General features: G+C 46.8%; 4 protein-coding genes across 8 annotated transcripts; 1 reads left to right on the top strand and 3 right to left on the bottom strand.

The window, feature by feature from the left end:
• Nucleotides 1-70,881: 70,881 nt before the first annotated feature.
• GPR89B (G protein-coupled receptor 89B) lies at nucleotides 70,882-245,594 on the bottom strand. The gene is made up of 14 exons (XM_069636008.1): nucleotides 244,829-245,594; nucleotides 233,048-233,107; nucleotides 225,259-225,362; nucleotides 224,284-224,390; nucleotides 219,545-219,646; nucleotides 205,883-206,003; nucleotides 204,283-204,363; nucleotides 149,802-149,911; nucleotides 141,111-141,199; nucleotides 132,853-132,945; nucleotides 84,299-84,394; nucleotides 81,186-81,275; nucleotides 78,238-78,303; nucleotides 70,882-71,611 (listed from the first exon to the last, which is right to left on the bottom strand). Exons 1-14 carry the CDS (start codon nucleotides 244,868-244,870, stop codon nucleotides 71,405-71,407), a joined length of 1,368 nt encoding a protein of 455 aa, XP_069492109.1. The 5' UTR covers nucleotides 244,871-245,594; the 3' UTR covers nucleotides 70,882-71,404.
• Nucleotides 245,595-246,029: 435 nt separating this feature from the next.
• GTPBP8 (GTP binding protein 8) lies at nucleotides 246,030-876,835 on the top strand. 4 transcript variants are annotated; one of them, XM_069636004.1, is made up of 8 exons: nucleotides 246,125-246,260; nucleotides 309,684-310,046; nucleotides 414,923-415,021; nucleotides 479,276-479,406; nucleotides 479,940-480,039; nucleotides 514,247-514,365; nucleotides 591,309-591,400; nucleotides 876,749-876,835. In XM_069636004.1, exons 2-8 carry the CDS (start codon nucleotides 309,687-309,689, stop codon nucleotides 876,775-876,777), a joined length of 930 nt encoding a protein of 309 aa, XP_069492105.1. In that variant the 5' UTR covers nucleotides 246,125-246,260; nucleotides 309,684-309,686; the 3' UTR covers nucleotides 876,778-876,835. The 4 variants fall into 4 exon arrangements, with proteins under 4 accessions (XP_069492106.1, XP_069492105.1, XP_069492104.1 ...); XM_069636003.1 differs by lacking the exon at nucleotides 876,749-876,835 and adding an exon at nucleotides 830,562-830,699; XM_069636005.1 differs by lacking the exons at nucleotides 591,309-591,400; nucleotides 876,749-876,835 and adding an exon at nucleotides 554,126-554,655 and having other exon boundaries at nucleotides 246,030-246,260.
• On the bottom strand, nucleotides 574,630-838,199 carry LOC138525797 (aquaporin-3-like). 2 transcript variants are annotated; one of them, XM_069636007.1, is made up of 6 exons: nucleotides 837,967-838,163; nucleotides 774,580-774,706; nucleotides 732,152-732,289; nucleotides 711,071-711,189; nucleotides 625,925-626,142; nucleotides 574,630-574,978 (listed from the first exon to the last, which is right to left on the bottom strand). In XM_069636007.1, the coding sequence occupies exons 1-6, from the start codon at nucleotides 838,072-838,074 to the stop codon at nucleotides 574,930-574,932; spliced, it is 759 nt and encodes a 252-aa protein (XP_069492108.1). In that variant the 5' UTR covers nucleotides 838,075-838,163; the 3' UTR covers nucleotides 574,630-574,929. The 2 variants fall into 2 exon arrangements, with proteins under 2 accessions (XP_069492108.1, XP_069492107.1); XM_069636006.1 differs by lacking the exon at nucleotides 574,630-574,978 and adding an exon at nucleotides 595,982-597,137 and having other exon boundaries at nucleotides 837,967-838,199.
• A 79,565-nt stretch (nucleotides 876,836-956,400) lies between the features above and the next one.
• GJA8 (gap junction protein alpha 8) lies at nucleotides 956,401-965,594 on the bottom strand. Its single transcript, XM_069636001.1, has one exon. It carries the CDS (start codon nucleotides 965,592-965,594, stop codon nucleotides 964,005-964,007), a length of 1,590 nt encoding a protein of 529 aa, XP_069492102.1. The 3' UTR covers nucleotides 956,401-964,004.
• Nucleotides 965,595-985,006: the final 19,412 nt, after the last annotated feature.

The raw sequence follows: 985,006 nt of genomic DNA, 5'->3' as shown, positions 1-985,006 counted from the left end.
GGGCATACAGAGTGAAGCTTCTAATAGCAGGAGCTTGAGGTTGCTGCACTGCTAGTCCCAGGGACTTAGCTATCGCTTTTGAGGATTGAAATCTCTGAAGGAAATAGTCAGCTTTAGCCCCAAAACCATCATGTCAGTCAAACAGCATATGCAGAAGCATTGCTTGAGCGTCCTGGGCGAACCCAGAGTTCCGCATCCAGCAGTGCCTCCGCATAGCCCTCTATGTTACCACTGCTCTCACCACACAGTCAGCCATGTCGAGAACAGACTGAAGCATTGAAATGCTTTCTTGCCCTCCTAGACCACAGCTCCAAAGCCTTCTCTGACCTCCCCAGCTGGCAGAGGTTCAGCCGCTGCCGAGATTGCCGACCAGGGAGCATAAATGAATTTGGTCTTGGCTCCAGGGACATTGACCACCCTCAAGACTAGACTTCCTCAGGCAAAAATCTTATTCCCCCAGGCAACCAACCTCTCTTTCTCAGGAGGCAAGGAGGCGAAAGAGGATTTATATAGATTTACCGTAGTCGCCTGAACCACCAACCTCTTGGGGGCATGAGTGGACAGAGAGGTTAGCTCCAAAGATGCTGGTCAGTGCTTCTTAGCCAGGTTCTTGTCACCCGCAGTGATGGAAGCCGGCTTCTCACAGATCTGAAACACTGGGGGATCCACCACTGGGTTGAAGGGCAGTAGGGTCTCCCTATGGGGGGACTTCATCCAAAATATCCATACCTTCAAAATGAACCTTTGGTCTGGATGGTGCTGACAACCCTAGAGCCTGCACTCTCTTGGCCATTAAGGACTGGAAGTAATTCTGCGGTTTTCCCCAGAGTCAGTGTTGTTAACATGTCCGACTCCGGTGAGGTGTCCAGTCCACTGGCCTCCTGTAAGCTGGTGACCAGATCCAACAGCTCTCTACTTTCCCCATAAATGTCCTCAGTGAAATCCCTCAATTCCCTAGGGCATAGATGCTCTACCCAAAAGAGATAGGACTCCCCTCTACATCCACGAAGTCACCCACCTTTGACATGAATGCTCCCATGGAAGCAAAGCCTACTCCTAAGTGAATGTTGTGGAAGTAGTTGGCGCTTAGTTGTTGGATGGAAGGGCCTGGCACCATGATGGGTCTTCACCCAAGGGAGCTGGGGCTAAGCTCATAGGCATGCTGTCCCAGTGTGTCACAGGGTTCCTGCTGTCTTGTGCATGGGTGGTGGGCCCTGATAGCACCACTGGCACTGAGGCCATGGCAAAGATGTGTAGCTTCTTTAGCCCAAATGCCTGCCATTCCTCTGGATTGAGGATTGGTTTGGAAAGGGTAACTGAGCAGCACTCTCTTTTCCGAGGAGTCCCTGGAGTAGTGACTTCTCTTCTTCAAAGAAGAACGGTGCTGAGAGGAAATGCTGGGGAACCTCTTCCAGAACTTCGCATTATTCTAGTGCCGTGTGGGGGTTGGTCTTCCATCTTCCTTTCCATACCCGGCGACCTCGAACAGGTCCTTCCGGTGTCTTTTTGTCCTTGTGGAAAAAGATAACTAACTTTGTAGCACGCTCCGGGAGGGCCTTAGGGTACATGGACTGACACGACTCTCAGTTGTCATTACCCGCGCAGGTACGTAGGGGCATGGACCAGAGCTGCGCTGCATCCCTGGTGACAAACAAGTTTCTGAAGAGCAGCTGCGTTGGCGATATGAAGGCCATCTCTCAACTCTCCTTTCATCAGAATCCACATTACTAGAACCATTCGCTCTTCTGCCGCAACAAGGCACCCCTTGGAAATGTTACTCTTTCTGCAGAATCTATGGGATAGCAATCGCCACCTCGAACAACAGCTTGACCGCAGCATTCAATCCTAGAGATGCACTTTGACCTTCGGTTATCCGATAGCTTGCACAAGACATCGTGTGGCACAGAGGGAGGATCTGATTGATCCATTACCTCTACTTGCAAAACTGCAGATAGAAAGGCATGGACTAGTTCCAGAATCTCCTCAAAACTTGAAAGCGAGGATTCACAGCCAGTCTGCAATTGTAGCACCTCATTGCTGGTGCTTTCAGTTTCGCCATGAGGAACATGGCCAAGTTGTCTTAAGTCTTTAATTTGTGTTTTTACAGTGGAATTATACATTCACCCTACATAGTTCTCATTCGTCTTTGGTGCAAAGCAATCATTCAAGGAGTCTTTGTGATTGTTGTGCGAGTCAGTGTCAGCATTTCAAATCTAATGCCCCGAACTTCAGAACTCACCCAGTACATCAGAAGCACTCTCTTCCTGCCATTAAAATATCCAAGTCTCCCATGCATCTGGCGAGAGGGGACAGAGATTGCTGGATTCCGAAATATCAGAGTGTAGAGGCATGTGTAGTGAGAAAGAGTCAAGGGCTGGGATAGCGTAATGAGGGACTGACCTCTTATGGTGCATGCTAACTGAAGACGGGTGGGGGCACCCACAGAAACAAATGCGGGAGATGGTCTGGTGTTTTGTACACACACGTGCTTAGCAATGCTGCAGGATCCACCAAGTGACATCCGTGGAGGACAAACTAGGCAACTCTAGAAAAGAGGGGGTGGCATTTAGCTGTCATTATCAATGATACTGTATTGATGCTGTAACTATGAGAACATCCTTTCTGTTTCAGGATCAGTGCCAGTCCCCGTTCAACGCAAGGTGAACCCAGCAAACAAGAGACTACTTTTTGGATCCTCACAGGACATCAACAGCGTGAAGAGTTGGCCATAATTCGGAGCAGGGAATGTAGCTTCTCCCCAAAACCCCTCTTCCTGCACTTGTCCATGGCGCAAGCCGTCACCCATGGATTGGACTCTAGATGCTGCAGAGAGAAGAGCAGGAAATATGTAAAGGAACTGAGATCTGCACAGGGGAACCGTGCGGGATCTAGAAAGGGCTTGTGGTAGAAAAGGAAAGTGTTATGGTTACGGCTTCGAGCAAATCAGGAGGCTGGCACACAACACTGACTCCATTGCGAGTGATCCACTACTTACACGTGATAACAGGCGTCCCAGGTGGTGAGGTGCTGTGATCACTTTGGACCACTGTCATGTGACCTTGCACAAGCCCTGGCATGGGCTCTAGTTACAACATCCCATGACAAGGGTATAAAACAAACACCACAAAGTTTTCCCTGCATTATTTACAACCAGATCCATGGCACGCCAATTGATCTTCATTCTGGCCTCTGGGATATGTTGTTTTCTTGGAAAGCTAAGAGCTGTTCTTATTGTATTATTTTGTAAGATTTGGAGTTTGTTTTTAATGTATCTGTTAGCACCTAGGTTTAGTGTGTTTCAATAGTCAAGTTTTGAGAGAATTAATGCTCTTGCTAGTGTAATGCAACTTTCAACAGAAAGAAACGGTTTGCAGGCATGGATCAGCTTACAGGTGTATGAGGTTGCTGAAGCCGTGGCATTGACTTGCTTACGTAAATTCAGTGCTGAGTCTAGGTAGAAGCCTAAGGGTTTGCACAATTTGAGGGGTGCAATTTAGTCCATAGCTTGGGAGACAGTAGCATTGTAGAGGTCTCCCAGCATAGTTGGATCAGAAGTAGACGGTAGTGGGTTTAATAAAGGGTGGAGAAGAGGCATTAGTTTGTCCACTCTAATATTGTGTTTGTTTCTTATGAGAAGCAGGGGTGCTGGAACATTGGTACTAGAGTGAGGTGGGGAATTCTGGATGGTGAAGTTCAATAAAAAGTGATCCGTCCAAGCTTAGGGTCCAATAGATGTAATAACTGTATTGCAATTGAGGTCCGCCACCCAGTTTAAGGTTATGCCTTTGACGTGTGTCGGCAGATGGACCCTTTGCTCGAGTCCGAGCTCAGTAAGAGTATTGGTCAGAGTCAAGGCATGCTGATCGTTGGGAATTCTTTATAAAAGATAACAAGGTCTGGAGAGCCAGACCTTTGTTATGGGCAGAAGTGTATTTGTTATTATTATTATTGTATTTATTGAGCACAGGCCTAGCTTTGAGAAACAATGGAGCACTTTACAGAGGTGTTTATTTATTTATTTATTACATTTATGTGATGCCCAGACCTGGAGGTATCACAGCGTATGTTCAGAATTAGAAGACACAGGATGCAGACATAAGACATTAATTTTATACAACAATACAGATACACAAAAGAGCACTTTAGAGGTATACAACAGTACTGATACATAACAGAGGCAACAAGAGAACAAATATACAGCAGGGGTAGGATTCACAGGGGCACAGAGGAGGGGTACAGCTGTACAGGGTGGAATGGAGGAGAGGGGCAGACGGCATCTAGCGAGTCAGGTGCCGCAGGGGGCGACGTGATGGTCTAGGTTTTGAGGAGGAGAGAATCCTTGAAGAGGTGGGTCTGGAGTTCTTTTCTGAACCGTGTGTTGTAATCTGCTTTTGTATCAGAGAGCCAATGAAGGTAAAAGTAGGATACTGGTGGGTAAAGTGAGAATCAGGGCAGAGCTGAATTCAAGGAAAACCTTTTCTATAGAGAGGGTCTGATGAGAAGAATGAACAGATTGCAGGAGGTTAGTAAGCTAAGACTAGTTTACATTTGCATTTTGTGATGGGTAGATTTAGGGAAAGGTGATTTGATAAACAGTGTAGTGGAAAAGGGAGCCGTCAAGGGGTGAGTAGTTGATGAGGATAATGTCCATGGAGGAGAGGGTTGTGGAGTGGAAGATATGGTAGAGGGAGTTGACATAGACATACATAGGTAGGTTGTGAAAGGCAGCTGTGGACTGGTCAGACAGACAGTACAGTCCAGATTGAGGCATTGGGCATTAGAGATATTTGGGAGGATGACACCTCTTATTAGAACAATAGTGGCCTCAATGGGTGAGGAGTCACTACGGAGGTAGGTTAGGATCAGGAAAGAAATATTTGAAGGGGGACAGCAGGTGAGTAGCTGAGGAGAATAGTAGGGTGTGTTGGAGCAATGCTTTAGGCCGCATTGTGTTCAAAAGATGGGTGAAGAAAGTGAACTGGTGGAAGGGGGTCAATGGACAGGTCTTGCTAATCCTTCAGCTGAACCACCTTTAGTGGTTGGTCGAACGAGAGAGCTTGCATTGTCAGTGTAGAGACTAGCATGCATGGCAGTGCCATGGGAGATGATCCAGTTTGAGGATGGCAGTGGCTGAGAGGTGAGGCTGATCAGAGTGAAAATAGTCTGTCATGAAGGAAGTCTTGTCGCAGATCAACCAGGGCTTACAGAGCCAAAGAATGAGGTTTGTGAGTCACAGGTTCTGAGGAATGATCGACCCAATCATAAGGGTGTGCGTCAGGATAACTTGTTTGCACAGAATCCTCTCTATGAATTCCAGTATCCCAAAATATGTGTTTTTATAAAACTAGAAAAGGAAGATAGAAGCCTTGTCCCTTAATGCAAGTTTCCCAAATGATGTATCCCAATGATGGAAAGCACTGCATACAAATAATTCAGGAAATCAACAAATTAATCACCCAATCGCTTGAGACGCTCATGGTTTAGCAGCGAACTTATGAGGGAATGCCCTCATACTTCTTGCAATTGGTAAGGGTCCCCTGAGGAACCTCAGTGGAGTGGTTGGCCTGGTCTCATTGGGCTAGTCTCATCACCCTTCACATGTGTAGTAGTCCATAACAGCTGACACAGGCAAGCAAGTCTGTCTAAGCTTAATGAGAAGAATTGCACCAAACATCTGAATAAGGTCTTTTTCAACCAGGGTTCCTTTAGAGCAAGTCTAGCATGAGTAACCAGCAAACGAATCTGGCCAGTAAACTTTAGAAAGGGGTTGCATATTGGGTGCTTACCAGTCAGTTCTTTTCTGAAGCCCCCCCAGTTACCCAAGATAAGAAGTTCTCCCAGAAGGTATTCTGCTGTGGAATTCAACAGCACTTGGCTTGCAAGCTTTACTGAGCTCTTGTCATTGGGTTTAGGAACCAGGTCTGGAAGTACAGCGTTCATCTGTAGCCTGGTACTACTCAGTGAGGGCATCCTTTGAGATTTCCAAACCACATCAATGCTTCATTTCCCCAAACAAGGTATTAAACTCCTTACACATTTGTATTCAAGATTTATTTGTACTTCACGTGCATCCTGCAAGCCACTTTCTTTCTCTCTTTGCTGGTTCCATAATAATATTAACATCAGCTGTTGTTTAACCATCAGGCTGCAGTAAAGATTTTCCTGTGCTTTCAAATTCTTTAATGTCTGGTCTCTTTCTTGTTAGTTCCTGTATTCATTTACCTCAGTTATATACAGCATAGTCAATTGTTAGGGCTCATGGGAGTAATAGTTCAAAATGTCTGGTGAGCCACAGGTTACAGAGCCCTGTTCAAACTGATCTCCATTTTTTGTGATAAGCCTAGAGGCCACCTTTGGAAGGAACAACGGCCTCACTCTCAAAGTCACCTTCTCTTTGGAGAAAAACAGATAAGGAGGTTTCACAGTCAACACCTGGAGCTCACTCGCCTGTCTTGCAGAAATGATGGTTACCAGGAGGATCGCCTCAAGGGTGAGCAACCTAAAAGAGCATGCATGCAGGGGCTCAAAAAAAAAATAAAATGAATGTCAACACTAAATTCAAATCCCATGATGGAAAGACAAACTGGCAGGGACAAAATGTGTTACACAATTCCCGGAAACACTGCATAACCGTGGGGATTGTGAAGAATGAGCCATGCTCAGGGGTCCTTTGGAAACTGAGATATCGCCAGGTACCCCTTCACAGTGGCAATCTGCAGGCCCGTCCAGGCCAGGGAAAGCAGGAAATCCAACACAGATGAAAGAAGATCCAGATCCCTCTCCCAGAACCAAGCCAGAAATGTACAATACCTACAGGTATAGAATGATTTGGTGGCAAGTCCCTGAGTTGGGAGAATCATGTCCAGGACATCATCCAACAAACCCCACTCTATAGCCAAGCATGAAGGGTCAGGCTGCTGAGGTTCAGGTGGAGAACCTGCCCCTCCGACTGTGAGAGCAAATCCTCTCATCAGAAGGCACCAGGGAGGGCAGATGGACATGTCCAGCAGCTCCATGTACATGAGTCCAGTTGGAGTAATCAAGATTGACATGGACCCGAACAGGCACAGTCTTCTGAGAACTAGAAGAATGACAGGGATAGGTGGGAATGCATAGATGAGGGTGAACATCCACTTGACAGTCAGTGCGTCCCCCAGAGCTCCCTGCTGAGGAAATTCCCTGGAGCAGAACAACTTGCGTTTCCTGTTCACACTGGGTAGGAAGAGGTCCATTTGCTGAGTCCCCCAATAGACGAAAATCCTCCTTCAGAATTTACTGCCACAGCTCCAACTCATGGGAGACCAAAGTCTGTCTGCTCGAGGTATCCGCAATGACGTTCTCTGTCCAGGCAAGAGGAGACACAGTCAGAGACATGTTGTTCTCCACAGCCCAGAACCAAAATCACATTGCTTCTCTCCACAGAGGCAAGGACCCTAGATCACCTTGCTTGTTGAAATAATGCATAGCCACTGTGTTGCACATCAGGACCAGCACATTCTTGCCCTGCTCTGAAGGGAGGAAGGCAACCAGGGCCAGCCTGATCACCCTCAACTCCAGCAGGTTGATGTACTCCAGAGACTCACTCAGAGATCAGGAGCTGCTCACCGTAGGATCCTGCAGGTGAGCACCCCAGCCTTTTCAAGGACACATATGTGATCACTGTGTGGGAGCCAGTGCTTCTGAAGCAGTGCCACTCTCAACGAGTTGCCTCGAAGGGACCACCAGACCAGATCTCAGAAAAATCTCGCCAAGACCTACAGAAGGTGGGATGTGAGCCCCTGAACCTGGGACCACTGACAAAGGAGAAGCCACTGAAGCAAACTCATCTGCAACTGAGCCTCCAGCACTAAAAGAATGCAGGAGGCCAAGAGACCCAAGCAAGTGCAGGAAGGTCGAGGCTGGAACGCGCTCTGCTCATCTGCTGTGATGGGAAGTGAACCATCTTGAAAATGGTTGCCAATGTATCCTTGGGCGGAAAAACCTTGCCCAAGCCAGTGTCCAGGACTGCTTCAATAAATCGGAGGGACTGAGAATGCGAAACATGAGACTTCTTGAAGCCAGTCCTCCAGGTTGGGAAAGACATGAATGCCTTCCCTCCTATAGCGAGCTGCAACCATGGCCAGCAGCTTGGTGAAGACCTGGGTGCTCCAGACAGACCGAACAGCAGGACCTTGAACTGGTAGTAAAAATAGCTCGTAACAAGTCTCAGTTCTTTCTGTGCTTGAGGTGAACTGGCACATGAAAGTAGGCATACTGAAGATCTTGCGAAACCAGCAAGTCCTGTAGATAGAGGGGCTTGAGGATCTGGGCCAAAATTACCATCTTAAACTTGTCCTTGTGCAGGAAAAGGTTCAAGAGGCACAGATCCAGTATCGGACAAAGGGCTCTGAACGTCTTCATAACCATAAAATACATTGAATACCTGACCCTGCCTCATCCCAAGCATGGCACCTGTTCTATAGTGGCTTCCACCTGAAGCTGACTCACCTCCTCTAAGAAGAGAGGGACTGGAGGTGAAGAAGGGCTGGTGAGAGGGTTGGTCTGGAGGGTGTTGAGCAAAAGGGGAACAATATCCCTGGTGTATATCCTGCAAGGCCAAATTGTCAGACTTAGTGTGACCACATTCCACGTTAACGGGGAGATTCTCCCCCAACAGGAGATTGGTGGTGGATATCACCGTCCCAGGGGTTTCGCACCCAGGCCTCGGAGGGCACTGTGGAGGCAGAGATTCCACGTCTGGGAGTAACCTAGACTTTTCCCCCTAGGAGGATGGCGCAGAGGCTGCTGTTTGCCAAAAGTCGCCTTTCTTCTGCCTATGTGGGCATACAGAGTGAAGCTTCTAATAGCAGGAGCTTGAGGTTGCTGCACTGCTAGTCCCAGGGACTTAGCTATCGCTTTTGAGGATTGAAATCTCTGAAGGAAATAGTCAGCTTTAGCCCCAAAACCATCATGTCAGTCAAACAGCATATGCAGAAGCATTGCTTGAGCGTCCTGGGCGAACCCAGAGTTCCGCATCCAGCAGTGCCTCCGCATAGCCCTCTATGTTACCACTGCTCTCACCACACAGTCAGCCATGTCGAGAACAGACTGAAGCATTGAAATGCTTTCTTGCCCTCCTAGACCACAGCTCCAAAGCCTTCTCTGACCTCCCCAGCTGGCAGAGGTTCAGCCGCTCCCGAGATTGCCGACCAGGGAGCATAAATGAATTTGGTCTTGGCTCCAGGGACATTGACCACCCTCAAGACTAGACTTCCTCAGGCAAAAATCTTATTCCCCCAGGCAACCAACCTCTCTTTCTCAGGAGGCAAGGAGGCGAAAGAGGATTTATATAGATTTACCGTAGTCGCCTGAACCACCAACCTCTTGGGGGCATGAGTGGACAGAGAGGTTAGCTCCAAAGATGCTGGTCAGTGCTTCTTAGCCAGGTTCTTGTCACCCGCAGTGATGGAAGCCGGCTTCTCACAGATCTGAAACACTGGGGGATCCACCACTGGGTTGAAGGGCAGTAGGGTCTCCCTATGGGGGGACTTCATCCAAAATATCCATACCTTCAAAATGAACCTTTGGTCTGGATGGTGCTGACAACCCTAGAGCCTGCACTCTCTTGGCCATTAAGGACTGGAAGTAATTCTGCGGTTTTCCCCAGAGTCAGTGTTGTTAACATGTCCGACTCCGGTGAGGTGTCCAGTCCACTGGCCTCCTGTAAGCTGGTGACCAGATCCAACAGCTCTCTACCTTCCCCATAAATGTCCTCAGTGAAATCCCTCAATTCCCTAGGGCATAGATGCTCTACCCAAAAGAGATAGGACTCCCCTCTACATCCACGAAGTCACCCACCTTTGACATGAATGCTCCCATGGAAGCAAAGCCTACTCCTAAGTGAATGTTGTGGAAGTAGTTGGCCCTTAGTTGTTGGATGGAAGGGCCTGGCACCATGATGGGTCTTCACCCAAGGGAGCTGGGGCTAAGCTCATAGGCATGCTGTCCCAGTGTGTCACAGGGTTCCTGCTGTCTTGTGCATGGGTGGTGGGCCCTGATAGCACCACTGGCACTGAGGCCATGGCAAAGATGTGTAGCTTCTTTAGCCCAAATGCCTGCCATTCCTCTGGATTGAGGATTGGTTTGGAAAGGGTAACTGAGCAGCACTCTCTTTTCCGAGGAGTCCCTGGAGTAGTGACTTCTCTTCTTCAAAGAAGAACGGTGCTGAGAGGAAATGCTGGGGAACCTCTTCCAGAACTTCGCATTATTCTAGTGCCGTGTGGGGGTTGGTCTTCCATCTTCCTTTCCATACCCGGCGACCTCGAACAGGTCCTTCCGGTGTCTTTTTGTCCTTGTGGAAAAAGATAACTAACTTTGTAGCACGCTCCGGGAGGGCCTTAGGGTACATGGACTGACACGACTCTCAGTTGTCATTACCCGCGCAGGTACGTAGGGGCATGGACCAGAGCTGCGCTGCATCCCTGGTGACAAACAAGTTTCTGAAGAGCAGCTGCGTTGGCGATATGGATCACCACAGATGAGGGACCCGTGGGAGGAAGGAATCCATTAAAAAGTGGTGTATTGACTTTGCAGATCAAATGTGAATAGTATTATGGTTGTAGGTACATCTTTTCAATTTTGCAAATAAAAATTACCTACCTTTGAGAAATGTCTCCTACTCCTAGCAGCAGTGTACAGGAACGTATCCACCTATGCAGGTATTTGTTAGAACATGCCCTTAATGCCTGCAGCAATGTGTCTGGCTGGTATGTAGCACCTATATGAATATTGTATTACCCCCACGTGTCTAGATGTGCAATTAGTCAATCTGAATAAATTCAGGAGCTTATTAAACTTCTATTTAAGCCGTGTGGTTCTACTTGGGTCATTTGAGGTTTCCACTGAAACAGTCAGGTCTTAATATCTCTTTTGAACAAATGTAACCTTGGTATGTCTCTGATGTTTGAAGGGAGTGAATTCCAGAGTCGGGGAGTGAGCGTTGGAAAGGAGGAACGCCCAGACACCCCTTAAAGGTAGGAGGTGTAAAGCAGTGTTGTGTGTGGCTGCTCTGAAAATGCCAGTAGTGCTGTGTTTCTTTATTTTCTCCTCAAGAAATAAAGGTACCCTTTCATGGATGGAAGTTAGACAGAGTACTTGGAAGGTTAATCTTTGATCAACCAGGAGGCAAAATATTGCTGGGGAGATATGTTGATTGTACTTCAATCTTAGGAGTCAAGCAGCCGCATTATGTACTCATAAACGTGCCAGGAACAAAGATGGTGCACCCAAGTAGAGACTGTTTGCATAATGTAACCTAGTGAGGATAATGGCGGTAACGTGTGTGTTTAACCACCGTAGCGACCTGTGGCTCAAGGGAAACGATACGGTACATGATGAGCCGCAGGTTCTTGACCACGGGGAAATTAGGAAATGTGAGTGACGATTTATTGAGGTTCTCTAGGAGAGGGCTGTGGTCAGGGTTTTTTGGAATGAGGCTTTCGGTCTTCTCTGGGTTTAACATGCGGTTCAATTTTATTCATTCTTGATCAACTAATCCTTGCAAATTCGGCTATCACCCACCCAACCCTTTTCAAATAGTTTGTGGGTGTAAAGTCTTACATTCCCTCACAATTTCAAAATGGGCTAAGTTGATGAGATAAAAAAAAATAACTCTCCTCAGATGTATGACTTAATCAGAATCAACATCAAAGACTTGTATAACTTCTTAAGACTTCTATAACTTTGAACATCTACTGATCGTCTATGTTTAGACATATCATTTAACTTGTAAATATTGTATATCCCCTGTAATTATAATTGGCCGTTTGGCTTTCACTGTTCTTGATGTTGTCCAGCAATGTAACCTCAGCTGGACTCCATCTATTGCGTTCCTGTAACCTAAGCTTTACAATCCTCTTGTTTCTTCTGTGCCCTGCTACCCTTGGGTTAGGCGCGCACTACAAAATAAAATAAACATAAAGATGGTTATGTTTGTATAAATATTTTGCTGTTAATGGAGAAATCCGAATTAGAGAGTTCAAAGAAAGTTAATATCAGAATCACTGCAATGCTCTGTAAATACATGCAGGCAAGGTCTTACACACTCTTTGACAAACTGCATTCCCCCACCATATGCACACCCTTGGCATCCTGGATCCTGCTCGTCTGCCGTTGGGCAACCCTTTTTCTTAGCAAGTGTGTGGATTTTCATGCGTGATGAAGTCTGCTTAATAAACTATTTCTCCTATAATCAGCTCCATGGATCGCCCTTTGCATCAATTATAGCGGGGCAAGTCATGGCCTGTCTTACATTGGCTGTTTTAACACTGCTTCCATTTATTCAACATGGGATGTGGACCAAAATCTCGGTCATCTCTATTGATCAGCCAAGTGTACCATCAAGAGATTTCTTTGCAGCAATTTCTAATTTGCGATGACAACTTTTTGTTTGGTCCTATATTTTCCTTTAAAGTTAACTTCAGAAAGCCAACTGGTGATCTGGAGATATATCAACTCCTTAATCTGTTCCTTGTACTTCATCACTTACTCAAGAGATAATTTGATCATTCTGAAGTATTTCCCCAAGCCTTTCCTCCCAGGCATTATACCAATTTCCCCAGACAAGACTCCTTCAGCAGCTGGGGTTGTTGTATCGGAAAAGCATCTGGAAAAAAGGTATCTGGAAAAAAGATTTCAATACTGTACCATTCCTGGCAAAGATCCTTGAAGTAGTACTTTTTTAAACAAACAAGAATGAGCCAATTTAAAACCAAATCCCTGATGGCTCCAGGGTTCGGTCACTTCATCATAGACTAGGAATCAAGGGGCTTTGAAATTATGTTGAATGCCCTAATTCTTTTATTGTGTGCTGCCCAATAGTATAATTGATACGCGGAGGCAGTCTGCACAGGTCTTCTGGCTTCTCTTCTTTACTACTACCAACAGAGGGGTGTGCCGTTTCCAACGAAGATAAATTGCACTCATACCTCTGTAGTTCAGAAAAAAGGGCTAGGTTAAGTAAAGCGGCCGGGCACCAAAACAACAAAGTTTAGGAAGAATGTTCATGTTTGCATCCAAATAGTCCTTTAGAACTGCTAACAACTACATATTTGATGACCTTGTTATACTCAAGCCCCTCTCTTGCTAGTGCAGCAGGGTGGGATGCCAGGCAATCGAAGTGGTATACAGCCAAGAGGATAAATACTCCAAATGTTTTCAATCTTGTTATATTGTTACAACTAAAGGGGGTTTAGCAGCTGAATCATAATCCGATTGGACAACCAGGTCATCCACATAGGGTGCCTTTGACATTCTAGTTTTTTATTAAAAAGGAAATGTGTATTGTCTGATGGATTGCCTTTGGTTAGTAGTCCTACATACACATAAATGGAAATGTACTATTTAATTTATTTTTGCATTTATGACAGCGCCCAAACCCTGGAGTATCAAGGCGTTAGTAGCATGTTACAGTAGGGTAGGAAACATATGAGTGACTGTTCGGGGATGGCAATTCAGAGTAAAGCATGTAAATAGGTTGTTTCTCATACTGAAGGGAGGAACCTCTTGGTTTTGTAAGTTCATTCCTACTACACACTAGCAACACAGCTATCAGATGTTGTTTCTTTATAAATGGCTAGATTCATTCTTCATGGTCTCTCAGACAGGCCCATACAATCCTGCCAAAGGCTTTTTTTCTGCATCAAATAATGTTACAACCAGGCGCCTTTTCTTATTTATTTTCAAACCTATTGTACCAATTAAATAGGTTAGCTCTCACACATGATCACCAAACAATAAACATTGTTGATCAGGGTGGTTTGTTTCTCTTGCAAAGTGAAACAGGCTTTTATGGAGCACCCTGACCTGCAGTGTTGCTTCTTGTTTAAATAGCGATACATTGGCAGATATGTGGCACAGTCTCATCTATCTTTATCATCTTTTCATTATAAAGAGAGCTAGCACTAGAGAGCCTTTAACGCCATGACGTAAGACTTGGTCATGCCTTGGGGCTTCTCCCACCTGTTGATCAAGCCCATATCATAGCAGGCATTTCTTATATACACTAACCATGCCAACACATCAGCCAAGGCATAAAGACAGAGGTTGCCCTTGTCACACATCCACAGACACGTGAGATGGCCAGTCTACTGCAGCTCTCATAATAGCTACAAGGATTTCTGGAGATACCACCATGGGTTTGCACAAATACACACATACTGCCCACACTACCTAGGTTAGGGGCACATCCCCAGATTATAGGCACCTGTGTAGAGAAGGAGCCAAGTACCCCCACCTCAACCAGCTTACCCATATAGCCTATATCTTGGGAACCAGAGAATGAGACCGGTGCAGTACCATTGAAAACACCGATACCAAGGATACTTCTGGAAGTACGGTTCCCATTAAGAAAGCCATACTTGCATACACGACGGCAATTTGAATGAAATCCCAGAAGAAACAGGACCACTGAATGAACAAGCAGAATGGTGAATTCACACGAAGCAAGCCCAATATACATAAAAGAGATGCAGAGACAAGAGAATGCAGATATACTATAAGGCATCAAGAAAGTATCAACGATAAGTGACATCTTGGGCTCAAGATGAAGAAACTTATTCTGCAGAAACTATGAAGATATCAAGTCATTTTACACGTGTACATATGCAAAGAAATGCAAGTAGACAAAGTATTCTTGAGGCTAGCTAAGTAGTGAACAGATAGCGGTAAGCACCAATGTATACATATATAGGGGAAAGTAAAGAATGGATGATTCCACAACGTGTTATAGCAGAGCTGGAACAGAGAAGGAAGGCTTTTTCCAGTGTGTTGCATTTGAAAAAGCAATTGAATTAAAGAAGAAGACCTCAGAAGGGCGAGGCTGGAACAGCCCCAAGAAGCCAAGGTCTTATCGGACTTGGATGAGCAGAAAGTAGTTACAAATCGTGTGAAAGAACAAAACTCCTGTTCAGAAGGCATGGACAAAACAAAAGGAAGATGTCAGAGGTCTATTAAAAAGAAAATAGTATTTTAAATGCACCAGAGCTCAAATTTGTGGTCTACAGTCACATGGAAGGATGAAGTTGGACGAACATGACGAGCCACACCTACACATGGAGGCAGAGCGGGCCTTCACTCCCCCGAATTCTCCAGAGCAAAGAACATTTCCAAGGACAAGTTCAAAGCCTTAATTGACAGCAGACCACGGAGGTGATGATATGCTAATTGGTGGGAAGCTATGGTTATGACCAGCTCACCAGCACCTGGAAGTCCAGCATGCATGCTGCTAATGTAGGTGGATAAGTACTGATGGATGTAAGAGTGCCAATCAATGGCAGGGGGCTGCTTAATTAAGGGCCCTATAATTTGTGTAGCCAATGGGACGTTGTGTATTTAGTGACATTCATAGTGACCTGTTTGAGGGGAGGGCTTAGTCGCCCCACTTGATGTTAAGGAGCCCATCATTTTCTTATACTAGTATGGAACATATACCTAGATGTTCCTTTAGAACCAGTCACTCTTCAATAGGTTTTTGTAGTTTGCCACGTAGGATGACGTTTGTAAATATGTGGGTTCACGTCATCAATGACGAGTTTTTACAATAAGGAACAAGTTACTTACCTGTAACTGTTGTTCCCCGGCATGGGTCTGGCATGGATTCACATGCTCATGAATATTCCCCGTCGTCAGGCTGGGAATCCTCAGTAAAGAAAAAAAAACAGTATCAGTTTCGTTTCTGATCTGTCTTTCGTAGTAATAACCAATCACTGGTCTCTGCGTCATACTGACCACAGCCAATGACTGCCCTCTACCTAAGCACCGCCTCTGGCAGCCATCTTCAGATTTGGAAGCACGTGAAGTGGCAGTATGACCAAGTGAAGAGCCGCAGAGGGGTAAGTACAGGTAAGTAACTTGTTCCTTCTCCAGCATGGGGTCTGGCATGGATTCACATGCTCATGAATAAAGAATACATAGCAGTACACACATGCACAACCACGGGAGGTGGCAAAGGCTCAACATTAAGCATTACATCAAACTCAACATTAAGCATCTTACCTCCTCACCAGGCTCACCTCAGGCGAACAGGTTGCGCAGCACTGCTTGGCCGACCCTGGACTCCTCCCTGGAATCCCGATCGACGCATTAGAATTTCGTGAAGTGTGCGTCGACCTCCACGTAGCAGCCCTGCATATGTCCAGCAGGGGCACACCAGAAAGGAACGCCGTAGTAGCTGCGATCGCTCTGGTGGAATGGGCTCTCGGACGGCCAGGCAGCGGTCGGTTTGCCAACCGATGACAGTACATGACACAGCCGGAGAGCCATCTGGAAATGGAAGCCTTCGAGAGAGCCTTCCCCTGATTGACAGGTCCAAAATTCACAAAGAGTTGTGACGTCTTCCGAAAACACTTCGTGCGGTCCACGTAGAACTTCAGCGCTCTAGCCACATCCAGCGAGTGCAAAGTCCTCTCAGCCGGCGACGAAGGCGACGGGAAGAACACAGGCAACACCAAGGGTTCGTTGAGATGGAAGTCCGACGGTACCTTGGGCATGAAGGAGGGATGCGTCCTGAGCACTACCCTCGTGTCGTGAAAAGTCAAGTACGGGGCCTTGCAGGAAAGGGCCTGGATCTCTCCCACCCGTCGTGCGGAGGTGATGGCCACAAGAAACGCTGTTTTCCACGACAGAAACTTCAACGGGGCCGAGTGCAGAGGCTCGAACGGAGGTCCCATGAGCTTGGTCAGCACCACGTTGAGCTCCCACGCCGGGGCCGGAGCCTTCACCGGCGGGAACGATCTGAACAGTCCCTTCATGAACTCTTTCACCAGACGATGAGACCACAAGGACGTCCGGCCCGTGGTCCTGGTGTATCGGGAGATCGCAGCAAGATGAATCTTGATGGAAGCGTGTGCCAGTCCAGCTTTGGCCAGCGTCAGCAGGTACGGCAGTACCTGGGGAGCCGTAATCCGTAGAGGGTTAATCTTCTGTGCGTGGCACCAGACAGAGAACCTCTTCCATTTGTGTCCGTAGCATTTAAGAGTCGAGGACGCCCTGGCCTTTGCAAGAACCTCTCTGCAGTCGGCCGGTATGTCGTATCCTCCAAACTCTAGCGCTGCAGGAGCCAGGCCTGCAAGTTCAGCGATTTCGGGTCGTGGTGGAGGATGGCGCCTCCTTCCCTGGAGAGTAGATTCGCGTCCACCTGCAGCCTGATTGGCGGGGACGCTGATAAGTCCAGAAGGTCCGGGAACCATATCTGCCTCGGCCACGCAGGTGCGACGAGGATCATCCTGCACCATGACCTCTTGAGCTGGTTGACGAGCCGGATTAGCAGTGGCAAAGGAGGGAACGCGTAGAGGAACAGGCCCTCCCAGGGGAACGAGAAAGCATCGCCCATGCTCCTCGCCTGGGGAAACCTGCTGGCGAACCTCCGGCACTTGGAGTTCGTCGCCGTCGCGAACAGGTCGATCTGGGGTGTGCCCCACCGTCGGAAGAGGCGATCCACTAGATCCTGCCGTAGTTCCCACTCGTGGCACGAGCGCAGCTCCCTGCTGAGTGAGTCGGCGACGGTGCTTTTTATCCCTGCCAGATGAAACGGCACCAGAAACATCCTTTGGGCGACGGCCCAATGCCACAGGTCCTGCGCCTCCTTGGACAGTGCTGGGGACCTGGTTCCGCCCTGTTTCCTGATGTAAAACATGGTGGTGGTGTTGTCGGTGAAGATCCTCACCACCTTGCCCTTGAGGGACGGAAGGAAGGACCTGAGGGCCCAGAACACTGCACGGAGCTCCAGGACGTTGATATGGAGGGACTTCTCCGTCGGGAGCCACAGGCCTCTCGCGTGCAGATTTTCAGTGTGCGCTCCCCACCCTTCCAGGGAGGCATCCGTGGTCACTGTCTCCTGGTGGTCTGGGGTCTGGAAGTCCATGCCCGCTGTCAGATGCGCACGGGTGCCCCACCACCGGACCGCTCGGCGGAAACTCTCGTCGAGTGTGATCCTCTCCTCGAAGCCGCCCGTCGTTTGGATCCAGCGCGCGTCCAGGAACTCCTGCAATGGGCGCATCCGGAGCCTGCACATGGGAATGAGGTAGATGCAAGAAGACATCATTCCGAGGAGGGACTTGATGGACCTCACCTTGGCCGCGTCGGAAACCAACATCTGCTGTACCTTGCCCAGGATGGACCTGGTCCTTTCCTCCGACGGGGAGGCCAGAAGGGACACTGTGTCGAGCTTCGCTCCCAGAAACAGTGCGTTTTGCGCGGGTACCAGGTGGGACTTGGCGTAGTTCACGGAGAATCCCAGGTCCGTGAGAAGTTGGACGGTTCTTGCCGTGTGCTCCACGGCGAGCTCCCTCGTCTTGGCTCGGATGAGCCAGTCGTCCAGGTAGGGGTAGACGTGGATCCCCTCGCGGCGCAGCTGCGCCGCCACCGGTGCAAGGCACTTGGTAAATACCCTGGGTGCTGACCGTAGTCCGAAGGGGAGGGCTTTGAACTGGTAGTGACGCCCTTGGACCACAAACCTGAGGAATTTTCGGTGCCCCTTTAGGATGGGAATATGGAAGTAGGCATCCTCCAAATCCAACGACGACAGGAAGTCTCCTTCCTCCAGCTGACCCAGGACGTGCTGGAGGGTGACCATCCGGAACTTCTGCGCCTTGATGAACTTGTTCAGACGTCGCAGGTCTAGGATGGGGCGCCATCCTCCCGTCTTCTTCTTCACGAGGAAGTATCTCGAGTAAACTTCGGAGCCCCGAAGCCTCTTTGGGACGAGTTTGATGGCGCCCTTCCTGAGCAACGCCTTTACCTCCAGGAGAAGCTGAGGGACGTGAAGTTCTTTCCTGGCCACGGGGGGGACGCGCGGGCACCTTCTTTGAAACTCGAGCGCATGGCCCCGGGCTAAGGCGTCCAGCACCCAACGGTCGGTGGAGATGGACTCCCACACGCTGACGAAGCTCGCCAGCCGGCCTCCCACCGGGGTGCTTCGGTGGGGGCCCGACCCCACGGCCGGTTCAATCCTGTTTCGACGAGGCTTTGCCGCCTTGACCTCCTTGGCGACGACGGCGGGGTCCGCCAGACTTGCCTCGTCCTCTGAAGGCCTCCTGAGACGACGAGCGGGCCGCTTGACAGTAGGTAGAGAAACCGCCGCCGGAACATTTGGAGGCGCCCTTGCCTCCGCTGCTCCGAAAGGGCGTCCGTCGTTGCTGTAGAACCCCAAGGGCCCGGGCCGTCTCAGTGTCCGCTTTAATGGCCTGAAGGGAATCGTCCACTGTTTTCCTAAACAGGTTGTTCCCATCGAACGGCATGTCCAGGACTCTGGTCTGTACGTCTTGACGGAAGTCCGTAGCCTTGAGCCATCCACGCCGCCTAAGGCACACGCTGTTGCCCAACTGGCGAAACCCAGTGTCGGCGATGTCCGTCGCAATAGTGATGGCGTGGTCCGACGCCACCTCACCTTCCTGTAGGATCTCCAGGGCATCCGCCCTCTTGTCGTCCGGTAGGAAGTCCAGCAGGGGAGCCAGTTTGTACCATAGCTCCCTGTCGTAGCGGGCCACGATAGCCAAGGCGTTGGCCGCTTTAATCGTCGTCGCTGCAGACGAGATGACCCTGCGTCCCATAGCGTCCAATTTCTTTCCCTCGCCGTCCGGTGGGGAAGTCGATGTGGAGGCCGCACCCCCCCCCCCCGCTTTCTTCCTGGCCGCCGCGGAGATGACGGAGTCCGGGGTAGGCTGCGCCCGGAGGCACAGGGGGGCCGCGTCCGGGACCCGGTACTTCTTCTCGTACCGGTCTCTTCTAGCTGGCGTCGTGGAAGGGTTCTTGAGGAGGGCGAGGCCCTCATCCCAAATGTCGTCCAGTAGAGGCAGCGCGAGGACCGTCTTCCTCTTGGCCTCGCGCCGCTGATAAAGGAATCCTTCCTTTTTCTTCTCCTCAGGGCAGAGTCGGAAAAGCTCGGATGCCCTGGCGATCATGGAGTGGAACGATCCAATCTCGTCGGGCGGAGAAGCCCTGGTGGGAGGTGACGACGGGAGATCCTTGTCGTATACCTCGTCGTCCGTACCCGTCGCTGCCGTGTCAGTCCCGTATCATCCCCTCGGGTGGACGGGGAGGAGGGCTGGACGGGTCGCGACGGCTGAAAAGGAGGTGGAGGGTGAATCCTTCTTTTCCTGGGCGGGGGAACACCAGAAGGTCCCGGTTCAGGATCCCCCGACGGGAGAGGTTCCTCCGTCTGCAACGGTAGTCTCGTCCTTATCTCTGAGCATAAGGACTGTATAGCCAACAAAATGGCCGCCGAGTTGTCTTGCGGCGCTGGCAGAGGGGAATCCGACGGGCGATCAGGGGCCCCGTCGGCACCCTCGACGCTGTCGTCGTCACCTTCGTCGGGATCCATCCCGACGGGCCGGTCTTCATCCACGCCAAGGCCGTGGCTTAAGACCTCGATCAGCTCTTCCTCTGAAGCCGAATCTACGACGACGCCCTGCCCCCCCTTTTCTTCCCCGCCGGGGATTTCACGGGGGTCCTATCGATGGGCACGAAAGAGGACTCCCTCCGAGGTGGCAGGGAGACTCTGAGCCCCGAGGTCGCCACCACTGGTGTAGCCTCCACAGGCTGAGCCAGGGCCGCCGCGACAGTATCGATAGAGGGCTAGGCCGGATGGATTAAGGCCTTCACCACCTTAGGTGCGCTCACCGCCTTATCCTTGAGGGGGGGGACACTGCCTCGCTCTCCCTCCGATGGGGCCTTCGAGCTCGACCGGGGCCTCTCCAGGAGCTTCGCCGGGTGCTCGCCCTTCCTCTTACCCGACCCAGAGCGTTGGCTCGTGGCTGAAGGTGCCGGGGAGGGTGCGCCCTGCCTGGCGCCCGTAGAGCCCGACCGTTCGGCGCTCCCGGTGCCAGCGGACTCGCGGTGCTTGGCCTTGTGTTGGACCCCCGTCGCCGGGGCGTCCTCAAAGGTCTTAGAAGACCGCTCGGATTTCTTCCTCTTCTTCTCGCCTGACGGGCTCTTCCCTTCCAGCCAGTTGGCGAGACGTTGATGGCGGTCCTTCATGGTCCGCTCCGACATATTGCCGCAAAACGCACAGTCCTTCTCCACGTGTGTCTTGTCCTCATGTAAGCAGTAGAGACGAAAGGAGTGTTCGTCCTCCTTAAAGACGTTCTGCAGCTGGCATCCAGGGCAGACCCTGAACAGCTTTCCGGGCGTCGAGCTTCCCTTCTCCTGGGCCATGTCCGGGCCTGAGAAGCTTCTGGAGTCCTCCAAAGCGTAGCTCGACGAAATCTTCACCCTTGAGGGGCGCAGACGAATCCGACACGGGTCCCCGTTGATCGGATGGAGAGTCGGTGGAGCTTGAGGCTCTTTTGACCGAAAAAAACGAAGTTTTTGAGCAAAAAACGTGAAAAAATAGCACTAACGCTCGAGAGCAATAGCACGAGGATCCCAACACATGAACGTGCGGTAAAAATCTGAAGATGGCTGCCAGAGGCGGTGCTTAGGTAGAGGGCAGTCATTGGCTGTGGTCAGTATGACGCAGAGACCAGTGATTGGTTATTACTACGAAAGACAGATCAGAAACGAAACTGATACTGTTTTTTTTTTCTTTACCGAGGATTCCCAGCCTGACGACGGGGAATATTCATGAGCATGTGAATCCATGCCAGACCCCATGCTGGAGAAGTACTCTGTTTTTTCTGAAGCAAATTGAGAGACCATGCGGTGAGACTTCCGTTTATGTCCGTTGTACTCCCTGTTTTAGATAATTGATATTAAAATAGTTAACCTTTTTGCCAATACCCAAGTCGTTTCGATTATTGATGTTTGAGTAACTTCTGCATCCCCATTCATCTCATAGTATTGCTACCTTGTCTTAAAGGGCTGGGGCGATTCCCCCAGTTCACTTGGATGCCCAATGCAACTCCCCAACATTAACTGCAGTGCCTCTGTTGCTACTGGCAATCAAAAGTGCTTACCCAGGCGGAGCTCTCCATTAAAGTTGTAGTACCTCTTTACATTCCTTTGCTGCACAGGAATGCTGGACAGCTGGACACAAGTCTTATACCTCTATAGGTGAAAGTCCCCACTTGTTCCAGTGCTTCTCACATCAGGTGGAAAAACCATAGCCTGTTTGGTATTTGTGCCCTCTCTTCATCAAATGACAAACTTAAAGGAGAATGGCGAGGATGAAGGACTATGATGAAGGCAAATGACCATGATGAAGGAGAAGCACTATGATGAAGGATTATGATGAGGCACTGACTAAAGAGAATGACTAGGAGAAAGGATTATGATGGAGAAGCACTATGATGAAGGATTATGATGAAGCACTGACTAAAGAGAATGACTAGGAGAAAGGATTATGATGGAGAAGGACTAGCACAATGGTGAAGTAAAAGACTGGGAAGGAGGAGTATGAAAAAGGCCTAAAATGCAGGATCATGATAAAGCATAAGGACTAAGGAGAAAGACTATGATGAAGAATAAAGAAAAGGTAAAACAAATTCAAAGGAATATACTCTTAGTACCAGTTTACTGGCCACAAAGTGATGCTAAAGCGCCACAACATGTTATGTTTGCTTGCATTTGTATAGCGCTTCCAGCCATACATTATGTCGTTGAAGTGCTTTGTCAGAGAGGAAAATGAGTAGGATAGAACATTCATTAGTGATAAGGAGGAGCAAAGTCAGTCAGGATGCAGGATGATAGATATAAGGCTCAGGAAGGTATGAGAAGGAAACGGTAAAGGAGCTATGTCTACAATTGGACCAAATGTATTGTGGAACTCAACTATATTCTGTATTCAGTGCCGAAAGGGGACAGAACTGAAGCATGGTGTTGGCTGCGGTAGGGGGAATCTCTGGAATGTACACACCACACGGTGAGCCTGGCCAGGGTTATGCCATTCCCAAGAAAACACAGACGTCAAAGCCTGTCTACCTACTTCCCTCGGCCCCCAACAACATTTGGGATGGGTTGCATGTCAGAAATCCAAATTTTCCAATTTTCCAAAAGATCCCTGAAAACGAGCAGTAACAAATTCTGATTTTTATGGTTTCCTCATTTATATCATGGTTACCACACGTATTTTTAAAAAAATATATATACTGGACCAAAAACCTAGGCTTATACTTCTGGGCAGAAATCTTGCAGAATCAAAACCTGCATTTGTGTCTTTGGCTCAGCAGCAGTCTGGCTGTGAGCCTTCCAGTATCATGGTTGGCCAAGGTGAGTTGAAACTATGCCCAATAAAACACAGTTGGCCAATCCCTTCTACTTACTCCACTAAGCCCCCAATAGCCAGGATTCACAGATAGGAAAGCTGGAAAGAAATATTGGCACATTTACCTGATCACAGGATTTGAACCTTGACTTCCCTGGGAGCAGAAGCCCTAGCCTGGGTTTCCTGGAGGTTCCTGAGTCCTACTAGGATCTTTACAGGAATGCTTATTGTGGTGTGAGAGGCAGTAATCCACTGAGGCTAGGACCTTATGGGAGTTAATTTCCATAATCCAGCCGTTGTCTAGCCTTTCCACCCCAGGGGCTGCAGTTACTGTATTCCGTTAATAGAGGGCATCATGTGCATGCTAGGTAAAATCGGGCTGTATGCAATAGTTAACCAATTAGATTTCCAGGTTTACAGTTTGTTCCTCTTTTGTGTGCCAACTCTAGGCAGACTTCATTGAGGAGACTGAAGGTCACGTGGCTAGACTGTCACTCAGTTGCCCTTCCCACCAGTTTTCACACCTTTCAGGTAGCTTCTCAAGGACTATGGACCAGCTTCTGGAAGACTTCATGGAGGACACTGCTGGTCACGTGACCAGGCCCTGCCACTCAGTTGCTCCGCCCACCACCTATTTAACCAGTCCTCCTAAAGAGTCCTCTTCAAAGGATGATAAAGACCAGGTCCTCAGCTGTTTGTGCCAGATAGGGCCTGATCAGGACAAACCCACTATCCTGCTTTTCACTGACAAAATAGTTGCTACTGCTGCCACTTGCCAAAAGACCTCATGCGTCGTCTATTCCCACCCAACTAGGGTTTGAATGGCCAGTCACCCTGGGCAGACCTGGCAAGCTACAATAGCAAACCTCAGCAATATCCCCCAGGCCCCCATCCAACACCCTCAAACCATATGCACATGCCGCCACATGCAAATCAATGCTCGCTCAGCAGTCGCTCACGCTGAAGAGATTGCCAACCTCATCTCTTACAACCTTGATGCCCTCTTCGACACCAAAACGTGGTTTACGCCATCCTCCAACCAGGTGTATGATGTAGCCCTAACCCCAGGCAACTGCAGCCCACATGCCCACAGTCCAGAAAGGGCAGCAGGCAGGATAGCAGTCATCCACATGAGTGATTGGCCATGCTCCATCAACCCCTCTCCCAAAACTAGCTTATTTCGAATCACTTGGCTGCCGGTTCCATTTATCTCACAAATAATCCATCACCTTCCGCCTGATCTACAGACCACCTCACAGGAGTGACTCCCACTGCGGACATCTCCAAATTACTCTCCTCTGCCAAATTAGCAGACACTAATAATGTCTTGCTCAGAGATTTTAACATCACAAGTCTCAAGGTGACAGCCACACTCGAAGCACACTTTTTGCACTGATTTTCTACTGTATATTATTTATTTATTTTTATATTTATATAGCACCGACTGCCCGCAATATTAAGAATTGCAACGCACCCAACAAAAGAAAATGTGTGATAAAGTCAAATGCCCATAGTCATTATTTTACATGGCGTGCAGATAGGTAATCATGATGTGAAGACAAATATTTCAAAATTCTAGGGGGGGAAAAAAGCAAACTGCTTTGTGTGCCAAATAAGGAAACCGGAAAATAAGCTTGCCAAAGGCATGTGACATTTGGTCGGCTCCCTCTTATCTATATTAAAAGCCATATGCTAAAGAATGGCACCAGAATGTGAGAAAGCAAACATTTTCAAAGGAAGCAGCACAGTACAGGATCACAGTAGCATTTGGTGGTAAAGTAGGTACACAGGACTCAACATTTTGGTTCCACAGACTGATTTGGCCACGTAATCACCTCTCCCAACTAATCCATTATACTCTTGACTGGTTTAGTACATGCACTGCCATGCTACACTTTGTCAGCTAGTTTTTAGAACCGCCGTCAGAAAGAGTGCACAAACCTGCATCATACCGAGTCTATGACAGTTTTTATAGCTAGTGCTTCGAGATGCAGATACAGAATTTTGCAGCACAATAAGTGTATCAAAGTTTACACACACACGCACATGAACCTCAGAGAGAGGAAACACTCTGCCTCCTTTGCTGAGAGTTTGTAACGTGATCTGCCATACTAACACAAATCTCAGCCACAAGTAATTAACACTTCAAGCTATCTTAACCATCATGGCACTCAAACTTATCAATATGCATTGCAACTTCAGTTAATCCACAAAGAAAGGTGAAACCGCTCCACGTGTTTTGCTACAGTGAATGAAGAAGAACAAGTTACTTTCTTACCTGGTAACGTTCTTTCGATGGGATGGTCCGACGACGTATTCCATATCTATGACAGATAATGTCCACAGCTGTGCTGCTTCGGAAAATCTTCGGCGTCTGCGTCCTGCGTCGATGACGTCGATGCACCGTCCCCGAGGACCTCCTCCGACGGCCGACGTCACCCTATGTGATAAGTAGGATGCACGACGCCCATAGCCTCAGTTATAGTTTTTTCCCAGAACGTGTGCCACCAGTATTCTCCCAGTCAGACACACAAGGCCTTGTGGAACGCAAGCTGCAATCGCAAAAGAAATTCTGCAGCGGGGAAGGCAGGGAGGGAGCGATATGGAATACGTCGTCGGACCATCCCATCAAAAGAACGTTACCAGGTAAGAAAGTAACTTGTTCTTCGAGGGGATTGGGTCCTCCGACGTATTCCATATATATGAAAGACTCTCAAAGCAGTACCAAGCAAGGAGGTGGGAAAAGAATTTAGAACACAAATTTAGCATGCCCAATCAAATTGCGGAATATAGGACTGCCTTGCCAAAGGCCAGATCCTGCCCTCTGATGGAATCAAGGGAGTAGTGACGTACAAAAGTATGTACTGAAGCCCAGGTGGCTGCATCACAGATGTGACAAATAGGAACACCCCTCTGCAGGGCAGTAGACGCAGCCACTCCCCTGGTAGAATGGGCCCGCAAGCCAGCCGGAGGGTCCTTACCCGCTAAGCTGTAACACTCGGAGATAGCTAAAATAATCCAACGAGACAAAGTCTGTTTCGTCACAGCTTGTCCCAAACGCTTTCCAGCGTAACCAATGAAAAGTTGATCGTCCACTCTGACCCGGGACATGCACGAAATATAAAAGCTCAACGCTCTCCTGGGATCAAGCCTATGGAGCCTCTCCTCTTCCTTACCAGGATGTGGAGGAGGATAGAATGCCGGAAGAGCAACCTTCTGGCTCAAATGAAATTCCGAAACCACCTTCGGAAGAAAAGAAGGACGAACTCTAAGGACAACCCTGTCCTTATGAAACACAGTGAAGGGTGGCTTAACTGAAAGTGCCTGTAACTCACTCACTCTGCGAGCGGAAGTAACCGCAACCAAAAACACAGTTTTAAGAGTTAGCAGTCTCAAAGGGCAAGAATGGAAAGGCTCAAACGGAGCACCCATAAGAAACTTGAGAACAAGGTTCAAATCCCAACCGGGCACCAGAAAAGGTGACGGAGGGAACACATTAGTGAGCCCTTTCAAAAATTGAGAAATTAAAGGAATCTTAAAATAGGAACATTCTTCAGACGAGCGCTTAAAGATGGACAGCGCCGCCAGGTAACCTTTAATGGTCCCCACTTGCAAGCCCCTGTGGGCCAAGGAAAGCAAAAAAGACAGAACCATGGGAATGTCACATTCAAAAGGATCCACATTCTTAACTCTGCACCAGTCGCAGAACTTTCTCCAATGGCAACGGTACAGAGACTTTGTTGCAGGCCTTCTGGCCGAAAACAACACCTCCATCATGTCTTCAGGGAGGTCCCAATCCTTATACCTCAACCTTTCAGAAGCCAAGCGTGAAGGTTGAGGGATCTGACCTCTGGATGGAGAACCTGACCTCCCCCCCCCCTCCCGTGAGAGCAGATCGTCTCGGTAGGGAAGACGACCTGGAGGGCAGATGGACAAGTCGAGAAGGTCCGAGTAACACGTCCTCCGGGCCCACGCAGGAGCAATGAGGATCATCCGGGAACCGAACCTCCGTAACCTCCGCAGTACTTGCGGGATGACGGGGACTGGAGGAAACGCGTACAGCAGTGGGAATGACCACTCCACCACAAACGCGTCTCCTAAGGCTCCTTTTGGAGGAAATTCCTGCGAGCAAAACCTTTCGCTCTTCTGGTTGACAATGGAGGGGAAGAGATCTACTTGAGGGGTCCCCCAAAGGGCGAAGATCTCCAGGAGAATCTCCTGAGCCAGCTCCCACTCGTGAGAGACCATGCTCTGCCTGCTCAGAGCATCCACCGTCTCGTTGTCGTCTCCGGCCAGATGAACAGCCGAGATCGAAAGTTCCTGCTGGATGGCCCAGAACTCGAGCTGCATCGCCTCCCTGCACAGAGGAAGTGACCCTGCCCCCCCCCCCTTTTTGTTGAGGTAGTGCATGGGACCGTGCTGTCCGTTAGAATTAGGCCACTCTTTCTTCGCACAGTCGGCAGAAAAGCCTTCAGGGCTAGCCTGACGGCCCTCAGCTCCAACAGATTGATATGGAGTTTGGACTCCGACGGAGACCAACGACCACTGACTGTCAACTCGTTGGCATGAGCTCCCCATTCCCTGAGGGATGTGTCCGTCACAATCGTCCCCTCCGGCCAGGGCAGCCAAAATGGGGCCCCCTTCATCAGATTGCCTTCGACGGCCCACCACAGAAGGTCCTGGGCGACCGAGGGCGGCACCTGAACAGGGTCTGACAGCCTGCCGGAGGACTGAGACCACTGGAGCTTGAGTGTCCACTGCAAAGATCTCATCCGTAGACGAGCCTCTGGCACCAGAAGAATGCAGGATGCCATGAGGCCGAGCAGTCTCAAGAACTCGGACACTGGGAGATTCTGGGCAAGTTGAAACTTGTGCACCATCTGTTGAATGTGAAGAGCCCTCACCTGGGGGGGAAAACACTGCCCCAGGGATGTGTCGAGAACTGCTCTGATGTACTGGAGCCGCTGCGTTGGTGTCAAATGGGACTTCTTTAAATTGAGGGAGAAGCCCAGCTTGTGAAGGGAGTGGCAGGTGACGGACAGATGATCCAGGTCTTGCTCGGGAGAGCTCCCCGTGATCAACCAATCGTCCAGGTAGGGGTAGACGTGAATCCCCACTTTCCTGAGATGCGCTGTCACCACCACCATGAGCTCGGTGAAAACCCTCGGGGCGGAGGTCAATCCAAACGGCAGGACCCGAAACTGAAAGTGCGAGTCGCCAACCGCGAACCTCAGGTACTTCTTGTGCTTGGGATGGATCGGCGCATGGAAGTAAGCATCCTTGAGGTCGAGAGACACCAACCAGTCCTGAAGTTGAAGGGCCTGGAGGACTTGAGAGAGAGTAACCATCTTGAACCTGTCCTTCCTGAGGAGTTTGTTCAAACCGCGCAAGTCCATGATGGGTCTCAACCCCCCGTCTTTCTTCGAAATCAAAAAATAAGGGGAATACCATCCCTTGTTCCTCTCCGCTACAGGCACCAGTTCTATGGCACCTTTCTCCAGTAGGGCTTGAATTTCCTGAGCAAGGAGCGGATCCAGACTCTTCAAAGAGGTTCCCAGGTGGATTGTCGTGAGGCCTCTGCCGAAAAGGAAGACCGTAGCCGTGGGTTATGATCTCCAGAACCCACACATTTGAAGTAATGGTTTGCCACTCTACAAGATGCTGCGCCAGCCTTCCCCCAACCGGCGAACCATGGGACCTGGCCTCATGACTGAGTGGTAGCGGCTGCGGCGTTGCCTGAGGGCAAAGAGGCAACTGCCCGAGCGGCCTTGGCACCTCGAGTACCCTTGTTTCCACCTTTGGCACTCTTACGGTGGCCTCTTTGACTGCTAGCTCCTCTCGCTTTACTGAAGGACGTTTAATAGCGAAAGGATCCACCCCTCCATTGCTGTCCCCTAGGACGAAAAGGCAGAGGTTGGCGAACTGCAGCGCCCAATGACTTTGCTGCAGCTTTGGAGGTCTGCAACCTCTCAAGGCTCTCGTCAGCCTTTCTGCCAAAAAGATGTTCACCGTCAAAGGGCATGTTGAGGAGCTGGGACGGCACATCAGGAGCGAACCCAGACTTCCGCAACCACGCAAACCTGCGTATTACGGTGCTCGCCGCCATGGACCGGCTGACACAATCTGCCATGTCCAAACCCGACTGAACGGCCTCACATGGCATCCTTGCCATCCTGAACCATAGCAAGGAAACCATCCTGTTCGTCCCCTTCGGGAATACGTTCAGCTGCTAATGCAACACAGTTCCACAGAGTGTGCGTGAAACGAGACAAGGCACATATGGAGTTGGCCGCCTGAAGCGCCATACCCCCTGAAGAAAACACTTTCTTCGCCCAGCCGTCAAAACGTTTGTCGTCCCTATCCAGAGGGATGGTAGGATACGACGCCTGCTTTGCTGGGGCCGTAGCCGCCTGCACCACCAAACTCTCCGCAGTGGGGTGCCTCGACAAGTAGCAGGGGTCGCTACTGGCTGGGCGGTATTTTCGCAACAAAGACTTGCCTACTGCCGGGAGACTCTCCGGAGCAGTCCAAGCCACCGCCACCCTTCTCTGCAGAGCCATATGAAACGGCAAAACCGGGTCAGTGGGGGGACCAAGATCAAGGATGTCCGTGAGATCATCCTGAACGAACTCCCCTGGGGGAGCTGACCAACCCAAGTACTCGGTGACCCAAGACATCAGGCGCCGATATGAAGAATCGGCATGAGTGCCAGGCTCCGGCCTACAAAACTCCACCTTGGGAGAGGTGTCCAGTCTACTGGCATCATGCAGTGAATGTCTCAGGTCATCAAACTGGCTATGGCCCAAAATAAGCTCATCAGGTACCGTAACAGGAACCAAGCAGTCATCAGAGCCTTCATCACCCTCTGAAATGTACTCCAGGCAGGGAGAGGAAGACATCTGGGGACCAAAGCAGTGCCTGATCTTAGCCAGAGCCTTTCTAGGGGCTAACCCCGTTCCACGGGGCCCCTCCGACACCACCGCCTCGAAAGGCGTTGAGGGCGCCGAACGAGTCAGCGCCGGTGTCGACAGAAATAGCGTTGACGTCAGCATCGACGGCGTCGACACAGGCCTCGAAGCGGAGCTCCGAGCGTGTCTCTCGACGACCTAGGCGCCGACAGCGTCGACGACCCCCTCGGAGGCAGAGCCTCGAGAGAAACTGTCGACGACCTTGGCGCCACAGGCGTCGACGTCTTCTTCGAAGACGACACAGGATCACGCGGTCTCGAGCGTGTCGAGGACCGGGACCTGGAACGGGCATGGCGAGAACGGCTACCCTTGTCCGAGCGGGACCTCTCCTGCGAGCTGTGCCGACCACCCGAGCCCGAAGGCGTACGAGCGGTGTCTCTCGACCGGTGCCGAACGACCCCACTCGGAGGCGCGGACGGACCGGTGACCTGCGATTGAAGAATCGCTAGCATCTGCTTCCCGAAGGAAGCCCATTCCTCCGGTGTCGCTTGCATGGAGGGATAAGCGACCCGCCGACGGGCGGAATCCTCGAAAGAGGACGGGGAAGGCGACCGATGCCGGCGCTTCCGGGAATGCCTCGAAGAGGCGGAGGAGTGGCGAGACCGACTCCTGGAAGGAGACCCAATGGACTTCCGACGATGATGCGGAGAGTCGCCCCTCGAGTCATCCGTCGAAAGCCCCGCAGACCTCGACTTCCGGGGCTTAGACACCCGACCTACCGACAGCTTTTTCTTGCGTTCCTGCAAGGCCTTTGCTGTGAGCGACTAGTAGTCGACACAGTCGTCCGTATCGTGGGCCTCCCCGAGGCACCAGAGGCAGGCGTTGTGCGAGTCCATGACTGACATCTTGGACCCACAGTCCCCGCATTTCTTGAAGCCCGGACGCGGGGTTGAAGATGAAGTAGACATCGCCACGAACAGGTCTTCACAACAAAACCGAACAGGTTCAACGAACCAAGAAGAAAACAGCAAACTCCAAAGAGTCGAGGCGTACCGAGATTCACGAAGCGAACACGTTCGCGGAAAAAATGGAACTGAGGCTATGGGCGTCATGCGTCCTTATCACATCGGGTGACGTCGGCCGTCGGAGGAGGTCCTCAGGGACGGCGCATCGACGTCATCGACGCAGGACGCAGACGCCGAAGATTTTCCGAAGCAGCACAGCTGTGGACATTATCTGTCATAGATATGTAATACGTCAGAGGACCCAATCCCCACAAAACTGTATGCACTACAGTGAAAACAAAATGATGGCAGGTTTCCTTGAACAGATCAGAACTTGGTGGCCAAATGCCAGGAAGCAACCTCAGAGCCTCAGCGCACATTACCTTATCATGATATGTGTACTTATCCCAGATTGGGAGTCCGAGGCATGTGGCCAGTTGGCCAACCCATTAAGACGGCTATCCAGATGTTTTGGACTACAACTCCCATGACTCCCACTCACCACTGACTATGCTGGCTAGGGTTGATTGAAGTTGTACTACAAAACACCTGGAAAGCCAAAGGTCGCAGACTTCTGCTTTGGAGTGTATGGAATGGCCCATCTGGCTCAGTGTGTTTTCTAGATCAACAGACGTTTGATTGCTTCAATTCTGGAGCATGAGCTATGCGGTTTAGGAAATGTTTCAACTTTGATTCAGGTTTCTAAAAGTTTATATTGTTGAACTTCAAAATGTAAAAGTGTGAGGTGATTACATTCAGTAGCGAAACCTACAAATGAGTTTCTGGATGGGATGTTTTTTGTTATAAACCTACATATCTGCTAGACGGGAAAATCCATGTTTCCAGAGTAAATGTTGGTAAGATTGCCACATGATATGATATGGCATTTATAACGCACCTATACACAAGTGTTTCAAGGCGCGACAAGGCCTGGGAGGGGAAACAGAGGGAAGACAAGACAACAGTCCTACTAGGCCAGGTGACATTGAGATCGCGCAAGTGCAGAGGATGGGGGGGAAGGGGAAAAGTGCAGAGGAGAGGGGATAGTGCAGTACATAGGATAACAGTAAGATAAATAAAGGCAATAAATAAATAAATACATGTGCAGCCATTAGGTGTAAAGTGCTAGTTGGGGCTGTAGGGATACAGAACAGTCCCCGAGTGAAAGGGTTGCCTGGGAGGCTGTGCAGGTGTGCAACTGGCGGGGAGGGGACCTGGACCCGAGATCAGAGGGTAGCCGGGTAGCCAGGTAACGAGTGCAGTTTCAGATTCAGTCCGGAGATCAGCATGGGTGAGGAGGAGAGAAAGCAGAAGCAAAGAGGAAGGTCTCAAGGTGCTTCCGGAACCAGAGGTGGTTCTCCCCAAGTTTCAAAGAGGCCGGGAGGCTGCTCCAGAGGGAGGCCGCAGCAGAAGAAAGAGATCTACCAGCAACTCGCTGCTTGGAGAAGCGACTGACCCTGAGGGAGTTGGAGGTGGATGAGCGAAGAGCTTGAGAGGGACCATATTTAGGAAGAGCGAGTTCAAGGTATTGAGGTCCCAGACCCCAGAAGGCCTTGTGGACAATGCAGAGGGTTTTGAACTTAATCCTCGCCGCCACTGGGAGCTAGAGCAGAGATTTCAGTCCTTGAGAGATATGATACCTGGGATTGAGGCCAAGGACAAGTCTTGCAGTCCTGTTTTGGATGTGTTGCAGAGGGCAGAGAGTAGAGGCAGTCAGATTGAGAAAGGGGCTGTTGCAATAGTCCAGTGTAGAGAGAAACAGAGCTCTGGAGACAGTGAGCTTCTGGAGGAAGGAGAGGAAAGGAAGAATACCTCTGAGGAGGTGCAGCTGGTAGTGTCACTTCTTAGAGACGTCTGAGATGTGCAGAGAGAAGGAAAGTGTGGAGTCGAAGATGACCCTGAGGTTTTTTGCCTCACAGGTGGGAGCAGCAAGAGGGCCAAGGGAGGCTGGCTAGAGTGTGACAGGAAAGGATGGCACAGGTGTGCCGATGAGGAGAATCTCGGTCTTATTGGCATTAAGGCAGAAATTATTGGTAGCATGAGAGAAGTAGAAGATGTGGCAGAAGAGAGTCTGGAAATGAGTTTGCATAGAACGGCTAAACAAAGCTTTAAAAACAAAAGAGTGAAAATGGAATACAAAAGAGGGAAAATGGAGTGATCTGTTCACTACTGCAGAATGGAACTTAGAAGAGATAATCAAAGATATCATCCCACCATATGTAAAAAAAATAAGAAAGGGATGGATCAAAATAGCCAGGAGCTAGACCACAAACTATTTGATCCAACTGTACAGGAAAGAAAGAGAAAATATCACAATGAAAAGGCAGCTGTAATAAAGTTAGAGCTATCGACGGAATCCAAAAAAAGGATCATGAAAAATATGGCCACGAAGTACAGAAATTGGCAAGAAAATGCAGAGCTTCTATCAGGACGGTGAACTGGATAAATCTGTTTACTTGGCTAAGTCAAGACAATAAGGGCACATTTTGGAGAAATCTTAACAGCTTTAGAAATATATCTACTAAGATTGACTTAAATCCTATATCTGAGGAAGACTGGACTAAACATATGTTAATGTTAAAGGACATTTGTACCGCGCACTATCACCACCGTAGTGGTATACTAAAACTATATGGTCCAAAGGGCCAGGTATTGGAAAAGTCAGAAGCGGATGAGACAAAACATGGTGTGGTGTTAGCTCATCCTCAAGACTAAAAGCTGGAAGAAGAGATTTCTGAATAAAATCTCGAAAGGTTAATAATAAAATCGAAAGCCTCCCGAGAGCCGGGGCCGGATGGCATACCAAATTTGGTCTATAAAGCTGATCCTAAACTCTGGGCAAGAATTCTGGTACAATATTTTGGCAAAATAGTAAAGACTGGCCAAATACCAGAGAGTTGGAGCACATCTATATTGGTCCCAATTCTAAAAAAAAGGGGACATACAGATAACAAATTACAGATTATTAGCTATGATGGATTCCTGTCAGAAACTATTTGCGTGAGTACTCCTGCAGCTATTGACTGCTTGGTCAGAAAATAAGAACATACGGAGTACCTTCCAAACAGGTTTCAGGAAGAGCTACAGTATAACAACTAATATAGCAACATTGCAGTTTATGAGAGCACTACGACCAAAATGGGAGAACACACTATACTGCTGTTATGTGGACTATTCAAATGCTTTCGACCTGGTATCTAGAAGTAGACTGTGTTCAAAACTGAAGGCATGGGGCATTGATTCTGCTCTCCTATATTTTATACAAAAGTTACACACAAACACAAAAGTGGCTGTCCGGCTCAATCAAGAAGGGACGTTGACAAAATACATTGACACTAGGGATGGCCTTAAAAAGGGATGCGCATTGGGTCCCATCTTGTATAACCTGTACACTGCTGGCATGGACCAAGCACTAAGGAACACTAGAAACTGTCTTCGAACCATAAACGGTGTGAAAATTGTCATTATGGCTTACGCTGATGACATAACTTTAGATCAAACACGGATTGGTCTTGAGCGCTCTTTAAACGCCCTAGAGGTCTATGCCAAAGAGAACTTTATCATAAACAAAGCTAAGACAAGAACTATGTGTCTGAAAGATTCTAATAGAAAGACAAAAAAAACACATTGGTTTTTGGACAGCATAAGACTGGAAAGGGCTTCGGAAGTGTTATATCTGGGCTTCCCGATAATGGTGACTACATCAGACTCGCAATATAAAGTTCATATTGTTAGCAGGATATGGAGGAGGTGGTTGGCAATAAAATCCTATGTAGATCATAGGGGTGGCAGCAACACAAAAGGCTATGTTCAAATTTACAAATCTAGCATCTGTCCTGCTATCCTATATGCGCTAGAGACCCTGTCACAGAAGGAGGTTGTGTGGCTCCAGAAATTGGAAGGTAAACCTCTGGTTCCGGAAGGTAAACTACTCCGCTCCATAATTAACATACCTATGGGAGTACCGGTGGAGGCCCTTCAACTGGAGTATTGACTGCAGCCTCTGCTATCATGTTGGAGCGTTAGAAAAACTCTCCTGTTCCTTAAAATTGAACACAAAATTGATAAAACGGTAGCAGGAACAAACCATCTGTTACAGCTACTGGGTAAAGAGAAAAGGGAAGGTTGTTCCAATGACTTCATGAAGGAGCTGAGTAGTTTCACAGAAGATCATCTGCAGAAACTGGGTATTAGTTCTGACACAAAACGGGAACAACCAGATTATGTGACCTGATAGGGGCGGAATCGGTTGTACATAACGCTGCAGCCTTTTAGATATGGCAAATGGTGACTGATTAGATAACTAATTGATATCGGCCTTATAAGACATGATAAAAAAGATAAAATTTGGTCAACTAAGGCAGTGAATAAGGAACAAGTTACTTACCTGTAACTGTTGTTCTCCAGCATGGGTCTGGCATGGATTCACATGCTCATGAATATTCCCCGTCGTCAGGCTGGGAATCCTCGGTAAAGAAAAAACCAGTATCAGTTTCGTTTCTGATCTGTCTTTCGTAGTAATAACCAATCACTGGTCTCTGCGTCATACTGACCACAGCCAATGACTGCCCTCTACCTAAGCACCGCCTCTGGCAGCCATCTTCAGATTTGGAAGCACGTGAAGTGGCAGTATGACCAAGTGAAGAGCCGCAGAGGGGTAGGCGGGAGGGTTCGCATGTGAATCCATGCCAGACCCATGCTGGAGAACAACAGTTACAGGTAAGTAACTTGTTCCTTCTCCAGCATGGGGTCTGGCATGGATTCACATGCTCATGAATAAAGAATACATAGCAGTACACACATGCACAACCACGGGAGGTGGCAAAGGCTCAACATTAAGCATCTTACCTCCTCACCAGGCTCACCTCAGGCGAACAGGTTGCGCAGCACTGCTTGGCCGACCCTGGACTCCTCCCTGGAATCCCGGTCGACGCAGTAGAATTTCGTGAAGGTGTGCGTCGACCTCCACGTAGCAGCCCTGCATATGTCCAGCAGGGGCACACCAGATAGGAACGCCGTGGTAGCTGCGATCGCTCTGGTGGAATGGGCTCTCGGACGGCCAGGCAGCGGTCGGTTTGCCAACCGGTGACAGTACATGATACAGCCGGAGAGCCATCTGGAAATGGAAGCCTTCGAGAGAGCCTTCCCCTGATTGACAGGTCCAAAGTTCACAAAGAGTTGTGACGTCTTCCGAAAACACTTCGTGCGGTCTACGTAGAACTTAAGCGCTCTAGCCACATCCAGCGAGTGCAAAGTCCTCTCAGCCGGCGACGAAGGCGACGGGAAGAACACAGGCAACACCAAGGGTTCGTTGAGATGGAAGTCCGACGGCACCTTGGGCATGAAGGAGGGGTGCGTCCTGAGCACTACCCTCGTGTCGTGGAAAGTCAAGTACGGGGCCTTGCAGGAAAGGGCCTGGATCTCTCCCACTCGTCGTGCGGAGGTGATGGCCACAAGAAAAGCTGTTTTCCACGATAGAAACTTCAACGGGGCCGAGTGCAGAGGCTCGAACGGAGGTCCCATGAGCTTGGTCAGCACCACGTTGAGCTCCCACGCCGGGGCCGGAGCCTTCACCGGCGGGAACGATCTGAACAGTCCCTTCATGAACTCCTTCACCAGACGATGAGACCACAAGGACGTCCGCCCCGTGGTTCTGGTGTATCGGGAGATCGCAGCAAGATGAATCTTGATGGACGCGTGTGCCAGACCAGCTTTGGCCAGCGTCAGCAGGTACGGCAGTACTTGGGGAGCCGTAATCCGTAGAGGGTTAATCTTCTGTGCGTGGCACCAGACAGAGAACCTCTTCCATTTGTGTCCGTAGCATTTAAGAGTCGAGGACGCCCTGGCCTTTGCAAGAACCTCTCTGCAATCGGCCGGTATGTCGTATCCTCCAAACTCTAGCGCTGCAGGAGCCAGGCCTGCAAGTTCAGCGACTTCGGGTCGTGGTGGAGGATGGCGCCTCCTTCCCTGGAGAGTAGATCCGCGTCCGCCGGCAGCTTGATCGGCGGGGACGCTGACAAGTCCAGAAGGTCCGGGAACCATATCTGCCTCGGCCACGCAGGTGCGACGAGGATCATCCTGCACCGTGACCTCTTGAGCTGGTTGACGAGCCGGATTAGCAGAGGCAAGGGAGGGAACGCGTAGAGGAACAGGCCCTCCCAGGGGAACGAGAAAGCATCGCCCATGCTCCTCGTCTGGGGAAACCTGCTGGCGAACCTCCGGCACTTGGTGTTCGTCGCCGTCGCGAACAGGTCGATCTGGGGTGTGCCCCACCGTCGGAAGAGGCGATCCACCAGATCCTGCCGTAGTTCCCACTCGTGGCACGAGCGCAGCTCCCTGCTGAGTGAGTCGGCGATGGTGTTTTTTATCCCTGCCAGATGAAACGGCACCAGAAAAATCCCTTGGGCGACGGCCCAATGCCACAGGTCCTGCGCCTCCTTGGACAGCGCTGGGGACCTGGTTCCGCCCTGTTTCCTGATGTAAAACATGGTGGTGGTGTTGTCGGTGAAGATCCTCACCACCTTGCCCTTGAGGGACGGAAGGAAGGACCTGAGGGCCCAAAACACTGCACGGAGCTCCAGGACGTTGATATGCAGGGACTTCTCCGTCGGGAGCCAGAGTCCTCTTGCGTGCAGATTTTCGGTGTGCGCTCCCCACCCTTCCAGGGAGGCATCCGTGGTCACAGTCTCCTGGTGGGCTGGGGTCTGGAAGTCCATGCCCGCCGTCAGATGCGCGCGGGTGCCCCACCACCGTATCGCTCGTCGGAAACTCTCGTCGAGCTTGATCCTTTCCTCGAAGCTGCCCGTCGTCTGGATCCAGCGCGCATCCAGGAATTCTTGCAACGGGCGCATCCGGAGCCTGCACATGGGAATGAGGTAGATGCAGGAAGACATCATCCCGAGGAGGGACTTGATGGACCTCACCTTGGCCGCGTCGGCCACCAACATCCGTTGCACCTTGCCCAAGATGGTCCTGGTCCTCTCCTCCGACGGGGAGGCCAGAAGGGACACTGTGTCGAGCCTCGCTCCCAGAAACAGTGCGACTTGCGCGGGCACCAGGTGGGATTTGGCGTAGTTCACGGAGAATCCCAGGTCCGTGAGGAGTTGGACGGTCCTTGCCGTGTGGACCACGGCGAGCTCCCTCGTCTTGGCGCGGATGAGCCAGTCGTCCAGGTAGGGGTAGACGTGGATCCCCTCGCGGCGCAGCTGCGCCGCCACCGGTGCGAGGCACTTGGTGAATACCCTGGGTGCCGACCGTAGTCCGAAGGGAAGGGCTTTGAACTGGTAATGACGCCCTTGGACCACGAATCTGAGGAATTTTCGGTGCCCCTTTAGGATGGGAATGTGGAAGTAGGCATCCTCCAAATCCAACGACGATAGGAAGTCTCCTTCCTCCAGCTGACCCAGGACGTGCTGGAGGGTGACCATCCGGAACTTCTGCGCCTTGATGAACTTGTTCAGACGTCGCAGGTCTAGGATGGGGCGCCATCCTCCCGTCTTCTTCTTCACGAGGAAGTATCGCGAGTAGACTCCGGAGCCCCGAAGCCTCTTTGGGACGAGTTCGATGGCGCCCTTTCTGAGCATCGCCTTTACCTCCAGGAGAAGTTGAGGGACGTGAAGTTCTTTCCTGGCCACGGGGGGGACGCGCGGGCACCTTCTTTGAAACTCGAGCGCGTGGCCCCGGGCCAGGGCGTCCAGCACCCAACGGTCGGTGGAGATGGACTCCCACACGCTGACGAAGCCCGCCAGCCGGCCTCCCACCGGGGTGCTTCGGTGGGGGCCCGACCCCACGGCCGGTTCAATCCTGCTTGGACGCGGCCTTGCCGCCTTGACCTCCTTGGTGACGACGGCGGGGTCCGCTAGACTTGCCTCGTCCTCTGTAGGCCTCTTGCGACGACGAGCGGGCCGCTTGACGGTAGGAAGCGAAACCGCCGCCGGAACCTTTGGAGGCGCCCTTGCCTCCGCCGCTCCGAAAGGGCGTTCGTCGTTGCTGCAGGACTCCAAGGGCCCTGGCCGTCTCAGTATCCGCCTTGATGGCCTGAAGGGAATCGTCCACTGTCTTCCCAAACAGGTTGTTCCCGTCGAAGGGCATGTCCAGGACTCTGGTCTGGACGTCCTGCCGAAAGTCCGTAGCTTTGAGCCATCCACGACGTCGAAGGCAAACGCCGTTGCCCAGCTGGCGGAACCCAGTGTCGGCGATGTCCGTCGCCACGGTGATGGCGTGGTCCGAGGCCACCTCACCTTCCTGCAGGATCTCCAGGGCCTCCGCCCTCTTGTCGTCCGGCAGAAAATCCAGCAGGAGAGCTATCTTGTACCAGAGCTCCCTGTCGTAGCGGGCCACGATAGCCAAGGCGTTGGCCGCTTTAATCGTCGTCGCTGCCGACGAGATGACTCTACGTCCCATAGCATCCAATTTCTTTCCCTCGCCGTCCGGCGGGGAAGTCGATGTGGAGGCCGCACCCCCCCCCCGCTTTCTTCCTGGCTGCCGCGGAGACGACGGAGTCCGGGGTAGGCTGCGCCCGGAGGCATAGGGGGGCCATGTCCGGGACCCGGTACTTTTTCTCGTACCGGTCTCTTCTAGCTGGCGTCGTGGAAGGGTTCTTGAGGAGGGAAAGGCCCTCATCCCAAATGTCGTCCAACAGAGGCACTGCGAGGACCGTCTTCCTCTTGGCCTCGCGCCGCTGATAAAGGAAGCCTTCCTTTTTCTTCTCCTCAGGGCAGAGTTGGAAAAGCTCGGAAGCCCTGGAGATCATGGAGTGGAAAGATCCGATCTCGTCGGGCGGAGAAGCCCTGGTGGGAGGCGACGACGGAAAATCCTCGTCGTATGCCTCGTCGTCCGTACCCGTCGCTGCCGTGTCAGTCCCCGTATCATCCCCTCGGGTGGACGGGGAGGAGGGCTGGACGGGGCGCGACGGTTGAAAAGGAGGTGGTGGATGGATCCTTCTTTTCTTGGTAGGGGGAACACCAGAAGGTCCCGGTTCTGGATCCCCCGACGGGAGAGGTTCCTCCGTCGGTAACGGTAGCCTCGTCCTTATCTCGGAGCATAAGGACTGTATGGCCAACAAAATGGCCGCCGAGTTGTCTTGCGGCGCTGGCAGAGGGGAATCCGACGGGCGAGCAGGGGCCCCGTCGGTATCCTCGACGATGTCGTCGTCGTCACCTGCGTCGGGGTCCATTCCGACGGGCTGGCCTTCTTCCACGCCTAGGCTTTGGCTTAAGACCTCGATCAGCTCCTCTTCTGAGGTTGAGGCCGAATCTACGACGACGCCCTGCCCCCCCTTCTTCTTCCCCACGGAGGGTTTCACGAGGGTCCTATCGATGGGCACAAAGGAAGACTCCCTCCGCGGAGGCAGGGAGATTCTGGGCCCTGAGGTCGCCACCACTGGTGTAGCCACCACAGGCTGAGCCAGGGCCGCCGCGACCGTTTCGATAGAGGGCTTGGTCGGATGGATCAAGGCCTTCACCACCTTAGGTGCGCTCACCGCCTTATCCTTGAGGGAGGGGGCACTGCCACGCTCCTCCTCTGCCTTAGAGCTCGACCGGGGCCTCTCCAGGAGCTTCGCCGGGTGCTCGGCCTTCCTCTTACCCGACCCAGAGCGTTGGCTCGTGGTTGATGGTGCCGGGGAGGGTGCGCCCTGCATGGCGCCCGTAGAGCCCGACCGTTCGGCGCTCCCGGTGCCAGCGGACTCGCGGTGCTTGGCCTTATGTTGGGCCCCCGTCGCCGGGGCGCCCTCAAAGGTCTTAGAAGACCGCTCGGATTTCTTCTTCTTCTCGCCAGACGGGCTCTTACCCTCCAGCCAGTTGGCGAGACGTTGATGGCGGTCCTTCATGGTCCGTTCCGACATGTTGCCGCAAAACGCACAGTCCTTCTCCACGTGCGTCTTGTCCTCATGAAGGCAGTAAAGGCAGAAAGAGTGTTCGTCCTCCTTGAAGACGTTCTGCAGCTGGCATCCAGGGCAGACCCTGAACAGCTTTCCGGGCGTCGAGCTTCCCTTCTCCTGGGCCATCTCCGAGACCGGGCCTGAGAAGCTTCTGGAGTCCTCCGAAGCGTAGCTCGACGAAATCTTCACCCTTGAGGGGCACAGATGAATCCGACACGGGTCCCCGTTGATCGGATGTAGGATCGGTGGAGCTTGAGGCTCTTTTGACCGAAAGAATCGAAGTTTTTTGAAAAAGCGCGAAAAATAGCACTAACGCTCGAGAGCAATAGCACGAGGATCCCAACACATGAACGTGCGGTAAAAATCTGAAGATGGCTGCCAGAGGCGGTGCTTAGGTAGAGGGCAGTCATTGGCTGTGGTCAGTATGACGCAGAGACCAGTGATTGGTTATTACTACGAAAGACAGATCAGAAACGAAACTGATACTGGTTTTTTCTTTACCGAGGATTCCCAGCCTGACGACGGGGAATATTCATGAGCATGTGAATCCATGCCAGACCCCATGCTGGAGAATAGAATTGTACATACATGTGTTTTGGTTTATTTTGTGTTTTGATTTTAGGTAGCAGGAAAGCTATTTTTAAAAAAACTATTATTTTTATTTTTAATGTGCATTGAATATAAACTAAATGCATAAAATGGGTTGGGTGTTATCTGCATAGCACTGAAAGTTGGGGCAGAGAGTGGCAATGCGGTGGGCAAGAAGTGCCAAGTATTGGTTGAAAAGTATTGGTTGAAAAGCCAGGGTGAGAGGTTAGACCCTTGGGGGACACCACAGTTAGAGATAGAGGAGAGGAAGGACCCAAGTTGGACCTGGGAGGGTCGATCGGAGAGGAAGGTCAGCCAAGCCAGGGCCTGATCAGTGATACCCAGGTTATCGCAGAGATGGTTGAGCAGGATGGCATGGTTGACCGTGTCAAAGGCAGAAGAGAGCTCAAGTAAGATGAGGACACAGGGGGTGATGGAGTCTAGATTGGAGAGCAGGTCTTCATGTATGTTCAGGAGAGCAGTTTCCGTGCTTCTGGCAGATCTGAAGCCAGACTGATAATCATGGAGACAACCAACAGATTCAGTGTGAAGGTTCAGCTGAGAGATAGCAAGGGAGTGATGGAGATTGGACGATAGTTTGCCGGGCAGGAAGGGTCGGCAGAGGGTTTCTTACGAAGAGGGTGCACAAGGGAGTGCTTCAGGGGAAGGGGAAGACTCCAGTGGCGAGGGAGTGGTTGCAGAAATTGCCCAAGAGCAGGAGCCAGGGTGTCAATGTGGTCCTTGATGGTTTTGGAGTAACAAGCGTGAACCTGTTTTGACGAGGCTTTCATAGATCAGACTTATCTAGAACCCTCATCAGGGGAGAACAGGGGAAAGGAAGGAGGGAGGAGAGGTGGCCGCAGAAGGGCCATAGGAAGAGGAGGGAGTATGAGGTTTGGGGGGGAGAGGAAGAGAGGGAGAGGAATAGAGGAGAGGACAGGATGTCCTGAGTTTTTTAGATGACATGAGAAGCCAAGGCCGTGCAGATTTGAAAGAGTTTGGCCGAGTTGTTAGATGCCGTGGAGACTCAGGCTTGGATGTGGGCTCTCTTCTTGCTGCGGACATAGAGCCAGTATTGCCTTTGGAGCTACCGGAAGTCAGTTTGTCAGAGGATGTGCAGGAAGCACACTATTTCTTCTCAGCCACCCTGCACTTGCGTTTAAGGGTGACGAGGTCTGAGACGTACCAAGAGTTGCACTTGGCTTTGGGCTTCAAGCAGATCCTCATGACAGGGGTTAGTACATCAAGAGTGTCAGAAATAGTGCGGAGCATGGAAAGGGCTCTGTCAGGGTGTGAGTCAGTCAAAGAGGAAAGGGGGGGTGAGAAAGTGGCAACGAAAGCCTCAACTGACAGACTCTTCATGGGTTGGATAATCGAGAAGGTAGGTGGCAGTGCTGGGGTTGGCTTAGCCTGAGGGGAATACAGCGTGAGATGGGAGGAAAGGAGAAAGTGATCACTCCAGGAGAGAGGAGTGGTGAGAGAGATAGAAAGGGAGAGGTCTGAAGAGATCAGAGCATCCAGAGTGTGCCCTGCAGAGTGAGTGGGGCCATAGGGGAGAATAGAAAGTGAGAGAGAGTCGCAGTGGCCAAGAAAGAGTCCAGTGGAGGGACAGAAAGCATCCAGGTGGATGTTGAAGTCTCCAAGGAGAAATTTAGTGGTTGAGACCAGTAGGGAAGAGGAGAGGTCAGCCCATTCAGAGAGGAAGGCAAAGATCTGACCAGGTGACCGATAGATGGTAGCCACAGTAAAGGAATGGCCAGGACAGAGAGTTTGCAGACGAGGCATTCGAAAGAGGAGTAGGCCTGCGTAGGAAAGACAGAGGCAGGAATCCACTCAGGGAAGATCAGGGCTACAGCCCCTCCGGAATGGTTGGATCTGGGAGCAGAGAGGATCTTGTAGCCATCAGGGAGGAGAATGTCGAAACTCGTGACAGAGCTGGCAGTGAACCATGCCTCAGTGAGACCGAGGACATCGAGGTCAAGTTCCTCGAGGTGGCAGGTGTCAGAGGAGTGTTTGAGAGTAGAGCGAGAGTTTAGAGTGGCAATATGGAGAAGGTTGCCATCCTTGAGGTACGCTCTGCAGAGGTGTAGAAGCAGCCAGAGGGGGGGCAGCAGAGGAAAGAGGAGAGGGCATGGTAGCCAGCAGGTGAAGGTGAGGAACCCGTGGAGGGGGGACAGAAGGAGAAAGGGAATTGATGAGGCACAGGAATCTGTATCGCTTGGGTAAAAAAGAATATGAAGTACTTTTGCTGGCCATGGCGTAATATGCACCCCTTTAGCCGGATGGAACCAGCTGAGGGGCTCTCATCAGGCCCTCCCCCACAGTCATATAGACAGGGGCAAGCGGGGTACAATGTGGTGTGTGTGTGTGTGTGTGTGTGTGGTCTACCCCTACCTTTCCACTTGTCCCAATCCGGTTTTCTCCTCTACCAGTTCATGCCCAGTGTTTCTCCTCCATTTAGCTCCTTCTCCATTTCTCCTCGTCCCGCTCCAATTTACATTCTTTTTTCCTCTTCTCCATGCCCCCACCTTTCCCATTTGCCCGGTGTTGCAGCCCCCCCTTCTTTCTAACTACGTTTCTCCATGCCCCCCTAAAGATTCCCTCTTTGGCCAATCCTCTTCTTTACTCCCTGAGGTTCTCCTCTTCACCTTGAAGGTTTCACCATAGGTAGAGTGGTGTATATCTGGGGAACAACAACACTGTGCATAGGGGGTGGCGCTTGCACAGACACTCGAGCGTTGTTTCAAATGTGCGATTTTCAGGTCTTGAATTAATACCAAATTAATCAGCGGTTCCGGTCTGTTTGGGAACAATTGCCGATTTAGATACACCTACAAAATAAATTAAGGGGCCGGAGTTAGGAGCACTGGCCCTTAACGCATACAACTGCCAATGTCCCTCCTGGGTGGCTCTTGTGTAGAAGGCACCTCCAGGACCTGAGCGCAAACAAAAAAGCCTGGTTGCATTGTTTTGGCAGCAAATGTATCCTTTGGGATTGCAGAATCTGAAAATACATTATTTCTACATCCTCTTTCAGGTCTGTTTTTTTCTCCAAAGAAACAGAAGCTGAGTTTCCAGTAACACACAAATATTAAAATACATTAATCATATAATTAGTGAGGTCAGACCCTTTGTGGACTGTGACAAAGTGCACAGTACTGCCTAATTGTGTTGGTGGATTGAGGGCGTGTCAGGGGCCAGACGCCACAATAGGTCAAGTGATGTTGGGACAAGGGTGACAGCGGGCATAACCCAGGACTACCCTCACCATGCCATGCATGCAAAACAGGGGTGTGTCACAGTGCAACCATACTGGTCCCTTAATCAAGGAGCAACATTCCCATGGAGTTGGCAGTGCCTGTACGCCTGCCTTTTACCCTCAGGCAAGTGCTTAAACCATTTCCAGGTCCACCCTACGAAAGAGTGAGATCTAAGCTCGGTCAGGGTATCCCAGAGGGAGTTCGCCATGCCCTACCAGCAAGATCAAGAGCACGAGGGTGTCAAGTACTTCAATATGGCACATATGGTACCTGGAGTGCAGTCCAGCAGACACTAGAAACCCACCCAGGACCAGAAAACTATGACTCAAGTGCCCTATATCACACCAGCACACTAGATTTCCATTAAAACAGAGAGGGGCTGAAAGGCATGGTCATCCACTTGAGAACCATTTCATAAGTGGGAGGTGTAGGGAAGGGTAGGTCAATAGGACCCCCCTCCCACTGCATGTCCCCCCCCCGGTTAAGACCCATGACTCGTCGGCAGCCCACCGGCCCCAGGCAGCAGGGCGGCTGCAGACCGACACGTGGGGCTGTACCACCACGTTATGTGGCAGAGCATAGACGCCACCTTGTATTAAGCCATCCCCATCTTGCTAGAAATGTGCAGATCTAACCCAAGGCAGAGACACTGAACGCTGCAGAGTGACCCCCACTTGACCGCGCTTACAGAGGCCCACACTCCCCCCCCCCCACCTCCCACTGCATGGCAGATCCGCTGAGGACTCGTTCTCACGAGTCACCAGACGCGAGCAAACAACAAAATAAAACACTGTAGCTGCTACCTTTCCGCAGTACATCATTGCCCCAGCAATGAACGGGAGCATTAGGATGAAACTGAGACCAGCTCAAACCCTGCAGGCCCTGGCCCTGCACCAAGCCCCCAACTATAGACGGTGTGGCGCCTCACACCCATACCCACCCTGAAAACCCTTGCAATATGTAGAAACCATTTATGTAATATGTGCCTTGTTGACTAACGTTCGCTGCTAATATAAAGGAGAATGGGTAAAGAGAAAAATATGCAATCGATATTGTATATAATGAAGAGATGTACAAAGACTGGACAGCTGATAACAGTGAACAATAACATGTGTTGCTCTCTTCATACACACACCTGCCTGACCCTACCTCATGTTCGTATGTCAACTGTAGATGTGAAATGCTATGTAAAAAAGTATGATCCCCGCTAGTGTTCAATCTTAATGCTAATACATATGAGCGCTTTTAGAAACCCCATGTGTTGTTAGTCGCCCCTCACCCATACGACAGTAAACCGCCTTGTGCAAGATGCCACACACAGGGCTGCAAGGCCATTTCCCCCTCGTCCTGCCGAGGCCCTCTCGAGATAGCTGGTGTTCAAACAGCACAGCTTTGCCTTCCCTTCCGATCTTGCTGGACCCATTTCAAGCATCCGCCCGCCTCCCCCGTGTCGGAGGCCGCCACAGCCTGACTCCATGACTTACGAGCTACCTGGACCTAAATCCCACCGCCTTTCAGGCAGGCACCATTCACATGCCCCCCACGGGCCAGTAGTACCTCCATCGACCCCGAGTTAATGACCCTAGAAAGGGGGGCGCCCACACGTGTACCAACAGATCGTAATACCATCCCTCACCAAAATTGCCAAGGCTGGGTAGTCAAGCACCCCCTGCCCCTGTCCCCGACTATGCCAATGAGACCGGATTGTTTGAACCTAAGGTATCCTCCAAACTGATGTATTGAGACACTCCAGATCGCATATCAATGTTCCTTGCCGTGTACTGTTCTAAGGTCAGCACTTACAAGAGTTGCAAATCAATAGAAAACATGAAGTGTGACCAATGGGTGGGAATGTGTGGTCGAAAGGGCAAATGTTAGTTTAGTTATCAATCGCCGTTACAAGGCATGTTCGGCCCGGCGCTCCACCCCGATGAGCCTAGCTGACCTCCCACCCCACGTGGCACAGCACCAATGTCTGCCAAGCCTGAAGAAGCAACTGTATACATTGTATACCACCTAGCCATCACCAACCAATCCCTAAGAGTCTGTGGCCCCTATAGCTTACCTCATGCATGACGTGTATTTGCAATATAACTAACTGTCTTTGTTATTGTCAGACAGAGCGCTCTCGGAGTTTGCAGAGTCCTTTTCATGCCCTATATTGAATTATATAAAGCTCTTTTGATCCCACCCGCACTTGGTCCTGGCCTCATTCCCCTTCTGGAGTGTGTCCATTATTGCCTCTCACTAAGGGGGGGTGCGTTTCTGGGGACACTTACATTCAGTGGTGACCCCATAGACGTGATTTATTTTGTTAACTTTAAACTGTCCCCTTGGCACGAGACGGCCCCGGTCGCAGTGGAGACGCACGGCGCGCCCGCTCAACAGAGCCGCCCCCCTACGGCAACTGGTACGCAGAGATGTGCGCACGCAGTTAGGGCGAGAGGGTACGGGTCCCGTTTGAAAAAACCCTTAGTACCGCTCGCCGGAGCCGGGTGGGGCCATTGAGTGCGAGGCCGCGCCGCTTGGACGGACCAAATCCGGAGAGTCTCGGATCAAGACGGGCACGTGAGTATTAAGTGCGAGTGATATTAAAAGGGAACATTTTTTGGAGGACAAGGGGAAACAAGAGGAAAGGAGTGGGGGATATAAGGGGAACTTTCTTACTTCTAATACTTTCTCTTTCTTTGCATATGGCCATTAGGATTCGGAAATAAAAAAGGAAAAAGAGTACGGGATCCTAACTCTGCAAGGGGGTAGAAGGCGGCGCCGCGTAGTGCTATCTCGACTAGTGCTGGGAATAAGTAAAACTGTGAAAAGATAAATTAAGGGTGTCTAAGTGAAGAGACACGGAAAATACGTTAGGACTAGCTTTTCTTATTATTATTCTTCTTTAAATTCCTCTCATTCGGGGTAGAAATAAGGTCTTAAAAACAAAACAAAAATATATATATATATTAGCAAATTCTACCTTCAGGTAGCAAAATCGAGCTGCACTCTCCACAATGCCATGTTCGCCCAGTATCCACAAAAAAAAGGGGGGGGAATTTAAAATCCACACCAATGCTTTCTCGTTTTCTTGTTATCTTCCTTTATTTATTAACACAGGGAAAAAACAATGGAAATTCGTTTCCATAAAATAGAAAAATGACCCCAGTATGGGTCCTCCCAAGTGCAACACTCCTATTTCGAGGCGTTAACGCGTTTCGCGACTCACTCGTCGCTTGCTCACAACAGTTAGCCCTCTTCACCGTGTACTGATTTAAAGCATTAGGCAAGTGGGTAGGGAGGGAGAAAGGGGGAGGGGGAGTAGCAAAAGTGAAAACCAACAAAGGACCACATTTTTTAGATCAGCATTTCAAGCCAATTCCATGTCAGACATCTTTGCCTAATGTGGTTTCCCTTCAATAATGCGTTCTTTAAAGGACATTTCTAGATATATGGTTTTCTCGTTAGGTAAAACGTTTGTCTATTATTTCTATAGGCTCAGTGCCCATACCCTCTGTGTTTACATTTTTTGTTTGCCAACATGTTCATGCAATTTTCCAACTAGTGCGGGTGAAAATTTGCTGAAACAAAATTCATTAAAACCCATTTGACCTAGTTGCTTTTCTACCCTTACCCAGTACGTCTGTTAATCGTGCTGAGTAGGGATTTTAAAGTGCATAGTGCATTTAGCAGCTTTGGTTCTTATGTAGTTTTAAAGTGACAAGTGCATACTTAGAACATCTTCTCCCACCTTATGGAAATATAAAGGTGTTTTAAAAAACTACAACTTCTAGGTCTCCATGACTGATTTTCCAACGAGTACGGGTGAAAATTTGCTAAAACAAAATTCATTAAAACCCATTCGACCTAGTTGCTTTTCTACCCTTACCCAGTACGTCTATTAATCGTGCTGGGTAGGGATTTTAAAGTGCATAGTGCATTTAGCAGCTTTGGTTGTTATGTAATATTAAAGTGACAAGTGCATGCTTAGAACATCTTCTCCCACCTTAATATATATATAAACAAAAGAAGCTGTGTAAGGGTTAGAGGGATCGCCGTACAAGGCGAAGGGCAAGGCAGGGAGGGTAAATGCTATATGTGTATGCTGAGGTATGATGAATGTCTGTGGTGTGTTGTGCACATTGTATGGTTGTGATTTTTTGTAATTACGTGACACTATATAATTGCATTGTTTCAAGTCCTTTTTTAGTGGGGGACGGTCAGTGTAAGTATGGCCTGGTAAGATTTGACAAACCAGCACCCTTTTCATTGAGTAAAAGCGTGAATTGTTTATTATAACGTGAAAGTGGTTGAAGTCCCATGTACACAGTGACCCACACATAGTGACAGAACAGACTAATACAAGAGAACAGAGTAACACCGGTCTAGGCATGGGAGCAGAGACACCCCTAGCGCACATCTGTAAAGGTTTACCAGGACATGCAGAAAGAATAACTAAGTACCATGACTAGTGGGTAACGGAACTGAAGGGGGAGGGTCTCCCACAGGTCTGGCCACAAGGAGGGTCCTTTGATAAAAGTGTTCTGGACATGGTAGCCACCTGCATATTCCTAAAATACAAGGGAAAACAATTTCATAATAGGAGGGAGATACTAGATCTATGGCGATTATTCGAGGAAATACCTCCACCAAAGAAAATAGACACCACACTTGATCAACCCGCCCTCAAGGCTACCCCATCAGCGCGAGCAGAGGGTAGCAAGGATGAGGGAAAAGAGGGAGCAATAGAGGTGACTAGATTGTACCCACTTCTAAATAAACCCCCACCCGCTGAAGGATACAGTGATCCCACATATGTGCCCACTAGCACCCCCACACCCACAGCAAGACCAACTGCACCACCACCATACGAGTGCCCCCGATCGAATGGGCAGGTGAGTACCCCCACAGTAAACATATGTAAGTTGACAGAAGACTTAGACGCCAGGCTCTCAATAGCCAGGGAGGAGTTGTCAAGGATACAAAGTCTATGTGAACAAGGTGAGCCCAGTACAACAAGTTCAGAACGATTGTCCCGGTCCCACCCCTTAGATAAGTCAAATGAGGAAGGGTGGAAGAAAGGGGAGATACTATTCAGAATACAAGAGGAGCCCACCCAGATAGTAGAACTAGGAACAAACAATATAGGAGGAAGTGTAGAGGGAGAAGGAGCGGAAGGTGATGGGAGAGAAGAACTGTGGTGTGACCTGGAAGAAGACGAGCAGGAAGCTGGGAGATTGGGAATGGCGGCAGGAGGACGTTTAGTGGAGTTAGGGGAAACACCACTGGGGAGGACACTAGAACAGGAGTGGACAGGGAGGTTAAGAAACAGGACGGGAAGGATAGCTATGGTAGTGAAAAAGGGAAAAAAGGTGAGTATTGGGAAAGGATGTAAGGGACGTTTACAACTCCCACTAATACATCGGGGGCGGGGAGACCAAATTATATACCTTGGGCACAGATGGATAAGGCAAACTTATTAAAATCTCTGCCCCGGCTATCAGGTGAAGCTAGCAAGTGGATACACGCCTTTGAGAAACACACTGCAGGGGTGCCCCTGGCCATAGGAGATGTCAAAAGTTTACTTGTGTCGGCAGTAGGGGACCAGTCAGACAGGGTGTGGGCAAAAGCAGGTTTCCCGGGAATAACACCGGATAGTGACAGACATGATGGCGCTGCCTTCAATACCGTGCGTGCGCACGTTTGGGACGCATTGAGGGAAACATTCCCAGACACACCAGATCTACAGTCAGTAATGCAATGCACTATTAATGATGGGGAAGAAGTTACGGATTACATTTTTCGCGTACAGGAGATGTGGAGAGCTGAAATGGGTACACCATATGACCAATCAACATCGTTATTTTACTTCATAATAAAGAGAGGGCTCCCAAAAGAAGTGCAAAAATCACTTGACAAAATAGCAGGGATCGAAGTGAAAGGATGGCCAGAGATACAGAGCATAATAGTGCACCATTGCAAAAGAATTAAGGAACGAGAAAAGGAGGTGGAACAAAAGAGGTTGGCAGACGAGGCCAAATTAGTACAAACGAAACTGGTGAAGGTCGCAGCAGCTGTAGCAGCACTCCCACACGACAGAGACCCAGAGGAGGAGGAGGGGGGATGGCTGCAAATTGGGCAGAGACAGTGGAATGGACAGGAGGAATACGGAGGACTACAGTGGCAAACGTGGCACCCCAGCAACAGAAGAGGCGGGTACCGGGAGAGAAGATGAGGTGGACAGGGATATGGAGGTAATGGCGGAAATGGGGGACCAGGACCCAGAGGGAGGCAAGGAAATTGTTGGAATTGTGGGAGGTGGGGACATTTCTCGCGCAAATGCAGAAGCAGGCCTAACCCAAGTTACCAAGATGACCAGTATTGCAGGCACCACCATCCGGGGAGCCCATATGGGTTGCCCCGGGACGGGGGAAGAGAACAGCAAGACCAAAGGGGGCAAGAGCACTACCGGGGAAGCCCACCCCACATTCAACAACATCCACAAAGCAGTGAAAACATACCATACACTAAAAACAACCCATTCGCTACGACATCTAACGGTGCGCTTGCCCCATATGGAGGAGTAGCAGTAGTTTCAGGTAACGTTTTCAGCCATGGGGGAACAACTAGGCATCCAGCATAGGACAGCCCACAGAGAACACTTGCGTGTCCAATCCTATCGACAACCTTCAATGCAAGCGAGGAATCATTGATAGGAGCAGAGATATGAAATAGACAATTCATCTTTATGGTAGATTCTGGAGCCGAAAAATCGTGCATACGCGAAGGCCGGTTTCTGCTATCTAATCGAAAATTGGAGACGCAGGGGTTCTCTGGGGCGGTGGTCGAAGTTCCTTACACAGAAGATTTGGATGTTACAGTAGGGGGAAAAACAGTGAGGGCACCCCTATTGTATTATGAACAATCCCCCGTGAACCTGGTGGGAAGGGATCTCCTCAGCAAATTGAACATGACTATCTCATTCACAAAAAGGGGAGGGATTGTGTGCTCAACCCCAGGGATGTGTTCTATGCGTGCGATGCTAGTGATATATTCAAGAGCGACATGCCCAGAGGTGCGCGGCATACCCTTGGACCCAGATATGTTCCTTCATGGGTTAAAAACATTAGCTAGGGTGGTCCAGGAGTTGAAAAAGCTAGAATGGAGAGTACCAGCAGAATTTGTCTTTCGCCCAATAGCCAGCCCCGAGATAGTGCCAGGTACAGTGATGTCATTGGACATACATGCAGTACAAATCACAGGCAAAACAATAGTTGTAATTGCAATGGATATGCACAGCTGCGAGTGGCGCACGGTATTTTGCATAAACGCTGACATTGCACTCCAAGATTTGTCAGATGAGGAGCTTTTCACAGATTCAGAGAGTGACGGAGAAATAATCATGGAAATAGCCATCCCTTGTGAAATAATGATACAGCAAAGGCAGGTGCCAGTACAGCTAATGGCAGTAGTGGGCGCCCCACCTTCGTTCTTTAATGATGACATACAGTCAGTGCCCTGGCAATTGTGGACGACCGGTCCCCATGACGTAGGGCTACTACGTGGGATCACACCAGTAAAGATCAATCTCAAGCCTGGAGCAATTCTGCCCCGGGTCAAACAATACCCCCTGTCCCGGGAAGCAGAGGAAGGGATAATAGAAACAATAAATGCTCTACTCGCACAGGGGATAATAGTACCCTTGAACTCTCCGTGTAACACCTGTATTTACCCAATCAAAAAATCGAAAGGAGGGGCCTGGAGGATGATCCAGGACTTACGCCCACTAAATGACGTTATCCAGAAAGAGTTCCCTTTGGTCCCGAATCCGGCTTCCATCCTATGCAGCATACCAAAAGACGCATCTCACTTCACTGTGGTGGATTTAAAAAACACATTTTTCTCAATACCACTCACAGAAGAGTGACAGCATTCACCGTAGGGGGGGAGGTACGAACACTGCAGATTGCCCCAGGGATATTGCGAAAGCCCCAGCATATTCAATAGAATATTGCATGAAGTTCTTGGAAACATGACTGCCGACAGTACAATAATACAGTACGTGGACGATTTATTGATTTGCAGCAAAAACGAGGGAGAGTGTAGAAAAGACTCCATAGCCCTTTTAACATTACTATCTCAAAAGGGGTACAAGGTGGACAAAGAAAAGTTGCAATACTGCCAACGTGAAGTGATGTACTTAGGGCAATTAATCTCAAAGGATGGCAAGAAAATAATCCCAGACAGAGTAACAGCTATCTCGGCCGTGGGAAGACCAAAGACAATGAAAGACATGCAAAAATTCCTACGGATGTGCTACTATTGTCGGGCCTGGATATTAGACTATGCTGCATACACACGCCCATTGCTCCAGGCACTCAAAGAGGCACAAAAGGAAAAAACAGAAATACAGTGGGACTCGGAGACATGCGATGCATTCACATCACTCAAAGAACTAATTTCCAGCGCACCAGTGCTCGCGACCCCAGATTATGAACGCAAGTTCTACCTTTTCTCGCACTGCAAGGGGGCACTCATGACCGCAGTCTTAACACAGAAAATGTCACTAGGTCACAAGTCTCTGGCATACTACAGTGGGACACTGGACACCGTAATGCAGGGACATTTCGCATGCGAACAGGCTCTCGCAGCGGCCACGTTCGCTATTGAGAAAAGCCCCACCATAGTAATGGGGTGCTCACTGACACTGTATGTAGAACACTCATTGTTCGCCATACTCGAGCGATCAAAAAGTACATTAACCACACAAAGAGCCACCGCGTATGAGGTAATACTGTCAAGCGCCAATATACACATGGTAAGATGCAAGGTGGTTAACCCTGCAAGATTCATCTCAGAACCATGCACTGTAGAGGATATCCAGGCACATGATTGTGCAACCTATCAGGGAGAGGATAATGGCACAACTGCGGTGAGCGAGAACGCACTGACGGAAGGAGAGGTATTTTTCATAGGTGGGTCAGCTTCCATAAATTCCGAAACTGGTGAAAAACATGTGGGGGTGGGGGAAGTGTGGGCCTCTGTGAGCGCGTGCGAATGGAAGAAGGTGAGTATGAGGTCCTAATACAGCAGTGACTGCCGGCTCATTTCTCAGCAGAGGCAGCAGAACTGGTAGCATTAATTTAAGCATTACGAGCAGCAAAAGGTTGTGCAGTAACGATTTACACAGATTCAGCATACATGCCCACAACAGTACAGGGAGGGCTTGCCAGGTGGGGAAGAAGGGGGTTCAACCGGGCAGATCGTTCACCCGTACAACATGCAGAATTATTAAGGGAACTCATAGAAGCATTGAAGAACCCACCATGGTAGCAATAGTGAAATGCCAGGCCCACACCAATAACACTGACTTTGTCTCTTTGGGAAATGCGGCAGCAGACGCGGCTGCCAAGGAGGCATCATATTTAAGAAAGGAAAACGCAGGTGAGTACTTAATGCGAAGAGAAGCGGAGGAAGGTGTCCCGGACGGGTACAATGCCATCCCAATGTCTCAAATACTGGAGCTACAGGAAGAGGCAGCTGAGGACGAAAAGGCGTTGTGGACAAAAAGAGGATGCAGCCAGTCGACAACTGATTTATTATGGCGGCAAAACAACACAGGTAAAGTAGTGATGCCAACTAAGTTATTAGAAGTAGCATTCCAGCAGCTACACTTCCCAGCACACAACGCAAGGCAGCACATTGGGGCCGAGATACAAGAAAACTGGTTAATTCCAGGGTTACAGGAACAACTCTCTAAGCTAACAATGGAATGCACAATGTGTCAGATATACAACCCCGGCATGACTGAGAACGCTCAGGGGAACGATACCCAAGCCGGTAGGACCTTTCAGAGAGCTGCATATCGACTATGCGGACTATGCGGATATGCGGATATGCGCATATGGGTGAGAGATGCAACGGAGCGAGGTACATGATAGTTGTAGTTTGCCCCTTTTCAAGGTGGGTAGAGGCAGGTCCCTGTGCCCGCCCAGATGCTAAATGCGCTGCAAAGTTTCTAGTGTGGGAAGTATTCCCCCGCTGGGGAATTTGCGACGTAATTCGCTCTGACAACGGCACACATTTTGTGAACGATCTCTTTAAAGAAGTGACATCATTGCTAGGAATAAAGCATAAATTATGCTCGATTTATCACCCGCAAAGTAACGATGTGGTAGGAAAGATAAACGGATTACTAAAAGGCAGACTCTCAAAACTGTGTTTCACCCTTAAGAAAAATTGGGTGCACTGTCTCCCCTTCGCCCTTTTTGAGCTGAGGAATCAGCCAAGCAAGGACCACCATTTGTCGCCCCATGAGATCGTGACAGGGAGACGAATGCACACAGCACACTCACCCCTCCGTAGACATTCAGATGTAAACAGAAGTGCAACTGTACTAGGAGAAGAATTTAATGATTACCTGACAAAACTTACTAAGGCAGCGCGAATGATAGCGAGACAACTTGACCCACCAATTATAAGTGATTGGGAGAATGAAACACACACTCCAGAGAAAGAGAGCCCAACAGGTCAGCTGGAACCAGGTGAAATGATATATGTCAGAAGCTTTGTGCGTAGGTGGAATGCTCCAAGATTTCATGGCCCATACGAGGTGGTGTTTTAGACACCCACAGCGGTGAACGTGAAGGGCTTGAGATATTGGATACATTTGACAGACGTCCGAAAAGCCCATGACAGCGTGGCACCAGTAGAAGGTACAGAGGGCCCCGACGGGGTAAATGTGCACGAATAAAAGAAACTTAAAAACAAGAGCACGCAAGGTTAATTGAACTGACAACTGTATTATAACAATGTTTATGACAAAATGTGAAGCAGCATAAAATGACTATGATATCTCACTCCCTCTCTCTCTCTCCCTCTATTTACTGGAAAGTGGAAAAAGCAAAAAATAATTGCACTGTATGCTTAATGCACCCTTTTCTATGTTTCAACATATAGGAGTAACCATGGCAACGAACAGGCCGCCTGCAACGATTAGCAATAGGGACACTAGGAGTAGAAATGTTTTTGATTTGCGAACATACTCCTACGAATGTGGATTGACTGTGCTATTATATTTTTTACACTCATGTTTGGCTTAACAACATATTACATAATAGCATTTATCTGCATTGAGATAAATGAGAGGGGAGGTAATGGAACTAACATGGAAAATGTAAGCAAACCGTTTGAGGGTAACTATTTAATATGGGATGGCTTTCAGCTGGTACGGGGGTATGGCCCACATCCAGACGAGGCAAAACGGCAGAACGATACTAACAACAAGCCGACCACCCATTTGAAGCCCCAAAGCCATACCACAAATTTTAGTGTACATGAACTAAATGATCGACACCCATCTGTTATATCATGGTTATATGGCACCACTTGTACCCCGTCCACAACATCAGTCCTCCCAGAGAAAATGACTACACCACAGAGAGAATGAAAGAGAATATTAAAATGGCTAACAAGTTTATTACTCTGTATGAGGAATGGGAGAAGGAGGGGGCCGGTGAGAGGGAGTCCCTGTTGCATGCAGCCAGGCATGCTAAAACATTCCTTAAAAACAGGAGGAAGAAGGAAATAGGTAGGAAGAGATATGACGAATCCTGGGACTAGACACGATAGAGGATCCCAGGCACCCACACCAGTCGAATAAATGGTATGCAGACATGAGCTCCACAGCCAAACGAACAACTAATGAAAGCTGCTACGTGTGCTCCCTGATCCCCCATGCCTCAGGCCCACCTAAAGTTTTAATGCCACAAGAATTGCCTCTTGCAGACACCCAGTGTCTCCTCCATCTCACTCTGTGCAGAATTAAGAACACCTTCCAGACACACACGGTATCTTTTGAAATGCTGCAGAACGAGAAAACGTGCTACTCAAGAGTAAAAGGAGTGGTATGCTTAAAAGAACCATTCTTAGTAATAAAAGGAACACCGTTTTCAGAAAACAAATGGAAATATGATGTGGTAACATGCAAAGCTGAAGCACTGCGAGGGCTGTCTACCGAACAACTACAATGGATTGCATAGACGTGTGCCGGAGTGTGGTCAGAACATTTGGCAAAATTGACCTGTGTGAGCGCTATAGAAAAAGCATTGAAACTACAGAAAGAAATCTCAAACAAACTGTGCTTCCTGGGAGAAGGGAAAATCGACATGGGAAGAAACACGAACTGCAGCAAGAGCCTAATGATCCCAGATATGAAGAAAGGAACAGCAGCCCTGATGGACACTTACTGGGTCTGTGGCAAGCGGGCGTACATGCACCTCCCACCATCATGGAGGGGCATGTGTTCCCTGGCGACACTGCACTCAGCCTCAATGGTAATACCGGAGAGCCACCTCGGCAAAGCTACAACCAACGCCTCACCCACTGAAGAGCCACCACTTTACGCCCTATCAGAAGGAAACGCCGACGGAATCATGTCCAGAAAACGGAGGTCATCCAACTATATCGCAAAGGCCTCCTCAGAACTTTTGGCACAGATCCCAGACAGGTACAGGTTATTCAGCTCAGCGGAAAGCTTCTTCGCCTTCCTCTTTCCAAGCATTCAGGCCTGAGCAAATGCAAAATGGCTGCAGATCACGCGGTGGGAGATGATTTAATTGGCCAATGACACTGAAGAAGGGTTCAACGTGATCAAGGTGGAACTAAGGGCACTGAGACTCATAACAATGCAAAACAGGTATGTCCTAGACCTGTTGACAGCGATGGATGGAGGTGTTTGCCGAAAAATCGGAAGTGCCTGTTGCACTTTTGTACCTTCTGAAGATGCTGATAATGGAACACTAACACACGTCATCGCTGCAGTGCACAACCTAGGGGAACGAATGAAGACGGAAGGTGGCACCGACCCAAGCACGTGGTTCGATAACCTTTTTTACTGGGTACCTTCTTGGATGGGGCTCACTGTGAAACTACTAATGCCCCTCATCGTGTTTTTACTAGTGATTTTTTGTGTGTGCCAGTTGGGTCTTCGATGCTGCGCAGATGTAGTCCCCAATGGAACAATGATGACAATGACCAAAGCCGGAGGAAGGGCTCGGGCGCAACAGGAAACACGTACAAACTGGAGAGGCTTCAGAATCCAAGTATAGAATGGTGCCCAAATATTATGACGGGGATATAGTGGACAGGTTATATCATACCACAATAAAGGAGCCCCGGGAACTAGAGTGGTACACGGAGGTATGGGTGGACCTGGAGGGAGATATGGGATGTATATATATGACCTGATCCCTGGATGAGTATGCTAGAAGGGGGGAAAGCCTCCGGGGGGTGTGCAGAGCCTGGATGCCAATAGAAGGAACGCCAGCCTGGGAGGAGGCAGTTTTGGCTGAAATAGAGCGCGAACGACTAGGGGAGCTAAGGTATTCGTTACTTAAGTAACGAAAGGGGGGAAATGTAGGGAAGGGTAGGTCAATAGGGCCTCCCCTCCCTCTGCATGCCCCCCCCGGTTAAGACCCATGAATCGTCGGCAGCCCACCGGCCCCCCGGGCCCAGGCGGCAGGGCGGCTGCAGACCGACACGTGGGGCTGCACCACCACGTTACGTGGCAGAGCATAGACGCCATCTTGTATTAAGCCATCCCCATCTTGCTAGAAATGTGCAGATCTAACCCAAGGCAGAGACACTGAACACTGCAGAGTGACCCCCACTTGACCGGGCTCACAGAGGCCCACACTTCCCCCACCTCCCACTGCATGGCAGATCCGCTGAGGATTCGTTCTCACGAGTCACCAGACGCGAGCAAACAACAAAATAAAACACTGTAGCTGTTAACTTTCTGCAGTACATCATTGCCCCAGCCATGAACGGGAGCATTAGGATGAAACTGAGACCAGCCCAAACCCTGCAGGCCCTGACCCTGCACCAAGCCCCCAACTATAGACGGCGTGGCGCCTCACACCCATACCCACCACGAAAACCCTTGCAACATGTAGAAACCATTTATGTAATATGTGCCTTGTTGACTAACGTTCGCTCCTGATATAAAGGAGAATGGGTAAAGCGAAAAATATGCAACTGATATTGTATATAATGAAGAGATGTACAAAGACTGGACAGCTGATAACAGTGAACAATAACATGCGTTGCTCTCTTTATACACACACCTGCCTGACGAATACCTCATGTTCGTATGTCAACTGTAGATGTGAAATGCTATGTAAAAAAGTATGATCCCCAGCTAGTATTCCATCTTAATGCTAATACATATGAGCGCTTTTAGAAACCCCAGGTGTTGTTAGTCACCCCTCACCCATACGACAGTAAACCGCCTTGTGCAAGATGCCACGCACAGGGCTGCAAGGCCATTTCCCCCTCCTCCTGCCCAGGCCCTCTCAAAATAGCTGGTGTTCAAACAGCACAGGTTTGCCTTCCGTCCCGATCCTGCTGGACCCATTTCAAGCATGGGCCCGCCTCCCCCGTGTCGGAGGCCGCCACAGCCTGACTCCATCACTTACGAGCTACCTGGTCCTAAATCCCACCGCCTTTCAGGCACCAGTCACATGCCCCCCACGGGCCAGTAGTACCTCCATCGACCCCGAGTTAATGACCCTAGAAAGGGGGGCGCCCACACGTGTGCCAACAGATCATAATACCATCCCTCACCAAGGCTGGGTAGTCAAGCAACCCCGCCCCTGTCCCTGACTATGCCCATGAGACCGGATTGTTTGAACCTAAGGTATCCTCCAAACTGATGTATTGAGACACTCCAGATCGCATATCAATGTTCCTGGCCGTGTACTGTTCTAAGGTCAGCGCTTACAAGAGTTGCAAATCAATAGAAAACATGAAGTGTGATGAATGGGTGGGAATGTGTGGCCGAAAGGGCAAATGTTAGTTTAGTTATCAATCGTCGTTACAAGGCATGTCCGGCCCGGCACTCCACCCCAATGAGCCCAGCTGACCTCCCACCCCATGTGGCGCAGCACCAACGTCCGCCAATCCTGAAGAAGCAACTGTATACATTGTATACCACCTAGCCATCACCACCCAATCCCTAAGAGTCTGTGGCCCCTATATCTTACCTCATGCATGACGTGTATTTGCAACTAACTGTCTTTGCTATTGTCAGACAGAGCGCTATCAGAGTTTGCAGAGTCCTTTGCATGCCCTATATTGAATTATATAAAGTCTTTTGATCTCACCGGCACTTGGTCCTGGCCTCATTCCCCTTCTGGGGTGTGTCCATTATTGCCTCTCACTAAGGGGGGTGCGTTTCTGGGGACACTTACATTCAGAGGCTGGAAGGAGGACAATAGCTGTTGGGGCCAGCAGTAAGAGCAAATTAGGTGCTGGCTGCAGAGGGGAAGGGAAGGAGCTGGAGAAGGGAGACTGGAGAAGAGTACCTGGTGCCTGGCGGGAGCAGGATTCAGGAGTGTGGAGGAGAGACCCAGAAGGCTGGCTTTAGGATGAGCCAGGATGCTGCAGGAAGGGCACAGGAGTCTGGGTTAAGATAGACTACGGCAAAGAATCAAGAGAAGCAGTAGGTTAGAAGGAGAAAGACCGAGAAGGTTGGGATGAGAACAGTCAACAAGGCTGGGAGATTGACAGAGGGCTAGGATGAGAAGGGGCCAGAGGAGTGTATGGAAGGAGGCACCTAAAGAAGCGAAGCAGAGAGAGATAGAAGAGAACTGGAGAACCTGGATTGTTTAAATGGGAAGGTACACAGGGGGTGAAGAAAAATAGGAGAATAGACAGCTGGCACGTGAAAACGGTGATGAGAGGTGGACAAGGAAAGAGAAGGGGATAGGAAAAAGTGAAGCCGAGGGAGTAGAGTAAATGACAAAAGAGGTGGCGTAGTAGTGAAACCCATAGAAGGTGAAAAAGGAGGTGACAGAAAGAAGTGAGGGGGAAACGCATGCTGACCTAAAGTTGGTAGTAGAAATAAAACGAATAGGTGAAGTCAAAGACCAGTAAAGGAGAAGTAAGCAGGATGTTTTTATTGAAATTTTGTTGAAGAAGAGGTAACAGACCTGAGGACCACGAGGGGTAACTCTAAGAAGATAGATAGATTGAAAAGCTTTGTGGAGGCGAGAAGGATTGGAGCAGGTGGCGAGAAGAGAAAATCCAGGAGAGGGAGGTAGTGAGGGACCTAGTGAGAAGTCTGTTACGGCTTTAGAGCAGCCTCCTGCCATCCCTTGGCTCCAACCAATCGTGAAAGGCCTGCCATTCTCAGCTTCACTGAGAGAATCCACCCACAGGCTCCAATTATGGAGCTAACACTGGGGACAGGGAACCAAGGGAAGACCACCACGAGAACTTGGAAACAGGGCACAGGATTCCTTAAACCCAAGAATGAGTTCACAAGTTTTTGGTTGGAACACTACTTCCAGAGAGACTGTGCAGAATAACATCCTGTACACCTTGGGCTTTAATTCAAATCCTACCTGTTTTTTACCAATCCTGTACACCTTGGTTATTAATACAATTTTTACCCTAATTCCTGGGTTTGGCCGATTGCCGATCAGTGTCTGCTATGTGACCGGACCTGCACAAGGGGGACCTAGAAGAATACATATCCGCAGCTTTATGACCGATCATTCCATGTACAACCAAACAGAGAAACGAGATTCCCTAGGAGTTCCTCACGCCATCTAAATTCTATGCTTGTCCAATCCAAAGGAGGCAATCCAATCAGTATTTGTAAAGAGGAAAGGGAACATTCTTATCAGTTTTATTCAACTAATTTTAAATTAAAAAACAGTACAAGGGGTACGTTTCGTGCCAAAAAGTAAATAACGGCTTGATGGATATATGTTCATTTTGTTAAAAGGATTGAGGGACTAGGCCTCAATCCCGAAATACTTGTGAAAAGGGAAGGGAAAATGCAGCAGGCTGCACGGGGTGCACAGGGCTGGTTGTGGACCTAAATTAAAAATAAACTATTTCTCATATTGTTGCACCACAAAAGAGCGAGAGAACACGAAAGGGAAGGGGGTCCCCTACTCTAACAGGAACTGGGGAAATATACTTGTATACAAATATACTCACATACAAAGGGGGTTGTTCCTGTGTGAGAACATTTACTCACGCATAACGCATTTCTTTGTTCACAAGTCAAATAAATTGATGTTTTTTACTGGCAATAGGAATCCCATTAAATTATTTATTTTATTTATTATTTAGGATATTTGAGACATAAATTACTCATTTCTTCTACACCTTTCAATTTTTTTCAAAAGGATCATACGAGCAGTTTTTTTCCCAAAGGATTGTATCTCATGTGTTTTTTTTGTAACAAATACAAAATGTAATTGTGACAGACAGTTTGTGACCAAATAACTGAACACATAAATCCTAAAGCAATTTTTCAAAAGAATAGTCCACTTGCTTGTGGCACTGAGGCTCGAATAAAAAGTGTGATGACAGTCAGAATGTCTTCCCTTTTATCCCTGGCACCTACCCCATTAATATTTGGGCCCGATATAGAAGTAGCTCAGTGTCTGTAGGCTGCCCTCATACTGTGCTGTGAGCACATATGGCCTGGAAGATGGCAGACACTCAGGCAGAATACACGCCTGGTGTTGAGCACACCATGCCCTTCTCCATAAATGAAATGGTTGCATTGAGCTTGCTCACTAAATCCCCCCGTAGGATGTTTATGGGGGTGTCTTTTGAGTACAATAGAGGAGCTACTATGTTGAACAGATGAGAGACAGTAATCGCTGGGAATGGGAACCAACAGATGCATACAAGGTTGGCGAGCAAGGCTCTTGGCCACTCGCTGGGACCGGGGAAAATTAAATTCATAAAAACATGTTCAGGGAGACACAGTGTGATGAGTGGTTTCAAATTGCCCATTGGCAGATAGTCCTGGGAAAAAGGATGTGGGCTGAAGGGTTGATATGGGAAGGAGCCAATCGGAAGGTGACTTTTGGTGTCCATGAAAGGTAACAAGGATATTGTGCTCTCGCTGATGTCCTTGAGGAATCCCATTGGTCGGATGCCATGTAAATGTCTCCATTCCCACAAGCTTAGGATGTCTCGTATTTTTCTATGTGTGCTGACCAACGTCAGAAAAATAAAGTCCTGGAGGTCAGCACGAGTGCGCAACACTAATAAAGAAACAAGTCATTGTTGGGGCGGAATGGAAATGAATGTGACGCCGCAGGGGAGGTGATGGACCGAGGGGTCACGAGGGTGATGGACCGAGGGGTCACGAGGGTTTGCTTCAATCATTGGTTATTAACTTATGTCTAGTTATAGGGGACTGACTTAGTCCCGCCAATCAGCTGCGTAGATGTGTAATATTTTGCAACATTAAACCCAACTGTTTTCTGCTATGCAAACAACCTCTGGACCGCAGTGGGTCGTGTTGTCAGGGCCTATCAACCAGTTCTGTTCAACTGTGCTGTTCGATTTGTGCTTACGCAGCTGTAGTAAGACATGCATTACTTACCGTAATAGCATTTCTGATGATTGTATCTGCTTAGATTCACATGCAGTGCATATGGTCCGACATCCAGTGGTAACCGCAGAGTATTGCATCTCGTCTTTCGGGGACCGAAAGGGGACGTCGGCATAGGCATGTCTGTAACATTATCCCCATCATGACGTGTGTAGTACCCAAAATCCCTCACGCGCCGAGGTCCCTCCGATTGTATTTTTTTCTGCCATGAGGGAGCCCTAGGCTATAGTGAGTGAGTACGTAAAGAGAGAAAGTAGTATGACGTCTATGTTCCTTCCACCCAGAGTGGGGAGGTAGGGAGGGCGTATGTGAATCTAAGCAGACATGTCTTCTGATAATTGTTAATCTGCTTATAATCACATGCTGCGCATATACTAGCGAGCAGTACCCGGAGTTGGAGGTGGGTTGTGAGAAGGAACAGTAGAGAAAAGATGTCTTAGTACTGCTTGTCCCACCTGAGAATCAGACCTAGAATGAGTGTCTAGGCAATAGTGTTTTGTAAAGGTGTGTACAGAACTCCAAGTTGTCGCTTTGCAAATGGACTCAAGAGGAACATTTGCAATTAATGCTATGGATACCCCAGTGCCTCGAGTACAGTGTGCTCTAGGCTTGAAGGGCAGTTCTCTCTTAGCAAGAGTGTAACACAGTGTGAAGCATTTGACAATCCACCTTGAGATAGCTGATTTAGAGACAGGGTCCCCTTCTCTACCAGGTGCCACTGAAACGAAGAATTGTTTAGTCTTCCTTAGTGGTTTAGTTCTTTCCAGGTAAAACATCACTGCCCTGCGCACGTCTAGTGTGTGAAGGTTTCATTCGGCCATGTTAGTAGGGTTCTAGAAGAAAGTGGGTAGTTCGATTGACTGGTTCACATGGAACTTCGAGATGAATTTAGGCGCAAACCTGGGATGTGTGCGCAGAACTACCTGGGATGTGTGCGCAGAACTACCTTATCTTTGTGGACTGTGACAAAGGGGTCTAAAACAGAAAGAGCCTGTAGTTCGCTAACCCGTCCGATAGAAGCGATAGCCACTAAGAAGGCTGTCTGTTAAGTCAGGTCTTTCAGACTTGCTTTATGCATAGGCTCAAAGGGAGCTCCCATGAGCCTGGTCAAAACCACATTCAGATCCCATCCAGGGGCTGGGTGAGAGATGGGAGGATAAATCCTCTTAACCCCTTCCATAAAGGCTTTAATCACCGGTATTTTCCACCACGATACCTTTTGTTGTGATGTGGTGTAGGCCGACAGAGCAGCCAGATGAACCTTTAGGGAATTGAAGACTAACCAAGAGTCCAACAGATGGGTTAGATACAACACAATATGTGAGGGTGAGCAATCGCTGGGATTGACGCCCTTGGAATTGCACCAGATGACAAAACCTTTCCATTTGCTGGCATAACAATAACGTGTATTAGGTTTCCTCGCTTCCCTGAGTATGCTCATGCACCTCTGAGGGAGTTGCAGGTGTCCAAACTCTATGATCTCAGGAGCCAGGCTGCTAAGTTCAGAGTTTGTGGGCATGGGTGTAGGGTCTCCCCCCTGTCCTGAGACAACATGTTGTACGGGCAGGTGTTACGCTCACCTGGCTCCCACAGGGGCGTCGGTCGGACCCGGACAGCTGAGGTCTCCACCCACGTGATGCGTAGTGCAGCGATGACTGACTGGATCTGCCCTCTGCTTAATCTTGTCTGCTTAACCCGTAGAAATATTCTCCTGCAAGTGGAGAGATAGATTTAGCCACTTGTGGATTCAAGTGATGGCACCCCCACAGTCCTCCCCAACTAATCACCTCCGAAATGCCCTCACAGCAATCTCACCTTATATTCTTGAAAGATGAGCTCTCCATCCTGCGTGGATTTGCAGGGGCACATCGATTCCAGTTACTTCACTGGTTCGAAGGCTCGGGAGAGTTCGGGAGAGTATTGACTCTGAGGTTCCTGGTGAGGACCAGTAAGTATTAAGTTCATAGAGTTCAATATGTCCGATGTTCACTCTTGTTCCCCCCCCTTCCTTTCTTGTCTTGCAGCTGGCTCGTGAAAAGATGCTCTTGTGGCGGCTGGTGGCGCTCAGGTAAGAGTCTGCGTCACCGGGCGCTGTCCGGTAAATGTTGCACGAGGAAGACATGCTGTTTTGTCTCTCTTTACAGATGCGGCATGTGAAAATATGGAGAGTCACAAAAGGATGCCTCCGGTGGTAAATCAGGTAAGTCTATGGTGGTAAGAATTATATTTGTTGGTTCCCTCGGCTCACCTTGTGGTTTTCTTTTGTCTCCTAGGTGCCGAAGTTCGGCGAAGAAATGATGGAGGCAGCGCCGACCCGAAGGATGCTGTGAAGACTGGTGAGTATGGCGCAGCGTTGCAGCTGGCGGTGCGGCGCGTGCAGAAATGATGTTCTTTACAGATCCGGAGACAAGATGGATCCAGAATCAGGTGTGGAATAGAAACAAGTTTGTTTTCTAACCTTGTCCCTTTCTTTCCTCTTTGTTTTAGGAGCTCCAGATTCGAGGCGGGCGTGGCAGAAGACTGGATGCAGGCTGCAGGCACGGTGAGTGTTACGCTGCTGGATGCAGAATAACGCGAAGCGTGTGTTGCTGGTCGGGTGTGGTTTAAATAGCCTCAAAAGTAGTCCCAGGTAAGAAGTCCCTAGAACCACACCCGAGTAAAAAATAGTCCCTGTAGAAAAATAGTCCCTTTCAGGCTTTATGTTGGATTGGCGTCATTTGCAGCATGGTCTGCCTGAGGTAAGTAATGACTATGAGCCTGGCGCCTTAGGCGCCAGGACTGATTCCTACTATGAGCCTGAAGGCGCCAGGACTGAACCCAGATAGCCCCTAGCCGGGGCTGCTGAGGTTTTACTAAATGTCTAGATGCCTGCTCCCGGGGCTGATGGGCTTGGTCCGGATGCCTGGGGGTAGGCATCATGACAGCAGGGCAGCTTGACTGGTGGGGAGAGGGACATTTCCATCAGGTGAGCGAACCAGGGTTGGCAGGCCCACATGGGGGCCACCAGTATCATGGTAACTGGTTCCTGGTGCATCTTGTGCACTATCTTGTTGAGAAGGGGAGTCAGGGGAAAAGCGTAGACAAATTTCCCCGACCATGTCTTTGTGCAGTCACCATTCGTATTCTTCTGGCAGAGGAAAATCTCTGCTGAGTACGTCTGCCAGAAGATTGAGTTCCCCTGGAACATGTTGGGACAACAAAAACATCCTGTGTTTGAGAGCCCATATCCAATGGTTTTGGGACAGGTTGGATAGCCCTGGAGAGCGAGTGCCCCCGTTTGTTGAGGTAATACATTGCTGTAGTGCTGTTGGTTAGGATCAGCACTGTATTCCCTTGCAGTTGCATCTGAAAGGCTTTCAATGCTTTGAACACCGCTAATAGCTCCAGTAAGTTTATATGGTTGGACGCTACTTGAGGGGACCACACTCCGTGTGCTGTCTGCTGAAGCAGGTGAGCCACCCCACCCCTTGAGAGATGAGTCTGTCGTGAGAGTGGCTTCCACTGCAGGGGTGGTGAGGTCTTCCCCTTCAAGAGGTTTTTTCTTGACCACCACTGCAGAGAGAAACCGAGGGCTGGCGAGACAACTAACCGATCTTCCCATTGTCCGCTGGCCTGACACCACTGGCTGTTGAGCCACTCTTGCATGGGACGCATGCGCAGTCGCGCATGGGGAACCAAGTATATACATGATGCCATCATCTCTAGCAAACGCATGGCCTTGCATACCGTCACCTCCCGACTGGCTACATATTGAGGAATCTGAGAGAGCATGTTCTGAACCCTCTCGCTGGAGGGGAAGACAAGACCGCCTTCCGTCTGAATTAGCGTTCCCAGAAATAGTTTTACTTGGCTGGGGACTAAACTGGATTTCTTTTTGTTGATTGAAAAACCCAGGCTGAAGAGGAGATCTACTGTTTTTTGGGTGTTCGAAAAACAAGCGTCGAACGAGTCTCCCGTAATGAGCCAGTTGTCGAGGTAAGGGTAAACTGGGACTGATAGTCTGCGCAGGTGTGCTGCTGCCACTGCCAGGATTTTGGTAAACACCCTTGGCGCCGAGGCGATGCCGAAGGGGAGTACCTTGAATTGGTAGTGTTTGTCCTGGATCATAAACCTTAGGTATTTTCTGTGCGCTGGCAACATTGAAATATGAAAGTATGCATCTTTCATGTCCAATATTGCCATTAAGTCCCCTTGTTTCAGCAATGCGAAACTTCTGGGGGTTTATAAACTTGTTCGCTGGGCGGAGATCTCGAACCGGACGCATGGTGAGATCCTTTTTGGGTACAAGGAAGTACACTGAATAAATACCCTCGTTTACCTGAAGAATAGGGACGGCTTCTATAGCTTCCTTTCCCAGCAGTGCTTCCACCTCTTGGATCAGGATCTCCAGATGGTCCGGTGAAAGGCGCCGTGAGCGCTGCGGTCTGAACTGTGGAGGTCGGGCGAATTCCACGCAATAACCGTGGGCGACCGTCTTTAAGACCCACTGGTCGGAAGTTATCTCCTCCCATGCCTTGAGGAAAGATGTTAATCGCCCCCCGACTGGGTGACATGGGAGGGGACCTGGACTTGGTGGTCATTTCTGACCAGAGGCTGTGGCTCCTCTGGGATTGGGGCCTCTGCCTCTACCTTTGCCGCGTTTCTGACCCCTTAAGAGGTAGTAAGTGGGGCTTCCAGATGTTTGATTTGTGTTGAAGTTACCCGTGCCGTAGTTGTTTTGACCAGCACGGGCTTGCCCTCGAAAGGACCGTCGAGAATTATTACCCCTCTGGGAGGAGGGTTTCTGTGTAATTTGGTGCAAGGACCTTATAGTCTCATGCTCCTTCTTGGCTGTCTCCAACGCTTCATCCACTGCTTTCCCGAAGAGGTTAGTCTCCCCAATGGGCTTATTGATGAGGGAGGCCTGAGTCTCAGGTCTAAATCCTGATGCACGACGCCATGTGTGTCTTTTCAGAAGGGTCCCTGGTGCAAGAGACCTGCCTGCTGTTTCTGCAGTGTCCAGGGTGTTCTTCACCACATTCTGGTTGACCAGTCTTCCCTCCGAAACAATGGTGAGGAGCTTTCTCCTGGCGGGTTCAGGAACCTCCTGGAGGCCTTCCTGCAGCAAGTTTCCATTGGGCATCAGCAAAGCTTGCTAATAGCGTAGTATTATTAGTAACCCGAATGGTGTATGCAGTTGCTGATGTGACACGTTTGCCCAGGGCATACAACCTTTTAGACTCCTTGTCCGGTGGTGATTCTCCCGTGGCAAGGGGTACCCCTGCCCTCTTTCGAGTGGTAGTCACTACCAGTGAGTCTGGGATGGCGTGCCCTTTGATATACAGAGGGTCGGAAGGAGAAGGCCGAAATAATTTTTCGACTCTCGGGTTCACTGCCCGTGTCTGAGCAGGTGAGACCAATGAGGGAGCTACCAGTCTCTTAACAGAGTTAAGGAGGGTGATGGATTGACTCGCCGGAGGTTTTTCCTTAATTATATCCTCCACGAAATCCTGCTCAGGTACCGCCTCTTGAGTGACAATTTTGAAGTATTCAGCTGCTTTCTTCAACGTGGAGTTGTAAGCCATTTGGTCATCCACAGGGGAGGCCTGGTGAGCCGGGGTGAACGGAGGAGAGTCTAGGCACAAAACATCAGTGTCCTGATCTTGCTGTGTCCAAGGGTCTTGACCTTCCTGCTGGGTTTGCTCCCAGTTGTCCGTTGTATCCTGTTGATCTTCCTCATAGTTTGAGAAAAGAAGATTCTTCTTCTTCTTCATTATAGATGTCTCTTATATGTGTCCATATGGACCACGTCTTCTTGTTGGAAAACGTGAGACTGAACTTCTTGAATTTGGGAGTTAGGGTCTACCCGAGCCCTTTTCGGGGGAGGATGATCAGAAGAACTGATAATCTGCTCCAGCCGATCCATACAACCCTCACATTTTTCTGTAGTCCATTTAGAGGACCCAAGCGGTCTTACGCGAGGAGAAACAATGTTCTCCGCACGGTGGCGTCGAAAGGAACCTCTCAGGGTGTCGAAGAGAGGCTCTTGACTATCTAAGTAAGTCTCATCGGAACTGGGAACCCAATCCGCCAAAATCTTTTCCGCGGCTTGGCCCATAACCTTAGGCGGAACCAGAGTAAGGCCCAACGCTGCTGCGATTCTTCCGATGCTACTCTGGATAGTCGCTGAATCGTTGTGAGACAAAGGCTCCGATGATTTGTCGGCAGTAGAAATACCATCCGTGGCACTAGAAGGCCTAGCGGTCGGTTTTCCGGGTAGAGGCCTAGCCGTAGTTTTCGGGCCTACTGAGGCCTTGGAAATCGCTGAAGCGTCGGGCTCCCGAACTTCGACGCATGTAGGTTTTGGAGTAACGCCCTTGGTTTGTTTCAATTGCCCAGTCGCAATACGTTGCTGCGGATGCAGGGAAGGCTTTGGATCTGAACGATCCGAGTGAACCAGCAAAGTTTTCGGCAGTCCCATTGGCGCTTTCGCCTTTTTCGACAAAGGCGTCGAAATTGGCATAGGGGTTGTTTGCTTAGTGCGATGTGCTTTTACGCCCCCTGTCGCCGGGTGTTGTGTAGTCCCTGTAGCAAGACCAGAGTCGAACCTGGAAGGGTCGGGGATGGGCGTGGCGGACCTAGAAGCGTCCGCCTCAAGGTCTATAACATCCGCATTGGACGTTTGGTCATCCGAAGTACCCCCATCACTTTCAGCTGGCGTGGCCATGGGGGAGGGTGGCTCCACGCGTGACATACCGTACGCGGCCCACCGCTTTACACGGCGCTCCTTAAGGGTCTTGGGCCGAAGGAGTTTGCATGCCGCACACCGCTTCTCGTCGTGCTCTAGGGGGAGACAGGCGTTACACGTCCTGTTTTCGTCCTTCCAAGGATATCTGACCCTACACTTAGGGCAAAATCTAAAGGGAATCCTTTCCATAGCAAAAGGGAAGGATGACCAGACCGAGAGGGGAAAGGAGGAAAGACATACTAAACAATATAGCCACTCCGACCCCACTCTCCCTACTGTATAGGTCGGTCAGAGGGCCCGACCACGTGGAAAATCCGGCCGCCGGATCTTAGGCGCCGAAATCCACAGCCGTAGACGATTTCCCAGTAGTCTTAGTCGAAGATGTTCTTACTGGGCGAAGTGACTTAACAGGGAATTAACCGACAATTCGGTAAAGATAAACAATGTCTCTAGTAAGAGCTCCGCTATAGGGCAACCAGCAATCTGAGGGACCACAGTGCGTGAGGGATATAAGGTACTACACACGTCACGATAGGGCTAGTGTTACAGACACGCCTATACCGACGTCCCCTTTCGGTCCCCGAAAGACAAGATGCAATACTCTACGGTTACCACTGGATGTCGGACCATATGCACAGCATGTAATTCTAAGCAGATTAACAAGCATCAGAAACAATGTTACTTCTTTCCTGATGTACGCTCCTTTTTGGATTACTTCGGATACCCTATTGACTACGTGCTCGTGGAGGACCCCTGACACAGAAACAACCCAATTAATTCCAGTAGTAGGTTTGACCTAACATACAAAGGAGCTGCAACTCCCACCAGTTTGGAATTGAAGACAGTCACAAGATAACGACATTTGTAGGTCTATTAAAGATCTGCACTTAGAGTAAAGAACGGGATTGCCCATCACAAATAAATGTAATTAAAATGTAATTTAATAACAAAGGTTAAATCCTATAGAACAAAAGCAGCTGATCCCTGAAAATCATCAAGCTGGAGTACAACGAAATCACATTTGGTGCCCTCCAAATAGTTAATTGCGTTTCATCTCGGAACACAATTCCAGCTCACATTTGTGCAATTAACAAAAGGCAGTGGAACAGAGTGCAATGTGTTTTTGGAGTAGTGGTGGTGGAAGCTTTTAGTACTTGGCCTTTAATCGCACTGCTGCCAAGGACTTCACCATCACATCACTTTAAATGGAATAATTCCCCTTATAGTCACAAACTCCCCTCTCAAGGAGCGATGAACCAATCACGGTAAAGAAGACCAGATGTGCTGATCCTTGCACAGTATCGGGAGCCTGTGGCCCCTCCAGCCACAGACAGAAGTCTGAAAGATGCCTGCACGAGGAGATCCCCGGGATCGGATCCTTGGCCCTGGAAGGCTGGCTTTTAGGCTCTCAGTCTCCCTTGGTGGCCACCAAGGCCTAGTCAGCAACTATAGAGCCATATGTTTCTCAGGGGCCTGTTTGTGGGCCAGATACAGGAAAAGGATGCTCGAGAGGGCACTGACCAGGAAGATAACATCAAACCAACGATGATAGAAGTTAAACTGCAGCTCCCCCAGGACTTCTGTAATGATCGTGCGATATTCCAAAGGCATGCTCATCCGGATTAGCAACACAGACGATACGAAATACATCCCCTGAAACAAATCAAAAACATACATTTCAACAAAGAGTAGAAACCACTGCTTCAAAAACTCAAGCAACGCTTTGTTGTGTATTCCTGCCATAAAGTACCCCCTTTCTGGAGATTTCCTTCGACAACTTCATTCCGGCTATTGCCCACGGAAACTTAAAAGTTGACATTTCAAAGGGTTGATTTCAATTGGTTTGCAATAATCACCTGGCCGGGGAAGACAAGGAAAACACCACATAGAGGCCACAAGCCATCTTAAACCCATATACTCTTCCTTGAGTACCATGTTGTCATAAGGATCACAGAGTGTACATCACATCCGATCACATTGAAAAGCATGACCCCTGCCTAGGCCTATAAGGCAATTAGCACAGGGAGATGTGTAATTAAGCAGGTAAGTGTTTTTACTTTGGGGACAAAAATTAGCATACACAACTTGTAATGTCAATTTATTAACAGGACAGTGAACTTTACACATTTTGCATTTCACCATTAGCTTGCGGTATTGAAATGCACATGCTTATCTTTGCTTTTACACAGCCAAAGATCATTGTATCTGGGCTGCTTGTTGGCTGATGCTCGGGTCAGAATGTTTGGAACAAAGTCTATACCAGAGATTACTGACTGCATTCCGAACATTCTAATTGGCTGAGAGGAGGTCTATAATGCAATCCAGCTGCTAATTAAGCAATATGACCGTCGCGGCGGGGGCATTACCGACTCAGGTAATGCCCCGGGGCCCATAGTTATGGGTCATATTGCTATTAGTACCTCGGCCCGCATTATATGCGTGACCGGGGCACTAAAAGCTTTTTTTTCTGTCCCGAAAAGCTGCAGCGTTTCGGGACAGAAAAAAAAAAAAAAAAAAAAGACCAAGAAAATGGCCACCTGGAAAAGGGAAAACGGGAGTTCCCTGTGTTCCAAGCGTTCCAAGGGTTCCCAGCGCGTCCGCTCCCGAAAGAAAAAGCAGAAGGTAAGTGGGGTTGGGAGGGCGGGAGGGAGGGGAAGGAAAAAAAACACAAAAAAAACCGCATCTCCCTCCAGCTGTGTGGAGACGCGGAATCTCCACACTTATGGAGGCTGCCATTGTCCCCCACCAGGGACGCAGGAATAAGAAGGTAAGTGGGGTGGGGTAGGGAGGAGGGAGGGAAGGAAAACAATAGAAAAAGAAAAAGCTTACCCGAGTCCCCAGCGGGGGGCGGAGGCAGCTTCTCAGCCGCGGGGAGGCTTGGAGCGGGGATGGCCCCGCTTCGAGCCTCCTCATTGGCTGAGGGGCTGCCATGCCCCCCCCGCCGAGGACAAGGCAGCTGGAGTCCCGGCCGAGAATCGAAGGATTCTCGGCCGGGTAAGGACCCGGCGAGAGCCAATCAGAATGCGTGTTGCATTCTACTTGACTCTCGCCGGGTACTAATACAATTTGTTCAATCAGTTTCAAACAGGTTTGTGCAGCACCACCATTTGCATAACACACTTGTCTCTTTAACCTTCTTTCCTCCTACTATGTAAAACAACTATTAATTCCGACATGCAGCACAGCAGAGGTGGCTTTCCAAAGCAATACTTTTGTGGCGGCTGTTCCTTCCTGCAGCACATGACACTCTGTCACATTTTCTTACAAAATCTCACATTAAATACTGCTTGATTGGGGGACCTGTTAATATTAAGAACGTAGGAGTAAGTTGAAGTTACTCACCATACTGACTACTGTACTACTTCCCTATAGTCTCCTTTCCTCCTTCATATGTGATATGGCCCTCAGGAATGGCACAGCAGCATAAATTGAAAACCAGTGCAGAGGTTCAGGAGCCTGCCACAAAAGGAACTCACGCATGCCCCCACCCCTATGAGCCAGTCCATTTATTAGGATATGGGGCATCTGGCCGGATGGCACAGTTTACCACATATTTATATTTAATGGAGGGGCCATACAAGGCTGAGCCTGACCGCAACAACTGTATCCCCTGCTCGTCATTGTGAAACCGCTTTCCCACGTCCAGTCATGTGCTGAGAGGAGGCCTGCACCTGAGTGAGCTGCATTTTTTCAACTCCTGGGCACCAAGGTCCCGAAGAAACTGCAGGAAACGCTACCTGAGATGACCCTCTGGTTTCTCTTGCGACTCGGCAGGTCTTCAGAGTATGGGGGTGGGTTACAGGGGCACGTACCTGAACTCCTACCTCCCCCTTTTAAACATTTTGCTAACTTTTAAAACTTTTATTTTAGTTTGCATTTTCCATTGCTTGTTCAGGCAAGCACTCCAAAAGCTGGGGATAGTTTCATTCAGCAGAATAGACCCTTACCCGAGTTTTGGAACTGTCCTCCCATCCACAAGATACTCCTCCTAATTTTATCCTGGCTCACAAAACTGTTGGGAACATTGACAAAATGCTGGGGACAAGGCCCCAGTCAACTTAGGGCTGGACTTCTAAAGTTAAGGTTGAATTCTTGTGGACTGCCATTGCTAATCTTACCTTTACCTTTCCTTTCAGTATTGTGGGGCGGGGGTATTGTGGTTTTATTGCACTGGCTATAGGAACTGTATATATATATTTTGTTGTATTGGTGTGCAATATTAAATGCTCCATAGTCATTTTTATAGTGTTTGCTTGCCAATAAGTAAAGTATTTTTATAACTACTTGTCTAATCCTTGATTACTTATCTTGTGAACTCATTGTGGCACCCCACTCGCTCACTCATGAGACTTAGCCTTGGCCATTCTCCATGCTACCTTTAATGGGTTGGCTACAGCTCCTCGAGTTGTCCCTGTTCGTTAATTAGGCCAGAGTATAGAAATCCTGTCTAGCACTAACATTACCCTATAAGGGGAAAACAACATTGCAAAATCCTTTACTTGGCCTGAAAGGGATAATGGGTATGGACTATGCCTAACATTACTCGTACATAGTATTACGACAACGGATATTCAGATAGTAAGAATGCTTTTTAGACAATCTGCATCCTTTCCAAGTTTTCAGAATTCCATTGGATAAAGACCTTAACAAATAATATGATTACTCTCTCTGCTATAGAAACACTGTTTCACTGAGCACTTGTATAATCCTACCCAACAATGTTAGGGTGGGGTATGTTGCAAGCAATCTTCTATGTACTGCAAAATAATTGTGTACATTCACATTCATGAAATGTTTTTTTTAAACTGCACATATCACGGCAAGGCTTTATATAGGTTTGGCATGCAGATTATTGTGGGTATGCAAATATCCCAGAGTTTACTGCTACAATCCCTCACTTTTAACAGAGCTCTATCAACTAGTGTTAGTGGCGAGCAGAGGAGTCTGGGAAGGTTACAAGGTGGGGGGCATAGGAGAACACTCCATAGGGGTGAGGGACAAATCAGCAACTTTAAAAAATAAGTGAGCTGTTTGACAGTACAGCAAAGGGAATGTGCTGTTTCTTTCTAAAGGATAGAACACTCTAGTAACAGTCTAGAAAACCACAGCTTCTGAATCTTTCTCTGATCAGCTCATGAGTGCTTTTCAATATAATCATATGATCTGAGTTTATCTGAGCTTATTGCTTCTAGCATGCCCGTGCTTCTTGTTTAACTGATAACATTGAATTGCAGGCGAGGGGTCTCTACTTACAGAAGGCACTCTGTTGTACCTGTAAGCATTGCTGCTATTTAATCAAAGGCAAATGTATGCCATTTACTTCAACAGGACTCCATAGGAAACCTCAGTAAGGCCCTTGTTAAATTTTGTCTAGGCTGTGGTAAGGAAGGGAGGGCACAGCTCTTGGTTGTATTATGTTCCCTGTCATTTCACTTGCTATGTCAGGATAACAAGCAGGGCTCTGATACGATTGTATACCCTACTTTGAATCAAATGATTTTTCAGGGAGTAAAAAATTAATTAGCTATCCCAATAGGGTACATTATAAAAATATGCTCTTTCCCCTTAACATTCCTCTTTAGATCAGGGAGCAATATTACTAGAGTTCCTTCCTATGACACTGTTCTGCTAGTTACTCATTCAAAAAGATCAGTGGAGCTTTATGGGTAGAAGCTGGTGGTAGGCTCCTATATGCTTATTTTTTCCTGTTTATGTTGGGCACATTTGCCTATTTTTAGGGAGTTCAAATGGGTGGTGTGTATGCCCCTCTGAGCTGCAGGTCTGGGTTAGAATGTGTGTTGCCACAGCTCTGTCCACAGGGCAATGTAATGTGGATAGTAAGCAGAGGCACATGCATTCTGGTCATCATATTCTGTGGACCAGTTATTCTGAAAAAGTTATATCATTCTTTCTTCAAATTATGAGGCATGTTCTCCTGGTCTTTGAACTGCTTCATTAAAGTGGCACATGAACTCCCATTGGCATGGTTAGTGACGCATTGCTTTTAGGTACCGTTATTCCATCTGCAAATATTGTTTCCTGCCTGAATATTCAGCTAGTGACATCAGTTATGATAAGCGATATTTGTTTTTTGTAGTACACAAGTTTTTTTCAAGGGGTATAAAACACTTTCTACATCGTCTCAGAACAGTGTTGACAAATGAATAGCCACAACTAAACCTATGTTTATGTTGAGCATACAACTTATTTTTGTTCACACACATTTTTATCTGCACATGAGTACTTTTCCTAGATACTTTGGCAGGTACTGAAGTATTGGACTGTTGATGAGCTTTCTTTGTAATTCTATATATATGTATATATAATATTTGTTTTTCTAGACTTTGTCTTTGGAGGTGCTATACAATTCACCTGTTACCCTGATCTGTAAAGAATTCCAGTTGTTGGGAAGGGATAATTCCCTTCCAAACTCTTCGGAGATGGTACCACTAACTATGCATGCTCACAAAGTGGAATATCTTATTAGTCAGTTGCGCACACGGAAAATGATGTGCGCACGAAATCCAACCATTCACGCACAAGAGAAAAATAATTAGAGGAAACCTTGGCGGTGACCCCGTTGCAACACTCCTTCAATCCCGCTAAGTGTCCTGAGGTTCTCATTTGGGTCTTCTACTCGAAGCTGTCTGGAACGGATTCCTGACTGACTGAACTAAATCCAGATGCTGAAAATTACCTCTGCACCGCGACCAATTAGCCTTCATCAACCAGACAAAGAGCAGAAGACTGTCACCAACAGATTCACAAACACATGCAGTGGTCTCTGGAAAAATTAGAGTCTGGGGAGGAGGAAGGTTAACATACCTGCTTCTGTCTCCCCCCCCCCCATGTCCTCCATAGGGTTACATGGTTGAAAAGTCCTGGTCCTAAATCACTCTTACCTGACCTTTGGTGGTTGAATCTGGGTTAAGGATCCCTCCCTAAGCCTATCCTAGTCAAGTGAAGTTCTCATCTGACCTTTACTTAACTTTGTGGACTCTTAATCTTAACAACTGGCACTGCTTTTTCTATATAAACTTATCTTAAGAAGTATATGCTTTGGAACTGGTGACATTTGAGCACAAGGCCCCAAACCATTTTAGGGCTGGATTAGAATTAGGGAAGCTGTTTTGTGTTGAGTCTAAGAGTCATTTCAATCTTTATGCATCTGAGCTACTTACCTGTATTGCACTTATTATTGATTCAAATACTTATCTATCACGCCGAAGGGTGAATGCATATATCTTTTTTTAATAAGGGTTTTGTGTAACAATATTTGCCTAGAAGATTTATCTGCTTAGTATGCAAACTGAAAGCCTAATAAATAATTGCATTTTTACATACTTTTGTGTCTAACTGGAATTACTGGTGTTGCTCTGAGTGGACTCAGTGTAGCGCTAGAGCACTCTCCTGAGACTAAGCCTGGTCACTCTGCTACATCACCAAGTTTGGCTAACCTATGTGTCTTCCCTGTTCATCATAACATGGTGGCCTCCCAAAATCCACTAACCAAGGTCGATTTGGAAGGCAGGTCCCAGGATCACCTTCCAGAGTTTAAACTTGAGGAGGCTCAATCACTAGCCTCTGTTTCAAGGACTTCCAACCTCTTGCACAAGAAAGCCAAGCATACAGAAATCAAAGTCAAGCCATGGCCCTGTTACGGACACATGGCTGGAAAACCAACATTAGCAGTCTTCTTCAATGTAGGATTGCAGACCCTCCTCACAGACAGACATGGCTTTACCTCGCATTGATTGGACCAGTCTATGACACTACACCAGGGACAGCTTGTACCAAGTAGGTGTTTTCAGCCCACACCATCTTGCCTTTAACATCAACCTGTCCTCTTCTATTGCGCTTACAACGTTCAATTTTACCTTAAAAATAATATGTGCGTTTATTTGTTCTTGCTAAGATCTGGAGAGCCTTTGGAGAGTAAATTCTAAATCAGAGCAATCGGTCCTAATCAACCAAATTAGCACGTTTCACACAGAGCTTCAGGCATTCATTCAAAGGGCTTCTGTGGAGGAACATTCCTCAAGACAGGATTGCTCCAGTGATCCTCGATGTGTAACCGACTGGGATCGTGCTGACCACTATTAGTGTGGTGGCGAAGGGCAACACTAGGGACACCTTTGAACCAGCATCAAGCCATTCATTTGGCAGATTTCTAGTAGGTTTTTGGGGGCTATCCATACAAATGAGAACATCATTCTGCATATGAACACACACACACACGCGCGAAAACACACACGCACACACAAAAATAAAATACTCACCATGATCTGAGCTATTAGGAGAACAATCACATTGGAAGACTTGCTGCTTGAAATGGCGTAGAAGAACTGAAAAGAAAAAAAAGTGCCAGGACAGCGTGTAATTAAAACTACAAATGTATGTTAGCATGTTTATTGCTGAAATACCAAGCTGCCAAAAGTCCCTGCTTCAGTGCACACTAGATAAGAAACTATCAAAATATATGGAGAGAGCCACAAACACAGAAAAAAGATAAACGGTCACCTTAATGTACAGCCAAATGTGGAAGATGCTTCAATTAACATACACTTTAGTCCGAAAACAAGCCATTATTTAAGATAAGCCAATTTTAGTTCTTGTCCATCATTAACATTCCATCAGGATTACAAGGCACAAAGTCCATCTAAAGCAAGTTCAGTATTTGTTTAAAAGTAAATACTAACAGTGTAAGCCGCTAGTCCTGTGCAACACTGAAAAGAGATTGATGCGCAACCCCTTCTGAGGTGGGTTCACACCGGTGTTGCACATGTGTTTTTACCTTTCTGTAATGACACAGGAGGTTCAGAACAATTTTATTTATTTATATAGCGTGCCAAACCCGGAGGTATCTAGGCGCTTATGCTTAAGAAATTGGTTTACAGTGCTTATGGTTACAGGACAGGAATTGCAGGAAGTAAATACATCATGAAGAACAGTACAGAGGTAGATACATCACAGGCAGAAGTGCAAGAGTTCAAGTGGGCCCATTCATGGAGCCTAACCCCCATGCTGCAAGATGGCTACAACACAAAGAGGCAGAAAGTCAATTCGATAGGCACATGCATACAACATGGCAGCATCTCACCTAGGAGCGTCCTGGTAGCGCACAGGGAGCAGACAGGGGCCTTAGGAGTGGGCCTTTGGTGGGGGCTGGCCGTCGACCCCCATTGATGGGCAGGGGAACAGCCAATCGTAAGGCCCTCATATGAGGGCAGGGAGCACTCCAATGCTTGTGTGTATGGCGGGGTCTGCAAGTGTTGGCTCTCCAGATGTTTTGGATTACAAATTCCATCAGCCCTAGCCAGCATAGTCAACGGTAAGCGATCATGGGTTGTATTACTCACGGATTTCACTCTCTGAATGAGGTTCTGCCTGTGGTATCTGGCTACCCCCACTAATAGTCTGAGGTGAATTTTAGGGAAATATCCACACCCTTAGATGTGAAGAGGCATTCATTTAATAATCCCTTAAATGTATTCTAGCACAAATGGTTATGTCTGTTTCTTTCTTTTTTGGCAGCCTATAACGTGGAGGCAGTAAAGTGTATATACGAAACACCTATTTGGATGTGGACTCAAAAGCGATTGTAGATGCTCTCAACTCTAGAGCCCTAGCATTATAGGTGACCTTAATCATACAGGTCCTGATGAATGTTAGCCATACAATGGAATACAAACAGAAATATGTTGAGAATTAGCAGATGCTGAAATGCAGAGGCATTTGTGTATAAACCTCTTACTACACTGAGTTATTAGTACTCTTGAGATTGTACATTATATACTTCATCTTTATCTTGTTGGCTCCCCACTTAGAGCCACTGTTTTGGAAATAATGCGTGTGTTATGTTTTCGCATCCATATGAGTGATTTGAGATTTTGCATGTATTTTAATAATTTGAATATGTAAGCAATAAAGTTTATTTTCTCCATTATTGTATATTGACCCTCTATGTTACAGTATAGGCTGCCAATTTCTCTACCCCATTTTTCTAAATTATTGTCGGAGTCCATAACATCCAGAGAGCCACAAGTTGCAAACCCTGTTCCTGAAGGGCTGCCTAGAGTAATGTCAGTGGTTATGATAGATTTGAAATCCTCCATCCATTGCTCTTCAGTGTTGCATAAGTCACCCTATGTGGGACAAAGTTTAGTTTAGTTTATTTTTCTTATATAGCGCGCCTAACCCAAGGGTATCTGGGCGCTTATACTTGGGTACACATGGTGTGTTACAGATCACCACACAAAACAGTCACAAAATATAGTTACAAGTTACAAGTGCAGACATAGCTTTACAGGGCACAGATGCAAGCATACATAGCAGATATTTACCTCTGTACAGGGATAAGGGATATTCACAAATTTACAATAAATGTACAATCTTTACAGTAGTGAGATGAGGAGCAGAGTGAGCAAATTGACTATGCAACGGTGTGCATAGTGTTGTGTGGGTGGGAGAGAGCACTACAAAGGTGCTTGGATTTGGCACCCGACCTTGTTTATTTATTTGTTTATATAGCGCTGACAGCTCGCAAGCATCAGGGCGCTGACATGTAGACGGTAAGACATAACAGTAAATCACAGGAAAGGGTGCTCAGTGTAGTCATTTAGTGTTGTGCCTGGAGACCCAAGATACCGCTCACATAGAGGCCCAACAAGCCTATGGACTCTTGCAGAAAGTATGTGTCCTAGCAGTTTGGACTGGACTGCCCCTTTTGTGGAAGAACCAGGCCAGTTTTGAACGTGGTTCTTCCCCGTAAGTAATTGCACAGAAGGCTGAAAAAACAGTGTTCTCAAGGATTGCCTAGAGCAAAACCAGTGCTTATACTTGAGTCAAAACCATCTAACATATTCGGTATTGTAAGTGCTTGTCTTAAGAAATAGATACTTTGCACCCCAAAAACTGGAAGCAGTAATGTCCTTGTGAAATCCTGGGTTAGACATAAAAGCTTTCCGGACGCTTTTACAACAGCGAAAGGTCATTAATCGTTAGGTAAGGACTTGGATTGGTCAAATTCTTGGCATAGGATTGTTGCTGCAAGTGTTGGTACGACTTCAAGATACTGTTATTTGTATTAAAAACCGATTTATAGGCATTGTACACCCACTCAAACAATTCCAAACTTTGTTTCTTACATAAAGGCATACAGCAAGCTACCTCATCAAGCAGACACCCCCTTACCCCTTCGGACAACACAGATGGTTTATGTACCTACCTTGGTGAGGGTGATAAGTAAACCCCTAATAGAGGTGATAATGATGATCCCCACAAGGATGAAGGAGATGTGCTGAGACCAGAACTTCACCTAAAAAAGGAAGAGTGCAAATAGGTGATTAATTGCAGCCTTGTGCAATCACTGATCGACAAAGAGAAATCAGGTTATTCTAAAACTCTAGAAACTTCTACCCCATCAATTACACAAACGTGCACGCTCTAACAGATGGAAAACAAATCACCAAGAAAGATTTTTTCAAAGATCTTCAATCCTCCTATTCCTACACGTAGAACATCGTAATTTACTTATCTTTAAGGGCTATGGAATAAGATGTGAGCACCTTAACTTAAGGACACTATTCACCAGTCTTTCTCGGAGTTTGCCCAAGGCATATGTGCTGCGATTTGATCTTGGCTGCATCTCTTTGGTATTAGCAAAACATTCATGCTTTAGCCAGCACTGCAATGTATTGTCTTATGCAGGGTCTAGTGACCAGAAGCCTACGGTCAGCTTCTCAAAGCAGGAGTCACTGCTAGGAGAACCCTTCAATCTCAAGACTTAACTCAGGTGGATGTTTCTGATTTTGCCCCTTCTTCAGAGCAACTTCAGAGAGTTCAAGAGACCCAGCTTTTTCATAAAGAATATAAACCGCTGCCTTAATAAATCTTCTCTCGATGCAACCTTTTCCCTGAGCGTTACTTTCCCTCAAAGTGCTCTAAAATAGCCTATGAGAAGCAGGAACACTTCCCAAAAACCAAGTAAATAAGGTTGACAACTATACTGCCTAGGCTGCAGTCTGATGCATTTTACGTTTTGGATGGTGAAGCTACTAGACCGTAGCATTCGTGTTTTTGCAAGACATACATTTTAGTTTATTAGAGCAGGACTTCTGGAAATAAACATCAGAAATTGACATACATGGCAATATGATATGCATCATTTTTGCAACCCACTTTAGGGAAAAATGGGGGGTGCCTAATGGATTAACCTTTCTTTTTTCAAAAATCATTCAGGGCAATTGGGGCGAATAAGATGCAAGTAAGGCAAACGTAGTCTTTGCCCTGTTGGTGTTTGAATAGCATGCAGAAAACACATCTTACAAACATCTTTGTATGCAGAAACAATTTATAAAAAGGGGAACGTCCTGAATATAGAGAAATTGTGAGGCATATATGAAAAAATAACTAGTTCCGAGAAGAGGAGAGCTGATTCTCATGATGATCTAAACACCAATAACATAACCGGGTGCACTTCCTCATATACTGACATCTTGTTGAATCTTCCCTCGCCCCTTTCAGGTCTGTCATGCTGTTAGAAAGTCCCAATGAGCCCTATAGCTAATCCTCAGGAACCATGCTTCCAAGGTCATGGATCATGGGGAGAGATGGAGAATCAAGCCCGCCTCCTGGGACAGGAGATCCCGCATCACTTACCTATTTCCAAAGGATCAGTTAATCTGTAGCGCTGTGGAGATCTTGTGCCCTCCTGTTTAGATTAGACGTGGCTTAGTATCATCTGTTTGAACGAGGACTCCTGTTCCAGATAGAGGGAAGTTCTTGATGGCTAGGAAGATGGCTTTCAGTTCCAAGACATTTGAACCCAAGGCTGCAACAACAGCCACTCAGGGAGGAATCTGTAGTGATGGAACTGTCCAGGCCCTGTTGTGGAATGGGAGTCCCAAGCAGCAAAGGCGTTGCTAGTGGGTGTGGGCTGAGTGGGCTATAGCCCCGGGTCTTTTGGTTGTAGCCCCGGATAGAAGCAGTCCCAACAGTCCCACAATTAGCGTAGCCCCGGATCTTTTCCTGACCTAGCAACACCCCTGCCAAGCAGTATGTTGTCTTGGTTCATCCACCATTGAATGATATAAATGGCAAGATTTGATATGGCGACTGTCTGCGATTGAGGGTCTAACTCCTGATGCCAGTCTAACTGGGTAGAAACTGTGAAACTGGGTGCTCCACATGAAGAGTCTTGCATGTGGAACTGCCAGAACACAAAAGCCCATGAGCCCTAGAATTCTATGAAAGATGAGTTTGGGAGAAGAATCAAACCATTGACAAACCAGTGTCCTGTAGAGTGTACACTTTGTTTTCTGTGGCAAAGCCTTTCTCCAGATGGGTGTCCCATTGGAGTACTATGAATGAGACAGATTTATATGGGTCAAGGTTGATTTCTTAGTGTTGATGGAGGCCCACGGAGTACACTAAATCCAATGTTGACTGGAGGGAGTATGGACACTCTGACAGTGTCCTGCCCTGAACAAGCCAGTTACCTAAGTATAGGTATACGTGAAATCCGTCCACATGATGAAGGAAGGCCATAACAACCGCCATCACCTTGGGGAAGACTTTTAGGGAAGAGCGTAGGGCAAAAACGGTGGACTTTGAACTGATAGCAATGAGTGGTTGTTGAAGACCCGAGACAATACTGATGTGTAGGCTAGAGCGGGATGCGTATGTATGTATGTATCGTGAACATCTGGATCGCAGAGAGGATTTGAGCGGGCACAACCATCTTGAATTTCTCCTTTTGGAGGTACAAGTTAGTCTTATAGGTGTAAAATAGTCTGCAGGTCTGCCTTGACTATCTTTGGCACAGTGAAGAATATGAAGTAAAACCCTTCCAGTTACGGATTGGGGTACTCCGGTGTGGAGAATAGGACGGGTGTGAGCAAGCCAGACAGAGGTGCACATGGGGAGTTCTTAGAACAAGCACAAAAAGCTGCATCGCAGTGTGCTCCAGCACTACCACCTTCCTCGGGAGAACATCCCATAAGTATGGAGAAAAGGGTCCTGAACAGATTTTTTTACCTCCTCAACCTGACTGACTGCCTTTCTTTTTGAAGTTAGCAGGAGATACTTCACTCCCTTTTTCTCTTACATTCCTCCAAACTATCACACAGTTTTGCAGCACATAACATTTTCAAATTAGTAGCACCAGGACGTGTAACAGAATATAAACCAGTATCATTTTCTTTTTTTTTTTAAATTACATATATACAATAGAAATCTCAAAACTGAGTACTTCATGAATACAGAGAAATTATCAGGCATTCAGAACAGAAATAGAGGGAAAGCATGTGAAAAAAATGAATCGATGAATTTTATCCTTACGTCAAACTGTATTCCAAGGTAATTGACAGTGATCTCGATCCCTCTTGTGACTGGATCAGTCTTTCCAACGCGGTCAAACACAATGTTGATGGTGGCCTGCAATACAAACACCAGGAAGTTACTTTGGAAGAGATCGGAAGACAAAGCCATTAGTGGCTGCAGGTGGAGGCGGGGTCAGGTGGCGGCAGCCATTAGGAAAGCACGTCTGTGTGCAAAATTAAATACGACAATCTACTAGTGAAATATTGGAGGGTCTCTCTTTGTTATTGCAAATGGAGAGCAGACCCCTGAAAGCACATTTGAGTAATATGAATTTTCGGAGATCCCAGACACACTGTTCTTTTTTTTTTTTTTAAATGACTTGCATTGCACCATCTTTCATTATAGCGAGTAAGAGGAAAAAGCACTATTGAACCAAAATCGTGGCAATAATATTAATTTTATGTTCAACAATATAGAGTTTTTTTAAATATAAAAAATAAAGACAACGACGGTGGCCGAAAGTTCGTAGTCTCCAAGACCACCTATGGTATAATGACAAAAGTAACTACAATAGGGGACAGGGGGTGTATCCAGTCGTGTCCAAGATGACGCATAAGCTAGGAACTCAGGCCGAGTACCCCCTCTTTGCCCCACCCGCCAGAAACATGGTGCAGGCGGATTCAGAGATAGTATGAGGCAGTGCGGAACACCGCAGAGCAATTTCTATATGGCAACTGTCACATACTTCTGCAGGAATGCAGCAATTTTGGTGAGTTGATGCTGGTCGAAAGCCCAGCATGGTGCAAGCCTGCCATTCGTGCCGTACTTGAGCCATCCAGGGAGTTGGGGACATGAGGACTCCTGCCGAAGCACTAAGTAAGGCAGGCAAGGGTTGGTTCTGCTGCGGTAACAGCCAGAGCGGTCAGGGAGGATCAAAAGAGAGCAGAGGGACTGCAGCGGACCCCGGGGGAAAGAGCATCCATCACCATGCACACACCTGCAGGTGATGATCGGGAGGAACCTGCCTGCGAAGATCCAGCATCGGATTGGATGAGGATAACCAACTACTTTGGGAGAGCTTCTCGCCATGAGAGATCTTTGGCAGGGTTAACATTTTATTCAAAAGCTGAGGGCAAAAACAGGATGCAAAGCAAATAAGCAGCCACAATGTACACATTCCTAGCAGGTGGCTTCTCTCAATGGTTTGGATAGCAAGCCTGAACACATGCTACATTAACGCCCATTCTAGCAGTATCTTCTAGGAGTGCCAGGATTAATTGTGCCAAAGATCTTTGGTGTTATATTTTAGGTGGCAGGACACGGGAGGAACTGTTTCAATACAAGCTAAACCTTTTGCTTACGTACCTTCCGTATATTTTGACGCTATGAGCAATAACTCAAACACCAAAAGACACTTGGAAAGCATCAGCAACAGATTTTTATTCCTTGATAACTCAAGTGTGCATACTTCAAAACATCATACATCTTAATGAGACGTGGGATCACTCAAAGGGAAATGCTTTTTTTGAGCTATCCTCAAAGGGAGGATAGCTCAGGGGCAGCGGGCTCTCCTTGGAAGCAAGACGATGCGGAGCCACACAGGTTCGATCCTCGGGTCCGCGCTTAGAAACCTCTGGGTATTAAGCGCGTTATAAATAACCTATCATATCATACTACTCAAATCGCCAACATAAATCAGCCAGAAAAACAGACAAGAGTCAGATTTCATAAAACGCACTGTTGACAGTTTAAAGGGGGTGGCAGAGGCTTCACAGGATGTGAAACATGGCACCCCAACAAGGCCACACACCGAACTGACTTGCTGTCCTGCCTCGCGACACTGAGGTAAGTTATTCGATCCAAAGTAGAGAACGCCCAAGCCTCCGCTAAAATCATGAATTCAACCAGGAACAGAAAGCAACTACCAGAAGGTCTCAAGTGGAAAATGAATGCCAAATTAACTGAGAAGAGTTGGGGACTTCGAAAACAGGAACATCTGGGAATACCTTGGTTTAAAAAGCCCACGAGAGAGCCTCCGGCGGCCATATTTAGGCCTGTGCACAACAGAGTTTAGCCTATAACCACGAGCCGTCCAGTAATAAATACAACTTTTACCAGGGCAAGACATTAACATAAACGCTGGGACACAGCCACACTTCGAAAGAGAATGTCCTTTCCTCACGTCACAGAGAAGCCAGTGGCAAAGAACTCGGATATCCGCTGACATTTTCATTAGGATCTGCGTTTACCTGCTGCAATATAAAGCCCAGGGTAACAAAAGCCACGCAAGCGAAGGCCATTCTAAAAAATATCACAATTCCTACAGAAGAGCTGATAGTTAGATGGCTACCCAGATGGCTTCTCGCTCCTATCCTACCTTTCGCACTTCTCTAAAATCTTATCTCTTTCATTCACCCTCATAAACCTCCTACACGCTCACTCTGCTCCGCTGACCTCTTCCTACTCGCTTCTCCTCCTCTACTCTGCGCCCCTCCCGCTTCCGCTCTTTACAACTACTTGCTCCTTTTCACTGGAATCGCATCCCGGTCTCCTTCCGCTCTTCTCCCTCCTTTCCTAACTTTCGCACTTCACTAAATTCTTATCTCTTTCTTTCACCTCCCTCAGCCTCCTACTCCCTCTCTCACTCTCGTCCCTCTCCACTCACGCTTAACATCTTCAATAATGTAAATTGTTCCTTGTACTGTTTTCTAGTTTGATTCAATTGTTATATAATGCTTGCTCTGTTTTTTGCTTGTTTCTCTTTAAAGCACTTTGGATTAAAGCGCTATATACATTTAATAAAACACAAAATACAAATAAAATTGATTATTCTAGGAGAGCTCTCAGAAGACACCCAGACGCAGATAATATACATCCGCATTTACAAGGGTGGGTGGTTTTTAAATGCATTTTCCACTCAATTAGGCTCCTTGGGTTTTAATACTACAATTCTCTGAGATGCATCTAGAGCCAATGGGTTAGTGTTCATGATTGTTTATTATTCTATTTTGAATTTAATAAGATTTTTGAAGGACGTCTGTAAGCTGTTTTGATTAATTGGTGTTTAAAGTAAAATTATTTTTATATTTACCATCTTCTGTTAAACCTTATCGGAGAATGTTGTCCTATTTTATTAATTTGTGAAATGTATTCTATTTTGTTTTCTTCTGTGTTTTACATTGTAAATCCAAATTAATTTGTTTTGAGACTGTTTTAATGATTTGTAAAGTTTTTTTTTTTAATAAAAGCATAAACAAATAAATCAAATAATAAAATTATTTTATTTTGTCATTAAAGATTCAGCAATTCATGGGGTGCAGAGGGAAAGGGACAAAAGGCAGAGCTGTTGCGGCTCGTGTGTGGGCCAGAATCTAGGGCACGTGGGGTTATCCCTATTGTCCATTCTGTTTGGATCACTTGTGAGCCTTCCCCAGCTATTCTAAGGCAGCAGGTAGCAAAGTGTTTGTATGTTTCCATTAGAATTACACTGGGTGCATGGCATGAGCATGTTTATTTCTACTGTTTCACTGCAAGTGTGCCACAATGTGGGGTTTGAAAGTGGTCTATGGAAGAGGCAGGCAGAGGTTTGGGTTTGTTGGGTGTTATGGATCAGCGAAGGTTCTCAGATACCTTGGGCTCTAAGAATAATGAGTACTCCCTTACTCTTGTGGGACAAATTCATGGTCCTGTTATTAATGTTGTATGTCTTGGCAAGCCGCATACGATTCATATTTTTTGAGAAAGCAGGGGGGTGGACGTAGACTATTCAGGAGATGCACCTTTTGAAGTTTTTTTCCACACACAAGGGGACACGAAAAAGGGAATGGGCATTTTGCTACCAATGGATTCCTCATTAATGAAGAGGATCACATGTTTGAGAGAGACGGACAATTCCTTATGCTTAATGGATCACAGCGGAGAGGCATAATGGCCACTTTACATGCTTCAAATTAAGCCCAAATGGCATACTTCAAAGATTTCCTGCCGGACTATAGAAATCTAACACTGACCCATTAATCCTTGCAGTGGATTTTAATATGGTGATGGAAAAAACACTAGATGTGGGAGGGATGGATAGGGCACTAATCAAACAGCTATGAAAAATCTCTGGGTGCTTAGGGATACGAATGTCCAGGATGCATGGTGCCAGGAGTAATCGACAACTAAAGATTTAGAGGCCGATTCATTAGGCGTAACATGGGGCGTAACACGCGGAATGGGGAACAACGCGTGAAAATGTGGGCGTTACGGGGGAAGTACAGGAGACAAATGCGCGGAACGCCCACATGCACGCCTACAACACGTATTCATGGAATCAAACAGGGGAAAGTCATGTGCCAAAAAAGACACGCTAATCCGGAAACACGTACGCCAGCAGGAAGCAGGCGTACGCAGCCCCGCGCAGCATAAAAGTGCACGCAAACAACAAACAAGCTCAGACGCTACAATGAATATACCATTCCTCGCAGCAGTGGTCGTGGGACACCGCAGGAGGATAGCCAGGCCCAGAATTTTTGCCTGATGACCAGGTGTATGGGAGGTACAGGTTCCCACCACACATAATACTCGACCTGGTGATTGAGTGGGAGGATGACCTCACATCACCCACCCTGTGCTCCCAAGCACTGAGCCCCTTGTAAAAGGTGCTCAATGTACTGCACTTCTTGGCCACTGGTTCATTTCAGCTGACAAGTGCCATAGTGGGTGTGGGGGTGTCACAGGCCATGCAGTCACGCTGCCTACACCAGGTGTTGGCCATCATGACTGCACGTTCTTCAGTCCGCAGGCACATATACATGCCCAGAACACCTGCAGAAAGGCAGGCTGCCGTCCAGGACTTTTACGGGGTGGCACACTTCCCCAAAGTGCTAGGTGCCATTGATTGCACCCATGAGGCTCTACGTCCTCCCAGGGCAATTGAGAACATCTATAGAAACCGCAAGCACTGGCATTCCATCAACGTGCAGGTAGTATGTGATGCCAAGGGAATCATCACCTCAGTATATGCCAACTATCCAAGGTCCACCCATGACAGTTTCATTTTCAGAATGTCACCCCTAAACCGGGACCTAGAAGCTGGGCGGCATGGCGATACATGTCTGCTTGGCGAGTATAAATGCCTCTGCACATGCATGCATGTCAGATACTGAGTAATGTCACAACCCCACTAATGATACCCATCATCAAGTCCCCAAGGGACAGTGCCTACCCTCTGACGACGCCAATTCGGAACCCCACCACGCCACCCGAGGTAAGATACAACACAGCCCATATTGCAACCCGGGGCATAGTGGAGCGCACATTCGGAGTGCTCAAATCACGCTTTCGCTCCCTTGACCGCTCTGGTGGGCAGCTGCTATATGCGCCCCCAGTAGTGTGCAGGATCATAGTGGCAGCATGTGTCCTGCACAACTTTGCAACACGCCGGGGCCTGCGGGTGGACATGGTGGTGCCCTCACATCCAAAACCACATGCACGGGTGCTGCGAATGGGAGGGGAAAGGGCACGTGGTGAGGCAGCCCGTACGCAGCTGGTGGCTAATTACTTCAGCTAAAAAAACAGACCCCTGTGGAGTGCACACAGCCCTGGCACATACCAGCTGACAATCAATGATGATGACATAAGGGACAGTTAACTGTCACAACCATACCAGCCTGAGATTGGTCACCTGGAAGTGTCACATTGTGTGCATCCCTACCTACTGAAAGACAACCAATGCTGTGTCACAAAAAGGCACACATTTATGCTGCATGAATGACTACCCCTTTGCAAAATACAACATGAAAATAGTGCCATGTCACCCAACCCCTCCCCATCTCAGCTACCCAACACACCATGGCATGTCATGCAATGTGAAACCAAACAAATGAATGCACAACACATGACACAAGTGTCACAAAATGCACTGTCCCAAATGGAAACAGGCCACAGACAATATGCTCCCAGTAATCAATAACAAGCAGCACACATGAACAAATACTTACCAGCAACACAATACAGCATCACAGGATGAAACAGGGCCAAAATATGACAGTACAAAATCAAAGTAGTCCAAGTCATACAACCTGAATAAGCCAGCACATCGACCCCTTCTAACTTCAGAGGGTTGCTGTCAGGCAAATGTGTCAGCGTACTGCATACAACATGAACTGCATCTGCAAAGGAGACGGTCTTGTGAAGACATGAAGAAGGTACCTGTGAATAAGGAGGAAGACATGGATGCACAAGCACATATCAATACACCATGCAGTGTTCAATACAACAACAATCCCCACTAGGGATGTCCACACAGTTTTGACCACAGACTGCCCACACAGCTCATGGGAGCCCAATGTCACTGTGTAAGTCACTGTCACTTAGTCACACCCTTTGCAAGCCCATGGAAAGGGGAAGCAGGAGGGGTGTGTGTGTCAAGAACCCAAGCATCTAACCCAAACGCAGGACAAGCCTGCATGTGCCCAGCTGGAATACACACTGGATTCCCACGGGAGCCACACAAGGCAACACACTGTAAAAAAAAACAAAGAAATGGCCATGTGTGGGCCGGGGGTGGGCGTGAGGCCACCCAGGATGTTCGAGGACAGGGTGCACACCAACACCCACCTCCGTGGATGTTGCGAAAAAAAAATACCTCCACGGGCTCATGGCCTGCACGGCTACGCCAATGTGGGGGGAGAACTGCTGTCGCTCTCTTCACCCTCTGCTGCTACATCAGGAGGCGGCGGTGCTATGGGAGGCAGCCCACGCAAAGCCCTGGTGTGGTCCTCCATGGCAGCAAGCATGCAGGTGTGAAAGGTCTCGTTCTGGAGGATGATAGTACGGAGATCCCCATGTAGCACCTCACGGGGTGCCTGCATTTCTGCACGCATGGCCTCGCGTGATGCCCGGATCTCCTCACGAGTTGCCTGCAGCTCAGCTGAGCGCGAACGTGTGAGCTGCTCCAGCTGCTGTTCTGCCCTACAATTTCGGGAAGCCTCAAGTTCTACCAGATTCTTTCTCCCTGAGGAAATGGAGTTCTAACCTCAGGGCTTCCCTGTGGCCCTGGGACTCTACAGATATGGCTTTGCGCAGAGTCTCCAGTGCCGCCCGTCGGTGTCTGTTGGATGCCAACATGTCCTCCCTGTGTGATTGGCAAATGGACCCTGTTGCCTGCTGTTGGAGCTCCATCTGCCTTTCAGGGGGGAGAATGGAAGTGGCCACCCTCTCCATTGCCTGAGCCATCATTTCAACCGATGCTCCCTGTTGTGCTGCTATACGGTACTTGGAGTTTTCCCACACAGTAGTATTGCCTGGTGGCGCACGGCCACCGCGTCGGCGGGCACCACACCTGTTTGGGGGCAAGGCGATTTGCACCTTGCTGTGCTGGCACTGCCTGAGGCTGCAAGACTGCATTCCCCCTCTGATCTGCTGGCCCAGGAACAGGATCAGATGTTGTGGAGTGTGACCCTGCATCCGTAACCGCCAAAGGCGGAGTTACCAACACTGACATTCCCATTGAGGGGTTTACCCCTGGTGCAGGTGGGTTGGACAGAACAGCATCCCTGCCAGAAACACTCACCTGCGACAGCACATAAGTCTCATCATCCGATTCAGCACCTGAATCATAGAGGTCTGGGGAGGTGCACCCAGAGACACCCCTGGACAGTATGGTCTGCAGGAGGATTGGGTTTTCACCCACCACCAAACCACATCCTCCACTGGTGCCCGGTCGTGCCTGAGATTCCTCCTGGGTCTGCACCATCTTCTCCACCTCTACAGCATCAAGTGCGTCATCACCTGCAAAAATATGAAAGACAACAAATGGAAACAGGCATGAGCACCATAGCACACACATAGGCCTGACAAGCCAGAGATCCAGTACATGAACACCACATGTCCCACATGACCATAACCTTGGCATGCATGCACTGTCAATGATTTGGAAGGGGAGGCAAAAAGCAGACACTGAGGACTCCAAGATGGAAAATGAACACATGTTCTGCAAGCTGGATAGCACTGTCATCACATATTAGCCTGTGAGTGGCATGGTCAATCCACATACATGGCACATGCCAGCACACAGATGGCACGTAGTATAGCCATGGTACATTTGACAAGTACAGCCATATGTCAGTGAATGAGTACTGTCACCCATCCATGTGAGATGGACATGATGAGATGAAAAATGCAAAATAGTGTGACAAAATATGCATGTGCCACACACTGCAACACATCCAGTGTGCAATAATACATTGATGGCAGACAGATGGATACATCAATGGTTGGTCACTTCAACATGACAGAACACAACAGTCATGTTCAACATTCAAACAGGGCCCAAAAATTAATGTGAGCAGGCCCGTACTCAATCAGCCTGAATGGTCAAATCATTCCCATAACAAGGTAATAAATGTGGGCCAATGTGGGTTGTAATCTATGACAGAAGCATGTCACATATGTGGCATTAAGGCAGAAAAATGTGTTGCAAAAATGGGAGGATTGAAACAATCAGGCTGAATGAACACTGAAAAATCAGAACAATGTTGTTGCAAGAGTACAGTTCAAGGGCAACTGCAGTAATGTGGCGCTAATTGGCTACTGTGGTCAGAAGGGATACCGTCATACCCAACCCCAAGGCTGGTGAATGGTTTGGAGGAAGCACATGGGTGACCCATACCACTCAGGAGTACACACCCTCACCTGGCACTCAATCATTACACATCACCCAAGAAACATACACATGGATTACACACACTTGCATGGGGCACTCACCGGACAATGCTTCATAATCTGGTAGGTCTCCCACGCCTTGGATCTGTTCCTCTGTGACGAAGGTTCCAGCAACAGACTCATGTTCAGTGAGTTGGTCGTCCTCTGGTGGAGACCCACCGCCAATCACCAGAGTAGAGGCATGATTGGAAGCCAGCTTGTTCTTTGCTCTGCGTTTCAGGTCATTCCACCGCTTGCAGCAATCATCAGATGTGTGCCTCGCAAATCCAAAGGCACTAATGTGGTCCGCGATGGTCTGCCAGTGGGCCCTACGTTGAGCAGGCATAGTCTTACAGCCTGCAATCACCAACATTTCGCGGCTATGTGCCGACACATAGGCCACAAGTGCATCAAGTTTGGCGTCATTGAAGCTAGGCTTCCTTGACATGCCGGAGTGTGTAGCCGTGTCTGGGGTCTCAGCCTGTAGTGCAAGAGCACCCTTCTTCTTCTTGTAAGGTGGTGTGGATCCTGAGTGGCTTACACCGCTCTGGTCAGTAGGGGCAGAAGCGCAGGTGGACTGGGTACTAGAAGCCTGTAAAGGCACAATGACCATAGGTCTTGGTGCAGGCATTGGCTGCAGGGTGATGTCAGCAGGGCCAACGTCGGTGTGATGGACCTGGAACGACACTGTCCCGGCTGGGAGACTCGGAGCTATGGTGGATTGAGCTGCAGCTGCCCCTGCAGCCACCCCACCCTGCCTACTTGGTGCAGCAGATGACATTGCTGCCCCAGATCTACGTGGCCTGGTGACAGCAACTTTCACCGGCACACGTGGATTAGACTTGCTGACCTGGAAGTCAGCCTGAGAGTCCTCCTGTGCCGGTTCAAGTGACAAAATGGGCCGGTCCAACAAGGGCTGAGCTGGGATGGTGTCAGCTACGTTTCCCACAACCATTGAGGGGGGGCATAGGTGTCCCCGATTGGTCCTCCACACACGGGACTCTAGGGGCACCCTGCAAATCCTGGCCACGTCCCCTACCGCGCCCACCACGCCTACCTTTTGGAGGTCGGCCACCTTTGCCTCCCTTACTGCTTGGTCGCCTCCCAACCATGACACTGATGTTGTTGTGCGTATGGGAGTTGCAGTAAACAATTGTCCTGGGCAATTGGGGTGAAAGGGGTAGGGTACTAGATGGAATTTGTACCCTAGTGCTCTAGCAAGGCTGGAAGTGACCCCTGGGGGAAGATGACGGGTAACGCAACGCACGGGCACCCCAAAAACAAAAGTACACGTGCACGCAACCCCTGGTAGACCACGTGCATGGAAAAATGAACCCGCACTACGCTGTGGCATCCAGAAACACAAAAATAAGCGTACGCGTGTTACACGCAGCCTGGGGTACGAGACACACAGGGGCAACCTCAGTTGGAAAATACATGCGTGACTCACCGTATGCCTTGAAAAAGAACGTGAAAAAGACACGCGTGTGTGTGTTGGCAACACCCCCGCCAAAAGAAGAAAAGAGGAAACAGGGAGTACGAACTGGAAACATTGTGAAGTAATCGCGTGTGAACAGACAAGAAGTACAAGAAATACCCGCTCGCTCTCCACAAAAAGCATGTACTAGAAAATAGCGTGATACTCATATCTTTTAAGCCAGCCCACACGTGCAACGTCACTTACGCGATAAGGCCCTTTTCTCCAATTGCACGGGTGACTTGCAGTTTTCTCACGTGCTGAATCACAATGCACCCTTGTTGTGGTCAACGCCCGCACACGTGACGTCACTTACGGGCTAAGGGCCTTTCCTCGGATTTCACGCTGACGTGCACTTTTTTCTTGTGCCAAATCACTCTGTATCAAGCTGGCCACGCGAAAACACACAGAAGACCACGCTCCTGCCCAAAAGGCCATTTTACTGCCCCCAAGAGCCCTGAGCACGCTCCCACCAGCCATCTGCTGCTGCCTGCCTGCTGCCCACGTGCCCTGCTATTTGGTGCCTGCACGTCACCCATCTGCAGGGGTCCAGTTGCTGTGTCCACCCCTGCTGGAACAGAAGACTCCCGACTGGGATACCATCACTCCACAGCCCAGCCCCAGGACCCAGTTGCCCACCCACGCCTGCCTCGGGGGTCGCCATGTCGGGGCAAACACCATCTGAGACCATTGGCGACCCCCAGCCAGAGAGGCAGAGGGCCACCAGCTTCAGTGAGAAGGAAGTTGGTGTCCTGGTGGAGCATGTCCTGGGGCATTATGATGCCCTCTTCGGAACATCACGCGCCAACAAGGAAGGATGCGAGAGGATCTGGGAGGACGCAGTGGTTGCCATAAACGCGGAGGGAGTGGCAACCCGCGACATCAAGCACGTCCGGAAGCGCTGGGAGGTCTTCAGGTCCAGGACCCTCTACAAGGCCCGGCGCCTCGCAGAGGGGGGCTGGGTCAGCATGAGCAACATCCAGATGAGGGTCCTGCAACGTGTAGGCCCAGCGCTCCATGCCCAGATCCTTCGGAGGCAGACCCGTCTGGAGTTGAGCGGTAAGTGGCCAAGCATTGCTGTGTGAGACAGGGCATGTTGCAGTGTGCTGGTAGTCTGATACTTGCCTGTATGTGTGACATAGGCCATGTATGGATGTGTGTGTGCAGGGACATCATGGTCATGCATGTGAGACCAGTAATGTGTGAACCACATGGATGGTGCATGTGTTCCAATGCAACATGGGGAGCTGTATGTGGAATGCACACATGAATGCATGCCAGTCTCTGTTCTTGGACATGGAGGGGGGGTGAGGGATGGGTGCTGCTCTCATGTACATGTATGGTGCACATGTGTGTGTGTCTGAGAAGTGTGTGTGTGACTTTGAAACTCCATGAATGCATGACACATGTCCGTGATGATGTGTAGATTCACTCATGCAGTGCGGTCACCGTTGTATCCACTGAGTCTATCCACTGTGTCTGTGGTGTACAAGCCATGATGCAGGACCCTCCGGTGATGTGTGTGCATGGGATCAGTGTGAGCCATGATGCATGTGAGTTTGAAGGCAACATTTTGGTTAAAAGAGGCCCTTGTACATGGATGCTGATGTTGATTGCAGGCGCCCTGCCTGTGTCTGCATGTGTGTTGTGTGCATTCACCCATGCATCGTGGAGGGACAGGATGGAAGTGACATTTGACAGAGCCACTCATATGTTATTGCTTCCTGTCTAGGGGAATATTGTACTGTACCCTGATGCTTGTGTTCTATGTCTCCCTCTACGCAGCGCCAAGTGAAGCAGAGGGTGGAAACAGCGCTGTGGAGCCAAGCGGCGGGGATTCCTCCACCGGGCGGCGACGCAAGGCCCAGCCACCCTCCCAGGAATTGCCATCATCCGGTCTGCCACTACGGCTGTAGCGGAAGGGCCGTGTGAGCCCCCACAGGGGCTTGCAATGGCGGAAGACGGTGTGGAGACATCCAGGTTGGCGGTCTCCACAGAGGAGGAGGAGCCCGCTACTGAGCCGCATTTGGGGCCTGGTGGCGGTAGTACCACTGGTGCAAGTGGTGCAGTCCAGGGCAAGTGTCAGGAGGCAGCACAGGTCACAGCGGAGGGGCCTGTGCATGTCGCTGTCCTTGACCCTGTGACTGCACCACCATGCACCAGCAGGGATGCCCCGTCCCAGGCACGTCCGCAGGTAGGGGGGAGTGCCACATCATCTGCCTCTCCACTACCTGTGGACGAGGGGTCCCACAACCGTATGGGCTCCGTCCTGGTTGGTGTCGCATTGTGCACGCATGACATTCGTGATGACATGCGTGCTTCCTGGGCGGAGCACGCACGCCATCACGAACAGCAGCGTCGCGACGTGGTACTTTTGGGAGGGGCCCTGGTCGGTGGGTTCCTACATGTGTCGCGCACTCTGGCGGACCTCTCCTACTTGGAGACTATGCGCCAGTCGTTCTCCCTGCCGTCTTCCAGCTCAGATACCACCAGGGCCCCCTGCGGACCTGGCCTGACCAACACAGCCAGCTTGGTGGAGATCCCATCCCTGCCACAGTTGGGAGTCGGCGGTCCAGCAGAGGTGGACACCCCAACAACTGGATACCAGCAGATGGAGAATGTGCAGGCATCATCGGACAGGGCACATGGACAGCAGCAACAGCAGCAGCAGGCTCTAGGTGGGAGCAATGATGGCTCGGGGCCACCGACATCAGAGGGGCAGGCATCAGCCAGAGGGCAGGAGGACCCTGGAATGGGTGTCTTCTGTGTGGCTGCGGTTGGGCCAGCGTATAGATGCGGAGCGGCGGTGGGCGGAAGAGGAGCGGCTCACCATGGTCAGGGCAGAGTTCTCCATGCGTCGGGCGTTGAGGTGGGCAGAGTGCCTCGAGTTGGAACAGGCCATGAGTGCATCCCTGCGAGACCTCGGGGCCAGAGCAGAGTCCCGCCTCCGGGACATAGACATGGAGTTCGATGATGCCCTGGCCCGGGGCATCACAGAGTGAGCCGCAGGACTTGCCCGCCGCCATTGTATATAGTTAGATAGTGTTAGGTTTCCTTTCTGTTATTATTTATTTTGGGGCGCTTGGATAATGCCCCACGTTTTTGTATATAGTTCTTTATTAGGGAGGGTTTTTTTCTAGTGTTCAGCTGACAGGTTGGGCTCATGGACCCTGGATTTGTACTTTGTAAATAGTTTTTTTTTTCCCATGGATCAATGGTTTTGTCTTGGTTTATCACTTTGGATTTGTTTTGCCGGACAGTCACTTTGGACCCATGTGCATTTGGATTGATTTCGATTCTGCGTTCACTCATTCTTTTTTATATTTTGGACATGCAGCTTTTTCTTCATCATTTCCATTCTTGTGTGTTTCATTTCATTCCCTTGCTTTTGTTTTTAATACATTTTCATTTACTACTTCAATGTGTGGTATTTTCTCTTTGGTTACATGCATGTCAGGATGTGTGTTTTCTCAATCTCATGCACGCATTGTGTGGGTGTAACAGAACTGTGTTGATGTGCATACTTGCCATTTGTGATGTGTCATGTGATAGGGATTACATTGTGGGGTGGATGTGATATCTGGTTGTGTGTTTGGACTGGGGTGGCGTGGGGTGTGATGTGGGTGGCCATAAGGCCCATGATTGAGGATCGTCATGACGTAGGGCAGGGGGACATGAGTCGGGCCCTGCTGGCAGGTGACCCTTACTGATGGGGGGTGGGAGTGCTGGGGGACATGAGTCAGGCCCTAACCCTCACTGATGGGGCGTGGGGGTGCTGGGGTACATGAGTCGGGCCCTGACCTTCACTGATGGGTGGTGGGGGTGCTGGGGCACATGAGTCGGGCCCTGCTGGCAGGTGACCCTCACTGATGGGGGGTGGGGGTGCTGGGGGACATGAGTCGGGCCCTGCTGGCAGGTCACCCTCACTGATGGGGGTGGGGGTGCTGGGGGACATGAGTCGGGCCCTGCTGGCAGGTGACCCTCACTGATGGGGGGTGGGAGTTCTGGGGACATGAGTCGGTCCCTGCTGGCTGGCATGTGACCCTCACTGATGGGGGGTGGGGGTGCTGGGGGACATGAGTCGGGCCCTGCTGGCAGGTGACCCTCACTGATGGGGGGTGGGGGTGCTGGGGGACATGAGTCGGGCCCTGACCCTCACTGATGGGGGGTGGGGGTGCTGGGGGACATGAGTCGGGCCCTGCTGGCATGTGACCCTCACTGATGGGGGGTGGGGGTGCTGGGGGACATGAGTCGGGCCTTGACCCTCACTGATGGGGGTGGGGGTGCTGGGGGACATGAGTCGGGCCCTGCTGGCAGGTGACCCTCACTGATGGGGGGTGGGGGTGCTGGGGGACATGAGTCAGGCCCTACTGGCAGGTGACCCTCACCGATGGGGGGTGGGGGTGCTGGGGGACATGAGTCGGGCCCTGCTGGCAGGTGACCCTCACTGATGGGGGGTGGGGGTGCTGGGGGACATGAGTTGGTGATCACTAGTGCAAGGTGACATGTGGGCTGGCTGGGGGGCATGCCCATGGTGGATGGGCTGCCTGCAGGACATGACCAGGGGTGCAGGGTATTCACCTGTGGTGTGGGCTGTCTGCAGGGGCCGTGGAGGGGGTAGAGGGCACACATGGGAGGACCCACACTGACAATTCACGTGTAAAACTTCCTGTGCACCCCCGGAATCCACGTACCCCGCTCGCACAGGGCCAATCGCGTGTGAAACTTCCTGCGCACCCCAGTAATACACGTACCCCGCTCGCACAGGGCCAATTGCGTGTTAATCTTCCCACGCACCCCCGAAATCCACGTACCCCGCTCGCACAGGGCCAATCGCATGTGAAACTTCCTGCGCACCCCAGTAATACACGTACCCTGCTCGCACAGGGCCAATTGCGTGTGAAACTTCCCGCTTACCCCCGAAATCCACGTACCCCGCTCGCACAGGGCCAATCGCGTGTGAAACTTCCTGCGCACCCCAGTAATACACGTACCCCGCTCGCACAGGGATAATCGCGTGTGAAACTTCCTGCGCACCCCAGTAATACACGTACCCCGCTCGCACAGGGTCAATCACGTGTTAATCTTCCCACGCACCCCCGAAATCCACGTACCCCGCTCGCACAGGGCCAATCGCGTGTGAAACTTCCTGCGCACCCCAGTAATACACGTACCCCGCTCGCACAGGGCCAATTGCGTGTGAACGTTCCCGCGTACCCCCGAAATCCACGTACCCCGCTCGCACAGGGCTAATCGCGTGTGAAACTTCCCGCGCACCCCAGTAATACATGTACCCCGCTCGCACAGGGACAATTGCGTGTGAAACTTCCTGCGCACCCCCGAAATCCACGTACCCCAATCGCACAGGGCCAATCGCGTGTGAAACTTCCCGCTTACCCCCGAAATCCACGTACCCCGCTCACACAGGGCCAATTGCGTGTGAAACTTCCTGCTTACCCCTGAAATCCACGTACCCCGCTAGCACAGGGCCAATCGCGTGTGAAACTTCCTGCGCACACCAGTTATACACGTACCCCGCTCGCACAGGGCCAATTGCGTGTGAAACTTCCCGCTTACCCCCGAAATCCACGTACCCCGCTCGCACAGGGCCAATTGCGTGTGAAACTTCCCGCTTACTCCTGAAATCCACGTACCCCGCTCGCACAGGGCCAATCGCGTGTGAAACTTCCTGCGCACCCCAGTAATACGCGTACCCCGCTCGCACAGGGCCAATCGCGTGTGAAACTTCCCGTGCACCCCGGAATCCACGTACCCCACTCGCATAGGGCCAATCGCGTGTGAAACTTCCTGCGCACCCCCGAAATCCATGTACCCCGCTCGCACAGGCCCAATCGCGTGTGAAACTCCACGCGCATGGGTGTACGTGTATTCGGAGGAGTGTGCGGGGAGTTTTACAGGCGTTTTCGTGGTTGGGGGCCTGTATGCTGGTCCACTGGCCTGTGCGCCGTGTACGGGATTTGTGCGCTTGCGTGGCGCACAGGGAGGAGTTGGGGGCGTAACTGGCGCTGCTTCAGGGTCGCTGCGTCACTCTGCGCCACGGCTGGTAATGGATGTTAAAATCCATGAATCCGCTGTGCGCGGAAAAGGATTTTGGCGCACGAGGCTGGCGCAGACTGTCGCACGTGCACACTGTGCGCCAGCCGCGTGCGCCACTTGTGCGCTGAATTCTATGAATTACCCCCTTATTTTCTACTCCCATGTACATAGTAGCTGTTCTCGCATACACTATGTGATGGTGGGTTAGGACCCAATACAAACAGGGTAGTGTAGGGATTGGGCCGGTTATCTTTTCCGACCATGACTCGGTTCACAGTCATATTGAAGGGGGGGGTGGGGCTTGTGAGAGGAGGCCCAGGTCTTGGAAGTTATCATCCTTATTACTTCAAGACCCATTTGTTTCTCAAGAGCTTCTGGAAAGTATTTTGACATTCTTTCCCCATTAACAGTCTGGACCAAACTGAGGAAGGCATGAGATAAAATGCCTTTAGTGCTTTTATAAGGACTCATCCCAATGAGAAAGCAAGCAGGATGAGGAGTATCAAGGAACAAGTTAATACATTACTACATAAACAAATCTCTGACTTGTAACACCAACATAAAGCCAAGAAATCTGGTAATGGACATTGAAGCTGGCCATACAGCAATTGCAAGCCCTGCAACTCACTAAATCTGAATATTTATTGTAGTGATTGAATCAGAAATAGTATACATTTAGGAACAAACAAAAAACGCTGTTCACTTTCCAATTGAAAGCTACGATAAAGGCTAATAGGATTGCTGAGCTGAAGGTTAAATTGGGTTGTTTAGTTGCTCTATAGAAAGCTAAAATAAGACTAAGGAATTTATTGTATTCCCTTAACATTATTAGTGAGCGAAGTACCGCACAATGTCCACAAAATTATTAACTTGATGGACATTGTGCACAGCTTCAGAATCCCTGTAGTACTCGCCCCGCTCAATGCCGAAAAGGCAGTTAGTTGGGTTGAGTGCAGTTTTCTCGGGGGATTCAGGAAGTACTAGACCAGGGAGGTTCTACCAAGGTTTTTCAAAAAGCAGTAATGTCTATCTTTGTGAATTTAACAGCCCAAATATGGGCCGACAGTTCTCTTTCGGTCTCCATCTCACTAACTAGGGTAAGTCATCAAGGAGGCCCTGTGTCACTGCTATGGTTTGCACTGGTAGTCAAACTCCTGGTCCAGGCTCTTGGAGCAAGCAAGGGCATTGCAAGCATAGAGATCATACACAACTTTGTTTTTCCATGGACGATGTTCTCCTCTCCCTGTCAAGCCCAGAGTGTGCTCGGCACCTATATATAGAGTTATTGAGGAACTTTAAAAAGCTTCAAATTCAGTCTTGAAAAAAAAAATCAAAGATACTAAGCCTCCTTCAATTGGAAGCTATGAAGTTGGTGCCCCTTTCAAGTTTGCTTCAGCTTCTTATGTGGGAGTTTTCAGGAGTAAGCTCTCTGGGTTCTATTGTGAAAAGTATCTATCTCTATTTTTCAGGCATAGGTAAGAGTTGCGTTCCTGGAAGGTAATGGAATATTTGTGGTTTGGGAGGGTTGTTACAATAACCATTCTCCTGAGGCTTCTATATGCTTTCCAGGCCCTACCAATTAAAGCCCCAATTAAGGCTTTGTGCAATAAAGATATGAACTTTATTTGGGAGGGTTTCCACCCTTAAGTTGTAAAAGGGTACTATTTTTTTCTCCAAAAGCTTGGTTCTTTTGTGTCCTGATATATAGAAATACTATCAGGCAGCTCAAACACGTGTCATAAGAGAGCGGTCATCTCCACTTTTGTCAAAACTTTGGAAGATAAGGGTTCAAGTCAGATTTTCTGGCGGGTACTGTGAATTCTCAGAAGAGACGGCTCCTTGCAGTATACGAGTTGCCAGCTGTCAAAGCTATTATGATGCTTTCGGACGGAAAAGCCAAGATGGGGACTTCTTGCTTCTTTACCAGACCCTTTTTCCGCTACACATGCCAACCTAAAGGTTCCCCAAGTGGATAACAGGAGATAATTGACTGATGAGAGGGTTTGATTTTGTCATTATTTGTTCTTGACCAAAGTAATTAAATCTTCTGTTCAATTAAAGTATTATCAATCACGCAATTGGTTGTTCCACCCCAACTTAAATAAAGTGGTATCTAGACCACTAACATGTTTTGAGAAGCTGATTTAATCTAATCAGGGACTGGGGGTCGTATCTCCTCAATATTGTATGTACTATTGAATAACCAAGAAAAAGGGGTAACATGAACACTGATGTTTTGCACTTTCGGACTGGGTTAAAGAGTTTACCATGAGAACCTGCAAGCTGAAAGAAAGTATAGCATGCCAGAGCATTCCATCAGTCTTAGATGTTCTGAGGCATAGTTGGTGTGTTCAGGAACAACCATTCCTGTATGTGGACCAGGCAAACTTGAACTTGCAACCGGTCCAAGATCATCATTTAATTTTTCAAATGGTGAGCATTCTCAGTATATGAGAGATCACCAATCTGGCTGAGGGAGTCAAGTATGTGACAAAAAGGTCCTGGCTGATCACTGTGATACTCTGCAGGTGACGGTACATACTTTTGATTGTGAGCTCCAAAGTTTGTCTTCGCAGGTCTGATACTCAAGAAAAAAGATGAGAAACAAGTTGTGCATATTGTTCCTGTATCCTAGAAGCTAGCAGAAATTGAAGAGTTCCCTACCGGTTGCAATAGCGGGTGAACGAATGCAAAGAACTGCACTGTGAAGGCAATTTGGTACCACCTAAACAGAACGAGCCACCACATATCCCTCTAAATCCATCAAGACACAATAAAGGACATGGTCTGAAAATGAAGATGGGCTTGGCACAGACAGTTAGAACTCTCTCTGGGTTAGGGAGAGCCAGGTCCAGAACTGGGCCCATGGGTACCACAATGAATGATGCCAAAATGGGTCTACCTCAAGTGATCAAAATGAATGGGTCGAAATAAATTACTTTGAACGACAAATGGTCGAGATCAAGCAGTTCAATTTTTAGTCAATGCAACAGCAGTGTGAAAAAGAACTGATCGAAAAACAGTGTCCAACAAATGACCATTACAGACTGTTTACTTTCACATAAAGATAAAAATATACCAAAAGAAAGGTCATTGGTTATATAACCATGAAAAAAGAAATCCTGAGAAATGCATTGCTCCAGGAAGTACAAGCAGACCTAAATGAAGTGACTGAGGCACAGTTCAAGAAACACAATTTCTTCCAATGCGATGAAAAATAAACTAACCCATCAACAAACATTTAAGGAAGGTAAGGAACAAAGTAAAACAAAAAGAATTGTTGAAATGTTCAAAAGAACGATATAAAGGAACACATTAAGAATAAATACATTTTAACAGGAAAAGTGCAAGTAATAAAATCACAAACTGCAAATAAAGTTTCAGTACATGAAGGATTTAATTAGTTTAATGTCAAACAATAAAACAGTGGTAATATCCCCTGTCACCCCAACATCTGTTCCAACCAAACAACAGTTGTTACCGCCCCTGCTCCACTTAGCTACAGGGTAGTGGGCATATTTCTTTTTCAAACACTTCACAAACTTAGAAAGTATTAATTTAGCCCAGTTGAATGAATACCCGCTAGACAGGGGAATCACAAGTCCATTTTCTTTGCTAGAGCGGGTTAGAGTGCTTACAATCCCCAGTAATTGGAGCCCACTCGTACCCCACATGGTAAAACACATTTGAATGAAGGCTGGTGACAAGCCTTCCATTTTGTCATCACATAAAGAGAAACACAATGCCCCATCATATGAGAAAACTAATGCTAGGAGGGATTTTCGGGAACCAGAACTGTGAGAGGGTTCTGAGAGGCAAACCTAGGTGATGAGCAAATGATGTTCATACTTGATCTCAGCAAGCACCATCAAGGTTGGGCAGGCTACGCGGTAGGGGAGCCTTCGATCACCAGGGATTTGGCATGTAGGTACAGTTAAGGAAAATTAGAGACAGGAGTCAAGTATAAAAATATACTATTTACTAGACCCAAACACTCAGGTAAAACGGAAGGATATGATACACTACACTACAGCACACACTTCTACAAATTGGCACAAGAAGTTGGCCCAAAGTGGGACTAAACAGCACTTTACAATCAATACAGTACACACAGGAGTTGGCCTCATCCAACAGGTAAGTGAAAACACACTATCAGGAAAATATGTTGCATTAAAAGTTAGGGGTACACTCCAAATTCAACCACTATAGGGGTTACCCCGTGGGAAATCCTATGAAAACGCCATCGCTAACAGCCAGGTAAGGGTAGTGTTACAGAGTGGGCCTTATGCCCATGCAATACCTCTGGAGCATGGAGGGGCACAAACAGTAGTATATACACTCTGGCCCAGAATTCAGATTCTGGAAAACACAACCACTACGTAATAGAGAACTGCTGGAGCCACTTACCAACGTAAATGGTCCTATAGGAGGTTGGCCCAGGGGTGGTGGGTGCAGCAGCTGAAGTAGGTGTTGGTTTAAAAATATGACTCCCCAAATGAGAATAAACCCCCAAGACACAGCGGACCAAGTGAAGCAGCAAAAAAAACACTGATCAGGGATCATCAGCTCAGTTCGTGGAAGCAGCAGATAAAAGGCTCCAGGCAGGCCCCCTCTTCAGGAGGGAGAGCAGCTGATGCAGGTCACAATGTTCCTGGGAAGCAAGCTGAAGATCTGCCAAGTCCCAAGCTCCACTCTGGACGTTTTTCATTGCAGCAGACAGGGAGGTATGGTTGGTGAATGGTCAGCTCACCAGAGAGTCCCGGGACACTTCTGAAGTCCACCGATAGCAGGACGGATATGCAGGACACAGCACTAAGGTCTTCCCTGGATGTAGGAGAAGCAGATGATCCCCAGTGATTGGCTTTGGTAATGATGTATGCTTCTGCTGCAGTCCTCTGGGTCTTCTTAGTGCGGTCTTCGCTCTTCAGATACTTTGCTCCAGTGGGTAACCGCGAGAAAGGCTCCACACCCTCTCCTCTTCCCCCATCCACCAGTCAGAACAATGAGAAATCTGGTGTTGCATGGGATACATTTCAAATGTTGCATTATCTCACACTAACTACTCAGGACATCTATGGACATGGCATCATCAAAAACCACAAATAAAAATCATTAGATAAAATTCTTTTTTTTTTAAAACTTTATTTTAGGATTATTATATTAACAATTACAAAACATCCAAAAGAACAACAAAATCCAAAAAACAATTACCTCATAATGTGTAACCTGTACATATTTACAAAAACTTTCCCTCCCCCCACCCTCAACCAGGGTTCACATCAAATCATCAGTTAGAAATCAATACATAGCAAGGAATTTCCCTTTCCATCTCAGCCATATCATGCATTTCATCAATCCAAACTTCGATTAGAACAGTCCATCTCAGCCATGTCATGCATTTCATCAATCCAAACTTCAATTAGAACAGGATTCCCCGTCTTCCAACCTCTCAAAATAATTCTTTTACCTACCATCGCGCCTTGATAGATCCACTTCTTTTGACATATTGGTAGATCCTCCAAAAGAACATCGCTACCGAGTATCAAAGTCTTAAAATCAAAGTCTATTTTCTCATCCAATACTGCATCACTAATCCTACCAAATTCAAACCAAAAGCCTTGCACTCTGGTGCACGTCCAAAGCATATGTTCAGGTGTACCCACATCATGAACACATGACCAAGAATCTGAGCTGTCAGACATACCTCTATTGAATAGCCTTTCAGGAGTCCAGTATACTCTATTGATGATTTTAATCTGACGGGACCTCTCCACTAAGCTTAAAGACCATAGTCTTGTATTAGCACACATACATAACCAGTGATCTTCTTCAATAGTACTCCCAAACCTTCTACTCCATTCCTCCCTCAACAAAACATTGCTTTCAAGTTTTCCTGCAATCAAACCATAGACCCGACTCACCTGACCACCTCCACCTACTTTAGGTTTCTGCCATAATAAGTTAACATCTAGACTTTGCTCTAAGTCAATATTCCCAACAGCTCTTCGGATTTTACGGTAATCACTCGTACTGAAATGAGAAATATTAAAGGAATGGTTCGGTCAAAATTTGTTATTGTCCCTACGAGTCGGCCATGAGTTTTTAAGCCCAAGTCGCACGATTTTAGAAATATTTCCTATGGACCTTGCCCGAGTTTTCGTCCATTAAACGCATGCAAAAACAGGCACCAGGGCGCTGCCATTTTGTGATAATCCTATCACTTGCCCCATCGCCCTGGCTGACCTGCTTTTGCGGCACTAAATCATATCCCCCGCCCCCGAGCCTGTCATCAGCAGTCGCGTACTGTCCATTTCTCAACGCCAAAGCACGTCTCGTGTCAGCAATCGCTGTGCTTCAGCTAATGACGTGTCGCCATGGAAACGGCAGGAAGCCTCTTTACTCAATAAGTATAAACAGACCGTTTCACAACACACAGCAGCAGATTTTCGATTCCATTCCTCTCTCTGTGTTACTTTGAGTATTCAGTGACTCGTTTCTGTGCTCTGCTCAGCTACCTTCGTTGCTTGTAGCCCGTGTGAACAGATACCAGTACCACTGCTATAAATTATTTTCGTTTGTTTACCACACAATGGCTACAATAATGCCCTACATGTACGAGCCCGAGTATACCGAGGAGGAACTACTTTTCCTTTTTTCAAGAACACTGATAACATAGCGTGTCGTGTAGTAGGCGGGAGTAAGCCATTCGAGTAGGATGATTTGAACATGTCCAACAAGAGAGACAAAGCAGAACTAGGCAGCCACTTTCAAAATTCAACTTGTAGGCCATCCGGTCCAGGAGACCTTCCCGTATTCAGTTTACCAATCGCTCTCTTCACCTCATCCAGCGATATATCTTCATCCAAAGAAACTGATTCCACTCCCGTGATCTTTGGTAGTGGTAACCGCGTCAGGAACCCACCATCGTCTGGAGAAATATAGGTTTCATTTTTGTATAAATCAAAATAAAAATTCTGGAAAACCTTATTGATTTCTTCTGGTCTGAAAGTAATCAGGTTATCTTGTCCTCGAATGGAAGTAATAGATCTTTCTGACTCTTTTCCTCAGTATAAATGCCAACCATCAATCACATTTTTCCCCTTTATCAAAATATGTACATTTCTGTTGGAACAATTTTTTGTCTGCTTCTTCTGAAATCAGGTTTCTCAATTCCAGACATAAGTTTCCGAATCAAAATTCAATTCCCAGGATTAAACATCAAATCTTTAGTGATCTCCTTAATACCGGTCTCCAATTCCTGATGTCTACAATCAGATCTTTTCTTCAATCCACTTGCCAAACTGATGAGCATACCACGCACTGTACACAAAAGTGTCCAAGACTATGCTAGGACATACCTCCCCTGTGCAATTTTCTTTTACAAAGTATTCTATTTCTGTGGCAATTTTCTCCATGCCTTTTTCATTGTCCAAAACCCTAGTATTCATCCTCCATGTATAATTTTTGTTCAAAGCGAAGTCAAGCTTCATATCCATGACAACATGAGCATGGTCCGACAATACTATATTTCCAATATTGGATGTTAAATAATTTTCGGTAATCCTTCCGGAAGTCAGTAACATATCTAGCCTCGAATATGTCATATGTGTCCCTGAATAAAAGGTGTAATCTCTGGTCATTGGATTCTCAATCCTCCACCCATCCATCAAATTGTGTTCTTAAAAAGATCTCTCTGAGCTCTAGAGTGCATGTCAGTAGGCTTGCCATATCTTGAGCTCGATCTATCCACATTCTGATCTAGAACTACATTAAAATCCCCACCCAGGACAATATTTCTTGATCCCAGATCTTGAATAATTTGAGCCACCTTCCTAAAGCCATCATCTACCGTAGGTGCATAAATATTACAGAAAATTACCTCTACCTTGAATATTAGTCAAAATGGCAACAATCCTACCGTCTTGGTCTTTAATTTCTTTTATAACTTTGATAGGGGCATTTTTTCTAATCAAGATCGCTACACCCCTAGATCTTGACCCATACACTCTTCCAACCCATCCTTTCTTCAGAACATCAAGTTCATCCTTAACTAGATGTGTTTCTAGCAGAAGACAAATATCACCCTTCAGATCATTTAGATAAGACATTACTTTTTTTCTTTTTTGCACATTGTTTAAACCATTCACATTCCAAGTGATTGTTCTTAAAAGCCCATCCATTCTGAATATTAGACTTAGCCCAAGTTTCCAAATCTGCAAAGAATCAACAACTGGCTCCAAAACCTCAATAGGATAATTAGACGTTAACCCCACCCCCCCAACCCCAGTGTTGATGCAAAGCGCAAAGAACAGTGTAAAATATGTGTTTATATACCACATATCCAGATGTCCGGCGCCCTGGACACCACTCCTTAATTTAACCGAACTCTCAAACATTGAAGAAATAATGATAAAGAAAGAAATATAATATAATATCTCAAACCCATATCAGAAGCAATTCCTAAAAATAAAAAATAAAACACGTCATCCCCATTGCATTCATCCAAAAACAAAACATCTACATATTCCCAGTTGAACCCTGTATTGACACAGTGAAAGAAAAGCTCTAACATTTCAAGAAATAGATGGGAACAAGTGTAAACAGCGTTACACGTAATTATTATCCCATATTGATCTAACATTCCATGTAACAGAATTTAAGAAAGTAAACACACTACAGATGCATATATATATATATATATTGTAAACACATGGAGGATAGAAAAAACCTGCACTCCATGCAGGAGGTCAGTGAATCCCAACAAATGAAAAAAAACTCGAATCCAGATAAGTGGAAAAATCGAGTTTAATGAATGGTAAAAAATACAAAATAAATGGCAAAACCACACAGCAAGCGATACAGGACGCCTAGGCAGTGTCCTTAACGACGCGTTTCGCGCTTCCCTGAGCGCTTGATCACGTTAGGAGGACGTGTTGAAAATGAAAGTTAATATTGTAAACTGGTCCTTCTTCCATGTTGCCAACCAACCTAAGCTCACAACCTTGCATGAAACCATAGCGGCCATTTTAGAGTGTAGTCAAGAAGCTGCTTTAACCATAGAGAGTGCAAGTTTAGATACAACAGTAAAGTATAGAGCACATTAAAATCCCACACTATAAATGCTGAAACGGAAAGTTGATAAAAAGACAAGTCAGACAATACAGTGGATGTCAAAACACGTTGCTGTACAAGAATTAGTACACATGAGCAAAAATTAGAATTAATAAAGAGTCCGTAGCTGTGACATGGTACAAATATTTTGCTATAAGCGCTTAAAGGCTAATCATGCCGGTGGCAGGCAAGTCTAAATACATAAATGTGTAAGGATGAAATGCAAGTGCATATCTTCGCTAACCATGGCAGTATGTAATATATGCTCCCAGAGTAGAAAACAGCTTGGACAAACCTATATGTAACTTGCACGATAAAACCATATAGCAAACTGCAATATAGAGTGCTGGTGCATTGGACCGTAAACGTAACACATTAACCATGTAGCCTAATCAACAAGGTAGGCATAGACAATTCATGGGGGATTTTAGAACAGTCAGTGAATGCATGCTCAGTAATGAAACATGTAGCAAGCTGCAATTTAAAGTGCAAGTGCAATAGATCGTAAACATATCACTCTAGCAGCATAACCTAATCTAAAAAGGTTAAGTAATTATAAAGTGCAAGTGCATTATTCATTGAGGATTTAGCAATCAATGAATACAACCTTTAGAATAAAAGCATGTTGTAAACTGCTATATAAAGTGCAAAGGCATGTCACTCTAGCAGCATAGCCTAGTTGAAGAAGGTTAAGTAATCATACAGTGCAAGTGCATGACACAGTATTGGAGCTTATTATGGAAAAAGTACAAGCAATCATACCATGGAGGAACAAAATCGACCACCAAACTTTCACAGTACAGATATAATCATGTACTCACTAACTTCAGACCCCCTAAACACAGAAGAAAAATTTAGGGAAGACAGCCAAAATTCACCAACTAAACGATGGAAAGAGTTGGATGACATAAAAAATAAGAGTAAAATCAATAAACAATTCCAGGCCAGGTCAAAAAAAACATTTTTACAAATAAGTCCAAACGAGAAGAGAGCAGGAAGCAGTGTGCAAATAGCAAAAGACCAAGATCAAATAAAACTGAGCAAGAGAAGAATAAAAAGGGGGAGATTTGTGCAAATTCATAAAGGAACAAAATAATTAAAATAATTAAGTTCCCACAAAAGTATATAACTCCTCATCCACATTGTGCCCGTTAGGATATTTAGAATCAAAGTCCAAAATAAACCTGGTTTCAAGCTGTCTCAGTTTTACCCCTTGGGTCAATCGGTACATGAGCGACAGCAAAAAATGTAAGTAAATGGACATCACTGTCATGTTGCTGCCTAAAATGTTTGGCCATGGGGTACGTGGGGTCAAAGTTCTTAATAGCTCTGAGATGCTGTAGGATGCGGAGCTTAAGAACACACGTGGTGGATCCCACGTACCATTTCCGGCAGGGACAGGCTAAAACATAAACCACAAACGGGGTCTCACAGTTGATAAAATGTTTCAGCTTAAATTCAATGCCCGTAATAGGATGTAAAAAGGATTTACAAATAGTTGCATGAGGGCAGGCTTTGCATTTTTGGCACTTTGTAAAACCCTTAGGTAAACCAGGTAACCAATTGGTACTGATGGAATTTTTCTGGACCGGGGGCAAAAAGCTGGAAACCAGTCTGTCCTTTAATGAGGGTGCCTGTTTGTAAGTTAACGTGGGGCACTTGGGGAGTAAAGGACCAATATCTTTGTCCAGCCTGAGGATGTGCCAGTGTTTAACAATAATCTTACGGACATCACATGAGGCCTTATTAAAAGTAACAATAAGGCGAGGATCATCCTGGTCCCTATTTTTACTCCTGCTAGCAGAGCCATGTAATAACATTTCTCTTGAGAGTGACCGCGCTTTTAAAAAGGCCATCTCAATGATCTTTTTTTGGTACCCTTGAAGTAAAAAATCGGCTGCAGCCACCTTGCAACAGTGATCAAATTCCTCAATATCTGTGCAGTTGCGCCGAAAGCGAATAAATTCGCCATAGGGGATGCTGTTTTTACAGGAGAGCGGATGACAGCTCGTGGCATGGAGTGGCAGACCAGTGTTGGTGGGTTTTTTATGTAGGGAAGTATGGATGCCTAGATTGTCCAATCTTACATTAACATCCAAATACACGATGTGAGTAAAACTGTGGCATTCAGTGAATCTCAAATTCACATCATTGGTGTTAATGCTGTTCACAAAACAAGCCCACTCGTTCTCATTTCCCTTCCAAATAATAAAAATGTCATCAATATACCGCCACCAACCAATAACTTGTGTGGAAAAACATGCTAAAAGTAACTCAGACAAGAAAGTAGCCTCCCACCACCCCCATAGTAAGGTTAGCATACGATGGCGCAAAGGTACTGCCCATGGCAGTGCCCCTAACCTGGTGATAGAAGGAACCCTCAAAAAGAAACACATTGTTAGTTAAGCAAAACAAAAGCATATCCAAAATCATATCATTGTGCCCCAAATAATTCAAAGAACGAGTGTCCAAAAAATATTTGCAGGCTGCCAATCCGGTCGTGTGATCTATAAAAGTATATAGGGAGACAACATCTAAGGTTGCCAACATTAAGCCCTCCTCCCAAGGTATATCAGAAATATGACTCAAAAAGTCCTTGGTATCACGTAGATATGAAGGCAGGACTGACACCAACGGGAACAACGTCTCATCGATAAATTGGGCCATATGTTCGAGGAGGGAACCACATAAGGTAACAATCGGCCTGCCTGGTGGATGAATCAAGGATTTATGAATTTTTGGCAGAAAGTATATAGTGGGAATGGTATGACTCACAGGCACAAGAAACTTAGCAAGCTCATCTTCAATAAGGCCTTTTTCGGCCCATTTGGTACATAAAGTGGTGAGCTCCAACTGCATTTCAACAAAGGGATTCTTAGAAAGCCTGGAATAACAGCATCGATCTCGTAGCTGACGATTAGCCTCAGCCACATAGCATTCCCTGTCCTGAATAACTATATTGGAGCCCTTGTCAGCAGGTTTTATCACAATATTGGACAGATTCTGTAATTCATTAAGGGCCGATCGTTGTGAGATGGTAAGATTCTGTTTGTTGTTACAGGGTTTCTTGCGGAGTTTACGAAAATCATTCACACACAAATCGTGAAATGCCTCAATACAGCCTCCTACTGAGAATTGCGGGTTAAACTTAGACTTGTTTTTCAATTTGGTACGCACATCCCAGTTGGGATCGATATCAAAGTCAACTGGATCAAAGGTAGAAGGATCAAACAATTCATTTTGGAGACAAGCCAAGTCCGTCAAAGTAGAAATATCAGAGATATGGAGGTCAGTGCGGCCACATCGTGGCACAGATGGTTTGATTTGTGGAGGATTGATGGAGAAGAATTTTTTTAGTCTGACTTTACGTAGGAATTTATCGAAGTCCAAACGTGATTGAACATAGTCAAACTGGGTGGTGGGACAGAAATTCAAACCCAAGGAAAGTAATGAAGCTTGTGAGCCCGTGAGGGTGTGGGAGGACATGTTTACAATACGATGTAGATTCATGTTGTCTGTTGTTGCTACTTCGCCCCAGAGCGCATCGACCTGCCCTGTTGTTGTACATCTGAGCCGCTTCCCACGACAGCCTCGACGGGTTTTTTTCCCTTTGACAATTTCTGATCGTTTCCTCTCCCTCTTCCTCTTCCCCTGTTCTTTCCACGGCCTCTGCCCCTCTTTTGGTTTTTGCCATCTTGACATAAAAGTCTCATTTCGTCTAAAAAATTTAATTTAATAGGCATTTCATCATTTTCTGACACAGAAACATCAGATTCCGAAGAGACAGTTTCTGCCTCCCCCAATTGTTTGGAAGATGATTGGTGGAGCTTTTACGCAAGGAATCAAATCGCTTAGTAAAAGTAAAAATGCGACCTGACTCATAGTCAATTTTATCTCTGATAAACTTTCTATGTTTACGTTGCTTAATCTCCTCTTCATACGTAATAAGATCTTCTTCAATTTTACTGCGTAGTTTTTTACCCTCTTCAGTGCTGGGAATGTCGCATAAGTCAGATTCCAATTTATCGAGATGTAGAAGTGCAGCCTTGCGATCCGAATTGGCATATTTAACTAAAATGTTCAAGAATTGCGCAGAGCAGTGACTGCTGGCACCTCCCCACTCTTCCAGCATATTGGGATCCTGGTCCTCAAAAGATGGTGTAATCATAATTCGCAGTCCACGGGGTACACGGCCTACATCAAGATAGTTTTGCAGGGAGTGCTCCTCCCACCACTTCGAAATCTCTTTTTTACGGGATTTTTCTATTTCACGGAGTAATGCAACTTCAGTAGTGGTAGTAGCGGTAGTTTTTTTGGCCCCACTGGTAGATACCACTGCAGGTAAATCCTGCTTCTCGTTGAATAAATCCCTGGCCTGGAGAAGCTGGGCTGCCACCCTGGCGTCCTGCATGCCTACGTGTGTGATTGCCAGAAAAAAGAAATAGCCCGAAAAACAAATAATGTATTCGGCTAATACCATTCAAACATATAAACTGGGAAGGTATATTAGGGGAGCGACCTCAGCAAGGCAGAAGCATCCACAATAAAACTAATGTGGAACAATATGCAGGAAGTGTGGATACCGGCGTGGAGTGAGTGTTAAAAGCACTATACCAACATGTAAGCCATAGGAAGATGAAAAAAACCGAAATAGACACCTACCTGCGAGCCATTGTTCGTGCGTCCTCCGGCACACAATACATCAGCTAGCAACCGAGGGCTACCAGTTTTAACTTCCTAGAGGGTGCCACACTCGAACTCCCATAAACAGACAATCAGCCGACGGCTGCAACGTTAGAGCCCACAGATGCGAGCATGGAGAAGTCGCGCATAATCCACAGCAGAATAAAAGTTCCTGGTGCTACCTACACCTACACACACACCTACACACACACACACACCTACACACACACACACCTACACACACACACACCTACACACACACACACACACCTACACACACACACACACACACACACACCTACACACACACACACACACACACACACACACACACACACACACACACACACACACACACACACACACACACACACACACACACACACACACACACACACACACACCATTGTCTGCCATAAAACATTATAAGCTCAAAAGACCATCACACACCCATCTAATACTATCAACCTAACTGTGTGTTGCTGAAAAACCTACTCAAATTGTAAATCTGAAACTAATCCATAACATTGAACAAGTGACAATTCACAGTCCATCCCTTCCCCAAACAAATTAGTCTCATGGCAGATTCCCGTATAAGTCAATACCTCAATGCCCATACACCACCTGGCAATAAGAGTGATCCCAGAGAATCCCAAAACCATTTTATGAACCACCAAACATGAACATTTAGATTTCATATATCAAGTTCAGCTCATCACCTCCCTACGTGACATGGGGTCTATAATATATATAAGTGAACCACAGGAGAATCCACAATCATTCCAATTTGGGAGTAAAGGATGACTATCCAACAGACATCCATGGAAAAGATATAGTTTATGAGACAGAGTTAGTCTAAATCTTGTATTTGGCGTTTTGACCATGTCCCAATTGTAAGGCTTTGTTGATCCAGTTGCTGTCCACAGCACAAAGTGCATGCCGATTGTGTGGCACCACAGCTATGTAAAAAGGAAAACCAGTACTCCAGATACAAACCGAATGAAAGACAAGTAATTATTCCTCACATGACCACCATATACAGAAATCATTGCGTTTCCCGGATCACTATAGGTAAGCAATGGATGAATGCCTTTAGTTGTATCACCATATCTCCGGGGCAGCCGAGTTCTTGTATAGCCGAAGAAGTTTTGTGGGGAATGACGAAGTTCATGCACATGCTGTCTGACATTAGGCTGTGGGTCTAACCAGAAACAAGGTTCTCGCACTTATATATTTAAGACCAGCATTGGAACACGACTGGCATTGATCAAAGGCAAACAAGGGCCTTAAATATGATGGCAAATTCACTTGAAAATCAGTCCTACCCATGCATACGCAGCTCCAGAGGTCTTACCGCTCGCTCGTTGTATATTGAAAGGAATTTCGGGAGATGATGCACGGATCGGATGGCAGAGCTCTGTCAGCGATTTCCTCCGGTGAATCGTACCACCATCACCTGATCAGCGTCATCAGCGTAATGATGACTATTACGCTTACGGCCTCCCAGTTACATGTGAATAGAGAAAACAAGGCCTGTCAGCTGATCCTCTTCACGCGTACGCATATGCGTCTAAAGTGAGGTCCTTTACTCTAACCTCATAGTCTTCAAATCGGAGCGGGATAGAATGAAATGACTGATGACTGTAAGCATCTTTTGAATTGAAATACGTTGAACTGTAGTAACAATCCGGCGCCATTTTAATGAATGAAAAAACAGATGAAATGTTTCAAAATGAAAATATATAAAAGTAAATGTCCTCACAACAGGGATGACATCAGAAGGGGATCAATCCATAACAGAGGCATTTTTCAACGCATTTAACCATTTCATAGCCTCAGAAGGGTCTGATGTTGTCTTTTCACCATTAGGAAACAGCAATGTTAACAGGTTCATCATGTTTAAAAACGTCTTTATGCCCAGTGATTCTGCCAGATCTTTGGGACCTTTAAAAGATTGCCTAATCTCCAGTACCTCTTTGGGGTAATCCGGGAAGATTGAGACTCTATTACCTTTGAAAAAGGCAGTTTCTCTGCTCCTTGCAGCCCTTAGTATATCTTCCTTGCTTCTAGTGCTCATAAAAGATACCAGGATCTGTCTGGACTTGGGACCCATTTTTCTTCCTACTCTGTAAGCGTTGTCAATGTCAGTGGAGGTAATATGGTCACATTTGTAGGCAGTCTTAAATACTTCAATTACAGTTTGGACCAAGTTCTCCTCTGTTGATTCTTCAATGCCCACTATCCGTAGATTCTTGTCTCTGATCTTGAGATCAATCTCCATAGTCTTCACAGTTCACTTGTGGAAGTCATCCCTTAGGTTTTTATATGCCCCGTAGCTACCAGAGATTTCAGAGGACATAGAGGCTTTCCCATTTTCCAGGGCAGAAACACGACCATCAATCTGGGAAACTTTCATGGTGAGATCTTCCATAGAAGCTTTGACATCTCCCACATCTTGTGCTACTTTACTTAAGTCTAAATATCCTGTAGGCTGGGTACTTCTGCCATCTCAGAGGTTGATTTAGGCTTCTTAGGGATGGGGTTATCAGCTATTTCAATCTTTTTTGTTGAGTTCATATTTTTCATAATCCATAAAGGAGCGGGCCAGGAGCTGCAGTATTATGCTGCTGCCTGCATTCTAGAATCGGTCATTTTTACAAGAACACATTAGATAAAATTATACAGTCGAAAATAATCAATTTGATTTTAATGAGAATATAAAAGGCATGTATAAAAGCATAAAATGCAATCTCATCTTTGTTGCAAGAAAAACATTTATACTCAACAAATATAAATCAATATCAACTTGAAAAAATAAGAATCAAGTGCAACCCAGTGCTATGTAAAGAAAGGAAATAGGACTTCAAACAGAAGACATTGCAGAAAAGGATAGATCCACAAGTGCCAACCAAATATTGTGAAACAAATAATATACTTTAAAGATCACAATATAATGTAAAATGAAAAGCACAATCCTGGATATTATATGACAATCAAGGTTCTCCAATCTTAACAATGTTCACAAATTAAGAGGGGGAGGAACCAGTGCTCCAGTTAGGATTTTGGAGTGAGTATTTTACTCTCAATTTTTAAAATGAGAGTACATCCAATTTCAAGACAGTAAAAATGATTTTCCTCCTTCGCAACAGAGTAAAAAGTGTCTGACAACTATCTAATTTGTGCATAAAATTAAATAAATGTGTTCGAAAACATAAGTGACAAAACAGCTGTATTTCAAAGTGGTTCTACATAATTTATTGCACCTGTGGAAAACATTTTCCCCAAACAAGAACCTTGTAGATGCAAACTACCCAGCTTCATCTTCATGATACTTGGGCACAGACTCTGTTAAAAGTTACTACATATGAAAGCTAGTTCCATCGGGTGATTCATAAATCAAGTCCCTCACTCTACAAGCATCACTTCTCTGCCTCTCGAGCCTACTGTTGCTGCCCGGCATTACCTGCTTGACAGTCACTACATGCTTTTTCTCCATCTCCTTCCCTTTGCTGCTTTGTTTCCCCTGTCTCTCACTTTGACGTTTTGCCTCTCGCCCTTAAGTGTTGCGATGCCACATTTTGCAGTCTGTTTCTCTGTCACTCTGCCTCTCCCATCTCTGCATACTATTGTAGCCTCTTCTAGCCTATATCTCACTGTATCAGTTGATTAACTCCTCTTCCTTAATCGTGTCATTACTCTGGCTATATCTGTTTTTTTCCATGTTCTCTGTTGTGGTTGCTACTACGTTTGATTATCTTTCTTGCACTGTCTCTTATGTTATTGGCCTGCACTTATCTAGTCTTGCTTTTCTATTTTCATCTTTCCCCACGTGCTGTTGATCTGTGTTTTATTTTACGGTTTCCAAATGTCTCTTTTGCTCTGCTTCTATCCCTCACTTCAATTGTGTGTTTGTCCTATTAGTAACTGTTTCCCTTCTCAATGTCTTTGTTGCCCTATCATGTAGTTCATTGCTCTCTTCCTGTTGCTCGAATTCCTGTTTTTGGATTGTCTAGTATGTTCTGTCCCTTTGCGCCGGCCTCCCCGTCACACCTTTTGTTCTTCTGTACTACTTAGGTTCAGAGTTGCTCTTCCTCTCCTGTTTTTCTGTTTGTCTTTTAACATAGCACCAATAAATATCCCAAAAGCAGAACATGCCCTTTCTATTTAAAAACCTAGCGCAGCTTTACCATTGGGTGCACTATTTTATATGTGTGCAAACCTTCTTTTGGCCATTAGGCTGGGAATTCTAGAGTTGGAGGGTTGTCTGACCAGATGCAGCACTTGCTTGAATGTAGATGCTTTACCAACACTGTATGCCATTACAAGTACAAGAGCCTATATGAGATGTGTGTTCCGAGCCATTACAGGTATAGCAGCCTTGATGAGGTGTGATTTCTGAGCCATTACAGGTATAGCAGCGATGAAGAGTTGTGTGTTCTGAGCCGTTACAAGTATAGCAGCCCAGATGAGATGAGTCTGTTCCAAGCCATTACACATAAAGCAGGCCTCATGGGATGTGCTTCTTCTGAGCCATTACAAGGTTAGCAGCCCAAATGAGATGTGTCTGGTCTGAGCCATCACAGGTATAGCAGCCCGATGAGGTGTGTGTTCTGAGCCATTACAAGCACAGCAGCCTTGAAGAGTTGTGTTCTAAGCAATCACAGGTATAGCACCCCTAATGATTTGTGTGTTCTGAGCCACTACAAGTATAGCAGCCCTGAAGAGCTGTGTTCTGAGCAATCACAGGTATAGCAGCCCTGATGTGTTGTGTGTTATGAGCCATTACAAGTAGAGCATCGTGGATGAAATGTGTGTGTTCTGTATCACTGAACATTTAGTGGACCTTTTGATTAGTCCAAAGTTAAGTCAACTGTGTTATAATTGAATGTTACCTGCATCTTAAATGCATGCCTCTGATGCAGACTCATTAACTCACCTAATAACAGGATTTAAACTATCAGGTTACACAATCTCTGCAGTAGGGTTATGGACCCCACTGAGCTGCCTTCCCGATTCTAAGTGATCCGACCGCGGCTGCTTTTGCCGCAGCCGGAAAGTTTGCATGAGAAAGGTGAGAACTACCAAAAGTTTGCACCTTTCTCATGCAAACACACTTGCAAACTACGGGGGCTGCAAGGGTTTCCCCTGAAACTGTCATGATGCCTGCCCCCGGAAGACCAGACCAGGCCCAGCAGCCCCGGAAGCAGCCATCATGCCACTTGGAGCATGCCCAAAAGCCCCAGTTAGGGGCTGTTTGGGTACAGACCTGGCGCCTATGGCGCCAGGCTCATAAAGATAAAGTCAGTCCTGGCGCCATGGGCGCCAGGCTCATTATTGATAACTTACCTGAAGCAGACCATGCTGCATACTCACCTGAGGCAGACCATGCTGCATGAAGACTCAAGCCAAATGAGACTTAGAAGGGACTATTTTACTGAAGGGACTATTTTGTTACTTGGGTGGGGCTGTGGAAGAATACTTACCTGGATCTTCTTCCAAGGCTATTTAAACCACGCCCGGACAGCCACACGTGCTTCGCGTTATTCTGCTTGCTACAGCGTAACGCTCACCGTGTTTTCAGCAGCTCCAGTCTTCAGCCACGCCCGCTTCAGTCCTGGGACTCCTGAAACAAGAAGACAAAAAGGATAAAGGTTAGAACAGGAGTTTTAACTTTAATCCTTACCTGAATCCTGATCCATTTCGCCATGGAACTGAAAGACAGAAGTCTTTGAAGCATCGCTTCGCATTCCTACGGCGCCGCGCTGAACTCACCTGCTTGGCGGTACTTCAGCATTCCATCACGCTCTCTCCATCTCGCGGCCGCCCTCCGACACCTAAGGAGACAAAGACAGCAAGGTGAGCAAGGGGACTCTCTAAAGCCATACAAGCTACCCCCAAGGACTTACCTGATTTACCACGGGAGGTACTCACCTCATTTCGGGTCGGCGCATTCAACTCTGCTTCATCGCCGTATCCCGGTCCCTAAGGGGAGAAAGCAAGGACAATACCAGTTACCCCCCACAAAACGTACCTGATTTACCACGGGGGTCTCACCTCATCTCGGGTCGGCACAGTCAACTCTGCTTCATCGCCGTACTCCGGCCCCTAAGGGGAAACCACAATAGACTTACCTGAATCTTACCGAGTGCCATTTGGAAATCTTCGAGTGGATTAATTGGCAACCTGCAAGGAATCGGACAGAGTGAAGAGCAGACATATGAACTCTTATGAACAATTGGACTTTAGAGTCAATACTGGAACTCACCAATTCCTCTACGCCAGTGAAGTAACTGGTCATCAACGCGCCCCTGCGGTCGACGCAGGAGGAGAGCTCATCCTTCCAAACCATCAGGTGAGACTAAGGAGGGGACATCAAGAGTGACCAGTGGGAAGACAACGGGAGTGGGGAAGGTGGGTTGACACTCAATTCCACGGGTTGTTAATTCCTCTTCTCCTTTGCAGAAGAATATTCTTGCAAGCCAGACAAACTAGGCTGAGCGGGCCAGTCCAGTCAGTCATCTCGGCGCTACACGTTACGCTGGTGGAAATAACAGCGGCCCAGTTCCGGTCGACGCCCCCGTGGGAACCAGGTGAGCGGAACAGAAACCCCCACTCACTATACTGTAAAGTATAGTTAGCAGGGTGTTGCGGGGGACAAACCTGCAGCCCCTGTTTTTTTTTTTTGCGGGTGTGTCCCCCGCAACACCCTGCTCACTATGCCACACACTATGGTGAGCGGGGTGTTCGGGGGAAATCCCTGCAGTTTTGTTTTTTTTTGTTTTTTTACTTACCTGCAATGCTACCACCAAAGTTTCGAACTTCTGGTGTTCAAACCTTTGGTGGTAGCATTTTTCGCTCGTTTTGTACGGTCTGAGCTTTTTTCAGTCCGATCGTGCAAAACCGCCTTCCCAACTTTACTTTACTTTATTATATTTATATAGCGCAGCCAATAGACAAGAAGGCGTGAGGGTGCATACAGGACAAACAACATACATACATGTATGGCTATGTGACCAAAAAAATAAGAATCTGGATAAATTACGGCATAACAGTCAGCAGCTTGGTCACCACAGATCGAGAATTGGACATACACAGATATCATACTGTCAATGATAGGAGAATAAAAACAAAAGCAAAGGAGGAACTCCCTGAAACAAATAATTTCAAAGAATCAAATTGCAATTCGATGACCCTTTGGGCAGATATTTGCATCGTCTGAGAAAGGCAGGTAAAGAGCTAGCCCCACAGCCCACTAGAATGCATTCACTGTCAGGTTGAGAGCACCAATTGCTCAAGTCCATCCTACGGATAATCAATAAATCAGTGCGTATATGGCGGATGAGTGCGTATATGGCGGATGAGTGGATAGAGCGGATGATTGTATAAGACCTGATAACTGTATTGGGCGGATGAATTCATTGAGTGGATAGAGTGGATGATCAAATAAGGGTACACTGAGGATGAGTGCACATAACGGATGAAGGCATAGAACAGGTGAGTATAGAGACGAATATATGTGCTTACAGTGGATGAGTGCAGGGAGCAGATGAGTGCCTAGAGGGGATGAGTGCCTAGAGGGGATGAGTGCATAAAACAGGTGAATGTATAGTACATGTGAAGGGCAGACAAGAGTACATGCGTGGGGCCGACTGGAGCGTGCAGAGTGCGAGGGACGAGCCGGAATGCATGAGTGCGTGGAACAGACCACAGTGTATCGAGCAGACTGGGATGCATGAGTGGATAGGAGTGCATGGAACGGACTGGAGCGCATAGAACGTATAGTATGATTCAATACAGAGAACGCTTGAAAGACCATGCAACACACCATATCACATCGCCACGCTTACTCTCTCCTTTACATCACCACTCAACTAGAACACAGAGATACTATGACACCATTCGGTATAACTGTTCTCATACCAACATCCGCCGCTCGCTCCACATCATTCTAAGTAAACACTGCTGGTTACTCACCCCCCAGCCAGGCGTTCTCCTCAGGCCTAACGCAGCCACCTCCGCTCTGGATAAATCCTGCCAGAACAAACACATACTCCTGATCTCTCAACCACTACACCTACCGCTAGGAAGCAGCTATTACACTGATACCGCACGAGCTGCACACATACCCGGTGCCCACACGCACCTTTTTGACTCTCCCTACTCTCTCTACTGATCTGAACTTCGGTTCCCAAGGGCGTTCAACCTACCAGCACCTTCAGACCATACCAATGGTATATAAGGCCCTATATAAATGCAAAATAACAATAACAAGCAAGTCTAGTCACACCTGGACCTGTTCTCTGACGCATCCACACAAGAACCTTATTGCGCAGGGCTTCTTTAGTCTCTTTCATTGGTTTTCCGGATATTAGTTATAATGAAGTTTCTTTGGTCCATTACAAAGTCATGGGAGGACATGTCTTTTATTATAGGCATTTGTGACTTTTAAAATTGTAGATTTTTAAAATTGTAGATTTCGTAACGTTGTCCTCTTGAGTTTGGTGTTCATAACTGTCGACTGTTTGACCTCTTTATGGTCAACAATCAACTCATGCGACGGAGCAGTTTCCTGTGGTAAAACTACACTAGGGGTTTTTACCTTTTTCCTACATGCCAGCATTGGCCCAGTGGTCCCCAAAGACTCCATACTACGGGAGTCCGTTTGAGTGGCTTGATCAGACGTTTTCCTTTGTATAAGGGTTTGATAGGCGGTATTCACCCTAGAAGCCTGAGAAAAATTGCTGGTGCTAGAACATGCTGTTGACACTGAAAGGCACATAGGGTTAGGACACTGGCAGTTCCATGTGAGGCTTGCTTGACATATTTGGCTTGTAAAAAACTCTAACCCCGTTTGAACATCCTACATAATGAGGCTTTGAAATGTGCTAGATTTTTGGCAGTGTGACTCATTAATTGGGCATGGGAGAAGCAGAGGTTTTGAAAAGCACAATACTGAGTAGAAGGGATTGAAGTATATGACAGCAAGGCCATCTTCTCACACTGTCGGAGGTTGGTGGGAAGAGCTCAGACACTGTTCTTGCTCAGTACTTTAGCTCGCTGCAGAAAATGCCAACACATGTTCATGCATGTACTGTCCCAAAACATACCAGTCCTGCTAAGAAATGCGGGCATGATGCAATTAGCCCTTCTGTGAATATTTGGCATTGTGCCATGACATGCGCACGGTATAGTAGCTCTGTTGATAAATTAGGCTACTTTGCCTGAATGTATAGCAATGCTGTTGAGAGGTACAGGTACAATATGTACCACTGAAAATATATACAGCACTACTTCTACCTTTATCCCTTATACCTGCTTGCGGTGGGTGGTCAGAAAGGGAGTTAAAGTTCAGACCAGATGCCTAGTTATACTATTCATGATGAAAAGAAAAAGTATGAAACGCACATGCAGCTGCACTGCCTCGATTAAAGCCAATTAAGCAGAAACGCAGCCCTTGTTTAAGACCATTTTCCTTTTACACAATACTACCTGTGTCTTAAAGCAAGTTCATGATTGAAGATGCTTTAATAGCACTGTAACCTACAAAATTCAGGCAGTTGAACAAAGCAAAGAAAACACACATTTCCCTCTGAAAGTATTATCTTGATAGAATCATTAACAGAGGAGAGTGTTAAAAAAATAAATAAACCGACCAGGACTCACCCCAATTGCTTCTTTCAAGGAACTCTGTTGATTACTAAAGTAAAGAGTGGATTTGCAAGCTGCTGCTAGCCAGGCTGTCACCAGTGAGCTCCATGATAAATAGCCTGCATAAGTGGTACGCAAGGAAGAATTAAAAGGGCCGTATTGACAAGATTTCTGTGCGTAAAAGACTTGATACACACCTTATCTGAAGGGCTGACTATATCAATAACACACTTCTATTAATATTACCACCTGCTCTCCCTCTAAATCACTTGTGCCTTCCAAGTTATTTGCCAGTCTTTGTCTTGCCCACGTTCTGTTTTTTCATCTTTTCACCTTTCATTCCCACCTCCCCCACAGACCTTGGTCTATTTTAACCCTGGAGTGAGGAAAAATCACCACTATCCGGACAAGGATCAGTGCCATAAGACCACGACTGAGGTGATGGTGATGAGTGGCGTATTGAAAACTTTATTAACATACTGCAAATCATTGAAGCACATTTGTTTTTTACAGCCCTATCCTGAAAACCCTATAACTCCTGAGTATATTAACCGTCTCCCCAGGCGGTGCCGGCTGTGTTCGCGGCGGTCTGAACCTTACACACTTTCATACATCTATCATGACCCTGCCTTTCCTCAAGCGCCAGTAGCGGATTCACAGCATGCACATATGTAATGTAACCGGATTGATGAATGGCTGCACCAGGCATGTACAGAAAACGGGCAAGTCACAAGAATAGTAGTAGAAGCACAGTGGTGTGATATAACCTTGCCACCACCATAGCAATTGTACACACGACCCACCTAGAACAATCTGTAAACACAACCCATGCGCCTCCTGTGGCGATTAATCGGAGCATAGACTGTTGCTGCTGCTAAACATTTTTAATCAGAGCTGCAAGAACCAACAGAACAAGGCAAATACCTGAGTGGGCATCGTAACATCATAGCGCCACCAATGGTGGCAAGGTACGTATAACGGACCACATCACTGGCCGTAGGAATGGTGTAACGCTCACCTGACTCCCACAGAGGCGCTGGCCTGGTTCGCGCTGCTGTGACCTCTTCTAAGGTGATGCGCAGGGTTCGGAAGACGGACTGGACCGGGCCCCCAAATCTGGCTTGTCTGGCTCGCAGAAGTATCCTTCTGTAGGCGAAAATAGGGGATTAACTGTCTGCGGGGTAATGCAATCGGCCTCCCACTTTCCCCTCTCACCCTCCTCGAAACCCTTCTGTGATTCCTCGTTGCGTCTCACCTTAGGGTCTGGAAGGACGAGCTCTCCATCCTGCTTCTGATGCAGGGGCGCGTTGGTATCCAGTTACTTCACTGTATTTTCGGATTGGTGAGAACCAAACTTGCTTGGCTTCCAGGTACGTTTTTTGATAAGAGGTTCCCTTTGTGTCCATGCATTAATGTACTAATGCTAGTGTCTTTTTCCCCATAGGGTCCGGGGTACGGAATGCCGAGGAACAGGCACCGACCCGAGATGAGAGGTGAAATCCTTGTAGAAATCAGGTAAGTCTTTAATGAGCGTTTTTTGGTAATGTCTTTTCATTCGCTCATTAACGCTACTGTCTCTTTTTCCCCTTAGGGGCCTTGGTCCGGAAATGCCAGGATCCGGCGCGGACCCGAAATGAAGAGGGAATGAATCAACAGGTAAGTCTTAACATGGAGATTTAGCTTTCCTTATTCCCTTCTCTCTCTCACCTTTTGTTCTGGTCTTTTTCTCCCTAGGCGATGGGGCGCGACTGCGAATCCGGATGATCGCTGCTGAACATGGAGGTGCCCTGCAAAGGTGAGTGGAATGCGGCGCTGCAGCGATCGACGCGATGAGCTTTTAAATAAAAGTCTTCCTTTTCAGGATTGTCGGCGAGATGTCTCCGGGATGCGGATTTAGCAGGTAAGGACTTTTCCTTCTTCTGTTCTCTTCTTCTCTTCCTTTGCAGGTGATCCAGGATGCTGGCAGGCGTGGCAGAAGTCAGGATGCTGGAGCAGACACGGTGAGCGTCCAGCTGCTAGATGCAGAACAACGCGAAGCACGTGTGGCTGTTCGGGTGGGGTTTAAATAGCCTTGGAAGAAGTTCCAGGTATGTATCCTTCCTCCAATCAGGTATGTATCCTTCCCCGACCACGCCCGGATGGTAAATTAGTCCCACAGGTAAAGTAGTTCCTTTCAGGCCTCAAGGAGGCCGGGATCCTGCAGCATGGTCTGCATCAGTAAGTGCACCCAAGCACTTCCATAATGAGCCTGGCGCCTATGGCGCCAGGACTGATGTCTTTTATGAGCCTGGCGCCATAGGCGCCAGGACACTGTCCAAAGAGCCCCTATATGGGGTCGCTGGGTCCTTCCTTGGGGACTGGATGTCCGCTTTCGGGGACGCAGGGCTTGAACCGGCTCCCCGGGAGCGGGCATCATGACAGCACTCCCCCCCCCCAAGGCCCCTCCCAAGGTTGTTCCCTCCGGGGGTTTTGGTTTGTCTGGGAAGAGTCGGTGGAATTTTCTGACTAATCGAGGTGCATGCACATGATCGCTGGGTTCCCACGACCTCTCCTGAGGTCCGTACCCCTTCCAATCAATTAGGTAGAACAGTTTTGACCTAAACATTTTTGAGTCTAAAATGTTTTTCACTTCGAATTCGGGCGCCCCATCTATTAGAATAGGTTCTGGAGGTTTGAGTAGTCGGGTTCCGGGTACCACTGGTTTCAGAAGTGACACATGAAAAACAGGGTGAATTCGCATAGTAGATGGTAAATCAAGTTTAACAGCCACTGGGTTAATTATTGCCGTAATAGAATAAGGTCCCAGATATTTGGGGTTAAAAGTTCGAGGCCCTTTGAGTGGTAAATTTCTGGTAGCTAACCACACTTGATCCCCAATCTGATACGGAGGTGCTTCACTCCGATGTAGATCAGCATTCTCCTTGTATTTTCTCTTGGCTTGTTGTAAATGCGTAGTTGCCTCTTTGAAGGCTTGGGTAATTGTAGAATGCAGATGTTCTACTGCAGGCATTCCGAGGTTCTGAGGCGAGTCAAGGTTTGAGGTTCGAGGGTGATGCCCAAACAAAGTATAAAAAGGACTGTGGCCAGTTCCAGAGTGTACCGAATTATTATATGCATATTCGGCAATCCAAATAATGTCTTTCCAGTTGCTTTCAGATTGCTGTAACATACACCGTAAGTACTGCTCAAGGGTCTGATTTGTCCTCTCGGTCTGAGCATCGGTCTGAGGGTGGTGACTGGTCGATAATCTTACGCCGATCTGCGCCATTTGACAACATTTGCGCCAGAAGTGGGAAATGAATTGGCTTCCCCGGTCAGAGATTAGTATAGATGGGAATCCATGTAGCCGAACAATATTTTCGAGGAATTCTTTGGCTAGGACAGAAGCTGAAGGTAAACCTTTCAAAGGAATAAAGTGGGCCATTTTGGAAAACAAATCCACAATTACCAGAATAGTATTGTACCCCGAACAAGGAGGCATGTCCATAATAAAATCCATTGATAGGGTGTGCCAGGGTGCTGGCGGTATGTCTAGAGGTTGAAGGAGACCGGCTGGTCTTTTCTTTTGACTTTTATTTTGGGCGCAAACACCACAGGACATCACAAAAGATTTAACATCTTTTCGCCAAGAGGGCCACCAAAATTGTCGTTTCACCTTTTCCTCTGTCTTGGCAATACCGGGGTGTCCCTCTATTAATGTATCATGATAACCGGAAATAACTAGTTCGTGTAATTCCTTATGTGGCAGGAATAAGCGTCCTTGGAAATAAGGTAAACCATTATCTATGGTAAAGTCTGATCCCTTTTGTATCCAATCCTGTAAGGTTGTAGGGTCCAGGAGTTGTTTCACTCTGGCTTGAATGTCTTCAAGCGTCTGTAACGAAGTTATGCCTAGAATCCTCTGTTCGGGAATTATTGGTACTGGTTCTGAGTTTGTATCAGATTCTCCCATTCCAATTCGGGATAAGGCGTCTGTTTTGCCATTCTTGCAGCCAGGTCGATAGGTAATCACGAAATCAAATTCAGCGAAAAACAAAGCCCATCAGAGCTGCCGTGATGACTGAGCCTTGGCGGTTTTCAAATACTGTAAATTCCGGTGATCAGTGATCACTGTGATGGTATGTCGAGCGCCAAGCAGTTAATGCCGCCAGGCTTTAAAAGCGGACTTAATGGCTAACAGTTCTTTGTCCGTGATTGCATAATTAACCTCGGGTGCCGAGAATTTTCTGAACCAAAATGCTACGGGATGCAGTTGGTTGGTTTCGGGATCTCTTTGGGACAGGACAGCTCCCATGGCTAGACTGGATGCGTCAGTCTCGACGACATAAGTGAGATCTGGACGCGGGTGTTTCAATATAGGTGCGGAGGTAAACTTAGCTTTTAAATCCTGAAAGGCCTGCTCGGCTTCTTCAGACCATTCAAAACGTTTATTTTTCCTCAAGAGTGCAGTAATGGGTTGTACCACGCGTGAAAATTCCGGGATAAACCTGCAATAAAAATTGGCAAAGCCGAGCATGCTTTGAACCCCTTTTACAGAGCTAGGTGATGGCCATTTGAGGATGGCATCCACTTTTCTTGAGTCCATTCGGACTCCTTTGGGTGTCAGGATGAAACCTAAAAACTCGACTTCTGTGGTATGGAAAACACATTTCTCCAATTTAGCAAATAGTTTGTGTTGGCGCAGTTTTTCAAGTACTGCCCTGACGTGTTTTCTGTGATCAGATTCCGAAGAGGAGTACACCAGAATGTCATCGATATATACGACAACACAAACATCGATGAGTTCCCGAAGGACATCATTCATGAAGTATTGGAAGGCAGCCGGCGTGTTACACAATCCGAAAGGCATCACCTGGTACTCGAATAATCCGTATTTAGTACGGAAGGCAGTTTTCCCTTCGTCGCCTTCTTTAACTCGTACCAGATGATAAGCCCCCCGGAGATCTAACTTGGTGTATATGCAAGCGTCCTTCACCTGGTCAAGGAGTTCAGGGATCAGAGGCAGAGGATAACGGTTTTTAACCGTTATCTGGTTCAATGCGCGGTAATCGATACAAGTTCTAAGGTCGCCTTCTTTTTTGGGCACGAAGAACAAAGCCGAGGATGCCGGGGACTTTGACGGGCGAATAAAACCATTAGCTAGGTATTGATCCAAATATTGTCTCAAATGCCGATTCTCAGGTTCGGTAAGGGCATAAATCCTGCTACAAGGGGGTTGTGCACTGGGCACCAGACCGATTTGGCAATCGTACGATCTGTGAGGAGGTAACGTGTTGGCCTGTTCCTTTTGGAAGACGTCCTGAAAGTCTTGGTATTCCGGAGGTAGTTGCATGGTGGCAGAGGTTACAGATACCAGATTAATCTTCAGGTTTTCTGGGTAGCAGGTTTGTGTACAATCCGGGAAGGTTATTCTCTTAGCTCGCCAATCAATTCGAGGATTATGTGTCTCTAACCAAGGGATTCCAAGAATAACCTGAAACTGTGGAGCCTTGATTACATCAAACACAACACCCTCCCGATGGCCGTCGGGACCAATAAGAGTCACCTCAGTAGTGGAATGTGTTACCGGTCCAGAGGCAATTTCAGTTCCATCGACTGTGGTGATGGCATCTTTGCTGGTTTTAGGACGGAGAGGGAGGTTAATTCTAGAGACCAATTCACGATCCACATAGTTTCCAATAGCCCCAATATCGATGTATGCCTTTATTGCATGCAACCGCTTAGGCTGTTCTGGATCTACGAGAACCATTGGCACAATGAAATGCGAGGTCTGAGAGTTAGTTTTCAAGCTCGGCAAGTGAACCCCTACACTTGTCGGGCGGAGTCGTTTCCCGAAACAGAGTCTTCATGGTTTTTATCAGCGGCTCCTACGGCCTTTCGGGGCGGAATTTGCCGGGCAATCTCGTAGAAAGTGTCCAGAATTCCCACAATAAAGACATAATTTAAACTGCCGCCTCCTTTCACGTTCCTTTTGAGTTAAGTGTCCTTTAACCCCTCCAATTTGCACAGGCTCAGAGACATCAACTCCCTTGGGATTAGCATGGGTCTTGACCAACACCCGGGTCTCAAACCTGGACCGATCTGCTTTTCTGTTTTGAAGTATGTGATCCAATTGGACCACTAAGTCTATATACTCTGTGCATTCCTGGGGCGATTTACAACTTGGGCCAAGATATCTTCAAGTTCTCCGCGTAGGCCTCGATAAAACAACGTGACTCTTTTATCCTCTGGCCATCCTGTTTCCACAATTATTCTATTAAAGGTTGCAATATAGGATAGGAGGTCCTGATTGCCCTGTCGCAGGGATAGAAGTTCGTCATCCAGAGCCTGCCCCTGAGAGTGTCGAGCAAATAACCTTTCCATGCTTGCTTGAAACCTTTGAAAATCACGGAGAATCGGGTCATCTTGAGTAACCAGTGGAACAGACCAATCGGCAGCGCAGCCGCTGAGATATGACAATACAAAGGCTACCTTGGTCTGATCATTAGGGAAGGCCCCAGGTCTGCATAGGAAGTGCAAACGACACTGATTCATGAATACGTCGAATCGTTTGGGGTCCCCAGCAAAGCGTTCGGGTGGGGCCAGCGGCATGTTTCCAGGTAGATTAATCTGCACAGGGTTACTGGAAACCACAGGAGCGGGGTTCCCTCCGGAACCGGGTAGAGGAGTTTGCCCAGCTTGACCTTGCAAAAGCTGTCTGGCCAGGTCATCAGTTCTTTCCTTTGATATTATTAATTCCCTCCTGAGGGCATTAGTCTCTTGACGAGCGGCATGTACTTCGGCCCGTAATTCCCCCAGTAATTGGGCCAACTGATCAGTCTCAGAACTTTCCATAGCGCCTGGGTGGGAATTTGTAGGAAGGCTTCGCGTTCTGTAACGCTCACCTGACTCCCACGGAGGCGCTGGCATGGTTCGCGCTGCTGTGACCTCTTCTAAGGTGATGCGCAGGGTTCGGAAGACGGACTGGACCGGGCCCCCAAATCTGGCTTGTCTGGCTCGCAGAAGTATCCTTCTGTAGCCGAAAATAGGGGATTAACTGTCTGCGGGGTAATGCAATCGGCCTCCCACTTTCCCCTCTCACCCTCCTCGAAACCCTTCTGTGATTCCTCGTAGCGTCTCACCTTAGGGTCTGGAAGGACGAGCTCTCCACCCTGCTTCTGATGCAGGGGCGCGTTGGTATCCAGTTACTTCACTGGATTTTCGGATTGGTGAGAACCAAACTTGCTTGGCTTCCAGGTAAGTTTTTTGATAAGAGGTTCCCCTTGTGTCCATGCATTAATGTACTAATGCTAGTGTCTTTTTCCCCATAGGGTCCGGGGTACGGAATGCCGGGGAACAGGCACCGACCCGAGATGAGAGGTGAAATCCTTGTAGAAATCAGGTAAGTCTTTAATGAGCGTTTTTTGGTAATGTCTTTTAATTCGCTCATTAACGCTGCTGTCTCTTTTTCCCCTTAGAGGCCGGGGTCCGGAAATGCCAGGATGCGGCGCAGACCCGAAATGAAGAGGGAATGAATCAACAGGTAAGTCTTAACATGGAGATTTAGCTTTCCTTATTCCCTTCTCTCTCTCACCTTTTGTTCTGGTCTTTTTCTCCCTAGGCTCTGGGGCGTGACTGCGATTCCGGATGATCGCTGCTGAACATGGAGGCGCCCTGTAAAGGTGAGTGGAATGCGGCGCTGCAGCGATCGACGCAATGAGCTTTTAAATAAAAGTCTTCCTTTTCAGGATTGTCGGCGAGATGTCTCCGGGATGCGGATTTAGCAGGTAAGGACTTTTCCTTCTTCTGTTCTCTTCTTCTCTTCCTTTGCAGGTGATCCAGGATGCTGGCAGGCGTGGCAGAAGTCAGGATGCAGGAGCAGACACGGTGAGCGTCCAGCTGCTAGATGCAGAACAACGCGAAGCACGTGTGGCTGTTCGGGTGGGGTTTAAATAGCCTTGGAAGAAGTTCCAGGTATGTATCCTTCCTCCAATCAGGTATGTATCCTTCCCCCGACCACGCCCGGATGGTAAATTAGTCCCACAGGTAAATTAGTTCCTTTCAGGCCTCAAGGAGGCCGGGATCCTGCAGCATGGTCTGCATCAGGTAAGTGCACCCAAGCACTTCCATAATGAGCCTGGCGCCTATGGCGCCAGGACTGATGTCTTTTATGAGCCTGGCACCATAGGTGCCAGGACACTGTCCAAAGGGCCCATATATGGGGTTGCTGGGTCCTTCCTTGGGGACTGGATGTCCGCTTTCGGGGACGCAGGGCTTGAACCGGCTCCCCGGGAGCAGGCATCATGACACATGGCTAACCACACACATCAGTATACAGCAAGGACTACGACAAAAATTTGGTTGTGCTCTCCACATACACATACTTACACCCGACTATGCCTCAACACCCCTGACAGCAGAAAGCAGCACAGACCTACGATAAATTCAAAAAGCAGGCGTTAAAGTCTCCAACCCGCAAAGGAACCTCGTAGTAAGGCGGTAAGGGTTAACGGTCACTGGTACCATTAATGGTGACCGGTAACTCTTACTGCCGTCCGTGTAATGAGGCCCTTTGTGCCTCAGTATTGGGAGAAGTCTTCTGCCTAATCTTTAAATACCTTGGGCACAGAAGAATAAAATGTGTGTTGCTTTCTTCCAAGCGTGCACAATACGGACACGTTATTAACTGAAGTCCCAAGGGTCAACTTTTAATACAAGTATTTCCTTGATACTCAAATAAGGTACGTTAACAGGATCAGTCCGTTTTAAATGCAACACCACACTGTTACTTTATACAGTCGCCCAAACTGTGCTTTCTATTACTGAACTTCAGAATACAACAAAAATACATATTCTAGATTAGCAGGCAAAGATATCGGAGAGAACATGACTTTAAAATAAAAAAAAAACCTGAATAAGATGGACTCACCATGAAGATTTTCCAAACACAGTAAATGGAGAAGAAGTATCCCAGAAAATTGAAGTATTTTCCCTGAAACGTTTTGGAGTACTCAATCCGCTCCTGAAAATAAATCACAGCAACAATTTATTAACTCTCACATGTGGGTTACTGTGCAAAATTATACAATTGACTAGCACTTCAAGTAATGAACAAAACCCAGAAATGTCCTTCCGTGTCTACATTCAACCATTTCTTTTCATCTTAATTCAAAACATGAACTTTTCCAGATCAGAGTTTTCTTGGGAAATATTAATATGTTATGTGACTAGGAGATGTGTGTGAGAGTTGAGGCGGGAATCCATCAAGCTTCAAGTCAGTATGCCAATTCTGGACTTGGCGTTCTTGGTAGGGTTTTCTATTTATTTATTTATTTTAGTATTTGTAGAGAGCTCTACAGCCCGGAGGCAACGAGGCGCTATAAGGATATTTAAAGAAGGCTTGCTTGAGGGTTACAATAAGCGGCCCCATATGGTATACTTAGGTAGATTCAGTTACAGGGTTACAGACGATATACAGTCCTATTACATAGTTGCAGCGGGTATACAGTGAAGGTTACAGTTGGTTACTCATATACTTTCCTAGGTAGCACGAGGCATAACAGAGCGTGTGCTAGGTGATATAGTGGAGGTGTAGACCTAGACTGAGGGGCTCTTTTATACAAAGAGCTGGGTTTTTAAGGCCTTGCGGAAGGCTGTGTGAGACTCAATTGATCTAATCTGAGCTGGGAGGTTGTTCCATAGGGTCGCCGCCATAGAGGGGAAGCTAGTGCCTCCTGCCCGCACTCTGCACGTGTGCGGGACAGTGATGCGATTAGCATAGGCTCCTCTAGACAGTCTGTTGATTGTTTGTCTGGTAATCCTCTGTGTCAGATAAGGGGGGGACTGATCGTGCAGACATTTATGTGTAAGGGCCAAGGTTTTGAAGACCACCCTTTCCTTGATGGGGAGCCAGTGTACCTGCCTCCTGATCCCTGAGATGTGTTCCTTGCGAGAGGTGCCAGTAGCAGCTCTTAAGGCATTATTTTGTGCAATTTGGAGTTTGGTGAGGTTTTTTTGGGAAGTTCCAATGAACAGCGCATTGCAGTAGTCAAGTCTGGAGCCGATGATGGCTCTGGCAATTGAGATGCAGTTTTGCTGAGATAGGAAGGGCCTGATGGCATTGATGAGTTTGGAGTGATATGCTGCAGAAGAGGCGATGGCATTGACCTGTCTGTCCATGGTGAGGCTGGGTTCTAGATATACACCCAGTGTTTTGATGGTTTGGGAGATTCTGATGGGAATATTATCCACGGTGAAGGATTGATATTTGGCGTCAGGTTTGCCCAGTGTAGATGGGGAGCCAACCAGCAGTAGTTCGGTCTTATCACTGTTTAGACAGAGCCAGTTCTCCGCCATCCATGATTGGATGGTGGCATAGATCCTATTGAGTGTGTCCAGGTCTGAGGTGTAGTCACCTGACAGGGGGATGAGGACCTGTGTGTCATCTGCATAGTTTGTATATGAGATGCCCAAGGAGTCCAGAATCCTGAAGAGAGGCCTTGTGAAGAGATTGTAGAGTGTGGGGGCTATGCAGGAGCCCTGTGGGACTCCGCATTTGATGGAGCTGGGCGTAGCGTTGGCAGAGTCAGAGAAGACCTTCATTACCCTCTCTTGAAGGAACGAGGAGATCCAGTTGCATGCTTTGGCCAAGAAGTGGGCTGAGTTTGTGAGATGGTGGCATAGCGTTTTGTGTTCGACCAGATCGAAGGCCGCAGAGAGGTCAAGGAGCAGGAGGAGAGCTGGTTTGCCCGCATCTCTTAGGTCGTCTATTTGATTTTTTAGGTCAAGTAGTGCCGTCTCGGTACCATGTCGAGGGCGGAAGCCCGACTGGCGTAGGCCGAGGAGGTGGTTGTCTTCAATAAACTTTTGAACCTGCAGGTAGGCTGCTTTGTCCAATATCTTTAACAGAAAAGGGACAGTTGTGATGGGACGGTAGTTCCCTGGGATGGAGGTGTCGAGAGAGGTTTTTTTTAGGAGAGGTTTGACCCAAGCTTCTTTTAGAGAAGTCGGTACATGGGATGATTGGAAAGAGGCGTTGATGAAAGCAGTGATGAGAGGAGCCAGGGCTGGAGCGCAGTCTTTGGTAATGTGTGAGGGGCAGGTATCTCCCTTGCAGTTAGAGGGCTTAATAGATTTAATGAGTGCAATGACCTCAGGTTCAGTCATGTTCGAGAATTCAAATTTAGGTATTTGACTGGGAACATCTGGCGATTGGGCTGGAGGAGCTTTAGTGCGATCAAGTAGCGCGGATAGTGCTTTTTGGTGCGCTAGGATTTTGGAGTGTACGGTGTCTAGCTTGTGTAGCATGGCTGCTTGAATTTGGTTGCACCAGGTTTCATCTTTGGTGATAGTAGAGGGTGGTACGGATGGGGATTCCAATTCCCTGAATATAGCGAAGATTTCCTTAGTATCAGAATTGGCGTTGCTAATCCTGGTGTTATAGGAGTCTGCCTTAGCCCGTGTAGTGACTATTTTGTAGTCTCTGGAAGTAGACTTGAAGGCAGTTTTGTTTGTCTCAGAGGGGTGCTTTTTCCAGGTGGTCAGTAGCGCTCTCTTCTTTGTACGGAGATCCGCAAGTTCTTGTGTGAACCAAACGTTGGCATGTTTAGTTTTTTTAGCTTTTTTAGCGGTGAGAGGTGCAATGGCATCTACCGCTGTGGTTATCGCTTGGCTGAATGTGCTGGCTAGGATGGTGGGATCGTTCGGGAAGGGGGATTGAAGAGCTGGTGTGAGGAGATGTGGAAGGAGCGAATCGTTCGTTAGTTTTTTAGAGCTCCTTGAGAGCCCTGCCGGCAGAAGGATGGAGGGCCTTGCAGGTTCAGGTGAGGTGTCGACGTGAAAGTTGATGCAGTGGTGGTCAGACCATGGGATGGGGGATATGTCTTTGAGGAGGATGGGGCAGTTATGTTGTGTCACCCAATCTAGTGTGCGTCCTTTGATGTGTGTGGGTTTAGTGAGGGCTTGGATGAATCCTAGCGAGGCGAGCGCCTTTTGTAAGGATTGGGCGTTGTGGTCCTTGGTGTCGTTGAGCCCTAGGTTCATGTCGCCCAGCAGCACGACTTTGGATGTTTTTTTGAGGTTGTCTGAGATAGAGTGGATAAGGGCTTCCGGGAAGTCATTGCAGGGTCCTGGGGGGCGATATACTAGGTGGAATGCAATAGTAGTGTTGTGGGAGATTGTGAGTTTGATGGGTAGGTAGTCTGCATTGAGGCCTATTTCTGCCTGTGTTCTTCTGATGTCAAGGGAGTCTTTGGCTGTGATGGCCACACCTCCGCCCCTCTGTCCTGTCCTATCTTGTCTGTAGATAGTATAACCATCAGGAATGGCCAGTGAGAGGGCCGGTCCGGAGGTGTCTTGTAGCCATGACTCGCAAACAAAGAGCAGGTCAAGCTTGTCCCTGGTGATAAGGTCATGCACATCGAGCGTGTGTGCAGGGATGGAACGTGCATCGACTAGGGCACAGTTAAGGCTTGTCAGGGAGGGGCTGGTGGGGCGTGGGTTAGAGGTAGCAGTTGGGTGAGCCCTATTGTTAACAGCATTAGTGGGCATGGCAGTAGTGGTAGCAGGGGGATCAGGGCCAGGCATAGTATTAGCATCATCAACAATGGGCATAGCGATTGTGGCAACAGTGTCAACATCAACAATGGGCATAGCAATTGTGGCAACAGTGGCATCATCAACAATGGGCATAGCGATTGTGGCAACAGTGTCAACATCAACAATGGGCATAGCAATTGTGGCAACAGTGGCATCACCAACAATGGGCATAGCAATTGTGGCAATAGGGGCAGCAGGGCCCAGCCTAATGACTGCAGGCGAGGTGGGTAACAGGTGATCTATGAGCATACATTTTGTGTTTCAAGGGTTGAGCTTCAGGAAGGTGCTCGACATCCAAACTTGGATGTCATTGATGTAATCGATATTCAAGCAACACTGATAGGCATATGTGTATATTCGATGTCTGTGTGTACTAGGCGTTCCCCCCCCCCCAGTTTCCATGTAGAGGTTGAAGATGTCACGAGACAGCATGGAGCCTTCTGGAAATCCGCAGGTTACTGGGCATTGCTGGGATCTGCTGACAAGATGGTCTCTACTGGAGAAGCAGGAGTCAAACCACTGCAGGACTGTTTCAAAGATGTTGAGGAAGGGTTCATGGTTAACGGTATCGAAGGCAGGAGAGCAGTCGAGAAGGACGAGTATGCAGGGTTCCCATTCGACCAGTATGTCTAGAGCCTCATAGATAACTAGAACATCTTGATCATCAACATGTATTGGAACCCAGCAGAGATTGCAACCAACCAATACCTAGAGTGCATTGACAACCTGCTGGAAGAAAAGCGTGAAAACCATCAAGAAAATTACATTATAATAAATGGCGATTTAAACTGCACTTGCATGGATGGTGACAAACCAGCGAATCAGACTACCATGGCTGCTTGGGAGAGAGGGAAGGGATGGGAAAACCTTAACGAGAAATGGGATCTTCATATCCTCCATTGGCTGAGAAGTAAGAAGAACAAGGCGACTCCTACGTGGCAAAGAGGCAATCAAAAGGGACTATTGAGCACACAATTTTATCTAGGGACCTCCTGAGCTTGATAAAAACTTTCAATGTGGAAGAAACTGAAAATAGGGACCATAACATTCTGGTTACAACATGGAAGCCGCAAAGACCGGTGCAAGAACGCATTATACAAGGGCTAGAAATGGGCCCCAGAGGAAATGGCCTAAAGCTAATGGCCCAAAGTATACGTGACATAACAAAGGCCTATAAAGACAACCATATGAAATCCACGGGAAAAGCAAGAGAACTCACGATTGTTGATTATGTGCCTTTACTTTAAGTATAACGCGCAACGAAGCTACAAAGGGGGCTAAACTGCAAACCGCATACACATAATTACAACAGAGAGTTGGTTGTTTGAAGAACCACCTTGAGGAAACTTCAACGGATGGCGAAAAATTCAAATTCAACCATGTTGAAAAACAGGTGTCACCAAGCACAACGCCAGTATAAAAACTGGGTGAGACATCACCGTGCAAGTCTTCTCCAACAAGATACGGAACAAATGTTCTGAACAATTGTGAATAAAAGCAAAGAGGTTTGGGCACTAATTAACTTGCACATCTTCAAAGAACAATGTTGACTTACAGAACAACCAGACTGAAGAGCAGTGGGTGGACTTCTTTGAGAAATTTTATGAAAACCCAGAAGGCCAGACTTTCAACATTCCTCAGAAAAGAGCGACAGCGTGGGTAATCCCATGTGATATTGAGCCAATCAAATTGAAAATCAAAAAACTGGGCGCCTCTCATTGGACAGATCTTTCAGAACTGCAATTTAAATAACATGGTTCCTCCTTCATGGAAGACTTCAAACGTAGTCCCCATTTCCAAAAATGGAGCCAAAGAAGACCAGAGAAACTACCGCCCTATAGCGCTCCTCGACGTCATGGGAAAGGTTTGTGGCTCATGTGCTTTGGATGGCCTAAAGGGCTGGCTGAAAGAAGCAAACTACATAGACCAGTTCCAGACAGGCTTTGTCAGAAACATCGGCACTACAGTGACTATCCTCTTATTATGTTCCCTCAAGGCCAAAGCCAACAAGGAGGCCCCAGAATCTTCATGCCTTTCGTAGACCTCGTCCAGGCATTTGATCGAGTGAACCGAGATCGGCTGTGGGACAAATTAACACGCAAAAAAATTGCCTAGATAAAATACTGGCGCCAATCAGGGCTTTGTACGAAGCTACCACTATGAGAGTCTGACTGAATGGGGAAGGGGTCCTATCAAAGGAAATTTGTACCTCAAGGGGAGTAAAGCAGGGTTGTCCTCTTGCTCCGGCCCTATACAATGCGTACACAGCCGATCTGGAAGAGGAGACAGTTAACACCAGGTGTTTCCCTCCAACTTTTGGGGGAGAGACAGTACAGAGAATCTTGTACGTGGATGGCATCATACTGTTAGACCAAACAGTGGTGGGCCTTCAAAGACAATTGTTCAGCTTGCTAGAATACCTGGTGAAGAACAATCTTGAACTAAACAAGAGCAAAACCAAGATCATTGCGTTCAAAACAACAACTAGGACAGCAGACAAAGGGAAATGTTATGTGGCGAAAGAGAAAATAAGAAATCGCGAAGACCTTCAAATACTTGGGAGTCATGTTAAGTAACAGCAGAATAGAACTACCAATGCAGGAATCCTTAGTTAAAATAATGGCCTTGGCGGCGCAAGCAAAGGTGGTCGACAGGAAGTTCGGAAGATACTCCCAGATTGTGGTCATGACTATTTTCACGGATAAAGTGGTCCTGTGTATATTGTATGGAACAGAAGCTATGCCCCAAATTCCGAGCCAACTATGGGACAGACTTGAAGGTCTATTCTAGAAGAAAGTGTTGGGACTTCCATATTCAGTCCCGATATGCCTAATCAGACAAGAACTATGCCAATCTTCTTTGAAGGGGATTGTGATGAGGAATACCATGATGCTCTTCAGGAAAGTCATCATGGAATCTACAGCAACTATCTTCGAGATTCTGAATAACTAACTGGCCGGAGGTAAAAATAAAATACTATTAACTTGGGCTGAAGGCTGTGTAAAACCTCCTCGACGAAGTAGCTCTGATGAGAGAAAAACATACAAAACCCAATGAAGGTGGCGAAAAAATTAGTGGAACTTGACTGGATAAGAACACAAGATAAAGCAATGTCTTACAAATTAACCAACAATGTCCCCACGTGCCAAAGAAAGTCAATGGGGTGAGGCTACTTAGGAAAATTTCCTGATAAGCATCTTGCTAACACCTTCTTGAGAATCAGACTGAACCTTCTAAGGACTAATGAGATCTTGGCCATTAGAGGTGAATCATCCTCGAATGAGTGCCGATATTGTAACGCCAAACAGGTTGAATCAATTCAACATCTTTTATTGATATTTAAGGGAACTCAAGGAGCCCGGGAAACACATTTAATAAAACTTTTGGGGAATTCAAGTACAGTTGATGAAGAGGAATGGTGGACAAGACTGATGAGTGTGGAGAAAACGGCCTGGGCAGTGGCAGTGGTATTCTTCTTCAAACTAATCGGCCTTGTACAGGAGTTCAAAGTGGTCAACAGAGGCATATGATCATGACTAAGGACGCTTGCGCAGCATGGCCCTAAGATATGCTAAGACATGGGACATATTGAAATGGAAACTTTGATAGTCAGTTTTGTAAAAATTGTATTACAATTAGATCAAATAAAATATATCAATAAAAAAAAGCTAGAATACAAAAGCTTTGAAGAATATCTTTCAGACTATCTGCAAACTGCAATGGCTGAAGAAAAGATTGGAATTTGACCAATTAGGTCTCTAAAATATTGACCAACATTTATTGCACAGTTTGCAGCACTTAAGAGATCTGATAAGCAATCTATAGAGACACATTCAAGAATGGAAATCCTTACTGCTGTTTTAACATAACTAGGGAAAATCAACCTGCTAGGAGTTCATAATGTTGCAAACAAGTGGGTGGCCCTCACAGGACATAATATATGAAACCAGGTATTTAGTTGTCCTGATAGCCTTGCAAAATGTTCTGTCTTGGCTGATTAAGCTATATACAAAGACAATTTCCTGGAGAAAAGGTTTGCATTTGGGCTAATTTGCATACCCACAATGCCTTGCTCTTATGGCTCAGAACTGGAGGTGAACTTCCAGCAATGGCTACAGGGTGCATTGTGGAATGTGTTACTTGGCTCAAATGGACTATCCTACTGTCACATTTCAGGTGAAAGGTTTTTTTTCAAACCATTTTAAACCCACCATAACTTTCTAGGTGTTTTGAAGAACATATATGCAATGTTTCCCCTCCCTATTACAGCAAATGATAAAGGGCCAACAAAGCATGTGCTAATCAAAGAAGAATGATGCATAGGATGTGAGCACCGAGTTTGTGGAATGTTCTATTTTGGCATTACGGTCGTTAGCGTTAATATCCCTCTTAATAAAAGAGACATAAAACTAGATCTTTTAACTCCATAAATCAACTCCTAATCATCCTGAGGTACATACTTCAGGATAAGTTCAGAGACTAGAGTGGATTCATTTTACACACAATATGAATGTAACCGCTTGCTCATAGAATGCATAGGGAAGTTTCAAGATGTTAATGTATTTTCTGAAGCAAAGCATATATTTTTACCTTTGTTGCATGGAGATCAGCCGTTTCCAGGAAAAGCTGCCTACTCAGCTCTTCCAAAGCAGCCACTTCCTGCTGGATCAAAGAGAGGTCTTGAATGAATGGAGTTAAGACAATAACTTCATAGAAAGATAGCGGTACAGGTTCTCATGTTCCAACTCCTCCAATACGGTCTTTGGAGCTGCCAGACTCCTGCAACACATCTAAAATTTCCAAGCCTGAAGATTACTGCCTTTGAGTCATTGCAGGCCGAAGCGGACAGGCTAGAGAATGTGGTGTTCCTTTGATGATGAATGCATAGAACATTCTGATCTTGTGACTGCTGACCTTACCTACATTTTTATTTAAAGTGCAGAATCATAAATGCATGATAAAGCTTGTGATTTGTATTGGCAATAATAAAGAACTACATTAAACAAGCCAGATAAAGGGATTAAGAAAACAGAAGATACCCCTGCAGCATTGAGATATCGGTACTGGCTTCATACGAAAGATCCAGAACCAAATACTTCAGTTTTTGTGTGAAAAGAAATTATATACTGCCCCTTTTGCTTGAGGCCTCTGATTTGTGCCAGTTCCCTACTTGGCTTGCAAGACGGTTTCTCTGATGAATCATCATCATCCAACTGCTCATCTGAGAACCTCAGGGTCAGGTTACACCATGTTACATGTTTTCCAGGGGGAATCCCCATGCACGGATGGATGGATGGCTGTGTGGGCTCCACTGAATGGTGTTAGGGAGTTATATCAGTTGTATGCTTAATCCCTACTTTTGCTTGACTTCTGGACCTTTTTCTTTCTATCCTGCAGGAGCGAGTGGAGCCTTTTCCCCTACCCCCTTCTCATTTTGCTCATTTGCTCTGACTTTTTGGGAACTCTGTTTTTTTGATTTACCTTATTCTATGGAGTCTGCTTTCCTCCATCTCGATTAAAGGCTTCTGTATTACACTTTTTCAGCACTCACACCCTTTGTGCAGTGTTGCTGGGTACCCTTTGGGTTCTCCTTTTTATATGTCTTTCATATTTCCTTGAGACTACTGTTCATAAGGAAATGGAGGTACTTTGTAAAACTGTGCTTATGAGAGTTAGCACACACCACCCTATGTGGAGTGCTCAGGGGATACCTAGTATCCCCCATTCTCTCTGCATCTGTGACTTTCTAGTCACAGTGACAACCCTAATGTTATGGCTGGTGGCAGTGGACATGTTCTACCAACTATTGTGCTATTTCTTACCGCAGACAGTATTCACAGTCTCGGTTATGCTTAATAGGGTCACCTATGTCCTACCATGGTGGCTGCTTTCTTTTTTCACAATTCCCTTCTACCAATCTGTGAGGGGGAGGTCTGTGCATGAGTTTTGCCTTTGGCAGGAACTCTTAGGTGTCCCCACCTAGGCTCAAGTGTGTCTGAAGGTATGAAGCAGAGGAGGTTTTTAACACTCCCCTGTCCTTTGCCTGCCAGAGTGCCTAAATGGAACAGTTCCCACTTTGGGGCTGGCTGTCCTAATTGGTGTCCCCCAGGTGGGGGGTTCAAAACTAAAATGCAGTTGCACATGCACCAGGTATCCACAAAGTTAGTCAAAAAGCTATCTCAATAGTAATATAACATAGTAGTCTAGCTTCACTCTTAAGAGAGTAAGAGGGCTGGTATCAAGACACATTAGTTCCACACAAGAACGCAATAAAATGTGCAACTTAACAGGTATTTTAAAGAATATTTATATTTTCAATGAGTATATAGTTAAAATAGATACTTTGCAAATAGAGTACATTTAGAAAAACAAAGGGTTCAAACATGACCCACCTTGTTACAGTTAGGTAAGATACTATCCACTTGATGGGGTTCACCACGAATGAATGGTAGTAATTTAGTAATCATTAAAACACAAAAAACAAAGAAAGGTATTCAAATACAGTCTATGCAGTAAAGAGAAATGCAAAACAGATAAAGGCGGGATATGCAGCAAAAGGGGTCATCTGCACCAAGGGGTAAAAGTCGCTCATTGTAGAGCCTGTATGCAGTGTAAGGGGACTAAAAGTGTGAGTTCAATAATGCTGCATGTGTAGCAGAAGGAGGCATCCGCACCCTTGTTGTAGATAGTCAAGAACAGGACGACGGTCAATTTGTCCGCATCATGTGAAGGCAATCAAGTCTGAATTGTGGACATGTGGAATATAAGCTGCAGGATATAAATAGAGTGAGTATATTTGGGATGTTGCCCAGCGAGGTGACAGACCGGATGCAATAATAGAAGATGGTCCAATTGACAAGCAGGCCTAGTTGGTGCGTGTTGATACTGGGAGGCACGAAGTCGGAGAAATGGGTTGTTGGAGGTTCCTCTGTGTGTTCCTCTCTGAGGGGTTTCTATTTATGTAACCAGTGGCAATAATTGTTCATTAAGTCCATAATTGAACATGTCTAGTCTATGGATCCAGCGGCACTCAAGGACTGAAAGCCTTCTAGGTACATTAGGGCCCCCTTTCACCTTTTCTAAGACACACCATAACAGGTCTCCGATGTGTGGCGGGCCTCTCCATAATGTTCCACAAGCGGTGCAGTTGGATTCTTGCACCAAATCTTGGATCTATGTTTGGAGATCCGTGTGTTTACTGATCTCATAGTTTGTCCAACATACTTCACTTAAGTCTATGATAAGCTGAATGATCAGCGTAGATGGTAAAACGCACTTCTAGTTTAACCAGTAGATCACACAGCGGGCAGCAGTATAACTCCTTCACCACATCCTTGCAATCCTGTGACCTATGCTGGGAAGTTATAATCCACACTTATCTGGACTGCATAAATGTATAAATGTATATGTCTAACTTGTACTCTGCCCATGTAACTAAATCCCTCACAAGTAACAGCGCCTTGATGCCCAAGGACGGTTGTGCGCTATACAAAATAAATAAATAAATATACATTGCAAAGGGATGAGAGAGGCATGGGCCTTGTGGCACACCGCCTTGTGGCACACCGTATTCCAACCGCTCCAGTTTAGAACTGGCATCACCCCATATAATTTTAGACATCCTGTTGTGAAGAAAAGACTTAATCCAGGTGACTACTTCTCTGGAGAAATTTTCTATATTCTTTAATCTGTCCAGAAGCTTCTCATGGTCCACAAGGTCGAAGGTTGCTGATAGATCTAATGACATCAGCAGCCCGCCTGGCTTTTATCCATGATTTTTAGCATTTCTCTCTGCAGATCCAGCAGGGCACTTTCTCTGCCGTGGAAGGACCTGAAACCGGATTGGCTGGGGTGAAAAGCTTCAGAATTTTCCAGATGTTCCTGTAGTTGTAACGTAGCCAAGATCTATTCTAGATTATTTTTATCAGAAAGGGCATGTTCGTCATATGCCTAAAGTTGGTATAGATTTTATGATCGAGCCCTGAATTCTTTATCAGGGGATTCACTGACATTTTTTAATAAGTCAGGTACTTGGTTATCCCTGAAAGTCGCGTTGCTAAAGCTGACAAGAAAAGGGAAAAAGAGCTCAATGTTTTCCAGAATGATCTTTAATGGGAGAACCTCACCAGCGCATATATAACAAAAACTATTGCACAACACCTCTGCCATAAGAATGAAGCTACGTTTAACAACAAACATTCGAACTGTAGATTCCCACATAATTCTCCATCTCCTTAAAAACAATCCATCCTGTTTAGTTAATAGTTTATCTCCGCTGCACCCATCCACATGCCATTCAGACATGGGTGACAAACAGGGTCTTGGCCATCCTCACATAACTTTAATGGCTGAAATGCACACACGCATAATAGCACCTCCCACATTTGGACCCTGGGAGGGTGTTCAAATAAAAAAGTACATTAGAACCATAATTATGGTGAAAAGTGCTATACAAATGACAAACTGAATGAACATATGAATGAATGTATGATGGAACAGAGAAGAGGCGGAGCAGTAGCAAGTCCCTCAGAGTACAACCAGGCTGCAGACAGGCTCCTACCTCAGGTTCAGCGAATTCCAGAGAACATCAGCACAGCAGCCATAGAGTTACCAGCACACAATGAGGCCGGGGAGCAGAAAAACGTGTAGCAAGACTATTCCAGCTGGGAGAGGAAAGTAGACACCCACAAAAGGACATGGACCAACCATCACAGTAGAGCCATGATGCTCAGGATCAGCCAATATCTCCAGCATTCTTCCAGGTAGGTCTTCTCAAATGAATCTCTCGAAATACACTTGTACGAGGGAAGGGGTAACCCAACAACCCACAGCTCAAAGTTTTAGCAGCTATCTGGCCCTTAGTGGCCAGCTCAATTCTTTGCAAGCAGGCACACCTATACTGATGAGGACTGAGGCCTCTGGGCAGCTCTCATCTAGACTAGTCTGAACTGGAATCCACATGCACAAAGAATGCCTGGGTAGCTCTGTACAGAACAAACGTCAGCAAAGTGGGCATTCTGGCCATTCTTTATGGTCAATACAAACAAAGAAAAGGCCACAAAGAAAATGACTAGAATTCAAGGTTCAAAATACCCAAGTACCCAAATGGCCACCATATATGGGAATTTAGCTACTAACAAGTTAAAACTACTACAGAAAGATGGGAGTCATAACCAAAACATACAGCTGCACTACCCTATTCCCATACATACATTTTGGGTGCAAGGACTCATCAAGGACCAAAAGGGGTTGCTCAAGGTGATCCCTGTCCTACTAGTCATATGGAATACCAAGGGCTGAATAATAAAAAGGAGTTGCTACTTCAGAGAGACTTCAGTAGAGGTCCCTCTGACAGAAAGATTGTCTAGAAAAACAAGAAAGCCGGGAAAAGGTTTCTGGGACTCCCACAGTTAGGAAAAGGAAAATTTGAATTCTGACCCAACAGAGTAAGACGATAAGCAAGCCAAGAGAAGGGGACAAGACGTGAGGAAGAACAAGTGAGGGCAACAAGATTAGCAACATAGACGGATGCTGTTCGGGTAATAGCAACAAAGAGGTGAATCAAGGATTGCAACAAAGCAGTGAAGCAAGGACTGCAGCACAGACTGAGACTGAGCACCATTTGGGGATCTCGTAAATCAAATCAAAGCAGACTGCGCGCATGGACACACGTGGAAGCAGTCTAATGCATTCTGGGCAAAATAGGTATGTTAATGAGCGAGTGAAACACAAAGAACTTGGATGAATATTTGAGGCGGGATGGGAAGTATCACGTTCAATGCATAACACTGAAACATGAGGGCAAACAAACTTGCGTTACTGAGAAAGAGAGAGAAAAGTAATGAATGGTTAACCGATGCTAGGAATAAAGCCACAGGCCAGGAATTAAACAACATATCCAGAAGAAAGCCGATACAGTAGGAGAATGATGGTTCCCTATGCAATGGGGGAAAAAGAAAGACTTTACCCCACATTTCAAGAAAGGGAATGATGAACAATTTCTTAGACCAAGCTTCTGAAAGATAAAAAAAAAAAAAGTTCCCGAAAGACACAAGTCATTCGTCTGATTAAGAGTCGCCCATGATAGGCTGTGGAAACAAAGTTAGTAGATCAATATACAAGCAAAGGTGAAAAGAAACGAGATGCATTTCTTTGACTCTACACAAATGAGTTTGCTTCATTACTGATCCAAGCCCATAAATAGAAGCAGTACCAGCCTTAGTAGTGCTCCTATTGGTAGTAGTTATATTATTACTACCAACCATAGTGCCACTACCAGTAATAGTAGCAGCAGCATTGATCAATGCGAGGTGCAGGGTTAGAGGAGCAGGTTCACTGGTTTGGGGAGCACCACTATTGTTTCTTCTCGTATAGTTGTCAGGAGCATGTCATGCCCCTGGAACACCCAAATGTTCCTCAGCTTAATCTTTATGAATTCCTTGGGCAGGACATCTCCATCTGGCATCATGTCAGTTCTCAATGCACCCATAGCAATTTCTAATTTCAGTTTTAGGTGCTGGGGCATCCAGTTGTTTTGTCTGTTCATCAAGTCTCAGATGCCGAATTGGGTCCTGCAATGATGGCCAGAAATTTGAGCTCCCCTTGTGGAATTGCAAACCGGTTGCTGTGGGTTAGGAGTTTAAGGGTGTCTGGCAGCATTCTTAGGACACGCATAGAATACAATAGTTCCTGCTGGTTGTTTTGGGTATTCCACAGCATTCCAGCTGGTGAGAAATAGGACGATGTGGGAATTGTCGATAGCTGGTTTGGCCCGAGATACAGCGAGGGGCTATTGACTAGCCCAATATTTTCTTAAGTGTTGTGATAATGGAAAAGGCAGGTCTTAAGGACATTAAAGGAAGTCGAGTGGGCCGAGAAGTAGCAGATCTGAAATGTAAGAGCTCTAGAGTTTTGACTGAAAAAGAAGCATCATGCAACCATGATTTCAAGATTAGGGTTATTTGGATCTGAAAGAGAATTCGAGCAGAGGCTGTTTCTTGGTCAGGAAATTTGGCAATCAGTGCTATATGGCTCAGTTTATGCAGCAGTGTATGTCCCCCTTGCAAATGTAAGCAAAATAACCTGGTGGCCAAAAAGCTGAATAAACATGCAGGCTGAACTCAAGCCCAGAATTGCAGTGTATGATGGCTTCTCCACAGTATTGGGCAGCATGACTAGCCTCGCTCTCAGTCTCTGCCAGGTACCATCTCTGTAAGCCTGTCACTGATGATGGAACCACTGCTCTAAAAGGATGGATAACCCTCCAGATCTAACGCAGCATCTTGCCTGTTGGCAAATGCACGAACGGCTTCAACCTCTGCCTCACAAAGGCGATGAGTGAGTGAGAGTCGGTAAACAACTGAATAGGGTCTAAATGGGAGGATTATTTTTAGGCGATATAGTGGCTAAACCGGTTTTTCAAGGAAGTTGCTGAATTCAACCTTTCCCTGAAGTGGCCTTGCTTCTATTGAATCACTCACAAGCACATTTCTTTTGTCTACATATGTTGTATGTTTATCAAACTACCGTTTTCTAAATTAACTCATTACGTTATAATGCAAGTATATTTCTCCTCACTATATCTCCCAAATAATGGCTAAATTGGTTTGCATCCATTAGGCACTGTTGCTATAAACGTTGCTGCTCCACTGTCCTTTGGCAATTAAGGGTGCCCTTCAGCACCTTCAATAAAAGATGCCCTCCAACCCCTTCATGTGCTACATTGGAGAAGCCAACTTCTTAACCACTGATCGCATCAATGGCTCGTCCCCCAGAGTAATTATGGGCTCAGCATATTCTCACTATCCAGAAAGTGAAGGATTTGGGAAATGCTCCCGCCAATCAGGAAGGTTCACCTCATGGGACCTGCTCTTCAAGGTTAACAGAGTAATTAGACTTTCAGCACATAGTGATCTACTTGCATCAGTGCCTCAAAGGAAAATGTAGTTTACCTGTGTCCTTGGAGAGGGCTGCCCCTCTCCCAGTCTGCCTCCTACCCCCTCACATGAGTGCTATCGGGATGCACAAGTGGGTCTTCCTCGGGGAACGATCACCTGGGCACCATTTTAGAATACCTATCTGGAGCTGTCCCAGCTCAGACTTCCTGAGGGGCTTACACTGGTGAAATCACTGCACCCAAACAGGACAATTTCAAGGCCATGCAGAAGATGTTTCTTCTGCTAAACCACAGTCACTTCAGCTTCAGTTGTCAGGTCCTCCTTCTCCCCCAGAAAAATCCTTTGAATGTATCTACTCTGCCAGGAAGGCAGAACACTAAACTAGAGCCCCCAAACGGAACAAGGTGTCATTCCATCCGAAATGCATCCTTTCCCCCTCACAAAAGAGCGATGTCCTATGACTAGACACTGTTAATCTTACTCTCTCACTCTTACTCTATTTTAAACAAGCAATGAACTTGTGCCGTCAAACTTGTTACAACTATCATCCCAACAATCGCTCCTCTGTACCACAGTAACCTATATGTGGATGATGACAGAAAAAGTTCAGTCCTCAGCATGCAAGTGCTTGAAAATACATTCCGGACCAAGGGCTAGGACTCCCTGTACTTACTTATTCGCTACTGCACTGAACAAAGCATGTAAAAAAGCAACAAGTCCGAAAATGATGAATAGTTAGCCAGACTAGTTTCTCAATAATGCCATTAAATTTCTCAAGTTGAATTACATGACAGTACACCTACCATAGCTCAAGAAGAAAGTGAATGCGCCTGGGCCATTTCCTCCAGCAAACCCACAAGTGCACTAGCCTAAAACAATTATAGTTAAACATCTGAGGAATTGCTCACAAATATGGAGAATTACAAGATCAAATTTGTATACATTACTTAAAGCAAAACTTCCCCCATCATCTAAGCACTGTGATGTGAGGGATTGTTATTTATTATTCAATGTTATGGTTCTCCATTTATCATTCACACAGGTAAAAGAAGTGCCTTTGCACACAGTGGGGGTCAAGTGACACATACATATATTTTCCCCAAAAGAATATATAGCAAACACCAATAAATAAGAGTAGCTGCAAAAGTGAGCTCATTCCCTGTTGATGTACTTTGGAGTATGCTATGGAAGATAGGAAGATTCCTGCTTTTTAAACTTTGTATAATGTAGGGGGACCACTCAAGTCTCTGCATGGCATGGCAAGTGCGAGTCCCCAATCAACTGTATTCAAACCACTTTTGCTTATGGAACCATTCATTTAGCAGCGGCATGACAACATCAACCAATCTAAAACAAACAAGGAAGACAAGCAGGTAAAGGATACTTTCACCTCCTGGAGCTGAGGAGGTGACACTCTTTATCATCCCCCAGAATCCCGAAGGCTTGCTGTGCTCTTCTCCTCTTTGGAACATGGTTCTTCTTATAGTAGCCATTCTGAAAAGAAGTCATAATAAATCATCATGATTCAGACTATTGAGCTGCAAGAGAGGCACAGAAATAAAATGCATGTGAATATTTTAAAAAGGCAACGGAATAATACGAGAATGAAAGTAAATCAGCATTTAGGATCTGGGTATAATAAAACAAATTGGTGACCATGTGTATACAAGAGATTGAGAAAAGGTTTTGTTCAGTAGTACAATGTTTACTCAGTAGCCTTTGACTTAGAATTGCCATGTTCTAACACTCAAATATTAAGCAATAAACCCCACTGACAAGTGAAACATGCAAGAACAATCCTAAGCGAACTAAGCATGTTTGCAGCCATCATCACAATCAGACCTGGCTCCAATTCTGCACATGAACCACAGTGGAGTGACAGATGTTGCAGACATGTCATCCCTGCATCCTAGTCCCGAGGCTGTACATGGTTTAATGTTACAAACATTATATTAGGTTCAGTGCTGTAAGCAATTAAACAAGCACCATTACCCATTGAGCATTATGTACTTAGTGATTTAAGCATACAACCCTTTTGTCACAGGCATATTTGTCAACAGTTGAGCTCGGTCGTCAGTCTTATCCTCTTTGATTTTATACAAAGCAGTCATGAATCTTCGCTGGTGCCAACTGTACTCCTTGCTTTCTCATAGGGGTATTTCAAAAGACTAAAAAGGTGGTGTACCTGACTGTCTATATCGGAAATAGAACCTTACATTTGAAAATAATGTATATGGCTTTTCCAGGCACTGACAACGTGTTTTCCTCATTAAGTATAACATTCTTATTCTGACTACATACAATACATACTAAAACAGACTGGAAGTGATAATTGTACAATTTTAAAGGAAAGCAGTTTACAATGTTGGTACAATAAACACAGATGCTTCTCCCCTCCCCTTTAGAAAATCTGTTCTTTGGTCACACAGCTGCTCGGATCAACTGGGGTAGCGCTAGCAAACACGCAGCTGAGGGACACAGAGAGGGAGAGAGCACTAGATCAGCATATCAAATTCTGCGTACAGCTAGTTTTCCCAAATTATATTTAGAAAATGCAAAGGATTGTCAATGAAGTTACAATTAAGTGCATTGGCTATATAAAGCTCTTCAACTATTTGATGGCTATTCTCTTATAAATGTATCTTCCACAGATGACAAACTGATGGGTCTAGGAGCAAGGAGGACTATGCCTTTCTCACTGTGTCTGGAGGCACAATGATAATGGTTGCCCTAGAGTCCCCGTTGTTGCAGGTCAAAAGAAATCAGGAAAAGGCAGGCAGACACAACATCGGAATGCCAATCTAAAACCAGCACAAGCACATCCCTCAAAGATTCTGTGAGGAGAAACTCCCTAAATCAGAACAGAATAAAATTCCAATTCCGGATGGAAGCAAAAATAATAAGAAAAAAAATAAGAAATTGAAAGGAAGATCGAGACTGACGGAATCAGTGCATGAAACGCTGAAATGGTGCCTTGCTGTCTTTATGGTGTACATTTTCTCCAACCATGAACCCAAAAATGTGGTACTTTACTGCATTAAAACAATGTGCTTTAACATACTCTCCCAACAAGTAATATGGAGTCTGTGAAATGCAGAACTACACTTTGGCTAAATCAATAATAACACCATTTCCTGCAAGCAGTGTGGAGCAAAATGCGAGAAAGCAAAAGAATTCGCACCTGTTTCTACATCATCTGAAAAGACGCTGCCAAAGGGAAAAACTAAAAATGCTAATTCCTGTGAACAATTTAATTATTTGAAATTCACATTAAGACAACCAAACAAATGTAGACATTTAAGTGATCCATAGAAAAAACACTAGTTTTAAGAATACAGTTGGTTAGAATGTATACAGGGAATACATTACTGTTTAATCTGCATGGCCAGGTACTAGTTCTAATAATGACTTGCCAATGCTTGCTTTGCTGGTTCTTCAGAGCGTCTGATACAAGCTAAACTTCCATTTAACCTACATGAGAACACATTACCTTAGGCGGTGGGGTGCGAGGCAGGGGTTTATGACTCCAGGGGATTGGTGTCGTCATCAGGAGAAAAAGATGCCTATTTAGCTTTCATTAAAGGAACACATTGAGCCCTGTACAACCAAACAGGATTATGTACTCAGGGCTTATAAAAAAAATGCTTATATATACACAATTCTGCTTTGCAGTATAGCCAAATGCATGGTCTTCTAGTTGTTATAGATCTGAGTTGGCCACATGATTAACAGGCAGTTTGGCTTAAATGGAAAATATTACACTTAAGAATTTCAATTCTGAACTCAGTCTCCCCATAAAATGTACCATCTGCAGTTAACGGAAGGATTCACAACTTAACCAGCTAGCCACTCATATTAATCATTAGCTTCACAAGGGCCTCTGAAATCAGCTCACATGATTCAATAGGCCAACACCATTCTTGAACATGCCCACTTCGACAGGAATAAAGTTGACTAATTAATATGGAAGACAATATGATTTTGTCCAAATTGTCCAGCTCAACTGCCGTTACGTGTGCAAAAATATGATGAACCTTTGAAAATAAGGGGTGTATTCTCAGTTCTTGTTCCTTCCCCCCCCCCCCCCCCGACATCCAGGTGGTAAAATTCCTTGGTGTGGTTTCTATCTTCGGTGGGAAATGGACTCCCCGCCCAGGCTCCAGTCTGTCTGTGAAGGCAGGAAGCGAGGGAGGAGTACACAACTCCAGAGCCCTTTGTCTTACTCCTTGCATGAATGGGGACAAATCCCAGAGGGGGATGGCTGTCCTGATTGAACAACCAGACCGCCCCTTGTTGTAAAATGCAGGGAGATAATGCAAAAGTTGTGCTGTAGTTCCTGTTGGAAGCTGAAGACAAGTCGACCACTGGAACCAAAACCGAAGAGGATGAAGGAAAAGCAGCTGAGACGATTTCCAGCGACCAGAAAGCCTGCTGTGTAACCTAAGCCTGCTGTAGCCCTTCCTTCCAATCGACCTGGGGACTCAAAAAACGGTGACCCTGACCCAGAGCCTGGTGAGACCCACTAGACTCAAGAAGACCTGCATCTCAAATCGTGATGCAACCTTGCGGGCTGCAATACCCCAGTACCTCTAGCCATCTGGCAGTGTACAGTCTTCCAAATTCCGAATCTCGCTGAAACTTTGTGGGCATCCTGCTGGAACTCCAGGCACAATATTAAAGACCAAAAAGTCCCCTCACCAGAGTGCTGGACCTTTGCACCGACGGGAATCCGACCTGCGATATTCGTTCTTCATTAGTGCTGTTTGAAAGGTGCTGAAATCATGAAGATCTGCTGAATCTAAGAAAATCTGTAGCTGGCAAAGCCCTCTCCCGAGTACCGCCGCAGGAGCCTGCCAGACGTCACCACTCTTGTCCCCACGACTGAGGCTCAGGAACAAGGGGCTGCTTAGCTGTAGCAAGGAGAAATCCAGCTGGAACAATTTCTTCAAACCAGAGGTACTGTGGGGGTTTGGGGTACTTACCTTATTGCCATAAGTCATGCTTTCTCACCTGAGAAGGGCACTTGCTTAACTTTTGGAGTTGATCTCAACTCCCTTTGCACAGGCTTACCAGCTTATGTTCCTCCAGTGATTTGTCTGGACTATCTGACTTTGTGAAAGACTTTATCCAAAGAAGTGCATCATAACCATTGATGTAGTCCAATTGACTTTGGCTGTCCTGGCTCCTTAAAGGCACCCTTGTACATCTATTGACTTTGGCATTGCTTGTCCCCTCATAGGTTGTAATTTGTTCAACACTTTTACTGCTCGGAAAGGCTTACCTAGATTTCAATAGAGGATTCAAACTGTCTTCACTTCACATTAGAAGAAAGTATGTTTTAACCTTTCTGGAAAGTATATATAAGGTTGGTTTACTTACCTTAGAAATGTTCTGCCCTTCTGAGAAGTAGATAAAGTTATTTTACTAACCGGTGAACTGGTTGTGCTTCTTCCCAAAAGTAATGCTGTTGGCTTCACTTAACTATTGTCATGATCACTGCTTCCAAGGAGCCAGGACCAGCCCAACGTCCTTGGAAGCAGGCCCCTAACCCTAATGCTAAGCCTAAGCACCAGCCGGTCCCCACTGGGACCTTTTGGACCTTGTCCTGGCGCCGGTGGCACCAGGCTCATCAAAACCATTGGTCCCGGCACTGGAAGCGCCGGGCTCATAATAGGTGTGAAGATGCTTGGGTGGACTTACCTGCAGCAGACCATGCTGCTTACTTACCAGCCACTTAGAAGCCATCTGAGAACAGGGACTACTTTCTTACCTGGGTGGGGCAGCTCCACTCCCTGGATACAGCACTGGAACTCTTCTGGAAACTGGAACTCTTTTCTTACCTAGGCGGGGCCGTGGAAGAAGACGCCTCATCACTCCAAGGCTATTTAAACCACACCCGATAGATGAAGCGTGCTTTGCGTTATTCTGCATCTGTAGCAGAACGCTCACCGAGTCTGCTCCGGCCTTTCTTCTTCCGATCCTGGACCTGCAAGAATCCTACTTACCATTTCAGTATCCAGACATCATCAGCACCTGCAAAGAACAGAAACAACCGGTTAGCAAGGCGAACTTTACACGCAGTGCTTACTTACCTGATCCATCGGCTGCGGCCGTTTCTTCACGCCGCATCTCCACCTGCAAGAACAAAAGCATTGCCATACTTACCGGCACGCTGTGAATTCCGGATTTCTTCGTTCTGCATCGCCGCCTGTGAAGACAAAGTATCGTTAACAACTTACTGGCATTCCGCGGACTCCGGCTCTGCAACCCAACATCTGAAAGGCAAAAGAAAAGACATTAAGCAGGTATTTACTTACGTCCATCACGCTCGTCGCAATAAAACGCCTGCGAATCCTCTGGCGTCTCTTAACATGAACTAAGCTGCAAGGAAAGAGACAGTTAGAGCGCTTGCCATACTTACGAACTTCCAAGCGCTTCACTTCATCTTTCATCTCAAGAGCCCTGCAATACATAAGGGAAAGGCATTATACAGAGTCTGCATATAAACGTGCCACGCATGTAAAGACTATAAAGACAAAAGGTGTCCAGAAACTCACCGCTCGTGCAGATAACGACGGTAACCATCCTCTGAATTCAAGAGGCCTGTGTTTCACCAGTGAAGGAACTGGCAACGGCACCCTGCACCAGACGCAGATGGAGAGCCCAGCATTCACCTATATAAGGGGAGCACGTTGACCTGGGGGCTCTACGAAAAAGCTGGGAAGAGAGAGAGAGAGGGACATTCAACAACCCAGACCATTAACCCCCATATTCTTTCACCTGCAGAAACCTCACTCTTCGAGTCCGACACACTGTGCGAAGAGGTTCGACCCCAGAAGCCCATCGAGTCCTGCACATCACTTTTCGAGTCACAGACAGCTTCCTGCCAAGACCCACGCCTCCGTGGGAATCAGGTGAGCGTTACAGAACGCGAAGCCCACCACAAAACTCCTACCCAGGCGCAATGGAAACCTCAGACACTGATCAACTAGCCCAGTTGCTCGGGGAATTAAGAGCAGAAGTACATGCAGCTCGTCAGGAAACGAACTCTCTAAGAAGAGAATTGATACTTTCCAAGGAGCGAACAGAGGGCCTTGCTAGGCAGTTGTTACAAACGCAGGCAGGACAGACACCTTTGCCTGTTCCAGGAGGAAGTTATCCTTCTGCATCATCTTTAAATCCAGTGCAAATCAATCTGCCCGGTAATGTTCCCTTGGCTCCGCCCGAACGCTTTTCTGGTGATCCAAAGAAATTCGCAGTGTTCATCAATCAGTGCCGCCTACACTTATGTCGACCAGCTGCATTCCCAACAGACCAGACCAAGGTGGCTTTCGTGCTTTCTCAGTGGCAGCGCTGCAGATTGGTCGATCCCTTTAGTCACCCAGGATGATCCGGTTTTACATGATTTTCAGGCCTTCCAGTCCAGCATGGAGAAACTGTTCGCAAGACATGCACAAGGGCAGGCTTTGGACAATGAGCTTCTCTCATTACGACAGGGTAATCAAGACCTCTTGACTTATATAGACTCCTTCAATAGACTCATAGTGGAAACACAATGGCCCGAGGACAAGAGAATAACGCTTTTCTACAGAGGCCTGCGTGGAGAGCTCAAAGATGTGTTAGCGCAAGTTGTGAATCCTCCACAAGAATGTTCTGACTATATTGACTTAGTTGTCCAATTGGACCATAGACTACAGACCAGGAAGGCAGATCGTTCCAGATTTGATACCCGAGTGTTTTCAAAACCACAGACCTCGAATAAGGGAGCTGACACTGTGGAACCCATGCAAATAGGGGGCATGAAAGGACCTTTAACCCAGAAAGAGCGGGAAAGAAGAAGGCAGCTGCAATTATGCCTCTATTGCGGAAACTCAGGACACTTTCTTCGGGACTGTCCAGTGAAACCAGCTAAGAAGACTGTAGGAGCCGCGGATACCTGTACCACAAATTCTGAGCAGGGAAACGACCTCACCCGACAAGAGTAGAGGTCCTCTTGCCGAGCGTTAAGATCTGTCCCGTGACCTCGCATTTCGTGATACCCATGGTCCTCATTAGTCCTGAACGTCCGGATCGTTTGCATGCAATTGAAGCTTACATTGACAGCGGAGCAATCGGTAACTATGTGGACCGTGAAATGGTATCAAGGATGAATCTACCCCTTGTCCCTAAGGCAGTGAAAGACGTCATCACTACTGTGGATGGCACGGAGATAGCCTCCGGACCAGTAACGCATGCCACCCAAGAAGTGACGCTAGTGAGTCAAGATGGACACCGGGAGAGAATCGTGTTCGACGTAATCAAGGCCCCTCAGTTCCAGATCATTCTGGGAATCCCTTGGTTAGAGAAGCACAATCCTCAGATCGATTGGCGAGCAAAGACGGTTCAGTTTCCAGAGTGTTTTACCACTTGTTATCCTCGGCCTGATGTTTCACTGGCGGCAATCTCTTCTGAGGAGGTGCCCAAATTACCTCCCGAATACCAGGCATTCCAAGACGTCTTCCGGAAGGATCAAGCCAACACCCTGCCTCCTCATAGGTCTTACGACTGTCAAATAGATCTGATACCTGGAACAACTCCTCCTTGCAGCAGGATTTATGCCCTCACCGAGCCAGAGAACCTTCACCTCAGACAATACCTAGACCAATACCTAGATAACGGGTTTATCCGTCCTTCAAAATCTCCAGCTTCATCGGCTTTGTTCTTCGTTCCGAAAAAGGAAGGAGACCTTAGGACTTGCATAGATTACCGTGCCCTGAATCAGATCACCGTTAAAAACAGATACCCGTTACCTTTGATCCCTGAACTCCTGGATCAAGTCAAAGATGCATGTATATACACAAAGTTGGATCTCAGAGGAGCCTACCACTTGGTACGGATAAAAGAGGGCGATGAATGGAAAACGGCCTTCCGCACCAAGTACGGGCTATTCGAGTATCAAGTGATGCCCTTTGGACTGTGTAATGCTCCTGCTGCTTTCCAGTATTTTATGAACGATGTCCTTAGAGAACTCAGACGTGTGTGTTGTTGTCTACATTGATGACATCCTCGTCTATTCATCATCTGAAGAGGAACATCAGAGACACATTAAAAAGGTTCTCGAGAGGTTGCGTCAACATAATCTTTTTGCTAAGCTTGAGAAATGCGTTTTCAACGTAACAGAAGTCGAGTTCCTGGGATTCATATTGTCACCTAACGGAGTCCATACGGATTCAAAGAAAGTTGATGCAATCATCAAGTGGCCATCACCAACCTCGGTAAAAGGAGTTCAAAGCATGTTAGGGTTCGCTAACTTTTACCGCAGATTCATTCCTGAATTTTCTCGGATAGTCCAGCCCATCACCGCTCTGTTGAAGAAGAACAAACGTTTTGAGTGGTCTTCTGAAGCAGAACAAGCTTTTCAGGACTTAAAAGCTAAATTCATTTCTGCACCTGTTTTAAAACATCCTCGCCCAGAACTCCCCTACATCGTGGAAACGGATGCTTCTAGTCTTGCTATGGGGGCAGTTTTATCACAAAGAGATCCGGTCACACACCAACTACATCCTGTTGCCTTTTGGTCCCGCAGGTTTTCGCCTCCCGAGATCAACTATCCAATTACAGACAAGGAACTTTTGGCCATCAGATCGGCCTTTAAAGCCTGGCGGCATTATCTTCTAGGAGCCAGACACACAGTCACCGTAATGACTGATCACTGCAATTTACAATATCTAAAGACAGCCAAAGCTCAGTCTTCCAGACAGCTTCGCTGGACTCTGTTTCTAGCAGAATTTGACTTTATAATTACTTATCGACCAGGCAGTAAGAACGGAAAAGCAGATGCTCTCTCCCGGATGGGAGTAGATGAACATTTGACCAATCCAGAACCAATACCCATAATCCCAGAACAAAGAATTTTGGGTTTGGTCAGCGCTCAATCTTTTGAAGACATCAAGACCATGGTTAAATCACTCCTAACTCCGGGCGATTTGCAAGATTGGCAATTAAAGGGGAAAGAATTCTCAGTGGTTCAAGACCTACCATATTTCCGAGGACGATTGCATTTACCCTGTGAGAAAATACAAAAACAAGTAATCTCCTGTTATCACGACTCTCTAATGGAGGGTCACCCGGGCATTACCAAAACCATGGAAAAGATTAAAAGACATTTCTGGTGGCCGTCATGGAAAAAAGATATTAGAGACTTTGTAATCTCCTGTGGTGTGTGCGCCCAGAATAAAAGTCAGAAGGAGAAACCAGCCGGCCTATTACAGCCACTAGACATCCCTCCCTGTCCATGGCATACCCTGTCCATGGATTTCATCACGGACTTACCTCCATGCTCGTGGTATACTACCATTTTAGTAGTCGTGGATCTATTCTCCAAGATGGCTCACTTCATTCCCCTGAAGGGTCTACCATCAGCCTCAGTATTGGCCCGAGAATTCTTAGAAAACATCGTTCGGCTACACGGTTTTCCCTCGGTTTTAGTCTCCGATAGGGGAAGTCAATTCATCTCTCACTTCTGGCGCAGTTGCTGTCGTCTAGCCCAAATTGATGTAAGACTTTCAACTAGTCACCATCCCCAAACTGACGGACAAACCGAAAGGACAAATCAAACTCTAGAGCAATATCTACGTTGCATGCTCCAACAAACTGAAAACCCCTGGAAGGATATTCTTTGGATCGCTGAATACGCTTACAATAATTCGATTCATTCTGGAACAGGGAAGACTCCATTCTTCCTACTATACGGACACCATCCTAGAACCTCTAACCTGGATCCTCCCGAAGAATTCGAAGCACCTGCTGTGGATCACTTGCACTCGGAGATCACCCGTGCTTTTAAGGAAGCCTCGGCCCATGTGCAAAGAGCTAAAGCTCAATTCAAAAGAGGAGCAGATCGACACCGTAAAGAGGCTCCTCACTACGCTGTAGGAGATCAGGTCTGGCTATCCACTAAGCACCTGCCTCTAAAGGGACCCTGCACCTTCATCCCGAGATACCTTGGACCCTATCTCATATCTGCCATAATTAATCCGGTGGCTGTCAAATTGGAGTTACCTACGCATATGAAAATACACCCAGTATTCCATGTCTCCTTATTAAAACCAGTACAACCAGAAACCCGATTGACTGAATTCCCAGAACCGGTTTTAGTAGATGGAGAACTTGAATTCGAAGTTAAGAACATCCTAGACTCCAAGATCTCCAAATCTAAGTTATATTATCTGGTGGATTGGAAAGGTTACGGCCCCCAGGAAAGGTCTTGGGAACCTTCAGAATATGTCCACGCACCTCGTCTGGTCAAGAAATTCCATCTGAATCACCCCGACAAGCCAAAACCCCCGGAGAAGACACGCTTAGGAGGGGCCTTGAGGGGGGGTACTGTCATGATCACTGCTTCCAAGGAGCCAGGACCAACCCAACGTCCTTGGAAGCAGGCCCCTAACCCTAATCCTAATCCTAAGCACCAGCCGGTCCCCTCTGGGACCTTTTGGACCTTGTCCTGGCGCCGGTGGCACCAGGCTCATCAAAACCATTGGTCCTGGCACTGGAAGTGCCGGGCTCATAATAGGTGTGAAGATGCTTGGGTGGACTTACCTGCAGCAGACCATGCTGCTTACTTACCAGCCACTTAGAAGCCATCTGAGAACAGGGACTACTTTCTTACCTGGGTGGGGCAGCTCCACTCCCTGGATACAGCACTGGAACTCTTCTGGAAACTGGAACTCTTCTGGAAACTGGAACTCTTTTCTTACCTAGGCGGGGCCGTGGAAGAAGACGCCTCATCACTCCAAGGCTATTTAAACCACACCCGATAGATGAAGCGTGCTTCGCGTTATTCTGCATCTGCAGCAGAACGCTCACCGAGTCTGCTCCGGCCTTTCTTCTTCCGATCCTGGACCTGCAAGAATCCTACTTACCATTTCAGTATCCAGACATCATCAGCACCTGCAAAGAACAGAAACAACCGGTTAGCAAGGCGAACTTTACACGCAGTGCTTACTTACCTGATCCATCGGCTGCGGCCGTTTCTTCACGCCACATCTCCACCTGCAAGAACAAAAGCATTGCCATACTTACCGGCACGCTGTGAATTCCGGATTTCTTCGTTCTGCATCGCCGCCTGTGAAGACAAAGTATCGTTAACAACTTACTGGCATTCCGCGGACTCCGGCTCTGCAACCCAACATCTGAAAGGCAAAAGAAAAGACATTAAGCAGGTATTTACTTACGTCCATCACGCTCGTCGCAATAAAACGCCTGCGAATCCTCCGGCGTCTCTTAACACGAACTAAGCTGCAAGGAAAGAGACAGTTAGAGCGCTTGCCATACTTACGAACTTCCAAGCGCTTCACTTCATCTTTCATCTCAAGAGCCCTGCAATACATAAGGGAAAGGCATTATACAGAGTCTGCATATAAACGTGCCACGCATGTAAAGACTATAAAGACAAAAGGTGTCCAGAAACTCACCGCTCGTGCAGATAACGACGGTAACCATCCTCTGAATTCAAGAGGCCTGTGTTTCACCAGTGAAGGAACTGGCAACGGCACCCTGCACCAGACGCAGATGGAGAGCCCAGCATTCACCTATATAAGGTGAGCACGTTGACCTGGGGGCTCTACGAAAAAGCTGGGAAGAGAGAGAGAGAGGGACATTCAACAACCCAGACCATTAACCCCCATATTCTTTCACCTGCAGAAACCTCACTCTTCGAGTCCGACACACCGTGCGAAGAGGTTCGACCCCAGAAGCCCATCGAGTCCTGCACATCACTTTTCGAGTCACAGACAGCTTCCTGCCAAGACCCGCGCCTCCGTGGGAATCAGGTGAGCGTTACAACTATTTCTTTCAGAACTTTAGTGTGCAAGTTTCCCAACTGGGACTTGCTTCCTCCGACTTGCAGTTAGCCTGTCCAGAAGAAGCCTGCATGAGGTTTTACCTACCTAGAATAACCTTGACTCATTTATAAAGATGAACACAGGGTTTTGCTTTCCGTGTGCTGTTTTAGACGGACACAAAAACAGTCTTACGTTTATACCTGCCACAAGTTGCTGATAGCTCCTTGAAAAAGTATATGGGTTGTACTTCGCTTGAGTTAGCTGTGCGCAATCCTAGAGTTACTGCTCATCTCAATCTGTGTTTCACTGATCTTAAAAGCATCTGTAATTGAGTATTACATCCTTAGGTTTTACTCGCCTAGTATAACTGTGTGCGATCACAAAAGTAGTTGAACAAGTTACTTCTTACCTTGTAACGTTCTTTCGATGGGATGTTCCTCCGACGTATTCCTTATCTATGATATTTGTATCTCCAGCTTGCTGGCCTCGGAATTTTTTTTTCCCAGTAGAGGGCGCTGTGCGTCGACGTCCTTCGAGTAGGTGCTCCTCGACGGCCAGAGTATTGACGCCGACGTCATCATGCCTATAAATGGCCATGCGCTGCGTCCGTTGCTCAGTTCCGTTTTGTAGAGTAAAGTAGTTATTGTATGAATGGTTACTACCCTTGAAGGAGCGTAAGCTGCAACCACAAGGGAAATGTTACTGCGGGGATGGATGGGAGGGGCGATAAGGAATACTTTGGAGGAACATCCCATCGAAAGAACGTTACAAGGTAAGAAGTAACTTGTTCTTCGAGGGGATTGTGTCCTCCGACGTATTCCTTATCTATGATAGACTCCCATAGCAATGGTATGTGATTGGAGGTGGGAGTAAGAGATGCCATATTACCCTTTAAGAATGAACAGAGTGCAACACAGCTTTGCCAAATCTAGTCTCTTGACTAGAGGAGGAATCCAGGCTATAAAATTAGGTAAAGGTATGTGCGGACGACCATATGGCAGCCGCACCTATGTCTCTAATTGGTACCCCTCTTTGAAGAGCTGAGGAGGCTGCGATACCCCTGGTCGAATGAGCCCTTAGATTTTGAGGGGGCTTTTTCCCTGCCAGTTTGTAGCATTCCAGAATGGCTAAAATAATCCATCTGGAGATGGTTTGTTTGGTTATTGGTAATCCCAACTCATGTCCTGCGTAACCTACAAAGAGTTGGTCTGCTTGTCTAATTTTAGCAAGTCTACTGATATAAAAACTCAAGGCTCGCTTAGGGTCCAGCCTGTGTAGTCTCTCTTCCTCTTTCCCCGGATGGGGAGGAGGATAGAATGAAGGTAGAGTAATCTTCGGAGTAATGTGAAATTCCGAAACTACCTTTGGGAGGAAGCTAGGCTTCACCTGTAGCACTACTTTGTCCTTGTGAAATGTTGTATGAGGAGGTTTACAAGACAGGGCTTGTATCTCGCTAACCCTTCTAGCAGATGTTAATGCTACCAATAAAACAGTTTGGAGGGTGAGAAACTTCAATGAACAAGAGTGGAGTGGTTCAAAAGGAGCACATTTTAGGAAGTTTAAAACTAGATTTAAGTCCCATAAGGGAACTTGGAATGGTCTTGGAGGGTAAACATTAGTTAGACCTTTCAGGTATTGTATTACCAATGGAATTTTGAAATACGATGGCTCCTCCGCAGTGCGCTTAAAGATCGATAGCGCTGCGAGATAGCCCTTAATAGTGCCAATTTGAAGGCCCGAATTTGCCAAATAAAGTAAGAAGGATAACACCGCAGGTGTTCCACATGAAAAGGGTTCGATATTCTTTTCTCTGCACCAGCTGCAAAATGTATTCCAACGGCAGCGGTATAGAGTCTTAGTTGCTGGTCTTCTGGCCGAAAGCAACACCTCCATGACGGCATCTAGAAGGTCCCAATCCTTGTACCTCAACCTTTCAGATACCAAGCAATTATGGTTGAGGGTCTTGATGGCTGGATGGAGAACCTGACCTCCCTTCTGCGAGAGAAGATCCTCTCTGTACGGTAGACGAATTGGAGGACAGATGGATATGTCCAGAAGGTCCGGGTACCACGTTCTCCTGGCCCATTCCGGGGCAATTAGGATCATGGTCTTCCGAAACCTTCTCAACCTCCTAATCATTTGAGGAATGACAGGGACCGGAGGAAACGCGTACAGAAGTGGGAACTCCCAGTCCACTACGAACGCGTCTCCTAGAGCTCCTCTCGGGGGAAATTCCCTTGAGCAAAATCTGTCGCACTTCCTGTTGATACTGGTGGCGAACAGATCCACTTGAGGGGTTCCCCAAAGGGCGAAGACGGCAGAAAAGCCTTCACTGCCAGTCTGATGGCTCTCAGCTCCAACAGGTTGATGTGTAGTCTGGACTCCGATGGAGACCAACGACCGCTGATGGTCAAGTCGTTGGCATGGGCTCCCCACCCCGTGAGTGAGGCGTCTGTGACTACTGTTATGCCATGGTTGCCAAAACAGTTCTCCTTTCAAGATGTTCTCTGGAGAGGCCCACCATTGAAGGTCGTGGACTACCTTGTCCGGAATCCGGAGGAGATCCGTCATCCCCCCCTGAGAATTGTGACCACTGAGTCCTCAGTGCCCACTGAAGGGATCTCATTCTCACAAGGAATATGCAGGATGCCATGAGGCCTAGCAACCTCAAAAAGTCGTAGGCTGGGAGACGTTGGGCATTTTGAAACCTGGTGACCATCTGCAGAATATCTTGAGCCCTCACCTCTGCTGGCGAGGCTTTTCCCAGGGACGTGTCCCGGGCTGCTCCAATGAACTGGAGTCTCTGTGATGGTATCATCTGTGACTTCTTTAAATTGTGGGAGAGGCCCAGCCTGTGAAGGGAGTGGCAGACATAATCTAGTTGGATCCGAGCTTGTTCCGAAGAAACTGCTCTGATCAACCAATCGTCCAGGTAGACGTAGACGTGAATCCCTTCCCTCCTTAGACTTGCCGCCACAACCAACATTAGCTTGGTGAAGACCCTCGGGCGGAGGTCAGCCCAAATGGCAGAACTCGAAATTGATAATGAGAGTTGCCAATTGCAAACCTCAGGTACTTCCTGTGCTTGCGATGGATAGGCACATGGAAATAAGCATCCTGAAGGTCCAGAGATACCAACCAGTCCTGAAGCTGGAGGGCCTGAAGGATCTGAGAGAGAGTTACCATCTTTAACTTGTCCTTCCTGAGGAACTTGTTCAATTCTCGTAAGTCCAGGATGGGTCTCAGTCCTCCGTCTTTCTTTGGTATGAGAAAGTAGGGGGGAGTACCAGCCCTTGTTCCTGTCCGCTACAGGTACCGGTTCTATGGCACCTTTCTCTAGCAGGTCTACAACTTCCTGCAAGAGGAGCGGATCCGGCACTTTCAGAGAGCTGTTCCCCGGTGGATGTCTCTGAGGGATGCGTAGAAAAGGCAGGCAGTAACCTTGGGCAACTGTCTCCAATGCCCAAGCATCTGACGTAATAGCCTGCCATTCCGTCAGATGGTGAGTTAACCTGCCCCCTAGGGGTGTCTTGTGATGGGAGACCTCAGAGTGGTTTGGGAGCGGCTGATGCAGTTGCCGAAGGTAAAGCGGCTCCTGCTGATGCGGCTTTCTTTCCTTTACCCCGTCCACCACGGGTAAATTTTCCTTGGCCTCTTTGAGTCGGCCGTCCTCTGCCTCTTCCATATGAGGAATAATAGCGAAAGGACCTTCTTCTCCAAGAGGATCCTGAGGGACGAAAATTAGTTTGTCGGATTGCAGCTCCTAGTGACTTAGCTGCTGCTTTCGATGTTTGTAGTTTTTCCAAATTGTCATCCGCCTTTTTACCAAATAGGGAAGAACCGTCAAAGGGCATATTTAAAAGTCTGGCCTGTACGTCAGAAGCAAAGCCGGACTTTCTCAACCACGCATGCCTGCGGATTGTGGTACTTGCCGCCATGGCCCTGCTGATACTGTCAGCAGAATCAATGCCAGTTTGAAGGGACTCACACATTGCATCTTTACCATCTCTGATGATATTTAAAAATGCGTCCCTTTCTTCTCCTTCCGGTGTGCAGTCAGCCGCCGATGAAGCACACTCCCAAAGGGTGTGGCTGCACCTAGCGAGCGTACAAGTTGCATTAATAGATTTTAAATCCATGCTACAAGGCTGAGAAGACTTTCTTAGCCATGGCATCATATTTTTTATCATCCCTATCCTGAGGAGCAGTGGGGTAAACAGAAGTACTGCCTGATGAAGTTGCAGCCTGGACCACAAGACTCTCTGGAGTAGGGTGCTTAGATAGGTATTCAGGGTCAGCAGCAGATACCCTATATTTCGCTGACAACTTCTTGTTAACCGCAGGGACAACTTCAGGAGTTTCCCAGTTAGTTAAAATCTTTCTTTGTAAAGCAGAATGAAAGGGAACCACAGGATCCTCCTGTGGACCTTTATCCAGAATATCTGTGAGGTCATCCTGTTGAAAAACAGGTGAAGGCGCAGACCAACCCATGAACTCCATAATTCTTGACATTATGGTTCTATAAGGGGTATCAGCATGTTCCCCTGGGTCTGGTTTGACGAATTCCACTTCTGGGGAAGTGTCTAGGCCACTTGCTTCCTGTAATGCATCCTGAAGGTCTTTCAACATTCTTTCCTCAGAGGCAAAAGTCTCTGGTTCAGGTAATGTGGTCCTCTGCAGCCCAAAAGGCCTTTCTTGATCAGAATCTTCCCTTTCTTCAAAAATTGAAGTTAAGGGGGGATGCTCTGGTCTGTGAAATGGTATAAAACCCATCTCTAAGGCAGAGGGAGCCATCATCAGTGGCCTTGAAAAGGTTGATGTTGTCGACGCCGATGTAAAAATCCTCAAAGGCGCCGACAAAGGCGTCGAGAAAACTGGAAGAGGCCTCGAAGAACTCGAGAGGATTGGAATCCTGCTCGAGGATGTCGACGACGTTCTTAACGTCGTGTCGGAGGCTCTCGGAGTAACCGTTGGCTGTGGAGTAGCCGTGGGTCTTTCTTTTATCGGCGTCGACGCCGGCGTCGACTCGATCGACGGATGCGTCGAAGAACCCTTCGATAACGGCGTCGATGGCGCCGATCTATGCTTCGAAGGGGCTTTCGACGATGGCGTCGAAGATGCTTTACTTCCCGATGGCTCATGGTGCTTTCAGGTCGACTCGCCGGGTGCTTCGACTCGCGGCGTTTAGATTTTTTGGGCTTTTCACCCGCGGTATCACCCTCAGCTGACTTCGAGGGGGACGAGGCCGCTTTCTCGAAGACGCTTAGCATCTTTTTTCTGAATTCCTCCCACTCAGCTTGAGAGCTGTGTTTAGTGGGGCAATTTACTCTTTCAGGGGAACTAGAAGACGACGATAAAGGGGATCTTCTTCGTCTTTTTTTCGAGTGTCTAGACCTCGACGAGTGGTGGGAGCCACTTCAAGACCTAGACAAAGAATGCTTTCGACAGTGAGGAGACGAATGTCTTGACTCTACGGTGGAAACTTTCGAGGAAGTTAAAATTGACTTACCTCTCTCGAGCTTCCCCTTACGCTCCTTCAAGGCTTTCGCCGTCATGGATAGGCATTCCTCACACTCCGAACACTGGTGTTCGATTCCCAGACACCACAAACAGATCCTGTGAGGATCCGTCAACGACATTTTCTTCCCACAGTCTTGGCATTTTTTGAAACCGGACCGAGGAGTCGTCGGGCCTGAGGAGGAAGCCATCGAGTACGAGTCGGTTTTCTCGAGGAAATATGAATATATATCGACTGATGAACTGAGCAACGGACGCTGCGCGTGGCCATTTATAGGCATGATGACGTCGGCGTCGATACGGTGGCCGAAGAGGAGCACCTACTCGACGGACGTCGACGCACAGCACCCTCTACTGGGGAAAAACAATTCCGAGGTCATCAAGCTGGAGATACAAATATCAGATAAGGAATACGTCGGAGGACACAATCCCTTCGAAATATGTTTTTACTGTACCTAGAATAAGTGTTCCACTATTCACAAAACGCATATTGTCCACTTGATTTATTATGTGATTTCTTGCTGAGCATCACGGTACAACCGTCAGGGTCTACTACCCTAGTATTACTGAATGTAATCTGAAAGTAACCATTGGATCTACTCCCCAAGAACAGGTGTGTCCTATAAAAGGTGTTCCAAATAAGGTTATATGCTTTGGTCTGTGTCCCTTCAAGCATTGTGTGGTGTTTTTCTTATAATGTGTTTATGACTTTGACCAGTACTTGCCCAGAGACTTAACTTGGCCTAATTGTATTTAAAATAAACCTTTATTTTTTATAATACTTCTGGTTGTCAGTGTTTCTATTGATTTGTTTGTGTGTTATAGATTCTTTGTACCCGTTTACAGCTCTTTCTCTCTCCTAACATAAGCCTGGCTGCTCTGTCTACGCTACCATAAACTCAGGTGGTATAGCCTTATACTAAGAGTAGAGTCTTGTACTGTCTCAGTTGAATGATTTTGATAATGTTTGGTAGAATCTAACAAGGGGTGAGATCCAAGACTCCTTGCGACAAGTGGCGATTGAGTGAAACAGGCCTTGAAAATGGCTGTGATTTGTGGCAGTAGGAGGTCTCCTTGATGGGCGTGGGGAAAATATCACCTCTATAGTAGGAGGGTCTGAGACTTTAAGATATTGGCCACGTCAGCTTTAGTGACTGGGTGGAATTCAAAGAAGGGTGCGTGGGAGGTAGGTGGTGGGTTTTGCCAGGGATGTGGGGCTGATGAGGCTCGTTGAAGTTGGATTTTGCTTCTGAGAAGGTCGATTTTGGCAAGGAGAGGGCGTTTTTGAACTTTATCACACCAGGAGGCACTAGTGATTCCAATTCCTGTAAGATAGGGAAGAGTTCACAGAGCTAGATACTGCAGCTGTGATACGATTGTTGTAGGCCGATGCCTTGCTGGCTTGGATGGCTCTTTTGTAAGTCTTCAAAAGGGCTGTAAAGCGGGATTTGTTCTCCGCTGAGGGGTGTTTGAGGCAGATAGCTTCGCTGGCCCACTTCTTGGAGCACATGTTAGTAGCTCCGGGGTGAACCGAGTGTTTAGGTAGCCATTTTGTGAGAGGGGCCAGTGTGTTGATAGCTGAAGCAAGCCAAGTGTTTAACGACTGACTAGGGAATCAACATTGCAGTTGCTCGGGGGAGCGGGAGAGGGGTAGATGGTTGGCAAGTAATGGTCGGAGATGGTCACTTGATGTTGAGGGTGCAGTGTGAAATGGTGGGGGCAGGACAGGCGGGATGGGAGATAGGTTTGTTGTGGGTGGGGATAGTGAATATGATAATGTGGTGGTCGGACCATGCACAGTGGGTGTTGGAAAGGAACGTGCCATTACAGTTGTGGTCCAATATCCAGTCAAGGGTACATCCTAGGATGTGGGTAGGGGCAAGGATTTTTTGGGGGTAATCTATGGCCAAGTTGGAACTGGAAAGGGGGTCTGCACCCTTGTTGAGTGAGTCAGCAAAGCCAAGGCTGAAGTCGCCCAGGTCGTCCTCGAAGATGGTGATGGGTCCAGGTAGACGGTAGATGATATGGAGGGTGTGAGATGGGCATGGTATCATAAGAGACACAGACTCAAGTATTTTAGTTTCAAAAGCTTTAATCACTATAATGCTGGGGTTGGTGTAATACCCAACTGGCCCTAAATTGAAAAGCATGGTTCCCTCATCTGGTGTTTCTAAGGGCTGTTGGAGTCTGAAAGTCCAAAACCAAAATCTGTCTGTGTCTAAACCTATGCTTGCCCTCACTCTTTGATACAATGTGGCAGGAAGATCGTGATTCAAAACGAAATATACATCAAGGCTGGTTTCAGGTGATCTTCTCACAAAATGTGGCTCAGTCAATATCATCAAAGTTCAGCACAATCAAAAAGAGGTTGTTCCTTAACTCTTCTCCACAAAGTTCTTGCACTCTGTTCAAACAACTCCCAATGTATTTGGTTCCTGGGAATTCCCTTCCCCAAGCTTCAATCCTTCCAAGTTTAAGAAAAAACAAAAATATAAGTTTCTCTCAGGATCCTCAGGGTTCCATTCACCAAGCATATGCCTCCTTGTTTCATCGAATAAGTATTCACCTTTATTAGGCCTCTTAGGGTTTGTTTCCCCAAGCTTAGGCCCTTCAGTTCAAAACACAAGTTCAGTTTTATAACACTACTTCTCCTGGGTCTCTCTGGGTTCCCTTCCCCAAGCTTAGGCCCCTTCAGTTCCAAACACAAAAATTCAACTTGTCAGGATGTACCTTTTTCCCCATTTACAGTTCCTTTTCACACACAACCTTCTCGCTGGGTCCGGGCCATACCCCCATCCTGAGTGGAAAGGTACGGTAACAACCTGCAAAGTAACATGAGCCTAAACAAATATGCCTTGGATCTTTGGATATCCCAAGCATTTCCTATAACATGCACTTACCCCTTACTCCTCCACCCTATCTATCTATCTATCTCTCTCTCTCTCTCTCTCTCTCTCTCTCTCTCTCTCTCTCTCTCTCTCTCTCTCTCTCTCTCTCTCTCTCTCTCAAAAAAGGATTCATAGCTCACTCTACTGATTGTGCAAAACCACAACTTTTATACTCAAAACGGGAGTCAATTTGGAGTCAGGTGTGAGTAGTCCGTGTTATATGCCTGACCCTGTCAGACTATTAATGGGACAACCTAATGGTAGTAGGTGTCAGTCTTCCTTCTGTTTCTCAAGGTGTCTTGTCTTGCAGGTAATCTTCACTACTCGCGGTTGCCTCTTCTTCCCAGTATGAGTTTGAAATGGGGAAGGCTGGTGGTGGGGAGATGGAATGGGATTGAAAATATCACATGAAGGCGGAGGAAGGGGTTTCTAATGAAAAATGGGGAGAGGGGGAATATCATGTCTCGCCCTCTGGAATTCTCCTCCCAATCCTTTGTGACCCTCCACTCAGGTGATCCTCCCTCGCTTGTCCACGCCGAGGGTCGGGATCCAAAAGAGATGGCGAAATCTTGGCAGTGAGTGACTGGCAGTTTGGAAGGGGGGGTTGTGGGTACATAGCGGATGGGTATGAAGTCTTTGTAGATGATGGCTACTCCACTGCCTTTTTGTGTGCCTGTCGTTTTGGACTGGCGGTGGAGAGGGCAGGGCCAGCGGCGTCATGAAACCACATTTTGCGGATAGCTAAAATATCGAGGTGGTTGGTGGTAATGCGGTCGAGGATGTCAGGTGCATAAGCGATGAGCAAGCAAGTGTTGATTAGTGCACACTTGAGGCTGGGCGAACGTGTGTGGTGGAGGGTGGAAGATTGGGGGAGGCAGTTTGTGGGCATGGTGCACCTGCGATAGAGGTGGGAGTGCGATGTGGGACAGGTGCTGTGGTTCCGGAGCTTAGGCGGGCATTGCGGGTGGGCAGCGAGGGTGGGAGAAGCAAGGATGAGAGGTACCAGTGCAGAGTGGAGTACGGCGGTCAACTCCAGTGCGGGGGCATAAACTGCACGATGCTGGATGTTGGTGGTTAGGCAGGCTCTGGTGGAGATGGTCTGCTGTGGGGCAGGTGTGGGAATGTGGGACTGGCTGGGGTGTAAGCAATGCAGGCCAGGAGAAGGTAATGTGCTAAATGTGGGGTACTCGTCATCCTCAGAATCTGGTTGCGGGGCTTTGCGTGGCTTCTGGGCGAATGAGCGGTGGGAGTGGTTTTAGGCAATAGAAGAGAGTGGGGCGGGGGTGGGGATGTAAGATGTACAGCTAAGATGTAGTACACAACAGGACATCAGGAGCAAACCAACTATCCGACGCTTACTTTCATGAGAAGTGCTGAGGAGTCTGTGCGGATCGTTGCGGCACCTGGGGGAATGCAGGCCCAGACAGGCAGAGACATGTGTTAGCATTAAGAGCAGGACTTGAGGTGAAGTCATCTGCGCCTGCCGGCTTGTTGGCAAATTCTGGGTTGTACTGGTTGTTGGCTAATCAGCGTGCTCGTGAGTGGGTTGACCAGCGAATCAAGAGCGCTGCTGGTGGATGCGGTGGAAGAGGCCGGTATGGCATTGCCTATCTTGGCGTGGAGCAAGTGCTCTGTGGTTGTCTGTGTGGTGGCGATGTTACCCAGACAGAGTAAAGCAGCGTTGCAGCTCTGGTTGACCGTTGGTTTGGAGAGGTCTTCTGGTGCTCCTGCTTGGCCAGAGACAGGCATCCTTGCAACCAAAGCCAAGTAAATTTAACCCCAATTGATTTCACAGGTATCCTCAACAACTGGTGCTATGAATCAAGGCATAGGTATCCTACCCGGACAGAGCATGTATAAGCAAACACTTGTGAAAGCTTAGACATTTAAAAAGAGATATTTAGAAGAGACGGAACCTATCTGAACCAACTATATTCCCATAGAGCATGATGGGATTTCAAATGATCAGTTAAAGTTTGCCAATGACATTGTGTTGAAGTGAGAGTACTCAGAATTAGATAGACCCAAATCATCCCAATGGGAAATGGGGTGCGGGGGGGGGGCAGTGGGTAGGTGTTGTCCTTAAAGAAAATCATACTTTTAGGTTGATACATAGTGTGCATAGGTCAATTTTCTGTGTGTTCGAAAATGATGGCAAAGATTTCCAAAACTCAAGCCTGCAGATTTTGATGCAACCAACATAGCCTGCATTTCATTTACACATGCTAGGAACTTATTTAAACTCTTGCTGATGGTCATGCCTATTAGTTTCTTTTTTTTTCTTGGTGTTGGTGAAGTTTGCTTGGATGATTGGGCAGGGGCGGCTCTTGCAGAGGTTTTTCATTTACCATAGGTTGGTTGCTGGTCCATTTGGTTACAACTCTGCGGTGGAGTTTAGAGTTTTCCTTCTTGATTTAATTTGATTTTGTTTTTTTTGCATTGTTGGTGAGGGTTATCTTCTCATGGTTCTGCTGGATGTATCCGGTCGCCCTTGAGCAGGGAGGGGCTGGGAGTCATGACGGTCCATTCTTCTGTGGTCCGGGATGGTTTGTGCATTGGGTCTTGGAATGTTAATTGTATTAATGGCCAGATTAAGAGGATACAGGTTTTGTCGGTGTCTAGTCAAATGGTCGACAGACAAATGGTCGACAGGACAATAGGTGGACACCAAAAGGTCGACAGGTCAAATGGTCGATTTTTTTTAATTTATATATATATATTTTTAGGTTTTCATTTAGGGAAAAAAGAGTGTTTTAGCCAAAAAAAAAAAAAAAAAAAAAAAAAAAGGGGGATGGGACCCCTGCCAATAAAAAAAATAAAAAGTGAAAAAACAAAAAAAAAAAAACAATTCGACCATTTGTTGACCTGTCGACCAATTGTCTCGTCGATCATTTAGATTCGACCAAATGACCTAGAACCGGTTTTGTCGCATTTACGTAATTTGAACACTGACATTGCTCTTCTGCAGGAGGTGCATCTTGTCGAGGCGGAGGTGTTTTACTCGTCGATTCCTTGGGGTGTGATGATTATGATTCAGAAGAACCTTCCATGGATGATTTTGTTGTCCCATTGTGACAAGGCTGGTCGGCTGGTCTCGCTAACAATGAGGATTCAAGATTTGAATGTGGTGCTGTGCAGTATTTATCCTCTGGTTTTGAAGAGTGGAGTCTTTTTTGGTGATGTGGAGGAGCCACCTGCGGAATACAGGAGAACTAAATGTATTGGTGGGTGGGATTTTAATGTGGTCCTGGATCCATTCCTAGATAGGAGTAGTATGAGGTTCAGTGGTGGGAAGAAGAAAGACAGATGCGCTGGGCCTTTTTATGAATGACTTTAACCGGTTAAATATTTGGACGCTAGACACGCGTCTTGTCAGAGACTATACTTTTAATTCTCAGGCACATGATGTCTATTGGAGGATAGATAATATTTTAACATCTGGTTGATGATACAATGTTGGGAAAATTGAAATTGAGAATATTTCAATCTCTGATCATACCCCGATAAATATGGAGTTGTCGTTAGATTATACGTCCAAGAGGTCCCACATGTGGAGATTAAACACAACGGTGTTAGACGATGAGTCATTGAGGGAGGAGTTGGTGCGCGAGGCAGGAGTTCCTGGAGTTGAATGTGAATGGAGAGGTGGATGTGGAAACGCTATGGGCGGCTTTTAAATGCGTCATGCAGGGGGTTTTGATGAGACACTCTGGGAATAAGCACCAGTAGAAATAAAATTGGACACCCAGAGTGCCTCGGTTAAGGAGTTGGAACAAGAGGTGATGAAACAACCTAATGAGGGGAAGAAAAGGAGACTGCTTATTTTGAAATGGGAGCTGAATACATGCCAGAGTGAGACTGCTGAACGGTTCCAGTGCTAGTCTCGGGAGGACAGCTCAGGGGCAACGTGCTCACCTTGGAAGCAAGACGACACAGAGAAACACGGGGTCGATCCACGGGTCCGCACTTAGAAACCTCTGGGTATTAAGTGCGTTATAAATTATCTATCATATCCTATTCAGAACAAATTGATGCTATTATGAAGTGGGAGATAAGTGTAGTCGGTTAGTGGCACACGGTTTGAGGCTTGTTAATTGGAGCCAGGCAATCTGCGCACTTAGGAAAAGTAACAGGAGGTTTACTTATGACCCTTCTGAGATGAACTGAGTGTCAAGGCTTTTATGAGAGGCTTTATCAGGAGACTCCATTGGTCGAGTCAGAGTCAGCCGATTTATATTTGATAGACCTGTCCATGGAGAATTTATCAGCAGAGGATAGGTACACGTTGGAGGGGGAGTTGACACTTGAGATAATCATCAAAGTGGTGTATACACTAAGCTTGGGGAGATGCCAGGGTCTTGGATGGGTTACTGGCAGAAGTGTACAGGGCGATTTGTGAGTAGATGTTTGGGTTGTTGAGGCCTACTTATGTGTTCCGTATGGACAAGGGTAGACTTACTCCTGCTCTTAGGCATGACACAATCTCTGTCCTAAAGCAGGGGGAGCCTCCTCTGGACGCAGAAAGCTAAAGACCTATAAACCTGATAAATTCAGACTGCTAAATTCTTTCCAAAGTTCTGGCGAGGAGATTGCATGGAGTTTTGTCCAAGCTGGTACATCCTAATCAGGCTGGCTTGGTCAAAGGGAAAGTTATTGCTGACATTGTTGGAGGCTTACAAGTTAAAGACAGGAGCTGCAGCGCTATCTTTGGATGCGGGTGTTGGGGAAAATGTTCATTTCTGTGCTAATTCCCTTCAACCTTAGAGACCCCCAGCTCTTATGCTGGACTTGGGGCTTGTGATTTATTCCTCCTGAGTAAGTGGGACCTTTTTCTCACTCTCTCGTGTATTTTTCCCCGACTAGGGTTTTTGTGTTTTACCGTTTTATGGAATGTGACAAACGCAATAGGCATCTGCTTTTTGCATGGTGACACACAGCACCTTAGGTGCAGTGCCACTAAGAGGTCCCTTGGACTTCTCTTAATGTTCAATTACATTTTATTTGGTGAACTACTGTTCACAAGAGTTGTAAGATGATCCCTGTCTTACTTACCTTTTCCTTTGTGGGGCCAGCACATACCACCCAGGTGAAGTGCTGGGGGTTTACTTAGTAATTCCCTATTCCAATTCTGATGTGACAATTTTTGCTACACTAACATACTTTAAATGGCTGGTGGCAGTGGTTTAATTTGTACTACCAGTGTGCATTTCTACTGCAGACTGAACCCTCAGCTGCAGTACAGCACCACTGGGTGATCATTTTCCCAAAATGGCCAGTCTTCTTTTTTCGCCATTTTCTGTTTGTTAGTTCCTTCTTGGTTTTTACTCCGCTAGTTGAAGTAGGTTTGAGTCCTTTGTGTGTTTTGCCTTTGGCGTGTTTCAGCCCTAAAGTCCGCCCAATTTCCAGTGCCTGGAAAGGCAGGAAGTGAGGGAGGGTCCAGAAACTTCCCTGTCCTTTGTCTCTAGGTGTGCCTGAGTGAAAACAGTCCCGATTTGTCGACTGGCTGCCCTGAAAGGACAGCCACCCTGCGGTGTGATTGACAGCCTAGGCTGTGAATTAATGGGAAATCGCATAAAAAGCGAGGTTTTTGGGACTAGAGGCAGAGTCGACCACTGGAGAGGAACATCCAAAGCAGAAGACGTGAAGAGACTCCAGCCGCACCCTCCAGGACCGCATAGTGTCCGGTGAAGGCCTGCAGCTGTGCTGACTCCGTTTTCAAATGAACTGGTAAGACCTGCATGTTACGACTTCCTCCCTTAGGCTGGTGGGACTGACTAGCCTCAAGACAAGCTTCCATTTGGCACAACCCTCAACTTGCTTTGCTTCACCAGAACTGCAGAAGCCCAATGCTGGGGGTCCTGTGACCATTGACGAGTGCATCGTCTTGCGAAGTCCGAATCTGGCCAAATCATTCTGGGCATCCAAAAGACCCTGTAGATGCAGGATATCTAGATCCAGAGTCCCCTCACCAGAGTCCATGACTGAGGGAGCAAACCACTTCCAACCGGAGCTTTTCTGTTAAGTAGGTGCTCTGTTTTATTAGGTCAAAATGCAGCAGAGCTTTATAACTCTGCAGTGTACATTGTGGACAGAGGTCATAAGGTTCTAGACTGTGCAGATTACAGAAAGAATGTTATGACCTGAAATGTGCAGTTGGACTGGGGCAGCATTGATGGTTGGGGGTCTTTTGTATGTGTCTTAATTACTGATAATAAACCATCAACGCATAACCTCTGGTTTGGTTTATTACACAACATTGGCGACGAGGATGGGATTATATGAGGTATAAGGAAGGAAGTACCTACCTCGGTTCCCTGAGACCCCCAACCTCGACGGTTGAAAGAGAAGGACCGTTGAGCTGTATGTTTCATAGCTGCCCGCCAAGCCGTGTTATGCTGCAGGACCCGGGGACCGGGTTGTCGCTGCATACCTTTAGCTGCTCTCACGGCACCGTGTTGCTCTGCAGGACGTGAAGGTTTGAACAGCAGTGCGGAGCGGGTTGGAGAGAGGGGACTTCGCGGCCGGAACCCGCATCTCCGTCGGAGAGATTGGCCTGATAGGATGCGCTGCATGGCCGATGTGTAACGAGGAGACGGATCCTCCTGACTGAGGTACGGCTTTCCTGTTGCTGTTCGTGAGGAGCGAGCAAGTCGGACAGGACAAATGCCACGCTAGCCTGCTGGCGGTTCACCGTAGGGCAGTCTACTCATTGCTAACCTGCGATCAACGCGGTTAAGTTCCGCCCCTATTTCCCGAGGTGAGTGTCGGGAGATCTTGGAGGTGGGACAAGCCTTGAATGGCGTCTGCGTAGGCTAACCTAATTTGAGAAAGGGGCCTCCTACTTGTGGCCGTGAGACGCCGGCCTTGTCCTGAAGTAAGAGACTGGGTCACGTGACGCACGAGTCACGTAATGTGTATTATTGTTTTTTTTTTATTTCTTTTGTGTGAAAACGATTCTACGGCGAAGCGGCAAGGCAACGCACACCATTCGGAAACGGCACGGAAATTTAAAAGGTACTTTTTATTTTTTGCCTCCAATAACCTTTCCCCACTCAGGGCCCACAAGGGAAGGCAGTAATTCAAGGAGTACCTTTCAAGAGAACGTTATTTTTGGAATTTATAGTGGTGAATTGTGCAGGATATTTGTTTGACTGCGTTTGGAACTGCCCATTTGTACTGCACTCAAACCCCTTTCATCTATCTGACGTTATTTGGTGTACTCACATCTAAGATGGCCCTGTCAGGTGTTCCGGGACCCCAGATGTTCAAGCCCACCCCAGGGCCACTCAAGATTAAGATGGGTCTCTGGAAGAGAGGATTTTTACATTATGTTAAGGCAACTTGTGGTTATGGGATGTCCGTCGAAAGAAAAGTGTCCATGTTAATGCATTTTCTGGGCTATGAAGGGCAGAGGATTTATGAGACGCTACCAGACATTACTGATCTGGATGTGGAGGATGGAGGAAGTGATTTTGACCCAGCCCTGGTGAAGCTGGACAAACATTTTGAGGCAAAAATTAGCACAGTGCTTGAGCGATACCATTTTGGTATGAGATTTCAACATGATGGGGAGACTGTGGAAGAGTACATCAAAGCACTGAGGCATCTATCTTTGAACTGTAAATTTGGTGGTGGGTTGGATGAGCATATAAGAGACCAATTTATGCTGCATTGCTCCAATGATAAGATCCGTGAGGAAGTGTGGTTGAAAGATGATCCTAGTTTGGATGAGGTCATTGGTATTGCTAAGAGAATAGAACATACATTGCTTTGAGTGGCAAAATTGGGGACTAAAGAAACAAAACCCTCACAAGCTATTGAAGTATTGAAAGTTGGTGATAGAAGGAAAGATGGTATGAGGGAAAGAAAGAAACCAAAAAGCAAGTATGGTAAAAAGAATATCACCCAAGGTAAAAGTGGAGTGAGTCAAGTCGGTAATAAGGTTACCCCGAAGGATAATGTGCAGAGGGGTCCAAGGAGGGATGACCGATTGTGTTTCAGGTGCGGAAGTGCACAACATTTATCAACCTCTCCCATATGCCCTGGGAGAAGAGCTAATTGTAGTTTATGTAAGAGGTGGGGGCATTTTGAAAATTGCTGTAAGAACTACCACATTGGTGAGGAGAAAGGAACTATGTTGGTTGATGAATGTAATGGGGGATCATCTGATGAAGCAGACGGTTCTGAGAATGAGGTTGTTACAGTGAATCTGGTAAAGTGTACTGAGGTTGATGAATGTGAACATCCAGCGGCGTGGGTTGAAATAAATGGGCAGCAAGTGAGAATGTTGGCTGATTCATGTTCGAAAATCATATTGATGTCTCGTACCACGTATGAGAATATTGTAGGTGGTAGTGTAGAAGACCTGGGTCCATCAGATAAAAACCCTGGAGATTACAATGGAGGCAAAAAAGAGTTATTGGGATGTTGTACGGCTCACTTTAGTTTTAAAGGGAGAACAACGTATGGTAAGATTTATGTTGCCAAGAGAGAGGAAACTCTACTTGGATGGAAGGAGCAGAGGGGATTAGGGATCAAACTAGATCCCAACAGCAATGAACAAGCCTTGAACATTGGTAATGTGGTACGCAACGCCCAGACGAGTGTGGAGACGAATGATTCGATTGTGAGGTACCCGGAAGTCTTTGATAATGGCGCGGGGTGCCTTAAGGGTATGGTGCACAAGATTGTATTGAAAGATGGGAGCACGCCTGTTTGTGCCAAACTCCGACCTTTGCCCATGAATATGCGTGATGCGGTAAGGGAGAAGTTGAGGAAACTTGAAAAGGCGGGTAGAATTGAACCAGCTAAAGCCATAGAGTGGATTTCCCCACTAGTAGTGGCAACAAAAAAAAACAAGTGGGGATTTGAGGGTTTGTATAGACTTAAGGGAGTTGAATAAGTGTGTGATAGCATACCGCCACTCCCTTCCAAATATGGGTGAGCTATTGAGTCGGATCGGAAATGTGAAGTTTTTTGCCAAGTTAGATATGGCAAGTGCATATCACCAAATCAATGTGGATGTTGAATCACGAAAACTAACAGCTTTTATTACCCATGAAGGCATTTATCAATTTCGCCGTATGCCTTTTGGGCTGATATCAGCCTCATCAGTTTTCCGAAAGGTTATGGATAAACTTCTAAAGGGTGCGAGTGATGTTTGGTGCTTTCAAAATGATGTACTTATATGTGGGAGGAGCAAAGAAGATTTAAAGAAAAGGGTAGAGCTGGTTTTGAGGATTTTCAAAGATCGTGGTTTAACATTACGGGGGGAGAAATGTGTATTTTCTACCCGAGCAGTGGAATACTTGGGTCATGAGATATCAGAGGAGGGCCTGAGACCTAGAAAAGATTTGGTAGATGGTATCAAAAGGATGCAGGTGCCAAGAAATAAGTCTGAATTGAGGTTGTTTCTAGGAACGATAGAATTTTATCATCGCTTTGTGGAAAATTATGCTGATGGAGTAACTAGTCTGAGGGCGTTGTTGAGGAAGGGAGTGGAATTTGAGTGGGATAGAAATTGTCAGAGAGAGTTTGACAAAATAAAACTAAGAATTGATATGGCAAAGCCATTAGCTATGTATGATACCAGAAAAAGGACAATTCTGTCTGCAGATGCCAGTGGTATGGGCATTGAAGTTGTGATGTCACAAGTGGGGACTGATGGTGTTGAGGCCGTGGTTATGTATGCTTCCCGCATGTTAAAGGGGGCTGAGTTAAATTATTCAGTTTTGGAGAAAGAGGCCTTAGCCTGTCATTGGGGCATTGAAAAGCTTAAAAATGTTGTATGGGGTCAAGAGTTCACACTGAGGACTGATCAAAAGCCCTTGAAGACGATATTCGAAAGCAAGGGTCTTGATAAAGTTTCAAGAGTTGCCTGCTGGGTAACTAGATTACAATGTCTGAAATTCAATATTGAAGTGGTCCCAGGTAAAAGTAATGTGCAGGCGGATTGTGCCTCCAGGGTGAGAGTGGATGATGCAAATGAAGGGGAGAGAGAAAAATACGTGGATGTAGGCAACATGGCATTTGCCACCACAGAAGGTGTAATACAGAAGGAAGAGTGGGTCGAAGTGTTGCAATCTGATGAAAGATGGAAACGCATTGTTGGTTTTGTTGATGGAGAATGGCCGGAGAAGAGGTTGTTGTCAGGTGAAGAAAGATCTCTGTGGGAAGTAAGATTGGAGCTGTCGGTAAAGGATGGGTTATTGTATCGGTGGGCCAAATTGGTTGTTCCTGGGTGTCTGAGGAGAAGGTTGGTTAAAGTCGCCCATCAAGGTCACATTGGTATCTACAAAACTAAGGAGATTATAAAAACTGACTATTGGTGGCCGGGTCTTGAACGTGAAGTTGAAAGAATGGTTGGCGAGTGTGGGGAGTGTATAGAATCTGGAAAAAAATGTGTCTGCTGTGGTGCAACCAGCAAGAAAAGTGGGTGCACCAAATGGTGTCTGGCAAGATTTGGCCATAGATGTCTTGGGCCCAGTGGATATGGGGAAGGGGCGAGTAAGGTTTGTGATTGCTTTGGTAGATTTGTTCTCGAGATGGACAGAGTTCAAAGTGATGAGGGAAGTTACCTGCAAAAATGTGGTTGGATTTTTGGAGGAGATTTTCAAGAGAGAAGGGCTACCAAGAAGTGTGCTTTCGGATAGTGGTCCATAGTTTATAGGCAAATTGTTTCAGGAATATTTGTACAAGTGTGGCATACAACACAAGAAAACTGCACTATATTATCCTACGGGGAACGGCATTTTTGAGAGGGTAAACCGGTGTATAATGGAGGCGATCAGAGGGGCAAATGCATGTGGTCTGAACCATAAGGTTGCTGTCAAAGAATGTTTGTTTGCTTTGCGAATGGCACCGAGCTTTGAAACAGGAGTCAGTCCTTTTGAAATGATGAGAGGGCGAAAGGGAAACACATTGCTATCTCCCGCGTGGTTGGGGAGGGCGAGAGAGACAGATAAAGTAGTGGATGAGGTGAGGATGGAAGAACGGAAAGAGAGGTGGGTTAGGAAGACCAATGAGGGGTTTCCCAGAAAGGCAACAGTAGTTGAAGTGGGTGATTTGATTAGAATCAGGAAAGCTGTTGTTTCGAAGAAGGGTAAGTCTTTATATTCAAATCCTGTCAGAGTTGCAGAGGTGTTGCGGGGAGCGGTGAGATTGGAAAGTGGTCAAGTATGGAACCTCTCTAGAGTTGCCAAGATGAGGAAGTAAAGCCAGGATTGTGAAGTATGTTATATCGCTGCATAATTACTAAAATAGTGTTGCCAAAATCTCTGCTTATGAACTTTCTCCATTGTTGTTGCCCTTCATTGCCTTGGCTTTCTGATTATATATTGTTTTTTCTTTCTCTCTCTCTCTATATATATATATATATATATATATATATATATATATATATATATACATACATACATATATATACACACACACACACACACACACACACACACACACACACACCAAATGTTATGTCTGTTCTCTTTTGTTTTAGGGGGTGTTATGTAGGTGCTCTGTTTTAGTAGGTCAAAATGCAGCATAGCTTTATAACTTTTCAGTGTACATTGTGGACTGATGTCATAAGGTTCTAGATTGTGCAGATTACAGAAAGAATGTGATAACTTGAAATGTGCAGTTGGACTGGGGCAGCATTGATGGTTGGGGGTCTTTTGTATGTGTCTTAATTACTGATAATAAACCATCAACTCATAACCTCTGGTTTGGTTTATTACACAACATTTTCGTTCTTCTTTGGTGCTGAGAAAAAATGGGCCAAAACACTGAAGTGCCGCTGAAACAAAGGAAATCCATTGATGGGGAGTACCTCTCTCGAGTACTACCGCAGGAGTCCGCCAGAAGTCATCCATTTCGTCACAACGACCAAGGTCCAGTAACAAGGTTCTGCCAAGCAGTAGCAAGGAGGAACCAAGCTGGAACATTTTTCTTCGAATCACAGGTACTGTGGGGTTTGGGGTATTCACCTTTTAACCATAAGGTGTGCTTCCTGCATTGAAAAGTGCTTTTTGGTGTGGATCTCAACTCCCCTGCACTGGCCTAACAGCTTGGGCTCTCTACAATGTAGCTCACTTGAGTTGGTGATTTCTTCTGAACTTACTTTGTCAAGACATTATCTAAGAAGAAAAGCATCAGAACTATTAATTTTGTCCATTGACTTTGGCTGTCCTGGCTCCCTAAAGACACTCCTCTGAACCTATTGGCTTTGTCAGTACTTGTTTCCACATAGGTTATAATTGTTGACACTATTATTGCTGGGATAAAAGTTTACTTGCCTCCCTTTGGGAGACTAATTGTTTTACAAACTGTTGAAAGTATGTTCTAAATCTTATTCTATCCTTTCCCTCCTTAACAACTCAATAACTGAGTTGGTAACCAAAATAAGTGCAATACTGACCTTTACTGAAGTCACTCCGTGTGTTGGAACATGTGTTAGCATAAGACAAGTCTTTACCAACTTTCATTGCCTTTTAAAAACTGAATCCTAACTTTTATTGAATGTTACTAGTAGATAACGCTTTTTAAAAGAATGTTTATTTAAACCATGTGTATATTATAAATAAATATTTATATATAACTTCAAGTTACTTGGATACTTGTATTTACCGATTTAAATTGTACTGCTCTACAGCTCACATTACTCCTCTTAAGATAAGCCTGGCTGCTCTGTCACACTACCAACTTGTATAGTACAGGCCATATAAAAAGGTGGGTTACCCAATACCAAGCAGATAAGTCTTGTGTAGTCCCACACCAGTTGGACTGCACTAACTCTCTTACTTACCAGCGGACAAAGCTTTCAACGTGTGCGTTGGAGATTTCTATTCCGGACACGGGAATTGATGAACTTTGGACCAGAGTTCATGAGCTGGGTGAGGATTTTATATGAAGGCCCCACTGCTGCAGTGTTGACTAATGGTATTTTGTCCCCAAAATCTGACCCACACTGGAGGACCTGCCGGGGTCACTGTTGTTTTTTGTCCCATCATTGGAGCCTCTTGCTGCAGCTATTAGATCAGTGGAAAAGATAGTTGGGGTCAACTTCTTTGGAGTAATGCAGAAACTGTGGCTATATGCAGATGACCTCCTACTGGTGTTGCAGGACTTGCCAGTTTTTATTCCAGCGCGGATGGGCCAGATTGAGAGATTTGCTAATGTGTCGTACTCAAGTTGGACGCTCTGCCATGTTCGCAGTTTTGCATGAGTGCTGATCTGACAGTCCATGGATTCAAGTGGTGTCCCTCGAAGATTAAATATTTAGGAATCTGGTTGACTAGTGATCAGAGACTCATGATGGACATTAATCTGAGGATTGCTATGGAGAAATGGTCTGCAGATCTGCTGTGATGGCATTCCTGCAATCTCTCATTGGGGGCAAGGTGAACTCTTTGAAAATGATGGCAGCTCCATTGGTCACCTATGTCATGAGAAAGATCCCCCTTTCGCCACGTAAACTGGATAATATGATCAGAGCTTTCTGTGGGGGCACAAGCCACGAGGCTTAAACTTTTGAAACGTCAAATGTTGTGTGACAGAGGGGAACTGAGTGTTCCTAATGTTACCAGATAACACATGGAATGTATATGAAGTCATGTTTTGCCATTCCTGAAGGGGCCACATGAATAGTCAATTGGTGAGGCGAGAGTAGCAGGTCCACTGGAGCCCTCTGCCTTGCTGTCCTCCACAAATGAGGTGAGGAGAAACGAGGTCTGTTCTGACTGAGCTTTTAAGGACATGATATGAGGAGTCATTCTAGGTGCGACAAGACAAGGTAGTGAAGACAGAGGAAGGACAGACAAACGATCTTACTAGGCCTTGTGTCATTCAGATCGTGCAAGTGTAGGGGGGGGGAGAGGAGAAGTGCCAGGGGGAGGGAAGTGGGAAGTGCAATCAGGGCAGCATTGCTCTGGGTAAGTGCAGCCAGGGCAGCCAGCTCTGGGTAAGTGCAAGGAGGCAGGGGACTGTAGGGTTACAGATGCAGCCACTAAGTGCGCGGTAGTCCCGGAGACAGTGCAGGTGCTACTGGTCGTGGAGGAGCCTGGTGCCCAATGAAGTTCTGAGGGAAGCCAGGCAAGCAGTCAGCACAGAGGGAGCGAGGGAAAGAGAGTCGAGGGAAAGAGAGAGCGCGAGGGAAAGAGAGATGGAAAGAGAGAGAGAGAAAGAGAGAAAGAAAAGCTTGGGAGCATGCAGGTGGCGGGAGTAGGAAAGGTAGAAAAGCAAGATGTGTCTGGCAGCACGGAGCAGAAAGCAAAAGACACAAAGAAAGAAGGAATAAGGAAAGAGAACAGGAGAAAGCGGGCTAGTGGTACAGAAGGAAGAAAAGGGCACATTAGCGGCACAGGAGTCCACAGTAAAAGAAAACGGTGTCAGTGACCTGTAAAGAAGGAAACAAGTGCAGGTGTGCACAAAAGAGTGAAAGAAGTGTGCAAGGGGCACGAAAGGAAAAGGACAGGTGCAAGTGTGTACGACAGGAGGGTAGCATGCAAGAGGCACAACAGAGTGAAAGGAATACAAACAGATAAAAGTGGTGCAGGAAGCACCTGAAGATGAAAAAATATAAAGGAAAGCAAGTGTAAGAAATAAAGAGGGGCAAAGGATCAGAGTGGTCGCGCTTAGAAAAAGCAAAGAGCCTGGCGTTTTCGAAAGCCTCCGAATCTACCCCATGAAATGATTGTATGTCAGAGAAACTGTATATAAAGGAAAAGGATTATACTCAAACGGGACAGCTGACTACCCCGCTCAATGTCTAAACAGGCCAGGCATGGTGATCTATGGTTACCGGTCATTTGGTCGAAAAAAAAAGGTCGACAGGACAAATGGTCGACGCAATTTGGTCGAAAGACAAATGGTCGAATTAATTTTTTTTTTGTATTTTCACTTTTTTTTGGGGGGGGGGTGGTCCCCCTCTAATCCCTTTTTTTGCTTAAAAACCCTTTTTTTTCCCTAAACGAAAACCTGAAAAATATATATAAAAATAAAATAAAAAATTCGACCATTTGTCTTTCGACCATTTGTCTGTAAACCAAATGACCGGACAGCGTGATCTATAGAAATATTTTGGTTGAAGCTTTCACCTTGAAACTAAGTGAGCCACATTCGTCTCATATACTCTGTAAAGGGAAGGAACCGTCCACTCATACAAAAACATTAAAACATTACCATTTTTAAATAAGTCCATATGAATTTATTAAATATTAAGACCAATTTAAACAGATTAAAAAAGAGAGAGAGTAAGACAGCATACTTAACAAATCACGCTAAATCACTAATACATAATCTTCTCAATCAATTGCATTAATAGATACCACTATATACACTTAAGCAGTTTACAGATATCAGACTTTCTCATTTCATAAGTCTATTGTCATGTGTCAAACCTATAAAGGAAAAGGTAGATCCTGACCAGCTGAACTTGTGTTTGAAACTAGAGGGGCCTAAGCTTGGGGAAGGGAACCCTGAGAGCCCCAATCAAGTTGGAGACTTATTGTTTTTTATGGACTGCTGAAAGGATTGAAGTGTGGGAAAGGGATCCCTGAGAAGATTCAAAAGGAACTGTGTTAGATTTCTTTTGGGGTGTTTGGAACTGTTGAAGCTTGGGAAAGGCAACCCCAAGACACTACAGATACTTGAAACCACGAGCAGGGCTCGTTTGAGAAGATCTTACGAACAGCCCTTTTTTTTTGTATACAACACATTTTATTGGTTTTTTAAACATACATACAAAACATCAACAAATCCCCCCACCTCACCTCCCCCAACTCCCGGGTTGGTTCATCACTCCATTCCTGTCTTGCCGCTTTGCACTTTACTTTCGGAATCTTCATTCCTCACCATGTCCCATATAGTTGTTATGTCCGTTTCTTTTCCTATTTTACCGGCAAGCTCTATACCACTTGGTTTTCCCACTTTCCCCAGATCTTGCTGGCTTTTGCCGGGCATCCCCGTGCTGTATAGATTCTGTGCTCTGTCTCTGCACATATGCCCATTTCATTTGACCATTGGGCCACTGTTGGGCTTTCCGGGGGCCCCCCATTTCTGTGCTATATCGCGTTTTATCAGGCCCATTGCATTGGAGAGAAAGATACCCTCCCATTTATCCAAAATATCCTCATCTGGGGCCCCTAGTAACATTATAGCAGGTTGTGGGATTATTGTGCGCCCCAGGGTTCTCGTTAACAGTTGACAACATTGCGCCCAAAAGGATTTGATTTTAGGACATTGCCAGAGGAGGTGGATGAAAGTGCCCTCCTCCCTCTGACATATCAGACAATTAGGGTCCTCCACCCTCCCCCAGCCAAATAGGGCCACTTGGGGGTAGTACACCATGTGAAGTATCTTAAGTTGTACCAGTCTTATTCTGGAGTCTATTGCGATTTTGCGTGGGTGCATCAATATTTGGATCCAGTCCTCTGGTTCAATGGGCCCCACGTCTCCCTCCCTTTTATTTTTAAGACTGACCAGATCCGGAGTGGCAAACGCGTTAAACGCCTTGTATAGAATGGTGGTGACTTTTTCGGGGATGTGTTGTGTAGTAAATTGCGTTCCAGAGGTGTGTAATCTGGTATGTTGTCGAGCTCTTGCCCATGTGCATTAATGGCGTGAGAAATTGCAGGTAATGGTAGTGTTCTGTGTCAGATATTCCGAACCTCTGCTGCAGGGTTTTGAATGGAAGGATGGAACTATCCGCAATAATGTCTCCTATTGTGGTTATCCCAGCCTCCACCCACCGGGTCCATGCAGTCAGCTTCCGTAACTCCTTCAATCCATGATTATGCCATAGTGGTTGTGCCATAGTGATCCTGTTCGCCCAGCATATGTGGGTGTGGGCCTGCCTCCAGATCATCGCGATATGGGTAGACGTCGTTTGTGCGGGGGGTCTGGTTAGGGTCTGGTATGGCGTTTCCAGTGGTGGGGTGCCTTCGATTATGGGCTCCTCCGCTCTAATGTGTGGTCGTTCGGGGTCTCCATGAAGGAGGTCATTGACTACGTTTAGTTGACAGGCCCAGTAATAGGACCTGAGGTGTGGAAGTCCTATGCCCCCTTCCCAGATGGATCGTTGCAACGTGGTCAATGCTATTCGAGGCTGCCCGCCCTTCCATATCAGTTTCCTGACTAGGCGTTCTACCCGATTAAATTCCGCGTTTGGTATGGCTAGTGGAGCATTCTGGAGTACATAAAGGAAGCGTGGGAGCGCCATCATTTTGAAGAGAGCCGATCTGCCCATGAGAGTGAGAGGAAGGAGCATCCAGTGCTGTACATCCCCGGCAAAGCGGTCGATTAGTGGGTGCAGGTTATGTGCTACGTATTCCGAGAGAGTCCCTGAGACCCATATGCCCAGATAGCAGAAGCCTCCTCTTTCCACCTGATATGGCATGACCCGGGGGATTGCCAGGTCGTCACCCTTCACTGGGAACAAGACTGATTTCCCCCAGTTAACTCCGAGTCCACTGAATTCCCCAAAAGTCATCAACATTTGGGTTATGATTGGGCATGCGTGGTCTCGGTTGCTGAGTAGCAGGTCATCTGCATATAGGGATACCCTGTCCTCCCGTCCGTCTGCCCAGCAAAAGCCCGACCATGTGGTGACCTGTCAGAGCCATTGGGAAAGTGGTTCAATCGCTAGGGCGAATAGAAGGGGGGGTAGAGGACAGCCCTGTCGGGTGCCTCTGCCCAGTGGGAAGGTCCTAGAGGTCCAGCCATTTACCCTTACCGCAGCCATTGGCGCCACGTACAGCAGTTGAACCCAGCTGAGAAAGGTCTCGCCAATGCCAATGCGCCTCATTGTTGCCCACAGGCTTTCCCACACCACCGAGTCGAACGCTTTCTCAAAATCAATTGCTAAGAGAGCAAGTGGTGCGTCGATGCTCGGGGCTTTTTCCAGGAGTAGATGCAACCTGCATAGGTTCATTCTGGTCGATCTATGCGGCATAAAGCCGCACTGGTCCGGATGCACCAGTGAGGGTATAACCTGTTGAAGTCTGTTGGCCAGTACCTTGGCCAAGATCTTTGCTTCGCTGTTAATAAGCAATATAGGCCTGTATGATGTGCACCGGTCAGGGGGCTTTCCTTGTTTGGGAATGACCACAATGTTGGCCTTTTGTAGGTCCAATGGAAGGGTGCCCTGTCCTCTGGCCGCCAGGAACAAGTCCCGGAGGGGGGCTGCCATTTGGTTGCTGCCCAGCTTCCTCCAGGTCTCGGCCGGGAAGCTGTTCGGGCCTGGTGTCTTCCCGGATTGTAGCTGTGACATGGCCTCCATGATTTCGGCCTCGTCCAGTTCCCTGTCCAGAAATGTTGTCTGCTGCTCCAAGAGGTGCGGGAGCACGATCTCGTCCAGAAGGGACGGATCTACCAGCAAAGTTGGGGTGGCGTAGAGTGCGGCATAGAAACTAGCGAAGGCCTCTGCTATTTCCGAGTCTGTTTGGGCTAGTCCACTGGGGTCTACTATGATCTGCCTGACATGTCTGTGCCCCTCTTCCTGACGTTCCAGCCAGGCCAGTAGTTTGCCAGCTTTATCGCCATGTTCATAGATTCTGGTCCTTGACTCCCTGTGCGCTTGTTTTGCGTTATCTAGTGCTGTGTTGTGCATGGTTGCTCTGGCCTTCGCGAGGGAGCGGTGGGCATCAGGAGTGGGGTTAGCGACATATCTGTTCTCCCATTCCTTTACGGCTTCCTCTGCTTCCACATCTTTCCTATGGTGTTCCCTCCTTTTATTACACGCCCAGGCCGTTATTTCCCCTCTAAGAACCGCCTTATGGGCTTCCCATAATGTCACCGGATCCTCTACCGAAACTGTGTTAATTTCAAAGAATTAGTTGGATTTTTCGGTAATGTGCTCCACGAATTCTGGAAGGCCTAAATAATAGTTATTTAGCCGCCAAGTCTTGGGATGCAGGGGTCTGTCTGTCTGGAGCTGTCTGGAGCACTATCTCCAGGGGAGAATGGTCAGATATGCTGCGGGGAAGGAATTCTGCCGCTTTTACCCTATACGCTTCGGGAGTCGGAAGGAAAAAGTAATCCAGCCTGGATAGGGACGTGTGGGCTCCCGAGTGAAAGGAGAAGCCCTGCTCTGTGGGGTGGAGGTCTCTCCATAGGTCACTTAGGCCTAGAGCTGATGCGAAGGTCGCTAGAAGTGCGGGTTTATTTGGGTTTCGGTTCCGTATGTGGGTCCGGTCCTGTGAATTACACATAACATCATTAAAGTCCCCCCCGCCCTCCCCAAGGATCCATAGATCAGGCTGTTGTTGGGGAGTATATCGCCAGAATAGCCACCACCTCCCCCCACAGTGTGCCTCTGAGTAGCACGAAGCAGCCGCTGGGGTCTAGTTCCACTGCCGTCAGTGCAAAGGGGAGCCGTTTATGTAGAAGGATCAGGACACCTCGGGAGCCCATTGTGTACCCCGCGTGATAAGTTAGTCGATAGTTAGTTCTGCGGAAGAATCGGCAGGTCGAGCCCGCTAGGTGTGTCTCCGTAAGGAGAGCAATGTCAGGGGAACGCCTGTTTAGGAATTGCATTATAAGCCGACGCTTGATACTTGAGCCCATGCCATTTACATTCCATGTGAGGATCTTTAGGGATCTGTGACATTCCGTATCTAGCATTGGGACATACGCGTCTCCCCCTGTGAAACCGTTATGTTGTTGTGTGGCCATTTCTGTCTAGGGATTCAAATTGTTGTGCCAGATGCGTGTGTGATATATATGACTGTGAGAGTACCGTGGTCGTGCCAGGTGGGATCGTGGGTGTTGGGCATGATATGTTTCGTGGTCTTGTGATGAAAATTAGGGTTGTGTACCTTCCCGGAAAATTCCTAACATATAATAACTCCCCATCCACCCTCCCCATACTCCTCCCCAACATGAAGTATCCGTCGCCCGAACTCTACTGGCGCTAAAGAACTATGTCGCCAGATCAACTTGCTATAAACTGTTATTTCTTCCCCCACCGACTTACTACTCCTCCTTGGGTCAAGTGTCGAGTCGGGGGTGGTGTTCGCCGATGGCATGGTGCGTTGATTATGGATACATATACTGCGTTCGGTCCTTCGTGCGTAGGCGGCGGTGACCCCTTTCTGGAAACAGTCCAAACAAAGTGTTTGTCGCGGGTGCCTGCCTGGAAGGTAGTCGGTCAGTGTGCTCTTTTTGATATTTCAATCCGTTGTTTCGTTTAGCCAATGTCTCTGCTGCTAGGGATTGGGGCCTCCATTCGGTTCATTCTGATTCTCCAGTATCGATTGTCGGGCGGGTCTGTCCTCCCCTGGTCTCGGTCTTCCCCTGCGATCGCGATCGGCCCCGGTCCAATCTCCTCCGATGTGCGTCTCCGCCCAGCTCCATGCCTCCTGTGGATCAGTGAAGTGGACTGTTTTGCCCTCATGTTGGATCTTCAGCTGTGCCGGGAACAGCAGCCCATATTTCACATTCATAGAGTGAAGTTTCCTTTTCAAGTGTTCTGTCTGGCCTTCTGATCTTCTCGGGTGTAGTCCGGGAAGAAGGCAATCCTGGATCCATTATACACCACCGTCTCTTCTGTTCTGGCCATCTGTAGGATGGCGTCTCTGTCGCGGTAATTAAGAATTTTCACGATGACTGTCCTTGGGGGCGCCCCTGGGGTTGGACGACCCGTGGGCACACGATGTGCACGTTCCACCGAGAAAAAGTTCGAGAAGGTTTTCGGCGCAAAGAGATCTGCCAGCCATTCCTCCAGGAAGAGTTCCATGCTGGGGCCCTCTGTGCGCTCCGGCAGGCCTAAAATGCGAATGTTATTGCGCCGGGACCTGCCCTCTCCCTCCTCCACTCGGGCTTCCAGGGTTTTCAGGCGGTTCAATGTTTGTGTGAGCTGCTGGTGCACACCTACTAGGTCGTCCTCCACGCTAGATATTCGCTGCTCCGCTTCTCCAGTTCAGGATGAGAGTTTTTGGAGGTTGTGGCGAAGGAACGAAACCTCGGTAGAAATAGTGTCCATTTTTTGCTCCATTGAGGAGCGTGAACTGGCAATTGCGGTCATCACGTCCTTTAGGAACAGGGGTTCTTCCATTGGAGGGGGGGGTTGTCCCCGGATCCTCTGTGTTTGGTGCTGTCTGTGTGCTCGTGGCATATTGATCCATGGTGCTTTGCGTCATGTTTCTCTTGTTTCTTTCCTTGCCCATGATATGGAGTGCCACAGGCATGTAAGTGAGGGAACCAAAGGTGGACTTGTGGCCGTGTTGCCCCTGCTGTGTTACTTCCGTGTTGCATTGTGCGTGACTGCGGCTCTAGCCTCCCCAGGGTTCGGAAGAAGTCGTGGTTGTTGCGCAGAGGTGGTGCGGGGTTCCAGTTGTTATAAAAGATTGTCTGTGGGGAAAGAGAGCTGGCTGCTCAGTGTTGGGGGCTCGGATCTATCGGCCTCGGTCGTTTCCCGGCCGCGTATCTCAGGTCATCTCACCTCAGGTCACCCGCTTTGACTGTGCTGCTAGTCTAGGGGGTCCTGTCGCTGGAGGGTGTCCCGCTACATTGTTCCTCCCTGGAAGTTTCAACCGCCGCGTTGGTATGCGGGGTGGGGGGGTTCCCTCGCAGCGGCCAACCAGTCACGGGCCGTCGCGCAGGGGTCCTCTCCATGCTGCAGGCTGTCCTCCAGGGGTTTTTCCCCTTCTGGTCGCCGGCCCCCGGGGTGTATCTTATGCTTGGGTTGGCACGGTGGGCGTCCAGGTCCAGGCTTCTCGTCTGTGGGTGGCCCCAGTCGATATCACCAGCCGGGGGTTTTTTAGAGCGAGGGCTGGTTCAGCAGGTTGGGATACTGGGCGGGTGTCTCCCGGCCTTTGCTGTGTTTTAGTGCGCTTCATGCGCGGTGGCCATTTTGTTTGCCATCGGAGGTCCCACTCCGCTCTTTTCCGGCACCGATATCTTACTCATCACGCCGCGCTTTCGATCCACATCTCTGTCGTGTACAGCCACTGGGTTCCGCTGCACGAAAATATCTTTTTTGCTGGAATCAACTTCCCAAATCACAGGATATCAGCAGGATATTTCGGGCGGCCACGGGAGCAACTGGGAATCACGTCTCCATTGCTTGCTCGCTGGCCACGCCCCCCCACGAACAGCCCTTTTTGATTGAACTCATTTATGTGAATTTGACCAAACTACACCTGGTGTGGAAGCTTTGGTTTCAAATTTTCTGTTGAACCACTATTTTCCTTTTTTAAGACTTCCTATCACATTTCTTTAAAGAGTGAGGGCAAGCATAGATTTAGACACAGACAGACTTTTATTTTGGGCTATTAGACAGCGACGGCCATTAGAAACCATCCCTTTAGACATAGGGCCAGTCAGGCATTACACCAACCCAGGAACTTTAGTAAATAAAAGGTTTTGAAGAGTACCCTGGCTGGGATGGTTAGCCAGTGTAATTCACTTAGGATGGAGAAAATGTGGTTAACTTTCTTAGTTCCCATTATGAGGCGTGCAGCGCCAAGTTGAACAGACTTAAGGGGGGGCAGTTGTGTGGCTGTGCGAGTGCCGATGAGAAGGACATCTCCTTGAGTTCTGAGACACCAGGACCTGAAGAGTGGTTTGAAAATGGCAAAAACGGTTTTATCTGGAGGAATGCTGGTTGATACCAGGCGGTTTGGGCTTTTATGTTGAAATATTGCCAGAAGGAGAACTTGCTGTCATTAATGAACCAGAGTGAATTGGCAGATGAGGTATCTAGACTATCCATCGAAAATGAATTCATCGTATTAATATCCATCAAATTTTATTAATTGAAAACACTTTCCATTGAAATGCATTTTCATTGAATAAAATTTGATGGATTTCGATGGATTTTAGGCAAGGGTTAGGGTTAGAATTCAGGTTAGGGTTAGAATTAGGGCAAGGGTAAGGGATAGGGAAAGGGTTAGAATTAGGGTTAGGGCAAGGGTTAAGTAAGGGTTAGAATTAGGGTTAGGGGATGCCCTTGCGGTTAGGGGTGTGCCCTTGGGGGGTGGGGGGTGTTTGGGGGTCTACCCCCCCAATAAAGAAAATGTTACATGAAGCTGGCCAGTGCCAAAATACAGGACTGGACAGCTCCATGTAATGTTTCAACGGGGAAAATAAATGATTCGAAATGCTATCTTTTACATTTAAAAGTACATATCCATCGAAACTTGTCCATTCCTATATTCGATGGACAAGTTTCGATGGATATGTACTTTTAAATGTAAAAGATAGCTTTTCGATACATTTATTTTCGTTGCATTTTCTTCAATGGTTTTCCTTTTCGATGGTTCTTTTTCGATGAACAGAACCGGCAGATGAGGCCACCTGAGCTGTGAATCCATCAAGGTGCATGTCATTCAGCCATACTTGCATGGCCTCCTGTTTAGATGGATGGCCTAGAAAAGGCCTCAAAACGTGCACTCGCCACTAGTCTTTGGCTAGTGATAATCGACCCTTGGTGAGTAAACAGTGTGCTGTGTTTACAAGGAGTACTGAGTGGGCGAGTGACTTTCTCATCTGGCTCATAGTTTGCAACTTGAAATGCTTACCTCTGACCTAGAACAAGAACTTTTCTTTTGGTTGGATGACGTTTCAGAAGGTGCTTCTCATCAAAGCTTGAATGGAGGCAAAGCATTTCCTGATGCGTGAAATGGGTACTGCTCTCTTTAGACTGATAGTTTCAGATTAGAGACTTTTGCCTGAGGTAGATGCAGCCTGAAGTGTAACATGTTTTTTCAGGTATTTTTTTTAATCTTTCTCCCTATGTATTTCTCCTATTTTCAACATGTACACACCCTGAAGTGGATAGATTATTTGTGAATGGTGCGTGTATGCCGTGCAGCTCCTAGACCTTATCCCATAGCTTCATCACTGGGAGGCAAAACCAGATCATGTGAACAAACAAACCATCTGCGCCCGAACCCCTCCTGAAGCAGTTATTGATCATTATTTTGTGTAAGCATACCAATGCAACCTATGTCATGCCCTATACGTGTTTAGGTGAGTGTTAGTATCCGTAGCACCTGTTCAGCAGGGTCCAAGAGGGGTCTCTGAAATGTAAGCCAGTTAGTATGCCCATAGGTCTTCATTCAATGTTGCCTTAAAGATCAGGAAGGTTTGTGTCTATCTGAAGGAGTACATAGGCTCCCACGGTTACCAATTTCTTGTTCACAAAGGACCTCACATACATTTCATAGGGGAAATCTCTCAATCCCTGGTCACATTCTCCTCTCAGCAATGGAGAAAAGCAATAAAGAAACTGAACAAATCTCCAGAAATCTTCCTTAGTTAAGTGTTTGGAAGAGGTCAGCTCTGCAAAGGACTGTTTGGCAAGAGGTGGCTACAGCACACAAGGCCTTTACATTTTTATGTTGGCTAGAAGACAAGTTATTAGAAAATCTAGAAGCCACTTGTACCGTAAAGAGGCTTAAGGGTGAAGCTCATGAGAGTCCCTCTATTTTATGGACAACCTTCCATGCCACGGCCAAGTGTGACAGAACAATGTGAGCTGTTTAAAGGGAGGGACCTTGGTTAATAGAGTCTACTGTCAAAAAAGAAAAAAAAGAGATGGTCTTCCATGTGTCTCACTGTGTGTGCAATGGAGGCTGCTGGTAAGTGTGGTACATGCTAACATTCATATTTCTATCTAGATGCGACGCGGGCCAAGGTTAAGAATTCCATCTAAGTGTGGGACATGCTAACATTATTACACCTGTCTAAAAGGTGACGCAGGCTAATCTTGACCATTCTCTATAGGTGTGGCACTAGTTAACTTTGGCTAGTGTGTTAGCGCGTAATGCAGTGCAACATTTACAGTCCAGCAAGAATGCATTTAGGCTGGTGGTCACAAATCTCTCTAAGTATGCATGTTGTAATTCTGTGGCGGTCTACGTTATGGAGAGGTAAGGTAGGGTGGCGAGGGCTTTCTGGAGTAGAGTAATTGCTCTACACCACACCCATGCCACACTTACAGTTGTGTTGGTGTCTGCTCCCTGCTGGCTTCCTTTGCTTCCCCTGCGGACACCTGCAGACAGATCTTGGAGCCGCCTATGCAGGACCGCCCCTTGGCCCTGGGCCCTTAGCCACAGGGGCTGCCGGTCAGAGGGCTGCCCTGGGGACGTCATTTATGACTGGTGATATAGCCAATCACAAATGGAGGGTGGGCGGGGAGGCGGGAGGGGACCACGGGAAGCAACACGAGGGAAAGGGAAGTGGGGACGCTGCACGCGGGGACCTGGGGGCAGCAGGTCAGCTCAATCAGCGGTGGTCTGGGCCCAAGGGCTCCACAGGCCACATTCACTCACCTGGAGCGCAGGAGAAACTGTAGTTCTCTCAAAGTTAGCCAGAGAAAATTAAAAGGGGAGCCCCTAGGGCAACCCAGCAACAACAGGTACTTATTGCCAAAAAGTTGTCAAAGAGGATAACTTTAAAAAGGACACTATGGCGAGTCTGAAAAATGACACCCATAAAAGGAGTAAAAGATTGTATGAGTGTGGAAAAAGGTTCCCATTCACAGAGGTATAAGGAAAAATAATCCCTCAGTAAAGCAAAACGTTCTGGGGTAGACACAGGTCAGGAAGATTTAACATTACTATGAAAATCTTACCCAACAGTAACTGTGCAAAATTTGGTGCAGATTGGTGAAACATGTGCAATTGCACAGGGAACATACGCAGGACAAACCCAGAGACTTTTGGGGCAATCTAAAGAAAGGGGTGGGGTGTCCAAATGTCATTTAGCTAGTAATGTCCAGAGGGCCCTAACAGGTGACTCTGCAGAATTTGGTGAAGATTGGTGAAACGGTGTGGAATTGTATAGGGAATGTGCGCAATGCCACAAACCTACAAATGTTCACACACACACATATATGTGTGTATATATAAAACGAAAAAGAGGAGAAGGGGCGGACTCCAATTCCCTGCACAGTAAACCTACTCAGCCACTGGTGTTCTCCTCCTATCGGTTTCTGTGCTCTTCACATCATCAGGGAGACAGTCTTAGCTTCCAGCTCACAGCAAGTGCAGGTGTTAAATCAATGATGATTCTGCTGCAAGGACTTCTGGTAGCTGTAGTCATCAGGTTTGCAAGGAACAAGTTCACACCCAATCCCACGGTGGGGAAAGTGGGGGGGGCGGGAGGGGCAGTTGCCTACAGTGAGGCACTCCAAAGCAGGGCATGTGTCACCCTGGTGCAGCACCCTATTAGATTCTGAAGTTTCCACCCTTCAAGAATCCTTGAAATATGACGAAAAAGAGAAGGGGCGCACTCCAGTTCCCTGCACAGTAAACCTACTCAGCCACTGGCGTTCTCCTCCTACCAGAGGCTACTCCCCTGCTTTCCCCACTGTGGGATTGTGTGTGAGCTTGTTCCTTGCAAACCTGATGACTACAGCAACCAGATGTCCTTGCAGCAGAATCACCATTGATTAACACCTGCACTTGCTGTGAGCTGCAGGTTAAGACTGCCTCCCTGACGATGTGAAGAGCACAGATATATATATATATATATATATATGCATATATAGCCTAAGAGCACAAAAGATAATTTGCCTAAAGTAAACCGAGAACAGAAAGTGTTTCTATAGAGAAAGTGTGGTGAGGTGGAGTGGAGTAAGGAGTTGGAAAAAGGGGTGCCATGTTTCAACAAAGCTTTATTAAGATTTGAAGAAAATAACCTACTTCTCCCAATCTCTGAAGGGTTATCCTTACCTAAACCAGTAACAACTTAGGTGCTCATCGTCAGGATGTTTATTCAGTTGAAAAGTGTGTTTTCCTACTCTTATCCTACCACTAAGCTAGAATAAAGGTTCAGCATACAAGTGAAGAATACTACCAGGAGAATGACTCCTTTCTCCTAGTGAACTGGCTCAGTTTTTCAGCCTCATCACGAGTTTGGCAGTAACCCTTTAATGCAGCGGTACCAAAAATTACAGCTGTATTTAAGGGTCTGCCAAATCACGGGTTTGGCAGTATTAACCCCAGCTCTGCCCATTTCCGGTGCAATTACCGCACGGTAATACCGCTGACGGTAATCGCACCGACAATTGCCCATTGGGTCCAACAGAGAATGGGGAATTCCCCAATGTGCCCAATGGCGAATGGGGAATTACCGTTCCACCAAACCCGTGATCCAGTGCTAATAACGATGGGGGGTTTGGCAGTAACAATATTAGCCCTGGCGGTATCCCAGTGGTAATATCGTCGGGATACCACCTAACTCGTGATGAGGCCCTTTGTCTTTTCCAGCAATCCTTTGCTTTAGCTTCCGATTTACCAAGTGACTCCCTTCGACTGATCCAGCTTTCACAGCCTTGAGGGCTGGCTTGGACTATTCTTTAGCAATAGTCCTCAAATGTCTCTTTACCTCTTCCCAAGGGTTTCTGAAAGCTTGATTTACAGTTCCAAACGTATCCTGACTCTTGGTGCTCATGGTATCACTACTGTGACAAGGGAGATCACTCCCGAGCATTTCTGAACTCCGGATGTGACCCAGAACTCTACCGGGTCTGCCGCTGATGCCATTACCTGTAGTGTGTCAGAACTGCGTCCCCAGTTCTTCTGGGAGAGTTGGGCTGACTGGAATAGCTTTGGCGTCTCCTGGTTTCTTCACTCCCCTCCCGCGGCGCCGGAGAGAGTTAGACCACATGGCTCTGGCACAGTTGCAGGACCACATGGTCTACCTACTCAAGGTCATGCCACTGCTTGGTTTCTGTAAGCCAGAATCGTATGCAGTACCCTTTGGGAACACCACACACAATTAAGACTACAAGTGACGGTACAAAATCACCTTTGGTACAAGCCTGTACTACACAGTAAAGTGGTAGCGATGGCTGAGCAGCCAGACTTATCTCAAGAGTAAGTGAGCAGTATCAATAGTTACACAAAGGACAGCAACTACTATGGTTCAAACAAACACTCAAGGTGTCTGAGTAAAAGAATATACATTTATTTACACATCAGTTCTAAAAACATTTTACTATTATCAAGCAGTTGAAAAATCACAATCTGAATACACTTCACCACACCCAATAGATTCTGGACATGTTAAGCTCAAAATGAAGTGTGAGCAAAATGGCACTCCAGTAATTAAAAAAGGGAGGGAAAGAAAGTTAGACAAAATTTGAGCAGCACCAACAAATAAGTAAGCAGGGCAATTTAGAAAAAGTAACTACATTGAGGAAATCAAATCAATAGACCAGAGTCTTTGCAGAGGATCACAAACACTTTTACCGCGGTCGGACGGAACGAACGACCGGATTTGAACAGTACCTTAAATGGAGAAGAAGGCTGTAGCTGAGGCAGACGTTCCTGGCAAGTCCTGCATGCTCACGGTTCCTGAAGCGACTGTCGGACTGACACTAAGTAGGAAGACTGGAGGGTCCTGCACTGCCCAGGGAAGAAACCAGCCTCACAGCAAAGCAACAAATAAAAGGTGTGCTCCTTTAAACCCAAGCAGGGTCCGGTCCTCCTGGCTATCCGGTTCACTGTAGCTGTGCACAGCAAATTCGACCAGAGGAGGGAGGCCTGGCTTGCAGGTTGGCAAACTGGTTGTTCCCACCAGCTCAAGGGGAGAAGATTCCTTGCAGACCTTCCCTGTCAAAGTTTGGAGATTCGGACCCACAGCAGGGCTTCACCGAGAGGTTCAGTCGTGGTAGAGGTCCTCTTCTGTCAGCTTCTCTTCGGTTCTCTCGATCCAGTGGTGACTCTGCCTTTGCAGTCCCAGAGACCTGCTTTTTATGCAGTTTTCCCCCATTCACACAGCCTGGTTGTCAATCACACAGAAGGGTGGCTGTCCAGCCGGGACAGTCACCACAACCAATCATACCAGAGTGAGACATGGGTCTCCAAGGAGACCTTGTGCAGGGAGTCTCAAACCCCTCCCTCACATCCTGTCACCCTCAAACATTCAGGCGCCTAAGGAGGGCTTCTGTGCAGAAGACTGCCAAAGGTCGGCGATCAAAGGAACCAAACATGGTTTGGCGCGCAGAGTAAAACACGAGAAAGACTTTTACAAAAAGAAATGGCGAATAAACCCAGCCAGAACCGTATAAAAGTAAATATGGTCCAGCGGGTTTAAGTTCGAGGCTACTAAGATAGCCTAAAACAATACCAAGGCTATTTAAAATAACTGCAGTAGGAAAAAAAATAGGGTAGTTACCACTGCCACCAGCCAAATCTTCATGAAAAGGGAACGAAACAATGTTCCATGAGAAACAGACAAAAAGGGATAGCTATTAACCCTTTCCAGAACTCTATGTAAGATAGTTTGTACTGGGTCTGTGATTTTAAAAGACTAATAAAGTCAATGGCAACTTTACATGTTCTGGGAGACAGTAGTCAGTCCCAGAAAATGGAGTTTAAAGTGGGAAGTCTGAAAAAGACAACCCCGTGTCACTGCACTGAAGGTGCTGTGTAACACACAGTAAAAAGATGATGCCTATGGAGTAGGTGAGGCTCCACAGTCTATGAACACAAACATGTTAAACACACACAGCAAAACACATGTAACAGTGGGAAAAAAAGGCTCACACTCTTACCAGGTGAAAAAGAAAAAATCCTAGAAATCCAGCAAAGCTGCTGAGGGACTCAGTAGGTAAGGGAAATTAGCCATTCTGGAGAATTCTCCCTAACAGTTGCTCTGTCTTTTTGGTTGGTCAGGAAATTGGCTTCCAACGACCTGCTCTGCTGACTGTTCTTTAGCGTCCCTTCCACTGGGGGATCAGCGTCCTTGCAGCTTTGCATTCACAGGTTCAAACTTCCCATGCTGGACTGGCTTTGCGCCGGCTGCTCGCTCTTCTTCCTAGTACTTTCTTACTCTTATTTCCTGTGGCTGGATCCTCCACAGCGTAGAGTTCAAGTCCTTCTTTGTTGTTCAAGTGATCTTTAGGCCTCCTTGAGGCTAACTCTTCTCAGAACTATGATCAGTGGTTGAGATGATCTTTGGGCCTCCTGGAGGCCAACTCGTCTCAGTATGATGATCGGACGTTGAGGTGATCATTATGCCTCCTCGGGGGACCAACTCTTTTCAGTACTATATCCAAGCAGTCCGTTATTATTCTGTAGATATCTTTGGTTCTTCTTCATCTGGGTCATATTGGTTTGTGGATCAAAGACAGAAAAAGTCTTACCATAACAGACAGTAGTGTTTTTCAAGGATTTCTGTCAAGGACTTGGTCTCAAGGGAAAAGGGGTCCCTTCATGGAACGACAGAACAAGAGTACTTGTGCCCAAAAGGGGAATCGCTCCCTGGGACATCCCCTTTCCAAAATCACTACTGGGTAATGGCCTCACCTCCCAAGCTTTACAGGGGAGAGCTCCCCATGGGGAGAAGTGACGTGATCCCATGTATCGTCACACAAGGGAGGCATTGTTCAAATGTGTTGGATTTCGTCCCTCACTCACCACCATGAGGTATAGAGTGCCCCTGCGAGGTACCAATAACTGAGTGTGCGCCTGAGAGACAAACACTAACAATTTCTTAGGATTCCAGAGACTGGGTGGTCAATAAGGACATGCAGAGAAATATCCCTATGGAAGTCGGAACTGTTGCAAAATGTAAAAAGAAAATAAAGGATCAAGGGCAGGCATTTGGAGTGTGTTTTACCTGTCAGCATGCACCTGAACATTGATTGGAGCTGCAGAACATAAATTAACAATCCCAGGATTTCATCACAGTGCTGCGTTACTAATATTGTTGGGAGAAGGTGCACATGGGAATTTCCAATAGTAAATAACCTTAATTTTCAATCATTCCATCTTCCCATGCATTTTATTCAACTTTGCATTTCTATTAACGTTAAATGAAACCTGCCTGAACATGTAGCTGGAGTGGGCTAGGAGCAACTAGCCCCAACCTCAGGAATTTCCATTACAAAGCAGAGGCCACAGTAACAACCACTTGAATCATCATGTTCAAACGAGTCTTAAAGTCTAGGTCCCAAAATAAACATTGCCAAATGCTAGCTAATGCTGTCATTTCAATCGATTTCGGGCCCCTCATACAAATCCATTTAACTCATATCATGGGACTGCTGTAAAGGAATGTGAAACTAGCCCGGTCGTGTACTAATATCATGTAAAAGAATTCATGCGTGATGCACCACCACTGACCTATGCAGGCTGAAATTGTCATGTATATTACTACAGGTTGTATTGTATTCCAAGAATATAAGTGTATCTTTAGAAAGGAAGCCCTTACAAACTTGAAACTAATTGCAATTTGTAAATAAAACAAATATATCTTCCAAGCAACATAGGATCCTCCAGGTGTATAATGAAAAAAATGTTTTAAAAAGTTGGAAAAATAGTTATCTGTAATGTAATTATCGCTAGAAATACACATCTCATAGGTACATGTAGCATCTTCTTGAATGGTTCCTCTTGACATATAGATTATAATGACCCTTATATTACAGACCCTCTGGGATATGCTGGCATGAAATTAAAAGTTTGCGGCATAAAAAGCTAATTTTGCAGCACGAAATTGTATGCATTACAGCATTTTCACAGCACATGTTTTGACTGCAGGGTGCAAGATTGTCAGGAAGAAAGAGGCAATGTGTGAGGCTACAAGAGATCCAGACATTTTCACCTTCTGGAACAAGTGATTAGATTATCGGGAAAATATTCCCCTTATATGTTCTCCAATCCCCCAAAATCAACACACCCCACTCGCCAACATTCCTCATACTCACCAAATCCCCACAACAACTTACACTCCCAAACCTCTCACTCTGCCAGTCATGTACATACTCAAATACAGTGCCACTTCCAAGTCACAACTTGCACTCCCCAGTCCAAACCATGCTCCCAACTCACACCTTACACTCCCCAGTTCCTCATGCAGTCTATAGTCCTTCATTCGTTCTCCCTCCTACTGCATCTTGCTTTCTTTCTCCCATTCTATCGCACTCTTTCCCATCATTCCCCCAATCTGTAGATTGCGGCCTCTTTCCAACCGCTCGATCTCTGCTTTCTAGCCCACCGCTAGATCTCTGCTTTCTTGCCTATCACTCCCTTCTGGCCCAACATGCACCCTTTAGTTCCCTCTCCTTTTGCCCCCTCATAGTGTGTAAATGTCATGAGACTGGTGGATAGTCGCACCTTAGTTAAAGATGAAGGGGGCGGGGGATAGCCTGGAACATAAAATGGCTTGCACACAGATAGCTAAGTGAAGATTAGAAAAAGAGGGGAAAAAATATTGAAGAATATTTTTGGATACTGGTTTTAAAGAAAGAAGCCATTTTACAGGCAGACTAGTATGTTACATATTGGAGATTCATTTCCAGATAAGTAGCTGAAAAGTGACCTTGTTGATGCAGTCACTCCAGACTAAGAGGGTCCCAGACAATTCCCCAAGATGAGAAGCCTCCTTTAAAGTAGAAGTCCCAAAACAACTCCAGATTGTCGTTCAAGTGTTGTCCATAGTTCGCTCCCTGGAATAGAAGGGCCGAGAGCAAAACGGCAGCTTGCAATTGAGACACACACACAGGCAGTGTAATACAAAAATGGCACTGTGTTTGCTATTTGAAACTGAACGCAAGTGAGAATTCATTTTAAGAAATCCCAATGCATTTTTGTACTAAGCACAGTTGAAAACTAACAGCATTCAGTAGGATTACACTAAATTAAAACAGAATCCGTGGCTCATGCTGGCATAGAATCACATGGACCATAGTGTTATCATAAAACACTAAGTACGATTTAAAATTGTGCCCAGTGGGAGCCCAGTTAATAAATAGATTGCCTGTGCAACTGAAAGTAGCTCAGAGAATTCATTCCATTCACAGAAAATAGTGCAAAGTGTAAACCCATGCAATCACTTGTCTTGAAATGCACCAGTAGACCTGAGAGAGACACAATTTCGTAATTGTTGTAGGGGTAAATATATGTGAACACACTGGTCGATCAACAGCAGCTCTATCACTGAAGTAGTAGATAGTGTTGCTTGGATAGAATCTTTTACGGTATAATATATATACACACATCATTGATGATGGAAATTAATGCTTGTGAGCGGAATAGAGAAATTCTTGCAGGCAGGTCAAATTTTATTTTGCTGACATATTTCTTTTGTACCTATAACATTGCAGTGATGTCCTTGGTATAAAGCTGCCCCCCCACCTTTGTTTGAATGTAACTTTAAATTCTTTTAAATATATTTGTGATTTCTGAGAACACTGTTTTCTTACGCAGAACTGTGGAATGGGTCTGTATGGGTGGGGATTACAGGCATAATATGCATATAGTAATACTTTTCTGCCGAACTTCACAAAACATTGTAAAGTTTGCTATGCTTTTTAATCAAATTTGCTAAGTTTGTCAAGGCAGGTCGGCATACCCACATCCTGGAGAGCATTCTCAGTGTAGCAACTTGGGCTGGAAAACATACCACTGATCTGCAGGATGATCTCAACTTTTTTCAAGTTCTTGAAGCAGACTGTTGCCTTCGAACAGCAACTGTTCAAGATTATCTAATAATGCTGTGTTATTTTGGTATCTAGAGATCTTCTTTCTCGAATGTTGGTATCCAAGAATGCATCCGGCCCACTGGGTGCAAAGTTTGATCAGAGGTAGCACTGTCATCAAATTGCTCAGCAACCGGTGCATTTTTTTAATGATTTTTTAGAAACGCAACAGTCACTCTGAGGATTTAGTTGTATTCCTGACTGAAATGATATCTCCTCTTGGAATGAACAAGGCAGGTTCAAATGAAGAGAGAAGTCACAATTCAGGAGTGTGATGCAGATGATTTTGAAGATGGGATGGCAATCACTGCACTTTCAAAAAGTGATTGGCAATGAAAGATAAGATACCAGAGGTGCACAGCGTGAAAGAATAAGGGCACCAAAATGTCATGAAATAAAATTAAAACCATTACATTCTAGATATAGTTTCACCATCATTTTCCAGAACTTAACCTGCAGCTCAAGAAGCCATAATAGTTGCTTACTCATAAAACCTTGGAACGTGCAGCACCTTTTCATTGGTTTACCACTGGTATAAAAATCAACTAAACTGCAGGAAGCAATGCACATGTTTTATGTACTCTCTCTTCTAGAACCTCCCTAACGAGAGAGCATTTATTAATGAAGGATGGAAGCTTGAGAGTCCCAAGTAAGAGGACCAGTGTTTTACTGGTCATGATGTCAAGTCTGTATATTGAAGAATGCTGATGATATAAGAGTGCAGGACAAGAGAAGTATATAAAAGGGTATATGATGGGACAATGGTCTTGTCGGACTCTACATTTGGAGTGTGCCTACGGGCTTGGGTGTCTGAGTGAGTCCATGGGCTGAAAAAAGAAGTGCGCCAGGGGCTACAAACAAGGCCTCTGGGCTTGGCTAAACCTCTGCGGGGACACAAAGCTCGCAGGAGACACATGCTGGTGAATAAGGAACCAAAAGGACCTCAATTATATAAACAGCTATACATAAGGACTAGAAGCTGGCTGGGCCCTATTACACGTTTATCATCTAGAATAGCTGTGATCACTGGAAAAGGTTTGTGGTAGGGTGGGAGACGAACACAGGAAATATTTACATTAAGGAATGCACCAGAATACAGGAATTAAAGAGAAGGGTGGCTATTTAGTGCAATCTAATGTACAACAAGGTACATAGCATTTGCGAAAGTGACCTTAAACGCTAACAGTTCATATACTTGTGCCTCACCGCTTCTTCTTACTGATGATCATATCCACAGTCTGCAACAGTCTTCGTTCCAGTGCTGCAATATCTGCATCAGTCACATTCCTAAATGACAAGAGAGAGAATCATTAGCATGGCAGCAATGGCACCCCATCACAATGAAACATCCTAAGGAGATGGCTTCATGAAAAGGGACAAGTATAGACAGATTGGCAACAGATTTAGAATTGGGCTTAGGGTGGGTGCACTGTATACTAGAGGCTATTCAGCCATATCATATACCTACTACTGAAAAAAGTGAGTGTGCAATGTTCATTCTCGAAGAAAAACGAATGCAGAAAGGCCTAGTTGAAAGCATTGCAACACAGGAGACAGCAGCTGCTATGCAAATTGACAGCAATAGGTTTTTGTAAAAGCAAGGTTTTGAGTTGAGCAGTCTGCACCAATCTACCTATAGCCAAACAGTCTTACAAGTCTCAATGTGCAGGATTTACAGAACACAACTATACGAATGGTGGCACAATAGCAAACGTACAGCAAAGGTAACAGATGGTATTTGACAAAAGATGATTAATTAAAAATAGGTTTACTGATAAATCTCAAACTATAAACAAGTATAACAACAGCAACATGTACAATTCAGCTAGGTACCTATTCATTGTTGAAATCCACATTCATTTAACGTGTAGCTTTGGAGCGCCAAAGTCATTTGCAGGTACATGGCCACAATAGGAGTGAGAAGAACAATCAGAAGCAGGAGAGAGGGAAGGAGAAATGTAGGGGAATCTTAGAAGAAGAGTGAAAATGGTGAAGACTTGAGGCATGATGGAGATGACAGACAGAGCTGAAAAAGTATCTTTTTCCAGGAGGCGAGAGCTTGGGCTGTGACCTATCCACAAATAAGTTGTTGCTTGGAGACTTTTGTGATGGGGCCAGATGATCTTAGGGAGCTTTTGATGAAATGTTACACATTGATGGGGCCTTTGACATGTTTAGGTTTACCAGTATGGAAGAGTGCCTTGACTTTATCCTGGAGGAGACCGGTGTTCAGCTGAGTCGCGCCAGTGCTTGTGGAATTTGATCTGGGATTTCAAGCTCTAGAAGAGTCTGGCTATTTTCTTTGTATGGCATGCAGTTTCGTTATGGGCGAGTACAACAACCAAACAAAAGAGCATTTGCACAATCAAGTGTTGAAAGACTGATGGCTCAATGAAGAGAAGCCCTGTGGGTGGAAATGATTTTGAATTGAAATTTGAAGTGAAAGGTGCAAGACTGGGAAATGTAGTTGATATGATCCTTCCTCTAAAAAAAATACTCTGGCATTGTGGAATGACTTTGAAAAATAGGAAGAGGACACTGTTTAAATGACCAGTTAAAGGGAGAAGGATGGGGCTGAGCCAATGAGGATGATTACGGATTATTCTGGACATATACAGCAAGTTTGTTAAATTCGACCATCCATGGATTGTTCGAGTCAGATGGGAAGGGGTTTGCGCATTCAGTAGGTCGTCTTGTGTCTCAACAAAACACATGCTTCCTCAGTGTACATGACAAACCAGTCATGTGTTTCTCACCCTTGCTCTTAACAAAAACATGCAAAGAGAAAGGTCTGGAGTCTACCTACCTCAGGAAATAGGACATGTAGGTGTAAGGACAGTTAACCGCACCAAAGCCTGACAGCAGTGCCATGAGGGTCACTCCAATCACGCCCACCCTGCTGATAAGCTGCTCGATGGACAGGATCCCTGTAAGAGAAGAAACCATTTGACCCACATGTCACCAAGGTAGAGTCTAGCATTAATAGGCTACTTAGAGGGAGCTTGTATTCAAATCTTCACAGGACGCTTTGCAGATTATTGCCCAATCAAAAACATGTTGAGCCTCTCTATTGCAGATGGTTAAAACACTGTCGTGCAAGCCTGAAACATATAGGTTTGAGGTTGGCACGTTTTCTATGGTTCTTAAATTAAATGTTGTAAAATTCATGAGCGATAGCTTGAAAGTTTTGCGCAAGTCATAAACACTGGCATTGCTCTGCCCAGCTTTGTTTCAATTAAGCAAGTCATCTCAATGGCTTTAAACAATATTGCAGTTTGTGGCATGTTCATGATTCAACACATTCAATATGTAGATTATCGAGAGCCGCTTTTGCGAAGGAACATGAACCTAGTAGAATATGTGTTAAATTGCTGCATGGGAGCATATCCCTTTCAATAATAAATCCAATAAGGTCTAAACTGTGCTTTAGTGGAAGGGTGATCTTCACACTGTTTTAAGCGCTTTATGCTGCAAGTCTTTCATTAAGGGTGATATCGAACTGTTTCTCAGATGTACTAGAAGTGCCTTCTGCCAGTATTCCAATCCAGTGTTTCAGAGACAGACAAGAGGAGGTGTTCTCTCCCAGAGCTATAACAAGCTATACCCAGTTGTTTATGACATGCATATGTTAGTTTGATGTGTCAACTTGAAATGGAGCCCCTCTTACTGGGTACAACCGGTGACCAAACAGTGCCCAAGGGGTAACACATACCTTAATCTATGCAATGCTAAAAGTAAAATTATTTGGGTTGCCCGTGGATTACTCACTGGGTGGATTATTAGCAGAGTGCTTTTCAGACCCTTCTTTGTCTACACGTACTTACAATGCATTCAATGTAAGTCAATTCTGCTTTTTCATCGACTCAGAGAAGCTGTATGAGTATTTGTTGGTAGTCTGACCCAAACAACAACTGAAATCCACAAAACTAGCTTAGAACCTTGGAGTGCTTCTCAACAATTTGCGGTTGTCACCACTGGTTGCAGTCATGGTTAGAAAAGGTTTTTTTTAACCTCAGGAGGCTGATCTTCCCTCCATTTCTGATATTTAAGAAGGGGGGACAGAAGTGACCCTATGTATTACCGACTGATATCGACCTTGAAGATGTTCTAGAATGGATTTTACGCCGGGAACAGCTAGTCTATTTTGAAAAATACCTGTCTATTTTGCCCTTAAGTCGGATACGGAGGTGAATCTCATTAACAAGTTATCAAAGAAGGTGTTGCAGTTCCCAGAGGGGAAAACAAGATCCACAACTTAAAATCAAGGCCAAACGTCTCCAGGTCTCCCCCATGGAAATCAGTGACTACACAGAATGGCTAGTATTATTGTGGCAGAACTCGAACTCATTCAAACAACCATGGTGTCAGTAGATCACTCAAGATGTTCAAGAAGTGGTCAAGTCTGTGCACACAGACACAAACCAATTCACAGGCTGCCTGAGCCTCGCTAGGGAGGGACTCTCAATCCTGGAAGATCAGAAGAGGGGAATGGAGCAGCTCCAGAGCAGACTTTGAATTTGAAGCAAGTGTGACTAAATTAGAGGATCGGAACAGGGGTACCAATATCACGATTGTCAGAGTGCCTGAGAAAATGGAAGGCCGCATGCTCTACTTTAGGTCACAAAATTGCTACAACACTCCAAACGGCATTCTTGCCCAGCGTGTAGAGCCCAACAGCACACCGTATTGGCTTGGGTGAAACCAGGCAAGGAACCAGGCCCAGGCCCATAAGTGTCTGCCTCTTGCCCTATTCTCAAGTGGTACAAGTCCTGGAGGCAGTCAAACAACAGGGGGGGGAAAGTCTGAGTGCAGCTCGGTGATCACTGCACATTTATTGCACAAGACGGTTCTAAAACGCACAATGGGCAAAAGGAAGTTTTTTTTTGCCCAGAAATGTGCCATAGAGGGATACACTGTGTGCTTATGGCATACTTGGAAAAAGCAATTATTACTCAAAGTGGCCAATCAAAATACTTTGATGAGCTAGTGGACTTACCCCAATTCTTGTATGACTATTAATGGACATTAGGCCAGTGGTATTTAGACTGTGGGGCTGACCCCCCAAACCCCACCCCCTTGGGAGCCCCAAAGGATTTCCAGGGAGCGGGTAAGGCTCTTTAAAAAAAATGTAAGTACGGTTACTGCTTTTAGAAAGCAGATATGGCACCAGTGGTGGGGGGCTTGACAACAATATTTTTACTTATGGTGGAGGGGGTTCAGCATAAAAAGGTTTGAATACCAGAGCTTTAGACCGAGGACTCCTCTCCCACCCACTTTCCCCAACTACACACTTGCCAAACATTATCTAAATCCCTAATTTCTGGGGTAGCAAGTAGGCTCTCGCATTAAATTACACAGAATTCCTGCGATGAGACCTAGGTCTAGATACCTGAGCCCAGCAATTGAGACCGAGGGGCTGGAGAAGAAAGGGAGAAATCTAGATCCCCCTGAAGTCCAACCCTCAGCCTGTAGCCAAATAGGACACAAAACCACCACAGAGGTACAATCTGGGCCACTGTTTCAGGTCGCAGCGTGAGCATTTCCACATGACATCAGTTTACAATATTGAGTACAGAATGAAATAGGGTGAACAGCAGTGGTTGATGTGCGGTCCTTCCTCCTCTCAGAGCCTTCCAGCGTACAGGCGGAGTCTCAGACACATAAGGTGTTGCCTGTGTTGGTGGCACCTGTGATTCTTTAAGGGCTAGTGGCGATACTGCCCACTGTGAAGATCTAGTTTTGATGGTTTGGTTTAAATGGGTAAAGGGTGCGTCAACTCTTCTTCTTAATCTCCTTTCTATCATGTCTTTTCTTCGAGTGTATGCAGTACTGTAATACTATGGATTTATTTGGTTACCCATGTGTCTATACAGATGACGATACCCTTGAAGGAAGACACCTTCTTAGTTGAGAGGGACATATGCCTGATCTGATGTCTCCGATTGGAGCAGATTGGTCAATTATAGTCTATACCATTAAGGTCCAATGTCTAATTTCATCACATGAAACGTGAGAGGCCCAAGATCCCCCATTAAAAGACAACAGATACCATCACAATTGAAGAAACTAAAAAGGCGTATGTCGCCCATATCCAAGAAACACATCTCCCCGGCAAAGAAACATCCAGGCTCAAAGGTAGGTCAAGTTGTTTACTTAGAAGCACACGGGCGCAAAGAGAGGTAGGAATTATCTTCAATTAAACTCTTGCAGTACAAATTCACAGTACTAAGCAGCCAGATGTAAATGGAAGATGGATGCTGGTGGTCTGTTCGATTGATAACACAACTATTACAATTCTAAATGCGTATAGTCGGTTTATGGTCTTTCCATCGATGGAAATGCATCGAAATGCAAATCCATTGAATGCCATTGCATTCAAATGCTATCTTTTACATGTAAAAGTGCATTTCCATCGAAACCAGTTCATCGAATATATAAATGGACAAATTTAGATGGATATGCACTTTTAAATGTAAAAAATAGCATTTCGATACATTTTTTTGTAACGCTAAAACATTACATGGAGCTGTCCACTGCTGACATTGCGGAACTGGCCAGCTCCTTGTAACGTTTTAATGTTTATTGTATATTGGTGGTGGGGGTTACCCCCAGTACCCCATAACCCCCTTAAACCTAACCCAAGCCTAACTCTAACCGTAACCCTACACCTACCCCTAAATGTAACCCTAAATCTAAATTCTAAACCTAACCCTAGCCATAAATGTAACCCTAAATGTAACCCTAAATCTAAAATCTAACCCTAACCATGGCCCCTAATCTAACCCTACCCCTAACCCTAACTATCCATCGAAATTAACTATCGAAAATTATTCAATGAATATGCTTTTCGATGGAAAGGCAATTCAATGAATAATTTTCGATGGAATAACTTTTAGATGGAAAGTCCAGATACCTGTATGGTCCTAACCAGGGTGACCCCCATTTTCTAGCATGATCTTAGTCTCCTGGTTTAACCCCTTGAGCCCACATATCATCAGCGAGACTGCCATCTACCTCTGATCCCGCATTGGACAGAAAGTCCCCCTGCACGTGTGTTCCATTGAAAATGCATAGGGCTTTGGAGAACGTCACCATGCATAATCCCTTAGTAGACGGCTAGCACATATGTAATCCAGATGAAATACATTATATCTTTTATTCTCCAGTGCATTCTTCCTACTCTAGAATTGACAATATGTTTGAGCAAAAGCATAAGAAGCCCCTGTTCACAATACAGAGATGTGAGGGTATGAACACCAGAAATAACTGATGGTGCTAAAACACAGACCTACTCTGATCCCACAAATTCAAAGACTCAATCTCACGCTTCCCAAATTAATTATTTCTAATTAGTTAGCGAGGGATCATCTCAAAAGCAATAATTTGGGATGCCTATAAAGCTGCTCTTCGTGGGCATTATTATTAGTTATGTAGCATGGAAAAACAGACTAGAGAAGCAAAATGCAACTAAGGTGCTTAAATATATCAACATCATGGAGAAGAAATACATTTGACAAGTCCGATCTATGAAAGTCTCATCCAAACAGTTGTTCCCCTACTCGTCCGTCTATAACTATCAAGGAGAACATGGTCTCCCTTGCTGCAACCTTAGCTAATTTCTGCAATCACTCCTTTGCCACTGGATCATTCCCTGCACTCCTTAAGCACTCCCTTATGCATCCTCTCCTCAAAAAGCCTTCTGCCGCCCCTTCCTGTCCGGCTAACTACCGCCCTATCTCCATTAACCCCTTCCTGGGCAAACTCTTGGAGAAGCTGGCCATCTCCCATCTTATCCACCACACTGCATCTGTTGGTTGTCTCCAGAACCACCAGTCTGACTTCACAGTTGCCAGGGGCACGGAAACTGTGCTCCTGAACTCCCATGAAGACTTGCTCTCTAATCTTGATTCCAATTCTCCTTTCGTTCTCATCCTTCTTGACTTTTCCTCTGCCTTTGATACGGTCAATCATGCCACCCTTATAAATCGTCTGTGTTATCCTTGGCATCACAGACCTGGCTCTGGACTGGATGACGACCTTCCTCTCTGACCGGCCTTCCCAGGTTCAACTGGGCCCTTTAAATCCTCCAGATCACTCTCCACCTGCAGTGTCCCTCTATCCTCTGGCCTTGGCTTTTCAACATCTAGCTGTACCCTCTTGCCCATTTTATCTCCACCTTATCTATTAACTTCTAGTGTTATGCGTATGACATGCAGCTCTCCTTCAAGCTTCCCTCCTCTGCCTCCTCCTCTTTCATTGCCGACTGCCTGTCTGCTATTCAGGCATGGTGCACTGCTAACAATCTCTGCCTTAATGACAGTAAAACAGAGATCCTCCTCATCGGGAACCCTGCTCCCGCTATTACTGCCACACTCTGGCCACCCTCCATGGGCCCCCCTCCCCTCACCCTCCTGTGAGGCAAAAAACCTTGGTGTCATCTTCGACCCCTCTCCCTCCTCACATCACGGGCCTTGCCAAGAAGGCCCACCTTAAGCTGCATCTCCTCAGAGACATTCTCGATTTCCTCACCTTCCCCCACAAATTCAATGTCTCCAGACCCTTCAGCTAACCCAGAATAGGACTGCAAGACTTTTCCTTGGCCTCAAGCCCAGGGACCGTATCTCTCCAGCCCAAAACTCTATCCACTGGCTCTCGGGTAGCTGTGAGGATCAAGTTAAAGACCTTCATAAATCATCCACAAAGCTTTCTGGGGCCTAGGGGAACCCGCTACATCCAACTCTTTCGGATCTACGTGATTTGGCTGTAGCAGAATTGTTTGCGGCAGAATTGGCCATAGTCAATTTTGCCACAAATACAATTTTACTGCGGCCAAACCCTGCAAATCTATGCCCCCCCACACCCTCAATACATCCCCCATCACCCCTGCAATTACCTTATAGGCATAAGTTCCATCCCTCAAACGAAGGGTCGGATCTGACGCCGTAGGGTCCCCTTTTCTCTCTCTCCCCCTAAATAACTTCCGGCTAGAGCCTGTTGCTCTTCTCGCTTCAACTCTCTTCAGAACAGACACTTTTCCAAGCAGAGAGTGGGGGTAGATGTCATGATTCCTGCCCTCATGTCCCCAGCCCTCCAAGATGTCAGGCTGGAGCCAGGCCACAATCACCTACATGGCCCTCAAGGGCTTCTCCATCCCTCCAAAGACCCACTTGGAGTTAGACTCACTCACTCCCATAGGATAACATTAGGGATTGGACTTGTAGTGCATTGATGGGGACAAGATGGATGCCCCCACATAGTTCGGTTCCCAGAACTGCACGTGCAGTCTAGTCTGTTGGGTGTGGTTCAGCCCAGAGACACCTGGGATACCCAGAGACTATTTAAGCCACGCTCAGGCTGAGAAACATGCTTTGCGTTTTCTGCACCTGCAGCGTGACACTCGCCGTGTTCGGATCGGTCTCCAGTAGGCCTGCATCTTTCTTCTGCGCTCAGCTCCCGCAAGAACACTGTTAGGAACAGCCTTACCTTGCGGCGCTTCTGCCCATCATTCATCGCTCCTTCTGTTCTGCGGGCATCTTCGGCGGTGTCATTCCCATCCCGGCAAGCCGCTTCCTAGGGAAAAGGGAAAAGAACAGAAAAAAGGCATTAGTAAGCATTCAGCAAATCTTCGCTTATTTTTAAAGACTGTACGAGCTTCAAACGCTTACCTGAATCCCAGCCGCTCTGGGGGAACTCTGTCTCCGGAACTTCTCATCCATCTGCAAGAGGGAAAAAGACACCCCAGGGTAGCGTGGAAACAGCTAGTGGCGACGCATACCGCGCTTACTAACCAAATTCCTTCGTCATAGCCAGCATCCACGCTGAAAACATTGCGGCACCTAAAAGACACAGAAAAAGAACTCAGTTCAATACAAATAAGAAAGGGTCGCATCGCACATCATGCTCTCACTCAGCTTCAGCGCTACTCATCTCGGCAGCATGTTGCCATCACCGGACACCAGCCATCATCTAAGGAAGGAAAGGAACAAAGTTAGAGAACTGTTCAAAAGACTCATTATACTTACCTGTCAGACTCTTGCCAGTGAAGTAACTAGGCAGCAACGAGCCTGCATCAATCAACGCGCCCCTGCGCTGAAAGCAGGACGGAGAGCACACTTTCCAAGAAAACAAGGTGAGCTGTGGATCAAAGGGAAGGGTTGGACCCCGGGGAAGAAGGGGGTTCAAGCACACAGAGACAAAACTCTACCAATCCTGTGTTTCAGGCCCAGTCTCCAGTCGAGTAGACTCCAGGGAAGGGTTTGAGGTCGTAAGAGGTCAAAACAGGCTAGTGACGTCCTGTGGATACCAGGTGAGCGTTATAGTAGATCTCTCTCTCCTCCGCATGGGTCTCCCTCTGGAATGTCCTGCCTTCCCCTCTCAGACTTCAGCCGGATCTACTTAAGATCGGGAAGCTTCTCAAGACCTTCCATTTCTCTTCCTCCTTCCCTCACCTCCTCCCATGCTAATGGCCCCTTCTGCCTTGTAACTGGCTGCCTGGCTCTTTCAGATTCAGATTCTTACAGGGAACTAGGCCCTCCTCGTCCAATCTACCCCTCCAATCTACCCCTGCACTTGGTCTCACCTGAACCCGCCCCCCCACCAATCCACACTTGCCCGTCCGGGCCACCTGCACTAGCCTGGCTGGCCTGCACCCTTTGAGCCCCTTACCTCGCATTTAGCTCATGGACCGTCCTTCCTATGCACTCTCTGCATTCCCCTGGCACTGTCCACCTACCCTCTCTCCCCCACCCGGGCACTCGCTTTCTCACAGGCCCTTCCGCCCTGACCGGCACTTCCCTCTCCCCTCCCCTCTACTCCCTTCCCACACTTTTTACAGCACTTTCACAATCATAATGCACAAGGCCTAGAAGGTCTGTGTTTGCTTTTGTCATCCCTGCCCCTCCCCCTCTTGTCTTGTAGTGCCTTGAAATACTGATGTATAAGTGCATTATAAATACCCAATAAATAAATATAAATTTGCCCTCCCGACGTCGAGAAACTAAAAGCTCTCATGAAAATAAAAATGGAGTACAGCAGGCAGCGCATGAACAAGGGAGCAGGAGTACTCCTAAAATACCACTCCACATTTTGGAGGAGCCAGTAAAATGGGGGCTTTCCTAGCTTCCCATTTAAACGCCATTAAAGCAAAATAATAACATTGCTGGACTTCATGTTAATAAGAGCATAATTGTAAAGGGCCAAGATAAGTGAAGAAGAGTTAAATTGTACGGGGAGCTATATTTGGCTGAAGCAATATCTACTCCTGCCTCCATTAAGGACCCCACACAACATGTTATATCACCCACAGAGTTTGTTGCCTTAGAGGAGAGAGCATGATTTCAGAAATCAAACTGGCAATATACAAGCAAAAATATATTAAGTTTAAAAAGAAATGTAGGAAGGCACTAGGAACGGACAGCCTTGACTTCTTCCACTTGTTTGCAGAACTGCTAGCCCTTAAATTGCACGCTATCCATCTAGGAGTGGACAGAAGCACATTTTGAGGCCATAAAACCGGGAAAGGATCCCGTGTGGACCAAAATATACAGACCCATCTCACGGATTAATGCAGAGGAAAATATGTTTGCAAAAATCCTAGCTTTAAGGTTAGAGCCCCAGTCTTCCTACACAAGGACTAGACTGGCTTTGTCAAAGCCAGGCTATCGTCAGCTAATACACTCAACTCCGATATTACTGACCTAACGAAGCATGCCAATAAACCAAGAGTGGCCATCACACTGGATGCTTAGAAGGCCTTGGACAGAGTAGGCTGGAACTTCAGTCTAAAGCTTTGTGTTGACAGGGTTTGAGGCAGGGCAATATAGCCTTGATACCTAACCTGTATCAAGAACCCAGATTCACAGTCTTTGTTAATTGGAGTATTCTCTCCCCATTTCAAACTCTATAGAGGAACCAAACATGGATGCCCTCTCAACCCTCTCCTCTGCATCCTGTTCCTAGAATATCTGCTCAACCGATTCAAATGAATTAAATCTATCAAGAGAGTGGGGACTTGAGGATACCATATCAAGACATCTGCTTATGCTGATGACACAATAGCCCATCCAGAAGAAACTTGCAGTTCCTTGACTGGTTTATTAGAGGAAATACCAAAGTTTTCAAATCTGTTGGGATACAAATTAAACACAGAAAAACAGAGACTATGCCCTTCAATCAGTATTTTTTCTAAAGCCACATGTGGAGACTATTGGGTTCTTGTAGAAACCAGACTATCAAAAATGTGGGTATTCATTTGTCGAATAATATACAAAATACTTTGTTCTTAAATGTTGAAGCTGTCAAAGCAAGTGTGGAGACGCTGCTGCTTAAATAGTCCCCCGCGATACGCTCTTGGTGGGGGCTGGCTGAGACTATTGGGATTAGTACAATCCCCAGTAGTGCTTTACTCCCCATCTATGTTACAAATGGATTGGCCTTCTGCATTCTTTAAAGATATAAATTATGTTACATCCAGGCCTCCAGATAAGCGTCGTACCGGGCCTTTTTCTGCATTAAATTCTTATAAATACGACAGCTTTCATCTTTCCATGTGTACTATTTACACACCAGTTGAGAGCAGCGGGCAGGTGACATGACAAACAAGAACGCTTCTTTAGATTTGTATCTCCAGGATGAAATGCATGATATGGAGTAGCCTATGAAAATAGACAATTTTCTCAGTCCAGTGTGCGCAGAGCTTGTCAAAAAGAGAGAGCACAGAGTTGCTGGGAAGGAAATTAACCTTTCCCACCCACTAGGCCCTTTAGAGGCGCAGCGGCCACAGTAAGCAGAGCTGTCACGTGTCCCCATTCCCATAAAGTCCTATGGAATGGGGACTTACATTTTATTGGCACCTGAATTCCCGGGCCGCCGGACTTCTAATCTCCCAGTGGCACCGGGAAGTCAGGTGCCGGTAAAGTTTTACGAGGCCAGCGGCAACCCGCCGGTAGCACCGGCAGGGTTAGCGCCGGACTCGTAATAAGGCCCAATTTCTAGTTTAAACATTCATTCCACCTGAACTTGCAGTCATTGTGGTAAATGGGACTATAACTGACCAGTGGCGGCAGGACAATTTCTCTCAAGAGCGAGTGATTGTCATTACACCAATCACATGGATCACAGCTTCTTTCAAATCTTCCAAGACTACAATTAAAGCATTTAAAACCAGACTCTCCAGTCAGTGCAAGTGCTGTTCCAAAATACACATAAATTAAATTGTTACATTTGTAATTGAAATAGAAAAAAAATATATGTCCATGCAGTAGAAATCCAGACAAGTATTTAACTTTTGATGTAGCGCATCATGCAGGGTCGTCCAACCTCTAAGCATGATTAGGATTACCTTTACGAACCCCTGGAGGATTTAAAGCCAACTCTGTCCAGCCAACCTTTGACCAAGGGATTAGCTATAGAATTTAGCATTGAACCCTTACCTCTCTGCAATATTGGTTGATAACATGGGCATTCCATTAAGTAGTACTAGTTCTAGACTTCATCAGTGCTCCCGCTGCTGTGTTTATGCTGTGCCTATACTATGAGGGGAGCTTTGATCATGGAGGGCCATGCTGGGCATGTTCTTTGTGACCGGAATTTGGGCTGCCGAGGCCTTTGACGTTCCAGTTCTATGCAAGTGTAGCATGAAATGCTCAGGCCCTTCATTTATCTCAGCGTGGATTGCTTGCCTGTCCCATCAAATGCAGCTCTTTTTCTATGCGAGTGGAACTTGCACTGCTTTGACACACAACTTAACTGTTGTATATTGTTGAGACCCACAACATTCCTATTCTATGTGATGAAAGCATGATCTACTGAGATCTATGGTATTCCTTTTCTATATTAGAAGTGGAGTGAGCACTAATGAAAGCTATGTTGCACCTGTTTTATATGAGAGGAGCTACTACTGCAGAGACACACTCCTAATCTGTTCTGTGTGCGAGAATATTCTACCCTTGCTTAACAACGTGCACCGATCAACTCCACCTGTTCTGCATGATGAAACCTTGCAGTAGGAGTACCTGTATTCGCCTTTCCTGTTTCTGTAGGGGAAGCCTGCAAAGCTTCTACTCGCTTCTACCTGTTCTGTGTGAGCAAAGCGTTAAAATGCTGATGCTGTGGTTGTACTTTTTCCTTTACGTGCAAGGGAACCGCAGAGTGCTAGTGCTCCTCTCTTCCATTTGTAAGATGGTGTCTGTGCTACCGCACCCTCTGCTTTATATGTTATGTGTGAGAGATACCTACTTTTCAAGTCACAATGTGGCCCACTGCGGCGTGATGATGATTTCCATAACATTTTGCACACGTCGACTGGATGTCACATACTTGACTCTCTTGCGAAGGGGGAAAAAAAACTCAGTTTTACTCCCCTGAAAATGCATCTACTCTCAAAAGTTTAAGTACGAGTCTCTCACCTCAAAATCGTATCTGGAGCGCCTATATCGAAGCTTTTACAGCTAGGTAAGAAGCCTAGAATGCTGGCCACCTCGCGTGGGATGCATTTTCCCACTTCAAAATTGACTACGATGCCTTTGTAATCAAGGGCAATCACAGCTTGTGGAATAGGCTTTTCTATCCAGTATGGCATTTAGCTTCCCTGTATAGGGCCTGAGACATCCCCCATATCAAACACCTTCCTTCCCAGGATTAGAATATCAAATACTAGCAAGACCCTGTACAACTGGGAGTCAAACCTCCAGGGGGATAGCTCATTCAGTACACCCTCAAGCTATATGGTTCAACAAGTTGTAAGTGAACGGTAAACCTATCTTCTGGGCTTATCTGGGGCAACTATGATGTACATTTATCGTCCCCCAATGGTAGCAGGTCATTTACACCACGCCAACGAGCAAATACCCTTCCTAGGAGCATGTTCTTGTCAAGGTGTGAACGCAGGATGGACACCAACAGCTAATCTAGAGCGCTGAACGTGTGAGGTACTTTCAGGTCAGCCTCTGCAGTCTATAAACTGTTGTCTGTGCTGGTGCAGTCGCATCCCAATACGAACACAAAAGGGATGGTAAGAGTGCTGTGGAACGAGCCTCAAAAAGATTATGGCCAGACATTTGGAGGAAGATTCGGCTCACCTCCAGGGCTGCATCTAGAAGCCAAACTCTCTTCATGTTGTACAATAGTCTCCATTTCACACGCTCTAAGCTAGCGAAGCTGGGGCAGCTTTCCATATGATTGTTGTGCTGGTCGTGTCACCTGGAAAAAGGGACCGTGGAACATATGCTTTTTACATGCTAATTTGTCTCAATTCTGGAATTCCAAATGGCCTTGATCATTCATTTTTGTAATACATCCATCCCTTATTCCAGCTTGGCAGTCATTTGTGGTAGTATACGTCCTAACTTCAATGGAAATGCTTCTCTAAAGAAACTGTTCGACATTCTACTAGCGACTGTTATACTGTCGAACTGTTCTCTACAATTGCATCACGGAATCAGGTGGCCAACGTAACAAGCATCAAGACTTGCCGCTACAAGAAAGGCTCCACCCATAGGTCAGATTCAGGGAAATGGGCCTTGCTAGAGGAATGGCTTGGGAACCCTTAGTATGCCAACCCTCCGCTAGAACCAGCACTTAAGGCTCTGCACACCAGGGACGATTACCATGGGACATGATTAATTGGACATGATGAACTGAGCAATGTATATATTTAGTTCTATTTCATTTCTGTTGTTTGTATTGCAGTTCCACTTAGTGGTAGATGACAGTCTGGAGCACAATATCCAACCAGATACACTTGGTAATATGCAGCCTTGTACATTTGATGGTAATGAATAATTCATAGGCCTCTACACATATCTGTTTTCCATCCATATTGTCCCTCCTCCCCCCCTTGCTCTTACTTCCCTTCATTCTCCCCTTCCTTCTCTTGTCGCTCTCATGATGTTCTTTCCTGCCTTTTCCTTTCCCTACCATTTCCTGTTACTCTGCTTGCCCTTTTCTTCATCACTCTTTTCTCAATTATTACACTTATGGGGTCCAATTAGTTCTAGGTGTCTGACCGTTTGAAATGATTGATCAACAACTGTTTTGTATGGTTTACTATGTGTACTATAAATGACATTTTGAAGTTGCAATCCTGGAATTTTAGTTTAATGTACTCTCATAAGTGTTTCCAATACAATACGAAAACTAAAAAAGAAAATGCTGTAATGTCCTCCAGTCATTGTCCCTGGTTTAGGTTCTGATAGTTACCCCTTCTGCAGTTGGGTGTACGTCATTGAATCCAAGAATGCTCTTACGTAAAGACGCCTTACCCTACAACTGCCATCTGTTATTGCCGAGTTTGTACGTTATTTCTGTTGAAAATGACACCCTGCTCCTACACAAACTGAGGCGCAGAGAACTCAAGCCATTACCCAGTTACATATAGCCTCACAAATAGCTGCACATTTTAACAGGAGTGAAACGAAGCATGCAGAAAACCCAAGTAAAAAGAAACCAGATGAATGAATGAATAACTTACCGTGCTTTGGGCTGAGAATAGGGAAGGGATCCCCAAGTTTCCAAAAGAAATACATGAACGTGAACCAAATGGCGCAGGAGAACATCAGCCGCTGCCTGTGGACTAGGGAAGCAGAAATAGACAAAACGGTCAACTGTGAGAACCTCTAAACTGACCTTTAGTAACCCATGAAGGCAAGGGCTCCCACTTAAAGATCAGAAACCCACATTAAGTTCAGAAACAAATGACTTCTGCAAGCATCAAAGTCGGGGCTGAGCAAGCCCGATTTGAAGCAACTAAAAATTCAGCTGGTGTCAAAATCTGCACAAAGGGACTAGGTGTTCAAACATTTGTCATTTGATGCTCATTGCTCTACTGGCTAAAGTTGGGATCCACAAGCAATAATGAACTCTACCTTTCAGAGCTCTAAGCTCTATAGAGGACTAATCCTCACATTGAAAATGGAACGCATCCGGCTGAAGGCTAGGGGCATAGGGTGCAATGATTTCAGGCCTTTGCAGTCTAATCAATACAGTACGGTGCATCTTCACTACATCTTGCCCAAAGTAGCCCAATACAAACAGGTTGGTATACTTCATGTTGACCTGTTCTTGGAAATTTTGTACTCACTCAACTATGAGATCCGATTTCTGTGCCAACCCCTTTCTTGCAAAGTTCTAATCCAAGGGGTGCAACATATACCCCTTGAGCACAATTGGAAACATTACATTGGCTTAATCCACCTATGTATGTATATTCCAAATGCACCCGTATACAGGGTGAATATCCAGCCTTAATATACTCTACAAAGGAACAATCCACTAAACATTGCACCAAGCCATACTCCAACTCAGCGTTAACTAGAGATGATGTTGCGGCCTCCCACCTTTACACATATGCAGTTATACTGAGCATGGCAAGCGTAAAAGTAAAAAAATATATATGCTTTGAATAAACCAAAAGAACAGGATTAGGTCAAAGGAGTTGGAGCATATTCTATTTTTATAACCAAGGTACAGCTGGCCCATACGATTGGAATATACATTAGTCTGTTATTTCTTCACTAATTTATTTTTGGTTATGCAGCAATCAATGCTCTGTGTATCCCTGGACATATGTATGTAACAAAATGTCTATGTTGCACAGTCAATTGTGATGCCCTCAACCCTTAGTTTATTTGCTAGGCAATATCTTTTCCAAATAAGACTGTCTGTCATAAGTAATTTTATAATCTCAATCTATATTCTTGATGAATATTCATGTGTAGCTTCAGATTTAAAATGTAATTATAGGAAATACAATGTATTTACCAGGTCTCTTTACCTTAGTCTTCCATAGGATCGATAGATCCCACAGTTTCAATTCTATTAAGACTCATTTCTCTAAAGAAAAGCAAAATGGATCAGATGTAGCTAAAGCGGCCAAGACGTGTTTCGCGGTTAGCAGGTCGAATGTATTACATTAAGTAAGTTGTTCTTTAAGGTCTGCACATCTCTCAAATTATGTCCTTCATTATTAATCAATGTGCTACTCTCCGCTGATATATCTAACCCATCTGTTATACAATGACAGGCGGTCAATTATGATTCTGATGCAAATATTTTGTGAGTACATTTTGACAATTTTACACAAAAATAGAACTTCAGTTCCCTGTTGAAAATGTTTCAGAAATGGAATGAACCCTAATCAGTTATTGAATTAACAGAATTAAACTTGATGCAACATTATTAATATTATACATGGACTACCTTTGGTCATTTCGACCTCGCCTCAATGTTGTCTTGACTTGTATGGTTGTACTGTATAGATCAAAAATGTCATTGCTCACGTTCCGGTTCTCTGGATTTTTTGTCACTAGGGACCGATAGATAATGCATTCTTTGTTGGGTGGGGCGGGGAGGCCAGGACGATAGATGCTTGCACAATGCTGGCTTGTCTTTACTGACCATGGAAATGCAGAAGACGCTTTGCCTGCAATGCATATCAACATCGCCTTTCTCAAAATGAGCAAATGTAATTGGAATATTAATTAAAGGAGATGTGATGAGGCCTGGGATCTCCTCCCATGTGGCTAGGGGACGGCAGCCGCTACGTGAACCTGACCTTGGGAGTGGTATTATGAGGGAGGATCACATGAGAGAAGATGGCTGTTGGGGAGATGTGGTGACCCCCATCAGGAGGGACGCAGTATTCTTCCCTCTGCAATTAAGATGACCCTATATATCCCAAGTTCCAGACAGACAGACAGACAGACACAGACAGAGACACACACACACACACACACACCGCCCCACCCCACCCCCCCCTACTGTCTCTGATGGTTTAGTGGTAATCAAACATCCTAAACAAAAATCACCTCAAAAGTCCTATAAATCTTATGGACTCCAAATCCCATAAACCCTCAAGTACTGGGAAGTGAAAGAGGTGGAAGGGGTTAATATGGATCAGAGGAAACACTAAACTGAATATGCAGGCTACTTGTTATGAGGCCCAACTATGTGGGACATTTAAAAATGGTGTCTGTATTTGCCAGAGAGGAGCCGAATGGAAGCAGAAGGAAGCAGAGCCACGGGAGAAGGCAGAGAAGCGGGAACGGATAGTGCTGGTGTGAGCAGGTATTCCCAAGCTGCCACTGGCGGGCAGTGCTTACTTGAGAGGTGCTGGGCCATGGAGGAAGCTGCAAGCACCGCGAGAGGACCAGTGGTGAAACGGCAGCAGCGATCAAGCAGCTACCGGCAGCGTGGTCAAGTATTGGAGCAGCAGGCTTACTGGCAGACGAGTGCAGTCAGTAGAAGAGCTGAGAGAAATTCTGCACAGCGGAACACCATCCCGAGGTGAAAGCTTAACTGCAGCAATGTGCCACAAGTTGGAGGCAGTGCCAGACAACGGTGAGTCTGCCCAGAGATGTTGGGGGCCCCGGGGCACTGACTGGCATGTGAAACCTTAAGAACTCATTTTGAATATCGTGTAAGAAGAAAACAAAGATGGAGGGCCTGATTCATGGGACGTTTTCCGATGGGATTGCGCCATTTAAAACACTTCCATGAATCAGGCCCAAAAAGTGCCCAAATCCTCATGTATGAGATGTCAATATGGGGAAGGTTGGATCAAGTATTGCCACAAGCCAATGAATGTTAAAAAAGGAAAAGACAAAACCTGAACAAATCTCCATATACGAGATCTCAATATGGGGAAAGTTGTGTTGCCAAAAGCAGATAAATACTACTGAAGAAGTGGAAATGTTGAACTTGAACAAGTCTCCATATATGAAATGTCAATGTGGGGAAAGTAATACCTTAAGCCAAGAAACTATATACAGAGAAGGAATACAACTATGGTATACCAAAAGACAGTGGGAACATTAGAGAGAAGCACTGGTGAAAGAAGGACATCAGGCAGTAAACATTTGGGGAGAGGATACCTAGCAGGAGAGTATACCAGGGGATCTGCAGATCCAGGAAAGGGATTCCTGGCAAGGGAGTATACCAGGTAATCCATTTAAATTGGTCAGAGGTTACAGACATTGTAAACAGATAACTTTCAGGAGAGTACACCAGGGAATCTGATGAACTTACTAAAGGCTTCCTGGCTTCCGAGTATACCAGAACATTTTATTTAAGAAGTGATTGTTTTAAAAAGAGACACTTTGATCAACTTTAAGAAACTACTTTCAACATCCTTAGGGAACTATTGTTTGGAAAAGACACATTTGCCATCCCTACGAAGTGGTTGTTTGAAAGAGACATTTTTGCTATTCTTAGGATATGGCCGCTTAAGAGAGAGACTTTTGGCATCCTTGAAAATTGGTTTTCCGAAAGACAATTTTGCCATCCTTACAGTGCCATTATTTGAAAGAGACAATTTAGACACCTTTAAGAAGAGATTGTTTGAAATATGCTTGCCATCCTACCAGAGACATCAAGCAGAAGCGAGTACCCCTAAACCCTCTTTGTATCCAAGGATTGTTTTGTTGAATTTATCTATTTGCTTATTAAACACTTTTCACCACACTTACATCAGAGACACTTTCCGTACACTCTTAGTTGTTCAATTTGCATGTGAGTGTGAGATTCATGTTTTGGACACAAGGACAGTGTAAATTTTGACGAGACACAGACTGGTCTTTAGTTTTGGTTTCCTAGGTAGTGAAACTCTTTAGGATAGGGACAGATAGGCCTTTATCCAACCCTTTCCTTTTAATGAAGATGTCTGATGTTGAACACTACCACTTTGTGTCCGCCTCACATTTCTGACCCCTTACAAAAATGTACACACATTTAATTCTGTTCATTACATTACTGATTAGGGCTCAATCTTTTTTTTTAAATCAATAAAATGTACACAGTATATTTTCAGCAGAATCATAACCACATAAAAGAGTGCATGTCATTGAATAAGAGGTGGGCTAAATACAGTAATGGATAGTAGCAGATTAATAATAAAGGACACCATTTAAGACAGTGCATACAATCTTATTTTAGGTTTTTTTCTGTTCACACATACAGGCCTTGAAGAACCACATGCTTAATGTCATAAATTGGAACAATTAAGCACAAAACAAGGCTGGAGTAGTGTATCTACAGCTGATGGATTTTCCATTGTCTTTAGGGAAATTAGTCGGCAATGCTTGTAATTGAGGAGACATAAGTTTTACACTTTTAAATATCAGCACAGTACTGAAACTCGAGTTTCCAGTGTCAGTGGATTACCTTCTAGAAACCCCACACAATTTGATAACTGCTGCCACCAAAAATACTCACGTAGCCGGATATTGCTGATTACGAAGTAGCCAATGTAGAATGGCACGACAAAAACCAGAACCAGTAGAATCACACAAAGATTCAACTTCCAGTGGAAATAGCGTGAGCTGAAAGAAAGGAGACACTTTCAGAGATAGCAGAGCAGGTCAGGCTCTGGATCAAACGCTACAATCACAGACAAACCAAAGTGTGGGGGTGAGGAGAGACCCTTCCTGGCCGCTCCAAAACACATCAGAACCAGAGGGCCTGCATAACACGCAGCTCTTACTGAAGGGATTCTTATAGGTTTTTCGCAACCTCGTGTTTTAGATTTTAAACATTTCAATAAATACAAGATAAAGCACACATTCCCAATGCGAACCACAGAGTATATGACGAAGTTCACTGAAGGAGCATGTTGCGTCTACAATGATTGGTAAATACAGGACTTCATTAGACTGATCGAGGTGTCCACATGAAGCTATTCTCAAAGCAATCACTAGTGCCCAATCTGGAATGGTACACCCTACCTAAACTTGAGAAAACATTTGAGCGCTCAGAAAAACAGGCAAGCACTGAGGGAAGAGACTGCCCACCACTCTGATAAGTCAAACTATTTTTCAGCCAGGTCTTTACACACGGGTACTATGTGGGCTCCAGGATTAACCTAGTTTACTCAGGATCATTGGTCCCCCTCTCCTGACCCCCGACCTACTATAAAATTCCTTATTCCTTTTATGATCCTTTTTTTACCACATCTACTGGTTGTGCCATGCACAAGAGATCATATTATATAGTCTTCCCCGCAGTGGTGTTGCTAGGTCTGGAAAAGATCCAGGGCTACGCTAATGTTGGGACCATCGGGACTCGGGGCAAGCTAGCCTTTGGTTGTAGCCCCTGAGCTTCTATCTGGGGCTACAACCAAAAGACCTGGGGCTACAGCCCCCTCAGCACCCCCTAGCAACGTCTCTGCTTCCCCGGCCACAATGTCTTTACCTTGAGCTCAGGAGCCCCAGAATCTCAAATATGATGAGCTCAAACATGGTGCAGGAGAAGGCAAATGTGACGGAGAACACCACTTGCACGACATACTGACGCACCTGAAACAAGAGAAACACACAGACTAAGTAATGTAGACCTGCAAGACAGAGACCACCTCAGCATCAACAGGACCGCTTGAGACTTCACATTTCTAAAAATCACAAATCCAACTTTAATGGAAAAAACATTGCTTTAAGAAAGCATTGTGCCCTCTGCTCCTCGTGTCTGTAAAGAAAAGAGATGTTAGGCCATGTCCTCCAAGTAGCGATGATTGCTGCGAAAGGTGCTGTGATGTAATGCACAATGTTTGAAGCGATGCTGGATTGAGTGTTCTATGTATGTCAGTAGGTGTCTGTCCTTGAAAGGTGGTGGATGGATCGAAGGGTGTTACTCGTGAATCTTGCTCTGTGTAACCTGCAACTTGAGGAAGAGAATAAAAAAGGGAACTTAATATGGGGTAATGATTAAGGGGCAACAGAAGGAGACTTAGGGGACTCTGGGTCGTGGTGGTAAGTCGTTCAATGTAATGTTGGTGTTTTTCAAACTTGTTCACAGGCACAATTACATTATATTTTCGGCTGCAGGAATGCAAATAGGTATACATGACATCTACAATACTGGGTGAAGCTTTAGAAAGGAGATTCAGATGCCATGGTTTCTTTAGCTCAGTGACACCACGTGACGAGTGAATTAAGCATGCCCCGCTTCATAATGAGCATTGCCACTGGAGTACTTCCAGCTCACTAACAGTGTCATGGCAGGATCTTCCCTCATAACTCACGTTCAGGTAATTAGAAAGATTTGGATGTCGCCTTTAACCTTTTGATGTGCTTTTGTCTGCTCATCACCCCTTCCTTCTAGTCCATTTTAAGTTTAGGGATGTGGAAGGACATCCTTCCCATAGTCATTAGTTGAAATTCTTACCTCCCGATAATATAGAGGCCCGTTTTAGCCAAAATGGAAACAGCTCTCCTATTATGGAGTATTCCGAGAGCCATAAGAACAACGTTGCTCTAAAAAGTAGAGGCAGAGTGAGGTTTTCTTTATGGAGATGCTTGACTGTTATGGATTCATTTTGTAAAGAACTTTATTTGTAACAGAGATCTGTAACCCCACCCTCGTGGAGAGGATTTGCACTACGGTTTTAAATCTGGAGATTTAAATGCAGGAGAGCATTTATTAAAAAGACAGGTAACTTCTTATTGTGTACCCCTCTGATATCAATCTAACCCCAGCTTTGGGACTGTGGCTACAGTGAAGTACGGTCTACTCTTACAGTCCTCAAGTCATTAGAGGTGGATGGTAGAGCTCACATTTGCTGTGGTGCTTACCGATGCAGTGATCATCTACGGACCAAGAGGGAGCAAAGATGAAGGGAAAAAGCAACAAACTTCCCTCACTACTTTCAGAGTTCTTATTGTATTATTCCAGGCCTGGAACAAAGGATCAGACCTAGGGCGTTAGCCCTTATTTTCATTTTATGTTTTAATATTTAGCCTCTTACGGCCTCTTTGGAGCCAGCTCCACCTTCCCCCTCTCCTCATCAGATTGATGTTCCGCAGGTCACGACACCCGGAACTCGACATCTGAAGCTTTCAACCAGGGAAGCCTTGCCTGGGCAGCCGGCGAGGCCCAGGCAAAGGGGGCGGCACAGGCAAAGGGTGCTTGCCTTATGACACGGTACATCCCTGTTCGCCAGGCACCATAGCCCAGCAGGAAGCCACATGCTAAGGGTAAGCGACGTCTTCATTGATTCTTAACTCTACTGTGTTTGCGACACCTACATAATGCTTCCATGGGTGTTCCAACTGGGGATTTGTTACACTAGCTCTTGCCACGGTTTGTGTTTCACTATTTGCTTTTGTCCAACTAGGTTTCCCAGTTTAGATTACTGCTTTGAAACCCGACATGGACTGTGTTTTGCCACACTTTCATTTTCCCGACTCGGGCGCCCAATTTAGATTGCCACTCAAACCTTGTCACTATTTGTATTTTGCCACACTTGTTTTTTCACAGAATATTCCAAAGGTTAAGTAACTACTGAGAATCACCCCACTGCTGTATTTTTCCGACACTCGTGCGCTGCATACCTTGGAAAGCAGCTGAACCCCTCTGCGGAGTGGGTCGTTCCAGCTGTTCACAAAAGCTGCACACACGACATGCTCACTATTCGACTATACCTTATCCTATACCTTAGCCTATAACCTCGGCCCGAGTGCCACCACCCATAGAATACAGCTCAAATTCGGTCAAGCCGTGCCCATAGCTGGACTCTCTTCACAATTTGACACAGCACCTGTCCAACACCTGTTATTATGGGCTACTGTTAGAAACGCAGACAATCTCTACCTACCTTTCACACACACATTTTACCACTCTTCTCACTACCTCTCAACTCGGACTATGGTCTTCCAAAGGTCGTTCATCCACACAGCCCTTCAAGGCCATACCAATGGCAGTATGTGTTATACAAATGGCACATAACATAACATAACATATATGAACGCATAGCTTCACTCTTCTCCACTTCTTGGCCACCACACTCAGCAGTGCATACACCGACGGAAGAAGAAAACTCTACCCTAATTAAGAGGAACAGTTAACCATTAACCTCTCCCCTGTGGCCCACACAATATTCACATTTACCCAACAGAGAGCGCGCTCCCTGTATAGTTTTGTCTATGCTGCATCTTTCAATGAAGTTGAAGGGCCTCAAGACAATCAGCTGATGCAATTGTGCAGAAACTAACAAGTAGCTTTCACATGACAAGATGTGACAGCATCAATGATGGAATAAGTTATGTTAAGCACACCTGTGCAGCGAAGCTTTGCTGTTGGTAAACCTCTCAGTGCAAAGAAGATCAAACAGAAAATACTGTGAAAACGAATGATCAGTGATTATTGGGAAAAGAGAAATGTTTAATTCCTTCCTAAACTTTAACTAGCTCTATAATAAGCTTGTGGATGTTAGGGAGAATTGTAATTTCTGTGCTAACTCCCTTCAACCTTAGAAACCCCCAACTATTTTGCTGGACTTCGGACTTTTTCATGTTAAGCCTGGAGTGAGCGAGACCTTTTTCTCACTCTTTCATGTGTTTTTACCTGATTTGGATTTTGTGGTTTCACTGTTTTTGGAGTCTGACAACAGTTCCCAAGAATAGTAAAGTGAAATTGACTTTACTTTCCTTTTCTCTTTGTAGGTCCAGCACAAACCATCTTATGTGGAGCGCTGGGGGGTTACTTAGTAGCCCCTTATCCTACTCTCTAATGTAATATTTTTATGTTACCCTCACTACTTTAAATGAATAGTGGCAGTGGTTTACTTTTTTCTACCATTGTGCTTTTCTACTGAAGGGTGAACCCTCAGCTGCAGTACAGCACCCATGGGGGACCATTTTGTCAAAATGGCCAGAGTTCTTTTTTGCCATTTTCGGTTTGTGATGTCTTTCTTGGGTTTTACTCTGTGTGTTGAGACAGGTTTGAGCCCTTTGTTTGTCTTGCCTTTTGTGGGCTTCAGCCCTGAAGCCCGCCCCTTGCTCCAGTGTGTCTGGAAGGACAGCATGTGAGGGAAGGTCCCGAAACTCCCCTGTCCTTTGTCTGTAGGAATGCCTGAATGCAACTAGTCCTGATTGGCTGGCTGGCTGTCCTTGCAGGACATCCACCATGATGTGTGATTGACTGCCTAGGCTGTGCATGAATGGAAGAAACCTGCTTAAAAGATGAGGGTTTTGGGACTACAGGCATAGTCGACCACTGGGAGAAGCGCCTGATGAAGAAACCGTGAACGAAGCTTGCTGTAACCTCCTGGACTTTTGAATTGCCCGGTGAAACACTGCTGCTGTGCCAACCTCTGTTTTCCCCTCGACAGAGAAGCTCCGGACGGAACGACTTCGCCCCTTGGTTAGTGGGACCAACTAACCCTGAGACAAACTCCATTGGACCACAATCACCGACTGGCTGTGCTTCTTTGTTGCTGTGAGAGCCCAATGCCAGGGGTCGAGTGTCTGTAGTCGAGTACAACATCTGCCGTGGATCGAATCCGACCTGAAGCACCAGGAGACACCCAACGACCATCCCGAAGCAGGACCTCCAGATCCAGAGTCCCCTCACCAGAGTGCCAGACCGAGGGAGCAAAGAGCCCAACCTGTGTCTGAGATCCGCACCGTAGCTGCTGACAACATCCAAAGTGCAGCCGCAGGAGCCCTCCAGACGTCCTCCCTCTTGTCTCCACGACTGAGGCTCAGGGACAAGGGTATGCACTGCTGCAACAAGACAGAATCCAGCTGGACCACTCTTCTTCAAACCAGAGGTACTGTTTAGGTTTGGGGTACTTACATCATTGCCTTTAGCCGTGTTCTTCTCAGTTGGGAATTGCATTGGCATATCTTTTTGAGTTGATTTCAACTCTCTTCTCACAGGCTTGTGACCCTACCAGTGATTTTTCAAACAAACTCTCTAACTTTGTGCAAGACTTTGATTGAAGAAGTGCCTCAGATCCATATAGACGGTGTCCCAATTGACTTTGGCTGTTCTGGCTCCCTGAAGACTCTTCTAGCCCATTGACTCATTTTGTATACGGTTATTGCTGGGGAAAGGCTTAGCTAGACGTCATTGGAAGATTTAGTTGTCCTCACATGTACTGGGAAACTGTCTAACCTTTTTCCTTCCCAAGCCCTTCTACAAACCTCAGAATCTGCAAAGTTGACTAGTGGGATATATAAATGCCATTACTGTCTTTGTGATTGAAATCACCTCAGGGTGTAGGAATTGTGTAAGAAGCATATCCAAAGAGTATCCACTAACTTGTTGGGATTCTGAAAAGTAATTTTAAAGTATATTTACATTGTTACAACAAATTGCCTTTTTAAAGAATGCTTATTTAAAAATGTATGTTAACTAAATAAATAACTATTTATAACAGAAAACTCGAGTGTAAGTGTTACTTGGTTACTTGTATTTGCGAATTTAATTTGTACAGCTCTACAACTCTCATTTATCCCTCTTGAGATAGGCCTGGCTGCTAAGTCACACTACCAACTTGTGTAGTACAGACTTATACCAAAAGGTGGGTTACCGAATACCAACCAGATAAGTGTTGTGTAGTCTCACAGTGTGACTGCACCAATTCTTACCCAACACTGGACTGTAAAACTGTAAAAGGCTTCTCGATCTGTGCAGCTGCAACTGTAAACGCACATGTGTGTGCTTAAGTTTTGCTATTAAAGGCCACTTGCAACTCTTCATTCAAGTATCACATTTTATTTATTTATTGGGTTTTTAGAATGTGCCCATACACAATTTGTTTGAAGCTGCAAACACATGCCAGGTATAGCGATTTAATTTATTCCCCCCCCCAAAAAGAAGAAAAAAAGGAGTCAAAGAAAATGGTAGACTATGCATAGCGTTTTGAAATCAGTTGAACATTGCTGTTGCGTGAGGGACCAGGCGGTGTACTCAGATTGCTGGAGTGTCCCAAAAGAGACATGCAGCAGAATGCTGCATTGTTGAGGCGATCTTGGTGGGTAAAACAATGGGTCATAACATAGAATATCTGCATTGGGGACCTGACCGAGTCGTCTGTGCTCACTAAAGTTTACCAGTGTTGTCTGAATCCGTAACATATGGACAAATTGCATCCATTTAACATCACCAATGAGGGTTTTTGACAGCGTGTATGTATCAAGCACTTTCATCACACATTCCCTTAGTGAAGTTTGTTTATTTAATTATTTTTTAAATTTAGTTTGCAAGAAACCTTACACATAAGAATAGAAAAAAACAAGAGCAAATAGACAAAAGGAAAAAGATAATTTTCACTTAATGATAAAAAAATCATATAGGTTGGTAGAAAAATAAAAATAAATCTTACAATCAGATACCTACAAATTATTTCATGTCGTATTCAATCTGCTTACATGAAGCGTCAAAATACAATTATTACAGACAACTGTAGTCATTCGTACATGTCAGCCAGATCGATCGTGGTTAACAAATTTAGCTAAGCGTATTGAGCTTACATTTTCTGTAGCAGGGTGAAATTAGTTTGACTGATTCAACAGAGGTGTAATCGTTACACAATCTAAGCGCAAGTGTCCATTCTAGGGCCAATTACTTCTCAGGAGTTCAATAAGTTAAATCTGAACATCATAAACAGACGTCATACCTCCCTCTATTGGTATAGCTTGTAATATAATGGAGGATAGTAAAACAGGCGAGATAAAAAAAACGTTTCTACTTTAACATTGGATGATCAAAGATGTTCACATCATCATATTGTCACCAGTGTCCAGTGTAAGTAGCATCACGCAACAAGTGTACATCTACCCAAATAAAAGGGGTGCATCCTAATACCACATAAATTCAAATCCTGTGTGTATATATATATATATATATATATATATATATATATATATATATATATATATATATATATATATATATATATATCTCAACGTCAAGGGTTTTTCCCCTTAATGTTCCATTTACTTTTTATTCTACGACCATCTTATGCTGCTGAAGCATCTCTGCCTTCATTTTTACATCAGCTAAAAAATGTTTTTGATTTCATGGGTTATTTTGACCCACACGGCCATCGGCTTGGCTTTTTATGTTCAGAATGGCAGGTGAAATAACACTTTAAACATTGCTGTTTAAGCAATAGCAATGGTAAGAATAGAGATACAATATCAGAAGCACAATCCAGGCTATGCTGATTTCCAACATCATGGAGGAACCGTCTTCCACAGCGGCATTCCAATATCACACCTGGCCATTTAAGGCAACCGAAAGGACTCTTACTAGAAAACAAGAAACTCAACCACATTTCTCCCCTCCAATCCAGAATATGCTTCAAGAATGCTTGCAACACTCAGAAGGCAACCACCGCTCATACGTGTGACTACCTAGCTGCAACACTTTGCAGCTCAGGCTGGTCATGCTCATATGGGAGCCAGGCAAATGCAAATAAACAAAAACAAAAAACACAATAAGAACAACAATCACAGTAACAGGCATTCTCATGATAAGTCCCTAACCTCTGGAACACCGTCCCAGTGCTAATCTAGACCATGGCAATGCTCTTGCAGTTCAAGAAGGAACGACCTCGGCACTGTGCATTCCAGAGGTAACCCCCGCCTTATCTCATATGTTCACATCTATCACACCTACAGCACTCTTGACTCCTAGCTAGGTTTGCGCTATAGAAAACCCAACTGCGAATAAGGTGTAATACAACCTGACGCTGCAGGAAAGCCTGCACCTGTATTTTTAAACAAAAATTATTTAATTTAGAAAAACGGAAAAGTGAGTGGTCTCCAATTCGATAGTACCAAGCGAGCTCCATAATAGATACAGAAATAATGCAAAGCGTGCAATGTTCAGTCTCTATGCTGTGCTGTCAGGTGCACTAAGAGATTTGGGAATTGTGCGTCTGGGTACCAGAAAACAGGGAGAAGAAATTTTGCAGCAAAGCGTCTCTTTGCTTGACAACATCCAAACGGTACTGCCTTGCATCCATGTAAATGGGGCAGTTTAAAGTGCATCAGCATGCTTATGTTGAACGTGTTGATGGCACTTGATCTTTTTTTTTGCCTTTGTAGACACCAACACACACACATGCTACAAATTAAAAATTAAACGGAAGTGAGATGGAAGCACGTTGGTGCCAAGTATTCTCTCTATAAGCTCCTTCAATCACAAACCATATAAAGACAAATCGTTTGAGAAAGGATGCAACTTTCCTCACCTCGTAGTCCTTAAACAACTGCCGCATGAAAAACAGCCATCCGAACCCGAAGAAGAGCAGCTGCAAGGAAAGAAAAGGAAAAATGACTGGGCAGGACCTTTAGTTCTGAGGAAAGACCAACAACTGATGTCAAATGATGCGCCTTCAAAAAGCTGTGCATGAACATTTAGAATAGAACAGGTTTTATTGATTGTTTATTTGTAGAGCGCCTATACATACACGTGTTTCAAAGCGCTTCGAGGCAAGGGAACATACAATGACATTCTTACAAGGCCTTGAGACATTAAGAATGTGAAATTAACTATCATACTAGACCTGACGACATTTCACATAGTGCAAGAGCTTTGGACAAGAAGGAGGGGAAGGAAGGAGATGAGAGACAAGTGACTATAGTACTAGGCCTGACATCATATCTGGTAGTGCAGGGGAATGACAAAAGTAGAGAGGGGAGGTGTATTCGTAAATCTGGGCACGCCTCGACTGAACAGCAATATGCAAGCGCTCATACATTTATGGCCATGTTGGGCACATACAATGTCAGGGCTCATATCATTCTCCCATTTACCACTCTCTCTCTCTCCACTCATGTTCCTCCTTTGTACCCTTCATCTCCTTTCTTTCTCATTATGATCTTATTTCTTTCTTCCTTCCTCTCATATTTTATTGCTCTAGTCTCACACCTTCCATGAGGGCAACTTTTTAATCTGTTATCTTCTTTGCCTCTTTCCCTTTCATTTATCTAATTGCTTCTTCCTTTATTTCGTTCCATCTCATTCCTTCCTCTCATCCGATGCCATGCCTTCTTTCCTCTCATCCTTTTACTTGCTTTCTACTTGACATCTTATGTCATTACATGCCTTTATCCTTCTCTGTCACGACACTACCGTGCCATGGGCAACTGCTGTGTGATTAAAATGGTGTAAAATGTAAGTGCTTTTCATGCATTGGTTGATTTTCCCCAGAGTAAATGTTAATAATGGCTTAAGGCCAGCTTTATTTTACAATCTGTTCAGCTAGAACCGTTGTTAATTAAAATCGAACAACACTGTTATTCAGTATGTGGCTGACAAGTGCAAACTGAAACACAGTAACTACTGCATTATTTGTCATACTTGTCCAGTAGAGTAGTTTAGAGACTCAAACTGAAATACAAAGATGAAACTATACGAGCCAGTGCCGGATTAACCATTAGGTTTCGCCATTCTGCCATTCTACTACTACTAGACCTATCAGCGGCTTTTGATCTTGTAGACCACGCCATCCTCTGCCACCGCCTCTCCACCTCCTTTAACTTCTCCCAAGAAGTGGCCAAATGAGTCAAATCTTTCCTTAGCGACCACACCTCTAGGGTATTCGCCGGCACGGAAGTAGCAGACCCCATCGCAGTGCCATATGGGGTCCCAGAGGGCTCCTGCGTATCCCCCACGCTCTACAATACGTACACCAAGGACCGGTTTGATCGCCTTGACAACCTCAATATCCCTTACACACATTTTGCAGACGACACCCAGATCCTCCTCAAACTCTCTGGCTACTACGAGCTTGACTGCGCAAACATCAATCATATCTATAACATCATACAGGCCTGGTCGGCTAACCACCACCTCTGCCTAAATAATAAAACCGAGCTACTAATCGTCGGCTCCCCCACCATCTCAAGCACGTAGACTCTGCCTGCTCCTCCATCAACATAGACGGAAAACAGCATCCCTGTTTCTCCCCACGTTAAAACTTTAGGAGTCTGCCTAGACGCAGAACTCAATTTAAACAAGCATGTGAAGGCCATGGCCTCTTCCGCAGCATACGCAACTAAACTCCTCAATCTCTCCAGAAAATTCCTCACCCCCAGCAACTGCCTCACTCTTGCCAGAGTAACCATCGGAAGCAAACTAGACTACTGCAATGCCATCCTAACAGGGACTTCCAACAAAAACCTCATAAAATTACAACTTACACAGAACAACGCCCTTACAGCAGTCAGGGGCCTCAAACGCTCTGAGCACATTTCCCATATTAGACGAGAAGCCCACTGGCTTCCTGTCAAAGCACGCATTGAATTTAAAATACTATCAAATAACCACTGCTGCCTCTATAACACAGCCCCCCCTATCTCTCCCACTGCATCTCCAAAAGTCCCAACTTGCAAACACAACGCTCATCCTCCTCCATCTCCCTTTCCACCCCTAGATTCACCAGGAAACGATCAGGGGGCTCCTGCTTCACTGTCATCGCTCCCACTTTATGGAACACGCTCCCACCCGCAACCAGAAAGAATCATCCTACCTTGCATTCAAAACCACACTGTTCAACAAATATGCATGAGCCTCTCTGAAACTACCTATGACTTACCTGTATGTAATCTAGCGCTACGATACCTCCGGATCCTGGGCGTGTATATCAAATTTAAAAAAATACAAAATAAATAAAGTAGGCACTGGCCTATGGCCCCACTCCTTTTAGGGGGCCCTCCACTGCTTTTTGGATGTTCCATTTAATTTGCATCCTGCACTGCGTTAGCATTTTATTTTTGAAAATCATATTGCCCACGATCTCCCCACATCAGCGTGTGGCCCTCCCAGTCCCTGCCAAATCCCACTTGCAGCATTTTCAGTTTGTTTCAGTTTTTACTTGCGTGCCCCGTGCATGCCAGCCAGGGCCAAAGCGCAGACTCAGTGAGTCAGTCTAAGACACACCCTGACTGGTGCGCAAGGGCAAGCAGACCCAGGAGCACCGCCACGAGTATGAGGACTAGTAGCAAGTCATCATCAGAGGCCCACAGAGGACAAGCAAAAGGCAAAAAAGAGAGAAGTCCGACTTGATGAAAAGGCTGCAGAGGAGACAACGCAGCCAGATAAGAGGAGGGGAGACTAGGTAAGAGTGGATTGAGTGGAGGGAACAGGGTGGACAGGAGAAAGAGAAACTGAGAAAATCTGTGCATGATACATCACCCATAACCTGAAAGAGCCAGTCCAGTGCCACTGTGCCAGACCCAGACCCAAACCCAAACTACAACCCCCTGGTACTATAGTACGCTTTTGCACAAAGTTTCAATGAAATACGCACATATGGGTATATGGCAACGGGGTGTGTGTATGGGCCACCCCCACAGAGTGCAGCTGATATGAGAGGTAACATATAATGGTATTGTTGGACCAGGTAGCGCGCTTGTGAGTATCTTGCAGTTGTGCGCCACGTGCATGTAAATGGGCACTGCAAAGAAGGGCAGGTGCCCTTGAGCACATAGGGGCCTCTGCTGATGGCCTTTGTAGGCGGGGAATCCGGTTGGTAGATGGAGAAGACGGCTATGGTATGCTTTTTCACATCGTGTCACTGGAATACGCCCGTATGGGTATATTGCACGGGCTGTGTGTTTAAGGGACAGCGGATATGAGAGGTAACAGATAGTGCACCGCCGTTTTCTGGTACGAGGGTATTGTTGGACCAGAGTGCACGCATGTTGGAAGCAGGTGCATGTAAATGGACACCGAAAAGAAGAGTGTGTACTTCAGCACTGTGGGAGGGCCCCGAACTTTCGACTGCCTAGGGGCCTCCACAGGGTTCAATCCGGCACTGATAAGAACACTGCACACCCCAGGCAAAAAGTAAGAGAGACATGGAGGACTGTTAAACATCTCCTCCCCGCGAGATGGGAAGTATCATGAAATTAGTAACAAGTGGGAAAGCAGAGCTGACGAAGATTCTATGTAAAAGGTGTACGGTACTCTTAACGTCCCAAGTTTCCTCCATACTCTTGGGATGTCCCATTGAACGGGACTGTAGCATGTTGCTAGGCAGCACGTTAGAACTTTTGATTAGCGCAAGCAAATATCAGCATCCCCTGTGGTACCTACGTATGTGCCCCCGTTCAACGGTCAGTCCCTTTTGCCACGTCAGAGGGAGCGTCATGCAGCAGTTGCGCATTGTTGCACATCAACATTTCTGCTTTTGCTCCACAAACCCACACATTTGCTTGGGGAGAACACACGTGTGGCGCTCTTGCGACACGTGTTTCTCTCTCTTCGGTCATTTTTTTTCAGGCATTTATGGTGGGAGGCTGCTTTTAGAGAGCGCCTCCCGGAGGAAACCAGGATTTCATCTCAAGAGCGAAGGTAAGCGAGCTTCCTACATTTTCAAGGGCACTCCGTGCAGATGACACTGTATGGGCTCTCAGGCAGCAGGATAGGGGTCCTGGTAACCTGCCCCACCCTCCCAGACACTACTGCATGTCGTCTCTAGGTCAAGATTCAGCGTTACCTCAGGTGCACCAAAATGTGTCTGCAAACGGGTGGGCAGATAACCCTGACCAGGAATCATACACTGGGATATCCCATGCAACAATTCACAGGAGAGACAAAATACCTTCTCCCTACCCTCTTGATGAGGATAATCTCCACAAGGGCATCAATCCGCTTCGTAAAACGGAGGCCCTGTAGGAATCATCGACCTCAGCTACTGCAAGCAAGTGCATGGACACAAGAGCAGGGTTTGAAATTAGGATTTGATGAGCAAGAACTAAAACCAGCTCCTGGGTGTCAGGCCTCACCCAGTATGCAGGAGCTACGAATGGGGAACCAAAAGCGAGTACCAGCATACCACGAATCTAACTTCCACATGAGGTGCACTCTATCTTTTTGTCCATTATGGTTGATTCAAAAAGTTTAAATGTGTACTTGATGTGTCCAAATTCTTCTTTATTAGCATTCTCAAATACTCAAAGTTCATGTCACGTATGCATATTTCTAAGGTACCAATTGCCTGGAAAGCCAAAAGTAGCTCCCGTTAGCTGTTGGTTTCAAGTTAAGCAGGCCCTCCTAGGCTAGAGGCAGGAGCTAAAAAGCTCCCAGCTCTGCTGAATTTCAAACCCTGAAGAAGCATAGAAATGAGGAAGAGCAAAGTAACAAACAAAACCCTAAAAACCTGACAACAGCCCGGGTCTACACATGCAGGTCACCAGAATGGGGGAGCCTTGGAAGAGGCATGTTTTAGCATCATTGGGTAAAACCCCACACTACACAACTGAGGAAAACACTCTACAAGACTCTCAAGCCCAAGTGGCTTCAATGAACTCCTAGTAAAGTAGATGGTGCCCTCAGGGGAACCATACCTTGAACATCAGCTTCAGCAATTGGGAGCAACCCACATGCCTTTTGGGGGTATTCACGCCAGAACGTACAACACCAGCCATACTTTGCCATCAGGGCAGGTCACAGGATCCTCCCAGGTAAAGGGGAGGAGTCATTAATGACCAGATTAAAAGATTTTCTCCAGGGGTCGGACGTGCAGAGCTTCTTTTAGAGGTCAAAATGGAAATAATAACTGAGCAATCCGCACACACTTGCTCACCCTGAAACCACAGTGACACATGCACCGTCTGTAACCACAGTGACACAGTCAAAAAAACCTGTAGTGACACACGCGTTGTACGCACCCTCAGTGACATAGATGCCACCTGCACCAGTACCAGACCCTAGCACAGAGGATAAAGAAGATGTAGAGGAAACGTTCTCTTCCCTTAGGATGTTCCATGACAGAGTCTGGGACATTGTACAGTTTTGCGACTGCCATTATCTGACAACCCACCAGTGGAATCTGGTGTGTTCTCCGAGGTACTTTGTAAGCAATCCGAGAGGGTAGAAATACCCATGGAAAAATATTGTTGCAGAACTGAAAACGGTATGGGAAAAGCCACATACTATGGTACATATAAACATAAATGTGGACCCCCTCTACAAGCAAGACCCATTAGAACTATCCAATTCAACAGCGCACTTGGCAGTAGTCTCTGCAGCCCCGGCCCAAAGGCAGGCACCCGGTGGAGCTTCACCCGGCACATTGAAGCCTTCCAGCAGAAAGGAAAGGAGCACTATATACTCTTGGTAAGAAGGCTTGTGTCTTCTTTGAGATGCTCTTTCCTTCTGCACACACTTCACACTTTAGCCTTTACACACACTTGACTGCCTGGTATACTCTCCTGCCAAGGCTTTCACACAATTACTTGTAAACAAAACCCTTCTCTTCACCTGGTGTACTGGCCTACCAAGGCTTTCACATAGTTAATTTTCCCTTGTATCCATGAAAAGAAATTAGTCCAATGTTGCTGTATCGCTTCTTGCGTAACTATGTTTGTTTCAATAACAGCTCTCTTTTTCATACAATGGGCTTTTGCCCCTTTTCCAAGTCCATTCGTATTTATTTGACTTTCTTTCTCAATTCTGTCTCTAGGATATGGGCTCAATGACCCGTTCGTGACACGGTTTACAGGTATGTAAACCTCTTCATGTTGTTCCCGTGTTGTTTCTATGAAGCGGTGTGCACTTTTAAGCAACCCAGTAACCCTTCTGCCTTCCTTGGGCTTACTGGGTGCTTGTAGTGTCCCTTGCGCTTCTCTGCTTTGGTTTCCTCTGTGTTGCTGGCTCGGCGTACAGCCAGTCAACCACTGTGCCTTTGCCGTATTCTTCTCTGCTATATGCGGTTCCTGCTGCCCGGTGATATGGGGCGGCAAGCCGACTATATTCCGGTTTCCTCTTCCGCGGTTTGGATCAGCCTCAACACAGTTTCTCGTGACGTCCTCTTGCCCAGCATACTAGTCGGTATCCGTGCAAGTCGCTGTGCAGCCCAGCGTCTGCAGCTCTCTCTGCTTGCTGTCAGCTGTGCTGATTTTAAACTTCCCGGCATGATTGAAAATCTCCAAAGACTAGACCGCTGTGTGGGCTTACCGGTCTTAGTGATCTTCATTATTCTGTCCCTTTTCCTCATCTCAGTGGTTACCATATCGTTCTTTATATGATGTTGAGGGAGCTGGTGTGAGATCTTATTGGGAGTGATCATTACTGCTCCCTGCCTCGTCCTCGTCTCAGTAGTTGATTTACTAGCCTTTGTGTCAGGTTGGGGAATACTAAGAGTGGGTCTGGTAAGGATTGAGTAAAAGTGTTACAGTATGCCATTAAAACATAAGGAATGGAGGGAACATCTGCAAAAGGCAATGGAGGGCATGTGTTTTGCCCCACTGATGTCATGTCACTCCCCCGAGGGTCACCTCTACCAGGTGATCCTCTAACATATGCTGCCCCCAGGGTCAGGCTCATGTAGCAACTGTTATCCCCTGGCCACATAGGGAGAGGCTACCTCAGGGAAAGGAGGCATGACATCATTAGATTAATCACAGAAGCCTGGCTGAAAAGTGCAAAACTGCTGCCTGAGGCAGCAGAAAGTCCAGGCATTAGCTTTTGATGGGGTTAATTTGTTTCACCAATGAAATGACGGCAAATTGGCAATGAAAAGGCACCTACCATGACACCAAAAAGCCTCATGTCCATATCCCTGGCTGCAGTTAGGGCACCTTCATACTCCTTAGCGGCATTAAGAGGCTTTATATGTATATTTTATGGGGCCTGCAGTAGCGGCCCTGTAGTTATGGTTAAGTTGCTCAACCCATAGGAAGAGCACTTTTGGGAGGCTTATAACTTCGCCCACCTGGACAAATCCTCTCAAACTTTGCAAAACAAGTATATGTCCCGGTCAGATCGATCCTGCTAAGATTGGTGAGGTTTCGTGAAGAGGGGGGTCCCAAAATGTGTGGTTTTTCCCCATATACGCAATGGAAATAAAACGTTGCTCACGCCAACAGCCCAAGTCGCTGGACGCATTTTCGCCAAATTTGCGGCCGGAGCGGCGGCTTGGTCACAAAAGCATGCTTTCGTAAATTTGGTGTAGATCAGTGCTGTATTTATTTTTTTAAATGACCAAAAAGTAGGTTAAAACCAAATTGTGATATCTGGGTTCGGTCTGCAGACTTACTTTCCTGTTCGGTCTGCGGACGGGCCTCCGATTGACCTAGAGGCCAACGTGAGTCAGCGGACATCCGCGCTCGCTGATTGGATGGTGAAAATTGTGAAATGTGTCAGATTTTTGGAAACGCCCCCATGTTGGATTCGCGGACAGGCGCCTGTGTGCACGAACATTGCAGCAAAAGCATATTGAAAAACACAACATGCACTTGTCAAACATATTAAACAACCTTTGGGGAGGTGAGCGGTGATGAGGATGGGATGAGAGGTGGCCTTAAAAATAAAAATAAAGGGCGTTTTTTCTTCTCCAATTTCCGTATACAGTTCGGGGACAGCCCTGTAATGTTTGTGAACATCTCAGCTGTTCAGGGGCATCTATACTTATTTTTGCAATACAGGGTTGGTGAAGAGCAGTTGTTTGTTTCGCTTATAACTCTGGTGCTGTTTTTTCAAGAGGGAACAAAATTAGAGGGGGTCCCAAAATATTGTAAAGGCTTATAAATGTGGTACCATTCGACGAATCTGTGCAAAACAAAAAGATTTTAGATCTAGATAAATGTTTTTGCAAATTTTGGTGGGATTTTGTCTAGAGGGGGCTACATTAGAGGGAGTGTCAACATTTTTAGATGGCATATAACTTTGTTGCCATTTGACAAATGTGGAAAAAGGTAAAGATTTAGAGACCCAACCTTGAATATTTGTGCAAAGCCTGAATGGATTTGGTCAAGTGGAGGCTAAATTATAGGACTATTGTATATACGTACATTTTGACACTTTCAAAAAAATTAAACATGGGCGGGTTTCCAGCAAACTCGTGTAAGGAGTATTAGCAAGGACCTGAAAGCATAGTTTTGCAAAAGTGTCCGTGTTTTATTTTTTGACAAGTGTCATAATGTAGGAACAAAAATATAGTGATATACCTTTGGTGACAGAGGTATAGCCTGTGGCCATGGGCAGTGGCCAGATTGTCCGGGTCATACCATAAGGTCATGACCCAAACAAACAATCGGGCTACAGGCCATGAGCACAAGGGATGATCAATAGGGATAAAGTGGCCATGTCCACCAGAGACCGGCTATGTGGTAACCTTTTTTTGAAATTGGGATAGGTTTGAAAGGGGAAATAAATGTGCTTGTGGTAATATGGTCATAGGATTCTCTCTTCGCCTTCTGCAGGCCACCATGGAAAGGGAAGAGGGGCTCTGTAGAGAGGTAGGGATGGCAATAGCTGATGCCATTTTTAAGATAAATAGCAGTTTTGCTAATATTCTTCCAAGTATGTGTTCTGTACTAGATTGTTAATGAATAATGATTAAAAACAGGTGTAGGAGCTGTTCAAGGGGAAAATTTTGAGCTTGAAAGTTCGCAGATCAGTAGAAAGTGCAGTTCCAAACTGCCCGCGAAGCATAAACCAGAAGTGCGTACGCGTTCGCGAACACATCTTCATGGCGCGTGCGTGTTGTCACGCGACACTGTCTGAAAAGGTTGCGATGACGTCAGACGTTCGCGAACGTCGACGGACACAAAAACAGTGGGAAAAGTTGCAAAAAGCGTATACAAGTGTACAAAATGATGATAGAAGGTGGGAAATGGGAGAATTCTAATGTGAAACTTTGTAAATTGGACAAACGTGTTGCTATATTGGGGCAAGTACGATATTAGTAGGTTGTAGGAAATAAGCATGCACTGGCAAAACCCATGAAATTCACTGAAAAAACTTTGTTAGTACTAGCACATTGTTTGTACTACGCCGAGTTCACTTTCTTCGAGGGATCTCGACGATCCGTGGCTCCTGCTTTAAAGGGAGCCCCCCAAGAAGGATCCGTTGACGACTTGTCGTCGAACTCTGCTATTCCAGGTACATTGGGGTGGTAGAAACATTTAGAAGGAAATAAGACTCATTGAACAATATATGGACTGGGCTTGTGGTATACATTTACTTTACAGGTTGCCCAGGTTGGGGGGGGGTGATCTCCACACAGAACTGTGCGTAGTGGTAGGGGCCAGTATTCTGCCAATTGTTCTAACCAACTGCTTTCCTCCTAGCTTTCCTCCTATATCTATTGTTGGTTTCCTTTATTAATTTGATCTGTGTGACACTTAACCAGAGTACATTTGATGCACTTTAATGAGATCTGCTAATAATTGTGGTACCACTTAGAACTGCATATATTTGCCATTGTAGATTAACTGAGCACACAGTGAGTTATTGTGATTGTGTATATAACCTTGAACCTTAATATATAAAGGCTGTGTTTTAACTAATACAGTGTGGACATTCCTTTGTGGGCGCTTGGGGACTACAGTGTACTTAAGAACCAGCCTGCATCACCTCCTGAGAAGCTAGGCCTTGATTGCTCGTCCATTGCTACCAACAACAGAGAATCTTGGCTGGGGTCCTCTGTGCCTCTCCTCTACCATATAGAGAGCAGGAGTACAGACACCACCTCCGGTCTTTACACACACCACCTCCTTTTCCGTCACCTCCCCTTGCCACGTCCCTCCCCCCACATCACCTTAGCACGACTCCTCACTGCTGTTGCCTCAACCTCCATCGCTCCCCTGCACGCTCTGCATCTGACTCCTAACTCCTACACTGTTCCCAATCACCAGGGCTTTATTTGATTTATTTTTTAAGTTGACCAGGACCTCCAAGCTGCACAATAATTGGGAGATAATTCTCTGCTGTGGTTCCAAGAAAACAGTGCGATGGGTGACGAAACCATCACCAGTTTCTCATTTCTCAGCGCCTGTCAATGCAGCCCTCTGACGTGTGGCTTCATAGAGTGAAGCTTCCATTTTGCTTTCATTTACTTGCTGTCTCCTTGACTTTTCACTGCTCCGTGGTCCATCGCTCTCCCTCCATGGCAAGTATCTCCAAGACTGTGCTTGCTCCCAGCCTCCTTCCCGGGTAACTTGAAAACTCCAACAAGGTGTTGATGTGCCGTGCATGGACATATTTTTTAATCAAACCAAATGCTCTCCTTTGGATTGCTGAGTTCATAGGGTACCGCAGCCAAACAAAAGTGGAGATCTCCGGCCATGCGTAAAATCTTTTTCTTGATTATCTGAGCCCACTGCCTTAGTAACACAAAATCAGGCAAAGCAGGCACTTCCTTAGGTCTTGGCTTAAAGTACTCTGCAATAAGCAGCCCTTTACTTCTGAACCAACTTCCATTTCAATCATGGCATTTCTACGCATGGTGAGGGTGTACCCTACTAACATACGATTATAACATGTTGCGAAGGCTGGAAATTACTCTGGAGTTCTGAAGGTCTTGCTTTCTCTTTTCCAGAAGTCCAACTAATGGTTAGGATTTGACCATATCCCCATCTCATTCTTTGGTAGGTGGCCTTATCATGACTCTGGGTCTTAATTATTAAGGGTTTTAGTAGGACGTCCTTATGGATGCTGCTGATGGGCTGGGGAGCATGGTGAATACCCTGGGTAGGGAGGTACCTCCCCCATGCTCTGCATTATGAAACGGGTGGCGGCAGACTGGTTCACCACCAGGCACTTTGCCAACTCTCCCTCCGAGAAATAAGAATTATGACGTGGAACACTGTACGAGAACACTGAAGGCCAGACTGTTAAATAATGCAAGCATATTATCATGTCAAAGGGAAAGTCGTGCCTGACCCTGCAGTCCAAGGCCACCATCTCACAACATGCATACATCATACTCAGGCCATGCATACATAAAATCCTCCCCCCACACTTCAGTGGGAGACTGAGGTAAGAGTTTGCTGACAATAGCAAACTCTGTTATGTGCGTGCAGTGCTTCATGCATTCATATAATGCGGGCACAACTCGAAATTACTACCAGGTGGTAGTATCTTACATTCCCCATCAGTTTCTACAATAGATGTACGACCCCCTTCATCGAAAGAGTTGGGAAAAGGAATGGCACATAAAGAAGCACATTGCTAAACATACAATTCCTGCCTATTATAATGTAACACATCCTGCATAATACCTAAAGCAGTGGCATACCTGTGAAATGACCATGAGTATGGAATCAATCAGGAAGCTCATTGTGCTGCTGCAGAGTAAGCGCCAAAGTGAATAGCTAGGTCTTTGTCTTTACTGTCCTTGGCAACCTTCTGTTCCAAGGGATCCCAGATATAAGATTATTTAGCGTATCAATGATCTTTAGGGTGCTATAATGTTGGCAGATCTCTATGACACGATTCACATTCACAGAGAACTAAATCGGTTTCGTCTGGCATTAGGAATGGCATGTCCCCTTCGATTGAGAATTGCAAATCATTGTATGGGGCATTTTTAGAAGACCCTGGCTCACCAATGAACCTTCTTATGGTATTGGGTCCATCATCAATTTAGCTATTCTTCTGTGGTGGGTCCTCTTATCCTGAGTGGCCGCAGGGTCCCTATTGTACTTTATTATATTCTTCCGTTCAAGAACCAGATAGCGCCACCCCTTCAGTCAACGGCACTGTGCATCTCTAGTCCTTTACCGAACTTCAGTCCTTGACTTGCTGACTTAAAGCGTGCAGCTGTATAGAGGGTGTACACACTTCTCTCCCTTTACTTCTGCAGCGCTCTATTTTGAAGCAGCACAAGACCCGGGTGTCTAGAGCGCCCCTTCACTCTCCAAGCAAAGCCTTTTCCCGATATTTCCCTAACTATCAGTAACAAGCTCTTCCAAATTTTCAGTCACTCTAAGGCTGTCCCTTATCAACGATCCAATTTTTTGGCAGGTGACTACACTAGAGTCGCATACCGATTACGTCAGAAATGGAATGTGGCACCCATACGTGTCGTAAAAACAAACATTTGCTGATTGGCTGCAATATATTGCCCGCTGACAGGCTAAAAAGATGTGTCCACCTGCTTAGCACGTGGAGACGTTTCTAATGTACCACATATGGGTAGAACAGCGGCAGAGCTTTTCGGTGTCGTCCACCGTGATTCATTTTCCGCATCATTCTTAGAGACACAAACTCCATTATAAAATGGCCGCCATGTTTCCGCTGATTCACGACTCAGGCGCGGGCCCGTCAACTTCAGTCGCATTCTAGCTGTAATGATTCAGTTTCGTTTTTCTATTGAATGTGGTTGTGATTTTTTTTATATATATAAATTCGAGTTTTACTTATATCTGAAAAGGTGTTTTTGTAGTAACGTTGTGGCTTCTTTGTGTTTTACACGTCCACTGTTATTTTTTCTTTTATTTTTTCTTGGGGGAAGTATGGTGCCCTGCTTCTAGCTTGTATTGCGTTGACGCAGGGAAGAGCGTAGGCAGGGACAGCACAGGCATTTCACCACCAAGTCTAGACCCCCCTCCATGAGCGTTTATTTAACCACCGAAAAAGAGACGGACGTGGACTCGGAACGCCAATGGACGATTGCGTTCATTTAAGTTATTTGGCTCTGGATTGAGGTTACCTAAATAGAAGAAAACGTGAGTGCTCAGTTATGAGTGGTTGCTGTGTGAAAACGACATTACGAGAAGTTGCCATGAATACGACTAAACAAATAACTTGTGTGTGGAGTGCACCTATCCATTATTATGTCTAAAGCAAGTTCAGTTAAAAATGAGACGCTTTTTTAATTGCAAAATTTGACAACTTAATAACTTCCAGTTTTGGCAGATAAATCACGGAGATTTGACGATTTGCCCAGTACCACACAGGGAATAAGGTGAAGTCTGCAATTTATAAATTGCAAGTGTTATACGCTGTTGTCCCGGAGGCCCAGCACGAGGGGCTGGCTCCGGTCCAGGAGGCCGCGCGGCCTTGAGCGCGGCGTGGGCAGGAGCGCTGAATAAACACACGCACACGCTGATCTGCATTCGCCCGGAACTGCCTCCCACTCCAGGGGGCGGGGCTTTTATTTAGCTGCCCTACGTCACCGCGCTGCGGGACGTAGGGCGGATATAACATTCCTCCTTTTATTTCAAACCAACCTAACAAACAACATAAACAACATGCTCAACTATAAACTCCTGCCACTGTTCTTGGCTTAGCATACATAGTCATTCAGCCTCGCAGGCGGTCTCGTGGTCTTTCTCAGACTGTACCGCTTCGCTTGGGGGCTGTCCCCGCTCGGTTCGTAAGTCTGCTCACCTTCGCTGCATGTGTCCTCACTGCTGGGCGGTCTCGGTGATTGCCAGCTGCGATCCCCTGCGGATTCTTCCTCGGGGTCTTGCGCCGGCCCGTCGCTGCTTTGTTGCTCGTTGTCGTCGTGAGGCCCCTCGCAATCCGTCCAGAGATGCTGGGGCACGGGCTTGAACCAGGAGGCGTTCCTTGTTACTTTCTGACCTCCCCGGGTGACAGTTATCATGGTCCCGCGCCGGTTGCTGATAGTCCATGGCAGTTCCTCGTACCTGGTGTCTAGCTTGGATTTCGTGGGGTTTCGCAACATGATTACTTGGTCACCCACTCTGTGGTTTGAGGGCCTTGCTCTTCTCTTGGCGCTCATGTGAGCGTTGGCACGTGTTCTCCTCGTTTCCACGCGTGCATTGTCGACGTCGTCAGGGGTCCTGCTTGGATGATGGGGAATCGATGAGTTAATGATAGTTCCAAACATAAGGTCAGCAGGTGGTATGCCCGTGGTGCTGTGGGGGGTGACCCGATAGTTCCTTAGGAACCGGAATAGGTCGATCCTCCACGGGCTGGCGTTTGCCTTTGATACTCTGAGTACCTTGTTGATGGTCCTCATGAAACGCTCGACGTCCCCATTAGCTTTTGGCCACCTTGGCATGATGTGGTGGTATTTAATACCCAGTTCCTGTAGGTATGACCTGAATTCCTCCCCTGTGAACGGGGGTCCATTGTCACTCTTAATGGTCGTGGGCAGACCATGGGTGGCAAACATCTTTTCTATCACCGGGATGACCACTTCCGCGGCGGTGGACTCCAGTATCTCGACCTCTGGATAGCGTGAGTGGTCATCGATTGCCACCAGTAGATGTAGACCCTCTCTGATTTTGCAAAAGTCAATGCTGATCGCTTCCCATCGTGCCCGGCCACGCTCGGCCGATAGGATTGGTTCTGGGTCTGGTGGCCCACTCGTTATTTGGCAGGGTAGACATGTGTTCACTAGGTCCTCAACACGATCGTCGATGTGAGGGAACCATACCCTGTGTCTGACCCGGGCCTTTGTTCTTGCGAGCCCTTGGTGTCCTTCATGCGCTAGGGCAACTATCCTGTCTTGCAGCCTTGGGGGTATGATGATGCGGTCACCCCTTAGCAGGAGCCCTCCCTCAGTGATTGAGAGGTCTTGTCGAACCGTGAACATGCTTGCTAGGAACTCCTTGGCCCCCTTGGTTCTGTTGCGTGTGTGCGACATGAATTCTTTCCAGTTGCCTGACATGATGGCATCTTTTACCAGATCGCAACAGGGGTCATTTTGGGTTTCTGTTGCAATGTCCTCAATGTTTATCGCTTTGGGCCTCATGGTGTGGACTACTTGACAAATGTGTTCCTCCGTTTCTTCGGCGACTAGCACTTCCTGCTGGGTGGCTGGTCGTGGGTGTCTCGACAGGAAGTCCGCGGGGTTGCCACTGCCCGGTTGGTAGACAAGTTCGAAGTCATACTGCTGGAGGTGTAGCAGCCACTTGGTGATTCTGGCTGGTGGGTGCGCCGATGACCCAATGAAGATTGGTAGTAGGGGCTTGTGGTCGGTGATTGCCGTGAACTTGCGCCCATATAGGTACATGTGGAAGTGTCGATACCCCCATAGAACGGCGATTGCCTCCTTTTCTATATGGGAATACCTTTGTTCCGTTGCTGTGAGCGCCCTGGATGCATATGTAATCGACCTTTTTGTGCCCTCTTTTGTGACCTGCATCAGGATTGCTCCAAGTCCCACTGGGCTGGCATCCACAAATAGTTCTGTCGGGAGGTCCGTGTCGTAGTAGGCCATCTTGGTATCAGTTGATAGGGAGTCTTTTATGCTCTCAAATGCTTTCTGGTATTCGGGCCCCCAGTCCCACTTGGTACTGGCCTTTGTTAGCTCCCGCAGCGGTTCGGATAGGGTTGCTAGGTTCCGAATGAATCTGCCACAGTAGGTGGCCATTCCCAGAAAACTGCGCACCTCGGTGGGAGACGTTGGGGGACTGGCAGCTTGGATGTCCGCCACTTTCTGGGGGTCTGGTGATATCCCGGTGCGGTCGAACCTGTATCCAAAAAAAGTTATTTCTGGTTTTAGGAACTCGCACTTCTCTCGATGAATTGTGAGTCCGGCGTTTTCCAACCTGCCCAGTAGTGTCTTGAGTCTTGTGATGTGTTCCTTGGTGTCCGGTGCATGTATTAGGATGTCATCGCTCACGTTCAATACCCCTGGTATGCCTCTGATGACCTCCTGGATGGTCTGTTGAAAAACCTCCACGGCCGATGATATGCCGAAGCTCAGGCGCTTGTACCTCCTCAGACCTAGGTGGGTTGAGAAAGTGGTGATATAGCGCGACTCTCTGTGGAGCTTAAGCTGGTGGTACCCCGCCTTTAGGTCTACCTTCGAGAACACACACGATCCAGTGAGGTCGGTGATGATTTCATCAATTGTGGGTGTTATGTGTCGGTCTCTTTTTATGGCTGCATTGGGCAGGCGCATGTCAATGCAGATCCGGACTTTTCCGGGCTGTTTGGGCTTCCTGGTGACCACCATCGGGGAGACCCACGGTGTTGGTCCCGTGACTTCTTCAATAATGCCAGCGGCTTCGAGTGACCTTAACTCCTTCTCAACCTGTTCCCTCATGTGGAACGGTGTCCGCACGTGGTTGCACTGATTGATCAATGTGTAGTTTGATGGTCTTTCCCTTGAGACAGCCTATCCCCTTCTGTAGCTTGGGGTGTTGCCTGAGGAAGTTCTCGACCTCGGACGTGTCGTCAATGTGGCATATGAATTTGACCACGCCCAGGTCTTCAGCCGCATCTCCACTCAGCAGGCTTTCAATTCCCGCCCTGACAACATAGATCTTCGACCACAACTTCTGTTTGCCATGCTCAAGAGTGGTGCGGAACCTCCCGATGACTGGTAAGGGTCTCCGACTGCCGTAGGCAAATAACCGAGTGTCTGTGGACTTTAGCTCGGGTGGTGGTACGAGGGTTTGGAAAACGGTGGTTGGCATGACGTTTACCGAGGCCCCCGTGTCAATGGTCACCTGTATGTCCTGGCCTTGTATGTTGACCATGCATTTTCGTCGCCTGGCGGTTCTTTTCGACGGTGCTGGCCCTTGGTTCAGTGTCGATACTAGGTATACCTTTCGGCCCTTTCCTTCGTTCTCCGTGCCTGCTGTTTGTCGTAGGGCTGAGAGGTCATCCCCTTCCTCTTCCGTCGAGGAGTTGACTACCGCAACCCTCCTCGCGCTGGCTTGTTTCTTTTTTTTCGATTACCCTTTTTCCTGCGGAGGCTGTAGTGGCGTGTTCGCTGATCTGCACACTTTCGCGTAGTGATCCTTCCTGCCACATGCTCCGCACGTGGTGCCTTGCGCCGGGCAGTTTCGCCTTCCGTGCCTTTGACCCCCACACCATCCACATTCTGTTGGTCCTGGTGCTCGAGGCTGCCACCTGTTCTGGGTGTAGCCGCTGCCACTTTCGCTTCTCGTTGATTGTCCGAGATTTGAGCGACCATCGCTGTGGAGAGTGACGGCTGGAGTTTTTGTAGGGTCGCTTCCATGTTGGCGGCCCTGGAGTGGGCAAGCTCCCTCTGTCGACCCAATTCCAGGATGCGTTGTAGAGGGATTCCCTTTTCACTGAGCACGAGACGCCTCAGCTTCTCCGAGTGAATTCCATTTATGATTTGCCTCCTAATCTCCCTTTCAGTGTTCGTAAATTCACACGACATGGCCAGCTTCCTCAGCCTCGTGTGGTAGGCGTCGAGAGTCTCATCGGTGGCCTGGATGGTCGTGCAAAAGATAAAAGTTTCATAGTCTGGATTGAGTTGCGGGAGAAAATGTGCTGTTAGCGCGTCCTTTGCACTCCGGTATGCGTCTTGGCCGTCATCCACATCCAGGGAGTTGAAGATGCGCAGCACCTCGTCGCCCACGCTGAGGAGTAGATGCGCTTTCATCTTTCTGGATGACGTGATGTCCTTACATTCCATGGCCATCTCAAACTTTTGTAGCCATAGCTGCCATCTGGGCCCACTGGATGATGGGTCTGTGAATGGGTCGAATGGTTGGATCAACGTCGACGAACTCCCCTGCGTGCGAGGCGGTGGTGACGCCATTGACAGGTTTGCCTCCATCCTGGACGGTGTTGAGGGTCCAGGTGTAGATGACCCAGTCGCCATGGTGTTGCGTGCGCTTGGTCAACGATTCTCCGCCCTCTGGGTTCGTGCGCACCCTGTGGTGAGGCAGTGTCCCACGTGGTGACAGTTCCTACCGGCACTTGTGCTCCGATTGATTGGCGCTTCGTGGCCTGTGTGCCATGCAGGAGACGTTGTGCAGGTGATGACCGGGAGAAAACAAGGGAAAAAAAAATTTCACCCCCTGAGGATGAGGTGTGGGAGGGGAATGAAGAAAAAAAAAATTTTTTTTTTTTTTTTGGGGGGTGAGGGTCACGTGATCGTGGGGGCCCCCACCGGGTGTCCAAAAATTTACACGGAGCGTCCGTGTGGCATCCGCGTGTGAAATGGTGGTGGAGCGCGTGGATGCTCGCTCACTTCCTCGTCGCCATTGTTATAAGCTGTTCTCCCGGAGGCCCAGCACAAGGGGCTGGCTCCGGTCCAGGAGGCCGCGCGGCGTGCGCAGGAGCGCTGAATAAACACACGCACACGCTGATCTGCATTCGCCCGGAACTGCCTCCCACTCCAGGGGGCGGGGCTTTTATTTAGCTGCCCTACGTCACCGCGCTGCGGGACGTAGGGCGGATATAACAGTCAGTTTAATTTATAATGTAATTTGTTTACTTTTCAAGGCTAGCCTATGTAATAAATGGCATCCTCGTCGCCAAATGTAATAAATGGCAGAGGCAATGGAATATATTAAATATGTAGTTTTAATGTAGGGCCCCCGGAGCACAACAGGACTCAAAGGAAAACCTCTGTAGACTAACCAGAACTCCACATTCTAGATTGTTAATACATATACAGATTTTGAACTATACATTCTACATTACTCCATAACAGCCTACAAAATAAAGTATCATTTAACCTCGTGAAACATGCTTTATATGAACAATATACATTCATATTGGTCAAGAACTTTAATTGTTCTAGGAAAATGTAAAAATACATTATGGTCCGGGCCATACCCCCATCCTGAGTGGAAAGGTACGGTAACAACCTGCAAAGTAACATGAGCCTAAACAAATATGCCTTGGATCTTTGGATATCCCAAGCATTTCCTATAACATGCACTTACCCCTTACTCCTCCACCCTATCTCTCTCTCTCTCTCTCTCTCTCTCTCTCTCTCTCTCTCTCTCTCTCTCTCTCTCTCTCTCTCTCTCTCTCTCTCTCTCTCTCTCTCTCTCTCTCCACTTGCACGTTCTGAAGGCTCACAAGGCCTAGTAGGTCCGCCCCTATCTTTCATTTTTATATCTGATTTTACTCCCATGCTCCCTCCCTGTGGGCCCCTTGAAACATAATTTACTTGTATAACCGCCTTAAAAATTAACAATAAAAAAAATAAATGCTGCGTTATGCACCCCTCTGATTTCTTATTAATCACCATTCGTATCTTAGAAGGCATATCAGTCCTTCCCTTCTCAATAGCCTTCTCTCTGCTCTGTCTGGGCCTTCCACCTCCAACCCCTCTCATTGTAATGCTCTACTGACGCAAATTAAGATATTAAGAAGCTGTTTTGAAGAACTCAGTGAGAATCATCAAATTAAAGTGTCATCTCTAAGTGTTGGGAAGGCTTTGATCCTGCAGGCTGGGCCGCCTTAGTGGCTGCAACGCCCTGAGGGGAAAAACAAAAATGTGGTGTCTCCCCTCCCCTGAAGTGCACCCCCGGTCAATGGCAACAACGGTGATACCAACGTTTTCAATAGGTGCTGATCAGTTCCCTGTTCTCTGCTCCCGAAGGTGGAGCGCATTTAATTTGAATAGGGTGCCTGCCACGACTTCTCCAACCACGCCAGCTCGGGGAGACCATGAAAGATTCCCCCCAGCTGGCGTGGTGGGGGGCTAATGGCAGGGCCCCCCACCCCTAAGGCCGGCTCTGCCTGCAGGCAGACAATCAAAGATGGGACTTTTCCCTACCACGGACAGGTTGCGGGATGTGGCACCTTGACCAAAAATCAGTGAATTATCACAAAATGCAGGGCAGCTGGCCACCCTAGGAGGTGGTCTCCAGGGTGTCTCCTGTCGTTATTGTTCCTGGCTGCCTTTCTCTATCTTTTTACCACTGATGCACAATTTTGTGATCCTCATGGAGATGGGTGTTGCGCGGGGCAGGACTAGTGGAGTGAGGGGACGTTTCAAAGGAGATGCTACATTGCCTCCACATCCCTCTTCCTCGTCGGACTACTTTCCTCTGAGGCCCTGTCTCCATTGCAGGAACCCATTTTCACTTTATTTTATTATGTGGTATTATACCTCCCACTTACCCATGAACCCCACTTCTAAATTTCCTGTCCTCTGCCAGGAATGTATTTTGGGTGTGGGGCACCGGGTAGCACCGATTGCTCGCCCCTTGGTGCTTGGTGGGTCCCCTGAAGGGGCAACAGGTCCCCTTTTGTGGGGTACGCTCCCGGTTTACCTGCGGGGCTCAGGCTCACCTCTGGCTCCTTGTGGAGCATTGGGGCTTGAGGATGGAGCTTGATTGACGTCTAGGTCCCAGGTCATGGGGCCCGGGGCTTCCTGGTGAGTTGCGCTGCTGCAATGTATGTTTGTGGGTGGGCACTGTTTCTGGCAGCCTGGCTTTCGTCCAGTGTTTCTTTCCTGCGGCCCCCTCCCTTGGACCGCCACCAGTGGGGGGGCTGGCTCCGGTCGAAGGGCGACCTCGGTGACCTTGGCTGCTTGCTCTGTACTTGGCGCCCTCGCGACTGTCTGGTGTTATTGGGGTTTCCCACCCCCTCCCTGGGTGGCCCTGGGTTGGTGTCGGCCCTCTGGGGCTGTGGCCCCCAGGTGACGCTGTGTGGCGCTTGCTGGTGGGGTCTTGCTTAGGCCTTCTGGTGTAGTTTTTGGGGGGGTCTTCTGGTTGGCTCTTCTGTTCTCTTGTCCCGGGCGGTGTTTCTGGTGCTGTTGGTGCTGGGCTCTTTGTGGCGTGTTGGGGGCGATGCGCCGATGGCCTTCCTCTTCCTCCTGGGGTGCTGGTTTGGATCCCATGCAAAAAAAGTTGAATGGACTCATCCAACTAAGTCTGGCGCTCTCTGTGAGAGCTCTCGTGGAGCTTACTTGTTAATTCTGGTGTAAAGTTGTGCAAGCTTACTTAGAGTTTTCATTACACTAAAAATCTGTATATGGATTCCATGGTTGATGTCCAGATGGAATTAAAAACGTTATTTCGAAAGCATTTCTTAAATTGCAATTTATGAACCACTAGATATCTTCAAGCAAGAAGCAGGCTTTTGGTTTTTCATATGGTTATTTTAATGCCAATGCATTTCAGAGCGAATCTCCTTCTTCAGGGCGTTAACCATACTACTATATTCAACTTATTTATCAGTTACAGACAATCTCTCTAATGAATAAACAAATTAAAGGATTCAACAAAGGTTGCATTGGTCCCAAAAATAGGGAAATCACAAGTCAAATAAGGTACAAAATAGGTTCAGAACGTTACACAAGTCCATATATGTCAATACCACAATCCATCATTTTGGAGATAATAAAACAATATGTGAAAAAATAATTAGGTAAATAAATAAAGATGTACATACCATTCATGGTAATTCCCAAAAGTCAGAAAAAATGGTAATGGGGAAGAAAATAAAAACATGGCATCCTCATTAGATAAATGTTTCTCTGAAGTTATGTAAATGAGCATAATGTTCACAGTGCTATGCATGTCTGAAAAAAGGTCAAATTACCTTTGTGATTTCTTGTGGTGCCTAACACCATTATCAAGTATTGAACTCAGTACATTCTACGGTTCAACTGCAAGTGATCTAGACAGAAATAACATGTACTCAATAAATTGTTACTAATCCTTAAAGGAGGCATATACATGTCGCCGTGTGCTTTCAAGCATAAATACGTGGCTTACCCGTTTCAATACGCTCTTGTATATTCCCTCAGTCTATAGCCGTTCTGTTGAGAAATAATGGGTTGGCCTGATTACACTATGGGCGTTGGACTGACTTTCTATATCTTATGCTCAACGAGCGGGCAGATTAGACTTACCCTAGTGTTCTCAAATTGCGTGGGGAACACTGGTAGAAATTGTATTTCGGGTTGCCATGGTAACCCCGTTCGGCGTTCGCAAACGTGTGGCCTGCGTAGCGACGCCTCGCGTCCCGTGTCCCCATGGAGGAGACGGGACAGTCGGGATGTCCATGTCAAAGTTAGATTGCGTGAGTAGTGGAGACGTTCTGATTCTGTTTGTTACGCTCGCAATTATGTTTACATGAATATAACATTGTGTTGTGGGTGTGCTCGAGACTCTAATGTCACATGTCTGCGTCATTGAACTCATGTTCCAGATAAATGCATCTCCCTGAGTGCAATTTACATCTGTTGGTTTTCGGGTTTCCATGGTAACTCCGTTTGGCATTCGCAAATGCGTGGCGCGTGCCCTACGTAGCGACGTCGCGCGTCCCGTGTCCCCATGGAGACGGGGAGAAGGGACGGTCGGTGTGTCCATGTCAAAGTTAGATTGCGTGAGTAGTGGAGACGTTCTGATTCTGTTTGTTATGCTCGCAATTATGTTTACATAAATATAACCTTGTGTTGTGGGTGTGCTTGAGACTCTAATGTCACATGTCTGCGTCGTTGAACTCATGTTCCAGATAAATGGATCTCCCGGAGTACAATTTACATCTAGATATTTATACAAAAAGGTAATAATGTACTAGGGCTGTTGTCAGATAGGGTACATAAAATCCCTGTCTGAACTAACGCCCGTTTCCCCTTTCCGCACTTGTGAACGGTTATACAAACTTAACTAGGCCGTAAGTTATGGCAGTGAGTAATTAGTGCATCAATGCATAATAGTACGTTCATTCTTTGCATCAGTTATACATAATTGCAAATGCTTTCCTTAATACACTTATAGCCCACTTAGGTGCTATATCACATCATAGAAAATAAATTCAGAGAACATTATCCCCAGTTCGTGTACCCCTCATAGCCATGTGGTCAAGAGCCTGCTTATAAAAAGCATGCCCAGTTGATTTCTTCATTCAATCCTCATGGGGTTAGGCACCCCAAATTCTCAATCCAATAGCATTCTCTCCTGTCAAGCTTTGTTTGAATGTTCTCATGAGGATCATTACTTTGAATTACCTCCAATACCATAAAGAGAATTTGTGATAAATTATGTCTCTCTTTGAGCCAATGTCTTCCGACTGCAGAGTTCAGGTTCTTATTACGTATGCACGAGCGATGCTCGTTCCAGCAGAGCTTTGCTTTTCTCTGGGACTGACCCACATAGAATTGTCCACAGGGACACTTAATGCCGTAGATAATGTTTGTTGTGTCACAGGTGGCAAATGATTTCAGCATAATCTTTTTCCCGGTGTGAGGGTGGTTTATAGTCGATCCTTTCAGCACATAACTGCAATTGCTGCAGTGTAGACACGGGAAAGTTCCAACGCGTTTGGTGTCTAGTTGTTTCTTTGGTTGTCTAGTTTGCACCAGGCTGTCTCGAAGGTTTCTGCTGCATTGATAGGCAAATGTTGGTGGTTCTTTGAAGAGTTCCTCTGTCCTTTGATCGCAGGATAACACTTGCCAGTGCTTCTTTATAATTGATTTAATGCGACTACTTTGTGTTGAAAATCTAGTGACAAATACCAGTGATGGTTCAGCTTTCACTTTCCTTGTAGCTGTTAATAGTTCATTTCTGTTCTTTTGGTCCACCTTGCGTTTTCGATCTGCTATTTCTTCCTGTTTGTATCCACGTCTTAAGAACTTCTCACTCATTTCCTGGAGTTCATTATCATAATCCCTCGGGTCGCTGATGATGCGTTTTACTCTGAGCATCTGGCTATATGGCAGATTTTTGATTAAGCTTGGTTCGTGAAAGCTTAGTCTGTGAAGTAAATTGTTGAGATCTGTGGTTTTTGTATATATGTTGGTCTTGTATTCATGTTCCATGGATTGTACATTTACATCAAGAAAATGGATGCTCTTCTGGGAATGTTCGTGAGTGAACTGAATTCTTCCATCAATTGTATTCAAATATGTAAAAAATTCCAACAATTTTGCCTCTGTTCCTGTCCAAATACCAAATATGTCATCTATAAAACGAATCCAAATAGCCAAGTGTGGCTTCCATGTTTGATGACTCAATATATGATCTGATTCAAATTTGTGCATAAATGTGTTGGCATATGAGGGGACCATCGTGGCTCCCATAGCAGTCCCTGTTATCTGCATGTAAAACTGATTCTTGTATTTGAAATAGGAGTTTGTTGATATGAAGCGTAATAAGATAATAATAAATTCCTTATTCGCTTCTATGTCACCCGTATTGAAGAGTAATCATTCAATTGCTTTGGATCCCTCCATCAGACGTTGCAGCCTTACCCCCAGTTGGGGCTGCCCAGAGGGTCCTTTTTCCTGGCGCTCCTCTGCTGCTGGGCTGTTCACGGGGCATGGTGCGACTTCTGGGTTTGCCATGCTCCTGTTTATGGTCGCTCTCTCTCGCCCTCTCACCCTCTTCCTTTCCTTCCCCATTGATGGCTCTTTCAGTCTCTGTGGGTCTGCGTCCTCGCCTGCCTGGCGGACCGTTTTCGCTGTTGGCGGTGGGGGCTGCAAGCGCTGCTGCTTCCCTTGCCCTCTGTGTTGGGACTGATTTTCTATACTCTGGCTTGGTGGACAGATGTATAGAAGGCCAACCTATATTGCGACAGGGACAACTCTGGGAGCTGTAGCCAAACCAGTTCAAGGTAGCAGTGACGAGAGGTCTAGGCTAAGTCTCAAGAGGTGGTGAGGTTGTAAAGGGTCCACAATGAGAACACACAATGGAAATCACAGATTGCACTTAGACAGTTATTTATTTATGGCCAAACATCACTATGAAAAATGAATACTAACAGGGAGAAGTATCACATAAAACTAATAATAGATTACAAATATACAGTCACTAGAGTAGGGCATAATACAAATGAAACCCCCATTAAAAGAAAGTTGAGATTAATGTATGCACCACCGGTCCACAGAGAATTAACCTTAACTGCAAAGGTCCTTCCCTAAGTTGTCTGGGGCCTTATGCACAAAAGTTCAGGAAGAGTTCTGACACAGTTTGTGATGCAAGAAAACATGAAGGTCTCTGGGGTCCAGTGAACAGTTCCAAGGGTTAGAGGACAGTTTATTCTAACTAACAAAAGTGTCCCCAACTTTCTTTAGGCTTGCATGAGCAAGCAACGGCAAAGCCAAAGTATAGTAAAAGTTTTATAAAAGTTAGCAAAACTTTTAAAGGGAGTTTAGGGGTAGGTAAGAACCACTGTAACTGACCCTCTGAACTCCGATTCATCACAGGGCTTGGCAGGTCAATGGAAGAAGGTCTGAGGTTGCTTTTCCCGCTGTCAGTCTCAGTCCTTGATTCACAGGGGTTGCAGGTTCGAGCAGATCTCTGGTCGATGTCTTTAGCTGGTGCAAGTACTCTCGGATGAAGAATGCAGAAAAACACGATACAGGACTCCTCTCAGGACTGGACTTGACAGTGGTCACCGCAGCACAGCGATGCAAAGGGACTCACTTGTCGTGGTCAGATTTTCCCTCCTATCTCGGCTCCCCTTGATGCTAGGACTCCAAATCTTCGCTGACGTAAGTATTGTAGGACAAGCCGAGTATCCCCCAAGTTCCAGGCCTCAATGTGTAACAGAGACATCGACAGCACGGTAGCCCAAACTCCAAGCTGGTCAGCCACAGGACGGTCCCAGTACTCTTCTGACGGCTCTTCTTCCCTGGGTACCGAGCAGACGTCAGGAATCGATGTTACCTCCACTCCAAGTGTCAGGAGCCGGGGTTGGGGCAGAAAGAGGTGTGGGGTTTGCCAGTGAATAATGGAACTACAATTCCCATTAGGCTAAGGGGATTGGTGTAGTTCTTTATGCGCGCCACTAAGCAGCTGCAATTAATTGCAAGGCATGCTTATAACGGCCGTCCGCCCGTGCTCCGGTCCTGATGATTGTTGTTGGAGAGCACGGGTGGCAGCGGCGGTGTCGGCAGCAGCGGTGGCAATGAAAGCAGCAGAGGCAGGCTTTCAGAGACGGTGAGAAGGGCAGGCGGACGCACTTCACAACCTCTGACGGGAATGCAAAACTTAGCATTTCCAGTCGCTTGAGGAGAGTTGCGCATGAAAAGAACCGGCTCGCAGCGGTGAAAGGAGCCAGCAACGCTGCAATTTTTTGCATCATGTCTTCAGGTCCGGGTGCCTTCCGAGACGCCCAGACATCCAGTTAAGTGGTATTTTCTGCCTTGTTTGTTGCCAGGGCTTTAGTTGCCTAAAATCCCACTTCAGTGTTTTCGGAAGCACGCATTATGTGCCTTTGGAGGATCAGTTGTCTTTGCTGAGTCTTTCTGCTTAAGGATTGTTTTGGTTTACACCCGCAAGACATTCTGTTGGTGAAATTAACAGAATGGTGTGTCTCGGGAGGGGTGGGAAAGGCTGGAGGTGTTGAGACAATCATAGAAGAGTACTGCCACACAATGGTTCACCTCCATCATCGTTACGCGCATGTCATGCACTGTGCTATGTGTATTGCCTGTGACTTCTGCTGGCCCTTTTAGGGCCATGTGTCATTGTCACAGTCACTGCAGGGAACTCCCTGTGTTTGTGCCATCATGCTTATGCAAGCTTAGGGTATGTGTATGAGTTTCATGTGTTTTCAAGTCAAGGGCACTAATCTTCATGTTTCATGCGTGTCTCTCATTAAGTTCCAAAACATTATGGTGTACAGTAGGCTTGAGGAATTATTAAGTCAGGAGTATGTTTTCGGCAGGCAGGTTCCAGGAGTAGTTTTGAGTTACTTTTGCTATGTATGCTTGTTTGTTTCCCTTACCTTACCTTTGTTATTCCATCCCCTTTCCCTAACTCCGTCTTCCCCCCATTGGCTGCCACGTGGTTCCCTGTATTATTCATATTCAGGGGCCTGTGCCACCACGGTAGGAGGGTCAATCTATTCGGCTCCTGTGGTTCGGGAGAGGGGATTGATTTCCCCCTGCGTATGCATTATTGACACCAAGGGTCGCAGCTCCCTCGCAGGATTGCTGAAGATCAATAGCAAGACAGGGCTCCTCCAGGAGAACAGCAGGAGTTGGTCGCCAGGCCTCCTTCAGATGAGTCTCCGGTCTCTTCACAGGTCTCACAGCTGGACATGAGTCTTGGCTCCTTCAGGTTACTCCAGGATCTCTCTAGAGCGGGTGCAGGGGTCCTCTTCTTATCCCAAAAGCCAGATAAGAGCCGAAACTCCGAATAGCAGAACTAGCCCCACACACACCCTAGCAGTGGTCCAGTCAGGACTACTAGCGGGAACACTCATGCATAACACTCAGACACACTGAAACCATTTTGTAGATTGGGACCAGACAGTCCCAGGCCACATCCTGCCAGCAAACACACATAGCCCTCCAGTAGCCCGTCAAAGCCTCTGCTTTCCCGGGCACTGGAAGTTCATATAAGGATTTTCCTGGCCTCACAGGCCAGGAAGAAGGCTAAAAAACAAGATGTCCAAAAAACAAGCGAAAAACCTTGTGGCATGGCCATGTTTGGTCACTAGCCATAGTTACTAGCCAAACGCAGTAAACCCGTAAGGTTGAAATGAAAAGCACCAAAAAATGGTAAAAAGTCACTGTTGCCACCAGCTTGTCCATTTAGCACACCTAGAGTAACCAAAAACCCTTTCAGTGTTAGTCTAGGGCAAAAACAAAAGTGTACCCCATTGTACTGCATTGTAAGATGCCTTGTACAATGATAAAAGTTACCATTTATTTATTTGAATTTATAAAGCGCCCAGCGGCCCGTGGGCATCGTGGCGCTGTTACAGAATATTCACTTATGACATGGTACAGATAATTCATAGGCAGTGGTACAGGTAAAAAAGAAACATGACAGCGTTCCAGGGTTACATAGGAGCAGTACATTTGGCAATAGACTAGTTGAAGAGATTCGTTTTTAGCACCTTCCTGAAGGTTGTGAGGGATTGTTCATTTTTTAGGTTATGTGGGAGCGCATTCCAAGCTTTTGGTGCTAGGACTTCAAAGCTTGTGCCGCCCGCTTTGGCTCTGTTGAAGGCTGGGACGGAAAGCAAGCGAGCGTATTGATCACGTATTGGTCTGTGTGCTGGGGCTTGGTGAATTCTTTCTGCTAGGTATGCAGGGGCTGTCAGGGCAAGGCATCTGTGGGTGATAGTGAGGGCCTTAAATGTAATGCGTTCCTTGATAGGGAGCCAGTGGGCGTCTTTCCTTGCCTGTGTGATGTGCTCTCTCCTCGGGATGCTGAGGGCGGCTCTGAGGGCGCTGTTTTGTGCCATTTGAAGTCTGTTGACGTTATTTGCGGAAGTGACTAGTAATGTTACAGTAGTCGAGTTTTGCGCCAATTGTAGCTCTCGCTATGTTAAGGCAGTGTTTTGGTGATAGGTGAGGTTTTGCTGCATTTATGATTTTGGTAGTAAGTGCGGCTGAAGATGAGATGGCACTAACTTGCCTGTCCATTGATTAGGGGGAATCTAAATATACACCAAGAGTTTTCACTGCAGTGGCGGCTCTGATAATAGAGTTCTCTATGGTGAAGGAACTATATTGGTCGTCTAGTTTTTTAGGGATTCTTTTGGGCCTACTAGTAGGATTTCTGTCTTTTCCCCATTTAGATACAGCCCATTAGCTGCCACCCAGGCCTGGGTGTGTGCATAGATCTTCTGGAGGGTGTCAAGATCTTGTTCATAGTTTCCTGTCAATGGGAGAAGAATTTGAGTGTCGTCGGCATAGTTGGTGAAGGCTGTGCCGAAATATTCTAAGTCACTGAAAAGAAGAAGGGTGAATAGGTTGTAGAGAGTGGGGGAGGTACAAGACCCTTGTGGCACTCCGCATTCGATGGGTGATGGCGAGGCTGATGCATCGTTGGAGAATACCCTCATGGCTCTACCCTCTAGGAACGAGGTGATCCATGCAGTGGCTTCTTGTGAGAAGTGGGCAGTGTCAATGAGGTGTTTACACAGGATCTTGTGGTCAACCACGTCAAAGGCCGCTGATAGATCCAAGAGTAATAGGAGTGAGGTTTTGCCTTTGTCCATGGCTTCAAGTAGTTGGTTCCTGAGGTCTAATAAGGCTGATTCAGTACTGTGACGGGGGCGGAAGCCGGATTGCCTTTTACCTAGAATGTTATGAGTTTCCAGGTAGGATTGGATCTGTAAGTAGGCAGCCTTGTCAAGAATTTTCAACAAAAATGGTACAGTTGTGATTGGACTGTAGTTGTTAGGGGCGTCAGGGTCAAGGGTGGGTTTCTTTAGAAGTGGACGTACCCAGGCTTCCTTAAGGGCAAGCGGGACTGTGCTGTTGGCGAAGGAGGCGTTGATGAAGGTAGTGATGAAAGGGGCTAAGGTGGTGGCACAGTCTTAGACTATATTAGCTGGGCATGTGTCCCCTTTACATAGAGAAGGTTTGGTCTGTTTCATGATCTTTAGGACTTCAGGGATGGTGACTTGTCTGAATGCAAATGGTGTGTGTTTGTTTGCGCCCTGCGGGGTGTCTGGAGTTCGTGATATTGCCGGAGGATTTGTAGTGGGTGATGGCACTTTGGGCAGTTTGTCAAATTGGGACTTGATTTTGGTCTGAAGTGTTTTGATTTTGTTTAGCATGGCGTGCTGGATGTTGTTAAACCATGTTTCGTGTTTCTCGGTGGGTTGTGTGGAGGTGGGGGGAATTGTCCGTTCGTTGTAGATGGAAAATAGTTCCTTCGATTGGGAGTTTGCTTTTTCAATTCTGGAGTTGTAGGTGGCCATAAGTGATAAGTTACTAAAAGTAGTAACAAACTAACAGGACTAAGGGAAACAATGTTTCCCAGTACTGACCACACAAAGGCCGTGTCAGTTTCCCTATAACAAATTAGCAAAATAAAGTGTAGTGAAGCTTAAGGCACTGTAAAAAGTACATGTCAGGATAAAAAAAGAAAAGCAAAACATTTGGGCGTCCATAAAAATGGAAGGAAAGGTGCAGTAAAGAGAAATCTTTCCTAACACTCTGTGCATGTGTCGACGTGTCCTACATGGCTGTCTCTTCCTTAGGCGGCTCAGCGGATCCTTTTGTGGTCTCTGCTGTTTGGTGGCTCCTTGACGGTGTGGGTTTGTGGAGTCTTCTGGGCTGTCAACGAGTTAGTGGGTTGTTGTGGGTCCTCTCCTCTGCTCGCCTTCTGAGCCTGGGTATGGGTTTTTCCAATTGCAGCTCGGGGTTCATTCCCTCCCTTGCGCTGCTTGCCCTTTGGGGTCGGGGGGCCCTGCCGGTTCTCTGGCCCCTGTTCCCATTGGGCCCCAGTCATCCTACGGTTCCTGGTCTCCTGTTGTGGGCTAAGCCGGTTCTCTGAGTGCATTCCTATCTCCTTTTTCCACTGCTCTACCCAGGTGAGCGGCCGTGCTTTTGGCCCCAGTGGGGGTTTGTTGCCGGCGACTGCTGCTGTGCTGGTTCCTCTGACTCACCAGTGTCTTAGGTTTCCTCCCCACTGGGATTTTTCTGTTCCTGTGTCCCTGGGTGTGACTGGCTCCTCCTGGTTCTCTTTGCATTGCTCTGTTTGGTGCTGGTGGTGGGGCTCCAGATGGTGTCTCTGCGGACATTTCCCTCTGGTTTTTGTTGGTTGCATAACCGGGGCGTTTTTCAGTTGTCACTGTGAGGGTTCAGCTTTCGGTTCTGGGTCCTCCCTTTGGGTTGTGCTCGGCCCCTGGCGGTTTGGCTGCGGTCAGTGGCTCCCACTGCAAGCCTTCGCTTGTTGGGGCTTCCGTTTCCCCAATGTGGATAGCTGGCTAGTCGGGCCCTCAGTGGGGTCGCCTTCTGCTTTTTCCTTGGCCTGCCGGACTCTCTGGGGGGATCCTGGTATTTCTGAGGGGTGCTGGGCTTCGGCCACCTCCCGGCCATTTGGCTTTGTGCAGAGTTGACCTTGTCCTGGGGTGGGGTCAGAGTGCGGTGGGTGTCGTTTGGGGGTGATCACTTGTTACCCTCCCTGTTAATGGTGTTTGTTGGGGCCCAGCTTGCATCCCTGTGGGACTAGTCCTCTTGCCCCTGGCGAGGGTGCAGCTGCTTCTCTTGGTTCTCCGGCTGTGGGGGGCCCGTTGAGGCTGTGTGATCTGTGGGGCAGACCCAATCCCAACATGCAATAAGATTTGACTTTGGGATTTTCACAATTGTATAACAATACTGGTTACTTGCTTCACTTGTGAACTTCTAGCAAGAACACAGTCATTATCAGGATAATTGTTTTTCAATCCAAAACCTATATTCTTTCTGGTTTGGTTTAAACTGAACTTCAAAGTGATTAAGAACTAATTCATGTTAATGCTCAGTTTTGTTTTATATTTTTCTTTCATGCACTATTCTTTGTTTTTATTGTCTGAAGGACTCCACACGCAATATTTGTATGTGCTAATTATATTATTGATTATATATGTTCTTACATGTTAGACTTCACCATGTGTACTACCTTTTTGATATAAAAGTTTAATTTCAATTCCAATAATTTTTCATGTTTTTCATGTTTCATTTGAAGGAGTGTCTGAACACACGTTAACGCATGCAACATTTATAACTTGAATAGTTATATAGGTTTGGACCTTGTGAATTACTCCAATTCATTTACACTTCACATGGGCCAACCTATGATGTACCAGGACCTTGGTTTGTTAGGTCCTTCTGCGTCCCCTGGCCACCTGGCTCGCTGGCACCCTGTTTCTCGAGCTCATGGGGGGGGGGGGGACTGTTGCCCATCTGGTGCTTTTTTGTGAGCTGCGTGCTGAGCCCTGTTGGCGTTCAGTGAGTCCCTGGTGGGCCGGGCTGTGGTGGTCGGACCTAGCTGCTCTTCTGCCTTGGCTTCTATGGTCCTTCGGGGGCGCGTTCGGTCCCTGGATGCTCTGGCCTCCCAGGTGACCGTCTGGGGTGTAGGGGAGTCCTCTCTCATTGCCGTGCTTCTCAGATGGTTGGACTCATCTCTGCATGTCATTCCCCTCCTCTTCAGCCCTGGTGCTGTGGGGTGGGGTCTTCTTGGGGCCCTATCGCCGGTTTTGGTGTCTGATTCTGGAGTGACTTTGCCTGCCCGTCCTCCGCACCGTTTTCCATCTTCTGCTCCTGGTTGCAGGTGGTTGGGGCCCAGGGGATTCGTCACTGTCTTCTGGCCTGTCCGGTCCCATGGTTGCACCGTATGGAGTTTTTCTGCGCCTTCTCTTTCTCCCCCCTCTGCCCTGAGGGGTTTGTTGGATTGGAGGTGCTGGGCTTCGGGTTCTCCTGGTTGCCCCTTTTCCCCGGCGGGGTTGGTTCCTGCTCCTGCTTCTTCGGTGTTGGGTCTTTTGGTTGCATCCTGTGTGGTCCTGCCCTCTTGGTTCCTGACTGTGGTGTGCTGTTCGAGTGCTTCCGCGGGCGGTCTGGTGTGGCAGCATCTCGGTTGCCGGCGCTGTCGTTTCGGTTCGGTTGGGTGTTTTTGGCGGGGCTGGGTGGCCTTCTGCTTGGCGGTGGCTGTCCTGTTTGCCCTCTGGGCCTGAGGTCGTTTTTTGACAGTCCGGCTGTCTTCTTCCCTTTGGCCCAGCCGGGGCTGGTGGTGGTCCTCTGTGGTTCCTCTGTCATTGCATAGGGCTTGTTTTATGCGTGGCTTCTGGGTCGGTTGGGTTGCCTGTCCCAGTGCTTGTCCTGGGTGGTTCTGTGGGGGGCTGGTTGCCTCTGGGGCCGTCTTCCAGGGGGTGTCCCTGCAAGAGCTGTGCTGGGTTCCTCCTTGGCCTGCTTGAGCCCATTCTCCGATTCTCTGGTTTTTCTCCTGCTTGACCCCTGGGTGGGTCCTTTTGGTTTTATTTTTTTATTTTTTTCTGTGCACTGGCACTGCTTGTTCAGGGGGTTGGTGTGGTGGTGTTGGGCTTGCAGCTCTTCTGTCTCTGTGTCGCATTGGGACGTCTCCCTGTTGTCTATCCTTTGGTATACCTCAAAGGTAAGTACTGGGACGAGGAAGAGGGATGTGGAGGTAATGATATAATTACTTACCAGTAATATTCATTACTCCTAGTCTTAATTTCCTCATCACAGTACTGACGTCCCTCCTTCCCCTCCCTGGGTGTGCAAGTGGGAGGTATTATACCTCAGAAGAAAAGAAAGTGAAAAGGGGTTCCTGGAATCGAGGCTGGGCCTCAGAGGTAAGTACCGTGCACGTACCTATGAGGCTCTGCCTCTCATACAGGAACTTTTGTTTGCTTTTCTTGGAGCTATATACCTCCTACTTACCCACCATCCTCATTTCTTTTTTTCCTGTCTGACAGGAACTGGCCTCCTTGGAGAAGGCCTTTGGTGAGCAAAATTTGCTGCCTTCTCAGGCGACGTCTCCAGCTGGGCGGTGGCACTCGCCTCGTGAGGTGGTGGCTCCTTGTCTCCCTGTGTGGCTTAGTGGCCGGTTGAGCAAGGGTTCTGCTGCACCCTTGATCTACCAATGGGGCTTGTGGATCCGTTGGACGGCTTGTCTCCTGCGGTCTTGGTCTGCGGTGCTCTGGCTCCGGATGCAGAAGGGAGGCGGTTGGTAAGCCCTCCCTGCCTCTCTGGTGGTGATTGCGCCTCTTGGAGGCCAGCGTTCCTGGCCGTGTGCATTAGCATGGAAGGGTGGGCTCGTCCCTCCCTGCTTCTCCATAACCTGGCTGGGGGCAGGGCCCCCGGCGAGCCTCTCACTTTTTCCTCAATGGAGCAGAGGGGGAGTTGAGCTGGGCCTTCCCAGCTCCGTTTTGGTGCTCTGGCTGGGACGAGGAGGGTGTGGGTTTCCGGGTACCTTCAGTCAGGGACATGCCTAACTGGGGTGGGGCCTCCAGAGGATTGTTTCCTCTTTGAGGGTAGTGGATTGGTTCCCGCCTCCTCTTCTTGGGCCCCAGCTGTTGCTTGGCGACCGTTTCTGGCATCTGCTCTTTGCCGGTGCCACACAGCCTGTGTTTGTTTTCTGTCATCTGCCTTCTCTCTCTATCTGCATGGGGAAACATGCTGGAAAAAGGAAGCATGTTGACACAGATGAGGATTCCTCTATCCTTGGACGTCGGCATAGCAAGAAAAAATGATAGAACAAGTTGGAGCTGAAGTTGTCCCTTTCTGAGAAGGAGATAAAAATCATCATGAAGAAAATCACTGAGGAACTTGAAGGGGCCAGAAGGAAGCAGTGGGCTCGGTCCAGTTCTTCATCTTCCTCCTCCTCCTCCTTTGCGTCTGTCCCTTCATCCGTGGGTCCGGCCTCCGATGATGAGGCTGAGGGGAAGTATCTGGCCTGGGTTGAAGTGGATGCGGTTGTCTCTGTGGTGTGAGATGCTATGGGTTTCTCAGATCCTGTACTAGCCTTAAATTCGGCCATCCACTGATCACCGATATGAAGGCAAAGATTTCGCTGGAATGGCGGGACCCCAAACACATCCTCATGCTCCGCTTTGTGGCCAAATTGTATCCGTTGAAGGGTACAGACTGTCCTTCCGGAGTTGGTGGAGGTGGATGAAATGGCTGCTGAGGAGGCAGCAGTACGTGACTCAGTGGATCGTAAAGCAAACTTGGCTGTGAACAAAGCCATGCAGACTGCCATCTGGCAGTCTGGGCTAATATTTACAGCTCTTATACTGCAGAGATAGTGCTGGGTGGGTTCAAGTGCCTTCGCAAGAATATGGAGGATGATTCGGACTGTGCACTGGTGCTCGCGGACATGCAACAGCAAGTTGATCCTCTTTCCAACCTTTCCTTCGACGCAGTGCAGGCTTCTGCCATGGCCACAGGCGCATGTGTTTCCGCCCATCGTCCTCTCCATCTGAGGGACTGGAAGTCCTATGGATCCCAGAAGGCAGACGACCTGAGACTTCTCTTTGAGGGCAACAAGCTTTTTGGGGATTCCTTGAAGGATAAGGTCCACAAGGTATTCCGGGCAGACAAACATGCTGATCGTTTGCGTAAGAGGCCGGCGCTCTCTGCTGGCCAGAATTCTTTGAGGTCTGCAGCCTGAGGCTGGGGCTCTGGTGGACAGTCTGACTCCTTTCATCATTCCTGGGGTTTCCGTCCTTGCCCTAGGGCACCGAATGCCACGGGCCTCATCAGAAATCCTGACAAACGGCTAGTCAGCGGTCGTCGGCAGCATTATTTCCCGGTGTGGGAAAGGTGGACCTTGAATGCTTAGGCCCTGCAGACGATCCGGATTGAGTTCCTTTTCCCCCCTGTTCAGTCCAGACGGACCATGATGACTATGCCTGGGAACCGGGTCAAGACGACAGCAATGGCTTCAGCCCTTGCTGAGCTATTGCAGAAGAAGGCCATTTTGCATGTCCCCCGATGGACTTGAAGGCCCTCAATGTCTTTGTCAGGGGGTTTGGATGGAGACACTTAAGATTATTACCCTGGTGCAGCGGAAAGACCGGTTGGTGACTTTAGATCTCCAGGATGCATATTTCTATCATGTTAAAACGTAATCACTTGGGGAACACCCTAAGTGCTGCATACTCAACAATAAAATCAGTCGTGACTGTAATAATATGTTAATCCAAAACTGAAAGAACATTTGTCCCCAGCCACATTTTACATGACTACAGGATAGGTTAGTTTACACTTCCTGTTTCTTTCTTTCTGCCACAGGGATATTTACTCACTGGATCTTTGACCATTGGTCGTTTCAGGAAGTGTTGTACCATAGCACACACCATTTGTTTGGGTATGTTATTTAGCCTGTTTTTCTATATATCCTATATCAATACTTTTGGTAGATGGATTATTTTTAAATGTAACTTTTTTAATTGTGTTATCAAATATAAAACAACATAAACCACAAATCCCCTGTCCCCATCCCTCCTGTTCACATACCCTCCCAATATAGAGGTATGGATCTTAACCTATAGATTTCAGGATATGCCCAGTATCCGTAATTGTGTAGACAATAATGCTCAACAAAGTCTCCATTAAGGAATTCCAGGATTGTCCCCCATACTGCATTCCGAGAACATGGTCTTCTCCCCTTGAATCGCGTACATGACCCATTCCAAGGACACAAATTTCCAAAGTTTGTAGAACCAGTCCTTGATATCTGGCGGGTCTCTAGATTTCCATTTCTGAGAAACTACGAGTAAGACCGCCATCTGAATAATATAGTATATTTTCCTTTTATGCTTTGGCCATAGTCTATTGTCCTGTTCAGCCATGCCCAGAAGGCCTTCCCCCTAGTGATCTCTCGGATTGTCATTCAAACATTGCTAGCATGTTATTGTTTACCTCTTCCCAGAACGGCTGTAATTTGGGGCAGGACCACCAGACATTCAACCAGTCCCCTTTCCCCCCAACACTCCCGCTAACATGAATCTGGAATACTCTGAATTATCTTGTGTAAACATTCAGGGGTGTAGTGCCATTTGAACATCATTTTGAGCCAGAATTCCCTGATCTGGAGGGATCTAGTCAATCTGGGGATATCTGACCAAAGGTTTGACCATGTTTCGTCCGAGGTGTTTTTTCCCATCTAGATTGGTACAGTAATTTTGTCTGCAGGGTTTCATTGGTTAGGAATTTGTATAACTTTGAAATCAGATGTCTGTCCCCTGGGTTAGTGGTCAGGAATTTCTCAAATGGTGTAAGGGTTCTCTGTTCTGCTGATCCATTTGGGGGAGTCATCAGCCAGTGGCAAACCTGAAAATAATGTAATCTCTGGTTTTCCTGTAGACCTAATTCATCTTTGATATATTTTATTTGTATCGTGCTCATACACAAGTGTTTCAGAGCGCGGCTAGGCAAGGGAGGGGAACAGGGGAGAACACTGCACAACATAAAAACGATCTTACTAGGCCCAGTGACCTTGAGAACGCGCAAGTGCACAGGAAAGGGAAAAGGGAAAAAGTGCATGGAAGGGGGAGAGTGGAAAGTGCGGAGCAGAGGAGCGCAGATAAATAATAATAAATAAATAGAAAATGGAGGCAATAAACAGTGGTAGTGCAGCCAGCAAGTGGCAAGTGCTGTGTTTAAGGCAGCAGACTGGGTAAGTCTGATAAGTGCAGAAAAAGAAGATAAATGGGGGGTGCTGTATGGGTACAGATACAGTGCCCAGTGCACGGGGTGGCCAGGAGCCGGTGCAGGAAGGTGGCAGGGTAAGCCGGTACCTGGGCCCAGGGGACAGAGGGTGGCCAGGTGCACAGTGCCAAGAGAGAGCAGATCAGCAAGGGAGAAGAGGAGTGAAGGCAGAAGCAAAGAGGAAGGTCTTGAGGTGCTTCTGGAACCAGAGATGGTTCTTCTCAAGTTTTAGAGTGGCAGGGAGGCTGTTCCAGAGGGAGGCCTCAGCCGAAGATAGAGATCTACCCCGAGCTTGTTTCTTTGAAAAACGATTGACCCATAGGGATTTAGAGGTAGAGGAGCAAAGAGCTTGAGAGGGGAGGTATTTGCATAAGGATAGCTGAAGGTATTTTGGACCCAGGCCCCAGAAAGCCTTGTGGGCAATGCAGAGGGTTTTCAATTTAATCCTTGCATCCACTGGGAGCCAATAGAGAGATTTCAGAGCTGGAGAGATACGATCCCAGGGCTTGAGGCCAAGGACAAGTCTTGCAGTCCTGTTCTGGATAAGTTGTAGAGGGCGGAGAGTAGAGGCAGGTAGATTTAGAAAGAGGCTGTTACAATAGTCCAACCTAGAGAGAACCAGAGCTTGGGAGACAGTGAGCTTCTGAGGGAAGGAGAGGAAAGGCAGAGTACCTCTGAGGAGATGCAGTAGGAAGTTTGACTTTTTAGAGACCTCAGAGATATGGGACGAGAAGGAGGTGTGGAGTCAAAGATGACCCCAAGGTTCTTAGCCTGGCAGGTAGTGGTAGGAGGAGGGCCAAGGGAGGCCGGCCAGAACGTGAGGGAAAAGGATGGAGATGGTGTGCCGATGAGGAGGATCTCCGTCTTGCTGGCATTCAAACAAAGATCATTGGTGGCACACCAATCCTGAATGGCAGTTAGGCAGTCGGAGATGAGAGAGGGAGAGGAGGTGGCCGAGGGCAGCCTGAAAATGAATTGTCATCAGCGTAACACTGGAAATTTGAGCAGAAAATGGCAATGCAGTGAGCGAGAGTTGCCAGGTATTGGTTGAAGAGCCAGGGTGAGAGGTTAGACCCCTGGTGAACCCCACAGGTGGAGAGGAAGATAGATGATAGGAAGGACTTCAGTTGTACCTGCAAAGGTTAAATGATTTCAAATCCTTTCCCAAAAACATGTCACAGAATTTCATACACCCCGCTGTTTTCCAGTGTGAGAATGACTAGGCGTCTAAGCCTGGGGTGAATTGTGGGTTAGCAAAGAGCGGGGTGAAGGGGGTGGAAACGTTGTGATTTGTCATGTCGCTTGATACCACGAGTCCTCAACAACTTTCATGATCTCACTCGGGTGTATGTTCCGTGGTCGATCTAATCTCGGTAGCCATAATTATTTTCCCATTCTAGGGCCTACTATTGCTCTTTCCATGTGCCTCCATCTCTTACTTGTGTCTTCTCCAAAACATTATTTTATCACTCGTAATTGTGCTGCTGCTCAATAATATTCTTGAAAGTTTGGGAGACCCCCCTCCCCACCCCGCTGTTTGGAGGAAGCATTAGGGATTTCAGCGCTATACGGGGAGTTTATTTTTGGATATCGTTTTATGTAGGGTGCGGAAAAATGTAGTTGGGACCAGGAGGACCTGAAAAAGATAAAGAACCTGGGGCAGAATTACCATTTTGATAGTATTAATCCTCCCTAGCCATGAGACTGTGAGTGGGCTCCATGTCAGCAGTTGTTTCTGTATATCCGCCATGAGTGGCTGGAAATTTGCTGAGTATAATTCCGCAAGTGTGCGCGTAGTGGTCACCCCCAAAATTCGGATACCCTGGTGTTGCTTTTTTCGCTTTTAACAGATCATCTTGTTTGAGCGGCGGGTTTAAAATTTCGGATTTGGTGATGTTAATTGTTAAGCCGGTGGCACGTCCCACGCCCAAAACCCGCTCTGGCAAACCCATTGGCTAGGTGGAGTCAGGACTCGGGCCTCTAGATCCTGGCATCCTCTTCAAAAGCCTTAATGGGGTCAGTCCTGGCGCTTATGGCGCCAGGCTCATACACCATGAAAAACAATGTGCTTGGGAACTACTTTATTGTATTGTCAGCCAACATGGAGGCATCCATATAGCTTGGTTTCTAAGAACCAAGCTATGTGGTCTAGTGTTTTGGGTGGGGTAGCCTAGGGACTACTTTACCTGGACTATCTTGTTGGGGCTATTTAAACCACACCCGAGCAAGACAACACGCTTCGCGTTACTTTGCAGCTTGCAACGTGACGCTCACCGTGTCCAGCTATTCCCTCGAATCTCGGAGAAGCAGAACCTGCAAGGAGACAAAAGGAACATCATTAGCAGCAGCATCTTACCTGCAGTCTTGATCTTTAAACACTCGCAGCTACTGAGAACAGCTTCCTCGAATCTGCACGCCTCCCGGACAGAACGACCTGAAAGAGGAAGATAGAGGCAACATTAAAGAAAGCAGTAGAGACATTTACAACCATTTGAGAAATTCCTGACCACTAACCCAGGGGACATTTACGAACTGCTCAAAAGGCTTACCTGGCTGGTCGCCTCTCAGCTGGCACCACTCCGGATATTCCACTCACGCTGACGAACACTGCGACCTACAAGGAAGGAAAACACAGGTTAGCAAAGGCAAGACTTTGCAGCGCTGCGCATAGCGCTTACTTACCGCATCATAGCGCTCTTAATGCGCCATCATTTATCAGCGGGGCTCAACCAAGCCAGTTTGCCGCGCTGAAGCTCTGCATACCTAAGCGAGAAAAAAAGAGACATTTTAAACCAAGAAAGGCATGCAGGATAGCAACAAAACTAAAGAACAGCAATAAGACCTACCTGAACAATATCAAACGGGCCGGCGTCGGTGAAGAAACTGGACGGCACTAGCCCATGAAAGACAACACGCCCCTGCAAAGAAGGCAGGATGGAGAGCACGCCTAATTCTACCACAAGGTGAGGAGAGGGCACCAGGGGGACTGAAATCATACGGGGGTGGAGGGAGGATACTTACCCCAGTCGGTCAGTCTTGAACACAGTCCTCCTGTATTTTCAGGCAGAACCTTCCCCGTAGACCACATCAGGGCAAAGCTGAGAAGCATACCAGCGAGTAACCCGGCTGAATGGCGTCCCTGTGGATACCAGGTGAGCGTAACAGCCAGCAACTGTACCAAACCTTTCCAGTTTGTGTAGTGTCGCTGGGAGCGAGACCACTGGGTTGGTGATGGTGAGAAGCATGTCTACATATGCCATTAGTTTGTGAGTGTCTCCTCCTAATGATATTCCCTTGATTGCCTCCAAATGACGTAATTGTGACAGTAGTGGTTCCAGATGTACCAACCGTTTTCCCTTTGGAGGGAAATGGGGCTAGAAGTTGACTGTTTATTAGTAGTCTGTCCGTGGGGTTGATGTAGTTAGCTTGTATCATGGCTATAAACTTGTGGTCGAAGCCCATTGCTAGCAAAGTATTAAAGAAGGACCATTTGACCCTGTCGAATCCCTTTTCTGCGTCGACCAACAGAAATACTGCTGCAACCCCCCTCTTGGTCACTTTTTCCAGTAGATGGCGCACACTCCTAATATTGTCATTGGTTTGGTGTTTTTTTATGAACCCTGTTTGGTTGGGGTGGATTACTGTGGGCATTAGATGTTCAAGCATATTCGCAAGAATTTCGGTGTGAATCTTTGCATCTATGTTTACAAGCGCAAACCGGCGATATGAGCCACATTTAGCTGGATCCTTCCCTGGTTTAGGGAAGGGAATTAATTTGGCTTCCTCCTTGGTGGCGGTTATCTTGCCAGAAACGGCGAATTAATTGAAGAGGTTGGTCAATTTAGGGGCTGGAATTTTTTTATAGAAAGAGGATGGATGGCTGTTCCGGGCCTGGCGATTTATTTGCCGGGCGGTTCGTTATCCCATGTAGCACTTCCTCCCAGGTGATATGTCTCTCAAGCTGATCTCTTTCAGTAATGGGGATCTTGTTTAGTGGGATTGTCTGTATATATTTATATGTTTGGTTAGGGTGATCTGATTCATATATGGTTAAATAGAAGGCCGGAAATTGTGAGGCGATGCCTGTTGTTGTCGGCGTCACCCTATTACCAGTCTTGTCTTCCACTCCCAGAATTGTTTGGGCCGCATTTCTCTGTTTTAACTGTCTTGCCAGGAGTCTATCTGCTTTATTTATTTTTAATATATTTCTGCTTTAGGTAAATTAGGCTCTTTCCTGCTTGTTTCATATGTATGAGGTCTAGTTTGCCCTTCCTATATACACTGTGGAGACCCGGGCTAGTATCTGTCTCCATCCGCTTTAATGTATCTTTTACTTCGGCTTCTAGGTCCAGTTTGATTTTTCTCTTAAGTCTCTCCCTGTGTGCTTCTACCGCTATGAGCTCACCCCAGAGAGTTGCTTTAAATGCATCCTAGATCACCTTATTTCCGGTTTCCGGGAATCTCCAGCTCCATAGTATAGATTTGTAATCTAGGGAGTTTGAGGTCGAGAGGTATTGGGGCATGGTCAGAGATCTTTATAGTGTGAGTGTCTATGTGTGTCCTTTTTCCTATCAGCATGGTTGAAGACCAAATTTAGTCGATTCTAGAGAAGGATTTGTGGACATGGGAGTAACGCGTGTATTCTGTTTCCTTGCCTTTCAGAGTTGTCCAGAAATCTCTAAGTGTAAGTTGTTCAAATTTAGTTTTGAGGGTGTGTCATGGGGGTGCTTAGCATATTTCGTTCTACAGCTTCAATCCCAAGGTGGATCCCACGCGATGTTTAAATCTCCCATCAGAATCGTCTCACCTTTGCTAAATTGTTCTAAGTTCGAAAGGACTGTTTTAGGAACCACTCTTGGCCGGAATTTGGGGCATATATAGCAGCCAATGTTAGGGTCAGCGATCCCAGTTGTATGAGTAGAAAGAGATACCGGCCCTCTTTAACGGCCTTTGTATTCAGGATTGTAACCTGGGTGCCTACTTTAAAAGCGAGGAGTATTCGTGCTGTTTTTCCCTTGGTGTTAACTGTGGGATGTATTGACCCACTCCGCTATGCTATGCAGCATCAACCTGCCAGGTGTGGGGAAAGAAACAGCAACAATGGTGGCAAAACCCTTGTGCGTGCCAAAAACCTACAAAAACCCACAAAAAGAGGGATGCACAACCTGTCACCCATGGTGCATGTGCAGTGGAATAGAGAACATCCTGCAGAAAGGTGCCAGTGGGTTCCATAACCAGCAAACAGAGTGCAGAGAGGAAAGCAGAACTTACAAGTGAAGCCCAAAAATGTGCCTACAAATGGCATTTGCTTTGTTGCCAAAAACTCCAAAAGGCCTATAATACAACGCTTTCAACATTCACAATCTTGCCTGGTGCTAAAATCCATGTATCAAATGAAACATTGTGAAACATACAAAATCTGAGAACTGACAGCCTCTATTGAACTGGATTGTTGCCAAAAAGGAATACTGATTTTAGTTGTGTTTTGATTCCACAGATTTTAAGGCCAAGGAAGAAATGTATTTGTAGGTAATGCAACAAATGTGGGTTTTGTTAAGTTTAAGAAATAATTAGCTTGGCTGAAGTTGAAAAGAAACCTGGGAAAGCAGGTTTCTTCCCAGAAGGAGGGCCTTGCTCGCGCCCCCCCCCCAGCAGAAACTCACGGGTAGGTGTTAATTGCATAGTAGGACAGAATCTGGTCTACAGAGAGCAAAGGAACAATGACAAGCTGCAGCTCAGGAAACTAGAAGTGTGAAGAGGGTCGTAAATGCCCTCTGGAAGGAACAAACAAGGAGGAGCCTGCTCTTGGACGGCAGGGAGACAAAAAGAGGTGGAGCCAAGCGACCATCTGTTGCTGAACATGAACAAAGAACCCCTTTTAAGAGACTTATAACTTGCTATTCAAAATGGTAAAAAATATAAAAATGATATAGTTCATTTAATTTCCGGCTGCACATGTGAAGAGGCGGCAGAACCATGTGACATGTTCTGGACAGGAATGGCAAGATAATGTGATTTTACGCAAAATGTATCACTGCTAGAATGGTGAAAAATTACACGCATATCCCTATGTTAAACACGCACACTTGTGGAAATTTGCTCAGAAATTGGACATTGTGTTCATAGCGAAAAGGACAAAATTCTGTAGAAAGTTGATACCAGATCCTACAGCTGAGAGAGTTTGATGAGCAGATACTCCATAACATAGGCAATCTGTGTATGTGATTTTTTTTTTATAGAGGTTGCACATGTGTAAATATGTATTTTGCCAAAATTATACTTTGTGTTCCAGTGGCTAGGGGTGGATTCTCAGCATCCTAAAATTACACCATAAAGATGACACTCTTGTTTCTCTCCTCCTATTGGGGCAGCGAGTAGACTCTGACCCAATCACCTTTCACAGGGGCAAGCTTAGCTAAGCCGGCCCATACACCCCTTTGTGATGTCATGTTTAAGGCATAAATAGAGACAGCTGGGAGCACATAGGGACTCACTGATCCAGCCACCTTCCTGATTCCGGCGAAGCACTCTGATCCAGCTTCCTACATCCAGCTTTAAATATTCTTCCAGATACAGATGCCAAATCTCTTGCCAACAATAGAGACTATTGATTTCCAGCAAGGCCCCAATCCTCAAATTTATTCTCCCCACTCAGTAAAGTGCTGTGTGGTGTGAGAAGGCCTTTTGAACCAGATTCCTGAAATTCTCTGGCTTGCCACCACTAGGCTTGCCTGAGGAACTCGCCATCCAGCTGATCCAAATATCTATAAAGTAGGAGAGCAGATGCTGTGCCAATCCGGTGACCGGCCTAGAGGATCCAGTCCTGTGCCTGATGTGCTGTTTTTCCTAGACCAGACCCAATCCTGACCAGAACGGACGGTCCCATTAAAAAACGTATCCAGTGAGTATAAATAGGAAGAATTGTGTCACATTGCATATGTACTTTGCATAGTCTTCTCTCTATTTCCAACCCATCCTATCTTTCATTCAGAACCAGTATTGTTAGGAGTATCTTGGCCTTGTCTCATCCCTATCCAACCCATCCTACCTTTCCTTCAGAACCAGTATTGTTAAAACTATCTTTGAGCTGACCCTTTTTCTCATCTGCAGAAGTCGAGTTTCCTTATCAGGTGGGTCACCCTGCTCCAGTGGCTGTAACATTCCTGTGTGGTATTCGCTTCTTCATAGTCATTCCCTAGTGTAAGAAAACCCATTTGTCATTTTCAAAAGTGCATTTCTGTTTTCAATTCTCGCACCTATTTTACAAAAAAACGACCTTTACTAAAACCTCTATAACTCCCTCAGTTATTGTGATAGAAACGAAATTACAACTCCTACTTGTAGCCAACATCCATAGCTATCCATAGCACGGAAACGTTTGCCGCAAATTTTCATTTTGAGAAATGTTTACACGTGTAAAATAGCTCTAAACTGCTTCCGACTTGGACCTTAAGATTTCCATTGTTTCTGCTGGCCAAATCATTGCTTGTGCTTGTGTGCAACTGTTAAAGCGGCTCCCACAGGAATTTATACAATTTCTGTATTTTTGAACATATTTGGTATTTTCCCCAGTCCATTTTAAAGACAATCTGCAAAGCCATTCTGACAGCTGGACAGTCAATTCCGTTTTCTCTTGTGTTTGAAAGGGGGAAAGTGGGACTGATACTCTGTTTGATTTGTGCCATTCCCGAATCCCTGCTCTCTCCTCCTGTCTCTTTACATTGCCTATTGGGGGGTTGAGGGGTGTTGCAGGGGGATCTGCTAACCACAGTGCTATCTGATCTGAACCAACACGAAAGTATTATTTCCTGTGCAGCATTTGATTTGCTCATTACTTACTCCTTGTGTATTAAAGATAATATTCAGTGTTCTGTCATCCCATTGGTGATTGTTGTGCACCTATTAAAACATATTGTGATTAAATTTTAAATACATAAATAAATATTTACCTTTGCAAACCAGCCTGATTCCTGGTTCAGTGTGACCGGGGGGTGAGGGGGCGTTCCAGGAGAAGGGTGTGATATGAGTGGTATATCGTTCGGAATATTGAACTTTAAGACAAAAATAAATAAGGATTTTAGTTGTGCACTACATGCTGAGCTTTGACTTGGGTGTGTGCCGGATTGAAATCACTTACATAGCTTGTATGATTTTTGGGTACTGTCTTATTTTTAACCTGTGCCGATCCTGTAGTTTAATGTGCATTTCTTGTAGAGCAATTATGTCAGGCTGGTTTGTGGAGAGAAGGTGTTCTAGTTTCCTCCTCTTGACAGGGGTGTTTAAGCCCCTAATATTATGAATGTTAATCCATTGTATGGGATTCAAGCTAAGGGATATCCTGTTTGTAAAGGCCACTGTTTGACATCTTTGAAAGACACCCTGTGTACTGCACTGCTCTCCGCAACATAATTCCCCAAACCTCTTTCTATTCCCTCCCCAACTTCTCCCCCCCTCCTGTAACATAACATACACCCCCTCCGTCTACCTGGTGTAGATCACCCTCGCTAATTTCTCTCCGGACTCTGTCCTCAGAGGTGGACTACAGATATTACCATAAGCGTGTGCAGGGTATCCTAAAACCCCAACCATACGTTTTTATGGATTCCAAGGCGAACTTCCACCGTACCCCAACTTAACTTGAAAATGATTACCAGCTCGCCGATAAGTTGCCTACCTCAGCCACATTGTCCTTTTTCGTTCAGGTTGCTCAGAGATGCTCGGCCTGGGGGACCTTTCTGGTTTTTCAGGCGGCCTCGTTCCGTTAAGGTCCATTCCCAGGACAGAGGCCCCAATGGGGTATGCGACCGGGCAGTGTTTGGTCCATGCTGGTCGTCCAGGTCAATCTGCAGTATCCGGGCCCCTTCCTCCTTTGATGTTACCCTGTGTTGTCTTCCTTCCCAGTTGAACAGGAGGTCAAATGGGAATGTCCACCTATAAGTTAGCTTCTTGGATTGTAGATGTTCCAGCAGCCCACAGATATCCCTTCGCTTCTGTAGCGTTAGTTGAGACAGGTCATGGAAGAGTTGGATTTCTTTACCATTGTACGTAATCGGTGCCGCCCTTCTGGCTGCCGTTAGGATCTGCTCCTTTTGTGGCTAGCATGCCAGTGCGGCCAGGCTAACTCTGGGGTGTACGTCCGGGTCCTAACGTTTTGGAGCCACTTTGTGTATCCTGTCTATTGGGATGTCAACCTCTCCCTCCACCTTTAAAAGGTCCTTGAAAATACCTGTAACTGCTTCTTTCAGGTCAGTTTCAGGCACTGTTTCTGGTAGGTTCCTGATACGGATGTTGGATCTCCACAATCTATTTTCTAGGTCCTCACTGTGCAATTCGATGTTGTGTGTTGTCTTGGCCAGGTGTTCAAGCAGCTCATCCGATTTCGTGCTGTCAAAGGCCAGGTTGTTAAGTGCCTTTGGCAGGGGAGGAGGCCGTATTGCCTAATTTTCGTGGTGTGAGTTTCAGTCAACCGACCGATGATTCTACCAGCCCAATGTTGGTATTGTTCAGGTGTGGGGTCAGGAGTGGCATCCCCCATTCCCAGATATCGTCGGACCCAGACCCTCTGCTATCCCGACCGTCGTCCCACGGCGAGCCAGGGTCCCCGGCCTTTCTTGCCTGCCTCGTAGGAGTTTCTGAGTCCTCGACTCAACCGGGTTGGAAGCTGTCCAGGATACCTGGGACCCGGCCACGGGACACTCAAAGCTATTGCGCTGTATATTTATAGTTCAGAGTGGACTCCGGAATAGTTTGCGCCGAGCTGGGCTTCTGTGGGGACGGAGCTCGACTGGCTGTGTCCTTGCTGGTAGGCGGCCATCTTGGAATCCTGGTAGATGGATTTGACATTTATGCATTTTCATTTTTATTTTTATTTTTTTAGTGTTCACTCATCTTGAAGCTTCTGTGGTTCAGCACAAACATGTGTTCTTTTTTGTTTTAATTCCCTTTATTGATTTAACAGCTTTGTAGGATTTACGAATAGTACAGGTATATCCTGGAATTTTACAAGTTTATGTTGTCACGTGATTTCGACCTTTAAGATACACTAGCTGAGCTATATATGTTAATTATCTTGTATTTCCTTGGTTTCTTTTGTACATTTTTTGTAGATTCTGCCCTGAAGACGGACTTCCGTCTCAAATGCATTGTCCATCATATCAAGAATCTGTTTTCCTTGCATATGACTGTTTTATCTCATGAAATGTATTTTTTGATTCACTATTATTGAATTCATATGGCCTCATTGCAGTATTAGACCAATGTTCTTTCAAGTTTCGGATTAACATATTATTATGGTCACGATTGACCTTGTTGAGTACACAGCACTTAGGGAGTTCCCTGAGTGTTTTAGTTTGGTTTTATGAGCGCCAACGAACCAGAGACGCCTTTTCTGTAGTACTCCTTAATCTTATTAATGATTATAATTAATTAGAGGTGACATCTGTTTGTCTTAATATATAGAATCATTAAGTGGAGTGCCCGCCACTGTCTCTTTTTTTGTAAATATTCCTATCGTGTTGCCATTCACTGTCCCATCAGTAGTTCCTTTGGTTCGCTGTGGGGGATCGGAGGGGGGCCTTTTCAGTTCTAGGTCCTTCCATTTGGCTTGAACTAGTGGCTCTGCTGGTGGCTTATCTGCATCTACTTGGTGTCCAACTGTTCCCGACGACTGGTTGATCAAGACAGCCCTCTGGTGCACTGTGCAGGACCGGTTTATAGTGACTATTTTGAATGTAATTTTTTCGAATGCCATTTTCTCGAATCAATTTTGCCTAAACATGTTTTTCGATGTTTTTTTTTTATTTTTCATTTGTTTAAAATGAGGTGGGGGTTCCCCCCAATCCCCTGTTTTTTTAAAAAACACTTTATTTTACTTACGAAACCCCCCAAAAAAATATAAAACAAAAAATAATACATTCGAAAAAAAAATGTTCGACAAAATGTTTTCGCGATAATTGCATTTCGAAAAAATGCATTCGAAAATATGACTGGATACCTGCAGGACCATCTGCTCCGAGTCTGTCAGGCTTTGTAAGAGTGGGGTTTCCTTGTCATCTGGGGGAAGTCCCATCTGCACCTGTCCCAGGACCTAGTGTTTATTGGGGCTTAATTTTGCACCAGACAGGGGAATATCCTCCTCCCCGACTAAGGGCTCTTCAGCTCCAGGGGGTCCTGGTGGGGGTCCTCCGGCACTCCTGGGCTTCGGCGAGGGACCTCCTGATGGCGCTGGGGTGCATGGCCACTTGTGTTTTCCTGGTCCCCTGAGCCCTGCTCCTCCTGCGCCCCCTGGTGGTCCATCTTCTGCGGCACTGGTCCCTCTCCTCCCAGTCTCTGGAGTACTGGGTCCCGATTTCTCAGGAGTTGCGAGTGGCCCAGAACTGGTGGTTGCATGTGTCTGCCCTTCAGAAGAGGGTGGCGTTGGATTGTCCCTCACTGAGCATTCTTACCACCGATGCCGGCAGCCTTGGTTGGGGGGCTTGTCTGGGGTCACTGACGGTGTAGAAGCGGTGGGACCAGGATGGGCTCCATGGGTCCATAAACTAGAGGGAATTGGCTGCGATTTACAGGGCGCTCCTGTGGTTCTCTCACTGCCTGTAGGGTTGTGTGGTATTGATTCGGACCGACAATTCTTCCACCATGGCGTATGTCAACAATCAGAGGGGTTCAGGGTCCCTGAATTCTCTGGCAGGGTGCATCAGGGACGGTGCTGGACCTTGCCTCTCTTATAGGAGGACTGCACTGATTCTGTATGCTCTGTAGTGGACGGGTATTAGTGCGCATTTACTTGTATAAAAGGGCTTCAGGCAGTGCTCATTGGGTATGTCATTCCTTATTTGTCCAAATGCTTGTTGACAATGCTTTGAGCATGAGTAGTGCTCTTCTTTTTTCAGTAGCATTGGTAAACATTCATTTTTTGTTGAGCGGTTTGGGAGATATTTGGTGTAATATTCAGCCATTCCCATGAAGTATTTTTACTTTTCCTTGTTGTCTCGTACTGGGGCTCCTTGGGTGTCTTTCACAAGGTTCTTTTCGGTTCAGCTCTAGCGTTACACATGGAGTATCCTAAGAAATCCAGCTTTTCCTGTAGGAACACACACTTTTTCTTTTTAAGGTGAACGCCTCCTTCTTACGCATTCTGTTTAGTGACCCATTGAGTGTGTAATTAATTGTGTTCCTCAATGTTAGAGCCGTATATTAAGTAGTCACCTTACATATACATTTGACCTATTCTAGTCCATTCAGTGTATCGGTCATTATGCGTTGATCTACAGATTCTGCTGAACGGCATTCTGGTATATTGGTAGACTCTGTATGGGGAGCAAATGCATGCTGATGTGGCTCTGAACTAGAGGTGTACTTCTATTGAGGGTTTCTAGGTGGCGTTGTTAATTGGGTGACTTGGCTCAAATGGAATATTATTCTTTGACATTTCAGGTGGAAAGAGCTTTTCCAATCCCTTTTAACACCACCATAATTTAGCTGGTGTTTGTAAAACATGTCCCAACACTTTAACCAGTAGACTGTCAGACAATACTCCATTGATGATCCCTAATAAGGGTGGGTGAAACCAGGTATGTAGTTGTCATTTGAACTCTGTGATCAAGGTGCTATGACCCAGCCTCGACTTGTTCCCCTGACCCTGCTCCTCCTCTTTTTACTCATCATGAGGAGGTTCTTCCCCATATCCCGTCCTGGCCTCTCCCCTCTCCTACTGCCCTGTAAGGAGGTTTGGTATTAAATCCATTCCAGATTTCTAGTTTTTTTTTCTCTATTTCCAGAAAACGACTTGGTAAATACTGGGCTATCCCATAATCTGTAACTAGGTCTTTGGGGAAGCTTCCCCGTCTCAGGATAGCTTTCAAAACCTTGATCACTGTTTTCATTTTTTTGTGTGGGACAAATTGAAGTTCTATCCACTTGGGCAGGTACTCTACCATTACAATGCCATAACGGATGTCAGAGTCCAACTGGTCCAAAGGGTTTATAAAATCCAGGCCTATATTGTCACATAGCTGCTCTGATACCGCAACCCATTGTATGGGTGCCTGGCCCGTTGTGTAATCTTTTGTCACTGGCTTGGCATTCATTGCACTGCCTGACAGATCCCTCAACGTCTACATCCACTCGAGGCCACCAACATGCAAATTATTCTGCATTTTGTGAGGCTGAGGGCCACACACAGGGCCATTTTAAGGTTTTTTTGGGTTGGAGGCCCAGATAGCCTTGGGGTCCTCCCCGAATCTCAGCCAACCCCTCTGAACCCCATCAAACCTCCCTCCCCTGAAGCATGACAAATCCCCATCCCTAAATCAACGAAATTAAGGGATTGCACATCTTGAGTCAAATTCAACAGCAACTCATCTATGCATTAAATGAATTGTCTACATTGCAAATCTCATTGACCTGTTTCCCCAACAATGATGTGAAGCCAGTGTCATTATGAATCCTTTTGTTTTGTGTCTTAAGTCTTGAAACACAGAGGGGATTGATCCTCTAGGTTCACATTACTTTGCATTCTGGTATATTTAGGCTTCAATTGGAATAGGCAAAATAAAGTTGTGAGGTTGTCAATATATATGTCATTGGGGGGGCTTGCATGTATTTTGCCAAATCTTACACAATCAGCAGCCCTGAGTGTAGAGGAAGAAAGGTAGGGGAATTTAAATGCAATTGTATGAATCAACTCTTCCTGAAAGGTTATCACATATATAAAGAACTAAGGCAGAATTGTGAATGCCTTTGCATTGAGTAACAGTTACATCTGTTTAGCATCCACAAATTATTCAGATATTGATGGTTAGAGATTTTGCAAGGCCCTTTGTGTCAAAACGTGTGTGTGACGCCTTAATTGGCAATTGTCGCATACATTGACATCAGAGAAAGTGGCAATGCAGAAAATTGCATTACAAGGAGTGAAATCAGTCTTTTATACACTAGTGCATGCATCATACAGGGGCAGTATATCTCAGTGGCAGCGCGTTTGTCTTGAAAGCAAGACGATGCAGAGCAACACAGGTTTGAATCCTGGGTCCGCGCTTAAAAACCTCTTCGGTATTGACTGCGTTACAAATAACCATAGGAAGTTGCATTAAAATAATTAGCCATGACTAAGCCAAGAGACCCATAACTTTGGTATATGCAAATGCATCGTCAGTTATTATTACACATGCAATAATAAGAAACATGCATGGAATCTCACAAAAGTAGAACCCTTAATCCTTCACGCTTTTTAGGTAGATAAACCAGTTACAACAAATGGGTTGCAAAAATGATTATTAAAATACGTAGAAGTAGTCGGTCTTCAGGAAGCGCTATATTAATCCCTGAATTATTTTATCATTATTATTATTGATATATTTAGGAAGCCAATTGCAGTCTGTTTTTAGCCTAAATTGGCACTCTCCTTGCCATGATGTTTTAGTTGTACAATAAACATACGATATTGGTTGCTAGCATAGCGCCTATGCCAGCCCAGGGACTGCTTCAAATGTAACAAAAGAGAGACAAGGGAAGGAATGGCATGAGAGGGAAGCACCAATAATGATGTTATATTCTTTATCCATTCCGGGGCTATACACTACAAACTTAATTGCCTTTGAGAAAGACAAGGATAAGGTCGCCTACGTTCTGTGTTCCTCTCCACCTTATCACTCTGAACCTACAGGTCAGGGGGAGGTTTACTTACGCAACTTCAGACAGTACAAAAGTATGCATAGTAATTGAACCCTTTTGTCTGTTCACACTTGCAATTCTCCATGTATTTGCTGCTCCTTACCCAGAGATAGAAGCTCTTTTTATGTGGGCCTCATGACAGCTTGACCTTTAGCATGCAATACTAAGGACTGACAGTAGCACGGTTGCCATGTGTTTTCTTAGTGTGTTATGAGAAAAGTAAGAAAACACACGGCATCCAGGACTGCGGACTGTCTCCCATCTGTGTAGTAACCAGGACCGAACCTGCTTAGCTTCAAAGCGAGGAAGGGGCCGGACCCTGTGACACAGTTTGATTTGAGATGTGCCGTTGTTACTCTTGTTCAGAGGAGAATTGCCTAGCATTTCGGTGCTGGATTGCCCAAGCGGGTGGAACCAGACTGATATGCAAATGAATATTACTCCTCTGTGAGGTACAGTGAGCTAAACCGTGGTTGTAGACCTTCCGAGTGGGCACCTTCCCAAAGAACAGGTTATTTGCCAGTGTTAGGTCTCGTAGAGGGGCTCCCAGACCTCTTTTTGTTTGTTTAGGAACATAGGGTTTCACCCTAAGCTGCCCAGGGTTATCTAGACGTGGACCACTTCCTCACTGTGCTTAGAGAGGCACAGCTTCAAGTGAGAGGTCAGAAATGTGAGGCAGACACAAAAGTACAGTTCTCAGAATTTGCCATTTATTAAACAATAAAGGTTAAGAAACTCCTATCATTCCCTATCCTAATAAGAAAGTCCCTACCTGGCAAGATAAACTAAAGAAGTGTGACCTAGTGTCCAAAAGTCTCTGACCGTCACACTAATACAAGCAACACAATAACGTAAGGAATACTTGACAATTTTCAATTCAACACTCCAGTGCAAAATTTCAAACATACAAGTTTCAAATAGTACTCCTTTTGATCAGGGTTGTGTTCCCGTCCTCTGGCTCAATGCAAGAACACTCGTAGAACACTTTGGATTAAACAAAAGTTCTTTCAGTCCAACACAAAGTTCCTTTTCTCCTAATATGACCTTCCTTTGGGTAAAGTAAATTCCTCTTCATAAACACTTGCTCCCAGAAAACAAAACACTGTTTATTCTTAAAAATAGCTTTCTTGGTAAGGTAAATGCCTTCAGCATTGGAGAAACAACCCGCCATTGTGCACACTAACATTTGGAGCATACGCCGATCACGGCCGGTATTAAAGGGAAAGCACGTTAAATACGTGCGTTATACTTCATTTGTACTGCATTAGCGGCACACCAGTCGAGCAACAACTACGACTTGATTGCAAGACTGCTTACAGACCTGTCCAGCCAAGCATGTAGGAATTACAAATTCCCCAACTATCAAATGCACAATCAAGAATTAGTAAATCACAATCAAGCCAAGGTTCAATAACCTATATATCAGTTCAAACGGCAAATGTATTTGTATGCCCCGAGGACGGCCTTTTTGGTTGAAACACGTGTTGGCATTTCTTTAGTATAAAATGCTTGGTATCATTTGGCATTACATGGCAGGCATTTCTTTAGTATAAAATACTTGGTATCATTTGGCATTACATGGCAGGACTTACATGCGATTATGGCACTTCTTTAGTACAAAGCACTTTTTCGCAATTGTACACAAGTTGATTATTGCTACCTGGCAGATAGCCTGTTTCAAATAATGTGTTTTGACATTACATGGAAATATACTGTGTCTTAAGTATAAACACTTTCTTTTACAATTGTATAAACACAACGGTGTACACACAGACGTTTACTTTATTTAAGTTTTGATTTAATAAACACATTGAATGTGAGATACTTTACCTGTGAATGTACAATCTTGTTCTTTGAACTAATAAACCAGCTGAGCATATTTGTGACTACTTCCCCATCCATTCTGTTCAAACTCACCACATTCAGTGGTTTTCAGATGGTTACCAAGCGCAGCCTGTGTAGATGGTAATCCACAACAATTTGTCTTTCTCACAACGTTCTTCTTCCACTTTAAAGCAATTGATATCTTCCACGATATCCTTCCTGACAAGACCAATGCCTTCCTCACCAAACCACAGTACATCAATCAAGAAAAGTGTTATCTTGAAGATATAGAGCAATTATTAACATATTACACTTCTTTTTCAAACTGAATACGTTTGACAGGATAGCAAACAACTTCTTCTTGCAAAGCAACTGTAAAGAAATGATCATTGTGGTAACACTTTCTTTCTTTCACACTTTTTGCCACAAATATAATGTTTCAAAACAACTTCTTGTTCCTGGTCCACTCTCCTGCCAGGACTAACCACTATTGATCCCTTTCCTGGTTTACTCGCCTGCCAGGATAAAAACTACTACAATTGTTCACAATGGCAATATTTGTTACAAGACTCTCCACACAAGCATCCCATGTGAGGAGAACTGAACAATGTCTGCCTCTTTCTATAGTCTCTTGACTCTTGGCAATATGGGTTACAAGCTTTCCCCAATTGATATCCGACCAAAGAGGAATTGTGCCCTTGCTGCTTCTTTGCTGCTTATGTGCAGGCTCTTGGTTGTGGGCAATGCGGGTTGTATGTTTCTCTTTATTGGTGTCCCATAAAAGAAGAATTACGTCCCTTTTTCTTCCGTTATGTGCGATTTTATCGTTTTGCAAATACAGAAAACGCAAAACAGTGGGGGAAAAAACAGGTATCATTTTCAGAGCGTCCTTTTGCGTACGATGAAATAGGCTGTTACATTGTTGAATAAATAAATACTACTGCCATCAGCACAAAAGGAACTTGAATCATGTTTACAATTGCTAATGTACATTACGAGACAGAACACAGCCATTTGCAAGAGGCATCCAAAATATAAATTAAACAGAAAATAGCAAAAATAAAAGCTATGTCAGTGTGGTAATCGTCAAGCGTAACGGTATTTAAACAGAAATGCCATTTAGCATTGCAGAGTATTGCGTTTTAACTTTCAATATTAAAAATTAATACTCTTTGCAAAATTCAGCAACCACAGCCGGTAAGGAATTAAAAGTAATAATATTAAATTTACCAAACATCATGTTGTAAATATCCATCCAAGTGTTGAACCATTTAGAAAAGTTACTTTTTTTTACTTTCAAGAAGAAATATCAATGCACCACATGCTGTAAAATCGTTTCAAAATCCTGAATAAATGGACAGCCAAACTGGCGTGATGTAATCCAAGTTTTCAAAAGTAATCCAGCAATCCAAACACAGTATCTAAAGGACGCATTGCAAAAATGAGAATCCAGAAAAAAACAGCCGAAAACATGATAGTTCCCAGAAGTAATCCAGCAATCCAAACACATCCAGAGAAAGCATTCCAAAAATGAGAATCCAGCAAAAAAAATCCCAAAACATGAATAGATGCAAGTTCCCAAAAGTAATCCAATGATCCATACACAATATCCAGCGAAAGTATTCTGAAAACGTGAAAAAAAATAAAGTTCCAAAAAGTAATCCACAAATAAATAGAGCAATCCAAAATTGGATTACCCAAAAAATATTGGAAAAAAGTAGAGAATCCAGGGGAAAACAAACCACCTGAAAAAGTGAAAAAAACAAGATCGCTACAAAAAAATCTAAGGCCATGATGAACGCGGGAACATCTTCACCTGGAGCCATCCCCGGAAAAACACTGAAGAATGAAACTGGCGGGCGCGGTTAACCAGAAACCAAAACTAGTGCGAAAGCCTCCAGTGGACAGAAACAGAACTAAATTGGATTAAATGTGTGCAACGACCTCCAATGGCGAAAAAAAGATGGCGACCATCATACACATCTACACTGGATGCGTGTTCGGCTTACAGATGGCGGGTTCGGAACACGAAGTGTTTGCAATGATGCAAGGAGGCACAGATTTTGTACATTAGCCTGGCAATTCAGTTTGTAGGATCTGAACTGAAGCCGAGATCTCTTGTTATTTATGCGGACCCGAAGAAAGGGACTCAAGTAATCTACCCGCAACAGCTCTCTAGAGTGCGCAGATTGCAGTGGGTGGCACGCCGGCTACACAATGAGTTTAAGGTCTTTTAGAGACTGTATGATGAACGGGATTTTGTGCTATATCAAACTGCTTGCCGCAGCGGATATTGCTACATGCATGGTCCTTCTCCTTTGGAGAGACACCAACCAGATCAGGGAGTTCTGCTTGAGGGCATAGCTTATGTTATTTGGGTTACTGGCAACTTGAATCTTTTTGAGTCCAGATTAAGCATTCCATGGCGTTTCCATATCTACTTCATTGCAGAGGTGGATGATACTGCATGTATAACAACTGAGTCCGCCAAAAGTCGTCCCTGCTATGTGAAATAATTGCCTGAAGCTGGGTGAGTAGGGTTCCCTAAAAGTAGGTGTTTTTTTTATTGCAAGATCCATATGACATCGACCTGTGTAGTTCACTTCTATTATGTAATTCTGTTTTACCATATAGGGTGCAAATATTACAAAGCCGCACCACACAGGATTTGAGGTTAGTGTTTTATGAATTTTATGTGAACATTGAAAACCCTTGGAAGTATGTTGGTTTGACAGCATAAGTGCTACATTTTCTTAATTACTCAATTTAAGACAATCTACCTGTTACATTATAGGTTTACAGATGAACTTGTTATTATTGCCACATTGAAATGAAGTGAACAAAAAGCTCCAAGCCCTGAGGATGGATTTGTAACCCGAAGCGTGTTGGCAAACCTATGATCCAAATTGGAGTTGATCGGTTGTAACAAATAAGAATTTTGTTTTATGCTGAGAATCGGTTGTTACCTTCTCTGGATCTGTAGAAGGTTCTATGACCACAACAGAATGTGTGTTTCTAACAGTGATTTTATATATTTTTGATTTGTCTTGATCGAGGGTGCATGAACCCAGTCAACAATACATTTGTCTATAAATGAGAATTATGTATTTATGATATGTACATTAGAGAGGTTTGTAAGTGAAGTGTAGTTTTTGTTGAGCTACAAACTTGAATATATGAATTCTTTAGTAGGACTTTAGTCCACATAGAGTGCAACAGTTACCTGCTGGTGACAACAGATTGGGTGTTATTTGCGTTGTTTTGAGTCTCCATAGGCCTGGAGGCTATACCCTACTGCACCATAAGTTACACTTAAACTTTGAAATTCATGACCCTATAGTAATTTTGAAATTCACAGGAATTGTTGTTGCACTTGCAGTGCCCCCCTCCTTTGCGTTATAAAAAAACCCAGAAAACTACAACACATCATAATATATACATTAAAAAACATACAATATATACATATACATTAAAATGCATTGTTGATGAAATTATTTTTAGATTAAGTATTTAGTTGTTTATTCACCTCTGTATATTGCAACAGTATCACTGGTTGCCGTTTCATCTTTACTGCTCCTGTACAGTCTTTTGGCTGTTGGCAATGCAGGTTATAGGTTTCCCCTAATTGGTATCTCATTAAAGAGGAATTATGCCCTGCTCAACGTAGTATTATTTTCTTTGTTCAGTATTCAAAATGATCTTTCGTTATTAAATAGTCTTTTCGGAGTACCCCCGGGTCACCTCTATATTTAGACCATCTCACCGGTCTGACTTGGCGTCTCTGTTTCTTGGTTACTTGAGGCGGCAGGCGTTCCGTGGTCTACACTTCCTCCTGACAGTGTCCGATTAACTCCACTGGATGGCTCCTTCTGTCACTGAAGCCCCGGTAGCCCCAGCGCTTCTCTGCTTCACCTCTCACTTAGCTGCATTGCACACCTGAATGGGAGCATATATCCCCTTCTGCTGGTTTCTGTTTTCTGATGCTGCTTCCCGCAGCAAACATTCCATGGTCCTCCAGCTGCCTGTTCCGCACCAGCATCAGCTAGGCTTCCTGCTGCTCTCACGGTGACCTCAGCACTGCGGTCTGCCTCAGCTGCACCGTTTACACCTTCTCTCAGCTGCACTTCATTTCTCCATTTCAATGGCCTGCTCAGCTACTAGACTGCTCTTTCTGGTTAGTTGCCCTTTTGATCTTTACTAACTCGTCCCAGTACTACAGGCATTCTGGACCTTGAATTCCTTAGTGGTGTTGACCATTAAAAACGCATTGTTGTTAGAGTTAGAACACAAACCTCTTTTCCATTTTCTATCATTGGGATTAGGACCTCTATTTAAGATGGTCTCATGATAATTAGAACTTTGTCCTCAACTTTGAAGGTGCACGTTTTATTCTGATTATATGATTTGTCACAACATCTTCCCTGGGTAGTTTCATGGAAGGGAATTGAACAATGACAACATGCCATTAGGCATCAGGGAATTATATGATTCTCATCCTCAGCAAAGGATGAATATTGGTTTCTCCTAAAGGAGTCACCACTTCCCCCTGACATCCATCTCCACCCATGTGATCCTCTCTCCTGATACCACCCCCAGGGTTAGGTGCAGGCAGCGACTCCCTTACCCTGGCCACATGGGAGCAGATCTCAGGCTGATGATCAGTGATGACTCTGCAGTATTCATCACATTTACCTCACTGATGAGACCCGACTAGGCCAAAAAACACGTGTCTCGGGTTGCTGTTGATACTGTTGTTCAGAGGAGAATTGCCTAGCATTTCAGTGCTGGACTGGCCAAATGGGTGGGACCAGACTGATATGCAAATTAATATTTCTCCTCTGTGAAAGGTACAGTGAGCTAAAACGTGGTTGTAGACCCTCCTGAGTGGGCACTTTCACAAAGAACAGGTTATTTGGCCTTGTTTGTTCGTGGTAGAGGGGCTCCCAGACCTCTTATTGTATTCTTGGAGATGTCAGCTATTTGCGGCTTTAGCCGAGGCTATAGAAAAGCTTTGTGTTGCTAACTCAACCCTAGACCACCTCAAATTCCCAAACTTCACTTGGTTTCCTGATCAAATATTTAAAAAACTACTGGACAGAATAACCCTAAACCACAAGAAGGACGCAAATCAACCCTTCATGCCCAAGCTGTTTCGTACCTGGTCCAAATCTATCCAGCAGTTTGGGCTGTGCATTGGAGCAAAATGTGACCTTTGTCTGTGGGGACTAGGCTGCAACTTTGTTTTTTTTTCGTTTTTATAGTAACCTTATAGTAACCTTTTTATTTTTTAGCAAATCATTTCATTTCCAAACTTGCAGTCTGAGGGGCCCGGGCATACCTAGTTATCTTCAGAATTTTTACCAAATCCGCTGTACGAGTCAAAAGTTATTAGCAATAAATTGTTTTGGGTTCCGCATGGGAGTCCTTCTCACCTTAACTATAGGGCAGTGATATATATATATATTTATTTTCCAAGATGAGACAAAAGAGCCTTCACTGTATGGAGCTGCACTCCCAACTCTCCGGCATGGCACCAATCCACGACTGCCATATGCCAAAAATAAAGCTTCACAAACTCTAAAATAACCGCACTTGCAAGAATGTGCAAAAGTAGAAAAAAGTTTTATTTTGTCATATCATGACGGTTAAAAACAAAGGCTTCCCAAGAAGTAAGAGCCTGACTAACGCGTTTCACCACACTCCTGTGGCTTGTTCACAGTTGATATATATATATATATATATATATATATATATATATATATATATATATATTCCCCCCTTTATTCTCTATCTACATTAACACTATCATAGAAGAATTATGTGCCCATAATTGGGGAGGTTAAGTTCCCAGCATTTTTTTTTTTTTTTTTTTATTTGTATATAATCTATATTAGATTTTTACAAAAGGAGTTCTCATGGTTTCGTGTACCTGACCGAAGAAGAAGAAATATTGGAATGTTAAAAGTTGCACACCGATAAGTGTTTAGAACAATATTGTTAGTGTTTACACCATCCAAAATGTATGAGAGTTCGGTGGCTTTACTCGTTAGATGTCAGAGATATCAGAGAGATGGGTAAACTTTTCCATGGTGATGTTTAGTAGTTTTGCCGTCGGGGTTAGCCATCTAGTTTGGGCTCCTGTAATTAGGCGATTCCACCACATGTCTTCATCATTAGTGAAGGAGTTTGTGAACAAAGGACCAAAAAAGGCGTCTCTTTCCTGTGCGAGCGCTGGGCAAGCCATCAGGAGATGTCTTATGGATTCTGTATTTTCGGAATTTTTACAGAGACGACATGATTTCTCCTTGGTGTTAGCTCGGATGGCTAGAATTTCTTTTGTCGGAAGCAGATTAAGGCGGGCTTTTAATAGAGTTATCATAGACAACTTGCTGGGGTATTTTTTACAGTATTCCATGGGCTCTTTAAGTTTGTTAAAGACGGATGGTAGATGGGTTAACAGCTTATTTGATGTTGCTTTTTCATTCGTATTTATCCAGTCTAACCACTCCATTTTAGCTTTTATTCTTAACGGGTTCTTGATTAGTTCGTCTTCTGAACAGGCTATCGCCTGTAGGAATTGTAGCTGGGTATCAACCCAGTTTTTGAGTAGCTTATTGTTTCCCTTGCTGATTTCTTCATTAATCATACGGTATATTTGAAGACTCTCTGGATCTCTTATTTTTCTAAATAGCTGAATCCCACTTTGTGCCACCACTGCAGCTATAGAGAGCAGACCTAGCTCGCGTCTTATTGCTGCAGAGGATGTAGATTTAGGAAGTCCAAGAACTGTTCGCCAAATATGGCCTTCTAGTTTGGTCCAGAGCGTCGATGGAATTGTTGGTGTTGCGTCCATGCCGTACGTTAGAGATGGGATTACTTTAGCTTTATAGAAATGGATTGCGGGTAGGAGACTGAATTTACCGTATTTTCTATGGACTGCTCGAAGCTGGGATGCTAGATGTTTCGCCTTTGTCCATAGAGTTTGTTGCATCGCGTTGGCGTTCTTAGAACTGTCAATTTCCACTCCCAAATATTTGAATGTTGTAACAACTTCAATTTTTGCTTGATGAAGGAACCACTGTAGATTTTCTTTCTTTTTATTCCCCTGTTTTTGGAAGATCAGGACTTTGGTTTTTTCTTTGTTTATCTCCAAGTTGTTATCCTTAGTGTAATGAGCAAGATTGTCAAGTTGTCGCTGAAGTCCAACCTGCGTATGGTCCAGAATTATCAGGTCGTCGGCGTATAGAAGTCGGCTGACCCCTACGTTGCCCACTTTGGGTGGAAATGACCTGATCGAATCCTGGGAATCTTTAAAGTCGCCTAAGAAGGATATAAAGAGTGCGGGGGCCAGCGGACAACCCTGCTTCACTCCACGATGAGAAGGAATTTGATCTGATAGGAGTCCTTGATTGTTCAGGCGAACGGCCACCCTAGTGTTCGAATGAAGGGCGATTATAGGGTCCAGGATGTCTTCAGGACACCTCCACGCTTTCAATTTCTTCCACAATTTCGACCTGTCCACTAGGTCGAACGCCTGGGAAAGGTCAACGAATGCTAGAAAAACTCTAGGCGCTCCCGACAATACTTTATCTTTGATGATGCTCAAGATCATTATGTTAGCTGCCGTGCTTGCGTTTTTTTGAAAACCAGTTTGCAGTGGGTCTGCCGAGGGGGATAGCCTTGCCCAGTTCTGGAAGTGATTCAGGAGCATAGTGGCGAAGACCTTGCCTATAACGTCCAACAGGGCTATAGGACGATAATTCGTAGGGTCCTCCCTAACACCCTTTTTGAAAATCGGAACAATGATCGCCTGGGTCCAGGAGTCTGGTATTATCTTTTGATCTCTGCAATCTTTAAAGATTAGGCTCATTACTGCGGCCCAGTCGTCAAGATTTTGCTTAAGGTCCGAGTTTGCTAGCCCGTCCGGACCTGGGGCTCGGGATGATTTTAGTCTTGTGATGTTTTTTTTTATCGCGTCTTCGTCCGAAAGATCCACCCAGCTTCTCACTGGCAGTTGCTTTATGGGGGTGGTGGTTGTTGAGGGTGCCTCAAAAAGATCGGTGAAATGTTTGACCCAATTTTTTTCAGCGACTGAGTTGGTCATAGCAGCTTTTGGATGATGGTTTGTTTGATTTATCAAAGTCCAAAAATCCCGCGATTTTTTCGAGGCTAACACCTTGAGCATGTTTTCTGCGTCGGACTGGTAGAGGGTACTCCGTACATGTCTCAGCCATTGTTTGTAATTCCTCTTTTCTGTGAAGTAAGTTTCCCATGAGGTGGTTGTGTTTAAAGCAGCAGCTTTTTTCTTTGCTTTCCTCAGCGTCCTACGTTTAGTTACCAAATTGGTGTTGTAAACGTGATTGTATTGTGATGCAAGATAGTTAGGAAATTTCCGTGGTTTTTTGAACGGAAGGAGTAGTGGTATATAGCTGTCTCTGAAGGTTGCATCTTCAGTATCCATGACGGAGGTTAACATTTTGTAGTTAGCAGTCAATGATTTGATATCGCTAGTAGACATACAAAGGCGGGTTGCCTGGGAGTTTATTTCAATCGATTGTTTGTAGAATTGCTGATCGTGGGCGGCGGTTTTGCAGATAAGGTTCAAAAGATTATGGTCACTCGCCTTGGTTCTAATTATTTCAAAGGTGGTTATGCGGTGATAAATTTGTTCAGAAACAAAAATATAATCAAGTGTAGCCGATGAGTTGTCACGTTCCCATGTAGGGATCAATTTTTCGCTCTTTATTGCATTAGCGGCGTTATAGAAGTTTCTTGAGCTCATCAGTGTTAGCCATATTTTACCTCTTTTCTCTGCCAGAGAGCGGGATAGTGCGTTTGTTTTTGACGCTTTTGAAGCCACGCAGTTTGCGTTTAGGTCCCCACAGATAACAATATTCGAGATGCAATGCTTGATTCTAATTTCATCGATGATGTTAGAGGCGGCGTCGCAAAAGATTTCTGGTGATGTTTTTTGGGGGTTCCAATATGTGTTGATGATGGCAAACGGTTCGAAGGAGATTTTGCCTCTTGGCGAGGATTTCTCCGGCCATGTAGCCAAAATTACCAGCAGTCCGTAAGATGCTTCTATTTTCTTAGAGATGTGTATCCCTGAGCCTGTACGGACGGCTATGAGTAGGCCGGATGATGGACGTCCAAGCGGGCCTTTATGGGCCGGAGAAATCTCTATGTTGTAACCATCCAGGACCGGTTTGTCCAGTAGCCACGTTTCTTGAAGACAAACGATATCGTGGCTTCCCAAGTTGTAGCTAACATGTTCAGTTAAGTGCATGTGGCCTCTGGTGTTCCATGATGCTATGGACAGGAATGAGTTTTGAAGGTCCAGCATTGTTTTCTGAGGATGACGCTGTTCTTCTGTATACCAACCATCTGACTTAAAATCATCTTATTTTGATATGTTCCCAAACGAAATGTGTCTGGATCTCAAATTGAACATCGGAAACACAAAGGCTGTAATTTTCTCCCCAAAGAACTTGGCAAGCAAACCTCTACTCATAGTAGTGGGAGGGGTAATTGTAGAGCAGGTCTCATTTTAGGATTACCTCAGTATTCGCTTTGCCTCCAACGCTCAGTGGGTTCAGCAAGTAGGCAAGGTCACTGTGGGTCTGGGAAAAAACTGTGGATCACTGAGAAAGTGTTATTCCACCCATGGTGGTGCAGCAGTATGCCCAGTTTTGGAAGTTTATAAATCACAAGCTAAGTCATCACCTTTGTTTGGCACAGAAATATAGGGACCGACTAGGAGCAGGATTGTGAATATTATTGAAAGTATCCTACTACTTCCAAAAGGCGCTCTGACTGCGCTTGTTCGTATGGAATGTGACCTTTGTCCTATAGAAGAGGAGGCTGCCATGAGACAGCTCCTTTACTAGATCAGATTAATAGGGAACCCTGCTCTTCGTACATTTCGGGAAGCTCTAATCCAGGCAATGAACACAGTAGGAGGGCGAACAGTCCAGTGGTTTGCTCGTGTAAAGAAATGTCTGGCAGTATTGGACCTTTCTTGCTACTGGCTGACCCCAAGTCTGATCACTAAAATGACGTTACCTGAGGCGAAGAAGGCCTGGGTAAATCTAAGGGCTAACAACATGGAAGGAGCATGTCTTGCCTTATCCCGGGGAATGGAATATCTGTTCTCTAAACAAACATTTGGTTATGAACCATATCTGGATATGATTGTTCCAAACTATGCCGAGCTCTCTATATCGAGTTTAGAACCGGATATTTGAGTGTATGGGCATATATAGGCAACTGGAAAAATGTGTCCGGTAGTAATTGATTACTGTGCGGTGCTTTGAGAGAAGATCTTACGCACTTTGTTTATTTGTGATCGGCTGAAGGATCTAAGAATCAAATATCTTAAACCGTTGTTTCTATTGCACGAAGTCCGTACTTTGAAAGAGTCCATTTTGTAGCTAAGTAGATTCACAGAGTATGGTTCAGAAAACCCCTCTTGGCAGCATTTTAGATTCAACTGTGTTTATATTGATTCAGGGTCTCTTTTTCTTTAATTTACTTTGCAATTTAAGTTCCAACCTCATAATGGTCTGATCATAGTATGGTAAATGCCTGAGGGTTTTAAAGCTTTTAAAAATGATGTACTTAATGTTTGAATGCTATAAATACATGGACATTAATGATTTTTAACTCTTGTGTTGAATTATGGATTAATGGAGTTATGAATTGTATGCATTGTGTTATGTAAATTGTGTTCTGATAACTTGATAGTCGAATATTGGGATTGATTGATTGAGATAGAGATTTGATTGAGGCGCTCTGCCTACTTCCAACGGATACATGAGAATACGGTAAGAGAAAAAAACTGCGAAATGATGAAGCCAGGTTGATTAATACTTCTATAGAAATTGGATGAGGTTTTATAGATTCTTTAAGCTCCATAAAGATGGTGAAGAAATGCTGAAGGCTATATGTCTTAAAAATTCACGTAATTTTTGGACCTTGATAAATACGAAAGAAAATCGAGCTCAAGATGTGATTATTCAAGAGCAGACCTGGGTTGATCATTTCGCCAAGGTTTATGGCCCGCCTGAGATTGCTGAACCTAGGACTGAGATAAATACAACATGGGCTCTTAGTTGTTCTACAGAGGAGATTGAGGGTTTAATTACAAAATCATCAGCGCCCCGAGCATCGGGCCAAATGTCCTGACAAATGCAAGCTTGAAATGAAACCCAAGCACATGCGCAAGGTTTTTTGTAAAAAAAATGTTTAACATTGTTTTTATTCAATTTAACAATCAACTACAACATTAGAATAAAGTAGACAACAGAAGACCCTAATGCCCTCCCGCCCTCCCCATCCGCTTACAACCTCCAAATTCATCCCGATATATTCTGGATAGCGTCCTTCAGATTCCGCTCGATAAGCACAGTTCCATCCGCCGCCCCGTAGCATCCTGCCCTGTGGCTCAGCCATTTGCTGCTCAGCATTATAAGGTACAACCTGTTGAGGACCTGGCTATCGTGCCGCCCGGAGTATCGAGAGTATCTTGCGCCTCGGCACTACTCGCCAGCTCCATTTCTCTAGAGGTATAGCTCCGAAAGGGTGCCCAATAGTTTTTAGGTCTGCTGTTCAAGGGGATCTTTAAATTATACTGCGTCTCCCTACGTTCACACCTCTGCATAAGATTTAACCAGTGTTGATATGTGGGGGCCCTGGAAGCCCCCCAGGTACAGGCCACCAGAGACCTACCCACCACTGATGCCATGCCTATCAGCCTCTTCACCCTCCGGAATTCTGATTCAACTAAAGCGAAAAACAAAATCTCAGGAGAGACCGGCACAGGCTTGTCAACCATTTCAGACACTGCCTCAGCAATACCCTCCCACATAGGCCGAACCTTTCGACACAGCCAAGCGATATGAAAGAAGTCAGCCGATGTCTGATGGCATCTCCTGCAGTTAGGGGCTTTAAGTGGGAACAACTTATGGAGACTGAGGGGTGAATAATACAGTTGACGCAAAAATTTGAAATGAATCAAGCGGAACGTATTGTTATTAGATACTAATTTAGTCTGTAGACAGGCATGGGTCCATTGCTCATCTGTCAGAGTGTACCCCAGGCATCCCTCCCACCATACCTTACTGCGATCTAGTTCTAGTGGTTTAAGAGTACGAACCATACCATATAGAATCGAGATTAACCGTTTAGTAGGGGTTGGATTGGCGACATATTCCAACAGTGGGGAAGTGGAGGAAGCATGCGCAAGGGTTTTAAAATCCCTATTTGACAAAATAATAGAGACTAGAAAAATTCCAGATTCTTGTAGAAGCTCTGTAATAATCCCCTTATATAAGCGAGGGGTTCACCTAGCTGCATCTAGTTACCGTCCAATTTCTCTTTTGGATGCAGATGCCAAAATGTTCGCAGGTGTAGTCTCGAGGGATCTGGAAAGTTGGGCCACAGGCAAGGGGATCATTTCAAAGTTTCAAACTGGTTTCAGGGGAGGATTATCGACCTCGCTGAATGGATTGGTTCTGAGCGGTGTTAGTTCAGGTTGCTTTATCAAGGGGCGGCAGAGCTTTATTCAGAGCGTGAGTGGATTTCTCCGAGGCCTTCGATACTATCAATAGAGATCGTCTCTGGGCCAAATTGAAGAGCTGGGGCTTGCCCGATAATTTGCTAGCAATTTTGATTGAATTGCATCATAACTCAACCTTATGTGTTAGACTATCAAGGTCGGGTGACCTATCGCAAGCAATTGACATAGAGAGAGGGGTTCATCAAGGTTGCTTGGTCGCACTGTTTCTCTTCAATTTGTTTCTTGGACCTGTTTCAGTGGTTTCAAAAATTAATTCTGGCAAGCCCTAAAATTGAAACAAGGATTTCCTGGTTGGCATACGCTGATGATCTTGCTATTCTCGATTATACACAAATTGGACTACAACGGCTTCTTAATGCTTTATCCGAGTATGCAAAATTAAACAATTTGACAATAAATCTGGAAAAATCTAGAATAGTGATTTTCAAACGGCCACAGGGGGAAGATGAAACCTTTTACTTGGAAGATTGCCAATCATGCCGTCCCAATTGCAATGAGATCATATACCTGGGCTCAAAGATTAGAGCTTTTCCGACCAAAAGGGACCTACTATCTACCTTAGATCTCAAGATTCTGAATTTAGGCTCTCAAATTATCAAAATTCATAATACATTTGTAAATTTTCCATTCTCCCGATAATAAAATACTACATAGGGAAGGTAGTTCTGACTCTGCTCTTTGGTCTTGTTTGTAATCTCCAAAATTGATTGGGATAAAATAGAGGCAAAACTTTGGAAAAGAACCTTGAATCTCCCAAATTCCGTCCCTATGGTCTCTATACGGTATGAATTAGGTTTGACATCACTCTTGGCATGGCTTGAATGGAAATTGATCTCACTTTACAGATTAATCCTCAAGCCTCCTCTCGTCACTTTATGAAGATCTGGCCATATAGTTGCAGAAGGGAGATAATAGATTTCTGAACAAATTCAGGGATAGAGGTAATCCGATCCTAGCGCAAGCAGATTCTGGCCTAGAAATCCTGATTCAAAATCTGTTAAAAACAAAGTAAAGTATGCAGAGGTGGGAATGGATCAGAACGATCGATGGAATGAGAGCAACTAAATTATCATCTTCATTTACAATATGTGATAAACCTTGATCCTTTTTGCCTTCTTATCTAAGGAAGTCTCCGGATCCAAGAACTAGGGCTGACGTCCTTAGATTTAGATTAAGCATTCTACCCACCTTAGAAATCTTACATAGCAGAGATAAGGGAGCCTTTCCTAGTGATATTTGTCAGGAGTGTGATCTTAATGCGAAGCACACCACCCAACATCTATTAATGATCGGACCAGGGACCAAAATACTGCAAGATTAAAAAGATGTGCTCATAATGCTGAGTTTCTGGATACTTTCATGTTTTGGGAAAGAATGTCATCGGGAAACGAATTGTTCTTGACAACCGAAGTGGTAAAGGTCCTGAATGTTCTAAATCTCACTAATAGGAATGTAATTTGTTAGAGGATACAAAGAAAAAACAATGTCTGCACTTATGTCTTTTAGTTGGTATATTGCTTCTCTATAGGTTTATAACTGATTCTTCTATTGATATATTGATTTTTTTGAAGTTGAATTTTAATATCTTCCTCTGAAATCAAAAAGATGAGCACTATTCCATTAACCCAGTGCCACAACAGTACCCTAAAAATGGCATCATGGAACACCAAAGGACACCACCACCTAACCAGAAAAAACGACCTAAATTTGTCTGCTTTTGACCTGATCTGTCTGCAGGAAACCTGTTTAACGGCTAAACCTTCCTTAGATGGGTACGCAATTGAAATATCCCCAGCAACCAGAAGTAACGTTGGTCGACCTTCAGCGGGCATATTCACTGCCATCCGAGTGGGTTCAGCACTCACCCCAAAGGGCAAACTTACAGTGAGCTATGGCAAACTGGCGTCACTAGCTACTTGGCTCCACTACAATCACGTCCAAGAGGCCTGGGTAAACACCAACCTGGCTATCTTAAATCTATACTGGAACCCAGAAAGAATATCAACTGACGACTTCTGTAACCAAATAGCCGAGAGCATTGATTAAATAACGATCGACAGGAAAGTTCAAAACATCATAATCTGTGGCGCCTTGAACGCGAAATGTAAGGTCGACCTACCGAAGAGTGCAGCACAAACGGCCACATACCAAGCCGACGAAAGGGGCCGCGCGTGGGGAAACCTAATGAAATCAAGAAAATTCTACAACGCGGCAGAGTTAGGTGACTGTGGCCTCCAAATTCCAACGTGGGAAAGGCTTGAATCTTCGGCCACATTGGACTACATATTTATCTCTGAAAGCCTCATGCCTTATTTCGTGGACTATAGAGTCAAAAAAACGACAAAGTGACCACAACTTGCTTCAGATGTCATGGAATGGAGCCCTGCTCGAAAGACCTGAGTACTTACCAGATGTGGAGACAAACAAACAACAAAACCTTCTCCGGCTCACTCTATTAGACATCATAGCTTTCCGGGAAAACCTAAAGAGGACCCACGACCGGGAATCTAGGGAGACAATAAGACCTGAATACACATCCCTGCTGGTGGCCCATAAAGTGACCTTCAACGGGAAACCACGAGTCCAGGTACCTCATACTCACGTATTTAACAACACGGTGGCCGAAAAACAGCGAGAAGTAAAAAAAAAAGCAAAAAGACTGGCAGTAAAAATGAAACCGTCCGCACTATGGACCGCCCATGACACCTTAGCGAAATCCTATAAATCATGGTTAAAGACACAACGACAAAAGTTGTATCAGAACGACGCAGAAGCCATGTTACGCTCCCTTGCCTCAAGAAACACCAGAGACCTCTGGACACTATTAAAGTCCGTTAACGGCCAGATTGCACCATTGATCTCAAACTCAGTAACCGAACAAAGCTGGATACAGCACTTTACAGATCTATACCGGACACCTCTCATCCGGGAGCCACGGACCGCATTGCCGAACACAAACCAATGGATCAACTTGACGGAGGTGGAAGGCATCTCCAGAATAATTTCAAACTTAAAAGCATCGAGAGCTCCAGGCCCAGACGGGCTGTCAAACCTAGATCTCAAGGAACATCTGATGGAATGGGCCTGTGCCATCAGTGAACTATTCAAGCACTGCCAAACCCAGAGGCAGATTGCAGCAACCTGGACGGAGGCAGTCCTAGTCCCAATTTTCAAGAAAGGAAACAAAAGCGCACCGGCAAATTATAGACCAATAGTGCTCCTTGACATCATCGGCAAGATCTTTGCGTCGCTTCTGTTGCCTCATTTCAAGAACTGGGCCAGAAAATCTCCCTCAGCAGACATTTTCCAAACCGGCTTCCAAAAAGGTGCAGGAACAACAATAAACCTTTTGATCCTGAACATCATAAAAGCAAAAGTAAAAAGTGGAGGGCCTATGGTCTTCTTGGCGATGGTGGACCTATCCCAAGCATTCGACATGGTAGACCGGAACCGACTTTGGTCGAAGGTAACAACGTGGAACTGCCCAGGCCCGGTACTTGATCCCATAATAGCCCTTCAAACCTCAACATCGTTACGGGTCCGCCTCAGCCGGCAAGGCACGCTCTCGGACCAGATCCAAACCGATTGTGGGGCCAAACAAGGATGCCCACTTGCACCAGCGCTATTTATAGCGTTCATTGGAGACTTCCAATTCTCAGAAAGAACATTGCGATCCTTTCCGCCGAAAGTAGCCATTCATCAGGTTTCAAGACTGTGGTACGCCGATGATCTGGTTCTTATGGACCAGACACCGATAGGCCTACAAAGACAATTAACAAACCTAGCAACGCACATGGAATGTAACAACTTAAAAGTAAACATATCAAAAAACCAAAATCCTAACATGGACTAAAGTAGCGAGGAAACAACAAACTAACAACTCCTGGACCATGGAAAACTCAAAAATTGAGCAAGTAAACGAATACAAATACTTGGGAATCCAGCTCGACAACTCTTTAAAAGAGAACTTGCAACAAAAATTACTCTGAGACAAAATGAGAAATTTAACTGCACAAGCACGTTCAATAGACAGAAAGTTTGGGAAGTTTTCGTGGACCCCTACAATCCTGTTCTATAAATCCAAAGTAGTACCTGCCGTAACTTATGGAATGGCAGCAAATTTGACTCTGGAAGAGGAACTATGGACTCAGCTGGAAGGTCTATACAGGAAATCAGTATTAGGTTTGCCAAAAGCAGCGCCGATGCCAGCGATTAGAAGAGACCTGTGCCTGTCATCACTAGCAGTGGCGGTAACTCGGAGTGCTACACAGTTGTATCGAAAAATCCTGAGCCCTGACTCACCTCCAATTTTCCAGGTTGTCGCCTCTGAGATCTACAAGGGATCCTGTAAACCACTAGCTGAGTGGGTCGCAAACATCAAAGTGAAATTAGAAGAGGTAGCGTGCAATGAAGAAACTCTAATACACAATCCAGGGCGAGTAAAGATGAAACTCGAGCAACAAGACTGGATAAACTCAGTTGAAAAAAAACAGTCTTACAAATCGCTAAAACATCTACCGACATCACACAACCGGTTGAAAGCCCCATTAAAATACTGTGAGAGATTCCCGGAAAAGGAGTTAAGGAAAAATTTAATGCGGGCTCCTTTAAATTTACTTCCTACAAGAGAAATTCTTTACATCAGAGCTCTTGCGCTGACCCAAGACTGCCGTTTCTGTGCAATATCAAACGAAGTGGAATCAATCCGCCACCTCCTCATGTGATGCCCAGCTTTAACAGTGGAAAGGCACGCCTTCTTGACACCACTGAGCGGCCAGTCGTCGAGCCTCGATGAAGAAACTTGTTGGTGTCGAATGATAGCAGGAGACTCGGCCAGATGGTCAAGGGCAGCGGCCAAATTCCTAGATGTGGCTCTTAAAAAAGTCTCAGCGGCCTAAAGTGGCACGTTAAGCATACTTCAAATCCATCAAAATCCACCAACTCTCTAACTAATTCTCTAACAAACTTTGCTTCTTCTTCTGACAGTGGTGTCGCTACGTAGCTTGCCAAGGATTTAAACGGAAACTAGCAACTTTTTGTAAAAACCTTTGAGGTTGTAAACAAAAAAAAATATATCTTTAATCTTGATGTCTATTTATCAAGGAGCTATATGTGTGGTATATATTTTTTTCTAGTTTTTTCTTCTTACAATCGTTTTGTTTTAATTTCCTTGAAAACTTTGAAATTTCCATTTGGTTAGATGTGTCTTAAAAAAAATTGATGTGTAAAAAGTCAAAATTTATTTTGATTGTGCTTTAGCCAAAAAAACAAAAAAATTTAAAAACGTTTTCAACAAAGAAAAATAAGCTGTTTGTTTGCAGGTCTTAAGGTCACAGTCAAACACAAACACTTCAAAATACCCCAGCACTCGATCTCAGTTGTGCAAAATACTACATGTATTTGGCCAAAATTCAGTTTTAAAAGCATTCTGGCCAGCATGGATTTACTGAATCTTATATTCCATTTCAGTCAGCATTATAATGCCACGTGTTCTGTCTTGTTACATAGACTTCGGCAATTATTACTTCCATTCACTAGAAACTGTTCTTTATTTCATGAGTCTCACGTAATGGCTTGTGCATATACATGGTCTTGTTGCTCTTCAATAAGTATATATCGAAACAAAGCCACCATGGCGGTCATTTTATAGTGGTTAAATACCTCTTTGTTACCATTCAATCACAATTGCGACCTAATACATTCTAGTCACACACCTTTATTAGTTACCTCTAAAACCAAGCTGTTTCTATAAAATATAACTGTTCAAAATAGTAATTGAATTCAGCTTTATTAGAATAATGTCCTATTCACAATTTAAAAAATGTATTACATTTTTCAATCACTGTTGTGTACAATATTAATGTCTCTACCCAAAAGTACTATTAGAAAGCAAAGTAAAATGCAGCTTCAGACAATAGATGTAGCCCCAGTGGACCTTCTCATATGCAAATATACCCATAATGTTCTGCCCTAGGAGACTGCTTACTATTATCTGCACTGTCTAGTCCTTGATCAGGTCAACTTTGATAAAAATGTAGAGATTAACTTTACCAAAATCTCTCAGCACAACAGTTATTTTGACATAGCTATCCTATATATTCTTAGTCAGCTAATCACATTATCTCAGATTTTTACTAAATTCTGATGTTGACCTTTATTGATTATATGAATGTACTGCTCTTTCGTCATCAGAATTATGGCCTAGTGGCTTAATTTTATTAAATTCTATGAGGAGTTTAGATTCAAATTTTCTCAAGCGTATTTCCCTGTTGCCTTTCCTCTTTTGATCAGATACATGTGCCAATGAAAAAAATCTGATCAGTGTTGCATCGCTGTTATGACTTTCTGTGAAATGTATAGCCAGAAGATGGTTCTCATCTCTATTTTTAATCGCCCTGTAGTGTTGTAACATCCTGATTTTTAACATTCATATGGTTGATCCTATGTATAGTTTATTACAGGGAAAGCCAATTGCAAACACTACCTAACTAGTTATACCATTTCTTCTTTTGTTGAATATCATACTTTACTACAGTATTAGGTTCTGCATACTCTCACATTTCCATCCTCTGCATTTCCAAAAACCTTTTTTGGCCGATGCATTCGCCAAACACTGGTTTGCATCTTTGTCTGATCTAAGACCACTCAGAGAAAGTATATCCGTCAATGATTTTGCCCTAGAAAATGTAATGCTTGGATTTGCACCTAATATCTTTTCCAGATCTGTATCTACCTTAAGGATTGGCCAATGCTTCTTCAAAATCTGTCCGATTTGTTTGGACTGCATGCTGCATTATGTTTTTAGAAATGCAGAGGATGGAAAATCAGTGTGGACGTAATGTGGGCACCACGGTTACGGTTGCAAGAGTTAAGACATTTGGCCCTCAAATCCCACCCCTCCCCACCCCAGTGAACGTGGACTTTCAAGGTGGTTTACCTCTTCCGACTCATTGATGGATCTTGATCGTGGTTGTACAATTCTGGAGCTTCCTACTCTTGTACCAGTGTAATGTTCTTTACAAGGTTAAAACAAATAAATAACAATTAAAAAAAAATAAAAGAATACAGGAATGCGCCCCTAATGAGAGAGCATGATGTACATTTCATGACGATCACGTGAATGTCCCTTGGTAGTTCTCAAGCACAAAGACATTATTTTGCTGCAATGCTTCATGGGGGCATGAGAATCCATGAGATTCTATTGAGAGTTCTGCTTCTAAGAGAATGAATTCAGCCAGTGAAGTTACACAAGACCCAATCACTGAAGTTAGCATCTGGCTCGTATGACAGCAAACCAACCATTGTAGCAGACAGTGTAGGATGTTGGGTGGGGGCGTAGTGAAACTCCTCAGGAGTGGCATTACATACCATTTAAGATGAAACCCCAAGGCCACCGTGTGTTCATTTGCGCAAGTAGCATATACTTACACGGCTTTCCCAAAATGGATCCCAAGCCCTCGGAAGCAGGTGGTTTCTGCGAGAGCTCAAACTGGCAAAGGTTAAAGAATAACGATGGGATTGGCAAACCTGGACCAACCTACTGTTCAACTCTAGATTATCTACAGCAGGGCGAGTTCACTGAAGCAATTCAATGCATGACTTTTGGCAGCAGGAAGGATGTAAAGGACCCGGTAACAGCGTACAGTTTCTTGAAAGGTGACCTATTATCAAAGGTTGCAGATGTAAAAGCTAGAGGGGATTGCACTAGGTTTGTGTGCGTTTTAATGAAGCTCCAGAAGGAAAGCACTTCAATAGGTTTTAAATGGATACAGCCTCATATATTGATTTATGAAAAAAAGACTCCATTTTACTACGAATCAGTCCACTGAATTATACAGAGGAGTCTGACGAACAATCAGCAAGGGATCAATCCCCAGAATTATTTGCCTAGAAGACGACCGTTTGGTCGAAACACGTGTCGGCTGTACAAAGAATAGCTCACTACTTACATAACGGATGGCTACTTCTATATTTCTCAGCAGTGTTTTGGGACTTCAAAATTGTTTCAGAGTATTAATCACTGCAATTTGAAGTCTGTTTTGTGCAGTACAAATACACATCACAATCTTTGTTAAATAGATACAGAACTGCTAAAGCGTCAATGCATGGAGGATTATCTGCATTGCCCAGATTAACTGCCTATGGCAAAGCACTATTATCAAGACTTTTCTTTTTTACTTCCCCCACAGGCACGCCCAATGGACTTCACTAATAAAAGGCTATTAAGGAGCCCCAAACACCTTGGAACAGAAGGGACACGTTAAGGGAGTCAATTTGAACACTTTCCTCCGTACAGTACCTTCTGGCCAATCAAACTGATGTGTCTTCTAATTTTCCAAAACATTTGACAGGAGTGGTGATAGAAGTGGCACGGCAGAAGGACATTCTGATTGGTGAAGGCAGAGCAAAGAAGCTCTATTCTGGGACTAGGCAAAGTCAGTGGCCTCATTTGGACATTTAGAAAAAGGAGGTGTTCATGTGGAAAGAAGACTAGGAGAAGTATGGAAAATGGACTGGAATATATGGGGGTCACAGGTGACAAAGAATGATGCGAGTGTAGGAAAAGACCAGGTCTCTGAAGATTTAAGCAGTGTCGTGCAATCTGTTAGTGACTCATATCTAACATCAACATTTCCGGTTGAAAGATGGTTGGAGCACACATGCAGAAGTCCAAGATTACCTGAAAGACCAGCTGAGATTCATCTGTGAAGATGTTCCAACACCAGTCCTGGTCAGACACACCAAATGAAGAGTCAGGAGTGCCAGTGGCGTTGTGGCCCAGAAAGAACACATGGAAGTTTTGCAACTGGCACTGCGACATTGAGAAGGTGATGTGTTCTTTCAACAGGTATGGGCCTGTTCGAAGGGTGTGAAGGTCAAGTATGGATGAGAACTGCTGGGCGAGTTGTAAAGAGATTGGGCGATCCTGTGAATCGTCTGGGAAATACAAGATTCAAGAGTAGCCAATTGCTGTTGTCAAGGTTCGCGATGAAGGAAGACTGGTGGTCCGAAACAAGTGTACGTTTTACCCGAGAGAACTCGCCATACCTTGACTGCTGAAAGTCTGATTTGTTGGGAAGAAACTGCCAGACGCTTGTTGAATGTCACTTTCCTATGGAAGACCGCTATGAGCCACCAAAAGGAAAAATAAGAACTTAATGAAATATCATGCTATTACCAATGACAACAGCAAACAAATATTGGCCTGCAGAAAAAAAAACAGAGTGCTTTTAAAGTATGAATTTCATTTCAATTAGTCTGCTATGACCACATCTGACTGTGCAAAGGATGATAACTGCACTACAAGAAACCTTTGACCTTGGAAAACCTAATTTCAACCCCCTGTGCAGTAAATGAAAGGATATGGAATGATGATTGGTGTAGTGCAGAAGATGCTCTATCCAATTACGCCCGTTATTATGGCACAATGGAGGAAAAGCAGTATAGTAGAATCCATGCAAGCCTCACCAAATGTCCAAACACAAAAGTGGACAAACTCACAATGTGAATAAGGTTTAAACTCGAGGCTATTGAAACTGTAGAACAATTTATTAATTGCCCCAATTTATAATCTGTAAGGGTGAAATGTTTTCTTTATATATATATATATATATATATATATATATATATATATATATATATATATATATATATATATATATATATATATATATATATATATATATATATATATATATATATATATATATATATATATATAATTTTTTTTTTATTGAGATCAATGGATAAGCAATTGGTACACAGTATTTCTTTTCCCCCACAAGATCAAACAGTTTTACATTTTTTGTTGAACTTCAAAATATAAATAGATATGTACATGTGAGCACTTGCTCCTTACCAGGATGTTGGTCTCAGATTTCACTAACCTTAGCTACTACTATTAGATTTGCAATGGAAATTCTATAGATTGACTTATAAACCATGTAGTATTTTTAGCACTGAAGGAACTAATGTGTTAATTGCCATGTTATTCTATTTGCAATTTTTTAATTTCTATTGGTTATCCAGTGTTAAATGCAAGTCTTGTACTATGTTTTAAGGTTAACAATGTGTACAGTTTGCAAATAAACCAAATTTAAAAAAAAGAAAAAAATCACATCAATACAGCAAACAATAAAAAAGCAGCATTAAGATGTACTAGCGTAGTGAATGATATAGTTAAACCAGATGTCCACATTTTTATAGTTATGTTTTTTTTTTATTAGGAGAGACAGTTTGGACACTGGAAAGCTTATTTTTCTTTACAAAACGAAAACCTGATGCTACGTCAGACAGATTAATGGATAGCTAATGGTTAATTTCAAAGTGGTTAGGATTCTATTCTTATTGTCGCTTTACAGAAATCAGTTAAATGTTTTTGAAATTATTGATTTCTGATATTTTGTCATGTCATCCTTTTAACGTACTATGACATATTTTGTTACTGTTTATGGAATTTCAATTCCGAATGAATAACTTTAAATGTCGGCGAAATTAGTGTTATTTTGTTATTGATTTCAGAGGATGCTGATTGAGGCCTGTGAGAAAATGACCCACATGATGGGAGTTCTCCTGAGAACACACCGCTTGCTCTATGGACACCATCATAAGCACATGGCATGTAGGACATCCAGTACGTTTGCATTGTTTGAGGAAGTCTCGCAGCTCCCGGAGAGTCAGAAAAACAGTATAGTTTTCCCTATCAAAAACCTAGAACGATTCTTGAGCCCCAGTGCGAAGAGAACTAATTTCAAAGTTTTTGATCCAAGTTTCAAAGACATACAGAAAGCTGAACAGTTCTTCAAACCTTCTGCAAAACATCAGATAGACTACTTTATATCGGCCGTCCGGATGGACCATGCCCCTGAGCTGGTAGCACCCGAGGTAAGTGCAGATCTTCAATTTTCAACTAATTAAGACTCTTGCCAGTCGTTCCCTCACCAACATCGAAGATCTTCTTTTGATCTTTTCTAGTCTTTCAAGTAGTGCTAATTGACTGCAAAACATGTATATTTGTGTACTTTTCATGAAGACAACACACTATGCCCACTAGCTGAAATATTAACATGAGAGAATACTAGTTCTCATTTTGTCATTGCCTGTACGGGAAGAAGTTCAGAAATAAAGATCAGCAGTATTAATTCACGGGAGACCTGATTTTTCTTTTGTAGACTGTAATTACCAGCACCAACAGACGACTAGTAAAATTTATTTTGAGCACTGCATTAAGATTAGTGGTGTTCATTTGGCGCACAACATGAAGACTGGTAGTAGTAGTCACTTGGAAAATAACTCATACACATGTCTATATAAGCTGTACCCGATGTAAAATACACAGATCTAGCATCCTCACAGTTATATGCATTGACATTCTTTGTAAACTACAGATTGTAAGACACTAGCCTTTGATTGCCAGTGGTGTATTTTCCAGTTTGAGTCGTGGGGTATTCATTGGCATTCTCTTTCGGTTTGTTAATGGAATCCTTTGAGCAGGTTTCTTCCTTCATCTAAGGTGACGGGGATACAAAGCTCTGCAGAGTCCATGCACCATATATTTCCCTAAAGTTTCACATTTGTTTCTTTAAAGAAAAAACTGTTTTTATAAGCATACACCAAACATAACATACAGCTTTGGTCTGTTCACACCTGTTACAGAAGCATTGGAAATGTACCCCACAAAAGGCTGTCAAACAGAACAAAGTAAGCAAACAGATATAACCAACTAAAGGTCCTGCTTGTACAGTTCTGATCCAATCTGTACATACTCCTTTAGAGGTGGCAAACTCAAATGTCTGGATAGCTTCTCATAACTCGCACCGATTTCCCTTTAAGCTTATGAAAACTTAAAAATAAAAAAAGGAATGCCTACGGGTCCTCTGAGGGGGCAGACATTGACTGAGTCAGGTCATTCCATGCTGCTACTTCCTCACTCACCTGCTTCATCCCTCTAAACACTGCTCTATGCCAAACAGAGGTTTCTGCCATAGCCCATCTCTGCAGATCATTCCACCATGCTTCAGTGTTTGGGCCATCCACAGATTTCCAGGCCATTGCTATCCTGCTCTTAGCAAGTACACAGATTAGGTCTTTCATCCTGGTAAACTGTGTCATATGTCCCCCCCCTCTCTTGGGAACATTTCTAGTAAGCACGCTTCTGGGCCACTCATGCATCTCTATTCTCTCCCTAGACACTTACTATGCAATTGACCGCCAAAACCGTTGAACCACCGGGCATGACCAAATCATATGCATAATGTCCGCTGTATCACAAGTGCATGTTGGGCATCCCTGTTTTCCAGCACCATGGAACTGTGATATCTTATGATGAGTCATATATGCCCTATGCGTAACATACAATTGCAGTAGCTTGAATCTGGCATTTCTGGAGACCTTTCTGGTGTATGTCAATGTCCGGACCCATTCTGTGTCTGTAAAAGTCCTCCCAAGTCTCCCTCCCACTTGGAGCGCACCTTCAAATCAGGCTTTTTCAGTTTATGTAAGAACGACTCATACAGCCCACAAACAACGTGGCCTTCTTCTGTCATATTGTACATGGCTTAAAGTATCGGATCACACTCAGTACCCTCACGAAAGACAGGCCATCTAAGTTCTATGTCTCTAATCCGGCCCTACAATATGTTACCTAGAGTGGCCACCCCATGGATTTCCCAGTGCCTCCTGTGAGGGGTCAGTAATGCGAGGCAGACAAACTCCTTGTAGGTTTGTCAGTACTTGACATTTTATTAATAAAAGAAATTGCAACGAAAACTAAGCCTACTCTACCAGGGAGTTTCCTACCTAGTCTAGGTTCTAAGGGACAAACTCCTAGCATACACAAAACTGGCTCTCACATTAAACAACAAAACATTCAGCATAAATCATAAACAACATAAATAAATGATTGCCAAATAACCAGTGACTTAGATAACTTCCACTTGACCAGGGTAGATCCCTTTCCCAGGAATGTCCAAAGTCAATCTTTCCCAAAGAAAAAAAGTGTCTTGGGGTGTGGCTTGGGCAGCCATGGAATAAGCTGCGATCCCTGTGGGCTCCGAGATCCGGCAACCAGAACCGACTGAATACGCATGCTATCTCATCCGATTATAGCTATGAAACACATGAAGAGGCGTGGGAAGGCAGCATGCAGAACATGAGCGAGCTGACTGCACGCTCGAAGCCGAGGAACAGCCGGAAAGATACATTGTGTCTCTGGACCAACCACGAGAGGAGCATCAAAATGGCGGCAGCTGCTGCGAACAAAGAGATCCCGAGGGGCGCGTCTCTACAACGTAATAACTGATCCCGGCAGATGGATACAGTTGCATATAAGAGAAGCAATACAAGTAATGATACATCGCTCGTTGCTGGCGGCTGATAACAGCGCGTGTCCTCTCTTGACTTAGCTGAGGACACTGGCGCACCGTAGGAGTGCATCGGATATGTGCGCCCAATAACATTCGGGCACAAAGTACGAACAGTGAAACAGAGAAGCAGCGCCTACTAAAAGCAGGGTCGAGCACGGAGAGTAACGGCCGACCCTGCAGAACGTAGGCCTGCCGCTGCAGACACGCATCTGGCGCGAGCCCGGGGAGCAGGCAGAGAACTCCCGCGACTGGCGTTGCGAGCTGAGAATACCGCGGCGAAATCCCTGGCAGATCAACTGATGTCACAAACCACATGAGGCAGTGAGAGGCTGGGGGATACATGCACACAGACACAACAAAGAGCTGTGTGAAGCACAGTGAGCAGGCGGCCCCTCTGCTGCATCGCATCCTGGGTCTACGACCTAGTAGAGCCCAGCACCGAATACCGGCACACCACAACTGCACGTAACTGACCCTGTCGATCGAAGGTGGACCGGGGCAATCCGGGAAGTAAAGTGCATTCGAATCCCATGACAAGGCAAAGTGGGAATAATGGAATAAACTGATGGCTACGAGTGGGAGCGTGAGACATATCACAGTAAAAACACACCCAACAGCTACATGTGACCAGGCTGGTCAACGAAGTAAGGAGGAGGAGAAGAAATAAAATGGTATGCTAGTGAACGTGCGCTCCCGGGCTGATTGACCTAGTAATTTGTCGTGTGACTAGGGGCTTGTGAAACGGATGCAAGATAGCGTCATGGCAGGACTGATGGGGTTTCTTGATGATTTGAAAAAAATACAGCAGGAGAAGCGGCTCCACGAAGAGTGAGACACTGGCAGCAAACTACGAAACAGGGGAGGAACAGGTCAGGCCTGAATGGTTGCTAGAGGAACACGACACAACAAACATGTATTGATCAGACCAAGCACAAGCGCCCAGGAGAAGCTCCCTTTGAAGTGGATATATGGCGCTGGACTTCCTACGGGCCTGAAACTTTGTGGCAGAAACGGAAAGGCGAATTGAACGACCCTTAGGAACAAGTGGATGGCGCACGGATAATTGCACGCAGAAAATAAACGTGGGAGGATACAACCCACTTGAAACGCAATGTTGCGCGCCATAGCACAATGCAACTTGCTGAGGTGGAAACCCCAACGCTTGAAGGACCTGGGAGTGTCACAGCAACACCGTATAGTTGGAACCAGACACGCAGGAAGATTGCACAATGTCAGTGAAAGGCCTGCGAGCTAAGTCTAAACAACCCACAATGGAGGTCTTTGCAAAGGCGCAGTGGACACCTACAACAGCGGCGCAAAGCATGGTGGAGACCCCCGCAGAAGGTGCCTCAGAAGGTGACAAGCATCAGATCCTGGAAGCCATAACAGAATTGAGCACCAAATGGGGCTCAGCAATGGCGGACCTGCGGACAGCCCTAGAGAACAAAGTTGATGCGGTGGGAATTGAAGTCACCCTGCTATGACAAGATGTTAGGGCGCTAGCAGAAAGAACGAGCGGTCTAGAAAGCACAGCGATGATCAACCCAGATGTCAGCGCAAACAACGCAAAAGAGGTCCACGTGTTAAAACAGCAGGTCGCCAACCTCGAGAATCGAGTAGAAGAAGCGGAAGGAAGGACCAGAAGAAATAACATACGGGTGGTCGGCCTGCCGGAGGGAGAAGACGGCCAAGACCCCACAGACTATGTGGAGAACATGATCCTCCAGGAGATAGAAGTGGACAAGCTCTCACAAGGGTTCACTGTTGAGCGAGCGCATCGTGCCCTGATGAGGAAACCGCGACCTGGGGCCTCGCCGAGGCTGATAATTGCGAGGATCTTGAACTATAAAGACCGGGAGAAGATCCTGGAGTATTTTCGTAAGGGCGGAACAATAGAGAGAGCATCCACCAACATCACGGCATACCCGGATTACACGATGCTGGTGCAGAGGCAGAGGTATAGCTACGTGGCCGTCAAGAGGAGGCTGCGTATCGCTGGCATTAAGTATATGCTTCTGTACCCTGCAAAACTAAAGGTGCTTCACAAGAGCAGAGCGCCTTTCTTTGACACCCCAGAGGAAGCGGCATCATGGCTGGACCTGCAGGGCTGCCCGGAACAAGAAGCGGAACAAGATCGTCAAGGGCCTGACAAGTGAGGAATGCGTGTCATGGACATGGAGGGGATATGTGGGAGGGTGACCCTGTCACGGGGAAATAAGAGATTTTATGGTCATTACGTAGCCTTTGGACCTTATGCCCCGGCTGGACTGGAATAAAGTGAACAAAATGCATGTAGGAGCTGCATAGCACTAACATGAAGCGTAATAAAATGGGAAATAGGAGCAAAGGGATGGATGTAACCTACCCCTGAGAATTAGTAGTTAAGTGGCCATTAGGGCGACTTCACCCTACTGAGCCCTGAGCATAGGCTTGTGCTGGACAGGGCTAGATGTGGGGGTGCCTGAGATCAAGGGATGGAGCTGGGCAACAGTTGGGGAAGGTGTTGTTGGGCAAGGGTAGGGAGGGAGGTGGGTAGGAGGGAAGAGGGAGAGTTTGTTGTGTACATAGTTTGGGGAGTTTAAGTTTGAATATTAGCCTACATAGAAGAGCTGGATGGTCTAATCTGAACTGCACGGGTGGAAGGGATCTGTTTGGAGTGTTTGTAGTTATAGGAAGTTTGAATTGGGGAATGCGCCTAGATAGATTGAGACGGAAGTGGGATCTGGTCTGTACCGGTGGGAGGGGAAAGGGAACTCTAATGGGCCATGGGGGAATCTTAAAATAATCACATGGAATGTCAGGGGACTTAATAGTTATCTAAAAAGGAATAAGGTTATGTTTTACCTGCACAGGCAAAAGATAGACATTGCACTGTTGCAGGAGACACATCTGACACAGTAAAAGATGGAGATGGTTGCGAAGAAATGGGAAGGGGTTGTGGTGGGCTCGACATACTCTGCTTATGCTAGAGGAGTACTCATCTGGGTGGCGCCGCATGTCCCGTTTCAACTAATACTGGAAGTGGCGGAAACGGATGGGAGGATGGTCATATTGAGGGGATTGGTGGAGAATAAGGAGATAAGCATTGTAAATACATATGCCCCCAACAGAGCATGGCAGCGTATTTCAAGACTCTGTGCGCCAACCTTAGTATGTGTATGGGTAGTGCGGTGATCTGGGGTGGGGATTTTAACTGTGTATGAAACCCCAGGGTTGATAGATTAGATGGCAAGATTGATAGACCCGTCCCAGCGGCTAAAGCACTGCAGACACTCCTAGACGACTTTGGTCTGGCGGATGTGTGGAGAACGAAACACCCCCAAGAAAGGCAATATTCGCATTACTCTGCCCCCGCAGCAGCTACATACAAGGCTGGACTATGTCTTTGCTGCATCAGAGGTAATAACAGAGATTACTCAGGCAGAATATAAAGCAAGGGTCCTCTCGGACCACTCGCCCCTGGTTCTCTGGTGGCAATACTGCCCCCCGAGAGCACGGATTCCGACATGGCGCCTCCGAGCAGAGGCGCTTAAGGACCCCGTTTTTAGGGAGGACATAAAGGAGGAGATTACAAATTATTTCGAGATGAATACGGGTAGCGTTGACTCAGCAAGTACATTATGGAAAGCCTTCAAGCTACTGATGAGAGGTAGCCATAGCAAAATTGAAAGGCCTGCAGGGTGGGGTTCTGGCTGACCTACAAGGAACAGAAAGGGAGCTAGAAAAGGCATTAAAGGGAGGAAGTGAAAACACAGAGCTTGTTCTTAAACTACAGCAGAGATGTGCGGAACAATGGGAAAGACTGTGCAACCTCAACTACCAAAAAAAATATATAGAAAGACAGCATGCGGGAGGGGATAAAATAGGACGGCTTTTGGCATGGTTATATAAGAGCGAACTCCCAGACCCACGATCAGAACGATAATGAGAGAAGATGGTAGTTAGTGGACACCCAAGAGGGAGTTAACCAGAAGTTTGCGGATTACTATAAATTGCTATACGGGGATGGAGAGGGAAGTAGCCATGGGCAGATAACGGTAACAGAAGACATAGGAGTGCCTATGATAAGTGCTGCGGAAAGAGAGGAGCTGGATGCACCGATTACTTTGGAGGAGTTAGAAGAAGTGGTGAGGCAGCTGTCTACTAGTAAGACACCGGGGGCGGACGGGTTCCCAAGTGATTTTTATGAAGTATATAGGGAGGAAGTGCTCCCCCCAATGTTAGAAATGTTAAATGAAGCATTCGAGGTGGGACGGTTGTCGGAGTCACTTAGAGAAGCGATCATAATTCCGCTTCCCAAACCCAACAAGCCTGGGCATAGCTGTGGCTCTTACAGACCTTTGTCGATGTTGAACCAAGACAGCAAGATATTGACGGCTGTCTTGGCAAACAGATTGCGAAGAGTTATTAGCAAACTTATACACCCCGACCAGACCGGCTATGTCCCGAATAGAAATATAACTCACAATCATAGACGACTCCAACGGGTTGTTGAATGGGATAGTAAGAATGAGGGCAAAATGGCGATTGTGTCCTTGGACACGGTAAAGGCTTTCGATTCGGTCAAGTGGCCGTGGCTGCTGGCGGCCCTGGCGGAGTACGGAATGGGGCCTGGATATATAAGGTGGGCGAAGATGCTATATAGTGAACCGCTGGCTAGAGTTAAAACAGGATCAGTGATATCCGAGAGATGGCAACTCGGTAGAGGCACCAGACAAGGGTGCCCATGGTCCCCAATGCTCTATATACTAGCCCTGGAGCCCCTAGCAATATACCTTAGACAATAAGATACCATAGGTATCGAGGTGGGAGGGGAATGACACTTGATCTCCTTATATGCGGATGATTTGTTGCTGTACTTGAGGCACCCAGAGGAAAATCTCCAGCATATCCTGGAGGTGATGGAGAGATATGCGGGGCTGTCTGGGATAGCGGTTAATCCTCAGAAATCCAGTATTTTTCCGTTGGGCAGTTATAAGGGAACCCCTATGAGACGGTTACCGGTGTTACAAATACCATGGGCGTTTAGTACTTTCCGGTACCTTGGGATAAACGTGTACCACGCGGTTGAAGAGGAACATAGACACAATACCGAGGTAGCTATTGTGAAAATCGAGAAGAGTATGAAATTCTGGGTGAAGTTGCCCCTAGCAATGATGGGACGAGGTGCAATGCTGAAGATGGTGGTCCTACCTAGGCTCCTGCACTAGTTTGGGAATATTCCATACATGATACCCAAGAGGTTTTTTTGCTAAACTGAACAGCATGTGTAGGGATTTCCTGTGGCATGGTACCCGGAATAGAGTGGCGCTATGGAAGCTGCAGAACTTCTATGAAAAAGGGGGGATAAAACTGCCTAATTATGGGGCGTGGCCAGGAGCGCCAGCGATGCAGCTGCTTCCTTGAGGGCCTCCGTCCGAGACTCGCGGCATTCAGCATTTAATCAATCCCTGGCGATCGGATTGAAGCGACTAATGGAGTTATGGCGAGCTGATATGCTGGGACACCCGCCGATGTGCAGCAAGGCTCCACTGTCCCCCGATTGAGCACTGAAATGGATCGAATTCTCCCGCGCTCGCTGTCTGGCAGCGACGCTTCCAAGATGGCGGACTGGACCCGCTGAGGTAGCGGAGGAGGAGCTGGGAGGAGAGATTTCTCGCTCTGTCGCCCGCGGCACGCTCCTGTAGCTTCCAAAGAGCTGACGGGGACGGCGCCGTGAAGACGGAGGGCTCCCCTCTCCGTGGGTGAGCAGCAAGGAGCACCAGAGCTGGACCCGGAGTGGAGACTGGGAGGACTGCGGCACCCGAAAGCAGTGACAAAAGAGAGGTGAGCCCAACCCTCATAAGCATCGGCCCTGCGGAGTGAGCGAAGCGCTCGGCCCCCGAGGCACTCACTAACTGAGGGCTCCGGAGCCTCGCTCTGACTCGGCCCAACAGGGCCGAGTCACTTGAGCCCCTGACAAGTGGCGGTACTCCGGCTCCCCCTAGCCCAACACCACCCCAGCTATGGCAGAGGGACCCAGACACAGGGAAGGAGAGAGCCCTGCTCCACGGCCATAGGAGCCTGAATCTGGATCCCCGCTGGCCCAGCCACCTGACGAATTCCTGGGGCGCCCCTGCCCACCGTCACCCTGATATCCCGGATCTCAGCCCTGGCGTAGAGCCTAAAACATCATCTCCCCGACGGGCAGTCTCACCGCTTCTTTCCTGCCAATCACACCTGAAGCCTGGTAGCCAGCGGACTGAATCCATCAGGCTATCATTCCTGGTGACCAAGAAGTTCCCACAGCGGGCCCTACCATCGACGAATCCTTTCCTCCAAGTGCCCCCAAACAAAGAGATCTCCAAATCCCGACTGCCCTCCGCGACCCAGCCAGAAGAGGAACCCCAGGGTCACTGTGCTAGCAAGATGTCGAAGCTCACGAAAGCAACCAAAACCTCGGACATTTCCACCATGCTCCTAGCAGCGGATAAGGCAAAGACACCGAACCCCCCCCCCTAAACTCACCCCACAGAAGGCCCCTGAAGAACAAGGTAAGCTGGCCACCAAAGACGACATCTTGGCCTTCATGCGGGACATCAAAGCAGAGTTTAGGTCCTGCATGACCGAGCTCACTACACGTCTAGAACAGATGGACCAATGACTCACAGAAGCCGAACAGAGGGTGGGAGAGGTCGAGGACTTGACCCAGAGCCATGACGCAACGTTAATAGAAATGCGACGCGAGATCCAAGTGCTCCAGACTAGAAGCGAAGTGCTCGAATTTAAGCAGGAGGACCTGGAGAATAGGGCACGACGGAATAACCTGCGCATTCGAGGGGACCCGTCGTCTATCCAAGATAGAGAGTTACCGGAATACATAAGCAATTTTTTCCAGGCCCTCCTCCCGCTCACGGACAAAGCCCAACTCGTCCTGGACCGAACCCACAGGTTGCGCCCGAGGTGAGGAGTAGACTCAGACGGCCCCCCGGACGTAATCACTAGGGTCCATTTCTATGCCACCAAAGAGGCCATCTCGGCGATAAGCCGCACCAAGGACGAGCTCTCATTCATGGGTACCCCACTTCAGATATTCCAGGATCTCTCCCTGATGACCCTACAGAAAAGAAGAGCTCTCAAGCCCTTGACCCTGTTCCTCCAAAGCCAGCAGATCCGCTACCGATGGCTGTTCCCTTCCACTCTTCAATTCACATACCATGGAACCCTGCGCAAAATCAGCCATCTAGAGGACGGGAAGTCCATCTTGCACCCAAACTCTCCGGAACCCTCGCTCACCTCCAGTCCACATCGCCCACCAGAAGAACCGGATCAATCACCCCAAAGACAGCAGCAACAATCCTGGTCTAAAGCACAGAGACGCCGGAAGATGAGATGATCTAGTCATATCCTTCTATCGTGAAATGACCGATCCCGGAACCAAAGCGGAATACAACAATGCCGCGGGCCCTGAGCGGCCCACACCCCACTCCGAGGCGTATGTCACCAACCCACCCTTGGAGGCGAACCAAGTTCAATGATTCTATCCCTTCCCCGTTGGCGGGGAAAACTGTTTTGGCCCCGTTGGCCGTGGAGGAAGCCGCACAAGAAACCCTGGCCCCCCACACATATTCAAGTTCACCCTCCCGTTCAAGTTTACCCTCCCGTTGGAGAGGTCATAAAACACGACCACTAGAGAACCGCATTGTCACCAAGCTCTTAGATGATGCCTGAAACTCGCAGCTCTCCCCCCCCAGAAGCCACCCCAGCCATTGAGGAAAGACCACGAAGCCCCTCAACCACACCTAAAAGTGAAGTTCCTGACCCTCAAAGTCAGAGGCTTAAACGGGCCGCAAAAGAGGAAATCCATGCTAGGGCGTCTACAGAATGAAAAGGCCTCGGTCATATTCCTTCAAGAAACCCACCTGATCCCAGCAGATTTCATTAGGCTCCGCGACAGACAATTCCCGTTACAATTTCTGGCATCGAACGGCACCAAGAAAGGTGGAGCAGCTTTACTCATCGCTAAGACACTTAGACCACAAATCTTAGACACTTTACTTTGCCCAGACGGCCGCTTTGTAGCAATTAAATGCCGGATCTACGGCCAGCTGTACTCCCTCATTTCGATCTATGCCCCGAATGATAAACAGGAAGAGTCCTACTCAGCCTTGGAAGGTGCCCTCCGGCCATTCGTTGAGGGACAGACAATAATAGGGGGAGACTTCAATGGAGCCCCTGACCCAATCAAAGCTAAGTCTCACCCCCCAGCTCGTAAAGACTATAGTGTGGCAACAGCCCTGCTCAAACTATTCCGAACCCTAGATCTGGTCGACACCTGGAGAGTCTTACATCCGGAAGTCCGCGACTATTCATTCGACTCTTATGTACACAGAACTTACTCCCGCATCGACCTGCTGCTGGCTTCCCCCCAAGTAATGGCTTACACAGATGATGTAACCATAGGTCCCAGAATCCTATCGGATTATGCCCCGGTCATGCTAACATTGAGAGCCCATGACCCGGATCCGCTCCCAAAACGCAAGTGGTCCCTATATGACCCGATCTTGAATGACATGTCACTGAGGGACGTGGTAGCTAAAGCCATCAAAGACTACTTCAAGGAAAATAAGAGCGAAGACACCTCACCGGCCAATACATGGGACGCAATGAAAGCGGTAGTGAGAGGGGTCCTAATCTCCCAAGGAGCGGCCTATCACAAAAAGAAGCGACAGTCTCGCCAGATCTTACAGGATGAAGCAGGTAAAGCGGAAGCTGTATGTAAAGCAAAAAACTGGATGCCCAGAACCCATCGAGCCCTGCAGATAGCTCGGAAGAAGCTAGAAGCACATTATGCTGAAGACACAGCCCAGATTCTCGCCAGAACTAAGCAGAGCTACTACGCCAAAGGAAACAAGGCCAACAAATTCCTGGTGGAAAAGCTGGCGAAGACCAGAAAGAGAAACTCCATCCTGGGCCTCTGTGATTCCCAGGGCAGAGTCCAGTTCACAGAGAGAGACAAGCAACGTATCGCAGTAGCTCACCTCCCAGACACGATGACAGCTTCCCCGAGATCGCCCGAAGAGCAGCTCTCCTACCTGCTAGACGCAGCGCTTCCCCAGATCGCCCCTACGGTACGAGACGAGCTAGAGACCACGATCACAAGCGAAGAGGTCGACAAAGTCATCGAGTCTCAAACCAAGGGCTCCGGGTCCAGATGGATTCTCGACCCGCTTCTACAAAGTATTCCGCTCCAGCTGGTGAACGCCCTGACATCGCTCTTTAACTCTTTCGCCGCTTCGAGGTCAATTACCCCATCAATGCAGGAATCGATCACTGTCCTCGCCCTGAAGCCGGGAAAAGACCCCGGAGACATCACAGCGTATAGACCCATCTCCCTACTAAACCTGGACGCTAACATTTACTCAAAAGTCTTGGCTAACCGATTAGCGAGGGTGCTCCCGGTCATTATCGACCCAGACCAGACAGGATTCGTACTGAACAGATCCGCTGCAGACAACGTCCGCAGGGTCCTAAATCTGGTCAAAGTCACTCAGCCAGATGCGCGAAAATTGGCTGTGCTAGCTTTAGATGCGACCAAGGCCTTTGACAAAGTGGACTGGTCATTCCTCCGACTCACCCTAGAGTCCTTTCACTTCGAACCCGCATTTCAGAAACTCGTCTTGGCGAACTAGCAATCGCTGAAAACCTTGCTCCGCGTTAACGGCTCCCTATCTAACCCGATCCCTTTATCATGCGGCAGCAGGCAGGGATGTCCCTTATCTCCCCTGCTCTTCGCCCTGGTCATGGAGCCTATGGCCCAACGGATCCGACTGAACCCCAGAATCAAAGGCCTCCAAGTAGGCCTCACTCAACATAAAATAGCACTGTATGCGGATGATGTGTTGTTAACCATATCGGACACCACCCAATCGCTGAGGTCCTCCCTGGCAGAAATTCATCGCTTTGGTAAAGTTTCAGGATTCGCAATAAACTTCGCGAAATCATCAGCTCTGGGGGGTGAGACTGGAGCAGGAAGATGAGGATTCCTTCAGAGCCCACCTACCGATCCAACTTAGCGAAAGGTCCATCCCCTACCTAGGAGTACAGATCACAGCCCGACCGGAAGATACCTATCAAGCGCATTTTCAGCCGCTATTCAAGACCTTGGAGGAAGACCTCAATTGCTGGCTCTCACAGGAGATCTTGCTATTGGGCCGTATAGCGGCATGTAAAATTAACCTCCTCCCACGGCTGCTTTACACTTGCTCGACCATTCCAGTTTTGATCCCCCGGCCCCCACTCTTGCACCTCCAGAGGAAGGTACTACGCTTCATCTGGAAAGGTAAAAAGTCAAGTTTCCCGCTCAGGACGCTGCTGAGCAGTCCGAACTTAGGAGGTCTAGGGGTCCCAGACCTCCAGAAATACCAGATTGCGGCCCAGCTAGCTCACACTGAAGGCTGGACGATAAGTTCGAACAGACCTAGATGGGTTGAGATTGAACAATCCCGCTTACCCCTCCCCTTTCTCTTGCATCTTCCCCCCCGTCCTACGGAGAACGTGGCCGGCTATCCTATCTTCCACCAAGCAGACTTTAAAAGCTTGGGAATGGACACGTAAACAGAGAGGAATCCCCAGAGACCTAGGCCCAGCTTCTCCGGTATTTCATAACCCGGCGTTCTCCCCAGGAACCCATCCAGCGAACTTTAAGAACTGGATCGCCAGCGGCCTCGGCTCCCTAAGCCAGCTTTTTGAGGGGAATCGGCCACTCACCTTTGAACAATGCAAAAACACCTTTGGTCTGGTGGAAACAGACAGATTCACATATGCAGAACTACGGCATTGGTGTTCCCATCCAGCAACATGCGAGGCAGCGACACGAGACCTAGACCCTACAGAGCTGACAATCGCAGATCCCCCACACCGAGGGCGAATCTCAGCGATGTACAAGCTGTTGCAGACAAACTTTCTCGTCTTTAGAGCAACCTACATGAACCAATGGGAAACAGACCTAGGACACCCGATAGAAGACCAGGTCTGGTCAGACATTTGGTCTCGCACGCGAGCCTCTTCCTTCTGCATTACTAATCGTGAGTGTGCCCATAAACTACTTCTAAGATGGTACTACCCGCCGCTCAGACTGCATCATTTCAACCCAGCCTTGGACCCTCGATGCTGGCGTCGATGCAGCCTCCAGGGATCGTTCATTCATATGTGGTGGTCTTGCCCAGTGATTGCAAATTTCTGGTCCCAATGCATCGCCACCATAGCAGACATAACTGAGATAATGCTGCCCTTGGAGCCTGAACCGATTCTATTAGGAGCCCCGATCCCAGGCATATACCCAAGATCGGGCAGAAGAGCCACCCTCCTTACACACCTGCTCCTGGCTGCTAAAATCACGGTGGCACGAACCAGGAAATCGCCGGAAGGACCCCTAATGATCCTATGGTGGCTGAAAATCTGGGACATTTTTGTCGCGGAAAAGATTACGGCGGCAAACAGAGGCCTCCTTCACCGCTTCACAAACATTTGGTCCCCAGTAATAGACTATGACCAGAGCTATCCAGCTCTACCTTTTAAGCCACGGGCGGTAGCAAATGCTTTAATGGCTGGGAGCACGGAGATGATACAACGAACAGAAGAACAAGATTTGGACGTTAACTGAGGGGGAATGGGAATGGGAATGGGGTTGGTATGGGAGGAGCTGATCAATGAGCTGTATAGATTGTCAAGAAAGAATATGTTGTAATCTACTTTTCTCTGGTGTGTCGATCAAAAATAAACATGTTTAAAAAAAAAACTGCCTAATTATGAGGTTTATTATGTAGCGAGCCAGCTGCAATATATTGCCAAATGGCTCTGAGATGACGAGACCCCCAAATCTAGGTTGTTTGGACATGATTGCGCCCCATTTTATTTAAGAGAGATGATCTGGCTGCCCAAGACAGAAATGAGAGAGCGCCCTAGGATGATGATGCTTGGGTGGAAGATGTGGCGCTGGGCATGCTGGATGATGGAGAACCCATTCCCATGATCCCCGCAGGTACCACTAGTTGCATTGGCAGGGGGAGATAAGCAGCTGAGGATGATAATCAGGAACCACTGGGAATCGGTGGGGCTTGTAATGTTAGGAGATATCTGGCGAGAGGGGACCATTATAGATTTCGAAGTGCTGGGGGAGGAAGCGGGGTTACACACGGGCCAGTATATCAAATATCACAGAATGGTGCAGAGAATCAGGAAAACATGGCCCAAAACAGTATTGGAAGAAGAACCAGTTGCTATTATAGATGGAATATATGATATGTCGGAGGGGGGCATGAGATCTCTAGACTGTACGAGATGGTGATGTCTAAGGTCGGGAAAGACTTAACACAATTGAGACTAGACTGGGAAGCGGACGTAGGAGCCCCGATAGAGGATGGAATGTGGGAACGTGCCCTGGGGTACCATAAGAAGGTGTCAAGGAATGCAAGACTAAAACAGATACAACTGTATATTACGCACAGAGCATATATGACACCTCAGAGGATATCCAGGTTTGAAAATGCTGGACGACAGGCATGTCCCAAATGTGACAAAGAAAAGGCTGACATGGTACACATGTTTTGGTCATGCCCAGTAATTGAGTGTTTTTGGGTGGAAGTGGCACAGAAACTAGCGGAAAAGGGGGTCACGATCATCATATATACAGCTTGGGCCTGCTAGCTGGGGGGGGGGGTTTCCCAGATCGCAGAAACTTAAGCATGTTGGCAAACTGAAAGATCTAGCATATGTGCTTGCTAAAAGGATTGCCATGGGATGGAAGACCTGTCACAGGCCACGGGTGGAGGTGTGGTGGACAGAGTTGCAGAAATGGGCAGAGGCAGAAACCATGGTATGGCAGGATGCAAGCAATGTAGGGGGAGAGGAGGAGGCGGGAACCCTGATGGCATGGAAATCATTAATAGCGGAATTGTTTGGAACATTACAAGATCTGACAGAATCCACGGAAAGTGATACCCCGCCACGTGTGGCAGATATAGAGTGTGTGGAATAAATAGGCTCATAAAGGGGGGTGGGATGGGGGGAGCAGTGAACGAAATTAAGTAATGAATAATTGAACTGTTGATATATGCACTGCGTGTTTGGTTTGTATTGTTGTGTGGTTTGAATAAAATCAATAAAAATAAAAAAATTTAAAAAAAGTCTTGAATCAGTTTTTCCAAAAGGAAACAGAAGTTCACCCAAATAAAGATCCACTGGTAATAGTTATTTCTCCGCTCGTCAAAAAGTTTCCTTCTGGTTGTCCACAAAGAAAACAGCACCAAAGGTAATCCTTGATAACCTCCTGACAGGATAAGTTTAAACAAAAGTACCACTTCTGCTTCCACAACTGTTCTCTGCAGCGTCTTTGCTATGACTTGTCAGGGTGCTTCTTATAAGGGGGTTGCTTTCCTACTATGAAAGCAGGCTCCTTTGCTTCACAGTGTACTACTGCTTCAACCAAATTCAATGTAATAGTCTCTGACAATTTTATAGACAACCACAGTTATTTTAGCTCGGCTGCAACTTGGTATTTACATATTTATTAGGCAACTCTTTGCCTTTAATGTCTGTTTTACAGTGTTGCCACTAGAATCTGCCTTGGCTCCTAGACTGCTTCTTTCTCTCAGCTTCAACAGTCTGAGCTCTACAAATTGTTTATGAATTCTTTTAACAAAAACCCAGCTCCCTTCCTCAGCTTTATGCACACCTTATTGCTTCCAGCAGTTACCCCAATGCTGTATTGCCACCCTTCCAACCTCGGATAACCTTGTCACACTTGTATCAGAGGACACTGGATTTGTAACAACTGTGACAACTTCAAAATATTGGTGGTTTGATCTTAATAGGGCTGGATTCACGTTAGAAAGGATGTTGCCTACTGGATTGGGCAATGTGTGTTCTTCTTGATGCTTCTGCTATTAAAAAGTTTTGAATTACACTTCAACGGGCTGTAAAGACATGCATTCCCAATTATTCTCATAGAATGCTGCTTTAACGTTGATCGGAATCACAACCATTGATACACAACCTTTCTTTGATGTGATGTTCTTGTAACAATTCGGGGAAACTCAGCTGCTACTGTGCAAGTGATAACCATCACCATTCTCCCTCCTAATTGGAGAGACACAGCCACTTGGGTACACTTATTTAAGGTAACAATGGAAAATAAAAGGTTTATTTCACACGCAAGCACTTTGACTTGTGTTAAACGTGCGTGTGATACATTTCCTTTGTTGAAGAGTCTTCCCACGGCAAAAAAACGTTTACTCGCGTCTACTGCTACGCGATTTCAATTGGAAATGTTTAGATTTACCGGCAAGGAGTTTTTAGTGAATTGAGTACAGAGCTTCACATACCGGCTCCAAAACACAGCGGTTGCGGGCGACTTCTACTGCCTGACCTTTCCTCCTGCTACTGCGACTTGAGGCACTCTTGGGACCCACACCGCTCTCCAGCATGGATGTCCTTGATCTGGACTCCGCCATGGAGAGCCTACTTCTCTCCTCCTTCCCTCGGCTTGCTTCTGCACATGGTCCTTGGGTATCTGCACAACTTCAGCTCTGCAGTCACGACCATTGGGTGCACATAGGAAAACCGTTAACTTCTTCCAGTCTCTTCTAGTGCAGACACAGCCAGACAGGGTTTCTGAGCACAGGATCAGCTCAGAACATGCAGGTGAAATCTGCTCTTCTGTTGTCCGGGCGTCCTTTAAGTAGTCAAACCTCCTTGTGAAATGACAGTCTCATTCTCTGCTTCTTCTTCTGCTACTACTGCCAACCTTCTAGCTCCTGCCCCAGCTCCTTCCTACTGCAGCCTTTATGCCTCTCAGGTGGGGAAATCGGCTTCAGGTGTAGGCCCTTTGTGTTAATGGCCTGAACCTGGCAACGGCTATTAGGCCTGTTTGCCTGTCCTTTCCTTGTGCATGCCTCCTCAGCCCTCTTCTTCGTCACAGTCCCTGAGGGATTCTGGGACACATAGTTTAGGTTGAGGAAATTCGTTTGTTCCACTTCTTTAACACTTTTAGGGGTGGTTTTAATTCCCTTAATATTTTTAGAAGAGGAATTGTGGGGCTTAACCTTATTAGGGACAGATGGTAGAGAAAAGGCAGCACTTTCTACACTTCTAGTAGTGTATTCTTGGTGTTGAGGATGCTGTTTATTTTCAGGGATATATAAGACCTGTTCTGTTGGCATAATAGGTTGAGGAGTTACAACCTTGGGACTTACCCTTTCAGTCTTACTAGGAGGTTGGTATATATTAAAGTGGCAATAAGCCAAAACCTCCTCTGACCTAGTGGAAAAAGTATCCCTCTCAGAGGAAAAATACTGTGCCTCATCCGACGGACCCCCCGCTCTGCCCTGTGCTTTGTCTCCACCCAGTTGATCCTCCCGCATTACACCACCCCCATGATTGGGATCAGGCAGAGGCTGCCCCCTACTGGCCACCTGGGAGGATACTTTAGGCAGGGTTTTGGTGAGGGATCTGCAGTATTCCCCAAACTCTTAACCTCATTTACAGAGCCTGGATTCTTGTTGAGTATCGCAGCCAGGGGAATGTTAGCAGAATAGGGATCTACAGTTCCCAATACTCCCCAGGCCCTATGTCACAGAACTATGTCCAGTGCCAGGAGGTGAGGCAAACTGGGAAAGTGGGCCTCCTACACCCACAACACTTCTTTCAAAAAGTACCATCTAATGGAAGGCTGCAATAGCACAGTATCTGAAGAAGCCTTATCCGCCAGCCAGCTCACAACTAACTGTAACTGTCCAGCAAGATAGTACAGTACAAAGTGGGGTCATCTGATGCCTGTGATGAAGTCTTAGTTTTTGGATCCTAAAGTACTTATAAATATCAGGAAACAAATCGTGGAATGTTTGTTTATTAAACAGGAAGGGGCTTATGAGGTTCTTTTCTCTAATATGTGAGCTGCTTGGTGTTGGTTGCTAGGTGACTGCTGAGGAACGAGAAGAAGCGGAGAGCGGCAGATACAAGTGTATTAAGAAAAAACAATAACAAAGAAGAAATTGATGAACAGTTGCTGAAAAGTGGTTGCGCCGTTGCGCTTTGTAAAGACTTTGTTTTTGTTGTAAAGGCGACCGTTTTGTTGCTGTGTGATGCTTCGATAAAAAATAACAAGTTTTTGCCGGAAAACCAGATCCGATCTCGGAGGCGTTGCCGTGAGAGGGGTGTGTCTCCTTTCATGCGCCCCAGCAAAGAGACGTCTTTACCGGACAGCTGACTTCCAGCTGGAGCGCCTGCCCGAATCAAGCTCTGCTGGGAAGCGAGGAGGCGGAGTTCGAGGAGACGGAGCCCAGACATTGGAAAACAACAAAAGCAGCTGATCGGAAGATCAAAAGGAAGACGACGCAATTCGACGCGAGGGCCCTGAACTAAATATTAGTCAGCAATGTGAGTCACTACGAAGGTACTTGTGAGCCAGAGAGAGGAAATGAATGAGAGTCTGTTAACTGTTACAAACGGCACGGATAACTGTTTGACGAGGGAGGACTGAGGATTGAAGAGAAACGTTGAAACACGTATACGTTACAAACGCAGAGTGTCTTTGGGGTACTGTCTTTGGGGTACTCTTAAGCAGCGATAACGAGCCGCAATTACTGATTAAACTTAAAGCAAAGGAGGGAGTGCTGCCACAAGGAATCTATTTAAAATGGGAGCCCCATTCGATGAGAGAAAGGAAGGAAAACCTGGAAGTAAAGGAAAAGAAAGAGTCTTCATAAGGAACAAGTTACTTACCTGTAACTGTTGTTCTCCAGCATGAGTCTGGCATAGATTCACATGCTCATGAATATTCCCCGTCGTCAGGCCGGGAATCCTCGGTATAGAAAAAAATCAGTATCAGTTTCGTTTCTGATCTGTCTTTCTTAGTAGTAACCAATCACTGGTCTCTGGGTCATACTGCCCCCAGCCAATGACTGCCCAATCCCTAAGCCCCGCCTCTGGCAGCCATCCTCAGATTTGGTAGCACGTAAAGTGGCATTATGACCAAGTGAAGAGCCGCAGAGGGGTAGGCGGGAGGGTTCGCATGTGAATCCATGCCAGACCCATGCTGGAGAACAACAGTTACAGGTAAGTAACTTGTTCCTTCTCCAGCATGGGGTCTAGCATGGATTCACATGCTCATGAATAAGAGACTACATAGCAGTACACACATGCACAACCGCAGGAGGTGGCAACAGGCTCAACATTAAGCAATACAACAACTCATCATTAAGCATCTCTTACCTCCTCACCAGGCTCACCTTAAGCGAACAGGTTGCACAGCACTGCTTGGCCGACCCTGGACTCCTCCCAGTAGAATCTTGTGAAGGTGTGCGTCGACCTCCACGTCGCAGCCCTGCAGATGTCCAGCAGGGGCACACCAGACAGGAACGCCGTGGTAGCAGCGATCGCTCTGGTCGAATGGACTCTCGGACGGCCGGGCAGCGGTCGGTTTGCCAACCGGTGACAGTGCATGATGCAGCCGCAGAGCAATCTGGAAATGGAAGTCTTCGAGAGAGCCTTCCCTTGATTCACAGTCCCAAAGTTCACAAACAGCTGTGATGTCTTCCGAAAACTCTTCATGCGGTCCACGTAGAACTTCAGCGCTCTAGCTACGTCCAGCGAGTGCAGAGTCCTTTCAGCCGGCGACGAAGGAGATGGGAAGAAAACTGGCAACACCAAGGCTTCGTCGGCACCTTGGGCATGAAGGAGGGGTGCGTCCTCAGCACCACCCTCATGTCGTGAAACATCAAGTATGGTGGCTTGCAAGATAGGGCCTGGATCTCTCCCACTCGTCGTGCGGAGGTGATGGCCACGAGAAACGCTGTCGTCCGCGACAGAAACTTCAACGGTGCCGAATGCATAGGCTCAAATGGGGGCCCCATGAGCCTGGTCAGCACCACATTGAGCTCCCACGCCATGGCAGGGGCCTTCACCGGCGGGAATGATCGGAACAATCCTTTCATAAATTCCTTCACCAGTCGATGAGACCACAAGGACGCCTGTCCCGTAGTTCTGGTGTATCGTGAGATGGCGGCCAGATGCATCTTGATGGAAGCGTGAGCTAGTCCAGCCTTGGCCAATGACCGTAGGTACGGCAATACTTGAGGGGCCATAATCCGCAGAGGGTTCATCTTCTGTGCACGGAACCTCTTCCATTTATGTCCGTAGCACTTGAGAGTTGAGGACGCCCTGGCCTTTGCAAGAACCTCTCTGCAGTTGGCCGGGATGTCGTACCCTCCAAACTCTAGTGCTGCAGGAGCCAGGCCTGCAAGTTCCGCGACTCCGGGTTGTGGTGAAGAATGGCGCCTCCTTCCCTGGAGAGAAGATCTGCGTCCGTCGGCAGCTTGACTGGTGCGGACGTTGACAACTCCAGAAGGTCCGGGAACCAGATCTGTCTCGGCCACGCCGGTGCGACGAGGATCATCCTGCACCGGGACCTCTTGAGCTGGTTGATGAGCCGGAGCAGCAACGGCAGCGGAGGGAACGCATAATGAAATAGGCCGTCCCAGGGGAACGAGAAAGCATCGCCCATGCTCCTCGGCTGGGGGATCCTGCTGGCGAACCTCCGGCACTTGGAATTTGTCGCCGTCGCAAAGAGAGTTCGCCCCATCGTCGGAAGAGTCGATCCACTTGATCCTGGCGTAGTTCCCACTCGTGGCACGAGCGCAGCTCTCTGCTGAGTGAGTCGGCAATCATGTTTTTTATTCCTGCCAGATGAAGAGGCACCAGAAACATCCCTTGGACGACGGCCCCGTGCCACAGATCCTGGGCTTCCTTGGATAGGGCAGGGGATCTGGTTCCGCCCTGCTTCCGGATGAAGAACATCGTGGTGGTGTTGTCGGTGAAGATCCTCACAACCTTGCCCTTGAGGGACGGAAGAAAAGACCTGAGGGCCCAGAACACTGCGCGGAGCTCCAAGATGTTGATGTGGAGCGACTTCTCCTCCGGGAGCCAAAGGCCTCTCGTGTGAAGATCTCCGGAGTGCGCTCCCCAACCTTCCAGGGAGGCGTCCGTCGTCACCGTCACCTGGTGAGCTGGGGTCTGAAAGTCCGTGCCCGGCGACAGGTGAGAGCGGGTACCCCACCACCGGATAGCCTGACGGAATGTCTCGTTGAGAGGGATCCTGTCCTCGAAGCTGCCCCTCGACTGGACCCAGCGGGCGTCGAGGAACTCTTGCAAGGGGCGCATCCGAAGCCTGCGAAGGCGCACCAGATAAATGCAGGAGGACATCATCCCGAGGAGGGACTTGATAGATCTTACCCTGGCCATGTCCGTGGCCAGCAGACGGTGCACCTTGCCCAGAATGGTCCTGGTCCTTTCCTCCGACGGCGAGGCCAGCCGCGTCACTATGTCGAGCTTGGCTCCCAGAAACAGGGCGACTTGCGACGGAACCAGGTAGGGGTAGACGTGGATCCTCTGTAGGCGCAGCCGCGCCGCCACCGGTGCGAGGCACTTGGTGAACACCCTGGGTGCCGACTTCAAACCGAACAGGAGGGCCTTGAACTGGTAGTGCCGCCCCTGGACCATGAACCTGAGGAACTTTCGGTGTCTTTTTAGAATGGGGATGTGGAAGTACGCATCCTCCAAGTCCAATGACGACAGGAAATCGCCCTCCTCCAGCTGTCCCAGCATGTGCTGGAGGGTGACCATCCGGAACTTCTGTGCCTTGATGTACTTGTTCAGTCGTCGCAGGTCCAGGATGGGGCGCCATCCTCCTGTCTTCTTTTTTATGAGGAAGTACCTTGAGTAAACTCCGGAGCCCCGAAGCCTCTTTGGGACGAGCTCGATGGCACCCTTCTTGAGCATCGCCCTCACTTCCAACAGTAGTTGAGGGACGTGATTTTCCTTCCTGGCCACGGGTGGAACGCGAGGGCACTTCTGAAACTCGAGGGCGTGCCCTTGGGCCAGGGCGTCCAGCACCCAACGGTCGGTGGAGATGGACTCCCACACGCTGACGAACTTCGCCAGCCGGCCTCCCACCGGGGTGCTTCGGCGGGGGCCCGACCCCACGGTCGGTTCAATCTTGCTTGGAGGCTGCCTTGCCTCCTTGACCTCCCTGTCGACGACGACGGCACCACCTGACTTGCCGCGTCCCCTGTAGGCTTCCTGGGACGAAGATCTTGCCGCTTGGCGGTACGTGGAGGAGCCACTGCCGGATCCCTTGGAGGCGCCTTGTCTGCCTCCGGAGCTCCGAAAGGACGGCCGTCGTTGTTGGAGCACTCCCAGTGCCCGGGCAGTCTCTGTGTCTGTCTTCATGGCCTGAAGGGACTCATCAACCACCTTCCCAAACAGGTTGTTCCCGTCGAAGGGCATGTTCAAAACCTTGGTTTGTACGTCCTGGCGGAAATCCGTCGCCTTGAGCCATCCTCGTCGTCTCAGGCAAACGCCGTTGCCCAACTGATGGAAACCGGTGTCGGCGATGTCCGTTGCCACCATGATGGCGTGGTCAGAAGCAATCTCACCTTCCTGTAGGATTTCAAGGGCCTCAGCCCTTTTGGCGTCCGGAAGGAAGTCCAACAGCGGGGCGATTTTGAACCAACTCCCTGTCGTAGCGTGCTACGATAGCCAGGGCGTTAGCCGCCTTGATAGTCGCGCTGCGGATGAGATGACCTGTCGTCCCATCGTGTCCAGCTTCCTGGCCTCGCCGTCCGGCGGGGAAGTTGATGTCGAGGCCGAAGCCCCCCCAGCTTTTTTCTTTGCCACAGCCGAAACGACCGAATCCGGGATAGGTTGCGCCCGAAGGCACAAGGGGCAGCGTCGGGGACCCGGTACTTCTTCTTGTACCGGTCCCTCTTTGCCGGCGCCGTGGCAGGTTTCTTGAGGAGGGCGAGCCCCTCATCCCAGATGTCATCAAGAAGTGGTACGGCGAGGACCGTCTTCCTTTTAGCCTTGCGCCGTTGGTAAAGGAACCCTTCCTTCTTCTCTTCTGGGCAGAGCTGGAAGAGCTTGGATGCCCTGGAAATCATGGCATGAAAGGATCCAATCTCGTCGGGCGGGGTCGCCCAGGCAGGGGGCGACGGAGGACACGTCCCGTCGTCGCCTCCGTCGTCATCTGTACCTGTCGTAGCCATGTCCGTGCCTGTATCATCCCCGTGGGTAGTAGACCGGGGGGAAGGCAGAGCAGGCCGCAGAGGTGGGAGAGGTGTCATAGGATGCGTCGTCCTCCTCTTATGCGGTGGACTTTCCAAAGGTCCTGGCTCCGGTTTCCCCGTCGGGTCTGGCTCAGGTACCTCTGTCGGGGGGAGGGGCAACCTTGTCCTTATCTCCGAGCAAAAGGACTGAATCGCTGACAAAATGGCTGCCGAAGTGTCCCGCGGCACTGGAAACGATGGGCGCGAGGGCTCTTGAGGAACCTCGTCGGCGACACCGTCGCTCTCGTCGTCGCCCTCGTCGGGATCCCTCCCGATGGGCTGGGCCTCTTCCACAACTTCGATGAGCTCTTCTTCAGAGGTCGTGTCCGTATCCATGATGGCCACCTGCCCCTCCCCCACCTTTTCCAACGAGGACTTCGTGGGGGTCTTCTCAATGGGCGTGAAAGATGACTCCCTCCGCGGTAGCAGGGAGACTCTGGGTCCTGAGGTCGCCTCCACTGGCGTAGCCTCCACAGGCTGAGCCAGGGCCGCTGCGACATCCTCAATCGAGGTCTTAGCAGGGTGAATTAAGGCCATCGTCACCTTCTGTATGCCTGGGGCCATCACCTTGGGGGGAGGGTCCGAGCCTTGCTCCCCCTCTGCCGGAATCTTCGAGATCGACTGGGGCCTCTCCAGAAGCTTCACCGGGTTCTCTGACTTCCTCTTACCCGAGCCAGAGCGTTGGCTCGTGGTTGATGGCGCCGGGGAGGGTGCGCCCTGCCTGGCAGCCAAGGAGCCCGACCGTTCGGCGCTCCCGGTGCCCGCGGATTCGCGGTGCTTGGCCTTTTGTTGGGTCCCTGTCGCCGGGGCATCCTCACAGAACTTAGAAGACCGCTCGGACTTCTTTTTCTTCTTCTCGCCTGACGGGCTCTTCCCTTCCAGCCAGTTGGCGAGACGGAGGTGGCAATCCTTCATGGTCCGCTCCGACATGTTCCCACAAAACGCACAGTCCTTCTCTGTGTGCGTCTTGTCCTCATGGAGACAGTAGAGGCATAACGAATGCTCGTCCTCCTTGAAAACATTCTGAAGCTGGCATTCAGGGCAGGTCCTGAACAGCTTCCCGGGCGTCGAGCTTCCTTTCTCCTGGGCCATGTCCGGGGTAGGCCTGGGAACTTCTGGAATCCTCCAAAAGCGTAACTCGAAATCTTCACCCTTGAGGGGCGTAGAAAACTCCGAAACGGATCCCCGTTGATCGGATGTAGAAACGGTGGAGCTTGAGGCTCTATTTAACCGAAAAATGAGAAAAAATCTCCTAAAAAAGCGCAAAAACGCAGGAAAAGCTCGAGAGCTACAGCACGAGGACTCCCAACACTTGAACGTGCGGTAAAAATCTGAGGATGGCTGCCAAAGGCGGGGCTTAGGGAGAGGGCAGTCATTGGCTGGGGGCAGTATGACCCAGAGACCAGTGATTGGTTACTACTAAGAAAGACAGATCAGAAACGAAACTGATACTGATTTTTTTCTATACCGAGGATTCCCGGCCTGACGATGGGGAATATTCATGAGCATGTGAATCCATGCCAGACCCCATGCTGTAGAAAATAAAGTGTCAAGAGTCATAAACAGAAAAGTGAAAAGAGAGAGAAAGGGGACTATGAACAAAGACACTTACCTGATCCCCTTCTCTGTCAAAAGGAGCTGTTAGTCTTGAAATTCTGAAGAAAGTGGAACAGACATATCCTTTTCCCTAAAATAAAAGGGAAAAGTTGCTGTTAATAAAAGGGTTTGTGAAACAAACCAACAACCAATATCTACTCTCTGCCTCAGTGTTTTTACTCTGTAGCTCGAGTGAGTCCCTTACATTTTGGTGTCGGAAGTGGGATCAGAGTATGCCATGGAGGAACTTATCAAAACTTTAAGTGAGGGACAACAACTACTGCAACAAGCTCTACAACTCCAGAGCCAACAGGCGCAAGCAGATAGGCTGGCTTTTCAACAAGCGCTACAGGTACAACAAGCTCAACTGCTGGAAGACACGAATCTAAGAAGTAATCCCCAAGTTCCAACCTCCATATTACAGAAATATACGGCCGGAGAAGAACCTGCACATTTCTTCCTGAATTTCGAGCGTGTGGCCAGGAATGCCGAGTGGCCAGCCGAAAGATGGTGCCACTATATCACTCCCTTAATGACTGGAGAAATGCAAAGCGCTTATCAAGCTGCAAACCCGGCCAGTGACACAAACTACGGTGATATGAAGAGGGTTGTTTTAGAAAGGCTGGGGCACGATCAAGAGACTTATAGAATAAAGTTCCAAGAGGTTAAGTTAACAGGGGAAGAAACTCCTAGACAACTATTTTATAGGGTGAAAGAGCTTGCTGAAAAGTGGTTACAATCTGCCATGTCTTCTCCACAAGAAATAAAGGAGAAAATAGTCTTGGAGCAATTTATTGAAGCACTACCTGGACCCGTGCAACGATGGGTTAAACAACATAACCGACCCTCGTTAGATGAGGCTGTTGACATTGCCTCAGCCTACCAGAATGCCGGGCAGGGCAGAATGCTAACTTATGTGAATAATCACCGACCCAAAATCAGCTTGAGTAAACCTTTGAGTCAGACAAGATGGCCGAACTCCATGTTAAGAAAATCAGAGACCGAAAATAATCGCTCCCGACCTAGTAGTGAAGGCCCTGCTAATTAAAGGCAAGTTCCACCCGCAATAAGAGGCCCTCAGTGCTTCAAGTGCGGAGACTAGGGCCACCTAGCCAGGTTCTGTCCAAAGAAAGTGAAGTCTGAACCGATGGATGTTGGAGTCTTTGAAACCCTGAAGGACAGCGAATTTGTATTTATTTATATATATATATATACCTGTGATGCAGAGGTAGATGGGAAACCAACCCGAGCCTTGATTGATTCAGGGAGTCTCCAAACGGCTGTAACCTCAGACCTGGCAGGTGAAGTTTATAATTCTACTATGGAGATACCCATTAGATGTGTACATGGGGATGTAAGGTCAAACCCTTCGAAAGAAGTACAGATAAAGTTGGCTGGGAAGACAATAGGGGTTAAGAGCAGCATTAATACCCAAATTCCCAAGCCTTTACTGGTTGGGTCTGACATACCTAATTTTTCAAAATTAGTCAAAGAAATAGAGAAGAGCTGGTTAGAAACAGCTCCATTTCACAACCAGGACATTATTAGTTCTCCGACGAAAACCTTAAAAGAGATTGGAGAGCGAAGAATATCCTTCCTATAGCTGTGGATTGGAAGTTAGATGAGGAAGGAGACCGCTTCCGTTCAGCGCAGGAATTGGATCCTCTTCTACAGTATGCTAGGGAACGTGCCTTGGAACCTCCAACAGGACAAGGTCCTCGCTTCATTAAACAGAATGGACTCTTATTATAGGGTAAGCATGTCTCGAGACAATGAGGAACTGAAACAGTTATTAGTTCCGAATAAGTACTGCAAAACAGTATTGGAAGTCGCTCATCTACAGGTTGGGGAAGGACATTTGGGAACCGAAAAAACATCTCAGAAAATGTTGTCAAGGTTCTACTGGCCAGGACTCTATAGTCAGGTAGTTAAGTTTTGTCAAGCTTGTGAAGAATGTCAAAAAAAGAACAGAGCTAATGTAAGAAAAGTGCCTCTACAATCTATGCCATTGTTTTTAGAGCCCTTTTGTCAGATAGGCATGGATATCGTAGGACCTCTAGAGCCATCCAGAAGAGGACACAAATGTATTCTTGTAATAGTAGATTATGCAACACGGTATTCTGAAGCTTTTCCTTTGAAGGCAACCAACACACAACAGATCTGTGATGTTTTGATCTGCTTCATATGTCGAGTTGGTATACCTAAGGACATTGTAACCAATCGTGGATCAAACTTCCTCTCCAATGTCCTTAAACAAGTATGCGAAACCCTAAAAATTGATCATCTTAAAATGGTTGTTTATCATCCTCAAACAGATGGTTTAGTAGAAAGGTATAATCGGACCATTAAACAAATGCTGAGGAAGACTACCACACCCGAAAATAGAGAGTGGGATAGAGTACTTCCTTGGATACTTATGACTTTACGAAACACACCTCAATCGTCGACAGGGTTTTCACCTTTTGAGCTTCTTTTTGGAAGGCCTGTACGGTCTCTATTAGATATTTTAAGGGAAAATTGGGAGGAACAACCATCACAAGAGTTCTCTTACTGAGTATGCTTCACAATTACAAGAAAGGGTAGAGAAGCTGCAGGCCATAGCCAGAGATAACCTGCTCCAAGCCAAAGAGAAACAATAGAAATACTACAATCAAAACACTAGTCTCAGAAATTTTAAAGTGGTCGACCAAGTTTTGGTGTTGTTACCTACTTCAGAAAACAAAATGTTGGCAGTCTGGAGAGAACCGTACAACATCGAGGAGGTATTGGGTCCTCTGACATATAAAATAAGACAACCTGAAAGCAGAATTCCTCTCCAAACAGACCATGTAAATCTCCTTAAATAAATGGGTACCTCCAAAACAGACAGTGGCAATGATAAGTCATAGTGAGTTACAGGAAGAACATTTTCCCCAAGCAAATAAAAAAAATCTGTGTTTAAAGTCTAAACATTAATCATGATTTGTCATCAGCTCAGAAAGCAGACTTATCCTTGCTGTTGAATAGTTACGCAGTGATATTCTCTTCCTTACCCAGAAAAACTAACCTGACTTATCATCATATTACCACAAAACCAGGGTCCACAGTAAGACTAAGGCCGTATAGAATTCCGGAGGCAAAATTCAAAGCAATTAATCAAGAAGTTCAGGAGATGTTGGACTTGGGAGTAATTGAACCGTCACATAGTGATTGGTGTTTACCAGTGGTATTGGTACCAAAACCAGATGGTAGTGTAAGGTTCCGTATGGATTTCCGAAAGTTAAACGAGGTCTCAAAGTTTGATGCTTATCCAATGCCGAGGATTGAGGACCTTCTAAATAATCTAGGAAAGGCAAAGTTTCTAACGACAATAGACCTCACAAAAGGCTATTGGCAAATACCCCTGTATCCTCCTGATAAGGAAAAAACTGCATTTGCCACACCGACAGGACTTTATCAGTTTACAGTATTACCTTTCGGTCTGCATGGAGCCCCAGCTACCTTCCAAGGTTGATGAACTATATTATTCAGGGCCACGAGCAGTATGTTGGGGCGTACTTAGATGACATCATAGTTTTCAGTCAATCGTGGCAGGAACACCTTTCTCACTTGGACGCTATACGCAAAACCCTAAAACAAAAGGGCTTACATGTAAATCCCAAAAAAGCGCATATTGCAAACTTTCATACCAAATACTTAGGATATTAAGTGGGTCAAGGAATCATCAAACCACAGGAGGAGAAATTAAAAGCGATTAGTCAGTTGAAATTCCCAGAAAATGCCAGACAAGTATGAGCATTTTTGGGGTTTGTAGGTTACTACCAGAGGTTTATTCCTCATTTCTCTTCGTTGGCAGCACCATTGACAGATTTGTTGAAGAAATCTTCTCTTTCTAGAAGGAATTGGCAAACTGAGGAGACGGAAAAGGCGTTCAATTCTTTAAAAGAAGCTCTGACAAATAAAGCTATTTTACATTGCCCAGATTATCAGGCTCCATTTTTTTCTTCATACGGATGCTTCTGGCACTGCCTCGGTGCCGTCTTGTGTCTTGTTCCAAAACCAGGGAGAAAAGGAACGACCGATTCTGTTTATCAGCAGAAACTACTTCCACACGAGTTGCAATATCCTACTATAGAAAAATAATGTTTAGCTGTCAAATGGGCAACTGAAGCTTTAAGATATTACCTACTTGGGAGGGAGTTCACTTTAATAACAGATCATGCATCCCTGATATTGCTCGCCAGAAACAAAGACCTGAATCAGAGGGTCTTAAGGTGGTTCCTTTCTCTCCAGCCCTTCTCTTTCAAAACGTCCATCAACCAGGTCGTCTACTAGCTCAGGCTGATTATTTGTCAAGGGCTGACACCCTTCCCGAGCGTAAGGGCCCAGTAGAGGGGTTATGTGATGAAGTCTTAGTTTCTGGATGCTAAAGTACTTATAAATATCAGGAAACAAATGCTTTAGTGCCACGTTATGGGGAATGTTTATATTTATTAAACAGGAAGGGGCTTATGAGGTTCTTTTCTCTAATATGTGAGCTGCTTGGTGTTGGTTGCTAGGTGACTGCTGAGGAATGAGAAGAAGCGGAGAGCGGCAGTTACGAGTAGGCGTATTAAAAAATAAAATTAACGAAGAAGAAATTAATGAACAGTTGCTGAAAAGTGGTTGCGCCGTTGCACTTTGTAAAGACTTTGTTTTTGTTGTAAAAGCGACCGTTTTGTCTCCGTGTGATGCTTCGATAAAGAATAACAAGTTTTTGCCGGAAAACCAGATCCAATCTCAGAGGCGTTGCTGTGAGAGGGGGCGTGTCTCCTTTCATGCGCCCCAGCAAAGAGACGTCTTTACCGGACAGCTGACTTCCAGCTGGAGCGCCTGCCCAAATCAAGCTGCGCTAGGAAGCGAGGAGGCGGAGTTCGAGGAGACGGAGCCCAGACGTTGGAAAACAACGAAAGCAGCTGATCGGAAGATCAAAAGGAAGACAACGCAATTCGACGCGAGGGCCCTGAAGTAAATATTGGGCAGCAATGTGAGTCACTACGAAGGTACGTGTGAGCCAGAGAGAGGAAATGAATGAGAGTCTATAAACTGTTACAAACAGCACGGATAACTGTTTGACGAGAGAGAACTGAGGCCTGAAGAGAAACGTTTGAAACACGGATACATTACAAACACAGAGTGTCTTTGGGGTATTCTTAAACAGCGATTACGAGCCGCAATTACTGATTACACTTAAAGCAAAGGAGGGAGTGCTGCCTCAAGGAATCTATTTAAAACAGGAGCCCCATTCAATGAGAAAAGGGAAGGAAAGTCTGGAAGTAAAGGAAAAGAAAGAGTCTTCATAAAATAAAGTGTCAAGAGTCATAAACAGAAAAGTGAAAAGAGAGAGAAAGGGGACACCGAGAATGAACAAAGACACTTACCTGATCGTCTTCTCTGTCAAAAGGAGCTGTTGGTGTTGAGGACGCTGTTTATTTTCAGGAATATACAAGACCTGTTCTGTTGACATAATAGGTTGAGGAGTTACAACGTTGGGGCTTACCCTTTCAGTCTTACTAGGATGTTGATATATATTAAAGTGGCAGTAAGCCAAATCCTCCTCTGACCTAGTGGAAAAAGTATCCCTCTCAGAGGAAAAATACTATGCCTCATCTGACGGACTTCCCCGCTCTGCCCTGTGCTTTGTCTCCACCCAGTTGATCCTCCCGCATTACACCACCCCCACGATTGGGATCAGGAAGAGGCTGCCCCCTAATGGCCACCTGGGAGGATGCTTTAGGCAGGGTTTTGGTGAGGGATCCACAGGATTCCCCACACTCTTAACCTCATTTACAGAGTCTGGATTCTTGTTGAGTATCGCAGCCAGGGGAATGTTGGGAGAATAGGGATCTACAGTTCCCAATACTCCCCAGGCCCTATGTCACAGAACTATGTCGAGTGCCAGGAGGTGAGGCAAACTGGGAAAGTGGGCCTCCTGCACCCACAACACTTCTTCCAAAAAGTATCATCTAATGGAGGGCTGCAATAGCACAGTATCTGAAGAAGCCTTATCCGCCAGCCAGCTCACAACTAACTGTAACTGTCCAGCAAGATAGTACAGTAGAAAGTGGGGTCATCTGATGCCTCATCACTGTAGTTCCATTGTAGAGTATCCAATGCAATCATATTTCTTTTCCCTCCCAAATAAATTCCCTGGCCATCAAATCTAATTTGCTAAAAAACCTGCTAGGAGTATAAAACAGTATGTTGAAGAAATGATAAAGCAAACAAGGGAATACTACCATCTTTAGAAGTGAAAGTTTGCCTTTGATTTTCAAAGGGAGTTTCGTCCAGAACATCACTGATTTTACTATCTTATCGAAGACCTCCGTGTGTTGTGTATGCGATGCTTCAAAGTCATGCCACACATAGACACTGTGGTATCGGAAAGTTACATTTTCCATTTCAATTCTAGATTGGGCAACTGATGTCTTTGAAAGTCCCACAAGCCCAGGTAGCAGGAACAAGCAGGACTTCTGCCGACTAATTCGTATGCCCGAAGGTTCAGCAAAGCAGTCTATTACATCGAGGATTTATTTTATTTATTTTCATTTGTAGAGCACACCAAACCTGGGGGTATCTGGGCTCTGGTTACAGTACATAGATGAATGAGTCACACGGCATCACAATGTGTAGATGAGTAGACAGTAACACATAGATCAGTGATAAAGGCTCTGCAGTCAGGGAGAGTGAGGCTTGGGGTCTTGTGTGAAGAGTCAGGTTTTCAGCTTTTTGTAGAAAGAGTATAGCAGTGGGTCTGATCTGAGTGAGAGAGGTTGGGAAGTCCATTGTTTAGCCGCCACTACTGGGAAGCTACGGCCACCTGCTTTGGTTCGTTTGAATTTGGCCGTGGTAAGGAGGTGAGAGGTAGTGGCTACAGTGGGACTCTCGAAATGGGGTTTGGTGATTTTATGGGTGAGGTATTTGTTCGAGATACACCTGTGTGTGATGGATAGGGTTTTGAATTTGGTTCAGTTTAAGACAGGAAGCCAGTGGACTGTGCGCCTAGCAGCAGAGATATGTTTTTTTTTCAGGATGTTTAATGCCGCTTTATGGAATTGTTCTGGAGGATTTGGAGTTTTTTTATGTGTTTGTGGAGGATGTCTTGTAATTTGGGATGAGTGTGTGTGACATAAAGAAGCATATTATCCGCATACAACAAGATCAAGTTCCAGATCCCATCTATCAGAATGCCTGCTTCTGCATATTCCGCTCTCAAGAATACAGCAAGCGGCTCCAGAGCGAGAATGAACAACATTGGGGACAGCGGACAGCCCTGTTTAGTTCCCTTTCAGAGTTCCCAATTATTAGAAATCTTTCCCTGTCCGCTCCATAGTAATCGGTTTCGTATAAAACAATTGTACCCACCTAAGAAAATGCACTCTGATACCAAAATGTTGCACGGTCGCTTATAGCCAGTGCCATTTGACAGAATTAAATGCTTTAGCAGCATCCAAGGATGCAGCCACACAGTCTTCCTCCTAGTGCTTAGTGCTATCGAAAATATGATGAAGTAAATTCCATGAAGTGTTCCTACCATGGACGTACCAGTCTGATTCGCATGCATCAAGAAGCCATTTACCCCTTTCAGCCTGTTTGCCAGCAAAGCCGTAAGGATCTTACAATCTTGATTCACCATAGAGAGGGATCTATAGGATCTACAATCTCACAGGGATTTATTGGATTTGAGTATTGGTACAATAATCGATTTCCTTAGGCTTTTAGGTAACACTCCGTCTCATAAGCCTCTTCTAGCATTTCGAAATGTTTAGGTGCGAGCACATCCGTATACTCCTTGTAGAAATCCGCTGACAGTTTTCCCCGATGGCAGGACTTGTATGGTAGCCTGATACTCCTCCACAGAAAGCAGTGTCTCTAACATATCCCTCTGTTCCTCATCAAGCTGAGGCAAATTCATTTGGGACAGGGCTTCGCCAATATCAAGGTCACCCTTCTCAACTCCGGACAAGTACAGAGTGTTGTAATACTCAGAGAAAACACCCAGCACGTCTCGTAACCCCATGCTTATCCCAAATGCACTAATCGTCTCCCTCCGATCTTCCCTGTCGCAAAACCATGCCAAGAGTCTTCCCGGTTTGTCTCCCTCCTCATACTATTTCTGCGTGTATGTCAAACTTTCTCCGTCTATCCCAGACAGTAATGCACTGTTGGCGCAAATTAAGTAAATCCTCAGCCACCTCACCACTTCCTAGGTCTCCACATTCAGCTAACTCGATTGCAGCTTCATTTCTTGTGACGGACTGTATTAAGTCCTTCCTCAAACCGCCCACTCTACTTATCACCTCCCCACACAATACTACCTTAAAAGCCTCCCACAGAGCGCTCGTTCTCTACACTTCCCTAAAGTTTCAAATTGATATTGTTACCCAACTCAGTGGTACCTATTTCATCAACCTCAGAAGATTGGTCTCATTGTCGCTGGTTCAAATCCTGTAATGTACACTGTCCTTCAAATACAGACCCCTGTTACGGATGCATTAGTCCACTAACACACATACTCAGCTACATATAAGCTATGAGATGACATAACCTAACTTAAAGCATTTATTTTCAGAATAACTTCAAGTAACTTGCGATTTCATTTGTCATGTTATTTGTGACAGAGAATTCATTTCTAATCTATTCAAGTTTGTTTATATATGTACGTTATATACAGGTATGACTTTTGTGACAAATATTGTATTTTAAATATTGAGGCTAGTGAATGGCACTGGGGCAGGGGTCGGCATCCTTTTCACTCTCCAGATGTTTTGGACTACAATAACCATCAGCCCCAGCCAGCAAAGGCAATGACAAAGGATCATGAGAGTCATAGTCTAACACCTATGGAGAGAGCCATAAGTACATACCACTGGACTGAGTTGACCCTGGGGACGGAGGGGCAACACACACCACATAATGCAGGCCACAAAGTGGCTACATTTGAGAATCTCCAAGGGGCCTCATGGTGTCTCACACCATGCTAACCCCAATGGAGAGGGGGATAAAACTGAAGGAGAAGGCTCATGGGTGTATAGGCTCTAAGAAGAAACCAAGATAAAGAATAAGTCATTTAGAAAAAGGGAACATTGGTAAGGATTGAGGAGCTGAGAAAGGAACATTATTGAATGGGGTGTTGGAGGAGACTGAAAGTAAGGAGAACTGGACATTTTAAGTAAAGGAAAGAGCTGTAAGTTCACATGGTGAGGATGCCAGAGAAAGGGAAGGAGAGTGTAAACAGAGAAATTAGGTGATCAGAGAGAAGGAAACAGAAAGGAACAAGGTGAATGGGTGGAAATGAGTGAAGAGAAGAATAGAACAGAAAGAGCAGATGGTACCAAGATTCTTGAACATAACACTAATTATATAGTGGTGGAGAAGGATCTGGAGCCAGTGGATAGCCTGAAAGGGATACCTGCCAGGCCCAAACAACCGATAGGGGAAGCAAGCGAAGTCTGTAAATCCCAAGGCCCACCCAACAAGTCTTGACACCTGCTCCCCGTCAAAAGGGTGGTGGTGCCAGGTATTTTACGAGCCCACCTGGAACAATGGGACTTTTTAACAAGCCAGCAAATGTTCTACTAGCTTTAAAGAAAGAAGTGCAAAGCACCTAAAACACCAGAAACTGTTGGTGACTGTTTGGGTTCCAGGAACACTCTTTTTTTTAGATGGGAGAGAGGAAAGGACTGAGAGGGAAAGAAAGCTAACCCATTTGTATATACTCCTGAAAATCACTCCTTGCGTTCAATCGATTCCAAAACCCTGACTTTTCTTTTGTATCCAGTAATGTATCCTATAAAGAAACTGAACCAAGGCATTCAGTTTGAGTTGTCCGTTGCACTCCAGACCCTGACACTAGGTGTGCTTCATATATGCTGAGCCACCTTGAAATGTAAACGGAGAGCAATCGTGTTCTGAAGTTCTGATTTGAGGCACCTAATAAATTGCATCGAATGTTCACCATTGTTCCACATTATTGCATCTTAGATAATTAATTTGTGCACCCGCTATTTTGTTATGTTATGTTAAATATTCTTGTAAAGCGCACATATACCCAAGGGCATCTTGGTGCTGTAGAAACCCAACAAAACGGACATGCCAAAAAGATGAAACAACCTCTTCAAAATCAAAATGTTTTCAGAGATTTACGAAAATGAAAATTAGTTTTCGATTGCCCGAAGTAATAAAGGGAGTGAGTTCCACAATTTAGTAGTGGCTACTGAGAAGGCGCATCCACCCACACAGGACAAACTTAAGTGGGGCACCTGAATAAGACTTGCCACCTGAGAGCGAAGTGAGCGCTTAGGCAAATATGGGCAGAATTTAGCCTGTACATATTCGGTTCTAGTCCTGTAAAAAGCATGATGAACATATCGATTTAAACTGAATTTGCTATTCAATGGGAAGCCAGTGCAATTGCCGAAGGAGAGAGGAAATATATGCTCTAAAAGGGGTTTCCTTAGCCACTCTAGCTGCCGAAATTTTGAAGAATTTGCAATCGGTAGGTTAAGTGAGCAGTTTGGGCAAAAAATAGAGGATTGCAGTAGTCGAATATACTCATAACAAAATAAGCCACTACAGAAGCATGTAGCTGAATGGGGAGAAAGTGCAGAGCTTTCCCCAGAAAACTTTAATTTAAAATGCTCAACTTGGCAGATGGCAGAAATCTGCGCTTCATTCGAGAGAGAATATGTGATTGTCACCTCTCCTTCACCACCGCTCCCGGAGAGGGAAAAGATCCAAGAGCGGGCGTCCTGTGATGCTGGAAATGCATCGGAGGGACAGGGCCTCCGTATCCTTGTCCTTTACTGCTTTTCATCGTGTGTTCTGTCGCGTTTTCCGCGCAGGAGTTCATGCGGGACTCCTGGCGGTGCAGCTCTCTTTCTTTTGGTTTGGTGAACGGACCCGTGGGATAACCTTATGGCACCCATGGGTGGGGGTACAACCCTGTGCCCCTAGTGTATGTTTTTGGGCACCTGTGGGTGGCCCACAGAGCAGGGTATGGGCTGGTGGCAGCTCCATGCTGAATTTGACGGGTGCACGGAGTATCCTCCATTTTGGGATACCCCGGCCCTGCCATTGGGATCAGTTGATACCTGATGGAAAACAAGATGGCCCCGGTGGCCTCTTACTTTCTATTACCCATTACCTTGTTTTCCCAAAGTCCTGGGAAGCCCTGACTATGTCCCTTCCCCCTGACTGGCTGTTGGATGGAAGTATCACATATGGTGTTGTTGTGAAGGCCCAGTCAGACTAGCTGGAGCCTTCCCGGTGATGTATGTTGTGGGTACCTCCTGTGGGTGGGACCTGGGTGAATAGAGTGTGTGACGAATATGCATTCTGTGTTGTGGGTGTCTAGTATCTGGTGGTTGACACAATGACTGAGACAACCCTGCCCGAAACCGGTATGAATGCAGCTTGGAGTGTTGAATGGCTCGGTACTTGTCCCAATACACATAACTTGTTGTGAGTGTCTGGAGAGAAGTGAATGGCCTGAATACCTCGTGTGCCTGATTGGCTGCCTGCCTGCCTGAATGCCCGTAGTCGTGATTGGATGCTTGAGTGTGACCCAGCGGAATGAATGGGAGATCAACAGTATATCTGGGGACCTCTCACTGCTAGGAATCGTGTTCAGAAGCTGAAGTCCACTACGACGAGTAACTGGATTAACTGACGCTTGACCTTGAAGCCCTGCTGGACGAGAAGAATTGCTGTTGCTCTCCTTCACAATCTGAAAGCTGCTGTGCCTCCAAGGACTGACCCAGAGAGGACCTGGTAAGGCGCCCTCTTCCCGAGCTATGAGGGACCATCGTGCACAGCTGATCTTTGCCAACGCTCCCTGGTAGACTGACCTTTGACAGACTGCCGACCCGATACGGGGACTGCTGCGGAACTCCAAGGAGAAGCACTCGGACTGTTGTCCGGCACTGTCGACGACCGCCGTCGCCGACCGGAGACGCCGTGCTCCCGTTTGCCTAAGAACTTCCATTGATCATCAGACGCTCTCGTCTGCATCGTCATCCGCTTGTCTCCCGCTGGAGAAGGCCCGACCGTCGACGCGCCGAGGAGTATCCACCGGTGGGTTTCCCGCCACCTACAGACTGCAGAGACGCCGACGACTCGACGCCCTTGCTGGGCCACAGTTCTTATCATCTCTTTGCGGTCCAGAACTATTGTCACCGAGGTGCCCCGCACGCCTCTTCCTTGCAGGACGCCAACGCTCTGTCGTCGACGAGCACCGCTAGGAACGAAGCTGCCACTTCCCTGACATAGTTCACCCTGTTCACCGTCGGACGTTCGACGACCCGTGACTCCTGCCTTAAAGGGAGGGCACTCAAGAAGGGCCGTCGATTCCCTGACACCGAACGCCAAGTTCCCCGACACCTCAACGATCCGTGGCTCCCGCCTGAAAGGGAGGCACTCGAGAAGGATCGGTCGGCGCTCCGTCAGAGAACTCGACTCCACCAGGTACATTGGGGGGGTAAAACCTTAACCGGAAGAAGTAAGACTATTGAACATTTGGACTGGGCTTGTGCTATATATCTTTATTTACAGGTTGCCCAGGTGGGGGGGATCTCTACACAGAACTGTGCCTAGCAGTAGGGGTCAGCATTCTGCCTATTGTTTCAACCATCTTACGTTCCTTCCTATCTCTATTGCTGGTTTACTCGTTATTGATCTGTGTGACATTTTAACCGTACAGTTGATGCACTTTTAATGAGATTCGATAACATTAGTGGTACCACTTTAGAATTGTATATATTTATCATTATTGACTTCCAAGTACAAAGTGCGTTATTGTGATCGTGTACATACCTTTGAATATTATATAAAGACTGTGTTTTCAGTAATGCAGTGTGTGGACATTCCTTTGTGGGGGTTCGGGGACTACACTGTACTTAAGAACCAGCCCGCATCACCTCCTGAGAAGCTAGGCCTTGATTGCTCGTCCATTGCTACCTTATAGAGAATCTTGGCTGGGGTCTTCTGTGCCTCTCCTCTACCATATAGAGAGCAGAAGTACAGACACCCCCCACCGGTCTTTACACTGGTGGCAGCGGTGGGATGCTTATGGTTTTAAGAATCAGTGTATAACCGTGCCACTTGCAAAATATCTGCACTTTATTCGATTAAGGTTTGGGTGTGTATGTAACGCTCACCTGATTCCCACAGAGGCGCAGGTCTGGCTTTGAGTGCTGATGCTTCTTCAATGGTGAAGCGCAGGACTCTGAAGATGGACAGGAAGGGCCCTCTACTCTGGCTTCTCCGGCTCGCAGGAATATTCCCCTGTGCGTGAAAAGGGAGTATTACCTACTGACTGAGTTATGCTCAAGCCTCCCACTCTCTTCCAACCCTCCACGATACCCTTCCACGATTCCCCGTGAAGTCTCACCTTAGGGTCTTAAAGGACGAGCTTTCCATCCTGCTTCTGACGCAGGGGCGCGTTGAACCCAGTTACTTCACTGGATTGAGGTTGGATGGGAGTTCAGGTAAGCTTGATTATACTGGTAAGGCGCTGTAAAAGTTCTGTTGCAAGTTCAAAAGTTCAAGCTTTAAATAATAATGTTCATTGTCTTTTTTCAGGTGATGAATGAAGATTCCTTTGAAGACTTCTTGCAACAAAGCGCTGATGTTGATGTCTTTTCCCCATAGGGGCCGGGGTTCGGAATGCCGGAGATATGGCGCCGACCCGAAGTGAAACGTGCAGTTCCAGTAAAGATCTGGTAAATCCTAGATGAGCGCTCAGGTAATGTTTTTGCATTCGCTCATCTAATGTCTTTGTCTTTTTTCCCCATAGGGGCCGGGGTCCTGCTTGGAAGCAGCAAGACCCGAAATGAAATGGGAATGACCCAACAGGTAAGTCTTAGAAGGAAACTGAGCTTTTCCTATTCCCTTCCTTCTCTCACCTCTTATTCTTGTCTTTTTCTCTAGGCTCTGGGAAGTGGCTGTGTATCCGGATGATCGCTGCTGAAGATGGAGGAACCCAGGAAAGGTGAGTGAAATGCAGCGCTGCAGCGATCGTAACGAAATGCTTTTAAAAATGATGTCTTCCCTTTCAGGATCGTCGGTGATGTCTCTGTGGTGCAGAAAAGCTGGTAGGTCTCTTGTCTCCCTTTGCAGGTGACCCAGGATGCTGACAGGCATGGGTGAAGTCCAGATGCAGGAGCTGACACGGTGAGCGTCCAGCTGCGAGGAGCAGAACAACGCGAAGCGTGAGTTGCTGATCGGGTGTGGTTTAAATAGCTTTGGAAGAAGTTCCAAGTGTGTATCCTTCCTCCGATCAGGTATGTATCCTTCACCGACCACACCCGGGTGGAAAGTAGTCCCACAGGTAAAGTAGTTCCTATTCAGGCCTCAAGAGGGCCTGGATGTGGCAGCATGGTCTGCATCAGGTAAGTGCACATTAAAACACTTGGAACACATGTCAAGCTTTATGAGCCTGGCGCCTAAGGTGCCAGGACAGAGGTCCAACATGAGCCTGGCGCCTAAGGCGCCAGGACTCCGTCCAAAGGGCCCCAGCTTGGGCCCGCTGGCACTCCCCTGGGGGAAATGATGCCTGCCTCTGGGGTTGCTGGGTCGGACCTGGCTCCTTGGAGGTAGGCATCATGACAGTACCCCCCCTCAAGGCCCCTCCCAAGGTTCTTCCCTCCGGGGGTTTGGGCTTGTTCGGAAATCTCAGGTGAAACCTTTGTACTAATCGAGGTGCGTGGACATGGTTACTAGGCTCCCACGATCTCTCCTGAGGTCCATATCCCTTCCAGTCAACAAGATAGAAGAGTTTCGACTTTACCACCTTGGAGTCTAAAATGTCTTTAACTTCGAATTCTAATTCCCCTTCAATTTGAACTGGATCTGGAGGCTTGGACAATCGGGTTCCTGGTTGTACTGGCTTCAAAAGTGATGCATGAAAAACTGGATGAATACGCATGTTGGACGGTAGATCCAGTTTAAAGGCCACTGGGTTGATTATAGCTTTGATGGGATAAGGTCCTATGAATCTGGGATTGAAGGTTCGCGGGCCCTTGAGGGGTAAATGTTTAGCTGCTAGCCATACCTGGTCTCCTACTTGGTAAGGAGGAGTTTTACTTCGGTGCAAATCAGCGTTTTCTTTATACTTTTTCTTGGCTTGCTGTAAATGAGTTGCAGCTTCTTTGAAGGCTCGGGTTATTGTGGAATGCAGATGATTTACTGCGGGCATATCCAGGGTCAGAGGTGGATCTAGATCAGAGGTCCGAGGATGGTGACCATACAAAGTATAAAAGGGGGTTTGTCCGGTTCCAGAATGCACTGAATTGTTGTATGCATATTCTGCGATCCAAAGGATGTCTTTCCAATTTAACTCGGATTGGTGTAACATGCACCGAAGATATTGCTCGAGAGTCTGATTGGTTCTCTCGGTTTGTCCGTCTGTCTGGGGCTAGTGGTGGCTAGTGGTGGCTAGTGGATAACTGCACATCTATTTGTGCTAGTTGGCAACACTTCTTCCAAAAATGTGAGATAAATTGACTTCCACGATCCGAGACTAAAATGGAAGGGAAACCATGTATGCGAACTATATTCTCCAGGAATTCCTTGGCCAAGGTGGAAGCTGAAGGCAAACCCTTTAAAGGGATAAAGTGGGCCATTTTGGAGAATAGGTCCACAATTACAAGGATTGTGTTGTAACCAGCACAAGGAGGCAGATCTGTTATAAAGTCCATTGACAGGGTGTGCCATGGTGCCGGTGGAATATCCAAGGGTTGAAGTAGGCCGGCTGGCCTTTTCTTTTGAGCCTTGTTTTGGGCGCAAATTCCACAAGACAGTACAAAAGACTTTGTCTTTTCTCCAAGAAGGCCACCAGAAGTGGCGTTTGATTTTTTCCTCCGTTTTAGCGATACCAGGGTGTCCTTCCATTAAAGATTCATGATGATGGGCAATAACAAGTTCTTGCAATTCTTTATTTGGCAGAAACAACCGCTCCTGGAAGTAGGGTAAGTCATCCTTAACGGTGTAATGAGGCCCCTTTTGACTCCATTCCAGTAAGGTTGAAGAGTCTAGAAGTTGTTTTACTTGCGTTTGGATATCCTCAATAGATTGCAATGAAGTTAAGCCTAAGATTCTTTGCTCAGGTATGATGGGCACAGGTTCTAAGCTCGAATTAGGTTCTTCCATGCCAATCCGGGATAAGGCGTCTGCTTTTCCATTCTTGCAGCCAGGGCGATAGGTAATTACAAAATCAAATTCCGCAAAGAATAGAGCCCATGGGAGTTGTCGTGAAGATTGAGCTTTGGCCGTCTTTAAATACTGTAAGTTTCTGTGGTCCGTAATTACGGTGATGGTGTGTCTTGCCCCGAGAAGGTAGTGACGCCAAGCCTTGAAAGCAGATTTGATGGCCAGTAACTCTTTATCGGTAATTGCGTAGTTGATTTCAGGAGGAGAAAATTTTCTGGACCAAAAGGCCACTGGGTGTAGTTGGTTAGTGTTTGGGTCTCTTTGCGACAGGACAGCTCCCATGGCCGAACTGGAAGCATCGGTTTCCACTATGTACGGGAGATCTGGGTGCGGGTGCTTCAATACAGGTGCAGAGGTGAATTTGGTTTTCAGGTCCTGAAAGGCTTGTTCGGCCTCAAGAGTCCATTCGAAGCGTTTGTTTTTCTTTAGGAGAGCGGTGATGGGTTGGACTGTTCGGGAAAATTCTGGGATGAATCTTCGATAGAAATTGGCAAAGCCGAGCATGCTCTGAACTCCCTTCACCGAGCTTGGAGATGGCCATTTGAGGATGGCGTCCACCTTTCGCGAGTCCATTCGGACTCCTTGAGGTGTCAGGATGAATCCGAGAAACTCAACTTCTGTGATATGAAAAACGCATTTTTCGAGTTTTGCAAATAGTCTGTGCTGGCGCAGTTTCTCAAGAACTGCCCTAACATGTTTTCTGTGATCAGATTCTGAAGAAGAGTACACCAGGATGTCGTCAATGTAAACAATGACGCAGACATCGATAAGTTCCCGAAGAACATCATTCATAAAGTACTGAAAGGCGGCAGGTGCATTTCACAAACCGAAGGGCATCACCTGATATTCGAAGAGCCCAAATTTGGTGCGGAATGCAGTCTTCCATTCGTCGCCTTCTTTTATGCGCACCAGGTGATAAGCTCCTCGGAGATCTAACTTGGTGTACACACAAGCGTCTTTCACCTGGTCGATAAGCTCAGGGATCAAGGGCAGAGGATAACGATTCTTAATCGTTATTTGATTTAGGGTGCGATAGTCTATACACGTTCTAAGGTCGCCTTCTTTTTTTGGCACGAAGAACAGAGCTGAAGAGACAGGAGACTTGGACGGGCGAATAAAACCATTGGCTAGGTACTGATCTAAATACTGACGCAAATGCAGGTTCTCAGGTTCCGTAAGAGCATAAATCCTACTACAAGGTAGTTGAGCATTGGGTACCAGATCGATCTGGCAATCATAAGACCGATGGGGAGGTAACGTGTTATCCTGTTCTTTCTGAAAAACGTCTTGGAATTCTTGGTATTCTGACGGTAGCTGTACAGGGTTGGAAGTTGCTGTGGCTAGACCCATAGCTGGATTTCTTGGATAACAAGTTGGTTCACAATCAGGAAAACTTATCTTCTTTGCTCGCCAGTCAATTCTGGGATTATGTGTTTCTAACCAAGGAATTCCAAGAATTACTTGAAATTGTGGGGCCTTGATCACATCAAACACGATTGCTTCCCGATGTCCATCCTGACCCACCAGTGTCACTTCAACAGTGGAATGCGTTACAGGCCCTGAGGCTATTTCGGTTCCATCTACTGTAGTAATGACATCTTGGGTTACTTTCGGGCAGAGAGGAAGCTTAATCCTGGAAGCCAATTCACGGTCTATGTAATTTACAATAGCTCCACTGTCGATGTATGCTTTTATAGCATGCAACTGCTGAGGCTGTTTTGGGTCCACGAGCACCATTGGCATGACGAAATGCGAGGTCAAAGAGTTAGTTTTCAAGCTCGGCAAGCGGACCCCTACGCTTGCCGGGCTAGGTCGTTTCCCGAATCAGGTGTCACTAATTCGTTATCAGTAGCTCCAACCACCTTCTTAAGTGGTTTAACTGGACAATTTCGAAGAAAGTGACCGGAAGTCCCGCAATACAGACAAAGTTGCATTTGCCGCCTTCTCTCTCGTTCCTTCTGCGTTAATGGTCCTTTACCACCACCGATTTGCATAGGTTCAGATACGTCGGTACTCTTGGAGGTAGCGTGGGTTTTGATCGGTGCTCGGTTTTCATACTTGAACCGATCTGCTTTTCTATTTTGAAGTCTGTGATCAAGTTGAACCACCAAGTCAATGTAGTCTGCGCAGACCTGGGGTGGGTTTACTATCTGAGCTAGAACATCCTTAAGCTCGCCGCGCAGGCCTCGATGAAACAATGTGATCCTTTTGCTTTCTGGCCATCCAGTTTCCACAACCAGTCTGTTAAAGGTGGCTATGTAGGACAGAAGATCCTGATTACCTTGTCGTAAGGATAGCAGTTCGTTATCAAGGGCCTGTCCTTGAGAGTGTCGAGCGAACAATCTTTCCATGCTGGCCTGGAAGCCCTGAAAATTCTGGATAATGGGATCATCCTGATTTACCAATGGAATAGACCAATCGGCAGCACTGCCACTGAGGTAAGATAGTATAAAGGCTACATTGGTCTGGTCGTTAGGGAAGGCTCCGGGTCTGCATAGAAAGTGTAAACGACATTGGTTCATAAAGATGGCATATTTCTTGGGATCCCCAGCAAAACGTTCAGGCGGGGCCAAAGGCATGTGTCCAGGTAGATTAATTTGTACCGGGTTACTCAAACCCATTGATGTGGAAATGTCTCCGGAATTAGGTAAAGGAGTGTGCCCTGCCTGGGCCTGTAATAACCTTTTAGCTAGGTCATCAGTTCTTTCCTTAGATAAGATCAGTTCTCTTTTGAGAGCGTTAGTCTCCTGGCGGGCTGAGTGCACCTCTGCCCGTAATTCCCCCAAAAGCTGGGCCAGCTGGTCAGTCTCGGAAGTCTCCATAGCGCCCGGGTGGGAAATTGTGGGTAGGCTTCGCGTTCTGTAACGCTCACCTGATTCCCACAGAGGCGCAGGTCTGGCTTCGAGTGCTGATGCTTCTTCAATGGTGAAGCGCAGGACTCTGAAGATGGACAGGAAGGGCCCTCTACTCTGGCTTCTCCGGCTCGCAGGAATATTCCCCTGTGCGTGAAAAGGGAGTATTACCTACTGACTGAGTTATGCTCAAGCCTCCCACTCTCTTCCAACCCTCCACGATACCCTTCCACGATTCCCCGTGAAGTCTCACCTTAGGGTCTGAAAGGACGAGCTCTCCATCCTGCTTCTGACGCAGGGGCGCGTTGAACCCAGTTACTTCACTGGATTGAGGTTGGATGGGAGTTCAGGTAAGCTTGATTATACTGGTAAGGCGCTGTAAAAGTTCTGTTGCAAGTTCAAAAGTTCAAGGTTTAAATAATAATGTTCATTGTCTTTTTTCAGGTGATGAATGAAGATTCCTTTGGAGACTTCTTGCAACAAAGCGCTGATGTTGATGTCTTTTCCCCATAGGGGCCGGGGTACGGAATGCCGGAGATATGGCGCCGACCCGAAGTGAAACGTGCAGTTCCAGTAAAGATCTGGTAAGTCCTAGATGAGCGCTCAGGTAATGTTTTTGCATTCGCTCATCTAATGTCTTTGTCTTTTTTCCCCATAGGGGCCGGGGTCCTGCTTGGAAGCAGCAAGACCCGAAATGAAATGGGAATGACCCAACAGGTAAGTCTTAGAAGGAAACTGAGCTTTTCCTATTCCCTTCCTTCTCTCACCTCTTATTCTTGTCTTTTTCTCTAGGCTCTGGGAAGTGGCTGTGTATCCGGATGATCGCTGCTGAAGATGGAGGAACCCAGGAAAGGTGAGTGAAATGCAGCGCTGCAGCGATCGTAACGAAATGCTTTTAAAAATGATGTCTTCCCTTTCAGGATCGTCGGTGATGTCTCCGTGGTGCAGAAAAGCTGGTAGGTCTCTTGTCTCCCTTTGCAGGTGACCCAGGATGCTGACAGGCGTGGGTGAAGTCCAGATGCAGGAGCTGACACGGTGAGCGTCCAGCTGCGAGGAGCAGAACAACGCGAAGCGTGAGTTGCTGATCGGGTGTGGTTTAAATAGCTTTGGAAGAAGTTCCAAGTGTGTATCCTTCCTCCGATCAGGTATGTATCCTTCCCCGACCACACCCGGGTGGAAAGTAGTCCCACAGGTAAAGTAGTTCCTATTCAAGGGAGGGAGGGATGGCGCTTCCCCATTTTCAAAAATATTACCAAGCGGCCCACTGAGGGTGCTTCGGGAGTGGCTGGGAGAAGACCCACAACAACTATGGGCAGCTCAAGATAGGGCGGTGGCTAGAACACCACTAGTGGAACTACTCTGGAAACAGAAACAGCATAGACATCCCAACATAGGGATCAGTGAAATACTGAGCACGACCATGGAGGCTTGGGACACCCAAACACGAAAAGGCGCAATGTCCACCTCACTAGGCCCATTCACCCCCATATGGAGGAACCCGCAATTCCCGCCAGGGATGGAGCAGGGTACACCAGATGATTGGGAGGAGGCGGGCATAACGAAAATTGGGGAAATGTTTTACAACAAAGAAATTAGACCATACGAATCATGCCTCACACTCCCAAATAGAAACACATGGAACAGATACAGGTATGAACAACTAAAGCACTGGTTAAAATCCCCCGAAATCGCGAAGGCGGCAACGAGAACCCTAACCCCATTTGAGAAATACATAACATCCAACTCAGGGGCAAAGAAATGGATCTCGACACTATACACCTTTATAAATAAGCAAGATGAAGAGATCAAATGGTCATACATGAGCAAATGGGACAGAACGCTGGGAATGGAACTAACGAGAAACCAGTGGGAGGACATATGGGCCCAGATCCCCAAATTGACAAGATCGGTACAGATGAGAGAAATGTGGACTAAAATAGTGACTCAGTGGCACTACACGCCAGAGAGACTACACTCCATGTTCCCAAATACGTCTAACCTCTGTTGGAGGGAATGCGGAGAGGTGGGGACGTGGAAACACATCTGGTGGGACTGTAAAGGAATAGTGCCATTTTGGGAAGAAGTTAAGGGAGAAATGGACAAAATGTTCCCAGATGTGGAGCAAATAAGTGACGGCGTATGGATGTGCGGAATGAGAGACGACACTACAAAAAGATACACGAAAGCACAACGGAGAAGCTTTGTGGGAATCCTCATAGCGGCTTGGACAACAATAGCACAGAATTGGAAAAAGAGGGAAACACCGCTAGTATTTACATGGCTTCAAAAAGTCTGGGCACAGTTAGCAATGGAAAAAGTCACCCACACAATCCAAGGCACAAAGGACAGGTTCATCAAAGAATGGGGTAGTGTCATGGAACACCTACAGTCGGACTTTATGGAACAATGGTGCCCCCACAATATTAAGGTTAAGGACGTTTTCAGCGCATAGAATAATCCCTCCGAAGTAAATATCATGTGTTCCCGGGGGGTGGGGGTGGGGGGGAGGGGGAGTTTGGGGTGAAATGTTTGCACGAAGTTGGTTGTACGCTGTTCACTAAAAAATAATAAAGATATGTTTTAAAAAAAAAAAGTAGTTCCTATTCAGGCCTCAAGAGGGCCTGGATGTGGCAGCATGGTCTGCATCAGGTAAGTGCACATTAAAACACTTGAACACATGTCTAGCTTTATGAGCCTGGCGCCTAAGGTGCCAGGACAGAGGTCCAACATGAGCCTGGCGCCTAAGGCGCCAGGACTGCGTCCAAAGGGCCCCAGCTTCGGCCGCTGGCACTCCCCTGGGGGAAATGATGCCTGCCTCTGGGGTTGCTGGGTCGGACCTGGCTCCTTGGAGGTAGGCATCATGACAGTGTACTAAATAACTGCATTAGAAGCAATGGAGTCTATTGCAAATGGTAAATTGACTCGGATGAGTTTACAGGCTCTCCAGAGTGCTTGTGAAGCCAGGGAGTTAGACTTTGTGGATAAGTTTAGAGCTGAGCTGATAGCTGCCCTGGTGGACTACCAGCCCGATGGTGAAACTCTTGATGAGGGGGGGAATGCAACCAATGAGGACTCTGCCCCTGGGGTTTCTACTGAATCTGTTTCTGGGAATGGCGCCATTCCTGCTGCCTCTGTTCCGAACCCCAGCAATACCTTGGAACTTGAGTTATTGGCCTTTGAATATCGCAAGTTGGAAATAGATTCTGAGCTTAAGAAAGAGGAGCTGTCGCAACAAGTGGAACTCAAGAATAGGGATCTTGAACTCAAAGACAAGGACACTGAATGTCAGAGAATCCAGCTAGAGAAAGCTCGAGTGGAGACTTCAGCGAAACCCAGTGAGAGTGTCAGGTCCCCAGCCACTAAGTTTATGAAGGATTTGGTTGGTGTGTTTTCGGAGGGTTCTGATATCCTCCAATGGATTGAAGCGTTTGAAATGGCTTGTGCAATTCATGATGTTGACAAAAGAGATTGGGCTAAGTGTTTGCTAAGCAGAGTGCCTCACACTGGATATGACTGTATTCTGAAGCTGAGTGTGGAAGAACGGGGTCAGAATGAGTGTATAAAGTCTGCTTTGATTGCCAAGTTTGGCAAGACACCTACCCAATACCTTAAAAGGCTCAGGGATTTTAAGAAAAGAGAGAATGTGTCTTGGGTCGACTGGGTGAGTGCTGCGCACATGAATATGATGGGGTGGATTGACGGTTACAAGGTGAAAACTTTTGTTGAATTGGCCCACCTGTTATTTTTTGAGCATTTTTCTGAAGCCTGTTCACCGGAGCTGCGTCAGTATTTTGCTGACCAGAACATTTTGGATCCCTTTAAGCTGGCTAGGTTGGCTGACAAGTGGGTCTCCCACCGGGTGTCCCCTAAGGACTCCAGTGGGAAGGACAAGGACAAAGAAAAGGGGGCCTCCCGGTGGTTCCAGTACCGTACCCCGCACTCCCGGCACTTGTTGGGACTCTGGGGCTCTGGATCACAAAAGGGTTGGCTCCAAGTGTAAAGGTAAGGCACTCGGAGTACAGGCTGTCAGCCTGACCTACCCTTACTCCATGTCTGAGGTGGAGGCCACGGCCCTCCCCTCCTCTACCGGGATCACTTTTGGTGCTCCCGTAGAGATTTCCTTAGTGTCCCTTGGGGCCTGGGACCAGTACGCGGAAGTACTGGCGACTATCCCACAGAACACCCGTAGATTTTTGAGAAGTGTCCGCCTGAATGGCCAGCCTTCTACTGGTTTGAGAGACACAGGGGCAAGCATGACAGTGGTGGACAGGACCCTGCTCAAGCCAGAGGACTATGTAGATGCTCCTCTGAGAACCACCAGGTTAGCTGGTGGGCCTCCCAAATTATCGCCTGTAGCCCGAGTCACACTCGTAACTGGAGACAAGACAGCAAAGCTTCCTGTCCTGGTTCAGGACAATGTCCCCGCTAACATTCTGTTAGGTAACGATCTAGTCGAGTTGGGATTGATCACGGATGGTCTTCCCATGACTGCTGCTGCGGTCACTAGGTCACAGGTGACACCGGGTCTGGCTGTGAGTCAGGTACTCGAGCCGAAGGCGCGGCCTAAGGCATGACGAAGGAAGAGCAAGAAGGCCACCTCTGTGGAGGGAGCTCCTTCTCTTCCTGCTGTTCCTACAGCACCCATTGGGATCCATGCTCCGGACGGGCTGGGTCCAGTGGTAAACCCCGTCTCAACTCCTGTGGGAGAAGAGCCAGAAGACTCTCCTGTGGGAGAGGTTCTCAACCCGGAGGATCATCCCGATCTTCAATGCTTGTTAGCTGAAGGGGGACCCTCCCGGGCCGACTTCTGTAAAGGACAGAGGGAGTGTCCCTCTCTCGAGGGTCTGAGGAAACAGGCCCTGTCCCAGGCACAAGGCGAAGTGCCGAGGACTTTCCGGATTTATTGGGAGGGTGAGCTCCTTGTTAGTGAGCCCACTAAGCCTGAACCTGGTGTCCTCAAGAGGTTGGTGGTACCCCAGGGTTACAGGCCCTTCCTACTGCAGTTGGCGCATGAGGTGCCCTTGGCTGGTCATCTTGGTACCAAGAAGACTAAGCAGAGGCTCTCTGCCCATTTCTACTGGCCTCGGATGGGAGTATAAGTGGTGTCCCACTGCAGGACCTGCCCAACTTTTCAGTTGTCTGGCAAGACTGGAGGCAGTGTCATTGCCCCACTGCAGCCATTGCCAGTGGTTGGCACACCGTTTGAGAGGGTGGGCATCGACATCGTCGGTCCCCTTGACCCTCCCACGTCAGGTGGACATCGGTTCATCCTGGTTTTGGTAGATTATGCCACCAGCACCCTGAGGCTATACCCCTTCGGACTGTTACTGCCAAGGTGGTTGCCCGGGCCCTCCTGGGCATTTTCACCCGAGTTGGATTCCCCAAGGAGGTTGTCTCTGACCGAGGATCCAACTTCATGTCTAGTTACATGAAAACCATGTGGAAAGAGTGCGGGGTAACCTACAAGTTCTCCACTTCTTACCACCCCCAGACCAATGGTCTGGTTGAGAGGTTTAATAAAACTCTCAAGGGCATGCTAGGTGCTTTGGAAGAGACCCTAAGAAGGAAATGGGATCTCCTCCTGCCATGCCTGCTGTTTGCTTACAGAGAGGTACCTCAAGAGGGTGTTGGTTTCAGCCCCTTTGAGTTGCTCTTTGGACATCCCGTGAGGGGGCCCCTCGCCTTGATCAGAGAAGGCTTAGAAGCTGCCCCTCCCGGTCCCGCCAAGCAAGTGGGGGACTATGTTAGGCTTGAGACGGAGGATGACACAGATGATGGGACAAGCAACGGCGAATCTCAAGGCCAGCCAGGAATTGAACAAATACTGGCATGACGTTAAAGCATCGCAAGTGGAGTGGACTCCGGGACAGGAGGTCCTCGTGATGGAGCCTACCAAGCCTCGGGCATTGGCAGATAAATGGGAATCCCAGGGGTAGCCCCTCAAGTATTCCATGTTAATAGGCTCAAGCCGTTCCACAGGCGGGCAGAAGTCTCATGTCTCTTGCTGGCTTCAGAGCAAGAAGAGGATGGGAGTGAGCCCCTTCCTGATTTGCTGCATAGCAACCCTCAGGACGGCTCAGTGGAGGGGGTGCAGCTCTCTCCCAATTTGACAACCGAGCAGCAGAGGGCCTGCAGGACTTTGCTCCAGCAGTATGCCTCTCTGTTTTCGCTGACGCCAGGCCTTACACCGTGGTGTAAGCACGAGATTGACACTGGTGACAGCGTGCCTGTCAAGAGCAGGAGCTACCGAATGTCAGATACGGTTAAGAACCACATCCAGGCTGAGGTCGCCAAGATGTTGGATCTGGGTGTTATTGAACCCTCAACCAGTCCCTGGTCCAGTCCAGTGGTCCTTGTCCCCAAGGCAAGTTCCCAGGCCGGTACCAAGGATTGAAGGTTCTGTGTGGACTACCGAGGAGTCAATGCCGTCACCAAAACTGACGCGCACCTACTGCCCCGGGCTGATGAGCTCGTGGACACCATAGGTGCTGCCAAATTTGTGAGCACCTTTGACCTCACCTCAGGCTATTGGCAAATCGCTCTGACGGACCATGCCAAGGAAAAGACAGTGTTCTCCACCTCAGAGGGACTCTACCAGTTTAGGGTCATGCCTTTTGGGTTAAAGAATGCCCCTGCCACCTTCCAGAGATTGGTCAATCATGCTCTCAGTGGGCTGGAAGCCTTTTGTGTGGCTTATTTAGACGACATTGCCGTCTACAGTGCCACCTGGGAAGAGCTCGTTGACACATCTGGGTAGAGTGTTGCGGGCCTTAAAAAGGGCTAACCTCACTATCGAGGCCACCAAGTGCCAGATAGCTCAGGGGAAAGTCACATATCTTGGTCATGAGGTAGGAGGGGGTCAAATTCAACCTCTCCCCAGTAAGGTACAGGATGTACAGGACTGGGAGACTCCCACTACTCAAACCCAGGTGAGACCCATTTTGGGTCTCACTGGGTACTATCGCAATTTCATGGCGGACTATGGAACCATAGCTGCACCACTGACAGCTCTGACTTCACCCAAGCAGCCTAGGAAGGTCAATTGGACTGAAGACTGTCAGAGGGCCTTTAAAGGCTTGAAAGAAAGTCTGTGTCGGGCACCCATGTTGTGTGCGCCTGACTACAGCCGACCCTTTATCGTCCAGACTGATGCCTGCGACACCAGAATTGGAGCTGTCTTGTCCCAGTTAGATGACAAAGGGAGAGAACATCCTATCATATTCATCAGTAGACAACTCAAGGGTAGAGAACTTAGGTGGGCTACTGTTGAAAAGGAGTGTTTTAGTATAGTTTGGAGCCTTAGGTGTTTTAGGCCCTACCTTACGGGGTCTACCTTCAAGGTCCAAACAGATCATAAGCCCCTAAAGTGGCTTATGCAGATGAAGGGTGAGAACCCGAAACTGCTCAGGTGGTCCATTAGCCTGCAAGGGCTAGACTTCACCATAGAGCACAGACCAGGAAAGAGTCACGATAATGCAGATGGCCTTTCCAGAAGGTATGTTGACCGTCTGGATGAGGGTGTCTATCCCGTGGGAGATTAGGCACCCTCCACCTCAGTCTGGGGGGGGCGGCGACTGTGATGCTGGAAATGCATCGGAGGGACAGGGCCTCCGTATCCTTGTCCTTTACTGCTTTTCATCGTGTGTTCTGTCGCGTTTTCCGCGCAGGAGTTCATGTGGGACTCCGGGCGGTGCAGCTCTCTTTCTTTTGGTTTGGTGAACTGACCCGTGGGAGACCCTTATGGCACCCATGGGTGGGGGTACAACTCTGTGCCCCTAGTGTATGTTTTTGGGCACCTGTGGGTGGCCCACAGAGCAGGGTATGGGCTGGTGGCAGCTCCATGCTGAATTTGACAGGTGCGCGGAGTATCCTGCATTTTGGGATACCCCGGCCCTGCCATTGGGATCAGTTGATTCCTGATGGAAAACAAGATGGCCCCGGTGGCCTCTTGCTTTCTATTACCCATTACCTTGTTTTCCCAAAGTCCTGGGAAGCCCTGACTCTGTCCCTTCCCCCTGACTGGCTGTTGGATGGAAGTGCCATATATGGTGGTGTTGTGAAGGCCCAGTCAGACTAGCTGGAGCCTTCCCGGTGATGTATGTTGTGGGTACCTCCTGTGGGTGGGACCTGGGTGAATAGAGTGTGTGACGAATATGCATTCTGTGTTGTGGGTGTCTAGTATCTGGTGGTTGACACAATGACTGAGACAACCCTGCCCGAAACCGGTATGAATGCAGCTTGGAGTGTTGAGTGGCTCGGTACTTGTCCCAATACACACAACTTGTTGTGAGTGTCTGGAGAGAAGTGAATGGCCTGAATACCTCATGTGCCTGATTGGCTGCCTGCCTGCATGAATGCCCGTAGTTGTGATTGGATGCTTGAGTGTGACCCAGCGGAATGAATGGGAGATCAACAGTATATCTGGGGACCTCTCACTGCTAGGAATCGTGTTCAGAAGCTGAAGTCCACTACGACGAGTAACTGGATTAACTGACGCTTGGCCTTGAAGCCCTGCTGGACGAGAAGAATTGCTGTTGCTCTCCTTCACAATCTGAAAGCTGCTGTGCCTCCAAGGACTGACCCAGAGAGGACCTGGTAAGGCGCCCTCTTCCCGAGCTATGAGGGACCATCGTGCACAGCTGATCTTTGCCAACGCTCCCTGGTAGACAGACCTTCGACAGGCTGCCGACCCGATACGGGGACTGCTGCGGAACTCCAAGGAGAAGCACTCGGACTGTTGTCCGGCACTGTCGACGACCGCCGTCGCCGAACGGAGCCGCCGTGCTCCCGTTTGCCTAAGAACTTCCATTGATCATCGGACGCTCTCGTCTGCATCGTCATCCGCTTGTCTCCCGCTGGAGAAGGCCCGACTGTCGACGCGCCGAGGAGTATCCACCGGTGGGTTTCCCGCCACCTACAAACCGCAGAGACGCCGACGACTCGACGCCCTTGCTGGGCCACAGTTCTTCATCATCTCTTTGCGGTCCAGAACTATTGTCACCGAGGTGCCCCGCACGCCTCTTCCTTGCAGGACGCCAACGCTCTGTCGTCGACGAGCACCGCTAGGAACGAAGCTGCCACTTCCCTGCCATAGTTCACCCTGTTCACCGTCGGACGTTCGACGACCCGTGACTCCTGCCTTAAAGGGAGGGCACTCAAGAAGGGCCGTCGATTCCCCGACACCTCTCGACGATCCGTGGCTCCCGCCTGAAATGGTAGGCACTCAAGAAGGATCGGTCGGCGCATCGTCGGAGAACTCTACTCCACCAGGTACATTGGGGGGGTAAAACCTTAACCGGAAGAAGTAAGACTATTGAAAATTTGGACTGGGCTTGTGCTATATATCTATATTTACAGGTTGCCCAGGTGGGGGGATCTCCACACAGAATTGTGCCTAGCGGTAGGGGTCAGTATTCTGCCTATTGTTTCAACCATCTTACGTTCCTTCCTATCTCTATTGCTGATTTACGCGTTATTGATCTGTGTGACATTTTAACCGTACAGTTGATGCACGTTAATGAGATTCGATAAAATTAGTGGTACCACTTTAGAATTGTACATATTTATCATTATTGACTTCCGAGTACAAAGTGCGTTATTGTGATCGTGTACATACCTTTGAATATTAATTATATAAAGACTGTGTTTTCAGTAATACAGTGTGTGGACATTCCTTTGTGGGGGTTCGGGGACTACACTGTACTTAAGAACCAGCCCGCATCACCTCCTGAGAAGCTAGGCCTTGATTGCTCGTCCATTGCTACCTTATAGAGAATCTTGGCTGGGGTCTTCTGTGCCTCTCCTCTACCATACAGAGAGCAGAAGTACAGACACCCCCCCACCGGTCTTTACACATCCAAAGAGAGGAAGCAGGAGGGGGGCCAACCACCAGTACCCTGGCCTTGTCACCATTTTATCTAGTTATCACTCATCCAACAACCCACCTCCTTCAGGAAACCCCTCAGCTGAGACTCCGTATCAGGCTGAGAGCGATCGAGCCGTACAATAATCTGCGTATAATCAGCATAGGAGTAACACCTGAGGCCATTGGAGTGGATGAGCTCAACTAGAGCTTGGACATAAACATTGAATAAAATACGCGACAAGGCCAGAGCCCTGAGCAACCCCACAAGATAGAAGCAGGATCTCATCAAAAAGTAAATCGTGGAAGAGATTGATCCCGATCTGTCAGGAACAATTTCAACCAGGATAACACCTGGCTCGATAGACCTGCCTCAGCCAAGCGGTCAAGCAGGATAGACTAGTCAATGGTGTCAAAAGCTACTGACTGATCTAATGATATCGGAGCACCCACACCACCCTGATCGGAGAGCCGTGCAAGTTTGTCCACAACAGATACCAACACACTCTCCGTGCCACAGCTGCAGCAAAATCCTGACTGAAAGGGATTGAAAAAAACAGAATTGCCAAAAAAAATAACAAATCAGAGGAGAGACCATTGACTTGAAAAGCTTCATAAGAAAAGGTAGGAGCGATATAGAGTGAAAATTCCCTGGAATAGAGGGATCCAATGAAGGCTTTTTCAAAAGGGGAATTATTAAAGCATGTTTTCATTCTGAAGGGATAACCCCAGATGAAAAAGAGAAATGTACTGCTTGAGCTACCCAAGGGGCAATATCAGGCTTGACGTCTTTCAGACTGAATAAAGGAATAGGATCCAGCGGTGAGGCAGATTTCATTTTCCTCAATTGAGACAAATTGGAGGACCCTAAAATTCCAGAAACTTAGTCACAGAGCCTTAGGTCTTTCTACCGCCACAAAAGGATCCATAGGATTTGACATTTGTAGCAGTAGAGACACTACTATCCCTCTAGGGAACATAGGGATGGTTCCCACAGACTTAGTCCTAATACTCCCTCAGAGTTTTTATATAAGACTGGCCCCACAATCTGGCCTAGCCTGGATGTTTGGTCTGGATGTCTTAGCAGGAGTCATAGATCCTGACTCCGGGGAGACAAGGTTCTCCTACAGAATCATGGTGAAATTCCATTTGAAATGCGTCATGGGGACAGAATTGCACAGGGAATTCTTCAAAAGGCTCTATTTCCTCGTTTTATATCATAGATCCTGACTCCGGGGAGACAAGGTTCTCCTACAGAATCATGGTGAAATTCCATTTGAAATGTGTCATGGGGACAGAATTGCACAGGGAATTCTTCAAAAGGCTCTATTTCCTCGTTTTAAGGAAGACAGTGAATTAGAAGCAACTGAGAGAGGTAGCTTAGGCTTTGGAGAGGTTGATGAACCACCCATCATTGAGGCAACAAGGGAAAAAGAACCTACCATCCTTCCTGATTTAGCCTTCACCCAGCGAAATGATACAGCTCTCACAGAGACTTTCGTACAAGTGATTCCTGCGGGAAAAGGATGAGAAAAGGGGAGTCCTTTTTTTCTTCCTGAAACAGGGATTAATGTATAGAAAGGAAACATCCGGAAAAGGCCTAAGTGATGTTCAATTAGTAATCCCCAAAACTCATCGTAAAATCGTGTTCGTGATTGCACATTCTCATTTGACAGGGGGACATTTAGGACAATCTAAAACCCAAGCTCACATCAGCGGGAAATTTTACTGGCCTGGTATCCATGAAGACATAAAGAACTTCATCCAGACGTGTGAAATATGCCAGAAAAGCTCTAGACCTATTCCCTTACCTGCCCCTCTAAACCCTTTACCAATCATAGTAATCCCTTTCTCCCGAATTGGGATGGATTTCATTGGGCTGTTGGAAACCTCTAGACTGGGTAATAAATACATCCTCGTAATCATTGATTACACTACCCGATACCCGGAGGTGTTCCTCGTGCGGATCAATACAACCCAACAGATCTTAAAACATCTTCTATCATTCTTTTCTAGGGTTGGTTTCCCACAGGAAATTCTAACGGATCAGGGGTCCAATTTTATGAGCGGGTTGATGAGTGAAGTCAAGGAATTACTACATATCTCCACCTTAAGAACCTCAGATTATCACCCCCAAATGGACCAATTGGTCGAGAGATTTAATAAAACTCTTTAAAATGATTTTGAGAAAATTGGTAGATCAGGATGGAAAGGACAGGGATAGCATCATCCCCTGGGCCCTATTTGCAGTAAGAAAGACCCCTCGGGCAACCACCGGTTTCTCTACTTTTGAACTACTTTACGGTAGAGACCCAGATATGTCTTAGACATGCTCCGGGAGCCCTGATAAGAAAGGGAAGAAGCACCTATTCCCCTTTCACAAACAGCTACGCAATTATGAGAGCATATGAACCTCATTTGAAATCTAGACTACACTCACATGGAAAAAGCATAAGCCCAACAGAAGTCCACCTATGACAAGAAAGTACATCTAAGATCCTTTTCACTAGGACAAAAGGTATTAGTCCTCTTACCTACCTCTGAAAATAAACTTGTCTCAAAGTGGCATGGGCCATATTGAGGTACTAGAGCAAACATGTACCAGTACATGTAGCAAACAATCCACCTTTACCATGTAAATCTCTTAAAGGAGTGGAAAGAAATACCTTGCGCTGCCTCAACCTCGATATTGTCTTGTTTGATACCAGAGGAGATGGACAATTCAGAGCTTACTCCACAAGAACTATCTAGACGGAAGCAAGAAGATTTAAACAATCTGGTCGTGGCATTTGCCGATGTATTCTGCGAAAAACCAGGTAGAGTACATGGTACTTATCATTATATCAGAACTCCAAAGGCAATAGTGGTCCATTTAAAACCCTATATACTCCCAGAAGCCAGAAAACAAATGGTGGTAGAGGAAGTGAAAGAAATGCTGAAGGCAAACATTATGGAGCCTTCTTCCAGCTCATGGTCCTCCCCTATTGTATTGGTAACAAAACCTAATCATTCTTGGAGGTTTTGCATAGACTTCAGACAGGTTAACACCATCTCCACCTTCTGATGCCTATCCTATGATGCGCATCGATGAGTAAATAGATAAACTCGGAAGTGCCATCTTTCTATCGACCCTAGACTTAACCATGGGATATTGGCAGGTCCCTGTACATGGCACTGATAAGGAAAAGACAGCTTTTCTCAACGCCCCCGGTGACTATTTTCCAGTTTACAGTCCTCCGTTTTGGCCTACATGGGGCCCCAGCTTTTTTTTCACACGGCTTATGGACAGGATATTATAGACCTACTCCTTTTCCTGTAGGGCTTATATTGATGACATAGTAATTTACAGTAAGACTTGGGAGAACCATCTCTTTACTATTATGAGAAACCTCAAAGAAGCCGGTTTTATTACCAATCCATCCAAATGCAAGCTGGCCGAATCCGCCGTGAAATATCTCGGCTTCTTTCAAGGGAATGGCAGTGTGCAGCCCCAATGAGAAAATGTGAAAGCCGTCCTAGATACCCCCACGCCTAAGACCAAGGGAGACCACAGAGCATTCCTAGGATTCATTGGTTATTACTGTAGATTTATCCCTAATCTCTGGGATAGAACAGCTAGGTTAACCGACAAATTAAAGAACGCTGAACCCCAGAAGATTCGTTGGACTGATGAGGACGATATCTGTTACAATGACTTAAACCTTGTGCCAGAACCCAATCCTAAAGGTAGTAGACAGATGCGGCTACATCGCATAGGGGAAGATATGTGAGGAATCAGAAGGTATCTCACCTGCTTGTCCCCGTAGGTGAGCGGCGTTCGGGGAGTGGGACACCAGATGGCGAGATGCGGTATCCCTCCCCTTGTAACACTTTTACACCATCCTACCAGGTAGGATATGTGGGAACTTTACCCTTCTCCCCTATCCCTTCATAAACACTTCCACACAGACAGCCTGCTCTGGGAGAAAACATTCACACCCGAGCAGTGTACCTGACATGTCCTGCTACTATGGTCAGGCGAAGTTAGGCAATTACAGACAATCACTCGCACCGGACTTCCATTAAACTTTCCCATACGGATAAAAGGCGGAGCACAAGAGCAAACTCTGAGCGATGCAAAGAACACAAAGGAACAGCAGTTTTCAGTTGCCAGCTGATCGAGGGAAGAAAGACGGCAAACCAAGACGGTTCGCAAGGAGGGAAATACCCTTGACCTTATCAGCAAGAAACCGTTACTTTCAAGAAACCTTTGAGTCAGAAGGCTTAAGGCCATGAAACCATACTGAAGAATCCTGCATTGTGTGTCGGAGATACCGGAGTGTTACGCTCACCTGGTCTCTGCGGGGGCGTTGGGACACGATTGGAGCCCTCCCAGGAGTTGACTCCCTCGGATGGCTTCTCTCCCCCAACTGCTGCGTTTTCGTGGACCCGGAATGCTGGAACTGTTCCAGAGGGAAGATGAGAGGCAGTGAGGATAGCGTGGTGGTGTGGCAGTTCCCTTCGACCCTTTCGTGCCAAAATGTAGTACGCAGGAGTTTGCCCATGTAAGCTCACCTGTTTTTATGTAAGGATGAGCTCTCCATCCTGCTTTCCTTCAGCAGGGGCACTGTGGATAGACCTAGTTGCTTCACTGGTCCAGATTGTGGAGGTACAGGCCGGCTGCGACCATTCTGTCTCGAAGGTAATTGTTTAGAACTATGCTTATTGTCCGTATTCTTTGTGTTAATTCTTCCCCAATGATTATTGTTCGTAACTATATATTGCTCTCTCTCCCCCCTTAGTGATGAAGATGGCTCAGGAGCACGTAATTGTGAAAAAGTCTATTCTGGATGACCCACTGGTGCTAAGTAGATAGTTCAAAAAGTTGCGCCAAGTTCGTGAGTTGCGCTGCTTTAATGCGTTAAAGTCTATGTGATTGCCCACTTTGTGTTTCTTATTCCCTTTGCAGGTGCGGCTGATCGGTATTAGCTGGTGAGCGGTTTCCAAACTCGTGCAGGCTGCCGGAGATGAAGATCTGCATGGTTGCTGCGCCCGAAGATGGCCCGTGTTGATGGGAGTTCGGGACAGGTTGGATGCTGGGCGGCACCCGCAGAGGATTCAAGAAGACAGGTAAGACGAATGCGGCTGCTGCAGAGTCGGAAGCGGTAGCTGTGCTTCTTCGAGCGGTGGTGTGGCTGAATCCAGGTAAGATGCACATGGTGACTGCAGAGTGGGGAGCTGATGGCAGTGGCTAAATCCAGGTAAGATAATGGAGGTTTCCGAAGACTGAAGATGCACGTGCTGGACCAGGTAAGATGCTGGAGGGATCCGGAGACTGAAGACGCACTTGCTGAACCAGGTAAGGGTCTTCTGGACGGCGGCAAGCGTTATGCTGCTCTTAGCAGACTAACGCAAAGTGCCAGTATGCGGATGGGGCCGGCTTATATAGCCTGGCTCCAGCCACTCCCCTTAGGCCCCGCCTTGTGGCTCCACCTTGCTCCTCCTCCTGTCTTCTGCACGTGCATTGCCTTGTACTAATAGGGCCCTTCCCGGCCTTGTTGCACGTGCCTTCTGTGTTCTGTGTGCAAAGCACACTTTGTAATGAGCTTGGTGCCACAGGCGCCAAGACTGGGTCCATTGGGACCCTGCAGGAAGTGAAGTACTGGGCTCTTGCCCAGTAGCCATGACACAGAGGTTCTCCTGCGTAACCAACCGAGGCAGGGAGGACCAGCAGCCGCTGTGGTATTGTCCTCTTCTTCAAGAACAAAGAAGCGCCAGAGAGATAAACACAGCCGATGAGTTGGGGAGACTGATGCAAGAACTGTCTGGGTTGAAGTCAAGGATGCAAGTGGCAACATTGTATAATGAGCACTGGAACGAACATTGTTAAACGCGTGTGATGAAAGACGCGAGTAAAGCTAAATGGCTGATGAATGTTGGAACTTGAGAAGGAAAGATATGAAACCGTTGATAGACTAGTCCGGCACAAGGAATGTGTTCAATCGAAGGTCTCTGTAAGGTATTCCGCCAAGATGTGGTAGAAACGAAAGTAAAAGATTGATCAGAACATTGTGTAAAGTGAATCAAAGTGGGCCTGCAATGGTTTAAAAAAAAACTATCGCACATTCGAAAGTCTTCGTTTTTGATATCAAGAGGAAACCGTAGAAAGTGAGATTGGATGGTCCTAGCCCAAACGAGGGAAACCAAATGTGAATATTGTGCAAAAGGGATCCAAACCTGAACAAGAGAGATCCATGATCTGAGCCCGAACGAGGGAGACCAAGAAACACTTGTGTACAGGTGTGTTATAAGTGCCATATCATATCAAGTGTAAACATTGTTGTAATAAGGGGGTCCAAGCCTGAAGGAGGGAGACCTATGATTAACACTGGAATCAAGAACTTGTGCATGTGAAAATCCTGATAAGAGTGGAACTTTTTATATTTGTTTGTTACGAGAGGCCCTCTGCAGCAAGAGACTGTTATTGGAAAAGAGGCTTTAGCAGAAGGCCCTGATACCTATGCTTTGAACGGTATCCTCATGGCAGAGCAGAGAGTGTGCGAAGTTTGAACGTGCTGCCTTGCCCCGTGCTGAAAAGGTGGGGAAGGGAAGCCAACTGCTCAACCATACCGACATTTTATTTCGTGAAAACTTTTCTTTTTTCATATGCAATTGTCCCAGGCACTTTTGTATTTAGAAGTAAAGATTGTCACTAGGTTTATTAGCATAGGTCCTTTTACTTTGACAAAGACTCGACTAGGACTGCGTTATCATTTTTTGATGGTCGTAGCTTGCTCTCATCCTTAGATTTAGATTAAAAAGGCATTCAACCAGCCCATTTGAAGTTCAATAGACACTCTTGAACTGTGATCACTTGTGTTGGTCTTCACTGTTTGATAGCATGCCTTCCATACAGGTCTTAGCGAGGAATCCACAGGATTCATCACAACCAACTATCAGTAAATTGGTCAATTTAGATTGGAAATCAGGTGCTAATTCCACAAAAAGATCAATAAAAGATTAATCATGCTTTGGAGGATGATAAATAACTAAAATATAAAAAAACATAGAGGCTGTGAGTTAATTTGACCAATAAAGCTTCCATACAGATGTTATGGCTAATGGATGCCACCACTCTAAATTTATAAATCGGAGCAATCCCCCAGTCAGGATGTGCAGAATCACGATCACAGGGGATATTATAAGGAGTGGGGTGGGCCTGTGCTACTTCTGGGCTAGATGACTCACAGAGCCAGGTTTCAGACATACAAACAACCTCAGGGGAGTAATCTTGCAATAAATTATGAATGTGCAAAAAGAGAGCAAGGATTTACTAAAAATCAATTTAAGTCTGCAGGCGAGGAAGATGATCTACAAGGCCTTACCATAGAGACCCAGGAGAAACACAGTGGCCAAGCTGCATCATTTGGAGCCAAGCAGAGTATCCTATCACGGAATGATGTACAGCGCATAACAATATCTGCCCTAGCCCATGGCCCCACCCGAGGCACAGACAAGCTTAACTTTGGCATAGACAAGCTTAACTTTGGCACAACTTCTGCGTGGGAGATGCAAATCGGCTGTGCACGTCCGCTGCTCTTCCTATTACCTGTGCTCTGAAATACCCACATAGTATTGCCAGGAGCCAATCCGTCTGCTTCTGCCGACTAGATACAGAGAAAAGACTACGCATGATGTTATGCGTGGAAGTTGGAAATAAATACCGATGTCAGCCGGTCATGAGACCCCGGAACACAATCGGAGGCCGGGTACCATCCTCCGGCACTGATCGGCGTTACTAGGAACGTTAAAATAAATAAGGAAACAAAAGAAAAAGTGGAAGAAATGTAAACAGAAATAGTCGAGTCACCTGCCACGGTCTCTTAGAGAAGCGTAAGAATAATCGCATGTAGTATGCAGGCCTCCTCTTCTGTCACAATAAACATCCATCATTTGTTCATAAAGCTTGGCTTCTTTCTGCACGTAATGATAAGCATTGATTCCAACTTGAAATGACAATGTGGTTACACCAATGACATCCTTTCCTAAAATTCCACGTATAGAATAGCTCAGGTTTGAAGCTATGAATAACATAGAGATCCGGTATATAGTTTTATGCAAAGTATGCAGAAAGAACAGCATTCGTGCAATTATCGGGTCCCTTCTAGAGTTAAGATACAGTAACTCATATTGAAAACTCAGTCTCAGTAACTTGCATATGAAAGAGGACAGTCCTCAATGCATCAATGTGTATACATGTTACATGGACCATTTGTCGTGATTGGTGAAGAGAGGTATGGATCAATGTATAGTCCTCTGGGTGTCATAAGAACTCTTCCTTCATTCCATGGGGCGCAATGCTGTCTGATTTATCTATCCAAAATAATTCTCTTTGGTCCAATTTCTTAGCATGATTTGCTCCCCTTGATGATCTTTGTACTACTTCTAGTATCTGAAATCTGAATTGCGCCACAGAATGTCTTTTCTCGGAGTAGTGCTTGACCACTGGTGAATGAGTGTCTGGATATTGCTCTTGTGCTCATTGCACCATTCCTTCATTCTCCTTGCAGTTTGCCCTACGCAGTAGATTCCGCATGGACAGCTTATGGAGTAGATTACTGACTTGGTATCGCATGTGGCGAAGTCTCTCAGCTTGATTTTTGCTCCTGTCCTTGGATGTCTTACGTAATTCCCTTTTGTCACATTATTACAGTTACTGCAGTGTAGACACACAAATGTACCCAATTTCTTTGGCTGCAGTGTCATTTGTTTGTTTTCGGTCCTCCCAAACAAGTAATTTGATGACTTTGGCTGAAGTATTTTAGCTTATAGAGCAAAGGAATCTCTTTGTTGCTAGCCTTGTGTTTTAGGAGATCCTCACGGGTGGTCAAGGTAATAGACCAGGGAAAGGAGTGAAAGGGAGTGAGAAGTAGTGTCATGATCCCTGTCCCTAACCCTCATAGGCAAAACACTGGAGCCAGGCTACGATCCTCCATGTTGGCCTTAAAGGCCTCCCCATCTCATCTGAGACCCTCTTGGAGCAAAGGCGCCAGGCTCATACATGTTCAGAGGAAAGACTTAGTAATGGACTTTGGTGCAATATGAATGCCCCCACATAGCTCAGTTCTATGAACTGTGCTATGCGGTCTAGCTTTTTGGGTGTGGTTAGGCCTAAAGATACCTGGAGGCTATATAAACCACGCCTGGGCAGAGAAACACGCTTCGCGTTACTCTGTGCCTGCAGCATGACACTCACCGTACTTAGATCGGTCTCCTGAGATTCTCACCTGCCCTCCTGGAACCGTGTACCTGAAAGAACAAGAACAACATTAGCACAACACTTACCTCGAGTAGAATCCAGCTTCCATCCATTGCCCCTTTGGTCCAGAGAACAGCATCTCGGCAGTGCCACCTCCAATTGCGGAACGCTGCATCCTGAGAAGAAAAGAATGAAGGAAAAAGGGCATTAGTAAGCGTTCCCATATTCCGATTCTGAAAACAGCAAGAATGATCACACGCCTATCTAGATTCAAGCCACTCATGGTCACATCCGTCCCGGAGCATACCATCGACCTAAAAAGGAGAAAAAACACAGGTTAGCCCATGCAAAGACAAGAAGGTGCCGCACATTACGCTTTACACACCGCTAATTACTCTCTAGCCAGCAGCCATTCTGGGACATTGCAGCAGCCTGCAAGGGAAAAGAGGGACATAGGTCAGCACAAGGAAAAGGCGAATAGCGATGCGCATCGCTCTTTCACTCACCGCTTCGTGCTTGGCCCCACGCAGCACAACACCATCAACGACCTAATCCAGCATTTAAAGGGAGAAGAGGAGACATTAGTAGGGGCAAGAGAAAAGAAAAGGACAATTCATCAAAACCAACAAACCTACCTTGTCGGACTGGAGTTACAGCAAGTCCGGACTCAAAGGGCCCGCACCAGTGAAGCAACTAGGTTGCGCCGCGCCCACATCAACAACGCACCCCTGCAACGAGGAGCAGGATTGAGAGCGCATATTACCAGAAAACAAGGAGAGGAGAGGACAAAGGGGAAGGTTTGGTCCTCAAGGGAGGTGGGAGCCAAGCAACAAGAGACAGTAGAGTTAAATCCGAAATTCCTGTATTTCAGGCCCAATCCTTGGTCGAACAGATTCCAAGAGAGGGGTTCGAGATCGCGAGAGGTCCAATCAGGCTGAGTGGCATCCCCGTGGATATCAGATGAGCATTACAGAACGCAAAGCCTTTATACTATAATCCACGTGGATGTCAGACTAGTTAGCCCAAATGCTGGGGCAGTTACTTGCTGAGGTACATTCAGCCAGGCAGGAGACCAATGCCCTGAGGAGAGAGTTGATGGTCGTTAAAGAACGCACCGATGGCTTGAGCCGACAACTTCTCCAGTCACAGGCTGGACAAGCACCATTACCCGGTAACCTTCCATCAATACCAGCACCATCAGCCAATCCTGTACAGATAACCCTTCCTGGGGCATTTCCTTTGGCCCCACCTGAACGGTTCATGGGAGATCCCAAGAAGTATACAACATTTATGAACCAATGTCGTCTTCATTTCCTTTGTAGGCCTGGGGCCTTCCCAAACGACCATTCACGGGTTGCTTTCGTGCTATCTTATTTTAGTGGCAGTGCTGCAAACTGGTATGTACCCTTTGTCAGTCAGGATGATCCTTTGCTGCATGACTTCAGGGGTTTTCAGCAGGAGATGGAGAAGCTCTTCGCTCGTCGTACACATGGACAGGCATTAGAGAACAAACTTTTGTCCCTTCGTCAAGGAAACCAAGACTTATTAACAAATATAGCAACATTCAACAGGCTCGTGGTCGAAGCAGGATGGCCTGAGGAGAAAAGAACCATGTTATTTCATCAGGGCCTACGGGGGGAGCTAAAAGATGTTCTTGATCAATTGGTTGACCTACCAAAAGACTGTGCAGAGTACATTAACCTTTTTGTTCAGCTAGATCATAGATTGCAAGACCGAAGAGCAGATCGAATCATACTGGACACTCGCCCTATGTATGTACGATCAAAGGACAATGTCCCACGAGCAATAGAAAGTTTGGTGGAACCAATGCAGATCGGAGGGGTAAGGGCCCCTTTTAACTAAGGCCGAAAGGGACAAGAGAAGGCAGCAGCAGCTATGTTTGTACTTCGGAAAATCAGGCCATTTCCTTAAAGAGTGTCCAGTGAAACCACCAAGGAGAACCGTAGGGGCTACTGACAGAGAAGATGCCAACAAGGAGTCGGAAAACTACCAAGCCCGGCAAGTGTAGGGGTCCGCTTGTCGAGCGAAGAAAGTGAACTACAGACCTCCCATTTTGCGTTGTCAGTGATCTTGATCAACCACCAGCAACCGTCTCTGATGCATGCCTTAAAAGCATACATAGACAGCAGAGCAGTTGGGAACTATATGGACCAAGATCTGGCAGCAAAGATGGAGCTTCCGTTATGCCCTAAGTCAACCACTGACACAGTCACCACCGTTGATGGTACGGAAATAGCTTCCGGCCCAGTATCCCAATGCACAGCAGTTTTAGCCTTTCTGTGCCAGGATGGACACCGGGAATCTATAGCTTTCGACCTCATCAAGGCGCCCCAGTTTAGGTTGATCTTAGGGATGCCGTGGTTGGTAGCTCACAAAACTCGAATAGATTGGCGTGCAAAAAAGTTTACTTTTTCCGAAGTTGTGCTCTCACTTGTTACCACCAAGAAAGGCAGTCAACAGATACAAGTACTTCTGCTCATGGAACAGCAGCAATAACTCTGGGGGTAACCGGTACCCTACCAAGTGACTACCAGGACTTTCAAGATGTATTTCAGAAAGAACAAGCTAATACCTTACCGCCACCCAGACCATATGATTGCCAGATCGACCTGGTACCCGGTGCACAAGTCCCTTGTGGGCGAATCTATGCACTCACAGAACCAGAAAACCAGCATTTAAAGTCCTATTTAGATCGATACCTGGCAAACGGTTTCATCCGCCCCTCGAAGTCGCCAGCAGCCTCTCCTCTATTCTTCGTGCCAAAGAAGGAAGGAGATTTGAGGACTTGCATCGACTATCGCGCATTAAACCAAATCACTGTAAAAAAAATCGCTACCCTCTACCACTCATTCCAGAACTGTTCGAAGTTAAAGACGCCCAGATCTTCACCAAATTGGACCTTAGGGGAGCGTACCATCTCATTCGAGTGAAAAAGGGTGACGAAGGGTAAACCGCCTTTCATACCGAATATGGCCTATACGAATATCAGGTAATGCCCTTTGCAGCGCTCCCGCTGCATTCCAGTACTTCATGAACAATGTCTTAAGGGAATTAATCGACGTCTGTGCCCTAGTTTATATTGACAATGTCCTGGTATATTCAGCTTCAAAACAGGGCCACGTCAAGCATGTTCGCTCTGTTCTTGCAAAACTCTGCCAACCTCAGCTTTATGCCAAATTCGAAAAATGCTCCTTTCATGTCACCGAAGTGGAGTGCCTCGGTTTCGTCCTCACCCCAAAAGGAATTCTAATGGATGTGCACAAGGTAGATGCCATTCTAAATTGGCCATCAACAAATTCATTCAAGGGAATCCAGAGCATGTTGGGTTTCGCAAACTTCTACCGCTGATTCATCCCAAGGTTTTCACAAATAGTGCATTCAATCACGTCATTGTTAAAAAAAAAAAAAGCAATAAGAAGTTCCAATGGACAGAAGAAGCAGAGAAGGCCTTCCAGGAACGCAAAGTGAGGTTCACTTCCGCCCCGATTCTATGACATCCTCGCCCAGACCCCCCTTACGTGGTGGAAACTGACGCCTCAAGTATGGCAATGGGAACTGTTCTTCCACAAAAGGACCCAGAAACTGGTCAATTAAACCATGTAGCCTTCTGGTCGCGTAAATTCACACCACCCGAACTCAACTGCGGTATTACGGACAAAGAACTCCTACCCATCAAGTCAGCTTTTAAGGCCTGGCGACATTATCGCCTAGGTGCCAGGCATACAATCACCGTAATAACTGACCACCAAAACCTACAATACCTAAAGACAGCGAAGGCTCAATCTTCACAGCAACTACGCTGGGCCCTTTTCTTCGCAGAATATGATTACGTGATCACGTTTCGACCGGGACTCAGAAACAGAAAGGCTGATGCCCTTTCCCATATGGGCATTGATGAGCAGGTGTACATGACCCCCGATTCAATAGCCATTATTCCAAGTGACATGACTCAGAGTGAATTACATGAGGAGATCCAACGCTTGATGAGTCCTGAGCAATTACAAGAGTGGAGTACACAAGGAGAACATCACACAATTAGAAAACCAACTACCCTATTTCAGGAACTGTTTATTCCTGCCGAATAAAGAATTACAAGAACAAGTCATTTCTGGTTATCATTACTCTTTAATTGAGGGTCATCCTGGAATTGCAAAAACTCTAGCCAAAGTGAAACGAAGCTACTGGTAGCCCACGTGGCGTAAGGACATTATTCAATTCATTCATTCCTGCGGCGTGTGTGCGCAAAATACATCATCGAAGCAAAAACCAGCTGGACTCCTTTAACCATTGGAAATTCCACCAGCGCCCTGGCATAAGTTATCTCTCGATTTCATCACTGATTTACCACCCAGTCAAGAATTTAACACCATTCTAGTGGTCGTGGGCTTATTTTCGAAAATGGCACACTTCGTTCCTTTTAAGGGTCTCCCAAATGCATCTAGTCTGGCAAAGGTATTTCTTGAACGTATCGTACGGCTCCATGGGTTTCCTTCGGTACTGATCTCAGATCGAGGCACTCAATTCATGTCCAACTTCTGGAGGAAGAGTTGTTCTATGGCCCAAATCGACATCCGATTATCCACCCGTCACCACCCCCAAACGGATGGCCAAACGGAGAGAACAAACCAAATGCTCAAGCAGTACTTACGCTGTATGCTACATCAAATGGAAGAGAGTTGGAAGGACTTGTTATGGATAGCTGAATATGCCTATAATAATTCTTTACACACCAGTTCAGGGCAGACTCCTTTTTATACCATATACGGCAGACATCCACGCACTTCCGAACTAGATTTCCCTTCTACCCTTGAGATGCCAGCAATTAAAACCTTAGACACAACTATTTCTCAAACCTTTAAAAAGGCAGTCGAACATTTACTCCAAGCTAAGAACCACACATTTACTCCAAGCTAAGAACCATCAAAAGAAATTTGCCGACCAGCGTTGTGGAAAGGCCACCAATTACCAGGTTGGAGACTAGGTCTGGTTGGCGTCTAAACATGTGCCTATAAAAGGAACCCGGACATTTCACCCACGATACCTGGGTCCTTTTACCATCACATCTGTAATAAATCCAGTAGCTGTTAAACTAGCATTACCATCCAACATGCAAATTCATCCTGTGTTCCACGTATCTCTTCTGAAACCTGTTCAACCTGGAACCCGTGTTACACCACCGCCAAAACCAGTGGTGATCAATGGGGAACTGGAATTTGAGGTCAAGGACATTTTGGACTCAAACTATGTCAGATCTAAACTATACTATCTAGTGGACTGGAAAGGGTCTGGCTCGCAGACAGAACATGGGAACCTTGCGAGTATGTCCATGCACCACGTTTGATAAGAAGGTTCCATCAAAATCATCCAAGCAAACCAGGGCCAGGCAGAAGAACTACCATGAGAGGGGCCTTGGGGGTGGGGAGAGTGCTGTCATGATCGCTGTCCCTAACCCTCATAGGCAAAACACTGGAGCCAGGCTACGATCCTCCATATTGGCCTTAAAGGCCTCCCCATCTCATCTTAGACCCTCTTGGAGTCAGTCCTGGCACCTTTGGTGCCAGGCTCATAAATGTTCAAAGGAAAGACTTGAGAACTGGACTTGGTAGTGGATTTTGATGCAATATGGATGCCCCCACATAGCTCAGTTCTATGAACTGTGCTATGCGGTCTAGCTTTTTGGGTGTGGTTAGGCCTAGAGATACCTGGAGGCTATATAAACCACACCTGGGCAGAGAAACAGGCTTCGCGTTACTCTGCGCCTGCAGCGTGACACTCACCGCGCTTAGATCGGTCTCCTGAGATTCTCGCCTGCCCTCCTGGAACCGCGTACCTGAAAGAACAAGAACAACATTAGCACAAAACCTACCTCGAGTACAATCCTGCTTCCATCCATCGCCCCTCTGGTCCAGAGAACAGCATCTCGGCGGCGCCACCTCCAATTGCGGGACGCCGCATCCTGAGAAGAAAAGAACGAAGGAAAAAGGACATTAGTAAGCGTTCCCATATTCCGATTCCGAAAACAGCAAGAATAATCACACGCTTACCTGGATTCGAGCCACTCATGGTCACCTCCGTCCGAGAGCATACCATCGACCTACAAAGGAGAAAAAACACAGGTTAGCACATGCAAAGACAAGAAGGTGCCGCGCATTATGCTTTACTCACCGCTAATTACTCTCTCAGCCAGCAGCCATTCTGGGACATTGCAGCAGCCTGCAAGGGAAAAGAGAGAGATGGGTCAGCACAAGGAAAAGGCGAATAGCGGCGTGCATCGCGCTTTCACTCACCGCTTTGTTCTCGGCCCCAAGCAGCATGACACCATCAACGACCTAATCCAGCATTTAAAGGGAGAAGAGGAGACATTAGTAGGGGCAAGAGAAAAGAAAAGGGCAATTCATCAAAACCAACAAGCCTACCTTGTCGGACTGGAGTTACATACAGCAAGTCCGGACTCAAAGGGCCCACACCAGTGAAGCAACTAGGTTGCGCCGCGCCTACATCAACAACGCACCCCTGCACCGAGGAGCAGGGCGGAGAGCACATAATACAAGAAAACGAGGTGAGGAGAGGACAAAGGGGAAGGTTTGGTCCTCAAGGGAGGTGGGAGCCAAGCAACAAGAGACAGTAGAGTTAAATTCGAAATTCCTATATTTCAGGCCCAATCCTCGGTCAAACAGATTCCAAGGGAGGGGTTCGAGACCGCGAGAGGTCAAATCAGGCTGAGTGGCGTCCCCGTGGATATCAGGTGAGCATTACAGTAGAGAGAGAATAGGAGAATGTACGAGAACTTATGGGTGCCAGTTGAAACACTAATGATACCATCCTGAAGTGAGTGCTACAGTAGGTTACTCTTAGGGAGCCCCAGAGCCATAGTTAGATAAGCCCTCGGCCTTCAAGCACTCCTGTGATAGGTTGGCTAGATTAAACATATCGATCACTAGAATTCAAGCTAACCCTGGGTGCTAAGAAAGCCCAGGTCAGGGTCATGGAACTGCCATACAATCTCAAAATCTACATAATGTCCATTCTAAAGAATGGCAAAAAATAAAAACCCTTGAATCATCTATCGAACAATTGAGTTTCATAAGACTACCCGTGACAAGTGGTGTCATTGTGGGGTTGTCCAGCCGCTGATACATCGACCATCCACAGCTCAGTTAAATGCAGAAAATAGTCTAAATTAGTATGATCTGATTACCTACAAGGGCTATGCCAAGAGCTGCCAGCTGCGAAGTATGTGGCGATTAGGAAGTAGTGTTCTGCCAAGAGGGAAGCTGCTAGTTAAGACCGGCCTCCGGGTGGAGGTCCCTGAATGCATGTATGGAAGAATAGCCTCAAAATCAGGTCACGGAACAAAAACACTCTCCAGTTTCTGGGAGTCCTAGTCCGAGACTATAAGTGGAAGGAGAAAGTCATCCTCTTTAAGCTGTGGTACAACACCTATATAATTAAACCAGACGAACCGTTTGTACAGCTGGTATGTGACAAGATCCTGGTCCCGGAGATAGAAGAGATTGAAGACCTAGATGATACCGAAAGGCCTGATTCCAGATTTGAGAAGATGACCCTGACCCTAGGGCAAATCAACACCCTGTAGGACTGCCGTGCCCAGAATCATTGAAATTTGCAGAATCCCAAAGAAGGGATCCATTGCTGGGGCAGGCTCATAAAGAGTAGGTGATGGAAGAGGAAAGCAAGACACTGAAGTCCCCATACCTCATAGAGATAAGGTGACTCCCTTGCCGAGTTGATGTAAACCTGAATGGAGATTGGATCAATTACTACCAACTACTGGTCCCAAAAGCTTTCCAGAAAGCTGTATTGGAGATGCCACGTGTTAGGCAAGATTGTATGCAGTACCCTTTGGGAAGATTACAAAAACCCTGACTACAGGTAATGGGACACCCATGTAACGCTCACCTGATTCCCGCAGAGGCGCCGGTCTTGACTGGGTGAATGCCGTATCTTCAAAGGTGATGTGTAACACACAGATGGCTCTTTGGGCTGGACCTCTGTGCACTGTATGTCTGACTCGAAGAGTAAGATGTCTGCAGATAGAAAATATGGGATTAATGAACTGGGGTTATTGGGTGCCTCTCTCCTCTTCCCTTTCTCTTCTCCTGTAGAACCCCAAAGGTTAACGCCCTCACCTTAGGTAAGTGAACGCCGAGCTCTCCATCTGCCTCGGGGCAGGGTGCCGTAACCAGTTCCTTCACTGGATAAGGGTGCAGGCCTCTTGACCTCAGAGGACTGCTGTCCGTCGTTAACTGCACGAACGGTAAGTTCTGGGCGCTTCAAATGTCTTAAGTCTTTTGTAATGATATCTCTTGTTTTGCAGAGTTCCGGCGATGGCGGATGGCGGGCTGATGAGAGTTGAGGATCGAACCCGCGTGAGGAATAGAAGCGCCTGGAAGCACGTAGGTAAGCGCTTGTAGCCTGCTTCACGATGCGCACTAACTGTCCCTTTTATCTTGCAGGTACAAGTTCGGAGCTTTAGAGAAGCTGTAGGGTGCTGGAATACCCACTGGATTCGGCGTGGGAAGGAGTAATGGCACGTGAATAATAAAGTTGCCCAATGTCTTTAAACGCACCTTCTTTTGTCTTTCAGATGCCGGAATGCAGTGCGAAGACCTCCGGAACATGCAAAGAGTAGGTAAGCCTTTGTCTTTCAGATGCCGGAATGCAGCGCGAGGCGTTGGTGACAGCCGATGGACCAGGTAAGAGATGCGCTGCCACTGAAGACCGTAGTGCTAACCTGTTCTGTCTTTGTCTTTACAAGTGCTGCTGAAGACTGGATTCCAGGATGGTAAGCCTTTGTTTCCTTAGGCCCAGGATCAGAAGCAGAAGACACGATGAGCGTTCTGCTGCAGAGAATGCAGAATAACACAAAGCAAGATTCATCCATCGGGTGTGATTTAAATAGCCTCCTGTAGTGCTTAGGTGTCTCCTTACACAGCCACGCCTAGGTAAAAAAAGAGTTCCTGCTTTCCAGAAGAGTTCCAGTGTTCTGAACCTAGGGAGTGGCTCCTGCCCCACCCAACAGGAAAAGTAGTCCCAAACAGAAGAGGATCCGGGGTTCAACTGGCAGGTACGTAAGCAGCATGGTCTGCTGCAGGTAAGTCCACCCAAGCATTATGAGCCCGGCGCTTCCAGCGCTGGGACTGGGCATCTTTATGAGCCTGGTGCCACTGGCGCCAGGACAGGGTCCAAAAGGTCCCAATTGGGACTGGCTTGCACTCGGAACCGGGGTTATGGGTCTGCTTCCAAGGGAGTCGGGCAAGTCCTGATCTTTTGGAAGCAGAGATCATGACAGCACCCCCCCTCAAGGCCCCTCCCAAACCGGGCTTCTCCGGGGGTTTGGGCTTGTTAGGAAATGTTCGATGAAATCTTTTGATTAGACGAGGCGCGTGGACATATTCTGCAGGTTCCCAGGATCTTTCTTGGGGACCGTAGCCTTTCCAGTCAATCAGGTAAAATAGTTTAGATTTGGAGATCTTGGAATCCAGGATGCTTTTGACTTCAAACTCGAGTTCTCCATCAACTAGAATAGGTTTTGGAGATGTAGTTAGTCGGGTTTGAGGTTGCACGGGTTTTAATAGAGAGACGTGGAAGACCGGATGTATCTTCATGTGAGGGGGCAAGTCCAACTTGACCGCTACTGGATTTACTATGGTAGTGATGGAATAGGGACCAAGGTATCTTGGGTTGAATGTGCGTGGTCCTTTTAGAGGTAGATATTTGGTGGATAACCAGACTTGATCTCCTACTTGATATTGGGGGGCTTCCTTCCGATGTTGGTCTGCTCCTTTCTTGTATTGTTCTTTAGCCCTTTGAAGGTGAGAAACGGCTTCCTTAAAGGCTTGGGTGATTGTAGAATGCAGGTGGTCTACTGCTGGTGTTCCAAGATCTTGGAGTGGATCCAACTCCGAGGTTCGAGGGTGACTACCGTATAAAAGAAAAAACGGGGTCTTCCCAGTTCCCGAGTGGACAGAGTTATTGTAGGCATATTCGGCTATCCAAAGGATATCTTTCCAAGTTTTTTCAGTTTGTTGTAGCATGCAGCGCAAATACTGTTCCAGAGTTTGATTGGTCCTCTCGGTTTGTCCGTCGGTTTGAGGGTGGTGGCTGGTCGAAAGTCTCACATCAATTTGAGCCGACCGACAGCAACTTCGCCAAAAATGAGAAATAAATTGACTACCTCGATCCGAAATTAGAACTGAAGGAAAACCGTGCAGTCGGACGATGTTTTCGAGAAATTCTCGGGCCAGAGTTGCTGCTGTTGGTAAGCCTTTGAGTGGAATGAAATGCGCCATCTTGGAGAATAGGTCCACGATTACTAGGATCGTATTGTATCCGGAGCATGGAGGTAGATCGGTGATGAAGTCCATAGAAAGCGTATGCCAAGGGCGAGGCAGGATGTCAATAGGGCGTAAGAGGCCGGCTGGTTTTTCCTTTTGACTCTTGTTTTGGGCGCATACTCCACAGGACATTATAAAGTCTCTGATATCTTTTTTCCAAGACGGCCACCAGAAGTAGCGCTTGATCTTTTCCGAGGTCTTGGTCATACCGGGATGTCCTTCCATTAAAGAATCGTGATAACAAGAGATTACCTTTTTCTGTAAATCTGTGCTGGGCAGGTATAACCGTTCTTGGAAATATAATAGGTTGTCCTTCACCGTAAAGTCCTTTCCCTGCAGATGCCAATTCTGTATGTCTGCTGGAGTTACCAGTAGCCTGGCTTTATCCTTAACTTCCTCTATGGATTGTGTGGCGATTACACCTAGAATTCTTTGTTCGGGAATGATAGGTACAGGTTTAGGATTGATCAAATGTTCTTCCACTCCCATCCGAGAAAGGGCATCAGCTTTACCGTTTTTTGTACCAGGTCGATAGGTAATTATGAAGTCAAACTCGGCAAAGAATAGTGCCCAACGGAGTTGCCTAGAGGATTGAGCTTTTGCGGTTTTCAAATATTACAGGTTTCGGTGATCTGTAATCACAGTAACGGTGTGTCGGGCCCCCAGAAGATAATGCCGCCAAGCCTTAAAGGCGGACTTGATAGCTAGAAGTTCCTTATCAGTAATAGTGTAATTGATTTCAGGAGGCGAGAATTTGCGGGACCAAAATGCCACGGGATGCAACTGATTGGTTACTGGGTCCTTTTGTGATAGAACTGCCCCCATGGAAAGGCTTGAAGCATCAGTTTCAACGATGTAGGGGAGTTCTGGGCGAGGATGTTTTAAGATCGGTGCAGAGATAAATCTAGTCTTCAAATTCTGGAAAGCTTGTTCCGCCTCGGTAGACCATTCAAAACGTTTGTTTTTCTTTAACAAGGCGGTGATGGGCTGGACTATTCGAGAGAATTCGGGGATAAACCTGCGGTAAAAGTTAGCGAAGCCTAACATGCTTTGAACACCTTTTACGGAGGATGGCGATGGCCATTTGAGAATTGCATCGACCTTCTTTGAATCCATACGCACTCCGCTAGGTGATAATATGAATCCCAAGAATTCAACTTCAGTCACGTTGAAAATACATTTTTCCAACTTAGCGAAAAGTTTGTGTTGACGCAATCTCTCGAGGACCATTTTCACGTGTTTCCGATGTTCAGTTTCCGATGAAGAATAAACGAGGATGTCGTCAATGTAAACAACAACACACACATCTATGAGCTCTCTGAGGACATCGTTCATAAAATATTGAAAGGCGGCCGGGGCATTGCAAAGTCCGAAGGGCATGACCTGATATTCAAATAGCCCATACTTGGTGCGGAAGGCCGTCTTCCATTCATCGCCCTCTTTTACTCGTACCAAGTGGTAGGCTCCTCTAAGATCCAGCTTTGTATATATGCATGCTTTTCTGACTTGGTCCAGGAGTTCAGGGATCAAAGGTAACGGATATCTATTCTTAACGGTGATCTGGTTCAGGGCGCGATAATCTATACAAGTTCTAAGGTCCCCTTCTTTTTGTGGAACGAAGAACAAAGCTGAGGAAGCAGGGGACTTGGAAGGACGAATAAACCCATTCGCTAGGTATTGATCCAGGTATTGTCAGAGGTGAAGATTCTCAGGCTCGGTGAGGGCATACATTCTACTACAAGGAGGAGTAGATCCAGGTATCAGGTCTATCTGGCAGTCATAAGACCTATGAGGAGGTAGAGAGTTAGCCTGATCCTTCCGGAAAACATCTTGGAATTCTAGGTATTCAGGAGGTAACTGGGGAGCCTCCGAGGAAATTGCTGCCAGTGCAACACCAGGTCGAGGGTGACAAGTAGAGACACATTCTGGAAACTGAACCGTTCTTGCTCGCCAATGGATCTGAGGATTGTGCTTCTCTAACCAAGGAATTCCTAGAATAATCTGGAACTGAGGGGCCTTGATCACATCGAACATGATCTTCTCATGGTGTCCATCTTGACTTACTAGCGTCACTTCTTGGGTGGTATGCGTTACTGGTCCGGAGGCTATCTCCGTACCATCCACCGTAGTAATGACGTCCTTTACAGCCTTTGGACAAAGAGTCAGATTCATCCTCAAAACCATTTCATGATCCACATAATTGCCAATGGCACCGCTGTCGACGTAAGCTTCAATCGCATGTAATCGATCCGGATGTTCAGGGCTAATGAGGACCATAGGTATCACGAAATGCGAGGTCACGGAACTGGTTTTAACGCTCGGCAAGAGGACCTCTATTCTTGTCGGGCGAGGTCGTTTCCCTGCTCAGAGTTTGTGACCCTGGTAACTGCAGCTCCTACTGCCTTCTTGGCTGGTTTCACCGGACAGTCTCGAAGAAAGTGCCCCGAGTTTCCGCAATAGAGGCATAATTGCAGCTGTTTTTTCCTTTCCCGCTCCTTTTGTGTTAGTGGTCCTTTCAGGCCCCCTATTTGCATGGGTTCCCCGGAGTCTACTCCTTTGGTAGGAGTTGGTGGTTTGGAAAATACTCGAGCATCAAACTTGGAACGATCGGCCTTCCTGTTCTGCAGTCTGTGGTCAATTTGAACGACTAAGTCAATATAGTCCGAACAGTCTTGCGGGGGATTCACTACTTGGGCTAACACATCTTTGAGCTCTCCACGTAGACCTCTATAAAACAGGGTAATCCTTTTGTCCTCAGGCCATCGAGTTTCCACTATCAGTCTGTTGAAAGACGCAATATAAGCCAAAAGGTCTTGATTACCCTGTCGCAATGAAAGGAGCTCATTGTCCAAGGCCTGCCCCTGTGAATGTCTTGCAAACAGTTTTTCCATACTGAGCTGAAAAGCTTGAAAATCATGGAGAACCGGATCATCTTGATTAACTAGAGGGATCGACTAGTCTGCCGCATTGCCACCAAGGTACGAAAGCACGAAAGCTACCTTAGCTTGATCAGTTGGAAAGGCTGCTGCGGCATAAGAAGTGCAACCGGCACTGATTAATGAATACTGCAAACCTCTTTGGGTCACCAGAAAATCGTTCGGGCGGAGCCAGAGGTACATTCCCAGGTAGGTTGATCTGCACTGGGTTCGTAGAGGATGTTGAAGGAAGATTTGCCCCTGATGCGGGTAACGGAGTTTGTCCGTCTTGTGACTGTAGCAATTGTCTAGCGAGATCGTCTGTTCGCTCCTTGGAAATAATCAGTTCCCTTCTTAGAGCATTTGTTTCCTGACGGGCTGCATGCACTTCTGCTCTTAGTTCCCCAAGTAACTGGGCTAGTTGGTCGGTATCCGAGGTTTCCATAGCGCCTGGGTCGGAGTTTTGCGGTAGGCTTTGTGTTCTGTAACGCTCACCTGATTCCCGCAGAGGCGCCGGTCTTGACTGGGTGAATGCCGTATCTTCAAAGGTGATGTGTAACACACGGTTGGCTCTTTGGGCTGGACCTCTGTGCACTGTATGTCTGACTCGAAGAGTAAGATGTCTGCAGATAGAAAATATGGGATTAATGAACTGGGGTTATTGGGTGCCTCTCTCCTCTTCCCTTTCTCTTCTCCTGTAGAACCCCAAAGGTTAACGCCCTCACCTTAGGTAAGTGAACGCCGAGCTCTCCATCTGCCTCGGGGCAGGGTGCCGTAACCAGTTCCTTCACTGGATAAGGGTGCAGGCCTCTTGACCTCAGAGGACTGCTGTCCGTCGTTAACTGCACGAACGGTAAGTTCTGGGCGCTTCAAATGTCTTAAAAGTCTTTTGTAATGATATCTCTTGTTTTGCAGAGTTCCGGCGATGGCGGATGGCGGGCTGATGAGAGTTGAGGATCGAACCCGCGTGAGGAATAGAAGCGCCTGGAAGCACGTAGGTAAGCGCTTGTAGCCTGCTTCACGATGCGCACTAACTGTCCCTTTTATCTTGCAGGTACAAGTTCGGAGCTTTAGAGAAGCTGTAGGGTGCTGGAATACCCACTGGATTCGGCGTGGGAAGGAGTAATGGCACGTGAGTAATAAAGTTGCCCAATGTCTTTAAACGCACCTTCTTTTGTCTTTCAGATGCGGGATGCAGCGCCGAAGGCCTCCGGAGCGTGCGAAGAGCTGGTAAGCTTTTGTCTTTCAGATGCCGGAATGCAGTGCGAAGACCTCCGGAACATGCGAAGAGTAGGTAAGCCTTTGTCTTTCAGATGCCGGAATGCAGCGCGAGGCGTTGGTGACAGCCGATGGACCAGGTAAGAGATGCGCTGCCACTGAAGACCGTAGTGCTAACCTGTTCTTTCTTTGTCTTTACAAGTGCTGCTGAAGACTGGATTCCAGGATGGTAAGCCTTTGTTTCCTTAGGCCCAGGATCAGAAGCAGAAGACACGATGAGCGTTCTGCTGCAGAGAATGCAGAATAACACAAAGCAAGATTCATCCATCGGGTGTGGTTTAAATAGCCTCCTGTAGTGCTTAGGTGTCTCCTTCCACAGCCACGCCTAGGTAAGAAAAGAGTTCCTGCTTTCCAGAAGAGTTCCAGTGTTCTGAACCTAGGGAGTGGCTCCTGCCCCACCCAACAGGAAAAGTAGTCCCAAACAGAAGAGGATCCGGGGTTCAACTGGCAGGTACGTAAGCAGCATGGTCTGCTGCAGGTAAGTCCACCCAAGCATTATGAGCCCGGCGCTTCCAGCGCTGGGACTGGGCATCTTTATGAGCCTGGTGCCACTGGCGCCAGGACAGGGTCCAAAAGGTCCCAATTGGGACTGGCTGGCACTCGGAACCGGGGTTATGGGTCTGCTTCCAAGGGAGTCGGGCAAGTCCTGATCTTTTGGAAGCAGAGATCATGACAACCCAACCCTTGGTATAAGCTTGTACTACACAGTTTTGGTAGCTTGTTCAGCAGCCAGGCTTATCTCAAGAGGGGTCAATGTGACCTGTAGAGGGGAGTTAGTGTTTCACAGTGGCAAGTATTCAAATAAACTCTTACACACAAGGTTTCTTGAATAAACAATTATTAATTTATTTATCCGTCAGTTAGAGTATGCCTTCCTCAGAAGGGAGCAATATAACAGTGACACTCAAATATACTTCATAACATACACACTCTTAATATCTCTAAATCATTGAGCACCCTTTTGGGTTGGCCCACAGACGCAACCTACACTCTCAGGTGACTTCAGTAGCTAAGGTGCTGGGGACATTAGTATATCACTGTTGCATTTAGAATCATTCAGGAATAAGTCAAAGAAAAAGGTTATTTAGAACATACAAGAGACCACAAATATTCTTAAGCAGGCAAATACTTTCAGATCCCCTAATAAGAGTAATTCAGTAGAACAGGCTAAGCCAAAGTCAATGGGCAAAAGTCTATATGAGCTGAAGTACTTCTTTGCAGGTAAGTAAGAAATGTCTTTGCAGAATGTTTTAGAACTCTTTGGAGAAAAATAATCAATGTAGGGCCACAAGCCATTAGACTTGTGAGTAGTAGAAGATACAAGCAACTCTACAGCAAGAGGTAATTTCTCTCACACTTTTACAGTACCTTTTGTATTGAAGAAAAAGTGCAGCAGATGACTTCTGAGCAGCTCTGCAGATCTCACTGTTCCTGGGCCTCAGTCGTGGGGACAAGAGGGAGGCCTTCTGGGGACTCCTGCACTGCAAAGGGACGGTCACCACTCGAAACCGGCAATCTTCAAACAAGTGGCTGTTCAGTATTTCAGCTCCTCACGTCTACTGCAAATAGCAACACTTTGGTTCCTGGCTCTCGAGATGGGCTTTCCTTGCTTCTGGGGTCCTGTACTGTGTTGAGGGAGCTCAGGCTCGGTCAGACCTGCTTCCTGGGAGTCCGGAGTATCTTCCTAGAGCTCTTGTCCAGCTTAAAAGCAACACACACAATCTGGTGTTCCTCCCCTGGCGTTTCGGTTTCTAGCAGCAACTCTGTGGAAAGTCAACCAGCTCCGAGAGAATGTCCATGTGGCTTACTTTGGAGTTGATTGATTGGTCCCACCAACTCAAGGGGAGAAGTCGTCCTTACAGGGGTTTCTCTGTCGATACGAATTTGGAGTTTCAGCACAGCAGCAGGGCTTCACTGGGCAAACCAACGGTCCAGGAGTTGCATCAGGCGTCCTCTTCAAGTTCTTTGTTTCCTTCGTCCAGTGGTCGACTCAGTCTTCCGAGCCAAGAGCCTCGCCTTTTATTCAGTTCTCTCCCATTCATTCCAGCCTAGCTGTCAGTCACCCAGCAGAGGGGGCTGTCCTTGCCGGACAGTCAGCCGGCCAATCACTACAGAGTGCATTTGGGTCTCCTATGAGACTAAGCACATGGAGTTTCGGGCCCCTCCCTCACTTCCTGCCCACCCAAGACACCGTGGAGCCAGAGGCAGGCTTCACTCATGAATCCCGCCAAAGACAAAGCGAACAAAGGGACCAAACCTGGTTTGGCACGCAGAGTAAATCTCGAAGGACCTTTCCACAAAGAAATGGGGAAAAAAGAAGACTGGGGCCCTTTTGACAAAAATGGCACCCTTGGGTGCTTTACTGCAGCTGCGAACGCAGCCCACGGAAAATGCACACCACAGCAGTTAAAAGTAAACCACTGCCACCAGCCATTCATCGAGGAAAGGGTAACATAAAAATGTTACATGAGAAACTTGACAAAGGGGATACTAGGTAACCCCTCCAGCACCCTATTGTAAGATAGTGTGTGCTGTGTCTAGAAAGTTACAAATGTAAGTAAAGTCAATTTCACTTTACTGCGCTGGGAAACAGTAGTTTATCCCAGAGAAGGTATTGAAACCTTTGGAAAATCTGTAAGACTTCCCTGTGCCACTGCACTGAAGGTGCTGTGTGACACAATGTAAAGATGATACCTATGGAGTTGGTCAGGCTCCATAACCAAAAGAAACACAGAGTTATCACATTAAGGTTCTCCCTCTCTCTTCAGGTTAAAAAAATCAAGTCCTCAAAATCCAGCAAAGTTGCTGGGGATCTCTAAGGTATAGGGAATTAGCACATTTATGAGAATTCTCCCTAACACCACACATGAACCCCACAGCTGGACATATCCTCATCTCTGACTGTCTGTCTGCCATCCAGGAATGGTGTGCCGCCAACGACCTCTGCCTTAATGCCAGTAAGACTGAGATTCTACTCATCGGCACACCCACTCCCTCCTTCCCTGCAGCTCTATGGCCGGCCTCTCTTGGCCCTCCTCCCACTCCCACCTGCAAGGCTAAAAACCTCGGGGTCATCTTCGACTCTGCACTCTCCTTCTCCCCTCACATCTCTGACGTCTCTAAGAAGTCACACTACCAGCTGCACCTCCTTAGAGGTATTCTTCCTTTCCTCTCCTTCCCCCAGAAGCTCACCGTCTCCAGAGCCCTGGTCCTCTCCAAGCTGGACTACTGTAACAGCCTCTATCTAAATCTGCCTGCCTCTGCTCTCCGCCCTCTGCAACTTATCCAGAACAGGACTGCGAGTCTTGTCCTTGGCCTCAAGCCCAGGGATCGTATCTCTCCAGGACTGAAATCTCTGCACTGGCTCCCAGTGGCTGCGAGGAATAAGTTCAAAACCCTTTGCATTGTTCACAAGGCCTTCTAGGGTCTGGGGCCGCATTACCTTCAACTCACTCTTCCTAAATATCTTCCTTCTCGAGCTCTTCGCTCATCTGCCTCCAACTCCCTTAGGGTCAGTTGCTTCTCCAAGCAACGAGTTGGTGGCAGATCACTCTCTTCGGCAGGGGCCTCTCTCTGGAACAGCCTTCCTGCCTCCCTGAACCTCGAGGAGAACCATCTCCGGTTCCGGAAACACCTCAAAACCTTCCTCTTTGCTTCTGCTTTCTCACCTCCCCTCCCTTGCTGAATTCCTGACTGAAGTTGCACTGGTTACCTGGCCACCCTTTCTGATCTCTGGCCCAGGCCCTGTCAATTACCCACCTGCACTGCCTCCCTGGCAACCCCTGCACTTGGGGACTGTTTTTCTGTATCCCTTCAGTCCCCCTACCAGCACTTACGTCTGCACTCCTTGCACTTGCCACTAGCTGGCTGTTTTATGTGTCGTCTTATTCCACTTCCCATGTACTGCACTTTCCCCTCTCCCCTCCCCCTGCGCACTTTCCTCCCTTCTCCCCCTTCCCATGCACTTGCGCGATGTGAATGACACCTGGCCTAGTAGGATCGTTGTCGGTCCTCCCTTTGTTCCCTCCCCCCTTTCCTCGTCGCTCCTTGAAACACTTGAAACACTTGTTCACAGGCGCGTTATAAATGCCATATCATATCAGACTGGAAATTAGTAAACAAATGTACTGAGTCGATTTTACTGTCCTTGAGTCTACGCGCACATCAAACAGTTTTGCGCATTTTGTCCCATATGTGAGAATACATCTCCAGATGATGTACTAAAAGCAGTGCTGCAGCTCTTACCTATCATTGATGTCCATACCTATTGGATGGAAGGGTATATCATGGGGGCCTTGGAACCTTCTAGAGCTGCAAACAAGTATATTGTCATTAGTCTCAGGATGATAGTTCAGGGGCAACACGCTTGTGGAAGCAAGACGATGTAGAGCAACAAAGGTTCGATCCATGGGTCGACGCTTAGAAACCTCTGGGTATTAAGTGCGTTATAAATAACCAATTACAATTACAATTATGGGCTACGTGACCAAATATCACAAGGCCTTCCCATTAAGAAGCAAAACCACTAAGGTAAATCTGAAAGCATTGAGGAAAGGGGAACATAAAAATGTTACATGAGAAGCTTGACAAAGGGGATACTAGGTAACCACTCCAGCACCCTATTGTAAGATAGTGTGTGCTGGGTCTAGAAAGTTACAAATGTAAGTAAAGTCAATTTCACTTTACTGCGCTGGGAAACAGTATTTTATCCCAGAGAAGGTGTTGAAACCTTTGGAAAATCTGTAAGACTTCCCTGTGCCACTGCAGCGCTAATACTCACCCGAAAGCTGCACACTCTTGCGGTCCCTCGAGACACCATCACACGATCGCCGCTCCGGAGGCACCGCACTTGCAGAATAGAAAAGGAACAACAGGTTAGTTGCTCAGAAGAACAACACCGTATGTTAAGACATTATCGCATCCCACTAGCGTGGAAACTCACCTTGGAATTCTATTCACCGTTTTCGAAGAGGAGTCAAGCTTCATTAGGTGCACCAAAGGGGAACCTGCAAAGAAAAAGGCACAAGAGGAGTGAACTTTTGGCAACTTGAACTCTAAAGCAATCCGTACCAAGGAGTATTGGTATAAAGACTTACCCACTGAGTCGTAGTTGTCTGCAACTCTTCAGTAATCTGCAGGATCAGTGAAGTAACTATATCCTTGAACTGCTACGCACCCCTGCAACAGGATGGAGAGTCCGCTGTTCATAACACTAACGTAAGACTCAGTAGAGGGGTGCATAAGGAGATCACGGGAGGTGGGAGTCGGTCCTCCTCCTTACGGCTAGTAAACATTTCATTTCAACACTTTAGGCAAATTTTCTTCCATGACGGAAGGGAAAAACGGAGAGGGCATGTGGAGCCATTCATCACTCCGCTACGTGTGACGCTGGTGAAGACAGTTACCGTCAAGCTCCGTTCGGTGCCCCTGTGGAGACTAGGTGAGCGTTACAGCTGATGATTATCTGGGGCCTACTTTGATGACATCGTAATTCATAGTGATTCATGAGAAAATCACATCAATCATCTATGCTGTCTACAACTGCCTCAGGAAAGCGGGGCTCACATCAAACCCTGCGACCTACCTCAAAAATCCATCAAATATCTAGGGTTCAAGGTGGGGAATAGCCTGCTTCTCCCACACAACAGAAACATGGTGGAAGTTAAGAATGCAAACACAAGGAATAAACAAGATATCAGAGCTTTCCTAGTACTGGTGGGGTCCTATCCACGCTTTATCCCAAACTTTTCAACTCTCACAGTACCACCGACAGACAAGCTAGGAAAAGCCCAACCTTCCCCATCTATTAGGACGATGAAGCAAAGAAGGGCTTTGAAGACCTAAAGGACACACTCTGAAATAGCCCAAAATTAACCATACCTGACTTTTCAAGAGAATTCATTTTACAGACCAATGCTTCTCTTGAAGGTCCGGGGGCAGCCTTCTCACAGATAAAGTATGGGGAAGAAAGGCTGATCCTATTTATCAGTTGCAAACTATTCCCCCTAGAGCATAACTGCCCCATCATTGAGCTAGAGGGTCTGGAAGTACAATAAGCCATTCACAGCTTATGGCAAATTTTGGCCGGAAACCTGTTACTGATCATGCACCCCCTAGTGCGGATGGCCCTCAGCAAGGAGATGTGATGAATACAATGGAGTCATCACTGATTTTCCGGTGGAGACCTCTACCATGTGGCCAGGTAACAGCAGCCACTTCCTGATCCTGACCCCGGAGGCGGCTATATGAAGGAGGCCCGCACAAGAGGAGACAACCTCCAGGGAGATGTCATGGCTTCATTGGATGAAACACGGTATCCCCCATTTGCCCTTGAAGATAATCCTCCCATTGCGAAGACTCTCATGGCCTATTGTCCTTCGTCTACACCCAGCTGCCCCCCGTGAAGAATAGGGAAAACCTGTCTCCAAATCATATAGACCAAAACTCCAACTTTGGTCTACCTTGTAGAAATTACAAAACTGCCTTTTCCAGCTCCAAAGCTGGTTTACCAGACAGAACCTTTTGAAAGTGATTATTCAAGCGTTTTAAATCAGTTACCAACAATGAACTTTGTGACTCACAACCACTCAAGTACTGGGATAAGGAAGAAGGAAACAGCAGTGCAGAGCGGGAGAAGCCACAAACCCAGTGAGCGCTCTAGTTTCCCACAAACACCTGTGCCCGGGAAATTTAAAGAACAGAATAATAATGCTAGAGGCTGCTGTTGGCCTGCAAGATTAAAGGCACCAAGCGCAGACAGGCATGGTGGAGCCAAGCAGCTCGCCATTCAGGAGGGAGAGAGACGATGCCAGAACGAGAGGTGCTGATGAAATACTGGGAACCAGTGAAAGACTCCTGGGCATTTGCAGACCGCGGAAAGCAGAACTTTGCTTCCCAAAGCTTAAAGCGAAGTGTGTGTGTTGAAGAGACGCATCGAGAGACGGGAGAATGAATAGAAAGCAGCCACGGAAGGAGAGCAAATGGTGTATCATCACCGGTTGAACGCGAACAAGAACAAGTACAAGAACAACAAGAGCTGATGAATCAACCCAAGTACAGTGGGGACACCGGGGCATATCAGCAATGGCGCCAGATAAAATTAACAGTAAACAGAATTGCAGAAAGAGACAAAACGAAGAGACTAATTGTCATGACCACTGTGAGGGGGCACAAGTTGTGCCACAAGCATGCTCCCACCAGAACCCTGAGGACCTTAAAACCACTGCAAAAGAGCTCCTGGAACCAGTCCTGCTGCCTTTGGCACCAGGCTCATTTGTAGGAAGGAAGGGCTGTTCAAACTAGGTCCCATTTATGTACATGGGCCTTTAAATCCAACACGGAAGCACCCACAAAGTCTTGTTCTAAGAACCAAGCCATGCAGTCTAGTGTTTTGGGTGTGGCAGGCCTGGAACTACTTTCCCTAGTACTACTTTAAAAGGGCTAATTAAACCACACCCTGACTGCAGAACATGCTTTGAGTTATTCTGCAAGCCACAGCGTGACACTCACCATGTCCAGCTCCTGGTCTTCAGCATCTTCCTGTAATCCTGCAAGAACAAGATTATTCTGTTTTACCTGAGAAAACACCATCCAGCACTCAGCATCTCAACTGGGCTGCAATCTGTGGAAACCGAGAGAAGAGAAAACATCACTCGCCTGTGAGTACTAGCTTAAAGACTTCCGGCGAACCGCTACCACAGCTGCTGTTCGAACATAGCGACCTGCAATAACGAGAAAGGGGAAAACAATATTAGAATGCGAGCTTCCAAAACATCAAATTCCATCAGTCTTACCTGAATCCCATTGTGCTATGCCACGCTTCCGTTCGGAGCACCACAGCAACATCTGCAAAGGAAAAGAGACATATTCAGGTTCGCTTTCAATATTAAACAACCGCACAGCGCTGTACTTACCTTAACGGATTCCGGGGGCCTGTTTTTCATCGCGCCCTCATCCACTCGCAGCACCACAGCGGCCTGTGAGGAGGAGAAGAAGAAGAAAACACAGGTTAGCTTTAAAAGACAATAAAGGCGCTTTTCTCTTACCTAGAAAACGTGCCTCTCCATCCGGCACGCCAGCATCAAGACCTTCGCACCTGAAAAGGAGATAAAGACATTAACGAATTCCCACCATAAACAGAACAAAGACTTATAATTAACAAACCTACCTGCCTACCAGCAGATTCGGGTTCACAGCAGGCCTGGGCCCAAGGAAAGTGAACTGCACCAGTGAAGCAACTCGGGCAGCTCGCCAACAAACGTCAAGCGCCCCTGCACAAGAAATGCAGGACGGATAGCTCACCCTACAAATAACTAAGATTCATTATTCAGCACTGGGCAACTACGCATCCAGGGTTCCAGATCTCGGAGCCTTCCAGACGCCCCCGGGGATATGAGGTGAGCGTAACACTAATTATAAAAGGGGAACGTGAATGGCAATCAAAGCCCTCACCAGTATGTGAATGCGTGAAATGCAAATATAATCGGATATTATATCGAGAATATATTGTCCAACCAAATAAATGTACAATCATGGAAACGAAAAGAAACACTGAGTGAACACAAAAAGCCATGGCAGGAGAGAATACCAGGCAACTACAAGAGTGCGAGTACAAAAAGCCCTGGCATGAGAGTATACCCATCACTTTCCTTTTTTTTTTTTTTTATTTCAATTTTATTGGTTTTGTGAAAGTTCGACAGTCAATTACATTCAAATTCCATCACTGAGTCGGAAAATAAAGATTGTTCACAGCAAATAACATTTTCATATAGAGCGTATAAAGTCTCTTGGAATCAGATAATTAACCAATAATCGTCAACAAAATCCACTTTCTTTGCCCCGCCCCCCTCCCTCCTTCACATGTCACCGTCCGGGGATTGAAAACAAATTTAAGCATTACCAAAGAACCGCTAATATACTCATGACATAAGGCAAGTGTGCACAACATAACCCAAGACCCTGGCATAACAGACTCCAACAGCAATTGACTACATTGACACGAAATTCGGCAGTGTTTTGCACACATTCTTTTCACGTGACATATGTAGCACGAAATTCTGACCATGCGTTCTCAACATTGGTACGATCTCCATGTAAGGCTGCAGTCAGGTTTTCCATTCTGTAAATACTCAGAGCAACACCCAGCCATTCAGACTAGGGAGTGTGGCTCTTTTCCATACCATGGTCAGACAAGCTCGTGCAGCCATCAACAGACCTAGCACCATTTTGGGTGCCTTCATGATCGTGTCCTCCGTTTCAATCAAGCCAAACAAAATCAACAGTGGTTGTTTCTCTCTTTCGACATCATGTAGGTCCCTAATCCAGCTAGGAACCTCTGACCAATAGGCTTGGACCACTGCACACCACATATGCCAATAGTCAGCTCGCTTACCACAGCCGCTCCAGCAGTATGGGCTTACTCCTTGATACATTTTGGCAAGCCGGGTTGGGTCATATTGCCATCTATACATGAACTTGATAGCATGCAGTTTATACTGACAAGATATAGATGATTTTGCCGTCCGTCTGCATATTTGAAGCCATAACTTCTGTGAAATTTGCCTACCCATATCCGATTCCCATCGGCCTTTGAGTGTCAGGGAGGGTGTGATATCGACCTCAATCAATGCCAGGTACATTCCACTTATCAAACCTCTGGAGCCCATGCATGTGTCAAGAATTCTCTTGAATGGGGGTAAGGTCCCTTTGCAATTGTTCTTTCCATATCGGCCTTGTCAATACCCCCTTGAGTCTCATGTACAGGAAAACCGAGAGCGGGCCTATGCCAAGCACCTCCTGAAGCTCCTGTATGGTTATAAAAGAGCCATTTCTCCATAGTTGACCTGCCCTTTCTAGGCCCGCCTGCTACCAGGTCTCAAAGCTTCATGGTTCTGGGATTGCATCTCGGATCCCCGGGGACCATAGGTGACCCAGAGGAGAGGGCCATCTCGTGACTCCAACCATTTTCTTGCCTGTCTTCCATATTGCCCATATTGTACCTATAATGGAATGAGATTTGATGCTATTACGTAATTGGGACCCAGGCACCCATAGCCATCAACCAAAAAAAAGGGACGGAGGTGATAATTATCTAGGGCTATCCACTGTGGTTCTGACTGCTGCCTGACATGTGGAACGAGGACCCGGAGTTGGGCCGCCCTATAATATGTTTCGATTTCCGGTAGGCCTACCCCTGCATTATCTTTTCGAAGCTGGAGCAAGGATCTCGGAATTCTAGGGAAGGCGGGTTAACGCTCAGATTACGGGAGGTTAATTCCCTTTCTCCATTGCAGAAAGATATTCGTACGAGTCCAACAAACGAAGCTAAGTGGGTCTGTCCAGTCTGTCATCTCGGCTCTACGTGTTACTCTGGTGGAAGCAACAGCGGGCCAGTCCAGATCGACGCCCCCGTGGGAATCAGGTGAGCGTAACAAGGAGGGGGGGTCACTTACATGTAGATCTTCATAGAAGAAGGCAAATGCTTCTTGTACGTCCTCGGGGGAAATCACTGTCGTGTCCGTGAGGGTGCCATCTGTCCTCTCGATAAGGTCAACCCATCTCTCCGCCTTCTGTGCACGGAGACGAGCCGCCAAGAGGGCATCCGCCTTGTCGCCCTTTTCGTAATATTTTTGTTTGAGATATTGTAGGGTCTGGGCAGTTTTGCCCGCAATGAGTATTTTCAACTCCTCTCTGAGTAATTTGGCTTCTGCAATATACTTGGGTCTTTCAGATGGGGAGGACTGTGCCAGGCTCTCGGCCTTACAGAGCCTTTCCCTAATGCCCTTCACTATCAAGGCACGTTCACGTTTTCTTTGGGCCCCTTCCCTTATAAGCACCTCCCTCCAAGTTGCCTTGGCTGCCTCCCACACGGATGTCTTCCCTACCTCCCCTGTGTCATTAGAAGCGAAGTACTGCTCGATCTCGGTTTCCAAAGCTTCCTTGAAGACCGAGTCAGACCACAGGGAGTCATTACATCTCCATTTGGTGTTCCGGGGGGCCAGGTCATTCCAGAGTATATCCACCATAACCATATCATGATCCGTCCAAGCAGAGGGGTATATAGTTGCCGCTTGCAATGTGCGCAAGAGGCCATCTGAGAGGAAGATGTAATCGATACACGTGATCGTGTCGTGGGGGAGGGAGTGGAAGGTGAAGCCTCTGTCCGTCGGGTGCAAATGGCGCCAACTGTCCACGAGACCATAAAGATTAAGGGTTAGTTTAATGTCCGCCTCGTTCCGCGTGTTGGGTGGATCGGCTACATCAGCTCTAGTTTGTCTATCCCTTGAGCTGTCCATCCACGTGTTAAAATCCCCACCGAGAACTATGTGTCCCTTGGCCATGCCGAAAACCTTCTCACTGATTTTGTGAAGGAACCTTTTTTGCCCTTGGTTAGGCGCATAAAGCGTTTATCCATGTCTCAAGAATTGTCATCCGGAGGCCTTTGCGGATTAGGATCCCCACTCCCGCTTTTTTCGAGATACCTGAGCTCCAGAAGGAGGATCCGATCTCCCGTGCTGGGATCACTCTCTCCTCACCCTTTCGATATCGTGTTTCCTGGAGGAATAGATTATCTATATTTGATCTCCTAAATTCCCTGGCGACCATGGATCTCTTTGTGGGGGGAGTTCAAACCCTTGACATTGAGTGTGCAAATGCGTAACATATCCTTATTGAGTGTAGGTGCCATCTTGAGCTTTGGATAAGTATGTAAGCGGCCAGTTCGTCTGCTTCATGGCCCGTGTCATGTTTGATGTTGCAGTGTGTGGTTCGTATTCTTCGGAATGGGTCTCAGTTAGTCCTTCGGAGGACAAAGACTGACCCGTCCAGTACGTATAATGTCCCTTTATGTATCCAGATTGTGTTTTCCTGCCCCTCAGGTCTGTGCTGTGACAAAATATGCGTTTCCCACCCCCCCCCTTTTCCCCCCTACGTTTGGTGCCCGACCCGTCCGGGTTAACATCACCCAGTCGGTCTGGGACCACCAGTGGAGACCGCAAAACAAGCGGTCCTATCTTACTATAGACATTAATAACAGTGAGCCCCCAACCATGTACTCGTAACTTAACATCAACAAACCAAAAACAAGAACTCCGACCCCCCCCAAAGGCATCGTTCCAGCATAAGTGTTACCTCGTATCTCTTTCTGGGCACCCTAAACATACATGGTCAAGTTCACCATTCGCACGAAAGGAGTAACACGTTGGAGTCTAAAGGTGCGACCAAGGAGTCGGGCACATCATTGGTGTATGTTATACATGAACTCTCCAGTCTGACGCACCCTCATCGCTTCTCTCTGCCTCAGGCAGCGCCCAATCGAGCAGCTTCAGCCGGATTACTCACCACAGGGTTCGTTTGCCCCCAGCGGCCTAGCATGCCAGTCTGGTGGCCAGATTAATGTTCCATGTCCTGTGAATTGTTCATTCTCCGAAATTTCCTGGAGCCTGGATCCGTCTGCGCCGCGGGGCCTTTGTGTGCCATTCACCTTCCTCGACTGTCCAAGGGAGGGGCCCTCCTCCTGGGCACCCAACAGGTCAGATATGCAGTCTGCAATGTCCTTTTCCGAAACCAGTTTCACTGTTGAACTCTCCCACTCAAAGGTGAGTGAGAACGGATAACCCCAGCGATACCTGGTGCCTTTGTCCTTCAGCATTTTCGTAATCGGGGAGCATTTCTTCCTCATTGCGAGCGTGAGCGACGATAGGTCTTGGTAAAGCGAGATTGTTGCATCGCCGAGAGTAAGCAACGAAGCGTGTCTGGCTTTATCTAAAATCCTGGCTCTGTCCGCATAGTTGTGAAACCTAGCCAGGACCGAACGCGGACCTCCTGGCCTGCCTCCGGCTCTGTGGATGCGATCAAGTTTGGGTTCATCCACTGTCTCATCCTTAAAAATGAGCTTCGGGATGGCGCGCAGGGTCTGTTTCAGGTCTGAATCAGATTCTCCTTCCTTTTTGGGGATGCCGAAGACACGTATGTTATTACGGCGTTCCCTGTTTTCAAGATCGTCAACCTTTAGGCATAATGCCTCTTCCCTGTGTTCTACTTCCGCAATGCGGTGGTCCATCTGGGCTTCCAGCGTATTCAAGGAGGTTTGATTGTGTTCGACCTGCTCCAGCCTGTCCTCCATTTTGTCCATTCTCTGTGTAATTTTATCGATTTTGCTGCCTATGCCTGCCCTCATGCTTCGCATCTCCGCGAGTAGGTCAGCGACATCCGCCTTGGTTGCCGCGGCCTCAGACCCAACAGTCGACATCTTGAGGTCAATGGAGGACTTCGGGGTTTCGTGGGTTGGTGTGAACTTGTATTTTGCCAACCTGTCCTTATGGTTCATGGGCGGCGGGGCCCCGTCGATGAGGTGGTTGAACTCTCTGTGAGGTACTCTGGGAGATATCGTATTTCTAAAAGAAATTCACCTGGATAAGATTGAATCAGGGAAATTGGTGAGAGGATGGGTGGTATAAAGAAGGCATGGTATCAACAGTAGACAGAAACAAGTGACCATAGTTCAAGGGTGTTTATTGAACTTTAACAAGGTTGTGATAAACGCCTATCTAATCCTACATCTAGAGGTGGGAGCAAGCTATGACCATCACATCATAATAATGCAGTCCTAGTCGAGTTTCATCAAAATAAAAGGGCCTATACTAAAATAACCTATTGCCAATCCTTACCGCTAAATATGAATGGTGTGAGGTAGTGTTCATGAAAAATAAAGAAGTGTTCACAAAATAATATATCAGGATGTTCTGGCCGATGGCCTCCCTTCCCCACGGGACAAGGCGGTTCACTCGAGCAAAGCACACTCTTGCTACTTCGGTACGAGGATACAGTTCCATTATGAACATAAGGGCATCTGAGCACAAGTCTCTTGATTCAGAGGGCCTGATGTGCAAAAACACAAAGTTCCTTTCCTCTTATCAGATCCCTTTTATATCACGGTTGTTATTGTGGATCCCCCTCTTTCGGGCTCAGATCCCCCCCTTTTTGCAATGTTCAGAGAATATTCTTTCTCTGGAGACTCGCGCTTCACCCCGGACACCGCTCAGCTGGTCTCAGATCCCTCCTTTTTCAATTAGTCTTCCTTAGCTGGGCTCAAACCAATTTCAATTCACATTACAGTATCGAAGACTTTCAAATGTGAACAAGGTTTAGCTTGACCCGTTTTGGGACTGCTTTGATCTCAAAATTCCCTTCTCACAGTTGCTAGCCAGTTGGATACCTGACAGAGACCTTCAAATGAGCATCCACGTGGCGCCGGACCACTCTGTCTATGTTATCTTTTCTTGGCCTCCAAAGTTCAATCACTCCTCTGGTTTTCAATTATATTTGTTCGCTCATCACATATGTTTCACATATTGTTCTCTTGAGATTTCTTCATACAATGTTGCCGCTTGCAACCTTGGTTATAACACAGGCTGGTCTGGTATCAGTCTCTCCGACTCACTGGCTGTGCTGTCTTTACTGGCGCTGCTTTGTTGTAGGAGCCAAGGACAGTAGCACAGCAACAAAAGCTCCTCCCGCCTTGGTTATCGATGCAGGAGAGCTCCGGGTATCTCTGACACACTGCGCAGGTTTGTTCAGCTTTTTCTTACTTTCCAAGGTTCACGAAAATAATCGTCTGAAAAGGTCAAGGGCACTTCCCTCCTTGCAATCCTCTCTGGTCTCGCCGTCTTTCTCCCTGTATTAAACTGCCATCTTGGAACTGCTGCTTCCTCGCAAGCTTTGCCTTGGTCAGTGTGTGCTTTTGTGCTCCGCATTTTATCCATGTGGGGAAGTGTGATGGAAGTCAAGTTTGTATAATGATCAGTAATTGCCTGACCTTGCCTGACCATTGTATTTGAGCATGTCAGGTATACAGCTCTGGTGTTGTCTGTTTTCACTCACGTCGGTGAGAAAGTGTTCATGTCAGGAAAGGGGGGAGGTTGAGTTCCTAGGTATCCTACCTGTTGGGATGGGCAAAAGTTGTTACAGTGAAGGGAATACTGTGTCTCACCATCCGGTGTCCCACTCCCCAAGGACCCCCATCAAGGTGATTCTCCCGCACTGGTCCACCCCCAGGAACTGGATCCAAAAGTGATGGCTGTGTCCTGGCCACCTGGATGACAGATCCCCAGGGACTAGCGGGTGAGACACCTTTCCTTTTCTCAAAGTGGGCCAGGTGTTCCATGCACCATATCTTCAGAAGATGGGGGGGGGGGAGGGTCGATTCTGTTGCATAAACATACCTCGTTTATTGCTCTGGATACCCTAGTGGACCCCGAGTGATGGTATATTTTGGTTCAGGGTACATTGTATCAACAGTGTGTTACCCTGCTTAATATCTAAGGGCCTACAGAGGAAAATTTAGGGTTTTATACATATGTATTTGTGAAATGCATCTTACATGGGCTCTCTCACATTCATGGGCAGGGACTTTAATGTTATACTTTCACTGGCACTTTACAGGCGATCTACGGCCGATCCGAGTCTTGCTATGCATCAACTCCTGATCCTTATGGAAGACCTTTGATTGTTGGATGTATGGAGGGTATTCTGCCCACTGCGCAGTGACTTTACTTTCATTCACATCATCACAAACGCTATGCCCGCTTAGATTACTGACTCTTACTTTCCACTATGCTCTATATGGTTGATCACTGTGAGATCTTCCCTATCACAAACTCTGACCAAGCGCCAGTGGTCTTGCAGATTACTTTTCCATCGGCTCCCCAACAGACTCCACCTTGGAAATAAACACTGCACTGCTCAGATTTTGTGAAATATCTAATGGAACGCTATAACTTATTCTGGGAAGAAAACTTGGATAGTGTGAGTTGTCAGAAACGAAAGCCGGACACAAAGTTGTCATGTTTTTTGGTTATAGACTTTTATTCAACTTAAACTGGTTGGGAACATGCCTCTCTGACCCTATTCTATGGGGTGGGGGGGTCCTACCTAATATCTCCAAACTAAGGATCGGTCTTTGTCAGGATGTCATAAAACAAAAAGCTGTACTTGTGTCCAAAATGCTCTATCCTGACCCTCACACTAAAACAAAATAACAAAGTGACAAGGGAAATTTCTATAACCTGGTACTTGTAAAAGGTGTTATAAAACAAAAGTAGAATGGCTCCCATGTAAATGTTCTCCAAAATGGAAAAAGACTTTAATTCCACAACAATCCTGGTAGATGAACACAGTTCAACCTTGGAAGTTCTCTTGTAACAAATGTTCCTTCTTTATTTTAACAAACGCTGCTTCTGTTTGACATTCTTTGTAAGTTTGCAATTTGCCTTGTATACTCCCCTTCCAGGAGTGTTCATGCACTTCCAACTGCTTGGTGTACTCTCCTACCAGGACCTCTCTTGCACTTTCAAATGCCTGATATATTCTCCTACCAAGACTGCTCTTATCCTGCACTTTCTCTTTATTTTCAAATAGTATATACCCTTCTTGCTGGCTTGGTATGTCTACTTGATAAACAATCCTCTCTTTACTTTACGAAATTGTATAATGTTCAACATCTTCTGCTCTTTTGATAAACAACCTTCTTGTTTCACTTTTCGTACCTTCCTAAGGTGCTAATTCTCTTTTGTGCGGTCTCTGAAATGGCACAGGGTCCCCCCTCTGCTCTGGCAGACTCACCGGCTCACTGGAGCGTTTACAGGCTTCCTTGCGCTACACAGAGCACCTCCACGTCTGGTCTCCCACGCTGGGCAGCTCCGATGTCTCTCCAGGGCCTCTCATGACTCTGCTCCTGCATGCTTCTCTTTGGCTCCCGGTAAGGACAACACTGCTTCTCTTGGCTGCCGGACGCCCGGTGATCCTCTAGCGGTTCCTAGCGTCCTCATGGCACGACTCGCTCGCACCACGTTTCTTTCCTTCTTCTCTTCCGGCGAGCCCTATCACTTAGCCACACTGGCTCGGGTCTCCATCTAAAGCACACCGGGTCATGCTTCCAGCCTCCACCCACCTTCCCTGAAGGGGGTCACGTCGTCTTCTGAGCTCCTTCTTTCAGCTCAGTGACCATTTTTTCTAAAGGTCTCATGCACAGGTGCTTTCCTCCAATGACTAGCACGTTCACCGGGTTTTCTGCTCGTGTCAGTACTTGGGGGGGGGGGTTTGTGGGAATTGATGTCCAAGTATACTAACTGAGTCTTTTGGTGGCTTTGCGAATCAAAGTCCATTTTTGATTTCTGATGCATAATTTTGAATGGGTCTTTCTTAATTAGTCCACATGGAAGATCAGTTCTACATCCAGGAGAACTAGCATGGCAATAGTCCATTAGGGTATTGGGCAACAGGGGGTCTCCCTCACGGGAAAGTGGGGAACACTGCGTTTCATTGAGTGGAGCCATGACATCCCCCAGTGGATATCTGCTCCCATGAGATCCTGCCCCATATAGCCTCCCCGAGGGTCGGGATCAGGTAGCGTCCCATGGCCACATGGGAGGAGGCTTCTGCAGGGGAATCCGTCTTGATGCCACTGAATTCATCACAGTAGCACCTTTAATTTGTTAAAGTGTTGGGATGCTTTTAAGGCTTTCCTCAGTGGACAATGTATTTCACTATGGGTGTATAAACTTGAGCAATGGAAAAATCAGAAACAACATTTGCTAGAGAAGTTGCAGCAGGCAGAACATGCACATTAAAGCTCACGAGACCCCAGTCCTCTTACACAGGCGAAAAACCTTTGGCCGGATTTTAAGGCCATCACCACTATTGGGGCTCAAAAATATTTCTCTAGATGGGCCCAATCCTTCTATGAAGAAGGTAACTGGCCTCTTTCCTCAATGGTTATCTCTTTGAGAGGTCATTGATCAGATCAGAAATAAGACCAGTGACATGTTGGTAGGGATCATTTACATAAATTATCGATTTGCAGGATTTTATCTGGAGCTATATGCTTCCCCACCCTTTATCGCAGATGATCGGATGCATACTTTTTTACACAGGATTCAGATGAGTGCCTCTGATGAGGAGGTGGTTCCTTTGAGTGACCCGATTACAGAAGGGGAGGTGGCTGCTGCTGTTGGTGGACTTGCATCTGGGAAGTCAACGGGACCAGATGGACTCCCAATTTATCTATATAAAGCTCTTGCAGACAAACTTGCACCCAGACTTACAGCTGTATTTAATCAAGCAAGGGGAGCAGGACATATTCCAAGCTCAATGCTCATTGCCAATATAGTGGTTTTTCCCAAGGCTGGTCAGGATCCCACAGACTGTAGTTCATATAGGCCTATCTCGCTCATTAATTCTGATACAAACATATATTGGACAAATGTTTGGCGAGACGTCTGGAACGGGTGTTACCTTGGCTGATCCAACAAGATCAGACAGACGGTTTATACTTAATAGACAATCCAACGATAATATGAGGCACCTACTGAACATTATTGCTAGTCAGGCCAACCGGGTGACATTGTATTATCCCTTTATGCCGAAAAAGCATTCAATAAGATTTATATTCAGCATTGAGGTGTACTTTACAGATATAGTTAAATTACTATATTTAAACCCAAAGGCATTGGTGGTTACTAATGGTTATGTCTGCTCCGTTCTTGCTGCACATAGGTACACATCAAGGGTGCTCTCTGTCACCATTGTTATATGCTCTGTCCATCGAGCCACTGGCTGTCAGGATCAGAATGAATGCTGATCTGGGGGCCACTGTTCGATCCGGAGTGGAACACCATATTCCAATGTATGCAGATGATGTTCTACTTTACATCTGGCTGGTGAACCTCCCGCATATCTGCGACATAATGGAGGAATTTAGCCCGCTAAAAATAATTATTTCTTATGGTGACAAACTTCAGTCATGGTTGAGGCTCCTTCTATAAACATATAGACATTGGCGGAAGCACCTTTAACTGTAGCGTAACATAGATGGGCAATAGCTTTGCTAATTGTTCAACAATTGGTTCTTTTTAATAATAGGATTATAAATTTGAGCCTAACATTCTGCGACAACTGGCAGAAAAATAAAGTGTTGGGTTCCCCTGAGATGTATTGTCTCAAGGAAAAAGAAGGCTCCTGTTCTGCCTCATCTTATGTGATTCACAACTAGACGGTCTAGACGGTATTGAAAGTAAATTAGCCCTCGTATTGAACAGAATGCTTTGTTTGTGTGCACTTATAAACCAACTCAAATAATAAGCATTTATGGAGTTACAACCCTGTGCAAAATACTGACCAACTGAGTGCTTCACACCTTCTATGCTATAGCGCGTATACCTGCTCTGGTCCATGAACCTCCAAGGACCAAAAGTAAATCCTTCTTCGAGATTGTATTCACTGCCCTGTAAATGTTGTGAAGAACCAAACTCTTTCTTAAGTTATTTTAACCATGGAATTGTGTACCTTTGTCAGACGCTAGCTGGTCTTTGATAATTACATGTGTCTTGTGTGACTTAACTTGGGACCATAATCTGAGCCCAAAAGTCAAAGTTTTATGTAGTTCAGCCCCAGATCTTGGTGGATCAGCTAGGTCGGTGCACATTTAGCAACTGCCAGAAGATGGTGCAGGAATTTAGTTTCCTTTAATTGAATAGTGTTTAGCTGGGAAAAAAATGCCTCTGCCCCATATATGCAAGTTGCGACAGGCCTGGCATGATAAATCATAAGTGCAGTGTTAATGGTCAAATTCCCCAGATCTCTCAAGACTGGAAATTGCCCTATTAGCTTGTACAAACTTCAGTGCAGAGCTCTTTACTTGGGTGGTCCAGTTGCCCTCACTGTTATGCCCAAATAATTGAATTTCGATACCCAATCCAGGTTATGTCTGGAGGCAAAAATGCTTGGCATTCTTCGATTTAACTTGCCTACACACGAGTTTGGATGTGTCAGCATTTAATGACAGATCTCTCTACTGCATGTAGTGAACATAGCCAGTTGTGAGTTTCTGTAGGGCCCCTGGTGTACGAGCCAACAGAACGACATCGTCGGCATAGGAGATGACACATATGTGTCTTCCTACAATTCTGGGTGTGTCTCTTGTGATTTCACTTAACTTGGATGCAAGGGTACTGACATAGAGATTAAATAATAATGGTGCCAGCACGAGTCTCACAACTTGTTGGGGTGGTCAGGAAGGGTCCCCAACATTATGAAGGGTTCATGTTGCGCGAATCATATTGTTGACTGGGGGTGTGGCGTACTGAGCGAGATGTTTCAATTTCATATTTATCGAGTGTAGTTAATTGTGGAGGAGAGATGTTACTTTGTGTTATTTTTTTGTTTAGAACTGGTAGATATCAACTTGCATGCGTGCAGAAAGATAAAGTATTAAATCCACCAAATGTAAAAAAAATACATGTTCATTAATATATATACATGGGGAATTCATGAATCTCAATTTAAGTGGCCTTTTCACAATGAATCAAAAAACAGTGGTTAGGGCTCTCTTGGTAAATGCATTCTTGACTTTTAAACTAACCTTGCCAGGTTTTCGGAAGTCAGGTGAATGAGTAACTTCAACCTTCGCGGTCAGCAGCTGCAGAAATATCCTTGAGTTTTTATTGTCTGATAAGTCTCATAGATAGTAGATGTAACCTCCTGCTGCAAGAGAGTGTGACCAAAGGAGTTTCCTTATTTATTTTGGTCAGTAGTAAAATGTAAGGTAAGTGTGAAGGGCTGGCAATGCAAGGCTCAAGACTTTGTTTAGTTTTCTCAAGGTTCAACATTTTATTTTAAACCAAAATAAACAATAAACCCTAACTAAACCTACTCTACCAAGGGCTTCTCTGCCTAGTCTAGGATCTAAAGGAAAACCTCCTAGCATTCACAATACTAACCCTCACATTAAACAACAAAACCATTTAAAGAAACATAAAAAAAACCATAAATGAAAGGTTACCAAACAACCAGTGTCTTGGATGACTTGTACTTGTCCTGGCAGATCTTACTCCCCAGGAATGTCCCAAATTCAGTTCTTCCAAGGAAAGAAAAGTCTTGAAAGGTTCCAAAGAGATAAAAGTTCATACAAATAAAAATCCACTGGTAACAGTTCTTCTTCGCTTGATTAAAAGAATCCCCTTTCCAAGTTCCACAAAGAAAACAGTGGGATTCCTGGATAGCCTCATTCCCGGAAAGAATGAACAAAGTTGAAGCCAAAAGTACCCCTCCTGCTTAACAACTCTTCTACTTGCAACTTCTGCAGCGTCTGTTATATACAGTTTTGTCAGCATGCTTCAGGTTAGGGTTTGCTCTCTCCCCAGCAACTCCCTTCTTTTAACAAAACTGTGTGAGCAGGTTCCCTTGCCCCACAGTTCACTTCTGCTTCATTCATCTACTACAGTTCTGACAATTGTATTGGCAACCACAGTTCTGCTGCTGCTACTGAAACTTATAGGGTTAGGCAACTTCCACAAGACTTTGTCAACCTCTACAGGTTGGCAAGGCAGTCTTGTGTGGCAAGAGAAAGCAGCCTCTTTGCCTTTCCTTCCGTCTTGTAGCTACCAACCACAGTTATTTTGAACAAGTACCAAATCCTCCAGCTTATAGTGATTTTGTGATCCCGCAAAATGCCATGAAAACGGCTGTTATTTGAGAAAAGGCGCAAAAACAGCTGTTTTTGCAAAAGCTGCAGTTTAAAAAAAATGACCTAATGTGCCAGATTGTCAACACTTTTGTTGCCACAAGCAATGAAATGCATAAGCACATCTTTTCAATTGTGCCAGGGGGTGTTTCTGCATGTCTAAAAAGCAGATCCCGAATGTACAAACAGGATGCGCTTTCAAATGTTCAGAAAACAAAGGCAACCCCATGCTCCTGCTTTGAATAGGCCAGAGGGAGCAGCACGGTTGCACTGCATGAAAGGTCATTTTCTGACCCGGTCATGCACCTTGTTTTTTTTTTAACTTACATTCCTGTTCCTCAAACGGGATGGAAATGCTTTTTCTTTTTATCACATTTTACAGTAACAGGCCCATTAAGGACCCGTCACAGTAAAATGTGGTGGTAGCCAGTAGAACATTATTGTTGGGAGAGCACTTGCAACACTAATGTATTGAAGGCTGATGGCCCGCGCCTCATTTACGCTATAACTGAGCCCCGGGGAACTGCACAGGTCATCTTTAAGAATAAGGTTACTTGCTAATTTCTCAAAATTGGTTATCTAAAAGTAGCATACATATCCTGTGCTATATTTTTAGATACCCCATTTTTTAAGGATCTGGGCCAATCTATACATTTTAAAAGAATAAAAAAAGTCACAATATGGAGGGAAAAGAGCGTGAGGGAGTGATGGGTCAGATGAGCAGCAGTGGGCAAAAGAGCAGAAAAGAAGCTGGGGCGGTGGGTCAGTAATCAAAGAGGTAGCAGTTAGCTTGAAAGAGGTAGTGAGCTGCAGTTTGGGGGAAAGGATGAGGGAAGAGTGTGATAGAATGGGAGAAAGGATGCAAGATGCAGAAATAGCAACAAAGAATGAAGGGCTGTAGACTGCGGGAGGAATTGAGGAGTGTAAGGTGTGAGTTGGGAGTATGATTTGGAGTGTGGCACGGGCTGGGGAGTACAAATTGAAACTTTGTAGTGTGGCATAGCATGCAAGTATGTGCATGACTGAGAGTTCTGGGAGTATAAATTGTGATGGAGAATTGGTGAGTGTGAGGGATATTCATGAGAGAGGTTTGAGGGTATTTGGGGTACTGGAGAACACAGAAAGTAAATATTTTCACCATTACAACTGATAATGATCAGAACAGTTAGTAACATTAAATAGGCATGCAAATTAAACCAAAAAAGTAGCGCAATCAACAGTTTTTTCAAGCCAGGGTCACTTCTTATTAAATGAATACATAAGGTACACATAATGACAACCTGGCTCTCTTGTAGCCTTGCATACTGCCTCTTTTCTGCAATGTGCCAATCTAGCACCCTCCCGTCAATATAAAAGTGTGCTGCAATATATAAAGTTTTGTGCCACACAATTTGCCATTTCATGCCGCAAAATTTGCCATTTCATGCAGCGATATCCTGGAGGGTCTGAAGTACCTGGCTCCATTCTACAGCTTTAATGACCCTGCTCTGAGGTAACACAGTTTCAACAACTCTTAAACAAGTGTTCAGTTCTTAGATGAACTTCTACAAACAACTTTATCTCGCTTGAATATGCACATGAGTGACAATAAAGCTGGCTACTGTTACCAGTAAGGTGTTTAGGTTGATTTGGAGTAGAGAGCTTCTCTTTCCAGACTCCACAATTACTGCGACGGCAGGCTGCTTCTGCTTCCCAGCTTGGTTTCTCCAACTACTACTGCTGCAGGCACTCTGGGGACCCACACCCCTCTGCTGCACACGTGTCTCCGATCCAACCTCATCAAAAGAGTCTTCCACTCTCCAGTTTCCCTCAGCTTCCTTCTGCACACGGGTCTTGGGTGGGTGCACAACTTCTGCTCTGCATGCACAGTGATTAGACGCACATGGAAAAACTGCCTTTTTCTTCTACTCTATTCCAATGCTGCCATGACCAAACAGGGTTTGTGAGCACAGGACCAACTCGGAGCCTGCAGGTGAAATCTGCTCTTCCTCTGCTCTGGTGTCCCTTCTGTGGTCACACTTCCTTGTGAACTGCCAGCCCCATGCTCTGCTTCTTCTACTTCTGCTACTGCCGACCTACCAGTTCCTACTCCAGCTTTTTTCTACTGCTCCTCCCTGCGGCAGCCTTTTATGCCCCTCAGGTAAGTCAATTGGTTTCAGGTACAGGCCCTTAGAACTAATTCCCTGACCCTGCAAAGGCTATTAGGCTTGCCTGCCTGACCTGAGCTCCTGCATGTGTCTTTAGCCCTCTTCTTCTTCACAGTACCAGGATTCTGGGACATACAGTCTATTGTAGAACGTTTCAATTTCTCTACATCTTTCAAAGGATTAAGTAGAGATGTTCCTATGATATTATAACAGGAGTTATAATGTGTAACCTTTTTAGAGACAGATGGGGCAGAAGAAGTCACAGGTTCGCTGCTCCAGTTGGCATTCCTTTGGCATTGTGGAGGATATGGATTTTTAGGGTTATAAAAGATAGGTTCTATAGGTTCAACACTAGATTGAGGTACTGCTCTAGATGTTCGTTTTTTACCCTTAGTAGGAGGCTGAGATATATCAAAATGGCAATAAGCCAATTCCTGCTCCAAGTTTGGGGTAAATGAATTCTTTCCCCATGAAAAGTACTGTGTCTCATCCTGCAAAATCTCCCCACCTCTCTGTGCCCGGTCTCCCCACAGGTGATCCTCCCGCAGTACACCACCTACAGGATTGGGATCAGGAAGCATCTGTCCTCTCCTGGCCCCCTGGGTGGAGACTTTAGGCTGGGTTTTAGTGGGGGAACCTCAGGATTCTCAACATAAGCTAGTGCTTAAAGCTATTTAAGAGTTTCAATTGTGCGATAAAGTGGGTGTTTTGTAGATTGGAAGGTAGTAATGGAATAGTGACCTGGGAATGCGATGGCATAACGAACAAAGAGAAATCATTCACCCGGCCTCCTCATATCGCAGGGAATGTCCACACGAGCCATGTGCAAATTAAGAGTTAGCGTTTAAGTGGCTTAGGTCAGTTATTGCTAGTAATGAATTATGTTTTCAATACCAATGTTTAACCATGTGTTGTCATGACCTGATACTGACGAATCATAAGAAAAGGTGTGTTATAAATATAATCTGAAGATAACTATTGAGATAAACCTGTCCAATTGAAAATTTAGGAAATAGGAAAAGATGGAATTTCTTTAGAGGGTTGGGTCCAATCATGTTTTGTGGGTGGATTTCCATAAAGTATTTTGGGAGTGTTTTACTGTTGCAAAACTGTATAAAAGATGTGAACTGATGTAGTTTGTTGAGACTTGGGTTAGTTTGGTCCTGCAACACCATCTAACTGCTCCCCGGAACATTGTACAATAAACTTGCTTTATGTACAACCGTGAACTCCCTTCTTAAGTGGTGGGCCTGTTTGGGGTAGGGTGATTGAAGGTCCATCCGCACAAACTGCCTCTAGATTTTTGTGTAAGGAGACCAGCATGTTCAAGAGAGGTGTAGGCATACACAAAGTACTCAGTAGGCCCCACAGCTTACACCGATTTACCCAGACAAAGGCCTGTGAATCCCAGATAGATTGAGCAACCGTATCCTAGAGTATATTTGTCCCATATCAATCTGAGATCCATGACCTGTTCTATAGTACCCACTCCCGCTCTGAAGCCATACTGTTCTTTGGGAAAAATGTTATTAGTTGCCCACTCAATTATACGGCTGTGGACTTCCCTTACCAGCCATTTTGCACAAAAATCAATCAGAGAGATGATATGATAAGACATTTATAACGCGCCTCTACACAAGTGTTTCTAGGCCAAAACAAGGATCTTAGTAGGCCATGTGTCATTCAGATGGGGCTTATTGTACTTGAAAGTACAAAGTACACTGTGATAATTTCACATGGAGGATTTTTTTAAGCCTTTATAAACCCACAATAACTTGTCTGGTGTTTTACAGTTGAAATATATTTTACCTGCCTAAAAAAAATGTCAATAGGTTGCATCCTATTAAAAACATAATTTTGCATCCGACTTCAGAAACTAGGGAGTAAAATATTCTCACTTTCGGTTCTCATCTGGAGCCTTGCCTGCAAGTGTATATTTACCTAAATCTGCATTTACTGATAGGAGATGAAGCTTGCTAGGTCCTTCCAGTATACCCTTCATTAACATAAAGGACAGTGTTTTTGTATGGCCACACAAGATTAAGCCCTAAAATGGCAAGATATCCCAGTGGGCTCACTGGCTTTGCACAGAACTATCGATCACTCGATTGCCTTTCACCAGCGCCATCATATCCTGTCATTCTACCATTGTATAAAACAACTACCATTGATCTGAATAATAATAACGGCACATATTTTAGTCTATGAAGAATTCTGTCCTTGGCAAATAGTCATTATCATTATTTAACTACCGCCCATTAAGTTTTGAAACTCTACTTTTACATGGCCGTGTATTTTTTTGTATTCTCTATCGGATGTCTGGTTAAACTACTCTCATTCTGGGTTCTCCCTCTAGTCCTGGCCCCAAAATCTAAGGGATTGGCAGACTGGCTCAGCCCTGGATCGCTTTAATCAAATTCGTTCAGCTATTGACAATGTTTCACCTATCAGACCTTTGCAAGTATACAGTGGGGTCTCTAGAGGACTATTTGCACCTTTTCGGACCTTAGGCAGGGGATCTGGGAATGTTTTTGCTGGGAAAGTCGTCTTTAAAAGGTCCCTTCTACTCTCCGCTGAGTGAACGCAGATCATTTCTTCAATTTTCTGCAAAATGCTTAGTGCTTACATATACACAGTGCCATTCATACCTGAGTTTGAATGGAAATGTCTTTGTAAATTAAATGAGGTTTTAAATAAACTTACCAGCATCCAGGAAGTGCACCTGGTTATGAAGTGTTTTGGTGATGGACTGATGTTAGTACAAAGGGGCAAATGGATCCAGTAGTCCAGGTAACAAAACAAGTATTCCTCTTCAAAACCACCAGTGTGCACAGTGCCTGGTCCTCTCAACCTGCTGAGCCAGCATGAGGGGGAGGAGGAAGGGTGCTGCTTCCGTTTCGTACTGGGGCAGAACAATGTCGCAGCCCAAGGACAGCAAGTTGTAGTTGTGTCCCCAGCCTAGACCCTCAGCTGCCTACCCCAGTTGCTCCTCCTCATCACGGCGTCCAGATGCTTAGATCAGATGCACTTGGTTTTTAGATACACAGATAGGCCCCCTTCTGGAGAGGCTGCAGTGTTGGGTCCAAGTCTACTTTGCTGTTATCGCTGTGCTTTTTCAAACCCTGCTGCCCCTTTACTGACTATGTAATGACGACATGAAGCAATGGGTGATATTTAAATAGGAAATGGCTGTCTTTCAGAAGCGTCGCGGTGCGTTTGCTAAAATGTCTTTGTTTCGCATGCAGGTGTGCTTCATAGGCAGGAGCAACGTTGGAAAATCCTCTCTCATCAAAGCCTTGTTTGCCCTCTGCCCTGCGGACCTGGTGAGGGTCTCAAAAACTCCCGTAAGTTATGTTCATGTGGTCTTCTTGCTGCCGCTTTTTTTGTGTGATGTTTCTGATTTATTACGGTGTTATTTTGATTTGCCGAAAAAATTGCACAGACAGCACCGCTTACACAGAGTTACTCGGAGCAAGTCCTCTCCATGCAGGTTTGATTCATTTTATGAATGGAGTTTAAACATGGACGAGGAACCAGATCGACCGACCTTTCATGGTTCCATTGGCAACATTATATATGGGGATGTATGGGGACGGGTTGCAGGGATGTCCCCTGCTCCCCTTGTAAAAACATGTTCAATGTAATAATGTCTCTGTAAAAAACAGCGACTTTTTTGTCAGGAGACATTTTTGCAGGGACATTACCTGACACCCATTTCATGCAGATGTGAAAGAAATTGGAAATGCGTATTTCAGTGGCAATGCATTGCAGACGGGATCTATGTGAATCCCTCTGGTTTGTGCTGGGGAAAAACGAGTAGATTTCAAAGTGGAATCAGAAATCTGCATCTCCATCTAATCGGATGCAGTTGGAGATGCTGTCGGATTTGTGAGGCAGAGCGGATCTCTTCCAGTTCCACCTCAAAGATGTTTTGAAATCGCACTGTGCAGAAAAAAACGCATGCATCTTTTGTGCATGTTTTATGCACAGTGTGGCCCCTTCTTAAGTATGAAAATTACAGCTGTAATGTTTTTTTTGTCTGACTCCGACTCTCGATTGACAAGAGGTTTTACTCTGAAGTACAAACGGACAACTCACAGAACATTTTTTCAACACCAAGTGTGTTTACTGCCGCAAATTGCACCCAATTTAAAAAAAGAAAAATAACTTAGTTGGGAGGCCCCCTCCTTCTTACCCCCTGCCCACCCCCCGCCAGGGCAATGTGGGTAGGACAGTGTTAAAGGCTTCCATTAACGCTGCTTTGCATATGCATAAAGGCATAGAGTGAGCGTCTAGAGGAGTGCCAGTGCAGTTGAGGGGTACACCTACAAAAATGATTCTAAGCCCAAAGAGCACTTTCTAAAGCCCACTGCTCCCAAAGGCCAACATCCTCTGGCCGCTATCCTCATAATCCTGCCTCAACCTGTTCCATCTCCTCTTTGGAGGGATTCTACCTGCACAATCCATCTGCTCTCCACGCCCTCCAAACTCTCCCATGACACTAACCTGGGATCACCCCCACTCTTGTTTACCTCCCTCTGATCCACTTGCCAGGACACTGGCCCCCGCTCCCACAGATGTCCGTGTGGAGGCTCTGCCAGTGAGGAGCAAATCATGAAACTCTTACATGAAGACGTACTGCCAGCAGTTTGTGTGTGCCACCCTCCTTCTGGCGGCCTCCAGACTGGCAATGCATACAAACACACAGCTGATTCCCAAAGAATAAGTTGCGTGCCCCTGTAGAATATGCTCTGGTCCAACTTGACTTAAGTGAGATTTGGCCCCCCGAAAAAATGTTTCCCCGAGACTGACGTTGTGAGGGATTGCCATCTGGCAAGGGTGTTAGAAGCCCTGGCTTTTTTATTTGTATTCAATAATAAAATGATGCAGGTAACACCATCTCGGAAAGTAAAATCTGCTGATCGTATTCCCCTTTCATCAATCTCCATCCTAAGAGCATAGTGCATATCTGTCTTGCTGCATCAGTATCCTGATCTGCAGCACCTTCTCTAGCAGTGGCACAGAGCAGGTTCAGAGGACACAGGTGATATACACCCCTGTACCAAAACCCAATAATTACGATTGTACCCTCCTGGTGGCACACACATCTTGAAATATAAGCCATACCTGAGGTATGGATTGGTGGATGGTACTTCTCCTGATGATTACAGCCACAGCAATTTGATATCACACATGTCAGCCCTGTGAGCCAAGCTCGGCTGTGAAGGGATTACGTGTATTCTCCCCAGACAGTCTGGACCTTGCCAATGCTGGTAGGAAGGTAGCCTGGGGGATCACCTCTCTTTGTGCTTTTATGAGGGCAAGTAACCCCTCCGCAGAGAGACAGCCACTGCCCATGAAGCTGGCCTGGGAACAGGAATCCAAGGCCAAACCTTTCCACAAAAGGCTAGGCGTCACACTAGGGGGCTGCATATCTAAAGGCCTTGAAAGCTGGAGGAAGATTCCAGCATCTGGTTTCTCTTGGCGTCTCTTTAATTCCTGTCCTCTCCACTTCCTGTAGCACAAAGCACTTTGGGTGTGAGATCAGAAGGCCAAGTCTGCTTGGTTCAAGAACAGTGATTGGACCCCTAAAGCTTGCTAGGCCAATCACCTGTGGGATTTTTCCTTTAAATGAAGGGGTCTCCCACTCCTTTGATTCACTCTTGCACAAAAACCTGAGAGAGAAAGAATTCATTGGACCTCTCTTGAGAATGTTGATCTTTCCACGTGAGGTGAAGACTGAGAGTCCAAGGCAGAAGGAAGCTCTGTCCCCTAACCATCCCCAGGGACCAGTGGGGGTGAACTGCTGTTGGGACAAGGCCTGCCTCTCTGCCAGTTACAATGGTACCCAGGACCTCACTGTGTTGAATGTCCCCTGCAGTTGAATTCCAGCCTGTCACATGTTTGGGAGCCCGAGAACATGGACTCCTCTTGTCCCCGAGTCCCTGGAGTGGGACTTATGGCAATGTGGGGAATGACCTGCTTCTGGAGCTAGACCTGCCTCTCTGCCAGCTGCAGCCGTGCCAGTACCTCAGTGTTGAAGACTCCCTAAACGATTCATCTTGTCCCTAAACCCCTGGATGGGGACTCACAGCACCCTGAGAGCCATGAGAGCCAGAATCCTAGTGTTTTTCACCGTTGAACTGCTTAGAGCCATGTTTCAAGAACAGTTTGCAAATTTGAATTACCAGGACTTCCGGTGCTGCCTTTTGCACTCTGCCAATCGCTCGCACAGCGCTAAGAAGTCTGATTTCGGCACTGCCGGACCACCAAGAAAGGTATTATTGACTGCTAACTGCCACCGTGGTCAATTTTTGGGCCCCAGAGGCTGGTTAGGTCGCGTTATCCCTTTTGCACTGAAGAACATACCCATTTAAAGAACATTGTGGTTATTATTCGCTGTACACCCCTGATTCATTACTCAAGTGCTGCATCTTGCTATCTTTGCGTATTCTGTGTTCTTGCCTCAGGGGTGGGTTTTGTGTAGTGTTTTTCTAGTTGGATATTATTCTACATAGTGTGTATGTGTATATATATATATATATATATTTATAGAACCTTGATTGTACAAACCTTTATTTTGGACTGTTATACTTCGCAGTTTGGTTTGCTGCTGAACCACATTCACAACCCTCTTGAGAGTATAGCCTTCCCTCAGCCCACATTACCACGAAAGGCGAAGGAGGCACATCTCTTAACTGTGCCTCCTTTGCCTTTATGATTGTTTTGGCTCTTGGTTAGTATAAATTGAGTGGGCGTTTTATCCTCTACACATCCTTGTACTCCTGCAGAGCAGAAGTCAGTTTGTCACAGGTGTCTCTTGTTAAACTTTCTTCCAGGGACTTGTGCCTCATGATTTGTTTGTATGTGGATATGATGCATTTGCACATGCAAAGTGAGGTATGTGCAAATGGATTTCTTTGTGAATCAAGCTTTTAGTCTTTCAAACAAAATGAAACCTGATGAAATGCATACTTTTCGACTTGTTCCTAACGAGAATGTGTTGACCAATTTTCAAATAAAAATGTTAGTGTTAGAAACTGTCATGAAAGGAAAAAAAAGTTGACCAAAGAATCAAGTTATTCTGCAATTTAAAATGACCTCAAATATTGCGGGAGCCACCTTTACATTGGCCTTTCTCCCATCAAATGATAACCCCCCCCATTTCCACTGACCCTACTATATGCTAGCCCGCTTAAACCCCATTTCCTTCTCGACTAGTCTTCTGCAATTCCACTCCTGCACCCACCCAGTGCGACCCATCCCTTAAATTGGCACTTACTCTTTTTAAAGGATCAGAATGCATCCATCTCCTCCATGTATGCTGTGGACTTGCTTGTAGCGGTGTGGCTCAAATGGATCATTTTAGCGACGCCTAGTGGAATACAAGCTATGAATGGCAAATATGCATGAATACACATCTGCCCAAGTCATTGGTCTGCAACCTTTGGCTCTCCAGATGCTATGGAGTACAACTCCCATCCAACCTAGCTAATTGGATTAATGGTGAGGGATCATAGATTGTGTAGTTCAATACATTTGGGGAGCCGAACGTTGCATACCGCAGGTGTAAGGGATGCATGTATTTCCTTCTTTTGTATTTTTATGGCATTGTGATTTACTGAAAGGTGATCATTCGGTGTGTGCTTTAGTTGCAGGTGGGTGCCTCTGCTGTCAATAGAGTGGAAATATTTCCAAATGCCTAACGCTTGACAGAACAGTGGTAGTTTGGTGCTTCTTTTTAGATCTGGTTGGCAAGGCAAAGCTACTGGCAGAGATTAGATGTGAGAAGAGACACAGTCTGTGGGTGGAGTGTCGCTATTTCCAAAGTTGTGCCAGCACTGCGAAAATATAATTACAGGGAGCAGCATAGCCATCTATATACAGGCAAACCGTTCAAATGTACCGTTCACTTAAATCTGATCCAACAAATGCGTTCTATGGTATTAGATGTCCTTGTGGCATTTACTATGTTGGCATGACAACTAGAAAAGTAAAAATAAGATTAACGGAACAGAAGTCCAGTGTACAAACAGTGACAAATCTCCGGTAGCACTACATTCTTTCCGAAAACACCATACTGTTGGACAGAACTTTCACAGCACTAGCGGAAGAGGAGACCGAGAGAGATGCGTAAGGAGGAGAGAGTTCGGTTGGTGAGGAACTCCAGGAGAAAACAGGCTGTGGAGGGCGCCTAGACTATTCAACCAGATGTTTGAATGGAATAGCTCTGCACCAGTGCCCAGGGCAAGGTCCGTGTCCTGAACATTTTAGGCCTATCAGCAACTCTCGATATCACGGACCACTACCTTCTCATCAGGCACCTCGAAGAATGTGGGACACCTCAGGGACTGCTCTGAATTTGTTTAAATCATTCTTGCTTGATGGAGCCCACCAACAAGAATGTTTCCTAACTCAGACTAAGACAATCTTGTGTGAGATCTCTCAATGCTCTTCCTTATCCCCATTTCAATGTAATATCTATGTGGGCCACGTCCCTGCTATGTGTGAAAAACAGCAATTGGCTTCCATATGTAAGCCAATAAAACTCTGCGTCCCATTGCTTGGGGAAAACAGGCTAGAAGGAGGCACCTTGATATGAGAGTGCTTCCTGCTTGCTCAGGCCAGAATGGCTGCAAAACATCTCTACCTTTTTAATACAGCAAAAACAGAGGTTTTAATTAGGGGCATGAGTAAACCGAGCAGACTACCATTTTACTCTCTACCCCCATTTTACCCAAGATCCGAAAGTGAAATCTGCTTGTTGTTTTTGATGATGGCCTTGCATTCACCTTGCAGATTGCTGAGGTAACATTGAATTTCAAAAGTCTGTGATTCTTTCAAAGAATCCTTACCTTCCTTTAAACCACTCCCAAGAGTACCCTACTGTCATGATGCCTGCCCCCGGAAAGCCAGACCAGGCCCGGCAACCCCGGAAGCAGGCATCATGCCACTTGAAGCATGACCAAAAACCCCAGTTAGGGGCTCTTTGGCTACAGTCCTGGCGTCTATGGCGCCAGGCTCATAAGAATAAAGTCAGTCCTGGCGCCATAGGCGCCAGGCTCATTACAGAAATCTTACCTGTTGCAGACCATGCTGCATACCTACCTGATGCAGACCATGCTGCACGAAGCCACAAGCCAAATGAGGCTTAAAGGGACTACTTTACCTCAGGGACTCCTTTCCTCTCATGTGCGGCTATGGAAGAATACTTACCTGGGACTTCTTCCAAGGCTATTTAAGCCACACCCGGACAGCCACACGTGCTTCGCGTTATTCTGCTTGCTGCAGCGTAACGCTCACTGTGTCTTCAGCAGCTCCAGTCTTCAGCCACGCCCGCTTCAGCCCTGGAACACCTGGAACAAGAAAAGGAGAAGGAGAAGAGGTCAGAACAAAAACCTTACCTGAATCCTTGATCCAGCACATCGTCGATCTGGAAGAGAGAAGCCTTCTCAGGTGCATTGCCACGTACCTCGCAGAGCCGCGCTGAACTCACCAACCGGGGCTGCATTCCTTTACTCCATCGCGAATCCAGCATCTCCAGGCCATTCTTCAACACCTGGGGGAGACAAGAACAGATAGGTGAGCAAGGGCAATACAAACCACCCCCAAAGACTTACCTAATTTACCACAGGGGGGTACTAACCTCATCTCGGGTCGGCGTAGTCAATTCTGCATCACTGCCGCACCCCGGCCCCTAAGGGGAAAACGAGGACAATACAAATCACCCCCAAAGACTTACCTGATTACCACAGAGGGGTACTCACCTCATCTCGGGTCGGCGCAGTCAATTCCGCATCACCGCCGCACCCCGGCCCCTAAGGGGAAAAAACAAGGACAATACAACCTACCCCCAAAGACTTACCTGATTACCACAGAGGGGTACTCACCTCATTTCGGGTGGGCGCAGTTAATTCTGCATCATCGCTGTACCCCGGCCCCAAAGGGGAGAACCACAATAGACTTACCAGGATCTTACCAATTGCCACTTGGAACTCTTCTGGTGGTTTAAATCCGCAACCTGCAAGGAATCTGGCAGAGTGAAGATCAGACATTTGAACTCTTACGAACAATTGGACTTAGAGCCAATACTGGAACTCACCAATTCCTCCACGCCAGTGAAGTAACTGGTCGTCTACGTGCCCCTGCGCTCGACGCAGGATGGAGAGCTCATCTTTCCAAATCTTCAGGTGAGATTTAGAGGGAACTTCAGGAGTGTTCTGTGGGCAGACAAGGGGAGTGGGAAGGCGGGTTAACGCTCAGATTACGGGAGGTTCATTCCCTTTCTCCATTGCAGAAAGATATTCGTACGAGTCCAAACAAACGAAGCTAAGTGGGTCTGTCCAGTCTGTCATCTCGGCTCTACGTGTTACTCTGGTGGAAGCAACAGCGGGCCAGTCCAGATCGACGCCCCCGTGGGAATCAGGTGAGCGTAACAGAACGCGAAGCCTACCCACAAATACCCACCTGGGCGTCATGGAGACCTCGGAAACCGATCAGTTGGCCCAATTATTAGGGGAACTAAGGGCCGAAGTGCATTCCGCCCGCCAGGAAACCAATGCCCTCAGGAGGGAATTGATAGTGTCAAAAGAACAAACTGATGATTTGGCCAGACAGCTGTTACAAAGCCAGGCTGGACAAACACCTCTACCTGGACTCGGGGCCAGCCCAGCTCCGGTGCCACCGAGTAACCCGGTGCAGATAAACCTTCCTGGAGCCGTTCCCTTGGCTCCGCCTGAATGCTTTGCCGGAGACCCTAAAAGGTTTGCTATATTCATGAATCAATGTCGCTTACACTTTTTATGTAGACCTGGAGCTTTCCCAAACGATCAAGCCAAGGTAGCTTTTGTACTGTCATATCTCAGCGGCAGTGCAGCGGACTGGTCCATTCCGCTAGTAAATCAGGATGACCCGATTCTTCGAGATTTCCAAGGTTTTCAAACTAGCATGGAAAGACTGTTCGCCCGATATTCCCAAGGACAGGCTTTGGATAACGAACTTTTATCCTTACGGCAAGGTAATCAGGATCTTTTAACTTACATTGCAACTTTCAATAGATTAGTTGTGGAAACCGAATGGCCTGAAGCCAAGCGAATTACATTATTCCATCGAGGGCTTCGGGGAGAACTCGAGGATGTTTTAGCCCAAGTCGTGAACCCGCCTTTAGACTGCTGAATATATAGATTTTTGTGGTCCAGTTAGATCACAGACTTCAAACCAGAAAGGCTGATCGAACCAAGTTTGAAAACAAGGTCTTGGTTAAAACCTACGTACCCTCGAAGGGGGTAGATGCCTCAGAACCCATGCAAATCGGGGGGGTTAGAGGACCCTTAACCCAGAAGGAAAGGGAAAGAAGACGTCAACAGCAATTATGTTTATATTGCGGAGCTACTGGTCATTTCCTTCGGAACTGCCCTGTAAAACCACCCAAGAAAACTATAGGAGCAGCAGACGAAAACCACTTGAAACCTGACTCGGGAAACGATCATGCCCAGCAAGCATAGAGGTCAGCTTGACGAGCTTAAAGAAGGACACTCTGACCTCGCATTTCACCATACCCATGGTCCTTATAGATCCAGAGCAGCCATAACGCACGCACGCACGCAGTAAAGGCGTATGTAGATAGTGGAGCCATAGGAAACTATTTGGACTACGGATTGGCTTCCAGGATGAATCTACCTCTCACCCGAAAGACCACTACCGATGTCGTCGCCACTGTTGATGGAACTGAAATTGCCTCTGGGCCCGTAACTCATTCCACTGCAGAGATGACTTTGCTGGGTCAGGATGGACACCGAGAGGTTATGGTGTTTGATTTAATCAAGGCTCCACAGTTTCAACTGATACTGGGAATCCCTTGGTTGGAAAAACACAATCCCTGTATAGATTGGCGAGAGAAGAGACTAACCTTCCCAGAATGTGCTAACACCTGTTACCCAAAGAGAACTCTAAATTCAGTACTGGCCCCAATAATCCCAGCTGCCATACAATTACCTGCTGAATACCAAGACTTTCAGGATGTCTTTCAAAAGGAGCAAGCAAACACCTTACCACCGCACAGATCGTATGATTGTCAAATAGATCTCATACCAGGAGCAAAACCACCTTGCAGCAGAATCTATGCCCTCACGGAATCTGAAAATCTCCACTTGCGCCAGTACCTAGACCAGTATCTCGCTAATGGCTTCATCCGCCCGTCCAAGTCCCCTGCATCTTCCGCTTTGTTCTTCGTGCCAAAAAAGGAAGGCGACCTTAGAACATGCATTGACTACCGCGCGCTGAATCGGATAACTATCAAGAATCAGTACCCATTGCCTTTGAACCCTGAACTACTAGACCAGGTAAAGAACTCTTGTATATACACAAAACTAGACCTTCGGGGGGCATATCATCTGGTACGCGTCAAAGAGGGTGACGAATGGAAGACTGCTTTTCGCACCAAGTACGGATTATTTGAGTACCAGGTGATGCCTTTCGGACTGTGTAACGCACCAGCAGCCTTCCAGTTCTTCATGAACGATGTCTTCCGAGAGCTCATCGATGTTTGTGTAGTCGTTTACATGGACGATATCTTAGTATACTCCCTATCAGAATCCGATCATGTAAAGCACGTCTGAGCAGTCCTAGAAAAGTTATGCCAGTATAAGTTATACGCTAAACTGGAAAAGTGCATCTTTCACACTACGGAAGTAGAGTTTCTTGGATTTATTCTGACCCCAAAAGGAATCCGGATGGATACACGGAAGGTGGACGCAATTCTTAATTGGCCTTCGCCAAGCTCAGTCAAAGGAGTTCAAAGCATGCTCGGCTTTGCCAATTTCTACCGCAGGTTTATCCCCGACTTCTCACACATTGTACATCCCATTACAACACTATTGCGAAAGAATAAACGCTTTACATGGACAGAAGAAGCCGAGAACGCCTTCCAAGAGTTAAAAAAGAAATTCACGTCCGCTCCTGTATTACGACACCCGCGCCCAGAGCTTCCCTACATAGTGGAAACAGATGCGTCCAGTTCAGCTATGGGAGCAGTGCTCTCCCAAAAGGATCCCGAAACTAACCAGCTGCACCCAGTGGTGTTTTGGTCAAGAAAGTTTTCGGCTCCCGAATTAAATTATGCTATAACCGACAAGGAACTGTTGGCCATCAAGTCCGCCTTCAAGGCTTGGCGGCACTATCTGCTGGGCGCCAGGCATACCATTACGGTCATCACTGATCACCGCAACTTACAATACCTAAAGGTAGCCGAGGCCCAATCTTCACGCCAACTCTGTTGGGCATTGTTCTTCGCCGAGTTTGATTTTGTAATAACCAGGTTGTAAAAATGGAAAAGCTGACGCCCTGTCCCGAATAGGAATGGGAGACACAGAAAGAGCTTTAGAACCTGTACCCATAATTCCTGAACAGAGGATCCTTGGTCTGACATCCATACACTCTCTGGAGGACATTCAAGAAAAGGTCCATCAACTCTTTGATTCCGATGCCTTACAGGGCTGGGCAAGGAAAGGCCCAGAGTATTCTGTCACCAACAATCTACCTTATTACCAAGGCCGGCTATTTTTGCCACTAGAGGAACTACAGAAACTTGTCATTTCTCATTACCACGACACCTTGATGGAAGGACATCCTGGCATTGCTAAAACTGAAGCCAAAATCAAGAAACAGTTTTGGTGGCCCATCTGGCGAAAAGATGTCAAGTTGTTTGTCATGTCTTGTGGCATTTGCGCTCAAAATAAAGGGGAAAAGAAAAAACCCGCTGGATTATTACAACCGTTAGACATAACACCTACTCCTTGGCATACCTTGTCATTAGACTTTATCACGGATTTACCCCCGTTCAAAGGTTATAACACCATTCTAGTTATTGTAGATCTTTTTTCTAAAATGGCCCATTGCATTCCTTTAAAAGGAATACCTTCAGCTTCAATCCTGGCCAAGGAGTTCCTTGAAAATGTTGTCCGTCTACATGGCTTTCCTTCCGTGTTAATTTCAGATCGGGGAAGTCAATTTATTTCACATTTTTGGAGGAAGTGCTGCCAGCTGGCACAAATTGATGTTAGACTTTCAACCAGCCACCATCCCCAGACCGACGGTCAAACTGAGAGAACCAACCAGACTCTTGAGCAATACCTACGTTGTATGCTACATCAATCTGAGGAGGATTGGAAAGGCATTCTTTGGATCGCCGAGTATGCATACAATAATTCTGTACACTCAGAAACTAAACAAAGCCCTTTTTTTTACCATATATGGTCACCATCCTCGAACCTCAGACTTAGATTCTCCCCAGCATTTAGAGATGCCTGCGGTGGACCATCTCCACGCTGTTATCACACAAGCCTTTAAAGAGGCGACTGCACATTTACAAAAAGCTAAGGATAAATACAAGAAGGATGCTGATCAACACAGGAGTGAAGCACCGCAATACCAAGTAGGGGACCAAGTATGGTTAGCCACCAAGTACTTACCACTCAAGGGAACACAGACTTTTAACCCCAGGTACTTGGGACCTTATTCTATTAAGGCTATTATTAACCCAGTGGCCGTCAAGTTGGACCTGCCTGGTCATATGCATGTTCATCCTGTTTTTCATGTGTCTCTTTTGAAGCCTGTGCAACCAGGAACTAGAGTAACCACCCCACCTGAACCTATCCTCATAGACGGGGAACCCGAATTCGAAGTCAAGAATATTTTGGACTCTAAAAGGGTGAGATCAAAACTCTTCTATCTCATTGATTGGAAAGGTTATGGTCCACAAGAAAGATCTTGGGAGCCTAGTGACCATCTGCATGCACCTCAATTAGTGAAAAGGTTCCACCAAGAATTTCCAGACAAACCAAGGCCGAGAGGGAGAACAGCTTTAGGAGGGGCCTTGAGGGGGAGTGCTGACAAGATGCCTGACCCCAGAAAGCCAGACCAGGCCCAGCAACCCCGGAAGCAGGCATCATGCCACTTGAAGCATGCCCAAAAACCCCAGTTAGGGGCTCTTTGGCTACAGTCCTGGCGCCTATGGCGCCAGGCTCATAAGAATAAAGTCAGTCCTGGCACCATGGGCGCCAGGCTCATTACAGAAATCTTACCTGTTGCAGACCATGCTGCATACCTACCTGATGCAGACCATGCTGCACGAAGCCACAAGCCAAATGAGGCTCAAAGGAACTACTTTACCTCAGGGACTCCTTTCCTCTCGGGTGGGGCTGTGGAAGAATACTTACCTGGGACTTCTTCCAAGGCTATTTAAGCCACACCCGGATAGCCACACGTGCTTCGCGTTATTCTGCTTGCTGCAGCGTAACGCTCACCGTGTCTTCAGCAGCTCCAGTCTTCAGCCACGCCCGCTTCAGCCCTGGAACACCTGGAACAAGAAAAGGAGAAGGAGAAGAGGTCAGAACAAAAACCTTACCTGAATCCTTGATCCAGCACATCGTCTATCTGGAAGAGAGAAGCCTTCTCAGGTGCATTGCCACGCACCTCGCAGAGCCGCGCTGAACTCACCAACCGGGGCTGCATTCCTTTACTTCATCGCAAATCCAGCATCTCCAGGCCATTCTTCAACACCTGGGGGAGACAAGAACAGATAGGTGAGCAAGGGCAATACAAACCACCCCCAAAGACTTACCTAATTTACCACAGGGGGGTACTCGCCTCATCTCGGGTCGGCGCAGTCTATACCGCATCACCGCCGCACCCCGGCCCCTAAGGGGAAAAAAGGACAATACAACCTACCCCCAAAGACTTACCTGATTTACCACAGGGGGGTACTCGCCTCATTTCGGGTCGGCGCAGTTAATTCTGCATCATCGCTGTACCCCGGCCCCAAAGGGGAGAACCACAATAGACTTACCAGGATCTTACCAATTGCCACTTGGAACTCTTCTGGTGGTTTAAATCTGCAACCTGCAAGGAATCTGGCAGAGTGAAGATCAGACTTTTGAACTCTTACGAGCAATTGGACTTAGAGTCAATACTGGAACTCACCAATTCCTCCACGCCAGTGAAGTAACTGGTCGTCTACTCGCCCCTGCGCTCGACGCAGGATGGAGAGCTCATCTTTCCAAATCTTCAGGTGAGATTTAGAGGGAACTTCAGGAGTGTTCTGTGGGCAGACAAGGGGAGTGGGAAGGCGGGTTAACGCTCAGATTACGGGAGGTTAATTCCCTTTCTCCATTGCAGAAAGATATTCGTACGAGTCCAACAAACGAAGCTAAGTGGGTCTGTCCAGTCTGTCATCTCGGCTCTACGTGTTACTCTGGTGGAAGCAACAGCGGGCCAGTCCAGATCGACGCCCCCGTGGGAATCAGGTGAGCGTAACACCTACTGCACACTGTAGTGATGTGAAGGTTTGATTACTAGGGTGTTCTCTTTGCAGGTATCTGTCTACATAAAGACCTTGCACAAACTACACTGGGTCCAAAATGAATTTTCAACCCGAAGCGCAGCAACCAACTATGAAGTCCTACCGTTGATTGCCAGTGAAGTTCAGGATTGACGTCAAGATTCTTGCCTCAAGCATGAATCTGTGGTCTTGCCCGATGATATATCACCAAACTCTTCCCTCACTACCAGCCTGCGAGAAGCATAAGGAGATTCTCTCCCTCCCACATAAAGCATTCTACAGCTGTGCCTCAGGATATTTCCCCAAACTCTTCCCTCACTTCCAGCCAGCTAGATGCCTAAGGAGGGTATCTCCCTCCAGCATAAAGCTTTCTACAGCTGTGCCCCAAGATATAGCACCAAACTGTTAAGGATTTCAATCGGGCAACACGCACACCTTGGTCTCGGCCTAGTATGTAGCGCCTAACTGAGGTGCCTTTCTCCTTATTTATATTGATTCAATTTTGGGATAATACACTACTCCCATCATACCCCCTTTTCAAATACCCCGGGTCACAATGGACCATGAACCAGGCTGGTTGGTCAAATGCAATATTTATTTATTTATTTAAAATTCAAAAGAAATCACACACCTTTTAATATGGGGCAGCAATCACCAATGGGGTGATAGTTACAATGACAATGTGAGCAATGCACTGGGTTCAACTTTTTAGTGGAGCATATACACAGCACAGCAGAATAGGAGCACTTTTTGATTTAGGACAGATAGCACCTGAGTTTCCCCCTGCAATGTCCCCTCAACCCACCAATAATCAATTCTGAGTGGATACAAAGAGGCAGCAGGTACTCGGGAACAAGAAACTGAACACAGAATCTAAATCTAACCTTCCCTCCCCAAATAAGAGAGAAAACGGATTTTAAACCCCTTTCAATGTGGTGAAATGACACTCGAAAATGGATAAATCAATAATGAATGTGTGTTAAAAACCTTGAAGCAAATACGATTCCTTACTAAAGCAACATTGCAAAGATACTAACAATCACAAAGAATGGATTACCAAAAGCATACAGTTCAGAAATTAGTGGAAAGTTTAAAACAGATTACAGTCAAATAGCACGTTTAAAATGTACACTTTTGCGATTCACGCCTAAAACGACCCAAACGGTTTTTAATACAAACGGGTGAAATACACTGATTTGAAGAGTTTTTATGTTGGGGATAGGTAGATATCACAGGTACAGAATGGAAGTGAAAGTAAGTCTCTAGCTTGTAAATTGAAAGAGTTATGCAATATAGAAGGAGGTGCGCTTTGAGTAAAATGAAGGGTGAAATTGGAAACGAAATCAGTTTGTGAAAAGAACAGTTTTACTTTAAACTAGATTTAAGGACTAAGAAGAGAGGAACGCCACCCGTGAATTCTCTAAGTTACGCTGCAGGTGTAACCCTTTTCATTAAGGAAAATTACTTTATTTAATCAAAATATCGCTAATGACATATGATCTATGCACAACAGAAATGAAGAGAAAAGTAGCGCTGATGATTGGAGATTAATGACAAAATGCACAGAAAATTCTGACAGTTGGACAAGTTATCAGGATAAGGATAGGATGACTGATAGAGTGCGATGAGGACAATGCAAGACAAGGTACACTAGGGATTTCTATGGGGTGATGAAATACTCGCAATCCACTTTTTAGTTTTGGGCTTTTTGGACAGTCAACCGGGTCTGGTCACTACACGGCAGGGCACCTGGCAAACAGCTGTGCGGTTCTGGTCACCGACTGGCAAAGACTGGACAGGCAATTCTGGTCACTGGATACTACAGATCATCTGGATAGCAGGATGGCAGCAGCGTGCAATTAGTGGCAGTAAGCCAGGCTGGATCAGTATGCAAAAGGTACCACCGCTCTCCCCTTGTTAATGGGAGATTTAGTGGGTTTTTAGATTTGAGGCATTGCTTGGAATGGGATCAGCACTGCTTGGGTTTGCAGTGGGCTCTGGAGTAGGATCAACAATGCTTGGCCTTGTAGTTGGAGTATGGATCTGGAAGATGATGGGAACAGGAAAGCAGCGCAAGAAATCAGGAAGAGTGTGTCTAGAGTCTTGTCAGGGACCCTTATTTATAATGCATAATCACATCAAAGTATAGGCTGGGCAGGGTTAACTAAGCACACCTCTAAACTACTTGGATTGGACAGGGGTGCTAGTCTCTGCATTGCTTTCCACTGGTTGAATTTCCAAGGGATAGATGTCAGATTTATGAGGTGACTTTTACTATGTCTAAAAACTCCCACAATTACTTTACTTAAAATCCGATTTTGCCAAAAACATACATTTATACCATCGCAATCTCTTTGCAAATTATATACACAGGTTACATATTTTGTGCAGCACCTGTCTGTTCAACCCCGTAATTATCAGGGGGTTATCAGTATCTGCTGAGAGAGCCCTCCTTTTGGTGCCACCCCTCCAAGCAGAAAACCTGTTTCGAGGGAATTGGGTCCTCCGACGTATTCCATATCTATGACAGTAATCACCACAGCTGTGCTGCTTCAGAAAATCTTCGGCGTCTGCGTCGATGACGTCGATACGCCGCCTCGAGGACCTCCTCCGACGGCCGAAGTCACTGGATGTTATAAGAAGGACGCACGACGCCTGTAGCCTCAGTTCCGTTTTTTCCGCGAACGTGTTCGCTTCGTGAATCTCAGTACGCCTCGACTCTTTGGAGTTTCTGTTGTTCATCTCGGTTCTTCGAACCTGTTCGTTTGTGAAGTTATTCTTCGTGAAGATGTCTACCTAGTCTTCCACACCGCGTCCGGGCTTTAAGAAGTGCGGGGACTGTGGGTCCAAGATGTCGGTCACAGACTCACACGACGCCTGCCTCTGGTGCCTCCGGGAGGCCCATGACACGGATGACTGGGTCGACTGCCAGTCGCTCACGTCCAAAGCCTTGCGGGAGCGCAAGAAGAAGTTATCGGTAGGTAAGGCGTCCAAGCCCCGGAAGTCGAGGTCTGCGGGGCTTTCGACGGACGACTCGAGGGGCGGATCACCGCGTCGTTGTCGGAAGTCCAGTGGGTCTCGGTCCCGGAGTTGGTCTCTCCACTCCTCTGCCTCTTCGAGGCACTCCCGGAAGCGCCGTCTTCAGTCGCCTTCCCCGTCCTCATCCGAGGACTCCGCCCGTCGGCGGGTCGCTTACCCCACCAAGCATGCGACACCGAAGGAATGGGCTTCGTTCGGGAAGAAAATGTTGACGATTCTCGAATCGCAAGGCACTGGTCCGTCCGCGCCTCCGAGTGAGGTCGTTCGTGATCAGCCGAGAGACGCCGCTCGCATGCCTTCGGGCTCGGGTGGTCGTCACGATTCGCAGGAAAGGTCCCGCTTGGGCAAGGGGAATCGTTCTCGGAATGCCCGGTCCAGGTCCCGGTCCTCGACGCGCTAGAGACCGAGTGAGCCTGTGAAGTCTTCGTGGAAGACATCGACGCCTGTGGTGCCCAGGTCGTCGACTGACTTTCTCGAGGCTCCGCCTCCGAGGAAGTCGTCGACGCCATCGCCGCCCAGGATGTCGAGGGACATGCTGGGGGCTCCTCCCTCGAGGCCTGTGTCGATGCTGTCGGTCCCGCGTTTTTCGTCGACGCCGTTTCTTTTGACATCGGCGCCGATTCACTTGACGCCCTCGATGCCTTTTGGGGCTGTGTCGACGGGAGGACCCCGTGGCTCGGGGGAACCACCTAGGAAGGCTCTGGCCAAGGTCAAGCATGGCTTTGGTTCCAGTTCTGTGCCTTCTTACCGCCATCTGAAATTAATTTCAGAGGTTGATGAGGGCTCTGATGATGGCATGGTGCCTGACAAGGTGCCTGATGAGATTCTCTCGGGCCATAACCAGTTTGAGGACCTGAGGCAGTCCCTGCATGATGCTAGTGGACTGGACACCTCTCCGTAGGTGGAGTTTTGTAGGACTGAGCCTGGCACTCATGCTGATTCTTCGTACCGGTGACTTGTGTCACGGGTCACCGGGTACTTAGGATGGTCTGCTCCCCCAGGGGAGTTTGTTCAAGATGACCTTACGGATATCCTCGACATTGGTCCACCAACTGACCCGGTACTGCCATTCCATATGGCTCTGCAAAGAAGGGTGGCAGCGGCTTCGACTGCTCCGGAGAGTCTCTGGGCAGTGAGCAAGTCTTTGCCGCGAAAATACCGCCCAGCCAGTAGTGACCCCTGCTACTTGTCCAAAGACCCTACTCTGGAGAGTTTGGTGGTGCAGGCGGCTACGGCCCCGGCAAAGCAGGCGTCGTACCCTACCATCCCTCCTGATAGGGACGACAAGCGTTTTGACAGCTGGGCGAAGAAAGTGTTTTCTGCAGGGGGCATGGCGCTTCAGGCGGCCAACTCCATTTGTGCCTTGTCTCGTTTCACGCACACTCTGTGGAACTGTGTTTCCTTGGCGGCTGAACATATTCCCGAAGGGGATGAACGGGATGGTTTCCTTGCCATGGTTCAGGATGGCAAGGATGCTATGTGTGAGGCCGTTCAGTCGGGTTTGGACATGGCGGATTGCGTCAGCCGGTCCATGGCGGCGAGCACCGTGATACGCAGGTTTGCGTGGTTGGCTTGCGGAAGTCGGGGTTTGCTCCTGATGTGCAGACCCGGCTCCTCAACATGCCCTTTGACGGGAACATCTTTTTGGCAGCAAGGCTGACGAGAGCCTTGAGAGGTTGCAGACCTCCAAAGCTGCAGCGAAGTCGTTGGGCTCTGCAGTTCGACAACCTCTGCCTTTTCGTCCTAGGGGACAGCAATGGAGGGGAGGTTCCTTTCGTTATTACTCATCCTTTGGTAAAGCGAGAGGAGCTGCCAGTCAAAGGGGCCACCGTAGGAGTGCCAGAGGTGGAAAACAAGGTACTCGAGGTGCCAAGGCCGCTCGGGCTGTTGCCTCTTTGCCCTCAGGCAACGCCGCAGCCGCTTCAGCTCTGTCATGAGTCCATGTCCCAAGGTTCGCCGGTTGGGGGAAGGCTGGCGCAGCATCTTGCAGAGTGGCGCGCCATTACTTCAGATGTGTGGGTTCTGGAGATCATGACCCCAGCTACTGTCTTCCTTTCCGGCAGAGGCCTCAAGACAATCCACCGGGGAATCTCTCTTTGAAGAGTCCGGATCTGCTCCTTGCGCAGGAAATTCCATCCCTGCTGGAGAAAGGCGCCTTAGAACTGGTGCCTGTAGCGGAGAGGAACAAGGGATGGTATTCCCCTTATTTTTTGATTTCCAAGAAAGACGGGGGATTGAGACCCATCATGGACTTGCACGGTTTGAACAAACTCCTCAGGAAGGACAAGTTCAAGATGGTTACTCTTTCTCAAGTCCTCCAGGTCCTTCACCTTCAGGACTGGTTGTTGTCTCTCGACCTCAAGGATGCTTATTTTCATGTGCGATCCATCCGAAGCACAAGAAGTACCCGAGGTTTGCGGTTGGCGACTCGCACTTTCAGTTTCAGGTCCTGCCGTTCGGATTGACCGCCGCCCCGAGGGTCTTCACCAAGCTCATGGTAGTGGTGGCAGTGCACCTCAGGAAAGGGGGGATTCACGTCTACCCCTACCTGGACGATTGGTTGATCAGGGCGCGCTCTCCCGAGCAAGTCCTGGATCATCTGTCAAGTCACCTGCCACTCCCTCCACAAGCTGGGCTTCTCCCTCAACTTAAAGAAGTCCCATTTGACACCAACTCAGAGGCTCCAGTACATCGGAGCAGTGCTCAACACTTCCCTGGGGCAGTGTTTTCCTCCCCAGGTGAGGACTCATCACATTCTGCAGATGGTGCACAAGTTTCAACTTGCCCAGACTCTCCCAGCGTTCGAGTTCTTGAGACTGCTCGGCCTCATGGCATCCTGCATTCTTCTGGTGCCAGAGGCCAGGTTGCGGATGAGATCTTTGCAGTGGGCACTCAAGCTCCAGTGGTCTTAGTCGTCCGGCAGGATGTCGGACCCTGTTCAGGTGCCGTCTTCGGTCGCCCGGGACCTTCTGTGGTGGGCCGACAAAGGCAATCTGATGAGGGGGGCTCCATTTTGGCTGCCCTGTCCAGAGGTGACGATTGTGTCGGACGCATCCCTCACGGGATGGGGAGCTCATGCCAACGAGTTGACAGTCAGCGGTCGTTGGTCTCCGTCGGAGTCCAGACTCCATATCAATCTATTGGAGCTGAGGGCCGTCAGGCTAGCCCTGAAGGCTTTTCTGCCGACTGTACGAGGAAAGAATGTCCTGATCCTGACAGACAACACAGTGGCCATGCACTACCTCAACAAAAAGGGGGGTGCAGGGTTACGTCCTCTTTGCAGGGAGGCGATGCAGCTCTGGTTCTGGGCAATCCAGCAGGAATTTTCGATCTCGGCAGTTCATCTGGCAGGAGACGAAAACGAGACGGTGGACGCTCTGAGCAGGCAGAGCGCGATCTCTCACGAGTGGGAGTTGGCTCAGGAGATTCTCCTGGAGATCTTTGCCCTTTGGGGGACCCCTCAAGTGGATCTCTTCGCCTCCAGTGTCAACCGGAAGTGCGAGAGGTTCTGCTCGCGGGAATTTCCTCCAAACAGAGCCTTAGGAGACGCGTTTGTGGTGGAGTGGTCATTCCCACTGCTGTACGCGTTTCCTCCAGTCCCCGTCATCCCGCAAGTACTGCAGAGGTTACGGAGGTTTGGTTCCCGGATGATCCTCATTGCTCCGGCATGGGCCCGGAGGACGTGGTACCCGGACCTTCTCGACTTGTCCATCTGCCCTCCACGTCGTCTTCCCTACCGAGACGATCTGCTCTCACGGGAGGGGGGTCCGGTTCTCCATCCAGAGGTCAGGTCCCTCAACCTTCATGCTTGGTTTCTGAAAGGTTGAGGTATAAGGATTGGCACCTCCCTGAAGACGAGATGGAGGTGTTGCTTTCGTCCAGAAGGCCCGCAACAATGTCCCTGTACCTTTGCCGTTGGAGGAAGTTCTGTGACTGGTGCAGGGTTAAGAATGTGGATCCTTTTGCATGTGAAATTCCCATGGTTCTGTCTTTTTTGCTTTCTTTGGCCCACAGGGGCCTTCAAGTGGGTACCATTAAAGGTTACCTGGCAGCGCTGTCCATATTTAAGCGCTCGTCTGAAGAGTGTTCCTATTTTAAAATTCCTTTAATTTCTCAGTTTCTGAAAGGGCTCACTAATGTGTTCCCTCCGTCACCTTTCCAGGTGCCCGGTTGGTATTTGAACCTTGTTCTCAAGTTTCTGATGGGTGCTCCATTTGAGCCTTTGCATTCATGCCCTTTGAGACTGTTAACTCTGAAAACGGTATTTTTAGTTGCGGTCACTTCCGCTCACAGAGTGAGTGAGTTACAGGCACTTTCAGTTAAGCCACCCTTCACTGTGTTTCATAAGGACAGGGTTGTCCTTAGAGTTTGTCCTTCTTTTCTTCTGAAGGTGGTGTCGGAATTTCATTTAGGCCAGAAGGTTGTTCTTCCGGCATTTTATCCTCCTCCACATCCTGGTAAGGAAGAAGAGAGGCTCCATAGGCTTGATCCTAGGAGAGCGTTAAGCTTTTATATTTCACGCATATCCCGGGTCAGAGTGGACGATCAGCTCTTTATTGGTTACGCTGGAAAGCGTTTTGGACAGGCTGTGACGAAACAGACTTTGTCTCGCTGGATTATTTTGGCCATCTCTGAGTGTTACCGCTTGGCGGGTAAGGACCCACCGGTCGGTTTACAGGCCCATTCTACCAGGGGTATGGCTGCCTCTACTGCCCTGCAGAGGGGGGTTCCCAACATCTGTGATGCAGCCACCTGGGCTTCGGTACATACTTTTGTACGTCACTATTCCCTCGATTCCATCTGGGGGCAGGATCTGGCCTTTGGCAAGGCGGTCCTTTACTCCCCAATTTGATTGGGCATGCTAAATTTCTGTTTTCTAAATTATTTTCCCACCTCCTTGCATTGGTACTGCTCTGGGAGTTTGTCTTAGATATGGAATACGTCGGAGGACCCAATCCCCTCAAAGAACAAGTTACTCTCTTACCTTGTAACTTTCTTTCGATGGGATGGTCCGACGACGTATTCCATATAGCTCCCTCCCTACCTTCCCCGCTACAGAATTTCTTATACGATTGCAGCTTACGTTTCCGCAAGGCTTTGTGTGTCAGACTGGCAGAAGACTGGTGGCACACGTTCTGGGAAAAAACTACAACTGAGGCTACGGGCGTCGTGCGTCCTACTTATAACATCCAGTGACGTCGGCCGTCGGAGGAGGTCCTCGAGGGCGGCGTATCGACGTCATCGACTCAGGACGCAGACTCCGAAGATTTTCCAAAGCAGCACAGCTGTGGTGATTACTGTCATAGATATGGAATACGTCGTCGGACCATCCCATCGAAAGAACGTTACCAGGTAAGAGAGTAACTTGTCCTTTTCAAATTGCAACTCCAGCAACCATAACCTTTATTTTCTGATCTTAGATCCAGAATTACAACGAGCCTGTTGCATAAAATAACTCATGTTATATAGTCTCACCAGCAACAAACCCCTTCATATTGCTAAAGACTGGCAGGCTTTCATTCAACAGTGTACTGTTCCAACACACAGGCATTTGTTTTTCTTTAGTTTGCAAAGGCCCATTTTTTTTTTTTACAAGTGGTGCAGCTGGCCTTCCTTCTTAAATTCGACTTTTCATCTCCCGCAGATTCACACACTGCCTTGCAGCTATAGTTGTTCTCTTGAATGCTGGAGTTGGTCTGAAGCATGAAACGGACATGGCTCACCTAGTTAGAGTCTCCCTCTGAACAGCTGAGTTTTGGATATTTTTGTAAAGGAAATGAATGCGTTTGCCATGTAAGTAAAAGTAAAGTTCCTGGTTGATTTTTTTTTTTTTTATTTTATTTAAGAGTTGGTTTGACAGGGCTTGTCAATTTGGAATCATGCCTGGTTTTTCTGAGGCACAGTGAGACGCACAGGGCTTGGTAGGGCTTATTGATCACAGTGGCTTTAAGGAACAGAGGGAATTTGTGTCAAAGCCGCATTTTTTTTTAAAGGTGAAAAGGGTTCATTTCCATGGAGATTTTGGTTTTTGCAACAAAGCAACGCTGCTTTTTCAACTTTCGTCCTTTTGTTTATGTCGGAACATACTGGCAATCTCCTTCAATGTGCGCCCTTTGTTCCATCCTGCCCGATGTGTGCTATGCAGGATAGTGCAGCCATTTTTGTTGTTGCAAACCACAGTTTTAAGCCATGGCGCTCACAGGCGCCAGCAAAACTATTTTGTGGTTTCTGCGCAACTGCAGCTTGGTGATGTGGGGAAATGCTTTTGAGTGGGTCAATATATCCCACAAAACCCTTCCCTCACTTTCAGCCTGCAAGATGCGTAAGGAGATTCTCTCCCTCCCGCACAAAGCCTTTCACAGCTCTGCCCCAGGATATAGCACCAAATACCTGCTGGGCAGGCGCCTCAAGGTGACTGCCAAAAGCTGTTGGCAGTCGGCTGGCATGCATTCAGTTGTTTTGGGCACAGATTGCTGCAGAATCAAGGCTCCTCACTTTGGAATTAACTTCCTTTAAAAGCCTTTGGTTTCAGCCTGATCACCATAGGTAGAAGAAGGGAACTGAAAACCTTCCTTCCAATGAGCATTCATATGCCCCGTCCCTGCTCCCCCTACATCCTACTTGTAACCCCTTGGCTGTGTGGCTGTGCCCCTCATGTACAGTTCTCTGTTGCTTCCCAGATAGGTTTGTGCTTTATACACCCCATTCATGTATGCATGCGTACATCCATCATTGATATGCTCTTCCCCACTGGGAACCTGGGCATGTCTGTGCACAGATGAATATACCCATTCCCTTGTTATCCTTTTGTGTTCTGAAGCAGCCACTTGGAGGAATGACGCGTACTACATACACACTTAAATTAATTAATGATTAACCTCTGGGCACATTGGGTCCGTAAGTCCGCGGTAGGATTTCTATTGCTTGCAATGAAAGAGATCACCTGCATGTTCTTTACGAGATGTGGCATTTGCAAGAGAATAATTTGATATGTGTGCCGAAGAGGACAAGAGAAATGAACCAGTAGAAGGACATTTGCCACCCCCAATCCCGGTGCTACCCCACTCCCTTCACCCTGATGACCCAACCTTCCCCCTTTCTTCGAATAACTCTTCACTGCTGAGACAGAGTTGTTGAAGAAAGATGTCTTTCTTTCTTCAGGAGCCAATTAAGCAACTTTTTTTCCTGGTACAGAAAATGCTTAATTCTTTCATAAATATAGGGTTCACAGCGTTATTTCTTGTGTGAAATTAGATCAACATGGACGGGCTTCTGCTACTACAGAAAATATGAATTGTCTATGACTGGATGGCAGGGTTAGGTTTGAAAGATCGGGGGATCTCAGATTTAATGTGGTGGCTGCATCAGGTTAAAAAAATGCATGTGATATGGGAGAATCTTGCAGTTAACCTGATTCATGCCCTTTGATCTTTTACCAAACTATTGAAACCAGAGTTTTTTGTTGCAAGGGCAATGGGTGGTGACCTAGTCAATATTTTCATCCAAAGAAATCATGTTTGGTTACCAAGCAGGATACATACCTTTCGGATTCTATGATCCATTGAGAATGAGCTAACTTTTTGTCAGGGGAAAAAATATGAAGAAGTAAACAAAGTTGTTTCCACAGGTGAGGTCATATCCTTAACAGCCAGCCTACCTAACAGCACAATGCGTGTTAAAGGATCTCTCTAGTTAGACAAGAACTGCTCTGGTGGTTTCAGCACCTGGATGCATGGAATGGCTGGCTGGAAACTGGGACAATCTGGAGCCTGGTAACACTATCTAATTTCAGTTGCCTGGGCAGACAAAACATGTGCACAGTTGTTCACAAGAGACAAATGCTGAACACCGGAACTGAACTTGGACATCGAAATCTTGGCCTTAAAAATACCCAGAATTCAGATGATGGTTCAAGGTTTCTATTTTAGTGATATTCAATTGAGATAGAAACTTGATGGAATCCGAAGTAAATGTGTCCCATTAAGGGCCCTCCCTCTGTCGTTTCCCATGGGCTTCCTACCTCCCTAGCCCACATTTCCCTCCTCCCCAGGTTGTCAACTAGAGATCAATAACACCTAAAATTCTGACCAGAGTGATGGGCTAAAGGCTTCAGCCGTTTCTATCACACTTCATGTGGGATTTCCCTAGGGGGAACCGATCTTAATAATTCCCCCTGGATATAGCTGAATAAGATCTGGTGCATTTCCAAATCCCCAAGTTCTCTCACTCAACACTTCTATACCCTAGCGTTCCTCCCTGATATTCCCTTCCTTACTCTTTCCCTCTCTTGACTACTCTGCTATGCTTACCTCCTCCTTTTCCTCTCTACCTCCTCCAATGGTCACACAAACTCTTAACTACTCTCCTCTCTACACTCTTCCCTCTCTTCTGCTCACCACTCTACTCTCTGCTTTCCTCCTCTTCTCTCACTTTGGTTCATTTCTTACACTTTCTCATGCACACTTCTTACTACTGAATTGACCTTTTCACAAGGCCACGGTAGTGGCCATGTAGTTATGGTTAAGTTGCTGTTTCCATAGGAAGAGCACTTTTTGGGTGGCTTATAACTTCGCTCTCCCTGGACGGATCCTCACCAAACTTTGCAAAACAAGTATTTGGGTCACTCTGAATTTGTTTTGCAAAGTTTGGTGAGGATTCGTCTAGGGGGGGTAAAGTTATAGGGGGGGCCCAAAACTTTTTTTTCCCCATAGACATAATGGGAAAAAACTTTGCTCACGCCTACAGCCCAAACAGCTGGACGGATTTACACCAAATTAGCGGCAGGAGCGGCGGCTTGGTCCCGAAAGCGTGCTTTGCTTTATTTGGTGTAAATCCGTCCAGTAGTTTTTAAAAAAATGACAAAATTAGTGATATCTGTGTTCGCGGACAGGACGGTGATTGGGCAAGCAGCTTGCGTGATGTCCGCGGACATCTGACGTGCTCTCTCATTGGATGCGTGAAAGCGTGCAGTGCGTCTGGCTTCAGAGACGCCCGCCATCTTTGTTCCTCGCATGAGAGGCTTTGTATCCCGCCTGCACAGTAAGTCCCCCACCCCCGCTCATGCCCGTGTCTGTCTCCTGTTCCTCCCACCCCCCGCTCATGTCCGTGTGTCTTTCTCCCTCCCGCCCACCACCGGCTCATGTCCGTGTGTCTTTCTCCCTCCCTCCCGCCCACCCCCGCTCATGTCCGTGTGTCTTTCTCCCTCCCGCCCACCCCCGCTCATGTCCGTGTGTCTTTCGACCTCCCGCCCACCCCCGCTCATGCCCCGCTCGTCTCTCCCAACTGCCCACCCCCCGCTCTTGCCCCGTGTGTCTCTCCCACCCCCGTGTGTCTCTACCACCCGCTGCTCATGTCTGTGTGTTTCTCCCCACCCGCCGCCCGCTCATGTCCGTGTGTCTCTCCCCACCAGCCGCCCACCCCCCGCTCATGTCCGTATGTCTCTCACCACCCCCGTTCATGTCCGTGTGTCTCTCCCCACCCGCCGCCCACCCCCCGCTCATGCCCCGTGTGTGTCTCCCCCTCCCGCCCCCGCTCATGTCCGTGTGTCTCTCCCCACCCGCCGCCCACCCCCCACTCATGCCCAGTGTGTCTCTCTCTCCCTCTCCCCACCCCCGCTCTTGCCCCGTGTCTCTTTCCTACCCCCGCTCTTGCCCCATGTCTCTTTCCCACCCCCGCTCTTGCCCCGTGTCTCTTTCGACCTCCCGCCCACCCCCGCTCTTGCCCCGTGTCTCTTTCCCCCTCCCGCCCACCCCCGCTCTTGTCCTGTCTCTTTCTCCTTCACGCCCATCCCCGCTCTTGCCCCGTGTCTCTTTCTGTCTCCCGCCCACCCCGCCGCTCATGTCCGTGTGACTTTCTCCGTCCCGCCAACCCCCCGCTCATGTCCGTGTGTCTTTCTCCCACCCACCCACTGGCCGTTCATGTCCGTGTGTCATTCTCCCTCCTGCCCACACCCCGCTCATGTCCGTGTGTCTTTCTCCCTCCCCCCACCCCCGCTCATGCCCCGCTGGTGCCCCGCTCATCTCTCCCAACCGCCCACCCCCCGCTCTTGCCCCGTGTGTCTCTCCCACCCCCGTGTCTCTCTACCACCCGCTGCTCATCTCTGTGTTTCTCCCCACCCGCCGCCCGCTCATGTCCCTGTGTCTCTCACCACCTGCCGCCCACCCCCGCTCATGTCCGTGTGTCTCTCCCCACCCCCGCTCATGTCCGTGTGTCTCTCCCCACCCGCCGCTCATGCCCCGTGTGTCTCTCCCCCTCCTGGCCACCCCCGCTCATGTCCGTGTGTCTCTTCCCACCCGCCGCCCACCCTCCACTCATGCCCCGTGTGTCTCTCCCCCTCCCGCCCACCCCCGCTCTTGCCCCGTGTCTCTTTCCCACCCCCGCTCTTGCCCCGTGTCTCTTTCCCACCCCCGCTCTTGCCCCGTGTCTCTTTCCCCCTCCCGCCCACCCCCGCTCTTACCCCGTGTGTCTCTCCCACCCCTGTGTGTCTCTACGACCCGCTGCTCATGTCTGTGTGTTTCTCCCCACCCGCCGCCCGCTCATGTCCGTGTGTCTCTCACCACCTGCCGCCCACCCCCGCTCATGTCCGTGTGTCTCTCCCCACCCACCCCCGCTCATGTCCGTGTGTCTCTCCCCACCCGCCGCCCACCCCCCGCTCATGCCTCGTGTGTCTCTCCCCCTCCCACCCCCGCTCATGTCCGTGTGTCTCTCCCCACCCGCCGCCCACCCCCCACCCCCGCCCCGTGTGTGTCTCCCCCTCCCGCCCACCCCCGCTCTTGCCCCGTGTCTCTTTCCCACCCCCGCTCTTGCCCCGTGTCTCTTTCCCACCCCCGCTCTTGCCCCGTGTCTCTTTCCCCCTCCCGCCCACCCCGGACTTGCCCCGTGTCTCTTTCCCACCCCCGCTCTTGCCCCGTGTCTCTTTCCCCCTCCCGCCCACCCCCGCTCTTGCCCTGTGTCTCTTTCTCCCTCCCGCCCACCCCCGCTCTTGCCCCGTGTGTCTTTCTGTCTCCCGCCCACCCCGCCGCTCATGTCCGTGTGTCTTTCTCCCTCCCGCCCACACCCCGCTCATGTCCGTGTGTCTCTCCCCACCCCCGCTCATGTCCGTGTGTCTCTCCCCACCCGCCGCTCATGCCCCGTGTGTCTCTCCCTCTCCCGGCCACCCCCGCTCATGTCCGTGTGTCTCTCCCCACCCGCCACCCGCCGTCCACCCCCCACTCATGCCCCGTATGTCTCTCCCCCTCCCGCCCACCCCCGCTCTTGCCCCGTGTCTCTTTCCCACCCCTGCTCTTGCCCCGTGTGTCTTTCCCCCTCCCGCCCACCCCTGCTCTTGCCCCGTGTGTCTCTCCCACCCCCGTGTGTCTCTACCACCCGCTGCTCATGTCTGTGTGTTTCTCCCCACCCGCCGCCCGCTCATGTCTGTGTGTCTCTCACCACCTGCCGCCCACCCCCCGCTCATGTCCGTGTGTCTCTCCCCACCCACCCCCGCTCATGTCCGTGTGTCTCTCCCCACCCGCCGCCCACCCCCCGCTCATGCCCAGTGTGTCTCTCCCCACCCGCCGCCCACCCCCCGCTCATGCCCAGTGTGTCTCTCCCCCTCCCGCTCATGTCCGTGTGTCTCTCCCCACCTGCTGCCCACCCCCCACTCATGCCCCGTGTGTCTCTCCCCCTCCTGTCCACCCCCGCTCTTGCCCCGTGTCTCTTCCCCACCCCCGCTCTTGCCCCGTGTCTCTTGCCCACCCCCGCTCTTGCCCCGTGTCTCTTTCCCCCTCCCGCCCACCCCCGCTCTTGCCCCGTGTGTCTCTCCCACCCCCGTGTTTGTCTACCACCCACTGCTCATGTCTGTGTGTTTCTCCCCACCCGCCGCCCGCTCATGCCCGTGTGTCTCTCACCACCTGCCGCCCACCCCCCGCTCATGTCCGTGTGTCTTTCCCCACCCCCGCTCATGTCTGTGTCTCTCCCCACCCGCCGCCCACCCCCGCTCATGCCCCGTGTGTCTCTCCCCCTCCCGCCCACCCCCGCTCATGTCCGTTTGTCTCTCCCCACCCGCCGCCCACCCCCCGCTCATGCCCCGTGTGTCTCTCTCCCTCCCCCCACCCCCGCTCATGCCCCGTGTGTCTCCCCCCTCCCGCTCATGCCCCGTGTGTCTCTCTCCTTCCCCCCACCCCCCACTCATGCCCCATGTGTCTCTCTCTCCTTCCCCCCACCCCCCACTCATGCCCCGTGTGTCTCTCTCCCTCCCCCCCACCCATGCCCCGTGTCTCTCCCCCTCCCGCCCACCCCCCGCTCATGCCTCGTGTGTCTCTCCCCTTCCCCCACCCCCCGCTCATGCCTCGTGTGTCTGTCTCCCTCCCCCCACCCCCGCTCTTGCCCCGTGTGTCTGTCTCCCTCCCGCCCACCCCCGCTCTTGCCCCGTGTCTCTTTCCCCCTCCCGCCCACCCCCGCTCTTGCCCCGTGTCTCTTTCCCACCCCCGCTCTTGCCCCGTGTCTCTTTCCCACCCCCGCTCTTGCCCCGTGTCTCTTTCCCCCTCCCGCTCTTGCCCCGTGTCTCTTTCCCCCTCCCGCCCTTGCCCTGTGTCTCTTTCCCCCTCCCTCCCACCCCCGCTCTTGCCCCGTGTCTTCCCCCTCCCTCCCACCCCCGCTCTTGCCCCGTGTCTTCCCCCTCCCTCCCACCCCCGCTCTTGCCCCGTGTCTTCCCCCTCCCTCCCACCCCCGCTCTTGCCCCGTGTCTTTCCCCCTCCCGCCCACCCCCGCTCTTGCCCCGTGTCTTTCCCCCTCCCGCCCACCCCCGCTCTTGCCCCGTGTCTTTCCCCCTCCCGCCCACCCCCGCTCTTGCCCCGTGTCTTTCCCCCTCGCGCCCACCCCCGCTCTTGCCCCGTGTCTTTCCCCCTCCCGCCCACCCCCGCTCTTGCCCCGTGTCTTTCCCCCTCCCGCCCACCCCCGCTCTTGCCCCGTGTCTTTCCCCCTCCCGCCCACCCCCTCTCTTGCCCCGTGTCTTTCCCCCTCCCGCCCACCCCCTCTCTTGCCCCGTGTCTTTCCCCCTCCCGCCCACCCCCTCTCTTGCCCCGTGTCTTTCCCCCTCCCGCCCACCCCCCGCTCTTGCCCCGTGTGTCTCTCTCCCTCCTGCCCACCCCCCGCTCTTGCCCCGTGTGTCTCTCTCCCTCCTGCCCACCCCCCGCTCTTGCCCCGTGTGTCTCCCTCCCGCCCACCCCCCGCACATGCCCCGTGTGTCTCTCTCCCCTTCCCCCACCCCCCGCTCATGCCCCGTGTCTGTCTCCTGTTGCCCCCCACCCCTCCCACTCAGTGTCTGTCTCCTGTTCCCCCCACACGCTCATGCCCCGTCTCTCTCTTGTTGCCCCCACCCCCCCGCTCATGCCCCGTGTTTGTCTCCTGTTCTCCCCACCCCCTGCTCATGCCCCGTGTCTTTTTCCTGTTCCTCTCACCCCCCGCTCATGCCCCCTGTCTGTCTCCTGTTGCCCCCCACCCCCCTCTCATGCCCCGTGTCTGTCTCCTGTTCCCCCCACCAGCTCATGTCTCGTGTCTCTCTCCTGTTGCCCCCCACTCCCTGCTCATGCCCCGTGTCTGTCTCCTGTACCCCCCACCCCCCGCTCATGCCCCGTGTCTGTCTCCTGTTCCCCCCACCCCCCGCTCATGCCCCGTGTCTGTCTCCTCTTGCTCCCACCCATGCCCCGTGTCTGTCTCCTGTACCCCCCCAATCCGCGCTCATGCCCGTGTCTCTCTCCTGTTGCCCCCCACCCCCTCGCTCATGCCCTGTGTCTGTCTCCTGTTCTCCCCACCCCCCGCTCATGCTCCGTGTCTGTCTCCTGTTCCCACCCACCCCCCGCTCATGCCCCGTGTCTGTCTCTGTTGTTCCCCCCACCCCCCGCTCATGCCCCGTGTCTGTCTCCTGTTCCCCCCACCCCCCGCTCATGCCCCGTGTCTCTCTCCTGTTGCCCCCCACCCCCCGCTCATGCCCCGTGTCTGTCTCCTGTTCCCCCCACCCGCTCATGTCTCGTGTCTCTCTCCTGTTGCCCCCCACCCCCTGCTCATGCCCCATGCCTCTCTCCTGTTGCCCCCCACTACCCCGCTCATGCCCTGTGTCTGTCTTCTGTACCCCCACCCCCCCGCTCATGCCCCGTGTCTGTCTCCTGTTCCCCCCACCCCCGCTCATGCCCCATGTCTGTCTCCTCTTGCTCCCACCCATGCCCCGTGTCTGTCTCCTGTACCCCCCCACTCCGCGCTCATGCCCGTGACTCTCTCCTGTTGCCCCCCACCCCCTCGCTCATGCCCTGTGTCTGTCTCCTGTTGCCCCCCACCCCCCGCTCATGCCCCGTGTCTGTCTCCTGTTCTCCCCACCCCCCGCTCATGCTCCGTGTCTGTCTCCTGTTCCCCCCCAACCCCCGCTCATGCCCCGTGTCTGTCTCCTGTTGCCCCCCATCCCCGCTCATGCCCCGTGTCTGTCTCCTGTTGCCCCCCACCCCCCGCTCATGCCCTGTGTCTGTCTCCTGTTGCCCCCCACCCCCTGCTCATGCCCCGTATCTGTCTCTGTTGTTCCCCCACCCCCGCTCATGCCCCGTATATGTCTCCTGTTCGCCCCACCCCCCCGCTCATGCCCCATGTCTCTCTCCTGTTGCCCCCCACCCCCCGCTCATGCCCCGTGTCTGTCTCCTGTACCACCCACCCCACGCTCATGCCCCGTGTCTCTTTCCTGTTGCCCCCGACTCCCCCGCTCATGCCCCGTGGCTGTCTCCTGTTCTCCCCACCCCCCCGCTCATGCCCCGTGTCTGTCTCCTGTTCTCCCCACCCCCCGCTCATGCCCCGTGTCTCTCTCCTGTTGACCCCACCCCCTGCTCATGCCCCGTGTCTGTCTCCTGTTGTCCCGCACCCCCGCTCATGCCCCGTGTCTGTCTCCTGTTGCCTCCCACCCCCCGCTCATGCCCCTTGTCTCTCTCCTTTCCTCCCCACCCCCGCTCATGTCCCGTATGTGCCCTGTACCCCCCCGCTCATGCCCTGTCTCCCTCGTGTTCCTCCCCACCCCCTGCTCATACCCCGTGTCTCCCTCATGTTCCTCCCCACCCGCTGCTCATGCCCCGTGTCTCTCTCGTGTTCCCCCCCCCACCACCGCTCATGCCCTGTGTTTCCTTCCTTTCCCCCCCACCCCCTGCTCATGCCCCGTTTGTACCCTGTTCCCTCTCACACCCCGCTCATGCCCATGTGTCTCCCCTGTGCCCCCCCAACCCCGCTCATGCGCCGTTGTGTTCTTTATACACCCCGCCTTCCCTTTCCATGGTGGCCATCTTGGTAAAAGATTTTCCTTCCTACACCGAGACGCCGCAGGCGTCCCGGCGTAGGAAGGAAAATCTTTTTGTTTTTTTTACCACCCGGCATTCCCACTTTGAGGACATAAGATGTTAGTGGTCTTCATCTATTGAAAAGGATGTTATGGTCACGTTGTACTAATAAAAACCTTTAAAATTTAGTTTAAAAAAAAATGTTACAGGGACGTTATGGTTAAGTTGCACTAATAAAAACCTATGAAATTCAATGAAAAAACTTTGTTAAAGGGACGTTATGGTTAAGTTGCGCTACTAAAAACCTATGAAATTCAGTGAAAAAACTTTGCTAAAGGGACAGTTGCGCTACTAAAAACCTATGAAATTCAGTGAAAAAACTTTGTCAAAGGAACGTTATGGTTCCAAGTAAAATCGAAAAACCCTTGAAATTCGCCAGTTATGATAAGCTAAGCAACCATAACTCGTGCCACCACCGTGCACTGCTAAGACTAACACCCAGGACATCAAAGATGACATCACAAATGTCATTGATGACATCACTGATGACATCACATATCTGGCTCACTCTTTTTTTCTTTTGCTGACATATCTAGGCCACATGGTATTCTTCAGTAACAGTCAGAAACTAAACATTTTATTTTATTTGTAGACGTATCCTTCAAGTAGGTTCTTACAGTAATTCTGTTAGAGTCCAGTCACATCATATGAAACATATACATACGGGAAGACACAAGCTTGAAAGACAGCAATCCTTTTTGTGCATAAAGATAATCAATAGACTTATGAGCACTTTCTGATAGTTCTGTTGTTTTTTTTTATGGCTGTACTTTCCCTGTGGGTCCAATCACATCAAGTGATACATATACATAGGGTGAATAGCAGCTTTGAAACAGAGCAATCATTTATTTGCATGAAAATAATCAGTTAAGTTATGAATTGTTTCTGCTACTACTTGTGCTTTTTTGCTAACTTCACTTTCCCTGTATATACCCATATTGGTATGTGTTCTTGTGTCTTTGTGTTTTGTCTATAGTAATGTTTTATTAGCTATTTCACAGTACACAAAAATCTATTAAGAAAACAATTATCATTTCATTATTCAACATATTAACATTACGAATATTATACCTTCATCTTGTACACTGCACACCATGTTATGTTTCTGTATCAGTAGCTTAGTATACTAGATAGAACCCCATAATAGAATGCTATTTATATCAATGCATCGTTCAATGCACTAATTTGGGTATGATATTTATTGCAATGATCCTTGACACTTGTTTCGCAACCTTATAATAAGAATCCCTTGTACACATATTTCATGAAAAGTACATACACATGTGATGTCATCAGTGATGTCATCAATGACATTTGTGATGTCATCTTTGATGTCGTGGGTGTTAGTCTTAGCAGTGCACGGTGGTGGCGCGAGTTATGGTTGCTTAGCTTACCATAACTGGTGAATTTCAAGGGTTTTTCGGTTTTACTTGGAACCATAACGTTCCTTTGACAAAGTTTTTTCACTGAATATATATATATATACACACACACATAGGGGTTGCGCGGGGTTCCCCCCACATATATGTAACAACCTTCAGAATTCGGTCAATTTAAGCTGTACAATATGAAAGGAGAGCCTGGCAGACCAACGCTGTGGGAATTTGGAAGGCATTTGAAGATGACGGACTGCAGAGCCAGAGAGACTGGTGTAGTGAGAGAGGAGGATGAGTAGGAACAACAGGTAGGTGTTGGAGAAGGGAGAGAGAGGAGGAAGAAGGGGGTTATAAGGAACATCAGGGAAAGCTTGGAGTTGGAGGATGTTGGGGAGAATTCTCAGAAATGTGCTAATTCCCTTCTACCTTAAAGACCCCCAGCTCTTTCTGCTGGACTTTAGGACTTTTAATTTATTTATAACCTGGAAAGAGTGAGACCTTTTTCCCACTCTCTCAGGTATTCTTTCTGTGATTTATATGCGTTTCTTTTAACTTTGGAGTTTGACAAACTCCATAGGCACCATCTTTGCGTTGTGACACACAGCACCTTAAATACAGCAGCACAGGGAAGTCTCTTAGATTTCCCAAAGGTTTAAATACCTTCTCTTGGTGAAACTACTGTTTCCAAGAGCAGTGAGGTAAATGGACTTTACTTACAATTTCTCAACACAGTACACACTATCTTATCATAGGGTGCTGGAGGGGTTACTTAGTATCCCCTTGGTCTAGTTTCTCATGTAAAGTGTTACCCTTTCTGCAATTAGTGGCTGGTGGCAGTGGTTTACTTTTTACTACCATTGTGTGTTATTACCGCGGGCTGCATTCGCAGCTGCAGTAAGGCACCCATGGGTGCCCATTTTGTCAAAATGGCCCGTGTCTTCTTTTTTCGCTATTTCTTGTTGGAAAGGTCCTTCTCGAGATTTACTCTGCGTGCCAAACCAGGTTTGGTCCCTTTGTTCGTTTTGTCTTTGGCAGGATTCACGAGTGAAGCCTGCCTCTGGCTCCAGTATGTCTGGCAGGGGCAGGAAGTGAGGGAGGTGCCCGAAACTCCCTGTGCTTAATCCCATTGGTTACAGGAATGCACCCAAAGGTGATTGGCCGACTGATTGTCCTTGGCGGACAGCCACCCTGCTGTGTGATTGACAGCTAGGCTGGAATTAATCGGAGAAACCTGCATAAAAGGCAAGGCTTTTTGGCTTGGAAGTCAGAGTCGACCACTGGACAAAGGAATCAGAAGAAGATCTTGGAAGAGACGCCTGCTGCAACTCCTGGACTGTTGATTTGCCCAGTGAAGCCCTGCTGCTATGCTGAAATTCCAAAATCGTTTTGACTAGAGAGGCCCTGAAAGGATGACTTCTCCCTTTTGGTTGGTGGGACCAATCAACCCCAAAGTGAACTCGTTTGGACATCCTCTCGGAGCTGGCTGTACTTCCACTGCTGCTGGAACCGAAGTGCCAGTGAGAGGAACACCAAATCGAGTGGATCGCTTTTAGGTCGGACCCAAGCGCCAGGAAGATCCTCTGGACTTCCTTGAAGCAGGACTGACCAAGCCTGAGTCACCTCAACAGAGTGCTGGACCCCAGATGCGAGGAAAGTCTGAAGTGTTATCCGAGAACTGCAGTGTTGCTATTTGCTCTCAGACACGAGGAGCTGAAACCGTGAAGTGCTGCTGAATTGAAGTTTGCCCATTGCTGCCGCTGACCTTCCCATTGCAGTGCAGCAGTCCCCAGACGTCCTCTCTTTTGTCCCCACGACTGAGGCACAAGAACAAACGGATCTGCAGAGCTGTGCAGGAACAGAAGCCAGCTGGAACCATTTCTTCTAACCAAAGGTACTGTAAAGTTAAGAGGACTTACCTCTTGTGGTGTAGCCTTACTTGTTCTCAGTTTAGACTTGTCTTGGTTAACCTTGCAGAGTTGCTTACAGCTTTGCCCCTCACAAGCCTCCCAGCTTGTGGCCCTTCAAGGGAATCTTATTTCTACAAACTTTTCTAAAAACCTTGTGCAAGACTTTTACTTACCTGCAAAGTAGATCTTCAGCTCCCCTAGACTTTGCTCAACTAACATTGGCTGTCCTAGCTCCCAGAGAGACTAATCTTACCTCTGACTCTGTGCCTTTACCTTTCCCCCAGGAAAGGGTTACATTTACTTGACATTGGAAGGTTTAAAAAGTACTTACCTGATTATGAATTATTTGTTAACCTTCGTTTTATTCCCCAATCTAACCTTTGCACCAAACTCAGTATGGCTTTAAATGTGCCCATGATAATTCAGTGCCCAGTGTCCTAGTTATTTAAGTCACCCTAGGGTGTAGGATGTTTGTGTGCCATCCCCAATGGGTTATTATCTGATTTAGAGAAACTAAGAGTGTGTTTTGAAGTGTATTATAATTGTTACATGTTGTTCTCCCTTCTGAGGAGAGCTTATACATATAACTGACTGTTAAATAAATTAATAATTGTTTAATCAAGAAATCCTGAGTGTAAGTGTTTATTTAAATAGCTGTCACTGTGAAACTCTGTGTTACAACCCTACTGCTCACATTGACCCCTCTTGATATAAGCCTGGCTGCTCAGCCACACTACCAACCTGTGTAGTACAGACTTATACCAAAGGTTGGGTTACTATTGCCAGGAGGTCAAGGTTGCTGTAGTATTCCAAAGGATACTGCACACAATCTTGCCTAACAGAGGAGGAGAGTGACAGGCAGGGGAAATGTGTGAAAGGTTGGAGCTTTCAGAGAGCGGAGGAAGGGGGAAGAAATTAGGAACATTATGGAACAGTTGGAAAAAGTAGCGAGAGCTGGATGGAGGACGAAAGAAGGTGATCAGGGAAAGGTTGGAGAAGAAAGCGGGTGAGCCGAATGGAGAAGTAGAGAAGTAGAGAAGGAACAACAAGGAAATGTTTAGGTGGAAGGCAGAGAGCTTGAACATAAGAAGGAGGAAATGCCTGCCTGAGAGAAGGACGGAGCAAAGAAAGACTGAAGAGGTGGGAAAGTGGAACCAGAAAAAGGAGAAACAGAAGAAGAGAGAAGCTCATATGGTAGGAGATAGTGCAGTCTTTGATTAGGAAGCAGGAGCTCCCTATTCAAGGCTTTCAGAGGCCAGAGAAAGTAGAGCAAGACTTGCTAGGGAGGGGGTAGGTACCCAGACCAATGGGAGTAATAACCACCTCCCTTTAACCATTATATACCGCCATTTCCTGGTGGGGCTTGACAACAAGGTCTATAGCATGACAAGTCAACCAAGAATGGTTGGGGAAGCAATCGACTATTGATGGCGGGACTAGAGCATCAGAGCCAGGGTGCCCAGGAACCGTCTAGCCCCACTGTTGTCCCCAGAGGGTCAACTGATAAATCTAGGAGAGCCCATGGAGAGGCACATGAGGACCAGCCAACAAGCCGTGGGGATCAACTTCTACTCAAGAAGGAAGCCCTCGAACACTCTGACTTGCAGGAACTGATAGACTCTTTGTGATCCCAAGCAGGGGGATACCACCCTGAATATGAACTGCTCATTAGACTATGGGGCCTGGACTTCCCGCCATGGTCCACAGATTGGGGTTTTTGTGTCTATCTTTTTTCCCTGGCTGCTGCACTGTTACACCCATACATATCTTTCTTGTAGTATAACTACTTCCTGTTGAACACTATAGGCCTTCAATTTCTGTGTTTTGTGACAATAAACTAGAGTTGTATCCATACAAAACATGACTTTAGGTCCTGTGAGGAACTTGAGGGCATCCTCCCATCTACTCCCCTTGGGTCTTCCTCTCAGGTGGCCAGGGAAGGCCCATCACTTTTGGATCCCGACCCTGGAGGTGGATATGCAAGGGAGGATAACCTAGGAGGAGGAACCTTGGGGAGTGGAGGAAAGATGCCTTTAGGTGAGGCATGGTATCCCCCTTTGCCTTGTCAAAATATATCCTCACCTGCCCCAACCTTCATAGGTTATTACTAATCTTCCCCACTGCCACACACTCCAACTGTACCCCATTCATACCCCTTTAAGACTGGGACGAGGAAGAGGCAACTAGGAGTAATGCACGCTTCCATCTATGCACACCACTTTGGTACTGGGATGAGGAAGAGGACTGTCAAACACCACTCTAAAGGTTGGGCATGTCCCATTGACAGATGTAATTGTAGTCTGGCAAAGGGCTTGCTCCTTCAGCCACTTGAGATGCTACAGGTGCTTATAAAAAGAGAGACCCACATGGAGGAAGGGAACCGCCTGGGAAGCCAGGACGACATGGAGCAGGCTGCAGAGGGGCTGGTGAAAATGACACTGATGGCTGCAGTAGAGCGGGAAAGACTCCGAGGCCATAGAGAGTGGCGAGAGAGTCAAGAGCCCTGCAGAACCCTGAGCCACGTGTCCCCAGATGGAGCCGGGGACACAGAAGTCTCCACTATGCTGCAGGAGGCAACAAGCAGGTTCGGAAGAGGCGGCACTGCTCGCCGGTTCTCCCGACGTGAGAGGGGGGAAGAGAGCGAAAGCAGAAGAGGAATGCACAAGCACCCGGAGGAGCGCCGTACACTGGTGAGTGACAGGGAGAGAACACTGAATGGGTCTGAACAAGCTGCAAAGTACTTAATGAGTTATTGGAAACCAAACTAAAGAAAAGCTATGCACAGTATATGAAAATACTGCACGAGTGGAGAGAAAGTGATGTGTATTTAGGAATGGAATGAAAAAAGGAAAAAGCATTTATGAACAATGCGAAAGTACAAAGTCTAGTGAAAACCAGTAATAACAGTTGGTGAAGCATGTGAAAGGCAATTGATAAGCACTATTGGATAGTGTGAAAACAAGGTGGTGACAAGGAATAAACACCACAAAGTGAATTGTGTTAAAGGCACGTATTGGCAGAGTCAAGATGGACTAATGTCACAGGCGCAGAAAGGAAACCTATAGTGGTATGGTAGTCCAATGAGAATCAGTGAACATTATAAAGTGCCATGGGTTATCAGTTGCGTGACCTATAGTGGGTGGACTGTGTGGTCCGACAACTGCGCCTAGACCCCTACTTGGAGTGAACAAATAAGAATTAAGAGGTTGAAGTTGTTTTGCCTAACAAGTGTTAGTGATTAAGGAGAAGAATAAGCCAAGTGAACGAATGACAAACTTGAAAGGTTACAAAGTGGATCTTGAATCAATATTACAAGCTGAGAAAGTTGCATTAACTGAAAACTGTGTTGAACTTTGGGAGGGCAACCCAGAGACTGTTTGGAACATTGTTGAACTTGGGGAAGGGAGCCCCAAGGTCTTTTTGGTGGAACTGTTTTGAACCTGGGGAATAGGAAGCTGAAAGCAAGCCAGGAGCAGGAAGAAGCTCAAAACTTTACTTTGAACACTGTTTCTTTGGTTGCTGACATCCCTACACATTGTATAGATTTAGTTGAGGGCAAGCATAGGTTCTGGACACAGACATTTGAGCTGAACTTTATGACGCAGACTATCCTTGGTTTCCTTAGGTAGGGAAATCCCACCTTAGCATAGGATAGGTTAGGCCTTACTTCATTCTGACATTTGAGAAATAAAAGCTTAATTTTAGAAAGCTAAATCTGTTGTCTGTGTCTTAATTTGTGATGCCTTCACAGTTCCTACAGACGGATGGCTGTCCAGTGTGAGACCCTTCTTTGTTGCATTTAAAATCCACACACGCTGGGAGCCTCATTCAGTTTGACGGTGTGGCAAAAAAGTGGTGGTAAAACGTCTGGGGATGCTTGTGGTCTCTTGCAGAAGGGATCTGACCTAGCAGTTCGGGCTGAACCACCTGTTTGGGGTTGGGACCAAGCCTGATTTGCATATGTTCTTGCCCCTTTCTGTAATGGCTTGGAAGACAAAGAACGATTGTCTGACGGGTTGCCCAGAGCAATTGCCAGAGGTTTAAGATTAATTCTAACTCTAGCCATCACTTATTTGCTTTTGGTAAATGGATTGCTGGCACGTTTAACGCACTGCCAAATGCAGTTTGAAACCCTCTAAAAAATGCCTGTTTTTTGTGTGGACGAAAATTCAGATCCCCATTGAAGTGCACAATGGGGAATAACTGAAGGGTCCACATGACTCCAAATCATGCAGAACCTAGTGTTACCACATGCACACCGCCATGTTGTAAAAGAGTATTTCAGTTTGGCAATGGGTAATACTGGCAAACTCTGACTGAGATCCTCTGTTGGTGGCTATTGAGGGAACCAGGCAATTGAATGAGGGAGATCCAGGGATTACAGTCCAGACAGCTGTGTGATCTTTGCAAAAGAATAAACATGCATAGTGTCATGTTGTCCTCTCATAGTGTATTGAAATGTACGCTTGCTTTAAACACTTAATAATTAATAGTTAGTGATATAGGTAACTACAATGTCTTATCGTAAAAGTGTGCACATAGCCAATAATAATGTGAACGCATTTCTACTTCATCGTGTTTCGCTGCGAGGAAGACCAGGGACATTAGTGAATGTTGCTGAGTGTGAGCAGAGAGGGCAGAATGAGCATCTTTCATCGTGTACATTCACATGTTTGTTTATTTATTTGTATTGCGCAGCAGACCCAAGGGTATCAGGGCGCAGAAATTACAAGGAAGTTCACAGCCTAGGTTACAGAAATAAATAATACAAGGGTAAGTATAAGACCGTGGTTACAGTAATAAATTATACTACGGTAAACAAAAGCAAGATTCAGGCATACATAAAGACAAGAGTCAGGCAGAGGTGGCAGTTACATGTCATCGTAAACCGAGAAAGGAAGCAAGAGTAGGAGACCCTATATAGAAGGCCAAGTAGCAACATTTAGAAGGCAAGGTACAGTGTGGTGAGGGGGGTAAGCCTTAGTGGGCTGATGACTTAAGCCAGTTAATGCAGTTTTGTCTGAAATTGTGGCATGATTGATCCTCACGGAGTGGGGGCGGTAGGGAGTTCCAAAGCTGGGCCTTTTTGATAGGAAAGCTGCTGCCCCCAACCGTGCATAGTTTAAACCTAGGAATAGAGAGGCAGTTGGAGTTGATTAGTCTAGAGAATGTCCTTCTATAGAATCTCTCTGAGAGATAGCTAGGTGCCGCATTATTCAGAGATTTGTGAATAAGCGAAGCGGTTTTCAGTTGGAATTTATCATGGGTAGAAAGCCAATTGTTTTGTCACCTAATCTGAGAGATATCTCTCCTGGCTATATATCTCACACACACATACCCCGCCCCCTCCTCTTCCCCTCTGCCCCCCCCCACCACACATGGCGACCACACATTTGAACCATTGAAGTGCTACGGGTGAGTATGTTGTCTTGAATTCCCAAAAGGAATCATTGCCGTCCCGCGCCCACTCCACAGGAAGATGACACCTGAACCGGCCTCCAAATCCAGCATTTTTCTGGTATGTTGTAGAGATTTGGACCAAAAACCCCATTTGGAGCAAGACCGTGTGACGCACGCCGGTATTTCTTTGATTTCACCTGGTTTCATTAATCCCATAACTGGGAATTACGTGGCTTTCGATCTCCTTTCACTGTACTTGTTTTATTGCGACTAAAGATGAACAATTCCGAGGAAATGTCTTGCAATCATAGGCATGGGTGTGATGAAGTGTGAGGATCAGCCATCTTACTATTAGCTGTACTTCTCTGCTGAGTTGCCCCTATCTAGATGCAGTTCAGTGGAAATTTTGACTTTCACCGTAAAGAAAAAATTGACTGCGTGCTTGCTCCGTTGACTTCACCAAGTGACTATGGGCATTATATCCTGCAGTGCAAGACCTGTAGGAATGCTGAGGGTTACCCATAGTTTTTTCCTCTAAATTAAGCTAATGCTGTCCCTCCTTATGATATCCAGACGCCTAGATATTGCCCCAGAGTACTGCCTGAAGAGCAAAGATTGGAGAGATGACGGGTCAGTTGATGTTTGCCCAGTTCATATCCTGCTGCAAGAAAAATACAAATGAAAACCTGCAGTTCGGAAGGCAGGTTCGAACTTAATGATGTGTTAATGATTTGCTTATTTATATAGCACGGATGCCTAAGCGCTGTACGTAGAACATATTTACATACATCATCCCAACCAATGTTGGTACTCATTCATCGACCTCGGAAGGATGAAAGGCAGCCTTGGCCTTGCCGGAATTCGTACCTGCAGATCACACATGGATCACAGCAGTGAGCGCTCAACCCACTGTGCTATCTTACCTGAACTTGTCTTTTGGACTTCAGCAGTTGGTCTTTCATAGGAGCCCTGTTTTATCTCAACTGAGCTACATAGAGGCTGTGGCAATGATTACTGAAGGGATGGGCTCACTTCAAGATATATGCATATTTAAACATAATTTTTACAGAAAATGTTTCTTCTTCTTAAAACTTTACAATAACCCCGACAACACCCAGCTGATTTTTAAATTTGAACACCATGATTAGTTCTCAAATCAAAAATGTGGCAATTTCCTGAAAGCTACCAACCTCTGGATATAATATCTTAAAAATGAATCCTAAGAAGAATGAGAGTCATCTGACCAGACCAGTTATGAGCAAGCCCCAGCCCAGTTGAAGTAGCAAAGAAGTTGGGCGTGCTGCTCAACAACAGACTTTGTATTGCACCCTCAACTGCCGAATGTTGCAAGGAAAGGATCATTTAACTTAAAAATGTTTAGGATAGTGTTTCCCTTTTTGAGGGGTCAGAAATGAAAGCCGGACACAAAGTTGTCAAGGTCTCAAGATGAGACTTTATTAAAGGAAAATGGGTTGGGAAAAATACCTTCTATGACCCTATTCTAAAGAGGAGTTTCCCTACCTATAAAGCAAAAAGTAAGGATCTGTCTGTCTTTCAGGATGGCAGGAACTGCAAAGCTGTCCTTGTGTCCAAAACGTTCTATCCTGACCCTCACACTATAAACTTAAAAACAAAATGTGCAAGGAAATGTGCAAGGAAACTTGATGTTAGCAAAAAGCGTTCAAAACCAAAAGTATACGAATGACTTCAAAGAAAATGTTCTCCAAGGTAAAAGACCCTTGGATCCAGAGGGTGGTCCTCTACCGCTGGATTCTTAAATAGGATGGCGAACATTTCACTTTATCTAGGTGTCTTCACTGGACTCACAAAGTTCTTGTTTAAGCAAAAAGTTCTTTAACAGACTTTCTGCAGAATTTCATGTGCCTGGTGTACTTGCCTGACAGTACATCTTATGCGTTTTCCAGTTCTTTGGCTATACCACAATAGCATATACCCTGAGGTGCTTGGTACATCTGTCTATGGTAAGATTTGTTCAAACTTCTCCCCCACACTGGCATCTCATGCATCTGTATTTGATTGGGGGTTGCCTTTGTACTTTGCCTTGTCTGTATTCAAACATTCTTCTTATTGGGTGTTGAATTTGTATGTTGCCTTGACTGCATTCAAACAAACTTTGGATATTTTCTGCATCAGCCATTTCATACCATCAAACGTTTGCTGGCGTGCTTGTCGGAACGCCCTAGGATACCCAGCTGCTTTGGGCATACGCATCCTGCCCGCACCTCTGCAGTGTGGTTCCTTCACCCGCATTCCACTTTGTGGTGTGCAGACGTTCTTCCAGCGTCATGCGCAGCTCTGTCACAAGCCAGCTTTCTTTTTCGACCTGGATTGTAGAGCGCTGCCACTTTGAGCGGCCTAACCTCCATGAGCTCCTGTGTGGCTCCACGGGCCTTCTTGCTCGCATGCTGCCTTTCTCCTCTTGTCCCAGCGGCCTTCTCCGTTCCAGCACACCTGCTCGTGTGCCTGTCTTTCGTGAGCCTCAGCATGGGGTTCCACATCTTCTCCTGCGCTGCTCGATTCAATAGTGCGATTGCCATCTTAAAATGTACATGCTGTAATTAGACTCAGAAAAACAACTAGCTTGCACATTGTACTACAAGCTCCTGTCACTTTGCACAAACTCTCTCATCCTCTTCCTTGTCTCAGTGCCTGGGTGGTTATGGGAGTTGGAGTCCATGGATGTATTTGGACTTTTAACTCTTAGATGGTTTTTCTCAGAGATTTCCCATAAAGGCACATCAGAAACAACAGGTGTTATGTGTGAGTTGTGGGTGTTTGACCAGAGTAGTGTAGAGAAAATGTTTCATGACTTCCTCTACAAGGGGGAACCATTAGCTGACAATTGGCCATTATTGAGGTCTTGGGTGTCGCAGGGTCATCCTCATGGGAAAGGGGGGGGGATATTGTGTTTCATCCACTGAAGTCATGACTTCTAACCGGTAGTTGTCTCCTCCCATGTGATCCTCCCTAATCAGGATCAGGTAACGACTGCCGTCCCCTGGCCACATGGGAGGAGGATCCCACTGAGGAATCCATGATGACCCCATTGGATTCATCAAACCTTCCTTTGCTTTTCAGGAAGGGGAGAGCCTTGGTGCTACCCTGCCTCCATTACACAAATAGCTCCCCTGCAGGGCGTCGCCTACTCAGTATTGCTAGATTTGAGCAAATCTCGCCTGCACTAAAACAGCACTGTTTATTGGTGCAGCAGCAAATAAACGTAAGATCCATCCCCACAGAGCCCTTCACAATCTGAGCTGAGCTTCCTGGAAGATATGTTTACCTAGTACACCAAACGATTGGCCTTGAGTAGCCCCTGTGGTTTCTGGCACGGGCCAAGTATGCACATTCCTTTCCGCACTGGAACCATCTCAGACCATCTACACAAAAGGGGCGCTACACAACCTGCAAAATAAAGATGTTAGACCAAACATGAGATGGGCTACGCCTGGAGTTCTTACCTTAATCTGTGCAATGCAACACAGATACCCAGGTGAGTTTTTGTATGGCTTCCCAACAGGGACTCTTATTTTACAGAAAGCACAATACCTACAATAACTATCAATAACTCAAAACTGCCCCCTGGCATGATCTCCCTCCTCTGAGGGATCTGCCGTGTCAACCCACCCACCTTGAGAGAGGTCAAAGGTAGACTCTTCAGGGTGAACTGATGTACCGGTCTCCTACACGCTACCTGGCACCACCCACTGCAGAGGAGGGCCAGAAGATGGTCCGAGTAGGTGGTTCCATTCCCTAGGATGCCTTTGGCATGCCACCACTTACCTTCCTTACCTCTCTGCAAGGTACCCATACTTAAATCTGCTTTCAGACAATAAAATATATAAATAACCTTATAATCCCAATACACCTAAATGACTAACAATCTAAACCATTCTAAATAAATATATTTGCTTATATTATAGTGCAGCGACTGCCGCGCTATCGTTAAGTTGAGTATTGAGGATTTGGCTGAAATTTTGCAAACAGCATTGTAGTCACACCCGGCCCCGATTTGAACCCACCTCCCACTCCCCTCTCTGTCCCCTCCCCCCCTCTGTTCCCTCCCCCAGTCTCTACATTTTGGGAAAGATCAGTTGAAATAATAAAGTTATTAAGAAAGTAAAAAAAACACTGGCCTAGTCCCCATTCCAAAAGTCAAATTGTTAGCTCAAGCGCACAGCCACAACCATTAGGTGGAATTGGATCAGGTACGAAACAACTTGGGCATGAAGTGTTGACTAATTTTCTGGGAGGGGTCTGGGTTTATTACATCCAGTAGTTTTAAACATATTTGTAGAAAGCCGTTCCCCCAAAATTAAAGCTATATTTTCCATGGTGCTTTGCAGCAGAGAGGCTGATAAGTTTTCCAGAAATGAAAAAGCAGCAGTTCTTCTCAAATTCTTTTACTAATAACTTTTGGCTTGCTGGATGAATTTGGATGAAATTATCAAAACCAAAGGTTTGTCAGGGCCCTCTCCCAAACTGCACATTTTGGGAGCAATATGTTATAAAATTGAAAGGTTATTAATAAAACAAAACACCATAGTTTTCACCCCATTCATTTTCCCATTGAGAAAAAGTGCAGTTTTTGAACAGCTGCATCGTGCGAAAACCGCTGGGAAGATTTGGAACAAATATCAAACAACTTGTGCACAAAGCGTCGACTTAAATATCGTGACTGGTTTGGGGTAAATCCATCCAGTAGTTTTTAAAATATTTGCCAGAGAAGTGGTGCCGCCTGTTCCTTAAAACCTTTATATCAGCCTTGGGGCTTTGTACAGCAGAGAGGCTGAGCGAGGCTAATAACCTTCGACTTGCTGGATGGATTTGGATGACATTTTCCAAACAGTTTGCCAAAAGCCCCACTAAACTGGATTTTTTGGGAACGATTTGTTAGAAAGTTAAAAAGTTATTAAGAAAACGTAAAAACACTGTTTTCAGCCTACACGCATTCATTGCGAAAAGAAACAGTTTTTGAACAGCCGTAGCGTGAAAAAAACACTTGGCATATTTAGACCAAATAAGAACCAATTTGGGCACAAAGCATCGACTTAATTTCCTTGACTGGTTTCAGGTAACTCCACTCCATAGTTTTTAAAATATTTGACAGAGCAGTGTGCCCCCAGCACCTTTAAACCTTTATATCGTCCTGGTGCTTTGCAGCAGAGAGACTAAAAGTGAGTAGTAACTTTGGACTTGTAGGATAGATTTGGATGAAATTTTCTAAGCAAAAGGTTTGTCAATGGGCCCCCAAACTGGAAATGTTGGGAACAATTAGTTAAAAATGAAAATGTTATTTAGAAAACATAAAAATGCTGTTTTCAGCCTACTCTTTCATTTTCCCCATAGAGAAAAAGTGCAGTTTTTGAACAGCTGTAGCACGAAAACTGCTGGCAGATTTGGACCAAAAAAGAAACTATTTGTGCACAAAGAGTTTGGCTTAATTTCCTTGACTGGTTTGGGGAAATCCATCCATTAATTACAATATTTGACAGAGACATGGGGATGCCCCATGTGTTCCTTAAAACCATTATATATATCGGCCTTGGTGCTTTTGCAGCATAGAGGCTGAGAGACTTTTCAGAAATGAAAAGTCACCATTTTCTTTTTTTTTTGTTTTGTTTTTTTTGCTCAATGCAAGTGATTCCCACAATATTACCTGGTGAAGCTGCAAATGAAAGAACTAAAAACGCTATTTGGAGGAGGAAAAAGGATGTCATCAAACATTAGAATGAACTCCCCCCACAACGTTACAGAGTCTAATAACATTCTCAACTTTAGAAAGAGACTCAAAACTCTGTTTATGTAGTCACTCCTATGGGAACAATGATTGTTTTGAACCACCGCACTTAGATGGCCTGGCTGTAGGCGCTATATAATTAGCAATCACATCAGGCTAGAGGTTGGGAGTTGGAAAGAAGACACCATCTGAAGTTGGGGATTTAGGGGTGGGTTGGGGAGCCAGTTATGGGTAGAAAATATTTGGTTTATCAGGGGAAGACCGCAGTAATCTCATGAGATTACAGCAGCAATGCCGCAAGAAGCGCTCAGAATGAAATGTGTCACGCAAAGCGATGAGTGATAGGGGGTAATGGGAGAGGGCTGCAGAGGGAAAAAGAAGTTGAATGAAGTGAGGGGACCTAGAAAAAAGAAGCAGGGCACATGTTGAGTGCCTGTGAGGATGTGGAAGAATGTTTAATTCTGAAATAATGTTCGCATTATTGTGGGAATCGCCAAACCGCTACTCTACTGCAGGAATTTCTGTTATTGGAAATTACTTCTGTGAAATTATCGCAAGAATAAGCAGTTATAATAAAAAAAGGTTTAGCATCTGCAGTGCCTACATCTACAGCGCAGCGGGCAATGGGAGTTTGGTAACAAATTAATGGTTTGGCATGGTCAGTGGCCATGGCTAGTGGTCCCAAAAGAAAGACATTGGTGCTACATGCCCAGAGGTCACGACCGAAGGCCATACCTAGTAAGACCTGGACTTGAGGGGAGTCGTGGGAGCGTGGCAAGAGGAGTGGCCCCTGGTGAGTGCTTGGTAGGGCAGGGAAAAGTTTTGAATTTTGCAGGCTTTTTACGGATAATCGGGGTTATTTGCAGGTCTTTACCGATAACCAGGGTTATTTGTAGTACATTGCTAATATAACTGTGGTTATGAGAAAAAGGTTTTGGGCCGGAAAGACATATATGGTGACAATGTCCAAAGGGGGTGGCCACCTAGTGGGTCCAAAAGAAACATATTGGGGTAACATGTACAGTGGAAACGTCCGAAGGCTGTGGCTACTCGCCATGGCCGAAGGGTATAACTTTGTTTCATCGCCAGGCATTTTTACGTGTGTATTTTAAATGTGTACAAAATTACGAAAAAGGCTAATGACATTTTATGGGGAGGGGTGGGAAAGGGCAGATATGGGGTTGGGATGGTCGGGAATAGTTAAAAGTAGGTGTTGAGGTGGGGTTTGTGGGGGACTTTTTTGTTATTTTTGTATGTGTTTAAAAAGCAATTGTAAAAATGCCTCACGATGAAACAACATGAATAGGCCGAAGGCCACAGCTAAAGGCCTATAAAAAAACCTATGGTATAACAAAACCCTTGAAATTCACTGGAAAAAACGTAGTTAAGGTGCAGTAAATTTGCACAGATTTAACGCAACAAAACCTTTAAATTTCAGCGGATGTGGGAAGTCATGACCAGCTTAACGCGGAAAGTTCCCGATGCAAAGCCCATGAACACATATATATTATTAAAAAAGGAATTCACAATGACATACAAAATGGTATTATGGGGAGATGGAATTATGGGGGACATCAACGGGAGCGCACTGATTTAAGCTGGTCATAACTTCCCACATCTGTTTAATTTCAAGGGTTTTGTTGCATTAAATCTTCACAACTTAACTGCACCTCAACTAAGGTTTTGTAAGTGAAAATATATATATATATTTTTTTATATTTCTGATGCTTGTGGAATCTGCTTAGATCACATGCTATGCATAGGCCGACATCTAGTGGAAGCTGCACAGTATTCCAGTTGTTTTCGAAACTCGAAAAGGGACGTCGACACGGCGTGCCAGTAATAATATCCCTAGTGTGACGTCCACTGTACTCATGGTCTTTCACGCGTCGCAGAGTTCTATTTCAACCGATGCCATTTACTTATCAAAGTTTAATTATAGTTACTCTTTCTGTCACAATGACATACAAAATGGTATTATGGGAGACATAGAATTACGGGGGACATCAACGGGAGCGCACTGAGTTAAGCTGGTCATGACTTCACACATCCGCTGAATTTCAAGGGTTTTGTTGCGTTAAATCTGCACAACTTAACCGCACCTTAACTAAGGTTTTTCAGTGAAAATATATATATATAAAAGTGTTATGGGTAAGTTGCTGTTTCCATAGGAAGAGCAATTTTTGGGCAGCCTATAACTCCATTCCTGCTGGATGAATCCTCACCAAACTTTGCAAAAGAAGTATATGGTCCACTCTGATTTTTATTGCAAAGTTTGGTGAGGTTTGGTCCAGGGGGGGAAAAGTTATTGGGGGGGGTCCCAAAATGTCTTTTTTCCCATAGACATAATGGGAAAAAACTTTGCGCACGCCTACAGCCCAAACCGCTGGACGGAATTTCACCAAATTTGCAGCAGGAGCGGCGGCTTGGTCCCGAAAGCATGCTTTTGGTAATTTGGTGTAAATCCGTCCAGTAGTTTTTTTTTTAAATGGCCAAAACATAAAGCAAAAAAATGTGTGATATCTATCCACTCCGCGGACACACTTCCCTGTTCGCTCCGCGGACAAGATACCGATTGGCTAAGGGACTGGCGTCATGACCGCGGTCACACAACGTCTCTGCCGATTGGCTGCAGTGAGACGTGTTCTGCGTCAGATTGTTTGGATGCGCCGGACATCTTGGATCCGCCGACAGCGCAGCGGCCACCAGCAGCAATATGCTATTAAGAAAACTATTTTGCTGTTCAGAGTGCTTGGGGAGGTTCAGACAGTAACCGATGGGTGAAAAACTGTATTGTTCAAGCAGTAGGTGTTAATGATGTATTCCCTATGCCCGCCTTGTTTGGGATGTTTGTAAGTACAGAAAATGAGGGGTCTCATAAGGGCAGTATTTCAGTCTGTGCTGTGTGCAGGCAACTTGAAACTGTTCTAAGGACACGCGTGGTGTTAGCGAACATTGAAATGGAGTACATGCTGTAATTAAATGATTTTTTTCCTATGGGTGTGCTATTCATTTGTACGCAGCCATGGGTGTGACATGCTGCGGTGGTTGTGGCCAGGGCCTAGAGTCTTGGATGCATGGCCGTAGGCCGAAGGCCATACTTCCAAGACTGTACGCCCTGGCCACTACCACCGCAGCATGTCACAGCAATGGATACACCTGTAGTATTGCTTATCGATCAGATGGTTGTGGGGAGTTTGTAGAGTCTTGGGCATTGGAGGTATAGGCCCCTGCACACCCATACATTGTAATATCTATGGACATACAGCTAGGAGTGTAGCCTCTGGCCACAACCACTGAAGCATACTACACCTATAGATACATCCGTACTACCGCACATCACTCAGATGGTTGTGGGAAGGGCCTGCAATCTTGGGTGTATGGTGGTTGTGGGCAGATTTCCTGCCACCCATTCATACGGTAAAGTGGAAGTTGGTGCTCACTGTACGGCGCCCAATGCCTGCGTCTGTGTTGTTTTCAGATTAATATTGAAGTCGGACTGGCGTCCTATGTTTTGAAATCTGAGGCGGCCACCTGGAGTATTTGATGGAAACAGTGGTTTACGCGCTGAATGGGAGTAGCGGTTCTCATGATAGGATGCTCATATGTTGTTGCAAAGTGAGAATGTATTTGCCTTCTGAGTGAAGGTCAGTTGATTTGCTTTGTTTTATTTTGCAAGCTCAGTAGGCCCACACATTCAAGTGAATTCATAAGGGGCTATTGTTTTTTGACCTTGAGCGAAAGTGAAACTTTAAAAGCTATACAAGGAATCAAAGCTTGGGAAAAAAATACAATTTGATAAGGTTATAGTTTAAAAACGCTTGTAAGGAACATGAAATATCAGTTCACAAATGTTGTTTAATGCGAACAGTTTGCTGTCTGACTTTGCCAAAAATAATGGAGGCTGTGAAGATGATGTAATTTTGACAACTGTACACTAATTGTGACAATGTCACTGAAGTATTATATTTTTGCGGAGTTGTAATTTTCCTCCAATACCAGAGAGTGTACATTGTTCGCGTTTGCAAGCTAAGACTAGAGTCACCGTTGGTGAACGTTATTTCTTTTTTTTTTAAATGTTATGCTTGCCCACATAGCTTTATGGAACAGTTTGCACGTTCTTTTGGTCTTGTGTAACATTACGAAATGTAATTTTTTTCTTGCTTGTCCATTCATGCTGCCTCTATAACTGAATTACCATGTCACTGTGTAGTTGTCCTTTTTGAACCCTTACGGCGAGTGCTGTTTAGCTGCGTTTGTAGGGTGTCATTATATGTCCCCATGGTGAACTCTAATACTTCTTTAAAATGTCATGTTTGGCCACTTACATTTGTGTAGTATTTTCCACAATCTTTGTGTCTGTTTTGGAAATGTTTCCTAAAGTTTGGGTATTGACACAGATTTTCTTACATTTTCCGCCTAGCTACATTTTGCCGTACTGTGCGTGCCACGGTTTTCAGATGCCCAGTGGCGGCTTCTTTCCATGCCAGATGCAACTGCTGTTGACCGGGTGCCTGTCCATTATAATGTTATGGGATGACAGGCCAGGGCCGCTCTGTCCCTACGTTGAACAAGCGACAAGGAGCGACTTAATATCATTTATGGTGGTGTAAAGCAACGGTGATGCCGCTGTGTTGGAAATACCTGTGCAAACAAATCGAGTGCTTCAACAGAAACGCATACTTTGTGTATGCGAAATTAACTGCATGGGTCTCTCCATGAACATTTTCAATGTTGGCCCTTGGAGTCATTGCTACAAATTATTTGCAAATGCAATTAGTCTGTTCATCTGTGACAGTTGTTTGTTAAATGATAGTACTTTCCAAATTCTAAAATGTTACCGTTTTCTTTTAAAAGCACGTGTATCATTTCGAAATGTAAAGTACCACGTTCTAAGTCGCTGTATGTTTATTTACAGGTTCTGCATCATGGTACATACTGTTGCTTTTTCTTTGCTGTCATGGAAAGCGAAGAGGGGCTATGTATAGAACAACCGCCTTTCCTTTCGATGGTGGCCATCTTGAAAAAGGATTTTGTTTAACCAGAAATCCTATTTTTCCGTAGCACACGCTAATGCTTTGCACATCTATACTATTATTGTCAAATCTTATTGCGTCTATGTCCTGTACTGTGAAAGGTGGTTCTTAACGCAACATTCTTTTTTGGTAGGACAGCTAATAAGGCCATTTGCGAACGGAAATTAGGAAAACAGTGATATGGGGGAGTGGGTGGCCGCTGCAAAAATATTGTGCGTTTGTTATTTCTAAGGTTGGGGCAGTGTTTGTCATGCTCCTTCATTACAGTAGTGCTGTTTCTTGGGGAGGATGGATGGCCTTAGCTGATGTCATTTTCAGATGCCTAAAACTTTTGCTGAAAGTATGCAATGTGCACTACATTGTTAATGGCTAACTACCAAAACGTGTTGGCGCTGTGCAAGGCACATGTTGCAGGTGGACGTTCCTATATCAATATGAAATCTGTTTCCACATTGTCCACGACACAAACATCTTACTGTTAAGTGTTTACGGATTCTGGGACATGTTACCGTGCTGTACACTAGCATATTGTCAAGTGGTATTCTCCGCAATGTGTTTAAATAAGTCAGAAATTGCTTTACATTATGGTTACGTGGCACTACTGTAAACTGATCATCTTTAGAAAAAAACCTTTGCAAGAGGGACGGTATGGTTAAGTTGTCCTACCAAAAACCTGTGCACTTCGCTAAAAAAACTTTTGAAACGTGCCATTATGGTTCAAAGTAAAACCCAAAAACCCCTGAAATTCGCCAGTTATGGTAGGGCAACTTAACCATAACGTCCCCTTAACAACGTTTATTTTGTGTGTATATATATATATATATATTTTCTCTCTCTCTCTCTCTCTCTCTCTCCCCCTCTCTTTCTCTCTCTCTCTCTCTCTCGTGACATATTTGTTGGGAAAGACTTTTATTTATATAGAAAAGGAAAACCTATCTATCTGGACCTGTTTCTAAGAAGATTTGCCCTTCCTCAACAAAAAAAAAGACTATGGACTCGGTTAGCATCATGTCCAATAAAGTAAAATGTCCACCGTCCTGTGTCCAAACCTATTTTCGTCCCTTACACTCGAAGTTAACTAAGGAAAAACTGAGTGCCTCGGTGATCTAGAAGGAGGCTTCTCTCATTCAGGACAGTAAGGCAAATGTTCAGTTCTTGATGAAAAACACAACAAAAAAGTTCTTGATGTTGGACGCTGCTCCAAATGGGTACAAAACATAATTAGCTTAGTGAGGCATCGTCTTCCCCATTCATCCCTTTCAGAGTTTGTCATGATTTCCAAAACACAATTTCCAAGTATCAAAAAAGGGGGTGGGAGGGGGGGTCTTCCTTCCCCTGTTCTTTCTCCAATTGACAAAGGCACTCTCAAGTTTGGTTCACTACCCTGCCAGACTTGGCTGCAGTTCTCCTTATGCCAGAGAATGTTCCTCCTTTTGACAGGGGGTCCTCAGCCCTTATCAGTACCTCTCACACCTCTCATCTGGGTCCCAGACCCTTCTGTGTTATTGCAGGTTCTCCCGGACTGGTTGCGTGCATCAGCCACTTGGTTGTGTGCTTCTTTTGGCTCTTGTGAGTCCCAGACCCCTGTGCGTTGCTTTAACAGGGCTTCCCAGACTCTGTATGGGTTCCAGGCCCTGGTGTCCTGCTTTTGTGGGGCGTCCCTAATTTCATATGGGTCCCAGACCCTTCTTTCAGGATTGATGCATGCTGTATCCAGGCCTGGATCACTAAGCTGTCAGGCACTGGTTCGCATATGTGTTCTTGCTACTTTTCCCAACATACTGGTATGAGGGGGATGGGGTACTTCACTCTCCGTCTACCGCCTCCTCCGGTCTTCTTTAACTCCACCACCTACTATGCAAACCCAAGTACCTCTTGTGGCATTACTTGTTTCCTCAGGTGGCTTCGCTGAACTGCTTCTTCCCGCTGCAGACTTCTGCACAACTACCAATGGTCCCCACGTGTCCTCGCTGTGTTCCCAGGTCTGGTCTCTCTCAGCTGGTATCTTAGTCCGACCGTGAGGTCCGACTCCCGGTTTTCCCCGTGCCTCCGATTCTCTAGCCTTGGCAACATCCGACACAGCATGTGTTTGGCGAGGCTCCAACAGCCCTTCCTGCTTTCCGCGGCGAGCCTCAGGCCGGCTCTTGGTTCCTCCAAGGAGGATCTGTCAAAAAGCATAATCCTTCTTCCCTTTTTATGTTACGCTCTAGCCCTTGATGACTGAACCGTGTATGTTGGTTCTGCTGTGGGCTTTGGCCTCCTTGGCTATTCTTCGTGTCGGTGGCTATGTCAAGTCCATGTGGGCATTTCTCACTCTTCCTCGTCCCAGTATGGCTTGTATAGGTGGGGTTCTCTACACTACAGAAATACATAGGTGAGTGGGAGACCAGAGAGGGGTACATGGAAAGAGGGGACAGAGATGGAGGTGCAGAATACCGTGTACTCGCAAGATATTTGCCACTGGTCCCATGGAGGCCCCCCGCCCATAAGATCCACCTGCGGAGTATCACCCCAAGGGGGACTATCGGGTAGCGGCCTGATCACCTAGGCATCATGGGAAGGGGCTCCCCCCATGGGAGCAGTGACAATACCATTTGTATATATCTTGTGATCAAATACTAATTACTATTTATGTACCCTATAAAAACGAATTATTAACATATGTGTATATTGATAAATATATACCTGTCAACATATATAGATGTGCTTCTTATAAATTGGAGATTAGGGTCTGACTGCTGCTGTCGGCCACACCCTTCCAGTACATGTCTGATGATGTTCGTGGTGGGGTGGCAGGGGTCTGCCCCAGGCTGACCCGCCCCAGGCACTGTTCTTCTTCTAGAGATGCCAAGTCCACCACATGAGGCCCCAATTAATAACTGTGCGTGGCCTCATACACCACGGGGGGCACCATGATCACCTCTGCATAGCCAGCAGTGTGCTTATCATTTTTGGTGGCCCCATCCACCACTTAGGGCTGCCAACGTCAAGGGGGCTGGCCCACAAGGACTCTTTGGGGGTGTTTTGGAGTTCCTCTCTTTACCTGGTCCACAAGGGCGTGGCGGCCCCGGGACTTCCCTTCACCACCCTGCCCAAAGGGGGAATGGGCAAACTTCAATGTCCGCTCTCAAACTCCCGGGCTGCCTCTGGCATACGTAGCCCGGGAGGGCTGGTCTTCTGGGCCTGCCCCGTGTAGCGCAGGGATTGACCAACAGAGGGCACAGCTCGGGATCTTTTCGTTGGACCTGTCTGGTCTGGCCCCCCCGTCGGGCTGACTGCTTCACAGGCCCTGTTGATGCCCAGGCTGCTCTGAGCACACTGAATGCTGGGCTTTCCCTGGTAATTGGGATCCAACTAATAAGGGCTGATTGGCCCTGGGGGACTGCTCAAGGCATGCTCACCCCCAAACCTGCAAGGCAGCAGAGAATTGCTGGCCTCTGGCTCCTTCACTGTCTTCCAACGATCTCCCACAACAGTCACTCATTGTTTTCCAAAATGTTCTCTCCCCCGCCCATTCCACTCCTGGGAAGGTGAGGCTTTGTACAGTGTTCATGAGTGAGGTTCAGGAATGAGATTCATGAATTGCAAAGCATTACCGAAATTAAACAAGCATTGGCAATGGCAATGGCAATGCCATCCATTTTGTGTAGCATGGAAAGGGTGTTTGCCAGGCACTGCTGCAGTGATATTAACTGGCCATCGATGATAGCAGCTGCAAAATGATGCGAGTACCTTGGCATGTAATTGCAGTGCCTGGCAAATGCCTGATACTTATACAGAAGCCAAAATTGTTGGCTTTGTCAATACTTGGTTTTAACAGGGCTTCAGTTAAGGAGACGCATAGTGCTAATAAATCGAGTGGCTGAAAGCAGACCTAGTTGAGACATTTGTATTAAACAAGTAGCGCGTTTAAAGCTCCAATGAAGTAATTAACTCTCAGACGACTGCTTTGAAAAAACATTCTCAGGCACTTTCAGCACAACGCTTGATGGTAAGGCTTGATAAGGGTAGCTCAAAGAGATTCCAAGAGAATGTGTTTTGGGCAGGAAGAGGATGGGAATGGCCTTAAGGATTAGCATGGCCATGGGCAGTCAATGGGTGGGTACATAACCAAACACCTACATGTTTTGTGTCCCTCCTCATATGCATTTCTTCTCAGTTGTACTCTAATGCAATAGTTTTGGCTTATAGTTGGCACTTTAGCAGCACCTAATAGCCAAATCTAAAAAAGGCAAATTTTTGAGTGAGATTGCTTTGAGGAGTAGGGAGTTTAAGGAATATCGTTCACTCTCTGGAGGAAATGAATTCTGAATGAAATATGTATGTATCCTAAATGTATTTATTAAATATTAATGAAGTTTGGTGAGGATTAATATATGATGAATTTGGTTAAAGTGTGATGTTGTGGATTGATGTATAAATATTGTTTTTATTTGTTGTGTTGTATATTTGTTTGCACTGTTACTTTAAAAGTTGTTTTAAAACCTTCAGAGACGATTGTGGGAGTTTGTTAACCTCCCATTTAGGCTAAATATTAATGATGTAATCAGTCAGACTCTTCCCTACATAGAATTGTAACAATACTGGAAATGTTCTATTCATGGTAACAAATAAAACGTTTTCAGAAAAAGAGTAAATCATGAGAAACTTTGAAATGTATACCATACTGATTTTCTCAGCATCCTCTAGAGATGTATTATGAGGTACCTGAGGTGGCCAGGGAAGGGCCATCGCTTTTGGATGGATGTGGAAGGGAGGATCACCTGGGTAGAGGACACTCGGAGAACGGAAGGGGAATGTCCTTGGGTGAAACCCAGTGTTCCCCATTTCCATTCCATGATGAGCCTTTAGTCCCAGTAGCCTTTAAGGGATGTTGTTACCCTCTTCCCTTTTCTACCTTCCAGGATAACCCTGGAAAATGTCATCAATATAATTACATGAAGAAGAGTGTGAATAGGAGGATGTCTAGGAGCATCTATACCCCCTTTCCCTGTGATAACCCAATCTTACCTTCCCTCTGCCTTTATGGGTTGTTGCTAATCACTTCCCTTAATTTCTGCTCATTCATACCACTATAGTATTGGGATATGGAAGAGGTGACTAGGATTGGTAGACGCCAACATGTCATTTCACCACTCTGGTACTGAGACGAGAAAGTGGCCTGAAGGCGGTTGTAAGGGTCCGGCATGTCCAGAGAACATCAGTAACTATGGTCAGTGTGTGAAACTTGAAGGTATTCTCTTACCTATTCCCCCTGGAACTTCCATTCAGGTGGCCAGGGAAGGGCCATCACTCTTGGATCCCGATCCTGGGGGCAGACAAGCGAGGGAGGATCACCTGAGTGGAGGGTCTCTGGGAATTGGGAAGAGAATGCCAGAAGGCGAGACACGGTATTCCCCCTTTCCCAGTTATCCATCAGCCCACTCTCCCTCAGCCTTTATGGGATATTTTCTTTCATGTCCCATTTCCCCTTCCCCATTTCCAACATATACTTGGACAAGGAAGAGACGAGCGAGAGTTAGAAAGATTACATATGGGCAAAGTACTGTGAGGAGGAAGATGAATGCAGAGGCCTACTAAACTACATTAACATGTCCCTTTAATGAGGTCAGGCACTTGACACTAACTATGCACACCTGACTTCTAGGGAATACTAACCACAGTATAAAAGGTGGAGTTCTGCAAGAGAAAATGACGAGCTGTGGGTGCTGAATGGACCGTGGGAGCTGAACGGACCGTGGGAGCTGAACTACATAAAGCTGTAGCTGGAGGACCCTGAGGGATCCGGAGGAGAGCAGGACGCCAAGACACTGACCTAATGTGTCGGAGTGGTTGCAGCATGGTGAGGGAGCTGTGCCTCAGGAACGCCGGATCGGGGCATGCTGCACCTGTTGTGTCCAGGTAAAAGCATGTTCCCCTGAAAGTTGTCTGAGGGGCAGGTGGTAAGGCCCTGACCTCAACACTGAAGCTGACCAGTCTTCCCGACAGCGCTGCGCTAACCAGTGAGTTTCTATGAGATGAGAAAAGCGGTACGTGTGTGTCAGGCTGAAGCGGGAGCGTTGAAAGAAGTGTGCGAGCGGCACGACAGAAAGAGAAGGATACATAAGTGTGTAAGTAGCACGAAAGGGTAGAAGAAGAAAGTATTGAAAGTTGTAAAGAAAAGGCAGAAGTAAGAGGGTGCAAGCAAAAAAAGAAATCAAGAATTAAATTTTAAATGTACGAGAAGCACAGACAGAAAAGGGGAAAAGGAAAGCGTGCAAGCGGCACTAGTGATAGTGTGCAAATGGCATGGAAAGAAAAGGAAGCATAATTAAGAGGCAAGAAAAAAAGAGTGCAAGTGGCACAGAACGGAGTGCAAGTGACGCAGAACAGCAGAAGGAAAGATGCAAATAAATAAAAATAAATACAGAGGGTGCCAGAGGCATGGGGAGAAAGAGAAGTCCCATTTTTTAAAGACACTACAGTAGTCGAAGCAAGACAGAGAAAATAAGGAAGAAGAGGGGTGCAGTGTATCGGAGTGGTCGCGCAAGGGGAGGAGTAAAGCTCTGCGTTCTCGAAAGTCTTTGATGTTGCCCCAATGTTAAAAGAGGAGGTCAACAGAGCCACTTGAGAGACGGCGAAGGGGGAGCTACACTGACGGTGAAGTGGGATCAAAATCCCCAAAGTGATACCAAAGCTGTTCTGACCTAAAGAAAAGGAACTGTGCTTTGAGAGGTGCATCCTGACAAGATGAATGTTTGTGTTTTACAGACTTTTGTGTTTTGTGAACTTTAGTGAGAACTTTGAAAGCAGAGGGGGCCTATGCTTAGGGAAGAGTACCCTCAGAGGCCCAAACAGAACTGTGGGTTGAACTGTTGAAACAAGAGGCCTAAGCTTGAGGAAGGGAACCCTGAGAGTCCTGAAAGGAACTGTGAACTTTTAGAAGCTTGGGGAAAGGAAGTCCAAGCAAACATAGGAACTGTTTAGTTTTGTTGCTAGAGCCTTGCATGGGAGATTCCAAGGGCACTTTTTTTTTTAGTTGAACTGTTTTGAACTGGCAGAACTGAACCTGACGATAAGACCACCCGAGTATAGCCTTATTTTATACTTTTTTTTTTAACCACCATTTTCTTTTAAGAAAACTCAGCACAACGTTTGTTTCAAGAGTGAGGGCAAGAATAGGTTTGACACAGACAGCTCTTGGTTTGGGACTTAAGGACTTATATCAATTGAGGGGAAAACCTGATTAGAATTAGGGCAAGTTAGGCATTCCACAAACTCTAATACTTTCAATAATAAATAAAGGTTTCCAAACTGTTATCCTTTCAGTCTGTGTCCCTCTTGATACCATGCCTACCTCACATTAGGCAAATGAGCTTGATGACTCCCACCTGCAGCCTGTTGAGTGGTTGCAGGTGCATAAAAGGTAGAGCCGACAATCGGAAGTGGGAGACCAGCAGGAGATAACCCAGGCCGGGTGTTTCGGGCCGGCGACGTGAGAAATTCGGTCACGAAGGAGGCTGCCAAGGAGGGTCCTGCCTGCAGTCCAGGACACTGGCGAATACCCAGGAGAGCCTGCGATGCGGAGGCCCGAGCGGGTCGTGAGAGGTTCACAACGGTTAGAGCCTGCTTGGTCGGGTGGCGCTGTGGGGCACAGGAGAGACCCCAGTGCTGCAAGCTACCGGCAGCGCCCGTGAGTTGCGAGCTGAGCTACTGGCAACCCACAGATGGAAGACCAAAGTGTGAGCAGGGCTGGAAATGCTGCAGAGATCTGTATGCGGAGCAGAGAGAGAGAGAGCAGAATTAAGACTCCTGGTGGAGCCAGAGGGGGAACCAAAGGGAACCCTCGTTCGAGAGCGCTCCTGTGGCTACTACAGGGCACATGTAATTGCTGGATGGCCGAAAATAGATATGCAAACAAAAGTGAACCCAAAGTGAGGGATTGTATTGAACAATACGAGCAAGTTCAAGGTTCCCAGACATTTCGTCGAAAAAAAATGGTCAACAGGACATTTGGTCGAAACCATTTGGTCAAAAGAGAAATGGTCGAATGTTTTTTTTTTCCACTTTTTTTTTGTTTTTTTGGGGGGGGGTCTCCCCCTCCAGCCCCCTTTTTTTTCTAAAAAAAACCCTTTTTTTCCCTAAACTAAAACCTAAAAAATAAAAAATATATATATATAAATTGACCATTTGGTTTTCGACGAAATGTCCGGACACCCAAGTTCAACTGTAATTGAAAGAATGTGAATTAAGAATTATTGAATACCGAACTAAAGGAAAACTTTGATAAGCCTATGAAGGAAAGCAAGCCTGCATGAAGCATATGTAATAAATACTGAAAGGCAAAGAACGCGTCTCAGAAAAATCATGAATCGAATTTTCTACTCCTCAAAATGGAATAGAAAGGAAGTAATTTCCTCCTCTTCATTCCCAAGAAAATGTCAATTTAGCTAGCTAATGTCGTTTTTCTAAATAACATGCAGAAAGAGATTATTCTGCCTTAAATGGACTCCTAATGCCAAGTAAAATTTGCGGATTACTTTTCTACTTAATTTTATAATCTCATGCGTATGTGACCCTTTAATACATCAAGATATTTTGTTCCCAAAATAAAAGCTTTTACCGTAGACCCAAGACGACAAGTAGCAAAGTTAACCCTACCAAACATTCTTGCATCTATGTCCAAGCTAGAAACCCATAGTGTCTGGAGTTTTAAAGTTATACAATTCTATGTGAAACCAATATTTTTCTCTGATGCCAACAATTTTTTATAGTTTCAGAGAAAACTAATTGAATTGTAGTGTGTGAAGTTTACCCTAAAAAGGGTTTTGTCCTTTTTATATTGATAGTCAATGGTAATGTGTAGGTTTATATTGGATAGGATTTTATTATGTTTGTCTAGAATACTGATTCAGATTTGATTTTGTATGTATGGATGGTTGTGTGCATTGTAAATGTAAACATTAGCGAAATAAAAGCAGGCAGGTCGTGTTTCTTTTCTGTAGACAAGCTGTCTGCATTTATGTTCAATTTTTTGGGCGACTTCCCTGGTACAGAAAGTTAGGGACCCCTCAATTTCTTTATTATTTTAATTGAAATGTAATAAAACAACCTTTTTCGTGTACCAAATTTTGGGGATGGGGGTTGTCTTTGTGGGAGGTGTTCCATTCGAGGCATTTATCCATAAAAAAACTTGTTAGAACTTCAGATATATTCCATAGATTAAAATCATTCTACTAAATACAGTCTTTTCTGGGATAATTGTATTATTGTCCTTGTATGTAGCATTACTACATGTCATCCACCAGCTTCTAATGCTGAAATCCTTCTATCGTGCTTTTGTTCTTTCAACATGTTTATGTACCTTTGGGGCCTGGCAAGGATTTCATCCAATTCCATTTGGTGGCATCAGCGTGAGGTGCCCATGGAACGAAGGGGGGTGCGACCAGTGACAGTTGGTGGTGTCCAGTTTTCCCAGGGGGTCTCTAATTCAGACCCCGTTTAACATTTCTTCAATAAAGAGTTATTTTCTGGTGTATCCTCGGGAATGTCCACTGACCCAGGTGGAAATGTGTCTCCCAGGTGGAACTTGGGTCCTTTCTCTCAGCTATTACCTTCTCTACCTGTGGTGTCCCCCAGGGATCTGATCTATCCCCCTGGTTCTTCAATGTCTACATGGCCCCTTTGGCCCACAGAATCTCTGCTTTCACCTCCAACTTTCAGTGGTATGCGGATGACACACAGCTCTCTTTCAGGCTACCATCGGCCTCTTCCTCCTCCTTGCACATTCCTGACTGTCTGAAATTCAGTCCTGGTGTGCTGCCAACTACCTCTGCCTTAATGCCAGCAAGACAGAGATTGTCCTCGTTGGGATCCCTGCTCCCACTTTTCCACTCTCTGGCCTGCCTCCCTTGGCCCTGCGCCCCCACCCACCAGTGAGGCAGAAATCTGGGGGTCATCTTTGAGTCTACTCTCTCCTTCTCTTCTCATATCGCGGACATGTCCCACTACCAGCTGCACCTCCGGTATTCTACCTTTACTCACCTTTCCCTAGAGGCTCACTGTCTACAGAGCCCTGGTTCTCACCAGCCTGGGCTACTGTAACCGTCAATCTCAATATTCCTACTTCTACTCTCCAATCTCTTCAACTTATCCAGAACAGAACCGTAAGATTTATCCTTGGCCTCAAGCCCAGTCACTGCATCTTTCTGGCGCTGAAATCTCTCCAATGGCTCCCTGTGGCTGCAAGGATCAAGTTCAAGACCCTCTGCATAGTCCACAAGACTTTCTGGGGCCTGGTCCCTTACTATCTACAACGCACTCTCCCCAAATACTCTCCTTCTAGAGCCCTTCGCTCAGCCTCCTCCAACTCTCTGCGGGTGAGTCGTTTCTCCAAACAGAGATTTGGGGGTAGTTCCCTATCCTCTGCAGGTGCCTCCCTCCGGAACAGCCTCCCTACCTCTCTTCATCTTGAGCCGGACCGCCTCAGGTTCCGTAAAACTCCCAAGACTTTCCTTTTCTCTTCCTCTTTCTCTTTCCCGCTCCCCTGCTAACCACTTCCCTGTCTCCTTCTCGTTCCCCCCTGCTCAGTTAGCCGACTGGTCGCTTGGTGCACTCCAGAACTTCACAGGTCCCATGCTCCCCCGCCAGTCCTGCACTCGCCTCTGGGCCACTGCACTGTTGCCTGGTGCTACTGCACTATGCCCCATGATTGAGGCAACCACTCTACACTTTTTTTTTATTATTTTTTTTTTTTATTATTGAAAATTTATTTGAAATAAATCAACTTTTTTTTCCAGTTACACATATATTTTCAAAATTACGAAATTATTAAATACAAAAGACAAGGTTAATATCAACAATATTTACACTTAACCCTGGACTCTGCTGGACTGGGCGCACTTCTCCCTACTCTACTCAACCTTGTATGTTCTAGGCCGAGCAAGTCTGTCTGTCCAATCCTCCCTCTTGTCCCCCACGCCTCTAGTTTTGGACATGCTTGAAACACTCATGCACAGGCGCATTGGATGACCAACTACCAAGCAATCTTGAAATGTTCGCCAGACTAGTACTGCAGTTCATGACCTGTAATAATAAAGTAATAATATGTTCCCTTCCCTCTTCCCTCCCCCTTTTTTATGTTTTCTCTCCTCACCCTTTGTCAAGCACTTCACTAGTAGATAAGCCTCTGGCCTAGTAGGTTAGTTATTGTTGTTAGATCATTTGGAATCCTCAAGGCCTAAGAATGACGACTGTATTCCCTGTTCCCTTCCCTCCTTGAAGCTCTTTGAAGCACTTAACTTTTGTATAAGCGCTATACAAATAAACAATTACTGAGGGAATAGAACAAATTGCTTTGAAAACTCTTGAGATTTCCACTTATTTTTCTGTCACTGAATCCTTCTTCCAACTCTTGTGAAAATTACAACTGGAGGCAGAAATAATTCACAACTTGCTCTTGGTGTACATGAATTGTAATGACCTTGCCATAGTCTTACATGAAAGACTTTCTATTACGTAGTTATTAGAAAACACTTTTGGGGCTTAAAAGTCTAGAGATACCAATTTAATCGGGAAAATATTTTGCAGGATTTGAAAATCAAGTGCGCAGAATGCAATTTTACTCCTGCGAGCAATTTATCGCCTGTTTTGCATCTGTGTTCGAGCACTTTTTTGTATTCCTAAAAGCCTTAAACACTAAACACACCAGATAAGGCCAGTACAATGCTTAAGGGGGTGAGTCGTTATGACAGATGAGTCATTTACAACGCGCCTGTACACAAGTGATTCTAGGCGTGACAAGACAAGGAATGGCAAGACTATGGGGAACAAAACCAACGATCTTACTAGGCCTTGTGTCATTCATATCGTGCAAGGGGAATGGGGAGGAGAAGTACCAGGGGGGGGGAAATAAAGAGTGCAATAGCAAAGCACAAGTAAGTCCTTCCGGTTCTAATAAGTGCAAAGAGGCAGGGGACTGTAGGGTTGCAGATACGGCCCCTAGTGTGCGGTAGGCCCGGAGGCAGTGCATGGGGCTACTGGTCGTGAAGAAGCCTGGTCCCCGTAAAGTACAGGTGGAGGCCAGGTAACCAGTAAGTGCAGCAGACAGGAACATCAGCAGGGGGAGAGAGAGAGAAAGCAGAAGCAAAAAGGAAGGTCTTGAGTTGCTTCCGGAACCTGAGGGGGTCCTGCTCAAGTTTGAGAGAGGCAGGGAGGCTGTTCCAGAGGGTAGCACCAGCAGAGGAGAGCGATATACCCCCCAATCTCAGCCTGGAGAAGCATCTGACCCTCAGCGTTGCAGGTGGATGAGTGCAGGACTAGAGAAGAAAAGTGCTTGGGAAGAGAGAGTTGGATGTAGTGTGGTCCCTGGTCCCAGAAAGCCTTGTGGACAATGCAGAGGGTCTTGAACTTGATCCTTGCGGCCACCAGGAGCCAGTTGAGAGAGTTCAGGGCTGGGGAGATACGATCCCTGGGCTTGAGGCCAAGGACAAGTCTCACAGTTCTGTTCTGGATTAGTTGCAGAGGGCAAGGAGTAGAGGCAGGCAGATTTAGAAAGAGGCTGTTGCAGTAGTCCAGCTAGGTTCTTCTGTATACAGAATTGAATATTTTCTATGAAATTGACTACTTTCTTTGCACTTATCTGGAAAAGCAGGGAGAAATCTTCAGTTAAAATAACATTGGTGTGTGCAAACAAACTGTGTGAATGTTCAAGCCAACTAGTGAGCGATAAAAATGTCCTTGGAAAAAAAGTTTTCTGAATTATGTTGTTTTTTTCCAGGCCCTAGTATCACTCCCCCTGGATTAAACGTATCTCTTTGCCCAATATTTTCCCCACTATATTGTGACCCTGCCCCCTCCAAGCACCTGGACACCTCTCTTTAGCTGTATTAATGTATTTGATCAACTGGGTGGACTCCCCTCCCCTAAGCTAAAGAATGTAAAAGACTTTGCATACAGATCCACAAACTCTGTTCTTTGTAAAACGTTCCACTGCCCAAGGCCAGTTGGTTCCATGTGATTGTCGCTGTGAAAAGGTCGCCAGGTAGGCGACTTTTCTTTGCTGACTTCTAAAACTCTTTCTGCAAATTTTCTAGGAGGGATATAATTATATATTATTACCTCCAATCCTAGAATATTTGGGGTAAGTGTTTTATTGTCTGGAGGGTGACATTTTTAAGGAAATCTCGCCACTTGGCGGCCATTTTCACGGCGAAATTATCACTGCATACCGGCCAGTCCACATTATATAAATGTCACCATTTAAATGAAAAGGAAGACCTTGGGTCTACTCTGAGCATAGCTGCTATCTCTCTCGGTCAGGAAATATCAATTCTGCACTATGCTTTGAGCTTTTCCCAAGTAACTATCCCCTCCTGACTATGGTCACCATGCATGAACCCCTTTTCCTTTTGATCTGCAGGGGCACACAAAGAAACTGAACTTTTTTAAAGTGGGAAGCGCATTTACAGTGGTGGACATGCCCGGCTACGGTTACAGGGCTCCCAAGGACTTCACGGAGATGGTGGAGGCCTATCTGGAAGGGAGACAGAAGTGAGTAAAACGTGTTTTTCTTTATTGCTGTTTTGGCAAGCACATTTTCAGTTCAGGGCAAGTTAGCCAGTTGCTATATGTAGACCTAATTTACAAAAAAAAATGTTCACAGCACAAATGACTTCACTTTTAAGATGTTCATGTACGGATTTTATAAGCCTTGTCTGTTTGTATGGTTGAGAAAAATAGCTCAGGAACGATGAAATGAGTTAATGAATAATGGTCCAACTCAGCCAAATGTCACCCTAAATAACCAAGCTAGTACAAACTAATTACAGAATGATTAACAATTAAAGGACAATTTACCAAAAAGCCGATGTTGCTGTTTGACAATTGTTAAATTATTAAACAAATGTCATGTATTGTACAAAAACTAAAATAGAGAATGTGCTAAATAGAGAGAAACTATCCAACCCAGAAGTCACAATTGTAGTGGGTGATAGAGGGTCGCCCTATTGCGATACACGTGCATGTACTTATCATGTATGTATATGTGAGTTTATGCAGAAGCCACATTTTCTGTGTTTTTGTAGTTTAAAGAGAACATTTCTACTGGTGGATGGTTGCGTGGGTCTACAGAGCGCAGACTTCATCGCCCTTGAGATGTGTGAGGAATTTGCAATCCCATATGTTGTAAGTACATTGCATGGGACTTTTCCCCCAACTCCATTTAAGGACTTTTGCATGATACTGTACACAGGTATCTGACTCGAAGTGAAGTTCTTGAACTTTTTTCCTTACATATTAGCATATTTACTATTGCCATTTCTATATTGGTGATGTATGCTTAATAATTGTTATTACACGTTTGTATATAGCGCTTCATGGCCAGTTTCTGCCATTTCTAAGCACTGTAATAATAGGTGTTATTATTATCCCATTTGATGGTACTCCATTTATCAACCGCAGAAGTAGCTTCCAGTGGTAGACGCCAAGGGCTCAAAAGACTTGTATTTTCTATATATTAAATTAGGGGGTACATGGCACACATACTGTTTTCATAAGCATCTGCATATCTGCTCTAGACAGTGAAAGACAACTGATTTAAGTCTGAGATCCTCTGGGCCGCTCCTAAAACTCTGCAAGGCAAATATTTGTCAATACCGAATTTACGGGCTGCAGCTGCAGGCCCCCCTGTGTTTCTCTGTGATGCCCATCTGACTAATAAAAACAAGTGATGCGACTTAAGGCAGAGGAGGGGGGACCCCCTCAATATATGGTGCTCTCTAAAACACCAAAAATCAATACATGAACAACGTGACTATACAGATCATCTTGTTGAGATGTAGTTGGAGGTCCTTCCAAACGTACTGATTGGCTGAATAACTTGGGCAAGGCATAGGAGCGAGGATCATTTTATATTTCTATCCTGTGATCTCCATGTCCTTGTGCCACACTGCACGGCTTCTGAAGTAAGAAAAATACACCAGCTGCTCATATACTTAGCATTTTTGCCAGTCCAGCCTATAAGGAAGGAAGAACAAGGAGACTTCTCCAGCCATAATACCCCAAATGTAAGCACGACATTCACCATCCCCTCCCCACAAAGGGGTTTTGATCCACAGCCAAAAATGCATCATTTTTAACTATTGAAATTTGAAATGAATTGTTTGTGGACTAGATGCTGTTGAAGCATTTCCTGAAATGGCATTTCTCCTGCTGTGAAGTCAGATCTGCCAGAAATGGTACCTCTGTCACAGGCCACGTGAAAGATAGCACTCAACTGGTGTGCATTAACCTGAATTCTGTGCAAGGGGCCCTTGGTCTCCTCCAGGCCAACCCTGATGCAAGCTGAAACGTTTCCGCTAACACCAGTCAAGAGCAAGCTGAAGCGTTCCTGCTAATACCAGTCAAGTGCAAGCTGAAGCGTTCCCGCTAACGCCAGTCAAGTGCAAGCTAAAGTGTTTCTGCTAACGACAGTCAAGCTGAAGCGTCCCCCAAACACCAGTCAAGCGGAAGCGTTCCAGCTAAGCCAGTCAAGTGCAAACTAAAGCATTGCTGCTAACACCTGTCCAGCGCAAGCAGAAGCGCTTCCGCTAACGCCAGTCCAGCAGAAGCGTTCTCGCTAACACCTGTTCAGCCCAAGCTAAAGCATTCCCGCTAACACCTGTCCAGCGAAAGCCAGTGGTTCTGATTCATTCAAAACCTTCCACCCATCACTTTTGTGCTTACAGTTTGTCTCACTATGTGAGAGAGGGTATGCCCAGACGTGGGTCCCTTGCTCGCTGCGCCATAGGGAACCAAGCTGCACCTCACAGAGGAGGCCCAACAAGGCCGAAACATGTCTGGGGTTGCTTGTGTTTCCGTCCAGTGGGGACCTGGCCTAGCAGACCATTGGTGGCAGTACCTGACTGATTTGCATATGTCTGGACCCCTTTTGCAATGGCACAGACAGGCTAAAAAACGGTAGTGTGGAAGGTTGCCCAGAGCAAGGCCAGTGGTTCCAATTCTTTCAAAACCTTCCACCCATCACTTTTGTGCTTACAGTTTGTCCCATTATGTGAGAGAGGGTATGCCCAGATGTGGGTCCCTTGCTGTCTGCGCCATAGGGAACCAAGCTGCACCTCACTGAGGAGGCCCAACAAGGCCGAAACATGTCTGGGGTTGCTTGTGTTTCCGTGCAGAGGGGACCTGGCCTAGCAGTTCGGGCTGGGCTGCTACCATTGGTGGCAGTACCTGACCGATTTGCATATGGCTGGACCCCTTTTGCAATGGCGCAGACGGGCTAAAAAACGGTGGTGTGGAAGGTTGCCCAGAGCAATGCCAGTGGTTCTGATTCATTCAAAACCTTCCACCCATCACTTTTGTGCTTACAGGCGTTCCTGCAAACATCTGTCCAGCGCAAGTTAAAGCATACCCGCTAACACTAGTCCATGCAAGCTGAAATGTTCTCACTAACAACAGTGCAACGCTGAGTTTCCAGTGCCAAGCAGGGGCAGAGCCAGCTTCAAAATTCTGGGGTTGAGGGTTGGACGGCAGTTTTGACAGCTGGTAGTGAGTGTGGGCCATTAAACCCATTGCATTTCCCCCAACCCCCTTCCTTTGCGCCCAGGAGGCTAAATAGCTATTTCAGCTTCCTTTGACCCATTAGATGCATCTTTCACCTCAATTCAGAGGCTATTTAGTTTAACAAAGATGTAAAGCTTTACTTTCATCAAAGGTCAGTGGCCTTCACACTTCTGTATGCCAACCCACCCATGAAGATTTTTTTTACAGGTGGGTCTCCCTCACCAATCCCTGGTCATGGGGTTAACTGGCACCTTACTAAAGGGTTGGCTGTGGTTTACGGCATGCCAAGATGCTACCTACCGTCATCCACTTTAATGCACACCAGTAAATCTGTTTAACCTTGAAGGGGAAGACAAGCTTGGATGTTTTTGAGGAGTATCCTATTGTGGTCCAGATGACATTTGGTTTGCTAGGAGGGTGAAAATGCATACCAATGAGGACGCCACGAGAATCAAATGGTATACTTCTGCGGCAGGAGTATTGAAGAGGGCTTGAAGCCAGCTCATCAAACCAATTGTCTCGGATTGTTTCATTTCAGGTGGATGGGTGGAGACACATGTTTCCAATTTAAAGGATCCAAAGCCTGATCAAGGAGGATGGAATTTACACAGCCTTGCTCAGGACATATCTTTTTTTTGTTTTGGGTTCTAAATCGCTCACCTCCCCCTGCTCACTGTCTCCACTATCTCAATTCTTCACACTCACCCCTCTTCTCTTTCTGTCCTTCCCGGTCCTATCACCCTTCTGTCTCTCCCTCGTTCGGATGTCTGGTCGGTTCTCTTACTCTTTCACACTCCCTTCATGTTCTCATTTTCCCTCTTGCAACCTTTTTTTTAAAACATGTATTTTAATGGCATTTATCAAGAGTATACATAATTTCCATACAATCTCAAGGCATTCATGTCGTGCCACGGGAAGTGCAACATACAGGAATATCATTGCAATAACTTGCCAAACTCCCCGCCCTCCCTCCGTCTATATATGCGTCCCAAAAACACTTAACAGGTCTACAAAACTTACTATCAAGTCATTCCGGCTATCCATCTGAATTGGTCCTATCAACCAAGGACAAATATGAGTAAACAGCCATTTGTGAATTCAAGGGGGCCTGTCATTGGAAGGGTACAGCAAGCCATCAAGCACTATTGCCCGTTGCATTCTATTGGACATGTTTACATTGGCATATGTCAATTCTAGTCGTAATAACACTGATGACTCAGCTCTGGCCCATTTTAGTAAGTCTCGCTTCCAGTCAGCGATCTTGGGCCCCAGTGGACTAAACTATGACATAGCCTTGATCCTGGCAAAGAGACATGTAGCTAAGTCAACCATTCTATTCAGCTGTTTTTGGGCTTACTCGGAGAGAATTGTCCCAGCAAGCACAGCTTTGTCAGGTTGATACTCGCGGCCCCCATATCGCGTATCTCTTCCAACACTGCCTCCCAAAACTCTTTCAAGCGCGTGCATTCCCATACCATATGAAGAAAACACAGCGTCCACTTCCCCACACTACGGGAACTCTGTTGGCCTATTGGGGTCCGGTATGTCCTCTGTAATATGTTGCACTGAACTAGGTTTAGTCGTGCATTGCGAAACACTACCTTGGTGTAGGACCATATTGCCTACCACTGTTTGTCTCAAAGGGCATTCCTATATCTAGCTCCCAGTGCACTTTTGGTTTTGAGCTCAGGCTTCACCACTTTACCTAGTAAGAGATTATAAATGGTGGAGATGGAGCGGATCCAGTCATCTCTCTTACATTCATGATCATTTTTTGCCTTAATTCCCTTACTATTTAGTGTCCTCTGTCTTTGTCGCTCCTTCCAGTTCCTTTTCTGTTGCTCCTTTCCTTCCGTCTTGACTTTGAATTTTGTTTAGTTTCTTCCCTTTATCCCTACATTTCCCTCTGCTGTCCCTCTGATGCAGTTTCTTGCTTCTCCCTTACTTCCATTCTGTCTCTTCACTTCCTCTTTCTTTCATTCGCTTGGATCATCCTCCCTCATATTCTTTCTATCTCATGTTCTTTTATCTTTTACTCCCTTTTGTTCTCTCTCCTCTCCCACCCATTCTGTCTCTTTCTCCTCCTTTTGGCCTGCTAGATTTTCACCTCACGTTCTGCATTTTCTCTCCCTTACTCCCTTTTTCCAGAGCGCTGACTTTGCCACATGCCATCCATGAGTAAGTCATCCAGTCCTGGTGTTTCTATTCCAGCAATATTAGTGGTCGCAGTACGCTAAGAATAAAGCCTGGACTGGATAACGGTTATATACCACATGTGAAAACTCTATAGATCTGCGTCTCACTGGTGTGCTCGACTCTCGCTCCCCTCAGTCTTCCCATCTTTCTATCGCTCTTTCCCTCTCTCTTTATCTTCCCCTCCACTTTTTCAATCTGTTGCTTTTCTCACACTTACACTATCTTGCCTTGTGCTCGCTCCTACTCATTATCTCCTCTAGATTTCTTAATTCCCCACCTGCTGAGTTTCATCTGTCTCTCTGCCCTCCTCTCTGTCTCTCCCTCTTTCTCTCATCCTGTCTCCCGCTCTTACCCCGCCCCCCTCTCAGTCCCCTGTCCTTCGCCCCTTTCATGTATGTGGCTGTCTTCGGTTTCCATGTGGTTTCTCACTTCACCTCTGCATAGGTTTCTGATTCATGTACAGTGCCTTTGTCCCTTTACTTGTATCCGGCTCTGCTCTTTCTCCTCCTCCCAGCCCCTTTCCAATTTGTTTTCTTTCCTTTCAGTTGTTTTCCTCTGTGTAACAGCCACAGTTGACGCAGCGTGCCTCTCCTTCAGAGGACTCTGCTGCCGACGTCGGTAACCGAGAAATAAACGCAACCTGAAACTTTCTTTCAGGCTGTGCTTATTTCCATCAATGTGCTTATCCCCTGCAGCGAGCCTCAGATAAGGCTAAATAGTTCTGATGGTGCTTCATGCTGTGCGATGCGTGACCCTCCCCAGGGGAGCGAGCACCACAGTTTAAAGTCCACTGGGGGTCTATCAGGGCTTTAAGTGGCCCTTGAGCCAGGGCGTTCCTGCCTTACCAAATTTCTTTAAAAATGAGTGGCAATACTGCTCTTTGCCAGTAGATGTCAACTTCAGTAATGTTTAGTAATTTGAAATTAGGTAATTTTCAAACCTCGAAATGGAAATCATGAGAGAATACATTGTTTGATTGTTGCCACACATTTAAGTATTGTCAGTAGAATGCCTTTAATTAGTATGTACAAATATTGGATTTCTTTCAGAACAACTTTGGGATTGCATGGTGTACTGACCCCTTTTGATTTGATGTTCTGTTTAATATTTTAATATTTATTTTTGGTAAAACTTTTATACACGTTAACCATATTTGAATACATCTTTTAACCAAGATATTTTCCCCTTTCAGGGCACATATGTAAACTCAATTGACTCTATTAGGTCACTCCTTTAATTACAGAGGCCACCCCTCTGATAAAGCTATATAGCTACTATGGATTTGAGACTGTGCGAGACCCTTTTTTAGGCCCCGCTCCGAAATATGCCATCAAAATGCATTGGAGCCCCCCTTTCCATTTCTTATCCCACTTAAAGAACTGGTGTCTCTTGACACTGCCTCAGCATGCCTCTGTCCTCTGTTAGTGTTTCCTGCTCCTGTGCCATCACCACGTGAATAATGGTTTACATACACCGAAATGAGAAGTGTGCTATTGCCATCAGAGCCAAGGGCTGGATGTAGCTTCAGAGTGATGCCGCCCAAGCACAGGCCTGCGCCACCCATGGTCCCAAGGGGAATTTAAAAAACGTGCCCAAACCACGATCTAGGATTGTGCGTAGACAAAATTAATTCTTTGGTACACACTACCGGGATAGAAGATAAAATGATAGCAGAACATTGTGTATGTCACAGTACGGCAAATCAGAGGCAAAGACAGGGTGCCCGCCCAAAATCTGTAAATGGCTGTGTGGGCATTTACAGATGTTAATGCCACTGCGGTGGTCCCAACTACATTAGCTTCAGGCCCAACTTGTTAGACCATCTTGGCTACGCCTCTGTGCCAAATACAGACAGAGCTGCTTGAAAGACAAAATGGCAGTGATGGGAGTCCTGATATTCAGCAATGTACTCGGGGAGCTCGGGCTGTCTTTTACACTTGGAGAGGGGTATTAGATTTCACTTTGTTTGCTATGCGTCTTGGAAACATACCCCAATAATCTTGCATCTGCCTGTGTCATGGCAGCACAGAATGATCTGCTTAGATGAATAGGCGGCTAGGCCGCACTCCGCCAGGTCATGGAATAGCTTGGGCACCACACTCCTTGCGCTTGTGACTCCATCTCACTGAATGATCTGCTTAGATGAATAGGCGGCTAGGCCGCACTCTGCCAGGTCATGGAATAGCTTGGGCACCACACTCCTTGCACTTCCACGTCATGGAATAGCTTGGGCACCACACTCCTTGCGGTTCCAGGTCATGGAATAGCTTGGGCACCACACTCCTTGCGCTTGTGACTCCATCTCCCTGAATGATCTGCTTAGATGAATAGGCGGCTAGGCCGCACTCCGCCAGGTCATGGAATAGCTTGGGCACCGCACTCCTTGCGCTTCCAGGTCATGGAATAGCTTGGGCACCACACTCCTTGCGCTTCCAGGTCATCGAATAGCTTGGGCACCATACTCCTTGCGCTTCCAGGTCATTGAATAGCGCTTGGGCACCACACTCCTTGCGCTTCCAGGTCATGGAATAGCATGGGCACCACACTCCTTGTGCTTGTGACTCCATATCCCCGAATGATCTGCTTAGATGAATAGGCAGCAAGGCCGCACTCCGCCAGGTCATGGAATAGCTTGGGCACCACACTCCTTGCGCCGCCAGGTCATGGAATAGCTTGGGCACCACACTCCTTGCGCTTGTGACTCCATCTCCCTGAATGATCTGCTTAGATGAATAGGCGGCTAGGCCACACTCCGCCAGGTCATGGAATAGCTTGGGCACCACACTCCTTGCGCTTCCAGGTCATGGAATAGCTTGGGCACCGCACTCCTTGCGCTTCCAGGTTATGGAATAGCTTGGGGACCACACTCCTTGCGCATGTGACTCGTTCTCCCTGAATGATCTGCTTAGATGAATAGGCGGCTAGGCCGCACTCCGCCAGGTCATGGAATAGCTTGGGCACCACACTCCTTGCGCTTCCAGGTCATGGAATAGCTTGGGCACCACACTCCTTGCGCTTCCAGGTTATGGAATAGCTTGGGCACCACACTCCTTGCGCTACCAGGTCATCGAAAAGCTTGGGCACCATACTCCTTGCGCTTCCAGGTCATTGAATAGCGCTTGGGCACCACACTCCTTGCGCTTCCAGGTCATGGAATAGCATGGGCACCACACTCCTTGTGCTTGTGACTCCATATCCCCGAATGATCTGCTTAGATGAATAGGCGGGAAGGCCGCACCCCGCCAGGTCATGGAACAGCATGGGTACCACACTCCTTCTGCTTGTGACGCCATCCCCCTGGGTCCACTAGTCTGAAAAGCATTTTTCGGGTCAATCTGTTATAAGATTCTACTGTCTTTCCGTCCACAGAGTCCTGAAGACTGGTCCAACGAAACACGCCAGTCAGATCCATCCACGACCTAGAAACATATTTAACCTGTCAGCACAACTTGTTTGTTTCAGAAATATTTGAAACATGCTAATAGGTAGAAGAACAAGTTACTTCTTACCTTGTAACGTTCTTTCGATGGGATGTTCCTCCGACGTATTCCTTATCTTTGATAATTCGTCTCCAGCTTGCTGGCCTCGGAAATTTTTTCTTAGTAGAGGGCGCTGAGAAAAAACAGAGATTACGAGTCAGCTGCTCATGATGCTATTATATATTCTTGTAGAAGACACACACACGTCACCATGCCCATAAATAGCCACGCGCAGCGTCCGTTGCTGAGTTCCGTCTTGTAGCATAAGATAAGTCATGCCTGAATTGGTTATTGACCTTGAAGGAGCGTAAGCTGCAACCACAAGGGAAGTATTACTGCAGGGATGGATGGGAGGGGCAATAAGGAATACGTCGGAGGAACATCCCATCGAAAGAACGTTACAAGGTAAGAAGTAACTTGTTCTTCGAAGGGATTGTGTCCTCCGACGTAGTCCTTATCTTTGATAGACTCCCATAGCAGTGGCATGTAATTGGAGGTGGCAGTAATAATGTCATGTATGCCTTTTAGGAATGAACCGAATGTAATACGGCTTTGCCAAATCTGGTCTCTTGACTAGTGGAGGAATCCAGGTTGTAAAATCTTGTGAATGTATGTGCGGACTACCATGTGGCAGCCACACATATGTCTCGGGCCGGTACCCCTCTTTGGACGGCCAAAGAGGCTGCAATACCCCTGGTTGAATGAGCCCTAAAATTTTTGGGGTGGCTCTTTCCCTGCCAGTTTGTAACATTCCAGAATGGCCAAAATAATCCACCTGGAAATGGTCTGTGTTGTTATGGGTAGTCCCAACTTGTGACCTGAGTATCCTACAAACAGTTGGTCTGCTTGCCTAATCCTAGCCAGTCTGCTGATGTAAAAGCTTAGAGCTCGCCTTGGGTCCAGCCTATGTAGCCTTTCTTCCTCTTTCCCTGGATGGGGAGGAGGGTAGAACAAAGGTAAGGTAATTTTCTGAGTGATGTGAAATTCAGAAACCACCTTTGGGAGGAAATTGGGCTTCACCTGTAGGACAACTTTGTCCTTATGGAAAATTGTATGGGGGGGTTTACAAGAAAGAGCTTGTAATTCGCTCACCCTCCTAGCAGATGTTAGTGCTACCAATAGGACAGTTTTAAGAGTAAGAAATCTCAGCGAACAAGAGTGGAGTGGTTCGAAGGGAGTACCCATTAGGAAATTTAAGACTAAATTTAAGTCCCATAAGGGAACTTGGAATGGTCTTGGAGGATAAACATTAGTTAATCCCTTGAGAAATTGTATTACATGGGGTAGTTTGAAATACGATGGTTCCTCCGCAGTGCGCTTGAAGATTGATAGCGCTGCGAGATAGCCTTTTACAGTGCCAACTTAAAGGCCTGAGTTTGCCAAGTAGAGTAGAAACGATAACACCGTTGGTGTACCACATGAAAAAGGGTCGATATTCTCTTCTCTACACCAGCTGCAAAATTTTTTCCAACGGCAGCGGTATAAAGACTTTGTTGCTGGCCTTCTGGCCGCAAGCAACACCTCCATGATGTCATCAGGGAGGTTCCAATCCTTGTACCTCACTCTTTCAGAAGCCAAGCGTGAAGGTTGAGGGTTCTGATGTCTGGATGGAGAACCTGACCTCCCTTCTGTGAGAGAAGATTCCCTTTGAGTGGAAGACGGATTGGAGGACAGATGGACATATCTAGAAGGTCCGGGTACCACGTTCTCCTGGCCCAGTCCAGAGCAATTAGGATCATGGTTTTCCGGAATCTTCTCAACCTCCTGATCATTTGAGGAATAACAGGGACTGGTGGAAACGCGTAAAGGAGTGGGAACTCAAAGTCCACTACGAATGCGTCCCCTAGAGCTCCTCTCGGGGGAACTTCCCTTGAACAGAACAGATCGCACTTCCTGTTGGTGCTGGTGGCGAACAGATCCACCTGAGGGGTTCCCCAAAGGGTGAAGATCTCTTGAAGGACTTCCTGAGCTAGCTCCCACTTGTGGGAGACTGTGCTCTGCCTGCTCAGAGCGTCCGCTGTCAAGTTCTTCTCTCCGGCTAGGTGGACTGCCGATAGAGAGATTCCTTCCTGAATTGCCCCAAACCAGAGCTGCATTGCCTCTCTGCACAGTGGCAGTGACCCTACGCCTCCTCTTTTGTTGAGGTAGTGCATGGCCACTGTGTTGTCCGTCATTATCAGGACATTTCTCCCCTGTACTGATGGCAGGAAAGCTTTAAGCGCTAGTCTGATCGCTCTCAGCTCTAATGGGTTGATGTGTAGTCTGGACTCCGATGGAGACCAACGACCGCTGATGGTCAAGTCGTTGGCATGGGCTCCCCACCCCGTGAGTGAGGAGTCTGTGACTACTGTTATCTCCGGCCATGGTTGCCAAAACAGTTCTCCTTTCAAGATGTTCTCTGGAAAGGCCCACCATTGAAGGTCGCGGGCTACCTTGTCCGGAATCCGGAGGAGATCTGTCATTCTCCCTGAGAATTGTGACCACTGAGTTCTCAATGCCCACTGAAGAGATCTCATTCTCAGGCGAGCCTCTGGCACAAGGAAGATGCAGGATGCCATGAGGCCTAGCAACCTCAAAGTCGTAGGCTGGGAGACGTTGGGCATTTTGAAACTTGGTGACCATCTGCAGAATATCTTGAGCCCTCACCTCTGGTGGTGAGGCTTTTCCCAGGGAAGTGTCCAGGACCGCTCCAATGAACTGGAGTCTCTGTGATGGTATCATCTGTGACTTCTTTAAATTGAGGGAGAAGCCCAGTTTGTGAAGCAAGTGGCAGACATAATCTAGCTGGATCTGAGCTTGTTCCGAAGATACAGCTCTGATCAGCCAATCGTCCAGGTAGGGGTAGACGTGGATACCTTCCCTCCTTAGACTCGCAGCCACTACCGACATTAGCTTGGTGAAGACCTCGGGCGGAGGTCAGCCTAAATGGCAGAACTCTAAATTGATAATGAGAGCCGCCAATTGCGAACCTCAGGTATCTCCTGTGTTTGAGATGGATTGGCACATGGAAATAAGCATCCTGAAGGTCCAGAGATAACAGCCAGTCCTGGAGCTGGAGGGCCTGAAGGATCTGAGAGAGAGTTACCATCTTGAACGTGTCCGTCCTGATGAACTTGTTCAATTCTCGTAAGTCCAAGATGGGTCTCAGTCCTCCGTCCTTCTTTGGTATGAGAAAGTAGAGGGGAGTACTAGCCCTTGTTCCTCTCCGCTACAGGTACCGGTACTATGGCACCTTTCTCTAGCAGGTCTACAATTTCCTGCAAGAGGAGCGGATCTGGAACTTTTAGAGAGCTGTGCCCCAGTGGATGACTCCGAGGGATGTGTAGAAAGGGTAGGCAGTAACCCTGGGCAACTGTCTCCAATGCCCAAGCATCTGACATAATAGCCTGCCATTCCGTCAGATGGTGAGTTAACCTGCCCCCTACAGGTGTTTTGTGTGGAAAGACCTCAGAGTGGTTTGGGGGCAGCTGATGGAGATGCCGAGGGTAAAGAGGCACCTGCTGCTGCTGCGGCTTTAGTACTTTTGACCCGTCCACCTCGGGTGGATCTCCTTTGGCCTCTTTGAGCCGGCTGTCCTCTGCCTTTCCCGAATGTGGAATAATAGCGAAAGGACTTTCCTCTCCCAGAGGTTCCTGAGGGACGAGAAGGAATTTGGCGGATTGCAGCTCCTAAAGATTTTGCTATTGCTTTAGATGTTTGCCACTTTTCAAGACTGTCATCAGCCTTTTTACCGAATAAAGAAGAGCCGTCAAAGGGCATATTCAAATGTCTGGCCTGTACATCTGGAGCAAAGCCAGACTTTCGCAACCACGCATGCCTGCGGATTGTAGTACTTGCCGCCATGGCCCTGCTGATACTGTCAGCGGAATCGATGCCAGTTTGAAGAGATTCGCACATGGCATCTTTGCCATCTTTAATGATGTTAAGGAAGGCTTCCCTTTCCTCTCCGTATGCAGTCAGCCGCTGATGAAGCACACTCCCACAGTGTGTGACTGAACCTGGCGAGCGTACAGGTGGCGTTGATGGACTTCAACGCCATACTACAAGCAGAAAATACTTTTTTTGCCATAGAATCATACTTTTTGTCATCCCTATCCTGTGGGACAGTAGGGTAAGTAGATCTGCTGCTTGAAGTTGCCGCTTGAACCACCAGGCTCTCTGGAGTCGGGTGTTTTGATAAATATTCGGGGTCAGCCGCAGCTACCCTATACTTGGCTGACAATCTTTTATTGACTGCAGGGATAACCTCAGGAGTTTCCCAATTTGATGAAATCTTCCTTTGCAAGGCTGCATGGAAGGGGACCAGAGGATCCTCCTGTGGACCTTTGTCTAGTATGTCTGTATGGTCATACTGTTGAATGTGCTGTCATTAGTAACAGCACTGATATAAATGATACTGAGCCTTTTTGTGATGTACTAGACCAAATAATTGACGTCGACTCAGTTGTTAAAATCCTACCGTTCATATTTGTAATGGACACAAAGTCGCATTGTTGTATTGTAGGATGTTGTTTTTAAGTGATGATTTAGATATTAGTCGTGAATGAAATGATGAATCATCTGAGTATGAATGAGGGATGTTTGGCGTATGGTTTGATGTGGTTTTAGATGAGAATGATGTATTTTATCAGAAGAACCAGTGATTTTCTCAGATTGGTAAATGTTTACACTGATTTTGACACTTGTGATGTTTTTCTAAAAAATAATGAGATCAATCTTTTACGATGTTTTTTCTACATATTAGTAGAAATATTGAATTATTAGAGAGAGTCCTTTGATTTGAATTGAATGCCTTTCATCTCACTGTTTAGAGACACGTTTTCTTCACAATGCTTTGAAGTTATGATGAAATGGTGACTGTCAACATGAGATAACTACGCCTGAGCTCACCACATAGAAACACAAGTACTATGATCTCTGATGTTAACATAAATATATAGGTTCTATCCAGGCCAGATCATAGTAACAAGATATTCCTGGTATCCCCTGGTATCTTCTGTTTTGTTGAAGGCGCAGACCAACCCATGAATTAAATAATCCTTGCCATCAGGGTTCAATAGGGTGTTTTGGCATGTTCCCCTGGGTCTGGTTTGACAAATTCCACTTCTGGGGAAGTGTCCAGCCCACTTGCCTCATGTAATGATTCCTGTAGGTCTTCCAACCTTCTTTCCTCAGAGGTAAAATCCTCTGAAACAGGTGGTGTGGTCCTCTGCAACCCAAAGGGTCTTTCCTGGTCAGAATCCTCCCCTTCTTCATAGATGTAAGATAATCCGGGGTACTCTGACCTTGGAAATGGTGTAAAACCCATTTCTAAGGCAGAAGGAGCCAAACTCGTCATTATTGGGCAAGAAAACGTCAATGTCGTCGACGCTGATGTGACAGGCTTCGAAGGCGCCGAGAAAGGGGTCGAGAAAACTGGAAGAGGCCTCGAAGAACTCGAGAGGATCGGGATCCTACTCAAGGATGTCGACCACGTTCTCGGCGTCGTGCCAGAGGCTCTTGGTATAACCGTTGGCTGAGAAGTAGCCGTGGTTTTCTCTTTTATCCGCGTCGATGGCGTCGATTTCGATCGACCGATGCGTCGAAAAACCCTTCGACAACAGCGTTGATGGCGCCGATCCATGCGTCGAAGGGATCTTCGATGGCGACGAAGATGGTGCCTTCTTACCCGATGGCCCGTGGCGCTCTCGGGTGGACTCTTTCGCCGGGTGCAACGACTCGCAGCGTTTCGATTTTTTGGGTTTTTCACCTAGGGTATCACCCTCAGCTGTCTTCGAGGGGGTCGAGGCCGCTTTCTCGAAGACGCTTAGCATTTTCTTCCTGAATTCCTCCCACTCAGCCTGAGAGCTGTGTTTTGTGGGGCAGGAGACCCTTTCTGGGGAAACAGAAGATGACGAGGAAGGGGATCTTCGACGTCTCTTCTTTGAGTGTCTAGATCTCGACGAGTGGTGGGAGCTACTTCGAGACCTAGAATGGGAATGCTTTCGACGGCGAGGAGACGAATGCCTCGACTCGGCCGAAGAAACTTTCAAGGAGGTTTTGACTGACTTACCTCTCTTGAGCTTCCCCTTGCGCTCCTTCAAGGCTTTCGCCGTCATGGACATGCAGTCCTCACACTCCGAACAATGGTGCTCAACTCCCAAGCACCACAAGCAGATCCTGTGAGGATACGTTATCGACATTTTCTTTCCGCAGTCTCGACATTTTTTGAAGCCGGACCGCAGAGTCGTCTGTTCGGATGAAGAAGCCATCGAGAACAAGTTGGTTTTACGAGTAAATATAAGAGGTTTCATCTGACTGAACTGAGCAACGATATTCCGAGGCCCCACGAAGCGCGGAAAAACGGAACTGAGCAACGGACGCCACGCATGGCTATTTATGGGCATGGTGACGTCAGCGCCAATGCGGTGGCTGTCGAGGGACATCGACCCGGCGAACGTCGACGCGCAGCGCCCTCTACTGAGAAAAAAGTTCCGAGGCCAGCAAGCTGGAGACGAATTATCAAAGATAAGGAATACATCAGAGGACACAATCCCTTTGAAAAGCAATGTCTGAACAAAGTAATAAGTGATAGGTATTCTTCATGATTCACGTTGAAGTACTAACCTTACATTGATCTCACAGAACTGATTTCTGATTATGTGACTATTTTTTCTGTTCCCTTTTCTTTGACTTAGACCGACTCATTCCTAGGTTTTTGATTGTTTTATGTTCATATATGAAATTGTGTTTTATTAAAATATGAAATTCTTTTTAATCACTTAGTATGTACCCATAGTGATATTGGTTATGACAATACCAGAAATGTTTTGATTGTGGTTATCTAAAACGTACGCGTGTAAAGGAGGGTAGCTGTGTGTTGGCATCTCTTTTTGTTACTTGTATTTTGTTCTCTGCCACACAGCCCCCCAAAAAAGAGGACAGTAGAGCTCATATTTAGTTCACAGCAGCAGCAGCAAACCATACAGTGGCGGAGGGCAAAAGCCTGCCCAGGCAATAGCAATAGACCCCCATGATGAAGATAAAGGTTTAACTGCTGGCTCAGCTTTTAAATGGCCCATGACTCCAATGATGAGCATGTTTATGAAACCAAGTCGCCTCTGGGTTGGGGTGAAAGATGCGTCTAATGGGCAAAAGGAAGTTGAAATAGCTATTCAGCATACTGGGCTCAGAGGAAGGTGGTGTCAACAGTGCAATGTGTTTAATGGCCCCACTCACTACCAGCTATCACAACTGCCATCCAGCTCCCCCCCCCCCCAAACGTTTGAGGCGGGCTATGACCCTGGCTGGTCTGCCTCTGAAGTACCCACTGTCAAGCTGGAATGCTGCTCTAGAGCAGTAGCCAGCAGCACACAGACCTGCACTAATGGCCAGGGAGAATGCAAGCACCGTGTCGGAGAGCACTGTTGCCTCTGGACCATGGGAGACCAGCTGGACTCCTTTTTGATTTGGTCTCTTTGGGGCCACATCAGTGCCATTGTTAAGCTAAAACTATTGTAACAGGAAGAGAAAATAGAAGGAAGATGTTGGAATGCAAGGAAGAATGCACAGCCTGCATGTGTTGTTTGGCTACGTCACCACCTGGTGTGCACCCATGTGCACTCCAAAAGCAGTATTTTTCACCCCACATGTAGCCCATCCCCACCCATACCAGCCCCGAAAAGGGACTCCTTTCACAGCAGATTATGTGCTGTTATGGGGATGCCAGTGTTGTTTTTTGAAAGGTAATGGTTTAATTGATGCTGTAAACCAGCTATTGTTGTAATACAAATGAATTAAGCAAGTGTACCTTCAGGTATTTGATTTGTAAGCATTGTCGTTCTACAACTAGTTTAGACTTTTTAAGTTGTGGCCTCCCAGTTGTTCTTTGGACTTAATTCCTGTTAGAAAATGAAGCATTGGAAAAGCCAACAGTTATGGCTATTGTATGGGCATTTTCCAGCCACTGTCGCGGTATGCCTGGTACTTCTTATGGCCAGATAGTACTGTTATGGCAGTGCCTGGCAAATTCCTATTGCGTGCCTGCTCAAAAGCCAAAGCTGGTGGCTTTGCCAATGCTTGACTAAGTTGTATCACAGCCCCATTCACTTTGGGGATGACAACATTGCTCCATATTGTGTTGCAATTCTTCACCCTTGACCTCAGATGACATTACCATGACTCTTGCATTCCACCTTTACATTCATCTGTAGAATAGATCTTTTAGCACAATGACGGTCACTTGAGTGGAGGTGACCTTTTTATAAATCAGATGCACAGCAGACAAAAACGTCTTCCAAAAAGGAGACACTTTACAAAGGTGGCAGTTGTTTGATTTCAGCCTTGCTGCAGACTAGACCTCGGAGCCCAAGCCTTAGGTTGGTGCGCAGCCAAGGGGCAACGCGACGGTGTTATATGGTCGGAGGGGCTACATATTAGCTGAGGTTGAAGCATCAAGCACGTTTCTGACTGAGGCGGTCTGACCAAAGACTGTTTGAACGGCATTCTTGGCGGGGAGGGGGAATAGGTCACCTAGCATTTACCCACCTTCTTTTTAGTGAGGCCTAATTTTTAACAGGCATTGTTGCTTGCAGTGCTGGAAAAGGAAGGGGGTGGCGCGGTGGCGCCGCCCCAGACCAGGAACACAACACAGTATCTCTTCATAGAACCCAATCCTGTCGATTTGCATGAAAGCAAAGAGCATTATGGGAACATAAGAATGCCCACAATTTTCAATTAGAAACATGTCTTCTAGTGATTCAGTAAGAAAACCTTTTGAGCAAATAATGGAAGTTGGACTCTGCTGTTTTGATTGGTCACAATACGCACTGTGAGACAAGCATGGTAGCAAGAGAGACACAGACTGAAAAGTAACAGTTTGAAAACCTTTATTGTCAAACTTTGTGGGGTTGGTGTAATGCCTAACTTGCCCCATCTCTAAGGGGGTTGTTCCATCAACTGTTGCTTCTAAGGGCCGTTGATGACCGCAAGTCCAAAACTAGTTAGTCTGTGTCCAAACCTATGCTTGCCCTCACTCTTAAACCAAATGTGATGGGGGATCTTCTTAAAGGTAAAATGGTGGTGAAAAAGGAAATGTAAACCACAGCTGGTTTCAGGTAGTTGGGTGTAGTTCTGCCAGTTCCAAAAAAATAGTCAAACTCAAAAGGGTTGCCTTCGGAACCTTCCACATAGGGCTCTTGCAGCAAGTCATTAAAGTTCGCAAAGTCCCTGCGTCTCTTGGGGTTCCCTTCCCCCAGCTCCGATCCTTCCAGTTCCAGACAAAACAAAGAAACAGTTCCTGTTGGGCCTCTCAGGTTTCCCTTCCCTAAGTCTAGGCCTCTCTTCACAAAGTTCAACAATGTCTTTAGTGGGCGTTTTAGGGTTCCAAGTCTAGGCCCCTCTTTACGAAGTTCGACAAACAAACAAAAAATTCCTCTTGTCAGGATGTACTTTTCAATGTACAGTTCTTTTCATGGGGGTAGTATCAGAGACTTTCGAGAACACTGGGCTCTTTGCTCCTCCCAGGCGCGACAACTCTGATCCCTCAACCCTTCTCCTTTTTTCCTGTACTAGCCCTTACAGGTGCCTTTTGCATCTGTTTTTCTCTGGTTTTCCTTCTTCTTCACCTTTCTTTCCTTTTACTGTGCCTCTTGCACACTCCTCTTGTCTTTATCGTGCCCCTGGAACACTGTTCCTTTAGTTGTGCACCCTTGCACCTTCCTTTCTTTGTCGTGCCTCTTGCACTTTCCCTTTTCAGCCTTTGAGGCACTTGCACCCTCTTATCTGCTTTCGGGTCACTTGCACCCTCTTTGCTTTCTCTCACTTTAACTTTTCCAGTCTGTCAGGTCACTCGCAACCTCTTTCCTGTTTCGGGTCACTTGCACACTCTCTTTGCTCTCTCCCTCACTCACTTTTCAGTCTGTCTGGTTGCTGGCACCCTTTTTCCCCCTCTTTCCTTAGTCTTTAAAGTTCCCTTTTCTCTTATCTCTCTTTATTTCCGTGCCGCTAGCACATCTTTCCTTATGCTTTCTCTCTTGCTTTCTTTACCTTTGTGCCGCTTGTAAATCTTGTCTGTCTCCACTCCCGCTCCAGCCACCCGCACGCTCCTGCATTTCTCTCTTCACTTTCACAGGATACACTGGGTTGAGATCAGGGTCTCACCATCTGCCCCTCAGACACCCTTGGGACCGGCACACATCCCAAGGGAACAAGCAATTCTCTGGACTCGGCCAACAGGTCGCAGTCTGCCTCACACCGGCTCCCTGGAAACACAGCTCCCTAGCCACGCTGCAGCCCCTCAAACACAACGGACTCTTCAGCTTCTCCTACTTCAGCTCCGTGCTCCTTGGCTCTCCTGGTCCTGTCAGCAACTCCAGCTTGCTCTATGCTTCTGGCAGAACCACCCTTTTTATAATGCAGGTGAAAGCCAATTGGAGTCAGGTGTGCACAGTTGGAGTAAAGTAACTGACCTTGCCTGACTCTATTAGTGAGACAATTCAAATGTGTTACATGGTAGGCCTCACTTTGTATTCCTATGTTGTTTCTATGGGTGATCCTCATTACTCCTCATTGCCTTTTCTTCATCCCAGTACTTATTGGAAATAAGGGAGGGGGAGATGGGGTGAGAGTGGAAATACCCCAGACAGACTGAGGGAGCCTGAACTTGTCTCACCCTCTGTTCAGTACCAGGTGTGGGGACTTGTTGGGGCCCATTAAGATGAAGGAGTGATGCTAAATCCCCTTGTTTACTGCAGGGGGATATCTGGGAGGAAAAAGGTGTGTTTCCAGCATATCCTCTGGGTTTTGAGGAAGGAGAGACAAGGTTAGTGTTAAGAGTTGAAAAAGGGCCTGGTCTCTCTAGATGTCCATGAGATTGTATCTTCCCTTTTTGTGAGGGAAGGTTAAGGGGCAGGATGGGACTTGGTTGACAATATCCCATGAACAAAGATGGTGGGTAGGATTGATTGGGGCAAGGAACAGGGATATACCATGTCTTGCCTTCGGACGCTCTCCCCGCAGTCCCCAAGGACCCCCTGCCCCGGTGATCCTCCCTCGGCTGTTCATCCCCAGGGTTGGGATCCAAGAGAGATGGACCTCCCTTGGCTGGCCACCTGAGTAACGGATCCCCAGGGACTACTTTTGAGAACACCCTTGGGTTTCTTATAGCAGCCTAATAAAACATTTCTGTACATTGCAGGACATATATATCAATTTGGACAGCTGCAACACAGAATGTGAGGCTTTTGCAGTTTCTATATTCAGTCTTTTGTGCCGAGTCTTCTGAAACAGTCTGCTCTTTGAAGCGCGGTTGTGAGGAATTGCCATCTGACATGGGTGCAAAGCCCTGGCTTTTTTGATTTTTAGTAATTAAAATGATACAGATGAGTCCTTCTACAAAGGGGTAGATCCCCTTTGTCGCAACTCCATGGCAACAGCAAAGTGCACTTGTGCCCGACTGCGTCAGCCTGGTCCGCAGTACCCGATCTGCTCATGGTGTATCGCAGTTTCAAAGGTGACAAGATGCCCACTCGACTGCTGCAGTGACAGCAAAGTCTTTGCAGCACAGGGGCGACATTTAAGATATTCCCCCTGTACCCACACTACAGCAATGATCGTGAGTGCCCCATGCTGGTGACAGGGTAGTCTCTAAGATTAAGCTATGCCTGAGTTTAGGCATAGTGCATGGCAATACTTATGATCGGAGCCACCACAAACCAATTGATTTTGCACATGTCTCAGCTCCTGCGAGTCAGCTCTGTTGTGGAAGGGAATGTGTATTGCGGTCAGGCAGGCAGATCCGGCCACCCTGTAGGACAAACCCAGAGGACCCAGCCTCTCTTTGTGATGGCTGATAACCCCCTCCCCCGACACTGCTGCACAGCAGGCAGCAGCTCTGGGCCCAGGTATCATGTCTAAAAGGTTTTTTGTTGTCGGTAGGAGGTAAAGGGCGGGAGTAGGTTAGGTAGAAGTGCTCTGGACAATGGAAGAAGCCTTCTACCATCTTGTTTCTCGCCGTCTCCCTTTCGCTTTCCAGCCTCCTGCCTGGAAAAAAACACTTTGGGTGCTAGATCAAGAGGGCACTGCCACCAGGAGCAGCGATTGGTCCCCTAAAGCAGGCTAGCTTTAGACCAATCACCTGAGGACTTATGCCCTTTAAAGGAGTCTTGCACCCCTTCAACAGAATACTTTAATTTCCTAGAGGATCCTTTAAGGCTGAAGAGATGTTCTGGGGACACACTTCGACTTTCTTTGGGACAATTGCACTGTCCAAAACACTCTGTCAGAGTTGAAGGAGCCGTCCAAGACAGAAGGAAGAGCTGTCCCCTTACCACTCACATGGACTATCAGGAGTGACCAGTGCTGTGGACCTGGTCCCTACCAACCAATCTGCAACTGATCTTCTGTTCCAGCAGAGCAGACCCTGAAGTGGAGCATCATGTCCTCGAGCCCTTTGCAAAGTCCTCACAGCAACCTGGAGGGCCAGACCAGCCGAAGCTCCCTGTTCACCTGCATCCTAAATGAGAGGGAAGGCGCTGGTACCTGTGATCCTCATACCAGCCGAACAATTGCACTGCATCTCCAAGAGTCAGACATGGAATCGCGGCCTAGCAGAGCCGTCAACTGCTAGGCCAGAAGCGTCAATGCCGGGAAACTGAACCGAATCTCTGGAGGGTCACTCGTTGATCATACCCAAAGGTTACCACATGGCTCGGCACAGCTAGCCCGAGAACCGCCGCCTCATGGCTTGCACCTCAACATCCCCTTGAACACTACTTCATGACCGCCGACTCGACCCGTCAGAGTATGACTCACCAACCTCTGCCAGCGGCTAAAGCCTGACTCGGCCAGGCCAATGTTGAAGCGTTCTTGGTACCACCCCGACTTGCAGCACTTGAACCACCGCTGTTCGACCGCACCAAGCTCCCACATTCACCAGTGCTTGACGCTGCTTGCTGCCAGGGCCACAGTGATCCTACGTGCCCCACTGAGCCTGATCAGCTCAACTCAACATTCAACCCGGGCCTGATGCATCAGCCCACCAAGAGCTGAATTCAATTACTGCGACACTGAATTTCTCCCGGACCGCTTGGGCCCTAGAGACTGGTTAGGTCACGACCGTCCCTATCTTCACCAAGATAAGATCTTTGGTAGTACTGTGAGAAACCTGAAGGTGTCTCACCCGCTAGTCCCCGGAGATCTGTCACCCAGGTGGCCAGGACACGGCCATCACTTTTGGATCCAGTTCCTGGGGGTGGACCTGTGTGGGAGGATCACCCGGGTCAGGGGTCTTTGGGGAGTGGGACACCGGATGGCGAGACACTGTATCCCCTTCCTTGTAACACCTTTACTCCCATCCTACCAGGTAGCATACTTGGGAACTCAACCCCCCCCTTCCCCAACATGAACACTTCCTCACGGACAGCTCGCTATGAGAGAAAATGGGCTAACACCTGAGCCGTCTACCTGACATGTCCCAATGCAATTGTCAGGCAATTACACACACCTGACTTCCATCACACTTCCCCACACGGATAAAAGGTAGAGCACGAAAGCACACTCTGAGCGAGGCAAGGCACACAAGGAAGCAGCAGTTCCGAGATGGCAGTTTAATACAAGGCGAAAAACTGTAAAACAGAAGGGTATCGCAAGGAGGGAAGTGCCCTTGACCTTTTCTACGAGGCACTGTTATTTTCGTGAACCTTCGAGAATAGAAAACGTAAGACCAGGCTGAAGAATCCTGCATTGTGTGTCAGAGGTAGGCGGGGCTCTCCTGCTTGGATAGTCAAGGTGGGGAGAATCGCTTGCTGCCATGGTACTGTCCTTGGCTCCCACAAAAAAGCAGCGCCAGTGAAGTCTGCACAGCCAGTGAGTTGGGGAAGACTGATACCAGACCTGTCTGTGTTGAAGCCAAGGTTGCAAGCGGCAACATTGTATAGTGAATGCTGAAGTGAACAGCGTATGAAGCGCATGTGATAATCAACGTGATTAAAATTGAACAACAGATGAGTTATTGAACTTTGAAGCCAAGACACAATACCTTAGACAGAGTGGTCTGGCACCACGTACAAACTCATTCGAAAGTCTCTGTAAGGTATCCAAATGAAAAGTGGCAAAGCGAAAGAGTGACAAAAGAATTGTGAATCGAAGTGGTACTGCAACGGGTCAAGCAAAATCCTGTGCACAATCGAAAGTCTTCGATGTGAATAGCATAAAGAAAATTGATGACAGACTAACTTAAAATTGGTCCGAGCCCGGCAGAGGGAGACTAATTGAACAATGTGTTAAAAAGGATCTGAGCCCGGCTGAGCAGCATCTGGAGGTGAACCGTGAATCCACCCGAGTAAAGAAAATTGATGACTGTTACGAAAGATTTCCATTTATGGGTAATTTTCCCTCCAGTTGTAAACCCCCAACTTTTTACTTTTGTCTGACCCCCCCCTAGCTGACGTTTGCCAGTGGAGCCCAGACTTCTGCTGTACTCCGCTGGGCTTTTGCTCATTTTGTTATGGGGAAACTGACATGCCCTAAGACTGTCAGTACTGGGAGACTTTGTTTCCCTTAGTCTTTCACTTTGTTGCTATTCTTTAGCAACATTTTATCAGTGCACAAAGTACCTTAAAGTACAGTGCGCTGGGGTCCTTTTTTTCATTTTTAGGCCCCTAGACTCCCTCAAAGGATTGTTGGTGAATGTGCAAGTGTACCCTGACAGAGCTGGTGGCAGCTGTTACTTTTCACGTGTTTTCATCTCTTTTCTATGGTCCAAACTGCGTTTACAGCGTTTGGCCAAGAAAAGCGGCAAGTGCCTAAAATGGCCATTCCACAAGGTCCTTTGCATGACCAAATAAGGACAGAACAAAGTCCTGCATAAACCAAAGCTTTTGCAGGCTTCTGCATACCTTGTGTGTCTGTTGCCAAGATGTCGCTAGAGCTGTCTTGTTTCAATACACATCCTCAGTGCCAGGATGTCTGGTGTGCTGGGATGAGTGGGACCACCGTGGTCCGTGATTGGTCCACGTCTGGAATGGTTGTATGTGAGCAGATCTCTCATTGGTTTCTCTTTGTTTTGGTGCAAAGGAGATTTTGGATAAGAGAAGGCCCCTTCAACCCATTCCAGATCGTTCTTTTGAGTTCACACCAAACTTAGTAAAGGAGCCAAGTATCCTGAACTGAAGAAGCAGATCCGTGGAACCGCTGGTGACCCGCTGGAAGGTTTGGCACCCTGAGCCCACTGTTGTCCCGTCGGACCCCCTATTTCTAATCGAAGCTAGAAGGCCTGCAAGGGCGCTTTGACCAATTGGAATAGGGAACCAACTATACTCGGGACCTGCTGCTTAACCTGTAAGCGAGCCTTTTCGGAAGTGTTCCTGGACCACCCAGTGAATTGACCAGCTCGTACGGGACCTTTGCCCTGGACTGTCGCCGTCTCAAGTTACGACTAGAGCTTTTGGAGACTTTAAACTCCGGGTATAAGGCACTCTTCCGCCGAGTTTCGTACACCTAGCATTCCTAGGTCTGGAATGAGAGTACGCCTGAACCCGAGCATATGCAGTCACTGTGTCGCCCAGCTGTGGTGACAAACATCCTGGGCGTCTTGCTGCTATGCCCCCCTGTGCCCTCAGACTCGCTGCAGTGGAACTGGCCTGATCCAGTCACCAGGAGCAGAGAAATCACCACTGTCCTGCCACGGAATCATTCCCGGAATGCAGCCCCTGAACGCCGCAGAGCGGTGCAACTGCAGGATTTGAACCTGCGACCGAAGTGGACTTCACTGCCGAAGTTTGGTCCGGAGTGCGCCAAGGGTCGGTAAGTACTTGCAACCCTTACCGGTGGCCCCTGGCACATAAATAGACTTTTACGCAGGAGTGTCCCCTGAGGGCCATTCTTCATCGAGGTAGCCTGTGCTACCGAACTATTCCCATTTTTTGGATCCTGTTGTGCCCTCTTTGGGATACCCTCCTCGAATAGTGGGAACTTATTCTTCACTGGCTCACCCACCTTCCTGAGTCGCTACAGCCACTTGAAGAGACCCCATTTTTAACTTAACTGCACAATCACATGCGCCAGCACCGAATGTACTTTCGAGCTCAAGGCTCCACTCCTCTTAGGGACTGTACTGCCTCTTAGCTAGGGTTTGAATTGTGAAGGACTTCCTAAAAGATTAATGCACTGTGTGACCCCTTTCTTTGTAGGTTGTGGATCTGTGTTGTGTAATATTCATGTAGGCCATTGGTTACTGTATATATGCTTCATAGTTAGTGTTGTGTTGGTTTCGTTAATACTGCGGAGATTTGCTTTGTTTGATTTAAAAGGCCTTTAATAAATGTATGTCTTTTTGATATATACACCTGACTGAGAGTAATTTGTGGTGTTTACTGTGTGTGCTCATTGTGGGCTTTCGTTCACCATCACCCCTCCTGAGACCTAGTCTTGACCGCCGCCAATGCTACCTTGATTGGTCTGGCATGTCCAGAAGGTTACCCTGTTCCAAGTAACTAGGCTGGCCTTCTGAACCTCTGCCCACCAGGTCAGAGTTCAGAAATCCATTTTAACAATGACAAACTAAATGAAGTTGGTCTGAGCCTGCCGGAGGGAGATCAGCCGAGAGCTTTTGGTTGAAGCAAGTTTGTGTTAAAAAGGTTAACTTGAAATTGGTCCTAGCCTGTCGGAGGGAGACTAATTGAGCAATGTGTTAAAGAGGATCTGAGCGCGGCTGAGGGCGATCCGAGGTAAACCGTGAATCACCCGAGAAATTGAATGCATGAATATCCCACGAGCATTGTGTTAAGAAGATCTGAGCCTGGCTAAGGGGGATCCGAGGTGAATAGTGAATCGACTAAGAAATTGAGTACTTGTCAAATCTTAAAGAGGAAAAGTACTTATTGTTTGTCGCATCAGGCCCTCTGAAAGAAGAGACTTTAAAAGTCAAGAGACGGAAGGCCCTGATGATAATGATTGAACTATAATCTCGTGCTTGAGAAGCCAGAGACTGTGCTGGGCGTGAGTGTAACGCCCTGCCCCTTGCTGAAAACGTGGGGCAGGAAGGCCAACGGCCTGACCATCCTGACATATAATTTTGTGAACACTTCTTTCTTTTTAGTACACTGTTTCCCACACTATTTGTATTTAGAGGTAAGGATTGGCAATAGGTTTATTAGAACAAGCCCTTTTTTATTTTGACAAGATACCACTATGACTGTGTTATTATTTGATGGTTGTAGCTTGCTCCCTTCTGTAGATTTAGGACTAGATAGGTGTTTTTCAAACCCTTTTGAAGTTAAATGAACACCCCTGAACTGTGGTCACTTGTGTCTGTCTTACTGTTGATACCATGCCTTCCTTACATGTGGTGTCAGGCGTGGGATATGATTCAACTAACAAAAGTTGAAAACCCATGCTAATAATAGTCATACCACCAGAAGGGGAAAATAGGGTTATTGAACTCCCTGAGTGTGATAGAATATATACCATAAAAGAAGCCCATTTGGCCAACAAGATTTATTTTTCAAAACCCAGGTATTGTTGGATACCCTTCCGCTCTCCGACTATAATATCCAACAATAGGATCAAATAGTCTTAAAAATAAGGCCTGCGCACATCTTCATTAGACCTAGTGCCCTGAATCTGCCTTTCCCCGAACCTTTTTGTCTTTGGTACCAGACTAGTTTCAGTTCCTGGCCCATTAGGTGTGGAGATCAATCTGCCCAGGTCTTCTCCTCCATCAGAATCCAGTTCAGAGGACACAGATGACTTCAAAACCCTTTCGAAAGTTTGAGACCCTATTTTCTGATTCAGAAAGTGTCATGGAGGGAACCATTACACCCCCGGAAGGCATGGCTAACCTTGAAGATGTCATGGCCCAACTGGCCTCCCATCAAATGCAAGCCGAAACCTGCCTTCAAGACAATTTAACAAAATGAGTCTAGTTACAAGCCAGACCCATACTACGTCAAGGAATACTACAACCTTATCAGGAGGGTGAAGATTTAGGGAATTTCTTCTTTTTTAATTTCAAGCAATTAGCTAAGCATTTGGGATGGGAAGAAAATCTAAAACAAATGTTATTTGGGATCCCCATTGAAAGATGAGCTACAGACCGCTTATCAGCTACTTAACCTTGCCCAGGGAGCTACCTTTTTATCCATAAAAGAGGGACTTCTTAAAAGAGTTGGCCAAATCTGTAACTTCTATTGACAGATACTAAGGGCTATTATTTAAAACCCTGGAGAAACCACCCTTGAATTATGGGAACAAATTAAGAACACAGCCCTCTGAATTAACAACAAGTCCATGGAAGAATTGGTCGAAATTATCATTCTGGAGCAATTCACTGACCTACCCATATCATGGCTTTTGAAACTGCTCAAAATCACTCGGATGCAGCAAATCACTTTCACTCTGGACACATGTGAAGAATGCAAAGATCACAAACCACATACCGTTCCCAAACCCAGGAAATAGACAGAGGACTCCCTAAACTCAGAGAATGGACCCTGAAAGAAAGAATAGAAATCGGAAGACCAGACCAGAAGGGTTGAGAGGAAAGCAGGAGAGAAGAATTCACAGGGATTAAGCAGTCACCCCCTATTTGTTTTTCATGTAAAGAAACTGGCCATCTGGCTCGACATTGCCATATCTAAAAGAAGAACCAATGGAAATAGGCTGCCTCAGGAGGACGACCGGGAAGAGACAGGCTGATCTAGAAACCTTCAGCATATGTCTATGTCAGTCTTCAACTGACTTTACATATGAAAAATCCCTAGTAAATGGAAGACCGGTAAAGGCGCTTATAAATTAAGGTAGCAAACAGACCGCCACAAGGGCTGATTTGGTGACAACAGCAGACCTAGAAAATGTACATCTAGTTAGTCACATGTGTGCCCAGAATCATGAAATCTACCCCAAGATACCTGTGTACATTAACATCAGGGGGGAATCACGGCTGGTGTCCTCCGCCATTATGTCTGAACTCCCAGAGGAAGTTATGTTGGGAAGAGACTTTCCTACATTTTCTACTCTCTTACAAGATCTCCCAAATTCCCCTAGAGAGTTTGTACCCCATGATTGTTGGCAACCTGACATTTGCTCCCAAACCTCTCCGATGTGGGAGTGGACGGAAACTGAATTTCAGGAACCTACCATTCACCAAGAGGTACCTTTTTAAAATCTCAGAAATACCCAATGTCAAAATCACCATCCCACTTTGTTTGTAGGATACCTTCAGGAGGCAAACACGAACACCCCGCCTCTACCAGACCAGAGGAAACGAAACTCACGGAATATGCGAGAGCACTTGGATACATCTTTTCTTTGTTCCCTCCGTGATCTTAAAGTTAGAGGACCTTCGAAAAGACCAAGTATATCCACCTTGCATAGGGGAAGGGTATGTGAGAAACCTAAAGGTGTCCCCAGGGATCTGTCATCCAGGTGGCTAGGACACGGCCATTGCTTTTGGATCCAGTTGCTGGGGTTGGACCAGTGCGGGAGGATCACCTGGGTGAGGGGTATTAGGGAGTGGGACACCGGATGGCGAGGCTCAGTATTCCCCTTCCCTGTAACACATTTACCCCATCCTACCGGGTAGGATACTTGGGAATTTACCCCGACTTTCCCAACACGAACACCTTCTCACGGACAGCTCACTATGAGAGAAAACAGACTAAAACCCGAGCCATATACCTGACATGTCCCAATACAATGGTCAGGGAATTACTGACCATTACACACACCTGACTTCATCACACCTCCCCACATGGATAAAAGTCAGAGCCACGAGAGCACACACCGAACGAGACAAAGCACACAAGGAAGCAGCAGTTCCTAGATGGCAGTTTAATACAAGGCGAAAAATGGTAAAACAGAAGGGGATCGCAAGAAGGGAAGTGCCCTTGACCGTTTAGACAAGGAACTGTTATTTTCATGAACCTTCGAGAATAGAAAACGTAAGTCCAGGAAACAAGCCTGAGGAATCCTGCATTATGTGTCGGAGGTACCCGGGGCATCTCACAGCTGGTGAGTTGGGGAGACTGATACCAGACCGGTCTGCGTTGAAGCCAAGGTTGCAAGCGGCAACATTGTATAGTGAATGCTGAAGCAAACAGTGTATGAAGCGAACGTGATAATCAACGCAAGTAAAATTGAACAGCTGCTGAGTGATTGAACTTTGAAGCCAAGATACGATACCTTAAACAGAGTGGTCCGGTACCGCATGTGTGCACATTAGAAAGTCTCTAAGGTATCCAACTGAAAAGTGGCAAAAGCGAAAGAGTGACAAAGAATTGTGAATCAAAGTGGTCCTGCAACGGGTCAAGCTAAATCCGGTGAACAATTGATAGTCTTTGATTTAAATAGCATAAAGAAAATTGATGACAAACTAAATGAAATTGGTCCGAGCCCGGCGGAGGGAGACTAATTGTACATTGTGTTAAAGAGGAATTGAGCCCGGCTGAGGGGGATCCGAGGTAAAGTGAATCGCCTGAGCAATTGAGTACTTGTGAAATCTTAGAGGAAATTAACTTGTTTGTTTGTCGCATAAGGCCCTCTGAAAGAAGAGACTTTAAAAGGCAGATAGACTTGGACAAGGAAGGCCCTGATGCTAATGATCGAACTGTATCCTCGTGCTATAGAAGCCAGAGACTGTGCTGAGCTCGAGTGTACCGCCTTGTCACTTGCTGAAAACGTGGGGAAGGGAGGCCAACGGCCTGAACATGCCAACATATAATTTTGTGAACACTTCTTTCTTTTTCGTACACTGTTTCCCACACTATATAGGCCCTTTTATTTTGACAAGATACCACTAGGACTGCGTTATTATTATTTGATGGTCGTAGCTTGCTCCCATCTGTAGATTTAGGATTAGATAAGTGTGTTTCAAACCCCTTTGAAGCTCAATAAACACCCTTGAACTGTGGTCACTTGTCTGTCTTACTGTTGATATCATGCCTTCATTGCAGTACCTTACCTACCACCCCTGGAACTAAGCTCAAAGTGCTATTTTCTCCAGTCTGTTGCACCTTCTTTGTCTTTCCTTTGGGGTGGGTTTTTGTACAGTAATCCCTTTTTGTTCTACTTGCAGATGTAGTGTTTTATTTTATTAAAGTATTTATTTTTATAGAAATTTGATTGGACATTCCTTTTATTTTGGACTGTGATAATGTGCCGTCTTGGTCGCTACTGGTTCTCCTTGACACCCCTCTTAGGAGTATAGCCTGCTCTCTGCCCACTTTACCACAAAAGGCGAAGGAGGCAGGGCTTAAGTCTAGGGTACATGCGGGTGGACGGAGTGAAATGGATGCCCTCCTGTGCTGGCTTTTGCTTTTGCGGCACTAATGAAGGAAAAGCCAGCCAGCTGTAGTAAACAAAAGCTACCGCTGGGTGGCTTTCCCTTCATTAGTGCTGTACGCGGAGGACGGGGACCGGAGACCAGAGCAGGAAAGCTGCAGCTGAATCTCGGTAAGTGCTATTTATTTTTTTTTTAAAATAAGCACTAGCTGCGGTTTTTTTTCTAAGTTTTCCGGGCTGGAGGAGCCCGGAAAACTTAGAAATAAAACCGCAGCTTTAAAAATGTTGTATTTATGTTTGCGGTCGCTTTTTCCGGGCTCCTCCAGCCCGGAAAACTTAGAAAAAAAAACCCAGCTAGTGCTTATTTTTTTTTTTAAATAAATAGCACTTACCGAGATTCAGCTGCAGCTTTCCTGCTCTGGTCTCCGGTCCCCGTCCTCCACGTACAGCACTAACGAAGGGACAGCCACCCAGCGGTAGCTTTTGTTTACTACAGCTGGCTGGCTTTTCCTTCATTAGTGCCACAAAAGCAAAAGCCAGCACAGGAGGGCATCCATTTCACAAAATGGATGCGCCCATGTGCTTGCTTTTTCGAATTTTGAGCTTGAATAGCTCAAAATTTTACATAGGAAGTTTTAAAAAAGAGAATGCTAGTATTTTTTTTTTATGTTGCCTATCTATTTTTTAAATAAAATGTTTTACTAGACCATGCCTTTAAGGCCAACCTCGGGGATCAAACTGCAGTTTTCAGGTTTGCCAGGTGGGCACTTCACCACTCTGCTATATAACCTGATGGAAAACAACAAACAACTAAAAGTGATATGTCCCATTTCGGTACTGCATGTTCCACAGAAAGCATTTGTATTGGTTTTTAGAATTTAAAACATGGACACTTTTTAACGTTTTCAAAAACACTATTAGAAGACAATATCCTCTCTTCGTTTTGTGTGTGTATGTTGATTTTATGTAAGGCAAATGACATTAATTCTGTGCAATTTGCGTGGTTATGCAAAGCCAATTTAATGAAAAGTGCATATTTTACCACTAATTTCTGGTGACGTCACATCCCCTTGCGTTTGTTGATGAGTCCCCCCACTTTTATTTTTAGGACTTGATCCCTGTTTTACTGTTATGATTGCGTTGTGTTTTGGTTTGTAGATGTGTGAGGGCTGTGCGGTCCATTTTGTCCCTGCTCACCCTTGTACTCCTGCAAGGCAGAATCCAATTCCTCACAGTGGGTTTCTCGTGCATGTGATATCTCTGTTCAGATCTGAGAGTGTTCTGCCCGAGCCCGTGGGCCTGGAGACAGAGCAGCGCTTCTCAGAGTTATCGCATGCACGAAAAACCCGTGCTTCAACAAGCAGACTTTCAGAAGACTCGGCAGGTGTGTCTCCCTAGCTGGTCCCCAGGGATCTGTCATCCAGATGGCCAGGGCACAGCCATCACTATTTAATCCAGTTCCTGGGGTGGACCAGTGAGGGAGGATCACCTGGATGGGGTAGGGGATATGATCTGGAAGTGGGACACCAACAGGTGACATGCGATATCCCTCTTCCTTCAACACCTTTTCCCCATCCTACCACGTAAGACATTCAAGCCCACTTCCAACCCTCCTGCCCCCTTTTTCGACACAAACACTTTCACACAATTTACCAGAGAACAGACTAACAAAGGAGCAGTGTACCTGACATGTCCCAACATAAGGCCCAGGCAAAGCCAGGCAATTGATCAGAATCCCACACACCTCACGGCCCTTTCCCTTCCCCACAGGAATAAAGGGTGGAGCAAGAAAGCACAGTACAAGCAAGGAGAGCATGGCAGACAACACAACGAGACGGCTAAGCAGGCGCGGCATTTCAAGCGAAAGAGAAAGGTGGCAGGAATCGAGACAGTGGCGAGGAGAGAAGTGACCTTGCCCTTTTCATCCCAGACCTGCGGAAACTTTGCGGAAGAGAGCCTAAGACTGCAAACAATAGCACAAGTGTCTTGCAGCAGATGTCAACAGTATACATGGCAAGGGAAGCTCCTGCGACCGTGGTACTGGCCTGGACTACAATGAAGAAGAAAAGCCAAGTGGTTCATCACAGCCGGTGAGTTGAAGGGGAAAACGGTAAGAACCAGGCTGTGTTGAGTGAGACTTGCAAAGTGGCAAGTTTGAAGCAACATTCTATGACCTATGAAAGAACTGTAACAAGTGTTGAAGGGGAGACCAGCTGCAGAGGGAAACCAGCACCACGTGGGTGCTAACTCGAGAGATTCTGGTCGAGCCCATATGAGAGAAACTACACATACCAGAAGGCCATAGGAGAGCCAGCGGAAGAGGTCAAAGTGGTCGTACGGGAGGTCTATTAAAATCCCTGTACAATCGAAAGACTTTGATCTACATCAGTGTGAAAGAAAGGGAAATTAATCCCACCAAATGAGAAAAGGAAGTGAATCCCACAAATGCAAGCGAATGGGAAGTTGGAAAGAGTGAGCCCGACCGAGGGATGCTGACGAGAGGGGCAAAGTCTAAAGTCGCGAGAAACAGTGTGTTGACAGAGGTTAACCCAGCCGAGGGATGTCCACTATAAACTGTTTTGAAAGATATTGAGAAACCAAGGGAAGTGAACCCCACAAAGAAAAGAGGGGTCTGAGCCGGACCGGGGGGAGATCCAGGGGTGAAGCTATCACCCAAAAGTTCATTGAGAAAAGAACCGTCATATTATTCGGAAAATGAGAGATGTAGGAAGGGTCAGTGCCCTGAAGAAAGGGATCCAGGAGTGAAGCCATCACCCTAGGTGAAAAGCGCCTGAAAGTTGAGAAGGGTCAGCGCCCAGAAGAGGGGTACCAGCGGTGAACCCATCACCCGGCGAAAATTGGAAACAAACTTTCATTTTTTAAAGGAACTTTTGTTTTGTTATTTGAACACGTCAGGTCCTCCAACGCAAGAGACTTTCAAGTGAAAGAAGACTTGGTCATCGATGGGCCGGATACCCGAAAGCTCGAGAGTGGAAAGTTGAACAGTCATCTTGTGCTAGAAAAGCTTGAGTGTGTCCTGAGAACTACCATTACAACTGTCGGTTCTTGCTGGAGAAGCCTGAGACTGTACTGTTCTCCAAAATCCTACCTTACCCCATGCTCAAAACATGGGAAAGGGAGACCCATGCTTCAGCATCCTGACATATTATTTGATAAACACTTCTTTCTTTCTTGAGAACTATCCCACACCCTTTTCCGTATTAGTTGTAAGGTTTGACAATAGGTTTCTTAGTATAGGCCCTTTTTATTTGACACAACGCCACTAGGACTGCCTTATTTCCATTTGATGGTCGATGCTTGCTCCCATATTAGATTTAGGCTGGAATAGGCGTTTTTCCAACCTGCACACAGAACTCATTGTTCAATAAACACCCTTGACTGTGATCACTTGTGTCTGTCTTACTTGTTGCTACCATGAGTTCCCCACATAATCCACTCACCAACCTTCCTTCTCTCGTGGATTTTTGAGCATAGACATTTTTATGGGAAGGCTAACGGGACACGTTCCCTGGGCCTCCCCACCCACCCTGCGAGCAGCCCCACCTGACTGCATGTTGAAATGAAGTCAGTGAACATTTAAAAAAAAAACACATAATATTTTACAGTGCTGTGCCTGGCTGTTGGTGACAACTAAATTCAGGTGTGACCAGCTCATCCTGTAATCCATTCTGTTACCTGTAGTAGACAAAGTTTGTGTGTTCACTATAGCAGAACCGGTTGTGTACCTTCACCTTTCTTTGGGGATATATTGATCAACTGTAATAACTGAACTTGAAATGCATATTATAAGTTTGTGTCAAGATGGTTCAGAGGATATCTCAGCCTGTTAACCATTTGCTGCAGAGATCTGAGTTGATATGCCAGATCGGTATATTTTATCTATTCATTATTTTATTTTATGTATTTATTGAGCACAGACCTACTTTTCAGAAGCAGCAGGATGCTGTACAACAGAGGTTAATAGGATTACAATTTAGGGAACAAAGTTACAACTAGGCTATTACTTTACATTCACACACCGGAAGCTGTAATTAGAGGTGCAGTGGCGTTGGGTGCATTCGGTACAGATCTCATCTATGGTGGTGAAAATGTCCTACATGTGTACACTGCCTGGAGGAACATACCCGTTTATCAAAAGTAGCTTCCCACAAGGTTCTCTTTCACTCAGATGAATCTCTACTGCTAAAACATCATCATTGATTTCTCCAGTTATTATTTGTGAATTTATGTCATGTCTAACCTGTATAATCGGGCCCCCATAGGTTTGCCCACGGTCAGCCTTTTTTGCTTTAACTTGATATAGTTTGTAGCCATCCAAATGAATTGTTGAGACCAACCAAATTTCTTGTAATAGAAAGACATTGTGGTTAAGAGTACCCAAAGATCTAGTATCTGACAAGATGTGTGTTTAAGGTTAAGGCAAGTGATAAAATCCCTAAAGCGACAACAAACCTCCCTGAGGTTATATATGGAGCGTAAGCAGTGTTAAACAAGGCAAACTGCATGTGTACTAGGTTTTTTTTTTTACAAGTTTCCCAAATGCAGTGTAATCTGTTTTATAGTTTCATAATTTTTCAGAACTTTTATCATTCTAATAATGAATCAATCTCTTCCCGGTACTGGGAGTAGCAGCAGAATGTTGTCACACATATGGTGTATTGGCTGCTATTTATTTTCTGGGTTAATTTGCTCATATCAAAGCTGAAGTTGATTCATCTATGTTAAGCTCTATCAGTTCACATAGTTTTGTAAGGGACAGTAACTCCTAGCAGAGCTGTGAGGTGGTTACATTTTCATTCAAATAGTCTCTGATTAGCATGTTAACTTTGAGCTTCTGATTTTATGTATACAATTCTGTATTCTATTGACTACTTCAGGTTGTGGTGACAAAGATCGACAAGGCTCCAAAGGGTGTCTTACTGAAACAACTGTTGCAGATTCAAGACTTTGTTGATAAACAGACACAGGGATGCTTTCCGCAGCTCTTTCTCATCAGGTAATAGCATGCTCTTGTCTGATTTGTAAACAAATGTATAAAAATGTAAGGCATGCAACATTTGGCACCTGTACAATGTATTAGTGTTTGGCCACCAAGAGTCACACTGAACCTGTTGAAACAGTGGCATCACTTCATCAAAATCACAGGGGCAGCGAACTGACATGACCGTTTGGCAAAGTAAGTGTTTTTTCACTTGAGGAATATAGTTTTGAAGATGGTTCCAACAAACCCCCAGGGAAATTGCCAGTTCTTCCTTGTACCAAGGGCCATTCATTCCTTCAGGGGAAGGTGAAGGTGAAAAAACACAGGACTTTAACCATATCGAGAGCAAACAATTCCTATCCATTAGCGATACTTTAAGCAGGATATGCAAGTTTTGTCCAGACCATTGCTTCACAGCCTTAGACTTGCTGGCCGCATCCCTCCAGAAACTTTCAGGCAGGAACTACAGAAAAAAACTCTCCCAATTGGGAGAGGAAAAAGTAGGGGCCTGGTATGGATCAACAACAACAAAAAACATCAGCAGGACACCAGGGAAAGGACAGACCAGTCTCAGAGAGAGACAGGGCTGCTTGTACAGAAGGGAGCTAGTTTAAAGAAAGAAATTATGCCAAACATGAAAGCAAAGTAGGGATTTAATGGTCTAGGTTAAGATGCCAGCAGTGACAAGCCTACCACAAGAGATGTAAACAAATGGGAGGTAGCTAATCCCATCACGTGTGGAGGTAGTGCATGAGATAAACGAGTGTCTGCCAAATGAGCAAGAAATTGAGTCTCCTGAGCCCTGCACAGCTGAGGCCTGTGAGAGCGCAGGTAAGCCACGAGCATAGAGGTGGAGTGGCTCGATGTGGATTCTGGAAGTAGAATTCCAAAAGAAGAATGGACAAGTCTCAAGTGATAGGGAATGGACAAGAAGGAATAAGAAATCCTCCAAATGTGCACAGGCAAGGGGAAGAGATGAACGTGATAGAGTTTTTTGAGCAAGAGAAATTAAAAACAGGAACCGGCAACAGTGATAAAAACAGGATAGACAGTGGGAAACCCACTGTGAAGGGAAAGGGACAGATGCAGAGTAATCAGCAATGCCTGGAGAAACCCAAACCTATAGCAAGCAAACAACTCTGTTAAGGGTGGAAGAAAAAGACGGGCAGAAACATCGTCTGGCAGCCATTATGATTTCCAAGCTGGTTTATAATCACCTTCTTCCTTCTCGAACCGACAAGGCAGCCATCTTTGAATGGAGTCTAGCTCTTATTGCCTTTTCCACACTATCCACCTGCCCTTTCTTGACCCTTGATTTTTGACCGTTTATTGCAGAAAGGCATCACAGTAAGTGACATCATATGATCTTTATGCCTGCGGATTGGCTTGTGTTTGTTTTACAGCCTGTCTTGGGCAATTGAAGGGATACGATGCACCTTTATAATGAAATTAAACCTATCTTTGCAGACATGTTTCTCAAGCTAACAACCGCGCTGTTGAACTATTTTGGATCTTGACGAACCAAGACTCCCTCTGGAATTAACATCCTCCTGAATAGCTTTCCAAGACTTGGAAGACAGCCAAGCCTAATTTTCTTTGAGAATATCATATGCATTCTACCTACCATCTTTGGTCTGGTCATATCTTCAGCCCCACCTAATACTGTGGTGTTAGCACTCGGTTTAAAGGGGTGGAATGGGCGTAACGGCCCGGCAGCCCGAGTCAACGGACCACGAGGGTGGTTAACGAGAGCTCTTGGCAGTTACCCCCAATCAAGCCCTTTGAACATGGTGCTAACGCAGTAACCTGGGATGCGTATGTTGGGTGTCTTGACCCACGTTTGAACTATTATGCTGCAACATTTGGGGCTGTAGGCTCAGAAAATCCAAGATGGCTGAAAAAAGCCCACATTGCGCCAGAATCCAGGAAAACCGCGCAGTTTTTGAGCACACCAAAATGGTCACCTGACCTACCACCCACCAGTGCGAGCGTAATGGGCCAGAAGCGCCATGAGTGAAACGTGGTGCCAAAGGAAAAACAGCAGTGCCTGTTGGCTCAAAAAGCGCTTTGAAATCACCTTTGTTTCTCTGAAATGCAAGCCAAAAATGCCTATTTTAAACATTGCAAGATATTCAAAAATCTCACTGAACACCAGCAGACATTTGGCAGAATGTAGTCTTGTGTGCATACAAAATCTCGAAAGATGAAGAGCCCAAAGCAATGTTTATAACAAAACTGGCTGAGCTGTGGATGTCATCAGCTGAAGTGAAATTGGACTTAAAGCCACTAAAATCTAAATGTTTAAAATAAATGAGTGACCTACCTTGAGTGTCATATATAGGTTGCAACTGTTTAAATGTCATAGTTTTGAACTTAGTATCAGCGTTCTAGCTGCATGTCTAAAAATTGTACATTTGATTTGAATGAAGAAAAACTGGGAACAAAAGTGACATTTGGCTGAAGCCTGGCTTGAAGAGATTGAATTCTGCCCGGCAACTACCCCTGACAGGAGTTGAAACTTGCTCAGCCACTGCATTCGCAGGCCTGGCTGCCTTCTGCTGTTCCCACCAAAAGGAGATTACACCTCTCTGATTGAATCAGGGGAGGAGCACCTGGGAGCAGGGAAACGGAACAATGAGCCTTCCTTGGCTCAGGCAAATGTTAAATTAGGGGGGGGTCGTAAATGGCTTCCTCTTGGGAGAAACTGGGAGGAGCAGTGCCTCTGTGAGCAACCTGAGTTGGAGGAAGTGGACAAACCAGAAATTCCACCATGTGCTTTGGGAAACCACACCTCTCTGGGCCAGAGCATAATTTAAAAAAAAAGGTGAATAATTCATAGTACGGACTTGTCAAAATTATATAATTAATATCATTATTCTTGTGATTTTTCTGTGCACATTTTAAGAGGTGTTAGGACTCTGTGGTATGTTCTGAGGGGTAGTAGCGGAAAATAAGGTATTACTCCGAATGTCTGTTTGTTAAAAATCTGACACTTTATCATCTGATGCCCATATTCCTTGTGCATGTTTGTGTAAATTCTGGAAAAGTTTAGAGGTTGTGTTCTTGATGAAAAGGGCAGAATTCTGTCATAAGTGGACACGTCATCTTACGAAGACAGGGATTGGATGGTTTGGTGCTACAGAAAATAAGTTAACTGGACATATAATATTAGAAAAATGGTACATAGATAAGTATGTATTTGGATCAAAAATAGATGTGTGCAAATTGACAAGGGGAGTGTTCTTTCTTTATGCCATAAAATTGATGCCTGATTACACTCCATGCCTTCCCCCAATCAAGGGAGAGAGGAGAGCTTGGCCAATGATAAGTTGTGAGGGGCAGGCTTAGTTATGCCCACTCACACACCCATTTTCAAAACACATAAAAAGAGACTGCTTTGGACAGGCAAGACATTTACTTTCCACTTCAAGCTGATTTCTTGCAGAGCACTTTGCCAGAAGACACCAGATCCAGCACTTAGACTTCAAATCCAGACAGAGACCAGAACTTGGAACTCAGACTCCAGAACTTAAAGGCCTAACCCACAAGCTGAGTTCTCTTCAGCAGGCCTCAAAATCCTTTGCAAACTATTCAACCGCCGGGCTGCGCGGTTTGCTGCTTGCTAAGAATCCTGTGTATCCAGAACTGTCAGATCCAATTCAAGAGACCCAGACCAGACCGCTGTGCAGTGCCGAGACCAGAACCAGAGATCCAGATCCGCTAGCAGAACCAGTACCAGAAACCGCCCGGAGTCCAGTCCAAACCTGACCAGACCTTGACGGCCTATTTAAAATTTATAGTGTGTGCCAGAGCCAATCTCTTAGTCTAAAATAACCTGATTCAAACCATTTGAACCTGTCCAGAACTGCATCATAGGAATCATGTGTTCATTCTGTCATTTCAAAACTGCAAAAGTGTCATTTTGTCATTCTGAAGTTTACTTTCATTTCGAAAAACTATCTCCACAAAATCGTCCGTACCTCTGGGACCGCGTGCGCTAGGAACGAGATTTAACTTTCATTTTAAAGCTAAAACTTTCCATTCATTATAGTTTTTCCGTAATCGCGCTCGACGCACTTGGAAAAAGTGCTGCGATTTGGTCCAATTAGCTCCTGTCAAAATAGCTGCTTTTGCTTGAACTGCTAAAATTCGTTTTCAACCTGCTAATCCCTCATTGAGCATTGCCAGTGTGACTTGAACTAATCTTAAATAGCGATCACCTACCCTGAACCTCCTACAGGGAATTAAAATCATTTTTAGCATATTTATCCCTTCTTAGCATACCACAAAGTATTTTGCCTGTTTTTTAAAATCATCCCTGTTCTCTAAACTTGCTAGGGGGGAACTGAAATTCGTATTGTATGGTGATTGTATTCCTGAAAATCGTGTGCTTCACTTCCATCTCCTTATATTGCATGGGGGGGGGGGGGTGAGTGAATTGCCACCAGGGGAAAAGTGAACATATTATTTCTTGTGAAACCCCATCAGTTATTTCTGTACTGCATTCTTTCCATCATTGTTTTTCCTTGAAACCATAAAAGCATTCTCAGTTACCTTTTCCTTCCTATGCTAACTCTTAAGTAATTAAATCAGTGTGGTAGTGTAACATCATCCATTGTTGATCACTGTCATATGCCTAAGCGTGCTATCAAATATTAATTTATTCATCAAAGTGTGATAGATAGATATATATATATATATTGTTTAATGTTTCCAATAAATCTTTTAAATTGCAAAACAAACCTACTTCATGGCTCAGTGAGGTCAGGGGGATTCAAAGAGAGGGGCGTTATATAAGGGTTTATCATCCAGAGTATAACTTGTCATAAAAATATATAAATAAGGGCTTCCCTTGGGCGTCCCAGACGAGGCACTGACTTAGTGGGTTTGCTGAATTGAAGTCACTTAACAGATTGGGGGCTCGAGCCGGGGATTCTGGATTAGATCTATCACTTGTGCAGATTAATACGGTGTGCTAACTGACAGGATACAAAATCCTGTTGGATCACCACGCCGTGTTACACTGTAAAAACACCCCTCAAAGGAATGCTCTAAGGAATCGGTCTGTTTTGCAAAATGAAATACAAACTTCTGTAAGTCAGGAAGGAAATCAATTTCCAGAATGACGACCTTGGTAGATATCAAAATAGCCAGAGAACACCTCTTACATAAGCTATTTGTGAGAGGTGAGTGGGCTCATCAGGACCAGGCGGTCTGGTTGCAGGCAATCGCACCCCAGATCACTGAGACAGGGTCAGACATATGGAGAGATCAGGGTCCATTACATGTGGCCCTGAGTGAACTATATATGGCCCCTAAGGCCAAGGATGAGCACAACAAGATTGCCAGGGTAGTGGCATATTTATATATGGGAGCCATACAGGACAAATGTGCGGAAGGCCAAGATCTGGCAAATAGGCAACTGATGGCATTATAGAAGGCCCAAACTGACCTGGTCTCTTCCGAGCAGAGGCTGCAGAGGAGCCAGGAGTCAGAAAATGATAGTAGGCAGGATATCATTAAAATAAAAGAGGATATGGGTATCCTGCAAAAGGTAAAGTCTGACCAGGATAACAGATTTCTGGCCTTGCAGAAGGAGTGCCAAGAAGGTTTGGACGCCCTACTGCATAGCCAGAAAAAGCTGGAGCAACAACTGGACTTCAATAGGGCATGCGCAGAGCAGGTAGTCACCCTGCAAAGCCACCTAGATAGGGAGAAGACAGAGTGCAATAAACTGATTCTGAAAGACCTGGATACCCAGACAGAATTTGAGGAAGAGTGCCAGAAAGCTGGTGCCTTCCAAAGGCAAAGGGACGACCTGGCGGCACAGATACAGGCTCTTAGTCAGGAAAGGGACACCTTAGGCCAGGAAGTCTGCCAATTAAAAGAAAACATGGAAGAAAATCACCTGGCCCTCCAGGGGCTGGGTGACCTCCAAAAAGAGCACCAGGACTTGCTAGAGCACACCAGGAGGGTGGAAGATGCTCTGGCAAGGAAGGAGCAGGCCAGTAGGGACGGGACTCAGGAGGTAACCCTCCTGCAGCAAAGACTGGCCCAGTATTACAGGACCAACCAGGAGGCACAGAGAGAGAACGAGTCTCTCTGTCAGCACAGTGATAGGCTCCAGCAACAGGTAGCCATGCAGGAGAGACTGATAGAGTCTAGTAAGGCCTTAACTGAGGAACTGAAATCGTAGGCTCTTGCATTGCAACAGGGAGCAGGGGCTGACAGAGATGAAGTTCGCTGGGAAAGGGAAACACCCGAGCATAACCTCAGGAGCCCTAGTACCAGAGGCCTTCATCTCTCCCAGTCCTTGGACTCTGCCACCCCCATGTCCCCTGGCGCACATGAGCACATGGCCACAGGGATGGCAGAGTACTATCCAGCCAAAAGTATGGGGCTCATAGGCCAGTACCACCCAGGAATGGATGGGCGGGTATGGGCACCCAAGTACAGTGCAATTTAGTGGGGGAACCCCAGGAGAGTAGGCCCACTAAGGGCATCCTGAAAACCTCTGCCCAGTTAGGTCAGTGGGGGGGTACCCATCAAATCCTGGCAGAAAAGAGGAATCTAAAGACTCCTCTGAACGTCATAGGACACAGGAGACCAGGTCCCCACATTCTGCCAGCCATTCCCAGGCTCGCAGAATCCGGGAAAACCTGGAAGATCAGACGGGCACCTCTGGGAGCAGTGCTTCTGAGTCAGAGGATGAATGGGCCAGGGTTACCCGAACCAAAAAGGCCAATAAGGCAAAAAGGGCCTTGCTTAAGGACCCCTTAAAACAGATTAAGGCAATAAGGAGTGTCATCACGCCTTATCACAAGGTCGCCAAGTATTCTGTTTGGGAACACTTGGAGCTTTATGAGCAAATGATGGAGACTTTCCATTTGAAAGACAGCAGTAGCTGCATTCAGTATGTAAAATGGACATTCTCCCCAGAATACTCCAGTTTCTTTGCGGGGCTGGAGGACCAAAATCATTCAAGATGGTCCACCTACAGGGCGGCCATCTTGAAACATTTTTCTGTTCACAGAAATCCCCAAGAGGCTCGCAAGACAGCCTACAATTTGCAATGTGGGGAGGATCGGCCCCACAAGAATTTGTGCAGGAGTTAAAGCGTGCTTTTGCGCAGACTACAAAAAGGGTACACACGGACAGTTAAGAATTTGTTAATACGTTTTTCCATGCCTTACCCAAATACATAATGACCCAGCTCGTGAGAGATTTTCACGAGAAAATATCTTTAGACTGGGTCATTGAGCAAGCCACCCGCATCTATGAGGTGCAGAAACCGGTGGAAAATAAGAACCAGCCCAAAAACCCCAAAACCAACAGCACCCCTGCTGCTGCCAAGGTGGCAGAGGTAAAGGTTGCCCCCATTTTAGATTTGGAGATGTGGGGGCCTAAAAACCTGCCTGCACCGAATAATTCTCAGCCCAGAAGGCCCTCGGGCCAGTCACAGACAGGGAGTCAAGGAGGTAGTCCCACAAATGGGGTCCCTCGCTCCCCTGACTATGTAAGTCCCTGCTACAAGCGAAACAGACCCATCCTGGGGTATGTGTGGACTCCTCCAGCCCAAGGCGGGCGGTGGGGGGAGATCAACCAGGCACCCGACCCAGGGAACTTCCCTCCTAACTTCCCACAGGAGGGCAGAAATTCCCCAAATCCTGGGCAGAACTTGTTCCCCAGGTATCCACCCAACTTCCAGCCCCAAAATCATCCATCCTTCTTTCCCCAATTCCCTGAGCCCAGACCACCTAATCCGGGAGAGGGGAGGCCAAGGGTGGAGGGGTACCAAAATCTTCCCAACCCGGGGTACTACCAAAGAAGGGATAGCTACTCTTCCCGGGATCAGCCCAGGGGAGAAAACAGAACCCCGTATCAGCCTGAGCGGCTTTCCCAACATGAGCGCCAGGTCCAAAATATGGCACAGGAGCTGGGTCGCGTGCTAAGGGCTCAGCAGAACCCTCAGATGGGCATGCCGGCGCAGAATGCACCGAACTCTGGGCCTGGTGCTCCAGAACAATGACGGGGGCAGCACCCCGATAACCCACCGGTTCCCAGGGAGGAGGCACAAGGGGAAGGGAGGTGTAAAGCCTTGGAGGTAGCTTCCTTCCCCACTTGTAAACCGCCCCTGGAAACCCAGGAACCGGAAACAAAATCTCCTACCCCTGAAAGTCTGCCCCCCAAGGAGCAGAGAGGAGGTAGGAGAAACAAAGGACCCAAACAGACCCATTTTGTGGAGGAGGTACAGGTCTTCCAATTTGAGGGAGAGGGATCCTCAGAGGATCCTGGGAAAAGGATCTTCTCCTTCAGAGATGGGGGAACTCCTCCCAAGGAAAAATGGGTCCCAAGGGATTCCAATCCAAACTGGGTAGATCTGGGGATTGAGCTGTCGCCGCCCATCATCCTATCCCAGAACCAACAATACCGAAAACCCCTGGTTCAAACCCATCCTGGTGACTGCCTCCAAAAAGGGGGGTTCGGCCCAGAACCAGAACCAGGGGATCCTAAAACCGAATCAATAGACTAGGTAGATGTGGGGATCGAGCTGTCGCCGCCCATCATCCTATCCCAGAACCAACAATACCAAAAACCCCTGGTCCAAACCCATCCTGGTGACTGCCTCCAAAAAGGGGGGGCCGCCCAGAACTCCACCAGGCCAACCAGATCGCTGTATACCAACATGCTCTCGGTGCCACGAGTAAAAAAAGCAAAAGCGGGCGGATCCAGCTTCCCTTATCTCGCGCCCTCTCACTGGAATGCCCTACCACCCACTATCCGGGGCGAGGGCTCCCTCACCACCTTCTGCAAAACGCTGAAGACCACCCTCTTCACTTAAGGCCAGACACACCAGCACGAATACCTCCATGTATCATGTATTATACGACCAAAGCGATATATGTAACATTCACAATGTGTCAACAACTTCTACCATGCCTGTAACATGTAACTAAGTTTAATGCAGGTAACAGCGCCTCAATGCCCCTGGGCTGCTTGCGCGCTATGTAAATGTAAATAAATAAATAAATCCCATGGGCTTTGATGATCCCGAAAAAGCATTTAGGTCAGCTCAATTGCTACCTTATGCAGTTGAAATTCAGATTAAAGAGGAAGTCACCATCCCAGAAAGGACCCGACAATTCTCCCTGGAAGTGAAAGTTAAAAGAGGACACACATTGAAAAACCCTGATGCTTATAGTATTCTAAATGCTTTTCTCCAACAGCAAGGGTTGGGGGTAAACCCAACACCATTAGTCAACATAGAACATGACACCATTCCAATAGAGGTGGATAACAGCGACTTAAAGAGTATTACTCTAGCCGCGGGCACCATTATTGGAATGGCGGTTGATGACCGACATTTCTCTATTGATCTAGGAAATGAACTGTGAGGACCAATCCCTAAGGACTGTTTTGACAGTGATGACAATACAACACCAGACAGGATCTTTACCCGGCATGGGGGGGGGAGAGACTTCCTGGTGTACAATTCCTGCCCTTATGGTAAGGAAGATGTGACTTGTGACTTCAGGAGGGATGAGGTGATTTTCCAGGTCCATGAGGGCTGCCTTTCCCACCTGAAGCCTCCAGTCCAAATCAGCACTCTGACCAGGGACTTCTCCACTAGGGGTGTCACAGTATTCGTTTTATGACGGTACGATAACCTTCTTGCCCAATGACGGTATATCATGGTTATCGCGGTATAGCAGGTGGAGTTAACTGATCTTAACAAATATTTTCTAAAAGGTCATACATTGACAGATTTATCATCACAAACAAAACCAGGCACCCAGGGCCAGAATTGGGCTTTTCAACATACTTTCCACTGAAATGCCTTGCTTCCACCAAACACACGTGTGGAGAGGAGAGGAGGGGGTGGGGTGGAGGCCTGCTGCAACTGGCAAAGCAAACTGAAAAGCTTTTCTTAAGTGGTCATTTAGACTTTTTGCTTCCCCACTGGCTACTGGTGAAGATGAACATGTTGCCATCTTGATAACCTGCATGCCACAGATCAATGGAGGCTGATGGTAGTATACGCTTGTGCACATACACACACACGCACTTTCTTTTTACGTTACAGCCTTTAGTTTACTTGCGGGCCAAAAGGTGTTCAGTAATCACTGACATGTTACCCTTTGGTATGGCAGCAGGGAATACCCACAGAGATGAGTGAATTTCGCAGTGTGACTTATATGTAAATTCAATGATAGAACCAGGGAAATCCCCCATTGCCATATGTTTAGAAAACATTATCCATTATAAATATATAAACCCCAAAGCAAACCATTTTCCTTCTTGGCACTGTATCTATTCTTCCTATTGCTAACATATTGATTTTGTGTAAGGCACGTGTGGTTTATGGAATGGCATTAAAAACTGCTCCATCTGAAACTACTTGGCAGATGGCACATCCAACAGTGCAAAACTAAGACTGAGCAGCAATTGCTTACTGCAGCCTTTCCAAATCAGATTGAAAAGCACACTTAACGGTATGAACGGTATAACGGTATAAACAATGTGACGGCTATTATTGTTCAATTAAGTGGTTCACGGTATCTTTAACGGTATACCGTTACATCCCTATTCTCCACCCAGCTGGAGGAGGCCGGTGAGATAGCAAAACCAGATGTCTTTCCAGGCTTCAGGCAGATGGTGGAAGAGAGAGTCAACCTAGCTGATGCCTGTGTGACTCTGGAACAGAAGCAAAAGTTGAAACAAGTTTATTTGGATTTCCAAGATCTCTTTGCGGTAGACTCATATGACTGTGATCGCACCGACATCCACACGACAACAATTCCCACGGACCCTGGCATGACTCCAGTGTTTGTGAAGCAATATTGCTTGCCTCTCGCATCAATGGAGTCCCTTACTGAAATAATTAAGAACCTTGAGTCCCGGGGAATAATCTGTCCAGTACACAGCACCTTCAATAATCCGGTGCTGGGAATATTGAAGCCAAACGGCCAGTGGAGACTCTGCGCCGACCTTAGGGAGCTCAACAAACGGGTCCATACTTCCCGATGGCCTCTTCCCTACATTGACCAAGGGCTGGCCCAGATTCAGGGCTCAGTTATTCACTGCAATAGACCTGACCAATGGATACTGGACCGTGCCTGTCAGTAGGGAGGACCAATGCAAACTGGCTTTTACCTTTGGGGGCCAGCAGTAGACATGGACCCGGACTCCCTTCGGATACTTCAACTCCGGCAATTAATTCAACATTTTCCTACATAAGGCCATGCCCAACCTGGGTGCAAGGGGTAACCTGGCTTATGTAGATGATGTCCTCATCAAAAGTTCATCTGTGGAGGAACACATAGCGGAGATCCGTTATGTTCTGACACAGTTGAGGGCGCCGCCGGAGGAAATCTTTCCTTTCAGAAAGCACAATGGTGTAGAACCCGTGTTCATTTCTTGGGGCATGAGATTACTCCTCAGGGTCTCTGTCCCCAGGAAAAGAAAGTAGAAGCACTTCAGAAACTGAAAAACCCCACAACTCTGTGGGAACTAAGGAGGCTCCTTGGACTGACCAATTACAGCAGAAAGTTCATTGAGGGCTATGCAGAGATCACCAGACCCCCGATTCATCTCTTGAAGGGGGGGTCAAGTGGGAATGGGGTCCAGAACAATCCGAGGCAGTAAAACAGCTCAAAAGAAGCCTCTCACAAGCGCCCTGCCTAGCTTACCCTTTCAGAAACAAGGAGTTTTTCTTGGAGACAGGGTTCTCCAATACATGCTTGACTGCAGTATTATATCAAAAGCATGACATGGTCAAGAAAGTAATCTCCTATGCGAGTAAAACTATATCCTCTGTGGAGGAAAAATTCAACGATTGTGAGAAGGCACTCCTGGCAGCGGTGTGGGCATTGAAGAATTACCGCCCGTTTGTCCAGGGGCATGTCATGATGCCTGCCCCCGGGAAGCCAGACCAGGCCCAGCAACCCCGGAAGCAGGCATCATGCCATTTGGAGCATGCCCAAAAACCCCAGTTAGGGGCTGTTTGGGTGCAGTCCTGGCGCCTATGGCGCCAGGCTCATAAGGATAAAGTCAGTCCTGGCGCCATGGGCGCCAGGCTCATTACAGAAAACCTACCTAATGCAGACCATGCTGCACGAAACCACAAGCCAAATGGGGCTTAGGAGGGACTATTTTACCTAAGGGACTACTTTCTTCTCGGGTGGGGGCTGTGGCAGAATACTTACCTGGGACTTCTTCCTAGGCTATTTAAACCACGCCCGGACAGCCGCACGTGCTTCGCGTTATTCTGCATTCAGCAGCGTAACGATCACCGTGCCTCCAGCAGCTTCCAGTTTTCAGCCACGCCCGCTTCAGTCCTGGACCACCTGGAAACGAAAAGAAAGAAGGAGAAGAGGTTCAAACTTGAAACCTTACCTGAATTCTTGATCCATCGCACCGTCGATCTTGAAGAAGGAGTCATCTCACGCGCGTCTACACGCACCTCGCAGCGCCGCGCTGACCTCACCATCCAGTGCAGCTTTTCCTCACTCATCGCGAACTCTGCATTCCCAAACCGCTCTCCGATATCTAAGGGGACAAGAAAAGCCTGGTGAGTACGGAAATGCAAAAGGGCAATACAAGCTACCCCCAAAGACTTACCGGATTACCACAGGGGGGTACTCACCTCATCTCGGGTCGGCGCAGTTAACTCTGCATCACGGCCGCGCCCCGGCCCCTAAGGGGAAACCACTGGACATTACAAGCTACCCCCCAAAGACTTACCTGATTTACCGCAGGGGGGTACTCACCTCATCTCGGGTTGGCGCAGTTAACTCTGCATCATCGCCGTACCCCAGCCCCTAAGGGGAAAACCACTATAGACTTACCTGACTCTCACCAACTGCCATTTGGACTCTTCGTGGTGGTTAAGCCGGCAACCTACAAGGAATCGGAAAGAGTGAAGATCAGACATTTGAACTCTTACAAACTATTGGATTCTAGAGTCAATACTGGAACTCACCAATTCCTCCACGCCAGTGAAGTAACTGGTCGTCTACGCGCCCCTGTGCTCGATGCAGGATGGAGAGCGCATCTTTCCAAACCATCAGGTGAGAATAAGAGGGAACATCGGGAGTGGTCAGTGGGCAGACAACGGGAGTGAAGGTGGGTTAACGCTCAAATTACGGGAGGTTAATTCCCTTTCTCCTTTGCAGAAAGATATTCATACAAGCCGACAAACGAAGTAAGTGGGGCTGTCCAGTCAGTCATCTCGGCTCTACGTGGCACCAGGCCAGTCCAGATCGACGTCCCCGTGGGAATCAGGTGAGCGTAACAGGGGAACACATCATAGTGGAAACTCCACACCAGCCTCTGCAATATCTCCAAAGTGACAGAATCCGGGCCGGAAATGTGAGTAATTCCCAAATTATTTCCTGGATTCTGTCAATGCAAGGCTTTCCTGTGGAGGTCAGATATGGCCGAAACAAGAAGAGTCTCCTCGCGTAAGGTCTGGCTGACTTGCATGATTGTGCCAGAGAAAACTGTCTCGAGGACGAAAGTCTAAAAATCAAGGACAACATGGAGGCATACCTTAATTCCCCACACAAAGTCTTTGAAGAAGACAAGTGTTTGGGAATGCCCACTGTCTGTGGATGGATGCTCTTACCATGTTGACAACAACGGGGAAAAAGAACTTGTGGCCAGCGTAGGCAATGCATGGGTGAATGAGTCCCCAGAGCCCTCCGCTGGATACAAAATTGGTCCCCGAAGTAGTCAGGTGGCAGAATTGATGGCTGTGTATCAAGCCATCCTCACTGCTGTCCAACATCAACTCCACGAACTGGTCATAATCACAGATTCAGATTATGTACGGAACGGGTTGGTGGAGCACCTGGTTAATTGGAAAACCAGAGGCATGTTATGTGCTAATAACAAACCCTTGAAACATGGGAAATTAATCCAAAACATTGATGACCTGGTCGCCTCGAAGGGGATGACCATCTACTGGAAGAAGATCAAGGGTCATTCCAAAGTAGAGGGACCAGACAAAACTGCAAATGACTTAGCTGATCAGCTGGCCAAAACCGGGGCCATCCAAGGGGATCTAATAAGAGATTGAGTCCCTGTTGGGGGAAATCCAGGTCACTGCTATCACTAGGTCCCAGACAAATGCTCACAATGATCTTTCAACTGCACAATGGAGTAAGGAGACCCCAGATGCTGATTTGATTAGGGCTCAGAAGGGGGATCCAATAATTGGTAAGTTTTACCAACACATTGAGGACCCTGAGAACTTTCCCCTGACGGATACCGATTACATTGGGAAAGAGGACCTTAGAGTGTTGATGAAATGTCCAAAAATGTTCCGAATCCAAGACGGTTTGTTGGTAAGGAAATCCCAAGCTGGCCATGATCAGTGGGTGGTCCCTACCTCATTCCGAAGCCTGATAAGTCACGCCCATGATGCGGCCACCGCCGGTCATAGGGGGTTTCATACAACACTTGAGATCTTAAGAGAGGTTGCATACTGGCCACACATGGGGCAGGACCTCGACCAATATTTGAAGGGGTGTCTTGTGTGTGCGCAATTTCAGCCAACATCCCTCACACACTGTGCGCCCCTCCAAAAGAGGGGGATTAATCTGCCATGGTCAGATTTGCAAATCGACTTCATAGGCCTCGTGATTCGCTCCTCTAGGGGGAATAAGTACATGTTGACGGTGACATGCTTATTTACCAAATGGGTGGAATGTCTCCCGGCCCCAAACTGCAAGGCAGAAACAGCAGCTGCCCTGATGATCAGCCACATCTTTTCGCGTTTTGGTCTACCCCAAAGGATTGAGTCGGACAGAGGTAGCCACTTCAACAGCGAAGTGATGACAAAGATGTGGGAGATACTGGGAGTTAAAAGGAAGCTACACATTGCTTACCGACCGGCCTCTTCTGGAGCAGTGGAGAGATACAAAAGAACCATAGTGAGCATATTAAAAAAGATTGTGGCAGATTCTGGGCCAAGTTGGGATATCCGATTACCTCTGGTCCTAATGGCCATCAGATCTACCCCTTCATCTGCAACTAAAATGTCACCATTTGAGCTGATGACTGGACGCAAGATGGTGCTTCCCCAGCATTTGCTCTACAGGATCCAAGAGCAGACATTCATAAATGCCTCCACAACTCATGAGTATGTGGAGAATTTAAGGAAACACCTTCAACATGCTTTTGCCTATGCTCAGCGGAATCTAGAAAGATCAGCTGATAGCATGAAGACCCATTACGATTTGAAAACTACCATGAAAGAATACAATGTGGGAGACCGGGTCTATCTATACAATTTCCAGAGGAACCAGGCCAAACAGTGAAAATGTTTGCCTACATGGAAGGGACCTTTTGAAATTATAGATAAGATCTCCCCAGTTGCCTACAAGATTCACATCCCCAAAGGTAGTTTGGCAGAAGGGGAAGACAAGTGGGTCCATATCAATCAGCTAAAGTGTTGCCATCCCAGGCACACTCTGCAGCAACTGGAGGAGTCCTCTGCAATACCAGAGGGGGCCGCTCCAGAGTAATTCAGTTCCAACCCTAAAATATCCCACATATAGTCTCTAAAATATTATGATTCTTGAATAATTCTTGATTCTATCTTGTTTTTTAAAAAATAAGAATGTAAATGTCTATTGATTTATAAAATGTATATGTCCGCCCCACTATATCAATAGTGGGGGAGAAATGTCTACGAATAGGTATTGCCGCTTTGCTTTGTCATCCTAGGAGAGATGAAACCATGGAGACTGACGAAGGAGGACGACCCGGGGACCGAGAGCAAAGATCCGAGGGGCCCGGAGTACCGCCCAATAATCCCATCAAGACTGGCGAGGAGAACCGATCGATCCACCCTGATGGAGGAAAAGATGCTGAACTGTGCCATCTTCGGAATCATAAGAAGATGATGCGGACATACCAGCGCGTGGATCAAAACATCCTTTGCACCCGACTCCCCCCTCGACTCGAAATCAAAGTGCAGTCGGGCGGAGGGGGCTTGTTGGGTGTCTTGACCAACGTTTGAACTATTATGCTGCAACATTTTGGGGCTGTGGGCTCAGAAAATCCAAGATGGCTGAAAATGCAAGCTAAAAAGGCCTATTTTAAACATTGCAAGATATTCAAAAATCTCACTGAACACCAGCAGACATTTGGCAGAATGTAGTCTTGTGTGCATACAAAATCTCGAAAGATGAGGAGCCCAAAGCAATGTTTATAACAAAACTGGCTGAGCTGTGGATGTCAGCAGCTGAAGTGAAATTGGACTTAAAGTCACTAAAATCGAAATGTTTAAAATAAATGAGTGACCTACCTTGAGTGTCATATAGGTTGCAACTGTTTAAATGTCCTAGTTTTGAACTTAGAATCAGCGTTCTAGCTGCATGTGTAAAAATTGTAAGTTTGATTTGAATGAAGAAAAACTTGGAACAAAAGTGACATTTGGCTCAAGCCTGACTTGAAGAGATTGAATTCTGCCCGGCAACTACCCCCGACAGGAGTTGAAACTTGCTCAGCCACTGCATTCGCAGGCCTAGCTGCCTTCTGCTGTTCCCACCAAAAGGAAATTACACCTCTCTGATTGAATCAGGGGAGGAGCACCTGGGAGCAGGGAAACAGAACAATGAGCCTTCCTTGGCTCAGGGAAATGTTAAATTAGGGGGGGTCGTAAATGGCTTCCTCTTGGGAGGAGCAGTGCCACTGTGAGCAACCTGAGTTGGAGGAAGTGGACAAACCAGAAATTCCACCATGTGCTTTGGGAAACCACACCCCTCTGGGCCAGAGCATACCTTTAAAAAAAAAGGTGGTTAATTCATAGTACGGACTTGTCAAAATTATATAATTAATATCATTATTCTTGTGATTTTTGTCTGCACATTTTAAGAGGTGTTAGGACTCTGTGGTATGTTCTTGGGTGTAGTAGCGGGAAATAAGGTATTACTCTGAATTTCTGTATGTTAAAAATCTGACACTTTATCATCTGATGCCCATATTCCTTGTGCATGTTTGTGTAAATTCTGGAAAACAGAGCATGTGTTCTTGATGAAAAGGGCAGAATTCTGTCATAAGTGGACATGACATTTTACAAAGACAGGGATCGGATGGTTTGGTGCTACAGAAAATATGTTAACTGAACATATAATATTAGAAAAATGGTACATAGATAAGTATGTATTTGGATCAAAAATAGATTTGTGTGCAAATTGACAAGGGGAGTGTTCTTTCTGTATGCCATAAAATTGATGCCTGATTATTCCTTCCCCCAATCAAGGGAGAGAGGAGAGCTTGGCCAATGATAAGTTGTGAGGGGCAGGCTTAGTTATGCCCACGTACACACCCATTTTCAAAACACAAAAAGAGACTGCTTTAGACAGGCAAGACATTCACTTTCCACTTCAAGCTGATTTCTTGCGGAGCACTTTGCCAGAAGACACCCGATCCAGCACTTAGACTTCAAATCCAGACAGAGACCAGAACTTAGAACTCAGACTCCAGAACTTAAAGCAAAGGCCTAACCCACAAGCTGAGTTCTCTTCAGCAGGCCTCAAAATCCTTTGCAAACTATTCAACCGCCGGGCTGCGCGGTTTGCTGCTTGCTAAGAATCCTGTGTATCCAGAACTGTCATATCCAATTCAAGAGACCCAGACCGCTGTGCAGTGCCGAGACCAGAACCAGAGATCCAGATCCACTAGCAGACCCAGACCAGATCGCTGTGAGCAGACCCAGTACCAGAAACCGCCCGAAGTCCAGTCCAAACCTGACCAGACCTTGACGGCCTATTTCAAATTTATAGTGTGAGTACTCAGCTAGAACTGTGCCAGAGCCAATCTCTTAGTCTAAAATAACCTGATTCAAACCATTTGAACCTGTCTAGAACTGCATCATAGGAATCGTGTGTTGATTCTGTCATTTCAAAGCTGTAAAAGTGTCATTTTGAAGTTTACTTTCATTTTGAAAAATCTCCACAAAATAGTCCGAATCTCTGGGACCGCGTGTGCTAGGAACGAGATGTAACTTTCATTTTAAAGCTAAGATTCTAAGCTTTCCAACAAGCATAAACCGACTTTCTATTCATTATAGTTTTTCCGTAATCGCGCTCGACGCACTCGGAAAAAGTGCCGCGATTTGGCCCAATTAGCTCCTGTCAAAATAGCCGCTTTTGCTTGAACTGCTAAAATTCGTTTTCAACCTGCTAATCCCTCATTGAGCATTGCCAGTGTGATTTGAACTAATCTTAAATAGCTATCACCTACCCTGAACCTCCTATAGGGAATTAAAATCATTTTTAGCATATTTTTCCCTTCTTTGAATACCACAAAGTATTTTGCCTGTGTTTTAAAATCATCCCTGTTCTCTAAACTTGCTAGGGGGGAACTGAAATAAGTATTGTATGTTGATTGTATTCCTGAAAATCGTGTGCTTCACTTCCATCTCCTTATATTGCATAGAGGGAGAGGGGGTAGTGAATTGCCACCAGGGGAAAAGTGAACATATTATCTCTTGTGAAACCCTATCAGTTATTTCTGTACTGCATTCTTTCCATCATTGTTTTTCCTTGAAACCATAAAAGCATTCTCAGTTACCTTTTCCTTCCTATACTAACTCTTAAGTAATTAAATCAGTGTGCTAGTGTAACATCATCCATTGTTGATCACTGTCATATGCCTAAGTGTGCTATCAAATATTAATTTATTCATCAAAGTGTGATATATATATATTGTTTCATTTTTCCAATAAATCTTTTAAATTGCAAAACAAACCTACTTCTTGGCTCAGTGAGGTCAGGGGGATTCAAAGAGAGGGGCGTTATATAAGGGTTTATCATCCAGAGTATAACTTGTCATAAAAATATATAAATAAGGGCTTCCCTTGGGCGTCCCAGACGAGGCACTGACTTAGTGGGATTGCTGAATTGAAGTCACTTAACACTTAAAAAAATCTATTTTGGTTCATTGAACGGGCATACCAATGAATGAAAATACTTATCCAAACTGGCTGCCATGGTTGTAGAAGGTGGGCTCTATAAGTCACTACAATCAGCTAAGTGGGACTGTGGAGGACTGTTGGGAAAAGTAAAAACATTTTTTTTAAAAGGGGGCGAGTGTGGGGGCAAGATGGCGGCCCGGGGAGGCTGCCTGCGGGTTCCATGGAACACGAGCTGAGATTAGCTTTTTCATTGTGCGTTTCATGGAACCTGATTGGCTGCTCCACCCTTCCTGGGTGCTAATGATTAAAATAGACTGAAGTCTCCTTCTCCTTGAAGCCAGTTTCCCATACTGCCCTCACACTAATGGGACAACTAATGACAACATCATCAGAGCAGGTGGTTGTATTCGCCACATCCCCTTCTTTAACTGCACTGGTTAACAGCACTGTTACGCTAACCTGGTATCCACGGGGACGCCACCCAGCCCTGCTTGGATGATTTGCACTCTCGAACCCTCTCCCGGTCCCTTGGTAAGGCCTCTGGTTAAAGATGGGTCTTAATATTGTAGAAGGTGGATTCTCCGTCCTGCTTCTCGTGGCAGGGGCGCGTAGATGTGGGGGGCGAGCAGCGACCAAGTGACTTCACTGGTGCAAGCCCCACCTGTGGGAATCCAAGCCTGCTGCGATTCCGTAGGTTTGCTGCTTTACAGTCTTTATATGCAGTTCTTATGTTCCTCTTAGTTCGAATAATAATGTCTTGCTTCTTTCCTTTTAGGTATGGAAAGGTATTTTAGAGTTGCCATGCAGTTTGAAGATGAGCATGGGCCGGTAGGCGAAAGCGCGGTGTGCGCAATGCTGTCCAGTGAGTAATGCGCAGCGCTGTTTCGCCTTTTATATTGCTAACCTGTGTCTTTTCTCTCCTTGCAGGTTGCGATGTTCCTCGCCGAGCGCCGTAATGTTCCAGCAATGATACTGACCAGGAGATGACTACCCAGGTAAGAATTGTGTGGCTTTCTTCATTAGGAAGTAAACGCTTACTAATGGTGTCTTTCTTTCTCCTCTTTCCAGGTTATGGTATTCCAGGATGCATGGGGTGCCGAATGATGGAGTTCGTACCTTCAGGTGAGTGGAACTGAAGTCGGCGATGGATTGAAGACAGGATACTGTTCCAGGTAAGTTTCGTAGTGTTCTTTCTCTCTCTGCAGGTCCTTGGTTTCAGGTAAACTGGCATCAAAGAACTGGACACGGTGAGCGTTACGCTGCCCACAGCAGAATAACGCAAAGCATGTTCTGCTGTTTGGGTGTGGTTTAAATAGTCTCAGGTAAAGTAGTCCCAGGCCTGCCACGCCCATAAAACTAGACCGCATTGCTCAGTTCCTTGTAACTGAGCTATGTGTGTGCGCCTCCATGTTGGCTGAACCCCCCCCCAAGTTAAATAGTCCCAAGTACATAGTCCCATTCTAATGTTGGTCTTCATGATGGTTATGAGCCTGGCGCCAAAGGCACCAGGACTGACTCCAAGAGAGTCTTGGATGAGGTTTTAAGGCCTTTGACCTGGCCCTAACTGGAAGGTTGACTTTTGCCAGTGAGGGCCAGGGGCAAGGTTCATGATAAGCACTTTGAAATAGGGTGACTTTCCTGGCCTCCGTAAGACCACCTGCTTCTCCCGTCTCCTCCTCGATAAGATCCTTGGGGAAAGTAACCACACAACAACACAGTGAATCCCACAATCTTCTACAGTGCCTGCCCCCATTTACAGGAAGGATGAATTCAAGTCTCTGGATAACAACACCCCTGCCATCCTTATTTGCTTAGCCCTTTTTGGAGCCTTTGACAATATCAACCACAACATCTTGATCAGCTACTTGAGAACCTCCTTTGGCATCAAACGTACTGCCCCTTAAGTGGAGGTCTCCCTTTTTGCCATACAGGGACGTGCAAGTGAGATCAATCCCTTTATTTCCAAGCCCACCATGCTCAAATGAAGTGTCCCTCAATGATCCATCCTGTATCCTTGGCTGTTTAGTCCCGACCTCATCACGCTGTTCTCTGCCTCCTTCCAAACTATGCAGATGAAACACACTCATCTTTTTCAGACTCAGTGGCTCTCCTGCTGATCTGCACTGTATCTCCACTTGCCTACTCCAAAACCAAGAATGGAGTATTTGTAACTGGCTATGTCTTAACACCTTTAAAATTGAGTGTATTCAGTATGGCGCTTCTCTCCCAACTTCACTCCAGTTCTCTTGGCCTCCAATCTTGGGTGCCCCGCTCCCGCTTTCCCACTCTGCAAAAAAAAGAGAGGCAGATCTTTCAATACTCTTCTTTGCTTCTCTCCTCTAGTTCAAGATATTACCAAATAATCTCACTTTCATCTGCATGTTCTGAAACCATTCTCCCCTCTCTGAACATGTCTCAAAAAGTGCAAGTGACTTCAGTGTTAGCTTTTCACTACTGCAATTGCCGATTTTATTGTATTTATTTATATAGCATGCCTAAACCAAGGGTATCTGGGCGCTATACTTAGGTGTCCTCTCAAAACACTTAAGCCATTATCTCCAAACCATTCAGAACAGGGTAGCCAGGATGTCCACTTATCTTGAAACCATGGTACCACATCACGCCAGCATTAATCTCTCGCCACTGGCTTCCTATTGCTGTCCGCATCACACAAAGGCTTTTGGGACTCTGGACCTGCTTACCTCAAACAGAGGGTTAAGAAGTGCTGCCCTCTTAGGCTCCCGAGATCCATGACCTCCAAGAACATTTATTTTATTTGTCAGTTTATATCGTTTCGGAGCCCGCAGGCATCAGGGCCCAGAAGAAAGAAGAGACTGAAAGCGAAGCTAGGGTCAGATCACCAGGAACAGATTACTCAAAAGAAGAGTTTAAGCGTTTTCTAAAGTTTCATAGATTTGTTTGTGTACGTATAACCTTCAGTGATGTATTCCATGCCATGGAGGCCTGCACAGGGAAGGATTATCCAGCTCCTCTTACATGTTTACTATGTAGCACAATCATGCGTACTTCCTCACTAAGTCTAGTAGCTCTTTTAGCAGTATGTACTTTAATGCAATTTTTTCAAATACTTAGGCGCTTGTCCATAGCAGCACCGATGTACAATAGTTGGAGCCTTAAACTGAATCCTCACCTTCACTGGAATCCAATGGAGACTTCTCCTATGCTCTGAAATAGGTTCCCACCTATTCACATTTTCTATCAAGCGCACTGCGAAATTTATACCACTTGAAGAATACCTAGACTAACTTTATTTGTGCCAAGATGCAGGGCGCTACAGTAGGCATGATCATGGCCCTGACAAGGGTTTCACAGTTGGAATCTGAGACATACGGTTTCATCAAGCATAGCAGTCTCAGATGGTACTAGGTTTTGTTCACCGTGTGTTGAATGTGAACCTTTGAACTGAGAGCAACTTCAAGAATAACTCCCAAGGTTTTCACCCCTTGTGGGTGACAATGATGGAATGATTATTAATGGAGAATCCAGCGTACGAGGTCTCAAGCGTCCCTATGGCTTGAGATGATGCAAAAATCATAAACTCTGTTTTTGCAGCATTTAAACACATATCATTATGTGTCCTTCAATGTTGGATTTTGTCATAAATTTGTATTACTCTCTGCATGTCAGTTTCATAAATGCCACTTAATTCTATGACAAATTGAGCATCGTCAGCGTAATTTGAAAAGTAAACACCAAGTCTCTCAATTAGGGCACATAGAGGTTGGCAACAGACATTAAAGAGTGGCAGCGATAGACATGAGCCCTGAGGAACCCTACACATCAGAGTTTCATATGCGGAACAGGCATCCCCCCCCCACACTACTCTAAAAGTTATTATATCAAGGAAGGATGCAAACCATGAGCCAACTAGATTTATCCTCTTTAGAAGCTGTTCATGGTCCACTAAGTGGCAGGCTGCTGATGGATCTAATAATATCTGCAGCCCTGCTTTGCCCTTATCCATTAGAAGAAGCATCTCTGTCTGTAAATCCAGGAGAGCACTTTCGGTGCCATGATAGGCTCTGAAACTGGATTGTCTCCAATGCAATGCCTGTGTGTTTTCCAGATGTTCTTGGAATTGAACTGTGGCAAGCTTCTCAATTTTCAAAAGGAAAGGGGCATTTAAAATAGGTCTTAGATTCGTATAATCTTTAGGGTCCATACCAGGTTTTTTTTTTTTATCAGTGGAGTCACTGCCATCTTTTTAAGAGCACAGAGTACTCCATTTGTTCTAAAGGAGGCCTTAGCCAAACGTGTGAGGAAAGGAACAAATAGTTCACAATGCTCCAGAATAATTTTGCTCGGAAGCATGTCTCCCGCACATGTAGAGGGTTTCATAGCTTTCAAGATCTTAGTTACTTCTTCAGCACAATAGATTTAAATGAGAATCTAGGCTGCTCTGTTGAGGCCCCTGAATCTCCACCTCTGCACCAATACCAGCAATCAACTGTTCCTTGCTTTGGGTGATTTTAATATGTGCCTTAGATATTTTGTCTGTGCAGGCCTTCTGAGTGTCAGTGAAGTCAGTATCAGTGGGGGGACTGGCACATGACAAAACTTGTGGCTTTTCCAGTTCTCCAAGTATCTCAAAATGTTTCTTAGAGTTCCATTTGGCATTGGCAATTTGTTGTTCAAAATCGTTTTTCTATTTTACGGTTTTTAAATGCAGTGTCAAACCATTTATGGTTTATCTATTTCATTCTCATAAGCTTAGCTTTATTAGGGGCTATTTGGTCAAGTTGTGTCATATCTAGCCACTAATGATTCCAGGGAGTCAAGATCAGATGTCGTATTCATTACCTTGGCTAGACTCATGGCTAGATCTTCCCAGCTGATATTATAATTTCTGCTCCATGATTTTTTCAGGGGGTTTGTCTTATCCCTAACTAATGAGGGAAGATTAAAATCAAACGATACAAAAAGAAATGATCAGACCAGATACAAGGTCTAATGGTCAGCGGGGTTATATCGAGATTCTTACTGATCACCCAATCAAGAGTATTACCAAGATTGTGTGTGTAGGTTCTTTATTATGAATTATAAAATGATTACTGGTAAGCCACTTGGTCAGTATGGATGCATCTGGGTCCTGAGCATCGTTATACCATCTGGTAAAGTCACCCAGAACCAAAGTGCCAACATTTGGTTTATTAAATGAGGAAAGTAATTGTAATCACTGGAGGGGGGTGTCTGTACTTCTGCTCTCTATATGGTAGAGGAGAGGCACAGAGGACCCCAGCCAAGATTCTCTATTATTGGTAACGTAGTCGAGCAATCAAGGCCTAGCTTCTCAGGAGGTGATGCAGAATGGTTCTTAAGTACAGTGTAGTCCCCGAACCCCCACAAAGTAATGTCCACACACTGTATTACTGAAAACAGTCTTTATATAATTAATATTTAAAGGTATGTACACTATCACAATAACGCACTTTGTACTCAGAAATCAACAATGGTAAATATATACGATTCTAAAGTGGTACCACCAATATTATCAGATCTCATTAAAGTGCATCAACTATACTGTTAGGTCACACAGATCAATAACAAGGAAACCAGCAATAGAGATAGGAAGGAAAGCAAGATGGTTGAAACAATAGGCAGAACACTGGCCTCTACCATTAAGCACAGTTCTGTGTGCAGATCCTCCCCCCCCCAACCTGCGCAACCTGTAAAATAAAGATATAGCACAAGCCCAGTCCATATATTGTAAGTAAGTATATAGGGCTCAGAAGGAGCCCTGCTCCACTTGTAGGTCAAGCGCCACAAAATAAGGAAAATGCAGCAAACTGTTAGATTTTCATAAAAGTATATTTTGCAAACAGTTGCCCTATAGAGACACGTGTTTCGGCGAATCACTCGCCTTTTTCAATCAGGGCTAAATAGTGAGAACTATAATTCACTTTTTCAAATATGGTGATAAATTTCATGGGATCAATCCCGCCTCACAAGAGGTGGTCTCCTTCGCAAGCGTCGGCGTCTGGAAGCTTCCAGACGCCGACGCTTGCGAAGGAGACCACCTCTTGTGAGGCGGGATTGATCCCATGAAATTTATCACCATATTTGAAAAAGTGAATTATAGTTCTCACTATTTAGCCCTGATTGAAAAAGGCGAGTGATTCGCCGAAACACGTGTCTCTATAGGGCAACTGTTTGCAAAATATACTTTTATGAAAATCTAACAGTTTGCTGCATTTTCCTTATTTTGTGGCGCTTGACCTACAAGTGGAGCAGGGCTCCTTCTGAGCCCTATATACTTACTTACACTTTACCGGAGTAGGGGGTTTATTTACTTCGTTACTCCACTGTTCAGCTGCCACCTTTATTTATCTAGCGCAGGACACTGATGGTTGGTATTCCAAAATACCCCCCACTACTGTACGATCCAGTCCATATATTGCTCAATAGTCTTATTCTCTCCTATAATGTTTTTACCCCCCAATGTACCTGGTGGAGTAGAGTTCTTCGAAGAAGCGTCGACGGATCCTTCTGGAGTGACTCCCTTTAAAGCAGGAGTCACGGATCATTGAGAGTTGTCGAAGAAGGTGAACTTGGCGTCAACGGGAAGTTCGAGGGTGCCGAGACCACGGCGTCGATCCAGGCGGTGCTCGTCAGCGACGTCCTGCGAGGATGAGGTGTGCGGGGCACATCGGCGATTGATTTTCAGGACCGCAAAGAGTTTCTGAAGAACTGTGGCCCAGCAAGGGCGTTGAGTCGTCTAAGTCTTTGTGGCCTTCCGGTGGCGGGAAACCCACCAGTAGATTCTCCTCGGCAGCCTTGACTCTCTCCGGCAGGATAAAGCGGTCGTCGGTGCGGACAAGGGAGTCCTTCGATTCAAATGTTCTTAAGCAAAGGAGCGAGTGGCTCCGGTCGTTGGCGGCACGGCATCAAGTGGTCCCCTCTTCTGGGGCAACACGACTTCGACGGGCCTCCAGCGGTTACACAAACCTGCAAACCTTGGTCGACGGCGATGGACTTCAACAGCAGCGAAGTCCTGGTGCTTCACTTCATTCTCCTCAGCGGTCCCGTCTCGGGTCAGCAGCCTTTCGAGGGTCTGACTTCCAGGGAGCTTCGGCGAAGGTTAGCGGTGCTCGATGGTCCCTCGGAGCAGAGGAAGAGTGCACCTTACCAGGTCCTCTCTCGGATCAGTCTTCGACGAATTCGGCAGCTTTCAGATATGGTGGAAGCAAATGCAACAGCAAGTCTTCTTCCAGCTGGGCGTCGAGGATCAGCAGTTCCAGTTACTCTTCAAGTGTAGACACAGCTTCTGAGCAATTTCCAGTGGTGAGAGGTCCCCAGATATACTATTCTGCCTCTCATCCACACTGAGACACACTCAGCAGCCAATCATACAGAAGGGTAGTCAGCCAGCCAATCAGGCACACAGTGCATTCAGGCCATCCTCCTCCCTCTCAGACACTCACAACAAGGAATGTGGATTGGGACAAGTACCCAGCCATTCAACACTACACATTGCATTCTGGCCAGTTTCCGAAGGGCCGTCTCAGTCGTCGTCTTTCATACCAGAAACCAGACAGCCACAACAAGAAGTGCATATTGGTCACACACTCCATTCACCCAGGTCCCACCCACAGGGTGTACCCACAACATACAGTCACTGGGAAGGCTCCAGCCAGTCTGGACTGGACTTCACAACACCACCATATATGGAACTTCCACCCAACAGCAAGTCAGGGGGAAGGGACAGAGTCAGGGCTTCCCAGGACTTTGGGAAAACAAGGTAACAGGCAATAGAAAGCAAGAGACCACAGGGACCATCTTGTTTTCTATTAGGAATCAACTGATTCCAATGGCAGGGCCTGGGTACCCCAAAATGGAGGATGCTCAGAGCACCTGTCAAATTCAGCATGGAGCTGCCACCAGCCCATACCCTGCTCTGCAGGCCACCTACAGGTGCCCAAAAACATACACTAGGGGCACAGGGTTGTACCCCCCCCACCCATGGGTGCCGTAAGGGTATCCCATGGGTCTGTTCACCAAACCAAAAGAGAGCTGCACCGCCAGGAGTCCCACATGAACTCCTGCGCGGAAAACACGACAGAACACATGATAAAAAAGGCAGTAAAGGACAAGGATACGGAGCCCCTGTCCCTCCGATGCATTTCCAGCATCACAGTCATTCCTATACATCATCAGTAAAACAAGGCATCTCCTTAGGAGGTCGATATAGAAGAGTAATATTCATACAATTATTAGTAGTGGGCGTAACTTTAATCCATATAATTGCACACTCATTACAGATGATAGTGGTCTGGAAGAAGCGTCTTCTCGGGCCAAAATGGCAACTCCTCCTCTTTTTCCTATAGCTCTGTAAGTGCCATAGAAGGAGGCGTAGCCAACGAAATATTTGGGCGCTTGATTCTTGCAGCCAGGTTTCCGTTAGACACATAATGTCTATTTGATTATTAGTAATATATTCCCCCACGTCAATTGCATGTTTATCTAGTGACCTAGTATTCAAAAGGGTCACTTTAATAGGTCTAGTAGGTGCGGCACCCTTGGGGGTATACATGCTCATTCCCAAACTAACGCAGCTGCTGAAAGGAGCCACATTTCAAAACCAAACATCCAGGGAATAGTCGGCTGAGAATTGACATCAATTATCTATGTGGGATGGAGGAGTACCATTACCTAGCTGTCTAGTAGAATATGGCGTAAATCTTACTTATTAAGTCTAAAAGTCACCCAATTCTGTGGCAGCGGCGGCGCAACACGCAGACTTGCTGGACCGTGACACGCCTGATTAAGAATCAACTACTTCCCTAAACTGCTATCCCGATGGGAAATGTAGTTCAAGACCAGGAGTATGTAGCACAAACTGTTAAGCGGTACCTTAGAGTAACTAAGGTTCACAAATACATATAGTACACAAGTTTAAAATTGTACTAAAAGAATGTAAAAATAACTCACTGGATTTAAAAAGTATCTAAAAAGGTTTCCCTTTCCCCGACAGTGCAGTAGTTGCAATATCTGGCTAAACAAGCCTACAGTACAATCTCTTCCTAACAAAGTGCGAGCAAGCTAAGTAAAAGCCATTGCAGCTTTAAAAAGGGGATGAACACGCAAACCTTCTAGAGCAGGGTTCTGCAGTGAACTCCCCACTGCCCTCAGACTTGAGGAACACTACCCATAGGTCAGGAAAAAACAAAAACGTTCTATTTCTGAAAGTCATTCACTCTGAGTCCATGAATCACCTGCCCTCTAGGGCCTACTCTAACGCATTTTGTATCTCGTCTTCTGTGTTTTCTCCTCTGTCTCTGCCTTAGTTGTACTCTATGGCACTACAGTTATGCTATTTTCTCCCTACCTTCAACCACTGGCATTTTGCACATACCTTACATGCACTTACTTATGTGCACTTTTTATTTCATTATGTTGCTCTCCATTTTCTAGCACTTTACTATGTTCGAGGCCTAAGAAAGATCAGATGCCTGTGCCCTTACCCTTGCCTTGGAAGCGATTCGAATGTGGCCATGCCTGCAAGTGGCACTTTACAATCCACCAATAAACATGCTGAAAACCGGTGTCAGTTGGATACAAAAATAGTGATTGATAAAATGTACAACCAACCAGCTACTAAAACTAGGAAAAGTTGAGGCATACGTACTTTGAACAGATTACTAGTCAGATTGGTTTGAACACATCACCTAATTAATCCCTTCGCCTTATCAATGTTACTTGCTTCATTTTCTTCTTGTTCCACCTTTTTGTATCTTCTTCTCACCAAAAGGCCAAGGCTTGGAGTTACCATGGCAGGGTCACAATAAATCACCTCCAAGACAAGGTTAGGCATCATAAGACCACCACGGTGGTGAATGGTTCTGTACAAACACAATTTAACTAGGTTGGAAATGAGCAGGTGGGAGTTGCAAGCCTTATCGTTGTAATTGCATCCTACATAACATGGGACGTTTATAGCTGGAAAATTATTTTCAAAGAAAGAAGACTCATCTGCACGCTGTGCACATCAGCAAATTTCTATTACATTTAGGTGAGGTCCAATTTAGAAAACGACTGCCCCAATTCCGTTTTGGTTACAGTCAAAATGCATAGGTGTCCAGACTATTGAAGGTGAAGACCAAAGTCGGGCGGCAAGACCCCTGTAAAGGGAACAATGGCTATGGGGAGTTGGTAAGTGAGTACTTAAAGTTTCTGGTGGCAGAGGATGAGATGAGGACAGGACGAGAGAAGATGAATTGGATAAAGCAATAGGAGAGTTGGAGAGAGAACCTGGGGAGGGGGTTGGCAGTGAGGAAATCAGAAAGGAGGCTAAAGGAGTAAGAGAGATGGAGAGAAACGATTGGAGGAGGAGAGAGGAGATTTGGTAAAGGGAACAGCAGGTAGGACAGGGCCAAAAGGCACAAGAGAAGGAGAGAGAGCGCTAAAGGAGGATGGAGGAAAAACACAGGCAGAAGGGAACAAGCACCCAGATGAGGGACAGGATTATCCGAGAACAAGTCTCCATTGAGTACTTGTTCTCTGTGCAAAGTCCAGTTAAGACATTTCAATGGCCTCATGCAACTTTTTCAATGGTTAGGGCAACCTCATCCACAATGCTACCTTAACACCTTCGTTATTGCAATTAGCCCAAAGCAACAGCATTGGTAATTATAGCCTTTAAATGCAACAAACAAAATATGTAATTTCAGATTGTTACCTGGAATAAGGCTTTTCCTTTTGCTCTCGTGTCTAGAACATGGATTAGTGAGCTCCTGGCAATTCCCTTGGAGGAAACATCAATTCAGTTTCAAAGAGACAAGGTTGTCCTCTACACATCCTGCCTTTCCATCAACATCAATCAGAAAATAAACCTCCCTATATTTTTTACAGACCGCTCTGAAACACTGGAAGGAATCCTACATGATCGTGGCATAGTAAGAGTTCTAAAAAGAAGATGCAATCAACTGTTTTATTCCTCCACCAGACTCTAGTCACTTTGGGAATTGGGATATGCTGCTCCTGGCAAACAAGCTTCAAAACCTTCAATTGTTTGGTACATACTGAAGTGCTACAAGTCACGAAAACGTCTTGTTACAAAGGGGAGGCATGGACAGCTTGTGAGAGCCAATGCAGTTTCTGTGGCATGTTCTGCTGGAAGATATGTGCCCAACCGCTACCTTGTCTGTTCCACATGCCATTTGCAGACCCTATTAATTCGACTTAAGTTCTAGAGTGGATGCAGGGCTGACTACACTTAAACGTTGCCAGCCTCCAGTTTACTCCATTGCTTGACAGTCTCCCGCAAGTATGGAGGAAAGGGAACAGGACGTATGAGTGACTACTGTATACTTCAGCCCACAATAATCTATCCACAGCAAGGAAGGAAATTGTGATTTGTCGACTAGGAATAAAAACCAGCTCCTGGTTATCCGGTGTACCAGTTAGGCAGGAGCTATCTCTGGGCAACCAGGAGGTAGTATATAGTGCGCCACAAATCTAATTTTGTGCAAGATGCAAACTATAACTTTTTGTTCATTTTCTATTATCCAATATGCTCTAAACATTCCTTAAGTGTTTACTTATTCGAGGGGATTGGGTCCTCCGACGTATTCCATATCTATGACAGGTAATCACCACAGCTGTGCTGCTTCGGAAAAAATTTCTGCGTCGATACGCTGTCCTCGAGGGCCTCCGTCGAGCCAACGTCACTGGATGTTATAAGTAGGACGCACGACGCCCGTAGCCTCAGTTCCGTTTTATCCGCGAACGTGTTCACTTCGGAGATCTCGGCGCGCCTCGGTTCATCTGAGTTTCTATCAGCTCTTCGAACTTGGTTTGTGAAGATTGTATCATGTCTTCCTCTTCTTCCGTCCCGCGGTCGGGTTTCAAGAAGTGGCGGGACTGCGGTTCCAAGATGTTGCTGACGGACCTGCACAACGCCTGCCTCTAGTACTTCGGGGAGGACCACGCTACGGACGATTGTGACGAATGCCAGTCGCTCACGTCGAAGGCCTTGCGGGAGCGGAAGAAGAAGCTTTCGGTAGGTAGGGTTTCCAAACCCTGTATGCCGAGCTCCACTGGACTTTCCACCGACGTTTCAAGGGGCGACTCTCTGTGTCGTCGGAGTAAGTCGAGGGGGTCTCGGTCCCGGAGTGGGTCCTGCCATTCCTCTGCCTCTTGAGGCACTCGCGGAAGCGCCGTCGCCTTCCCCGTCCAAGGACTCCACCCGTCGGCGGGTTGCTTGTCCCAACAAGCACTGTACTCCTGCAGAATGGGAGGCATTTTGCAAGAAAATGTTGGTGATTTTTGAATCGCAGGGCTCCGGTCCGTCCGTGCCTTCGAAAGAGGCCAGCCGTGACCGTGCTAGAGCCACCACTCGCACGCCTTTGGGCTCGGGTGGTCGGCGCGATCTTCGAGGTCTCTATCGGACAAGATGGATCGCCCTAGCCATGCCCGCTCCAGGTCCTCGAGACCATCAGAGCCTGCGAGGTCTTCTTCGAAGACGTCGACACCATCGGCACCATGTTCGTTGAGAAGTTCACTCGAGGCTCTGGCTCCGAGTAAACCCTCTACGCCATCGGCGCCAAGGCCGTCGAAGGACACGCTCGGGGCACCGCCCTCGAGGAATGTGTCGAGGCCGTCGGTGCCACGCTCGACGTCGATGCCGGTTCCAGACGCCCTCGACGCCTTTCGAGGATGCTTTGTCGGAGGTGCCCCGTGGCATGGTGGAACCCCCGAAAAAGGCTCTGGCCAAGTCCAAAAATGTATTTGTACGTTTTTCTGTGCCCCCATTCCAGCCTCTGGATTATATTTCTGAGGTGGAAGAAGGTTTGGTTCCCGATGAGGTACCTGACGAAATATTGTCTGGTCATAGCCAGATTGAAGACCTGCGTCAGTCGTTGCACGACGCCAGTGGTCTGGACACCTCCCCAGAGGTGGAGTTTGGTAGGCCTGAGTCTGGTACACAAGCCAAGTCTTCGTACCGGCGGCTTGTGTCAGAGTACTTGGGGTGGTCTGCGCCCCCAGTGGATTTTCTGCAGGATGACCTGACATATCCTGGACCTAGGTCCACCAATTGACCCGGTTTTGCCATTCCATATGGCCTTGCAAAGAAGGGTGGCGGCGGCGGCTTGGACTGCTCCGGAGAGTCTCCCGGCAGTAGGGAAGTCGTTGCCGAGACAATACCGCCCAGCCAGTGGGGACCCCGGCTACTTGTCCGTGCACCGTACTCCGGAGAGTTTGGTGGTGCAGACGGCCATGGCCCCGGCTAAACAGGCGTCGTACCCTACCTTCCCTTTTGATAGGGAATACAAGCGTTTTGACGGTTGGGCGAAGAAAGTGTTTTCTTCAGGGGGTATGGCTCTGAAAGCAGTCAACTCCGTGTGTGCCTTAACACGTTTCACTCGTACTCTGTGGAATTGTTTCGTTAGCGGCTGAACATATTCCCGAAGGGGAGGAACGGGATGGCTTTCTTCCTCTTGTACAGGATGGCAAGGAGGCCATGTGTGAATCCGTTCAGTCGGGTCTGGACGTGGCAGACTGTGTCAGCCGGTCCATGGCGGCGAGCACCGTGATGCGCAGATTTGCGTGGTTGCGGAAGTCGGGGTTTGCTCCGGATGTACAAGCCCGGCTTCTCAACATGCCCTTTGATGGTGACCATCTTTTTGGCAGCAAGGCTGACGAGAGCCTTGAGAGGTTGCAGACGTCAAAGGCTGCAGCGAAGTCGTTGAGCACTGCAGTTCGCCAATCTCCACCTTTTCGTCCTAGGGGACAGCAATGGAGGGGAGGTTCCTTTCGATATTACTCGACCTTTGGTAAATCGAGGGGAGCTGCAAGTCAAAGAGGCCAACATAGGAGTACCAGAGGTGGAAAACAGGGTACTCGAGGTGCCAAGGCCGCTCGAGCAGTTGCCTCTTTGCTCTCAGGCACTGTCGCAGCCGCTTCAGCTTAGTCATGAGGCCATGTCCCATGGTTCGCCGGTGGGGGGATGGGGGGGAGGCTGGCGCAGCATCTTGTAGAATGGTGTGCCATTACTTCACATGTGTGGGTTCTGGAGATCATAGCCCACGGCTACTGTCTTCCTTTCTGGCAGAGGCCTCATGACAATCCACCAGGGAATCTCTCTTTGAAGAGTCCGGATCCGCTCCTTGCGCAGGAAATCAAATCCCTGCTGGAGAAAGGCGCCATAGAACTGGTGCCTGTAGCGGAAAGGAACAAGGGATGGTATTCCCCTTATTTTTTGATTCCGAAGAAAGACTGGGGATAGAGACCCATCATGGACTTGCGTGGTTTGAACAAGCTCCTCAGGAAGGACAAGTTCAAGATGGTTACTCTCTCTCAAGTCCTCCAGGCCCTTCAACTTCAGGACTGGTTGGTGTCTCTCGACCTCAAGGACGCTTACTTTCATGTGCCGATCCATTCCAAGCACAAGAAGTACCTGAGGTTCACGGTTGGCGACTCGTACTTTCAGTTTCGGGTCCTGCCGTTCGAATTGACCTCCGCCCCGAGGGTTTTCACCAAGCTCATGGTGGTGGTGGCAGCGTATCTCAGGAAAGGGGGGGGGGGGAATTCACGTCTGACCCTACCTGGACGATTGATCAGGGCACGCTCTCCGGAGCTAGTCTTGGATCATATGTCAGTCACCTGCCACTCCCTTCAAAGGCTGGGCTTCTCCCTCAACTTAAAGAAGTCCCACTTGACCCCAACCCAGCGGCTCCAGTACATCGGAGCAGTGCTCGACACATCCCTGGGGCAGTGTTTTCCTCCCCAGGTGAGGGCTCGTCACATTCTGCAAATGGTGCACAAGTTTCAACATGCCCAGAGTCTCCCGGTGTTCGAGTTCTTGAGGTTGCTCGGCCTCATGGCATCCTGCATTCTTTTGGTGCCAGAGGCTCGTCTGCGGTTGAGATCTCTGCAGTGGGCTCTCAAGATGCAGTGGTCACAGTCCTCCGGCAGGATGTCGGACCCCGTTCAGGTGCCGCCCTCGGTCGCCCAGGACCTTCTGTGGTGGGCCGTCGAAGGCAATCTGATGAAGGGGGCTCCATTTTGGCTGCCCTGGCCGGAAGTGATGAACGTATTCCTCACGGGATGGGGAGCTCATGGCAACGAGCTGACAGTCAGCTGTCGTTGGTCTCCGTTGGAGTCCAGAGTCCATATCAATCTGTTGGAGCTGAGGGGCGTCAGGCTTCCCTGAAGGCTTTTCTGCCGACTGTGCGAGGGAAGAATGTCCTGATTCTGACGGACAACACCGCGGCCATGCGCTACCTCAACAAAAAGGGCGGGGGGGGGCAGGGTCTCTTCCTCTGTGCAGGGAGGCGATGCAGCTCTGGTGCTGGGCCATCCAGCAGGAAATTTCGATCTCGGCAGTTCATCTGGCTGGAGACGAAAACGAGTGGGCGGGCGCTCGGAGCAGGCGGAGTGCGATCTCTCACGAGTGGGAGCTGGCTCAGGAGATTCTCCTGGAGATCTTCGCCCTTTGGGGGACCCCACAAGTGGATCTCTTCGCCTCCAGGGATCGTATCTCTCCAGGACTGAAATCTCTGCACTGGCTCCCGGTGGCTGCGAGGATTAAGTTCAAAACCCTCTGCATCATCCACAAGGCCTTCTGGGGTCTGGGGCCTCGATACCTTCAACTCTCTCTTCCTAGATACCTTCCCTCCCGAGCTCTTCGCTCATCCGCCTCCAACTCCCTCAGGGTCAGTCGCTTCTCCAAGCAACGAGTTGGTGGCAGATCTCTCTCTTCGGCTGGGGCCTCCCTCTGGAACAGCCTCCCTGAAACTTGAGGAGAACCACCTGCGGTTCCGGAAGCACCTGAAAACCCTCCTCTTTGCTTCTGCTTTCTCTCCCCCTCTCCCCTGCTAATGTCCTGGCTGTTACTGAAACTGCACTGGTTACCTGGCCACCCATTTTATCTTGGGCCCTAGCCTTGCCAGTTGCACGCCTGCACTGCCACCCTGGCAACCCTTGCACCTGTGGACTGTTTTCTGTATCCCGACAGTCCCCCCCACTAGCACTTATTTTCTGCACTCACCCTGCACTTGCCACCTGATGGCCGTTTATTTATCTTATTGTTCTATTATCCCATGCACTGCACTTTCCCCCTTGCCGCCTTCCATTGAACTTGTGCGATCTGAATGACACTTGGCCTAGTAAGTTCGTTGTCTGTCTTCCCTCTGTTCCCCCTCCCTTGCCTCGTCGCGCTTTGAAACACTTGTGTATAGGCGCGTTATAAATGCCATATCATATCATATCCAGTGTCAACCGGAAGTGCAAAAGGTTCTGCTCGCAGGAAGGACGGGTTCGTGGTGGAGTGGTCCTTCCCACTGCTGTAGGCGTTTCCTCCAGTCCCCGTCATCCCGCAAGTGCTGCGGAGGTTCAGTTCCCGGATGATCCTCATTGCTCCGGCATGGGCCCAGAGAACGTGGTACCCGGACCTTCTCGACTTGTCCATCTGCTCTCCACGCCGTCTTCCCTACCGAGATGATCTGCGCTCACGGGAGGGGGGTCAGGTTCTCCATCCAGAGGTCAGAACCCTCATCCTTCACGCTTGGCTTCTGAAAAGTTGAGGTATAAGGATTGGGACCTCCCTGAAGACGTGATGGAGGTGTTGCTTTCGGCCAGACGGCCTGCAACTACGTCCCTGTACTGTTGCCGTTGGAGAAAGTTCTGCGACCGGTGCAGGGTTAAGAATGTGGATCCTTTTTCATGTGACATTCCTGTGGTTCTGTCTTTTTTGCTTTCTTTAGCACACAAGGGCCTGCAAGTGGGTACCATTTAAAGGTTACCTGGCGGCGCTGTCTATATTTAAGCACTCGTCTGAGGAGTGATCTTATTTCAAAATTCCTTTAATTTCTCAGTTTCTGAAAGGGCTCACTAATGTGTTTCCACCGTCACCTTTCCAGGTGCCCGGTTGGGATTTGAACCTTGTTCTAAAATTCCTAATGGGTGCTCCATTTGAGCTTTTACATTCTTGTCCTTTGAGACTGTTAACCCTTAAAACTGTATTTTTAGTTGCGGTTACTTCCGCTGCAGAGTGAGTGAGTTGCAGGCCCTTTCTGTTAAGCCACCCTTCACGGTGTTTCGTAAGGACAGGGTTGTCCTTGGGGTTCATCCTTCCTTTCTTCCGAAAGTGGTGTCGGAATTTCATTTAAGCCAGAAGGTCATTCTTCCGCCATTTTATCCTCCTCCACATCCTGGTAAGGAAGAGGAGAGGCTCCATAGGTTGGATCCTAGGAGAGCTTTAAGTTTCTACATTTCACGCATGTCCCGGGTCAGAGTGGACGATCAGCTCTTTATAGGATACGCTAGAAGGCGTTTGGGACAAGCTGTTACTAAGACTTTGTCTAGATGGATTATCTTGGCAATTTCTGAATGTTAGCGCGTGGCGGGTAAGGACCCCCCGGTAGGCTTACGGGCCCATTCTACTAGGGGTATGGCTGCCTCTACTACCCTGCAGAGGGGTGTTCCTATTCGTAACATCTGTGAAGCAGCCACATGGGATTCGTTCCACACTTTAAGACACTACTCCCTAGATTCGATAGGATCTGGCCTTTGGCAAGGCGGTCCTCTATTCTGCAATTTGATTGGGATTCTAAATTTCTATATTCTAAATTCTTTTCCCTCCTCCATACGTGGGTACTGCTTTGGGAGTCTGTCATAGATATAGAATACGTCGGAGGACCCATCCCCTCGAAGAACAAGTTAATTTCTTACCTGGTAACGTTCTTTCAATGGGATGGTCCGACGACGTATTCCATATCGCTCGCTCCCTACCTGCCCCGCTACAGAATTTCTTACGCGATTGCAGCTTATGTTTGCGCAAGGCTGTTGGGGAGATTTCTCTTATAAGGCTAATTTACCAAACCTAGTGAGTCCCCCAGCAGCTTTGCTGGATTTTTGGGCTTTGTTTTTTTCTCCTAAGAGTGAGGCTCTTTTACTCCCACTCTTCATGATTTGAGGTATGTCTTTGACTTGTTATGTGCTTATTGGCTCTGGGGTTCCTTTTTACTCCATAGGGTATCATCTGTTTTTCTGTATGTGTGATACACAGCACCCTCAGTGCAGTACCACAGGGGTGTCACAGTGACCCCCAAACATAGACTCCATACCCTGGGACTGACTACTGTCTCCCAGGGCATGTAAAGTCACCATTGGCTTTACTAGTCCAAAATTGTGAACAGAACCAGTACAAACCATCATATTGTGGAAGTACTGGTAAGGGGTAATTCGATTGCCCCTGGGTCTGTTTTCGAGGGGGCACTGTCCCGTCCCCCCTCGTCGAGTTTCTGGCTGGTGGCAGTGGTTACCACGTGAAATATTCCACCAGAATATTCTCTATGGGATTTTCCCATTGATTTTAAACGCACCACTTTTTGGTGCAATGTTAAAGATACTGCTGGTTTTATTGATTTAATATTAAATCACCGGTTGGGTCTTTTTGCCAGAACTCGATTCTAAAATGGCGTTTGTGTCCGTCTGTGTAACTCCGACCAAGGTCGAGCCCTTTGTTCCACTATTTTGGCGGGCTTCTCCACAGAAGCCCTCCAAATGGTGCCACTCCGTCTGGGTTCCACAGGCAGGGTGGAGGGGGGAATTGGCATTTGGGTTTTTCTGCATAAAAGCAGGGCCTTTGGGACTGGAACTTCAGAAGTCGCCACAGGACCTAAGAATCCAAGAGGGACGAAGCTGAGCCATCTGCAACGACGACACCACCCGTGAAGCCCTGCTGCAGCTACCTCACCACTTTCCCCGACGACAAGAGAAGATCTTATGCTGGACGAGTCTTCTTCCTCTGAGCTGGTGGGACCAACCAGTTCACCCTTTTTGCCTTTCAAAGACGCCCTTGGTCGAATCGCCCGTGCCAAGCACCCCGGCGGCCGGATAGCCAAGCTCAACCCTTTTGACCGCGAATAAAAGGACCGCACCTTTTAATCGTGAACTCCGCGGCTGGTTTCATCCCTGTGCAGTGCAAAGACTCCACGTTTCCTCCTCGACGAGAGCTTCTCTTCCCCTGGTCGGAACCACGAACCTCAACCACTTCCAGGAACAACTGCCCCCGCTGGAGCTTCCTTTCTCTTAAGGTACTGTGTCCTGCCTGGCCTCCCCTTTCTACAGATTGCTAAAGGTGACCCTTAAATCCTTGGCTTCTAAACTGGGTTGGCTCCAGGCCTTCTAACTATCTTTTGACTCACGCCAACTTCTTTTGAACACTCTGCAAAGACTTTCAGTGCACTTTAAACCGTGTGATCCTGGGCATGTTTCGCTTTGCTCCATTTAAAGTGGGCCTGGCCTATGAACTTTGGCTCTACAGTATAACCTGCCTTTCTCCCCTTGCTCTGAACTCTTAAAAGTGTTGGCAACTGTTTTATTTTATGCTCTGCCTTTTCTCTCCCTTTTTAACCTAAACTATTGGAGTGCCATCTAGGTTAAGCGCTCACTTCTATCTTAACAAATAGTTGTGCTTTACCCCTGACTTGTCTGATAGTTATCAAGGGAGGTGTGTACACTTACCTGACTGTGTTTTAGATTACTTTTCATTGAGAGTGCTAGTGTATTACATAAAGTGTGTTTTAAATAAATAACTATATACTTTTTATACAAAGCTCTGGTCAGTGTTTGTTTGCTCTACTGTGTCTTGACCCTATTGTGTATACTCTGCATACTGCCCTACTCTTCTTGAGGGAAGTCTGACTGCTCAGCCACAGCTATTAGGTACATCTGGGTGGTGCAGACTGCCACCAATTGGGTTTACTGGTGCTCCTGTAGTCAATCTTTGTGCAGTGTTCCCCAAAGGAACTGCACACGATTCTGCCTAACAAAGGCTTTCTGTGGTCATACTGGCAGAAGATTGGTGCCACACGTTCTGGGGGAAAAAAACTACGGGCGTTATGCGTCCTACTTATAACATCCAGTGACGTAGGCTCGACGGAGAGCCTCGAGGACAGCGTATCGACGCAGGACGCCGAAAGATTTTTTGAAGCAGCACAGCCGTGGTGATTACCTGTCATAGATATGGAATATGTCATCGGACCATCCCATCGAAAGAACGTTACCAGGTAAGAAAGTAACTTATTCTCGTTTATATGCATTCCCAAATATACACAGTTAATATTGCATAGCTAGGTTTGCATGGCACCTCTCGCCACCGGAGTCAAATGTACTAACCAGGCTCCCCTTGGCTGTAACCAGGAACTAAATAGCTCCCAGCAATTTCGAACCCTGCTACAGTATGGCCCTCCTGCTGGTGAGTTCCCTTCCTATACCAACTCACTGCCAAAGCAGCTGGTGCTTAGGAGACAGCAATATGTAAGATGGGAGGGGCTGGAGTGGCCTTTTTATACATTACAGCTTTTCGTTCATATTACTGCCACGTGCATGCTCTGGTCTCGTGCCTAAAACCGACAAGCTTTGTGAAGCTTTGTGAAACCAATTACTTCCTACATAGCACATTATAATTCACTGGCTAGTCACTTCTTAAGTGCAATAGCCTAGTACAAAGCCATTGATGGGTTTGTAGTCATTCCATCGAAAGCATCTAATGCCATACCATCTAAAAAAAAAGCATCTAAAAAAAAGCAGCTAATGCATTTTAAATATATATATATTTTTTTTAATGGGGCGGTCTCTCCCAACCCCCCTTTTTTAACCTTAAAACCCATTTGTATTAAACTAAACTCTTTACTGTCTAAACAAATGCATTAGATGCTTTTTTTTTAATGCTTTTTTTAGATGGTAAGGCTGTCGATGCTTTGGTTGTCGATGCAATAACCGGATACCGATTGATGAGCAGTCTTATAGTGTTCTAAATTGCTAGATGATAGCAACAAGTTGGTGTCCCAAATAATTGATGTTTTCATTATTCGTTCCCAGCTCCTTGCAGTTCCATGGAATCCATCTGCTCAGGTGTTTCATTGCCCATATAACTGGGAACCTTCCCTTGATGGGATCTGCAGCAGGTTGAAGCCATGTCGGTCATGTCGGTGTCATGTACGAGGAGTAAAGCAAGAGTCACTATGGAAGGACGGCTATATGGGATCAGGGGACAAAGCTGTTGGATCAGCTTTTGTGTTCCATCTACGTGCAGCCTTTCCTCCAGGACTACAAGATCACAAGGAGCTAAGGGGCAAGAGGAGGGAACCAAGAAAGTTTGGATGGTTATTTGAATATGCTTAATTGCGTTTCTTCCAGGAGTCTACGGCTGGCGTGTTCAGCTCATTAATTTTTGAGCATGCCACACTAAAGTATAATTACTTTTAGTAAAATTGTTACCTTAAATCTGTGTTTCTTGTCTATTAGAGTGATAGGACTTTTACTGGTGCAACCCTCTACTAAAAGGTATTTCCTTAACAATGAACCATGCTTCTAGGTATAATACAATAAACAAACACTTCTTTTTCTGATTGGTCATTAAGCACTCTAATAGTTCTGCAGGATTTCGACTTGGGGGTCATACTGGTAAAGCAACATTCATCTGTGCCACTGTTTTCAGGATCTAGAATGGCGAAAGGTAAACGATGAAAATGGTTGGCCGATACTGTGGAACTACTATTATTTTGCTAACTTTCCATTCTGTCCCGGGTTTCTTATGTTCCCATCCAGATGGTACATTGCCCAGCAGCTGGGTCAAGACTTGTCCCTTGGTAGTGGGGGGAGGTTACCAAGACAGATTTACAAATGATCAGTTCTCCATTGTAAAAGCACAAACAAACAATGGGATGCTACTTTGAGGAACTCAAAAGAGCTACTTTTCTAAGCCATGGAGAGCAGAATTAAGTAGTAAAAGCACGGTGTTAGTCATTTTCACCTTACTTATTTTTGCAGTTTAGGGCATTGGCGAAGCAGCATAAAATGAAAATAGGACATTTATGCCATGCATTTCATCTCCAACTTCAAAGAGAATTTAGTTTAACGCCAGCAGTAGTTTCATGTTAATTCAGTGAAATCCGCCCTCATTTAGCACCTGCTCAAAGCATGCAGATTCCATAGCACTCCATTGTAAATGCCATTTGCAAAGTGTAAATTGCTGGCATTCATTACTTAATTTTTGTTAACAAAACTCAGGTTAAATGCATAGTTAAGACGATATCGCCCGTTTTCACTCATGCAAAATTTCATGGGGAGATGAACAGCACATACATGCTTACTTTGAGGGTCTACTGCATGAAACTTTCAGGTAGTTTTGTAAAACGTTTAACAGGCTTTGTAGCAAACATTTTACTGCCTCCCAGCTCCTTTCTGCCATATTATTGGACTACTTCCCAGGAAGAGGGAAAAAGCAGAGGCCTCATTTTTTTTATTTTTAAATGTTTTTATTGGCATTTATATCAAACATTGCGGCTTGTGGCTCATTTCACCAATATTATCCTGTACAACATATTAATATAAACAAACAACATTTTAACAAGTCTTCGCATATTATTCCTCTAGACAGTGTTTTCTGCAAGTGCACTATTAAGGTATCAATTCTGGGGCAGTGCTACCTGTGTTAGGGGGCAGACGGGGTCAACTGACCAACACCCCAACAGCAACATCATTACTATGGGCTACTCAAAACCTGAAATGTAGTCTCATGTTTTCACGGTGGTTTATCATTAGATGAGTGAAACATGTCCCAAACCAATGCCTTCCAGGCTTCCTCTGCTGGGCTTGCTTCAACCCCAACCTTGGAGACCCCTTCGCCCCACACTCTAGTCTCAGCACTCGTCCAGTGCTCCAACTCATCATACCACTTTTCATACCGTGGACCTCCCGCTGATTTCCACGCCATTGCAATGGACCTTTTTGCCAATATACATACCATGTCCATGAGCTTGATTATGTGCCTATATTTGCCAATCCTCGGGTAGGACCCTAGGAGGCATTCCTTGGATGTCCACTCGTATCTTGCCACTCCGGCTTTCCTACAGGCCAGTTCTATCTTGTTCCAAAAGCATTGTGTCTTTGGGCACTCCCAAAACATGTGGAGCAACTCCGCTCACTCCGAACCGTACCAAGGGCACAATGAAGTAACCTTATTGTTAAACTTAGCAATCCTGCCCGGGGTCATATGTCCTATATAGCACATTTAGTTGAATTAACCTGAATCTGGCGTTTCTGGAAACCTCCCGGGGGTATGCCAGGACCCTCGCCAATTCCCTCTCCATTAGATCGGTTCCCATATCCATCTTCCATTTTTGTTTTAGTGCTGGGTTTTTGGGGTTCGGCCTATCCATCAGTTGGTTGTAAATCCTGGACACCGGTTTCCACCCATCCCCAAGATTGTGAAGCACTGCCTATATCGGGTCTATTTCTGGTTCTTCCGGCCAGTCCTTCCAGATTTCTTTCGCAACTTTTTTGATCTTGTGGTACCATAGGAATTGGCCTCTGGACAACCCATCTTTTTCTATCATGGACTCAAATTCCATGAAGGGCCCCCTCTTCGTAGGCATCACCCCATGTATAGACACCAAACCCCTCCCATAGTCTCATGTTTACTAGGTCCTCATTGACTACACAGATATCGGCTGCTATTGGGTTTAAGGGGAATATGGGCGGTCACATTTTGACAATTTTAGGGTCCTGTTCCAGACCTTCCTACCCAGCGTCAGAATCATTGGGGTTGTACTTAGGCACTTCAACGTGCTCCAGAGTATTTCTTTCAAGTGTGCAGGGGCCACAAGTTGTTTTATCAGTCTGGTTTCCGAGGTGGCCTCATCAGCAAGCCATTTGGCCACGTGACTGAGTTGCGCCACCAGGTAATACCACTCAAGATTCGGCAATTGGACCCCACCCTCCTTGTATGGCAGCGTTAAAATGATAATGACAATCTGTCTCTGGCTGTACCCCACAAAAGCTCTCAGCAGTTTTTTGAGCATGCAAAAGAATAAGGCTGAGATGTAGTGGTGGACATTGTGGAAGAAATACAAAAACCTCGGCAGAACTATCATTTTAGTTATAGCAACTCTACCCATCACCGATAGCGGGTGTCTTGACCAAAACCCCATGGACTTTGAACCAGCCCCCTTATCGCCAGTTTGGTGTTGTCCTCATGCATCAGGTCCGGGGTGTGCCAAATGTTCACTCCCAGATATCTAAATGACCTTAAATGGCAGCTAAGCCCAACTTCCGGAAGCTCAACCACTGGTTTCCCAGCTAGTACCGCTAACGGGAATATGCAAGATTTCCTCCTACTGAAGGATTACCCTGATAGACCTGCAAAATTCTCCAGTACATCCAACACCACCGGCGTTCAAGTGTGGGTCCTGTAGGTATAACAGCACATTATCAGCGTACAGGGACACCACATGGTGTACTCCACCCACCATCAAAAAATTGTTTTCTTATGTATATGGCTAACGGCTCCAGGCCCAGTATGTAGAGCATGGGCGACAACAGGCAGCCCTGTCTGGTTCCCCTCTGAATGTCCCAGGGAGCTGATACTAGCCTTCCAGTTTTTACTCGGGCCACTGGCAATGCATAGAGCAGCTCGACCCATCTGATAAAGTGGTGACCCAGCCCAAACTCTCTCAGTACCGCAATCAACCATTCCCAATATATTGTCAAATGCCTTTATGGCATCCAGCGAGACTACTGCATAGTGTTCCCGCCGGCTAGATGTTTGTTCCACAATATGTTGTAGATGCCATACATTTATTGCTGTATTGCGGTTTGGGATGAACCCCATGTACTAAAGTTCCTATCACCTTGGAGAGGTGTTTAGCCAATTTAGTTGTCAGAATTTTTACATCATAATTTAGCATTGCCAAGGGCCTATAGGAGTCGCACTCATCCGTGAATTTACAGGGGTTAGGGATTGGGCCCACCAAAGTCCCTCTTATGGTGTTCGGGAGCACTTTGTTCTCAAGTGCTTCCATGAATGCTTCATGCAGGATCGAAGTTAGCTCTGATGAGTACGTTTTGTAAACTTCTGGGGACAAACCATCACTTCCAGGGGTTTTACCGGTAGCCAACGACTTGATTGCTTCACTTAGATCCTCAGCAGTCAATTCGCTGTTGAGCATTTTTCTGTGGGCCCTGTCTAGCTTGGGCAGCCCTATCTCCTCTAGTGTGTCTAATATGTCCTGTTGTGGCACTCGTTTGTCGTGGCAGTACAGATAGGAGTAGAATTTTCAGAAGGTATAGTCTATGGACAATTGCATCGCATGCATCTCGCCCAACTCGTCCGAGTATTGTAGTTGGGTGTCTCGGGTACTCCCTTCTGCACAGCCACTCCAGAAACCAGCTCGGCTTGTCTCCCACAGAATGTGCTCTGGTAGTTTTTGCTATATAGTCAAACTTTGATAATCTATTCCAGGCCTCTCTGCGGTTATCCCTGATCGCCACCAGTTCCTCCTCGACCTCTGAGCGTGGGCTTCTAGTTGTCGGATCCTCTCCTCGCTTACCTCTAATTCCCTTCCCAGTGTCTGCCTGATGCCCCCCGCACCTGCAATAGTTTCCCCTCTCACCACTACTGTCAGTGTTTTCCAGACGGTGCTCCATCTATCTACGCTCCCCACATTGGTGTCTATATATTCGGTCAGTTTAGTACGGAGTGCTTCTTGAAATGCGCCATCTGACAGAGCATCAGTCGGCATCCGACACAGTGGTATGGAGGGCCTAGGACCCTTCATTGACCAGACTACTTGCAAGGGCAAATGGTCCGATATCGACCTACCCAGATAGAGCGCCTCTTCCCCAAATTGAATCCACAGCCTATCTAAAAGGAGATAATCTGTTCTTGTGTATAGCCCGTGAGGGAATGAATAGGAACATTCCCTGCTCCCTGGGTGCAGTTCCCTCCACACCTCTGATAAGTCCAGTCTCGCTATAACCAGTTTGAGTGGCAACATTGTATTCCCTGTCCCATTTTGTGGCGGGATAGACCTATTCAGATCACAATCATGCACACAGTTAAAATCTCCCCCTCCCCCCAGATAAAAAAAGCAGTTTCCTGCTCAGCCCATTCAAGTTAATTTGTTTGCTTATTTACTTATTGTGTGCAGTGGACCCAGAGGTATCAGGGCACAGATGAAGAGAACTTACAGCTTAGTTACAGATGTTACGGAGCAGAGGTAAAAAACTGTTTCCTCAGCGTTACTGGATGAGGGTAAGACAGTATAGTACATGTATAGAGAATGTAGACATGTCATAATTAACAAACATTTACATATTAGCAGATCTATATCAAAGATGCGTTACATGCAGGCAGGGCTAGGTTAGTGCAGTAGGAGAGTGTGGGTTACATATCTTTCTCTATGAGCCATTTGATTGTGTTCTTTCCGAATTTGGTAAACGTTTGGTCAGATCTGAGTGTGTGTGGTAAGGAGTTCCACAGTTGTGCTGCCCTAACTGGGAAACTAGACCATCCTATGGTGGACAGTATAAATCTAGGTACTTGAAGACAATTGGGGTTAGCTATTCTTGGTGGTCTGATGGAATTTTTTCTGAAAAATCGTTCTGTTAGGTAACGAGGGGCTTTGTTATTTAAACATTTGTGGATGAGGGAAGCCGATTTGAGAATTTTTTTCTTGAGTGGAGAGCCATTTGTTTCCTTCTTATTTCAGATATATGTACTCTTCTAGGCATACTTAAGGCCGCCCTAAGAGCATTGTTTTGGAGCGCTTGTATTGTGTTGGTTTGTTTGTTTGCACCTATGTAGGGAGCATTACAATAATCAAGTTTAGATAAGATGAGGGCTCTAGATAAGATTAAGCAACTGTCAACTGACAGGAATAGTTTTCCTGCTTGCATTAATTTACATGTGTAGGCTGTAGAGGAAGCCAGTGAATTTACCTGTTTGGTAAAAGATAAGGTTGAGTCGAGGTAAAAACCTAGGGTTTTTACTTCTCTGGCGACCTTGATAGTATTCCCATCAATAATGAACGCTGAGTAATTGAGGTTGAGTTTAGTGATGCGCGCTGTGGTACCCAGGATGATGAGCTCTGTTTTGTCATCGTTCAGACACAGGCCATGGTTGGCCATCCATGCCTGAACGATGCTATAGACTGTTCACCATAGCCAGATCTTCTCCATAATCCCCAGTAAGTGGTAGGAGAATCTGGGTATCGTCTGCATAGTTGGTGTAGGTGATACCCAGATTGTCGAGATCGTCAAAGAGTGGCTTGGTGAAGATATTGTAGTGTGTTGGCGAGACGCATGAGCCTTGGGGCACTCCACAAGTAATAGGTATCGGGTCTGCAGCGGCTGATGGGGAGAAGATCCTCATAGTCCTATTGCTGAAAGACTGTATCCAGACTATAGCTTCCTGAGAGAAGTGTGCTGCTGAGTTCAAGTGACTACACAGGACTTTATGGTCCACCAAGTCAAAGGCAGCTGAGAGGCCTAGTAGGAGGAGAAGTGCTAGTTTTCCCTCATCTCTTAATGAATCTATTTGGGTCTTTAGGTCAATAAGGGCCATCTCTGTGCCATGTTGTGGTCAGAAACCAGATTGGCAAACACCTTAAAGTAGGTTCACCTCAAGGAAGTTTTGAATTTGGGTGTATGCTACCTTGTCAAAGATTTTTAGGAGAAATGGCACAGTGGTGATGGGCCTGTAGTTGGTGGGTATGTTAGGGTCCAGTGTTTGTTTTTTCAGAAGAGGGAATACCCAGGATTCCTTGAGATTACACGGGATGGTGCCGTAAGTGAAGGAAGTGTTGATGAGTTTGGTGATGAAAGGGGCTAGATCTCTAGCCGTGTCCTTGATCAGTTGTGCAGGGCATTGGTCACCTTTGCAATTGGATGGTTTAAGTGCAAGAATAGCTTTCGCTACCTCGATAACTGAGACCTTAGAGAAGTTAAATTGAATATGTTCTTTGGGTTTAGACTGCAGTGTTCTGTTCGGCGGAGTTAGTACTCCGGGGTCCCATGATTAGGAAGGTAGGAGTTCACTATGCAGACCTGGTTCTGTTCAATGCTACCCCTAATGATTAGCTATCTCCCTTCCGCATCAACTACTTTCGACAATAAGTAGAAAGGCACAGCCTCATCTATCCAGGTATATACACCCTGTGCATATTTAGAGTATCCTGTACCAAAGCCCTGCCCCCCACCCCCCAGTACTTCTCCATTTTAGCACTGTCTACTGTGAGATGGGTCTCTTGTAACAATGCTATGGAGACTTTCTTTCTGTACAGGAAGGACTTAATCCTGTTTCTGCGCATGTAGGTGCCCATACCACGGACATTCCATGTCAAAAGTTATATGTCAGCTGCCATCATTATCCGGTTCCATTCCACCTGACATTCCCACTCCAGCTTCACCCCAGTCGACCCCTGCCACCCTCCACTTCCCAGTTTCGCCCTTACCGCTCACAGACCATCTCATTAATCCACATAGCATTGCGAAGACAAACTTCTCAAACTGCACCCAGCAGCCGCGCTAACCAGGCAGCGCTCAGGTGCCCCTGCACCTTCTTGGCCCCTCCGGGACATCATGTGCGGGTTACGGTGTGTCAGCAAATGGCTGGCACTAGTCCTTTCGCATGGGGGTGCGGGGGGGTCTGCCGGTTTCGGTTCTGTGACCTCACAGGGCCCCTGTCCATTTTGCATAAAACGTGCCCAGGGCACGGCAAAAATCAGGCAACTGTATAGGCATGTAGTTTCTGATGTGGTATCCGGCACCACTCCCTCCGGTTCTAGGGGTTCTGAGTCCGGCCCCAACTCATCCCCTGACTTCATGTTGTTGTGTTCTAGCCACACAGGGGCCGCAGCAGGAGTCTCTAGGAAGATAGCTCGACCCTTGTACAGCACTTTAAGCCTTGATGGATACATTAGCATATATTTACGGTTCAACTGCTGCAGTCTTGCTGGGACAAATGCGTTCCTTGCCCTTTGCACCGCCAGGGTGTAATCCGGGTATATTGCAATTTTAGCATTGTCCCTCGTTATTTCACCCCCCTCTCTCGAGTATCGCAGAATAATCTCCCTATCCTGGAAGTTCAGAATTCTCGCCATCATTGGGCGAGGGTATGAGCCAGGCGGTTGTCTCTTTTGTCGGGTCCTGTGGGCTCGCTCCACTGCAAATCCTTTTGAGAGTCTGCCAGCTCCCACTTCCTGTTGTAGAAGGGTCTCTATAAAGTTTGTGGGGTTGGGCCCGTCCATACCTTCAGGTTTTCCTAGTAGGCGTACGTTGTTACGTCTAGAGTGACCTTCAGCGTCTTCTGCCCTGTCTTCCAGTATTCTGTTTCTTCTTTCCAAGTCCTGCACCTTGAGCTGGATATCTTTCAGCGCTGTTGTCGTTTCCCACTGTTCAGTTTCTGCGGTGGACACCCGTTCCGTGAGATTTCGCATGTCTTGGCGCATCAGCTGCATGTTGGACTTAACTTCCTCTATTTTGTTATCAATAAAGGAGCGTAATCCGCAATAGCATCAAGCACCTGGCTATATTTGTTGGGGGCCTCTGGGGTTGTTTGAACCGAGCAGGCCCCATTGGTGCTTTGCCTCTGTTCTTTAGGTTTAGTTGCAACGAACGTCTCCATTATCGCTGCTTTGCTCTTGTTTTTTGGTGGGGACATACTGTCCTTCAGTAGCCAGTGCCCCCGGTCGTCACTGCGTGCTGTGAGCACCCGTTGGGCCGTATGCTGGTATATGTTGGCCCGCACAAGCTATAGTTAGGATTGGGCGGTTGCACTAAGCCGCTATACGTAGGTTCGCTGCCTCACGACCACTGGAGCGGGCCAGCCACAGGTGGGTGTTCCTTGTTGTGTTTGGCAGGCCTTTGGGGTACTCCAGTTAGATTCTAGTGCCACACTTACAGCGCCGTGCCCCCAACCAGTAGCAGTAACTTGTTGTGTTATGTACTCTCGTATAGTTCACCATCCGTACTGCGCTACGTTCATTTGGGGAGGCAAGCCTCCAGCATTTAGTTTCCTTTGCATCAGTCCCTTCTAGATCTTAGGGGAGCACAGTTGCACAACCCCATCAGCCCTGTCTCAGTAGTGGGCGATCCGCAGTGCCCGGACCCACTGACCCTGTTAGGGTATCAATTTGAGAGGGTCTAACATTGCAGTTCAGTGTGGGGCATAGCGCCTCACCCGCCAGGTCTCAGTGGCTTTGGCAAGGAAGTGTGGGCCCGTTGATGCCCCCTTCTCTTACAGTCAACAGCACTGCACTATATATGCATCAAGGACAGCTCGGGCAGCGCAACGTCTCGACACCTCCAGGTGCTTGCAGCCAGCTGAAGTGAATCAAGCGTCATCTCCCTACCGGATCAGACGTGCCTGTGCCCCACTCCTACCAACGTAATTTGCCCGCAGGATGCGCTTCTTTCAGGTATGCTGTCGAGCGTGTAGCAGCGCGATCATGGTGTGCTGTGTAATATCGCCGAACTTGGTCTGGTTGTCAGATAGCTATGGCATAGCTGCACCACTTTATTACGTGTGTTAGTACCACATTGTATATATTGTGCTGCAGTCCATCGGGCACATATAGTCTGCAGTTAATCCCTTCCTTGTACCATGTTAGTTTCAGGTGTAGCCGTTACCTTCCCCACACCGTGGGTGGTGCAGTCCACTTTCCCTGTCTCACGTGGCTCCTCACCCTGCTGTTGGTTGCTGCAACCTGCCCTCCCATCCAGACTGCCTCGTACCAGGCTGGTTCGCGCACGCACACACCTCCGTCGGCCACTCGGGTCAGGGAATGCACAATATCTCATTGCCAGTCCTCGCACTTCTAAGAAGCTGTGTGCCTCCGTTGCGGTGACGGTCCGCAAAAGGTACCAGATCACATTCGCCAGTTGCGTGCTCTAGAACAGCTTAAGATTCCGCCCTTCCCCCACTAGCACTATAGTCTCACGAAGCCATCCGCCATCTTGCCGGGACGGGCGGACTCCATTTCGTAGTTTCTCAGCATTGATTCAACTACTTTTTCGCCACGCTTCTTCCAGCCTGTTAGGAAATCGCTTTGACAATACCCAGAACTAAATATTTGTGTGTTATACAGCCAGTGCCTCAGGCCAGAGGATTATTAAAAGGTTCAGGACACTCCGGTTCAGCAAGTCTTCACTCCATGAGTCCTGGCCACGCCGCCCAAAGCAGAGCCCCTCGCAAGCCATACAACAGCAGCTTTTTCGATAATGATAAATGCATTTATAGTCCCTATTTTTTAAAAGTCAAAGAATAAGGCAAATGGAACAATTAATAGCACAGAGCAATACATAAGAGGAGTAAAACAGTGATTTGAAACAGGACAGCACAATCCCCCACCCCCCACACCCCTTGCACTATATGTGCAACCGACTTTATTTATCCCACACACATTGCTATATGTTTCATGGGAACCGGGTCAAGGCAGCTGGCCTTTATTATCCTTTAACTATTTATTTTCATATGGGTGTCTTTCATTCTTCAGTTGGTCATCTTATCACAGTCATCGCTTTGTCTGGAATAAAACATGTTATTGTCCAGTGTGGTCATTTACTCCTTTTTGTTAGAACACCAGCAGCAGTAACATACATACCTGCTAATTGTTAACATTACACCTAGAGAAATGGAAGGTTTTTTTATTCACAGTTTCAGTTGCTAAACATACATCTGAAAGAGTGCACAGGAGACGTTAGCAAATATATCTTCAAAGGGATGGGTTTCTTCCCCTACATCAGTTGCTTATAGCACTTGGGTCAAGTAGACCAATTAAAAGGCATTTTGTAATGGAGACTAATCAACCATCTTCTTTCTGCAGGCCAAAACACATGTGATCTAGTATGAGTTAAAATAATACAATATGTATGTTTCGATAGGGGATATCCTTGACCCAGAATGGTGCATTGCAAATGTGGAGGCTCTTGAGGCCACAAGAACCAATCATTCCCAAACCTAGCCAGACATGGCATCTCAGCAGCACTGATCAGGAATCTTTTCAGTTTCCCTGGTATCTTCATTTGCCATACATTATGGTGTACAGTCCAATACCATATACATCCTGACCAAGGACTGGACAATATCTCAAGACTGGTGGGTGTTTCATATTCCTTTGATGGCCCAAAGCCGAAAAGGAGCACTACGTCTGGCAGCTCAAGATGCTAGAATTTGAGAGTCTTTTCTATGGCCACAGTTCAGCAGGAATGAAAGAATCTTTGGTCAAATATCAAGACCAGGCCCGACGTTGAACATCTTCACAAATCCTGATCAAAAGAAGTCTTGAATTTTTACCCAAAGCCGGTCCCACTCTACAGCTTTTCCTGATCCTGTAAAATAACATATCGGATTTGTGAGGAGTTCTTTAGTGGCCATCCTGCTATTTTATGCTCTCCAATCTAGATCTGGACATTTGTGCCCCAGTTATCAGCTCTGTAGGCTTTTCTGTGTGTTCCAGATGGTCACTATTCAGCTGTAAGCATTCCAAAATGCAAGATCACTGTTTTCCCCAGTCCGTACACAATCATCCCATGACCCGTTTTATAGAAAATATATTTTGCTTGGCTAAACATATAGCCACCCATTTGGATACTTTGATGTGTCCTGAAAAGCAGACAGGTAATAAGAAACAGATTACACCTAGATAAACATTCACAAAAGTATACATATACCCTGCTTTATCTAATCTAGCTCCAGTGTCCTACCAGAGTTCTGGTCTTGCTATGGTGAAAAGTCTTTTGTATTTGCGCACTGCCATAATGTGAGGCACAGAATATTGTACGATAGGTGAAAATATACCAGGATAGCCACTGTGTCCACTGCTTCAGGGATCTGCACAGTACCAACACTAGTGAGGAGTTACATAATCCCATGTTACATGTAAAATGGCATTTGTGTCTGAATCACAGGATACGTCCAGGAACCTTTTCAAAACTCAACAGTTTCAATACGAGACAACTAATGCCTTGTTACTCCATCAAATAATGTACCATCAGTTTCTAAACTGAGCTATCATTTGCCATACCATAACTGACAAGCAGCTTTTAAGATAACGAGAAACACATTTATAGACCACCATTTAAAAATGTACAAGTTGAAACACAAAAGGGGAAGGAGCACTCAACAGAACAGGGCAGATCAAAGTGTTCAATAAAATGGAACTCCTAGGCTGATGTTCCAAATGTGGTCATGGGAGTAAAATGTAGGCAGGACAGAGCCTGTTAAACTGAAACAATAGAAGAACAAGTTACTTTCTTACCTGGTAACGTTCTTTCGATGGGATGGTCCGACGACGTATTCCATATCTATGACATGTAATCACCACAGCTGTGCTGCTTCGGAAACTTTTTTCGGCGTCTGCATCGATGCGCCGTCGTCGAGGACCTCCTCCGACGTCATCCGATGTGATAAGTAGGACGCCCGTAGCCTCCGTTGTAGTTTTTTCCCCCAGAACGTGTGACATTAGTCAACTGCCAGTCAGACACAGAGCCTTGCGGAACCTAAGCTGCAATCGCAAAAGAAATTCTGCAGCGGGGAAGGCAGGGCGGGAGCGATATGGAATACGTCGTCGGACCATCCCATCGAAAGAACGTTACCAGGTAAGAAAGTAACTTGTTCTTCGAGGGGATTGGGTCCTCCGACGTATTCCATATCTATGACAGACTCCCAAAGCAATACCAGAGCAAGGAGGAGGGAAAGAATTTAGAATCAAAATTTAGAATAGCCAATCAAATAGCAGTCCTCGGATGGAATCGAGGGAATAGTGACGTACAAATGTATGTACTGAAGCCCAGGTGGCTGCATCACAGATGTTGCGAATAGGAACACCCCTCTGCATGGCAGTAGATGCAGCCATACCCCTGGTAGAATGGGCCCGCAAGCCAGCCGGTGGGTCCTTACCCACCAAGCGGTAACACTCCGAGATGGCCAAAATAATCCAGCGAGACAAAGTCTGTTTCGTCACAGCTTGCCCCAAACGCTTTCCAGCGTAACCAATAAAGAGTTGATCGTCCACTCTGACCCGGGACATGCGTGAAACAAAAGCTTAAAGCTCTCCTAGGATCAAGCCTATGGAGCCTCTCCTCTTCCTTACCAGGATGCGGAGGAGGATAGAATGCCGGAAGAACAACCTTCTGGGCCAAATGAAATTCCGTTACTACCTTCGGAAGAAAAGAAGGACGAACTCTAAGGACAACCCTGTCCTTGTGAAATACAGTGAAGGGTGGCTTAACTGAAAGTGCCTGTAACTCACTCACTCACTCTGCGAGCGGAAGTAACCGCAACTAAAAACACAGTTTTCAGAAACAGCCTCAAAGGGCAAGAATGTAAAGGCTCAAACGGAGCACCCATAAGAAACGTAAGAACAAGGTTGAAATCCCAACCGGGCACCAGGAAAGGTGACGGAGGGAACACATTAGTGAGCCCTTTCAGAAACTGAAATTAAAGGGATTTTAAAGTAAGAACACTCTTCAGACGAGCGCTTAAAGATGGATAGCGCCGCCAGGTAACCTTTAATGGTACCCACTTGCAAGCCCCTGTGGGCCAAAGAAAGTAAAAAGGACAGAACCATGGGGATGTCACATGCAAACAGGATCCACATTCTGAACCCTGCACCAGTCGCAAAACTTACGGCAACGGTACAGAGACTTTGTTGCCGGCCTTCGGGCCGAAAGCAACACCTCCATCACGTCTTCAGGGAGGTCCCAATCCTTATACCTCAACCTTTCAGAAGCCAAGCGTGAAGGTTGAGGGATCTGACCTCTGGATGGAGAACCTGACCCCCCCCCTCCCGTGAGAGCAGATCGTCTCGGTAGGGAAGACGACGTGGAGAGCAGATGGACAAGCCGAGAAGGTCCGGGTACCACGTCCTCCGAGCCCACGCCGGAGCAATGAGGATCATCCGGGAAACGAACTTCCGTAACCTCCGCAGCACTTGCGGGATGACGGGGACTGGAGGAAACGCGTACAGCAGCGGGAATGACCACTCCACCACGAACGCGTCTCCTAAGGCTCCTTTTGGAGGAAATTCCCGCGAGCAAAACCTTTCGCACTTCCGGTTGACACTGGAGGCGAAGAGATCCACTTGAGGGGTCCCCCAAAGGGCAAAGATCTCCAGGAGAATCTCCTGAGCCAACTCCCACTCGTGAGAGATCGCGCTCTGCCTGCTCAGAGCGTCCACCGTCACGTTTTCGTCTCCGGCCAGATGAACTGCCGAGATCGAAACTTCCTGCTGGATGGCCCAGAACTCGAGCTGCATCGCCTCCCTGCACAGAGGAAGTGACCCTGCCCCCCCCCCCCCTTTTTGTTGAGGTAGTGCATGGCCACTGTGTTGTCCGTCAGGATCAGGACATTCTTTCCCCGCACAGTTGGCAGAAAAGCCTTCAGGGCTAGCCTGACGGCCCTCAGCTCCAACAGATTGATATGGAGTCTGGACTCCGACGGAGACCAACGACCGCTGACTGTCAGCCCGTTGGCATGAGCTCCCCATCCCGTGAGGGATGCATCCGTCACGATCGTCACCTCCGGCCAGGGAAGCCAAAATGGAGCCCCCTTCATCAAGTTGCCTTCGACGGCCCACCACAGAAGGTCCCAGGCGACCGAGGGCCGCACCTGAACCGAGTCCGACATCCTGCCGGATGACTGCGACCATTGCGTCTTGAGTGCCCACTGCAAAGATCTCATCCGCAACCTGGCCTCTGGCACCAGAAGAATGCAGGATGCCATGAGGCCGAGCAACCTCAAGAACTCGAACGCTGGGAGCGTCTGGGCATGCTGAAACTTGTGCACCATCTGCTGAAAGTGAAGAGCCCTCACCTGGGGAGGAAAACACTGCCCCAGGGAAGTGTCGAGCACTGCTCCGATGTACTGGAGCCGCTGTGTTGGCGTCAAATGGGACTTCTTTAAATTGAGGGAGAAGCCCAGCCTGTAAAGGGAGTGGCAGGTGACGGACAGATGATCCAGGACTTGCTCGGGAGAGCTCCCCCTGATCAACCAATCGTCCAGGTAGGGGTAGACGTGAATCCCCCCCTTGCCTGAGATGCGCTGCCGCCACCACCACCATGAGCTTGGTGAAAACCCTCGGGGCGGAGGTCAATCCGAACGGCAGGACCCGAAACTGAAAGTGCGAGTCGCCAACCGCGAACCTCAGGTACTTCTTGTGCTTGGGATGGATCGGCACATGGAAGTAAGCATCCTTGAGGTCAAGAGACACCAACCAGTCCTGAAGCTGAAGGGCCTGGAGGACTTGAGAGAGAGTAACCATCTTGAACTTGTCCTTCCTGAGGAGTTTGTTCAAACCGCGCAAGTCCACGATGGGTCTCAATCCCCTGTCTTTCTTCGAAATCAAAAAATAAGGGGAATACCATCCCTTGTTCCTCTCCGCTACAGGCACCAGTTCTATGGCGCCTTTCTCCAGCAGGGCTTGAATTTCCTGCGCAAGGAGCGGATCCGCAAAGAGAGGTTCCCCGGTGGATTGTCGCGAGGCCTGTGCCGAAAAGGAAGACAGTAGCCATGGGTTATGATCTCCAGAACCCACACATCCGAAGTAATGGCTTGCCACTCTACAAGATGCTGCGCCAGCCTTCCCCCAACCGGCGAACCATGGGACATAGCCTCATGACTGAGTGGGAGCGGCGTTACCTGAGGGCAAAGAGGCAACTGCCCGAGCGGCCTTGGCACCACGGGTACCCTGTCGTCCACCTCTGGTACCCCTGCGTAGGCCCCTTTGACTGCCAGCTCCTCTCGCTTTACTGAAGGAGTAATAGCGAAAGGAACCACCCCTCCACTGCTGTCCCCTAGGACGAAAAGGCGGAGGTTGGCGAACTGCAGCGCCCAACGACTTCGCTGCAGCTTTTGAGGTCTGCAACCTCAAGGCTCTCGTCAGCCTTGCTGCCAAAAAGGTGTTCACCGTCAAAGGGCATGTTGAGGAGCCGGGACTGCACATCAGGAGCAAACCCCGACTTCCGCAACCACGCAAACCTGCGTATCACGGTGCTCGCCGCCATGGACCTACTGACGCATTCAGCTAAATCCAAACCCGACTGAACGGACTCACACATGGCATCCTTACCATCCTGGACCATAGCAAGGAAACCATCCCGTTCGTCCCCTTCGGGAATATGTTCAGCCGCTAACGCAACACAGTTCCACAGAGTGTGCGTGAAACGAGACAAGGCACAAATGGAGTTGGCCGCCTGAAGCGCCATACCACCAGAAGAAAACACTTTCTTCGCCCAGCCATCAAAACGTTTGTCGTCCCTATCAGGAGGGATGGTAGGGTACGACGCCTGCTTTGCCGGGGCCGTGGCCGCCTGCACCACCAAACTCTCCGGAGTGGGGTCTGGTCAAGTAGCAGGGGTCGCTACTGGCTGGACGGTATTTTCGCGACAAGGATCTGCCCACCGCCGGGAGACTCTCCGGAGCAGTCCAAGAAGCCGCCGCCACCCTTCTCTGTAAAGCCATATGGAACGGCGGGAACGGCAGTACCGGGTCAGTTGGGGGACCAACATCAAGGATGTCCGTCAGATCATCCTGCACAAACTCCCCTGGGGGAGCAGACCATCCCACGTACTGAGAAACCCTAGCCATAAGGCGCCGGTACGAGGAATCGTCATGAGAGCCAGGCTCAGGCCTACAAAACTCCACCTCCGGAGAGGTGTCCAGTCCACTTGCATCATGCAGTGACTGCCTCAAATCGTCAAACTGACTATGGCCCGAGACAAATTCATCTGGAACCTGACTAGGAACCAGGCCATCAGAATCCTCATCCGCCTCTGAAATATACTCCAGGTGGCGAAAAGAAGGCACCCGAGAGTGCTTGCTCTTAACCAGAGCCTTCCTAGGGGGTCCTCGCGTGTCACGGGGTACCTCCGACACGAAAGGCGTCGAGCGAATCGGTGTCGACGTCGAGGAAATCGACGTCGAGGAAATCGACGTCGAGGAAATCGACGTCGAGGAAATCGACGTCGAGGAAATAGACGTCGAGGAAATCGACGTCGAGGAAATCGACGTCGACGTCAGCGTCAGATGCAGCACCTCCAGCAGCGGCGGCGTCGACACAGCCCTCGAAGCCAGAGCCCCGAGCGTGTCCTTCGACGACCTGAGTGTCAACGGCTTCGACGACTTCCTCGGAGCCTCGAGAAAGCCTGTCGACGCCCTCGACGCCTCAGATGTCAATGTCTTCCTCGAAGACCTCACAGGTGCACACAGTCTCGAACGCGTCGAGGACCGGGACCTGGAACGGGTACGTCGGGAACGAGTCTCCTTGTCCGAACGGGACCACTCCCGTGACTCGTGCCGACCACTCTTGCGAGCGGTGTCTCTCGACCTCTCACGGCCGACCCCACTCGGGGGCGCGGACGGCTTAGTACCCTGCGACTCAAGAATCGCCAGCATCTTCTTCCCGAAGGAAGCCCATTCCTCCGGCGTCGCACGGCTGGTGGGGTAAGCGACGTCCCGGGCAGAGTCCTCCGAAGAGGACCTGGAAGACGACCGGTGTCGGCGCTTCCGAGAATGCCTCGAAGAGGCTGAGGAGTGGCGAGACCGACTCCTAGAAGGAGACCCACGAGACTTCCGACGATGACGCGGAGAGTCACCCCTCGAATCATCCGTCGAAAGCCCCGCAGACTTCGACTTCCGGGGCTTGGACACCCGACCTACCGACAACTTCTTCTTACGTTCGCGTAAGGCTTTGGACGTGAGCGACTGGCAGTCGATACAGTCATCCGTGTCGTGGGCCTCCCCGAGGCACCAGAGGCAGGCGTCGTGCGAGTCCGTCACCGACATCTTGGACCCACACTCCCCGCCCTTCTTGAAGCCCGGACGCGGGGTCGAAGGCGAAGTAGAAGACATCTTCACACGAAGGATTTTCACAAAACGAACAGGTTCGAAGAACCGAGAAGAACAGAACTCCAAAGAGTCGAGACGTTTAACCGAGAAACACAAAGCAACACGTTCGCGGAAAAAACGGAACTGAGGCTACGGGCGTCGTGCGTCCTACTTATCACATCGGATGACGTCAGACGTCGGAGGAGGTCCTCGACGACGGCGCATCAACGCAGGACGCAGACGCCGAAAAAAGTTTCCGAAGCAGCACAGCTGTGGTGATTACATGTCATAGATATGGAATACGTCGGAGGACCCAATCCCCTCGTACATCTGTTTTAGAAGCCCAAATTATGTTAGATTTTTACTTACACCAAATGATTAGCGGATGTAGCTTGTGTGATGAATCCTGCAGAGTCATTACTGAACACCAGCCTAAAATCACCTCCATTGTGGCCACAGGAGGGCAGTCGCTACATGATCCTGACCTTGGGGGTGGCATCATGAGGAAGGCTCACATGGGATGAGATGGCTGTCGGGAGAAGTGGTGACTCCCTTGGGAGGGACGCAGTTTTCATCTTCTTGTCAGGATGAAAGTCCTATAATTTCCGATCATCTAATGGCATTCTGTCACTGCAGAAGTTCCTCCCATGGGAAAACCCAAAGAACATCACATGAAAAATAACCTAGACCGAGTAAGTTTTATAATTTGGGAATTCATGCATCAACTGCAACATCCCCCAATTATCATGATTCTGCCTTAAGTGATTTAGTATTGGGATTTGGACTTTTACCTATCAGTCACATAACATCCCCCAGCTCTGATTATATTAAGTTTACAAATCAATCAGAACAAAAAAAAAGACATGAAAGAGCCACAACCACTATGGATCAAGATCCTTAATGCCTGTGGTACTGGGACGAGGAAGGGGGACATTAATGAGGCTAAAAGTGCTACAGAAAGGACTGCACGTTACAGTTGTTGAAAGTCTCACCTGAGCAGAACATTTGAACCTGGGAATGAGCCACAGCTGTATGGAGGAGTGGCAGAAGCAGTCCGGAGAGAGGTTGAAGCAGGATTGCAAGCACCAGCAAAAGCCTAAGTGGCAATAGAAGGCATGCAGTTTTTGCAGAGTATGCGCAGCAGGAGGCAGAGAAGCCCAGCTATGTGGGAGACGTCCTCCCGACACTGACACCCGACGGAGCCAGTGGAGCTCCAAATAAGGGTTGTGCAAGCAGCAGAAACGTCATTTCACCAAAATGCCAGGGGTAGCGGAAGTGACATCACACAACCCCTGACCTCTGATGACACAGGAAGTGGTCATTTGACCCCACCCCAAAGTGATCTTGCAGAAACCGATGGAACATGACCTTTCACCCGTTGACAAAACAGGAAGTGGCAACACATAGCATTGTACACTACAAAAAATATGGTTACGATATCAATATGTGATATTCATTTCATACAAGAATGTATCGCTATATGTAGCGTTAAGATCAGTGTGTATAGGCCCATATTACCAAATTACTGTGAATGGAGGCAGACATCCAGAACCAAATGATAATGATGTGTTATTATTATATAGCACTTACGCTTAAGCACTTTACATAGTAAAAATATACACCCAACCTGTGTTGATACTCATTTATCGACCTCAGAAGGTTGAAAGGCTGAGTTAAGGCATTTAAGAACAGACTAAATCAGTGACTCGCCCCCTGAAGTGTGCCTGAAATAAACCTTTAATGAGTCTAGCAATTATTGTATAGAATTCCAGAAAGACACATTATTTGGCATTCCTATTCTTTCTTATTTAGGGTCAGTGCTGAAAGTGTTACCCTTGTGGCACTCCTGTTCTTGTTCTTATTATTATTATTATTTTTAAGGGGCCTGAGCAAGAAAGTCAGCCACTCCAGAAGTAAGGAGACACATGGTGCTGGCCGCAGCCCAGGAACTTGCATTACAAAAAAAACACACTTTTTTTTTTTGGGGAGGTCGCAAGGGAGACCTCAGGTCGCAGTTGCGACCTCTGGCAACCCCTAAATGACATCCCTGGCAAGCATTGGCAGGTATTGAGCTGTCAACAGGATTGCCGATCCACAGAAGGTCCACCGTAGCAGCAATGAATGACGCAGAGCCGCTGAGAGAAGCCGGTTAGTTGGCCTGCAGAAACAGGTAACCCTGCGATGCTCCGGGCAGAACTTTCACTAAGACCAGATCATTTTGAATACTGCAAAAACAGAATAAAAAAAAAAAACAAGGCACAATTCTCCTTTTATGAAATGTCAACTTGGACATGTGGGTTACATGTTTCCCCAACAGTCAAGAGACTTTAAAGATGAGACAATCATTGTTCAACCCTCCTCACATGGGTTACTGGTGTGGAGAACCTTGGAGCAAATATTGCCACAAACAGAAGAGACCAATTGTAGTAGGAGTTTTTTCTTCCTGGCAAGTGAGTAAACCAGGAAAGGGACCATGTGTAATTAGTCGTGGCAGGCAAGTATGCCTGGAAAGAAACCGTGGCTTTGAAGCAATGTGGTTGTGGTGAAAAGAAAAGCGTTGTGGAAAGAAAGTGCTAACTATCTTCCTGACAAACTATTACATTAGAAAAGACAGTTGTTGTGCTATCCCGATTTCCATTGGAAGTATAATAAAGATTTTCCATAATGTCTTACTAGAAAGTCTTAATTCTATTAAAGACACGGAGGCGAGCATTATGCGTCTCTTTCTTTTATTTAATTAATTAAGAAAGGCTCCGCAGCAAAAATATTTTCTTGAGTGCTTGGAAAATATGGAACTGAAAACATAACAGGTGATCATGTCAAATGTCTTTAACAGTCCTGAAACACATAAAACTCCATTTCCCAGGAAGCCTGAGGAAAGTCCAACGTGATGTCACCAACATGTGACTAAATCCTCCAATGAGAAACATCCCTCCATAAACAGTCCAGGATATGATGACACTTCCTCTTTCGAAGCTGCGAACTGTCCAGTAGAAAGTGTGAAACTGAAGCCATCTCATAGAAGTGAAAGCATGCCGAGAATTAGGCAGACTTGTCTGTTGACGCTGTCAAGAGAGGAAAAAAAAATCGCAATCAGTTCATGTATATTACAACCCTAGTTCCCATATAGGGGTGGGAGAGAAATACGTTGTTACTTTAATGAACAATACTGTATTCAAAATCAAGCAATCATTTTGCAATATATGTATAACCATTCAGAATGATGTGTTAAAATTTCTCGCCGGGTGGGATAATGCTCGCCTCCATGTCTTTAATAGAATTAAGACTTTCTAGTAAGACATTATGGAAAATCTTTATTCTATGTCAAGACCGGAGGCTCCCATTATGCTAGTTTAAAGCTTACTTACCACAACGGATGCCGGCTGTTCTACCGGTTTCAGGTAGAATTGCCTAAACACAGATTCACTTGCCCAGTCTGCCATTTTCATGATGTCGTCTAGTCGGATCCCGACTTGGAAGGCCTTGGAAGCCATGGCTCCTCTCACGGAGTGGGCTCCGAAGTGCAAGGTATCTATTCCTGCTTGGGTCAAGGTCCACCGCACCCAGCGTGCTAGAGTTGGGGTGGAAACTGCTTTGTGAGGTTTGCGTAAGGCTATCAAATGTTGCCCTTCTGGCGCGGTCCTGAGAGGCGCCGTAACCTCTTCGTAAGTCTTCAGGCATCTTACTAAGCAGAGCTTGGGCTGATCCTTGAAGGCAGGATAAGAGATCACTCTTGAGTTGCACTTAGTCCTTCTATGTATGTGGAATATAATGCCATCGGGGGAAAAGGTTCTGCCTGCTAGGTCTAAGGCTTTGACATCAGAAACTCTCCTGCAGGAGATGAGGCAGAGCAGTGTAGTGAGTTTGCCGGATAGGGCAGTGCGGGATAGTTCCTTATTATCTGGTCAGGACAGAAAAAGGTTGAGCACTTTATTAACGCCCCAAAGCTTGCTGTAACGGGACGGAGGCGGGACTGTAAGTCTGATGACCTTGAGTAGCCTGCAAATTAGATGGTGCTCTCCTGCTGGAATCCCTTCTATAGGATTGTGGCCTGCTGAAATGGCAGAACGGTATGCGTTGACTGTCCTGTAGGCTAGACCTCTTTCTGCTAAGGATGCTAAGAAATTCAGAATTTCCTCTATAGGTGCTGAAACTGAATGTAGTCCTTTGTCTTGACACCAGTTTCTCCAGGCATTCCAAGAGTTAGAGTATCTTTTGCGAGTGGCAGGAGCTCAACTTTCTTCGATGAGGCTGACTGCCATGTGGGACATGCCTGGAACTCTCCACCTTGACCTGAAATCCTCCAGGCTGCCAGGGTCAGAGAGCCGTGGAGGAGTAGAGGGTGACGATGTCCCGCTGGATCTAACAGGAGATCTGGAAATTGGGGTAGAAGGATTGGAAAATCCGAAGAAAGTTCCAGAAGAACTGGATACCAGGTCTGAGAGGTCCAGACTGGTGCTATGAGAACCAATTCTGTTTGTTCCTGACGGACCTTCGCCAGGGTCCTCGCAATCATGTTGAAGGGGGAAAAGCATAGTGCACCCCTTCTGTCCAATGTTGGAGGAAGGCATCCGTCGCCGTTGGATCCGGATTCCAGCTGAAGAACACTGGAAGCTGAGTGTTCAGGCGAGAGGCAAACAAGTCCTTGGACATGGGACCCCATATTTGTTGAATTCGGAGGAAGACTTCTCTGTCCAGTCTCCAATCGCTGTAATCTGTCGTGTTCCGGGAGTACCAGTCTGCCACTACGTTCGTAAGGCCTGGCAGATACTCCGCTGTGACCGAAATCCGGTGTTGTAGACAGAAATGCCAAAAATCTTTGGCTAATTCCGCTAGAGGTCGAGATATGGTGCCACCCAGATGATTGATGTATCTTACTGCAGAGACATTGTCCATTTTCAGTAAGATACAACAACTCACTTTGTCTTTGGCGAAGGAGCATACTGCGAAGGAACCCGCCAAGAGCTCTAGGCAGTTTATATGCAACTCGAGTTCTAGAGGAGACCAAGTTCCTCCTGTGGCTACTGAACCGCATCTCGCTCCCCAGCCGTAACGGCTGGCATCTGACTATCACTATGTCTGGTGCAGACCCGAAGATAGCTCGGCCGTTCCAGGCCTCCATGTGCATAAGCCACCAGTTGAGTTCTGTTCTTGCTTCCGGTGACAGAGTCATCCGTTGTGAATAAGAGAGACTGCGTCTTAGGTGTTGTCCTTTCAGTCTCTGTAACTCTCGATAATGCAGAGGTCCGGGAAAGATGTCTTGGATAGAGGAGGAAAGAAGTCCTATTACCCTTGCTAAATCCCGAAGAGAAATCTCTTCTCTCTGTTGAAGTCTGCGGATCTCCCGTTTGGTAGAATGAATCTTGGCCGTGGGAAGACGAAGTTGGGCTAACTCGGTGTCTACCACAAACCCTAGAAACTCTAGGCTTCTGGATGGAAAAAGGATTGATTTTTCCCAATTTATGAGGAATCCGAGACTGTGCAGTAGGTCTATGGCTAACCTGGTCTGTTGCTCTACCAGTGCTTGAGACTGAGCCATAAAGATCATATCGTCCAGGTATATGATCAGTCGAACACCTTGTTCTCTTAAATGTGCTACTACCGGTCTCAGGAGTTTGGAGAAAGCCCAAGGAGCTGAAGAAAGACCGAAGGGCAGACTCGAAAATTCCCAGTTCTGAAGATTCCAAGAGAATCTCAGATAGCTTGCGTGGTCCTGATGTATGGGTACCGCGAGGTACGCATCTTTCAGATCCAGACGCATAAGCCAGTCGTTGGGTCTCAGAAGGTCTCCGAGCATGTAAATACCCTCCATTTTGAAATGGCGGTAGACGATGAAATCGTTGAGCCTTCAGGTTTATCACTGGACGTACTTTCTCTTTTCTGCGTACCAGAAATATTGGACTGAAGAAACCGCCTTGGCTTGCACAGGGGTGAATTGCTTGTTTCGTCGCTATACTGCGAATCTCTTTGTCTAATGCAACCTCGTCCTCTTTGGACATTGGGATGGGAATGGGACGAGCTGTTTGAAAGGGCTGTGCGAAAAATTCTAGGCGCAAGCCGCGAACTGTATCTCTGACCCATGCGTCCCCTGATAAGGAATCCCGAGCTAGCCTCCCTCCTATAGGCATTTGCGACGCTGGCGCTGCAATGGGTAGACTGACCTCTGGCTTGTTGTTGAGCTTGATATCGGCCGGCTCTCCTCCAACCGCGACCTCTTCCTCGCCCTCTCGATGGGAAGAAGGTATCTGTGCGATCTTGCCAGGCTTGTTGATCCCTGGATTGTTGAGGTCTTCTATCGAAAGAGTATCGGCCGGAAGAGCGACCTCTGCCTCGTCCGGCCCTGGTGAAAATGTTTGAAGAAAAAACTCTTCTGATGGATGATTGCGCTTTGTCCAGCGCAGTGAAGGTGCCCACAAATTTTGACATCTCCTTCATGAAGGAGTCTCCGAAAAGGAGACCTTGGGCTGCCGCTCCAGATTCCGAATCTGCTAACTCACTTAGCTTGGCGTCAATTTTATAGAGAATACCTTTGCGGCGCTCGGTTGATATGGCACAGCTGGCGCTTCCGAGCAAACATATGGCTCTTTGAGCCCAACCTGATAGTATCAGAGGATCAATGGGTTCCTCTGTATTTATGGCTGCTTCAGCCAGGTCCATTATCTTTGCCAGTGGACCGGTGACGTCCAGCACTCGGTCTTGGCATGACTTCCAGGCACGATCTATGCCTTTATGTGGATCTTTAGTATTCTTTCCAAGGAATGTGATCATTTTGGAGTCTAACTCCGGTGTGAGGGCCACCTTATCTGGGATCTCTGGGCGTGGACATTCTGCCCTGAGTCTTGCTCGGACTTCTTTATCCAATGGCTTACGTAGCCTGTCTTTAATGTAGTCTGTCGTCCTAGAAGATGGTTCCCCCAGTGTGAAGACCTGGGGTGCTCTAAGTCCTCTGGAGCAAACATCCTTTTTGAGGAAAGGGAATCTTTGGCTGGCTTACTAGAGATGGGGACTGCCGCAATCCCTGAGGTTGAGGGTTGTGACCCTAGTATCTGCGCATCTTCGTCCGAAGAAACTGGAGATTGACTGTGACGGTCATATTCCTCTGGGTCAGAGCCCAGATGACATCTCTCTGGATAAAAGGGTCCGAAGTCCCCGTTTTCTTCCTCGTGGTAAGTTCCTTCCTATTCAAAAAGGCCTTTTTCAGCCTGGAGAAGGCGTCTGATAGGACAGCAGTGGCTGGTACTGGCTGGCTCGGGGGGGGTCGTAGAGTCTTTACTCAGGCGAGCCGGTATACATCCCCCCATCTAAAAGGTGCTTTCTTTTTTGTGTCTTTTTTCTTGGTAGGGATTTTTCTTGTAAATGCTCCTCCATGTTATCCAAGCGTTGCTGTATAGGCAGGAGCATTTCTGACACAGCTTTCTTGATGCTGGTCTCCACCGTGGAACCCAGCACTTTTTCCAGGCTGGAAGCCATAGCCACTTCATCAATATCTAAAGTATATTCCTCGTATCCAGACCAATCCTGGCCCTTCTGAGGGAAGTACTGAGCTGCCATGTTGTTAGCACCTTTAAATTACCCTACTTCTTTTTTTTTTTTTTTTTAAATATAATTATTATAATTTTTTTTTTATATATATGTGGGCAGACCACCTTCTCTCTATGCCCACAGTATGAAATTGGGAGTCTTGTATTAGCCCAGATCCAGAAGGGCATAAATTAGCTGTTCGCTGTCTCCCTTTATTTATGCTACAGCTTCTGGCACTCGCGATCGCTAAATTTGTTGTGAAATGCAACGGAAAAGCGATCGCGGGCGCCAGAAAGCTGAGGAATGGACCTGCAGCAGCAGGTGCTCCCTCTGGTGACCGCGAGTGGAATCGCGGTCACCCTGAGATTAAAACGCTGCTTCCCGAGCCCCGGTGACGCAAGCCGCCTCGGGAAGCAAAGCGGAACACGATCGCGAGGGCCTTCGAAGACAGGCCCTCGCAAACAAAGAAAACGTGGCTTGCAAAAGCCCAACGAGGCAGAAACACTTCGTGCAGTACTCTCCGACGCCAGCAGGAAGCAGCTGGCGTCGGAGATAATTCCAGTCACGCTCGACTGACGCGATCGCGTCAGACTGCAAGGAACCAACCCTTCAAACAACGCGCGATGAACGCAGCGCGTGTAAACATAAAATGTATATCAAAAACTCAATACAATCAAGGTAAATTCAACACACACAAGGTAAACAACACAATCTAGAATATGAGGCACTTATCTCTTGCTGTGCACAGCAAAGAAAGAGGAAGTGTCATCATCATATCTTGGACTGTTTATGGAGGGATATGTTTATCTCATTGGAGGATTTAGTCACATGTTGGTGACATCACGTTGGACTTTCCTCAGGCTTCCTGGGAAATGGAGTTTTATGTGTTTCAGGACTGTTAGACATTTGACATGATCACCTGTTATGTTTTCAGTTACATATTTTCCAAGCACTAAAGAAAATATTTTTGCTGCTGAGCCTTTCTTAATTAAATAAAAGAAAGAGAAGCATAATGGGAGCCTCCGGTCTTGACATAGAATTGTGATATCCTAATATTTGCTTTACATCATGGTAAGGATACTGTGTGGCGAAAACAATTGCTTTGCTTTATGAACTAGTGACATTTATTTTACCAGGAAGGATACTGTGTGGGAGGAAAACAATTGCTTTGATTTTTGAATACGTGTTTTGTTAAAGAGACATTTGCTTTACCAAGAGGAAGGACGCATTGGATGGAAAAGACATTCTGTGTTGAACTGAATAGAACTTTTTAAGGGTTTTCCCAAAATGATCCAGGGGAAGTGAGCCAAATCCTGGTCACAAGGAATACTTTGTAAGAACTACGAGTTTGAACTTTTGCACTGAAGACAGATTATATCTACCTTTTACACTTTGGTTATATGTATTAGTGTGAGGATCAGATATCTTTGGAGACTAGGTCATCTTTCTTTAGTTTGCTAGGTAAGAACATCCTCGTTAGGGCAGGGAAAGATGGGATTTATCTCATCCCTCTTTATTTTAATCAATGGCAAACATTGAGAAATCTACCACTTTGTGTCTGTCTCGTATTGCTGACCCCTCACATTTGTCTACCAAACTTATAAGGTCATTTGGGATTCTAATACATCTATGTAGGAATGCGTTTTGGGGATGAATCTTGAGAGAAATGGAGACGGGAGTAATTGAATTAGACCATAGCAAAGAGCAATCCTTGAAGGCACTAAAGCAAAGGTGCTCAGTTTGGTGAATAAGTGAGGTGTTGGATTCGAGATTAGATGTGGATCACACACATATACACGGTATGAAGTTTGTTCAGTGAAAATAAGACTACAGGAAGAAAGAAAAATACTGGATTGGCAGTTTGTTGGGAAGCCCGCGAGGAGTAAAGGGCGCGCGCTGTTGTCTGCTGTTCGGCTGGGAGGATCTATCTGGTGCCTTGCTGTGCTTTTGCTTACCGTGAATTGCCGTCGACCCGCTCCATTCACGTAAGTCTATCAGCATATCAGCTGGAGCTGATAGCAGTTTGACGCGAGCGGGCCGAGTGATTGCTTAGACACGTGACATTGGAGACACCCCCAGGAAGTGACATTCAAATTCAGCACAGCGCAACCCTTGCGACGTGAAGCCCGCGAGGAGTAAAGGGCGCGTGCTGTTGTCTGCGGTTTGCGGCGGTAAGTAGTGAGCGATACAACTAGAAACCCTTCCGGTGACCAAACCACAGGCGTGATGTCGATAACAGCAATGTAAACACAAAAACCAAGAACTAGGCTCCAAGGGAAGCTAGAGGAATCCATTGCACAAATATCCAAAAACCACACCCCTTACATGACAACTGAGGAAAGTAATCCAAACGAGAATAACAAACTAGAAAATATACCCTCACAAGGTAACAAACAAATACCAAAGAAAAATCCATGCCCAATCCTGTCAGAGGAAATTGTTCTCCAATCGCCGAAAGAGCAGTCGCCGAGTATAAAGAACATAACGGAAAACCAACCAACAGATTTAATTCGACATAACACACAAGATGCAAAAATTGAATGATTTGAAACATGTGGAAACGAACACTTCTATGCCTCTAAACAATTATTCATTGAACTCACACCTCGACGTCCCAATGAATAGTAGCCAAAGAGATATACGCGTGGCTCTAAGGAACCCATCCGACGGGATAGCACACCCAATTCAACCAAAAGATAAAAAGAGGATGACATTAGGTGAACAAGAATACTGTGGTACCCCGTCGCGTCAAGACCGAGCTAAAGCGGCAAAATTATACTTGCAATCTACATACACACCAGCTCAGAGACACATTGATCACAGCAAACCTGTAGCACGCAGAGTTGCTCGACTTTCTCTTGATATCACCGAGATTGAGGCCATAATGGAGTCTCAGGAAAAAAGAAATGAACCTTTTGATGGGGTAAGCACGCCTAAGAATATAAAAAACATCAAGACCGCAAACGCCAATTATACGAGCAAGATCTAGCTCACTTGATGATAAAAAGACATCTCTTTTGAATAAAGTGGTCGATAACCGCAAGACAGAAGAACCTTATGCCTCCCCTGTGAAGGTAGCACCGGAACACCAAGCCCAGGCATCGGAATCTCAACAAAGAATCCCAACGACCATGTTAGATCTACAAAATACGTTGGTAGCAGTCCTGTCGACTGCAATGATTCCGTTCCTAAAGATACAGGAATATATGGCTGATTCTACTAAAGACCAGGCAACGCTGCTGGCAATGATAATGACTAAACAAACATATGTGGAAACATTTAAAAATACTATTCAGAAGCGGCTAAATCAAGAAGCCGAAACATCTAGAGTATGGCAATCACGATTAGCGGAACTCCCGAGAGTTGACCGGTAGACAAACAGAACCTCTTGGAAACTGTGTCAACGATTACCAAAAAACTAATGGAAGAAAAAACAGATGTACATGTTGGAACATAAATACGCAACAAATCATATGCAAACTGAAGCGAAAAACAAAATTAGAAGACAAAGCAGATCAAAGTTCACAATATGAAATGCAAATCATCCCGATGTCTCCAACAAATTTGACTATATCCTCACATCCAGTCAATACTAAACCACCTGTGTGTACCCCGTTCGATATATTTGATCCCTCAAAGCGGACAAGACCTGATAACTAGACCTAAAGGCAAAAAAAGGCAAAAAAACGACAAAAAAAAACAAAAAATAATCAAAATGGATCTCACGCATTTCTGAGAAAAATAAAGTTAACACAGAAAACATGAACAGAAGAGGCTAATAATAACAATAATCAGCCTACTCTCAAACAAAAAGGTATACAACAAAAAAGCAAGAAACAAAAAAAAGACGATAATCCAAAAAGATGTTATCAAGGTAGATGCGAATGCAATGAGCGAACCATTGGATGCGCTGCTGGAGATAATCAACAAAAAATATGTCTGGCCAAGTGAAAAATCCTATTCCAATTATAGATATATCAACAGCTGACGATATGAGTGATTATAATTTCATATCAATTAACTCACAAGATGCGACTTTGATCCTCGTTGATGAATATCAAGATACGGCAAACGATCAAACTGTAACCAACTCTCACGACGAAGAGACATCAGTCCTCGAGTTGGAATATTCTACTATCTCTAATGATGAAGCGTGGTTAGCAAGCGAGTCGCAATCTGAAGATAGCACCCATAATAGCCTGTCACCTCAACCTAGTCCAATTTTAATTAGACCTAAATTCCAAAATCCACAGGATACAACAGCTGCCTACAGAATAGCTTTATATACGACGACAGCTAATACAGATGACCCGGTAATAATGAATAGAGCCAACATTTTACGGCTCTTTAAAGCAATCCCACAAGTGGAGAAAATAAAATTGGATGATCTAGACCTAGTAGTCTTTCCAAATAAGCAAGATATGGAAGAGGTCCAAATTGATTTTTTCAGTCAAGACATAATGCAAAAGGTTCTAGCCACGAAAAAACAGTTTGAGAAACTAGGATTCGGCATAGAGGAAATCTTTGTCACACGGGCAGTCGCAGAAAAAAAAGCAAAAAACATGGCTCCATTTAGGAACCACAAAGCAATTAACAATGAGAATCAGAGCAAAGGGACAAAGGCTTCTTAAGTTAGAGGCAGTCTGAAACTATTCACTCCATCATCCCATTTGGCGTGATGAGCGGGAGACCCCACATATGAAACCAAATTTGATGTTTAAACAAACTGGAAGGAAAACTTATTTATAACAATCAAAAAAGAATGAAGCTCAAAAGTCTAGAATAGCACTGGGATCGTGGAATACAAGAGGAAATCAACATCTCATAGAAAAACACTCAATAGCCCTGGTTAATTTGGATATCATATGTTTGCAAGAAACGTGGCTAACGGATGAAGTGATTTGCGATGGGTTTAGTACCTAATGAATGCGGCGATTGTAGCACAACAGGGTAGACCAGCAGCAGGAATGCTGATATTAACAAAAATAGTCCCCACATGGACAATCATAGCAAGTAAAAATATACATCCGTGGGCACAATATGTAACTATCAAGATTGCAACAGACAACAAGGACGAGCCACCTGCTGCCGGGGATAATTATGTGATATCCATATTTAATATATATATTGGAACCCAAATGCAATGTCTGAGACGAAATTTATTAATTCAATATACGAGGAAATTGACAATGTGGCCATCACTAACAACGAAATGGATTCAATTATAGTAGGAGACCTTAACTTTCATCTATTTGATAAAGAAGGTAGACAGTTAGATCCTTCTTTACTGTCGAGCAGAGCAAAAAAATGGATGAGGGAAGTGAAACAGAGGAACATCTACTTAAGTGCCCAACCAACAGACTCCGAAGGTAAACCTTTACCAACTTGGGCAAGTGAAACTTCCAATTCAATTATTGACTACATATTTACTTCAGCAAGAATCAGAAGATTAACCACTTCAACAGGAAATTCATCTCAGCAGGATAGCGATCATCATTTAATCCAGATCGAATGGGCCAGTGAGCCAGGAATTGATCAACGACTAATACTACCTGACTTGGAGCTAACAAATGAGATGAATATACTCAGGATAAAACAACCATATGGTGGAAATAGTCACAACCTTTGAAGATGCACCAATTCAAGATAACGTGGACTATGGTTGGTTACTAGAAAAATACCAACAGAAGGTTGAAAAGAAGAATCAACAACAAATGCACGCACATTACTTCAATATTGAAATCCAAACAAAAAACAAACACTATAAAGTTCTACGAAAATTGCGCAAACTTAAGGCACCTAATTTTGAAATGGAAATAAAAAAAGAAAAGAATAAGTATTCGAATGAAATCTTGACAGCACTTAAACAAAAAAATACACGAAATCTATGGTCAATGTTGAACATATCATCGACTAATCAAAACATGATCCAAGAAGTCGACGCAAGCAGATAGGTGAAGCACTACTCAACATTATACAATAATACGGCACAATCAACTACGAAGCTTATACCAAGAGATGATGGTCCTTGGGACCTTAAATGGGAGAAAGAAGACATCATTAGTACCATCAATTTACGTAAATCCTCAAGAGTTCCAGGACCTGATGGTTTAGCAAATAGCGATTTAAAAACCGCTCCAGTCCAGTGGGCCAAGTTCATGAGCCATCTATTAAGATTAATTGAAAAAACGAAAAAGAACCTCAAACTTGGTCGACAGCGGTCTTGATTCCAATTTTCAAAGCTGGAGATAGAAAAGATCCGGCCAATTACAGACCGATAGCCTTACTGGACCCATTGGGAAAACTATTCGCTGGTTTCCTTCAAACAAAGCTGACTCAATGGGCGCAGGATAACAACAAAAAAGCAAAAAGACAAACAGGATTTGTAAAACGAATAGGCACCAATGTCAACCTCCTACTGCTGAACATGTTGAAATATGAAGCAATGGCTAAATCACAACAACTATATGCCATCTTCATAGACCTAAGAACTGCCTTTGATTCAGTCAATAGACAACTGTTATGGGCTAAGTTAAGAGATTGGGGTTGCCCTCCTAATATTCTGAATCCGATAAAAACTATATTCAAATACATCGATGTGTTCGATTGACGAAAGAGGGAAGAGTGACCGAATTTATTCCATCGGAAAACGGACTGAAGCAAGGCTGTCCATTGGCCGCATGTCTCTATAATCTATTTACTTATGATTTTGGAGAAAAAATCCAAAACATTGCGAATCCACCAAAAATGAACAATGAAACAATCCAAACGCTAATCTATGCAGATATTATTTTGGACAAAATATTAAAAGGATTGCAACAAACAGTGAATAAAGCACAAGAGTACATGGTGAACAATAAGTTACAAATCAATACTGACAAGACAAGAATAATGAAACTGATTAATCTAAAAACAAAGAAAACCTAATTTGAAGATTCAAATAGGAAACCAAATGATCTTGACAACCAAAACAATCAAATATTTAGGGGCATTAATCAATCCATCAGCAAATGAAGCAGAATGGCAACATCACATTGAGGCAAAAGCAAGCTCTTTGGCAAAACAAGGACGTTTCTTCCATGCAAAATATGGGACCTTCTCTAAAAGACACAATTCTGCTGTATAAACAGAAAGTAATCCCAATTCTGACATATGCAAGTGAGACAATTGTTAATCAAAACATAATGAGATGGCCGTACTATGAAGCACTATTCTGGAGGAAAACCCTCGCCTTACCGAAAATATTTCCAATGAACAGACTAAGATTTGAACTAGCCTTACAATCAATAGTACCGTGGAAACAAATGGACTTGTTAAGGAAAATCATGTCTGAAGAAGAAATACCAGCCTTGGAGATTCTAAGAGAAAAAAAGGAACCTCTTCAAATAGCAGCACTATCGAAATGGTCTAATGAAATCAAAGCGAAAATGAGAGCGGAAGACATCACATAGGAATTATTACTTAATAGACCACAATATGCAAAACGGAAATTACAAACGAATGATTGGTTAAGAACAATAGAAGCACAGAAAAAGTACAAAACGACACTTGCATGCAGAAACCGAGGTGAGGGCGCTTAACCAATTACCGAAATATTTGGCACAATTCCCCAGCTGCCGTATTCGTGACTTGTTTCTGCGTTTTCGGTTAAATATATTGCCGACTTGCGAATACCAAGCATTGATAGATAAAATCGGATACCTGTCGCTTCAGCAAACAAATGAGACCAGAAACTTTATTCCATTTGATTATGGTATGCCCGGCATTGAAAGAGAAAAGAGACTTGTACAAAGATTTCTTTAAAATTTCTGAAACAATTAACAGAGGAAAGATGGGCGGAACTCCTCGAAGGAAGTAACCAACGCCTTATATTCATCGTGATCAAATTTTTGAATGACATTACGAGACGAAACAGATGAGTAAATTGAAGGATATTGTCTATGTAGGGACAAATGAAAAGTTTGTTAATTCAAACAAAACATTTTAAATTGAAAAAATAAAAAAAAAAATTAAAAAGTTTGTTGGGAGACTAAGAGCAAAGCAAACTGCTGCTGCTCCAGGTTCTCAGTAACCTTGCTTGGTTATAATTCCAGAAGTAAAAGGACCACAGAATTTGCTATGCATCATCAAGCCACGTGGGTGCTAAAAACATACCTGCAAAAGCACTTCTGGCAGAAAACAAGCTCCCTGTGCCAGAGTTAAAAAGTTGGGCAGCATTGCTAATTGAGAAGAGACTGATGGGCAAATCATTTTTGTTGTGTTTAATCTTCCCCAAGAGGATCGCATCAGAGAACACCGGTTCATAATCCTATTGATATGATCAGGCAGAGACCTGGTGTGAAGGATTGCCATCTGTTACAGTACACGACCACAGTGTCTACAATACCTTTTTGCTAGTCACATTTCAAGATACAGAAAAGAAATGGAACTCTTAAAGAACAATCTAAATTACAATGAACAACTTTACTAAGAAGAATAGCGAGTGATGTTTAATAATTGTTCCAACAGCCAGCTTCCTTTTTTCAAAATGTGGTGCTAAGTCTCATCATGGGCGCCTCCGGTTTAGTATGGATTAAAAGAAAAACTTCCATTAGAGAGAAGCAGGAAAAGCGTTAGGCTGCCAGACTACAGATGGAAAGTTACGGCAGTCATGAAACGCAAAAAATTACCCGGGCACTCGTGGGGGCCAAGTTGTGTAAAAGTTCAGCTAATGCTGTAAATCTATTTTAATTCAAAATAAAATCCAAACGAAAGACAATCTTCTTTAGTCCACATGTTAAACTCATGGCAGATTACAGAATATACCCACATGAAAAATCGCCACACGTTCTGTCCGTGAATCAGATTTCTTCAGGCAAGTTAAACAGTCAGCACATAACATGCTTCACTTAAAGTTACAAAGATTGTCGCTTCCTCTTCTGAATACGGTCATGTGATACAACACATCTCAAACAAGCCATCATGTAGGTTAGCCATTTTCAACTAGTGCCCATTCATACAGATAATATGGCTAATGGGGCAAATGCCTACTTAATAGAGCATCCATATGAATTCTGTAGACAGTAGATGAACATTCAGTGAGTATTCAACAATATATACATTTCTAGAAGCAAAAAAGTGCAACTGCATTAATAAGTAAACAGCTCAATCAATAACTGTTGGTTTCAGATCCCAGCCCTTAAATCTATGCACGTGGGTATTTACTTGGAGGTGATCACAGTATTCAGTTGCCGACACATATAATCAATTATAGAATATTGGCAAATGCCTACATCATTCATATTCATTGTATATGAAAAACCGAATTACACTTATTATTAAAACACACTGATCCACAGCAAATACTCTAGTGAAACTCTAATTGAGTCTTCCATGGTAGCACTGTGGCGAATGTTGAAATACACACCGCCGTAGATACTGCACTGTCTTAAGGGTGGCTATAGCAAATAAACTATATCCAACGGTACCATTATAAATACCAATGAATAATCATGTATGCGTTTCTAAAACACCAATATCTAGATCTAAATAGATATATAGCATTGACAATGCATATACCACATTGAAATATATGCTATAAACAAGCAAAGTGTAATGGTGCTAAATAAAATTTCAAAAGCATAACGTCGTTCAAAGAGGGGAAAGAGGTAACTTTAGCACAGATGGATTAATATTCTCATTAATGTGCAAAATAGCAAGTGCAAATAATGCTAGATAGTGCAAAAAAACGCAACAGGCAGTACTTATTCTAGGGGGTGTCAATGCTTGTGACAATATGAGAAGATACCGCTAATATACAGTACTAGATATCGGATGTCGATGGTCAAAAAAATAGAGAATAGTCCATATGGAATACATAGCTCAAGATATTATAAATAGTAACCATTAACTCATAAAAAGACCCTTGAAAAGTGCAGGCATATTCATTTAGACAACACAGCTAAAATCTATTCTCAATATAAAGTCTGCCCAAAAGTTAAAAACTCACAACAAGCGTAAAACAGTGCAGAGCTATAAAACGACAGAATGGAGCAAATTAACTAATATCTTCCACATTGAGTCCAATTGATACACATTAAATCATGATGTCGCTGGTGGTTAATTTGAAAAGACAAAGGTCTCCTTAATAATTGTGAATGTTAGTTATATCAAAATAATAGAAAACATATGTTTGAATCATTGATTTAATGTAAAATTATTCTTATACATATGAAAACTCCTATTAAAGAATAGAATACTTTTTGAAGGAAATAATCGAGAAATAACTGCTGAGAAAACGTAAACACTACTCTACTGCATATAAACAGGTAGGAGATTTACTTGGATACATCCTGAAAACTATATTAGTAATTATTTGAATAGAGGATTAAAAGTTGTTACCCAGGAAAACAGCTGTCTCTCCGGACATTTACTGTGGTTATTGTGTACCCAAAGAAACTTTAAAAGTATATTCTTTAGTTGGCTCTATAGAAGTAAATAAGTTAGATACCCAAAAAAACAAAAAATGTGCTATAATTCCATCAGACTCACCCCCAATATGCTCATTGGACCAAATATTATGTAGAAGTGAGGATAAACTGGGCAGCCTTCTTGGGAGCCTCTACTTGGAAGCATGGTGAAAATACACTACAGCAAAAAGCGCAGCGCCGGTTTAAGATATAACAGGCAGACTATTTTCCTACAGAAAAGACCCAGTCTCTATCATATCAATAACTTTTCTAAATAGCACCGCACATCGAAATTATTTTTTGCATTGACAGCAATTGCAGCCCATTTTTGACTTGGGCGTTATGCTCGTGCCAACAACAATTATGGACCTGTGTGACAAATCCCACTTCTTCCCCAAAGGGGCACCCTTCCCATGGGGCCAGGGAGATGAGGCTGCTACCCTTTAGTCCCCCTGGGGGGAGAACGGGAGGGAAGACTATCAAGGGACAATGTGGAATGGCAACCACCATTCTGCCCTACATGATCCACCACACAACACAAATAGGGCCCAAGCACCCCCATCGTCTACGACTCCTCTTTCTTCTGTTAGTTACTTTATGCATAGTAGCAGTCTGTCAGATCGATAATGCTGTGATGGGAAAGAGTGAGGAAAATACAGGAGTAGATGGCTCCACAAGTACTGACACGAAGAAGAGCAGGGCAATGCTACATGGAACCAAGACAAAAATACTAGCCAGCCGAGATTCAAGAGCTGACCTACCAGTAAAACTGATGAAGGACTTTTGTCAGCATCAGTCCTGCTCCAACAATTGTAAACACAATCACCAGACTTCAGTGCAAGCGCGATCCACATGGTTACGGGCATATTGCAATGCAGACGCCGAGCGAGCACACCCTTCAACCCAGGCTGCACGGACTAGACGGCGCACCCTCCCGCTTCCCTCTGCACCAGTTCCAGCTGACTCATGCGGCTGTGAACACGTCGAGCAAGAGGTAAGCCCTCTCCGGCGAATTCCGCAGAGCGCTCACACAAGCGCTCTCCCTCATTTCATCCACACTTCATTAGCCTGACAGCCTGCTTTCTTTTTCTCCCGGCACACTGGTTTACGCGGCCGACTTTTTCTCTTCCCACAGTAGCAAGTGACAAACGCCTGGCGTATTTTGGGTTGAGTATTATAACACCTCAGCTATATCTCGTCTTCCATGCTGAGACATGGCACCACATGAGATTTTGCCTACTCGGTGTACACTTTATGCATGCATTGTTAAATTTTCAAAATCCAGCCTTTTTCATCTAAAACACATGCATTTAATGAAATACCAACTTCACATTGATGCAACTTCACAGATATTCAGCTGCTGTACAACATTAGCAAACTGACCTGAATAAGGTGCCGGTACTTTGTTCTTGCTCTCTCCCCATAGGAGCCATCTGCAAGTCAGTACCAGTCATCAGCCTGTACCTGATGCCGACAGGATTGGAGTATACCAAAGTAACGATACTACATCTAAACCAGGTACAAGAGACCCCGTTATAATGTTATTTCCAATTCATGTATCGGAGGCAGTACAGCACCACACATTGAATTATACCAATCTATTAACATCACCATATGAGATATTGGTACTCTTCTCATACAGCTCCATGTTCTTTAAAAAAAAATTATAGAGACACCCAGATGTGAATTTGACTGACAATCTTCACATCTCCTGGTTACCTATGCGAGCAGTCCCGTTGCCTGCCACTATCCCCTGTGTGGCTTGAACCAGAGCACTTGGGATTTGAAGCACCGGCAGGTAAGCCTTCCGACCGGTGCTGAGAGAATAAATTATTTGAATTAGTGCCCCAATACCATGGGCACCCACAGCACCACCCCACTCACTTGATATCCATGTATTCCTTACAGGGTCCCCGAATAGGAGCCCTGATGAAGGTGGACTTATTTTAGTACTCTACTGCCGAAACGTGAACAACACAGGGAACTGAATTGAACATCCATAACCCTGTCCTCTGGATTCTTTTGATCCATCCAACAACCCTCACGTTGGCAAGGATAAGATATCTTGTATTTAATGACCCTGCAGCATTAATTGCTCTGTACAAAACAACTTTAAGGAGGGAGAACTAAAAGTTCCCACCATGGGGATCTATGATGCAATGAACTCATTGAACTATTACCATGCATCTGATTTTTCTTCACTCTTACTATATGTCTTGTTAGTGATTTAACTAACCAGCATTGTTCTTTGCTTTTGTTTCTCCTATATGCATATCTCATAATATTATTTTGTATTTTTGAACTTGGTCAATTGTACTCCACTACATGCACAATGTGGATGTATTGTTTCTTTCTATGCCCTTGGTTGAGATTATAACTATGTTGATTTTCTGTTATGCTTTTTGCTGAAAATATAAGATTTACCTTTTTTGAACCAGGAATTGACTATTTGTTTTCCTGTCCACACATTTGTCAACCTTAGTAATAATCATGTAAACACATGTTTTTGAAACATATAGCAACTCCACTAAGTGAGTGGAAATCTACAAACAGCGGATGATTCAGTCGTAGGATTTCTAGAATAAGGAAACCTAACTCTACCCAAAAAAATCAAAGCTAGTGGACAGATCTAGAGAATTAAATATCTGTTGACCTAAAATTTCTGTGGTTTGAAACAGTATCAGTAAGGGTACACTCCTTCGTTTAGATGTTCCAGGGGCGCATAGAGCCAGAGACCGAAGCCACGCAGAGGACATGCTGCAGAACCGGACGTCGGGAGAAGGAAGTCATCATCTGAAAAGGCAGAAGAGAGCCTCAACTCACCTGAAGGCTTGGAAAACCAACGTCAGTGGCAGGAAGGAAGCCAACCGAGTGGTCTAGCTGAGAACCGACATGCGGGGAGAAACCAGCATGGCAGAGCCGCCGAAAGCAGATGGCAAGAGCCAAGGGGAAGCCAGAGAAGCTCGCCAGTTTTTCCAAGGACTGGAACCCTTGGGGACCAAGTTAGAAGGTACACCGAGGGGGACAGGGAAGGCACTGGGAACCTGGGAAGAATCCTGCAGATCCCTCATTGAAACCCTGCCTAAAGTCTCCTCCCAGGTGGCCAGAGGAAGGCCGACGCTGCCTGAGAACAACCCTGGAGCTAGCATACTGTGGGAGAATCACCTGGGTAGAGACAGGGCACAGGAGAATCCGTGGGATGAGGCACAGTATTATTCCTATAACAGGGAAATTCTTACCACTGTGCCAGAAAAGGTCATAGCTTATTGTAATTTTAATATCTCTCAACCTTTTATTAAATCTAAGGTTGTAACATCAAAACACTATACCAAAAGAAAGACGTTTGGTATTTAAAAATAAATGCCCTCCTCAATTCCAAGGATGCACTACAAAGGATTGTGGAAATGTCTTCTCTAAACCATCTTCCTCTATAAAAGTTAAAACCCACAGCCAAAATCTTGACTTTGGTAAAAACAAACTACATGTCCCAGAAAGGGACTGAGACGAGGAAGAGGACTGGAAAGGCATGTCGATGTGGTGGTCAGGCAATTAAGCCTAAAAGCCATGGCAGGAGTCAGGCAATTGAAACTTAACGGTTCACCCCTGAAGACAATTGTCAAACCTGTGAGAGTTGGAAAGCAATTAGTCTTTTCAAGTCTCTGGCTCTCCTTCCCCAGGTTAGGACTCTAGGTGCCCTTCCGGAAGCTCCAAGTCACATAATTCAAACATCCTTGAAGTGAAATGTTCCTCGTCAGATCTCAGGGTTCCCTTACCTAAGCTCCAAGTGCCACACTTCAAACACAAAATGTTCTTGTCTTCCACAGTAGAGTTAGTTAAATGTTGTTGTCGAATACATAGTTGGACTATTTTGTAGCTTTCACACATGCTGAAAAAAATATCACTGTATATTAGGCTTCAACATCTTTTTATCTGTTCTTTTCAAACACCTTATGTTTCAGCACACTGTAGTTGGCTTAGAATTAGGTTCATTTTAGCACTTCAATGTAGGATGGTTTATATGGATTTAATCTTTCTCTCCTCTTGGTGGCGTTCATCTGTTTGTAGAAGTTTTAGATCAATTCGGTATTCAATAATGAAGGCTTTAGCTTAGGGTTCTTTTTCCCTTCATTTTGTGGTTCAATAATTGTTTAACTAGATGGTTCAATGTTTGGACACCTTTGAAAATGTGTTTCTTGCCACACGCGATCACTCCGATGTAAAATATTTCCCTTTCTTTAGTAGGTTACAATATAAGTGTTCATTTCACTTTAGTTTGTTCAGCTTTCGGAGACTTTCGAAAACTCTGATAAAAAGTATTTCCTTCAGTTAATTGATATTTTATTTTTATCGTGCTCATACACAAGTGTTTAAGAGCACAACAAAAGGGGAACAGGGGAGAACAAAAACAACTAGGGCCAGTGACATTGAGAACGCGCAAGTAGAGGGGGGGGGGGGAAGTGCATGGAAGGGGTAACAGAAGGAGAGTGCGGAGCGAGGAAGAAAAAAACACAAATAATAAAATAAATAAAAAGGCAACAATGGGAGTGCAGCCAGCAAGTGGCAAGTGCTGGGTTTATGGCAGCAGGCCGGGTAGGTCTGAAAGTGCAGGAAGAAACGCGGAGGGCTGTATGGGTACAGATACAGACCCCAGTGCAAAGGGTGGCCCGGAGGCAGTGCGTGAGGGTGGCAAGATGAGCAGGCACCTGGGCCCGGAGGACAGGGGGTGGCCAGGTGCATGGTGCCGAAGGAGAGCAGAATCAGCAGGGGAGAAGGCAGAAGCAAAGAGGAAGGTCTTGAGGTGCTTCCGGAACCGGAGATGGTTCTCCAAGTTTTAGAGTTAAGTAATTGACAAGTAGATTTGTTAGTTTCCTTTTTATGAATCATTCAATATTCGGAGACCTTCCAAACATGTATCCCGCTACACGCAACCACCCCGAAAAAGGATTTCAGGAAACACGCACCGGGTTTCTCCATTTCCAGAAACTCACTGGTCGCTTTGAAAGTCGATTCTGCAGCGCAGATCACAGCCTTCTCTCGAGTGTCAGGGCTCCATATCCTGCCCCTCAGACACTCCTCGGGTGGAACAAACACACTGATTTGAAAGGAAAGGGGCAGCCTCCCAGCACAGCTTCCTTATCCCCGCTCTGCTCCAGGGACTAGACTCCCCTCACCCCACCCCACCCCCCTCCAGGTTGGAGGGTCCTCTGCTTGCTGCACCAGCCTCCTGGTCCTTCCGTTGTTCCCCCTTCCTCACTGGGTTGGGCTCCATTTATAAAAATGCAGTCCTTTAACAGGCTGCAGGTGTTATTGTTCCACTTTGCCGGACCACAATTAAATGGGTATACCTGACCATTACTCTTAACAGGCCTCTTCCTCATCCCAGTACTAGAGTGGTAAAAGAGCACAGTGTGCATTGCTCTTAGTTGCCTCTTCTTTGTCCAAGTACTGTCGAGTGTCAATGGCGGAAAGATGAGGGGAGCTGATTTATAATAAGGTTGGGGCGGGGTTGGTTGTCATTAGGAAAAGGGGGGATACCATGTGTCATCCCAAGGGTACCCCAGTCCCAAGGACCCGCTCCACCCTGGTGACCCTCCCTCACTTCACCACCCTTCGGGTCAGGATCCATTAGCGATGGCCTTTCCCTGGCCACCTGCATAGAGGATCCTAAGGGTTGAGGAGTGAGAATACACTCTGGTTTCTCACAGTATTCGAAAAAGTGTATAAATCCTGCTGTGATTTGGGCGGGGCATGTTCGGTTCCTGCTGATTTAGCTTATTCGCTTTGCTGCTATAAAAAGACATTTACCAAGTGCATCTTGATTCAGCTCGTATGAATGGAACTTTCAACGTCATTAGTTTTGACCCAGGTCTTTAATTAGTAATTGCAGTGGTGGAGGGCGAGGTCATACACACCTGATAATTTGATATGCGTGCGACCATGCTAAATGCCATTTACCATAAACCATCAATTACTGCATGCTATTTAGGTTGTACAAGAGGTCAAGAGGCCAAAAAGCAGAGAGCAATGCAATGTCTCCAATCAACCAAGATGCATATGCCAAAATGACAAACGAACATCTATAATCTGAAAAATAAACTATTGACAGTATACACAAATACTTTATTAGAAACATTTCAATAATATGCAACAGCCAAGAACATAAAACATTAAAAGATGCAGTAGATCAATTTAAAGTAATCGAGAACGGCCTATATTTCTGGAAGCAATTCATACCATATGTCCAGAACAGGAGTTAAAATCCCCCAATTTAGCCCTTCTTATGACAAACCTGCAGTTTTTCAAACTACCTAAATCATAACAGCTTCCAAGGGTTTTCCTTTTAGGTGAAAAGCACATTCTGAATTTGAGAGACAAAAAAACTGCATTTCCATTCAGGCAAAAATGGTGAACAAAATGTACATCTAATATACTGTCTACATTTTCTCCAATGCAGGTGAACTCTGGGCATAATGGAACAGCAATTAAGCCTAAATGTGCATAGAAGATGTGGCATTTTAAAAGAGAGAAACGTACGGTACAAAATATTTAAGGCATGCAGATTTATAGGCAGACTACATGCGTCTCCTAGAGTCCCCAATGAAACACTACCTCACCGCTTCAATTCAGAGATGCATAGTAGGACCCTGGATTTAGAAAAACCTCATGTCCCAAATTCAAAACAAGGGACCAGTGGGGAGAAAACGATCAATGCCCTTTTGCAGGCCATCACTTAGGAGACCAGAAATAAATATACAAGATAGAAAGCAGGACGCCATTTCATCATCCATTAGCAGACCCATCTATAGTCGCCGGAGTGACTGCCTTCCATCCCTTTTAAGATTGTCAATACTATCCAGGATTTATTTAGTCTTCTTTTTTCAACTATCCTAGTTAAACGATAAACATGGTGTGGTTTATGTTGAAGGGATGTAATATAGCATTTGGGATTATCATAATTGTTCATAAATTAACCTGTTCAGATTATGCAACCCCGTCCATGGTTAACTCAAACCAAAACTAGAAGGGACACTCAAATGCAAACAGAATACAGTACAAGCAGTCTTAGGCTGCGGTCGTCTGAACTAGTTTGTAATGGGGACAACGATTTGGATGATCAACGCTGTCGTTTTCGGTGTTCTCTTTCTCAGAATCCAGCGGATGATGGAATTCCACAAACAGCTCGTAGATTATGGCGCCGATTAAGCCTCCCACGAGGGGCCCCAACACTGGGACCCACCACCAGTGGTTTCCAGCGCTGAAAAGTAGAACACATTGCACAGCAGTGGGTCCACAAACATCAGACTACATTGGACCTTTAAAAAGGGACAAACATGCATTTGGTTTGAAGAGGGGAAACGCCTAGATTCTATACAGTTCAGACAAAATGGGCAATTCAGTCACATTTTACAGGCTACTCTTCGTAATTAAAAGGAATGCAGACATAGAACGGACACCCCAATTTTGGCATCTTTACAACAAAACAAATGTATGTACCTTGCTGTGGTTACCAAGTATTTCCAATGTAAATGCATTCCCTTTATACAGATTCATACAACAGTTCTACCATTCGCATTATAACAGAAGTAGCTGCAACCAAGTGGGCCAATCTGAGGGACACTTGCTCAACTGGAATTCACATTACATTTGGGTGAGACGACAGCATGGTTTTGATTCACGGACAAGGCTATTAAGGGCTGAAGTTGGGACATTAAAATAAATAACATTTAGAACATTTAACTATTTACATAAATTAACCCTTACTTCGATTCACTGCATACAAGTTACTACTACAATTCCTAGACATTGGGGAAAATCCTAGCAGTGAGGTTTTCAGCAGCTTCCCCTCTGAAAATCAAAACACCTTTCAGTCCAGATTAAGAAGCATCCATAGACCTGCAGAACCAGCAATCCTTGCTAAGAATGAGAGTGGGAACCCCGGCCAGAAGGTATACTTGTTTGAGGTACATCAATTCATAAAGTAAAAGGAGCACTGCAGTAACCCCAATGGCACAAATTGTATAAGTGTCAAAAACAAAAAAGGGGGTGCCTGTAATCCCTTAGTCCTCCAGGTAATGATACAAGGGGAATATACAGTACATGGACTAGTGGATAGAGGATGACAGCACACAATATTCTTTATGGCTTGGTTAATATTTCCAGCCTTTTTTATTTTTATTCAAACCAATTTCATATATCTAAAAAGTCACTACAATGCACAACAGTGCCCTATAGCTCACTCTTTCTCATTGTCGCTCATACTTTCTTCATCACACCGTCCAGATTGGTTTAACACAGTAACAGTACTATATCTGTCACTTTTCTGTTACAGAATTAGATATTATTAGCATCCCTCCATTTGTTCTAGATGACAATGTCTGTATATTGGGTGTTCCCACAGATCTTCACGTCAACACGTGTTTCAGTTGCTATGATCGAGTATCAACAATAGTACTCTCCTACTGTCGCAACCTTCTTCAGGAAGAAACAACCAAATATATTTTCTTTCATATATGCGAGATTGAGTCACACCATCTCTTATGGGGGAAGTCAAGGTCTACTGATTAGATCCCAATTCTTGTTCTTAGACTCTTCCAATTTCGTTGAGCCTTTCTCAGACAAGGTTAGGCCACTTCACACTTTCGATGTATCCTCTATGAAGTACTCTACTGCTTGTGCCTCATTTCACTGAGCATGCATCATTGACCATTACTGCCGAAGTCTCCCAATAGAAGTCAATATTCCCTGTCTGCATCAACAACGGCTCCACGCTCGTCGAATAGTAGATGTCCATCTCTTTCTCTTCCCTGTAAGTTTCTCCTTTCGGGGCATACGCAACGGATTAGACAAGGCATATTGCGTAGCTAGTATGAGCTACACTGTTAACCCAAATAAACTGGCATAGAACACCAGTCCGTAGTACTACCTTTGAAAGACAAATTGAAGACAAGGCCTTCTCCCATATTAAAAAAATAAAAAAAGTATACCTCCATGCCAACTGATCAAAGCGCTCCATTTTATCCTTCAGAATAGAAATGATTAAGGCAGAATGATGGGCACTAATGCAAGCTACCACAGAAAAGCAAAACCGTAGGCTCTTCTGGTGCATCCTGAAATAGGAGATGGGAAAACAATATACATTGTCCAGTGTGGCAACCACCATGTGTTTCTCTGATAGGGACTCAAGCTATTCTCAGTGGCAGCAATTTCCATAAAATGTCCATAATTGTTGAACTAATGAGGGGCCTTATGGCAGCTAAGCAGTTTAGGAGGCGCTGGTCCTGATGGTGTGGTGATGGACAGCATGAAGCTAGCACTACATTGCCGCAGATTACTTTGTAAACCTCTACAACACAAGTACCTTCAGCGTTCTGTACAGAAATTGATGCTTTTCGCCCACACCCACCCCACCCAAACCCCCCCCCCCCAGAATCCTCTCTGCATAGATGTGTGCTGTGTATGGGGCAGAGGACAGTCTGCCTTATGCAAGTCCTAAAGATTGGTCTGTCACACACTGAAGGCTAGATTAAAGAATACCACCAGAAAAGTAGGCCCATTGATGGTACTTAGTTCGAAAGTACATTTAAATCTCAATGGCTAACATTTGTACCAAATATCACACAGACAGCCCTACCCACCAAGCACAATGAACCCCACCATACTCCACACTGGCTATTCCTGCCACCCTCCGCTCCTCCCTGCCATCTCCCGCATAGAACCATTGTCCACTGTAGAGGAGGAGGAGCCAAGTACCCCCACTCCAACTGCCCCGCCTCAATTACCTATAAAATGGGAAACAAAGTATGTGACCCCCCTACTGACCAGTTGAACCAACAGAGAGCAGAGCGTGGGCTTTGTGCAGTAGCCATAAGAATACCCGTACCTAAGAGAATCTGGGAAGTAAAGTACCCATTGAGAAAGCCATACCTACATACAAGACAATATGATGGCCATTTGAATAAAATTCCTGAAGCAAGGAAGAGGAATGACGAGGACGAATGGTGACATCATACAGAACCAAATTGACACCCATGTAAGAGATATAAAGACCAGAGAATGCAGATAATCTATAAGGCATCAAGAAAGCACCAAGGATAAGTGACAACTTGGGATCAAGGTGAAGAAGCTTATGCCGCAGACCTGATGACAAGCGTATTATATGGGATACATTACTCGCCGTAATCATATTTCTGATGCTTTTATCTGCTTAGATTCACATGCTGTGCATAGGCCGACATCTAGTGGAAGCTGCAAAGTATTACAGTTTGTTTTTCGAAACTCGAAAAGATGCGTCGAACTAGGGCGTGCCAGTAATACTATCACTAGTGTGACGTCCACTGTACCCATGATCCGTGTAGGACCCTCAGATTGTATTTTTTCTGACATGAGGTAGCATGAGGAGTAGCGCGAGTACAGAGTATCCAAGCAGATAAGATAGATAAAACTACAAGCATCAATGCGCCTTCTCTTAGAGGGGAAGGAAGGGCGGGCGTATGTGAATCTAAGCAGATACAAGCATCAGAAATATGATTACGGTGAGTAATGTATCCATTCTGAGGCTTGTGGAATCTGCTGAGATCACATGCTGTGCATAGATTAGCGAACAGTGTCAGAAGAAGGAGATGGGATGGGAGAAGGGTCATGAGCGAACAAATGTCTTAGATACTCAAGTGGGACAAGCGGTTCTGTCTTGGAATGAGTGTCAATGCAGTAGTGCCGAGTAAAGGTGTGAACAGAGCTCCATGTAGCTGCTTTGCAAATGGTATCAAGGGGTACATTTGCAATGAAAGCCAGAGTGGCCCCAGTACCTCTTGTGGAGTGGGCCCTTAGTGTAAAAGGCAGTGTTTTGTCTGAAAGGGAGTAGCACAATTGTATACATCTGACTATCCATCTAGAGATGGCACCTTTAGAGACGCGATCTCCTTCTCTGCCTGTAGCTATGGAGACAAACAGTTGATCAGTCTTTCTTAGCGGTCTGGTCTCGTCTACGTAGTAGAGGACCGCTCTCCTCACATCTAGTGTGCGTTTCACCTCAGCAGAGCTTTTGGATTCTTGGAAAAAAAAGGCTGGTAGCTCAATGGACTGGTTAACATGGAATTTTGTAATGAATTTAGGCGAGTGCATAAAACCAGTTAATCCTCATGTACAGTAAAGAAAGGATCCTGCACTGACAGAGCTTGAATTTCACTGACCCTTCTTATGGATGTAATGGCTACTAAGAAGGCAGTTTTATAAGTCAGGTGTTTGAGACTAGCTTTATGCATGGGTTCAAAAGGGGGGTGGGGGGAGGGGTCACATGAGTTTAGCAAGCACCACATTAAGGTCCCACCCTGATGGTGGGTTAGAAATTGGAGGGTGGAGTCTCTTCACCCCTTCCATAAAGGCTTTGACAACTGGCACTTTCCACCATGACACCTTGTTATGGGAGGTGGTGTCGGCTGATAGCACCGCCAGGTGTACCTTGAGTGAATTAAATACCAACCCTGCGTCCAGTAAGTGGGGCATGTAGGTGACAATATTGGAAGGTGTGCAATCAACTGGGTTGATTTGTTTATTCTGGGACCAAATAACAAACAGTGCCTTGTGTTAGGTTTTCTTGAAGATATCCAGACATCTCTGGGGTAAATTGAGATGCCTGAACTCTAGGACTTCAGGAGCCATGCTGCCAAGTTCAACGAGTTGGGTTGAGGATGCACTGTTTGTCCTTCGTGCTGGGAGAGTAGGTTGTACCAGCACGGGAGTCTGATGGGGTCGCACACCGCCAATTTGCATAGGTGTGGAAACCAGGATTGTCTCGCCCATATAGGAGCAACTAGGATGAGCGTCATCGATTCCCTGTGCATCTTGTTGACCACCTTCCTCATCAGAAGGGTTGGTGGAAAAGCATAGGCAAACATCCCTGACCAATTCATCCATAGAGCGTTCCCCTTGGAGCCTGGCTGGGGGAACCTGGATGCGAAGACTGGGCACTATGTTTTCTTCTGTGGCGAATAGGTCTATGGTGGGGAAACCCCACTGAGAAAAGAGATCTACGACTTCTTCGTGTAGTCGCCATTAGTGTTCCTGTGGGAGAGGATCTCTGCTCAGAGCGTCTGCTAGTGAATTGATATCCCCTAGATCATGTTGGGATGACGGGTAAATCTTGCCCATTTCCAAATTTTCTGGGCAAGCTTGGACAGATTTGCCGAACGAGTGCCCTCCCCCCCCCCTGTTTGTTTAAATAAAACATTGCCGTCGGTTAGGATCTGCACTGACTGGTTGGATAAGAGGGGTTCGAATGCCCGAAGCGCTTTGAAGATTGCCAGAAGTTCTAGCAGACTGATGTGATTCTGAGCCACTGTGTGAGACCAGAGACCCTGAGCTGTGTGGTGAAGGTAGTGAGCTCCCCACCCTGCCAGGGAGGCGTCTGTTGCGACAACGGCCTGTATTTCTGTATTGTAAAAGTGTTTCCCCTTTGAAATATTCTCTCTTTTCCACCAGCGAAGACTCTGTACTAGTGTTGGCGAATCAACCACTAGATCGTCCTACTGACCACTTGCCTGAGAACACTGTTTCGCCAATCATTCCTGCATGGGTCGCATGCGTGGCGAACCAGGTAAATGCATGATGCCAGCATGCCTAGCAAACATCGCTTTGCGCACCCTTATCTGGCGACCGGACTGATAGAGGAATTTGCAGCAACAGATTCCGAATTCTTTCCTCTGATGGAAAGGCCAACCCCTGTTGGGTGTCTTGGATATCTCCTAGGAACTGTTTGGAGTTGCTTGGCACCAGGCTTGATGTATTCTCGTTGATTGAGAAGCCCAATTGGAAGAGGAGGTTGATTGTTCTTTGAATGTTGTATCTGCAAATTACGGGGGTTCCCCAGTGATGAGCCAGTCGTCCAGGTAAGGGTACACTGGGATTGCCTCCCTGCGTAGTTGAGCCGCCACCACCACCATTACCTTGGTGCCGAGGCTATTCCGAAGGGCAGCACCTTGAACTGGTAGTGCTGGCTGTCTATCTTGAAACGCAAGAATCTTCTGTGCACTGGGAACATGGCAATATGAAAATAAGCATCTTTCATATCCAATGTTGCCATGTAATCTCTTTGTAGTAGGGGGATTACTTCCTGGCGTGTAGTCATGCAGAATTTTTGTGGCTTGACATACTTGTTTGCAGGGCGCAAGTCTAATACTGAGCGCATCGTTGGATTTTTTTTTGGCACAAGGAAGTAAGTTTAATAAATACCCCGGTTTACCTGGTTGCCCGGGACGAGTTCCATTGCGTCCTTTGCAAGAAGAATGACAATCTCTTCGAGGATTCTTTGGTGCTCCAAGGAGTGCATCTTCTGTCTTGGAGGATAGTTGCGGGGGCATTCCAGTAGTTCTATACAGTATCCTGCGTACACTGGACAGCACCCATCTGTCCCAAGTGATCCCTTCCCATGCTTGGGTGAAGATGGAAATGCACCCCCCTACTGGGGATGCATGGGAAGGGACCCGGAGAGGAACGTCACTGCTGTTTATTGGGAGGCGTAGCGCCTCTACCTGGGCTGCCTCTCCCCCTACCGCGGCCTCTCTTGACCTCTGGAGAAACCTTGGGTAGCCCGTTGGTTGCCTGCTAGTAATTGGACCCTCTGGGAATTTTGGCTGCGAAAGAGACGAAAATTATTTCCCAGCTGGTTTGGGGGCTTATTTGTTAGTTGGCCAAAGGACTTTAAGGTGTCATATTCGTCCTTAGCCGTCTTCAGCGCTTCCTCCACTGCTTTCCCAAACAGGACATTTGGTTCTACCGGCATGTCTATGAGGGTAGCTTGGGTCTCGGGTTTAAACCCTGACTGCCTTAGCCAAGCGTGTCGTTTAATCACTGTGCTTTCTGTTATCAGCCATCCTGCATTGTCTGCTGCATCGAAGTTAGCCTTGAGAATGCATCCGGATCTTCTATCCGACACAATTTGGGCCAACTAGCTCTTTAGAGGTTCTGGTACGGAGGCAATGAGGGCAGCTACCTGTTCCCATTGATGGCAGTTGTAGCTTGCTAGCAGAGTGGTGGTATTGGCATGCCAACGTAGATACCACTTTCCTCCCTAGAGCATATATTCTCTTGCTCTCCTTGTCCGGGGGGTGCTTCCGAAGATGCTAGTAATGTTCCCGCTCTTTTTCTGGTGATTGTAACCACTAATGAGTCGGGTTTTAGCTTAACCCCTTATGTACAGTGGGTCGGAGGGAGCGGCCCTAAATAGTGTTTCTACTAATGGGTTAACTGCCTGAGTAAGATTAGGGGTCACCAGAGAAGGATCGATTCTGCGTTGAATAGATCTTAGAATGGGGATAGTTTGGGCAATGGATTTTTTGTCCCCTAGAATTTCCTCTGCAAAATCTCTCTTCTTGGGCACCCCGAGTGTCAATTTGGAAATGAGCTGCAGCCTTGGCTAAAACTTCATTAAATAAAGGCCGATTGTCAACTGGTGAGTCATTCACAGGGGGGTCCATGGGAATAGGTGAGTCGGGACTATAGGCCTCTGCCTAGTCTTCCTCCTCCTCATCTTCGTAGTCTCCATAGTAATCGACCCCAGTCTGGTCGTCAAGCATTTGTACTTCCGAATCCTCACCATACTGCCGGTAAGGTTCAACACTAAAAGCGTCTGAAATCATCCCCTGAACTGGAGTCTCAGTACGGAGTCTCTTAGTAGGAGGTTGAGGGTCTTTGAATCCCGAAGGGGCAGAGGTAGCAGGAGTACTCTGATGGCTATGGAAGAAATGTGGGTCTTTTTCGTAGAAATCTACGATAAAGGACATCCTCCTCATCACTATCAATGTCCTCCGAGTCCCATTGCCTTGAACTGAGGATAACCCTCTCCTGATGAGGTTCCTTACTTGTCTCTGTTCCGAGTAGCGGGAGGGACAAACTTTCCCTTGGGGACAGGGTCAGGACCCTTGGATCTTTCTCTGTGTTTCTCCTTCTGAACCTGGTGTTCAGAGGCTTTCTTATGTTGTTTTTCCCCCCGTTTTCCATGTGTAGAGGAATGCTTTCCTGACCCTTTGGGGTTTCCTTTATCTTTCGATACTTGGCGTCGGAGGTGGGATCACGAGATTCGGGAGCCTTGGAAGACAGGCGTTGAATCTCGGAAGCAGACGTCGAACAAACTACAGGCGTAGCCGTCGAACGTGTACCTGGGGGTAGAGGTCAGATTCGTCTTCGGACGACAAAACCTCAGTGACTTTTGGTAATGTGGCACTTTTAGCAATCGTGGACGGTTGCTGTATGTCATGAGGTGACCAAGACCTGGAACGCCCAGGGGACACCGAATCGACGGACCGCTCTCTGTGACGTCTTATGCCGATCACTAGAGACACGTGTCGAATCTCAGGTGGGGTTAGTTGGTGGAAGAGGTGCGAGTAGCACTCTTGCCGCTGGGTATTGGCCCCATAACTGAACCGCCGGTCAGTCCTCGAGGTCGGGGGCTTGCGCGTGGGTGCCTGACGACACCCCTGTGCCCTTGCCGTCCAATACGGCAGCGTTGCTGCCATCGTTGAAGGAAACCACTGCATCCATGGCCTTGAGTTGCCGGGCCCAACGCTTGGTTGAGCGGTCCTCGAGTGTCTTGGCTTTGAAGAGCTTACAAGCTCTACAATTTGCCTCGGGGTGGTCCCTTGGAAGACACAAGTTACAGGTATTACGTTTGTCTACCAAGGGAAACTTACAGTTGCACTTCAGGCAGAATTTAAAGGGAGTACTCTCCATGTGTCAATATTTGGCAGCGGGCGGGTATATGTACGAAACGAGTGTGTGTGTGTGTGTGTATATAGCCACCTCCCACTCTCCCTTCTAGCACAGGGCCGAGGCCAGAGGCCTTCCAAGGCCCAAAGTCTGTCGTGTAGTCCCGACGGCTGTTCTTCCTCGGTCTCAAGTACCGCCATCGATCTTCGGCGATCTTCGACGTAGGGTTGGAGAACGGGCATTTTTTGTTAATTATATGATCAATGGCTAAAAGCCAGGGAACTCCGCGATTATGCTTCCGACAAGTATGGCAGAAAAAAATAATCCGAGGGTCCTACACGCGTGAGGGATCATGGGTACAGTGGACGTCATACTAGGGATAGTATTACTGGCATGCCCTAGTTCGATGCCCCTTTGAGTTTTGAAAAACTAACTAATACTCTGCAGCTTCCACTAGATGTCGGCCTATGCACAGCATGTGATTCAAGCAGATTCCACAAGCCTCAAAAAAAAAAAAAAAAAATATATATATATATATATATATATATATATATATATATATATATATATATATATACACACACAAACATTCATACACACACACACACACACACACACACACACACACACACACACACACACACACACACACACACACGAAGGATGGAGGTTTCCACTACGCATTATAAGCAGTACTGAACAAAACCAAGAAGGCCTCTCATTTCAATACGTCACAGTAAAAAAGCAATTTAATTAACAAAAATTAATCTCAGCTAAAGGAGTTGACGGAGCTAAGAAAGCCAAGGTCTTATCAAACTGGAGCAGACTGGCATTGGATACAAATTGTGTGAAGGAACAGAAACTCCTGTTTTGAAGACCTGGTCAAGAACAAAAAACGTCAGAGGACGATTAGAAAATAAAATCAAATACACAAAAAGCTCGATTTCATGGTGTCCAGTCACGTGGTAGAAGGAAGTTGGACGATCGAGGTGGTCACACCTACGTACAAAGGCAGGCTGTGTCCACACGCCTTAAAATTCTCAGAGCACAGTACAAACTCAAGGCCAATCTTCAAAGCACTAATTGACACTGGACCATTGAGGTGATGGATGGATGGATACAGTAATTGGTGGGAAGCTAGTTCAGTCGGCATGCTGCTAGACGTAGGTGGAAAAGTACTGACGGGGGTTAGAAGCCAACCAATTATAGAAGAGGACCGCATAATAAAGGGTCCTATAGCTTGTGTAGCCAATGGGATGTCGAGTGTTTAGTGACATTCATAGTGGACATTAGTTGCCCCACCCAATGTTAAAATATCCTACCACCTTCCTCCACTGTTCTATACCGATATAGAACTTATACTTAGATATTCACTTAGAGCCAATCACTCCCTCCATTAGGTTTTTGTAGTTTGCCATGTAGGATGATGTTGGTAGCAACGTATATTAAACGTCATTGATGACCAATTCTGGGTATAAGAGCCCAGTTTTTTTATAAAGTGATTTGAGTAAGCGGATCAAGATATTGCTTTGTTGAACTCCCTGTTTTAGAGACTGGTTAATAAAACAGACTCACTTTGCCAAACTATTTGAGTCGTCTTGATTATTGATGTATGAATAAACTCTGCATCCCCATCCATCTCTAGGGTATTGCTACTCATATTAAAGGGCTGTTTTGATACACCCAGCTCACCACCCTCTCTCAGCTACTAGTCCGCCAAGGCATACACAATGTGGTCAATACTCATGCCTTCCCTTACCCTGCCAAGGTAAACCCCAACAGCCTCGACGACGACTCCTACTACTACTACTACACCACCAACCCCACGCCTTTCCTCTCAGCACTTCTTTATCCACTCAACTGCACTAGATTGCAGCTGCAAACATCTGGTAATACCACCTTTACCAAGAATGCCTCCCTTTTGAAATTTACCAATGGCAACACAATCACCCACAACAGCCCTACTGGCCATCATACTCCCCCCTACCCCCCAATCCGTCGCGCTCATACGACTACCCCACAACCCCCCCTATACCCACCCAACCATGCACCGGAGCCGAGAGAACTAGCAGATGATCCCCTCACACTAGTGTACAACGCACACCATACTAGCTACCATCACCTCCAGACCACTGCAACATGCTCCTTCACACATGGCTCACCACATCCACCCCTTCTCAGCCACACCCCCCCCAGACTCCACACAAACACTCCATCTACCGCATCCTCGCCTCCTCATCTCAATTGTGCACTTAATGCAATTGCCCATGCCACAGGCAGATTGGATTACCCACTCTGACCTTGATATGCCGGCCCGGCTCTCGCCATCCCATCCCACCCCACTCCACCCCCAAGCTACACTAGCCTGCGACCGCCCGATACATAAAGGAGGCAGAGTCGCCCTCATCCATAGAGACCCGCTATCCATCTTCACTACCAACACCTCTTTCGCACACAAGATACTCACTGCTAAACTCCTAGTATTCCCTACCTTCACCATCATCCACATCACCTACCGCCCCCCAGGTCTGGCGAAAACATTTGAAGATAACCTATAAATATAAATGCAAGAATCAAACCTACCTGAACCCAGGCTTCAACGACGCCAGATAAAGACGCCATTAATATAACCAATTCTTTAAACTTCCTTGGCTTCACAAAATATCACCAGCCCAACACACCGACTAGGCAGAACACTTGAGATTGGATTGCCGATATCAACTGCTCTACCAACATCAGACAACATTCCCAACCTATGGTCCGAACACCATACCATCACCTTCAACATACCTATAGATCCTCAACAAACTGCCACCTCTACCCACTCCCACCTGCCATTACTCAATAAGCCCATAAACCTCACCAAGGAGTGCCTGGATTACTCACAGATCATACACTCTCCTGTGACTCCCTGCTAATCCTATTGCCCTCAATATATATAGAACTCTGCTATATCAGCAGCTATCTATGCCATTGACCCACTCAAACCACAGATGACCAAACCCACTACTCAAAAGTCTTGGTTCATGCCTGAACTACTACATTCCATGCGTTCCAAGAAGCGCACATTGGAAGCCAGCTGGCATAAATCCCCCATAGTAACCAACAAAACCTACCTCGCAAACTATGCCAAAGAATATAAGCAGGCCATCTACACAGACAAAGCTTCCATCATCTCTAACAGAATTGCCCAGACTCACCCCCCCCACTCACGGGAACTGTTCCCTCTCCTACGTGAGCTAGACACCCACCACACCCATGGCCAACTTCTCCAAAGACACTGCCTAGTGTCAAAACATCCAAGATTACCTCATGAACAAAATCACCATAGCACAAAATCCAAATAAAACAAGCCACCATTCCAGTGAAGGTGCAAGCTCCTAAATCCCACTCCCACCCCTCCCCCCAGACTCCCAATACCTCCACCTCATGTAGCTTCATCCCAGTCACTGAGGCTGACATCACCAAGGTCATTGCTAGTCTCAAGCCCTTGCAATGCCAAGGAGACACCTGTCCCACCCAACTTATAAGGACTGCGCAGTACCCCCTTATTTGCATCATCACTAATCAACTCCTCTTTCCCAAACCCAAAGAAGCCTGGATATCGGCCCTTTTAAAAAAAAAAAAAAAGCCTCTTGACCCTACCATATCCATCACCACGGTCCCTTTTTTACAAAAAATCCTGGACTGTGCCACTTCCATCCAAATATGATCCTACCTCGAACACAGCAATATTTTGAGCCCACGTGAATCAGGTTTCCGCCTCGGTCATGGCACAGAATCTGTGTTCCTGGACCTAAAAAAACAAATGGATGACCTCTGGGACTCTGGCAACCTAGCCTGTCAGCAGCATATGACCTGGACAACCACCAAACACTCTGCCATCACCTCACCAATGCTGCCAACTTTTCCCCAGAAGCTACTGACTGGATCACCTTTCTGGCAGACAGAACCGCTCCAGTCGATGCATAAAACGCATCAGCCATCCCCACACCAGTCCTGTATTTCTCCCACCCTGTACAATATCTATGCCAAACCCCTCTGCGACCACCTGGACATACAAATCTGGATGGCCATCCATCAACTCGGCCTTAACTGTGCCAAAACCGAAATCTTCCTAGTATGCCCACCATCATGACTCGCCAAACTGGTCCCCGCCTTCCGGTCCTTCAGCATGGACACCACCACCAGTCTGTTCCTCCATCAAGACGCTAGGCATCCACCTCAACTACAGCCTCAGCATGACCCGGTACGTCAATGCCATCACTTCCTCAGTCGCCCACACCACCAAACTCCTGAATGCAGCAAAACCCTTCCTTGCCGCACAAAATCACCTAACCATAGCGCAAGCAGTTATCGGGTCTCAACTAGACTACTGCAACTCCCTCCTGGCAAGCACATTAGCACGCAACCTGAACAAACTTCAGATTATACAAAACAAGACCATCCATGCCGCTATGAACCTGACCAACAGGACCATGGGTCAGCCCATAGAAAGCCGCACTTTGGCTACCAGTTAGGGAGCAAATTCACTTTAAAATTCTCTCCATCACTGACCACTGCCTCTCCAGCTCTGGTGATACTATTCTCCCACATTGTCCAGACCCACATGATCTATCTACAGCCACCGCCTGACTATCCCATGCATTATACACAAGAAAGCTGGAGGCTTCAGCTTCCAGTCTCTTGCAGCCGGTGTATTGAACTCCTTGCCACCTCACCTGTAATCCTGTCCATTCAGGAGACAACTTAAAACTAGGCTATTCAAATGAAACTACACCTGTACTAATGCCAGACCATTCAGGTTCTCATGCACCCCCTCTCTCTTCCACCTCTCCCCTGTTTGCCCCCTCCCCAGCCCCTTCCTGCAGCCAGCGCCTGGATGCTTTTGGGCTTGGTATGCTCTACAAATGAAAAAATAAATCTGTATATTAAAATACAATTTAAGCGATTTGATGAGTCAATCTCTCCAACCTCTCTAGTTCATGTGTATAATGACAAGATAACTTCTGAAGTCTTATGTAGCTAGATTTGGGGTATTCTCCACCATCCAACAGACACGCCAAAATGGAAATTCTGGTGAAGAATCCTAGGTGTGCTCCCAAAAACATCAGTGGAGGTTTTACATGCAAAAGGAGGTCTCAGAAGACTAAATTCAAGAGCCTATTGCCAATGGTACCCATTCAGATTTAAGTTCCTCAATAGACTAAGTCCTAAGTGAACAAGACTCAGGTTCTAAGTTTGTGTTACTTCTCGAATTATGCTCCTTGGTAAGCGCTTTTACTTATGCCAAGCATCCAAAATTGACAGAAATATGCGTTTCCCTCCTAGAACGACGGCTCATCGAATCCAGGAGTCTATCCCAGGACTCAATCTTGAGTGCAACGATAGGTCAGCACAGTGAAACGCAGGCCATGCTGTGTTTCGGCAGCCCAGAGTGGTTCTGGGTGAAGGGGCGGGAGGGCTGTGCTGTAGAGGAGGAAGAAGGCGGGGAGGTGGGGATTGGAGGGGGAATTTGTGCAAGGTGGGAGGGGGACAGAGGGCTGTAGGCAGGGGGGGAAACCTCATTAGGGGACAGGGGATTGTGATGAATCGCAGACATTCATCCCTTTTCCCTGAAGGAGGAGGAGGGGGGGGGGACACTCCCCCTGTGAGACTAGGGAGGGGAGCCTGCTCCACAAGAGCCTCCCTGGGGGGAGGAAGGGGAGATTCAAGGAAAGTGGGACCTCCCCAGGAGAGACTGCCCCTTTGGGGACAAGGACTCCCGTTGCTGTAAGGAACTCCCTAAAGGAAATACCACAGCCGTGTATAGGAGACAGCTTTCCATGGAGAATACAATGGAGGTTTCATATTTGGCTGAAAGCAATGCAGAAAGAAATCCGCCTGAAGTAAGGAAAATATCCCTTTACCTCGAGATGTGTATTTAACAAATGAGTCCAAGCAGAAGAGCCTGATAGGCAGGAGAAGCCCCCCCAACCCCCCCGGCTTCATCATTCCTTGTGGAGGCCGAGTCAAGGTAGATCACGGAACCTGCAAAGTTCAAAGAAGCAGAGCAGCAGATTGTGAGTCGCCAGAATCCCAGTGTACAGGACCACAAGGAAAGTTGTATGAACCGCAAAGGAAGGAGAAGGTAGTTGGTAGTGGCGCGACCCCGCATACAGAGCGGTGGGCAAGACACCCTGAGCCTACGGCAATGGAAAAAGTCTGAACGCCTTCCTTCCAGCATGCAGACGGTAGAAGCCAAGCTGAGAACGGGAGACCGAAGATCAGCAAAGAGCGAGAAGCAGTACACGAGTAAGAGCCAAGCCCTGCAGCCTTTCCTCACATCACGAGAGGTACCAAGGGGAATAGGGAACAGCGGGAGGCAGCAGAAGAATCATTTACAACAGGAATTTCGTCCCAGTCTTATGGGTGGAACCAGAAAGGTGAAACTGAAAATTCGAAGCGAACACGTAATAATCTGGTAAAGACAGACCGGGAGTATATGAAAAGAGAAACTCATCCCAGTACCGTGGTGAAAATATTGTGGAGGAGCCCAAATAACAAGGGAAGTGAACAACAAGTGAGGAGACATTTAAACAACCCAGTTGGGGAACGAACGGACTGGGAACAGAAACCCTGGAAAGAAGGGCATGAACCCTATATTTTATAATGTTGAAGTGTAGCTACTAGAAAGGAAAGATAGATATGACTCACAATTGAAGAGGATAGAAGAACCTCATGTCCCAGAGAGCACAATTGAGAAAAAACCTACAAGGAAAATGGAAGTAAAGATAGTTGGCAAAAGCATTAACAAAGATTGTGAAGACTGGGCATGTGATACCTACTATCGATATAGGACCATAAAAAAAGGTCAAGAACCAAACGTCTTGAACTACAAGGCCTAATAAAGACTATCAGAATGGACTATACTAAGAGATATACAGTATAACAAGAAATTTGGGTAAAGCGAAGACCAAGAGAAGAAGAGACATTTCTTTGGCTTATTTTTCTTTAGTTATATTTAGTGGTAGGGTCACAGAGGGAGGACAGTTACATTGGACTGCCCGACATCTGACAAGCACCTCAAGTTTCTTTAGATAGGTAGGGTATTCCCTTTAGTCATAGAGAGAGAGAGATCAGCCTTATTCTTTTAGTTTAATAAAATGTCCTCAAAGTGTCCGACTCCTTCCGACCCACCACAGGATGCTACAAGTGGGGGTCGAGATGCTGTGAGAATTAAAAAAAGGAATCAAAATAAATAAAAGCAGGTAGAGCCCCATTTAGACATGACAAAGCGAGTGGCAAGAGAGGGGGAAGGAAACTAATAGATTCAGAGAAAGGATCAGCATGACATACTCCACGGATGAGATTCGACAGGTGTGTCTCAGCGACTATAGGAATTTGAGCAGGGGGATGCAATAGCATTAATTATGCCCAGATGGTAGCAGCTAAGAGCCAATCTATACCTTTCCAATCCAGAGGGGGGTAAAGGTAATGGCTGTGGTGCTCACGTTGCGTCATCTTCAGCTTGGTGGCTTTCAGATACTCCAAAAACCAAGGCGCGGAACGTCTGCCATTAACAGGGCTCTTGAGGTTTAATAGGGTAATGTAGCAAGTAGCAGTTCTCGACTAACCATAAAAGAGTTGCAGCTAGTCTTTGGCAGAGGTTGCAACCATCCGGAAGTGGAGTTGTGGACAAGAGGAATGGTTAGACTGTGGCAACAGGCATTTTACTTCGCCCCATTAGGTAAGGAGTCCAGCTTCGTTGCCAACAGTGGCTGTGTATCTAGGACTCCTGCACTTGCACACTGTATCTGAAGCTACGCAGTGCTAACTGGGCCATTTCCCGGGATACAAACTGTTCTAGAAGTTAGGGCAGGATCAGATGCTAAATCAGGCTAACTCCTCGATTGAACTAGCCAGCAACTGCCAACTATTTTTATGTTCGGTGAGAAACCAAAAACACTATTCCCCATGCGGTTGAGCAGTCATCTTGATTGTACTAAACAGCTTGAACCCCATAACGCACTCGGTATGGCCCAACACCTACATAACCACGAGAAAGCAGCAGAAAAGAAAGATCTGCACTGCCACATGGTCTTGACATGTATTAGGCAAATGATCCGAAATATCCATCTCAGTGCAAGGCAACAATTAGGACCAGAATGCAAACAATGAAGTTTAAGCGGGACGTTGGATTAGATTTCCCCCCACCCCACCCAAGAGTATGGATTGATCACTACATCAAATGTAAAGTTTCTTGCCAATTATAATTGTCTTGTAAATTTAAGACCATTTTGTTTTCTGTTTTTTAAACATGACATGTGTTAAACACTGTACTAAATGTAAAAGACATTCTCGATAATTTCAATAACGGAAAGGCAAGATTCCATGTTGGCTATTAGGCCAATTATTACAAAAGAACTTCATACTACAATCATACATTACAACCGATCATACTCCAATCTCTACGGTTCCTAGTTATATCCGTCAACCTTTTAACAGCTATTCGCATTAAAAGGTTTTTGCCTGATTTCTCCCTTTAAGAATTAATCCACAATTTAACCATATTTGAAATCAAACTGCTCCATAATACCAGAAAAATATCAAAGAGGTCTACTGCATCCCACTACCGCTTCATCTTGGTAATCCTATGGTAACCGTCATTTTAGGAGTGATCCCATGGTTATCACCACCACGGCCAGCAGGAGGATCGGGTGCTGATACACAATACAATGGTATAAAAATTGCACAAATCCCTAGATTAGACCAAAATTCACTGTGGGCACAAAAAAAAGAGGAGCAACCATCAATATCCCTACCTAGTATATTCTAAGCAACCACTAGCCCATCACAGCCGGCCAATGGCGCTCCTCATGGAGTCCCAACTCACAGGTTCTGAGCCTGTAGATCCATTCTTGTTCTATTCTAAACAGTTGTGCAACAAAGCTTAATCTGTCGGTTTTAGCGACATCCAGAATTCCCTAGCTAAAATCATCTGGCCCATGGTTCAAAGTGCGACGTGTGTCGCTCTCAACATCTATTGCCCTTTTAAGATGGGCCATGACAAAGTCATGGCCCAAGCTTATAAAAAGGAGCCCCTGCAGCAGAACGGCTGCAGACCCCCAAAGAGGAGTGACTGGGTCCGTCTGTCATTTAGGCCTGCAGGCCATTATGCCGTGGGACCCTCGTGCCAGCAAGGTGGCTAGGGTATGCATGGTCTGGGTATGGCCCGCCCTGCTGCCCCCACATAAGACCGGGTGTTCCCCAGCAACCCCCCCCGAGGCACTGGGTCTCTATGGTGCGGATGTCTGGAGCACCATAACAACGGTGACAAAAAAAAAAAAAAGGCCCAGCAAAGTTCCCCATCCCAGAAGTCCCTTTTTCTTACTGGCCACGGCCCTCTGAGAAGAGGTTGCTCGTGCGGCCAGGGAGAGGGTCCGTCTGCAGCATCCGCCGCCAAGATGGAATATGAGAACCTGAGCGGCTGCTGCCAAATATGGCATCTGCCGCAAGAAGCAGAAACCTGCCAGGGAAAAAAGGTGGCGAGTGTTGCCCGCCGTTACAGGGTTGATAGACACCCCACCCACCAAGGGGTTGGACAGCATGACATTTGGGTGAGGGAGTTGGGGGTGTGGAAAAGGCACGCTTGACGCCAGGGACAGTTTGACAGCGGTGACTAAACGAATGTTTGTTGATACCCTGTGTGTGTGTGTGTGTGTGTGTGTGTTAGATCATTTCGTGCCCGATCCCGGGCGACGAGGATGGTCCCAACACACACCGTAGTCCTCCGCGCCAAACTCCCTCACCGCTGAACCTCAACCTCCTCCTCCTCCTCCTCCCACTGGCTACGGCGATCCCGCCACACTGGAGTCGAGCCTCCTCCACGCAGGCAGTCCTCCCATTCCTCCACCTCCTCCATCGCGCCAGCGATCCCACTGGGGAGGAGAGGGTGTGGCCCAGACACCCTGTCACCAGTGTCTTGCTAAAGCAATAACATGTTGTACCATCGGAGCACTGAGTGCCATTCCTTATCCTAGTACGATGTTCACATGCGTGGTCATGCCAATATATACTAGTCCACATGTGCATTTTATTGCAGTCACTGCATTTGTGGTATTGCAGTTTGTAAAATTGCGGACTTCCCACCTGAAGTCCCTGTGGAAAAACTCCTTCGTATAAACTGAAACACATTACAATTGCCACATGGGTAGTGGTCCCGGACCGGGTCTCTGTGTTCCATGAGGCCATCAGAGTATGGCCACTGCACAGTTTGCCCGAAGACCTGGTTACTGAAAGGTGAATAGTTTATGTCCAGCTTTGAGAGTTAAGTAGCAGGTTGGACATCACACTTGGTTGCACTTGCATCAGAGTGAGTGGCAAAGTGAAAGGAAATCAATCAAATGATGTGTCGCACCGCAAATACTGACCTAAGGAACAAGTTACTTACCTGTAACTGTTGTTCTCCAGCATGGGTCTGGTATGGATTCACATGCTCATGAATATTCCCCGTCAGGCTGGGAATCCTGGGTAAAGGGAAAAAAAAATCAGTATCAGTTTCGTTTCTGATCTGTCTTTCTTAGTAGTAACCAATCACTGGTCTCTGGGTCATACTACCCCCAGCCAATGACTGCCCTCTCCCCAAACCCCTCCCCCGTCAGCCATCCTCAGATTTGGTAGCAAAGTATGTGGCAGTATGACCAAGTGAAGAGCCGCAGAGGGGAAGGAGGGAGGGTTCGCATGTGAATCCATGCCAGACCCATGCTGGAGAACAACAGTTACAGGTAAGTAACTTGTTCCTTCTCCAGCATGGGGTCTGGCATGAATTCACATGCTCATGAATATAATACATAGCAGTACACACATGCACAACCACGGGAGGTGGCAAAAGGCACATTACATAAACTCAAAATTAAGCAACTCTTACACCAGGAGGACACCAGGCCCACCTTCAGGCGAACAGGTTGCGCAGCACTGCTTGGCCTACTCTGGACTCCTCCCTGGAATCCCGGTCAACGCAGTAGAATCTCGTGAAGGTGTGCGTCAACCTCCACGTAGCAGCCCTGCAGATGTCCAGCAGGGGCACACCAGACAAGAACGCCGTAGTAGCAACAATCGCTCTGGTCGAATGGGCTCTCGGACAGTGCATGATGCAGCCGGAGAGCCATCTGGAAATGGAAGCCTTCGAGAGAGCCTTCCCTTGGTTCACAGGTCCAAAGTTCACAAACAGCTGTGAAGTCTTCTGAAAACTCTTTGTTCGGTCCACGTAGAACTTAAGCACTCTAGCTACATCCAGCGAGTGCAAAGTCCTCTCGGCCGGCGCCGAAAAGAAAACTGGCAACACCAAGGGCTCGTTAAGATGGCAGTCCGACGGCACCTTGGGCATGAAAGAGGGGTGCGCCCTCAGCACCACCCTCGTATCGTGAAAAGTCAAGTATGGAGGCTTGCAGGATCGAGCCTGAATCCCTCCCACGCGTCGTGCAGAGGTGATGGCCACAAGGAACGCTGTCTTCCATGACAGGAACTTCAACAGAGCCAAATGCAAAGGCTCGAATGGCGGCCCCATGAGCCTGGTCAGCACCACGTTGAGCTCCCACGCCGGGGCTGGAGCCTTCACCGGCGGGAACGAACGGAACAGTCACTTCATAAATTCCTTCACCAGTAGATGAGACCACAAGGACGGCCGTCCTGCAGTTCTGGTGTATCGGGAGATCGCCGCCAGATGCATCTTGATGGAAGCGTGAGCTAGTCCAGCTTTGGCCAGCAACAGTAGTTATGGTAGCACTTGAGGTGCCGTAATCCGTAGAGGGTTGATCTTCTGTGCACGGCACCAGACAGAGAACCTCTCCCACTCATGTCCGTAGCACTTGAGAGTAGAGGAGGCCCTGGCCTTTGCAAGAACCTCTCTGCAGTCAGCCGGGATATCTTACCCTCCAAACTCTAGTGCTGCAGGAGCCAGGCCTGCAAGTTCAGCGACTCCGGGTCGTGATGACGAATGGCGCCTCCCTCTCTGGAGAGAAATCTGCGTCAGTCGGCAGCTTGACTGGTGGGTACGCCGAGAGGTCCAGAAGGTCCAGGAACCAGATCTGTCTCGGCCATGCCGGTGCGACGAGGATCATCCTGCTTTGGGACCTCTTGAGCTGGCTGATGAGTCGAAGCAGCAGCGGCAACAGAGGAAACGCATACAGGAACAGGCCGTCCCAGGGGAACGAGACAGCATCGCCCATGCTCCTCGGCTGGGGAAACCTGCTGGCGAACCTCTGGCACTTGGAGTTCGTCGCGAACAGGTCATTCTGGGGTTTGCCCCATCGTTGGAAGAGCTGATCCACTTGATCCTGGCATAGTTCCCACTCGTGGCACGAGCGCAGCTCCCTGCTGAGTGAGTCGGCGATGGTGTTTTTTATTCCTGCCAGATGGAAGGGAACCAGACACATCCCCTGGGCGACAGCCCAGTGCCACAGATCCTGGGCCTCCTTGGATAGGGCTGAGGATCTGGTGCATTCCTGCTTCCGGATGTAGAACATCGTGGTGTTGTCGGTGAAGATCCTCACAACCTTGCCCTTGAGGGACGGGAGGAACGACTTGAGCGCCCAGAACACGGCGCGGAGCTCCAAGATGTTGATGTGGAGGGACCTCTCCTCCGGGAGCCAAAGGCCTCTTGCGTGGAGATCTCCGGTGTGCGCACCCCATCCATCCAGGGAGGCGTCCGTCGTCACCGTCTCCTGATGTGCCGGGGGTCTGGAAGTCCGTGCCCACCATGAGGTGGGCACGGGTGCCCCAACACTGAATCGCTCGACAGAAAACCTCGTTGAGCGGGATCTTGTCTTCGAAGCTGCCCACCGCTTGCATCCAGCGGGCGTCGAGGAACTCCTGTAGAGGACGCATCCGTAGCCTGCACAGGCGCACTAGATTGATGCAGGAGGACATCATTCCGAGGAGGGACTTGATGGATCTCACCCTGGCCACGTCCGTGGCTGGCAGGCGCTGCACCTTCCCTAAAATGGCCTTCATCCTTTCCTCAGACGGAGACGCCAATCGTTCCACTGTATCGAGCTTCGCTCCCAGAAATAGTGCCACCTGCGACGGAACCAAATGGGATTTCGGGTAGATGGAGAAACCCAGCTCCGTGAGGAAACGGACTGTCTTCGCTGTGTGCTCGACTGCGAGTTCTCTTGCCCTTGCACGGATGAGCCAGTCGTCCATGTAGGGGTAGACGTGGATCCCCTGCAGGCGCAGCCGCGCCGCCACTGGTGCTAGACACTTGGTGAACACCCTGGGTGCCGACTTCAATCCGAATGGCAGTGCTCTGAATTGGTAGTGGCGTCCTTGGACTACGAATCTGAGGAACTTTCGGTGTCCTTTTAGGATGGGGAAGTAAGCATCCTCAAGTCCGACGATAGGAAGTCGCCCTCCTCCAGCTGTCCCAGCACGTGCTGGAGAGTGACCATCCTGAACTTCTGTGCCTTGATGCATTTGTTCAACCGACGTAGGTCCAGGATGGGGCGCCAACCACCCGTCTTCTTTCTGACAAGAAAGTATCTTGAGCATACTCCGGACCCCCAGAGCCTCTTGGGGACGAGCTTGATGACACCTTTCTTGAGCATCGCCTTTACCTCCAACAGCAGTTGAGGGACGCGATTTTCCTTCCTCACCACGGGAGGAATGCGGGGACACTTCTTTTGGAATTCAAGAGTGTGCCCGTGGGTCATGGCATCCAGCACCCAACGGTCGGTGGAGATGGACTCCCACACGCTGATTAACTCCGCCAGCCGGCCTCCCACAGGGTGCTTCGGTGGGGGCCCGACACTACAGCCGGTTCAATCTTGCTTGGAGGCGGCCTTGCCGCCTTGGCCTTCCTGGCGACAATGCCGAGATCCTCCTTGCTTGCCGCGACCTCTAAGCCTCCTGGGACGAGGAGCGGGTCGCCTGGCGGTACGTAAAGGAGCCACCGCCTGATCCCTTAGAGGCCCCCTGTCTGCCTCTGGCACTCCGAAAGGGCCGTCGTTGCTGAAGGACTCCCAGGGCTCGGGCCGTCTGTCAGCCTTGATGGCCTGCAGCGACTCATCCACTGTTTTCCCAAACAGGTTGTTGCCGTCGAACGGCACGTCCAAAACCCTGGTCTTCACGTCCTGACGGAAGTCTGTCGCCTTGAGCCAGCCTCGTCGAAGGCAAACACTGTTGCCCAACTGGCGAAACCGGGTGTCGGCAATGTCCGTTGCCACCGTTATGGCGTGGTCTGACGCAACCTCACCTTCCTGCAGAATCTTCAGGGCCTCCGCCCTCTTGTAGGAAGTCCAGTAGGGGGGCTATCTTGTACCATAGCTCCCTGTCGTAACCGGCCACAATCGCTAAGGCGTTGGCCGCCTTAATTGTCGTCGCTGCCGACGAGATGACCCCCGTCACCCCATGGCGTCTAATTTCTTAGCCTCGCCGTCAGGAGGGGAAGTAGAGGTTGATGCTGTCGCCCCCGCCGCCTTCTTCTCGGCCGCCGCTGAAACGACCGAATCCGGCATAGGTTGAGCCCTGAGGCACAAAGGGGCGGCGTCGGGGACCCGGTACTTCTTCTCGTACCTGTCCCTCTTGGCAGGCGTTGTGGACGGGTTCTTCAGGATCGCAAGTCTCTCGTCCCAGATATCGTTGAGTAACAGTACCGCGAGGACCGTCTTTCTCTTGGCTTCTCCCTGTTGATAGAGGAAACCCTCCTTCTGTTCCTCGGGGCAGAGCTGGAAGAGCTCGGATGCCCTGGCGATCATGGCATGAAAGGAGCCAATTTAGTCGGGCGGGGAAGCCCGAGGGAGTGGTGATGGAAGGTCCGTCCCGTCGTCACCACCGTCGTCATCCGTCCCCGTCGCCGTGTCATCCCTGGGGTCCGGTGAGGGGGACGAGGGCTCCACGGGTCGTGGGGGCATGAAGGGCGGGGAGGGGTGAACTCTCCTCCGCTTGTTCGGAGGGCTTCCCAACGGGCCCGGTTCTGGATTGTCCGCCAGGGTTCGTGGTAATCTCGTCCTCATCTCCGTGCATAAGGTTTGGATTGCCATCAGAATGGCCGCAGAGTTGTCCTGAGGCTCGGGCAATGGCTGCGACGGGAGGGATGGCTGCTCCTCCACTGGGGCCTAGTCAGCGCCACCGTCGCTTTCTTCGACCACCTCTTCGGGATCCCTCCCGTGGGATCGTACCTTCTCGAACCTCTCGTTGAGGTTCTTCACGGTTTCCACCAGCTCCTCCTCAGAGGCTGAATCCGTGCCTGATGGCCACCAGCCCCACCCCCTCTTTTTCCACCGGGGTCTTCACGGGGGGTCTTGTCGATGGGCTGGAAAGTGCATTCCCTCCGCGGTGGCAGGGAAACTGTGGGCCCCGAGATAGTCTCCAATGGTGTAGCCTCCCCAGGGCCGCCACGACTTCCTCGATAGAGATCTAAGCCGGGTGAATCAAGGCCTTTGCCACCTTTGGCACACTTGAGGCCTTCACCTTGGGGGGGGAAGAGGATCACCGCCTCGCTCCCCCCTCCGAGATTGACCAGGGCTTCTCCAGAAGCTTACCCGGGTTCTCGGATTTCCTCTTCCCCGAACCAGAGCGTTGGCTCGTGGTCGATGGTGGCACGCCCTGCCTGGCAGCCGAAGAGCCCGACCGTTCGGCGCTCCCGGTGCCTGCGGACTCGCGGTGCTTAGCCTTCTGTTGGGCCCCCGTCGCCGGGGCGCCCTCACAGGACATAAGACCACTCAGACCTTTTCTTCTCACTTGCTGGGCCCTTCTCCAGCCAGCTGGCGAGGTGGGAATGACGATCCCTCATGGTCCGTTCTGATAGGTTCTTGCAGAACGCACAGTCCTTCTCCATTTGCGTCTTGTCCTCATGAAGGCAGTAGAGACATCTCGAATGCTCGTCCTCCTTGAAAACATTCTGTAACCCGCGTCCAGGGCAGTTCCTGAACAGCTTGGATCTGGACGTCGAGCTTCCCTTGTCCTGGGCCAGGTCCATGGTAGGCCTCAGATCTTCTGGAATCCTCCAAGAAGCGTAACTCAACGAAAACTTCACCCTTGAAGGGCGTAGAAAATTCCAAAACGGGTCCCTGTTGATCGGAAGTAGAACGGTGGAGCTTGAGGCTCGATTTAACCGAAAAATGAGAAAATCTAATTGAAAAAAGCATGAAAATGCAGTAAAAGCTCGAGCGCTATAGCACGAGGACTCCCAACACTTGAACGTGCAGTAAAAATCTGAGGATGACTGCCGGGGGAGGGGCTTAGGGAGAGGACAGTCATTGGCTGGGGGCAGTATGACCCAGAGACCAGTGATTGGTTACTACTAAGAAAGATAGATCAGAAATGAAACCGATACGGATTTCTTTCTTTACCGATGATTCACAGCCTGACGACGGGGAATATTCATGAGCATGTGAATCCATGCCAGACCCCATGCTGGAGAAATAATTGATAAAGAGCATGTTTTTTGCTGCCCTTATGGGAAATCCATGCCTCTGCACAAGACGCTTACATTTCACTGGTCGCACGGGTTCCACTCAGTAGTAATCCTCATCGAGGGCTTAGTCTTCCTAGCAATAGCACCCTTATCACCCATTGGAAAGAAGATTTTGAAAGGCCCCAACACCGTCAGTCACGCTCAGAACTCCACAAAACATTTCAGATATGCACAGATTGCCTGCACCCACCAATAGCCCAAGAGAAGCTCTACCTCTCACCAGGCCACATCCATTTGCCATCTAGTACAGGAAAGATGAAATCCAAGTACTTCAGGCACATCTCCAGGGGGCGTTCTAAACCTTGCAGAAGTCCATTTGTCCTCCCCCCCCCCCCAAACTTCGCTGCATTTCACCCAAAATTGAAACCCGTCCAGTACTATTCTAGATACTTGCATCCCAAATTGGCTCCATCAGTCTCGTGTCCTCCAAAGAGTGAGTTAGCCAAGGGTAGGGCTCCACAAGGTAGAAAAAGAGAAATCAATACTTATTGTACTGGAAAGGGGGTCCATCCTTTACATCTGCAGAAACCAGGTCCTTCGTCACAGCTATAGGGTGGAGGGGGCCTTGGGAGGCTACAGTTAGGGCTGAACCTTGCTGCATGTCCAGGGACACCCAGTGGTCAGCCTCTGGAAGGCTTTGGCTGCTGCAGTGGACAATCCGGTAAATTAAATGGAGATGCTACAAGACATCTCCAACGATTATGGACCCAACCTGTGTGGAACTGCAGTCAGGAAATCAGCAATCAGACAGCAACAACTGGAATCCAGGCAAGCCAGCAACAACAAGGAGTTATGCAAAAATTAAATGAGATGCTACAAGACATCTCCATGCAGATCTCGGCATCCATCCAAACTGCTGTGTTTTAGCAAATACTGCAACCACAATTTGAACCAAGTAGTGCCACATCCTCGTTAAACAACCAATGGCCGGGGATACCAGATACTAGAATAATTGTTTTCTTATCCTTTTGGAACCCAGTGGGAGGACTCCAAGGGAGAGTGATCACAACAGGTTGTGACATACCGGGCCAGCCCGTGAATTAACTGGTATTGGGTCCTAAACTGATACAGATCAGGCCTTCTGGACACACAACACACATCCAAGAAGCGAGGTGTGTTCTGGGCAGCCAGGAGATTCTTCCACACAAGCAGAAAATCCCATCAAGTGGGAAAGAGCAATCCTTTTGAAAGCCAGGATACCTTAGGGACCATCTCATTTGCCCCTGTGACGTGAGCTCTGCAGCCACTTGAATGTTCCTTCATGGGTGTGATTTTACAAACACTGGTGGCCTCCCGTGTTCTTCTGCTGTTTCCCATCGGAGAAGGACACGTGGTCAATAGGTTTGGGTAAGTGATTAATGTTCTTTGGAACTTTCCGAAAAACACAGGTACACCAAGTGGAGGGAGAACCCCTTCCCGGCTATTAAGGGCATCACTACAAACATGATTAGAAGCTGCAGGTAAACTTCAGTAAAAGAAAGTTGCGAAAGGAGCACCAATTGAATTCCAACGCATCTCCTCATGGGCCACCATCGGTGAGGTAAAACCATCAGTTTGCAGGAGGCACATTTAGATTAGATAAGGCCGACCGTTATTAGGATTAGTATGGCACATTCACAGGGCTCGCTCCATTAGCACAATGGAGGACATAACGAGCCCTCAGCAAGTTTCATTTGCCAAAAGGTTTTTCAGCTGCAGCCCCCAACTTCTGAACTTTAACTGGGAGGGGAGTCCTAGACTGGATTACAAACTTCCTGGAGACCATGAGATTAGCTTAAAACAGGGGTTAAATCCCCTTTCACTGATCTTCGAGCAATGCACAGTAGTATAGCAAGGCTTGGCCTCGCTGTAGTAAAACATTCCATGACCAGACCTTCCAGCCAAAACGTGAGCCTTGGTTGGAACGATCAAAGCATAATGCCCAATTACTAAGAAGGTGCATAACACCCGATCTCCCAATGACTCCCCCATTGTGAAAGTCCCACCCACCGCCTTCAGGACTGTTGCTTTTCCACTCCATCCAGTTCCATCCAGTTCTTGGACACATCCCCAGCAGCATGAGCACTTTACAAAATCTTAAGTAACCTAAAAAGTAACCCAAGTGTAACCCTCCGACCCCTTTAAAGGTGCTTAGTGAAGCACGTGTTATTTTTCCCCTTTACATTTGAAGTGGAACAGCCCGGCTTCCCCCTGGGCTTCACCTTTAACAGAAAGGTCCCCACGCGCAATGTGGGGAACCCTCTACAAACCAAATCTTGAAAAAAATAGGGGGGAGCGCGGAGCACCTGTGGGACAGCCGGGAAGAACCCAACCCTCAGAACGAAGGACAATACCTGGTTGATGCTGCCCCAGGAATTTACTGCAGTGCCCCGTTGCCAAGAGGTGGCACTGCATCGCTGGTTTTACCACCGCAGCCCAGATTGTCTGAACGTGGCGCACGGTTGGGCGCAATGCACAGACACCTCTGCATCCCATGTTCCATTCACGCGGCACCCTGTGAAGAGGGGTGCAGCACCACAGTTCAATGGCACAGCTCATTCACCATCATTCCCTGCCAGAAAGGAGAGCACAGTCCCCTAAAGCACTATCGCCCAGGCAGCATTTAACCCTACATGGTGCTCCCCAATCAGGAAGGGGAGCGCTGTGTGAATGCTGCTGGGCCTGTCCCATGATCAGGCAGGCCAGTTCTTCACCCCCGGCCGAAAAGGACTCAGCTAGTCACCCCTGCGACTGCCAAATGTTCTGGGCCACTCCGGGCATACGTGGCCTACCTAGGGATCAATTAAAAGGGGCCGCCCTACGTCATCAGGACAACCCCGGGCTGCCTCAGAGTGACGCACCCCGGGCAAGGACTCTGCTGCTCTGGGCACCCAGCACACATTACCTAGAGTCCACCCTCAACAGGCACAGGAGAACCTATGAGCACCCACTGCAGAGTGGGCGTCCAAACAGCTTTAGCAAGGCTGTCTGTAAAGGAAGGACGCAATTATATATGTTTTAATATAAAGTGCATTTTATATAGACTGTATACGTTTTTATGCAACATCTTCGGGGCGTTTTAGTAATGTTGTAATCGCCTATTATGCCAATCCTATATAAAAACACAAAAGTGCTTGTGCACTGGGGACTAAACCCATCCATGATAACATCATCACTAAAGGGACCGTACACCAGCATACCTTTTTGTCTGCCCATCCTTGCGTGGCTGTGTATTTCACCTAACCTAGGCTTTTCCATCATAGGGGTTTGGGTATCCTTGTACAGATCCCCTCTCCCGACCTGCCATTTGTCCCAGGATGGCACACCCAGGGCGATTGCTGGACCCAGGACGAGCAGGGGCATCCGAAACAGTAAAGGGCCAGGGTTAAGGGCAAAAGTTAGACAAATTGTATTGTGACCCGCTACACCAGTCTCCTGGCAAGTGTACAGTAAGCCGCCCCTCAGCCCCAGCTACACAAGCACTCACCGAAGATGGGCGGGCAGCCATCAGGTCACAAGTTTCAATCCATTCAATCCCAATTGACCGACGGATTCACCCTTCCAACAGTGATAAATAATAATTAAATTGGGTAAGAACACTGGTTACCACAGTACCCAGAAGTGAAGGCATGCAGTATGACATGAAATATTTATGTGTGAATTTACAAGTGTGTTTTATCGCATATTCTGTGTCATAATTTTGTACAGTTAATATTTGGGAAGCACTTGGAAAGAAAATAACCCGATATAAATGAAAAGGTACCATATTTTCCTGGTAAACCTGAATTTGCTGCTTTCCTAAAGAACATTATTTCTCGTGCAGCTCAACAGTATTGTAAGTTAGTCGCACACTGCAGTATCACACCTTGGCGATCATTTTACAGAATTCAGTGTGTAAAGATACTTACGTAAATACTTCAAGGCCCCATCCAGCTATGGCAGTGAAGAGGCGTGGCCCTAGGTCCCTGGCTGGGTTGATGGGATAGCCACAGTTGAATCCCATGCCAAGGCCTACCAGCAGCACCATTAGACCAATCACAAATGGCTGCAATCCAGCCGGGGCAGCGTTATTTTTCTCATCCACAATGGCCAGGATGCAGATCAACAGAGCAGCTGTGGCAATCACCTGTGTATATCCAGACAGAGGATAATTGAGAGGGTAAATATTGCAAGAGCAAATGAGCATCACTATGAATAGAACAGAACACAATCAAGGAGATCCTCATTAAAGGAACTGCAGAATCAAGCAGCATGTTTTTCATGTCAAAACCTACACAACATCACCACCTACCATTACACCAAAGTCCCTAGGGTACATAGCAAACTGAACAATAAGAGGGGAAACATGGAGCCTGGACAATCTAAGAAACGGAGAACACTTACAATTAGGGAACCAGAACCCACACCAATCAGGTTTCCAGACTTTGTACTGTTTGAGCTTGTATGGTTGCTTGCTTTCACGAGCTTTGCAAACAAGGACGAGCAAAGGATCTTCAACTCATGCCTTCATCACAGGTTAGTGAATGGAGATTAAGACCGCTTTCATCAAGCACCTGATGATCGACATCACCCAGAACATGACATCACCCAGACAATCCAGCCAAGGGCCCTTCTACAGGCAACCTCCCCAATTCCATCAAACTACTGGAGGGGACATCCCCAGTTTCTTAAACACCCAAACAGCATCCTGGATCAAACAGGTAGAATTCAGAGCAATCTGATTATTAGAAGCAGGCATGCTATCGATTCGGGATGACCTGAATAAAATAACAGACAACTCATGCACTCTCCGCCATTTGATAAAATCCTTAAGGAAAAACTGGAACAAGCGTGAAGGAAACACTCATGGTCCGCAAACTGATTAGCACTGGCACTGTGCTAGCGTGGGATGTTCAGCTGCTTGGTTTGCTGCGCTTGTCTGCTCGGTATCCTGAGGCTGGGGTTGTTCCACCACTGGGGATGGTGGTATTAGGACCAATAGGACTGGCCAGAACTTGGCAGCAAAGGCATGGGGCGATCGACAGTTGTACTCGCATTCATACATGAAGGGACATGGACTGTTGTCCTCCCAACTCCCACACTCTGCCTCTGGGGAAGGACTGGCTCTATTAAACCATGCGACAGAGGCCTCTCAGCCAAGGCGGAGAGAAGTACCCATACCCTCGAGGGGGTTAGTGTCTCTGACCTGGTCACAATAACCTACTTTCTCGGACATAACCGACAACACATACTTACGACTTTTCTGATCTGTTCCAAGCCTCACCAACTACAGGGTTACAGACAGCCTGCCCCGCTCCCCCCCCCCCCATCCCCTCACGCATTTTAACATTTGCATGGCGCAAGTGATCAGAATAATCCTAATGAGAATAATCGAACCAGCATAGTAGATGACACCAACAAAGTTTTCAATCAAGACACACATAATGGACACGGCAATTTTTCCACACAATAAACCGCATCAAATCTCATCTCAACAAAACAGTATTCCACACATTGTTTGACTAACAAGCTGGTCCAATTACATTTTAGATTTTTTTTTTTAAACCAGAGAGAGATGGTGGATTGGAGTTGGGTATATAGAAGGGGGGTGGGAGTGAGTAGGTAATGGGGCGGTGTGGAGGTCTGTCCTCCATTTCGCAAAAATAAAAAAATTTAAAATAATTTTAAAAAGGGAAACGTGATCTGATCACTTTAGAACAAACTTCATAGATCAAACAAAACTAAACTGCTGCACCAAGGCACAATACTCAACCATCCCATGGCCAGAAGAAACTGCTATGTGTCCCGAAGCAGGCCATTTCATTTAGCTTGTATACTGCGCGAGTGTAATGAACTGCGACACCAGTAGAGGTAGGTAGGAGCTTTATTTTACGGCCCCCGGAGGCTGGGGCAGACAGGGAGGGAATGACCAATGCGTTCCGTGGTGGAACGAGAGGAGACGAACATTCTCCGTTCTGGTTGGAACAGAATGCATGGGAGCATCAACATATATATATCACATCTCCTTATCTATGGAAAAAATAAAAACGGGGAAGAGGGAGGGAGGGGGAAAACAGGAAGGAAGTGCAGGGTGGACGGGGTGAACAGATGCTGATCAATAGTAAACAAAATCATTCTTGAAATTCTGGAGGATGGTGCGGTTCCTTCTCGACAGACTTCTGGCAGAGGATCCCTCATCGTTGGGACGGTGTTCGCTGTGCCAGTTTGTGCCGACGTGCGAGTCTGTGGAAGTACTGGGTCTGTAGGTGTCGGTGGTGGTTCTTTTCACATCTTCTCTTGACCGGGTACCAATGTGGTTGGTTTTGGAAGTGCTCGGTCTGTGGTTGTCATTCGTTATTTTCACGAGATCGTCGTGGGACCATCTCTTTCCATCCTCTAAAGTGACTGACTTTCCGTGGCAGCGCGTGACCTTTTGTGGGGATCTAAATTTCGATTCGCCCTTGAGTATCTTCTTGGGTTCTCTGACACAGACCCAGTCACCTTCTTGTAGTGTCATTTGTCTTGTTCCATTCTTCTGGTCATAGTAATTTTTGTACTTCCTTTGTTTCTCTTTTATGTTTCTATGGATTTGTTCCATGTCCGCCTTCCGTTGTTTATTCTTGCTTCGCCAGTATCTAAGAAAATCCATGCTGGTCTCAGTTGGTTGGTTGCTGTTCTTCCACGCATCAAGGTGAAGGGTTCTGAGTTGGTGGTGGAATGCGGCGTTCTGTATGCGAGCAGGGCCTCCTTGAGGGTTTCTCTCCATGGCATGCCATTGGCTGTGGCTAGTTGGATGACACTTTTTATTAGTCTGTTCATTCTTTCCACCAATCCGTTGGACATTGGGTGGTAGAGTGATGTGGTGATGTGGTTGATGGATTTCTTTGCAAGAAATTTGCGGAATTCCAATGAGGTGAACTGGGACCCGTTGTCTGACACTGTCTCTGGGTCACCTTCCCTGTTGAATATTTCTGTAAGAAGTCAATGACTTTTTTCATGGTTGCGCTGGTTTCTACCACACCCCATTCGGTCCATTTGGAAGTGTAGTCCACGATGATGAATATTTTTTCGGTTTCCAGATTTTCAAAAGGGCCCATGATGTCTATGGCCAGCTTTGACCATACGTGTTTGGGGGCTTCTACCGGCTGAAGTGGTGTTTTTCTTAAGATTTGCGATTTGTCGCTGGAAGCGCAGGCACTACAGTTTTTTACTGTTTCTTCTGCTTCTTTCCACATGTTGGGCCACCAGTAGTTGCTCCTTATCCTGTTCTTTGTCAGACTCCTTCCCAGGTGTCCTTCATGGGCTAGTTCAAGTAATTTTTTCCCGAGTGCGACAGCTGGAATTATTCTGTTACCTCTTAAGATAAGATTGTCGTTAATGGATATTTCATCTTTGAATGGGGTGAATTTTGCCAACTCTTGCCCGACATCTTCCCAGTCGTTCATTACGGTTCTTCTGATTTCTTGCTGCTCCGTGTCAGCTTTGGTGATGCGTGTCCACTCATTGGCGGGAATGGTAGCTATGTCTTCATCTTGAACTTCATTTTCAGTGTCTGGTTTGTCTTGCATGGTGGTTAGTCTGGAGAGGTATTCTGCCACTTAGTTTAGTGAGCCCGGATTGTAGAGAACCTGAAGATTATATCGCATCACATCCAGGAACCAGCGTCTTATTCTAGGGGATATTAAGTGTGGCGTTTTGGATTGTAGGATGTGGACAAGAGGTTTGTGATCAGTCTTTAAGAGAATGGGTAGACCCCAAATTAGATTTCTGAAATGTTCTAGAGCCCACTTGACAGCCAAGGCTTCTCTCTCAATGGTGGAATAATTCAATTCTGCATCCCTGAGCACTCTCGATGCAAATGCGATGGTCACGATGTTGCCCTTCTGTTGTTGTTCTAGTACTGCACCAAGGCCGATCTTACTGGCATCCACTGACACTATGCCTTGTAATCAAACATGCTTAAAGCTGGAGCTTGATTGATGTCAGACTTGAGGCTCTCGAACTCGTTTTTGCAATCCATGGACCATTGGAATCTGGTACTTTTCTTCATGAGTTTCCTCATGTTCTCTGTCTTATTGGCATAGTTACTGACAAATTTGGAGTAGTACTCCGTCATTCCTAAAATACTTTTCAACTGGTCTTTATTGGTGGGTTCAGTCAGACTCAATATTGTGTCCAGAAGTTTTTTTTTGGGACGGATGCCTCTGGCATCGATGGAATGGCCAAGATGGGAGACTTGATTGCACTTTATGTTGCATTTCTCTAACTTGAGGGTGAGTCCACTTCTTTGGATTATCCGTAGCACTCCCATCAGTTTGGCATTGTGATCTTCCTCGGTTCTGGCTGATATAAGAATATCGTCTTGGAAGCATCGTACTCCATCAAGACCTCCAAAGAGATGTGACATGAGTCTCTGGAACACTGCCGCAGCCGAAGCAAGCCCGAACGGCATTCTGTTGAACATGTAAGCTCCCAAAGGTGTGATAAAAGTAGTGAGGGCCTTCGAATTGTCATCTAAGGCAATTTGGTGGTATGCCGAGGAGAGATCCAAAGTGCTAAAAAAACTTGCCGGTTCCATGGTTGAAAGAAGTTCTGTTATATTGGGAAGTGGATGTCTGTCGACCCATATGTTTTTGTTTAGATCTCTTAGGTCAACGCACATGCGTATGGAATTGTCGGGTTTCTTTACAAGTACGATGGGGGCAAGCCATTCAGAACTCTCTATGGGTTGTATAATGTTCTCATTGCATAGGCGTGTGAGTTCGTCCTCGAGTGCCGCCTTGGTCCCAAAGGGCACACCACGCACCCGATGGACCACAGGGACAGCACCTTTTTTCAATATTATTCTGTGCTGGAAGCCCTTGAATCCGATCTTATCGCAGAACACTTTGGGAAATTGTTCGGCCAAGTTGGCTTTGATATGGGTATAGTTTTTAAGCACACTCAGTATGGGGATATCTTCTCCGGGATGGATTCTCACTTGGAGAGCCGCCTGTTCTTCCCATCCTACTACGGAGGACCCGTTCTTGGCTACAAATAACTTGCAGTATGTTTGTCTGTCCCGAAATTTGAGCTTGACCCAGGTGTATCCCATGTCGTCAATGGGTGTTTTTCCATATCCAGTGGCTCTCACTGAGGAGCTCCGCAAGTCATGAATTTTGCCAGAAAGTACCTTTACAAAGGTTTCGACATCCACCATGGTATATGGGGATCCGGTGTCTACCATCACTCTCAAGGGTATGTCATTGACGCACATGTTAACCCATGGACCATTCGCCTCTTGGAATGAAGTGACTGTGAGAATCTGTACCTGTGGGTGCGTCTGATTGACGGATAGCATACTGTCTGACATTTGCTCATAGTCCACTGTTTTCACGGACCCATATCTGTTGATGGGTTGTCTGCTGCCTTTGCCAGCTCCACGTGTACTCCCACGGGTGTTTCGGCAGAGTTTAGCAAAGTGGCCTAACTGGCCACACTTATAGCACTCAACATTATTGGCCGGGCACGTCCTCCCAGCAATATGGCGTTTATACCATCCACACTTTTGACAACTTGTGGGATTTTGATTATCGTACACTGATGTTCTCCCCCTCCTAGAACTTCTCCTTGTACTTTGGGGGGCATTTTTTACTGCCGCTACTAATGCCCCATCATGGTCGTAGTCGGAACTGCCTTCCACATACTTCACTTCCACTCCAGCACCCTCCTTCAGAACCTGCCTATCTTTCATACAACGGTCCCCGAATTCCATGCTCCTCACTATCTCAGTGGCTTGGTCCAGCGAGGGATTCTTTGTTTGCCATAGTTTTTGCTGTATGCGAGGGTCTGCTACATTGAGGACCAGCTGGTCTCTCAAGTACTCATCACTGACACCTGTAAATTCGCACGTAGACTTGAGTACTCTGAGGGAGGCTAAATATGCGTCGACAGGCTCACCTTTCGTTTGTTTCCGAGAAAAGAATTTATATCTTTCTAGTACTACGTTTATCTTGCTGCCGAAGTGCTTGGTGAGCTTTGTTAATGCCGTGTAGAACTTCCAGGTGCCATCTCCACTTGCGCCGTCTGGCTCTGGGAGCGCCCTGAATATCCTGAGGCCCTCGGTTCCTAAACAGTTTAGAAGGGTTGCTTCCTTAAGGTTGTCGCTAAATTTACTTCCGCCAATTGCCCTGAGGTATATTTGGAAGCTGTCCACCCATTGTTCCCAGGGGCAGGTTGGGGTTCCGGGGCAAGGAAGAAATTTGGTGGGTTGCGGCACATTCTGCATGTTTGAGGGTGATGAGGCTAGCTAGAGCATGATGTTTTGCACAGCTTGTAATCTCAGTTTTTTTTTTTTTTTTTTTTTTTGAGCCACGGGAAGTTTGTGTCGTTGAGTATGAGGTTCACTGCTTTGAGATTGGGGGGCGTTGAGGTGCGTGGCCTTGTGGTCGCCGAGAACATCTTATGTGCTTTTTCAGAAAGGTTTTTTTTTTTTTTTTTTAGAGTTCTCTGCTCCTAGCACCTGTGAGGGCGCTGTGTGACGCGGCCTTGAGGCGGCGGCTGAAAACAGCTGATATGTTTGTATAGTGCCACCTGCGGCCTGCGGGGGCGTTGTGGTGCGCGGCCTTGTGGCTGTCGCCGGGACACGAAAACGAAGGTTGGGCCAGACAAAATGGCCGCACGCAGGGCACGTCACGAGGTCCTTTCCTCGAACGGCCGTTGGATAGTGCTCAAAAGATGCACTACAGCGCTGGTGGCATACGTCGATCTACACAACAGTGAAAATGAAATGGTACCTTTTTATATCGATCTGGTACCTGGTGTCAGCCGGGTGGCCTGCCCGATGGCCCCCTCCCCACAGATGGCAAGACTGGGGGTGGTGGAGGCGGCGGCGGGAGGGGAAAAGAACCGCCGGGCCGTCGCTGTCGCCGGAGGAAGGCTGGGGCACCGGCAGTGAAGCTCCGGGGGCCGGGTGTCAAGGAAGAGAAACCTCGTCGCCAATTGTAATGAACTGCGACACCAGTAGAGGTAAGTAGGAGCTTTATTTTACGGCCCCCGGAGGCTGGGGCAGACAGGGAGGGAATGACCAATGCGTTCTGTGGTGGAACGAGAGGAGACGAACATTCTCCGTTCTGGTTGGAACGGAATGCATGGGAGCATCAACATAACAGCGAGTCACCACCATAGTGGTCAAAGCGCTGAGTCCTTGTTCACAATTTAATACCCAGGGTGTTAAACCAGACTAATCTTGGCAGGGTGGAAAAAGGCAAAGCGATGTGGTGAATTGGTGAACAAAGACGAAACTAAGTGGGTAACAAACATTAGGGTAATATCACAGTAAAATGATGTATATCCATGATATTTGAGAACACAAACAAATTGGGAAAGGACAAAAATAAACATTTTTTGATTTTTTTACTTTGTTTTAATAATGCGTGAAGAGTCCCCTCGCAAACCCCCTCAATGCCCCCTACCCTAATTTCTATCCTGACTCCACACCGCACCTATTATTTACCATACATATCCCAAAATACCTACTATTTTCGGTCAAAAAAACTGTCTTTTTTTTAAAATTAGGTTATTTGTACGGATTCCAAAAGGATTGTGTGCACAGGTAATGTAATTAAGAGATAGGTTGCTGTTTGGGAAGAAAGGGTACACCACTAGGAACGGGTGTCAAGAGATTAATAAAGACTGGTTATGGATGCACGATGGCATTGGGATGTGCTCAAGCGCTGCAGAACGTGTTGGTGGCTATTCATACCAAGGGATAATGTTAAAACTCTCCCCGGATAGGGTCTGTGGTCTAAAAAAAGCAAGCCTATTGCCAAAAGTGTCTCAGAACAAAGTTGTCTATGTATCATCTGCATACACTCAATACAATGGGAAATTGAGGCAAAGAGGCATTCAAAAGGCCTCAGGTCTGAGAAAGAAAATGTACACTTGTGTATAGGCGCGTTACAAATACCATATCATATCATACAATTTTAAAAAGGAGAGAGTCATTTAGGTTAGTTATTTTTCAGGGACATGTGGGTCCAAATGCTAGATGTCCGAGAGACATTACTTAGCTGTGCAGAATTGGGTGCGATAAGCCCCGCAATGCTGACCTGTAAAGTATCAAGAACAAGTTGCAGAAAAGTACAAGCAGTGCATTTAGAGAAAGGGGAGTGGGTGCCTATGTATTAATGTAAAAGAAAATGTAATCACAAACACAAAAAAAGATAGGAGTAAAGCAAATGTTTTGTAGGCAAATCTAACGCGGTATTCCTTACTCAAACATAGAAACTAGAGATCAGCAAATGAATCAGTAAGCAGTGATCTAGTCAACCAAAAAAACGACAAAAGGTATTTTTAAGGCAAACGTAGGCAGAATGGTTAGTGAAATGACATTTAAACAACCATAAAACCTGGAATCGAACTATTAAAAAGGTCCACTAGATGGCACTCTCAGACTAGAGCTGCAGACTGCATGTAGATATGCTCAATGAAAGTTATTTAAGTTTCATATATCCATTTCGATGTTATCCCAGTATTAAAATCACAAATTAATAATTTCGAACAATTAGTGATGATGCCGATAAACTCCTTATGAGAAAAGGAAACATTAGCAACTGGACAGGAGCAAAGAAAGCTGTGGAGAAACACCATAGGAGATAAATGGAATGTGGGAGCCGAATGTGAGGTGGGCGCTCTGTAAAAAGTCAGATGTCCAGCAGATGAGATGCAAGGAAATTTGTCAAAACGATCAATAGTGGAATAGCCACGTTTTACTGTTTTTTTTTTTTTTAAATTGTGGGAACTGGTACTAATATTTTCGTGGCGAGAGCTCCAATGTTGAGTTGCAAGAGTTGAAAGAAGATCCTCCCAATGTCACGAGCGAGGCTGACCAGCGGTTCAGATTGCGAGTGCCTCCCGAGGTTGGTGTCTTTTCCATGTAGCGCTTTGAAAATTATGCAAATTATTTTCCAAGCCATTCTTCAGCCTATGGGAAGCCAAGCCGCAATACCTGCTAGATGGGATCTCTGTAATCCAGGCGCATTAAACTGCACAGCTGCGTTCTGGACTCTGGAGTAGGTATACTGGGGCACCTAGGGGGAAAAAACGAGTTAATCTGGAGAGTACTGCAGATACTATGGCCAGGCATTTTGGGGAAAAGACTAAAAATTGAAGATCTTTCTAAGGGTTTTCTGATGTGTAAAACCTTGTTGGGCGACTGCGAGGATTGGAAGCGCGAGGGAAAGGTTTACACTCAAGGTCATCCATGGGTGATCGATCAGAGTCAGTTACACCTGCAAAGAATAGATCTGTTACTTTTAGAAGAGGGGTTTTTAATGACTATCTCAAGAAAAAGTTTTTAAAAGTAATTCAAGAGATCAAACTGCGGAGTCCGAGTTGCTCTTGGCTTTGGCATGAGCTGCGTGTCCCCTGCATAATTGTAGCAGGAGAGATTCAGGTTGCATTACTTCTCCATTTTCGGACCATCTTTGGACTGCAGTCTATTCCAAAATCCTCTGCCACAGAGATGAAGACAGAAGGCATCCAAGGAAAAGGACAGCTCTGACCCTCCTGCCCCACCCCCAATGGTGGGGGCGACTACTGTTGGACCAAGCCCTCATCACTGGCTGCACTGCAACCAGGACCCGGTTCATGGGAAGCGAATGATCCCTGTAGCTGCCAGGCAAGCTCAAGGATCTACCTGGTCACTGGAGACCCTGGATTATGCCTCCCTGCATCCCCAAAGTCAAGGAACAGCTGTGGTCTACATTCAACTGCTTGCGAGATCTGCATCATACCAATATTACAACATTTTGTTTTGCCTATACCCAATATGGATATCGGGGGACGAGAAGATTAAAAAAAATAAACCTGCTGTGCCAGTTCTGTGCCACGTTACAATGGAACTGATGCTGTAGGGACACAGGAGTGGCGGCACACAGAAGTGAGCCACCGAAAAGTAGGGAATGGGGAAGAGAGGCGGGTTGGGGGAAGCAGGCAAAAGACGTGTGATCTATGTGATCACTGGGCCACGCCCTAATGGAAGTCGACATTTTCTTAGTCGAAATTATTGGCGGTGCAGTGATCACGTAGATCCCGTGAGATACACTGACCTGGACACGGACTGCCTGTCCCAAGCTTTTTCATGCCACATGCTGTTGCCGGTTGAACCACACCGCACTGTTGACCCCACCCCCGCAAAAACAAGAATAAGGTAGTGTGAAGGGGCCCAGTCTCGTCTCTTCTATTTTCTGGACAATAGTGCCCTTTAACCCCTTAACTGCCAAGGGTTTTCCCCCCCCAGTGCCAAGGCCTTTTTTGGTGATTTCGGTAAGTCGCCATTCAATCCCTTGTAACTTTGTTACACAACATATCTCGGCCAAATTTGGACCCTTTTCTCCCTTTCCCCCCATGTAGGCGGTCATAACACCACCAAGGAATCCTAGTTTGCTGTAGGGAGGCTGAGAGAAAATAACCAAAAAAAGAAGCCTGTGGTGTTTTCCTTGTAAGTGCTAGGAACAAATGGTTTACAGTGCTTAATTCGCCATTTTCAAACAGGTTGAGTGGAAACCAAAAAAACATTTTGATATGGCTACCAGCCGTTTGAGAGAGGTAGGGGATTTTGGCCTTTTTTGTCCAATAGGACATGCGTGGACCGAATGGAAGAGAAGTGTTGGAAAGCTGAATGGGAAGACAAAGGCATACATTTCTGAAAAGTAGACAAAGTTCCAAGTTTAGGAAGGGGTGATTTGCGCAGGTCAGGCAACAACTATGTAGGGAAAAATTCCATAGATTTGGGAAAAATTTGGAAAATGAAAGAAAAAAAAAAAAAAGTGTGGTGGACATGCTTGGCTCAGTAAGGCAATGGCTTCTTTGAATTTTGAGAAAAGCAATGCTCCGCTACATTCCCCTGACTTTTCCAGTTAGAAAAATCACATTTTTCATAATGTTTCACAACACAAGCAATACCACAAGCCAAAAACTGAGCCATGGTACACAGGATTGTTATGCTTACGGCCTAAACAGACGTACGTAGCATTTGTAAAGAAGGAAAACAAAATGTGGCGAGGAAGGGTAAACCTACTTTTTTTTGAAAGAGCACAGGCAGACCTTTTTAAGGGTAGGCGACTTATGCAGGTTACAAAAGTGTAAAGTGCCTAAAGCAGCAACAAAATGTAGTTCACATTTGGGAAATTAAACGGTTGTGTGACAAGTGCAGCAGCAAATGTGTCGAAACGGTATGAAAACCATGCTAACACAACAAATGTCCTACTTACCGCATTCCCACAGGTGTCAACGAAAAACGGTACCTCACATGTGTGGGTGCACCTACCTGGGCGCAAAGGGAAAAGGCTAAACCACTGTTGACCCCATGTCTTTCAGCAGAGCAGATGAGGGATTTTGCTCTTATGGACAACCTACAGATTCTGGCCTAGGGTGTCAAAGCCACCAAGGAAAACTGGGACACCCATGCACGTCAGGAAAGAACACCCGTGGGCACCCCCCTTTACACTAAAAACATCCATGGTGGTTTAATGCTCCCCCCCACACCCACCCAAAATAAGTTATTTTTATTTTGCCCCTTTCCTAGGGGCAGATAGGCACATTAGGAACCTCCTCCTCCCATAGCCCGGGGGCTGGATTTCAATTTTGAGCTATCTCGTCCTTGGCAACACGGAGGTAATGGCAAGAACGAGATAGCTAGTCCTTGGCACTTAAGAGGTTAAACTGTGCATCTGCCTTTTTCTTGAAAGCCATCCTTTCAACAGTGACCTTGCTACAATTACTGGCCTGATCACCCATGCTCATGTAACCAGAGTGCTAATCTACACCATGAAACAAGTGTGTGGTAGCCCCTCTACGGAGAACAAACATGGAACAAATACCCTGTTTTATGGAGTTTCTTCCACTCAGGAAGCTCTACAACCACGTTTTAGCTCACTGCACACTACAGAGGAGAAATAACTATTTGCATATCAGTCTGGTCCCACCCAGAAGGGCAGGCCAAAACTGAAATGGTAGGCAATTCTCTGAACAAGTGTACCTATACCTATCAAACTACCATCAGCAACCCCAGACATTTTCGGCCTTCTTGGGCATACTCAATGAGGTGATGCAGAGCCTCTCTAAAGCACAGTGACCCAGGGTAAAGGTCTGGATTACTGTGGGTTACCTAGGATGAAACCCCAAGTTTCACAATTGAAACAAGTGTGTGGTAGCCCCTCTACTGAGAACGAACATGGGTCAAATCCGTTCCATGGAATTTCTTCCACTCAGGAGGCTCTACAACCACTTTTTAGCCCACTGCACCCTTCAGAAGAGAAATACCCACTTGCATATCAGACTCTCTAAAGCAGTGAGCTATGGGTCCACGTCTGGATAACATGGTTGTAGACCCGACAGAGTGGCACCTTCCCAGGTTATTTGGCCATGTTTGTTCTGGGTAGAGGTGCTCCAAGACCATTTTTCTATTCTACACCAGTTCTACATATTTCTTTTTTAGTTAGAGATCTGCATTTTTGAAGTTTCAGAACATTTGAAATGTTCATATGTAAATATTTAATTTCTTAAGGGATGGAACACTCTCTGGAATGCTCCATTTTAGAAAAATCATTTCACTTATATCATAATCCCACCAGTCGTGTTAATGAAAAATATTTGTATTGCACATGTGGTCTATAAAAGTAGGCAATCTAATTCAAGTTTGTTGTATGCAATTTATGATATAATATATAGTGGCCACAATAAATGGAACCCAAAAACAATGAACTAAAAGCAAGTAGGTGCTAAAACATTACACTGCTTGTTCAAGTGCAATACACACAATTCAACTGCCTGGAGAAATCTTTCTCAGAAAAAGTAAAATGAATAGGTGGCACCTTATTGAATAGATGGTGCCCAACAAATGGCATGGAGACTACCTCAATGTAAAGCGAGAGGTGTCAAAATATGCATCACTTTGTTCATTAACATTTTTACCACTTATATGCTTCTATGAGAGATAACAAATGGCAGAGTTTGCCAAAACATCAAGACAATTTGGAACTAAATACTAAACCCACGACCAGAGAAAGTAAAATTGTCTGCAAACATTTTAAGTGGTGTCTTCTCACATTGAAACAATGCAATGCAATGAAAGCTAAAGAAAACCTGCGCCAATTGCAAACCTGGAAAATATTGAAAACTAACCTATGTATTCATGTGTCATTTTATAGACCGACAACATGTTGTGTTCAAAATAAAGGCTCACATAGAACCATTTTTCTATTGTATTGGCCGTGTTTAAATTGCAAAATGGTCATTTAGAACAGGTTGAGCACAAAAGAACAAAGCCATTAAAATATCTGATGGAAATGGCTTGCACTTTGTCATCACAATAGAAGTAAACGCTCCCTTCATGTTTACAACATTATATGAAGTTTCAATGTGGATCACACAGAACAAGCAGATAACTGTCCATATCCCATGGTGTGCATTTAGGCCTAGCCGTTATCTGACATTTCTGCCCTGCGGTGAGGGTGGTGGGTGTGGGGTGTGGGGGTTAGAGGGGGGAGATGGGGAAGAGATCATTCATCACATCAGAAATCCATTAAATTCCAAGAACAAAAGGCTCAATGAACACGCCTATTGAGTTAATGAGCAACCTTCCACCTCCAAGGACAAGTTAAAATACCAAAATCGAAAATATACAGTATGTTGCCAAATAACCATCAGGTTTGGTTTTCTAGGACTAAGCTTCAAATACATCATCTTGCACTTAGCAGATTACCTTTGACTTCAATTAGGGCATAAAGCAGGACCAGATGGACTGTCTAATGCAAGGAGAACAAAGACGTTTCATAGAGGACTCATATCAATCATTGGCTGAGAGGCCAGCTAGCATTGGTTTCAATATCCACCAGAAACTAAACTAAGGCTGGAATTCTACATGCAAGATAAATGGACCATTTAGAACATTATAACACGATTTGGGTTATAGACCTACAACCATACCAGTTACAAACCAGAAAGTGTTTTAAAGTTGAGAATCCCTTCTTTCATCTAAACCACATTGCCATTTTAATGAAAATAATTACTATTCATAATTTTATTAATATCCGACAGTGATGCCGCATATCAAGACGTCATCTGGGCAACAGGATTACACGTTTTATCGATGTGGCATGTTACTTCAGAAAAGTAAACAAAAAACAATTTAGACCTCAATATCACTCCAAGAAAATAGGCTCTCACCTTTTTCTATCACAACCAGAAATTGACCGATAAAGATAGGGTCTGTGTATTGTATAAGAGTGTCTGGCTCCGAGGCCAGCCAATGGAAAGATTGGACCTATCAAATAGTGTGACAATCATGACATGAGCATGGAAATGTTGCACCTTTTAAAAGGAGATTTCCCCGACAGTGCAGTGTGTGGTAAATGATGGTTAAAATAAGGTGAATCCTTGCAGTTTACTGATTTAGACGACATTGGGCTGTGGTTCAAATGCGCAAGTACAATAGTCTAATGGAAAACGGTTTGATAATGTGTGATCCAAGCCATGGATAATTAAAAGACTGAAGCCAAAAGGGCGTTAGCCATCCTAAATCCATTCCCATGGAAAATAATCCCAATATAAAACACCCCCCCCTTCTCTCTCAACCTTGAACAGAAGGAAAGGGCTCCACACTTGTGACACCCAATGCGCAAAAGGGAAATGGGAGGGATACTCATCCTTGTATTAGAAAAGTACAAAACCATGTTCTGATATAGGGTGGGTAGGCTACCCTCCTGTGCCTTCTAAATGGATAGCACTGCTTTACAGACCCCAAACCTGCAGAATTCTGATGCAACTCATTGCATCAGAAGGGAACTTTAATTGGAAACCATGCCGAAATGCTCTGCAGAGAGAGGCAGTGCATGGAAGTGTGGCGCAGGAGCTGGCGCTACGTGAAACAGACTGAACATTGTGAAGGGTGCCGTGTGACGAGGATGTCCCATTTCCCTGTGGTCAAGATGCTTGTTCCCAGAAGTGCCTGAGGGGCAGGAGTTAGAGCCGGACGTGAAGAGCAGAAGGCTACATGATCCACGCTGCTGGGAAGCCTATGAACGCGACCAGCGAGTTTCTAGCAATGGAGAAACCCGGTGCACAGGCGTACTGGTCTGCTCAAGGAATACGTTGCATCAGAGTGGTCACGTGTTGGAGGAAACACGTTCGAAAGGCTCCGAATGCTGGGCATTTCATTGGAAGTGAACTAAAGAAATATTACACAGCGGGTTGAATGTAAAGTGTATTCTGAGCGCAACCAGTGCCTATTGAATACCAAACTGAATGAAAAGCTTAACAAGTATAACCAATGTCTATTGAATGCCGAACTGAGTGAAAACTTTACAAAAGAGCATATTACGTTCAGAAGTAAAACAAAACTTTAAATTAGAGTAAAACCATTAGATGCCGAATCCTTAATGAAACTTTAGATCCAAGTGAAACCAGTGCATGCGGTATTGGCATGAAAACTTCAAACAATAGAAAATTACATTGAAAGCAGAATTAAAACTTAAGTTTATTCAAACACAGTCACAATTTGTAACTAAAAAACTAACCATAAAAAAGTAGGCACACAAGTGACCAAGAACTTTAAAAAGAAAAAGGATAATTTTGTGCTGCTCTAATTAAGTCTTGGGGAAGGGAACACTGAGACTTGAACCATGTATTGACTTGAGACTGGAGTCTCAAGGTTCTTTTGCGTTTGTAACTGTGTCACTTGGAAAAGGGAACCAGGGGCGTCATTTCACCAAAATGCCAGGAGTAGCGGAAGTGACATCACTTGACCCTGGACATCTGATGACATCACAGGAAGTCGAAAACACGACCCTTTCACAAAACAGTAAATGGCATCACAAGTACACTATGGAAAATATGGTTCCGATATCACTGGGATATAAATTTCATACAAGAATGGATCACCATATATATCGTTAAAATCAGTGTGTATAGACCAAATTACTGTGAATGCAAGCAGATGTCAAGGCCAAATGATAATGATGTGTTTTGGCTGCCCAGAAAAACTTTGGAGCTCGCGTAAGAACATCTTTTGGTCTAGAGCTTTGTGCCTGCTCAAGGGAACTCCCACCGATTGTATCCGACACAAACTCAGCTTAATATCTATAAAAGCTAGAGTGTGTAGGAACATGCTTTCCATTTACAGGAAAATCACGATGACAGATTCTCCAATAAAGTTTAAGATTTTACAAGCATCCACTCAATGCAACGAGAACTCAGTCTTTGCTTTATGCATGAAACGATGCAGCGATATAATGCTAGATCTCGATATCAAACTGGAGACTTTACAAACAAATCCAGAACACGCAAAAAAAAAAAAAAAATGTTATGGAGACGTGATTGGTGCTCAACCTGCGATCAAAAAAGAAAACATCGAATAATGAAAAACGTTCCACATGACAAAAGAGCATATAACGAAATTCAAAATTTCTGGAAATTATTTCCGGATCCCATCGAAGAAAGTTGTATATGCAATTTCGTTTAAATCTGTTTTAAACAAGAGAAAAAACGAATATATGGGCTGGCCCCAACAACCCAAGTGACGAATGTAGACTGTGTAAAGCTTCGGAGGAAACCCTGAAACATTTAACATTGTTCTGCCCTTCACTCAGGCGGGAAAGAACAAAACATTTGGGAAGATTCATCCGAAATTGTTCACCATTAACCGCTCTAGACTGGTGGCTATTAATGTTCGATGAGACCGACAGGGCATTGACGATAACAGTAACTTTTTTCCTTGAAGAAATATTGCTTCGATTTCGTGCTGTAAATGAGGAACTGTAATAAGCTGTCTTCATCTCTCTGGTTTTTCATTTGATATATACCATAATGTTGTAAGCTGGAAGGACCAGTATATGCACTTGGATTATTCTTATTTTTAGTGTTCATACTTAAGTTTTCAATTTAATGTGGATGCAATTTTATGGATGATTTAAAGGTTTGTAATAAACCATATAAAAAATATGAAAAAAAATAATGTGTTATTATATAGCACTTGTGCTTAAGCACTTTAAATAGAATAAATATACATACATCACCCAACCTTAAACCATCAAATTGCAAAGGAGATTGCTTTCCCGCCCATATAATCAAATTGTGTGCACCCACGCTCTCTATTATCACCATTTTCGTCAATTCCTTCTTCAGAACCAATGTAGTCCCCACTAGCATTAAAGAAGCTTGCGTCAAACCTATTCTGAGAAAACCCTCACTGGACCCCTCAGTACCCACCAACTACCGGCCCATCACCACAGTCCCCTTGCCTACTCCCAAATCCAAACTCACTTGGAATCGAACAATCAGGTTTTTGGGCTTAACCATAGCATGGAAACAGCCCTACTGGATCTTAAAATCTAAATGGATGCCATCAGAGACTGAGGCAACCCCTGCATTATCCTCCTCTTAGACATCGGCTGTATTTGACTTGGTTGACCACAATAAACTATGTACCACCTTGGCAGAAAACTTCCACTTCTTCAATGAAGCCACCCTCTGGGTGAAACTCTTTAGCGGACCGTACTTCTAGAGTAGCCTTAGGAAAGGTAGCTGCTGATCCTATCCCAGTACCCATAGGATTACTGCAAGGATCATGCCTGTCGCCCACCCTTTACACTAAGCTTCGCTTTGCTGCCCTGGATGCTATGGGTGTCATCCATACCAACTTTGCAGAGGACACCCAGATCCTGATCCCCATTACAGGAAACCATTAACTAGACAATTCTAGTAAACAAAATCTACACCATCATCGAGAACTGGGTGGCAGTCAACAGCCTTTGCCTCAATGATGAAAAGACAGAGACCCTCATTGTGGGCGCACCATCCAAAATCAAATCACTCCACCCCGAATACTCCATCACCATTGATGGTACATCTATTCCTATCCTCAATCAAGTTAAAACGCTGGGTATTTACCTAGACTAATCTAATCCTGACCAAGCATATCAATTCTCTTTCATCAGCCACCTCATACTGCCAAGCTTATTGCACTAAGTCGACAATTCCTGACCCCACAAAATTGTTACTCTCGCCCGTGCTTTAATAGTGTCCAAATTAGATTATTGCAATGTGCTGCTACTAGGCTCATACAAACGCAAACCTCGCAAAACAACTCCGACAAAACTAAGTACTGAGAGCTGTACTGAGCATCAAAAAATAAAACCACATCTCCAAGACTAGAAGGGACATGCACTAGCTTCCTATCAAAGCAAGAATTCTCTTCAACACCTTGTGTATCACACACAAATGCTTAACCAAGACAGCCCCCATTTACCTTACAAATACTGTTACGCCAAACACCTCGACAAGAATACAGATCCAATAACAGCTCCCCAACTCCACGTCCCACACTTCAAACTCACGAGGGTTGGGGGAGGGGGGGGTAATTTCCAGGTCTTAGCGCTAAAAACCAGGAACTCCCTGCCGGTGACTATAAGTGAACCATCGCACCCTAGATTAAAAAAACTCCTAAAAACCTGGCTTTTTAATAAAGACTAGGCTCAGACCAGCACCACCCAGACCTGTAACTGCACCAACTTGCTTCTGTAATAGTTTTCTACTGGATCACCAAAAACCACTGTCTTCATATATATGACTCTTTCTGCCTATTGTGTTGTAACTATTCTTTCACTTCAACCAGCGATGTTAAGCCTTCTGTAACCTACGCAGTGATACCCCAGGTTTTGGGCATATAACAAATAAACCTGTGTTGGTACTCCTTTATCAATCTCAGACGGATAAAAGGCTGAGTTGGCCTTGCCGGGATTACACACACACACACACGCAAGCTCTCAACTCACTGAGCTATCATACCGGAAATAGCAATCTCTTACCGGCTATAGTAAAATAAGCAACTTCAGGTCTACATATTCTCAAAGTCAGAAAGCAAATCACACTCTGTAGTGGATACCATTAAACTGGTAACTGAGATTTAATAGCAGGCCAGTTCATCTGCAGGTCTGGTGCAAGGTTGGCCCATTTCAAGCCTGCCTGGATCTAGAGGTTGGCAAAATATATACCATTGGGAGGGTTCATAACTGTATTAAAGAATTTAGAGCAGCGCAGAGAAAGCAGCGCACTCACACGGCATCCAGTGTTCTGGGCACTCATTACCTCATACATGCAAACAAACATCCTAACAGCATGGCATGCAGATAGAAAAGAAACACAAAGCATTGTGGCACAATGAAATCAAGAGCCACTTTATGTGCTATGGTCAAACATTTCTCCACAGTAGACAAGCTTTTAGGCACAAGGAGTTTGTCAAATGACTAAGGACACAGATGGACAGATGGAATGTCTTGTGATGATCGTAACACAGACTCGCCCCCTGAAGTCTGCCTGAAATGAACCTTTAATGAGTCTAGCAATCATTGTATAGAATTCCAGGAAGACAACTTGTTATTCCCATTCTTTCTTATTTAGGGTCACTGCTCAACAAAGCCCCGTTTTTTTTTTAAAAGAGGCATGAACAAGAAAGCCAGCACCTCCTTAAACAAAGCCACATGGCACTGGCCAGAGCCCAGGAGCTTCAATTTACAAAAAATAAAATAAAAAATAAATAAATGCAGGGATAGCAAGGGGGACTTCGGAGGTTGCATGGGCGAACTGAACAGTTTTATACTTGGGGGGGGGGGGGGGGGGGTGGGGGGGGGGAGGGATATGAAAGGAAGCTGCAAGCTGAAAGAGACCGTGAGAAACCTGACTGTTCTCCAACCTACTCCCCCAGAATACTCCTAAGGTGACCAGGGAAGGGCCATTGCTTTTGGATCCCGACCGTGGGGGGTGGACAAGCGAGGGAGGGTCACAACGCATTCGGAGAATACCCAAGGGCGAGACATGGTATTCCCCCTTTCCAATTGTATACCAACAACTCTCCCTCAGCCTTAATGGGGTATTTCCCAGCACTCCCCATCTCCTCCTCTACCCAGTTTCCCTGTGAAACTCCTTTCTCTGCTTTCATGGGACACTTGAAATCCCATTCCATCTCCCCTCCCCAATTTTAACTAATAGTGAGAAGAGGCGGCAACCAGGAGTAGGGAGTATTACCTGCTGGAAACACCATTAAAAAAATAGAGGGAAGACTGCCACCCACTAACAAAGTTGTCCCATTAATAGATTCAGGCAGGGCCAGGCATTTACCACTGACTCCACTTGACTCTGTTCAAAGCTAAAGGACAGGCAGGTGTCGAGGAGTAGCTGCATGCCTCTGCAGGATGTCCCGCCTCCCTACCTCCTATATGTTGGAAGTCTGAGACTGGGCCATGTTGGACACCAGCAGTTGTGCCAATACTGCAGCAAGTATTTGAAAAAAGGTATTCACTGAGAAAACCCTATCGAATGTATCCCCAAAGAAAGAATCTGAGGGAAGACCTCCCTGAAGGAATATGAAAAGAGTGAAAGATAAGCTAGTGACATCACAAGAGACGAACGTGACCCCTTGAGAATACTGGCTGAAGAGAATGCTTGGATCGTATGGAAATTTATGAAGTTAAGAATCGAGTAAACTTTCATATACAGAAAAGACTGCACATGTGCAAAGTGCTACAGAAATGCAACCGTTCAATTACTGTACAGACACGCAAATAGACCAAGTCATCATAGAAGCTAGTGAATAGACTGCAGGCGAAGCCACCATTGTATAGGAGCTGGACATCAGCGTCATGAATTTAGTAGGCCCAGACCCATGTAGAGGAAAGGCCGAGAATTGTGTCACAGCAAGAATAAACAGATTGTGGAAACGCCTGGCGAGGCTGTTTGGCCTAGCATCAAAACAGAAGCAGCCAAGGTTGGTTATCTATTCTTGAAAGCAGTGAATAGCAAACCGTTTTTAAGGGGCAATGAAAGAACACCCAAGTTAAGATATTTAAATGCTGCAGAATGGACCAAAATTATGGTCTCCTGTCACGTGAGCCGAGGATGGAAATAGAGTTGAGCTTAAAGTCCTAGAACAATAGTGAGAGCCTGTACTCCCATATATTCCCACAGACAAGGATACTTTGCAAGGCCAAGTTCAAAGACAATCTGCATGGCAGAAGGCATGGGTGATGAGATGTTGTGCTAATTGGGTAGGGAGGTAAAGTCAATTTCACCTCCAGGCACCTGGGTATGAGCTTACGTGCTGCCAAGTGAACCGAATGTTCAGACATGGCTCGAGCATGCCAACCAATTATAGAGGGCCGTATAACCAAGGGTCTTCTAGTTTGAGAACCGTGCACTTAGTGTTGAAGATTACATGTTTTAGAGGTAGGCATAAATTGTCCACCTGACAGTAGGTAACTGTCACGGATGGCACTCTATTAAAAGTGGCACCGGACACCCAGAAGAGTTTGGGTGCTGAAAATAAGTGGACAGACAAGTACACACACAGCAGAACGGAAATAGAACGAAGAGTAGGAAAGAGTAGCAAGGGAAAAGGTACAGAATGGATACCCTCTTGGGGTGTATGCAGAATAGGAAAAGAGTATTCCACGAACCTTGGAAATACTCTAGCCTTCTGCACAGTTTGCTATAACAGAGGCCCACGCTGTTTGCTCATGACTTGGAACAGCAGCTATGGGTGTCTGTAATGTAGAAACAAGACAAAGGAAGGGGCAGAGGTTGACTGATGGGGAACCAACAGACAAGCTCTGGAACAAAGGGTCGACAAACGGTACAAGAGATGTTACAACAGACAAATCCAGGAAAGGAGGTGATAGCAAACTAGCAGAAGGAATAGAAGGGAAAGTCGAGTAACAGGATAGGATAGCAGAGGACAGTAAGGTACAAGGTAGAGAGCTCAGAGGAGCAGGAAAGCAGTGAGTAAACCTACAGGAGTAGGATGGTAGGGTAGAAAGCCAGAGGAAAAGGGTTTAGGGCAGCCGGAAAGAGGTAGGCTGTAGAGCAGGGAGCCCAGAGGACAAGGGCTAAGGCAGCCGGAGTGAGGCAGGCTGTAGAGCAGGGAGCCCAGAGGACAAGGGCTAAGGCAGCCGGAGTGAGGCAGGCTGTAGAGTAGGAAGCCCAGAGGATAAGGGCTAAGGCAGCCGGAGTGTGGCAGGCTGCAGAGCAGGGAGTCCAGAGGACAAGGGCAAAGGCAGCCGGAGAGAGGCAGGCTATAGAGCAGGGAGCCCAGAGGACAAGGGCTACGGCAGCCAGAGTGAGGAAGGCTGCAGAGCAGGGAGCCCAGAGGACAAGGGCAAAGGCAGCCGGAGAGAGGCAGGCTGCAGAGCAGGGAGCCCTGAGGACAAGAGCTAAGGCAGCCGGTGTGAGGTAGGCTGCAGAGCAGGGAGCCCAGAAGACAAGGGCTGAGGCTGGAAAGCAGCAGAGCGTGATCAGCTGCAATGTGGAGGGCCCGCAGGTCAAGGGCGGAGGCTGGAAGGCAGCAGAGCGAGATCCGCTACAATGTGGAGAGCCCGCAGGGCAAGGGCGGAGGCTGGAAGGCAGCAGAGCGTGATCCGCTGTAATGTGGAGAGCCCGCAGGGCAAGGGCAGAGGCTGGAAGACAGCAGAGCGAGATCCGCTGTAATGTGGAGAGCCCGCAGGGCAAGGGCGGAGGCTGGAAGGCAGCAGAGCGTGATCCGCTGTAATGTGGAGAGCCCGCAGGGCAAGGGCGGAGGCTGGAAGGCAGCAGAGCGAGATCCGCTGCAATGTGGAGAGCCCGCAGGGCAAGGGCAGAGGCTGGAAGACAGCAGAGCGAGATCCGCTGTAATGTGGAGAGCCCGCAGGGCAAGGGCGGAGGCTGGAAGGCAGCAGAGCGAGATCCGCTGCAATGTGGAGAGCCCGGCAGGGCAAGACTGTGAAGAAGGGAGCCTGAAAGGCTATGGCTGGAGGCAGCAGGGTGAAGCAAGCAACAAGGCAGGGAGCCCAAAAGGCTAGGGCTGTAGGCAGCAGGGTGTAGCAAGCAACAAGGCAGGGAGCCCAAAAGGCTAGGGCTGTAGGCAGCAGGGTGTAGCAAGCTGCAAGGCAGGGTCCAAGCAGGAGTGATGATTAACAGCATACAAGGAACCGAAGTCAGGAGCGAAAGGTGGAGGGAGGACTCTCAGATGCAAGAGGCTGAGCCACTGCAGGCAGCAGCCTTTATACTGCCTAGCCCTGCACAGAGGCAGGCTAATTGGTTTCACCTGGCGAATCACACCTGCAGGAAATCGGCCACCTCCCTTTCTGTTCCTGGGCTGGTGGAAGCAGGAACAGACTCTAAGGCTTCTGGGGGGTGTAGTTCCATAGAAAACCAATAGGAACGGCCAGGAAACAATGCTTGCGGCCAGGTGCATTATGGTATGCGTAGTTAGTTTACAATAATCATTTAGCAGCAAAGTCCAAATGGAGCATAAATGGATGTGCCCATGGCGCAGGCATGACAGTATGCCCCTCTCCAGGCCCCTCTCCAGGCTCCCTGAAGACCGACCTGGAGGAAGAGTGTCTGTTCCACAGTACAAGAGTCTTACTCCAAATAGGCACATCATGAGGCACCAGAAACGAGTTGTAAGGTGAGAGTCTTGAATTACGGAGCCAGTACCAATGTTCTGAACCTTTGATGTAGAATTCAGAAAAGATGAAGTCTTTGGAACACAGACCCCAACTGTGTGTGCATGAAGAGAGGAACTGCGAAAAACTGCTGCAGGCTCCAAGATAGAATTTTTCTTGACGGGCAACAGTATGATGTTGGAAAGTGGAGCCATAGGTACAGCAGAATTGGTATCTTTAGGAAGGTTTTCCAAGACATCCGAAGTAGCAATGACAACATTAGAGTTAGCCATAGAGAGTTCAGAGGATACAGCAGCGGTGAGATCTTGGATGGCTGTAGGGGGTATCGATGCTGTAACAACTGGGTGTGAGGGTGCCATGAGAGAGCCAGCAGGCTGGAAAGCACACGAGACTGGTAGAGTAGAGTCTGGCAGTCTTAGAGCTATAGATATACCAGCAGGCACAACTGGAGTAGTAGTTTCAGGATTCCCAATAGCTATAGCAACCTCAAGATCGGTAGCAGGGACTTCAGAAGTCTCAAATGTGTCAGGGGGTTTTTGAACCACAGCAGCAGAGAGATCTTGAATAGTAGTTGGAAGTTCGAGTGCTATCGCAGCCATAGACAGATCAGGTGTTGCAACTACTGGTAGATCGGGTACCACAACCACTGTCGATTCAGGGGGTATCGAAGAAACAGAAGATGTTAATTGTTCGAGAGTGATGTCTGATAGCACAGCCGCACTTTGGCAAGCCCCGCTTGCCACTTCAGCATGCTCGGTGTGAACTGTGCCAGTCTCTTCAGCTGCTATAGACATTGCAGAGGAGGTTGTAGGTGTGAGAACTGGACAATAGGCAAGGGTGAGGGCGGAACCATCCTTTGACTCAGAAGAATTTTCAATCAGAAGACCACCCTTGTTTTGTTGTGTAATGGCTGTGTGCGTGATTTGACCCACCGGAGAAGTTAATTCTTTTCTGTCAGTACAACAACCTGAGTTTTTGCGGCTGGAAGGTGAAAGAGCTGTGTCAATCTCTAGAAGGGATACATATGCAATATTTAGGTCTTCCATCTGCTTGGTAAAAGTCTGTATACTTTTCTGTATGTCAACTCCAGGCCTTATCATGTCGATCTCTAACGAAAAGATGTCAGGTGTTGGACATATTGTCAGAAGGTCTGGTGACTTGTGTCCCTTCATAAGATTCTTATAATACAAAGAAACAAAGTCGTCATAGAGGTCTTCGGTCTTTCTTTTAAGGCGTAGGAGTTGTTCGTGTAGCAGGTAAGTATCATTAGATTGATCCAAAGCTTCAGAAGCTGGTGTGGCAGAAAATTCGGTTGTAGCAATGGGAAGACAGACCTTAGGGTTATTGCGATTAGCAGATACTGGGGAAGCATTAAGACAAACGATGGTTAGTATAGGTCTTTTGTACCCAGAACCAGATGCACAAACCTCAGGATCATGACTGCCTTGTCCTGACAAATAAGGGTTTCCAACATTCTGGGGAGCTTGCCAAGCAGATCTTGCGCATATCACACTGGCAACGGCGTATTCAGGTTTAGATTCTCTGACGATGAGTGATATGTCCTTAGCTGTTGCGGTGTTAGCAGGCTTGTCAGAAGACGCAGGAGAGTTTTCCACTGTCTGGTCTAACAAGATCTGTAAGAATTCATTCTCTTGCTGTAGCTCTGCAACAGATAAGGACTGCGGATCATAGTCGCAAATGTCATAATAATTGTACATGGAAGAAGGGTCAGCTAGCCAGTGAGTATAGTACCGTGCTTGTAAATCTTTGTTTACTAAGGCGAGTCTGTCCTTTAGACTAGGTTTCTTGTCTGCTGTCTTTAGGGAAACCATAGGTTTATGCAAAGGTTTCTTAACTCGAAAGGAAAGCATCTTAGGTCTGTGTGTGCCTTTCCGGCCAATGAAATAAGAAATTTTTGGCTCTTGCATTCTGTCACGGATGGCACTCTATTAAAAGTGGCACCGGACACCCAGAAGAGTTTGGGTGCTGAAAATAAGTGGACAGACAAGTACACACACAGCAGAACGGAAATAGAACGAAGAGTAGGAAAGAGTAGCAAGGGAAAAGGTACAGAATGGATACCCTCTTGGGGTGTATGCAGAATAGGAAAAGAGTATTCCACGAACCTTGGAAATACTCTAGCCTTCTGCACAGTTTGCTATAACAGAGGCCCACGCTGTTTGCTCATGACTTGGAACAGCAGCTATGGGTGTCTGTAATGTAGAAACAAGACAAAGGAAGGGGCAGAGGTTGACTGATGGGGAACCAACAGACAAGCTCTGGAACAAAGGGTCGACAAACGGTACAAGAGATGTTACAACAGACAAATCCAGGAAAGGAGGTGATAGCAAACTAGCAAAAGGAATAGAAGGGAAAGTCGAGTAACAGGATAGGATAGCAGAGGACAGTAAGGTACAAGGTAGAGAGCTCAGAGGAGCAGGAAAGCAGTGAGTAAACCTACAGGAGTAGGATGGTAGGGTAGAAAGCCAGAGGAAAAGGGTTTAGGGCAGCCGGAAAGAGGTAGGCTGTAGAGCAGGGAGCCCAGAGGACAAGGGCTAAGGCAGCCGGAGTGAGGCAGGCTGTAGAGCAGGGAGCCCAGAGGACAAGGGCTAAGGCAGCCGGAGTGAGGCAGGCTGTAGAGCAGGGAGCCCAGAGGACAAGGGCTAAGGCAGCCGGAGTGAGGCAGGCTGTAGAGTAGGAAGCCCAGAGGATAAGGGCTAAGGCAGCCGGAGTGTGGCAGGCTGCAGAGCAGGGAGCCCAGAGGACAAGGGCAAAGGCAGCCGGAGAGAGGCAGGCTATAGAGCAGGGAGCCCAGAGGACAAGGGCTACGGCAGCCAGAGTGAGGAAGGCTGCAGAGCAGGGAGCCCAGAGGACAAGGGCAAAGGCAGCCGGAGAGAGGCAGGCTGCAGAGCAGGGAGCCCTGAGGACAAGAGCTAAGGCAGCCGGTGTGAGGTAGGCTGCAGAGCAGGGAGCCCAGAAGACAAGGGCTGAGGCTGGAAAGCAGCAGAGCGTGATCAGCTGCAATGTGGAGGGCCCGCAGGTCAAGGGCGGAGGCTGGAAGGCAGCAGAGCGAGATCCGCTACAATGTGGAGAGCCCGCAGGGCAAGGGCGGAGGCTGGAAGGCAGCAGAGCGTGATCCGCTGTAATGTGGAGAGCCCGCAGGGCAAGGGCAGAGGCTGGAAGACAGCAGAGCGAGATCCGCTGTAATGTGGAGAGCCCGCAGGGCAAGGGCGGAGGCTGGAAGGCAGCAGAGCGTGATCCGCTGTAATGTGGAGAGCCCGCAGGGCAAGGGCGGAGGCTGGAAGGCAGCAGAGCGAGATCCGCTGCAATGTGGAGAGCCCGCAGGGCAAGGGCAGAGGCTGGAAGACAGCAGAGCGAGATCCGCTGTAATGTGGAGAGCCCGCAGGGCAAGGGCGGAGGCTGGAAGGCAGCAGAGCGAGATCCGCTGCAATGTGGAGAGCCCGGCAGGGCAAGACTGTGAAGAAGGGAGCCTGAAAGGCTAGGGCTGTAGGCAGCAGGGTGTAGCAAGCAACAAGGCAGGGAGCCCAAAAAGGCTAGGGCTGTAGGCAGCAGGGTGTAGCAAGCTGCAAGGCAGGGTCCAAGCAGGAGTGATGATTAACAGCATACAAGGAACCGAAGTCAGGAGCGAAAGGTGGAGGGAGGACTCTCAGATGCAAGAGGCTGAGCCACTGCAGGCAGCAGCCTTTATACTGCCTAGCCCTGCACAGAGGCAGGCTAATTGGTTTCACCTGGCGAATCACACCTGCAGGCAATCGGCCACCTCCCTTTCTGTTCCTGGGCTGGTGGAAGCAGGAACAGACTCTAAGGCTTCTGGGGGGTGTAGTTCCATAGAAAACCAATAGGAACGGCCAGGAAACAATGCTTGCGGCCAGGTGCATTATGGTATGCGTAGTTAGTTTACAATAATCATTTAGCAGCAAAGTCCAAATGGAGCATAAATGGATGTGCCCATGGCGCAGGCATGACAGTAACCAATCACAATCCTAGCCACTATATAAGGTATACTTAGATGTTCCCCTTAAACCAATTATAATCGTTTGTAGGTTTTTCATATTTGCCACGTAGTATGACGTCACTCCTGATGTACTTTTAGTACAGTCAATGTTTTATGAGAAATTTGTCGAGAGCGAAGTGAACGTCCGTTGATGTCCGTTGTAACCTCCTCGTTTTAGATAATCGTTAATAAAACAGCAACCTTTGACATCTTCTTGAGTTGTTGATTATTTGGACTCAGGTTATTCTGTGAACCCCACCCATTGCATGCACATTACATAAGAACGATAAGTTCACGTAGTAGTGGTGCAGATGGTTGGAAAAAGATCCAAACCAATTTGTCTCCAGTGTTTCGGACGATCGAGCATCCTACGCCATTGGCTGAAAGATCCCGGGATGTTGAGAGCGGCGATAGAAATAAACTTGCAAGAAGATCTGAGACGGTGGGCAGGTCCCCCTTGGCAGAAATCCCTGCCCGGTTTCCACGGGGACTCTGCGGACGGAAGGCAAAGTGGTCGGATTGGAGAAGTCGTCGATACCGAAGGCCTCCAGTCGATTAACCAACAAATGGTGAGTAGACCAAGGGGAATGGCAAATGAGGTGATGCGATTGTGATCATTTTTAAATAACTGAAAATATTGTGTGAAGAAAAAGCAGCACTTTGGAATCCTGACTCAAGGGAATTTCAGAAGGAGACATTTCAAATCCCAATAGGGGACAAGCAGAAACATAAAACTACGTAATTCTAATAACACAAGGTGACATCTCAAACCCTGTATAGGGTATAAAGTAAAGGCGAGAGAGAAAAAGGTGATCAAGGTGCTTAGAAATGTGTAATGTCGACTAGTCTAAATGTTTGTGGAGAAAAATATCGAAGAACAATAAAAGTTGTTAAGAAATTGAAAAAGTTGAGGAGCAACACTGATTGAGCGTAGCAAAGTGATTGGCACCAATCAAATGGTAGGGATAGCCAGTCAAGAGAATAGCCAATCAAAATGTTAGAGATAGCTAATCAAGAGATAGAGGCTTGAGCAGCGATTGATGATGCATGCTCATATTTGTGGTTTTAAAGACTTTGAAAAGTGGCGATTTAAGCAAAAGTAAAAGGTTATTTCATAAGTCTGGTAAGTATTGACAGTCAATTGAGACTTGTCATTAAGGGAGATACTCCCCTGATGCACTTATGTAAAACATTACCAAAGCACATACCCAAGCTCAAACAGTATAGTGCGGAATGGGTGAAAGGCACGGCAGATAAAATGTTCATGCCATGGCCACAAAGGGGGACGGGGGGGGGGGCGGGGAAATCAAGAGGGATCATTGTCAAAAGCGGTATTGCAACACGTGACCACATACTTGCATGCTGCGTACACGGGGAAGGAATTAGAGAAAAGATTTGCGATTTTAGAGCTCTGGAAAATGTACCAGGAAGAAAGGGAAGACCCGCCACCTGAGGGGTGGATGCTTAGTCAGCGAATGAAGGAAGGTGTTGAGCCTTCAGCTCCAGGTTATATCCTTTAAAAGGAGATGAAAGCGGTGACTTGGTATAGTAATCCGATATAAGAACCCCCTGGTTACAATAGTGACGATAATCCAGAGGAGAATAAGAGCAAAGAAGAAAAATAAAGATCATACAAGACAAAGAAGAAAGGAGTGAACGGTCAAAACGGTTGACAGAAATAGACAGGCAAATTAAGAGATGGAAAGGAGTGAAGGATAAGGCTAACGAGATAGCGCTCGTGCGCAGAATGATGGGAGGACAGATATTACTTAAAATATATGGGAAAAGTATAGAGGAAGTTAGGCAAAGAGAAGACAAGGATGAACAAGAAAGAAATCAAGAACGAGAGAAGAGATTGAGATAAGTAGGAGCAAGAAAGAAAAGGACAGAAGAACAAAGAAAGCATGACAATAGGCAGTGATAGAAGAGACAGGAAAGGAAGAAAGGAGAGGCGGCAGCGCAAAGAATAAGGGACAAATGATTACAGAGACGAAGGGAATAAGAGGAAAGAAGGAAAGGAATAAGGAGAGGGGAAGAACGAAGGCAAGAGGAAGAAAGATGGGATGCGAGAAAGCAAAGAGAAATAGATGAAGAAATGGAACAAAAAAAGAAGGCAACAAGGTCTTGATACTAGTCTCACTCTTAAGGAACCAGTAGGGCCAAGCACAGAAATACGATAGGACAGAATAGAAGAGTCCATTCCGATAACGGAAGCAATGTCTAGAGAGGTGTTAGACGAAGAAAGATTTGATTCGGGAAGCATTGGAGAAAGGATCGACAAGATCTATCAACAGTTAAGGCAAAAAAGCGAGTAGGAGACTCAAGGAAATAATGATCGATCCCCAGTGCCTCTATCACGAAGGGAGGATGGAAGCCTGTTCAGTGATTAACGTCGAGCATGGTCTTTAAGTAGACTGAATCTGGACATGGGTGAAGGGGAGGATAGTCAAAGGAAGGAAACCTGCAGGTGGATAAAGAAGTGAGATGGTCTGATCTGGAACAACCTAAAGATAGGAAGCCAGATCCCATAGCATATCCTGAGCGTCCCAGAGGACGATCACACAGTGAGAAGGGAGAGTCACCACCATAGGCGAGCAGGTTAAGGTCGTTGACCACAAGGAGACAGACCGGGACGATTGTCCCTGCCAGGGATAAACTAATAGAATCCGACTGTGGGGTAGGGTTTACGCAGTTTCCCTGATTGGAAAAAGGGGGAGCAAGACCACAGTATATTCCATGGCCGCAGTTGGACAAGGATAATGTAAGCTCCAGAGTTTGACTTCAGGTGCTGGGAAATGGATATACATATTAGAAAAAAATGACCATAGGGGACAAACAGTCTCCTGGCAGCTATTCTTGGGGAGAGAGCTGATGACAGAGTATAGCAGGGTATTCAAGTGTGACAGCACGGAATACAGCGCACGATGGAGCACCATTTAATAATTGCAGAGCAGATGTTTGGAGGGCACTCGGGGTACAGTATCCGGACGCATCAGAAATTGGTGCAATTATGACACGTAAGATGAAGACACTATCGCTTACATTCAGGATATTCAGGAAAAATGGCAACTTGAAACTCGCGAGCTGTGGGAAAAGACAGTGGCATTATTTTACCACATTTTATGTCAGGGGTTGCCTGAGCCAGTACAAAGACAGATGAAGAAACAAGTAGGGATGGAATCGAAGCCTTGGGCTGAGATACAGCTGACAATAGTACACCATTGTCGGTTATTACAAGAGAAAAATAAGAAAGATGAAAATAGGAAAATTGAGGAAGCCAAGTTAGTTGAGAAAACGTTGTCAAATTTTGCCATAGAAGGGGCGGTATTGACAAGTGAAGGATTGGCAATGCAGGAAACAATGGGTACATCGCAGGGGAGTCATCTGTGCCCGATGGATCAAGGTGGATATGGGTTGGTGCCACAAGGCAGGGGTATAGGCTTCTAGAGGAGGAGGATTTCAATATAACCAAGGTGGGTTTCAAGGTACACTGAAAATCAGAGTACTCAAGGAGGGTTTGTCAGACAGGCACCCCCAGTATGTTGGACTTGAGGAATGACGGGGCACATTGCGTGCATATGTGGGAGTCAAAGCAAATGTACACAATGGCCAATTTTCAAGAGGGGACAGCCTATCCTCCACCATATAGCACAGACTAGAGAAGTGTTTGCCCAAGATCATACATTGTATCAGACACAAGTGCCACGAGTGCAGAAGATGCAACAGCAAGAACGAATGCAAATTAATCCACTGCCGTCACAACAAGCCCCTATGCAGACAACACACAGGACAAGTAGTGACACCCAGGATAGGAGGCGTCACTGTGGAAGGAGGCACGTGGATGAGCCTGTACCCACAATAGGACAGCTTGCAGGGTGACTTGATGTGTTCAGTGCCATCTGTGACACCAGACTTCCCCCCCCCCCCCCCGCACACCTAAGAGGAAACAAGGATCGATGTAACGATCGGAGGCACATTTCTTTTCTTGTAGACACTGGAGATACTCATGTATACGAGTGGGGAAATATCCAATGTCAGGAATTGCCATGAATGAGGGTTCACTGGAGCTACGAGTCGAGTTCCTTTTAGTAACGAATTATGTCTGTTCCCTTATTTTATTCACGACAGACATCGGTTAACATTTTGGGAAGAGATTTAAATGACAAAACGTAACATGACGATTTCATTTACTGATCAAGGAATAGTGTGTTCCGCTCCAGGAATATACTATTTAAATGTGGAAGAATGTATACTGCCATTCACAGGGCAAGTGGCTCTGCGAGGCGTTCCAGTAGATCCAGAGATTTTTCCATACCGAGTGAGCATTCTGCAGACATGGCTACCTGGCTTAGTGGGAAAAATGTTAAGGATACCTGATTTTTATACCACAAATACTTATGGAGGCAGGGGAGGGGGGGGAACAGACTATCCCTATAGAATTGGCAGCAGCAATAGTACGAAGGGACATGGCAATGCTTGAAGGAGTAGATGATGAGGGTAGACCATGGAGAACAGTAATAGCTCTTGAGGAAGGGCACAGATTGACAACTGATAACAATATTTCAGGGAAGACCAAACAGACGAAGTAGTGTTCTTCATGAGCATCACATACTGGTTAAGAATAGAGAAAAGAAGTCCCACAACAAATGGCGATAATGCGCAACGTCCCATATTTTTTCAGGAAGACTTGGAAAAGATGCCAAGCGTCCTTTGGACCACAGGTCCTTAGGACGTAGGTTTATTGAAGGGAATAGGGGGAAGTTAAAATAAAGCTCAAGCCAGGATAGATTTTAACTCGAGTAAAGCAGTACCCCATGTCTCAAGAAGCTGATGAGGGTATATTTCAGACCATTTCAGCACCGATTAAACAAGGGATTCTGGTGCCATCGGAATCGTGTAAAACTGCAGTGCATCTCATCAAGAAATCCAACAGAGGGTCGTGGAGATTTATACAAGCTATGAGACCGAGTAACCAGATTGTAGATGCTGAGTTTCCCTTGTAGATGTAGAGTTTCCTTTAGTTCCTAATCCGGTGACGATACTATGTAGTGTCCTGGTGGAAGCTCGATATTTCACAGTGATAGATTTGAATATTTTTTTTTTCAATCCCGTTGCACAACTCAAGACTTGGCATCATTTACGTTCCGCCAAACCCGACTGAAACAGAAGTTTGCCCCAAGGGTACTGCAAGTCCCCATCGATTTATAATAGTCTCCTACAGATGGATTTAGTGCAGTGATACAATACGTAGATGACATTTTAATTCGTAGCACCACAGAAGATGAGCGAATTTGTTAGGTTAATGACTATTCTAGCAGACAAGGGATATAGGGCAGACAAGGAGAAGTTGCAATACTGTCAAGAAGAGGTGTTCTACATAGGTCAATTGATTTCACATGAAGGAAAGTGACACCTGAAAGAGCCGAGGCAATCATGAAAACCTCAAAACCAAACGGTGAAACAGTTGCAAAAGTTCTTGGGATTATGCAACTAGGTCAGAGAATGGGCATTTGATTGTAATACGTACACAAGACCACTTCTGCAAGCGTTAAAGAAAGCACAAGTGGAAAAAGTACAAATAGAATGGACTGAAGAACTGAAGGACGGGTTTGAGGAAATGAATAAAGCAATTTGTACAATTCCTGTTTTGGGAATTCCCAATTATGCTGAGGAATTTTGACAATGAAAGCAGTGCTTATGCAGAGAACTACATTGGTATATAATCCTTTAGCATATTAAAGTGGGATTTTAAATCCAGTTATAAGAGGGGAGACTTTCCTTGCGAACAATCATTGGCTTCCGCCGAGTTCGCAATTGAGAAATCTACAAGTATTGTGATGGGCGTGGAACAGGCTGTGTTTTACATTTTAGTGAAACCCAAAGGCACATTGACATCCCAAAGAGCTTCAGTTTATGAGTAATGATTTTGAACCAAACTATTAAACTGTAAGATGTAAATAGTGAATCCTGCCATCTTTATAGCTGAGCCAATAGAAGGTGATCATGTACATGACTGTGCCAATTATGTTGAATTTTATGATTATATACCCAGTGTGAAGGAAAATGCACCAGCAGGAAAATGCTTAAGCAGGAAGGGAAATTCTCTTTATTGATGGTTCTTCTTCGAAAATTGATCAGACTATAGCAGAAAGGCATTCAGGTGCCGCAGTAGTGAGTCGCAGATTAAATAGAAAATTTGAAGTCATAGCAAGTGCAGGGCTACCGTCTCACTTTTCAGCACAAGCGGCGGAATTAGCACTCATTGTGCTCTCGAGAAACACGAAGGACAGGATGTGACAGTACAGTGACTGCCTACGTGAGGTCAACCGTACACGCAGGGTTAGCGCGTTCGAAGAGGAGCGGCTACCTCTGCACAGACGTCACTCCAATGCAGCACGCCTCCTTATTGGATAGGCCTAAGGCACTACAGCTCCCAGTAGCCATAGCGGTCGTTAAAAGTGCAGCGCCCACTAAGCCAAAAGATGTCATCTGTTGCAGGAACGAAGCCGCAGAAGCCAAATGGGTTGCATATTCTCCAGATATTTTAATATTGAGAATATTAACAAAAAAGTCATCACAGCCATGTTAATGCAAGAAGGGAGTAGTTTCTTACCTCTAACTCCATTTCTCAAGCGTTGGTATCTTTCATGCATTCACATGCTGTGAATATTTCCCCGTCGTCGGGCTGGGCAACCTCAGTAAGACACTTTAGTGTCCTATCAACATCCTTTTTGGGTGCTTCAGGCCCCACTAATAGGGTGCCTGGTGTAAATAGCCCCGCCCCGCGCTTCCCTTCAGATTTTAACCTCCAAAGTAGAGGGAACCAGATATCCGGTTTGCCTGCAGGGGCAGCTGGCGGGTGCATGTGAATCCATGAAAGATACCAACGCTGGAGAAATGGAGTTCCAGGTAAGAAACTACTCCCTTCTCCAGCATTGGACCTTTCATGGATTCACGTGCTGTGAATAGATTACATAGCAGTACAACCAATGTGTGGCGGTCTGTCACAGGCAAACCAAAGACCGTACTTAATCACATCCATGAGACAAAAAACCCAGTAAGTGATAGAGCAAATAGAAAAAACCCCAAAGCTGCAGGGCCTACCTTATTGGAACAGGCCTTGGAGGACCGCATGCCCCACTTGCACATCTTCCATATGTTGCTGCCCCAGACAGCAATGCCTGGTGAAGGTATGCGGCACCGCCCAGAAGGCTGCCTGGCAAATGTCCACCAGCAGTATCCCAGACCACAACACAGCCAACGCCGTGGACCGCACAGAATGAGCCTTCGGAATCCCCCTCAAAGGCTTGCCAGCTTTTGCATGACAAAACAATTGTAGAGGAAACCCAGCGGGAAAGTCCTTGTTTGCAGATGGACTGGCCCTTGTTGGAGGGCCACAACAGCTGCTTTGACTTGAAGTCCTGTGTGAGAGTCAGATAAAACTTCAGTGCCCTCTTAACGTCCAGAGAATGCAGGGCTTTTTCCGCTGGCGTGGTTGCATTAGCAAAGAATGTGGGTAATGCAATAGAGGCAAGTTTGTGGAATGCGGACAGCACTTTCGGAATAGAGTGCTGGTTAGTGGCCAAGAGAACCTCGTCTTTAAGAAACCTTAGGTAAGGCTTGCAATTCAGACACCGCCTGGCCAAGGTAATTGCCACTAGAAAATCCACCTTCCATGAGAGGAACTTCAAAGGAGCCGTCGACATGGGCTCAAAAGGAGGCCTCAAAGCCAAAAGCACCACATTAAGGCTCCACACCGGCGCAAACTTCTTCACCGGAGGAAATGTCCAAAACAACCCCTTCAGAAAATGTTTCACCAAGCAAACAGAGTAGCAGCATGCTGCTTTCTCGTGAACCTAGAAATCGCTGCAAAATGCACATGGATGACAACACCAGGCCCCCTTCCGCCAGGTGCAACAGGTACGGGAGAACCTGCGCCGGAGAAACCTCCAAAGGCTCAACCCCAGGATGACCCTTACACCATTCACAGACTCGTCCATTTAGCCCCATACGAGACATTCGTAGACGGCACCCTCGCTGCCAGATGAAGATCTGAAAACCATGTCTGCCTAGCCCAGAACGGGGCCGCCAGAATCACTAGACACTGGTACTTCCAAATCCACTGGATGGTCCTCCGAATGAGCGGGAAGGGGGGAAACGCATACGCAAAGAGACCCATCCAGGGATCCAAAACGCGTCCCCCCAATAACTCGGGATGAGCCCCTCTGCTGGCGAACTCCAGACACCGCTTGTTTTCCCCTCATAGCAACAGATCCAACGGAGGATGCCCCCATCGCTGGATGATCCGTGCCACCTGCTGCTCCTTCAGCCTCCACTCGTGCAGCTGACTGGCGTCCCTGCTGAGCGGGTCCGCTTGAACATTCAGAACTGCAGGCAGATGGAAAGCGACAATGCTGATCCTTGAGCTAGAGCCCAATGCCAAACGCCCAGCGCCTCCTTCGACAGGACTCTGAAATGTGTGCCCCCACGGTTTCCTTAAATAGAACATGGTGGTGGTATTGTCCGTTAACACCCTCACCACCGATCCGCGGAAGAAACTACTTCAGGGCCTAGCGCACCGGCCTCAACTCGAGCACATTGATATGTAACAAAGTCTCCACCCAAGACCATAGGCCCTGCACCTGTGACCTGTCGAGGTGTGCCCCCCACATCCTACCTGGGAAGCATCCGCTACGATCGTAAACTGGAACTCCGGCTCCAGCAGGGGCATGCCCCACACAAGATTGATCGTGTCCGACCACCAGTGAAAGGCGTCCACCAAGCTTTTGTCGACCACCAACTTGTCGGACCATAATCCACGAGTCTGACTGTCTGCGAGGAACTCCTGCACCGGCCTCATGAACAGGCGGCTATTGGGAAGAAGAGGGATACACAATGCCATGCCTTCCCCCCTGCCCCCAACAGCGACATGTAACCTCGGATCAAGATTACCTCGTGTTATGCTCACCTGGTCTCTGCGGGGGCGTTGGGGCACGGTTGGAGCCCTCCCTGGATTGACTCCTCAGGTTCGAGCTCTTCCCTTGACTGCGATGGTGTAGACTGCTCGAGTTGCTGGATATACCCCTGGGAGAAGGTAAGAGGCAATGAAAATGTTGCGGTGGAAGCGCGTTCCGCCTCGGACCCTTCGTGCCAGAATGATAGGAGCATGAGTTTTCCCATATGGCCTCACCTGTTTTGTAATGATGACCTCTCCATCCTGCTTTCTCTCAGCAGGGGCGCCGTGGACAGACCAAGTTGTGTCACTGGTCCTTATGCGTGGTGGTCCAGACCGGCTGCGACCAATCCCGCCTTGGAGGTAAGTTTTTGTAACAATGATTATTATCCGTAACATTGTAATGTCCTTTCTTTCCCCTTAGTTATGAAGATGGCCCGCTGAGTTGCGGTGATGGAAGAGGGTTCTAAATAATGCCAAAGAGGATACAGAAGAGCCCACTAGTAGTTAAGTTGGGTTTCCGGATGAAGATGGTGTGGCTTGGCTCCGGTAAGATGCGCGCGGTAACCGCCGAGTCAGATCATGTAGCAGTGCTGCGAGCAATGGTGTGGCTGGTCTCAAGTAAGATGCACGTGGTAGCTGTAGAATGGAGTTCCGGAGACTGAAGATAAACGTGATGAACTGGAAACAGGTAAGGAACTGTAGACGTGTTACGCTGCTCCAGCGGACTAACGCGAAGCGCTAGCATGCGGGTGGGGCTGGAATAGATAGCCTGGCTCCAGCCACTCCCTTTAGGCCCCTCCTTACTACTCTCCAACTTCTGCACGTGCCTCCAATGTCTTTGGAGGGGCGCGCCTAGCCTTAGACACTGTGCAGAGCACACTTTTAAATGAGCTTGGCGCCAAAGGCGCCAGGACTGGGTCCATTAGGACCCTGCAGGGAATGAAGGTAATGGCCATGACAGCTTGCCCTCCCCCCCCCCAAAATCGCTTGCCTTGGCCTGCAACGTTTCCACACGCTCACTGGACAGCCTCACCAGATTTTGCCAGGTAAGACACTGCGCCGGAGAAGAACAAGTTACTTTCTTACCTGGTAACGTTCTTTCGATGGGATGGTCCGACGACGTATTCCATATCTATGACATGTAATCACCACAGCTGTGCTGCTTCGGAAACTTTTTCGGCGTCTGCGTCCTGCGTCGATGACGTCGATGCGCCGTCGTCGAGGACCTCCTCCGACGTCAGACGTCATCCGATGTGATAAGTAGGACGCACGACGCCCATAGCCTCAGTTGTAGTTTTTTCCCCCAGAACGTGTGACATAAGTCAACTGCCAGTCAGACACAAAGCCTTGCGGAACGTAAGCTGCAATCGCAAAAGAAATTCTGCAGCGGGGAAGGCCGGGCGGGAACGATATGGAATACGTCGTCGGACCATCCCATCGAAAGAACGTTACCAGGTAAGAAAGTAACTTGTTCTTCGAGGGGATTGGGTCCTACGACGTATTCCATATCTATGACAGACTCCCAAAGCAGTACCAAAGCAAGGAGGAGGGAAAGAATTTAGAATCAAAATGTAGAATAGCCAATCAAATAGCAGAGCAAAGGACTGCCTTGCCAAAGGCCAGATCCTGTGCTCGGATGGAATCAAGGGAATAGTGACGTACAAATGTATGTACTGAAGCCCAGGTGGCTGCATCACAGATGTTGCGAATAGGAACACCCCTCTGCAGGGCAGTAGACGCAGCCATACCCCTGGTAGAATGGGCCCGCAAGCCAGCCGGTGGGTCCTTACCCGCCAAACGGTAGCACTCCGAGATGGCCAAAATAATCCAGCGAGACAAAGTCTGTTTCGTCACAGCTTGCCCCAAACGCTTTCCAGCGTAACCAATAAAGAGTTGATCATCCACTCTGACCCGGGACATGCGTGAAACATAAAAGCTTAAAGCTCTCCTAGGATCAAGCCTATGGAGCCTCTCCTCTTCCTTACCAGGATGCGGAGGAGGATAGAATGCCGGAAGAACAACCTTCTGGGCCAAATGAAATTCCGTCACTACCTTCGGAAGAAAAGAAGGACGAACTCTAAGGACAACCCTGTCCTTGTGAAATACAGTGAAGGGAGGCTTAACTGAAAGTGCCTGTAACTCACTCACTCTGCGAGCGGAAGTAACCGCAACTAAAAACACAGTTTTCAGAGTTAACAGCCTCAAAGGGCAAGAATGTAAGGGCTCAAACGGAGCACCCATAAGAAACTTAAGAACCAGGTTTAAATCCCAACCGGGCACCAGGAAAGGTGACGGAGGGAACACATTAGTGAGCCCTTTCAGGAACTGTGAAATCAAAGGGATTTTAAAGTAAGAACACTCTTCAGACGAGCGCTTAAAGATGGACAGCGCCGCCAGGTAACCCTTAACGGTACCCACTTGCAAGCCCCTGTGGGCCAAAGAAAGTAAAAAGGACAGAACCATGGGGATGTCGCATGCAAAAGGATCCACATTCTGAACTCTGCACCAGTCGCAGAACTTACGCCAACGGCAACGGTACAGAGACTTTGTTGCCGGCCTTCGGGCCGAAAGCAACACCTCCATCACGTCCTCAGGGAGGTCCCAATCCTTATACCTCAACCTTTCAGAAGCCAAGCGTGAAGGTTGAGGGATCTGACCTCTGGATGGAGAACCTGACCCCCCTCCCGTGAGAGCAGATCGTCTCGGTAGGGAAGACGACGTGGAGGGCAGATGGATAAGTCGAGAAGGTCCGGGTACCACGTCCTCCGAGCCCACGCCGGGGCAATGAGGATCATCCGGGAACCGAACTTCCGTAACCTCCGCAGCACTTGCGGGATGACGGGGACTGGAGGAAACTCGTACAGCAGCGGGAATGACACGAACGCGTCTCCTAAGGCTCCTTCTGGAGGAAATTCCCGCGAGCAAAACCTCTCGCACTTCCGGTTGACACTGGAGGCGAAGAGATCCACTTGAGGGGTCCCCCAAAGGGCGAAGATCTCCAGGAGAATCTCCTGAGCCAACTCCCACTCGTGAGAGATCGCGCTCTGCCTGCTCAGAGCGTCCGTCACGTTTTCGGCTCCGGCCAGATGAACTGCCGAGATCGAAACTTCCTGCTGGATGGCCCAGAACTCGAGCTGCATCGCCTCTCTGCACAGAGGAAGTGACCCTGCCCCCCCCCCCCTTTTTGTTGAGGTAGTGCATGGCCACTGTGTTGTCCGTCAGGATCAGGACATTCTTCCCTCGCACAGACGGCAGAAAAGCCTTCAGGGCTAGCCTGACGGCCCTCAGCTCCAACAGATTGATATGGAGTCTGGACTCCGACGGAGACCAACGACCGCTGACTGTCAGCCCGTTGGCATGAGCTCCCCATCCTGTGAGGGATGCATCCGTCACGATCGTCACCTCCGGCCAGGGAAGCCAAAATGGAGCCCCCTTCATCAAGTTGCCTTCGACGGCCCACCACAGAAGGTCCCGGGCGACCGAGGACGGCACCTGAATCGAGTCCGACATCCTGCCAGAGGACTGCGACCATTGCGTCTTGAGTGCCCACTGCAAAGATCTCATCCGCAGGCGAGCCTCTGGCACCAGAAGAATGCAGGATGCCATGAGGCCGAGCAACCTCAAGAACTCGAACGCTGGGAGCGCCTGGGCATGCTGAAACTTGTGCACCATCTGCTGAATGTGAAGAGCCCTCACCTGGGGAGGAAAACACTGCCCCAGGGAAGTGTCGAGCACTGCTCCGATGTACTGGAGCCGCTGTGTTGGCGTCAAATGGGACTTCTTTAAATTGAGGGAGAAGCCCAGCCTGTGAAGGGAGCGACAGGTGATCGATAGATGATCCAGGACTTGCTCGGGAGAGCTCCCCCTGATCAACCAATCGTCCAGGTAGGGGTAGACGTGAATCCCCCCTTGCCTGAGATGCGCTGCCACCACCACCATGAGCTTGGTGAAAACCCTCGGGGCGGAGGTCAATCCGAACGGCAGGACCCAAAACTGAAAGTGCGAGTCGCCAACCGCGAACCTCAGGTACTTCTTGTGCTTGGGATGGATCGGCACATGGAAGTAAGCATCCTTGAGGTCGAGTGACACCAACCAGTCCTGAAGCTGAAGGGCCTGGAGGACTTGAGAGAGAGTAACCATCTTGAACTTGTCCTTCCTGAGGAGTTTGTTCAAACCGCGCAAGTCCATGATGGGTCTCAATCCCCAGTCTTTCTTCGAAATCAAAAAATAAGGGGAATACCATCCCTTGTTCCTCTCTGCTACAGGCACCAGTTCTATGGCGCCTTTCTCCAGCAGGGCTTGAATTTCCTGCGCAAGGAGCGGATCCGGACTCTGCAAAGAGGTTCCCCGGTGGATTGTCGCGAGGCCTGTGCCGAAAAGGAAGACAGTAGCCGTGGGTTATGATCTCCAGAACCCACACATCTGAAGTAATGGCTTGCCACTCTACAAGATGCTGCGCCAGCCTTCCCCCAACCGGCGAACCATGGGACATGGCCTCACGACTGAGTGGGAGCGGCTGCGGCGTTACCTGAGGGCAAAGAGGCAACTGCCCGAGCGGCCTTGGCACCACGGGTACCCTGTAGTCCACCTCTGGTACCCCTGCGTTGGCCTCTTTGACTGCCAGCTCCTCTCGCTTTACTGAAGGATGAGTAATAGCGAAAGGAACCACCCCTCCACTGCTGTCCCCTAGGACGAAAAGGCGGAGGTTGGCGAACTGCAGCGCCCAACGACTTCGCTGCAGCTTTTGAGGTCTGCAACCTCTCAAGGCTCTTGTCAGCCTTGCTGCCAAAAAGGTGTTCACCATCAAAGGGCATGTTGAGGAGCCGGGACTGCACATCAGGAGCAAACCCCGACTTCCGCAACCACGCAAACCTGCGTATCATGGTGCTCGCCGCCATGGACCTACTGACGCATTCAGCCAAGTCCAGACCCGACTGAACGGACTCACACATGGCATCCTGGACCATAGCAAGGAAACCATCCCGTTCATCCCCTTCGGGAATATGTTCAGCCGCTAACGCAACACAGTTCCACAGAGTGTGCGTGAAACGTGACAAGGCACAAATGGAGTTGGCCGCCTGAAGCGCCATACCACCAGAAGAAAACACTTTCTTCGCCCAGCCATCAAAACGTTTGTCATCCCTATCAGGAGGGATGGTAGGGTACGACGCCTGCTTTGCCGGGGCCGTGGCCGCCTGCACCACCAAACTTTCCGGAGTGGGGTGCCTGCTCAAGTAGCAGGGGTCGCTACTGGCTGGACGGTATTTACGCGACAAGGATCTGCCCACCGCCGGGAGACTCTCCGGAGCAGTCCAAGCCGCCGCCACCCTTCTCTGTAAAGCCATATGGAACGGCAGTACCGGGTCAGTTGGGGGACCAACATCAAGGATGTCCGTCAGATCATCCTGCACAAACTCCCCTGGGGGAGCAGACCATCCCAGATACTCAGACACCTTAGCCATAAGGCGCCGGTACGAGGAATCGGCATGGGAGCCAGGCTCAGGCCTACAAAATTCCACCTCCGGAGAGGTGTCCAGTCCACTGGCATGCAGTGACTGCCTCAAATCGTCAAACTGACTATGGCCCGAGACAATTTCATCTGGCACCTGACTAGGAACCAGGCCATCAGAATCCTCATCCGCCTCCGAAATATATTCCAGGTGGCGAAAAGGCACCCGAGAGTGCTTGCTCTTAACCAGAGCCTTCCTAGGGGGTACACCCGTGACACGGGGCACCTCCGACACGAAAGGCGTCGAGCGAATCGGCGCCGACGCCGAGAAAACCGGCAACGGCGCCGAGAGGATCGGCGTCGACGTCAGATGCAGCGCCTCCAGTATCGGCGGCGTCGACACAGCCCTCGAAGCCGGAGCCCCGAGCGTGTCCCTCGACGACCTGATCGTCGACGGCTTCGACGACATCCTCGAAGCCGGAGCCTCGAGAAAGCCTGTCGACGCCCTCGACGCAGATGTCTTCCTCGAAGACTTCACAGGAGCACACGGTCTCGAACGCGTTGAGGACCGGGACCTGGAACGGGTACGGCGAGAACGAGCCTCCTTGTCCGAACGGGACCGCTCCCGTGACTCGTGCCGACCACTCTTGCGAGCGGCGTCTCTCGACCTCACACGGCCGACCCCACTCGGGGGCGCGGACGGCTGAGTACCCTGCGACTCAAGAATCGCCAACATTTTCTTCCCGAAGGAAGCCCATTCCTCCGGCGTCGCACGGCTGGTGGGGTAACCGACGTGCCGTGCAGAATCCTCAGAAGAGGACCTGGAAGGCGACCGGTGACGGCGCTTCCGAGAATGCCTCGAAGAGGCTGAGGAGTGGCGAGACCCACTCCTAGAAGAAGACCGACGAGACTTCCGACGATGACGCGGAGAGTCACCCCTCTAATCATCCGTCGAAAGCCCCGCCGACTTCGACTTCCGGGGCTTTGACACCCGACCTACCGACAACTTCTTCTTACGTTCGCGTAAGGCTTTGGACGTGAGCGACTGGCAGTCGATACAGTCATCCGTGTCGTGGGCCTCCCCGAGGCACCAGAGGCAGGCGTCGTGCGAGTCAGTCACCGACATCTTGGACCCACACTCCCCGCCCTTCTTAAAGCCCGGACGCGGGGTTGAAGACGAAGTGGAAGACATCGCCGAAGGAAATTCACAAACGAACAGGCTCGAAGAACCAGAAAGAACAGAACTCCAAAGAGTCGAGGCTTAGAACCGAGAAACACGAAGCAACACGTTCGCGGAAAAAACGGAACTGAGGCTATGGGCGTCGTGCGTCCTACTTATCACATCGGATGACGTCGGACGAGGTCCTCGACGACGGCGCATCGACGTCATCGACGCAGGACGCAGACGCCGAAAAAGTTTCCGAAGCAGCACAGCTGTGGTGATTACATGTCATAGATATGGAATACGTCGGAGGACCCAATCCCCTCGAAACACCAACTCTCTGGACGGCATCAAATATGATTTTCCGAAGTTGACTGCGCATCCCAAACCATTGCAAAAGCTGCATGGTCGCCATGAGACTCTCGTGCCCTTTCCTGTGACGAACCCCTCACCAACCAATCGTCCAGGTAGGGGTACACATGATGACCTTCCCTCCGTAGGAAGGCCGCCACCGGAGCCACTTTGTGAACGTCCTGGGAGATGACTTCAGGCCAAACAGGAGGACCCGAAACTGATAGTGTTCCTCTCAGACCACAAACCGCAGGAACCTGTGGTGCTTCCGCCACTTAGGGATGTTAAAATAGGCATCCTGCAGATCCAACAAAGCCAGGAAGTCAACGGCTGCACCGACGGATGACATCTTGAAGGGTGAGCATCTTGAACTTCAGGCCTTGCAGATTCCGATCTAGAATAGGCTTCCATTTGCCGTTGGGAAAACATTCCACTAGTAGGAGCAGCTCAATATCACAATCTAATATACTACTATACACAACAAATCAGTTTCTGAACAAGTTCAGCTCCCAATAAGTGGGAGCGAAATGGCACTTCAGTTACTTTAAAAAGGGGTAAAAAGACAAGGTTATAAGAAACAGTACAAATACCTTCATAGGCAGAGGAAAGGGTTTCAGTTCACTACAACCAGCAAATCAATTCAACATGCCTGGGCCAAAGTCAATGGTTCAGAGTCTTGTATAGGATAGCATAGTTCTGGTAGTAAACGGTTAAGTCTTTGCCACGTATCTTAGAAGAATTTGGTCAGACGAAAAGTTAGATGTTGGTTTAGAGAAGGACAAGCCTTCAAAGTCGGGAAAGCTTCACAAACTCACTGCGGCCGAACAGAGTTCTGCACCGCACTTGCACAGTAACAAAAGCTGTAGCTGAGGCAGTTGTTCCTGGCAGTTCCTGCAGATCTCGCCGTTCATGAGCTTCAGTCGTGGGGACAAGGACGTCGTCGGGAAGTTCCTGCACTGCCCAGGAAGAGGCCACAAGTTCAGTGTAAGGTGCGAGTTCCTTAAAGGCCACGAACTGGTATCCTTCCCACTTGCTCTCTGGTTTTCAACAGCACTCAGAATTCCACCAGTATGGGGACGGTGTCCAGGCGGCTTACGAGGTGGTTGTTCCCACCAAACTCAAGGGAAGAAGTTAACCTTGAACGGCTTCTCCGTCGATGGAGATTCAGGCAATTCGGACCTTCAGCAGGGCTTCACCGGAGAACCAGGAGTTGCAGCAGTCTTCATTCAGCTCGTCTTCGGTTCTTTCGTTCCAGTGGTCGACTCGGCTTTCCAAGTCCCAGAAACCTGCTTTTAAACAGTGTTCCCCCAGTCATTCCAGCCTGGCTGTCACTCACACAGCAGGGTGGCTGTCCTTACCAGACAGCCAGCCGGCCAATCACGCCAGAGTGCATTCAGGTCTGAGGAAACTAAGCACAGGGAGTTTCGGGCACCTCCCTCACATCCTGTCCACCCCAGACACTCAGGCGCCAGAGGAGGGCTTCAGCACTGAAGCCCGCCAAAGGCCAAAACCTGGTTTGGCACGCAGAGACAAACACAAGAAGGACCTTTCCAAAAGGAAATGGCGAAAAAAGTTGACCGGTGTCTGTTTTTACAGATAGGTCTTGGGCGCCATATTGGAAAACATGGCTGACCAGATTTTTAGCTACCGGTGTTTGCAGTCGGGAAAAAAATCATTTTTTAAAACCACTGCCACCAGCCATTTCAAGTGGGAAAGGGTAACATTTGACTGTTACATGAGTGTTTAGACTCAGGGGAAGCTAGGCAACCCCTCCAGCACTATGGGAAGATGGTGTGTGCCAGGTCTATAAATTTAAAAAGCCTAGTAAAACTCAATTTAACTTTACATGCCCTGGGACACAGTCAGTCCTACAGAAGGTATTTAAACCTTGGGGAGTCTGAGACACCCCTGTGCCACTGCACGGAGGGTGCTGCGTGACACAGAAAAAGATGCCTATGGAGTGGTTTTAAAACTCCATATCCAAACACAAAAGTAAAACACACGGAAGAGTGGGAAAAAGGCTCACTCTTCCCAGGTAAAAAATAAAATCCTAGAAATCCAGAAAAATTGCTGGGAGTCTCAAAAGGGAAGGGAAATTAGCACATTCTCTCTAACACAAGAAACAGAAAACTTAGCAGGATCTTGCTGCAATATGTTCTCAGGGGGACTGACTCAAAGGCGACGGACTGCCATGCCCCACCAGTCAACAACCCTTCCGATTCAAGCTGTGATGAGAACAGCAGCAGACCACTATCCATCAAAGTGGTGGACAGCGCTGATGACGCCACCGTCGACGACGGGACCGTAGACTGCAGCACTACTGCCAACAACAAAACAACCGTTGACGAGCTTGTCATCGGAACCACGTCCCCTGGCCTCGACTTTACCAGAGACCTCGATTTCTTGGAAGAACCGGAACGATGCTTCGAAGACTCCCGGCTGTATGAACACTTGTGATGGTCCCTGGACGACGAGTACTTCGACAGACTCCCTCGGCTTCGCCAGGTCTTACTTCGACACCGTAGACTTCTCGGGCCTACCACCAGACCCCTTGAACTTGTCCGGCCGACCATGCTTGGACAGCGAAGAGCCACTCGCCCCCTTCGACTGATGCAGCCTCGACGAAGACTTGCTGCCACTCTCCACCACCGACGCAGGCACTGCAGCCCAATGCTTCATAGCAGAGGTTTCTGCAGATGCAGCTCGGCGATGCTTCGCGTATTTCTCCGCCCTTCCAGAGGATTGGCTCCCACAGACCAAACCCACCTCAGAAGCCGGGTATGTGCCCTAATTAAGCCAACATATGAGCTGTCGATTATGGTCCTTGAAGGTCTTCTGCAAACACCCCCGACATTTCGCAGGTATCCACCGAGTGAGGAGGGTAAAGACAGTCCATATTTATTTATTTAAATTTATTTAAATTTATATAGCGCGCAAGCAACCCAAGGGCATTGAGGCGCTGACCATCCCCATCGTACACCTTCAGGCCGCAGATAGCACACGGCCGAAAAAGACTTCTGGGCTACAGACTACATCCTAGCCCACGAAAAAAATGCATGAGCAAAGACACGAAGAAACACGAGGTGACCCCAACAGTTGAGACAGTTGAAATCTGAAGGGAAGCTGGCGCGGCGGGACCATTTATACCAGGCGTTCCAATTGGTGGGGCCTGAAGCACCCAAAAAGGACGTTGATAGGACACTAAAGTGTCAAAGCTTTCCATAGGAAAACGCTAAGTTAAAGTTACTGAGGTTTCCCAGCCTGACGATGGGGAACTATTCACAGCATGTGAATCCACAGCATGTGAATCCATGAAAGATCCAATGCTGGAGAAGGGTTTAATAAATTATCAATAACCCAACCAATGGAGATTCAAGGGAGTGCACCACAGGAAAAGCTGGAATTGTGGAAATGAAGGGGGCGTTTGCTGTCCCCCACAGAAGCATTATGGTGACAAGACATCACTGGAAAGCCGGTGATGTCTCAGGATAGCTCAGGGGCAAAGTGTTCGCCTTGAAAGCAAGACACAGAGCAATACTGGTTCGATCCCCGGGTTTGCACTTAAAAATCTGGGTATTAAGCACATTATAAATAACCTATCATATCATGTCAGTAACACGATTGAAAGTCGTGTTTGAACAGCTGCATTACCCCGTGCATTAACTAGGGAGAGTCTTGCTGCTATGCGTAAGACTGATTCATTCCGAATTTTTTGGAACACGTTGCACTATTTATGGTAAACTACATTGTGTGCCAAAGGTTTACTGCTGGGCATACACCAAGGACAAATAGAGGGGTAATACCTTGACCGAATGGTCAGTTTCAGATGTACATATCGACTGTCTATAGCTACAGATGTGTAATGGAAATGGGCATCTATTAGTGGTGGTGGATCCCTTTTCTAGGTGCATCGAGGCAGGTCTGTGTACACACCCTGATGCCGGTGTGTGTGTTTGTGTAGTGCTGAGATCCGACAATGGGCCACATTTTGTTAATGGGCTATTTGAACAGATAGTGCTTCTATTGAATATTAAGCATAAGTTTTCTTCCGCTTATCACACAAAAGCAACCAGAATATGTGAGAGAGTCAACGGTCTCCTTAAATAAAGGATTGCCAAGATTAAAATTACTTTGAAGAAAGGATGGTTATATTGCCTACTCCTATCCTTATATGGCCTTTGGCATCAGCCAGGATCAGACCATCACCTCACCCCGCATGAACTAGTGACAGGGAGGCGTATGGGAACGCCCCTTACATCTCCATCTAGGAGTAGAAGTGATGGTCAGAGTGTAGCTAAAACTTTAGCATGACTATTTGACATGTATGACCTCTAGCGTCGCTCTCGTTTCAGATCAAGTCAAGCGCAAGAGGGAGTGGGGGGGGGTTGGTCTCAGAACACAAGACAATTCAACAACCAAACCAATAATCGGCGCCTAAATGTTGGAGACCTAATCTTAATTAAGAACTTTACTCGAAAGTGGCATGAGCCACGTTTTAATGGTCCCTTTTGTATTGAGAATAGCCCAAGGGAGACGAGCTTGGCTTCACCTGGGTGACGTAAAGGCCTATAAAGGAGAGTCTCCGCCCTCCCACTGTTGCCGATTCAGGAGTAAAACAAGAAAAAGAATGTCAGCGTGTGCACACTCAATCGATGAAGGAAAAAGCAACCAGCTGTTAAATACATATTTAACATGGACTGAAATGCAAGTGGACACTCCTTATAGATATTTTAGCAGTGAGTTAAAAGACGAAGAGATTTTCAGTAATTTGAAAAATGAACTTTAGAAATACACACTGAAGCAGAGTTATGCCTAAACATCAGTTCTTTATTAGAAATTTGAAATACGATCAGTATCCAGATTCATTTCGTGGAGCATACTTGTTGTAAGCAGTTAATCATATGGTGCTTACCGATAGTGACGGTCATCTACTTTCTCTTGCTGTCTTTGCGTTCATACTTCAAGCGTACCCTGCTCTTGTGAGAAGAAACATTGAGGTTCGCACTTTCTCACAGAATCCTAAAAATGGTCCAGTAATAAGGAGGCTCCTTATTGCCATCAAGTAGATTCTGCAGTTACAAGTACAAAGGTTTTCGATGATTGTATTAAAAATGATTAAAGATGAAAGTGGCACAGTTCAAGGCGAAGAACAAGTGCAACGAGTATTAGGATGGCACGAGAAATGGATGCCTATGTTCCTATGCAGAATATATGCTTACAGGATTGTCTTTCTGTTCCTCATCATTCACACTCTATCATGTACGTACTTCCGCTGAGGGAGAGGTCCCTATGGCACTCCCTACTGTCAGAACTACTTTTGATTTGCTTCATGAGTATTACACAACCATTGGGAGATGGGAGAAATGCAGAGGAAGATAGTGAGGGGATAAATACCTACCTAGATAATGAAGCACATTTGGGGAACATGTGGTATCAGAACAGGAGAAAGGTGGGAGAAAAGACATTGAAGTAGAGTTGCTACGTCTTCTCTCTCATAATCTATGCCATGAATACAGTACAAACTTTCATCGCCAGAAATGTTACAGAGCACAATGCTAGGTGCCCCAGCCATCTTGCAGCATGCATGACCAGAAGACAATTTCAAGGAAGTTGGTCCACTTTAGGATGGGATCGAAATGGTCGTTTCCATACCAGGATGACTATATCAAGACCACACAGATGGAAAAGGAACCTGAATGAAGAGTACGATGCTTGTGTATCATGCAATAGGACAGGATGACGTGATCATTGAAGAAAATGAATTGCCCTGATGTGACAGAAATAGCTGTATTAGAACTACAGTTGAGGTTTTGAGGTTTCCAGGATGGGAACAGGGACAGCCGTCCTGATGGATTGATATTGGGCTTGTGGGTCTAGGCCCTACATTAAGCTGCCCAAGGATTAGGGAGGAACGTGCTCCTTGATGCTTATGTTCCAGCATTAGCGATTCCCCAGAATGACTGGAACATTGGAGAATTTCCAAATGCAGATGCCCATTTGAGACAAAGAGTTTCTCAATCGGACCAGAAGAGGGAATCACTTCCCAGCCAAATCAATAGAAGCATATGCCATTCCATATGAGCACATCTTCATGCCTGGGACCCAAACAATTCAATGCCAAGTAGTTGCAGATTACGGAATGGAAGCTCCTGCAGACCATCCATAACACCATGAAGAGATTGAATGCTATCAAGGAAGAGCTGAGGGCCATACGACTAATGACCCTGCAAAACAGATATGTTCTTGACATGATCACAGCGATGGGAGGAGATTGCACCAAAATCGTGCTTTCTTGTTGAACATTCATACCTTCTCATGAACGAGAATGGGACCTTGACAGAGGCTATAACGTTAACAAACCTGCATAATAAGATGGAAGACGAGACAGAGGACATTATAGATGACAGTTTGTTTGCCTCCATATTCTCATGGATTCCGCAGTGGTTGGCAAACATATTCAAGATCCTTGGAGCAATATTGGTCATGGTGATGTATGGATTTTGTGTGATCAGGATAATAATTGCCCAATGCAAGAAGACAGCAAAGAAGGCAGTAGGAATGAAGATCATGATCAATGTTGAATCAGGGTTCGGACCCAAGGAATTGATGGATGAAGAGGTCAGAAAATACATAGAGGCCAGCATTGTAGCAGAATGGAAGGAAAGTTCTTGTATCCAAAGAATCATAAGTACGTGGGACGAGGAGTCTACTATAATCCGAATGGACAGTTCAACTACATGACGTGAAGTGTAGAGGAGCATGTTAAATCAGCAGGGACCCTGAGGTGGGTTGATGAAGATCTGGACTACCACAAAGCACTTCAAGATTAAACATCAAGATATGGAAACCATTGAAGAGGTGGTCGAGGACTCGACCAGAGGGGGGTAATGTAGAGGAGCAGCTGCATGCCTCTGCAGGAAGTCTCGCCCCCCTACCTCCTATATGTTCAAAGTCTGAGACTCTGCCATGTTTGATATCAGCAGTTGTGCCAATACTGCAGCGAGTATTTGAAAAAAATAAATAAAGTTATCCACTGAGCAAACCCTATCGCATGTATCCCCAAGGAGACAATCGGAGGGAAGAGCTACTAGAAGGAATATGAAAAGAGTGAAAGAGACGAACATGATGCCTTGAGAATAACTGCTGAAGAGAATGCATGGATCTTATGGAAATTGATGAAGTTAAGAATCGAGTAAACTTTCATATGCAGAAAAGATTGCACATGTGCAAGTGCTACAGAAATGCACCCATTCAATAATTGTACAGACGCAGAAACGCAAGTAGACCAAGTCATCATAGAAGCTGGCTATATGTAGTGAATAGACTGCAGGCGAAGCAGCCATTGTATAGGAGCTGGACATCGGTGTCATGAATTTAGTTAGCCTCAGCCCATGGTGAGTAAAGTCAGAGAATTGTGTTGCAGCAAGAATAAGCCAAGATCGTGGAAACGCCTGGCAAGGCTGTCTGGCCTGGCATCAAAACAGAAGCAGCCATGGTTGGTTACCTATTCTTGAAAGCAGTGAATATGCGAAGGATGAATCACCCATTAAGGGGCAAAGGAGGAACACCAAGAGTGCCTCTTAAGACATTTAAATGCTGCAGAATGGAACAAAACCATGGTATCCTGTCAAGTGAGGCAGGGATGGAAATGGAGTTGAGCTTGGATTCCTAGAATAACGATAGGGAGAGCCTGTAATCCCATATATTCCCACAGACAAGGATACTTTGCAAGGCCAAGTTCAAAGACCATCTGCATGGCAGAAGGCATGGGTGGTGAGATGTTGGGCTAATTGGGTGGGGAGGTCAGTCCTGGCACCTGGGTATGAGCTTACATGCTGCTAAGTGAACCGAATGTTCCGGACATGGCACGAGCGTGCCAGCCAATTATAGAGGGCTGTATTAAGGGCCTTATAGTTTGAGAACCAATGATAAATCGTGTACTTAACAGTGTTGAAGATAAATTGTCCACCTGACTGTAGGTAGCAAATAATCCTAGTCCCTATAGAAGGTACACTAAAATGTTCCCCTTGAACCAATTATCGCTTGTAGGTTTTTATTTGCCACATAGTACGATGTCACTCCTGAGGTATTTTTAGTAACCTCCCGTTTTAGATAATTGTTAATAAAACAGAAACCTTTCCATTTGTCTGAGTTGGTTTGATTTGGACTCAGTTATTCAGTGAACCCCATCCATTGCATGCATGCATCTAAAGAACCATAAGTTCCCAGGTCTTGCCAAGTGGAAGATTGGAGGTCAGGCAGAGCCAGCCCTAGACACCTGCAGCCCATTGAAACACCAGCCAAGTATAAAAGGAGGCTGCTAAGGGAGATCAAAGAAGCCGTTGAGAGCAGGAGGGAGGCAGCATGGCTGAGTCCAGCAGGGGGATCCCTTCTCAGTTCCAAGCCAGTTTGCCAGGGAGCAGGAAAAAGCAGCAGAAGGGGCCTGGAGAATCCGCCTGAGAGCAGAGTGCCAAGACGCTGCCCCAGTGTTTATAAGGGGCTGCAAAATGGCTAGGGAATGCTTGTTCCCTTGGGGCTTGTGCCAGTCCCCAAGTTGGCAGAGGGGCAGGTGGAGAGACCCTGACCTCGACCCAAGCATCCAAAAAGACTGCAAGCCAGCTCTGTAGCATGTGGGAGGCTGGAGCAAGGTAAAGATTGCCAACAGAGGCACGAAAGTGAAACCCAGAAATAGTGCATTATTGTCCCTAGAAAGAGCATTGTGGGACTTGCAGTACCAAGACAAATTATATGGCAAAAGGGATCTGGGACCCGCACATAAGAAAAAGCCAAAGGGGTCTGGGACCCAGGTAACAGAAGAGGAAGACGTTTTTGAAACACCAGCATTGCTGCAACCAACAGGGAGACCGATGTGTTTTTCTAGGAAGGAAAGAAAAAGGGAGGGCATAAGCAACCCGGAAAGGAACTTGGTGACTGGGGCACGAGAATGGTTTTCATAAAACTTGATGAAATGTGAAAGATATCGGAGTGGTCACGCATAAAGGAAAGCTATATGCGCACTCAGAAGTCTCCCATACAAGTTGAAACCTGAGTGCCTGGGGCACGATCCTATGAACTAAAAGGTGTCAGAATGGTCACACAGATGAGTTATATATGCAAATCCTGAGCGAGTCAAACTTGGGGACGGGAGCCGAGGGAAAGTTCCTACCAGAGTACATTAACATTGAAGCAGAAAAACTGCAGTCCTGCTGCAGTGCTATCCGGACGTAATTTTTTCTTCACCCTTTTGTTAGGTTGTCCAAACCCTTACATCCATTTAGACGTGAGGGCAAGTTTAGGTTAGACAGACATTCTTTTTATTTCGTCGACTAGTTTTCTTTTCATGGTCGAGTTTACTCCCATGTAGCATAGGGCAAGTTAGGAATTATTCAACCCCTTTCTTGAAATAAAGGTTTGAAAAACTATATCCTTGCGTCTCTACCTCTTTGCACCATGCCAATCTCGCAAGGCTCAGAACTATGTTGGACACCTGGACACCTTTTCTTCCGGTTGCTGACAACCCTACACATTGTATAGATTTGTTGCGAGGGCAAATTTAGGTTTTGGGACACAGATTCTTCAGTTGAACTCTGCCAAACTTTCCTTAGTTTATTTTGGTAGGGAAATCTCACCTTAGCATAGGCCAAGCTAGGCCTTTTCCCATCCCGATGTTTAAGTTAATAGAAGGTTTTGTATCGGTTGCCTGTGTCTTGCTCCATGATGCCTTCATACCCATCAAAGTGGACTCATGGAGTACCTTCTCGGCAGAATAGAGCTGGCAGGCCACACGCCATCTGATGCCCAAGCCTGCCAGAAAAGTTCATGTAATCCGTCTTATGTCATAACCTCCCCAATGTCATTCAGCCACAATGCCCGAGTCAATGGGAGGCAGAGGGCTACTGGGTAGAGTGGTGATCCCCACCCAAGCTCTTTCGTGCCTACTGCATCCCCCTGTCCTCCAAAAGCACTTGCAGGGCTGGTGCTCACAATGCACATCAAATTAACAAGAAATGTGCATGCCAGAGTTTGAGGCGTGGCTCGCACGTTGGCCCCAGGATGCTTTGCAACCATGTTCAGCCAGCACTTCCTGTGTGTTAAAGTATTTCTGGGCATGCCAGCACATCCCAATACATGTCTGCTCATGGATGATGTAGGCAGCAGGACTGCTGAACAAAAGACCTAAAAGGGAAGGATTGGATGCTAGTCAGAAGATGTGGGTGTGTGTTGGCCGGACTCCGTTAAGGCTAAAGTTTCTGGGTAAGAGTGAATGCAGAAACTGTAGTCCCCGCCCTACATATACATGCTCTGCATTGTGGGGGAGTGGCCAACTATCATGGTCTGAGGACTTGCTCCTTCCGAGCTCCTGGTGGTTCCTGCTTGAATGATCCTTTCCCCATGCCTCGCCAACGCGTCCCATGCCTACAGGGGATTCCTTGAGGGTTTAAGCACTCAGTGTGCTGATTTCGGATCGTGGCTGGTGACAGTGGTGCTGACGCTCGACGCTGATCAAGAGCGGCTCTGGAGCGCCAAGATGGAGCCGTGGTGGACGGCTGAACGTGCCAAAGGTGTGAACCAGACTCCTGTGGGCAGCTGCGTTCATGCTGCTGGGAACCATGGCATGTACAGACGATAGTCCCTTGGCGACCTGCAATCACAGAGGCTTAGTGGCAGGGGGCGGTGGGGATGAGCAGGACGGGTTTCCTGGCTCGGAGCAGCTGCCACTGTTCACCTGGGGTGGAATACAGATCCGAATTATGGATAAGGGCAGATATCTCCTGGATCGTTTTATGGATAACCTGGGAGTCAACACAATACTGTGTTGGCGCCAATGAGCTTTTGGTTATGATCAGTGCATTGAGCTTGGGTGGATTTGCCTTCCAGGCTACCCTGGGGTAGAGGTTTACCTCATATCGGACTCCAAGGCATCTGGCAGGGATGAACAGATTAAGATGAAGGAAGGCTTTTGCCGCTCCCTGTGGCACAAAAAGGGGGAGCCAAATTCTGGAACAGACACCGTCCCGGAGCGCATCTATGGATTCGAAGATAGACAGCTGAAGATCAACGTCAATTTGCTTCGACAAGCTGTGCGCTCCCTTGCAGAGAGTGTACAGCCGAGAACAATCAGAACATAAACGCAACGGAACATAAACGCAATGAAAGAAGTCCAGTCAATGGTGTTAGAATTGAACATGAAGACAATTGTCCTAGAGAACAGGGCAGAGGACACGGAAGGGATTGGAATAATATCCAGATTCTGGATAGAAGGTAAAGCGGGCCGGGACCCGACCAATAGAAAATGCATTGCTGAAGTAGATCCGTCCTTGTGTGTTGACGCAGGGATTTAGAGTGAAGAGGACGCATAGATCCTTGTCAAAGAAACTTCCACTGGGGGCTCTGCCGAGGCAGCGGATTGCTAAAAACATGAACTTTAGGACAGGGAACACATTTTGCCGTTGTCCAGTGGGTCTATGAGGTGGCTTCAGGGAAGGGTGGGGGGAGGGCACGGGAGTCTTCGATGGGCCTCTTACATGCTGGCTAACCAGAGTACACCGAGAAGAAAGAAGTTTGTCCCAAGGCTTGAAATTTTAGTTGATTCATCTTGCTAAACTGAAGGTCCTGTACAACGTGCAATCTCACTTCTTTAAATGTCCAGAGGAAGGCCACCACTGGATGTATATCAATAAGATGGAACCTCTGTGCGAGAAACAGAATAACAAACACGGAGCGCTGAGAATGCCTGTTTTTTAGACTGGTATGGCTGGAGTCTCTGGCTCGGACCACCTGACCCATTATGTGCCTGACACGGGCCCGGTTCTGTTTACTACACTGGGCAATCCACTGAGTGGCACAACCCTCAGCCCAATGCTTCTGATTTCACTCTGCATTTTGTTTGGTTCTCCCCAAGTGTTTTATACATTTCAGGTGTACCGGTGCTGAGTTCTTTGGGACCGGAATGGACAGGCTTATATGCTTGAATATCACTGCGCTTTGGTTTCGGGTTTTGTTACTGTGGCTTGCCTATACACGGTTGCACTTACTCACCGATGGCTGTGATTGCTTTTGTTTGTGCTGCAATGGATGGGACCGACCTGGGAGATTCTGCCCATTCTGCAGCCGCATTTGGCCCTGGGGAGGTTGTCCATAAGCTGCTTTTTATTAACCCCCAAGGTTGCCGTTCTGTATCCCAAGATGGGTGGGTGGGACATCCCAAAAATCTGGTGAAGGAGTTGTGGGTGCTGCTTTATGGTGAACGAGCTGAAGGCCGTGACCAGGAATGTGAGGGAGCTGAATGGTTACCTTAAAACTTAATAGGGTCGGTTTATATCTATGCAGAAAGCGTGTGGAGATTGCCCTCCTGCAAGAAATGCACCATATGGATGCCAGACAAGCCACACGATGTGGGGGTTGGTTATGGTGCTAATTACTCTATGTATGCCGGAGGGTGGTTATATGGGTGGCGACCCCTGTGCCTTTTAGAATTCTGGATGCCCACATCGATACTGTATACTGGCAAAACACAGGATTGCTATAACGTATAAGTCAGCATCTGGCCTGCAATTTGGGTCGTGCTGAGCGGATCTTAAATGGTGGTCCATGGCGAGATTGTGGAATGGTATCGGAATGTACAAAGAAGAACACCAGAGGTGAACAACAATATCCTGGCCTGGAACTCTCTCCAACAGTCACTATTTTTTCCTTCGAATGATGAGCCTACTTGAAAGCTTGGTTCTCATATGTAGAAGTTGATTGCTTTAGTGACCGGGAGATGGGACCCACTGGGAGAGATTGGGGTTGCGGGCGGGGAGGAGGAGGAGGAGGAGGTGGTTGGGGGTAGTGGATGATCAGCCCAGAGGATACAAGAGGACAATGGGTATTGGGTGGGATCATGCCCCCAATGTGGAAATCCTATTGATTCTTGTGGTATGTATAGACCCATGTCAATGGTAGACGTCAAGCTATTATGTATGTTGTTTACCCACACTGCGAAGGTTGTGGCACTGAAGGAACAAGTTACTTACCTGTAACTGTTGTTCTCCAGCATAGGTTTGGCATGGATTCACATGCTCATGAATATTCCGTCGTCAGGCCGGGCATCCTCGGTAAAGAAAAAAAATAAATAAATAACAGTTTCGTTTCTGATCTGTCTTTATCACTGATCTCTGGGTCATACTGCCCCCCAGCCAATGACTGCCCTCTCTCTAAGCCCCTCCCCTGGCAGCCATCCTCAGATTTGGTAGCACCTAAAGTGGCAGTATGACCAAGTGAAGAGCCGCAGAGGGGTAGGAGGGAGGGTTCGCATGTGAATCCATGCCAGACCCATGCTAGAGAACAACAGTTACAGGTAAGTAACGTGTTCCTTCTCCAGCATGGGGTCTGGCATGGATTCACATGTTCATGAATATAAGAATACATAGCAGTACACACATGCACAACCATGGGAGGTGGCAAAGGCTCAACATTAAGCATTACATAAACTCAACATTAAGCACTCTTACCTCCTCACCAGGCCCACCTTCAGGCGAACAGGTTGAGCAGCACTGCTTGGCCGACTCTGGACTCCTCCCTGGAATCCCGGTCGACGCAGCAGAATCTCGTGAAGGTGTGCGTCGACCTCCACGTAGCAGCCCTGCAGATGTCCAGCAGGGGCACACCAGACAAGAACGCTGTGGTAGCAGCGCTCGCTCTGGTCGAGTGGGCTCTCAGACAGCCAGGAAACTGTCGGTTTGCCAACCAGTGACAGTGCTTGATGCAGCCGGAGAGCCATCTGGAAATGGAAGCCTTCGAGAGAGCCTTCCCTTGGTTCACAGGTCCAAAGTTCACAAATAGCTGTGACGTCTTCCGAAAACTCTTCGTGCGGTCCACGTAGAATTTCAACGCTCTAGCCACATCCAGCGAGTGCAAAGTCCTCTCGGCCGGCTATGAAGGTGACGGGAAGAAAACTGGTAACACCAAGGGCTCGTTGAGGTGGAAGTCCGACGGCACCTTGGGCATAAAGGAGGGGTGCGTCCTCAGCACCACCCGTGTGTCGTGAAAAGTCAAGTATGGAGGCTTGCAGGATAGGGCCTGGATCCCTCCCACTTGTCGTGCAGAGGCGATGGCCACAAGAAATGCTGTCTTCCGCGACAGGAACTTCAACGGCGCCGAATGCAGAGGCTCGAATGGCGCCCCCATGAGCCTAGACAGCACCATGAGTTCCTACGCCGGGGCAGGAGCCTTCACCGGCGGGAACGATCGGAACAGTCCCTTCATAAATTCCTTCACCAGGCGATGAGACCACAAGGACGCCGGTCCCGTAGTTCTGGTGTATCGGGAGATCGCAGCCAGATGCATCTTGATGGAAGCGTGAGCTAGTCCAGCCTTGGCCAGCGACAGTAGGTACGGCAGTACTTGAGGGGCCGTAATCCGCAGAAGGTTAATCTTCTGTGCGCGACACCAGACAGAGAACCTCTTCCACTTATGTCCGTAGCACTTGAGAGTTGATGACGCCCTGGCCTTTGCAAGACAGTCAGCCGGGATATCGTACCCTCCAAACTCTAGTGCTGCAGGAGCCAGGCCTGCAAGTTCAGCGACTCTGGGTCGTGATGAAGGATTCCACCTCCTTCTCTGGAGAGAAGATCTGCGTCCGTCGACAGCTTGACTGGTGGGGACGCTGACAAGTCCAGAAGGTCCGGGAACCAGATCTGTCTCGGCCACGCCGGTGCGACGAGGATCATTCTGCATCGGGACCTCTTGAGCTGGTTGAGTCGTCGGAGCAGCAACGGCAACGGAGGAAACGCATATAGGAACAGGCCGTCCCAGGGGAATGAGAAAGCATCGCCCATGCTCCTCGGTTGGGGAAACCTGCTGGCGAACCTCTGGCACTGGAGTTCGTCGCCGTCGCGAACAGGTCGATTTGGGGTTTGCCCCATCGCTAAAAGAGTCGGTCCACTTGATCCTGGCGTAGTTCCCATTCGTGGCACGAGCGCAGCTCTCTGCTGAGTGAGTCGGCGATGGTGTTTTTTTATACCTGCCAGATGAAACGGCACTAGAAACATCCCTTGTGCAACGGCCCAATGCCACAGGTCCTGGGCTTCCTTGGATAGGGCCGGGGATCTGGTTCCGCCCTGCTTTCGGATGTAGAACATCGTGGTGGTGTGGTCGGTGAATATCCTCACCACTTTGCCCTTAAGGGACGGGAGAAAGGACCCGAGGGCCCAGAACACTGCCTAGAGCTCCAGGAGGTTGATGTGGAGCAGCTTCTCCTCCGGGAGCCAAAGGCCTCTCACGTGAAGATCTCCGGTGTGGGCTCCCCACCCCTCCAGGGAGGCATCCATCGTCACTGTCGCTTGGTGGGCCGGGGTCTGAAAGTCTGTCCCCGCCGCTAGATGAGCGCGGGTGCCCCACCACCAGATTGCTCGTCGGAAGGTCTCGTTGAGAAGGATCCTGTCCTCGAAGCTGCCCGTCGTTTGAATCCAGCGGGCGTCGAAGAACTCCTGTAGAGGGCGCATCCAAAGCCTGCACAGGCGCACGCGATAAATGCAAGAGGACATCATCCCGAGGGACTTGATGGACCTCACTCTGGCCACGTCCGTGGCCAGCAGACGCTGCACCTTGCCTAGGATGGCCTTTGTCCTTTCCTCCGATGGCGAGGCCAGACGCGCCGTCAAGCTTGGCTCCCAGAAACAGTGCGACTTGAGAGGGGACCAGGTGGGACTTGGGCAAGTTGATGGAGAACCCCAGGTCCGTGAGCAGCTGGACGGTCTTCGCTGTGTGTTCTACGGCGAGCTCCCTTGTCCTTGCGCGGATGAACCAATCGTCCAGGTAGGGGTAGACGTGGACCCCCTGCAGGCACAGCCACTGGAGCAAGGCACTTGGTGAAAACCCTGGGTGCCGACTTCAATCCGAACGGGAGGGCCTTGAACTGGTAGTGCCACCCTTGGACCACAAACCTGAGGAACTTCCGGTGCCCCTTTAGAATGGGAATGTGGAAGTACGCATCCTCCAAATCCAAAGACAGGAAATCGCCCTCCTCCAGCTGTCCCAGCACGTGCTGGAGGGTGACCATCCGGAACTTCTGTGCCTTGATGTACTTGTTCAGTCGTCGCAGGTCCAGGATGGGGCGCCATCCTCCTGTCTTTTTCACGAGGAAGTACCTTGAGTATACTCCGGAGCACCGCAGCCTCTTTGGGACGAGCTCGATGTCACCTTTCTTGAGCATCGCCCTTACCTCCAACAGCAGTTGAGGGACGTAGCTTTCTTTCCTGGCCCCGGGAGGAATGCGGGGGCACTTTTTTAGAAATCCAAGGGCGTGCCCCTGGGCCAGGGCGTCCAGCACTCAACGGTCAGTGGAGATGGACTCCCACACGCTGACGAACTTTGCCAGCCGGCCTCCCAACGGGGTGCTTCGGTGGGGGCCCCTACGCCACGGTCGGTTCAATCTTGCTTGGAGGACGCCTTGGCGACGACGGCAGGATCCACCCGACTTGCCTAGTCCTCTATATGCTTCCTGCGACGAGGAGCGGGCCGCTTGGCGGTACGTAGAGGAGCCACCGCCGAATCCCTTGGAGGCACCCTGCTTGCCTCCAGAGCTCCGAAAGGACAGCCTTCGTTGCTGGAGAACTCCCAGGGCCTTAGCTGTCTGTGTCCGCCTTGATGGCTTGGAGGGACTCATCCACTGTTTTCCCCAAACAAGTTGTTCCTGTCGAACGGCATGTCCAAAACCTTGGCTTGTACGTCCTGGCGGAAATCCGTCACCTTGAGCCACCCTCGTCGCCTGAGGCAAACGCCGTTGCCTAGCTGGCGGAAACCGGTGTCGGCAATGTCCATTGCCATCCTTATGGCGTGGTCCAACGCCACCTCACATTCTTGCAAGGTCTCCAGGGCCTCAGCCCTCTTGTCGTCCGGTAGGAAGTCCAACAGGGGGGCGATCTTGTACCATAACTCCCTGTCGTAGCGGGCCACGATCGCAAGGGCGTTGGCCGTCTTAATCGTTGTTGCCGCCGACGAGATCTCGTCGTCCCATTGCATCCAGCTTCTTTCCTTTGCCGTCCGGTGGGGAAGTGGACGTCGAGGCCGATGCCCCCCCCCCGCTTTCTTCTTGGCCGCAGCTGAGATGACCGAGTCAGGGGTCGGTTGCGCCCCAAGGCACAAAGGTGCCGCGTCTGGGACCCGTTACTTCTTCTCGTACCGATACCTCTTGGCAGGCGTCGTAGACGGGTTCTTGAGAAGGGTGAGTGTAACGCTCACTTGACTCCCACGGAGGCGCTGGCCTGGTTTGCATTGCTGTGGCCTCTTCTAGGGTGATGCGCAGGACTCGGAAGATGGAATGGACCGGACCCCCAAATATGGCTTGTCTGGCTCGTAGAAATATCCTTGTGTGTGAAAAGGGAGTATTAACAATCTGCAGGATAATGCGTAGGCCTCCCACTCCCCTTCTCAGCCTCCACGAAACCCTTCTGCGATTCCCCGTGAAGTCTCACCTTAGGGTCTGAAAGGACGAGCTCTCCATCCTGCTTCTGATGCAGGGGCGCGTTGTTATCCAGTTACTTCACTGGATCTCGGATTGGTGAGAGTTCAAGTTCGCATGACTTTTCCGGTAAGGTATCGTGAGAATTCTGTTGCAAGTTCAAGCTTTAAATAACCATTGTCTGTTTTCTCTATTTCAGGTGCTGAATGAAGATTCCGAGTTAGGGAATGGAACCGTCGAAGGAAAATTCTGGCGAGTTTTTTGATGAGTGGTTCCTCTAGTGTTCTTACATTAATGCACTAATGCTTGTGTCTTTTTCCCCTTAGGGGCCGGGGTTCGGAAAATGCCGAAGATACGGCGCCGACCCGAAGTGAAGAGGGATTGACCCAACAGGTAAGTCTTATGGTGGAAATTAAGCCTTTCTTATTCTCTTCCCTAGCTCACCTTAGTTCTGGTCTTTTTCTCCTTTAGGCGTTGAAATGCGGCGGAAGATCCAGATGGTCGCTGATGGGCAAGAAGGCGCCTAGTAAAGGTGAGTGGAATGCTGCGCTGCAGCGAGCTATGCAATGTGCTTTTAAAAATGAATGTCTTCCCTTTTTTTTTTTTTTTTTTTTTTTTTTTTAAAAACTTTATTGTGTTGTTTTTCAATAAAATCTTTACAACCAAATTTTATAAGATCGCATAAAATTACATAAATCAAACCATATTCATATTACTCTAGTATAACAATTTCATTTACGTAATATTAAAAACAGAACGGATAAAAAGAAATTTTCTCCTCAAAAGCAGTCAGGTAGGAGTTAACATTGAGGCCCAATCACATCATTATCGTACTCTCATTAACCGCTTCACTTTCCAATTTACTTTCAATTGCAATCAGAAAATAGTGCAGATCGACAATCAATGATTTCCTTACTCCCCACATACATTGGATCCATAATAATTCCAGGTCATGGTTATTAGATTCATTGAAATATTTTCCCAAAAAAAGTTGCCTCTGCATGGAAAAATAGGAGCAATAAATGACCAGATGTTTCAAGGACTCAATTGTTGTTACATTACAGAATCTACAACCTTCTACATTGGCTGATACCATCTGATTCCAGTTTTTAATCCTCTCTCTCGTTCTAAAAAGATTGAATCGAAAACGCATGTAGTTCTCTCTAAGCTTTTGACCAGGTAACTGCATGATATATCCCAGTACTGGTTTTCTGGGATGACGGAATTTTGCATATTCTCTATACAATTTATAGAGCCCAATTTTGTCGGCTGTATCTGCCCAATCAAATTCGCGTAGTTTGAGCTTCACTGTTTGTGGACGTGTAAATAAGTCCACTGAGTTCATTGCAAAGCTTTCCATCGCTATTATACATTGTTGTCCTGCATCTTTTATCCATTTAGGATTTCCCAGTTTTAACATTTCACCCAGATCTACATACAATGAATTTGGTACAGGGTCTAACATCTTTGCATAACTAACTATTTTGCGCCACAAATATTTTGAGGCTAATGAGTTTAACCCTAATTCATGAATAATTATCACATTGGGCAATGACATCGGTAATCGCAATACTTGTTTCCATATTTTTCCTTGTACTTTATTAAGAATTTTGCCAATTTCGAGAGTACATAAGTCTAACCCGTAAATAATTATTGGTTCCACTTTAAGAATATAATAATCAATCAGTGGTATCAATGAAAATTGACAAAATTTCTTGTATATTAGTTTCATTTGAGAGATAAGTGGCAGTGCTTTTGTGTTAATTTGCGACTGCCATTTTTCGATCGAATCGGCATTTGTTAAGTTATACCCCAGATAGATCAGTCCCAATGCCCTTGGTATACATAGCCCATCAATGTTCCAGTTATACCGAATAATCTTTTTTTTGTTTGTGAAGATCATAATGTTTGATTTCTTTGTGTTTATTTTCAAGTTGTGATTAGCGCAAAATTCTGCCAAGCATGTCATTTTGTTTTGAAGTCCAAAGGGAGTAGGATCAAATAGTATCAAGTCATCCGCAAATGCCATCCAATCCAAGCGGAGTAGACCCAATTTTACTGAAAAGGCATTACATCCTGACCATATTGCACCAATTTCTGTTAAATACAGATTGAATAGTGTGGCAGCCAAATTACATCCTTGTTTTACGCCAATATATGTTTTAATTGGAGAAGTAAGCGATCCATTTTGATCTATCTTTATCCTATAAGTTGTGTTCGTATGGAGTAGTGCAATCATTGCTATAATTTGTGCTGGTATATTGTGTTCTTTCATTCTTTTCCATAGTATCTGCCTTATCACTGAGTCAAATGCTCCTGATATATCGAGCAAAGCCATGTAAATCGGTCCATGATTTTTTACCCTCGTTAATTTTAGTAAGTGAGCCAAAACAGTCGCATTTAGCTGTGTTCCCATCCCTTTTCTGAATCCAGTTTGGAATCGGGATAAAATTTCTTTTTTTGTGATGAATACATTTAAATCTTTTAGAATAAGGGCAGCAAATACTTTCGCTGTTACATCTATAAGTGCCACCGGTCTAAAATTTGCTGGATCATTCAGTGGCCCTTTTTTGTGAATGGGGATCACAATCGCCGACAACCATGATGTCAGTACTCTCTTAGTTTTCAGCACACCCTCTATGCTTCTCAATATAATAGCCGCCCACAACTTAGGGTCATCTTTTAGAACACAGGGTGGAATTCCGTCGGGACCTGCCGCCTTAGATGACTTTAGGTTCATTATAACCATTTCAATATCTTCTAGTCCCCATGGGCATTTAGTTGGCAAATCTGTCATGTCAACTTCGGTATACATATTTTTAAATTTTGATGGCATCGCATATTTATTATTATATACCTCTGTCCAGGCTTCACCGCTGACAGCCGAAGGCAGAGACGATCCTTCCATCATTGCAGGATCTCTTAACAGTGCCCAAATTTCTCTTGTGTTTTTTTGGCATAAGTTATATATCATGTTCTGATTAACTTTTTGATATTTTACCATTTTTATTTGTTTTACATCATTTTTATAGCTACTCATAATAGCCTTTTTTTCATTATAGTATGTGCTACCGAAGTTACCATTCCCAAATTTTAGTAGGTTCCGCAGTTCTCGATTCTTGGTTTTTTTCCTATTGGCTATTTCTGCATTATATAATCTCTTTTCAGTTTTCTTTTTCTGTATGTTGTTATCTTTTTGCGCTGCTAACCTTTCAATATGATTGTGTATCATAATGGCATTCTTTGATTCTAGATTATTAGCTTCTCCTATACTCAAGAACTGTGGATTCATTTTAACCATGTCCCTATTCACCAGGAAGTTAAGTTCCCTATATAGTCTCGTATTCCATCGTATTGATAGTGCTTGCCGATCTATTTCCAATAGTACAAGTGGCACTAGTACATCATATCTTTGGAGAGGACATTCACAATAGCACTCCAATATGCAGTGGTCGCTAAATTGTGATTGTGTGATTGTGCACAAGGATGTAGTGTTCGCTATTGGTCCAGACATCACAATATAGTCAATTGTGGATTTCTTCGACCCGCGCGACCAAGTAAATAGTGGCTCTTTGACAGCATAAGGTATAATATTCATGTCCCATTGTTCAAAAAATTTTAACCAAATTTGTCCCCTTTCCACGGAGGATGTAATATAACCCTGGTTAGATATCATTCGGTCTGCGCTGCTTTTATCAAGGATACAATTAAAGTCACCACCTATAATGATCATCACGTTGGGGGATTCTTCTATGACTACCGTCATCACCTTTGATAATTTTTCTAGTATGGTATCTAAGGTGATTGTGGACGGATTCCAGTATAAAGATATTAATAATATGTGTGGATACCCGGTGTTACTTGATCTAATTTCTATTGCAAGTATTTCATCAAATGTAAAAAGTTGCCGTATTTTAACCGCATATAGATGTTTCACGAAGATCGCCAATCCGCCAGCTGGCCGCCCCATTTTGCCCCTCACTGCATGTGCACAATATGCCATGTATCCTTCCAGGTAAACATCCGCTAATGCCATTGTTTCCTGTACCACAATTAAATCAGGCAATTCCTCCCGATGACTTTTCTGGAACCATGCCTGCAAGTTCTTTAAACCACAGCAGTTCCATGAACATATACTCAAAGTCCTATGTTATAGGTTTGTTTTTCCTAATTGCTCACTATTTAGAGTCTTAATCAGTGGCTCAAGCAATGCAAGAGTAGTGGCTATCTGGGCGACTGCTTCTGATTGTTCCCTTATTTTTTCGTGGATTCTTACAATTTCACTTTCTCGCCCTCCTATGTTAGAATCACTATGGCCCAATGTTGGCTGATATTCAACAAAACCACTCGCTTCTTCCATTGAAACATACAACGACAATTCATAGCCCAACAGTTCGAAATCTTTAACATGTTGCCATATTAGCGATGCAATTATTATATTTTGATATTTACATAACATCCTGCAGTTTGGAACATAGGGGAGCCTGACCCAATCAATATCATTTGATACCAAATTACGTAGGTTTGGAATTTGGTGAAATACCTTCATTAGTGATGCGCGGTTTAATTGTGGTTTTTCCACCTTTGCTGGATCTACCGTCCAGCCCATCACCAGTTTCATCTCGGGCGACAGTTGTTTATAGTCAATTCCATCCTTAGCCTTGCAACTACCCTGTGACTTAATCTCTATTTCCGATTTCTCTTTAGAGTGTGCATCTATTTGTAATGTATTTACATGTGGGTTAACATGCTCACTTACCCTTGATGTCACAGGTTCTTTTTCCTCTCTTTGTGCCATCAATATGTCCTTATTGGACCCTAAAGCTGTGATCTGAGCTGTGTCATTGATCATCTGCCCAGTACCCTGAGATGATTGAGTAAAGGACGATATTTTCTTATCCATCCTCTCAAAAAAGCGTTGAAGTTGTGTTTGTATAAGATGAGGTGTCGATATATTCGTCGTGTCTTTAATATCAACTAAACTATCATTCTCTTCCAAGTGTACCTGACTTTCCTTATTTAGTTGAAATTGATCAATTTGTGTTGTCTCCTTCACTTTATTTACACTAGATTTATTCTTTTTAAAGAAATCTCCTGTCACCAATCCTTTTTTTTGATTTTTATTTTCTTCTTTTTTGTTTGTAGTGCCCACCACCTGAGTTGAAGTCATTTGATTTCCTCTAATTGCTTGTCTTTTTTTTGCTCTTGCGTGAAGTTTTTTTGCTTTTCGGGACATAAAATATAATGTTTGATTTGCCACAGGTTCTTCGTTGTCATTTTTATTTGACGGAGGTGCTTCCCCGTTAGCTCCTTCAGTCAAATCAATAAGGTCTGTAAGATCCGAGGGACTATCAGGCCCTCTATGTGTCAGAGAGTCACGCATATCCTCTTGAGCCGTCTGTTCTCCAACATGTATGGCATCAGAAGCTAAGTTTACAGTTAGTACTATTTGTTCTAATGCCAAAATTCTGTCATGCTGGAGTTTTGCAATTTCTGCATAAGTGGGGAGTTTTTCTATGTTCTTATCTAGTGAGTGGGACTCTATTGTTTCTTCAGCACCATTTTCTATACTCCCCCACTGTGTTTGGGTAAATTGTGATTTTTGAGCAGGAATATCACCACTATTTGCCGTACCCATTTTCTCTACCACCATTTTCTCCTTGGTGATTTTGTCTCTGAGAAGTTGCTCAGCCCAGAAAGTGTGGCATTTTTCCTGAGCCATCATATATCCTTCCATTCTACTTATTCTGTTACCAATGTCAGACATTGCCGTGCTCAATGCACCAATTGCACCATGGGTATATTCGTGACCCTTATCAAGTAAGTTAAGAATCCTTGCCAACACAGGGAAGTTTTGTAATTCTTGTTGATTCAAATCCACGAGCGTATCTTCAAGTGGAAACAGTGGCAGAGATGAGTTCGGTTGGCGTATTGAGTCAGATAGTGGTTTAGCTTGAAGAGAATCGGCCCCTAGCACAGGTGAGTGTGGATAAATTATCTCCAATGGATTAGTTACTAAATCGTGGGCTGGAGAGCTTGCATTTTGTTTCTTTTCTTTCTCACCCTTCTCTTTCCCATTAGTTCTTTTTTCATTTAATTGTTCCAAATTGGCAGCAATTGCTGCGTGGAAATGAACTTGATCTCTCACTCCCCGCGAGCTCGCTGCAGGAGTTGATGGGCCATTTGATAGACGTGCTCTACTATGTAGTTCTGCTAGAACCGCTGGTGCAACCAGAGAGGTATCACCAGTAAATAGACTGTGTTCCTCACTAACTGCACCTAGCATTGAGCTATCAGTGATTGGTATATTACATATGGGGTTTATCGGATATGTAAACCCTTCCGTGTTCTCCATATGTATTTGGGCTGATATAACTTTATTTATTTTTGGTGCTTCATTTGAGTTTACCATCTCATCTACTGTTGAGTTAGGAATAAGTGAGCTTGCTGATGGTATTGCTAGCTCCCTATCACTAGCCATCTTACTATTAGTTCTCCCCTTTTTTTTTGTTTGATTTATGGTGTCATGCATTATTTCGTCATCCGACATGTTTCCTTCTCCAAGTAATGATGGAGACCCATTCAGACACCTTTTCCCATTCCTTAGTTTTTTCACCATGCTTTGATACCACAGTCAGAAATTTCTGTTATTAACCACTAATGTAAGGGATAAATGCATACAGCACTTATTATGGGTTTTGTCAATATCCTAATTTCTATATCCTCAACCATCCAGCACACTCGTTATATGATTTCTACAAGAAGGTTAATTTCTTACTGCTTTGTAGCCTTTCCCCACACCTTGTACTTCATACAGCAAACAACACCCGTACCTGTATGGTACATAACAGTGCGCACAGTGCGCTAGTAAATAAGCTATTACCGACCCAGGAAGAGGCGTTTCAAAAACGGGGAGCGCGATTTCCAGCAGTGAGAAAAAGCCTTCTTCCTATAGAGTTAGGCGATAGGACCATTTCACGGGTTCAGCCGTCCTCCAAACGAAATTAGGACAGGAGGTCAGGCAAACCCAGCCAACAGTGCTTATATGGTTCTCAACTTATGTTATTTAAATTGCAATCTATATCTTGCAGCGGCGTTGTAGTTTTACAGATCTTCCCTTTAGGATCGACGGCGAGATGACTCTGGAATGCAGATTAAACAGGTAATGTCTCTTCTTTCTCCTGTTCTCCTCTCTTCTCCCTTTAGAGGTGTTCCAGGATGCTGTCAGGCGTGGCTGGAGTCCGGATGCAGGAGCAGACAGGGTGAGCATCCAGCTGCTAGGTGCAGAACAACGCGAAGCGTGAGTTGCTGCTTGGGCGTGGCTTAAATGGCCTTCAAAGTAGTTTCAGGTATGTATTCTTCCTCTAAGGTATGTATTGTTCCTCCGGCCACACCCGTGTGGTAAAGTAGTCCCATAGGTAAAATAGTCCCATTCAGGCCTCTAGGTGGCCTGGATGTTGCAGCACGGTCTGCATCAGGTAAGTTCACACCAAGCACTTCTTAACACAAAGTCATCCTTTATGAGCCTGGCGCCTGTGGCACCTGGACTGTTGTCCAATATGAGCCTGGCGCCAAAGGCGCCAGGACTGAGTCCAAAGGGCCCCTACCTGGGGCCGCTGGGACTTCCCTCGGGAACATGATGTCTGCCTCTGGGGTTGCTGGGCCCGGTCTGGCTCCTTGGGGGTAGGCATCATGACAGTACCCCCACCCAAGGCCCTTCCCAAATTTGTTCTCTCCGGAGGTTTCGGTTTGTTTGGGAATTTCCGGTGGAATTTCTGTATTAACCGAGGTGCATGTACCTGGTCGCTTGGTTCCTAAGACCTTTCCTGGGGCCCATATCCTTTCCAATCAATTAAATCGAAGAGTTTTGACTTTGACACCTTGGAATCTAATATGTCTTTAACTTCGAATTCCAGCTCCCCATCTACTTGAATTGGTTCTGGTGGTTTAATTAGTCTGGTTCCAGGTTGTACTGGTTTCAACAGTGATACGTGAAAACGGGATGGATTCGCATGTTAGCTGGTAGATCGAGTTTGAAGGCCACCGGGTTGATTATAGCTTTGATTGGGTAGGGCCCTACATATCTTGTATTGAAAGTTTGCGGTCCTTTGAGTGGTAAATGTCTAGTCGCTAGCCACACTTGGTCCCCTATTTGGTACGGAGGTGCTTCACTACGATGTAAATCAGCATTTTCTTTGTACTTTTTCTTGGCTGTCTGTAAATGAGTCGTTGCTTCTTGGAAGGCTCGAGTTATCGTGGAATGCAAATGATCTACAGCGGGCATTTCAAGACTTTGAGGAGAGTCAAGGTCAGAGGTTCAGGGATGATGGCCATATAAGGTATAAAAAGGGGTTTGTCCCGTTCCAGAATGTACAGAATGGTTATATGCATATTCTGCGATCCAAAGAATGTCTTTCCAATTACATTCAGATTGGTGCAACATACACCGAAGATACTGTTCAAGGGTCTGGTTTGTTCTCTCGGTTTGACCATCGGTCTGGGGGTGGTGACTAGTGGATAGTCGTACATCGATTTGTGCCAGTTGACAACACTTTCTCCAAAAATGGGAAAAAAATTGGCTTCCTCGATCAGAGACCAGTATGGATGGGAAACATGTAAACGAACGACATTCTCAAGAAATTCCTTGGCCAGGATGGAGGCTGAAGGTAACCCCTTTAATGGGATAAAATGGGCCATTTTGGAGAAGAGGTCCACAATCACCAGGATAGTGTTGTATCCATAGCAAGGAGGCAGGTCTGTAATAAAGTCCAGCGACAAGGTGTGCCAAGGTGCCGGTGGGATGTCCAAGAGTTGTAAAAGGCCGGCTGGTCTTTTCTTTTGACCTTTATTTTGGGCGCAAACTCCGCAGGACATCACAAAGGATTTTATATCCTTTCGCCAGGAGGGCCACCAGAATTGCCTTTTGATCTTTTCTTCAGTTTTAGCAATACCAGGATGTCCTTCCATTAATGTATCATGATAATGGGCAATAACGAGTTCTTGCAATTCCTTATGAGGCAGAAATAATCGCCCCTGGAAGTAGGGTAGATCATTATTGACGGAAAAGTGTGAACCCTTTTGACTCCATTCTTGCAAGGCTGTAGGGTCTAAAAGTTGTTTAACTCTAGTTTGAATGTCCTCAATAGGTTGTAAAGAGGTCAACCCCAAAATTCTCTGTTCAGGTATAATCGGTACTGGTTCTAAGCTTGAATTTGTTTCTCCCATCCCAATCCGAGATAAAGCGTCCGCTTTGCCATTCTTGCAGCCAGGGCGGTATGTGATTACAAAATCAAACTCCGCAAAGAATAAAGCCCATCTGAGTTGACGTGATGATTGAGCTTTGGCCGTTTTTAAATATTGCAAATTTCTGTGATCTGTAATCACTGTGATGGTGTGTCTTGCGCCGAGAAGGTAATGACGCCAAGCCTTGAAGGCGGACTTAATAGCTAATAACTCCTTGTCGGTGATTGCATAATTAACTTCAGGAGCCGAGAATTTTCTGGACCAAAAGGCTACAGGGTGCAATTGGTTAGTTACAGGATCCCTTTGAGACAGGACAGCTCCCATGGCTAAGCTGGATGCGTCGGTTTCAACAATGTAAGGGAGATCTGGGCGCGGATGTTTCAGTACAGGTGCGGAGGTGAATTTAGTTTTTAGTTCTTGAAAGGCCTGTTCTGCCTCATTAGTCCATTCAAAGCGTTTATTTTTCCGTAAGAGTGCAGTGATTGGTTGAACCACCCGAGAAAATTCTGGGATAAATCTTCAATAAAAATTGGCAAAACCAAGCATGCTCTGAACACCCTTCACAGAGCTAGGAGATGGCCATTTGAGGATGGCGTCCACTTTTCGTGAGTCCATTCGGACTCCCTTTGGTGTCAGGATGAATCCAAGAAACTCTACTTCTGTGGCATGAAAAACACATTTTTTTTGCAAACAGTTTGTGCTGGCGCAATTTCTCAAGAACTGCCTTGACATGTTTTCTGTGATCGGATTCCGAAGAGGAGTACACCAGAATGTCGTTGATATATACGATGACACAAACATCGATAAGTTCCCGAAGAACATCATTCATAAAGTATTGAAAGGCAGCAGGTGCGTTGCACAATCCGAAAGGCATCACCTGGTATTCGAAGAGTCCATATTTGGTGCGGAAAGCAGTCTTCCATTCGTTGCCTTCTTTTGCACGCACCAGGTGATAAGCTCCCCGAAGATCTAACTTGGTGTATATACAAGCATCTTTTACCTGGTCGAGAAGTTCAGGGATCAGGGGCAGAGGATAACGATTCTTAATAGTTATTTGATTTAGGGCGCGGTAATCAATACAAGTTCTAAGGTCGCCTTCTTTTTTTGGCACGAAGAACAGAGCTGAGGAAACAGGAGACTTTGACGGGCGAATAAAACCATTGGCAAGGTACGGATCTAAATACTGTCGCAAATGAAGATTCTCAGGTTCAGTAAGGGCATAGATCCTACTACAAGGCAGTTGAGCATTGGGTACCAGATCGATTTGACAATCGTACGACCGGTGGGGAGGTAACGTGTTCGCCTGCTCTTTTTCGAAAACGTCTTGGAATTCTTGGTACTCAGGCGACAGTTGTACTGTGGCGAAGGTTACTGTGGCCAGGCCCATGTTTGGATTTCTTGGATAGCAAGTTTGTGTACAATCAGGAAAGGTTATTCTCTTTGCTCGCCAGTCAATTCGAGGATTATGTGTTTCTAACCAAGGAATTTCTAGAATTACTTCAAACTGTGGGGCCTTGATTACGTCAAACACAATAGCTTCCCGATGTCCATCCTGACCCACTAGTGTCATTTCTGTAGTAGAATGTGTTACCGGCCCTGAGGCAATTTCGGTTCCATCAACTGTGGTAATGACATCCTTGTTGGTTTTCGGACGGAGAGGGAGATTAATCCTGGAGGCCAATTCACGATCAACATAGTTTCCGATAGCTCCACTGTCGATGTATGCCTTTATAGCATGCAACCGCCGAGGCTGTCTCGGATCCAGGAGGACCATTGGCATGATGAAATGCGAGGTCAAAGAGTTTGTTTTCAAGCTCGGCAAGCGGACCTCTACGCTTGTTGGGCTTGGTCGTTTCCCGAATCAGGTTCCGTTAGATTGTTGTCAGTGGCTCCAACCACCTTCTTGGGTGGTTTTACAGGACAATCTCGTAAAAAGTGGCCAGAAGCCCCGCAATAAAGACATAATTGCTTCTGCCGCCTTCTTTCTCGTTCCTTCTGAGTTAACGGTCCTTTAACTCCACCGATTTGCATAGGTTCTGAAACGTCGGTACCCTTGGGGTTAGCGTGAGTTTTGATCAACACTCAGGTTTCAAACTTAGATCAATCTGCTTTTCTATTCTGAAGTCTGTGATCAAGTTGGACCACTAAGTCTATGTATTCCGCGCAGGCTTGGGGCGGATTTACGATTTGAGCTAGAACGTCTTTAAGTTCTCCGCGCAGGCCTCGATGAAATAATGTGATCCTTTTATTTTCTGGCCACCCTGTTTCCACAATCAACCTATTAAAGGTGGCGATGAAGGATAAGAGATCCTGGTTACCTTGTCGTAAGGATAGCAGTTCGTTGTCCAGGGCCTGTCCCTGGGAGCGTCGAGCGAATAATCTTTCCATGCTTGCCTGGAAGCCTTGAAAATCCTGGAGAATTGGGTCATCTTGACTTACCAAAGGAACTGACCAATCGGCAGCACAGCCGCTGAGATAAGATAATACAAAAGCTACCTTGGTTTGGTCATTAGGGAAGGCCCCAGGTCTGCATAGAAGTTGTAGGCGACATTGGTTCATGAAAACGGTATATTTCTTGGGGTCCCCAGCAAAACGTTCAGGCGGGGCCAGTGGCATATTTCCAGGTAGATTGATTTGTACCGGGTTATTCGAAACCACAGGAGTGGGATTACCCCCGGAACCAGGTAACGGAGTTTGTCCTGCCTGACCTTGCAACAGCTGTTTGGCCAGGTCATCAGTTTGTTCCTTGGATAGGGTCAGTTCTCTCCTGAGAGCGTTAGTCTCCTGGCGGGCGGAATGTACTTCTGCCCGTAATTCCCCCAAAAGTTGGGCCAGCTGGTTTGTCTCGGAAGTATCCATAGCGCCCGGGTAGGAAATTGTAGGTAGGCTTCGTGTTCTGTAACGCTCACCTGACTCCCACGGAGGTGCTGGCCTGGTTTGGATTGCTGTGGCCTCTTCTAGGGTGATGCGCAGGACTCGGAAGATGGAATGGACCGGACCCCCAAATCTGGCTTGTCTGGCTCGTAGAAATATCCTTCTGTGTGTGAAAAGGGAGTATTAACAATCTGCGGGATAATGCGTAGGCCTCCCACTCCCCTTCTCACCCTCCACGAAACCCTTCTGCGATTCCCCGTGAAGTCTTACCTTAGTGTCTGAAAGGACGAGTTCTCCATCCTGCTTCTGATGCAGGGGCGTGTTGTTATCCAGTTACTTCACTGGATCTCGGATTGGTGAGAGTTCAAGTTCGCTTGACTTTTCCGGTAAGGTATCGTGAGAATTCTGTTGCAAGTTCAAGCTTTAAATAACCATTGTCTGTTTTCTCCATTTCAGGTGCTGAATGAAGATTCCGAGTTAGGGAATGGAACCGTCGAAGGAAAATTCTGGTGAGCCTTTTGATGAGTGGTTCCTCTAGTGTTCTTGCATTAATGCACTAATGCTCGTGTCTTTTTCCCCTTAGGGGCCGGGGTTCGGAAATGCCGAAGATACGGCGCCGACCAGAAGTGAGAAAAGATGTCCCAATAAATATCAGGTAAGTCTTAGATGAGCGTTCCGCTAATGTCCTTGCATTCGCTCCCTAATGCTAATGTCTTTTTCCCCTTAGGGGCCGGGGTTCGGAAATGCTGAAGAAATGGCGCCGACCCCAAGTGAAGAGGGATTGACCCAACAGGTAAGTCTTATGGTGGAAATTAAGCCTTTCTTATTCTCTTCCCTAGCTCACCTTAGTTCTTGTCTTTTTCTCCTTTAGGCGCTGAAATGCAGCGGAAGATCCAGATGGTCGCTGATGGCCAAGAAGGCGCCTAGTAAAGGTGAGTGGAATGCTGCGCTGCAGCGAGCTATGCGATGTGCTTTTAAAAATGAATGTCTTCCCTTTAGGATCGACGGCGAGATGACTCTGGAATGCGGATTAAGCAGGTAATGTCTCTTCTTTCTCCTGTTCTCCTCTCTTCTCCCTTTACAGGTGTTCCAGGATCCTGTCAGGCGTGGCTGGAGTCCGGATGCAGGAGCAGACACGGTGAGCGTCCAGCTGCTAGGTGCAGAACAACGCGAAGCGTGAGTTGCTGCTTGGGCGTGGCTTAAATAGCCTTCAAAGTAGTTCCAGGTATGTATTCTTCCTCCGGCCACACCCGTGTGGTAAAGTAGTCCCATAGGTAAAATAGTCCCATTCAGGCCTCTAGGTGGCCTGGATGTTTCAGCACGGTCTGCATCAGGTAAGTTCACACCAAGCACTTAACACAAAGTCATCCTTTATGAGCCTGGCGCCAAAGGCGCCAGGACTGAGTCCAAAGGGCCCCTACCTGGGGCCGCTGGGACTTCCCTCGGGAACATGATGTCTGCCTCTGGGGTTGCTGGGCCCGGTCTGGCTCCTTGGGGGTAGGCATCATGACAGCGAGACCGTCTTCTCTTGGCCTCGTGCCGTTGGTAAAGGAAACCTTCCTTCTCTTCGGGACAGAGCTGAAAAAGCTCAGATGCCCTGGCGATCATAGCGTGGAAAGATCCAATCTCGTCAAGGGGGGCGGGGGGGAGGCGATGGGAACTCCGTCCCGTCGTCGCCACCGTCGTCATCCGTACCCGTTGTGGCCGTGTCCGTTCCTGTGTCATCCCCAGGTACGGGGGACGTGGGCAAAGGCTGAGCAGGCCGCGAGGGCTGAAAAGGCGGGGCTGGATGGATCCGTCCTCTCTTGTTTGGGGGACTTCCCGACGGACCTGGCTCTGGCTCCTCCATCAGGCCTGGTTCCGGCTCCTCGTCGGTGGTAGGGGCAATCTCGTCCTTCTCTCCGAACAGAAGGATTGTATTGCCAACAAAATGGCCACCGAGTTGTCCTGCGGCTTTGGAAGCGACGAGCGCAACGGTTGACTAGGAACCTCGCCGGCGCTCTCGTCATCCCCTTCGTCGGGATCTCTCCCGTGGGACCGGGCCTCTTCCACGCCCACGTCGAGGCCCTCCAAGACTTCAACCAGTTCCTCCTCGGAGGCGGTGTCCGTGTCCACAATGGTCACTAGCTCTCCCCCCTTTCCGCCGGGGTCTTCACGGGGGTCTTCTCAATGGGCCTGAAAGAGGCTTCCCTCTGCGGTGGCAGGGAAACTCTGGGCCCCGAGGTCGTCTCCACTGGTGTAGCCTCCTCTGGGTGCGCCAGGGCCGCCGCGACTTCCTCGATACAGCCTTGGCCGGGTGAATTAAGGCCTTCAAACCCTTTCTGCGGGCCTGTGGCCTTCACCTGGGGGGGGTGGGGGGGGTCACCGCCTCGGTCCCCCACAGCTGGATCCTTCAAGATCGACCGGGGCCTCTCCAGAAGCTTCACCGGGTTCTCAGCCTTCCTCTTCCCTGAGCCAGAGCATTGGCTCGTGGTCGATGGCACTGGAGAGGATGCGCCCTGCCTAGCAGCCGGACCGTTCAGCGCTCCTGGTGCCCGCGGACTCGTGGTGCTTTGCCTTTTGTTGGGCCCCCGTCACCGGGGCGCCCTCACAGGACTTAGAAGACCGCTCGGACTTCTCACCGGACGGGCTCTTTCCTTCCAGCCAGTTGGAGAGACAAAGGTGTCGGTCCCTGATGGTCCGTTCCGACATGTTCCTGCAAAACGCACAGTCCTTCTCCACTTGCGTTTTGTCCTCATCAAGACAGTAAAGACATTTCGAGTGCTCGTCCTCCTTGAACACATTCTGCAGCTGGCATCCAGGGCAAACCCTGAACAGCTTTCTGGGCGTCGAGCTTCCTTTCTCCTGGGCCATGTCCGGGTAGGCCACAGAAACTTCTGGACTCCTCCAAGAAGCGCAACTCGACAAAAACTTCACCATTGAGGGGCGAAGAAAATCCGAAACGGGTCCCCGTTGATCAGATGTAGACACGGTGGAGCTTGAGGCTCTATTTGACTGAAAAATGAGAAAATCTCTTTGAAAAAGCGCGAAAACGCAGCAAAAGCTCGAGAGCTAAACACGAGGACTCCCAACACTTGAACGTGCTGTAAAAATCTGAGGATGGCTGCCAGGGGAGGGGCTTAGGGAGAGGGCAGTCATTGGGGCAGTATGACCCAGAAATCAGGGATTGGTTACTACGAAGAAAGACAGATCAGAAACGAAACTGATACTGATTTTTTTCTTTACCAAGGATTCCCGGCCTGACGACGGGGAAAATTCATGAGCATGTGAATCCATGCCAGACCCCATGCTGGAGAAATTATGTAATTTCTGCCACAGTGTTGGTTTCTCTACCAATAACCAGATTTCAAATAAAAGAATACATGCTTTGCATTCACAGAGGCATGTGGGTCCAGTAGCAGCAAGGCTGATAGTTTTAATGTGCGGGCACAGCTTCATGAGAAAGCTCTATCCTGGACTATTCTAGCATATGGATTGTGGGCTGTGAACGTTACTGATATTAATGTATTGTGGGCACAGCTTAACGAAAATGTAAAATGCTGTTAATTTACTGTATTTTTCATGCTACCCTAGAGAACAGGTTGCATATTTTATGGGTCCCCACATCTCAAACTGCATTGAGATTTACTCTAGAATAAATGACTTGACCCAAGGAATTATCTTTCTGAAGGGTGGTTCTCCCACTGATTCCTAATCTATAATATTTTCTCAAGTGAAGTGGTCTTCAGAAACCACCTACCAGGGGGTGTAGCGCGGCTCAATGCCACTACCTGCCCCCACGCCCTTTCGGGCTAGTTCAAGTACAGTCATCCAGGACCTCAGTTCCACGATTTCCACCTAGCACTGTGTTGCTGAGGCACTACAGAACCTATGGGGTATATGAGCTACCTGCCACGAGGGACAACTTAGGAGGGCAATAACGAATCTGTGGGAGGAACATCGATCAAAAAGAACATTAGCGAGAGGCAAGCAATTTGTTCCGCTAATGGATCCCTTCCTTCCAACGACTCCTGAGCTATGATGTACCGCTAGGGAAGTCATTGATCTGTGGGTGTCTGGGAGAAGCAGCAAGAAGACCACCCTACCGAAGAGCATCCTGTCCTGAAAGGGAATCCAAGCACGAATTTGGCAAACTTGTGCAGCGAGACCCAAGCAGCTGCTTGACAAATGTCAAAGACAGACCCTGCCTCTGCAGGGAAGCGATGGCAGCCAAGCTTGAATGAGCTGCGAGACCCTCAAGCACATCTCTCCCAGCCACAGTCTAGCATTCCAAGATACAGAGGATGATCCACCTTAACAGGGTCGGTTTACGTCAGACCTCACAGAATGGGTGCCAGCACAAGGCACAAACAGCTGGTCATCTTTACTAATGTCCCTCGTCCGAGAGGGATGCAGTAGCCGAGGGCCAACATCAGATCCAGCCGATGGAACCTTAACCAACAAGAATGGAGGGGGCTCAAGCACCCATCAAGAAGTCAACACGAAATTCAAATCCCACACAAACTGGTGTGGGGGAACTGGTTGCACAGCCCCAGCAAAAATGCATAATGGCGGGCCGGGGTGGAGTGGGTGAGAATAGTGAAGAACGTCTTGCTTGGGGGTTCTTTTAACTACATATATGGCATCCAAATAGGCCTTCACAGTGCCAATTTGGAGGCCCGTCTAGGTGAACGAAGCAGAAAACCTAACCCAAAACAGAAGAGTTAGGACAGGTGAAAGGCTTCAGACTCCCCCCTCCACTCCCCCAAGATACCAAGCTGAGAACGTACGCAACCATGCATGCATAAAGGGACTTATTGGGGGGACATTTTGCCCGGCATCGAATCCCACTCCTTGCCTCAGCAGCCAAGCATGAAAGTTCAAACCTCTGACATTCGGGTGGAGGATCTGGCATTGCAACTGGGAGAGCGGGTACACTATCGACGGGAAGGACGTGTCCAGAGCAATTAAAATCAACATGGACCCGAACAGGCACAGCCTCCCGAGGACTAGCAGTATAACAGATCTGCGGTAATGCATGGAGAAAGTCCCACTCAACAGTCAAGGTGTCCACCCAGAGTTTCCTGACTTGGAAGTTACCTGGAGCAGAACAACTTGCACTTCCTGTTTACACTGGAGGCGAATAGCTGCACCCAAGGACTTTACCCACAAATAATATCTACTCCAGTACGCCCTTGCGGAAGTGCCATTCATGCAAGTCTGTCTTGATTTTCAAGGCATCCAATACGAGGTTCTCTCACCAGAGCCCAGAATCTTGCTCCTCGGCACAGAGACAAGGACCTCAAACCAATGCATGGCCACCTTGTGGTCCAGGAGGACCAGCATGCACTTGCCCCATAAAGAGGGAAGAAAAGCAACTTGGGACAGCCGGATTGCTTGCAGATTCAGGGTTTCAGACGGAGATCAAAGTCTGCTCACCATAAGGTGAATAGGAGAACACCCCAATGCTTCAAGGATGCATTTGTGACAACTATCAGTTGGGACCAAGGCTGCCAGAGCAACCTCTCCAGTGGTTGCTCAGGGACCACCATACAAAGCACAGTCCAACATGTTAGCCTGGAACTGATACAACTGAAGTAGCCACTGAACAGACCTCCCACGCAGTCGGGCCTCGAACCACAAGAATGCAGTAAGCCAGGATGCGTAAGCATGCCGAGGACGAATCCAACATCCGAGACATGGACCCAATGTAAAAGGTTAGCCACTTGGCTCTCGGGTTGGAAAGCCCTGCTCAGAGTTGTGCAGGACAGCACCATCATCCAAAGGGGCTCAGACAGCAAGTATTGGGACTTCAAGTTCAGGAAGAAGCCCAAACTGTGCAACAGACTGCACATCAGTACAGATGTGCTGTATCTAGTGTAGGGGAGCAGGCCCAAACAAGCCAGTTGTCCAGGTAGGGGAAGACATCTATACCTAACTTCATAAGGTGAGCTGCAACCTTTGCCAGCAGTTCGTTGAAGACCCTGGGTGTATTTGAATGGATTGTGGGAGGATCCCACCGCAAATCGTTCCTGTCCTAGAAATGGATCAGCACATGGAAGCAGGTGTCCTGAAGGTCTAGGGATACCAGCCAGTCCTGCAGATTGAGGGCTTGCTGGATCTGGGCCAACGGGACATCTGAAACTGGTCCTTGCAAGCATACAAATTCAAGAGCCTCAAGAATGGGACGTAAGCCACAGTCATCCTACAAAACCAGACACCAACCCCTGCCTAGTTCTGGGGTGAGAGGTGAACCCCTGAACCTCTCATACATTCTTCTGGGCTCACTCGCTATGGCACTAATTTGGGGAAATATTTATGCACCTCAACAGAAACTATTCATCAGCTGCAACTTGCATTAACAAATTCAATAAATGCCAGGACCATGGTGTTACTAGACAACCATTAGTAAACTATATGGCTTTTTACCCATTTTTCTTCTCACAAATTGTGAACTAAAATTTGCCATTTCAATACTTTTGTGCTCGCTATATTCAGTGGCTCATGCTAATTTGGAGAAATATTTAGGCTCCTCCACTGAAAATATTTACTAACTATAATGGACCAGGAATCATTTGGAATTCTGGTGCCCACTCAGAAGCCATACGCCCCCCCTATATACCAAAAGATACCTCCACCATTGTTCAGTGACACAACCACCCCTTTCCCCACCCACCCAACGTAGGGGCCCATATTTAAAGTGACAGGTCATCCCAGAAACCAGTGTTCAGCCTGCAGGACACCGGTCAGATCCAACAGGGGCAGGCTCAGCCCTGCGACGGGACACAGATTACACAATAACACCCACCATTGCAAAAAGAAGCAAGATAAAAAAACATTACCATAAGGAACATCAATGCATCTTATGTATAATTAAAATACACAAGATCCACCTATACCCCTTTACTGCACTCCACCAAATCCCAAGTCATCCCCCAGAAAAATGCATAGTTGCTCCCAGGAACACAGCCTATACTACTTCCCATGACTTGACAAAGTCCTCAATTTAGCAACTCAATTTTTTACCTACCTTAATGCACCCAAACATCACGGTACTGGCACAAGGGTGCTGGCTCCCAATGAGGGCAGAGATTTTTTTTAATGTTTTATTGGTTAAATACTTTTGTTTTAAAACCTTTAACATTATTCCTTTAGCACATAAGTGCTTTCATATTAAGTATCCAAAGTCTATCAAATAGTCCAATGTCCCTCCCAGACTGTTATCTTCAAGAATCATGGTCTAAAACTATCTCCACAAATTTCAGGGCTGCAATGGTTATTCCCGTTTTCTCCAATGCCATTATTTCCCACCATTCCTCTTCAGATCTTGGAGTGCACGATTGCATACAACTCCCCAGAAATGTAGTTCTTAATTCAGTAAGAGAAGTGCAGTTCAGCATCGAATGTCTAATTGTTTCAATCTGCCCTTGTTCTTTGCAGAAGCGACATGTAGCATCCTGGGGCTTGATCCGTTTTCTTATTAGCAAGACTTCTTTAGAGGCCAAGATGTTCAGTCTATATCGCATAAGAAGAGCTCTATAATCTGGACGATGAAAATTTTCTAAGACACTTGGGCGGTAGATTTAACTTCTACAGTTCCCAGGTAATATTTGGACATGCTGTGTGAATGCTCATTACTTCCAATGTTTCCATCCAATCTCTTTCCTGCAGTTTTCCCTTTGCCTTATTAGGGTTCATTCTCAACATTTCTACCTCAATGTGCTTTATCTGCAGGTGTTCCTTACATCTGCTTTTCCATATTTTCAGATGTTTATCTTTAGTTTCTTTCGAGTTGTTCAGTATAACAAATGGCACCGGGGGTTGGATTTATAATACATTTTCGATAGACATGGTTTTCCACATAACCACTGGCATCAGCGATTGGAGTCTTAACTCATGTCTTATTGAATTCACCGACTGAGTTCGACAGCCTCAATAACTTTCTCCAAAGAAAAGGCCTCTCAAACATCCCAGATTCTCCAAGATAGGTTTAGTAATACCTCCGACCCATATATCAAAACTGCCACCACCTTTTGTTTATAAAAAAGGTGAGGTTTGGGATCAATGAGAATGTTCCATAGTCTATGCACGGCTCTCATCCGATTTGTAAGTTGTGTTACCTTTTCTTTGAATAGCAGGTATTGCCCTTTTTCATTAACGTTTTTGTTAATAAGTACTCCTAGATCGATCTTACTATTTCTAGCTTCTGGTTATCAATAAACCAACTAAAAATGTTTTCTTTTTTTGGATGCCACACACCAACTTCATTAACAAGATCTTAGATTTTTCCACATTAACCCTCATCTCATTTTCATCCAGAAAACCCTTAAATGCGTTAAGTCGCTGCAGTAGTCGGATTTCCGTCTGGTCAATAAAGACTATCGTCTGCATATAGAATCCATGGGAATCACACCTTCCATTTAAGGGGGGCGGGGGGAATGCCTGAACATTCCTTTGCGAATCATCCATGTCAGCCATATACAGGGCAAATAAAAAAGGTGGCCAACTCACACCCTTGTTTTATTCCAGCGTAGGTGTTTATTTTCCTTGAAGGGGAACCCTCTTGACAATCGCACATGTACAGATGTGTCAGTGTAAAGGGCTTGGATGGCTTCAAGCAGGTCCTCTGGGCAGTTCCACTGCTTCAATTTCGATCAAAGTCTCGGCTAACTCCATCGAACGCTTGTTCCAGATCGATAAATCCTAAGTAGATTTTAGTCTTTGTTTCCAAGGCTCGCTGTTTCAGCAGGTTCAAAATGAATACGTTTAGTGATGTTCCCACACCACTTATAAACCCAGTTTCCCGGGGATCAAGTATGTCAGCCTTTGTTGCCCAGCTGTTTAAGTCCCTCAATAATAATGATGCAAACAGTTTCCCTATAGAGTCTAATAAGGCTATTGGCCTGTAATTGCTCGGTTCCCCACAATCTCCTTTCTTGTAGATCGGGACTATTATTGCTTCCTTCCAAGACGATGGTACTGTCCGGGTTTTTAATACTTGGGTGAATAGCGAGTCGATAAGAACTCCAACTTTACTTATTCTCCTTCAGCGTATAGTTTGATATCTTATTGGGCCCTGCTGCCCTTGAAGAGCTTAACCTATTAATCATCCATATTATTTCAGTAAAATCACATTTTAAAATCGTCCATCCTTTCGATTCTTTACTGCTCATAGTGATTAATTGCCATCTCGTTCTTAAATAGTTTCGTATAAATTGTGTACCCACCGTTCTTTCGAGACTTGTACCATTGCAACTGCTGCTTGGAAATCTTCACCATTAATATCATCCCATAGATATCTGCCGCCAGCATTTCTTTCAGAATCGCACTGGGCTCTATTAGCCCTGGTTGCACTAATCCAGTTCTGCCTTGCAGTCTTTCATCCGTAATGATCTTAAATCAGCTCTATATTTTTTCCTTTTAGCCACCACATTTGTTCTAAGCATGCTTTCTCACCATTGTTCTTTTCATACTAGAGTCTTTGATTTCAAAATCTTTTAATAGCCATCCATACTCAACCTCATCTGGGCTATCATAGACTAATCTTTCATATCGCACAGCCAGCGTAGGACTTTCCTTCTGCTTTATTCTCAATTGGTTTTTCCCCCAGGTAACTTCCACTGGGACAAGCTTCAATCTTTCGTTCTTTCTTACCAGCAGTTAATTTCAATCCTTAGTAGATCGTGATCACTTGACGTTTGTTTTTTCACTTCAAAAGCCTTAATCAATTGCAAAGTATTACCTGATACAAAACAATTTCTTTTTTTTAAAAATCCCAACAAGCTAGATTAGTTCCATTTGCTCAGCTGGCAGCGCCTTGGAGGTCTCCCTTAGTAAGGCCATTTAACATCCCGATTTCGCCGATTCCCATTTCATTTATCCATCTTGGAGCTCTTCACTCTAATTGTCATTCAGTTTTTGGATTTCCCTCTTTGCTTAACAATTTGATATTTAGATCTCCAACTATCATAATTGATTCTTTTCCTCCACCATTGACTTGTCCACTTCATCCATTATATCTTTTATGGATTTCTCTGTTGAACACATTAACACTCCAGTATGTATTAATTATTAGTATTTTAAGATCCCGCTTCTCCAGCCTCTTAATTCTTATAATCTGTATGGATGGGTTGGGAATCCGATGTTCTACAACCTGCAAATCACTATCAGTTTTAATTAAAGTTGCAAGACCTGCATGAGGCCTTCCCTTCCCTTGCTGGAGTCACAAACTTCATACCCTTTGCATAGTGGTTTCGTTATTAACCATGTTTCTTGAAGGCACAGTACTTCATATCGCACCAGAGAGTTACACTCATCTGTAAGTAAATGTTTAAGTCTCTCTCTGGCCTCATTTCTTTCATTCTAGTTTTTCTTTTTTGCTGCTAATGCTCCTGCCATCCAAGACCAATCAGGAGTCTTCTCTGTTTGTTGTGTAGATTGTTACTTTCAACTGCTTTCTAGAGGCAAATCTCCTGATCTTCAATGGGTAAGGGCCCTTCCAAATCCTCATCTTTCTTTCCTGTTAATTTCGTTTTCAATTTATTTTGGGTGGATGATATCCTCTGATCTTAGTTTCAGTCCCCCGACGGGACCACTTTTCCTTATCAACTGTTTTGTTATCCAACTTTGTGTTTTAATATGGTTTCCACTTTTTTTGAATGGACTCCTTTCTTTCAGAACACTAATGGGATTTCGGGAGTTTCTAGCCCGATCTTTCACTTCACTCATCTCCTAGCCTAACAGGTCAAATTTGTCTGCCGCCTCCAATAATGATTCTTTAACCACCAGCGATCTCAGAGGACGAATCACCCGGTCCATCCGTTCTTCATTGGTGAATTCCACTATTAACATATCATCGGATACAAATCTCATCGTGGGAATCTGCCGGAGGAGCTTCACAATTCTTTCTCCATTTAGGACATCAACTTCGAGTATTTCACAATTCTCACCAATCATACTTTCTTTAGCCTTTCTTCCCTCTGATTTCTCACTGTCTATCCTTTGTCATCTGTAAGTCAATCTTACTTTTATTCTCACTAACTGCCTTTTGTTCCTGCTTGTACTTTTCCTTCTTTCCGTTTACCTTTAAGGACTCAATTCTTCTTTCTTCAAGGGATTTGAATTGATATGGATTTTTTTCTTTCTCCGACTTAGGCTTTACAATTCTCCTTCTCCTTAGCAGTTTCCCCTACTGGTTTTAATATTCACCTCCTTTTTCTTATTCAAAAGAGCTAGCTCTGCATTAGGCTTGGCTGACAGAACTCGCACTTGCTTTTCAATTTCTTCCCACTCCGATGAACTAAGATTATCCCATTCCTCCTCCTCTTGATTTTTCTTGATGTACTATCGGGTCACTCAATCCTGCTTGAGAGTCACAGGCATACTACTCAGTTTTTAACCTAACATCAAGGTGCTGGCACAAGGGTGCTGGCTCCCAATGTAGAGCAAAGTCATTTTACAATTTTGGTCTTCAAATCTGTCCTTGGCCTACCTGCTTCTTAAGTTACCCATCACCTCTCAAACATACACCTTGTAAGCAGTGGAAAGGCACCCCTCAGGGACGTTTGCCTAATCCCTCAGTTACAGTCCACTCACAAGTCCTACATCTCCTTACCACCACCAAATCCTGCATGCCCCATTACAGTTTCAATTATTCGCTCTACTGAATTTAAGTGAAATTCTCAGCTTTCTATGGTTGGTTAAATGCCACAACCCTCACTGTGCTTGAAGATTAAGTTCCTACAGAAACCCAACAATCCCAAGATGTAGAGTATGGTGTAATGCATCAAATGTTCTGGTCTTCATTAATCCACTGGTTATTCAGCAATTGCTACTTGTCTCATGTACCTGGTTCTGGTAGAAGGCTTGATCCGTTATAGCGCCCATCGGTCACTACTGGTGGCCACGCTGCACTTCACATGTAGAAATGTCCTGAGGCTTTTAATCTCTTTCATATAGAAAGGTCTTTCTTTTGCTAGAAAAGCTAATTTTAAAAGCAGCACAGCCTTGTTTATTGAAATTAAGAATGTTTGAGGATATAGTGAAAGAAACCTGGCCCGCCCCAGTGTACCAATAACTACCCACACTAGATAATTCCTTAAAAACACCAGAATAAAATTATACTTACCTGGTCTGTAAATCCATTGATAACACTGAGGTGTTCTGAAGGGTAGGAGGCGAAGATCCCAGCAGTCGCTTGAGGGCCGGCCACAGTCCAGTTTCCACCACTAAACGCATGCAAAGCATCTGCATATATGAAAATCAAAGAAGTGGAGACTCACTGAGATGCTGAGCAGCAAGTAGCCATTGTTGAATAGTCTAAAGGTTTGAGGCTTTGCCCAGAATTATAAGTTAATTATGGAGCCTTTGGTTGTAAACAGGAACACCACCACAATTACAGTTTTAGTTCTCAAACAGTACCAGGTGTGCGCATCAAAATATTTCTTCCTGCCCGGACAACTAGCAGCTGATGCCGGCCCCATTTAAGGGCACTGCCAACACCCCTGTCGGGGCACACCGGCAAACAGGTCTACTGCCCCACCTCCCTGAGTACTGTCTTTTGTAGCTCGCCTCCTCACAAACACCAGCTGATATGACACAGGCCGCCCTACGAGATACTATGACTAAGGTAATGAAGGCTAGATCTCCCGTCTCGCCAGTCTACACATCCATTTGCCCTTTCATTGTAGCCATCCATCTATTCCTTTATCTACCCTCCACTAAAGAGGCTACTGTTCACCCTTGTACCACAGCTTTACTCACAATTCATGGTTGCCTACACCACCAAAATGTGCACTTACCGTGGATGTTCGCCATGCCGCTGAGTAGTACGCATGTTCTAGACATTTGTGCTGTACTTAGTCTCCCTTTTAACGTAATCCAGTCATCCTCCCACCTAAAATTGTTACTGCTGCAGCCCCCCCCAGCCCCCTCCGGGAAGAAAGATCTTCCCGATTGGCGCAGGTAGATCAATGGCCCTTCGCTCCACCTCATGGCCTGTCCCACCTGGTGCCACTAATGGGGACTAAAACAACATCAACTCTCTGTAAGCTTCAATACTAATCACCCATACTCTACACTGTTCTGAACTGCACACTGTGACATACACACCAAATTAGAGGTCCCTTAGATTATTCATAAGAGGCAAAATCCCCCGAGTGGGCTCAGATACGACTAGGGGCTACACACTGGGGTGCAGTCGTCGCCTCCTACACAGCAGTTCTGCTTGGTGCCAATATTGGCACTAGGCCCAGAAGAAAGTGGTTGCACTTCTATACACCACTGAAACCGGTCCGCCAATTTTTTTCTTGGGGTTTATCCCCATCAATTTAGGGATCCACTTTTCTTTGAACACTTGTGTGCATGACATTCTGCACAAAGCTCTTCGAAATTTGAGCCTTGCTTTTATACATTGTAACTTTATTTTTGAGTTCAAGAAGCAGGAAAATGAAAGTAAAAAATGTTCCTGTCTGATGGGTACAGCGCGAAGTGTCCTGAAAGTGTTTTTAGCTGTGCTGTTTGTTGCCTTATATAAAATGGTAGGGCAAGCCGCTCTGTCCCCCTCACCCTGGATGTGCGGCACTTCACCGACATCTAGGGACAAGCCACCACAGGAGGGCACAGTTAGTATGGTTGGAGGGCAAGTTAAGTTGTACAAGATGACATGACTGACCAACAATTAGTCAACCGTACACCTTTAAGTCCCTGTGCGAGTACGTTTGGGTGGGTGAGTAACCTGTACCAAAACCCTTAGTCCTTTAGTGCGTTTGTCGGACTCTTGTTGCCATAATCCAAACATGAATTCTGCAAAACAGTTACTGCACAAGAACTACCCTGCCTCCTTCTCATGTGGTCCATTTACTGGTATGCACGCCTGAAGTAGTGTTGGGCAGAAACTTGTGCAGTTCCCTTAGGGACCAATGCAAAAGGTTTAAGACTCAGGTGTTGGCAGTAAACCCAATTGGTAGCAGTCTGCACCACCCAGATTTACCTGGTAGCTGTGGCTGAGCAGTCAAGACTTCTCTCAAGAAGAGTTAGACAGTATATAGAGTATACACATTAGGTACAAAAATACAGTAGCACAAGCAAACACTGACCAGAGCTTTGGTATAAAAGTATATAATTATTTAAAAACACACTTGTAAAAATACACTGGCACTAATATGTCAAGCAAGTTCAAACAGTCACTAGAAATATATACACCTCCCTGATTAATTATTCGACAAGTCTTAGGAAAAGAACACCACTTATTATCAATACAGAGGTGAGTGCTTAACCAAGATGGCACTCCAATCATTATTTAAAAAGGGAGGGAAAAGGCAGAATTAGGAAGGCACACAATACCAACACTTTTAAAAGAATCACAGCAAGTCAAGAAAGGCAGAGTCTACTGTAGAGCAAAAAGTTAATAGGCCAGGCCCACTCTTGGAGAGAGCAAGGCGGAATGTGCCCAAGATCACACAGTTGAAGTACACTTTAAAAGTCTTTGCAGATAGTTCAAAAGGAGTTGGATCAGTTCAGAAAAGTTAGTTTACAGGTCCCAGGTCACCCCAGGAGAGAGTCTCAAGGATTTACAGAACACCTTGAATAGTCTGTTGCAAGGGAGACCAGGAGGGACACAGTACCTGAAATGGTGAGAAAGCTCCAGCGGGGGCAGTTGTTCCTGGCAGCGGGTGCAAGTTGGTGCTTCGTCCAGGGGAAGAGAAGATCTCGACATTGAGGAAAGCTGGAGGTCGTTGCACTGCCAGGGAAGAAACCAGCCGCTGAGTTTCCTGGGTTAAAAGGTACTACCCTTTTATTCGCGGTAGTGGTGAAGCGTGGCTATCCGGCCGCCGGGGTGCTTGGCACGGGCGATTCGACCATGAGATGATCCAGGAAGGCGAAAAGAGGGAAAACTGGTTAACCCCACCAGTTCAAAGGAAGAAGACTCTCCAGGAAGAAGATCTTCTCTGTCGTTGGGAAGTGGTGAGTCGGTTCAGCAGGGCTCCACCGGTGGTGTCGTTGCAGGTTGGCTCAGCTTCTCCCTCTTCGGATTCTTTAGGTCCTGTGGCGACTTCTCAAGTTCCAGTCCCCAAAGACCTGCTTTTATGCATAAACCCCCCATTCACCAGTCCTAGCTGTCACTCAAACATGCTAAGTGGGGAACTGAGCCAATCACACAAGAGTGCGGATTGAGTTGCCGAGGCAGTCCAGGGTGCCTATCCCTCCCCCCCCACACATCCTGTAAACCCAGACAGAGTGGCACCACTTTTGGAGGCTTCTGTGCAGAAGCCCGCCAAAAGTGGAACAAAGGGCTCGACTTGGGTTGGAGTTACAGAGGCAAACACAAACGCCATTTTAAAACCGAGTCCTGGCAAAAAGACCCAACCGGGGAATAAATATTATAACCCAGTGGTATCTTTAACATTGCACCAAAAAAGTGATGCATTTAAAATGAATTGGAAAATCCCATAGGAAATATTGCGGTGGAATATTTCGCGTGGTAACCACTGCCACCAGCCAGAAACTCGACGAAGGGGGACTGCACAGTACCCCCTCGAAAAAAAACAGACCCAGGGGCAATCTAATTGCCCCTACCTGTACTTCCACACAATGATGGTTTGTACTGGTTCTGTTCACAAATTGATGGCACTCGGACACAAACTGCGCAAGAAACTTAAACCCCTAGAAGACATCCTTGCCAACGCAATATAATCACTCAGCACAGACCTCCAAACCGAAGCATTGGAATGTTCCAACATTGCACGTTCCCTCCAATGCGATGAGCAAAATGCACACCACCGCCACGGACATGGTAGGTCTCTGAAAAGACAGTTACTGATGTGCACAACGCCCTTCACATGATGGTGCACACTCCGTACTGGGACCGACCTGCCGTGTTTGCGGAAAGGAAAAATCACTTTCAAAAAGGTTTGTCGATCCTTGCTGAGTGCGAGTAGGGAAGGGGTGGCGACATCCACCCAAGGAACATTCTTCAGCAACTGGACTTCCTGCAGACCCCAAGCCGTTCCTAGTTCTCCATTGCACGATCGCCCCTCGATATCTTCACACTTGTCAACCAGCAGGATTCAAGAGGACATGCTCATCACATGCTTCTACAAATGAACAGCCATCCAATTAAGGTTTTCATCGACACAGGTGCCAAAGTGGATGTGATGGGGATAATCTGCATATCCTCAACCACCACAGCTCAGCAAACGCCAATATTTTCACATATGGATCAGTGTTCCATTCCCTGCATAGGAAACAGTCAAACTAAGACACAGAAGGAGAACCAGATATCTACGTTCGTACTCTGTACAGAACTGTGGCCTTTTTGTAATTTTTCCGACCCGCTCGGGGCCTGCTTAGCACCTTCCCCACACCTGCAGCCCTCTTCCTTTTCTCCCTCTCCCGTGCCCTCCTCCTAGTCCACCCTTGCATCGTTAATGGCCCTTTGTGCCCATATTACTCAACTCACTAGGGCACCCCCGAAGCCTAGGGCCCCAAGGCAAAGGACAGCTCATGAAGAGGCACTTCCAAATCTTGTCGGCAGTAGAGGCGTGACGCGCACATCCGTCACCCAGCAGCGACTAACTAGGTACGTGGGGTGCGGCTAGGGTGGTGACACCAATCACTGCACCTCATTTAGCTGACCAACCTCTCTATCTAGCTTTTCATCTTTCATATTTTATAGCTTATTCCCATTTAAGAACACAGTGGTATGGTAGCCTTTACTCGCATTTAAACCATTACTTCAGCTAGCCAGGCTATAACCACCCCTCACATTCTCCTACATATATTTAGCCTTCTTCACTTATCAGCCACAGCCAGCTTTCTTCTCACATCTATAACGTTAGCCACCAGTCTCATCTAGATAAAATTGTCAAGTTTAACATGTTCCACATCTAGACAGAATTGTGAGGTTCAGTATGTGTCACATCTAGCTAGTGACGCCATCAAACAACCTTACTAAAAAAAATGTTTTTTAAATCCACCCTCTGCATACACCTCCCAAACTCTTACTAAATACAACCATACCTCGAATGTACAACAAACCGCACACACTTCACTACCGTACCACACTTAGCCTTGCACAACAAACAGCACATGACAACACACAACTGAAAAGCACACCCAAGCTCAGCAACCTGTGTAAACCAAACTGAGGCTGCCAACCACACATCACAGCTCTCTTGCCTTCCACCCCGCTTAGTCCTACTAACCTTCCTACCTTCTTCCCTTTTCAGATCCACCAGGGAACCGATAGTGTACGGTATAAATACTCTTAACAGTCTACCATTTTGAGAAACCTAGGCGTTTCCTCCCACAATCTAGGAATCTCGAATATAGGTGCGTTTCTCATTGTCTACCATTTTGAGAACCAGAAGACGACTGGGAAACAAGAATCCCAGGAGGAACCCATTACCCACAACTTACATATTCTTCCCTAACCAATGGGCGGAGGGGGCGAACACCCACGTCCACATACTGTTTGCCCACAGAGGATTCTTAGATAAGGTCCCCACATGGGATCGGCTGAGAGGGACAAGAATCCTCCAACCTAAACATCACCAACCCCAGGGCGGGGAAACACCCCCGCATCAGCCAGGTACACATAGCACTAGAGGAAAACTGCCACTCCTCAACATGCCTGCCAACTAGGTGCCCAAACAACAATTCCAATCACACAGGATAATCATATATATTGAGCGCAGAAACACAAAGAGGTAAGGAAAACCTGCTAACCCAATTCTAAAACCTCACATTTCTGCATACACTTCTCATACAGAAACTCACACAACCTCTTTGCACAGCAATCTAGACATACTTCACCACATTGCAACAACAGACTCATAACCCGGCACGTGGAAATTTGCACCAGACATCATCACAACCATCACTTTCTATTCCCACTACATCCTACTAACCCTCCCCCCTTTATTAACACCCTCCTTTTCAGATCCGCCAGAGCACCATGCAACCACTCCGGTGGTGACCATGCGCGGTACAAATACCTTTAACATTAACGTATATCCCTTAGTAAACAAGCCTCAAGGCACATGTCCTGAACTTATTGTGCAACATTTTTCTTCACAGTTTCAACGCCAGGGCAAACTAAAAGGCGGTCTGATCTCCTACAGTACCATCTCCATAACAAGCTTGAAGTGAAAGCGCCAGAACAGACACGAGTCACAGGCTCAATTGAGCCATTGGGTTTTGCAAACCTGACCTAGTCAAAGACCACCATCAACTGTAGCAGGATACTTGATCCAGTAAATCACATGTGTGACATGGGCTGTACTTCTAAAAGCATGAGCTTCGGCTTTTCCTCGCTGAGGTTTTCCAACAGGAGAGCTGCCATGTTATACAGCACATCCTCGCCTGCTCATCGCTGCGGTCCACCGTGTTTTGGCCCCATCAACTTGGTGCCTTACTGCCACCTTCTGCTGTAGTGAAAGACCTGGGCATCAAGTTATCAGCATCCCCGTCCATGCGGGCCCAAGTGAGCGCAGTTATCAGTCGGTTGAGTTCGAACTTCGCATTATTTGTAAGGTTTTTCCTCAAAACCTTTTTGGTTTTCCACCTAATCTCTTGCGTATCCTTTTCGCTTGATCAAGAACTGCACAGCAACAAACTCTGGAGAGTGTTCATAACTCTAGAAAGTGCCCAACTCGAGTTTAACAAGACCACTCAAATGTTACAGGTATATTTTTCTCAAATGGCATGCAAGCAGACAGATCAAAGGTTGACATTCTGGCACCCACCCTGGCTCTTCCCAACCTTCCTGCACTTCGGCTTTTCCTAGTACCGCAGAGCTATTGTGCCAGATACATACACGATTTTGCAGCAATCTGCAGGATTCTGCCCCCCCATGGCCACCCCCCACCACCAGTACTACCAAGTCGCATACCAAGAAGTCCTATGGACATCATGACACAGAGCATGGCAGGGCTGTGTGGGAGGAGTATTCAAACTATCCTTCGCTACAGGTTCTCGTCTACTTCACCCGCTGCAGTAATTTCCGCTTTACACAAGTTGTGTCTACGGAGTCCCATGTATCATCAAATTTGTCAATGTTCCTTAATTCGATGGGACATATTTTCAATTTTAAGATTATACCTCTCGAGTCACAGGCACTACTGGTCTCGTACAAAGGCCTGCAGTCTCGCAAGGACTATTCGAACCCCTGGGTTTCCGTCAACTACTATGGACAGGGAAGTAGGGAGAATAAATTAAAAAAAACACCACACACACCCGTCATGTGATCACCAACTACCTATTGTCCTTCACAACTCTGGGTGCAGGATCACAACATACAATACAGACGTAGCCAAAAACCAGATTGAATGGGATGCTCCCAATCTCTAAGTCGGGGTAGAGCAGAAAGGGAAAATAAGGGTAGAGCAGAAAGGGAAAATAAGGGTAGAGCAGAAAGGGAAAATAAGGGTAGAGCAGAAAGGGAAAATAAAACAATGTGACTGGTCACAATGCTGACCAGACAGAAAACGTAAGTGACCAGCATACTGGTGTGTCTAGTGCCCACTCACAAGGACCGGACTAGATTGGATGCCCTCCCGCTGACAGTCTCATATCAAAAGGAATGATGAGATATGATGTGGCATTTTTAACGCGCCTGTTCACAAGTGTTTCTAGGCGCGACAAGACGAGGAGGGGGCCGGGGTGTGATGATCACCAATACGAATTTCATATTACGGCCTACTTCCAACATGGCCGTCGCTTCTGCACTTAGAAATAACCTACGGTGCAGCCTAGTAGTTCCTGATTCCAAGATGGCTGCCGCCTCAGCACCTAACCCGATCATACTACACAGGATAGTGGTTCATTCCCAGGAAGCTTCGCAAACCTCTGTCATCACTTCCCGTTTACTCTCTTATTGCCTGGCAACTCCAGGAGGAAGACGCGTTGCTACTCTCGTAGGAGCCAGCAGTCGCTTCGTAAGTTTGTCTTGTTAGGACTGCAAAACATCCCTTTATTCACTTCTTGCGCCTTACTCACAAGTTCCTTTCTTACTTCATAGGAATCAGCTGGGTACCTTTCATGTTCATTCCCGAAGCCGAATCTGGGCAAACTATGTCAGTGCGTGAGTAAGCCCCGTGCTTTGAAAGCACAATTTGCGCTCCCCTCCAGGGAACTTCTAGGTAATTAACTGTCAACTATCTATTCTTCTCGGCAATCTCGCGGTTGTCAGAGGCCCGCTATTTACAGAGAATCTTTCTTTGCAACTAGATCTCTTCTCTGGAACTTCTCAGGCAAACCTTATCCTTCCAGGCTGGCTCAAAAAGGCTTGAAAGTAAAAGGGTAGGCTTCTCCTTGGCCTATGCTAATACTCCCATCTTAGAGTGGAGTCTAATTTTCTACTACTTATCCTCTCCCTCTCTTCTGTTTCTTCAGTACAATTTTACCTTCTGCCAAACCCAAAGGAGATTCCTTATCCACCTTACATACATTTGTACTACCTTATTTGGAAATGGTACCACCCAAAGGACACAAAATGAGTGCCCCAATGTTTTGTGCCTTAAAACAAAATGTATGCATTCAGTTTGTAAGCAAGGAACACCTTTTGGCTTATAGAGTAGCCAATTTGCTTACTCCAAACACAAGCAGAATCATACATGAACACCCAGGGTGGGGGAGACAACCAATCAGGTTGCTTGGATTGCGGGCCGAATCCCACAATCCTAGCCAGCGTTCCTAGCAGCTTGATGGCCGCTTCCCCCACTGCGGCCTCCGGCCTACCCCACTCACTATATTCTTTGTGCATCTGCAAACGCCGCTGCTCCAGCATCCGTCCTGGGCAGCTGTGGAAATCCGCATGGAGCCCCGCCTGTCATCTCCACAGTGGCCATCTAAGTATTTTCTTTTAATGAGCAGGATGCCGGTAGAAGTCACCTTCATTCAGGGGAAATACATTACTATCAGCACCTCGGGTTCCTGGATTGGAAACCTGGGGTGCCAATCGCAAGAACACCTGATCCGGAGGCAACGCCACAAGGGGCCCACTGCACTCTGGACTATAACGTGGCACCCAGGCTAGTACCACCCGATCTGGCTTGTCAGGCGAGGTGTTATTGTCATATTAGAACAGGTTGGGGTCTCTTAAAACGACCAGAAAGTGTGGAATCCAATAGAAGCCTGCATTCTATGCTCCTCGTTGCTTCTCACAACTTCCAGGTCTCCAGCCAACCAGCAAGCGTGTTGTAAAAGGCTACATTCCAAGATTGCCATTGTGGTGCGTATACACTGGGCACTAGGCGAGGCCACGGGAAGCCTTAGGTGAGGCTCCCTTGCACAAGCTCTAACAGCGTTAGAGCCCATACCATTGGGTGGTCATGGGTTGTCTATGACAGTAATCACCACAGCTGTGCTGCTTCGGAAAATCTTTCGGCGTCTGCGTCCTGCATCGATGACGTCGATACGCCGTCCTCAAGGACCTCCTCAGACAGCCGATGTTATAAGTAGGACGTAGCCTCAGTTGTAGTTTTTTTCCCAGAACGTGTGGCACCAATCTTCTGCCAGCATGATCACAGAAATCCTTGCGGAAACTTAAGATGCAAATTGCATAAGAAATTCTGTAGCGAGATAGGCAGGGAGGGAGCGATATGGACTACGTCGGACCATCCCATCGAAAGAACGTTATCAGGTAAGAAAGTAACTTGTTCTTCGAGGGGATTGGGTCATCCGACGTATTCCATATCTATGACAGACTCCCAAAGCAGTACCAACGTAAGGAGGTGGGAAAAGAATTTAGAATGTCCAATCAAATTGCAGAGTAAAGGACCGCCTTGCCAAAGGCCAGATCCTGCCCCCGGATAGAATCGAGGGAGTAGTGACATACAAAGTATGGACCGAAGCCCAGTTGGCTGCATCACAGATGTTACGAATAGGAACACCCCTCTGTAGGGCAGTAGAGGCAGCCATACCCCTGGTAGAATGGGCCCGTAAGCCTACCGGAGGGTCCTTACCCGCCAAGCGGTAACATTCAGAAATTGCCAAGATGATCCATCGAGACAAAGTCTGCTTAGTAACAGCTTGTCCCAAACGCCTTCCAGCGTAAGCAATAAAGAGTTGATCGTCCACTCTGACCCGGGAAATGCATGAAATGTAGAAGCTTAAAGCTCTCCTAGGATCCAGCCTATGGAGCCTCTCCTCTTCCTTACCAGGATGTGGAGGAGGATAAAATGCCGGAAGAACAACATTCTGGCTTAAATGAAATTCCGACCACCTTCGGAAGAAAGGAAGGACGAACTCTAAGGACAACCCTGTCCTTATGAAACACAGTGAAGGGTGGCTTAACTGAAATTGCCTGTAACTCACTCACTCTGCGAGCGGAAGTGACCGCAACTAAAAACACAGCTTTAAGGGTTAACAGTCTCAAAGGACAAGAATGCAAAGGCTCAAAGGGAGCACCCATTAGAAACTTGAGAACAAGGTTCAGATCCAACCGGGCACCTGGAAAGGTGACGGAGGAACACATTAGTGAGCCCTTTCAGAAACTGAGAAATTGAAGGGATTTTAAAATAAGAACACTCTCAGACGAGCGCTTAAATATAGACAGTGCCGCCAGGTAACCTTTAATGGTACCCACTTGCAGGCCCTTGTGGGCCAAAGAAAGCAAAAAAGACAGACCGACAGGAATGTCCCATGAAAAAGGATCCACATACTGAACCCTGCACCAGTTGCAGAACTTTCTCCAATGGCAAAGGGACTTTGTTGCCGGCCGTCTGGCCAAAAGCAACACCTCCATCACGCCTTCAGGGAGGTCCCAATCCTTATACCTCAACCTTTCAGAAGCCAAGCGTGAAGGTTGAGGGATCTGACCTCTGGATGGAGAACCTGACCCCCTCCCGTGAGAGCAGATAGTCTCGGTAGGGAAGACGACGTGGAGGGCAGATGGACAAGTCGAGAAGGTCCGGGTACCACGTCCTCCTGGCCCATGCCAGAGCTGTAAGCGATATTCAATCAACACTACAGCTAAGTCAATGCCTAGTCTGGGATGCTGAGGAAAACCCTTATTGATGTATTTTTATATCCAGTTCAGTACTCTGGATGACAACCCTTGTATAACACCCCCCTCTTAGAATCCTCCTGACCCCACTGAGCCAAGAAGTAGGTTTGTTATTAAAAGGTTTATTTGGACAATTCAACAATATATATCTATCACACTTTTATAATATATTAATATCTGATAGTACACAGACATATGATGTGGATCCACAATGGGTAATGTTACAGTGGTACACTTGATTACTTAGGAGTAGTATAGAGGATGAGGTAGCTGAGAATGCTTCATGGTTTCAAGGAAATGCAATGAGGAATAAAATTCAGTACAGAAATACTTGATATGATTTTAGCAAAAGATAAGATAATCACTTTTTCTCTGGCAATTCACCTCCCTACCCTATGCAATGTAAGAAATGGAAGGAGATGGAAAGAGGAGCACACAGTTCTCAGGAATGCAATCAAATACAATACGAAATCCAGTTCCCCCCCAGCAAGCTTAGAGGAAACAGGTAGGAGTTTGAAACACAGGCCCAAAATGCTTTTTAAATGTGATGGCAATGGATGGGAAAATGTGCCAACTGATTTTAATTCCCTCAAGAGATTCAGGGTGAGTGGGAGATGCGTGTTGGTATTAGTTCAGGCTCACTTTAGCGATGCTCTAGGAGTTATTACCAAGTTGCAAACGGATTTTAACAAAAGAAAGAATGGAGCTGCTATTTTGACAAGTGGAGAAATTGAGCCAAAAATCGCAAATCGCGGTAAATTTCGCGAGTGCGTAAATCGTGATTGCGGAAAAAGTATAAGGAGTAGGAAGTCGGTTCTAGGTTCGTTGGAAAGCCTAGATTCTAAATTTTGTTCCTAGCCCAAACGGTTCCAGAGATACGGACGATTAAATAAAGGTAGTTTTTAGGATTTAAAGTAAACTCAAAATGACAGGTGACAGCTTGCAGCTGCAGAATTGACAGGCGACAGTTGTGCAGCTTTAAAAATGACAGATGACACGATTTCTAGGAGGCAGTTCTACTTAGGTTAAAATATTTTGGATTAGATTATTTTAACTAAGATTGGTTCTGCACAGTTCTGCTAGGTACTCACAATATAAATTTGAACTAGGCCTCGTCACGGATCTGGTCAACACGTCCGGCTGCGGTTCTGTCTGCTCGGCAGGTCAATCAGGCACCGGTTCTGCTCACAGCGATCTGGGTCAGCTCTGCTCTGCTGGTCTAGCCTCTCTGGATTCTGGATGTAACACTGCTTTCTGGGTACTGCTACAGGTTCTTGCAAAAATTCTCGGCAAAATTCAAACAGCTTGCCCGGCTGTTGAATAGTTTGGTTGGTTTTGAGGCCTGCTGAAGAGGATTCAGCTGGTGGATTCAGGCCTCTCTGCTACAAATTCTGGAGTTAATTTCTGCTACAGGTTCTGGAGATTGATGGATTTGAAGTCTGGATCTCTGGATGTGAAGTCGTCGGTCAGCATGCTCCGCAGCAAATGGAATTGAATGTCTCTACCTGTCCCAGCAGTCTCTTTTTATGTGTTTTGAAAATGGGTGTGTGCCTGGGCCTAGCTAAGCCTGCCCCTCTCTACTTGTCATTGGCCCAATTCTCCCCTCTCCCATGATTGGGGGAAGGAAATGGATTGTCATCATGATGAGGTCCGTTTATGGGTCAGAGGATCCTCCCCTGGTCAGTTTGCCCACAAATCTATATTTGATTCAAATACATCTTTCCCAGATACACAATTTGTTGAAATTACATGTACACATTATATATTCCTTATGGTCCATGCTTGTCCGCCTCTGATCTTCCTGGGGGCTTGCATTCAAAAATGACAACATTTTGCGCTTTTTAACTAGTTTTGCAATATCGGACATTTACCCAAAATTACACACATGTGCGCAAGGAGTATGGACATTAATTGATGAAGTGTCAGATTTTTAACATGCAGACATTTGGAGTAAGACCCTATTTTCCGCTAGCAACCCCCCAGAATACACCACAGGGTCCTAACGCCTCTTAAAATGTGCACCGAAAAATCACAAGAATAATGGTATTACTTATAGAATTCTGACAAGTCCGTACTATGAATTATCCATCTTTTTTTAAATTATGCCCTGGTCAAAAAGGGTTGTGGCTTCCCACATCACATGGTGGGATAACTGGTTTATCCACTTCCCCCAAGCCAGCTTGTTCACAGAGGCACAGCTGCCCCCCCAGTTTCTCCCAAGAGGAAGCTATTTTACGACGCCCCCAATATAACATTTGCCTGAGTCAAGGAAGTTGCATTGTTCGGTCCCTTCCAGTTCCCAGGTGCTCCACCCCTAATCTAATCAGAGAGGTGCTACAGGTTCTTTTGGCAAGGGGCAGCAGGATGCAGCTAGGCCTGGGAAGAGTGGCTGTTGATCCAGTTTCAACTCCTGTCGGGGGTAGTTGTCAGGCAGAATTCAGTTTCATTAAGCCAGGTTTCAGCTAAATGTCACTTTTTGTTCCCAGTTTTCTACATTCAAATAAAACTGACAATTTTTACCTATACATTAAATAATTACTTCCTTCAAGTCATTTCAGAATATAGTTTTACATTGTATCCACCTCTTAGCAAGTCTTTCCTTGGTCTGGTTTTGTTTCATTTGTTCAGTTTTACACAAAAGTCTGGTGGTTTTAAAACGCCGGCTTTCTGATAGTGGTGAGTACTGGTAATGCAACCATTTTTGGGATTAAGAAAATGAATTCCCCACAGTTCTGAGTTGCTTTTTGGCAATCAGCATTGCCATTCCCAATGGTTTCAGGCTACTGGGTGTGTAGCCCAATGGTGGTTTTAGGCAGTGCCCTCCTGTGCTCACAACATAGGCAAAAATGGGTGGCAGCCTATCATGTTTTCCCTGTGCACTCTCTGGGGAGTTCTGGCCATCATGATGTTTTCCATGCCAGTACTGCACAGTTTTATGGTAGGGCTTGGATGCATGGGTAAAAACATCCCACAGAGCAATGAGGATCATCCAGGAACCGAACCTCTGCAGCACTTGTGGGATGATGGAGACTGGAGGAAACGCGTACAGCAGTGGGAATGACCACTCCACCACAAACGCGTCTCCTAAGGCTCCTCCTGGAGGAAATTCCTGCGAGCAGAACCTGTCGCACATCCGGTTGACACTGGAGGCAAAGAGATCCACTTGAGGGATCGTGCTCTGCCTGCTCAGAGCGTCCACCGTCTCGTTTTCGTCTCTGGCTAGATGAACTGCCGAGACCGAAATTTCCTGCTGGGTGGCCCAGAACCAGAGCTGCATCGCCTCCCTGCACAGAGGAAGTGACCCTGCCCCCTTTTTGTTGAGGTAGTGCATGGCCACCGTGTTGTCTGTCTGAATCAGGACATTCTTTCCTCGCACAGTCGGCAGAAAAGCCTTCAGGGCAAGCCCGACGGCCCTCAGCTCCAACAGATTGTTATGGAGTCTGGACTCAAATCGTTGGTATGAGCTCCCCATCCCGTGAGGGATGCGTCAGTCACGATAGTCACCTCCGGCCAGGGTAGCCAGAATGGAGCCCCCATCAGATTGCCTTTGTCGGCCCACCACAGAAGATCCTGGGCAATCGAGGGCTGCACCTGAAGGGGTCCGACATCCTGCCGAAGGACAGACCACTGGAGCTTGAGAGCCCATTGCAGAGATCTCATCCGCAACCTGGCCTCTGGCACCAGAAGAATGCAGGATGCCATGAGGCCGAGAAACCTCAAGAACTCGAACGCTGGGAGACTCTGGGCATGTTGAAACTTGTGCACCATCTGCTGAATGTGGTGAGCCCTCACCTGGGGAGGAAAACACTGCCCCAAGGACGTCTCGAGCACTGCTCCGATATACTGGAGCCGCTGAGTTGCCGTCAAGTGGGACTTCTAAGTTGAGGGAGAAGCCCAGCTTGTGAAGGGAGTGGCAGGTGACGGACAGATGATCCAGGACTTGCTCAGGAGAGCATGCCCTGATCAACCAATCGTCCAGGTAGGGGTAGACGTGAATCCCCCTTCCCTGAGATACGCTGCCACCACCACCATAAGCTTGGTGAAAACCCTCGAGGCGGAGGTCAATCCGAACGGCAGGACCTAAAACTGAAAGTGCAAGTCGCCAACCGCGAAAGTCAGGTGGTACTTGTGCTTGGGATGGATCGGCACATGAACATAAGCGTCCTTGAGGTCGAGAGACACCAACCAGTCCTGAAGTTGAAGGACTTGTGAGAGAGAGTAACCATCTTGAACTTATCCTTCCTGAGGAGCTTGTTCAAACCGCGCAAGTTCATGATGGGTCTCAATCCCCAGTCTTACTTCAGAATCAAAAAATAAGGGGAATACCATCCCTTGTTCCTCTCCGCTACAGGCACCAGCTCTATGGCACCTTTCTCCAGCAGGGATTGAATTTCCTGCACAAGGAGCGGATCCGGACTCTTCAAAGAGAGATTCCCTGGTGGATTATCGCGAGGCCTCTGCCGGAAAGGAAGACAGTAGCAGTGGGCTATGATCTCCAGAACGCACACATCTGAAGTAAAGGCATGCCATTCTACAAGATGCTGCGCCAGCCTTCCCCCCAACCGGTGAAGCATGGGCCTCATGACTGAGCAGAAGCAGCTGTGGCGTTGCCCGAGGGCAACGCGGCAACTGCTCGCGCGGCCTTGGCACCTCAAGTACCTTGTTTTCCACCTCTGGCACTCCTACGGTTGCCCCTTTGACTTGCATCTCCTCTCGCTTTACTAAAGGATGAGTAATAACGAAAGGAACCTCCCCTCCATTGCTGTCCCCTACGACGAAAAGGCAGAGGTTGGCGGACTGCAGCGCCCAACGACTTCACTGCAGCTTTGGAGGTCTGCAACCTCTCGAGGCTCTCGTCAGCCTTGCTGCCAAAAAGATGTTCACCATCAAAGGGCATGTTGAGGAGCCTGGCTTGCACATCAGGAGCAAACCCCGACTTACTCAACCACGCAAACCTGCGGATTAAGGTGCTCGCAGTCATGTAACGGCTGACACAGTCTGCCATGTCCAAACCCGACTGAACGGACTCACATTGCATCCTTGCCATCCTGAATAATAGCAAGAAAACCATCCCGTTCGTCCCCTTCGGGAATATGTTCAGCCGCTAAGGAAATACAGTTCAACAGAGTGTGCGTGAAACGTGACAAGGCACATACGGAGTTGGCCGCCTGAAGAGCCATACCCTCTGAAGAAAACACTTTCTTCGCCCAGCCATCAAAACGCTTGTCGTCCCTATCAGGAGGGATGGTAGGATATGACGCCTGCTTTGCTGGGGCTGTAGCCGCCTGCACCACCAAACTCTCCGGAGTGGGATGCGTGGTCAAGTAGCAGGGGTCGCTACTGGCTCGGCAGTATTTTCGCGGCAAAGACTTGCCCACTGCTGGGAGACTCTCTGAGCAGTCCAAGTCGCTGCCACTCTTCTTTGCAGAGCCATATGGAATGGCAGTACCGGGTCAGTGGGTGGACCTTGGTCGAGGATATCCCGTCAGGTCATCCTGCACAAAATCAACTGGGGGCGCCGACCACCCCAAGTAGTCCGTGACCCTCGACATAAGTCGCCGGTACGATGACTCGGCATGGGTGCCAAGCTCAGAACTCCACCTCCGGAGAGGTGTCCAGACCACTGGCGTCATGCAGTGACTGACGCAGGTCTCCGCAATCTGGCTATGACCAGAAAGAAGCTCATCTGGTACCGTGTCCGGAACCAACCCATCTTCAGAACCCTCTTCCACCTTGGAAAGTGGGCATTGAATAAGGGAGAAAGACATGTTTTGCCTTTGCCAGGGCCTTTCTAGGGGGTTCCCCCGTCCCACGGGGTACCTCCGACACCACAGCCTCGAAAGGCATCGAGTGAAACGGCATGGGCGTCTAGCGTGGCGCGGACAGCATCGACACAGGCCTCGAGGACGGAGCCCCGGGCATGTCCTTCGACAGCCTGGGCGCCGATGACTTTCTCGGAGGCGGAGCCTCGAGAGAGTCCTTGAACGACCTTGGCGCCACTAGCGTCAAAGTCTTCTTTGAAGACTTCACAGATGCTCAAGCGCGTGGAGGACCGGGACCTGGAACGGGCATAACTAGAACGATTCCCCTTGTCCAAGCGGGACCTCCCCTGCGAATCGTGCTGACCACCCGAGCCCGAAGGCGTACGAGTGGTGTCTCTAGTACGGTCACGACCGACCCCTCTCAGAGGTGCGGACGGACTGGAGCCCAGCGATTCAAGAATCGCCAACATTTTCTTCCCGAAGGAAGCCCATTCCTCCGGAGAGGGATGCTTGGTGGGATAAGAAACCCGCCGACGAGCGGAGTCCTCGGATGAGGACGGGGAAGGCGACTGATGACGGCGCTTCCGGAGGCTTCCGGAGTGCTTCGAAGAGGACCCACTCTGGGACCAACGCCCCCTAGACTTACGACTACGATGCGGAGAGTCGCCCCTCAAATCGTCCGTCGAATGCCAAGTGGACCTCGCCTTCCGGGGCTTGGGCACCTTACCGACCGACAGCTTCTTCTTACGTTCCCGCAAGGCCTTGGACGTAAGAGACTGGCAATCGACAATATCATCCGTGTGGTGGGCCTCCCCGAGGCACCAGAGGCAGGTGTTGTGCGAGTCTGTCACCGACATCTTGGACCCGCAGTCCCCACACTTCTTGAAGCCCCGACGCGGGGAAGAATAGGAAGACATCCCGATAATACTTCACAAACTAACAGGTTCGAAGAACCGAAGAACAAACTCCAAAGAGTCGAGGCGCGCCGAGATCTCCGAAGCGAACACGTTCGTGGAAAAAACAGAACCGAGGCTACGGCCGTCGTGCGTCCTACTTATAACATCTGGCGACGTCGGAGGAGGTCCTCGAGGACGGCATATCGACGTCATCGACTCAGGATGCAGACGACAAAAGATTTTCCGAAGCAGCACAGCTGTGGTGATTACTGTCCTAGACATGGAATACGTCGGCAGACCTAATCCCCTCGAACTGCCCTAATTAGCCGTTAGAGGTTCCCCATCTTTGATTCAGGGTCACTAACTTGGGTAGCGGCCACCTAGCACAAAATTGAGCCATATGGTATGGGCTCTAATGCTTCATTAAAGTTCTATGTTCCATGTAAGGTATAGTCGGTTCTCCCTTTCTGCTGAGCTCCCTTCTCTTTATTTCCTAACTCCCTCCATCACAACTCCCCCAATCGCCACCTGCTACTACAAGTACATGCCTCCATCACTGCCCCCAGGCTGGCAATGGAAGGGGATAATGCACATGCCAAGAGTTCCATGACTGCCATAGTAAGTAATAATTTTTTGGGCAAAAAAAAGGACACTCACCATGCAATTTTTTAGTCATATTAATGACTACGACCTCATACAATAACAGGTGGTGCCGATGTCAACACCTTCAATGGGCATTGGGTAGTGTAATGCCAACCACTGAATGAACGGGTAAAAGGTGCAACCATGCATTCCAAATCGCATATCCTACTGAACCGAAGCAAATAAGGCAATAGCATTGTAGCATGCAGCATATAGCTCTCCAGAATAAAAAAGCATGGTTGTTCAATGGTACGGCTACGGTTCAAACTGCCAAAAGATCAGGCACTCAAGATGCTGCCACGCCCCCACCCAACTCCGTTGCCTTTCCAGATACCTTGGTGAAGCCAGTGGGGGTGTGTTCAACCTAACAAGACACAAAACAAGAATCAGAAGCGGTCTATCAAACCCAGGCTGGGTGTACCTAAAACGTCCTCTGAGGAGTACCGGTCATGCTGATCTACATTGGCCTAGAGGAAGGCCTCACTGGGCGTAGGTCACCCTTAGCTCGAAAACTAGCTTCACTATAGAAGCAAACAAGCAGTCAGCTTGCTTATCCTATACATACCAGATTTAGCAACCAATAGATTGGCAAAGAAAATTAGGTAGCACAGTGATGTCTGCCACAGTACATTCACTAATGACACACAAAGTAAGGCCATCCATATCTCTTAAAATCTTTGTGGGCTGCCGTGTGGCTATACATTGGCATGAAGCAGTTCCCCCATCCCATGATCACTGGACAACAGATGAGCTATGTGGTCAAAGGTGAGTAAATAATTCCTGCAAGCAGATAATTCTATCAAGGATGTTTGAGACCCTCCTACACATACGCAAATGAGCGTGGAAATCTACCTTGGATGGGGAAGTGGCACCGAATAGCCATGCTTTTAGCCCCAAGCTAGCGATTTACAAATAACCCCGGAGAAGTGCCATATTTTGCCAAATCAACTTTCTCCACAATTAACAGCAAAGACTCCAAAATAGTATTCCGCTTCCTCATTTTTCAAAAAGCACTCTGGCCATTTGCCAGGATACTAAAGGGCATAGTGGGCTATTCTGGCTGTTGACGAGGGAGGGGAAAGAGGGGGTGTGTGCGAGGGGGGGCACTAGAACATCCTACATCTTCTGCCCAGTTGCTAGTCTGCAGTACGATCACCACTACTGTAGTCTCCACTTCAGACTTTTGCACCAACACCAAACCTGGACGTGCAAACCTTTCCTGCCTTCCCCCAGCAGCTCACTGTCTCCAGAGCCCTGGTTTTCTCAAGGCTAGACTACAGCAACTGCCCCTTCCTCAACCTCCCAGTCTTAGCTTTGCGACCTCTGCAACTCATCCAGAACAGTAAGACTTATGCTTGGCCTCAAGCCCAGGGACCGCTTCTCCCCGGCGCTGAAATCCCTCCACTGGTTTCCCCTATGGCTGCAAGGATCAAGTTCAAGACCCTCTGCATTGTCCACAAGGCTTTCTGGGTCCTGGGACCTACCCATCTGCAACAAAACCTACCTAAATACTGTCCTTCCCGAGCCCTCAGCTCATTTACCTCCAACTTCCTGCAAGTGAGCCTGTTCTCCACACAGGGATTTGGAGGGAGATCTCTATCCTCAGGAGGGGCCTCCCTCTGGAACAGCCTCCCTGCCACCCTCCATCTTGAGCCTTATCTCTTTAAGTTCCGGAAATTCCTCTTCTCTTCCTTCGCTCTCCCTCCTTTTCCACACAGTTTACCGACTGCCAGCTGGGTGTACCTCAGTCTCACAGGTCCTTGGCACCCTCACCAGTCCTCTCACACTTGCCTGCACTTGCCTCATCACTACTGCACTTGGTCAATGACCCATGAGAGTGGCATCTCCCAGCACTTACCCTGCCCCCACCCCCCACCTCCCGCACCCCTGCGCACTCGCACGATCTGAACATTCTATGCCTTGGAAATAGTCCATCTTCGCTATCTCCCCTTCTTGCATGGTCTGACCTCAATGAACTTGGAAAAACTGCAGAATCGTCAGACCCATGTGTTGTTATCTACACTGTTAATTGTATTATATGCACTTACTCTGCATGTGCAGACTTGGATTGTTCAGAAATTCAAGGGCTCTGAATGACTGTTCCCTCCCCCCGCACCCACTTGTTCCCTCCCTCCTTGAGTGCTTTGAAACACTTTTGTATAGGCGGTTTACAAATAAACATCACCATACCATAACAGCACTGACCGTATGTTCCATGCTTGTAAAATGAATGCTTTTGTTGCTGGGAAAGAAAAGGCTATTAAAAATGGCATGCCACTCCCAATAAAGCAGAAGAGAAAACAATACAGTTGGTGTTCTTTGCATGGAGATGGACAACACGGTTATCCAATGTGAAAAGCAGAAGTGACATGCAAGCTTCTCTAACCAATCAGTAGCCCCGAGAGTGTTGAGAGGAAAGACATATGAAAAAGCACCATATTTATGAAATGCCATTTTCGTCTCTCCACATAGTTTTGCAGCCTATACGAGCCGAAACCTAAATAGGGGGAGAGCAAATAAGATGGACACAAGAAGGTCCCCCATTTAGCAAATATAAAATTGGATTAAAACTACCCCCCCACCCATTCCCCCCGAACCCCAACCAAAAGTTACCCAGGCCTGTAAAAGGTGAACTCAGAATCTGGGAACCAATAAAAAACACGATGATTCCAGCTCAACTGGTTTCCCACTCCTACATATGGAGTCATTAGGCTCTAGCTTAAAATCTGGGTTTTACACCATTACAAACATCAATATGACAGACTCCCTATCTGCCCAACAAGCTACACCCACCCAACCATATTTGTACAAAGTGTAATTTCTAGTTTTAAGCAGATCATTCCAATTCTTCTCAGATGTGGTCCTCAGAACGTACATTTCTTTAGCAAACTTCAACTTACCAAAGTAAAGTGAAAAAACAATGGCAGCACCAAAGAACGCTCCCAAGAACTGGGAAAGGCAGTAGACAAGAAGCAGCTTCCATGACATCCGTCTCAAGAGGAACATTGCGAGCGACACAGCCGGGTTCAAGTGAGCACCTAAAAGAGCGAGAAAAAAAAAAAAGATAAAAAAAAGCAGCTCAGCTCAAGGTTACAGTTCTGGAAGAGGTGTGGAGCGCAATATTCAGAGGGATAAGTAGTCATGGCAACAGCAACAGCCATTGTGCAAAGATGACATTGGTGATTCCAATGTTTCCCAGGCTAAAGTCTGGGCTGAAAATGTGCACCAACCTCTAGCCATTGGCTAAAAAGATTTGTTTTACCCCACCATAAGAATGCAATTTTTACAGTTGATTTCTATTGAATATATTTATATAACTTCACAGGGAAAAATCATAAGTTGCTATCTACGAGCCAACCATAAAAAGTCAATTGTTGCCAATTCTACACATGCACACTGGACACCATTTCTTACTCAGCAAGAGACAATAGTCAGTTGATAATGGCACAATAGCATCAGAGTTACCCGTACAGGGCAGGGGATGCAAATTATGATGGCTGTGTACCACCACAATAAAAAGGGTGAGGGGTAATTTATGAGAGTGCTACATGATACAGAACCACATCTTGAAATTCCAATAAATATAAAACTAGATACCCTGGTGTTGGGGGAAAGACATCTTTGAAATTGAGAGGTTCACTGCTATGTTATATGATAAAGAGAATGGAGTATGAATGGAAGGATGTATGCGATTTCACAGAACCCATTTCTCCTAATGGAGAAATCTCTGAATTTTGTTCTATTATGCAGGGGAGATCCCCCCCTGTGCCACGATCACCCCTGTACCCCACCTCCACTTCCCCTACCTCCATCTACCTTTTTTAATTGAACCACTTGCCTACCCGAAGAATAAAAAACGGGAAAATGGTATTCGGGAACATCCATGGTAACGTTAATGGAGAGCCTTCAGTGAGAAATAGGTGCTGGACAAGGAGGAATCGAAAGGAGGTGGAGTTCACTGGATAAGAATATAAATGAACCCAAATGGGGTTTCATGATGGGGTCTAAATTAGGCATATAAATTTGATAGATGTATATTTGAACATTTAATGGACTGTACAGTTGTTACTGCATAGTTCAGACCAATCAGATAAATAGAAGAGTCAAACCTGCTAAGTGATTAACCCTTTTGTATCAGGAGATGCAGATCATCATAGATGTGAATGGGGCAATGATCGCTTGCAGTCAAAGAGTGGCTGATGCAGGAAAGGGCTAAATGGTGCAGTAAGGAATTGTGTATATAAATAGAACTGTGTAGCCATACTCTCTCCTTCACTCCATTCCATGATTGTATAAATCCTTACTCTTATTTTGTCTTCTACTCCCTCACCGCCATACTCTGCCACCTTCTCCGACTACACTCTCTCCCCCTTACTGTCTTTTTCCTTTCTCCTCCCACCTATTTCCACCTCTATCCCTCTGATCTTCTCACACTCCCCTCCTTCACCTATGACAGTCTCCAACCCTTTACACGCGCTACGTGCCCTCTACAACTCCTGCCTCTGCCTTCCCTTCTCTACCACAAACTACTCCTCCCTCTGCAACACTCACCTCACTTCCACTCTTTGCTCTCCTTTGACATCTACTCTCCCCCCCCATCCCTCTTCTACCTCCTGCACACCAGTGCATTACCACTCAATCTCACATACTCGCAATCACAGCTCCGCTCCTGACACTGGGTACTACTCCCACACAGACAACACCCATATCCAAGTCATCTTCATGTTCCACCATCTGTGCACCTCACTGGTCAAAGGTTTTGGGGTGTCTAGGAAAGGGCTAGATGGCGAATATACATTGGTTGTGAGGGTTGGGGAAATACGTATATTACCGGATTAGAGCTTTTGCTGCTGCAAATTACCTGCCAGAGAACCAGGGGATGCAAGTTTAACATAGCTGCGTTCAGGCCATAATATCTTGCACCCCCACAAACAAATGGTATTGGGGAGTCCAGGTAGGGGCTAGATTTACATTGGTTGGGACCAGATTAAACATAAAACAGCATGACCGCGCATGTGTGCGCGCGCAAGTTCATTCTTCTGCCCCCCCCCCCCGGAGACCGGGAATGCGTTAACCAAAAGGTGTGTTCAGGCCATGATATCTTGCACCCTCACAATCAAAATGTATGGGGGTGTCCAGGGAGAGGTTAGATGGTGCCTCTGCATTGGTTGGGACCACAGTAAATATAAAGCAGGATGACCACTTGTGTTAGTGCGAGTTAACCCCCCCCAGGAGACCGGGGATGCAAATTACCTTAGGCTCATTCGGCCATGAGATCTTGCACCCCCACTATCAAAATTGTTTGTACTGCAGGGGCATGACCAGCGGTGCGATGGGAAAGACTAGAGTCTCTCTGGCTCCCGCAACCGCCAAACACATCCTGATTAAATCGCCCGATTCCTGCATGCCATAAAGGTACAAACACTCCTGACGGGTGTCGGATACCCCCGAGCAAAAGCGGGGTGAAAAGCAGAGGAAACCGTGGCCGAACCACAGAGCTGTGGGCGAGAAGAAATCCAAACAGGCGCCAACCGGCCCAACTTCAAGATGGCCGTCTGGGGTGAGCGCTGAATCTGAACCCGGGAAGCGGGGCTGTACTGTAGCGAGACCCGGCTCGCCACCGCCCGCTAACGGCGTCGGAGGCGGGCAAAGCTCCGACCCGTGTGATGTACTTGACCAGCCTGTCAGAAGTATTGCAAACCCAGCGCATCACCGCTGGGGAAGTCACCCGGGGCAGGGGCAGCCGTGTTACGCGGCCTACGCCGGTGGGCGGAGAGCACATACCTACCTGGTAGCGCCGGAGGAGACGAGCCGGGAACTGCCGGCGGGAAGGAGAACGTGCGCTGCCGATTGCACTTGCCCAGTCGCGGGCCTGGAGGGTCAGCAGCGAGTGGGAAGACGAGTGCCCACCAGCGGCTGGACGCGGCAAGGGCCCGGAGCTCAGCAGCATACACACCTCTGTTGGAGCGGGGCCTGCGCGCAAAAGACACTGACGGCACCAGCCGAAAGGGGTTAGCAGGAGGATTGCGCCTCCGGCTCGTGGGCGGGCCCTCGCCAGCCTACCGAAAAGTCAGAAACCCGGTGCTCCTCTGCTGGTGGGAGACACCCTGGGCTGGGGTGGCGCTGGACTACAAGAGCCCACCAGCGGCTGGACGCAGCAAGGGCCCCGAGCACAGCAGCACACTCACCACCCAGGGAGAGGAGCCTAGAGGCCCGCATCGAGTGACAGCCGAGGCGCGATCTGTGCGCAGGGGCGCCGGTGATACCTGCTATGGGGGGGGGGGGGAATTGCAGGAGCGCTGCACTGCACAAGATCAGCAGCGGCACCGCCTGAGGCGAGGGAGCTGGAACCCCGAGGCGAAGCACAGCCTGGACCACATCCCAGAAGCAGGCGGGTGGCAGACAGCAGACCCCGTATGCAACCACAGTAGCAATAATTCGAAGGAAGTGAGCTTTCCTGCCAGTCTGCAGTCCGGTTGCTGCACGGCGATCTTCGCGCAGAGCCCAGAACTACAAGGCGCAGCAAGAACCATGGGTAAAGACAGATCTAAAAGACTTCCCACCCAAAGCAGTATGGATCAATACACTATTCCTCCACCACAAGCTCCCGACCTCGCTATCCTCAGAGAAGGTAGGGACAGACAATACGATCTCCCTCAAAGTTGTGATGGCCGCCATAGCGGAATCCCGCACGTCAATGTAACAGAAAATGGACGGAATAAGCATGGACGGGTCCCTCCTCAGACATGACCTCCAAAAACTAACAGCACGCATTGGAGAGGCCGAACAACGCATCTCTAACACAGAAGATGGGATTCACAATATGAGACAACAACTCCAGAGCGTCAAGTCCAAGCTTAAGGTGCTGGAGGATAGAATTGAAGACTGAGAGGGGAGATCTAGACGCAACAATGTGCGAATACTTGGCATCCCCGAGAAAGCAGAAGGCGCCTGCATGAACTGTTTCTGGAGCAGCTGCTCTCCCACCAGTTCGGCCCGGACTCATTCTCCAAGTTCTTCTCTATAGAGCGAGCGCACAGAATACCCACGGGCAGGCCGGCACCCAGGGCTCCCCCACGCACAGTAAGAGCAAAGTTTCTAAACTTCAGGGACCGAGACGCATTACTGCAGCATGCACGCGCCAATGGCACGATCACCTGCAATGGTTCCAGAATTGCCTTTTTCCCCTGACTATACTAGGGAAGTACAGAGGGCGAGACAATCCTTTGACCACCTCAAGAAGCAATTACAATCAATGGGCGAGAAATATGGTCTGCTATTTCCCACGCAGCTAAAGATCAACCACAAGGTCACCACAGTCCACTTTACTGACCCCAAAGAATCATGGCGCTGGGCTGAACAACACGAAGGAGATGGTAGTCTTCGCATGGCAGGAGAAGAAGGAATCTCAGACCACCGTCTGACCAACAGCGCGCACCCCGGCAGCCTCCAGCACAAGACCCGCCGGAAGACATTGGGGGGGGGGGGGGGATGACCCCCGCCTAGGCCTCCAATCAGTGCCCCAATTTTCAGCAGTAAGCATGAACTGTATCACGGTACCTTCTGCAACATACCGCAACACCCAATTTAAGGTAACACTTGAATGTGGCGGTTGCGGGAACGCCTCACACACGCGCTTTGAAGGCTCCACTCTACTAACGCCGCTACTCACCGATATCTCCCCCCCGGATTTCAGAAGACACCGCCAACATCACGATAATAGGAGGGGATTTCAACAAAGTCATGGACACAACCCGGGATCGCTCACACCTTCGTAATAGAAATCCCAGTGTACCCACCAAACTTGCCACATTCACGAACGCCATGGGCCTGTGTGACGTATGGTGAGAACTCTACCCTAACATCAGGCAATATTCCTTCCACTTGGGGGCCCACGCCTCGCTCTCCAGGTTGGACTACTACTTTCTCCCATCAACTGATCTACACAGGGTACATGAAGCAGGTCTGCTCCCCAGAGGCATTTCCGACCACTCCCCAGTGGTGATGCAATTCACAACATCCAGGACGACTCCCCTGCCTAGCTTGCGCATGATTAATTACTACCTGGGCAATCCAGACCTGGTAGTCAAGCACCAAGAGACAACGCAGACATATTTTGAGCTGAACATCAGACCCTGTGTCACTATGGGAGGCCTACAAAGCAGTACTGAGGTGCGAACTCATCTCTTCGACGACCGCACAGAGTAAACAATATCTACTCAAGGTACACAAAGCGGAACAGGTAAAACAGGCAGAGGTAGCGCACATAACCCAGGACACGAACCGAGCCCTGCTCCTGGCACAGAAGCAGCTTCAGAACACTGCACTAGATAATGCCAGACACGCGCACATGACAATGTGGGCAAGAGTTTATGAAACGGGCGATAAAGCCGGGACAATGCTAGCGTGGCTGGATCGCAAGGAGCAGGGACGCAGCCATGTCCAGCAGCTACAGACAGGGGGCACAAACCCACTAGTGGCAGATCAGGACATAACGAGGGGTTTCGCAAACTATTATGCTGAACTGTACATGTCACCCAACACCCCCGCAAACACTTAAGAGGAAATCAACTTCCCCACTTTGAATATAACACAACAAGAATTGCTGGAGAGGAACATAACGGAGGATGAGGTGTCTGCCCTCCAGGCTGGCAAGTCCCCAGGCCCAAACGGCTTCCCGATCGAGCTGTGGCGGAAAGTGGGAACCAACGCAATCGCTCCACACCTACTGCAAATGTTCCAACACGCAAGAGAACAGGGCATCCTTTCCCCAGATCTGAGGGAAGCCACAATAATAGTACTATCCAAACCGGACAAACCCCCTGAAAACTGCAGTTCATACAGGCCCATTTTACTTATAAACAGTGAAAACAAAATAGTAGCAAAGATCCTGGCAGACCGACTACAGCAAGTCATCCCCTCCCTGGTCCACCCTGACCAATGCGGCTTCATGCCTGAGAGATCGACGCGCATGAATCTCTACAGGCTGCACTCAGCACTAGAAAAAGCTGACAGCATACAGGGCCCGCTAGCGTTGGCAGTAGACTTTGAAAACGCTTTCGATTCGGTGAGATGGGAGGCCCTCTGGGACATAATGAGGCATATGGGTTTTGGCGCGAACTTTATCAGCTGGGTGAAAATACTATACAAATGTCCAATGGCCAGAACTAAGGCCAACGGCTGGCAATCAGACCCTTTTAGACTGGGCAGAGGGACGAGGCAGGGTTGTCCCCCATCGGCCATGATTTTCGCAATAGCCATCGAACCACTGGCTATCCTCCTACGAAATACCCCACTCTGGGAGGGCTTCCGCTGGTCGGAAACATGGGAGGACAGAGTCTGCCTCTATGCAGACGACCTGCTCATCTACTTGAAAGACCCACGCAACTCCTGCCATAGAGTCACTCAAATGCTGAAAAGATAGAGCCTTCAGTGGACGACGCGTGAACTGGTCAAAATCCTTCCTATTCCCCATAGGAAGCATGGCAGCCGCTTGTCCAGTGGACTGCCCCTACCAAATCGTTACTGATCAGTTCAAATACCTAGAGGTAAAAATTACAAAGCACCTTACAGACAGCTCTGAACCTACAACCAGTCGTGTCGAGATTCGCTGAAGACACTCGCCATTGGTTCTCCCTGACACTGATGGGCAGAGCTACCCTATTCAAAATGATCGCTCTTCCCAAGTTTTTGTACGTCCTGCAAAATGCACAGCTGCTCATCCCACATCAGGAATTCCTCAAAATAGACTGCATCCTTCGGAAACTGATTTGGAGCGGGGGGGCCCCGCGGATCGCTCCATCTACCCTCCCAAGGTCTGTCTGGGAGGTGGGGGGGGCAAATCGGGCTGCCCAGACATTGGGCCAGCCAGATGGCGGTGGTAAATGACATGCCCCATGGGGAAAGGAACCTGCCGCACATCAGAAGGTTCAACACTAACAGTATAACAGCACCCCTGGAACTCCTGTACTGCGGCCTGGGCCGCACATCAGCTCCTAACATGGAAACGCATATCACACGAATCTGGGTGGAAGCACACCGTCACGTAGGCTGGAAATCAAAACTGACCCTGACCCAACCGCTGTGGAACAACAGTCTTCTCCCCGAGTTACAGAAGCTGCCTAAATGGCCCGTTTGGGCCCAGCGTGGTATCACCAAAGTGGGAGACGTAATAAGAGGAGAAACTGGTCCCGTTTGAAACACTACGCTCTGAATTCGCCCTCCCAACCTCTGAAGGATACCACTACACTCAACTGAAACACACTGCATGCCCACCAACAGATCATCAGCGACACGCTAGAGTACACCCCGCTAGAGCGCAACATATTCCAGGACCAAATAAAAAGAAAAGTCACTTCAACCATGTATAACGTAATCACATCCTTTGCTACGCCCAAACTGGTCAGCCGGAAGGCCAAATGGGAGCGAGACGTTGGTCCTCTACAACCAGAAGACTGGACAGAAGCTTTGATGTACCCTCGAGAGGCGACCATTTCGTTAAGGCTCCGACTGGTCGAACTTAAGATCCTACACCGCACCTACTATCCAAGAGTGGAACTCTTTCGATGGGGCAGGGCCTCGGACTCGGGATGCAGGCACGAGGAAGGAACCTTCTTCCACATCATATGGGAATGTGACAATATACAGCAACTATGGCGTAAATGCTGTGACAAACTGTCCAGAGTCATGGGCAAGCCAATACAAAGTGGGCCAAAACAACTCCCGTTAGGGATTTCCAACTAATGTGATCTGACCTGCTATGAGAAACTGCTCTGGTCAACCGCTACAGCGATACTGAGAAGGAACATTGCGCAGCTATGGGGATCGGAGAGAACCCCTAGCTACGACCAATGGATCACGGATGTGGACATGTGTAATAATGGAACGCAGGTTGTACGCAGCAAGGGGTTGCCCGCAAAAAGCGAGTAAAATATGGCAGAGATGGGAAGATGATAGCTATATTCCCGAAACAATGTCATAAGCAATAGGAGTGTAATAGGCGAGGAGACTATGGGCTAACGAGCCCGATACACGGAAGCTGTTTCCTGTGATCCCTCATTGAAGACTAGATGGTCCAAGGGGCAGAGGCCCCATCCCCCTTTCTTGTTTTACCCTCTGTTTTCTTCCTTCCCCTGCAATGCACAGTGTTATTTGTAATGTTTATGCAGGTTTGGAAAATCTAAAAAATGTATTTATTTTTTTTTTTATAAAAACAACACTAATGAATGCTGCACCTCTGGTACATGTGCATAGAATTCAACGCTGTGACATGCCGTATGGGCCGTGATTTGCCAGGGCACCATTTTTTTGATGCATATAGGGCGATAAAATGTCCTCTCTAAACATAATGGAATGTTCCCTGCAGGCCCGGGTGAAGATATGTGGGGGACCATTTCAACATGAGGACTGGAGGCTCCCTTGCATAGAGCCGAGAGCAGTCTGAGGCACCTGTGTGGAGGAGGGCATATATGATAATGGAGATAAAGATAAGGTTAATAGCTGCCAATTATCACGAGCCAGCAGGGAGCTGAAACACTAATATGAGTTTATTTATATAGTGCCTATAGACAATCGAGTTTCAACGCGCTGAATAGTTGTGAACGATCCTTCTTCATAAGAAAGTGGCCGACGTGGAGTAAACAGTGTTGAAAGTAGATACTTCTGTTTTCCTCAATGGAAGTGACGGCAGGACGGACTCCAGCAGCAGCTTGTTAAGGCGAGCACTGCAAAGCACACACTAAGACCCAGAAAGTAAGCCATATATTGCTGTGTTATTACACTGAGTGGCAAAATGGTGGCTGTTGCTGGGGGCCACTAAGGCTCGAGGCCCCTTTCATTGGAAAGAGTTGAAAGACCCTGCCACCGTCCCAGATTCTCAGCTAATGTCTTGTCCTTATTGCCTACTGGCAAAGTATACAGCAAACATGTCTGGGAAGACCCATAGCACCAGGTCTATACAGCCATAGAGTCCGGTTAACATAAAACATTAAGTTCAGGCCAGCCAGGGTGAGGAACCGAGGGCCCAAACATGCAGCGCGCTGCATATGGGCATCTTGCTTCATGTAATGGGACAGCACAAGCCTGGCTGGGCGCCCCCCAGCTAGTGTTGCGCTGCCCAATTACACAAGTGACATGCCCGCAATGCGCCAAATGATGGGGGTCAAGGAGGAGGGGTAAACGGGCATGCAATGAAAGTTGGGGTGGGCAACATCCCTGTCCCCCCTATAATTACACCCAGGGACGGAGGTCACAGAACATCACAAATACTCAACCAGATATATAATCAAATTAAGGGACATTCAGAAAACCATTTTGATGATGCAGAAACTAGCAAAGAACCACAACGGTTTCATTTCACTAGCTGGCAGTGGAGCTGATCTGGTGGATGTGTCATCTGAGGAGGAAAGGGCGATAAGGCAGAGGTGATGGTGTTTTTTCTCTTCGCCCCACTTGTGTTGTCTCTTGTGTTGTTCTGTGTATATTTGTCAGTTTGCTGTTATGTTTCGCAGGATAAAGCTATGACGACAGATTGAAGATGTATGATGCTTATATTGTTCTGTAAATTAATTTGTGACGCTTTACTGTGAGACATTGTTTACTTTATTGGTAGTTGTTGTTCATTGCAAACTTGTGTTTTTAAAAAAATAAAAAAATAAATGCATTACAGTAACTATGTAAAGAAATAGGTATGAAAACCCACCCATGCATTAAAAACAGATTTTGGCGTGCTCATTATTAGGGACTCTATCGTCGCGATATATAAGTATAGCTTAAGAACTGTGATTGTTTTTGAAGCAGAAGTTTTCCACACTTCATTACCAAGCACTTACGTATTCTAACTGGTGGGAGATGCTAGAGTAAGTTTCAACTTGTTTGAATAGCGCCTCAGTATTCTGGGTCTAAGAAAATGAAAACTAGACTATCTGAAGTTGTATAAAGCAAACATTTTAGCGTCATGCTCAATCATAAGGAAAGTTCTTCTTAAATTTAGGAGCCGTTAAATTAATGTAGCGCTTTCGCCAAAGCGCTATAACAAATTTTAGAAGATATTTATATGCAATTATCACCCAGCCAAAGCTGGTACTCCTTGATCAACCTTGGAAGGATGAAAGGCTGAGTTTGCCTTGCGGTATTCGGACCTGCAACCTGCAGATCACATGTCACAGCAGCATGTGCTCAACCTGCTGAGCTATCTTACCGGCTCAAGGCCATCAAGGAAAGCATTCGAAACCAAGCAGGGAGTTGGTTTGCCCCATTACATTGAACTTTAAGAAAAAACCATTAGACCCATATCATTTGCAAGTTAGAAATATTTTAGCACTGTCATTTTGGATGTTTAGGGTTTGTAGGAAATAAGACCACTGTACGGGCATCAAGAGCTGCAACCTCCAACCTTAACGCATCATTGATAAGAACTGCCACAATTTATGGTTTCCCTTTTAATGGACTCAGGTATCCAAAGACAATGCATTGCATACAACTGAACTATGCTTTCCAGTGATCAATAACATCTATACTCGCTGATAAACCACCACCAGAATTAGGTCATCCTAATCAGTTTCTTGCTTGCCAAAATGACTTTAGGCTTTGCGGCAGACCTATGGAATAGCCGAGTGAAAGTAGATCTGGTTTTAGGGAGAGGTTTCTCTAAGCAATTGAAGTCACTTTTGGCTTGCAATGGCTTTTAATCCAACATACCTCTCCGTTGTAGGGCTTTCAGTCCCAGATTTCAAATTTATTAAAAAAGGGCAGAGGTTGTCTAGAAAAGGACTTATCCCCTCACTTTCTGGAGCAAAGGATGCAGGGTAAATGTTTCCCACAAGCAAACCAAAGGAGTTGAAATCGGCTCGTGCAGCCACTGAAAGGCAAAGGCTATCCATCTGCAGCCCTGCCAAATCACAGATATCCAATTATCAGTGCCAGGACCACCGTGTGCAAATTGGCATGCCCACCATCTGTACTGCAATTTAGCAGGTAAGAATCACTCTGCAGTCAACCACATAATGCCAGCTTCACCAATGCAGAAAATCAGCAATATCCCCAATGTGTAATTATGGCCTACTGTTGACGGCAGTCATGAAGTCAAAGAAAAACCAGCTGGAAACAAACATGTTTAATAGTCATTATAAGGTGTGCATTATGTGAACAAACAGCAATATGGTAATTAGGTGTGCAACACCGGCATACTTTGTTCTTCCCCTCCATCAATGAATGCAGCAATACACAAAGGGCCTGGAAGACACCATCTTAACCCAAAGTCCAGTATTGCTGTATGTGTCAGTAGCAAGTTCACTTGCTGCCCTCGGAACAGTTACAGTTCCCATGCTCCTGACAAGTTCCAGGCCATCATTGATAAGAGTTCCTTAGACAGTTGTGTATAGGAATACAATTGCTTAAGTAGGGAGGAGTAGCAGCAGAGTAGCAGTCTTTGGTACCCTTCTGCTCTCTACTGCTGTTGGAGGTATTTCTCATATTTACTGTGAGAGGACAAGCCCTTTCCAGCCACGCAGCAGCCGCAGAGTAGTAGCCGTCTTTGGCAGTCTATGGCTGCTACGGAAGATCGGGTGCTCAAAAGGAAGAAAGAAGGTCGCTGCTTGAGAAGCTTGCGCCCTCAGCAATAAGAAACAGTGGATCCAGGCCCGGCTAACCTTTTGCAAAATACATCTGCTCTTCAGGGACAACGCCGTCAGGACTCGCAACCTACCCGGTCGAAGATTCGGACCCATCCGGAAGCTGGGAACGGGGTCACGGCAGGTAGGCAAACTGCAAGTTGTGCTTTGTATAAAACCCCAGGCAAAGCAAATGCCTCCATGCTTACAGCACCCGAGACTGCTTGCATTAACATCAGCACCATGACACCCAAGACTTTACAGGGTGGCTTAAGAAAGTCAGCCGACCCGCTACTCGGTATGGACCACGTTTTCCTCCCCTTACAGCAAACGTTCTCTGCTTTCCCACAAAGTTCCATCTCTTCGAATGCCGATGACGGCGAAGGGGAGGTTACGTGGGCGGGTTTCTCGGTGGTGGACGAGGTGGGGGTGGGAATTGGAACCAGGCTCATCGAGGAAGTAGGAATTGGAGAGGGCGCTGTAAAGGTATTACACCTCTCAGAACGTAGGAAAAGCTTCCGTCAATATCCAGACTTATAAAGAGACAAGTCCCACGTCAAAACAACAGGACGCACTGAAAATTTGAACAAACGAAATGAAGGTGACGAACGGGGAGCACAGCGAATGGGGAGCACTTCCTCCTTTACGCTCCCTCGCCCCTCCCCCCCACAGGGGCAGGGGAGAGGGCGGCAAAGGAGCCAAAGGAAAGGGCGCCAAGAGCCCTGGAAAGCCCGCGAAGGGCAACAAAGGAAGGAGGCGGGGCTTGGGGCATAAATACAGCGGGCGCCCGGCCTAGGAGCACTTGCAGCTCTTCCAGCAGCCGGGCACCCGCCAAAAGTGGAGGACTTCGTTTTTGGACTTCGTTTTTTCGTCGTCGTAGCCCTGCGGTGCGGCATACTTGTCGGAGTACACAGGTTGAGGACTTCTGGAGACGGCGGGCGGACAAGCGGATCGAGGCACCGGCAACCAAGAAGAAGGAACTGCCTGAAAGAAGAGGACACGCAGTCAGCTGAGCGCAGAGGCGGCGCTAACCCCGGAAGAAAGAAGGAAGCACGGCCTTGCACCCCTTGAACGTGGTGAGGAGGCACCGGGCCGTCTGCAGCACGCAGAGTCGGAGCCGGTCAGCTGAGCGGGACACCGGAAGCGCAGCGAGGAGGTAACAATGTGTCTGCTGGGGCCCAGAGCGAAGCGGATCAGCGGATCGGGAGAGCGGAGCACGGCGAGGAGGCACCGGGGTGTCTGCGGGACCCAGAGTGAAGCAGAGCTAGAGAACGGAGCGCGGAGCCGCTCGCCGCCGATCCCTGCAACACAAGGCAAGGTTGTTGAGGGGGATAGGAACGGTGGTGGAAGGCGGCTGCAAGGAGGCGGCCACCATTTCGGCGGGAGCAGGAGCTGAGAGGGAGAGAAGCTCCGGTCGGCTGAACAACAACGGAGCTCCACTGGTTATTTAAGTGGAACTGCAGCTTGACTCAGGCTAACTGTGTCGGCAGTTTCGGGCACACAGAAGTAAAGAACAGAATTTGAGCAAAATAGAAGAAAAGGGAACAAGTGCGGAAACAAGGACATTGTCTATAGCCAGAAGTGCACTGGGCTATATTAAACATGGAAATACAAGGTAAAAGCCAGGAAGATCAGCAGAAGGACGATTAGGAGGCCTTTCTGATGATGGCAAGGAGGGCTGGGAACAGATATGGCACCAGTTGGATGCAACACATGGCAGCCCAGGTGGGGGCGGAGGTCGCAGGGCGTAGCCAGCGGTCGGAATCCCCGCTGTTGTTTCCGCCAACACCCATGGAAGAAACATGGGTAGAAGTACACTCACAGGAGGGAGAAGGACAGGACATTGAGGAGCTGGAGGAAGAGGTCGAGCCGGTCTGCAAGAGGCAAAGAGTGATGACCAAGAGAGCAAGCGACAGCCAGCAGCAGGCGGCAGTGGCACAGAAACGGAAAGCCAACCCCTAAGGGAAAGGGGAGGGTGCAGGAGGTTGAAGCCACACCGGCACCTGTTCCTGCTGAGGCTCCAAGGCCAACGGGAGGTCCTCGCGGCGCACCTGTAGCCACACCGGCGGTAGCAGCTGAGGGTCCAACCACCTTGGAGATGGTGAAAGGTATGTTCAGGGAATGTATGGAAGCATGGGGGACTGGTGTAAATGGACAGATACCTGTTAATAATGATCATGCCTTGAACCTAGTGGGTAAGGGGGCGCAAGGGGGAAGTGTGGTCTCGGGACAGGGGGGCCTGGTGTGGAATCAGCCCGGGGTAGGCGCGAGTCGGCCATTGGTCGGGGTGAACCCGGGGCAGATGGCGAATCAAGGGGCGAGCACCGCCTACACCCCCCAGATAGGGGGAACACCGTGGTGGGGCGCACAGGCTCCTCCACAGGTGCAAGGGCAAGAGCTGGCTAGCAATAATACAATATATGGTAGACCTATGCCGGGGTTTGCACCTGCCAGAGTGGCAATTAATGCATTGGCGTGGCACATCCCTTTGGCATACAAAGAACGGGTATGGAGGAAGGAGTTCATGGATATTATGGAGTTGTTGGGGATGGTCCCCTCTGGACAGGGGTTCAGCGAGCCAACTGAAAGGGAAAAGGATGGCGTGGCATTGATGGCGTACGAACAGTATATTCATGAGCAGTACTTGAAGCATGGGGGAGATACATGGAGCAATTATGATAAGGGTTTTAGACTCAAAATGCAGGTATGGCCAGCAATGACCTGGGATGAAGTAGATGTGGGAGGACGCATAGACACAAAAGCGGTCCCATCCAGGCCGGTAGATGAGGCCGTCGCAAGCGAAAGAGCAGCCCAGGGCAGGGGAAAGGGGTTCTACTCAAGGGGTAGAGGGTCCTTTCGAGGGAACTCCTCTTGGAATAGCCGGTCCAACTATCAAGGGGAGTTACCGGAATGTTGGTTGTTTGCAGAAGGGAAGTGCACCTATGGAAATGCATGCAGGTTCAAGCACTCTAAGGGTTCGAGCACAGGGAGGCATAGCGCTGCCAACCGAGAAGGCAAGGCAAAGGGCAGCTCAAAAAGCAAGGAAGCATGATTAAAACGCAACTGCCAACGCCAATACGTTTACAGGCTATGATTCCTTTTCTGAATGCATATTGTGACAAGGGTGATGCAAAGTTGTTGTGGGAAGGTTTCAGGTGGGGTTTTAAGATTCCGTTCAACGGACAAATAGGACCGAAGGAGGCTTGCAATTTGAAGTCTGCTTTGTCAATGCCTGAAGTCTTGGCACTGAAAGTGCGGAAAGAGTTGCAGTTGGGGAGGGTGGCAGGTCCCTTTAGCTAACCTCCACTGGAAAACTTGGTAGTGTCCCCGTTGGGGCTGGTACCTAAAAAGGAGGTGGGGCAGTACAGATTGATACAACACCTGTCTTTCCCTGAAGGGGGGTCAGTTAATGATGGCATTGCTGAAGATCACTGCAGGGTTCAGTACGCATCATTTGAAGAGGCAGTGGAAGTGGTAAAATCCTTAGGTGAGGGGGCCCTCATGGGGAAGGCGGACATAGAGTCGGCTTTTCGCTTGCTGCCAATTCACAAGGATAGCCATCATTTGCTGGGGTTCAAGGTGTTACAGGAGTACTTCTATGACAAATGTTTACCGATGGGGTGTGCAATTTCATGTGCTTATTTTGAGAAGTTCAGCCGGTTTCTGGAATTTTCAGTAAGGCAAAGAACCAAGGTCGGGGGTATGCTTCACTACCTCGACGATTTCATGTTTATTGGGAGAAAAGGAACGCAGGATTGCAAGGAGCTCATGGGGGTATTTCAGGAGTTGATGGGGGAGTTTGGGGTCCCACTGGCTAAAGGTAAAACGGTGGGTCCTGTCACGAGCCTGGTATTTTTGGGAATTGAAATTGACTCAGTGGCAGGGGTGTGCAGGCTCCCGGGAGAGAAAGTGCGGTTGTTGAAGGAGGTAATTACAGGGATGTTGGGCAAGGAAAAAGCCACGCTGAAGGACCTCCAATCCCTAGCGGGCAGCCTGAATTTTGCAGGCAAAGTGATCCCGGCAGGTAAAGTGTTCGCTAGAAACAGAGTTGAAAACAGTGAGCTTGAAGCATGTGCGCCTGGGGAAAGAGGTTAAAGAGGATCTGAGAATGTGGGAGACCTTTTATGGGCCGTTTTAACGGGGTGTTGGTATGGAAAGAATCTCTGGGGTCGGTGAATGGCCCGAAACTGGTTACTGACTCATCAGGGGCGCTAGGTTTTGGTGCCATCCTGGGTAAGGTTTGGTGCGGGCAGGCGTGGCCGGCTGAATGGCGGGCTGAGGGGATCACCAAGGACATTACGGTTCTGGAGTTGTTCCCGATAGTGGTGGCATTCAAGCTCTGGCCGGAGCAAATGCGAGACAAAAAGGTGATGGTTTGGTCTGACAACTTAGCAGTGGTGCAGATCATCAATCAAGGAACATGCAAGAACGGTAGGGCGTTGCGGTTACTCGGGGAGCTTACAAAGTGCTTGCTGCAGCTGAATGCAGAAGTCAGGGTACGACATATACCCGGGGTTAAGAATGTGGCCGCCGATTCTCTTTCTCGTTTACAGTGGGGAAAGTTTCGGAAACATCACCCAGAGGCAAGCATAAGGATGACCCCCCTTCCAGGCTCAATGGTGGGGATTGGTTGGGGAGATTTGAGCGCATTGATCGACAGCACTCGCACCAGGCACAATGCGAAGATACAAAGGGTGCTGGGAGCAATTCATGGCTTTTCAAAGCAACATCTTGCCCGAGAGTGAGAAAGAAAGGCCAGTGCAGGCCTTTGTGGGATGGTGTTGGCGACAAGGAAGGTCCAGGTCTTGGGTGGCTTACCACCTAGCAGCAGTGGCGCATTTTTATAAATTGGGGGGCAGGCCCGATCCCACCAAAGAACATTACATTGTTATGGCAATGAGGGGCTGGGCCAAGCAGGCGACAGTTAAACCCGACGAGAGACGGCCCATAGATGTGGGGAAGTTGCACGAATTAATCAGGAGCTTGGTGGTGGTGGGTAGGGATGAGTATGAAAAGGCATTGTTCGCAGCGGCCTTCTCATTGGCATTTTTTGGGGCCTTAAGGGTGAGCGAGCTGGTGCCTGCCAACAAGAAGGGTAAAGGGGTAGGTTTCCTTAGGAGCTGTGATATAGGGGTACAAGGAGAGCGGTTATACATATTTCTGAGGAGATCCAAGACCGATCAGACGGGGAAAGGCAGAAGCATTGTGTTAGGGGGCACCCGGGACAGTCCGGTCTGTCCAGTAGGATGCGTAAGCAAGTATTTGAGTTGGAGGATTCACACGGGGGAGGAGGCTCCTTTTCTAGTACATAATGATGGATCAGCGTTAATCTGTTTCAGTTTAAAAAGGTGTTGGACATGACGCTGGCGGAGGCAGGGTTCTCGAAAGGAGTTTATGGGACGCATTCCTTCAGGATAGGGGCAGCCACATCGGCGGCAGGGATGGGCCTGGGAGCAGAAGCAATCAAGCAGATTGGGGGCTGGAGGTCCGGTTGTTTTAAGCGGTATGTCAGGCCTGAAAAAATGTAAGTCTAACAGTTCCTCCCTCCTATCTCCTCGCAATAGCAGCAAAGACGGGAAGGCGACGGTCTGCCTGGGTGGTGGGCCATTCCTTTGTGTCAAGGGCCAGGACAAGCTGGACAGCCAAGCAGGAGGTGTTGACAGCCGGGTAATACAGGGTGCAGTGGCACGGAGTGCCGGGTATGAAATGGGCACAGCTACAGGGGCACATGCACAGACTCCTGAAAGAACATCGGAGGCCCGATGTATTGGTGGTACACCTCGGGGGCAATGACTTGGCTGGTCTGGGGAGGGGATCTTGCTCAAGGAAATGAGGTCTTCCTTACAGGAGCTATCGACGGTAATGGGAGAAACTGAAATCGTGTGGTCGGAAATCATCTCGAGACACAAATGGAAGGGAGCTGAGAGTCAGGCAGCCGTGGAGAATTCAAGGAGGCAGTTGAATTGGGCCATGGCTAAGTTTTGTAAAGGGAGAGGCTTTCAGCATATCAGACATGGTTTGATCAAGCTGAAAAACAGGGAGTACTACTTGAAGGACGGAGTGCATTTGTCGGAGCAAGGAATGGATTTGTTTTTCTGGAATATCTGCACAAAATTATTGGAGTTATAAGCCAGGAAAGGGGGGAGCCATGGTGGGCGGTAACCCACCTTTGGCGTGGCGGGTTGTGGCAACCTATGATAAGACAAAGACTCCGAATGAGCCATTGCTAAACCGGAAGGGGCGTCGCCCATTCTAGACAGCGCCACCGGGAAGCCTAAACGGCGGGGGTGTCGGGCGGTAGCAATTGGGGCTCAACTTCCCCCCCCCAACAAACGGCGCTCCCCCAGTCCGCAAAGACCTGCAGGGGCAGGCGGTTTCTCAGACTCGAAGGCCTTGGGGGAGTTGTGCCTGCAATCAACATGGAGGTAAAGGGGGAAGCAGGACGAGGAGCAGTCGCCACATCTTTTGGATCTAATTTTTAATACCTGTTTGCAGTGGTTATGTATATGTAAAAATAAATCTGCGGCCTGGTTATGCCAAAACGAAGGAAATGTCTCATGCAGCACCTTACTGGAGGGGAAACATAAGGGGCTGACAAAATGAGTAATGTTGGTTACAAACGGCATAGCTAATGGACAAATGCCCAGGTTATGGAGCGCCGCCCGAAGGAGAGGAAGCAGCAGCTCTTTATATTCAAATTGAAATGCACGCAATTCCAGAAACTAAGGATCTGATGAGCCCACATATGTTGCTAAACTCTTCTCAGATATCAATAGCTGAAGCATTCAGTCCATCAGTCTCGGAAAGAAAAGGCAGTTAATGAACTAACAGCAATTTCTGGTGACGAGAGCTTACTGGCGGAAGGGGGACAAGCAGAGGCACTTGACATTCGACAACCAGCACCACAGCCCTGCAAAGGAGGAGAGTCAATAAAAGATCACGACTTTTCGCTTAGGAAAATTGATAGCAGTGGCAAATCGTCAAAATCCAGGAAGGAACCTACTTGAACTAATAACTCCCTGAATAAACAAAAATGGCTAGTATAAAAAATAAATAAATAAAAATTAAAAAAAAAACACCACAGATGCGGAAATATAGGAAAATTACTCCAAAACGGACTGCCTGGAACGAACCAGTTAGCTTTTTTTTGTAAATGATGCAAATTGTCTGATGCTGACATTTTGGAAGCTGCTGAAAACAAAACAAATCTAGAGGCAGACTAAGCACAGAAGTCGGCTCTGCCACATGACAATCAATTGGCAGCCCTGATCAAAATGCCAACCAACCTAGAACGCTTAAAAAGATGGCATTATGAACGGTCAGCCAGAACGTCCACGCCAACTAGGACGAACTCAGGAGGCGAACTGTGGCGAAACGGCAAATTCCACACATTGCCCTTGGCTCCAGTGCGATCTTGGGCACGATTTTCAATCCGTGGATTTAAGTAATAGAAGTTCCTCTGCAGACCCAAAATTGGGTTCACGGCAGAGCACAAAGGATACAGACTGAAGAAACTTATATTGATGTCTGGAGCTAAGAAAAAGACCAAGAAAACACGGGAGGAACCAACTTGGTGGGAAAAGATCCCCACCTCGCCAATCCGAAATGGAAGATTGAGTGAACTCCCCAAACCGAGGGGAAAGAAACACTAAATAAAGAGCAAGACCGGTTTGCAATTATGTCCGCAGTTACCATTGCTCTTGCCCCCTTCAGTAAGCTTTATCAAGCGTTAAAGGACAACTTGAAGGATCACACTACGATAACAGCAATTCTGCTATCCAAGTTAATATACTTGGAGGGCTACATAACAGCAATAGACCGAGACAAAAGGATAACGAAAATAATTCCCAATTAACCCCATAAAAAGTCCAGAGAACGGGGACTATAGAAACCGCTAATGACCGAATTACAATTGGAACACAGACAATGAAAACAGCAGCAACATGCTACCCGGACGACAGAGTGACTTGTTAACTTAGAAGAGCTCCCAGTCTCTCACAGTAACCTGGATAGCAATACCAAGACAGCCCATCAGATGAAAACTAGAGACACTCAAAATAACAGAAGCAGATCCCCGAAGGAAGAGGGAGGATAACACGAAGGCACAAAAAGGAAAAGTGACATGCTTTAAATGGCTGTGTAGTTTGACATCCACCATCCGAAGTTGGTCAAGAGCCATCTGCCCTTAATTCTATTTCAACCAAACAATACTTCTGCAAATAACGATAATACAAATAAAGATTTTGCAATCTTTGCACAGTCACGGAACAGACAGCTGGATGAGATAAGTATAGTCTCATCCAGTAACTATTTGTGGGAAACATCTACATTAATATGAAACATTGGGGAAGCAAAAGAAAAGAACAAAGCCCTCAAGCCGGCTCTGTGGAAAAAGCGAGTTGGAACTCAAATCAAGGAGGAAGAAGCTGGAGCTTCCAAAATGGCATTCAATGGGCAGATCAAATGAATAATTTACAAAAATCACCAATAACGATAAAAGATTTTGAAGCAAATGACGACCTCATGAACTTGAGTCAACACCCAGTTGACTAAAAAGATATTGGACTCCGCAAGCTCCAAAGGCAGAAGAAAGATCTATATTAAACTGGCAAACAGCTTCCAGGCCAGAAACTCAAAAGAAATGTGTACATGATACCACTGAATCACCAGTCTTCTTAACTTTAGAAAAGTTGTGTCTAAAAGCGATTAAAACAACCACAACTATGGAATAAAGAAAATGAGATATAGGATCAAACCTTGAAAAAACAAAAGTGAGATCCAATATAAGAAACGAAACAAGTAGCAGTAGTTTTTTTAGAACAGGAAAGCCCTCAAAGTAAAAGGGGATGAAAAGAACAAATCCTCACATACTTAAAAAAAAAAAATAGGACTCCTCGTAAACACGTTAGGGTCCACCTTCATAGGAGGCCTTTGCAAAGGCACACTATTCATGAAAAGAGAAAGACGATATGGGGGCGCTGTTGCTCGCTGAGCTGATGGCAGCCTGATTGGAGGAGCTCCGTCCCGACACAAATCCTGTAAATATTAATCCTGTTTTGGAGCCACCTACGGATTAATACCTTATACTCACAAGTGTCGGTCCGTGGTACGAACTGTAGAAATCCTGAAGAAAAATGGACACGTACGACCGAGGAAAATCGAGCAAATGACGTGATCCGCAGCTGAGAACCAGAAGGTTTTGTGCTCAAGACCGCTGAGGAAGCCCTCTGCAGGCCGGAGATGGGAGGAGCAACGGTCAAGTGGTATAGGATATGGAATTTATAACACGCCTATACACAAGTATACACTGATGTGACCGCACGGCCATTCACCCAGGCTAATGCGGGGTGAAGTGCAGAAACCCCAGTCTGGCACAGAGTGTCGGCGGCAAGATCCTGCAGAATTGAAACCCCACCGGTTACACACCTCGGATTAACAGGGCGTGACAGGGCAGGCACTGAACCGCGTCCGAGGACCTGCAGGGAGCAGCCCGGGTGCACATATCAGTCCGATAAAACATCAATGCCCGACGTTGGTGGAGCATGGGGTGACCGGCGTGAACATCAGCAAACCAGGTGAGAAGGCGATTGGTGACGGACTTGGAACGGCCTGGGAGTGAAACCCTTGCATTCCGCTACAGAAGAGCAGACGGGTCATAGTGTGGACACTGCGCGGGAATCTAGCACCGACATGGCCTGGTGATCGAGGGCTGTCTTTCCCCGATACCCTGTAGAACTAAAATGCGCCCCAATACCGCAAAGACCTGGATACTACAGTCTGACTGTCCCCGGCAACCTACGCAATTTCAATTACCCACGTAGGACATGGTCACCAGTTGGTGACGGTTGACGAGGTCCGTTCTCCGATACCCGCCGAAAGTGTTGGGACGTACAAACCGGAGCGGAACTACGAAGCGGCTCCTACAGCAATATCTACGCATGAAACCCTAGGGGGCCCGGAATTGCCGATACGAAAACCTTGCCTCCTGGTAATGGGGAAAGGCAGGAAGCTCGTCAGAGGAAAGCTGAAGCTACGGGCACACGAACCACAAACTATACGTGTTGGATCACAACCCGTCCTTGACTCTGAAAACATCGGACTGGGCTATATGGCACGCCCGACCTGGCACATATCCCGATCCATGGTCTGACATAACCGCCACCTGTAAGAGGTCACATTGTGATCACCGTTCAAGACTCCCATAGTTGTGGCGTGAATCCCCGGAATAAGCGCCGTATCTACACACTGCTTTGTACTCCGGTTTCACTAAAGTATCTGTAGAAAATTTCAAGAAAATGGGCTAGCACACATACTGTATATATCCTGGGGCTATCACAGGGGCAAGAAAATCTGCGAGAGAGCAGCAGGGTGTGATGTCAACGGTGTGGCAAGCTATAGGCGGCCGAGCGACGTGGGAGAGCACAATCCACTTCACACCCGAGCACATAACGGACACACTTTTGAATTCGGCCTGATCGAGGTGCACGGCCTCCTCACGGAATAGCTGTGAATCCCCCCCTCCCACCCCCCGACCCATAATACGTGTGCATGGACAACACCAAACCTACCAGTATAGACCCTTGGGCTGAAATGTCCATTAAGGGGCTACGAGTCAACAGTGCATTTTCGCAGTATCCAGAAGAAAATAAATGCTCCCAGGCTGCTGTGTAAACCACAATAAGTCCAATAAGTCCATTACAGAGTACTGACACGGAACGGCACAGTGAATTCATACCTATGGAAATCCTAGACGTTGATAGAAAAATAATCAAGCTGTGACACGATCCTGCTGGCACCGAGACACGAGCGGCGACGGAATGAGAAGCACGGCCAGGCGCACAGACGAACGCACTTCGCGGCACACTAAGCATCCATTATGCATTACAACTACAAGAGCGCGCCACAAGAAAAATGATGAAGGAAGCAGGAGCAAAAAAAAGGGCCAATGGACCCGTTTACAAGCACTCAAGGGAAAGACTCCACAGCAGAAACATCGAATGCTGCCAACACCAACACTGAAACTGGAAGAGGTGACAGAAGACCGCCTAACAACTATTGTGCAAAACGGATTCCTAGCTGTTAACGTCAAATTGGACGACATTGTTGCTACCATTGGTTCCCTCAGGGCAAGGGTAGAGAAAGAAAGCTCACGCATTAAGGAGGCTGAGGGCAGGATCAGCTCAAACAATGACGCGATCACCCAACATGGCAGAGACATTGCCAAATTGAAGGGGGAACTCTCCAAGATGCAAAATAAACGTGAAGATCTTGAATCGAGATCCAGAAGAAACAATATCCGTATGGTAGGCGTGTCGGAACAATTTGGCAAAGGCACAATGGAAACCCAGGTTGAGTCCCTTCTTAAATCTTTTTGGTGCAGAATCCTTTTCAGAACACTTCTTGGTCGAGCGAGCCCACCGTACCCTGGCCCAGGTGCCCAGGCCTGGAGCGCCGCCCGCACGATTATTGCTCGCCTACTCAATTACAGGGAGAGACAAGGTACTTAAAATGGCTAGAGAACAAGGCACCCTATACTACAAGGAGAAACGTATACAAGTGTATCCTGTTCGCCGCTGGAGTTCAAGCTAGTAGAAGATCCTACGAGCCAGTCAAGAGACTACTTCGGGCACGGCAGGTACCCTATGCCCCGATATTCCCTGCTAAAATGAGGATCCAACACGGGGGAAGGGCACACTTCTTTGAAGCACCATCCTCAGCCATGGCCTACATTGAGGCCTCAATTTCCCTCCCCTTAGAGAATGCAGATCAGAACAGAGTCCTCGGCATGAAGAGGAAAGACGAGACCCTGCAGATTGAATGATCTAAGAGACGATATCCTTTATACTGGTTGAATTTATTTTATAGGTGGCCCTATGCTTGCCCCTTAGCACTGGGTCTGGGGCCCTTGGTCAGGGCAGCCATGCAGCAGCAACATGGCGACCTCAGGAATGCTCCACAAGTTTGATTGGGAACATCGTCTAGTTGAGGCAGATGAGGGAGGTGGGTGCGAGAGGGAGGGAGTTCTTAAGTTATCGAGGGGGGAATTGAAGGGGACAGTTGCCCCCAACCGAGTTACGGGAGTTAAAGTTTCAAAATGTCTGTGCGAAGGGCACCTCATCCAAGAGTTGTTACTGGTTTACTGGAATAAATAACGAAAGCAACTACACACAATTCACCAACAGGTGATGGGCTAAAAAATTAATTTGTTGTCCTGGAATGTACGTGGGCTCAACAATCTGACTAAAACCAGAACAATTGGTAGTTACCAGACATTTTCCACATGTCTTAATGCTGCAGGAAACGCATGCACAAGGGAAAACCAATACTGATATTCTCCCGAACTGTCATGATGCCTACCTCCAAGGAGCCAGGTCCGACCCAGCAACCCCAGAGGCAGGCAGGCAGGCATTTCCCCCAGGGGAGTGCCAGCGGGCCCAAGCTGGGACCCTTTGGACGCAGTCCTGGTGCCTTAGGCACCAGGCTCATAAAGCTAGACATGTGTTCAAGTGTTTTAATGTGCACTTACCTGATGTAGACCATGCTGCCACATCCAGGCCCTCTTGAGGCCTGAATGGAACTACTTTACCTGTGGGATTAATTTCCACCCGGGTGTGGTCGGGGAAGGATACATACCTGATCGGAGGAAGGATACACACTTGGAACTTCTTCCAAAGCTATTTAAACCACACCCGATCAGCAACTCACGCTTCGCGTTGTTCTGCTCCTCGCAGCTGGACGCTCACCGTGTCAGCTCCTGCATCTGGACCTCAGCCACGCCTGTCAGTATCCTGGGTCACCTGCAAAGGGAGACAAAAGACCTTACCTGCTAAATCAGCACCACAGAGACATCACACCGACGATCCTGAAAAGGAAGACATTTTAAAAGCATTTCGCTACGATCGCTGCAGCGCTGCATTTCACTCACCTTTCCTGGACGCCACCATCTTCAGCAGCGATCATCCGGATCCACAGCCACTTCCCAGAGCCTAGAGAGAAAGACACGAACAAGGTGAGAGAAGGAAGGGAATAGGAAAAGCTCAGTTTCCTTCTAAGTCTTACCTGTTGGGTCATTCCCATTTCATTTCGGGTCTTGCCGCTTCCAGGCATTTTCCGGACCCCGGCCCCTATGGGGAAAAAAGACAGACATTGAATGAGCGTATGCAAAGTCAGTTCCCGAGCGCTCATCCAGAACTAACCTGCCATTTACTGGAACTGCACGTTTCACTTCGGGTCGGTGCCATATCTCCGGCATTCCGAACCCCGGCCCCTAAGGGGAAAAAAAGACAAACATTAGCGCTTGCTGCAAAAAGACAATGAACATTATTATTAAGCTTGGACTTTTGAACTTGCAACATAACTTTTACAGAGCCTTACCTGAATAGTCAAGCTTACCTGAACTCCCATCAATCCTCAATCCAGTGAAGTAACTGGGTTTCAACGCGCCCCTGCATCAGAAGCAGGATGGAGAGCTCATCCTTCCTGACCCTAAGGTGAGACTTCACGGGGAATCGTGGAAGGGTATCGTGGAGGGTTGGAAGAGAGTGGGAGGCTTGAGCATAACTCAGTCAGTAGGTAATACTCCCTTTTCACGCACAGGGGAATATTCCTGCGAGCCGGAGAAGCCAGAGTAGAGGGGCCCTTCCTGTCCATCTTCAGAGTCCTGCACTTCACCGTTGAAGAAGCATCAGCACTCGAAGCCAGACCTGCGCCTCCGTGGGAATCAGGTGAGCGTTACAGGAACTGGGGCAAGCAGCGGTACTCTACTCAGGCTAGAGGGGTACTCACCTTGATACATCCATCAATGTGTTTTCAATATGCAGGTTTCAAGATAGAACCCAGGGTCCATAAGTGGTGGTATGGGGAGAAGTAACAGGACAACCTATCGCCCTGGTCAACACCTATGGTCCTAATATAGACGTTCCAGGCTTCTATTTGGCGGTCCTGGATAGACTCGTCACACTAGACGAAACATGGATATTATGGGGAGGGGACTTCAACACGGTATTAGATACCACATGTGACAGATCCTCTGCAGTTAAAAGGTCACCCACGAAAGCCGACACTACCCTTAGACAGATGCAGACACATCTTTCTCTAACGGACGCGTGGAGAACACTACACCCATTTGAAAAACTACATACATACTATTCTTCGGTGCACAATTCAGAGTCACGGATCGATTATTGCCTCATCTCCTCCTCCACTCTAAATTCACTGGTGAAATGTGACTTTTACCCCTGCACACACTCGGATCACTCCCCGATAACATTAACGTTGGAACTATGGGACTCTCCCATACCAGTTAGGAGATGGAGCATGCCGGAAAAGATCCTGGCGGACCCTAATATAGCGGCATATTGAAATTGCAGAATTTTTCACAAACAATCAGGGGTCGGTTGACAGTTACGCCACACTCTGGAGAGACTAGAACTTTGAGGTTGAATCATGGCTGCGTAACCTAGAGATCTCTTATAGCCACACTCAAAATAAAGACACGCTGGCCGACATTAATAAATTACTACACGAGTTTGGTAGCCTTGCTTCCAGGGAGATGCAATATATTGCAGCCCCGCTAGAGCACGAATATATGGGAAGGGAAATAAAGCTGAGCAGTCTCTGGCCAATTAAGGCAACATACCTTAATTGCTAGCATCCTGGCGACAGACGGCACTGTGATTACGAGGGAGGAGGGAATAAACCAGGAATTCACAAAGTTTTATGCCAAACTGTACTCCGATCAGGACACTAAATCTATTGCTGAAATACAGGATTATCTTAATGGGTTGGAACTCCCAAAACTACCCTCAGAGGTCAAGCTGACTCTTGAACAGCCGGTTACCTGTGAGGAAATAGTTGATGCAATTAAATCCCTTTCGTCGGGAAAGCTCCGGGCTCAGACTGGGATCCGAGCTATACAAGGAATTCCAGACCGAGTTGGCCCCAATACTGATGAGGGTGTGGTTGGAGGCAATGGAGTGCAATACTCTACCTGAGTCAATGAGGGAAGCCGTAATAACTATTATTGAAACCTAGATGATCTGCACAGGACATGTCGTCTTACAGACCTTAATCGTTAATCAACTCTGATGCCAAGATCTTTGCAAAGGTGTTGGCCACCAGACTGCTCCCCAATGTTTTGTCCCTGGCACACCCAGACCAGTGTGGGTTTATACCAACTCGATCCACTGCCTTGAATCTGCGCAGGCTGTTCGGGGGCATGGCACAAATAGATCCCTGAATGCCAAAAAGGCCTTTGTCTCTGTATCATGGGAATATCTGTTTGCGGTACTCGAGGAATTTGGATTGGGCCCCTACTTTATTGAATGTGTTCGACCACTTTACACGACATCTGGAGCTAGGGTACTCACGAATCAAACAATGTCAAAGTTGTTCTTGCTGTGAAGACGCACCAGACAGGGCTGCCCATTTTCCCCTATATTGTTTGCCTCAACTATTGAACCGATGATGGCATTTATAAGAAAAGCATGGCGAGAGGGGCATAGGAATGACAGGCCCGACCCAATCCACATCATTATATGTGGATGACACATGGTCGGAACATCGAACCAAACCTTATACACATGACAGACCTACAGGAATTCGCTGAATACTCAGGTTATAGAATCAATAACACTAAATCCGAGATATTCCCATTGACTCATGTCACAATGTCTGGATAACACCTGTGGGCTTAAATGGTCCACCCAACACATCCAATATCTGGGTATATTAGTGTCCAGACAAAAGCACACGCTACACTCTGAAATTTTGTGGTGATTGATTGCAGTAATTGCTCATAATTGTCAGTTGTGGACTAGGCTTCTCATCTCAATCCATGGCCGAATAGCCATCCTAAAAATGGTGGTTCTCCCCAAGTTCCTATATCTTTTCTGCAATATACCCATATAGCTGGGCAGAACCTTCTTTGTGAAACTGGTTTTGGAATTCGTTTGGAATGGAAAGACAGCTAGAATGAAGTGGGGGGAAAAAAAACAAAATAAAAAAGTGGAGCCACAGAATGCCGGGGGTATCGCAGCATCAGATTTTGAGCTATACTATTTAGTGGCACAGGCCCAATTCGTGAAACACTTGTACGATTCGGAAGAGAAATGTGCCCCACATATAGTGAGATACGCTGCATCCCCAGTAGATATCCGTTCCGCTCGCGCCATAGTGACCAATGTCCATAGAGTAAGACGGTACGGGCCTGGAGGGCGATCTATAAAAGATTGCAGAGGTTCCACTATGGAATTTCCCTGACATCTCCCCCACCTTCGATGAAAATATCCTAAAAACATGGGATCCAAATAGAGAAATTAAGATGCGAGACATGTTCCCCAATGGTAAATTCGTAACTATGGATGACTTTAGAAACACTGTGGGTGGGGGACCACTCCGGGCACTCCAATACCACCATATGAGGGCGGCATTCAGTGTTAAATGGCCACTATTCCCGGATTAACCCCCTCCCACACATGTATGTTTGCAGTCTAACATCCAGACGGAAGCCTGGAGTCTCTACTTTATATACATTGATTCAGACAAATACTCCGAAATCAAAACCAAATGGGAGGGGGATATGGAAATAGCAGAGGAGAAGTGGACCAAATATTGTCAACTCACAAATGCTGTGTCACTAAACACAGGGCTTCACCCGATACAGTTCAGGGTTTTAAATAGATTATACTACACACCTGTCAAAACAGCCAAAAATGTACTGAGACCTGTACAGGGGAATGTCCAAAGTGTGGGGAGCCACAGTCGGGGGTTATACCATTTGTATTGGACATGCCCTGCGATTGCACGATTTTAGGGAGATGTAGCAGACGTTGTGGAAGAAATAACACAAATACCAGCTTCTCTTAGAAATATCTGTTTGGAGATATTGGAAAAATGTCAAACTACTAGGAGACTTTTTAATGTTTAGTCCTTCTGCAACGAAAAGAGAACAGTTGCTTCGAGATTTGGCATTTGTAAAGGAGTCTGAAGATTAGTATGTGCTAACATTACCAAGAACCAGTCGCCCCAAGGACATTTGGGCTCCATTCAGGATGTATCTGATCTGGCATCTGACGACGAAGCCTCCCCTAGGCGAACACCAAATGTGTGATTTTAACCATGTACAACTTCAGAAAAATGTATTACTTTGTATGGTGTTGGAATGTGCCGTTTGTAACTGTCAAGACCATCAAAGTAAAAAAAAAAAAAAAAAGCGAAAGACAAAAGAAATTGCACGTTTAAACTAGAATTCTTTACTGGGTGGTTTAACAAACCTTGCTGGTTAATGGCGCTGGTGGGTGCTTGATAGCCCAATGTTATTAGTTACTTCAAAAAGTATTTGTAATAAGGGAGCAGGACTCCTGACTTAGTCATTGGTGAAGGTTTTAATGTTGTTACGAAACAAAAGCCCTAGTAAATATGCCATGTATGGGTGAAAAAAAAGCCAACACGTTTCGACCGTAGTCTTTATCAAATCAAGGCAAAGATAGGTGATCTTGTATAGGATTGTAGCATCTGGTAATGATCTCCCCATTCTTGTGGGTGGTGGGATCATTAGCCAATCTTGCTCGGACTAAGAAATTTAAAAAAAAATAAAAAATCATACATCTGCCTCTTTTATTGATAAAAACACAAGGAATAAAGAAGATTCCAGGAGGCGGCAGTAGAAAGGAAAATAAATCCTTCGAAGATCCATTGAATAGAAGTCGGGTACCACACGGCCCACTTATAAGAATAAAAGTTACCTTTGAGCAAAATCCATCATCAGAGCCGATTTATAGAGGAAAAAAACCCAAGAGAAAGAACAAACATACATGCACCTGGATTCCAATGGCTCTAGAAATCCAACCGCGAGAATAGCCATCCAAGCGTCTTGAAAATCTGACGTCGCAGGAGAAAGGATCGGACAATCTGAAGCTGCAACCAAACTGAGACTAGGCTCCTGGAATACAAGAGGATTTCAGCACCCAATGACGCCTCGTGACGTAAACCTGGGATGTTTTGACATACTATGTCTTCAGGAGACCTGGTTGGTAGAAAAACCCTACCAAGACTGTTACAAGGTCTTTATTTCTCCTGCACAAAAAGGAGTAAAAGGAAGACCGACATCAGGGCTACTGACTGCACTTTGTTCCGGAGTTGGAATACAATTTAGTTCAAACCTATTGGTACAAGTCCTACTTCTACACTGGAAAAATGTGAGTCCGACAGGAGAAGACGAAGGGGGAGACCCCATTATAATAGTAAACACATATTGGAATCCCCAGGCAATGACCAAAGAAAACTTTTGCTGATGATGGAAAAAGCGATTGATGTGGCATACATAGACCATCAGGCCAAATATGTACTTATTTGTGGGGATCGGAATGCATCATGCCTGGAAGGTGCGAGAGCCCAAAAGGGGGGGGGGAGGGTCAGCAAAATGTCACCAGCAGTTGAGAGGGGTAATTTATGGATGGCATTAATGACCTCCAGGGAATTCCACAACTTACACTTCACACTAAATCAAGAAAAACTGCTAATACCAAAATGGGAGCAAACAAACATCCATCAACTAAATGTGTGCGTCAAGGGACTTGCTCCCGTTAAGAACTACCTTAAGGACTAATAACAGTGACCATAACTTGCTAACAGTCTCATGGGAAACCCCAAGGAATCCAAAATTTAAAATGACAGTTAAAATTGAAGACTCCAATCATGGAGGCCGTGAGACTAACAGCAAACAGAGGCGGATTAAAAAATATGAGCTGATGGAAACACTCGAAGAAACAGACATTGGATGGCTAACAGTCGATTATCGCCCCTTACCCCTATATGAAACAAAAATGAAAAACTTCAAGAACCTTCCTAGACCAAGCATTCATACTTACAGCAACATTATAGTCGAGAAGAGATTGGAAGTACGGAAGGCGAAGAGAAAAGCAACTAGAACTAATAGTCAGGCAGACACTGAAAAGGCTGCACTGACAGCAAAGCAATAAAGTGCTGGGTCAAGGAGTACCATTTAAAATTGTATCAGCACGACTCCGAACAGATTCTCAAGACGATCTGTGGCTGCAAATCAAGAGAATTCTGGTCGCTAGTAAGAAGTGCAACAAATACAACGAATGACTCCCTGCAAAATAATGTTGGGGAGGCATGGGTGAACTACTAAAGAGCTCTTTCAACGACCAGTAACCAATAGTAAAAAAAAAAAAAAAATACATCTTGTGACATACCACATGACATCGAGACCGTAACGGAGATAATCCGGAAGCTGAAGACTTTGCGAGCACCAGGCCCAGACGGTATAACCAACATCGACCTCAAGAAACATCTAAAGGAATGGGCCTACTTTATCCACTTGGTGTTCCAAGCGGTGTGTTGAAACAAAAACAATCCCAAAATCTTGGAAGACCTTAACGGTAGTGCCAATCTTTAAAAAGGGGTGTAAAGAAAACCCCAAGAACTACCTACCAATTGCCTTATTAGACACCATCAGCAAGATTTTTGGCTCTACACTACTGACTTGGTTCCAATTATGGTCAAGAATGGCTCCTTGTGCCGATACTTTCCAAGAAGGATTTGTATAAAAAAAAAAAAAGAAACAAAAAAAATATTTGGGGACCACAGCAAATATAATGCTACTGAGTAGCTTAAAAAGGAAAGGTCATGGAAGGCAGTCCTAGGGTCTGGGTCTTCGTAGCAATCATCAACCTGGTCCAGGCTTTTGACCAGGTCAATCGCAAAACCCTATGGAAGAAGCTGGCAACCTGGAAATGCCCCAAATCCATCTTGGACCCTGTACAAGCCCTCTATTCAGAAACAATGAGAGTATGGCTAAACCAGCAAGGCATACTGATGAGATTTCAACAGAAAAAGGGGTAAAGCAGGGATGCCCGTTAGCCCCAGCTACATTCATCGCATATCTGGGCGAATTCCAGATCGAAGAGCAGAAGATCAGATGGTTTCCCTCTCATGGTTTCCCTCTTCCACCCCCAACAATAGGTGACACGAAAATAACACGCTTATTATACGCAGAGGATTGGATCCTCCTAGACCAGGCAGCAGTCGGTCTTCAACACCAGCTGGACAATCCATCTGCGTGTATATAAAAGAAAACGATCTGGAAATAAACACAGAAAAGACTAAAGTAATGTGCCTGGAAAAATCGGCTAAGAAGTGAAACACTAAAATGGTTCTTAGATGGAAAGCAGATAGAGTGAAAGAATTCAAATATTGGGGAAGTAACCTTGAGTAGCAACATTACAGAAACAGTGACGCAAATATTCCTTTTTGAAAAAACCAAAACATTGGCAACACAGACAAGCGCAGTGGATAAGAAATTTTGAAGGTTTCCTTTTATACCTACCATTAATTTCTATAAAGCAAAAGTCGTTCCATCTCGGTCCTATGGAGTTGAATCAATGCCTTATATTCCTTCAAAAATATGGCCAAAAATAGAGGGCCTTTACTGGCGGAGTCTTGGACTTACCAAAATCACCTCCTATGGCTTTGATGTCACTTCAGGCTGTAATTGAACGAAAAAGCCTGATGTTATACAGAAAACTACTCCTTCCCACTCGTCCGAAAATATTGGATATCGTCAGCAGTGAAATCAAGGGACATAACCAAATGTTAAAGAAGTGGCAATCGAAAAATCAAGACCTTCTCAATGAAATGTCCAGCACAGAAGAAGAACTAAAGGATAACCCTAATAAGGTAAAAAAGGAAATGGAAGAATGGGACTGGATTAAGACACTGAACACCGCGTCCAACAACAAATGGACTACCAACTTAAACACAAAAAGGGTGAATGAACTGCTGGAATATATGGAAATGTTCCTGAAAAAAAGTACTACGAAATAGCATTTTGAGAGCTTGCTTAAACCTCTTAGCGACAAATGAAATTCTGGCCATAAGAGGCTTGTCTGCTTCGAATAAGTGTCGACACTGTGAAACTGGAGTGGAGATGGAGACATTGGTTGCTTTCTTGCCCAGGAACAAAAACAGTAAGGTCCACTTATTCAAAGAACCATTTTTCAAAGTTGGAAACATTTGAGGAAGAAGCTTGATGAGCAGAGAAAAGGCATCATTGGTGATCGCAGTGGCACTTATACTTCATAAGACCATGTCTTGTGAGAGATGGGAATAATATCCCAAAACAAGTCACCAGGAATGCCACGAGGTATATTAAAAAAAACCAGAAAAAAAAACCACAAGAACATGTGAAACGAAATGGAGGACGTTATTACGGGATTTAAGGACATTTGGACTGTTGAGCTTAGGTTGGAGTTTTGTAAAAATTGTTTTTCCAAAAAAAGTAGGGAACTTGTGTGTTCTATAATGTGTCTAGTGTAGTAACCATTGTACATGCAGACACAATTTTACCATGACAGATGTATGGCTAGCAATATATTGAACGATAATTGTGCCCGCATTAACACTGACATGCACTTCCCAAATCTGTTCTTATACAGAACCATGAAGACTCAAATCCATCACTGGTTCCTTCACCAGTGCAATCAGGGTGATGCAAAAGCCTGTGACAAGTAAGGAAACCGAAGCAGAGCTCGACGTTTCACCATAGCAAAAAGAAGGCAGGCACAGCTGCTGCATGCAATACTTCTTCCAGACTGCTGTGTCACAGATCGCAGGAATGCACTGGCATACTTCCAATTGAAACTGAACTCCACATGACCGGTGTTCCAGGTTCTCAGGCAGCTAAACCCACCATCATGATCTAAAACGGAGGGTGAATGTAGGCATACTTGTGCCTCTGATGGTGGCTTGTTACACAGCGTTCTAGGCACTCCAGCGTGCCAACTAATCAGGATGCCCCTACTCCACCACTATTCTCAAGTGGGCCTGGGCGTCCTCATAGTGCACGAAAGTGCACAGTCAGGATTTTGCCTGCACAATACTATCTCGGCAGCATTTTTTTAAAATAATGACATTCGTTATTTTACAGAAATGCTGCGGAGAATACAGGTGTATAGGAACACACATTCCTATACACCAAAGTAAGCAGCTTCAATGCAACGTTGAAGCTGCTTACTTTGGTGTATAGGAACATTAACACCCGTGTGGTGTATATGAACACTTTAATTTACACCAAAGTAAGCCGCTTCAACATTTAAGCTGCTTACTTTGGTGTATATAAACTCGTATACACCAAACAAGGCTTCTTGTGGCACTCCTCCAGAATAACGGCACCAAAATGATGTGCGCGACTTTAGCGCACACTTATGTGCGCTAAAGTCGCACACATATACAGTACCATTTTGGTACTGGAGGAGTGCCACAAGAATACCCTTCTAAAAAGCCAGGTAACGAATGTGGCGGTTGCTAGGTTGGTTTCCAACCCATCCTAGCAACAGCCACATTCTAAGTGGTGCATTCCTTCCGACTTGAATGTGCCACCTTCAGAATAGGTCTTAAGTACCAAAAAGGTAATGCTAAGTCACAGGAAAAACATGCTATCCTGTAAGCTTTAATGAACACAAGAAAATCTGATTTAAAACAAGCCTCTGCATGTTCGCAATATTTACTAACAGAACTAATCAATTGATCTTTAAGCAGAAACTGTTAGAACACAAATGTTTGTTACAAGCAACAGAAATGTAGCTTTAACATTGCGTACATAAGCTGCGAACTTCTGCTTGTGCGAAACAACGTTTGTACAAGTGTCCACTTTCTTGTGATCAGGAATTCCCAAACCCCTTTTGTCATTCACTTTGAGAAAACCTTGGAAGAGTTAATAGGTCCAGATGTGCTTCACTTGGCTTACTAGAGACAATATGCCAGTTTCAAAATATGAAAAAGAACCCCAAATGAATTCCAGGATCAGGGTTTTCATTGAGTTATATTTTTAAGCTATTTTGAAGGGCACCCTGAGAATAGATGGCTGTGTGTCTTGTCAATCATTAGATTGAACTTCAAAAGAAACAGATACGGGGCGTGGCCAGGAGCGCCAGCGATGCGGCTGTTTCCTTGATGGCCTCCGCCTGGAGCCCGCGGCTAACAGCTACCATCCAATAGTTTCGGATCATGTTGTCCGGCGGATCAATGGCATCCTGAAGAACTAGAGCACCTGATGTGATCCGGCGGGGCCCCGTTTCCCCTTGCTGGCTCCCGAATAGGCCTGGCTTCACTTTCGCCCCGAGACACGGCCGGCGCATCCAAAATGGCGGACGGGACAGGCTTCTCGCCATGACGAGGAGCGAGCGAGAAAGCATCCCTGCCCTGTCCCGGACGCCGAAGAGGAGGCTTGAAGCAGCCAGAGACAGCGGCTGCACCGCGTGGGAGTCCAGCCCACTGATTCATGGAGGAGTGGGTGCAGCGGGCGGTGTGCGGCCTCCTTCCCGCCCCGGTGCCCCCTCCCCCCCCACTCCAATCCTCGGGGGTGTCTCCAGCGAGGGAGAAACGGGCTTTGCCCCCGTGGCTCAGGTCGAGTGGGAGCTCCCGAACCCGGAGACTGTACGACACTGGAGGCAGGCGAGGAGACTACGGCGGCCTGCCATGGTCCGCCCCCACCCCTGGGATCTCAGAGCAGAGGCTGGGGTCTCCCGGCCCTGAATAAGGTGAGAGGGCAGCAGCGGGGCTCGGGGGGGGGGGGGTGCTGGCTTCCCGTGGCCACTTGAAGCCGTCGCGGCCACTTCACTTGCCAGGCTGTGCATTTTCAGCCCCCCCCCTTCTCATCTTCCAGGGGCGCCACTGCCCACTGACCCTTGATCTTTGCACAGCCTGGGGCCCCCTCACCAGCGACGGCACCCCTTCTTCCCCCCCCTCTGGATCCAACAAAATCCCCTGGCTCCGCCGCCCCAAGGCGCTGAATTGGTGATTCCAGCGCCACTGGGACCTTAACATCATAAGCCCCTGAGATCACGATCCTCGCAGCACCCCGCCACCCAGTGGCTTCCTGGGGTGCCCCTGCCCATCAGTCCCTGCTGCCCCTCAAGTGTCCTGGTCCTCCATCGCGACGACAGTGGGGTCCTTCCTGCCAGTGATCGGCGCCTCGGGTTCGCCCTTGGGACCCCAGTCTGCTGCCGACTGACGACCTGGGCCATCCCCAACACCACCGACCCAGGAGGTTTGGGCCCATAATCCACGCAGGATGTCGAAATTGCCTAAAGCGACCAAGTCCTCGGACATCTTCGCTGTGCTGCTGGCAGCAGACAAGACGAAGAGGTCGGCCCCTTCCCCGAAGCTAACCCCAAAGAATGCCCCCGAAGAACAGGGAAAGCTAGCCACTAGAGACGACATCCTGGCCTTTATGCAAGACATCAAAGCCGAGTTCCAGTCTTGCATGACTGCACTATCTACGCGGATAGATCAAACGGACCACTGGCTCACAGAAGCGGAGCAGAGACTGGAAGAGGTGGAGGACCCAACCCAGAGCCACGATGCCGCATTAATAGAGCTGAGACGCGACCTCCAGGTGTTCAGGAATGAGGTACTCTAGTTTAAAACAGGAGGATCTGGAAAACAGGGCTCGAAGAAATAACCTGCGCATCCGAGGGGTCCCTACATCAGTCCCAGACAAAGAATTACCAGAGTACATAGGCAACTTCTTCCAAGCCCTTCTCCCACACATGGACAAATCCCAGCTCATCCTAGACCGTACTCCTAGATTGCACCCGAGACGTGGAGTGGACGGTCCTCCGGATATAATCACCAGAGTCCATTTCTATACCACTAAAGAGGCCATCTCGGCAATAAGCCGTACTAAGGATGAGCTCTCGTTCATGAGCACTCAGCTTCAGATTTTCCAAGACCTCTCGCTGATGACCCTGCAGAAAAGAAGAGCCCTGAAGCCCTTAACTGGGTTCCTGCAGTCCCAGCAAATACGCTATTGATGGTTGTTCCTGTCCACGCTTCAATTCACGTTTCAAGGAGTTCAGCGTAAGTTAAGTCATCGGAGGACACAGAGTCCATCTTGCACACAAACTCTCCGGAGTCCTCAGCGGCCCATAGCCCCCTACGTCCCTCGGGAGAAGCGGAGCAATTGCCCCAGAGACAGCAACAGCAACCCTGGTCCAAAGCACAGAGACGCCGGAAAGTAAAGTAACCTTACCACGCGTAGCGATCATGAAATTTCCGATTCGATAAACTCAAGAAAACGTCAGATGCCGCAGGCCCATGCCCCACTCCAAGGAGTAGGTCACCGATCCACCCTTGGAGGCGAACCCAATTACGCGGTTTGGTCCTAGCCCTGTTGGCTGGGAGTACAGTTTTGGCCCCGTTGGCCGTGGATGGGACTGGGTTGGAAATTCCAGCCCCCCCCACCTGACTAAAAGTTTACCCTCCCGTTGGAGGATATATAAAATGCAGCCACAGGAATCCCATGCTGAGCTTGAGTCTCTGGATGGCGACTGAGAACTGTCGCCTCCCCCCCGCTCAGACCAGTTCCCTCTACCAGGAGAAGCCCGGGAGGCCCCGCCACCGCACCAGAAACTGAAATTCCTGACAATGAATGTCAGGGGCCTCAACGCCCCACAGAAGAGGAAAGTGATCCTGTGGCGCCTACAGAATGACGAGGCCTCCGTTGTCTTCCTCCAAGAGACCCATCTGATCCCGACCGACTTCACGCAGCTGGCAATTCCCGCTGCAATTCTTTGCATCGAATGGAACGAAGAAGGGTGGCACCGCGATCCTGTTTGCCAGGGGCCTCAGACCACAAATACTAGACTATGCTCTGCCCAGATGGCCGCTTCGTGGCGATCAAATGCCGAATCTTCGGCCAACTCTATACGCTGATCTCAGTGTACGCTCCTAATGAGGGGCAGTCGGAATTCTACTCAAGCCCAGAAAATACCCTCCCACCATTTGCGGAAGGCCAAACTATCATCGGGGGGAGATTTCAACAGAGTCCCTGACCCATTGACAGACAGGTCACACCCCCCGGCTCGTAGAGACTTTGCCCTGGCAACAGCGATTCTCAAGCTATTCTGGAGGTAGTTGACACTTGGAGGCCTCCATCCCGATGAACGGGACTACTCATTTTATTTTTACGTACATAGAACGTACTCACGTATCGATCTCCTCCTAGTCTCCCCCCCCAGGTCTTAGCATTCACAGACGAAGTTTCCATCGGGCCGAGAATCCTCACAGACCATAGCTCAATAGCCCTAACGCTCAGAGCCCACAATCCTGACCCCGGCTCTGCGACGCACACGGTCCCTCTATGACCCTATTTTAACCTATATGGCAACTAGAGACGTGGTGGCCAAAGCCATAAAAGAGTTCTTTGAAGTAAACAGGAACGAAGATAACTCTCCAGCGAACACGTGGGATGCAATGAAGGCAGTGGTGAGAGGGGTCTTGATCTCCCGAGGTGCAGTCTACCATAAACGAAATCAGCAGCTCCGTCGGGACCTGGAGGACAAGGTGCAAGAGGCGGAGACAGCATGAAAAGCTAAAAGTTGGTCCCCCACGAACTTATCGAGTCTTGCAGGCAGCCCAGAAGAAGTTGGAGGCCCACTATGCAGAGGATACCGCCCAGCTCCTAGCTAAAACAAAGCAAAGCTACTAGGCCAAAGGTAATAAAGCTAATATATTCCTGGTGGAGAAGCTAGCGAGAGTCAAGAGAAGGAACACGATCATAGGTCTGCGGGACCCCCAGAACATAGTGCAGTTTGCTGACCGGGATAAATTGCGGGTTGCAGAAGCCCACCTCGCAGAGACAATGTCAGCGACCCGGAGATCCAAGGAGGAACAGGCCTACCTGTAGGAAGCGGCCGTACCACACATCACCTCCGCAAAAAGAAGAGCTGAGGCTCCGATCACCAGCGAGGAGGTTGAGGCGGCTATTAAAAGCCTGAAATCAAGGGCCCCGGGCCCAGATGGGTTCACCTCACGATTCTTTAAACTTTTCCGGCTCCAGCTGTTGGCCCCCATGACGACACTCTTAATTCCTTTGCGATCTCGGCGTCAATGCAAGAATCAATTACGGTGCTAGCTCTCAAGCCAGGAAAAGACTAGAGACATCACAGCATATAGACCTATTTCGCTATTAAACCTGGATGCAAACATTTACTCGAAGGTCCTGGCGAACCGCCTGGCGAAGATTCTCCAGGACATCGACCCAGATCAGACAGGCTTTGTGATGAATAGAGCAACCACGGATAACACCCGTAGGGTCTTTAATCTGATCGAAAATGCTAAGCGAGATTCGAGAAAGCTGGCTCTGCTAGCCTTGGACGCAACCAAGGCTTTTGATAATGTAGATTGGTCGTTCCTCCGTCTTGCCTTGGAATCCTTCCGTCTTGGACCGCTCTTCTCGAAGCTCATCCTAGCGAATTACCAAGCTCCGAATACTCTCCTCCGAGTGAATGGCCTATTATCCAGCTCGATCCCCCTAATATGCGGCACGAGGCAGGGGTGTCCTCTCTCCCCTCTGCTCTCCGCTCTGGTGATGGAGCCTCTGGCCCAGCAGATCCGTTGTAACCCCAGAATTAAAGGCCTCCAAGTAGGCCCTGCCCAAAATAAAATTGCGCTATATGCGGACGATGTGATGTTGACCATAACAGACACCTCCCAGTCGTTGAGGGCTGCCCTGGCGGAAATCCACAGGTTTGGCAGGGTCTCGGGATTCTCCATAAACTTTGCGAAATCAGTAGCCTTGGGAAAAGGCCTGGAGCGCGCGGACAAGGAGTCCTTCCGTACCCATTGCTCGATTCCATTAAGCGATAAATCTACCCCCTACCTGGGAGTCCAGATCCCCGCCCGCCCCGAAGACACCTACCGGATAAACTTCCCGACCCTGTTTAAGACCCTGGAGAATGATTTGGATCGCTGGCTCTCACAGGAAATTTGGTTAATAGGTCGCATCGCGGCCTGTAAGATTAATCTCCTACCGCGATTCCTCTACGCCTGCTCCGCCCTCCCCACCATCATTCCCAGCCCCCCCACTGCAACGGCTACAGAGGAAGATCTTTAGCTTCATCTGGAGGGTGAAAAAGTCACACATTCCGCGGAGCACCATGATGTGCACCCCAACCCATGGAAGCCTGGGGGTTCCTGATCTACAAGGTACCAGATGGCGGTGCAGATAGCTCACACTCGAGCCTGGACCATCTCGTCAGGGCGGCCCAAATGGATGGAAGTAGAACAATCCCAATTACTCCTTCCCCTCCGTTTCTTGCTGCACCTGCCAGCCTCATTGCGACGAAAATGGCCGTCACTCCTATCGTCGACCAAGCAAACACTAAAGGCATGGGATTGGGCACGCAAATCCAAAGGCATCCCAAGAGACCTAAGCCCAGCGGCCCCAGTGTTCTACAACTCAGCCTTTTCACCGGCGACCACTCCCTCGAACTGTAAAAACTGGATCGCCGGGGGCCTCAGCTCCTTAAGTCAGCTATTTGAAAGCTCCCAGCCTCTGACGTTCGCCCAATGTAAGAACACTTTTGGCCTGACGGAGACCGATCGATTCTCTTATATCCAAATCAGATACTGGTGTTCGCAAATCCCAGACCCGCGCGGGAGCCACGAGAGACCTGGATGCCCTCGAACTAACGGCCGCTGATCCACCGAGCCAAGGTCGAATTTCCACGCTAGACGGATTATTGCAGACGAATCTGATTGCAGCCAAAGTAACTTATATATGTCGCAGTGGGAAGCGGAACTAGGACATCAGATTCCAGACCAGTCGTGGTCCGACATCTGGGCACATACGCAATCGTCCTCTTTCTGCGTGACCAATTGAGAATGTGTGCATAAACTACTGCTCAGATGGTATTACCCACCCCTGCGACTACATCGCTTTAATCAGTCCTTGAACTCGCAATGCTGGCGCCGCTGCGGCATGGAGGGCTCCTACCTGCATATGTGGTGGTCATGTCCAGTGGTGGCGAACTTCTGGTCCCAGTGTATAGCCACCATAGCAGACATTGTCCAGATTACGTTACCGTTGGAACTAGAACCAATTGTACTGGGGACCCCAATCCCAGGCATATACCCTAGATCTGGCAGGCAGGCAACTCTCATAACGCAACTGCTCCTAGATGCGAAAATCACGGTGGCCCGAACATGGAAATCCCCAGAGGGTCCCCTAATGATCCTGTGGTGGCTAAAGCTTTGGGACATCTTCATTGCTGAAAAAAATAATGGCCGCAAATAGGGGCCACCTCCACCGTTTCACAAGCATTTGGTTGCCAGTGATAGACTATGACCAGCGCTTGCCAGGCCGAACATACAAACCTCGCTTGGTGTTGAATGCCCAAAGGGCTGAGGACAGGGACCTGGCTCAATCAGCGGAGGAACGAGTCCTGGAGGGCAGTCAGAACGGGTGGGGTGGAAACTTGTGAGATGATCCAGATGACTTGAAATGTAACAAATGTTGAACGATTATAATGTAATGTTTTCCTGTGTGCTGCTTGAGAAAAAAAAAAATAAAAACACAAACAGATACACGGACCCTACCCTTAGACCTTAGAGCATGAAGGCCTCATGAAGAATATTCCATTAAACAGCCTATTCAAATGGTCCTTTGTTCACAACAACAATGGTTCTATTGACAGAGGCAGGCCACATGAATTTCAACAGTAATGAGTTCAAATTATATTAAATAAAAGCTCTTTTTTAAAAAGGTTGGAAACGGAAGTGGTGGGGAAACCATTTTAATTATAACTTCAGAAATTTGAAAAACTAAAATTCTGAATTCAGCAGAAAAGGGAGAATCATATGAATGCAAGTATGATGCATTATAATAAATGAATTGTTAAATATATTTAATAACTTATCCAGTGGCAAACCCAAATGGGTCCATGTCATTTTATCGCCTGTAATTTCATCCCCTGTCATTTTATCGTGCACATATGGTCAGTATTTTTATGGGGGGGTGGGTTGCCCACCAAGCCCCCCGCCACACTATTGCCTACCCGCCCAAACCCTTATCTGCCCTTTCCCACACCCCCTAAAAATTTTGATGAGCACATTCGATGGAATGTGCACGTTAAAATGCCTGGAGATGAACATGCAGGCGACGAAAGGACGTCGTACCAACCAAATGTAGTCTCTAGGTTCAGAATTTTCTTGCGACTGTAATAATCACCACAGATACATACCGAGACGCAAAATTAAGCATTCCAGTCACAATCTTACTCACACATGCAACCACTTCACTTCTCTATGGAAATTTATAGATGATCAATTCATTCAGCTTCGATCCAAAACAGTACCGGGTTTACTGGAAACACAGAGTAATAGTCAAGCCATTAAGTGGAAGATGGGGAGATTCTTTGCTGACAAATTCAGTTGAGAACATCGTAACGAAATCGACAAACAATCCAGGCAACTTTTCGTATTGTAGTCAAGGCAGCAAGGATTTTATGCTCGGAGACTTATAAGGAGACAGTAAGATGGAGGAAATTGAATTTTGGGGGGGTGGGAGGAAGTAAAGTCTGCTCATCCAAATCAAGAGTAAAGTAGGAATGTCGCACTACTGTGGTCATGAAAGATTATCAGGACCTATCATTTTTATCAGGAGAACCAACGGTGGTATCTGTAGGACCAAGAAACCCACCAGACTGAAACGATTAGTGAAAACTACAAAAGGTTAAGTTCACATGGTGAATTACAAACCAATTATTTTCAACTGAGTATCATAATAGAGGCTCCCAGCCACCCATTATTTTCAGTCAAAGAACAAAAGACTGTACAATCTTCAAGCTAAGAACACAAGTTAAAACAGGGATGTCATGAACTTGATATTCTATCTAGGTCCACCATTGTTTTACCTGATACTCCGGCACACACATAGGCACCGGCGGTGACGGCAAATCCAAAGGCCATGTTCACACTAAGGAACTGTGCTTTTGCGAAGCCACTCAGCTCCATCTGGGCCACGGAACCACAGCCAAACAGCTTTTCAGACAAAGTGGAAAGAGAAAAATAATAAAGTGAGTGAGGTTTTTGAACAGGATTAAAGAATCTACCAAAACAAACAAATTAATAAAGTTTGAGCCCAACATGCAAAGACGTGTTTCAAGGCTTGCTGTAGCAGTGCTAGGCCAGGTCAAGGGAGACAGATAGAAGAAAATCATGGCCTTTCCCATGCCGGCTTCTCCAAGTACCTTATTTGTAGAGTACAATGGTGCACATTGTATAATTTTATTTAGGTATTTGATACAGCGCCAAGTAGCAGCGTTATGTGTTGCAGAAGGAGCAAACAAACCATAACAGCCCGGTGCATGTGATCCTGTTTAGACTGGATAAACAGAAGCCAGACAGTTATGGGGAGTGGGTTGTAACGTGCAATGGGGCAATAACTGACGTTGCATGGACAAATCTAGGCAGAAAAGAATAAAGCGATTGGCCCAGAATGGCAATGCTTGGTCTTGCAATAGCCATACTTCGAGCCCAGGCCTCCATGATCCAAAAATCACAAGGTTAAACACAAACCCTCTTCTATTGAAGGCTTGTAATACATTACATTCCAGCGAGGCAGTTTGAATTACCAGAAATGCAATCACAAGCTCAAAGAACGTAATTTGCTTTTGTATGGTGAATAACGTGTAAGAGGGCGGGGAGAGAATGCAGGGGGCAGAATAAGAAAAGTTTGAGAGCATGGAAGGATAATTGAGAAAGGCAGGAAATCATTAAAGCAATAATCCCCTCGCTGGGATGGAGGGGAGGGGGGGCATTACCGAGTCAGGTAATGCCCTGTGGCCCATAGTTAACAAAGGCCCCGGGCATCGGTAATGCCCCTTCCCCCCCCCCGGGCGAGTGGATTATTGCCATTAGTACCCTGGCCCATAAAACGGATATTGCCAGGGTTGTCAACGTCATGGACCTTCCTTCATTCATTCATTCATCCATCCATCCATCATCAGCGGGGCCATCCCCCTCCCCTCTTGTTGCACTGCGAGACATGCCAACATACTGCCTTGTTTTCAACACCACAGGCTGAGCATAGTTGGCCAATTGCCAGACGATCTTTGAACGGTCTGCCCTTGTGGATGTGCAGCGATCACCTTATTTACCAAGGCCAGTGTGGCGCCGGTATTTTCAGCTTCTTCACTGCCTCGGCTTGGTGTTCTACTGCCTTTTCTGACCATGCTAAACTCAGGATCTTGGTTTCTGATGGAGTTGTTCCTTCTTGAATTGCATGCACCGGGCAAATTATTATCCCGTCTTTTGAAATGCAAGGTTTCATCCTTATGCATAGCCGCATCACAAATGCGCATATGGTTTCTCCTTTCGTTTGCATCATGGTGTGCACATAGTTCACATGTTGTGCAGTGTGAAATGTGGTTCGGAGACCTCTGAAGGTGTCCACAGTATCTTCTGGCAGCTCTTCCACGATTTCCCGTCTGGCTAGTCCTACTGCTAATGTGAGAAGACATTTATTTCTGCATTTATCACGCCTGCCTATCGCCTCAATATAGACTGCAAAGTCCCTCACCAATCACACCCACTGGGGTCCCAGGTTGCTCATTTCTGGGAGATCAAATGCCCCATGTAGTTGCAAGGACAAGGATTCCTGTAGATGTATTTGTTTTGGCTGGTACGCATTCTTATATTTTGAAAAGTTGTGTGTCTTGTGGGGACATTTAAGGTGGATTATATATAAGCTGTGTGTACCTTTGATAAAGGTGCACCACTGGTCGCCATTTGCCACTTTCTCACTGCAGCCGTTGCTTCCGCGGGTTATCGGGCCACGCTCCCTTGCATCACTGCTGCCCCACCCGCGAGCGTGCCCTCTTTCACCGCCATGCGGCTGCTGAATGGATGTCCTCATGCACCAGACTGTCACCAGAGAACACCTGCCTGTTGTCCCTCATCTTTGTCACTTCCTACAGCAGGTAGCGCCGGCTCACCTCTTCGTCGGCAGTGTTGAGGGTGGAGGCCCCAGGGCTTCCGAGGAACTCTAAACTCTTGCCCCACATGGCACCGTTGGGGCTGGTGTAACAGGTATTTATTCAACCTTTTACTGCCCGTAACCAACTCCCTTCACCTCCCACATCACATCCTGTTCCTAATCCCTTTCCTTAAACCCCACCCCCATAACTATGTTAATGGGATCTAAAAACGCTACAGAAAATAAGAGGCAGACCATGCACAACAGAACCCAAAACACCAACACTTGAGGTTGGAAGTGCTCCAGTGGCAGTAGATTCAGCTCCAATGCATCAAGCGAGGAACACCAAGGTAGCTGTATCCCTGCCGGCATTGACAACCTGTGTAAATGCTATGGTTCGCAAAATAAACTTGCCTACCTGTAAAGCAGATTCCTCCATGGCAAAAATCGAAAACCTCTGCGGACGAGTCACTGACACCAGAATCGGAACTATTGAAGACGATACACAACAACTGCAACAGGACATGAAGGGCTAAATGCAGAAAATGTTGGCTTTGTTGAGGAGCGATCATAATCTCTGCCCATTTGGGTCTGCTGGAGTTTTCCAAAACGGAGTACAAAAGTAAAGAATTAATTTAAACCCTTCTACTCAAGATCCTGGATACCCCCCTCAAGCATTGCAATAGTACAAAGGGCGACGGCTGCACAGGTTCAAGTCAGTGCGGCCCATTTAAGGTGCGCTGGAGGCCAATAATCCTTAATTATCATGACTGGGATACCCTACTGGCTGCAGTGAGAGGAAAGGGTCAATTAAAATATCAAAATGTGAAACGTTGTTTTTTTCAGATTTCATGCCATGTGTGGAAAAGTCCAGTAAACATTTTCACAAGTGGAGCAGAAAAAGGCACCAGGACTGAGATATTCCAGGATTTATCCAGTCAAGTTGAACACCATTGCAGGGGAGAGACCACACTTTGTCACTTACTGCAGCAGCAGACTATTTAAGTAACTATCCCTCCATCAATATTTGTACTCCTGATTAAAAGGGCTCTGTACAATGTACGAGAACGTTTGAGACCCCTCTTGATCTAACCAGCTTTTATAAATCACATTGAGTGAACATTGCCCATTTCCTTTACAAATAAAAGGAACAAATGAAGTGCCAGCGAAGATGAAGGGGATACATACGCGTCACCCATATATCATACAACGCGAACGCACCACAGAGCTCAGACAGCCTCCTCTTGAACGGCCCACATGCACGACCAAAAAGGGGGAGGAGTCCTAATTGGAAACCTTGGTGGCTAGAAGAAGGCAAGTCACAAGTAGGGAACTGAAATGTCACTATGGCTAAACAAGATGGATTTGTTTCGGTGGTATTTCAGCATGGGCTGAAGTTCCGAGTGAGGCATTTGATTCTCCTACACATTTTTCCTAGCTTATCAGGATTCTAGGAGCTATACATTTGTGGTGTCCCATTAAACCAGGGTAAATGCTTGCATTTCTAGGATAGTAGGCTACCCTGGAAGGAGTTGGTAGGCTTTCTGGTAGATCTGGTTTGTCTGGTAAAGGTTTGAAGATCCCAAAAATTGCACTTTGTTTAATTAACTAGTTGTAAAACAGGGAATACTCAGTTTGGGAAATTAAGTTGTTTTGAAGATTTATTCAATAGAAGAGCAGTTATTGTTGACAAAACCATAAACAAGAATCAGTGATTTAGATTGTACATGTAACTGTGTCGAAAGGAGTTCAGGATGAAACAAATTACCTGGACTTCGTGTAGGTGCTCTCTTGACGGTCAGTAGAAAAAAGTCCACGAATGCTGGACGTATTTTCTTGTGGAAGAAAGGTTCTTCCTCTTTATCCTGAAACAAATTAGTATATGTTTGCAAGGGAGTCTTGAAATCAGCCTTTCACTTATCTGGTTGAGTTTATCAGTATGTTCAAGTCAGGGAAAACAGGATATGAAAGTTCCAGAGTGGTGTTATTATGATTCCCTTTTTGGCGAACTTGCCTCATAGGAAATAAGTATTTTAAACTGTTTCAGGGCTGAATCCTAACACTGGTTGAGGAACCGATGGCTTACCTTTTGTAGAGTCAGAGGCGATCTCTCTATGGAGCCGCGGTATGATTAGTGTATTAATTTGCATCTGTAGAATGCTTCTTGGCTGCAAGGCATTTCGGCATTGCATACAGAAGTATCGGGAACAGACTACTGAAAGAATAAAGAGCAGTCTAAATGAGGCTTATCAAGTTTTAAATGATGCACTAGTACTCAATCTAGGCTAACGCTCTTAAGTGGAGGGGTAGAAGTTGTCTAGAATTATAGTTCCTAGTCTTACTAAGGCGTATATATAGAGCGCTCATTTGTGATTTCTAATCAGAGATACTGCTCCCTGTAAAGAGGCAGTAGTTGGAGCACGCGCATTCAGACTGTTACACTATTTAGCGATTCACTTACCTATTAATTCAGCTGTATTTTATGAGGGGTATCCTGTATGTGATAATTCCTCCGTATGGATACTGGTCTTGTTTCGCGTTCCCATTTTGATGATCCAGTCTGGTCTGGGCCCCAAAGGGTCCGTGATCATTCCGTATCCATGAAAACACTGTTAGTCTTCCGGAAAGGCACCGAAAAAACGCCAGGAGCGGCCGCCATGTTGGGAAGGCCTAATATAGATGTCCTCTAGTCCTTTTTCAGTATTTACGGTGGTTAAAGCAACATTGGCCTAGATTTCAGATGTTATGATACAGTTCTGAATCTGAAGTGAAAAGCGATAAAATGGAAATTAAGTCTTAGTTTTCAAACGAGGTTCATTTCTATAGGTTTAGATAATGAAGTGAGTGGTTAGACTTTTAGCCATTTGATGGATTCATTAAGACCCTTTTTGTCACTTTGAGTTAAATAAATGAGTCTCTGTTCTTTTTCAAGGAGTATTTTACTTTTGATGTTATGATCCTTACCTTGTATCATTAATAGTTTTGTTCAACAAAAACCTTCAAAGCCATGTTTGGCTTCTGTGTAATGTTTCACCAACGGTGCATTGAGAGCTTTGTTTTTTAGGCAGCTTTTATGTTCTAGCATTCTTACTTTAACTTTTCTGTTCGTTTTTCCGAAGTAGTGCTTATTACATGGGCAGGTTATCATCGGAGTTGCAGTACGTCATTTGTTTGTTGCCATAAGGTTGGAAGCCCAATGTCAATTTCCTTAGTTTTTTGTGTTAGTTTACACACTGCACAGTTACCGCACAGGTAGTGTCCGACTACAGGTCGAAGTCCCCATCTTTCTGTTAGGCGGTTTGTATTAATCGGTTTTTGCTGCTACTTACTCCATTACCTATTGTGGTTGATTTTTTGTATGCAAACATGGGTGTCGGAATTTCAGCGTTCCCACTTTAAAAGATTTTCCATTGTTTCTTTACGATTTGGCTAATCTTCAGACTGAGTTTGGAAAAAGTGTTAACACATACCAAGCGATCTGTCGTAGGTTGTTTAATCTTGTCCTCAAGGAGTGCATCCCCGTTATTGGATGCTCTTGTCAGATTTCTTAATAAGTTTTTTAGGATAGCCTCTGTGTTTCAATTTTGCAGTCAGATTTTTTGCTTCTGCTTCAAAAGCCGGTTTTTGGCTACTGTTCCTTTTTAATCACAGAAATTGACCATACGGAAGATTATCTAAGATGTTTGACGTGGTGACTATCCTAGTGTAACAGAGAATTCTGGTTTTTTTTAATGGTACGGTTTAACTAATAGACAGCCATTTTCATGGAAGACGGTTAGATTGAGAAAATCTATGGACAACTTCTGAATGTTAATGGTAAACTGTAGATGTCGGTTACAATTATTGAGCCAGATTAGAAATTCTTCTGCTTTTTCTGTTGTCCCTGTCCAAACCATCAGAACATCATCAATGTATCTTGCCCATGATTGGATGTGTTCTTCAAACGGATTTGTCAGGTATATGAACATTCTTTTAAAAGAATTCAACAAAAAGGTTGCTAGACTCGGTGCCATGGTAGCCCCCATGGCCGTGCCTTCGATTTGTTGAAAGAATTTTCATTGGAATTCAAAGTAATTTTGTGGGAGGGCTACTTCTATGCACCAGAGGATAAAGGAGCTAGGTACCGGATCGTCATCTATTCTATTGAGAAGGATTTCGCTGATGGTTTCTAAGATTGCTTGTTGCGAAATGTTCGTATAGAGCGAGACTATATATCTAGACCTATTAGGTATGAGTTTTCTGGATTATACAGTAAATTCGCGTATTTTTTTATTACATCTTTGGTATCTTTTCAAAAATATTTCATTTTTACCACATATCCTTTGAGGTAGTGATCCGCATATTTAGAAAGGGGTTCCAGAATTGAATTTATCCCTGAAACAATTGGTCTCCTTGGTGGTTTATTCAGGGGTTTTATGAATTTTTGGTAAACAGTAACAATTTGGTATAGTTGGTTCCAGGTTGTTCAGAAAAGACCACTCTTGTTTACTAATCCAGCATCTTTCTAGTGCCTTAGTAGTTTTAATTTCAATTAGATTGTTTAGATCTTTAGTCGGGTCGATGGCAAGTCTCTTCTAGTAATTTACATTTTCTAGTGGTCTAGAACATTCCTCAATGTAGTCTCTCTTGTTGAGCATTACAATTGCTCCGCCTTTATCCGCTCTCTTGATGATCTCATTTGCAGCTAATGATTCCATAGCTTCTCTCTTCAGTTGTCAAATTGTGATACATAGGTGGATTTTGTTTTTCTAGTTTGGTGACTTCGGCCAGAACTCTTTTTTCAAAGTATAGACTCCGGTGAGTAGGTGTATGCCGGGGGACAAAAAGTAGAAGGATTTTTTTAGGCCTGAATGGTTGATTGTGGTGGGATCTCTAATAGTTTGTTTGTGTAGAAAAAAATTCTTAAGTCTGATTTTCCGCATGAATTTTAAAAAAATCTGTGTGGAACTGAAAAGGATCATGTTTATTAGAGATCACATAGCCAAGGCCTTTTTCAAGAAGTTGTTTTTCTGGGGTAGTAGGTATGTAAGTGGAGAGGTTCACTAAAAGTGGTTGCCGCTCCGTTAGTGTAATAATCAGCTTTTCACTCTGGGTACTGAGTTTCACGCAGACGGACTCTACCTCTACCTCATTCTTGATATCTGTTCCTCTCTGGCGTTTTTTCAGTGCCTTTCCAGAAGACTAACGGTGCTTTCATGGATACGGAATGAACACAGACTCTTTGGGGCCCAGACCGGATCATCAAAATAAGAACGCGAAACAAGACGAGTATCCATACGGAGGCATTATCACATACAGGATACCACTCATAAAATACAGCTGAATTAATTAGGTAAGTCAATCGCTAAATAGTGTAAAAGTCTGAATGCACGCGCTCCAACTACTGCCTCTTTATAGGGAGCAGTATCTCTGATTAGAAATCACAAACAAGCAATCTATACAAATTCTAGACAACTTCTAACCCTCCACTTTAGAGCGTTTGCGTAGATCGAGTACTAGTGCATCATTTAAAACTTGAGAAGCCTCATTTAGACTGCTCTTTATTCTTTCAGTAGTATGTTCCCGATACTTCTGTATGCAATGCCGAAATGCCGTGCAGCCAAGAAGCATTCTACAGATGCAAATTAATACACTAATCATACCGCGGCTCCATAGAGAGATCGCCTCCGACTCTACAGAAGGTAAGCCATCGGTTCCTCAACCAGTACTAGTTAGAATTCAGCCCTAAACAGCCCTGAAACAGTTTAAAATACTTATTTCCTATGAGGCATGTTCGCCAAAAAGATAATCATAACATCACTATGGAACTTTTATATCCTGTTTTCCCTTGAACATACCGCTAAGCTCAACCAGATAAGTGAAAGGCTGATTCAAGACTCCCTTGCAAACATATACTAATTTGTTTCAGGAGAAAGAGGAAGAACCTTTCTTCCACAAGAAAATACGTCCAACATTTGTGGACTTTTTTCTACTGACAGTCAAGAGAGCACCTACACGAAGAAGTCCGGGTAATTTGTTTCATCCTGAACTCCTTTTGACACAAAGTTACATGTCCTAAGAATACAATCTAAATCACTGATTCTTTTTTATGGCTTTGTCAACAGTTCCTGCTCTTCTATTGAATAAATCTTCAAAACAAGAAGATTCCAGACCAATTGCTTCTACTCTAAATACTATTTTTCTGACTACTCCTGAAGAAAGTCCCTACAACCACAAGGAATACTGAAATATGTCGAGTTCCCAATTTAGAATTACTAAATTGTATGGTAGTATTTAATATCCCACACAGGGGATGTCCCAATCTAAATTAAACATAAGATTGAGCGAAAAAGGTTTGAACATAGATTGATATAATTTAGATCTCTATTTTTTAGAAATCGTTATAGGTTTTGTGCCTTGTTACATGTGTACCATTTTAGTGTGTCCGATTATGGATTTTATATGTACAATGTTTCTTGATTCTTATGAGATATTAAAATTGACAATTTTTTCTAAACTGATGTAGTTTTTGAAGAGCTAATAGCTGTTGACAAACAACCTGTTTCCTACCTTTCTTTGTACTGATTCTCCCAAATCAAGGTAGGATACCGCCTTGAGTGGAATTTGGGATCTCTGTTTTTCGCACGTCGTCCTTTGAACATGCAGGGAACAGGTCGATAGCAGGCATACCCGAGATTTGCCAGAGAGACAGATTGGGCTAAAATAAGGGATTCCAAGCAAGCAGAACAAGCGGGGGAAAGGGGAACTGGAAAGCCACTAGCAGATTAATTAGATTGAAGATAGTGTTCATGCAATATTGCGGTATCACTCAACCAGATGACAGCACAAGAGGCAAAAGCAGATTCCTTAGTTTATGGTTTGCAGCCGAAAATGCAGGCCTGACTGAAAACTATCTACATTGGATGGCAGAATAAGCCATTGTCCGAGCTAGTTGCGAATAATTGCGTGACGTAGTAGGAATAGTAAGAAAATATAGCATTGCAACAGACAGGTACACGCGCAACCAACTCAATGTAAGAGGCAGGAGCCCTGCATCGAGCCCCCTCATGGCAACATCAAGGAATACTAGGGCAGTGGCAGCAGCTGCCCGGAGAGCAGGAATTCACAGCACCTCCTGGATCCAATATTGACCCCTTCTGTATGCAATAGTTGCAAGTGGACAGGACATTGGAAAAAATGAGCGCCCATATAGACCCCAGCGTAATAGGTTTCATAATCCCAAGGTGCAGGGTGTGCCTCCCCAACCCCACTCTAAGTGGGCCAGGAGGTCTTCACCAACCATTGTGCCACAACTCAATGCCCAGAAGGGTGTCCCTTCTGGCCAACCCGAAACGATGGTGGACTCTGGATCCTTGGACTAGACAGGGGAGCCCCTCATTCACGCCCGCCACTCTCCCAACCCCTCCCAGATGCCCGCAGACCAGGAAGGCCCATATGCACAGTGTGAAGTCAAAATGAAATAATGTGCTTCGTTAGGTGACACCTATGCCAATAGGTCCGCCATTTGTTCTGAATGTTTTCCAGATGTCCCTCGATCCTCTGCAATAGTGAAGCAGTAAGAATCTCCAACATGCTTGTGGTTCATCGCCATTATTGCAACACTGCGTCCTATAGTTTCTACTTAGTCCCACTGCTGCGGTAAACGTACTGCTCGCTATTCAAGCTCAATCGTACTATTCATTGCACATTCTAAATTATATTCTCAAGTGTTCCTGACGAAAATGCAGAAGCAGTTTAGCAGTACTGTTAACAGATGGGATCCAGGCAGCGAAGTACGAGGGGAAGGGTCACTTGATTTAAATGATATACAGTACCGTAGTCTATGGTCCATACAGGATAAGGAGGTTGGATACATTCACAATACAGAACCAGTAAAAGATCAAGGTACATCCTAAGAAACTGCCTCACATTCCCCAGTACCCATTGATTCCTGAGTCGAGGAAGGCATTACCCCAGTCATTGAATCTCTTCTGTCGCAAGGTATTGTCCCCGCAACACCCAGATATTGCTGGATAATAAGCAAAAATACATACAGATGTACAGGATCTGAGACCAGTGGTTATCCAATCCATTTCTGTGGTCCTAAACCCAGCTGCTATCCTAGCCGGTATAGCCCTGACTGCTTCCCATTTTACTGGTGGCTTGCTGCAGCTTTTCTCTGTTCCCATACATGTGGATAATCAGGACCCATTTTCTACACCAGGGAATCCACAACACCTGGACCCATTTATGCCATGGTTACATTGCTCTCCCAAAAATTAAAGGATTTGGATATCAGATTCCCCGTTAAAAATGGGGAAGTGATGGTGCAGTATTTAGATGACCTAATGACATCTTCATCTGAAGCTTTCAAGGAGCACACTAGAGTGCTATTGAGTGCCCTAGCCAATAGGGCTTCAAAAAGAAAAGCTACAGGAGTATAAAGAGCGGGTACATTACTTGGGTCATGACATTGTGATGGGTAAGAGTCGTTGCCTCCCCCAAACAGAGGCTGCGTGAAATATATCAGATCAGATCACACAAATGGCCGTATTGCTTGGTTGCTGTAGACAACGGAGCTTGGGGTATGTCAAGCTGGTAAAACCTTCACAAATGTACACAATACCACTGAATCTTTACAATGGTCTACAGGGCTGAGGGCTCTTTCGTGAAGGTGAAAATTAGGATGGTTTGAAGCACCTGCATTGGGGTTTGCTAAGTAAAAGGAGGTTCACTTTGTATCAACATGAAAAAGGCAGTTTTACCATTGCAGTGCAAACACCACACACAGGTTCCATCAAAAGCATATTGCATTTTATAGCAAAGAACTAGATCCTGTAGCTGCATGCATGCCGCCCCATGTTTGACTCAGAATCTGCCGCAGCCACACCAATGGAATAATGCAAAAACATTTTATTGGGTTCTCCACTAGAAGCATCAGTCCCACATTCTGTGGTATCCTAGCTGTTGAAAACCAAAAACGGAGCACAGGTCTACATCCTCAAGCAAACCAATACAAGGTTTTAATGTGGACCTCTAACATCACTCTTACCAGGTGCCCCATGTTGCCTGCTTGCCAGGATGGGGAATCCATATGTAGACTTCTCACGACCAGGTTGCATCTGTGTTGTAATTCCAGACTATCAAGGGCAGGCCAGCTGGCAGAACAACAGTCAGTCAATACAAATACAGATTTGTGCTATGCCTTTGGAGTCACTCAAATTTCTGAGAATTGGGGAAGCTGCGTGGCTTCTTGACCTCATCAGGCTCTCCTAAAGCACAATAATTACAGCAAGGAGCTCCCAGATGAGATTATGCTCCCCTGAAAAATAGCTATAATCAAATTTAAAGCTCACTAGCCCCTAGAGGAAGCGAGCTTTGGTAACAACTTTGCTATTTCTACCGCCAGGTTAACTGTAATAAAGTCAATATGAATGTATACTGTCCATGATAAAGGTCCTGGAGCAACTGCCTTTCAAATTGGAGGAACTAGATCTCCTATAGGAAAACACCTTCTCGCTAAAAAGAGTTGAAGTCTGTAAGCAGTGCAAGTTATCTGGAGAGATGGACAGGGTCGATTAGTAGCCCTGGAGATACGGTTGTCCCACCTAGTCAAGATTTACCAAGGGCAGGCTCATGTAAAAATGTGTACTATTTCCACCCTTACAAAGAACTGTTTCGGTTCTGACTGCATCTCTAGCACAAGAATTTTTCAGACAGTCTGTCCCAAACTCCACAGGGGCGCTCCCTCGACCCCCCCCCCCCTTTAGGGACCGTTTTTGAACCTTCAATTTAAGTTTTCCTCAAATTGCCCAGTTGCAATACCTTCAGTATGTATTAATTATTCGGATTGGGTCGAGGCATACCCATGCCAGCGAGCAGATGCAATAACTGCCTTCTCATTGAGGTTCGGGATCCCAGTCCCCATAGCAGTGACCAAGGGACCCACTTTGTCAACCATATCATTAAGTACCTCTTTACTGCTCTTAATGTGCAACACAACCTAAAATTATCCTCACCATCTGTAATCTGCAGGGACAGTGGAACGGCGGGATGAGGGTGGGGGAGAAAAGGAAATAAATAACCCAAGTGGCTCACTGTGCCTTGGATCCTGCAGTGTATCAGACTATAAAACAGGACCGAGTCCTCACAAAATCTTAAAGACTGCCTCCTCTGTTGAATAAGCTCATATGAGCATTAATGGTCCATCTACTTGACCATAGACGATACACTGTCAGCTCTATACACTTGCAGGTAACGGAAGCCCTCGCAAAGACTCCTACTGAAGCTTGCCATTTTCGGAAACAGGGGGTAATGTGATGGTCAGAAGAGTCAGCGGAAATCTGCCCTTGCTCCAAGGTGGAGAGTACCTGGTCAGGTAATTCCTGTCACAACGAAAGCCATCAAAAGTAACCTAGCACCACGTGAAGCACTGCAAGCATGCAGTAACCCCGGAAATGAGACATAGGGGTTTATGAACTGTGATCATGTGCTAATTAGTCTTCTTATCAAGCCTCTCGCTCAGTCCTATGGAAACTGTCTACCCAATCTCAACATGGGACAAGATCCTTAGACGGCAAGTACTGCCGATGTCCAATCATGGCCCTGGTACCAAATGACATGGTGGAAGTTGGGACTGTGGGGGTTGAGCTCTTAGGATTCCTACCAAAACCAGCCCTACGTCAACCCGGAAAGATTTCATAATAATGCGAGCCAGCACCTGATGATCCAAAGTCTTACTAATCAAGATAGCAGCCTAATAGATGCTAACCTCACTAAGAAGAGTGTTGCATTACCAGAATGAAAACATAGTGGATATGGCAAGCTATTGTTTTACATTTTACAGAAGGAAACCAGGTAATGCAAAGAAAGGTCTACAGGAATGGGTCAGTAGCCACAGCAGCAGTAAGGGCTCGAAATCAGCGACTGAACTATGAAAACTACAGTGAAATACTGAAAGGGTTTCAGCGGGTGGAATTTTCAGGCAGCTGCAGGATGAAGGAAAGAAAGTGGGGCAGGAGATGGACGATGAGAGAGGGGTTTGCTTTTTGATAGCGACATTCAATTTGGGGAAAAAAATAACAGAGGTAACCAGACCCTGTTCTAATGAGTCACAGGTAGTATGCCAATAGCACACAGGAGAAGGTAATAATTGTGAACTATGGTGCAGTACTTAGGGTTATGCCATAGAGATTACCGAATTCTTGAATACCAAAGTTGCATCCCACTCATTATGGTGGGACACTGTTAGTTAAGAGATCTGTCTGGATTTCGTTAGGTTGAACACGTTAAATTGCGTACCATAATATTCTCCCTAACCTTATATGCATTTCAGATCAAAACACTCCTCCTCCCCCCCCTCAACTGTATTGAAAGAGCCCCAGTGAGGTTGCAGCAGCAATTCCAGGATATATTTGCAAACATGGAGCTAGAGGGATACAAGGGACCTGGTGCAAACACAACCCTTGCAACATGGGGGGGATTTATCAAGGTGCACACGGATGATTAAATGACCGTTCGTTTTATTAGAATGTGCAGCAGGCCTTATTGCTGGGGCGCAGCCCACTAATACTGATACTAACATCAGAGAGCATTTTTTGAGGAAATACTTTTTCATTTCATCCAAGGAACTGTAAGGAAGACAGATGAGGACATTGCATGTAAATAAATGGTAAGACTACATGAATGGTCAGCTCCCCCTGCATATCAGGGAAGACATGTTGCATAACAGTTGGCCAAGAATCCTTAATCAAACCCCTGCAATACTGGAAAATCTGTGGTCCTGCTGAGACCTTTGGAAATATAGATGGTGGTCCTGTGAGTGAAGAGCATACACCTTCAAAGCCACAAGGTTCAGTGAAAGTAGTATGGGCGCCAACCAGTAAGATTATTACTGGTCCCTGGGCAAGATGCAACTGGGACAGGGTTACTAACCGAGATGTATGGGAAGTTGGACGTCCAAGAAGCTTTGCACAGTATACGTCAGCCCCATAGCCAACCACCAACTTATGGTTGGGCATATTGTGGCCTTGCAGCCTCTCCAGCTGCAATATCTTAAAAGGACCAATAGTATTGGTAGGGAATAAGGTTTTGGGATGGGATGGCATCCAATAGGACTTTCCATGGTAAGTTACTTTAAGAAAGCAGTTTATTGCATAGAAATCATTGATGTATCCTCACTACACCACATCTTGCAGACTCATGTCAGTTGGAGGTTTTCTGGCCAGCAGAGGTAAAGAAATTAAAATGGCATACTGTGTCACCCTGACGTTTCGATATGTGTTGCAAATGTTGAAGAGTTAAGGATGTGAAAGTTTACAGGTTATATTAAATGAAGCAAAAACTGAAATTCAGGTAACCAGTCACTGCCATCTGGATTATTCCTTACAATATATATATTTTTATTTGTTTATTTGTACATGGTTTATCACAAACCTTTACAAAATTATCACTAAACAAAACGAGAACATTAAAATCTTGGAGAGATAATACTCACAAAATGTAAACAGTTCATGATAACATACACATAAAAAAGTTTGAACATTAAAATCGAACAAAATAAAGAAACATCCTAACCCAATAATAGATTAACTTAATTCACAAATTATTTTTAAAAAGGAAATAACACGCATGATCAAACTGGGCAAATAACCATTTCTCATCTTATACCAAATGTATTTAGGGTCAGTACATAAAATATTATCAAAAAATTCCAAAAAGTATTCAGTACGTTGATTGATCAACGAAGGACATTTTACCATTATGTGTTCTAAAGTCTCCTCAGTTTCCAGAACCATACAAAATCTACACAATTTTTTATCATCCACAGGATTTCTTATATTTAGTATAAAATGTGTGCAAAACATTCAACCTGAACCTCAAAGCTATTTCTGAAAGTCCTTGACGGATATTTTATCAGATAGTGCTCTATAACCGGCAAAAATTTCCAAAAGGAACGAACATGGTTATACAATTTCGAAGAAAAAAAAACTCTACTTTTAGTCAGTGACCAGTCCATTCCATAGATAATCTGTTTGCATCTATTAGGCTTGTTAATAGCGGTACACTTGGCAATCCCTATCTCTTCCATCATCTTTTCCATGTCATTGTTTAAAGAAATCATAAAAGGGCATGTTAAATCAAGTCCTGCTTCAACATAAAAGTTAGAAATCCCAAGTGCTTTACATTTTCTCCACAGCCTCAGTCTCTTAACTGCCACCACCGCGTGGAGAGATTGCAGCCCCAGTTCATACCTCAATACTTCAATAGGGCTACAGTTGGGCAGAAAGAATAACAGCCCCCTCCATATAATACCTTCTAATGATTTCAAAAAATCTGAAATGTCAAATGGACAGATCTCTAAACCATAAGTTATCCTGGGGACCACTTTTCTTAAATAAAACTCCCTTATGGGAATCAAAGTGAAGCCTCCAAATTTCTTTTCAAGGATTCTCATCTGTCTAAGAGCAACTTCTGCTTTGGTCCCGAGTTGATTTTTAAATAACCCGAGTTGATTTTTAAATAATGTAACAGATTCAAAACCAATAAAGCAGTATCCCAAGTATTTCAAGGCTTTCTCAGACCTAATATGTTTGCCCTCACAGAACCAGGTAAATGAATCCTGCACGTCCCATAAGTATTATAATTGTCTTAGCCGGATTGATTTTCAAGTATAAGTTACTTACAAACAGTTCAAAAACCTTAATTAAACGCTGAAGACCCACCTTTGTATTATCCAGGAGTAAAAAATCATCAGCATAGGCCAACCAAGAGATGGCCCTTCCATTCAATTTAGGAGACACCAGACCCCCCCCCTTCTGAAAAGCAAGATGAGCACCGCTAACAGAGATTAAAAAGTCGTTGGGGCCAACATGCAGCCTTGACGTAGCCCATTAATGGTAGAAATCTGTGAAGAGAGAATTCATACGTATGACTAAACTAGCGTCTGTATATAACTCAATCATAATATCCAGAAGGTGATTTGGGATATTTAAGGATTTTAATTTGTACCACAAAATAGGTCTATCAACTAGGTCAAATGCATTACTAAGATCCATCGATGCCACAAAAGTGGATCGCAAGCCCCCAATCAGGGTTTTGCTTTGCAGGCATCCAAGGACTAATCCACCACAGTCCGTACCACAATTTTTCCTAAAACCCAATTGGTTAATACTAAGGATCTGATTGTCCTCCATCCATTTCTGTACATCAAGCAATACCAGAGATGCAAAGATTTAAGACTCAAGAGTCTGCAATGGCTATAGGTCGATAATTACAGGGCATCAATCTGGATTCCTTTTTGAATACGGGAATCACTACCGACACCCTCCAGGATTGTGGGATAGTTTTGGAAAATGTACACATCTTTAAATAGTATACATAGTATTTTTGCCCATGCGAGGGGGTTAGACTTTAATACCTTATTCGTGAGGTTATTAAGGCCAGGTGCACCCGTATTTCTGGATTTAATTATCAGACTTCTGATTAAATCTACCTCACAAGACAATGACCAGGAAGTGGAAGACTTGGCACAAGGTGAAGAGCATTGATGATTTAACTTGTAAACCTTAGCAAAATGACTGGCCCAGGATGCTTCAGGAATGGGATTTACCATATCAGCGATTTGAGTCGAATCCACATTATTGATCAATTGCCAAAATTTTTTAGATGAGGCCCCTCTCATGGCCCCCAACATCCTTTCACCGTCGCGTTGAGTCATGATACCTCTGTGGCTAATCAGCCAATTTTTAAAGGATTGCTTTAGTGGTCTAATTCTATCCCCAATACCAGACTCTAGCAAACAGTTTCCGCAATTTGCAGAGCTCTCTATTAAGCTCTCTTTTTCTCTCGTAAACTTCCGTGTCCATAGAGTGCTTATAATAAGTTGATTGGGCAACTCTACCAGACATTTTATCCGAGAGATGCTTAATTTTAGATCTTATTGTGTTATCAAACTCTTTTACTGAGAACATACACAAGCGTTGTTCCAACTTGGTTTTTTCATATTCCGCAATCATGTTTAAAGTAAATTTCGTAGTTGAATTAAATGTCCAGTTTAATCTGCTCTTTGCAGTGTTTACCACCAGTTCCGTGTTGTACCTCTTAGGGGTCTTCACACTGATTTTAAATTCCAACTCTACCATCAACATACAATGGTCCCTTGTGTTAGCGGTTTTCACTTCGAAATTTAACATGGCGAAACTTAATTTGGCAGTTAAGAATATATAGTCTATAATAGACCCGCTCCCTCTTGCGTACCAGGTATGGTAATTGTTTGAGATCAATTTAAGCCCCCAGAGATTGGCAAAACGAAGCCATAAAAAACCTCCTAGCTTCGCGCTGCCGCTACTGCAGGTAGCCATCTTAAGATACAGCACGCTACAATCGGCATTTAGGTCACCTGCTATGGTAATTTCCCCATCTTTATTCTCCATGCACCACTTATCAATAAGTTTTCCCAAGTCACTCAGCTCAATTTCCAACTCGTGGTCTGAGTATTCGTTAGCATTCCAGTAAACGTTTATCACCAATATGGGAAAGCTCGGCTCAACATTTCCCACCATATAAGCAGCAATAAGGAACGATTGACCTTGTTTCCATTTATTTAGCATTAACAATCCCGAGGATTCTTTGGTGGCCGTGAGCAAACCCCCTTTGGGTATACCCCTCGGTCCTTTAGTGGCGCATAGGTCTTCCACACCAAAGCCTTCCCAACCCACCTGCGCAGTTAACCACGTTTCCTGTAGTAAGATTAAATCAAAAGACTGTAACTCGTTGATAAGAGACTCGTTATTAAAGAGATTGAAATTACCGCGAGTATTCCAACATATCAACTTCAAATTGTGAGTGGTAACTATTGCAGGTTTACCAAGTTCTTTTAGATTATTAATAGCACCTCTCAAGGACAAAGCCAGCCATCTCCAATCTTGTTTCTCTGACGTCTCTTCCGATCTGTGGAAAGAAGGAGGTATGACCTGCCCATTACTGTCCTGAGCTGTTAACCCACCTCTTTACGTTTAACAAATTAGATTGATCTTTGAAGGCAAAAAGGTCAAAGCCCATACGTTGAAGTGATTCAACCTCCTTCAATAACAACTATCTAACCAGGGGCGATGGAATTACCAATCTTACAAAATCAAGCCTTTCCTTGTGTATAAAATCCACAAGGTGGATATCGGCCGAGGTGATAGTTTTAGTTCAGGTATTGCAGAAAATAAAGATAAAATGTACGGTCTGTTCAAAGGCTGATTTCTTTCATCTTTAAATACGGAACACAAAATCAGACCTGGTAGATTCGGAAACACTGGGGGTCTGAGCTCATGTGCATATTTTGTATCATACAAAGCATTTTCATTACACTCCTTTACCTCACCCCTAACATAGGCTTGGTAAGCCAGTTAATTCATCTCATTGTCCAAAGTTCCTTTGTCTTCTTTATGCCCCCTGACCAAACAATCTTTATTCCTTAATTTTTTATTTTCTTCCAACATCTCATTCACATTTCTCAATAATTCACCCACAAGACCATGTTCATTGACCTTCAATTCCTTGCCTGGATCCATTGAATCGTTAGGCAAGGTTACATTGTCCGTGGCCTTAGCCTTGAGAGTATCAGTACATACTCTTGTTCCTGTATCCTTGGTACCACAACTTTTATCAATTTGATCCGTTATTCTCTCTTTTTCTTTCAGCCTTAGATTTTCATTCATCAATTCCTGCACATTTCTAAGAATATCCTCCACCTTAGACTGAGATTCACTGGGTTTGGGGATATGTATACCATCTTTGCCCTCCTGTGACAGAACGCACTTGTCATTATCCCTCCGGGTATCTCTGCTTACCATAAGATTACTAAATGGAAAGGTATTTCCAGTAAGTGGGTCTTTGTGGTATAGACCCGTATTTACAGATTGTACAATAGGTCTTGTGCGTGGCTTAACAGAGCACCCCACGTCTTTTAGAGGAACGTGAGTTTTTTCTTGCTCAATAACCATATCCTTTATACCTTTAGTGAGAACCTCCTTTGTCACCTGAGGGACCAAAACCTGCACCGAATTCCCCACAGATCCTTTGAATATCTTAAAGATATAATTCAGACCCTTTTCCAGTACGCTTGAATTCTCTACAGCAGAACCCCCTTTTTTTTCTTTTTCATAACCTCATACATTCCATTCGTCCCATTCTCATATTCATTCAAAGGCTCTTGCACAGCCGGGGCATTCTCATTTACTACAGCATTAGATTCCGAATCAATTTTTTGAGATGCCACATAAATCACGGCATCCAAGGCATCCTCCTCAATCATATGTTTCATATCCAAATCCCTCATAAATTTTCTGAATGTTTTATTTTTTGAGTCTATTTCTTGGTTTTATTATTTTTTTTGCCAATTTTTGTTTTTTGCTGCTCTGGATTGCGGCCTGGGCATCCCCAAACCATCAGCTGTACCGTTACCTTCCAGCAGCACATTCGGCTTAAGGTCACTAGAAACCTGCAGATCTTTTTTTGATGTATTGGCCACTATCTCCGAAGATTTTGGGATTAGCTTTTTATCTTTGGGTGTTGGTTCAATAACCATGCTTGGAGAGATATCATTACTCATCCCAGCTCCATACTTATCAGACTTAGATAAGATTTTCAAATCCGCCCCCCACACAGCCATATCCTCCCTAACAGTTGGCATTATTATATCGGATATGCCTTTAGGCAGTGCCTCAATACATTGAATAACAGGTATAAGTGAAGCCGATAAAGCATTCGGAAAGTTATCAACCGATTTTACAATTGTGGCTAAAAAAGTATTCCGTTTTGGTAGTTCTGTCAAAATAGCCCAGTTGAAAATACCTAGCATCATTGACAGATCTTCACCTGGAGGTAAGTCATTTGGACCCCCCATATGGATGTCATAAATGGGGTCCGAAAGAAGATCCTCAGAGATAAAGATAGCTGGCGTATTAGTAAGATCTTCCAATTCAGCCACAATATCCCCCCTGAGGTGAGTTATGAGGGACTTCATTTGCATCCTCTCCAAACATAGGTTGAGAAGGGTCCATATTATCGTCCAAGTTTCTTAATTCTGCTGAGCAATCCTGCGCACATTGGAGCAGTTCCTCTTCGTCACCACAAGGAGGAAGAGGAAGCGCCGTCGCTCGTGCCAGGTTAGCTCTGCGTGTGCTGACAGCTGTGAAAAAAATGGTCTTTGCGAAGAGCTGTAAGCTTATTTTTCCCCATAATGTGGTATTACACTCCTATTAGGCCAGCCGTATAGATGAACACCACACTGACTATGAACAACAGACTGACCTTGTTGTTAAAGTAACCCACAAGTACACCAGCCTTTAAACAAACACAATATCCCTTCTCTTTAGATTCAGAGATCAAGGCTTATTAACAACACATAGCACGTACCAGGATCCTCCACCCCCTCACAACCTCACAGCCAAACAGCTCAAGAGCTTACTTAGAGCTTACTTTGTGCGCGCGTGCCATGCGCGAGAATCCCTGCTCTAGTAGCTAGTTTGCGCGTGGCTGCGAAGGCGGGGGGGGGCGTGGCTCTAGGTCGCACAGCTTCTGCAACAAAAAAAGAGACCCACTCAGGACCCCGTCGCTAAGTTCCTTCCAATAGCAATCACAGTAGATCTCAGGGACAGAGCACAGCCCGACCCAGCCCACTCGAGTACAACCCAGCCCAAAACCCAGCCCACAGGAGAAAACTAAGACACACAAACAGTAAAGTGACCCAAGCCAGAGAGACAACAACAACAGCTCTCCAAGTTAAGTATATTTACTCTGGTAATGGAAGTCCAAAGTAAACAGTCCAGTCAGACTGGCGTTTCGCCACCAATGAAGAATAGCGCTTCCTCTTGTCCTTACAGGCACCCAAAGATGCATGGAAAAGAATGAACCGTGGTCCAAATGCGGTCTCCAGCAGCGTATCCAACAGCTCAACAGCTTACTTAGAGCTTACTTCGTATTCCTTACAATACGACATGTTCATTAGTAATGAAGTCCGAGAGGCCATGCGTTATCGCTACTGTGAGGCCAATACTTTTCTACGGTCTTTTGCTGCCGCCGATTTTGCTGTAGAGAAAAGGTGCGGATGTTGAAACAATATTTAGAATCCTTCCAGGCCTCGGTCAAACTGAAGAGTGAACAGGAGTACCCAATTCGTTGCAAGAGGATTCAATGCATTTAAAAGCAGAAATGTAAAGTTTGATGACTATCCAAATTGAATTGCTCTAAATTGTAGTTTAGGGCGGGGTAGGACACATCTTGCTAACCAATTCCTAAAATATTAAAATCATGAACGTTTTGGAGGGAAGAAGTTGTACTAAGAGCACAAAATGGGGCGGAGGAGGGAACTTGGTCCATTTCCTTTGTAAAACATAAGCACCGGGGTGACGATGCGGGTGGGGTGCTTCTCTTTGCAGAGGAGATTAGGAACCTCACAAACGTACTTCATCCATGAACACCCTACACCTAGGATATTGTGCCCAGCATTTTTTTCTCTTCTAGCATTTTATTAGATTCTCCATTTCCCCGGCTATACGGCCCATCATCCTACCAAGTACCCCACAACTCCACCCTCGCTCCACAATAGCTTTTACTCTTCTCAGAGGAAAGTATCCAGTAAAGTAAAAAAATATTTTAAATAGCCAAATCAGTAATTTTTTTGTTGCATATTTTATTAATCACTACGTTAGCAGGGGGCCTACAGTGGGGATCAAAAACCATATACCAACACCACAAGTGAAATGCTACCCCTCCCTCCTGCACAATTATTTGCAATTTATCAAATATACTGAAGAAAAAAATGCAATTACTGCAAATGGATCGCCAACGTTTTTCTCAGTTAAAATTGCACTCTCCAATAGATCCAGTACAAAACATAAGACACTAAAAAGTGCAAATCATAGTATAATGTGGGGTTACTTTCAAAGTGATGTTTCTGCACTACAATACAATTTTTATTCTTTTCGCCCATTAACTTCATATAACTAGAGTATGGTTGCCCTTCCATCGTCATTAGGATACATAGATAGTACCAAGGGAGTCCTCTTTTCCAAAACGTTATGTATAATTTGACGTATCCGTAAATTGGAAAGTTAACCACATGCTTCCTCAAGATTAATTGTACAAGGTTTTTTTTTTTTATACAGTTGTCGACATATAGCGTTTCAACCTTTTCTCCAAGATCGGCCCATCTTTTAGTGAGCTCTTTATTCTTTCAACCTCTACGCATTCATCAGGTCAGAGAACATGTATTAATTGTGTTCCAAGTTATTAAACCAAGATACCGTTGGGCTGGAGAGGAGCCTATCCCACACCCGTAGACGCTTCTAGATAAGGCGAACACCATACGAGGTGATTTAACGTACAAGGGGAGGAGCAATCTGCACTATCAGGCACCATGTAGAAGCTAGGTAGTGTTTAAAAGTAGATGCGCGGCACTAGAAAACTCACAGCCTGTGACTCTATTTTGAATTAGGCCCAGAAGGGATAAATTGCAGGCTCAAGCAGATCACATTCCTCGATCACAAGCTCTCATACAATACACTGACTCCACACGAGCCCGGTTCCCACTGAAGTCCATTTCCCTCTGCTCCTATAATGTGAATATTTACTATCTTCCAAAGGAGTGCGCCCTGCAACAGAGTGAGACAACACCAAGCTCCTGGCTGCGTCCATCCATCTCCACTAACCTGCCAATATGCCTCTAGCCCCCACCCAGCCAGGCTGGAGCCACCCCCACCCCTCTGCATTCTCTGATAAGTATGCAACCCCCAGGTGCAACACCCATCAAGATCTAAGCATTCACAGCTGTATTTCTTTCTAAGCAACAACACATATCCCTTGTGATACGAGGTACCAGGAGGAAATCAGAGATCAAACCTAAGGGTGGCGATCCTGAGTGCGGGAGCTGCGGTATCAATGAATGTGTGTGTCTGGATGACTGTATTTTATCCTCCCTCCCCCCTGGCACCATTTTCCGTGCTGCCCAGGTGCCTGTCACAATGAGTTAATATTCTGGCTTAGCGCCTTTAGATGGGAACATTGTATTAATTTGTGTGCCCCGACCTTCACCACGAAGATTAGCCCAGCTGACCCATGTGGATCCAGATCAACTGGAAAGGACCAACCAATTGCTGCCTGGCATCCCCTATGAAGCAGGCTCATGTGTAGGGTGCCTCCAATCAGTGGCACCCAATTGTAATACATGGTGTGACTTGTTTGGGTTTTTAAGGCCCGGTTTTCGGATGGAAGAGTTAGAGCACTCTCGAGCAGCAGTCCTTTGCTGATATTTGTATTCTGTACAATTAAACCTGGTTATCCTTGCAACGCTATCTCCTGGCCTATTTCCGTAGTGGGTTATTTTTTTATTCTGGAGTGTGCGTAAAAAGGGACTTGCCTTCAATACATTCATGAGTTTTCCATTGGAGATCCTGACCTTGATTTTTACTATCAACAAAAAAACCCATGCCACGTGTTGCCAATAACCTCATCATTTATAATGCTGGCGAGCAAACATCTTTTCTTATTCCAAGTAGTTCCACTTTATATCATGCATGTTATCGCCATTACTATCCTATATATTCTCTTATTTTTCCAACTAGCTTTAAAAAAATAATTCTCAAAGTAGAGGACCTGACCTGCATTTCCATTCCTCCAGAGCACATCAGAAAAGTAAAGTCAGCCACTTTAAGCAAAAAGTTCATAAGGGCCGTTTTGCTCCTCTATTCTCATTAACAGTCTACAGCCAAACATACTTAAACCATATCTAACTCCATTCTCCCGTGCGCATGCTACACACCATATAAATGCTGTGCAATAAGTGCACTCCCTCATTCAAGATTACGTATAACCTCTTCCAACATTATTTTCCCCATTTAAGCACTGACCAGAGAATAGGGCTTCCGCCCATCTACTTTCTCGCAAGAACGAACTGTCCAAGAGATAACTTACCAAAAAGGAAGAGACAAGCTGGTAAAGTTTTCGATAATCATACGACTTTCATCATAAAACCAGGTGACAAAGTGGAGGTATAGTGCTGTGGAAAAATAGATTACTGGGGAATCGTGAACATTACGGTCAGTTCGAAATAGATCCAACAACTAGACTACAAGATGACATAACAAGCCTTACCCAGCATGCAATAACAGAAGGCTAGAGCAAAGATGAGAAACAGTTTCTGAACAAAATGCACCCTTTCACAGCATCATTGTACCTTTTACCGAAAATGCATAAAGATAATGTACATCCTCCGGGCAGACCAATAGTGTCTGCAATAGGTTCGGTTCTAGAACCTTTATCAAAATATGCAGATTTCTAGGGACATTTGTAGGGAATATGAAATCATAGACGAGACACCAAAGTCATCAATATGTTTGAGAATAAACTAGGATATTTTAACATTAGACATTAAGGCACTATGCACAAGTATACTGCAATATGAGAGTATACAAGTAATGAGAATGTATCTAGACACACGATCAGACACAATAGAGTGCCCACTGACTTCCTTCTGGAGTGTTATCAGGCTGGCTACTGAAATTCTTTTCTTGTTTGAAGAAAAAAGAAATATATATATATATATATATATATATATATATATACATACACACACACGTTTAAACAGGTGCATGGCTCAAGTATGGGTGCAACCTTTTTACCAGACATTGCAAACTTGTATATGGGCCATTTCGTAACCATGCATGTGTATGTCAATAATGGAGTTTGATTTATTTCCTTTTTACTATCAGAAGTATAAAAGGATTTGTAAATTGTTTGATTGAAAAGTTCTGTAACAGCTAAAATGAATAATAAAAATTAAAAAAACATGCATGTGTATGATCAACAGAATCCATTTGTGAAATATATTAAAAGCTGAAATTGATGATGTCATCATAATTTGTACAGATGAAGAATTCAATGTGTTTAAACTATGGTTCAACGGACGTGATCTATACATAAACTTTACCAAGACAAGTGGTATGTGCTCACTATCATTTTTTAGATCTGATTAACGAGGAGCAAGGAAAAATGGATACTTCATTATATCGTAAAGCAACAGATAGAAATACACATTGCTTAATTTTAGCAGTTATCCCTTAGTTCTCAAAACAAACCTACCATATGGTCAGTTTTCTCAGATAGGAAGACTGCTCGAAAGTTGAAATGTTTAAAAACAACTGACCAGTTCTGTTTGAAACACTGGTTATCCACGAAAGGCAGTGAAGCACGCCAGGAAAAGTGCAAAAAAAGAAATAAATTAAAAAAAGAAAATACTAAAACACTACTACAGAAATGCGCCTAAGTAAGCAACAAAAATCTGATTACACCAATGGTAGAACATTTTGTAAAGCAGAAACAAACACACAGAAATGTTATGGTTTGTGTTAGAGACAGTGCAGCCCCTTCCTGCAGGGAGCCGATCAGGGAAGTAAATAATGAAGATGGTGGACGCTCGACAAGTAAGAACGCTGGGTTTTTTTTGGTGCACTGACAGGGAATTAAGTTAAGAAAGCGATAATAAGTAGATGGGCAGAAGCCCTCTTCGCTGGTCTTTCAGATTGCCAAACGTTTGTGTTATGCAGACACTGAGTGCTTACATGGGAAAATAATGTTGGAAGACATATGTAATCTTGAATGAAAGAGGACACTTATTGAACATAATTAGATGGTGTGCATCCAGCACACAGGTGAAAAGAAATTAGATACGGTGCAAGTATGTTTGGCTGTAGAACAGGTTATTGAATATAGCGGAACAAACGGTCATGATGAAGAGTTGTAGGGGGCTTTTTTTTACCTCATTTGCCACTTGAAATATTGGTTTCATAATGGTCTTAAGTTAACAGGTGGCATACTGAAATCGAAGGAGAAGTGGCAGACTCACTTCGAAGTTCTCGGAAGTGCTTTGGAGGAATTAAAATGCAGGTCAGTTCCTCTACTTTGATATTACAAAATGTGTAAACCTACTGGTAGGAAAAAAATAATAATGTAATCGTGATACCCATGCATGTTTTTTAGGATATGAAAAATGTGAACTACCTGGAATAAGAAAGATGAATGCTCTCCTGCATTATAAATGAAGCAAACACGTGGAATGGGACTGAGTTGAAAGTAAAAGAAAGTCAGGATCTCCTACTGAAAAGCTCATGTATGTTTTTGGGTTTTAGAATGAACTTGGTACATAAGGGGTAGTGAAGAGACTGGATCTCATTAAGGAATGATGTTCTCTGTCCTGATGAAGGCCTAGAGGTTTAAAGAATAAGAGATGGCTAAAGGATGGGCAGCTTTAAGAGAAAAGGTCGAAACGCTATGTGTCGACAATATTATTAAAAAACATCCTGGTATTAAAAAGCATCCTTGTAGAAATGGGTACATACTGATTCATGGGGAAGTATTTGGTTATATCTTTCCCATTTGTTAAATGGTGAGGATCTGTAAAAATTATACGGAAAGTTCTGAAAGAGAAAGAAAAGACTCACTTGGTAATATCTGTATTCATCCTAATGATGATGGAAGGGTAACCATATTCCCGTTTATAGAAAGTTTAACAGATGAAAAATGTGAATCAAACTTCAACGAATGTACTGTATTGCACAAACGCCACAGAAAATAACCCCACATTATTTTTATTTTATAGCAGCGTACAAAGCCCACAGGCATCTAGGCGCTAGTTACAGTAGTGCAAAGACATTCTACAGAGAGCAAGAACACGCATAAGGGTTACAACATATAGGATCTTAGAAAGCATAGTCAGGTAGAGTCGCACCTCCTGGAATGGGGGCTACTGCAGGTGTAAAGCTGCACAGAAGACAAGGTGAATGTAGGTGCAATCTGGTAAAGACACGCCTTCAAGGTACGGGGGGCTAGATCAGGCATAAAGCTACATAAGAGAAAGTAAAGGGAGGTGCACAGTCCGGCAAATTCACACCTCATGAAACAGGGGGCTACATCAGGTGAGCAGTAGGTATACAAAACAGGTGCAGGCGGTGCTGCTGTGTCATGAGAGGTAGGTTACAGACTTGCAGCTGTAGCGCGAGTCCAGTACAATTGTGGTTTGATGGGTATTATACTATGGTTTGCACTTTAATATCTTGTATGCCTGTAAAACACCAAAATGTATGTATTGTTTTATAACTGTTGCATTAAATAAATAAATTGCGATTTGAATTGAGCAACGCGTTGGAGATCAATGTGTAATGTAATCGTGATACCCATGCATGTTTATTGGGATATGAAAAATGTGAACTACCTGGAATAAGAAAGATGAATGCTCTCCTGCATTATAAATGAGGCAAACACGTGCTTTTTTCTGTAGTATAGGCCATAAATTGAGAAATAATTGTACAGGATGGAGGGGTAGTCTTTTACTTGTGTTGTTGGTTAAGTATAAGTGAGCAGGAATTAAAAAAAATATATATAAAATAATGGGCCACGACACATGAAATAGGATACATATAATGAGACAGCAGAGACTGGTTACTACAGGGGTGGGATGTCTGAAGTAGTTCCATGTCAGTCATGAGTTCAGCCTCTGGTTTTGGATACTGACACCAAATTGGGAATTAGCCAGATTTTAAAAAAGTCACCCCGGAAAATTCTAAAAGCAAAGACAGAAGCCACAAAAGCCCATACACAAGTAAACGGATCCAGTAGGAACAATTTGGAAATGGTTAACTTGAGATTATAGTGTAACCCTGCTTTCAGGTGAAAAAAAACACTGAAGTTTGAGGCCAATTACTGCAAAAAGAAACTGGCTTACAGGTATGCATCCGCTCGTACTAAATGCAGCTGGGACATGGATTTTGTGAACTTGGTTTTTAAAATATGTACCATGTTACCCACGCGCACACACTTATTAAAAATGAACAAAATCTGAAGCTATATTGAAACCAATTAATATCTCCCTCCCCACCGAAAATGTTTTTTTTTAATTTAAATAATAGGTTAAAAAGGTGCCTTTTACTAAAAAGCCAAACAGTTTGCAATTGGTTTTATAGGGTAACTCATGAATAAGAACAAAAAAAATCTGAAAAACAAATCCATACATGCCCCTAACAGTGCACAAGAGCATTTCTCCAACACATTTTCATAATGCCTTTGTCCACAATATGTGCCAGTATAAAACATGTTCCCACTGGCAGTGCCCATACATTTTCATGTCGACTGAACCATTACACCCTAGTATTTCCATACAAGAACATATTCAGGTTTGCTTTGTGTACAATGCCAGCAAAGATACTATAAGAAAACATGTCCATGTTTGTTCTGCCAATACAAGGCATTATCGCCACATAAGAACATACTGCTGTTGGCTTTACAAATGCATCCCACAGTATGAAAACCGGTCCAAACTAGCTGCACCAAAATGCCAGTCTAGATACATAACACTTAATCATTCTGATGATTAAAGTGATGGGTTAAAAACAACTGACAGTGTTCCTTACCCGTAATGGCACTGCGTCTAAAGAGGGGTGGATTGAAGCTTTGAGGGAAGATGAAGCATTGAGCAAAGTTGTGAGTTTTGTGAGGCATGGTTGGCCGTAGAAAAGGGTTGAGCGAAGAAGGAAAGGGATATTGGGAGGTTCGGAACTGAGTGAGAGTGGGGCAATACTGGATCCGTGGGATTGTGCCATGGATGCTGCAGAGTAAATTAAAGCTGGACCATTAAGAGCATCAAAGACCAAGGCAGTGTTGAGAGGAGAGTACTGGTGCCCTGGTTTTGACAGAGAAATTGAGAGACGCTTAATGTATTGTGTGTGAAAAGTCAGGGAAGGGTGTGCTTGCACATTCCACGTGTGTGTGGTGTGATTAGGCCATTGATGTTATAGGCCTCGTCGATTTTAGAGGGGGCCGAGGCAAATATATTTTGGTCATGATATATCGCAGCGGACGGAGTAAAATTGTACGGGAAGCTTCTGAAGAGGCAGTTGTGGCGTTCCTGTAAAATGAGTTTGAAAGAAGGGTTGCCAAGCTCCATTGTAATGGTAGACAATTCATAGGTGGGTTTTTTGAGGAATACTTGGTGCGATGCGATATAAATCACAAAAGACTTGTTTACCATCCAGAAGAAATCAGTACCGTGCAGAGAGTGAACAATGTGTACAATGGAAGCAATAAGGATGGCAGGAGTTTGTAGTTCCGATAAAAAGGTAAATTTACGGAAGGTATGCTCTTCGGATGGGGCATCATGCTGTCACTGATATGGGGAAGGAAAAGCAATTCCAAAGGGTCTCCTCATTGGTTGGGGAGAGTGAGGGAATCGAATGCGCTGAAGAGTTAAAACTCTCAATGAGAAGAAAAGGAAGTCAGTGAGGAAAGAAAATGAGAATTGGGTAAAGAGTGGAGGTGCGTAAAGATGACTGGATTTGCATAAAGAAGGGAGTTGTGAAAAAAAGGGGGTTGGGGCGACTGCCGTTTTCTGAACCAGTGCAAGTGGGAGAGGCATTGAAGGGAGCAGTGAGGGTGAAGAGTGGCCATGTGTGGAACCTTGGCACAGTGACTTTGGTGAGGAGAAAAAACGTGTGCGAGTGAAAGGAGTGTGCATTGAGGAAAGGCAAGGTGTTGGGTTGTTTCTCCATGGAAATGTGGAGAGCATCATGGAATGTATCATACCTGGAATGTTTGGTTTTGAAGGTGTTCCAGTGAAGAGGTTTGTCTTCTGCTGATGGAGCAGAAGTTTCTGCTAGTTATCTTGTTAAATAAACCACAAGAGAATCACTTACCAGGAGTCTGCGTACCTCATCCAAGGATGCCGCTCCACAACACACGTGTTTAGCTTGTGCAGATCCATGCATAATTCCCACGTATTTTTTTTTAAACCACCAAAGGAGACAACCACTCCACACCCCCGGTTTGATCCATCACTCCCGACTCAGTTTCTCAAGTTTTTTCACCCCAGAACGGCTCGTAACTTGGACGCAACAAGGACACTACCCTCTCAGAAATATTTTGTGTCTTATTTCCTTCACTACTAGAAAAAAAATTCTTAAAATTGTTCAACCAGAGACACTTCAGTGTTCACTTGTAACACCTGCTCCTCTGCATTAGGATCTAGTCTAATTCCCAATTTCGTTTGCTCCTACCATCCCAATAGGTTTCCCCTTCATCTTGAAATCCAACCGCACCAAAAATATCCAACACATCTGTTCTGTCTAGATTGTATCCTCCAGGTCTTATTTCGGCCCCACCCGCGCCTGTCTCTTGTGGCGTGCCCAAGGGTCTTGTGTTTCACCCACGTTGTATAACGTGTTCACTAAACCCCTTTTCGATATTCTGGACTACCTGGGTGTCACATATACCAATTACGCAGACGACACCCAGATACTAATCCCTATCACAGGTGACTACACTTCTGATTCCCTCGCCATCAATGCCATCTACCAGGTCATCCAAGCATGGATGGCTCAACACGGACTGTCTAAATGATGAAAAGACAGAGCTCCTCATTCTCGGTTCGCCACAAAAACTCAAACTTGACCCTGCATTTAAGTCCTTCACCATTGATGGGAATACTATCCCAACTGCTAAGGACACAAAAACCTTAGGGATCTACATTGACTCGACCTAATCCTTGACGAGACAAACCAATTCAGTCTCATCCGCAGCGACTTATACCTGTAAGCTTATTATCGCCCGTTCCTCTCCACAGCTAATTGTGTGACCTTGGCTAGGACCCTTGTACTTTCAAAGGTCGATTACTGCAAATAAGTTACAAATTGTCCAAAACAATGTGATCAGAGCGGCCCTTAACATTCCCAGGCGCCAACACATAGCTGACACTAGACGTAACCTTCACTGGCTCTCAATTCCCCACCGAATTTCCTTGAAATCTCTGGCTCTCACTCATAAATGTCTTCACAACCAAGATCCCCGTTACCTGGCTAACAGATTTGCCCTTCACAGCCCCACTAGACCTCGTAGAATGGCCCAAGCCAACTGCCTCGTCATCTCACGATTCAATCGCCAAAGATCAGGTGGAACCAGCTTCCTCATCATGGCAGCTAAATTATGGAACTCACTCCCTAATGAGCTGAGAGCAGAACCTTCCTTTCTGAGATTCAAACACCTTAACAAAGTTTGGCTGTCCTCCCAAGACATCTAACACTGGCGCACTGCTTAACTTGTACTTTGATGTACCCTTGTATATACACTCTGCTTGTCTTCTTTTGTTTTTATTCTGCTCGTAAACTATGTAATTTTACCTGTAAACATTTTAAGTACTGCCATGTCTGCTTTATCTTGTTGTATCCAAGTGATGCACCCGGTTGGGCCTGGGCCTGGTGCGCTATAGAAATAAAATAAATACAAATACAATACGCTCAAATACATCTCATGACATCAAGGAAATGTATGCACCAGAGTCGGGCCATCATCTCTACCAGACACAGACACCTCCTGACCCCCTTGGCGAAGGGACTCGCACTCCATCATCCGAACACTGCGCCATATTCACAGTTACTAGTTCATTTTGATCATCTTCACCCAACAATGGTTGGCTCGCCATAGTGACATAAAATGTGCGTTCCTCCCACAACAATGTTTTTACAACAATGTGCAGAATAACCCCATTTTCTGCCTTCAGAGAAGATCACTTCCCTCCACGGACATGCTGGAGAACCTGCAAAATGTGTTGTACTCGCACATTGATAACAGAGGCTCCTCAGATTTTTTTACGCTCTTGACTTTTTCCTTGGACTCCTTTTAGATTCGATCCTCCTCAGGAAGATTACATCCCACTTTTTTGCTTCCTCTTCAAGACCCACTTTTAGTAGCTTTGTATTGCATACTTACAAGCCATGGAGTGCTCGTCCCTGCTTTTGCAATAACCCCGTTCAAGGTAGGTTAATCTTTTAGCCATAGTTCTTCTTGGATCTTATTACTGCTACAGTGTACCATAAACTGATTTCACAGGTTCATTTAACATATTGCCAAATTTGCACAGTAAAGCCAGATGAAACAGTGAAGGAATGTCCACTTCCACAGTTTCACTACTTTTTTGGACCCTCCCTCCAAAGTAAACTTTTCTGTAATGATGCCATTTTGGGATTAAAATGGACATCCAATTTCCATAGAGCCGCCTCCAATTCATTTGAGGTAGAAGCATCAGTAATTTCATCTAAATCCGGTAACATTTCATAGATGTGTTGGCCCTCATACCCCAAAAAAGGCATCAACATGGATACTTGTGATCCGTTGAAATAATGTTCCCACAAGCATCGTGCTGCAGAAACCCCTTCTACCATTGTATCTTAACCTGGACCTGGATATGCCATGCAGGTAGAGGACCAGGTACACCTGGCAATGTCATGTTTAAGGAATATGAAAATGAAGAGAAAAATAACAAATCCACACATGTTGACCATCCTTAGCAAATCTGACCAATCTTTTCAGCACAGAAGTGCAGTCAGCTTGCTTACCCCCCCTTTCTTCTTTTCTGATTCATCACAAAGGGGAAACCGTCCCCTTACTCCTTGTTCCGCTCTGTGTGAATAGCAAACATCCTTCCCTCCTTTTCACCTCTGCCACTCCGTACTACCAGAAGTAGTGGACAGGGTCCCTAGGAGAAAGAACCCTAGGACGCGAGCAGATAACGCCCCGTCACGTCACGTCACTACAATAGCCGAAAACGATTGGCTGAGGCTTTGGGGCTCCAAATCTGCAAAGAGACCGGGACATAGTTTTCAGCCTCTGCAAGGTGCAGAAAAGGAGCCTCTGCTTACCGCTACCGCAAGTAGGAAGTGGCAGTCTGAATTAGCAGGATATGGCACAATTCACGGTGGCCAGGAAGTGCTTAAACTGGGCTTATATGGCAGCAAGATCTTCACCGCTGCTCTCTCGTCAAAGCCATCCTGTCAAACACAACTGCAGGGAAGGCAGTCCACCAGGCACAAACTGTGGGTGAAGCACTCCAACAGGCAGCTGCAAAGGTTAGCTGACCCAGGTGGAACCAGGGGTTACTGGGCTTAGAACTAGTCGCTGGTGAAATTAAGTATGCAGACTCCTGGTATGCGATTCTCTTTTGGTTTATTCAACAAAATAACCCGTAGCAACCCACAGTTCACTGCTCCCACAGCAGAATATCAACTGCTTCACTGGACACCTTCCAAGCCAAAGATTCGAGGTATGGTTTTTCCATGATGCTCGACACGTTTCCATGGAGAAACAACCCAACAATGCTTAATACAAAATGTCATACCACAATAAGAAATGGCGAGAGTGGCTGCATTAAAATGCCAGTCTAGCTACAAAACACTTCAACATGCTTGCTTTATCATCCATGCCCAGTAACAAACGGCCATGCCTGCCCCCTCGTGTGGCAGTGCCTTGAACTCAGACATAATAGCATTCATAATTAATGTGATTATGTGCGTTCAAAGCCCTGACACTGCCAGCAGTGAAATGCTGCCTGTTACTCACACTGGGCATTTCAGCTGTGAGATATAGCAATCACATGGGTGGCACAAGAGCCAATCATCTGGTGGAGCGGACTAAGAACTCTGGGTACTAATGCCAGGAAAGAACATTTCAGTGAGAGGAGAGTATCTGCCAGGGTTAGTGAATCCAGTGGCAGACTGAATCTCGAGTGCCCTGAGCGACACCAGTGACTGGAACTTACAATGAGGGGTCTCCTGGATTGATGAGCATTTGGGGCCCCATGTGCTATGGACCGGATTGCCTCTAGGCTCAACTTCCAAGTGGAGAAGGTCTTTTGTTGGAGATCAGCTCCGATGGCAGCTGCAACAGATGCATTTCTCCAGCAGTGGCGACCAGAGCGAGTATACGTATTCTCCCTCCACCCCCTCAGGCATGATAATCACTCTTAAGATAGCTTTCATCCATCCAGAGACAGGCCAGGTACGGGGTGGATCACTCACATTTTGGTTGCCTCGACCCTGGTTACCTAGAGCTTTCAGCAGTGCCTCCAATGCTCCTGCTGCCGATAGGCTGCATACTTCAACATCACCCAGTGGTCCTAGGCAGGCGCCCTTAGCATGGATGATTTCCAGCACCAGCCTGGAGAAAGCCAGGACTTCAGACAAAGCTGGCAAGCTCATTGGCCCCAGATACAAGCGGTTTGAAGCAGGACTGGCAAGGGAATCACAATCCTGTTACAGCCGATTGTGACGATAGGGACCTTTCTGTCTGAACTAGATGCAGAGGGCAAGGCTTACAGAATGGTTGACATGTACAGATCTGCAATTTCAGAAGGGCATGTTATGGTAGATAGTGCAGATCAGATCAACATCCTTAAAAGGATAATAAAAAAGGGGCTCCAGATCATCCTTAAAAGGATAATAAAAAGGGGCTCCAGATGGTGAAGCTCGCAGCACCTAGATATTAGACTTAACGAAGTGAACCAAGTGTTTTGTCACTTTATGAAGTGGCCAGAAAATGTACAAAGGTCCCAACAGCTAAACAGGCTATGTTCCAATGTCTTTTTTTTGTTAAGATGTTCAAATGTTAAAGCTTCAAACACGAGTAAGAGTTTCTCCCCGCAACGGGTCACGTTTCATATTACTAGGATGACAAATACATGAGTCGCGAAAGTGTTGTACATAGCTTTTCCTGATCAACTGAAGCTTTGTTTACAGACGTTCAAAGTTTACGAGATGATGGCATTGTAAATTAGGCCGATCAAGGATACTCATAGGCCTTACTAAACCTAAAGTGCTACCCTAGTAAAATGGTCAAGTGTACCATGACGCAGGCAGGGACACGGTGAAAATTCAGCTAGAGGAGCATTGGCTTCAAAGGCATTTGTGGAGGATGACAGGGTAGAGTAGATCACAAAGACAGCAGATTCAGTATTTAAGAGCTTTTACCTCAAATCCATCAGCCAAGTGGCTTAGCTGGTAGTAAGTTTGGAACAAGAATAATACGAGACTTGTTGTCTTGTGATGGAATACAGATTTAACTTACCAACTTTTGGTAAAGTCACGATTCTATTACACACATGGAAGCATCCCACCCTTGAAATACAAAATGCAAGGATGATACATGAGCAATACTTAATGTAGAGTGTTCTGAAAAGTAGAACACGGACTGGAGCTTCAGAGTGGTGCTGCAGTCAGTAGTCCGAATGAGGGCGGCGAGACTTAATACTAAGATTCCATCTCGTCTTGCCTCTGTAGTGACTGCGACACCTGAACATTTCCCGGTTTTAAAGCCACGCCGATTGCTCCCATATTCACGGATACTGTGCGACTTTGTAGAAGTTATAAAAGGCCAGCTGAGGGAAATAGACTCTTAATCGTAACACCTTGATACTCCCATGCTGTTTCCACATTGATCAAAATCCACTCACAAGTTACCTACGATAGATCCACTTGGCCAAGTGAGGGTGGCTGGCTCGCCTCCTTGACCGATCACTGTTGTGTGTGTGAAATTATTTATTTATAGAAGAGAACTTTAGCTACGGTCGTTCGGCGTGTTGAGAACTGCGGGATACGCCTTTGACTCACCCGCCTAACTACCGTGACTCTCACTCACCTGTGGTGTGTGTCCTATGAGCTGGTGAAGCGCTGGGGCAAGGGGCAAGTGAGGTTTTGTGAGCCATCTGCCACAGTCGCCGCTTCGGCACTGTTCCGTGAAGAGGAGGGCGGCCCTGTTTTACGACTTCGAGTAAAGGACCATGGGCTTCCCGTTTGCTCGGGCTCTGCCTCTACTTTCAGACACTGTAAAGACCTTTGGTAAACTGGTCGCCCGCGCCGATACGGCGTTGAGAGATCATAAATTGGTAATCGCTACCGACATTCCACTCAAGCCCGACCTGATAAGAATAACCTGCAAAGGTCATTTACAAACCAGAAAAGTGTTGTTTGAAGGACTGAAAACGTTACACATTTAGCAAGAAACTATGTCAAAATCATAATCTTTGAAGTGCGGCTCTGGGCGAAGTCCCAAGACTCAGCCACGTGATGACTATGACTTCAAATACCACCGATGGGGGTCTCTCTTTCAGGACATACAAAAAGGCAGGGGGGTGCTTTTTGCCCCTCTACAGAGGGTTTTTGTCGTGGAACAGACAATCGAAACGCAGGCCTCTTTACCGGGACTGGACCTGTGGGACCCCTCAAATCCCTACTGATTCCTCCCATGAACTAAACGGCATTTCAGCCATATGGGAAGAGGCGGAAGAAGCCAAAGATCTAATGCCTCTCTCCCCCCCCCCACCGGTTAACAAAGATGTATCCGTTAGAGATCTCTCCTGCAGTTCAGAAGGCCCTGGGCTCCTCCTCTATAATGGCCCTCAACTTTGTGCTCCTTTGGTCAAAGTTTTTTAAAAATCTTAAAGCAGGATTCCAAGATGACCGCCGGCACTGTGTAGACGTGCCGACAGCAGCTCCAGAACCTGAGGCCTGGTTCGGGCTGCCCCACCACCGAGGCACAGTGCCTGGGAGCCAGGAAGCACCGGAGAAGACAGCGGTGCAGCCGCCGCGGCGCTCCCCCCGAAGCGTCGTCAGCGAGACACGGCTCGGAGGAGCTGGGATCCCCCCTGCCCCCAGGAGGCAGGACGGGTGCCGCGGGAGAGCCCGCAAAGAGGTGCCAGGGCCCCGGCGTCGCAGAAGGGAGGAGCGGGTAATCCCTGCCCCCCCTGGCGGAGAGCGAGCAGGAGGACCGTGACATCGGGGGAAGCCCGGCCCTAGCGGCAAAGTTGGAGGCACGCCGGAGCACCGGTGCGCCTCTGGAGGAAAGCGGATAGGAGGGGTGGGGGATCCCCCTCCCCCCCCGGAAAGGCACCCATACAAGTGGCCGCTGCCCCACTGAGAAGCAGGCAGCCAGTGGACATGCTCTAACAGCAGACGGAGCCTCAGGCAGGGACAAAGTGATCAAAGAACGGACACTGGGACGCCTGGTGCCCCCAACCTGCATCAAGCCCATGCCTGAGTAGTGTGGCCGTGGGGAAGAAGGGGAGAGGAGGAGGACTGAGCACACCCACCAAGTGAAGAGCGCAGGCCCCTATAAAAAAGGGAAGGAGTGTGGGGTTTGCCCAGAGGAGAGGCTGGGAAGGAGCGAGCACCAGCCGCCACGGAGGTGGAGAGAGGTGGCGTTGGCAAGAGTGAGGTCCTCGCTGGGCAGAAGACCCCCCCCACGCAGCCAGAGTGACCAAGGGTCTGGAGGACAGTGAGGCCCCAAACAGGAGGGGGTACCAGCAAAGCCTACAATATTGAAGGGGTGGTGTAGGCCCCGAGCTGGAAGGGCAACAGTGGTATGGATCCACCCTGGTCTCAAGGGTGGCAGATGGAAGTACATGTTCTTGGGCCAGATCTGACAGGGGAGCAGGTAGCTGGAAAGGAGCTGAGTGCTGCAAACGGGTCGGCGAGGGCCAGGTGAAAAGGGGGGAGCGGCTAATGGGCCTGGCCGACAATAAGTCAGTGGAAGCCCACCGGAAGAGACTGGGTAACATCACATAGAGGTTGAGGACACGTTCGAAGAAAGGCCCTCCAAGCATCGAGGAGACAGTGGGGATCTCGACCGCCAGTGAACAACGCCACTAAGTGGACCTACCAAACATGTCTTCCAGGTCCAAGGGGAGGGCAGGGAAAGCTGTTCCATCTCTTCAGCGAACCCCCAGAACTTTGACTGCGCTCTGGCCAGCAATGGAGGGCAGAGAGCTGGGGAAAGGAAGGGGTGAACAGTCGAGGGAGACACGGAATTAGGAAGGACCTGAGGCACCGATGCAGATGACGAGACAAGACCTCCAAGTGGAAATGCAGAACCTGAGGGACTTGCTGGCCAAAACTTTTGAAGAGCAATTTCAATTGATGAGGAGCGACCTAAACGCAGCATTGGGAGAACTGCGGCAGGAGACGGCTCAGCTGGGGGAAGAGGACAGATTTATTGGAAAGGGGCCTCCAAGAGTGCAAAAGGGACACAATAGCAAACGGGGAGGCCATAGGTCGATTGGACATTGCAATAAGGAATTTGGAGGCAATGATAGAGGACTTGGAGAACAGATCCCGAAGGGCCAACATCAGGATTAAATCGTTGCCAGAGACCGTTGCGATAAACAATTGAAGGGGGAGGTCCAAGGGGTCTTTGCAGGGCTCCTGGGGGAGGAATCCCCGGGTGCGATTGAACTAGACAGGGTCCACAGGGTGGGCCGGACGCCGGGAGGACCAAACAGACCACAAGATGTTTTGGCGGCTTTTGCTCGGTATAGTCAAAAGGAGGCGGAATTTAGAGCGGCAAGGCAGAGTGAACCGGTGCTTTATAAAGGACAAGAAATCTCTTTCTTCCAGGACCTGGCCGCCAGTACGCTGGTGAAGAGAAGGCATATGGGCCTGGTTGTAAGGGAGCTGGCCAAGAAGGGGATAAAGTACAAATGGTCCTTCCCATTCGGGTTGGTGTTCGAGTGGGAGGGGAGCCAGAGGCGAGCTACCACCCTTCAGGAGGCCGCCGGTATAATCCGACTGGATCTGGAAAATGGGGAGGGGGAGCCAGGAAGGGCGCCCAACAAAAGGAGAGAGGCAGACCATGGCAATGGTCCACGGTGGGGGAGGGGACACGAGCTAGGAGGAAGGTGGTGCTGCGGGGGCATCTGGCGGTATCAAAGAGGGGAAGGGTAGGGGCAGTGCGGGGGAGCCTGGGTGCATAGACTCTCGGTAGGAGGCCTTATTTTGGGGGTGGTGGGAACAGGGGCTTTCTATGGGGGCCTGTGAGGATGGAGTTGAAAACATACTGGAACGAGTAAGGGCAGGAGTGTCCGAGGGGGCGGTCTCACCCTAGGCTGGGGATTCAGGGTGTGGAGGGGGGGGCAGGGGGGTTGGGGGAGAGCCATAGCAGCCAACGGGGGAAGGATGGACTTGGGGGGGGGGGAATGGGAGGATGGAGATGAGAGGGGTAGTAGGAGGGAGAGGAGATCGGTGCCCCCACAGGAGGGGGGATATGCCCAGGGCAAACCCGGGATAGAAATGGCGGGATGGCCAAGGAGGACGTACAAAGCTTCAACTCAGCCTTTCGATGGTTAACACATAATTTGAGGGGGCTAAACTCCCCCCTCAAATGAACAAAACTGGAGCAATTTACCAGGTCCCACAAGCCAGATGTGCTGGCGTTGCAAGAGACCCATTTACTAAGGCAGGACCAGGGTCGATTGCGACTGAAGGGCTTCCCACAGATATTGTTTGCATCGGGTCCTACAAAGAAAGGGGGGGGTAGCCCTGGCTTTCGGGAGGGGGATAAACTTTAGAACCCAGGATATTCTTAGGGACACTAACGGGAGATACATTATGGTGAGGGGGGCAGGGGGGTGAGATAATGGGCTTGTCCTATACTATCACATCAGTGTATGGCCCTAATGTGGGTCAGGACCAGTTCTTGCGCGAAACCCTGGGCATCTTAGAGAACTTTGCGAGGGAACAAGTGATACTGATGGGAGATATCAATCTTGCTCGGGATAGGAGGCGGGATCGGTCCCAGCATGAGGGAGGTGGGGGCGGTGTGGTGGCTTCTCCCCAGCTGAAGGAGAGATGGGAGGAGGCCGGACTACGAGATGTACGGAGGGCACTACAGGGAGAAGAGGAGGGGTTTACGTTTCTCTCTGATGTCCACAGAACCCAGTCCTGAATTGATTACATCTGGGTATCCGCTAGCCTGGTGGGGGAGGTGGAGTGTCGAGGTGGGTCCTCTGGGGATAGCCGACCACAAGGTGGTGCAGATGGAAATGCGGCTGGGGAGGCGAAGGCTGGGGGTGTGGAGATAGAAATACCCTGGGGAACTTCTGAGGGACCAAGTGCTGCGGGAGGACGCCTTCAAGGCGACTTTGAGGGGAGGGATGGGGAAGGGGACTCATCGCTATGAAGGCGGAGAGAAATAGGCTAATGAGGTCTAGAAACTCCGTTGGAAAAGGAGGTGGAGGCCGCCAGGGCGGGTACGGGAGACCCCTACAAGGAACTTATATAGGGAATTTAGGTTAGCTGAAGGCCAGCTGGGGATTTTAAGGACCAAAAAGGCGGAAGAAGCAATGCTCAGGGTGAGACAAAACTTCTACGCAAAGGCCAATAAGGCAGACTCACTCCTGGCTCGCTTCCTGAGGGGACAAAGGGAGCAGAATGTTATAACGGCCATCAAGGACGAGAGGAGAGAGACTCACCCGGGCCGAAGAAGGGGAGACTAGCAGAATTCTATGAAGCACTGTACACTTCACAGGGCCTACAGCTTGGCCGCAGAGAGAGTTCTTGGGGGCCCAGCCTCTCCCGCGACTATCTCGGGAGGAAGGCGAAGATCTGGGCAGACCTATCATGGAGGACGAGGTGAGAGCTACCATAGTGTCACTCCCCTGTAACAAGGCCCCGGGATCAGATGGTTACCCAGCCTCCTTTTATAAAACCTACTCCCATTTATTGGTCCCGCAACACAATTATTCAACAGGCTGAGGGCGGAATTACCCCTTTGATGGAGGAGGCCAAAATTACGCTTATCCATAAAATTGGGACGGACCCGGAAGAATGTACTTCCTATTGCCCTTATAAACACAGAGGCAAAAAGGTTTACTAAAATATTGGCGAAGCACCTGGAAAAGCACCTACCCTCGCTGATCCACCAAGACCAGGCAGGATTCGTGCTGGGAAGGCAAACCGCAGACAATATCAGGCGGGTGGCTCACTTGGTGGAGAAGTCACGAAAGGCGACCACTCCGGGGATCCTTTTAGCGCTCGACGCTGAAAAGGCGTTCCATCGGGTGGAGTGGTCGTTTTTATTTCAGGTGATGGAAAAAATGGGCCTGGGGACGGGTTTCATAAATGTGGTCACTGCTAATTATAAGAATCCCACGTCACGTATTTTAGTAAATGGAGAAATGTCTCACCCATTCAGTCTGAAGCGGGGGACGAAACAGCGGTGCCTCCTTTCCCCGTTGCTTTATGCAATATACTTGGAGCCCCTGCTCCTGTCAATACGAGAGGCAGACAATATTCAGGGTATACCATTTGGGGGAGGCCAGCATAAGGTAGCGGCTTTTGCCGATGACATGTTGCTAACATTGTCGAACCCAAAGAGTCCATTAAGGCAAGCATAGAATTACTGACCAAATTTGATTACTGACCAAATTTGGAGAGCTCTCGGTTCTGCGGGTTAACTTCCAGAAATCAGAGTTAATGAACCTGTCCTTAGGGGAGCATGAAGCGGAGGAGACAAGGGCAATTTCCCTGTTAAAATGAAGTCCGGCTGGGCTGCGATATTTGGGGGTCAGGATTAACCCCCTCGCTGGCAGGCTAGTACGGAGCAAACTATAAGCCCATGTTATCGGCAATCAAAAAAGACCTAAGGAAATGGGGTGCCCCAAGGATCTCCTGGTTGGGAAGAGGGGCAGTTCTCAAAATGGTGGTTCTCCCCTGTGTACTTTATCTACTTCAGGCTATTCCCCTGCCTGTCCCGACAAGCTTTTTTTAAGAAATTAGATGGGGCGGTCAAGGAATTTGTCTGGGAGGGCAAGAGGCCGTGCTTGTCCAGGTGGCTACTTATAGCATCCAGGGAGGGGGGGGGGCCTGGCTTTCCCCCACTTTCGCCGTTACCATGAAGCTGCACAGCTTAGGGTAATTAGGGAATGGTTCTCGGAGGACTACCTTAAGCATTGGGTGAAAATGGACAGAGCAGTAGCTCGACACCATCTGGGTGTGGGGGGGGGAATTACTGTGGCTTCCACGAAGGCTGAGACCACCTCACCTCTACCTAAGTGCCATTACGAAGGGAGTGGTGGACAGCTGGGACAGGGCGGTGGATTACGACCTGCCCATCGCCGTTCACCCCCATCTTCAATAACAGGGACTTCATACCGGGGTTGGAAAAAGGGGCGTTCCTGAAGTGGGAGAGTGGGGGCTGCAGAACTCTGAGGGACATGTTTTGCGGCCAAAAGGTGAAAACATTTGAGGAATGCAAGCAGGAGTTCGGGGTGGGCGAGCGGGAGAGGAACCGATATTTCCAGATTAGGCACTGGGTTACGTCAGTGGACGCAAGAAAGGCCGCTACACGTGACCTAACGCGATTTAAACGGTTTCTTCTAACGCATGAAGGGTCCAGAGGGTTAATTTCAGACCTAAAATCACCTGGGCGTGCATGAGGGGATGGGAACAGCAACCGGGGTTAGAATGGAACGAGAGGACTGGGAGAGGTTATGGGAGCAGGTACCAAAAGTGGCAAAAACGACCCAGTTGCAGGAGGCCTGGTATAAGTATATGTACAGCTGGCACTACACCCCGGCCTGCCTACATGCGATGTACCCAGCAACCTTGGGGAAGTGTTGGAGGGGCTGCGATATCACACGGGCCCTGTCTCAGGCACTGGAGGAGGGAGCCAGCAAGGATCCCCGGAAGAGAGTGCAAAGGGGAGAAGAGGAGAGGCGAGGGAGTACTAAGGCGAAAGTGATTTTCACTCTGGCTGTGATGGCCCTTATTCCACAGAGGTGGAAGAGTCCAACGATTCCGACAGAGCAAGACTGGTTTAGGAAAATGTGGGATATAGTCGATGGTATGGGCAACGTATGCGGTCAACAATAAGTTGGAGAACTTCTCAGCGGACTGGGGAAAGACACTGGCCTATTAGAAAGGGGAATTTAGGGAACAGTGGTGCCCTCAAAGACTCAAGTTGTTGGACATCTAAGGTTAAGAGGCTGGAAGGGGAAAGATCGGGAGGGAAGGACCATCGGCGTTATGGTAAAAGTGAGGGGAGGGGGGTTCTCAGTGTGATCTTTTGATCTGTTTTCTTTATTATGATGAAAATAAAAAAAAAATATTAAAAAGCAGAAGTCCACCAGCACTCAGGAATACTGCTTGAAGTGACAAAAGAACTAACTGAGTGACTCGTCAATGGACGCCTTAAAAATAGCAGTAAACGAATCCAAGGGGGAAACAGTGACCCTCTTGTCCACAATGTTTGAGATACAAATGGGGATCTATTAACTAACCAATGGGCCAACTTAAAAGATGAGGTAGCAAAATTGAATGTGGATATGGATGAAGCCACAAAGATTAATGCCCCAGTCCCTCTGCATGAATTGTATGCAGCATCCCACGTTAACCCCCCCGGCCCCCAGGTCATGAAATAAATGACTCAGAATCAGTAATGGAGGAATTCATACGGCTAGCTCAACTATCCGAATGCAAAGAGGTCCCTATTACTGCAGAGGAAAGCATAATCATGGAAGAAGCTATTTACTTGACTAAAGAAGAGTGGCAAGAAATCAAACAGAAAAACTAGGAAACTGAGAAATAGGCAAAAAAAGGCTTCAAAAGATTCCGACCAAGATGGAAGATAAGGAGGTGCTACCTCAAAATCACTTTATAAAAATAAATTCTGAAAGTGATGAGCCCAGAAATCTTTAGGAGAGAGCGAATCAAGGAACCAAAGTTGGGGGAAAAAAAAAAAAACAGACGATCCTAGTAGATGAAAAGGAGCTGAACGATGACTCCAGAGGAAAAACCCTGCAAGTGCCCAAGGTTACCGTCGGGAGTCGAACAGAATCTTTGCAACCACCAATGAAGATCACTCCTATCTTTCTGAATTTGAAAAAAGCAAGCGAAGACCTTTCCATCAGATAAGAACATTGCCCCTACGATTCCTCTCTACCGCTAACATACAGCATCTGAGCTTTTCCCTTTACTCAGAGACAAACATTGCAGAGCTTCGTATGGATTCAAGATTGGCCTTCGAAACTATTATGGGAGCCAAAGAAGATTGGCTAATAAGAGGCTTTCAGATATCCACTACCTTGCCACACTTCGATAAACAAGAGGCCGATCGATTGACGAACAAAGTTAGCTCTATTTTCCAGTCTAATTGGGAAAATCACCTGTTTTACTTCCAAGTATATGGCAATATGTTCTGGAAATTATATCCCAAGTCTTTTTTTAAATTGGGATTACCAGAACAGAAGCTCTAGTCACGGACGTTGTAAGATACTCATCCTGGTACACAAGAGGTTTAAACTCTTTTTCCGAAGCCCAAATAAATAAAAATCAAATAAAAAAAATACCCTATATTCTGCAGACCTTCCATTTGATTTATTTCCAGAAAACTCTGTCCTCTGATGTCTTGGGAGTGGATGGTTTCCCTGCTATCAGCAGATGGCATCTAGAGGAACAAAATGCCGACCAAGTGGAGGCTTAATTACCCTATCTAGTAATTTGACATTTGTTGCCTCAACTTTAATATCTAATGATGTCAATGATAGAGCTAAAAGGGAGGGATTGGGGCCGGGTCAAATTGGATTATAATTGATCTTTATTGGAACCCGGTTTCCTCTCTTCTGATTGATTTTCTAGGAAATGTATCTGATCTTTTGGTGGGTTTGTCAGTTCGATTCCCAGATGAGATGATTGTTATGGGGATGTCAATTCACAGTGTATTGGAGGGGGTTGACAGGTGGGCGGGGGGTGGTTTGGAGCCCTGATTTTGCTCCATCTCTCAGAGGCGTTCAACACAGTCAACCACCCCATCCTGCTGTCTCGCCTGGCCCAGATCGGAATCTCTGGCCAGGTTCTAGCCTGGTTCCCCGCCTTTGTTGGATCGCACTCAAACTCTTGCTATGCCTCCTTTTCCCTCTTTACCCTGTTCCCTCACATGCAGTGTCACTCCCCGATTTTGTTTATCATTTATATGTGGGCGTCAGTGTGCCTCATCCGCGCCCACAGCCTCCACTGTTACTCGTATGCCGACGACACCCAAATCCTGATCTGGCTAGATTGGGATCAGGCGATGGTGTTGGCGTGCCTTCGTGACTGTTTGTGGGCCGTGGGTGACTGGATGGGCCACAACTGGCTCAAGCTTAATGGGGATAAGACTGAGGTGTTGGGATGCCCCCCCTGATCCCCCTCTGTGGATCTCTGCCTATTGGCCCTCTACTCTGGCTCCCCTTCCTCGTCCAGTCAGTAAGGTAAACAATCTTGGGGTCATTCTTTCTGACACTCTTTCCATGGCTAGCCAGGTGGCGGCGGTGTGCCAAGCCAGCCACTATCAACTTAAGATCTTGAAGGTCTTACCTATGATACCTGAACCCCTACGTCCTCTAGTTGTTGCTGCTCTAGTCCTATCTCGCCTGGATTATTGTAACTCTTTGTACCTAGCCCAGCCAATTGGGCTGATACAACGGTTACAACAAATACAGACAAATACAGAACCTAGCGGCTAGGTTAGCCACGGGCACCCCATATGGCGCTCATATTTCCCCCAGTACTGCGTTCGCTTCACTGGTTGCCGGTTAATCAGCGCATCCTATTCAAGGCTATGTGCATTATCCACAGGGCTATTCATGCCCAAGGAGCGGAGTTCTGCAGGCAAAATGTTCTCATTATCTCCCCGCACGTAATCTTTGCTCCTCTTCCTCCGGCCTCCTGGCTGTCCTGAGGTTCCGTCGTACCAGGATAGGCGGTCGAGCCTTCTCCATAGCTTCGGCTAATCTATGGAACGACCTGCCCCTCGATCTGAGGAAAATGTCTAATCACCTGGCTTTTAGAACAGCTTTGAAAATGACTCTTCCATGACGTCTTATTGTAGCTTCAACAGCATTGGCTCTGCCTCCCCTCTCTAGCTCCATGATGCCTTCGAGCGGCCATGAGCTGTACAAATGCACAGAACGTATTGAGAAAACATGGAATAGTTCTGCAAGTAAGGAAAGAAATGCCAATGGTTAGGCCTGTTGCAACTTCATATCAAACTAGGACTTAAGGATGCTTAATGGTAGTATCCAGGGTGACATACCTAGTACACACCTGGCAAAGAGGTTTGTCATTCTCGACGATCGATTATATCTTTACATAAAAAGATATCTTTGACAAATGCAGTGAATTCAGGGTATCAGAGGGTAATATAGACGATCACTGTATGCTAGAGGCAACTTTTACTTTTGGTCAGAGTAATCAATCTCCTTTCTATTCTGAGGAATTGGCAGCAAATACTGCTGGTAACCGATTTGAAAGAGACAGGCGTACCCTCATTAACAAACTTTAGTTTGTAATGATTTCTCAGCACAGCAACTTGGAAGATTTTTGTGCTCCTGCCAAATTTAGTGAATTTCTGTGGGACCTCAATCGTCCGCTCTCTGTCTGTCAAACTGACTAGATCTCATAAATATCCCTCAAGTTTATGAAAAGAAAAAGCTTAACAGGCATCAAAGGTCATAGTAAAAGAAAACTATATTGGATCCTAAAACTCTCGAAGTCAAATTAAGATCCTTAAACAACTATAAAAATTGGTTGAGATCCCATAAGTATTTGAGGAGACAGAGAGGGGGAGGAAATGTTGAAGGCTGTATGTGCTAGAAACTCTAGGAATTTTGGGTCTGTTGTGGGTTCGATGATGGCCGCGAATATCAACTCCCAAGATACTGGTATTCAGGAAAGTTCCTAGCTCGATGCTTTCTCTACGGTATATGGTTCCACAGACTCACAGGTTTCCAATTTAGGATTTTGTTCAAAGTGGTCTCTGAATTATACATCTGAGGACATTTAACAGTCTATCTCTAGGGCAGCCAGTCCTAACAGTCTGAGCAATGCAGTTCTTAAATTAAATCCTGAACTGTGGTCAAAAGTATTAAAGTGCCTCTTTGATAACAATGCTCAGTAAAACAATTTGAGTCATGGAGAAATTAGATCATAATCCCCATCTATAAAAAAGGTGAGCGCTTATCGGCCTATATTGCTTTTAGATGCCGATGGGAAGATCTTTTCGGGCCTCATACTGGGCGAGTTCGAGAAATTGGCAGAGGACAAGGGCATCATTCCTAAGCAACAGACGGGTTTTAGAAGAAGACTCTCTACCTCTCTTAACACCCTGATCCTTAGTTGCTTTAGCTCAGAAACTCTTATAAAAAGGGAGGCACTCCCCTATTCTGAGACTTGGTCTTTCCCAGGCCTCCGACACACCATTAATAGAAAAACTATGGTTGAAACTAAAATCATGGGGACTCCCAGATAATTTGCTTTCCCTTTCCATTTTGATAGAGCTGCATGAAAGATCTTCATTAAGAGTTTGTTGGTGTAACTCAGGGGCTCCATCTCAGTCTATTCAAATGAGAGGGGTGCGCCAATGTTGTCTGATTGCACCTTTTCTTTTTATTTTATATCTGGCAAATCTCTTACAATGGTTGAAGTGCGGTCTGGTGGGACCCAAATTAGGTAACATGAAAATTAATTGGTTAGCGTATGCTGACGATATTGTTGTCTTAGACTATACTCAAAAATCGGTCTGCAACGCTTACTAACTGCTTCATCAGAGTACACCAAAGAAAAGGACTTAAAAATCAGAGTAAATTAAAAATCATTGCTTTCAAACATCCTTTAAAAGAAATTAACACATTTGTTTGGCGATTGGATGATTCTCCGATTTGTACTTCTAAAGAGGTTATCTATTTGGGTTCAAAGATAGCTTTTCCCCACTAAGGCCGACCTACTATCAACTATAGATCTGAAATTAGTCAACTTGGTTGTACAAATGAAGAAAATCCATCATCAATATTGTAAATGTTCCTTGTTGCCACTTAACATTTTTTTTTTAAAAAAATCTATATTGGTAAGGTGGTCCCGGTGATCACATTTGGTATGGAGTGCAACTTTGGGGCCTTCGATATTGATTGGGGTAAGAGCGAGGGGAATTTGGAAGTTCTCTTGCGCTCCCCAATTATATCCTGTATAAGGTTTGAACTGGGTCTTCTCACTGGGCGCATGGATGGAGTGGAAATGGGTGTCGATATTTAGGCTTATTTTGGATCCTCCAAAATCATCTCATGTGGTGAAGTTGCCACATCCATGCACAGTTCTACCCGTCTCTTTCTTAAACTGAGATCTAGATGCGATGAGACTAGCTCTCTTGGATAGTAACATTGATACTCTTAACCAAAATCCGATGAAAACAAAGGAGTCATTGAACCGTATGGATTGGATTAGGACCATAGAGAAAATGAGGTCATAAACTCATTGTTGCCTCAGTTAACCGACAAACCTAGATCATTTGTTCCTCAGCATTAGTTGAAATTTCCTGACTCCTGCAACTCTGATGGACTTCTTAATGCGAATCTCTTACCAACTATGGAAATTCTTCTTGTCTGGCATGGTGACATATGTAACTGACATTTGTGATAAAGGTGATTCAAATGTAACCCAAACTATGTCATCTTTTGATAGACCTGGCCTCCAAGCATCAAGATTCCAGAGATTTGTCCATGACTCCCGCTTGTCTCAGACATGTTTTGGGACAGATTGGTCTCAGGAAATTAAGTTCTCACTTGAGGTGGCTTCCGTCCTGAGAGAACTTAACCTTACTCTGTTAAATTGGTCATATTATATGATCCGAATATTTTGTTTTCTTAAGGTTTCCTTTTATAGAATGAGATTGTTATTTTTGTGTTGTGTTATTCTATATTATGAAATATGTAAAAAGTCATGTTTTTTGGCTAATGCACAATGAATAAAAGTAGTAGAATATTTTTCTCCAATGATTGTTGTTGCAATGTCAAGTCCCTTTATCTGATGACTATTCATGCATTGTTTTGCCAAAGGATTGGCCGCCTGCCTACCCAATGTTATGTTATTTGGTATTTATACAGCGCTCTATATATCATTGGTATGACCTCAAAGCGCTGGTAGGTTTAACGCCCTTGGGGACAGTAGTCCAGGTCAGTAGAGCTAGTAGAGAGAGTTAGCGTCATAGGGTGCACCAGTTATGTGTGCAGCTGGTGAGGTTGCCTGATGGTAGCTGCATCCTAGCATTAGGTGTGTTTGTTCAGACATCAGTTGAATGTGTGCAGTCTGGTCGGTGGGCACCCAGACTGGGTTCTGGCTGCGTTAGGCCTGTAGGACGCTTATGTGACCAGCTAGGCCAGTTTGTCATGGGATAGAGCTGCATTTTATTAGAGTGATGAGGTGTTCGTGGGGTAGTGTTCGTATGTGAGCAGCTAGGCCGAATAATCGTGGGTATAGCTGTACTCTAATCGGAGTGATGGTGTAGAGAGTACGCGTAGTGATATGATGGTTCATGCATAAAGCACCTAAGCATAATGCACTTCGAAGCAAGTGGCGAGTTGCGGACATGCCAGGAATGGTACATGAGGACTGGAAGGGCTGGGTATGCAACGCAATGCGGGGGGCTGTGGTAGGGACAAACAGCAAGGATGCAGGGGCGAGAGAGACAGAGAAAGATTACGGGACGAGAGGGGCTGGGTATAAAGCGACATAGGGGACTGAAGGGGTTGGCAGGCAGTCACTACATGCGATGCGAGAGGGGCATTGGTGTACAGCAATATCACAAATCCTGATCCGTTTGGACCAGGATCAAACTGAGGTTTCAGCTTGCCTCCATGATTGTCTAAAGGCAGTCGGGATATGGATGGACAAGAATTGGCTAAAGTTAAATGGCGATAAGACGGAAGTACTGTTGGTAGGATGCACTCCCAACCCCCTACTGTGGACCCCTGCTTTTTGGCCTCGTTCCCTTGGCCCTGTACCTGATCCAGTCAGTAAAGTAAAGAATTTAGGGGTTATCCTCCCCGCCTCTCCGTCAATGGCTAACCAGGTTACGGCCGTTTGTCAGTCCACTCATCAGATCTGCGTCTTTAAGAGGGTCATGCCTATGATCCCGAAGCCCTCTGCCCTCCTGTGGTGGCTGCGCTAGTCCTCTCACGGTTGGACTATTATCGCTGTACCGGTCACAACCAATCGGTCTTATCCACCGTCTTCAGCGCATGCAGAACCTTGCAGCTAGGTTAGCCACAGGCTCTCCCTATGGGGCCCACATCACGCCAGTGTTACGCCAACTTCATTGGCTTCCGGTGAAGCAGCGAATTCAGTCTCTGTGCATCGTTCACCGGGCAATTCACGGTCAGGGAGCCGAATTCTTACAGTCTAAATTCGTTCGATATGTTCCGGATCGGGATCTCCGTTCCGCTACCTATAACCGTCTTATTGTTCCCAGAGCTAACTGGGAAAGGCTTGGCGGCAGAGCGTTTTCTATTTGCGCGCCCAAACTTTGGAACAATCTCCCCCCGCTACTTAAAGCCACCGCGGACCATCTTGGTTTTAGAAGAGCTTTGAAAACTAACCTATTTTAACTTACGGCCTCTCCATTGGTCTCTCGTGACCGAGCAGTTTTCCTTCTTAGTGCCATGATGCCTTTGGGCGACTGCGCGCTTTATATAAGTTGTAATAAGATAACATAACGTACCAGGCAGATGGGCGTATTGTGTCACCGTGGGGAGGCAAGGGCTGTGCACATAGTTGCGTCATATTTTGCCGGCGGATTGGCGCAGCGACAAGATGGTCTGGGTAGCCAGGTGACATCACTAGACCAGGGGGCGGTATGCATCGACAGCACGTGGGCTGGAGTAGTAAGGCACAATAGGGACATCGCAAGACTAACGGGCTGGGCATACAGTCAAATGGGCCAAAGGGTTACAGCTCGGGGCTTGAGGGGCAGGCGTACACAGCAACAACACAGGAGCTGGCAGGGTAGGGCACATCACAGGGACAGGACATGGGGCCAGATGGAAACATTACGACTGGAAGGATGGGATTACAGTGACAGGATGGGGGAGTGGGAAGGAGGCAAGAAGGCAGGGTTACAAGTGACACACGGGAGCTCTGGGGCATATAGCGACATCACAGGATCTCGATGGTGAATGGACTACGATGACTGGTGCCTATACTCACATGCGATTTGGCTTAGCAGTTGCAGTAAACGAAGGAGGAAAAACCACCCAAAAAAAAATAAAATTCCTCGCCTTCTCTCGGGTGAATTCTATGTCAAGACCGGAGGCTCGGATTATGCTTTCTCTACATCTTTACTGATCAGCAGCAAAGAAAACAAAACCAAAGAACATGAGAATACAAAACTAGTAAAAACTACAATAACTACAATGTTTTTTCTGAGTTTTTGTAGTCCATTTCTATTGGTCCTCGAACTGACCATGTGATAAGTCTCTAAACCAATAAACAAGTCCTCAATGTATAAAACCTCCTGTCCTCTTTCCATTCCTCCTCTTTCTTTGCTGCTCGGCAGCGAGTTAAGTACTTTTTCACTCCATCTTTATACGGTATGAGTGATCATCTTTATACGGTATGAGTGATCGTGAGAGAGTGTTTACATTTTGTTATTACACTATTTTTTCTTTAAAACGCGCGCGCCCATGAACAGGCGGAGCATATCCGCATTCGATCAGTCGGTTCTTGGGAGTTGCTGCCACGACGGAGCTGGTGCACCGGCGGCTGCAGCTCCACAGACCAGACACAGAGGGCACTACGGCACGGAAGAGAGCGCGACGGGACCGCGTAGTTCCAGCGCGCTCTCTCCCATTTTCCTACATTCGAATCCCACGGTGAACGTACGAGTGATACGCGCATTGAAAATACTGATTTCCTTCACCTCGAAAGATCCATTATTATCAGTATCTTCGTTCCGCTTGAGCATGCATCGTTCCATCGGAGTGTAGCGTCCTGTCAGGAACACAACAGCGCCCCTGCAGGCCATCTCAAGGTACTGCACGATAATACGGGCACAGTCCCATGTAAAACCTGTCAATTGGCAATATATTTACATATAATTACGAACCAGGTGATCTAATATATATATGTATTAGCTCCCTTTACAGAGGGTATATAAAGAGCCAAATCCCTGGTATATATATTATATACATACATTTGAATTCCCCAGAGTCTGTGAACCATGAGCTCCTCCAGTGATGAGGAGAATGCTAGTGTTAGCCAAAAGAGGAGCCACTCGGAAATGACTGATGTCCTCCATAAAGCCCTGGGGGCTTCGCTGGGACATGGACCTCAGCAAATAGCGCTGATGGAGGACTGGCTCAGTGCAGGGCCTGGAGGAAATCAAGGGCCTTAAGGCACGGAAAAAATCTAAAGGGGGCAGAAACGCAGCCCACAGGGCGGAAGAAGCCTACACCTCCCCGGGCACACCACTGAAGAAGAAGGGTGGTAAGAGGAAGAGGAAAGGAAAAGCGGGGCCTAGCAGGGGACAAGAAGGATCCTCTAATACCTCAGATGAGGGCGATGACGACTGGGAGGAGGAAATACTATCTATATCCTCCTCAGAGGAAGAAGGTCACAAAGCGCCGAAGAAAAGGAAGAGTGAGGAGCCTGAGGAGGATGGTGTGGAGGACGAGGATTTCAATCCAGAAGCACTAATCACCCCAGATCATCTGAATGGGAGCCGCCCAAAAGAATAGCGGCATATCTAAAGAAACGCCTGAGAGCGCCACTAACCAAAGAGGCTAGGTGCAAGATGAGGGCGGAATGCCCCAGACCTCACCTCCCAGAGGATGCGGCGGAGACACCCGTCATAGATGAGATGATAACCTTCATGAGCAAATTCACAAAAGATGTGAGGAAGGGTCTGGATAGATTCTGGCGGTCATGCCAGGATAAGATGTTAGATATGACGGGACCCCTCACAAAGATTCTCCAGATAGGAGAGGGGGCTAAAGTCAAAAGGAGAGCCGATAGACCCATCAATTTTAATCAGGTGGGCCCAGATGGGCGATATGCATGTTGGGGAACGCCAATCATGCCATTATCACGGAAAGGAGGAGATCTTTGTTAGTGAAGATCGACCCTAAGTTGAGTGAGTTGGCCTCCTCAGAATCTGCATCATCTACGAAAGGGAAATTATTTGGGGACTCCTTTATCAAGGAGCTAACCAAATTTGTGAGCTAACCAAATTTGTGAACTCCTATGCAGCCTTGGATAAGGCGCAAGCCTCTCTTAAGAGAGTGTTCGGGAGGCCAATTTTTGGACGGGCCAGCAGAGGCAGGGGTCGCTCGGCTGGCCGGTTCCAATACAATCGTTCCCATCAGGACAGAGCTCAATGGCGAGAGCAAGAGGAGCGTAGACAAACGCCTTTCTTCCCATCAAGGAGTAGAGGAAGAGGCAGAAACTGGCGACAAGGGGAATGTCAGCAGAATAACCCAGGTGAGAATAACATACCCATGTCTAAATACCCCAGAAGTAGGGGGGAAGGACTGCTCAATTTTTACAAAATTGGTTGAACATATGGGGGGGGATTCCTGGGTGATACAGACCACTCAAGGTTTTTATATAGATTTTCTAGATACATCACATCAGGAAAAACACCAAAGGGGCTGGAAATGAGCAGGGAAGACAGTCTTACTGGAAAGAGAATTGCGAGGGCTGGAAAGCAAAAGACCTATACGACCCGCATCAGGTCAGGCAGGAGGTTACATAAGCAATATGTTCCTAGTAAAAGGGAAGCACAAGACAAGACCAATCAAACCTGAGAGGCCTAAACGGATACCTGGTGTACAGATACTTCAAGATGGAAGCGATACGCCTGTTAAGAGATACCCTAATTCAGGAGACTGGCTAGCCAGGATAGATTTGAAAAAAGCATACCTGACTATTCCCATAGCAGAAGAGCACTGCAGATTTCTGAGATTCATCTGGGAGGAAACAACATGGGAATTTCGATGCCTACCCTTCAGCCTGGCATCGGCACCATGGTGTTTCACCAAGATGATGAAACCAGTTGTATAGCACCTCAGAGGTCGAGGGATAAGACTTATAATATAGCTAGACGATATATGTCTAATGTGCCAAGAGAAGGAGACGCTGATAGAGCAAGTACAGATAACAATAGATTTGTTAGAGAGTCTGGGTTTTTGGGAGAAATCCAGTATAGTACCAGTGCAAGCAGTGGAATTCCTGGGTTTCATAGTGGACTCAATTCAGGGAACGCTCAGTCTACCCATTCACAAGGTGAACAATATCAAAAAACAGCTGAGACACACTAGCGAAGGAAGAACTGTCGTTGAGGGACATTGCAAGATTAGTGGGTCGCCTAGCGGCGTCAATCCAAGCAATTTTCACAGGACCTCTACGTTACAGGGCACTCCAGAGGCTGAAGATCTATCACCTCGGGAGGGGCGCTTCCTACGAGTCAAAGGTGACTATTTCACAAGAGGTGAGGGAAGAGTTAGAATGGTGGCTCATTCATATGGAACGGGAGAGCGATATTTGGTTCAGCCCCGGACCTGATCATCGAATCCGACGCCAGCAGATGGGGCTGGGGAGCCCGATGGGAAACCTGCCGACAGGGGGTCGGATCAAGAGACGAGCCTCCACATCAACTGCCTGTAGTGGCTAGCAGGGTCCTTTGCAGTGAAATGCTGGACCCAGGAGAGGGCTCAATGCTGCGTTCTGCTAAAAATGGACAATGTCTCGGCAGTCAGGTACATCAACAGACTGGAAGGGACAAGATCCAGGTCACTAGCAGAACTGGCAAAGGAGTTCTGGGAACTCTGTCTGAAGAGAAGAGTCTCAGTGACGGCGGAATATCTGCCGGGCCAGCAGAACGAAGTGGCCGATTGGAACTCCAGATACCTCAGACGCCAGGGATTGGAAGCTGGACGAGGTAGTGTTTCAGGAACTGATGTCTCGATGGGGTCCATGCCAGATCGACCTATTTGCATCAAGACTAAACAGGCAATTACCCTGGTTCTTCAGCTGGAGACCGGATCCAGAATCGGAGGCGACGGATGCATTCCTGCAGACGAACTATGCGTTCCCTCCTTTCTCCATGATAGCGAGGACGCTAACTCAGGTGAGACGCCAGAGAGCATCGCTAATCCCAATTACGCCAGACTGGAAGGGGCAGGTGTGATTTCCCAGCCTGCTGGAATTGACAACCCTGTGGCTTTACCAAACACAGAATTCATCATTCGAGATCCCAGAGATCTCAGTCATCCACTAGTGAGGTCAGGAGGACTCAATCTCTTAGCGTGGGCGATTTCAGGAGATCTTGGGTTAGGACAGGACTATCGGATGAAGCTGAAAACATCATTAGCGAATCCTGGGCCCCAGGGACACAAAGCTTATAGATCAGCATGGGATAGATGGAGTAGCTGGTGTTTGGAAAGGAATATCCATCCCGATGGAACGGATGTAGTTCATGAAGCTAATTATTTTTTAGCTCAGATGGCAGCTCAAGGAAAGTCGTACAGAACTATCAACACAGCCAGGTCTGCGATTTCTGCAGGGCACCATAGAGTAGAGTAGAGGGCTTAGCGATTGGGGAACATCCATTAATCTGTAGACTTCTAAGGGGAGTAAAGCTGCTCAGACCCCCTAGCGAGAAGTATAATCAATTATGGGATGTAGACAAGGTTTTGAGGTTATTTTTATCATGGCCAGATAATCAGGATTTGACACGGAAAGCGATTTCAGGCAAGTTATCCATGCTTCTATGTCTTTTAGCATGTAAGAGATCCTCTGATGTTAGAGCACTGGAGGTCAACAGGAAAAGTATATCTCCGAACGGAGTGACCTTTCTCAGAACAAGAAGGACCAAAACAGGTTTGAAATCTATTTCTTATGAGGCTTTCCCAAATCAACTGAAATTATTTCCAGTCAGATGCTTAGCAGCATATGACAAGGGAAGTAAGGCCCCCGGGAGTTTCACCATTATTAATAGCAATTTGTAAACCATTTAAAGCGGTTAGGCCGGCCACCATAGCCAGATGGCTTAGATGGGTGATGGTACAAGCGGGCATCAATATTGAGAGATATGGCGCCCATTCAACTAGAGGAGCGATGGCTACTAAAGCGTATAACATAGGAGCCAGAGTAGAGGACATTATGAGGTCTGCAGATTGGTCGAATTAATCGACTTTTAAAACTTTCTATTTTAAACCTATGTAAAGTGCGACATTGTTAGTGGTGAGTAAGCTTTGAACAAGCATAATCCGAGCCTCCGGTTTTGACATAGAATTCAGATTTTGAACACATTCATTACAGAAAGTCATAATTTTATTAAAGACACTGAGGCGAAGGATTATCCCACCCGATCAATCGTAAGAATGTAATGTATTATGAATTATGTAAGGTTGATATTTATTATGTTTAATAAGGCATACATGATGTATACTATATGCAATATTGTTGTAAATTATAGTCACCTCTCTAATTTATGTTTCTATAGGGATGGCGACAGACAACAAGCAATCTGGAATTTGATCTAGGATGTGAATGGAACGGATGGAATTTCAAAGATGAACTGAACACAACCTCGCATGGACACGAAAGAGGAGGAATGGAAAGAGGACAGGAGGTTTTATACATTGAGGACTTGTTTATTGGTTTAGAGACTTATCACATGGTCAGTTCGAGGACCAACAGAAATGGACTACAAAAACTCCGAAAAAACATGGTTATTGTAGTTTTTACTAGTTTTGTATTCTCATTTTCTTTGGTTTTGTTTTCTTTGCTGCTGATCAGTAAAGATGTAGAGAAAGCATAATCCTTCGCCTCCGTGTCTTTAATAGAATTATGACTTTCTGTAACAAATGTGTTGAAAATCTGAATTTCCCATTTCGTTTCCTGTACAGTGAACACTTCCAGGGCATGTGGTACCAAAGCAATCACCACTTCCAGATAACAGAAGACCGGTGTCATCAACATACTACTTCCCCTGCCTGCGTTTTATTTTAGAAACCACTGGTATACAGTGCTGAAATCCAAAAGAGTTCAATCGACATTGGCCACGACTACAACTCCCAGAATTCAAAATGCAATGCTAGAAAAAACTGGTGCCCCGTGGCTTGAGTGATCTGGCCACTCTACATATCGACAAAACGGCGATTCTATGTCAAGACTCGGAGGCTCAGATTATGCTTTACTTCTCTTTACTAAACTCGAGCAGCAAAAATTAAACAAACATATCAATCATGAAAAACCAGAAAAAACTACAATTCCAATAAAACCCAATATATTTGTAGTTCGTTTTTCATTGGTGATCAAAACACGTGACTTCCTCACACCAATCACCACTACTTCTCCTCTATAACATGTCAGAAGTCCTTAGTCCTTCCTCTTTCTTTGCTGCTCGAGCAGCCGAGATAAGTACCTTTATATAATTTTCCTATGTGGATGATTATTGTAGAGTGTGTGACAAGTAGATTAGCGGATTTAGCAGTGCGCGCGTGCGTAGGTTCGCTTAAGCGCTCTGCGAGAGGGATTTGGCGGACTATATCCGCAGGGGATAGACGCGACGGGACCTTTCGTTCCGGCGTCGGTTTCTCTTCGTGCCGAGACTCGGCATACACGGAAGTTCGCAGCGACGCTACGGGAGTTCCGGCGTCGTTGCGAACTTGTGTATGTGAGAGTTCTCACGGCTGACACAGGGACCCGCGTTACGGCTCTTTGAAGTTTACAGCCTTTGAAGTTCTGACTAACGAGCAGGGAGTTGCTTCGTGTTGTGCAAGGATTACAGCAGGATTTGCTGGCCACGGGCGCCATCTAGTGGCGTTTTATGATACCACAGGCACAAGGTTGACTGAAGGCTTTTTCAACCTGCTTAAAACACCGAGCCCTCATTCTGTCCGCTGGGAAGAGGTACGAGAAAGTGTGGCAGCTGATTGACGGGCACAGCCCCAAGTAAAACTGTTAGTGGAGACTCGCCTAGCTACAACCATTACTATAATTGTGACGGGGGCAGCCCAAGTGAACTGCATAAGCTCTACATAAGTGCTATCAAGCCGTGTGAAGATGAGCGATTATTCAGACGACTCTCAAGGCCCCCATGTCAGTGGGCTGCGCATGAGTCAGGCAGTCCAGAGATTGGAGAGTGCCGGGAGCTCCCGAGAAGACAGGGGCATTTTGAGGAGCCTGGCCGCGTTGTCGCAAGACAGGCAACGCAAGCGGAAAGGGGGAAGAAAGCATTCAACCCGCAGGGACCGTAGCGCCCAGACCCCCCCGGGTTCACCCCGCAAGGCCACGGGGAAAAGGAAGGCGAGATCTCGCACAAGGCGGGCCACAACTTCTAGCGAATCAGACGATGATTACTGCAGAAGCAGTTCAAAATCTGAGGGCTACACCTCATCCGAGTTTCAAACCTCCCCAGAAGAGGCCGAGAGCCCACCGAAGAACAAGAAGGGCAGGAGGGAAAGCGAGGATCCTATTAAGGACGAGTTCGATCCCGATGATCTAGTGCATCCCCGGTCCAATGAATGGGACCCTCCAGAGAAGATCGCCGAATACATTAGGCGACGCTTGAGAGCACCGCTAAGTAAACAAGCGAGAGCTAAATTGAGGGCAGAGTGCCCAAGGCCTAGAGTGCCAGACGGAGTGGCAGAGACCCCTGAAATTGATGACAGGATTCTCACGTTCCTGGGCAGGTACGGCAGGGACGTCAAGAAGGGCATTGATAGATCCTGGCGCGCCTGCCAGGATAAACTGCTGGACTTACTAGGGCCAATTACTAGAATTTGGCAATTGGCAGAAGAGGCAAAAACGAAAGGAGAGCCCATAGATCCGGATGTAGTAGCAGGCTGGGCACAGAGGACCCTCTGTCTACTGGGGAACGCCAATACAGCGTTGGCGACAGAGGAGAAGGTCCATTCTTATGAAGCTAGATTCCAGACTGGGTGAAATGGCGGCTTCCGAACAGGCTATGGCGGCAAAAGGCAAGCTGTTCGGGGACGCATTCATCAAGGACATGGCAAAATTCGCCAGTACTTATGTGTCACTAGATAGAGCTCAATCTTCGTTGAAGAAAATCTTTGGCCGGAAGGTTTTCGATAGGGCTGGAGGAGGAAAGGGCCGCTCGTCCAGCCGTGGTCAATTCAGAGGCTCCTTCAGGGACAGAACTTCCTGGCAGCAGGAAGACCGAAGATCCAACCCCTTCTTCCCTTCCAGGGGAAGAGGCAGGGGTAGAGGCTGGAGGGGCAATAGTAGACAGCAGCATCAAAGTAATTCAGGTAAGAGATATAGAATGCACACAAAGTTCGCATGTGAGTATTCCTCCGGTAGGAGGAAGGGTGCGTTTGCATGTAGAGAAATGGGAAGAATTGTCCTCAGATGTTTGGATAAGGGAAACCGTGAGAGGTTTTCAGTTGGAGTTTTGGCAAGAGCCATATCAGGTAGAATTGCCGAGGCAGATTCAGTTCAGCAGAGAAGACGAGAGCCTTCTAGACAAGGAGGTGGAGTTGCTCAGGCTCAAGAACGCAGTGGGCCCAGCTTCAAGAGACACAAGAGGTTTTGTAAGCAATATTTTCTAGTAAAAAGGAAGAACAAAGTAAGACCGGTAATAAATCTGAGGGCTTTGAACTACTTTCTAGTATACAGACATTTCAAAATGGAAGGTATTCATCTTTTGAGGGATGTTCTCCAACAGGGAGATTGGTTGGCGCGAATAGACCTCAGAGATGCATACTTGACGGTTCCTATACAGGCAGAGCAGACGAGATTTCTACAGTTTCTATGGAAAGGACGGAAATGGGAGTTCAAATGCCTTCCGTTCGGGTTAGCTTCGGCACCATGGTGCTTCACCAAATTGCTGAAGCCAGTGGTAGCATTCCTGAGGAAGCAGGGGATCAGGTTGATTATTTATCTGGACGATATCTGTCTGATGTGTCAGGACAGGGAAGTGCTAGTTCAACAGGTTCATATGACTGCAGGATTGCTCCAGCAGCTGGGATTTCTAGTGAACTGGGAGAAATCGGAGCTAGAACCAGCGCAGGAGATGGAATTTCTGGGGTTCAGCTTAGAGACGACGCAAGGCGTTCTCAAGCTCCCGTTGGACAAAGTAAATTCAGTGAAAAAAGAGATCAAGTGTATGATGACAAGACGAGAGGTTTCTTTGAGGGAGATAGCGAGGCTGGTAGGACGTCTGTCATCATCGATTCAAGCGATATTCCCAGGTCCGCTGCATTACAGAGCGTTGCAGAGACTGAAGATAGAGCATCTTCGGAGAGGCCTATCTTACGAACAGAAAGTGGAATTGTCGCAAGAAGCGAAACTGGAATTGGAATGGTGGTACCATCACATGGAAGCGTGGAATGGCAGGGCGATATTTGGCTCATCCCCGGACCTGGTGATAGAATCCGACGCCAGTCGATGGGGATGGGGAGCCAGGTGCGGAGACCAAGCGACAGGAGGGAGATGGTCGAACGAAGAGCTAGGTCTCCACATCAATTGCCTGGAACTTCTAGCGGGCTCCTTCGCTGTCCAGTGTTGGACACAGGAAGGAGTCAAGGCTGCCATTCTGTTGAAAATGGACAACGTTTCGGCAGTCAGATATATAAATCGGCTGGGCGGAACAAAGTCGCAGAGGCTGACAGAGATGGCCAAGGAGTTTTGGCAGATATGTCTCCAGAAGGGTATAACCGTGAGAGCGGAGCACTTGCCGGGGGATCTCAATCAGGTAGCAGATTGGAATTCGAGGTACCTGAGGGATTCCAGCGATTGGCAGTTGCACGACTCAGTGTTTCAGGAGCTGATGCGTCGCAGGTGTCCGTGCCGGACGGATTTGTTCGCCTCCAGGCTGAACAAGAAAATCTCCAGATTCTTCAGTTGGAGACCAGATCCGGAAGCGGCAGCGACAGATGCGTTTCTGCAGGTTTGGGGTCCAGGAAAGGAGTATGCTTTTCCCCCCTTCGCCATGATAGCGCGCACAGTAGCGCAAGTCAGGCGTCAAGTAGCCACACTGATTCTGATAACGCCAGACTGGAGAGGTCAGCCTTGGTTTCCGGATCTTCTGGAGTTGTCTTTCGAACCTCCGATTCGGTTGCCGGTCAGAGAGGATATATTGCTAAATCCAGCTGGAGAGCTGCATCCGTTGGTCGAGTCAGAGAAGCTGAGCCTATTAGCGTGGGCGATTTCAGGAGAAATTGGGCTAAGCCGGGACTTTCAGGCACGGCTCAAGAATTTATCAGAGAATCCTGGGCTCCAGCTACAGGGAAAGCTTATAGACTGGCATGGACTAGATGGGATAATTGGTGTTTGGAGAGACAGGTTGATCCCTTACGTACAGATGTAGTACACGTTGTAAATTTCTTAGCAGCACTAGCAGCACAGGCGAAGGCCTACAGGACGATTAATAATTATAGATCAGCAATATCTGCAGGACATACATATATAGAGGGTAAGCCAGTAGGTGAACATCCTCTGGTATGCAGGCTTATGAAAGGTATTAAATGCATGAGACCTCCTACACCTAGATATTCTCGCTTATGGGATGTCAGTATAGTGTTGATAATGTTCGAAGCTTGGCCAGACAACGAGTTCTTGTCTAGAAAAGCTTTGTGGGCTAAATTAACCACATTGCTATGCCTTATTTCTTGTAAGAGGGTATCTGACGCGAGAGCTTTGGAAGTAAACAGGAAATCTTTTTCCCCATTAGGAGTAGTATTTTACATAGAGAAGAGAACAAAGACGAGCATTAAATCCGTTGAGTACATGGCTTTCCCAGATAGGCCCAAATTGTGTCCAGTCAGATGCCTGAAAGTGTATGAGGAAGAAGCGAATAAAGTGAGGCCTGCGGGGGAATATCAGTTGTTGATAGCTATTAGAAAACCGTTCAGAGCAGTGGCGTCGGCCACTTTATCTAGATGGGTTAGGTGGTGCATGGAAGAAGCAGGTGTAGATGTGAGTCAGTTTGGGGCACATTCCACTCGAGGTGCTATGGCGTCATCTGCCTTTTTGGCAGGAGCACGTCTAGAAGATATTTTAAAAGCTGCAGATTGGTCTAATGAAACAACATTCAAGAATTTTTATTTTAGACCTGTGGACCAAGTAGCGTCGTTGGTGGTGAGTAAGCTTTAAACGAGCATAATCTGAGCCTCCGAGTCTTGACATAGAATACAGATTTTCCATACATTCGTTACAGAAAGTCATGATTCTATTAAAGACTCGGAGGCGAAAGATTATTCCACCCAATTCAATCGCAGCGATGCAAGTGGATGATGTGATATTCATATATGTTGTATTATTTGTTTTGAAGGATGACAATGTTAACGATAATGCCATTATATGGTTAATGTTTGCGATTGCCCACCAGTTCATGATGAGATCGGTAACAGTTTTATTCGTTTCAGGGACGGAGCAGAGAGCCGCACCGTGAAGAAATGCCAGAGAGAATTAAGTCGTCTACCGGTTGGGGCGCAAGTTGTTGGATTAGCAAAGGAAAGAGGAAGGACTAAGGACTTCTGACATGTTATAGAGGAGAAGTAGTGGTGATTGGTGTGAGGAAGTCACGTGTTTTGATCACCAATGAAAAACGAACTACAAATATATTGGGTTTTATTGGAATTGTAGTTTTTTCTGGTTTTTCATGATTGATATGTTTGTTTAATTTTTGCTGCTCGAGTTTAGTAAAGAGAAGTAAAGCATAATCTTTCGCCTCCGAGTCTTTAATAGAATCATGACTTTCTGTAACGAATGTATGGAAAATCTGTACTATACTACACACCAAGGAGCGGATACAATTTTAAATTGAACCACACAAAAATCATATGCCGTTAACAAAAAGCGAAAATCGGAGCTATGTGCGGGTTTTGTAAAACGCTATTCGCGACTAGACGACTCCTTCCGGTCCACTTCAAACTGGGAATGACAAAACTGCCGGACAAAGTAAAGACAACATGATTATGAAGCCAGGGGAAAAAAAAACAATAACGGGAAAAGGGGCGAAGGTCTTACATGGGCAGAAGGGCAATAACATAGCCCAGGGAAAAAATGCAAGTGTCGAAGCTGTTGAATAACGTTGCGCCATCAGTCGGCTTGCAATAAAAAAAAAAATAAGACCGCCACCCGAACCCTCCCACAATACTATATTTTTTACTTGGGTTTAAGTAAAAATGAAAAAATAAAATGTATACTAATTTTCTGGAACAATCTCGATTAATACTAATTTTGCTGGAATAAAGTATTTTTACCGAGCTCGTTCCGTTTGACTGCGTGCGATGCCTTTCCGTGGGGTGGGAACTCGCGCAGCAGCCAGAAATAGTAGGAACAAAAGAACCCCATATTAAAATCTAAAAGTCTGATTAATCACTGACCGGAAGCCCTCGATTTCTTAACATGTAAAAATATAGGGTAAAGCCTTTAGCTTTTGGCTGCCGATAGGACATGCCGAACGGCACGGGGCCATCGAGTTATGTTCCGCAATAAACCTAACATTTTCCTAAGAGCAATGCAAAACAATTTTTTTAAAAAAATAAAACCACACAATATTACGAAAAAAAAATTATACACACACACACACATATACATCGTTCGCTCCACATCATCTTGTGCACAGAAAGTTTAGTCGATTAATATTAAATAAGGCGTGGTGGTTCGTACGCAGATGTTCTTAATAAAAACTAAAAATGACTGAAATGTTGTATAAGAAATGGACACGGCATACGTGTGCAATACTCTTTCCACTTTTTGTCCACGACTAAGAATCCTTTGTTGCCAGTGACTGGCGGAAAATGATACAGCAGCAGCAACGGTTAAACCGCCACTTTCGGTCGGTCGCCCGCCCTCGAGTTTAACGGAAGGCACGGCCGCCGGTTACGGAAACAGCGCAGGAAGCGCGCTTCATCTAGGGGTACGGTACTTACAATTAAAATGAACGTTCCCAAAAACTCTGCCAGCCCACAGCGCACGTGGAGACTTCGAGTTCTGAACTTGAGCTTCAAGTACTTCAGCAGGGCGGCGTGGCCGTCCATTTTACCGACTCTAGACCTAGCAAAAACAACCCTCCGAATATTCTGGTGCCTCTGCCCTGCGAGCCGAGCTCTGTGATAGTTTATGTGGAGAAGCCGATTTGGCCCTATCCTAATTAGTGTAATTGGTCAGTGCTGCGTGTGCCTGTGCCGGGCGGGAGTGGCTCGAAGGAGGAGTGGTCGGGGGTAAGTAGTTCGCTGGGGGCCAAACTAGCCACATGATGTCGCAGAAGAATACAATACTTGCCAGCGTGTGGTGTGACACAGATACTGAACCCCTCACATGCGTAATATGGTCGCAACAACGATGACCCTTCCACTGTGGCGTTTTGATAAAGCTGTATTTAGGGCTAACCAAGAGATAGTCTTGATAAAGGTGGCTGCGAGGGGGAGTTGCATTGTGTGGTGGCAGCTAAAGGTGAAGGTTTGGCTGTACCCTCGGAAGCAGGAGGTACATTTTACTTTTAACTTAAGATGCCGTGCTAGATGCTTTAAAGCTATTCCTGTCGAGTGCACTCTGCATTCTGGCTCTTTAGAATGCCTTTGACCACACTAGAAATGAAGGCCTACAAGTACCAGAATGCAAGGCGTTGCTCGCTAAATGCAAGTACCGATTAACATTTCATACCAAACACAGGACAACTTGAGAGCATTGGGTTTTTATTAGAAATAGGGAAAAGGGCTGGGATATGAAGAGCAAAGGTGCACGTTTAAGGAATAACTGAAAGATATCTAAAGAGATAGAAGGTGAAAGCATGCCCCCACTGAAACAATTCAGCTTTGTCCATTCGTGGTTTTTCCACTGATCCCCAGTACTTGATTCTATGTCAAGACCAGAGGCTCGGATTATGCTTTCTCTTAAACTGTACTCGAGCAGGTTTAAAATACCAATAGTAAACAGTAACAAATCCAAAAAATGTAAGTCTCACTTTAGTTGGAGTCTTTGATAGTCCAAGCTATTATTGGTCCAAATAAAAACCACCTGATAAACCTGACCAATCCACATCCATATTGTCCCATAAACACTGCTACTCCTTTGAAAGCGCCTCTTTCTTTGCTGGTTCAGCAGCGAGTTAAGTGTATGCTTCATACATGCCAACCCTCCTGATTTACGCAGGAGACTCCCGACCTTTCCATGAAAAATATTGCAATTTTTCACATTCTCCCACCTGAAATACTTCTAACCCCAATGCATTCCTAGGAGAACATTTTCCATCTCCCGATTTCTATGATGAAATCTCCATCTCGGGTGCCTCGGAATTTTGGCATGTATGATGCTTCCTTATTTCATGTGATATTTGGTAGTGTGTAGAGTGTTTATACAATAGTGTATTTACGGCGCATGTTGGGGCAGCGCGCTTGCAGCCTACTTCAGACTGTAGTGGAGCATATCCACAAAGGGATTAGTATAGTTTGTTGCGGTCGCAAGGGGGCTAGAGGCTCCGGCAACCGCAATAGCACAGGCCAGCAAGTAGGGGGCATTGCGGTCACAGAAGGAGAACGAAGTGCGACGGGACCACGATTAGTTCTGGCGCTTCGGTTCTGACTTAAACGACCATTGACAAGTGCGTGCAGAGGAGACACGGGTTGTACGCTCAAATACTTTATAAATCAGGCACGATCGATCGCCACTAGAGAAAGAGATTAACTCTCAGTTTAAAGTGGTTTGTGCATGGAATGCACACAGTGCCCCTGCTGGTTATGTGAGCCTTGACAACTCCTTTCAAGTGACGGGCACGGTCCCCGTTAAAACCTGGTGCTGAATGATCAGCGGCTAAACCCACTGCTCTCATTTATACTGATTTCTGATGGGAAGCAAGTCCAAGACTCCTGTGTTAACAATTTATATATATATTTACACTACAACCGTGGCCATGAGCTTCTCCATTGATGAGGGGAAGGCTAGCATTAGCCAGAAGAGAGTTCAATCCGGCATGGGGCAAGTGTTACAGAAGGCTTTGGGAGCCACCGTTGGACACGGTCCCCAGCAGATATCATTGATGGAGGATTGGCTAAAGTTCTCTCAAGGCTTGGAAGAGCTCAAGGGGATAAGAGATCAAGGGAGAGAGAAAGTGGGAAGAAAGGTAGCCCGCAGGGCTCAAGGAGCACAGAACACCTCCCTCCCCCCTGGGCATGCCACACAAAAAAACAGATTGGCAAGAGGAAGACAGTGAGATTAACATCAAGCAGTTGGTGAGACAGATCATCCAGTAGCTCAGACGAACAAGGCGATGACGACTGGCAAGATGAATGCCCAGAGGATGAGGTGGTGTTGATATCATTCTCAATTGAAGAGCGTAGGAAAGTGCCAAAGAAAAGAAAGGTCGCGGAGGAAGACGAAGAAGATGATGATGATTTTGACCCACAGGCATTAATCCATCCTCGATCGTTAGAACGGGAGCCGCCTAAGAAAATAGCGGCTTACCTTAAAAAACACCTTAGGGCACCAATGGTTCAGGAGGTCAGAAACAGGCTAAGGGCAGATTCCCAAGGACGCATCTGCCTGAGTGGATCGCTGACACTCAAGAAATAGACAACAAAATGGTCACTTTCATGGGAAAATATGTGAAAGATGTAAGGAAAAGTCTGGAAAGGTCCTGGCGATCCTGCCAGGACAAGATGCTGGACATTGTGGGCCCACTCACAAAAATACTTCAAATGACGGAAGAAGCCTGAAGGAAAAACGAGGCAATAGACCCGGTGGTGTTAACCGGATGGGCTCAAAGAGCCGTATGCATTTTGGGGAATGCCAACAGCGCAATCACAACCGAAAGAAGGAGTGAAAATAGATCCTAAACTTAGCGAACTAGCAACCTCAGAAACAGCAGCGGCTGCGAAAGGAAATCTGTTCAGGGACTCCTTTATAAAGGAGCTGATGAAATTTTCTAACTCATATGCAACCCTGGACAAAGCACCTGCCTCCCTGAAAAGGGTGTTCGGCAAGCAGATTTTTGGGAGGGCTGGCAGAGGCAGGATCCACTCAGCCAACTGCACGATACCCGTACGCCAGGTCCAACACCAGCAGAGGTCAATGGAGAGAACAAGAAGACCGGAAGCCAAACAATTTCTTCCACTCCCAGATAGAGTAAGGGGCAGAGGCTGGCAACAGGCACACCGCCAACAAAATAATACAGGTGAGAGCAAGCAAGCACAAGCACGCATTAAGCGTAGGTCTACCCGCAGTAGGCGGGAGATTAGCAAAGAATGTAGCTTGTTGGCACACCATATCCACAGAGGCCTGGGTCTTCAACACGATACAGGGTTTTCGGATCTGGGTGATCTGCCCGTGAACGTTTTGTTTGTGGGCAGACTGCAGTTGAACTGTTCGGGCCCCTGTTTTAACTGTTCATTTAAAAAGGGGTGGGCCGAACAATTTTTGTCCCCCACCTTCATTGTTAAGGATGCAGGGGACACCAGCACAAACCCTGCTCTACATGTTCAGTATTTTCCGACCCAAATGGTAGTGACTGAATTCAGTCAAATCTACCATGCGTTCACATTTTTTCAAACAATTTGGGTAATACTGGGTGGGTTTTCAAATAGATTTTTTCACGATACCAAGACAGACAAAGTTTCCAAATCGTTTATGCCTAAGAGTAGAGCAATTGCTTGACTCAGAACTGATAGGCTTAGAGCGCAAGGCGGCCATTGTTCAGGCGACAGACTCCTCTGTGGGGTTCTTAAGCAACGTATTCTTGCTCAAGGGAAAACAGAAGCTGAGACCAATTACCAACCTGAGAGAGTTGAACAAATATTTGACCTACAGACTTTTGAAGATGGATGAGATGCACCTACTAAGAGACATCTTACAACAGGGAGATTGGTTGGCGTGGATAGATCTGAAGGGTGCATACCTCATAGTTCACATTGCGGCAGAACATCAGAGATATCTGAGGTTCTTCTGGGGGGACACAACATGGGCATTTTGGAGCCTACCTTTCGGCTTGGCGCCAGCACCTTGGTGTTTCACCAAGCTGATGAAGCCTGTGGTGACACATCTGAGGGAACAAGGCATCTGACTTATAATATACCTGGATGACATTTGCATAATGTGCCAGAACAAGGAATTGCTCAAGGTTCAAGCAAATACCAGAAGCAGGTTGTTTTTACATACACACTGCGCGCACACACAAATTAAATTAAAGTTGGTGTATATTTAATTCCCAAAAAAGTAGCCTGACACGTGTTTCGAGCGACTTGCTCTTCTACTGAGGCTGTGCAGGGGAAATTCTGTATTTCTAACACAAGGTGTGTGGTAAGCGACATAAAAATAGAAGGATCGTGGGCTCCACTTATATTGCAGTTGCAAGGTCAATTGAAAGCGTAATCGCATGGAAACAGTGTCTCGGTTGTGACTCCTGCTCACAGTCACGATGGAGCCCACATCGTGACTGTTTGTGGTAGACACGATTCGAGGATCTCTCAGTTTACCAATAGCCAAAGTGAACGACATCAAAAAGCAAATCAGACACACGCTGACGAGGAGGGAGATGCAGCTACGGGAAATTGCCAGACTGGTTGGATGATTGGCTTTGACCATCAAGCCATCTTCCTGGGGCCTTTACACTACAGAGCCTTACAAAGGCTAAAGATCCAACACCTCAGTAGGGGCGTATATTACAAGCAAAGCATTCTGATTTCTCAAGAGGCGAGAGAGGAGTTGGAATGGTGGCTCCATCACATGGATGCATGGAACAGGAGAGCTATGTTTGGCTCATCCCCGGATTTAATTATAGAATCTGATGCCATCAGATAGGGCTAGGGAGCCCGTTGCGGGAACCTGTCAACAGGGGGCAGTTGGTTGGATCAGGAAACTTTATTACACATCAAATGCTGGAGCTATTGGCATGATCCTTTGCAGTGAGATGCTGGACTCGGGAGACGGCACAATGTTGTGTGCTCCTCAAGATGGATAATGTGTCCGCGGTCAGGTACATAATCAGATTGGGCGTCACAATGTCCAGGATGTTGGCAGATATGGCAAAGGATTTCTGGCACCTCTGTCTTCAGAGACAAGTGTCAGTGACACCTCTGTGTCTTTAATAGAATTATGACTTTCTGGAACAAATGTGTTGAAAATCTGAATTGTTTTAGTTGTAGTCCATGACTTTACCAATGCTCCTGAAAATGTACTTACATCATCCAGAGTTCACTTTTCATCATGAATTTGCCATTTTTAATCCTGAACTACCAATACCAGATTTTGAAGAAAAAGCCACTGCTCAATTAGCTTTTCACACATTACATGAAACAACTTGGGTGCACAGCATCATCCACTTACATACCAACTTGACCCACATCATTCGGGGGATGCTCATTCATTCCTGGTCCTTTCTTTGCATTCTGGGAATTGTAGTCTTGGATTTATGATATAAAACCAAACCCATATATAAAAATAAACCCAAAAGAAGTAAAACTTGGTTTAACGATAACCTCAGAGAACTCAGAAAAATGAAAAGATCACTAGAACATCTTTACAGAAAAAACCCCACCAACAATACCATAAATGAAGTTCAGCGTATCTCTAAATTATACAAGGATAAAGTATACACCCAAAAAGCAAATTCGTTAAACATGCGTATCACCAATGCCGCCTCAAACAGTAAAGCATTATTTGCAATCATTAAGGAACTAGAAACCCCTATCCCTCCTCCGATAATAACCCAAGTTAATAAAGCTTGGTGTACCAACATTCAGGATGCTTTGGCCACCAAAATAACCACCCTGCAAAATAAAATTAACTCACAAATAGAAATACTAGCTACCACCGTGAAGTCATCTGCCCTGCCCACAGCAGATACCAACTCGGATACTCCCGAATTCCACTTCACCATGGTCACCAAAGAGCAAGTACTAAAAACCATAGCCTCACTAAAACCTTCAAATTTTAAAGGAGATTAATTCCCTGCCAAACTAGTCAAGGAGTGTGCACCCATCCTAGCAACTACCATCACCAATTTTGTTAATGCCTCCTTTAAGTCTAACACCATCCCTCCTAATATCAAAGAAGTGTGGGTCAACCCTCTCCTTGAAAAACCCTCACTAGACCCCACCATACCCACCAACTACCGAGCCATCACCACTGTCCCCTTCCTTCTCAAAATCATAGACAAAATCGCATATTCTTAAGTACAATCCCACCTTGAAAATAACCATTTGCTAGGAGAAAGACAGTCGGGCTTACGCCCAGGGCATAGCACCGAGACCGCGTTACTAGATCTCAAAAATCAGATGGACACTGTTAGGGAATCAGGTCATCTATACATACTGATGCTACTTGACCTGTCCGCGGCATTTGGTTTAGTAGACCATCAAAAACTCTGTCAAACGCTCACAAGAAATTTCTGTTTTTCTAAGGATGCCATTACCTGGATCAACTCATTCCTCTCGGACCGCACTTCCAGAGTAGCCATAGGTGAGGTTGCAGCAGACCCCATCTCAGTCCCACTCGCTCGGAGTCGCCCAAGGCTCCTGCCTCTCCCCAAAACTTTATAACGCATACACTAAATTATTCTTTGCAGCACTAGACGCAATGGGAGTAATTTAAACAAATTTCACCGATGATACACAAATACTCATTCCCATATCAGGAAACCTTGAACAGGATACCATTGAGGTAAACAAAATCTATTCCATCATCCAAAACTGGATGGCAGCAAACAGCCTTTGCTTAAATGGAGAAAACACTGAGATCCTCATTGTAGGCTCTCCAACGCAATTAGCAAAGCTTTCCCCACAATACACAGAAATAAAAATCGATGGTACCCTGAGATCCTCATTGTAGGCTCTCCAACCCTACCCAATTAGCAAAACTTTCCCCATACAATACACAGAAATAAAAATCGATTGGTACCCCTATTACCATCTCTAAGCAAGTAAAAACACTAGGCGTCTATCTTGATTCCAGTCTCACCATGAGTAAACACATTAATGTCCTTGCCTCTTCCTCAGTTTACACGGCTAAACTTACCACTCTAAGTAGACCATTTCTTACACAACAAAATTGTATTACCTTAGCTAGAGCCCTTATACTATCTAAGATAGACTATTGTAACATACTGCTACTAGGCACCTCAAGACAAAACCTTAACAAAATGCAACTAATCCAAAATAAAGCTTTGAGAGCAGCACTAGGCATAAAGAAAAGAGATCACATATCACAACATAGAAGAGAAGCACACTGGCTCCCCATAGAAGCAAGAATAATTCACAAAAATCTCACACTAACCCATAAATGCGTTGCAGGCACCGCACCCAGCTACCTCAACCAAAGCCTAAGCCAGAAAAACACAAGAACACAACATCTAATGCCCACCTGCATTTGTTCATCCCACTATTCAAGAACTCTAGATCAGCAGCTTCCCCATAGCAGCACCTAGAATTTGGAACACACTCCATGCCAACATCACTAATGAACCCTCATTGAACAAATTCAAGAAACTCCTCAAAACTTGGCTTTTTGACCAATACTAACCATATGCCCGACCTTTGTCCATTCTAATAATCACTACTGCCAATGGACCCACTAATCCATACCTTTTTACCTGCTTTGTGTAATGTTAGCAACTTTATCTGCCTGTAAACCTGCTATGTACACCTCGGTGACTGTCATAAGGCTAACACAAATCCAAACTGTAAGCCCTACTGCTCTATCGTTGTAAATGTAATGACCAAGACTATGTATTCATTTGCAAACCGTACTGCTTTATGGATGTAATGTAACAACCAAGACTAGGTATTCTGTAATCTACGCCGTGGTACCTATGGGTTTGGGCGTAAAATAAATGCAATAAATAAAATAAAATATGATGGGAATATTAAAACTACAAACATAATACAGACTTGCATCTCCTGAAGGCACAGGACGTGCTGGCATGGATGCATCCCTAATGGCACATGATTAGTTAGCAGTACCCTTTCAACACTCACAGATTGTGTCAATACTTTATAAAGTGCTTCATATAAAAGGAATCTTTCTAGGCACTCTTAATTTTGGGACATAAAGGAACTGAGGCACAAGGAGGTAAAGTGATTTGATCACAAAGACGCTGCTTAACCACTTGACATCACTGTGGCTTTATGTACCAATTCCACGGGCAACACCGGGGGGTAATGCCCCATTAACATGGGCCTGGGCCTTTACCCCCCGGTGTTGCCTGTGGTGCAGGTACATAACGCCATTAGCACCCGTCCCGAATGTTGGGACGGGGCTAATTTAAAGTATTTTCCTGCCGCTAATGGGACGCCATACTATTCCAGGATGGCTGCCATGGAACGGGAAGAGGGCCGCCGCATGGAGCCCCTCTTTCCTTTGCATGGCAGCCTCCGGGAGCCAGGAAGAAGGAGTGACTGCGGCGAGTGCCGCAGCCGAAAACAGGTAAGTGGGGGTTAAGGGGGTGGGAAGGGGGAAAAAGAAAAGGTGACGGAGTGTGGGGGAAGATGATGGTGGGGGAGCCGGCCATCAGGTGGTATGGAACGCAGGCTTAAACTGGTGGTTCAAGCCCACGTTCCTACGCACCTGATTGGCTGGCTCCATCTGCCTGGGTGCTAATTTCAGTTAAGCAGTCAAGTCACCCCAGATCTCATAGTAAGCATGTTCTCAGAGCTCTTCTGTGGCCATGCGTGAGGAGGCCACCCAGTCCTGAATTTGCTTGGTATTCTGGGACTAGTAGTACTCATAAAGGGAAGAACACAGGACTTTGTGACCTCACGCTGGACTGGATGGCCATGGGGAAACTTGAGAGCTCTGATGGTCTGGATTTTAAACTGCCCCCCAAGCCTGGTTATTCTTGACTCAGATCTCGGTCTGCCAAGTCAAGAGCGAATACTTCATCCATTCATGGTTCAATCTTTGCATCCTGGTACTTAAAGTCCTTAATTTATAAAGGAAAAAATATAATTACTTACTGGAATGCAAAAAAAAGGACTTGAAGGACTATTCACACCTGACTTTGAGAATCTTGCATTTTCTCTATAATGCAGGTAGAACAGACAATGAAAAAATCAGGAGTCTCCCGCTTAAATCGGGAGGGTTGGCATGTACGGATACACAGCCTGCTGGAACCGTTTGATTAAAGACCGTAAGTTTGTGTTATGCTTAACATTTTACTTCACAACCCGAGCAGCAAACACAAAGTACATTTTCAACAAGTAAAACTTAACAAAGAACTACAATTTCTCAAAGAAGTAGTCTCTTTTGTAGTTAAAAACTTGAATGCTCCGAGTTGGAGCGTCACGTGATTCTCCAAACTAACCATGAGGACCACAGCCCCATAACCTGCCTAGTCCATCAAAATTCTTACTCTTTCTTTGCTGCTCGAGAAACAGTTAAGTACATTGCTGCGGGGAGCGCACATTTCTAGTCAAGCTAGAAGTTAGGTGCGAGGCACGCCATTAGATAGCAATGCATTTTAGGAATAAGTGTATTGTCAGATTATATGGTTTGTTACTGTGGTACAGTGTTTAACCGTCAGCACGTCGGGCTCTCACAAGCCAGTGCGCATTTCTGGCAGCACTTCCTCCTGCGCGCCGGGTGTTCGCTGCGGTCAGTGGAAGTGAGGAATACCAAGCGAAACTGCCAGTTGACAGTTCTGGCGCAGTGCTTCTCTTCTCTCTTGTGCGACCCTGGTGGATCAAGGCAGGTCTTCTCCTGCTAGAACACAGCGAAACAAGCAGACCAGTCACGGCTCAGCTTCAAGGAGCTTCCGCCAGCGCAGGATACTGGTAGGTAGCACCACCTGCAGGCCGCACTAAATACAGCAGCAGCAAAAGACCAAGAGTCCAAGCCACTGCACGATATTTCCTCGATGACAATTGCAGGACCAGGCCCAAGAACAACCTGCAAAACCGCCTTACTGGGGAGACCCTTGACAGCTCACCCATATTGACCCTGGTTCAGTGGCAAGACCCAATAATGCAACGGGTAGGAGAGATCTCCAGCGGTAGCAAGTCACCAGGCCAATAAGCTTAAACTCCTTCAGAGACCCACCGATTGACCATATGGCAGGAAGGTAGTTTTTGCGGGGCTAAGACCCCTGAATAGAAAACTCGGTGCCCTAGAAGTTTGGATCACCTTTTCCAAGGAGATACGTGGGAGGTCCAAAACCTCTCGTGAAGAGAAAGCAGGAGGAAGAACCAAGACCTGCAGGGCACGTACGCCGTACTCCCTACGGGATAGGCACGTGACCAGCCGAGGGACACTAGACGTGCCAGCTCAGCTACATCCTTCAAGCAAGTACCAGTCCACGTTTGCAGCAAAGCCGACAACAGACCCTCTAGCCTAGAGGAAGAATTTAAGGGCGACGAGTCTCCCATATCTCCGACATATTCTGATGATGGTGAATAAGACGTCTCCCATGACTCTGCGAGCTCAAGCCCCAGCAAGGAAGAGCAGCTACATAAGAAAAGCAAGAAACACAAGAGGAGGAAGGACTGGGAGACAAGCCGCCTGGCGATGAATTTGTCCCAGACCTGGTCGTGCACCGAAGATCATCAGAGTGGATGCCCCTGCCCAAGGTGGCAAACAACTTTGCATGCCCCTGGACAAAGAGACCAGAAACAAGTGGAGTGTTGAATGTCCTAGGCCTTTTTCTTCAGGGGAATGTGGCTAACACACCCGAGATAGATTCCCAGATGCTGACCTTCAAGGGAAGATGTGTAAGAGATGTAAGAAAAAGGCATTGACAGGTCTTGGAGGGGTGCCAGGATAAACTACTGGACTGTATAGGGCCCCTAGCTAAGATCCTCCAGATGGCAAAAGTGGCGATGGAGAGTAGTGTGCCAGTCGGCACACACATATTGGTAGGATGGGCCCAGAGAGCCATATGAATAAACATCAACGCAAATTGTGCTATAATGGTAGAGCGCCGGAGGTCGATTCTAGTCAAGATCGATCCCAAACTGGGAGAGTTGGCCTCCTTGGAAGTCCAGGAGGCGGTGTAGGACCAGCTGTTTGGGAAAGCTTTCGTCAAGTACATGACTAGATTTGCCAACACCTACGTGGTCTTGGACAAAGCACAGGCTTCATTGAAGAGGGTCTTCGACCCAAAGGTTTTCGGAAGGTCTGGTAGAGACAGGGATTGCTCTGCCAGCCGTGATACAGGACAAATTCCCTACAATTAGTCAGCGTGGTGAGGCCAGGACCTTCTCAAGGAAGGGACAGAGACAGAGGATGGAGAGGTGGCAATGGACAACAAGCCACCACCTCAGGTGAGAGTAAGCGCAGCAGCAAGCAGCATGCAAGCAAACACAGTGATTTCTACTATTGGTGGTAGGCTGTCGCCACATCTAGAGAACTGGCCGCATCTCACCAACGATGCTTGGGTCTTAGAGACAGTTCAAGGTTTCCACCTAGAGTTCTATCAAGCACCCATAGAAGAGCACCTTCCGCCTCTGATTTTCCTCTCCATAGAGGATCAGGAGCTGATGGCGAAAGAAGTCAGCGAGTTTCAGAAGAAGCCACACTGGAGCTACCTTCAGTTCCTCTGGCAACGATGCCGATGGGAGTTCACCTGCCTCCCATTTGGGCTCTCATCAGCTCGATGGTGCTTTACCAAACTGCTCAAACCAGTGGTGACCAAGCTGTGCAAGAGTGAAGTCACTCGCCAATGCCTTAATATTGTCAAAACTGGATTATTGCAGCGCCTTATATCTTGGAGTTAACAAGCATATCCTTAACAAAATACAAACGCGCCTTGTGAGTAAGCCATGTGTGGATGGGCTGTCTGTGACTGTCCCGAGGCTTTCCGAGGCGTTATTTTGGCGAACTTTCCAGAATTCCATTGGTGGAAAATTTCTCTGAGTGCCCCTGCCTCTGCCAACTTTACCCACAAGACTATTTGAACTTTTCCCCTCGCGCCATTGCACGCGCTTTGTGAGTAAGCCCTGTGTGGAAGGCCTGTCTGTGGCTGTCCCAAGGCTTTCTGAGGCTTTATTTTGGCAAACTTTCCAGAATTCCATTGGTACATTGTGAGAAATTACACTTGGGAGTCAGGTGAAAGCATATTTATTTTCTTTTGGTAGGGTAAGTTCTTTAAGGGCAAATAAGATCACAAGTCCTTCCGGTTTCCTTCACCGGTGTCTTGGCTTCCCAGAGTGTGTTGGCCGCAGTCCCAACTTGGTTCTATCTCTTAGCGTCCGGATAGGCCCACCACTCCAATTCTCCCTCCTCTCTCTTCTCCGTATCCTGTGGAAAGAGAACCAACCATCAGAACGGCTTGGCGCGCTTTTAACAGAGCAGATGGGTTCAGGCCCCTACCAATCATTGAGCGTCCAGCCGAGCCCCCTTCCCATTGGCTCTCGAGGTATTACCCCGCCTCCCTGAAAGTGCGCCGTCCCGGCGTGCTGCCATTCCCGTTCTTGCTGTAGTGCATGACACCTGTGCCGGTCACGTGTCCGTGGCAGCGCACAATATGGGCAATGCTGGGAGCCTTCCTCCCGCTACGGGTAGCCCCGGGCTTGTCACAGGGAACACGGTGATGATGGACTGGTCGCCCCTCGCCTACATCTACGAGCTCCGGTGAGTATGGCACACCCCCATCCGGGCCGGCTTGCAAAGCAGGTAAGCCATGCGCGGTGTCGCCGCAACTATTGGCAGCCGCTCCCCTTCCAGCCACTGCAAGCAAGTTAATGGGCGGGACCTGCTGGGAGGTCCCGGAACTAATGATCCCAGTGTAATTGGGATCGGGTGCGGATAGTCCTCGCCGCGGCTCTAGCCGAGGCGTGTCTGATGCACGCCGCGGCTCTAGCCGAGGAGCGTTGGATGTACGCCACGGCTCTAGCCGAGGTGTGTCCGACGCACGCCGCGGCTCTAGCCGAGGCACGTTGGATGTACGCTGCGGCGCATCCTCACACACCCCCCCCCAATCCCAGGCCGATCGGGCCAGGGAGAACACCTGGACAGATAATCAGCCACCAGCTGGAACCTGGCAGGTTTGTGCAACGTGATGAAGTCAAAAGGTTGGAGGCAGAGGAACCAGCGGAGAACCCTCTGGTTTGTGTCCTTATGTTGAGCCAGCCATTGCAGGGGTGCATGGTCGGTGTATAGCGTAAACCGGCGACCCAGCAGATAGTACCGGAGTGAGTCAACGGCCCATTTGATGGCCAAACGCTCCTTTTCTATGGTCGAGTATGCCGACTCATGAGACAATAGCTTCCGGCTGATCAAGCACACCGGTTGCAGGTCCCCTCCTCTATCCTGTGAAAGTACGGCCCCCAGGCCTTGGTTCGAGGCATCAGTCTGTAAAAAGAAATGTTTCTGGAAGTCTGGACAGCAAAGGACAGGGTTCGACGTGATCCTTCGCTTCAGGTGTGCTATGGCGGTCAGGGCACTCGGGTTGCAGGTCAGGTTAGGAACTCCCTTAAGCCTCAAGGCGTCGGTCAAGGGGGCGGCCACCGAGGAGAAGTCGGGGATGAATCTTCTGTAATATCCAACCAATCCCAGGAAGGCTGGAATCTGCTTCCTGTTGGTGGGGGTCGGTATATCGAGTATGGCCTGGGTTTTAGATAGTTGAGGTTTCAGGGTACCCCCACCCACTATACGTCCCAGATATTTGGTTTCGTGGGTTCCCATCGTAGTCTTTTTGGGGTTGATGTGCAACCCTGCTTTATGTAGATCAGCCACCACTAGTTCCAGATGGTCTAAATGTTTTTCCCAGGATCGGCTGTATACCACTATGTCATCCAGGTAAGCAGCAGCATATCCATCATGTGGTCTTAGTATGATGTCCATCAATCTTTGGAACGTTGCGGGTGCCCCATGGAGTCCAAAGGGCAGAACCTTGTACTGGTATAGTCCTTGCGGGGTGGAGAAGGCAGTTTTCTCTTTATCCTGGCAGCGTAGGGGAATCTGCCAGTAGCCCTTGGTTAAGTCCAGAGTACTTAAGTAATGGGCTGTTCCAAGGCCCTCTAGGAGTTCGTCCATCCGAGGCATTGGATAAGCCTCATATCTGGACACCGCGTTTAACTGTCTGTAGTCCATACAAAAGCGGACCGAACCGTCCGGCTTAGGTACTAGCACTATGGGGGATGACCATACGCTGATGGATGGTTCGATAATGTCCATCCGCAGCATCTCCTCCACCTCGGCTTTGATGATACTCCGCCGTGCTTCAGGAATTCGGTAGGGCCTGAGCCTTACGGGTGGTCCGGGGTTTGTCTTAATCTCGTGTTCCAGTATATCTGTCATGATCTCTGCTTTCAAAAGGTCAGGGTTTTCCCAACTCCCTTGGAAGCAGATCCATAACCAGGTTCCGAGTGCCAACCAGTCCCAATTGGGACCTTTTGGACCCAGTCCTGGCGCCAGTGGCACCAGGCTCATAAATATGCCCAGTCCCAGCGCTGGAAGCGCCGGGCTCATAATGCTTGGGTGGACTTACCTTCAGCAGACCATGGTGGTTACTTGCCTGCCAGTTGAGCCTCTGATCCTCTTCTGTTTGGAACTACTTTTCCTGTTGGGTGGGGCTGGAGCCACTCCCTAGATTCAGAACACTGGAACTCTTCTGGAAGGCAGGAACTCTTTTCTTACCAGGAACTCTTTTCTTACTTAGGCGTGGCTGTGGAAGGAGACACCTAAGCACTACAGGAGGCTATTTAAACCACACCCGGTGGATGAATCTTGCTTTGCGTTATTCTGCAACCTCTGCAGCAGAACGCTCATCGTGTCTTCTGCATCCGGTCCTGGGCCTAAGGAAAAAGGCTTACCATCCTGAATCCAGTCTTCAGCAACACCTATAAAGACAAGAAAGAACAGGTTAGCATTCCGGCATCTGAAAGGCAAAGGCTTACCTACTCTTAGTGCGCTCCAGAGGTCTTCACACTGCATTCCGGCATCTGAAAGACAAACAAGGTGCGTTTAAAGACATTGGGGAACTTTAATACTCACGTGCCATTACTCCTTTCCACATCTAATCCAGTGGGTATTCCGGCACCCTGCAGCCGCTCCGAACTCGTACCTGCAAAATAAAAAGACAGTTAGAGCGCATAGTGAAGCAGGCAACAAGTGCTTACTTACGTGCTTCCAGGCGCTTCTATTCATCACACGGGCTCCATCTTCAACTCACTTCAGCCCGTCATCCGCCATCGCCGGAACCCTGCAAAACAAGAGACATCATTACTAAAGACTTTAAAGACATTTGAATGACTCGAAACTTACCGTTCGTGCAGTAAACGACGGACAGCAGTCCTCTGAAGTCAAGAGGCCTGCGCTACCTATCCAGTGAAGAAACTGGGTACAGCACCCTGCCCCGAGGCAGATGGAGAGCTCGGCATTCACTTACCTAAGGTGAGAGCGTTAACCTTTGGGGGTCTACAGGAGAGGAGAAGAGGAAAGAGATAGGAACACCCCAATAACCCCAGTTCATTAACCCCATATTTTCTATCTGCAGACATCTTACTCTACACGTCAGGCATACAGTGCACAGAGGTCCAGCCCAAAGAGCCAACCGGGTGCTACACATCACCTTTGAAGATACGGTAGTCGCCCAGTCAAGACCGGCGCCTCTGCGAGAATCAGGTGAGCGTTACAGAACGCAAAGCCTACCGCAAAACTCTCGCCCAGGCGCTATGGAAACCTCGGATACTGACCCCCTAGCCCGGTTACTTGGGGAACTAAGGGCAGAAGTGCATGCAGCTCGTCAGGAAACGAATGCTCTAAGAAGGGAACTAATTATTTCCAAGGAGAGAACAGACAATCTTGCTAGACAAGTGCTACAGTCACAAGCCGGACAGACCCCATTACCCGCATCAGGGGCAAATCTTCCTTCAACATCCTCTATGAATCCAGTGCAGATCAACCTACCTGGGAATGTACCTCTGGCTCCGCCCGAACGATTTTCTGGTGACCCAAAGAGGTTTGCAGTATTTATCAATCAGTGCCGGTTGCACTTCTTATGCCGGCCAGCAGCCTTTCCAACTGATCAAGCAAAAGTAGCTTTTGTACTTTCGTACCTTAGTGGCAATGCGGCAGACTGGTCGATCCCTCTAGTTAATCAAGATGATCCGGTTCTCCATGATTTTCAAGCCTTTCAGCTTAGTATGGAAAAACTGTTCGCAAGACATTCACAGGGGCAGGCCTTGGACAATGAGCTTCTTTCGTTGCGACAGGGTAATCACGACCTTTTGGCTTATATTGCATCTTTCAATAGACTAATAGTGGAAACTCAATGGCCTGAGGACAAAAGGATTACGCTGTTTTATAGAGGTCTACGTGGAGAGCTCAAAGACGTTTTAGCCCAAGTAGTGAATCCCCCACAAGACTGTTCGGATTATATAGACTTGGTCGTTCAAATAGATCACAGGCTGCAGAACAGGAAGGCCGATCATTCCAAGTTTGATGCTCGAGTATTTTCCAAACCGCCAACTCCTTCCAAAGGAGTAGACTTCGGGGAACCCATGCAAATAGGGGGTCTGAAAGGTCCTCTAACACAAAGGGAGCGGGAAAGGAGGAAACAGTTGCAATTATGCCTATATTGCGGAAACTCAGGGCACTTTCTTCGAGACTGTCCGGTGAAACCTGCCAAGAAGGCAGTAGGAGCTGCAGTTACCAAAGTTACAAACTCTGAGCAGGGAAACGACCTCGCCCGACAAGAATAGAGGTCCTCTTGCTGAGCGTGAAAACCAGTTCCGTGACCTCGCATTTTGTGATACCTATGGTCCTCATTAGCCCTGATAATCCGGATCGATTACATGCAATTGAAGCTTACGTCGACAGCGGTGCCATCGGCAATTATGTGGATCATGAAATGGTTTTGAGGATGAATCTAACTCTTTGTCCCAAGGCTGTAAAGGACGTCATTACTACGGTGGATGGTACGGAGATAGCCTCCGGGCCAGTAACGCATACCACTCAAGAGGTGACGCTAGTAAGTCAAGATGGACACCATGAGAAGATCGTGTTCGATGTGATCAAGGCCCCTCAGTTTCAGATTATTCTAGGAATACCTTGGTTAGAGAAACACAATCCTCTGATCGATTGGCGAGCAAGAACGGTCCAGTTTCCAGAATGTGTCTCTACTTGTCACCCTCCACCTGGTGTTGCACTGGCCGCAATTTCTTCAGAGACTCCCCAGTTACCTCCCGAATACCTAGAATACCAAGATGTTTTCCGGAAGGATCAGGCTAACTCTCTACCTCCTCATAGGTCTTATGACTGCCAGATAGACCTGATACCTGGATCTACTCCTCCTTGTAGTAGAATTTATGCCCTCACCGAGCCTGAGAACCTTCACCTTCGACAATACCTGGATCAATACCTGGCAAATGGGTTTATTCGTCCTTCCAAGTCCCCTGCTTCTTCAGCTTTGTTCTTCGTTCCAAAAAAGGAAGGAGACCTTAGAACTTGTATCGATTATCGCTCCCTGAACCAGATCACCGTTAAGAATAGATATCCGTTACCTTTGATCCCTGAACTCCTGGACCAAGTCAGAAAAGCATGCATATATACAAAGCTGGATCTTAGAGGAGCTTACCACTTGGTACGAGTAAAAGAGGGCGATGAATGGAAGACGGCCTTCCGCACCAAGTATGGGCTATTTGAATATCAGGTCATGCCCTTCGGACTTTGCAATGCCCCGGCCGCCTTTCAATATTTTATGAACGATGTCCTCAGAGAGCTCATAGATGTATGTGTTGTTGTTTACATTGACAACATCCTCATTTATTCTTCATCGGAATCTGAACATCGGAAACACGTGAAAATGGTCCTCGAAAGATTGCGTCAACACAAACTTTTCGCTAAGTTGGAAAAATGTGTTTTCAACGTGACTGAAGTTGAATTCTTGGGATTCATATTATCACCTGGCGGAGTGCGTATGGATTCAAAGAAGGTCGATGCAGTTCTCAAATGGCCATCACCATCCTCCGTAAAAGGTGTGCAAAGCATGTTAGGCTTCGCTAACTTTTACCACAGGTTTATCCCCGAATTCTCTCGAATAGTCCATCCCATCACTGCCTTGTTAAAGAAAAACAAACGTTTTGAATGGTCTACCGAGGCGGAACAAGCTTTCCAGGATTTGAAGACTAAATTTATCTCTGCACCAATCTTAAAACACCCTCGCCCCGAACTCCCCTACATCGTGGAAACTGATGCTTCAAGCCTTGCCATGGGGGCAGTTCTATCACAAAAGGACCCGGTAACCAATCAGTTGCATCCCGTGGCATTTTGGTCCCGCAAATTCTCGCCTCCTGAAATCAATTACACGATTACTGACAAGGAACTTCTGGCTATCAAGTCTGCCTTTAAGGCTTGGCGGCATTATCTGCTGGGGGCCCGACACACCGTTACTGTGATTACGGATCACCGAAACCTGCAATATTTGAAGACCGCAAAAGCCCAATCCTCTAGACAACTCCGTTGGGCATTATTCTTTGCCGAGTTTGACTTCATAATTACCTATCGACCTGGTACAAAGAACGGTAAAGCCGATGCCCTTTCTCGGATGGGAGTGGAAGAACACTTGGTCAACCCTAAACCTGTACCAATCATTCCCGAACAAAGAATTCTGGGTGTAATCGCCACAGAATCCATAGAGGAAGTTAAGGATAAAGCCAGGCAACTTGTAACTCCAGCAGACATACAGAATTGGCATCTGCAGGGAAAGGACTTTGCAGTAAAGGACAACTTATTGTATTTCCAAGAACGATTATACCTACCCAGCACAGATTTACAGAAAAAAGTAATCTCTTGTTATCACGACTCTTTAATGGAAGGTCATCCCGGTATAGCCAAGACCTCAGAAAAGATCAAGCGCTACTTCTGGTGGCCGTCTTGGAAAAAAGATATCAGAGACTTTATAATGTCCTGTGGAGTATGCGCCCAAAACAAGAGTCAAAAGGAAAGACCAGCAGGCCTCTTACGCCCTATTGACATCCCACCTCGCCCTTGGCATACGCTTTCTATGGACTTCATCACCGATCTACCTCCATGCTCCGGATACAATACGATTCTAGTAATCGTGGACTTATTCTCCAAGATGGCGCATTTCATTCCGCTCAAAGGCTTGCCAACAGCAGCAACTCTGGCCCGAGAATTTCTCGAAAACATCGTCCGACTGCACGGTTTTCCTTCGGTTCTAATTTCGGATCGAGGTAGTCAATTTATTTCTCATTTTTGGCGAAGTTGCTGTCGGTCGGCTCAAATTGATGTGAGACTATCGACCAGTCACCACCCTCAAACCGACGGACAAACCGAGAGGACCAATCAAACTCTGGAACAGTATTTACGCTGCATGCTGCAACAAACTGAAAAAACTTGGAAAGATATCCTTTGGATAGCCGAGAATGCCTACAATAACTCTGTCCATTCGGAAACTGGGAAAACCCCGTTTTTTCTTTTGTACGGCAGTCACCCTCGAACCTCGGAGTTGGATCCCCTCCAAGATCTTGAAACACCAGCAGTAGACTACCTGCATTCTACAATCACCCAAGCCTTTAAGGAAGCTGTTTCTCACCTTCAAAGGGCTAAAGAACAATACAAGAAAGGAGCAGATCAACATCGGAAGGAAGCCCCTCACTATCAAGTAGGGGATCAAGTCTGGTTATCCACCAAATATCTATCTCTAAAAGGGCCACGCACATTCAACCCAAGATACCCTGGTCCCTATTCCATCACTACCATAGTAAACCCAGTAGCGGTCAAGTTGGACTTGCCCCCGCACATGAAGATACATCCGGTCTTCCACGTCTCTCTATTAAAACCCGTGCAACCTCAAACCCGACTAACCAAATCTCCAAAACCTATCCTAGTGGATGGAGAACTCGAGTTTGAAGTGAAAAGCATTCTGGACTCCAAGATCTCCAAATCTAAACTATTCTACCTAATTGACTGGAAAGGCTACGGCCCCCAAGAGAGATCCTGGGAACCTGCTGAATATGTCCACGCTCCTCGCCTAATCAAAAGATTTCACCGAACATTTCCTGACAAGCCAAAACCCCCGGAGAAGCCCGGTTTGGGAGGGGCCTTGAGGGGGGGTACTATCATGATCTCTGCTTCCAAAAGGTCAGGGTTTTCCCAACTCCCTTGGAAGCAGATCCATAACCCAGGTTCCGAGTGCCAACCAGTCCCAATTGGGACCTTTTGGACCCAGTCCTGGCACCAGTGGCACCAGGCTCATAAATATGCCCAGTCCCAGCGCTGGAAGCGCCGGGCTCATAATGCTTGGGTGGACTTACCTTCAGCAGACCATGCTGCTTACTTGCCTGCCAGTTGAGCCTCTGATCCTCTTCTGTTTGGAACTACTTTTCCTGTTGGGTGGGGCTGGAGCCACTCCCTAGATTCAGAACACTGGAACTCTTCTGGAAGGCAGGAACTCTTTTCTTACCAGGAACTCTTTTCTTACTTAGGCGTGGCTGTGGAAGGAGACACCTAAGCACTACAGGAGGCTATTTAAACCACACCCGGTGGATGAATCTTGCTTTGCGTTATTCTGCAACCTCTGCAGCAGAACGCTCATCGTGTCTTCTGCATCCGGTCCTGGGCTTAAGGAAAAAGGCTTACCATCCGGAATCCAGTCTTCAGCAACACCTATAAAGACAAGAAAGAACAGGTTAGCATTCCGGCATCTGAAAGGCAAAGGCTTACCTACTCTTAGTGCGCTCCAGAGGTATTCACACTGCATTCCGGCATCTGAAAGACAAAAGTTTACCAACTCTTCGCACGCTCCGGAGGCCTTCGGCGCTGCATCCCGCATCTGAAAGACAAAACAAGGTGCGTTTAAAGACATTGGGGAACTTTAATACTCACGTGCCATTACTCCTTTCCACATCTAATCCAGTGGGTATTCCGGCACCCTGCAGCCGCTCCGAACTCGTACCTGCAAAATAAAAAGACAGAGCGCATAGTGAAGCAGGCAACAAGCGCTTACTTACGTGCTTCCAGGCGCTTCTATTCATCACACGGGCTCCATCTTCAACTCACTTCAGCCCATCATCCGCCATCGCCGGAACCCTGCAAAACAAGAGACATCATTACTAAAGACTTTAAAGACATTTGAATGACTCGAAACTTACCGTTCGTGCAGTAAACGACGGACAGCAGTCCTCTGAAGTCAAGAGGCCTGCGCTACCTATCCAGTGAAGAAACTGGTTACAGCACCCTGCCCCGAGGCAGATGGAGAGCTCGGCATTCACTTACCTAAGGTGAGAGCGTTAACCTTTGGGGGTCTACAGGAGAGGAGAAGAGGAAAGAGATGGGAACACCCCAATAACCCCAGTTCATTAACCCCATATTTTCTATCTGCAGACATCTTACTCTACACGTCAGGCATACAGTGCACAGAGGTCCAGCCCAAAGAGCCAACCGGGTGCTACACATCACCTTTGAAGATACGGTAGTCGCCCAGTCAAGACCGGTGCCTCTGCGAGAATCAGGTGAGCGTTACAATATCGGTCTGTCCGGGTAAGGTGGAAAAGGCGTCGGCATAGGGAGACAGCCTGCTTTTAACATCAGTCTTCATCTCCAGGGACAGAGCGCCTCCCCAATTGACAGAATCCAGGGTGTCAGGAACGGTATTCAGGAATTCTTCGGATTCCGACTCCTCGACGCTTACAAAGGCGCCCATGAGAGGCACGTTCCATTTCTTTAGGAGATTGATATGATATACCCTTTCTGGGGAGGCCCGGTCGCGTTGATGTACCCGATAAGTTACCGGACTTAGTACATCAGTCATTTTGTAAGGCCCTCTCCATCTGGCCAACAGTTTATTGGCGCTGGTAGGTAGGAGAACCAGTACCTTATCTCCTGGCTTAAAGGTTCTCATACGACTCCCCTTGTTGTAATTCTTCTCTTGGGTTGTTTGAGCACGGCCTAGGTTGGCTTGGGCCAGCGTGCGTAACACTTTAAACTCCTCAGTGTATTCCGTTAAAGACACTTTTTCGGCTGCTTCCCATTCCTCCTTAACCAGATCCAGTATGGTCTGAGGTTTTCTCCCAAACAAGAGCTCGAAGGGGGAAAAACCGGTGGAAGACTGGGTAGTGTCCCTTAACACCATCAATACCAATGGGATCGCCCGATCCCAAATTTTCATGGTTGGTCCCGTCACCCTTCGTAGCATTTTCTTAATCGTCTGGTTATAACGTTCTACCAGACCATCAGTTTGGGGATGGTATACTGAGGTTCTCAATTGTTTAATCTGGAGCTGTCCACATATTTGTCGTAAGAGGGTCGACATGAAGTTTGTACCTTGGTCCGTGATTATCTCTGACGGTAACCCTACGCGGGCAAAGAACGGGATCAGTTGGTCGCATAACACTTGTGCCGACGTCCCCTTCAGAGGGAAAGCCTCTGGGTATCGGGTGGCATAGTCGACTACGACCAATAAGTACTTATATCCCCGGCTGGCGGGTTCCAGGGGTCCAACTATATCCATGCCGATCCTCGAACGGGATAACTATGAGAGGCATTTTCTGCAGTGGTGCCTTCGCGGGTAGGACCCTGCTAGTTAGCTGGCAAGTGGGACAATTTTTACTAAATCGGGCTACCTCCCCATAAATGCCGGACCAGTAGAACCTCCTTAATAGGTTTTGTTGAGTCTTAAGAGAAGCCATGTGACCCCCACAGGGATGGTTGTGGGCTAATTGTAGTACTAGGATGAAGTGGTTTTTTGGTAGCACCAATTGTTCCCTCATGATGTCGTTTTCGCCCTTGTACCTCTGGTATAAGAGACCCTGACGTAGGAGGAATCCTGGACCTCTGGCAAGGTCAGGTTCCCCTTCTTGGGCGGCCCTTTCCCTGGCCACTCGTAGAGTGGGATCGGTTAGGGTTTCCCCTCTGATGGTGTCCTCGTTGTCTTCTATCTTCCAATCGATGGGGCGGGTCATATAACTAGCCTGACACCATGCCATCCGGGTTCGTTTTTTTCGCCCTGGGAGGGATTCCCGGGAACCAGAGTCCGTCCCCGTAACCTTGGGTTCGGGCAGAGTCTTCTCCTCTTCCTCTAGGACCCTCAATGCCTGATTAAAGTTGGGGAGGTCGGTCCCGATTACCACCGGGGCGGGGAGACACGGTAGGACGGCAGCCCTCAAGGAAGTGGAAGTTTTATTCAAGTCAATCACCACATCCTTCATCGGATAACACTTTACGTCCCCATGGATGCATCTAATAGGTACCGTTATGTTAGATAAGCAGGGAGTGTTACTCACGGTTGGCGATATGGCGGTCTGCCGACTGCCGCTGTCCAGGAGAGCGCGTGTTGGTCTGCCGTCGACTCGGATGTCCACCACATACGGTCCCGGGATACTCTCCTCGTCTACCGGGTTCAGGTAACCAATGTCCATTGGCTCGGCTGGTCTTCTCCTGGGACAAAATCGGGCGATATGGCCCCACTCGTTGCAATCATAGCATTGAGGCTGCTTATATCAAGGGGTCAACATTGTGGTCTTTTCCTCAACTCCTGGTCTCTTGTCTTCTGGTTTCCTGGAGGTCTCCTCGGAGGATCTCCATCGTATGGGCAGGGCTCGGCCACCCCTAATCACATGGGGGTCGGATATCGGAATGGCTATACGGGCTGATATCCCGGTAGGCTGTTGTCACGGATGGCACTCTATTAAGAGTGGCACAGGACACCCAGAAAGGGTTTGGGTGGTTGTGCCAAATAAAGTGGACAGCCAAGAACACACACAGCGGAAAGGAAAGAGAACGAAGAGTAGGCAAGAGTAGCAAGGGAAAAGATACAGAATGAATACCCTCTTGGGGTGTATGCAGATATAGGAAAAGAGTATTCCACAAACCTTGGAAATACTCTAGCCTTCTGCACAGTTTGCTAAAACAGAGGCCCACGCTGTTTGCTCATGACTTGGAACAGCAGCTATGGATGTCTGTAATGTAGAAACGAGACAAGGGAAGGGGCAGAGGTTGACTGATGGGAACCAACAGACAAGCTCTGTACAAAAGGGTCTACAAACAGTACAAGAGAAGATACTACAGACAAATCCAGGAAAGGAGGTGATAGCAAACTAGCAGAAGGAAATGAAGGGAAAGTCATGTAACAGGATAGGATAGCAGAGGACAGTAAGGAACAAGGTTGAGAGCTCAGAGGAGCAGGGAAGCAATGAGTAAGCCCACAGGAGTAGGACTGTAAGGTAGAAAGCCCAGAGGAAAAGGGCTTAGGGCAGCAGAGTAAAGCAGACTGCACGGCAAGGATCCCGTAAGGGCCAGGCAGTAAGGAGTGAACCCTGAGGGACAGGGCCGCTGAACGTAGAAGGTAGCAGAGGACTGTAGAGGGCTGCTAGGCCGAGAACCCAGCGGAAAAGGTAGGTAGTAGGCAGCGGAGCGTGATAAGCTGCAAAGTAGGAAGGCCCAGAGGACAAGGGCTGTAGGTAGCCAGAGTGAGGTAGGCTGCAGAGCAGGGAGCCCAGAAGACAAGGGCTGAAGGCAGCCGGAGTGAGGCAGGCTGCAGAGCAGGGAGCCCAGAAGACAAGGGCTGAAGGCAGCCGGAGTGAGGCAGGCTGCAGGGCAGGGAGCCCAGAGGACAAGGGCTGAGGCTGGAAAGCAGCAGAGCGTGATCAGCTGCAATGTAGAGGGTCCGCAGGGCAAGGGCGGAGGCTGGAAGGCAGCAGAACGTGATCGGCTGCAATGTGGAGAGCCCGGCAGGGCAAGGGCGGAGGCTGGAAGGCAGCAGAGCGTGATCGGCTGCAATGTGGAGAGCCCGGCAGGGCAAGGGCGGAGGCTGGAAGGCTGCAGAGCGTGATCGGCTGCAATGTGGAGAGCCCTGCAGGGCAAGGGCGGAGACTGGAAGGCAGCAGAGCGTGATCAGCTGCAGTGTGGAGAGCCCAGAGGAGCAGGGCTGTGAGGCAGGGAGCCTGGAAGGCTATGGCTGGAGGCAGCAGGGTGGAGCAAGCAACAAGGCAGGGTCCAAGCAGGAGTGAAGGTAAGCAGCAAACAAGATCCGTAGGAAGACGCGAAAGGTGGAGGAAGGACTCTCAGATGCAAGAGGCTGAGCCCCTGCAGGCAGCAGCCTTTATACTGCCTAGCCCAGCACAGGGGCAGGCTAATTGGTTGCACCTGGCGAAGCACACCTGTAGGCAATCGGCCACCTCCCTTTCTGTTCCTGGGCTGGTGGAAGCAGGGCAAGTCCCTAGGGCTTCTGGGGGGTGTAGTTCCTTTGATAACCAATAGGAACAGCCAGGAATCGATGCTTGTAGCCAGGTGCATTATGGTATGCGTAGTTTGTTGGAAATAATAATAAAGCACCAAAGTCTCGCAAATGGGAAATAAAGTTCCCAAAGTAAATATAGATGGATCCAAGAGTCTGTTGTAAATAAATGATAAACATATAGTCCAAATTGAGCGTAAATGGATGCGCCCATGGCGCAGGCATGACAGCTGTAGCCGGGTTTGACCGGCCTTCTGGTATGCCGAGGCAATATCCACGGCTCCGGTGAGGGAGGGCCGATGGTCCTGTCTGACCCATCTCTGCATTTGTCCTGGCAGGGCTTCGATAAACTGTTCCAAGATGATTTTATCCAGGAGGGGTTGGTTAGCGGGGGTTGGAGCCAGTAGCCACTTCTCAACCAGGTCCTTTATTCTATAGTACAGCTGGCGTGGGCTTTCCCCAGCCTTGAGTCGGGTCTCTCTTAATTGGATTCTATACGCTTCATTGTCCAGGCCTAGGCGATCCAGCGCTGCAGCTTTGATTTCCCCATACGGGGTGTTGCCATTGGGGTTCACCGCCTGGTAGGCACCCTGCATTACCCCCGACAGAAGGGGGGCAACATACTGTCCCCTCCGATCCACAGGCCATTGTGCATTTCTAGCAATTCTTTCGAAGCTGGTAAAAAAAAAAGGCAGGGTCCTCTCCATCCTTATATTTCTGCAGGAGCGCCGAAGGTACCAGTGGTTGGTTTCTGGTGACGGTAACAGCATCCGTGAGACGGGATATAGTCTCATGTTGTTTGTCCTGAGCAGTGGATTGTATGGTGCTCTGCAACTGGATGGCCTGTTGGAAGGCTTGCCTGTCCGCAGCTGCCTGTTGAGACTGTAGTTGGAATAGCTGCTGTAGCTGCTGCTGGCCCTCAGCCAGGGTCTTGATCAGTGGTTCCATAGCGCTGTCTGTTATCCCACCTTCCTCGCCAGTGTGAGAAATTACGCTCGGGAGTCAGGCGAATGCTGAAAGAATATTTATTTTCTTTTGGTAGGGTAAGTTCTTTAAGGGCAAATAAGATAACAAGTCCTTCCGGTTTCCTTCACAGATGTCTTGGCTTCCCAGAGTGTGTTGGCCGCAGTCCCAACTTGGTTCTATCTCTTAGTGTCCGCATAGGCCCACCACTCCGATTCTCCCTCCTCTCTCTTTCCGTATCCTGTGGAAAGAGAACCAACCATCAGAACGGCTTGGCGCGCTTTTAACAGAGCAGATGGGTTCAGGCCCCCACCAATCATTGAGCGTCCATCCCAGCCCCTTTCCCATTGGCTCTCGAGGTATTACCCCGCCTCCCTGAAAGGGCGCCGTCCCGGCGTGCTGCTGTTCCCGTTCTTGCTGTAGTACATGACACCTGTGCGGTCACGTGTCCGTGTCCGTGCACAATATGGGCAAGGCCGGATGCTGGGAGCCTTCCTCCCGCTACGGGTAGCCCCGTGCTTGTCACGGGGAGTACGGCGATGATGGGCTGGTCGCCCCTCGCCTACATCTACGAGCTCCGGTGAGTATGGCACACCCCCAACCGGGCCGGCTTGCAAAGCAGGTAAGCCATGCGCGGTGTCGCCGCAACTATTGGCAGCGGCTCCCCTTCCAGCCACCGCAACCAAGTTAATGGGCGGGACCTGCCGGGAGGTCCCAGCACTAAGGATCCCAGTGTAATTGGGATCGGGTGCGGATAGTCCTCGCCGCGGCTCTAGCCGAGGCGTGTCTGATGATCGCCGCGGCTCTAGCCGAGGCGTGTCAGATGTACGCCGCGGCTCTAGCCGAGGCGCATCCTCACATACGTCAAGACCGACTGGGTGCGAACCTGAATAGACTTACAACTATCTACAAGTGTGTTTATAGTAAACAACTGTTGCTGTTTGCTGTTTTAGGTGGAAAATTATTTGAGTGCCCCTGCATCCGCCCACTTTACCCACAAGACTATTTGAACTTTTCCCCTCGCACCATTTTATTTTTTATTTTATTTATTTTAATATTTATGTAGCGCCGGTAGCTCGCGAGCCTCGGGGTGCTGAAACAAGAACACGAAAGACAGACAAGTGGTAGGACGGATAGGATGGGATCATTGCGAGCGTGCCTTGTGAGTAAGTCCTGTGTGGAAGGGCTGTCTGTGGCTGTCTTGGGTGGGGTTGGCGGGGTGCGGTAAGCATTCACTGCATTTGTTAAAGAAGTGAGTTTTGTCACCGCATAGAAGGCAGCAAAAGTTTTATGAGCAAAACATATCTTGTGGTGGGGAATTTTGTATATATTGCCTTCAAGGTGAATGCTCTTTCCTTCTCTCCTCTGTTCGTTTTGTAACATTGGTTGTTTTGGGATCGGACTGTCTGATATTTAAGTACTTGCAGGCTTGTAAAGGTTAAGTAGACTTTATAGCACCTGTGAGCCTGTCATTTTAACACAGCGTTTGATGGAAACCTGTGAGGCCTGAAGTGCACTCACGGGACGCCAAATTCAGGTTCACGAGGCATTTAAAGTGTTACACAGAATTATTTCCTAGTACTGTTTTTTGAAGCCTAGCGTGCCGCGTGTTGCATTTACCCAGTAACAGGGCGAGCTCCCTGTTGTTGGGAATGTCCATGAGTCAATATACTCTGAAGTTGGGCATGCCGGCAAACCTAACCTCGCAAGAAAATGCACGCGTAAATCCAAGCATGCAATTCGATTTCTCAAAAATGTACATGCCTATCCAAAAATGAATACCTAGTACACAAAGCGAAAAACAATGTGTAAGTAAAAACAAGAAACGTATAATGTCTAATGACGATGGCATTAGGTTGTATTATAATAAAGGGGCTCCCCATGTGCAACAAATGAATGATGTAATGGTAAAACAAACCAAACTGTCTAGTTTAGATGCACGAATGGACGTTGAAATGGCTATGAAAGGCAGTAAGACGACAGCAGTCGCTTTTGCTAACACCGGCACTGTTCTCTACAATGTTACAAAGGAAATGGAGGGTAAGCGCTGCGATATAGACAATCCACATGCATCTGAAGTTAAGAATCAGGAGAGCTTTCCTGTACCAATGTTATGTTCAGTTGCAGCGCAACACAAACTGCGGAAAGCTTATCATGAAATGCGCATTGCGGGGCAGGTTGATGAAGAGACACTCACATTCATGAATCAGAGCAGTAATTCAGGCTAAATGAAGAAATTATTTGTATTCATTCGAACACGGGCGATTTGATGCAAGTTGAACATTTATCTCCCATTAATAGCCCAAGTGGTTCAGGTTTATTTAGGCCAAATGAGTGTGATAATGAGGCCCAATTACGGGCAGTGAATCATTTAATATCCAACTCATTAGAGTCATTTGAAGACCTGGAGCGTGATGGGTCGGTGAACTCCTTGTCATTCATTCCCCCCACTCTGCGTCGAGTGGCAACAGATGCAATGTCTCCACTAGCAAATGTTGCCTCCATAACTTTACAACCTGGTAAGGACTTTCAATCGGATATGTCACGGGACAATAATACTCTAGTGACAATGAACATGGCCCTACTATACCTGGCTAAATTATATGAGACACTAGATCAAAAAATCAACTACCAAACAATTTTACTATCTCAATTGTCGAATCGGAGTGTCATATCTGTAGAAACTACACCTGCCATAGAACAAGCATACAACTTTTTCCGACATTGTAAACAAAATAATGTCGGTACTCAAACTGTTCCAATGGTTGATATTAGAGGCTAATCATTAACTCAACCCAATGAAGCTATAAACGCTGGTTTACCAGCTGACAGAGATCTCTAAAACATTAACAGGGAACGGGAATATAAGTGGTGCTGATAATCTAGACAGTAACAATGTCTTATTGGAGAGACAGAATGAAGTGTCACAACCGAATGCATTTAACATGTTCTCTCTAGAGAAAAGACTGTAAAAGGAAAAGCAACAGATTCCCTTGCCAAACAAAAGGTGAAAACTAAAAAAGTGCTGGCAATCCAGAAAAAATCAAAAGAAGGATGGAAGTCTAGGCGGTTTCTAAAAATCCTAACCGCCTCACTTAAAAGAATTGAGGCCCTGTCTAAACAGAACAATTGTAAGAAATCGCCAATTACTATTATGTAAGGCGAAGTCACTAACCCTATGGCGTATAAACCTCTAAATGATCTGGTTGCAGCCTCAATTCAGATTAACACGCATGAAGGAATTGTGCCACAAGCTGTACCAGTTATGAAGGAAGTAGCAAATGGGTCTAATGGGAAACAAATGACTGTAACTAATGCACTCACAAATGTATTATCTGATCAAATGCAAGTTGAAATAAAGCAGTAGCGTGTTACATGTCAACGGCGTCTGAGGGCCAGAGTTTGAATCCTTCTGCTGCAAAGCCAGTGCTAGCTTCGACATTTCCACCTATAGTGAATGGTCCTAAATTTGAAACAAGCACAACCAAAGCAAATACTCTGCTGCACTCACATGCAAATCAAAGTAATCCATGGATGACAAAGCAGGGTCAGAAAAAGGAGCCTGGTGCTAAAAACAAGACAGTACTAAATACACAACAGAAACGAGCATGTTATCATCAATTCATTATTGAATGTCGTCCACACCCTTTTGCGAAATTTGATTTGAATCGATCGTGTATCTTGAATATCTGCAAAGAACTTCCTCAATTGCGTAACATCAAGTCAGCAGATGTTGATAGGGTTGAATTCTTGGATGATCATGATCTCTCTAAGTCCCGTGTATATGTCCACTCAACAGTGTTGGATGAAATCATATGGAGCGGAAAATCCATCTTATATGAAATCGGATTTAATCTCTTTCGAAAAACCAACCTGATGGGTCTGGGTGGAGATCTAAAATCATCTAAGAAGAGTTTATGAATTTATGGTGCGGTCAGTACAAGCTCAGGCATCGGAGAGCAAGGGAATAGCTTTGACAGCTCTCGACAAGCATAAAAACCCATAGAATCAGAAATTATTCAATTAGTTTCCTGGAATACTCGTGGGTTCCATCATTTTGTAAACTCCAAAGAAAGTGTGCTTCACGGGTTTGATAATAGTACTCCAGGAAACCTGGTTAATTGAGCCTTCTATCTGGGACGGTTTTGAGATTCTGTCCACGCCTGCCTTAACTCGAAAAAGAGGACGTCCCATGGCGAGATTAATGGTAGCCATTAGGAAGTTCCAAAACTTTGTGGCTATTTTATGCTCCTCTCCTAGTCCCTACATTCAAGTTGTTAAGTTACTGAAAGATCCATATGTCTTGATTATTATCAATATATAGTGGGGGCGATCCCACCTAAAGCTGGAATTATTTTTTAATTACATGGATATAGTATTTGATAACTTGGCTATGGAACGTAACATCGACTTAATTCTTATTATGGGTGACTTAAATCTGAATCTAATTCCAGAGTCAGGTAGAAGGTTTAACTTGGAAGAACAACAATGGTGTTCGATGATGGATGAAAGACACTATCTTATGGCAAATGGTGTAATTGAAAGGGACATCCCAGCAAGGAACACATGGGGTAGAGGCCAACTAAAAGCTATTATTTATTACATTTAAACAAATCATGCCTTTGTGAACATAATTAAATCATTAGAGATCAAAATGAGTTATAAAAGTGACCATAGTCAGTTGTGCTTGACTTGGGAGTGGAAATTATTGCGAAATCTGACAAAGAAAGGGAGGTATAAAGGTCACGTTGAAGCAAACAATGCTAGACACCGTCTTAGGTGGTCTGATGGAACCTTAGGGGAACTAGATAAAGTTTTAACAGGTGAGAATGGAAAGTGTTATGCATCGTGTATGTGAAAATGTATACAAGTGAAATCGTCTTCGGTTTCAAACTGGGTTTCTTGCAGGACTTGGCACTAGTATCAATCTCCTCACATTAAATGCAATCATAGCTAAACATCAACATCTAAAGCAACCTCTTTATATTGCATTTGTTGATTTTCGCACTGCTTTTGATGCTGTCCTAAGAGAACTTGTAATTAGTAAGCTGATGGCTCAAGATTGCCCATGGCATATTTTGAAGTGGTTGATCGAATTTCATGATGAAACCTCCATCCAGATAAGACTGGATGGAGATAGGCTATTGTCTAATCCAATTCTGACATCAAGAGGGCTGAAGCAAGGATGTATACTTGCTTCAGCCCTCTTAAATCTTTTCATATCAGATATAGGAATGGGGTTTCTGAACTGCATAACTGACTCACCTAAATTGGGCAATCATGTCATAAGATGGCTGTTTTATGCGGACGTCCTCCTCTTAATTTCTAAATAACAAATGGGCTTGAATAACATGCTCCAATCCTTGGAAAAGTATGCTTATGATAATCAAACCACAATTAATCTGAAAAAGACTCAAATAATTCAATTTGGCAAAAAGAAACATTGTAATTCCTCTATGGCCTGGCTTATAGACAAAAATAGAGTCGAAGTTGTAACAAGCTACGTTTATCTTGGTGTAAACGTTAACACCAATATTAAGGATTTACCATATAAAATAAGCTTGCAAAGAAAAGTAAACACACTCATTTCCAAGGCTCGTATTATAAATGGAACATTTTGCAAGTTTATGATTCAACCACTGGTGGTTTTCTATAAACAGAAAGTCTTGCCCATCTTATTGTATGGTGCTGAGACAAAAAAAGGGAGGCCACCCAAATTTTGAAATCTGATGGAAGCCAGGTTTTGGACAGCATGCTGAGGCTGCCATCTTCTGTGCCAATAACCTTGATTAGACATGAACTTGGTTTGATCTCTCTATATGCAGGGTACAAATGGAAGGTGTGCGCCTTGTATAGAAAGTGTTAGGGAGAAATTTCAATGGTTTATTAAGAATACTGTCAAACTATATGCAATCCTCAAACAACACGTTTATGAAATGTTGGAGATCTAAGGCGCAGGAGCTTTTGAGTGCTGCTTATATAACAGAGGAATTGCTCCTACAGAATCCTGACAAGCCAAAATAAAGTTATGGCAAACCGATTGGATTGCCACCATAGAATCTTGTGGCAAACATAAAACATTCATAATAAATCCATTTGCTGTAAAACACTATGGATTAGTAGACCCATATCTTTTGAAGTTGCTCAACCCACGGCATCGCACGGATCTCCTGCATCTCAGATTCAATTTATGGAAAACCAGGGAAATCAGAAAAAAGATGGTACCCCCAAGGCCAAACAAAAAATCAGTGTTGATTTTGTGGGAAAGCAATAGAAACCCTAGAACATATCATTACCGAGTGTGTTAACTTGTTATTCTTACGTCACAATATTTTAAAGATTTATTTCATTCTTCGATCTGTATGGATGCCAAGGATTGATGGAGCCATGTTTATCATATACATTCGAAATCAATTGGTTTTGCAACTGTACATTTTTTGTTTGAATTGAATCTAGAAACAGAAGGTATTTAAGACATATGTATGATCTAACATATTGTAACAATTGGCTTGGAAGGAAATTAGCATAAAATGTGATTCCCTTTTGCTCTCTTTCGTTTTTCTTTTTTTTTTCATCCTTCTTATTTTTTTAATTGTATAACATAGAATTTTGATATTTATGAATTATGTTGAAAGGTTGAACATTTCAGCCAAATCAATAAAACATTTTTTTTAAATACAAGCACTTCAAAACAATGCCTTAAGAACTTCCCTGAACCTACCAAATAGAGAACACATCTCCAACCTTAGAAGAGATCACCATTGGCTAAATATAAGTGACAGGATTTTACTTAAATCAGTATCATGTACCTTCAAATGCTTCAATAATGCAGCTCCCCCATACCTCACAGAGAGAATGATCAGAAGAACCTTGACTCGCCTTTCCAGTGGCCAACTCCCACTGTCTAGAGATACCTAGATTCAAGCTAACCAAATCAGGAGGAAGTAGCTTCCCAGTGAAAGCTGCACAATACTGGAACGCATTACCTCTGACCTTCAGAGCTGATCAGTCCCATCTTAGCTTCAGAGGCAACACTTTAAACTGGCTGTGGTCCAATGACATATGATCCCGCGGATACCATGTAATATATACCTATGTACCCGCCTATGCATGTATGTATCCTACTGTAACATTTTCATTGTAATCAATGTAAGTAACCGGAATTAATCTGCATCTTTATGTCTGCACTTTAATTATTCTATGCTGTAACTAAGCATCCTTGTACCTGTTGCGCCCAGTTATCTATGGGTTTGGTGTGCATTACCAAATAAACAAACAAACAAACAATAATCCACCTGGAAGACATCTGCATTATGGCACATGATGACCAGTTACTATTCTCCCAGGTGAAGGAGAAGACAGATCTCCTTGAAGTATCATGATTATTGGGAGCAATCAGAGCCGAGCCCTTCTCAGAAGTTAGAGTTTCTGGGGTTCGTTATAGATGCAGTCCAGGGAACATTGAGCCTCCCTGTGAACAACATCAATGAGGAAAGAGATCAAAGCCATCTTAGCCGAGGGCAGTATGTCCCTGAGGGAACTGGTGAGGATAGTCGGGCACCTAGCTTCCTCCATTCAAGCAATCCTCCCAGGGCCTCTCCACTATCGAGCCCTGCAGCACCTCAAGAGTCAACATCTCAGGAGGGGTCTGACCTATGATCAGAGAGTGCCTATGTCTCAGCAGGCTATGACTAAATTGTCCTGATGGTTCTAACCCATCGATGCCAGGAACAGGATGGCCATTTTCGGTTCTTCTCCAGATCTGATAATAGAGTCAGATGCCATCAGGCAAGTTCGGGGACCCTGCTGCGGAGCAGTCTCAACCAGAGGGAGATGGTTGTTGAAGGAAATGTAGCTCCACATCAGTTGCTTAGAGCTGCTGGCCAGTTCCTTCGTGATCAAGAGCTTGATGCAAGACAGCGTACATATCTGCATTCTCCTGAAAATTGACAATGTCTCTGCAGGGAGGTACATCAACCGGCTCAGAGGCACCAGGTATAGGATGATAGCGGAGCTGGCTAAGGAATTGTAGTACCTCTGTCTGCAGAGGAGTCTAAGCGTGACCGCACATTACCTGCTAGGCCTTGTGAAAAACGCAAGGGATTTTCACTGTACAGAACCTCGGGGAGCAGGGTAGGGGCACCCGATGATAAAATACAGTATCCCCTTGCCTTTCCAACCTCTTCCGCATACTATTATACAGAAGTTACTGACATCCCGACCCCTCACCCCCTTTTTCCCTCAAACACTGAGACGAGGAGGAGAGAGATTGGGAGGATGAAGATTACCAACGGGGAACCACAGACACAGAAAACAGACTCTCCCCTTTCTACAGCAGACATTCCAATTAATGAGGTCAGGCTAAGTCAGGCCTCCCTCCTTAATTACTATCACTTGACTTCACTTGATTCTCCCACGCAGCATAAAAGGCGAAGCAGGAAAGCACACTTCGAGTGAGTTGGGAATGCTGGAAGATGCAAGAAGCCAGAGGAGGACCCCAAGAGCTGCAGAGAACCTTGCTTGACCTGATGGAGGAGAAACCCACACTGGCACTGGCCCTGTGAGTTCAGAGGAGACTGCACTGTGGAGAGGGAACTGTACCTGCAGAAGGCAAGACCAGGGGCAGCTTGGTTTGTCTGGCGGTGCCCACAGCAAGACTCCTCCCCTGGGCCAGGCAGGCGAACCCAGGTCTCTGAGTTTGAGGTTGTTAAGTCAGGAGAATTTCCTTGACCAAGTAACCAGAATCCTGACTTCAAGATCTTGAACTCGTCGTGTAGAAGACGAATTCTTTTTGTCAATGTACCCAACAGAGAGGTAAAAGAAACTCTCTGACCAGTCAATTGACCAAAAGATGGGTTTAAAGATGAGAGGACGTCACAGGAACCAGTCAACCTGCAAAGGAACCATAATTAGTGACAGAAGACAACTTGAATATCAATGCTCAGAGAACCAAACGTCAAATACCTGAGAATAGACTATAGTTGGCAGACTGGAAAATCAGAATGGAAATGTGGCGTCAGAATTCTAAGGGGACAAGAATAATCAGTAACTAACCGGGAACCAAACAAGGACCAAAAGCAGGAATAGAAAATAAGGAACAGTCTTACCGGGTGATAGTTTCCAAGGAAGTCCAAAACTGAAGTAGTAAATGAAGAGCAGAAGATCCGCAAGCAGGAGTGATCCACCTACCCACCGCCGGCACGAGGACGCCTAAACAAGAGTCCGGTAAACAGCAATGTCCACCTGAAACCGACGGCACGCGGACGCCTAGTATAAAGTTTCCAGTTCCAAGGGAAAATGAGGAAGTCCGTAGAAAAGTTCCAGTAACGGCAGAATGAATGATGTAGATGGTAGTACCAGCCAAGATGATGACAAGAAAAATCTGTGAACAGTTCCAAGAGTCGAAAACCAAGCGGGCAAAATACGAGCAGACGTCCGTGATCCGTAACACTTCCAAATAGCAGTTCCGAGGGTCGAGGCAACAATAAGAGGGGAACACAAGTAGGAATCCAGTAGGCAGTCCGGGTCAAAACATTAACTTCAGCAGAAACAAGGTCAGATACGTAGCGGCAAGAGAAATAACAATTTCAGAAGCAGCGAGTAGCGGGGAGGCGGGGCATAAGAACGAAAACCAAAAGTCACGTGATTCTAACAATGTGTAAAGACACGTGATCTCAAGTACGCAGAGTGACTGCGTTTCCATGGTAAAGACCAGTGCTTCTTAAAGAACACAGAACGAACTGGCTGAGCAAAGCATTCTTAGTAAGCTGAAAATCATGAAGGGAGGCTCGAACCCGACTGAGGCAAGCCTTTGTGGTGAACTGTGCTGCATGAGAGAAGGCTCAAGCCCAGCTAAAGGAAGCCTTCATTGTGAACTTTCAAAGGAGGCTTGAGCCCGGCTGAGGGAAGCCTTCTTAGGGAGCGGTGAAGCAAGAAGAGAAGGCTCAAACCCGGCTGAGGGAAGCCTTCATTTATGAGCCTTAAAAACTGGAAAGGAGGTGAAGCCACCTGACCGAAAACCTTGCCCAACAAAGCAGCAACAACAAAGCACAGTGGGTGAGTCGGAGAGACCAGAATGTGTTACGCTCAAGTTTCCAAGCGGCAACATTGTACGAGGACATTGTATGAGGAAAGATGACTCGCATGTGAATAATTGCTTTATGAAACCGAGATAGGTACTGGATGCAGAGTGGCCCGGCGCAACGTGGGCGCTCTCTCAAAGGTCTCTGTTTGGTACCAAACTGAGCATGTGAGAAATTATTGAACTGTGAAATCGACGTGGTCCTGCAGCAGGTCAAGCCAAATCCCATTCACATTCGAAAGACTTTGATTGCCTACAAACTGAAATTGGTCTGAGCCCGGCTGAGGGAGATTTATTGTGTAAAAACGGGATCTGACCAGAAGAGGAGGATCCGGGTTGAACCACAAGTCACCTGAGAAGATATTGATGTGGCAAATGTGAACCTGACTGAGGGATGCCTGCTTACTAAAATTGGTCTGAGCTCGGCTGAGGGAGGCTAATTGTATAAAAAGGATCTGAGCCCGGCTAACAGGGATACGGGGCAGAAGAGTTAATCGCCTGACTTGAATAATTGGGAAGGATCTTTTTGTTTGTTGTTTTTGGTACATCAGGCCCTCTAAATCAAGAGACTTTGATCGTAAAAAGACTTGAACATAGATGGCCCTGATATCGTCATAAGGAACGGTGACCGCGTGCTGAGGAAGCCCAAGAGTGTGTTAAGCTCGAGTGAACCGCATTGTCCTGTGCTTAAAACGCAGGGAAGGGAGGCCACTTCTTTCTTTTTGTGAACATTACCCCACACTATTCGTAACTTAGCTGTAAGGATTGGCAATAGTTTTTTTAGTATAGGCCCTTTTTTTACGAGACTCCACTAGGACTGCATTATTATTATTTGATGGTCGTAGCTTGCTCCCATCTTAGATTTAGGTTTAGATAGGCGTTTTTCACACCGTGGATAAAGTTGAAATGAACATCCTTCAACTGTGATCACTTGTGTCTATCTTACTTTGATACCATGCCTTCCTTACAACCTGGCCAAGTGGCGGACTGGAACTCCATTTAACTCAGAGACTCCAACGACTGGCAATTACACAAGTAAGTGTTCTGCCAGTTGATGGAATTGAGGAAACATTGCGGTGGAGACCTTTTTGCAACCAGATTGAAATGCCATCTGCCGTGTCAGCAACTGACGTTTTCCTGCAATCATGGGGTCTGCAGACAGATTACGCCTTTCTGCCCTTCGCCATGATTGAAAAGTAGAAGGCACAAGCACTGCAACAACAGGTGAGGCTAACGATAGTTACACCAGCCTGGAAGGGGCAAGCGTGGTTCCCGGATCTTTGAGAGTTATTGGCGGCCAACCCACTTCTCCCACACCAACAGGACATCTTAGTGGATCCAGAAGGTCTTCCACATCCGCTGGTCCTTCAAGGAACACTGAGGTTAGTGGCTTTGGCAATTTCAGGGGTGCCTGGCAAAAGCCAGGATTATACGGGACGCTGAGCACTTCATCAAAGAGTCCTGGACCCCCATGATGGCTTAGTCCTACAGAGTAGCTTGGGACATATGGCATATCTGGGGTCTGGCTAAGGACGTTCATCTCGCTAGTGCCAAGGTGATCCATTTGGTGAACATTCTGGCCGCATCAGCAGCTGAAGGCAAGGCGAAAAGGACAGTGAACACTTTTCAGGCCAGCAATTTTAGCTGGATATGAACAGGCCAGAGATTTTCCTGTGGGCAAACACTTGGTTTGCAGACTGCTCAAAGGGGTCAAACACCTTCGAAATCCGGACCCAAAATACACACAATTATGGGACATGAACACCACCCTATAGCTTTTCCAGAGGTGGCCAGACAACGCTCATCTGTCCAGGAAAGCTCTGGTGGATAAGGTGGTGACCCTCCAATGTTTGTTGTCCTGAAAGTAGGTGTCAGATGTCAGTGCCATGGAAAGAGATGGCAGGAGTTATTGACCGAAAGGGGTGACCTTCTTCATCAGGAGAAGGACTAAGACCGTGACCTATCCAGCATTCCCTATGCAGTCCAAGTTTTGCCTAGTCAGGAGTCTCAAAGCCTATGAGGCGTAGAGAGAGCAGCTCAGGCTGCCTGGGGAGAGTCTGGTATTCATTACGCAGTGGCAGTAGCTAAAGCTTTGGTGCGCTCTCAGCCCGAGGGGCGATGGCTTCCAAAGTCTTCTCCTTAGGAGCCCATCTGAAAGACATTCTCCAAGCCGTAGATTGGTCGAATGAATCTGTATTCAAGACCTATTATTTTAAACCGATCGACCAGTTAGCCTTGTTGGTGGTAAGTAAGCTTTAAATACGCATAATACGAGCCTCCTCTCATGACAAAGAATACAAATTTTCCATATTAACATACAGGAAAGTCATAATTCTATTAAAGACACAGAGGTGAAGTATTATCCCACCCGCCCAAAAGCTCAAATTATGAATGGAAAGAATAAGCCCAAATGGCGAGGCATGCGTAAGCGACAAATACAGCAGCTGTGAGGCGTAGCTAGTTTGTTTATAAGGCATGCGGCTAGGCTGCAATTGCCCATCCAGGAGTGTAACAAACGATACATTCTGTGTTTCTATCTTCCCTGCAGGGACGAATTCAAAGCCAGCAGCAAACTGAGAGGAGTCAGAGAAGTCGTTTACCAGTACTGGGTTGAGTTATCCTTGTTCAGTTGTCGATCTGGGAAGGCGGTTACGAGGTCAACGAAGGATGGAGTGCAGCAGCAAATGAAAGAAGAGGTTTTTTGATGGACTAGCGGCGGTCCTCATGATTGGTTTGGAGAGTGACGTGATGCTCCAGCTCCGAGCATTCATGTTTTTACCTACAAAATAGACTACTTTTTGGAGAAATTGTTGTTCTGGGTTAAATTTTGTTTGTAGGAAACTTTACTTTGTGTTTTTGCTGCTAGAGTTGTGAAGTAAAGAGTTAAGCATAATAGTCGCCTCAGTGGCTTTATAGGAAAATGGAATGGAAATGGAAAATCTGTATTGCAGGAAATACAGTGGCCATGTTGGAATGGAGACTTTCCCAGCATAGCCCAAAAGAGGCTTCTTTATAGGAAATCATCTAGTACATCAAGTGTTTTGTTTTGCTGAGACATATCAGACAGTTCTACACAAACACACACACACATAGTGGTGGGGGAGCCAGAGATTTTATGGGTAAGGGCTAGCCTGGGGATCAGGCCTGGCTCTAGGAGCCCACCACGTGCCGAGCCTGGGAAATGGCTGCACAAAACACTTTCTCCAAAGTGCTGTACATACAGCATATTTGCATGTGGATAAATGTGTACCGAAATTGGTACCCATTTACCTCGGATGGATGAAAGGTGGAGTTAGTCTTGCCGGGATGAGAACCTGCAACCTGCATATCACACACAGATTGTAGCAGCGAGCTCTCAACCCGCTGGGCTATTTTACCAGCTCTGGTATATAATTAGGACACCCCCTGTTATTCTTTAGTACGGAATTCATAAGTGATGGTGACCTTAACTGTTCTATGTACGTTTTCAGGACATGTATTTTGTGCCTTCCACTGTATTTTCATGGACAGTGTTAATGAAGCCGTAGTGCCTGCAAAAAGTGGGCGGTAGGGGCAGCAATTCGCCGACATTCAGAGATGGAAGTGTAGTATAAATCATTGGTACGCCGTACAACTAGTTCTTTTAATTTTACAGAGCGTGCCTTTAGTTCAAAGGCTCAAGAAACGCATCCCGAGCAAGTTAGAGAATCGTCTCAGGCCGGACCTTGAAGCACTGTCAGTTTCTCAGGTCTCAGTGAGGCAGACACACACACAGTGCCCGTGGCTCTGCAGGTCGTCAAGGTGCTCAGGTTAGAAACACATTTCTTTTATCCGTGGCAGAGCCTTTCATATGCATGATGGAACATTTCAAACTCAAATAGCTCTCAAAGCACCATTTACCTTGCAAATATGTGCTGGTTAAAGTGAGGAACACAAAGCTCCTATTTAAAGATTTGTTTATATCCATATTTATGTCACTAAGTAAAGGATTTCAACATCATGAATAACCTATGAATTAAGGCCAGAATGTGGTCCGCAGCATCACAGCAGCACAGTGCGCCAATGGTAAAATAGCTGTGCTGAGAGATGCCCCACAGAAGAATCTGAACAGCTGTTGGATGCAGGAAGCCAGGAGAGTGGTGGAGAAGGACATGCTCTCCCGGGCAGGGTAAGTTCGGGTCAGACGGCCGGAATAAAGGCAGACGCCAACGCGTTTTCTTTTTCTTTAAAATAGTGGGCGAGCACCCTGTGGGGTCGTGGCCTGCCCCTGCTTTGGGAAGGCACTGGCCCGAGAGGGGGGTCCAGACAGAGTCCTAGGTGGGCTTGGGCTGGCCCAGCTCTACACACACACACACACACATACACACACTCTGTATAGAATACAGCACTACACATACACCCACCACCTTTAGCCCTGCACACACTAGAAATGTACAAACCCACCGCCCCTAGCATTAAAAAGCTCATCCATACCACTCCAACACTGCATATACACACTCACACAGACCACCCACAACATTACGCACACACCGTCCATAACATTGCAAGCACACACCAAACCCAGCACTGCCTATAGTGTCAAATACACTGACCCCAGCACTGCACATAGACTGCCCCAGCACCACACACACATGCATCCACAATGAAATTTGGCTTTGAAGTGCCAACTGGTCATACTGGAATCTTTGCTCGTGATCAAAATATTCCCTGAAGAAAGGTGAACATTCTACAAACACTGAGCTACAGTGAATGCATAAACTATACGTATTGTACTTCAGAAAGCACAGAATGCATTACAGGATTAATTAATTAGATTGGAACATAGTTATTATAATTTGTAAACTGGTGTTTAATATTGGACAGCTATCACTGCCTGCTACTTATTACTGTCGTTATTACCAAAAATGTGGTACTTAATTTTTTAAGAGGGAAGGTGAAGGGCTGAGTCGACCTGACCGAGGTACCGATGGCATGATGCAAGGACTTGTCCTGTTCCCAAGGTGGGAACGTAGCACCTGAGTTCTCCTGGCGAGTTCCAGGCAGCAGAGTCAGAGCCTCAGAGGCAGGGAGTATGTGGGGGTGTTTGGCAGGGCCCAACCCAGGCACTTATTTCCGAGCCCCGGCACTTATTGTCTCAGACTCACTTTAATTATAAAGTGGTGATAGTCAGTGCATCCATCAACCACAATGAGCCGGTGCGAGCTGCAGTGTAACCCCAAATATGTCAACAATGTGCTGCACAGCTGTGCGTGGAGGCAGCTTTGCCAGGGAACTGGCCACTAGCAGTGTCACTGGTGTGCTAGAAAATATTTGAGCCCTGGTATTTTTATATTTATGTTTTTACTAATTACGCACTGGAGGCCAGGTATACAGTATCATGACATCTGTTATTTAAGTGTTGTAAAAATGTGCACTGACTTATTTTCAGCAGGGAGCTTGTTGGGGACCCTCCCCTTCCAGAGTAGGGGTCCAAGCAGCGTGCCCTGTCTCCCACTCATGAAGTTGTCCCTGTGCAGCCTTGCAAACCTACAGTGATGGTAGCAGGTAGAGCTGGCACAGGAACCGGAAGATGGGATGCAGGAGATTCGAGCTCATTGATGGTGGAGTGAGGAAATACAGGTCCAGCGCTCTATGTCCATGGCAGATTGGAGTGAGTATTGCAAGTGTTCAGTGGGTGTTCAGACTCCACTGCATAATGAGTTGCACATAGCTGGATGGGGGCTCTGTTAGTTTGGCAGGGGAACATACATGCCAACATTCCACGGATCATTTGGTAGATGCTTGGAGTTGTTCAGTCCTATTTTGTCCTTTCAAGTCTGGCACTTGTACTGAATTTAAATGGGAAAAGCAAAACTACAAGTCCCAGAATGCACAGAGGGGAGCTTGGTTGTTTTCTGTTCTCTGGCTTGTTGTGGTGGGCTTTTCACTTTTGAAGCTCTGTGTCCATGACAAATTGTGGGGAGCATTGCATGATTACATTGTATTGTATTGTATTGTATTGTTTATTTGATAATGCGCACAAAACCCAGGGGTAGCCGGGCGCAGCAGGTACAAGGTTACTTAAGCTTGGGTTACATACAGAGTATAGGCGAGAAACAACATAACAGTACAGTAAGACATATCAATACTTGCCGTGTGGCAGAAGAAAAAGAAAAATTAGCATATTGTAGTTTTGAAAGAGTGTGCAGGTCTGAGAACAGACGCCATTTTGGACAACAGTGTTATGGACATTGGGTGTCTCAGGAGTTAGTTGTCGTTTGTCCAGAGCCAATTTTTTACCTTGCGTCTAAAATTGGAGTAGGGTAAGTTGGCTCTTAGTGCAGTGGGTAATGCGTTCCAGGCCTGGGCAGCTTTGACAGGGAAGCTTACTCCGCCTGCTTTGGAGCGTCTGAATCTAGGGGTTTCGAGTAGGTAGTGGTTAGTAGCCCTGGTATGGTGCCTAGATGATTTTCTCGTTAGTTTGGCTGAGATGTAGGGGGGAGCAGTGTTGTTGAGCCCTTTATGGGTAAGTGATAGTGTCTTGAGCAGGACTCTGTCGCTGATTTTGAGCCAGTGGTGGTCTTTCCTAACGTTTGAGATATGTGCTTTGAGGGGTATGTCAAGGGCAGCTCTAAGAGCGTTGTTTTGAAGGATTTGCATTTTATTTATGATGGACTTGTTGGCCCCTGCATAGAGGGCATTGCAGTAGTCTAGTTTGGACATGACTAACGCATTGGCAAGCATGATGCAGTTAGTTTTAGAGAGGTAAGGTCTGCAGGTCCTGATTAGTTTGCAGGTGTACGCTGTAGAGGATGCCAGGGAGTTGACTTGTTTTTTGAGGGATAGAGTGGAGTCGAGGTAGAAGCCCAAGGTTTTTACCTCGGTAGCCACCTTAATTGTATTGCCATCTATGTTAAAGTTACGATAGTTGGGGCTCAGTTTTTTTAGGTTGGAGTCGGAACCCAGTATTAGTATCTCAGTTTTGTCGTCATTTAGGCAGAGGCCGTGGGAGGCCATCCATGCCTGAATGAGGAGGTAGATTTTGTTTACTAGAGCTGTATCTTCGACAAAGTTGCCTGATAGAGGTATGAGAATCTGCGTATCGTCTGCATAATTCGTGTAGGTTACCCCTAGTTTGTCAAGTTTGTCGAAGAGAGGCTTAGTAAAGATATTGTACATAGTCGGGGAGACACAGGAGCCTTGTGGGACACCACAAGTGATCTGGATTGGGTCCGCTGCTGCTACAGGGGAGAACACTCTCATTGAACGGTTAGCTAGGAAGGATTGTACCCATGCTATAGCTTCACTTGAGAAGTGAGCGGCAGACGCTAGATGGTTGCATAATACTGCGTGATCCACCAGGTCGAAGGCCGCTGACAGGTCAAGGAGGAGGAGCATAGCTATGTTACCTTTGTCCTTCAACTCGTCAATTTGTGTCTTAAGGTCAATGAGGGCTGTTTCAGTACCGTGCAGTGGTCTGAAGCCGGATTGCCGTGTACCTAACAGTTGGTGCGTCTCCAAGTGGTTTTGGATTTGGAGGTAGGCTACTCTATCAATAATTTTAAGGAGGAATGGGACCGTAGTAATAGGCCTATAGTTAGTGGGGATAGCATATACATGAACCCCTTCAATTGCAGCACCTTCATAGGAGAGGAATATGGCGTTAGGCGCTATATAAAACCGATATTTTATTATTATGATGAGCACTGTGTCCATGTCAGATTGTGGTGGGCATTGGGTATATTGAGGAATAGTGAGAGCTCAATGGCTCGGCAGCGCTCAGAAACTGCAAGTGGTTCTAACGTCAGCATGACTTGAACGCAGAGGCGATCTTAGGGCACGGCTGCCTTGCGATAGCCCGGGGTGCCATTATCCCCCTCCCACCCCAGCTCAGGGGAGTCTTACAAGGTCTCCCCTGAGCTGGCCTGGTGGTAGAAATCATGGCAGGCGCCCTATTGAAATTGCACCCCGCTCTTGCTGGCGCCAGGCTTTCCAGCGTGGGAGCAGGGGTGCATTTAATAATAATAGGGCGCTGATACTTTTGCAAAATGCCCTATTGAAGTGATTACCTTCCCACTCGGGCGCGGGAGCGAGTACTTTTCGTTAGAATAGGGTGCTGATGCATTAGCATCAGCGGCCTATTCCAGTGATGAACACCTTGCTCTGACGCGGGAGCGGCGAGTTAAAATAAAATGTGGCGGCCCCCTGGCATTGGCTAAGGCCGGCCCTCCTTGAGCGTCTTGATGAAATAGAAGTAGCAGACAATTTGGTTGAAGCATCTCGATGTGGCGAATCAGCTGTAATATGCTTGGTCAGTGGCGAACCGCTTAGAACTAAATGTCTAGCCTGGCTTTCCAGACAGGCTTGACAAGCGTAGCCTAGTTGTGAAGGCTCAAAAGCGTCTCTGCTCTTCAGATGATGCGTGGGTGTTTCTGAAATAAAGGGTGCTGGTGGTCTATAAAGAGAACCGTAAAATGGTGGAGCTCTTTCCTGCACTTCCTACTAAAAGGGAAGTATTAAGTCACCTACAATTATACTCTCTTCACTCAGGGTACAGTGCGGGAAGGGTCTCTTTCTCTCCTTGAATCAACTGCCTGCACCCCTCTGAACGGGAACTTTGAGCGGTCCACAGCTTTAACAAGAATCAGCAGAAAGGTGGGTTTCCTCTAAATGGGACTGGAGTCTTTCAATCCCTCTGCTACAGTCCAACAAGAATGATTTCCTTGGGAAGTGGCTATCCTTGTTTGCTGCATTTCCCACAGGCATTGGTTCACAGAGGAGTCCCTTTGGGGAACAGTAAAGCATTTCGGCAAAATCAAAAATGGTAAAACAATCTTCCTTGAGTGGATAAAACAGCTCCCTGGCTGCCTTAACTCTAGCTCTGACCAGCCTCCTGGAGAACCACAGGCTGCTGCTTGTGATTACCATCCCATGCCAAGCTTCACTGGACTGTGTATGGTTCAGCCCGACCTTTGGGAACCAACCTCCTCCAGCATGTGAAAGTCTTACATAAGGTTTCATGAGTAGGACTGAATACATTCACCGCTTTCCAACAACATTTGTAATCTCTGCTGAGACACGATGTGCCCTTGACCATGACGCAATATCTTTTAGTGTTTCCCCCCCATGCTGCTCTGCCAAATAAAGAAGGAAAACAGAAGTAGCCATCTTGGGAAGGTGGTTTCAGCCACTGTTTTTCTACATAATAGTACCAAGCGGGAGCGTGGCTTAGGCTGCCCAGCCAATGTGGAGGTTCAGAATGGGGGCTTTCTTTACCACACTTTACAGCCCCCGCTCCGGGCCTCCTCAGAGCGGGAGGCCACCATCTTCCGGATCACAGGTTAGTGAGCGCTGCCCAGGTTTCCTTCCCCCGAGTCCACTTTTCCACATCTCCTCTCCACCCCCACCCTACTTACCTTGCACGGCATGACCCCTCTCTGACACCAGGAACCCTAGTGTTCCCAGCGCGCCACTGACCCAGCAATGGCCATCATGGAAAGGGAGAAGGGACTACGTGTAGTTCCCTTCTGCCTGGTCCATGGTGGTCATCTTGTTTTTTGTGTGTTATTTTCAAGTTGCGAATCGGCAAAGACGTCATTTCACAACTTAGAAAAGAAACACTATTAGCATATTGGTACAACGTGACAAGGTACTGATAACAATATTACCTGAGTAGGGGAGGCATTACCGGGCCTGGTAATGCCCCAGGGCTTTCGATAACTATTCTTATACTCTGTTCATGTGATGTTGAATTTCTTTATTTAATTAAACCAGCTGCTGAATTTTTAGTATGTGCATTGCCACAATAATATTTTAGAAAGTGCTGTAAGGCTTATCTTGTTACTTAAAAGCTGACTATATTCTGTTAACATCAACCCATGATTTCTTTACATTTGTAGATAGACACAGGAATGCAGGATTGTGAGTGAGAAACAGAGGGATGCTTTGTGTTGTTTTCTGATGGCACAGTGTGTCAGCTTTTGGATGGCTGCCATATTGCTCAGTGGCACTTTCTATGTGGAATTGTATTCTGGTCAAGGGTGCCTTTTTAATGAGGGTTTTTTCTCGCTCGCTCTTTTTCCACATGGAGGCAACCACTTCCACAGAACAATATGTAAAGAAATCACTGTTAGGAACTACATGCCAAATGTTTATAAGGGGTAACTCTGATCAGATTAGCCAATGGGAGCGAGGCATGGGTTGGAAACTTCAATTTAGTAAAATGAGAATTGGCTATGATTACATTTCTCTACACACCAAAACATTCTTCATCAGCAAATTATTTATTTTAATGTTTTGATTTGTCAAGCATTCATTTATAGGATGCTGGGACACTGCCCCCAAGTAAGAGAGAGCACCGAAAAAGCCAAAGGAAATGTAACATGGGCATTCAAGAAAGTAAAAGTGTGCCAATTGAGCGGTTTGGCGGCATTTGCTGGTTGTGATCAAGGAGAAGCAGAAGGCATCTGTGTGGCCACCTATTCGACCAGGAAGGAGTATTTACTGCTGGACCCTACATACATGCGCGCATGCCCAAAGCAAAATGAGCCAAGTGAGCGGTTTGCCGGTATTTGCTGGTTGTGATCAAGGAGAAGCAGCAGACATCTGTGTGGCCACCTATTCTACCAATAAGGAGTATTTACTGTTGGACCCCACGGTCATACACGCCCGTTCACAGCAAAGTGAGCTAAGTGAGCGGTTTGGCAGCATTTACTGGTTGTGATCAAGGAGAAGCAGCAGACATCTGGCCAGGCAGAACTCAGTCAATAAGCGTATATCCAATGCAAATTCAAGCATGCGGGAACTGTTCACTATCCTCAAGGAACTAGTCATCCGCACCCACTCCGGATATATGCTCCAAAGATAAAACTTGGTGCTCTGATATTCAACAAGCACTATCAAATAAAATCTCCTTAATCCAAACGAAAATAACCACAAAAAAACCTCCCTCACACAACCACCCAAGATTTATAACACAATTATAGACCATGCTCCTAAGGAACAGGACCTAGCTGCACGATTTATGTTCTCTAAAACTTCTATCCTTGAGGTGGAGAAAGTCATCCTCTCTCTCAAGCCTTCAAACTGTGAGGGTGACACCTGCCTTGCCCAGCTCATAAAAGATGCGGCTAGGGAACTTTCCCCATTTATTGCAAAACTTGTCAACTCCTCATTCACGTCTGGCACTGTGCCCACCAATCTAAAACAATCTTGGGTACTACCACTGCTCAAAAAGCAAACGCTAGACCCACTTATACCCACAAACTACCGTCCCATCACAACAGTTTCTTTTCTGCTTAAAATCCTGGATAAGATTGCTTATAATGAAATCCAAAGTTTTCTGGAACAACACAAACTCTTAGGAGAGTGCCAATCAGGATTCCGTCCCCAACACGGCACAGAGACTGCCCTCATTGATTTGAAGGCACAAATAGATGAGCTAAGAGATAAAGGAAAAATGGCTCTCCTCCTGCTATTGGACCTCTCGGCGGCATTTGTCCTCGTGGACCATGGGGTACTTTGCAACCATTTAGACTCTGCTGCACATTTCTCCAGAGAGGCCATAACTTGGATTGAATCCTTTCTTAGCGACAGGACAATGAGGGTGTTCTCCCCTTCGGCAGCGGCTGACCCGATCCCGATCCGGTGTGGAGTTCCTCAGGGATCTTGCATCTCCCCCATCCTATACAACATATTTACTAAGCCCCTGTTTGATGATCTAGACCTTCTCGGTATCCCCTACACTAACTATGCAGATGATACCCAGATTCTCCTCCCAATTTGCCGGGATTATGATAAGGATTTGGCCTTGGTAAATAGGGTGTATATCATCATCCAGGCATGGATGGCAACCCACGGTCTATGCCTGAATGATGATAAAACAGAGCTTATCACCCTGGGGACCCATTCTAACCTCAAAAACTAAGCCAGGACTACACCTCATTTGAGATTGATGGTACTATCATCAAGGTGTCTAAAGAGGTGAAGACACTTGGCTTCTATCTGGATGCCACCCTCTCTTTCGACAAACAGGTGAAGTTTCTGGCATCGGCCACCGCTTACACATGTAAGCTCATTAGAGCAGGCAAACACTTTCTCTCTGACAACAACTGCCTTATCTTAGTGAGAGCATTAATCCTCTTCAGGCTCGACTATTGTAATGCCCCCTACATTGGAGCCAATAAATCCATCACCCATCGAATTCAAATTTTACAAAATAACGCCCTGCAAGCAGCCCTTGGTGTGTCCAAAAGATCGCATATTTCAAAGATCAGGCGCCAAAAAAACTGGCTATCTACCCAAAATAAAATCCATTTAAAAGTAGCATCCCTTGTTCACAAAGCCCTGGACAATGCCACACCGAGCTATCTCACAAACAAACTCAGAAAAAGAAACCATACACACCCAGCTAGAACCTCAAATGCCAATAGCCTCATCATACCATGATTTAGGCTAACTAAGGCGGGGGAAAGTAGCTTCCAGGTTCGAGCGGCCCAATTATGGAACTAACTGCCTCACCCTTTACGTGAGGAGCAGCCCTTTCTGAAATTTAGATCTAACTACATTAATCTGCTGAGGTCTGCCAATGATTAGCCCATTAGTGCCTACTCATCCTCATGAGACCCCAGTATAGACACATTACTGTCCTGCCTATGTGGCAGTCGCACACAAACTACAATCTTTTAGGGGTGGAACCGGAGCTGGGCAGCAGCATTCCTTTACATAGAAAGTATTGAAGTAAGCTCCCGACACAATTCCATCATGGCAGGACGCACAACCCCCTTCCCCTCATCCCAAGTTGGAGCTCCAGGATCCACTTGGGCGCTCTGAAAGTCTTGAGTCGCTATTGGGGCTGCTGCACTGGGTCTGATGGGCTCTGTAACACTTCCTGGAAAGTTGTGTTCGTTGATGTCTCGTCGAGCAACATCTGTTCAGCTGGCATTCTACTTGATAAGATATTGAGTATATCTAAAGACTGTTGCACAGTGTGAATTGGCCTTCCCGCCCCTGTTTCTCTGTCCCAGTCTTTCCCGCTGTGAAGTTTAGACATGCAGCAGCGGCCAGACACTTGAAGACAAGACAAGACAGCTGCTGATCTTGCACCGAGCGCAGCTGTATTTATTACGCCGATCCGCTTTAACAGTTCAGTAACAATTCAGGAGAATGCACTGCTGTTGACCACACGTCCGTGCTTGAGAAATAGAGGTATAACATGCAGTGCTCTAAGGAAAATTCCTGCAGTCACACTCACGCAGTAGTCATTTTTCAGCATCCGAAAATATCAGACACCTTATGCCCGTCGCATATTCGTATGTCCTACACATGAATCTGGTTCGGCAGAACCACCAGATACTTTTCCCACTGGGACTCAATCTGTTAATTCACAGCTTGGGCACTTAACCGTCTAGCGTACCTTTGCATCAAGTTTATTTCTGGGGGTTCTATTGCCTTTCCCCTAAATGGGGGCGTCCGTCCCTGGTTCTTCACTGCATCTCCCACTCTCATGCCCCACTTATCGTTCTGCGTTGCATTCAGAGCTACCTGCCATCCTGTGGTGAAGGCATTGCCTGTTATGGACTCCCCCTTACCGTGAATTGAGTAATTGACCTTCGTCTCCCCCTCTGCTGATGTCTGCCCCAGCTCATATCTCCTATGCGATTCTAGATGTCTTATCATACAACAAAGAAACCATCCCCCCTAACATTACCCTCCCCTGTATACCCCCCGCAACCCTTATGTCAACCTCCAATTTCTCCCTGGTCCCCCTCCCGATACTTAGTGCCTCCCTGTCCCAATTGCTTCCCGTAGCCCCCTTCATCTTCCCTTCTTCACGGGTTAGAAACCCCTAACTTCCAGTTTACGTCTATCCCCCCCACCCCCACTCTCATCTTGCACTCTTGGCCCTGTGCCTGTACAAGGAGGTTTTAAGTCCTGGGTGGATGCCAGCACATTCAACAACTGTCACCAGTCTACCACTAGTGCATTTTCCCCTTCCAAATCCCTATGTTTGCTCAGGTAGCCTACATCGGCCAGGCCCCACCTGCGCACCTCGTGAAGCCATTGTCTCACCGACGGGTGCGTCAGCTTCTTCCATTCTATTGCGATCCGCCGTTTGGCCAAGGTCAGCAAAAATCGTGCAATCTTGTTCTGGTTTTTGTATCTCTTTAACCCCGGTAGGAGCCCCCACAGACACACCTCATGTGTACATTCGTACCTAGTTCCCATGAGGGCATTCAATCGGTCCACCGCCTCTCTCCAGTATTTAGCTACAACTGGGAAATCCCAAACCATGTGCCAAAACCTGGTGTGATCTCCTCTGCATCGCGGACAGGTATGGGTTGTAGAGTAGTTGATCACGTGTAACTTCTCCGGTGTCAAATATACCCTGTGCAAGAAATAGAATTGGGTGAGTTGGTATCATGCTTTCCTAGATGTCTTTTTGACCTGCTCCCACATTTGTGTCCATCTCTTCTCCGTGATAGGTGCTCCCGAGTCCCTTTCCCATCTACTCTTAACCGCCAGTTCCTTATCCTCTCTTGTTGCCTGCTAGTTTTAATAGTGTCTGCATTAGCGGATTCACCTGTGGCTCTCCCTGGTTACCGTCCCACAATGCCGCCAGGCGTCTCACCACTTTAGCATACGTAAAGAAATGTCAGCTCGACACCTGGTATGTTTGTCTCCATTCCTCAAACGTTAATAGTTTGCCTCCCCTAAAGAGATCCACTAGTGTGATGCAATGTCGTTCCCCTAATGTCTTGAGGCAAACACTTTTCAACTTTGTTCTAATGGTAGTGTCAAACCTGATTGGCAAGTCCCTACTATATAGCTCTTTGCCCCGTATTTTCCTTAATAACTTTCCCCATACAGTTCTCACTACTCTGAAAACAATTGTGTCCCCGTTTCCCCCTATGGGCCCGCAGTCCGGGCTATCCTCTTCCCTCCATCCCTTTAGATCCGCCAATGGGAATACCAACGATTTTTCTTTTTTGACCTGAAACCCCGATAACTTGCAGAAATTATCTAAGACCTCTAGTATCACTGGCATGTTTTCCAGGGTTCATCTACATAAAGCAGCACATCATCTGCGTAGAGCGAGATGCTGTGGACTACACCCCCTGCCCAGATTCCCATCTCCAGGATACATGTTCTGAAGTACCTTGCCAATGGTTCCAGCGCCAGGCAAAACAGAATTGGAGAGACCTGACGCGTTCCCCGCTGCAGGTTCCAACCTTGCGAAACCCACCCACCTGTCTTTGTTATAGCTGTGGGAGTGTCATACAACAGACGCGCCTTCAAACTCTAGTGTATAGGCAAAGTTACAAATGCCATATCATATCACCTCAGCATCCCTTCACCTAAGCCGCAGGCCTCCAGTACCTTTAATAACCATGGACATTCCAACGGGTCAAAGGCTTTGACCGCGTCTAGTGCTACTAAAGCCATTTCCCTGCGCAAGTCCTTGGTTAAGCCCATTATGTGGTGCAATCTGCGTAAGTTCATGCCAGTATCCCGTCCTCCAACAAATGCACATTGGTCCGGGTGTACCAAGTTGGGAGCCACTCCCGCCAACCTGTTTGCCAATACCTTCCCCAGGATTTTCACATCCACGTTTAATAAGTAAATGGGCCTGTAGGAGGCGCATTGCTGTGGGTCCCCCACCTTTTTTAACAATACCGTGATTACTGCCTTCTTCATTGACTCCGGTAGAGAGTCTTTCTGGAGTGCGCGATCATAAACTCTCTTCAGCTGGGGGACTAAGATATCTATGAATGTCTTGTAAAACTCCCCCGGAAGGCCATCGCTTCCCGGCGCCTTATTAGCCTGCATCACCTTTATTGCCACCAATATTTGCCCCTCCTCTATGGGCAGATCGATCCCTTCCCTGGCTTCCCCATCCAACCTGGGCATTTGTACCAGGTCTAGCAGATATGAAGCTTCCTGATCCGATTAATTCCCTTCCGTCAAGTACAATTGCTTATAATAATTCTGAGATACCTTCTTTATCTTCTGTTGTGATGACACCAAGCTGCCCATCGGGTCCTGTATGTGAGTAATCGTCCCCCCCGGGGGTCTCCCGTTTTATGAGCCATGCTAAAAGCCGACCCGCTTTGTCGCCTACCCAGTGCCCTCGTGCTGTATATTGGCCCTTGTCAAATTGCGCTAATGAATCAAGGGCCCCCCGGCTGGAGCTTAATTTCTCAGCCAATAATTCCCCCAGTTGTTGCCCTCCCGCCAGATAGATCTACCTCCAGCTGCTGAATCTTCCCCTCTAGTTCTTTTGTAGTGTTGTCTAGTGTCTGACCCCTACCACCTGGGACATACACACTCCCCTCAGCGTCACCTTAAATGCTTCCCACTGTACCTCACTTCCCCCACGACCCCTCGTTTAGTTAAAAAAAGGAAGCGATCACCTCCCTGAGGCCTGTGCGTCCCCCAGTAACTCCTGCCTCATCCTCCATAACCTCGTAGCAGATCGAATATGCGCGCCTCCCAATCCGGTGACCAGTAGGGAGTTATCAGACAGGGCTCTATCTAAATATTGTGGGTCATTGAATTGGTGGAAGCTCTCTCTTCCCACAAATAAGTAATCCAGCCTAGAGAACGATCCGTGGACCCCTGAATGAAAGGAGTACCCGCTGTCAGATCTATGTGTTTCCCGCCAAAGCTCCACTAGATCCAGCCTTTCCACTACCTGTCACAGTGAATCCTGGTTTTGTTGGACCCCCTCTCCTTGTGCGGTCTAGTTCCGGATCCAGGACTCAATTAAAATCCCCTACCCATATACATATATCCCCGTCCGTTGGCCACTCGTCAATTCCATCACTGAGGTGAAGTAGGCCTTATCATCCATGTTCCGAGCGTAGGAGTTCACCACGCAGATGTCCTGTCCCTCCCTCTGTCCTACCAGGGCTATTGTCTTCCCCTTCGTGTCACCCACTGTGCATTCCACCTGTATGGGGATCCCGGCGCTACCCAAATCAGCACTCCCCTCGCATAAGTGGAGTATGAGGACCCAAACACCTTCCCCCCCCCCACTTAATTTCCAAAGCCTTCACGTCCGCCCCTGCAGGTGCGTCTCCTGTAGTAGTGCCAGCTGTATCTTTTGCCGCTTCAGGTATTGGCCCACCCTGACCCTTTTCCCTTTACTCCCCAGTCCCCGTACATTCCAAGTGCCTATTCTAAGGTGGTTCCCACCCTCACCGCCGTTTGTATTCTTCCTGCCCACATCCACTACGGTTCTGAAGCTTTCGTCCCCGGAACCCTTCCCCTTGACTTTTAACAACCCTTAGGTCAACATTTACCCTGCCCCCAACAAACAACTATCCCCCAACTCCCCAATCCTAACTCGCCCTCCCTAGATCCCCTAATTCCTGTCCCCTTCCCTCCCTCATCCCTCTGCCCTTCAACCTGCTCCAACCGGGATAAACCTCCAAATCGCATCCGCTGTCCGGTGCGTTAGGTGGGTCCCAGTTCTCCGGTTGGCTAGATCCTCCACCTGCTCGAGCCACATACCGCTATGCACCATCGCGGTTTCCTTACAGCGAAGATCCAACCTTTTTCCCCTTCAAGCCTCGCCATTAGTTCTTAATCATCTTCATCTCTCCGACTTAATTCACTGCCAGTTGGTTGCTTCCTCCTTCCTTCCGTTGTTGGTCGTCCGACCCCTGAGGTGTCTCCTTCGGTTCTCTACTGTCCAACCTTTCCCATGCATCTTTCGGGTATGTGAATAAAAAGGAACGGCCTCCATCCATCACCTTCGGCTTTGCCGGGAAAATTGTCATATAGCATAGGTTCAGTTTGCGAAGCCTGCGGCGAGCCGAGTCAAAAGACTTCCTCTGTTTCTGGACCTATTGCGTAAAGTCTGGGAAGATCAGGATTCTGGCGTTCTCCACCTCAATGTATCCTGCTTTGCGTGCCACCTGCAGTATCGTGTCCCTGTCTCTGCAATTGAACAGTATGGCAATTATCTCTCTGGGCTGGCCCTCTGGGGGCGGGGGTCGGCTCGGTACTCAGTGCACTCTCTCCACCGTTAATAGTTTTGATAGGCCTTTTTCAGCCGTAGGGTCTCCAGTATATATTTTTCTACATACAGTTCTGTGCTTGGCACTTCCTGGCCCTCCGGGACACCCACCAGGCATATGTTGTTGCGGCGAGAGCGGCCTTCAAAGTCTTCTGCTTTCACCTTTAGCCCTCGGGTTGCCCCAATGAGGACGCACACTTGGTTCTTGAGTGTGACTAAGTCGTCCTCCACCGTGCTTACACGCTGTTCCACCTTTGTCACACTTTCACTAACTTTGCGTAGGTCAGCCCTTAGCAGGGACACATCCACTCCTACTTTCTGTGCTTTTCCTTCCAAGGAGGTTCTAGATTTCTGAATGGCCGACATCAGTCCTTCCAACATGACACTTTCACCTTTCTCTGCTCCTGTTTCCACTGCGTAACTCTCCCCTCCTGTCCCTTAGATGCTTTTTGCTTGGGGGGGCATAGTGGTCGATTTTTTGCAGACCTTTCACTATTGTGCCCGCACTTGCTCCTCGTGCCGGATTGTATGAGGCTGAGTTGTCTTCAGGTTTCAACGTTGTCGAGAGAAGGTCTCTTCTAATGTCTCTCCTTGTTTGAGCCTTCCCTACCTTTCTCTGTGCCCGGGGGCTGATGCCCTCCTCTTGTCCCAATATCCACCGGGGGTCTCCCAGTGGTCCGCTGGCGTGACCCTCAACTGTCACTGTAGGGTGGGTACTATGATGTTGTGCTTTCCCACTATATGCGTCCTGGTTCTTCTTCTTCTCCTTCTTCCTTTCTTCTGTTTCCTCCTCCTGCGTCTGCCTGTATTGTGCCACCTATGGGTCAGTCCCACTCCTCCAAGCAGCCCGCTGCGCCACCCACTGTGGCCAGTCAATATGTTGCTGCACCTTTTTTTTTACCTGGCCTTTCTGGGTGCCCCGGTGTTGGTCTGTCCTTCAATCCACCGGTCCCCCCTGTTACCCAAAGGGGCTGCTTCTCATCACTGCCACCCTGCCGAGGGTACCTTCTACCAGATCTGCCTTCCCCTGGTTGACCCTTCGTGTCCCCAGCTCCTGCTCCTTTTTAGGGTGCGGGTCTGGATGAGCCTCGGATGGGTTTGCTGCAGCACACTTACTGTTCTGAATGTTCTCATCGGTTCTGTCCCGCCCAGCAGTAACTTGTCACTGTGTGGTAGCCTTCCACAAGTGGGTTCCACTGGCTCCACCTGTGCCGTTCTTCACCTCCTCGAGGCCGTGGGGGATGGTGCTGTTCCCTGCTGTTTCCACTCGGGGCTGTGGCCCCCTCACTATCATGCCTCGCAGCCGCCCTGTGCCGTTTCACCTCGGTTGGCCCTGGGGGTCACCACCCATGCCACTCCTCACCTCACTGCAGGGGATATCGCTGTATGTCGTTGCCCCCGTCCAGGGTCACCTCTCCAATGCAATCACGCCTTATTACTTCCATGTGGTGCTGTGTACCAGCCGGCTCCGATTACTTCCCCCGTGCACCGCTCCTCTCCTCCTTGCGGACATGGGGGATAAGAGGACTCTCCTCTGTACCCGTACAGGGCTGTCGACTTCTCTGTATTTCTCCTCGTAGCTGCTCCACGCTGCTGGGTGTCCCTGTCTTGCAGCCCTTTCTCAGCAATGCCGTGTCCTTGTGGCCCGGTGCCTCCAGACGCCTTGCCTGGGTGTCTGGGTTGCCGCAAACCCCCAGGGGGCACCTTGCACAGCCCGCCAGAATCACTGGTCCCTACTCCCTGTGGCAGCGGCAATCTTGCGGTCTCCTCCGTATACTGATTAAAACTGTGTGGCGCTGCGTTTGCAGAACCTTTTGTGGGAAGCACGTTGATCTGCAGGATTTCTACAGCACCAGTTAAGTAGACAGCCTTTTGCATGCTGTAATTTGTCTCCCTCCGTGTTCATCGGCACACAAGGGCTCACAGTTCTTTCCGTGCCAGCCGACTCACAGATTCAGCTCCAGGGAGCTTCCACTGCACAATTCCGTTGAGTTGTACCTCCAGGGTGCTCTTAAAACAGGATTCACAACAGATTTTTGTGTGGCCGGGAGCAGTAGCTCTGGAGATTCACTTCTCCATCTGTCTCTTGCGGGCCACGACCCCCATTTTCTGGGGGAAACTTGAGCAACCACAATATGTAAGGCCCAAGAAGGGAAGGACTCGTACTTCTAAGTTTGATGAAAATACTTTGCAGTGTAAGAGAGAACTGAGTGGAAATGTAAGACTCCTAAGAATGCAATGCAGATATAATGACTCATTTGTAAAAGAGAAAAAGGTCTTACTCTCAGAAACAGCAGTTTTCTCTTCTTCACTCTCACCGGATGATGATGTGGCGCGGTCTGGTTCCGATGGTCCAGCTGCAGGGTCTAGTTTCCATCTGCTGGTTGCGCCCCTCTTCCCGGTCTGTTCCGGGAGTTAGCCCCCATGTCCTGAGGATTTTAAACAGAAGGACCGAATGGCGTGCCCTCCGGTAACAGCCCATGCTAGGGGAAAAGCCCCCAGGCATTAAAAACCCCTGTATGCTGTAGACTGCAGCGTGTTCAATGATAATTAGGCAGTGAAGAAGTCTCCCGCGAGGCAGGATGAAGATGGGAGAACTCCACAGAGGCAGCGGAGGTCAGTGCCTCAGGCAAAGGATTGCAAGGAGTGCTGATGTAAGAGTCACCCAGAAAAGGCAGCAAAGAGCACTGCAGAGGAAAATAGCAAATAACAAACAAGAGCCAGCGAGAGCTCAGAGCACAGGAAGCGGTTGGAGAATGAAACAAAGCTACTGCAGCACAGGATCGGGAAGGCAAGGGGAAAGAGTGAAAACACAGCGTCTCACCAAAGGAAACACAAGAGTTGCAACGCACCGAAAGAGCAGAGACAGCACAGTAAATAGAACTGAGGTAGCCATCTTGAAGGAACACTAGACCACTAGGCATGTAACCGGCATCAAACGTGTGGAGCACCCTTATGGCAGTGCTTCCATAGATCCCAGAGCTTGCAGGCGGGGGAGATTGTGACAGTATATCCCCTTCTACAGTACCGGTCATGGGTTTTCCTGGGTGTAGTCTATGAAAACGCGGGATCAGCCTCTTATGGCAGTGCTTCCATAGATCCCAGAGCTTGCAGGCGGGGGAGATTGTGACAGTATATCCCCTTCTACAGGTACCGGTCATGGGTTTTCCTGGATGTAGTCTATGAAAACGCTGGATCAGCCTCTTTGCTTGTTGCTAGACACAGGTTCCCAAGAGTCCTCAGAGGAAGAATAACCTTTCCACCTTATAAGATACTGACGCCTCCCCTTATGGTATCTGGAATCACAGTACCTTTCTACATCATATTCATCAGGGGAAGGACCGCTTCCCTGGCCTCTAGCCTGTTTCTTCCTCTGGAATTTGTCTGGTATGAATGTGCATAGCAAGAACGCATGAAACATAGGATGAATACATAAGAGCCTTGGGAAGTCTTAACTTAAATGCTACTGGATTGATTTGTGCCAAGATGGGAAACAAACAAATGTATCTGGGAGACAACTTGGATGGACGGACCCACCTAGGAAGATATTTGGTGGATAACCAGACGTGAGATTCCACCTTCCAATCTGGTACCTCCCTCCTTCGGGCATTGGCTTGTTGTATGTATCGTTGTCTGCTCTCTTCCAGATTCTTATATGCCGCCTTCTGGCATACTGAGATGGAGTCCAATAACGAATCCACTTATGGTAGATGGCAGTGAAGTAGAAGGAAATTACCTAGGATGCCTTCCGTAAAGACAAATAAATTGACTCCTCCCAATGGCTGAATGAGAGGCATTATTATATGCAAATTCTGCTGTTGGTAAAGGGTCTACCCAGTTGTCTTGTTCAGCGTTGGTAAAGCATCGGAGATATTGTTCCATCGTGTGGTTGAGTTGTTCAGTCTGACCATTAGATTGAGGGTGGTATCCAGATGTTAAAGCCCAATCAACACCAAGCAACGGCTACAAAGTCTTCCAAAACAAGGAAGTATACTGCGTCCCTCGATCAGAAAGAATAGTACTGGGAAGACTGTGTAAACTGACTATGTCTCGTAGGGAGAGTTGGGCCATTTCAGGGGCTGTGGGGACTCCTCTTAATGGGGATGCATGTGCCACTTTACTGAAACTGTCCACGGTTACCATTATAGCCGAACATCCCTGATAGGGAGGAAGATCTACTACGTCATCTGTAGATAAATGAGGCCAGGGTTCAGTGGGTAAAGTGGGTTGAACCAAAAACCCAATAGGTTTGGCGGTGGTATATTTGTTTCTGGTGCATACAGGGCATGACAACAGATAGCTCTTTATATCTTGATTGATGGAGGGCCACCAAAATGACAGGTTTCTGAGATCAGTGGTAGCCACAACTCCTTTATGTCCCGAAATTCGGGCATCATGTCCCCAAGAGGGAACTTGAAGTTGAATGTCCCAGATGGGAACGAATAAATGGTTCTCTATGAAGTACAACCCCTCCTTCTTTGATAACGTGTATTGATTTCCTGAGGGAAGCACCAGGCGTTCAGTATGAGTGGCTTCCCTGACCTTCTACAGAAATCAAGAGACAGAAAAAATTAATTTGTCTTAGTTGAACATGCGTTTTCCTTGTGACGGAGAGTCAATACATACTGTTGGACATCCTGACAGGCTGTCAGAAATCAGGTTCTTGCTTTCAGGAATGTAAGTAACAAAAGAATCATACTGGGCAGAGAAAAAGACCCACCTGACCTGACAGGTGTTATAACAGTCTATGGGCCTCATTACAGGTCGGGCGGTCCGGAATTAACAGTGGCGGTAAACCTGCCACCACTGTTAATTCCGGACCGCCCGATCCCGACTCCTGCAGGTGGGATGTGATGTTCCCACCAGGTCTGACCTGGTGGGTTTAACACCGCCCACCTGCGGGCGGACGTGGAAACACCGGCACCATCTTGAGATGATGCCGGTGTTTCCACTTCCCCATTCCCATTGAGTCCTGTGGTCCTATGGGACTCAATGGGAATGGGGATTTACCGAATTCCGCCTCCGGAATTCCCAGGACGCCAGGGTCGTAATGCCCTGGTATTTCCGGGAGTCACGGAGGCAGTATGGTAATACGAGTCCGGCGGTAACCAGGCGGTTTTACCGCCTTGGTTTGCGCCGGACTCGTAATGAGGCCCTATCTGTTTTAATACACTGAGATTGCAGTGATCGGTCCGGATTTTAAAAGGATGGACCGAGCCTTGAAGAAGATGTCTCCACCGGGTACAGGTTAGTTTGATGGCCTTTTCAATGACCGAGTAGTTGGTTTCTCTGGGGTTGAGAGTCTTGGAATAATAAGCAATCAGATGCTCCTCTCCCTCCACTGATTGATATTGATATTGATATTTAATTTGTATCGTGCTCGTACACAAGTGTTTCAGAGCGTGACAAGGCAAGGGAGGGGAACAAGGGAGAACAAAAAACAACGATCTTACTAGGCCCACTGACATTGAGAACGTGCAAGTGCATGGGAGAGAGAAAGGGGAAAAGTGCATGGAAGGGGGAGAAGTCGAAAGTGTTGAGCAGAGAAAAACAGGTAAATGATAAATAAAGAAATAAATAATAAAAAACAACAAACAGTGTTGGTGCAGCCAGCGAGTGGCAGGTGCTGGGTTTGATGCAGCAGACAGGGTGTGTCTGGTAAGTGCAGGAGAAAAAGGGGGGGACTGTATGGCTACAGATACAGACCCCAGTGCAAGGGATTGCCAGGAGGCAGTGCAGGTGGGTGGCAGGGTGAGCAGGTACATGGGCCCGGAAGTCAGAGGGTAGGCCAGGTGCACAGGGCTGAGAGAGAGCAAATCAGCAGGGAAAAGGAGAGGTGAAGGCAGAAGCAAAGAGGAAGTTCTTGAGGTGCTTCCGGAACCGGAGATGGTTCTCCTCAAGTTTCAAAGTGGCAGGGAGGCTGTTTCAGAGGGAGGCCCAGCCAAAGAAAGAGATCTACCCCCAGCTTGTTTCTTTGAAAAAGACTGACCCCCAGGGAGTTAGAGGTAGAGGAGCGAAGAGCTCGAGATAGGAGGTATTTACGGAGGGACAGCTGAAGGTATTTTGGACTCAGGCCCCAGAAAGCCTTGTGGACAATGCAAATGGTTTTCAATGTCATCCTTGCATCCTCTGGGAGCCAGTGGAGAGATTTCAGCATTGGAGAGAATCAATCCCAGGGCTTGAGGCCAAGGACAAGTCTCGCAGTAGTCCTGTTCTGGATAAGTTGCAAAGGGCAGAGAGTAGAGGCAGGTAGATTTAGAAAGAGGCTGTCCAACCTAGAGAGAACCAGGTCTCGGGAGACAGTGAGCTTCTGGGGGAAGGAGAGGAAAGGCAGAGTGCCTTTGAGGAGGTGCAGTAGGAAGTTTGACTTTACATTAGAGATGTGGGCAGAGAAGGAAAGTGTGAAATCAAAGATGACCCCGAGGTTCTCACTGGTGGGGGTAGGAGGCGGGCCAAGGGAGAACAGCCAGAGAGTGAGGGGAAAGGAGGGTGAAGGTGTACCAATGAGGAGGCTCTCCGTCTTGCTAGCATTCAGGCAGAGATTGTTGGTGGCACACTAATCCGGAATGGCAGACTGGCAATCAGAGATGAGAGAAGGAGAGGAGGTGGCCGAGGGAAGCCTGAAAATGAGTTGTGTGTCGTCAGCATAGCACTGGAAATTGGAGCAGAAAATGGCAATGCGGTGGGCGACACTTGCCAGGGTGAGAGGTTAGACCCCTGGGGAACACTGCAGGTATTTAGGGAGATAGATGAAAGGAAGGACCCAAGTTGGACCTGAGAGGGTCGATCGGAGAGGAAAGAGGTCAGCTAGGCCAGTGCCTGATCGGTGATACCCAGGTTGTCACAGAGACAGTTGAGCAGGATGGTATGGTTGACCATGTCGAAGGCAGAAGAGAGATTGAGTAGGATGAGGACAGAGGGAATGTTAGAGTCAAGGTTGGAAAGCAGATATTCAGGAGAGCAGATTACGTGCTTCTGGCAGCTCTCAAGCCAGACTGATGGTCGTGGAGACAGCCAACGGAATCAAAGTGAAGGATAAGCTGCGAGATAGCCAACTATTCCAGGAGTTTGCCCAGAAAAGGAGTAATGGAAATTGGGCGATAATTAGCCGGGCAAGAAGGATCAGCTGTGGGTTTCTTGAGAAGAGGATGCACAAGAGAGTACTTCAGAGGGGAGGGGAAGGCTCCTGAGGCAAAGGAGAGGTTGCAGAAATCGGCCAGGGCCAGAGCGAGGGTGTCAATGTGGTCCTTGAGGTTTTAGAAGAACAGGGATGAACCTGTTTTGACAAGACTTTCATAGATCGGACTTGTCTAGCGACCTCGTCAGGGGAGAAAAGAGGAAAGGATGCGAAAGAGGGTGGGGTGGTGGCTGAAGGACGGTTAGTGTTCACAGAAGGAAAGGGGAGAGTGGGGTGAGGGTTGACAGGATGTCCTGGGTTTTTGAGATGAAGTCAGAGGCAAGGGCTGTGCAAAGGGCCTGGGAGGCGACAGGAGGGGTAGAGACTGCGACAGGGTTGGCCAGCTCCTTGCAGATTTTAAAGAGTTTGGCCGAGTTGTTAGATGCTGCAGAGACACGGGCTTGGATGTGGGCTCTCTTCGTGGTGTGGACAGAGAGTCGGTATTGCCTTTGGAGCAGGTGGCAGGCCAGTTTGTCAGAGGATGAACAAGAAGCCCTCCATTTCCTCTCAGCCTCCCTACACTTACATTTAATTGTAGCTAGGTCAGAGTCATACCAAGAATTGCACTTGGCTTTGGGCTTCGAACGGATCCTCATGACAGGGGCAAGAGCATCAAGAGTATCAGAAATAGAAGAGTAGAGCATAGACAGGGCTGTGTCAGGATGTGAGTCAGCCAGAGGTGGAGGGGGGGAGGGGAAGAAGGTGGTGGCGAAAGCCTCCAATGACACACGCTTCATGGGCCGATATCCAAGAAGGTAGGTGGTAGTGTTGGGGTAGGCGTGAGGGGAAGAGAGGGAAAAATGAGAGGAGAGGAGGGTGTGATTGCTCCAGGAGAGAGTAGTGGTCAGACAGATGGAGAGGGGGGAGGTCAGAAGAGATGAAGACATCAAGTGTGTGCCCTGCAGAGTGAGATGGGCCAGTGGTGGAGGATAGAAAGGGAGAGGGAGTCAAAGAGGTCACTGAAGAGTACAGAGGAGGAACAAGGAGTGCCTAGGTGGATATTCATTCATTCATTTACATTTAAAGCGCTCACCCAGCCCCGCAGGCATCGAGGCGCTGTTACAGGAATTGTTTTTATTTGTTAGTTACGTAATTGATTTTTTTTTGTCTTAGTTGCGTATTTATAATACGCAATATTGAGGTCACCAAGAAGGAGGAGTTGAGTGGTTGAGGCCAGGAGGGAGGGGGAGAGATCCGCCCACTCAGAGAGAAATTAAGTGATCTGACCAGGATAGTAGCCATGGTAAGAGAGTGGCTAGGAGAGAGAGAGAAAACCTGCAGACGAGGCATTCAAAAGAGGAGTATGTCTGCATGGGAATGATAGCGCAGGAATCCACTCACGAAAGATCAGGACTATACCTCATCCGGACCGGGTGGAACTGGGTGCAGAGAGGATCTTGTAGCCACCAGGGAGGAGAGTGTCAAAGCTTGTGACAGAGCTGGCCGTGAACCATGTCTCGGCAAGAATGAGGACATCGAGGTCTAGTTCTTCCAGGAGGTGGCAGATGTCAGTGGAGTGTTTGACAGCAGAGAGAGTTGAGAGTGGCAAGATGAAGAAGGCTGCTAGCCTTAAAGACCTTCCGGGGATGGGTACAAATCAGATGTACACCCTGCGAAGGAGAAGGAGCCTGATGTGGCGAGGAGGAGGAGGGAAGAGAGGGCAAGGTAGCGAAGGGGGAGTGGAGTGGACAGCAGGAGATTAAAGGAAATTGATAAGACGAGGGAAACGCCTATCCAAGAGCAGGAGATTGGCCTGAGGGCCTTGGACCATAATGGTGCCATTTAGGTGGACATTAATGATGACCTCAGAGGAATCAAAGGGAGCCATGAGAGCTTCCCAGCGGGTGCCACCATTAATGGGAGAGGAGGAGACAGGACAGAGCACAGAGATCATATGAAGCGTCCATAGATCTAGCGAAGGAACGACAAAGAGGATGTCGGTGAGTGTCTGTCTGGAGGAAGCGCTGGAAAAGGTGTCAGCGATAGTGAGACCAGGGTTGGAGGCCAAGATATCCTTTTTGAACTTCTTCCTACCAGACTTAGTGAGAAGGGAAGGCTAATCAATGGAGCAGTTGGAATAGATAGGAGAAACAGAAAGCACCATAGGAGTGGTAACGAGAAAAGGAGCGAGAAGCAGGGGGGGGCAAGTAACAATGGAACAAAGAAAGCGGTGAAGTCACTGGGCCGGCAAGTTACAGAGAAGCAACAATATCAAGCTAAGTGCAGAGCAAGTTAGCAAAAGTAAGGCAAGATTTGACTTTTGAACCAAAAAGCAAAAAAAGCAAGATTTGACTTTCAAATCAAAAGGCAAAAACAGCAAGATTTGACTTTCAAACCAAAAGGCAAAAACAGCAGGATTTGACTTTCAAACTAAAAGCCAAAACAGCAAGATTCGACTTTCAAACCAAAAGGCAAAAACAGCAAGATTTGACCTTTAAACCAAAAACAGCAAGATTTGACCTTTAAACCAAAAAGCAAAAAAAAAAGCAAGATGTCAATTTACAATTTGGTTCAGATGCTAGCAAAGGGTCTAAAAACGCACTGCAATTTAGAATGTAAACATGGGAGAAACAGGCAGAGAGGCACAGTGAAAGCCAAGAGGGGTAGGAGTGAGTCCAGAAGGAAGGAACTAACCCATAGCTAAGGAGGAGTGAAGGTCAAGGCAGTCTGGTTCCATAGATGAGTGGGGTGGCAACATCATTGAAGTTTAGGTGCTAGGGATTGTTTTTTTTTTAAAACTTCTTTTTTATTATTATTATTGCGTTAACTACAAAAAAACAAGTACAAGTCAACAATGACAAGAACATAAACATGAAGAAAAAGAAATAAGTCGAACAACCCTCCAACCCCCCACCACCGTGGCACAGCACCCAAGGGCCTCACTTCGCAGCCGCCCCCCCTGCCCCATTGAGTTCTCAACCAAAGATGTCCAGTAGTTTAAGTCTTTGCGGGCACCATTGTTTTCAGAAGTCCCCCTTTAAATATTCCAAGGTCTCTCCCCAGTCTGCGCGGAAAGACCCAGTTTATTATCCGAAGCATATGTGGCCCACTCTAGCGAAACGATGTCCCACATTTTCCTCAGCCAATCTTGCTCCGTAGGGATCGTGGCCCCCTCCACCTCTGCGCAATGAGGGACATTGCCGCCAAAGTGAATATCACTGACGCCTTGGTACGCCCGTTTCCTACGCCTTCCTCCTCCAGCCCACTCTTCCCCAGCAAGATCTCCCGAGGATCCCGAATGGCACCCCCCCCCCAGAGCCTGGGCTGTGGCCCGTTTGATTCCGTCCCAGAATGATTGGATGATGGGACAATCCCACCAGATATGTGAGGCTGTACCCCTCTCCCCGCACCCCCTCCAACACTCCCCCGGGGTAGCAGGGTACATTGCATGAAGACGGGCGGGGGTGTAATGCCATCCCATCATGCACTTATACCAAACCTCCCGCACCTGGATGGCCTTCGCGATCCTGGGGATCCGTGCCCACAGTCTCTCCCAGTCAGTCTGCTCCATTCGGACCCCAGAATGCCGCTCCCAGTCGGCCATATGAGCCCAACCAGTGCACGGGCAACCTTTCTCTAACTGCTTGTACAAGTCTGAGATAAGCCCCTTAGAGCCCTCATGGGATGTTAAGAACTTTTCAAAGTGGGTTAGATCCCTAGTCGCCGCCCGCCTTATGACCGGAGACATCACCCAATGCCTGATTTGGAAATACCGATGCCTCTCCCTCTCTCCCAAACTGAACTCTTTTTTGCATTCCTCAAATGTTTTCACTCTATCTCCAATGAACATGTCCCTCAAGTCCTACATCCCCCCTCCTCCCAGACCAGAAACGCTCCACTCTCCATTCCCGGAGTGAAATCCCCATTCTGAAAAATAGGGGTGAACGGCGATGGAAAAGTTGTGGTCCCCCACCTCCCTACAGCCCGATCCCAGCTATCCGCTACGCTTTTCGTAATATCGCTCAAATAGAGGTGTGGAGGTTGCAACCGTCGTGGGAGCCAAAGAACTTCCCCCAGATGATGCCGAGCCACCGCTCTATCCATCTTCACCCAATGCTTCAGGTAATCTTTCGAAAACCATTCTTTGATTATCCTGAGCTGTGCCGCGTCATGGTAGCGACGAAAATCGGGAAAGGCCAGGCCCCCTCTCTCCCTGGTAGCCATTAGAAGCTGCCTGGATAATCGCGATACCCCCCCCCACACAAAAACCCTAGTCAACCTATCCAGCCTCTTGAAGAAGCTCTCCGGGACCCTCAACGGGATGGCCTGGAAAAGGTAGAGCACCCGGGGGAGTATCACCAGCCTAAGAACAGCCCCCCTACCCAGCCATGAAATAGGGAGGGCACCCCACCTCCGTAGATCTTTTTTAATGGCTAAGAGCATTGGCTTGTAATTTGCGCCGTACCAGCCGGCTAGTGAGGGGGTGATCCTCACTCCCAAGTACCGCAACCCAGAGGGGCTCCACTTGAATGGGGACATCTCCCTTACCTCCCTCGCCTCCCCTCCACCCAAAGAGAGATTCATCAGCTCCGACTTCTGGAAGTTAACCCGCAGACCCGAAAATTCTCCAAAAGTAGTTAGCAGCGCTACGCACGCTGGGAGAGATTCTCTTGGCTTGGTTAGTGTAAGCAGCATATCATCGGCGAAAGCCGCTACTTTATGTTGTCCCCCTCCGAAAGGGATCCCAGTGATTTCTGCTGTCTGGCGTATCGCCAACAGAAGTGGTTCTAAGTAGATGGCGTAGAGTAACGGGGAAAAGGGGCACCCCTGTTTTGTCCCCCTCCGAAGCCTAAAAGACCGGGACATCTCCCCATTAATTAGGATGTGGGACGTGGGATTTTTATAGTTTGCAGCAACCAGATTAATGAATCCCTCCCCGAACCCCATTTTCTCCATCACCTGGAATAGGAACGACCACTTCACCCGGTCGAACGCCTTCTCGGCGTCTAGCGCCAAGAGGATCGCCGGGGTGACTGTTTTACGGGACTTCTCTACTAAATGAGCCAGCCTCCTAATGTTATCAGCGGTTTGCCGTCCCACTACAAAACCCGACTTATCTTGGTGGATCAGAGAGGGAAGGTGCCTTTCTAGCCGCCTCGCCAAGATCTTTGTGAAGATTTTTGCCTCTGTATTGATGAGGGCGATAGGACGATATGAGGTACATTCCTCCGGATCTTTCCCAACCTTATGAAAAGGGTGATCTTAGCCTCCTCCATCGTCTGTGTAATTCCGCCCTCTGCGCAAAACGAGTTGAATAACTGCGTCAGATGCGGGACCAAAAGGTGGGAAAATGCTTTATAAAAAGAGGCGGGGTAGCCATCCGGGCCGGAGCCTTATTCCGGGGGAGAGAGACAATAATTGATCTCACTCATCCTCTGTGATAGGACGGCCCAGCTCCTCTGCCACTGCCCTGGAAACCCGCGGAAGGGGCAAGTTCCCCAAGAACTCCCTCTGCGGGAGAGGGGCCGGTCCCTGAGAGGAGTAAAGGGCCTCGTAAAACTCCACTACTCTCTCCTTTATCTCTTCAGCACGGGTAAGTCGTCCACCCCCTTGGTCTCTAAGGGCCGTGATTACCCTCTGTTCCCTTTGTCCCCTCAAGAGGCGGGCTAGGAGAGAGCCTGCTTTATTGGCTTTGGCGTAAAAGGTTTGCCTCACCCTCAGCATGGCGTCTTCCGCCTTCTTATTTCTCAAAATCCCCAGTTGGCCCTCTGCCAGCCTAAACGCCTTAAAGACCTTCCTCGTGGGGGTTTCCCGCAGTTGGGCTCTAGCCGCCTCCACCTCCCGCTCAAGCTGGATCTCCAGTTCCCTCAACCTTTTATTCCTCTCCGCCTTCAAGGCGATGAGGTCCCCTCTCAGAGTAGCCTTGAAAGCATCCCACCTAGTGCTCAAACTCGTGTCCGTGGCCGTGTTCCGCACAAAGAAGCCCCGAATCTTGTCGTCCAGCTCTTTACATATCACCGGGTCCCTTAAAAGCTCCCCTGGGAATTTCCACCCCCACACCCTGGGCCTGCGCCTCCCCAGCCTCAGGTCCATTTGTACCACCCTGTGATCGGCAATTCCTAGAGGGCCCACCTCCACCGACTCCACCACTCCCATTAGACTGACGGATATCCAAATATAGTCAATTCGAGATTGTGTCTTGTGAACATCGGACAGGAATGTGAAGCCCTCCTCGCCCCCCGCAATGAACGCCAAATATCGCGGAGGCCAGCCCCTGCCCATCTTTCCCTCAATTGGGGGGAGGCCACACTGCCCCCCCACCCCTCTCAATGTCCAGAGCGGCCTCCAGCCCTATCCCAGGCCAAGTTAAAGTCCCCCATCAGAATCACCTGCCCCCTGGCGAAATTCTCGATGGTGCTCAGGGTATCTCGTAAGAACTGGTCTTTACCCACATTCGGTGCGTATATAGACGCAACGGTATAACAAGAATCCATTATAGTCCCCCTTACCACCACGTATCTCCCATTACTATCTCTGAGAACCTCCTGCAGCTTAAAGTCAATACTCCTTCCAAAGGCAAGGGCCACTCCCCCCCTCTTCGTAGGGCCAGACACGAACCATATCAGGGGATAACCCTTAAGATGCAGCCGAGCCTGATCCTGCCTCCTCAGGTGAGTCTCCTGCAGCGCCAACACATCTGGCTTGTGAGACCTAACAAATTGTTCCAGCTTCGTGCGCTTAAGGGGGGAGTTAAGCTCCCTCACATTATGTGTTTGCCACTTAAAGGTATCAAGCGGGCATATTGCGCCGTTACCGGTCGACCTTCCAGAGCATCAAGAAGGCATCCGGCCAATATCCCCCCCTTTCTGTCTGATACGGGACCCCAGTCCCTCACCCACTCCTCCACACACGCCCACTCCCCCGCTACCGGTACCGCAGGGCATCGCTTCCATGTTGGGTGCTGTGACACCTCTCAAACCTCCCCCCCTCCCACCCCCTCTCCCCTTTCGCCCAAAAAACACCCTTCCCCTTCCCAACCCTTCACCCTCCCAACCCCAACTTGGAGGGCGGACCGAAATCCCCCCCACATTCCCCTGGACTCACTTGTCCTTGCATGATCCAAGAGATGCTCCTCCGCTCCCCTCCCATCTCCACTAATAGCCGACGTCCCACCACCCCCTTTTAATATTCCATCCTAGTTCATATCTCCAGGGTCATCCTAGGCCAGGCTCCCTCCCCTCTTCCCCTCCTCGAGCGGCCTCCCCTCCCTCCTCCTGTGGACGCCTTCGGGCCATTTTCTTCCTTGCTTTATCCCCTACGGTCGACCAAACCCAAGGTCTGACCCTGTCTCCTTGAATCGACTGGGTCGAGTGGGCTCCCCCAGCACCCCCCCTCTCCCTCAAGGTCAAGGTGGATGACAGTAGCCGCCTCCTGCAAAGTAGTGGCCCTCCTTTGAACACCCTCCCACTCAAACACCAGCCCAAACGGGAAAGTCCACCTGTACTTGACGGTTTTCCTAGCGAGTTCTCTGAGGACAGGTCGCATGGCCCTCCTTTTCAGTAGGGTACTGTTTGCCAAATCCTGAAACAGAGTGATCTCCTGGCCCTTATATTGCACCGGTTCACGGCGCCTTGCAGCTCGCAGCACCGCCTCCTTTTGGGCGTACCGCGCAAATGCAGCCAGAACATCCCAGGGTCTAGCGTCAGGGCCGCGGATGAGCCGGCCCACTCTGTGCACCCTGTCCAGCTCAATTGCCTCTGGGTCCTCTTCGCCCAGCAAGTCCATGAAAATTCTCTGAACTTCTCCCTTCAAGTCCCTGTCCGCTACCGACTCCGGCAAGAGTTTAACTCTGACATTGACCCGTCTCAACCTATTTTCAAGGACCTCCAGTTGGATTTCTAGGTTGCGAGTCGCTAGGTCCAGGAGATCGATAGCCTCCCCGTTGGCCGTACCATCCTTTTCCACTTCCTGCAGGCCCCTCTCCAGTATGTCTGTTCTTTCACCCAAGTGGGCCAGCTCCTGTTTCAGCTCCCCCAGAGCCATATTCAAATCGGATCGCAGCAACTGGAACTGATCCTGGAAGGTTTTAGTTAAAGTCTTGCTTAGGGCATGCATCCCACCCTTGAAGTCCCCCCTCGTCAGAGGTTCCCGGCTCCCGGCCTCTTCATGAGCCGTGTGCATGTTGTGATGCCCATTGGCCACTCCATCATTACCCGTGCCTTCCATCGCCGACCACATGGAGGGGAGGGTGCCTAGGGGGTCTCCCGACCGCTGGCTGGAGCGCAGCGCTCTACTCCTGGGCTTGGAGGGCATTAGCTCCTTTGCACTCCTGGGGGACCCGTCGATGTGGGAGAAGGAAGTCCGCCCTCTCCCAAGCAGGTCACAGCACACCCCCAAGTCCTTCTCAGCACGCTGTGAGCGACCCCCCTCCACAGCCAACTCCCGGTCGGGGCAGTAATTACTGCAAACGGTGTCGATAGGGTCCCCCTTGCTGCGGCAGTCCCAGCCAGGGGATCCCAGACCCCAGCTCAATTCCTCCGCCAAAGCCGCTGTCCCCCCGGGGACTCCGTAGCCGTCAGGATGGGGGAGGGGCCCGGTATGCGGCTCCCCCGGGGCCCCCCCCCCTCAGTTCTTGCACCGGGTCAGGGCCTCCAGAAGTCCTTTCTCCCTCCTTGTGTACTCTCCTGAGGGCGGCCGCGCCGGTTAGGCCGTCCCTGGCTGTCCGGAGCAGGCTAGGGGGGGTCACCTCCAATCATCGCCCCCCCCCCCAAAGGCTCGCCCGCTCTTCACCTGCTCGGGCGCCTGGTACTCCTCTCCAGCTCCTCTCCTCGCCGCTGCGCCGCTGAACCGCTGGGGAATCCGGCAGCACTCCCCTCCGTAGGATGGTCCAGGCCCCGGGCAGCCCACTCTCTCCAACGTGTGCTGCCGGGCCACGGGACAGCGCCGGGCTGCCCTGCTCGCACGGGGACGCCTTCCAGTCGCCGCTAACGCCCTCCGCGGCAGAGCGCCCTGCCGGGGGCAGACACCGGGGGGCGGGCCCACCTCTCCTCCTATGTCAGGAGCCCTCGCGCCCACCGAGGACGGGTCACCGGCTCTCACCGCCGCAGGTGGGCACACTCGCTCGCGGCAGCTGACACACGCTGCCGCCGTTGTAAAGGATCTGGGTCCGCGGCACCCGGTGTCTCGTGCCGCACGGCCTCCCCCAGCGCAGCACCACTCCTCTGCAGCTGCCAAGTACCCTCAGGGGTGGTGGGTCCCGATCGAAGGCCTCAGGGTGTGGGAGCAGCCGTCAGCATGTCTACTCGCTGCCAGCGGCCATCTTGAATGTCCTAGGGATTGTTTTAACACCGCCCCCACAGCACCAGCTGAGGCGTCAATCTCAACGATGAAGGGTTGTTCCTGGTTAGGTTGCTTGAGGATGGGTGCTGAGCATCATCTAGTCTTCAAATCTTGAAAAGCATCTTCTGCCTTGTTTTTCCAGATGAAAGGCACGTCCTTCTTTAACAGGGCTGTGATGGGGAGAACCAACTTGGAGAAATTTCTTATGAATTTGCAATAAAAGTTTGTTAACCCTGGAAACCTCTGTTTGTCTTTCATGGGAGGAGAAGGCCAATTCAGAATGGTGGAAACCTTTCTAGGATCCATCTCTACTCCCTGGTTTGACAGAATAAAGCCAAGGTACGGCACTGAGGAGACTTCAAATAAGCATTTCTCTGGTTTGGCCAAGAGATGATGGGACCGAAGGTGTTATAGTAGTTCAGAAAGATGATCCTTATATTGTTCCAAATCAGAGGAAAAGATCAAAATATCGTCCGGATAGAAGATCACCAACAGGTACAGAACATTAGCAAATAACCAGTCCATGAGCTGTTGAAAAATAGATGGAGCATTAACGAGGCTAAAGGGCATGACCTGATACTCAAAATGTCTGAGCGGGGTGCGGAAAGCTGTCTTCCATTTATCCCCTGCACGGATATGAAGCAGATGATATGCTCCTCTTAAATCCAACTTATTAAAGACTTTAGCCCCTTCTACAGCTTCAAGAATGTCCCTACGAAGCGCAATAAAGGCACAATCCCTTGTCTCTTCTCTTTCTTTCAGAAGGGGTTAAGGGTCCTCGTACCTTGCCAATATGCCTGAGTTCTTCGGTGTTGATACTCTCTGGAGAAGCCGGAACCAGAGTAGATGAAGGAGAAGAGGAAACAGGAATCCAAGACCGTCTTCCTTCAGTCCATCATTCCGATAGACGGAAATCAGTCTGGAGTACCAACGTAAATAACTCTTCCAGAGTATTGGGATGTGTAGTGCGAGCCAATTCGTCCTTGAGGTCTTCCAGGAGGCCTTGTTTAAACACAGAGAATTGCGCTGCTTCTGGCCAACCAGCCTCTGCTGTAATGCGCTATAAGGCCGATATGTAGGTCATTAAATCTGAAGAACCTTGTCTTATGTCCAAGAGGGATTCTCCTGCGGTATAGATAACCTCTGGTCTTTCAAACGTTTGTTGAAGCAAAGCAGCAAAGGCATTGAAATCCTTTAGAAGAGCATTGGCTGAAGTAACCAGGGGGGTAGCCCAGGCTAGGGTATTAACGACTAGATTGGAAGTAAAAAAAAACACTCGTGAATGGTCTGAAGCATTTGCCATGGATCTAAATGTGAAGTATATTACACAAGCATCCCAAAATTAGTTGAGATTCTTTGGGGAACCGTCATACTTTCAAGAGGACAGTCCCAAAGAGGGAAGATCAGTCTGATGGGTTTCTCTCACCGCCACCAACTGGCCTTTAAACCCACACCTCCATGGATAAACCTTGTACCGCAGATACAAGCTCCTGCACCTGCTCAGCTGTAGCCATCGTAGTTGGGCATTGCAAACTCTCAGAAACAGCAGTTTTCTTTTCTTCACTCTCACCTGATGATGATGTGGAGCGGTCTGATTCCAATGGTTCAGACCAGGGTCTGGTTTCCGTCTCCTGGTTGCGCTCTTCTTCTCGAAGAGATAGGTTCTATCCTGGGAGGTAGCCACTATGTCCTGAGAATGTTAAAAAAAAGGACAGAATGGCGTGCCCTCCGGTAACAGTCCATGCTGTAGACTAAAGCGGGTTCAATGATGACTAGGTAGTGAAGAATTCTCCCGCAAGGCAGGAGAACTCCACGCAGACAGTGGAAGTCTGCGCTGAAGGCGAAAGATTGCAAGGAGTGCCGTTGTAAGAGACACCCAGAAAAGGCAGCAAAGAGTGCCACAGAGGAAAATATCAAATAACAAACAAGAGTCAGCGAGAGCTCAGAGAACAGGAAGTGGATGCAGAAGGAAACAAAGTCCCTGCAGCACAGAAGCAGGAAGGCAAGGAGAAACAGTGAACATAGTGTCTCACCCGAAGGCAACACAAGGGTTGCAACGCACCCAAAGGGCTGAGACAGCACAGTAAATAGAATGGAGGGTAGCCATCTTGAAGGATCCATCCTGCTGCCTGATCCCAGGACCCTCCCAGACCCATCTCGCCATCTACAATACCCATATTTCAGTGATCCTCACCCTGTATGCCACGAGGAGTATCAGAAAATAGCGGCCGCAAGCATTGTTTGATTCGTTGCTAGGCAACTCGCTCGGCTGGTGATTGGCCTCTCAGCTCCTCTTCCATGACGAGTAGTCACTGGAAGGCGTGAGCTGGGCCAACCACAAAGGGCTAACAACAAGGGCTTGCCTGTCTGTGCCTGTCTGTGACGGGCCGTTAAAGCCGCCCCTGCTGTCTCCTACATACCACATAGACGCTGCGAGAAGGGTAAGCCTTGTCTACCCTCTACTCCACCTATTCGCCAACGCATAGTCTGCTGATAAAAAGAACATCCCGCCTTTGAACTATTTTAAGGACTACCCCCAACTCTGTGTCCCCCCACATACTCTCGCTAGACCCCAACTAAGCATCATCGCAACCGTGCTACTGCTCACTAAGGCTCAATGTGCCTTGAGCCACCCACCAATGTGCCTCCTTGCCCGCCTTGATTACTCAGGCTGTGCATTTAGTCCCATCCTGTATAGTGCTCCATTGATTGTGCACTTAGAAACTGCATCTTGCTCCATATCCAGATTGTGTGCCCAAAATCATTTCATGCTCCCCATGTGATTGTATGGCCTGATCTACATTTCATGCCCCCTGAACAGGTAGGCTTCCAACCGCACCACACGCCCCAAATGCGCAAACAGCTTCACAGAACATCTATGCCACCAGCCACTGGCATTTTACTCCCTCACCAGCACTCCTTTACACAATCCAAGCATTCAAACTTACCGCACCTACCACTTGTACGCAACAAGATCCTTGCCACAGCCGATCCAATAGATTCCACTACGGACTCACTAGCTCCACTCACACAACAAAAAGTACACCTCACATCCAGCATTGGTCACATCCTACTCATGCTAGTACTTGCTACCTCCACTTACGCTAACCTCCCCAGTCTTATCATGGCAAACACTGACTTATCTTCCATGTCCATCACTCCACCCCACCTTTCATCCACAGAAGCTAGGCCCTCCCATTGGAGTACCTCCACCATTCTCAGCCCTCAGGCTCACATAGCATCTAGATTCACCAGGCGTAGGTCTCGCGCTGCAACATTTCAACTGCCCGGCCTGCCCAACCCCACAACCCAAAGGAACTTCAATCGAGGCTCCCAAACCCACCAAATATATGCTACCAAATTCCCCTCCAATAGCAAAAATACCCACACCTCTCAGAAAACCTCATCGCCCATCCCTTCACAATTACCTCCTCTACTCCCCCTCATAACATCCAAACCAAACATGCCTTAACTCAACAAGACCTCCCCACTGAGAGCCTCCCTCACGCCACCTACCAACTTGCCATCGCCAAAAACAGACACCAAAAAGAACGACCACCCACCTGCTCTCAAATGTGCCCTTTTAAACGTACGCTCCCTCCCAGCCCATGCACTGGAAATCAATGACCTCATCACCACTCAGGACTTGGACATGCTCGCCATCACATAAACATGGCTCCACGAGGCGTCCGGTCCTGCCATCTCCCTAGCCCTCCCAATCGGGTACTCCATTCTCGGTCAAGATAGACTGACATGTAAAGGACGAGGCGTAGCCCTCATAACCAAAGATGCTCTCTCCATCAGACTCTGCAGTCATCTTTGGGAAGGTTACTCTGACCTACTCTCTGCCAAACTATCTCTGTCCCCCAACGGCACCATCAATATACACCTAGTGTACCGGCCGCCAGGCGCAGCACCAGAGTTCTCAGGGCATCTCCTCCACGTACTTAGCAATAACATCAAAGATTCATCCAAATCTATCCTACTCAGCGACCTTAATTTGGGCTTAAATGAACCGAAAGACAAGGCAGCCATTTCCTTAGCCAAAGAACTAAAAGACATAGGGTTCCTACAAAAAATTACAAGCCCCACCCTCTGTAAAGATCACACTCTCGACTGGTTGGCAGACCACAACTGCTCTACCTCACTCACTTCCAAGGCTGCTTACCCATGGACCTACCATAACTGCATCCAATTCTCCATTCCCACCAGTCCAACCACTAGAGCTCTCACCAACGCCCCACCTCCAGCACAGATCAGAAGTTCAAAAAACAAACAAAAGAGAACCTCCTTCCATTCCTAGAAATCGCTGAACTTAAGCCCCCTTTCTCAAGTGACTCTAACATACTCACAGACATCTACACAAACACACTCACCAGTGCGATCAACACTATTGCCCCAATTGAATCCAAAAAAGAAACAAAATCTATGCACACCAACTCTTGGTTCTCAGACAAACTATTGGCTCTACGTTCATGCAAACGTACCGCCTTATCCAACTGGCAAGCCAAGCCTAGCATTTACACTAAGGAAGAATTCAACAAAATATGCTCACAATATAAAGAAGCTATATTCAAAGCCAAATCAAATTCTCTCAACCACAGGATTTCTAAGGCCAATTCACATTCCAAAGAAATGTTCTCCATTTTCAAAGACCTCATCACTCCACCTGCCAGCCCTGATGAAAACATCAAGGATGGAGCATGGTGCGCCAGCATACAGGCGGCTATGCTTAACGAAAATACAAGCTCAATTCAATGTCCTACCCAAGACTGACCACCCTCGACCACCCAGCTCCCCTTCCCAATCTCCACCAAACCCCCTCTTCTCATTTCATGACATCTCGGAACATGAAATCTTTGAACTCCTCCAACAGTTTAGACCCTCTACATCCAAACATCATCAAAGAATGTGCCGACACCTTAGCGCCTCTCATCACTGCATTCATTAATGCTTCCTTCAAATCCTTGAATGTCCCATCCAGTCTCAAAGAAGCATGCGTCTGCACTCTTAAAAAAAAACGTCCCTAGATCATTCCTCCCCCAACAACTACTGCCCCATTACCACTGTTCCATTTCTCCTCATAATCCTTGATAAAGCAGCCCATAACCAGATCCAACATTTTCTAGAAACCAAAGGTCACGGCACAGAAACCGTCCTTTTGGACCTTAAAAATCAAATAACCACAATCATGGACAAAGGCAAACAGGCACTCCTCCACTCTTGGACCTCTCTGCCACCTTTGACCTTGTGGATCATAAAACTCTCACCTCCTACCTCACTCATGCTGCTCACTTCACCAATAAAGTCTCCTCTTGGATCACATCTTTCCTGCAAGGCAGATCCATGAAGGTTTTCTCAGACCGGGCGAACGCAGCTCCCTCTACCATGCAATGCGGAGTTCCCCAAGGTTCCTGCACAGCCCCTACCTTATGCAACTTGTTCACTCAACCGTTCTTTGGCTGACCGAGACTCCCTCGGTTCAGCATATACCAACTATGCCGATGATAGACAAGTCCTCCTACCACTCTCAGGCATTTATGACCAGGACGCTGCAGCCCTCCTCCAAATCTACACTACCATCCAAGCATGGATGGCAGCTAATGGGCTGTGTCTCAACAGAGACAAAACCGAGATCATAATCATGGGCCCTAAAGAAACACTAGCCAAACTCAGCCAACAATACCGCAACTTTACTATCGATAGCTCCATCATCCCAGTATCACCAGAGGACACTAGGGGTCTTTCTAGACTCCACTCTGTACATGACTCCCCAGGTTAGTGCTATCGCCTCTGCATCCACCCACACCACAAAGCTCATTAACGCAGTCAGACCCTACCTCTCCAACCAGAATTGCCTATCAATTGCTAGAGCCACCATTGGAGCAAAAATAGATTACTGCAACGCCCTCCTAGCTGGAACCTCCACAAATAAATCTGAATAGACCCCAAACAGTACAAATGAATGCTCTCAGAGCAGCCCTAGGGATACCCAAAAGAGACCACATCACGCAAGCCAGGAGAGCTGCCCACTGGCTTCCAGTAAAAGGTAGGATCACCTTCAGTACCCTCACTCTAACACACAAATTCTTAAGCCTCTCTGCCCCCTCTTACCTATCAGAAGCAATTTGCAGAGACTCCTCACCTCGCCCCAAAAGAACCTGCCACGCCAATAAACTCTGCACTCCTCCTATCAAAAGAGCCAAAGCAGGCGGGATAGGAGTCCCACACCTAGCACCCAAACTTTGGAACACCTTACCTAACACACTTAGAGCAGAGACCTCACTTACAGCCTTCCGTAAGAAGCTCAAAACAACAATCTTCAACTAACATACCCTCCTCGCCCCCCGCCAGCCGCCCTCCCTCTGTTTGCAACTAAGTATGTACAGTGCCTTCTTCTGTATTCTATGTGATAACTATGCCTGTAACAGTGCCACAATGCCCCCGGGCTGATGCGCGCTTTTTAAGTGTTAATAATAATAATAAATAAATAAATAATAAGAAACACTAGACCTCTACACACGTAACGGGAATCAAACGTGTGGAAGACCCTAATGGCAGTGCTTTCATAGATCCCAGAGCTTTCAGGAGAGGGAGATTGTGACACTTACTGGCTCTTACTAGCTGCCTACCCGAGAAGGAATAGCTCCAATAGACATCTTAGATATCAGAGACAGGGGGAAGAGATGCTCGAAGCCCTCATTACCAATAATAGCCTTAACTAATAGTCATTAGTGAATGGTGGAAAGGCCTCTCAGTGCTCAATGCAGAGTGTATGTGTGAAGGAGGAAACATGGTATACCCACTTTGGTGGACTGTTTAGTTGCCCACCAGGCAAAGAAGAAAGATCCACATCTAAAGTTCCCTGGTTGAGGTGTTTGACGAGATATGTGGTTAGAGATTTGATGAATAAAGCATCTCGCTCAAGAGCAGCAGGTCCCAATGGCCTCTTTAACCATATATTGAAGGAGAATGTGGATATCTGGACGGCAGTAGTCTATGAGCTTTTTATGAATTGTATTGAAGTTGAACAGTGCCCTCCTAGCTGGAAGTCTGTGGTGCTGGTACCGATTTTCAAGAGGGACGACCGGGCAAATCCTGATAACTATCGCCCGATCGCCCTTCTGGATGCAGACAGTAAGATGTTTGCAGGAATGGTCCCGATGGAGCTGGAGAAGTGGGCGAATGAGAACAACATAATTAATAAGGCACTGATCGGCTTTAGAAGGGTAATGTCCACCATGTTGAATGATTACTTTTTAATCTATACCTGGTGGACATTAAAAAAGGTCTGAACAGCATTTAATTTATGAGTCCTAGGACTGGACTGCAGAAGGTGTGTTGGCTAGCCTATGCCGATAACATCCTGCTCATGGACTTCACCCCTCGGGGAATTCAGCGATTGCTTGAGGCCATGAGCAGGTATGCATCGGCCAATGAGCTGGTAATTAATCCTGGCTAAACCAACATTGTCAGGATGGGTAAGTGGGTCAAAAATGGCCAGACAAACAGTTGGAAGCTAGAATCAATGAGTATTAAGCCTGTGGTGGAAACAACATATCTGGGCTTTAGACTTGCAGCCTATCCTGATGCGGCACTTATAAAAAAGACATTGGGAGAGAAAATATATCAGTTTGTTGCTCAACTAAAAAACATCAAAACAAAATTCTGTATATTCTCTTGAAACCCATGATTACATTCTATAGGGGTAAAATCATCCCTGCCCTCGGCAGGGATATAGAATTGCAAGCATGGGACCTAGACTGGGACTATTTGGAGGGAAGATTGTGGAAGAAGGCCTTGAGGCTCCCTGAGTACATCCATGCACCTCGCTTGCTTAGACGATTTCATCAAAACCATCCAAACAAACCAGGACCCGACAGAAGAGCCACCTTGAGAGGGGCCTTGGGGGGGGGGAGTGCTGTCATGATTCCTGCCCCTCATGTCCCCAGCCCTCCAAGATGTCAGGCTGGAGCCAGGCCACGATCACCTACATGGCCCTCAAGGGCCTCTCCATCCCTCCAAAGACCCACTTGGAGTCAGACTTGGCACTTGTGGCACCAGACTCACTCATTCCCATAGGATAACATTGGGGATTGGACTTGCAGTGCATTGATGGGGACAAGATGGATGCCCCCACATATTTCGGTTCCCAGAACTGCATGTGCAGTGTAGTCTTTTGGGTGTGGTTCAGCCCAGAGACACCTGGGATATCCAGAGACTATTTAAGCCATGCACAGGCTGAGAAACATGCTTTGTGTTTTCTGCATCTGCAGCGTGACACTCACCGTATTCAGATCGGTCTCCAGTAGGCCTGCATCTTTCTTCTGCGCTCAGCTCCTGCAAGAACAAGAACACTGTTAGGAACAGCCTTACCTTGCAGCGCTTCTGCCCATCATTCATCGCTCCTTCTGTTCTGCGGGCATCTTCGGCAGTGTCATTCCCATCCCGGCACGCCGCTTCCTAAGGAAAAGGGAAAAGAACAGAAAAAAGGCATTAGTAAGCATTCAGCAAATCTTTGCTTATTTTTTAAAGACTGTACGAGCTTCAAACACTTACCTGAATCCCAGCCGCTCTGGGGGAACTCTGTCTCCGGAACTTCTTATCCATCTGCAAGAGGGAAAAGGCACTCCAGGTTAGCGTAGAAACATCTAGAGGCGCCACATACCGCGCTTACTCACCGCATTTCTTCTTCATAACCGGCATCCACGCTGAAAACGTCGCGGCACCTAAAAGTCAAAGAAGAAGAACTCAGTTCAATACAAATACGAAAGGGTCGCATCGCGCATCGCGCTCTCACTCACCTTCAGCGCTACTCATCTCAGCAGCACGTCGCCATCCCCGGACGCCGGCCATCATCTAAGGAAGGAAAGGTACGAAGTTAGAGAACTGTTCAAAGGACTCATTATGCTTACCTGTCGGACTCTTGCCAGTGAAGTAACTAGGCAGCAACGAGCCTGCATCAATCAACGCACCCCTGCGCTGAAAGCAGGACGGAGAGCACACTTTCCAAGAAAACAAGGTGAGCTGTGGATCAAAGGGAAGGGTTGGACCCAGGGGAACAAGGGGTTCAAGCACACAGAGACAATAGGGAGTTAGACTCTACCAATCCTGTGTTTCAGGCCCAGTTTCCAGTCGAGTAGACTCCAGGGAAGGGTTTGAGGTCGTAAGAGGTCAGAACAGGCTGAGTGACGTCCCCATGGATACCAGGTGAGCGTTACAATAATGCACGAATGCAGCTGGTATCAATGGGGGACATTACGAGTTTGGAGGTAGCCATGGTTCTATTAGCGCCATGGCTGCCTCCCAACTCGTGTCTGGGTTCTCTAAATGGGGACTTACCGGGTCATTCCAACCTTGGAGGACCCGGTAAGTCCCCATTCACGAAACCCTTCCCCATTCCCATTGAGCCCTATAGGGCTCAATGGGAATGGGGAAGGAGCTAATAACAGGCCTGCAAATAGCGGGCCCGTTATTAGCTCCCTGGTCCCTTAGCGGGTCCCGTTAAGGGCGGCTGGTAAAACCAGCCAGCCTTAGCGGGACTCGCTAAGGGACCTTGGAATGCAGCGGTAAGGGGTTAACGGCACCAGCATCCTTACCGGTGCCGTTAACCCCTTACCGCTGCACTCGTAATGAGGCCCAATGACTTGTATAGTGGGGCTTTGTTCCCTGCTTGCAACATTGTTGCAGTAATATTCCTTGTCCTGTCTGGACCTCCCCTTCCATTGAAATGCATGTGTTCCTTTGGGTATAAGAGAACGGTGCATGGAGGGAGGGGGAGTCTCACTTACACTGAAGTCTTGTACTGTCCCTGGTTTGTTTTGCTTTGTTGTTCACTTTTTACTTATAAATGATTCACCAATACACCGGAATAGTCGGTGGACATTGTTCCACAACAAGTTTGGTGCCTGCAATATTAGATTGCCATTGCCCTGTGGCGAAGTCCAACGGGTTGCCGGGTGCTCCTATCGGTGATCCCTATGGGCCCTGGAGAGATGATTTTGTCAGGGGGAGAGTTGGCCGTAGCGCTCAGAGACTCTGAGAAGGTGGATAGAGCATATGCACAAGAAGAGCCAACCGAACATGGTGGCTCAGTGAACACAGGTAATTGTGTTAGTGTATTGTTTGTTATGTTTCATAAAGTATTGTTTGAAACAGATTGGAAATGTTTTGTCTCTGGGTAAAGAAATCTGAAATCTGAAGTCTGAATATTGTTGTGATAATCCAAGGATACATGAGGGAAGGTACACAACCTCTTCTATCTCTAAGTCCAGTTATACCTTCATCCCTATAATCTTCTCAGTAGTCTTCCTGCTTTGTAATATTGCTATTCTGTTGACACTAAAGGGAAATAACAATAGTATCAATGGTGCTCTCAGTACCTTCAGTCTGTTGGCCATCCATGATGGTATCCAGGAAAAGATGTTTGACAACCAGTTAGAACTGTTTATCTGAATAAATGAAAAGAATTAAAAGTGGTTGGCCACCACAGTTTAGAATAAAAAGTAAAAAGCAGCACATCCATGCTCCCTACTGACTTAAGAGAACATGAGACCTCTGTGCCGGTCAGAGTAGTGTTGTATGGATTAAGGACTAGGGTGAATGTGCTCTGTATGAGTCTGAAGAAAATATTTGGATGAGAGCCCTGGGGTAGTCTTGTCTAAACCTGTACTTTGATACTACAAACCCTAATGTGCGACTGAGTTGCAACCCTGCTTTATATTTCACACTCTCCTCTATCATAGTATGGGAGCTGTAACAGGCTTTGTTTCTACTATGTGTCTTGTATTTGACCCTTACCTACCCAAGTCTCTGAAACACGCTGAAATATTTCCCTGCCTTGTGGGTAGCGGAATGGGGGATATAGCCTGTGAACCAGCAGTCATGTGAAATCTGACCAACACCTGTGGGTGCCACTAACATTACTGTACTGGAGACGGTATGGAGGCCAGGTGTTAATATCTGAGCCTCTAATAAGACATGGCAGAGCGGTCAGCTATGAGCCGTACCAACTCCGCCAGTCGGGATGAGATAGCGACGAGGCAAACGGAATTGGGAATGGACCTGGATCTATATTAAGTCATACGTTGTCTTATCCCTGAGCGAATGGGTTCAGGTCAGTCTAGACAAGTGCGCCTTCTTCATAAAGGAAGTCCAGCACACTTCATGTCCATTCACTACTCGGCCAAAGCATCTAAGTACCTGGATAAATGGCATGGATATACACAGAGTGAGCCACCTAGACATTTCCCCAAGGAAGGCACATTTCACTTAGACCGGAAAATAAAGGTATGCAAGATGTTAGAAAAGAAAGGTGGACATGTACACCAACGACAATCAGACAGCTATCTAGATTGATATACCGAAGCTGCTAAAATACAGACTGAGTCCAAGCCCCAAGCACCGAAGGACACTCAAGAAAAGCTCCAGGAGCAAGTTAAATCTCTGAAAACTGAGTTTGCGAACCTGCAGCTAGCAGCCCACAAAGCTAGGTACAAACGATATATCTGGTAATCCAAAGAGAGCTCTCATTAAAGGAAAGTCACAGAGATATTTTGGACACTTACGACCCAGTCATTTTAAATGTTACATATGACCACCAACCGGACTCTACCCAACCGACAACTTATCATCAGTCCACTCCAATAAACTCTATGGTCAACCCGTTTAACCTGGAAATACGAGCTCAGTCTTCTAAATTGTTTTTGTCTCCCTATGCTACGTTTGAAGGGTTCCTGAATGTGAAAGCCAATACCAGTACTGGTGCATTCGTGCTCAGGGAACTCCAGGGAGGAGGCAATACCTTAGTTACTGTGCGTTCCCCCTGGAGTGCTCCCGATTTGTTTAATATCATTCAGAGATTTCCAAAGATATGAGTAGATACTGTATGTTCCAGGAGGAGCTTCAGGTCATAATAGATTGCTATCATCCTCTGTGTGTAGATTTGAATCAATTGTTGCTACAAGTGCTGCCCACATATACATTTACCAGGCTTAAAGTGTGTGCTAAGTGGCCAGCTGAAGAATCTGCTACTGCCATGGCTGTTATGATTTTGACTAAGTGGAATTACATGATGTCAAGTGGAACGTGGAATTCTGCCAGATTGAGGTTCTACTAAGGGGAAAAAGAGACAGCAGCGTTAATGAGCGAATGAAAAGACATTACCAAAAAACGCTCATTAAAGACTTACCTGATTTCTACAAGGATTTCACCTCTCATCTCGGGTCGGTGCCTGTTCCCCGGCATTCCGTACCCCGGCCCCTATGGGGAAAAAGACAATAGCATTAGTACATTAATGCATGAACCCAAGGGGAACCTCTTGTCAAAAGACTTACCTGGAAGCCAAGCAAGTTTGTTTCTCACCAATCCGAAAATCCAGTGAAGTAACTGGATACCAACGCGCCCCTGCATCAGAAGCAGGATGGAGAGCTTGTCCTTCCAGACCCTAAGGTGAGACGCTACGAGAAATCACAGAAGGGTTTCGAGGAGGGTGAGAGGGGAAAGTGGGAGGCCGATTGCATTACCCCGCAGACAGTTAATCCCCTATTTTCGCCTACAGAAGGATACTTCTGCGAGCCAGGCAAGCCAGATTTGGGGGCCCGGTCCAGTCCGTCTTCCGAACCCTGCGCATCACCTTAGAAGAGGTCACAGCAGCGCGAACCAAGCCAGCGCCTCCGTGGGAGTCAGGTGAGCGTAACAGTTTGATGCAATGTGCTTCTGGCCCAGTCGAAATTATTGGGACCATCGATGTTGGGGCCATAGGAGTTGATCATGATTATTTCTTCCCCGTCTATAGTTCCATGGACGAGCAGTGTTCTCCCTTCGGAGTCGCTCTGGGTCCGAATTAGTCTGAAGTTTGTTGATTTGCTGATGAGTATGGCGACTCACTTTGCGTATGATGAAAACGAGGCGAAGTATCTGTGGCATCCCCATATTTTCACCCAGTGGTTGTCTGATTTCGGTCGTAGATGTGTCTCTTGTATGAGGGCTGCATCAACGTTGTGACGTCTTGTGACGGAGCAACTTCCTGGTTTTGGAGGGCTGATTGCCTCCTTTAATGTTCCATGTAGCTAGTTTGAATTTGCTTGGAGTTGCTGCGTTGTTTCTGCTGCTCTATTACTGTTTTGTGGTTTTGAGTGCCTAAGGCCGCTCTTTTGGAGTGTATGTTGATTCGACAAGGATGTTCGTATATCCGAGGTGGAGATGTTGGTCTCGGTCGGGTTCGGGTGGGGCTGGTTTCGGCCCCAGTCGGTGCACGTCTAGAACTCTTGGTTTCTTTCTTCTGGGAACACTTTCCCCAACTTGTGTCCAATCTCCCTTTTTCCCCTCCCTGTCGGGCAAACCCCCAACCCGCCCGAATGTGACCCCACCCCAAGTAACATTGTGAACAGTGCTGTGAACGGGGCGCTGGTGCCCTCCAAGAACACCCATCCCGAGGTGTATATAACTGGCTTTTGCTCATTTCCCGATCACTTAAGTCGAGCTGAATGTGGTGTGCTTTTCAGGGTGGATTGCTCCCATTCCTCGCTCTCTTTCGTGGTCTAGGCATTTCACGTAATGAGCGACATCCCATATTGTCAAGAAAGATGTTGGCTTCTTCTGGTGAAGAATTGTGTTTTTTCAGCATGGAGGATACGTAATTTGGCTGGAAAAAGCATTGAATATTGAATTTGCTCCTCAGAGGCGACGTTTAACTCCACCAAAGGCTCTTTGGGACGCTTGTACTGCTGGTGAAAAATCGGGGAAGATTTGGATTTTGTCGCCGTCGAATTGAATGTCGCCTTTGTCCCTGGCCAACCCGAGTATTAGTTTGCGGTCTTTCAAATTCAGCAGTTTGGCGATAAAGGGGCGAGGTGCCGTTCCTGGAATTGGGCGGTTGGTTGGGACCCTGTGAGCTCTTTCAACCACAAATAGTGGCGAGAAGGTGGTTGTTCCAAAGATTTCTTTGCATAGTCGTTTCACGAAGTCTTCCATTTTTGCAGGATTTTGTTGCTCTCTGATCCCCACCAGTCTAATGTTGTTGTGGCGGCTGCGCCCTTCTAAGTCTTCGTTTTTGGCGACAATTTCTTTTACTTGGCGCTCTAATGATGACACTTTGGAGGACAGGGATGTGGTGTTGTCTTCCAGATCGGAGACCCTCTGTTCAACGGTGTCTAGCCTCTCGCCGTGTTTATCAAGGCGGTATTGTATTTGGTCGACTTTGGATGAGAGGGTGTCAATTTTGGCATCGAGGTTGCCTATGCCTGTTTTGAGTTCGAGCAATATTTCTCGTATGTCGAGAGATTGGGAGGGCATCGTCTCGGCCTCCTGTTCCATGCTTGGTGACGGCACTATCTCTCGATTCTTGTACAAGAGTCTAATGAATCTGTGGAGGTCTATGTTACTGAACTGCGCCACTTAGCATTGTCATGCAAGTTTCATGATTCTTTTGACGAACACATAAGGGACCAATTTATGACTCATTGTTGTTTGAACAAAATTCGGGAGGAATTGTGGCCAAGAGATGAGCCATCCTTGGATGAAGTGTTAAGCATAGCACGAAGAGTAGAGCACTCTTTGGCATGTGTTTTGCGAAACTGACTAAGAAGGAGAACAGTGGTGCAAAAGATCAGGAAGATGAAGTATTAACTGTTGGGGGGGGCAAAAATAAGAAGAAGAGCAGAACTAAGCAGGGTGTCTGAGGCAGAGGAGACAACAGGACGACGCAAGGGTCCTTTCAGAAGGGAGAAAAGAAAGAGGGAGACAGAAGAGACGATCGACTGTGCTTTCGTTGCTCGAGTAGTAGCCATTTTGCAGCGTCTTTGTCTTGTCCCGGAAGGAAAGTCATATGTTCCAAGTGCAAGAGGAAGGGGCATTTCCCAAACTGTTGCAGGAATTACCAGTTTGGCCAGGCCAACCAAAGGAGAGTACTTTACGTCAACGATGAGACAGATCAGAGTTCGTCGGAGGATGAAGAATATTGTTATGTTGAAAATATAACTGTTAACACTATAAATGTTGTTGGTGATGTTGAGGGAGATGATGAATGCGAACATCCGTATGCATGTGTTAAAGTTAATGGACAGGAAGCCATGATGATGACGGACTCGAGTTCCAAAATAACGTTGATGTCCGGGGACATTTTTGAAAGAGAGGTGAAGGGAGATGTTCAGAAGTTATTGAAACCCGATATGAACCCTGGGAGTACAATCAAGATAGAATTGAGTTGTTGGGGTATTGCGTTGGGCAATTTGAGTTCAAGGATCGCTGCTGTGAAGGAAAAATATATGTATCCAAAAGGGGTCTTACATTGTTGGGTTGGAGAGAACAAAGAAAATTGAAGATAAGATTGGATCCCAATGAAGTGCAGCAGGTATTGCAAGTGGGGTGTACGCCAGTCGAGGGGCACCCCAGTGTTTTTAAGAAAGGTGTGGGGAAAGTAAGAGGGGTCCAGCATCAGGTGATTTTGAGTGAAGGGAGTATGCCGATTGTTGCAAGGCTCAGACCGGTAACTTTGGCGTTAAGAGAAGGGGTTAAGAGAGAATTCTACAAGTTGTTACAGATGGGCATCATTGAAAGAGCAGGGGGTGTGGATTGGACATCGCCTGTTGTGGTGGTCAAGAAAGGGTCTGGAGAGCTTAGATTATGTGTTGATTTGTGTGAGCTCAATAGGTGTGTGTTGGTGGATCGGTATCCATTGTCCAACATGGGTGAAATGTTAGCGACGGTAGGTCATGGGAAAAGTATTCTCTTAACTTTATATGGCATTCGCATACCACCAAGTAGAGTTAGAAGAAGGATGTCGCAAATTGACAGCATTTGTTACCCATGAAGGGGTTTTTCAATTTAAGAGGATTCCTTTTGGATTGGTGTCGGCATCATCCGTGTTTCAAAAATGTATGGACAGATTGCTCGGAGGTGTAAAAGGGGTATTCTGTTTCCAAGATGACGTTCTCATTTGTGGTGATTGTATGGAGGATCATGATGTTATTTTGAATTGTGTGTTGAGTATATTTGAAAAGAAGGGCATTACCTTGAGGGAGGAGAAGTGCCAGTTTAGGGTGAGCCAAGTGGACTATTTAGGACATGAGGTATCGGGGAATGGAGTTAAGACAAAGAAATGTTTAGTTGATGCCATCAAAGAGGTGGAGCGGCCTACCAACAAGGTGGAATTGAGATCCTTTTTATGAATGGCTGAGTTCTATCAGAAATTTGTGGAAAACTATGCGTCCAAAGTTGTTGAATTGAGGAGACTGTTAAAGAAAGGGGTCGAGTTTCTATGGACTCAAGGATGTGAGGATCAGTTTATAAAAGTGAAGGAGGAGATCGATCTACCACAGCCTCTAGGATGTTTTGATACCAGGCTAACAAGTGTGATGGGGGAATTGGTGCTGTGTTGTCGCAGGTTAATGTTGATGGATGCGATGACGTAATTGCGCATGCGTCCGGGGCGCTAAGGGGAGCAGGAACAAGATACTCCGTTTTAGAGAAGGAGGCGCTAGCTTGTTACTGGGCAGTGGAGAGGTGCAAGAATTTCTGTGGGGAACCGACTTCATAATTCAAACAGACCACAAACCTCTTAAGGTAAATTTTGAGAGTAAAGGGTTGGACAAGGTGTCGCGGAGGGTGGCTGGATGGGTCACCAGGATGCAGCGTCATCATTTTCGAATGGAGGTCATATCTGGCAAGGAGAATATATTGCCAGATAGTTTATCACGGCTGAAGGTGACAAGGAGGTTGAAGATGTGGAAGCAGAAATGGTATTTGTCAATACTGAAGGAATTGTTCCTGAAGAGGTGTGTGTCAAAGAAGTAAGAAAGGATGAGATATTGACACGGGTGATGACATATGTGGTGTCCTCGTTGTGGCCTAGGAAGATGGAGCTGCTGGAAGGGGAGAAGTCATTCTGGATGGTAAGGGATGAACTTTGTGTAAGGGATGATATTTTATTCAGATGGGAGCGTGCAGTGGTTCCTGTTGGCATACGTGGTAAGATAATTGATTTAGCCCATGTTGGACATATTGGTATTGCCAAAACCAAAGGGGTACTTAGATTGGATTATTGTGGCCAGGGTTCGAGAAAGATATTGAGAAGAGACTGAGTGAGTGTCAAGTGTGCATCAGGTCAGGAAAGGGTGTGGTGGCAAGGAAGCTACCTTTGGTGGAGGTGGATGTTCCCACGGGGGTGTGGAGAGAGTTAGCCAACGACATTTTGGGCCCAGTGGACCTGGGTTATGATAGGGGTGAGTTTATTGTACTTCTCATTGACATGTTTTCCAGATAGCGCGAGTTTAAGATTGTTAGCGATATATCGAGAGAGAGCATGGTTGATGTTTTGCAAGAGGCATTCGCGAGCAAAGGTGTTCCTGAAAGTATATTAACCGATATTGGTACGTAATTTACTGGGGGGTTATTCAGTGAATATTTGCATAGTTGTGGAATTAAACACAAGAGGTCAGCTGTTTACCACCCAGAGACAAGTGGCAAGGTGGAAAGAATGAACATTTTGTGATGGAAAGTCTGCGTATGGCTCAAGAATGTAGGTCTGACAAGAAGGTGGCCATACAGGAAAGGATTTGGGCATTACGTATGGCTCTGCAGGCAACGACAGGCCTTTGTCCTTTTGATTTCATGCGCGGGCGTAAGCCCAACATCGCAGTGAGTACGCCATGGTTAGATAGGTGTAGGGAATCCGATTTGATGGTCGAGGATGTGCAGAAGGTGTTGAAGAAGAGGAAAGAGGATTGGGTGATACAGGAGAACATGAGGAGGGGTAAGAATAGCTCAGTGGCAACGTGCTCGCCTTGGAAGCAAGATGACATGAAGCAACACAGGTTCGATCCCCGGGTCCATGCTTAGAAACCTCTAGGTATTTAAGCGCGTTATAAATATGCAACTAAGACAACAACAAAAAATCTGTAACAGAACAACAAAAAATCTGTAACAGCGCCTTGATGCCCCTGGGCTCTGTGAGTGCTTTAAAAAAAAAAATCAAATTCAAGAAGGAGCGGAGGATCGAGTGCGGTGACATGGTACGAATAACAAAGGCTGTAGTCAAGAAAAAAGGGAGATCCTTGTTTTCGGATCCCGTGAGGGTGATTGCTGTGTTGAAGGGTGCTTTTCGAGTTGCTGGTGGCCAGTTGTGGAATAATGGTAGAGTTGCAGTGGTCATGAGGGGTAATGTTTGAGTGTGTGTGCTGTGTTGGTTTTAGTTTTGTGTGTTGTGTGAGTTGCAGGTGTGTGGTATATAAAAGGAGGGAGATGTGTTATGATGTTGACTAAGTGGAATTACATGATGTCAAGTGGAACGTGGAATTCTGCCAACCCTCAGTGCATTCCAAGAGGAATTCAATCCTAAATAAGTAAATGTAGCTAGTAGGTGGAGTTCGATGAGAGCCCTACTACTTGCAGTTATAGGTCTGTGTTTCTTGCAGTTTCTTAGCTTAGGGAGTTAGAGTACTTATGTCTGGGGAAGTCAAAGTCAGTGACTACACCCAGGCTTAATGATAGTTTCACCAAATATTAGTGTGTGTGAGCGTTAAACACTTAATTAGTTTAAAAGGTTTGCAGTTTCCCAGATCAACACTGTCAATGAGACCAATTACATGACACAAACTATATGAAAGTAAAAAGTACCCTCTGTGAGTTATTTTAATCAATTAGATTGCACAATTCTTTGTGAGAGTTTTTTCAAACAAAAAGAAAAGAGTAAAGCAAGTTCACATCACAGGCTTTGCATTACAGAACTTCAATTGTAAAGCTGAAACAACCATTTTTACTTAAAGCATAACATAGCATTAAGGACCTGACGTCCGCCTTTCTTTGGCTTTATAACAATGTGATATCCCGTGTCAGTAGGAAGTTCTTTGTAGACATAGACATATATACGTAAGACACTTTCTTTAACCTCTTGACATATATTTGCAATGTTCACTTTTGGTCATGATAAAGAAAATAAAGTTCTTTGGTTTAAAGTCACCAATCCCAAATAGCATCAGGGTTTATTAATGTATTGCCAACGCATTTCGGACTTTACAACAGTCCATCTTCAGGGCCAATGATACTACTTGTTCCAAATATATATATGTTCACGACATCAATTCCTAAAGCAAAAATGTAGAAAATAACCAACTATTAGTACTATTTACCTGACTCAGCGTCAACAATTCAAATTTCAAAAATTACACATGACCCACCTCGTTTTTAATACTGGTAGGATCTCTACTTCCAGTCTTTGGGCACACACTTGTGTTTGGATGTGACTGCGCATATACACACTGTTGTGTGATAGTCTCCACCTCAAGCAGACCTACTCAGAAAACAATTTCCAGAGTAAAGACAGAAAGAAGTGTAGATTTAATAGATGCTTTTTGGGAGATTCTGGGCACACATAACAAAACCCCTAATGACTTTTGTCTTAAGTTTAATCCTTGTGTCCATGGGTGACCAAAGTCATCCATCCCACCATCCTTAGTTACTAATTAACCCATATTCACTGTGTCAAGGTGGTAACTCTAATCTAAAATAGTCTCATAAGGCAAGTTAAGGTGAACCACTAACTCAACCCCATTGCTGTGGAGCAATCGTGTGACAACTTTCTCTGCTGTTCGAGTAAAATGTGTGTCTCTTACTTCTGTACGAGAGACGAGCATGATTAAGGAATCCTGTGGCGTCTGGCATGAGAGTGATGCTCTCCAGCCCGTGTGTTCGTATTTGAATATTACTCACTTCTGTGTGCGCATGCGCCGGGCTGGCTGCGCGAACCCCAGGGCCGGGCTGCTCCACACCTGCGCATGCGCATGGTGAATACTGCTTTCATCTGTATGCGCATGCGCCAGACAAGCAGCGTGAGCCCCAGGGTTGGGCCACACCACACTTGCGCATGCGCACTGTGAATCATACGGATCCCGGGCCGTGCCGCTACTGCCCCGTGCATGCGCGTGTGTGTTCACTGGAGTTCCCACTTGGGGAAAAAGTGTATAATGAATGCGCATGCATTCATACACGACTTTTAAAGTATAAACGAAATACAATGTTGGTGACTTATCCCTGACTGGATATCTGGGGGACCAGATGTCCGTGCAAGGACATTCAGGTATGTATAATACTCCATTAACTATATGCATAATCAATGCATGTATGGACCTGAAGTAAAGCAGGTATTCTAGTAAGAGTATATTACTGGCCCCCGTAGACGGCGTCTGCTCGGGTCTCCATGTACCCAAGGCTGCACTCGATAAGGGGATACCTGTTTACCCTATATGTTGTCAAATAAGTAGGGGGCAAAGATATCTCATTAAATGTAATAGGTTATGGTATGGTAGGTTCCCATTCACAGCAAGGATTCATGTTACCTGGACCACTGTCCAGGTGAGTGGGGGCGACGCAGACCGAAGTCTGCTCGGGTCCCCATCTGTCCAAGGCTGTGGTCCCAATGTAACACAACCCTGCATCCATAAACTGCAACCTCCATATGGTTGCTCCATTTGTTGGACGTGCCATGTACGTAATAGACTATAAGACTCCCTATCTCTTCTAAGGTAGACTACTGTCTGATCTTTCATATGCCTCTCCTGAGGTGCTCTTTCTATGTACTTATTTCCAGAGATGAATGTTGATAATTGTACATATCCAATTGGTCCCTGGCGTCATGTAAGCTCAAAACACCCTAAGGATGTTGGAAGACGTTCACAATCTAGAGCATTAAGTGTCTTTGTTGTCTATCCCTCACATAGGGTTCGGACAACACCCTTCACACACCAGATACATCTCAAGACCAAGTAATGTCCATCTTAAGTTGAATTCTGACCTATCCACCATAGGACCTCAAATCAAAATCTATCTTCACATTAGGTTCAGGCATCAAACATTAAAGTAGAATGCATCTTGAATCAAAGTAAAATCTACATTTTAGTACATCAGACATATCACATCAAATCAAACTCTATATTCATGCCTCTAGGGCTAAGACAGTCAAGTGTGTCGATCCACATTATTTCCCTCTGATGTAAAGTTCTTACAACGTCTCCACCCCTAGGGCCGAGTTTCACTTGTTCCAGTATTACACATTTGATTTGTGCTATGGAGTGTCTGGCTTCTGCAATGTGCATTGCGACTGCTGATTTCTGACTCTTCATTCTAATATTCGATTTGTGCTCTGACCACCATGTTTTGGCTTTTCTAGTGGTCATGCCTACGTAAAATAGGCCACAAGGGCACTTAAGCTCATAGATGACATTAGATTAATCGCATGTGCAGGAATGTTTAAGGGGGATGGTTTTCCCTGTATGTGGGTGTCTGATGGTATTTGCTTTTAGTATGTTGCTACAATGCTGGCAATTTAGGCATGGAACAGTGCCTTTGAATGTAGATGTTCCAGTTCTTGTGGTGGTTATGTCTGCTCTGATCAAGCTGTTACGTAGAGACTTGTTGTTCCTGTAGGCAAATGTCGGAATTTCCGTGAATAGTTGTTGAAGATTTGGATCCATTTGTAGCATATGCCAATGTTTTTGAATAATTCTTTTTATTCTCTTGCTCTGGGTTGAATGTGTTGTCACATATACCAATTTTTATTGTTCTTGAATTGGTCTGGGAGTCAGGAGGGTTTTCCTTTGGATCAGGTTCACTTTCTCTTTAACTTCAGAAATCAGATTTCTGTCGTATCCCCTTTCAATGAATTTAGTTTGTAAAGAGGATGACTGCCTACAGTATTATGCAGCTTCCGAGATATTCCTTCTGTACCGTAGGAATTGACTTAGCGGTACACTATCCAATGTTCTTTGTGGGTGAAAGATTGTGGCTAGGAGCAAGCTATTCCTGTCTGTCTTCTTTGTAAAAATGCATGTTTCCAATTTCCCGTCTTTCACATAGACTTCAACATCCAATAAGTGGATTTTAGACTCACTAGTGGATGTCGTAAACTTAATTCTTGGGTTCATCTGGTCCATCATGACAAAGAATTGTTGAAGCTCATCCTTTGGGCCCGTCCAAATCCCGAAGATGTCATCAATATATCGTGTATAAAGTGACAAGTGTTGTGACCATCTGGGAAATGTTAATACATACTGCTATTCCAAAAAGAACATAAAGATGTTGGCATAGCATGGGGCCAAGGCGGCTCCCATGCTGGTTCCTGAGGTTTGCAAAAAATAACGCTCTCCAAATTTGAAAAGGTTATTCATTAGGATTAATTTCAACAAGGTCAAAACAAACACCCGGTCTGCTTTGCAGTCTGCTGTTCTTAACAAAATCCATTCCACCACCTCTAAGCCTGTTTCATGGGTTATGTGGGTATAGAGGGATGTGACGTCCATAGTGAAGAGGACGTCACAACCCTCTATAAATTGAACATCTTGTTTCTTTAAAAAGTCTGTTGTGTCCTTCGGGTAAGCCTCAGCACTCTGTATCAGCAGTTGCAGGATCCGGTCTAGATATTGTGCTAGAGGTTCCAGAATACTGTTTGTTGCTGCGATGATTGGACGCCCTGGAGGTTTCAGTAGTCTCTTATGGATTTTGGCCAATATGTACAGGACGGGCGTGATTGGGTATTTATTGTTTAGGAATTTGTTTGTTTTGTGTGTTTTCTCTGAGATCTTCCCCATCTGTTCCGCTTCATCGAGGGTTTCTTCAATAAGTGTCATGATCAGGTTCTATGTCCGCCAATTGCCTCTCAATTTCCTCCAAGTAATCACTTTTATCCATTAGGACAAAGTGCGCCCCCCTTGTCTGCTGGTTTGAAAATTATTGTCTGGTTGTCTTGTTGTCTAGTAGGTTCTTCAGGGTTTGTCTCTCCCATGTGGAAGAATTGCCATATCCACTGCTCTTGAATTGAAGTTTCTTGAAGTCTTGGAGAATCGTTTTGTCAAATGTAGATAGAACATGGTTCTGGACTTGTCGATTAAAGTGACTTTTCGGGTTAATGTTATTGTCTGCGTGTTTACTTTTGCAAGGATTCTGTTGTGGGCAGTTGGAGAGCTCCTTATCAAGCTGTGGATGTGCTTGCTGAACTGGGAGTCCTTTAAGCTATGTTCTTATAAATAAAAGCTATTCATCCACAGTATCATGCCCAACACTGGCCAACAGATTTCATGTTTGGTTGTGTGAAGGCATCAGAAGCAAGACACAGATAACATATTCAAAGTTCAAACAGAATGATTTATTAACTCAAATGTAAGGATGGTTGAAGGCCCAACTTGGCCTATGCTAAGGTGAGATTTCCCTACCTGAACGAAACTAAGGAAAGTCTGAGTCTGAGAGTTCAACATAAGTCTGTCAGTGTCCAAAACCTATCCTTGCCCTTGCACCTAAATCTAAACAATGTGTAGGGATGTTAGTAATAAAAGTAATGGTGTTCAAACGAAAGTTCAGAGCTTCTTCCAGCTCATAGCTTCCTTGTCAGCTCCCCTTCCCTAAGTTCAAGAATGTTCCAAAAACAAGTCTCTGTATTTCCGTGCTCAGGTTCACAACAGTTCCACAAATCCTTGGGGTTACCTTCACCAGGTTCAAGGCAACACAGTTCCACAAAAAGGGGTCTTGAGGATTCGGTCTTCAAGACAACATTGAAGTTCATCAAGTCTCAGGATTCCCTTCCCCAAGACTTCAACTTGCCAACCTTTGCTTGGCCTCCATCTCCCACTGTTCAGAAGAAGTCTCAAATTAACTTAACTTCCCTTCTGGATAAGCTTAACACTCCATTCAGCTTACTCTTTCTTGGTTTGCTTTAACAAGGTCTCTGGCTTCTGCAATTAAGGGTTCCCTGGTCTAGGTGCAGTTATCAGACCACAGGGCACACCCATTACAGATGGTGCAACCAGGAACCTTAGGCCTTTTGGCCCACACAGGTTCTTCTGCTTTGTCCCCTGTGTGAACGTTCCCACTCACTTGGCTTCTCCTTGTCAGCCTCTCGGTTTAGCCACACTGTGTCACGATGTACCACCTGGCGGTCATGCTCTCTCACAATCATCCACTCTTGCTTTCTTGCCGCTTACTTGGCTTTCACAAAACACTGTTTGCAGTTCATATGCATTTGTCGCTTGTTTCAACTTTATTGATAAAGGTTTAGTTCAGTACGGTATTCAATACATGTCACTATTTGCTTTGTCGTTTCAGTTTCACTCAACCTGCGGTCTTGGGTCATTTAATTAATTTCATGCTGTTTCAATTGTTCGGCGCTTGCCTTGCTTTTCCCACAGCCCTCAGAAGTGCCCTGGTTTGAGTGACTTTCTCCCTTCACTCACCGGTCCTCGGCATTCCCCCTGGAAGGTTGCGTTACTTGTTTTGAGCTGTTCTCGCTGGCTTTCCTCTGCTCTCCTGTTGCTCTTCCGTCTTTGCCCTCAGCTCCACTCTGCTTCCGCAGACGCTGGCAGCTGTCTTCTTCTGCTACTTCATTCGCAGCTCCGGCTGTGTCTCTCCGACCACAGAGGCTCCCAAACTAGTGGTTTCCTTACGGCCCGCCTGCTCCTGGGCACAAGTCCTATGTGTCATCTGCCGGGGACCTGGCTTCACTGGTAGGACCCACCATGGCTGCCTCCTTGCAAACTGGCCTTCCTGCTGGACTCTCCCACGCAGGCCTCCCTGTTGATCTGTGTGTTTCTACTTTCCTCCCTTCTTATACACCTACAACCACTGGACAGGTTGCAGGTGTGAGTTTTCAATTTGAATTGCCTCACTACAATTAGAGGGACATGCCTGACCTTCACAATACTCTGCAGGCATCTTCCTTGTCTTAGTATCAGATGGCGAAATAGGTTACTAGTGTTCTCTACTCCTAGTCAACTCTTCCTTGTCCCAGTACTGTAGTAGGTTAAATGAGAAAAATTGAAGGGAACTCTTGTACAATAGCCCATAAAAAGCAGGGGAGGGTTAAGTTGGTTTTCACCCGGAAAAGGGGGATACCTTGTCTCACCTTTGGGTACCCTTTTCCCAATCCCCAAGGACCCTCCACCCAGGTGATCCTCCCTCGCTTCTCCACCCCCAGGTCGGGATCCAAAAGTGATGGCCTTTCTCCGGCCACCTGAGCAGAGGATCCAGGGGGAGTAGGAGTGAGGATACCCTCAGGTTTCTCAGTTGACACTGGATCACCATGCTCCAAACTAAAAGCTTCTGAGTTTTCACAAACAGTGCATTCTGATGAAATTGTTAAGGCTGTAGGTATAGGGGGTTTGCCGTACCTCTTCCTGTGTCCATTCCGCTTATGGTCATGATAGGGCCGATTTCTGACCAACATGCATTCTTGCTGAGTCCCTGTTCTCCTGTGAATTTGTTTGGATTAGAGATATTGTGTAAGCTAAGTTGTTCTATTTATTGTTCCCCTGATGATGTTCATCTTGATATTCCCCTTCTCAGAGAGCATGAGGTGCTAGCAATATTACAGGAAATGATGCTTACAATAGGAACTGTTGGACCTAGTCCCAGTGAAATTATGGGCAAGCCATGCAAATGACACTGGCTATTTGTTTAATGTCAATGTTGGGCAATCAAAATTACTATACTATATTATGTGTACCTCAGTATCCTATTTCTCGACAGCCTGAAGGCATTTGTCCTGTAATAGAACCCTTCTCCAATAAGGTATTATTGTACAAACCTGCAGTCCCTACAAAACTCAGATTTTACCCACAAAGAAGCCAAGTAAAAAGGTTTATAGTTTTATTCAGGATTTGAGTGCAGTTAATTCAGCTGTGCTACCGGCTTTTCCTGTTGTTCCTAATACAGCTACCTTTCTCTCATGCATTCCCTACTCAGCCAAGCACTTCATTGTTATAGATTTGTGTTCAGCATTTTTCTCCATACCCATACATTCTGACAGTCAGTATCTGTTCGCAATTGCCCATAAAACCACGCAATATGCATTCACTTGGTTCCCAATGGGATACGTAGAAAGCCCTAACCTGTTCTCCAACATTTTAAAGTAAGATCTTGATTCAGTTCAGTTCCCAGTAGAGTTGTCGCTGGTGCGGTACGTAGATGATCTGCTCCTAGCCTCCCCCTCCCTAAAATCTTGTGAGGAAGACTCTCCTATTCTGTTGAAAGCGCTTCCTGAAAAGGGTCACAAGGCATCTAAAGACATATTACAGTTGTGTTTGCCCAGTGTGTACCTAGTGCATGGAGGTTAAGCTGGGAGATGGCCTCTCCCATTAATGGTGGCACCCGTTGGGATGTCCTCTTGGCCCCCTTCCGCTCCTCTAAGGCCATCATTAATGTCTACGCTAATGGGACCGTCTTGGTCCAAGGCCCTCAGGCCAACCTTCACCTCTTTGATAGACGCTTCCCTCGCCTCATCAACTTCCTTTCCTCCCCTGCTGCCCCCCCCCTGTCTTCGGCTACCTTGCCTCTACCCTCCCTCCCTGCCCCCTCTCGCACTCCCTCTTCACCTCCTTCTTCTACACCTCCGCAGGGCGTACCTCTGATCTGTACCCCTCCCCGGAAGTCCTTCAAGGATGGCAACCTTCTCCACTTTGCCACTCTTAACTCTCGCTCTGCCATTAAGCATTCCTCCGATATCTGTCGCCGCCTTGAGGAACTGGACCTTGACGTCCTCGGTCTCACTGAGACATGGTTCACAGCCAGCTCTGTCACGAGCTTTGACACACTCCTACCTGAAGGTTACAAGATCCTCTCTGTGCCCAGGCCCAACCGTGCAGGGGGGGTGTTGCCCTTATCTTCCCTGAGTGGATTCCTGCCACTGTCACTCCTACGCAGACCTACTCCTCTTTTGAATGTCTTGTCTGCCGACTCTCTCTCTCTCCTAGCCATTCCCTTACCGTGGCTACTATCTATCGGCCACCTGGTCAAATTTCCTCCTTCCTCTCTGAGTGGGCTGACCTCTCCTCCTCACGCCTGTCCTCTACCACTCAACTCCTCTTTCTTGGTGACTTCAACATCCACCTAGATGCCTCCTGTCCCCCCACTGGACTCTTTCGTGACCTCTGCGACTCTCTCTCACTCTCTATTCTCCCATCTGGGCCTACTCATTCTGCAGGGCACACTCTTGATGCTCTGATCTCTTCTGACCTTCCCCTCTCTGTCCCTCTCTCCACTCCTCTCTCCTGGAGTGATCACTTTCTCCTATCCTCCCACCTCACCCTCCCTACCCCACAGGCAAAGCCACCCTCATCATTGCCACCCACCTTCTCGGTCATCCGACCCATGAAGCGCGTGTCAGTTGCGGCTTTCGCTGCCACCTTCTCGCCCCCCCTTCCCCCTCCGGCTGACTCCCACCCTGACACAGCCCTCTCCTTGCTCCACTCTGCTATATCTGATACTCTTGATATCCTTGCCCCTGTCATGAAAATCCACCTGAAGCCCAAAGCCAAATGTAACTCCTGGTATGATTCGGATCTCGCCACCCTAAAACGCAAGTGGAGGGTGGCAGAGAGGAAATGGCGTGCTTCATGTTCATCCTCTGACAAACTGGCCTGCCGCCTGCTCCAAAGGCAATACCGTCTCTCTGTTCTCACCAAGAAGAGAGCGTTTATCCAAGCCTGCATCTCTGCGGCATCTAACAACTCGGCTGAACTCTTTAAAATCTGCAAGGAGCTTGCCAACCCTGCTGCAGTCTCTACCTCTCCTGTCCCCTCCCAGGCCCTCTGCACTGCACTGGCCTCCCACTTCATCTCTAAAACTCAGGACATCCTGTCCTCACTCTCCTCCTATCACCTCCCTCCCTCTCTTCCCTGCTCTTCCTCTGGCTCTTCTGCAGCCACCCCTCCTCCCTCCTTCTCTGCCTTTCCCCTTTTTTCTGCTGACGAGGTTTCCAGACAAGTCCGATCTATGAAAGTCTCGTCTAAACAGATTCACCCCTGTTCCTCCAAAACTATCAAGGACCACATCGACTCCCTGTCTCCTGCCCTGGCTGACTTTTGAAACTACTCCTTCGCCTCTGGAGTCTTCCCATCCCCCCTCAAGCACCCCCTTGTGCACCCTCTCCTTAAGAAACCCTCTGCCGACCCCTCCTGTCCGGCTAACTATCGCCCAATCTCCATCACTCCCTTCCTGGGCAAGCTCCTGGAGAAACTGGCCATCTCCCATCTTAACCTCCATGATGAAACTGTTGATAGTCTCCATGACCATCAATCTGGCTTCAGAGCGGCCAGAAGCACGGAAACTGCTCTCCTGAACATCCGTGAGGACCTGCTCTTGAACCTCGACTCCAACACTCCGTGTGTTCTCATTCTGCTCGATCTCTCTTCTGCCTTTGACACTGTCAACCATGCCATCCTGCTCAACCGTCTCCGTGATAACCTGGGTATCACTGGTCAGGCTCTGGCGTGGCTGACCTCTTTCCTTTCCAATCGACCCTCCCAGGTCCAACGTGGGTCCTTCCTCTCTGACATCTTTTTCTCCACCTGTGGCATTCCACAGGGATCTAATCTCTCTCCCTGGCTGTTCAACCAGTATCTGGCACTCCTTGCCCACCGCATCGCCGCCCTCTGCCCCAACTTTCAGTGCTATGCGGACGATACCCAGCTCATTTTCAGGCTACCCTCGGCCTCCTCCTCTCCCTCCCTCATCTCTGACTGTCTGTCTGCTATCCAGGAATGGTGTGCTGCCAATGACCTCTGCCTTAATGCTAGTAAGACTGAGATCCTACTCATCGGCACACCCACTCCCTCCTTCCCTGCAGCTCTCTGGCCGGCCTCTCTTGGCCCTCTTCCTGCTCCTACCTGCAAGGCAAAAAACCTCAGGGTCATCTTCGGCTCCACACTCTCCTTCTCTCCTCATATATCTGACGTCTCTAAGAAGTCACATTACCAGCTGCACCTCCTCAGAGGTATTCTTCCCTTCCTCTCCTTCCCCCAGAAGCTCACTGTCTCCCGAGCCCTGGTTCTCTCGAAGCTGGACGACCGTAACAGCCTCTATCTTAATCTGCCTGCCTCCACTCTCCGCCCTCTGCAACTCATCCAGAACAGAACTGCGAGACTTGTCCTTGGCCTCAAGCCCAGGGACCGTATCTCTCCAGGACTGAAATCTCTACACTGGCTCCCAGTGGCTGCGAGGATTAAGTTCAAAACCCTCTGCATTGTCCACAAGGCCTTCTGGGGCCTGGGGCCTAAATACCTTCAACTCTCTCTTCCTAAATATCTTCCTTCCTGAGCCCTACGCTCATCCGTCTCCAACTCCCTCAGGGTCAGCCGCTTCTCGAAGCAACGAGCTGGGGGTAGATCTCTCTCCGCGGCAGGGGCCTCCCTCTGGAACAGCCTTCCTGCCTCCCTGAAACTTGAGGAGAACCATCTCCAGTTCCGGAAGCACCTCAATACCTTCCTCTTCACTTCTGCTTTCTCTCTCCCTCTCCCCTGCTAAATTCTTCACCAAAACTGCACTGATTCTGCAACTGGGACACTCTCACTGACCTCGGTCCTGGGCCCAGTCACTCTTCACTTGCACTGCCTCCCTGGCAACCCCTACACTGCGGGACTGTCTCTGTATCACTACAGCCCCCCCCCCAGCACTTGTCTGCACTTACCTTGCACTTGCCACCAGCTGGCCCTCTTTATTTATTATTTTATTTCTATTCTACTTATTTGTACTGCACTCCCCCCCCTCACCCTTCCCCTTGCACTTTTTCCCTTCCCCCTACCCCTGCACTTGCGCGGTCTGAATGACACCTGGCCTAGTAGGATCGTTGTCTGTCTTCCCCTTGTTCCCCCCTCCCTGCCTCGTCGCGCCTTGAAACACTTGTGTATAGGCGCTTTACAAATGCCATATCATATCATATCATATCATATATCATTTCTGCTCAGGAAAGACATTTGTCCCAGGATTGGATTACAGCGATCCAGAAAGTCCCTAATCCCCAGACCAGGAAGCAGATGAGAGGATGCCTCAGTTACTGTAGATAGTGGGTTCCAGGATATGTATTCATAGTTTAGCCCTTCCAATCCTCCTGCATGATTTCACTCGCTAGCCCTTGCCATGGTCTCAGGAAGCAGAAGATGCATTTTTTGGAGCTGTTGCCACGGAGACATCACATGCACGAAAACAGTGAGTACCGGTATGTGTACTGATGTTTGATAGAGATCTTGATAAGCTTTCGAGAACCCGGAATGTTGGTTTGGTCTAGCGTTTTACGCATATAGCCATCACGGGCGGTCTTATCAGCCGTCACGGGTAGTATGACAGATGAGGTCCGCATTCGTGGATGGATTGTATCATGGAGGAATAAATATATCTGAGCATTAGATAGAGTGATAACAATGTTTTAGCAACCGGTGGCAGAAGCGGTTGCATTAGTGAACATTAATGATACAATACATATAGGGCCACGTGGGGAGATATCTAAGAGCCTAGCATGTTAAATGGAATGTCTAACGTTGTATTACAAATGGGGAGGCAGTATGAATAGACATGACTGTTTGATAGAAACTCACGAAGTGGTGTTTCACTCCACAGATTTTTGGAAGCCGACAGCTGCGCTCACAATTACTGGCACTGAACAGGAATAACTACTGATACAGTGTTTTTCTATAGAGGCATCTATATATGTAAGTAAGATCTGAACAAGGATGAGTCTGATTAATGGGAATACAATCTTCGAGATGTACTGAAGTGAATTGCTCTATATTATAGGTGGGGCATATTAGGACCACATAGAGGTGACGTCGTGTAGACCCTGATGGGCACATGCTGAAGGAGAGCTGGGCTGTTTTAAGAACTGGACAGCCTTAAGAAGTAAGTTATGCTAGTGAGGAGTATAGTATAAACTATGGATATTCCCACCACGGGGGGTAACTGTGGATGTTTTTCCCTCCTAGGTTACAAACATGCCGGCTTTCCTCTGATACATTTGGCGTGGTCTCGGGTATACTGAGGAATCCGGTTATCTCGAGCACTTGGAATTGATTTCCGCTTGACTTGTGCAATCGACACCACTAGGATAGTGGAGGTGAGTACAGGTTTTTTGCAATCATTAATGGTTGTTGAGATATAATTTATTTGAGATATCTAGGACATTTAAGAAATGAGGCTGATTACAAGTTAATGTTCTGTTTATTGTAGGGAGTGAGAAACCGTAGGAGGGGTGAAGACACCTTCCACCGACACATAAAAAACAGGAGTGAAGACACGGTCACTCCTGATGTTTGTCCTGAAGAAGGTCGACTAAGCATCAGGCCACAGTTGATGGCCATTGATCGACCAAAACATATGTAGACAAAGGGAGAACATCATTGGACTAATGTACATATTGAAAATGTCGATGAGTACAACAAAACTGGGAATCTGGGTGTCTAAGTGATGGGGAAGACTGTATTGATTATTGTTTATCCTGTTCACTGTAAATGGTGGTGTGAGAGTGTACATATGATGGTATGAAGGTGTATGAGAGGTGGAAGAGAGAGCTTTATGTGATATTATTGATATCCTGAATGGTATTTGGATATTTTATATTGTTTGAATAATAATTGTGGAGAATAAAACATTTTGCATAAAAAGTGTATGATTAGTTTGGTATTTCAGCCTCACTAGCACATATCACCTGCAGTCTAGCGCGCTTGTAGACCACCAGAATGGGGCCCTTCCATTGAGGTTGTCTAAAGTGTGTACAGAAACAGGGTTGCAATGGCTTCAATCCTTGCCCAATCCTTGCCTTAGGCTCTGTCTGCCATGCACAATAATCCTCAGCGTAAACACAAACTGTCTGCCTACAAAATACTCACAGGTCGTCCTGGGAGAATGGTAACTAGACCGCCAGCTGTTCCCTACATTCAAAGTTTGCCTTTAGAGAATAAAACATTAGTCCAATATTGTCGGATGTTGATTAAAACTGTCTGATCTCTCCATGTTCTGGTTCGTGAAACCCTTCCTGAGCCAGCTATGGAACCCTCTACAGCCAGGACATTGGGTCCTGGTAAAGGTCCACCAGCAGAAATCTGCACTCTAGCGCAGTTGGCATGGCCCATTCTATGCTCTCTTGACCATGAACTCTGCAGTATATCCCTCTTCGATATACTTGACAATCTGGGTGTCTCATATACCAACTATGCTGACAACACCCAGATTCTCATCCCTATCCTAGGAGACTATATCAAAGATGTAGCTATGATTAATAAAATCTACTTAATTATTCAAACATGGATGGCCACCCATGGTTTATGCCTCAATGACGAAAAGACGGAGTTCTTAATCGTTGAGTCTTCTAATAGACTGACTAAACTCTCTCCCCAATATAACTCCTTCATCATTGATGGAATTAAGATCAAAGTCTCTAAGGAAGTAAAGACCTTAGGCTTCTATCTTGACTCTGCACTCAACCTCAATAAACAAATGAACACCACAGCCACTGCTACTAGCTACACGTGTAAACTGATTCATGCATGCAAACCATTGCTGTCCACGGAAAGCTGCATTACGATTGCGCGGGCTCTAATCCTTTCCAAGTTGGACGACTGCAATGCAATATATTTTGGCACCAGTAAACACAATACCAATAAACTCCAGACACTCCAAAACAATGCCTTAGATCTGCTTTAGGCATCCCTTAAACTCAGCATGTTTCCCACGTGAGATGCTCCACCAACTGGCTCTCCATAAATGACAGAATCAACTTTAAATCTCTTAACCTTACCCAAAAATGTCTTTCTAACAAGGCTCCACCATACCTCATTGATTTACCAAACATACTTCAGAAACGACCTATAAGAAAGGAGCAATCCAATAGCCTTAGAACGATCACATCGGAAGTGGCCTCTGTGCATAGTTTGGCAGTCACGTGAGGTGCGGCTTGATGCAAGGTCCTTTCCTCTGATTGTTGGACCTGGACGCGGACGTGAACTGAGTAGCGCTCCAGCGCTCTAGGCTACGGGCTTTGCGGTGACCGCGGGGGCTGTGGGGGCTGAGGGAGCGCGGTAGCGCTAATGAAGCCACCAGCCACCTGTGCCTGCCAGTGCCTGCAGTGAAGTTGCCAGCTGTTCCCGTCACGGATCGATCGAAAAGCGGGATCCGTGTGTGGTGTGGCGTGCTCCAGAGCAGAGAGTAGCTGAGACCAGCGGCTGACCCATTAGGTAAAGTGGTTGTCCGGCCGACTCTCTCTGCCTAGGGTCATACGGGCTATTTTGTGGCCCGACTTGTAGAAGGGGGGGCTTGGAGTGGCCAGGAGTAGTGACGGCTGCTAAAGTGTTTAGAGTGGCTACCCTGCCTGCTCCAGATGTATGAGTCAGGTTAGTTGTGGCTAAGCTGTGCGAGGCAGCCTTACTGTATTTGTGGGAGTACTGGAGTATTGGACGAGATATCTATGCCCTCTTGTTACGTGTACAGGGGGTGTCTCTGTGGTATCTGAAGCAGACGTCAGCTTCCCTGTAAATACCCTTTTTTTTAGATATAGAAGGGATTGTGACAGGGGGGGCTAGCCTGCAATATTTTTGGGCTTACTGAGCGTAACTGTAGTCATTTCTGCTCGTGCCTTTGCCTCTCTCCAAACATGAAAACATAGTTTGACATTGAATCCGGACGGTTGGGGGCAGTATCTGCTCCTGAATTAAAACATTGCCTCTTCTCTCTTGAAACTTGTTTCAACTATATCTATTGACCCAAAACAGTGTCCATACCCCTGAGTGGATGGCACCCTCTAAAAAACCCTCCATTTCCAAATACAATCTAAGGGAAAAGAAACAGGAGGCAGCCCTGGGACCTATAACGGAAGAAACTAAAAGTAAGAGGAATACAACAAAGAAGGGAATCCCTGTTGATCAGGTTAAGATTACGGGTTTTTTCCCTTTAAATGTGCCAGTGGAAATTAATTCCACAGCCTTGGAGATAGCTATGGAACCAGTGATTAACATCTCTAATTTGGGCAGCTCGCTCAACTTTGAAGACATTGACAATAATTGTCTATTGGATCTTTGTCTGAATATCCAGAGAGGCATGACTCCTCAGACAGTAGCCCCTCTGGAAAATGGGAATCTCTCAATGCTTGAGAGTCAAGCTAAAGAACATTGCAAACTGTCTCCCCAAGCTGGGTCATCGGTGAGATTATCAGCCTCACCTAATCTAGCTACGGACACCTCATTGGCCACTGACACAGAGAAAACAAACAGTAATTTTCTGGTAGTGCCAGAAATTGTGGAATTACAGGCATCTGTGGCATCTTTACAATTTGCATTAAAAATATTGCTGCAGATGTCTGGGAGAATATTGGCAAATACAGATGCATTGTTCAGTGACCAAGTGCATAGACAGAATCTGGCAGAGGAGGTGGAAGGTAACTTAACTGAAGCCATCTCAATAGCAAATGAGATGCATGAGCAACAAACTTCAGTTCCAATTATAGATACATCCGAACATACAGAGATACTGCCTTCACATAAGCAGCGTAAACAACGCAAGATGGATAAGCAAGCATCCTGCGGGGCCAGAGCCAGTAGCCATGGGTCTTCACCATCAGTGATGGGGAAGCCCATACATTGTTCTAAAAAAGCAAAAAAGAGAGCTGCTCGGGCAAAGAAACGGAAAGATCTAGGTAATGGCCGACTGACGAGCTGGCTGATCACTGAGGATGCAGACGCCCCGGATGGGGCAGACGAACTTGAAAATTTAACGATCGAGTCTTTACTTGAGGATGACATCATTCCAGCGAATATTCCAAAAACAGCGAGCAATCATGGTAGTCCACATAGCTCTGTATTCTCTATATTTGATCCTATAAAAGAATCTGATAAATGTGCCTGGCTCTCTCGCTCCAAATTTTTGAAGAGACTGTTTTCTGTCCCTCAATTAAGAGTTTTGCAATCTGAGGACTTCCAATTTTTAGAGCCTCTGACAGGTACATATCCCAAGGTGTCAGCCTTGCACTGCAAATTTATATCCACTGCCCAACTATTAAGGACCTTTAAAAAATAACTGACAATGGTGGATATTGAGATTGACGCTGAACTGATGTATAATGAGCCAGGTGGTCCTGAACCGGAAATTGTGACAGATAGCTTGGCCGTCGCTTGCCTCAATTTGCCAACTGGAAAGAAGGTGGACATGACAGAGGTACAGTCTGTTCTGAAATGGCTGACAAAGGCTTTGCCCAAGGTCTCAGCTAGCCATTGAAAATTATTGTTGGCTTCATGGAACTGCAGGGGCTTTGCCCATCTCCTAAATGGAGATGGGCCGATTGCGCAACTATCTCAGTACAATTGTATTTGCCTTCAAGAGACTTTGGCAATGAATCCTTTATACTTGGATGGTTATAATGGTCATCAGGTATTAGCTAAAAGAGGAGAAAGAGGACGGCCCTACGGAGGGCTATGGATTGGGGTATCTAATTGGCTTTGGTCTAGGAAGATTGACGTGAATCAAGATGAACAAATGCTAGCAGTTGAAATAGTATATAAAGATAAGGAGATTTCTGGTAAACTGCTAGTTGTTTGTCTGTATAATCCTCCGGGGGCAGTGTTTAGAGAGTCCTTACAGGAAGCATTGCATGAGTTATTGGCCAGTTGGTTAACTATTGAAGGGAATGTGGATGTCTGCGTAGTAGGAGATTTTAATACCCATATGCTAGGGGGTGAACAGAGAACGGCCAACCTAAAGCTATATCCTAAATGTGTCATGGAACATCAGGAAGTAGAGAGCGAAGGATTAGATTGGGTATACTTTTTTCGCAAATGGGATCTTGAGATGCTAAATGGTCGCACCAAAAGTGACCATCCGGGCAGACATACTTGGAGGAATGGAGTAGTGGTTAATACTTTGGATTATATTTTTTCGGCTCTCCAAGCATGCTACTCTTGGTCGAAGATATGATAGTAATCTCTAATAATTGGAGCGATCATGCAATTCTGGCATGTTCATTTAACAATTTAGAAGTTCGTACCCAATTTTGTATGGTAGGGGATTTAAAAGTTAATCATGCAGTGACCTGTATCCGTTGGTCGGGTAGGAATGTACTACGTGCAGATGAAACACTCAATAAAAACTGTTACCCCAACATAGAAGAATTTAAAAAGATGTCAATTGATGAAGTAGAGAACTGGATTTACCAGTTCTCGGATAAACATGCTACAACTTCTGCCGGAGGCATGATCAGTGACCAAGTGTCAAGATACACAATAATAGGAGGAGAGGTCGACACTCTCCCCCAAACCACAGAAGCCGAATGAAGTCGACCCTCCCACCGTGGTTGGCACAGGTACCTGATATATATATATAGACAGGACACCACGTGGCAGCCAGTGGGGGGGAAGAGGGTTAGGGAGAGGTTGTGGACAGGGTGAGGAGTTTTAGGAACACCGGATAGAGGGTAGAGGAAAACCTAGTTTGGATAGGACTGGGGGAAGTACAGGAAAAAACCCTACACTTAGTAATCCTTGTAAACCATACTTGATATCATATGTGGTGGTACTGCCTGTTACCTGCTAACCTATATCTTGAGAACACCTTAATACATGTATCTCACACACTGTGTGTCATTGACATGAAACAAAACAAGCATGGTTAGCAGATGAAACATACAATGGGAATACTCCCAAGATGAAGACATGACACATGGCCCCCTGGGCTGGTATATGCAACACTTATAGTTACTAACAAGCACATAAACGTATAGAACATAAAGATTTGTCAAGTGCTTCCTTGCAGCATAACAGAAAGATATGCACAGTCTCTCAGTATGTAGTTGTCTCCATAAATACCCCGTAGTAACCCCTGCTGGGTTGGAACAATGCAATTCTAAAGGCACCTCTGCGTACTACCCATAGTTTTTGCAACGCATACACCTAACAAACACTGGGTACTTCAGTTAGCAGGCTCGTAATCATGTGTGCATTTCGTCAAAGAAAAGATTAGCCCTTTCCTCACTTATCTTGTGTCCGGGAAGCTCCTGAGCCTTCCCGGACGTTGAATGCTGTTGCCTGTAGCAGCCGTCGGGATCACTTCTCTCCCCGCTGCACAATGCTCACGCCCGCCGCCTCCGCGTTCATACCAATTCCATAGCGGGCGGCTCCTGACTTCTCCGATGCTGCCTCGACCGGCGCAGCTTCGACCTCCAAACAAAATAAGCCACACCTGCCGTGCGCCGTGAGCCGCTCATAAACCGTTAGCAATCAAGATCAGCTGGCCCCCACGCGCGCACGGCAGTAAACTACCCAGCCTCCCAAGTACTGCTGAGAATTGTAGTATTGCTGGATTTTTCAGTGTTTTAGCCCTCTGAGCCCAGTATACACACGCTTGCCCTTAATCCTGACACCAAGCGAAATACCCCATCTATGACAGATATATCCGAGATGCTAAAAGAATATTGAGGGCTAATCGAAGATGGGCCAAGAAAACTAGTACAACCTGGGAGATATATAATTCAATCTCTAAGAAATTAAAGAATAAATATAGGGCAGATATTAAGGCAAAGAGAAGCTTTGACAGAAATAGGTCCTGGCAAAGGCTGGTGCAGACTATTTGCTCTCGGAAATCCAGTAGTATATGGTCACTCCTTAATGAAGCTAGGGGGAATAAGTCTCAGCAGTTGGCTAACCCCATATCTAGTGCAGAGTGGACCAGGTTTCTGGAGAAGCGTAATGTAGAATTTAAATATGACGAGATGACTGAGATGGGTAAAACTCCATCTGATCCCACCATAGACATCTCCTATGAATCCATCTTGTCTACGATCAAATCATTGAAATCCTCCAGAGACCTGGTCCAAATGGATTGGCCAATATTGTAATAAAGAGCAATCCGGAGTTTTGGTCTGTACTAATGAACATTTTGTTCACGAAAATTTTGAGTAAAGGAAAAATTCCAAGCTCTTGGCAATCGGCCATCTTAATACCTATATTTAAAAAGGGAAATAGATTGGACCCTAACAACTATAGATTACTTTCTTTGTTAGATATCACAAGTAAAATATTTGCCTCACTTCTATTGGGAAAACTCCAGCAATGGGTTGATCAGACTAATATACTGTAAGTTCCAATGCAGCTTTAGAAAAAGGTATTCCACTACCCACAACCTTTTGGTTGTGGATTATATGCGCAGTAGGGCCCTACAAAGTGGGCAACCCCCCCTCTACGCTCTCTATGTAGATTTTAAAGCCGCATTCGATTCTATCCCCCGAGAAAAACTTTGGTCGAAGCTACAAAAACTAGGATGCCCAGATCTTCTGTATTACCTTAGGCTGTTACATCAGAACACTAAGGTGAAATTAAAATTAGATCAGGACGGCCACATTTCGGAGGCAGTACCACAGAATAGAGGGGTTAAACAGGGATGCGTGACTGCCCCACTTGTATATAATTTATATGTACATGACATCCCTTTGAAAATAGCTACTTCAAAAAATTGCCCTCCCAGTATAGGTAAAACCCCTTGCTTGGTTCTCGCATATGCGGATGATATAGTTATATTCGATCATACTATTAGTGGACTACGACGTTCGGCATTAGCCCTCTGGGAATATTCTGCACATAACGGGCTCACTATTAATGTGGAGAAGACACAAGTGATGAGATATACAAGTAAAAGATCTACACGTGCATTACTTCACATTGATAGTGTTGTAATCTCATATGCCCCGGTATACAAATATCTTGGGATAGAGCTAGAACCCAAAGGTGATTATTCTACATGCAAACGCTACCGGAAAATAAGAGCAGCACAAATTACTGCCCTTTTTAAAAGCTTTACAACTAAACAGGGAGGCTTTACCCTAGGGGGAACCCGTCATCTCTATATCCAGGTTTTCTCCCCTATGATGGTCTATGGCCTTGAATCCTTGATTAAAATTGATTTGGATTGGGTACAACTTGTGGAGGGAAAATTTTGGAGAAGGATTTTGGGACTTCCGGCATGTATCCCTATGTCCCTACTAAGACTGGAGCTGGGTCTTATATCGTTAAAAGCGCAGGTATTGAAAAAGAGGATGGGATTTTATCTAAAAATGGTGAACGGCATGGGAAATGCCCTACTAATGTCATTTTCTTTGAAAAGTAACAAAGAGGGTTCCATTAGTGAATTTAAAAATCAAATGGAACAGTTACTCAAAGACATCTGTTGGAGACATCGTGAAGGGCTATATACTGAAGCCATGCAATCTCTTATGGGGAGACGGTTAGAGCTGTGGGACTGGCTTGAAAATTTTGACCATCTACGCAAGCTAAAAAGATATAGTTTTGTGCAAAATAGACTATACTTATTTAAGAAACCGCAGAAATATCTGTTGCTATGCCCGTCCCTTAGGCTCAGGAGATTTATACTTCTACTAAGAATTGAATATCTTCCCATAAAGATGACTACGGGGGTGTTAGATAAGTTACCCAAAGATCAACACTATTGCCGTCTCTGTAAGAATCAGGAATACCTTGAGACAGCTAAGCATGTGCTTACGGAATGTTTGGCAATGATAGATGATATAACTACTCATCTGGGAAAGCATGTACATAATAGGGAAACCATAGGGGACATGCTTTTCTGGAATCATTGTATTAACATCAATAGCATGAGCTTGTTAACTGCACTCTATACTATCTGGTTAAGGGTAGAAGCTAAGTTGGGTATATCTATATAATGACTGCTGGGAGCTGGCCAGGTTTTGCCCCTATATGGAAATTGTGATATTGTTAAGTGAATCATAATGTATGTGATAATGTCCATGACTATGAGGCAAGAATGATTAGTATGTTTGGCTTAAATTGTCTATGATGAATTTAAGAGACAGTGAATGGCTCATAATTTTGCATTGTTTGAATTCAGATTTTTAGTGTATATATATTGTATTGTATTTAAATTTTATTTATTGTATGGTTTTATCGTCTAACATGTGTAAAGTTTATTATTTAAACTATGTCACATTAAAGTTATTATTATTATTATTATAGCCTTAGAATACCCAATTTCAAACTCAAAAAAATAGGAGGCTCTAGATTTACAGTCTTGGCGGCGCAATTATGGAACTCTATCTGTGATTCCTTATGAGCCACATCTCCCTTCCACTCCTTTAAGATTAATGTTAAGAGGTGGTTGCACTCCCGAGATCTGTGACCACATGTGCATGTGTCCTTGTACCGAATCTTGCATATTATATGAAAGTAAGAAACTGTGATTAAGGTATCTAATGTAAAAATGCATATTTCTGCTACAAGATTTATTTGTAAGTAAATGTATTTTATGTCCATATCATCTGTAACTTTGAAACCTGTAATGCGCCCAGATGTCTACGGGCGTGGCGCGCTCTGTAAATGAATAAACAATACAATACAACAATACAAAAGGGGTTGGGATCCCAGCCTGGATCCATGTAACGCACTGTTGCAAAATTACCATACGAGTTGATGAGATCACCTCCACGACGACCGATCTTCCTCGACTTGGCTCCCCTTTTGGCAAATGTAAGTATGGGTGGGTCTCACTTGCACCGATGTCTAATACTGTTGTTGTTTTAATTAGTTCTGTTGTTTGCTTTTCTTACTAAAAATTGTTCACTTACCCACCGGAATAGTCAGTGAACATTTTTCCACAACACTTATCATTGACATCCTGATTGTTCTGCTGGGGGACTTTAACTTTCCCAAGCCCTCCACACCCAGAAGCCTTGAACTTAACTCCCTTTGATCTGACCACTCCCTCCACAAGCAGCCTAGGTGAACATTCTCTTGACCTTATCTTCCTCTCTACTTTGCGCTCCTCCTCTGGCCTCCCTATTCACCCCCTTTCCTCTGATCACTCAATTATTCATTTTAACATTGCATTCCCTCCACCCTTACTCCTGCTCTCCCCTCTTCAATGACCAAAAGGAAATTCAAGACTCTTGATGATGTGAGGATGTCTGTCTCTCCCCTCTATTCATGCCTCTTCCATTGACCATACTTTCTCTGACTATCATTATTTTTTTATTATAAATGTGTATGGTTTACAAATTAAACCTTTTACACAAACATCAATGATAATTTACAAAAATAATTCCATAGAGTCATTAATAACATACATAAAAAATGTAAGTACACGACTTTCATTATGCATGTATGACTCCCTTTCACCCACACTTTTGTGCAGGCACATTCATACCTTCCCAGACCCTCATGACCTCTCTAGCTGGCGCAGTTCACCAACCCCCACTCTATTCCTAGCCTCTGGAAATTCCCTTGTTGCCCTCACCTCTGCACTGGACCGCCACAAACTATCATCTGCCCTTCAAGATTTGCTCACACCTTCTAATGTAATATCCACTGCCTCTCCACTCTCTTCTAATTACTTTGCTAACTGCCTTTCGACTTCAATTCATGGCACACTCACAGACCCCCTCTCACTACCTCCTCACCTACTTCCTGTCCACCATCTCTCCCCCTTCCCCTTCTACTTGAAACTACTTATCCCCCACCTTTTCTACCGAATTAGCACCCATCTTTTACAGCATTAACCCATCTTGCGCTCCTACAGACCTGTTTGCACCTAAAACGATCAAAGACTTAGGGCCTTATTAGGAGTACAGTGGCGCGGTCAAACGGTGGTGGTAACTCTATTACCACCAATTTTATTTGGGGTGGTTATGGAATTAATGCTGCTTTGATCGTACTGTACAATTTTGTGTTTGAGCTGCAAGTGGTGGATTCACCTCCAGGAAAATGCTGAAGGTAAATATACCACTTTAAGACCAAAACTGTGGAATTCCTGTGTGGAATTACTGCACACAGTAAAACCATAAAAAGGACCATAGAGTCCTGTGGCAATTGACACCACTAGACCACCACTTGTCATCCCGTGGTGATACTACAGCACTGAGTGACAGTAACAGTAGACACATTTAGCAGTAATTCTCCTTATTTACAGCCAATTTACCACTAAACTCATAATATGGACCTTAGTCTCATTCAACTGCATTAACTCTCTGAGCTCTTCAGCCCTTCTCTATCTTCACTGGACATTTCCCTGCCTCATTCCAATCTGCAATTGTCCTGCACCCTTTGAAGAAACCTTCTCTTGATCCTAACATCCCAACAACCTATTGCCCAGTTTCCCAACTTCCCCATTATTCACAGGTCTTTTGAGCAGGTGATCCTCAACTGGATTTCAAACTACCTTGTGAGTAATGGCCTTGGAGAGCCAGTTCAATGTGGCTTAGATCCGGTGAGATAGCACAGCGAGTAGAGCGCTCGCTTGACAACTGTGCAGCTCCTGCAGACACAGGTTCGAATCCCGGCAGGGCCAAACTCAGCCTTTCATCCTTCCGAGGTCGATAAATGAACACCACACACTGTGGGTAATAATAAGCAGCGCTCATATACCTCAAGGTTTGTAGTGCTATATAAATGCTAAATTATTATTGTTAATGTTATTTAAAATAATATATTATTACATAGTTAACACTCCATTTCGACTGCACTCATGCATGTCTTCAACCTTCTCTCTAATGCTCACCACTCCAACCTCTCTTCCATTCTCATCCTTTGGGGCTTTTCTGCCACTTTCCACACTGTTGACCTTGGGTTTGTCAACTCTGATCTTCTCCTCAAGTCTCCAGGACCTTGGGTTTGTCAACTCTGATCTAGTCTGGATTGGCTCCTACCTTATAGGGCAATCCTTTAAAATATCCTGGTACTCGCAAAACTCTCACTCCATCCCTCCTGCTAACATCCCCCAATGATCTGTCCTTGGACCCCAGATCTTCACCCTCTTTACCTCTGTCCTATGAATGCTTATCTCGCCTTTCACTTTCACTATCACTATTTTGATGACTCCACTCAAATCTTTTTCTCTTTCCCTGCCTTCACCCAACCATCTCGGAAAGTTTTACCAACTATCACAAGGCACTCCGTCAATGGATGGCTCTCCGCTTCCTCATGCTGAACTCTTCAAAAATAGAAGTCATCTTTCTCCCAGCTCCCAACAGCATCCCTAGCCACCCCTCTCTTATCTCCTTCCCACCTGAACTCTTTGTTCCGGAGCCAAAGGCTCACAACCTTGAGGTCCTTTTTGATAGCAACTCTCCACTGCCACAATTAATCACTACCACAGCCATTGCTGCTTGTATTACCCATCCCAACATTCTGAAAATTCACTCATTTCCTGCTCACTACACTACAAAATCTCTAATCACCACCCTCATGCTCAGCAACCTAGACTACTGCTCATGCATCCTCCTTTGCTTTCCTCTGTACTCCTCCCTGCTTCTAGGCAAAGTCCTCAACTTCGCTACCTGCTCTCTCTGCAACCTAGCCAGATCCACCCCTTCTTCTACCTACCAAGGCTGTGGAGCCTGCGAGGTGTCGAGGGACACTATACACTATACAGTATACAGTATATTGAGCAGGTGTTGCGGGGGACACTTCTGTGATGGGGAACGGGCGCTGCAGGGTCCTTTTCTTTTATTTTCCTTCGGGTCAGCTGCAGGGTTGTCCCCCGCAACACCCTGCTCACTATACTACAGAGTATAGTGAGCGGGGGGTTGCAGAGGACACCCCCGCAGCTGACACGAAGAAAAAAAAAAAAAAGGACCCTGCGGCACCGGTTCCCGATCACGGAACTGAAAGGGAACAGACGTTGCAAGGACACAGCATGATGGAATGCAAGGTAAGTAGGGGGCGGTGGTGGGTGTGTTAGGAGTGTGGGTATGGGTAGCGGTTAAAGAACATTGGTAATGTTCAGGGGAGAAAAGACTGAAGATTATTTCGAAAAAATAATCTTCAGTCTTTTCTCTCTCGAACCTTCCGCTTCGGGCATTGACCTCCTCCAACACCGCCTATACCGGCAAGCTGATCAGGACATGTAGCCCACTACTGTCACCCAACAACTGCCTTACATTGGCCAGAGCTCTCATACAATCCAAATTGGACTATTGTAATGGCCTATACCTAGGTGCTAACAAATCTATGACTAACAAATTGCAGATCCTGCAAAATAATACGCTTAGAGCAGCATTGAACATTCCTAGTAGAGAGTATATCTCAGTCACAAGGAAGCACAACAACTGGCTTTCCATAAAAGAGAAAATCGACCTAAAAACCATCTGCCTCACTCACAAAGTGCTCAACCACCAAGCCCTGCCATATCTCACTGACAAATTCACCTGGAAACCATCACCTAGGATCACAAGATCTTCCAACTTCCTGTCTAGTAGTGCCTAGGTATAATCTTAAAAGAGTTGGCTGTACCAGGTTCTTGGTTTTAGCGGCACAGCTATGGAACTCCCTCCCACAGAATATCAAAATAATCCAAGCTTTTGATTCATTCTGATGTCACGTCATCACATGGCTACTTAACAAAAACTGACTTCACCCCTCTACCCCTCTTTCTTACTGTTCCCTTCTTTTACTTCTGGCCGTTCACTTACCTTTGGATATTGTCTTACCATATGTATGTTAAACTTTATTTGTGACTGTATAAATTGTATTTTACTTGCAGAAAAGATACCATGTAACCATGATTGTAAAAATGTTTTGCCATGTAACCATAATTCTTATACTAGCGCCCAGATACCCTTGGGTCAGGTGCGCTATATAAATAAATAAACAAACAAACCCCAAATCCGCTGCACTCCCACTAGACACTCTGCCTGACCCCACCACTCCCTCCAGTGCTGTGTAATAATGTCATGTTGCATATTTGTATAGCACTCCTCTTTAATTTGAAGCCCTTGCCCCACCTTGGTTTAATGTTACCTTTGCAAGTCACACGCTGCTTGTATTGTTGATTGTTTTGTTTTCTCCCTGGTCTATGTCCAAGTTGGCTGACACACTCACAAACTGGCTGACACCCTCATAAACTGGCTCACCGCATGTTCTCATATTTATCCTATTGTACCAGCATTCTTCAGGGCAATGCCTCTGCGAGCTGGAAATGTTTTTTATATTATTAAGTTTATTGAATTTTATAGAAAACATACAAGCAACAAACTTATCAGCATTGTAATCGTAGAACTCATTGCATAGAATCCACACCCCATAACCACCCCCAACCTTCACAGAATCTAAAAAGCAAAACAGACCAACTTATTATCACATGTCATCCAAAAACCCACCTAACATATCATCAAACAATTTCAACTTTTTGTTCCTGCGAAGGATAACCTTCTCAATTCTGGCCACTTGCCTCAAGTCCTCCACCCATTCTGAACAGGTCGGCCTCTCATCACATTTCCATTTTCTCAAAACAATTTTTTTCGCAGAATTTGCAGCCCTAAAAAACCAGCATTTCTGTGGATAAGTGAGATCTTCCACTTTATCATCCTCACCCAAGATGATAGTGCGAGCTGGAAATGTGTTATTGTGATCGAAATTGACATCTCTGTTCTTCAAATAAATACGAATACCAAAATAAAAATACAAATCATGCACATCACCTGAGATATCATCCGAGCTGTTTATATGAAATGTTTATAGCCAAAGGACCTTCATTCACCCTCAAAGTCGGCCAGAGCACAAAAAAGAATTAGGCCATGGTTCACAGACCGTTTTCCAATGGTGTTTTGCCATTATAAAACGCTTCAGTAAATTAGACCCTTAATGTTTGCAATCCAGCAAAAAACATGGGTTAAACATGCATCTGTGTTGTTCTACATGCATACATGCCAACGTTTTGGATCGCCTGGGAGGGAGATTTTTTCAAGGGAAGCAGGAATATTACGTTTCCCCATTGAAATCCATTGAGTTAGGGATATTTTGGTCTGAAGAAAGTCAAAAATAGCAAACGTTTTTTATTGAAAAATCGAGAGTTTCCCACCTAAATCGGGAGGGTTCCTGTATAGTGGCCTCTGAAACATATTTGTTTAAATTGTATTTAATTGTTTATTTATAACGTGCTTAATACCCGGAGGTTTGTAAGCACAGACCCGGGGATCAAACCTTTGTTGCTCTGTATTATCTTACTTCCAAAGTGAGCGTGTTGCGCCCGAGCTATCCTCCCGGCCCAAGGGAAGGGAAGGAAAAATATTTAAACATTATAACCCTTCTCCACAGGCAATTCCGACAGTTATATGCCCTGAAGCCCAACTTGTGGGTCCATTCAAAGCAATGGGCCATAAGGAAGCCTCAAGTCATACAACTTAACTTAGTGCCCACAGCATATTACATTAGTAGCCCCTGGCCAGGAGCTTAAGTACTAATTTCCCCGCCAAAAAAGAGCCCAAAAGTGGCATTAGACAACTCTAAGATGGACACCGAGCAACAGAAGCTCGGCGGCTTTGGGGAAATTGTCTTCTGTGCTCATGGCAGCTTTGGTGACAAGTAGCTCAAGCGAGGGCCCAGGTAAGGAGACAGAGGCGGCAATGATGATGAGGATGGCGGCAGCCATAGGGCACTATGCATATCCAGCTCTGAGGGTACCAGAAGGAGGACGCGAGAGCCAAACGGTTTGGTGCCAGGACCATACTGTGAATATTGCCAGGAAGGCCTGGATACTGATTGGCTCTGAGGAGTCCCATATCACACCACTGGGTGCTAAATTATATTAAACTTGGTGAGTTCCACTCATGTAACATGAATAACTATTTCTGGAAAAGACAAACCTGGAGCATACTTTCACATACCAATAGAGCAGATGGCGATAAATCCTGCTCTCATGTTACATGTGAACAAACTGTGATCTTGAACTGGCTGAGATGGATGCCTTTCTGCTGCCAACCAGCGGTGTTGCTAGGTCTGGAAAAGATACGCTAATGACGGGTCTGTCGAGAAGCTAGTCTTTTGGTTGTAGCTCCTGAGCTTCTATCCGGGGCTACAACCAAAACACCCGGGGCTACAGCCCCCTCAACCCACCCACCCCCCAGCAATGCCCCTGCTGCCAACTATGCCTTCCGGAATTTGATAGCCTTAATAAACAGGCTGGGGTTGTTGTTGGTGCTCTTGTTCAAAGGAAGATTGCCTAGCATTTCAGTGTGGACTGCTCAAGTGGGCGGGACAAGCACTGATATGCAAATGGCTATTCCTCCTTTGGGAAAGGTACAGTACAGTGAGCTAAAACATATGGCTGCGGACTCTCAGTGGGTACATTCCCACAGAACAGGATATCATGCCATGTTTGTTCTTGCAGAGGGGCGCCCTGACCTCTTTTTGAATGTAAACAGGCCAAGTGTTCAAATCCACCTCTTGCTAAAATGTGCAGTGGCAGTTACGAACAGCAGTTCCAACTCAAACACACGATTCTGCAAACAAACGAGAGGTGTGGGCTGCAATGTGTGTCTTGGAAAAAAAGGATCTCGTTTGTGTTCCCCCAAGAGCCCAGTTAATTGTGTATGTTATTTAACTTGGTGCTAATTAGCAGTTTTAAGCATACTTTCAAACACAAACGTGTTCAAGATATTAGTTCTGGGATAGGAACTGCCTCTTCTAGATTACCAGCGATGTACCCAGCGGGCCCACGCTTCCTTGGGTTTTGCTTTGTGGTTGTTCGGTCTTTGCATTCACACATCTGTTTGATAGTGGCCAACACACACGAACACGCACACATACACACACACTGGGCCTCATTCTAAGTTTGCCAGTCCGGAAACAATGGTGCCAGTAACCTTACAGTCACCGTTGTTTCTGGACTGGCAGACTACAGGTTTGCCTGCCGGAGCCGCTGTGCCTGACAGGTCTTACCCTGCCGGGCACAGCGGCCATGGCAGGCAAAGCCGTCACGGAAGCACTGCCACCGTTCCCCATTCCCATAGAGTCATATTGGGCTCTATGGGAATGGGGAATTAACGAAATTGACGGCGCCTGACTTCCCAGCCGGGTCCGGCGGCAACCCACCTGTAGCACCGGCACAGGTACCGCCGGACCGGTAATTAGGTCCACTGTCTCACTCTCTCTGTGTCTCTCTCTGTGTGTCTCTTTGTATCTCTCTCTCTGGACCTTGCGTCTGTTGGTGAATAAAGAACAGCAGACATGATACCATTTCAGAAAAAGTGAATTTTATTAAAGAACATTGGCACACAGAAAATAATGCAGTTGGAATAAAGTTACAGGCCCGACCTCTTTTATCCCACCAAATGTTTGAATCTAAAATTGGCAGAAGGATTTTTGCTGCCGATGGCAGAGACACGTTTTGCCACGCGCCCGCATAGGCAACCTGGTGCCCCCTTATGTTGGCTCCACAGGCAGCTTCCTAGCACTGCCTTTCCCTAGAAGTGGCCCTGTTCATCACACACCGTCCACATGGGAAGTTTGTATTGCTTTGGCTCACCACTCGGTTAGGATCTGAAGCGCTTATTTGGGGATCATATTCCAACACTCACACCCTGCATCCCACATCAGCCCCCCAACTTTAGATTCAGTGCCCCGGTTTCCCCCTCCCCCTTTAGGCTCACCTGAGGGTAAGCTTTGCATTAAACCATTACTTTTCAAACAGAGTATTTATATATTTTTATTTAGCATTATAAAATGTCATAAAACATACATGTCCATTTATTTTTTTTAAAAAAGGACTGGTGGTTATGATCAGACCATTATTTTGAGTTTGCAGTTTCCACAGCGCCCAGAATGCTGGAAGGCCATTGAGTCTTGCCGTCGGCTGCGATTAAGAACCTAGCGCCACCAGCGGCAGGATCCTATGCGCAAGGCCCGGCGATACGTGTGAGAAAGTTAAAGGCATTTCAGAGGATATTCGGTTAGTAATACAAACAATACTAGAAAATATAGTTATGCCAAAGGGTTGGATTTGGAAGGATTTGCTAATGGTTAACAGGGATCGAAATTGCGATTGGATAAGCAGGAGGTGAAAGCAGCTCCCAGGTATTCAGCATTAAGCAGTGACCAGGAGCTACCACTGGGGAACGAGGAGCTAGTACATAGAGTTATGCAAATCTAACTTCTACATAAAATGCAAAGATAACATTTGCCCGTTATTTATGAGCCCTTATGCTTTAAACATTGTACAGATTGGTTTGAATATTTATTGACAGATGATCCCAAATGCTCATGGGTGTGTTTGTTCGGCATAAATTGGCCTGGGGAGCCAAAACTAGCTCCTAGTAGCTGTTGGTGTCATGCTAACCAGGCTCTTCTAGTCCCTATCCAGGAGCTAAATAGCTCCCAGCTCCCCTCAATTTAGAACCCTGGTTAAGTATGACGAAGAGTGTGCTCAGTTGGCACAAGCGAAAGGAAAAAGGGGGCATGCCCTTTTCATATTTAGCATCACACAATAGCAGAGCATGCATTAACTTTGTGAAATTTCCCATAGGCCTCCGCTCCTTTTATCAAGCCAATATACCAACATCTTCCTCCAAGTAGGTTGCAGACATCGGGCCTCATTACACGGATGGCGGTAAGGGTTTACCGGTACCAGTATTTTACCTGTACCGGTAAATCCTTACCGCCTTACTACGAGGTCCCTTTTGCGGGTTGGGGAATTTAACGCCTGCTTTTTGCAGGCGTTAAAAACCAACCCGCAAAGGGACCAGGGAGCTAATTACGGTACCGCAATTTGCGGTACCGTAATTAGAGCCTTCCCCATTCCCATAGAGCCCTATGGGGCAAAAATGGGAATGGGGAAGGGCAATGGTGGAAGGGGGAATTACCGCCCCGCCAACCTTGGAATAGGGCGGTAATTCCCCTTTCCACCAAGGCGGTGCCGGTATTTTACCGGCATGAACCATGGTGCTAATAGCGCCATGGTTCACCGCCATCCGTGTAATGAGGCCCAATATCTTTTAAATTTCTCTAGATCCTCATTTCATCAGCTCCGCCATGTAAAACTCCCACGGTTCTGAAATGAAAGTCGGTACAACAACTGAAGTCTTCTTCAGGTGCCACGATCAATTCAAGTGAATGTGGGCGTAGGCCCGCAAATGGTTGGCACAGCTAGTGGTGGAAGAGATGGTTCACTAGCTCCTTGGATGATAGATGGTGTGCCCGCCTTACACAACCATTGCGTTTTTTCCACTAGCATACATTAGCAAGGCCTTAAATTGTGGGTGTCCAGCTTGAGTGGGCTGAAACATATTGATCGAACTGTGAAGGTACAGGACAGGCATCAACGAGATGTTCTGCTATGACAATTGATCATATGGCACCATTAGAAAGATGCAAGCAATGGAAGGTCCACTGCTAGTGCCTAGGTCACCCCAAGCATCATTTATGGGCTTGAACCCAACTATTAAAGCACCAACATGACATCAAGGGCCTTATTCTTTCTTGGTAGTGCACTAATACGCTGGCTGTGGATCTTACCAGCATCTCTTTATCTCTTTGTATAGTGGACTAAAAACCAAAGGAGGGTTCCATGTGATGATAACCGAGGCAGAATGCAGGGAGTAACTCCAATTCAGAGTGAAGCACTTTCTAGATGTTCATGAACTGGGCATGGTATAGTTTAATGAACACAGGGCGGATCATATCAGTGCAAGACTATTTTGTTGTCCTACTGTTTGCAAATGTTTTCACTGTGCTCCGTGTCTGGTGTTTTCGGTGCAAGCGATGCATCTCAGTGGATCCGGGCTATAAACCTGGTCAGCTAGAGGGCATGATTTTCAGAGACATATCTCAACGTGGATTGAAGACACAAACATGCCAACCCTTAGTCATGCCTCCTTCTTTGTGTGGCAGGCTTTTCTTTTTGGGGGTTTCACCCTGGGAAGATTTAGAGCCGGCGCTGATAACTTCATCCTTGAATATAACAATAAACATCTTAACATATAAGGTTTCAGTGTCAACACATTGCGGTCGACTTAAATAATCCACTTTCGTATGGGCCAGCTTGAAAAATTGCTTACTGTAACCAATCCAGTGCCTTGTCTTCCTGCATGGATCTCCTGGCACCAGGACGATATAACGAGTCTTTTTTTCCAGTGCCTTCTTGTACACTTATGTGTAATGTGCTCCTGGTACTATACATTCTGCCCCTCGTCCACTCCCTGCAAAAGGATTTGTACTATGCATTTGTACTCCATTCAGATTCCTTCACCACCGAAAACCGAAAGGTGGAGTTTTTGATGAAAATCATCACTGGTAACATGCAGCATGGCCAGTCCCCTGGTGGATGCATGGCAGCTTGATGGCTAGACCACACCGTACAGGACTCGCTAGAAATTCTGACTTTGCAACTTCTGAGTTTTTTCTTTGCAGTCAACGATCATTAGACATGTTATCCAGGCTTATCTGCCGTTCAAGCGAGATCCTTTGGAAGATGCGTTTTTACTGTGAGTACAGTAAAGTTTGCGGACTATCAAATCACGCTCCTTTAGAAATGCTCTATGGAAGAGCGTGTCAATAGGTTTTGCTTCAATAAGACACCAGTGCTGTCTGCTATCTGTGAACCATCTGTAAATAACCTTCATTTAAACTCTAACTCAGGTTCACACTGAGTCGTTTGCCAATGCCATCAGCTTTCAGAGGTCGAAATCATCATCTCAGAAATCTGACAATTTGTTGAGATGGCGGGGGGCAGATTGATTGAATGGTTAGTGTTTCCTGTAATGGAATATTGTTTTGACCATTAAAATACTGACTCCACTGAGAATGCAGGCATAGGTTCCTAGCCCTACCGCTCACCGTTGGCAGCCACCTTTGAGTTACATTGCACATGTTGAGGAATATGACAAGGCACCAAGCATGCCACCAATATGGTGTCAAGTTAGTCTGCACTTCAATGCCCGCCTACGAAGAAATGACAAGATAGGATCTACCAAACCACACTTGATTGGCCATCAATAGAGGTCCTGTCCTATTCCATGCGTCTCGCCTGATTTTGTCACCGTCCAAACAGCACAGTTCCAGAGAAGTAGGGCGTATGTCAACAGGCGAATTTGTGCAGTGACAAGTTTTCGTACTGCACGGGTTGAACACCTACTACGCAGTTTCAGCTGAAGACCATTCAACGGCACAGCATGTGACATACATGCGTTTTTTTTTACTGAAGTTAGTTCGCGCATAGAAACTAGACCCAATTGGGATGGTCTTCACCAAGACTTTACAAGATTCTCTGCATTGCACTTGAGCATTGCAGTTTAGCAAATAATTGTGTTGACAACCTGAATTCTATGCTTCATGGGTGCTCCCGGAAGCTACATGTGCTTGATATGTGGTCTTTCTGTACCCTGTAGTAGAAGAGCTATAAAACAACCTGATATAAAAAAAACAGCCTCAGATTCCTTCTTTGGATGTAAAGGCAACATATACAGAATACTTGTTTTGAGGTCCATAATAATAGCTGCATTAACAAAACAACCAATACATAATTTTATTTTTATACACCTTCATTTTAAGATTCAAATGGTGTCAACTATGTGTCGCATTGAACGAGGAATGGGAATGGGAGCAAGATGGCAAGGGATTCATCGCCATGATAATTGTTTGCTGCTCTGACCAGTGAGGTGTGTGTATGTCTTGGGTTGTGTACAGCGCAACCTTTGCTGGGTGGCAATGGAACACTAGAGTAAGATTGTATTATTTACTTAAACTAGGCACCCTACTAGAGGTCAGAAAATCTCCTTAGAAAAACATTCTGATGAAGAGTTGGAGAACAAACAATTTGTTGATGACAGATCACAATATCACAAGGCTGGCCATGCTGGGGCTTCATTCATCAGATGAAATGACAGGGTTTAACATTGAAGAGCCTCCATCATTATATACTAGAGCTCATTGTCAGTATTCCAAATGTCGAATGAGGGGCGTGGGGGTTTCATCACACTCACCATCTCTATGACACTTCTACCAATTAGGACTTCTTTATTTAAGATGGACGTGGTGTTATTTTAAGCTTCAGAGAGACTAAAAAGTTGACATCAACTCTATCAAGCTTTCCGCTCTCATCACCGCCTGCATGGTGCATACAATAACACACACATCGCCAGAGTTCAATTGTATGAAGAGAACCTGCATCCCACATCTCGCCGGGACCTGTCTGTATGCACAGAAGCTGCAAAGTACACATATATTCTACTAGCTTAGATAGACTGGACTTCCAGTGTGCACACTGTGTAGACAGTGTGTCTTGAAACCACACATTAAGAGTCAATGACATTAGGGATGGTACCTATGACCGACAGATCTGCAAAGCCTCACCATGCATATACGTACAGACGTTGAAACATTAACAAGATGAAGAGCTCTAATCAGCCTATGGGCATTTAAGCATGACTGCCTACATTTGGGCCTGGCTATAGACACAGTACCACCAACGATGACATCCCCACAGCTGGATCAAAGACACAAAGTGTCCAACCGTTAAAACTTCATGGACTGGCCACAAATACAGGACCTGCAACCCCCCTGTGCAGAGGTCGTGGCCACGGGGGCAGAATCTCTATTACACATTTCACTACAACTTGGCCATAGTGAGAGAGAGACACTAGACCCCAGCGCATCCGCAGAATTTGACTACAGATACTAAACCCCCAACTCAGACATCCGAAGTCACAGCCATGAAAATAAACTTCTAAACCACATATATGATCATGCAAACAGAACATCCAGAACACACCTTCAGCCCTTTCCCTGAAGTCACAGAATCATCAATCCTGTAACTGTACGGCTTCACATAGTCCAAATCAAAGCACCATGATTGGCCGCCACCATTTTAGCTTCTCCCGTGATCAGTGGTGATTGATTTACAGTCTCTGTGTGCTGCACCCCTAAAAGACTTCAACATAGCAAACACTGATTTACTCGCTGTGCCCGGAATAAAACAAGTAAGACAAGGGGTGGCTTTGGTGGACCTTGTGCCTAAGATATGGTGAAGAAGATCAGGAAATGGGGTGAAGAAGCGAGGGGTGCGAGGGAAAAGGGATGCAGCAACTCAAGCGCTTTCCATTATCTAAGGGGGTATTGGGAAAAAATGGGAAGGATTGGTTAGGAAGCCTGCTTGAGTTTCATTCCGTATCTCCAGATTTGGTAGTACGTCAACATTCCTGGGAAAATGCAATGATCAGCTCAGGAGGATTCCGTGGTAATTTTGCATCCCTCACAAAGGTCAATCTCGGCAACCCAGTTGACATTTTAACTGAGTTTAGGGTGAGAAAGAATATATGGGGTCAACAGTAAAAGGTGCCACTCATATTTACTAGATAACAACAGAGATCTATTGAGGCATGGTAAAAGGAATATCTCAGTTGGAAGGTTAAACTATAACCTGTATCTCCCAAACTCTGAGCTCTGCGGCTTCAGTTATAAACTTTGTTGGAGCAGCCATTAAGCATTTCCATATTTGCCCACCTCCCATAACATCCTTTTTCAATGTAACATACACAACTGTGCTTTTTCATATTTGATTGTGTGATTTCACTGATTTACTTACATGATCATGATGCAACAAAACTTTTTGGATACCACCCTCCCTTCCGCAGAGATTTCACATGGTCATCTCCAGGTAATCGGTCAGCGGAAGAGCCCATGCTCAATGGTTGTTTGTGGATCTTTTCCTTTTTTGCTTACATACATTGGCAGACTGGACTCCTTGGAGAAAGGATAGAGCCAAGCACGTTAGAGAAAGTGCCTCTTTCTTGAGACGGCTCATATTCTGTGGCGTGTTTTAAGAACACAGGGGTATCAAATGTCTCAGAGGATTTCCACCATTAGAGGTAAGCTTTGGAAAACTGTGGGAATAACAGGGTCTCGCTACCCCACCCTTTCACTGCCGCCATGTGGAATGTACTAAGACCCTTATCTGGAAATTTAAACTCAACCAGAGCCGCTACAGGTATCCTGAAGAAGACCACTATCATGACGGGGACCTTTTGATAGGGATATTTCAAACACAAGAAAAACATGTACTGTTTTGTCTGAGAAGCGTTACCTTAACCTGAGACGTAGACTTTCTCTGGACAGACCCAATCAAAACAAGCTTCTGAAATCAGGACAAACAATTTGATTGACGGATACGCCGTGGGGCCTCCCTTCTAAACGGATTGGTTTTGCCACTTGCCAAGATTTTAGTTTTTCCCCAGTATAATTGGCAGCAAGAGGGTTTTGCTCAATTCTAATACAGGTAATTACTGTTGCAAATCTGGCTGTTTTCGTATTGTTTATTATTTTAACTTGTCTTTTGGTGTCTGCTGCACTACTCATCTGCAAGTGTTGGTCACTATTCAAAGTGCAGTGTCCCTTTTCAAAATGTACACTACAGCAAACCGTACAAAAGGACCGGAGTGCGCTGCAGGCGTGTAACTTGTCATGCATGGGACAAACAAGATGGCTGCCTAACCATCTTTTGGCCAAAGATCTACCCAGTAACACAAAACGGGACTTTAAAGGGAACCAGCGCTATCACATTTAGTAAGAGAACATGTTTAGCGGACAAATACTTTTATAAAATTAAAAGTTTCCAACTTTTAGGAATGGCTTGCTTTATCCAACCTCAGATACTAAGTGCTTAAGACAACACAGTATCTAATGGTTCTTTGAAAAGGGACATTGTCGCTTTAAAAACAGAAGACCATGCAGGCTTTCAAGCCTGTGGAGCTCTATAGGACACAATTGCCTACATAGCACCATTCCATCTTAGCATTATAACATCCAAGTGATTTTCTCTATCACAGAAACACTGGGAATTCTTTTCTCTGTCTCATACAGTCAGATCGTCTGATCTTGCACGGCTGCTGGCTTTGCTTAATCTGCTGAGGGATCTTGCGTCGGGTATGAATTCTGTGAGAAATAAGGGGGGATCTGGTTCCAGGGGTTGCTGCTGAGTTGATTCTATTACAGGAGGCTCTGGAACAGGGAAGGTATGCATGGTGGGGGCATGCTCAAAGGGGTCATGCTCAGATGGGACGTGCTCAGATGGGGCGTGCTCTGAGGGGGCATGCTCTGACGGGGCGTGCTCTGAGGTGGCGTGCTCTGATGCGGCATGCTCAGAAGAGGCATGCTCAGAAGGTTCCCGCTCTGATGGGGCACGTTCAGTGGGTGCATGCACAGATGGTCCCCGCTCTGATGGGGCACGTTCAGATGGGGCATGGAGAGATGGAGCCCGCTCTGATGGGACACGTTCAGAGGGGGCTTGGAGAGATGGTGCCCGCTCAGAAAGTGCTCTCATCAAGGGTGCACGTTCAGAGTAGGAACGAACAGAGGGAGCACGAACGGAGGGTGCACCCTCAGAGGGAACACTTCCTTGGGGCTCTGGGCTGTACACCTTCACTGTCTCATGGTCTTCATGTTGGCCATAGGATGGCAAGCTTTCGTCGTAGGCTTTAGAGAAGTCCTCCAGTGCTCTTGCACTGTCTTTCCCCCTATAGCCATGGAAGTGTGATGGCAGAGGGCTAGCTTCGATTCCCACTTCAGCTAATGGATAGAAATGGGAGATCGCCTTCTCTTCTTCCAACAATTTGTAGCCTTTGGACTTTGGTATGGAAGAGATCCCAATAGAGTGGAGTGGCTTTTCGGAAATCTCTCCCAGCAGGTGATGACTGGGCTGTTCCACCGTTCTCCTGAATGCCAAATGAATCTTCTTCCAACCTAAGTGGCTAATCTCAACAACGTTCAAAAAGAGGGAGACGGCAGCCACTGCAAGCATGAACATGATGAACACAGTTTTCTCAGTTGGCCTGGACACAAAGCAGTCCACAATGTTTGGGCATGGCCATCGGCTACAACGATACAGAGGCTTAATGCTGAAACCATAGAGAAAGTACTGTCCAACCACAAAGCCCACTTCAAAGAGAGTTTTGAAGATAATATGACAAATGTAGGTTCTCAGAAGGGTTCCCTCCAGCCGAAACTTCTTAATTCCTTTTGTGCTGGTTTCCTTGGTTGTCCTAATGCTTCCTTGGTCTGGGGCAAGAGGCAGTCGTTCCTCGTTCATCTCCTGCTGTCTGCTCAGTTCCGCCTCCTCCCTTTCCTTTTTCTTCTCCCCCATCCTGACATGGTGCACGGCATGGCCGACATACACCAGGGACGGAGTGGAGACGAATATGATCTGCAGCACCCACAGTCGAATGTGGGAGAGAGGGAAGGCCTCGTCGTAGCAGACGTTCTCGCAGCCGGGCTGCTGGGTGTTGCACACAAAGTCGGACTGTTCATCCCCCCAGACAAACTCTGCGGCTGTCCCCAAAATCAGGATCCGGAAAATAAAAAGCACGGTGAGCCAGACTCTCCCGATGACAGTCGAGTGCTCGTTCACCTCCTCCAAGATATTGCCCAAGAAACTCCAATCTCCCATGGTTTAGAGGCTAAGGAGGAAAGCAAAGAGAGTCAGAATTAGTTTGACCAACATTGAATATGCCTTGCCTCTTCTATTATCAACTCTGACCTAATTTCATTTGACTTGTCACCTGTTGTATATAGCTTACATAGGAAGTCATTAATAAATGAACATGTTTCTAGATACCTAGTCGTCCAGCTATGTCATCACACTAATGGAATATGAAAGTCATATTTTGCAGGCATGACGTCAAAGTAGGGGAATACAGCATTTTCTATGCTTTCCTGTCACTCCAGTGTTGCGGAGCGGGAAGTAGAGTAACAACGGAAGGAGCCAGAGAAGGGTGGCAGCTGGCCAGGCATGCATTTTTGGCACAGGTTATCCGTGCGTGCCCCATTCCTCCCATATCCACCTCTTTGGACATTGTATATTGCTGGCCCATGGAGATATCACAGGGTTGGACACCAACCAGCAAAGGCGTCTATTTCACCTCTGGTGTCGACACGTTGCGCTTGTTGTCTAATAGATGTCACCTGGAACACTTTGGTGGAATAGATCTCCCTTGTTCACAGTTACCGATATATAATTCTAAACACGCATAGTTACAATTTACATTCTCAAAAATATAGACCTGCTTCTTAGAGCCCCAGCCAACAATGCCGGATAAAGGATTCTTCTCTTCACGTGGGCTTAGTAAAAACCATTACCACTCACTTTCTAACCAGCAATGCCAAGATTTGGTAAGAACAGATTGCCTCCCAATGACGTCAAGTTATAATTAATCTGAAGTCAATACCTCCTTGCAAAAGGGTTAATTCAAAATCAAATATATCGCATCCTACTAACTGCGAGGGAAGTGGTAGCGTTTTGGAATACCTTATGGTCTGATAAATATCTAGGACTTCAAGATACTTAGAGCATTACCTAGAGCAATTTCCTTCCAAAGGATTGAACGTTGCTACTAATTGTAACTGGGCATCCATGTTAAAGTGTATAACCGTGTGCAAAGCCGTCTCACCCAGCAAAGACACTATCGACCCCTGGGGAGATAGAAACCCACGTGCGTGGGCGTTATGACGACAGCCCTGCCTCAGCAGGGGGATATTGTTAGTTTAGGGTAGTTGTATGCCTTGTGCTGGGGTTAGGGGGTCAGCAGGTCCTCGTCGGCCTGAAACATTCTTCACTACTGACTCACGGTAACATCAGGGCCCCGGCTTTTGAAACCGCTCAACCACGATGTGTAAGTGAGATGAAGCGTGCACGCCTTTAGCCTGCCCAGTCAACTCCCGTTTTAAAGTATACATTCCAACAAAACATAAAATTTGAAAGCATTTCAAATAAACACTGAAAAATAATAAAGTTCTTTCTTCAACGCCACAATTCAGTCACAGTCAATGAAAGGAGCTACAGAGCAACTACACATCAATGTTATAGTTTTGCTAAGGAGGCCATCTTGTCAACATCTGCACATGGAAAGATAAATGCCTCCTGTAATTGTTCTTTTTTTTACAATATTACAGCCGAAAACCGGCCACCTTCTGCGCTTTTATATTCTCTTCCAATATCACTGATCAACAGCCAACAGTCTCTAATTTTACAAAAGTAACCTTGGCAAGTCTGACATCTACAGCAATAGAGACAGCATTACCTAGAACATTCCATTCTCCCCTTTGTTGACTTTTAAGACCATGGCAATCGCAAAAAAAAAAAAAAAATGAACAGCTGAAGGGGGACTTGCTCTACAACAGCAGAGGGAGAATCTTTGTAAATTAATAGTCTTCTGCACGACTGGTAGTCCTAGAATTCTCCATTTCTGGTACTTTACTAACTTCCCAACCCACACACCACATGGCATCGCATGATAACTACCTCTTACCCCAGACAAATAAAAAAAAAATCAAAATATAGATTTGCCTGTACATTCGTTCAACACTGCAAACCACCACTATGTCCTTTCACAACAAAAGCAACCACGGAGAAAGCGCTACAAGTTAATGCAATAAATTGGGCAACTTGCCACAGTGGAAGCTCCTCTGGAGAAGGGTCCCCTCGCTTGGCACTCGCCGGCGGAAAGTGAACTTTTGCCTCTCGTCTTCCCTATGGTACCTAAAGTCCCAACCTTGCCGCACGACTGAGCAGCTGTGACGGGATTGGCTCTGATGGCTGGGTTTTAGTGTCCTGCCATATTTAAGCTCCGAGCCAGACAGCCTTTATGAAGCGAGCCATGATTGGTGACGTGGAGAACAATAGTGGGACGTGGGTGCAGGGTGATGGGGACGCAGGGAGAGCGAGCAAGCGAGTGGATCCCGCTGGCTGCGCACTGGAACCCAGCGCTCCTGACTGGCGCAATGTTGGGTCCGTAAATGTACTGATTTTGGTTTCTTTCGCACAGGTCCTGTTCAGTGCAATTTTACTGCGCTCTGAATGGGCATCAGAATAACTATTTTGTTCTCACCAGAGCCCTTCTGGCTTCTATTACTCACCTTCACCTTTCCTGTTTGAATATAATCGCTATTTGGTTGAGTTTCAATATGTACACAACTCTGCCTTGCACCCTCCGTCATTCCCTCCACTTCCCTGCCTTTTGCACCCTCCCAGCCACCTCCCTCAGCAACCACCACACACACCCCTCTGATTCCATATCTCTCCCTATGAAGAATCTCTGTTACTTCTGTGGCCGTAAGGACAACTCTAGGCTGGTGGTGACACAGGTGACATTGTTGGCAGTCTGAAGGCGGTCATTCAGTTAACATCTGCTGGGTTGTGATTTAATTGTATTTTAAAGTTTTCTATATTTGTTACAAATGGATTTTCCCATAAAAGTTACTTCCCCACCTCTGTACAAGCTTCCTCCCACAAGACTCATCTTCAAGTAGCCAACACTCTTGCGCTTTCTCCTTTAGTCCTTGTCGACAGATGGAAACTTTCTCAGTGCATCTGATTAGTTGGAGTAGAACCTCATCATTGGAACCGCACTGGCCCCATTCCTCCATAGAACCGGCTCCTTGAGTGATAAAGATCCTTCTCTGTCCAACCAACACTCCCGGCTTCCTCTTCTTGAGACATTCTAGACAGCCAACCTGGTACCTTGGTCACAGGCCCTGTGTGTGGTGGACCTCAACGTCATGTCTGTAAGTTAGAAGTCCATGTGTAATGCAAGCATGTAGCAATTTCTTGCCCATCACACAACACATCCACTGGAGCATATCACTCTTTGCAATACCTACCTAGCACAAATAACAATTTACCTTGTCATATCGTCAATTGCATTTATTCATAATGTTGTTGAAACAATACAATGAAGAAGTAAAGATACATGATATGTACAGAAGAAAACATAAATCTTTCAGAACCAACACTATTAAATGTGTAAAAGAAAAGTGTGAAAAGACCTCGAATTGCCTTTAACAAAAAATAAATAAATAATCACAAGTGACAACATATGCAGCATGTCCAGAAAACCTCTTTTCTGGATATATTGTTCATTGTTGCAGTTGTTTTTGATGTTTTACACATTATAGACATCATTATTTGAGTAGTTGTTTAAACTATTTGTATTGTTTCTATAACATTGTAAATAAATATACTTGAAGAAGAAGGAAGTAATTTGAACATTGTGTTAGGTGAGTATTGTGAACAGTGATATGCGCCTTTGCGTTTTTGTGTGTAATTGTCTGTTTTGCATTGCGGTCACCTTTTTGTGAGCATGATTCAGCGTAATAATAAGTAATCCAGAAGAACCAGATTCCTTTTTGTGCAGTCAATAATCTGGTGCCCATCACTTCTTTTTGGAATGTTTTGGCCCACTCTCCCAATCATTTGTGAGCATGTATATGTTTGTTGCTGTTGTCCATCAACCAGTCAGATCTATTATATAGGAAAAACAATCACCCAAGTTGAAGCACACATTTACAAAATTCACACTACAAGACTTCTGACATGGACCGGTATAATGAACAAGCTTGTAATGGTGGCAATGTTCCAAAGGACAGTATTACAGATATATCAGTATGGACCCAAGATTCGAGGTTCCACCCAGTAAGTCTTCTAGTGATACCTAACCTCTCCAGAACGCCGAATCCAAGGATCCAGAAACAGATTCTGTTACTCGACCTCTTCCAGGAAACTCAAGCACAAAAGAAGACACATTCACCAAAAGAGAAAACTGCAATTGGTTCATACTCTGCATAATGCAACAAGCCAAATTCTAGGACGGGTCACAGAGAAGAAGTGAGTCTTGCAAAACCTTCAGAATTTACGCACTTGGCCAAAGCAGAGTCATCGTCTCCCAGTCAGGTAGCTTCGACATGGAAGGAGTACAGGGATGCAGGCCTCTCCCGTCCTAATTTTCATTCAACATTTTTTTCTTTTGGATGAAGCAAAAAATATTTGTTTGAACCATAACAAATAGTTAGGACTTCCGGATATTTCCGATGACGATATATGGTGTCCTTCTGCTTGCATCACATTTCAGTGGAGATCTTCTGCAACGGTGTTGGTCTTGCTGAAAGCCTGACTGAATTCTTCTATTTGTGGGGTCTACAACCCGCGGCTGTCCCATTGTGTTGGACTACACTCCCCATGTCCCCCCACCGCTGACTTTGCTAGATTAAGCTGATTGGAGCTGTAGTCCAAAACATCTGGCAAGCCAAATGTTTCCCATCCGTCTTGTATGTGGTGCCTCAATGAGCTGAGCCTTACTGGCAACACCGTCAGCCTTCCCCACAGACTGGGAAGATACATCTTGGATGAGCCATTGCCGACTCATGGGATATTTAGGATAGTTTGTACATTTGGTCCTGAGTGAAAACATAGGTGAAATACTGGACCAAAATAGAAAAAAATTGATTTAGAAGGACCGCTCTGGGACAGAGGGGTTCTAAATCAATCTGTCAGCCCCGCCGCGCGTGAGTGCCCACAGGGGCCGACAGGCTGTCAGGTGAGTGTCTGGGTGTGTGTCTGAGTGAGTGTTTTTGAGAGCGTATGTGTGCGGATTTGGTTTGTGTTGTGCTAGGAAGGGGGTCTGTGGGTGGGGTTGGGGGGTAAAACCCCTCTGTTTAATATTAAAACTGACAGGAGAGGGCGGGGGTGGGGGAGGGGTCACCTTGGGGGCATGTAGGGTAGAATGTGTAAAACTGACAGGAGAGGGCGGGGGTGGGGAAGGGGTAATCTTGGGGGCATGTAGGGTAGAATGTGTAAAACTGACAGGAGAGGGCGATCTTGGGGGCATGTAGGGTAGAATGTGTAAAACTGACAGGAGAGGGCGGGGGTGGGGAAGGGGTCATCTTGGGGGCATGTAGGGTAGAATGTGTAAAACTGACAGGAGAGGGCGGGGGTGGGGAAGGGGCCATCTTGGGGGCATGCAGGGTAGAATGTGTAAAACTGACAGGAGAGGGCGGGGATGGGGAAGGGGTCATCTTGGGGGCATGCAGGGTAGAATGTGTAAAACTGACAGGCGAGGGCGGGGGTGGGGAAGGGGTCATCTTGGGGGCATGTAGGGTAGAATGTGTAAAACTGACAGGAGAGGGCGGGGTGGGGAAGGGGTCATCTTGGGGGCATGTAAGGTAGAATGTGTAAAACTGACAGGAGAGGGCGGGAGTGGGGAAGGGGTCATCTTGGGGGCATGTAGGGTAGAATGTGTAAAACTGACAGGAGAGGGAGGGGGTGGGGAAGGGGTCATCTTGGGGGCATGTAGGGTAGAATGTGTAAAACTGACAGGAGAGGGCGGGGGTGGGGAAGGGGTCATCTTGGGGGCATGTAGGGTAGGATGTGATATTGCCGCATTCAAAAGGGAAAAAAGTCTTTTTATGTGTTTGGTCTTCTCTTTGCGGAAATATAGCTCTAGGAACCGTCGGGCATCTTGCCCGTGCCTCTGACGGACGAAAGGCTGAGTTTGGTCCTGCCGGGATTCGAACCTGCATCAGCAGGCTCTGCACAGATGTCAATGCGAGCGCTCTACTCGCTGTGCCATCTGACATAGAGCCGTTTAGGATGCTTAACATGTTTACAGGTGGCACAGTGAGCATAAGCCGCTCAGTGGAAACATCATTTCCAGTCTTGGATAAGAACTGAAACCACTAAAGGACAGCCTTCTGTTGTTATGCACCATTCCCTAGAAGTGTACTGTACCATATTGTTCTCTGTATCGAAGGCCACAGGAAGATGCCTGGCCACTATTGTGCTGTGCTTGAATAGTTTTCAGAGCGAATTGGTGCTACTGGTGATGGATAGATCATTGTCTAGAGGGGATAGCTCAGGGGCAACGTGCTGTCTTGAAAGCCAAACGACATGCAGTAACACAGGTTCGATCCCGGGTCCGCGCTTAGTAATCTCTGGCAATCGCGCTATAAATAACCAATGACAGTTTCTAGGGGGTGTTCAATTGAGAAAGATTGACTGGTGGATTAACGTATTTACTGATATTTTAGCTTTCAGAAACGCTACGGTTGTATTCAACCTATTGTTAATGATCTGCTGTGTGTTTTGATACATTCCAAGCTTTGAACCCCATTGCCATGGGGGCCCCGTCACTGCAGAGGCTTGTGCAGCTCTCTTGGCACTGCACGACAGAGCTCAACGTCTGGCCGCAGAAGCGCTGGCTAGAACAGAAACCTGGCACCGCAATGATAACTGCATGTCCGAATGGGGGCTGGAAGCCTGGCACAGAGCCACCGTGCTCACAACTCAAAATGGGCTCTGCATTAATGCCTGCTATGCCCACTAGAAACCACTAGTACAGCACTCTTCCCAGGATTAGTTCTGTCCCTTATTCATAAAACACACTCATTCATACTCAACATAACTCTTTAAAAGACATTTAAGTGCCACTTTATAGTTTATGTCATCATTTTTTGTTTGTTATTTACACAATTTATAAATACATTCCCAATTTTTCCGAATAGTGAAGTACATTTCATACACATAATTTCAAATAAATGTAAATATGAACATAACAAGATTCAAGCATGAAAATGTCAAAAATATATTAAAGAAAAATCTAAATATACTGACCGGCTCATATTCGTTGATGGTATCGCAAAGTCGTTACCCTACACGTTTCCGGGTTGAACCCTCCTTTAGGAGATGTCACCAACTTCTTTCATGTATTGCTAATTGAAAATATATATTTCAGAGGCACTGTGGGCGCCTTACGTACTGAAGTGGCGGCGACCGCAGAGGATGATGGAGTTCCAGCAGGTGCGGTAGTGACTCACGCTATGGTACCTCGGGTCGCTTCGCCTGCCCCTGCGTTTGCCTCTGTATCTAGAATAGTTCTGATGCATTTAGCTTCGTCCCCTCCTGAATGGTTTATCAGTGTTCCTAAAATGTAGCACACGTTTATTAACCAATTCAAGGTGCACTTTCTGTGTACACTGTTCTCGGTCCCAGAAACACCCTCCAGCGTGTTAGGCAAAAATCTGTGCAGTGCCCTTAGGGACCACTACACACAATTAAGACTACAGGTGGCAATACAAGTTTTACCTTTGGTACAAGCCTGTACTACTATGTTAAAATGGTAGCAGTAGCGGAGCAGCCAGGCTTATCTCAAGAGTATATGAGCAGTAGCAGAGATTACACAAAGGACTACAATTACTGTGACTCAAGCAAACACTGACTCAAGGTTTCAGGTTAAAAAATTGTAAGTACATTTATTTTTAAACCATCTGTTATAAAACACAACACTTCTATAAATTCAAAACCATATGTAAAATACACCACACACAACCAATTCCACTTGCTTCAGTAAATTAAAGGTGAGTACATTAGGGTTTGACAGACTGATGTTGCGAGACTAACGCGTACCCGCGGATAGAAATGCTCACGAAGTTAAAACACACTTTGTACTTAAGAATTTTAAACAAGGGAAAGGTGTATAAAAATCATAGGCAATACCTTTTCAAGGCAAGGAGACTCGAGGACTTATTCAAAGATACAGATTAAAGTCAATAGGCCTGCGCCAGTGTCAATGGAGCAGATGCTCAGTTGCCAAGGATCACACGTTAAACAGTTCGAGATTCGAGATGCCAAGAGTTCGTAAAGATTGTCAAATGGAAGGAAAAGTTATAAGAAGGAGGGAAGAAAGAACAAATCTTCGTGGAGGAAAAGGGTTCATCCCGATTCCAGCTGGTCAGGCGGAGAGAATGACCAAGTATGCACAGTACCTTATTCTGTTGGAGAAAAGCTGGTGCCACGGCAATTGTTCCTGGTAGTTCCTGCAGACTCACGGTTCCTGCGGCTTCAGTCGTGGGGACAAGAAGGAGGACATCTAGAGCGATCTGCACTACCCAGGGATGAGGCCAGCAGTGAAAAAGACTACGATGACTACAAGGTGCGTTCCTTTAAATCAGGAGAGGGCTCTTCTGATGGCTATCCAGACCACTACAGCACAGCAGTGATTTCGACCAGGAGAGGATTCTCTGACTGAAGAAAAGACAAGCTGGATGATCCCACCAGGCTCAAGAGAAGAAGACTCCGGACTGGATCTTCTCTTAGTCGTCGAAGGGGTAGATAGCTCAGGACTGCAGCAGGGCTTCACCGGGACTCAGGGTTGCAGCAGCTGTCTTCTTCTCTGCTTCTCTTCGGTTCCTTGTAGTTCCAGAGGCAACTCTGCCTTCTAGCTGAAGAGTCCTGCCTTTAATGCCAAAATCCCCCATTAACACAGCCTGGCTGTCAATCACTCAGTAGGGGGGTTGTCCAGCCCGGGCAACCACCTCAGCCAATCAACCCAAAGTGCGACTTGGGTGTCCAAGGAGACCCTGTGCAGGGGGTGACTACATCCCGCCCTCACATTCAGCCCACCTAGACACCCAGACGCCAAAGGAGGGCTTCTGGTCAGAAGCCCTCCAAAGGTCGGCGAACAAAGGAGGCAAACCTGGTTTGCTGCGCAAAGAAAGACGCAAGAAGGATGTTAACAAAAACAAATGGCGATTAAACCCAACCGGAGCCGAAATAAAACATATTTTGGCTAGCGGGTATAAAGTTCGAGGCTACTAAAATAGCCTAAAACAATACCGCGTTATGTAAGACAATCGCGGTAGGAAAATTAGGGTAGATACCACTGCCACCAGCCAATTCTTAATGTTAAGGGAGCGAAACAATGCCCCAAGAGGTACAGATAAAAAGGGCTAAGGTTTAACCCTTTCCAATACTCCATGTAAGATGGGGTGTACTGGATCTGTGGTTAAATGACTATGTAAAGTTAATGGCAACTTTACCCTTTTCTGGGGGACAGTAGTTAGCCCCAGAAATGGAGTCGGTGGGAAGTCTAGAAGACAACCCTGTGTCACTGCACTGAAGGTGCTGTGTAACACACAAAAGAGTGGGCTACTGAAGTGGTGTACTCCAGAGTCCACAATCACAAAAACAGATGAAATACACATGGCAAAACACAGGTAAGAGTGGGGGAAAAGCTCACAGTCTTACCAAGTGAAAAAAAATAAACTCCAGAAATCCAGCAAAGCTGCTGGGGGACTCACTAGGTAAGGAACATTAGCCATAGAATGAGAATTCTCCCTAACACTCGCCCCCCCCATTTAAGGGACAGGAGGATTTAATCCACTCCTGAATGGATCTCATACCTCTAGTCGGTTATAAACATCCTAGAGAGTCCATCAGCATTTTGGTGGTGACTTCCTGCTCTGTGTTCAATGTTACAATCAAAGGTTTTCCTTTTTAAGCTATATGACATACACACCCTTTGATAGACGTCTTTCTTTTTGAATCCATAGGGGATCTGGTTGACCAGTCCCTCAGAAGTTGGTACAACTCCTGAACTTGTTATAGGCTTTTTCAGGGGGTCCTTATAAAGGATTTCCTTAGATGTAGAGGGGCCTCCAGGGTTCCTCACCACCTCTCTTTTGGGAGCAGGTTGGGTCTCAAGCATCTTGGTTGGAGGGGCTGGGGATAAGCAAGGTACATGCTTCCCCTCCCCTTAGATCTAACCTTACCTACTTTAGGAGTTTTTCTCCTAACATTAGGATTTGGGTTGGAGTCTTCTGTAGAAGGTCCAACAGTCTGAAGGTTTTCGGCCTTAGACTTTTGTTTTCTGGTGTTCCACCAGCACTGAGAATTACCAGTTCTCTTAGGCCTAGAGCGAGGTCCAGTTGGCCTATCCACCACTTCCTCAGAGGCCGGGGGAGTCAAAGACTTTAAAACTGAGGGAACAATGATGGAGCTTGGTTTGGGCTCCCATTTCCCTAACATACTAGCCTGAAACTTGCCTGGGATAGAGGTCAACTTACTAACACCAGGGTTTGTAGTGGGGTTCTCTGTAGAGGTTCCCACAGGCTCAGAGTGGTCCCTTAAGATGGCCTCTCTAGCCAATTGGGTTTGGTTCTGCTTCTCCATACTGGGAGGCCTGGGGGTACTGGATACTACTCCTAGAGTTTTTAGATCATTCCCCAGCAGGACTCTCCCAGGCACCTCACTCTGAATACTGACAGGGATCCTTACTGTCATTTTATTATACTGAATGAGAGCTGGTAGAATAGGAACCATTTGGACAGGGCCTCCAGCAAGTTTGGTGGGGCCTTTGGGTGCCTTAGCAACATCCTCAGGCCTGAAAAATCTTTCGTCCACAACTGTTCTGCTGGCCCCAGTGTCTCTCGTGGCAGGGGTGTCCTGGCCATTGACAAGAACACTGTCCACATAATACTCCCTAGAGTTTTCAGGAATGGAGTCATACACATCACTATGTTGTTTCTGTCCCAGACCCTCGGACTTTAAGGATACAGTTGCTTGAAGAGTGAAAGGTTCTTCAGCAAACAAGTGAAAGAGGGCACTAGCCATCTGTACTTCTCCCTTTGGGGAGAAGGCTAAGGAGGTAGTGCTGATCCCTGTAGGGTTACCCTTGCATCTGGGATCTCCTCTCATATGGTCAGTTGACCCACAACTAAAGCATTTACCAAATGCTCTCTGGAATGGGGGTCTATTCTGACCTACCTCTTGTTTGGCACCAGGAGGTACACTAGCACTATTTGGTTTCACTTGTGGCTTACCCTGGTTATGTTTGGGGACCAATTCTGGATGGGAGGTATTGGAATTCTCCTTGTCATCTTTCTTTGGCTGCTTTCCCTCCTCCTTCTTCTGAGTTGCCCCAGAATCCTTGTGAGTAGCCCTGTTGGCAACCCACAAGTCAGCAGCCTTAGCTAACATCTTAGGATCTATCTCTTTTGAATCAGCCAAGTGCTCTCTAAGCTCAGGAGAGCAGACATCAAATATAGACTACAACATTACAAGATTCCTCAAATCTTCATAAGAGTTCACTTTGTAACCCTTAACCCAACCATCTAAGTTTTTCAAACATTCACACACCCAGGTAGCCCAAGGGGTACCATCATGCTTTTTGAGGGTCCTACAACTCTTAAGGTACTGGGAAGGGGTCTTCCCAAATCTAGCTATTGAAGCTAGCTTCACACACTCATAATCCTGCTTATCCTCCTCCCCCAACTCCATTACAGCATCACTTGCAACAGGGGGAAGCCTAGAGAAAAGCCAAGGAATCAACGGATTCCCTGAGGTACCTTGAATCCCATGATTGTACTCAAACATTGCTAATCAATCCAACACATCACGTTTAGTCTCATACATACCAATCATTTCCTTTGGCATACAGGGTCTCCTAGGGCTGGAAGACCTAGAAGACTCTGGGAGAGAAGCATTTTCTAAAGACAATTTCTTCATTTCTAATTCATGGTTCAACTCCATTTCTCTGAGCCTTAACCCTTGATGTTTCATGGCAGTTTGTGCATCAATACGTTTCACTTCTAACTCAAGTCTCATTTTCTCTAGTGCAATAAACTCAGGAGTAAGTGTAGGACCTGTGGGGGTCCCTGTGGACAGAGGTTGTGGTTGCTGAGCAGGCAAGGGGTTGATAGGAACTCCTAACAAAGGGTTATCTACTTCTTCTTCAACACTCTCAGAATCAGAAACATCAGTATCCACACTTGCTGGAGGGGTAGGCCCTTCTGACCCACTCTCCAGACTTTGTTTTCCCAATAACTTAGCAACCAGTTCAGATGTTTTTCCTTTACCAGAGAGACTCCTCTCCCTACACATGGTTCTCAAAACCTCAGCAGTGTAGTTCTAGAGACCCTCTTCAGTGTGCTTTCCATATTTTACATGATTTCTTAGTTAATAGAATTAGTGGTGTTTAGCCTTGTGGTTAGTTGACCCAAAGCAATAGCAGCTCTCTAAGTGTAATCAATATACTTCCAAATCCTCACCGCTGTACACCAGTGTTAGGCAGAATCCTGTGCGTTGCCCTTAGGGACCACTACACACAATTAAGACTACAAGTGGTAATACAAGTTCACCTTTGGTACAAGCCTGTACTACACTGTTAAAGTGGTAGCAGTAGCGGAGCAGCCAGACTTATCTCAAGAGTAAATGAGCAGTAGTAGAGATTACACAAAGGACCAAAACTACTGTGACTCAAGAAGACACTGACTCAACGTTTCAGGTAAAAAATGATAAGTACATTTATTTTTAAACCCTCCGTTATAAAACACAACACTTCTTTAAATTCAAAACCATACGTAAAATACACCACACACAACTAATTCCACTTGCTTTAGTAAATTCAAGGTAAGTACATTAGGGTTTGACAGACCGGTGTTGCGATACTAACGCGTACCCGCGGATAGAAATACTCACAAAGTTAAAACACACTTTGTACTTAAAGGAATGGTTCGGTCAAAATGTTTTATTGTCCCTACGGGTCGGCCATGTGTTTTTAAGCCTAAATCGCACGATTTTAGAAAAATTTCCTATGGACCGTACCCGAGTTTTCGTCCATTAAACGCACGCGAAAACAGGCACCAGGGCGCTGCCATTTTGTGATAATCCTATCACTTGCCGCATCGCCCTGCTGACCTGCTTTTGCGGCACTAAATCATATCCCCCGCCCCTGAGCCTGACATTATCAAAACATTCATATTCCCCGCCTCTCTCCATGACGTTACTGTGCTGCGTAGGCAAACGCGCCCAGTCGTCTTCTACGTGACTTCACACAGAACCCGGAAACCAACACAGATCAACTCACAACACAGCGTACCACAATTCGGAATATGAAACTGTACTTTCAAATCAAACAGCAACACAGTACATTTGGTAAAGTACATTTATTTAACATTAAATGTTTATAGAATATTCAGCAATTGGCATATTAAATCGGAATGTGATTTTTTTTCTTTTCTCTCTATCCGCAAATGCTGTTCCGTTTTATCGTGAGTCATGCGCTGTTCCTTTATGGTACACAGGGTGTTGGTTTTCGTTAAAAGAAGCACTTTGGTCGCATGGTGAACCGCAAGGCTGTTCCATCAACTAGGCACTAGGCCAGCGTAAAGGTTGATATGTTGCTTCTAACCGCTAGTACAGCATAAGAGCATATGGTCCCTTGGCGATCGTCCCATAAGATCGTCAAAGTGGTGCAGTTGTTTACGATAAGCTGCAGCTGGCGGTTGAAAAAACCATCTGCCGGGGTCTGAAACTGGTGGCAGTAGCAGTAGGGTAGGATATACCTGTTCTGAAAACATACAAATTATAATTAGTCTCGCCAGCCGATCTTTATTAATATTATTCATTTTATTTATTACAGCCGATCTGAAACTATTTGCTTTCAAAGATAGTGCAATGGAGTATGTTCGGCTCTAAAATCAATGCGAAAACTAACGAAATAAATCGAGGTTAACACACAATGAGAAACGACTGTTTGTCTACATGCGTGTGGAATGTGGACCTGCATGCCCATGTGCCCGGTACAAAGACGATCCCACAAACGTTTTACTTGCTCTTCATTCATTCATCCATTCATTAATTCTTCAGTCCGGTATAAAAGCGTCTAAAGAGTTACTTACATTATATTTGCAATTTCCATTGTGTATCCTCGTAATGCAGTCCGTAAATCCCACTGTGCTCTTGACAACGATTTTTCGTATGCTGAACTAACTTGAAACTCGGTCTAGTTTCAGAATTTTCTGCCATATCGTCTCTTACGTTATTGCACCCCTCCTTCAAATAAAGTTCTTTCGGCATGGTCCCTGTCTCTCAAGGTCGAAAAACAATAGAACCTTATACTGCCAGTGCGAGTTGTGGGCCTCTTCAGGCCGCCAGCTGAAAATCAAAGCCGCTGACCTTCACTCTAGATGAGCATACATTCTTACTTTGAAACATCCCGTGTAAAGCCATCTTTGAGAACTTGAATTTTCGAATCCATCTATGTGCTAGGCCTCAATGTGCAAATGCGAACTGGATTCTCTCCCATCTGCAACGGCTCGCTTGGCGCGTTCTGAGGCCCCCAATTTTGTCCTCGTTGTCCGCGAGCTTTGCAGCCCTAGAGAACCATAACTATGGAGACATTGACTTTTTGGGGGAAGGTCAGGGAAAGTATAACGTACCCGAGGAGTTGAGTTGAAAGTGAGATTTATTGTTTGTTTGTTTTATTATTTTCAATACGCAAGCCTCCCCTCAGTTAACAGTGCGCAGCATTTACATGAGATTGCGAAACTTGGTTACAGCAACAAAAATATATACATACACATATTGACAAGGTCAGCGATATGAGGTGAATAGAGAAAGAAGTCAAAGATGATACCAAGTTTGTTCGCCACCCAGGATGGTGAAGGGAGGGGTTAGGGTTAGCATACTTTGTATGTACACTGTACAATAACATTTATTTACAAAAAGACAATCATATTACAATTATTTAAACCGGGATTTGTACTTCACAACCAACACTGCTTTGGATGGACATGGCACAGTGGCAATGTTTGGTGGCAATGCATCAGTGCTCTGCACAGAAACGTTCAAAATTCCATATTTGTGCTTCTCGAGTACAGCAACAATAAGGCTTTTTACAAAGTCGAACTCCATTTCCTCATAGACTGGTTTGATCACCCATTGCTTACTTCTTTTAGAAAACACCTTAGTGTAGCAAGGCATCCTTACATTACCCGTAGTCCTAGATTGTTCACGGCAGAGATTCTCGTTATGGGCCAACACCGCAAGTAGAGTCCTATGTTTCATGCCTGTATGCTGAAATGCAAGCGCTTTGGCCTGTACTTTCGGCACATATTGTGGAACACCTCCAAACCTCCTGTATGACAGAATTCTGTCAGTCCCCTCAAATCTCTTGATAGAGTTTTATCGAAAACAATCTTCTCAATGGCTTTCTGTGTCAGTGAAGATGGAATCAACCACTTCTTCTTCCTTGCCTCCTCTGGGGACAAAGGGCCATGTTCACATTGGTGGAAATGTAGGTTTTCTGACCTGCGGTGAACGTTGGTACAGTGGTGCATCAGTGACCGCCATTTTTCAAGTAGTATTTCCACTGACCCTTCACAAGTTTTGGAGCTCCACCAAAGATGGTTGCTGATAGACTTGAACCACTGTGAAATACTTTCCAAACCTTTTTTTCCCCTGTGGCCGAGATTTTCTTATTGATTGATTTTGCAAGATGCCATACATCAAATTGATGTTTAATATGTGGGAACTGCTCTCTCATTGTCTTGGCAATTGAAACGTGTCTGTCCGTGGCTATGAGGTCGATGTGCATTCCCCTCGATTGTAGATATTCCACTGATTTTATAAATCCTAGTTTCTCCATGGCCACTGAGGATGTACATTGTGTTACCTGCATGACCACCGAACTCACAATTTTCTTACTATCCATGTCCTGAAAGTGGTAGGTGCAGTACTTGGCAGAAAATCCAGGGCTGTCGCACTGTCCATCGCCGGCTAGCCTGAATCGTTTGCCTTCGAATGTACTTGCTAGAGACAATTGTTCAATTTTCCAAGCATCACTAATGGCCGGGAACAGATAATCATGTTGGTATTTGTAGTACTGCGTTTTTTAAAATGAAATGGAGTTCCACAAACTGAAAAAAAGACTCTAACTTTCTAAAACTGGAGCCACTAAAAAGTGATGCAGCTGCACACAGTATTGCCTGCTGGCAGTTTCCCCAGCATCGGTTGTGCAGACCATGAGAACGTATGATGTAATCTACAGGCGGCATGTATTGTGACGTTACTGCCTTGTTTTTGACAAGTCACATGAATCGATGGCTTCCCACATACTTTCCCTCTGACGGAATGCCCACATTTCAGCATACTTATAATATCCATCAAACAACTGTCAAATACTAGGTATTTGCCCTCTTTCATTAGACTGTCATCCTGTGTCAAAGTTGTTTCGGCCTGTGACGTTGAGGACATATCACCACATTTGAAAGAAATATCGCTGCATTCAAGTTCTGATGCGTCGGTGAATGCTGCTGCTAGTTTATTCTCTGTCATTTCAACATCTGCTACCTCAACATTGATAGGAGAACACAACAATGTCGACAGCTTTTTTGGTGGCAATTTTTTGGCGGGTGTAGATTGTGTGAATTGATCTGCGACTACTTCCGAGCTATCCTCAATACATTCAGTATCATCTTCTTGTGGTAGTGCAGTCGCACTGTAGAAATGGTCCATTACAACTTTACTGGATTCTCCTGACACATTCATTTCATGTTCTGGCCATTGGATATGAGCATCTCTAGTCTCAACAAGCGGCGTCTGAATTAATAGTTCCTCCATAGTGTAAATGGTCTGGCAAGCAACATCTCTCATTTGCCTCACTGTCTGTGTATGTATAGTTCGTAGACCCACGGGTAACTACAGGACATATTGGAAACGGGATGTTCAGTTTAAACTCAAGATAAAGTATAGTACAATTGACTGGAAAAAACATAAAATAGTCCCCAGCACAAAGAAATTCTAAAGTTATGAACTGTTTGTAACTAACCTTATTTTTGTTTCTTTTCTTTGCAACTTTCTTGACTCGACCTTCAACATCTGCACGCTGTAGCTCCGATTCGTTTCCGCATCTCTTCCCTTCCTCTTGCACTGCAACGACTATATTTTCTGTATCCGCATAGACAGCACGGAATGAGGCTCCATCGACTCCCTGAAAAATAGTACTTTCATTACTATGTATCACAATATTGATAACATAAAACACACGTGAGGACAAACACACAGGTACATCTCAATAGCTCAACACGAAATAAACATTGTGTAGAACAATCAAACTACAAGTATTCGAGCTCTGATGACCTAGTTCCATGGAACTGTCAGTATCCATACCTCTGGCTCTGCATGGACTGCCATGAATGATTGTATTGGAGAGGAGGCATCAGCAACTCCCTGAAACACAGTACTTACGTTAGTATGGTTTTCAATATTGTAAACATAACACACACTTGGGGCCTCATTACAACCCAGGTGGTAAGTTCCCTACTTTACCACCATGGTGGATGGCGGATTTACCGCCCCATTCCAAGGTGAGTGGGGCGGTAAATCCCCATTCCCCATTTACCCTTTCCCATTCCCATTTTTGCCCCATAGGGCATAATGGGAGTGGGGAAGGCGCTAATTACGGCACCGTAAATTACGGTGCCGTAATTAGCACCAAGGCGGGTTAGCGCCTTGCATTTTAACGCCTGCTAAAAGCAGGCGTTAAAATGGTAATCAGGCGTTAAGGGTTAACGGCACCGTCCCTTAACGCCTGGGTTGTAATGAGGCCCTTGGGGTCGACGGCACAGGTACATATAAAGAGATAACCACAAATGATGTATTGTCTAAAAGAATCAAGGAATATTTAAATATGATCAGATTTCATCGACTTATTTCTCCGATTTCTTTACATCTGCATCATCTAAATGGGATCTTGTGATCGTAGTGGAAGCTCCATCGTCTTCCTGAAACACAGTACTTGCGTTAATAGGGAAGAAAGTATAGCAAATGGAATCACGTTATATGATCACGGTCGATGGAGCTGTCAGTATCCATACCTCGTGCTGCTGAAGAATATCTATGGATGTTGTAAATGTGGTACGCACTTCCGAAAGCTGTTGCGCTGATTCGTATCCGCATGGTCCCACTTCCACTTCCCCTGGAATTACTTGAATGTCAGGCTCCGCATCAAGTGCGTGGGTTGACGCTTCAACAACTGCCTGAAACATAGTAATTTGCATTAGTAAGGATTACAATATTGAAAACACAACACACACTTGGGGTCGACCGCACAGGTACATATCAATGGCTAACCACGAATGAAACCTGGTGTAGAACAATCAAACGACAAGTGTTCCAGTCCTGATGATCATGGTCGATGGAGCTGTCAGTATCCATACCTCGTGCTGCTGAAGAACATCTAGGGCTGTTGTCAATGTGGTGGACGCTTCAGCATCTCCCTGAAAGACAGTACTTGCATTAGTATGGATAACACTAATTATAACTGAAAACAAACACCAGGGGACGACAAATAAGGTGTATATCAATTGGAAAGCACTAACCAAACAATTGGTAAAATAATCACACGATACATAAAAACTATTACTTGACATGCATAAAACAAGTCGGTAGCGGAATAGCCAAGTATGATTACCTGATACGCGCTAGAAGTGGTTGATAACTGCGGGCACGTCACGGATGTAGAATGTTCTTGCTAAATTATTGTTTGATAATGAAATGCAAATATTAAAAAATTGCCATGTAAACTGACAGAATACTTGAGAATAATGCTATTGAAAATGCGCAATATAGCACCGTTCCCTGTGCCCATAAATAGATTTCCTTTGGGGGTTATAAAATCGAAAAATAATTTATTGATAAATGTCATTATTCAAAAAGCTATACACTCATATCAATATCGAAAGTATTACAAGGGACACAACACCTAAAATATCAATTAATCCATTCGCTTACCTACACACTACCGCAAGGCCTAAAGCTAAATCCGGACACTTGACTCACCAGTGGCGGAATGTGGACGAATAGAGTTGGAATAGCGTTTGCGAGCAATTTTCGTGTCGTTCGCCGTTTATTCTTCTTTGTTACCCAAGATGTGGCGTACATGTTCGAGGAAAAGTGCCGGCTGCAGATGCGGTATCGATCACCCCTCTTTTCCTCAAAGACTTGCTGGACTCTACTTTCAAGCTCTTCCGGTGGATATGCGCAATGTCTGACCCATTCTCTTATTCGATCAACAGTTTTAGGGAATACATGCATTGTAGTGCCTTCAGATTTAGCATGGGTCTTCAAAGGGCAACCGCTAATCGAACAGGCAGGCATTGTTGAAAATTCTGAAAAGTAAATATCAAGATTATTATAAAACCTTGTTGAATAAAAATGTCATAAAAAAGTAAATGAACCATACCATGTTCAATGCAAGGTTTGTTTTGGTTGCCGGAACTATACCAGTTCATCATGTGCGGCTTAGTATTTGCATACATTACAGACATTTTTTAAATGATGTGACTAAACTCTGAACATGTGACTCCTCCCTTGGATGTTCTGTCTTGCACGAGAAGGAAACATGCTTACATTATAGACTGGACCCCCGAAGGATGCAATTCGATGACAATTGACACAGATGAAAATAAATA

This window comes from Ambystoma mexicanum, chromosome 7p, assembly GCF_040938575.1.
Source record: "Ambystoma mexicanum isolate Mex_15411 chromosome 7p, UKY_AmexF1_1, whole genome shotgun sequence".
Classification (NCBI taxonomy): Eukaryota; Metazoa; Chordata; class Amphibia; order Caudata; family Ambystomatidae; genus Ambystoma; species Ambystoma mexicanum.
This window is presented reverse-complemented; position numbering and strand designations above follow the sequence as displayed.

Bases quoted from the DNA above. Each gene is read 5' to 3' on its own strand.
- GTPBP8 (XM_069636002.1), top strand. From the start codon at position 309,687: ATGCTGATTGAGGCCTGTGAGAAAATGACCCACATGATGGGAGTTCTC. The intron at 310,047-414,922 runs GTAAGTGCAGAT...TTTCGCATGCAG, and splicing joins CTGAGCTGGTAGCACCCGAG to GTGTGCTTCATAGGCAGGAG. The intron at 415,022-479,275 runs GTAAGTTATGTT...TTTGATCTGCAG, and splicing joins TGAGGGTCTCAAAAACTCCC to GGGCACACAAAGAAACTGAA.
- GPR89B (XM_069636008.1), bottom strand. From the start codon at position 244,870: ATGAGCTTCCTGATTGATTCCATACTCATGGTCATTTCACAG. The intron at 141,200-149,801 runs GTATCCTTTACC...CATTCATTCAAG, and splicing joins CTCAGCTCCAGGAGGTGAAA to ACCTCTCTTTGATCCAGCAG. The intron at 132,946-141,110 runs GTAAAAATATAT...ATTTATTTTCAG, and splicing joins CTGATCTCCATGCAACAAAG to GAGCGGATTGAGTACTCCAA.
- GJA8 (XM_069636001.1), bottom strand. From the start codon at position 965,594: ATGGGAGATTGGAGTTTCTTGGGCAATATCTTGGAGGAGGTGAACGAG.
- LOC138525797 (XM_069636006.1), bottom strand. From the start codon at position 838,074: ATGGACGGCCACGCCGCCCTGCTGAAGTACTTGAAGCTCAAGTTCAGA. The intron at 626,143-711,070 runs GTAAGTATAATT...GGATATACACAG, and splicing joins TCAATGGATTTACAGACCAG to GTGATTGCCACAGCTGCTCT. The intron at 597,138-625,924 runs GTAAGTATCTTT...TCTACTTTTCAG, and splicing joins TGGGGCCTTGAAGTATTTAC to CGCTGGAAACCACTGGTGGT.